This window comes from Odocoileus virginianus, chromosome 18, assembly GCF_023699985.2.
Source record: "Odocoileus virginianus isolate 20LAN1187 ecotype Illinois chromosome 18, Ovbor_1.2, whole genome shotgun sequence".
NCBI lineage: Eukaryota > Metazoa > Chordata > Mammalia > Artiodactyla > Cervidae > Odocoileus > Odocoileus virginianus.
In genome coordinates, this window is record NC_069691.1 from 3,847,111 (window position 1) to 5,000,543 (window position 1,153,433).

A 1,153,433-nucleotide genomic window follows, 5' to 3' on the forward strand; every position below is an offset into this window, starting at 1 on the left:
TCTTTTGGTTGACTTATATTCCACTGTGTGTGTATATATACTATAATTTGTTTATTCATTCATCTGTTGATGAACACTTGGGTTGTTTGCAACTTTTGGCTATTGTGAATAATGCTGCTATGAACTTTGTTGTACAAATATATGTTCAAGTTCCTGCTTTTAATTCTTTTGGATATATACCTAGGAATAAAATTGCTGTGTCATATGGTAGTTCCAACTTTAACTTTTTGTTTTAATATTTATTTTTATTTATTTATTTGCACTGAATCTTAGTTGCAGCATGTGGCATCTAGTTCCCTGACCAGGGATCGAACCCAGACCCCTGCACTGGGAGCATGGAGTCTTAGCCACTGAACCACCAGGGAAGTCCCCACCTTTAACTTTTTAAGAAACCACCAAACTGTTTTCCTCAGTGGCTGCACTATTACATTCCCATCAGTAATGCACAAGGGTTCCAATTTTTCCATATCCTTGTAAACATTTCTTATTTTCTTTGTTTTTCTTTTTTTTCTTTTTTAAGTTTTATTATAGCCATCCTATTTGGTAGAAGTGGTATCTCATTGTGGTTTTAAAATTTTATTTATTTATTTTAAAATTTATTTTACTATTTATTTTTGGCTGTTCAGGCTTTCTCTAGTTGCAGAGAGCAAGGGCTACTCTAACTGCAGTGCACAGGCTTCTCATTGCGGTGACGTCTGTTGTTGCAGCTTGTGGGTCAGTAGTTGCAGGTCCTGAGCTCTAGAGCACAGACTTGATAGTCATGGCACTTGGGCTTAGTTGCAACATGTGGGATATTCCCAGATCAGGTATCAAACCTGTGTCTCCTGCATTGGCAGGGAAATTCTTTACCACTGAGCCACCAGGGAACCCCTATACTATTTTAATTAATGTAGTTTTGTGGTAAGTCTTGAAGTCAGAAAGTGTGAGTCCTCCAACTTTATTCTTCTTTTTCAAGATTGTTTTGGTTATTTGAGGCTCAGATGGTGAAGAATATGCCTGCAATGCAGGAGACCTGGGTTTGATCCCTGGATTGAGAAGATCCCTTGGGAGAAGGGAATGGCTATCCATACCAGTATTCTTGTCTGGAGAATTCCATGAACAGAGGAGCCTGGCAGGCTATAGTCAATAGGAATGCAAAGAGTTGGTCATGACTGAGCAACTAACACCTTTGCTTTTTCACCAGAGAAGCCCTATACTCTTTTAATTGCAATAGTTTTGTGATAAGTTTTGAAATCAAGAAGTGTGAGTCCTCCAACTTCATTCTTCTTTTTCAAGACTGTTTTGGCTATTTGAGACTCTTCAGAAATCCATATGATTTTAAGGATGGTCTTTACATTTCTATGAGAAAGGTAGTTGGAATTTTAATAGAGATTATGCTGAATCTGTAGATCACTTTGGGCAATACTGACATCTTCACAATGTTAAGTCTTCTGATCCATGGACACAGGATTCTGTTTATATAGTTCTTTAAGTTCTTTCAGCCATGTTTTGTAGTTTTCAGCATATACATTATTAACCTCCTTGGTTAGATTTTTTATTTTTTTTAATGTTAAGATTTTATTTACAAAGCTTCTTTGTTGTACAGAAAGTAAAAATGCTGTTACAATCTTGGTGTAACTGGTAGCCACGGACAGTTGACTCACCAATCACAGCTATCCACGTTACAGCAAGTCTTACACAAAAACCTAACAACACTTACAATTTTGTTGGGGTGAAGTCCCCAAGCTTGGTGGTGGATTTCCAAGAAGGACTAAATGGAGGAAGGTGGAATGTCACAGGAACTATTCTTTGGCTCTTTGGGTGGGTGGGTGTCCTGGGGTTTGTATCACAGCTACCTTTTTTTTTTTCTTTTAAAAAACAAAACAAAACAGCTACCAAATCCATGTCAGCAGTCCAACCAATACTGAACAGTTCTTTTTTTTGCAGGTTATTGGGGTCTTATTAATCATCTTCTCCTTCATCATCTGTTTTTCTTTTCCTCTTTTCACCTTTCCCGCTTTCTTCCTCTTCTTCATCTTCATCTTTGTCTTCATCCTCATCATCTTCATCAACTTCTCCATCCTGTCCAAATTCTTCTTCCTCCCCATTGACTTCATCTTCATCCTCCTCCCCTTCTTCATCTTCGTCTTCATCATCAAACTCTTCATCATCAAACTCTTCTTCCTCGCTGTCTTCATCCTCCTCCTTATCCTCATCTTCTCCTTCCTCATCATCCTCGTCTTCATCCACACCATCCACCTCGGCATCTGAATCTGGGGCTTCACGATCCTCTCAGTCATAGCCATCCAGATAGGTCAGCTGGGGCAGGAGCCTGAAGACACTCTCTTGGTAGTCATTGAGGTTAGTGACCTCACAGTTAAACAGGTCCAGGCTCTTGAGACATTCCGACTTTTTGAAAGGTTCCAGGGTGCTGATATCTTTCAGTTTATTTCCACTGAAGTTTAGATGTGTAAGATTTGGAAGTTTTTCTGCTAACATATCCAGACCTCCACAAATTCTATTGTCACTGAGCTCAAGCTTTTTCAATTTAGGTAGTTTGGGAAGATTTGAAACTGAAATCAAGCCTACATTTATTAAACTGAGGAACTCTAAGTTCACAAATTAGCTGTTAAGCCCTCAATTTTCCCATCATTTGATTTGCAATTGTCCAGGACAAGTTCTTGAACAGCTGCCGGGGTACAGTTCCTCAGCTCCAGGTGGATCCTCCTCTTCATGTCCATGTTTCTCTCTCTTCCCCCCTCTTCAAACTTAACTTTCCGCGGTGGGGGCGGAGGGCGGAGAGGCGTCCCAGCCTGCGCAGCGAGAGCCGTCGGAAGGGGTCTGCTGGGTCTGCTCGAGGCAGAGGCCGACGGCGCGGTCCTGGGTGGCGGGCGGCGTGCGGGCAGGCGGGCGGAGCCCCCGGGGCCGAGTTACTCGCGGGAGCGGAGAGAAACCACGGAGGGCAAAAGGGGCTGGAGCGCAGCTCTGCCCTTGGTCAGATTTATTCTTGAGTGTTTGATGCTGTATATGCTATTAAAAATGGAACTGCTTGCTAATTTCCTTTTTGGAAAAAATGTTTATTTGTGGTGTATAGAGAAACACAATTGATTTTTTGTGTTAATCTTGTACCCTACAACTTTGTTGAATTCATTTACTGCTCTACCAGCTTTCTTGTGGATTCTTTGGGATCTTCTATACATAAGATCATGTCATCTGTGAAGGGAAAATAGTTTCACCTTTCCTTTTCAATTTGAATGACTTCTATTTCTTTTTCTTATCAGGGAGTACTTCCAGTATAATGTTGAATGACAGCTGTGAAAGTGAGCATCTTTGTCTTGTTCCTGATCATAAGGGGAATGCTTTCAGTCTTTCACCACCGAGTATGATGCTAGCTGTGGGTTTTAAAATATTATTTTATATTTATTATTTTTGCAGTGCTGTGCAACATGTGGGGTCTTAGTTCCCTGACCAAGGATCAAATTTGCACCCCCTTCATTGGAAATGTGGAGTTCTTACCACTGGACCATCAGGGAAGTCCCTAGCTATGGGTTTTTTAAAACATAAATATTCATTGTCATGTTGAGGAATTTTCCTGCTATTCCTTATTTCTGAGTTTCTGGCATAAAAATTCTTCTGAGATGATCATGTGTTGTTTTTTTTTTCTGTGTGTTTTATCAATATGATGTTTTACATTGATTGATTTTCTTATGTTGACTCTCAGTCTCTGTCTCTGTCTCTCTCTCTCTATATATATATGTGTATATTACATATGTGAGTGTGCTAAGGCACTTCAGTCATGTCTGAGTTTTTGTGACCCCATGGATGGGAGCCTGCCAAGCTCCTCTGGTCATGGGATTCTCTAGGCAAGAACGAGTTGTAGAATAAATGGAGAGTTGCCACGCCCTCCTCTAGGGGATCTTCCTTTGGGCTTCCCAGATTGTCCTAGTGGTAAAGAACCTGCCTGCCAATGTGGGAGACATAAGGGACGTGGGCTCATTCTTTGGGTTGGGAAGATCCCCTAGAAGAAGGCATGGCAACCCACTCCAGTCCTCTTGCCTGGAGAATCCCATGGATGGAGGAGCCTGGTGGGCTCCACTCCATAGGATCACAAAGAGTTGAACATGACTGAAGTGACTTAGCATGCTTGCTATATATATATATACACACACACACACACACACCCTAGAAGACTCCACTAGTATTTGTGGTAGAGCAGATTTGCTAGCAATGGATTTTTGGGTTTTGTTTATCTGGTCTTAATTTTTCTCCCATTTTTTGGGGTATTTTTGGTGATTTGATTACAGAATTTTTCTTTCAGAACTTTGAGTATGTCATCCAATGCCTTCTGGCCTTCATAGCTCTGATGAGAAATCAGCTGTTAATCTTATCCCTTATACATGATGAGTCACTTTTCTCCTGCCTCTTTCAAGATTGTCATATATTCTGACAGTTTAGTGTGTCTAAATGTGGACCTCTTTGTGTTTATCATACCTAGAACTTGTTAAGCTTCTTGGATGTGTAGACGAGTATTTCATTTAACTTAGAAAGTTTGGGCCATTGTTTTTTTGGATGTTTTTTCTCCCCCTTTCTCTCTCTCCCCTCTTTCTGGGACTTCCATTCTTTGTATGTTGTATAGTTGATGTTGCTCCACAGGTCTTCTAGGCTCCGTTGATTTTTCTTCTTTTTCTTTCTGTTCCTCACATTGGATAATCTCAATTGGCTTATCTTCAGAATTGCTGATTTTTCTTTCGCCAATTCAGATCTCCCAGTCTTTGCTTATCCTTTTGGGACTATTTTATTTATTTTTGTTGCATTGGGTCTATGTTGCTGCTTATGGGTTTTCTCTATTTGCAACGAGCTGGGGCTACTCTTCATTGCAGCGCATGGGCTTCTCACTGCAGTGGTGTCTCTTGTTGTGGGGCACAGGCTCTAGGCACATGGGTTTCAGTGATTGCAGCATGCTGGCTCAGAAGTTGTGGCATGAGGGCTCTAGGGTGTGTCGGCTTCAGTAATTGCAGAATGGGGTCTTCAGCAGTTGTGGCACGTGGTCTCAGTAACTGCAGCTCCTGGGCTCTAGAGCACAGGCTCAATAATTGTGGCACACAGGGTTAGTTGCTCTGTGGCATGTGGAATCTTCTTGGTCCACGGATCAAACCCATGTCCCTGGCACTGGCAGACAGGTTCCTATCCACTGTACCACCAGGGAAGTCCCCTTCTGGGACTAGTTTAGAGTCGCCTGCTGATACACAGGACACCCACTCCCAACCACTATGGAACACTGATGACAAACCTAGTCAACTGTGCAGTCTTCAGCAGCTCCCTTACATCCTCAAACTTGGGGGGACCTTTTGCAGCATAAATGGAGCCAGCTTTTCTAGGGTTTCCCCTCTCTGCACAGTGAATCCCTGCAGTTGCTGTCCTGGTTTCTGGTGGTTGCTCCCCCCTGGGGTCCCCTTTTTTATTCAATGAAATTTCTAGTGCCCACTCCTCTATCCCCCTCTAGTTTAAATGCAGGCTAAATATTCCCCACTGGTTCCCCAGTCCTGAACCCTGTTTTATTTCCAGCCCCCTATGTAAGGCCCACCTTCAATCCTTGCTCCCATTCTTACAACCTTCTTCTCTACCCCAGACTAGGGCCTTTGGAGTAATCTTTCTGACCCAGTATAAGACACAGTCTCCCATTCCAACTGAAATAATACCTGCTACAGAAGCAGATTGAAAATTTGTGGGATTTGACTTTTTTCAGTATGGCCTGGGTACCCAGCATTACATTTCAGTTTCCATTTTTCTTAGAAAACTTCCTATAAATATTATTTGGAACTAACTAAAACACCACCTTTGAAAGAGTTCCATGTTTAACACTAGTGGGTCCAGGCCTGCAGGAGCTGAGTCTCTGGCACTGATGTGGCCTCAGGGCAACTAACAGACAAATCTCAGAAGGAATGATCATAGGCTTTCACAGTCCTCAGTGTTTATAGGTCAAAATAGTGATGATCTAAGAATGACCACAAATCCCTCATGTAACTTCCAAGAATGGCAAAGCTCAGGGTGTAGGCAGAGCTGCAAGGCCAGCTTCAGGGCTTTCTCATTTAAATGCCCCTGACCTCAGACAGCCCGGCCTCTAAGGTGTCATAGGCTATCCCCAGAGTACTCAGTGAGGACACGACAGTTTCTGACCTCCCAGATCATCCATGTCCACAGGGAGGTGGGAGAGAGCAGTCTGTCTCAGGAGACCTAGATCCCAATGCTTCAGGCCTCAGGAAAGAGCTAGAATAAGAATTTAGCCCTGGGTGAAGAGAGGGACAACCCTAGGAGACCTGAATAGGAAAGCACTGCATAGGGGATGCAGGATTAAGGATCTCCCTGCCCAGGATGGGATATTAGCAGACATTTTGTAAACAGAAGCCCCTCAGTTTCTGCACTGGAAGGAAGTCTTCACCAAAAGTACCTTGAATAAAAGAATGAACTTTTCTCATAGGTGTTGTCCCAGGACAAAAAGCAAGGGCAGGAAGGTCCCTATTAAAAGCCTACACTTTGTCAGCCTCTGTATGGAGCCCAGGCTCAGGTGAAGACAGAGTTGTCTTCATGGCATTGGGATACTGAAGTTCAGGAGGGCATGGTCATTGTAGGCCTGATCCTTGTTCTCTGGCTAGCATATCTTTTGTGGAGGATAGTCTCTATTTCTTATAATGCAGGATATTTATTCTTTTCAAATCTTTGTTTCTTCTCATAGCTGAGTGATATCTTCTGTCTTTGCTGAATTTTGGGTCCACATTTTGGAAATTCTGGAAATCTGGGCTTAGAGGAAGGAAGGAAGGAGTCAGCTTTACCTTATATTGAGGGCCTACTTGGTCTTCATAGAGGTGAGCAAGGCTCAGGAGGTAGGCTTACAGTGATATCCACCCCCATCACAGCTTCATTGTTCTTGCTCAGATGCCATATTTTTAAAATACTTTATTTTTTTCATAATACTGTCATTACAAAAAAATACAAAAAAACTACTATAAAAACATTCAAGGGCTTGTCAAAGTGAGAAAACCTAAAAACCCCATCCCAGAACCTGGCTGAAGCAGTCTTACCCTAGCTCCTTCACTATTTGACCTTTATACAATTGTGGGAGTGGGGTGGGGTCACACAGGCATCAAAGGGCTAGAAATTCCCCACGCAGCCTCTATGAAGGGTAAGAAATAAGTAGCTTCATATATCACAAAAATGGGATTTGGAAGTTTAGGGGTGGCTAGGCCCTGAGTTCAGAGGTGTGGGGAGACACCTGTGACCCTGAATCTCTTGGTGGGGAATAGCTGCCACCTGACCCCAAAGCCCTTTTGCTTCCTGATGAAGGTTGGAAGACAGACTGTGCCCTCCACCTCTTAGCCTTAATACAGCAGGCCCCCTCCCCTTCCTCTACCTTGCATATTCCTGGGAGCAACAGGGAGGACAGAACTTCCAGCTCTGCAGGGTCTGGGCAGGGTAGCTGTCAAGAAGGCTGCTGAGGGTCCCATTCACTTCCCTGCCCCAAATGAAAAGTGTCTCGTGCTCAATGGCCCGGTTCATGGGTTACGGACCTTCCCTTCTTATCTCAACCCTGGAGAGGCACACACAGCTCTAGGTATGTGTTTTGTGTGCATGAATATGTGTGTGATAACCTTGGACACTGTGGACTTGAGGGTGGGACTGGGGTGGGAAAGCAGTGTCCATTTTATCCTCTTCCTCCCTCAATAGGAGGAAACTGAAGGGAAGGGAAAGGAGAGGTATTAGCAAAGCTGAGAGGGGAAGGAGGACATGCTATTTACAGGCGTGGACAAGGAATCTCTATATCTTCAAGTAGCACTCAGGTCATTCTCCAGCCACTGGAGTGGGAACTGGATTCAAACGTTGTGACATGAAAATTGACCCCTGGCCTGGGCTAGCTCTCCCCACCTCCCTCCCACTCCCCCAGGGCAGCCCAGCTTTGAAAGGGGTCAGGGATAGGAACATTTCCCCTGAAAACCAGTGGCTTTTTTTTTTTTTTTCTTTCTTTTTTTGCACTTTAGAAAATGTTGCCAGTGTCCAGTGGACATCAAGCTGGGTGCACAATGGATGGGGTGAGTGTGGGGGGTATTGCTGTGGTAGACTCTGGGTTGACTAGGGCAGAGCCTAGGAACAAGGTAGGTGTTGCTTAAGGATCTGCCGTGTCTGTGGTGTTAATCTATCTGGGAACCGAACTTTGAACTCGACAATGAGATCTCCCCGCTGGGTGGGCACCTTGGGGAAGGGAAGGCCCTCCCCACGGAGTCTCTTCACGGTGCCTGGCTTGATGACATCATTGCAGGGCAAAGGGATCACTCGGCCATCAATGGTGGGAATGTTCACGGTGCAGCCACACAGCGCCTAGGGAAAATTAGACAGAATGAGGAAAATTTAGGGTAGAGTGATTGGAAGGGAAGAAAAGTAAAAGTGGGGAAGAAAAAAATCTCCATCACTGCCACCCCCTGCCCAGTAAAAGCATGATCTGATCCAGGCCCCACCTCCTTGAGGCTGATCAGGGCACTGTAGAGCACGTTGGTGCCGTCTCGGCGGAAGTGTGCGTGGGGCTTGTCTTTGAGCACAAAGACGATGTCGGCAGGGATGTTGTCCGGTGTGGCATCGCCCTCTTTGGGGAAGGTGATCTTGGTGCCTTCCTTCCAACCACGCTTGATGACAATATGCAGGATCTTGTCCTCGGTGCGCACAGTGCGCCCATCAGGGTTAAGGCGCCGCCTTGTGATCTTCATGCGTTTGGTGGAGCCGTGGTAGATTTCCTCCAGGGACACCCTCAACTCATGCACCACAGGTGGGTCCTGAACCTTGCGCCGAGGGTATAGTGGTTCTGGGGCTCGCCTTGGACCCCTACTCAGCCCATTGAAGCCAAAGCGACCAAAGGCGCCAAAGGGGTCATCATCTTCATCCACATCCATGTCATCTGGGTCAAAGCCACTGAAGGGGCGAGCTGAGCGACTGCTGGCAAAGAAGATATCAAAGGGGTTGGAGCCTCCAAAGAAGGAGGCAAAGGTGGCATGGGGGTCTCCATGGAAGGTGTAGTGAAAGGAGCCGCTGGAGCCACCTGAGGAACCGCCGCCAGTCTTCAGGCCTGGAGGGAGAAGAAGTTAGGGGCAGTGTGGCTGGTCTCCGCCCCACCCCAGTCTCCTCCCTTTGCTCTCTAGCTCCCAGTTCATCAGCCTAGAGAAAGAAGCAACCTTTAACTCCCACAGAGAGGGCTGGCCTAATAGAGTAAGAAAAATCTCTGGCAAGATTAATTTATACTTTTTTATATGCTTAATAATAATAAGGATCTTGAGGATCAAAGAGGCTGAAAAGCTAAGACTAGAAGACTTGTAGGATGCAGCCTCCAGCGCTGTAATCTCTTCCATCTACCTGTGACCCAAAGATGTCTCACTAAGCCTTGAAAGGCTGGCCTGGGGTCATATTACAAGTCATACCTGGCTCCCAGATTTACTTATCTCCAAAGACAGGGCAAGAGGCAGTCACAAAGAATTTGACAATCCAGGGGGCTAGTAAGTGACTTGTCCTAAATAAGGTAGGGGTATCATCAAGGAGGAAGTCCCCTCTCAATCTACTTTAAGCACAGTTTCCTCTTTCTCTGACTCCCATCCAAATGGGAAATCAGGAGGGCCCTCAAAAGTAGGAAAGATCATTAGCCTGGAGAAGACTTACTTCTCTACAAAAAGTTTTAAAATGCTTCGTTCCCACACTCAGGGCTCATAGTGTTGTACAGCTCCAAGGGGCACCATTCAGGGACAAGTGTAGACTGTGCAGCACCCTGGAGTGTACAGCACCCTGGAGTGTACAGCACCGAGCTTTCTCCCCACGCCTATGTCAGAGCAGCCAAAATGCATGCATGAGCTGGAGCATGGCAGTGGGACCCCAGTGACGCTCTCTGGAGGCAGGTTCTATCTCAGGGGCTCAGACTCCTGGAGGCAGTCTTCATGGGGCATGGTCGTGATGGTGATGGGAGTGGTGGGGGCCGGGCATGTGTGGGGAGGAGTGAAGAAGGAGGTTAACACTGAGAAATGATCTAGGGTATACAGATAGACTCGGAGCTGGGGCCCAGGCTAGGAGAAGGGACTCTTCTCTTTGGGGGCCTTTATCTCGATATTTATTGGCTGTGGAAGCCTGAGCCTGAATTAGCCTCTTATTTCCTGGGCCCACAAGAGGAGATTTGGGTTTCATTGAAGAGGCCAAGAGGCAAGCAATTCAGTGACTTGTAACAGCTGCCTCTTCATGCTTCCTAAGACTCAAAGTCTGTTCTTTCCTTGTACTGGGGGTCTGATTGTCAGGTGAACTCAAGAAGCTTGGCAGAGCTCAGTGGGAGAAACTGGTCTGATGATGACAGGAGGGGGCAATTTCTCTGCAAGGATTCCTGCTGTACCACTACTGCCCCCCTTTCAAGCTGGGAACAACTTGTCCCCAGCCAGGGTGCACACAGAGTCTATATTCACAACTGTTCTGGCTGGCTGCCGGGGAGGGGGCAGGGCAGACAGAAATATGATCCACATTTCCAAGGCTGCTTCTCTCTTCCCAGGCCCTGGATGTCTCCTTAAGATTGTTCTGTATCCCCAGGAACTCTCCTGGGGTGTAGATTTGTGTTAGAACCAGTGTCTGGACCTAGGATCCAAGCTTTGCCCTTCACTTAGGTTTGGTTTTGCAGAAAGAAGTCTATTAGCTTCTCTGGTGATTCAATGGTAAAGAATCTGCCTGCAATGCAGGAGTTCAATCCCTGGGTTGGGAAGATGCCCTGGAGAAGGAAATGGCAACCCACTCCAGTATTCTTGCCTGCCAAGTCCAGTGGACAGAGGAGCCTGGCTGGCTATAATCCATGGGGTCACAAAAAACTTGGACACGATTTGGCGACTAAATAACCCAGTCCCTACCTTTTTCCTAATCACGATAAGGCCAAGCAGAGGAATGAATGCAATTCCTAGACAGGTCACATGGTGGCATGGTGTCTGCACTGCTTTCCTCTTCCCCACCACTACCCCTCTCACCTCCCTACCCCAGAGAGAAACATTTCTTAGCTGAAAGAATACTGAGGATTCCAGCAACTGCCTGATGAATCTGGGGATTGGCAAGTCTAATAGGTGAGGAGGGAATAATGGAAGGAACTTTGGCATGGAGAATAAGAAGAGAGGGTTGGGAGGACTAGGGTGTACAGAGGATTGGGTCATGCAACACAAAGCAAGGGCTGGGGAGAGGGAAAGAACATTCTTTTGAGTACCTACTCTGTGTCAGGTACAGTGCATATCATTAGCCCATTTGGAGACTAGAACGGGGAGACTGAGGAGGAGAAAGTGGAAGAAAGGTGGATCCCGCTGGGGAGGAAGGGCAGTTCCTCCCGGAAAGGAGAGTCCTCAGCTGTGACAATGTCTCTTAATATAGCCTGACAGGTGCTTGTGGCTGGCGGGTGGCAGGCGGCCCTGAGGGGCAGGCCCAGAATTAGCAGCTACATCATGCCCGTGGGATGTGCTGGGAGGAGCCGCCCTCTCAGAGGCTTTATTTGGACCTTTCCTGCCACCCTGTGCGTGGCCACCAGCTACCCCAGGGAGGGGGCAAGTTGCCAGCAGCAGTTCCCGTTTCACTTTTGGATCCCAGCCACTTCCTCAGGGAGTCAAAACTCTATCTCTGTTCTGCTGGCCTGAAGTGGGCCGGAATGGGGCAGGGAAGGGGACAACCATCGCTAGCTGAGAGCTCCAGTGGTTAATTTCCCGGCTGCTTAAGGGCCAAACTTTTATGCTGATGATTGTAAATGCTCTGTCCTCAGAGAGCCACACACTCCCTTTCCTAACCTTCCCCATCAGCCAATGAAGCAGCAGGGACTTCAGGCAGGACTAATAAGGCTGGGAGGGAAAGAAGGGCGGGGAAGGGCTCTGGCTCTAGCTTCTCTAAGGCCTGAACTTGAGGAGGGAGAGGGGCAGAGAAAGGCAGGGAGACGGATGGGGAGCTGGGACTGGGGAGTGGGTGGTCTCCTCTTCCCTCTGGATGTTAGTGCTGGGAACACTTGTGCCTCTCACCCTCTTCTCAGTCTCCAGTTCCCTGCTCTGAGAACTAGGTCACCCAGGACCCCCAACAAGGACAGACATCCAGTATCAGCTGGGGCACTGCCCTCTTACCTTCCTCCCCATACTGGTCATACAGGCCCCGTTTCTTAGGGTCACTCAGCACATCATAGGCCTCTGCAATCTCCTTAAACTTCTCCTCAGCATTGGGTTCTTTGTTCTTATCTGGATGGTACTTCAAGGCCATCTTCCGATAGGCTTTCTTGATCTCATCCTCATTGGCTCCAGATGGGATCCCAAGAATCTTGTAGTAATCCTTTCCCATCACAGCCACTGGACCGGCACTGGTCTCCTTGTTTCTGAAAGAAACCAGGGCTGATCCTTGATGCCACTGTTTCCTTCTACCCCGGTCCTATTCCTGATGATCCTGAAGTTCCTAAATGACTCACTGTGTAACTTTCAGCAGGTCATGCCAGTTCTGTGGGCCTCTGTCTCTCCATCAGTAGGATGAAAGGTTTGGACTAGAAGATCTCTTCCAGCTCTGACATTCTAGGATTCTGTGATTCTTTCCTTAGCTCCTGGGTTTTCCCAACAGGAAGCTGGGGGCTGTGGCCCAAGTCTTGGGGCTATTCTAAGGCCTAGGTCCTTGGAACAGACTGAGGACCCCCACGAGCCCAGCTGAGTGAGGCGGTACCATGGACTGACAGATCCACGCGCAGGAGCTGGCCAAGATCAGCGTACGGGGTGAGGTCACCTGAGCATCGTGGTCTCCTACGCCATGCCTCAGGCATGGTGCCCAGGCTAAGGGCAGCTGGGGCAGTGGCCCAGGACTGGGGACGGGCCTGGGTCTTCAGCCAGATGCCTTGGCCAGCCAGGCTGAGTCAGGTGTGGGTGCCTGAATTCCTCTCTGCCATTGGAGACCCCAGGTCTTCCTATGCCCATTCCCCAAACTATGCTAAGCCTCACGTGTGATTCAGATCAGAGGATGACTAACAGCCTTGGAAACTGCTGTTTCTAACTCCCTCATTAGCAGGGGGGTGACACTGCCCTTCTCCTAGTCAGGGCAACAGTTTGCTTTACTCATTTCCCAGTGTCTACACACAAAACAGTTTGAAGACATGTCTGTGCCGCCTAAGCGTCAGTATTAGTGAACAAAAGCATCCTAGGGTAGGGTCTTTTTAACCTCAGTTTTTAGGAGACAGTTAGGCACTAACCAACATTTCCTCAATACCTTTTCTACCAGTTCTTCTCTCTCACCTGCCCCATGGTTTAGGATCTGGCCCAGTGCCAGGTCCACACTCCTTTGATAGTTCCTTGCAGGCTGGGTGCAAGGGCATTTGTTATTTATATGAGGGAGAAACACAGGACTCTAATTCTTTCACTCTAATCTCCCTCTATCAATGTCTCTGTGGTGGATATGAAGGAAGGGCATTTTCCTGTAGCTAGAGCTATTTGGGGGAATGGCCAGAAGCCATTGTCCAACCCAAGACTTGGCCAACCCCTGCCAAAGCCCAGAGTCTTTCTAGCAATGTCCTGGGCTGGCAGCCACAGCTGAGGCCTGCTTTTCTGTCTCTGACTGCTTCAGAGAGGTATACAGAGTTTCCTGTCAGGAGTGAGGGTTATAATGGGTAAGGGGAGGCCTCAAGGCCTCAGGTAGACAAGGACGACAGCCCTAACTCCTGCCCCCACAGGGCCTGTTACAGGTGGCTGGGTTGACTGACTCATGGTTCTGGGAGTCATCTCACTCTGATGAAGAGAAGGCTCCATTAAGGCGGGTACTCCCCCTTCTCCCTACCAGCATGTCATGCCTGGTGGGGGGAGGCTGCAGCTGGGGGAGGCAGAGAAGAAAGAGCATCTGGGGGAGGGCAGCCATTTTCGGAAGCAGCAGTAAAAGCCGTCTGAGAGGGAGCTGGGGGTGGTCTGCCACCATCTCTGCCTCAGCCCACACTTTCTTTCCCCTGAAACTGGGAAGGAGCCCTATCACACCAAGAGGGTGCCCGCAGAGAACTAGAGCAGGTTTGAGGCTGCGGGTGAGTGGACCGGCGTGGCACTGCTCTCACCCCCCCTCGGTGTCCCTGCATTGCCTCTTCATACAGCCAGTTTCCTCCCCGGCAACCACCTGCTTGCTGTTCTAGACCTATAATTCTCTTGCCTCCACAGACGTAGGCAAGCTCTTTCAGGAATTGCCTTTTTTCTTCCCTCCCTCCCCCCCTCCCTTCCATACCCATGAGCCACATGTTGGAATGACAAAGGAACCCCATGGCGTGGCACTGCCTTGGATGGAGAGAATGAGGAGGATGTTACCGTAGAGGCAGGAATGAAAAATGAGAACTAGCAAGGGGGACTGGTCCAGTAAAGGGGAATGGTTGGTACAGAAATGAAGTACTGAGGGAAGGCGATGAAGGATGACAAGTGGAAATGTCTCAGGTGGCAAATGGGTTGCCAATGGGATGTAAAGAGTTGAAATACTAGAGGAGGTATTTGTGGAAGATGGATGCCTGAATGGTTTGGTATAGGAGATGAATGACAAGGGGTGCAGTTCATTCAAATGTAAGGGTGGGACAGAGGGGGATTCTTACATGTAACTGGGGATGAGATGAGATGGAGGAAGCAGATAGGCAATGGAGGGGGGATATGACATGAAGAATTTGACTTGGTATGGGTATGAGTGCCCTTCTCCAGAGGGACTTACCGAAACTTTACAAACCCATTCAGCGTCCACGCTCGAAGTTTTAAGGGCTCCAGCTGAATTTTAAACATCAAGCTGGCTAAGAAGTCTTCTCCCCAGAAGTGTGGGAAGCTCCGGAAAGCTCCTCGGGCCTGTAGTGGGGGTGCTGCTGGGGATGGGCAGGAGAGCACTGTGCGCTTAAACATGCCCAGCCCAGCCCCTCACCTCAGATCGCTCCACCGGAGCCCGCTTGGAAAGCTGAAGCTCTGGAAGCCACCTCCTCAGGGTCTCGGGCACTTGCCCAGCAAGCCTTCTCCGGTGCAGCAGGAGCTGGACCTGATCCCCAGGTGTGGAGAGTGAAGGGGTAGGGTCCAGCGATCACCTGCTCTCAGGTGCAGCGAGGTCTGGCTGATTGGGAATGGCTGTATGGCAGTGTGACAGTAAGGCTGGCAGTGCGAAGAGCGTGTTCTTGTGAGTGGCAGCGTGTGTACCTGTGACAGGTGTGATTGTCTGTGAGGGCCTTAGAGGCAGTGTGTTCTTCTCGTCTCTCCTGGGGAGGAGCAGACCCCGATCCCCAAGAATCTACTCAATGAAGTCACTGACGGGGAGTCTCCTCCCTCGCAGATGGGCGGGGTGGGGCGGGACAGAGCTCGGCTGGGACAAAAGGCGCGGCGAGGAGAGGAGGGGAGGAGAGGGGAGGGGGCTCCGGCGGAGGAGGGTGGTCGGTGATGTCACCGGCGCTGGCTGACTGGGCTGGCTCAGAAACGCCTCCGCAGAACCCAATGCGACCCGGCCCGACCCTCCCCCGGCTCAGAAACTGGCTGCCCCTCTAAGAGGGTCGCGGACATCGAGCACCTTGTAGACTCCGAGTCCCCACACCCCCGCGGCGGAAGAGTCGATGGGCCCTCAGTGTCCCGATCCCCGCTCCCCCCATTAGGACCCCTGGCTTCGCGAAGCCCCCATCCCCACCCCCGGGACCCTCGAGTCCTGGCTCGGCGCCCTCACCGGTGAGGAGCTGCGGGCGCCGCCGCGGTCCGTCAGACAGCCGCTGCCCCCTCCCCCGGCTCTGGCTCCGCCGCCTCCACTAGGGACAGGAGTCGCCCGCCCGCCGGCGGCAGACAGCCGGCCCGGGAACCCGCCCCCACAGCTCCGCCTCCGTACTGCCCATTGCGCCGTCTGCCCGTCACTCAGCTCAGCCTCTGTTGTAATTGGGCAGATTTCAACGAGTGGCTCTGTGGTAGCCGCCCCTGTCACCCGGCCACACGCGCACACATTCCGGGCAGTGATTGGTATGAGTCTGATTGGTGCACTCTGAAATCAATCAACCACACCTCTTCGCTATCTGGTCATGTCATTGGTGAAAGGGACAGAGGGCGGCAACTCTTCGCGCCCTTTGATTTCATTGGTTGGTCTGTGGGGCTTAGACCCGAGTCGGGGGACAACTATTTTAGTCCAATCTCCGGTTTGAGAAGGTGGGACGTACTGGCCGCTGCTCGAATCTCGGGAGAACCTTCTGGAACCCCTGCAACGTCAAAGGCAGCCTTAAAGGAAAACTGCGCCCACCAGTTGGCGGTGACTCTGGGCATTCTTTCTTTTCTTCATTTAGGAGAGTAGGGGAGAGAATAGTGCACCCTGGGAGGTGTAGTCCTTGGACCAGGGTCAAAAGGTCATTTCTTCTTACCTGTCTTCCATTGAACCGTGAACTTACTTAGCCCTGACCTGATTTAGCTTTACCTTACCGTGACCCGGAGTTGACCTGATGTGACTTAACTGAATCTCAAAATAGGCCCCGGTAGATGTGCATAGTACTCTTCTACTCTTCCCTTTGTAACCTGGTAGTTCTCCACAATTTTAGCACCTCCATAATCCCGTTTCTGAGTCCCCTTTTTATCCTCTGTATGTTTCCCTCATTCGCTTTCCCTCATGAGCAGCCTCTTCTCAGCAACCCCCATGATACCCATTAAAGTCCTTTCTATAATCTTTCATCGTACTTCCCCTTTGAGTTCCCATTAAGGTAACACATGTTTTAGACCCGTTTTACTTTCCTCCCTTCTTGACCCCATAGGATCTCCTGTCTTTCATCCATGATCTTTTGCCTTACTCTATTCTTAATCCTTATTCCCACGAGCTCCCCTATCCTAGTCCCCCTTTTAATCCTTCATCTCAGCTCCACATGATCTTTTTTCTTAACACCCTCATAATCTCCCATTTCAGTACCCCCACCCCCATTAATTCTCAGCCCCAGTGTCCCCGATGTTCAGAGCAGGCAGGGCTGCGGAGGCGGTTGCCAGCGGAAGCCGACGCTTGAGCAGACACGGTGCCTGGCGCCCACGTCACTGTCTCCCAGGCCCATCTGTGCTAGAGGGAGCGGGGGTGGAGAGGGGGTAATCCAGGGGTGAAGAGGGGGAAGGAGTTCTTGGGGGCTTTGAGGACAAAGGAAGGACCAGAGCAGAAGCTGTCACCTCTCTTTCCTTGTGGTTTCCCAGAGGCAGAGTATGGACACCCATGAAGTCATGCAAACTAGATGGAGCTTGAAACTGAAGCTTGGAGAGCATCAATATCTAGGACACAGAATAGAACAGGAGGGCAGTCTAGGGGTCCTAGGGTCAGGTCTGCCTATTCTCTACCATCTGGCTTTCTGGTTATCATGATGGGGATTCCAGAAATAAAGGGGTGTGAAGGAAGGAAAGGAAGTGTGGTAAGAGGAGGCAGGGTGAGGGGGGATAAGGAGAGGAGGGAGGGAAGATGCGTGAGGGAGTAGAGTAGAGGCAGGAGAGAGCAGGGGAGGGGGAGGGAGAGGGGAGGGGGAAGGTGGGGAGATGGGTGTGAGGGAGGGGATAGGAGGGAGGGGAGGTGGGTGAGGGAGGGGATAGGAAGGAGGGGAGGTGGGTGAGGGAGGGAAGGGAGGGGAGATGGGTGAGGGAAAGGGGATAGGAGGGAGGGGAGATGGGTGAGGGAGGGAAGGGAGGGGAGATGGGTGAGGGAGGGGATAGGAGGGAGGGGAGGTGGGTGAGGGAAAGGGGATAGGAGGGAGGGGAGGTGGGTGAGGGAGAGGGGATAGGAGGGAGGGGAGATGGGTGAGGGAGGGGATAGGAGGGAGGGGAGGTGGGTGAGGGAAAAGGGATAGGAAGGAGGGGAGGTGGGTGAGGGAGGGGAGGGAGGGAGGGGAGGGAGGGGAAGGAGGGAGGGGAGGTGGGTGAGGGAGGGGAGGGAGGGAGGGGAGGTGGGTGAGGGAGGGAATAGGAGGGAGGGGAGATGGGTGAGGGAAAAGGGATAGGAAGGAGGGGAGGTGGGTGAGGGAGGGGATAGGAGGGAGGGGAGATGGGTGAGGGAGGGAAGGGAGGGGAGATGGGTGAGGGAGGGGATAGGAGGGAGGGGAGGTGGGTGAAGGAGGGAAGGGAGGGGAGATGGGTGAGGGAAAGGGGATAGGAGGGAGGGGAGGTGGGTGAGGGAGGGGATAGGAGGGAGGGGAGGTGGGTGAGGGAAAGGGGATAGGAGGGAGGGGAGGTGGGTGAGGGAGGGGATAGGAGGGAGGGGAGATGGGTGAGGGAGGGGATAGGAAGGAGGGGAGGTGGGTGAGGGAGGGGATAGGAAGGAGGGGAGGTGGGTGAGGGAAAAGGGATAGGAAGGAGGGGAGGTGGGTTAGGGAGGGGAGGGAGGGAGGGGAGGGAGGGGAAGGAGGGAGGGGAGGGGGGTTAGGGAGGGGATAGGAAGGAGGGGAGGTGGGTGAGGGAAAAGGGATAGGAAGGAGGGGAGGTGGGTGAGGGAGGGGAGGGAGGGAGGGGAGGTGGGTGAGGGAGGGGATAGGAGGGAGGGGATAGGAGGGAGGGGAGGTGGGTGAGGGAGGGGATAGGAGGGAGGGGAGGTAGGTGAGGGAGGGGATAGGAAGGAGGGGAGGTGGGTGAGGGAAAAGGGATAGGAAGGAGGGGAGGTGGGTGAGGGAGGGGAGGGAGGGAGGGGAGGTGGGTGAGGGAGGGGATAGGAGGGAGGGGAGGTGGGTGAGGGAGAGGGGATAAGAGGAAGGGGAGATGGGTTGAGTAGCAAAGGGATGGGATAGAGAGATGAGGTGAGAAGGCATGAGAAACGGAGGGGAGGTTGGGTGGTGAGGGAATGAAATAGTGTGACATGGAGGTGGGAAAGGGAGGGTGAGGGGGCTCAGGACTGGTACTGGCTCTTGTATCCAAGGGCTCTCAATCTTCTACCTCCAGATTCCTGGGGGCCTGGACTGTGGGAGGCTCTGATTCTTCCTATTCCAGTTCTGTCTATTTTGCCTCCCCCAGCCTTGCCTGTGCCAACACGGAGGCAGAGTTTAGTCACCGGCCTTTACCTGGTCCCAGCTAATGCTAAAGTGTAGGCTTAGACCGTCAGAGGGGCAGAGCTATGCCTTTAGTTATCGGTGGCACAGATGCTGTTGTTCGCCGAGTTTGCAGTTGCTGTCCTGTGTCCCGTTGTCCTGGGGATCAGGTGTGTGTGGGAGGAACCAGGGGCGCCTCAGGGTGTGGCAGAGGGTGTGAGGAAGCAGGCTCTGAAGGCAGACTGTTGACCTCGTGAGGCTGCTTACCGTACCAGCGCCCAACGTCCTCTTTTGTAAAATGGAGATAGAAGACAGCCGTACCGCATCGGATTGTTGTGAGGGTTAATTAAGGTGACGCATGTAGTGCTGACAGCTCGGCCTGCAGTTAATGGTCAAGAAAGTTAACTTATTCTATATGGTCACAGATATCTGGATATGCGAGTGCATCTATAAACGTTGGAGTCTGGAAATTATTTGTAGTGTTGTGTTTATCATGTGATTTATGAGTGAAAGTGTATCTGTTTAATTATTTTTGTGTGTGCTTGATTCTGTGTTATTTATTGTAGGTATGTGATTTTGTGTTACTGTACATATGTGATTAAGTGTAGGCCTGTGTCTGTCTACATGACAAAAAGTGGATGAAGTAAGGCTTCATGGCTGTTGATACACTGACACTGTCTGCCTTTGTATGCATGCATCTGTGATCTTGTCAGTTCCAAACACCCCCTCTCACCCTCTCTCCCTCTGGAGACGTCACAACCGTAGATGTCCCTCATTTCCTCACCCTGAGGGAACCGGAACCTGGGGCAGGGGCGGGGGTGGGTGCCAGTGAGGAGGTGTTTAGACAGGAGCACATGTTCCCTCCCAGACTGTGTATGGGAGCGGGAGACCTCTCTCACGTATGTCCTGAAGGCTCCAGAGGAAGTGCTCCCCCCAGCCTGTTCTCAGTTCCCTGTCTTGTCACCATGGCAGCAGTTGCCAGGGGCTCCCAGGGTTGCTAAGATCTGGGTGTGGGAGGCTGCCAGCACTGTTGCCAGTAGAAACAGAGAATCCTGGGGGAAAGGAAGACTACCCCCACACTGCCGGCTTTATGCAGTGACAGGACTGTTTCTTGGACCTCTCTGTGTCCCAAAATTGTTCCTATCATTTGTATGTGGCAGTACTAGGGTTGGTGGGGGGCTTCAACAGGAAGCTGGAACTGGAATACTGAAATTCACATTCTGAGGAGAAAAGGGGCTCTTCTAGCCTGGCTATTCCCGTCTTTAAGGTTGGGAGGCTCTTAGAAATTAGTGCCTTCCTTATTCTGTCTACCATCGCTTGTACTTCTCCCCTGGCAATATCTCTTTTTAAGTTCTCCAATGGCTGGTACTTATCTGATGTTTCACCTTGTATAGGAATACCATGTTGACCCCATTATCCACTGACTCCTTCCTGTAGTCAGACTCTTTGCATATCACCTGGATACACACTTCATGCTGACACATTAGCCCAGAATTCAGTCCCACAATGAGCCCCAACTTTGGCCTCAGCCTGAGACACTGATATTGGTCTTAGTCTTGGATTAGGTAGCTCCCCCATCCAGCCTCAGTCTAAGCCTTCTCCTAGATCTTTTCAGATGAGCCCTAATCTTGACACTGATACTTGCACACTGACCGGTCATCTGACTCCCAGGTACTTGTCTAGTGTCTCCCTGCCTCTTCCGAACCTACACTGACTAGTTGTTGTTATCTTTTTTTAGTTGCTAAGTTGTGTCCGGCTCTTTGTGACCCCATGGAGTGTAGCCCGCCGGGCTCTGCTGTCCCTGGGATTCTCCAGCAAGAATACGGGACTGGGTTGCTATTTCCTTCTCAAGGGGATCTTCCCGACCCAGGATTAAACCCATATCTCCTGCTTAGCAGGTGAATTCTTTGACACTGAGCCACCTGGGAAGCCCTGCAATGACTAGTATCATAAAAGTTCAAAGAGTTTTGTTTTTTTTTTTTGCTTTGGGGTGAGAGAACAGTACTGGGAATGACCATCAGAGGGCATGCAACATCAGCTTCTGAAGGCATGCTTTTCAGAGCCCACCTGGAAAGGGGATAATAGGCGAATTATGATGTTGGATCTCTTCTCTCAGGTCAGGGATCAGAGCTGGAGGCACAGCAGTTGGTCTAAGAGGTTGAACTAAAGAAATTAAGGCTTTCGGCTCAGCAGTGCTGATGCTTTGGGTTTGTATGGGTCTGTACAGCATGGATCTCCCTATAGTTCAGCAGGCCTCAGGGCTGGGGTTACAGTAGAAGGTGCCTAACCACTTACTGGCATCGCAGGCCTCAAGAGAACTAGAGACCTGGGAAGGCATTTCACCCTCAACATCATATTTCTGTCATATGCATGTACAGCTTCACTACCTTCCCAGGTATTCAGTTGTCTTTTGGTCCTATTGAGCAGAAATCTGCCCCTCCTCCACCTTTGATCTTAGCTCTGTTCTTGAGGTCACATCAACCTCACTGGTCCCATCTATCAGACATCAGCCATCTGCATCCCTCAAATCTGCTCCTTGATAGGGTGAACACCTCTCAGGCCTTCATGGGTTCCTCCTTTGCCTTGTTCAGTTCCAGCTACTAAGACCATGTTCCCCTGGCTGTGGTTAGCTTTTTCCTGGGGTGCCAGTCAGCATACTAGCCAGCCCACACCCCTCCTCTGACCCTCTCTTTCCATGTAGCCTCAGGTTACATCTTCACCAAGTGAAGACTGCATCCTCTGCTCTCCCTGACCTGCTAAATCACATCCTGCCTGTTTTGTACCTATTATAATTTTAAAGGAATGTTATTGTTTATTTAAAAAAAAAGATACTTGAAAGTAATGAAATAAAAAACCATTTTGGCAATACCTTCCAGTTTTAGGGCAATCCTTGGGCTTGGTATTCTCTGTATTTGATGCTTCCTTAGATGGGACAAGGAGGGACTTAAGTGCTCACTTTAGCAGCACATATGCTAAAATTGGAACGTTACAGAGGTGATTAGCATGGCTTCTGCACAAGGATGACATGCAAATTCATGGAACATTCTATATTTTTTTGTTTTCTATGAGTATTAAAATGTAATAATGTAAAGTAGGTGTGTATATGAATAAATGAGTATATTAAAAAAAAAAAAAAGACGGACTGAAAGTTCCTAACGGGCTTGGCTGTGACTTCAGCACTGTGGACAGAGGCCAATGGAAGTATACCCAGCTATGCGGGGGAGGGGGGTGTGTATTGACTGATACACACACAGACTTCAGGGGCCAGAAATTCTTGCTGCTCACTCAGTGCCTTACAGTGTACCAAGCTCTGTTCAGTTACCAATTTTATCCTGTCTTCACTCAACTATCAGCCTAGGAGGCAGACAAAATGAACTGTTTTCCAGATTTTTACAGATGAGGAAACTGAAGTTTAGAAAGGCCAAACTCTATAAACAACCCTATGAGTGGGGTGGGAGAGAGAACACTAATTACTCCATATTTAGCAAATTTAGTGATCACTGCTCTACTCTGGCTCAAGTGCACTCCTCTTTCTCTCTAGGGAAAGTCAGAGTGGGTGGAAGTTTTTGTGGAACCGAAGCTCCAGCCAACCCTGGGAACAAGTGCCGGTTGGTATGAGGGACAGAGCTGGGAGGGTCCGAAGTTCCAGTCAAGACTGTCTGAATGAGAGTGGGGAAACCTTTCTTGTCATGAGGGCTCATAGAGGTCCAGCTTTCATGCCTTTTTTCTCTGTCCCAATGCTTGGCTTCACTGAGCCTGGAAACGAGAAAGGATGTGTAGGTTGTTATTGTGTCTGAGCCTGATGGACTTCTGTGAGAAGATTCCAGGATGGAGTGGTGTGGGAGTCTGTGAGTGAAGGGGGTGAGTTGTGCAGGTGGTAAGAAATCCTCTGATGTGGGCTACCTGCCTGGCTACCTATGTATGCCTGTTCCCTGGGGATGGAATCAGGAGGTGCTGGACCATACAGCAACTTTCTTTGAGGTGTACTTTGACAGGGAGTACAATAAATTAAGAACATGGGAACTGAAATCAGACTGCCTGACTCCCCTACTTCCTAACTTTGTGACTGTGGAACCTCACTTTCACTTTCTCATGTGTAATACAAATCACATAGTGTTGTTTTGAAGATTAGCTTATGCAAAGCACTTAGAACTGCCCAGTGCATAGGAAGTGCTAAAATGTTAGCATTTATAGTTGATTCTTGAACAATGTGGGAATTAGGGGAGCTGATGCCCCTGCCACAAAAATCCTCTTGTAACTTTATAATTGGGCCTACATATCCCTGGTTCCACATCTGCAGATTCAACTGAGGACTGTGTGGTACTATTGTACCTATTTATTGAAAAAAAATCTGCATATAGTTGGACCATGCAATTTAATGGCCTCTGGTCCCTGGAGGGTTAGCTGTATTTGTGTTTGGGGCTCCTATGGTTTCAGAGTAGAATATCTGCCTCTAATCCAAAGTCTAGAGATGCTTTCACATCTACAGGTACTGACTCTGTTCTTACCAGGCAAAAGGGATGAATTGAAGATTTCATAGTCTTTGAAAGCTTTTCCAGATCTTAGTTTATCCAATCTATCATATCACATTAAAACAATTAGCAAAGATGGTGAGGAAACTCCAGACCAAGGAGAGCCCAGACCAGTAGAAAACAGCCGACTAGTAGTCCCCACTCTGTAGTTCAGCAGAAACTGGGAAGGGAATGTCTAATACTGGCCCGTGGTGTGTGTTTGGGGCAACACACAGCAGGGAGGCTCAGAGGGCTTACCTCTTCCTCAATTTCTTCAAAAACTTTGACTTTTCTCTTCTGTGCCCCCATCTCCTCTGTGTCCATGGTGGAGCCCTTGTCTCCTCCCCACCCGCCCCTGCACCTGGCAACCTAGCTGTGGGCTTCCTGGAGACTACAGCTCCTCGTTTTAGATTCAGGAATTGGCCAATGATAGGAAACCAAACCGAAACTTGGCAGGTGCCCTGAACAACAGAAAACAGAAGCCAAAATAACATCACAATCTTTTTATTATGATTTCCATTGTGCCCAGCTTCTGGGAACATTACCTCCTTCTGGAGTGAAGGCTGAGCCATGCGGAGGAGCATGCAGCTATAATGATGGGAAGACAGGGCTTGGGGATGTTCCCCTCAGCTTACTGTCAAGTTACCTTCCAGAGAACAGCATTGGATCCTCCATTATTACTTGAGTGTTCTCAGAGCCATTCTCACAAGTTTGTGTTCGGCCAGAAGATAAATCAGAGACCATCTCTCACAGGAGGCTATGCTTGATGGCCTTTGTTTCACCATGGATATGGAAAGGCCTTGCTACTTATATCTTGATGTTCTTATTCGTGGTCATCCCAACCCATGCTACACAAACTAGAATGTTACTGGGCTTCCTAGTCACTGGCCTGAGCAGATCTGACATCCTCTCTGATCTTAGTCATTGGGGCATGTGGCCCAGAGGGAAGAAAGTTTTTCCTTAGTGCTAGTGGGGTCTATTGGAGATTCTGTAATGTGTTCATTTTCTTTCCTTTCAAGGTTGCCTAAAGCAGTGGCAGCAAGAAAGCAACAGCAGGGAAAATGCCTAGTCCTACCCCACTCCAGGGTGAACCATCGAGAATAGGCATGACACATTAATACCCCCCACTCAAGGAGGCCTCTGTTGTCTGGGCTGAAAGCTAAGGGCCCTGAGAGAGATTCTGGGCAAGGTGAAACCCGGTGGTGTGGAGACAGCAACTATTTTATTTCACTGTAAACAGAGGGGTAAAAAGGGGTTTGGTTACAGGTGCTGCCAGGATGTCCTAAAATTCTGGCATCAGTAGTGTTTTGCCTTTTAAATGCCAAGTATGTTTCTGTCTTTACTCTGTTGATTTGATGGGACCTGCAGGATCACCAGAGCTGCTACCAGTCCTGCCTTGAGGTTCCTCTTGGCTTTGTGGTATTCATGGCTGGCCTGGGGCCCTGCCACACCACTTCTTTGGAGCTTCTCTCTTGCCTTTAGGCTTCTTGGCACCACTTTTACTGAAGCCATGAGACCTGCAGTGGTTGAGGTTTGAGGCTCAGCAGCCTAGGCACCATCCTGAACCCAGCATCCAGGGAGGTGCTCTCTTCCCAGGTGGTTTGATTCTGTGCTTCCCATATTGTTGATAGGAGTGGGGGACCCCCATATTTGGTCACTCTAACAAGGCCAGGGTGACATCCCATAGGGAGCACCAAGGTCAGAAAGGCCAGTGTTTGGCCTGCAGTCACAGTTACTTAGGCTGGGGACAAAAAGAGGCAATGTGCCTATGGCTTCAGCCATGGCTATCCTCTAAGGAAGAGCTCTTGAAAGGGATCAGTATCTATGAGTGAGGAAACTGCTCCATCCCTGGGATCAAAGGGGCCTGTTGCTCAAAAGCATAGAGCCTCCATCTGCTAGGAAAGGCTGATCTCATGAGAGGAAGCCATGGAACAAATCTGAGGAGGCTATGTGGCCACAGCTATTGCCTCAGCTGCCTCTCAGTCCCAAAGCTCCACTGTATCATCCAGACGTCCCTGCCTTTATACCTGAGCATGGAGAAGAGGACTGTGGGTTAAAAACAGACTGAGGGCAAGTAGTCTTCAGAGGAGCATATGTGTAACCTCAGTCTCCCTTGACTTGGGGGTGGTGGTGCAGTTGGGGGTGACTGGGAAAAGAACTGATCTCTGCAATTTTGGGTAGCTGAGATGGAAACATTTTCTTGTACTCCTATTACAGTCAAACACTAATTTCTGTACTTGGCAGAATTTCAGACAGTCACAATGATGAAAGGGCTTGAAAAGGAAAGGAAATGAGCTTCACTAGGTTTGGGTTTGGGTGGAACTCCAGAAGTCAGTGATGGACAGGGAGGCCTGGTGTGCTGTGGTTCATGGGGTTGCAAAGAGTCAGACATGACTGAGTGACTGAACTGAACTGAACTGAGGTTTATAAAAGTTTGAATGTCTCCATACATCCTGGAGAGAGGCCCTGTAGATTAGGACACTGTAAGGGGAGACCTCAGAAAGGTGGGTTGGGATAGAGCTTCTATAACTCTTAACTGAGGGAGCAATGGAACCTCTCCTCTTCCCTTTGGTAAAGAGTTAGATGCCTATGGAGAAGAGACTGCTTGCTTTTCTGTCCTTTTCTGCTTCCCAGGACTCCTGTGACTTGGCACCCCATCTTTTGATGAGGGCATTGTCTCCTCTGGGCCCTTTGCAGCATGTCCCCACCAAGGAAGCTTGCTGTCCCAAAATAGGGAGGGGTGGTCTCAAATGGGTCAAATCCTACTGTGGAAGAACCCTGGGGCCTGTTTTGCCAGGCCCTGAGATACAGTTGGGCTGCTCTAGTGGCCTCCCGTCTTTATCACTCACCCACAGAAAGCTAGAAGCTGCTGCTCCAGAAAGGTAGGCATCACCTTGGTCTGTGAAGGATCGGGGAACAAGAAGATGGACTTCCAATCCTTGTGACTGATGATGAGGCAGGAGAAAAAAGCTGTTCAGCTCTCAAAGCCTAGAGCTTGCTTTTACTCAAAATGCCTTGTCCTGAGATCAAGCAGCCCAAGGTCATTGACATAAAAGGTGATTTGCTAGGAGAGTAAGCAAGAGCCCTTGTGCTTAATGTGGTTTAATCTTCTCAGTGCAGAACCCCAGGCCAGGCTGCTTCAGATGCAGTCCTTGGGCCCAAGAGTCATGTGCTTTCTCTTTTTTTGGCTGGACTGAATAACGGCCCCTCCTACTGGTTAGTCTTGGGAGTGTGGCTATGGAGTATTAAAGAACTGAGGGTTTTGAAATGTTCGGAGCCATACACATGAACCCAGTTCATCTTCTGTCTGCTTCTTTTCAGTCCTAAATAATCCAACCCCAGAAGCTTCTTACTTGACTTTCAGGTCACGCTGTCTCTACAGGAGGAGAACATACAGTGCTCTTGCCATGCCCCAAGTTACAGCTCCCCCCATCCTCTGAGCAACCCTGAGTTGTTTGTCTTCTGGAATGCGGATGTGTTAGTTTCTTTGTGACTGAGCCCAGCCCCTCTCAAATAACTCCTGGTACCAAGTCAGACCTTGCTAAACCTAAGTCATGAGGTTGGAAACAGAAGCTTGAACTTTAGGGCCTGTGCTTACCCACAGTATATGCTGACTGGAGAACTTGATGAGAATTTAGGAAGAACAGCTGGGGCTGAGAGGCCAGGCTGGTGGCCTTGTGGCAGCATCTTTTTGCCCCCAAAGTCCTCCCTTGCCAGGTCCAGGCCCTAAGCTTGTGGGGAAGAACATGTGGTGAGCAACGGGGAAAAGCAGCAACTCAGGCCATATCTTAGTAACAGGGAGAAGGGAACACCTCCTCCTTCTGTGAGGCTTTGCTGAGACTTTCTCTGTTCAAGACAGCTGAGATGCATATCATCTTCTTAGCTCCAGCCTCTTATCCTCATTGTCATGTGGTTTGAAAGGAGTCCCTGTTTAGGGCTCTGTACGCCATACCATGGCATACTTTTCTATGTCTGCAGTTAAGCTAAAGAATGGAAAAAAATGAGCCTTCTCTCCTCTTTCATTCAGGCCTACCCTCCCTGGAGCTCAGGCTTTGGGTCTCTGTGGTAGCTGACCTGGGTGAAGCACCTAACCCAGAAGGTTGCCAACTGCCATCATACCTGTTCCATTTGGCCCTTGGGCCCTGGGCCATGAGCACCCACCTAAAAAACAGGGGTCAGGATGGCTCACCTTGGGTTTGGACTGGTCTGCTAAATAAAGACTTTTGGACTTAAATGACCTGGATGAGAGGTTCCTAGATTTCTGAGTCCCTGGGAGGGGCTGCCTCCCCCTTTTCTAATTGGCACTCCACAGACTAGCTCCTTCTCTGTCACCAGGAGTTGGGGTTTAAATAAACAATAAATAAATAATAAGTGCAGTGGTGGTCTTCAACAATTTCCCCCACCCCAACACACCTGAGGGACACAGCACACACCTAGTAGAACAGAGGTTCAGCACAGAAGGGGTTTTCAGTGTGGGAAGAGGGCGTCTGGCAGCATCTCTAGCAGAGTATGTGAATCTGATGTGCCCCCTTGTTAAGACTCACTTGGCCAGAGACTGACCTACTGTAAATGAAAACTTGCCAACAGACACCCCCCCCCCCCCCCACCCATCTATACCAGGGGCTTCACAAAAGAACTTTGGTCTTTCTTCAACAAAAAAGAAGTATCAGGTCTCTGACGACATGGACAGCTAGGCGTGTGTGTTTGTGTGTGCATGTGTGTGCACACACATACGTGTGCAGTGGCAGGTCCAGGCTGCAGTGTGAGGGCAGGGGTGGTCCTGGAGCAGATGCTGCCACAGCTCCCAGGGCTTCTCCATGTGGCAGTGCATTTACCACTCTTGTTGTGAGGGGAATGGTGACTTCAGTGCCGCCAAGCTTAGTGATAAACTGAGATGTGGACAATGCTCCATCCCCAGAAGTCTCAGGACCAGAGGTTAGTGGGGAAAGGGAGAAATGAAAGGAGGGAGAGAATGCCACTGTCCCCAAACTGAGCTTTTCTGCTCCATGCTATCCTGGGGGCTTCAGGTGAATGGCCGAACTGTTGGGGCGAGCAGCCAAGATGTAGATGACACTCTCCTGCAGGAAGGTAGGCCAATCCACAAATCTGGAGTGGAAGCAAAGAACAGATTTGTGAGGCTGGTTGCTGAGTCTGGAGGCTCAGAAGACCTGGTCCCAGCAGCATGGCTTGAGCCGGGCAAAAATCAGGGAAGTCCTGGCTTGTGCCTGAAGTGGTGCCGGCAGACTGTGCTTCCAGGCTGATAGCTAGATTTGATCTAGCCCTATGGATCTGGGGTCAAATCTGGTTTCTGGGGTGGGCATTTGTTGTTTTGGGGTGATGGTGGGTAATGCCCAATCTTACTTGTGTGTGTGGGGGTCAGGGTGTAGACAGCCAGGTAAGGAGGTGTCACTCACCTGGACTCAGGCTCTGTGGGCAGTGGGGCCTTGTCCTGACTCTTGGTGCTGCTACTGGCTGGGCTGCTGTCTGCTATGGGACCCACATGGCTGACACTGTTGGGTACAAAGACATGTGGTTAGAAGTGGGACCATGAAAGGTCTGCCCCTCCCATATTCTGGTGAATCCAAAGCTCTGGTGAACCCCTGGATATGCACGTCCAGACTTTTCTGACATGAGTGAGAGAGTTTGGAGTCAAGGCTGATCTATGCCTTGGCCAGTAGGAGTCACTGGCCACTATCTAATTCACAGAAGGATCCTCTCCTGGCTACTGGACGAAAGGGCTGAAGAAACACGGAGGCAGGTACCTTTCATACCAAAGGACAGAGGAGGAGGGTAGGTGAGTGGGGGCAGGGATTGGTAGGGAGTGGACCTGACACTGCAGGAAGGAGCCTCGGTGGGGCGTTTGCAGAACCAAGAGTGTTGGGCACGGTGGCACTCGGCCTCGCTGATAGTGCTCCCGCTGCCCCGGGCCAGGAAGGTGGCTCGGGCTCGCTCCCGCTCCTTGACCGTTAGAAGCCTTAACAGAGAGTTCTGTGAAAGAAGAGAGAAATTAAGACCTTGGAGATGAAAATATTTTGTAAACTGTCAAGCCATAGAGAATCCTACCTCCATTATTATCTCTGCAACCTCCCTTTGAAGCTGCCTGGAGCCTTTCTGGTAGCACCAACATTTGCAGTGAGGTCCAGCGCAAATCAGTCTTCCTTGGGCAGTTTCCCCAGCCCAGGCACTGGATCACCTGTCACTGGCTGGAACCTGAGCCCTTTCCTGGTACTGGTTCCTGCTCAGAGAGTACCCAGTGTTCCCCCAACCTGCCTGGCATGCTTCCCAGGGCTCTGTCACCCAATATCCCACAGACATTCACCCCAGCTGGCCCTTACCTGGGGACGCAACTGCTGTAGAAGCAGGAGGGACTCGTGGGACAAAAAATCAGGCCACTCAACGTGTCCTCGGCGTTCAGGGTCCAGGGCTGCAAACTGGCGGGCTGCCTGCTCCTCTTGCGCCTCACTTAGAGCCCTGTCGCTGCTCCCTCTCTTTGCTGTCTGGTGGCGGTAGCGTAGGAAGTCCTCCAGTGTCAGGGAGCAGTCTGTGGGGAGGCACCACACGCTAGGCATGCCCGCCCTTCTCTCAGCATCTGCAGTACCTCCACTCACCTCGAGTGTGCCCTCCAGAGCCCCCGCACCCACAGCTTTTGTCCAGTCTGTTTCCATAGCCAGGATAACACAGGCTGTGACCAGGGGCAGGCCAACAGCTTGCAAACAGGGTTCCATTTACACCCTTGCCCTCCAAATTCCAGATTACTCCTTTCATGGTTCATCCTAGAAAGTATGAAGGAGAAGCCTTCCTGGCCCTCTCCATTGGCAGTACCACCCAGCCTTACCAGGGATAACTTTACACTGCTGAAAGGTCTCTGTGAGGCTGTACATTTCCTCCTCAGTTAGCAGCAAGTTGAGATTGTCCTGAAAAAGAAGAAGAGCTAAATCAATGGCCATATAGGCCAGAAATAAAGGCCAAGGATCAAGAAGGGTGAAATAGTATTTCAGATGGACGGCAATTATGGGATCATCTGATCCCAGCATCTCATTCACAGTCAAGGAGACTGAGGCTCCAGAAAGAGGAAAGGACTTGCTCAGAGCTGTCCAGCTCTGGCTGGAATCATCCCCAGAATCCCGTTATCCTGGCTCCACCCAAGTCCCTTTTACTAAAGTAGTGGCTTTTGGATTATTCTCTGAGATAGCTTAGGGGCTCCTTGGTGGTGCCTCAGGAAGTTGCTGCAAGTGAAAAGGGGGAAACTGGGTAGAGTTGTGAATCCTCAGCTCCATCTACCAGAGTAGCTCCATCTTTATCTATTTTATGTATCTGGCCTCTGTGTTAGACTGTGTTCAAAGAGTATTTTAGTTTAAAAAGTTTAATTCTAACTCCAGTTTCCATATTTGGTAAAAGTGTTTAATCCTAAAGTTGTATCACTTTCACTCCAGAATGGTTTTGAAAGAGATGCCATCATTAAAAATTTCCTAAAACCAAATGATTTTTTTTTTTAATGGTGCCATGGAAGTTTTAATTCCAAAAGAGCACTGATATGTTATTTTGTTAGCATTAATTTATAGTCTTACAGTCTTTAAACTACCAAAGATTCTTTACAGTAGATCATTTCCTCTCTAAAATACCAGTAAAGAATAGGAGCAGACATTTCATGACTATTTATTTGTGGATTTCATGAAAAACCCAAACCATTCTTTCAATAAATACTTTTTGAGTACCTAGTATATACTTGGCACAATGGTGTATAACATTGTGAGATGTTCAGTACAGCTGGAGTGTAGAGAGTGTGACTGTGTGTGTGTGTGTGTGTGTGTGTGTCTTGGGAGAGAGTAGGGAGGAGTGATAAATGATAAGGGAGGTGAGGTCAGCAGAAGCCTGAATGTGACATGCCCCAAATACCCTTTATTGAGTCCTTCAAACTGGGCCTTTTTTCCTGAGAGCAAAGGGGAGTCACAGAAAGTTTTTAAGTGTAGAGTGCTATGGTCAGTTCTTTGTCTGCTGTGTAGAGAATGGGTTACATGGGCAAAGCCTGGTGGCATGGAGGGCAGTTAGGTGGTTGATGCAATAAAGAAAAGATGAGTGGCTAAACTAAGACCTGAGAATGAAGAGAAGGGGAAAGCTCTGAGAGAGATTGGGAGGTGGAGTTCATAGGACTTGCTGACCCCCTGCATGTGAGGGGTGAGGGAGAGAAATGAGTAGGGGCTGGTAATTAGGGGGTGGTGGTGGTGTTACTATTTACAGAGGCAAGGAATGGAAGGAATAATGGGTGTGGGGAAAAAGATGAATTCATTTTGGGGCATGTTGAATGTGAAGTACTTGTGAGACATTAAGATGGATATAAGTCTAAGAGACAGGAAATTTAGGTCTGGACCCACAGAATCGGGAATTATTAGTATTTAGGTGGTGGAGTAGCCACTGAAGTAGATGAAGATCCAGAGAGAGAGAATATAGTGCGAAAAGAACCCTGAGAGACACCAGCCTTTAGGTCTGGGACAAGAAACGAAGGGCACTTAGGGAGAATGGTCAGAGAAGGAAGTTGGGAAGAGAATCAGTAGAGGGTACTAGAAGCCAAGGAAAGAGAGCTGTACAATGTAGAGGTAATGTTAACAGTGGTTATGCAAGTCAGATGGCATTTTACTGATTTTCTATTTTCTCTGATTTCCACATTTTGTGTAAAGACTCTCACAAAAATATTCATACCCTAAAAAAAGATGGAGCGATAAGAAGTGCTAAATACATCAGAGAGGTCAAGTAAAAGATTCCTGAGAAAAGGTCACTGAACTTGACAGTTAGGTCACTGGTGACCTTAGAAGAGCCAGTTCAGCAGAATGATGGATACACAAGCCAAATTACAGGCGGCTGGGGAATCACAGGAGATACACTGCCAAACAGAGTTGCTGTGAGTGAGCAAGTTCGCATTTGGAGGCGTGGTGACTGGAAGAGACTGCCTGTAGAGGAGGCCCTGCCGTGTCATACTCCAGCTGGGGAGGAGCTATTTACATGTCTGGAAGTAACTGTTCTATACTCCACTTTATGGACAAGCCATGCAGAAGGTATTATTTGTTAGGAAGCAGAACATCTTTACTTTATCCTCGGGGGTAGGAAGAAGAGGGGATCAGCTTATAATCCTTACTCTGAAATCAGTGAGTAATGGAAGATCTGCAGGGCAACAGATCAATAAAGCAAGACTTGAACTCTACTTAGGTTTACTGAGAAACAGACATGAATCTGTCTTTTTATCTTCTCAAAAGTTAGCGGACATTTATGTATAATTTGCAAAGTTCTGAATCAACAGGTCTTTGTCACTTAATTCACAAAATGATTACTTCAGAGATGAAGAAAAAGGCTCCAAAGAGTTATGTAGAAAGCCAAATGGGGATCTCAGGACTAAGAACTTTTCCTGAGATAGAATCTATCTTTACAGGAAGCAAGCCAATTAGGATTTCAGGTTGGTTTTCCAGATGAATACAACGAATGACAACTATCAACTATTAGATTAAGTACTGTTCCAAGCAAGACTTCCCTCATGGCTTGGTCAGTAAAGAATCTGCCTGCAATGCAGGAGACCTGGGGGTTTGATTCCTGGGTCGGGAAGATCTCCTGGAGAAGGAAATGGCAATCTACTCCAGTATGCTTGCCTGGAGAATCTCATGGACAAAGGAGCCTAGCAGGCTACAGTCTATGCATCCAGAAAAGTTGGACACGACTTAGCAACTAAATCACCACTGCTCCAAGCAGAATCAGTTTTGAATAACTGGGTCTCATCCTCATTCTGTCCTCCAGCTCAGTGGCTCTCAACCGGAATGTCATGTTCCCCCAGGACACATTTGGTAATATCTGGAGACATTTTTGGTTGTTGCCACTGCGGGTGGGTGTTACGGGTATCTACTGGGTAGTGGCTAGGGATGCTGCTAAACATCCTACAATGCGCACAGCCCCCACAACAAAGAATTATTGTGCCTCAAGTGTCAACAGTACTGAGCTAGGAAAGCCTGTCCTAGCCCTTGTATGTACTATTGGAACACTCTCCTCCAGGGAAAGTGCCCAGTCCTTAACGGTGCAGGAGCCCAGCGTCCCCGCAGCCAAGGCTCACACAGTAGTGGCAGCTCCAGCCTGTTTCCGTGTGGGCTGTTTCGGTCACCTCCGCGGCACTGTCTCCCTGGATGTAGCCCATGCGGCGTAGGCAGCCATCATGGAAAACCCTGGTGCAGACCCTGCACGGGAAGAGACTCTCGGCCGTCCAGACTTCACAGACATCACACATCTCATCATTAACAACCTGGGGAAAGATGGCAGCAGTGAAGAGCAGCAAGATCCTAGGCCACGAAGCACAGTGCTACCTGAATGGGGCTGAGTGTCCCTGGAGTAGCCTAGAGGAGCAACTCCAACTGAAGCCACTGTTAAGGCAATAGAGCGTTCTCCCTGGAAGGTAAGAACCAGCAGGTTTTTCCAGGTGCTCAGGCCTCTGTGACCATGTTTCTGAGCAGGAATGCTATCAGCATTTTTGGAAAGAATAATCTCTTGTGAAAGACTGTCCCAGGCATTGCAGGACCCTCAGCATCCCTGTGTTTCTTGGCACCAAATACAAGAGCAATTTCTAGTTTTGTGACCCTCTCCCTACCCCACCCAAATTTCCAAATGTCTCCTACAGAAAGCAATATTCTCTCTTAGGTGCGAGGGCTGGCAAAAGACCACCTCCCCCCATGGTATCATTCCTTATCACCTACTTCCTCAAGTTTTATCACTAAGTCTATCCAGGATATATTATTTTTATTCTTGGGGAAGAAATGCAAAGATCACTCTGACTCAGCTCCACATTTCTGGTTTTGAGTCTTACTTTAACCATACCCAGGCCTCCCTGTCCTGCTCCCTGATCCTCAGGTCTAAAACTGGAGGATTCTCCCCTTTGTGGACACTCACAGGCTCTCTGGGCTCCAAGCGGATATCTGGAGGCTTGTCATCATCCAGCTTCCGGGTGGGGCGGATGAAGGCAGGGGGTGTCAGACGACTGGTCCTGTCAAACTCCTCCGGCTCCACTCCGCGCCCATCCCGGAGCCGCTCCCAGGAGGCGCGGCTGACACCGCTCTCTTCTTGGGGCGCCGGGGCACTTGCCTCTGCCGCTTTCTCCTCCTGCACCTCCTGGGCAGAGCCCTCTACCGTGCCACGGCGAGACCCCGGAAGCTCACCTGTGCGTCGGATGGAAGGCCTGTCCCGCAGCCCATCCTTGAAGGCAGACACAGCCAGGCTCACCTTCTGCACCTGTTCCACTGTCTGCCGCTTGGACATCAACACCCCCATGGCTCTGTGGACAGAGAGCAGAGCGGCCCAGCCTCAGCCGATGGCTTGTCGTGTTAGGCCAGTGCGTTTCAACCATCCACCTAAGGGGCCAATGCTATTAAACAGCTTCTCCCTTTTCTGGAACTCAGTAGCATGGTGGGGTGGACAGAGCACTTGTTAAGGAGTCAGAAGACCTTGGTTCTATTTCTGACTGGCCCTGTGACTTTGGTTTTCCTGTTGGTAAAATGAGGGTGATCTACTCAGCACACATCACAGAGATATTATGAGAATTAACACTAGCAAAGGGGCTTGTGTAGACTAGAAAGCACTCCACAAATGTGAGATGGTATCTCTGTCTCCCTTCCTGTCCTGAAGCCAATTAGGTATAGGGGCCCCAGGCCTCTGCTACTTTGAGATAGTTGGAGACCAAAGAACCCAAGTCTGCCAGAGATGATCTAAGGCTGAAAGTAAGACTGCAGCTATACCTTTCAGACTTGGGACTCTTCTGACAAGTGCTATACACAAGAGTCCATATCAAATGCCTACTTTTTGAGTCAGAATACATGAACTCCTATTTTTGGAGGGCTGAATGCCTCATTCAGGAAACTCTCCCACCTCATACATGTGGTCAAGGTCTCAAACACTTCCTTTGCCCTCTCTAATTAGTAGCTATGCCTGCTTATAAGTCTGTCTGTCGATCACAGACAACCTGCCCATTACAAGCTTTACAGTGCTTCTCACACTTGTAAGCCTTCACTAATGTCATGCCCACCTTTTCTGCTTTGATTCTCTGAACTGTTGAACAAAGGTCTATATTCTTTACAGCTTAAAAAGGTACATTATTCTTGCTCTTCCTCTGTAGTACCGGGCATTGGAAAGTGAAGGCACAACATGGCACACAGCAGAGCTGGTCTGCTATTTCCTAGCCTGAAGGGTCTTAGCGGAATTCAGTTGGGGAATGTCTGTTCTAAGTGGAACAGAGAGTCCACTTGCTCTCAATCCATCATAATCAAGGCCTATTGAATAGTAATTTTTTTTTTTTTATGTTTTTTTTTTTTTTTAAATTTTTATTAGTTGGAGGCTAATTACTTTACATCATTACAGTAGTTTTTGTTATACATTGATATGAATTAGCCATGGATTTACATGTATTTGAATAGTAATTTGTGCAAGACACTGACAGCTTATCATTGGAAATAGAAGGTGGGAGAACAGAGTCTTACCACTCACGCTACTTAACACCAGAACTCAAAGAAAAATAAGAGAGTGCTGGAAATGCCTAAAGGAAGGTGAGACCATACAACTGGGAGTCAGAGTGGACCTTGAAAGATGGGTAGGAAGTTATCCTCAGTTTGGGGAAAAAGGTGACAGAGGGAAGGAGGAGAGATTCAGGCTGATTAGAAGGCTACTATAATAATCTAGGCAAGAGGCAGAGAGTTTAAACTAAAATGGTAGCAGCAGGAATGACACTGAGTTGATTTGATACTATGGAAACAGAGAAATTTAGCAATAATTGATAACTTGATTGGATCAAGGGAAAGGGTGAGAGGGCAAGTTATATTTATTTCCCAGCTTTATTGAGATGCTATTGACATATAACGCTGCTTAAGTTTAAACTGTACATGTGTGATGGCTTGATAAACATATTGTGAAGTGTGTACCACAATAAGGTTAGCACATTCTTTATCTCACACAATTACCATTTTGTTGTTCTTATGATGAGAATGTTAAATTCTATACTCAGCATCTTTCAAGTACACAATATAGAACTGTTAACTATGGTCACACACTGTACCTTAGATTCCCAGATCTTTTCATCTTATAAGTGAATGTTGTACCATTTGACCAATATCCCCCCATTTCCCTCACCCCTCAGCCTCTGGAAACCATCATTCTTTTCTCTGTTTCTATGAGTTCATTGTTTTTAAATTCCACACACAAGTGAAGTCATACAGTATTTTATTCAGGATTTTCCCACCTGACTTATTCAGATGGCAGTTTTAAATTTAAGTTTAAAACTAAGAAGAAGGGCAGTGCCATTTATGGAAATTGGGAAATAAGAAAGAGGGATGATGAAGTTGGATTTTATACATGTGGAATTAAAAATATCTCTGGGACATTCAGGTGTTACGCTATCCGCAGTTTAAAACTTCAATGGCCTTCCAAAGCTTTCAGGATAAAGTGCCCTAAATCGGTTTCTTTCTTTTCCAAAATATTTATTTGGCGGCACCAGATCTTAGTTATAGCCCTCAGGATCTTCTATCTTTAGTTGCAGCACATGGGATCTTTAGTTGTGGCATGGGAACTCTTAGTTGCGGCATGTGAGATCTAGTTCCTTGACTGGGGACCGAACTGGAGTCTTAGCCACTGGACCATCACGAAAGACCCCAAAATCAGTTTCTTTACTATGGCCTGTAAGGCCCTTCTTGGTCTGGTTTTCCTTTTTTATTCCGTTCTAACCACACTGGTCTTCTTTTAGTCTTTTTTTGCCATGCTCTCTCCATTTTGGACCTTTGAAGATTCCTTCCTCCTGGCTAGTGCATCTTTATCTATCAGAGCTCAGTTCACCTACTATTTCCTCATGGAAGTCATTGTCGACTCCCCAATCCACACAGAAGTGCTGACAGCACTGTGCTCTTCTGCTTGAGAACACTTATCTTTGTCATTACGTATTCAATAGGATGATTATTTAATCAATGTCAGTTTCCTCTATTAGACTGTTTTTACCCTGTGTAGTATCTACCTCTACTGACTAGCAAATTGTCTGAAAGGGAAAAGGCATTTAATAACATTTCCCAGTTAATTAATTGTGGATGTCTTTTTTTTTTTTTCAGAGATGTCTTAATACACATAAAATCTGATGACAGCAACGTCTTCTTTCTAGAAACAACTATTTTATGTGCCACAATGGTGCAAATTCCTACTCTGCCTAGCTGCTTGCCCTGCTATCACTTGTTATTAAAGGAACACAGCTCATTTTTTAAAACTTATAAGTTTACTTATAAGAAAGGAAATATTCCATTTCCCCTTTTGTAAAATTTGTTTTTAAAATTAAAATATGATTAAAGAATATTTGCTACAGGATAGTAGCAACAGAGATTTATAGAGGCAAGATTTATTGATCAAATTCAGGAAACTGTTTAAGGTGATTAAAAACTCATTTTTTCCCTCAGTTGCAAACAAATATTAGATCACAGAAGAATGGTTAAATTATGGTACAATGGAAGACTGAACAATATGAAAATCACTGAGTCAAAAGTAAATTTATTAATGTGGAAAGATGTTAAAATATATGAACATTAATGAAAAATGCAAGTTACAAAAATGCTCATGTTATCTAATCTTTGTTAAGGAAGGATGCATATGTTTTTCACATTTTTGTTAATCTGATTTTTCTAATTTTCCTACCTTGCACATTAATTATATAATTTAAAAAGTCACAGAGGCAACTTGGTGCCTTGTTTTAGCTCTGAACCTGCTGTGACCTATGACATGTTATTCTACTGCTATGGGCTTCAGCTCTTTATCTGTTAATGTGTATGTTCGGAATATGCAGTCTTAAGCATTTAGAATGCTCATGTTCTTTTCTACATTCTTTTAAAAATCCATGTGAGCTCATGAGCATATGAGGGTACACAGCCTGGGTGGGGCTATGGGTAGAGGAGAGAATGTGTATGTTAGAGCTTTGCTGAGGCTGTGGGCCCAGGGAATTTGTCTTTTTTTTTTTTTTTTTGGCTGTGTAGCATGGCATATGGGATCTTAGTTCCCCAACCAGGGATCGAACCCATGCCCCTTGCATTGGAAGTGAGGAGTCTTAACCACTGGACCAGCAGGGAAGCCCCCAGGGGGTTCCTGAGTGGCTCGGTCTGTCGTCTGAAGACACTGCTCACAGGCCTTATGCACGCTACTGTGCTCTACAGTTAGGTGGAAAAGCAGGTCCCCAACTTACAATGAGAGGAACAGGCAAGGAGAATGCAAAACTAACACCGAGCCCTTCACTCAGAACCTTACTCATCAGCAATTACTATTTCCAAGGCCACAGTGTTTTCCTCAGAAACCTTCCATGGTATGCTTTTTTTCTGACTGTGGCCCACAGTAAGATATATAGTTTATGATGTAACCCTGTACACACAAAGTTATAAACACATGTTCATAGACCTATAACTGAACCCTTAGTTTTGTGAAAAGAATCCTAATTTTACTACATGTCAAGCTCCCAGGTATTTTCTGTCCTCTCTATTCTAGTTCAAAGGGCAATCTTAATAGTGACTCTTTAAAATGATTTGATAATTTCATAATGGGTCTGGACCTGCAATCTGAAAAACAGCCATAGAATAATTATACATTTTTAATTAGAGAACTATGCTTTTGTTTTTTGATTTAAAGATGGTTACCTGGGTTGGGAAGATCCCCTGGAGAAAGGAAAGGCTACCCACCCCAGTATTCTGGCCTGGAGAATCCCATGGACTGTATAGTCCATGGGGTTGCAAAGGGTCTGACATGACTGAGCGGCTTTCACTTTTCACCTCTGAAAGACAAGGACAATACTGTGGGGTATAAGGTGTGCTTTTCCCTTGACTGGAATGATGTAAGAATTGAATTCTCAAGCCTGTCTTAAGAGTCTGTGTGGTTGGAAGGTCTAGAAAATCTGGACGGTACTATCATACTTTAAAAAAAAAAACAACAAAACCTTTAATTTGAAATAATTCTAGATTCATGCATGTGTGCTGTTGTGTCTCTTTGCCATCCCATGGACTGTAGCCTGCCTATAATATATTTATATTTGGAAAACAAATATTAAAAGCCATCACCTTTTGGGGGGGTGGTATGTAACACAGACTACAAAACAGCAGAGCTTGACAGTATTCTCCTGGTTGCTGGGGAGATATAGAAGGTGCTATCTCTCTAAACAGTTGGGGGCAAACCCCTCCCAGAAGTTGTAGTAGAAAATTCAGTAAGCAGTCATAAGACATTAGTGTTTATCAGAAAGAAGGCACAAGTTAAAAAAAAAGGTTGATAAAAACTTATTTGGAGACCTGGAATAGCCATACCAAATTCACTTTTTCAAGAATGATTCATTGGAGGAAAAATCAATGGTGTGCATTGGATTCTTAGTGGCTTTTTTAGATAATAAGAACTCTGAACAAAGTCCAGTCAATTAGGAAGGTTATAGTTGGTAAGTGACCCAACTCATTAATAGTGTATTGGCAAACTAATCATAAGCATATCCCAACACATGTCAGTCCTGCACAACCCTTATTCTCTGTAAGGATGCTAAGAATCACTACTAAGCTACTCAACTGTTAGTGATGTCACTGCAGTGGATTTTTAAGTCTGTCCTTAAAGGAATTTCAATGGAGACTGAAGATCCACCATCAAAACAGACATAAAAATAAAAAAAAAACCTTTCTAGTCCTGACCATAGGATCTTCAAGGACTGCTATTCCTTTGTTTTCTAGGTCACCTTATGCCCACAAGGGCAGAAAATGTAGAGCAGAGGCATTAAAAAGAAGCATCAAAAAATCCAAACAAGAGCCCAAGTCATTTTGCCTTGATATGGCTTTAATTTCGAGAGTCAATTGTGAGGATGCAACAGAATTAGACTTCAAGAGTGAGGCTGAAACCCTTAAAGCTTAATGGAGAAGGACTGAAACTATATACAAGACACCTTGATTAAAAGCAAGTATTCTGAAATATCCATGATGTGCACCTGGGGTGTTTGAGAAATTAACAAAATCAGTCATAATTTCTAGAGAAACAAGTGGCAGTGATTAGTGATGGGTAAAAACAAATGCCTGGTGAGAAAAACCTGGCCTCTTCTGTGCTGGAAGGAGTCCTAGGAAGAAGAGTTAAAAGGAAATCAAGTTACAAAGATGCCATAAATTATATCTAATGATTACTCCTTTTTCTGATTGGTGGAACTGGGGTTTTCTGCCTCTTAACAAGGATGAAGGAGGGATAAAAAGACATTGTCCCAAGAATGATGTGACTGTCAGATGTGCACTTAGAGAAGGCTTGGGAAAAAACCTCATGGGAGCAGGAGCAGGTGGTGGTGAGTAAGAGGGACAAGAAGGTAGAACAGGGCTGTCTGAGTCTATGACCTGGAGAAGACTAAAACAGATGACAACCAGAACCTTTCTTCAGGGAAGAAAAGTCCTTTAGATGCATTTGTCAGGCAGTAATACATACGTGGGCAGCCTTAAATGTGTGCGTGCAAGGCACACCCATTCTCTGCAGAGCACATGCTTACAACACAGTGGGATTATTTATAAGGGCAAAGTGGTGGGAGTAAGAGGAGGAGGGGTTGCTCCATAGCAGGAGCTGGTGGAGAAATAAGAAAAGGGAAGACAGTGAGTGAACCTCTTCCAAAGTTCTCTCTAAAGATTTGTAGCTCTGAGGAGCCTGGGAAGTAGCCCTCTCCATAGGCAGGAGTCTCTTCACTAGGCATGATAAATGTCAAGTACATTTACTTGACTTCATATGGTTCTTGTATGGGAATGGCAGCTATTTGAAAAAGGCTCAAAAGTAACTAAAAGTGATTGTTTGGAGGTTATGAGGACTTCCCTGGGCAGGAACAAGGTAAGTTCCCCTGTAAGTCAGGGGACAAGGGAAAACAACCAGAGTGGCTTTAGCAGATATTAAAAGGAATCCCAGTTTTTCACTGAGATTGAGAGGGAGAAAAATCTAAGTGGTTCTCACTGCCTTCCACAGAGCATGTTAACTAGGCAACAGAAAAAGTTTATTTGAGATCATGGTGTCACTACCCTTTCACATCCTCAATGTTGGCCACAGAGACTCATCAGGCCAAATCTTCAAAGTTCGGTTCTAGAAGCTATATGGTCACCTGCTCATCTCATCACATCTACTCTTCTCTCCCAGAGGGGACCTTGACTGCTGACTCAGGGCTAGCTAGGGTGAGAACAGGTGATCATACAGTAGTTGTGGGTGATTTCTCTGACCACAGGAGAGAGCTACAGAATTTTAGAATTTGGCCAGTTTCCATAACCACAGTAATTTAAAAGAGAGAGAGAGAGAGACTAAGATTACCAAAGTCAACAGTCCCCTGCATTTATGCTATATCCCTGGGCACTGTGACCAGCCCAGAGGATGGCAGTTGCTCTGAGAGCACATTCAGTAAACTTAATAACATATCTCCTCCCTCCTTGGTTTGGGATGGAGAAATTTAGCATGAATAGCATCTGCAAGTAAGGGTGAAAAATTTCAAGGTTGTTGACAATTGGCTCCAGGTAGCATGTGCCTAAAAAGTTGTCTGAGAGCCTCAGGGAAAGCCACATACCTAATACAGAAGGTAACCAGCCATAAGGATATGGCAAACCAGTAGAACCAGGGTCTCCAAAATGCAGAATGCACAGCATAGACTCTTTAAGTTCACCGTGCACATCATCAACCTTGAGACTTTAAACACAAGCAATCAAAGAGTCCCCTTACCCTCTGCAGGTCTTTGAGGAAATTCAAGCATGAAATAGCCTGGATGATCTCCAGTGGCTGGGTGCTGCTTTAGGAATCCAGCACCTCACCACAGTGCTCATGGAGTCTATTTCTAGTCGGCCATTCTGTTGCGGGGCAGTAGCAGTCTACAGACTACTTTTAGTTTTCATGCCTACAGATCCTGAAGGGGTCTAACTGGTATCTCCCTTTTTCCCTTCTCTTCTTCTAAATGTTTATCCAGTGCCGCAGCTGGCTTCTGTCAGCCCAGGAAGATACAGTCACCCAAAACTGCACAGGGCTCTTCTGGGGTTTCCAAGGAGCAGAAGGGCTGAAGACTGAGTAAAAATGTTTTCTAGGCTTCAGCTCAAGAGAGTGAGACATGAGGGAGGTGCTGTTATTTAATATTTTCTGAAAGTCCAAAAGCTTTAATACACATGAGGACAAAATTATGGCAGGCTCTTTAGCCTCTGGGAGCCTGGGATGAGTCTTCATGAAAAACTACAGTGCTGGCTTCCCACAGAAGCAGAGCTACAGTTAGTGAATAGCACACCATCAGTGATTAGCTGGTGTGATTGCATTTAGCAAGCAGAACTTTTCAGCAAGATGGAGACACTCCCTGTTCTCTGCTCTAGAGCCCTGAAGCACAGATTCAGCCCCATTTAAAGCACTCATTACACCTTAATTATCACGACTTACTTATTTGTTGATTCTACATATATTTGCTGAGTGCAGCCTACTATGTGTCAGGAACAAATTAGGCACTTAGTAACTGTTGGTAAAAATGAATAAATGGAACCTTACTCAGCCTGTGAGAAAGCAGTGTGAGTATGCGTGCATGTGGGGGCATAAGTTTAGGATTTAAAAAAAAAAAGTGTTGCTTGAGCTAAATTTTGAAATATGAGTGGGAGTTACCCCAGTGGAAAAGAAAAAAAAACACACAGCATTCCAGGAAGAGATAAAAGCACATGCCAAAAAGACAAATCAAAAAACAAAACAAAACAAAAAAAAGCACACGCCAAGGCATGGAGCTATATGGGGACTCCATCATGGGTTAGATGGTATGAAGCCAGCCAGGTGCTGGAGGGAAATAGGCAAAGAAACCTGCCTTCACATAAGAATTAGCCCAAAGAACTGGTTTGAGGTAGTATGCTGAAACTGTTTGAAGGGAATATGCGTTTGGATTTCAGGGAAACCCAAATCAGAGAATTGGGTTTTCTGAGGCCAGGTAGCAGGACAGCCCTGGTAAGTCCCAGGGTTGACCAGTAAGTACACTGCTTGGCCTTTGGCCCAACAGGAAACTCCTCTTCATGGCCTAAGAGCTGATACACAGTGCCTGTAGTGGATCTTTAGGGCTTTCCCTCTGGGAGGCCTGTAAGTCTGACTAGGAGGCTCAAAAAACAAAACGAAATGAAACAAAACAAAAAAATGGAGAGAAAGCCAGCCAGCTAGCCACCACACTGTTGTTTTAGTAAGAAGACCCCAGTAAGACAAAATATTTCTCAAAACCAAATAGAGATCATGTAAATAACAGGGCTTTATAAGTTATCCAACTCTAAGGTACTGTCATCATTATCATAGAGAAAGCCAAGAGCGTGGCCAGTTCACTCAAAGCATATGGGCAAAAAAATATTCTGGCAGGGCAATGACTCGGGGGCTGAGAATGTGATTGCCAGAGGAGGCACAGAACAGCAGTTGCGTTTCAGTGATGCCTGGGAAAAGACATACTGTATGATGATTCCTGTAGATACTCTGTAAACCTTCAGTGATGCCTGGGAAAAGACATACTGTATGATGATTCCTGTAGATACTCTGTAAAGCTTCAGTGATGCCTGGGAAAAGACATACTGTATGATGATTCCTGTAGATACTCTGTAAAGCTGTACTTCTCTCTCTTTTTCCTTGTAATATTAAATGATTAGAGAAATGCAGACTGATCCTATTTGAACTCCTCAAGGGCTAGAAACTCTCATATTTATCTAGCATAGTGCCTGGCGGTTGGTAGCACTTAGTAAATGTATATGGGTCTCTGAGGGGATTGCTGGAAGAGGAGGAAGAATGAAAGGAGATGTTATAATGGAAAAAATAATCATGTCTCCAGCTGGACACTGATGGTCTTGGTTTCTTGGTCCAAAGCTGGTAAGCATTTCTGTCAGAATGTGGTCATTAAGATTGAGGGGCTGGAGTGGATAATGATATTCCCATTAGAAATGAATAAAGCAATTTGGGAAATGAAGACAGCAGAAACCAAGAGCACTGCTGGAAAAAAGCATGTAGGACTAGAAGATAATAGATTCTGTAGCTAAAAAGAAATATTTGCATAAATATGATCCACTTCAGAACAGGTGTACTGGAAAAAATACAAGGAGTATGAGAAATGGGCTGGGGAAGGTCCTACTATTCATATGTTTGAGAAAAAGGAAGCATTGTCTTGAGATGGCAAATGTAGAGGAAGAAAACCATAGGAATGTGGTCAGAGAAGATGAGGAAGATTAAAGACTGAAAAATCCAGACTCATTTGTGTGCACTTAAGTGAAATTGTGTGAGCCATGTTCTCCCCTTTTATTTCTCTTTAGAGAGCTTTTTTTTTTTTTTTTAAAAAGAAGATTAAGGCCACCTGGTGACATCCTTCATACCCATTGTGGAATGATTTGATTTGCAGACTCACACTGCAATTACAGGAGAGATATTCTTAGAATTTTATAATCTTAATGTTTACCCATTGCTGGACATTAAAGAAGTGATATCAAGCACCTGGAGCCATCTAACAATTTTTCCAGGGTCATGAGTGGGTTTAGGAATAAAACTCCAGTGACAAATCTCTGAATCAGAGCAAAGATCTTATTTGCAGGCTTGTTCTGATTTTCTTTAAAAAAATATATCACTGTTTATTTTGGTGTGTTAAACTGATGAGAGGGGTTTGAACTGAAAGGGGATTATAAACAACTCTTATGGGGAGGTGCTTAACCAATATCAGCCTTTGTCAGTTTACTTCACTGAGCAGTGTATGAGATGCCACACCCAGGTTGTTCTGTTTTCTCACAAGCCTGATCTCTCTTCTCACTATGTAACCCCAGGAGCCCAGGGAACTCTTTTCTATTAAAGGAAAATGTCACTAGGTTTGGCTATGTGGAAGTAGAAAGGAGGGGGGTAGGAAAACTCTTCCAGAATGGCTCTGTGGTGAATTCTATTGCTTAGCGCCCTCACCACTCCATTTTTGGACAAGAAACCAGAGTCTATCCTTGGTCTCAAATTCACACCCTTGGGATTCAGGTGGAATGAAAGCTACCACAGCCCAGGTGGTGAGATGAGGGTGCATCACTATGTCTGGCACAGACCCTTTGCATTCCTCAGATGATGGACTCCCAGTATGCCCTCCTTGGCTTTGCGCCTTTCCTGCCTCTCCCTCATCACACAGAGGCACTGTTGGTCAGGTGTCCTGAGTGGTATCTGTGGACCAATGTCTGCTAGTGCAGGTAGTCAGACGGCCACAAAGACACTGTGGGTCATGCTTCCTAACAGTGATCACTCTCTCTGTCCTCTCCCTCAAGGATTTTGCAAGCTGTGAGGGTAGTCTCAGAATACTCCATCCTCTGAAAGGTTCCACTAGTCCCCCTGAGCAAATCCCATCAAAGACCACACCCAGAGGCTTCTCCCAGACCCAATTAAGTACAGAGCCACCCAGAGGCATCATTACAGTGGGGCTGCCAGTGAAGGAGCCACACCCTGAAATCTGGGGATTCAGTGGAAATCAATTCCTGCAGTAGGCTCATCCCCAATTAAACTGTCTACATCCACTTAATCATCGCAGTTACTGAGTGTGTATACCACTGCAAAGCCCTATGCTTGGTATCTTAATGCAACTTATTAACAAATAAATATTCTTGCTTCTGCATCTCCTTGATACTTTTTCCCAAATAAACTTAGAAAAACAGATTTCAAGATCCCATGCTTTGTGACCTTGGGCAAACTGCTAAACCTCTTTTGAGTCTAAAGTGCCAAATGTTTAAAAGCATTATTTCATAATGCTGTTGTAAGAATTACATGAGATGTTAAACTTCCCTGGTATAGTACTTGGCACATGGGTGCTCAATAATCTTACATATCCTTTTTTTCTTCTGTCAAAGGATCTTCTTTACAGGACCTGGCTGAGTTAGTTGTTCTACCTGATTTTACTGCTTTTTAATCTTGAGGGTCAAGCCCAGGGCCTCAAATCTCCTTTCTCTGCTTCAGAGACATCATTGGTCCTCTCCCCTCTCTTTCATCCTGTGCTCTTATAGAAGTTCTTGCCTCCAACTTGGAGCCAACTGGACTACCACAGAGAACACGAATTCTAATGGGGCGGGGGACGCAGCCCTGCAGGACCCCTGACTCTCGACCGTGAGGGAGGGACACAAGTCAGGGCACTTTGAGCCCTGACGGAGGTCAAGGCCAAAGACCTCTGAGCATATGGGAAGTTGCTCCTGGCCTGGATTCCACGGCAGGATCCTCTCCTCCCAGTCAGAGGCTCCTTCCAGGCAGTTCTAGGGCACTGTCTCAGCTTCTCTTGTATCCTGGGCTCCTCTGTGGGGCCCGTACCAGGTGCGGGCTCCTAAGGCTCCCCTACGCTCCCAAATGGTCTTCCACCGAGACAATACTAGAGACCACCTTTGCCCTCCCGTGGGAACTCGAGCACGGTCTTTCTGGGGATGGTGTCCTCCACATTGGGCCTCCCTATGTAGCAAACCGCAGAGAGCGCCCTGGGAGCCTCCACTCGCGCAGGGGTCTTCCACGGGGGCGGTTCCGCACACCGCCTCCGGGGCTCGCCCAAAGGGTAGAGGCAGGAACACTCGGGGTTCATCCCCTTACACAGGGAGCCCTCGGGGACGGCTCCCACACACCACCTCTGAGTCCGCGGAGGGTTGCTCGCTGCCTGCAGACCCGCCCCTCACGGTGCCTGCCGGGTCCCCGCCGCCCCCGCCCCCGCTTACCGAGACCTTCTGGGTGCGGGACACGGGTCCGGGGCTGGCGGACTCTACACCGCGGGCCCCGCGTCGCCCATGGCCGCTCGGAAGCCGGCGTGCTGGGACCGAGCGCCGGGAGCAGGCGGCGCGGGCGGAGCAGCAGGCTGAGGCGGCGGCGGCGCGCGCGCCCCGAGCACACCCACCCTCCCCTCCTCGCGCGGCTGCGGCGCGTGCGCCCGCGCGAGACGACCTCCGCGGGCTGAGGGGCGCGCGCCCCGCCCCGCCCTCCGGCGCTGAGACGCGCGGCCCTCGCGCCTCAGCCAGCGACCGCGCGCGGGAATGAGGCGCCGAGGGATGGCGGGAGAGCCGCGGCTCCATCTGGGCTCCGCAGCCCGACCCGACGAGCCGTGGGTCCGGGTGCCAGTGGTCGCCCTCCACCAGCGCCGGGCTCTGCGGCGCCCGGACTGCGGCAGCCCGGACGCCCGCGGCAAGGTCAGTGCCCGTCGGAGAAGGCGGCCCGGGAGTGGGCTCCGCGGGGAATGCGGCCGCTCCCAGTCCCGCCCGCGCAGTGGCTAAGCCGAAGCGTCCTGCCGCCCGCACCTGCCTGGGGAGGTGAGGATGACTCAAACAGCGGCCTCACCGGGCTGTCTTTCCTGCCGAGGCCAGCTGCCCATTCAGGTCTCCGAGCCCACGACCCCTGGCATCAGGGCACTCACCTTCGCAGTACCCTACGCAGTACCCCTAGGGTCCAAATGAGCCTTCATAAAGTGCTCGACTGGCCCAACCCTCTGTGAGCTCTTTCCTGAGATTATTGGCCTTTCATCTCCAGCAGCAAAGTAATGTAGTTTAATGTAACCCAGTTTTTGCTGCAGCAACCTCATACCTCAGACTGTTTGAATAGCCAGCTTGTCAGGAGGCCAGCAGTTCTGACATGTACTTCACCAAACACCACGCTCTGAAGAGAGCAAGGCAAAGACCGAGTCATAAAGCCCCCAGCACTAATTGTAAAGAAATAATAGAAAATATGCAAATGAAACACCATAACTTTTTATTTAAATTGTGTTTACATTTTTACCTACGTTCATTTTCTTTTGCATTCACTCCCTACATCTCAAATGCAATTCACATTTTTTGAACATCTAGTGTTTGTTTCGTTCTGTTATGTACTGTAGGAGACCCTCCAAAAAAGAATTCAGTTTGTTCTTAATGTCATGAAACTTACCAATAGGGAATATAAGATAAATATTTAAAGTGGGTAACCAACAAGGACCTACTGTGGAGCACAGGCAACTCTGCTCAATATTATGTAACAACCTAAATAGGAAAAGAACTTGAAAAAGGATACATGTATATATATAAATGGATCAATTCGTAGTACCTGAAACTAACACATCATTGTTAATCAACCACACTCCAGTATAAAATAAAAAGTTAAAAAAAGAAAAAAGTACTAAATATTGCTATGGCTTTGCAGCAAAGTGCCAGATACTATTCTAAACTCTTTAAATATATTAAATCATTAATTTTCACACCATCCTTTTGAGATTCTGTATTGTTTGTTTCTACCTTTTGCTGGTGACGAAAATGAGGCACAAAGATGTTAAACAACTTTCTTAAGGTCCTGTAGCTAATATGTGGTAGAGGAGAGATTGAAATCCAGGTTTTCTGACATCAGACCCCAAATTCCTATTTACCTGTACTGCCACTAAGAAAGAACTGGCTGCTAATCATTAATGTACAGAATTCTAAAATTACTACTTGTTTCTCAAGAGCCACTGTTCTTTTTTTTTTTTTTTTTTGTTTGGTAACCTGAAAGAGAAGAGAGCCTTACATATAGTCTGGGGGTCCCAAACTTTCTTTATAATTACATTGTTATAGTGATTTCATAGATAGGGTTCTCCAAACAGTTTTCAGTAAGTGTTTTATTTCTAGGCAGTTTGACAGGCTTAAATGGAAGATGAGGCTGTAATAGTATCACTATATAAATCTTTGTTGGTTAATTCTTTCCTTTATTTAAGGAAAAAAGTGTCTCTTGCTGAGAACTAGAAGGGTAAGACATAGTTCCTTCTTTCAAGGAGATGTGATCGCAGAGAGCAAACAGATAATTGACAGAGAACCATAATGCAAAGCAAAAAATGAAATGTGCTCAATAGAGGAATGAAATGCAGTGAAATTTCCAAGGATTAGAGGGACAGATTACCTTGTGAATGGAGGTGCTTGGGTTAAGGAAAACACATGAGTATTTCCTTCAGTTGCTTCAGTTCTGTCCGACTCTTTGTGATTTTATGGACTGTAGCCTGCCAGGCTCCTCTGTCCATGGGATTCTCTAGGCAAGAATACTGAAGTGGGTTGCCATTTCCTTCTCCAGGGGATCTTCCCAACCCTGGGATGGAGCCCGCATTTCTTATGTCTCCTGCATTGGCAGGTGGGTTCTTTACCACTAGTGCACCCTGGAAAACTCATAATTTTCATTTAACTTACTGTTGATATTAAAGTATTACAGACAGTATAAAAATTTATAGAATTTCTTTATTTTCAAATGAAAATTACATGTAGCAAGAAAAAAAAAAGGAGAACAATTACATGCAAAGTTCTCATACATTGAAGAGACAAATTTTTGTTATGTTGCAAGAGTTGTTTAGAGAGTGGAGAGTACATTGGTGAGCACAAACATTTTGAAGATGTTTACCTTATCTCCGAAGTGGGGGGCACTGAATAGAATGATGATGCACAAGGTAAGATTTTCCAGGTCAAAGGAATAGAGAAAGGAAAGCAAGGTGGGATTGAACAAGGTAGGTCTAGAGGCAGCCAGGACTCTGAACAGGGTCATAGGTTGCTGTGGAGTAGCCTGTACCACACAGACCTACCTTGCAAGATAGAGATGGTGTTTTAACTTTGTGTGTGTTTATTTGAGATATCCTTTAATTATGGCAAACATATGCCACAAGTATTCTGGGATGATATGTGTTCAAATATTTGATTTCATTATGGCCACAAGTTCTTGTCAATGAGCTTGACAAATACGGTCATCATATTCATGTTATTATCTAGAAAGTAGAGATCATTGTATGCTCAGCAGATATTTAATAAATAAGGAGTTGCAAAAGTCAGAAAGGGGCTATTTGATAAGGGAGGAACTCAAAATAGTCAGATGCTTTAATGTGTTAGGTAATAGGAAACGCCTACAAGTTTTTGAGCAGGAAGTAGCATGTTAAAGACCACACCAAGCATTTAGAGGTATTGTCTTTTAGATAAAGGAATGAGTGAGAGTGCCTATGATCTTTGTCACTAATTTAAATGAAATTTTGAAATATAAACATGAGAATAAGGGTAATTTCTCCTTAGCTGTAGTTAAAAACCTGTTGGAATATTAAAGAGACTGGTTGGGGAGGAGGAAGTGATGAGAATGCCACTGAACAATTTTTGTCCTTTCTATATCCTGTTGGTGACTTCCGGTGGAAGAGGGTTGTTGTTCAGTTGCTAGTAGTGTCTGACTCTTCGCAGCCCACGGATTGCAGCACACCAGGTTTCCTGGTCCTTCACCATCTCCTGGAGCTTGCTCAAACTCATATTATCGACTTGGTGATGCCATCCAACCATCTCATCCTCTGTTGCCCCCTTTTCCTCCTGCCTTCTGTCTCTCTCGGCATCAGGGTCTTTCCCAGTGAGTCGGCTCTTTGCATCAGGGGGCCAAAGTCTTGGAGCTTCAGTTTCAGCATCAGTCCTTCCAGTGAATATTCAAGGTTGATTTCCTTTAGGATTGATTGGTTTGATCTCCTTGCAGTCCAAGGGGACTGCAAGAATCCCCTCCAAGATCTCTTCAAGAATCTCCTCCAACACCACAGTTCAAAAGCATCAGTTCTTCGGCGCTCAGCCTTCTTCATGGTCCAACTCTCACATCCATACATGACCACTGGAAAAACCATAGCCTTGACTAGATGGACCTTTGTTGGCGAAGTAATGTCTCTGCTTTTTGTAATGCTGTCTAGGTTGGTCATAGCTTTTCTTCCAAGGAGCAAGCGTCTTTTAATTCATGGCTGCGGTCACCATCTGCAGTGATTTGTTATTCAACATTAAGTATGTTAATTGTAGTTTTGTGTAGAAGTTCTTTATCATTTTAAGGAAGCCTGTAGGAGCTGAGGATAGCCTCCAGCCAATAGCCAGCAAGAATTCAGGGCCTTCAGCCTTATACCTACAGGAAATAAATTTTGCCAATAGTCTGAGTGAGCTTGGAAGTGTATTCTTTTTTTTTTTTAACTAATTTTTATTGGAATATAGTTGATTTACAATGTCGTGTTAGTTTCTGCTGTACAGTAGAGTGAATCAGTTACAGGTATACATATATCCACTCTTGTTTAGATTCTGCTCCCATATAGGTCACTACAGAGTACTGAATAGAGTTCCCTGTGCTCTAAGGTTGGTTCTTATTAGTTATCTGTTTTATGTATAGTAGTATGTACATACATACGTACTATCAATCCCAATCTCTCATTTTATCCTCCCCTCATTTCCCTCTCGGTAACCATAAGTTTGTTTTCTACATCTGTGACTATATTTCTGTTTTGTAAATTTATGCCATTTTTTCCCCAGATTCTACATATAAGCGATATCATATGATATCTGTCTTTGTCTGACTTAGGAAGTATGCTTTTCCTCAATGGTATTAGTAGTCTATGGTTGTATCAGATTTTTACACACTTAGTGGCTTCAAACAATACAAATTTATTATCTCATAATTCTGAGGATGAATCCAAAATGAATCTTATGGGGCTAAACATCAAGGTCAACAGGGCTATATTCCTTCTGAAGGATATGGGGAAGAATCCTTTCCTTGCCTTTTCCAGCTTCTGGAGGCTGTGTATATCCTTTGGCTTCTGGCTTCTTCCATTGTCTTCAAAACCAGCAATGGATAGACAATTCTTTCTCATACTGCATTATTTTGACTTCTTATTTCATTGTCACAGCTCCTTCACAGGTGACAGGTATGTCACCTGCATGCCTGTTTCTCTTATATAGACCTTTGTGATTACATTGGGTCAACCCAGATAATCCAATATAATCTCCAGTGTAAGACCCTTAATTTAATCACACCTGCAAAGCTGCTTTGCACGTTCAGTTCAGTTTCACTCAGTCATGTCCAACTCTTTGGGACCCTGTGGACTGCAGCACGCCAGGCTTCCCTGTCCATCACCAACTCCTGGAGCTTACTCAAACTCATGTCCATCGAGTCAGTGATGCCATCCAACCATCTCGTCCTCTGTCGTCCCCTTCTCCCACCTTCAATCTTTCCCAGCATCAGGGTCTTTTCCAATGAGTCAGTTCTTCACATCAGGTGGCCAAAGTAGTGGAGTTTCAGCTTCAACATCAGTCCTTCCAATGAACACCCAGGACTGACCTCCTTTAGGATGGACTGGTTGGATCTCCTTGCAGTCCAAGGGATTCTCAAGAGTCTTCTCCAACATCACAGTTCAAAAGCTCTTCAGTGCTCAGCTTTCTTTATAGTCCAGCTCTCACATCCATACATGACTACTGGAAAAACCGTGTGTTTGACTAGATGGACATTTGTTGGCAAAGTGATGTCTCTGCTTTTTAATATGCTGTCTAGGTCGGTCATAGCTTTTCTTCCAAGGAGCAAGTGTCTTTTAATTCATGGCTGCAGTCACCATCTGCAGTGATTTTTGAGCCCAAGAAAATAAAGTCTCTAATTGTTTCCATTACTTGCCATGAAGTGGTAGGACCAGATGCCATGATCTTAGTTTTCTAAATGTTGAGTTTTAAACCAACTTTTTCACTCTTCTCTTTCACTGTCATCAAGGGGCTCTTTAGTTCTTCACTTTCTGCCATAAGGGTGGTGTCACCTGCATATCTGAGGTTATTGATATTTCTCCCAGCAATCTTGATTCCAGCTTTTGCTTCATCCAGCCCAGCATTTCTCATGATGTCCTTTGCATATAAGTTAAATAAGTAAGGTGACAATATACAGCCTTGACGTACTCCATTCCTGATTTGGAACCAGTCTGTTGTTCGATGTCCAGTTCTAACTGTTGCTTCTTGACCTGCGTACAGATTTCTCAGGAGGCAGGTCAGGTGGTCTGGTATTCCCATCTCTTTAAGAATTTTCCATAGCTGTTGTGATCCACACAGTCAAAGGCTTTGGTGATCAATAAAAGAGAAGTGGATGTTTTTCTGGAACTCTCGTGCTTTTTCAGTGATTCAATGAATGTTGGGAATTTGATCTCTGGTTCCTCTGCCTTTTCTAAATCCAATTTGAACATCTGGAAATTCTCGGTTCATGTACTGTTGAAGCCTGGCTTGGAGAATTTTGAGCATTACTTTGCTAGTGTATGAGATGAGCGCAATTATGTGGTAGTTTGAACATTCTTTGGCATTGCCTTTCTTTGGGATTGAAATGAAAGTTGACCTTTTCCAGTCCTGTGGCCACTGCTGAGTTTTCCAAATTTGCTGGCATATTGAGTGAAGCACTTTCACAGCATCATCTTTTAGGATTTGTAATTGCTCAACTGGAATTCCATCACTTCCACTAGCTTTGTTTGTAGTGATGCTTTCTAAGGCCCACTTGACTTTGCAATCCAGGATGTCTGGCTCTAGGTGAGTGTCACACCATCATTGTTATCTGGGTCATGAAGATCTTTTTGTATAGTTCTTGTGTATATTCTTACCGCCTCTTCTTAATATCTTCTGCTTCTGTTAGGGCCATACCGTATCTGTTCTTAACTATGCAGGTCAGGAAGCAACAGTTAGACCTGGACATGGAACAACAGACTGCTTCCAAATAGGAAAAGGAGTTTGTCAAGGCTGTATATTGTCACTGTGCTTATTTAATGTATATGCAGAGTATATCATGAGAAATGCTGGCCTGGAAGAAGCACAAGCTGGAATCAAGATTGCTGGGAGAAATATCAATAACCTCAGATATGCAGGTGACACCACCCTTATGGCAGAAAGTGAAGAAGAACTAAAGAGTCTCCTGATGAAAGTGAAAGAGGAGAGTGAAAAAGTTGGCTTAAAGCTCAACATTTAGAAAACTAAGATCATGGCATCTGGTCCCATCACTTCATGGTAAATAGATGGGGAAACAGTGGAAACAGTGGCTGACTTTATTTTTTTGGGCTCCAAAATCACTGCAGATGGTGATTGCAGCCATGAAATTAAAAGATGCTTGCTCCTTGGAAGGAAAGTTATGACCAACCTAGACAGCATATTCAGAGAAGGAAATGGCACCCCACTCTAGTACTCTTGCCTGGAAAATCCCATGGACGGAGGAGCCTGGTAGGCTGCGGTCCATGGGGTCGCTAAGAGTCAGATACGACTGAGTGACTTCACTTTCACTTTTCACTTTCATGCATTGGAGAAGGAAATGGCAACCCACTCCAGTGTTCTTGCCTGGAGAATCCCAGGGACAGGGGAGCCTGGTGGGCTGCTCTCTATGGGGTCACACAGAGTCAGACACGACTGAAGTGACGTAGCAGCAGCAGCAGCAGACAGCATATTAAAAAGCAGAGACCTTACTTTGTCAACAAAAGTCTGTCTAGTCGAGGCTATGGTTTTTCCAGTAGTCATGTATGGATGTGAGAGTTGGACTGTATAGAAAGCTGAGCATGGAAGAATTGATGCTTTTCAACTGTGGTGTTGGAGAAGACTCTTGAGAGTCCCTTGGACTGCAAGGAGATCCAACCAGTCCATCCTAAAGCAGATCAGTCCTGGATGTTCATTGAAAGGACTGATGTTGAAGCTGAAACTTCAATACTTTGGCCACCTGATGTGAAGAGCTGACTCATTGGAAAAGACCCTGATGCTGGGAGAGATTGAGGGTGGGAGGAGAAGGGGACAACAGAGGATGAGATTGCTGGATAGCATCACTGACTCAATGGACATGAGTTTGGGTAAACTGCGGGAGTTGGTGATGGACAGGGAGGCCTGGCGTGCTGTGGTTCATGGGGTTGCAAAGAGTCAGACACGACTGAGCAACTGAACTGAACTTGCATGAAATGTTCCTTGGTGTCTCTAATATTCTTGAAGAGATCTCTAGTCTTTCCCATTCTGTTGTTTTCCTCTATTTCTTTGCACTGATCACTGAGGGAGGCTTTCTTATGTCTCCTTGCTAGTCTCTGGAACTCTGCATTCAAATGGGTATTTCTTTCCTTTTCTCCTTTGCCTTTAGCTTCTCTTCTTTTCTCAGCTATTTGTAAGGCCTCCTCAGACAACCATTTTACTTTTTTGCATTTCTTTTTCTTGGTCATGGTCTTGATCACTGCCTCCTGTACAATGCCACGAACCTCCATCCATAGCTCTTCAGGGACTCTATCAGATCTTATATCTTGAATCTATTTGTCACTTCCACTGTATAATTGCAAGGGATTTGATTTAGGTCATACCTGAATGGTCTAGTGGTTTTCCCTACTTTCTTCAATTTAAGACTGGATTTGGCAACAAGGAGTTCATGATCTGAGCCACAGTCAGCTCCCAGTCTTGTTTTTTGCTGACTGTGTAGTGCTTCTCCATCTTTGGCTGCAAAGAATGTAATCAGTCTGATTTCAGTATTGACCATATGGTGATGTCCATGTGTAAAATCTTCTCTTATGTTGTTGGAAGAGGGTGTTTGCTATGACCAGTCAGTTCTCTTGGCAACACTCTGTTAGCCTTTGACCTGCTTAGTTGTGTACTCCAAGGCCAAATTTGCCTGTTACTCTAGGTATCTCTTGAGTTCCTACTTTTGCATTCCAGTCCGCTATAATGAAAAGGATATCTTATTTGGGTGTTAGTTTTAGAAGGTCTCATAGGTCTTCAAAGAACCATTCAACTTCAGCTCTTCAGCATTACTGGTCAGGGCAGAGACTTGGATTACTGCAGTATTTAATGGTTTGCCTTGAAAATGACCAGAGATTATTCTGTCGTTTTTGAGATTGCATCCAAGTACTGCATTTCAGACTCTTTTGTTGACTATGATGGCTACCTCATTTCTTCTAAGGGATTCTTGCCCACAGTAGTAGATATAATGGTCATCTGAGTTAAATTTGCCCATTTCAGTCCATTTTAATTCACTGATTCCTGAAATGTCGATGTTCACTCTGGCCATCTCCTGTTTGACCACTTTGAATTTACCTTGACTCATGGATCTAACATTCCAGGTTCCTATGCAATATTGCTCTTTACAGCACTGGACTTTACTTCCATCACCAGTCACATTCACAACTGGGTGGTGTTTTTGCTTTCGCTCCATCTCTTCATTCTTTCTGGAGTTATTTTCCACTGATCTCCAGTAACATATTGGGCACCTACCAACCTGGGCAGTTCATCTTTCAGTGCCCTATCTTTTTGCCTTTTCATACTACTGTTCATCGGGTTCTCAAGGCCAGAATACTGAAGTGGTTTGCCATTCCCTTCTCCAGTGGACCACATTTTGTCAGAACTCTTCACCATGACTTGTCTGTCTTGGGGGGCCCTACATGGCATGGCTCATAGTTTCATTGAGTTAGACAAGGCTGTGGTCCATGTGATCAATTTGATTAGTTTTCTGTGATTGTGGTTTTCATTCTGTTGGGCCTCTGATGAATAAGGATAAGAAGCTTAAGCTTTGCATGTAACATAACATATTTACAGATTCTAGGGATTAGGATCCCGGAATTAGGTTGGCATATTTCAGAGATCATTATTCTGTCTGTTAACCAGTCAAACCTCCATTTGAAAACACAGCCCAACCAACACCTTGTTTGCAGCCTTTTGAGACCCTAAATGTAGCATGTTGCTAAACCATGTGGGAACTCTTAAAAATGTGAGATAATAAATGTGTTGTCTTAAACCACTATGCTTATGGTAATTTATTAAAGAACATAGAAACCTAATACAATGACAGATTGTTCATAATATTTCCTTATCCTTTTTAACATCTGTAGTTCTTGTAGTGCTGTCCCTTATTTTATTCCAGATAATGGGAGTTTGTTTTGTTTTTTTAAATCCCTTTGGTCAGTTTGTCTAGAGATTTGTCAATTTTATTAATCATTTCAAAAAATCAACTTTGTTTTCATTGATTTTCTCTTTTGTTTTTCTATTTGTAATTTTATCAAACTTGGATCTTATTTTTACTATTTTCTTCCTTTTGTTTTCTTTGGATTTGGTTTGTTTTTCTTTTTTTTAGGTTAAGGTGGAGTCTTAAAAGTCTGGTCTGAGATCTTTCTTCTCTCTTCAATATTTTTAACTTGAGATATAAGTCACCTACCATAAAATTCAACCTCTTTATATGATTCAGTGGTTTTCAGTATATTCACAGTGTTGTACAATGCTTACCAATATCTAATTTCAGAACATTCTTTCTTACTAATATAAATCTCCCCAAACTTTAATATGTCATATTTTCATTTTCATTCAATTAAAAAATATTTTGTCATTTCCCTTAAGACTTAGGCTGTGGTACATGGGTTATTTGTAGTATCTTTAGTTTCCAGTTATCTTAGGATTTACCCATGTGTCTTTCTGTCATTGATTTCTATTTTATTTCATTATGGTCCAAGAATATATTCTGTAGGACTTCATAGCTTTTAAATTCATTAACTTTTATTTTATGGCCTAGAAATATGGTCTACCGTGGTGAATCTTTCATGCATACTTTAAAAGAATTTTGTTAGCTGAAATACTCTATGAATGTCAGTTAGGTCAAATTGGTTGACAGTATTGTTCAGGTCTTTTATAGCTCTGTGATTTTCTGTTTGCTTGTTCTATTGATTACTGAGAGAGTAGTGTTTACTTGGCGAATTTGACTTTTAGTAATACTAGTTTTTGCTTTGTGTATTTTGAGTACCTGTTGTTAGGTGCATATACATTTAGCATTGTGATGCTGCCTTTGTGAATTAGCTCTTTTATCATTACAAAATGTAGCTCTTTATTCCTGGTAGTGGTCCTTGTTCTGAAGTTTACTTTATGTGACATTAGTATAGCCACTTTAGTTTTCTTTTTATAGGTAAATTTTTTTTAATTTAAAAATTTTATTTATTTATTTACTTTTGGCTGCTCTGGGTCTTCGTTGCTGTTCATGGGCTTTCTTTAGTTGTGGCAAGTGGGGCTACTCTCTAGTTGCAGTGTGTGGGCTTCTTACTGCAGGGTCTTCTTCTGTGTGTGAAGCACAGGCTCTGGGTTGTATGGACTTAAGTAGCTGTGGAATATGGACCCAGTAGTTGTGGTGCACAGGCTTAGTTGCCCTATGGCATATGGGATCTTGGTTCCTGGATCAGGAATCAAACGAGTGACCCTGTAGAACTTGTGTTCCCTGCATTGGCGCTTAACCACTGGACCACCAGGGAAGTCACTCCTTTGGTTTTGTTTTGATTAGCATTTCCATGGTATTTATATTTTCATCTTTTAACTTTTTATTTATATATATCTTATTATTTAAAGTGGATTTCTTATAGTTAGCATATGTGTGAGCTTAGTTGCTCAGTCTGTGTCCGACTCTTTGTGACCCCATGTACTGCAGATCTGCCAGGTTCCTCTGTCCGTGGGGATTCTCCAGGCAAGAATACTGGAGTGGGTTGCTGTTTCTTTCTCCAAGGGATCTTCCCGACCCAGGGATCGAACCCAGATCTCCCGCATTGCAGGCAGATTCTTTACTGCCTGAGCCACCAGGGAAGTTGGTTATTATTTTTATCCAATCTGACAATGTCTTTTGTTCAGTTGATGTGTTTATACTTATATTGAACATAATTGTTGATATGTGGATTTAGGTCTCTTTCTTTTCATATGTTCCATATTCAGTCATTCTACAGTTGTTCTTAAAATCTTTATTGAGAACTTGCATACCATAGAATTTAGTTAAGTGTACGATTCAATGATTTTGAATTGTAGTTTTGTATAACCACCACCACAGTTCAATTTTAGAATAATTTTACCACCACAGAAAGATCCCTCCTACCAATTTGAAGTTACTACCCCCAGTTCAGTTCAGTTGTTCAGTTGTGTCTGACTCTTTTCAACCCCATGAACCACAGCACGCCAGGCCTCCCTGTCTAATGCCAACTCCCAGAGTTTACCCAAACTCATGTCCATTGAGTTGGTGATGCCATCCAGCCATCTCATCCTCTGTCATCCCCTTCTCCTCCTGCCCTCAATCTTTCACAGCATCAGGGTCTTTTCCAGTGAGTCAGCTCTTCACATCAGGTAGCCAGAGTACTGGAGTTTCAGCTTCAACATCAGTCCCTCCAATGAACACCCAGGACTGACCTCCTTTAGGATGGACTGGTTGGATCTCCTTGCAGTCCAAGGGACTCTCAAGAGTCTTCTCCAACATCACAGTTCAAAAGCATCAATTCTTCGGTGCTCAGATTTCTTTATAGTCCAGCTCTCACATCCATACATGACTACTGGAAAAACCATAGCCTTGACTAGATGGATCTTTGTGGACAAAGTAATGTCTCTGCTTTTTAATGTGCTATCCAGGTTGGTCGTAACTTTCCTTCCAATGGAGTGTCTTTTAATTTCATGACTTCAGTCACTATCTGCAGTGATTTTGGAGCCCCCAAAAATAAAATCAGCCACTGTTTCCCCCTCTATTTGCCATGAAGTGATGGGACCGGATGCCATGATCTTAGTTTTCTGAATGTTGAGCTTTAAGCCAACTTTTCATTCGCCTCTTTCACTTTCATCAGGAGGCTCTTTAGTTCTTCACTTTCTGCCATAAGGGTGGTGTCACCTGCATATCTGAGGTTATTGATATTTCTTCCTACTATCTTGATTCCAGCTTGTGCTTCTTCCAGCCCAGTGTTTCTCATGATGTACTCTGCATATAAGTTAAATAAACAGGGTGACAATATACAGCCTTGGCATACTCCTTTTCCTATTTGGAACCAGTCTGTTGTTCCATATCCAGTTCTAACTGTTGCTTCTTGACCTGCATACAGGTTTCTCAAGAGGCAGGTCAGGTGGTCTGGTATTCCCATCTCTTGAAGAATTTTCCACAGTTTATTGTGATCCACACAGTCAAAGGTTTTGGCATAGTCAATAAAGCAGAAATAGATGTTTTTCTGGAACTCTCTTGCTTTCAATGATCCAGCGGATGTTGGCAATTTGATCTCTGGTTCCTCTGCCTCTTCTGAAACCAGCTTGAACATCTGGAAGTTCACGGTTTACATATTGCTGAAGCCTGGCTTGGAGAAATTTGAGCATTATTTTACTAGTGTGTGAGATGAGTGCAGTTGTGCGGTAGTTTGAGCAATTCTTTGGCATTGCCTTTCTTTGGGATTGCAATGAAAACCGACCTTTTCCAGTCCTGTGGCCACTACTCAGTTTTCCAACTTTGCTGACATATTGAGTGCAGCACTTTCACAGCATCATCTTTCAGGATTTGAAATAGCTCAACTGGAATTCCATCACCTCCACTAGCTTTGTTCATAGTGATGCTTCCTAAAACCTATGACTTCACATTCCAGGATGTCTGGCTCTTGGTGAGTGATCACACCTTCGTGATTATCTGGGTTGTGGAGATCTTTTTTGTATAGTTCTTCTGTGTATTCTTGCCACCTCTTCTTAATATCTTCTGCTTCTGTTAGACCCATACCATTTTTGTTTTTTATTGAGCCTATCTTTGTATGAAATGTTCCCTTGCTATCTCTAACTTTCTTGAAGAGATCTCTAGTCTTTCCCATTCTATTGTTTTCCTCTATTTGTTTGCATTGATCATGGAGGTAGGCTTTCTTATCTCTCCTTGCTGTTCTTTTGAACTCTGCATTCAAATGGGTATATCTTTCCTTTTCTCCTTTGCTTTTAGCTTCTCTTCTTTTCACAGCTATTTGTAAGTCCTCCTCAGACAGCCATTTTTCTTTTTTTTTTTGTTTTCTTTTTCATGGATGGTCTTGATCCCTTCTCCTGTACAATGTCACGAACCTCTGTCCATAGTTCATCAGACACTCTGTCTATCAGATCTAGTCCCTTAAGTCTATTTCTCACTTCCACTGTATAATCATAAGGGATTTGATTTAGGTCATACCTGAATGGTCTAGTGGCTTTCCCTACTTTCTTCAATTTAAGTCTGAATTTGGCAATAAGGAGTTCATGATCTGAGCCACAGTCAGCTCCCAGTCTTGTTTTTGCTGACTGTGTAGAGCTTCTCCATCTTTGGCTGCAAAGAATATAGTCAGTCTGATTTACTACCCCCAGCCAACTACAAATCTGCCTTCTGTCTGTTTACCTTTTCTGAACATTTGATATAATGGCATTGATGTAATGTAATTATATAATATATGATGCTTTATACTTGGCTTTTTAAATTTAGCATGTTTTTGAGGTTCATGCATGTTGTAACATATCACTTCTTTCCTTTTTATTTCCGAGTAATCAATTGCATATACCCTGTTTTTTGTTTAACTATTCAGCAGCAAATGGAAGTTGGTTTATGTCAGGTTTTTAGCTGTTATGAATATAATGCTGTTATGAACATTTACATACAGTCTTTGTATGGACATATATTTTCATTTCGCCTAGATAGATACCTAGGAGTGGAATTACTGGGACATAAGATACATTTATATTTAAGTTTTAAAGAAACTGTAAACTCTTTGCTTGGGTCGCTATACCATTCTCCCCAGCAATGTTTGAGGATTCCAGTTTCTCTGCATATTCTCCAACACTTTTTGTTGTCTTTTTGACTATAGACATTTTAATAGATGGTAAGTGGTGTCTCATTGTGGTTTTAACTTTAATTTTCCCAATTACTAAAGATGTTGAGAATTCTTTCATGTAGTTATTGGCCATATATATACATCTTCTAAAATGTAAAACAAAATCTTTTGCCCATTTTAAAATTGTGTTGTCTTCTAATTGAGTTCTTTATGTATTCTGGATACAAGTCTTTATCAGGCATCTAATTTACTGATATTTTCTGTCAGACTGTGGCTTGTCTCTTCCTTGCTTTATTGCTTAACTTTTATTGTATAACTTTTAAATTTTAATTAAGTCCACCTTAGCAATATTTTCTCTTCTGAATTATATTTTTGGTGTTGTTATGGTATGCTTATGTTTCAGGCACTTTTTACTTGACCCATGGTTATGAATGTTTTCTCCTATAAATTTTATAGCTTTACCTTGTGCATTTAGGTCTGTGGTCCATGTTGAATTTTTGTGTATTATGTGAGGCAAGGATATTAATTCATCTTTTCTAATTTTCCAGCTATCCAATTGTCCCAGCACCATTTGTTGAAAAGACAGTTAATTCTTCATTACATTGCTTTGGTAGCTTTGTCAAAAATAAGTTGGCTATATGTGTAAGGATATATTTCTAGACTCTCAGTTCTGTTTTATTGATCTATGTCACTGTCATGCCAGTATCATGCTATCTCAATTACTGTTGCTTTATGTTAAGTTTTGAAATTAGAAAATGTAAGTTTGTTCTTTTTCAACATGTTTTGTTTATTCTGTCCTTTGAATTTCCATATAAAATTTAGTATCAATTTGTCAGTTTCTGAAACAAGACAGCTTGTATTTTAATAGGAATTGCATTGAATCCGTGTATTTAGAGAGAATTGATATTTAAGTCTTCTAATCTGTGAATATTAAATGTCTCTCCATTTATTTAGATTTTTATCTCAGAGGTATTTTGTAGTTTCCTGTGTATAGCTCTTGTATTTATTTTGTTTAATCCTAAGAATTGTGTTTTTAATTTAATTTTTGGATTACTCATTGCTGGTATTTAAAAACACAATTGATTTTTATATAATCTTGAACCTGGTGACCTTCTGAACTAATTAGTTCTGTGAGTTTGTGTGTGTGTGTGTGTGTGTGTGTTATTCCATGGTTTTCTAACATACAACATCATGTTATTAGGGAATGAAGACAGTTTTACATCTTCCTTCCTGATACAGATGCTTTTTATTTCTTTTTGTTCCTCGTTGCAGTGGCTAGAATCATCAGTGCAATGTTGAACAGAAGTGGTGGGAGCAGACATTGCCTTGCTCTTTATTTAAGAGAAAATTATTCAGTATTTCATAGTCTCCATAAAGATGATGTTATCCATGGGTTTTTCATAGATGCCCTTTATCCTGTATGCTGTATGTGCTCATTCGTGTCTGACTCTTTGCAACCCCGTGGACTGTAAACCCTCCAGGTTCTTCTGTCAGTTCTCTGTCCATGGAGTTTTCCAGCAAGAATACTAGAGTGGTTGCCATTTCCAGACCCAGGGATTGAATCTGTGTCTCTTGTATCTCCTGCATTGGCAGGCAGATTCTTTACCACTTCTCCACTTGGGAAAACTGCCATTTATTGTTGGTGTTTAGTTGTTAAGTAGTGTCCAACTCTTTGTGACCCCATGGGCTGCAGCGTGCCAGGCTTCCCTGTCCCTCACTGTCCCCTGATTTACTCAAACTCATGTCCACTGAGTTGATGATGCTGTCCAACTGTCTCATCCTCTATTGCCTCCTTCTCCTCCTGCCTTCAATCTTTCCCAGCATCAGGATCTTTTTCAGTAAGTCAGATTTTTGCATCAGGTGGCCAAAATATTGGAGCTTCAGCTTCAGCCTCAGTCATTCCAGTGAATCTTCAGGATTGATTTCCTTTAGAATTGACTGGTTTGATCTTGAAGTCCAAGGGACTCTGAAGAGTCTTCTCCAACACCATAATTCGAAAGCATCAATTCTTCAGTGCTCAGCCTTATTTATGGTCCAACTCTCACATCTGTACATGGCTGCTGAAAAAACCATAGCTTTGACTGTATGAACCTTTGTTGGCAAAGTGATGTCTCTGCTTTTTAATACACTGTCTGGGTTTGTCATAGCATTCCTTCCAAGGAGCTGCTGCTGCTAAGTCACGTCAGTCGTGTCCGACTCTGTGCGACCCTGTAGTGGCAGCCCACCGGGCTCCCGTCCTTGGGATTCTCCAGGCAAGAACACTGGAGTGGGTTGCCATTTCCTTCATCAGTGCATGAAAGTGAAAAGTGAAAATGAAGCCACTCAGTCGTGTCCGACTCTTAGCGACCCCATGGACCGCAGCCTACCAGGCTCCTCTGTCCATGGGATTTCCCAAGCAGGAGTACTGGAGTGGGTTGCCATTGCCTTCTCTTCCAAGGAGCAAGCATCTTTTAATTTCATGGCTGGAAATTCTCATTTCTTCCTAGTTTGTTGAAATTGTTTTTCATGAGTTGGGGTTGAAGTTTGTTAAATGTTCTTTCTGTGTCTGTTAAGGAGATCATGTAATTTTTTGTCCTTTATTCAATTAATGATGTCTGTGTGTGTGTATGTGTTAGTCACTCAGTCGTGTCCAACTCTTCAACTCTTTGTGATCCCATGGATGGTAGCCTACCTTTCCATGGAATTTTCCAGGCAAGAACACTGGAGTGGGTAGTTATTCCCTTCTCCAGGGGTTCTTCTAGTCTCAGGGATCAAATCCAGGTCTCCTGCAATCTGCATTGCAGGCAGATTCTTTACCATATGAGCCAGCAAGGAAGCCCCAATGATGGGTATTACATTAATTAACTTTACGTAGTAAATAAATCTTATATTTCTGAGATAAGTCCCACTTGATCATGTTTTTTAATCCTTTTTATATTTTGTAAATTCAGTTGCCTGTTATTTTGTTAAGAATTTTTATATTTATATTCATGAGGAAAGTTGGTTTATGATTTGTTTTTCTTTTGATGTCTTTGTCCAATATTTCTGTCATGGTAATGCTGAGTTAACAGGATGAGTTGGGACGTGATCCCCTATTTCCTGAAGAGTTTGGGAAAGATTGATATTATTTATTCTTTAAATTTTGATAGAATTCACATTTGAAAGTTTATCTCAGCCTTGGCTTTTATTTATTGAGAGATTTTAAATTATTTATTCAATTTCTTTACTTGTTATGGATCTATTTGGAGTTTCCATTTCTTCTTGAGTTATTTTTTACAATATGTTTCTTACTAGGAATTTGTCTGTTTTGTATAAATTGTCCAAGTTATTGTCATAAAGTTGTTTATAACATTCCTTTATAATTCTTTTAATTTCTCAAAGGTTGCTGGTGACGTCTCTTTTATTTCTACTTTAGAAGTTCATTCTTACCTCTTTTTGGTGAGTCTAGTTGACAGTTTGCCAGTTTTGTTCTTTTGATTGTATTGATTTGCTTCATTGTTTTCTATTTTATTGATTTCTATTATGTTCCTCATTTCCTTTCTTGTGCTAGCTTTGGATTCAGTTTGCTCATTGTTTCCTATTTTCTTGAGTTTACAGCTTAGGGTGTTGATTTAGGATCATTCTTTTCCAGTACCAGCACTTGCCTGTGCATTTTCTCTTGCCTTCTCACCTCCAAGGATGGAGCTGTAGTGACTCTTTTTAAAAATTTGTATTTATGTATGTATGTATTTATTTATTTTATTTTTGGCTGCACCGGGTCTGTGTTGCTTTGCATGGGCTTTCTCGAATTGTGATGAGCTGGGGGCAATTCTCAGTTGCAGTGAATGGGCTTCTCATTTTGGCGGCTTCTCTTGTTGTGGAGCATAGGCGCTAGAGCAAGGGATCAGTAGTTGTGGCGCAGGGGTTTAGTTGCTCCAAGGCCCGTGGAATCTTCCTGGACCAGAGATCAAACCCATGTCCCCTTCATTGACAGTAGTATTCTTATCCACTATAGGGAAGTCCTATAGTGACTCTTTTTTTTTTAATAATCAGCATTGAAACCTCCTTCCTATGGTTTAGGAATCACCAGTTTTATGAGTCTTGACCTTTGCCAATAGGGCACCCAATGCTTAGCTGGACATCTGGTATCCAGTACTAGCATCCACTGTCCATTTCCAGCATATAGTATTCAGTACAGCAGCATTGGCAATTTTAGCTGAAGCATCCAGGGTTCAATGACAGCAGCACCAGCCTCTCCATTGGACTGGTTATGGTGTGATTTTGGCTGTGTTTACTCTGTGAAGTATCTTTTTGTTTTCATCTGTTTTTAATGGGTTAATGCTGGAATTTTTTTTTTTTTTAATCTATTTATTTTTGGCTGTGCTGAGTCTTCCTTGCTGCTCAGGCTTTTCTCTAGTTGTGGCGAGCGGGGCTACTTTCCAGTTGCAGTGCACAGGCTTCTTTTGTTACAGAGCACAGACTCTAGGTCTTGCAGGTTTCAGTAGTTGCAGCACATAGGCTTGGTAGTTGTGGATCCTGGCCTCTAGAGCACAGGCTCAGTCGTTGTGGCATATGGGCTTAGTTGCTCCATGGCATGTGGGATCTTCCTGGATCAGGCAGGGAATGAGTGTCTCCTGCGTTTGGCAGGTGGGTTCGTCAACACTAAGTCACCAGGGAAGCCCTCTGTTTTTTTTTTTTTTTTTGTTGTTGTTATTAATGCTTTATTCTGCTAAACACTATTGTTTTTGTTGTTGTTTAGTCACTAAGTCATGTCTGACTCTTTTAGGTACCCCCCTGCCAGGCTCCTCTCTCCATAGGATTTCCCGGCAAGAATACTAGAGTGGGCTGCCATTTCCTTCTCCACCTCTATCTGTTTTTAAATCTAGGATCATCAGTCTTTCCAGAGATTTACTGAACTACACAGTGTTTTCTCAGCAGGCTCCTCTTCTAATTAAATCAGCTGAAGTTGTTTTCTGTTGGTTGATTGTTGGCCTGACTGCTCTATGCATGCTGCCTCATCTTGTCTCACAGTTTGCTGTCTAAAACTTAACCTTCTTTTAAAAGTTAGACCAGATATTATTTCCTTCACATCAGTGAGTACCCTGTGCTTATTCCTATCATCATTTCTGCTATTTTGTAATCTCATTATTTGCTGGATTTCTGCCTCTCTTACTAGACCATGAGTTTCTTAAGGACACGGACCATGTTTTATTCTCAATGTTTGAAATCATTGGGTACTCAAAGGCACAAACATAAATATTTGGTAGATATTTTTTATGCCCTGAAATTCTTTATTTGCCTCAAAACTGAATTATTTGCAGTGTTGGACTCATCAGTTATGCAGATCTGCTAAGGCCATGGAAGCCCACAGAAACCCTTGGTCATTCCTTAGAGCTCAGTTGCTTAGTTTCCAGCAAATGAAATTTAGCTAATTTCTAGGATAAGTGGCTGTTTCTAAGATATTAAAAAGGCAGTTTTCTCTCTTTGAGTATGTCTGAATATTTAGGAAATTAGTTGGTAAGTATGCTTTTTTTTTTCCCCTGCATTTACTTCCAATTTGTGCCAGAAGCATGTAACTTATTAGTGGAACTGGTTTAAAATCCAGTTCAGAGCTGGAGAAAGGAGGGAAAAAAAATAACAATACACATCAGTAAAATCCGGCCATGGAAATACTTTTTTATATGTTCTTTGAGAACTGGTATCATATGTTATTCTTTGTATTCCTCACAAGAGCTTGCACATAATATATATACTAAAATGCATATTTTGAGGGCTTCCCTGGTGGTGCAGTGGTTGAGAACTGCCTGCCCATGCAGGGGACACAGATTCGATCCCTGGTCCGGAAAGTTTCCACGCGCCACGGAGTAACTAAGTCTGTGCCACAAATACTGAGCCAGTGCTGTAGAACCCATGCTCCTCAACAAGCGATGCCACCAGAATGAGAAGCCCCTGCGCCGCACCTGGAGACCAGCCCCTGGGCACCCCAACTGGAGAAAGTCTGCACAGAGCCAGGCAGAGCCAGCACAGCCAGAAATAAGTAAGCGTTAATATATATATATATTTTACTCTGAGTCCCTTATTACTCTAAAGGTTTTTGATTCTCTGATTTGGGGCAGCTCAGGAAATAAATAAATAAATAAATAAACTTCCAGAGGAAGCAGAGAAAATGATTTTTGACCAAGACGCTTGCAGATTTAGGTAGACTTAAAGTCTTATATAAACTGAGTGAGGAAGCCAGAAAGAATTTTTCTAAGTCTGGATTCTGAGTCTGCTCCTTGTACATGTGACAGCCCCTATTGTAAACAGTTTTGAAGTTCTTTGGTGATTGTTGGGAACACTCTTGTACAGGTTCTTAATCTGCTTTAAGAGGTCCTGTGCCTGATGGGAATAGACTGAAAACTAATTGAAGTGTCTGGAAGCCTCTGGAGAGCCAGTGAGTGGTGCTCGGAGATGATTCCTATTTCCCGTAAAGCATGTAAGAATTGGAATGAAGTGTTATAATTAGTGATCCACCAGCTCAAGAGCACGCTCCTGGGCATTGTCATTCCTAAGAGAAGACAGGTAGATAGAGCTCCTAGGCAAGATTCTTGTTCTGTACTGGCCTTCATGAGCAAGCAGTAAACAAAGATAATAGACTTGGGAGAAAGCACTCTCTGAGCTGGCGTGGAGTGTGACTATAGAGTGGAAGGTATAGAAATGAAAGGCCCTGGAAAGGATACAGCAATATTAGATTAGCAATTGTTTTCCCTAAAGATGCCCTCTTACACACAGAACCAAATTGCATAAGCTTCTGGCCTCATAAAATCTTAATCTACCTGTGCATTCAGGTGCATCAATATTTACAGCATGTTGTGCTAATGTATCATTTGTTGTTGTTTTTCAGTTGTTAAGTTGTGTCTGACTCTTTGTGACCCCATGGACTATAGCACCCCAGGCTCCTCTGTCCTCCACCATCTCTCAGCGTTTGCTCAAATTTACATCCATTGAGTTGGTGATGTTATCTCACCATCTTATCTTCTACTGCCCCCTACTCCTGCTGCCTTCAGTCTTGCCCAGCATCAGGATCTTTTGCAATGAGTCAGATCTTCACATCAGATGGCCAAAGTATTGGAGCTTCAGCTTCAGCAACAGTCCTTCCTGAATTAATATTCAGGATTGATTTTCTTTAGTATTGATTGGTTTGATCTCCTTGAAGTCCAAGGGACTGTCAAGAGTCTTCTCCAGCACCATAAGGATATTGATATAGTTCTGTGGAAGCACTAAAGAAAGGCATCTCGCTTAAGGTGGCATTTGAATAGAAAGAGAATTTGTGTACCAGGAGAACAGGGATTTTTGTCTTTTTATCCATCACATAATCTCTACTCCCTGGATCATTGCTTGGCACATATTAAGTGGTCAGTAGACATTTTGTTGAAAGAATAAGAGTGAGTTGGGGTAGACAGTTGGGGATAGTGTGTGCAAGGTGTAGGTGCCTGTTGGGGAGTGGTGAGTGATGTGGCTGGAGAATAGGTAGGCAAGAGCCAAAGCTTGAGGCTTCTGTTACATTGTGCCTAATATTGGGACTGTCCTGCAGGCTATAGTGAACCCACTGAAGACCTTAAGCTTGAAAGTCTTATGATCTAATTTGATTTTAGAAACATCATTCCGGAAGCTGTGTGGAGAATGTAGCAGAGGAGGCTGAAGTTTGAGTTAGGAAACTGCTGCAGTAGCCCAGCCAAGAAATGATTGGAATCTGAGCCAAGACAATGGGATTATAAGTAATTTAAGGGAACATATTCAATATATGATTTAGGAAATAAAATGGCACATGATAAGCACAGTACATATTGAACTGTGAACATTCTTGAACTCTTGGATCCAGCTTAAGATTCAGTGATTCAGATGTTCACTCGTTTGACAAATATATCATGAACACCTACTATGTGCCAGGGATTGTGTTAGACACTGAGGACATATTAAATAACAGTGAGCCGTTTACATACGTTTCCTGCTTAAAGTCTGAAAGACACAGACAGGTAACCTGGCAGTTACAAACCTGTATTAAGTGTTATGAGAGGAAGTTAAGGTATTATAGGAGCACATAGAAGGAATATCTTACACAAACTTGTGGGGTTGGTGAAAGGTTCCTGATAGAATTGATGTCTAAGCTGAAACAAGAAGAATGAGTAGAAGCTAGACAAGTGAAGGAATATGGGTGAGATGGGGGAAGGAGAGGAAAGACTCTGGAATGGCTCTTCAGGCCAGGGTGAGCTGACTGTGGACCATGGAGACACTGACGGGGATAGAGACAGAAGGTGAAGGTCCAGGTTCTACTGAGAAGAGGAGTTCAGTTATACTTTCTTAGGTTTGAGATACTTGTGGGATATCCAGAGAGAGATGAAAGATACATGGGTTGGGAGTTCACAAGAGAGGTAAGGACTGGAGATGTAGATTTGGGAGTCATCGGGGTAGTTGCTGAAGCCATGACTATAGTTGAGACCATCCAGGGAGAGTGAATAGAGAGAACACAGAAGGAGAACAGGGACAAATTAAGAAAAAAGAAGAAAGTCTTAGAAAGAGGCTGAAGGAGTGACTAGACTGAAGAAAGAATTGGCAGAGAATGAAACCAGAAAAAGACAGAGGAAGGCAGGAGAAGAGAGCAAGCTGTGACCAACTCAGGAATTGTTGCTGAGTTCCAGAATGATAATCACTAAAAAGTACTCATTGGATTAGGCAACGTGGGAGTTGCTGGGGTTTTAGCAAGAGTAGTTTCAGTGGAGACATTGGTGGAAGGAACCAGACTGGACTGGTTCTAGGAGGTAATGGGGAATTCTGAGCTGTTTACTGCCAATACCTAGAAGCATGATAAATATCCACGTTAAAGGAAATTGGTGAGCATATCATGCTCAGCCAAGGTTTTCCATATGCCCAGTGAATTCTCATATGGAAAATGTCTCTTGTTGAGACTATAAATGACAATGAACATTTATACTAAGTGTCTTAAAGACAGAAGAAAATGAAGAAACTTTTATTTATCATACTTTACCTATTGAGCACCTTCATTTGTTTTACATAAATTTCCTTTAGATACCTTGGACAAAATGATTGGAAAGGGCAGAGAAAGAGGGACTATCTATTTTCTAGGCTTATGGGTGGGAATTCTGGTGGAAAGCAGGGGATAAATTCTCTAGAAGATAACTACAGACTTTTGTGTTCCTGGCGTCTCTCCGTAAGATTTACCATTTACATCAAAACGGTTTGCATTGCCTGTGTAAAGTCAATATTAGACTTAAGCAGGAGTGGAAGCTCCATATTCTAGTCCTCAGAGGTACTAAATATAGTCATAAATTTTATTATCTGAAAAACAGTCGTATTTATTCATCTTTTTGAGAATTCCAGTGAGTAGAGGGATTATGAATGTTAGTTAAATGATATTTGTGAATTTTAAAGCATTTTAGCTCATGGAGTAGACACACACTGATCACCAGAGAGGTCGTATATTATGTTGGAAAAGAGCATGTCTTCTGGAGTCAGAGAGATCTGTACTTGGATCCCAAACCTGCATTTGGTAGATTATGCCTTTGGGGTGATCTTTTAACATCTCTGAGTCTTAGTCTTCTCACATGTGAAATGATAGTTAAATAAAATAATGCATATAAAGGTCTTGGCATAAAGTATGGACTTAATAAATGTCAGTTATTATATTGCCTAAGATTGTAAAATTGTTTGGTTCTGTAATTCAAATTTCACAAATATTGCTTTGTCCTTTATAAAATGTTATCTTAAACCTATAACCATGTGGTCATAGTAGGGATGGCATATACTTTTATGCACTATATGTGGTTATCTTTAATTTGGAATATAGTCTTTATTTATTTATTTTTTTGCTGCATCACACAGCTTACAGGATCTTAGTTCTGTGATCAGGGATCGAACTTGTGATTCTTGCAATGGAAACAGAATCCTAACCGTTAAACCCCAAGGGAATTCCTTGGAAATAGTCTTTTTTGTTCTGCCATTGACTCATTCCTTTTATTTTAGTATTTTTTTAAAAATACTTTTTTTTTTTTTTGTATTGGGGTTTAGCCAATGAACAGTGTTGTGATAGTTATAGGTGAACAGTGTTGTGATAGTTATAGGTGAACAGTGAAGGGACTTAGCCATACATATACATGTATCCATTCTTCCTCAAACTCCCCTCCTCTCCAGGCTGCCACATAACATTGAACAGAGTTCCATGTGCAATGCAGTAAGTCCTTGTTGGTTATCCACTTCAAATATAGCAGTGTATACATGTCCATCCCAAGCTACCTAACTATCCCTTCCCCTCATCCTTTCCCCCCTCAGACATAAGTTCGTTCTCTAAGTCTGTACTCACTCCTTTAATCTTACTCCCGTTACCTCAAATTTGTCAGATGAATTCTCTCCTCATACACCTGAACTCTCACAAATGACAGGAATCTAATTCTAACAAATTTGAGCAAAGGAAAACAAGGTTTATGTAATTGGGATGTCAGAAGTGGAGCTGAGTATAGGTTTGTAAAAATGTCATCTCTTAGATCTGTTTTTTCTCTCTGTGTGGCCCATTTCACTCCTACTTTCAATCCGACTGTAGCTTGGCTTCCTGAATACAGTAAGAAGATGGTGGGAACTTGGGGAAGGGTTTCAGGATTATGTTTTGGGGATTATGTCATCCCAGTTTAGCACCCTGAGAGGAAAGAAGAAAGAAAACATTTCTTTCCCAGCATCTGTATATAAAATCTAGAGTAAGTTCAGATCAGATCAGTTGCTCAGTTGTGTCCGATTCTTTGCTGACCCTATGGACTGTAGCACACCAGGCTTCCTTGTCCATCACCAACTCCAGAGCTTGCTCAAACTCATGTCCATCAAGTTGGTGTTGGCATTCAGCCAACTCATCCTCTGTTGCTCCCTTCTCCTCCTGCCTTCAATCTTTCCCAGCATCAGGGTCTTTTCTAAAGAAAGAGTCAGTTCTTTGCATTAGGTGGCCAAAGTATTGGAGCTTCAACTTCAGCATCAGTCCTTCCAGTGACTATTCAGGACTGATTTCCTTTAGGATTGACAGGTTTGATATCCTTGCAGTCCAGGGGCTCTCAAGAGTCTTCTTCAACACCACAGTTCAAAAGCACCAATTATTTGGTGCTCAGCTTTCTTTATAGTCCAACTCTCACATCCATACATGACTACTGGGAAAACCATAGCTTTGACTAGATCGACATTTGTCGGCAAAGTAATGTCTCTGCTTTTTAATACGCTGTCTAGGTTGGTTATAGCTTTTCTTCCAAGGAACAAGCGTCTTTTAATTTCATGGCTGCGGTCACCATCTGCAGTGATTTTTGAGCTCAAGAAAATAAAGTCTCTCACTGTTTTCATTGTTTCCCCATCTATTTGCCATGAAGTGATGGGACCAGATGCCATGATCTTAGTTTTTTGAATGTTGAGTTTCAAGCCAGCTTTTTCACTGTCCTCTTTCACCTTCATCAAGAGGCTCTTTAGTTCCTCTTTGCTTTCTGTCAAAAGGGTGGTATCATCTGCATGTCTAAGGTTGTTGATATTTCTCCCAGCAATCTTGATTCCAGCCTGGCATTTTGCATGATGTACTCTATATAAGTTAAATAAGTAAGGTGACAATATACAGCCTTGTCATACTTCTTTCCTGATTTGGAACCAGTTTGTTGTTCCATGTCTGATTCTAACTGTTGCTTCTTGACCTGCATACAGTTTTCTCAGGAGGCAGGTCAGGTGGTCTGGTATTCCCATCTCTTGAAGAATTTTCCTCAGTTTGATCCACATAGTCAAAGGCTTTAGCATAGTCTATGAAGCAGAAGTAGATTTTTTTCTGGAACTCTCTTGCTTTTTCTATGATCCAACGGATGTTGGCAATTTGATCTTTGGTTCCTCTGCCTTTTCTAAATCCAACTTGAACATCTAGAAGTTTTTGGTTCATGTACTGTTGAAGCCTAGTTTGGGGAATTTTGAGCATTACTTTGCTAGTGTGTGAGGTGCGTGCAATTGTGTGGTAGTTTGAGCATTCTTTGGCATTGCCCTTCTTTGGGATTAAATGAAAACAGCTTTTCCAGTCCTGTGGCCCTTGTTGACTTTTCCAAATTTGCTGGCATATTGAGTGCAGGACTTTCACAGCATCATCTTTTAGGATTTGTAATAGGTTAGCTGGAATTCCATCACCTCTACTATCTTTGTTCTTAGTGGGCTTCCTAAGGCCCACTTAACTTGCACTCCAGGATGTCTGGCTCTAGGTGAGTAATCACACCATCGTGGTTATCTGGGTCATTAAGATCTTTTTTGTATAGTTCTTCTGTGTATTCTTGCCACCTCTTCTTACTATCTTCTACTTCTGTTAGGTTCATACTGTTTCCGTCCTTTATTGTGCCCATCTTTGCATGAAATGTTCTCTTGGTATCTCTAATTTTCTTGAAGGGATCTCTGGTCTTTCCCATTCTATTGTTTTCCTCTATCTCTTTGCATTGATCACTTAGGAAGGCTTTCTTATCTCTCCTTGCTATTCTTTGGAACTCAACATTCAGATGGATATATCTTTCATTTTCTCCTTTGCCTTTCACTTCTCTCCGTTTCTCAGCTATTTGTAAGGCCTCCTCAGTCAACCATTTAGTCTTTTTGCATTTCTTCTTCTTTGAGATGGTTTTGATTATCGCCTCCTGTACAATGTTATGGCTGTTATGAACTCTGTCCATAGTTCTTTAGGAACTCTATCTATCAGATCTAATCCCTTGAATCTATTCATTACTTCAATTTTATAAAGTGGAAGTATATTACTATATTAAAGATATAGTAAAGATGGTCAAGTAGAAACCTTTGAAATTGTTGTTTCATCTTCCTTCCTCTCTGAGCCAAGATGGTAAATTAGAAACAAATCACATTCCTGGAGAATGACTGAAGACCACTGCTGTCTTAAGGGGTTTGATTTAGGTCATACCTGAATGCTAGTGGTTTTCCCTACTTTCTTCAGTTTAAGTCTGAATTTTGCAATAAGGAGTTCATGATCTGAGCCGCAGTCAGCTCCCGGTCTTGTTTTTGCTGACTGTATAGAGCCTCTCCATCTTTGGCTACAATGAATATAATCGATCTGATTTTGGTATTGACTGTCTGGTGATTCAATGTGTAGAGTTGTTTCTTGTGTTATTGGAAGAGGGTGTTTGTTATGATCAGTGAGTTCTCTTGGCAAAATTCTGTTAGCCTTTGCCCTGCTTCGGAGTTAACTGATTGAAATGCCTGTGTCATATGTATGTGTACTGTGACAACCACTGTGGCCAGAAGTATAAAAGTCTACAGTTGGCTAGGTCTGGGTCTCATGTCTACCCTATGGCCAGGAAGTAGAATACTATAACTGGCAGTTCCTTGAGAACTCATGGAGTGGAGGAAGGGAAGTTCTCTGAAGAAGGGGGGGAAAGGAATGTCAGGCAGATCAAAAACAAAAACAAATGTCCACTCCACCCTGTCAACTAAACCATCTCTTTCCTTAGGACCCTGGAGCTGTTGATTTCTCTTTGTTTAATTTCCCTCTCATTCATTAGAGCAAATTAATTACTAATTTCTGATGATTTGTCCTTCTAAATATTTCTCATGTTTCTCTTCCTGTCCATTACAAATGCCATCTCCCTAGCTCAGATTTTTGTGACTTCACACCTGCTTGTGTTAATGAATTCCAAATTGACTTCTCTGCCCTCTCTCTGTAAAAAGAGTCCCCCTAATTTTGTAGCTAAATGCAACTTCTTAAACCTCTTAATGAGATAGGCCAAGAACCAGCTACCAATAATAATAATTGTAACAAAAACTAACAAAATGCACGTGTTAAGCATTTGTTATACACTAGATATATTAATAGGCCTTTATATATTTTATTTTGTTCTCAAAATAATCCTATAAGGTGTTGTGGTGGCCATGAGATAGTGCCTCTCATATTTCCTACTGCAGACTTTGATTAACTGGCAGCCCTAGCTGCTGCACTCTGAACCCACCACTGTATTTGCACAAAAGCCACACTTCCCATGGACTGTTCTCAGCCTATGACTGAGCACAGCAGGGCTGCAAAGGCAGACCATTCCTGGGAGATTAGGACTCCTTTGACAGGCTACACTGGCTTGAGGATTTCCCATTGGCCTTGCCAAAATTTTCTTTGAATGGCATCACAGTCTAAGACTCTTCCTGCCTAACTTCCCTTCTTTCCCTCTTTCCTACACAGGGGTCAGACCTGCATCATGTTCTGATAGCTCTCCCATTTTCTCTCTCAGGTGCTCACCCTGCCCCCACCATAAATTTCTTGTATATTTGTTTTCACCTTGATATTTGCTTCTTAGATAATTCAGCCAGTACACATAGTCCAAGAAGACAGGTGGAAAGGTGGGGTTCTGGGCATGGTTCACCCATTTCCCACTGGGCAAAGATTATTCCCTTCTGGGTGGTTTGTGCGGCATAAATAGTCCCTAGCACACAGTGATTTTCCAGTAGCTAAAGAGTTCACTGGAGGTGGCTTGGGAAATCTTCCTTATTGAGGGAATTGACTTTGCTCATGTGATGATCCAACTGCAGAAGTTATGAGGGGGACAATGTATATGAAGACAGTGGAATTGGCTGGCTACTGCTAAACTCAACTGATGCTCACTTGGCAGAGAGACAATGAGAATCAGAAGGCTATTAACAAATAAAGTCTAAGTATGAGAACCCTTATTATTTCAGTGGAAGAGAGGATATAACTGAATAGGAAACAGATAATCTGATTAGGATGGCAGAGCTCCAGAGACATTTAAAAACAGTAAAGGCAGGTCTGTTATGCTAAGTTCAGGGTCCTGGCTGAGAAAACCTGGGACCCTGACTTGTGAGGTAGGGCCTTCTGGATGGATGCTTCCAAGGATATGGCTCTGAAGACCCCTCTCAACCATAAGAATCTGCAGAAGTGAACTGTTCTGTAACAGAGCTAACACTAGCACTTCTGCATTGACAGACATTATAAGTTGTAGAATACCTCCTCCCATAAGGCAGAAAGTACACCCATACGAATCCCCACCTTCTCTCCAGGCTGCCAGGCCAGTAACTTAAGAGTCAAATATCAGCCCAACTTGCTGATAAGGGAGAAAAGATGTCATACACTGGAGGAACTGCAAGAATTAGCTAGCGTGTACTGGCAGAAGCAAGGTGATATACATGGGATTGTATTTTGATGGTGCTTTGTCAGGGGACCTGACAGTTTTGGGATAATAGGATTTAACACCCTGGCAAGAACATTAAGGGCCTGGGGGTAGTTCTTAGAGTCTTTAACAAAGTGATAGAGATGTTGAGTAAAGTAGAAACACTTGAGCTATCTTGGCAGATAGTAGAAGGCTAAGGAAAGTGGCCAAGCAGTAATGGTTGTATTATGTGAGGCCACCAAACATACCCATTGATTATATTCCATGAGAGAGTTCAGGAGACAACCCATTCACGAAGGCCATCAGGAAAGCACCGGTGGGAGTAACACCAGCATCATAGTGGTTGCTCTTCTCTACAGATCAGGGCTAGTTGTAGGAGAGGTGGTCACAGAGCTGAGCTCATAAATACCACGGGGATGAGGAGCTTTAAGGTAATAGTATGTGTGTGCTAGATCGTGTCCAACTCTGTGGCCCTATGGGACTGTAGTTCACCAGGCTCCTCTGACCATGGGATTCTCCAGGCAAGAATACTGGAGTGGGTTGCCATGCCCTTCTCTAGGGGATCTTCCTGACCCAGGGATTGAATCAGCATCTCCTGCATTGGCAGGAAGGTTCTTTACCACTAGTGCCACCTGGGAAGCCTGTTTAAGGTAATAGAAGCCACAATAATTGTAATGACCTTCAAGGTCTAAGGGAACAGCCAAGGGACTGGAGCTGCATGGAGTTGTGGCAGTAGCAGTAGAGCATAGTGTTTCTAGGAGAAAAATAGGTAGCACAGCATGGCAAGTATATCCTATGACGATTCCCTAGTTCTTTTCCCAAAGGCACCCATGGAAGCTTACTTGGGTGATTGTATATTGGGAAGGGGAAAATAATCAAACATTTTTAGACCCACAGTCTGAGTTGACTTTGATACCTGGAAACCCAAAGCATGAGCATAGTTCTAATAATTCAGTTCAGTTCAGTCGCTCAGTCGTGTCCGACTCTTTGTGACCCCATGAACCGCAGCACGCCAGGCCTCCCTGTCCATCACCAACTCCTGGAGTTTACCCAAACCCATGTCCATTGAGTCGGTGATGCCATCCAACCATCTCATTCTCTGTCATCCCCTTCTCCTCCTGCCCTCAGTCTTTCCCAGCATCAGGGTCTTTTCAGATGAGTCAGCTCTTCGCTTCAGGTGGTCAAAGTATTGGAGTTTCAGCTTCAACATCATTCCTTTCAATGAACACCCAGGACCTATCTCCTTTAGGATGGACTCATTGGATCTCCTTGCAGTCTAAGGGACTCTCAAGAGTCTTCTCCAACACCACAGTTCAAAAGCATCAATTCTTCGGTGCACAACTTTCTTTATAGTTCAGCTGTCACATCCATACATGACTACTGGAAAAGCCATAGATTTGACTAGATGGACCTTTGTGGAAAAAGTAATGTCTCTGCTTTTTAATATGATGTCTAGGTTTGTCATAACTTTCCTTCCAAGGAGTAAGCGTCTTTTCATTTCATGGCTGCAATCACCATCTGCAGTGATTTTAGAGCCCCCCCAAAATAAAGTCAGCCACTGTGTCCACTGTTTCCCCATCTATTTGCCATGAAGTGATGGGACCAGATACCATGATCTTAGTTTTCTGAATGTTGAGCTTTAAGCCAACTTTTTCACTCTCCTCTTTCACTTTCATCAAGAGGCTCTTTAGTTGTTCACTTTCTGCCATAAGGGTGGTGTCATCTCCATATCTGAAGTTATTGATATTTCTCCTGGCAATCTTGATTCCAGCTTGTGCTTCTTCCAGCCCAGTGTTTCTCATGATGTACTCTGCATATAAGTTAAATAAGCAGGGTGACAATATACAGCCTTGACGTACTCCTTTTCCTATTTGGAACCAGTCTGTTGTTCCATGTCCAGTTCTAACTGTTGCTTCCTAACCTGCATACAGGTTTCTCAAGAGACAGGTTAGAGTAACCCTCACGTTGGGTTAAAGATACAGTAAAGATGGTCAAGTAGAAACCTTTGAAATTGTTCTTTCACCTTCCTTTCTCTCTGAGCCAAGATAGTAAATTGGAAACAATATCACATCCCTGGAGAATGACTGAAGACCATTTCTGACTTAAACAAGCAGTAGCCTTCATCATAGTTACTGTGCCAGATATGGTCTAATTGCTAGAGCAGATCAATAAGGCTTCAAGTATATGGTATATGGCCACTAATCTGACAAAAACATTCTTTTCACTTAAATCAGAAAAGAAGGGATGGCCAACAATACTCATTTACATTTTGATTTTAGGGCTATGTCAGCTTTCCTGTCCAGTCATAATACAGCGGAGATCTAGAGTGACTGGGCATTCCACAAATCATCACACTAATCCATTTTATTGATGACATACTGGTGTGCTCTAGATGGTGGGAGTAAAACCCTACAGGGATTCAGGAACCTGCCATTTCAGTGATGTTTTTAGAAGTCCAGTGGTCTGGAGTATATTGGGAGAGCTCTCCAAAATATAAAACAAATTGCTGCATCTTGTATCCCCTACCACAAAGATGGAAGCACAGCACCCTCCTTGGGTTTGGGAAGCAATATTTTCTACAGCTAGGTTCATTGTTGTGGCTCACATAGAGTGACAGAAGGGCTGCTAGCTTTGAATGAGACCTAGAAAAGAAAAGTCTCTGCCAATAGGACCTAGAGAATCCTATGTTGTTGGAAGTGTCAGTGGTAGGAAATGATGCGGTTTGGAGCATATGTTAAGTTCCAGTGGGACAATCACACTGTAAGCTCTTGGAATTCTGGCTTCTGTTGCCTCTGAATATCCAACCTGTCAGCAATAGAGACCAATGCTGAGCCCTTGATAGGGCACTTTTCCTTGAGCAGACCAACCACCTACTTGGTGGCAAGTCAGCTGTTTTGGGTCCCTCCCACAATGGTGGGACCATTGGCTCATCCTCAAAGGGATGTATGCCTTTTTTGGGGGCACTACCTGTGGTGCCTCAGTCAGCATCACTATTTAGGGGCTTAGGAAATGCCTGATCTTCAGGCAGGGATTCTCACACAACTTAGCATCCCAGCATGGGAACCTCAGAGTGAAGGATGTGTGGAGTGAGCCCATGAGCATCAGGTCCACTGGTCATATCACATACTGTACCATCCAGGGGCAGCTAGCCTCAGAAAATGTGGAACAGCTTTTTAAAGGCGCAGCTAAAGTGCCAGTGTGGTGGCAACACTTTGAAAGGATGGGGCACCATCCTTCAGCATGTATTATATGTGCAGAGAACATTACGTGTGCTAGGTCCCCAGTGGGAAGAATACATGGGCCTGGGAAGCAAGGGGTGCAAGCAGAAGTAACCCCACTTACCATTGCTCCCAAGGACCCAGAGAGGGATTTTGTACTTCCTGCCTCTGCACCTCTGAGCTTTGTAGAGTTGGAGGTTCTGCTATCTAAAGAAGGTGTAATCTTGCCAGGGGACACAACAGGGATCCTACTGAACTATAAGCACTGGCTACTACCAGCGTATTTTGGCCTTCTGTGTCCAGGGAGCAGCCTGAGAGAAGAGCTACCATATTGGCAGAAGGAATTGACCCTGATCAGCAGGAGATGGTAAGGCAGTTTTTACTCAACGTCACAGGGAGGGAATAAGTGTAGAATTTCTGTGATGCAGTGGGGCATTTCCTTGCCCTTTTGATTGGACACGTGCAGCAGATCTAGTCTGAGAAGGGTGTGGTTACTCACAGCATGATGACCAGACCCTTCAGGAATGAAGGCTCAGGTTGACAAATATGTTACCAATCAGGTTCTTGGCTTCCTTAATCAACAGAAATGGACCACAGGCCAGACACGAAATTTAGACCTTAGGCTTTACTAGGTGCTATGGGGTGAGGGTAGGGGTGTGTCCACAGGTCTGGCCAGGAGTGGCTTAGGTGGTTTGCCCACCCTCTAGGTGATGTTGTGTGTAGGGAGCATGCACAGTACCCTGCTTTTGCTCCTGACCCTCCTCCTTTTACTTCAGGCTCTTCAAAAGTGGCAGCTGGGGTTTTTGGTCTCTTTGTATACTTTGTCCAGAATTTGCCCTAACTGTGGCATGCATGCAGTTATTTTTAGTCGCATACAGTTTCTTTGTATTTTGTTGCTGGAGGAGACATGTGTCCAGTTACAAGCATTGTTGGCACTGCAGCAAAGGGTGCCAGGTCCCAGCCTGTCTCAAGGTCACTCTACCAGGTGAGTCACCCAGACCAGCCAAGGTGACAGATGACAGTGAGGGGAATTTAGAAAGGAGGAGGCAGGGTGTGAGTACCAGTTGCAGGCCTGAGATCAGTGGTGGTGATGAGGACTACAGTCTGTTTCACTCAGTAGGCCCTTCCTCCCATGGAACCGTGGAGGGGCTGCTCCCCAGGCCCTTGTGGAGAAGGAGATGTGCGTGACCACAGGGACGTGTCTCAGAGCTCCTGCTGTGGGCAGCATAGTCCACGTCCTCAGCCGCTCTGTTCTATGACAGCATCACAGCTTGCTCCAAGGCCCCGTTTCCTGTGGGCTGTTTCTAGCCAGTGGCGGTGTGCAGCAGGCCTGTTCCTGTGAGGCAGAGGGCACCTCTGACAGAAGATATTGGCCTGAGAATCCTACATCAGCTTTGCAGAAACTCTCTGAAAGTGTGGCATTCTGAGGCCCCTCCAGTGCTGTCTTCCTTCTTTCCCTCGCGCCTTCTTTTGGGTCAGATGTGTGTCACTATCTGGCACATCTCAGCCTTCTCCAGCTTTCTTCCTCAGGCACTTCCCCCAGTTACTTGCAAGTCTAGTCTGATCTTGGTATCTGCTTCTTGCTTCTGAACTAACACAGGTAGGTAGAAATTTACAGACTTTATAGATGAAGAAACTGTGCTTCAGTGAGGTTGAGTGACTTACTCAAGGTTATACTGTGAATAAGAGCCATAATTTAAATCCAAGATCATCTGGCTTCATAGCCCATGTGCCTGGATTTCATATTTCCTTTTTTCCTGCTTCTGCAGTTTCTGTTGCCTTCATTCTCTCCCAGCCTCCTGGAAAGGCTTTTGAATATTCTAGTCTGTCCCTACCCTGCAAAGGCAGGAGGACTTTTGGGTACACTTGTAGCAGAATGTGAAAGAAAGAACATTGTACGCTTGGGATCAGTTATAGTTCTTGAGGTTAAAGAGCCCCCCTGCGAAGGGGAAACTCAGGGGACAGTGTTGGTGAACTTCCCCTCCTCTCCTGGAGAGTCTTTCTGGAGTGTGAAACTGGAAGTTCAGAGTTTTATTTTATAAGAAAAGCCATATGACTTTAAACTATGATCTTACTAGTACCTGTCCTCCTTTTTACCCAAAATCTATGAATTTTTAAGGTTTCCTCTTCTCTTTTTAAAAACATTAATTAATTTATTTTTGGCTCTGTGGGGCTTTAGTTGCAGCATGCAGGATATTTAGTTGCATAGTGTTAGTTTATAGTTGTTATGTCTGGGCTTAGTTGCCCCAAGGCGTGTGAGATTTTAGTTTTCTGACCAGGGATCTAACCCAGATCTGCTTCCCTGAAAGGGGGATTCTTAACCATTGGACCACCAGGGAAGTCCAGGGTTTCCTCTTCTTAATTAAGTAAGACAGAATTTTTAAGGAATGAAAATCAAGGGTGTGTGGACTTTGTGGTCGGGCACCACCTGTGGAATTCATTCACCCATTCCTGGTCACAGTTTCCCTCACTGCCCTGGCTTCAAGGAGACCATGCTCTTTTACCACGCTGAATCTCACATGCGCCTACAGCTGTATGGAGAATCCCTGTTGAAAGCTGAAGTATCTGAATGAGATGTTAGTAAAGGATAATAAAAGGAAAACCAGCCTAGCGAGTGCCATCTGGCAGTAGCAGGCGATATGGCTTGCAAGTCAGCTTTGTTTTCAGAGTCTGCAGGATGCATTCCATCTATGGACAGGTCACCCGAGACCTTCCTTTCCTGGCCTTTATGGGCCTCCCAAACCGCTGCCTTTTACAGGAGTGAGACCAGATAGCTGTCTGCCCTGGGGCCCACTTTAATTGTTCTGTTTCAGATAAATTGTTCCCTTTCTTTGTCGAGGACCAAGCTCGGGGCTTCCCAGCTGGTGCTAGTGGTAAAAGAACCTGCCTGCCAATGCAGGAGATATAAGAGACGTGGGTTCGATCCCTGGGTCAGGAAGATCCTCTGGAGGAGAGCTTGTCAACTCACTCCAATATTCTTGCCTAGAGAATCCCATGGACAGGAAAGCTGGGCAGGCTACAGTCCATAGGGTTGCAAAGAGTCAAACATGACTGAAGCAACTTAGCACGCATGCACACATGCTCACCCTAGATGTTTAACACAGGGAATCATTTCATCTGACTTCTGAAACTTTGTCTTTTTCCAGTAGGGATGAAGTTTCCACAGCATATCATAGTTCAACCCCTTCTCCTCACCCATCTTCATCTTCATCATCATTTTCATCTCTAATGGATCATTCCCATATTCTCATCTGCACACAAGCATGCTGTGATATATTAATACCATCTTAACAAAAAACAAACCACAGAACAAATGTACTCTGTTCTATGACCACTTTCAGTTTATGACTCTTTTCTCTGTTCTCCTTTCTAGCGTAACTATTATCTGTCTCCATGGCCTCTTTCTCCATGTTTTACTGCACCCACACATCAATTAGACCTTCATCCCTACCATTCCACTGAGAATGCTCTTGTGAAGGTCCTCAGTGGCCTCCAGGTTATGAAATCCAGCATTTAATTCTCAGTCCCCATCTTGTTTATCTACTAGGCAATATTAACATAGTCGATTACTTCCTTGGACCTTCAAATGGATGTTGACTTGACTTTGGAGATACCACACTCCCTTGGTTTTTTGCTTCTATTCATGAAGCTTTCCTTCTCATATTCCTGATCATATTGGAGTGCCCTAGGATTCTGGCCTTAGACCTTTTCTCTACCTATGAAAGTGAAAGTAAAGTCGATCAGTCATGTCTGACTCTTTGCAGCCACATGGACTGTAGTCTGCCAGGCTCCTCTGTCCATGGGATTTTCCAGGCAAGAGTACTGGAGTGGGTTGCTATTCCCTTCTCCAGGGGATCTTCCCGACCCAGGGATCGAACCTGGGTCTTCCTACTTTGCAGGCAGATGCTTTACTATCTGAGCCATCAGGGAAGTCCCTTTTCTCTTCCTATGTTCATACCCTATTAAGGGTTGGCAAACTACTTCTATAAAGGACCAGATAGTAAATATTTTTGGTTTTATGGGCCCTATGATCTCTTGCAACTATTCAAGAAGCCATAGACAGTACAAACAAGAATGTTGAATTGATGATTGTCATGATTGTTATATGTATTCAGTGTATATTATGAGCCTTACATTGCGAAATAAACAATATTTGTCAACCTGGTATTTTAGCATAGTTGTTGTTCAGTCGCTCAGTCATGTCCGACTGTTTACAACCCCGTGGACTGCAGCACACCAGGCTTCCCTGTCCTTCACTGTCTCCCAGAGCTTGCTCACACCCATGTCCATTGAGTTAGTGATACCATTCAACCATCTTGTCCTCTGTCATCCCCTTCTCCTCCTGCTTTTCTGTCTTTCCCAGCATCAAGGTCTTTTCTAATGAGTAGACTCTTCTAATTAGGTGGCCAAAATATTGGAGTTGCAGCTTTAGCATCAGTCCTTCTAATGAATATTCAAGATTGATTTCATTTAGGATTGACTGGTTGGATCTCCTTGTAGTCCAAGGGACTCTCAAGAGTCTTCTCGAACACTACAGCTCAAAAGCATCAATTCTTTGGTGTTCAGCCTTCTTTATGATGCAACTCTCACATCCATACATGACCACTGGAGAAACCATAGTTTTGACTATGTGGACCTTTGTAGGCAAAGTAATGTCTCTGCTTTTTAATATGCTGTCTAGGTTGGTTATAGCTGTTTTTCCAAGGAGGAAGCGTCTTTTAATTCATGGCTGCAATCACCCTCTGCAGTGATTTTAGAGCCCAAATCTGTTAAAGTCTGTTTACTGTTTCCATTGTTTCCCCATCAATTTGCCTTGAAGTAATAGAACCGGATGCCATGATTTTTGTTTTTAGCATAGTTACCTGAGCATTACTGGAGCTTAGATGGAGGGAAAGGTCCCTACCTGTATAGGGGACAGGAGGAGTTATATTTTGAAATGTGTATATTTCTCCAGGATCTTCTGCCCAATTTTGTTTAAAATTCAAGGGTTTTAAAAGACTCTGCTGATAAGGGTCCATCTAGTCAAAGCTGTGGTTTTTCCAGTAGTCATGTATGGTTGTGAGAGTTGGACCATAAAGAAAGCTGAGAGCTGATGAATTGATGCTTTTGAACTGTGGTGTTGGAGAAGACTCTTGAGAGTCCCTTGGACTGCAAGAAGATCAAACCAGTCCATCCTAAAGGAAATCAGTTCTGAACATTCATTGAAAGGACTGATGTTGAAGCTGAAACTCCAATATTTTGGCCGCTTGATGAGAAGAACTGACTCATTTGAAAAGACCCTGATGCTGGGAAAGATTGAAGGCAGGAGGAGAAGGGGATGACAGAGGATGAGATGGTTGGATGACTTTACCAACTCGATGGACATGAGTTTGAGCTCTGGTAGTTGGTGATGGATAGGGAAGCCTGGCGTGCTGCAGTCCATGGGGTTGCAGAGAGTCAGATACGACTGAGCAACTAAACTGAACTGAGAAAGGCTCAAGGCTTAATTTGAACTTGTTCTTCTTATTAATGTCAGCATTCAGTGTTTTCTCATGTGGGAGAAGGACGTCTGTAGGGAATGGAGGTTGGCTTGGGTGTGGCTGGGGGGAGGAATGAGGGACAGCTTCTTATTAGGGTCTGAGAAAAAGGGCGGTTACTTTATTTGTTGAGATGGGGTGATTAAACTCCCAAAGTGAATTTTGAGAGACAGCTGCACACAGAGAAGAGATGATGATTAGAACTAATTACTGTTGTTGTAGATGTTTTGCATTTCTATGGCACTTTGTATTTACAAAGAATTTTGTAATTGCTGATTAACTTTCCCACACCAGAACCTTGTGACAGGGGCAACAGTACCACAGATGTTTGTATTTGTTTTCTGGGAAGAAATTTGAGCTGCTTTGGCCACATACTAGAATTAAGGAGTCACAATCCTTATTGCAGCTCTTTTAACTTCCTGTGTGACTTTGAGAGTGCAAATGTGAACGCTGTTAAAATTATTCTGTAATCTTATTATGAAGAATAACTCATGAAGATTGTGTAGTACTTTGCTAAATTAAAAGAAGATATTATATGTAGGTATATAATAACAACACTAACTTCTCAAAAATAGTTTCCTCCAGGTTTTTAAAAATTAAAGTTAGTAATAGTGTCTATATCACATTTTTACATATCAGGTACTTAGCATAGTGCCTAACATATGTACCTAATAAGTACTTAATAAGTGTTATCCATTATTAATACTGCAGCAAGACCCATGTAACATATGCATTCTTTAAAATTTTTTTTTAATTTATTTTTTAGCTGCCCTGGATCTTTGTTGCCGCATGTGGGCTTTTCTCTAGCTGTAGCTTCTCTAGTTGTGTGTGGGCTTCTCACTGAGGTGGCTTTTTTTGTTGTAGGGCATGGGCTCTAGGGCTCTCAGGCTTAGTAGTTGTGGCTCACAGGCTTAGTTGACCCGAAACATGTGGGATCTTCCTGGACCAGGGACTGAACCCATGTCCCCGGCATTGGCAGGAAGATTCTTAACCACTGGGCCACCTGAGAAGTCCACACATACCTTCTTATTGCTTCCGCTTGATTGCTTTAGTGCTCGTGTCTTTGTATAAAAATGCATGCAGGTGTACATTCACTTATTCAGCAATATTCATTGAGTGACTACTGTTTATCAGACAGTGTTCTTAGAGCTCGGGCTACAGTGGTGAATGAAAAAGGAGTACCTGTTTGCATGAAGCTTATGCTCTGGCAGGAGGGGAAGGACTCACATTATCTAACTTCTTCTAGAAAATGCTCTAGTAGGAGTTAGGCTGACATGGGGAGGACAGAAGCATGATTAGGGTATACTTGGGATATGTGTAGAAAACATTCCTGAATTTTTACATAAAAATAGTATTTTGTTATAGCAATAGGTTAAGTATTTATTTATAAGCTATTCATTTTTATAGAAGTATTTAAATTTCCTGGTGGCTCAGAAAGTAAAGAATCTGTCTGCAATGTGGGAGACCCAGGTTTGAGCCAGGAAGATCCTCTGGAGAAGGAAATGGCAACCAACTCCAGTATTCTTGCCTGGAAAATCCCATGGACAGAGGAGCCTGGTGGGCTACAGTCCATGGGGTCACAGAGAGTCGGTCATGACTGAGTGCCTAAGACACACACACTCATATTTTATTTTAAGACAAATATGCTTATGATTTTATAAAATATTTAAATAAAACATTATTTCATTTATTATAATATAAATGCTAATGCCACCATACTGAAATTTTTAAGGATAGAATAAGTATCCATAATTTCATTACAATATTATTCCTTCTAAATTGCCTGCTTCAACATAGGAAAAGTAGGCTCAGTTTCCGGACATTTGGGCATGGCTTGGCGCTGCAGACACCTCAGAGGGATGACAGTAGTAGGGAAGAATATTACATAATGGCACGTGACTCCCTTAGGGCCTGCTTTGATGGGATGGAGGAAAGGGAGAGAAATATGGGCCACGCTGAAAAAGAACAGGTGAAGGTGAGTAGACTGAGTCAGGATTAAATCCCTGGGACATGACAGGTGCCAGAAGAACCAGAGAGAAGGTTCTGGAGGTAGAGAAGAGCCCCAGGTTCTCACTTGTCTTCTCAACCTCAGGTGATTTCTGGGCAAATGGCTGCCTTGACCCGCACAACATGAAGACTTAACATTTTCCTTTCTGTTAGGGTTTTAGGGCAATGGATTGAAATGCAAGCCAGAGTCCTGCCAAGATAACCCGGAAACAAGTTAATTTTGGGTTCTACAGGCTGTGAGTTTGGCCCCTTGCCCTCTTTTCCAGCTGCCACCAAAGTCGTCTCAGTCTGGGTTCTGCCTGGATACATCTAAATTGGGATGCAGTTTCCCAATTTATTTTTCACTCTTCATACACTGAAATGAGTGTATGAACAATTTATAGATTTTTAAGGTTAGAATTAGAGTTATGAAATTGAAAAATATGTCAAAAAGATCATCTGGCAAGTTTCTCTCCATGTCCCTGACCCTGTCTGAAAAGTTTGTTTCTTCTGCTTAAACTGTCAGTTCTCTGATGGCAAGATTCCATAAACTAAGATCCATAGTCACATAGCTCCTGGAAATCTTCATGAATATGAGGAGTAAATGTCCCCGAACTTGATGGAAATGTTTTGGAGGCTCCTCTGCCTTCTTCTAGGCCCCTTTCTGAGACACTCCCTTGAGTGTCTGGGTGCAGGCTGTGGTGTGAGCACTAGTTGGAAAACCCTTAAGCTTCCGTATTCTGGACCCTAGGCTCACTGGATTCCTGGTACCTCCTTTAACAGTGCAGCCTACATGCTCTGTCATTCTGGCAGAAAATCCTACAAGGGTAAGGAGAAAATTCATTTCAGTAGAAAACTCCCATATAGTGTCTCTGATCTCAGGTTCCTTCAGTTTTACCAAAGGAGAAGTCAGTCAGGTCGTCCTCTGCCGTGAAGAGACCTAGGCAGGAGTCCACGGCAGAACTTCCGTGCACTGAGAAGCCTGTACACATGTATGGCTCATCCCAGGTGCTGAGAATTTAAACTTCAGGCTTGGATGACGCCCCTAGACACATTAGGAAGACGACCAACAGTTTTTCTACTTTACATGGAAATGCTAATTTCATTGCAAAAGAGAAGTACCAAAATAGTATTATGATTTTAACAGTGAACTGTAGGAGTGTGGAATTTGTAATGTTATAGACAAATTAAGCATGAAATGCAAATACCACATCAGAGTGTGCTGGATATCCAGATCTCAGCTGACATTCTCTGAAAGGGTTACAGTGGCTAATTAGTGCATCTGACTACAAGGGCTACTGTGTGAGGCGATTGGAGAAGGTAAAAATAGAGGATATAGAGAGAGGAGGAGGCAGTCTTAGGTTTGTGACGTCTCCTCAGCTCATCTGGGGAAGTGGTTCGTAGATTTGAATATTTACAGGAATGAATATGCTGAAATATATATATATATATATATTTGAGAGTTAATAACGGTTACTTGGGAGGATAATACAGACTGCTGCTTATGATTATGTGACAACTTGAAGACTGTCTTGGCACGTTTGGGCTTCTGTAACAATACCGTAGACTGGGTGGCTTTTAAATAACAAAATTTATTTCTTATGGTCCTAGAGACTGAAGTCCAAGATCAAGGTGCCAGTCAGTAGCTTCAGTGTCCAGTGAGGACCTGCTTCCTGGTTCATAGATGGCCATCTTTTTGTTGTCATCTGAGATGCTGGAAAACAGAGGGGAAGTGAGCTCTATCGTGACCCTTTTAAGGGTATATATAGAGTAATCCCGTTCATGAGGGTTCCACCCTCATGACTTCATCTAATCTAAATTACCTCTCAAAGGCCCCACTTCTGAATACCATCACTTTGAGGTTAGGGTTTCAGTACGTGAATTTGTAGGAGGACATAAACATTTAGTCCATACAAGAACATTTGATAACCTGCAATTCTGATTGCTTCAATCCTCTGTTTGGTGTCCTCAAATGGATTTGTAGCTCAAGTCACTCATTATTTATTGGTTGGCTCATATTTTTTTCATTCTTTCTACAAATATTTATTGAGTAGCTGATCTAATCTTACCTTTGAGCCCTGCCCTTTTGTTTGCAAGGCATCCCAGGTGGCATTAGTGGTAAAGAATCTGCTTGCCAGTACAGGAGACTTAAGAGATGCAGATTCGATCCCTAGGTTGGGAAGTTTCCCTGGAGAAGGAAATGGCCTTTGTTTGAATCTCTGACTTGTTTTGAACAGCATTAGAAAAGTCTTTATACATATATATTTGTTGTTTAGTCACTGAGTTGTATCCTGCTCTTTTGTGATCCCATGGACAGTAGCTGGCCTGGCTCCTCTGTTGATGGGATTTCCCAGGTAAGAACACTGGAGTGGGTTGCCATTTCCTTCTCCAGGGGATCTTCCTGACCCAGGGACTGAACCTGCAGCTCCTACATTGGCAGATGGATTCTTTATCACTGAGCCACCAGGGAAGCCCATACATATAGATGAATGGTTGTAAAATATGACAGTTTATCTTTAGGTACTATCTTGCAGTCTCAGGATTTTCTTCCACCCATGGAATTTTCTGAGCAAGAGTGCAGGAGTGGGTTGCCATTTCCTTCTCCAGGGGGATCTTCCCGACCTGGGGATCAAACCCATGTCTCCTGCGTTGCAGGCAGACACTTTGCCATCTGAGCCACCCGGGAAGCCCAAACAGAGCCATCAGAGGAGACATTTCACAGTGATTTTTGTGAGAGTTCATAGTTTGGTAGCTTCCAGTGTATAAAAAATTTTGTAGAGGGCCCATTAGAGAGTGCATGATATTGTGTATTTATTAAAAAAAAAATAGTTACTGTAAGATGAAAATGACACTTTATCTGTGTAATCTTTCTCCCCAAGCCTTATAATCTCAGTCTAGTTTAAAAAACAATAGACAAATTCCAATAGAGGGGCATCTTACAGTATACCTGACCAGTTGTCCTCAGCCTCAAAAACAAGGGAAGTCCTGTCACAGCTGAGAGGAGCCTCAGCAGACATGCATGACAACTAAATGTACTGTGGTGTCCTGGGTGGGATCCAGAAAAAGAAAAGGAACTTTAGATTAAAAACAATGGAAATCTGAATACAACATGGACTTTAATAGTAATAATGTATTAATATAAGTTTATTAATGATAACAAATGTGCCATACTAATATAATAATAATAATAAAGAAAACTGAGGGGAGAGAGGAAAGGGAAGTAAATGGAAATTTTCAGCACTGTCTCCATTTTTCAATAAATCTAAAGCTTCTAGAAAATAGTATATTAATTAAAAAATAAACTACATTTAAAAAATGAAATTAAAGTCAAACACCTCTGAAATGTTTGGAAGCCCTAAACACTTTAATGAAACCCAGGATTTTGCTGAGCACAGCATGAAAACTCCTGCTCTAATCAATATAAAATGATTCTTAATGTAATTCATTTTCTAGCACAGACAGTTCTTTGTATGGTTGTCTGGGATCATAAAAAGAACTATATAGGCTGAAATTGTGATCTTAAAAATCAATGGGAAAAATTACAGTTGTTTAGTGACTTTAAAATTTTTTTTTGTCAAAACATTAAAAAATCCGTTGTGGTCAGTGGTAATGAATAGGGAAATGAAAAAAGCAGTAAAGCTAATATTTAGTACACTCTAATTAGAAATATTGAGATGTAAAGTTTTGTGGTTTTTTTGTAAAGAAAGCTTACCAAGATACTACTGCTAAGAATTTTCCCTTCTTTTGTCTCTAAATTCTTAACTAATGTCTTAAGGCATACAGAGTGGTCTTTCCTACTTATGAGTTATTTTGGAGGGTGTGTTTTATATCTTTTTCATTAAGTGTTTCAACACTGAAGAGTTATGTAGGTGTGAATACTTCATTGATTTCATTAAATGAAAAATCCCCCATGATTTTTGTTCACTACTATTCAAAAACTTCTGAGTATTAAAATCAAACTACTCACTGATGCTTTCAAGTTTCAAAATTATGGAGTAATTTGTATAAGAAAAAAAAAGTTTCATTTTGCAATATTATAGTCCATATACATGGAAAGTTTGTGTTCTTCTTTGAAACACTATTTTTTTAAGAAGGTTGCATATTGTAGCAGTTGAAATAATGCTCTCACACACCATCTGAATTGTTTTGTTAAGATTCATTAGAACAGTTTCTACCAAAAGAAAAAATATTCATCAAGAATGGTTTGAATAGTGCTTGCCTTCTTATAATGTAACTTAGGGTATGGAGTGAGCACCTTTTCTATGCCTTTCTAAATTCTCATATTCCTTTCTAAGTATAGATCAAGTTCCAACATTTTATCCTTTTTTTTCAATGTTAAAAAATATCTCTGAGGGTTACTTTAATGTGAACTATTTTTCCAGCATCACTTGCTCTGGGACGTGATCATCCTTTCCTCTTTTATGCTTTGCTCATTCCTCTCGCTGCATTTCTAGGGTCTCTCGAATGGTGGCAGTGTCATCCATGGCCAGTTATCTCTCCCATAGCTTTGTTTATGTTTGATTCAGTTTTCATCTTCAGCATTATCACTGTCTGATCCTTTACTGTACCTCAACCTTTGTTGGCTAATTCCTTCTTTTGAGTATCTTCTTTCGTAAAGTGCTACATATCCAGAGATATGGAGACAACAAAGCAATATTCTTTGTTGTCTGTGTGTGAACTGAATAACCCATGTGCTGAGATCAGTCACTGACGTAGTTTGAAAGAAGTGATGCATTTGCCACTCACTATGGTGCTCATCTGTTATTTATGTAGTGATTTGTGGACTAAAAACTTAGAAGTGAGGTTTGTGTTCCATGCAGTTACTCACAGTGAATATACTATGGGTAATTGAAATTTGTGTGCATATTGGTATTATTTAACTAAACTGTGATAACTGAAATTTGTGTATATTGAAATTGTGCCAAGTGAGGACTGTCTCTATAACTGTATGCCTAAAGGATTAGTCCTAATCCTTTTACTGTCTTATAATTTGATTCAGTTTAGTTCAGTCACTCAGTCATGTCTCACTCTTTGTAACCCATGGACTGCAGCACACCAGGCTTCCCTGTCCATCACCAACTCCTGGAGCTTGCTCAAACTCATGTTCATTGAGTTGATAATGCCATCCAAACATCTCATCCTCTGTCGTCCCCTTCTACTCCTGCCTTCAATCTTTCCCAGCATCAGGGTCTTTTCCAGTGAGTCAGTTCTTCACATCAAGTGGCCAAAGTGTTGGAGTTTCAGCTTTAACATCAGTCCTTCCAATGAACACCCAGGACTGATCTCCTTTAGGTTGACTGGTTTGATCTTGCAGTTCAAGGGATTCTCAAGAGTCTTCTCCAACACCACAGTTCAAAAGCATCAATTCTTCAGGGCTCAGCTTTCTTTATGGTCCAACTCTCACATCTATACATAACTACTGTAAAAACTATAGCTTTGACTATATGGACCTTTGTTGGCAAAGTAATGTCTCTGCTTTTTAATATGCTGTCTAGGTTTGTCATAGCTTTTCTTCCAAGGAGCAAGCATCTTTTAATTTCATGGCTGCAATCACCATCTGCAGTGATTTTGGAGCCCCCAAAATAAATTCTGTCACTGTTTCTGTTGTTTCCCCATCTATTTGCCATGAAGTGATGGGACCGGATGCCATGATCTTAGTTTTCTGAATATTGAGTTTTAAGCTAACTTTTTCACTCCTCTTTCACTTTCATCAGGAGGCTCTTTAGTTCTTCTTCACTTTCTGCCATAAGGGTGGTGTCATCTGCATATCTGAGGTTATTGATATTTCTCCCGGTAGTCTTGATTTCAGCTTGTGCTTTATCCAGCCTGGCATTTCGCAGGATGTACTCTGCATAGAAGTTAAATAATAAGCAGGGTGACAATATACAGCCTTGATGTACTTCTTTCCCAATTTGGAAAAATTGTTGTTTCTTGTCTGGTTCTGACTACTGCTTCTTGACCTGCATGCAGATTTCTCAGGAGGCAAGTAAGGTGGTCTGGTATTCCCATCTCTTGAAGAATTTTCCTCAGTTTGTTGTGATCCACGCAGTCAAAGATAATTTGATTAGCTATTATAAAATACTATGACTTACTGAGAAGATACATACTCATTTTAAAGGCAAATTGAAAAATGAGAGGGTTCATTTGGTCTCAATACCTACATTCATTTTTCACACTTAAGAGTTCAGAGCACAGTCCTGTAGGACAGTGAAAGTCATCATCAGACACATTTATTTTAAGAGCTAGCACTCCATGACACTCTGGTGGACAAAGAAGATGAAATGTCAGAAAAAGGAAGCCTTCAGATCATAAGAGTTTAAATTGTGTATGATCTGAGATATCTCCCTGCACCTACCATACCATCCCTGGTTGTCATAGAGGCTGAACCATGTTCAAAAGAGGGGCTTGGGCTAAGTAACCTTTTATAATTTGAGAGAATCCCTATAATCTTAGCTAGGGAAAAACTAGGGGAAAAAAGATCTATTATTTCAGCATGTAGGTGTAGTGTCTTTAGAAAAATTTTTTTCCCAGAAAACTCTATGAGTTCCAAGTTGGTAGATTAAGTGACCATTTCCTTCTCCCTGAAGCAGGAACCCTTAGCTGAGGTTGTCATTGACAAGTTGGACCCACACCCACTCACCCATGTTATAAATGCTTTCATTCATGCACATACAAAATCATACAACTAGCCAAGAAAATCTTATCACAAGGCAAGACATCCCTACCGACTGCAAAACCAAGTCTATCTGTAAATACTCTTTCTTAGAGAATATTTTGGGGTAAGAGGTTTATGTCACCCATGCAGGGAGGTCACCCATAGAGACTTTTTTTCTGGTGCTGTCTTAATTGCAGAATAAACAGTTGTCAAATCTACTAATTGCTGACTTCTTGGAGACAGTGTTCAAAAGCTGTCTCAAATGATGGTGTACTCAAAGTAGAGACTAAAATATTCAGAGAGTGGGTGGTTTGACCAACCTCACAGAAAAGTTTAAATGGTGCCTGAGGACATCAAATATTTAGAATAAGAAAAGCAATAATATACAATTAAGAAGCTAAACTGGAGTTCAGATTTTATTTCAGACTTTGTTGTTTGCTTTATTTGATAAGGGACTTTGCTTTTTTTTAAATAAGAGACTCTAGTTGGTCATTAAGTCACATGCAGGACTCCATTTTCTGGAACCTTAGATAACATTAGGGATAAGATAAATATTAAGAGCTCAGAAAATGATATAGATGAGGAAAGCTAGAGTTCAGTAAATGATTATACTTTCTAAAATGCTTATGGATAAAGCAGAGCAATAGGCTTGCATGACATCATGCTAATAACTGAAAGTGATAGTCCTGGGTGGATCATTTGCCAGTGCTAGGGTTAGGTTCCAAGGGCTGCTAAGATGTGTAACTTATTGAGGCAGCAAGGAACAGGATGATTAGAGAGAATTATAAAGAAAGAAAAACAGAGAGTGAAGCTGAGAAGCTAGAAGCAGTTGAGATACACCTGGTGGCAAGATCAAGGCAGAAAACAAGAGAGAAACAAGAGAAAAAGCAGATACAGGGTTTTGTGTGATTGGAGGATTTCATTCCACTTAAGTAAATGCCTGGGACTGGGAACTGGGCTGTATGGCAAGTTTGTTAAATTTATAAGAAGTCACTAACATGTTTTCCAAAGTGACTGTAGCATTTTGCATTTCCAACAGCAGTGTTTGAGAAAGAGCACTTCTGCATCCTGATTGGCACTTGATAACATCAGTCTTTTGTCGTTTTGGTTTGGTTTTTAGGCATTCTGTTAGGTTTACATTAGTATCTCGTTGTGGTTTTAATTTGCATTTTTCTCATGACTAATAATATTAAACATCTTTTTAGGTGCTGATTTGTCATCTGTGTATCTCTTTGATTAGCTGTCCAAGGTTTCTGTCCGTTACAAAAATTACAGATTATTTCCTGTTCCCCTGTAACCTTGCCAGCATTTTGTGTTGTCAGTGTTCTGGATTTTGGCCATTTTAATTGGTATGTAGTGGTATCTCATTGGTCTAATTTGTATTTCCCTGATGACATATGATGTGGGGCATCTTTTCATATGCTTATTTGCCATCTGTATATCTTCTTTTGCCCATTTTAAAATTGGATTGTCTGTTTTATTACTGTGGAATTTTGAGAGTTCTTCATGTATTTTGGGTAAAGTCCTTTGTCAAATATCTGATTTGCAAATATTTTCTTCCAATTTGTGGCTTGTCTTTTCATTTGCTTAACAATATCTTTAAAAGAGCAGAAGTTTAGAATTTTGATGAAGTACAATTTATCAATGTGTTCTTTTATGAATTTTCCTTGGATAGTATGTTTTAAGACTCTATTCCTCACTCAAAGTCTCTTGTGTTTTCTTCTAAGAGTTTTAGTATTTTGCTTTACCTTTGGGTCTGTGATCAATCTTGAGTTATTTTGAAGTGTGAGGTATAGTCAAGATTCAGTTGGTCTTTACTGGGAGTAAAGTTATCCTGGCACCATTTGTTTAAAAGACTGTCATTTCTCCATTGAGTTGGCTTTTCACTTTGATCAAAAATCATTTGGCTATATATGTTTTGGGTTTATTTCTAGACTCTCTATTTTAGGAATTGATGATTATTTTTTCCTGGAAGGGCCAAATGTTAAACTGTTTAGGCTTTGCGGGTCAAATGGTTTCTGTTGCAGCACTCAGCTCAGTTATGGCAGCATGAAAGCAACTATAGACAATATGTAAACAAATGACTATGACTGTGAACATGACTATATTCCATAAGACGTAATTTACAAAAACAGACAATCAGTCAGATTTGGCCCACAGGCCGAAGTTTGCCAATCCCTGCCCTCTTCTGTTCCGTTGACTTTTGTGTCTCTCTCTTCTCCAGGACCACGCTGTTGATTACTGTAGTAAGTCTTTAAATCACGTAACATGAGTCCTCCCTTTGCTCTTCTTTTCTTTAATTATTTGGGGTATTCTACTTTGCCTTTCCATATGGATCTGTAAGAAATCCTTCTGGGAATATGCACATCAATTTGGGAGAAAATTGAGACATTCACTAAATTAATTTTTCCCATATTTGAACTTAATATGACTCTCTTCTTTATTTGGGTCTTCCCTGATTTCTTTCATCAGCAACTTTTTCCATCAGCATTTTGTAATTTAGAAATACTTGGGGATTTTCCAGAAATCTTTCTAGTCATTAAATAATGACTTGCATTTTAAGGCTTTTATGATCAGACTGTATACTCTGTGTAATTTGTTTTTTAAAAATTATTATTACTTTTTTGCTGTGCTGAATCTTCATTGCTGCGTGGGCTTTTCTTTAGTTGCAGAGAGTGGCGTGGGGGGCACTTTCCAGTTGAGGTGCATGGGCTTCTCACTGCAGTGCCTTCTCCTGTTTCAGAACCTAGGTCTAGGGCGCGCAGGCTGCAGTAGTTGTGGCTCCGCGGCTCTAGAGCACAGACTCGGTAGTTTTGGCGCATGGGCTTAGTTTCCCCACAGCATGTGGGATCCGCTGGAGTTAGTCACTCAGTCACGTCCGACTCTTTGTGACCCCGTGGACTGTAGCCTGCCAGGCTCCTCTGTCCGTGGAATTTTCCAGGCAAGAATACTGGAGTGGGGTGCCATTTCTTTCTCCAGCGGATCTTCCCAACCCAGGGATTGAACCCGGGTCTCCTGCATTGCAGGCAGATTCTTTACTGTCTGAGCCCCCAGGGAAGGCCCCGGGACCCCCTGGACTAGGGGCAAACCCGTGTCTCCTGTGTTGGCAGGCGAATCCTTTACTGCTGGGCCACCAGAGAAGTCCATAACTTCAGTTTTTTAAAAAGTTGCTATTGTTTTTTATGGCCCAGAGTGTGGCCTATCTTGATGAATATTCCATGTGCACTTGAATGTGTATTCTGCTCCACAGAATGGTGTGTATGCTTTATAAATGTCATCTGGTCAAGTTGGATGATAGTATTGTTCAGGTCTTCTCTATCTTTGCTAATTTTCTATCTACCTATTATAGAGAGAGGAGTGTTTAAATGTCCAGGTATGTTTGTGGATTTGTCTGCTTCTTTTCTGTCAGCTTTTGCTTCATATACTCTGGAGCTCTGGGTTCTTAGGAGCATATACATTTTAAATTGTTGTCTTCTTGGGCATTTGCCCCAATCTTCACTATATAATTTTCCTCTTCACTGCTGGTAATTTTCCTTATTCTGAAGTCTGCTTATTCTGACACTGTAAAAGCCAATCCAGTTTTTTTTTTCTGATTAGAGTTTGTACTACCTCTCAAGTAGATTTCTTGAAACTATCATGTTGTATATAGTTTGGGCTTTTAAAAATTAAATGTGAAAATTTCTATGTTTTAATTGGTATGTGTAGACCATTGATAGTTACCATGATAATTAAAATGGTTGGATTTAGTTATGCATTATATCATTTTCCTGTTTTCTCTGTTGTCCCTCTTTTCCTCTTCAGTTTCGTTCAGTTCAGTTGCTCAGTCGTGTCCGACTCTTTGCGACCCCGTGAATCACAGCATGCCAGGCCTCCCTGTCCATCACCAACTCCCAGAGTTTACTCAAACTCATGTCTGTTGAGTCGGTGATGCCATCCAGCAATCTCATCCTCTGTTGTCCCCTTCTCCTCCTGCCTTCAATCCCTCCCAGCATCAGGGTCTTTTCCAATGAGTCAACTCTTCGCATGAGGTGGCCAAAGTACTGGAGTTTCAGCTTCAGCATCAGTCCTTCCAATGAACACCCAAGACTGCTCTCCTTTAGGATGGACTGGTTGGATCTCCTTGCAGTCCAAGGGACTCTCAAGAGTCTTCTCCAACACCCCAGTTCAAAAACATCAATTCTTCAGCGCTCAGCTTTCTTCACAGTCCAACTCTCACATCCATACGTGACCACTGGCAATACCATAGCCTTGACTAGATGAACCTTTGTTGGCAAAGTAATGTCTCTGCTTTTTAATATGCTATCTAGGTTGGTCATAACTTTCCTTCTAAAGAGTAAGTGTCTTAATTTCATGGCTGCAGTCACCATCTTCAGTGATTGGAATTTTTGCATACTAATATTTTTTTTTAACTTATTTGTTGGCTTTTGACCATGTAGCTTTGCATCATTTTTTAGTGGTTGTCCCAGTGATTATAATTTACATACTGAGCTTTTACAGTCTATTTAAATTTAATATTTTATCACTTAAAGTAAAACACAGGAGCCTTACAACCACAAATTTTCCTTTATCATGTCCTTTTATCAGTATCTTATGTATTACATCTATAAATACAGTATTGTAATTGTTACTTTCAACATTCATAGGTGTTTTAAAGTACTTAAGAGTAGAAAAATAGTCTGTTTATCCTGACATTTACCCCTTCTGTTGTTCTTCCTTAGTTTTTTAAGTTCCACATTTCTTTCTGGGATCATGTCTCTTCAGCCAAAAGAGCTTCCTTTAGCATTTCTTTCAGACCTGAAAGAAATACTAAAATTATCTTAGTTTTCTTTCTTATGAGAATGTTTTTAGTTAATCTTCATTTTTTAATACTTTAAAATTAAGATATAGTTGATGTACAATGTAGTAAATTATAAGTGTACAACAGTGATTTATGTTTTAAGTCTCCATTTATAGTTACTGTAGAATATTGGCCATATTCCCTGTGTTATATAATATATTCTGTAGCTTTATTTTGTACGTAATAGTTTACACCTCTTAATCCTCTGTTCCCATATTGCCCCTTCCCTCTTCTCTCTCCTAACTGGCAATCACTTTGTTCTCTATATGTGAGTCTGTTTCCCTTTTGTTTTATTTACTAGTTTGTTTTGTTTTTTTTTAGATCCACACAGTATTTACCTTTCTCTGTCTTATTTCACTTAGCATAAATACCCTCTAAATCCATCTTAAGGTTAGTCAAGTTAGTCATCTTAAAGTTAGTTGTTGCAAATGGCAAAATTTCATTCTCTTTTATGGCTGACTAGTATTCCATTGTATATATATATACCACATCTTCTTTATGCATTCATCTGTCGATGGACATTTAGGTTGCTTCCATATCTTTGCAAATATTGCTGCTATGAACACTAGGGTGCATATTAGTTCATCTTCATTTTTGAAGGACGTTTTAACTGGCTATAGCATTGTGGATTTTTAACACTTTAAAGATGTTATTACACTGTCTTCTGGCCTGTGTGGTTTTTGATGAGAAATTCAGTCATTCGAACTGTAACAGTATTTTTCTTTCATTGTTTTCAAGATTTCTTTATCTTTGGTTTTAAGAAGCTTGATTATGATGTGTCTGGACATTATTTTCTTTTAATTTGTCCTATATGGGGCTCATTGAATGCTTTCAATTTGTAAATTTATGACTTGTTAAATTTGGGTGATTTTCAAGCCATTGTTTCTGAAATTATTATGAAGTCCTTAGAATTATAGAACTCATAAAGATATATTAGCTAAAATTATATTTCCAGATCCTTGAATAACCTTAGAAGCCTAATAATTAAGCAAATGACTAAGTTAATTAATAAACTGTCTTTGGATACCAGAATTATATCTAAGAAACAGATGCAAAAATACTACTCACTAAACATAATTTTGATTTACCCTCATTTCTTGGAATGGCAATATATTAACAAATATGAAAAAATATGCAAATTCACTGGATGATTACTTGCTACTTTAGTTTTCTTAAGATGATATGTAGTAGATGCCCTTGGAAAAGCTAGCTAAATCTTTCTTGCTTCTCTGTCTTCTAGTTTTCTCCCTATGTCTGGAGAAAGGAAAAGTTGGTTACTTTAAGATGATCATTAATATAATTGGTTGACTATTCTAGGCATTTTTTCCCTGTTTCTTCAGTAGCTATAACAGTGCTGTCGACATACACCAAAGCACACAGTTAAAATTTGTTGAATTGACTGTGGCAGTGACAGTGAAGATAAAAACCTAAGATCAAATCTAAAATATCTTTAAATATATCTTTAAAGATATTTTAGGGGTATAACACAAAGTACCCCTTTCCCAAATTAAAAACATTTGTTTTCTGGGGTGTGGGTGAAAGTGAAGTGAAAGTGAAGTCCGCTCAGTCCTATCTGACTCTTTGTGACCCCGTGGACAGTAGCCTACCAGTCTCCTCTGTCCATGAGAATCTACAGGCAAAAATACTGGAGTGGGTTGCCATTTCCTTCTCCAGGGGATCTTCCCGACCCAGGCTGGGTCTCCCTGGGTCTCCTGCATTGCAGGCAGATGCTTTAGCCTGTGAGCCAGGGTATGGTATTACCTTTCTAAGTTAGAGGAGAGGGGGGAAGCTTACAGAAAGACAAAATTCCAATAAAGAATTTGCTAGGACTGGGAGCATAAGGAAAGAGGACACTAAAAGAAAAAAAAAATCCAAAAAAGGGATTAAAATGGATAAAAGGAAGGACAAATGAAAAGACAGTTGAAAAGACACTGAATGTGATGGATAAAAGATAGCATTTTGAGATGCTATCCTGTACCAATAAATGTTTTATTATTAGAAAAAGAACTTCCAAGGATGATGGGACCATCAGTTACCAACCATTTAAAATACTAATGATGGGTAGGATTCACATTTGTGCTTCAGACACAGATTCACCTCAACAGCTTCTCATTCTCTTTCCCCTCTTCCTTCTCCTCCTCACCTCTGCTCCTTCCTTCCCATCCCCTCAGGACTGCATGTGCACACACCCACAAAGATCAGAAAATCTGTAGAGAAATGCACCCACGCAGACATTTATACCTAGAGATACATATGGTCTGATATAGGAGACCCATCTCCACAGTTCATGCACACGTGATGCAGAAAAATACACCCACAAAGAGATATCCACAACCTTAGTTTCCACACAAAGACAACATGAAATCTAAACCTCATTTCATTAAGATCGAATATATACAGAATAAAATGTACCCAGAGTAAAATAAATATTTCAGAAATCCCTCTGCTATTTCCACATACTGTTAACAGAGGTTCCAGCAGTTTTATGCATGCTAGCTCCTGCATGTGGATCACTCTCTCTTTCCAGTTTCACAAATTAAAATCCTCTCTCTGCTTCAAGCAGCAAGTTAAATGCTGTTTTCTACATCATGAAGCTTTCCCAGATCACTTCAGCCAAAAATAATCCCTCTTCTCTTTGAAGGAGACTCATCTAGCAGTTTATCTATATCAGACACATTCTGAGATATTTTGAGTATTTTTGTGTGTGCATGCATGCTCAGTCATGTCCAACTCTTTGCGACCCCATGGACTGGAGCCCACCAGGCTCCTCTGTCCATGGAATTTTCCAGGCAAGAATACTGAAGTGGGTTGCCATTTTCTTCTCTGACTGTTATTTCCTACTTTAAAGTTATCGGGATTCACTTCTGGATAAACTTTTTTGCCCCCACCCAATGCTTTATTCTATAAACAGTCTGCAATAGATACTACTCTGAAACTCCAATGCAAGTCTGGACCCAGACTTGCTCTTAGGTTCTTGTTTTAGGTTCCTTTTATTTATGGTGGCCCTTCTTTTAAAAAATGACCGGACATGTGAGTAGACTTCGCCACCTGATGCGAAGAACTGACTCATTTCCAAACACCTGATGCTGGGAAAGATTGAAGGCAGGCGGAGAAGGGGACGACAGAGGATGAGATGGTTGGATGGCATCACTGACACAAAGGATGGGAGTTTGAGTTAAACTCCAGGAGTTGGTGATGGACAGGGAGGCCTGGTGTGCTGCAGTCACGGGGGAGCAAAGAGTCGGACTGACTGAGCGACTGAACTGACTGAACTGACTCTGTACTAGTGGGAGGAACACAAGAGGAAGGCAGCTTAGGCTGAGAAGCAGTGGTGCTGCTCTCCCCTGTGAGAAGGCTGGGGACTGTGGTCATTGCAGGAACCTGATGTTTACAACAGCCCTCCCTACCTCTGCAGTTGGTCAGCAGGGTGGAGAGAAATGGAAAGGAGGGAGAACTAGGAGCCAAGTGTTCCTCAGCTGTGAAGTAGAAAGACTACATCTTAACAAGGTTCTCTGAGCCAATTGGTCTCTTCTGGAAACCCACTGTATGTAAACTGAATTATCAACTATAATTAAATTGAAAAGAATCTAAGGCATAAGTCATCATGCTAATGTACTAGTTTTCACTGGAAAATATAATCGCAAAGGACCTGGCGTACTCCCACCTGCTGGTCAGGTCATTCTCTTTGTATAGGCTTGTTTACTTTGAAAGTCACATTCTAGTCAGGAGGTACTTGATGAGGCTGTAATCAAACCTGGAGTGTGAATGGGGCACTCAGATGCTAATGTCACTGAGCTGTGACAGCCCGATGCCTGAGGGGCATAACCGATGAGAAGCAGGTATGATCTGGATGACACTGGACACCTTTGGACCCAGACTTGCTCTTAGGTTCTTGTTTTAGGTTCCTTTTATTTATAGTGGCCCTTCTTTTAAAAAATGACTGGACATGTGAGTAGACTGCAGTTTCAAACATCTTGTAATCATATGGTGTTTCTGTATTCTCTCAGTTTGATTGGATTGAAGGTTGCAAGGCTTAGTGGAGTTTAGAAACTAACTATCCATCACTAAGTTGCTATATGACTTCAGACAAACGTTACTTAATCCTGTCCGTTTTGTGTCCCCATGGACTGCAGCACACCAGGCCTTCCTGTCCATCGCCAACTCCTGGAGTTTACTCCAACTCACATCCATTGAGTCGGTGATGCCATCCAGCCATCTCATCCTCTGTCATCCCCTTCTCCTCCTGCCTTCAATCTTTCACAGCACTGGGGACTTCTCAAATGAGTCAGTTTTCCCATCAGGTGGCCAAAGTATTGGAGCTTCAGCTTCAGCATCAGTCCTTCCAATGAATATTCAGGACTGATTTCCTTTAGGATGGACTGGTTGGATCTCCTTGCAGTCTAAGGGACTCTCAAGAGTCTTCTCCAGCACCACAGTTCAAAAGCATCAATTCTTCGGTGCTCAGCTTTCTTTATAGTCCAGTTCTCACATCCATACATGACTACTGGAAAAACCATAGCTTTGATTAGATGGACCTTTGTTGGCAAAGTAGTGTTTCTGCTTTTTATTATGCTATCTAGGTTGGTCATAGCTTTTCTTCCAAGGAGCAAGTGTCTTTTAATTTCATGGCTGCAGTCACCATCTGCAGTAACTTTACTTTACTTATAGGTGATTCAGTTTCCTCATATATAACTTGGAATAGTAATACCTGGGTCTGGGTTGATGATAAGGACTGAATGAGGTGATGTGTAAAGGGCCTGGCACATAGTAATTTTTCTCTGTCAGAATCGATTCTCCTTTCTTCCTTGTGTTCCTGAATTCTTAACTTCTGTTTATAGACCACTGTCTAAGTTAGGTCATGGCCAGAGATGGTCAAACTCACCTATTATAGGAGGAATTTTTAAATAAGAGTTGCTTTAAATTTGATCCAGCAATCCCACTTTTGGTTATATATCTGAAAGAAACAAAATCACTCTCTCAGAGATATCTGAACACCCGTGCCCATTGCAGTATTATTTTTAATAACCAAGACTTGGAACAATCTAAGCATCTGTTGGCAGATGAATGGATATAGAATATGATTCATGGAATATTTTTCAGCCATAAAAAAGAAGGAAACCCTGCCATTTGCAACAATATGGATGGCCCTTAACAGCATTATGCTAAGTGAACTATATCTCAAGACAGAGGATGACAAATACTATATGATCCTACTTATGTGTGGAATCTAAACATAAATGACCGAACTCGTTCAGAGAATAGATTGGTGGTCACGGAGAGGGAGTGGGGGAAATGGATGAAGATGATCAAGGGGTACAGAATTCGTTACAAGATTAATAAGTTCTGGAGTATGTATAGTGATAAGTATAGAATAAGTGATAAGTATAGAATAAGTTCTGATGTATGTATAGTGTGATGACTGTAGTTAACGATATTATGTATTTGAAAGTTGCCAAAAGAGTAGATCTTAAAAGTTCTTATTACGGGAAAAAAATATCTAAGTGAGGTGATGAACGTTAACTAAACTTATTGTAGTAACCATTTCACAATGCCTGCATATAACGAATTATTATATTGTTTACCTCACCTTAAACTAATACAGTGCTATGTGCCAGTTGTATATCAATAAAACTGGGGTTGGAGGAAGAATTCTTGCTCTCTGGAGTCCCGTTGCTCCCAAGTACACACCCAAAGCCCGGTGTTCTGTTGCTTGAGGAATATTTTTGACACTTATTGAATACATAGGTTTCAAGACTCTGCTCATAGAAATTCTGATTCATTAAGTCTGGGGTGAGGCCAGGAAATCTATATTTTGCCAAGCCTCCCAGTATTTGTGATGTAAGGCCAGAATTGGGAGGCAGTGTAACAGATGGCCGTTTAGTTTCTGTCACAGGCTCCTTGGGGCACGTTGGGCAGGCATGTGCTGCCCTCTGGTGCCTCTGTCTGCTTACTACACTTCTGCCCAGCGAAGCGGCTGCTGTGGAGCGCTGCTGGTCTTGCTGATACTTCTCTGAGGCTTCCTGTCTAACTCCCTGTCCAACACTCGGGCAATAAAAATGCTAGTGTCTAAAATGTTGCTTCTGCATGGCAGCAACTGTGCCTCTCTGTCCCCATCATCTGAGACATCTAAAGATGTTCACTAGTGTTTTCTGAGAATGAGCCACAGCAAAGCTCCTTCATAAGGCTTGTGTGGAGGGACAAAATCACACTAGTGTCCTGTGAGGATTTTTCTTTATTGGCCTATGATATGACCCATGTTGCATGTGAATCAGCAATCCCGAACAGTTTCCTGAAGAAATTCTACTGTTATCATTGTGGCACTGTAGCGTTATTATGAGAGCAAGGTCCAGCTTTAGCAAGTTTTCTCGACACAGACTAATCTGAAGCCTTTGCAGATTTTGAAGGACTCTGTGTAGAGTCCACAGAGGCCTTTGATGTACTTCATCTCCCTTGTTTGCCATTCACGGCAGGCCGTGTGACGATCCATGTCCACATCATCAAAAGTGACAGTGTGTTCATTAGGCAAATACGCCCTTGTTTAGGAAGACGCTGGTCCCTCTGTCCCATCCACACAAGCACCCTCCGTCAGTAGATGCCAGATCAGTAGATAAGCCTACACTAAAGGCCTGGGCTGCAGAAAGGTATAAGGTTGTCTCCGGCTCCACCTCCTCAGCGCTGAGACGGAAGAGCAAGGCCTGGGTAAGTTGCAGCAGCGTGGCCTGGCGGGGTGACGGCGGCCGTGGATCACCTCTAAGGGGAATAGTATGCAGGTTGGAGCTGGTACCAAGTTTGCCAAATTTGGTGATTTTGTCTGGGGCAAAGAGGCTACTGGGAGACTGAGCAGTGTTGCAGTAGCTGCTACCGGAAGCAGGAGTGGGTTGGGTAGGAGATGGAGTGTTGTGGACACCTCCTCTTTGTCCCATTGGTAACCCCGGGGTCCTGGGGATGTCTGAAAGTACGACACGTGACACTGGACCATAAGACTGGGGTGGGGGAGGACCCTGAGCACCACACAGTGCCACCCTGGGTCAGGTCAATGGGAGACTTGACGGCGCTTGCAGCGGCAGAGCAGGAAGCAGGAGCTTGGTTGGGGAGGAATAATGACAATTGTAAAAATTCCAGTCACTTTTTAGGTATCTTGACTTGCTGCTAAAAAGCCAATGCAAGCTGCTTTTTAACTAATTATTAATAACCTGTCATTTGGGCTTCCTGGGTGGCTCAGATGGTAAAGAATCCAGCTGCAATGCAGGAGACCTGCATTCGATCCCTGAGGGGAAGATCCCCTGGAGGAGGGAATGGCAGCTGATTCCAGTATTCTTGCCTGGAGAATTCCATGGACAGAGGAGCCTGGCAGGCTACAGTCCATGGGGTCACAAAGAGTCGGACATGACCGAGTGACTAACACATATACACAACCTGTCATTTAGTTCTCTTTAATTGGAAATGTCTTCTCATTCCTGTATTATGGAGTTTACAAGTTTAGGAAAAATGTTGAAATGGCTCAAATTCATTTCATTTTCAGGGTGAGACTCTTCTTAAATTATCTTAAATTTAAGGATCTATTTTGTTTTTATTTTGTTCTGTGAAAAAGGACATTGAAGAAAAATATTCAGTAATCTGTTTCTTTGCCAAATTATATTCAGAACATTCTTCCTTATAGATAGCAAAAAAAAAAAAAAATTCCTCATGCTGATTTTTTTTTTTTTTAGCCCTTTGTTTCTTAAATTGTGGTAAAATATACACAACATGAACTTTACTCTTTTAACCACTTTTAAGTGTGCATCAGTGACATTAGTACATTCACAGTGCTGTGCAGCCATCACCACCATCCATTCTCAGAACCTTTTCATCATCTCATACAGAAATTTCGTACCCATTAAATAACACCTTACACCCTTCTCTCCCAGCTCCTAGTAATGCTGGTTCTTGATTCGACCCTTTTAAAAAAATTTTTGGCTGTGCTGGGTCTTCGTTGCTGCGCACAGTCTTTGTCTAGTTGTGGCGAGCAGGGGCTGCTCTCTGGTTGTGGTGTGCGGGCTTCTCACTGTGCGGGCGTCTCTTGCTGTGGAGCACGGGCTCTAGAGCACTCAGTAATTGCAGCTATTGGGCTCTAGGGCATGGGCTCAGTAGCTGTGGTCCATGGGCTTAGTTGCCCCCTGACATATGGAATCTTCCCGGACCAGGGATTGAACTCACGTCCCTGCGTTGGCAGGCAAATTCTCAACCACTGGACCACCAGGAAAGTCCTGATTCAACTCTTAATAAGGTGGATTTTTGATTGTGAATTAGTTTTGTCTTTGAAACTAGATTTTTAAGTGACTTGAGAGCAGGCAGGTAATATAACTCAAATGTCTTTGCACCTTTGAGACTGGGCAGCTTAGGGATGAACAGATTGTTGGCTTACCACACCGTTCAGTAGTAGATTGAATGCTGGAGGAAGAACCAAATAGCCTCTTCAGAGGTTTTGAGCCTGAGAATTTGGGTGCTATGGGACCATTCTCATGGGGGCAAGAACGTCTTAGGAAATTCAGAAATCCTGGAGTCTTGGAGGCATATCACAATGTTGACAGGGATCATGAAGTTAACATTAATATGCAAATCAGTGGACATGGGGATGGGGGTTACTAAGATTGAACAGAGAAAAGCTTGACCTGCCTGAAGGTGTTCAGATTCAGATTTTCATAAACATTTCAGCCAACCACTTCAGCCATGGTGGATTCGTCCCATGAGCCCAAGTTTGTAGTCCTTAGTCTTGCCAGTAACCCACCTCCATGAGTGGATACTCCACAGGATACCACTGAGATCTGTAAAGGCCATTCTGGAAAACCAAGCTTCAGAAGTGAGCCTCTTTCATGTTCCTCCTTGGAAGGCACTGTTTACAGTTTCTTCTCGTCCGTCAAAAGCTTGATCACATAGACTGGGAGGACTCCTTTAACTCTCAGAAAGTTATTTAAAAGAACAGAAACTATGTCCTTTTCTTGCCACAATAATCACAGTCCTTTTCATGACTGCCCACCTATTGCCTGTGACATCAAACTTCACTGTCTAAGACTTAACAGGATAATGTATACACTGTCCTCTTGTGTGTTTCCTAGTTATCTTCTCAGAACAGTGATATATATAGTTCATGGAGTCTGTCTGACCAATCTCCTGTCTCTCTTTTAGGGCATGCAGTGTACATAAAGACTCAGTTATCTGGGGATAGATGCCAGACTGTTATCTGAGAGCTGAAGGCTGAGCCATCAGGATAGAAAGAATGGAGAGGGCATGAAGGAGTATTTACTTCCTGTGACTTGGCTTCTTTAGGCTCAGGCTCTGCAACCCATGTCATCAACCAGACACGCTCACCTTAACACTGTGTAGCATGAGCTTCTCCTAGACAAATAAAGGTCTGTGATGCCATGCATGACTTAGGAAACAGGCGGGCTTTGTGATGCAGTCTGCTGGCTTGGTTCTATGCTCTGTGAGGCTTGGATGATAGGTCTAGAATTTGGAGGCGTTAGGTTCTAAGACCCATAAAGCCTAGGAAGCCTAGGAAGAGGGATGGCTAGTAAGGTTTAGATGATGTTGAGCCCTACTTTTATTTTGTGGGATGTTGGATATCCCTTTTACACTTATGGCTCCATCATTATTATTGCATTAATTATTTGGCAAGTGAAAAAGAAACACCAAGATTTAAAGTTGCGACCTAACAGGAACTGCTGCCGGGTAGGGAAACACTTTGACCATGACTGAACCAATTACGCCTCAGACAAGGTTTTATCCCTTCACTGTCTCTCATTACCCTTATCCCTGCTTTTTTCTTTTTTAAATGGAGAAAGTTTCCTGACTGGATCCCAGTACACCTTCAGATTTGGGTGATCCTTTCAGCTGGTCGACTTTTAGGGCCTTGGATGGCCAAAGTCCTTTGTCTACTAGACCACCCGTCCTTTATTCCATTTCCCCCTTTCTCTTATCTTATTCTGATTTCCCACAGAACTTGTTCAGGGAAGGGGGGTGGAGGTATGGCATGTGAAGAGCTTTGGAATGAATTAGAAGAAGAGAAAGGAAATGATGGGGTGAAAAAGGTAGAGCAGGGAAAAGGTATAGAATTGTAGCAGAAGAAGTCTGGGAAATATTTGCAGGTTTTGTCTCAGTTTAGACATGAAAAGAAGAGGGTGCCCCAGCTTCACACTCTCTTTTGTCTTTAAGCGTCACCAGAAAGTCAAACAAAGGGCTAAAGAGAAAACACCAAGAGGTAAAGTCCCAGTCTCTGCTCTGACTTCTCTCCCCTGGGGGTGAGACTTCCATGGACCCTGGCTTCAGTGACCCCTGGTGCCAGGCGCGGGGTGCTCTAACCATTGCTCCAGTTGACAGATCCTCCCAGAAGACTCTTTGGGTGGGAAATGAGAACCTGGGAATGTTCCAAAATTCTCCACCTTACCCCTGGGAGTGAAGAGGAAGTAGGGAGACGTCCTCTACTGTGTCGTTTACCACTTTTATGACCCAGTAGAGGTCGTTTCATCTCTCAGTCTTGTTTTCCATAAAATGGGCATCTGATGATGCGGTCTCACTCATAGTGTGGTTGTGAAGATAAACGAGAGTAGGTCTAGGAGAGCACATCATAGCTGGTTAAGCTGTACCCAGATGTGCCCTCAGAGTGCTGACAGGGGAGGGGGCTTGTCTGCAGTCTCCTGTCATTCAGTGCCTTCAACTTGCTGTTGGATGTCCCTGAAACCCCTCCTGTTCTGTGTAACACTGTCTCCTGGTTTCTCAGCTAGGAGACATTCCCGGAAAGAAGCTGACAAGCCGTGGGGGATGCTTTCGATCATGCGAAGGTAATCTCTTGCTCTTTGCAGTCTCCCACCTCCAAAGTGGCCTGTAGTGATTTCTGTGTTTGGCCTGGGGCAGGGGTGGGGAGAAGGGGAATGGCCGAGCGGGAGCCAGACACAGGAGCCTGGAGCCCTGGGTGAGGGTTGTGGGAGGAGAAGGTGGGGTCTGATATCTCAGTGGAGAGGGGTCTTCAGCTGTGCTCTGGGCTAGGCTCACAAAAGTGCTGGAAGTCAGGATTTAACTATGTGGGTTTTCTCCCAGCCCTGAGACAAGTTACCCAGTCAGGAGAATGGATAGTTAAGTGCATAAATGAGTCATCATTTTCATATTCTCTTTACAGCCACACCCTTTCAAGGGCAGACCCCTGGACCCTGCTGACATTACCTCCTCTGGTTCTGTCTTCAGGGAGGCCAGTTCCTGGACAACCCTCAGGCAGGAGCTTGTCATATTATCCCCTTCTTAAGAGCTCTGCAGAATGAGGAATTGGCTCCTGAGAGATGTTGTTTGCACCTCCTAATCCCCAGAATGCAGAGTTCCCACAAGGACTTCCGTGGCCCCAAGTGAGGCTGACTCCAGGTTCTACCTGGTGATGTTGCTGGTGCTGCCCCATCAGTAACCACTGGCTCTCCCACCTGCCTGGTTCCCTTCTCCTAGTTCAGCTTCTCAGCACAAGTCAGCAGAGAGCTCACTCACCTCCCAGTTTCTCAAGGCCCTGTGTTCCCACCAGTTGTCTGAGACCTTGTCCAGTTTAGTTAGCCCTAACCTGCTGAATGTTTCTGCAGAAAAGCAATGGTAATAACAGCCTGGGGTTAGAAAGCAATAGCTCACAGGTCTGTCTCAGTCCACACACTGGCAAAGAGGCAGATGTTGCTGCATCGGTAACAAGCAATTGCCGTGCTTCCCTTCCCAGCCAGGGCTGGCTTCCTCAGGAAGGGAGTGTGCGGCGGCTCCTGTGTGCAGACCCCTGCTGCCAAATCTGCAATTCTGTGGCTCTGGAGATTCAGCAGTTGATATCGGGTGAGACTACTCTGACCACCCCTACTTCATCCAGGCCATCGCAGGGCTCCTCTTGCCTAGAGGTTTTGTCCATGTCCAGTCTCTGTTTTGACCAGAGTCGGGATTCCCTGCCCTTCAAACAGCTTTCACTTCCATCAGCAACCCGCACAGTGTCACAACTAACAACTCAGAAATCCGTAACCCTGTCAGCTGCCAAGTCAGCCACTAAGCCAGCCACCAAGTCTGCCAGCGCAATCAGCATCCGCCAATACTGGGCTGGTCACCAGCAGCTAAGGCAGGAATGTCGAGGGCCAGAGTTGCCCTTGGATGCAGGAGCTCTGTCTTCTTCGAGCCTTGAAGAGCCTAGGATTCCTGTGAACCAGCATGTCAAGAAGAGCAACTCTGAAGGTATTCTGAAGAAACAAGGTCAGTAGCCCTTGAAAATCTGATTCCCTTTCTTTCCCTGAACACCAGGCTCACAAACCTAAAATACCCTATTATCTTGATTCCCTTCGCCTAATGTTCCCGTCTCCCCCAGTTGCTGATATATCTTTAAGTATTTTTATGTAAATGCATGCATTTCTATCTATACCTGAGGGTTCCCAAGATTTTGGAAGATTCCTGTGGCAACTTATGTCATACCGCCCCCAAATTTTCCAATCCTGGGTGGAAACACTACCGTTTCTTTCATCATGAATGCTACCTCTAAGACCTCTGTTGAAAAGATGAGTTTTTATCTCCCCTGACCTGAGGTTCATCAGAACCTGAGGTTCTACCCAAACTTTCTGTTTTTGAAGGATCCACTGTGGACCCTGTGCAAATATCACGGCAAACAAATCCCAAACCCTGTGATCCTGGCTCTACCCTCTTCCACATTTCAGTTTGTAAGTCGTCTCTGTCCACTGCTTGGGGGATGCACTGAGGCCTCAGTGTGCTGGCTGCAGCAGAACACAGCTGTCTTTCCATGGTTCCTCTTTTCTGCACATTGAGTCCCTGGTCTACTCCTAAATGTCTTGCCCCCAAAGGTGATCCCGATCTCTTTTTTTCCCCCAATGATTTATTAATCTCCAGACTGTCTAAAATTTCCTCTACCTCAGTTAGACCCACGTTCTTCCTACTCCCCTGAATTTGGGCTTCTTCATTTTTCTATCAGCGAGCCTCAATCAATACCCCATTTTTGACTCTGGTCAAGTGTGAAGCCTTGCATTGGCACCTCCACTTCAGTGGCAGCTCCAGCTTCCACGGGGTTTGCTAGCTGTTGCCCAGAGATCTCTGTAGATGTAGCAAACCCTGCAGCCTAAGTCCTGAGATGTGTTGAAGCCTGTCTCCTGAGACCCAGGGGCCTACCTGTTTGGAGAAGTCCATTTAAAAATCCTCAGGAGGCAAGGTAGTATTTTTATGGAGCATGCTCCGAGCTGCTGGAGTTCCACCTTTAGAAGTGGTTTATTTGGCAATTTAATTTACCATTGCTGGGGTCTGCCCCAGAAGATCCAGCAGTCCCTCCAGTTGCTACTCTCCCCTGATGACCAGCAGCCTCTGTCCCAGGGCAGCACACTGACCAGTATGAGTGTACCCTAGCCTGCAGACCTGGAGACCTGAGGGGATAGTGACCTCTTCTGATCTGTTGTGGCCAACAGGGCCAGCCCATAGTTGCTTGTCCAGGCCATGGTGATGTTGCAGAGCCATCTTGACTAAAGATGTGAGAAAATCTGCTAGGGGATTGTCCCTACCCACATCTGTTGGAACATCTGCAGCAGTTGGAACTTAAATCACTGGGTCCACAGAATTCCAGGGGCCCTGGAAGCAGCTCAGTTCCCTGCACCCCAGAAAAGAAGCCTCTAGACCCAGAGGCAGTGGTCCGTCCCTGCACGGATCAGGAAGTGATGCCCTGAACGCTGTCAGGCCTGAACCAGCAGCAGTAAGCCTCACCAGAGGCTGTTACCAGTCACCTTGTTGAGATAATTCCCTGCACTCAAAGCTTCAGAGAACCACAGAGAAGGCGTGCGGTCCCAGTCTCTCTCCATCCAGAGAGAGCATTTGCTCTGCCAGGGTTCTAGCAGGGACACTTTTAAGTTGAACCCCCAAGAGCCCCTGACTTCTCAAATGTATCTCCAGGATCTTTCTCAGGTAAAATTGTGGTTTGGCCAGGATGGTTGCCTTGAGTGAGTAGGGACTAGCAAGGTTCTGTCTGGATCTGTAGAGCCACCATCTCCAAACTCTCAGCTTAGAGCTCCCTGTCCGTGCCTTCACCAGCATCTCCCTCATCTTGAGTTCCTAGAGCATCCTCCAAGATTCCGTGGGGCCAAAGGAGTAGATGGGAATGGTCTGTAAGGCTGTTAGAGCAAGGTGAATGATCTCACCCAAACAAGGACTCCTGCGAATGCCGTGTCCGGAGGTGTTCAGGGCTTAAAGGGCCAGACCTTACAGGACCAACTTTGCTGTTCCACAGTCTGCATTTAAAGGACCCACATATTTTTCAGATCCAAAATTTGTAGGGTCAAAATTTACAGGGCCACCCTTTCTAGGCGCAAGAGCTGCACGATCTGTCTTTACATACTTGTGAGTGTGATACTCACAAGAGCCCTATCCTTCCAGAAGCTGTAGAAGCCGACCTGAGAAATAAGCTGAAGCATTTTACAGACTGGATTAACCCTAACACGAAAGATCAAGGGCATAAGGAATGCATCCTCCGCTGTAAGGATGAGAAAGTGGCCAAAACCAAGACAAAAAAGGCTGAGAAGAGTCCACCTCCCACCAAACGCCCCATGAAGGGAGCTAAGTTGGAGAAGGAGGAGGGCTTCTTTGACACGCTCCAGTGCCTGGACAGTGAGTCCCAGCGACAGTCTGTGCAGTCCGTGCAGTCCGGCCAGTCCTGTTTCCTGCCCCTCTCCAGGGGCAGCTCCAGGCGCAGTCCTCTGCTGACTCGTGCCACTCAGCCAGAAAATCCAACCCAAGTCTCCACGTGCACCTCAGCAGAAGGCTCTCGTCTACCCCAGAAGAGTACCCAGTCCAGGAAGAAGGAGCTCAGAGGTTCCCAGACTTCTGCATCCTCCTGAAAATGCTGTCGTCATCATTTCCATTAATATTCTGGTGAGGCAGGACCCTCTCCAAATAAACTCTATACCTTTAAGCAAAGAACCACCTGTTTGTGCCTCCTTGTTTTCAGCGTGGTATGTGATGGAGAGAGTAGAGGCATTAGATTGTACACCCCATATGGTATAGGAGCTTAAACCCATTTCACAGGTAGGTAAGCATTCCACCTGACTCTTTCATCTCCACCTTGGACTGTGGATAGAGGGACCTGAGCACAGAAGGAAGACTCTTATCTAAGGTACGCTGAAGGTAAAGATCATGCTTGACTTCTGTCCTGGCTTCCCTGCTATCTTTGGGCCCCAGAGGAGCAAATTGTGCATGATGATAGTACAAGAAGTGATAGCTAGGAATCCAGTGCATTTTTGGCACAGTTCATCGATAACTACTATATATTCCCACAATCTGGAGGGAAGGCTTTTACAGGAGTGTTGCAGTGCTTCTTCTTTGAGGAGGTGCTTTGTGTTTATCAAAAGCACATAGCTAATATGACAGATGTCAGAAGCAAATTATAGAATCTCCCTTCTCTGTACCTTGTTGTTATTGATTGGATTTTAAGAGGTAACCTGTCTGGGAGCTTGCTATAGCTCTGTTGCCTCTTTGACCCTCATTGCCTTTCAGTTGCATGGAATAAATGCCTCCTAGGATGAAAATAAGTTGATGATAATGTCGCCAAAGAGTCACAATAAAAATGACTTTGAGAATCATCTTGCATTCAACAATTAAAATATTTGAGTACTTACTGCGTGCCAGAAACTATGTCAGACACAGCAGTCACCTAAAACATAGGCCTCGCCTCCATGGAGATCATTGTCTTATGTTGTAGACAGTCTCACATGCCCAAATTGTCTAATCAGAACTGTATATCCTTGGATATCCAGCATTTATTTCAGAAATGAACTGATTCCTCGTACCACCCCTACCACCCAATCAATCACACATACCAGACCTGCTCCCACATCAGCTAATGGCACCTTTCTCTTGCCAGTTCAGGCCAAAATATTGGTGTCATCCTTCACTTTTGCTTCTAAAAAGTCTGCTTCTGGCCTATCAATAAATCCAGTTGTTTCTACCTTCAAAATTCAAAAAGCAATTCCTTCTTGTCTCCTCTGCTGCTCCCAGTACTACACTAGTTTCATAATCGTCTGCTGCTTCCTGAAACCATGCCTCCAACAGTCTGTTCTCCACAGAGTGCACATGGAGGGCCCTGGCTGGAGAAAGAGAGAAATGGAGAGAGGTGTATAATGGTGGGAGCAGATGAGGTCCCCAAAGGAATGAGTGTGCATGAAGGAGAGGTCTAACGACTGGGCTCTGGGATATTCCAGTGTTAGGAAGTTGGGAAGAAAAAGAGAAACAAGTAAGCAGAGGAAACTGAAAAGCAGAAGCCAGGGAGGAAGGAGGAAATCTGGAAGAGTGTGGCATCCTGGCGTATTACAAGGAGAAAGTGATCAACTGCAATAAAAGTTGTGAATTGGCCAAGTAAGATGAGGATGCAGAGTTCCCATTATATTTAGCAACACTAATGGCCTTGAGAAAAACACACTCACCTGTGATGGAGGCGAAGGCATGATTGGAGTGGATTCAAGAGCAAATGAAAGGAGAGTAATTGGTGATAGCAAGTGTAATCAGTTCCTTCAAAGAGGTTTGTTCCACGGAGGTGCAGACAAATGGGGAGAAAGCTGTAGATAAACCCCAGAGAGTGTGTTTGTTTTTTAAAAATGAGAGACATAATATGTTGGATGTTGAGAGAAAGGATGAAATCAGGGAGAGAGAAACTGATGATGCAGGGAGAACTGCTGGGGCTATGTGGTGGTGTAGAAGTGAGGAGATGGCAGCGAATGTCCAAGTCCAGGAGATGAGCTTGGAGAAAACAGACACTTTGCTGGTGGTTAGTAGAGAGAAGGAAGCATGGAGGTGAGACTTTGTGTACTAAGAGAAGAAAGGTTGCTGTCACATGTAATGGAGTTTGGGCAGCGACTCAAAAGGCTAAGTGAGGAGCTGGGAAGATACCATGGCTGGGGGTGGAAGGAGTGGTATGGAGCGCCAAAGCTGAAGGTGGAGTAGAGACAGATTCTGAAGTTACCACGAGGAGTTTCTGTTTCTGTTAGGGCCTAAGGATGCGGTGGTCAACTGAGGGCCAGGTGGGTGTGAAAAGGTGGTTATGGTTGAACATGTTCTTGGAACACGAGCACTAAGAAAAGATCACAGAGAAACTCTAGATGCCCAGAACACGAGGAAAAGGATGGGCCTAGGGACACAGGAAGCGGGAAGGTGTGGCATCCTAGTGTTCAGAGACCAGGGAGTTTTGGGGGCTGGAGGAGAGAAGTAGGAAGCAGAAAGACAGAGGCTGCCCTGAGCGGGTGGGAGGGGACTCTGTTCTGGACACTTCGTTTCTCCCAGAAGGCGGCACCTCTGCATTCCCACCTTCTGCCCTGCCAGAGGGGACAGTAAGGGCAGCAAGGGCTGTGGCCTCCGTCAGCGGTACGGGGCTGGGGGATGCCCTGCCTCACTGATTCCGAAGGAAATCCAGGATGGCTGCCCGTGCGATCAACCAGCAGTGGGGGCGGGAGGCTCCCCCTCTGACAGTACCCAGTACTTGGCACTGTGTGCCCACTGCCAGCTGGATGCAGAAGAGGCAGGATGGGGAGAAGCGTGAATGTGTCCCTCCTCTGAGTGGTGACTCTGTCGAAGGGTAGCAGCCCGGCCCTTGCTGTGGCCCCCAGGGCGAGGAGGCAAAGGCCCAGGCTGGCTGAGCCACATCATCCAGAGTTTTCCTAAAGCATCCCCGAAGGTCATAGGAGGTCTTGTGACAGGCAGATCCACCCTTCCTGGTGGGAGTTGGGCTGAGAGCCACGTAGGAGGATGCCCAGGAGAAGGAATGTGACTCAGAAGGGTCACAGCAGTGATAGGTGGGAAGCTGAGGTTAATGTGCACACATTCTGGCTGAGGTGTGGAGCAGGTCCTTCCCTTGGTGCCCTGCAGGCTTCCAGGTGCCTCGGCAGATTCCTGTTATGGGTATTTCAGACAACTGACCATCGTGACTGAGTGTCTCTTGTACCTGCTCACTTCACCCTAGCAGGAAGCTTATTGCTGAGCTTCAGACTGAATGTTTGAGGCTTCATCTTGTTCTTGCTCAATCCTGTCATGCCAGCCTCTTGTCAGCAGGGGACCAGGACTCCTGGAACAGGAACTGAAACTCCCTGCCCTGCTCAAATTCTCAATCTGTTGGAGAAGCTGACTCAAGGGCTTAGTTATGTCTGTTCATCCATGCAGTTTCTACTCCCTCTACTGTGTGAGTCTTTGAGTAAATATCCCCTGTCCCTAAATTCCTACATCCTCTGAATCATCCTTCCATGGCCTCATCTCTATCCTTGACTAACTTTCCCATCGCCACTGTGTCCAGGCTCAATCCCTGCAAAGATAATTAATAATGTATGGACATGGTAGTGGAAAAAAGCATGTTACAAAAATATCCATGCTATAGTCTCATATAAAAATATGAATAGACTTAAAGAGAAGTTTTAGTTTGCAGAATATTAAGCAGTATGTAGAGAGTACTCATATATTATACCTCCTCATCCTTGGTCACATACACAGTTTCCCCTATTAGTAACATCTTGCATTTAGTGGTGTACATTTGTTAAAATTGATAAGACAATGCTGAAAAATTTTATTATTAACTAACATTCGTACTTTATGTTAGGGTTCATTCTTGTGTTATCCCTGATGTGGGTTTTGACTAATGCATAATGACATATATTCACCATTACAGTATCAGAACTGAGTTTCATTGCCCTAAAAATTCCATTAGTTCCATCTGTTCATCCCTTTCTCCCTTCCCCGAAAACCCTGGCAACCATTGATCTTTTTTTAAAATTAAAAAAAAAAATTATTTGTTTCACTGTGCTGGTTTTTAGTTGCTGCATGCAAGATCTTCATTGCAGCCTGCAGGACCTCTTGTTTAGCTGGCATGCGGGCTCTCTCGTTGTGGCACCCAGGCTCAGCAGCTGTAGCACACAGGCCTCGTTGCCCTGTGGCCTGTGGGATCTTAGGCCCCTGACCAGAGACGGAGCCTGTGTCTCTTGCATTGCAAAGTGAGCTCTCAACCACTGCATTACCAGGGAGGTCCCGTTAAAAATTTTTAAATTTTATATTGGAGTATAGTTGATTAACAATATTATGTTAGTTTCAGGTGTTATTATAGCAAAGTGATTCAGTTATACATGTACATATTCTTTGTCAAATTCTTTTCCCATTTAGATTATTACAGACTGTTGTGCTGAGTTCCCTGTGCTATGCAGTAGGTCCTTGTTGGTAACTTGTTTTAAATATAGCGTGTCAACCCTAACTCCCAATTCATCCCTCGCCTCCTTTCACCCCAGGGACCATGAGTTTGTTCTGTAAGTCTATGAGTGCGTTTCTGTTTTGTGGATAAGCTCATTTGTGTGTGTGTGTATATATATATATATATATATATATATATTTTTATTTTTGATTCTGCGTAGCAGTTCAGTTCAGTCACTCAGTCGTGTCTGACTCTTTGTGACCCCATGAATCACAGCATGCCAGGCCTCCCTGTCCATCACAAACTCCTGGAGTTTACCCAAACTCATGTCCATCGAGTTGGTGATGCCATCAGCCATCTCATCCTCTGTAGTCACCTATTCCTCCTGCCCCTAATCCCTCCCAGCATCAGGGTCTTTTCCAATGAGTCAGCTCTTCACATCAGGTGGCCAAAATATTGGAGTTTCAGCTTCAGCATCAGTCCTTCCAATGAACACCCAGGACTGATCTCCTTGAGGAAGGACTGGTTGGATCTCCTTGCAGTCCAAGGGACTCTCAAGAGTCTTCTCCAACACCACAGTTCAAAAGCATCAATTCTTCGGTGCTCAGCTTTCTTCACAGTCCAGCTCTCACATCCATACATGACCACTGGAAACACCACAGCATTGACTAGACGGACCTTTGTTGGCAAAGTAATGTCTCTGCTTTTTAATATGCTATCTAGGTTGGTCATAACTTTCCTTCCAAGGAGTAAGCGTCTTTTAATATCATTCCTGCAGTCACCATCTGCAGTGATTTTGGAGCCCCCAGAAGTAAAGTCAGCCACTGTTTCCACTGTTTCCCTATCTATTTCCCATGAAGTGATGGAACCGGATGCCATGATCTTAGCTTTCTGAATGTTGAGCTTTAAGCCAACTATTTCACTCTCCTCTTTCACTTTCATCAAGAGGATTTTTAGTTCCTCTTCACTTTCTTCCATAAGGGTGGTGTCCCCTGCATATCTGAGGTTATTGATATTTCTCCCGGCTATCTTGATTCCAGATTGTGCTTCCTCCAGCCCAGCGTTTCTCATGATGTACTCTGCATATAAGTTAAATAAGCACAGTGACAATATACAGCCTTGACATAATCCTTTTCCTATTTGGAAACAGTCTGTTGTTCCATGTCCAGTTCTAACTGTTGCTTCCTGGCCTGCATACAGGTTTCTCAAGAGGTAGGTCAGATGGTCTGGTATTCCCATCTCTTTCAGAATTTTCCACCATTTATTATGATCCACACAGTCATAAGGCTTTGGCATAGTCAATAAAGCAGAAATAGATGTTTTCTGGAACTCTCTTGCTTTTTCAGTGATCCAGCAGATGTTGGCAATTTGGTCTCTGGCTCCTCTGCCTTTTCTAAAACCAGCTTGAACATCCGAAAGTTCACCATTCATGTATTGCTGAAGCCTGGCTTGGAGAATTTTGAGCATTATTTTATTAGTGTGTGAGATGAGTGCAATTGTGCGATAGCTTGAGCATTCTTTGGCATTGCCTTTCTTTGGGATTGGGATGAAAACTGACCTTTTCTAGTCCTGTGGCCACTGCTGAGTTTTCCAAATTTGCTGACATATTGAGTGCAGCACTTTCACAGCATCATCTTTCAGGATTTGAAACAGCTCAATTGGAATTCCATCACCTCCACTAGCTTTGTTCATAGTGATGCTTCCTAAGGCCCACTTGACTTCACACTCTAGGATGTCTGGCTCTAGGTGAGTGATCACACCATCATGATTATCTGGGTTGTGAAGATCTTTTTTGTATAGTTCTTCTGTGTTCTTGCCACCTCTTCTTAATATCATCTGCTTCTGTTAGGTTCCTACCATTTCTGTCCTTTATTGAGCCCATCTTTGCGTGAAATGTTCCCTTTGTATCTCTAATTTTCTTGAAGAGCCCTTTAATCTTCCCATTCTATTGTTTCCGTCTGTTTCTTTGCATTGATTGCTGAGGAAGGCTTTCTTATGTCTCCTTGCTATTCTTTCGAACTCTGCATTCAAATGGGTATATATTTCCTTTTCTCCTTTGCTTTTTGCTTCTCTTCTTTTCACAGCTATTTGTAAGGCCTCCTCAGACAGCCATTTTGCTTTTTTGCATTTCTTTTTCTTGGGCATGGTCTTGATCCCTGTCCCTGTACAATGTCACGAACCTCCATCCATAGTTCATCAGGCACTCTATCAGATCTCGTCCCTTAAATCTATTTCTCATATCCACTGTATAATCGTAAGGGATTTGATTTAGGTCATACCTGAATGGTCTAGTGGTTTTCTCCACTTTCTTCAATTTCAGTCTGAATTTGGCAATAAGGAGTTCATGACCTGAGCCACAGTCAGCTCCTGGTCTTGATTTTGCTGACTGTATAGAACTTCTCCACTTTTGGCTGCAAAAATCAATCTGATTTCAGTGTGGATCATCTAGTGATGTCCTTGTATGTATGTAGCACATCTTTATCCATTCATCTGTCAGTGGATGTATTGGCTATTGTATTGGCTATATTAAACAGCAATGCAGTGAACATCGGGGTGCATGTATTCTTTCAAATTCTGTTTTTCTCTGGATATATGTTCAAGAGTGGGATTGCTAGATCATATGGTAGCTCTAATTTTAGTCTCTTAAGAAACATCAATACTGTTATCCATAGTGGCTATACCAGTTTATATTCCTGCCCACAGTGTAGGAGGGTACCCTTTGCTCCACACCCTCTCCAGCATTTATTGTTTGTAGACTTTTTGATGATGGCCATTCTGACTGGTATGAGGTTTGGAGATTAATTTTGGAGATTTTGGAGATTAATTCCTTGTCAGTTGCATCGTAATACTTTCTCCCATTCTGTGGGTGGTCTTTCATTTGCTTATGGTTTCCTTTGCTATGCAAATACTTTTGAGTTTAAGTTTCATTTGTTAATATTTTTTTGTGTCTGGCTTTTTTGCTGAGCATAGTGCATTCGAAGTTCATCCATGTTGTAGCAAATATTAGAATTCAGTTACTTTTTATGGTTAAATAATGGTCCATTTATGTATATATTGCATTTTGTTTTTCTGTTTATACATTGATGGATGTTTGGGTTGGTTCCACCTTTTTGTTACTGCAAAATTGCTGCGATTGAGTGTCGATGAGCAGGTATCTGTTTGAGCCCCTGTTTTCGATTCCTTTGGGTATATACCTAGGCATGGAATTGCTGGATCGTATAGTAATTCTATGTTTAATTTTCAGAGAAACTACCACCAAATTGTTTTCCACAGAAAATGCACCATTTTGCATTCCCACCAGCAATGTAGAAGGGTTCTGGTTTTTCCACATCCTCACCAACATGTGTTTCCTTTTTTTTTTAAATAATCGTCATTCTCATGGGTTTGGAATGGTATCTCATTGTGACTTTGGTTTGCATTACTCTAATGACTAATGATGTTGAACAGCTTAATATCTATTTGCATATCTTCTTTGGAGAATTGTCTGTTCACGTCTATTGCCCATTTTTGAATTGGGTTTTTTGTTTGTTGTTGGTTAACCACTAGTAATTTTATTGTCTCCATAGTTTTGCCTTTGCCCAAGCATCGTATAGTTGGAATCATATAGAATGTAGCCTTTTCAGATTTGCTTCTTTCACTTAGCAATATATATTTTCTCCATGTCTTAAGTGGCTTGATAGCTCATTTCTTTTTTAATGCTGAGTAATATTCCATTGTATAGATTTACTACAGTTTGATTATTCATTCAGCTATTGGAGGATATATTGGCTGTATATATTTATGTTTTTCATCTTTTCAGTAATGTGTACTTTCTAATTTTCCTACATTACAAATTAATTATATTCGTCATTATATAATTTTTTAAAATCTCAGGGTTGGCAACATGATGGCTTCTTTTAGTTTTACATATAACATTCTGTGACTTAGAAGACATTGCTTTATTGCCTTGGGTTCAGTTTCCATGCCTATAAATGAATATTGGAACAGAGAGTTACCAAGTTCCCTGTCTGTCATAAACATCTAGAATGATCATGCTTATTTTAAAATTCATTTAAAAGTCCATGGACCTGATTGCAGCATACATTCATAGGGCATTTAGCCATGAGGCAGTGGAGGAGTATGGGTGTATGTGTAAATGTTTTATAGACTTCACATAGGAATTTCTTGAAGTGAAAGGCTGGAGCTGTAGTCCACAGACACTGCCCACAGGCTTCACGGACAAAGGCTGTGAAAGCCCCCAGCTTACAGCAAGAGGAACCAGCACTCTACACCCAAGAAAGAGAGTGCAAAACCCAGCCCTTCACTATGGACCTTTCTCATGATCAATTACTATTTCCAAGGCCACCGTGTTTTCCTCAGAAACCTTCCGTGATATGTTTTTCACATTTTTTTGATTGTGACCCACAGTAAGAAATATAGTTTATCATGTGGTCCTCTACACACAGTTATAAACATGTGTTCAGAGATCTATAACTGAAGTCAACTTTTTATGGAGCAATCCTAATTTTACTACATGTGATTTTCCCTGATATTTTCTAACCTCTCTATCCTAGTTCATTAAAACAATCCTGATTGTGACTTTCTAAAATGGATTCCATGACTTCCTAATGGGTCTGGACTTGTAATTTGAAAAACATAGCCTTAGGATCATTATATATTTTTGATTAGTGAACTATACTTTTGTCTTTTGATTTAAACATCAGTTCAGTTCACTTCAGTCGCTCAGTCATGTCTGACTCTTTGCGACCCCATGAATCGCAGCACGCCAGGTCTCCCTGTCCATCATCAACTCCTGGAGTTTACTCAAACTCATGTCCATCAAGTCGGTGATGCCATCTAGCCACCTCATCCTCTGTCGTCCCCTTCTCCTCCTGCCTTCAATCTTTCCCAGCATCAGGGTCTTTTCCAATGAGTCAATTCTTCGCATGAGGTGGCCAAAGTATTGGAATTTCAGCTTCCTCTAAAAGACAAGGGCAACATTGTAGGCTAAGGTATGCTTTCCCTTCGACTGGAGTGATGTGAACACAGAATTCTCAAGCTTGTTTTTAGAGTCTGTGTGGTTGGAAGTTCTAGCAGACCTGTTCTGATACTGATATACCTTTGGCTGAAGAAAACCCTGCTTTGTATAAGAGACTGATCCTCTCACTTGTGGACATATGTAAAAGCATATTTATTGGAGCATTGTTTTTAGTGATTTAAAGGAAGAAACACCCTCGATAGTAATAGGAAGTGTAGAGCAATGATTATTAAATGGTGAACTGGCTAGATCCTAGGCAGGTGGGAAGTGTACGTAAGAAACTTCAGGAATAGAGGGAGAAATGAATGGATTGAAAAAGCATATCCATTATATTATGTGTGTTTATGTTTAGAAAACAAATATTAAAAAGCCATTACCTCCCCATCCCTTTTTGGTAACAGACTACAAAACAGCAAAGGTTTACAGTATCTTCTTGGTTTGAGGGGGATACATAGAAGTTACTAGCTTTCTAAATAGTTTCTGGAAAGCCCCTTCCCAGAATTATAGCAAAAGTTTTAGGAAACAGACAGTAAGATTTTTATGTTAAAAAACTGAGAAACACTGTTCAAAGACCTGGAAAAACATACTTGAAAAAAATTTTAAGAATGATTCCTTAGAAGAAAATCAATAAAATATGCATTTGATTCTTATTGACTTTTTCATATAGCACCGTAAGAATTACTGAACAGCAGCCAGCCAATTAGGAGGGTTATTCTGTAAATGAACTGACTCAGTAATAGTGTATCAGCAAACTAACCACAGGTACTTCCTAATACATTGTAGTCTTGCTGCAACAATTATTCTCTAAGGATAATAAGAATCACTATTTAGCTATACTCAGTTGTTAATCAGTGGCTTTGGAAATCTGTTTTTAGAGGAATTTTGGTGAACTAGAGCCACCATCCACCAATAAAGCAAACTGTCCTCATATGCACACATACACACACAGAGACACAAACACCCCTCAACACTTCCCAGCCCTGATCACAGGCTCTAAGAAACTTTCTGTTCCTTTTACCTGAGATGGCTCCATTTTCTTGGCCAATTTTTTTTCCCTCTAAAGGCAGAAAATGTAAAATAGAACTTTAAAACAAATACATCCAAATCCAAATAATCTCAAGTCATTTAAAATTGATATGGCTTAGACTTTGAGAGTAAATTGTGAGGGAACAACAGGTGACATGGTTGTCTATGTAGAAAATCTAAAGAACTGACAAACTAGAACCAATAAGGGATTATTGCAAGGTTGTAGGATATAAGGTTAATATAAAAAGTTCATTGCTTTCCTGTATACCAGTAATGAACATGTGGAATTTGAGATTAAAAACTCATCCCATTAGCACCTCCAAAAATTACTTAGATATAAATCTAACAGAATACATGTAAGATATATATGAGGAAAATGATAAAAAACTGATGAACAATACCAAAGAAAAGCCAAATATATAGAGACATTCCATATTTAAGGAAAGGAAGACTCAATGTAATCAAGATGTCAGTTCTTGCCAATTGTACTATAGAGTCAGTATAATCCCAATCAAAATCCCAGCAAGTTGTTTTGTGAATATCAACAAACCGATTCTAAAGCTTCAGTGGAGAAACAGAAGACCTAGAATAGTTCAATTTTGAAGAAGAACAAAGCCAGGGAGGCGAAAAGTGGGACAAAAGGTATAACAGGGCCATCTTATCTGGCTGTTATGAGTTAGAGGAAATAAGATGACAACATGAATCTTCCCTTGGTAATGTTTCAGCCAAAAAACTGCCTAGTTGTGTTTGTAAGGTAGTAAAATATACATGGCAACTTGGGTTGTATGGCAGTGTATATTAGAAAAGATGTATGTTCTCTGCAGAGAACTTGCTTATTTATAATGGCAAAGTTTGGGGAATGGGTATTGCTCTGCCACAAGAGAAGGGAAAGAGAATCAGAATGTAGTTTAGGAATACCTCTCTGTAAAGAAAAATTACTAAGAAAGTCTGAGGAGGAGCCTCCTAATCAGCAGCAACCAGATGTTATGTTAAATGCAAATATAAAAGATGAGGCTTTGCTTTCATTTGATTCTTGACATGAGATGACAGCTGTTGGGGAAATGACTCAAAACTAAGTAACCATGATCTCATGAAAATGAGAAGACTTCGTTATGCAAATACAAAGCAAAAGTAAATAGAGTTCTGCCAAGAGAACGCACTGGTCATAGCAGACACCCTCAGCCAACAACACAAGAAGAGATTCTACACATGGACATCACCAGATGGTCAACACCAAAATCAGACTGATTATATTCTTCGCGGCCAAAGATGGAGAAGCTCTGTACTATAGCAAAAACAAGACCGGGAGCTGCCTGTGGCTCAGATCATGAACTCCTTACTGCCAAATTCAGACTGAAATTGAAGAAAGTGGGGAAAACCACTAGACCATTCAGGTATGACCTAAATCAAATCCCTTATGACTATACAGTGGAAGTGAGAAATAGATTTAAGGGACTAGATCTGATAGACAGAGTGCCTGATGAACTATGGATGGAGGTTTGTGCCTTTGTACAGGAGACAGAAATCAAGACCATCCCCCAGAAAAAGGGATGCAAAAAAGCAAAATGGCTGTCTGAGGAGGCCTTACAAATAGCTGTGAAAAGACAGGAAGCTAAAAGCAAAGGAGAAAAGGAAATATATACCCATTTGAATGCAGAGTTCGAAAGAATATCAAGGAAAGATAAGAAAGCCTTCCTCAGCAATCAATGCAAAGAAGTAGAGGAAAACAGTAGAAAGGGAAGACTAGAGGGCTCTTCAAGAAAATTAGAGATGCCAAGGGAACATTTCATGCAAAGATGGGCTCAATAAAGGACAGAAATGGTAGGAACCTAACAGAAGCAGAAGATAGTAAGAAGAGGTGGCAAGAATACACAGAAGAACTATATAAAAAAGATCTTCATGACTCAGATAATCACAATGGTGTGATCACTCACCTAGAGCCAGACATCCTGGAGTGTGAAGTCAAGTGGGCCTTAGGAAGCATTACTATGAACAAAGCTAGTCGAGGTGATGGAATTCCAATTGAGCTGTTTCAAATCCTGAAAGATGATGCTGTGAAAGTGCTGCACTCAATATGCCAGCAAATTTGGAAAACTCAGCAGTGGCCACAGGACTGGAAAACGTCAATTTTCATTCCAATCTCAAAGAAAGGCAATGCCAAAGAATTGCTCAAACTACCACACAATTGCCCTTATCTCACATGCTAATAAAGTAATGCTCAAAATTCTCCAAGCCAGGCTTCAGCAATACATGAACCACGAACTTCCAGATCTTCAAGCTGGTTTTAGAAGAGGCAGAGGAACCAGAGACCAAATTGCCAACATCTGCTGATCATTGAAAAAGCAAGAGAGTTCCAGAAAACATCTATTTCTGCTTTATTGACTATGCCAAAACCTTTGACTGTGTGGATCATAATAAATGGTGGAAAATTCTGAAAGAGATGGGAATACCAGACCATCTGACATGCCTCTTGAGAAACCTGTATGCAGGCCCGGAAGCAACAGTTAGAACTGGACATGGAACAACAGACTGGTTCCAAATCAGAAAAGGAGTACATAAAGGCTGTATATTGTCACCCTGCTTATTTAACTTACATACAGAGTACATCATGAGAAACGCTGGGCTGGAGGAAGCACAAGCTAGAATCAAGATTGCTGGGAGAAATATCAATAACCTCAGATATGCAGATGACACCACCCTTATGGCAGAAAGTGAAGAAGAACTAAGGAGCCTCTTGATGAAAGTGAAAGAGGAGAGTGAAAAAGTTGTCTTAAAGCTCAACATTCAGAAAACTAAGATCATGGCATCTGGTCCCATCACTTCATGGCAAATAGATGGGGAAACAGTGGAAACAGTGGCTGACTTTACTTTTGGGGGCTCCAAAATCACTGCAGGTGGTGATTGCAGGAATGATATTAAAAGACGCTTACTTCTTGGAAGGAAAGTTATGACCAACCTAGATAGCATATTAAAAAGCAGAGACATTACTTTGCCAACAAACGTCCGTCTAGTCAAGGCTATGGTTTTTCCAGTGGTCATGTATGGATGCGAGAATTGGACTATAAAGAAAACTGAGCACTGAAGAATTGATGCTTTTGGACTGTGATGTTGGAGAAGACTGTTGAGAGTCACTTGGACTGCAAGGAGATCCAAGCAGTCCATCCTAAAGGAGATCAATCCTGGGTGTTCATTAAAAAGACTGATGTTGAACCTGAAACTCCAATACTTTGGCCATCTGATGTGAAGAGCTGACTTGTTTGAAAAGACCCTGATGCTGGGAAAGATTGAGGGCAGGAGGAGAAGGTGATAACAGAGGATGAGATGATTGGATGGCATCACCGAGTCAATGGACATGGGTTTGGGTGGACTCTGGCAGTTGGTATGGACAGGGAAGCCTGGCATGCTGCGGTTCATGGGTTCACAAAGAGTCAGACATGACTGAGCGACTGAACTGAACTGAAGCCCTAAGTGATCTGCCTTTTCTCTAGGGACTGACTGTTGCTTTAGGAATCAAGTCCCTCACAGCAGTGCTTTTGGAGCCTCTTCCTAGCCAGAGTCATCTAGCGTTAGCCTTTTAGTTTCCTCTTCTGTAGATACAGTGTCTCTCTGTTCACTCCTGTTTATATAGTACAGTGAACTGGCTTCAGCCAACCCAGGAAAACATGGCCATCCTAAATTAGCTGAATTATTTCCAAGGATTGAAGCTGAGTCTTCCTGGACTCAGCTTAAGAGAATGAGGTACAAGGGAGGTGCTGATGTCGTTTAATACTAACTGAAATTTCCCAAAGCACTAATAAACATGAGGAAAAAATTATGGCATGATGTTTAGCCCCTAGAGGCCTGGAAGGAGTCTTCATGAGAAGCAAGAGTGCTGACTTCCCACAGAAGCAGACCAGCAGTTAAGGGACATCACACCGTCAGTGATCGACTGCTGTGATTGTACGTAGGAAATAGAACTTTTCAGCAAGATGGAGAGACACTCCTTGTTCTCTGATTTGGTCCCCTGAAGCACAGATTCAGCCCTCTTTAATGCACTCTGCACTCCATTTATCTTTATCACCATTCATTAGTTTGCTGGCTCTACAGATATTGTCGAGTCCAGACTAGCATGTGACAGGCACAGATTAGCCTCTCAATAAATGTTGGTTAAATGAGTAAATGGAACCTCACCCAGCCTGTAGAGTGCAGTGTGAATATGTGTATGTAGGGAGCTTTAGTGGAGATTTATTTTTTTATTAATTTTTTTATTGAAGGTTAATTGCTTTACAGAATTTTGTTCTTTTCTGTCAAACCTCAACATGAATCAGCCATTGGTATACATATATATCCCCTGCCTTTTGAACCTCCCTCCCATCTCCCTCCCCATCCCACCCTTCTAGATTGATACAGAGCTCCTGTTTGAGTTTCCTGAGCCATACAGCAAATTCCCGTTGGCTGTCTGTTTTACATACGGTAATGTAAGTTGCCATGTTACTTTTTCCATACATCTCACCCTCTCTTCCCCTCTCCCCATGTCCATAAGCCTATTCTATATGTCTGTTTCTCCATTGCTGTCCTGTAAATTCTTCAGTACCATTTTTCTAGATTCCGTATATATGCGTTAGAATATGATATTTATCTTTCTCTTTCTGACTTACTTCACTCTGTATAATAGGTTCTAGGTTCATCCACCTCATCAGAACTGACTCAAACGCATTCTTTTTTATGGCTGAGTAATATTCCATTGTGTATATGTACCACAACTTCTTTAGATAATTTTTTAAAGGTATTTTTGCATAGGCTAAACCTTAAAAGACAAGAGTTTCTACAATGGATAAAGGAAGAGTTATTCCAGAAGGAGGTTGGAGCACACACAAAAGCAGGCACATAGGTCAACAGGGGCCCTACTGTGGCTCAGAATGAAACCAGACTGGGTGCTGCAGAAATAAGCAAGGAAATCTAGTTTCACATAGAATTATCAGCTCAAAGAATTGACTGAAAATAGTATGCTTACAGTGATTAGAAGGAAATGTCTTTGGATTTCAGGAATTAAAAATAAGTTGACCCAGAGAATTGCATTTTCTGAGGCCAGTATGGTAGGCAGCCTCTGAGATGACTCCCATTGAGCCCTGCCTCCTGATACTCATGGCACTGTATGACCACTGCCTTGCTTTTGATAAACATCATGGCAACATCGAGGGGTATCACCTTCCATGATTCAGTTACTGCTGTGTTGTTAGCCAACTCTCGATTGCCTTCTTGGTGTGTGTATACTTTTATGAAGTAAGCTGCCATGTAGGAGAGGCCCCGCTGGCAAGGCAGTGAAGGTGGCCCGTGACACATAAACAATGAGGAGAAGAAACTCTCATTCCAGAAGAGCCCGAGGAACTGAATTATGCTGCAACCTCTGGATGAACTTGGAAGCAGATCTCCAGTTGAAACTTTGGATGAGACCGCATCCAAATCAAGGTGGGCTGACACCTTGATTTTGGCCATGAGGCAGACGATCCAGGTAAGCTATGTCTGGATTCTTGACCCACAGATACCATGAGACAATAAATATGTGCTATTGTAGCTGGCTAAGTATTGTGGTAAGTTATTATTAAGCAATATTAATAGAGATAGGAATTGGGGAAGCTCTGAAAATTCCAAGGCTCTCAATGTCTTCACTGAAGTTATGATAGTGGCTTTGGGCACAGCATTCCTGTGCTTCACCAGTTTTGTGGTAAAGTGTGTGTTCAAATTCTTTCCTCTTTTTAAAATTGCGCTGTTTGCTTTCTTATTATTGAGTCTTGAGAGTTCTTTATATATTTTGGATATGAATCCTTTCTGAGATGTATGATATGCAAATATTTTCACCCACTATGTGACTTACATTCTTATCTTCTTAACAGTGTCTTTCAGAGGTAAGATATCTTAAACGTTTGATGAAGTATAGCTTACTTGTTTTGCCTTGTATAGATCATACTTCTGGAGTTAAGGCTAAGAAATTTTTGCCTTACTCATATTTATGGATTTTCTATAAATTTTAACATTTAGGCTTTGCATTCAATCCGTGATGGATTTTTAATACTTTTCTTGTATATACTGTGAAGTAGGGATTGAAATTCATTTTCTTGGATATCTGATAACCAGTTATTCCAGCACCATTTGTTGATATACTGAATCTTCTGATCCATGGACAAAGTATTTCTATTTTTTGAGTAATTTAAAAACTTATCTTAGGAGTGTTTTAAAGATGCAGTGTATTATTATTATTCTTACATTTTTGCTAAGTTTATCCCTGTTTCATGTTTTTATATGGTTTTCAATGGTATAGATTTTTTCAAATTTAAATTTCCATTTGTCCATTACCAGTATACCAAAATACACCTGAATCTGTATATATGCTTTATATCTTACAACCTTGCTAAATTCACTTATAGCTCTAATAGCACTTTTTTTTTCAAATTCCACAGGATTTTCTGCATAGACAATCATATGATTTGTGAATAAAGTCAGTTTTCCTTTCCAGTCTGGTTGCCTTTCATTTCTTCCTCTAATGTCATAGCATTTGCTAGGACCTTCAGTACAATGTTTAATAGAAGTTGCAAAAGCAGATATCCTTGAATTGTTACTAATCTTAGAGGAGAGGCATCTAGTCTCTCACCATTAAGTATTACCTTAGCAGTGGGGTTTTAATAGATGTCTTTTATCAGGTGAAGGAATTCCTTTCCTAGTTTGCTGAGATTTAAAAAAATTAGGAATGCATGTTGGATTTTGTCAAATGTTTTTTTCTACACTGTTGAAATGATATTTTTCTTTTTTAGTTTGTTAATGTTGTAAGTTGCATCAATATGATGCTTTTCAAATGTTAAATCAACCTTGTAGTTCTGTGATAACCTCACTTGGTCATTATGTATTATCCTTTTCATAAATTTTTTGTTTCAATTTGCTAAACCTTTTCTTGAAAGTTTTGCATCTATGTGCATGAGTGATACTTAATTGTACTTTTTTTAAAAAAATAATATCTTTTTCTGGTTTTGGCATCAAGGTACTGCTGGCCTTATGGAACAAGTTGGGAAATATTCCCTCCTTTTCAATTTTACAAAAGAGTTTGTAGAGAATTGTTACTGTTTCTTCCTTAAATGTTGGTAGAAATAACCAGTAGAGACACTTGACCCTGGATTTTTCTTTGTGGGAAGGTCTTTGACTAAAAATTCAGTTTCCTTTATAGACACAAGGCTACTGAGGTTGTCTGTTTCTTTTTGTGTGAGCCTTGGTGGTTTGTGTTTTGCAAGGAATTTGTCATTGTCATCTAAGTTGTTGATTTACTGGCATAAAGTTGCTCATCGTAGTCTCTTATTCTTTTATTACCTCTAGAGTTGCTGGTGATGTCATCTGTCTCATTCCCTGTATTGGTAATTTTGATCTTCTCTTTTTCCTGACCACTTCCCTGATAGCTCAATAGGTAAAGAATCCCTGCAATGCAGGAGACCCTGGTTCAATTCCTGGATTGGGAAGATCCTCTGGAGAAGGGATGGGCTACCCACTCCTATATTCTTGGGCTTCCCTCGTGGCTCAGCTGGTAAAGAATCTGCCTGCAATGCAGGAGACCTGGGTTCAATCCCTGGCTTGGGAAGATTCCCTGGAGAAGGGAAAGACTACCCATTCTAGTATTCTTGCCTAGAGAATTCCATGGACTGGTCAAAAAGAGTTGGACACAACTGAGCAACTTTCACTTCACTTTTCCTCATCAGTCTGGGTAGAATTTATCAATTTTATTGATAATCTCAAAGAAACAGCCTTTGAAATTCTCAATTTTCTCTATTGTTTTTCTGTTTTCTATTTTACAGATTTCCCTTCTCATATTTATTATTTCCTTCTTTCTCCTTACTTTGAATTTTATTTGCTTTTTTGTTTCTTAGGATGAAAGCTGAAATTGTTGATTTGAGTGTTTTCTTCTTTTAAATATACCTGATTAGTATTACATATTTCTCTCACCCTGTGTCCCACAAATTTTATTCTAATTTCATTCAGAATATATTTTAAAATTTTGAAATACTTTTAGTTTCCTTTTTTTATTTTTTCCTTTTACTGATTTATTTAAGAGTGTGTTATTTGGCCACCTGATGCGAAGAACTGACTCATTGGAAAAGACCATGATGTTGGGAAAGATTGAAAGCAGGAGGAGAAGGGGACAACAGAGGATGAGATGGTTGGATGGCATCACTGACTCAATAGACATGAGTTTGAGTAAACTTCAGGAGTTGGTGATGGACAGGGAGGCCTGGCGTGCTGCAGTCCATGGGGTTGCAAAGAGTCAGACATGACTGGGCAACTGAAATGAACTGAACTGAACTGATTTGGTTCCAAATATTTGATGATTTCCAGATATATTTCTGTAATTGATTTATAATTTAATTCCATTATGGTCAGAGGACATATTTTGTATAGTTGTGTTAGGGTTTGCTGTTTAACTCTTCAAGTGATGCTATAACACTACATATGTAGTAGGGGACATTAACAGTCATATACTTCAGTTTCTCCACTCTCTGCCTTTATGGTATTGTCATACATTTTGCTTATACATATATTTCAGAACACATAATATGTTGTTGTTATTTCTGTTCAGGCAGTCAATTATGTTTAGAGATATAAAGAATAGGACTGATATGTGTCCACCCATGTTCTTACTATTTATAGTTCATTCCTTTCTGTGATTTTATTTCCAATTGGTATAATTTTCCCTCTGTCTAAATGACTTCCTTTAAAATTCTTTGTGGATTCCTGAGGACAGATTCTTTCAATTTTTGTGTGTCTAAAGTCTTAAAGTTATTAAGAAAATGACTTTATTGAGCTATAATTCATATGCCACATTAATTCACCCGTTCCAAGTTTATAATTAAATGCTTTCTAGTGTATTCAGAGTTGTATAACCATCACCATATCAATTTCAGAATTCTTTTTTACTCCAGTAGGAAACCCTATATCTGCTTTCCCTCACTGCTGCTAGGCTTAGGAAACTAATACACTATTTAGGTATATTTGCCTTTTTGGACATTTTATTGATATATAAATAGAATAATACAATATGGGATATTTTGTGACTGACTTCTTTCACTTAGCATAATGTTTTTGTGGTTTATCCATATTCTAGCATATATCAGTACTTTTTTTAAAATTCCCAAATAATATTCCATTTTATGCATATGACATTTTATTAGTTCGTTCATCAACTGATAAACAGTTTCCAGTTTTACCTATTATGACTTTCAATTCAATGACTAAACTCTTTCACTATCCTACACCTTTATCATATGCTCACTTCTCTTCCTAGCTAGACTGGAGTCCATGGACTAGTACTAAAAATGGCCTTTTTCAGTTCAGTTCAGTTCAGTTGCTCAGTTGTGTCTTATTCTTTGCGACCCCATGGACTGCAATACACCAGGCTTCCCTGTCCATCACCAACTCCCAAAGCTTACTCAAACTCATGTCCATTGGGTTGGTGATGCCATCCAACCACCTCATCCTCTGTTGTCCCCTTCTCCTCCTGCCTTCAATCATTCCCAGCATGAGGGTCTTTTCCAATGAGTCAGTTCTACACATCAGGTGGCCAAAATATTGGAGTTTCAGCTACAGCATCAGTCCTTCCAATGAATATTCAGGACTGATTTCCTCTTGGATGGACTGGTTAGATCTCCTTTCTGTTCAAGGGACTCTCAAGAGTTTTCTCCAACACTCCAGTTCAAAAGCATCAATTCTTTGGTGCTCAGCTTTCTTCATAGTCCAACTCTCATATCCACACATGATTACTGGAAAAACCAAAGCTTTGACTAGATGGACCTTTGTTGGCAAAGTAATATCTCTGCTTTTTAATATGCTGTCTAGGTTGGTCATACCTTTTCTTCCAAGGAGCAAGCATTTTTAAAATTTTTTTAGCTGCAGTCATTATCTGCAGTGATTTTGGAGCCCCAAAAATGAAGTCTCTCACTGTCTCCATTGTTTCCCTATCTACCATATTGCTCCTCTTTTTTGTCCATAATCCTTGCTTAGTGAAACTCACACCTTGGCTAACCTAAATTATCTGTTTAGTTCACACAGCTACTGAACCTTACAGGAGAAATCATTTAACAGTGCTGACTGGATTCATTGCACTTATTAGCTATATTCTCAAATGGTCACTTGTACTAACATTTTTTTCACTCCTAAGCCAGCCATTTCACACCATTTTTTAAAATAGTTGTGCCACCCTCCCCCTTAACACTCAGATGAGGAACAACTACAATTTTGTATAGAAAATAAGTACAGTTGGAAAAGAAATGTTCTCATTTTCCCACTGACTCAATGGTCGTGAGTTTGAGCAAACTCTGGGAGATGGTAAAAGACAGGGAAGCCTGGCGTGCTGCAGTCTATGGGGTCACAAAGAATCGGACACAGCTGAGTGACTAAACAACAACATTTTCTCATAAAATTCTGCCAATATTTCTCCTTCTGTATTCTTTTCTCTGAACTAAACTGCCATTAAGTATTCCTTCCCTCCTTCTATCATTTTCTTCATACCTAGATCACTCTTACCACCACAAAAATATATGCTAGACTACCAAATTTAACATACACACTCTTATATACACACAACCTTGATCTTGTATTGTTTCTGTTTACCAAACAAGTCTTTTGTTCTCCTTCACAGTAAAATTTCTAGAAAGTGTTGTATATTTATACTTATTTGCTCTGTTTTTTCACTTTCCATTGTTTGATGAACCTCCTCTAACCAGGTTTTTTATCCACAGCTCCGTTGAAATGGACCTTTGTCAGCGTCACAATGACTCATATCTCACTAAAGTCAATGGTCATTTTCTATCTTTACTTTAGTAGACCTTCTGTTAGCATTTGACACAGTTGACCATTTCCTTTTTCTTGAAATACTTCTAGAAGAACACCACACTCTTCCTTTTCTTTAAACTCACCATCCATCCTTTCTGATTTCCTTTGCTGTCTCTTCCTCCTCTACCAGACCCTAAGTGTTGAAGTAACCCTAGATTACTTCAACACTTCAATTACTGCCTAATTCTCTTTTCTTCTCTGATTTTATTTTTTGTCTGGCCACGTATCTCAATGAGCTAATGACTCTCATCCTCAGAGGACAAGATGGTTAGATAGCATCACATACTCAGTGGACAAGAATTTAAACAAACTCTGGGGAATAGCGGAGGACAGAGGAGCCTGTTGTGCTGCAGTCCATGGGGTCACAAAGAGTCGGAAATAACTTAGAGACTGAACAGCACCACCAACAAAATGACTCTGAAGTTTAGAGTTCTAGCTGAGCTCTACACCCTGACTTCCAGACCTGTACATCCAATTCTGTACATATTTTTGCTTGAAAATATAATAGGTACCTCAGACATAATATAGTCAAATAAGAAGTATTCATTCCTGAGCTCCAAGAATCCATATTCCATAAGTTTTCACCTTATCATTCACAGTACCATCCATGCAATTCCTTAGGCCAATAATAAACTAAGAATTTTAATTCTTTATTTTACCTTCACACCTAACTTTCAATTTACCAGTAGATGTGTTTCTAAATATGTTCTAAATTGCACAGATTCTTAACAAATCTACTCTTAAAAACCCAGTCTAAGCCCCAACTATGTCTAGTATGGGCTAGATATAGCATCCCAATACTCTTGAGCTAGGCAATGTGATCCTAATGGTAATTTTTTTATTCTTGCTCCCCTAAAGTCTGTCCCCTACAAAGCAAAGTAGTCTTTCTGAAGAGTAAAAACTGACAATATTACTCTTATAATATCCTTTATAGCTAATATTCTCTCATGCATTGCATTTAGTTGTCTTGTCTATTCTTGTTGGGGGGATGCAGACCAGTTATTTTATAGATTACCCATCTATTTGTTCAGTGTTTCCTCATAATTAGATTCAAGTTATGCAATTTTGACAGTTATGCAACCAAAGTGATAGTGTTCTTTTCAGTGCATTGTATCGGAAGCAAATGATTTGATTTGTCCCAATATTAATGATGTTAAATTTAATTAAGATGGTGCCTTAATTTATGGCAAGATACTCTGAGTCTGAAAATATTCTATTCCTCATCAAACTTTCAGTCACTATTTGTAGCAATCATTATAGACTTTCTATCATTATTTCTTCTATATTTATAAGTTGGCATTCTTCTGGAAGGAATAACTTCCCTCTTTTCATATTATTTATATCAGTATGGATTAATTGATTCTTAAAGGAGTACGTCAAGGCTGTATGTTGTCACCCTGCTTATTTAACTTATATGCAGAGTACATCATGAGAAACACTGGGCTGGAAGAAGCACAAGCTAGAATCAAAATTGCCAGGAGAAATATCAATAACCTCAGATATGCAGATGACATCACCCTTATGGCAGAAAGTGAAGAGGAACTAAAAAGACTCTTGATGAAAGTGAAAGAGAAGAGTGAAAAAGTTGGTTTAAAGCTCAACATTCAGAAAACTAAGATCATGGCATCTGGTCCCATCACTTCATAGGAAATAGGTGGGGAAACAGTGAAAGCAGTGTCAGACTTTATTTTTTTTGGCTCCAAAATCACTGCAGATGGTGACTGCAGCCATGAAACTGAAAGATGCTTACTCCTTGGAAGGAAAGTTATGACCAACCTAGATAGCATATTAAAAAGCAGAGACATTACTTTGCCAACAAAGGTCCATCTAGTCAAGGCTATGGTTTTTCCAGTGGTCATGTATGGATGTGAGAGCTGGACTGTGAAGAAAGCTGAGTGCCAAAAAATTGATGCTTTTGAACTGTGGTGTTGGAGAAGACTCTTGAGAGTCACTTGGACTGCAAGGAGATCCAGCCAGTCCATCCTAAAGGAAATCAGTCCTGAATGTTTATTGGAAGGACTGATGCTGAAGCTGAAACTCCAATACTTTGGCCACCTCATGCAAAGAGTTGACTCATTGCAAAAGACCCTGATGCTAGGAGAGATTGGGGGCAGGAGGAGAAGGGGACAACAGAGGATGAGATGGCTTGATGGCATCACTGACTCAGTGGACATGAGTTTGAGTAAACTCCGGGAGTTTGTGATGGACAGAGGGGCCTGGTGTGCTGTGATTCGTGGGGTTGCAAAGAGTCGGACACGACTGAGCGACTGAACTGAACTGAACTGAACCTTATGTTATCCATTATTATCACTATTTTGATGCTCAAATTGTCCTTTACTTGGCCAGAGATAGCTCCTTTAAGTTGTCTCGTGTGTTCTTTTTATATGCCTTCATGAATTTTTGAGGACTTAACATACTTTTTGGCACAAGATGTTTTAGGTTAATCTTATACTTCTTTTGTCTCAGTCTCACATTTAGGGAAATATTGATATTTATTCTGACATAGTTAATTTGCTGGCAGATCTCTTTTCAAGGGTTTTTCTAACCTTTGTTGGGGGTGGGATTAGAGTGACCTTATCAAGGTCTAGAGTGTTTTATCCTATACTGTGAACTTTTTGTAAGGCCTTTTGAGTGTCCTCGATGTTTCAGTAAGTTCCCTCCATTTTGACCCATTGGGTTCCTATATCTAACAGTGCCATGAAACCTCCTGAAATTCCATTCACTTCACAGCTCCAGCAGCTGTCCTAAGGTAGATTTCACAGAGTCTCATCCTGTATATGTACACATTATCATTTTGACCAGAGACTTAATGGACACACTATATATATTTCCACTTGGAAAATCACTTCAGTATTCTTGCTTTGAGAACCCCATGAACAGTATTAAAAACCAAAAAGATATGACACTGAAAAATGAACTCCCTAGGTTGTTAGGTGCCCAATATGCTACTGGAGATCAGTGGAGAAATAACTCTAGAAAGAATGAAGAGACAGAGCCAAAGCAAAAACAACACACAATTGTGGATGTGACTGGTGATGGAAGTCAAGTCTGATGTCGTAAAGAACAATACTACATAGGAACCTGGAATGTTAGGTCCATGGATCAAGGTAAATTTGAAGTGGTCAAACAGGAGATGGCAAGAGTGAACATGGACATTTTAGGAATCAGTGAACTAAAATGGACTAGAATGGGTGAATTTAACTCAGATTAACATTTTATCTATTACTGTGGGCAAGAATCCCTTAGAAGAAATGGAGTAGCCCTCATAGTCAACGAACACCCTCTTCCAGCAACACAAGAGACGACTCTACACATGGACATCACCAGACGGTCAATACTAAAATCAGTTTCATTATATTCTTTGCAGCCAAAGATGTAGAAGCTCTATACAGTCAGCAAAAACAAGACCGGGAGCTGACTGTAGCACAGATCATGAACTCCTTGTTGCAAAATTCAGATTTAAATTGAACAAAGTAGGGGAAACCACTAGACCATTCAGGTATGATCTAAATCAAATTCCTTATGATTATACAGTGGAAGTGACAAGTTAATTCCAGGGATTAGATCTGATAGACAGAGTACCTGATGAACTGTGGATGGAGGTTTGTGACATTGTACAGGAGGCAGCGATCAAGTCCATCCCCAAGAAAAAGAAATGCAAAAAGGCAAAATGGTTGTCTGAGGAGGCCTTACAAATAGCTGAGAAAAGAAGAGAAGCTAAAGGCAAAGAAGAAAGGGAATGAAGAGTTCCAAAGAATAGCAAGGAGAGATAAGAAAGCCTTCCTCAGCAATCAATGCAAAGAAATAGAGGAAAACAATAGAATGGGAAAGACTAGAGATCTCTTCAAGAAAATTAGAGATACCAAAGCAACATTTCATGCAAAGATGGGCACAATAAAGGACAGAAATGGTATAGACTTAATAGAAGCAGAAGATATTAAGAAGAGGTAGTAAGAATACACAGAAGAATTATACAAAAAGATCTTCATGACCTAGATAACCACGATGGTCTGATCACTCACCTAGAGTCAGACATCCTGGAATGTGAAGTCAAGTGGCCCTTAGGAAGCCCAAACTTCAAAAAAACAAACAAAAAACTTCACTACAAACAAAGCTAGTGGAGGTGATGGAATTCCAGTTGAACTGTTTCAAATCCTAAAAGATGATGCTGTGAAAGTGCTGTACTCAATATGCCAGTAAATTCGGAAAACTCAGCAGTGGCCACAGGACTGGAAAAGGTCAGTTTTCATTCCAATCCCAAAGAAAGGCAATGCCAAAGAATGCTCAAACTACCACACAATTGCACTCATCTCACATGCTAAGTAACGCTCAAAATTCTTCAAGCCAGGCTTCAACAGTACATGAAACGAGAACCTCCAGATGTCAAGCCAGATTTAGAAAAGGCAGTGGAAGCAGAGATCAAATTGCCAACATCTGCTGGATCATCAAAAACGCAAGAGAGTTCCAGAAAAACATCTACTTCTGCTTTATTTTGCCAAAGTCTTTGACTGTGTGGATCACAATACACTGTGGAAAATTCGGAAAGAGATGGGACTACCAGACCACCTGACCTGCCTCCTGAAAAAGCTGTATGCAGACCAGGAAGCAACAGTTAGAACTGGACATGGAGCAACAGACTGGTTCCAAATAGGAAAAGGAGTACGTCAAGGCTGTATATTGTCACCCTGCTTATTTAACTTATATGCAGAGTACATCATGCAAAGTGCTGGGCTGGATGAAGCACAAGCTGGAATCAAGTTTGCTGGGAGAAATATCAATAACCTCAGATATGCAGATGACACCACCATTATTGCAGAAAGCAAAGAACTAAAGAACCTCTTGATGAAAGTCAAAGAGGAGAGTGAAAAAGTTGGCTTAAAACTCAGCATTCCTGTGGTACATATACACCATGGAATATTACTCAGCCATTAAAAAGAATTCATTTGAATCAGTGCTAATGAGATGGATGAAACTGGAGCCCATTATACAGAGTGAAGTAAGCCAGAAAGATAAAGAACATTACAGCATACTAACACATATATATGGGATTTAGAAAGATGGTAATGATAACCCTATATGCAAAACAGAAAAAAGAGACACAGATGTACAGAACAGACTTTTGGACTCTGTGGGAGAAGGTGAGGGTGGGATGTTTTGAAAGAACAGCGTGTATATTATCTATAGTGAAACAGATCACCAGCCCACGTTGGATGCATGAGACAAGTGTTTGGGCCTGGTGCACTGGAAAGACCCAGAGGGATTGGGTAGAGAGGGAGGTGGGAGGGGGGATTGGGATGGGGAATACATGTAACTCCATGGCTGATTCATGTCAATGTATGACAAAACCCACTACAATATTGTAAAGTAATTAGCCTCCAACTAATAAAAATAAATGGGAAAAAAAAACTCCCCCCCCCCCAAAAAAAAAACAAAAACAAAAACTCAGCATTCAGAAAATTAAGATAATGGCATCTGGTTCCATTACTTCATGACCATAGATGGGGAAACAATGGAAACAGTGAGAAACTTTATTTTTCTGGGCTCCAAAATCACTGCAGGTGGTGACTGTGGCCATAAAATTAAAAGACTCTTGCTCCTTGGAAGAAAGGCTATGACTAACCTAGATAGCATATTAAATAACAGAGAGATTACTTTGCTGACAAAGGTCCATATAGTCAAAACTATGGTTTTTCCAGTAGTCATGTATGTATATGAGAATTGAACTATAAAGAAAGCTGAGCACTTAAGAATTGATGCTTTTGAACTGTGGTGTTGGAGAAGACTCTTGAGAGTCCCTTGGACTGCAAGGAGATCCAACCAGTCCATCCCAAAGGAAATTAGTCCTGAATGTTTATTGGAAGCACTGATGCTGAAGCTGAAACTCCAATACTTTGGCCACCTGATGCGAAGAACTAACTCACTGGAAAAGACCCTGATGTTGTGAAAGGTTGAAGGCAGGAGGAGAAGGGGATGACAGAGGATGAGATGGTTGGATGGCATCACTGACTCAGTGAGTTTGAGCAAGTTCCAGGAGTTGGTGGTGGACAGGGCTGTGTGATGTGCTGCAATCCATGGGTTGCAGAGTTGGACATGACTGTGGAACTGAACTTAAGTGAACTGATATATATTTCCAATGCTGCTTTTCTGTATAGCTGCAGAATGGCCCAGAAATAGTGATCCATACTTCAGTCTGTGAGTTGAGAGTGTGGACTGGGAGTCAAAGGAAGCCAAAGCAGCTAGAATTCACAGTGCAGATTATCTGAGAAGAGAGGGCTAAGTATAGAGAGACCTCTTGGGATATGAAGAAGCCCCACCTCAAATGTGCAGCTGAGGATTGGTCAGAATATGCATCTGAGAAAAGTACTAGAGGAAGGCTTAAAAAAGACACCTGATGAAATATAAGGGCATAGTACTCAGAGGTCACACACAGAGACAGATGGAGAGCCTATTTCAACAGTTTAAATAGAGAACTTTGTAATAACTAGGGCATTGGGTAGAGTACCAAGAAAGGCCTTACCTCAGTAGTAAGTAAAAATCCTGGACTAAATGTTGATGACTAATGAGGCTTGTGAGGATTACCTGAAAGAATGAAACTGTTTCCAAGTAACTTAACTGAATTTCAAAACAAAGCTCAAGAATATTTGTAGAGAAAAGTGGTGGACTGGGAATCTCTAAGGCCTTGTTCTCCCATGGGAACACCAAGAAACTACCAGAAACTAGTATAAAAGCCTTATAAAAACTATGGAAAATTGTCAAAAGGCTATAACAACCAAGCAAATATTCAGTCAAGAAAAGTCACATTCAAAACAGTAAAATATTTCATGACGTTTGTACTTTCTGCCCCGCTCCCCTTCTCAGTGTAGTGTAGTTTTGGTGTAGAGGAGGTGATAGCCCGATACACAGTTCCCTCCCTTGAAACAAAGGGAGCAGTTGTTCATTCACTAAGTCATGTCTGACTTGAGCTGAGCGGTCCTTATTTGAATGTTCTGACCATCTTAGGGCTGTCTAAGGATTGGGCTCTATATCCCCTAATTCAGATCTTAGACAGAGAGAAATGGTGGATACTGCTCATGAAAGCTATAAGGGGACTACAGACCCCCTGGGTAAGAGATTATGGACAGAGACATAAAGTAGACCATTGAAGGCCCAAAGAAGAAGCTAAAGTGAGATTCTTTGGGAGACTTGAGTCACTCAAAAGTAGCCATAAATAGGTCCAGCCAAGACACCTGTTTAGAAGAGACCTGAGAAGACCTTCAACTTTTCCGTTGAGCTGATTGCTAGGCTAATTAGCTATGCCCAGCTAATTAGAGTACATGCCCAGCTAATTAGAGTACTACCCCAGCATAGAGCCAGTCTGTGATGACTGAGAGAGGTAACTATTTTTACAAATACCCAGCCTTCAACAAAGAAGTCACAAAGGATACCGATAAACAGATCATGGCCTATTTAAAGGAAGAAAATAAACTGTCACAAACTATCCCTGAAGAAGCACAGGCATTAATTAGATTTACTAAATAAAGACATTAAAATAGCTCTCTGAAATATGCTGAAGGAAACTAAATGAAAACACAGGTAAAGAACTAAAGGAAATAAGAAATATAGAAACAAAATGAGGATATCAACAAAGAGAGGTAAAAAGAACCTAGAAATTTTAGAGCTAAAAAATACAGTAAGTGGATGGAAAGATTCCCTAGAGGGATTTAACAGCAGATTTATGCAGGCAGAAGAAAGGAACAGCAGACTTAAAGATAGGAGATTTGAAATTATCAAGTTTAAGGAGCAAAAAAAGAGAATGTTTTCCCTCTAAGATTGGTAACAAGGCAAATATGTCTGCTCTCACCACTTCTTGTCAGCATTATACTGAATGTTCTAGTCAATGCAGTAATGGAGAAATAAAAGGCATTCAGGTTGGAAAAGATGTAGAATTGTCAGATATTATTATCAATTTGGAAAATATTAAAGAATTTACAAAACATAGCTACTACAACTAATAAGTGAATTTAGCAAGATTGCAACATAGAAGATAAATATTCAATTTTTATTTCTATATACAAGCAACAAACATTAGAAATTGAAATAAAAAACAATATCACTTTTAATAACATCATAGATTTGACATAGGGATAAATTCACAAAATATGTACAAGACTTGTACAAAGAAACTATAAAAAATTTCTAGGAGAAAATAAAAATACCCTAAAAAAATGGAGAGATGTACCATATCTGTGAATTGAAAGACAATATTGTTAAGATATCAGTTCACTTGTAGGAATTTTTCTTACATATATACCCATATGTGTATACAAGGATTTATATATATGAGATTTTTATTCAGTGCAGAAGACTGTACATAAGTAAATATCCGTGAATAGAGAACTGAAGGTGAGTTGTGTTATAGTCATATCAAGGAAGACATGACAGCCATTTTAAAAAGTGACATGCACAAGATAAATTTAATTATCAAATTAAATAAGAGAGAAAACTGTCTATACTACTGTTTTTGGAGAAATACATACAAATCCATTTGGTTTGGGCTATATTAGACTAGTTAAGAAAGATACACAGGAATCTGATAGAAATGACTGTCTCAAGGGAAGAAAAATGGGAGATAAGAGGTTGAGAAGAAAACGTATTTTCTACATACCTTATTCTGCCTGTTGAATTTTGTACCATGTATATGTGAAGTGTGAAAGTCGCTCAGTTATGCTGACTCTTTGAGACCCCATGGACTATACAGTCTGTGGAATTCTCCAGGCCAGAATACTGGAGTGGGTAGCCTTTCCCTTCTCCAGGGATCTTCCCAACCCAGGAATCGAACCGAGGTCTCCCACATTGAAGATGGATTCTTTACCAACTGAGCCACAAGGGAAGCCCACCATGTATATGTATGTCTACTTAAAAAAAAAAATGAAACAATTTCAGTGATTGAAATCAGTTAAATGCAGTTAAATCCTTCATTGAGAGGCCCAACTTCTCCAATCTTTATCCCACAAGTCCTCCCCATTCTGCCCATCTATGCCTCTGCTAGAAATGGACCACATTTCTAACTGCCAGATGTGCTAGTGGCCCATTCCTCAGCATTCTGCATTTGTTAGCAAGTTTCTCTCCCACCTAGAATAGACTCCTTTCGCCTGTAGCTGCGCTTTTAGACCTAACTCTAATGTCACTCTATCCAGGAGCCCTCTCTCCCACGCTGATCCTCACTATGCTTTCTCTCCCCTGGAAAGGGTTGTTTGTGACCTGGGCCTCACAAATGAGTACATGATTCCATATGTTTTGGATTGTTGGCTCTTGCTTTGTGTGATGTCTTATGTTGGAAACTAGGATAGCAGAAAGGCAGCATGACTCAAATGTCTTTGTACTCTTAACACTGCCTTGCTTAGGGCTGAGCATAGATTGAGGGCTCACCAGTCTTCAGTTGGGAGAAGGAAATGGCAACCCACTCCAGTGTTCTTGCCTGGAGAATCCCAGGGACAGAGGAGCCTGGTGGGCTGCTGTCCATAGGGTTGCACAGAGTCGGACACGACTGAAGTGACTTAGCATGCATACATGCATTGGAGAAGGAAATGGCAACCCACTCCAGTATTCTTGCCTGGAGAATCCCAGGGACAGAGGAGCCTGGTGGGCTGCTGTCTATAGGGTCGCACAGAGTCGGACACGACTGAAATGATTTAGCAGCAGCAGCAGCAGCAGTCTTCAGTTGGGTGAAAGATTAGATACTGGAGGAAGGACCAAGGAGTATCTTCAGAGATTTTGAGTTCAAGGATTTTTGGCTGTGAGACCACTGTCACCAGGGAAAGATTTTTTCCCTCAAAGAAATTAAAAAATTAGAATTTTAGAGAAATATGACAATATCCACAGAGGTCAGGTAGGTTACATAAATGTGTAAATAAATGGTCAGCATATAGGAGTGATGGGCCCTGGTGATGAATTAGAAAACAACTGGCTTGCTTAAAGTTTTCAAAAATTCTAGTTAAAAAAAAAAACAAAAAACAGAAAAATTCCTTTAGGCAAACAGCAGATATCCAGAGTAGATGAGTAGATCTAACCACAATTAGCAACTACTTTATGACTTTAAGTCAGAAGTGGTCACTGACACTCACAGAGATGCAGGTAGGCATCTCTGTGAGAAGACAGAATTCTGTAACATGGTTAAAATAGCTCTAGAAAACTAACTCTTAAAAGAGATGCCTAAGGAAATCTCGTTAGTGTGTCTCAATGGAAGGCAGTGTTTACAGTCTCTTCTCACTCATCTGCAAGCTTGAGGCCACACAGTGTGGGAGGCATTCCTTTCTGATTCCCACAATGTCGTTTTAAAGATGTTACCACTTTGACCTGTCCCTGCTGCTTCAGCCATGGTCCCTTCAGGCACCTCTGATTTCCCATCACCCACTGCCTGTAACGTCAAAGCTCTCCATTTCCAAGCCATAACCAGACTGGCCATCAGGCTGGCGGAGGGTATGGAGACTGAAGACAGAGTGGGAGCTCAGACACTGCCCGTGCGTGGCACCTTCATTCCTTACAACCAGACCGCCTCATCTGCAGACGGAATTGCCACATGGGCTCTTTGACGCCACACCTACCCTGTGACGCAGAAGGGCTTTGTGATGCAGTCTGGTAGCTTGGTTCCGCCGTCTGTGAGGCGGAGACGGATGTGTAGCCTTGGAAGTCAGTAGGTGCCAGGACTCTGAATGCCTACATTCATAGGGATGATTGGTCTCCTCGTGATTATGAGGTTTAGACCATGCTGAGCCAGACTTTTGTTCTGTGGGATTTGGGGTATCCCTTATATACCTATGGCTCCATCTTCATTATTATTCTAATCATCTGGCAAGTGAAAAAGAGTTACCATGGATTAACGGAACATAAAAGGAGCTGCTGCCGGGTAGGGAAACACCATGACCAGGACTGAACTAATTAAGCCTTAGATAAGATGCTTTTAAGCTCCCAGTATCTCTCCTTTTATCCTTCCTCTCCACCTGTCTACCTCGCCACCCATATTTTTTTTTTTTTTTTTTTTTACCATCCATTAGTTACTCTTACATGGTATTTCTCTTCTCAGTGCCTAGAAATAATTTCTTACCAGACTATCCCTGCAGAGTATTCTAATTGAAAAATCAAGAACATCTCTATCTGGCTTGGGTTGAGACTTAGATGAAATGGATTGTGCCTCACTGGATCTTTGAAGACTTCCCTTTGTGGGAGATTTTTCTGGTTTGTGGTCTGTTAAGGCACTTGTAAATTGAAGTCCTTTTGTTATTAGATCTACACAACTTTATTCTGTTCCACCCTTTCTCTTGTTACATTATAAGCTTGATACAGAACTTCTCTTAGGAAATAAATGGGAGGCATGGAGGATGGAAGAGCCTCAAAATGAATCAGAAATAAGAGAAGGCAAATATTGAGATGAAAAACAATAGGAGTATGGAAAGTTAGAAAAGTAAATAAGATATAGGTAAATTAAAAAGGATTAGGTAATCTATATTAGCTTTGTCTTGGTTTGGACATGAAAAAGAAAATGGTGTCTCAACTTCATACTCCAACTCTTTTGTCTTTTAAGCGTCACCGAAAAGTCAGACAAAGGGCTAGAGATGCAGCATCAAGAGGTAAAGTCCCAGTCTCTGCTCTGACTTCCCTCCCCTGGGGTGAGGCTCCCATGGACCATGTCCCCCAGTGACCCTTAGTACCAGGCACCAGGTGCTCTAACTGCTGAAGGCTCCAGTCCCCAAGTTGACAGATTCTCCCAGAAGACTTTTATGGGGGGTGGGCGAGGGGTCTACAGTCTCCTGTCATTCAAGGCCTTCAACTTGCTGTTGGATGTCCCTGAAACCCCTCCTGTTCTGTGTAACACTGTCTCCTGGTTTCTCAGCTAGGAGACATTCCCGGAAAGAAGCTGACAAGCTGTGGGAGCTGCTCTCAGTCATGAGAAGGTAACCTCTTGCTCTTTGCAGTCTCCCACCTCCAAAGTGGCCTGTAGTGATTTCTGTGTTTGGCCTGGGGCAGGGGTGGGGAGAAGGGGAATGGCCGAGCGGGAGCCAGACACAGGTAGCCAGGAGCCCTGGGTGAGGGTTGCGGGAGGAGAAGGGGTCGGATGTCTCAGTGGAGAGGGGTCTTCAGCTGTGCTCTGGGCTAGGCTCACAAAAGTGCTGGGAGTCAGGATTTAACTATGTGGGTTTTCTCCCAGCCCTGAGACAAGTTACCCAGTCAGGAGAATGGATAGTTAAGTGCATAAATGAGTCATCATTTTCATATTCTCTTTACAGCCACACCCTTTCAAGGGCAGACCCCTGGACCCTGCTGACATTACCTCCTCTGGTTCTGTCTTCAGGGAGGCCAGTTCCTGGACAGCCCTCAGGCAGGAGCTTGTCATATTATCCCCTTCTTAAGAGCTCTGCAGAATGAGGAATTGGCTCCTGAGAGATGTTGTTTGCACCTCCTAATCCCCAGAATGCAGAGTTCCCACAAGGACTTCCGTGGCCCCAAGTGAGGCTGACTCCAGGTTCTACCTGGTGATGTTGTTGGTGCTGCCCCATCAGCTAACCATTGGTTCTCCCACCTGCCTGGTTCTCTTCTCCTAGTTCAGCTTCTCAGCACAAGTCAGCAGAGAGCTCACCCACCTCCCAGTTTCTCAAGGCCCTGTATTTCCATCAGTTGCCTGAGACCTTGCCCAACAAGCTTCAGGCTCTCAGCCCAGCCCACTACAGCTTGCCAAATGGCATTTCCCTAGGAAGAAAAGTAGACACTTAAACACCCAGTGGTTGCAGGCCTCAAGAGTTTATGGGGACGAGGAGGGCAGGTCCAATCTCCAGGCCACACACTGGCCAAGAGTAACAAACAGTAACAAACTGTCCATCAGTAATAAACATTTGCTGTGTTTCCCTTCCCAGCCAGGGCTGGCTACCTCAGGAGGGGAGTGTGCGGCAGATCCTTTGTACAGATCCCTGCTGCCAAACCTGCAACACCATGGCTCTGGAGATTCAGCAGTTGTTGGGTGAGAACACCCTAATCTCCCCCACTTCAGGGGATACCTCTCAGGGCTCCTCTTGCCTAGAGGTTTTGTCCATGTCTAATGTGTCTTTTGAGCAGAGTCTGGAGCATCGTTCCCCACACTCCAAAGACCTTTCACTTCCATCTGCAACCCTCACAGTGTCACAGAAATCCTTAGCCCAGTCAGCGGCCCAGTCACCTGGTGCAGCCGGCATCCATGATTACTGGGCTGAACATCTCAAGCTAAGGCAGGGATTCCAAGTGCTAGAGGTTCCCTCAGGGACTGAGGAGCCTAGAATTTCAGTGAATCTGCAGGAGACGATGCAGAGCAACCTCAGCCTCATCTGTGGGAACCAAGTCCAGCAGCCCTTAAATCCTCAGGTCTCTCTGCTGACCCTGAAACAAGAAATTACTACCCTGACACATCCAGTGGCCTTGCCGATGGTCACTGTCCTCCCTGCCCACCTGCCGTTCCTGAGTCCTGAAGTCCTGAGACTTCTTGAGGTCCATGTGAAGAAATGGATGCATTTCCAGAGGTGGGGGCTCCCCAGGCGTGTAGAAGAGTCCCTGAGGAAGCTGATGCCAAACCCGCCACTATTTTACCAAACTGTATGTAACCAACCAGTTTCTTTCATCCACAATAATATTTCACATTTCTCTGTTGAGAAACTTGGGGCCATTTCATACCAGAACTGGGGCTCAGGTATGGCTGGCCAGCCTACTCAGGCCTTCTGGGTTTCTGAATGGTGCATTACGGATCCAGAACAAAGACACCTCTACCAGCAAATCCCCAACCATAAGGCTTTAGCCTGGCCCTCTTCAGCCCTTAAAGAATTAAGTGGCCTCTATCTAATGTCTGAGCAACAGGCTAGTGACTCAGTGGGCCCCATGCAGCCAAAATACAGCCAGCTATTCTGTGGCCTGCCTTCTCTGCACAGTGAGTCGCTGGTTGACACCTTCTTGGCTTCTCAAGGCCTCTGCAAGGATGAGAGCATGTCCAAGCCCCACTTGAAGGATCCCTTTCTCCTCAAGGAACTCTCCTTCCTCCCTTTGCTGCCTCAAACTCCAACCCAGTCAACTCCACTCTCTTCTCTGTCTTCTCAAAATTGTGTTGCTCCATCTGATCACCAGCAAGCTCACATCAGTGTCCCATTTCTGACTCTGGACGAGTGTGAAGCCCTGGAGTGGCACCTGCTGCAGAGGCAGCTCCAGCTTCAGTGGGACTTGCCAGATGTTTTCCAGAGAGATCAACATGTCCAGAGCCCCGTGCAGTGTCAGCCCGGTGACAAAGCCCAGTCTTCTGAGACTCTGAAAACTTCCTGGCCGGGGCAGCCTGTCCCAGGCCTCACAAGGGAACGACTCTTCCCGCAGCACACCAGGCGGCTGCTGGAATACCACCTCCAGAGACAGCTGATTCACCACCGCTGGGGCCTGCCCCAGAAGATCCAGCAGTCCATCCAGTTGCTCCTGTCCCCCACTAACCAGCAGACGGTGTCCTGGAGCAGCACAGCCCTGGGCGGTGTGAATGGCCCCCAGCCTACATGTCTGGAGGCCACTGGAGCTGATGACCCATTCTCACCTATTGTGGACCCATTGTCTGTCCCCATGCCACACTTGTTTGACCAGGCCAAGGCAATATTGCGGGGCCATATCAACTCCAAATGTGGGCAAATTCACCAGGGCAACATCCCTGCCTGTGTGTATAGTTCTTGGGAGTGCATAATTCCTGGGGTCCTAGAAGTGACTCCCTTCCACTGCATCCTGGAAAGCAAGCCCCTGGAACTCCAGGCAGCAGCTGACCAGGAGCCTCAACAGGAAGTGACACCCGGGATGCCAGTGGCCCTTGATCAGCAGCAGCAGGTCTCACCAAAAGCTGTCTTTGAACATCCTAAGCTGCCCGGAGTCCTGTCAGAGGCAGCCCTTGAGAAACTGGAGACAGCTTTGCGGCACAAGTATCTGGCCTTCCTGTCAGGGCTGCCGGCTCTTTATTGTGTGGCTCTCTCCAGGGCCATGGCCCCAGCAACCACGTCAATCACGTCCCCAGCTGTGATCACAGAGATGGTGCCTGAGCCTGCTGAATTCTCAACAGAACCTCTGACTCAGGTGACCTCACCTGAAGAGCAGGGTCCAAGTCCTGGGCCAGGCCTTCAAGAGGCCAATGAGACTCTTTCAAACACTGCAGAAGAATTCCAGGTTGATGAGCAGGTGGAAGGAGTAATTGAGATGCTGCCTATAGAAAGCCAGACAGAGTCTGAGAGGCCCTCTTTACTCGGGGAACACATCTTGGCCAAAATGAATTTCCATCTGAGAAAGAAGATCCTAGAAGCACAAATTGGAATTCCCATAAAGGCGAGAGAGTCTAGGGAACAAAGTGTAGGAACATCAGAGGATGTATGTACACAGGAGTCTCTTGAGAGTTTAAACAACCAAGGACAACCACTGCTCCAGGAACTCCCCATCCCACCAGATGTGCCATGTGCCCCAGACCCAGAGTGGCTCCACCTCAAAGAACAGCTGGCCACTGAGTTAAAGGCGGTGCACCAGAAACAGAAGCAGCCCAGTTCCAGCATAGTACCCCATAGTTCTGGCCCCTGGGCTTCCAGCGCCTTACTCAGTGGGGACATGACAGAGGCCCAGGTGCTTTGTGTTCAGCTGGAGGCCAGTGTGAACAACCCCAGTCTGGAGGAGCCTTGGAGCCCTGAGCCCCATAGCCCTGACAAGAGCAAGGACTCAGCCCAAGTCCCCACATTGGCAGAAAAGAGAGAGGAGTCAGGCAAACCCAGATTGGCTGGGGACCATGGAGAAGGGGATGCCGGGTTCACACTCTCCTCCACGAGAGAAAAAAGCCACTCTGTTGAAGGCCAGAGGCCAGAAGGGATACTTCTGAACAGGACACCCCGCAGCCCCTGGCAACAGAGACGTCGCTTTCACCTTGATGCTTCCTGTCAACACAGTCCTCGGCATTGCCCTCCGCCTAAACTCCCAGAGCTCCCTCCTGGAGTCCCTGGGGGGAAGGATTCTGAGAAGAAGGACCTGCAGGACAGTCAAGCCAAGCTCAGTGTCACCCTCAAACCAGCAAGGGTTCCTGAGAATGCCCAGCCTGTGGTGCCCCAAGTGTCACGGGGCCAGCCTTTCCTGGGCCAGCTCACAGGGGGTAAACCATTGCAGGGCCGAGCTTTACAAGGTCAGGTCTTCCAGAGGCAGGTGGTGCAAGGTCATCCTCACAAGAGGCCCAGCCTTCCAGAATCTGGCCTGAGAAATAAGATGAAATCTCTTCTGCATTGTATTACACCCAAGGCAAAAGGCAAAGGGCATGAGGCATCTATGTCCTCTACCTCTGAGAAAGTGGCCTGCCCCAGAAGAGAAAATGTGGAAAAAATCTCAGCTCCAGCCAAAAGTCCCAAGGGGCGAACTAAGACAGGGAATTCAAGAGGGGGCCCCAAGGCCCAGTTTCCACCCCCTGAGAAGCAGATGGGCCTAGCTTGCATGGATGTTGCCCACTCCCCAGACAGTAAGCTCCAGCACCACTCCCACCCCCATCAACTGCACTTGGGCTCAGTCCTGGGCGCCCCCCGCCACTGCCCACGGCACTGTCCGCGAGGGGCTTGTGCCACCCCACCAAAGAGCCCACCCTAAGCCTCAGCTCTCGCCTCGGAAGGAAACTCTGGTCTGCGCAGGAAGACCCAACACAGTCAGAAGACTTTGTAGTCTCCCCAGTGTCTGCATCCCTTGAGGAGGAATGCTCCTGTCATTTTTATTAATGTGCAGGTGGGCAGAGTACCGCCCCAATACACTCTGTATATCTCTAAACAGAGAGTTGTGTGTCTGCTGCTTTTCTCCACCCTGGTGTGCTCAGGGAAGGCATAATGGAGGTAAATGTCCTTCCTATCTAGGGAAGAAGCTTTAACCCGCTCTTAAGCTGGGTCAGCATTCCACACTCCCCCGCCCCCCCCCACACCCTCTGGACTGTGGATAAAAGGGACTTGAGCAGAGAAGGAAGGCCCTTGTCTAAGGTACATTGAAGTTAAAGGTCAGACTTAAATTTGATTAATATCATGGTGTCCTTGGGCCCAGAGAAGCAATGTGGATGTGAGGGTAGTATTGTCAAGAACGAGTGGCCAGGAATTTTTTGCCCCAGGCAGAATTCACTGATGACTTCTATATATATGCTCACAATCTGGAGGGGAGATATTTAGGAGAGTGCCAGTGTTCCAATCTTGAGGAGGTGCTTTGTATTATCAATAGCATATAGCTAATATGACAAATACCAAAACCAAATGATAGACTCTCCCCTTCTGCTCCTGTTGATTATGTTAGAGCGTTCTGGAGAGCTCACCTGGAAGGCGGCTGTAGTTCTCTTGTATCCCACCTCCTCTATCAGCTGCATGGAATAAGTGACACGGGGAGTGAAGATCACAGGAGGACATGGAAACTCCCAAGGGTAGGCAGGAGAGAAGCGGGAAGGGAGAGCATGTAGGTGGAGGTCTGAGTACTTGAGATAGAAGCTGACATGGTCCTGAAGAGGGCATAATAAGGGAAAAGACTGGTTTGCTTGAACCAGGAAGCCAACCCAGTGCCCACGTGCTTTTAGGGGATGGGGATGAATAAACTGAGTTTTGGTTGTTCATAGTGTGATGAAGAGCAATGAGTTGAACCTTGTTGTCCAAAGGCAATGCAAATTAAAATTTCTGCACGCTCACCCTCCACCCTACAAAATTGTTGTCCAGTGTTAGGGATTGGTATAACTATAAACCCATGTTTTTGCTCATCTCAAACATGAAGTCAGTGACTGTTTTCTAATCTTGATATATCTCAACTTTGCCCCCTTTTTTCTGTGTTTACTGTCTCTGTTAAATTACTCATTCATTCTTGCCTAAATAATATAATAGTGTCTCATATGCCCAGGGCCTAGGATAGTGGCTGGCATAATACCTTAATGGTACTTGAATACAAAGTCTGGGCTGTGGAGGCAGACAAATCATTACATTAGTATGTTGAGTGCTGTGGAATAGGGAGTCCTGCCATGGGATTACTGGGGTACTCAGCTCAGAAGGACCCAAGAAGGGTCACAATAAAATTGCCTTGATTATGCTGTATACCTTAAACTCACGCAGTGCTGTATGTCAGTTATATCTCAAAAATGGAAGGAAGATAAAATAAGCTTAAAAAATAACTTTGAGAACTATTTTACATTCAATTAAAATGTTTATTTACTATATGCAAATAGCTATAACTAACATGGCAAAGGCATAGAATTTATACAGTGAAACTCGTGATTTCATGGGATAGACAGTCTACACGCCCAGATTGTCTAATTGACACATATACTTGAATGTCCAAGATTCATCTCAAAACTATAGAACGGTAAATTCTTGATTTCCTGTGCCCATCCATTATCTCATTACACATATGAAACATGCTCCAATCACAGTATTCATAACATCAGTTGATGGCAACAGCATCTTTGCAGTTGTTCAGGACAAAAACATTGATGTCTTCCTTGACATTTTCCCCTAACTGTCCATATCCAGTCCACTCTGTTGTCTCTACCTTCTGAGATGAATTCATAACACTACCACTTCTCACTCACTCTGATGCTATGATTACTGCAGTAGTATCATAACTCACCCCAACTTCTGCCTGAGACCATACTTCTAACAGTGTTCTCAACACAGAAGCTGAATACTCCTCAGGAAAGGTCCTGACTATAGATGACTGGATAGAAAGATAGATTAAAGTTAGATGATGATGATGATAAAGAAGAAGATGAAGGAGGAGGGGGAGAGGGAGGAGGGGAGGAGAAAGAAAGGCGTGTAAAACCATGAGGCTGGATAAGATCATCCAGGCAATGATTGTTAATGAAGGAAAGATCTAAGGACCAGGCTCTGGTACAGCCCAATGTTAAGAATTTGGAGGAAAAAGTAGGCACCAATAAGCAGAGACTGAGAAGTAGTCAGTGAGGTGGGAGGGAGATCATGATGCAAGAGAGAAAGGGAGAACTGCAAGAGCGGCAATGTCATGGTGCAGAAGTGTAACATAATAGGAGTAAGTCCCTGGTGGAGGGGTTGGCCTTGGCTAAAAGCACAGATGCTTCACTGGTGCTAAGTAGAGAGAAGGTAGCAGTAGTGAGGAGGGACTCTGTGTCTCATGCAAAGAATTGTCTCTCGATAATTAAGGGAGCAAGGCAATTACCTAAAGGGGTGAATGAGGAACTGGGAAAGATCATGACTGGGGAAGAGGTTGATACCCAGAGCCAAAGCCAGAGATGAAGAGGAAATCTGGAAGTTACCATGGCAGGTTTTTTTGTTGTTGTTAGGGCCTAAGAAATTGGTGAATTCCTGATGAGCAGAAAAAAACAGTTGAAGTTAGTGGTCATGTGATAGCAGGTGTGGCATCCTAATTTTCAGCCAGGGACCAGGGAGTTTTGGGGGCTGGAGGAGAGAAGTAGGAAGCAGAAAAACAGAGGCTGCCCTGAGCGGATGGGAGGGGGCTCTGTTCTGGACACTTCGTTTCTCCCAGAAGGCGGCACCTCTGCATTCCCACCTTCTGCCCCGCCAGAGGGGGGAGTAAGGGCAGCAAGGGCTGTGGCCTCCGTCAGCGGTACGGGGCTGGGGGATGCCCTGCCTCACTGATTCCGAAGGAAATCCAGGATGGCTGCCCATGCCATCAACCAGCAGCGGGGGCGGGAGGCTTCCCCTCTGACAGGACCCAGCACTTGGCACTGTGTGCCCACTGCCAGCTGGATGCAGAAGAGGCAGGATGGGGAGAAGCGTGAATGTGTCCCTCCTCTGAGTGGTGACTCTGTGCCGAAGGGTAGCAGCCCGGCCCTTGCTGTGGCCCCCAGGGCGAGGAGGCAAAGGCCCAGGCTGGCCGAGCCACATTGTCCAGAGTTTTCCTAAAGCATCCCCGAAGGTCATAGGAGGTCTTGTGACAGGCAGATCCGCCCTTCCTGGTGGGAGTTGGGCTGAGAACCATGTAGGAGGATGCCCAGGAGAAGGAATGTGACTCAGAAGGGTCACAGCAGTGACAGGTGGGAAGCTGAGGTTAATGTGCACACATTCTGGCTGAGGTGTGGAGCAGGTCCTTTCCTTGGTCCTCCACAAGCTGCCTGCCCTGGAAAACCATGAATTCACAGTGCTGACCAAGTTTTGCAACAAAGAGCCAGGGGCAGAGAGTTGATCTGAAACAAAGACCTTCAGGATTCTTAAGTCTCAGCAGAGTCAAGAGCTGAGAGAAGTGTCAGAGCCTATGATTCATGTAGGATGTTGCAAGGAGATGAAGCCTTGCTCATCTCATCCTATAACCCTAGCACAGGCCCCACCTTCCAGCTCCCCTCTCAGCTCAAGAGGTAAAATGAGAATGGAAACTCATGGCAGGGTACACCTCAAGTATTCCCTATTCCAGAATTGGTGGTAGATGCTAGGAATATATCGTTTGCTTGGGAAACTTGGAGTTTGCCTCTGCCCTCTGAGATACCATGTTGTCATGGCAAAAGCCTCTGATCTTTTGGAGTCCTTCTCTTGTTCTCTGCAGAGAGCATTTCAGAATTCTGGAGAGAGAATTTAAGGCGTCTGACCTCTCCTGCACTGGAGAAGAATGGCTTCTCCACAAAATCCCTTTTCCCGTTAAACACCAAGTCCTAGCAAATAGGGAGCATGGCCTCTTCATTTTTGTACGTGTATAGATTTTAACACAGCCTCTCATGTTCTTGATTCTCATCAACATTTCTAGTCTTAATTTCTAAGATTAAAATCTGTGAACACAAAAAGAAAACAATTAAAAATAAAATTATCCTTATGATTTTATCTTAAAGTATTTAATTATATAAACTGTTTTATTCATGTAAGTTAGGGTTTACATCCTCACCACTCTGTGGCCTGTTTTTTTTCCTCCTCCATGCAAATCTGGTAAGAAGATGACTGCTTACTGTAACTCAATTACTCACTAGTAAACAGGTTAATGCTTAATTTCTGGGTGCTGTTTCCTTTTGTGTACGAGCTGTCTCGTTTTCCCTGGAGATACTATGTACTTTAACACCTCTGTGTGTTTCTTTAGGCTTTTCCAGACACCCACTGTCCTACTTTAACTTGGAAAAACTTAACCAATCCTTTAAGGCAAGGTGGAAATGTGCCCTTGGCTGACGTCTCCCTCCTCTTCCTCTAGAAGCAGAGTTTTCTACAACCTCTATGTGTTATTCTACTTTCCCTGCCCTGAAATAGGTATGTATGACTGTCAGTGGTGGGATCATGCATCCATAAAAGCACAGTGTCTGGTCCATAATAATCACTTAATATGTGTTAAATTGAGCTAACCTAATGAATTAAACTGGCATAAGGTAAATATGCTGACTAGCTAGATAATAGATGATTCATTATTCAGCCAACCCTTATTTAGGATTCAATAGAATCACAGGTATCTGAAAGATAATCTAGTTCTGGTTCTTATATTTTGTATTTTATGGAGAATTTAATTTGAAGAAAGGCTTCTACAGCATAAAACAGCATGAAAGCCACTGATACTGGACAAACTATTTTCAGATGAGTGAATTGAAGATTTTTTAATATAAAATCTAGGTAATTTGATTTATTTTGAAAAATTTAAAGACCCAGCAATAAGGTTTTGGTTTCTCATTCTTGAAAACTGTTAATCTTCTGGAACCTTCTCCAGTTTACTACAGTCCTCATTACTCCCTAAAGTTTCCCTGATGCAGAAACTATGTATTAAGAGCAGCACTGAACCCCCAAAATAGTGACTCTGGCATTCCATGGAAATACACCTGGCCTTTGTCCTGTATTTGTGTTACTTGCCTGTCACTGAAGACAATTGAACTTGAGTCCTCAGATTTGAAGCAGGTGTGTTTCTAAGAAATATTGTGGAAAAATATTTTTGACAAATTAAATTCCATTCCTATTCAGAGGAATCAACTGTAACTATACACTTAACTCTTTTGTACATCAAATGAGCACACTTGATTATATTTCTATTTCCTTGACAAGAGCTACATCTTAGCCTGGCATATAATTCCAAGAGCTCAATTTGTCCTGTTAAAATTCTGTAAAAATTTCTTTTATTATTATGACATTTACTTTTGCACAGAAGCTCAAGTTCAGTGTAAATGTTCTTCCTTTGCAAGTCATCTTTTTGTTTAGCTTTCTTTTCCTGCATAGATAAGATCATTCTTTTTATATAGCTTTTAATCACAAAAATGAAACTGTTGTCAAGACAAATTAAAAACTGAGCAACATTAAATTAATTTTTGCCAGGGGCTTGGTGAGCTCATTAGAGCTGTAGATTTAGACTTTTTTTTTCACCCTAGGAAGTTTTCCTTTGGGTATATAGTTTTACATTTAAAATTTCATATAAAATTTACACATGCTAAGTGTTAAACTGTTCAATGATTTTTGATTTCAGAACATTTTCATCATCCCCCAAAGTCTCTTTGTCCTTATTTGAAGTTGATCCCTGCTCCCAGCCACACCACTCCTTGCCCACCCCCAACACCCTGCCCCAGCTCTAGCCAAACTTGAGCCAGAAATACACTCGCCCCAGTCAAGACCTCAACCTTGGGCAGTTATTGGCCCTCCTTATTCAGTCATCACTGAGGTCATCGCTTCCCAACAATGCCACTGGACATGGGTGTTGCCATCACTCCACATGGCGTGAACTTCCTTCCACCGTAGCACAACCTGTCCCCTGCCCTGGCAGAACCTTACTGAGCTGGGGAGTGATTGGAGCTCCTTCAGACAAGAATGCTGCAGACTCTCACTGTTCCTACTTAAAGTTCAGCTGTTTTTTTAAGCACAAATATTTCACAGATTATTGTTTGCAGTTGTTTTGAGAAAAATGCTCTGCTGATCTCCTAAGTCAGCCATTAGATAGAAGGCTTACTTTGATTTTTTTTTTTTTCCTCAATGATATCAGTGACCAGCTGGTTGGAACTTTGTAATCAATTGCTGTCTCTATCTTATCATCATCATCTCTGTTTCTTCTGCTCTGCAGTGTGAAGATGGGCTTTAGTTAGCTATTGCAATATTAGGTTTAAGTTTGTATTGTGTCCTTGCTGTCTACCTCTTTACATCAGTCTGGCCTCTCAGTTTATTTTTGTCATTTTTTTTTCTTAATTTTATAAAGTTTCTTTCATGTTTTTCATTTGATTTCATAGTATTCCTAAGAAAAAATGTTCTCTATTTTTGGAGCAAGGTGGTATTCTTTGATTTTCAAATGCTGCGTTTTATATAATTTTCCTAATTTACTCAACTTTGAACAAAGAGGATAGATCTAGTCTGATATTTGCCCTCTCCTACATCTCATACTCTATTTGGATTCTTTCACCATCCACCAATGTACTGTTCCAAGTCTCTTTCAAGAAAGAAGCTAAAAGCCAAGCAGATGCAAGCATCCCAGCACTTAAGTTTTTAATGTCTAGAAGACATTTATCCAGTTCAGCATTACTTTATTGAGTCAGGACTTTGTTCCCATTACCTGGTTTTCTAACTCTGAGCTAGTGTATTTGCTACTGAAAACGTTGAGTCAGCATGGTAACTCTTGCTTTGTTGGAAGTAGCATGGGTAATCCAGTCTTCAGTGTGGATTTCTTTCTCTTTCTGTACCCTGCCCCCAACTCATGCCTTGACACCACAGGGTTTAATACTGATGGGCCAAGTTCAATTACTGAATGTTATAAGACTCCAGAATGAATCTAGGAATGAAGTACCGGAGAATCCTCGGGGAAGAATTCTCTTAGAGAGGAAGATTCCCCTCAGGAACTGGGTCTCTAATATGATGGTTGATGTTTATGGCTGTGTGCTGTCTTTCAGAGACACTTATATGAACTCACTGGCCGTCATTTCTCAGTATGACCCATCTACATAACAGAATTAATTCCTTTCAGTGATTAAAAACATTATTGATATCATTGATTTATATCTTTAGTTTCCTCTGCTATTGTATTTTCCTACCACATCGGTGTTACGTTTGAGGGGGAAGTTAACAACCTGCTACCATATACTGAAAGTATCCAAATGCTGGCTAACTAATAGAACCCTTAAGGGTAAAGAATCTGCTTATGCAGGAGATGAAAGAGACACAGGTTCGATCCCTGGGTTGGGAAGATCCCCTGGAGGAGAGCATGGAGACCCACTCCAGTATTCTTGCTTGGAAAATGCCATGGACAGAGGAGCCTGGCAGGCTATAGTCCATGGGGTTGCAGAGTTGGGCATAACTGAGCATGCATGTCCTAAGCTTTTTAGCTTATATCCCTGAAAAATACATTTTCTGCTAAAGTTTCTATGCACAGAAATATTTGGAGGAGTGTGTACTAGAGCAGCAAACATCGAATTTTAATATACATTGCTTCTAAAAATTTCATGTGCCTATGGATCCCCTGGGGATGCTGTTAAAATGCAGATTCTGCAGTTCTCACAAGATCCCTGGTGATGGGGATACTGATGTTAAGAGCAGTACAGGGCTAGAAGAGTTGGCATGCTTTGTCTGTGATTTGGGGCCCGAATCACTCGTAGTGTGTGGTCTTTTGTTTGCCAACTTGGGCATTTTCATGGTGTCAAACTTAAATAGAGTTAATTTTCAGGATAAGACTGTTTTTATCCCTCTGCCTGCTTTCTAGACCTCTCCTCCAACGTAATTACTTTCTTATTCTAATATTTTCTTTAGAGAATCTTCTTCATGATTGGCAGTTTCAGTTTATAAGTTATGTTGTAGTTCAGGATTACAAGGCATTTAGCTAGAAATGCCCAAAGAGTAAACTTGAGCTCTCATGTAGAAGAAAGGTAATGGTGGTGTTTTCAGTGATAGCACCACCTGAAAATAGCTTGTTGGGGTGGTTTGGTCAGTGGATACAGGCAGGAAAACAACTGTGCCCAGGAAGCTTTAAATGCCTTAAATATTTGGAAAAAGCAAATTAAAGCAAGTAGCATTGACACCAGTTCAGTAGCCTTGGACAATTCATTATAGTTGTTTTTAATAATTTAATTTTCATAAAATAACTAAAATTAAATTTCATTTATGTCTTAAAATATGTCAGCTCAGTTCAATAATGTTCAAGTTTTGTATATTCTCTATCAAAAACTAGTCTGTTAAGTATCTTTCGTCTTACTTTTTAAGAAGCAGTTTGTTGCTGCCTTAGCCTGTAGCCATCTCTCCTTTCCTTCCCACCTTCTTCCCTCCTGGCTTCTTAGTATTTAATGCTCTCCTGTTCAGTCCCGTCATATAAAAAAATCCCTTACAGCAGCTTCAACACTCCCTACTGAATTTCCAGCCTCCTAACTCTTCTGGGTCCCAAACTGTGCCTAATTAAGCTTTTCATGAATTTCCATGTCATTGTGATAAAGCATTGTCCAGTAGACCCTGTCCCTGCGAATCCAGCTTCTGACTTCAGGGAGCAAGTTTTTTAATATTTATTGGTATAGCTCTATTTTTATTACTAGCATGAACTCATCTGTTATTATTTTGCTGTCTCTAGTCTTTCTGAACACTCATAATTGTCCTTTTTTCTGTCTACTAAATTATGTTTCTCTATTATAGGAAATCTCACTTGAAGAGAGACCTAGCAATACATTTATCAAGATTTTTTTAATACAAATATTTCACAGCCCTTATCTACCTACTTCGACTTACTCAGTTTTTATGATTATTATTTTTTATTACATACTAACTTATTTATTTATGTTCTTTTTTTATGTGTACTATCAAGGTTAGTCGATAAAACTGCAATTCCCCAAATAGTATTTACTGCAATAATAATAGGAATGTCAATTAATGCAATAGACTAGAGAGTACCAATATAGACAATTATATGTATATAAAACTCTGTATGTTTAAAGAGGTTCAGGAAGGGTTGTTTAAATAGGGTATTATAGAAACAGGGTAACATTTCAATAGTTTAAGGTGAATCCCTCCTTTATTGTGTTTCAAAGTCAATCCATATGGAGTAAAAATGTAAACATTGAACCAAATTATAATAGAAATTGACAAAGATTAAGTCATTTATGAAATATCTAGAAGGAGGATAACTTATTCCTTTTGGAAGAAATTTAAAAAGTTGTAAATGGATGATTGATAGCTTCAAGAATATATGTATTTGAGATTTCTATACCACTTAAAAAACCCAAAGGGGCTGATATATACAACATTTTTAAAAATTCTCATTTATAAAGAAGACATTCAAACTAGGAAGGATAAATAAAAAAGAGGGTATCAATGCATTTCACTAGACTGTAAGCTCTGAGAGGCCAGGGACATTTCCTGGTACTTCACAGAAAATGCCTGATGGCTCAGCAGGTAAAGAATCCACCTGCAATGCAGGAGACATAGGAGATGTGGGTTTGATCCCTGGGTCAGGAAAATCCCCTAGAGAAGGAAATGCAACCCATTCCAGTATTCTTGCTTGGAGAATCTCATGGACAGGAGCCTGGAGGGTTACAATCCATGGTGTCGCAAAGAGTTGGACATGACTGAGCACATGGCACTCACAGATGATAGGTATGTAATCAGTATTGAGTAAATAAATGATTAGGGGGCCACAAATAAAAAGTAAAATCTTATTACTGCAAGATCTTAAAGTCTTATCACTCTATGGATAAATAAGTGAAATAAATAACTCTGGACAGCTAAAACATGCCAACTAAAATAGTTTAAAAAAGCATACAGTATCAGCAGTGTTATAGTAGAACTGGTACATATTCCTTGTAGTGGCTCTTTAAATTGGTAACCTTTTGGAGGTAACATGTTAATTTGTAATAAGGGCATATCATACCTCATGCATAAATTTATCCTAATGAAGTAGCCAAGGTTGAATATTAATATTTCATATCTACAGATTAAATAGATATAAATAGTGAATATTTCTATATCCTATATGTATTTATATGCTGAAGATACTCAATCTAACTTTGTAATATTTAATATTAGGAGAATGGTTGCTTACATTTTCACTTTGCACAAAGGGTTTGTTATGAAACCATGCAAATATTATTAAACAATGCATATTATTATGTTCTGATTGCAACTGTAAAAATTCTATTAGCACATAAAAGACATATGCATGCATGCATAAACAAAATCAGTTTTATGTAGGTTGTGGACTTGTCTTACTATTATTGTTATGTATATTTTTAATATCAGTTTTAATTAAGAAATATAAGTGGTTTCTCTATATATTATCCATATATTTCCATAAATTTATGCATATTTAATTTATATTCTTATGAGCCTAGTAAAGCTGTTGGATGGCATCACCAACTCGATGGACATGAGTTTGTGTAAGCTCCGGGAGTTGGTGATGGGCACGGAAGCCTGGTGTGCTGCAGTCCATGGGGTTATAAAGAGTCAGACATGACCGAGCAACTGAACTGAGTAAAGCTGTTGGTCTCCTAGGGAGATTGTAGTTGTTTCTTACTGACCGACAGGCTCTCCACTAATATTGATAAATTCACTGTGGTCGTGGTTTAGTCACTAAGTTGTGTCAGACTCTTTTGCGACCCCATGGACTGTAGCCCACCAGGCTCCTCTGTCCATAGGATTTCCTAAGCAAGAATACTGGAGTGGGTTTCCATGCTCTCTCCTCCAGGGGATCTTCCCAACCCAGGGATTGAACCTGCATCTCCTAAGTCTCCTGCATTGCAGGAGGATTCTTTAACCACTGAGCCACCAGGGAAGCCTGATATTCTCATTAATGAATATTTACAAGAGAGCAGGAAGCGTGATGTCAACTGAAGATTGAGGGGAAACTTGGAAGAAAAGTTCTCGAGGCATTGTCTACCTTAACAGACCTATGAAGCACAAAGCATGTCATGTTTTCTGCATGTAGAGAACAAGGCTTAGAGGCATCCCAAGCTGTAGTTGCAGCAAGAACTGATGGGACCATTTTTGAATGGATTGACTGGTAGATACCCACTAGGAGATAATTTGCAGCACTGAAAATATTAACTGTACTTATTTTTATGTCTTGGATTTACATGTGTTAAAGAAATAACTGGTTTATTGAGATATAATTTACAGACCACAGCACCCCTTTGAAGTATATAATGCAGTGGTTTTTAGTATATTTACTGAATTGTACAATCATCACTTCTATTAAATTTTAAGTCTTTTTTATAATTTATTTATTTATTTTTGGCTGTGCTGGGTCTTCGTTGTTGCAGGAGCTTTTCTCTAGTTGCAGAGAGCGTAGGCTGCTCTCTAGCTGTGGCGTGTGGGCTTCTCACTGGGGCGGGTTCTCCTGTTGCCGAGCACGGGCTCTAGGAGTGAGGGCTCAGCCATTGCAGCTCTTGGGCTCAGGCTCAATAGTTGTGGTACACGGGCTTAGTTGCTCCATAACATGCTGGATCCTCCTGGGCCAGGGATCAAACTCATGTCTCCTGCACTGGGAGGCAGATTCTTTACCACTGAGCCAGCAGGGAAGCCCTCTATCGAATTTTCTACCACTGAAGAAACCCTGTACCCATTAGCGGTCACTACCTAATTCTCCTCCCTGCAGTAACCACTAATCTACTTTATCAGTTCAGTTCAGCTCAGTTCAGTCACTCAGTCATGTCCGACTCTTTGCAACCACATGAACCGCAGCATGCCAGGCCTCCCTGTCCATCACCAACTCCCGGAGTCTACCCAAACTCATGTCCATTGAATCGGTGATGACATCCAACCATCTCATCTTCTGTTGTACTTTCTCTATAAATTTCCCTCTTTAGGACATTGCATATAAATAGAATCATATGATTTAAGTGGTCTTTTGTGTCTGGCTTCTTTTTTTTTTGGCCACACCGAGCATCACGTGGGATCTTAGTTTCCCGACCAGGGATGGGAGCATACGCTCCCTGCATTGGAAGCTTTGGAGTCTGAACTACTGGACCACCAGAAAAGTCCCTGTGTTTGTCTTCTTTCAGTTAGCATAATGTTTTTAAGGTTTTAATGTTGTAGCATGGATCAGTGTTTCATTTTTTATGGATTAATAATTCCTTTGTTGGTTGATAATACCACATTTTGTTTATCCATTTGTCAATAGATGGACATTTGGATTGTTCCAACTTTTTGTCTTCTATTGCTATGAGCATTTGCTTATGAGTGTTTGTGTGGACGAGTGTTTGTGTGAGTATATATTTGTTTTCAATCCTCCTGGCTGTATACCTAGGAGTTGATTTTACCCAGAACCATCTTGTCCCTGAAGGCACTATTTGTAAATCATTTGACAAGAATTAAGAGTATATAGTTTATGACATAGATAATAACTTGATTTTTCTCTTCATTTTTATTTAAAGGTAACTGACCAATATAGGGGTAGAACTCCTTGATTTTGCTGAAATTGTGGTTAACAATGTATCAGAGTATGAATTTAAAAGAATAAAATAATGTGGAATAAAAACCATTATGTTGAAGCTGTCATCATCATCATTATTAAACAGTTTAGAATGGCTAAATGTTTCGTAATGAAAATATTTTGTCTTTACATAAATTACAGAGCAGAGAAGTAGAAGTGTTGGATATAATTACATTAGATTTTTCAAAAAATCCCTTTGTAGTGGTAGGCACTCTTTTCCTTGGCCTTGTTCTTTGAGTTTCAGATCAATGAATATAAGCAAATAACAACTCATCTAAGAAATGTGGGAAAACTACAGGAAGGCTTGGTTTTGACTGAAATGCATGAAAAATTAGAGAAAATCATCTCTGAATTGTTTTTATTAGTCAGTGGCTCCTGCAGCCTTGGGGTATACATTTTGGTAGACATGCCAAGTCTCCCATATCTTTGCTGTTAGTATCCTGTTTCAGGGCTGCTTGCAGATACAGGATCACCTGGAAAACTGGTCATACTTTAATGACTATCCACTCTATTGCATTAATTTGTCAATTGCTGTGCAAATATCTTATTTTTCTATATATTTTTATTAAATATTCTAATATGTGAAAGAATTCCTTTCATATATTTAAGTTGTAAACTTTTTATTCTCCATCCTTCCCTGATTGCTTTTCTGGACAATATTTGGAATCATTTTCTCATAAAAAATTCCCTAGAATTTTCTTATCAAATTCTTTGCAGAACTTTAAGTTATTTTGGAACTATTGTCAGCATTTATAAACACTTTGCCGACAAAGGTCCGTATAGTCAAAGCTGTGGTTTTTTTCAGTAGCCATGTATGGATGTGAGAGTCGGACCATTAAGAAGGCTGAGCGCCAAAGAATTGATAGAAAACTCTTGAGAGTCCCTTAGAGAACAAGGAGATCAAAGCCATCCATCCTAAAGGAAATCAGTCCTGAATATTCATTGGAAGGACTGATGCTGAAGCTGAAGCTCCAATACTTTGGCCACCTGATGCGAAGAGCTGACTCACTGAAAAAGACCCTGATGCTGGGAGAGATCGAGGGCAGGAGGAGAAGGGGACGACAGAGGATGAGATGGTTGGATGGCATCACTGACTCAATGGACATGAGTTTGAGCAAACTCTGGGAGAATGTGAAGGACAGGGAAGCTGGTGTGCTGCAGTTCACGGGGTCACAAAGAGTCAGACATGACAGTGACTGAACAACAACAACAACAACAGAATACCTACTTGGCTTTTTACTGGAATTACTTAGATCAATCTGAAGAAAGTTGCCATCTTTCCCGGCTTCCCTGGTGGCTCAGAGGTTAAAGCGTCTGCCTGCAATGAGGGAGAACTGGGTTTGATTCCTGGGTCGGGAAGGTCCCCTGGAGAAGGAAATGACAACCCACTCCAGTATTCTTGCCTGGAGAATCCCATGGGTGGAGGAGCCTGGTGGGCTACAGTCCATGGGGTTGCAAAGAGTCGGACATGACTGAGCGACTTCACTTTCACTTTGCCATCTTTCCAATTCATAAATGAAATATACCTTTCCATTTTAAAATTTTTTCTAATATTTTATTGCTGGTACAAAGAATTAAAGTTAATTTGTATATATAAAAAAGATACTAGGCCACCCACATAGGGCATATTAAGGGAGTGTGATATTAGTTTGCAGTAGGTGTTTGCCATCACCCTCAGCTTGTATGAGAAGTGGAAGTTCAAGAGTTGGGGGAGGGACTATTTTGAAATGAGTCACTGGTATACCCTCATGGGGAAGGGAAGTGTCCTTGACCTCAAGTCAAGAGGAAAGAGTGATGAGAACCACTAGGAGAGTTTTGGCCCATGTCCCCTGTGGTTTAGGAGCCACAGGGCCTCATGTCCTTTTTTTGTTCTTTGAGTCCGTGTGTGTGTGTGTGTGTCTGTGTGTGTGTGTATGTTCTAAGTTGCTTCAGATGTGTCAAACTCTGTGCAACCCTATGGACTGCAACCTGCCAGACCCTCTGTCCAAAGGATTCTCCAGGCAGAATACTGGAGTGTGTTGTCTTCCGGAACCAGGGATCGAACCTGCATCTCTTATGTCTACCTGCATTGGCAGGTGGGTTCTTTACCACTTGTGCCACCTGGGAAGCCCTCTTTGAGTACGTTCTGCCTCTCCTAAATATGGTTGTTCTGATAGTTGTCATGTGTCCATGTTACGATGGCCACCGTGTATAGGCTGAGGTGTGCCAATTGCTCGGAAGCCTTGATAATGCTAACTGCTGCTAAGTCACTTCAGTCGTGTCCGACTCTGCGCGACCCCGTAGACGGCAGCCCACCAGGCTCCACTGTCCCTGGGATTCTCCAGGCAAGAACACTGGAGTGAGTTGCCAACTACTAAAAATGAATACACACATCTACTTCTCTTTAAAAATATAATTGGTGATCAAGAAAATGCTTTTTTGATAAACTTGTAAGAGTTCAGAGTCCACACAAATCTATGGATTCTTAATCAACTTGATACAAGAAGTAGCAAATATGAACAAAATATGTTCCTTTCACTTTGGAAATTGATTCTTTGGAGAGATTTAACCTCTTGATGAACCCATATTATCTTTTTACTGTTAGAAAAAAAAGCATTCAATCTCATTGAAAGGAGAATATATAATACTGCATCTGGGAAGAAAATTAGATGAGTTAGAGCTTTCATGATGGTAGAAATGACAATTTTTGATTAACAAATTGTCAGCACGGGGGCACATTCCTTCAATTTTCAGCAATTTGAAATCCCAGCATTAATCCGCTTTCGCTGAATGCCACCCACTGTTCATACAGCAGTGAGGAAGGCAGTAATGAAAAATCGAAGAACAAGCATTAGATCAGAGATCATGCTGGCTACAGTGTCTTTGTTTTGTGTGAAGACTTTTTTTTATTATTCTGAAATTGGTTAAAACATGCATTGTCCTCCTCAAATGACTTCTGTGAATGCTTCTTTTAGAACAATAAATGGTGCTAATAAGTTGGCCAGCCTCCCACCAACTAGACATTTAATATATGTTGTATGAGCACATGAATAAGAATTCAGAATTACAGAAACATAGGGAGTGTTCCCCCACTCGTGCTTGTCTTTTTCTGGAATTCAAAATAAATCAAACTATCATAGTGCTCCCAGGAAGCTTAAATCTATAAAATAATGACTTTGTTTTTATAAATTGATTCAATTTAATCCATGCTTTTATTTATTTATTTCTTTTATTGCTTATTAGGGTCCTACAATGTGTAAGGCACTGCAGGGACTTAAGTGGATGCACAAAAATGGCCCTGCTATAAAAGAGTTTATAGTACCCATATACGTTCCATTGTTTGGTCCACAGTTTTTTACTTTGTCTATATTCTTTTTTTTTTTTTAAATTTTATTTATTTATTTTTGGCTGTGCTGGGTCTTTATTGCTGCGGGGGCTTTTCCTTTCGTGGCAAGGGGAAGCGTCTCTAAAGCTGTGGTGCCCGGGCTGTAGGGGGTGCAGGCTTCGGAAGTTGCTGCAGGCGGGCGCAGTAGCTGAGGCTCCTGGGCTCTGGAGCACGGGCTCAGCAGCTGTGGCACACAGGCTTGGTTGCTCCAAGGCATGTGGGATCTTCCTGGGTCATGGATCGAACCCGTGTTTCCTGCATTGGCAGCGGATTCTTTTATCTCTGAGCTACCAAGGAATCCCCATATATTCTTCCTCCACATTTTTGATCTACTGAATAAATTTGCCAATATTTAAAAAACTTTTTATTGGAATATGGTTGCCTTACAATGTTGTAATAGTTTCTAGTATACAGCAAAATGAATCCGCTATATGTATACATGTATCCCCTTTTTCTCGGATTTCCTTCCCGAATAGGTCATCACAGCACTGGGTAGAATTCCCTGTGCTATATAGTACGCTCTCATTAGTTATCTGTTTTATGCATAGTATCAGTAGTTTATATATGTCAATCCCAGTTTCCCAATTCATTCTCCATACCCTTCCCCACCTTCTCCCCATCCATACTTTTGTTCTCAACGTCTGCGTGTCTATTTCTGCTTTGTAAATAAGATAGTCTGTAACAATTTTTTCAGATTCCAAATACATAGATTAATATACATTTATTTTTCTCCTTCTTACTTCACTCTATATGACAGTCTCTACAAATGACCCAATTTTGTTCCTTTTTATGGCTGAGTAATAATTCATTGTATATATGTACTACATCTTATTTATCCATTCCTCTGTTAATGGACATTTAGATCATTTCCATGTCCTGGCTATTGTAAACAGTGCTATAGTGAACATTGGCGGGTATGTGTCTTTTTGAATTACAGTTTTCTCTGGGTATATGCCCAGGAGTGGAAACATGCAATGTTATTCACACGTGAATGTGACACTGCTCACTTCTCTGTCTGTAAACTATTGTTTTGTGCTTTTTTTTTCTCAAACAAAGGCTTGGGACTGCTAGTTCCTCACTTCTGATATTTTTGGTCTCCCCTGGCACCAAACTATATATTACATTTTCAGAAAGACTTCTTATGGCTAAGTAGTATATAGACTATCACCTAGAGGGAGAAAAAATTTGATTGACACAGGACTGGATGTTGTGACCTGGGCAACTTGGTTATTGCCTATAACTGTGAGTAGTTCCATGGAGCAAAAAAGAATGTGAAATGGGAGTTCAATCATCTGTGGTTCAAAGAAAAGGCAGCCAATCTGTGGACTGTTCTTAGTAGAGTGGTTTAGTAATGTGTGATGAAAACCTCAAACAGGAAGTCTTAAGTTGGGGTTGATGACTGCTTCAGAGGATCTGTGAATTTCCTGAAATTATGAATAACATTTTATATTTAAGAAGCTGTGTGTTTTCCTGAGTAGATAATCTATAGCTTTCACTGGTTTCTAAGATAGTCATGAATTCCTAAAAAAGTTGTGAACTATTGGCCTACGGCAGGGGTTGGTGAATTTTTTCTGAAAAACACAAGCTAGTAAATATATTAGGCTTTGAATAGCATTCAGCCTCTGTAAACAGATGGGTGTGGCTGTGGCCCAGGGGCCTTACGTTTCCCACTTCTGATTTAGGCTATTATTTGGTAAGATGGAACTTTCAAAATACTGTGCTGAAGTACATTCACATTTTCCCTTTTATATAAATTATATTTACTTTGCTGCACACATGAAACTAACAACATAGCATTGTAAATTAACTACAATTGTTTTAAAAAATCATATTTAACATGTGAATTTTATTTACTTAATTTTGTTTTTTTCTTATTGAAGTATAATTTACATGGACTAAAATGAACCATTCTTAAAAGTACAGCTTAGTGCATTTTTGCATATGTAAATATCCGTGTAGCCACCACCCACATCAAGATATAGAATATTTCCATCCCTTCAGAAATGTCTCTTATATTACTCTTTAGCCATAATCTTCTCCCTCCCCCAGAAATAACCATTCTTCTTTCTTCTATCATCATAACGTAGTTTTACCTTTTCTTTTTTAAAAAATTTTGACTGCGCTGCTTGCAATGTGGGATTATTAATTCCCTGAGGAAGAATCAAATCTGTGCCCCCTACAGTGGATGTGTGGAGTCTTAACCACTAGACACCAGGGAAGTCCCCAGTTTTATCTTTCCTTGAGCTTCATTTACATGAGATTGTAGAGCAATGTGTATTTGTGTATGTGTGTTTGGCTTCTTTTACTCAACCTAATGTTTTGAGGTTCATCTGTGTTTTTGAACACACAAACTTTTCGTTTAGATATCTGGTTAATTTACAATATTGTTATTCCTAAAGACCCTTCTGGCTTAAATAGCAAGATTTTCTTGGTCCTTTTGGTGTTTGTGTCACTGAACTAAGGGCCCACAAGAAGATGCAGGAGAATTCCTATCTCCACCCTCCTACCACTTGGAGTTAAACCACAAAAACAGAAATTGCAATTCAAGAGCTGCTACGAATAACAGATTACATCAACACATTGAAGCATGTGCTCTGAGTATTCTTTGTCATTGGAGAGAGTAAGGGTCTAGACATATTATTAACGAGTGAAGGCTCTTGTTTCTCTTTACCCGCATACTGGTGGTAACTAATTTGGTTTAATACTACCCTTTGTCCATAGAATCCTAAGGAAGTGTCTAATACCCTTTAATCTGGTGCTTCTCAGATTTTAATGTGCATGCCTGGGGGTTTTGTTAAAATGCAGATTATGAGTCAGTTGGTCCTGGTGTAGCCTGAGAATCTGTCCGTCTGGCCAGTTCCTACAGAGCACTGATGCTGCTTGCATGTGAAACAAGCTTCGAGTCGCAGGACTCTCATTTAGTAATCTGTATTGATATGGTTTAGGCCAGAGATGATGGTATCCGAGGACAGTGACAGTACAAATTCAGAAATAAGATACTGGTGAGTTAAAATGGATTAGAAATTCCCGAGAAACTGGAATAGTACATGAAGAACAGAAGATACCAAGGATGATACCTAGGAGTTCTCCTTATGAAATTAGATGATTGATGGTAGCTCTGGATACCTATCCAGATTATTATCCAGTTCTGGATTTCTTCTGCCCCTGAATTTTTTGTAGCCATGGGAACTTAAGAATGTGGGTTCCTGCTGGAGCAACATATATTTTCCACCCTGCCTATGTCTAGACTGTCAAGGTTTTCCTCTGTTAGGTTTACAGTAGATTTTTCTTAAGAAAGGCCTGCACTCTCTGTGTTGTAATAGTTACCTGCTCAGTTCTCATGATTCTACCTAACCACCTCTACTTTTATGCAGTAAATGTTGGCATAACATTTGCTCGTAGATTGTTAACACATTTTAGGGCCTATGATATTCACGTGGACTTAGGTCCATCGCATCTTCCAGTGCTGTTTTGTTAAGCAGGTTATTACTTCATGGCAACTTGACCTTCCTCCAACAGACATTTTTATGAAAACATCTGATTTTGTTGATTTTCATCTCTTGCTTCAGCTTGCCCACCATCTCTCTAGGAACTGTTGTTCATAACAGTTCACGTTCATGCGTGTGTTACTTCTTTGCCGAGCCCCAACTCACACACACGTATTACTTATTTGGGGACTTCATTTAAACAATGATTGCAATGACTCATCCCATATTTTATAACAAGCATAGCCTAAATTAGTAGTAACAGTTTATATAGCACTTTTGCCCATTATAGCCTTCCTACCCTTCTCTATAATTTCAAAGCCCTGTTTTCAGATGTTTCACAAATAACATTTCCAGTACAAAAGTCTTTTTTAGTTTTATATTTTAAAAAATTGTGTGTATTTAAAAAATTTCTTATATGTAAATGATATTTATAGCATATAGACAATTGGAAAGATAATTGGAAAGTATAGAGACTAACTGGAAATCACTCATATAGCTATCAGTTATCTTAAGAAATAAAATATTATCCAATGCGTAAAAATCCTTTCAATACATTACCCTGTTTCTAAAATAGAGACCATAAATGGCCTGACCCTTGTGATAACCATCATCCTGTTTTTATTTATAGTCTTACCACATATGTATGCATCCTAAAAAATTGCTTAATTTTGCCTCTTTAAAAAATCTTTATGACTGGAATCATTCTGTTTACCTTACTTTGTGATTTGCTTCTTTTGTTTAATATTACACTGGTGTTAAGGCATATGGTTATGGTGCATTAATTTAATTCATGTATAGTATCCCATATCATTGATACATCACACTTTTTGTATTTATCAGGTCTATTACTTTTGGACATTGAGACTGTCCAATTTTGGCATATTGTAAATAATGCTTCTATGAGCAGCACTCAGTTCAGTGTTTAGAATGCATAGGACATAGATGGGAAGGGTCAAGTATCCAAAAGTCCCAAGCAGAAGGGATGAGAGTGGAGGAGAGAATGGATGGCCTGAGATGCATTCTTTAGGTATTCCTGGAGAAAATGCAAAGTAGGCTTTCAGTTAATCTCTTTTAAAAGAGGGGGCAATGGGTAATGGATTTGTAAGACTTCTCTTAAAAGATGTTGGTCTGAGCAGCTTCAATTTCTGCAGTCACTTGGCCTTCGGTGGTGTTCTTCTATGCTGCAATGCTGCAGCTGGGGCATTCAGCTTTGTAACCCAAATTCCTGGCTATGATTCGAGTCAGCTTTTGTATCCTACTATCATAGTTGCTTGTCACAATTTGGCTGGCATCTATAGTAATGCAGTCATATACTTTCATAGTGTTAGCAGCTTTTAGAACAATTTTCAAGGTACTTTCACTCAAACACATGATCCCATAGAATACTATGCATTTTACTTTGTCTTCATAAAAACAAAGCTTTTCTTTATGGCTTTTTCACAATTAAGGCTGAGAAAAGAGAATTTTATTTTGGGTTAATAATTTCCATTAGACTAATTGGTTTGTCAAGTAGAAACAAAAAAACTCATTGAAGGGGGTTAATGATTCTTTGCAGTTTGAATGATCTGACACCACCAAGTATATTTGTGTAGATGCATCCTCTCTCTTTTCCTTTAACAGACACTGATTATCAAGTGTTGTATTGTTGAATACAGTGTTTTATTAAAGGGTCTTTTATATTGTTCATCTCCTGAGAGATAATCACAGACTAACTCAATATTTCCTGCAGTCTCTTTAAGAGGCTTTATAAATATGAAAAGAAGATTCTCAGAGAATTGCTTCTTTTTAAATTTCCTCTGTTGATATAGTTACAGAATTATGTTTCATAGTTGTTTGTTTTTAAAAGATTCTTATTTCTTAAAACAAAACAATGAATTTGGGAAAAAGTTTTCTCAAGCAAAAGTTGGTCGCTTTATGGAAACACTTATGTAATTCTAATACCTAGAATGTGCTAGAAAAATTTATTGATACCATTAAGATTGATGTATTTTCCTTTTCCTTTTGTTGGTTAAGTCTTAAAGAAATTTTCACACCAAGATTTATGAGTGCTGTATTTGGAGGATTCTTTCATCTACTTGGCACAGATAGAAATGTCATCTTGACCTTGTTTCTGAAGGATGTTTTAACCTCACTAATTAAGCAACCTCCGTTGCTATTCAGCGAAGCTCTCTTGTGGGTGAAGGGCCTTTGATTAGGGAAATTCCCTAATTGGATAGGACCTTTCATCATGAAACAGTCATAACATGTTGATTATAGTTTTACCATTAGGAATTCCATTGCTCAACACAACTGGATTATAATAAGAATTTGATTAACCTAAGTCAATTTTAGCCTGGAGATATTTGGAACCACTGAAAAAAGATCAAGTAATCTTAGTAATCCAGGAGTCTATAGAAAGAGGATTGGCTTTTGAGTCATGATAGCAAAAATAAATATTGTATAGTAGAGTTTGGATTTGAATAAAATAGCAGTACTGCAATGATTGCTTATGCTTCTTTTCTCTCTCTCTCTCAAATTACATTAAATTTTTTTACTATGAAAATATTCATGAATACACAAAAGAAGAACTGTGTAATGAATTCCCATGTACATCACTCAGCTTCAATAATTACTATTTTTTTCAATCTTCTGTCATCAATCTTCTCCACTATTTTGTTTGTTTTCTGGGATCACTTAAAGAAAATTCTGCATATATTATTTCAGCCATAAACACTTTAGTATTCACTCCTGTCAATCTATTTTTATGCTGTTAAAATAACTACAAATGCTAAAACTTACATAGTGCTTTATAGTTCTAGGCTGCATTCATTAGGTTATCACAAAAATTTGATATATATTATTACCAGTATTGAGCAGATTTTTTTTTTTTTTAAACAGAGGTTTTGAGTGGTTAAATGACATCCTCAGGGGCAGTGGGTTTCAAGCCTGGGTCTCATAAATATTTAAGTCATTTTACACTTTGTAGTAGATGTGACTATACCATGTAAAAAGCTATTCCTTGGGTATTTGACTTCAACTGCTCTGGGCAGAAGCTCCCTTCTTTTGGCCTTGTGGCACATGTGTGGGTGGACCCACTGAGGAGTGTGAGCATAGCCAGAGGAGAGTGGCCTTTGAGGATGTGTATTACACATATCTTTTTATTCAGATATTTTAACATCTGGGGCTTTGCTGACCCTCTCCCCCATCCTCGCGTGTGCACACACACACACACACACCCACCCACCATGTGTTTATCCATTCCTCGGTCGATGGAATTTTAGGTTGCTTCCCTGTCTTGGCTATTGTAAATAGTGCTCTTATGAACATTGGGGTACATGTATCTTTTTGAAGTATAGTTTTCTCCGGGTATATGCCCAAGAGTGGGATTGCAGGGTCACATGGTAGTTCTGATTTTAGTTTTTTAGGGAACCTCCAAACTGTTCTCCACAGTGGCTATGCCAGTTTACATTACTACCAGCAGTACACAGGAGGGTTCCTTTTTCTCCATACCCTTTCCAGCATTCTTTATTTGTAGACCTTTTAATGATGGCCTTGAGGGCATCTCTTTTGATTTTTCTATCTCCTGGAGTTTCTTTTGTTTTGTTTAAAGTCTATCTCACTTCCAGAAAGCTGAGAAATGGTATACCCAGAGCGTCTGTTCCCTGGCCTTACAGCATAGTCTACTGTGATTTTATGAGGTTAATTCCACTTCTTCACATTCTTCATAACACCTAGCACATTTAGTGTACAATTAGGTCATTTAGGGATAAGCTCCAAATTATACTTGGTTGCTTAAAATATCTTTGCCCAAGATTTGTTGTTTAGTTGCTAAGTCATGTCCATCCCTTTGCAGCCCAATGGATTGCAACACATCAGGCTTCCCTGTCCTCTACTCTCTCCCAGAGTTTGCTCACATTCATGTCCAGTGAGTCGGTGATGTTATCTAACCATTTCCCCTCCTGCCCTCCTCTCCTTTTGCCTTCAGTCTTTCCCAGCATCAGGGTCTTTCCCAATGAGTCAGCTCTTCACATCAGGTGGCCAAAGTATTGTAGTTTCAGCTTTAGTATCAGTCCTTCTAATGAATATTCAAGGTTAATTTCCTTTAGGACTTGTTTAATCTCCTTGCAGTCCAAGAGACCTTTAAGAGTCTTCCCCAGCACCACAATTTGAAAGCATCAATTTGTCAGTGCTCAGTCTTTCTTATGGTCCAATTCTCACATCTGTACATGCTTACTGGAAAAATCATAGCTTTGACTATATGGACCTTTGTCAGCAAAGTGATGTCTTTGCTTTTTAATATGCTGCCTAGGTTTGTCATAGCTTGCCAAAGATACCTGAAAAAAAAATTTTTAAGATAAAAGTAATGAAATAAGAAACATAGAGGGGATATTGGTTTGGAATATGTGCAGTGTGAAGGGTCACCACATGCACCTTATTAATCACTATTTGAAGTTTTGCAGCTTCTTTTTAATTATACTTATAATGATTTCATGTCATAAAAGTTGAGATTTTATATTTGTAAATGAGAATAGCTTAGAATAACTGAATATATAGACAATCAATCCCCTTTGATTATTGGTAGTAAACGGACTCCCTAGTCCTAGGTATTTGATCATGAACTATTACTGTTTTCAGTTTGCAGTGAAGTGGGAGGTCATGGTGGTAGCTGTGGTTTACTGGAAGCAGTTTTACTTCCCTGGAAAGTTAAATGATGTTTTTGTACCTGTTTGTTTTTGTTGGTACATGTCTTTAAAAAATTTAAAATAAAAGACTGCTTTGTAGTTAAGTCTTTATTCCCTAGGATCACAAAGTTGAGTATTTCTGGAATAGATGCAATAGTACAATTCCTGTAATTTAATTTAATTGGTATATTTTAAATGTACATGTGTGTGTGTTCTGTTGCTCAGTCGTGTCTGACTCTTTGTGACCCTTTGGATTGTAGCCCACCAGGCTCCTCTGTCCATGGGACTTTTTAGGCAAGAATACTAGGGCGGGTTATCATTTCCTCCTCCAGGGGATATTCCTGACCCTGGGATCGAACCTGCATCTCCTGCATATCCTTCATTGAAAGTGGATATTTTTTAACCTGATGAGGCATCAGGGAAGCCCATTTTAAATGTATAATAACTTAAAATGACTATGGTTAGCTATTTGTAGTGAGATATAGAAAATAATGTCCAAGACAAGTTTTTCCTCAAGATACATATCATCTAATTTGAGAAAAAAATAATATCACGTACACATGAAAGTGAAAGTGTTAGTCCCTCAGTCGTTTCCCACTCTTTGTGACCCCATGGGCTGTAGCCTGCTAGGCTTCCCTAACCGTGGGCTTCTCCAGGCAAGAATACTGAAGTGGGTTGCTGTGCCCTCGTCCAGGGGATCTTCCCAACCCAGGGATCGAACCTACATCTCTCGTCTCCTGCATTGGCAGGCAGGTTCTTCACCACTAGCGCCACCACATGCAGAAATCTAGATGGTATTCTCATCCTTTGAAGGAGAAAGAGATTGCTGGAGCTTTAGGAGTGGGAGTGGCCTTTTGGAAAGGGTTTAATCTCAGATAGTCCTTGAAGGATTGGTAGGATTTAGGTGGGCAGAAAAAAGAAAAGGGAACTCCAGGTGAGAGCAAATTCTTCCGTATTGTGATTTTTAAAAAATTTTATATTTGCCAAAAGCTTCCTTACATGTCAGCTTCTTACTACAATCTGTGAGGTGCCCAGGGCAGGTATTAATATTCACACTTGTTGAATAGGACATTTTAAACCAGAAAATAATGAAAACTTACTAAGTTTGTCAATATAGGATGGGGGTTGGAAAATTGCAGTCAGCTGCCTGTTTTTTTTTAAATGCCTACAACCTGAAAATGATTTTTACAACTTTAATTTGTTGTATTTTAAATGGTTATATGATAACCTGTATATCTTTGATTTTGCCTCTTAGCCTGTGATCAGATACAAAATAAAATACAAATTAAGTCCTGCAATGCCTAAACTGTCAGTATTTGTGATCTTACCTTTAAGAAAAAGTGTGTTGATCACTGATTTAGGATCTTTATGATCAAATGAAATATTTTTAGTTTATTAAAATGAAATTAAGATGTGGCATTATTATAACATACTTCAGTATGGATCATTCTGTAAATATAGTTTTGTATCTGTCTTTTTTCTATCTAAATTTGTACTATGTTCTTCTTATACATTTAAAAAAAATATTGTTTAGATGCTTACTTGTTATTCCATTATAGAAATTTTATATAATTATTTAAATATCACCCTATAGTGAACCTACAGAACACACAGATTGCTTCTAATTTCACTCATGAGAAATAAGGCAGTAAAAAATGTTCTTGCACTCAAATGTTTACATTTTTTATTGTTTAATTGAAATGAAGCCATAGAAATGGAATTACTGGCTCAAAAGTTACAAAATGAACATTTTTAAAGGTTTCAAATAACAATTGCTAAACTGTCCTCAAGAAGACTGTATAATTTATTCTTCTAACAGTGATGTATGGAAATGCCTATTTTGCCACACCATTGGAAACTTCAGTGCTCTGTTAACCATATAGCCAGTGTTATGTAGAGGGTATCTCATTTTGTTTCCTGATGATTACTTATATTTGTTTATTTTTTTGGCTGCACTGGTTCTTCACTGCTTTATGTGGGCTCTCTCCAGTTGTGGCGAGCGGGGGCTGCTCTGTGTTGCGATGCACAGGCTTCTCACTGCAGGGCTTCTTTTGTTGGGGAGCACGTGCTCTTAGGCACGCGGGCTCAGGAGTTGCAGCGTGTGGGCTCTAGGGCTGGCGGGCTCAGTCAGGCTCAGTAGCTGTGGTACTTGGGCTTAGCTGCCCTGTGCATGTGGCATCCTCCTGGGCCTGGGGTTGAGCCTGTGTCTCTGGCATTGCAAGGCAGATTCCCATTCATTGGGTGAACAGGGAAGTCCTTTGATGATTTTTGACATTGATTTTTTAAAATATTCTTAACAGCATTTTGCATTTTTTGGTTTATTATGTGTGTGTGTGTGTGTTTATGTGTGGATTTTTCCCCTCCTTTTACTATTTAAACATACATCTTATTTCATAGATTTGTACATATTCTTTGGAGATATTATAATACTAATGCTTAGTCTTTAAAATATTTTGTACAAATTAATCCAAGTATATAATTTTATGAAGTTTTTCAGTTAATTCTCTTGAGTTTTCTTGATATACTGAGTACATATTATGTAAAAAATATACATGACTTAAAATGATAAGCATACGAAGTTCTTAAACTTGAAAATCTCTGATTAAAGATCACATGTGAGACAATCATTTGCCAATTCTGGAGAGTCACACAGAAAGCTCATCTTGGAACTCATCTGCTCTCAGGTGGCATTTAAGTCATGACCTGTTGATGTTTGAGAAGAAAGTGATTGTACTCAATTTCTTCCTGTGGAACTTTGTATATATGAGATACAAGGTCCAGAAATGGATCTGAATGGAAAAAAGTCAGGTCGTATCGAGTAGACATAAATTCAAGCTACTCAAGTATTTTTCACTCATTTACCGCAGATACACAGTGCGACACTTCCAGATCACTGGGCTCACCGACTTCTGTTAGATTTCCAACATTAGCATGCTTCCCTTCCTGTTTGTTACTTCACAGATGTCCCTCTTTCTAATTATACTTCTGTCTATAATCTCCATCATTTATGTAGTAGTTGGTGGACCGGGTAGACTTATCAGAGTCCTACAAATTTTATATGAGAAAAATCAGTTAATAGGAAGACATAATAAATTTACTTCATAATACCCAACTTTGTTTTGGATGTAGCTCTCCTGGCTCTTCGTTGTGGGGCGTGGACTTCCCTTGTGGGGCTTCTCCTCTTGCAGAGTGCAGGCTCAGTGGAGCACCATGTGGGCTTAGGATGTGGGATCTTAGTTCCCACACCAGGGATCAAACCCATGACCCCTGCATTGGAAGGTGGATTCTTAATCACTGGACCACCAGGAAAGTCCCTAGCCCAATTTTACTTTAGGTCTGGTTTATTACTATGTGTAAGCCCTGTTACAGATAGAAATTCTCTCCCTCTCTCTGCCTTTCTTTGTGTCTTTCATCTGTGAATATTGTGATTATGGTCCCTTTGATCAGCTTGCTATAAATATTTGAATTTCATTTATAAGTGTTACTAAAATAAAGTGAAGAAAAAAGTGAATATAGGGTATGCTGGGGCTAATGATAAGCAACTATTAGATTCCTACTACCGACTTTGTCTATGATACAAAAATAACTCCCATGGGTGATATAGAACTGACAAAAGGGTGATTCTACTAGAACCACAGTTTTCCTAGGTTACTGATGGTGGTGGGTTTCCATGAATGATAGACAGGTCAGATCAATTCCTTAATCAGGAGATCATTTTAGAAGGAGGCTATGTCTCTGATTACACTGATTTGTAATAGAGGCTCCAGAGAGAGAGCTTCATAAGAATAGATTGTTGCCGATAGGAAGAATTTAAGACACTCCCCACCTTGCCCCCCCCCCCCCCCATTCTGGGTTGTTTCCAAAGGCCAAGATCACGTTAAAGTACAGAGGCAAAAATGATCATTGAATTGAGCTTATTCTGCTGCGTTTTCAATTTCTCCCTGACACTGAGGTTCTAGTACTGTTTCCTGGTAACTATGGCAACATCTCCTTTTCCTTGGCTCCCCTGGCACTCCCTTAGAGGATTATCTGCTTCAGTCCTTCTTGATATCTTCCATTTATATTTTACTTCCATGTCTTAAATAAACTATTCAATCAATTCAAATGTGAATTCAAAACCAGTGACATTGCATTGTGTATTGTACCCTAGTCAGTACTTCAGTAGTTTAATAGAGAGATGGTCAAACAGGTAAATATCTGACAGGCATGTAGACACCCTGGTGTGTCATTGTTTTGCTACAATTCTTCTTTTTTCAAATTAATTTATTTTTATTGGAGGATAATTGCTTTACAGAAATTTGTTGTTTTCTGTCAAACCTCAACATGAATCAGCCATAGGTATGCATGTGTCCCCTCCCTTTTGAAACTCCCTCCCCTCTCCCTCCCCACCCCACCCTTCTAGGTTGAGACAGAGACCCTGTTTGAGTTTCCTGAGCCATACAGCAAATTCCCATTGGCTATCTATTTTGCATATGATGATGTATGTTTCTGTGTTACTCTTTCCATACATCTTACCCTCTCCTCCCCTCTCCCCATGTCCATATGTCTGTTTTCTATGTGTGTTTCTCCATTGTTGCCCTGTAAATAAATTCTTCAGTACCATTTTTCTAGATTCCATATATGTGCATTCAGTTCAGTTCAGTCACTCAGTCATGTCCGACTCTTTGTGACCCCATGAACTGCAGCATGCCAGGCCTCCCTGTCCATCACCAACTGCCGGAGTCTACCCAAACCCATGTCCATTGAGTCAGTGATGCCATCCAACCATCTTGTCCTCTGTCATCCCCTTCTCCTCCTGCCTTCAATCTTTTCCAGCATCAGGGTCTTTTCAAATGAGTCAGCTCTTCACATCAGGTGGCCAAAGTATTGGAGTTTCAGCTTCAACATAAGTCCTTCCAATGAACACCCAAGACTGATCTGCTTTAGGATGGACTGGTTGGATCTCCTTGCAGTCTAAGAGACTCTCAAGAGTCTTCTCCAACACCACAGTTCAATGCATTAGAATATGGTATTTATCTTTCTGTTTCTGACGTGCTTCACTCTGTATAATAGGTTCTAGGTTCATCCACCTCATTAGAACTGACTCAAATGTGTCCCTTTTTGTGACTGAGTAATATTCTCCCTAAGATCAGGAACAAGACAAGGGGGTCCACTTTCACCACTGTTATTCAACATAGTTCTGGAAGTTCTAGCTACAGCAATCAGAGAAGAAAATGAAATAAAATGATCAGAAAAGAAGTAAAGCTCTAACTGTTTGCAGATGACATGATACTGTACGTAGAAAACCCTAACGATGATATCAGAAAATTACTAGAGCTAATCAGTGAATTTAGCAAAGTTGCAGGACACAAAATCAATACACAGAAATCAATTGCATTTCTATATACTAACAATGAAAAATCAGAAAGAGAAATTAAGGAAGCAGTCCATTCACCACTGCAACAAAAAGAATTAAATATCTAGGAATAAACTTACCTAAGGAGGCAAAAGAACTGTACACAGAAAATTATAAGACACTAATGAAAGAAATCAAAGATGATATAAACAGATGGAGAGATATTCCGTGTTCCTGGGTAGGAAGAATCAATACTGTGAAAAGGACTATACTACCAAACACAATCTACAGATTCAATGTGATTCCTATCAAATTACCAATGGCATTTTTACAGAACAAGAACAAAAAATTTCACATTTCATATGGAAACACAAAAGACCCTGAATAGCCAAAGCAGTCTTGAGAAAGAAGAATGGAGCTGGAGGAATTAACCTTCCTGACTTCAGATTATACTACAAAGCTATAGTCATGAAGACAGTATGGTACTGACACAAAAGCAGAAATATAGACCAATGGAACAAGATAGAAAGCCCAGAAATAAACCCAAACACCTCTGGGTATGTCATTTTCACAGTATTGACTCTTCCTACAGAGGAACATGGAATATCTCTCCATCTGTTTATGTCATCTTTGATTTCTTTCATTAGTGTCCTATAATTTTCTTAGGGGGAATGCTTTCAGTTTTTCACTATTGAGAATAATGTTTGCTGTAGGCTTATCATATATGGCCTTTAGAATGTTGAAGTAGGTTTTTTCTATGCCCATTTTTTGAAGAGTTTTCACCATAAATGGGTGCTGAATTTTGTCAAAGGCTTTTTCTGCATCTATTGAGATTATCATATGGTTTTTATCTTTCAATATTAATATGGTATATCACATTGATTTATTTGTGTATATTGAAGAATCCTTGCATCCCTGGAATAAACCCAACTTGATCATAGTGTATGAGTTTTTTGATGTGTTGCTGAATTCTGTTTGCTAAAATTTTGTTGAGGATTTTTGCATCTATGTTCATCAGTGATATTGGCCTGTAGTTTTCTTTTTGTGTGTGTTGCCTTTGTCTGGTTTTGGTATCAGGGTGGTGGTGGCCTCGTAGAATGAATTTGGAAGTGTTCCTTTGAAATTTCTGAAAGAGTTTTAGAAGGATAGGCATTAGCTCTTCTCTAAATGTTTGCTAGAATTCTCCTGTGAAGTCATCTGGTCCTGGGCTTTTGTTTTTTTTTTTGGGGGGGGGGGAGATTTTTGAGCACAGCTTCAATTTCAGTGCTTGTAACTGGGTTGTTCCTAATTTCTATTTCTTTCTGGTTCTGTCTTGGAAGATTGAACTTTTTAAACAATCTATCCATTATTTCCAGGTTGTCTATTTTATTGCCATATAGTTGTTCATAATAGTCTCTTATAATCCTTTGTATTTCTGAATTGTCTGTTTTAACCTCTCTTTTTTCATTTCTAATTTTGTTGATTTGATTTTTCTTTTTCTTTCTTGATGAGTTTAGTAACGTTTTGTCAATTATGTCTATCTTCTCAAAGAACCGGCTTTTATTTTTATGAATGTTTACTGTTGTTTCTTTCATTTCTTTTTCATTTATTTCTGCTTGCATCTTTATGATTTTTTTTCCTTCCATTAATTTTGGTTTTTTTTGTTGTTGTTCTTTTTCCAGTTGTTTTAGGTGTAAAGTTAGGTTGTCTTTTCGATGTTTTTCTTATTTCTTGAAGTAGGATTGTATTGCTATAAACTTCCCTCTTAGAACTGCTTTTGCTGCATCCCATAGGTTTTGAGTTGTCATGTTTACATTGTCATTTGTTTCTAGAAATTTTTTGATTTCCCTTCTGATTTCTTCAGTAACCTGTTGGTCATTTAGAAATGGGTTGTTTAGTCTCCATGTGTTTTTGTTTCTTACAGTTTTTTTCTTGTAACTGATATCTAGTCTTATTGCATTGTGGTCAGAGAAGATGCTTGATATGATTTCAGTTTTCTTAAATTTACTGAGGTTTGATTTGTGACCCAAGATGTGGTCTATCCTGGAGAATATTCCATGTGCACCTGAGGTGAAGGTGTATTCTGCATTTGGATGGAATGTCATGTTGATATCAATGAGATCCATCTCATCTAATGAATCATTTAAGACTTGTGTTTCCTTATTAATTTTCTGTCTTGATGATCTGTCCATTGATGTGAGTGGGGTGTTCAAGTCTCCTACTATTATCGTCTTACTGTCAATTTCTCCTTTTATGTCTGTTAGTGTTTTGTTTTATGTATTGAGGTGCTCCTGTGTTGGGTGCATAGTTAGTTAGTTAGTTAGTTAGTTAGTTAGTTAGTTCAGTCACTCAGTCATGTCTGACTCTTTGTGACCCCATGAATCGCAGCACGCCAGGCCTCCCTGTCCATCACAAACTCCTGGAGTCTACTCAAACTCATGCCCATCGAGTCAGTGATGCCATCCAGCCATCTCATCCTCTGTTATCCCCTTCTCCTCCTGCCCCCAATCCCTCCCAGCATCAGGGTCTTTTCCAATGAGTCAACTCTTCGCATAAGGTGGCCAAAGTATTGGAGTTTCAGCTTCAGCATCAGTTTTATGTATTGAGGTGCTCTATGTTGGGTGCATAGATATTTACAATTGTTATGTCTTCCTCTTGGATTGATCCCCTGATAATTATATAGCATCCTTCCTTATCTCTTGGATTCTTCTTTATTTTAAGGTCTATTTTTTCTGATATGAGGATTCCTACTCCAGCTTTCTTTTGCTTTCCATTTGCATGGAATATATTTTTCCGTCCACTCACTTTTGGTCTATATGTGTCTTTAGGTCTGAAGTGGGTTTCTTGTAGATAGCATGTGTATGGGTCTTGCTTTGTATCCATTCAGTCAGTCTGTGTCTTTTGGTTGGAGCAGTTAATCCATTTACATTTAAAGTAATTATTGATATGTATTTTCCTATTGCCATTTTCTTAATTGTTTGGGGTTGATTTTGTAGATCTTTTTTCTTCTATTTTCTTTCTTGACTATATGAGTCCCTGTAACATTTGTTGTAAAGCTGGTTTGGTGGTACTTAATTCTCTTAAGTTTTGCTTGTCTGAAAAACTTTTTATTTCTCCACCAATTTTGAATGAGATCCTTGCCAGGTACAGTAATCTTGGTTGTATATTTTTCCCCTTCAGTACTTTAAATATATCCTGCCATTTCCTTCTGTCCTGCAGAGTTTCTCCTGAAAGATCAGCTATTAAGCGTATGTGGTTTCCCTTGTATATTACTTGTTGCTTCTCCCTTACTGCTTTTAATATTCTTTCTTTGTGTTTCATCTTTGTTAGTTTGATTAGTGTGTGTCTTGGCATGTTTCTCCTTGGATGTATCCTGTATGAGACTCTTGTGCCTCTTGGACTTGACTGACTATTTCCTTTTCCATGTTGAGGAAATTTTCAACTCTAATCTCTTCAAAAATTTCCTCATATCCTTTCTTTTTCTCTTCTTCTTCTGGGACCCCTATAGTTCTAATGTTGGTGCATTTGATATTGTGCCAGTGGTCTCTGAGGCTATCCTCAGTTCTTTTCATTCTTTTTACTTTATTCTGCTCTGCAGAAGTTATTTCCACCATTTTCTCTTCCAACTCACTGATTTGTTCCTCTGTTTCAGATATTCTGCTATTGATTCCTTCTAGAGCATTTTTAATTTCAGTAATTGTGTTGTTTGTCTCTGTATGTTTATTCTTTAATTCTTCTAGGTCCTTGTTAACTGATTCTGGCATTTTCTCCAATTTGGTTTCAAGGTTTTTGATCATCTTTTCTATCATTATTCTTAATTCTTTTTCAGGGACTTTGCCTATTTCCTCTTTATTTCTTTGGGCTTCTGTGTTCTAGTTTGTTCCTTCATTTGTGTAGTATTTCTCTCCCTTTCATTATTTTTTTAAAAAAATGTTATTGTGTTTGAGGTCTCCTTTTCCCAGGCTTCAGGGAAAGGTGACTTCTTTCCTTAAAGAAGGTGGAATTCTTTCTTCCTTTTGGTTTCTGCCCTCCTAAGATTGGTCCAGTGGTTTCTGTGAGCTTCATATAGGGTGAGATTTGGGCTGAGTTTGTTTGTTTTTTCTCTGATGGGCAAGCCCGAGTGAGGTGGTGATCCTGCCTGCTGATGACTGGCTTGTATTTTTGCTTTGTTTCTTGTTTAGATGAGGCTTCCTGCACAGGGTGCTGCTGGCGGTTGGGGGATGCAGGGTCTTGTATTCAGATGGTCTCCTTGTGTGAGTGCTCACTGTCTGATACTCCCCAGGGTTAGTTCTCTGGGGTCAGTGCTGCCACTCCAAAGGCTCAGGGCTTGATCTCTGGTCAGGAACAAAGATTCCACAAGTAGTTTTTTGTGCTATTAAGTGAGATTAAAATAAATTTCCAAAAATGAGAAACCAAAGATGAACCCTAGAGAAATGGCAGTTACAAAATCAGGCAAATAATAATTAAAATAATGGAATATACACATATACATATACACCCGTGAGAAAAGTAAAACAGTCCAACGAAAGTAAAGTACAGTAGATTGACCTGGTGAAAAAGGAAATAAAAAATTATATTTACCAGTTAAGAACAAAACTAACTTAAGCACAAACTAGAAAACCAAACTAAAGCAAGGTGCCCCATGAGGAATAAAGCAATGAAATCAGGACTACAAATATGTTGAGGGGAAAGGAAAGAAAGAAAGAATAATACGTAAAGTTAAATAAAGGTAGATGAAGAAGATTTACATACATTAAAGAATAACTGCAAGGGGGAAAGAACAGTAGGAAAGGCAAACAAAGGAATAAATGTAGAAAAAATATAATAGGTTTAAAAAATTAAAAATTAAAATTAAAAAAAGAGAAAAAAAATGGAAGAAGGAAAAAGGAAAAGAAAAGGAAAACTCCACAGAACTGCAAAAGCACAACATAGAGGCAAAGGTTTATAAAAACAATAAAAAGTGTAACTGAATATACACATATACATTTACACCCATAATCAAAATCAAAACAATCCAGCAAAAATAAAGTACACTAGATTGACTGGCGAACAAAGGAAACCAAAAATTATATCTACCAGAACAAAGCTAATTAAAGCACAAACTGGAAAACAAAACTAAAGCAAGATGCCAACTGGGGAATAAAGCAATGAAAATAAAACTAACAAATATGCTGAGAGGGAAGGAGAGAAAGAATAGATATGTAAAGTTAAATAGAGGTAGATAATGAAGATTTACATACGTTAAAGATTAACTGAAAGGGGAAAAGAACAGTAGGAAAAGCAAACAAAGGAATAAATGTAGAAAAAATAACAATAGGTTTAAAAAAAATTAAATTTAAAAAAAGAGAAAAAAAGAGGAAAACTCCACAGAATTGCAAAAGCCCAATATACAGGCAGAGGTTTATGACAATTAAAAATGTGACTGAGGAAGAAAAACACAAAACTCAAAAGCTTAATTGGATTTCTTAGTGCCAATAAAATTGACAACTACAACTGCTGCTGAGTCGCTTCAGTCGTGTCCGACTCTGTGCGACCCCCGAGACGGCAGCCCACCAGGCTCCCCCATCCCTGGGATTCTCCAGGCAAGAACAGTGGAGTGGGTTGCCATTTCCTTCTCCAATGCATGAAAGTGAAAAGTGAAAGCGAAGTCGCTCAGTCGTGCCCGACTCTCAGCGACCCCATGGACCGCAGCCCACCAGGCGCCTCCGTCCATGGGATTTTCCAGGCAGAGCACTGGAGGACAACTGCAACAGAAGGGGGTAAAAAGGAAAACAAAACAAAATAAAAAAGAATCTACAGAATAAGTCAAAAAATAATAATAAATATTTTTCTTGAGTCACTGCTGTCAGAGTCCTTTTCCTCGCTGGGAGTCACAGTCCTCCTCATCTCCCTAGGATGCCCTCCAACACTGTGCTGGTCTCTGGACCTGCTGTGGGGGCAGCTCAGATTCTAGTCTGGTCCTGCCCCTGTGTGTTCTTGCCTCCAATGTCCACAGCTATCAGAGCTAGTGTGTTTCCTCTTGTGGGAGCTCTCAGTAGCCTTTTGTAGATTCCATAGACACACAGTCTGCTTAGTTGATCGTGTAGATTTAATCTGCAGCGTGTACAGCTGGTAGCAAGGTTTGGGTCTTCTTCCTTAGCCACACTGCCCCTGGGTTTCAGTTGTGGTTTTATTCCCACCTCTACATGTGGGTCGGCCACTGGGGTTTGCTCCGGATGCTGCCCTGGAGGGCTTGGGTTTGCCCCTGTGAGGGCAGGTGTGCAGGTGGTGCAGATGCTTGGGTCACAGGGGTTCTGGCAGCACCAGGTACTCAGGGGAGGTGGTGGCTAGGGCAGCAGGAAATACAGTGCTCTAGAAGGGTATGGCAACCAGTATTGGCCAATACGCTCCAGTATTCTTGCCTGGAGAACCCCCTCTCTTGCAGAGAAGCCTGAAAAGTCACCCAGTCTTTGCGACACAGGGTCGCAAAGAGTCAGACACGACCAAAGTGACCCTGGGTGAATAGACACAAGACTTTTTGCCTGTGGCAGCTCTGTTCCAGTGAGAGTTGAACATGAAGGCGGCGCATCTGCTTGGCTTGTGGGGACCCTGGTGGTGCCAAGTGTGCAGGGACATGGACTGCCTTTGCACAGGAGTTAAGGCCCTATCAGAGTCTTTTTTCCAGTTTCTTGTAGTTGGTGATCAGAAGGCCCCTTTGGCCAGTCTTTCTCTCTCCGTAGTTCAGGCATTTAGAGGGCTCCCTTGCCTGGGGTCCTTCTTTGTTGTTTGGTGCATCAGTCTCTTAAAGGAGCACCCTGGGTGTGGTCCTACTCTCTAGTTCAGTGCATCCGGCGTTTCATGGGCCAGGCTCTCTATTGTTGAGCTCTGGATGCTGGTGTGTGTGGGGAACAAGAAGCTATGGTAATGGCTCCATCCCCTATGCATGACTAAGCAGTATCTCCTTGCTTCCATGGCTGCCTGGCTTTCCTCCACCAGCATTTCCCACCAGGACCTCCTCCCTCACATCCCCTCAATCCCTCTCTCTGCAGTCAACAGCAGCGCTTGCTCTGGGATTGCTCCACAATCCCTAAACTCCAGCTCCCAGCCGCTGTGCCTTCCAGGGGATCTGTGTCCCTGTCTGGAGTATGTGTGGCTGCGGCAAGGACTGTCTGATTCCCATTCCATTTAGGCTGCCACAGATCAGCTGTTTCACTCGCAGCCTTCAATGTGTCTCCTCTGACTCAGACAGTTGCCCCGCTGTGGGGATCGGACCCCTGCTTCCGTTCCCCCACCTGCTGAGGGCAGGTCCAGTCCTACTAACACTCCTGTTTTCCCCTCTAGTTCCTTCATCCTACTGAGTATTGCGTGGTTTTTTATGTTCTTTTCCGCTGGTCAGGTCCTCCTGTCCGCTCTCAGCTGGTGTTGCGTGTGCGCTTCCGTGTCTGAAGTGACGTATTCCTGATGTATCCGTGGAGAGAGATGTTCTCCACGTCCACCTAGTCCTCTGCCATCCTCTTCTCCTACTACAATTCTTTGAACAATGGTATCTCTTGAGGAGAGCCTGGCTAATTTTAGCAGGATTTACTCGATTATGAGAAAAAAAAAGTTCTATTCTCCAAGTTATAATGATGGGAACTTCCGATGGTGGTTGAATGATTTGAGATAAACATGTTAGAGAAATATAAAACCTGTCCTTACATTACATTTCTCACATAAATGAATTTGCTTTCATGAAAATATTAGACACCATTCGTGTGCTCATGAAAACACTCAGTAGAAACCTCATTATTATTAAACACACATGAAAATGAAAGCACTAACAATTATGTTGATTTATCCACTATTACTGATTTACCAAGCATCTTAAAATGAAACTTTGACATCTTTAGATCTTTGGCCCTGTAATTTTTACTTTTTTACTTGATTTTTATGGTCTAGAAATTGTATTAGGTGTGGTCATTGTGTGTGTTTCTGAATGTTCCATTTGTAGCCTCTGTCTGGTTGGAAGGGCAGGACCAGAAGGTGAAGAAGGATGGGGTGGTGGGGTTAGTGGATATGTAGGGGCTTCCCTCATAGCTCAATTGGTGAAGAATCTGCCTGCAATGCAGGAGACCCTGATTCAATTCCCGGGTAGGGAAGATCCCCTGGAGAAGGGATAGGCTACCTACTCCAGTGTTCTTGGGCTTTCTTTGTGGCTCAGCTGGGAAAGAATCCGCCTGCAATGTGGAACACCTGGGTTCGATCCCTGTGTTGGGAAGATCCCCTGGAGAAGGGAAAGGCTACCCACTCTAGTATTCTGGCCTGGAGAATTCCATGGACTGTATAGTGCAGGGGGTTACGAAGAGTTGGACACAACTAAGTGACTTTGACTTTCAGGGGTAAGGTAAATTTGAGGGTTGATTTTTTGTAAACTTCATAAAAAGTACATTTCACAATCTAATCTAATAAACTATTATTAGATAGTCCTCTTTCGTCCTCTTTCTCTTTTCCAAGGTTTGGTCTTTGAATAATTATTGTCATATTAGTTTGGAATGTGTAAAACTCAGTTCCTGCAAGAATGTGGTCACCTTGAATGTGGTTAAAAAACTTTGGAAAAATTGTAGACAGTAAGAGAATGTTGATGTTGTCCACCCGTATCTCTTTCAGCCCTAAATTCCATCATGAAGTGAAGAGGAAGCTTGCTATTAGATATGCATTGATTTGTGCTTCCTTGTAAATCCTTGCCATCATTTCCATTTTATTCAAAGAGTTCTGGCAATCATTAAATATTTCCCAGAAAATAGCTTCTGGTAACTTCATTTAAGTCTAAATCAAGGTAACTTGTAGCAGACTGCTATGGCCTCCCCTCTCTTGGTCCCAGATCCTGTTGGCTTCCTTCCTGGGCTCCTCATGTCATATGCACAGGCCTACAGCTGCTTAGGAGAAACCCAGTGCTGGGATGGGGTTGGTGTCAGTAAATTTTGTCAACAAATAAATGTATGTAGGCCCTGAAAAAAAAAAAAAAGGACAAAAAGGAAAAAGAGAGAGAGAGAAAAAAGACTAAAGGAAGTCTTCATGACATCTCAAATGTACTTAGGAATTCATTAAAAAGTTCAGAAAAAAAAATTTGGAAGACTTTAATGAAATGCCTTTCAGTTGTTTTGGCCTCTGTCCTTAGAACACCATTTACTAGAATTATACAAGCTAAGGAAAGAGAAACATTTAGGAGTTACCAGAGATGAAGTTACCCATTTCAAGAGTCTCTGTATTTCAAAAATTATTTTATTAGGTCTAGTCCATTTTGTGAAATCTGAGTTCTTTGAATGAAATCTAAGGTTTTTATAATAATCTTTCATGAAATGGGGGGATCCATAGAAAAACTGCAGAATACATAGAACAAATATTTGTATATGGGGCCCTGGAACTTTTTAGGTTTCAAAACAAACAAAATTTGAAATAGTTTGAGGAAATTCCTTTTGCCAATTGTAAATATAAAGATTAATAATTAGTTTATTACTGGGAGACATGAATTGGGAGCATAAAAGACATAATGAAATCTACATTGTTTTAAAAAATCATCTTCAAAGGTATTGCATTCTCAACAAATGCATTGGTGGACAAGAATTCTATCTCATTGTATGGTGCAAATGTGACCTGTTACTTTCTTTTTAAAACTAACTTTCATATTATTCTCTCATCTTCTTTAACATTAATGAGTTGCAAATTAGGGAATACATAGAAAAACATTAGAAATCCTGATTCTGTATATCCAGTTACTATATTAGTTTAAAAAAAAATGAGTGTCTTAGTTCAATGCTAAGCTGAGGATCTTGGATTTTGGTGAAAAGAACCTTATTTGAATACCTCAGCCTTTGTATTCTGAATTATGTAATCCTTTCCAAAGGAATAGGGATGATTTTAGAATTTTATAGATTTCTTTCTGACTGATATAGTCTGTCTCATTTTGTACTTCTGGGAATAGGAGCTTTAATCTTTTTTGGTCTAAAAAATGGGATTAATATTTTAACATCTTTTCGCATTATAGAATTGGGAACAACTTTCATGTCACATAGAAATGTACATTTCTCCATTATTTTGGGTGAATATAAATGTATCTCTGATCTAACAATGTACACATTGCATTCTCTAGAGCTAAAAGTCATTTTTGAGGTTTGAAATAAAATATAGGTTTCCCTAGGAAAAAGTTCATTGTGGTCTTAGAACATGATCTGCCTATTGTTAGAATACAAGTTTGGGGAAAAGTTGTGTGTGTCCTGAGCAGTTCTATAATAAATAGGAAATTGCTAACAAGGAAATACTGATATAATTATCATTCCAAATTTACCAATACTAAAATGAACACAGCCACCTAATAGTTGTTTACAATTATTTATAATTTATAAATGCTGCCTGCTTTCAAAAAGGCTTTGAGACATTTTATAGTCACACACACACACACACACACACACATATACAGCTGAACAATTCAAAATTAAACTAAGAATGTTTTTGATCAGAAACCAACTAGAGAAAGAGCAGCAATGGAATTGAGGTCAAACTCTTTTAAGTCCTGCATTTTAGCTCTAAATGTAAATTGAAATCACTGGCAGGGAAACAAGATGGGAAATATTATACCATGAAAACATGGTCCTTTTTGCCTTCTAATAGGAGGCTTGGAAATTCTTCATTAAAGGGAAAATTAATACATTCTAAGCACAATTTATCATTCTTCTGTATTGCTGAGGAACAGAAAAACTTACCAACCGGACAAAATTGCACAAGATTCTGGTTAGTTGGTATTTTCTTATTTTTAAAAATGTTAAGTAAAATATCATTAATAGAATTTCTGCATTCTGCTTTTATCCTACCACCATTCCCTTGTGATGACTTTAATTCTCCTGTAAGTTGTATTATTCTGTTTTTATTGGTGGGTTTGAAGAATTTTTAGAAGCACTGATACTACCTTCAGGGTAGAATGGTTTGAAATTAAGAAAGTTCTTTGCCAATGCATTTCTTCATATATAGCAGTGTTAGCAAACTTTCTCTGTAAAGGGACAGAGAATAAACATTTTAGGCTATGCAGGTCATACGTGTCTGTTGCAGCTACTCAATCGTGTTTCTATAGTGTGAAAGTGAATGGGTGTGACTGTGGTCCAAAAAATCTTTATGGCCAGTGATTCTCTCACACAGCAGGGCCTAATACCCTTTCCTTTGGAACATAACTGGTCTTTAACTTCAGACATTCTCACTATTCCTTCACTTATGTGACAGATTTTTAAAATGTATCTGTTATTCTCAAGTTTGATGGCATCTCTCTCCTTTGAAAAACCTAAAGTATGAGTCAAAGTTACCTTAAAGACTTTTCATGCATTTATCATGCTTGGAATCCAGGTTCAACTGTATCTCTGCCACAAATCTGTGGCCTTGTCTTTCCTTTTTGATATTGAAGATTATCCATTTTTGTGGCTGTACTATCACTTCTGACCTGTGCAAAATAAAAGAAGCTTACAAAAGAGTCATAGTATTTCACACGTCTGCCCTATCTGCTCATGTTTTCAGGAAAATAGAATTTCTAGCAACAAAGATTTTGAAAATATACTTAAATAAGCCTATTTAAAAATTTCCCAATTAAAGTAAGACATAAATTATTTTCAAATTTAGATGGAGATAATCAAGGGGTAATTGTATATGAAATTTTGGCATCTCATACAAGAACAATGCATTTTGCATCCATCTCTGCCCCATCTACCCCTCTAAATAATGATAAAGTAAAAAAGTATGTTTTAAGTATTTATATTTCCTTGTTTTTATCATTTGTTTGTAATTCCTTTAAATTTTTACTTGACATTACTATGGTACATTGCAATCTACTTTTCTTCAGTCACTTATTATGAGAGAAGAGTAAGTTGGATAACTCTGGAAGGAATATTTTCTCTCTTTTAAGTCAGATATTTAATTGTATCTACTCTGGGTTTCTGGGTACTGCAACAATGTCAGATGTGTTGATTTCAGCAGGACCTGTGTCAGGGCATTGCAGTGGCTTCTAGGTAGCCCATGGATTCCATAGGGTCTTTTCACAAATTGCAGACAATGCTACACCCTTAGACTTAAGTCACTGTAGAGTATATCTCATGCCAAGGAGTTAGTTGTGCACTGCTTTGAGCTGTGTCTGGATGCTAAAATAGAAAAGAAATGCCTCTTGTTTCTTTTTTCCTCCTCTCTTTTCTCTAATTCTTCAAAATATAAGAGACAGATAATGTAAACTTGGCCTTCTCCTGAGGATATTGCTGGGAATATTCAAAAGCATTCCTTAGGACCTTGTGAAGTACTTTAAACAGTTAAAAATACAAAAAACAATCCAATAGGATTCCTTTAGGAATCTTTTTTATAAGCTGAAGAATCCTTTCAAAATTCCTCTATTCCTCAATAGAACAGACTAGAAAGTCCAGAAATAAACTGAAACATATACGAGAATTTAGTACATGGTAAAGGTGGTATTTAAATCCGAGGGGAAGAGATTGTTACATAAATGGTGTTGAGATAACTAAGTAGAAATTCAGGACAAAATAAAGCTGAATCTGTCAGCTCACTCCTGACCCAAAATAAATTCCAGATGAATCAGAACTTTAAAATGACAAATAAAACTGTGAAAAAGACTAGAAATAAAAAAGCATTCTGTGGCCTGAGCTGACAGTACATGCTACACAATGTCCTTGTAAGGTCAGAGTGAAATTGTGGAAACTTTGGTAGGAAAAGCAGGATCCAGCTCTTCCCCTGAGGCTGGGAAATGATTTGGTTAGGCAGAAGGGAAAAAAGCTAAAGGATGTTTGATATTCACATTTTGTCACAATGATGAGCTATCAAGTTAGTCATGCAATCAAGTGTGGCATATCTGGAGAACAGTAGGAACCCTGATTGAGACTAAAGGGAGAAATGTTTGTATATATAAGGTGAGATCAGATTGTAGATTTTGGACGTCCGAACAGAGTTTACCTTTCATTCTCTTTTTTATTGGGGCATCTCTAGGGGTTGATGAGCTAGGGTGAAAGTTTTGTCAACCTCAGGATTGACATTTTTGACCAGATAATTTGTTTCATTATGGATGGCTGGGCCTGTGTATCATAGGATGTTTAGCAGCATCCCTGGCCTCTAATGGATGGCTGGGCCTGTGTATCATAGGATGTTTGCAGCATCCCTGGCCTCTAATGGATGGTAGTGGCATCTCCCACTTTTCAAATTGTGACAACTAAAAATTGTTATTGCCAAATGTCTTCTGGGGAACAACATTACCACTGGTTGAGAAACACTAAGCTCCAAAATGATAGAACAATTAGTGTTTAAGAAGGACTGTCCAGTTGTGGTTATATAGAATAAAAAACTGGAGTTTCTTAGGACAGGAGCCTGAGAGAATGTATTCAGAGGCTAGGTATGGTATATTATTGGGCTTCCTAGGTGGTTCAGTGGTAAAGAATCTGCCTGCCAATGCAGGAGATGTGGGTTCAATCCCCAGAAGAAGGAAATGGCAACCCACTCCAGTATTTTTGCCTGGGTAATCCCATGGACAGAGGATCCTGGTGGGCTACAGTCCATGGGGTCACAAAAGAGTCGGACACAACTTAGCGACTAAATAGCAACCATGGTATATTGTTATATGTAAGGGCCTCCAATAAAGTACTTCTCCTTGTGTTCATGACCTGTTTAATCCCCTCCCCCACTGACTTAGGGCTTGGCCATGTGACTTGCTTTGAGCAATGGAATATTAACAAATATTATAGATGCTGAGGCTCGAAAAGCATTTGTGCACTACTACTAAGACTCTTGAAACATTGCCACTATGTGACAAAGCCAGTGTGAGCCTCCTGAAGACACAGGTCCAGCTAACAGCCAGCACCAGCTTCCAAACGTATGAGTGAGGCACTTTAAGACCATGAAGCCACAACAAAGCTACCATGACTACATGATCCCAGGCAAGCCAGCAGAAAAACCACCTGCCTGAGCCCTACCCAAGTTGATGGCAATGAAATCACGTAAATAAAATGGTTGCTGTTTTAAATCACTTTGCTGTGTTGTTATGAAGTGATAGATAACTGTTGTAACACATCTGAAGTAGATTAAAATCAGTGGAAATGAGAAGGTGTGTACATAAGATGTTTGGAATAATCCGTGTTTATTGATGACTCTTCAGTGAAGGGGCTTATTGAAAGGACAAAGAAAGTCAAAAGAATATAAGAATTTAAAACTGAGCATAAAGGTCAGTGTGTGTTAAGGAAGGAAATTGCATGAGCAGTATTCAAGAAAACATTTCTGAAAAAAAAGAAAAAAACACATTTCGGCCTAAACAGTTAAAAATATTAACTCATCTATTTTGAAAAATACAGATACTTATTAATTGTTAACAGAATAATGATAATGTTTCAAAGATTCAGTTTAATAAGTATGTTTGTAAAGCTTTAAAGGCATTACTGAGGTAGCTACTTTTTACTTTATGTCGAAAAATCAATCTTTAGAATAAATAGGAAAGCACATAAACTCAAAATCAATAACAATTTATATTGCACTAATAATAAAATTAATTTCATTTATTAGCTCTCTACTTATACAGAATTATATTCTCTTAGCAATCTAATTGCTAAGACTGGAGCTTCTTAATAGAACACCTCTCATAATTTACCAGTTAAATTTACAGATGGAAAGTATCAGTGGCATTTACAGCTTGACAGATGCTGTGACTGTTGACCTTATTTGTACTGTGCAAGAAGAAACAGTTCTTCAGATGTTTAGTATTTAGCTTTCTGTTTAAGAACACCAACTTGAAGAAATGTGTCAATCAAATCATCTATTTTTATTATATTAAAAGCAAAGTAATAAGCAATAAAGAGAATCCAGAATGAGGATAAATGCAATACAGTAATAAATAAAAGAAATGGAAATAAAAAGTTTAAAAAGTGGAGGGAATTGATGTGAATAAAGTAAAACAGCCCAAATTCATATTCACAAGGTATGAGAATCACCAAAGGAACATTATATAAGCTGTATGACAGAGAGATGGTCTCTTGAAAATAAGACAAAATTTTTTTAAAAAGGATCAGTTCAATTCAGTTCAGTTGCTCAGTCGTGTCCAACTCTTTGTGACCCCATGAACTGCATGCCAGGTCTTCCTGTCCATCACCAACTCCTGGAGTCTACCCAAACTCATGTCCATTGAGTCAATGATGCCATCCAACCATCTCATCCTCTGTCATACCCTTCTCCTCCTGCCCTCAATCTTTCCCAGCATCAGGGTCTTTTCAAATGAGTCAGCTCTTTGCATCAGGTGGCCAAAGTATTGGAGTTTCAGCTTCAGCGTCAGTCCTTCCAATGAACACTCAGGACTGATCTCCTTTAGGATGGACTGGTTGGATTTCCTTGCAGTCCAAGGGACTCTCAAGAGTCTTCTCCAACACCACAGTTCAAAGGTATCAATTCTTCGGCACTCAGCTTTCTTTATAGTCCAACTCTCACATCCATACATGACCACTGGAAAAACCATAGCTTTGACTAGAGAGACCTTTGTTGGCAAAGTAATGTCTCTGCTTTATAATATGCTGTCTAGTTTGGTCATAACTTTCCTTCCAAGGAGTAAGCGTCTTTTAATTTCATGGCTGCAGTCATCATCTGCAATGATTTTGGAGCCCCCCAAAATAAAGTCAGCCACTGTTTCCACTGTTTCCCCATCTATCTGCCATGAAGTGATGGGACCAGATGCCATGATCTTAGTTTTCTGAATGTTAAGCTTTAAGCCAACTTTTTCACTCTCCTCTGTCACTTTTGAAGATCTTGTACCCAATTAGGTAGCCAGTATTAAAGAAACATTAACACTGTTGAAATAAGGGTTTAAGATCAAAAGGTAACATGCATCTGCATGTATAATTCCCGTAAGGTTTATCAAAAGGAAAAACAAAAGCTACCTCGGTCCTTGTTTAAATATTCTCTCTGCCAAGAACCAGGTGGGTCCGACCCCTGGGAAAGCGAGGAGGACGAAGGCGACGAGGATGAGGCAGCGGCTCTGGCTGCCCTTGGGACCTGGCGAGCCCCGGCTGGGCTTGACAGGACTTCCAGGCATGCCTAGGGGGTGAGGCCAAGTTCAGAGTACGAGTTTGGGGAGAAAGTTTTACTTGCTTGTATTTGGGCCCTGAAACGGGCACTTTGTAGTTAGAGTGTAGTTACACAGGGATTGGAGATTCTTCCCCACCTTGCTTTAGGAGACCCGGCTTCTCAGCGACTTGGTTACGTCACCCTCTTCTCCGGGCCTCTAGGCTGCATCTGAGCGTCAGTCCTGTGGCCAGGCTGCTAGCCAGTTTGGCATTCTATAGTAGTTTTTGTATTTGTCGTTTTCCTGCTGCTGTGTAGAAAACAAGACATTATTGTGCATTTTTATTGCTAGACACAGATATTCATGGATACCTATTTTACAAGTTCATTCATTTAATTTTCAGAATTAGATGGGGTCATACACTTTTTAAAATTTCTGATTGATGAAGAATTTTAGACCTAAAAATGTTACGGGACTTGTCCAGTTAATAAAAGAGCATTTGATTCCCAGATGTAAACCAAAAAGCTCTCACTTTGAAGCCAAGAATGAATGATAAAATCGTGAAAAATAGACTCTCTACTCCTATGGCTCCTACAGAAATAACATAACATCAAGTTACTTGGAGGAAAGGTAGTCAGGTTTTATTGAGATTAATTTGTGTCTGACTCTGCCTCGAGTCACGGTAGGTCTTGAGCTATTTTCACTTCTTCCTCAGGAGCTACAAACATGTTAATACTAGAACGTGTTTTTCTGCTGTCTGGATTTCTGTTGATATTTTATGGATCTCTAGCTGCCATTGTTAGGAAGATCTGAAAGGTATGATTTTGGTTGACAGTTCCTGTATTTGAGGCATAAGATTTAGCCAAGAAAATAGCTGCAGAAGGCAACAGGGGCCTGGCTCACCGTTCGCAGCTTAGACCTGAGGGCTGGGGGTCCTGAGTTCCTCCTCTGCCCAGCTTCTCCCTCCAGTTTGGAAGGTTGGAGTATACTGGGCATGCAAGGTGACTCACTGCAGTATAAGATGGCTTGTGTAGAGAATGTGTGTGTGTGTGAGATACCCATCTTTTCCATTATTTACAAATGAGTAAAAATGCAGTGCTTCCACCAGGGAAGTAGAAACATGCAAACTTTGCTATAAGCCATATACTTTGAATCGTCTTTCATCTGTAACTTGGTTTGGGTCCAGCTGGTTGAAATATGTGATGATACTTGGAATAAGGAGAGGGGAGCCCACACCGTATTTTATACACACGCACACTGAACTACTTTTCAGAGCTGTGAAGTCTCAGTAGGAAATATTTGACACAACTTTCAAATGATCAAAATAACCTTGTTAAAGTCATTGTTAAACCAGGACTTAATATCATTGGTGACATTATTATTATCACGATGCTCTTCCAACTCTGCATAAGTTATTAAATTTAATGCCACCAGTGTCATTTGGTAGACTTGTGTCCTAAGCCCTACCACTGTTTTCTGTGAGATTAACAAGTACAATATTTGCCTTACTGTGCTTCTTCAAGCAGAGAGAACTGAACTGAGTGTCTTCATCTGATTATTCACCTGGCGGCCATTAGCTGCTTGGGTAAATTGGGTTGCTTCTATTCCATGTTCTCATACGGTGGTTCACCTTCCCTTCCTCCCGTTCAAATGTGATTAAAAAAAGAAGAAAAGCTTTTGTCATTGACAGTGCTATTGCCATTATTTCAGCCAAATTATTCTTCTCACATTAGAGCGCCTGTTTTGTGCCAGGCACTGTCTTACGCACTGTCCTAGGTCCCTGTGAGACGCAGAGAGAGAGGATGTGTAGTTTTGTTACCAAAAAAGGCGTCTGGCTGTTTGCCATTTAAAAGCCAATAAAGACGCCAGGTTGGTGGAAAGTTTGCTTTATTTCAGATGCTGACAAGGGGTGTGGGGGGCTGTGTATCTGTCCAAAGGCCGAGTCCTGCCCCGCCCCCGCCGCCCCCAGAAGCAGGGGTGAGAGCTTTTATAGACAGAGGGAGGGACACCATGCAAAAACAGTCATCGCTCACAGTTGTCTCCAGACTGATCATCTGTGGTCTGACCAGGGCCGTCTTGGTTGTTTTAGGCAGTTAATCTTCAATACCAGGGGCAATTTCTTTCCATTTCTTTGAGGCCAAATCTCAGAATTGTGGCAGCTTATTTCGCGGCTACAGTCTGGTTATCATGTAGTTAATTTCTTCCACCTGCTGGGGGTTTGGTGTCTACAGGGCAGGTCACAGGATATGGCTCAGAAGATTATCTATGGTCCTTGAGAAGGAACTAAAGGCCCTTGACTTTGCTTAATGAGCACATTATTATTTGGTCTCCTTTGGCTGTTTTAATTTCTGCAAGTTCTCATTTCTCTGATTAAACTTATTCCTTGACTAAAGCTTTTCCAGAGATAAAAGAGGCATTCATGGGAAAGGACCATAGTGGCCTGCTCCATTTTGACCTGTGCTCTCAAGAATTTCGTAGTGTGAGTGAAGCATTTCTCACAAATTTCCTTGAAGAGCTTGTAAATGCGGGACAGTTATTTGCAGGAAGCTCCGTATATTGTGGGCATAGCCTGACCGACAGAGTGCGAACAGGAACTTTCTTTGAAGTCTTCTTGAGTTCTTATCTTAAAAAATCATGTACTGTATTTGTTCATTTTACTCTATACTGGGGCTTGTTTTAACTTAAAATGTTATATTTTCTTCCAAGGGGAAAATTGTCTGTCTGGAAAGGCGTGCCACTTCATCTGGTGGCTCAGTTTCCCACCTGGCATTCCACCTCCCCGCAGGTCACCCTGTCCATGCCTACCCAGGAGGTGTTCATGTACAGTTTGAGGAGAACCTGAGAATGCTTGGTTCCTGTAAAGGCAAAACGTAGTGGTGATTTCCATTTCAAAGATAAATTCAAGCTCTTAGATCAAAATATTAAGCAAATGTGGGTTAAATTCCTCAGTCATCAATAATGGTGATAATTAGAAAATAATATTGCATTGGGAAAGAATAAAAATGGTCTCTGGGATGTTGTTAACAGATTCTTAAGTTCATTTCCTCTTAGAAAATCGAGGGACTCTTTTTCTTAAAGGCCAAGGAGGGTGTGTCTTGAGCAGCCGTGTGATCTGTTGACCTGAGCTGGGCTGGTGTAAATGGTTAAGAGGGTCAGGCTGGGCTGTCACCACTTTTTAGTAAGCTGGAACAAGGTGAACCGACAGGTGAAGCCAGAATGGGCAAGGCAATGTAGTTATGTAAGAGAACTCTGGAAGGAGGATTGCCAAAAAAGTGTATGAAGTGGTTGGAGAATGTCTGGGGAGAAACAGAGAGCAGACCTGTAATAGCCTAGCCTAGCCAATTTCTGGTGCCAGGGCCATTATCTTGGTGAAAGACGAGTTTGTACTTAGTAGGTACTTATTAAATGTACTCAGTATTTGCTGAATGAATCAAATAAACCTGTGTTCTTTGATTCCTTGCTTCATATACTGAGAATGCAGCTCATGCTGACTGCTTTCTCATCATTTCTTTTGTTGGTTCCCTCTGTATACTTTGGGGAAAGGAAATGGCAACCCATTCCAGCATTCTTGCCTGGGAAATCCCATGGTCAGAGGAGCCTGGTGGGCTACAGTCCAGAGGGTTGCAAAGAGTCAGACACAACTGAGCGACTGAGCATGCATCCCTGTACTTCCCAGTCCCTAGTGAGAGCTGGTATGTTCTGAGACTGGAAAGGAGAGAAGGATATGGGGTGTGAATGTGTGCATATGGGTGCATATGTGTGCACTCACACACACACGTGCACACTGAGCATTTGACGGAGGCAGGTGCATGGCAGGAATTCATCTCTCAGAGTCAGAGCCAAAACTTTTCAGGCTTTTCTCATTTCCATTTGTAGTGATAATGTCATTTGTGGACTGATTCACATCAATAAATTAAGTTAGAGCCCCACGTCCTCAGAAGCAGAGTCACAGGGTTCCAGCAGTGTCGGAACCACAGTGCATTTGTGAATGGGCACTGACTTCCCCCCCATAACCAGACCACACTCAGAGTGGGTGCTTCCAGTGTAATAGCAATTAGTGTGATTTGGTGACCTGCCCAACAGGGCTGGGATGGATTTGTCCAGGCACTAAAACTGAACCTGTGTGGTCAGCTGTTTCACATGATTTGTATCCTTTCTGCATGTTCAGTGTTGAAGAGTCTTCTGCTGAATAATTTAGAATCAAGAAATTTAGTTGGGAAGAACCGAAACTACCCATGTGTGACCGGGATATGGGTTGTCAAATGGTTTATTTCAGCCTGACGAATAACTATAAGGATGATGACTAAAATAGAGAGGAAAAGAGCAACAGGTTCCACAGGGCCAGACCCACTTCACTAGGCGATTTTAAAAACACACACAGCTACGAGTGGGCAGAGGCATAGTTTCAGCACTGGTCAGGGCTTCCTTTACATTTCCCTTTCTTGGGTTCTACTTTAGGGCTTTTCCCACTTCGCCTACATGATATGGTGCTTTGCAAGATGGGAAAGGGAGAGAAGAGCGGTGGATGCCAAGAGAAATAAACACAGGGAGAGGATTGGAGACATGGAGTGAGGCCTCAGTTTCCCCTCTCTTCCCACTCAATGAGGTTACGGCCCTGAGGCAGCTTTTGATGTGAGAGTTAAATTGGCTCTTCTTTGGTTGATCTCAGCTCTTGAGTATCTTCCAAATGTGAGCATTTGAGTGCTTTGGAGTGTGTTTATAGTGTTTGAAGATAAATCCATTTCTTTCACTCATATGGCCAGTAGTGTCTGATGCTCATCTAAGGAGATAGAAGATTTGTTCCGGCCTTGAGACATAATGGTGGTTGACCCTCAGTACTGGCAGAAGCTCCGGGGAGTTTTTGGCTGTGTGTGATGCTTTCCTTTGGTACTGGCTTTGGACCCCATCAGTGTTCTAGCCATGACTTTTCCAGTTATTCTCTGCCTTTTATGCATTCAGAACTGGAGATATATAGAGATAGATATATAGATAAATGAATATCTTTATGTATCTTTATCTGTGTATCTCTCTATGTATCTTTATTTTCTAACTGTTGCTGGCATGTTGCTTTTTGTTTTCTCTCTTCATTATATCCTCTATCACAATTACTATATTACCCTACTGCTGAGTGGGAGAAACCTGTCTGTTAAGACAACAGCTCTATCTTGAAACTTTCAAACCTTGCTCCTGGACCCAGCAGGAGTCTGTGTGTGGCTTAGTTTTTATGAGCTCTGCTTGCCGATGGTGACCTTTTCTGGTTCTAATATTTGAGTTACATCTCAAGATAGTAATTTCTTTTTGGCCTCCTGGCCCCAGAAAGGTATTCTGGCTTTCCCAGCCTTGGAGGACTGCCAGTGCTGGCCGTCGGGACAACGGCTGGCTCTGATGCTCAGACCTCACTGATTTTTGCGAGCTTTGCTGTCAGGTTTTGATGAGAGATTGTTTACTCCGCCTTGCAGTGTGGGCAAAAAGAGAAATGCTTAAAATGGGGGTGTCACTGGAAGACTGTGTTCCAAGAACCACAGACTCTTTTCTGACTTGTTTTTTAGCCTGGACTTTTCATTTACTCCTGTATTGAATCACTGTTCAAATTTATAGTCATACTTCTCCTGTCACTTTGAGCATGTAAACATCTTTTCCTGTTTCTCCGTTTCTTCCCAGGTTACATGATCTTATTTCATTTGTAGAATGGAAGTAGCTAAATCAGGCTAATCTGCTTTGAATGGAAGCATGGTGGCTGGCGGTGGAGAGACCTCTTAGATGATAGGAGAGGTTAAGTTGCTGTAGTGACTGAAATGTCTACTTTTTCCTCCTGAGAGAATATATACAATATACTTTCTTGCTTCATGTGTAGCTTGTTAAAGCTTAGGTAGCATCTGACTGTGGTATGTCATTGGAAGGAAGAAATGGGAAGAGATTATTTATCATGGGATTCAGGCTGCTTCCATCTGGCTGTCTTAGTCTAATGCCACATTGTGAAATGGGAAGTAAGCACTGTTTCAACTGAGTGTAAAGTTGTAATGGTGGAGTAACACATATGATTTCTTTGAAATCAGTTCCTCAAAAGGACAGTTTCTTTGTTTTAGCTGGTGAATATTTGGGGTCTTCCAAATTTGTAATTCCTTTTGTCAGAGTAATTACAAAAAGAGAAAAGTGAATTTTGAACCTTAAGACCTTAGTCTATTTCTTAATATAAAGATGTATAGATGCAGTAGCTCAAGCATATTTCTATAATTCTCTCTCTAACTCCCTCAGTATTCATGTGCCTGCCAGTGTCCCAGGCACTAGAATGACGCTGACCTTCCAGAAACTTATTGTCTCACCTTTTTAAATACCTAGGAGTTTCTGACACTTGAAGGACCTAGGATGCTATATAATAAATGGAAAAATACCTCTGGGCACATCCTCAGACTATGTCAGCAATGCTTCTCAAGTCGGGGGTCCTTTGGGTCTTTATTTGTGTGCATGGGAGTCTTAGAAGATTAAATATTTTTGTTTAAATTTTAGGCTATCATTATATGATAAAATAAAATACATTAATCTGAGAACATTTGCAATCATCCGAATGACTCTCACATGAAAGACTCGACTACACCATTTCGAAAGCTGCCTGGTTTTCAGATTGACTGGGTGGCACCTGCGGCACTGCATTCTTTGTCGTGGGCTGATGAGGAAGGCACACCAATGGGCTTAGTGTAAGTTATGTGTCCATGTAAATTGAAAGTGACTGACAACACAGCGGATTGGGTTGTCTGTGTTCCCAATAGAAAAGTGATGGGGGAACGGGCTTCAGTCCTGTAAATGTGGCTCAAAAGCACAGCTCTCAAGCTGCCAGTACTTGCTGACAGTAGCTGTGGGGGTGTAGTTTCAGCAGAGGTGCATCCCTTATCGGATTAAATGAGTGTTGCTAATTATCAAGCCATTGGTTTTGCAAATGTGTGTTGGGCACGTAAATGATTTGGCAATATCAGTATAAGTAGCAGATTCTTTACCAGCTGAGCCACCAGGGAAGCCCTTAACAAAAAAGAACTATTACATATTATATACATATGTAACTCTACAGTCCATGGAATTCTCCAGGCCAGAATACTGGAGTAGGGTAGCCTTTCCCTGCTCCAGGGGATCTTCCCAAATCAGGGATCGAACCCCGGTCTCCTGCATTGCAGGTGGATTCTTTACCAGCTGAGCCACAAGGGAAGCCCATAAGGACCTTACATCTGGTTTATGTTTGTTCATAATTAAGTAGCATGATACAAACAATGTTTATATCATTTCTAGAGTTCTTGGGAAATATTTTCTTTAATAAGGTCTGCATGTTACTCAAGTGTGAAAAATACTGTTCTAAAGGAACGTGAACTCTTCAAGAACTGTAAAAGGTTGAAAACATTATTTTCTCTGTTTTTCTTGCTTATTGATCTTGTCTGTCATATAAACTGAGGGCATGATATTATTAAAGAATATCTTCATCTTAAACTGGTCCCAGTCTTAAGGATCATCTTTGGCTTTTGCCCACAGAAGAAACTCCTCTTGCCTTTTCCCTCTGTCATTCATTTCAATTCCTTCATTTAAAAAACATTTTTTTTTTTTAGTCTACTTGTACCTAGGGCTGCACTAGGAATTGTGTGCTTTAAATCATATCCAGTCAAAAATCAAAGTTTTTTGGTCAGTTACTCTCTTTCTAGAGGTGATGGCACCACTGAGTGTAATGAATGGGAATCACAAGGTAGATAGTCTGGGTTGAGCTCTCACTGGAGGTCAGAAATCAAGCAGACCAACTAAATTCAGGGGGTTTCTTCCTCTCTTCAGTAGGGAGATTATCTTCATTTGTCTTGTGTGGTGGTATTACAGTTTAGCAAGAGAGACTCTAGGCCCTGGTCGGATTATCTCCTGGTCCACCCCCCACCCCATCTTCACCATCTTGTGGGTTGTGTGATGTCATGAAGTGGGGGACTCAAAACCTCTGGGTCATGCGGGATACACTGACTTCTTAGAGTGGAGTTGGGATACAGTACCAGTCTCTGCTTTATTTGCTGGGGGGAGGGACAGAGTCTGCCATTCAGGATGTATGCTCCAGTGTTGCCAGCAATGCCAATTTATGAAGCATGGTGAAACATCCAACTTTTCTGTATCAATTTCCAATTTTGCATATTCTGTGAGGTGGAAAAGATACTGTTTCCAGTTTGAAGTTCCTGTTTCCTACGTGTGAACATGCCCTGGTAAATTCAAGTGTCAGTTGTGAACTTGCTTTGAAGACTTGGTGGTTTGAACTTGCTTTGAAGACCTGTGGTTCAGTGGTGCCCTAACGTAGAACTTTAATCATGTTACTTGTTCCCCTTCCAAGTTTGTGGGATAGTATTTTGACCCAAAGGTAGTCTGTCTTTACTCTCTTTTTCACTCCTGGATATTCTTGTACTTTTTAGACTTACCTTGTTCAGGCTCAACAGATGCTGCTGTATGGTATTTTCTGCCTCTAGATTCTGATGCTCTATTAGGTGTGTTCTTGGGGGAGGAAGGCTGGGCTCTGAAAGCTTTGAGATGACCAGAACACCTTTTACCCCACCGTCTTTCCTTATCTTCATTTAAAGCTAAAAGTACTTATCTGTCTCATTTTTAAACATGTTAAAAAATCAATTGGAATGACATTATTTCTGATTAAAAATAAGGAAATTTAGTGATGAGAGTTATGTTTTCTGGAACCACAGTGGTATTTCCTTTCATTGTTGGGATATTTTGTCCTTCAGGTTAAAAAAAAAACAACTTTCAGGGGATGAAAAGATGCTCAACATCACTAGTCATCAGAGAAGTACAGATCAAAATTGCAGTGAAATATAATCTCATACCTGCTATGATGGCTGTTACCAAAACACAGAAAGTAGTTAAGTGCTAGTGAGAATGTCGAGAAATTGGGACCTTTGTACACTGTTGCTGGTAATGAAAAGTGTGGCCACTATGGAAAACAGTATGGAGATTCCTCAGAAAAATTAGAAATAGAACTACCATATGATTCAGCAGTCCCACTTCTGCATGCATAAAGCTAAAGGATTGAGATCAGCATCTTGAAGAGACATCTGTACCCCCATGGTGTTTGCAGCATTAGTCACAGTAGCCAAGAGGTAGAAACGTTTCAAGTGTTCATTGACAGATGAATGAAGAAAGAAAATGGGATGTACACATACAATGGAATATCACTCAGTATGTGACAGCGTGGGTGCACCGTGAGGACATTATACTAAGCGAAATAAACCAGTCGTAGAAGGACCAATCATGTGTAATTCTACTTATATGAGGTGTCTAAAGTAGCCAGCTCTTAGAAAGTATAATGATGGTTGCCAGAGGCTAGGGGATTGGGAAATGAAGAATTGCTGTTCAGTTGTTTAACATGAAGAAGATCTAGAGGTTTGCCATGTGATACGGTGCAACTGACAATACTGTATACTTGCAAGTTTGTCAAGAAGGTAGGTATCACATTATATGTTTCTGTATACTTGCAAATTTTTTTTTGTATACTTGCAAATTTTTTAAGAAGGTAGGTATCACATTATGTATTTCTTAAACACAAGAAAAGCAAACATTATAGACATATGAAATTTATTTTTTATAGAGATAAGAAATTTGGATAGCCACAAAAGATCTGTGTCTTGTATGTTTTTGGGTCAGTACCAAATACAGGCTCCAGCAAGAGTTGCCCCTTTGTTTTCTTTGGTTTCACTGTGTAGCATATGGGATCTTAGTTCCCTGACCAGGGATTGAACCTGGGCCCCACGAATGGAAAGCACAGTCTTAACTGCTGAACCATCAGAGAAGTCCCAAGGGTTGCCCTTCAAAGGTACTCACACCTGTTTGTTTGTTTTTCTCTGATGAGGGGGTATCCCAGGTGGTGCAGTGGTAAAGAATCTACATACCAAGGCAGGAGATGCAAGAGACACAGGTTTGATCCCTGGGTTGGGGACGTCACCTGGAGAAGGAGATGGCACTTCACTCAGTATTCTTGCCTGGAAAATTTCGTGGGCAGAGGAGCGTGGTGGCCTACAGTCCATGGGGCTGCAAAGAGTTGGACACGACTGAGTGGCTTAGCACATACGTACATATGAGCCATGATACCTGCTTGTGATCATTTACAACTACACAGTTATGGAGCCTACCTAAGTGGCCTTTTTGTCATAATGGTATCTCTGAGCTGGAGTATTATGTCTGGCTAGAAAACAAAAAAAGTGCAAGTGAGTTATTCATTCTGAAACCTGAATGCAGTGGTAGAAGTCTCCCCTGCCAGGAGCTGCCTATAGCTCCTTGGTCCCCAGGTGGAGGGTCAGAGAGGTTGTGGCAACATGGGCTGGCTTGTTGCCAGTCCCTTAGGTGTGGCAGCTATACAGTTCATCCCTTCATGTGACACAGTCACCTCATAATTTTCGTTCCTGTAAAACAGAGTTACAGTCTACTCTGGCTGAGGTATAAGAATTTGTGAGGAGTCAACTGACATTTGCTTAGAAAATCCATGTTTTAAGATGTTCGTAGGTCATGTTTTCAGACAAACATGCCATAAACTAGTGTCAGCATTGTGATGCAAATAGTTTTTCTTTTCCTTTTTGGGATCTGTTGGCATAGCATGTACTTCAGTCTGGCAGATATGGTTAGCTTGGGGATGTTAATGAATGAATTACAGTACATGAATTTCTGCTCTAACATAGCATATGCATTCCAGAAAAACCTAATATTCTGCAAACACACACAGGACATATGGGAAAAAAGTAGGAATGGGGCCAGTCTTTTCATATCTGTATAGCTTTGCAACCAGAATACTCAAAAAATAGTAACCATCCTAATAAGATGTTAGCACAATAAAAAGTCCCATGTTAGATTCTTAATAGAGACGTAAAACAGGCCAGAATACCAGTGGAGAATAAACTGTTGATTTTTTAAAAATTTATTTATTTTTAATGAAAGGATAATTGCTTTACAGAATTTTATTGTTTTTTTGTCAAACCTCAACATGAATCAGCCCTCAGTTCAGTTCAGTTCAGTCGCTCAGTCGTGTCCGACGCTTTGTGACCCCATGAATGGCAGCACGCCAGGCCTCCTTGTCCATCATCACCTCCCAGAGTTTACTCAAATTCATGTCCATTGAGTCAGTGATGCCATCCAGCCATCTCATCCTCTGTCATCCCCTTCTCCTCCTGCCCCCAATCCCTCCCAGCATCAGGGTCTTTTCCAATGAGTCAACTCTTTGCATGAGGTGGTCAAAGTACTGGAGTTTCAGCTTCAACATCAGTCTTTCCAATGAACACCCAGGACTGATCTCCTTTAGGGTGGACTGGTTGGAGCTCCCTGCAGTCCAAGGGTCTCTCAAGAGTCTTCTCCAACACCACAGTTCAAAAGCATCAATTCTTAAGCACTCAGCTTTCTTCACAGTCCAACTCTCACATCCATACACGACCACTGGAAAAACCATAGCTAGGTATACATATAACCCCTCCCTTTTGAAACTCCCTCCCATCTCTCTCTCTATCCCACCCCTCTAGGTTGATACAGAGCCCCTGTTTGAGTTATATATATATATAACTCAAAGATATATATATCTTTCTCTTTCTGACTCACTTCACTGTGTATAATAGGTTCTATGTTCATCCACTTCATTAGAACTGACTCAAATGCATTTCTTTTTATGACTGAGTAATATCCCATTGTGTATATGTACCATAACTTCTTTAACCATTCATCTGTTGATGGACATCTAGGTTGCTTCCATGTTCTAGCTGTTGTAAATAGTGCTTCAATGAACAATGGGATACATGTGTATTTTTCAATTTTGATTTCCCCAGGGTATATGCCTAGGAGTGGGATTGCTGGGTCATATGATGGTTTTGTTCCTAGTTTTTTAAGGAATCTCCATACCATCTTCCATAGTGGCTGTATCCATTTACATTCCCACTGACAGTGCAAGAGTGGTCCCTTTTCTACACACCCTACCAGCATTTATTGTTTGTAGACTTTTTGATGAGGGCCATTCTGACTGGTGTGAGGTGATATCTCATTGTAATTTTTGATTTGCATTTTCTAATGGTGAGTGATGCTGAGCATCTTTTCATGTGTTTGTTAACTATTTGTATGTCTTCTTTGGAGAAAATCTGTTTAGGTCTTTTCTCCACTTTTTGATTGGATTTTTTTTTTCTGGTATTGAGTTGTACAAGCTGCTTGTATATTTTGGAAATTAACCCTTTGTCAGTTGTTTCATTTGCTATTATTTTCTCCCATTCTGAGGGTTTTCATTTCACCTTGCTTATAGTTTCCTTTGCTGTGCAAAAGCTTTTAGGTTTAATCAGGTCCCACTTGTTTACTTTTGTTTTATTTCCATTATTCTAGGAGGTGGGTCATAGAGGATCTTACTTTGATTTATGTCATCGAGTGTTCTGCCTACATTTTCCTCTAACAGTTTTATAGTTTCTGGTCTTACATTTAGGTCTTTAATCCATGTTGGGTTTATCTTTGTGTATGGTGTTAGGAAGTGTTCTAATTTCATTCTTTTACATGTAGCTGTCCAGTTTTCCCAGCATCATTTATTGAAGAGGTTGTCTTTGCCCCATTGTATATTCTTGCCTCCTTTGTCAGAAATAAGGGCCCTGTAGGTTCATGGGTTTATTTCTGGGCTTTCTATCTTGTTCCATTGGTCTATATTTCTGTTTTTGTGTCAATACCATACTGTCTTGATGACTGTAGCTTTGTAGTATAATCTGAAGTCAGGAAGGTTAATTCCTCCAGCTCCATTCTTCTTTCTCAAGACTGCTTAGGCTATTTGGGGTCTTTTGTGTTTCCATATGAAATGTGAAATTTTTTGTTCTTGTTCTGTAAAAATGCCATTGGTAATTTGATAGGGATCACATTGAATCTGTAGATTGTGTTTGGTAGTATAGTCATGTTCACAGTATTGATTCTTCCTACCCAGGAACATGGAATAGCTCATCTGTTTATGTCATCTTTGATTTCTTTCATTAATGTCTTATAATTTTCTGTGTACAGTTCTTTTGCCTCCTTAGGTAAGTTTATTCCTAGACATTTAATTCTTTTTGTTGCAGTGGTGAATGGGATTGCTTCCTTAATTTCTCTTTCTGATTTTTCATTGTTAGTATATAGAAATGCAATTGATTTCTGTGTATTGATTTTGCATCCTGCAACTTTGCCAAATTCACTGATTAGCTCTAGTAATTTTCTGATATCATCTTTAGGGTTTTCTATGTACAGTATCATGTCATCTGCAAACAGTGAGAGTTTTACTTCTTCTTTTCCAATCCTTTTATTTTTCTTTTCTGATTGCTATAGCCAGAACCAGAACTATGTTGAATAAAAGTGGTAAAAGTGGACTCCCTTGTCTTGTTCCTGATCTTAGGGGGAATGCTTTCAGTTTTTCACCATTGAGAATAATGTTTGCTGTAGACTTATCATATATGGCCTTTGTATGTTGAAGTAGGTTTCTTCTATGCCAATTTTTGGAAGAGTTTTAACCATAAATGGGTGCTGAGTTTTGTCAAAGGCTTTTTCTGCATCGATTGAGATTATCATATGGTTTTTATCTTTCAATTTGTTAATATGGTGTATCACATTGATTGATTTGTGTATACTGAAGAATCTTTGCAATCCTGGAATAAATCCAACTTGATCATGGTGTATGAACTTTTTGATGTGTTGCTGAATTCTGTTAGCTAAAATTTTGTTGAGGATTTTTACATCTGTGTTCATCAGTGATATTGACATGTAGTTTTGTTTTTGTGTGTTGCCTTTGTCTGGTTTTGGAACCAGGGTAATGGTGACCTTGTAGAATGAGTTTGGAAGTGTTCCTTCCTCTGCAATTTTTTGAAAGAGTTTTAGAAGGATAGGCATTAGATCTCTAAATGTTTGATAGAGGGCTTCCCTGGTGGCTCAGATGGTAAAGCGTCTGTCTGCAATGCAGGAGACCTGGGTTCAATCCCTGGGTTGGGAAGATCCCCTGGAGCAGGAAATGGCAGCCCACTCCAGTATTCTTGCCTGGAAAATCCCATGGACGGCGGAGCCTGGTAGGCTACCTTCCACAGGGTCGCAAAGAGTCGGGCACGACTGAGCAAGACCTCCAATAAATGATAGAGTTCTTCTGTGAAGCCATCTGGTCCTGGGCTTTTGTTTTTTGGGAGATTTTTGAGCACAGCTTCAATTTCAGTGCTTGTAATTGGGTTGTTCCTAATTTCTGTTTCTTCCTGGTTCAGTCTTGGAAGATTGAACTTTTCTGAGAATCTGTTCATTTCTTCCAGGTTATCTATTTTATTGCCATATAGTTGTTCATAATAGTCTCTTATAATCCTTTGTATTTCTGCATTGTCTGTTTTAACCTCTCCTTTTTCATTTCTAATTTTGTTGATTTGATTCTTCTCTCTTGTTTTCTTGATGAGTTTAGTAAAGTTTTGTCAATTTTGTTTGTCTTCTCAAAGAACCACCCTTTAGTTTTATGAGTGTTTACTATTATTTCTTTCATTTCTTTTTCATTTATTTCTGCTTGGATCTTTATGATTTTTTTTCCTTCCATTAATTTTGGTTTTTTTTGTTGTTCTTTTCCCAGTTGTTTTAGGTGTAAAGTCAGGTTGTCTTTTCAATGTTTTTCTTATTTCTTGAGGTAGGATTGTATTGCTATAAACTTCCCTCTTAGAACTGCTTTTGCTGCATCCCATATGTTTTGAGTTGTCATGTTTACATTGTCATTTGTTTCTAGAAATTTTTTTATTTCCCTTCTGATTTCTTCAGTAACCTGTTGGTTATTTAGAAATGGGTTGTTTAGTCTCCATGTGTTTTTGTTTCTTACAGTTTTTTTCTTGTGACTGATATCTAGTCTTATTGCATTGTGGTCAGAGAAGATGCTTGATATGATTTCAGTTTTCTTAAATTTACTGAGGTTTGATTTGTGACCCAAGATGTGGTCTATCCTGGAGAATATTCCATGTGCACCTGAGAAGGTGTACTCTTCTGCATTTGGATGGAATGTCATGTTGATATCAATGAGATCCATCTCATCTAATGTATCATTTAAGACTTGTGTTTCCTTATTAATTTTCTGTCTTGATGATCTGTCCATTGATGTGAGTGGGGTGTTCAAATCTCCTACCATTATTGTGTTACTGTCAATTTCTCCTTTTATGTCTATTAGTGTTTGTTTGATGTATTGAGGTGCTCCTGTGTTGGGCATAGATATATACAATTGTGTCTTCCTCTTGGATTGATCCCTTGATCATTATGTAGTGTCCTTCCTTATCTCTTGTAATCTTTATTTTAAAGTCTATTTTGTCTGAAATGAGGTTTGCTACTCCAGCTTTTTGTTCCTTCCCATTTGCATGGAATATATTTTTCCATCCTCTCACTTTCAGTCTATATGTGTCTTTAGGTCTGAAGTGGGTTTCTTGTAGACAGCATATATATGGGTCTTGTTTTTGTATCCATTCAGCCAGTCTGTGTCTTTTGGTTGGAGTATTTAATCCATTTACATTTAAAGTAATTATTGATATATATATTTTCCTATTGCCATTTTCTTAATTGTTTGGGGTTGATTTTGTAGATCTTTTTTCTTCTGTTTTATTTCTTGACTATATGAGTCCCTGTAACATTTGTTGTAAAGCTGGTTTGGTGGTACTGAATTCTCTTAAGTTTTGCTTGTTTGAAAAGCTTTTCATTATTCCATCAGTTTTGAATGAGATCCTTGCTGGGTACAGTAATCTTGGTTGTAGATTTTTCCCCTTCAGTACTTTAAATATATCCTGCCATTCCCTTCTGGCCTGCAGAGTTTCTGTGAAAGATCAGCTGTTAAGCGTATATGGTTTCCCTTGTATGTTACTTGTTGCTTCTCCCTTACTGCTTTTAATATTCTTTCGTTGTGTTTAGTCTTTGCTAGTTTGATTAGTGTGTGTCTTGGCATGTTTCTCCTTGGATGTATCTTGTATGGGGCTCTTTGTACATCTTGGACTTGATTGACTATTTCCTTTTCCATTTTGGGGAAATTTTCAACTCTAATCTCTTCAAAAATTTTCTCATATCCTTTCTTTTTTCTTCTTCTTCTGGAACCCCTATAATTCTAATGTTGGTGCATTTGATATTGTGCCAGAGGTTTCTGAGACTGTCCTCAGTTCTTTTCATCCTTCTTACTTTATTCTGCTCTGCAGAAGTTATTTCCACCATTTTATCTTCCAAATCAGTAATTTGTCCTTCTGTTTCAGATATTCTGCTATTGATTCCTTTTAGAGCATTTTTTAATTTCAGTAATTGTGTTGTTTGTCTCTGTATGTTTATTCTTTAATCCTTCTAGGTCTTTGTTAATTGAGTCTTACATTTTCTCCAATTTGTTTTCAAGGTTTTTGATCATCTTTTCTATCATTATTCTTAATTCTTTTTCAGGGACTTTGCCTATTTCCTCTTTATTTATTTGGACTTCTGTGTTTCTAGTTTGTTCCTTCATTTATGTAGTATTTCTCTGCCTTTTCCTTATTTTAAAAAAAAATGTTATTGTGTTTGAGGTCTCCTTTTCCCAGGCTTCAGGGAAAGGTGACTTCTTTCCTTAAAGAAGGTTGAATTCTTTCTTCCTTTTGGTTTTTGCCCTCCTAAGATAGGTCCAGTGGTTTGTGTAAGCTTCATATAGGTTTTTGTTTGTTTGTTTGTTTTTCCCTCTGATGGGCAAGCCTGAATGAGGTGGTAATCCTGTCTGTTGATGATTGGGTTTGTATTTCTGTTTTGTTTGCTGTTTAGATGAGGCGTCCTGCACAGGGTGCTGCTGGTGGTTGGGTGATGCCGGGTCTTTTACTCCAGTGGTTTCTTTTGTGTGAGTTCTCACTATTTGATACTCCCTAGGGTTAGTTCTCTGGTAGTCTAGGATCTTGGAGTCAGTGCTCCTACTCCAAAGGCTTCAGGGCTTGATCTCTGGTCAGGAATGAAGATTCCACAAGTGGTTTGTTATGGCATTAAGTGAGATTAAAACAAATATCCAAAATCAAGATACCAAAGATGAACCCAAGACAAATGGCTATTACAATATCAGACAAATAATTATTAAAATAATGGAATATACACATATACTACACATCCATGAGCAAAGTCAAAATAGTCCAACAAAAATAAAGTACGGCAGATTGACCCAGCAAACAAATGAAATAAAAAATTATATTTACGAGTTAAAAACAAAACTAACTTAAGCACAAACTGGAAAACCAAACTAAAGCAAGGTGCCAAGTGGGGAATAAAGAAATGAAGTAAAAACTAACAAATATGTTGAGAGGAAAGGAAAGAAAGAAAAGAAAGAACAGATATGCAAAGTTAAATAAAGGTAGATGAAAAGATTTATATACATCAAAGATTAACTGCAAGGGAAAAGAACAGTAGGGAAGGCAAACAAAGGAATAAATGTAGAAAAAATATAATAGGTTTAAAAAAATTAAAAGTTAAAATTATAAAAAAGAGAAAAAAAAACAGAATAAGAAAGAAAAAAGGAAAAGAAAAGGAAAATTCCACAGAATTGCAATAGCCCCACTTAGAGACAGAGGTTTAAAAAATCAATAAAATGTGTGACTGAGTATATACATATACATATACTCCAATAATCAAAATCAAAATAGTGCAACAAAAATAAAGTACAGTAGATTGACCTGGCAAGCAAAGGAAACCAAAAATTATATCTACCAGAGCAAAACTAATTAAAGCAGAAACAGGAAAACAACACTAAAGCAAGGCGCCAATTGGGGAATAAAGCAATGAAAATAAAATAACAAATATTTTGAGAGGAAGGAGAGAAAGAAAAGAAAGAATAGATATGCAAAGTTAGGTAGAGGTAGATAAAGAAGATATATATATGTTAAAGATTAATTGCAAGGGGATAAGAACAGTAGAACAACTAAACAAAGGAATAAATGTAGATAAAATAATAATAGGTTAAAAAATTAAAAATTAAAATTAAAAAAAGGGAAAATAAAATAAAAAAGGAAAACTCCACAGAACTGCAAAAGCCCAGCGAAGGGGCAGAGGTTTATAACAATAAAGAAATGTGAGTGCGAAAAAAAAATTTTCAAAAGCTTAATTGGATTTCATAGTGCCTATAAAATGGAGAACGACAACAGAGTGGGGAGAAAAGGGAAAATCCAGAGGAATCTATAGAACGGTCAAAAAATCAGAGTAGTAAATGTTTTTCTTGAGTGACTGCTGTCAGAGTCCTTTTCCTCACTGGGAGTCACAGTCCACCTCATCTCCCTAGGATGCCCTCCAACACTGTGCTGATCTCTGGACCTGCTGTGGGGGCAGCTCAGATTCTAGTCTGGTCCTGCCCCTGTGTGTTCCTGCCTCCAATGTCCACAGCTATCAGAGCTAGTGCATTTCCTCTTGTGGGAGCTCTCAGTGGCCTTTTGTAGATTCCATAGGCACACAGTCTGCCTAGTTGATCGTGTGGATTTAATCTGCAGCTTGTACAGCTGGTGGGAAGGTTTGGGGTCTTCTTCCTTAGACACACTGCCCTGGGTTTCAGTTGTGGTTTTATTCCCACCTCTACATGTGGTTTGTCCGCTGGGGTTTAGCTCCTGAGGCTGCCCTGGAGGACCTGGGTTTGCCCTTGTAAGGGCCAGGTGTGCAGGTGGTGCAGATGCTTGGGTCACAGGGGTTCTGGCAGCACCAGGTACTTGGGGGAGGTGGTGGCTAGGGCAGCAGGATATATAGTGCTCTAGAAGGGTATGGCAACCAGTATTGGCCAACACGCTCCAGTATTCCTGTCTGGAGAGCCCCCCACCCTGACAGAGGAATCTGGCAGGTCACAGTCTACTGGGTTGCAAAGAGTTGGAGATGACCAAAGCAACCTTGCGCACATAGATGCAAGGCCTTTTTGTGGCCTGTGCAGCTCTGCCCCAGTGAGAGTTGAGCGTGAAGGTGGGCATCTGCTTGGCTTGCGGGGACCCTGGCAACGCCAACTGTGCAGGGACACAGACTGCCACTGCAGGAGTTATGGCCCCATCAGAGTCTTTTTTCGATCCTCTAGTAGCTGGCTATCAGAAGGCCTCTTTGGCCAGTCTTTTTCCATAGCTGCTGCCCATTCAGGCATTTAGAGGGCTCCCTTGCCTGGGGTCCTTCTGCTGTTTGGCACGTCAGGTACATAGATGGGGGGCCCTGGGCTGGGGTCCTACTCTGTAGTTCAGTGGTCAGCTGTTTGACGGGCCAGCCTCTCTATTGTTCAGCTGCTGATGCTGGCGTGTGTGGGGAGTGAGAGGCTATGGTGATGGCTGTATCCTCTGTGCATGACTCAGCAGGGTCGCCTTGCTCCCATGGCTGCCTGATCTCCTCCACTGGCATTTCCCACCAGGCTCTCCTCCCTCACATCCCTCAATCTGTCTCTCCGCAGTCAACAGCAGCGTTTGCCCTGGGATTGCTCCACAATCCCTAAACTCCGGCTCCCAGCTTTTGCACCTTCCAGGAGACTAGCGTTCCTGTCCAGCAAATGTATGGCTGCGGCAAGGACTGTGATTCTCATTCCATTTAGGCTGCCACAGATCAGCTGTTTCACTCTCAGCCTTCAATGTTTCTCCTCTGACTCGGAAAATTGCCCCAGTGTGAGGATCAGACCGCTGCTTTAGTTTCCCCCACGCTCCCAGGGCAGGTCCAGTCCTACTGACACTCCTGTTTTTCCCTGCTAGTTCCTTTGTCCTACAGAGTTTTTTGTGGCTCTGTATAGTCTTTTCCGCTGGTCAGGTACTCCTGTCTGCTCTCAGCTGGTTTTCTGCGTGCATTTCTGTATCTGAAGGTGTATTCCGGATGTATCTGTGGAGAGAGACATACTCGTCTACCTACTCCTCCGCCATCTTGTTCGAGCCTCAACTGTTGATGTTTTAAACATTGAAAATATAGGATTTTGTGGGTTCTCTTTTAAAGTGAAGGTAACTTGATGGATGGAGGTATATGGACTGTGACCACTGAGTCATTGGGAAAAGGACAGCATGCACAAAACAAAGCATGTGGACAGTCTGTGCCAGGAGGAAGTGCCCGGGGAGTGGGTGTTGTGCCCAGCACTGTGTGTTCACTTGCAGCTGATTGCATCCAGCTGTAGTAATGGGCTTGCATTGGGTGGCTGTTACTTGGGCCCAGAGCATTGACATGCTGGGAAATGCAACTTCCACTCCTGCATCATTCACCTGTTGACCTAGGGAACAAGCTAATTGATGCTGTAGGAACATGCAGTGCGTCTGAGCAGTCCTCGTCTTCAGGCCAAATTCATGGGAGGCTAAAGCGTGGCACCACGCCAGAAATGAGAGTTAGATTGATTCTGTGTGTACAGATCGGAGGTTTTATGTTGGTCTGAACAGATAATGCATTGCCTCTCTCCTAAAAGATTACAGAGAATAAGCTGTCTTCAGGCTAATAAAACCTGTCCACAAAAGTCTTTATAGCTATTAGACAGGCTGTTACAATCCTAATGAACCCTGGCCAGAATTAAAATGTTACGTTATAGGTGAGCATTTGGGCCCTTAAAATGTGACCTATTCTGTTGAATGATATTTAAAATTAAAATTCTCATTCAGCAGCCAAATAAGAATTCAGTTCTTATTGAATTCAACTTATTCAACTGTAAGTAATAATCTTACTCAACTCTTTTAAGCAGTGCTAACATATATTCACTGTGAAGCTGATACATTTGTTTATGTGATTAACTCCAGTGAAAGTACAATGATATATAACTCATTGTATTAGTTAGGGTTATCCAGAGAAACAACTAACAATATGTGTGTGTGTGTGTGAGTATATAGAGGCAGGGGCTGGATTTATTTTAAGAAATTGATTCACATATTTGTGGAACCTGGAAAGTTTGAAATCTTCAGGTTGGGTCGGCAGACTGGAGACCCAGGGAAGAGTTGATAATAGCAGTTTGAGTCCAAAAGCAGTGGACTGGGAGAATTCCTGTTGTTGTGGGTGGTCAGTCTTCACTTAAAGGTCTTCCACTCATTGGAAGAGGCCTACCCACATATGGAGGATAATCTACTCTACTCAAAATCTATAAATTTCATGTACAACCTATTAGTTTCATGCACCATCCAGACATGTATGACCAAATATTTTAAGCATTGCAGCCTGGCTAAAGTGACACATAAAATTAACCTTGGCAGCTGCTAAAAAAAATGTTTTTCAGATACTCTGTTTTTGAGATTTCCTATATTATAGGAATCAGTTTTGGAGAGATCAGAGAGCATTTTTTAAAAAAATTGCTTCCATCTGATAAAACCTGCACCAGAAAATTTTCAAATATTTATTTGAATCTGGGAAAAATCCCTGTACATATGTTATATTCCCCTGGCACCCCTTCCAAATGCCTAAACACTTTAGAGCCACATACCAAGTTTCTAGGGTGGCTGTAAAGTTATTAATATTTTTCTGTCTGCCAAGAAAAGGCTTGGCCTACCTGTGTTCATGACTTTGAGATGCTGCCCTGGGAAAACAGGGCATACTCATCTTGGGGTCTACCCCTCCATTCTCCCTCTACAACCTCACTTATCACAAAATCCTTAACTTCAAACTGAGGAGAGACATCTTGGATTTAAGAAGGCTCAGCCATCTGGCAAGTCATGCCGGCACTTTTCTTTGCTGCACTTTCCCAGGCAGACTAACTGCTTGCTTGCTCATTTCCTTTCCCTCCTTCCCTCTGCAAATGCTGTGGAAAAGACACTATCTAACAAGTCCAAAGGTGAAGTTTTAATGAGAAATAGTACAAAACTCCCTCCAGAAGGAACTGGTTCTTACTTTACTGTCCCCAACTGCTAGTTTTTGTCCTTGAGTTGGTGGATGCTAACAGGGATGCAGGGGTCAAGAAGCAACAGTTAGAACCAGACATGGAAAAATGTACTGGTTCCAAACTGGGAAAGGAGTATGACAAAGTTGTATATTGTCACCCTGATTATTTAACTTATATGCAGAGTACATCATGTGAAATGCCAGGCTGGATGAAGCACAAGCTGGAATTCAGATTACCGGGAGAAATATTAATAACCTCAGATATGCAGATAACACCACCCTTATGGCAGAAAGCAAAAAGGAACTAAAGAGTCTCTTGATGAAAGTGAAAGAGGAGAGTGAAAAAGCTGGCTTAAAATCAACATTCAGAAAACTAAGATCGTGGCAGCTGGTCCCATTACTTCATGGTGAATAGATGGGGAAACAGTGGAAACAGTGAGAGACTTTATTTTCTTGATCTCCAAAATCACTGCAGATGGTGACTGCAGCCATGAAATTAAAAGACGCTTGCTCCTTGGAAGAAAAGCTATGACCAACCTAGACAGCATATTAAAAAGCAGAGACATTACTTTGCCAACAAAGGTTCTAGTGAAAGCTGTGGTTTTTCCAGCAGTCATGTATGGATGTGAGAGTTGGACTATAAAGAAAGCTGAGTGCTGAAGAATTGATGCTTTTGAACTGTGGTGTTGGAGAAGATTCTTGAGAGTCCCTTGGACAGCAAGGAGATCAAACCAGTCCATCCTAAAGGAAATCAGTCCTGAATATTCATTGGGAGGACTGATGTTAAAGCTGAAGCTCCAATACTTTGGCCACCTGATGTGACTCATTGGAAAAGACCCTGATGCTGGGAGGGGTTGAAAGCAGGAGTAGGGGACGACAGAAGATGAGAGGTTGGGTGGCTGGGTGATGACTTGATTGACTGAGTTTGAGTTGGCTCCAGGAGATGGTTGAAGGACAGGGAAGCCTGGTGTGCTGCAGTCCATGGAGTCGCAAAGAGTTGGACACGACTGAGCGGCTGAATTGAACTGACCGAACAGGGATGCAGTTATAGAGGCATAGGGAAGCCCAGAATGTTGTAACAGATATGAGTCCTTAAACGTCTATACTCAGATTCCTGGGATGGGGCATTCCTCAGGTCCCAGGAGCTTGGCAGACACTGGTTTTAAGTTGCATCTTTTGTCAGTCTCTGCAGACCAGTAGTATTAGCCACCCCTGGGAGCTTTTCTGGGAGAAGGAAATGGCAACCCACTCCAGTGTTCTTGCCTGGAGAATCCCAGGGATGGGGAAGCCCGGTGGACTGCCGTCTGTGGGGTCACACAGAGTCGGATACGACTGAAGTGACTTAGCAGCAGCAGCAGCAGGGAGCTTTTCTAGGCATGCAGGCTTTAGGTCCTGCCACAGACATACTGAAGCATCTTGGGAGATTTGTGTGTTAAACTCCTGAGGAAATGAGAAATGAGGATGTGGTGTGTGACCACACTTGGTTGGGAGTTGCTTTTCAAAAGGTAGAAAAGCCCTAGAAAGAGAATGTGGAACTGAGGTAGGAAAGATAAATCATGTGCTTCAGATTTTGCAGAGGGTTGCCTCTGGTTACTTGAAATCTGAATTGTGAAGTATTCATGATTGGATTTACCATGAAGATAAGAAATTTATATTTCCAAGTATATTGTGTAATATTTTGTGAATGTGTTCTTCAGAGACAAATGCACATAGAGAAAAGGACACAGAGTTGGTGTACAGCTTGCCGAATCTTTCCAGATGGAAAGATTTGCATACTCGTTTTGCATACTCAGCGCCCAGATCAGGAAACAGCATGTTACTAGAAGCCCCCATCTCCCTTCCCATCACTGCAGCCCTTCTCCGTCCCCCCACACAAGCTCTTGCCTGTTCTTTCTCTTAACTACATGGGTTTGGCTTCTAGCAATCAACACTGTTGCTTGTGAGCTTTTGTAGATCTTTCATTTCCATTGCTACAGAGTATTCATTGGGTGAAGATACCACAATTCATTTATCCAGTTTACTGTTCATGGCCATTTGGGTACTTGACACTTTGTGGTTGTGGCATATAGTGCCTGCCATTGGCAGTCCATCATACATCTTTTGGTAAACATATGGAGTCACTCGATGCCTTGCTTTCAATAACTGTTAAAATAACTTCAGCTTTCCTTGCTAACTCAGGGTCACCATTATGAAGCTGAGTTTCGTCCTGGACTGTGGTGTAGTGAGATCCCCAGGATCTGTGGGGATGGTAGCTCAGCATGGCTTTTTGAGTTCTTGTGTGCATTTTCTGTTCTTGCTGTCAGGCTACCGTGTTACAGTTTATGGTGGCCAATCCTCCCTTCTTCCTGGGCACCTGAAAACTCAGAAAGCAAAATGGTCAGATATTCTAGAATTGTATTTTAACCCCACTTTTGAACACAGGTTATTCCTGTGCTAAGGAGGGATGTCTCACAGGCTGCTGTTCATTCTTTCTTGATTTTCAGTCTGCTTTTGGATTCTTCCTGGTACCAGATATGTGAATTTCAGATGACTGGAGTACTGCCATCATTTTGAAATCATTATTATTATTTTTAACCATTTTGTTCCTTTTCCATTTTGATGTGTGTTTTAACTCCTTTCCCTCTTTTGTTCATTTTGAAAGTTTGCCAAAGGAGACACTGTAGTTCTAAATTGCCTTTATAGAAATCATGCCATTTCAAAAGGTCAGCATGGAACATGGACTTATAGTGTCACTAATACATGTGAGAAGTAGCTGTCTGGCCAAGAGTGGGCATAGTACTATGCTGATGTGAAGCCACAAGAGTCTGGCAAGATATGGGTTTGCATCTGTGTCTTGGGCCCTCAGCACAGTGGTTGGTCACTGAAATTATTTTTAATGCTTTTTTTTTTCCCTGAGTTTTGGGAAAGTGCTACAGAAACCATACATGGAGGGAAACAGATACTTCCACTTTGTGGGTTCTCCTTGACCATTCAAGAAGATTACTGTGATAACTTTATTACAACTCCTTCTTCAGCACCACTTGCTTTTAAAGAAAGCACTTGTTTCTGGTTTGATTAGTAGCTTTTAAGCCAGCTGTACTGCCCCAGAAGGATGTTATCCACACAGGTGAGAGAGGGCAACCCATACCTCAGGGACCAGAACTGGAAGCCACGGAAGAATAAAGGATTGGGATGAAAAATGTAAACTGAGACAAATGTAAATACACAGTTGATTGAAATTGCCTTTTCCTTATCTGATGAACCAGTGAGTTAAGTGATGAATAAATTAAGCCTGGCTTTAAAAAAAATAATTTAATTCATCAATAGCTGAGTCTTCATTGCTGTGCAGGCTCTTCTCTAGTTGCGGAGAGTGGGGGCTACTCTTCGTTGCAATGCACAGGCTTCTCATTGTGGTGACTTCTTCCGTTGAGGAGCGCGGGCTCTAGGCTGTGGTGCGTGGGTCCGGTGGTTACGGCTCCCAGGCTTTAGAGCACAAGCTCCATAGTTGCGGTGCGTGGCCTTAGTTGCTCTGCAGTATGTGGGATCTTCCTGGACCAGGGATCAAACCAACGTCTCCTGCATTCGCAGGAGGATTTTTCTTTTTACCACTGAGCCACCTGGGAAGCCCAAGACTGACTTTTCTTTTCTTAGCTTTCCTGAGGTTTGAGGTCAGATTACTTCAGGACATAGTGTTTGCAAATCTGAAGATTGTATGCTCTTTTAGTGAGCTGTAGCTCTGGGAGCTTAAAAGTGGACTAGTTTTCAGGGCAACTGATCCTGGTATAATGTGAAAAAGTCAGGTCTTAATAGGATTTTTGGCTACCTTCTTTTTAAAATAACATTTCAGAAAAATCACCCTTCGGTTCTTCAGAAAATCAAATGAAAAAGTAATTAAACTTTCCTGCAGGTTTCTGGGGAAGCAGTGAAGTGCAAAGTTGATGAGCAGTGAAGTGTAACTCAGGAAACTTGTACCTTGTGGAAAATATTAATACACCCCAGGCATCATTGAATGAGACCAAGTCACTCTCGAAGGGTTTTAACCATTGAAATATCAAAATTGAAGATATCAATAACATTTTGTTTTAAAGGAGAAATGTTTTCAAGAAAATTTGTAAGAAATTTTCTTTTTTTTTAATTTTAGTTTGATATTTTTTTGGTTTCTCTTTGCATTAAACAGAAAGACTGGAAAACCATCTCTGTAGGAGACTTGGCATCAGCCTTAGTTTGACACAATATGTTTCTCACCTACATGGTTTTGAAGAATTTATTTAAATCAAAAAAATCTTTTTTTTCTTTCAGGAAAAATGCAAAGCTGAGGAAGCCCTCAGTGACCTGTATAAAACAGAATTGACAGATCTACAGTGATGATAAAGAAACTAAAAAAGGTAGGTATAGGGCAGCTGGACTCTGAGGATATTTCAGTGTGTGTGAATTATTAGCAACCTAAAACATATGTAATCATATTGAAGCAGTGGATGGATCAGATTTCAGAATCAAATTGGACTCCCTGGCAAGAAAAAAAATTTAAAGGCCTCTAATTTCTTTTTCTGTTTCTAAGGGAAGCCTACCGTTTTAAAAAATTATTTATTTTTAAGTGAAGGATGATTGCTTTATAATATTGTGTTGGTTTCTGTCAAACATCAACATGAATCAGCCATAGGTAAACATATGTCCCCTCCCTCTTGAACTTCCCTCCCACCTCCCACCCCATCCCACCCTTCTAGGTCGTCACAGAGCCCCAGTTTGAGTTCCCCGACTCATAGAGCAAGTTCCCAATGGCTATGTGTTTTATATATGTAAGCAGATATTTCCATGATACTTCCATTTGTCCCAGCCTCTCCTTCTGCACCATACCCACAAGTCTGTTCTCTATGTCTGCATCTCCACTGCTGCCCTGCAAATAGTTTCATCAGTGTCATCTTTCTAGATTTCATGTATATGCGTTAATATACAATATTTGTGTTTTTCACTTTCTGACTTACTTCACTCTGTATAATAGGTTCTAGATTCATCCACCTCATTAGCACTGACTCAAATGCATTCCTTTTTATGGCTGAGTAATAATCCATTATATATATATATACATATATTCACACACACACACACACATACACACATATACGCATATGCCATGGCTTATATATGCATCTGTCGATGGACATCTAGGTTGCTTCCTTGTCCTAGCTATTGTAAATAGTGCTGCAGTGAACACTGGGGTACCAGCCCACCTTTTGCATAGGTGTAATAGATATTTCTGATCCCTTGAACAGTTGTCCATCAGACCTCAGTTTTCTTTTGTTGGTCTTTACCAACCCACTACTCTCAAGCCCTAGGTGTCCAGAGGCCCTGCTCATGACAGCAGGGACACGGTCTTTCCTAGTCATGTAGCCCTACACCCAGCTTACTGCGAGGTACATGTATTCACTGAATATTTATTAAATGAAAAGAATATTTCTTTTCCCTGTGAGAGTTCCAGATCTGGAGGATCCCTGATCAGCAGCAAGTGGGAGAGAACTTGTTGAAGTGAAAGCAGAAGTGTGATTGGTTTTGGCCTTTGCTCTGTTTGGTTTCTGATGAGTAGGTCGGTTTCGCTCTGCTGTGCTGGTAGATGTTTAACAACAGGCTCTGGAGAGAGGGAGAAGGGAAGGAGGAATTTGTAGTGTTTGATAATTTCCGTGGAATGATTACTCCACCATTTCTGATTTCAAGCTACCAAGCTGACATCACTGAATGCAGAGTTGGGGAAGAGATGCTTAAAATAAATAGGCTGTCACTTGCTGGTGCACATTGGCTCTGGCACAGAACTGGGTTCACTTCCTGCATGTGGATTTTCTCTATAACTAATGGAAATATCTCAGCTAAAATGAAAATGGGTGCTTAAAAAAGAATCATCCCTGAAAGTGGCATTGTAAAATTTGGGTACCTCACTTTGCTTTTCCAGTTGTTCATAAGATAATCTTTAGTGCTCTTTCCAGTGCTCATACTGAATGAGTTTTGACAATTAAGTACATTTTGTGGGCTATCGCCATTTAAACCTCTGAAATATTTAAGAATTCTCCCCAGTATCCTCCTTGGAAAATTATCAATGTCAACCTTATATCTGATTTCCAGAGGACATTAGACTATACATACTATGCTTTTATTACAGAATTTGAACCAATTCTTAACCAAGATCATGGCATCTATTCCCATCACTTCATGGGAAATAGATGGGGAAGCAGTAGAAACAGTGTCAGACTTTATTTTGGGGGGCTCCAAAATCACTGCAGATGGTGATTGCAGCAATGAAATTAAAAGACGCTTACTCCTTTGAAGGAAAGTTATGACCAACCCAGATAGCATATTAAAAAGCAGAGACATTACTTTGCCAACAAATGTCCATCTAGTCAAGGCTATGGTTTTTCTAGTGGTCATGTATGGATGTGAGAGTTGGACTGTGAAGAAAGCTGAGGGCCGAAGAATTGATGCTTTTGAACTGTGGTGTTGGAGAAGACTCTTGAGAGTCCCTTGGACTCCAAGGAGATCCAACCAGTCCATCCTGAAGGAGATCAGTCCTGGGTGTTCATTGGAAGGACTGATGCTGAAGCTGAAACTCCAATACTTTGGCCACCTCATGCGAAGAGATGACTCATTGGAAAAGACCCTGACGCTGGGAGGGATTGGGGGCAGGAGGAGAAGGGGACAACAGAGGGTGAGATGGCTGGATGGCATCACCGACTCAATGGACATGAGTTTGGGTAAACTCCGGGAGTTTGTGATGGACAGGGAGGCCTGGCATGCTGCGATTCATGGGGTCGCAAAGAGTCGGACATGACTGAGCGACTGAGCTGAACTGAACTGAGAATCACTGATGCTCCTAGACACTGTTTTTACTTATTTCCACATCATCCCAAATCTTTAGACTAAGAGAATATTTGCAAGAGAACACAATTTCTTGCCTTGATACAGCATATGATGAAGACCATATAGGCACTGAACAGTAAGAGTCAGGGGTGATAAGACCAGAGTCCATATTAAGACTATGCTAATTTTTGCCTGTAACATGTGAGACAGTTGGATTCATCATTCTGTTTGTTAATGTCTCATCTGTAAAAAGGGATTAATAAAAAACTGTCCTATCTTACCACAATTGACATTTTATTGACTGTAGTTAATTATGCTGTTTTTCACAGTTAAAAAAATCAAATTATCAAACTTTTCCTGAGGAAGGTACAAATTTTCCACTTTTATAGCTGAGGACACTGAGTTACAAGTTTAATAACTTGTTCAAAGTCCCTCAGCTAATGAGCAATGGGTTGTCTTTCTCTTTACACAATTAGTGATTTCTTGCTTGTTCCAGACTTCCTGCCTTCCTGGTTGCGAGAGAGTCAGAGATGTTTTATGTGAGAGCCTTTTATTGTCTGTAAAGTGCTATACAGATTCCTGCGTAACTAGGCAAATAGATCTGTTTAGCTCAAGGTGTCTCCTTGAAAGATCGTCTTCCTCAGAGCTCTGTGCATGAAGCTCTTCCTCAGAGCTCTGTGCATGAAGTTGTGACCTTGATTACTAGGTGCATGGGGCATAGATGTTCAAAGAGAAGCCTTAGCTTTCCTTTGGGGAATCATTCAGTTATTTTTTAAAAAAACAGTCAATGTTTTGCTGCTTTTGAAATCAGTCAGTTCAGTTGCTCAGTCATGTCCAACTCTTTGTGACCTCATGGACTGCAGCACGCCAGGCTTCCCTGTCCATCACCGACCCCCAGTGCTTGCTCAAACTCATGTCCATTGAGTCAGTGATGCCATCCAACCATCTCATCCTCTGTTGTCCCCTTCTTCTCCTGCCTTCAATCTTTACCAGCATCCGGGTCTTTTCCAAATGAGTCAGTTCTTCACATCAGGTGGCCAAAGTATTGGAGCTTCAGCTTCAGTCCTTCCAATGAATATTCAGGACTGATTTCCTTTAGGATTGACTGGCTTGATCTCCTTGCAGTTCAAGGGGCTCTCAAGAATCTTCTCCCAATACCACATTTTAAAAGCATCAATTCTTTTGGAATCAGCTCTGGCTTATCTGCTCTTCTATAGAGTAAGAGCAGGTACGGGCTGGAGAGGCAGGGTGCCTTACTGCACAGTTTGAGTCTCTATTTTCGACACTCCTTCTCACTTTCTCGGGTTCTACATGACCATTTGTTCTTCTTTGCCCTACAGCAGAACCTTCCACACACATCTTTTGGGTCTCCTTTTCCCCAACCCTCCTCCCTTTGTTAGCACATTGCCATTCAGTTTCCTTTTTCTAGCAAGGTGTTTAAGTCACTTGACTTAACTGATGGACTCCTCTCCCATTCTTTTAACTTTTATTGGTTTATTTCCTTTGGAATTCATATTAATGACCTCAAAAGGAAAAGAAGACAAATTCATGTGCTCTATCCACCACACTGAACTGGAAGCCTCCAGTGATTTCTTCTTCTTCTTTTTTAAAGAAACAAACGTAAAAGCTTTTGAATAGCAAAGTAAACCACAAGCAAAACAAAAAGATGAGCTACTGAATGAAAGAAAATATTTGGAAATGGTATAACTTATAAGGGGTGGCTCTAGTGGTAAAGAACCTACCTGCCAGTTCAGGAGACATAGGAGATGCGAGTTTAGTCCCTGGGTTGAAAAGATTCCCTGGAGAAGGGCGTGGCAACCAACTCCAGTTTTCTTGCCTGGAGAATCCCATGGACAGAGGAGCCTGGCAGGCTACAGTCCACGGGGTCGCAGAGAGTTAGGCACCACTGGAGTGACTTAGCATGAGTAAGGGGTTGATATTCAATGTATATAAACAGCTCATTTAACTCAACATCAAAAAAAACAAACAACCTGGTAAAAAATGGGTAAAGAACTGAATAGACATTTTTACAAAGAGGAAATGTAGATGGCCACTAGGCACATGAAAAGATACTTAGCATTACTAATCATTAGGGAAATGCAAGTCAAAACCACAATGAGATGTCTCCTCACACCTGTCAGAATGGCTGTCATCAAAAACACCACAAATAACAAGTGTTAGGGTCTAGAGAAAAGGGAATCCTGATATACTGTTGGTGGGAATGTAAATATACATAGAATGGAAAATTACTCAGCCATAAAAAGAATGAAATTTTGCCATTTGCAGTAACATGGATGGACTTGGAGGACATTATGCTAAGTGAAATAAGTCAGACAGAGAAAGACAAATGCTGTATGATATCACTTATAAGTGAAATCCAAAAAATACAACAAACTAGTGGATGTAACAAAAAAGCAGCAGACTCACTGACATAGAGAACAAACTAGTGGCTACTTGTGGGGAGAGGGGAGGGAGGAGGGGCAATATAGGGGCAGGATTAAAAGGTGCAAACTGTGGATATAAAATAAGCTACAAGGATATATTGTACAACATGGAGCACATAGCCAATATTTACAATAACTGTAAATGGAAAGTGAAAGTGAAAGTCACTCCGTCATATCCAACTCTTTGCACTATATAGTCCATGGAATTCTCCAGGCCAGAATACTGGAGTGGGTAGCCTTTCCCTTCTCCAGGGGATCTTCCCAACCCAGGGATTGAACCCAGGTCTCCTGCATTGCAGGCAGATTCTTTACCAGCTGAACCACAGGGGAAGTCCAAGAATACTGGAGTGGGTAGCCTGTTCCTTCTCCAGTGGATCTTCCCGACCCAGGAATTGAACCGGGGTTTCCTGCATTCCAGGCAGATTCTTTACCAACTGAGGTATGAAGGAAGCCACTATAAATGAAGTATAACCTTAAAAAATTGTGAGTCATTATATTATATACCTGTCATTTATATAATATATATCAGCTATACTTCAATAAATTTTTAAACAACTTAAAAGCATCTTGTAAATTTAATTTTATTTCTTTTGTGGACTTACTGGGTTTTAACTTGTATGTTTGTTTTAGTTTTGCGTTTTTTCTAAGAACACTAACAAAAATATAACTTATTTTATGTTTTTGCGTATTTAATTGTAATGAAAGTACTCTTTGGTCAGATAAGAATAGTTTACTTTTAAAAGGGTATTTATATAATTTCAGTTTGAGAAAATCTGATCTATAGCTATATTATTAATTTAGACTCTGTATATTAATAGAGTTGATTTTTCAATTCGGGAATTTTTCTCCTTCATTCCCTATCAAAAATATGAATAGATTAAAAAATAAGATAAAATTCTGACTAATAGTGACATGGAGCTAAATTTGTACTATATTGTAGTAGAATGGCTTCCTTAGGTTTCTTACAGATGGATCTAAAATCAGTTTCAGAAGGAGAGTTTCATAAATGATGAGACTAACAGAAAAAATGTACAGAAACTTACACACACGGAGCTAGCTAGGTAGATTGAGATATGATATGAAATTCCTGTTTCAGGGTGAAGACTTTAAAATTGAGCAGTGTATTTAGAGAGAGTTTGGTGGTTAAATTACCCTTTTAGTTAATTGTAAACATTAGCTAATGGCACCAAAATACTTTTGACTTAGATTTATATGGCTTATATTTAAGATTACCGTCTTTTATTTTTTGGCTTATTTTTACTTTATTATTTTATAAAAAAATTATTTTATATTGGAGTACAGTTGATTGACAATGTTGTGTTAGTTTTAGGTGTACAGCAAAGTGATTCAGTTCTACATGTATGTGTATCTGTTCTTTTTCAAATTCTTTTCCCATTTAGGTTATTACAGAATATTAAGCAGAGTTCTCTGTGCTGCACAGTCGGTCCTTTTTGTATATCTGTTTTAAGTGCAGCAGTATGTACATGTCAATCCAAAACTCCCAGTCTATCTCTCCGCTCCATCCTTACCCCTCCCTGGTAACCATGAATTCATTCCCCAAGTCAATGAGTCTGGAGATAATCGTGTCAAGTGAAGGAAGTCACACAGAGAAAGACAAACATCATTCGATACTGCTTATGTGTGGATTCTAAAAGAAAAGATACCAACGAACTAATTTACCCTCTCTTTCCTGAGAACACCCATGTCTTACTATTATATCTGGAGACCTGTGTACCCTGCCCCTTTCTGATGACGTCATGTATGCCAGGCGATTAGGATGGTGCCCAGCGTATGGTGGGGACTAAATATGTTGTAGGCATTGTTTTTATTTCAATATAAACTTAATTATGGGGAATCAAATAGAAAAGCAAAAGTAAATAAAAAAGGATGCAATTTCTTTGATCCTTTTATTCTCCTGTTTGATGTTAATTTCTCTCTCACTTATAAAATGTTGGGATTTCCCAACTCTAGAAGTTAGGAGTTCAGCCTTTGTGTGAGGCACCTCCTTGTTAAGTCTCTCCCTTGGGAGTCTTCCACACACGTCACCACTCAATGGCAGAAAACTCATCTCAGATGTCAAACCATTCCAGAGCCACATTTCTAATTGCCTGCTAGTCTTACCATGTTGATTAGAGATGTGACTCCCAGAAAAGTTCAGTTGACCCTTATTTTGTCTTGAGAAACCTGAGGCAGTACATTCTTTCTGTGTCAGCTCTTCAGGTATTTGGAGAGAGAAACCATTACAATTTAAACTCAGTGCACTGACCTGAGGGTTTTAAGTGTCATATCATCTGTTGAGTTTCTTATCCAGGTTCTCGGCATCCCTTTTCAGTAGAAATAATATCCAGAAATGGATAGCTGTTCAGAATATGGTCTGATCACATTAAAGTAGAAAGGTTCTTATGTTCTGTGTGCCTTTTTCTTAACACAATTTGAGATTGCATTTATGTCCTGGGCATTTTAATTCTTTTTGTATCAGGAAATAAAGAAGGTAATTAAAAAATAGATTCATTTATTAATTGTTTAATTTAAATGTCTTTATCTTAATTGATTTTTGCATAGAATGAACTGATTTTGCTCTGAGCATTTTATTTCCCCTGATGCTTAATCATGGAATACGTTGTGGCTCTTGGCAAGAATGAGAATGTCAGTCTTCTTGATTCCCTTGCTGTCTGATTTCACTGCTGTGTTCTCTTGAACATTGCCAGCCTTCAGGTACAGCTGTCCTCTCCTTTGTCACCAGGTCATCCTGTCTCCCTGCATGGGTGAGGACTGTGCCTCTCTGGCCCTTTGGGATCCCATGCAGAGGATGAATTGTGACGTTGACACCCTGCCCAAAAACTGCCTTGACAGGGGCCTGTCTACCCTGAGAGACTACAATGAGTAAGACTCAGAGGTGGAGTCCCAGCACCAGAGGGGATTCCAGAGATCACAGGGCTTGCAGGAGAGTTTTGAAGGTGGTTTTCAGACACAGACATAAGCCCTTAAATCACTGCTCACCTGGGTTCCATCTTCAGTAGAAAAACATGTATCATCCTGCTTGACCTTTGTCTGTCATGGGCATTGTTTCAATGGTTATACATATGAAGCACAGGAGAGTGTTTTCTCTACCAAGTTAGGGAAAACTCACAAGTTTCCTTTTGGGGCCATACACAGGTCTTGCTTTTTCTCTTTGCTGCTGCTGCTGCTGCTGCGTCACTTCAGTTGTGTCCGACTCTGTGCGACCCCATAGACAGCAGCCCACCAGACTCCCCCATCCCTGGGATTTTCCAGGCAAGAACACTGGAGTGGGTTGCCATTTCCTTCTCCAATGCATGAAAGTGAAAAGTGAAAGTGAAGTCGCTCAGTCGTGTCTGACTCTTAGCGACCCCATGGACTGCAGCCTACCAGGCTCCTCTGTCCATGGGATTTTCCAGGCAAGAGGACTGGAGTGGGTGCTATTGCCTTCTCCCTTTGTATGATACATGTGTATATATGTAGGGGTGTGTGTGTCCTTGTGTATAGAATAGTCCTCCTCTGTTCTGGCTAAGGCCTAAATTTGGGAAAGGAAGACCGACAAAGAACTTAGATATATATTTACCCAGTGAGATCAACCAAACCAAATTTAGAGCCAGAGATGACAGATTCATTTATGCAGCAGCACTTCCTGAGTCTTCCTGTGAGTCATGTGCTGTTGTAGGACTGTGGGTGCACAATAAACAAAGTTGACTAAATCCTAGTCTGAAAGGAACTTGCATCACAAAGGAGGGAACTGGATGAAAAGCAAATTTAAAAAATTAAGTTTGGGAGAAGTATAGTTTTACACAGGGTGCCTAAGGAAAGACTTTGTGATCAGGTGTCAGTTTTTGTTGGTAACATGATCTTACTGATGCCTAGTTTGCCATTATGGTCAAAACTGTAGCTGCATGTATGTTCCTTCCCTTTCTTCACAATGGGATATATGAGTAATACCTCTTGGAACAAGGAAAAAGTATTGTCCTGACTTGCCAAATTTGCATAACCTGAAAAAGGAGTTGAAAATATGCAAATTATCATTTATTTTTTCTCATCTAAAGAGTTCTTATTTTGATAACCAGAAACGTTAGAACAGATTGGTTACCCTCTTCACCATGGGTATTTTTGTAAATTTGTGGTTCCCTGTTATATCCTTCAAGATACCAAAGTTGAAAGTTCATTTCAATTTAATTCATGAAAAGATACTGGTTCGGTTGCTAGAGAGCATGGCATATATATGTATCATATACATGTACATATATACATAGAATATTCTTGCATATATACATTGATATGTGTACACATAGACATGTTTGTGTGCATGTACACACACAGATACAACCGAGTCCATCTAATTCCATGGACAAATAGAACACGGATTTTCCTTTTATCTGTAGATTAACTCCTTCCCTAAGTCAGCCAGCCTGCAGATGTGTGTCTGTGTGCACCTGTGTGATTTGACATATAGTTTGTGAAGGTCACTCTTCTTGAAAGCCAGGTCCATTCCTCTCTACTTGGCTGAACTTTAACTTGTTGGCCCTTGTCTCATCCAAAGAGAGCTTGAGAGCAAAAACCAATGGAATATTTTTTTAGAAACTGATTTTCAAATGAAAATTCTCATTATAGAGGAAGAGTGAACCATATTGCAATGCTGGGATACCACTGGGCAGGAGAGGCAAGATACTTTGAGTTCTGTTGAGACAGACAAACCATTTAAAAAATGTATGTGGTTGACCATGAGCCTATGGGCACCTTATCTTTGACAAAGGAGGCCAGAATATACAAGGGAGAAAAAACAGTCTCTTCAGTAAGTGGTGCTGGGAAAGCTGGACAGCTGTGTGTAAAAGACTGAAATTAGGATACTTCCCAACACCATACACACAAAAAACTCAAAATGGATTAAAGACCCAATATAAGGCCAGAAACTATAAAACTCTTAGAGGAAAGCACAGGCAGAACACTTTCTGACATGAATTTCAGCAAGATCCTTTTTGACCTACCTCCTAGAATAATGAAAATAAAAATAAAGAAATGGGACCTAATTAAACTTAAAAGCTTTTGCACAGCAAAGGAAACAAAACAAGATAAAAAAGAACTCTCAGAATGGAAGAAAAGAATAGCAAATGAAGCAAATGATAAAGGATTAATCTCCAAAATATATAAGCAGTTCATGCAGCTCAATATCAGAAAAACTAACAACCCAATTAAAAAATGGGCAGAAGACCTAAACAGACAGTTCTTTAGAGAAAAAATACAAATGGCCAATAAACACATGAAAAGATGCTCAACATTGCTCATTATTAGAGAAATGCAAATCAGAATTGTATTGAGGTATCACCTCACCACTGGTCAGAATGGATATCATCAAAAAATCTACTAACAATAAATGCTGGAGTGGATGCTGGAGAGGGTGTGGAAAAAAATGACCTCTTGTACTATTGGTGGGAATAGGTAATTGATGCAGCCATGATGGAGAACAATATGGAAATTCCTTAAAAATGCTAGGAATAAAACCACCATGTGACCCAGCAGTCCCACTACTGGGCATATACCCTGAGAAAACCACAATCCTAAAAGATACAGGTACCCCAATGTTCATTGTAGCACTATTTATAATAGCTAGGACATGGAAGCCATCTAGATGTTCATTAACAGGTGAATGGATAAAGAAATCATGGTACATGTATACACAATGGACTATTACTCAGCCATAGAAAGGAATGAATTGGAGTCAGTGTTAGTGAGGTGGATGAACCTAGTGCCTATTATGCAGAGTAAAATAAGTCAGAGAAAAACAAATATTGTGTATTAACACATATATAATGGGATCTAGAAAATTGGCACTGATGAATCAATTTGCAGGACAGTAATAGAGATGCAGACTTAGAGAGCAGACTTGTGGACACAGTGGGGGAAGGAGAGGGTAGGACAAATCGAGAAAGTAGCATTGAAACATAAACACTACCGTATGTAAAACCGATAGCCAGTGGAAATTTGCTATATGATGCAGGGAGCTTAATGTCATGCTCTGTGACAACCTAGAGGGGTGGGATGGTGGGGTGGGAGGGAGGTTAGAAAGGGAGGGGACACACACACACACACACGCTCTCACACACACACACTTGTGGCTGGTTCATGTTGTTGTATGGCAGAAACCAACAGAACATTGTAAAGCAATTATCCTCCAATTAAAAAGAGATATATGTGGTTGACATGGCCCTGGTGAAGCGCTGCACTGGGTTTAGGGTGAGGAAATGTGGGCGGAGGCATGCCCGTCCTCTGGTGAGGCCCCCCCGCCCATACTCTATGCATGTGCCCTGTGATTTTCCACATGGTTAGTTCTCCCACCCACCAACAATACTCCTTACCCACCACCTCTTAAATAATTTGTGTCTGATGTGCATCTCATCCCATCTTTCTCTGTGTCCCACATATGGGATTTGGTCACTTGTTGCTGAGGCTGAAACTTTTGAAAAAATTGTGCCTTTCAGCCTTGTTCTAGTTATGCTTTGGGGTTTGTAGATATTCTTGGAATTATTTGGTGGAGAGAATGATGGTTCTTCTAAACCAGTAGCCCAGATTCTTATCCTGTTGCCTTTCACCAGGTTACTCTAGGCCTTGGGGATGGCTGTTTCACAGTAATAGGCTGCCATTAGATTCTTCTCAATTAGGGCTTTTTTTAGAAGATGAGAAAAAAGTGAGCATAAAGAGATGAGGAATGAGGCAGCACCAAACTGATTGATTAGAACTGTTACATAATGAGCTTTTCTGTTTTCCAGATTCATAAGTATTGCCAAGTCTTACTTCAGAAGTGCAGATGGTGTTTTGCTGCCGTATGATGTTATGTGTGAGAAAATCTCTCTTAATGTACAAGAATGGGTAGATATGATTGAGGTGAGAAGTCAAAACAGAGAAGCAAAAAAATTACACTGGAGAGTTACAGTCTGTCCTGGAGAAATGCTATTTTTTTCCTTTGTCAAAATGAACTCGATTACAAGCCACTGATCCAGGCTATCAGAAAGAACTGGGTGTGAGAAGTGGGGTTCCCAGTGGCATCCGGCTGTATTGATCTCTGCCTTAGTAGCTGGGCAAGTTCCCACAGAGTCAAGGACACCACTAAAGTGAGATTCTGGAGAAAAAAAAAATAACTTCTGCATTTTCTTATAGATAAAATCAGAATCCCATTGGCAGTGAGCAAAAATTCAGGCAGCCCAAGAAGGAGCAGCAGGTCTCCCAAACAAGGGGGCGGTGGGGCTGAGTGTGGAGTGTGATTGGAGGTATAACAGGGGCTTCCACATGTGCTGGAAGCATAGATGAAACACCACCTGGGTGTGAGCCTGTGCCAGGTCCAGATTCCATAACAGCCATGTTTTCAACCTTATTCTTTCTGGTAGTGATTTGGGTGATTTACACATCCCAAGGTACCACTGAAATACCTTTGGTATTTTAAGCTTATGTGGGTAACTATCTGTGCTTTCTTTTGCTCTAGTAAGATGGTGTCTTTCATCTGAGAGGCTTTCATATCCTTTCTTTCATGGTAAATACTTTCTTAAAGTAGGAAATGATTTTGACCACAGTAGTTAGTGTGCTAGCAACAGTCATTAATCACTATAAAACAACAGTTCAAGCCATGGGTCATCACACTCTCTTGGGAAAAAAACTAAAACCCATGGCTAATACAATTTTTCAAGTAAGTCTATTGTCTGTAATTTTTTTCACACGCATTAAGTGCAGAGGTGGCTGAACGGAGAACTGATTGCTATCTGATCTCTGGTTAGCCTCTAGATTCTTCAGTTGGTCCTGTTTCATACCCTGTGAAACAGTAGAATGAGTATTTTTTTTAACTAAAGAAGTAAGAAATGACTGGTCCAGGGACTTACCTGGCAGTCCAGTGGTTAAGACTCTGTGCTCCCACTGCATGGGGCACTGGTTCAATCACTGGTCAGGGAACTAAGATCCCACATGCTGAGATATGGCCAATGGGAAAAAAAAAAAGGAATTAAAAAAAAAAAGGAAAGCAAAGACTGGTTGAAATTAATGATAAGATTCAGGCAGTAATAATGCATGTTGTTCAACTGAAATATGACTTAAAATGATTGAAATACAATGAAAGTGTGTTGACATTTATATTGCATTTTATTTCACAAAATTTTCCACATGTTGTGTTCATCTCTGTAGCCTGTATGAGAAAGAAAGTAAGAAATACAATGCTATTCTCACTTTTTAGGAGAAACCTGAGGCATAGAAAGTGTATGACACTTGTGTTTGGTTATTAAGAGGTTAGGGGTGGAAGGGGGAATTTGACCTCCTAATTCAATATGGGTTGCTCCTTTGATTAAATGCGAGTATGCAGAAGATTAAGAAAAAAACAAATTTTGCTATCAAGAAAGGATCTTCAAGGTAGTTAGTGTGTAGTTGAGAGGGATCTGCCCGAGGGAACAGAAGACCTTCCCGGGATAGACCAGTGAGTTCAGAGAACCCAGTGAGAATGGATAACACTTGCTCACTCATACCCACAGATATAGAAGCTTTAGAGCAAAACCTTTAATTGTTGAAACTGTTGGATTTGGTCTTTATTTTAAGACTTTAGATTATATTCAAGGAAAGGAGGCACAGAAGACGCGGTCAGCCCCTAGGTTGAAATAGCCCTGAGTGACCAGCTGTCATGGACTGTGCCAGGCACCCCACTGCCATAATTTGCTAAATAAGCATCTACAAGTGATAAGTGACGCTTTTAGTTATTTGTATTACCTTTCATATGGTCTGAAAAGGAAGAAAACTGTATTCAAAATGAATTCTTGAATTTGTTACGGAGAAAAAATTAGATGCCACTTGGCATTTGACTTTCACTAATCACGATGAAACTTTGCCACGGCTTAAATCTTCTGATTTGAGGCAGCTGTACTGGGGTGATTTATATGGTCACTATAAATGGGTAGAAACTCATGGTGAGTTTGCTGGGATAGGCCAGAGGATTGAGAAGCTGTTGAATGTTAGTGGTGAATGGACCCTCTGAATTAATAATTAATACGCTTTGATCGAAAACCACTAAGTTATAAAATCTCACAAAAAAATTAAGGCCATTTACTTACCTGTCATGAATAATTTGTTGTTTGAATATTCATGTGAGATATCTTTCTGACTTTTACACCTTCAAAAATTATTTTGGAATACCTGCTTTGTGCATGTACTGGGCTAGTACTTGTAGTATATCCATTAACAAAGCAAGGAGCCCTACCTTTATGGAGGTCATGCTCCAGTGTGGGAGACATAACACAGGGCAAACATAAGTAAAATAAATAGAATGACAGAAAGCGATAAATGCTATAAAAACAAAAAGAGGGAAAGGTGACAGGCCTCGCAGTGAGGCAGTGGGCTACAGATAGTGTGGTCAGGGGAGCTGCACCAGGAGGTGGTATTTGAGTCAGGACTTGGAGAAGGTGCCAGTGTTTATTTCACCCGCATGCCTGTGGGAAGTCATCCGATGCTCAGACTCTCGGCTCCCGTAAGTGCATGTTGGACTCATGGCTTCCAGGGGATGCCCCCGTGGATCTTGAGTGGTTCCCCGCCAAACGCAACTACTTAAAGCATTAATGGGTAGGGGATCTAGTTTTGGGGAAGGCCATTCATTTCCTTCTTCCCTTTGCTTTTACTTCGCTCTGGTGCCTTCCGTTGGAGGAAAATGGTCTGAAGAGAAAGGAAGTCGAATATAGTTCCACTGCTTCTGAGGCTTGTTTTTTTTTTTTTTTTTCATTTTTCATTTATTTTTATTAGTTGGAGGCTAATTACTTTACATCATTACAGTAGTTTTTGTCATACATTGAAATGAATTAGCCATGGATTTACATGTATTCCCCATCCCAGTCCCCCCTCCCACCTCCCTCTCCACCCAATCCCTCTGGGTCTTCCCAGTGCACCAGGCCCGAGCACTTGTCTCATGCACCCAACCTGGGCTGGTGATCTGTTTCACCCTAGATAATATACATGTTTCAATGCTGTTCTCTTGAAACATCCCACCCTCGCCTTCTCCCAGAGTCCACAAGTCTGTTCTATACATCTGAGTCTCTTTTTCTGTTTTGCATATAGGGTTATCGTTGCCATCTTTCTAAAGTCCATATATATGTGTTAGTATACTGTAATGGTCTTTATCTTTCTGGCTTACTTCGCTCTGTATAATGGGCTCCAGTTTCATCCATCTCATTAGAACTGATTCAAATGAATTCTTTTTAATGGCTGAGTAATATTCCATGGTGTATATGTACCACAGCTTTGAGGCTTGTTTTTTGATGCTGTCTCAGGTGTGGCGCCGGCGTAGATGAGCCCTTGGATGCCTTTCGGCACCACAGAGAGTCATTCCCCACATCTCAGTCAGGGCTGCGGCCTCTCTTGTTCAGGAACCGGAAACCTATTTTTCTAGCCGGATTGTCCTCTGTTCTCACCCCGCCTGCTGAGCGGGGCGTGTGCCGTTACTGACTCCTCAGGTTCACGCGTAGGGAGATGGAGGCCGAAACAGGAAGGCACCTGCCTGATTCCACACAGCCAGTGGGCGGCGGGCTGGTGGCAGGGGCGGGGTCTCCGGCCTAACTCTGCCTCTCTGCGCTGCCGGCTCCTCGGTGCGCGCCAGGGCTGAGGGGCGGAGTGCTGTGCTGATGTGGGAGCGTTATCCTGAGAATCTGTGGCTTTGAGTGATTGCTCATTGACTCCTCACAAGGAGAACGCTGGCCTTTAGGACCTTTGTATTTTGCTTCTGTTATAAACCAGATAACAGCAAGTGTGGAACTTCCAAACTCCACTTTTGCCCCATCATAGCTAAGGGAATTCTTGTGTGTTTTGTATCTGGAATAATGAAGTTGACTCATAATCACCACTGTTCGGAGTGAAAATTGTTCAAAATTATGTGGGTGCCGCAGCCAAATAAAATTTTGTGGTCATGCCTCTTGAGTTTGTATTGTCTGTGCAGTGGCAGGGGTGATAGAGTCAGTTTAGACCTTGGTCCTGGCCTTACAAGGTCTTATTTAACCCCTTACCTGGCAGTGGGAAAAAGTTTGGCTCCTTTTATAGATAGTTTGAGGTTTGAAGATATCGTCTGTAAATCATGTGGCACATAAGGGGCTTTTGGAAATAGTAGCTGTTGTCATCATCATCCTGGTAATTTATTAAACGTTCGACATATGCACAGTTTTTTTCTTCTCTTTGAGGTAAGATGCAGCCCATGAGAGCATTCCTCTGTGTTGGCATGAAACAAGGCTGATCTTCATGATGCTGCTGAAGCAGAGGGATAAAAATGTGTCCCAGGGTACCTTGGAGAAAAACTGGCTGTGATGAGAGAGAGAGAGTGTCCAAACTGGAAGGGGTCTTTCACTGCTGTCTAACTTTGCTGAAGAGGTTGTTTGACAAACCTCCACTCTGTTCGTTGGGTCTTTTGTCCTTATACAGGCAGTATCCCAGTGGCCCCCTTCTGCCCCGTGGAGGTAAGGAATTGCGCTGAGAACTAAATCCCTTGTGGAGATAAAGCTATCACATGATCTTTTCCCCCTGCTGAGTACCAGTGACAAAGAGGAGGCAAAATTATCCCATCTTCCTCGCTCTTGCCGTTTCTGAAATTCTTTTCTTGTCCTGGAATCCAGGTAAAGGAAAAATGATGGGTATCCTATTTGGAAAAGATGGGTTTGGTTCTGGAAGATCTCTGTGCCGGGGGCGGTAGATGGTGCAGTGTATCACCTTGGTGAAGAGGTGAAGAGAGTTGGAAAACTTGTTCTTTTCTCCAGGATTCATACTCAGTTGGAATAGTACATAATTATTTTTGGTTGTGTGTTTGTATTGAAGTTGAATACCATTTCTGTCCCCGTTATTACTGTGGGCAGTGTTTATTCTCTTATTATTATTATGTCACTGTGTCAGAATGCTATGTGGGTCTCTTATGCCTTGTCCTACCTGAACAAGGTCCATATAATCAAAGCTATAAACCATAGCAGTCATGTACAGATGTGAGAGCTGGACCATAAGGAAGACTGAGTGCCAAAGAATTGAGGCTTTCAAATGGTGGTGCTGGAGAAGACTCTTGAGAGTCCCTTGGACTGCAAGGAGATCAAACCAGTCAATCCCAAAGGAAAATCAACCCTGAATACTGGTTGGAAAGACTGATGCTGAAGCTGAAGCTCCAATACTTTGGCCACCTGATGTGAAGAGCCGATTCATTGGAAAGGACCCTGATGCTGGAAAAGATTGAAGGCAGGAGGAGAAGGGGACAACAGAGGATGAGATGGTTGGATGGTATTGCCGACTCAATGGAGATGAGTTTGAGCAAACTCTGGGAGATGGTGAAGGACAGGCAAGCCTGGTGTGCTGCAGTCCATGGGGTCACAAAGAGTTGGACACAACTGAGCAACTGAACAACAACCTGAACAAGGAGCCAGATGGGTCAAATAAGAAGTTCACAATATAGAGTAGTCTGTCCTGATGTGATCACTGATGTCTGTCCTCGCCACCATGAAAAGACTGCTTTGTAGTATATACTCATGAACTTTAAAAGGAAGTTCTGAGTTCACTATTTTAAGTTGGAATTATTCCTTGTTTTAAGTTTTAGAACTGTGAACCTGATATAATAAAAATAAAAAACTAGGCAATGAAATACAGAACAGCTTCATTCAGCTCATATTTGATTGTATCCACCACATGAAAAGCACTTCAGTGTGAGCTGAGCAGAGGGTAAAGAATAAAGCAGACTGTCCTTGCCCTCACATGGTTTGCTGTCATGGGCAGACAGATATTAAACTCATATAATGCACATGTCCCCCTAGAGATCTTGTAATTCCTGGCTACATGCCAGTTTTATTCCCTAACCACAATTTTTCAGATTTGGTTATTTATTATGCATCTCTTGACCTCCACCCTCTTGCATCTTCAAAGGGAGTCTCTATTTTACCCCATAGCATATTGATTATAAAACTTAGCAGCAGCACTACCCATTTCTACTAGAAATACATTCGTTTAGGTTTTATAAGGTTCTCTATGGATTTGGGGGCTCATGGGTAGAGGTTTCACGGTAGTCTCTCCCTGTTACCTGGTTCTTCCCTCTTTCCCTTCCAGAGCACCTACCACATCCTCCCCGTTCTCCCACACCGGACTGTGTAGCCACACCCGGCCCCACAGAACACACAGTTCTCCTTTCCTAGGGAAATGGTCTCCAGCTTATTCAACAAAAACACATATAAATAACTTTGTCAGTTACAGTTGTGCTGGGAAAATACGTAAGTCAAGAGGTTTTATAATAGGAAAACCTACTATCAACTTTTCAGAGCTAGAAAACACTGAACTTCAAGAGAGGATTACCTAAAAACCTAGAAGGTAGGTAAAAGCCTGGTAAATGGGGTTAATGGAGGCAGGGAATAACCTGGATAGTGGGGATAGCAGGTGCAAAGGTCCTGAGGTGCAGGGAATTTGGAGCATTGGGAAGATAGGGGGACAGCCAGGGTAACTTGAGCCTTGTGAGTGAGGGGGAGAGGTGGCAGGTAAAACTGGAAGGTTGGCTGTGGCCACATACAAGTGAGGCCTTATCAGCTGGGTAAGCATTTCGACGGTACTTGAGAGGGATGGGGGAAGCATTAAAGGGTTTGAAGCAGGAGAATAGTATGATGGATGATCATGTGCATAACCCCTAGGGGAGGTTGTAATATGGTGGACCGGACAGCAGCGACATCGGCTGCTGAATCTTGATAGGAAATGATAGGGCTGATAGGGTGAAGGGGGGAGTGTGTTAGCTTCTGGCCAAGAGAAGACATACTTTTGAAGGACATTTAATTCCTGAGTGCTTACCTTAAGCTATCACTTTTCTCTCTCAAATTATTGGTACAGAACACTTGGTAGCCTGGGTGACTTTTGGAAATAAGAAGCTTAAATCATGAAATTTTGTACTGTAGGGTTTTTTTTTTTTTTTTTGGATACAAATAAAAATCTAGTTAGGAGTTGTTCCTGGAATAACTAGGCTCAAACCTTTTTTTTTTTTTAAGTAAAAAATTGAATCCAATTTCTTAACTGTTTGTTTTACCAAACTCAACAGGGGAATATTTTTATTTTCTTTTATTGGTTTTAAAAGCTAACATTCCAGGAAACCTAATCAAAACCTTCATTTAATGGTGTGTGTGCGTGTATGTGTGTGTGTGTGTGTGTGTGTATTTATAGATCTGTGGGGCATTATTTTGTAAAACAGCCGAAAAGATGGTTTGGATATAGTCGAGTTTGGTAAAGTTTTACCTTATATTTGGAAAACTGGATGCAAGATAGAATTTTCACTTAGCTGTTGCATGTGCCAATTTTCTTGACCATAACATGAGTCTGCATCAGAAAACACTTTCTTGTCTTTCAGTAGTAGTTAGAGAAACAATTAAATGCAGTTTTTATAAAAACTGGTAGTGCTGCTTGTTCACTGTGAACTCTGGCAAAATATAATACCTTTGCTGCCAAACAAAGCAGGTGCATCTGAGATAGTGTTGACATTTCTGCAAATGTCATCACAAAGCTAATAGTTGACGTGTATGAATCAATTCCAGGAACTAGATTTTAAACACCAGAGACTATTATGAATACAACTGTCTATTATGACATTTTCCAAGGTAAAGGGGCGAAAAAACTGAATAAAGCAAATTGTATATCATGCCAGTTGGAAGCACTTTGTTTAAATTATTACTCAGGTAATTATTAAGCTAAGGCAATGATGTTAATAATAAATAACATTTTGGGATGTGGATTAGAATGAAAATTGCATCATTGAGGAATCTGGATTTAACTGTACTTTTATCCTTGCAGTGTTCTTAAGAAATAACTGTTTTATGTTAGATTTATTTCTTCTATACAGTTTTCATTCAAAGATGATTCTTTGCTGGTCTAAAAGAATTAAATATAAAAAAAAATGTGCATTAGCAAAATCTAGGCTAATGACCTTTTTTGTTTTTGTTCAGTTGCTAAGTTGTGTCTGACTCTTCGTGACCTCATGCGCCCTGGGACTGCAGTGCCCCAGGCTCCTCTGTCCTTCACCATCTCCCAGAGTTTGCTCAAATTCATGTCCATTGAGTCAGTGGTACTATCTAACCATCTCACCCTCTTCCAGCCCATTCTCCTTTTACCTTCAATCTTTCCCAGCATCAGGGTCTTTTCCAGTGAGTCAGCTCTTCCTATCAGGTGGCCAAAGTATTGGAACTTGAGAATCAGTCCTTGCATCAAATATTCAGGGTTGATTTCCTTTAGGATTGACTGGTTTGAGCTCCTTGCAGCCAGCACTACAATTTGAAAGCGTTGATTCTTTGTCACTCAGCCTTATTTATGGTCCAACTCTCACATCCATACAGAATAATCTTTAGTTGCTGACAAAGCAAAAATGTAACTTTAGACATGTAGTTCTTCTCCTGATTATTTCTGAGATTCTGGTTTCATAACAATCTTAACTTTAGTAGAATAAGGGACTCAGTGCTACCTTGGCCTCAAGCTGGGGTTGCTGAATTGCTGCCCCTACTGAGTAGGAACAGATGCGGCAGGTCAGGCCTTCTGCGTGGCTCTTGGCTTCTGCCCAGCACATTGGAGGAGTGTGGTGTCAGGAGGTTCAAAGTCCAGTCTTAAGTCTGCCCTGAATACCTGTGCAATGTTGACTAAGTCTCTTAGTCTTCTTTAGGTATCTCTAATCTGTACAGTGAGGGAAGGGGCTGAAGGAGGTGGTGCCCAAGGCCTTTTCTAGTTCTGACGGTGTATGCTTCTGTATGTCTAACAGCCTGGATTCCACTGAATAACATAATCACTATTTAACACTGAGTTGTCTTGTGGAATCATGTTGTAGTTAAATGACTCTAGATCGCCATGGTCATACCCAGAGTGCAGGATCTATCCTCTTTATTTATCCTCTTTATATCATACAGACAGGAGAGCTGCAGGCTGTCCATGCCGTTCCCTCACCTGCTCCTGTGGGTGAATTGGGTTAGTTCGGCAGCCACGCTGTTTACAGTGTAGCTTCCTCCCAGGCTTACATTTCTTTACCTAAAACACCTTATGCGGAAGTGTTTTGGTAACATAAGCACTTCCTGTGAACCATTTATCTAGGAGTTTTAAAAATTGTTGTTATGGTATGATGGCCTGATTTGAGGCCTCTAAGTTATGTTAGCAATGTGTTAAATATGAAAATTAAAAATAAATAGTCATGTAAAGACTTTAATTTGCTTTATTATTGTGCCATCAGATTTACTTGAAAAGTACCCAAATCTTAAATGAAAACAGTGCAGTTTCCACAGGTAACTTTACCATTTAAAACTTTTACAGCCTTTAGAACTTTATGTATAATGGAAAACATGTTAAATTTTTGATTTAGATCTCATAAGATACTTCCTACCATGTCATGTCATAAAAAACTTGAACTAAAAGAGTTGAAGATTTGCACTGTCTGAAACAGAATTCATTTTTGAAGGAAAGCCATACATGTTTGCTTAACAACCTGAACACTGCTCTTTCCTGGAAAACCTCTCAATCCCAGGAAAAGTTTCTCCTTGAAGTGCAGTTTCCTGTATGGCTAATAGGACATTCATCCTAACCACTGCAAGTACATTTGCTGTCACTGGAGCCACAAGCTTTCAACATTTTGCAGTAAATTCAAGTTCATCAGGCATTAAATTGATCAATAACCTCAAATTTGAGAAAAAGAAAAAATTCTGGCTGAGGTATCAGTGGAGCTCCGTTATTGACCCCACTGGGTGTAAATCTGTCCATAAGAGCGAGTCTTTTAAAATGCAGTTGTTAAGCATATGGTATTTTTTGGTGAGGTAATTTAATTTTCCCAGCCTTAAACCTGCTTTAGATGTTTAGAATTGTGTCTTACTGATTTCCTTAAAGTGAATGTGCTCGCATTTTTGTTGAATTAAACTGAAAGCTGGGTGAATAACATGGGTTCTTTTCTCTCTTAATGTTTGCATTCAGGTTCAGTAATGTCTACATTATTATGAGTATGTGGCATGAAAGCCCGGTACATCAGGGTATATAAGACAGGCCATGTAATTTAACGTTAGAGAAAAAAGAAACTATATGATGAGGCGGTCATATGACATGTAGCTGATAGAGGCCTAAGGGAGAGATGTGAGTTGTCTTGTGAGGATGCTGTGATTATCATACCCATTGGACATCAGAAAGTGGGAAATTAGACTGCTTAATCAGCTTGCTCAAACTGACACGGCTGTTAGGTTTGTACAAAAGTAACTGTGGTTATGTTTAGACTGTGAATTTTAAATCATTATAACTAGGTTCAAGCACATCTTTATTAATCAAAATAGGAACCATAACAATCAACACATTTTTTGCCAACGAGAAATGTTTAGAAATGTTTTGGAAATATTTACTCCTGTAGTTTGGTGGTGTAGTTTGGTTGTAGTTTCCCAGGTGGTGCAATGATAAAGAATCCACCTGACCAAGAAGGGGCGTAAGAGATGCAGTTTCGATCCCTGGGTGGGGAAGATCCCCTGGAGGAGGCAGTGGCAACCTACTCCAGTATTCCTGCCTGGAAAACCCCATGGACAGAGAAGTCTGGTGGGCTACAGTCCATGGGGTGGCTAAGAAACAGACACAACTGAGTGACTGAACACACATGCATTCCTGTAGTGTAAAAATCCCTGTTTTAGGATTCACTGAACTCTTGGAAGGCATTTTTTGCTTCCTGCGGGTTGTGGAAGTGTTTTTCCTGCAAAAAGTTGTTGAGATGCTTGAAGAAGTGGTGGTTGGTTAGTGAGAGGTCAGGTGAATATGGTGAGTAAGGTAAAACTTTGTAGCCCAATTCGTTCAATTTTTCAAGTGTTGGTTGTGTGACATGCTACTGAACGTTGTCATGGGGAAGTATTGGTCATTCTGTTGACCCATGCTGGGTGCAGGCATTGCAGTTTTCAGTGCATTGCATCAATTTGCTGAGCATATTTCTCAGATGTAGTGGTTTCGCCAGGATTCAGAAAGCTGTTATCGATCAGATAGGCAGCAGAGTACCAAACAGTGACCTTGATCTTTTTTGGGTGCAAATTTGGCTTTGGGAGGTGCTTTGGAGCTTCTTCTTGGTCCAACCACTGAGCTGGTTGTCACCAGTTGTCGTTATAAAATCCACTTTTTGTTGTCTGTCACAATCTGATTGAGAAATGGTTTTGTTGTTGTTGCATAGAATAAGAGAAGATGACACTTCAAAACGATTTTTTTGATTTTTGGTCAGCTCGTGAGGCACCCAATTATCAAGCTTTTTCACCTTGCCAATCTGCTTCAGGTGCCAGACAACTGTAGAATGGTTGACCTTGAGTTCTTGGCAACTTCTTGTGCAGTTGTAAGAGGATCAGCTCAGATGATCTTCTCAATTTGTTGTCAGCTTCCGATGGCCAGCCACTGGGCTCCTCATCTTCAAGGCTCTCTGCTTCTTTGCAAAACTTCTTGAACCACCATTGCACTGTACGTTAGTTAGCAGTTCCTGGAAAATGCATTGTTCATGTTGCGAGTTGTCTCCACTGCTTTATGACACATTTTGAACTCGAATAAGAAAAGCACTCAGATTTGCTTTTTGTCTGACATAATTTCTATAGTCTAAAATAAATATAAGATAAACAGCGAGTAATGTCATTCGTAAAAAACATAAAGTGAGAAATGCACATTAAAATGATGTATAACAGAGCTGCATTTATTTAAGAATGTATTCCAATATCAAAATAGCAAAGTTCAACAATGAAAAACCACAATTACTTTTGCACCAACCTAATGCTAAGTGGCAAAATTAGGACTTTTTGCTACCCTGAACCTCTGGCTTGTCTTTAATGTTGGTAATCTGAAGATTCTGTTCTCTCTTCCTTTTTACTCTCTCTCTCTCTCTGACTGTTTTCTACCCTCATGATTTCTAGAACTTTGTCTAGCTGATGACTTCCAATTTCTATATTTTTCTATATTTTAATCTCCATCTTTAAAAAAAAATTTCCATGATCACATTCCCACCCACCAACAGATGGAAATTCCATAGGCATGACTGCCCCCAACATATCTAAAATCTAATGTGTTAATTTTCTCTAAAATTATTCCTCATTATACATTCCCTTTCTCAGGAACTACCAATATTATCACTAAAAAATAGTCACTCAGAATCAGTCTTGGCTCCTTCCTGGCTTTCTCCATCACCTACCTTTAGTGGGTTCTGGGTCCCTATTGACTTAATTACCTCTCTGTAATCTTTCTTGAATCTGTCCATGTTTTTTCTCTCTCTCTGTTCTTCTTTAGTGCTGAGAATTTCCTACCCCAGTTAGTTCAGGAGGCACCTAAGTTACCCTTATGGCAGAAAGTGCAGAGGAACTAAAGAGCCTCTTGATGAAAGTGAAAGAGGAGAGCGAAAAAGTTGGCTTAAAGCTCAACATTCAGAAAACTAAGATCATGGCATCTGGTCCCATCACTTCATGGCAAATAGATGGGGAAACAGTGGAAAGAGTGGCAGACTTTATTTTTTGGGCTCCAAAATCACTGCAGATGGTGATTGCAGCAATGAAATTAAAAGACGCTTACTCCTTGGAAGGAAAGTTATGACCAACCCAGACAGCATATTAAAAATCAGAGACATTACTTTGCCAACAAAGGTCTGTCTAGTCAAGGCTATGGTTTTTCCAGTGGTCATGTATGGATGAGAGTTGGACTGTGAAGAAAGTTGAGCACCAAAAAATTGATGCTTTTGAACTGTGGTGTTGGAGAAGACTCTTGAGAGTCCCTTGGACAGCAAGGAGATCCAACCAGTCCATCCTAAAGGAGATCAGTCCTGGGTGTTCATTGGAAGGACTGATGTTGAAGCTGAAACTGAAACTCCAATACTTTGGCCACCTCATGCGAAGAGTTGACTCATTGGAAAAGACCCTGGTGCTGGGAGGGATTGGGGGCAGGAGGAGAAGGGGACGACAGAGGATGAGATGGCTGGATGGCATCACTGACTCTATGGACATGAATTTGAGTAAGTTCCAGGAGTTGGTGATGGACATGGAGGCCTGGCATGCTGCGATTCATGGGGTCACAAAGAGTTGGACACAACTGAGCGACTGAACTGAACTGAGCTGAAAGTTTCTGCCTCAGAGTTTCTCCAACATCAGTTCATTCTTAAACCTGTAATCAGGGTAATCTTTATAAGTGAAAATCCAGTTCATACTTTCTTTCTTGCACCCCCACATTGGTGTTCGACCTGCAGCAGAGAGTGCAAGTCCCCTTGCAAGTGGCAAGTATTCCCTCAGAGCTCAGCCTCACCTGCTTTTGTTTGCATCTCTTATCTTGCTTCCCAAATGACTGATAATCTGTAGACACCGCAAACTTTGCTTCCTGTTATGGTCATATTCTTTTATGCCTCTTTGCCTCCTGCATGCTGTTTCCTACACCTAGGATGTCCCTCATTAAATGGAGGTGAATTCCTATCCCATCAAGAGGTTGCTCCACCATCAAAGTCTCCATGAAACTCCATCTCCACAAAGCCTGCCTTCCCCTCACCCCAGCATGGCTGTAGTGCACCCTTTGTGTTCCTGCAAACGCTGTGCTTGTGTGTTAGCAGCTTTCTTTCAGGCACCTGCTAGTGATTTATTTAGAAGACATCTCTCTCTGTCTCTCTCTCAAAGCTCACTGGTTGAGGGTCCCAGAGCTTGGCATAATTTGTTGAATGACCAAATGGTGGCTGTTTTGCATTTGAAAGTTGGGTGAATTTTCTGTTGTCACTGTAACAAATCCCCATTGGCCTAGGGGTTTAAGCAATAAAAATGTGTTATCACACAGTTCTGGAGGTTAAAAGTCTGAACTGAGTCTGGTAGGGTTTATGTGTTGAACTGTGAAGAAGGTTCAACTCCCTTCTTTTCCTGAGTCTTGTTCCCTTATCTGTGAAATAAGTAGACTGATGCTTACCTGTTACCCGTCAGGATTTTGTGGGTGTGCGTTGCGTGTATTAAATAAGGAATATGTGAAAACGTGTAGCATAGTGTTTATGAACTCTAAAGAGCAAGAACTAGTTTTTCCTTTTCCCCCTACTCATAGGGCAGTGGTTTTCAAAGATTAGCATATATCAGCTCCTTCTTGGGCTGTGCTGACCAGTTTAGTAGCCATTGGCTGCCTAAAGTGTGGCTGATCCAAGTTGAGATGTGCTGAATGTATTAAATAAATACTGGCTTTTGAAGATGGTATAAACATTGTAAAATACCTCATTGATATTTTTATTGGTAACATGCTGGAATGATAATATCTTTGTAATACTGAGTTAAAATATATTGATAAAATTAATCTCACCTATTTCTCTTTACATTTTGGATGTGGCTGCTGAAATGTTTTAAATGACATTTGTGGATTACAGTCTGTTCCTCTTGAACAGCGTCACTGTCCTGGGAATCAGCCCCTACTGCTCTGTAACAAACCGCCCAAACTGTAGTTGCCGAGAACACCACTTTTTAGTTTTTCCAAGTATTGGCGTTGACTGGGTCTCCCTGGAGTGTCCACAGTCTCTCCTTCATGTTTGCCGTCAGATGGATGTGCACTTAGACGCGGTCTGCCCGTCTGCCGCCAGGATGCTCCTTCCCCTGCATCTCGGCCCTCGGGATCTCTCTGCTGGCTTCTCTCCAGTGAAGATCCCTGGGCGGCTTTATCACAGCTCAGAGCGGCCAGACCTCTTTCTAAGAAACATTTATTTATTTATTTGGCTACGCCAGGTCTTAGTTGTGGTATGCAGGATCTAGTTCCCTGACCAGGGATCAAACCTAGGCCCCCTGCATTGGGAGCGCAGCGTCTTGGCCACTGGGTCACCAGGAAGGTCTCTAGACTTACGAACGCCTGGCTTGAAAGTGTCAGCACTCCCTGTCCCCGCGTTCCCACTGGTCTGAGCAGTCACCGAGCAGGGAGGTGCCGGCCACGGAGGAGCAGCACAAGCTTTGCCGCTCCATGGGAAGGGCCAGACACTGCAGGGAGCTGGAACTCTTGGGGACGAGCTGTCACATTCTCCTCACCCAGAGACTGCGGTTTTCAGCTTGTTTGAGGGTGTATTTCCCACGCATCCCCAGGGGCAGGAGACTTCTTTTTCTTAAGATTGTGGAGATCTTTGGGCCTCTAGAAGTTAATTCTGCAAGAAAATTTCCCCCTGAATTTTAACCATCTGTTATCTCCATGATCATAAATGGTAATAAAGCAATGACTTTTATCATAAGCATTAGCGGGGAATGGGAGCCATGTTCCAGAGTCCTAAGGAGTGAGCTGTGTGTGGCAGACTATAAATCATGTGAAACCACAAGAGACGGCAGGAGTAGCCTGTGTGTGCTTGTGAGTGTGTACACAGGTATGTATGCATTTGGGGGTGTGTGTGCATGCATGAGTGTGTGGTCTGGTGCTCAGGATGCAGGCACTGGAGCCCACCTGCATGGTTGGAGTCCCAGCCCTGCCAGTTCTCCAGCTTTGTGGTCCAAGGGAAATTTCTTCACTTTTTTTTTCTTTCATTGGCTCACATATAATATGGGTCACAACAAAATCGCATAGTTGTTACAAGGAATAAGTCAGGACCTACAAAGGATTTAGAATGCTGTCTGGGTAGTGCATAGGAAGTGCTCAGCAGTGCTATTTTATTTCTCTGCTTATGGTTCAGTTTTATACATCAGTAATCTCCTTTCTCTCTCTGTCTTTTACTCTCTTCAGGAAAGTAAAAAAAAAAAAAAAAGAGATGAAAATAAGGATGACAATTACCAATCTGAGTGGGACCAGTTCCACAAAGTCAGCCCAGATAGGACCCAGATAAGAATTGTTGCAGTGGTTAAATCCCAAACATCCTTGGCGTGTGAAGCCTTCATTCTCAGAGGACCGAATGTAGGGGCTTGTTTGCTTCCTAAGTAGAGTGGTGTATCCTGTGGACACTGTCGTGTGGAGAGTTACCATGTGTGGGAATCTGAGCAGTGATGGGGTCCCTCCAGAGCCTTGGCTTTTTTTTTTTTGCTGTGTTTCAATCAATGATTTGGGCCCTCTGGTTAATATACCTGTCTTGTCATTACAAAATCTTAGCAGATGACATGTAAATGTTTTTAAAGTGGTTAAAAAAAAAATCACATGCTCAGATCAAAGCTATAGAAGATGGCTGACTTTGTAGATAGCCTATAGCATTTACTTCCAACATTCAGTACTGGAAAACCAGGAAATGGGGGCTACCATCCTAGCTACACTGTTAACTAGTCTTGTGGTCACCAGCCCACATAGATCCGTTTTCCTCATCTGTAAGCAGGCAGCATGGACTTTCAGACCTGGACCCTCTCAGCTCATAGCAGTGGGAAAGAGGGCTTGATGGCCACGGTTAATAAAGACTGTTGTCCTCATGCTTTTCAAATATTGGAGCATTGATTCTTCTCACTTTTTATACAAGAACAGAATTTAATTGAGGGGGAAAATAGTAATGTTTTAAACTCCAGTGGAGACAGAAAAATCTATTTTTTTATGTATAAAGATTGAAAATATTTTTGCAAAAGAAAAATTTATATATAGAAGAGGGTATTTTTAAATCTCAGAATACTTATAAAGTTCATGGTTTGAATTCTGTGTTAAAAGTTCTGATGAGAACATATAAAGCAACACACTACTGAAAACACAATGTGCAGGAAAGTTGCCACATTTCACTTAAAAAAGCACACACCAGCAAGTGACTGCCAGGGGCTGGTGAAGGAGAAACAGAGTGGCTACTAATGGGTATAGTTTCTTTGGGGGATGATGAAAATGTTATGGAATTGTATTGTGGTAATGTTGTGCAACTTTGTGAATATACTAAAGCCCACTAAATTGTATATTTGAAATATTGAATATTATGGTATGTGAATTATATCTCATTAATACCAAAGCCTTTGACTGTGTAGATCACAATAAACTGTGGAAAATTCTGAAAGAGATGGGAATACCAGACCACCTGACCTGCCTCTTGAGAAACCTGTATGCAGGTCAGGAAGTAACAGTTAGAACTGGACATGGAATAACAGACTGGTTTCAAATTGGGAAAGGAGTACGTCAAGGCTGTATATTGTCACCCTGCTTATTTAACTTATGTGCAGAGTACATCATGAGAAACACTGGGCTGGATGAAGCACAAGCTGGAATCAAGATTGCCAGAAGAAATATCAATAACCTCAGATATGCAGATGACACCACCCTTATGGCAGAAAGTGAAGAGGAACTAAAGAGCCTCTTGATGAAAGTGAAAGAGGAGAGTGAAAAGTTGGCTTAAAACTCAACATTCAGAAAACTAAGATCATGGCATCTGGTCCCATTACTTCATGGCAAATAGATGGAGAAACAGTGGAAACAGTGGCAGACTTTATTTTTTGGGGGCTCCAAAATCACTGCAGATGGTGATTGCAGCCATGAAATGAAAAGACGCTTACTCCTTGGAAGGAAAGGTATGACCCAACTAGACAGCATATTAAAAAGCAGAGACATTACTTTGCCAACAAAGGTCCATCTAGTCAAGGCTATGGTTTTTCCAATAGTCATGTATGGATATGAGAGTTGGACTATAAAGAAAGCTGAGTGCTGAAGAATTGATGCTTTTGAACTGTGGCATTGGAGAAGACTCTTGAGAGTCCCTTGGACTGCAAGGAGATCCAACCAGTCCATCCTAAAGGAAATCGGTCCTGAATATTCATTGGAAGGACTGATGTTGAGGCTGAAACTCCAATACTTTGGCCAACTGATGCGAAGAGCTGACTCATTGGAAAAGACCCTGATGCTGGGAAAAATAGAAGGCAGGAGGAGAAGGGGATGACAGAGGATGAGATGGTTGGATAGCGTCACTGACTCAATGGACATGAGTTTGAGTAAACTCTGGGAGTTGGTGATGGACAAGGAGGCCTGGCATGCTCCAGTCCATGGGGTCGCAAAGAGTCGGACATGACTGAGCGACTGAACTGAACTGACTGAAAAAAAATACACTCGTACTTAGAACAGTTTAACATCTTGCCAAGTGAAAGTGTGCATGCCTGAATCTCTCCATGGTTTAGAAGCATCATCTCCATTATAGTGCAAATTTCCTAACTGTCCCTGCATTCACCTTCTTAAATAATGAACAGTGAATAGAATGTTCTGAATCATTTTGGAAAGTCATCTCTTTTGAAAGGGTATTGTGGTTAAGGGACAGGTAGGTCGGAGTCTTTTGTCTGGGGTGACTGATGACTTACTCTTGCACACAGACTGGTGGGTCCTGCTCCCTGGAAGCTATGTTGCCTCCTAGACTTCCCCACCAAAATGTCTTCTGGAGCTGAAGGAGTCAACACCTGACCCCAGGTGGCTCACTGAGGCCTGGTATTCAGGTTTTGGTTTTCAGTGACCTGAACCAATCAAGTTATTCTCAGACAGAGACTTGAATTTACCTTGGTTCATAGGGCCAGGCCAAGTAGCTTGCTGAGAAAAACAGAAAGAATAGTTCTTACTTATTGTACTAAGTAATCTAAGAACATCCCTTTTTGTTGAATTAAAACAGTTCCATGTAACAACAGTGTCAATATTTGTCTTAGAATTTATATATAAGAATGTACCTTTGATATAGAAGTATCATCTTGTTCTTTGCTTCTGGGTTTTACCACCAGCTTACCCAAACTGATTAGATTACAATGGTACCTCTGATAGACAAAGCCATCATCTTTAGCTATTTGAACCTGGATAAATATTTTTGCAACAAAATCCAAATTAGAGACTTAAAGTTCCACTTAGCAATCTTGTTTAAACAAAAGCTCTTTCTGTTGCCTTGCAATGGAAATCAAGATTATTACCAAAATTTGATTTCATGAAGGTATTCACAGGTTTAAATAATATTTTTGGTAAGAACAAAAGTATCTAATGTTTTTAACTTAGACTTAATTCGATACATTTGCATAGTTCTGTGCAAGTAACTCATCTTGGCTCAATTTTTCCTTTGAGAGCTTTTAAAATCACAATTACACTACACTGTTTTATGTATCCTGATACATTGGATAATATTTTAGTTTCATCATGGAAAAGAACATTGAATATGGAGACATTTTTCACTGTTAACTTTTAGCCTCATACATTTTCATAATTTATTTTTTTCCACTTGCTGCTTTATATGACATATGTGACATTTGATTATTTAATACTAAATGTGATTTGCATAAAGCCAAACCGCACAACCCTCTTGCTGAAGATAAAACTGAGGTTAAAGATAAAGATTTATTTTCATATTGGTACAGTGAATGACTTTAGAGTGATGGTTTTTGTGGGCTTTTATTGCATATGTGTGTAAGAAATTTCATATGTATATATTAAGTAGGCCTCTGAGTATTGAATAATTGTTTTATGGTTTTGATTTACATGGTTTACATTTTCATAGTATCAGCTATATTTCGTTTGTACTGTTTATGTCTCTTCAAACCATTAATAATTATCCCATAAAGTATAATTTTTATAGCAATGCAAATGTCCAAGGAACTACAAATGTTTTCTGCATTATAAATTCAGTATAGCATGCTTACTTGGGCCTTCTGGGTGTTCCCTTTCAACATGGCTGCAGGCATCTCTGAAGCAGTTTTAGTTCTAGGATGTGCCTTCAGGAAACCGTGCCTTAAGACACTGTTGTTTTCTGGCCTGGGTGAGAAGAGGATGAACATATGGTCTGCAGTGCTGTGGCATAGCCTTCTCATCTCAGCCAGTTGACCAGCTTGGAGTGTGATGGTTAGGAATAGTGAGGCTGTCGTAGGAAATTTTCAGGATGTGTTCTGGCCATTCTCATGATCTCAGGGGTTAGTTCCTTTCTCTGACCCGCGCCCCCCCCGCCCACCCCACTGCCTACCCCCTGCCCCCCAGATAGCTAACTTTTGTTCATCCTTTTGTTTTCGTATTTTTTTTAATATTTATTTTTTTATTTGGCTGAGCCAGGTTTTAGTTGCAGCCCGTGAGCTCTTAGTTGCAGCATGTGAGATCTAGTTCCCTGACCAGGGACGGAACCTGAGCCCTCTGCATTGGGAGCACAGATTCTTAGCCACTGGAACACTAGGGAAGTCCCCTTTTGCTTTAGCGTAAACATCACTTCCTTCAGGAAGTTTACCCTCTTGACCCCAAACCAGGATGATGCTGCCTGCTATCTTTTGTGTAGCATCCTTTCCAACTGGTTAGCACCCTTACTGTTCTTATATTTGTTCAGCTAGACATATGCCCTGAGCTTTATCCCTGCTTGCTGCTGCTTCCCCTCTGCTTTACACAGACCTTCAGAAATTAACTGTTTAAGGCAGGATTTGCAGAGTTTTTGCAGGCGCACATACACGGAGACATGCATACACAGTGGACAAGGACAGTATAAATAGGAGACAGCATATTTAGTGGCCATGGGTATGAACTCTGCAGCCAGCCTGCCTGGTTTGAACCTGGCCCCATGTACTTACTAGTACGTAACTATGAGCAAGGGGCACAACCTCTGTGTATCCCAGCTTCTTCATTGGTAAAATAGGGGTGATGACAGTAGCTTTCTCATTGAGTTGTTACGAAGACTAAATGAGTTAATGTATGAAAAGGGCTTGGAACAGTACCTGGCACTTTGACCAGTCAATTAAGAAAGAAAAATTTGAAGCACCATTGATTGCATTTGTCTTGTTCAGTACCCTGGGTACTACCATAAGTACATGACAACTCCTGAAATTTACCATGTTACTTGGGGGATGAGGGCATTGTAGAGGATTCATTTTGACATAAGTTCATTAACCTCTCACATATATTCTTGGTGTTTCGATGGACACAAAGTTGGGGTATCATATAGGATAAGATAAGTTCAGTTCAGTCGCTCAGCTGTGTCCGACTCTTTGCGACCCTATGAATCGCAGCACGCCAGGGCTCCCTGTCCATTACCAACTCCCAGAGATTATTCAAACTCATGTCCATCGAGTCAGTGATGCCATCCAGCCATCTCATCCTCTGTAGTCCCCTTCTCCTCCTGCCCCCAGTCCCTCCCAGGGTAGTGTGTAGAGTGGATTAAAAGAGAAGGAAATCACAAAGAAAAATGAGGCCCATGGAGTTAAAATGTAAAGTTGTGGGTGGAGTACTTATAAGTATAGGATTTCCATTAAGGGCTGATTAGATAAAGTAGTTGAAAGGATTAAGAATATAAAGACTTCTGACCAAGATTTTGAATCTAAATGATAGTAAATGTGGTGGTGGTGATTTCTAACTACATGGAAACTAACCTTTATGTTAGTACTAGGATGTAGCCTGTCAACAGGGATCTCCAGTGGATATATCCAAAACACCACAAAATGAGAATACATGCCTAGCAAAGCATATTGTTTTACAAGCCTTAGAGTAAAAATAATATCTCTTCTATCTGGATCTGGATGTTAAGATATATCTTCATAGCTGAAAATGGAAAATAGGTACAAATGCTTCAACTCGAAATTGCAGGGCAAGATAAATTTTCATGTGCAAAATTCTAGGAATAATTACCCATTAAAAAATTTTTTTTTGCATCTGTGTATCAGGTTTATTTGTGAATTTATATTTCTTAAATAATTTCAGAGAGTTGAAATTTAGTTGTAAGACCCTTTAACTTTTGACCTCGCAGGGTGGCAGTGCATAAACCATGTTCCATGGCATTTGAAATATATTTTCGTAGAGTCCCACACTGTTAGGATTTTGGATTTCTAAAAACTTTTCAACCCCAGTTTTCTGGCACATCTTCCCATGGCTGTGAAGCAGGATACAACTCAGGTGCTGGATAAAGATCTCTTCACGGGGAGTCTTATGAGTAGTTCCAGTGTGGCTTTAAGAGTAAAATTAATGTTATTTAATTTCCCACAAATATCATCTCTTCTTGATTGGTTATTCCAGAAATAGGTATTTTGTCTCAGATAAAACCCCAAAACTTTTTAGCATGATCTCTCAGGCCCTTGGTGATCTCCCTCCTAACTGTTCCCTCACTAATTCACTTGTGTTTATTGAGCTTGACCATGTCCTGGATATGATTCTAGACACTGGGGAAGTGGAGTGGGTAAGACAGATTCTCAAGCAGATTACATTCTGGTGGGCATTGACTGAAAACATGTAATTTTTTTTCCCATCTGAGATAGAAATAGGGATTTTTATCCATAGACCCAATGAGTCCATGACCCCAAGTTTTGTAAGAACCCCTACCCTGAGTGAGAAGCTGCAAACATAGTTTATTCAGACGAGAATTCCCATGTAGCAATCCAAACTCCAAACTTGATTTAGAGATGTTAGTCTTTTATAAGCTCTCACTCAGGGCTGCTTCCGCCTGGAATCCTGCTGTGGGAAGGAGGGCTTGGTTCCCCACTCCGTCCTGCACCTCTGACCCACTGCTTACTGCTAATATATACATACCCCTTGAGGCTCCAAGCAAGGGGAGCCTGGTGCTCACACCATATATGCTGCTTTATATGTTAGCAAGCTAAATCTCACAGAAGAAAAAGATGCATGTGGCCAGTAGTTCTTGACCATCAAGTGTGCTGAAGTTTAGGGATAAAATGTGTTGGCCCTTGCAGGAATGTGTTGTAGAGTCTACTCCTGCCTTAAAACTGCAGCTCTGAAACCAACCTGATTTAATCATCCCTCTTATAGCCATGAACATGGCCTGAGGAATGAAGGAAGGTTTAAAGATTGAAGATTACTGGGTTAAGATTCAGAAATATTGAATGTTTTCCGGGGTGAGATGGTATATCATTTTTCTTCTCTCTAAAACTCCACTGAAACTAGAGTCAAATGGATATTTCTTTTAAAGATACAAACTCACAAAGACAGAAGACAATAGCAATAAGGTTATGAAACTGGAGAGCAGATAGAAAGTTTGGAAATGAGCTAACAGCCTAAGAAAACTGAATCTGAAGCCAGTAGTAGGGGAATGCTGAGAACAATCTAGATTTACACTGCAGATTTCCCCCAAAGCTCAGGAGTTTGTGGAAGCAGGGGGTTTAAAAGGGAAGGTGGGCAGGGGGAAGCAGTTTGAGAAGCAGTTCTATTCTTAAATATTATTCTCCCATGTTGTGCCACTACTACTGTGACCAAAGTCTGGAGATGTATTTTCTGGAGTGAAAGGGAGGGATGCTAGATTAGGGTCTATGCTGGGCACTGTTGACTGTGTTGGTACTATTCAAAAAGCAGGAGAGTTAAGTGACACTATCTGAGTGCTCAGTGCTAAAAGCTGATAATGTGCACTTAGCTTTCAGGACACTGACGCCTTTATCTTCCAGAGACTGAAAGACTTCCCTGTAATACTGGTCAGCTAAGAGGAAAGACCCCTTTCTAAGAAATAGGCCCTGTCCTCTTCACCCTACAGTAAAGTTCAAAGTTGGCAAGTTGCTCCCATTACTCGGAGCTTTCAATCAGGATTTTAGCTCCTCTGAACAATTGAGGGGTCACTGGATTTTTATGGAAAGGCTCTAACAAGTAAAATTGAGGGCAAATAAACAGAAAAATATCAACCTGGTTTGGGGGGTGGATAGAGCTTATGCAGAGAAATAAAGCTATCATTAATATATTCAGAGAGAGACAAGACTATTGCAACCATGAAATAAGAACAAGGTACTATGAATGAAGAACATTCATAGAGCAAAAATAAGCTCTTAGAAATATGACAGTAAAAGTTTAAAAAAAGTAAACAATCTACACTAGAGTTTGGAATACAGATTCAAGGAGTCTTCCAGAAAGAAAAGCACAAAGAGAATCCAGGAGAGAAAGGAAGGCCAACATCCAAGAATAGCTGTTCCAGAGGCACCAGCAGAGAAATCAGGATGGTGTAAATACTCAAGACAAACTTCCAGAACCAAAAGACATGTTGCTAGATTGAAACAGCCCATCTAGAAATCAGAAGCAGGAATGAAGATAGAGTACAAGTCTCTTAGGACCCTATGCCTAGGGTCTCTGCAAGTTTCCAGAGAAGAGAGAAAATCAGGGAACAAGAATTAGAATGGCTGTGCATGTTGCAATGGAGAAACCAGAAGTGCAAGACAGTGAAGCAATGCTTTCAGATTTCTGAAAGAAAATAATTTCTAACCTTTAATTCTGTACCTAGCCACTGTCAGTAAAATGTCACTAATGATGACATTTTCAAGACATTCACAATCTCAGAAAACTCTTTCCTACACTATACATGCTCTTAAAAGAAGTTCTTGGAGAACTTGTTCCAACAAAGGAAGAGTAAGTGACACAGAATACAGGAAGTAAGAGATTCAGCACAGGAATATTCCGAGAAAGATACTGGAGGGAGATCCCAGGATGGGAGACTTTGCCAGGTGCAAAAGGATACTGGTCCAGACTGGAGCCATGTGACTTAAGAAAACTGTAATCTAAATACAGCTAACTCTGCTGAATGCTATACATGAAAGTTAAGAGGAAGATGTAGGAGTTCTCATCACAAGAAAAACTTTTTTCTATTTTTTAAAATTTTTTATCTAAATGAAATGATGGATGTTCACTAAATTTGTGACAAGACTTTTATGATGTATGTAAGTCAAGTCATTACGCTGTACACTGCAAGCCTAAACAATGCATGTCAATTATATCTCAGTAATACTGAAGGGGAAGAACCGCCACAAAAGTCCATTTAAAATGAAAAAAGAGAAAGCTGTCATCATCAAGTGCCATTACACCATCTTTTTATCTGAGGACAGAATGTGGGGAGAGCCTGGCCCCGGTTCGATCTCAGCTGTGATCCCCTGTCCTTGCCTCCGCCTGCTGATGGAGTCCTGCTTCCTTCCCTTCATGCCCTGCTGTTTAGATTAGCTGTTCATTCTGCCTCATAGGATTATTCTGTTTCTGCCTCTTGGTGGGAGACTGCGTGGACTATAAAACAAAAGAGAGAAGGAGGGAGGGAGGAAGGGAAGCAAGGAGTGGGAGAGGGAGGGAGAGAGAGAGTGCTGTACACTCTCCCTGCCTGTATTGCCACAGACATTCTGTACCCACTGTCACTAGATCCTCCCAGATTGCGCATCTCTAGTAAGCCTTATTTCCAGGGAGTAGCTCACTGGACTTTCAACTGATGTGTCCAGAAGGAGGGCGGGTGGGAGGAAGGAAGAAAGGGAGGAAATAAAGAAGAAGGGAGGGATGGAAGAGGTGGATTAGTATTACATGGAACACAATTTTCAAATATTCTCTAATTTAGATACTTGAATTTCATTCAAAAGTTTTTGAATCACCTGCCTCTGTTTTTCCTTACTACAGACAAATGGGTCTTCACAATAGAATTTTAAATTTCTTAATTAAATACTGTGCTGTATAATTCAGGTTATCAGACTCTCTGACAGCCATTTGTCACTTTCTATACTACCAGCATCTGAGTACTCTTCCTCTTTAGCTGGAATCCCACACCATGGATGTTAGTGGGAAGCAGGACTCCACAGATCCTAAGAGAAACTTAAAGGAACAAACATTCGTCTCTGCATCTCCTAAAACCCAGGCTTATGTGTACAACCTAGACTTAGCAGCTGTCTCTAAAGGAGTGATACAGACTTAAAGGTAGTTATTAAATCACTCGCCCCACAGTGATGGTAGAGGGGATGCTACAGTGGCCGTGTCTTGGCTGGACCCTGGACCCTCTGGGGCATGGCTGCGGCAGTACTCCCCAGGACTGAGCTCCCCTTGCTCGATATCTGCTTGTAACCTGTCACCTGCACTGGTTCTTAAGCCTTCTCACTTCCCATGAGCTACCCAAGGCCTATGGACAAGATTATTTTCTGCTAATACTCAAAAAGAATGTAAATAGAATTAATCCATTAATCTTTCTAGTTTGTTTACGGGTAACAGCTCTTAACTTTGGTATCAAACCCCCACCCCCAATAATTAGTATGTTATATGTATTTTGTCTTGTTTTTCTTCTTGATCTGACAAATTACCACAAACCCTATGACTGAAAACAGCATAAAGTGATCTTACAGTTTCGGAGGCCACAAGTACAAAGTGGGTCTCATGGACTAAAATCACAATGTCGACAGGATGGAATTTCTTCTGGAGATTGCAGAGAGGATCTGCTCCTCGCTGCTCCCAGCTCCTTAGAGGCTGCCCACGTTCCACGGCTCCTGGCATGACATCACTCCCCCTGCCCTCCAGCAGTGACATCGTTCAACTTCCTTTTCTGCCTTTATATCTCTTTCTGGTTCTGACTTTCCTCCCTTGCTCCTTCTCTTCTGAGGACTCTAGTGATTTTGTTGAGATGACTTGAATAATCCAGAATGCCCTCTGCATCTCAAGGTCATTAGTCACATCCACAAAGATCCTTTTGCCAATAAGGTAACAACATTACAGTTTCTGTGGATTGGTACTTTGGTGGGTTATTAGTTTCACTACTGCCACAACACAATAATTTTGTACCTTTATTTTTTTCTTTGTAAGTTATTAAGTGATTTAAATGTTATAAAGGAAGAATGCATTTATACTCTTCCATAGTTTGCCTTTTCATCTTCTAATTTGGAGAACCTAAATAGAACCAAAAGCACAGAACCAAGTGTTTTGAGATCTACTTTAATACTTGCATGTGAAGTGATTTTTAAAAATTCATAGATGCTTTTTGAAAATAGGAAATGAGCATTTAAACATAAAGTTTATCTAAATGAACACAACCTGACATCAGCTCAGTTCAGTTCAGTCCAGTCGCTTAGTCGTGTCCGACTCTTTGCGACTCCATGAACCGCAGCATGCTAGGCCTCCCTGTCCATCACCAACTCCAGGAGCTTACTCAAACTCATGTCCATGACTCAGTGATGCCATCCAACCATCTCATCCTCTGTTGTCCCCTTCTCCTCCCACCTTCAATCTTTCCCAGCATCAGGGTCTTTTCAAATGAGTCAGCTCTTCACATCAGGTGGCCAAAGTATTGGAGCTTCAGCTTCAACATCAGTCCTTCCAATGAACACACAGGACTGATCTCCTTTAGGATGGACTGGTGATCTCCTTGCAGCCCAAGGAACTCTCAAGAGTCTTCTCCAACACCACAGTTCAAAAGCATCAATTCTTCAGCACTCAGCTTTCTTTATAGTCCAACTCTTACATTCTAAAATGACCACTGGAAAAACGATAGTCTTGACTAGATGGACCTTTGTTGGCAAAGTAATGTCTCTGCTTTTTAATATGCTGTCTAGTTTGGTCATACCTTTCCTTCCAAGGAGTAAGCATCTTTTAATTTCATTGTGGCAATCACCATCTACAGTGATTTTGGAACCCAGAAAGATTAAAGTCAGCCACTGTTTCTCCATCTATTTGCCATGAAGTGGTGGGACCAGATGCCATGATCTTAGTTTTCTGAATGTTGAGCTTTAAGCCAACTTTTTCACTCTCCTCTTTCACTTTCTGACATAGAGTTGGCTAATTAAACACATATATAGCATAGATTAGAGGAAATGCTCTCTGAAAGGCTGGGCAGAAAGAAAACAAAAGTATGCTCCCTATTTCTGAGGAACATATCATTTAGTTGACAAGATCACAGAAGAGGCCATCTCCTCTGCACTGGAGGAAATGGAGCCATGGATAAATTCCAGCTCTGTAGTGACTGAGAGAATGTGTGTTCCCATGGGCTTCTCCACTAGCCACTGGGTTAATGTGTCCTCTGCCTCTTATCATTTTAGAGGCTGTTCAGATGGATATGGTCCTTTGAAGAGTTTATAACTCTGGAGATTGTAGACTTGATGGATTTCAGTGGGAGCACTGGGCAAGTACACAGATGAACAGCTGAAAATACACATCACGGCACGTTCGACTGACCTTGTGCAGATGCGCTATTGTAACGGGAGCTGATACCAGAGGGTAGTGTAGAGCGTCAACCAGACTGTGGCTCACTTAGATCGCGCAAGGTGTGCAGAGGACATGGATTTCTCATTTTAGCCAGAAAAATGAGTACTCCTAAATACTGTGTCCCACAAACTTTCTACAAATCTTCTCATGGTATCCTTTCAAGAACTCCTGTTTTAACAGAAGAGGAAACATGCTTAACCAAGGTGAGTGATTTAGCTCAGTTGACTGAGGGCCTGAAGGTCAGTGATAGGATTTAACCTGGGTCTGAGTCTTCCCACGATAGCACCCTGCCTCAGACAATGTATGTACTAAAGAATACTGGATTTACTGAGTCCAGATGATTTTGGAGAAGAAAATATTTCACTACTTAATTATTATTAAGTGTATATATATATATGTCCTAAAAAATTATAGGAAACATCTTTCTGTTGTTTTGACTCCTTGGAAGGAGGGAAAAGACTGTGATGTGACCCTTGCTCAGATTCACATTCAGAGTCATCTCAATGGCATTTGCCCTGTGGCAGGCCAGTTCCCTTGCTGTTTTTGTTTTAGAACGACTAGTTTCCTTAGGGTTTTTCTCCCTCCCTCTTGAGTATTGGAAGCTCTCAAGTTCATGATTGGAAGAACCAGTTCATGATTTCTCAACTGGATGGTGAGCACAAGAAACACTCACCTGTCCATGGACCTAATCCAGTGAGTGGATACCCAGGATAGAACGAATGCCCTGCTGAGAGGAATTTTAGAGATTAGCTATCCTAAGCACTTTGTATTAATTGGTGAGTAACTGGACAGCTTGTGATGGTCTGGTGTGGTTTCAGAGCCAGACAGGGAGCCCAGGGTTCCCTTCTTCAAGTCAACACAGGTCTTCCTCCTTTGCAGGACTGGGAGCTGAATGTGGGGGCTGGCTTTTCCCTCCTTCCCTCCCTCCCTTCCTTCTATTTCTCTTGAGTGTGGAGGTAAAGGCACAAGACATGTGGGGCTCTGTTTCAGGCCCAGAAGGCAAGAAGGACAACTAGAGGCATATGGCCCTATCGTTAGTGACTCCCCTGTTAAGCACATGTGTGTGTGTGTGTGTGTGTGTGTGTGTGTGTGTGTGTGAAAGTCGCTCAGTCATGTCCAACTCTTTGTAACCCCATGGAGTTCTCCAAGCCAGAATACTGGAGTGGGTAGCCTTTCCCTTCTCAGGGGATCTTCCCAACCCAGGGATTGAACCCAGGTCTCCCGCATTGCGGGCGGATTCTTTATCGCCTGAGCCACCAGGGAAGCCCAGGAATACTGGAGTGGGCAGCCTGTCCCCTCTCCAGGGGATCTTCCTGACCCAGGAATTGAACTGGGGTCTCCTGCATTACAGGCGGATTCTTTACCAACTGAGCTAAAGCCCCTATTAAGCTTAGAAGTAATTTTTTCCCCCTCAAAACAAGACCTTAACCTAAAATACTCAGGGTATTTAATGCAAAGCACTCCCTGTCAGGTAAGTTTTTCTTTTCTTTTTTTTTTAAATAAGCAAGCTAGTAAGAAAAGAAGAAATTAACTCCCAGTCTTAGAGGAAAAGAGCTGTTCATGTGTATCAGTTATATAAGGGACTACAAATCGCATAATGACTCTGCAGGACATAAATTCAGAAAAGCAAGTTAAAATGGCCTTTTTTCCTCCTGATGTGATACTTAGATACATAAGTTATGATACATTCTTATCATGTGTATATTAAGAAAAACTCAGTTTTTTCCTTTCTTCTTTTCCTTCCTCCTTCCTTTTTCTTTCTGCGAAGTATGAACTTGCTCATGTACTTGCATTTTCCATTAAATTATAGTTGTGGGTTGAATTGTATCCCCTCCAGAAGATACGTGGAAATTCTAACTTTTAGTATTGGTGAATGTGACTTGGAAATAAGGTCTCTGCAGATATATTCAAACTAAGATGAGGTCATACCTGACTAGGGTGACTCCTAGTCCCGTGTGACTGGCGTGAGCATCAGAAGAGAAGGCAGACTGGCAGGCAGGGAGGATAGTATGTGACGATGGACTCTGAGATTAGAGCAATGCAGCTGCAACGTCGAGGGACCATAAAGATAGCCAGCAACACTGGAAACTAAGAGGAAGGCATAGACCAGATTTACCCCTAGAGCCTTTATAGAGGGCCTGCACTTGTCAGCCCTTTGATTTTGGACTTCTGACCTCCGAAATTGAGAGAGAATACATATGTGTTGTTTTAAATCACATAGCTTGTGGTCATTTGTTCCAGTTACCCTTGGAAACAAACACAGTCCTCAGACATCTCCAGAATTCCTGCTAGAGCTAGAAGCTTTGAGAAGCATGCATGGTGGGGAAAAGAGGACCAAAGAGGCGCAGAGAACAGTTTTTTGCTTTCAGGCACTCAGAGTCCAGCAGTATTGTTAGGAACCTTAGTGGTTCCCCCATCCCATTCACAGGTTTATCCACTTTGCAGAACAGCAGTTGAGGACAGGTGACATCCATGGTGACATCTCTCTGTTACACTTTCTATGCAGGAAGTGATAGCAGGAAACACTGTAGGGAGAGGAAATGTTAGTAAGTCTTTGGAAGCAGGCCATCGTTGAGATCAGCCTCAACGAAAGCTGAGGCCAGAGTTTTCAACCACTGAAAGAGCAACAGTAGTATTGAGAGTTGTTTGGAGTTGTTTTGAGGTTCTTTGCCAAGATGAAGAAATCGGAGAGTAGAGGGTAAGAAAATTCTGTCTGAAAATACTTCTAGCTGGGATTCAAGGGGGAAACGCGGTGCAGAGGTCACCAGCTCCTGAGGACCCACATGGCTCCAGCGTCACGTCTTCCCAGCTCCTCTTGTACATGGTAAATTCCTGCTGGGTTGGCTTGAGTTAAGTTGTGACCATTTCCCTAGCTCTTGTTTCATATGAAGAGTTGAGCTGGTTATAAGAGAGGAGGGGACCCATAGTGACTCTGGTTTTTGTGCCAGTCATGTTAATGCATGTTCATGAGCCAGGACTTTTGCTTTTCTTTTGCCTATGGGACATGTGAATTTTTACCATGTTATGAGGTACTGCAGACTGAGAACTGGAAGGATTAGAAGATAATGACTCCAAATTTTTGACAAATTCTTTGGGAAACCTGAGGACCTCTCTTGGGTAAGTTATCATTTACCCAAGGTTGCACAGCTTGTGAGTAGCAGATTGACATACCTAGGTTTGTCATGTAGCTTTAAAAAAACCATTTAACCAACTTTTCTCTGATAAATAACAGCGCTGTGGAAGAGCAAGTTTCTGCTTGTGGTGAGGGACAAGTTTGTCTGTATGTAGTAGGTGTTCCATCAAACCCTGCTCCATCAAAATCAGACTCCAAACCCAGATGTCTTGGATACCAGAGTATGGTTTGGAATATTAATTGGTATCACCTCTTTGGAGAATAATTTGGCAATACCTATCAAAATTTAAAATGAATTTTATTTACCTGTTTTCACTTTTACAGATATATTCACATGCACCCAACATGTCCATCACTGCAGCATTATCTGTTATAGCAAAGTTTACAAAGGAGCCAAATAGACATTTTAACAGGATTAATTTTGGTGGGTCTGTGCAGAGGAATATTATTCAATCATCAAGATGAACCAGCTCTCCATATACTTATGGAACCATTTCTAAGATGTACTGGTAAATGGAAAAGAAAGATAAAGAACTGATAAGCGTAATATGATATGATTTGTGATACATAGGATGTAAATACATTTATGCTTATATATGTACAGTCTACCTATGGAAGGACCCAGAAGAAATTCAGGGAGGAAAATTGGGGAACTGGGAGCCAAGGGTGAGAATGAGATTACCATTTAGTATACTCTTTGGAACCTTTTTGGAGATTTGCTTTATGTACATGTATTTCCTATTTAGAAAAAATAAACACAAAGCAAAAAGAAAGGCTGGCCAAACAAAAAAATTCTTGTGGTTTCAGTGCTGGCATTAACAGCGATCCCACTCATTTAGTCTAATGTGCTTGGACCAATCTCCTTTGACTCACTGGCCTCTTGGATCCTCACCTTGGCTCTCTCCTGACTCCAAACACCCACCACCAGCCTCCTTTGTCCTGAAAACCCATTTCAGACAGGCTCCTCTGGCTTCCATCTCTGGTGCTCTCTCTCTGTTGGACATGATGCCACGCATGTTCTCTGGCTCTGCGGGACTCAGCCTTCTGGAGCCAGCTGACTCCTGGCCTGGCCAGCCAGGTCACTAGACAACATGCGTCTCCTGGCCACAGAGCCTGCCTAGGCAGAAGGAAGGAGTGGTCTACGTGGTTGTCCATTGTGCAGATGTATCACTGGTTCTCTCTGTGGTGACATTTTACCTTTGACTGGCCCTGGCCATCTTGGTTTCTTCATTCACTTGTTTCTTCAAAGGTTGATTTGTTGGATCATTTGGTCATTCATTCATTCAATACTTCTGAACCTGAGAACAAACTACAGTTCAGTGGAATTAATATTAGGGATGTGCCCAGGAATTTCATTTCCCTCTACTTTTCCTTTTCCCCAACTGCATGGATAATTTAGGTTTTATCATATTCTGATAGCATAAGACTGAATAATTAAACCAATTGAACATGTTACATTAACAGAGGCAGTTTCTGGGGTTACAATTAAATGACCTTCCTTTCACGCTCACTGGAAAGGATCTATAACAAAGTGTTCAGTTTAATGACATTTGCAGGCGAGTTTTATTTCTCTTGGCTGATTTTTTTTTTTTTTTGAACCAGTAAAAATCCTTATTATTGAGGCTTTTCAGTGGTCCAGTTTTTTCAGAGGGCATCTTAGAGAAAGCAGGGATTGTCTGTAGACCATCGACCACTTTCTATCTTTAGCCTTCAGGGATCTTGGGTGAGGTTAGAAGAGCTTCCAGGAACCCCATCAATATTGAAAAACGCCTCCAGCTTGATTAAGCTTCGGAAATACCTCCATTGATCCTATTCAACTGTTTATTGAACACCTACCTCAGATTGACTTCAGAAAAGTCACCTTCACCCAAGGCCTGGGAGGGGAGGGCACATGTGGACTCTGGGTGGGAAAAGGAAATTCCTCATGGGGTGACTGAAGAATGGGCTGGCTCAGCTCCAACCAGAGAAGGATCCAAGAGGCAAAGCCACTAGGTCCTGAACCCTAGCAGGGTTATGGCCTCTTCTATTAGTGAGGTGGTCTGACCTGAATGGGCAATGAGCAGGAAAGGAAACCTACAGAGAGGCAGTGGGAATGGTCCAGGAAGGCAATGACTTTCATCAAGTCATCAAGAGGCACTGTCTTGAAAAACCCCACAGGAAAAAGCAGTAGTGTCTTGTGTTGTCCTATAGAAAATGTTCTTTAATGAGATAGCCTAATAGCATGGTTTTTAAGAATAGATACTCTGGAGTCAGAATAACTGCCTGGGTTTTAATCTTTATTTCACCTCTCTGGATTTCACTGTCCTCATTTGTAAAATGGAAGGAAATGTGATAGTAACCACCATGCGTGGTGGTTTGAGGACTAAATGAGTAAAGCCCTGCGATAGCACCAGGACCATTGTAAGTACTCAAAAATGTAAACAGTTATTTTAACTGTGCTGTTTTGCCCTTCGCAAAATAGCCCTCTTCCAGTGAGTGGAACTGATAATTTGCCTAATTTTGAATTTTGTACTAGAAGGGTAATAGGTTTTTTGTACTGCAAAATAACTTTTTTCTCCCCTTTTTTGTTTCTTTGCTTTCTTGTCTTTTCAACTTCAAAACCCCAAGTTTGTTGATCACAGAGAAGTGATGCAAACCACAGAGAAGTGATGCAAACGAAGGGAGCCACACAGTCCGTGGTCCTGGGATGTGTACATGTGCTCATTAAATTCAAAGAACAGCCCATCATTCCTGGCTTAAAGTGTCACAGAGAGATTGCAGCTGAAAATCCCCAAGCCCTTGAATGATTCATCTCAGGTTTTTGCCCCTCTTTCATTGCAAGTGCCATTAGTAATGTGGACTAAATCATTAACTCTCCCAAAGCCTGCCCAAATTATCTCTTCCCCGAACTTGTGTGTTTATTGTACTAATCATTTGGAAATAACGTCCTGAAATACAAGTTCTTCAGGTTTATTTAAAACGGCTTGCGTTTGTGTACAAGCTGACATTGCCTAAGGAGAAAGTCAAAGACCTTGTCAACAACACACTTTTGACTTTGCCCTTGAAATAACGACAATTAGGAATGCACCTGTCAAATTCTGTCACTTGAAGAGCTTCAGTAATCAAGACATTATCAGTCTTGTCCTTTTTTCTATCTCCACAATACTCCTTGGCTTCTGATTTGAGCCTGAATAACTTTTGAATAAATTTCAGGTTTGCAATCGAAGTGTAGTTCTGACCAGATAGATCTATTCAGACTTTTGTAACAATCCATTTCCAAATGATTTTTCCATCTATGCAGTTCAAACTGCAAATCAAATCTAAATGTTGTAATATTGAAAACTGTTCTTTCCTAAGAGCTCCTGAGAACCATCGCTTAAAGGCTGTCCCTCTTTAGGACCACCTTGTGCGTGTTCAGTGAAAAATTATTATATATTTTAAGATTGTTTTATTATAATTTTTATTATATTATATATATTTTATTTTATTCTATTATATTCCCGGGGCTCATTTCAGTTCTTTTACCCAACCCTATGCAGGGGGAGAAAGGTCGCAGTTATTTCAACAGCGGCCCCTGCCCTTTGAAGAGCAATGCGTCAGTTCTTCCGCGCTACCTCTAGGTGGCACTGCAGCCCAAGACATCGTTCTCGGGCCTGCCTTCCGCCCCTCCCCCCCTCTTTCTGGGCTGGAAGCACAGGTTGGATTGGCACGCAGGGAAAATAATCATTAAAAATAAATGCAATCAAAAGAAGTAGGTTATTATAGTGGCACATTGGAACTGCTTTAGTTAGAAGTCTGTCAGCCTCCCATCAGAAATGTTGTTTGGGAGGAGTTTGCCACTGGGCTGTGAAAATCTGCTAGAGGTTAAAAGAGACACTTGCTGGGCTTCAGCCTTGTAGCCTATTTAATCCAGAGAAGTTTGACTTTAGATGGTCGGGCGGCTTTGAAGTCGCTTGGAAAGATGTACAGATGGATTTGCTTTGCTTAAGGCGATTCATAACTATTTTGTAACAGTTTTGTAACATGCGCTATGACCCGGTGACGGATGGTGGTTTCACTAGCCACGAGACAGGGTGCATCCTTAGGAGGATTTCAAGATGAAATTCTGAAAAATGCTGTTGTTTGAGCAGGGAAATATGATTATATACATGCCTTTATCAATTCCTACAATAATTTTGTAAGGTAGGTCGTTGAGAAGCTACATTTTACAGCAGTCAAATAACTTCCCCAAATTTCTGAGGTAATAAATGCTGGAGCTGAGATTTGAATCCAGACCTCTTTGATTTCAGAGTTGTACTTCTGAACCATTATGCTATGCTGACTTCTTTCCTGATTTGTGTGTTTTAATAACAGATACATCATTGGAAGCATAATTTTGATTGGCTGAAAAGTTGACAGTACAAAGTAGCGTCAATTTGGAGTAAAGCCTCCCACATATGACAAGAGACCTGGATTCTAATATCCCACTTACTGGATGAATTACTTTGGGCAAGGATCTTCATCTGCTTCATCCCAGGTTCCATATCTGTAAGCTGAGAGTTAAATTTGGATGATTCATTTTCAGCCTTACTGTATATACTGCAGGGCTTGTTAAACTGCAGATTCTGATTCAGCAGGGTCAGGGGGTCTGAGATGCTGCAACTCTAAAAGTTTCCTGGTGATGCTATTGTTGCTGGTCCAGGAAGCACATTTTAAACAGCCAGGAGCTACGTGATGATTGCTAAGGCTTCCTAGTATCTGAGCCTGTGGGTCGTTTGAAACTCTTGATTGAACTGCTTCTTAATTTATATAATTGGCACAAAAATATGAAGCAATTGGTTTAGTTATCTTAATGTCCAGGTACTTGATCATTCACCCCAACATTCATTTTCTCTTCTTCCAGCAGTAAATCTACAGAATCTCTGGAGGTTCACTCCAGTCCTTACCCTGTGCTTCAGGTGCATTTGGAAGGCATCAGTGTTTACGATTTTCTGGCCAGAAAACATTTGGTTCAGGGAATGTCACAAGACAGATCGAAAGCCAGTAAAATACAATCAAATGTACGCCTGAGAATTCAAGGATGAGGCAGAGATATTTTTTTCCTGGGCTTGATCTTGAAGGACTAGTGCTGCCGTGGTCATCTCCCCTGAATACCATGTGCGCACAATAAGTTTACCCACAAAGAGAAAATGGACCTGAAGATAGGTAGGGAGAGAAAGCAAGTCCTGGGACGCCTTTTGAGCTTTACCTGTAAAAGTAACTGGGCAGGTTTACCCATACATGGTTAGATACATTTATTAACATGTGTATGTGTATGTGTGTGTGCCATGTGTAATTACGTTAAAGGCCTAACAACTGTGTAGGTTCAATCTCCTCCCATTGAAGGGCCTTATGCCCTGGGATCTGGGCTTAGCATTGGAGAATGGGCTCAAGGCTGAAGACACCACTAAAAGTCAAGCAGAAAGTACAATAGAGGCATGGATGAAATGAGGGGGTAGAAAATGGGAGAGAGGCCGCAGAACCACTAGACAGTCAGGCTGTATGTAGCCCAGGGGATGAGAATGGGGCCTGCAGAGAGGTGCTGTACTGCTGGCCTCTGGCTGTGTGCCGTCCACGGCGAATCTCTGAACTCTGCAGTAGGTGAGGAGGAAGTCAGGAAGTGTGCTGGGCCAGGAAGATATAGAATGAGGCTAGTCTGCTTACTCAGGCCTTAAAAACAAAGACATATACTATGGATTGAAATTCATTTTGGCTAGGAAACTGCTGCTTGTGGTGCGTGCGTGTGTGTGTGTATGTGTGTGTGAGAGTGTGTGATTATTTATTTTCCGACAGAAGCAGTAACCTCAAATGGTCCCTTGAGACTGGGCAGCTATTATGGATGTCACAGATGAACTCCTTGTAGGATGGCCGACTTCACTTTGACCTGAGGCAAAGCTATTTAAATTTTATTAGGGAAGCAGGCCAACCACCCTATTAGACCTCTGGGTGATTAAAAGAAAATCATCATATAAAACATTCCATTATGTAGGTCTGTTAACTGACCATGGCTTCTTGATGAACTTAAAATATCTGATAGGCAGATAGCATAACAGTAACAATCTGTCTGAATCAGACTAAACACACTCAATTTTATGGAATATCGTGACATCTGTATTTTTCTTATTTATGAGCAACTCTCCTTTTTTCCCCCATCCCCCCAAACATGGTTGCTTCAGCGTATTCCAAGTCCATGTTCCCGTGATTGTTTTTGTCTTGCTTCAGTGATTCGAGAGCATTTATCCATGTAATAGCGTGGTCTTCTGCCCCACTGCTTATACAGCCCTCACGCCTCAGTGAATTTGCTTGATGGGATGCAGACAAAATGCTGCTTAGTATATTTTATGTATCTAAATGAATATTTATAGCAAACAAAGGAGGCAGACATTTTAAAAGAGATATAATCATTTTGAGGCAAATGGCTAATTAGGTTTTATCATATACAATAACTTTACATTCCGGGTACCCCTTATTTGCCTTCCAGGACAGTGTGTTGTGCCATATTTGACTAAACGATGGATGCTGACATGTTGGTTTATGAATAAACCAAAACACAACCTAGAATAAGTTGGTAAGCCTCCGTATTGGTTTAATTATTCTATAATAGCCATTTACATGTATAAAGATACTGTGTGTTTAGGAAGTTGTGATTAGGAAATCATACAAAAAATTTTATTAAAAGGATGCCCATATTATGGTACAGATCCACAGAGGAATCTAATGCAGTTGATAAGAAAGAGAGAGATTTATACTTGCTGACAAGAAAGGATTTCTAAACACAAAGACAATTTTGTAATAAGTCTATTTAATGTAAATCTGTTTTTATTAAAATATTAATAGTAAGACTAATACACATTTGTCTTATAAAACTGTGAAAGAAAAAAAAAAAAAAACTGTGAAAGAAGCTGTAATTAACTTATTTTCACAAGAAAAGTAAGATAATGGGTTACTATCTCTTTCTAAGTTACATTTCCATATTATTTTATTGTGGAATTTTTTAATAATGAGGAAAAAAAGTAAGTGTTTTCTTTGCTTCCCAACTTAGTGTATATAGAAATAATTCTATAAAAAGTGAGCTGGTAAGGTAAAATGAAGCAGTTGCTTTAGCTGTTCATGGAAGAAAAGAGTATGATAGAAATCTTTGAGTGTCTGGCTTGGCGGGGAACTTCGGGACAGTGAATCTGACTCATCATTTTGGTGATGGGGAAGATGAAAGATTAGCAAGAGAGAGTCTCTTCTGAGCTCAGGCAGGCAGGGCGTAATGAGATACTATGGACGTAGGGTCCCAAGATTCCTATTCCCACCCTTGTTGAACCCACTGGGGCTCTCCATTCACCAGGTACACCTGTGCGAATTCACAGATTTTTTTTTTTTTTTTCCATTTTAGGTCTTTGGGGGGAATTAATTTATATATTCATGGTAACTTGAGTCATCTGCTTCCTTATGAAACACACACATGATTCATTGGTAGAAGCACTGAAGCTCCTTTCCCCATGACAGAGGCAGAAATTTGGTGATAGGACAGCTGGAGTGAACTGTCTACCAGTCCACATCTCTGTTGTCTCCAGGAGTTAATATGAGTTTCTCTAGGTGAAAAGTGACCCTGGAAAGCAGCAAGAGCGCTTTCAGGATAATGTGGCTGGGGGAATACTCTGGACGCTGGGTTAGAGTTGGCCTTGTAAAAGCAGTCTTAGGAACTGCTTCCTAGGTTGGGTGTAGGTAGAGAGGTCAGGCTTCAGATCCACAGGCCCAGGTGACCTCTAGAATGTGATGACTTATAATGGAGAGCAGCTGTATTTGCAGTTAGGGGACTCTCTGCCCCCAGCCCAGCAACGCTGTTGTAGAGAGATGAGCTGAGCTTATCGCACCCTTCCACCCACAAAGAATACACTCTTTCTTTGAGACTAAGTCTGCAGAAAAGTGAAAGTGAAGTCGCTCAGTTGTGTCTGATTCTTTGCAACCCCATGGAATGTCTGCAGAAGACTGCATCAATACCAGTGGACTCCAAAGACAGTTCTGCACGGAGGACATGGGATGGATTCTGTCACTCTGGGGGTGAGCAGTAAAGGGGATAGTTTGGTGTGTGCTGAGGGAGGGCTGGTGACATCCCAAGGAAGGCTGAAAGAGGATTCTGCAGGAGAAGCTAGGAAAGAGTTTGGGGAGAGGGGAAAGTCAGACATAAGAAGCACATTCTAGGATTATGTGGAAGTGGGGAATAAGGTCTCCCCTCCAAAGATATTTTGTCAAGGGCTGTTATGGAGAAGGCAGAAAAACGAGCATGAACCCTACTGGCTGGTTCACACTCGAGGTGTGACAGTGGCTTGTTGTAACTAGGAAGATGGTAGAAACTGTGGGACTCTAGAAAGAGAAATTGAGATGGATCGTAAAACTTGTTTGATTTTTCCCTCCTGAAAAATTGATTCTAATACAAGTTTATTAGGAACATTTAGAGTGACTCATTTGCCTCTTGGCCAATTTAACTTATGACTTAATTATTAAAAATATATGATCAAATCATAAATGCAAATAGAGAGGTGGACACAGTTTTCTCTTGGTGAGCATCACTTAGCTTGAATAATATTCTTTGCATAGCATTTTTCTAGAAATCATTTGCGCTACTATGTACATTTTCTGGAGAGCAATAGTTTAGAAATGATCCATTTTACAGATGATAAAATGGAGAACTGGAGGCACTGGGGCATTTCCAAAGCCACAGAGAAAATCAGTAGTAAATCTGGGATAGGACTCAAGACTCCTCAGATTCAGGCTGATAGCATTTTCTGTTGAACTGTACTATCTAAGACTATGTTAGCTAAAATCCTTTCCCTGGCAAATATTTCTCTCCTTCCTCACTCCCTTCACAAACCTGGAAAGGAAATACAGGTCAGCTGAGTGACAGGGTCACCTGGTACTAACATGGAGAGATTGGGTAATTTCTTCTCTCCCATCATTGTCAGTAGGATGTACTTCCTTTCCCTTTCTCATTCACTTCTCCCTGGAGAAGGAAACAGCAACCCACTCCAATATTCTTTGCCTGGGAAATTCTATGAATAGAGGAGCCTGGTGGGCTACAGTCCATGGGGTCGCAAAGAGTCAGCCACGACGGAGCGACTGAGCACTTCCATCTCTTCACTACTTTCCAACCCCACGAGTCAACCTTCTCCATTTTATAAGGCAGTATTGAGTCCAGCTTAATAGTGTATCTTGTAAAAGATCTAGATTTAGATTTATTTTATCCTTCAGAGGAGAAATAATCACAGAAAACAAGAGTATTTCTTTCATCTAGGTCATAGCTGGTCAAATCTAGCCCAAGAAGCACTAGCTGAAATTATTTGTTACATCTTATCTGGGTACTGCAAAAAATATAGACATTGTTTTGAAGCATCATCAAATTAGATCTTTTCTTGATGGAGAGTTGTCATTAATTTATGCAGTTGTCAGGACTGGCAGTCAAGCCGCTTTATGTTTGAGTGTACACTCTGTGGAGTGCATTCACTTTTGGGTGTCACAAGAGTGCAGAATTTAGAAGTAATGTAACAACGGAGATGATTTACCCTTCTATTTATTTCCTGTCTTGTGGGAGAATGTGTTGTTCTAAAAAGGAAGACTGCAGTGCTATCTATTCATTCCGCTTTGATGATAACCTCCCCTTGTACAACATGTCAATTTTGAATGGTACAAATTCCTTTCCCCCATAAACACAGAGAGGGCTGACAAAGCTTTAACTTTACCGAATGTGATGCTATAATTAAGGAAATGTGGACTTTGGAGGTAATCATTAGTTCTTCTGTATGAACATCTAGCCTGGGATTTTGCCGCCTACTATGTTTCCTTGTTAATGACAATGTTGGGAGGCTTCCATGTAATTGAAATTGCCCCCTTTGAAGAACTGATGTGTTAAGTGATCATGTAATCTCATGATGAGCTATCAATGGAGAGATGAAGAGTTTATATACTGGCACAAAGTGGAAATAGTCATACAGTAAATTTCTGTACCACTCTGCAAGTTCATGTGGTAGAATTAAAGTAGTTAGGCATTACCCTTTGCTATATACATTTAAAAAATACTTCTAGATTGTTTTAGATAGATTATAAATGAATTCCAATCATATTCCATGGATTCAGCCACTTGGGGTGAAGGACTCTATAGGTCTTAGGCAGGGGTCGAGGCGTGGAGTGTATTTCTCAGTTATTTCTGTCACAGTGTTGCATTCCAAGCATAATAAGTGTACACACCCAATAACTTCTTTATTCATTCATCCACTGATAGACACTTCAGTTGTTTCCATGTTTTGGCTATTGTTAAATAATGCTGCAATGAATATGGGGGTGCAAATATATTTTTGAGTTAGTGTGTTATTTAGACAAATACCCAGAAGTGGAACTACTAGGTACTATGGTAGTTATATTTTTAGTTTTTTGAGGAACCTCTCAACTGTTTTTCATCGTGACTGCACCAATTTATTTTCCCACCAACAGTCACAAGGGTTCCCTTTCCTCCACATCTTCACCAATATTTGTTATTTCTTGTCTTGTTGATAGTAGCCATTCTAATATGTTTACAGTGATATCTTGTTGTAGTTTTGATTTCCCTGATGATTAATGATGTTGATGTCTTTCTATATTACTGATGCAATCTTCTTACTAGTAATTGATCTGTTTGCATTTTCTATTTAATCATGATTTTGTCTTGGTAGGTTGTATATTTCTGTGAATTTACCCATTTCTTCTAGGTTATTCAGTTTGTTGATGTATAATTTTTCATAGCAGCCTCTTATGATCCTTTGTATTTATGCTGTGTCATTTGTAATATTTCCTTTTTTATTTCTGATATTATTTGAGTCCTCTTTTTCTTGGTTAAGTCTAGCAAAAGACTTGTCGATTTCATTTGTATTTTCAAAGAACCAGCTCTAAGTTTGAACTTCTGTACTGTCATTTTGGTCTCTATTTCTACCGTAACCTTTGCTATTTCCTTCCTTCTACTAACTTTGAGTTTCATTTGTCCTTCTTTTTCTGCTTCCTTGAGGTGTAAAATTTGGTTGTTTATTTGAGACTTGTTTTTTGAAGTAAATATTTATTGCTATGAAATTCCCTCTTAGAACTGCATTTACAACATCCCCCCAATTTTGGTATATTTCCACTTTTGTTTGTCTGAAGGTATTTTCAAATTTTTCTCTTTATTTCTTCTTTGATCCATTGGTTTTTTAGTACTGTGTTGTTTAATCTCCACATATTTTTTTAATTTTCCAGCTTTCTTCATGTAATTAATTTCTAGTTTCATACCATTGTGCTGGAAAAGATACTTGATATGAATTTAACCCTCTTAAATTTATTAAGACTTGTTTTTTGACCCAACATATTACCTATCTTAGAAAATTCTTCATGTGTACTTGAGAAGGATGCGTATTCTGTTGCTTTTGGATGGAATGTTCTGTATGTTAATCTCATTTGATCTAATGTGTCATTTGAGGCTGATGTTTCCTCATTGATTTCCATGTGGATCATCTGTCTATTGATACAAGTGGGATTTTAAAATACACTACCATTATATTGCTGTTTGTTTCTCCCTTTAGATCTGTTAATGCTTGCTTTATATATTTAAGTGCTTCTATGTTGGCTGTATATATATTTACATATGTTACGTCCTTTTGTTGGATTGACCCTTCCATCATTATAAAGTTCCCTCCACTCCTTCTGCAATACGCTTGGCTCTCCTTTGTGGAAACCAGAGAGCTCCCAGGAAAGCAGACCAGATGATACCTCAAGCTAATCTCAAAGAAGCAGAAGTCTGATCAGGGCTTTTCATTGTTCCAGAATCAGTTCTATCCCAGGATACTGAATACCCGCATTCCAGGTGGGGATGACGAGGAAATTGTCAAGAAAGATGGTTCTTGTCAGCTGGCCCTGTCATCGTCACCCCTTATTTGGAGATGCTTATCCTGTTACTCTTTTCCTATTATCTCCATTTCATTAAGATTTTTTTTCCCCCTTGAGATTTTATCTTGTTCTTTCATTTGTTTCTTCATTTTGCTTGACACTCTGTGCTGGCTTCTATACAGTGGATGAGACAACCGCTTCTCCCAGCCTTGAAGGAGTGGCCTCGTGTAGGAGATGAACCTTGTTGTTCAACCCTGCCCTGATGCTTTGCTGCCTCTCAAACCTCTGTGCTTCTCCAAGCAGCCTGTTATGATTTTAGTGACTCTCAGTAATAGAGGATGTGGCAAGACCTGTCAGTGTTTCTAGGGGGAGGATCTCAGCATCTACATTCAGACTGTTTAGAAGCCAGACCCCTCAGGCAGTGGCTTTTTAAAGTATGAAAATATATACATTTATTTTGCGGGATCATAACTGTATACTCTGCTAGCCGGGTGATCTGGCAGTCACAACAATTGGAGCTCCAAACAACTGTGTGAGCTCTCTCGGGGAGACACTGGAGAGTTGGAGCAAGACAGAAGGAGATTGCCAAGATGGCACCCAGAGCCCGCATTGCTTGAGAGTCGCTCCAGAGTCTGCTAGCTGTGCGGGGGACCTCACACCTGCCCCTCGGGCCAGAGCTCCAGGACAAGCCAAGGAACCTCCTTCACAGAGAGACTGGGGCCTGGGGGGTCGGGCGGCGTCAGTCTGCTGTCCACACAGTCCCCAGGCTGGCTACCTTCCAAGAACTGGCTCTTTGATTTGTCACAATCCTGTAGGATCCATGAATGCAAGCACCCCACCCCCTGTCCACCAGAGCCAGGCGATCAAAGGGCATCCCCTGGGCAGCAACTGCGAACCTGGGGCGCTGGATGCAAAAGCCAGGGTTGGGGCCACGTGGAAAGCTCCCCTCCAGGAGAGACCGGCTCCCCAGAGCACAGCGGCAGAAAAGCCTAGAGGCAGTGCCTGTCCTCCAAGGTCCCTGCAAGGGTTACAGTCAGCCCCTGGACGTGTGCTTAATTAGAAGCCTGCCCCTCAGGCCCATCCATGATGATAAGCTAGTAGGCCTTCTTCCCAGGGGACTTCCCTGGTCGCTCAGCTGGTAAAGAATCCACCTGCAATGCAGGAGACTCTGGTTTGATTCCTAGGTTGGGAAAATCCCCTGAAGAAGGGCTAAGTTACCCATTCCAGTCCAGTATTCTTGGGCTTCCTTGGTGGCTCAGATGGTAAAGAATCCACCTGCAATGCGGGAGATCTGGGTTCCATTGTTGGGAAGATCCCCTGGAGGATGGCATGGCAACTCTCTCCAGTATTCTTGCCTGGAGAATCCCTATGGACAGAGGAGCCTGGAGGGCTACGGTCCACGGGGTTGCAAAGAGTCGGACATGACTGAATGACTGAGCACTTCTTCCCAGAGACAGGCTTCTGGGTCTGCTACCTCTTGCTGTGCCCTGAGGAGTGGTAGCTACTTAAGAACTCTTTCTCCTTTGTTTACAGTCTTGTGAGACCTACAGGGGTAAGCCCCACTGGCTGCCAGAGCCTGGCATTACAGATGTGTCCTCTGGCAGCAGCTGCAAAAATTCGGGTATGAGCTCTTTTCTGGGTAATTCTGATTATTACAATTCTACAGGACCAGGAATGCAAGCTCTGTTTGCCTCCAGAGACAGGTAGTCAAGAGGTACCCACTGCCCCTCGTGGCAGTCACAGAGATCTGGGTACCAGACACAGGTGAAAGCTCCCTTCTGGATGATGCTGGTGCTCCGGAGCAAAGGGAAAGTTTGAAAATGGCCCCCTCCCCAGCCTTCCTCGCTGTAGAGTTCCAGCAGGCTCCTAGAGGTGGGTGTTAATTAGATGCCCGCCCCTCAGGACAACACTCTTATCAGCTGGTGAGCCTCCTTCAGTTAATTCAGGGCTTGATTGGCTGCCTCCAAGCTGGGTCCCGGAATGGGTAGAGCTGAGCACGTGGGCCCTTTAAAAGCGTGCTCTCAGGATGCTGTAGTCCTGTGGGTCTCAGGATGGGAGCTCTGTTCGCTTTCAGAGTTAGAGCTTTTTGGGGACCCCTCTCTCAGGTGCAGGTACTGAAAGGTAAGGTGTCCAATGTGGGGCTCAACATTTTTCCTCTTGGGGAGAAATTCTGGGTTTTGAGTTTTCTCCTGGTTGTGGCTCGCTGTGCGGGGAGTGGGGTTTATATCGAGAGTGTATGTCTGTTTCCATGTGGTTTCCTTCTTGTTTGCACTTGGCCTAACTTTAGGTTTTCTTAAGAGAAAAATCTGGCCACATGTGTCTCTAAGCTCAGTGGGCCTATGGGAGGAGGTCAGTTTGGGATCTTCCTGTGTTGCCATCTTGAACAGTAACTTCTGGACGGAATTTTAAACACTCTTCAAATCATGCAACAGCTTGCAGTCTACAGGTTTTTGGAGAAAATCATAGGAAATAAACTTTTTAAGTAGCATCAGTGTGAAAAGAATGATCCTGGAGGCATAAAACATTGTCGAGGTTTTTCTAAGTGCTCCTTGGTACATCGGGGCCTCAGTGATTGAGATTTGAACTCCTGTGATCTATTTAATACTGACAAGGTTATTCTAAGGGCTTTGTGCTCTCAAACATGAGCAGCATTTCATTACCCTAGATTTCTGCAGAACCTCTGAAATGCCAAGAGTTTGCCTGCTGTTTCTAAGTTAGGAGAAATACTGCCTGGTCCAGCAGGTCGGAGGACCTTACCTTTGCATGGGGCCCACCGTGAATGTGAAATGGTAAGTCTTTACAGCCAGAGCATTTGAAATGGCCTTTCAGTTCTTAATTAGTAGATGCTTTCTATACCACTGACTACCTGGGAGTGACTTGAAAGAGAATTTGCCTAGTTTTCAGGGTGGCCTGGGAGAGCCATTATCACTCACAGTGTGTTAGAAATGAAAGATTGAAGAAAAGATGATTAAAGGCAGCCCAGCAGCTGCCTTCACAAATGAACTTCAGGAGAAAAAAGAAGTTTAGTGTAAATGTGGCAAGTCTTCATGCTGGAGCTTGATGAAATTAAAGGCAATGCCAGGTAATATAAACCATTGTTGAATCTTTCTTTTATTAAAACTGGGCTAAAACAAGGAGTAGGACTTTGTCAGGTGCAGTAATTACTTTGGTACTTTACTGATGAAAGCTCTCTTGGGCAAAGCCCTCCTCTCATCTATTTTCCATTTCCTCATAAGTTAGACTTCCAGCTGCTAGAGGAGAATAAATATGAGCTAAGAAGAGGGCAGCTTTGCAGCCTATCTATTTATGAATTGAAATTTTAAGGGTAGTGCTGGTGATGTTTCTCTCATTCTTTCAGTTGCCCTGAATGAGAAAATCTCTAGATTATTTGGTCAGTTATATTCTTGGGAGAACTGAGAAACACACATGTTTAGTGACTATAGAAACAGGAGGAAAAAACTCAGGCATTTGTTATGTGTAACCCAGGTGTTGCAGCTCAGGCGGGAGATGGAAGGAAGATGTGGGGCGTTAGAGGTGGGATTCTGTTGATGGGCGGGGCTGTGTTCCCTCCCTGTTGTTGGACCTGAGACCAAACTATGGTGGAGGTAATGAAGGTAATAGTGACCTCCTGCAAAAGGTCCCATGCACTCACTGCTACACTCGGTGCCCCCGACCCTGCAATAGGCCACCGCCGACCCACACCTCCGCTGGAGACTTCTGGACACTCACAGGCAAGTCTGGGCCAGTCTCTTGTGGGGTCACTACTCCTTTCTCCTGGGTCCTGGTGCACACAAGGTTTTGTTTGTGCCCTCCAAGAGACTGTTTCCCCAGTTCTGTGTAAATTCTGTAATCAAATCCCACCGGCCTCCAAAGTCAAATTCTCTGAGAGTTCTCAGTCCCTTTGCCAGATCCCCAGGTTGGGAAATTTGTTGTGGGTCCTAGAACTTTCTTAACAGTGCAAGAACTTCTTTGGTATAATTGTTCTGCAGTTTGTGGGTCGTCTGCTTGGCGGCTCTGTGGTGGGGTTAATGGTCCAAGAGGGCTTATGCCAAAGGCTGTTTGACTAGGTAGTTGCAAAGGTCCATCTAGTCAAAGCTGTGGTTTTTCCAGTAGTCATAAAGAAGCCTGAGCGCTGAGAAATTGATGCTTTTGAACTGTGGTGTTGGAGAAGACTCTTGAGAGTCCCTTGGACTGCAAGGAGACCCAACCAGTCCATCCTAAAGGAAATCAGTCCTGAGTGTTCATTGGAAGGACTGATATTGAAGGTGAAACTCCAATATTTTGGCCACCTGATGCAGAGAACTGACTCATTTGAAAAGACCCTGATGCTGGGAAAGATTGAAGGTGGGAGGAGAAGGGGACAACAGAGCATGAGATGGTTGGATGGTATCACTGACTCAATGGACATGAGTTTGAGCAAACTCCAGGAGATGGTGAAGGACAGGAAAGCCTGGCATGCTGCAGTCCATGGCATTGCAAAGAGTCAGACACGACTGAGCGACTGAACTGAACTGAATGGTGGGATAAAAGAAACTGGTAAGGAAGAGGTGATGAGTCTGTGAGGTTCTTGCTGATTGTATTGTGGTCTTTGAAACATAAGTATCACCTGGAAGCTTGTTAGAAATGCAGCATCTGAGGCTTTACCCCAGAGATACTGAGTCAGAATCTGTGTTTTAATATCAGCAGCTGATTCATATGAACATTTGGGTTTAAGAAGCTCTAGTCTATGGGCAGTCCTTGAACTGGGTGCTGTCAAAGCCAGGGAGACCTATACAACCCAGGGGATATTAACAGGTTCTAAGAAGGCATTTAAAGAGGGCATGCCAGTGGAAGGAATTACGCATTCAGTGCTGGTGAAGACAGCAACAAATAGCTGGAGCAGTAGACATTCACAGGAAATTTTTATTTTTAAAAATTTTATTGAAGAATAGTTGATAGTGTGTTAACTTTTTCTGTACAGCAAAATGACTCAGTTATACATGTATATACATTCATTAAAAAAAAAATCTTCCATTATTGTTTGTCCCGGGAGGTTGGGTAGAGTTCCCTGTGCTCTAACAATAGGACCTTGTTGTTGATCCATTCTCTAAAAGTTTGCATCTGCTAATTCCAAACTCCCAATCCTTTCCTCCCTCACCCACCTCCTCTCTATGTCTGTCTGTTTCTTTCTCATAGATATGTTCATTTGTGTTGTAGACAGGAAATTTTTATAGTTAAGGCAAGAAAGCTCTCTGTTTTAAGGAACAAAATGGTGTAATAGTCAGAAAGGAGTTAAGGCTCTTTGCAGTATGTTTACTTGTTATGGAAGAAAGGCACTGGGTGACCCAAGCAAGAGCAGCGTGGAAGAGCGTGAGATGTGGAGCTCCCGGAAACAGAAGACTCTCAGCATCAGGTGATGTAACTGGTGAGACACTCGGCGAGATGGGTGTAGTCCAGGATGAAGATCTGCTTCTTATCACTTGTTGCTAATAGCTTATGTAGCGAGGTGGAGTTAACAATAAACCTAGACCATTGTCCTCGATATTAATTCTTAATAATTTACTATACATCCTCATCTGTTCCCACATACACTTAAATTAACTCTCAAACTACATAATTTGTTCATTAATGGGTTTTGCTTCTTTTCAAGCATGGGCTTATTTCCCAGCTTTTATACACTATGTGACTTTGGTTACCTGTATCTTAGCCTCAATTGCCTCAGTTTCTTCAGCTGTAAAATGAGGATAACAGTAATGCTCATCTCATAGGCTTGTTTGAGATTTAAATGAATTAGTACATGTTATTTGCTAAAAAGAGCACCTGACATCAGTTCAGTCACTCAGTCGTGTCTGACTCTTTGCTACCCCATGAATCACAGCACGCCAGGCCTCCCTGTCCATCACCAACTCCCAGAGTTTACTCAAACTCATGCGCATCGAGTTAGTGATGCCATCCAGCCATCTCATCCTCTGTCGTCCCCTTCCCCTCCTGCCCCATAGTTAGAGCTTAATCATTATTTGTAAAGTCTTGAAATAAAAGTATCCATTCAGGTAGTTTAAGCAGAGATAGATAAACCAGGAGGGTTTAACCAGCGTTGGCGATCACTCTGCTAGGACAGATCACATCATCAGATATATTAGGTGCTCTTTTGACCTTAAATATGGGTCTGTCGGTTCTAAGTTGCTTCAGTCACGTCTGAATTTTTGTGACCCCATGGACTGTAGCCCACCAGTCCCCTCTGTCCATGGGATTCTCCAGGCAAGAATACTGGAGTGGTTTACCATTTCCTCCTCCAGAGGATCTTCCCAACCCAGGGATTGAGTCTCTTAACATCTCCTGCATTGGCAGGCAAGTTCTTTACCACATGGGAAGCCCCTAAATAAGGGTAACATAAAAGTTAGATAGGATTTTGAGTAGGCATAACTTAAATGTATTTTTATATACCTGTGAAATGAACTCCCTGGAAATGGAAAATCCAATTACTTATCTTTGCTTCCGGAAATCTCATCCATTTTCTTGGGTCCCTTTTATTCTTGCTCTCTTTGAAGGCCAAGTGCATACTAGTAGTTTTTGGATAGTGATAGTTGAAGTATTGTGGTTGAATTTCACAGTCCTTAAAAATTGAGGAATTGAACTTAATCTGAAGCTGTATCATGCGTCTTGATCTGAAAGACAGGAAAACTAGAATACAATTACGATGAGGTAAAATTGTACAATATTTAGGATCAACTGAATCTCATTAAGAATGAGCCATTTATGCTTAAAACCAGCTTTAATGAAAAAGTTATTCTCAATTACTTTGCAATAGTTTCTCACCTGCATTCTGAAGATCTTCCTCCTCTGTTTCCCCTTTTCCTTTCTTGACGGGCATTTCTGCGAGGAATGTCTATGAACCCCATTTTTGGTAGGCAATAACAGTAATATCCAAAAGCAATGCCTATGAATAGCTCTCCTTGAAGAGGCAGAACAATGTAAAGTAAGTTTAACCTGTGTTCTAGACTCGCTATCTGAAAACTTCCCTTCTGGTCATGGCTCTGCTCTGACGCTGCTGTCCTCTTGCTCCTCCAAGGCTCAGGGTCCCGTCTGTGAAATCTGAACTAAAATATGAACCACGTATTCAACCAACTTAAAATTCTAGGTCTCCGTGATCAGGACCCTATGCAAAAGATTTATGAAAAGCATTTCTAGCCAATTAGTTAAATTTAACCTGGTTTAGGAAAGTTGGGGCTTCCCTGGTCACTCAGATGGTAAAGAATCCCGACCGCAATGTGGGAGACCTGGGTTCGATCCTTGAGTTGGGGAGATCCCCTGGAGGGGGGCATGGCAACCCACTCCAGTATTCTTGCCTGGAGAATCCCATGGACAGAGGAGCCTGGAGGGCTATAGTCCTTGGGGTCTCAAAGAGCTGGACATGACTAAGCACACACAGGAGAGCTGGGGTCAGGAACCAACATGAGATGACCCTGGGGGGAAATGCAAGTCTTTCCCTGAATATAATACTTTCCTTGGCTAAAAGTAATTTCTGAGAATAATTTCTTTTCCTGATTTTCCTTCAGTCCAGGGCCATGTCATTTGGCTTCTTTGTAATAATGAATTTTTATTTTCCAAACTGACTTTCTTGCATCTGTTCTCTCTCTACGGTTGAAGATGCTGTTGACAGTCTATACAAACCAGGAGAAAAGAGGTCTTTGAGATGCTAATGCATTACACTTGGAGTCTTTTGGCCCAGGTGGCTTAGGTTTGGCAGGAAGGATGTGGCAAAGTTGCAGGGAAGTCCTGAGCCAGCAGGGATTACTGTAATTGAATTCCTGGGCAGCCCCTTGCTGCTTTCCGACCCAGGCACACATCTTTGCCTTTTTTTTTTTCTATTTCTTTCTAGCTTCCATAAATAATCTGCAGAGTGTCCACAGTTGGCAAGCATAAAATCAATTGGCCCTTGTATCTTCTCTAATTAATTTCTTATTGTCAAGCACTCACAAGGCCTTGGTAGGGAATAAACTAACTCTTCTACCTGTTTTAACAAAACAAAGAGATTCAGGGTGGAAAAAAAACAGGTAAAATTCTATAGCTGAACTTCCTTTTGTATATCTGTAGAGTGCAGTGTCTTCCAAAATTACAAATTATTAACGTAAACAATAATTTAGTTTAATATTTTTTTTTGAGCTCTACTGCTTTTTTAAAAGCTACATTTTAGTGTTATATGACACAAACTATGGGTATTATAAGTAAATAGAAGATAGTGATGACAAAATAAAAAAATAAAGTACATGAGAATTCCTAAGCCTTTGAAACATGTGTTATGAAGAGCCTAGTGGACATATATGTTAGGTGCTCAAGAAATATTTAATGGATGAAAGGAATTTCCCCAAACAGTTCTTATTTGTGTTTCTACCTACCAACAGTTTAGGAGATATCTGTTTTATACTTATGCCATTCAGTTCTGTTCCACTTTTAAAAAGTTTAAGTAATATAATTCTTACTGCACACCTATCAGAATGGCTAAAATTAAAATATTGAAAGTACCAAATGCTGATGAGAATGCAGAGCAATAGGGACTATAATCCATTGTTGATGAAAACGGGGAATTGTCTAGCAACTCTAGAAAATGGCTTGGTAGCTTTCTATGAAGGATACACACTTATAAGACTCAACAAGTGTACTGCTAGGTGTTTGCCCAAGAGGAATGAAAATTTGTGTTCATACAAAAACTCTACACAAATGTTTATAGTAGCTGTATTCATAATCACCCCAAACTAGAAACAGCCTAAATGTGCTTTAACTGCTGCATTCATGTAATGGAATACTGCTCAGTAATATAAAGGAGCACATTTTTGATGCACATAATTAATTGCACAATTGCAAAGGCACTCTGTAGCATGAAAGAAGCCACCATCAGAAGGCTACATACAGCATGACGTTCTCAAGGAGCCAGAACTATAGTTAACCTGTGAACAACACGGGATTAGGGGTGCCAACCACCCCCTCCTGGTTGAAATCAGAATATAACTGTAGTCAGCCCTTCTCACCCATGGTTTTGCATCTGCAGATTCAACCAAACTTGTGTAGTGCTACAGTATTTACTATTAAAAAAATCATGTATAAGTGGACCACATGTGTAATTTGAACCCGTGCAGTTAAACTGTAACTGCCGTTCAAGGGTCACTGTATAGTAATGGAGAGTAGGTCAGTGGCTGCCAGGGGTTTGAGGCGGGAGAGCAATGGGGGGATTTTGGGTATAATGAAACTGTTCTGTATCCAAACTGTGCTGGCGGTAACACGAGCGCATGCATGTGCTGTAATTCATAAACTGTACCTCAAAAGCCAGTTTTAAAGTGAAAAACACATTCTTATTGAAGACCATTAAATGATAGGGAAACGTGAAAGTAAAATGGGGAGTCTTCACTCCTTACCTCCCTAACTCAATCCAGGGTGCGTATCTTTTTAGAGCTCTCTCTGCAAGTCTGCAGGCTGAGAGCTGCTGGGAAGGACGTTACCTCAGGAGGCACATGACCTTGATTTGTGTCCCAGGCCCTTCATTTACTCAATTGTTGCTTTGTGACCTTGGGCAAATTACTTAACCTCTCTGTTTCTTTTTCCTTATGTACAGAATGGTGCTTGTCACAATCTGGTAGGCATTTGCATGACAAGCACTTAAGCATTTTCCATTTTTACTGTAGGAACATATGACATGCACCCATAGATAGGTTTGTGTTACTTGTACCGTTTTGCTGCCTCTTTTGTTCATGTGACATTACATTATTACCTTTCTGTGTCAGCATATGAAGGTCTTCCCTACTTCTATGAATGCCAAATGCTGCATAGTAGTAGTCTATCATGTGTATGAATTAACATATATTTAATATTGCATATTTATAAATATATTTAATGCATTAATATTAGGTTTAAAATTATATATATTTTTTAAGGGCTTGTGTGGTGGCTCGGACAGTAAAGAATCTGCCTACAATGCGGGGGACCCAGTTAGGATCCCTGAGTTGGGAGGATACCCTGGAGAGGGAAATTATGTTTTCATTGATGAAGGCACCTTTTTTTTTTTTTACTGAGACTGGTTTGTTACTTTTAAAAAATTTTCTCCACCAATCCAATCCCAGTGTGCTTGCAGTCTCCTAGGATTTGTTCACAGTCCATTGCTGGTGCCCTTTCCTCCCTTCTGATTCTTTTATTCCTCTTTCTCCTTTAAAAAATCTTTCCATAAGTTCTGTGGGCTCTTGGGGAGGCATTGGGAGTGACATGTGGTTTCAGTTAACCATCACGAACCAAATGCTCTTCTCCTCCTAACCTCCTTTCTTAAACCAGTCCTGCAAGTCAGGGGAAGTACTGAGGCAGAAGATTCCAATGATTAGGGGGGAACAGTGAACTCAAGCTGGAAAATTTGAGTGTGAATTCTGCTTACCCATCCATTAGCTGACTGAAGGTGGGCATTCACTTTACATCCTCTGGTTCTGAGTTTCTTCAGCTGTGAAATGATAATGGTTAGACTGGATGAACTCTACAATTCTATGTTATGTCCATTTACAAAATGATGACACTGTGGCTCACAGAAATGAAATGATTTGCCAGCGGTCATCCAGGAAGTAAGATGTAGGCTTGAGCCTTGAACATGTGTCTTTGGATTTCAAGTCACGTCAACCTGAGCAGTGCCACTTCAGAAGCTGAGAGTGGCGGGGACACGTCTCTGAGTGCCATTCCTACCGCGTGCGGGTGTGGGCGTGTGTCCACACACAGAAGCTGCCCCAGGAGGTGGCCTTGTGGCGCAGCTTGGGTTGGCCCAGCACCCAGGAGCAAACCCTGTACAGACGGCGGGGCGGCTGCTTGCACAGTGGTCTGGTCTCCTGGTGCCGGACAGCGTGGCCAAGCTCTTTCTGAAGTCGCTCCGACAACACTCCTCTCCTGGCAGCCGTGTACTCTCTCCTCCAGACCTGTGCAAGCAAATGGCTTTGCAGCAGCTTTGCCCAGTCCTGGTGTAAATGAGGCACACGTATCAGGCCTGTGCATTTGTGTATGTTTCCCTTACTTGAATCTTTCCACAAAGTCTTTTCCAGACTTTTCCTCCTTCCCTCCCATGGATTTCCCTTTGGGTTGTCTGAGTAGTTTTTGGTCAGTGTCAAGTTTATTTATTTATTTATTTTTAAAATTCCCAACAAAATCCCACAACTCCTCCGAACACCCAAAGAAGCAAACAGGAAACCAACAAAGACTTGCATCCTACCAATGCATTAAAAGTGCTTCTTCAGCACCATCACATCAACTTCTGATTAGGGGATAGTTTGCTTGTTTCTTACGTGGTTTAAGAATCAAGCATGCATCTATTTCCACATGCCTTGAATTTCTTTTGAATATGAGATTCTGGGATTTTTTTTTTTAACTTAAAAAATTTTTATTTGGCTGCATGGAGTCTTAGTTTCAGCATGTGGGATCTAGTTCCCTGACCAGGGATCAAACCTGGGCTCCTGCATTGGGAGCTCAGAGTCTTAGCCACTGGATCACCAGGGAAGTCCCTGGACTTTTGGAATTATGATTTGTAGCTTCATTCTTTCTGGTCTACTTCCCCATTTTCTGGTTTTGTCACTTTCCTAAGTCTTATACAGTTACACCCTCTGGACGAACTTTTGGTTACTCTAGACCAGCTGTTTTCAACTCTGGCCAGATATTAGAATCACTTGGGGGTTTAATTCATCTTTGTTGGATTCTAGGTGTATATATATTTAAACATACCTCAAGTGACTTGCACATCAAGAGAAGAAATGGATAGCATTTGTAAATGGAATCAACTCATTCCTTTCTCTGTCTAGCTAATCTAGCCTTTTCCTCTTTCAGGAATTCTCAGATTGAAAATAATAGTTTCCACTGCATGGTTGTTGGCTTTCAAGACTTTGATATGACAATGCGTTTACCACTCTGGTATTGTGGTATCCACCCTACAGGCTTATAGACACTCTTAGAAGTCACAAGATGAACACAAGATAGAGCAAAATTTTTTTTGCTTGCTTTTTATTTTCTCTATCACTCTTTCATTTATAGTTTTCAAGAAGTAGATGAATTATATAGGATTTTTAGGCTCTTCAGTAAAATGAGAAGGGGAAAGGGAGCTCTAGTTTGCATAAATTTGTACAGCAAGAAAGTATGCACATTTCAGAATATGTGGTATCAGTATTTGAAATGTTTTTGAGTCTAGTTCTTTTTAAAATACTTCAGGGTATCCTGGCTCTAAAGACTCAAGGTATCTCGCACAGGTTGTGTGTTTAAGCTCACGGGAAGAGAGTGCTAAAGCACACCTCCCATGACCTCCTTCTGTTGGGTATCGAGAAAACTCTTTCCCTTCATCTAAGCACCTGTGTTGAATTTGGTAGCTGTGGTGTTTGGACTGATTCAGCAGTAATTAATCTCCAGGCTAATTAGGAGCTCTGTTGTCATTTTGCTAGATGTAATTAAACTGCATAGCTGGAGAAAGTTGGGGAACTATGGTTTCCAAGAAAACTCTTCCCTGTAACTTGGCAAGGAGCTCAAGAGTGACAACATAATCAGCCAATTAAATATAAGCTGGAAGCCTGATGTCCTTCAGGATGAGTTTACAGGAAGAAGACAAATGTGTGTTCACAAGAGGCGCCTGCTGTTTTACTGCTGCCTTTTTGGAAAGTGCTTGGAGTATTCTAGAGGTTTTCCCTCATTAATCCTTTTTATGGCTTTATTAAACAGGAAGCAGAACAAACATTTTAGTCCCTTTCAAACGGAAGAGATGGTTAATATCATGAAGGTCAACTATTGTTGTCAAAGAGCGTAGTGACCATGGGTTAAAAGAAATTTCAATAATGTATTTCCTTTTAAAATGTGATTATCTACATAGATTCCTATGGCAATTGCCAGATATATAAGATAATACTCACACAAAGATAAGAATTGGTGAATAAATTCTTTAATTGTTTTGGGGGCCAAGGTTCTGTTCCATTTTTTCATCTAGGGTAAGGAGATACCATATGTCAACTGTAACAAAAATAGGTGTTGCTGAATCACACTGGCCTTGGTCTTGCTTAGAAAGGACTATTTTGAAGAGATGAGGAAGAAGGTCCATCTGGTCCATATTTCCATAAAAATCAGCTTTAGTAACCTGTTTGGCAAATAAGCAGTAGGCTTCCAAGGCCCGATGTAGGTAGAAAGACATTGCAATTTTAATAGTTTTTAAAATTTTAAATAGATTTTAATTTTGTAATTTTAAATAGGTTTTAATGCTTTACTTGAGCTCTGAGTGTACACAGAATGCACAGTCAAGGAGAGAGCATTTAAAGCATGGGATAGTTACCATCACTGGTGTTTCCTAAAGCATGTATAGGTGTGTATACTGACCCCACCAAGGATACTCAGGATCCGGGGAGGTACATCTAGTCATATAGATAGTTTTATGTTGTTGGATATTGTTCATAGTTTTGTTTATGGCAAGGGATCCTTATTTAAAATAGCAAAGAATAAATTTCCATTTGAAAATAAATTTCTCAATAAAACTGCAAACCATATAATTGTTAAATAAATAATGATATGGGTGACGTGCAGGTAGAGGCACAATTATGAAAGGTGGCACTTCAATAGCTAAAAGTTGGGAAACAGGGGCTTCTATTTATTTTCCATGGTTGTTGGGGGGTAGAGGTTGACTTCCAAGGGTCAGGGAAAATTTTTCAGGATGTTAGAACTATTCTCTATCTTCGGTGTGGTGGTGGTTGCATGACTATATACATTTGTCAAAACTCATAGAACTGTATGCTAGAAAGGGTGCATTTTACTGACTGTAAATTATACCTCAATAAACCTGACCAAAGAACAAATAAATGTTCTCAGTGTTCCATAAGAAGAATTACCAGTAAAACACGAAATAACAGTCAAACCAAAACGAAAGGCCACAAATACCTGCAAATCACTTCTTGAGGGTGGAGAGAGTCAGGCTCAACTTTCAAATTGATTTACCTTGATAGACAGCCTCTTAATCTATATGTCTGGAGTAGAAATGTCAAGTGAATACTTTTAAACAAACTGTTTTCATTCAATCATTTTGTTTTCATTCATGACTAGATTCATTTCAGCCCTACTGCTCCTCATAGTTTGAAAAACTTACCATGGCAAAGAGTGGTTTCTCTGGTTGAGTATTAGTAAATGCTGTTAATGATTGCCCTGTAGCAGTTTTTCCATATAAAACACGCTCTAGTTTTGGGACAGTTATGGAATTCCTCAGTGTGGAAATGATGAAGAAACTAGGAACATTATAAACCTTTGGAGATAATGTCCTCAGAATTATTTCAGAGTGGCCAACTTTTCTTCCCCCACCTTTTTAAATAGTGTGATGAAGAGCAGAGAGTGCTTGTAGCCCCACTGACCTTGCATGTCTCCCTGTCTCCGTGTTCATCATGCTGCTGCTTCTAAGTTGTCCGACTCCGCGTGACCCCATAGACGGCAGCCCACCAGGTTCCTCTGTCCCTGGGATTCTCCAGGCAAGAGTACCGGAGTGGGTTGCCATTTCCTTCTCCAACGCATGCATGCATGCTAAGTTGCTTCAGTCATGTCCGACTCTGTGCGGCCCCAAGGACAGCAGCCCACCAGGCTCCTCTGAATACAGGATTCTCCAGGCAAGAATACTGGAGCGGGTTGCCATTTCCTTCTTCACCGTGCTCATCATACTGTATGGTAATTTTTGGCTCACCTTGGTGTCTTTAGCCTGTGAGTTCCTTAGAAGCAAGAGACATGTTTCATTCATTTTTGCATCTTATTTTCTAGAACAGTGTTTATAGGAACTAAAAATTGTTTCTAAATGAGTAAGTGAAAACTTATGGCTTTCTAATTATACTAAATGAATCATTTCCATGTAAAAATGGGCTTTTGCAAAGAGCTGGGCAAGTGGCATGAATTATGAGATGCCAGCATGGACACGTGAGGCCATTGTCTATGATACTGTACGTGTAGTTTTTCTTGGAGGCAGGTGGCTGGACATGAAGACCTCTTAAAACATGTTCTAGTTCCTGGTTGGATAAAATAAGAACTGCACAAAGCTTTTAATGCATTAAGTAAGATTTGTTTAAGGTAGTATAACAATGAAAAGTCATTTAAGTCATTGATGCATTTTTAAAGGTTCCTCTACCTTGCAAATACAATGCATTATCAAAGTTATGTGCATTTTTATAGACACTGTTTTTAAAGGACTAATTGATTTTCTTTTGAAGCAATGGTATATTGTTGCCATTTCTGATCATTCCATGATTAGAATAAGAGATATCTTTTCCTTGTGGCTTTTTAGGGAAGTCTTTTAAAGTAATAACATGAAAGTCTGGTAAACGTATAGTCTAGTTTTCATAATTGTATCTATTGTGATTCAAGGACTCATTTAAGATTTCTATTTATTTTTCTTGTTTTGTGGCAATCATAGTTAACCATGTTCACCTTCTGAAACCTATGATACAGTTTTCATATCACGGAAGGCAGCGCTCACCTTAGCAAGCCCTCAGGATTGTTTATTGATTACAGATTCAATTAATTCTCAAATGGTGCAAAACGATCAAGATCGGCTCCTTTTTGTTGATTTATTTCCGAAAGGCCTTGCAGGACACTGCCCACCTCTGTAGCTTCATTTCACAATTTTTCTAGGCTCTGTCTCCTTTCACACATAGTATTTACCCTCATCTCATTTATCCCAGGCTTACTAATCAACACATCAATTAACAAATGTTTGCTGAGTACCTTCTGTGGTGGGCGCGTGGTGTTTGCCTTGCCCAGGAGACATTTACCTTTCTTATGAGAGCTACACTTAGGTTTCTGTCAGGCGAACGTCCCCCTGCAGCTCTCAGTCCAGTGCTTTGGATTTTCCAGGAGCTCCGGCAGGAGGCACACGACTCAGATTGGCCAGTCAGTGTATCCCATCCCTCTGGCCCCAGTAGCTTGTATGGTGATGGACATACAGCATAAAACAGTCTACTCAGAATGAATTCCGTGACTTTTGACTTAAACTATGGGGAAGAGAAGTTTTCTCCTAAGATTACTAACCAGGTGCCGTGTTTCTGGGGATATCTTTAATCCCACTATTAGAGGATCTTTGAAGAATGAAGCCAATATAGAGAAAACCAGAGCCAAGGAGTAGATAAAGAAATTCTTATGTCCTCTTTAAAAAGCCTGATCTACCTGTGTCTGAAGCCGATATCAGGTTACACATGTACTTTAAAGAATATACTGAATTTCTGTCCTTACACTCATGAATGCCAAGATCCTGGAAAATACAAATTTATGGTTTGCAAGGGTTTATAATAAATCAGAAAAAAGAATCATATCAAGTTAGCATTATTCTTCAAAAGTATGCTGTTTTTCTCTCTATCCCTGAAATTATCACTTGATGTCAGGATTGTTTGCATATATCCCTTTCTTCAGTGATAAATCTCTATTGTGCCTCCTTGCTCTTAATATCTAGCACAGTGCTTGCACATGGAAAATTATTCAGTAAGTTTTCACTGAGTTTATCTGAAAAGACAACTAACTAATGGTACTCAGGGATTTGTGGTACACGCCAGATGAGTAGTTTAGACCACGACAACCTATTGTTTTATGTCAAATGGCTTTTTTTTTTTTTTTTGTCTTCTGGGTCAGTTCTTCATTCTAATGGCTAGCATGAGATGATTTGTGTTTTGTTTTGCTTTATTGAGCAAAGCTATGGCTAGATACTAGACAGAGGAAGCTTTGTTGGGATAGAACAGGGGAATTGAGAGACTAAGACTCCAGAGAATTTGTGTTTTACAAGGAATATGCTTCATTGTCAAAATAATATTAAATTATCTTGTTCACTTATCAACTTTACACTGATAAACCATCAAATCTTAATTTTAATGAGGAAAAGAGAAAGGAAGACTCACTCCCAAGAATCAAAAGTATATGCAATAATAATCATATCTTGATCGTAATCATTGTTTTTGACCTTCTGTAGCTCAAATGACTCAACTACTTTAATGTTATTGCATTGTAGAAACATTTTTTCACTAGTAATTAGAACCAAATGTCCTGACAAGGTCTGATTCTTTCTTTATTCCCAGAGCTGTGAATCTTCATTTTTCCTGGACCAAACTAAAGTGAACTTCATTCCTGTCTGATCTTTCCCCATCTTCAAAAGTGGAAGCACTGGAAGCTACTTTGTTCAAGGTAAGTGAACCAGACATCTGCACTGAATATTTGTTTCTATTTTAATTGATACAGACATGGATGGTCTTCTTATGAGAATGCATACAAAACAATGTTCAAAATAAGCATAGATTCATAGCTAAGATTCAGAGAAGGAACTGAAAATACAAGACTGACATTTAAACTTTGTATTTTCATCATGGGTTATGTCATTCTATAGGATGTGAAATAGTGATGGTTAACATTTCATAATTCCTTTCTGTGGTTTTATTAGATAAATAACATTGTAGGTTTTTCATAAGAGAGGGACCCCTGAAATCAGACAGACCTAAGTTTGAATCCCAGCACCACCATTTGCCAGAGTTCTTAATTGTAGACAAGTCACTTACCTTTTTCTGGCCTATTTTCTCATCTGTTCCTCGTGGAGTTGCTAAGTACTTAAGTTGCATAAATATTCTAGTGTGTGTGAGGTCAAAGCACAGTGGTGGTGGTAGTCGTCGCACGTTACCTGGAGTGGTAATTACAATGCAGCCTTTCCTGTGTCCTCCCTAGGAGACTTGGTGTAAGGACATTTTCACCAAGGTCGAATGGGCCTGAGCTGGCTAGGCACCCTCTTTCTTCATATTCCACCTGTGTTCCTTCAGAGAGGCATAGAGGGTCAAACTGGGTGTCCTTCCAGAATGAGGGAAAAACAGCTTTTCAGTTCAGGGCACACCTCTAGGAAACACAAGGATGACAAATAATAGAAAAGAACCAGCCCCAAATGCAGTCAAATTGTGAGCATAAACCTAATGTTGGTTTCCATGTAGCTGAGTTTTTCTGTTAAAGGAATTCTAACAAAACTAGTTTTGATCAAAGTAGTTGACCCAATGTCATACAAGAAATATGGATGTTACTGGAATTGAATAGTTTATTGCTCGAATAATAAAGACCACAAGAGGAAGAATTTGGTTTCTTGTTTAATCCCAGCTCCTAAAGTTGTACCTGGAATTAAGAGGTGCTCATATATAATTATTGAATAAATGAGTGAATGCTGCATAAAAAAAAGAAACAGGTAGATTTGGGCTGCATTGTAAGTGTGGTAAATGTGGCCATATAAAATAAATTAGGCAGAAACAACATGGTTAAGTCAGGAAGCTGAAATTCCTATTCTCTGAAGAGCTCTAAGAGTTGGTTCAACTCCCATTTCTCCAAGATCACACCAGTTTAACTTTTGAAAAGAGGACAGGCCAGATATATTCTGAGGTTGAAAGGTTCTAGAACTCTCCTGGAAAACTCCATATCTGTGTGAAAGAAGGTTCCTCATCTGGGAACTTGGAGAACTTTGCCAGGCAACACAAATATTGATCCTTAGTTAATCTTGCCTTAAGACCATGCCTTAAGGCAATCATGCCTTAAGACAGATTTCCTTGCTCCAGGTCCATTTTGCTTCTGACACTACTTTGTTGCAAGCTACCTGTTACCTTTTGTGCAGTTGATGATGACCCCAGTGATAGTTATTCATAGTTTTCCTTCACAGAGAGCAGGAAACAGTTCCTTTTTTAATATCTGGGCCATATGTAAATAGCTGAATGACATTGTTGCTTTCTGTCTGGAGACAAAGAAGTTTTGCTAAATTGTTCACAGATAATACTGATTTTTTGTATGTCCTAGATCATCTTCAGGATATTATCATGAACTGTGATTCCAGTTTCTTTTAGAAAATAGTATAGTAGGTCAAAGTACTTCTTTCCTTTATGTGAATAATGCTTTATTCATTTAAACTCTTAATGTGAAACAAGAATATTTATTAAAAGATTTCATGGAAATGTTGGGTAAAAAAACAATGCTCATTTTATAATCAGTTAGAAATAAAATGGTACTTATTTTGGGAAAGAATTTTCTTATTACCATGGTGGGCTACTGACAATTTAGGATAAGGTAACTAATGTAATAATTGAATATATTTCTGTTGCAAAAATATTTGAAAATGGACAGGTTTCATGCTAAACGGTCTAATGTATATGAAACCAAAGCACAATTTTTCTTGTTCGGTTCCATACTAGATGTAGTATCAAAAGTAATCCACAGCCTGTAAGTCCGCATCATGGCTAGAATACATCACAGGACAGCATAATTAGAAGACAAATATGAACCAATGAAACCCACAGAGTAGAAAGATACCATTACAGATTTATAGATCATACATCATCAAAAGTACCTTATGATATTGATGAAACCGAAAGACCTGGCTCACTGAAACCAATTTAATTACATTGTATATGTAAATAAAAGACAGTAGGTCTGGTGAAATTAAGTTGACTAACTTAGCAAAAGATTTCGGTGCTCTCTAGTTTGCTTTGAAGGTATAATTTATGAAGATGCTTTAAGGTCATATGTAATACAAATGACAGTTTTTCTAGAGATATATTTGTACTCTGTAGGATTCATGAGTAATAATGCCTGGAGTGCTCCAACAAAGGTAGTTGCATGAATTAATGGAGCTATCTGGGCATCAGTCCAATAAAAATGTTGGCTGAATGCTTCCTTGAGGGGAAAGGATATTGAGAACAGGATAGCTATAAGCAATTGATGCTGGTTAAATAGAACATCTTCCTTTTTCTTTTCTGCTTCCGCTTGCATTTGAACTGTCAGCTGTGTGCCTTTGAGAGAGGAAGAAAAAGGCTTCAAGGGGCAAGTTTACTTTAATGCAAAGAGTCAGTTTTCAAGTAATGTAATCCTTTTTAGGATAGACTGACATTGACTATGATTAGCAAACCCTTGATAATGTGTCTGCATTTAATGCTGATATCTCAGACCTATGCTGTACACTTCCCATAAGATCAAAGTACAATATGTAATTATCAATTTCTAGGCAACTGTATGTTTGAATACCTTTATTTTGTGTTGGGAACAATGGGAATAAATGAAGTCAGTTAACTAGGTCTAATAGGAAGATTTCCTTTCTCTCTTGGCTTGGTCTTCTATGGGGACATAAAGAAAAACTGTGGGCCCGTAAGAACTCCTGTGTTTCACTTGCCAATCATAAATAGAAGGTAACTGGATGTCTTTAAGTGATTGGTAATGGGCATGGAAGAAAAGACTGTGGTATGCAGTAGCTGAGCTGGGTGGAGTGTCACTTGCTTTTCAGAACTGGTCTGGAGGTTTCTTTCCATTTATAGCCATGGAATGGATGGAGACCAAATTCAGCATCAGAATGTTTTAAATCCATCCTTCTTCTGTCCCTTTCTAGCCATGTTACTCAGGGCGGGTGGCCTAACTTCTCTGAGCACCACTTTTTTAATCTATGCAATTGGAAAAATAAAACTCACCTTGATGTCTCACAATCCTTTCCTGAGACTCTGATGAAATAATGTTTGCAGACGTGTTTTGCTGGTTATGGAAAACTATGCCATCGTGAAGTGTGGGTATTATTATCCTCACTAATGGAAAGCTCCCTGAGGGTTTATACCTTTCATAAACCTCTTCCAGCTGCCTACTTTATCTCCCAAACACTCCTCCTCTGGCTCTTCCTTCTTTTTGTTCTAATTACATCCAGGAAGAAGCCTCCATTAGGAATTAATGAGCTTTAGTACCTTCATTTGCCATCTGCTCCCCCGTCCCCTTTTAATGAATGAAGGTGTGTCTCAGCCTCAAGACCTTACATTGACAGTAGCCAGGCAGATGGGAGTGATTCAGATGAGAAAGATTCTTTATTCCATGGTATGAAGGTCACATTTGGATTTGGTGCTGCTTTTGGTAGCCAGATGGCAACTAGAAGGTGAGAAGAGCCTCTGTTTAGAGCCCTGCTATGGGACACACGGGCCCCCCGGCATTCATTTATTCAAGCAGACATTTATTCATTCAATTAACATGTACTGTGTGTCTGTTATGTGCCAGACACTATGCTAGGTGGTGAGGATATAAAGTTGAATAAGACAGACTCTTTTCCTTGAATTACTTACAGCCTACTGGAGGAGATAAATATGTGTACTCAAGTAATTGCAGTGTAATATTTGTGCTTTAATAATATTATAGCACTGAGTCTAGGTTTGAATATGGGGAAAGTTAGAAGAGCTGAGTTACTCTCACCATTTGGGCTTTTCAAAGAAAGGACTGTGCTCTAGTTCCTTTCATGTCTGTTAGCAAAGGGAACTAGTCTGTGGACCAGTAAGTATCTAGTCAATACCTCGAATTCTACAACTTTTAAAAATTACTCCTACCTATGCTGTGTTCAGCCTGGGAATCACCTAGAACAAAACTACAGTATTGGAAATACTTGCACATGTAGAGAATAAAATCTCCCCATCTCTGTTCATCATAACTGTGTGCCATCTATTGTTTAATGAAGAGTGTGGTAATTAGGGTCCTTAAAGAAAACAGATGGTACACAAAACTATTATGAAGGTGTGAGTACAACCGCATACAAGGGATTGTGCAGGAATCTGGGGATAGTGGCAGCTGAGCCAAAGCAAGTTCTATGTCCAGAGGAGAAAAGAGAGGGATCAGTTTCAGGAACCCAGCAGAGAGCGGTCTTGTAGAACTGGCCTTCTTGAGAGGTATGGTAACCTTCAGTGGAAGGTTATAGCCCATGTGGAGGCCGTCTGGTGGGGACAGAGTCAGGGTAACAAATCCTGTGACTTTACCTTCCACCTCGTTCCCATCTGTCTCTCTGAAAGTGAAAGTTGCTCAGTCATGTCCGACTCTTTGTGACCCCAAGGACTAAACAGTCCATTGAATTCTCCAGGCTGGGATACTGGAGTGGGTAGCCTTTGCCTTCTCCAGGGGATCTTTCTAACCTAGGGATTGAACCCAGGTCTTCCGCATTGTGGGCAGATTCTTTAGCAGCTGAGCCACCAGGGAAGCCCTATGTGTCTCTAATGCTCTTCATAGCCCAGACCCAGTCGGAGGGGCTGGGGTCCTGTACGCCTTGGCCCTGCAGGTCACCAGAGAAGGGTGGAGAGGGGGCCTGGAGGGAAACAGACAATAACCACCCAGGAGGGTTTAGGATCCTTCCCTGTAACACAAAGGCATAAGAATGCAGGCTTGCCTACTCCCCAAAGTTATGTTACTTATGTATATATGTATGTGTATATATAGCATAAATTCTATGCACATATATTTTAGTATGCCTATATATACATATCGTATACGCACACATACACGTGTATTTTCTTAAAATCATAGCACACAAGTTCTGTATAGCTTACTTTCTTGAGATGCTTTATCAAATATTCTTTCTTTCCTTTTAGAAAAAGACTTAGTTATGGAAAAGTATTAAAATACATAAATAATAAAGCCCTAGATGCCCATTATTTTGCTTCAGTACTTAACAATTTATGACCAATCTTGTTTCATTCATACTCCTATCGAATCTTCATAATCCTACAATTTTGAATTATATCCTATGTTTGGCTTTTGTTAGGCCAAAGGCATGTTAAAACTGTTTTTTAAAAAAATGAATCCCCTTTCTCAATCATGAATTTAGCATGTGTGTTAAGAGCTGAATCATAGGCAGTAATATGTTTTTTAAAAGGTCAGCCCTCCCCACGAAATCTTAGATTATTTTAAGATAATAATGAAATGGTTGCAAAATACAGTGAAGTATCATGATTTATATAACTATTTTCTGTGTTATAGTTTAAAAATCTTGGCTTGTACCTTTTTTACTTCTCTTTTCATTGTTTGGTAGTTAAATGAAATGGAAGAAAATGTAAGAAAACTTCATTTAGGAATTTAGTCATCCCCACCTCTGTTTGGGAAACCTATCATCAGGTACCATTTACTATGCAGGACGTTGTTCCCCTCTGGTTTGTAATGTGCTATCTTCTGTATATCAAATTTTAGTACATGCATGGGCCTGTGTTGGGCACTTCTTTTTATTCTGTTGGTTTATTATTTCATTAAATCATTGTGCAAGTATCATACTTTATAATATACTATAAATTATCACTGTATCTGACATTTAGAGTCTTCAAAAATGGTCTGCTTTTCTATATAAATAGGTTTAGCTTGTCAAGCTTCATGGGGAAAAAGTCCTGTTGGTGTATGGCAGTTGATTTCTAAAATGATCTGAACTACAAAACTTATTGTTTGAGAACTCCTATATGCAAAACAGAAAAAGAGACTCAGATGTATAGAACAGACTTGTGGACTCTGTGGGAGAAGGCGAGGGTGGGATGGTTCAAGAGAACAGCATCGAAACATGTATATTATCTAGGGTGAAACAGATCGCCAGCCCAGGTTGGATGCATGAGACAAGTGCTCGGGCCTGGTGCCCTGGGCAGACCCAGAGGGATGGGGTGGAGAGGGAGGTGGGAGGGGGGACCGGGATGGGGAACACATGTAAATCCATGGCTAATTCATTTCAATATATGACAGAAACCACTGCAATGTTGTAAATTAGCCTCCAACTAATAAAAATAAATGGAAAAAAAAAAAACAATAAAAAAATTTAAAAAATTTAAAAAAAAAAGACCAGGGTCCCCAGCTTTTTGCTGATTGTTGTTGGAGGTCCCCCAGGTCCTGGAGGTCCTGAAATTCCTCCCCATAGGCTTCTTCAATTGTGGCTGCTTACTGCAGCCAGCCAGAAAGGAGGGTCTCTGGCTTGTGGAAGGCCTGGTTCCTCTTTGCTGAGCTTTCAGTGACCAGGCCCCACAGGATAATCTTCTCTGTTGATATACATTTTTGACTTGAGACCTTCGTAACATCTGCCAAACTCCTTCACCTTCGCCATACTCAATTGTTTAGAAAAAAGTCACAGATTCTGTCTATTCTGAGAGGGAGGTGATGACCATACAGGGGGTCAACACCAGGGGAACAGAGTCTTAGGGCCGCCCTGGAGGTTTTTTGCATAGGGCTAAAGTAAAATGACAGAAAAATGGCCATCTTTGCTCACAGCTTTGGTTCTTTAGAAGCTAAGGGCATTTCTGGGATGAGACCTGCAGAGGCGGAGGTGTTGGGGTGAGGTGGGTCCAGCCCATGTGCCTTGTATTTGTGGGAGGCCACACACTGGCCTCCTGAGCTTTTTCTAGGTGGCTGTGCTGGGGTCTCTGGGAGCTGGCTGTGTGCTGTCTCCCCTTCAGAGGATAGATGTGGGGACGCAAGGACAGAGCTCTGACAGGCAGGCAACAAGATCTCCTTGCAGTCAGAAGCCCAGGAAAGAGTTAAGCCTTGACTTTTGTTCCCGAGCCAGGAGTTTTTGATTAGAGGCTTAATTGCTGTTGGAAGCTTTAAGTGTAGGGCACACGCTTAGTGACCTGAGACATTCAGAGACTGGATTTCGTACCTACTCTTAAGCCTGCTCCCAAGGACAAGAAGAAAAGAAGTTTGGGGGCATGCTGTTGGCACAAACGCTGGGTGAACAATCACCTTCCCGGCTGACCAGCAGTTTCCCAGCGCAGGTGATTCTCTGCGTGGTGTTTGTGCTGTGCATCTGCCTCCACCTTTCTGGCCCCAGCCTGCAAAAAATTTCTGGCACAGCGGGGGATTAGTGCCTAATGGCAAGAGAAAAGGCAATTAGCATTTCCTAACAGCTAACCAAACACAAAAGCTGTCCCCCAGCTTTTCATGGAACACCTCTGACCATCCGTCCCTCCGCAATCGCAAAGTCCTGCACCTTACAATTTGCGCTTAATTATACAGGAAAAGAGAAATCTGTTTCTCCAGGAGAGCCTCTGAGAACCTGTTGGGGAAAGCTTTCAATTTTAATTACAGAAGAAATACTGGCTGAGGCAACGTTGAAAGGGAATTACCTTTCCTTTTCTTCCGATTTTGCAAAACAGCTGGCCAAACAGAAACCCGAGGCTGTTTAGGCAACCAGTGCAGGGTGGCTGCGGGCCGTGCTGGGGTTCATTTTGCAAATCAGCTGGAAAGATTTCTTTGGGGCTTAAGGAAGCTAATTTAAACATTGCCTGTGTACAGAAACTTTAATCCCTCTTAATATGTCAGCTGTGCGTCAGAAAATCAGACCTCCTGTGCCAGCAAGCTCAGGAAGAAAACCAATACCATCTTCATTATTCAAACCATCAGCCCATAGACAAAGGGGAGAAACAAGAAACAAATCATGCCAGTGACACCCAGATCTTTCCTATTTCATTTTGACAGGGTTTGTTTCCATGGGGCCCTGGCTCCCCCCACCCCATCCTGCAGCCATCACTGCCTGTTACTCTTTATGGTAATTGAAGCTGGGCCCCAAAGCCCTCAGAGGCTTGTATTTTCTTCTCACATGACTGACGCTTCAGTGATAAACTTGAACTTAAAGTTACTGAGGCGGAACTGAGGGTTCATTTGATAGCTAGTGGTTTTCAGCAACTCTGAGGGGCTCCGGGACCCAGCGTGAGGTAGATTGTTAATGTCCTGTGAGGGAAAACAATAACACATTTCATTAATGCGTTCATGTGTGAAGCATCCATTAGGGCGCTGGAGGTATTAATGACGTTATGCTTCAAACTGACATGTGGGGCATGACAGGAATTGCAAGGTCGGATGGGAATAGATGACATGATGAGCAAATATTTGAATGGCTTCATTTGCCTGCAGGTCAAACGGTGGATGTGAGGAGTGGAGAGGGTAGGGGCTGGGGAGGAAGCTTTTTGTTTTAACAGAGACCCGTGGCAGCAGAACCAAGAAGAAAACACACACATGTGTGCACAGCGTGTGCCTCCCTCCCAGAGAAAACCAGAGTCTGACTGCAGTTAAAGCATAAAAACAGACTTTACTCAGGAATTATTGCAATCAGGGAAAAGAGACCTCAGTTTAGAGCTGGGCTCAATTCCAAGCACAGCACGGACAAGCGGGGATTTATAGCCGAGGAGCAGGGTGGGGGGTGATGGATGGAAAATTGCTAAGAGGAAACATCAGCAGTGTGGGGGCATTGCGGCTAAATGGACTGGACGGGAAGCTTGCTGAAGGCTGGCCAGGGTGGTCAGGTACCAAGGGTGGTGGACGAGGAATTTGATCAGACACTGAGGGTTGTTAGGTATGGAAGGTGAGTGTTCTTTTTAGATTGGCCTAACAAGATTCTTGCTAAAACTGGGCAGTGTGGGTCCTACCAAGATGGACACTGCAGGTTGAGGCCTGGAGGGCTGAGAGGAGCCTGACAAGGAGAGAGTCTTTTTCTCCCCTGCCTCCCTCCCCTGCCAGACACACACACAGGCGGGAGGGTGGGGAGGGTATGCACAAAAAAACGGGCAGGCTGAGAGCACGGGTCATAGGATGGTTTGATCGCAGGAAGGGGCCAGGCGGACTCTTGGCTGACAGAAAACTTTCCTAAGGCAAAATCTTCCTCCAGAAGACCCCATCATCAGGCCAGGATGGAGATAAAATGGTGTATTCTCTGCCCAACCTGCTAATGAGGGACAGGAATTTGGAAACCCAAGTGCTGCTGACTCCTTCATCAGGTCCTTGAATGATACTGGGGGAAAGAGAAGACTCAGAGTTGAATTTGACCTCTAGGAGCAGGGAGATGGTTGCAAAACTTGTCAACTATGCAGAATGTGACACGTGTTAGAACAGGGGTCAGTGTGAAGTGCCTGGGAAACAGCCCAGAAGTGACTGATGTGTACACCACAAACATCTGAGTTGGTCACAGAGAGCCTGGTTTATGCTGTTGTCCCAGCATGATTCAATTCAGTTCCATCACTCAGTCATGTCCAACTCTTTGTGACCCCATGGACTGCAGCACGCCAGGCTTCCCTGTCCACCACCAACTCCTGGACCTTGCTCAAGCTTATATCCATTGAGTCACTGATGCCATCCAACCATCTCATCCTTTGTCATCCCCTTCTTTCTTCTCCTGCTTTCAATCTTTCCCAACATCAGGGTCTTTTCTAATGAGTCAGTTCTTCACATCCAGTGGCCAAAGTATCAGAACTTCAGCTTCAGCACGGATCTCTTAAAAGTATCCTCATTTGAGGTCAAATAAATCAATGGTGTTAGCAGTCAATAGAGTGGTTACCCTGGCTGTGAGGAGAAGCAGGATGGGATCCCAGGGAGGGGCTTCTGGCCTAATGTTCTGATTTTAATCTGGTTGCAGGTTCCACAAGGGTAGTCACTGTGCACATATGGTTTGTGCCCTTCTCTATATGTGTGTTATGCCTCAGTCAAAAGATTTTTTGTAACTGTCCCAGTTGGGAAATGACCTAACACTCTGCCCATTATTCCCTCAACTTCTACACTCCTCACCCAAAGGAGATCTTTAGCTTAGAAGGAGGAGTGCATGTACATCTTAGCTTGTAGTATTTTAGCTCAGTTCAGCTGACAAAGTAGAGCTGCCTGCTCCTTGATCAAGGTCCCAAAGGCTGAAAAAGTTGCAAAAGGAACCATGCAAGAAAAAAGGGAGGGGCAGACAAGATCCTTGCCAGGATCACTCAGATGCCAGGCCGGGCTCCATGTGCAGAGGTCTATGATTCTGCCCAAGGTACCTTTCTTGTTGCTGTCTCAGTCCCAGAGATGCTAACATTTGGATTTATTTTTTTTAGTTCATGGCAATGTAATTCACGAGTTTCTTACAAAAGCTGAGTTGGGTAGCTACTGTTCCTTTTTTGCTTTAATAATGAGATGTAGAAAAAGTATTGGATTTTCTCCCTGGGTTGCAGCAGTTGAATGTTCACTGGATTCTGAATGGGGAGGGTTTGACGACTGCAGATGGGAGGGGGAAGAGGCCAGCAACACAGATCCCACGGTGACAAGTGTAATTCAACGTGAAGGTCTGAGCACTTGGCAGCTTCTCTGAGGAGGGCGCCCTTTGTTTTCCCTTCTCTGGATTCCAGCGGTCTTTCCCAGCCGGAGAAGACAGTTCCCTCAGTGCAGTTCTAAAGCAGAGCGAGGTCTGCCCTGCAGCTAAATTAGCAAGAGAAGGGACTCCACACGCTGCAGGAATCAAATGCCAGCTGGGCAATCTCAAATGGCAATCCTGTAAAGAGAAGGTTATTGCAGGGGTGGACCTCACTCCTTGCACATTTTTCCCCCCTGAAAATGAATTTTAGATCTGTTTTATGTTATTCATAGTCACCAGATATTAGGTACAATTTGAATGGGACTGGGAGGGATTAAAATGTTAGTAGCAAGATTGAGTACTCCAGGTATTTATCTAGTTAGTTAATATGACATGGGTCCCCAGACTAAACAGAAACACCTATGAAGCTTTAAGACATTTTCTCTCCTCAGTCAGAAGCTGAGAATGATGAATCTTTCCTGGTGGTATTTTAATGTTGCTCTTTATTCATTGCAACCACTGGCCTGAGTTAATGCTGGAAAAGGCAGTTATAATGAATCGGAATAGCAGGAATAAGCCAGAGATGCTGTGAATGGAAACATTCTTTGCCAAACATTTTTGGAAGCGGGACTGCCTAGAAGTTGATTCTGTCCTCACCATCCCCTTCTCTCAGTCCACCGACTCTTGGACTTCAGTTTGGCTCTCCGACACATCCTTGAAAACCCAGCCAAGGTGCTGTCTCCTCCAAGAGTCTGCCTGGACCCCTCCAGAGGAGTCTGGGTGGATCTCTGATGTATTCCCTATGAACCCTGGCTTCCCTCTCACAGAACCTTCCTCATGAATCTGTCTCTTCCACTAGCACAGGGGTATCACTGGATACCCATTGCGGAGCCTGACAAAGGTGTTCAGTTCATAGAAGCATATTTCCTTTCATTAGGTGGTTGTGACAGCCTGAAATGCTTCTGAAATAAGATATTTGGTTATCGTGTTACATGTCTCAGGTAACAAACTCCGTTCAGGTCCTCGTTAAGGACGTGCCAAACTGGTGCAGACAGTCGTCTGTACTCTTAGTCTGAACCATCTGGAATTGCTGGTAATTGACTGCCACTGGCTTAGAAAAACGGCAGTTCCGTGTGGCTCAGTCTATGCCTGTGCTCTCTGCATTAACAGATATCATTCTAATGGGAAAAGATGTGCTTTCCCACCTACACATTTTAGTTGTTTTGCCAAGTGGGTATGAGCATCTGCATGCTTTTCTTTTAAAGGCAGGCTCAGAAGCTGCTGAGCTTTTGCCATCACTAACTGCTGACATATGACCGTCCACCATTGACAGTGATAGCTGATGCTGGCTGGTGTTGGCGCAAGAGAGGTGAATGACGAGGCGAGGGAAGCCTGGATCCCGCCTGGCCTGTGTCACGCTGAGCGCTGCGACCTTTCTGCCTGGGAGATGACTCCTGGCAGATGGCAGTGAGCGAAAGGGCAGCGTTGGCATTAATTAAGTCAAAAAATTAGGTCTGAATAATTTGAGAAGAGAACATTATGTTGGTGGTTAATGGGATTTTGGTTGGTGGGGGAGGGTGCAGAAGATTTTTGCTTTTGCAGAATTTCTGTCATCCCCTGGTTTATACACAGGAAAGAAATTTTCGTGTGTTGGAGAAGAACTTTTTGTTTTGGAGGTGAAAGAGGTTAACGTGCCCTTAAAAGAGGGATAATGAGCACGTACAAGTGCCTTTTGTAATAAAGAGGGTCAGAGGAGTAGAAAGGTGAGCTCAGGAATTAATATTTCCTACACCCTGCTTTTCTGGGTGCAGTGGTCAGATTCTATAATCACTAGCTTGTGAGATGATCTCATCTAAATAAACTGACACTGATCAGAACTGTAGGTAGGAAAGTTGTTTCTATAGCTGTGCTTTCCTCTGGAGGGAAAGCAAAGACCTGGCCCGGGATAGCCGCTTCCTCTCTAGCCGTATGCTAACCAGTGGCACTTCTTCCTGCCAGCCTGAGCACAGACGTGACCTCAGAGTCCTTCTCAACCCGGAGCTCGGGCAGCCTGCATGATGAAACTTGCTGACCATTCCTGCCAACATCCTGCACAGACAAACTCTGAAAAAAAACTGTGGCAAGCTGACAAGCTGGCTGGCTCAAAAAAACGGAATTCAAGTGAATTTCCCATAGCCTTTGTCCTTATTAGTGGGCTCCTTACAAGTCCTACAACACTGACATCTTGTGTGCTCTAGTATTTGCGGTTTGTTTTTATCTACTTTTCATGGAAAGCTGAGAATTCAAGGTAGAAGAGCACTAAAGATATTTTATTTGGAATTTCTTCAAAAAATATTTATAACACTTCAGTGTTTTGAGGATGAGATATCTCTTCATAGTCATTTTTGTTTCAATTCTAAATACTTGCAGGTATGATTTTTTTTCCAAATTGCATTGTCTATTTCCTTATAAGCAAGAAGGATATTGCCTTGATAAATTTTTAAGAATTGGCTATTGATACTGAACATTTAAAATACATTTCTCTGAATTTATATTTGTAATTGCTCTCTGTACTATTTTTTTTTTCTGCTCAGAATAGATCTATGTGGGACTGTTATTTACTTCTCATTTAATTGTTGAATTCTTCCCTTCCAATAATTGGAAATCAATATTCATTACTAATCTAGTAATGAATGGAAACCAATGGAACATTAAATATACTTTATATTGATTCATACTGTAGTGAATCTTCGTCTCTTTTTCTCTTTGGTGCATCATGCACGTGGCCTCAGATATATCCACTGCAAGCAGCCAAGCCCGCTACAGTCTAGTTATTGCCTGTGCCTTGAACTCAGGTGGCCGGCACCAAGTATAAACTACCCGAAATAGAGATGCGGCTGGTTCTTTGGCTCCAAGATCTTTGTTGGCTAAAGTCAAACTATTTTTATGCTCTGTTTACCCATGGTCCAGAAACTCCACAATTGTTAGTGTATGTGTACAGAACTGAATAGATAAGACAGACCCTTTCTTGCTGCTCTTGGTCTTGTCCTTCCAAAATGATCTTTTAGAACTCAACATGTGGCATGCATCTCCTCATTCTATTCTATGAGGTTGACATCTCTCAGACCACACCGCCTATAAAAGGCATCACAGGGGCTTGTGATTTTTGTAGACCCTGAATGTCTGGCTCAAATGTTTTCGCATGTCTGTTCAGGCATGCTTTGTAGTGATTGAGGCAAACATTCGACACACTTAGGGGCTCTGGGGTCTTAGGTTCACAGCAGGCACTTCTATGGAACCACAAGTGCATGCTCATGATTGTGGTTGTGATTCTTTCATAGCAACTCTTTGTCTAAGAAAGATCATGTAATTTAATGTTTCTTTTTGGCCTATTAGAATTTATATTTACCTTTCTAGTATGCTTTAATGTTCAGGCAGCTTGTAACAGAGGGAAGATGTGGTACAAAACTGTAATTGCTGGGATCCTGCTGTTTCCCATCTCACCGGCCTCTAGGTACTTCATTTATTGAGGCTGTGTTTCCAAGTCTTCTTACAAATGGACCTGTTATTGTCCAAAGCTGCACTTCCCAATAGAAACATAATGTGGGCCATACATGTAATTAAAATTTTTCTAGTGGCCATATACAAAAAGTAAAAAGTTACTCTCCAAAGTTATTACAAAATAATGGCCATGATAATGGCTGTATAATATATCCTTGTTGCTTATCTGTTTTATATACATATAATCTCATAATATATAAATGAATCATACTAAATCACTATGCTGCATATCTGAAACTAATATTGCAAATCAACTATATTCAATAAAAAATAAAAATAAATAGCAATAATAACCCCAGAAAGCTTGGAATGATAAAATTTAGACATAATTTAGATTTTAGTCTTTGTGAGGATTCTTCTTAAGAACTGCTGCTGCTGCTAAGTTGCTTCAGTCGTGTCCGACTCTGTGCGACCCCATAGACAGCAGCCCACCAGGCTCCCCCATCCCTGGGATTCTCCAGGCAAGAACACTGGAGTGGGTTGCCATTTCCTTCTCCAGTGCATGAAAGTGAAAAGTGAAAGTAAAGTTGCTCAGTCATGTCCAACTCTTCGCAACCCCATGGATTGCAGCCTACCAGGCTCCTCCGTCCATGGGATTTTCCAGGCAAGAGTACCGGAGTGGGGTGCCATTGCCTTCTCCACTAGGAAGGCTCAATTTTAGTCTTATCTTCATATTTTAATTATTGGTCTATTTAAAAGTTTTTGTATTATATAGCACTTTTTACTTTTTCAAACTATTTCCACATTCTCTCGCTTGCTGCTCTTTGGCAGTCTTGTGAAATTGGTGGGGCAAATGACAACAGTCAATTTACTCTTGAGATGAGGAAACCAAGGCACAGTTAAAAGGTGACTTCACCACTAGTATGACAGTGACAGTGATATTTGTGTGACATCAGAACCTGTGACTTCTTGTTTTTCTGGGTAAAGTTGCTGAAGTCATGGAGCTTCCTAAAGTAGGTGAAAGAGAGGTTGAAAATTTCACTGGTTGATACCCTCTTAAATGAATGAAAGCTGTCATTTATTAATAGGAGTCTGTGGTTCAGTTACCCCCATGAGGCTCACTGGCCCCTCACTGAGCATCAGGCACTCTTCCAAGAACTTTTCATGGCTTATTTAACCCTCGGGACCCACCTTTTAAATAAGGAAACTGAGGCACAATGGTGTTAGGTCATTTGCCCAAAGTCACACAGCCAAGAAGCGGCAGAGCTTGGATCAACCCAGGCTGATCTTGCTGCAGAACGTGTCCACAGCCCTGCGCTGTTCTGCCCCGGTGTCTTGTCTAGGATTGAATTCAAGGTCCCTGGTTTTTCTCTAAAACACAAAGGGCAACTGGTTTTGGAACACAGTGGTTTGAAACACATTACCCAGTAGACGTCTTCTATCTAATTCCTCCCTCCCTCTTAGGACTGTCCACAGTAACAAAATGTTATTCATGTAGATACAGTATAAGGTTAAGGAATTTCCCTTTAATGTTCTTTCCCCCACTCATTTATTGTTTTTAACCTTTTATTTAATCCATATTGAGTAATAGAATCATGGTCCCTGTGAGGATTTTATTTTATTATTTAGACAGGTGAGCAGGGACAAGAGCATTGTTCAGGGCTGTTGGCAGCTTGTGGTCAGGCATTAGTCCTGGGCAGGTACTAGTTTGCAAGTAGAGTGAGGTGTAGGAGCTGAAGTTTGTATTTTTAAAAGAAGATTGTATCTTGGTATTTATTTTCATATTTATCCTTCTAACACTCTCTTTTAATTTCACAAGTTATAATTTCAGAAGTTCTTGCCTTAAGAAGTTTATAGATGATAGAGTATTATAAAGAAAATAAAGTCACCTGTAATTTTAACTTTCAAAGATAACTGCTTAAAATTGTGAGTGTCTCTCCTTCTTTACCAATCCATCTGTTTCCTTCCCTCCTTCCTTCCCATCACCTCTCATGGCATATTATATACTTTTTCACTTACTATTTTATATTTTACTATATGTTGTTGTTCAATTGCTAAGTCATGTCTGACTCTTTGCCACTCCATGGACTTCAGCATGCTAGGCTTCCCTGTCCTTCACTATCTATACATATCTATTTTGTTATATGCATAAGTTATTTTGTGACATCGTTGAGAATTTTCATTAAAGTAATGAGTTTATTGAAGAGTCGGTATTCTGGGTGTACATGTGAATGGTTTTACTTCCCAGACACTGTTTTTAACTTAAACTCTCCTCCTGGGGTGTCAGCTTTTAATGATATCCTGGTCAGATTCTCCAACTTTCCCATTGCTTTCTCTTCCTGTAACAGTCCTATTTTCAGTTCTTTAAGGCTGAATGAATTGTGTTCCTTTCAACACTTGATGTTTCAAAGCTTCGCTTGTTTCATCTCCAGAACAGGATAGCTCTTTGACCCTGGTGCTGGGAGCTGGGGCGGCAATGGGGAGAATGACCGGGCTCTAGTCCTTGTTCCCTGCCCAATCTCAGGCTGTCACCTCAAGTCCTGGGGGCAGGAGCACTGTCCTCAGGGGCCTGTTGAGAAGATGGTCTCCACCACTTTCTGCTTCCATCTGATTTGATGGATATGTCTATTCTGAGTGAGGGGCTCTGGATAGTTTCTTTGGGGTGGTATTTGGCTTCTTTCTGCCCTCCTCCATCCCTGGGAGCCTCCTGAGAGGGACAGCTGTGTACAGTTTCTCCATGGGCCTGATCTCTAAGCCATCCAGGCCTCAGATGCCTTCTCTTAGATAAGCCTCTTTTTTCTCAAGAGCCCAGGCTTTCCCCAAATCTTGATCCCCTTTATGAGGAGTCATGGGAATCGCTGAGGGTGACTTTTGCCTTCTCCAAGGCCACAGAACACTCTTACATGTTGCCCCGCCCTACTGGCTTCCCTAAGAGGTTGCACTTTGGGCTCTTTGAGCCTTACTATCTTGGCTACTCCAGTAGGCACCCCCTCCTTTCGAAGTCTCCCCATCAGACTCAGCACCATTTCCAGTGCCCGCTGTGTCTGGATCTTCAGAGAGCACGTGCTGACCCCTCCCACAGTTCTCCCTGGCTTCAGATGCGGCTGTTGGCGGCTGCATCTCAGCAACCTTCCTGCAGGGAAGCAAGATTCTCAATTCTCCTCCTTCAGGACATCCTGCAACCCTTACAGATTTTCCTTTGGAGCTTCATCTCTTGGCTTTGGGCAGGAAGGAGCATCCCGCAGAAGGGGAGGAGACAGCATCTCAGCATGAACTCAGCACCTCACCCAGAGGCTCAGGATGGTCCCACCATGCCAGCTGTCTTCATAGGGACATTGGGAGGGAAAAGCTGGGAGGAGAAGGGCTGATTCTGCTGCCTCTGTGTAAACCAGATGAGACGACGTCTGGCTCCTGACTTTGTGTAGCTGCTCTGTGGTCCCTTTAGAAAATCAGGGTGCATGGTACCTTGGTTTTCAGCTTTGGGCACAGTCACCAACTCGAGCTCTGGAAATAGAATGAATCTGGCACGTGGGGCATTAGTTTTTATTACTACATATTCACTTATGCATATAGCCTAATTGACTGACTTTGGGCTCTCCAGACCTGAGACAAGAACTTGGGTGTGGCAGTATTCAGAGCTGATCCCAACAACCACAGTTACTAAACGGGGAAAGTGAGGCAGGGAAGGGAGTACCAGGATGAGAGGTTTATCACAGGGTCATCAGCGGGGGCTGGGGGCAGGGCAGTCCTGCTGGAGATCCACAGAGACTGTGGAACGGCCGTGGTCGCTCACCCCCCCCACCCCTGAAGTGACCCTCTGGGTGTGTTGACTCCCTTAGTGTCAGAGAGAGCTGTCTGAGAAAAAAGCAAGAGAGACAGAGGCACCGGAGATGGGAAACTGCTGGGGGCTGGACATTCTGTGTCAACAGCTGGTGAACCTAGTGGGAAGGGCAGGCCTGGGACTTGGAGCAGGACGCTAGGATGGATAATCAGCCACACTAATTAAATGGATGGATAATATTGAACATTTAAGTTTTATTCTTTTAATTTTGCTATGATGAATCAGCTGTAATGAGTAGACCTATTTTTATGTACACCTTTATTTAGAATTCGTTCTGAGATGTTGAATTTCCTTTGTGGAAAGGCATGGCATTTTGAATTTATGTCTTGGGGCAGCTTAGCTTATGGACTCAAGCTTAATGTGAGTAACAGTGAAGTTTTTTGATAAATATTCCTCAGGCAATCCTACTCTCTTAAGTATGGGGGAGATGGCTTCATCTTGCACCCATTTACCTTCTGTCAGAGCAAGTAGTGAAGCTCTGACGAACGCGCCTGCTCGAGTGCAGAGGTTAAAGCTATGTGTGTGGCATGCATTTCTCACCATTGGACTCTCTTTTAGCTCTTATCCAGTCTCCAAACAGAATTGGTAGAAAGTAATGCACATGGGTGACACAGAAGTATAGGAATGAGAGAAATTTAAAGAGGCAGCCCTTAGTAGAAACAGAACAAAAGAAAATCCGTTCAGCAACAATTAATTGAGCACTTATTGTATGTAAGTCTGTAGGCTGTCATAGCTGTTGGGGGAATGCCAAGGCTGGGCAGTGTGATCTTGACACTTGAAGAGCATCACACCTCACTGAGGGAATTTCTGGATTGTTCTGATATAGAAGGCCATCTGAGTCAGAGATCAGTTGACTAGAATGTCTTAAGGCTGCTTTGAAAAATGCGGTGCACAGTTTCTGCAGGTCTCTGGCGGGTTTCTTGTAACAGACTCAGAGGAAGGGAGATCTTTAAAGAGAAAACACCATAGAAATGCTTAGGAAGAGTCCTCAAGAGCCACCGAGCTTATCTTGGCAAGCCTCTTAGAAAGAGGGGGGTTTTTTTTTTGCTGAGTCCCTTAATTGCAGTTCTACTTCATTATGGATATTAATGATCCAGCATTTCTAACTGTTAGGAAATGAACTGAGCTGGAATTATGGTCCATAAGCATGATACATTTTTAAATAGATTCAAATGATAATTAGGATATGCATGCACATTGGGGTCTAAGACGAAAGGCAAGCCTTTCAGTTTTACTGAATTAGCTGAAATTAAACCTGGAGTTTGCCAAGCAGCTTCTCTCATTCACTCTTCTTGGCTGTCGTAGCCTCGCCAGTGACGCTAGGTGTCACTGTGTGAACTTCTACTGAAGGAAAGATAAAATAGAAAAGGAAAAGAGAAAAAGGTGACACTGTTTTACATTCAGCATTCCTCTCCCCATTTATTTCTTCTTAGTGTTGGCTATTTTTAAGACTGTGGAACACATGCATATACACACTTTCAAATGACTAGGTTGTCAACTAAGAATTTTCTCTGACTTTGGGGATTATTGTCTCTTAAGGATAGCTGAAAAGAGCACTGTTTGCACATATGTTCAGGGGCCTCGTAGAAAAAGACATGAGATTTTATTTTTTAAAAGATTAAGCCTTGAATGGCTTGCCTGAGGTTTACTGTTATTTACACAAAATTTTATCTTAAGGGCATTTTCTTCTTTAAAAGGAAAGAAAAAGGATAGGGATGAAAAGCACAGTTAAAGAGCAGAGTAGTAATGATACAATGAATAAAAATATTTTGACTTTGAAATTCCCCAAATGAAAACTCACTTTCAAATATTTCATTTCGTTTCAGCTGCAATTTTATTTCCTTCCAATCTATCCCATGCAAACGTAATTGAAAATTTTGTTGTCCTGTGGCTGTGATCTGATATTTGTAACACATAATGTTGTCTCTTACCCCTGTGTCTGACTTCAAATAGGAGAGATCTTTTAGTCTATCTTTAGTTCTAATCCTATAACTGGAAGCTGTGCTTGGGTCAGTGTAAGGACCAGCACCACACTTGCTTTGTACAAAACCTGTGGACAGTTCAGATGTGCTGCTGCTGAAGAAGAAACACAGACACACTCTCTAGACACACCATAAATCATCACTGTCCTTCAAGACTATATGATTTTTCCTTTGCCTAAAAGCCTGGAGTCTTTCATTCTCTGTTAAGTAACTCAGTAGCATCTTCCCTTAAAAATATATGGCCTATAATCAATTAGGGCCTGGAGAGATTGTTACTTTATATTTTGTGCTGTGCCTGCAGCATTTTGTAGTGCCAATGAATATTTTATAATAATAGCTGCATGCCAGCTATGTAGTATGTGTCATAGATAACCTTTATTTTTCTGGCAAATGGTGGAGCTGCACCTCATTTTTTTGATACCTGTGGCTTGCATGTTCTTCATTTCTGTAAAATTGTGACAGCTGGGAGTCCGCAACCTTTTTCTGAGTCAAATGATGTCCTTTAGACTGAGCAGTACAAGTGTGATGCAAAACTGTAGAGTTAGCAGGCAGGTATTGGAAGCAGAAGTCAAACTTTAACTTAGGAGATACTCCTGGCAGCTTTATGGTTATAATAGTGATAGCTGACACTTAACTACCATTACCTATATACTGTTCTATGGGGCTTCCCTGGTAGCTCAGCTGGTAAAGAACCGTCTGCAATGTAGGAGACCTGCATTCAATCCGTGGGTTGGGAAGATCCCCGGAGGAGGGCATGGGAACTCACTCCAGTATTCTTACCTGAAGAATCCCCATGGACAGAGGAACCTGGAAGGCTACAGTCCATGGGGTCACAAAGAGTTGGATATGACTGAGCGACTAATCCTGTATATTGTTCTATGCATTTTCTATATGTTGTCCCACTAATCCTCACAGTAAACTGGTAGGAATGACTACTATCTCCATTTTGCAATGGTGGCACAGAGAAGTTAGGTTACTTTTCTGTCATGTATCACGTACCTGGTAGGTGGCCAAGCTGGGGATTTAAGTCCAAGCAGTCTGGCTTCAGAGAGGATGCTCATTCAGAAAATCTGGGCTGTAGGATCTGTTTGATGGACCTCTGACCCCAGGGGTATCTTCAGGTGCTTTACTGCTTCTAATACAACCTCTCTGGGCTGCAAGGTCCTGACAGTTGGAAGAGCTGGGATGGCTAGATTACTTCTCAGAACTTCCTCTCTCCAGAATCCTATGATTTTGTAGTCTGTGAGAGGTGTCCAGGGTGTTCAGTGTAATATTCTAGGTGTGGATTGGAATCTGGGTACAGTGGGGCCAGGGAGAGAGTCAAAGATGTCCTCTTGGATGTCTGGAAGTATGGTAATGTCACTGAGGGAAACAGGAAGGTCAGTCTGGTGAGGTCATATTTGCTTTTTATGTAAATTTAGTTTTTGGTGGTGAACAAACACCTCAGTGGGTTCATGAGGCAATAGCAATATGGTTTCAGAACAGGGTTTCTTGAACCCTGGCTTCCAGACCACATGCATCAGAATGACTTGAGTGCATGTAAGATGGAATTTCTGAGTTCCTTTTCAGATCTATTGAGCTAGAAACTCAGATGGGATCCATATGCATATTTTGTCAGCTTTCTAGGAGGTACCTGTGGGTCACCAGATGAGAACGTGAGGGGCAGCAGTTGGTGACATCAATTCAAGAGCCACAAAAGATTAAGAGTTCTGAGAGAGGCAAGAGCGTATGAGAGCAGTGTGAGGCCCAGGCTCATACTCAAAAGGAAGGCCGGTGAGAGGAGAGTGGGGAAATGGAGGAGGGGAGGGTCAGGGCTGGGAGAGGAAGACAGGGACCAGGACTTCCGCTTGACTTAGAGGACATAGAAGGAACTATTTCAGTTGAGGGACGAAGACAAATGGAAGACAATTTAGAGAATTAGGAGTGAGAGGGTGGTGATAAAATGTAGACATGAAAATGAGGATTTAAATAAGAGGGCGGTGTGAAGGGACGTCATCACAAGAGATGGTTTGTCAAGATAAGGAAAACTTGTAGTAGATGCCGTTTTGGGCCACGCAAAGGGGCTGTGGGTACAGGGATCTGTGTCTGTACCCTTCCCATGTTGTCCTTTCATTAGAATTGCTGGGGGGCAGAGATAAGGGAATTATTCTCTTTCATCTTTAGTATTTTGATGCTGGATGTTGGAGACCACCCTCAAGGACTTAAGATACTACCATTCACCTCAGTGGTGTCTGTGTAGGCTAAAAAAGGACTCCCTAAAGGTATTACATTCTAATTTCTGGATCCTGTAAATGTGACCTTACATGACCAAAAAATCAACCAAGCAAAGGAAACCCCACAAAAACAAACAAAAAAAGAAAAGAAAAAAAAAAAGCTTTCTTGGTGACTCAGATGGTAAAGAATCTGTCTGCAATGCAGGAGACCTGGGTTCGATCCCTGGGTCAGAAATATTCTCTGGAGAATGGCATGGGAACCCACTCTAGTATTCTTGCCTGGAGAATCCCACAGACAGAGGAGCCTGGCAGGCTACAATAAATGGGGTTGCAAAGAGTCGGACATGACTGAGTGACTTTCACTTTCTTTCAGATGAAATTCATTAAGTATCTTGAGCTGGGAGAGTATTTTTTATTTTCTAGGTGAGCCCTGCATGCAAATGCACATGTGTTTAAATAGAGAGGCCAAGGGTGATCTAACACACACAGACATGCACACACACGTGCACATGCAGAATAGAGGAGTTTCCAATGTGAGCATGGTGGCAGAATCTGGAGTGATGTGACCCCAGCCAGGGAATACCATTAGTATACAGAATCTGCAAGAGGCAAGAAACACCTTCTTCCTTAAAGTCTCTAGAGGGAGTGTGGCCCCGCTGACACCTTGATTTTAAGTCTGTAAAAGTGACTTAGGACCTTAAGAATTGTGAGAGAATAAACGTATGTTGTTTCAAGCCACCAAGTTTTTGGTAATCTGTTACAGCAGCCCCAGGAAACTAATAGAGTGTCCCAGTTGAGAAAAGATAACATGATGTACAAAGAAAGGATTTTTTTTATGTTCCCCCAGCCCAGCAGCACCTGTATTTCTAGATGGGTTAACAATAACATCCTTGACAAAGGCGCTTTTAAGCGCTCCATCTCTCACTGTCTTCTTGACAGTTTGGAAGGAATTAAAGCACTTCGCTTTCCCCACAGCGACTAATGGGGCTTGCTCTGCTATTTTAGAACAGTGTTTTACTGTACTTTTTTTTTGGCGGGGGGGGGGGGTAAATTGTGGAACTCATTACTGTAATACTTGAACAAATTTAAACACCTAACTCACACTCCTCTTTTATTCCTTTCTCCCGTGTGACTAACTGTAGATACTGCATAATGAAACCAAATAAACTCCATGAAGTGTGTAATACCTACTTAATTCTGTCTCTGTTCTTTAAATTGAGAACTTCCCTTTTCTTTCTGACTAGAGTCCGTCATTTCACACATACAATAATACCCATGTATCTCCTGTTAGTTACCTGAACTCAATAAAGATGGAACTCAAGTCTGGTTAGATTGTCTGGAGACTTAGTGATGAATGGAAACTGTGTTAGTGTAAGGTGGCTCAGCTGGTAAAGAATCTGCTTGCTGATGCAGGTTTGATCCCTGGGTGGAGAATATCTCTGGAGAGCTCACTTCAGTGTTCTTGCCTGGAGAATCCCATGGACAGAGGAGCCTGGCCAGCTACAGTCCATGGGGTCACAGTCAGACATGACTTAGTGACCGAGCACACATTGACATGTTAGTGTAAAGGTATGAAGTAGAACTTAAAATGGTTAAGTGGAGATCTGATTATGGTGATGGGTCTTTACCTTCATGCAGAGTTACTCTGAGGGAAACAAACACATAAGTGATTACAGAGATAAATGTAAACACACACAAATGTACACTGCCAGAAAGTTAAAAAAGACAGGTAACAAATGATATTCGTTTTCTCTTTAAGCTGCCAATAAGCGATGAACTCATTGTCATTGGCAGGTAAACAATTTGGATTGAATGTCAACTGGTTTAAAAATCTCAAGTTTGTGTTTAAAAAGACTGGTGTCTCACTTACCTTGTACCTCTAATATATAATACTACACTAACGCTACTATACTGCAGTATATGAAGTATACTACAATACTTCATATGCAGTATTTTCTCTCTTACATATGAAACTTGAAGGAGAAAAAAAGTGAAAATCAGAATAATATTTAGTTTTTACAAACTAAATATCATACAGATCAAATTACTATTTCTTAGAGATTAACAGTCCTACTTAAAAAATTTTTTAACCAGTCATCTTAACTTTTAAACTTGAGATCTTTTTGAGGTTCTCTTTTTGTCTTAATTCTTTCTTTTATAATTTTATGATGTACCTGGTCCAAGCCAAATTGGACTGAGGTCTTGACCATATTTTAGGCCAGCCTATTCTTACAAGCTTACCCATTTGATTTTAATGGCTGGGAAGGCTGGAATTATGAGTTAAGAAGAAGGAGCTGACTGAGTATTCATGCATTCAGCCCCGAACCCTTTTAAATTTACTCATCACTATTCAGAAAGCATAATTCACGTCTCCATCAAGAAAGCAATTGCTAGGATAAATTTTCCAAAAATGTGGGAAGAGGAAAAAAACCCCTAAAATGAATGTATGTCTGAGAACTCCACATGCTTAAATCACCAAGACTCCATCTTTTTTTTTGATTACCTTGTATCCCTAAAGCCAAAGTAATTCACCAAATAAAAATGGTCTTTCAGCTTTCTCTGTCTGATTCAGACAGCTCTCTTTTTGCATCTCTTAAGTGGTTCCTACAGATTTGCCGCATAAATGTCTAACTTTTCTTCCCCTCTAGCTCCGTTTTGAGTGGAGCTGTGCAGTCTATGGACTACTGTGATTGGACTCATGCAGACTTTGGGTAGCTCTTTGATTGTGATTTCAGGCTCTCAAACTAGGAATGCTCCCTGGCTTGGTTCACCCTTTCTGCATAAACTACACACTTACAATGAAAGGAGAGTATAGACACTGGTGCCCACGCTTCACGTGTGTACTGAAGTTGGAACTAGCAGATCCAGGTGGGCAGCCTGTAATTGTAAGGCGCTGTAAGTGAAAGAAAGACCCTTCCATGAAGAAAAGTATTACAGGAAGGTCTAATCCAGCATATTTTTCTCCCAATGAGAAATGTAGAAATACTGCATGACTGGATTGACTGCCTTAGGTGAAAAAGGTCACCAGGCCCTAACATTGTGGGTCCAGAACATGAAGATCCCTTCCCTTCCCGCTTCTGAGTCTCTTCCAATCCTGAGCTGTTTTGCGTGCTCATTGAGGGATGCCCCCACCTTGTCAAGCCCCCTTTCTTTCCTCCACCCAGACAGCTGCTCTGGCCACTCCTGAAGCAGCCCGAGGGATCATCATCATCATGCAGACAGAAGAAAAGGCCCTCATGAACACTCCAGGCACCTGAGGGTCTTATCGGCAGGAGTTTCTAAGCTCCTGAATACACACAGCATTGTCTGGAAGGAGGGAGAAGGAAGGGGGATGCGTTTCAGGTGGGCTATCCTTATGGGTTCACAGATATTTCCTTTGAGGGATGTTACAGCCAAAAGCCTACAGATCAGGGGCCTCTAAGTACCGGGGCTTGGGGCAGGCCCCCTGAATCGCTGGGTGGCAGTACTGCAAAGATAACTTTTTTTCTGGATTAGAGATGTATTTTCTGCATAATTTGTCACTTCTCTATATCCTTTCTTGTTATTTTCCCTCCTTTCTTTCTTCCTTACTCTTTCTCACTATTCTTCAATGCCCCTTCTTCCTCTTCATTCCGTGATATTTAAGTTTCTTGTTTGAGAATCCTGCAGCTGGGATGAACGCAGAAGGTTTCGCCTGAGCTCTTTCTCACCAACGTGCAACTCTCGAGTTTCACGTTCAGTCAGCCGGCTCAGGTGAACCAGAGAACAGAAGGAAGTCAGCTGGTGTAGTCTGGAGACATTTTTCCAACAAGCCCCATAAGACATTTCTTTTGGTCTTTAGTTTCCAAGTTGGATGAACCTAGATTCTCCCATCTGCCATGTTGCCCTTTGTTATTAATAAACTTCCTTTTGATTGGTTCAGGCTCTGACGGCACAGAGTCTGCTTGACAACATGCAGACGCTGGGCCTGTACATTTTTAGGGGATAGAAGATTTAAGATGTGTGGTAGCAGGAATGTAAAGCCTTTTACTTTATTGCAATAATGAAAGGGAAGCAAAACTTCTGTAGCCTAAAAATAATAAAAGATTTAATTTCTAAATACTCTGAGTATGGTATTAAACCATGAGGTGGCATAAGGCCAGGACATATTGGGATAAGCAGGAAAAAAAAAGCACAGACATTGCATATTTTGGCTTTTTTATGATTAGCTAAGAAATGTATCAGAAAGAAGCATTATAACTTTTGGACGCTGTTTTTCAAACTCTACAGACTTGTGCTAACATAGTAGCCACTACCCAAACATGGCTATTGATTCCTTGAAATATTGCTAGTCTTAACTGGGGTGAACCGTATTAATAAAAATTGTTATTCTCCTTGAACATAAATGAATAGACTATCACTATGTCCCCAGCTCCTGACCTTGACAATGACCTTGGATGCAAGCAGGTAGTGACAAAGGAAGGGTCTGCTGGTTGATTTTTCCAGCTAAAGGTGGTAGCTAGATGTACTGATGCACCGAACCCAGAGATGAGTTGAAATTTTTAATGCTTTACTCATTCCAGCACTTGTGAGATTTTGCATATTTAAGACCAGGGCTGGTGATATGTTTAATAACTATACTCAAGTTCTAGGACAGTCTTGGCTCGCTCTATGGTGTTGGGCAAATCAATAAACGTTTTGGGTTTTATTTCCCCTCTGAGATGTGGGATATGAATTAGATGATTGTTCGAATAGTCTCCAGCTCTGAAATTCCACATGATGAATTTCGTTAGAAGGCTGCATTTCACTCGGCTACAACCTGCCTGAATCTTTCTCATCCATTGTCATGTGAGAAGGCAGAGCCCTAAGAGTGAGTGTTTTGTGTTATGGGAGGGGAAGAGTTTTGGCTCACGGGTTAACTGTGGGGATAATGGAAGGCCAGATCGGGGCATCATACAAATAAAGGGCTTAAAGCTTCAGGATGCTGTGTATCAGCAGACTTCTAAAGAGGAACTCTGCTATCTTCCAATTTATATTTACGAAGTAACTACGTGTGTATGTGGTTTCTCCCCTCTTCTATTATATACTGTGACATTTTTCCTTTGTATGCAGAGGCAGGATAAGACAAATTAGGAATTACCCTTCACTTTGGACAGTGAACTAAACGGATCATGGCAGGAAATGCATGAAAGACATTTAGGGAGAGAAAAATAGAAAAGAGGTTCAAGGGTAAAGTGACAGGTCCTTGAGACTCGCCAAGAAGTGCTGTTCAGTTTCAAAGATGACGGCATTACTGCAAAGGATGCGTACAAGAGTCTTTCGAAAAGGACAATTTCTCTCAAAATGTGTGGAGATAAATTTCTCAATAGCCCTGAATTTTTGGCACCAGGTGGCCTTCTCAGTATTTCAATTTATTTTTATAGACACTTCCTGATGAAGACCTATTTCCTTTTCTTTATTGTTTATAATGGGTTGTTCAAATATCCAAATGCACAGTGACCAGGCATCTGAATCAGCAATACTCTTAATAATTCTTAAACAAAGTCTGCTGATAGGGGACGTAAGCCATTAAAAAAAAGAAAAAAGGCTTCCTTGGTTTGGAGGAGATGGGATGAGGTGGGGAGAGTTGCTTCTATTTGGTGAATTGACAAAGAAAGACCAGTGGTTGGCTGAGCATCTATATAGCTAGGGAGGGAAGAAATAAAACTTTTCAAGACTTTCATTTATCTTGTTTTTCGGTGTTAGAGTTCTTGAAGAGTTCAGGTATAATCACAGCCTTATGTTGCAACAGGAAGCACCATCTGCTGAAGCATTCTGTAAGCAATATAACATCTCTCCAGAGATAGTTTAGCATTCAATTCACAAAGAAGGATGGCAGAGACTTGTAAACAAAAGGAAACAACTGAAGCAGTGAAGAATGGGCTGTGCTCTAAACATTCAATATGTTTCTTTATAGCTGAGAAAACTTGTAATGCTACAAAACCCTGACTGAATTCTCTGATGTATTAATTGTTTTGTTTTGTTTGTGCCTTTTTCTTTTTTTAAACTCCAGGCTTTGAAACTGCCTTTTTGAAACCACCCTGGTTTTTGTTGTGATTTTTGTTTCTTCCAGCATAAGGCTTTTTTTTTCATGGATCAGCTGGGTCATGAGTTACTGATGAAATGAAAAAAAATTTTTGAACATTTTATGAAGGCTGTACTTTGTATATAGCTTTGTGTTTCGGAAAGAAATACTAAGGGCACAGCAAAGACTGGCAACAATCGGGACCATAGTGTGAAATGGGGTCTTAGCAGAAGAACTTTGCAATTTAAAGCTTTGCTATTTTATCATAGGAAAAGCAACAAACAGTCCCCAAATTTCTGTAGATACCAAATTAATTGAAAACACTGCATTGTACCCCAAAGGACAATCCTGTGGAAACTAACTTGCATTGTTAAAAGATCAAATGTCTAAGATGAGTGGCCTCAGTTTTTCTGTATTCCAAATTGTCTCTGATGCAAAGACCCAGGGGTGGGCGGAATTGCTAATACTGTAGAGAGAGAAGACATCAACCTTTTGATTTCATTGGCTGATTCATGTTAATGTTTGGTAGAAACCAATACGGTTCTGTGAAGCAATTACCTTCTATTAAAAATTTTAAAAAATTACAAAAAATTCTATAATCAGAGTCGGAGCTAAAAAAATTGACTGTCAATGAATAAATGGTTTGGAGGTAAGTGTTGATTAATAAAAACCCTTCTCATTCAGCTTCTTTCCTTAGGTACAGAGACTTGGAAGATTTTGATCTTTAGTTGCAAATTTCCCCCAAATATTCAATATCTTATCTTATGGCATAAGTGGCCAAGAAAAATTTATAGTAGCATTGACCATTATTTAAAATCTTCATCTCAGAACCTAGATTGTTAATGTCCTAAATTGGAAAATTATAGGTAGAGAAAAACAACTTAATGTCTCCCCCCTCAAAAGCAAAAGTAAAATTCTCATTGCTGTATCTTTATATAAATTGATATTGAGTGTGTGCATGCACATGCATGCATGCACTACACTTCAATAATTGTTATGTCTATGGTCTTTATTGCCTTGTAGAAATTAAATTGTCATAATTAAAACAAGCTCCGTTACTTTCCACTTCTACTCCTTTGAAAGATGATAGATCACTACCGTTTTGTTTTGGTGGGTCATTAGGTACTACAGATTGTTTTCCCCTAGATCTGTCGGTTTACTGCTTTAAAAAGAATTAATCACCTGTCTCACAGCTTCACCTGTTACTCTCCTGGCCTTCACTTGGGGAGAACTCTTTTTTTTTTAGAATCACAGGATGTCTGGGGAGGACCCCAAATAATACCCCTCTCCTGGTCTGAGTAAAGGAGCTATGCAGTATTGTTTACGGAGTCCTGGGAGGTGTTCTGTTGTCTATTTTAGTTGGTTAGCAGAGCATTTTAAATGGTTCTGTACCCTTCTGACAACCTTGTGAAGTGATTGCTATTGGAGACCAGCTTGGTCTGGTTGAGAAATAAACACTTAGCGACTGTGCTTTGTCCTGCCTTTGTTGCTTGTCTGTCCTCTATAGGTGTGTGAACTTAAAACTCCTGGCCTATATGCAGGCACGCAGTCATTTATTATAGAGCAGAGCAGGATTTAACTGCTCCTTAAAGACATTATGAAATCTCATACACACACACAGACACACATCTAGACATGTATACATTATCCCATGATGTGAGCGTACAGCTTTATTAATGTATAGCATATGTTTCATCACAGTGGTTGCTGATCTTCATTAAAAATCGTGTGATTATAGAAATTAAAAAATCATGTATTTTATATGAAATATTATCATTTGTGTAGCTATGAGAGAATAGGCCCCCAAATAGCATTCATTCATTCAGTATTTTTTGTAGGCTTGTTGAGCATCGATTCTATGTTGGGTATTGAATTCTGGAACTATAATGATACTACATTGATTTCATGTCAATGATCACTTTATAGTTTTTGTTGACAAAGACAATGGGTGATAAAACTGACAGTGGTCGAGGGGTTAGCATTAATCTAGGACATTGTGGGGTGGTTTATATTCCCAGATTCTTTTGTCTAATGTCACTTCCTAGGAGAGAGTCTAAGTTAGTTAGAACTTATGGATGCTTAGCTCAATATGTGTTCCTAAGTCTAGTTGCCTGACTTACTATCTGTGAGTCACTGATCTCTCTGAGTTCTTCTATTTTGGCTTGATATTCCTGGCTTTGAGTTCTGAGTGTCCTGACGATGAGGGTGGGAGAGACCCTTGGTATCTCCTTGTGGAGGAGAGGTGTTTAGTGCCGGTAGCCTGATTCGCAGAAAGACCTCCCTGAATGGTAGTCTGACACTTTTGTGAAAGTTGTTAAACATCCACCTCACCCTAACGTAGTACTGGTGTGGAAGAATAACAGCCTCCCAAAGATATCCAGATCCTAATGCCCCATACCTGTTAATCTGTCAGCCTGTATTTTGCCCTGTCTCTGTGCTTCTCTCATCTTTAATTAAGAAATGAGAATAATGATATATGAAAAGTGAAAGTGAAAGTTGCTCAGTTCACTCGTTCAGTCATGTCTGACTCTTTGCAACCCCATGGACTGTAGCACGACAGGCTTCCCTGTCCATCATCAACTGCTGGGGCTTGCTCAAACTCAGGGCCATTGAGTCGGTGATGCCATCCAACCATCTCATTTTCTGTCGTCCCCTTCTCCTCCTGCCTTCAATCTTTCCTGGCATCAGGGTCTTTTCTAATGAGTCAGTTCTTTGCATCAGGTGGCCAAAGTACTGGAGTTTCAGCTTCAGCATCAGTCCTTCCAATGTATATTCAGGAATGATTTCCTTTAGGATGGACTGGTTGGATCTTCTTGCAGTCCAAGGGACTCTCAAGAGTCTTCTCCAACACCACAGTTCAAAAGCATCAATTTAAACAGAAAGTTGCTCAGTCGTGTCCAACTCTTTGTGACCCCTGGACTATACAGTCCATGGAATTCTTCAGGCCAGAATACTGGAGAGGGTAGCCTTTCCCTTCTTTAGGGGATCTTCCTAACCTAGGGATCAAACCCAGGTCTCCTGTATTGCAGGCAGATTCTTTACCAGTGAAGCCCAATGATACCATAGATAGCTCTGAAAAAAGCTGAGTCAGCAGGGATCACAGACACTCAGATGCATAGCCTTCATGTCCAAGTCTGTCCATCCATTTCTTCTAGACTCCAAAGGTCTGAAAAATACTTTTCTGTTGTGTGAACTTGTGAGACTGGCCTCAAATCCAGGTCTTTTGAGTCTTTGTCCAATATCCTTTCGATTCTATCACAGTTGCTTCTAAGTGGACTGGAGCTACCCCCGAGCAGGAGCCTATGGAGAGAGTGTCTTAAAGGCTGCTCTCCTAAACGAAATGACAACCTGAGGTTTGGGCTTTAACATTCTTCCACACTGGTGCTTCCATTATTAAGGGCAGTTAAGAGTTTTCTGGGTATCTTCTCTATCATTTGAGGTGGTAGGGATACCCAGAGAAGGGGTATCATGCTATGTGTCTCATAGTGAATGACTTCTCACTGCTTATACAGACGCAGAGAAGAATGAGGGCCTTCAAATAAAGTTGCTCTCATAGGCCATTTTCCTTATCCTTCTGTGCATCCCATATTACTCATCCTTTCTGAAATGTAAAGCAAGAGAAGTTCCTGGGCATAATAATGTTGAATTAGTGATTCTACCTAGCAGATTTAGGTAGGCTATGCAGAAATGTCTTCTTGTTTTTTTTGGGTGGGAGGGGAGGAGGGAAAATCATTTATTTATGGGGTAAAGTTGATTTGCAATGTGATAGTTTCAGGTGTATAGCACAGTGATTCATACACACACATATGTCTAACTGGATTGGCCAAAAAGTTCGTTCAGTTAGTGAATACATTGTTCAGTTAAGTTCTTGGTGAAAATGAAAACTGTGTCTTTTATTTTTACTTAAAACCAAATGAACTTTTTAGCCAACCCTATGAATATATATATATATATATTCATGGGCTTCTCTGGTGGCTCAGTGGTAAAGAATCTGCCTGCCAATGCAGGAGATGCAGGTGTGACCCTCAGGTCAGGAAGATCTCCTGGAGAAGGGAATGGCAACCCACTCTAGTATTCTTGCCTAGGAAATTCCATGGAGCCTGGTGGGCTACAGTCCAAGGAGTCACAAAAGAGTCAGATACGACTTAGTGACTAAACAACTATATATACATGTATTCTTTTTCAGATTCTTTTCCCTTATAAGTTATTACAGAATATTACGTACAGTTCATTGCTATACTGTAGGTCCTTGTTAGTCTTGCTGACTTTTTAATGAGGGAATTCCAAAACCCATTGTCATCTTTGAACATTTCTGTGCGTGTCTGAATCCCTGAAAGCATTCATAGGTTTGTTTCCAAGTCCCAGCACCTCCTCTTGCAGTGTTGTTGAATTTGGGAATGTTCAAATGCAAGAAAGGTAAGTGAATTTCTCACAAATGCTAGTTACTGACCCAATTTCCTGTGGCAGAGATCCTGGCCTAGAGTCTAGGTCTTTTGACAGAGTTGTTGGTGGTGAAAGAATTTTCCATGGTGGTTGTTAAAGTCCATGAACAAATTTAGAAGCAACATTAGAATTTGAAACCAACATACCTGGAGAACTATGCATTAAACCACTGATTTAGAAAGAAGGTCTCCAAGTTCTTATTTAGAAATATAGAAATTGTTTACAGAGATCCAGAAAATGTCAAAAATCTTTATTTTTCAAAATCATAAGCAGTTTTTAAATTAAAAAGTACTTGTAAGCCATGTGCCAGGCACTGTAACACCCTATGAAGTGGGGTGTAAAATTATTCCCATTTTACATATGAGGAAATGAAGGCTTAACCAGGTTATGTAACTTTTCTCTGTGGTCATGTGACTTGTAATGGCAGAGACAGGATTTGAACCCAGGCCATATGGCTCCAGGGAGTGGTTATTAAAACAACATTATCTGCCTCATAAAGACATATCAAGATGAAAGCAAAATCAACAGATTTGGCCATTATTAAAGGCTGACTGCTATGGTCATAATGGTGGAAGCATATGAGGGGGAGAGAATTTAAAACACTTTGGAGTATTTATCTAAAGAAAACAAAAATAGTATCTCAAAAAGATATCTGCCTCCCCATGCTCATCACAGCATTATTTATAGTAGAAAAGATATGGAAACAACCTAAGTATCCATTGATAGATGAATGGATAAAGAAATTGTGTGTGTGTGTATGTGTATATTTCAGCCATAAAAAAGAATAAAATCTTGCCACCTGAAACAGCATGGATGAACTTTGAAGGCATTATGTCAAGTGGAATAAATCAGACAGACAAAGACAAATCCTTTATTATCTCACTTATATGTGGAATCTAAAAAAACCAAACCAAGCTTTTGACTACAGAGATTAGTGATTCCCAAAGGCCAGGACAGGGGATAGGGAAATGGGTGAAGGAGATCAAAAGATACAAACTTTCAGTGATAAAATAAGTAAGTATAAATCAATCAACTAGTCCTGGGGATGTAATATACAGCATGCTTTACTATAATTGCTAATACTGTATTACATATTTGAAAGTTATTGGGAGTAGATCTTAAGACTTCTTGTTGCAAGAAAAAAACTTGTTAACTGTATTGTGACAAATGTTAACTAGACTTATTGTGGTGATCATTTTGTAATATATACAAATATGAGTCATTAGGTCATAGATCATAAATCTGAAACTAATACAATGTATGTCAGCTGTATCTCAATGAAAACAGAAACAAAAACAGCAGTTGACTGAACATTTCTGATGAAGAACTACCATTGCATTAACATTCTAGTGCCAGCATACTTGATGAAACTTCCCATAGTATAAGTATCTCCCACAGCTACATTTTTATTGTCCATCATCTCCATCATTTGATGACCTTGAGACTCCTAGTATAGGGTATTGAAGCATAGCATTCTGTGGGCATTCACGATGAATTAGAAGTGGTAGCTAGCTATTCATTGCCCATGTGCATTTGATGGAAAATTTAGCAAAGCTGACAGAGTAACCTGAATAAATCAAACAATAGACAACAGGCTTTATTTATGGGTAGAATAAATAAAATATAATTGGGAGGTCTGATTACTTTCTCTCCTATGTGCTGTAAAAGTCATGAGAGAAATGTCCAAGAAAAACTCGTTAACCCCCAGATTGTTCCGTTTTACCCTTTTACTTATTACTGGGGGAAGAGGAGTTGTTAGGCTGCCTCTGCAGAGGCTGAATAATTGTTGAATGCTAGGAAGCAGTGGCCAGAATAATACCTTCTACTTGCATGCTGCGTGGCAGTTTATAAACCGCTTTCCTACATGGTGTTTCATTTATGCTAGCTACAACCTTGGTTGTAGGAATTATCTTGACCTGACCTATGAGCAGCTCCAGCTCAGTGAGGTTCAGAGAGTTGATGGTCATGTTAGTCATATGCTGTGGCTCTGGGCCCCAAACCTGGGGCCGCTCATAACAAGTCCAAGGCTCTTGGTACAAGGCTGCTACCCTTATTCTTCCCTTTTCATCTCCAGGGAAGAGTGACCCTTGTCCCAATTCTCTGCAGGCAGAGGGAGCCAGTGTGGTGTGCTTTCATCCTCTCTCTGTATCCAAACCGATGTTAAGCACACCATACAATATAGAGTTTAACGATTTGGTGGCCTTAGAGCCCAGTGACTCGCTTTTGGTTTTCTTTTGCAGTAGAAGACGTGTGGCCAGGGTAAAACTCTAGCCCATTCAGGATTGATCATATACTCAGGGCTGACCTAAAATTGTACTGCAAAAGTAGCATGCCATGAATTTTGACATCCATTTACTGTTGTTCTTGTTGAGGGGACTGGTGTGAGTTTCCAGAGTCCATAGGCAAAAATTCTTTGTGGTATTTGAGGCTTGACAGTATCAGTCTTGTTTAATTGCTAGTCACTAATATTCTCACATTGCTACGGTGCCTGCCTACATGAGATGCAGGGGATAAAACGAAGATAAAGACACAGTCCTTTGCTTTTAAATAGCTCATAATCTAAAATGAGAATCTTAACAGTCCTACTCGCATAGAATTAATACGAGAATTATAACCAAAGTGGTTAAACCCTGTCTAAATTTCTTACCATGGTAATTAGGCTTTGCTGGATATTTACCATGTGCCTCTCTAGACCAACTCACTATCCTTTTTTTCCTCCCTGTGCCTTGTCATTGAGACTGGCATTTATTGACTGAAAATGTGGGCTCCCTTGCTTTCCGGCTTCCCTTTGGGAGAGAGAGAGTCATCAAAGTATTTGTTCCTGTGCATTCCTCCTTTCTGGGGTGTATCCCTCTAAGAACACAGTTCTCTCTGGGACACTGAATCCTATAGCTACAGCTATAAATTTTTCTTTAGGTTTCTGAATTCTTCCATCTTCAGTATCCTCCAGGGTGATAAGGACTCCCTGTATTTGGTAGTTATAGACTATTTCACTTTCCCTTGTTACTTTCCCTTAATCCTGCCCACACTTCTGCAAATAGCCCATTATTAACCTTCCCTTGATTATCTCATCTGAATGTGCCATCTGGCTCCCAGAGAACCCTGAGTCATTCAAGGCTTCCTATGATCTGGCTCAGTTCTCAATCCGGCCACATCTGTCAATGCATCTCATTAACAATCTCTACCCTCTCCTCAAAGGACCCCACGATAGCATCGTTTTCTGGGATGGCTTGCTCATCAACAAATGCTACCGTGGTCATGGAGACTCACAATCTTACCCCACAGTCAAAATTAAACCTGCACTCCTCTACTCCTGATACCAAATCAAAGTGCCGCTCATTTCATTCAACCTTCTCTTTATTTGCATGCTTCTCTTTCTTATCAGGCCACTTGCTTCTTGAAGGCACGGCCTCCATCATTCTTACATCTGGAAATACTTAGTGAGCAGTGACTATGTATTCAGTTGAGAAGGAGTGAGCTTCCTTGCAGGATGCATATCTAATCATTTGGCTGTTAATTGCATAATCTGGAGATAATCTAGATTATTTGCTTTCAAGTTTTCTACTTCCCCACTCCTTTGCTATGGAAATTTGAGAAGGAGATTCGAAGTGAATCAGTTGTGTTTATCATAAACAATTTTGATGAAAGCATACATTGAGGAGAAGGCTGAAACTTTTCAAGGTAACCATGTCTTTGGGCTCTGTTTAGAAGATGAAGGGCTCTTTCTTCTATTGACAGTGATTTTCAAGTACTAGCTCTCCTGTGGGAACTCTATAACAGCATTTGCTTTGTGAGGGGGAAATTCAGCTTAGCTTGAATTGGTGCAAGTGAAGAGTCCAAATGGAATTCTTCTCGGCAAGGACTTCCTGTTTCCAGCCACTACCCAGTGTCCAGAGAAGCCCTCCAGTGTAAGAGACGACGGCTGTGGGGTCTACAACAAACGGAAGGGGTCGCTTATCTCTCGGACCAATGCAACTCAGTTCAGTTCGGAATGTTACTTTCCTTTTCATTTCTTTTGGTTGCTTAACAAGCCTGTGCCTCTTGGTAAGATCAGTGCCCTGTTTTGTTCTAAAGTCAGCCCCTTTTTCTCACCAATCTTCAGTAGTTTCTTTCCTTCTAGCTCAATGCTGTGCATGAAGGTTAACATTTAACTGTGTTATTGCCAGTGCAGATTTCCAACATGTGAGTTAGGGAGCAGCTGTTTGCCCCCAGAGCCCCTGGACCTGAAGGCTCTGTCTTTGGCTTTCTTTATTACTGGATCAGCACTGTCACTGATGCAGATCTATTCCCCCACATGAGGAGTGACATTAATTTTATGTTGTTTACGTACTCTTGCCATAAGGTTAAGCAATTCCTACTATTAAGCTTGATGAAATTGCATTACCTTAATGAAATGCACTTTACTGATAAAGAAGAATGTCACTTTCACAAGTGGAAGCACTGTTAGCAAATTTTTACGAGAGAATTCCCAAAATCATATCTTAATTGCTTGGACAGCTGTGTAGTTTACATAACGAGCAAACAATGCCAAGGTTTTTTATTTCCTTTGTCAGCTATACTGGATGTTAGTATGCATGGTGGACCTTTTTTGGGCCTTTTATTACTTGATTGCAAATCATTCTTCATTGTTGCCCAAATTTATGGAAGGACATTGCTCCCTGAGGTGCCATTTCCTTTCAGGTCTGTAACTGAACATGACTGATGGCGCCAGAGTAACAGTTGCTTATTACTGCGTTCACTGAGCTGTGATTGCTCCAATACTTTATGTTGGCAGATGTGTTTCCCTAGGAACAGCATCTCTGAGACAGAGGTCATTGATCAAACCCCCTCTGGCTGTTCCATTATGTGCAAATTATTGCTAAAAGCAGAGAGGCTGCAAGGGAGTTGGTGTGTACTCATTGCAGATATAGCGGAGGGAAGTCCAAAAAAAAAAAAAGCAAGTGTAATGAAGCAGGAAAAAAATTCCACCTAAACTAGAACAATGTTTTTATAATGTGAATTAATGGGAAAAAGGGGGAAATTAAGTGACTTTGAGAGACACACAATGGGAGAAGAGTCAGATTTTATTGTTCTGGGGTAACTCTAGAACTGGGCTTGCTGACAGCATCCTTGGCAGTTGTCCAAGGCTAGAAAGGGGCGTGCGTGTGGGCTATACCCAGAGCACTGTTGTGCTAATAGGGTAAGGATGAAGTAGGTTAAGTGGCCAATACACAGCACTCTCTTAAGTCTATTTCTGGCCAAATGTTTAGGAAATGCTGGAGACATTCAGGGATCATATGCAGAGACCTCCCTTGTCCCCTAGCTTCTCAGGGAAGTGGTGGAAGTGATAATGAATTGACTGACTTTTGGGAAGCACTTAGATCTAGACTGTCCTTTGCTCAGGCTCGAAAGAGTGAAACCTCTTAGTTTTATGCTCAGCTGTAGCCGCGGCTCTTCTCAGCAGATGGGAAGGATAAATGCACCCCTCCCCGCTCCAGGTGGGGATCTGTCTTTGGCTGAATTCGGTGAGACCGTGGGATGGCTCAGGTAGAGCTTGTGGACCGGACACACAGCAACACTCCAGTGGTGCTGGGCCTTCTGGGCCACAGACTGCCGCCCCACTTCTCACACTGACTTGCTTTTTGGTTGGTGTTGGCAAGACTCACCTTTCCAGGACTGCAATTCAGTTCTCTTTGTCTGTAAAATCTTTCCTTATGATGAACTGGATTTTCCCTAGGGCTTAAGACATTCCCTTGACACATATTAGAGGCTTTAGGAACAGTGTGTGCTAATTCATGCAGCCTTTTAGAGTGCTGCTAGGGTCCTCCTAAATATTATATTTACCCCCAAGCTAACTTGATGCCACCTCGCCATAACCCCTGGGAAAAGGTGAAGGTAGGTGTAGAAGCTCCTTTGCTCATAAACACAGTGGGTACCAGTAGGCTAAGTAAGGCTCCTGGTTTCTAGTACTGGAGTGACTGCTGATGTTCTCTATGAGTGGCTGGCAGATCTGACATCCTCAGTGGTAGTTGTAGTCAGAGGGATGAAGGTACATGACTCTCATACATGTATAAAATAAATATATCTCAAAGACATTGTTTAACTCATTAATTAAATGAGGGGAAAAGATGTTACAATAAGTTTAAAGGAGAATCCAATGAACAGATGCGTTTGTGGATTAGGAATGTTGGAAATGAATTTGCAACTTCAAAACTGGTTTGGGTGGACTTTAATTTGCTTGTCTATGGGCAAGAATTCATTGCATTGCTATAAGTTTGTAAGTATTCGGCTTAATCTCTACAGAGTTATGAAAAATGAAGTTTAGACTAAGTCATAGCCATAATAATAAATATCATTTATCTAGTGCTGGTGTTGTGTTAAATAAACTTTTTTAAACTCAATTGTTCTAGCTCTATTTGGGAACAAAGCATGTTGGCTCTTTAAAAAAAAATTTTTAATTTATTTTATTTATTTGGTTGCACCAGGTCTTAGTTGTGGCATGCAGGATCTTTGGTTGTGGCGTGGGGATCTGGTTCCCCAACCAGGGGTCAAACCTGGACCCCCTGCATTGGGAGTGCAGAGTCTTAGCCATTGCGCCACCAAGGAAGTCCTTAGTGTTGGCTCCTTGAGAAATGTGTTTTTTTTGTCATCCTCCTTTATCCAGATCCACCCACAGAATGACAGGAGGTTAAGATAAAAAGTTTACTAGAGTAGGTGGACATTTATGTAGGTAATTTTAAATGATAAAATAAATCTTCTTACAGAGGACATACAAAGTAAGGGGAAAAAGAAATGTTTCAGTTTTAACCCAGGTCAGTATTTTTCTTCAGTTTCCTCAAATGATTAGAGCATGAGGATAAGTAGCATACATGACTGGAAAACAGGCTGGGGCCATATTGTAGAAGTCCTCTAATGCCAGACTGGGGAGTTTGTCATTAACTAGGATGACAATGGGGTGCCATTGACTGTTTTGACTAGGGGAAGTCACATTGTTAAATCTATGCCTTCAAAAGATTAGTTCAACAGAAGTATCTGGGTTGACTCAGAGAAGGAAGAGATGAGAGAGGAGGTGATTTAGCTACTTCAGTAGTTTCAATATATGATACCAAGAGTTTAAAATATAAGGTGAATCATCACAAATGTGACTTCAGATAGAAAGTTTGGAAGATGCTGGCTATTAAACAAAGCCTGGATATGGAAGCAAAAGATGATATATGGCTTGACAACTACTTTGAGGTTTAACTCTGTGTGACATAAAGGATGATAAAGAATACTAACAAAAAATTGAAAATTTGGGGGAAAGTGGTAGATGGGGGAAAGAAGATGCATTCAAATTTGCAACTTCTGACTTTGAGATCTAAATGGAATGTTCAAATGAAGATGTCTGGGAGATGACTGAAAATGTTAGGAGGGAGATATTCCCTGGAAAAAAGGGTATATGTAGAGAAAGCTCCTGGCTAAGGATAGTCATGAAACTGCCTACACCTGGGGAAGCAGGAGGATAAAGCAGAGCTAAAAATGGGGCAGAGATTGATCAGAGAGGTAGGAGGAGGGCCACTTTTAGTAGATACAAGAGAGAAATTTCAGTGAGGCTAGGGTTAGCAGTGTCAAAGATTTTAGAGAAATCTTTCATGTCTTTGACTGAGACGTGGTCTCTGAGAAGGGAAGGCTGGTCCTAAATGGTAAGAGGTGAGTGGGAAGCCAGAAGCGGGAATGGAATTAGGGTACTTGTTCAATAAATGGTGACTGAAAAGATAAGAGACATGAAATGATCATCTCATTCTAGTCACAGCAGAGGGAAGTGTTTCAAGATGTGGGAAAATTTAGCATGATGCTTAACTTAGTTGAAGGAGTTTGGAGAGAGAGAGATTGCAAATGCAAAACAGAGGGAGAAAAATTCTGGAGCAAAGCAGGAAGAGATGAAATCAAGCAAAATAGAGATATATTTTGAGATCAATAATTCATTGATCTATCTTGGTAAGGCTGAAATTGAGGGATCCTGGATGGCGTTGGAGGTGGGAATTTAGATACCATGCTCAAGAAATATGAGAAAGATCCAACAGGGCACAAAAGGACAACTTGTTTCAGGTTGATAAAGTTGTCTTTCTAGAAGTATGTTTCATGGATGCTTGGCAGGGGGTAATGGGGCCATTTTGAGGAAAGCAAAAAGTTGGAGTGTCTTTGAAAGCAAGGTGGTAGAGTATTAGTGATCATGACTGCCATTGGGTCCAGGACAGTTAGAGAATCAATGAGTCCAGAAGAGGGTCCTGGACATCCAAGAGGCATGGCAGAGTTCAAGGATCTAGAGATCATAATGATCATAAAAAACAGTCATTGGAAGTGTGGCATTTAGAGAAAAATGGAAAGAGATGAGTTATGGTCAGAGGAAAGGAATGTCTGTAATTGGAGACCTGGGAGGAGAGCAATGTCTAGGGGTAATGGTGAATGAGATCTGGCCACATGGCAGGTGATTTGTTCATGTGCAGTGGACCCGTGCATGGGGCTGAGAGCAGGGAGGGCATTTGAGGCTTTTGCATCCTCAAATGCAAATCTTGCATCCAAGATCTACCATCGTGTGCAAGGTTAATGGCAAAGGTCTGAGGCTGCTACTTTGACTTGGGTGCTTGGAAAGTTAGAGGATGGCTAATTGGATGGGAGATCCATGAAGGTCAAGAGGTTGTTGTGTGAAGGTACAGGGCTTCCATATGTTGTGTTTAGGAAAAGAATGTGGAGGCTTAGTTGAAGAGAGTTTTGGAGGCCAAGGACAATTTTTTTTTAAAAAGGATCTCCCCAAGATTAAAGAAAAATACAAGTGGACCAATGTAAATTTAAAAAGTTAAAGTACAAATAATGCATTACTATTTTAAAGATGTATTTGCTCTAGAAATATTAAGAACAATAGGTTGGTTTTTTTTTTTTTTAATAGGTTGGTTTTGTAGAGGATGAGTGTGTGTGCATGTGTACACGCCTCTCTGTGTGCACCTGTTAAAGCAAAGATACAGATGCAGAAGGTGGGCAGGTTACAGTGGTAAAGTTCTGTTATGAGACCATGACCAGATATTTTCCCCTCATTTTCTTGCTAGTCTTGGGCCATTTCACTGCTAATCTACACATCCATCAAACAAACAGGAAGGGGAAATGGAGAGTTGGATTACAAATCTGTCAATTTTGTTATTCTTGGCAGTTCAGGTTCAGGTTTTGGTGGGGGCAGAGTTTGAAACAAATGACAAAAATTACATTTCCTGATTGTGGGAACATGGTTATGGATAATGAGTCCACTACTTGAAATGCCATGCAGAGGTCAGATTTATGGTCTCGCTGGGTGTTCTATCAACTTCAAATATATATATTTTTGATGCAATCCAGTCACCAAACTTGCTTTTCCTTAAGATTTTTAGGCTTTTTATGCTACCAGGTGGAAAGCAATAACAAAAACCACAGAGTACCTGGGGAAATACAATAGAGTGGGTATGAATTTCACAGGCCACAGACTCAGATGTGCAAAAACCAGAAATGTAGCTTTCATTTCATACCCACTTTTCACTTAAAGCAGAAAATGTAGTTACCCTGATTCCAGATAAACTCAGCCAACTTTATTTTTCAGGCATTTCAACATAGAGATGGTTAAAAACTAGGGTTCTTACCCTCTTGGTCATTCTCCCCAGTGTAGCAACTAAGCTTCCAAGGGCTTTTGGGCTTCATGGTAGTGGGCAGGGCAACTTGCCCAAGGTTATCCTCTGCACCCGCAAAGATGCATCACATCTTGGTCATTTGCTCATTGTCCTCTGTCTCTGACTGGTATCCTCTGTGATCACTCATCTGCCAAGGACTCTGGCTAACATGTCAGGCCATCTGTTTCCTTTTTGAACCACTCATGAAGGCTGGCTGGTCTACAACCCGTTTCTCAGCCATGTATGAGCCCCCCATGTGGGGTCCTAAAGACTCTCTTGTTCTCTTTTATTTTTTAAAATACAGTGAACAATATAATGTATCAATCTATAAGCAGAGAAAGGGAATTTAGGGGCTTCAATGTCTTTTCCTATATAAGACCAACAATTGAAACATTGTTCTGGTTCTTTATAGTAATGCCTCCTAAGGCTTGGTGTTGGTGATGACCGTATAAGATATGTTGCAAAAATAATCATGTGTTAGAAAGAGAGATGCTTAGTAGTGTTTGCATTAGTTGTACTTCGAGAAATGATGTGACTTTTTTTTTAATATAATGAGTCTTCAAATTAAATAAGGAGTAACCAGTTTCTACCCTTGTGTAAAGAATTCTGTATTTCATACTACACACATCGATCACCTAGTGCAAAATTTAAAAAACAGTTACTTATTTTTTTCTGATGGAAAAAGTAATCAAATTCTTTGCAAAAATGTACATTTAATCTCAACATCCAGAGATGAACATTGGTTTTTGCATACTTATTCTTTCTAGGCATGCAATTATTCAGGCACATATACATATTTTCAAAAAAGCATTACATTTTACAACTATGCTGCAGAATTTGAAAGGTGAAGTTATCTAGTTTTTAGACTGCAATATCCAATGTCACAACACTAACCCATCTGACAAGTCTGAGAATTTGTGAGGTTGGTGGTCTACAGAAAGAGTCTTCCGTGAATTAGTCTGCATGGAGAAAGTCGAAGGGAAATGAGGTCCTGGAGACTTTCTGCCGTTCTGTTCACACTAGCTGGGTTGTCTGAGTCTTGATGGGCTGCCCTCATCTGCCTGCCTGTACCCCTTACGTAGCTTTGACACTGTGCAGCTCTCACACCATGATGGTAGGAGGTTTCCGTCTAAGGCCTGTGAAAGTGAAAGTGAAAGTCGCTCAGTTGTGTCCGACTCTCTGTGACCCCATGGACTGTAGCTCTCCAGGCTCCTCTGTCCATGGGCTTCTCCAGGCAAGAATACTGGAGTGGGTTGCCATTCCCTTCTCCAGGGGAACTTCCCGACCCAGGGATTGAACCCAGGGTCTCCTGCATTGCAGGCAGACGCTTTACCATCTAAGCCACCGGGGAAGCTCCCCTTCAACTCTGCCCTGAGACAGGAGGCACAGGCCCCCTCTGACCTGGTGACCCCCTGAACACATGTAAATTCTTCACTAACTTTAACCCACCAACTTCACTCAGGATCTTGACTTTTAAGGTGGGACAATTTATGCTTTCTCAAGGACTTCAATATGCCCACTTTCTTCCATTCCTCCTCCCCCATTTTATCAATTCCATTTCCTTTTGTCAGAGATCTTACCTTTACGCCATCAAGTCTTCCCAAATCTATTATTAATTCTATGTACTACAGTCATATTAAAATCAAGGCTTTAGGGACTCAGATAATCTTTTCTTATAATGCTTAGTTTCAGCAAACCACATGTCCATTGACTTTCAACGCTTATTTTTTTATTATGAATTTTAAAATCATTTCAGAAACAAAGTGGAATTCTTTGTTATTTAGAGGTTCTTTTGCTAGGAAATTGGGACTTAAAAGGTGAGCCATGGATAGGCAAGAAAAAACTTTCCCTCCCTCTTGGTTATAGGCTCAAAATCTAGATGTGATAGTTATTCCAGTTTTAAGGTAAACTGACTAGGGGGACTGTAAAATTTATCTTTCAAACCAGGCCAACTCTGAGAGTTAAAGAGAAGCTATTATTAATTATGTCAACAAAATATGCATATACCAAGGATTATCCCAAGAAAAATGGGGTGTGAGATTAATCTACCTTTGATCCATGGATGCAGGTTAGTATTTAGTCAGAGATGCAGAGGTCTGCAGCTTCTCAGGTGATGCAATGGGAAAGAATCAGCTTGTCAATGCCATGGCATCATAAGCAAAAGATAACATAATAGATTGAGAAAACTTAATCTCACAAAGTAGATTATCTTTCTGTATGTTCTTTTTTCTTCAGAAACTTTATCGAAGCTGGGTTTAAGAATTTAAGTCTGACATCGGCTTTGGAGGTGTGTGTGTGTGTGTGATATGGCATAGATTTCAACTGTGAATAGTGCCTCCTAGGGCTGGCATGGAGAGGTGACAAAGGAAATTAGCAAGAAGGAGAAAAATATTGAAAGATAAGGGTTGGAAATGATGTTCTTCCTCCATTACCAACCAGAAAGGACTTGGGTTTGATGGGATTAAGGAAGCATGTCTGGACATTTAGTTTCTGAGCAATGATTATTTCTCCCTGCTTCCTTTTGATCTTAGAAAGCAATTGTATGGTGAGATAACTTGAGTCTAGGTGGGGCTGAGAAGGCTAGGATCATTTTATGTTGCTTAAAATTTATATCAAACACAATGTTTGTCTTACTTGGTGTTTTAAAATTAATTTTGCAAATATAAATGCTGGTATATTTCATATATATATATGAATATATATATAAATATAAATATATATATTTCTCAAAAGAAATTTCTTTTGAGAAACCAGGAAACATAGTAACTCTGGGCCAGCAAACCCAAGAAGCAAACATTGGCTGGAGCCATATCTGAGGGCTTCTAAAATGTGGCATTCTCTCTGCAGTTCACCATGGGCCAACTCCTTACTGCTTTATCCAGACCATTTTATTGATTCATGTCAGCTATTGTCTACTGCAGACTTTAAATTTTGTGATTCCTATATTTTATCATGCTATATGTCAGAACTTTCTAAAATAGATAGGAACTAAATATAGCAGATGTATCAGGGCTAATGCGTTTCTAAGAAATTCTAGCTGTCATTATTTAGATCAGGTTATTAAATAACTTTTTTTTAATATTTTGAGATATAAGTAACATATAGTGAAATTCACAGATACTGGTTGCAGTATGCAATGAATTTTGACAAATGTGTATTTCCTGCATTATTGATACAGGATCAATAATGTACCCATAGGTCACAGTCAAAGGCTCTGTTGCCATAGATTAACTTTGCCTATTTTAGGACTTTATATAAATGGATTCATACAGTATGAACTTTTGTGTTCAACTTTTTTCTTTTAGTATAATGCTTTTCGGATTCAAGCATGTTGTCTGAAGAAGCAATTGTTCTTTTACATTGCTGAGTAATTTTCCATTGTATAAATATGTTGTCATTTGCATTTGGGTTGATTTCTACTTTTTAGGTGTTTTGAATGAAGCAGGTGGAATATTTTTGTGAATATATATTTTAATTTCACTAAGGTGAGAGTGAGGTTAATTTCACTAACCTGAGAGTGAAATGTTTCAGTGATAGGGTAAATGAAAGTATAACTTTATCAGAAACTTCTTACACTTCCAGATCAGTTGTACAATTTTACACTCCTGACAGCAGTGGATGAAAATTTCAGTTGTTTCACATCCTTGACAGTAGTTAATATTGGTAGTCTTTTTAATTTTATCTATTCTAGTGGGTATGGTAGGATCATGTTGTTTTAATTTACATTTCCCTGATAACTGACCATTTTCATGTACTTATTTGCTATTCATATATCTTCCTTTGAGGAGTAAGTCTTTTGTCCATTTTTGTTGTATTTAACAACCTTAATTTTTTAATATATTTTACATATAAATTTTATATATAAATACTTTTTATTTATACATATTCTATATAAATCTGTTGCCACATATACTCATATATGTATATTTACATACATATATGTATACACATTGTCTCATAATTATTTTATTTTACATGATTCTATCTTAGACATTGTAAAAGAACCACATGTAGAGGGAATTTGTAAATAATGTCAGTCTTAAAGTACATGAAGCGACAACAACATGGCCACAAATTGTCTAGACTCAAGAAAATAGGCCCAACCACCTTCTGCTCTGATGAACATAGCGCTTGGAAACCATCCCTAGAAAACAAGATGAATCATAGTACAGGCTTATATTTTCTGTGTCTCTGTTTGTATGCATTTTCTTTTTCAGAGAGGAAACTTCTAAGGTTTTGCCACTAAATAAAAGGAACAAGTTCAATTACACAGCTGTGTGATAGTACCTGCTCCTGGGGGCAGGCTGCTCTCCTCTGAGAGCTTTCGATCACCTTCCTGCCACATACAACTACAATTCACCTGAAGTGGTGTCAGCAGGACTCTTCACCCTGTGCCAGATAATAGCTTTTCCTTTTAGTGTTAAAAGATCATATCGTTCTGTGGTTCTTAGGAGGGAGAAGCTGGCCTGAGGAGGCATGCCCCAGGTTCTGCTTTGATGAGTGAGAAAAAAGCATGAACTAGGTTGGTTTGAAGTGATAATTGGAGAGCAGGTCTCAGAGTCTAGTAGCCCATGTCTTTTATGGGAATTCAGATTGCTGCTCAATCCATTATTGTGTCGTGTTCTTGCTCAAAACCTTCAGTGGTTCCGGATGTCCTAGAACATGGAGTCCAAAGTCCTTCAGCATTAAGTACAAGCTGACTTCATTAGCCTCATAAACTACAGTTGCCACCTCTAGACTAAATGCCACAGTCATCAGTGCTGCCTACCAAGTATTTCTGTCTCTCCTGTTTCTGAACACACGGTAGTTAAGTGTGATCGTGTGACTTGCCTTATTGAATAAAGTGTGAGTGGGAGTGGGATCTATCACTTCACCAGGTCCCTTTTCCAACTGTGTGTTAATTGTGGATTCTGATTGTGGCAGTGCAGTGTCGGACATGGTGTTTTCCTGTTCTCCTATGGGAGCATTTAAGTGTGTGTTCACAAAGGTGGTTAGAGAGATCAGGGGTTTGGGGTTAAGTCAGACAGATAACCGAGTAAAGTCTGCACTCCATTACTCCTGTCTCCTGCCTTGTCTCTTTGGTTATAGAATTCCACATCTGTAAAATGGATAATTATATTTAGTTTGCATTTGGGCTGCTATAACAAAAATATCATGGGGCTTCCTAGGTGGCGCTAGTGTAAAGAACTTGCCTGCCAATGCAGGAGACGTAAGATACTTAGGTTCAATCCCTGAGTCAGGAAGATCCCCTGGAGGAGGAAATGGCAACCCATTCCAATATTCTTGCCTGGAGAATCCCGTGGACAGAGGAGCCTAGCGGGCTACAGTCCATTGGGTTGCAAAGAGTTGGACGTGACTGAAGCGACTTAGCATGCACGCAAAAATACCAAATACTGGGTAGTTTGAACAACAAACACTTATCATGGTTCTGGAGACTGGAAAGTTCAAAATCATGGTTCTGGCAGACTTTGTGTCTATTAAGTGGTGGCTTCCTGGTTTATAGACAGCCATCTTCTTTCTGTGTCCTCATGTGGCAGAAAAGAACAAGGGAACTCTCTGAGGTCTCTCTTATAAAGGCATAAAAGCTCTCCATTCAGGAGTTTCTCCACCCTCCTGACCTAATACCATCACACTGGGGGTCAAGCTACCAACATGAGTTTTGAGGGGGGATACATTCAGTTCATACACCTGAAAACACTAGGAACAATGTTGAGGACTGAGACAATTGTTTATGTTACACACCTGCTTTGTCAAGCAAATCAAACAGAGTAAGTTGAGTTTGTAAAATGAAGAGTAGGCGAGGCAAGCTGAGAAAGTTTGTATTTTTATTTTAGGTAGGTTGTTTAGTCATGATAAGAATACTTATCAAGTATACTTTCTTTTTAAAGTTTAAAACCAAACCTATTTTTTGTAAGGAGAATCCAATATAGCATTTTATTTATCAAAAACAAAAGTAAACAATCTAGTTAGTATCTAGGACCTGGGTATTAGTTACTCTGTCCTGTTTAGTTACCAATTTATTGACCACAAATATGATTGTTAGGAAATAAAAGATTAGAAGGCCACAGTAACTAATGCCAAAGTTGTAGATACTTACTAAATTGTCCCCTGGTGACTGGATTTAAACCACCTCCCCAGATCTCTAGGTTACGGTGGAAGAGGCACATTTTGACTTACAGCATTTACAACTGTCTTATCTTCACAGTTTTATTAATAAAGATAATTCTTTTTGCAGATATTAAAAACTTTAGTTTTTTTTTGAAGTGAAACAAACTTGTTCTAGTTTCCTGATGTCAGTAAGCAAAAAAAGATATGAAGAATTACTGTGAATTTTTAAACCTTTGCAATGTAAAATACAATTGTTTATTATCAACATTAATTATCATGCAGCTCAATGACTTGGCTCTCTTTTAGTGGTTTACAGATTTCAGATTGTCAGGGAAATTACATATAATTTGTTTACCAAATTAAATTATTAGACAGCAGCATGGCTTGTGCACTCAAAATTTAACTTGGAAAAGCATTTAATAATTAAAATGCCAAGTGTTGGGAAAAGGGAAAACATCTCCCCACACTTTTAAATTATGTTCATTAGAAAATCCAAATTTAAAATGTTTGAGCCTAGTAAGGATATAATGAAGATATACTGGGACATCTCCCTCCCGGAGGTGTTGTGGCTGAGGACTCTTTCAGAAGTTTGACTCAGTGCAAATCATATATTTTTAACTTAAAATTTTATCTTTATAATATAGAATGCATCCTGAAATCTGATATCATCATATATTTGCCCAAATATTTATAAAAAACTCCTGACCTTTCTTAAAAAGGAGGGTTAATTGTGTTCCTTTCACCCAATTCAGTTGGAGAATTGGAGGCCCACACAGAAAATTGTCTTGCTTTACCTTGGACAGTGGCCAAGGAAATATTAAACACCACATCTTTTATATATGTTCCTGGCCTGTGGCTCTTTCAGCTGTACCAAACCCAGGGGTACCCTAGGCTGACACACTTCTGTAGCGCCAGAGTTACAGAAATGAATAAAGCAAGGTTGTATTCAGGCATCAGTTGAGTAGCTGGTTTACATGATCTACATGGTCTGTCCTAGCTGTAGATTGCACAATTTCTAGTGGAATATTTCTAGGATGAACATTACACAGACAAGGCAATCTCCATCTTTTCCAGGAAACCAAGCAAAATCAATCAACAAAGAGACATAAAAACAAAAACACAAATGCCATTTTCTGAGAAACTGGAAAAGAGAATGTGAAATAATTTGTTAAATGTGCCAAAATAAGTTTAGTTTCACACGAGAGACATTGGGCATGAGCTAGAGAAGGAGGGGAAAGAGATGTTAGAAATGGAGATAGATAGAGATGAGAAAGAGAACACACTCTGGAGAAGCAATTAGGTTCAGAGGAAGGTAAGAGGGTCTGTTACAAACAAAATCCCACAGGCCAGTTGCTTGCAAAAAGCTGCTTTACCTGTGTCCGCTGAAGAGAGCCCTCTGTGATAGGAAAGCCTAGAATGCTTCAGTGGTCCTCCCCGCCTACAGAAATTCCTTGAAAATAGTTGGTCCATGAAAGAGCTTACACAGCATCTATAAAAATATATTACAAAATAGGAGGAATTAGCAGTAAAATTTATTGACAAGCAATATTCACCAAAAGTTGTTTTCATGGGACAGATGAAATTTATGAATACATAATTTCAACATGGACCAAAAACTTTATAGTCTGGTTGCTTCTTTGAAGTAAAACCATGCAAAAAAAAATCAAAGCAAAATCTCAGGGAAGAAATGATGAGGCAATGAGAAGAAATAAAATATGAGCTGGTGGAAATCAGGAAGTAAGAAGAAGAAAGAAAAATTATCATGGAGGAAGACAAAATTGGAGGAAGGCTTGTCTGTCATGCATGGTAGAAAGCATGTACAGTAAAATATACAGAGAACTGAAAAAAATTAAAATAACTGAAATATGAATTAAAGAGTATAAAGGGATTCAAAAGAGGATAGGAAAAGGAGACCCAAAACAGAAGCATTATCATTAAGAAAGAAATGATACAACAACCAAAAAACCCCAAGATATAATTAAACAAGTCTTGCATGAGATTAAGGGAACTTGTACCTATGTATTTTTGTCTGTTTTTTAATCACAAAATAGTCACCATTAACACAATCAGTAGGGTAGATTTTTGATTCTTATATAGTGCAATCAACTAATTTCTCTTCCAAGTTCATATGTTGAAGCCATTAAACCCCAGCATGGCTATATTTGGAGACAAGGCCTTTAGGAGGTTCAGTTCAGTTCAGTCACTCAGTTGTGTCCTACTCTTTGCGATTTCATGGACCACAGCATGCCAGGCCTCCCTGTCCATCACCAACTCCTGGAGTTTACCCAAACTCATGTCCATTGAGTCGGTGATGCCATCCAACCATCTCATCCTCTGTCGTCCCCTTCTCCTCCCGCCCTCAATCTTTCCCAGCATCAGGGTCTTTTCAAAGGAGTCAGCTCTTTGCATCAGGTGGCCAAAGTATTGGAGTTTCAGCTTTAACATCAGTCCCTCCAATGAACACCCAGGACTGATCTCCCTTAGGATGGACTGGTTGTATCTCCTTCCAGTCCAAGGGACTCTCAAGAGTCTTCTCCAACACCACAGTTCAAAAGCATCACTTCTTTGGCCCTCAGCTTTCTTTATAGTCCAACTCTCACATCCATACATGACCACTGGAAAAACCATAGCCTTGACTAGACAGACCTTTGTTGGCAAAGTAATGTCTCTGCTTTTTAATATGATGTCTAGGTTGGTCATAACTTTCCTTCCAAGGAGTAAGTGTCTTTTAATTTCATGGCTGCAGTCACCATCTGCAGTGATTTTCGAGTCCCCCCAAAATAAAATCAGCCACTGTTTCCACTGTTTCCCCATCTATTTGCCATGAAGTGATGGGACCAGATGTCATGATCTTAGTTTTCTGACTGTTGAGCTTTAAGCCAACTTTTTCACTCTCCTCTTTCACTTTTATCAAGAAGCTCTTTTGTTATTCTTCACTTTCTGCCATAGGGGTGGTGTCATCTGTATATCTGACATTATTACTATTTCTCCCAGCAATCTTGATTCCAGCTTGTGCTTCATCCAACCCAGTGTTTCTTATGATTTACTCTGCATATAAGTTAAATAAGCAGGGTGACAATATACCGTCTTGACATACTCCTTTTCTATTTGGAACCAGTCTGTTGTTCCATATCCAGTTCTAACTGTTGCTTCCTGACCTGCATACAGATTTCTCAAGAGGCAGGTCAGGTGGTCTGATATTCCCATCTCTTTCAGAATTTTCCACAGTTTATTGTGATCCACGTAATCAAAGGCTTTGGCATAGTCAATAAAGCAGAAGTAGATATTTTTCTGAAACTCACTTTTTTGATGATCTATCGGATGTTGGCAATTTTATTTCTCATTCCTCTGACTTTTCTAAAACCAGCTTGAACATCTGGAAGTTCACTGTTCATGTATTGCTGAAGCCTGGCTTGGCGAATTTAGGAGGTAATTAAAATTAAATGAGGTCATATGGATGGGGCCCTAAAACAATAAGATGGGTGGCCTTACAAGAAAAGAACGAGGAAAATCTTTCCCTCTTCTACACTCAAAGACAAGGCCCCCAGACAAGCCTCACTAGAAACTGAACTCTGCCAGAATCTTGATCATGAACTTTTCCAAGCTCCAGAACTGTGAGAAAATGAATTTCTGTTGTTTAAGTCACCCAATGTATGGTGTTTTGTTATGACAGTCTGAGTGGAATAGTACACATACCTAACACTTTAAAATTAGAGACTGCATGATTTTTTTCCCCAAACACCCCTGGGATTGGCATAAAAGAATATGGGATTGGCTCCATATTTTTGGCCACAAAGTAATTTCTATGACTTAAAAAAGTAGAAATAGTATGGACACTATGATTAATATATATATAATATTAATATATTAGAGTGGGAAAACAACAAAAAGAGAAGACAGCATTCCTACCTTTAGGGAAAACAGCAACAACAACCCAAAACCTTGAACAACTTTTCAGTTAAGGAGGAAAGTACAAACAAAAAGTTGTGAAGCAGATAAAAGATAATAATTAAAACAACAGCATGGGATACCCCCTTTGTTCATTGTAGCACTATTTACAATAGCTGGAACATGGAAGCAACCTAGATGTCCATCAATAGATGAATGGATAAAGAAGTTGCGGTACATATACACAATCAAATATTATTCAGCCATAGAAAGGAAGGCACTTGAGTCAGTTGATGAGGTCGATGAACCTAGAACCCATTATGCAGAGTGAAGTGAGTCAGAAAGAGAAAGAGAAATATCATATTCTAACACATACATATGGAATCTAAAAGAATGGCAATGAAGAACTTATTTACAGGGCAGCAACGGAGAAACAGACATAGAGAATAGACTTATGAACATGGGGAGAGAGGAGGAGAGGGTGAGATGTATGGAAAGAATAACTTGGAAATTTACATTACCATATGTAAATAGACAGCCAACGGGAAGTCGCTGTCTGGATCAGGAAACTCAAACAGGGGCTCTGTATCAACCTAGAGGGGTGGGATGGGGAGGGAGATGGGAGGGAGGCTCAACAGGGAGGGGATACGTGACAGCAGCATGGCTGATTCATGTTGAGGTTTGACAGAAAACACCAAAATTCTGTAAAGCAATTATCCTTCAATAAAAAAACATTAAAAATAACATGGCATACAGTTAAATTTTTACCAAGGAGTATACTGACTTAAATGTTAATATCAATAAAACTAGTATTAATGAAAATAAAGTATGAAGTGTTTGATTAAAAAAAATCAGAAAAGAAACAGCAAAGTGAACCAAGGGACAGAGGAAAGAAAAAATATTTAAAAATTGAAGATAACAGCAAGATAAAACCCTCGAGAAAATAGACAAAATATATAACAGACAAAATTAAAAGCTGATTTTCTGAAGGAGAAAACAAACAAAAAAAACTGAACCTACTAGTCATGTTTTTCAAAAAATAAAGGGGAGAAAATACAGGCATAAATAACCCAGATCCCAAGGCAATTCAAAGGATCATAGGAAATGAATTTATTTGATTCTAAGAAGACAAATTTTAAAACATAGACAAAATAGATGATTTTCAAGTAGTATAATTTGTTAAAACATACGTAGATGAGACTGTAAAAGGTAAACAAACAGAACTTCATAGGAAAACATAAGGGAACTTGGCAAATGGATCCTTTCCCAATTTACTGAACATGATAGTTTCATAGGTGAAAATCTATCAAGGCCATTAATAAGCAGAGATTCCAACTAAAAAAAAATTGAAAACAAACTAAAAAAACTAAAGAAACTGAAAGTTTGAGGAAAGCTTCTAAATTATATTAATGAAGCAAGCATTGTCAATACCAACATTAGACAAAGAATGTTTAGAAGTGAAAACTAAAGAAGTTATAAATATTGATATAAAATGTTAAATAAAATATTAGCAAATAGAATCTAGCAGCATGCTAAAAAATATATTGAGTCCAAATGGTATATATTCTGAATATGCAAGGATGATTCAACATTAGGAATTCTATGAATCTAGTTTATTGTATAAATATTATAAAAAGAAAATATTAGATCATCAAATCCTTAGGTCTATAAAGTCATTTGACATCAAAAGCTTTCTTATTAAAAGCACTCAATATCATAATAATATCCCAGCCCAAATACAGTATCAGGCTTAAACAGGGACAAAATATCTCTAAGTGAGGAAGAAGACAAAGAATGTCACTACCATTAATTAACGCTGTAATGTACTTTTTCATGCAACAGACAAGAAAAAAAGTAATAAAAAGTGAAAAAAAGAAAAATCTATGACAATATGTTTGTATATCTAGAAAAGGCTAGAGCAAAAAAATTCAGTGAGTGGTTGCTCACATACACTTCTTTATTAAAATGGACCAATAAGGTCCTACTGTATGGCACAGGGAATCTTGCTAAATGTTATGTGTTAACCTGGATGGGAGAGGAGTCTGGGGGAGAACAGATACGTGTATATGTATGGCTGAGTCCCTTTGCTGTCCACCTGTAACTATCACAGCATTGTTAACTGGCTATACTCCAACACAAAATAGAAAGTAAAAAAACGAATATGCACACATAATAGCTTTCATATATACACAGAACATTGTCAGATGCTATTATAGAATAAAACATTACATTTTGTATTTGCAACAAAAAGATTTTCAAACACCTAGTAAGATGTCTACTTTTTGAAAGTAGACATATTGTAGATGTGCTTTTCCCTCTTCCTATCGTTGAGTCTAAGGAAGCACTCTGATTTTACATACAAAACATGAGCAAGCGCTGAAAAGTGGAGTGAAGAGGGTATCTGGCTCAAGATTTCGACCCAGTGAACAGCCTAGTGGTAAGAGCTTTTTCTTTTTTCTTCCAACTTGGAGCTAAGAACCTGGTAACCCCAAGATGTAAGATAAGCCCTACAGAAGCTCACACTCTCCTGTTAAAGGATAAAGAAATGCACAACCAAGCAAGACAGAAAACTTTTAGATAGTAACCTTTCTACTCCAGCCAGTTGTCATAAAGAACTGTCCATTTTCCACCTCTGTAATACCGGCAAAGGCAGAGAGAAGACCCTAGATTTCCAAACTTACCAGGCTGAAATGAACACCTCTCTTGGCTGGGGTGGGGGTGGGCATATGTGTTCAGTTGTTCAGTCAAGATCACATAGGGAGCTGGGACTTCCAGCCCCGCTGGAGTTTATTCTTCCACCTCCCTGCTGGGATGGTATCAGAGGAAGCCTGGAGGAGAGTCAGGACTTTAATATCCATCCAGTGATAGTCTGGGTCAGGTGGGAAGCCTAATCCTAGTTTGCTGAAAATGCATGTTGAATTTTGTCAAATGCTCTTTTTGCACCTGTTGATATGACATGATTTTTCTTCTTTAGCTTGTTGATGTGAGGGATTGCATAAACTGGTTTCTGAATGCTGAACCAACCTTGGCTACTTGGAATAAATTCCACTTAGTTATGGTGTATATATATCTTGTTGGATTCAATTTGTTAATATTTTGTTGAGGATTTTTATGTCTATGCTCAGAGTTATTGATCAGTAGTTTTATTTTATTATAATGTTGTTGTTCAGTTCTCAGTCATGTCTGACTCTTTGCCACCCCATGGACTGCAGCATGCCAGGCTTCCTTGTCTTTCACTATCTGCCAGAGTTTGCTCAAACTCATGTACATTGAGTTGGTGATGCCATCCAACCATCTCATCCTCTGTCACCCTCTTCTCCTCCTGCCTTCAATCTTTCCCAGCACCAGGGTCTTTTCCAATGAGTTGGCTCTTTGCATCAAGTGGCCAAAGTATTGGAGCTTCAGCATCAGTGCTTCCAATGAACATTCAGGACTGATTTCCTTTAGGATTGACTGGTTTGATCTCCCTACTGTCCAAGGGACTCTCAAGAATCTTCTCCAGCACCACATTCTGATTTTGTTATTAGGATAATGCCGGCCTCATAAGACAGTCTCTTCTGCTTGTATTTTCTACAAAAAATGGTAGAGAATTGGTATAATTTTTTCCTTCAGTGTTTGGTAAAATTCACCTGTGAAACCATCAGGATCTGGCACTTTCTGTTTTGAAAAGCAATTAATTATTGATTCAATTTATTTAAGATACAGAGGTATGCCTGTTCAGAAAATGTTTCACCTCATGTGAGTTTTTGTAGATTGTGTCTTTCAAGAAATTGGTCCATTTCAACTAAGAATAACCAAAGCTCAATAAAAGAAAAGCAAGAAGGGAGACCAGAGCTATCACATAAAAAATAGACCATATTTCTCCAGGTGTTAAACATTATGACACTGGAAAATGAATAGGCAGATCAATGCTATGAAATCAAGAAATGGATTCCTTATGTATGATAAAGATTTAATCTCAAATCAATGTGGAAAAGATGGACTATAAAGGAAATAATATTGGGGTAGGTGAATATCCTAGTATATTTCACAATACTTAGCACGAAAATTGGAAAATTGTTAAAGTCAGTCTCAAAAGTGAAACACATAATAATAATAAAAAGAAAACATGGAGAATAGTATTTAGCCTTGGAGTGGAAAAGACCTTTGTAGCTGACACAAAATGAAAAAGCCATCAAATATTTGTAAGCAAATCTAATTTGTACACAGATTAAGATATGATATTTTGCATGGCAAAAATGCTGTAAGTAAAAAATATAAATGACAAACTAAGAATAATATTTGCAAATGACATCACTGATAGGTGGTTAATTTCTCAAATATAGAATTTCTATAAACTCTAAGTAAGAAAAAGAGCGACAAACCAGAACAGGCAAAGGAGGAGAATGGAAGATGACTGATGACTTTCAAATAACTCTTACACATAGGCAGTGATGTGCAATATCATTCATAAAAGGAAAATCAGGAATAAAAAACAGAGATACAATCTTATAATATTGGCAGAAATCTAAAAATTTGATAACACAAGATAATGGTGAGGCAGTGGAGGAAACAGACATTCATGACTGGTGGGAATGCAAATTAGTGCAATTAGAGACTGGGAAGTATATATCAAACTTACAAATGTATTTACCCTGTCACCCAGAAATTCCATGTCTCAGCATGTATACTGTAGATATGCTCAAGTACATTTGAAATGACACATGTACAAGATTATTCGCAACAGAGTTATTTATAATAGCAAAAACACAGAAACATCTTAATGCCATCAGCAAGGAACTGATTAGTCATGCTCTATATCTATAATAGAACATTGTGTTATTGTAACAGTATAAAAAAATCTATCTCTAAAGTAGAGAGGTCACTGGTATACATTATCAGGGGAAAAATTTTGACAAATACGAATATATACACACATATACATATATGCATATATGTATAGAGTAAGCTACTATTTATCTAAAGCACTACAAAAATAAAATATATAGGTGTGTGTGAATATATGTAGCTGTGTAGTATATACAGTTTTTATATACATATTAATTGAAAGATTATCTGGAAATAGGAATATTAAGCATAACACTGGCCAGACAGGGAACTGGGTAAATATGTTATGGGGGATGTAGAGATGTTTTACCAAATGACATTTCGTATTTTTGGCGTTTGAACCAAATGAATATATATGTATCTAAAAATAAATTTTAAAAATCTGCAAAATAGAATTAAACTACAGTGTGAATGTTCAGAGATTCAGTGTACTTGTAGACTGTGGTGGTGGCATTACAGCAGTGTTTCTCGCCTGGTGTTCTGTGGAAATTTACTGCTTTGGGGCTCACTGAGAAATCTGAGCAACGTGGAGCTCTAGAACTCTTTTCACCTTTTTCAACAAAATAACACTGTATGTTTCCCTTTGAAAGAACAGCACCAATGAGTTAAAAGGTATTTGAAAATACTGGACAATATAGAACACATCATAACAGAATTTTATTTGCTGCTTCCGACATAAGTTAGAAAACCTAAATAGAATGGGTGGTTTCCTAGATCAATTGATCTATTGTCGGAAACATAGAAAGTGTTTTTAAATGTCTACCATGAACAAAAGTATCAGAACATGGTGTCTTCTGCATCTCTCAGGGCATTTTCGGCTCAAGTATCAGAAACCCTGACGTAAGCTTAAATGATTTGGATAGTTGTTATTTCATTGAAGAGGGAATACAGAGGATTCACTGACTTCAAGATTGTTTCAGGCAGTGGTTTAATGCTGCCACACTTGGCTTCTGTCTTTCTGTTCTGCTATCCTCATGTTCAGCTACATCCTAAGACAGGTGATCCTCAGATCTCAAGGGAGCTGCCAGCTTGTGGTCAGGATGACATACTTCCCTATCATGTCCAACTGAAGAGAGAGAGGCCTGCTCACCAACTGTGGGGACGTTAGCCCTGTGGTTGCAGTGAAGCAAGTTGCTGGCACACGTTGGGTGTAATAATCCCAGATGGGTTGGTTCTGCATCACAGATTGGACAGCATTTTTTGATTCTTAACCCTGAGTCAGTTTCTCCACTGCTCCACCAAAATATAAAAAAGCTAATGTCTTTTTTTTTTTAAATTACTTTATTTTCTTAGCTGTGCCAGGAATTTAGTTACAGCACTTGAATCTTTGATCTTTGTCGTGGATCTTTAGTGGCAGCATATGAACTCTTACCTGCAGCATGTGGGATCTAGTTCCTGGACCAGGGATGGAACCCAAGCCTCCTGCATTAGGAGCACGGAGTCTTAGCTACTGAATGACCAGGGAGGTGCCTAACACTCTTTATGCTTAAATTAGCCACAGTGGGCACACAAAGATAACATAAGCAAAATTAACAGAGGAATTTTATATGGAAGCAAATTTAAAATGTGTAGCAGAGCTAATATCTATCATGTTTAATGGACTTTTACAAATTGGTAAAAACAAATAAACAAAAGAGACAATGTAATAGAAAAATAGATTAAAAATGAATAAGTAATTTACAGATGAACAAATACAAATTGCCAATAAATATATGAGAATATGCTCACATTGACTAGTAGTGAGTAAAATATAAATGAAAGCAGTTATTAACTTTCCCTTTATACCTATCTGATTGTCAAAAACTAGAATGAGGATAATAATTTTAGGGAGGAAAGGGAAAAGTGTATACTCATAAACTTCTGAAATGTGAATTGCTGTAGAGTTTTTTGGCAAGTAATCTAATAGTATCTCCTGAAATTAAAGCTACAGTCTTATAGCCTAATGGCAGCTAACACAATGCATAACTTCTGCCAATCCATGCAGGCTCCTGGAAAAAGCCAAGCCCTCAGGGTGTAAGTTTTAAGGCAGAGGGGCAGGAAACCCAAGGAACACCAAGATTAAGTGTTGGGGATATGATCCCACCACATGTGGTTTCACATGTGGGTTGAATGGTTGCCATATTGATTCAGTCTGCACAGTTATGAACTCCTCTGCTCTGTGCCTGGTATCCCACTCAGTTTTAGGGCTAGAGTAACAAAGAGAAACTGTCTTCCCTGCCCTGGTCCTGGGGAAGTGAGAATTTGGACAAAGGAATCATTTGGAGCAGGACAGAGCAAGGTCTGCTCTCTGCTCAGCTCCCTGTCCAGGCTCCTCAGTGGGGCTGGGGCAGCTACTTTTCAGCTCCTTTCTCCCTGAAGCATCTCCATTTTATCTGCAGCTCTCTGCATCCCTCGGGTTTATATACTTAGGTCGGAGAACCCCCAGGATCCTGTCCTGCTCCTACTCTGTACACGGCTGCATAGACGCGTCCTGGTTTCTGTGAGGCGGTGCCCAGTCTGACTCCTCTAGAGCACAGCCCAGGTGGGCTTTCCAGTTTTGTTCACACTGGCCTCAGGTGTGTAAATTTAGTAAATCCATTTAAGAGAGATTCCTTTGCGCTGTCTTCTTGTCTGCTTATCATTTTCACCAGCCCATCTTAAACATGCTTTTGAACTCCACCAGAAAAAAAAAACAAAACTAAAAATCAGTTACTTAAAAAATGCTTATTTCCCTGTAGATTCTCATCCTCAGTTACTTCCAATGACAAGGTATCTTTTTTAAAGCATATATTTATCTCTATAGTCAGGCTGTTCATTAAAAAAAAAATCTGTATCTCTGCAGGCATATTGAACAGAGTAGGTGCTGACCTATGGGTTGGTACATTTGAGAAATAGCTTCTTGTTATGTTTATAGTTCCTCTGACAAGTGTCTTTACTCTGAAGGAATTTCAGAGAGGCATAGGGTCAGATCCCCTATTTTCTAGATGCAGATGAAGAAAGGAGGCTAGAAATTCAGCAGCGACTGAGTAAGCTCTGCCAGAGTGACTTTTCCAGATGTCTTCGGGCTTTGCAGTTGGTACTGTCTTTAGGGAACGGCTTGGACTTGATTTAACATTTTCTAAATTGGTTCACCCACCTTTGAGTCTGGAGGATGTATTGCTTCATGCTTCCTCAGATTAATGTACTGCCAGCAGGTCTGACGCTCCCATCTCAGGAAATTCATTAACACGTTGGGAAATCCGGAGACCAGGTGTGGCACCGAAAGGTTAATCTCTCCTACTTCCTCCTTCATAGCAACTTCAGTGTGAATTATACTCAGGTCGTTTCAAGTGAACAAATGAAGGCAATCTACCTTCCCTGTGCTTAAAGTGGGATTCACACGCTGCTGGAATTTTAAAAATAAGTTTTGTTTAGTTAGTTAGCTGTTTTCGGCTGCACAGAGTCTCCGTGGCCGCATGGGCTTTTCTCTAGTTGCGGTGAGCGGGGCTGCTCTCTAGTTGCGGTGCTCAGGCTTCTCTGGCTGTGGAGCGCGGGCTCTGGGCTCTGGTCTTCACAGGTCGTGGCTCCCCGGCTCTAGAGCACAGCCTCCTTCGCTGTGGTGCGCTGGCTTAGGTGCTCTGTGGCATGTGGGATCTTCTCGAACCAGGGATCAGACCCACGTCTGCTGCGTCGGAAGGCAGATTCTTTACCACTGAGTCACCAGGGAAGCCCATGCCCCTGGATTTCAGTTAAGACGCAAAGGCATGTGTGTGTCTCACACATCCCGGGGTTCCTAAATACCCCAAAATGTTTGTATCATGGTTTCCCGAACCACTCGAAGTGTGTACTCTTTTGCTTCAATTCCCGAGTAAAGAGAAATCTGGAAGCATAACTCCAGAGGTAAAGACTTTCCAGGCCATTCCAATCTGCACAGAGAAAATAACCCTGTGAACCTGAGAAGGAGGAATGGGCTTGCCTCGATGTCTCTGTTTGGGATAAATTTATTGCAGCACCCTGATTTTGTCTGGAGTTTCTGGCTGTCCTACTCCTCTTTCCCTTAAGACTGTGACCACTTCCTTCTTGCTTTATTTTAGCACATTTTTCATCTTCAACTGTCTCCTCCTACTCAAGAAATGGTGGTGACTCTCTTGACCATGGGGTTCAATTGTTTCTTGCTTTCCCCATCAAAGTGAACCCTGGTTCAGTACAGCTTGCAGCCCCAGCTAAATTTAGCATTCACAAACACAGATCTACTGCGGAACAAATGGGAATTTATTTTCTCTCCCAGTTATCTGTTTCCTTCCACATCTCTTTCAGGCACCCTCTGCCCATATGTACCCTCCTAGCCTAACCTGATTTCAGAGATTATCAGGTTTACTTTTTGATTTTACTGCTTCCCATTCAAATTTTGCCCATAAAACTATTTTACTATTACAGAATGAAATATTGTTTTCATTACTTTCCTACCCCAAATATGCATAGTAATAACATACTTGTGATGTATAGCAAGTCCTGTATTAAATACATGATAATACATAATAAGAATGTATCATTTTAATGAAATATCTTATTTCCTCTATTGTTACTTACTGTAATTTGGTTTAATTCGGCTCGAGTAACCTTTTTGCCCACATGTAAGTCTTAAAACACGTTCTTATGAACACTGCATATTAAAAAAGAAAGAAAGAAAATAAGCCAGTCAGCATCAACTAAATATCAAGGTGAACATTAGGTCAGGTTCAAGTTTGGAGGAAAAAAGAGAAAAGTACAAAGAAATTTAATGAAAAAATCTAATTGAGGAAATGTGCACAGCATCTTCGGCAAAATGTTTTCAACCAAGACAGAGCATTATCGGTGATCTCTGTCTGCTATTCATATATCCAAATTCTGTTACTGCGGAGATTAGGAGGAATAAAGGAATAGTCAATGACCCAACAAGCAGGGCCCATTATTTTTCAGTGTGAAACTTTGGTCATAGACATAGAAGCATCTGAGAAAAGACAGCTCAGCTCAACTATCTGGATAGAAGAGCTGGTTCCTTTTCTTCTCAGTCTAATCATTAAAGTGAAAAATGCTCCTGTAGCGGAACAATTCCACGGGCCTGGCTTGTTTAACAGATTCTTTGTAAATTATACTAACTCTTGAATACCATCCAGGTTCTTAATGATGATATTTCGAAGGTGACAAGCTTCAGTAGCAGGGAAAAGTTCATTGCAGCCTGGTGGTTGTGATTTCACCCTAATAACATCATTTGTACCTGGGCCTTTTAGCTTTCAGATTCTAGAAACTGGGGCTCTAATTATGTGGCTTGGGGAGACCTGGGGACAAGGCTTTGACAAATGCTGAGGCCTAAGTGCTGGATCTCAAACTTTTGAGTTGCCAGCAACACTTTCTGGCTGGCTTCATATAGCTGCTGAAGATGTCTGTAGTCTAAGCCCAGACAAAATTGCAGATGGAATTAAAGTTACTAATTAGTTGATCTTAAACTAGGGAGATTTCTCCTGGATTATCTGGGTAGGTCCAGTCAGCACCAGTCTCCTTAAAGGCAGAAGAGGAGGTCAGAGTGGTGTGATGTGAGAAGGACTGGACTCATTGCTGCTGACTGTGAAGATGGAATAAGGGGCTATGAGCCAAGGAAAGCAGGTGGCTTCTAGAAGCTGGAAAAAGCAGGAAAGTGAATTCTCCCCTAGCATCTCCAGAAAGAAGCTCAGCCCTTACTGACACCTTGACTTTAGCCAGTGAGGTCTATTTAGGGATTCTAACCAACATAACTGCAAGATAACAAATCTGTGTTGTTTTAGACCAAAAAACACAAAATTACATTAAAAATGCATTTGCTGAACCTCTCCACCAGAGTTTCTGCTCTGGGGATGGATCTGAGAATGTGCATTTCTAACAAGTTTCCAGGTGGAGAGGATACCTCTGCTGGTGTCTGTAGCTACATTTTAAGATTCAAGAAAAAAGAGGCTTCAGCTAGTCAGGATCTCACAGAAGTGAAGGATCTCACAGAGGAGTGGTGACTGCTGGCTAATTAGCTAATTGCCACATCCAAGAAGAGTGAGATTTCAGTGTTATCCTGTCCTAATACTACAGAAATTGTGCACCCTCCTCCTGCTGCGCTTTCTGCTATGTGAGTTTGGATTCATTTCTCTGTCCTATTCTGTGACTTTCTCTTTCTTTTTTTTTTTTTTAAATTATGACTTATAAGCTGTAGAAACTTGAATTTTAAACCTGACATCATGCACCATTAACTAGTTATATAGCCTTTAGCAATTTATTAGAATCCCCTGAACATCAATTTGATTATTGCTGAAATAATAATAATACCTGTTTCTAATGTGATTGGGAAACTGTAACAGTCGTTATGCCCTAAGGCCCTGTAACAGTACCAGGTGCATTGTAGTACACAGTAAATATTTGTCACTCTTGGCTTTTATTGCTTGAGAATATCTTTCTTTCCTCTTTCTCTTAGCATTTTGGCACTTTGCTTCCAGAAGAAGAGGAGCTTCTGCTTCTCCCCCTTTACTCATTTTTTTCTTTCAGGCTCACTGAACTAGGTTTGGTTTTCATGGACTTCAAGACACTTTGTCAGATCTAAGTTAAGCCCCTATCAGAGGCCCTATGAAGTTCAGAAGGGCTGACTCTCTTCTTTGTAACTCGGCTTGAGCTTCCCCAAGATCATCTTATCAGGTTTTGCAGAAATTTACAGTTATTCACTGAAGGTATATAGCAGTTTGTGATGGGAATTATAACACAAAGGGGGTCAAGTTTAAATTTCTTGCTAGATATGATTTACCTAGGAGTCCAAAGGGAGTTGCCTAAGGATTCAAGCCATTTGTTAACCTGCTCCTCCAATCCAAAGATTGTGCCTTTTTTTTTTTTTTTAAGTTCCTTCTCATCTCTTGATAATCCTAACCCACCTGCCTGGGGTCTTCATGCCAAAACCCAAAGAAAATCAAGTACTTGAAAGTATTCCTTACCCCACATTGAAATAACCAAGATTCAGATCTAGGGTGTTTGGTCTGGACTTCAGAGAAAGGATCAATGGTCTCTAAAATCTTTTGCTGTTCACAGAAGAGGGATGGAGTGGAAGTGGGCACCCAGGACTCTGCAGCTTGACTTGTGAGCATATCTGTTTCTTTAAAATTAAAGACATATGTTCACATCTCTCCCAAGAACAAACATTTATTCTCCAGGACAATTCAATCTAACTCATATTGAAAACAGAAAATATATTCATATGGCCTCATAATTCTGAAGCAGGAAAGTTCTACTTCCGTGAAACCAATGGGTTATATAAATGTTCTGAATAGTATATGCTTCTTCCCTGCTTCTGCTAGAGTGCCTTCTGGAATGACTCAGTCCCCATTACTCTTCCTACTTCACATTAAAAATGCCTGTTCTACACAATACTGTAAAGCAATTATCCTTCAATGAAAAAAAAAAAAAAGCCTGTTCTACCAAGGGCTGAATTGAGTTCTTTGAAACTGCTTTTATTCTCATTAGTCTTTATCTGGGAATAGAAAGTCATTATTGCAGTTACAAAAACGTCTTCCTATCCTCTAACGAAGAGGTAAATTTACTGTGTGTACCTCATGATATTTATTCTTTCTACCCTTGCCCTGTGACTGTCTTCATCGTTGTTGTCGGAGTGATTATTTTTTAAATCAAACTTATTGAGCTATAATTTATAAACATATGTTTAAGTGAATAATTTAACAAGTTTTGACAAACATATGCACCCATGTTACCACCACCCCACACATGACATAGATTTCTGTTGTTCCAGAAGGTTTCCTTGCATCCCTTTGCAGTCAGTCACTCCACCTTTCTCTTGGCACCTATCATTGATCTTCTTTGACTAGAAACTGTTTTGCTTGTACTAGGACTTCTTTGATCTTTTCCATTAGTCATATGTTTTACAAAATCACCCATATTATTGCTTAAAGCAGTAATTAAAAAAAAATTGTTGTCTATGACATCACCTTATGATCATCCTATGGTGTTTTTTATCTATTCCCTTCTTGATAGACATTTGAGTTGTTTCCAATTTGGGACTCTTACAAAACTAATACCATTTTTGAACTTTCTTTGGAGGTAGACATATACATTAATTTCTCTTTGGGTAAATACCTAGAAGTGGAACTGCCAAATCATGTGATAAATGTCTATATTTTTTTAAAAATTTATTTATTTTATTTATTTTACTGTACTGGGTCTTAGTCATGGCATGTGGGATCTTTGATCTTCACTGTGGCATGCAGGATCTTTTAGTTGCAGCATGTGAACTCTTTTAGTTGTGGCATATGAGATCTAGTTCCCCGACCAGGGATCAAACTCAGACCCTCTGCACTGGGAATGTGGAGCCTTAGCCTCGGGACTACTGGAGAAGTCCCGATAAATGTACATTTGACTTCCCCAAAACTACCAAACTGTTTTCCAAAATGGTCAAAGTAGTTGTACCATTTTATAATGCCACTAGGGATGTATGAAAATTCAATTTGTTCCACATCTTTGTCAACACTTTGAATTTTCATGCTTTTAATTTGGGTTGCTCTAGAGCTTTCCTGGTAGCTCAGCTGGTAAAGAATCTGCCTGCAATGCAGGAGACCCTGGTTTGATTCCTAGATCAGGAAGATCCCCTGGAGAAGGGATAGACTACTCACTCCAGGATTCTTGGGCTCCCTGGTGGCTCAGATGGTAAAGAATCCACCTGCAATGTGGGACACCAGCAACCCACTCTAGTATTCTTGCCTGGAGAATCCCCATGGATAGAGGAGTCTGGTGGGCTACAGTCCATGGGGGTCACAAAGAGTGGGACATGACTGAGTGACTTAGCACGGCACCTTAGTAGTATCTCACTTTTGATTCTAATGTGGATTACCATGATGACTAATGACTGCATCATTTCATGTGCTTATTATATAGGTTATATCTTCTCTTGTGGAATATGTGTAAAAGTCTCTTGTTCTATTTTATCTGTCCTTTATGCACATATATTTTGTGAATATTTTATTCCAGTAGGACATGGCTTTTTAGTTTCTTAACAATTTCTCTTGAAGATAAGAGGTCTTAAATTTCAATGATAACCAATTTATATATGATTTTCATATATTGATCTTGTATCTTGTGATCTTGTTGAATTCCCTTACTAATTTTAGTACTTTTTTGGGGGTAGATTCCTTGGTATTTTCAACAAGATAAACATCATCTCACAATATAAACAGATTTACTTGTTTTTAATCTTCATGACATTTATTTCTTTTTCTTGTCTTGTTGCACTGGCTGGACCTCCAGTATAATATTAAATAGAAACTGCAAGAGTGGATATTCTTCTTTTTAAAAATTTATTTTTGTTGGCAGATAATTTCTTTTCAATATTGTGTTGGCTTCTGCCATACAACAAAATGAATAAGCCACAAACACAAATAAGTCCCCTCCCTCCTGAACCTCCCCTGACTCCCCACCCCATCCCACTCCTCTAGGTTGTCATAGAGCTCTGGGTTGAGCTTCCTGTGTTGGTACAGCAGCTTTCCACTAGCTATCTATTACACATGGTAATGTATATACATCAATGTTACTTTTTCAATTTGTCCAACCCTCTCCTACCCATACTATATCCAAAGTCTGTTCTCTATGTTTGCATCCCTATTCCTGCCCTGCAAATAGGTTCATCAGTGTCATTTTTCTAGATTCTGTATATATATGTTAATATACAATATTTGTTTTTCTCTTTCTGACTTCACTCTGTATAACAGACTCTAGGTTCATCCACCTCACTAGAACTGACTCAAATGCATTCCTTTCGTGGCTGAGTAATATTCCGTTGTATATATCTACCACAACTTCTTTATCCATTCATCTGCTGATGGACATCTAGGCTGTTCCCATGTCCTAGCTATTGTAAATTGTGCTGTGATGAACGTTGGGCTACATATGTCTTTTTTTAGTTATGGTTTTCTCAGGACATATTTGCCCACTAGTCGGATTGCTGGGTAATGTGGTAGTTTTACTCCTAGATTTTTTAGGGAATTTCCATACTGTTCTCTATAGTGGCTGTACAAATTTACATTCCTTCCAGCAGTGCAAGAGGTTCCCTTTTCTCCACACTGTCTCCACCATTTATTGTTTGTAGATTTTTTGATGATGGCCATTCTGATTGGTGTGAGGTGATAGTAGTTTTGATTTGCATTTCTCTAATGAGCAGCAACATTGAGCATCTTTTTATATGTTTGTTGGCCATTTGTATGTCTTCTTTGGAGAAATGTTTGTTCAGGTCTTCCCTCCACTTTTGGATTGAGTTTTCCATTTTTCTGGTATTGAGCTGGATGAGCTGCTTGTGTATTTTGGAAATTAATCCTTTGTCAGTTGTTTCATTTGCAATAATTTCCCCCCATCCTGAGGGTTGTCTTTTCATCTTGTTTATCATTTCCTTTGCTGTACAAAAGCTTTTAAATTTAATTAGGTCCCACTTTTTTTTTTTTTTAAATTTCAAATTCCATTACTTTAGGAGGTGGGTTAAAGAGGATTTGCTGTGACTTATGTCTAAGAGTGTTTTGCCTATGTTTTCCTCTATGAGTTTTATAGTTTCTGGCCTTACCTTTCAGTCTTTAATCCATTTTGAGTTTATTTTGTGTAAGGTGTTATGAAGTGTTCTAATTTCATTCTTTTCCCAGCACCACTTATTGAAGAGACTGTCTTTTCTCTATTGAATATTCTTGACTCCTTTATCAAAGATAAGGTGCCCATAGGTGCATGGATTTATCTCTGGGATTTCTATCTTGTTCCATTGGTCTATATTTCTGTTTTTGTGCCAGTACATTACTGTCTTGATTAGTCTACCTTTGTAGTATAGTATGAAGTCAATGAGGTTGATTCCTATGTTTTTCTTTCTCACCATTGCTTTGGCTATTCAGGGTCTTTTGTGTTTTCATACAAACTGAAATTTTTTGTTCTAATTCTGTGACAAATAAATTGGTAATCTGATAGGGATTGCATTGAACCTATAGACTGCTTTGGGTAGTATAGTCACTTTCATAATATTGATTCTTTCAATCCAAGAACATGATATATGTCTCCATCTGTTTGTGTCATCTTTGATTGTTTTCATCAGAATCTTAGAGTTTTCTGAGTACAGATCTTTTCCCTCCTTACATAAGTTTATTCCTAGGTGTTTTATTCTTTTTGCAATGGTAAATAGGATTTCCCCCCCTAATTTCTCTTACTGATTTTTCATTGGTAGTGTATAGGAGTGCCATGGATTTCTGCATATTACTTTTATATCCTGCAATTTTACTATACTCATTGGTTAGCTCTAGTAATTTTCTGGTGGCATTTTTAGGGTTTTCTATGTACAGTATCATGTCATCTGCAGATAGTGAGTTTTACTTCTTCTTTTCCAATCTGGTTTCCTTTTATTTCTTTCTCTTCTCTGATTGCTGTGGCTAAGACTTCCAAAACTATATTGAGTAATAGTGGTGAGAGTGGGCACCATTGCCTTGTTCCTGATCTGAGAGGAAGAGTGGATATTCTTGCCTTATTTCTGGTCTTAGTGTTCAGTTTCTGATCTTTAAGTATGGTTAGCTGTAAGTATTTTATGTATACCCTTTATCAAGTTAAGAAAAGTCCCTTCTATTTCTGGTTTTTATTTTAAATAAGTGTTTGAATTTTTCCAGTGCTTTTTCTTAAAGTACTGAGATATTAATTTGACTTTTTCTTTTGTTCTGTTGATGTGATGAACTACACTGAACAGTTTCTAAATGTTTAAATAATCTTGCATTCATGAGATAAACCCTACTTAGTCATGAAGTATTATCTTTGGTACATAGTGCTGATTCTATTTGATATGATTCTTTGAGAATTTTTGCATTTTTGTTCTCAATAGATAATGGTCTGTAATAATGTTTTCTTCTGATATCTTTGTCTGATTTTGTTATTGTTATGCTGCCTTCATAAAATGAATTGAGAAGCATTCCTTTCTTTAGTAAGTGAAAGGTCTTGTATAAAATTGTTACTATTTCCTTATTAAATATATGATAAAATTCACTACTGAAATGATCTAGCTCTGGAGTTTTATTTATTGGAAAAATTTTTCTTTTCCTTTTTAACTGAATATCATTAATAAATATATAAAAAATTGCCATTCTGCTTATTCTTGAGCTAACCTTGGTAACTAATGGTAAATAATACTTTTCAAAGAATATATCCATTTCCTCTAAGTTATCAGGTTTACTGGCAAAAAGTTGTCCATTTTGTTCATTGATTATCCTTTTATATAATGGGGATCTATAGTGATATCTCATCTTTTATTATTGGCACTAAATATTTTTTGTCTTTTCTTGAACAGTACTTATGGGTTTTATTAATTTTCTTAACATTTTCAAAAACTCAAAAATATTATTTTCTCTGTTGTTTGTTTTTTATTTCATTGATTTCTGCTGTTATATTTATTATGATCTTTCTAGTTATTTTGGTTTAATTTGCTTTTATTTTTCTAGTTTTCTAAAGCATAAATGTAAATCATTTATTTTAAACTTTATATTTATAATATAGTCTTTTAAAACTATAAAGAAGCTCTTATACAACATTTTAGCTTTATCCCACAAATTTTGAAGTGTTGTGTTTTTAGTATTATTTTATATATTTACTTTTAAAAAGTATTATTTATTTATTTATTTGGCTGTGCCAGGTCTTAGTAGTGGCATGTGGAATCTTTGTGGCATGCAGGATCTTTTAGCTGTGGCATGGGGTAGTCTTTAGTTGCAGCATGCGAACTCCTAGTTATGACATGTGGGATCTAGTTCCCTGACCAGGAATTGAACCTGGGCCTCTTGCATTGGGAGCATCAAGTCTTAGCCACTGGATCACCAGGGAAGTCCCTGTAATGATTTCCTCCTTGATCCATGGTTTATTTAGGGTTCTGTCACTTAATTTCAAAATGCTTTGAATTTTACTATATACAACTTGTTGATTTTGAATTTAATGTCAATGTGGTCAGAGGGCATACTTTCAAGATTTCCAGGCTTGGGATTTACTAAGACTTGTTTTGTGGGCTAGCATATGGTCTATGTCAGTGACCATTCCATGTGCACTTGAAAATAATTTTATGCTTTGCAGGTGCTGGAGTTGTGTTCTATAAATATCACTTAAATCAAGTTAGCTGATACTGTTGTTTGACCTGTTGACAGCCTTTCTGAGTTTTTATTTATTTTATTAACATCAATTACTAAGACAAGGGTGTTAAATATCTACAAGTATGATTTTGGATATTTTGATTTTTCTCTTTTATTCCATCAATTTTCCCCCCATTGTTTAGAAGCTGATTATTTAGGTGTGTATGCATATTTAGGACTGATATTTCTTACTGATAAATTTCCCTTTTTGTCATTATGACATATTCTCCCTTATCCCTAGTAATATTCTTGAAGTCTACTCTATTCTATATGCACACAAACTTTTTTTTATACTTACTGATTTCATGTTGTATATTTTTCTATCCTCTTACTTTCATTCTCTGTGTCTTTGTATTTAAAAAATATTTTTTGTAGGGTGCATGTCATTTGATCTTGCTTTTTCAGTCTGAAAATTTCTCTACCTCAGTGTGTATAGTGTATTTACATTTAATGTTATTTTTGATATAGATGAGTTTAAGTCTTACTATTTGTTCTCCATTTTTGTTCTTTTGGCCACCCTTTCCTACCAAATTTTGGTTCATAAGGTTTTTTTTTTTTTTTGTATTCCAATTTATAGAATATAAATTTGGGAATGTAATTTTAGAATACAACTTTTTTGGTATTCTAATTTATGTGCTCTATTGGCTTTACAAGTCCTTTACTATCTTCTGGAGTTTGCTCAAACTCACGTGTATTGAGTCAGTGATTACCTCCAACTTTCTCATCCTCTGTCACCCCCTTCTCCTCTTGCTCTCATCTTTCCTAGTATCAGAGTCTTTTCCAGTGAGTTGGCTCTTCACATCAGGTGGCCAAAATATTGTAGCTTTAGCATCAGTTCTTACAACGAATATTGATGACTGGCTTCCTTTAGGATGGACTGATTTGATCTCCTTGCAGTCCAAGGGACTTTCAACAGTCTTCTCCAGCACCGCAGTTTGAAAGCATCAGTTCTTTGGTGCTCAACCTTCTTTATGGCCCAACTCTCCCATCCATTCATGACTAATAGAAAAACCATAGCTTTGACTAGATGAATCTTTGTTGGCAAAGTGATGTCTCTGCTTTTTAATATGCTGTCTAGATTTGTCATAGCTTTTCTTCTAAGGAGCAAGTGTCTTTTAATTTCATGGCTACAGTCACCATCCGTGGTATTTTTGGAGCCCAAGAAAATGAAGTCTGTCACTGTTTCCATTTTTTCCCCATCTATTTGCAATGAAGTATTGGGACCAGATGCAATGATATTAGTTTTTTTAATAATAATGTCATATAACAAACCACCACACTCATTTCAGTGGCAAAAATACCAAACTCTTGTGGTACACATGTCTATTGTCAGATGTGATTGGTTAGGCAATTAGAATAATCTTGGCTGAGTTCATTACCATGTCTAGGTGATCTACTATCAGCTGATTTAGGCCGAATTCATCAAGAAAGGGAGAAGGCAATGGCAACCTACTCCAGTACTCTTGCCTGGGAAAATCCCATGGACAGATCAGTCTGGTGGGCTGCAGTCCATGGGGTCGCTAAGAGTTGGACATGACTGACCAACTTCACTTTCACTTTTCATTCATGCATTGGAGAAGGAAATGGCAACCCACTCCAGTATTCTTGCCTGGAGAATCCCAGGGATGGGGGAGCCTGGTGGGCTGCTGTCTATGGGGTCGCACAGAGTCAGACACGACAGAAGCGACTTAGCAGCAGCAGCATCAAGGAAAACTGAGGCATCTCATCTCTGCCCCACATGTTTCTCACCAGCCAGCCAGCAAACTAGCCTGGATTTGTTCTTGTGGTTTCAGCAGAGACACAGGAGAGCAAACCTCAACTAATAAGCATTTTTCTGGCTGCTGTTTATGTCATATCTGCTAGTACTTCACTGGCCAAAACAAGTCAGGTGACTGAGCCCAATGAAAAGAAATGTGGTAGATTACCCCCCACACGGAGGTAAGGTATTGCAGTTACTTGGCAAAATGTAAGGCTACACAGAGTACAGTCTGCCTCTGTCCACTCCTGTGACCACAAATATTCTCATCAAATGCAAAGTATTCTCATCCTTATCTCAGATAACCAAAAACTTTCCATTCAAGGCATTGGGCTCGAAGTCTAGGGTATAATGATTTTTATAGGGTCCACCTGCGGCTCCTTTTGATTGAAAAATCTCTCAACTATAATAATAAGTTATTTACCACCGCACATCCAACATATAATAATAAGACAGGATAAAAATAACCAAATAAACCCTCACATTTGAAAAGGAGATCATGAGGCACTTTAACAGACACTAGTCCATAGAAAATTTGAAATTCACTGGTCAAATATTGCCAGGTCTTTCTATTCTGGGATGAGAATCATTCATTTATTAGGCTGTGGTTCTGTTTCCTGACATAGGTTCTCAGTCCAGTATTCTCCATTGTTCCTATCTTTGCTTTCTGGGACTTCTTCCTTTTCTGTAACTGTCCTTGGCCATTGTGAAGAGGGCACTAAAGAATATACCCTTTGCAATGTTTTCTTCAACCATCGTCCTGGCTGTGGGAAACTGGTAGTCCAGAGGCCTTTTCTACATTTTAAAAGCCTAAGCCTTTTAGCCTAAGTCACTTTTACCACAAGATTGTAACTCTCTTGCCTAGAGGTATCTCAACCAGTGGATTTTCAACATATTTGCATCTATTTCATTCTATGTGTCAAACCACATCTATAGTTCTTTCTGAGACATACCTCTCAATCTACACTTAGTCTTGTTCTGGATATTTCATGTTGTTTTGAGACCATAAGTGTGAGACTAGAAGCCCTTTTATATGGCTGAAAGGATTTATTAAGCACCACCTTAAACCTTTCAGAGATCTTAAGAACACTTCTTACAGTCACATATAAGACTTAATGAGTAAATTATAACATTTTATTGAACACAAAGTAAAACCTGAATATATGGAGAGATATGCTATATTTAGTGATAAAAATATTAGTAGTTCAGATCAGTTGCTCAGTCATGTCTGACTCTTTGTGACCCCGACCCCATGGTCTTCAGCACATCAGGCCTCCCTGTCCATCACCAACTTCCAGAGTTTACTCAAACTCATGTCCATTGAGTCGGTGATGCCATCCAACTATCTCATCCTCTGTTGTCCCCTTCTCCTCCCACCTTCAATCTTTCCCAGCATCAGGGTCTTTTCCCATGAGTCAGTTCTTTGCATCAGGTGGCCAAAGTATTGGAGTTTCAGCTTCAGCATCAGTCCTTCTAATGAATATTCAGGATTGATTTCCTTTAGGATGGACTGGTTGGATCTCCTTCCAGTCCAAGGGACTCTCAAGAGTCTTCTCCAACACCACAGTTCAAAAGCATCAATTCTTTGGCACTCAGCTTTCTTTATAGTCCCAACTCTCATATCCATACATGACTACTGGAAAAACCATCACTTTGACTAGACCTTTGTTGGCAAAGTAATGTCTCTAATTTTTAATATGCTGTCTAGGTTGGTCATAACTTTTTTCCCCAAGGAGTAAGCGTTTTTAATTTCATGGCTGCAGTCATCATCTGCAGTGATTTTAGTATTTAGTAGATGTCAATTCTACACAAATCATGCTATAAAGTCAGTGAAATTCTAGTCAAAGTTCTCAAATAATTTTTTTGCACTCAAGTTGTGAAAAGAATTTTAAGATTCATGTGAAAGGATAAATGTTTAATAATACATAAGATAATTTGAATAGAAAGAATGACAAAGAGGAACCTGCTGTGTGAAATCTCAAAATATTATTATAAAACTGTAGTGAATTATGTAACATGGTGTTGGTGTAAAGATAAGGAAATAAGAGCAGACTAAATGATCTAAACCCATTTGTTTGTAGATATGAGAAATCATTGTATGTAAGAAATGCAAAGGGTAATTGTGAGTTTAAACGGGTAAAACCTTAGCCATCCTGAATGTTAAGAATGATTTATTTCCCTAAGTATTTTTGCATAACCAGTCTTTATATAATCTCCTTCATATATTCTACGACAATGATGCTTATTGCTGTATTAATTATGGATGGGATTTGATAAATAAGTTGTTGAACTGAATTCAGTACACTTATCAAATGCCTCCATCTTACCATCCTTCCTTTCCCAAACTGTACCTACAGGAGATAAAAAGAGAAAACATAAATGTCACAGTTGTGTGGTCATTTTCTCTGATAAAGCTTTGCAATTGCCAAAGTATTAAAAAATAAACTAATATTTTACTGCCAATAAACTAGTGCAAGTATATTTGCTTATTGTAAATACATTTATATTCATGTACATATACATGTACATAGATAACTATCAAAGTATAAATATCTACATATATTAATAAATGAGAGAAGAGAATCCTGCCACATTTTTTCTAAATATAGATTGTCTCATAAGTTGTGTTGTTCTCTCCAAACAGATTTCCTTATATTACTTGGAAATTAGGAAAATGAATTGTTAAATGTCCATATTCTGAGGAATACTGCCTCCCTTTTTGTGATCATAATATTGTATAAGCAGATCAATAACAATATTTGGTGGTAAACCTGTCAGTCAAGTGAAAAAAGACTGCATTGTAGGAAAGTAAAAAACCAGAAATAACATTATTTCTTAAAGAGTTGAGGCCAAAGAGAAAAACTTTCCAGGTTGGTGGAAATCCTGTTTTGACCACACTGAGTTTTTTGTAATAGTAAAAGTGTAGCTTTATTTCTTTCAGATCAGCAAAACTTGTTAAATCCCTAGGAGTAATCTCAAATTTCATGTGAGAATTGGATGTATTCTAGAGACAATCTTGTCAGGTTAGCTTCATTCAAGATGATCCAGTCCTTTGGACTTGGCTCTTTATGAAAGTATGAAGATGCAAATTACTAAAATATGAATCAGAAAAAGAAATACATGACATTCAAATATTTAAAGGACAAACTTTTATATAAGATATAAATTTGAGTGGTATATATAGCCCTTGTATTTCAATAGTTAATGTGTCCGGGAAACATAGCATTTAAGCTACTCATGGTATAAATATATAGACACTGAATTTTTAATTGATTTATATGTATTTTCCCCTCCATCAAATATGCTGTGGACAAGGTCCATCAAAGTGCAATTTACAAAGAACCAATTATCAAGTGCAATTTGCTAGTTAAACACTAGAGAATTTTATTTTATTAGTGAACCTCCAGATCTAGAGCAATTGTATTAGCTAATGAGTTTTTAAAACCTCATGAGATTCTATGAACTCAGGCAAAAATGGATACTATAATATTCCAGCTAAGAAACTGTTTTTAAGTATTGATGGAGTAAATTTAGAATAAGGAGTGATCAGTTAAATATATTTCTGAACTGCTTTGTGTTAATATCTTTAAGGAAAATAAATATAATTTCTATCTCTGTTCCCACCTATTTTTCAACTTACAGTTCTCTCTCTCCACCCCCTCTGTATCTTTGTACATATGTGCGTGTGCATGCATGCATGCACATACACAAAAAGTCTAATCATCTGAATCTCATTTTTGCTTCAGAGAACTTTCCACTGTCTTTGTCTCAGATATCTGAAGTTAGATAATTAGTCACACCCTGAAGTGTCCATTAAACTGTAGTGGGTTCTTTATAAAAATTATTGCAAAATGTGCTTGATGTGCTTATGATGAGACCTAATAAATTTGATTTTCCTATCTTTAAGCATTACTAAAGTGTTTCTAGTTTCTAGTCACTTGCCCTGGACCCAAATGTATAGAGTTTTGGGAGTGCATTTGGCAAAATTAAATTTGTAATTGGCTGCAGTTCAACTTACTTCATAATTTCTGTGGCACAACAAGCAATTACCTAATAATTTAACAAATCCAAACTCTGAACTCTCTTTTCCTCCATGACTTAGTAAAAATATTGCCTTAACTTCATTCTACAAAAAAGTTCAACAAAGGATCTTTGAGGACCTGTGCTTTTTCTCTAGTTTACAAACTAGGCTGATAACTTGGTGTTTGTCTCTAGAGAATGAAATTCCATGGGATACAAGAATCTACTACTTTGTTTTTCATATCACTCCCCACCCCCACATTTGTCACTAAAATTGATTTTGACCCTATTGAGTCATCAATGAGAAAGAAACTAGGTGGGTTTGTTAAAACAGTGTATATGCTGTAATTTAAAAAAGTAAAGTGTATAAAGTGTTTCAACAAGTTGGGATAGTTCCAGAGCAATCCTTTTAACTGTGCCTTGTGTTATTCAAGACACAACTAAGTACATTTTAGAAATTAGTTGATTTTGATGTGATGGTTGTGCATATTTTCTCTGATTACTCCCATTGCATGCCAAAGTCTCCCATATTTTTACACTGTTTTTGGACATTTTGCACTTGTAATACTGGCATTTTTCATCTTACAGTTATGACTTATTTAAGTAATATTTATATTTGTTAGCATATCTGTTTGTATATTTATGTTGTATGTTTATAATTGCTAGTATTTATTAATCACAGTTAGTAAATGCTTCCAAAATTTGGTGATTAAATTGTTGCCTTGTGGCCATGTGGTAGAGGTCTCTTTAGGAGTGTATTCATTATAGTCTTAACTTTAACAAACTTGTGAACGGAGGTTATCTGCTCCACCTACTTCAACAGAGTTGTTACATTTATTAATGAAATGACCCGTGTGGATAGTGCCATGCAGATAAAGGCAGTGATGTGAAGACAGCGGGTTGAAAAAGGGCATGGAGAGACACGCAGGACTTCAATGCTGCTCCTTTTCACGTGGTCAGCAGTCAGAGAGCTGTCAACCTTTCCTTTGCCACTGTGTCTAATGAGGGATTGGAAAGGGTGGGTTAGACTGGGAGCTAAGTGCTTGCTATTTCCAAGACTGACCCTGTTGACATCTTCTATTGTATCTTTTTCTTAAAAAAATAGTTTTTACTGGAGTATAGTTGATTTACAATGTTGTGTTAGTTTCAGATGTACAGCCAAGTATATCAACTATACATATACATATATCTACTCTTAAAGACTCTGTTTTCATACAGTTATTACAGAGTATGGAGTGGAGTTCCCTATGCTATACAATAGGTTATGATTATGTATTTTACATTTAGGAGTGTGTATATGTCAATCTCAATCTACATACAATAAATGCTGGAGAGGATGTGGAGAAAAGGGAACCCTCCTACACTGTTGTTGGGAATGTAAGTTGGTGCAGTAACTATGGAGAACAGTATGAAGTTTCCTTAAAAAACTAAAAGTAGAGCTACCCTATGATCCAGCAACAATGATAAACCTAGAGATTGTCATACTGAGTGAAGTAAGTCAGAGAAAGACAAATATCATGATATTGCTTATATGTGGGATCTAAAAAATAGTACAAATGAACTTATTCCCATTGCATCTTATTCCATAAAGATTTCCCACCTGATTTCTCATGACAGAGCCTTTGGGTCATGATGTTGCAGGTGAGGTCAGCTCAGGTAGGACGAGGAAGGAGACAAAGTTTGTCTTCTGCCTTCTCTCTTCCATCCTTTGGTGTGTTCCTTTCCAACATTCTGCTTCTTGGGGTCCTAAAAAAGCCTCTCTGAAACATTTCATTGATGACTTCCCCACATGAACAGGACTCCCATACTCCCATACCGTCTTTCCATTCCTTCTCTAACAAAGTTCATCTGCCCTTGACGGCATTCTTCAGGTGGCACAGACAAAGAGTTTTGATCCATATACAACTACTGGATTAAACAAAGTTAAATATGGTTTGCTTTTCTGTCTTAAAGGTCAATTTGGCAAAGCTTTTAATACACTAAAATCACACTGGGAATATCTACAGAGGGTAAAATGTGAAGCTTTTCCTTAACTTATTTGACTGCAGTTCTCTTCTTTTTCTTTCCAGGAGCACTAGTAACCTTTTGCCTAGAACATTCAGATTTAAAATAAAGCCCAAATTCTTATCTGGACCTTCAAACTCTTTCTGACTGGATGTGGGAAACCCTTTCTTTAATTCATGCAAACTGAACTAAATGAGTTCTTCCCTAAATAAGCCTAAACATTTAGACCTTTTGCATTTCCCTTCCATTTTCTCTTGGAAGTGTCCTCCAAGTTCAAGCCTGACCAAACCCCACATATACTCTGGGGACCCTTACGTATGTGATAGCCTCCCTTAGCTTTCCCTAATCCCCCCTGAAGTGAAATGAAAGTCGCTCAGTTATGTCTGACTCTTTGTGACCCCATTGACTATATAGTCCATGGAATTCTCCAGGCCAGGATACTGGAGTGGGTAGCCTTTCCCTTCTCCAGGGGATCTTCCCAATCCATGATCAAACCCAGGTCTCCTGCATTGCAGGTGGATTCTTTATCAGCTGAGCCACCAGGGAAGCCCCCTAATCTCCCTAGCTGGGAGCAATCTCTTCCTTACAGCAAATTATTTTATTTTTTTATGGCAGCAGTCACCTTTTTATGTTTGCACAAACATGTTTATTCAGTTAAGCAGTGCGTGCATGCTAAGTCGCTTCAGTCGTGTCCGACTTTTTGCAACCCCCCATGGACTGTAGCCCACCAGGCTCCCCTGCGCATGGGATTCTCTAGGCAAAAATACTGGAGTGGATTGCCATGCCCTTCTGCAGGGGATCTTCCTGGCCCAGGGATTGAACCTGTGTCTCCTGCAGCTCCTGCATTGCGGGCAGATTCTTTGCTGCTGAGCCCCAGGGCAAGCCCTCAGCTAAGCAGTACATAAACTAATTATGGAAGCAAAACGCCTAGAAAATATAAAGCAAAATTCATCCATAATTCTATCATTAAGAGTAAACACTATTAAAATGTGTTATATCTTTTCTGCTATTTTATGTCCAAACAGATAATTGTTTTGGTTTTTTTAAAAAGATAATGTCATTTACTATATTCTATTTCATGAATAGTTTTTTTCTGATTTAACAATAAAGTGTGAACATTTTCTTATAGGAAAATATTATTCTACAATGTAACTTTAATACTTGCATCCTGTTTTATTTTTACAGCAATAAATGTTAATTATATGATGAGTACTTACTATATGCTAGACTCTGTGGTACATAGTGTACCTAACTTATATAATTTGATTCCCCCAAAATGCTTTTTTATAAAGTGTTATCCCCATTTTACAGACAAGAAAATAGTTGTTAGAGAAGCTAAATGTCTTGCCCAAGCTTGAACTGGTCAAGAGTGAAGCTGTCATTCCAATCCTACTACACGTGACTGCAAAGTCTTGCCCTTGTTGACTCCATTTGTTTTATATGGAAAGTAGCTTAAACAATTTCCTATTCTTGGACATTTAGGTTATCACCACCTTTTCATTGATTTTATTAAAAGGAAAAAACTATGATTAGCATCTTGATAGAAAAATATTTTTGTATATCTATGTTTATTTCATTTGAATAAATTTCTAGCCGTGAAATTGTGCAATTCTGAATATTTCTGGCTTTTGACACCTAATTAAAATTTGCCTTCTAAATATTTTTTTGGCAATCTCTGTAACAGCTAACTTAAGGCCGGGCAAGTAATAGAAGCTGATGTAACACATGAGAATTTGACTTAACTCTGTGGTGCGGATTTCAAGCGGGAGGAAGCTAGAAACAGCACACCCCTGCCCCCACCAGTCTCACAGTTCATTACTTTGTTTATACAAAGAACCTTCTTCCCACATACCTTGTCTCCCTAATCAAGCAGTTTGAAGCTGGAACTCTAGTTCAAGGTAATAGCTTTTAAAAATAAGTAATTAAATTTGAAAAATGATCATGTTTCCTAATAAACAGATCTTGTACTAGCAATGACATTTTTACACAGAATTTTCTTTGAATCCTTCTACTACTAAACATTTTCTATGCACTGTAAGTGGAGACAGGTAGTAATTTTCTTCAAAATTTGTTGTTCAGTCAGTCATGTCTGACTCTTTGTGACCCCATGGACTGCAGCCTGCCAGGCTTCCCTTTCCTTCACCAACTCCCGGAGCCTACTCAAACTCATGTCCATTGAGTTGATGATGCCATCCAACCATTTCATCCTCTGTCGTCCCCTTCTCCTCCTGCCTTCAATCTTTCCCAGCAGCAGGGTCTTTGCTAATGAGTCAGCTCTTTGCATCAGGTGGCCAAAGTACTGGAGCATTAGCTTCAGCTCTGTCCTTCCAATGAATATTCAGGATAGATTTTCTTTAGAATTGACTGGTTGGATCTCCTTGCAGTCCAAGGGACTCTCAAGAGTCTTATCCAACACCAGAGTTCAAAAGCATCAATTCTTCAGTGCTCAGCTGAAGTAATTTCTTCAAAATTACCGTACAGCCTTGGCAGATTACTGAAGTGAAAATTATTAGGATTCAACCAAAGGGATGCTTGAGCTCCGAGGCTTACCTTCTGTTGCATCCCTTTGATTAGAAGCCATTGTAAAAGCTGAGGCAGCCTCTGTCCTGGCACTCTTCAAAGAGCAGTGTCGCAGAAAACAGGGTTGCAAGGAACTGATGAGACTGTGGGCTCACCCTTACTCTTTCCCAGTAATATACAATCTGGGAAATCCTCCTTGAAACTGACAGAAAATCATGTACTCTGTTAATTAAAAATATGTTGAATCAGGATATCTCAAATAACTCATTTTAAGGTTTATTTAATACATCTTTAACAAGAATAACTTACAGATATATTTAAACTTTATCCTGTTTAACAGATGCCATTTAATTTATATTAATTAATAGCATATGAAAAGGGGCACCTTTCTGACAAATTAAGATTTTTGGATTGGGAACCATATCAGCAAGGATGGATCCCAAAGAGTTAGAGACAACTTCATGACTGAGCAACAAAGTCTCAGTGAACACAGTAAAGTTTATTTACTGCTCTGGCTTCATTCAGATTCAGGGCTTCCCAGGTGGTGCTAGTGGTAAAGAACCCGCCAGCCAATGCAGGAGATGCAAGAGATGTGGGTTCATTTCCTGGGTCAGGAAGATCCCCTGGAGAAGGAAATGGCAACCCACTCCAGTATCCTTGCCTGGAGAATCCCATAGTCAGAGGAGCCTGGAGGGCTACAGTCCACGGGATTGCAAAGAGTCAGACACAACTGAGCACGCATGCATGCACAGGCTTCATTGCTGAAATAGGCCAACAGAAGCCTCTGCCTACCCCAAACTTTTGGTATTCATGATTTTTCCAATTTTAGACAGATAATTCACTATGTATTACTCAATACCTCCAAGGAAATCTGGGCAAGCATCTGATTATCACTCATGCTGCTGTTTCTGCCCAGAAAGATAGAGTCACCAAAAAGTAGATGATCTAAAAGGAGGAACAGAGCTTATGGAAGTGAAGTTACAAAAAAAAGTTTAAACTTTGCAGGGGGAACAGGAGTTGTTTCTGGATCTATCTCATTTTTATAAAAAGTGAATTTTGATAAGGAAACAGTCTCCGTAAATGGAGTAAAGTCAAAGTCAAGCTGCTCAGTCGTGTCCGACTCTTTGCGACCCCATGGACCGTAGCCTACCAGGCTCCTCTGTCCATGGGATTTTCCAGGCAAAAGTACTAGAGTGGGTTGCCATTTCCTTCTCCAGGGGATCTTCCCGACCCAGGGATTGAACCTGGGTCTCCCACATTGCAGACAGATGCTTTACCGTCTGAGCCACCAGGGGAGCCCCAAGGCACAAAGAAAATCAGAATGTGTCTAAAGGTGGTGGTGGGCGGTAATTTCCAGCTGCTTACACCAGCTAGAGGCCCTGACTATAGAGCTTAGGGCCTGCAATATATAGTTTTCAGCACCCATTCCCTCAACATTTAAGAAGTGATTTTTTTTTTTTTTTTTTAACAAGAGGACACATTGGTTTCTATAAACCACAGGGTTCAAATGAGAAAATCACTGCACTGATCCAGTGATCCCACAACCCAGGCAATGTTACCACATTTTTTTTTTGTAGAAATGTTTGCTCCTTCTGTCCCCGTGGCCTTTTGGTGGCCCTGTGGGTGGAGAGTGTACTCTCCACTCCTGCCCTGCAGCACCTGCTCACCCAGGAACAACCTGAAATGGAAATGCCTGCCCTGAGCGTTTCTCCAACTCCTGGATGTCAGGGAAGCCCTCATCCTACAAAGGATGAAGAGGATAATTTTGTTACCTATTTCTATTAGCAGCTACCAGGAATATTAGGAGTTTGTGACTGCTTTCTACTAAATGTATTCACAAACAGAGGTCATTCATAAATAAAATGAGAAATATATGCCAAGCAGGGTTAATTGGAAGGACTCTGCAAATGCTGTTTTTTGAAACTGTAGATAAAATCAATATCTCTTTTTCTCACACAGTGAAGATTAGCAGGCAAAAATGGAAATTAAAGGGAAAATACCACACCAGTGTTAGGAAGGTTTTCTTCTATTTTAAAGAATGTTTTGAGATGATCTATAAATCAGATTTATTGATCACAAGACTTTGGGGTCATTTTGGGAAGCAATTAAACATGACCTTCTTGAGAAAAAGGGAAAGAGCTAAATTATTTATTACTGTCATCATTTCTATTATTCAGATTCCAAGGACTTATTGAATGTCAGGTCTATAGTTTATACAGAAATTAAACTTAGTCTTACTGAGTTGAACTTATAAAATTGTCATATATGTTATCAGTGTGTCAAAATCCAAGCTTTATCAAGAATTTAGAAAGACTCTCAAAAATAAAGAATGATATAAGGTGGTAAGGTAAAGATGTTATTGTACACTTTGGTGTGTGTATATATATATTTATTTATTTATTTTAATTGGAAGATAATTACTTTACAACATTGTGATGGTTTTTGCCATGCGTCGACTTGAATCAGCCACGGGTATACATGTGCCCCCATCCTGAACCCCCTCTCCCAACTCCCTCCCCACCCCATCCCTCTGGGTTGTCCCAGAGCGCTGACTTTGGGTGCCCCGCCTCATGCATTGAACTTAAACTGGTCATCTATTTTACATATGGTAATAACACATTTCAGTGCTATTCTCTCAAATCATCCCACCCTCACCTTCTCCCACAGAGTCTGAAACTCTGTTCTTTACATCTGCGTCTCTTTTGCTGCCCTGCATGTGGGATCATTGTTACCATCATTCTAAATTCCATATATATGTGTTAATATACAGTATTTGTGTTTCTCATTCTGACTTACTTCACTCTGTATAATAGGCTCAAGTTCATCCACCTCATTAGAACTGAGTCAGATGCAGTAATTTTTATAGTTGAGTAATATTCCACTGTGTATATGTAGCACAACTTATTTATCCATTCATCTGCTGATGGACGTCTAGGTTGCTTCCATGTCCTGGCTATTGTAAATAATGCTTCCAGGAACACTGGGATACGTGTCTCTTTCAATTCTGGTTTCCATGGGGTGTACACACAGCAATGGGATTTCTGAGTTGTATGGCAGTTCTATTTCCATTTTTTTTAAAAGGAATCTCCACACTGTTCTCCATAGTGGCTATACAAGCTAGCTAGTATATATTTTTATTTGATCAACTAAAGATACTTCACATATAAAATACTACCTATAAGGCAATACACACATCACATGAAATCTATTTAAAGACTCTTCTGAATGTGTTGCTAGATGTTTGTGGTACAGCAAACCCGAAATGAGTGAATTTGGCATGGGGGATGATATATTATATACATAAAAGCATATGAAAATAAAGAACAATTTATTCAGTGCAAGGCACATGGAAATAAAATCTTGGAAGATATAATGATACATTTTGACTCTTACCTTTCTGGTTAAACTTCCATTGAAAGTACAAAGACAGAGGAACAAGTAAGCACCAGGAACTTGAATTATATATATTTTTTAACTAAATGCTTTTTCAAGGGTGATCTTAATGCTTTCAAGTTGTTTCCATTTTCCAAAACAGCTATTTGAGTTTTTAGAAAACTCATTAGCCATTTTCTTGCCTGCCAAGTCCTATTTATTTAGAAATATTAAGTCCAATTTCCCACCAAGTCAATGGAACTTGTTACATAAATTCCAAAATTATCAAGGTTGGTTGGAAACCTAAGCACCCGCATGCTTGAAGTGAGATCTAAATTTGGGGAGAACATTTAATGAAGCAAGGCTGGGTGAATATCTTCAGAGCTGTTTTCATGTTGCAGTTTGAGCTAAAGGAGAGCTGAAAAGCCCTTGAAAACCACTGCTCAGAGCGGGTTCATTGATCGGAAAGATCTTTTTTTGGTCCTTCAGACTTTGGTCAGTCAGTTGAGATCAGGTAAGCAAATATTTTCTGTCACCCTCTGATCTCAAGAACTGCTTGATAAGATAGCACCTGGCCTGACCACTTTAATTCATGCCACTTCTTGTTGGGTCTTGTCTGCAGAGCAGTCTTTTATACGAAGCCTTCTAGGTTGCAATGATCTTATGATGCTCTAGGATAACAGTAGCAACTTACCTTCACTTCAGCTGCATTTGATTGTTGTTCAGCTTACTTGTTTTGTGTGTGAATCTTTGGTGTCAGTGAATCTCCCTTTATCATGTTGTGACCTAGACTTGAAAAAATTATTCTCCATTCTTCCCCTCTGAATTTTGCTCTAGTGAAAGTCGCTAAGTTGTGTCCGACTCTTTGCGACCCCATGGGTGATACAGTTCATGGAATTCTCCAGGCCAGAACACTGGAATGGGTAGCCTCTCCCTTCTTCAGGGGATCTTCCCAACCCAGGGATTGAACTCAGGTCCCCTGCATTGCAGGCAGAGTCTTTACCAGCTGAGCCACAAGGGAAACCCTTTTGCTCTAGAGACAATAGAAATATAACCCTCAACAACCACGTACTTATTTCAGGGACAAAGATAAATAGGAGTTTTATATGAACGAATGGGCTTCCCTTGTAGCTCAATTGGTAAAGAATCCACCTGCAGTGCAGGAGTGCTGGTGGATTAGTCACTAAGTTGTGTCCGACTCTTGCAACCCCATGGACTGTAGCCCTCCAGGCTCCTCTGTCCATGGGATTCTCCAGGCAAGAATACTGGGGTGGATGGCCATTTCCTTCTCCAGGGGATCTTCCTGACCCAGGGATTGAACCCGGGTCTCCTGCACTGCAGGCCAACTCTTTACCGACTGAGATGCAGGAGACCGAGGTTCAATTCCAGGGTCAGGAAGATCCCCTGGAGAAGGAAATGTCAACCCATTCCAGTATTCTTGCCTGGGAAATTCCATGGAATGAGGAGCCCGGTGGGTTTCAGTCCATGGGGTCGCAAGAGTAGGACACAACTGAGCGATTAAGCCACCACCTTATGAACTAATATTAGAAGAGAAAGGCACTGTTCCTCCTGAAAACCTTTCTGTGTATTCAGGAATTGTCTGTTGAGTGCCTGCTGTGACTTGAACCTTGCTCTAGATGTATGGGAGTTTCCTGGGTGGTGCTAGTGGTAAAGAACCTGCCTGCCAGTGCAGGAGATGTGAGAGGCAAGGGTCTGATCCCTGGGTTGGGAAGCTCCCCTGGAGGCAGGATGGCAACCCACTCCAGTATTCTTGCCTGGAGAATCCCATGGGTAGAGGAACCTGGCGGGCTACAGACCATAGGGCCACAAAGAGTCGGACACGACTGAAGTGACTTAGCATGCTAGGTGTACAGAGAGCAGTGAAGAAAATACACAAGGTCCCTGCTCTGAGAGAGTCTGAAGGGGCATCAGGGCATGGGTGCAAAGGATCATCAGAGACAGAAAATAAAGAAGGAAATAAGTACCTCAACAAAATAATTCCCCAGAGTCATAAATGATTGAAAACACTTAAAAATGTAACATGTAGAGGTTTACTTCTGGGTAGGCTATTCTTTTCATTGCACCAACTAGAAAGATGTGGAAAAAATTTTACATCATTTTTTAAAAGACATTGTAGAGTTAATGAAGCATAGAGAGGTATTAGAATTAAACTTCCCTAGGGGGAAGAACCCGTTCTTTTTTTAGTTGAAAGTCACAAAACATAAAATTAAACATTTAAAAATGAAGAGTCTAGTGGCGATTTAGTATGTTTGCAGTGTTGTGCCCCCTCTGCCTACTTCCAACACATTCTCATCGTCCCCAAAGAAAACCCCGTGTCCATCAAGGTGTTGCTCCTCATTCTTCTATTTTCCCCAGCAACTGGAAGCAACCAGTCTGTGTTCTATCACTGTGGATTTACTTCTTTAGGGTATCTCATATAAATGGAATTACACGATATTTGTCTTTTTGCATCCACTGTCTTTTGCTTATTGTAGTAATCCAAGGGTCACTTGCCTGACAGTGTGTACCATTACTTCATACTTTCGCCTGAATAGTATTTTTCCATATATAAGTGTATATAATTTGTTTATCCATTCATTGATTGATGGATATTTTGATTGTTTCCATATTTTGGCTGTTGTGAATGTTGCTGCTATGAACACACATGTACATGTATTTGTTTGAGCACCTATTTTCAATTCCTTTGGCTATATACCTAGAAATGAAAATGGTGGTAATTCTATGTTAATTTTTTGAGTAATCACTAAACTGTTTTCTACAGGGGCTGAACCATTTTACATTCCTATCAGCCATGTCAGAGGGCTGCAGTTTCTCTATTTCCTCATCAGCATTTGTTATATTTTGTATTTTTGATAAGATACACCCTAACAGGTACAGGGCTTCCCTTGTGGCTCAACTGGTAAAGAACCTCCTGCAATTCGGAAGACCTGGGTTCGATCCCTGGGTTGGGAAGATCCCTTGGAGAAAGGAAAGGCTACCCACTCCACTTCATGGCAAATAGATGGATAAACAGTGGAAACAGTGGCTGACTTTATTTTGGGGGTCTCCAAAATCACTGCAGATGGTGACTGCAGCCATGAAATAAAAACATGCTTACTCCTTGGAAGGAAAGTTATGACCAACCTAGACAGCATATTAAAAAGCAGAGACATTTCTTTGCCAACAAAGGTCCGTCTAGTCAAGGCTATGGTTTTTCCAGTAGTCATGTATGGATGTGAGAGTTGGACTATAAAGAAAACTGAGCGCTGAAGAATTGATGCTTTTGAACTGTGGTGTTGGAGGAGACTCTTGAGAGTCCCTTGGACTTCAAGGCGATCCAACCAGTCCATCCTAAAGGAAATAGTCCTTAATGTTCATTGGAGGGACTGATGTTGAAGCTGAAACTCCAATACTTCGGCCTCCTGATGTGAAGAGCTGACTCATTTGGAAAGACCCTGATGCTGGGAAAGATTGAAGGCAGGAGAAGGGGACGACAGAGGATGAGATGGTTGGATGGCATCACCGACTCAATGGACATGAGTTTGAGTAAACTCTGGGAGTTGGTGATGGACAAGGAGGCCTGGCTTGCTGCAGTCCATCGGGTCGCAAAGAGTCAGACACGATTGAGCGATTGAACTGAACTGAACCCACTCCAGTCTTCTTGCCTGGAGAATTCCATGGACTGTATAGTCCATGGGGTCTCAAAGAGTATGATATGAATGAGCAACTTTCACAACAGGTACAGGTGATATCTTCTTGTGGTTTAGATTTACATTTCTCTAATGACTAATGGTGGAGCTTCCCTTGTAGCTCAGTTGGTAAAGAATCTGCCTGCAATGCAGGAGACCTGGGTTCAATTCCTGGGTTAGGAAGAGAAGGAAATGGCAACCCACTCCAGTATTCTTGCCTGGAGAATCCCATGGACAGAGGAGCCTGGCAGGTTACAGTCCATGGGATTGCAAGAGTTGGACACAACTTAGTGACTAAACCACCAATGACTAATGATATTGAGAATCTTTTCATGTGCTTGTTGGCCATTTATGTGTGTATGTGTGTTTGTGTGTGTATTGGAGAAATGTCTATTCAAGTCTTTTGCCATTTTTTAAGTTGGGTTGTTTGAAGAGCTCTTTTTTGATGTGCTGAGATATGCATGCCTAGGGGCATCTGCCAGGTCTGGGGACAGGCTGAGGAGTGAACTTGCCATAGGCGTAGATGTTCTACTGGAAGGAAGAAAAACCAGCAAGTATTTTTATGTGGACTGGCATTACGAACTAGACTCTAAAAAATCCCTAAGTATTTGGCCGATTTTTTCTGTGTAAAATTTGCTTAGTTCTAATGCGTGATGGGGTGTTTGATGCAAGGCCAGCATCCCATGGTCTTCTGGTTTGGTATATAGAACTGCAACTAAGACTGATCTCATGCTCAAGATACTTGAGACCGGAAGTAGAGAGAGTATCTGATGCTTCACTCTGTCCTCACTCAGATCAGCTCCTCACTCCATCTGCCTAACAGAGGAAAAGGTGAACCCTCTCTAGGGGAAAACAACATCGACTTCAGTCTCCGTGATCCATTTTTAAAAAAAAAAAAAATTAATTTATTTGGCTTCACTTGGTCTTCATGGCTGCATGTGACCTCTTAGTTGTGGGCATGTGGGATATAGCTCCCTGACCCAGGGATTGAATCCATGGCATCCTTCCATGATTGCTTTAGTCACAAGTTCTTAGATACAATAAAACAATGACCAGGTGTGAAAAAGGGAGAAAAATAAAACTGATAAAGGAAAAAACAAGCAATGGAAGATGACTGAAATCTTGGAGTTAGCAGTCAAGTATTTTAAATACTTGACTATTTACAATATTTAAAACTATTAAATGTACATTAAAGAAGACAGAGAAAAACATGAACAAAATAGGTGAAAATTTGGAGAATTTTGAAAGAGAATTTAAATCTAAATGAAAAAACTAATTGTATATTAAAAACCGAAAAAGTAATTTGTGAAACTAAGAACTTATTGGATGGGTTTAAGAGTTGATTGGATAGAGCAGAAGATAGGCTTAGCAACTTAAAAAACTAGTCATCAAGAAATATCCAAACTGAACTACATTGAGAAAAAAAAATGGAAAGAGTAGAATATGACACTTATGAAACACTCTATCAGAATAATGAGAAAAATCATATTGTAATATAAACATTTGATAAAACTTAGAGCTAACATGCAGTGGTAAAATATAAGCATGTTCTCATGAGTTTATGAACAAGGCAAGGATATCTACTAATACAATTTCCAATCAGTATTTTACTGGAGATCTTAGCTAGTACAATGAATCAAGAAAAGGAATAAAAAAGTTATGGTATACATATACATAAAATGGAATATTACTCTGCTATAAAAATGAGGAAATCTTGCCATTTGTGAAAACATGGATGGACTTTGAGGGTGTTATGCTAAGTGAAATATATCAGACAGTGAAAAATACTATATGGTCTCACTTATATGTGGGCTCTAAACCAAACACACCAAATGCATAGAAAAAAGACATCAGATTGTGGTTTCTGGGGGGGGGGGTTGGGGTGGAGGGGTGGGGGTGGTGAAGATGTGGAACTGGAAGGAGGTCAAACGTTACTCACTTCTAGTTATAAGATAAACAGTACTAGAGATGTATAAGATGATAACTATAGTTAACAGGACTATATGATATATATGAAAATGTTAGAATAAATCCTGAGTTCTCACATGAAGAAAATTTTTCCTTGTATCTATGTGAGTTAGCGTATGATCGATGCTAACTGAATCTATTCTGGTAATCATTTCAGAATAAATGTTAGTCAAACCACTATATTTCACACCTCAAACTTATAGAGTGATATATGTCAATTATAGCCCAATAAAACTGAAAAAAATTTAAAAAGGAAAGAAAAACTTATAAGCTTAAAAAATAGAATGATCATAATTCACAGATATAATAATGCTTATTGAAGATATAAAATAATGTAAAAATAATTATAATTAAACAAATTTAGCAAGATTACTGAATATACAAATAGACATACAAAATCAGTTGTATATACTTGCAGTGAACAATTAGAAAATAATTTTTTTTAAATGGTATAATTTACAGTAGTGTTAAAACTTCAGCCACCTAGCAATCTAATCTTTACATAAAAAATATAACATATGTCTAAGAAAAAAATTTAACACTCTAAATAAATAGGATGCTGTTTTATGTTCATCGGAAAACTTGTTTTCATTAAACTTTGTTTTAAGATAACTGTTGATTCAACTGCAACAGTATGAAATACTATTCCATGTAACTTTTACCCAGGTTTCCCCAGTGGTAACATCTTGCATGGCTATAGGAAAACATCACAACCAGGAAACTGACATTAATACAACCCACCATCTTATTCAGATTTATCCAGCTTTATGTGCACTCATCTGTGTATATGTGTGTGTTTGTGTTAAGTTCTATGCAGTTTCAACACATGTGAGATTTGCATTATCACACCAGAGTCAAGACACACAACAGTTCCATTCCCACAAGCATTCCTTGTGCTTGTGCTGCCTTTTAATGATGACACCTACCTCCTGCCCCTCCTCCTCTTATCTCTAACTTCTGGGAATTACTAACCTGTTTTCCATCTCTATGATTTTGTCATTTAAGAATGTTCTATCAGTGGAATCATACTGTATGTAACTTTTGGGGTTTGACTTTTTTTTCACTCAGCATACTTTCCTTGACATCCACTCAACTTTGTAATTCAATCGCTCAGTCATATCTGACTCTTTGCAACCCCATGGACTACAGCATGCCAGGCTTCCCTGTCCTTCACCATCTCCGGAGCTTACTCAAACTCAAGTCCTTTGAGGTGGTGATGCTATCCAACCATCTCATCCTCTGTCACCCCCTGCTCCTCCTGCCTTCAATCTTTCCCAGCAGCAGGGTCTTTTCTAACGAGTCAGCTCTTCGCATCAGGAGGCCAAAGTATTGGAGCTTCAGCTTCAGTATTAGTCCTAATGAATATTCAGGATTGATTTCCTTTAGGATTGATTCGTTTGATCTCCTTGCTGTCCAAGGGACTCTCAAGAGTCTTCTCCAGCACCACAGTTCAAAAGCATCAATTCTTTGGCACTCAACCTTCCTTATGGTTCAACTCTCACATCCATACATGACTACCGAAAAAACCATCACTTTGATTAGATGGACCTTTGTTGACAAAGTAATGTCTCTGCTTTGTCATATGCTGTCTAGGTTTGTCATAGCTTTTCTTACAAGGAGCAAGTGTCTTTTAATTTCATGGCTGCAGTCACCATCTGCAGTGATTTTGGAGTCCAAGAAAATAAAGTCTGTCACTGTTTCCATTGTTTCCCCATCTATTTGCCACGAAGTGATGGGACCAGATGCCATGATCTTTGCTTTTTGGAATGTTGAGTTTTAAGCCAGCTTTTTCACTCTCCTCTTTCACTTTAATCAAGAGGCTCTTTAGTTCCTCTTCGCTTTCTGCCATAAGGGTTGTGTCATCTGCATATCTGAGGTTATTGATATTTCTCCCGGCAATCTTAATTCCAGCTTGTGCTTCATCCAGCCTGGCATATTCTCATGATGTACTCTGCATATAAGTTAAACAAGCAGGAGACAATATACAGCCTTGATGTACTCCTTTCCCAATTTGGAACCAGTCTGTTTTTCCATGTCCAGTTCTGACTGTTGCTTCTGACCTGCATACAGGTTTCTTAGGAGGCAGGAAAGATGGTCTGGTATTCCCATCTCTTTAAGAGTTTTCCGGTTTGCTGTGATGCACACAGTCAAACGCTTTAGCATAGTCAATGAAGCAGGTATTTTTCTGGAAAGACTAAACACAAATCAGGCCTCTAAATAATTTAAAATAAATTTTGTTTTTTCATAGTTATCCTCCAATTTTGCTGTCTTAACATCAAAGTCATTGTTTAAAGCGTTAGTCACTCTGTCATTTCTGACTCTTTGTGACCCCATGGACTGTAAGTCACTCTGTCATTTCTGACTCTTTGTGACCCCATGGACTGTAGCCCGGCTCCTCTGGCCATGGAATTCTCCAGGCAAGAATACTGGGAGTGGGTTGCCATTTCCTTCTCCAGGAGTTCTTCCTGATCCAGGGGTTCTTCCTGACCCAGGGGTCAAATCCATGTCTCCTGTGTTTCAGGTGGATTCTTTACAATTTGAGCCACCAGAGAAGCTCATTGTCTGAAATGTGGTATCAAATCATTCTTTGTGAATTTTATTTTGTTAGTCAATTTTGTATTGAAGATTTTTTCTTTTCCATTATGGTTTGTGAAAAGATATTGAATACAGTTCCCTGTGCTATATAATAGGACCTTGTTTAATCATTCTGTATATTTTGCATCTGCTAGTCCCAAACTCCCAATCCAACTGTCCCCCACCCCTGCCCCTTGAAAACCATAAGTCTGTTCTCTATGTCTGTGAGTCTATTTCTGTTTTATAAGTTCGTTTGTGTCACATTTTAGATTCTGCAGTTAAGTGATCTACAGTATTTGTGTATTTGTCTTTCTCTTTCTGACTTACATTCACTTGGTGTGATAATCCTAGGTCCATCTATGTAGTTGCAAATGGAATTATTTCATTCTTTTTTATGGCTAAGTGATGTTCCATTGCACATATGTAATACATCTTCTTTGTCCATTTATCTGTTGATGGACATTTAGGTTGTTTCCATGTCTTGGCTATTGTAAACAGTGCTGCTATAAACATGGGGGAACATGTATCTTTTAGGATCATAGTTTTGTCTGGATATTTGCACAGGAGTGGGATTGCTGAATCATGTAGCATCTCTATTTTTAGTTTTTTGAGGAACCTCCATACTGTTTTCCATAGTGGCTGCACCAACTTACATTCCCACCAACAGTGTAGGAAGGTTCCCTTTGCTCTACATCCTGTCTAGTATTTGTTATTTGTAGACTTTTCAAAGATGGCCATTCTGACCAATATGAGGTAATACCTCATTGTAGTTTTGGATTGCATTTCTCTAATAATATGCAATGTTGAGCATCTTTTCATGTGCCTATTAGCCTTCTGTATGTGTATTAAACTTCTTATATGGGACCAGCCACCTATGATTAGGTTGATGTTGGCACCAATCACCAGCTGTCAATGCTAAGAAGAATCTGGTTTGCCTAGCTAAGTATCCTTGGACTCTCCCACTGCTCAATTGCTGTCCTATCCCACAAAGGCACCTGCTTTATCATAAAGCATGATTCTTTCTGATAGAAGAGAAATGAATTTTCAGTCAAGAACACAAAATCTCCAAAGAAGCTCTCATTCTTCATTTGTGAGAGTGATTACTGGAATGTACTGGGTGCTCATATAAAAAAGTGCTTTGGCTCTTTAAAATCAGTGATAAGCAAATTGGTTATAGCCCATGGCATGTTTCTGCTATGTGATATGGTAGGAAAACCATTGAAATAGAAATTGCCCCAGTAAATAATTCATGATGAGCTTGTCTCTCTATCTCTTATCAGATACTTCTGATCGTGGATGAATTCTGGTTCAGATATAAAATAAATGAGCAGAAGAGGATCGGATAAGATGAAGCTGTTCTGTAAGATTATTTAGAGCTAGGCAAGAGGGAACCTGAGTCACAGAGGCTCAGTTCTGGTCCTTGTCCTGCTGTGACCCTCCTTGTGGGACAAAGAGTCAAAGGAACCAAGGACATATACCCATCAAAGCTCATTCTCCTTCCTGATGAAGCAGGTTTCATATGAGAACTGATTGCTAAATTTTTAGGAATTTGTGGGCCACTTACTACATTTGTAGTTTGCAACTGGCCATGGTGCAACATTTACACTATGGAAAATGACAAATGGTACAATTCCAGGGCTCCCTACTCAAGAACTGGTTGTTAAAACATTTAAAAGCACACCACAAATTATGATGCTAGTCTTAACCTAAATTTAGTTGTTTAGTTTTTAAAGTGAAAGTTTCTCAGTTGTGTCTGACTCTTTGCGGCCCCATGGACTATAGTCCATGGAATTCTCCAGGCCAGAATACTGGAGTGGGTATCCTTTCCCTTCTCCAGGGGATCTTCCCAACCCAGGGATTGAACCCAGGTCTTCGGATCAAAAAGTGGTGTCAATGACAGCAAATTAATGCCTTGTTATTTTAATAATTTACATTTAGATCTTTTCCCATGATACTGATCTAGAATTCAAAATGTAGTAATGTGTCAGTTCATTGAGGCATAAGTATCCATGGGGATACTTCATAAAAAAATGCAAAACTTATTTTGAAATAATTGTCTATTCACAGAAAGTTACAAAAATAGTACAGAGAGTCCCACGTACCCTTTGACTATGTTCTCTTAAATGGTGACATCTTAGTATACATCTTAGCATCACAATATAAAAATGTGGTACATTAATACAATGCTAGTAACTAGATTCCTTTCCCCAATCTGTACACCTACTCATCCCCCTTTGTCTGTCTATGCATGCATGTGTGCGTATGTGTGTCTATATAGTTCTACACTATTTGATCCATGGGTTACTTTAAAAATGCAATCTCTAAACAGCCCCAGGGCAGCAGAGGATTGCTTAATTAGCTGATGCCTTTAGGACCTTCTACTCTGCTGACCCTATAAATTCAAGTTAAAAAAAGAAGCCTATATCTTTGTCTAAATTACCTGGGTTTTCTGGTGAATAGTCCCCAAAGTACCAGGTAACTGTGTCATATGCTAGAGTTTGATTTCTTTAGGGTGACATGAAATATTCTTATGTGGAAGAAACATACTTATTCCTCCTAAAGAAATGTAGGTACCCCTGTAGGTGGTTGAATATGAAAACAAGTCAAACAGTCAATACATGGTATTCACAATTACCCTGAATTATTATTTTTATTATATAAGCACTTAACAGTCTATTACTTTATTTATTAATATGAGGCAAATGTTGAGCAATACATTTGAAAACCTATTCTGTTAATATTTTAAACTAATAATAAAATTATAAGTCAATTTATCACAATCTGAGTCTGATAGAAAAGTTCAACCTTGTTAACAAGTTTCTATCTACGTAATTTAAGGCTTGGACTTCCCTGGTGCCTCAGACGGTAAAGCGTCTGTCTACAATGCGGGAGACCTGAGTTTGATCCCTGGGTTGGGAAGATTCCCTGAGAAGGAAATGGCAACCCACTCTAGCACTCTTACCTAGAAAATCCCATGGACAGAGGAGCCTGGTGCAGGCTACTGTCCATGGGTTCCAAAGAGTCAGATACGACTGGGCGACTTCACTTCACTTTACTATATTACAAAATTATGCTTACTGAGACATAACATTACATGGAATGTGTTATATTTAATCACAAAACATTCTGTTCCCAATTATCTGCTGACACATGGACTACAGCATATCTCGATTCCAGTGTATTTACATGGGCACTTAATCTGCTTTCTCTCTGTCTTTTTTGGACATGAGGATGATGATTACTTGAGGACAGACCAAAGGGAGGACCATGTAAATTAAGCTACCTAGTTTTATATTGACTTCTTCTGACTAGGTGAGGAAGTAGTTAAGCAGTCAGGGGGAGAATGCAGGTTAGTTTTAGGTTAGTGCTTTGGAGTAATCATAACATGTACTCTGTTCTGTCATGGAAGAGGAAGCTTAATGAGCTAGGAAAAACAGTGGGAAATTGTACCAGTTTTACCAATGCTCCTTAATTGGATATTTCCAGTTTATATCCACTATTTAGTTATTGTTGTTCAGTCCTTCACTTGAGTCCAACTCTTTGTGACTCCATGGACTGTAGCATGCCAGGCTTCCCTGTCCTTCACTATCTCCTGGAGCTTGCTCAAACTCATGTCCATTGAGTTGGTGATGCTATCCAACCATCTCATCCACTGTTGCCCTCTTCTCCTCCTGGCTTCAATCTTTCCCAGCATCAGGGTCTTTTCCACTGAGTCGGCTCTTCACATCAGGTGGCCAAAATATTGGAGCTTCAGCATCAGTCCTGCCAATGAATATTCAGGCTTGATTTCCTTTGGAATTAACTGGTTGGATATCCTTGCAATCCAAGGGACTCTCAAGAGTCTTCTCCAGCACCACAGTTCAAAAGCATCAATTCTTCGGCACTCAACCTTCTTTATGGTTCAACTCTCACATCCATACATGACTACTGGAAAAACCATCACTTTGACTAGACGGACCTTTGTTGACAAAGTAATGTCTCTGCTTTGTCATATGCTGTCTAGGTTTGTCATAGCTTTTCTTACAAGGAGCAAAGGTCTTTTAATTTCATGGCTGTAGTCACCATTTGCAGTGATTTTGGAGCCTAAGAAAATAAAGTCTGTCACTGTTTCCATTGTTTCCCCATCTATTTGCCATGATGTGGTGGGACCGGATGCCATGATCTTTGCTTTTTGAAATGTTGAGTTTTAAGCCAGCTTTTCACTCTCCTCTTTCACCTTAATCAAGAGGCTCTTTAGTTCCTCTTCACTTTCTGCCCTAAGGGTAGTGTCATCTGCATATCTGAGGTTATTGATATTTCTCCCTGGAATCTTGATTGCAGCTTGTGCTTCATCCAGCCTGACATATTAACATGATGTATTTTGCATATAGGTTAAATAAGCAGGGTGAAAATATACAGCCTTGACATACTCCTTTCCGAATTTGGAACTAGTCCATAGTTCCATGTCCTGTTCTGACTGTTGCTTCTGACCTGCATACAGGTTTCTCAGGAGGCAGGTAAGGTGGTCTAGTATTCCCATATCAAAAGATTTTCCATTGTTTGTTGTGATCCACAGAGTCAAAGGCTTTAGCCTAGTCAGTGAAGCAGAAATAGATGTTTCGCTGGAATTTCTCTTGCTTTTTCTATAATCCAACAGATGTTGGCAATTTGATCTCTGGTTCCTCTGTTTTTTTTTAAATCCAGCTTGAACATCTGGAAGTTCTTGGTTCACATACTGTTGAAGCCTAGTTTGGAGAATTTTGAGCATTACTTTGATAGCATGTGAAATGAGTGCAATTGTGCAGTAGTTTGAACATTCTTTGGCATTGCCTTTCTTTGGGATTGGAATGAAAACTGACCTTTTTCCAGTCCTGTGGTCACTGCTGAGTTTTCCAAATTTGCTGGCATATTGAGTGCAGCACACTCATAGCATCATCTTTTAGAATTTGAAATAGCTCAACTGGAATTCCATCACCTCCACTAACTTTGTTCATAGTGGTGTTTCCGAAGGCCCACTTGACTTCACACTGCAGAATTTCTGGCTCTAGGTCAGGGATCTGGGTCATTAAGATCTTTTTGGTATAGTTCTTTGTGTATTCTTGCCACCTTGTCATACTATCTTCTGCTTCTGTTAGGTGCATACCATTTCTATCCTTTATTGAGCCCATCTTTGCATGAAATGTTCCCTTATTATCTCTAATTTTGTTGAAGAGATCTCTAGTCTTTTCCATTCTATTGTTTTCCTCTATTTCTTTGCACTGATCACTGAGGAAGGCTTTCTCATCTCTCCTTGCTATTCTTTGGAACTCTGCATTCAGATGGGTATATCTTTTCTTTTCTCCTTTGTCTTTCACTTCTCTTCTTTTCTCAGCTATTTGTAAGACCTCCACAGACAACCATTTTGTCTTTCTTTTTCTTTTTTAGTTATAACATCACACAAAATTGAGTTGTGCCCAAAGCTTACATCCAAATAAAGAGCAAAGAACTCATATATTTCGTATAAATTATTTTGATGATATCCTCTTGTGGGTTATTCATGCCAATACATTCCTCCACTAAGACATAATAACTTTCACTTTGAAATGATAAACTTTCTTTATGTTTAAAGAGTAAATGAAAACATCTACTTATTCATTGATTTTAATCTTGCACTATGCTTAGTCTCTCAGTTGTGACTAACTGTTTGCAACCCCATGGTCTTTACCTGCAAGGCTCCTCTGTCCATGGGATTCTCTAGGCAAGAATACTGGAGTGGATTGTCATTCCCTTCTCCAGGGGATTTTCCCAACCCAGGGATTGAACACAGGTCTCCTACATTATAGGCAGAATCTTTACTGTCTGAACCACCAGGGAAGCCCAATTTATTTTAATTAATTTATTTCTTTTAATTGGAAATAATGTATTTACAATATTATGGGTTTTTTTTCATACATTGACATGAATCACCCATGGGTGCACATGTGTTTCCCCATCCTTGAACTCCTCCACCTCCCTTTCCACCCCATCTATCTGGGTTGTCCCAGAGCACTGGCCTTGAGTACCCTGCTTCATGCTTTGAACTTGCACTAGTCATCTATTTTACCTGTGGTAATATACACGTCTCAATGTTACGCTCTCAAACCATCCCACCCTTGCCTTCTCTCACAGAATCCAAAAGTCTGTTCTTTACATCTGTGTCTCTTTTGCAGCCTTGCATATAGGATCGTACATACGTCTTTCTAAATTCCATATATATATGTGTTAATATACTGTATTGGTGTTTCTCTTTCTGATTCACTTCACTCTGTATAATAGGCTCTAGTTTCCTCCACCTCATTAGAACTGACTCAGTTGCATTCTTTTTTATAGCTGGGCCATATCCCATTGTGTATATATACCACAACTTCCTTATCTATTCATCTGCTGGTGGATGTTGCTTTCATGTCCTAGCTATTGGAAACAGTGCTTCAGTGAACACTGGTGTACATGTGTCTCTTTCACTTATGGTTTTCTTGGTGTGTATGCCCAACAATGGGACTGTTGGGTCATATGGCAGCTCTAGTTCAAGTTTTTTTTAAAGGAATCTCCATACTGTTCTCCATAGTGGCTGTACCAGTTTGCATTCCTACCAGCAGTGTAAGAGGGTTCCCTTTTCCCCACACCCTCTCCAGCATTTATTGTTTGTAGACTTTTTGATGGTACCCATTCTGACTTGGGTGAAATGATACCCCATTGTGGTTTTGATTTGCATTTCTCTAATAATGAGTTATGTTGAGCATCTTTCCATGTGTTTGTTAGCCATCTGGATGTCTTCTTTGAGAAATGTCTGTTCAGATCTTTGGCCCAATTTTTGATTGGGTTGTTTGTTTTTCTAGAATTGAGTTGCATGAGGTGCTTGTATATTTTGGAGATTAATTCTTTGTCAGTTGTTTCATTTGCTATCATTTTCTCCCATTCTGAAGGCTGCCTTTTCACTTTGCTTATAGTTTTCTTCATTGTGCAAAAGCTTTTATTTAATCAGGTCCCTTTTGTTTATTTTTGTTTTTATTTCCATTACTCTGGGAGGTGGGTCATAGAGAGACTTGCTGGGATTTATGTCAGAGAGTGTTCTGCCTCTGTTTTCCTCTAAGAGTTTTATATTTCTGGTCTTATAGTAAATCTTTAATCCATTTTGAGTTTGTTTTTGTGGATGATGTTAGAAAATGTTCTAGTTTCATTCTTTCACATGTGGTTGACCAGTTTTCTCAGCACCACTTGTTAAAGAGATTGTCTTTTCTCCATTATATATTTTTGCCTCCTTTGTCAAAAATAAGATATCCATAGGTGCATGGCTTGACCTCTTGGCTTTCTGTTTTGTCCCACTGATCTACTTCTGTCTTTGTGCCAGTACCATACTGTCTTGATGACTGTAGCTTTGTAGTATAGTCTGAAGTTAGGAAGGTTGATTTCTCCAGTTCCGTTCTTTTTTCTCAAGATTGCTTTGGCTATTCAAGATTTTTTTGTGTTTACATACAAACTATGAAATTATTTGTTCCAGTTCTGTAAAAAAAAAAAAAAATACCATTGGTAGCTTGATAGGAATTGCATTGAATATATAGATTGCTTTGGGGAGTAAACTCATTTCACTATATTGATTCTTCAAATTTGTGAACATGGTATATTTCTCCATCTACATGTGTCATCATTGATTTCTTTCACCAGTGTTTTATAGTTTTCTATACTAGGTCTTTTGTTTCTTTAGGTAAATTTATTCCTAAGTATTTTATTCTTTTCATTGTAATGGTGAATGGGATTGTTCATTAATTTCTCTGTTTTTTCATTGTTAGTGTATAGTAATGCAAGGGATTTCTGTGCATTAATTTTATATCCTGCAAATGTGCTATATTCATTGGTTAGTTTTAGTAATTTTCTGGTGGTATCTTTAGGGTTTCTCTGTGGAGGATAATGTCATCTGCAAACAGTGAGAGTTTTCTTCTTTTCCAATCTGGATTCCTTTTCTTTCTTTTTCTTCTCTGATTGCTGTGGCTAGGACTTCCAAGACTATGATGAATAGTAGAAGTGAGAGTGGGCACCCTTGTCTCATTCCTGATTTTAGAGGAAATGATTTCAATTTTTCACCATTGAGGATAATGTTTTCTGTGGGTTTGTCATATATCACTTTTATTATGTTGAGGTATATTCCTTCTATGCCTGCTTTCTGGATAGTTTTTTTTTTTTATCATAAGTGGGTGTTGAATATTGTCAAAGGCTTTCTCTGCACCTATTGAGATAATCATATGGTTTTTTAAAATTATTTTTTATTGAAGGATAATTGCTTTACAGAATTTTGCTGTTTTCTGTCAAACCTCAACATGAATCAGCCATAGGTATACATATATCCCCTCCCTTTTGAAACTCCCTCCCACCTCCCTCCCCATCCCATCCCTCTAGGTTGATACAGAGCCCCTGTTTGAGTGTGCTGAGACATACAGCAAATTCCTGTTGGCTATCTATTTTACACATGGTGATATGTTTCCATGTTACTCATTCTAGACATCTCACTCTCTCCTCCCCTCTCCTCATGTCCATAAATCTATTCTCTAAGTCTGTTTCTCCATTGTTGCCCTGCAAATAAATTCTTCAGTGCCATTTTTCTAGATTCCATATATTTGTGTTGGATTACAGTACTTGTCTTTCTCTTTCTGACTCACTTCATTCTGTATAATAGGTTCCAAGTTCGTCCACTTCATCAGAACTGACTCAAATGCTTTCCTTTTTATGGCTGAGTAATATTCCATTGTGTATATGTATCACAAATTCTTTATCCATTCCTCTGTCAATGGATGTCTAGGTTGCTTCCATGTTCTAGCTATTGTAAATAGTGCTGCAGTGAACAATGGGATACATATGTCTTTTTCAATTTTGGTTTCCTCACGGTATATGTCTAGGAGTGGGATTGCTGGGTCATATAGTGGTTTTATTCTTAGTTTTTAAAGGAATCTCCATACCATCTTCCATGATGGCTATATCAGTTTACATTCCCACAAACAGTGCAAGAGCATTTCCTTTTCTCCACACCCTTTCCAGCATTTATTGTTTGTAGACTTTTTAATGAGGGACATTCTGACCATTGTGAGGTGATATCTCATTGTAGTTTTGATTTGCATTTCTTTAATGATGAGTGATGCTGAGCATCTTTTCATGTGTTTGTTAGCCATCTGTATGTCTTCTTTGGAGAAATGTCTGTTTAGGTCTTTTCCCCACTTTTTGATTGGGTTGTTTGTTTTTCTGGTATTGAGTTGTATGAGCTGCTTGTATATTTTGGAAATTAATCCTTTGTCAGTTGTTTCATTTGCTATTTTCTCCCATTCTGAGGGTTTTCTTTTCACCTTGCATATAGTTTCCTTTGCTGTGCAAAAGCTTTTAAGTTTAATCAGGTCCCACTTGTTTACTTTTGCTTTTTTTCCTGTTACTTTAGGAGGTGGGTCATAGAGGATCTTGCTTTGATTTATGTCATTGAATGTTCTGCCTATGTTTTCCTCTATGAGTTTTATAGTTTCTGGTTTAACATTTAGGTCTTTAATCCATTTTGAGTTTATCTTTGTGTATGGTGTTAGGAACTGTTCTAATTTCATTTTTTTTTCATGTGGCTGTCCAGTTTTCCCAGCACCATTTGTTGAAGAGGTTGTCTTTGCCCCATTGTATATCCTTGCCTCTTTTGTCAAAAGTAAGATACCATGGGTGCATGGGTCTATTTCTGGGCTTTCTATCTTGTTCCATTGGTCTATGTTTCTGTTTTTGTGTTAGTACCATACTATCTGGATGACTGTAGTTTTGTAGTATAGTCTGAAGTCAGGAAGGTGATTCCTCCAGCTCCATTCTCCTTTCTCAAGACTGCCTTGGCTATTCGAGGTCTTTTGTGTTTCCATATGAATTGTGAAATTTTTTGTTCTGTGAAAAATGCCATTGGTAATATGATAGGGATTGCATTGAATCTGTAGATTGAATTTGGTAGTATAGTCATTTTCACAATATTGATTCTTCCTACCCAGGAACATGGAATATCTCTCCATCTGTTTATGTTATCCTTGATTTCTTTCAATAGTGACTTATAATTTTCTGTGTACAGTTCTTTCATCTCCTTAGGTAAGTTTATTCATAGATATTTAATTATTTTTGTTGCAGTTGTGAGTGGGATTGATTCTAATATCTCTTTCTGACTTTTCATTGTTAGTATATAAAAATGCAAGTGATTTCTGTGTATTGATTTTGTATCTTGCAACTTTGCTAAATTCACTGATTAGCTCTAGTAATTTTCTGATACTATCTTTAGGGTTTTCCATGTACAATATCCTGTCATCTGCAAACAGTGAGAGCTTTACTTCTTCTTTCTGATCTGTATTATTTTTCTTTCTTTTTCTTCTCTGATTGCTGTAGCTAGGACTTCCAGAACAATGTTGAATAATAGTGGTGAAAATGGACACCCTTGTCTTGATCTTAGGGGGAATGCTTTCAGTTTTTTACCATTGAGAATAATGTTTGCTGTAGGCTTATCATATATGGCCTTTAGTATGTTGAGGTAGGTTCCTTCTATGTCCATTTTTTGAAGAGTTTTAATCATAAATATGTGCTGAATTTTGTCAAAGACTTTTACTGCATCTATTGAGACGATCATATGGTTTTTGTCTTTCCATTTGTTAACATGGTGTATCACATTGATTGATTTCCATACACTGAAGAATCCTTGTATCCCTGGAATAAACCTAACTTGATCATGGTGTATGAGCTTTGTGATGTGTTGCTGAATTCTGTTTGCTAAAATTTTGTTGAGGATTTTTGCAAATATGTTCATCAGTGATATTGGCCTGTAGTTTTCTTTTTTTGTGTTCTTTGGTTTTGGTATCAGGGTGATGGTGCCCTCATAGAATGAATTTGAAAGTGTTCCTTCCTCTGAAATTTTTTGAAAGAGTTTTAGGAGGATAGGCATTAGCTCTTCTCTAAATGTTTGATAGAATTCTTCTGTGAAGCCATCTGGTCCTGGGCTTTTGTTTTTTTGGGGAGATTTTTGAGCACAGCTTCAATTTCAGTGCTTGTAATTGGGTTGTTCCTAATTTCTATTTCTTCCTGGTTTAGTCTTGGAAGATTGAACTTTTCTAAGAATCTGTCCACTCTTTCCATGTTATCTATTTTATTGCCATATAGTTGTTCATAATAGTCTCTTATAATCCTTTGTATTTCTGCATTGTCTGTTGTAACCTCTCATTTTTCATTTCTAATTTTATTGATTTGATTCTTCTCTCTTTTTTTCTTGATGAGTCTGGCTAAGGGTTTGTCAATTTTGTTTATCTTCTCAAAGAACCAGCTTTTAGTTTTATGAATGTTTACCATTGTTTCTTTCATTTCTTTTTCATTTATTTCTGGAAATACAACAGAAGAAAAAAGATATACAAAATCAAACCCAAACAATTAGAAAATGGCAATAGGAACCTATATATCAATAATTACTTTAAATGTAAGTGGATTAAATGCTCAAACCAAAAGACTCAGACTGGCTGAGTGGATACAAAAACAAGACCCATATATATGCTGTCTATAAGAAACTCACTTCAGACCTCAAGACATAAAGAGACTGAAAGTGAGAGGATGGAAAAATATATTCCATGCAAATGGGAAGCAAAAGAAAGCTGGAGTAGCAATCCTCATATCAGACAAAATAGACCTTAAAGAAGATTACAAGACATAAGGAAGGGCACTACATAATGATCAAGGGATCAATCCAAGAGGAAGACAAAACAATTATCTATGTACTCAACATAGGACCACCTTAATACATAAGACAAACTCTAAGAGACATAAAAGGAGAAATTGGCAGTAACACAATAATAGTAGGAGACTTTAACACCCCACTCACACCAATGGAGAGATCATCAAAACAGTAAATTAATAAGGAAACACAAGTCTTAAATGACACATTAGATGAGATTATCTCATTGCTATCTTCAGGACATTCCATCCAAATGCAGAAGAATACACCTTTTTTTCAAGTGCACATGGAACATTCTCCAGGATAGACCACATCTTGGGTCACAAAACAAACCTAAGTAAATTTAAAGAAAATTGAAATCATATCAAGCATCTTCTCTGACCACAATGCTATGAGACTAGATATCAATTACAGGGAAAAAAAAACCTGTAAGAAACACAAACACATGGAGATTAAACAGCACGTTTCTAAATAACCAACATGTTACTGAAGAAATCAAAAGGGAAATCAAAAAACTTCTCGAAACAAATGACAATGAGAACATGACAACGCAAAACCTATGGGATGCAGCAAAAGCAGTTCTAAGAGGGAAGTTTATTGCAATACAATCCTACTTCAGGAAACAAGAAAAACATCGAATAGACAACTTAACTTTACACCTAAAGCAACTGGAGAAAGAGGAAGGAAGAAACCCCCAAAATTAGTAGAAGGAAAGAAATCTTATGGTTTTTATCTTCCAATTTGTTAATATGGTGTATCAGGAAGCCCGATTTTAATCTTACATTGTTCAAGTTGGTTAGACATTATTTCATTACTTTAACTGTCCCTAGTGTAGCTTCTAAAGTCCAGTATTTGTGATAATTCATATTATTAATCTGCTTTTCTTTTATTTTTATAACATACAATGAGAAATGTATTTTGTCACACTCCTTGGTGTGCTTCCAAGATTATACAAATGAGTGTCAAATATCTTTTTATGGATATTAAATATACCCTGCTTTTTAATACATTTGTGGCCTCTGATATTAACATTTTAAAAATGTGAAAATTAAGTGAAGTGAAGCATTGGCTCCTCAAGAAGAGTTGTATGTTTACCTTGCTTGTGCCTACACCCCTGATAGCTCATATCTTCTTAAAGTGTAAATTATATTTCACATAAAAAAATTACTACCTAGTATGTAGTGAAAACCAGTCAAAGTACAGTTATAGGAAGCAGTATAGCAATAAATTAAAATGTCAAGCTTTTAAGTTGTTTTGTTAAAAGCCTTAAAATCATCTGTGATTTTTGGAATTGACAATGTCACTTTAGTACTCATTTTTAAAGATCATTTTGAAGCATGAGTTATTTGTCAGGTGTGATTTATTTAAGACAATAAACTTAGATTATTGAGTTGAACAAATAACTGTTTGGATGCCTGCCAAGCATTTAGAGAGAATGACTGAATGTAATGAGACTGGATCACTCAGAGGGATGAATAATCAAAAGCCGTGGGATGAAATTAACATTGTTCAAAAGATACATCTCTTCCTTCTCTCCTTAGTGAATAATGAGCAATGGGGGCGTGAAAAACATCATGGGAAGTACTGTCCTCTCATTCCAAAACAGCAGCAGCAAATATACTATATATTTGCATAATACATTCCTGCTCACATGTCTTATTTTATATCCTATAAGAAATGCTTCAAAGTAGTTATAATTGCAACATTACAGATGAGAAAAAGAAGAATCCAGCAGGCTTGGTGATTTGCCCAGGTTGCACAGACCATGAAGGCCAGGGCTAGAATATGAACCTTGGTGCTGTGTCCAGATTAGCGAAAAGGAAGGAAAAGCAAAGGTGTGGAATCAGCACCTCTAGTTTGATCCTGATTCTGCCACTGACTAGCCTCCTTGCATAAGTACTTAATGTTTCTGACTTCAGTTCCTTCACTTGTAAGTTTTGAATGATAGGATCTACTTTCCTGGACCCCCTGGGACATCACAGGAGATAGAGTTTTAGACTAGTCATTGATTTTGGAAGTTGATTGCCTGTTTTCTGGTCTAACCTCCAATATTTGGTAAGGGTCTGATCCTGGGAACATTCTGTAATCTCTTTGTGTCCTATTTGCATTGTCTGCAAAACAGTACCTCTTTGGTAGGATCGTTGAATGAGTAGAAGAGGTGATGGGTGTGGGGTTGTGACAGTGAGGGCTTGCGCACAGTAAAGCTCTCGTGACTAGTAATGTGATAGTCACTTGGGACCTTGGATACCCATTGCCTCCGCAACTAAATAGTGTGGCTCTAGTTCTTTAATTTCATGGCCCGTGGAAGTCCAAATTCCCATTCTTCCTTGTAAGAGTCGGACTAATCTCTGAAGCTTCTCTTGCTGTCAAGAGCCCTTAGTCATCCTTCTGCTTCTTTTGTATTAGTTGCCACCGTTCTGTGCCATAGAGACCCAGGGCAGCACTCTGCGTTTTCTTTCTTCTGCGTTTCACAAATACCCAATCACACAAATCTTGTTGATGATCTTGGGACTAAGAAAAAGAATCATACAGCATATCACAAAGCGTGTCTCCTGCATCTTCTCCCACTCTCTCCTCCTTGCTCTGCTTTGCGACCCCATGGACTGTAGCCTACCAGGCTTCTTCATCCATGGGATATTCCAGGCAAGGGTACTGGAGTGGGTTGCCATTTCTCTCTCCAGGGGATCTTCCCAACCCAGGGATCGAACCCGGGTCACCTGCATTACAGACAGACGCTTTACCCTCTGAGCCACCAGGGAAGCCCCTCCTTGCTCTAGCCTGCCTAAATTACTCCTCAAACAGCAAATTCTTCTCCCACTTTTATGCAGAACAGTTGTGCTCATCTCAGAGGTATCTTCATTCCTGCTTTCCCAAACCCACCAACTTGTCCATGAAAATGAAGGGCCATCCAGCTTTGTGACTGGCCCTGAAAAGTGAACCAACGGCTAGTTCTCATGACTGGTGTTTGAAAAGACCCACAAAAGCATTTTTTTTCCCTGTGCAAAACCGATAATTTGGATAAATTAAAGATACAATGTCTAATTTTACAGTGGCTAAATGGGGATTGTGAAGGAGTTCACCCAAACACTTGATACAGAAATAAAAGAAATGAGATAGGGAAATAGTGTCATTGTGTCTGTTTCAGGGACAGGCCTGGTGAGGAGCGGTGAAGAGTATTTCACTGGGGATTTGTGGTAGTCTCCGATATGTCCCCCATGTGAGAGGGTGACATGGGAACATAGACAGCCATCCTTCAATTTAAGTTTGTACTAGGCCTGGCAGATTCCTTAGCTGATCCCAAATGTAGGTATACTAGGGCGTTATTTTTGTTGAGTAGTATTCATAACAACATAATAAGGCAAACTCCTTTCTAATTCTTAGGAATTGTTTTTTTGTGCTATGAGTGGATTACAGGAAGAAGGCATGGTTTTTGCTGGAACCAGCCTTTCCTCACTACTAGGACAAGGTGACTTGATAATTAACATTTCCTTTAGATAGACTCCTGGAGATGTTTGGCCAGGAATTTTGTTGTTTTTTCTTTCTAACTGCCTCATTGAGTTTATAAGATAGTAAACTTGAAAACATCACAATTTTGACTGCCACTAAGAAGCCAAAACAGTATTTGTTTGCTGTGTGTGGCACAGGAGAATAGGATTTGAGACAAAATGCCTGATCTACTGGAGATTACAAAATATGTGTTATAGTTTTAAGGCAGCAGATGGGTAATGAGTTTATTGTATTATGGAAACATATTGCATTCTGTAAAAAAAAGATGAATTATTCCAATAATTGGAATATAAAATTCTTTATCATTTGGGATTGATTGTTATGATATATACTTTGGTTTTGAACTAATAAATTATGCAGTTCTGAAACTGTTTAGTTTAATTGCCCACCTTTTAGGAAAACAGTATTGTACAGCATGGGCACTTTTTTTCTCTTAGTACATCTGGGACTAACAGACTCCCATGCTGCAAAAACTGCCCCCACAAGCATTTGTACTTGAGAAGGAAGTTAATTTCTTAGTTTGCCCAAATGACAAATGTGTTTAAGATTGAGATAGAGAATTTAATAAAAACAAACAATGGGGATAATCTGTACAGTGCAGTGTATTTAAAAAATATGCTTCTGGTGTGGTACTTTTTTTGAGAAAAATAATTATTTGTATAATAAGCAACAGCTGCTTAAAAATAAACATGAAATTTTAAAGTTATTAATTGAATTACAATTGTCATCAACATCATATTTTAGAGATTTTATAACACTGAATTAGTGAGATATTACTGATGCCATTATAAATATAATTTTTACTCAAGAGAACACAGGTTGCTTTTTTGTCCCCTTGAGCATAAGAGTCTCCATGAGGAGCTGACTGTCTATATATACACATCTCATCATAGGTAACCAAAGTGACTCTTCTATTCTTCATGAGCTCAGAATTAGCAGAATATCAGTACTTGAGAAAGAACTGCTTCTATACTGTTGTAATAGACTATACTGCTATATTATAAATGCATACTGTGTTAATCATGTTTTGTTTCTGCATTTTGATTCTCAAGTCCTGCTGACCCAGAAGGGACTGTCTCTCAGGGTTAGCTAATTCCTAAGTATTGCAAACAACTCACCTGTGAGTGTGTCTTTCATATGCAAACCACAACACTTCCTTTATTTGGGCTCTCAGACTCTGGGGCCATTGTCCTCCTGCCCCAATCAGATCAGGGCCTGGTACCAGACAACTAAGGACAGCCCCTGTGCCCCAGACCCACTGGAATTACTCAAACTAGCCTATCCTAAGCCTGTGCTCCCTCCCTCAGCCATCCCTTCCTATAGTAACCACAGTAGAGGCTTTTGCTCACAGTTTTCCTTTGCTCCCTCTGCCTCCTGAAAATCCTGGTGATTCTCCATGGGGCCCAGCATGGCATGCTGTGCCTTGTATTACTATTTCTAGAGAGGGATCTGTGAAAATTAAAAAAAATTCTTCCTTCATGAAGTCATTTCCATGTCTGTGTGTATTACCATGCCTGATTAAAGAAATCACAATTACTCTTACAACATATACCTTTTTATAGTTAAAAAATTGCTTTCATATGTATTTGTCTCACTGGTCACAATTGTATGAAATAGATATTCTCATTTGACAGATCAGACAACTGAGGCTCCGTGATGGCGGAGCAACTTTGGACTAAGTTCTACTATAGGCTTGTGGCCTTCTGCTCAGTTGCTCAATCGGGTTCAACTCTTTGTGGCCCCGTGGACTGTAGCCCAACAGGCTCCTCTGTCCATGAGATTTCCCAGGCAAGAAACTGGAGTGGGTTGCCATTTCCTCCTCCAGGGGATCTCCCCAACCCAGGGATTGAACATGCATCTCCTGCATTGGCAGGTGGATTCTTTACCACTCTATGCCATAGGGAAAATATATAGATTTGGGAGGTAGGAAAGACAATAATGCATACCTAAATTTTTATTGATTCCTCTATAAAGTGAGGCCACAGGTATCTACCTTGGAGATGTAACAAAGATGAGAAATTATGCTCTCAGTTTTCTGGTTTCCTTTTAATTCTGCCATTACCACCTTTTTCAAGGTCTCTTCCGTCTTTCTCAGTTTGTCTCCTACCTTTTCAGTTCAGTTCAGTTCAGTCGCTCAGTTGTGTCTGACTCTTTGTGACCCCATTCTCAGCACGCCAGGCCTCCCTGTCCATCACCAAGTCCCGGAGTTTATTCAAACTCATGTCCATCGAGTCGGTGATGCCATCCAGCCATCTCATCCTCTGTCTTCCCCTTCTCCTTCTGCCCCCAACCCCTCCCAGCATCAGGGTCTTTTCCAATGAGTCAACTCTTCGCATGAGGTGGCCAAAATATTGGAGTTTCAGCTTCAGCATCAGTCCTTCCAATGAACACCCAGGACTCCTACCTTTTACCTTCTAACAAATAGCACTTTTATTATATTGGTTTCTTGTTTAAAGGCCTATAGGTTTGAGGTCTCTCTATCTAGGTAAGATGGGTTAGTATTATGTGAAATAACAATCTTTTCAAAGATAAATAGAAAAGCCAAATAAAATGAACAAATCCTGAATTTAAAGCCATCAGTGAGCTTCTGAAGAAGTCAGGCTAAAGAGAATCAGATTCCAGAGAGGGTTTAACTGTGGAGAAGTGAGAAAACAATCTATAACCAGTGTTTCCAGAATTTTCTGGTTTTGGGCATAGGCAGAAGGCTGAGAACTGAAGAACTTGGCCCAGGCAGAGGGCCACTCTGGAAGACAGAGGCATCATACCATTTGGCAGTCTAAAATGACTCAGTTCAGTTCAGTCATTCAGTCGTGTCCAACTCTGTGACACCATGGACTGCAGCACGCCAGGCTTCCCTGTCCATCACCAACTCCCAGAGCTTACTCAATGTCTGTTGAGTCAGTGATGCCATCCAACCATCTCATTCTCTGTCATCCTCTTCTCCTCCCGCCTTCAATCTTTCCCAGCATCAGGGTCTTTTCCAATGAGTCAGTTGGTTGCATCAGGTGGCCAAAGTATTGGAGCTTCAGCTTCAGTATTAGTTCTAATGAATATTCAGGATTGATTTCCTTTAGTATTGACTGGTTTGATCTCCTTGCAGTCCAAGGGACTCTCAAGAGTCTTCTCCAACACCACAGTTCAAAAGCATCAATTCTCTGGTGCCCAGCCTTCTTTATGGTCCAACTCTCACATCCATATGGAAAAACCATAGCTTTGACTAGATGGACCTTTGTCAGCAAAGTAATGCCTCTGCTTTTTTAATATGCTGTCTATATTTATCATAGCTTTTATTCCAAGGAGCAAGCCTCTTTTAATTTCATGGCTTCAGTCACCAGCTGCAGTGATTTTGGAGACCCTCAAAATAAAGTCTCTCACTGTTTCCATTGTTTCGCCATCTATTTGTGATGAAGTGATGGAACTAGATGCTATGATCTTAGTTTTCTGAATGCTGAGTTTTAAGCCAGTTTTTTCACTCTCCTCTTTCACTTGCATCAAGAAGTTCTTTAGTTCTTTTTTGTTTTCTGCCATAAGTGTGGTTTCATTTGCATATCTGAGGTTATTGATATTTCTCCCGGCAGTCTTGATTCCAGCTTGTGCTTTATCCAGTCCAGCAGTTTGCGTGATGTACTCTGCATATAAGTTAAATAAGCAAGTGACAGCAGATTATGTTCTCAGCTGAAAGTCCTAGGGCACTAGACCTTGGGAATAACAGCCACAAATATGTGTATATTGAAAGAAAGAAAGAAAGTCACTCAGTCATCTCCAACTCTTTGCAATCCCATGGACTATCCAATCCATGGAATTCTTCAGGCCAGAATACTGGAGTGGGTAGCCTTTCCCTTCTCCGGGGTATCTTCCCGACCCAGGAATCAAACTGGGGTCTCCTGCATTGCAGGCAGGTTCTTTACCAACTGAGCTATCATACCTAAAGGCAATCCAGCCTTAACTTGGCTCAATCCCTGAATGAATTAAGAGGATTCACTCTCACTCTGTCCAGCAAAGGAAAGATTAACCCTGATAGGAAAATGAAGAATCATCCACAACTTTTAATCAGTTATAAATAATGTCTAGCATTCAGTCAAGCTACTAGGCTTGTCAAGTAATAGGATTATACAACCAAATAACAACAACAATAACAAAAACATAGGCAGTATAATCAGTCTTTATAGGTGAACTAAATATTGGAATTATTACACAATGACTTTAGAATAATTATGATTAATATGTTCCAGAAAATAGAGTAGAATATGAATAATTATGTTGGAGAATTGGAATTTATGCAAAATGATCAGAGGGAAGTCATTAAATTGAAAAATACAATATCCACAATTAAGTGCTTAATAAATAGATTTAACAGCAGGAGGTACAACTAGTGAACTAAAAGATAGCTCAAGACAGAAGATTTAAACTGAAGCATAGAGAAAAAAGAGGGAAAAATAAAACAGATGTCAAATATCTATAATGCAGACTGTAAAGTCTATTATAGATGTAATTAGAGGAGAGAGAGATTTTGGCAGAAACAGAGGTAATGATCAATCATTTTCCAAAAATGACTAATGACTTCAAGTGACATTTTAAAAAGCCTGTAGAAATCAAGCAAGATATATATATATACACACACACATACATACATACACACACACATATGCACACACACATACATACATATATGTATTTAAAACTACATTGCTTTCAATAAGAAGTCATTGATAACTTCCCAACAGAAACAATAGCAGATAGAAGACAATGAAATAATATTAAACTTTTAAAGGTTTGAAAGAAAAAAATTACTGATCTAGAATTCAAAACCTAATAAAATTTTCTTCTAAAATGAAGGAGAAATAAAGATCACATGACCCACAGTAACTACAGAATAGGACTCAGATTCCTCACTCTGACCTAAATAATTTTGAGATATGTGAGGTCTGTGAGAATTCTCAGAACTTTATTTTTCATTGTGGCTAAATCTGTGTCTCAACCTGCCCCAGGATAGACCAGACTTGATCCCATTGCAGATAATCTGCTTCTGATCTTGTCTTGCCTGCAATACCTTTACCTTTACTCCAACTTTGTTTATTTCATATTTGTTGATTTATTCAATAAGGATTTTTAAAAAGCATTTAAATCTATTTGCTTACTTAATCTTCACAGCAGGACTATGAAATGGTCACAGTTATTATTGCCTTTTTACAGATGTGAACACTGAGGCCCCCAGAGAGTTTAAGACCGATTACCCCACAGCTAGTCAAGTGGCAGATTGAGGATTTGAACCCACAACTCCTGCCCTTGATGTGGTTATTCTAGATCACAATAACTGTGTCGGCCTTCTGTCTATACCTCAAGGTCAGGCAGGGACCTTTATTGCAACTTTTAAAGTCCAACTTGTCTTTACCAAAAGTTAGCTCTTTCATTTCAGAGCCTTCCCAGGCCTTTATGAAAGTCCTGCACTATCCAAACCACTCATTTGATTTTGGTACAAATTGCCTTGCTTCACTTGTTATTAGTTTTGTAAGTACTGTATTTTGTCAGATTGAAGATGACAATGATTTCCAGGACACACCATTATTTTGTACATCAGGAGGATAGAAAGAAGGAAATGCTGCCAATTGAACTATGCATACTGCAGTCCCTTAGCAATAATCATAGTAGCCTCCTGTTGTTTTGAAATTTCTCATCTATTTTAAAGGTTTGGCAATCTCCTGCTCTCACTTGCATTGCTTAGTATATAATTGCAGTTATATATACACATAATAAATTGTAACACATCTTCAACTTTTTTGGAGTATCTTTGTTTTTTCAGGTGCCATGACATATCTGATTTTTGCTTTATAATAGAATATGGAATTATAAAAAATATGAAATTCTTCCAAAAACAACTACTTGCTTTATTTTTGTAAAATATATGCCCATTTTCAGTGAATTTTTCTACATACACAGATTTTTCAGTTCAATTCTATGACATGGGGTATTATTTTAAGTTATTCCAAATGTAATTAAAATCACTATATGTGGCACCAACTATGCACATAATTCAGCTGAAGTGATGACTGTAAATAACTTGGACTGAGTCTGGAGCATGTTTGGGCAATGATAACTACAGCCTGAGTTTAGTCAGGTCAGTAGCTAACTGGATGACATATCTCAATTTGAAATGTTAATATAGGGAAAAAGTTAATCTTAGAATCAACAAAATATATTATTGCTTTCTAAAATAGATCCTAAGGTCCCTGAGGGCCTAACGTATTCCTTCTGTGTTGTTTGATATAATGGCATAGTTCCTAACACAATACTAAGCTCATAGAAGACACGAATATAAACAGTATGATGGTGAATAAAACTTAATACAAGTAGGGAACAAAACGTTGAAGTGAAAAGAGGAATAATGCATCATTTTAGCAGCCAATATTTCCCTTTATCAACATTAGCCAAGATTTATTTTTAGGCGTGTCATATGCAGTATTCTTTGCTCTCCTTTGGGGTCTATGAATATTCATGAGGGGTCCATGTGTAGCTAATATACAGTATTCTGGAAGATAGTATGTTCAGTTTATCTGGATGGCCATTAATTCCAGTAGATTTTTGCAAATTATAGTACTGCAACTAATAGTATTTACAATTTTTTCTAGCAAAGATTGGAGAAATATCAAAGAATTTTTTAAAAAGATTTATTTGTTCAGTTTATTTTTGGCTATGGTGGGTCTTCTTGCTGCACGCAGGCTTCCCCTAGTTGTGGTGAGTGGGGGCTACTCTCTGTTGTCATGCATGGGCTTCTCGTGGCGGCTTCTCTCGTCGTGGAGCGCAGGCTCTGGGTGCATGGACTTCAGTAGCTGCAGCACTTGCCGGGGCTCAGTAGCTGCGGCACATAGGCTTAGCTGTTCTGCAGCATGTGGAGTCTTCCCAGACCAGGGACTGAACTGGTGTCCCTTACATTGCAAGGCAGATTCTTAACTACTGGACTACCAAGGAAGCCCTCAAAGAATTCTGATTGTTGTTAAGTCCTCTTTTCATATATTTACAGCTGTTAAAACTTTTTTTATGGTTCAGAAACACCCGTTGCAGTTACTCTGCATGGAATCATATGCCCTGAATAGATAGTATAAAGCATGCTGAAATATTCGTGGTTGATATGAGCAACCTCACTAATTTGGATTGGGTAATTCAGAGACTATATTAATTTGAACATTGTCAAATAGGTTGAAGTGTATCCAACATGTCTCAGGAAATAGGAGAGGGAGAATATTTGGAGACAACCAGAGTGTATTAAACTTCCAGTTAATATCTTATTTAAGAAACAAATGCTTCAAAACATTTGTTCATTACCATAATTTAACATTTATTTTAAATCACTTATCTATTAATCAAAAAACACAAGTGGTCATTAGAAGCATTCCTGAAGGTTCTTGATGTTTTTAACTATTTTGGCTGTGCCATGCAGCACATGGGACCTTAGTTTCCCAACCCAGAGGTATGATACAGTGAGAATCTTTCAGTATTTAGAATCAGAGACGTATCAGTGTCAGCCATGGGACAATGTACTGAACTAGTCCTGGGTTTGGTTCTTCATAATAAAGTAGGATTCAGGAGTTCAACCTCAGACATTTGTGAGACTAAGCTAATTGTGTGAACAAATAAGCTAATTGTGTGAACATTCCTTGGAATATGGTTGGGAAGGAATAAATGTTTATCGAATTAATTTAATGAGTAAATTTTAAATTTCTTATTTTAAAATTTTAACTACATCTTATTTTGAATTAGGATGGTTTTATGTATGTGGGTTATACTAATAATTCTGGTTCAGGCTATCAACCAAATGAAAGATTGGCAAACTTTTTCTGTAAAAGGTCCAGTATTAAATATTTTAGTCTTTGTGTATTACATATGGTCCCTTTCTCATATTCTTTTTTATTTTTACCCATAACTCTTTACAAACATAAAAACCATTCCTAGCTGTTGAACTGTGCAGAAAAGGGCAGGGCCAAATTTGGCCTGTGACTGGAGTTTACTAACTTTTGATCTGAACTTTCTGCGTTTACTCTGTTTTATTATGCACTTTAAATATAAATGACTAATGTGCTTAGACAATTCAGAAAGGTAAAAAATGCAAGCTTAGATTTCTTGGATAAAATTTGTTGATGTTTTGTTCAGTCTTTAAGTCGTGTCCAGCTGTCTATGACCCCATGGACTGGCAGCATGCCAGTCTCCTCTGTCCTTCACTATCTCCCAGAGTTTGCTCAAATTCACATCTATTGAGTTGGTGATGCTATCTAACCACCTCATTTTCTGCCGCACCCTTCTCCTGTTGCCTGCAATCTTTCCCAGCGTCAGGATCTTTTCTAAAGAGTAGGTTCTTTGCATCAGGTGGCCAGAGAATTGGAGCTTCAGCATCAGTCCCTGAAATGAATATTCAGGGTTGATTTCCTTGATTGACTGGTTTGATCTCCTTGCTGTCCAAGGGATTCTCAAGAGTCTTCTCTAGCACCACAATTTGAAGCCATCAGTTCTTTGGCACTCAGCCTTCTTTATGGCCCAACTCACATTCATACTAACTACTGGAAAAACCATAGCTTTGACTATACAGAACTTTGTTGGCAAAGTGATGTCTCTGCTTTTTAATATTTTTTAGTACTCTCAATTAATATATTAGAGAAAGTAAACTTTGCTTCAGGGATATTTCAGTAATTTTCAGAAAAGTACAAAGAGAATAATAGAGACAATTTTTCCTTCTGCCTGTGAAATAAATCAAAGACTTATGAGCTTGTGCACTTCTCAAAAACAAGGAAGTTTGTATTTTGTCTGATTAGAAAATGTGATTTCTTCAAAGGTGCTTCTGTGAGTCTCATAGGTATACACATTGATTAAGATTTCTTATTAACATACAATCATCTCCAAATGTTTCCACTTAATTGCTTTTTATTTCAGTTAAGTACCAATGTTCTTTATTCTCACACGGAGTTTAATTAGCATGGAAGGTCACGGAGAGGTGTTGAGGCACAAACTTGCCCAGAGGAGGTAGTTGATGCCTGGCTGGCTTCTAATTATAGAGCATTCTAGAACTACAGAGGGAGAGGGAACTTAGAGGGGAAAATAGTGAAAAGGGGGCATGAGCTCTCTCTGTCCTCATGGAGAACAGACGATCAACTCCTCGTCTTTTTATAAGGTCACGGGTGCACATCGTTATCAATAGGACACAAAACACGACGTACAGTAGTTTATGGGCTCCCCTGCTGACTCCTACAGTGAGGAATCTGCCTGCAGTGAGAGAAACCTGGATTCAATCCTCGGGCTGGGATGATCCCCTGAAGGAGGGGGAATGGCCACCCACTCCAGTATTCTTGCCTGGAGAATCCCCATGGACAGAGGAGCCTGGTGGCTAGTCTGTGGGTCGCAGAGACTCAGACAGGACTGAGCGACTAAGCAGAGCACACAGCACAGTAGTTTATCAATTATTTAACAACATTCACTGAACACCTTCTGTGTCCAAACGTGGTGGTCAATGCTTGGCGGGGAATATTTATAAAAGTGTTGAGTAAAATGCTGCTGAGAAATATGTAATAATTAAATATCACAATCATATGTGAAAGATGAGAGTATACTATTGCTTATTATTTATTAAAATTATCATTATTAGTACTAATAAAATAATTTTGATTTTACTAAATTGTCACCTAATTATATAAAAATTGGACTATTTGACCAGATTATCCATAGTATTCACCTTAGAGGTATTGTTATGGTGAATTACAGTGTACTCCTGTATAGAGATGGGGTCTGTCTTAAAGCAATTATATCCAATAACAAAGGAGGCAACTAACTATAAATGCCACAAAATTATTTTTAATTTTATTAAGTGATTCTGCATAATTAAATGAGATGTATGTTAATAGCATTAAAATAAAATTCAATGTACAATACTTTATCTATAATTTTATCCTAAGGGATAAATCCAAGTATCCCTATGTTTTGTATTTATGCATTTCATGATAATTCTTCTGTAAACAACTGTGCCTTAGACTAGCATGGGTGATGATAGCACAGAATACTTTTTATGTTCTAGGCATGATTCCAAGAGCATAATAAGCATTATTCCATTTAATGCTATGCCAATTCTAAAAGGAAAGTATGTACTATTGTTGTCCTCATTTTCTAGACAAGGAAACTGAGGCCAAAAAAAGGTAGTTTGCCTGAGTCATATCCTTAGAAATAAGAGAGTTGGAAATTAAATCCTGTATAACTCCAGCTTCTTCTCCTAGTAATTCAGCCTCAGTGTTAGCATAGATACAGAAAGTACGGAGGTTTCCCAACAATAATCACCCCACAACATGAGTGAGTTAATAGCATCGCATGTTCATTATGTTCATTTAATAAGGAGGATTTCTTTGGTGAGGAAAGTTTAGCTGATTTCTCTGGTCATTACCTCTCTGGGCCTTTTCCTAATATATGGAAAGAGGGGATTTGGGTTGGACTCAGTTTCAATATTATCCATTTTTGTTTTTTGGAAGTGTTTTTAGAAGTGTAAAACCATGAATTTCATACAAATCTTAACATGAATACATGCCCAAGAGTTTATCTAACTCATTAAGTAATGAGAAAGCCAGTAATATGTTACAACTACTTCAATGAACTCTAAATACTATACTTTTAAAGCTGAATCAGAATTACAGAAATTAATTTATAAATAGATGCATAACTGATTTTTTTGTGGGGGAGAGTGGACCAATTCTCCCTCCACTGGACAGAATTTCATGTTTGTGAACAAGCATTGCTTTGCTACCAGTTTACCTATTTAACACAGTGATAAAATAACTCAAAGATAACGAAATGCCCAAAGTCTCCACACAATAGATAGTTTAGAGGATGTGTTAGATAATGCCTTGTTGTTCACTGAAAATGCACAAGAATCTTGTGGTCCAATTTAAAGTCTTTCACAATTTTCCCCTGCACCTCAAACCAGGATCTATAGGAAGTCTAATGTGTGAAAACAGTACAGTATGGCCGCTTTAATGGAAGCGGTGGGAGAACAGAAAGTTCCTGTCAATTCGCCTCAATCACCCACCCCAAATCCCCAAAAGTTCTCCTACAACTGCCCTTTAGGCAGCTTCTGGCCCTGTGACGGTTGTACGGTATCTCCTTGCTTCCACAGCAAACAACTTGTAGTTTCCTGAGTCTTCCCTTTGGAGTCAAAAGGCTGTTATCAGAGATGAATGCAATTCATGGTGGTTCATTAGGTCCCCATGAAGCCAGGAGCATCTTTCTGGGTCAGGAACCTAGGATTCCCTCTGATTTTTAAAAACTTTTTTACAGCGTAGTTGACTTACAGTGTTGTGTTAGTGTTAGGTGTACAGCAAAGTGAATCAGTGATACATATATGTATGTCCACTCTTTTAGATCCTTTCCCATTAGGCCACTATATTCAGTAGAGTTCCCTGTGCTATATATAATAGGTCCTCATTAGTTATGTATTATATATATAGTGCTATGTACATGTCAATCCAAATCTCCCTAATTCATCCCTCCACCTCCCTTAACTCCCTGGTAGCCATCAGTTTGTTTTCTAAATCTGTAAATCTATTTCTGTTTTGTTGATAAGTTCATTTGTACTCTTTTCTTTGTTTTTAGGATTCCAATTATAAGTGATATCATATGCCATTTGTCTTTGTGTTTGACTTACTTCACTCAGTATGGCAATCTCCAGGTCCATCCATTTGCTGCAAATGGCATTATTGTGTTCCTTTTCATGACTCAGTAATATTCCATTGTTTATGTGTGCCACATCTTTATCCAGTTCTCTGTTAATGGGCATTTAGGTTGCTTCCATGTCCTGGCTATTTTAAGTAGTGCTGCAGTTGGGGTGCATGTATCTTTTCGAATTATGTTCTTCTCCAGATATATGCCCAGGAGTGGGATTGCTGGATCATACGGTAGCTCTATTTTTAGTTTTTTAAAGAACCTCCATACTGTGCTCCATAATGCCTATACAGTTTACATTCCTACCAACAGTGTAGGAGGCTTCCCTTTTCTCCACACCTTCTGGGATTCCTTCTGATGACTCCTCAGAGAGACTCCTAGGCTTGTAAGATTGAAATATGCAGAAGTTACTATGCCCACTACAAAGTCTTCTCTGAAGGGTGTTTCAGTTAAACCCCAGGATTATTTTTTCAAGATCTTCCTTCCACTCAAGGGACTTTTGACCTTAAGGCATTCATCATATTGAATGATGTGTGGATATTCAATGTTAATACTCATTAACAGAGTTCCAAAGTATGGGCAAAGGAAGGAGCTGGTCTGGCAGAGTTTGTCTAATTACATTGGAAAAATCCATGGTGAGTAATCACTGATTTGTGGGAAACTCTGAGTGCAAGGCCTGGTTTAATGTTGATATAAATTTACATGAGCATATCCTTATTTTCTCTCTGGTCATCATTACTGGGAATATTTTCTACTAAGAGGTGTAGATAAAGGTTATGAAATCAGTTGGTATTTTCTTTTGCCACTTCAGATCTCTATCAATGTTGTTTTAAATATTCTCAGGAAGAAATTTCCCTATTGATTGATTTGGGGGTGTGGTGGGGGTTAAACAATTTATAACCATTTATAACATGGTTATAAACAACTTATAACCATGCCAGATCTCTTTCAAATTTCCTGCAGTTTGCAACTCTCTTCTGATCACCTTTCTTTTTCATCAACGAAACCACCTTTCTTCTTTTACTGATTTTACCTGTTCTATTAAATACTTAAGTTTCATAAAATGTTTATGGAACAAGTAACATAACAATAGTTGACAGCTTTTAAAGAGAAGAAAAATCAACTGTGTCAATTCAATAACGTATCACTTAACTTACTTCTTTATTTTCTTGCTCTTTTATATTCTTTGTCAGTAAGCCCACCTATTTTGAAGATGCAATCATAGTGTAGATGTAACTCTATTGTGATTTTTTTGGTCATAAAATACCACAAATATTTCCCAGGTTGCTCTATAATATTAATAATTATCTTTGTTTTTATTTTTATTTACTTGAATGATTTTTATTAGAGCAGACACACTGTAAATTTGAAAAAAAATCTAGAAAAGTACAAATAGTAAAAATCATCTGAAATTGTACTAGCTAGAGATAATAATTACTACTTTAACAGTTTTTCATTCTCTTTTTACACATACACACATTTGTTTTTACATAGATGGATTCACATATACCTGCAGATAGATACCCAATTTCTTTTTCTCAACAATGTGTCTTTGTTCTTGTTGTTTAGTTGTTCAGTCGTATCTGACTCTTTGGCGACCCCACCGACTGCAGCCCACCAGGCTCCTCCGCCCATGGAATTTTCCAAACAAGGGTACTGGAGTGGGTTGCCACTTCCTCTCCAGGCAATCTTCCCCACCCAGGGATTGAACCTGCGTCTCCTGCACTGGCACACGGATTCTTTACCACTGAGCCACCAGGGCCCATCATCACTTTAGGTGCTGAAAAATACTGCATTGTAGGGTTTACCTCCAACTTTTAACCATCCTTCTCCTGCTGTCCAGATGAAATAGTTCCAGATTTCTGCCAGTCAAAATAAGGTTTTTGCACACTTCTGGGATTACCTCCTTGCCATAAGTTTCAAGTCTTATGATTATTACAACAAATGGAAGTCTCTTTTAAACTCTAAAGCATATTTTAAACACTCTTTTCAAAGTTTTAACATCTTACATTCCTGCACTAATGTGACTGTCTTTTTCACTGCATCCTGCCCTCATCCTGAATTTTAGTGATTTGTTTAATATTTTTGGGGAAGCTGGGAATAGTAGCTCAGCATTTTAAAATTTGCATTTCCATGATTACCTGGGATTTTGAATATCTTTTATATATTTGTTTTCTTTTGTGTATCTATTTTATGACTTGGCTCTTCATATCTTATGTCCAAATTTCTTCAGAAGTTTTTCCTTTATTCTTTTTTTCCTTTTGTTTTATTTTCTTACAAAATATGTAAACTCTCATATATATTAAAGTTTCCTCATTTTTACTCATTATAATTTAACTTTTACATATAAAGCATTATGTGGTTTTTTTTTTGGTTGCTATTTTTGCTAATGTTGTTAAAAATATATATGGATTTATCACTGTTTTTCTTTGCTGTCTTTATCATTTGGGTCATAGGCAGAAAAAAACCTCTTGTTACATTACAAAAATATTATCTCATTTGTTCTTCTAACAACTCTGGTGTTTATTTTTAATATTCAAATTGATAAATCTAGTACTTGTTTTGGTATACAGAAGAATGTGAAAATACAAAAATTTATACCCAAAGGCTAACCATTTTGTCTGTCTCCATAGAACACTGGAAAAATAAAGATGGATGGACAGTCAGGTATTATTTGGACTGAAAAATATAAGTAAACTGTAGAGGATGTCAGATTTGAATAGAATATGTCTGAGGAAACTGGGGACCAACATCATTACTGAGATTGTGGGTATAATTTTACTTGGCAATGGGGGCTCTATTAGTATGTAATATTTATTTTATTATGTATGTGTGCTTATGAGTAAAGGAATAGTTGGAGAGTTTAGATTTAGAAATCATAAAATGTTAATGAGATTAATGAAATAAAGAGCATGTTTTCTATAGGATATAACTATTTCTGCAATGTAGAGAAGTGAGCAACCACAGACAGAAGGATTCAGATTTAAGTGGGTAAAACATAAGTTTATAAGTTTTCTAGAGGATTGTGCTAAGTGAAGCACAAATTCCATCTTCATTCAAAATATATGAACTGTGAGGCCGATAAGAAAGGATTGGCCTTATGGGTAGGACTCTAAGGAATTGGGAATGTTAACAGACAATAAGTTAGTAGAATGCCTCGGGCAATTACAATTAACTAGAAAACAGGGTGGAGATAGACTTCATTGAGGATGGGACTGAGGGATTATAGAATCATAAAGGCACTTTGTATTAGTGGACCCAGCTGCTAGATGGCTCTATCAGGGGCAAGTCTTCTGAGAAAACAGAGAAACTACATCTCAAAGACCAAGACTCTGGCTAGCACTGCAGGGAGACAGGAGTGAACACAGGTAATTAGAAATGAGACCTTCAGTTCACACTAAATTTTCATTTATTCTCACATCCATTCTCGTTCATTGATCTGTCTGCCTATTCCTACACTCTCTCAATTGTTGTAACTTATTATATATTTTAATATCTATAATATCAGAAGTTTGCTCTTTATCTTTCAGAATGTTCCTAAGTGGTTTTTTTTTTTTTACTAATTATTATTATATCTTCACTTTTGAATCAGTTTGCCAAGTTTTCGTCTTTGTTAAAATACCTGTCACTACCACATGCCAGCTAAGTTTTAGTCGTAAGTGGGTAAACTACAGTAGCAAACAACCTCCAAAGCTCAATGGGTTAACGCAACAAGAGTTTATCTCTTTCTTATGTGTATCTACAACATGAGCTGGTGTGTGAGTGAAGCAGGGGATGGCGTTTGCTCCGCAACTTCTCAGGTACTGAGGCTGACAGAAGTGCCAACACTTTACAGGGACACTTCTCAGCTCCTCAGTCACCAGAGTCGGGGGAAAGCAGCTGGAGAATTGTGCACAAGTTAAAAGGGCACGTATTTCCTCCTCTCACAACTCATTGTCTAGAATGGCACTTCCTGCAGAACTTTCTACCATAATGGAAATGGTCTGTCATCTGCACTGTCCAATATAGTATCCAATAACCATTTGTAGCTAATGAAATGTGAGCACTTGACATGTGATTAATATGACTGAGAAATTAGATTTTAAGTTTTGGGAAAATGATTAACTTACTTTTCAGTTAAGCTACATGTGGCTAGTAGCTATGATATGGGAGAGCACAGGTCTAAATTAGTCACCTAGTCCTGTCTAAATGCAGGAGAGTGGGTATCTAAGGTTATAAATGAAATATTCTGTGAGCTCTACTGTCTCTGCCTTCATTCCCCAAACAAACACCACCATACACATATACACACATTCCCTACTGGGAATTTCCTTGCTTGCCACAAAATCATATTTTAATCTTTTCAATATAGAATACTTCTCTTTAAGAACAAGGCAAAACTTTCCATTTCTTCAGACATTCTTTTGTTTCTAAGCCACGTTTCTTTCAATTGTGGGGTGCATTTATTTATTTCATTATTTTTAATATTGCCCTTTATTATGGTTTATCACAGGATATTGAATATACTTTTTGTGCTATACAATAGGACCTTGTTGTTTATCCATTCTACATATACTAGTTTACATCTGCTATCCCCAGACTCCCACGCCATCCCTCCACACCTTCCTTCCCCCTGGTAACCACTAGGCTGTTCTCTCTGTCTGTGAGTATGTTTTGTAGGTAAGTTTGTTTGTGTCATTTTAGATTCCACATATAAAGTAATATTGTATGGCATTTGTCTTTCTCTTTCTGATGTACTTCACTTAGTATGATGATCTCTAAGGGCATACATGTTGCTGCAAATGGCATTATTTTGTTCTTTTTTTATGGCTGAGTGGTACTCCATGGTATATATGCATCACATCTACTTTATCCCATCATCAGTCAATGGATGTTCAGGTTGTTTCCATGTCTTTCTAATACATTTGCTGTTGTTTAGTCACTTTGGACTCTTTGCAACCCCATGGACTGCAGCACGCCAGGCTTCCCTGTCCTTTACCATCTCTGGAGTTTGCTCAAACTCATGTCCATCGAGTCGGTGATGCCATCCAGCCATCTCGTCCTCTGTTGTCCCCTTCTCCTCCCACCTTCAATCTTTTCCAGCATCAGGGTCTTTTCCAGTGAGTCGGCTCTTCGCATTAGGTGGCCAAAGTATTGGAACTTCAGCTTCAGTGTCAGTCCTTCCAATGAACACCCAGGACTGATCTTTAGGATGGACTGGTTAGATCTCCTTGCAGTCCAAGGGACTCTCAAGAGTCTTCTCCAACAGCACAGTTCAAAAGCATCAATTCTTTGGCGCTCAGCTTTCTTTACAGTCCAACTCTCACATCCATACATGACCACTGGAAAAACCATAGCCTTGACTAGACAGACCTTTGTTGGCAAAGTAATGTCTCTGCTTTTTAATATGATGTCTAGGTTGGTCATAACTTCTTCCAAGGAGTAAGTGTCTTTTAATTTAATGGCTGCAGTCACCATCTGCAGTAATTTTGGAGCCCCCCAAAATAAAGTCAGCCATTGCTTCTCCATCTATTTGCCATGAAGAGATGGGACCGGATGCCATGATCTTAATTTTCTGAATGTTGAGCTTTAAGCCAACTTTTTCATACTCCTCTTTCACTTTCATCAAGAAGCTCTTTAATTCTTCTTCACTTTCTGCCATAAGGGTGGTGTTATTCGCATATCTGAGGTTATTGATATTTCTCCTGGCAATCTTAATTCCAACTTGTGTAGCCTCTACTTATCTTAAAATAGTTATGTACATTTAAAAAGTATCAGTTACCTCATCTATAAAATTAGAAGAATAATACTACATATTTACCCAATACCTTTGAGTATCAGTGCTGCTAATGTTATTGTTGGGGCTTCCCTGGTTTCTCCGTGGTAAAGAATCTGTCTGCCAATGCAGGAGATGTGGGTTCGACTCCTGGGTTGGGAAAATCCCCTGGGTAAGGAAATGGCAACCCATTCCAGTATTCTTGCCTGGGAAATCCCATGGACAGATGAGTCTGACGGGCTATAGTCTAAGGGGTCACAGAAGAGTCAGACATGACTTAGCAATTAAACAGCAACAATATTATTGTTATTACTATTACTTCCCTTATTATGACTTATTATTACTATTCCTTTCATGATAATATTATTTTCATTATTATTAGGTAATAAGCAGTTTGTATGAATAATATTACTTAGTTTACACAAGAACCAAATGAGGTAATAAATTTAAATCTGATAAGAATGAGATTAGCACAATGATGGATCCATGTTAAATGCAATCATTTTATCTGTTATTACTGTTGCTACCATCAGTGTCAGCATTATCATTATCATCATTATTATCAATTGTGGTTGCCTTCTCAATATCTCTTTCACCCTACTCCATTAAGAGCAAGCAGGTTAGTTTAGGCTTGCTCCCATCCCCAACTCCAAACATAGATAATTCCACCTCATTGCTATATTGACAGGTTCAGGATAGCCACATTATTCAGTCCAAAGCCAGTTACCACATGGAATTCCCTTACTCATAATGACTAGTTGATAGGTTTATGATCTCAGGCAAGCCAGTTAAAAAGAAGCCCAGGACTTTTGTTTAGTAGTTGGAGGAAAGGTGATTTTTTTCCTATAGGACATAAAAGAAAACAGAAGATCAACAGATAGAATCATGATATAGGTTAACACTGTGCCACAATATTGAACATCATTTTAAACCTGCTTTTACCTCTGGACATTTTGGATACATGAGTCAACAAATTCCTTTTATTGGTTAAAGTTTTCTTTTTATCCTTCACTTCAATTCAGTCACTCAGTCATGTCTGACTCAGTTACCCCATGGACTGCAGCACGCCAGGCCTCCCTGTCCATCACCAACTCCCAGAGTTTACTCAAACTCATGTCCATTGAGTCAGTGATGCCATCCAACCATCTCACCCTCTGTTGTCCCCTTCTCCTCCCGCCTTCAATCCTTCCCAGCATCAGGGTCTCTTCCAATGAGTCAGTTCTTCGCATCAGGTAGCCAAGGTAAGGGAGTTTCAGCTTTAGCATCAGTCCTTCATCCTTCACTTACTATTAAATAAGTTCTGATTGAAATGATTATTCCTCTCATAATTCCAATTGAAGTTATATTTAGTAAATATACCAATTGGATATATTTAGTATATTGGGAAGTTATATATATATATATATGATTCTATAATCTCTTTGTAATTGGACATATCAAATTGTTACTGCTTGCATTACATTTCTGGATGCTTCTTTTGGGGTTTTCTAGGCATATAGTAATGTAATTTGAAAATGATACAACATTTGTGTTCTCTTTTCCAAAATTGGGGCTTGCCAGGTGGCACTAGTGGTAAAGAACCTGCCGGCCAATACAGGAGACATAAGAGACATGAGTTCAATCCCTGGGTTGGGAAGATCCCTTGGAGGAGGGCAGGGCAACCCACTCCAGTGTTCTTGCCTAGAGAATCTCCATGGACAGAGGAGCCTGGCTGGCTATAGTCCATGGGGTCTCACAGAGTCAAACACGACTGAAGCGAATACTTTCTCTTTCTAAACTAATTGCATTGGCTAGCAGTTTCAGAAAAATGTGAAATAATAAATGGTAACAAACATCTTTTGCCTTTTCCTACTTTTCATGGGGTTCTCAAGGCAAGAATGCTGGAATGGTTTGCTACTAGAGTCTGGAGATCTCTTCAAGAAAATTGGAGCTAACAAGGGAACATTTTATGCAAAGATGGGCATAATAAAGGTTAGTTATGACAACGACATAACAGAAGCAGAGGAAATTAAGAGGTGACAAGAATACACAGAACTATATAAACAAGATCTTAATGACCCAGATTACCATGATGGTGTGATCACTTACCTAGCATCACTCACATGATACAGTGTGAAGTCAAGTGGGCCTTAGGAAGCATTGCAAAGCTAGTGGAGGTGATAGAATTCCAGCTGAGCTATTTCAAATCCTGAAAGATAATGCTGTTAAAGTGCTGTACTCAATATGCCAGCAAATTTGGAAAACTCAGCAGTGGCCACAGGACGGAAAAAGGTCAGTTTTCATTCCAATCCTGAAGAAAGGCAATGCCAAAGAATGTTCAAACTACCATGCAGTTGTGATCATTTCACATGCTTAGCAAGGTAATGCTCAAAATCTTTCAAGCTAGGCTTCAACAGTACGTGAACCTAGAACTTCCAGATGTACAAGCTGGATTTAGAAAAGGCAGAGGAACCAGAGATCAAATTGCCAACATCTGTCAGATCATAGCAAAAGCAAGAGAATTCCAGAAAAACTTCTGCTTCATTGACTACACTAAAGTCTTTGAATGTGTGGATCACAACAAACTGGAAAATTCTTCAAGAGATAGGAACACTAGACCACCTTACCTGTCTCCTGTGAAACCTATGTGCAGGCCAAGAAGCAACAGTTAGAACCAGACGTGGAACAAAAGACTGGTTCCAAATTCGGAAAGGAGTATATCAAGGTTGTATATTGTCACCCTGCTTGTTTAACTTATATGCAAAGTATATCATGTGAAATGCTGGGTTGGATGACTCACAAGCTGAAATCAAGACTGCTGGGAGAAATATCATCAACCTCAGATATGCAGATGACACCACTCTAATGGCAGAAAGTGAAGAGGAACTAAAGAGCCTCTTGTTGAATGTAAAAGAGGAGAGTGACAAAGTTGGCTTAAAACTTAACATTCAGAAAACTAAGATCATGGCATCTGGTCCCATCACTTCATGGCAAATAGATGGGGAAATAGTGGAAACAATGACAGATTTTATATTCCTGGGCTACAAAATCACTGTGGATGATGACTGCAGCTGTGAAATTAAAAGATGCTTGCTCCTGGGAAGAAAAGCTATGACAAACCTAGACACAGTATTAAAAGCAGAGACGTTGCTTTGCCAACAAAGGTGCATATAGTCAAAGCTATGTTTTTGAAGTAGTCATGCATGGATGTGAGAGTTAGACTATAAAGAAAGCTGAGCGCTGAAGAATTAATGCTTTCAAACTGTGGTGGTGGAGAAGACTCTTGAGAGTCCCTTGGACAGCAAGGAGATCAAACCAGTCAGTCCCAAAGGAAATCAACCCTGAATATTTATTGAAAAGACTGATGCTGAAGTTCCAATACTCTGGCCACCTAATGTGAAGAGCCAACTCACTGGAAAAGACCCTGATTCTGGGAAAGATTGAGGGCAAGAGGAAAAGAGGGTGACAGAGTGAGATGGTTGGACTCAATGGACAAGAGTTGGAGCCAACTGCGGGGGATGGTGAAGGACTGGGAAGCCTGGTGTGCTGCAGTCCACGGGTTCACAGAGTTGGAGAGGATGTAGTGACTGAACAACAGCAACAAGCAAACAATATTCCTTAATTTTTGCTTTTAATGATTTTTTTGAGGTACATCATCTTAAGTAATCCTGTCTTCCTGTTTTGTTAGAATTTATGATAGCAAGGCCAGCAAAAATAAAATTTTTTCATAGATGACTAATCAGAAAATAATAACAAAGACACATAAAACTTCCTACAGGTAAAAGACAGCAAAATCAGAGGTAAAGAGAACTGAAAAGAGAGGGAGAGACAGAGAAAATAGTTAGTTGCATTACAGAACTTCTTAAAAATGAATTATAAGCAATAAAGGACTGGTAAAAGATAATAGACACATTGAAAATTTGAAGCATTCATTTGAACATTTATCAATTTGAATTGAGCAGTGCTGAACTGGAAATGATTAGGAGCACTCTATTGACAGGAGATCCTGGAAAGACTTTCACAGAGAAAAGGTGGAAGTAAAGCGAAGAAATTATTGATTGGCTATCGCTTATAGCCTGTCTGTGATTAGTGGTCCTTAGGTTTCAGTTTTGTAACCTCACGGCCTTTTCAAGCTCAGACTCTGGCTTGCTTATATAGGCTGCCATGGCATTAAAGCCACCTCTGTCTGATGATCTCCTTGTTTTAAATGAAAATGAATTTAACAGGATCTATATGACCAAAGTGTAAATCTGCCAAGTGGGGACTAAGAGAATCTGAAAGAAAGCAGGGAAGTAGATAAGGAAATGTAAGAAATTTTGGAGGAAATTATAGATGATAACAATGCAGGTATCTCACATATGTCTATTGGTGTGTCTGAGAAAAAAGCAAGAACCAGTTATGAACCAAAAATAATTTCAAAAATATAAGAGAAAAGGTTTTGCTTTATTGATGGAAGACTAACTCTTCAGATGAAAATGATAACAAGATGTAAAAAAATAAGGATAATATAATTATACAAAAAATAAAACACATGGAATGGGATATTAAAGTTTTATTGAAAAGAGAAAATACTTTGTCATTCTGATTGGCTTTGTTCGGCTGTTCTTGAATTGTTTGGCAATTCTGGTAATAATTTGAGCTAAAATGAGGCCCCAAAGCTTTTGAGCTTTTCATTTTGTGCTTGAGCTTTTCAGTCACCTCTGGTATGCAGCTGCAAATTACATTCTTTTCCAGACTCCGCCCTTCAGCTAAAAACTCAATTGTGAGGAATAAAACAGGGCACAGGGTGTCTGCTGTGGGTTTTTTCTCCTCTGTCTCAACTGCCAATTGAGACGGGGCTGGCGGAAACTCCAGGTTGGTTTTTCTCCATCGATTATGCAGCCTCTATGCAGCAATATGTTCTGCCCCCATCCCAACCCTAACTGAATCTCTGCCCTGGGGTTTGAAGGCAAGCAGGTAAATGTGAAACACATAAAGGACTTCCTTCCTCCCTTAGTCTGTGCAGCGCTCCACTGCACTGTGTAACGAAGCGAGAAAGGCCTGTGATGGGGCTGGAGCTCCTTCACCATTTGGTCCAATTTGTGTCGTAATAAGCCAGTATTTTCTAAAGTTGCGCCAGAGGACGGGGTCATTGTGAGTTTCCTTGCTTTTTCTTTCTGTCCCACTCTTACTTGTTGTCCTATAGGGCATGGGTGGAGAAAGAAATGGCAACCCACTCCAGTATTCTTGCCTGGAGAATCCCATGGAAAAGGGAGCCTGGTGGGCTACAGTCCATGGGGTCGCAGAGTCGGACACGACTGAGCGACTAACACACATAGGACACAGGGGAGGATATTTTATAAACATGTATGTGTATTTATAAATGTGTGTGTGTGCACACCCAGTCATGTCTGACTCTTTGCCACCCCATGGACTATAGTCCACTAGGGTTCTCTTTCCATGGAGTTTTCCAGACAAGACTACTGGAGTGGGGTGCCATTTCCTTCTCCAGGGATCTTTCCGACTCAGGGATTGAACCTGCGTCTCTTGCATCTCCTGCATTGGCAGGAGGGTTCTTTACCAGTAATTTGCCTTTTGTCTTACTCCCTAATCCTATTGCAAATTACAGCTTTTAATTGTACCCCTTTGGTCTAGTATCTGTAAGAGTCCTCCGCGTGCTCTTCCCTCTGACATCCCTCTCACTGTGTTTCTGGAGTCCAGTAAGTATGTTGCATGTGGTGAATGGTGAATGCTCTAATGCTTCATGCTCCCATTTGATGTGAAGATGACATGTAACATTTCAAAACATACATGAACAGATCTAGCACAGTGCATCGGTTGGGGGTCTATGGCAGGAAAATAGAGTCTATACCAGGTGGTTTATTAGATGTACTTTAATACAGGGATCTTGTAACAAATGTTTTAGAATTGACAGAGCCAAGAGGAGGGATTAGCAACTTCAGGAATTGCTCTCACTGCTCGGGATGGGAAGACAAAGATGGAGGCAGTGTTGTTATCAGAATCTGGGAGCCAGGAAGAGCTCACCTGTGGAGAGCTGGAAATACTGTGGGCACAGCTCAGAAGAAGTAGGGAGCATGGAGACACAGTCACCTCTGCACACACTGCCCAAAGCAGAGAGAGAGAGAGAGAGAAATACCCTGGCATCTTTTTCTCCTGCCACTGCCTCCCATTGACTGGACCCAGCTGAAAATGTGATTTGAGGTTTCAGCCCCTAGTGTTCAGACCAGAGCAGGGATAGGTGGAGAGTGGATCTGAGGACCAAGGGGCAAATGTGACATGTATAAAGGACTCTGTGCAAACACTGAAAGTTCACCAAAAATTTGAGGAATATTAAAAATGAGAGTTCTGCTTTGATCAAGGGACTTGAGTGCTGTGCCAGGGTGGCTGTTGGGAGACTGAAGATGCTTCTTTCATGATGCAACTCCGCCTTCTCTTTGAAGCTTGAAATCTCTTTCAAAGGAACTGAAGCTTAAGTTCCTCAGATACCAGGCAAAGTATCACATACTTCTGGAGAGAGAACTCCTCCATCTTTTCCATTCTCTCTGTCTTTTATTCCTAGAAAAACTGGTACCTGTTTTTCAGTGAACACTGTTATAGGCTCCAGAGATGAAAACTTGAATTAGGCAAAATCACCGCCCTCAGGTAACACACAGCTGCTGTTGTTCAGTCGTCCAGTTGTGTCTGACTCTTCGCAACCCTATGGACTGCAGCACGCTAGGCCTCCCTGTCCCTCACCGGCTCCCAGAGTTTGCCCAAGTTCACGTCTATTACATCGGTGATGCTGTCCAGTTATCCTCTGTTGCCCTCTTCCCCTTCTGCCTTCAGTCTTAACGCACAGATTAGTAGAACCTAAATATCGATAGTCACACTTTGTATATTTTGAGCTAAAATAGGCTTAAATGAACAATGTGCTGTGAGACCAAAATGGAAGGGATAAAAGTTGAGTCTTAAAGAGCAAACAGGAGTTAATCAGTTAAAGAAGGGAAGAGAGGATAAGAGGACACAGACCTCTGAGGTCATCAGAGAATGGTGAGGACTTCTGGGGGCCTAACACATATAAAGGAGAGGAACAAAATCCAAACCTCACAAATGCTGCCCTGGACCTTCCATGACCTTTTCTACACAGCCACACACACACATATCCTCAAGGGAGGCATCATTTTTCAGTTCCAATCCATTTGCCAAATGAGCCTACACATACCTCAGAATCCTCCTCAACACAGGGACACTGACATCTGGTTCTAATCCACCAGTGCGATGGAATGAACCCCTCTGCTCTCCTTCCAGCAGCCTGTCACTGATGGGGAGCACGACTCACAGGGTGAGGGGAGCAGGTAACTGGTTGAGGGAAGGAAGGGACATTGTGGAGCAGGGAGGGGACACAGGACGGGAACGATGGCGACACTGAGACCTCACGTTCACGGTGGTGACCTCAGAACGACCCCGTGGTCAAACAAAGATGACGTGCTCCTTGCAGTGGCTGCGAGTGATAAACTTCTACTTGGGTGTACGCCCTCTGTGATGACCTTTTCGGCATCCTGTCTGAGTCTATGAAGGCAGGCCTAGGGGAACGTGTCTTCCAGCAAAGATAATACGAATTCTGTTTGGAATTCTGGATCTTTGCATACTGGGGAATATAACTAGGTCAGCATATCTGTAACAAAATAGGGTGGATAAAAAATTCTGGATTTCCTCCTACTCCTCCAACTGCCTCTTCTCTGGCTCCGTTGATGCCCCATTTTTCTTCCAGGCCTCCCTAAATGTGGATATAGGCCAATAAAGCAAATAAAGGTAGAAACTTTGCCTGGTGAAGAGGACAGACTGAATTTTAGGGCAAATTTTTTTAATTCTAAGCAGGTTTTCCCCTGGGATATCAGGGTACAGAAACTGCAGGCTGTGGCATAGCAACAAGTTTGTAAGGCTTTTGTTTTTATGTATAGTCCTTCATCAAGAAGTCAGCATCTTGGCACTGATAATATTAAACAGATATAAGGAATGGAGTACCTCAAGGCATGCATGTAGTACCGTTTATCAAAAGCTGTAATATATTTTTTATATTAAAGGAAAATTAAGCTGAAAAATTCTTGTATCTATTATTACAAGAAAAATGATTTATTGACACCCTGTGCATTTCTCTGCTGATTTCTAGTGGCTTCTAATGCTAAACAAAGATGCCTAAAGAACATTAATGAGAGAATGAAAATTCCAATGTACATTCATAACCATTCCACGAACAAACTGTTTCTTCCGATAGGGTTAGCATGTAGAACTTCCCCAGGTGTCCTAGAGGTTGCAATTTGTGTGAGCTGTTTTTTTCCCACATGAGGGCATCAGTGCTCTAAGCAGCATCAGAATTCCCCTTCTAAGTCTGACTTTAAGGGCTCTATTTTGAGAAAATGAAAACACATTTTGAGCCTTATACATCTTTGACTATATAAAATTAACATTTGGTTTATCTTCCTGGAAAAATCATTCATTTTTTCCTTTGATTGATATAGCAGTGTAATTGTATCTTCTTATGGGGGGAGCAAAGATGCCACACCTGTAACATGGCCACTCCCTGTGGAGCCAGCCCACCAGGGTCAGTTAAGATGCTGTTAGATTAAAAGGGCTTATAGAATTTAGATGAGCAGTAATACTACACAACACGTGTTCATTTGCAGTGAAAATTAATCCACTTAAAAACTCTATGTGTATGTCTGTTCATATTCCACAGATTTATTTTCACAGCCTAGGATATTCTGCCATCACACATTACCCTCAGTTAATTCTAAATTTCACACTTTTAGTTGAGAGTAAATCCAGGTAATAATGTAGATAGATCCCTGGAATATTGCTCTCAGTCTAGTTATTGGCATAACGACTAAGAGTTTGTCAGTGAGAACTTTCAGTGACTTGATTTTTCCTTACCAATTAAGAATAAATTAATCACCTTAGCACTGATATACTCCATAATAAGCCCTGACCTGCTTTTCTAGCCTTATCTCAGCTAACTTCATTCTCAGATGGTGAATGAGTTGTAACAGAACTGATAATTCACACACCACTTTTCAGCATAGGGCAAAGGTATCCTTAACTTTATTGCCTTTTTTCATTCTACCTAAAATATCATCCTTAGCCCCCATAAGAATCTGTAGGACCCTAGCTCCCTTTTGCATTCCACGATGCATCCCAGATCCTCTGATGTTCATCCTGATTTCACCTTATCCATTGCCTGGGGTGATCTCCCTCTAACCGGGGGCAGGTAGTGGCACTTTGTCTTTGATTCGTTGCCACTAATTTGCCCCATTCTATTATTCATGAACGTACCTGATGTCCCCCTAACATCTTTCTGCTGAGGTGATTCTGCATCCACGTTTTTGTTCCTTTAAAGTAGCAGTACTTTGCTTGTCAAGGGACAAGGAGATCCCTTCTGGTGTTTTTGTGAGGTCTTTCTTTTGCCTTTTCTATGAATTTCCCCCCCTGACCTACTCTGTCTAATATATTTGTCATGTGGCTCTAACGTCGGGGGTGCGGTTTAACCAACAGAAATTTATTTTCTCACCACTCTGGAAGCTGAAGTCCAGGATCAAGGTGTCAGCAAGGTCGGTTTCTTCTGAGGACTCTCTCCCTGACTTGTAGACATCCACCTTCTTGCAGTGGTCACGTTTTGGCCTGTGTATGTGCACAAATGTGGCCAAGTTTGTTCCTCTTATACCGACAACCATCAGATTGGACTAACCCCCTCCCCGCCCCCACAGTGACCTAATTTTAACATAATTGCCCTTTCTAAAGACCCTAGTCTCCAGATACAGTCACAGTCTGAGTTACGAGGGGTCAGAGCTTCACTTTTGTAGGTTTTGAGAAGGACGTAACTCAGCTTATAAAACCGTACTTTAAAAATTTTGCTTTACCTCTCATTTCTATTGTTTCCAAAAAGGTTTCTGTACCCTTTAACATCCTATCTGAAAGTCATAACTGGCAGATTTTGCTTGGAGTGAGTGATGTAGACTCAGGCTGCTCAGTTTCTGAGCTCTGTTCCCTCTAACTCCTTCTTTAACGTTTCTATCCTGGGGCTGGAGTGAAGGTGAAGGGGACTCATGAATTTTACTTTAGAGACGAGGAGTGAAGTTCAGGGCAGTTACATAACTAGTCTAATGCCAACAGGAAGCAGAGGAGGAATGTAACAGAATATAATTGCAGGCCCCAGGAAGTGCCCCTCTGGACTTCATTCCTAGGAGAGAATTTTGAACCCATGATTTTCCTCTTATCTTTGCTTTTGTAGGGTTTTCCTTTTTAATCTAGAAATTATGACAATTGATTTTTACCAAATGGTAATAAAAATAGTAAATAAGGGCTTCTGGAGTCACTGAAATCCTTTACTACATACACAGCCTGTAAGTATAATAATGACCTCTCTCTTTCATAACAATGCAGTTGTGATTCAATCAACAAATGATCATTGTGTGCCTACTGGGTACCAGATCTCAAATGTTCTTACCTACAGGACACTTACACCACCAAGTCTACTTTTATGAATTTTAAATTTAACCTTTTACAGAATATTCCTTTCTGGTAAAATATTACTCAGTCCTGGAAGAACAACTCTTTGAAATAGTTACTCTATTGAAAAACAAACAAAAACACACACACACACATCATGCATATCACACATATATGTATATGTACATATATAATATAAACACACAAATCATATACATATGCATGCATATTGTATGTATACCATTAATACTTTTATATGTGTATATACTTATACACACACAAATATATGTGTATGAATTGTGTATGTATATGTATTTGTGTATATATATTATTTTGAAAAAGTAGAGTTGAAAATTTTGAAAAAATAGTTTTAATTTCTTTTTGAAAGTAACAAATATGGATGGTTGAGTCAACCTAATCTACTGCTTCTACCATTTAGGTTCTGAGACTGGTTGTTCTGCTCAGTACTTTATTCTGAACATCTTTTGTGTGGCATCAAAGCCCTCCTTAGTTCTATTCCAGCTTCACATATTTTCTGACTCAATGCGACTTGAGTTTTCGAAGAACTTTTCTTCCCTCCTTTTGAAGCTTTCAAAGATTTTGAAAAAGGCTTTGGTCTATTTTCAGGGATAGTCATGCAGAACGATGAACTGTCTTTGTTTTATGGCTGAACAACTTCCCTTCTTGGAGCACCTCAAGGGGAACGTATTTAACTGATGCCATCATCAACTTGTCTCGTTTCTTTTTATCCTCCTCACTCTTCTGTGAATGTCATGAGTTTTAATATTTCCCAAATATCCTGGTGCTTTTATTTTTCTAAAAATGCTCATAGATTTTTTTAAATGTATATAAGAGTGAGAAACAAGATAAAGCAACCAAACATTATGTGTGTGGTCCTTACTGTATTCTGCTATATTTTTCATTTTCCCAATTGATTTTTTTTAGTTCAGCTAGAATTTAGGTCTGTCAGAAAAGAGTGAGCTTTAAGAATTCCAAGTTCATGGGCAAAGCACTCATCCACAGTAGAAAATAACAAAGATGTATCTATATGATGCCAGAACCCTGGTAGGTGGTGGTGGTTGTGGAGGAAGGATCACTATAGCTGGGCTTAGGTTTATATTGGTAAAAACAAAAAATTGAGCAAACTGTCAATACAACTCATACAAAATTCCTCCCACCTTTTCCTTAATTATCATTCTAACTAGGTCATTATTATGAGTTGTTATTATACTCACCGTATTTTTCATCTTTGCTCTGTCGTTGAGACCTGGCCTTCAAGTTGTATGGTTTTATTCTCTATACTTTGTCTGACCTGTTTGGTCACAATGATTGGTGTCTCCAACATAGTTCACTTTTAAGGGATGTGTCTCATTTCCTCCTCCATCTCATTGCTCACTAGTTTAATAATTTTATTTCTAAATTTCCCACTCTTTTGGTTTCCAAAAGCCATGTTTTCTTTTTTATATTATTTTCTCTATTCATTTATTGGCCATACTGCGTGGCATGTGGGATCTTAGTTTCCCAGCCAGGGTTCGAACCTGTGCCCCTGAAGTGGAAGCCCAGAGTCTCAACACTGGACTGACTAAGAAGTCCTCTGTCTCGTTTTCTCTTGATAAGTTTTTTCCTGTCTCTTTCCTTTCTGAACTTTTGTTTTTCCTTTCATCCCTTCTCTTACTTTCTTCACTTTCTGCCCTTATCTGGTCATGTATACAGGACCAAAGTTCAGAGGTCTCTTGCCTGGATGTAGTGCCCCATTGGAAGAGGAAGGAAAAAAATGGCTATTTCCATAATTTCCAAGATTTACTCTTCAAAAATCTCAAGTACTCAAGAACTTTAAAGATGCATGAGGGTCCTCAAATCAACAAACCAAAGAGAAAAAAGTTTATACCCATGATAGGTTGGGGTTTTTTTGTAGAAAACGCCTTATTCAGTTCTTTCTAGCGACACAAGTGAATTTGTTTCTTTAACTTTGACCAAGAGGGCTCTTTCCAACCCATAAAGTTTAGAAAATATCAGTTTATTTTACCAGAGGCAGTATGATGAACTTAGCACAACTTTTAACCCCATATGATTTGTTGCTGTAAGCGTAAAGGCAGGTCACACAGGACTCCTCTACAGATTATGATTACTGGAAGCCTGGCCATGGCTCAAATAGTGGAGGATGGGCCTTTCATTCTTGTAGCTACAAAAATCTGCCAAGTTCAAAAGAACTTAGAACACATGGAAAGCAAGACTGCTGTATCATGAACCATGCTAATGAGTGTATATCCTGGTTAAGTAGCACTGTTCAGTGAGGAAAAATATGTACTAAGAGTTTATGAAGTGTCTACTATGGCTACTTCCTGTATATACAAGACTGGGGATACATCTGTGCATCAGTTGGGATGAGCTAATTGTTGTTGTTCAGTCATTCAGTTGTGTCTGACTCTCTGCAATCCCATGGACTGCAGCACACCAGGCTTCCCTGTCCTTCCCCATCTCCTGGAGCTTTGCTCAAAGTCATGTCCATTGGGTCCCTAGATAAATCTGAGACTTGGAGTATGAGTCAGTCCAGTGGCAAAGCATAATATAGTTAATCCTTTAATGTTTTAAACACTTAAATTTTAAATTTTTAATTGGAGTTAATTGCTTTACAAGGTTGTGTTGGTTTTTTGCCATACAACCTTAATTAGCCCTAAGTTTATATATCCCCTCCCTCCTGACCGCCCCCACTCCCCATATCCGCCCATCCTCACATCCCCCCATCCTCACACCGCCGCCCCCATCCTCACATCCCGCCCGTCCTCACACCCCGCCCCTCTAGGTTGTCAGAGCGCTGGGCTGAGCTCCCTGTGTTATATAGCAGCTTCCCAGGAGCTGTCGATTTCACACGGTAGTGTGTATACGTCAATGCTACCCTCTCAATTTGTCCCACCCTCTCCTCCTGCCGTGCCCACAAGTCCATTCTCTACATCTGCATCTCTATTTCTGCCCTGCAAATAGGTTCATCAGTACCGTTTTTCTAGATTTCATGTATATGTGTGAATATACAATATCTGTCTTGCTCTTTCTGTCTTATTTTACTCTGTATAACAGGCTCTAGGTTCACCCACCTCAGTTCAAATCACTCAAATTTGTTCCTCTTTGTGGCTGAATAATATTCCACTGTGTATATGGACCACAACTTCTTTATCCATTAATGTTGATGGATATTTAGGTTGTTTCCATGTCCTGGCTATTGTACACAGTGCTGCAATAAACATGGGGGAACATGTATCCTTTTGAATTATGGTTTTCTCAGGGTATATGCCTACTAGTGGGATTGCTGGGTCATATTGTAGTTTTAGTCCTAGTTTTTTAAGGAATCTCCGTACTGTTCTCCATGGTGGCTGTATTAAATACTTTAAAATACAGGAAAAATATTCTCTATTAAAGGCACTAAAATGAAGGTCCAGAGAGCCCATGTAGAATGAGTCAGAAGTAGAATCTAAGTCTGGCTCCCTCCAAAGCCCCTGCTTTTAAAATCCATGAGGTCTGGAGAAGGAGCCTCTCCTGGTAAGCTAGTCAAAGGGAAAGGAATAGCAGTTATGTTGAAAGAAACCAGGTTAAAAATAACTCAAAAGGACATCTGTGATCTCAATCTAGGTTAATTTTCTATTGTACAAATTATAATACACTTTTAAAATACAGATTGCTACATGAGACATTACATCTATCTTCTGGGGGAAAACCCAGTGGTGCTAATTAAATAGTCTATTTCTTTAAAAGCAGTCATTGAGGCTTGTAATGCAGAAAAACAATTCTGGGATTCTACTGTTCATAAACCTAAGTGAATGAATACAACTGTGGTTTATTTATGTAGTGTTGAAACTGTATGCTCCACAGCACTGTACAACAGAAGAGAGAGACTGAATACAAATAAATGAACCTGACCGTGTATTTCCTCAGTTGGCCGTGGGTTACCAGTGTTTAGAAAAGGATGGTGTCACCGAAAAAATTTACACAGGAAGGTTGATTCAAGTCCCCATATGCAGGAGTTTATGAACACAGAAAGCTCCACACATCAGTAAACGTGTTCATCCCCTAAACAGCACTAAAATAATGCTGGCTTGTGCAGGCAGGCCATAAAATCAAGGCAGCATACAATTAAGGGTAAAAGCGCTATATATCCTCCAACACCTAAGAAGGCAGTTGCCCAACAACTTCCCGCGTGAAGCAGGATACAGTGCTCGAAGGAATGCATCACTTGTAGTGGTTGCGGGGGAAAGGAGGAGAAAATAGTTTCTCTCCATTTTAATATTTTGAGAAATGTGTATACATCTTTTGTTTCCTAAGCTTTCTGGAAGTATTAAAAGCAATCTTGTTGCCTTTACTTTGCTACTTACATTTTCTCAGATCAATTTCATCTTTTCACTTCTCTTTTCAAGTCTTCAGAGCCAGCCAGCCCAGAAGTGGGGCATCTGTTCAGTGCTTTGAGGCTTGAACAGGATGCCTGTGTAGCTACTTCAGATATTATAACTGTCAGCCCCAACTGACGACCCCAAATCCCCCTGAGTCGCTGCAGAGGCAACCACCTATTGATTTCCTAATTTTTCATCACCAGAAGGCATGGATTTCCTTTCCCACTAATTATATACTTAATTTGAAATCAGGAAAGGGCAATGGGTAATGCATATTGCGTGTGAGTTAACCTTCTTCAGTTAACCTTCTCGGGTCCCTCTTCATGTTGAATATGAAGAGAGAAAATTAAAGAGTGCAGAGGGAGGCAATTTCTCTCTGAGACCAACCAAGAAAGGCTCTGATGAGCTTCAGGAAGGAGTACAGAGGCCCTTCCTTCCTCTTTTCTGTTTTGGGATTTGACATTGTTGGAAAGTTTATGGTATCAGGACCTTTGCTCTGATCTCTGCCCAAAGTCTCAGAGTGGAAGGGAATTGTTCTCTCATGGAATCATGGAACGGTAGCACTAGGAATAAATGTTACTCTCTGGATTTAGAAATTGATTTCACAGTTGAATACTACGTCTTGAATCAGGGGAACACTTTTGTGATGTGAAAAATATTCTAATTTGAATAGGGTAGAAACAGTATTATTCCTCCTAAAACTTAGTGTGTTATATAATTTCTGGGTAGAAGTTCAGCCACATTAAAATTAGGGAGGAGGCTGTCCCTTGCCTGAACTCACACATTGTCTTTTTGGGTTTTGTGAGTGAGAGAGAATGAGAGGTGTTTTATTCTATTGGGTAATTTGAGCATTTCCTATTTAAAGGGAAAGGAAATGGTGCAGGGGTCATGTTTTCTAAGTTTTGTGGTTTCCAGAACACTGTTTGAATATACTTAGAGATTGTGGTAACAATCGTCTTCATGACCGCCACCTTACCACCTTTTCTTACCATACTTTCAGGCTCATTTTGTACTTGGCACTATTTTTGCACATGCAAAGGTGAAACTAGAGTAAATTTTAAAAACATACTTATGCTCCAAGAGTTAACCATCCCATTTTCCTTTCGATGTGGCTTTTGTGGTTTTGGAAAAGAATCTATTAAAAAGCTTGTCTGACATTTGAGCTTTGAAATCTGAACAAAATTAGAGAGCACTACTCAACTGAACGTCATAAGATCTAAGTCGAAAACTTTCGAGATTTTCCCATTCATGTCTCTCTTACTGCCACTACTTTTTACAGCTATCTAGATTTATTGGCTTACTGCATAACACCTTGTTAAACTGGCCACTTGCCAGGGTTTGGGTCATCTGGGGACATGTTAGCTATTAATTCTCTTCTTTACTGGGATCTGCTATCACTGGTCATAGATGAGATACATAAGAGGTTGACATCAGTGCTGGGTCTGTGTCCAAACGCAATGTTATTCTGCTTCATTACAGAAAATGATTTTTTGTTCTGTAATTTTTCTGTTTCCTGAGGCTATCTTTAAGAAGATTCTATTCAATTCTGATTTGATGGGCATTTAGAAACTGATGTCTTTCAGTGTACTAGTTTTCTATGACTGCTGAAACAAATATCATAAACTTAGTGGTTTAAACAACACTAGATTTATCATTTTCCAGTTCTGGAGGTCAGAAGTCTGGCATCGGTCTCCCTGGGCTAAAAATCAAGGTGTCTGCTAGGCTGCGTTCCTTTCTGTGGGCTCTGAGTAGGCACATGTTCTTGCATTTTCCAGCTTCTAGAAGCTGCCATATTCTTTGACTTGCGGCTCTTTCCTCCATCTTCAAGTCAGCAGTGGCAAGCTGAACCTTTCTCAGGTCATATCACATTACTTTGACCCTTCTTCTGCCACCTGCTGCCACATTTAAGAACCTTGATTTCACTGGGGCCACATAAATAATCCAGGGTTATCTCCTTATTTTAAGATCAGCTTACTGACAACCTTAATTCCATCTGCAACCTCCCATTCCCTTTAAGGTAACGCATTCACTGTTTCCTGTGGTTAGTTGGATATATGGGTAGTTTGGGGGAACATTTTCTTGCTTACCAGAGCAAGTTAGATTTTTTTCAGATAAAAATTATTTCATGAAAACACAGACACTAAAAGGTTAAAAAATGATCAACATACCACTTAATAAATTTTCATAACTTGTTCATAATATATGTTCCTTTGTGACTGACTTCTTTCATTTAGCATAATATTTTAAAAATTCATCCATGTTGTAGCATGTACCAACACATTTTTTTATTGCTGAATAATAGTCCATTGTATGGATACATCACATTTTAAAAATACATTAATTTGTGAATGATTATTTGGATTGTTGCCACATTTTAGATTCTAAGACTAATGCTACTATAAATACTTATGTACAAGTTTTCATACAGACATGTGTTTTCATTTTTCTTGGATACATTCCTAGGCATGTAATTGCTGGATTGATCCCATGATAACTCTATGCTTAAATGTTTGAGTAATAACCGAACTGTTCCTCAAAGCAGGGGTACCATTTTACGTTCCCACTAACAGTGTAAGAGAATTCTGATTTCTCTGCATCCTGTGATTGTCTTTTCAGTGATAGCCATTTTCAGGGGTATAAAATGGTATCTCATTGTGGCATTGACTTGCATTTCCCTAATGGCCAATAACATTGCATCTTTTCATGTGCTTAGGGGTTTTTGTATCTTCCTTAGAAAACTGTTTAGATTCTTGGTCCACTTTTAGGTTCAGTTGTCTTTCTGTCATTGAGTTGTAATACTTTGCTGTGCATTCTAGATATAGATATCTTATCAAGCACATGATTTGCTAAATTTTTCTTTCATTTTGTGGCTCTCTTTTCATTTTCTTAATGATGTCCTTTTAGGCACAAAAGTTTTAAAATTTTGATCAAGTCCAACTTGTCTATTTTTCTTGTGGTGTTTGTGCTTTGGGTATTGTGTCAAAAATACTGCCTAATCCAATATCGTGCCTACTTATGCCTATATTTTAGTCCTTGTTGGTATACTTAATATGAGGTAGGATTCCAATTTTTTTGTTCTGTGTGTGGATATCTAATTGTCTTAGCATCATTTGTTGAAAAAAAATTCCCATTTCACCTATTTTTAATGAACTCATCTACTAAGTACATTTTTAATGGCTTCTTTGACTCAGGGCTTCCCTTCTGGCTCAGATGGTAAAGAATCTGTCTGCAATGTGGGATACCCAGGTTTGATCCCTTGGAGAAGGAAATGACAATCCACTCCAGTAGTCTTGCCTAGAGAATTCCACGGACAGAAGAGCCTGGTGGGCTACAGTCATGGGGTCACAAAGAATCGGACATGACTGAGCGACTACACTTTTCACTTTTTTTTTTTTTTGACTCAGAATTGGTTATATGATTTACTCATTAGTTTCTTTATTCTTATTGCCTTCTGGTATTCTGGTATGTAAATATATCATAACTTATTCATCCAGTCTACCTTTGCTGAGCACTTGGGTAGTGTCTAGTTTGTGGCTATAATGAACAGTGCTGATATGAACATTCTAACACATGTCTTTTGGTGAAAAGACAATCTTAAGGATTCAACTAGAAATTCTGCAAATTAGTTATTAATCTGAAAGAGATGCCTTACGCCATCCAACTGCAGGGCTTTCTTGGGAAGAGTCCAAGTTTGGTATAAAAGAAAGGAATGATAATAAATGTGGTGCTGGAGGCCTGCTTTGTTAGGATGGTTTTTTCCTCCAACAAATACTCCTTGAGTCTCTCTGTATTCAAGGTTTTGTACCGGGCACTGGAAGGAAGCCAGTGTAGGGAACAGACATGTTAAAATGTAAATCAGAAATTACAGGTATTGTATGACTTGCTGAGTTCTCTGATATTCAGTGTACAGCTGGTTTGCAAAGTGTGGTATTCTTGCCCAGAATCCTGGGAGTCAGTGAAAGTTCTCAGAAGTGGTATGTTATTCAAGTTGAGATCCAAATGATGGATAGGTCTCCATATATGGAGGTGCTGATTGGAAGAATAATGCTGTGGTCAGAAAATAATGCCTACTGTCTATACTAGGTAGACACAGTCAACATCAAGGATGAGGTGAGTCCATGGTTTACCTAGAACTGGATTAGGTGAAAGAAGATTAGTATTTTCTTAGTTGGCTGGATTTTTAGCTTTCTCTGTTACTGGTAGGTACAGGGAATCTTAGAAATGCAGAGATTCTTAGCTTCTTTAAAAGCTTATTTTTTTGTTTCCTCAATCTCTATTTACTAAAAGAACAAAGAGAAAGAATGGCAAGAAAGTGAAGAAGTAGAGATAACAAAAAAAAAATGAAAAGGCAGAAAAAAAGACATTAGAAAACTTTGACAATCATACTTCAATAAATTTGGTTTCCTTTGTAGTCACATGTACTTTACTTATGTAACTTAATTTATGAATTTAATAATCTTATTTCTGATAAGGGATCAAAGTCATAAGCAGATTGCTAAAGAGGTCCATAGCACCAAAAGGTTAAAATCCCCTAAATTAGACTATAAGTTAAAAAATTAAATATGCTAATAGAGTCAAATGCATTAGTTTTGTTTAAAGTAAGTTACCCCTGAAAACTGGTTATCGGTATGAGTTGATCTAAGAGAGAAATTCTTCCTTACTGCTCTCTGATGTCAGTAAATTTCTTAAGTGAAAGCACCTGGCCTAGAGGAGCAGCTCAATGAGGGAAGGTATAAAGATTTGGGGTTTACTTCGAGGTAACTGAACCTTCAAACACTTCATTTGCTAGTCTACAATCCTTTGGTAGTAACTTTTTCATGCACTGAAGTTCCTCTGACTCAGTTTTTCTTTTCTTCAAGTAAAACTAAACCCTGAATAGGCAATAGAGGTGATTATGCAACCTTATGAAAAATAATCTATCTTGAATTCTCTGAAAACCATAGCTTCTAATCAGTACAAATCCAGTTTCAGCAAGAAAAGACCTGAAAAAGAGAAAGTAGAATTGGGCAGATACACAGCCTGCTGGTTGTCTTTTTCCAAGAGGATCATCTCCTTTTCCTTTAAGATGTCAAATTGGAGCCTACTATCAGGATTTCCAGGGAGTCTCTGATACAGGAAGTGTGTTTTTGTGTATTACATCAGGAAATCAAATTAGCTTTTTCCTGTTACTTTTAAGCAAAATATACGGATTCTGATTGTTTGAATGTAATTAGATTTCCTTATTTAGCATACACTTTACTGTGAGTTACTGGTTATTGCTGAAAACCGAACAAAACCTTGAGCTCAGATCAGTAGGACTCTGCGAGAGTCGAGCTGCCTCAGTGCTAGATGCTGGAGACCACCTATCAGAGCTTCAGGTCAGTTTGATACTTTGGCCTTAATCAAAGAAATAGCTGTGCTGTTGGCATCCTGGTAAACCTGGTAAATAAGAGTTTAATTATTGAGAGGGTTGTTTTCCTTTGAACTTTTTAGATTTTTGAGAATAATATTGATTTATCCAGACCAGGGATTGGCAAACTACAGCTTATGGGCCAAATCTGGCCTACCACCTGCTTTTTTAGATAAAGTTGTATTGGAATACAGCCCCTCCCATTTGCTTACATAGTGTCTGTGGCAGCTTTTTTGCATTACAATAGCAGAGCTGAATAGATGAGATGAATCATATGGCCCAGAAAGCCTAAAATATTTACTGTCTGTCCTTTAACAGAAAAATACTGACTCCCTTGTCTCGACTACAAAAAGTCTTTTGTATCAGTTTGTTTGTGAGAAAAGAATGTTTAATGACTTAATGAAAATTATTAGTATTGAGTGGTTCCAGTTTCTAACTTACTCAAGAACTCTGAGGCTCTTTGATTCTCCCAGATGCCCCACTGAGTCACAAGAGACAATAAGGTATCCGAGATTATGGGGACAGCTGTGCTAGGCATGCCACTGTCTACAGAGAAGTGTAGATTGACCAAAAATCACAACTAAAAATATGGTACAAGCAGGAACCTGTGAATATCTTGGAAAGGCTAATAATTTGTTTTCTCTTTAATATTCTTTAACTACTTTCTCAGTGTGTATTTAGCAGAGAATTTGGGTGCTATGTGGTAGAAATGAGGAACAGAAGGATACTGTTAAGAATTTTGACAGAGATACTTAAATTTTGTTGAGAATAGGGCTGAATAACTGTTGGTAAAAAACAGTATTTATTGCTTATATTTTTATCTTTGTGCCATTGTACAAATTATATACAAAAACTACCCCTTGGCATTTCTAATGAATAAAATAAAATGTAATATGTAAAGCATATTGAGGAAAATAAATCTTAGCCTTAGTTTTCAGAGTGGGGACTTTTAGAGACAGCCCCAGACTAGGGAAAAAAAAAAAGGATCCTGTAGAAGTCAGAATTGAGGATTTGGGGACCTCAAGGGACCGTTAACGATGAGGTCTGAAGCCAAGTCTGACTGAGAAAGCATATCCAGGTTGGCAGAGAGGACGTGTGAACAATTGTAAAGCTGGGGGGGGTGCTGATTTGGCACAAATGTATTACTGTGATGTGCTATACTGCGTAAGTTGTCTATAGGGATTGGTTTATCTTCTTGGCACACAGATAGACGATACAGGCTTTCATATAGCTCTGCTTTCTGCAGCTTATCCGAGATTTCAATGAGATGTGGTTTCAGAGTAGGGGTTGTTGAGACTTGGCTCAGGAGAATGACTCAGTTGGCTGCCTGAAGACAATATGGGGTATAGGTGTAGTGTTTATTATGCTTAGTTAAAAGTGTATCACTACCTGCTGCACTCATTCAACTGACATATATGTATAAAGTGCCTACTATTGCCAGATCCTGTGTAGGTTCAGAATACAGGCAGAAGCACAGAAATGGAAGGAAAATTCTGCCCCTGTGGCACCAGGAATAGGACAGAAGGCTTACAAGTGTAGACTGTATGATTACAGGATGCTATTTTAGTTGCAGGAGAGCTTTATGTTAACAGTACCTGGAGGAGGGGTATCTAAGGGAGCTTTAGGAGTTTGGTATAGAAGGTGATCATGGGAATCTTTCCAAAGGAACTTTGAAATGAATTTTGAGTGGTCAACAAGAATAAGTCAAGGGGAGTCAGGGAGAGGCAGGCATCCCTACTGTGCAAGCTTTTCAAACACGAAGGGAGTTAATGCCCTAGTGGCAACTCTTAATCAACGGAAGATGGGACTTGATGGATAAATGCTTGTAACTCTTTGTCCTTTGAGTAGAGAATATGGGAGGACTTCAGTAGGCTTCTCAAGAGAGACCAGTGAATTGAGCCTCTTTCCTCATAGCAATAGTGTGATGATGCACCCATATACTGGCTTTTCTCGCTCACCCCTTCTGCTGGCTCACTCCTATGCTCTTCCAAGAACAAACAGCAGTCTGAAGGCGCTGATACCAGACGTAGACTATGTGTTTCCCAAACCACCAGCAGGTCGCTGTGGCTGGAGAGTGGTGGCTGTGGGCGGAACGAAAGGCCAGCTGTGGAAGCAGGCAAGGCCCGACAGAGACGGTCTCAGGTGCCACCCTAAAGGACTGGAGCTCTGTTCTGAAGGCGCTGGGTGGGGGGACCAGAGAATTTTTAGTCCTGGAACAACATGATCACATTCCTATTTGAGCACTTTTGCCCTAATTAAATGCTGTAAATAATATGCCCTGTACAACTGTGTCCACCTGTTGCAAAGTTTGCTAGCAAAAGGCTCCATGGGTCTCAGGGAAACTTTTCCAACACACCTGGATTGTACTTAAAACAGACTCACCATTATGTACACAAAATACATTTGGAAAAAGCAATTTAAGACATTTTAATAATTTTACAACAGTAAAGGAAATATATACTCATAATAGCAAATTTATTATAGCAAATAAAGCAAAGCAATAAAATTAAAATTAGCCATAATCCTATTGCTAGCAGGTGTATTGTTACAATGTTGATACAGTATTAATGTTTTAATATATCTTCCTCATTGTTAATTTATATATGTGTATTTTGTGTTATATACTGTATAGCATATTCAAATTTGTATCTTTTTTCATATAACTTTATGGATGAACACTTCCCAGGGACATTAAATATTTTTGAAGCCATGAATTATGATGAACACATAATAGCCCATTGTATGGATGTGCCATAACTTAATGAATCTCCAATTATTGGACATTCAGTTAATTTCCAATTATATGCTATTATAAATAATGGGATTTTTTCCCACACCTTAAATTTTTGTCTGAATTTATGACTATTTCCTTAAGAAGTGCTTCCTGAAGGAGTAATTGTGAATACTTTCTTGAGAAAGGCATGACACAAACAAATAGACTAATTAGATATAGCTTCAGAATCTAAAAATACAAACTGAAGAATTTTTAGAAAATTCTTAGTATGTATTGTTAATACATATTAATACAAATTAATAGAAAAGTTTATCAATTTATGCTTCCCATAATATTTATTGTATACTTTACCACCCTTCTTTAATACTGTGAATATTAATGTTCTTTAAAAATTTTATTTAAAAACTGAAAATTTCAGTTTAAAACTTACATTGCATTTTAAATTTGTCACTGAGTCTCAGGAAAATAATTTTCACTTTGTCATGGCTTCCCACTAAGATATCTGAATATTGAACATCTAATTAATAATGGTGATTAAATATGCATCATGGTTTAAGAAAAAACTGGAAACTTCATTGGTTCTGGATTGTCCACTCTCCCATTTGTATTTATCAGGGTAACCTAGACACTCCAACCAAACCAAACTGAATAAAAGCTGTAAAATTCAGGCTAGACACAACAAAAGCTGTTTTTCATTCTTGTCCGGGTTCAGTGTGGGCTGGTTCAATGCGGGGGAGGGAATGCTTTGCTCCACATCTTTCGGCAGACACATTATCAGCCTCAGTCCACATCTTTGATCCTTGTCTCTGATTGTCAAGTAGGACAGGTATGAACAGTTCCTGCTGTCAGCATCTCACCTCAGCATGCATCGTGGTTGGCATCCTTGTTCTTTCTCTGGAGAGCTTTGAACTCTCAGGGGTGGTGTTGGAGAAGTGCACTCAATCCTGGTACTTGAGAGCTTAGAACAGCAGTGGGCTTAATATCCCTGAGGGCTGCTCTTGGTCTGTGGAAGGATGAAAGATGCTCCCACCTCCCAACCTTTGGACAGAAAAACCTAGGTGGGATTTGTAGGCCTCTCAGGAGATCTCCTGAACTATGCTCCCTTTCCTTACCCCAGTGACCTGAATACCTCACCCTTTTAATAGCTTCCTTCACCCACTATCTCTGCCTTCTTATCCTGCTTCTGGGATTACTGTCCCAATAAACTGTTGGGTTGGCCACAAAGTTTGTTCAGGTTTTTCTGTACTAAGATGTTATGGAAAAACCCAAATGAACTTTGTGGCCAACCTGATATTTATACCTGAGTATAAATGGTTCAGGGGAGAACCATGCTAAGATATTCAGGGATATACGTTCTCTGCATCTTAAAGCTCTCCTATCCTCTGGGTCTTCCAAAAGAAAGTGCTAGAATGTGGAGGACTGCATTCAAGGGATCCATGGGTTAGACCTGGAAGGGGCAGATATCACTGCTGCCCACATTTTGTTGGCTAGAATTCATTCACGTGGGAGGCTGAGAAATACTGTCTCATTGTCCTCTTGTGAGGAAAAGGAAGTAGCAATCCAGGAATACACAACATTCTGTGCCATGTTACCTTAGTGAAACTCTTACTCTAGCGTCCTAAGAAGAGGAATTGAACTTGTCCCATTGTCAGTGATGTCAGAAGTGTCAGAATTAGCACTGCAGTTTTCTTTTTATTCTAGGAATGTCTTAACTTGCTTCACTTCTTTCCCCAGAAATTATGGCTTCTAGTTTCTTTCAAAGGAGTTTGCGTTTACCAAATGACTTCCCCCTTGTGATTGTAACTTGTATTATTTCCCTTAAGTGTTCACCTAGATACAGAAGTGATGGTCTTGACTGCAATACCCTGGTGCAGGTATAAGTTTATTAGTACCGAGTATAAATTTAGTCAGTTAATATTTTGAGTATCTCTAGGAAACGTTGTGCCTAGTCATTTTGGGACGGATAACAAAATGTATATGGATGGAGCCCTTACATAGTTCAACTTACTAACTGTATGAACATGGACAAATTAACTTCTCAGAGATTCAGTTCATCTTATGTGAAAATGAGGATAGTAACATTTATTTTAATTTTTAGTTGTTCACTGATGCGAAAACATCTAGATATATAGCATGCCCTCAAAAGATGTGGATGTCCCTTCTGGAATGCTCAACATTGTCACTAACTTATACGTGAGAGAGAAAAAAAAATCAAAATTGTTATTTATGAACCAATTCTTCTTTCCAATGAAGTCTTTTTTAATTCCTAATTTTTAAACTGAAGTATACAACGCTGTTAATTACTGCGCACAGCACAGTGACTGAGATGTAAATGTATAAGCTTTCTCTTTAAAGTGTATTATTTCCTTTGTGGTTCATCATAGGATATTGAATATAGTTCTCAGTGCTACAGTAGGGCCTTGTTTATCCACATTATGTAGAAAAGCTGCTTCTGTTACATCTGCTAACCCCAGCCTCATACTCCATGTCCCCCAACTCTCTCCCCCTTGGCAACCACCTCTCTGTTCTCTATGATTCTGTTTCATAGATAGGTTAATTTGTGTCATATTTGTGATTCCATAAATAGATAATACATATGTTATTTGTCATTCTTATATTATTGAATTGGGGACTCAAACTGAGGGAAGAACTAAGTTAATAAAGGGCATTTGAAGAGATGGTAGAGAAAATGGGAGAGGGTAGTCATATACTAGATGATAAAGGGGAGGGAACCCTAGGGAAATTAAGATTTCTAGCAAAATTGTTCTTTTAGGTTATGATCAATCTGATGTGTAATGTTAATTCTCCATTACTATAAAAAAAATCGGTAAAATTAGCATCAGTTTGCCAAAGCTTTTGTAATTGGGTTTGTTTGTTCTGTATTATTATGCATGGCTAAATCTGGCCCCAAAGTGGGCTTGAGTAGTCTAAACAAAGGCTACTCAAATGGGCTGGCACATGTGTGACATCCTCCACTTTTCTGAAGAATTTCCTTCACTTTGAGTTTGGAAAGTCTGTCACATAGGCTTATTGACTGAAATTCAGATGAGAGGTAAAATCCAGAACTTCTCTAGAAATGGGGTATGAAGTGACAGGAGTGAAGGGGATTCATTACTTCTTTCAGCCTCTGAAACTTACAAATCTGTAAGAAGCTTATCAGAAAAGTGAACGTTATTTTCTAGAAGCTGGGATTTGGAGGCAGTCAGAGCTGGATTTGAACCCCAGCTCCAGCACTTATCTGATGGGACATAGGACAAGCTAGGCGACCTCTCTAGCCTTAAATTCTTCATCTATACACTAGGATAGGGATACCTACCTTGCAAGGTTTGCAGTGAGAGTTAAATAAATATACATAGCGCACTCATCATGGATCTTGGCATATAGTAAGTGACAGCTTATTAGTAATAATAAAAGTTAATAAGTATAACACTTTCAGGCCCTATCTTGCTACATTAATATGATGCTGGACAATAGATGAATTCTATCCCTTTTCCTCAAGGGTAACTGTAGGTATCTGTTGGCACCTGTATTCATTCTACCATGCAAATGTATGATAAGGCCACTGCAGATGAATTATTTTTGCATGGAAAACATGGGTATAAACATCAGTCTGAAAAGCATATTCATTAACTATAAAAATGAGAAATCTGATGTATTCAGACCTACCTAAGGTGTGCAGTTGTTGTCATGGTCAAGGGACTAAGAAGATGTAGGAGAAGGCTAGTGTTAAACACACAATGCTTTCATAGGTGGTGGTTTAGTCGCTAAGTTGTGTCTGACTCTTGTGACCCCGTGGACTGTAGCCCACCAGGCTCCTCTGTCCATGGGATTTTCCAGGCAAGAATACTGGAGTGGATTGCCATTTCCTTCTCCAGGGGATCTTCCCAACCCAGGTATTGAACCTGGGTCTGCTGCATTGCAGGTAGATTCTTTACTGACTGAGCTACGAGGGAAGCCCAACAGTAATTCATTATTTGGTCATCACAGCAATATAGTTCAATGGATCACAGTACAGAAAAATGTCAGAGTGTTTTACATAGTGTCAATATGTGCTTGGTAATTATCTTATCATCTACCTTGTGCTTTGTGTTTTCAACATGAATTGTACTCACTTAAAGTGGGCAGGTAACATTTTTCCTCCTGGAGGGCTCTGGAAAATAAATACAGGATGATGCACAAAGTGGGACTGTTTCCTAGCTCCTCAGGTTTCATATTTGAGAGAACTTGGTAAATGAGGGAGAGAAGTGATAATACCTGATGATCTTTGTTCCAACTGGAACCTCTTGTCATCACAATCGCCTTTAGGCGGATTTCTTTGGGCCAATGTTCCATGACTCTTAGTGCTGTACTTTCAAAACAAAGATAGGGGATTGACAGCAATAAAAGTAAAAGTAGGTGGCAGTGAGCATACTCTTTAGATAAAGACTCATATATACATGGAAGCCAACATTTTTCATAGTAATCTTAGATGTATATCACTTGACTTCTACCACACTGTCAGAGTAATAAAGGGCAAGAATTATCATCTCTCTTCTGCAGGTGAAGAAACTACATTGCAGAGAGTTAAGTGACTTGTCTAGGTCAACTGAGCTAGTAAGTATCAGATGCCAGTTTCAAACAAAGGACTCCCAACCTTATGATCAACATCCTTTTGGCTCTATTGTAAAATCCCCATGCTAACAACCTTGGTTTTGTTGAGTGGAAGTTCAGTGCCAACTTGTGGGTCTGCTGGTAGACAAAGCTACAATTATTCCATAGGGCAAATGTGGAAAAAGCACCTCTTCCCGTGAGTGGATTCAGCCCTGCTCTAGCCAAGGGAAGTGGTTTGGCAAGTGGAGCATGAGTTGGATTTCAAACTCCTTTACCCACTCAGCCAGACATGCTCATGAAACCCTAGTGGTGGCCCTGCTGGTGGAGTAGAAGAAGGAAAGCTGTGGTGACTGACCTCCAAATATAGCTGTCAACCCTCCAGTTTCTGTATGCTCATGAAGTACTTTCATCAGGAGTTAGAATTTATTTATTTCTCTTTCCTTTAAATATGCTTGTCTTCTGACCACTTTGACAAACAGAATTCTGTCTGATAGTCTAATATTTCTAAGGCCATGTCTTAAAGTAGTAGTCAGAATCTTCTTCCTTTCCCTTGAGATGATCCTCCTTGGAATCACATTATCATGATGCAATGAAGCTCAGACAGCTACAAGGAGAGGCCTACATGATGGAGAACCATGGCCCCTAGTCATAGCTCCAACTGAGCTCCAGCCAGTGGCCAGTGCCAACTTCCAGCCACATGAGTTAGGCCATTTGGATTTTCCACCATCCTAGTGCTCCATCTGATACAAATAGAATAGATTACCCATGCATTCAAATCCCAGAATAATGAGAGATTATATTATTTAAGATGTTAAGCTTTGGGTTGATTAGTTATATAATGTGCCTGCTAAGTCACTTCAGTAGTGTTTGGCTCTTGGCGACCCTATGGACCATAGCCCACCAGGCTCCTCTGTCCATGGGATTCTCCAGGCAAGAATACTGGAGTGGGTTGCCATGCCCTCCTCCAGGGGATCTTCCCAACCCAGGGATCGAAGTCACATCTCTTATGTCTCCTGCATTGGCAGGTGGGTTCTTTACCACTAGCACCACCTGAGAAACCCAGTTATATAATAGTAGGTAACTATTCCACACATCCTGGAATGTGAAGTCAAGTGGGCCTTAGGAAGTATCACTATGAACAAAGATAGTGGAGGTGATGGAGTTCCAGTTGAGCTATTTCAAATCCCAAACAGATGATGCTGTGAAAGTGCTGCATTCAATATGTCAGCAAATTTGGAAAACTCAGCAGTGGCCACAGGACTGGAAAAGGTCAGTTTTTATTCCAATCCCAAAGAAAGGCAATGCCAAAGAATGCTCAAACTACCGCACAATTGCACTCATCTCACATACTAGAAAAGTAATGTTCAAAATTCTCCAAGCCAGGCTTCAGCAATATGTGAACCATAAACTTCCAGATGTTCAAGATGGTTTTAGAAAAGGCAGAGGAACCAGAGATCAAATTGCCAACATCTGCTGGATCATCAAAAAAGCAAGAGAGTTCCAGAAAACATCTATTTCTGCTTTATTGACTATGCCAAAGCCCTTGACTGTGGGGATCACAATAAGCTGTGGAAAATTCTGAAAGAGACGGGAATACCAGACCACCTGACCTGCCTCTTGAGTAATCTGTATGCAGGTTAGGAAGCAACAGTTAGAACTGGACATGGAACAACAGACTGGTTCCAAATAGGAAAAGGAGTACGTCAAGGCTGTATATTGTCACCCTGCTTATTTAACTTATATGCAGAGTACATCATGAGAAACACTGGGCAGGATGAAGCACAAGCTGGAATCAAGATTGCCAGGAGAAATATCAATAACCTCTGATATGCAAATGACATCACTCTTAAGGCAGAAAGTGAAGAACTAAAGAGCCTCTTGATGAAAGTGAAAGAGGAGAGTGAAAAAGTTGGTTTAAGGCTCAACATTCAGAAAACTAAGATCACAGCATCTGGTCCCATCACTTCATGGCAAATAGATGGGGAAACAGTGGGAACAGTGTCAGACTTTATTTTTGGGGGCTCCAAAATCACTGCAAATGATGATTGTAGCCATGAAATTAAAAGATGCTTACTCCTTGGAAGGAAAGTTATGACCAACCTAGACATTATATTAAAAAGCAGAGACATTACTTTGCCAACAAAGGTCTGTCTAGTCAAGGCTATGGTTTTTCCAGTAGTCATGTACAGATGTGAGAGTTGGACTATAAAGAAAGCTGAGTGTCGAAGAATTGATGCTTTTGAACTGTGGTGTTGGAGAAGACTCTTGAGAGTCTTGGATTGAAGGAGGTTCAACCAGTCCATCCTAAAGGAAATCAGTCCTGGGTGTTCATTGGAAGGACTGATGTTAAAGCTGAAACTCCATTATTTTGGCCACCTGATGCAAAGAGCTAACTCATTTGAAAAGACCCTGATGTTGGGAAAGATTGAAGGCAGGAGGAGAAGGTGACGACAGAGGATGAGATGGCTGGATGGCATCACTGACTCAATGGACATGGTTTGGGTGGACTCCGGGAGTTGGTGATGGACAGGGAGGCATGGCATGCTGTGGTTCATGGGGTCGCAAAGAGTTGGGCACGACTGAGTGACTGAACTGAAAAAAGAATTCACATGTGTCAGTGAGGACTAAGGCATGTGTAACCAGATTTAATAATTTCAGAGCCACTCACTGCCCAGGCTTTCTGAGTTCTTAGAACAGTGTTATACAGTTCTCTATGAGCATGATCCCTGATATAATTTTCCACTTGAAACCACTGACTGAAGTAGAGCAGGAATGGGAAAGGACATGGAATGGGCAACCAAGTCACCATCATTTGCAGAGTCTTGCCATTCATCATCTCCCCCAGGCTTCTGCTTTTTCATCTACATAAGGAGGGGATGGGAGCTATTTCTAGTCTCATAACTGAATCAGGTACAGTAATAAGGTGAAGGCAAGCACAGTGGACTGCATGGTGCCCCTGAAGAAGATACAGCCATGTCCTAATCCTCAGAACTTATAAATGTCACCTTTTTTTGGAAAAAAGCGTCTTTTCAAATTAAGTTAGGATCTTGGGAGGAGGCCATCATCATCATAGATTATATGGTTAGACTCCAGATCCAGTGGAAGGTGTTCTTACAGGAGACAGAAAGGGAGGAGGCAATGTGACCAGGGATGCAGAGATTGGAGTGATGTGGTCACAAGTTAAGAAATACCTGGAGCCACCAGAAGCTAGAAGAGGCAAGGAAAGAATTCTTTCCAAGATACCCTGGAGGGAGCATGACTCTAGATTTTGAACTTTGAGCCTCCAGAACCGTGAGAGAACAAATTTACATTTTTGTAAACTGCTAGGTAATTTGTTACAGCAGCTTCAGGAAATCAATACAGCAAGGAAGTTTATTCCTGGTTAAGATGGAAGTGGCATAAATAAGATCCCTCCGTGCACCCCACCATGATCCAGACAGTATAGGATAGTGAGCTCTGGCCATGGCCACAAATGAAGACTGAGTACCTCAATTCTTCAATCCTACCTGCTGCCAAGCCCTTTGAAGTGTGACACTGCAGCTCTTCCCATGAAGTGGTGGACACAGTTCCCTACCCTTTGATTCTACAGTGACTAATAAAGTGGACAGACATGAGAGTGCAGCAGCCCAAGCCTATGCTTCAACCTCTTGTTTCTATCTTCTCAGAACCCCTATCACTGGTCTGGGAACAAGCATATACTAACTACTGGAGGATTAGAGGCCCTCTGAAGAAGATCCCAGTTGTTCAAGGACTTTCTAGGCCAATTTAGAACCAATGAACACCCAAGTATGTGAAGGAGTCAGCCTACCTATTCGTAGACTCACTAACCCTGCGTTCAGGTGGGGAAAGCCCAGCACACATATAGACCCCGAGTAATAACCAAACATCACAGTTTTGAGGTGGCTTATTTAAACAGCAGGTACTAACTCACGCAGCGTGCAAGATGACTGTTCCTAAATGGTGTTGAGATATACTTTCATTTCCTTGGGATCAAATGAAAGTCTGCCTGGGAAACTCTAGGGTCAGGTATGACTCCCATATCTCCATATTAGAAGGTTTTATATAAACATCTGCAACCTGGATAGAATAAGAAAGCAAGAGAACCTTCCCTGAAGCTGTATTTGCATGACAAGCACATTCTTCTTGCTTTGACATACTCATCTGGGGTGGACATGGTATAGATTTCACAGGGAATTGACACTATGAACTTTGAAAGGTAAGAAATGAGTTAGCCAGAGTAACAAAATGTAGGAGGAATGGAGAAAAGGCATTCCAGGCAGAGGTTTCAGCTTGAGCAAACAGGCTTCTGTTGGTGGTCAGTGTATTTTTAATAAATAAGCAAGTGTCCACATACCTTCAAGTGCTTTATTACCGCCTTTAGAAAACACCCAAGATGCCTCCTGTGCCAGCTGTCAGCCTTCACCTCAATTCCTCTCCCCTTCCTTTAACCTACAAAAACACTGCCTGTTGATGAGTTGTAAGTCATTTTGTAGAGGAAATTGGGTGTGCAAATCCTGTGATTAGACAAACATCCCTCATTAAAAGTTGTAATCCACTGGCCCTCTGTGTTGACACCTTAATTCTGAACTCTTAACAGCCTAAGCACATTCAATGGTCCCGAACAGCCCCACCTTCTTCACTCCTTCCTACACCCCTCCCTTCCTTGCTTGAGTCTCCACCGGAAAATGACAGTCTTCCAGATGGGGTGAAACAGCCTTCTCTTACTTGCAGTGATAATAATGTTTTCTCAGTTTTATTACAGTCTCTTGAGAGTGGGGCTGATTTGCATATTCCCTAACACTTAATTAACGATGTCACCTTCCCAGTGCCTTGAAAACAGTTTGCATTTTTTCTTCTTCCCCGGGCAGACCTCCAACAGTTACCTCCCACATTTTCTGCTGCAGTCCTTTTTATTACCTTAATGACAAATAATTGGACAGATTCTGAGTAATGAGGGTGAGAGGCAAAGGACTGTTGCAAGGGAGACGGCTGCGAGTTACAAGACACTTTTAGTGGTCTCTAAATCAGACAGACAAGTAGAGTAATGATCACCTTGCTGTAATGAGACACAATTAAGAATCACTGCAGCAAATGACAGAGCAGTTCATTGAACAGTAACCTCCTTCTTCACGTTCTCTCTCCCTCTTTTTTTTTCCCCAAAGGAGATCGAAGCTTAATTATAGCATCGCCATTTGCAATGCTATCATTAAGATTGTGTCAGCACTTCCAATATAAATTGCGTATTTTCAAGGGTTTATTACTTAAACATAAAAACCAGCTCCATTTTGAAATTTAGGGTGTCAGATCTTAATCTAAGAGAACCAGAAAATATAGATTCTTAATGTTAGAAAAGGTCTTGTGCCAAGGTGTTTCAGTCATGTCCGACTCTGTGATCCTATGGACCGTAGACTGCCAGGCTCCTCTGTCCGTGGGATTCTCCAGGTAAGCATACTGGAGTGGGTTGCCATGCCCTCTTCCAGGGAATCTTCCCGACCCAGGGATCAAACCCATGTGTTTTTCATCTCCCGCATTTGCAGGTGGGTTCTTTACTACTGGTGCCATATGGTGTCTTATAGGTACTCAATTTATATCTGATCTCTGAATACTAGTATATATTTTTATGAATCAGGGTGTTTTTTTTTGTGTATTTCTAAGAAAAGACCCTTTTGTCCAGTGTCTCTCCAACTTTAGCATGCACAGGCAGGACTTGTTATAGCAGATGGCCTGGCCCCACCCCAAGTTTTTGATTCAGTATGGGGCTGAGTTTACATTTCTAAAAAGTCCCCAGATGCTGCTGTTTCTGCTGGCCCAGGTACCACACTTTGACAACCACTACATTAGTATTTACTATAAATGAGAATCAGAAACAAAACTCCAAACCACAAAACCACATATCTTAAAGGTTAGGGTCATTGATTTGTATTTAAAAGAGCAGATCCAAAGCCACTTAGTAAACAAAGTGTCCCTTACAGAAACTCACCCCATAACCCTCTTCTCTCTAAAAGGCAGTTACTCTTTTCCAGTCAGTTCTTTAAAATAAAAGAGAAATTAAAAACCAAATATATACTTGATAAAGCACTGCAATTTAAAATGAGATGTTCTTTTTTATTTTACTTTGCAAGTCTCTTTTCCAATGAGCTGAGTGCCCTTTGGAACATTTTCTTATTCTCTGTATAAGTTCCCCTTCCCCAGTACTACCTGTCTTTACTTATATGGTATATTTGAAATGACTAACACATTCCCGATTTTATAGATATAGAAATGGTTATAGAACATAAATAATTTGCCCAAGATCATGGAGATTTTCTGGTAATGATAGAGACATCTTTCTGGATGCTCATTTTTCTGATTTATAATCCATATTTTACATATTTATAAGTGGACATATCCTGTACATTATACTTAATTCCAGGTCTTTAGTGATTGGTTCATTGCAATGCCATTTGCTATAGAATAAGACAAGTTAAGGAAACTGGAGAATAATTCATCATTTATATCCCAAATCCTTTTAGAAGAATGTGGCATCATGAATAAACAATAACAAAATCATCCCCATCCTCTTAGAAACCACATTGCAATTAGCCAGGTGCATCATACTACATATTTAATAAATAAGATAAATTTGGGATAGTGGAAAAATTCAGCAGTGATTCTGGGAGCACACTCGTGAGTGAGGGAAAGGAACTCTCCTTCAGCCTAATTCAAGTTAGTGAATTAAAAGATCTGAAAAGTATTGATACAAGAAAGTTTTCTTGATTAATAACATAATGAGATCCAGATGCCTAAAGTTCAACATCTTCAGAGTTCTGTGGTTGTGTCACATGTAGAAACACAGAAGTCCCTGACAATGACCTTACTGATTATACTAGTCGGATAGGCTGAATTATGCTGCAGTAACAAAATCAATAAACAAAACAAACTCAGTGTCGCAGAGTTTCCTGCTGATGCAAAGTCTATTGTGGGTCCAAGTGAACCTCCAGGGCAATGGTCCTCCACTTAGCAACTCATTTTCCAGGTAGCGTGGATCTTTTTGTTCCGCTATCTCAGCTGAGGCCTCCTTAGTCACCTTTGTAGGGGAAGGGAGTGCTGGAGGAATTTGCATTGGCAGCTAAATCCTTAGCCCAATAGTCAGCCATCACTTCTGCCAACAGACTACTGTCTTACAACTAGTCATGTAGCTCTGTCCAGTTCCAAACAGGCAGGGAAAAGTATATCCTCACATGTCCAAGAGAAGAGAGGACTGGATAGATGTAAGGAATAGAAGTCACTACCACAGTGATTCAACATTTCCTTTTTATCAGTGGTCTACACAAAATTGCCTTTATTATGTACCATCCATCTTTGCTTTCTAATTGCATGGTATGGGATTTTTATTTTTGGGATCTGGTTAACTCTCTCTGCTTTGCACTTTTATCGCTGTACTATAAACTAAGACCTTAACCATGTTGAGCATACATGGCTTATGAAGCATTTATATATACACATATATAAAATCTCAGTTAATATAACCATGCAATAATGTGTATAGAAAGGTATCATTGTTATCACTTTCACGAAATAGGTTTGGTGAAGCTTAGAAACTCTGTTTTCCTAGTCATGTGTTAAACATAAGACCAAAATCCAGACCTTCTGATTAAAGCCTTACATTCATTCTGCTCTACCATGCTATTGTCTTTGCTGAAGCTCTTTGTGCTTATCCTCTCAAACAAGTAAGTTAAAATTGTCATACCCTTAAACATGGAAGATTCTGTATCTGGCTTACTGTAGAGTTTCAGACCCAGTTCAGAGTGTGTATGAAGTCTGGGGTAGTTTTGTCATAAGATTCCGGCAGAAACCATTAATTTCCTTAAAAGTCTAAATTGCACTCTGCTCTTATTCCATTTTATTTGATTCTCACATGCGCTTTTAAAATTTCAGATTACTGGCTATTAAATTAATTTTAATAAATATCTGTAATTAGAGAGTCTTGGCTAATGCAGTTCTGATATGTGCTATTTGTACTTCTTTACCAGTAAATTGAGATCTGTCAACTTTTATGGAGTCATTTTATAGTTACTCTTATCCCATAACGTTAATGCTTTTTACAGAAATGAAACTCCTTGGAATTAGGTGCCTGCCTTTTTACCAAAGGAGAAAATGAGGCCCACTAGGAGCCATGCTGCAAATTCTTAGCTGTGGTCCAGTCATTCTTCTCATGGTTCTGATGGTGTACACAGCAACCTTCTGAACTGGTTTTCTTATATCAAAGTGAACTATGAATGCAACTGTGAAGTATGTAAACGTTTGTCCACAAAATCCAGTATATAACAAATGTAGCCTTCTTTCTCCTAAAGTAACTCAGGCTAAACATCTCTTGTAAATCCCTCTTTAATTGCATGGTGGAAACTTCCTGCAGTAAATTCTGTTGGTGTCTTTACCATATGCCCTTGGCATTCACCATTATTGCCAGCAGTGTCTTACTGCTAGCTTCTATAACTCTCAGCTAGAGGGCTCTCTCTAACCCACATAGAGAGCAAAATGAAGCATAGCCCTCAGCCAATTATGAATGGGAATTGGAGAATAAATACTCTAGCTTCCTAGCTCCTTGGGTGGAAAACTCTGAGGTGTATTTCACAATCTCTCCAAAGGTTGCTATTGAGATTGATTCAAAGTTGCCAAGGGCAGTAACTAGTTCATTGATATGTGTGTATTGTTTTCCTTCTCTTTCCTATTTTATTTACCGACTCCTTTATGAAGGCTTTCTGTAATCATCACCCAAATAAGCCTCTTGCTTTCAGACCCTTTACTCAGGCTCTGTTTCAGAGGGACTAGGCTAAGACACTCACCCTCCCAACTTTCCCAGCACCACACCTAAATTCCGTGGGCTCTCAGAACATTGAGACTCAAGCAGAGGGGTGACTATTATGTGATACGGAGTGTTAACTGGCTAGAATACTGAGTCCAGGAAACAAAGGGCAAAGGTAAAGGGGCCTGCTCTTCATTACTCCCAGAGAGTCTATGGGAGAATCTGTGCTTCCCATCCTCACATGTTCATACTGTCAGTCAAATGGCCCCAGTTCCTAGCTGGGGAGATCCTTCTACCAGAGGACACAGTCAGTCTCACTCAATTTGAAGTGAAGGTTGCTGCATGATCACTGAGTTCCCTGAGCGAGTAGACCGGCAGGCACAGAAGGCAGTTATCACACTGGTAGGGGTAATTGTCTCCGATCATTATAAGTGGTAGGAATGCTGCTATATAATGGAGCAGGGAAGAACATGTTTGGTATTAAGGTAATTTGCTTAGGTGTCTCTTGGCAAACTGATGCTCAAGCTGACCTGTAAATGGGCAAGTACAGAAACAGTGGCCTTATAAGTGCCTGAGATCTGGGTCATCCCATCAGGTAAATGACACAGAGAATCAGAAATAAGAGCTAAGAATAAGAGAAGTACAACTGGTGGTGAAGGATGGGGATAGTAATACCAACTATGATCAGGGTCTAACTGCAATGCCGAATACTGTAGTTTCACCTAGAAATTCCCTCTTGTAAATTTCCCTAGGAATTATGACCACAGAATCTGGGAGCAACTGTGCTTGGGTTCTGGACAGGCTGAATGAAATGTGAGAAACAAGAGGATTTGGGCAGTCCAAGGCGTGGATTATGGTAGACATTGTTTTGGTGCCCCACCAGTCTCTCTTAGCAGGCTGCTGTGAATGTTGGCTGTTAGAGCTCACTGATGACCTTCCACACAGTAGAAACTGCTTCTAGCCGATGGGTTCTTAAGTATCAGCCTCCATCCCAAGGAATGGCCATAACCACACAATCCCGTGGTACACTTTTGCTCCACGTGCTTGCTCAGTTCTTGCTCTTCCTTCTATGCTGCTTCACTCCTCCCTTGTAGGATATTTCCTTAAGAGTACTCCCTCAATTTATGCATATTTAAACTTAAATCCTTGTCACAGAGTATGCCTCAAGGGAATGTGACCTAAGACACTTAATTACACAAGGTAGGTTATTTGCATAGATTTACATAATTTTACAATGAAAAAGGCTTTTTTTCATTTTTCTCAAAAGACAGGACAAGTCAAAGTTATGATGTACAAGGGTTTCTTTCATATAATATTTTATTGGCAGTCATACTCAAGGTCATATTTAAAAGGTCTTATGTTCTTGGCTAGCTGTAGCCCTGCTATATAAAACCTTTAGCCAAAATAACTTACCAGAATAATTTCACATTTGAAAGGTGGGTTTGAACCCATCTTGGTTGGAGATAAGATCTGGAAATAGCCAGAGAGAGAAGACAAGATGGCAGAGTAGAAGACTTTGAGCTCACCTCCTCCCATGAGGAGACCTAGGTTTGATCCCTGGGTTGGGAAGAACCCCTGGAGAAGGGAAAGGCTACCCACTTCAGTATTCTGGCCTGGAGAATTCCATGGACTGTATAGTCCATGGGGTTGCAGAGAGTTGGACACGACTGAGTGCCTTTCACTTCACTTCACTTCCTCACATGAATACACCAAAATCACAACTAACTGCTGAACAATTATCAATAGAAAGACTGGAACCTATCAAAAAAGATACCATACATCTGAAGACAAGAAACCACAATGAAATGAGGGGCGCAATTGCGATATAATCATAACCTCTGGGTGGGTGACTGGAAAGGCAATGAAAGCTGCTCAACTTTGTCCAACTCTTCATGACCCCATAGACTGTAGCCTGCCAGGCTCCTGAAGGTAATTATATCACAGAAGTTCTCCCAGAGGTGTGAGAATTCTCAGACCCTGTGTTAGGCTCTCTATCAGGGAGGAGGAGCCCCTAGAGCATTTGGCTTTGACTGCCAGGAGGTCTTGATCACAGAAGTTCCACAGTACTGAGGGAGACAGAGTCCACTCTTGCAGGATGCACATAAGGTCTTGTGTGTACTATGACCCATGGTGAGAGCAATGACTTTGTAGGAGCCTGGGCCACACCTACCTGCTAGTCTTGAGGGGTCTTCTGGGGAGGTGGGAGGTGGCTATGAGTCTTTCTTGGGACACTGGCACCAAGACCTGGCCCCACCAAATAGCCTTTAGGCTCCAGGGCTGGTATGCTAGAGGCCAAACAAACAATAGTACAGTAATAGGTCTCATCTATCAACAGACATGGTGCCTAAAGGCTTCCTGAACCCAGAGCCACTTCTAGATACATCCCTTGACCTGGCCATGCCCACTAGAGGGCCAAGACACAACCCCACCACCAGTGGGCAGGTACCAGCTCCTCACACCAGGAAGCCTACACGAGCCTCTTGACCTACTTCACCCACCCAGGGGGCAGACACCAGAAACATGCGATATAGAGTCCCACAGCCTGTGGAACTGAGTCTGCAAACACAGGTCAGAACCTACCCAGGGGCCAGTTGGTCCCTGGTCATTTGGTCTTAAGAGGGGAGTGTGCTGCCAGGATACATAGGATATCCCCTACAGAGGGCCACTTCTCCAAGGCTGGGATCTGTAACTAATCTTCCATACACATAAAAATAAAATAGAAGTATAACTAAATGAGGAGAAAGAGGAATATATTCCAAATGAAGGAACAAGATCAAACCTCAGAACAGCTGAAGTGATGTGTAGATATGCAATCTACCTGAGAGAGAGTTAAGACTAGTAAAGATGGTCCGAGAACTTGGGAAAAGAATGGGTGCAGAGTGAAAAGTTACAAAAAATTTAGTGTTAGAAAAAATAAAGAACAACCAACCAGGGTTGAAGAAAATAATAACTGAAATGAAAAATGCACTAGAAGGAATGAATAGCAGAATAAAGAGCAGAATAATGGATAAGTGAACTGGAAGAAAGTAAGTGAGCTGCAGGACACAAGTGAGTGGCATCTAAAATGATGAAAAGGAAAAATCTACAATCAAGAATACTCTACCCAGCAAGACTCTTATTCTGATTCAATGGAGAAAGCAAAAGCTTTACAAACAAACAAAATCAAAAAGAATTCAGCACCACTAAATCAGCTTTACAACATATTGTAAAGGTACTTTTTTTGGGTGAAAAAGAAAAGACCACAGCTAGAAACAAGAAAATTATGAAAGAAAAAGCTCACTGGTAACGGTGAACATACAGTAAAGGTAGGAAGTCATCCACATGCAAATATTATATCTAAACCAATAATTGTAACAGGAGGAGAGTACAAATGTGAGGTGTTTGAAATGCATTTGAAATTAAGAGATCAGAGACTTAAATCACATATATATGTATAGACTACTATATCAAAACCTCACGGTAACCACAAACCCAAAATCTATATAGATATACACATAAGTAATAAAAGGGAATCAAAACACAGCACGAAAGAAAGTCATCAGATCATATGAGAACAAAAGAGGAAGGGTAGAAAAATATCTACAAAAACAAATCCAAAACAATGAATAAAATGGCAGTAAGAATATATGTGTACATCATTACTTTAAATGTTGGATTAAATGTTCCAACTGAAAGACATAGGCTACAGAATGGATACAGAAATAAGACCTGTATATATGCTGTCTATAAGAGATTCACTTTGGATCTAGAGATACATATGGACTGAAAGTGAGGGAATGGAAAAAGGTATTTTATGCAAATGAAAACCAAAATAGAGGTGGAGTCGCAAAACTCATATCAGACAAAACAGGCTTTAAAATAGAAACAAAGAAGGGATCTACATAATGATCAAGGGTTCAGTCCAAAAGAATATATGACAGTTGTAAGTATATATGCACCTGACATAAGAGCACCTCAATATATAAGGAAAATGACACTTAAAAAGGAGTAATTGGCAGTAGCACAATAGTAGTGGGAGAACTTAGCACCCCAATTATACCAATGGACAGATCATCCAGACAGAAAAACCAGTAAGAAAACATAGGCCCTGAATGATGCATTATGCCAGATGAACTTAATTGATATTTATGGAGCATTCTATCCGAAAGCAGCAGAGTACACATGCTTATGAAGTGCACATAGACTATTCTCCAGGATTGATCACATGCTGGGCCACAAAGTTAGCCTCTGTAAATTTAAGAAAATTGAAATCATATCAAGCATCTTTTCCAGCCACAATGGTATGAGATTAGAAATCAACTATAAGAAATAAACAGAAAAAAACCACCACCACCACACACACACATAGAGGCCAAACAATACGCTACTGAACAACCAATGGTTCACTGAAGAAATCAGAGAGGAAATTAAAAATACTTAGAGACAAGTGAAAATGAAAGCACAATGATCCAAAACCTATGGGACATGGTAAAAGCAGTTCTAAGAGGGAAGGTTATAACAATACAATCTTACCTCAGGAAACAAGAGAAGTCTCAAACAACTTAACCTCACACCTAAAGCAGCTTCCCTTGTGGAATGGGCTTCCCCTGTGGCTCAGCTGGTAAAGAATCCACCTGCAATATGGGAGACCTAGGTTCAGTCCCTGGGTTGGGAAGGTCCCCTGGAGAAGGGAAGGGCTACTCACTCCAGTATTCTGGCCTGGAGAATTCCATGGACTGTATAGTCCACAGTGTTGCAAAGAGTCGGATACGACTGAGTGGCTTTCACTTTCACAAGATAGATAGACTTTCTCTTATACTTTAAAGTTTCAGTTTTGAAGTGCTGCCCAATCAAAACACTTTTTTTCACTTTTTACCATGAGATTTTGCTTCCTATTTTAAGTGTATTTCCTCTAAGTGACCATCTTTTTTTGGGTATTGATTATCCTCATATACGGAGAACCTCATAACTTCAGGAACAAAACTAGAGCTAAATATTAGCAATTGTAGGAAGATGACCAGGAGACTTTTGAGAATGAAAGGGTATACACTTAATAGTCATATTAGGATGGTAGGTATAACCTATAATTGCTCTGGGCAAACCAAGACACACAGCCATTCTCATTTCAGGGAGTTATATGTATTGAACAGTTTATAGAAGAAACATTTTCTGGTAGCATGAGCAATCTCCTACTGCCTTCCCTGCCATTGGAAATATTTGATCAGACTATCTGTCAGTAATGGCAGTGATGACATCTGAAGACCTCCTTTGTATCTCTAAGAGCATTGCTCTTTGAAACTTACCCGAAACCAGTACAGGATCTTGCTTGGCTGGAGAGAACCTTTTCATCTAAAAAAAGGCATTGCATCTTTGTCTTTTGCCTGCCCTGTGAACTTACCTGACAGATGAGGTCTCTGGTGTTTGATAACCTTGTTGTGAGCTTTTTTCAAGTTTGATTACATTCTTTGCCTGAGTTCCTTTTCTTTCTTTGGCTAAGGCTTGAATTGCCCTAGCTGTCTATCCCATGTATCACCCAGTCCATGGAACTAGATTAACAAAGGTGAGAGTAGAAGGGGGGGGGGGGCGGACTTTATGTTTGAGATTAAAGCTAAAATTTTAAACATCATGTTCTTTATAGACAAGAAGTGGGAGAGTTTACTAATTGGTTAGTGCTTTCAAAATTAGAGGGATGTTTCTTATTCATTATAAAAAGAGAAAAACTAGATGAAAATTCTACCATTGTCTTCAATCTTTGGGATAGATTTATATTTCTTAAAATAAACTTTATAATACATTCTACTAGATTTTGATTCAAAATAACAACCTGAAAACATGAGTATATAATCTGGGACATAATCTTTTAATATCTAGATACCTATAAAATCTGGATGAAGCAAGATTTTTTTCTTGAGCTTTTGGCACTAAGATAGTTGCCCTAACTTCTACCAATCATAATCTCAATTTACATAGAAAAGATCTTATCTGTTGATAAAACAAAACAGAAGACAATAAGGAAAGAGGTAGGAAAAATCGGACAGTTCCAAATATAGAACTTGAAATAATTCTGTGTTTTCATTACCACTTGTCACCCGTCCTTTCCATTTCATTTGCTATAGCTTACACCTCTCAGGATTTTTGCTGCTATCATCTTCCTTCTAATCAGCAAGCAGATCTCCTTATGTGTACTCTAGGGCAAACATCTCTGCTCTGTTTTATGTCTTTGAGTTTTTTAATAGCCTCTGTCCTTGAGGAAGTTTTAAATAATATTTCATGTACTGATGACTTGCTCTCTCAAGTAGACAAGCCCCAACTACTTACATGGAACTTCTTATCAGCTTCCTAATACTGATACTTTCATGAATGGAAAATTAAGAATCATGAGACATTTAAGAACCCCTAAAGCATGGAAGAGGAAAGACAAAAATAAATAAGTAGTTAAAAACAGAAAATTTGCAGGTAATAGAATAGAACTTAAAAAGTATGGTTAAAGACTTTCAGTCTGGAAAATGGTATCGAATCCCTTACCCTGATAGTAACACCAGACAGATATATAAATATTTCTTCTGAACTGAGGTGTAAATATCCTCAACAACTTATAAGCAAGTTGAATCTAACAATATGTAAAAAGAATCATGAACTATGACCAAGTTGGATATATTCCAGGTATGTAAGCCTGGTTCAACATTCAAAAATTAGTCAGTGTATTCTACTGTATCAACAAGCTAAATAAGAAAAAGCATATGACCATCTCAATTAAGGCAGAAAAATATTTGACAAAATTCAAAACACATTGATGATATAAAAATTTCAGCAAGTTAGAAATAAAAGGAAATTACTTCTGCTTTATAAAGAGTGTCTACCAAAAATTCTACCAAAAATTAATATCATGAGAAGAGAGAATGATTGCCCTTTAAGATAAAGAATAAGGCAAGTAGTATTCAACACAGTACTGGAAGTTCTAGCTCTTGAAGCAAGAAAATGAGGTAAAAGGCGTATATGTTGAGAAGGAAGAGATAAAAAATTATCTCTTTTTGCAGATGATATGATACTTTCTGTGTAAAATTTCAAAGAATATATAAGAGAACAGTAAGAAATAATAAGTTCAGCAAGGTCACAGTATATAAGATCAACACATATGAAATCAATCCCATTTCCATATACTGCAGTAAGCCTGTAGAAACCTAAATAAAAAGGACAATACCATTTATAACCACTTCAAAGAAATGACAATATTTAGGTATACACTTAACATGTACAGGCTCTGATGAGGTCTCACCTCACACTGGTCAGAATGCGTGTGTGCGTGTGCGCCTAGTCACTTCAGCCACGTCTGACTCTTTGTGACACTGTGGACTGTAGCCCGCCAGGCTCCTCCTTCCATGGGATCCTCCAGGCAAGAACACTGGAGTGGGTTACCAAGTCCTCTGCCAGGGGACCTTTCCCATCCAGGGATCGAACTGGGGTCTCCTAGGTCTCCTGTATTGGCAAGGGGGTTCTTCACCACTCGCATCACCTGGGAAGCCCCCGGCCAGAATGGCCATCATCAGAAAGTCTACAAACAACAAATGCTGGAGAGGTATGGATGAAAGGAAGCTGTCTTGCACTGTTGGTGGGAATGTAAACTGATACAGCTACTACGGAGAACAGTATGGAGATTCCATGAAAACTAGGAATAGAGCTACCATACGACTCAGCAGTCCCACTGCTGGGCGTATATTCTGAGAAAACCATAATTTAAAGAGACTCAGGTACTGTAATGTTCACTGCAGCACTATTTACAATAGCTAGGACATGGAAGCAACCGAGATGTCCATTACAGATGAATGGACAAAGAAGCTGGGGTCCATATAAACAATGGAGTATTACTCAGCTGTCATAAAAGAACACATTAGAATCAGTCCTAATGAGGTGGACGAACCTGGAGCCTGTTATACAGAGTGAAGTCAGTCAGAAAGAGAAAAATATCATATATTAGTGCATATATATGGAATCTAGAAAGATGGTACTGATGAACCTATTTGCAGGGCAGCAGTGGAGATGCAGACATGGAGGACAGGCTTATGGACACAGTGCAGGAAGGAGACGGTGGGACAGATGGAGAGAGTAGCATGGAAACATAGAGATTACCATATTTAAAACAAAGAGCCAGTGGAGGTTTGCTCTATGACCCAGGTAGCTCAAATCAGGCGCTCTGTGACGACCTAGGCGGGTGGCATGGGGTGGAAAGTGGGAGGGAGGTTCTAGAGGGAGGGGACATATGTATACATGTGGCTGATTCATGCTGATGTGTGGCAGAAACCAATACAATACTATAAAGCAATTATCCTCCATTTAAAAATAAGTAAACTTAAAATTAAACTTAAACCTATATAGGATCTATATGCTAAAAATTAAAAAATGTTGATAAAAGAAATCAAGGAAGACTTAAATAAATGGAGAAACAGGCAGTGTTCATGAATTAGAAGACTCGACATGGTAAAGATGTTAGTTTTCCCCAAACTGACCTGTCAGTTTATTGCTCTTTTTATCAGAATCCCAGCTAGGGTTTCTATATACATGGACAAGCTTGTTCTAAAATTTATATGGAAAGGCACAGGCCCCAGAATAGCTAAAACAACCTTGACAAAGAAGGAAAAAATAGGAGGAGTCACTCTACCACATATTAAGGCCTACTATATAGCTACATAACCAAGGCAGTATGGTATTGACAAACAGATATACACACAGATCAATAGAACAGAAAAGAGCACCCTGAAATAGACCCACACAAATATGCTCAATTGATTTTGGCAAAGAACCAATGCAATTCACAAAGGAAGGAGAGCCTCTTCAGAAAATGATACAGACACAATTGGATATTCATAGACAAGAGATTAAACCTTGAATAAAACATCACATCTTTTACAAAAATCAACTCAAAATGAATCATACACTTAATGTAAAAAAAAAGTATATAAAACTTTTAGAAAATGAAAACATAGGTCACAGTCTTTTTTAAAACTTTTGCATTGCAAAATCCCGTGTAAAGAGGGTGGAAAAGCAAGCTACAGATGAGGGGAAATTTTTGCAAACCACATACCCAGTAAAGAACTAATATCTAGAATATATAAAGAACTCCCACCCCTCCATCAAAGAATCTAATAAGAAAATGGGCAAATGATACATAGAGACACTTCACTGGCAAGAATATACAGATAGTAAATAAGCACATTAAAAGATATTCATCATTAGCCATGAAGGAAATGCAGGTTAAAAGTACCATGAGATATCACTACATACCTAATGGAGTGGTTAAAATAAGAAGATAATAATAACCTAGAATTATGGTGAAGATGTGCAGAAACCAGATCACTTACACATTATTGGTGGTAATGTGCAGTGGCACAAGCTACTTTGCAATAGTGGCCACAGTCACTGTAAAACTAAACCTGCATCTACCATATGACCCAGAAGTTGCACTCCTGGGTATTTATACATGTTCACACAAAAACTACATGAACACTTCATAGAAGTTTTACTCATGATAGCCAAAAACTGGAAATAGCCCAGGTGTCCTTCAGCTGGTAAGTGGTTAAACTGTGTTACATACATACCATAAATAATACTGAAAAATAAAGAACAAAATATCAATACACATAACAACTTGGATGAATTTCTAGGTAATTTATGCTGAATACAAAAAGCAAATCCCCCAAATTGCATAATATATAATTTATATAACATTTTAAAATAACAAAATTATTGAAATAGAGACCAGATTAATGGTTGTCAAGTAGAGACGAAGGGAGCTACGAGGGAGGTGGGAGGTTATAGAAAGGCAACATGAAAAATCCTTGTAGTAATAGAACTACTATCCTTGACTGTGGTAAAGAACACACAAACCTACATAAATAACAGAACTAAATACACAAGCATACACATAAGTGAATTCAAGTGAAACAGGAGAAATCTGAGTAAGATTCATGTATGGTCAATATTCTGATTGTGATATCATACTAAAGTTTTGAAAATTCTGGGTGGGGGCAAAAACTGGGTAAAGGATGTTTAGGATTTCTGTGTATTATATTTTATAACTGCACGTGAATTCCAATTGGGTTTCTTAGGTAAAGAATCTGCCTGTTAATGCAGGAGATGAAAGAGACACGGGTTCAACCCCCAGGTCAGGAAGATCTCCTGAAGTAGGAAATGGCAACCCACTCCAGTATTCTTGCCTGGAAAATTCCATGGACAGAGGAGCCTAGCAGGCTACAGTCCATGGGGTTGCAAAGAGTTAAGACATGACTGAGTGTGCGTGGCGTACACACACACACACAAATCTCAATTGTCTCAATAAACATTTTAATTAAAAAAACTTCTTGAAAAAATATGATTGGGATCTTCAGAGAGTCAAAATGGGATGTCACACATAAAACAAGGACAGGTTGTTAAGAAATGAACATTAAGAGAAGACACAATACTCTTGGAAACTGGAACATGATTGCCATAATAACATGCTTAACATAAAATTTGGAAGATTCCAGAATGCAGAGTAAAAAGAGAAAGAAAAAACACATAGGAATAATGAAAGATATGGAGGATCAGTCCAGGAGTTCAAACCTCTATCTACCAGGATATCCAGAGAGAGAAAAAGCAGAATGAATATAGAGGAAGGTACTAAAGAAATGAGGGGACAGAAAGTCCCAAAGCTATGGAGAATCAGGAATCTTTGCAATAAGAGTCTGGTATCCGTTAAGCAGCATGAATCAAACAAACAAAAAAAAAAACCCCAACCAACATGGAGTCATATTCTGAGCAAAACCAAATCATTCCAAACATGCAAAACTCAGGAAGTTTACTTTGTATTTACCATATCTGAGAAAATTACTTGAGGATATACTCCAGTACCCCAAAGAGAGAATTTATTAAAATCATGAATCCAGTAAAAAGAAATACTAAGACAGTAGCTGAAGTGTTGTCATACAAAGCAGCAAATTCAAATTAGAATGTGGGGTTAGTGGGATTCATGTAAAGTATCTTCAAGAGATAGGGATGTATATCAAGTAAAAGAAAGAGACCCTGCAAAACATTTAGCATATGATGAAGGGATTAATTTCTTTCAACTATAAAAAAAAAAAGGCAATAAGAAATGACAGGAAAAAAGTATAGCTCATGGCCCAAATATAAAACAATCCAATATGTCATGGTTTTAAAGGGAAAGAGACGAGACATTTCACCAGTAACTTTGATAGTATGATTATTATTATTCAAATGATGGAGGGAGGTGTGATGTTAGGAAGTGCAGACAATGAAATTTAACCGCAGCAGGCTTTGATTTCACAAGCAATGTTTATATAGTTACAATCATGCTAGGATATTTAGTGGTTCTAAACTTTTGTAATCAACTTGTAGTCAAACAAGAACTGCAATTAAATGTTTAACATAGATTGGGAGGTGAGAGGGTAGAGTGGGAGGTGGGAATGATATATGCACTAAAAATTTCTTACTTTACAAATCTGAGGATTCGATCTACATTTTCAAAAATGTGTGGAACGATGATAGCCATTTTGGATGGTGATATCTCATAGTTTTGATTTGAATTTCTCTAATAATTAGTGATGTTGAACATCTTTTCATGTGCCTATTGGCCGTCTGTATGTGTTCTTTAGAGAAATACCTACTTCAGTCTTCTGTCCTAATATTTGACTGGGTTGTTTGTTTTGATGCTGTTAAGCGTCATGAGCTGTTTGTAAATTTTGGAGACTAATTCCTTACTGGTTACATCATTTGCAACTATTTTCTCCCAATCTGTGGGGTTGTCTTTTTGTTTTGTTTGTTTCCTTTGCTGTGCAAAAACTTTTGAGTTTAAATAGGTCCCATTTATTTATTTTTGTTTTATTTCCACTATTTGGGAGACAGATTGAAACTGATATTGCTGTGATTTATGTCAGAGAGTATTCTGCCTATGTTTTCCTCTAGGAGTTTTACAGTGTCTGGTCTCACAAAAAAAATCTACAAACAATAAATTCTGGAGATGGTGTGGAGAGATTGGAACCCCCCCACTGTGTTGGTGGGGAATGTAAATTGGTACAGCCACTATGGAGAACAGTATGGTGGTTCCTTAAAAAACTAAAAATAGAGCTACCATAAGACCCTGCAATCCTACTCCTGGGCATATATCCAGAGAAAAATATGATCTGAAAGGATACATACACTCCAGTATTCCTTGCAGCACTGTTTACAATAGCCAAGACATGGAAGCAACCTAAATGTCCAACAGAGGAATGGATAAAGAAGATGTGGTACATATATACAATATAATATTACTCGGCCATTAAAAAGAATGAAATAATGCCATTTGCAGCAACATAGTTGGACCAGAGAGTGTCATACTGCGCGAACTAAGTCAGACAGATAGGGAGAAATATTGTTTGACATCCCTTTTATGCGGAATCTAAAAAGAAATGATACAAATGAACTCACAAAACAAAGAGACTCACAGACTTGGAGAATGAGCTTATGGTTGCCAGGGGGAGGGATGACGGGGAAGGGACCGTTAGGGAGACTGGGATGGACATGGACACACTGCTGTATTTAAAACGGATAACCAACAAGGACCTGTTGTATAACATGGAACTCAGCTCAGTGTCATGTGGCAGCCTGGATGGGGGAGAAGTTTTGAGGAGAATGGATACATGTATAGGTACGGCTGAATCCCTTTGCTGTTCACTTGAAACTGCACAACATTGCTTGGTAACTGGCTGTACACCAAAACAAAATAAAAAGTTTTAAACAAAAGGAAAAAGATAAATGGAATGAAACCAGGGGCTACAAATTTCATTTGCAGTTTCAAAAGTAAGAATTGGCAGCACTAAAAACTGTCATATAACTGTTAGAAATTGAGAGAGCAAAAAGAGGGTATGGAAGATGATATTTAAGAGTATCCTTTTCAATCATATCAGGAAGTTAAACTGATACAAAGTTTGCACATCAAAAATTAACCCTAAAAACAAATTGTTCAGATCCACGTCTAACTGTCGAAAAACCCTAGAAACAGAAATCGGATTGCCCTTGGAGAGTGCAGGGGGAAGTTTTGAGGTGATGAGACTCCTGCTGTATTTTATAAGGCTGTCTCTTCTATTTGATTTTCCACTACATGCATATGTTACATTGATCAAGGGAGATAAAATTACACAAGATCCACTGGCTGTAACCTCATGAGAGGCCCTGACCCAGTACCATTCTGCCAAGAGATGTAAAGCGACACAAAGGGTGCGCACTCAGGAAACATCTGCCACGGTGGTGAAATGATGAGAAAGGAACAATAAAAGCCACAATTGAGAATCACAACCCAAACAACACATGTAGGAACATCTGTGTTAATTCTGACAAATTCTGCTGGTCACACTTTGACCCCATCCATCACTGAAGAACACCTAACTCGATCAGGGGAAAAAACAGCCTTACCTTTGAGAGATTAATTCCACCTTATCAACTTAGGTCCCCACACATATCGACTATATGCTGGAGATTAGACATCGCTGGTGTAATTTCAGGGTGATGGCTTTGAGAATCCCAAAGCAGTCTACATCTATAATGGCTAGTTATTCTATTTATGTACTGTATCAACTCTCATGAGAGACTAGCTTAAATGATTTCTGCTCTGATGCATCTACACGGTGAATTAGATTTCTACATATTCATCTGTTTCCAGTCATCCTTTTAAATACATGCATCTTGTTGCATTAGCAGCTTCTGCCTCTGTCATGATTCCCTCCAGCTCTCACTGCCTGTGAGACGTGGCGGGAGGATGCAGCCCGTCTGGTCCTGGCAGCCTCTCTGAGGGCTGTGCAGGAAGTAGGGGCCTCAGAGCCGACTGCAGGCACCTGGGAGCAGAGTGGGTCTGGGTTCCGGGCCAGCTGGGCTCGGGTTTAAAGCAACCTCCAGAAGCTCAGTAGGTGGAGCTCAGGTGCCGCAGTTCACCCTGACACCCTGCCTCTGGAGGGAGGGACTTGCTGCTTTTAACCACACTGCCACCTCCATTGACCCTTTCCTGGCAGGGAGCTTGTCTCTGAGCTGAAAGGCAGACAGACAGGAATAATTACGAGAAGACAGCAATTCTTGAGAGAACGCGTTTGGTCCGTCCTGTCAGAAGAGGGCTTCCCAGGGGGCTCAGAGGTAAAGAATCCGCTGACTGACACAGGAGATCTTTGTGTCGGGAGGATCCCCTGGAGGAGGGCATGGCGCCCCACTCCAGCGTTCTTACCTGGAGAATCCCATGGACAGAGGAGCCTGGCTGGCTGTAGTCCATAGGGTCACAAAGAGTCGGACATGACTGAAGTGACTTAGCACACACGACACAACTGAAAATGGGTTTCTGACAGCATTTATCATACCTTCCTCTCTCTCAGGAGTAGGAAGTTTATACTGTATTTTTAATTAATCTGTCAAGTTATAGATCTGCAGGCTTTGGTCATTAGAGGAGTGCTTCTTGTTTTAAGGGCCTGAGATCTGGAGTCAAACTGACCAGACTTAACCTCTGGCTCCGCCATTTACGAGGTGTACAGCCTTGTATAGGTGAGTTAACTTCTTTGTTTAATGGGATAATGATGATAACCACTTCCTTAGAGGGCGTTGCAAGTGAGGTACCCTGTGTGGTGGATGCTGGATACTCAGTAATTAATAGGGATTATTATTTTTCCATAAAACTTACACCAGGCACATAAGGTGTGACAAGAATATCTTGAGACTGCAAGTTGCAACTAGGAACTTAGAAGTGGGAGAATGGTGAGAAAAGAACTTCTCATACAAATCCTTGGGGCTTCTTTTCTGGACCTTTCTGTATATGACACTTTCAGTCATCAGCCATCTACATTGCCTCAAGGAGAATTAGAGTGGCAGGAATATAACAAGAAAGCAAAGCAGTTAATGTTCCCTTTTGAGCTTCTAAAAAAAGCCAGCCTCAGAAACCTACTTGGACAGCCAAACTTTTCATTTGCAAGAGCTGATTTTGTGGAGAGAGATTTAAAAAAGGCTCTTAAGAACCTGAGCATAATGCCCAGAAGGAGGCAAGGAAACAAGTTTGTGCTGTAACAACAGATTGCAAGAGAAGACTGGGGGACTCAACAGTGACCTCCCAGCAAGACTGGACAAGACTAGGGTGATCACATAACTTCATGTCCAATTAGGTCACTGCTGAGATGAAAAGGCGCATTATTATTCATTATTCTGGGACCAGATGAGCAAGTCAGGATGTGACCCAGACAGATCAGGGAATGTGGCCCCCCTAGCTGTGGTGCACTGGGCGGAGAAAGGGGAAGAGGAACTGGACGAGGGAGGCAAGTGGCACCTGAGCATCACACGGAGGAAAGCAGGATCAGCAGAAAGAGCCCAACACCGTCTCTTGCCAGTACCACCAGCTGGGACTTGCAGCCCATTCATCAACCTAAGAGTAAACCCCACTTGTCACCTGCCTGATGAGCCACATGGCCCTCTGTGTGGGGGAGGGGAGGTTTCTGCCTGTATCTGCCAGCAGTTTGCCTGTACGCAATCCAGCAGAAGTGATGCCCATGCCTCCCACAGACTTTGCTGAGCCATATTCAAACGTCCTCACATGGATACACTTTTTTCAATAGCTCAGGACAACCAGAAGCCCAGAAGCAGAGAGAGGTAGATCAGGGAGTCCCAGCATCCACAGTTGGGTAGAATTAGACAGTGTTGGAACCCAGCTTCTGTTACAACAGACTCTAGCTGAATTTCTTCAGCAGTGGTGAACAGCATCTGGGCAGATGAGGGAGATGAGAAGATGCCAGCTTGAAGACTGGGAGGACGGAGATCTACTAGCGAAATCTTAATGCCAGTTTTCCCAGCTCAGAAGAGAAATAGATCTGACTTCCCAGAGATGAACATAAAAGTTACATGGTGGTGGTTTTATTCTGGTATCAACATTGCAGGAGTCTTAATTTGATCTAAAGGGTATTTCTTACTAGAATAGCAAGAATATTAATGTTCACAATCACCTACTCTTGTAACTACCAGGAACCTTTTAGAAAACATTTCTTAGGGTGAATTATGTATTTATATGTAAAATACCAGCAAACATCCTTATGGTCATAACTTTTGGGTGTTTCAAACTGGATTATAGTAAGACAATGTATTTTATTCAGCAGATTTGTTTTAATCTAATTATGTAGGTGAATAAAAATTACTGCATGCTGGTGCATCTAATGTAAGTTATCTATTATTCACACCACATTTACTTTTAATATTCATGCAGATTCCCTTTGACATAACCTACTGTGTCACAGTTAATCCAATAAAGATAAAATATAGCTCAGCAAAACACCAGTCGATTCCAGCTTTCTGGTAATTATTAAAGACTATTTCACACTGCTTCCTTCAATCAATGTATTTCCCCTTGGATATGATGGCTCTCCTCTTTGAAGCTTTCAATTCTCCCAGTGGATTCAGAGGAATACTCAGGCCCCTTTTCAGTCTCTGGTCTCAGAGGTAGTTCAAAGAGCACAACAAGGCTTCACAGGTTTATCCTCAAAGGCTGACACTGTCTGTTTGATGTATGGTGACTTAAAAAGTCGTCTCTGGCAAAGCATGTGTTTGCTACCAGTCTATCGAATCAGCCATTTATCAACTTATCTGTATTCACCCAGTGCACCTGCTAACAGCTCAAAGGAGAACACATACTGCCTCTCGCTGGACTGACTATTGATTTGATTCCCTCCTCTAATTTTATATTGTTTTGCGACCCTGTGGATGAAGCAGCTCCTTTACTGGATGAAATCAACATGGAATCTGTGAACTGATGGCCTTTGGTGGTTTTATTCAAGAGCCCTGAGGGCGACAGACTCTTTACAGGTTGAGGACAGCTGGCATGGGGGAGTGGATTTCCTGTCCCAGCATGCCTTGCTTTTCACCATTATCCACATCTCAGGTATTTCACTGTACGGGCCCTCTTAGGAATTTCAGGGAGATCACTATGAAGTCTCAACCTCATCATCAGAAGCTGGACATATCCACTGTCTACCCAGTGCATGCAAATAGAACCCTGGAGTAAAGATAGGGATACACCAAATTCCTCTCAGTTTAACCATCTCACTTTAACCATCTCTATGGTCCAAGGAGAATTTCCTCTATTCTATGAAATCCTAAGCACTCACTTCCAGCTGAGACTTTTCCCCTTCCACTTCTCTGTCATTACCTGTTGTTAAATAAAATGAGACTACCTCACTGCATTATGAAAATTATCACTTATGACTGCCTTCCTCAGTTTAATCTCTGATGTGATCATATAACTTGATTAACATCATAGGTAATGCTTCAACTGCAGAAAACACTATCTTGATGGACTCTTACAGAAAGGGACAGATAAGATCAATATTTTTCTGTGTGATATTATATATTTTAAGTAGAGCAGTTAATATTTTGAGATGGCAATAATTCTGTGATTGAAGATTCAATTGTAATATGAGGTAGTCTCTTTTTAGTATGCCCCATACGTGGTGAAATTCACCAACATTCTATCCATAATACTTTTAAATTCTTGTTTTGTACACACTCTCTGGATGGTCTGATTCAATCATGGCTCCAGTTATCATCTAAATGCAAAACACTCCTCAGTATATATTTCCAGCTTTGACTTCTCTGCCAAGAACCAGCCCCTATTTCCCTCTGAAAAATATTTCCACTTAGGTTGCAGGTAACTTAATCGCAACATGATCAATGTTCAACCCATTATCCTTATCCATAATTTCTCCAGAACTCTTTGTCAGTAGCATTGTAAGGTATTATGTCCCTTATCAATGGAGTCAACACTCCAGATATAATTAGTCTCCAAGTAGCACCCATTAAATCTTTCTCATATCCACCACTTTCTCTATATGACCATTGTCACAGCTTATCTCAGGGCCCTGTCATCTCTAGCTTTGACCACTTCAATAAACTCCAAGTTCATCATCTATCTTTTTTTTAAATTTATTTTTTATTTTTTTAAACTTTTAATTTTGCATTGGGGTATAGGTGATTAACAAATAATGTTGTGATAGTTTCAGGTGAACAGCAAAGGGAATCCTCCATACATATACATGTATCCATTCTCTCCCAATCTCCCCTCCCATCCAGGCTGCCACATAACATTGAGCAGAGTTCCCTGTACTGTACAGTAGGTCCTTGTTGGTTATCCATTTATTTTTTTTTCCATTTATTTTTATTAGTTGGAGGCTAATTACTTTACATCATTACAGTAGTTTTTGTCATACATTGAAATGAATTAGTCATGGATTTACATGTATTCCCCATCCCAGTCCCCCCTCCCACCTCCCTCTCCACTCGATCCCTCTGGGTCTTCCCAGTGCACCAGGCCCGAGCACTTGTCTCAAGCACCCAACCTGGGCTGGTGATCTGTTTCACCCTAGATATTATACATGCTTCAATGCTGTTCTCTTGAAACATCCCACCCTCGCCTTCTCCCAGAGTCCACAAGTCTGTTCTATACATCTGAGTCTCTTTTTCTGTTTTGCATATAGGGTTATCGCTACCATCTTTCTAAAGTCCATATATATGTGTTAGTATACTGTAATGGTCTTTATCTTTCTGGCTTACTTCGCTCTGTATAATGGGCTCCAGTTTCATCCATCTCATTAGAACTGATTCAAATGAATTCTTTTTAATGGCTGAGTAATATTCCATGGTGTATATGTACCACAGCTTCCTCATCCATTCGTCTGCTGATGGGCATCTGGGTTGCTTCCATGTCCTGGCTATTATAAACAGTGCTGTGATGAACATTGGGGTGCACGTGTCTCTTTCAGATCTGGTTTCCTTGGTGTGTATGCCCAGAAGTGGGATTGCTGGGTCATATGGCAGTTCTATTTCCAGCTTTTTAAGGAATCTCCACACTGTTTTCCATAGTGGCTGTACTAATTTGCAATCCCACCAACAGTGTAAGAGGGTTCCCTTGTCTCCACACCCTCTCCAGCATTTATTGCTTGTAGACTTTTGGATAGCAGCCATCCTGACTGGCGTATAATGGTACCTCATTGTGGTTTTGATTTGCATTTCTCTGATAATGAGTGATGTTGAGCATCTTTTCATGTGTTTGTTAGCCATCTGTATGTCTTCCTTGGAGAAATGTCTGTTGAGTTCTTTGGCCCATTTTTTGATTGGGTCATTTATTTTTCTGGAGTTGAGCTGGAGGAGTTGCTTGTATATTTTTGAGATTAATCCTTTGTCTGTTGCTTCGTTTGCTATTATTTTCTCCCAATCTGAGGGCTGTCTTTTCACCTTGCTTATAGTTTCCTTTGTTGTGCAAAAGCTTTTAAGTTTCATTAGGTCCCATTTGTTTATTTTTGCTTTTATTTCTAAAATTCTGGGATGTGGGTCATAGAGGATCCTGCTGTGATTTATGTCAGAGAGTGTTTTGCCTATGTTCTCCTCTAGGAGTTTTATAGTTTCTGGTCTTACATTTAGATCTTTAATCTATTTTGAGTTTATTTTTGTGTATGGTGTTAGAAAGTGTTCTAGTTTCATTCTTTTACAGGTGGTTGACCAGTTTTCCCAGCACCACTTGTTAAAGAGGTTATCTTTTTTCCATTGTATATTCTTGCCTCCTTTGTTGAAGATAAGGTGACCATAGGTTCGTGGATTTATCTCTGGGCTTTCTATTCTGTTCCATTGATCTATATTTCTGTCTTTGTGCCAGTACCATACTGTCTTGATGACTGTGGCTTTGTAGTAGAGTCTGAAGTCAGGCAGATTGATTCCTCCAGTTCCATTCTTCTTTCTCAGGATTCTTTTTTATGATTGATTGTTAGATTCAACCATGAAATTCATCTACTTAACCAAGAAACTTATGGTCTCATCTAACTTTTTTATTAAAAAGCAATAAAAACTAATTGCTTGCTTAAATTGTTTTACTGTCTCCTATTTGCCTTCAGGATAAAGAACAAAACTACCTAGCAACGCACAGCAAACTCACCATAGCCAAATAATTCACACAATGAGACCTGGTTCTTTACAGTAAGCACTGGTAGTTTCAGTGGTTAGAGGCAAATGGAGACCACCCTTACAAACTCCCCACCACGCAGCACATGCCAATCAAAATCAGTGTCAGGTCAAACTCTGTCAGACTCACAATCCTGAAGAACAAAATGCAAAGACTTATACTATCATATCACTTATATTAAATAATAAAGCTATAGTCATCAGTAGTGTAAGGATAGAGTACGAGATCAATGGAATAGGTAGTCCAAATGTAAACTCACATATTCCTGGCCATGGACTGATGACAATCTGATGCTACAGAGCAGTGGAGAAAGGGCAATGTTATCAGTAAGCAGTGCTGGGTCAATCGGAGAGCCACATGGAGGAAAGAATGATTCTTCAGCACTCCCCGATACCCTACCCTACATCAACTGAGGAAGACTGTACATTTAAGTGTGGAACATAAAACAATACAGCTTCTAGAAAAGATACTCCAAGTGTGAGAAGGATTTGATGTTAAGTTGCTGGCTCTGAGATTGAAGGGACCATGTGCAATAACTAAAAGCAACCTCGAAGAGCTAAAGACAACTTCAAGTTGACAGCTAGCAAGGAAACAGGGACCTCCATTCTACAAACACAAGGGGCCATCTTCTATCAACCACTAGGATGAGTAGGAAGCAATTTCTTTCCCAGAGTCTCTGAATATGATCCCAGGTCTGCTGACACTTTGATATCAGCCTCAAAGCACCTGGAAGAAAGGAATGAGTTGAGCCTGCCTGGACTTCCAGTCTCCAGAACTGGGATGAAATAAATGTGTGCTGTCTTAAGCTGCTAAAGTTGTGATAATTTCCTATAGCAGCAATAGAAAACTAATATACTCATGAAGAAGAAAATGAGAAGAGAAATTGTGATAAATCCCTACAATGTACTGCAATAGGGCAGGAGACAGTAAACTATGACTCACAGGTAAAATCTGACCTATGTTTGCTTCTGTAATAAAGTTTAATTGGAACAGAGCCAGGTCTACTTGTCTGTGTATCATGAGGCTGGTTTCACACCATAGCAGTGGAGTTTTACCAGAGCCCATATGGCGGCCAAAGCTGAAAATATTTACTATCTGGCTCTTTGGAGAAAAAGTTTGCTGACTGTAGTGGAGAGGACAGAGAAGCAACTAACTACATAAAATAATATAGATGAATATCATAAAAATAATGATAAAATTAGAAACAAAAGAGGACTCACCGCATGGTTTTATTTCAAGTTTACAGCACACAAAATTAACCTCTGCTTGTAAGAGTCAGACTGGTTGAGAAGGATGAGGGCAAGAGTAGTGATCTAGACATGGGTGTGGGTAGGCATCTAGGATGCTAGTAATATTCTCTTTCTTGGTCAGGATGGTGGTTAAATGGTTTTGTAAAAGATTTATGAAGCATAATCTACTTACCTATTATGCATGCTGTTTACTTCCACAAAAAATGGAAAATAGTATGACTTTATTCAGACATTTAAAAAATATATATACTTATGAGGTCCTTAGTATACCACTGAGATAAAATCCAAATCTTCTATTTAGAATGTCCTCTAGAGTTTGTATGAGGACTTCACTTGTCTCTAACATCTTGCTACTTGGACCAATAGCACTGACATTGCTGGGGAGCTGGTTCAAAAGGCAGAATGTCAGCTCCACTCTAGACCTGCTGAGTCAGAAACTGTCTCTTAGTAAAATCCTAGGTAATTCCTTTCCACTAAAGTTTGAGAGGTACTGCTCCTCTCGATTTGCTATTCATGGCTTTTTCTTTCACAGACTACATATTCCTACATGGACAAAAGTGCAGTTCTTTGCAGCCCTCGTGCCCCAGACTTCTTGCAGGCATCTGGACAGGACTGCTCTGGCAGCAAACTCAACTGCCCATGTTACCTAAGTTCAAGCTCTCTGACCTCTGATACTCAGGCATCAGAAGACACTAGGGCCCACATATCCTTAATTTGCATTTGAATAGGCAAACAGACCCAGATTTATCTTTTTTTATAACAATGAAGGGGATTAACTTGAAAAGTTTCAGTTCAGTTCAGTTGCTCACTTGTGTCTGACTCTTTGCAACCCCATGGACTACAGCACGCCAGGCCTCCCTGTCCATCACCAACTCCCAGAGTTTACTCAAACTCATGTTCATTGAGTCAGTGATGCCATCCAACCATCATATCCTCTGTCATCCACTTTTCCTCCTGCCTTCAGTTTTTCCCAGCATCAGGGACTTTTCAAATGAGTCAGCTCTTCGCATCAGGTGGTCAAAGTATTGGAGTTTCAGCTTCAACATCAGTCCTTCCAATGAACACCCAGGACTGATCTCCTTTAGGATGGACTGGTTGTATCTCCTTCCACTCCAAGGGACTCTCAAGAGTCTTATCCAACACCACAGTTCAAAAGCATCAATTCTTTGATGGTCAGCTTTCTTTAAGTCCAACTCTCACATCCATACATGACCAGCAGAAAAACCATAGCCTTGACTAGACGGACCTTTGTTGGCAAAGTAATATCTCTGCTCTTTACTATGCTGTCTAGGTTGGTAGTAACTTTTCTTCCAAGAAGTAAGCATCTTTTAATTTCATGGCTGCAGTCACCATCTGCAGTGATTTTGGAGCCTCCCAAAATAAAGTCAGTCACTGTTTCCACTGTTTCCCCATCTGTTTGCCATGAAGTGATGGGACCAGATTCCATGATCTTTGTTTTCTGAATGTTGAGCTTTAAGCCAACTTTTCCACTCTCCTCTTTCACTTTCATCAAGAGGCTCTTTAGTTTTTCACTTTATGCCATAAGTGTGGTGTCATCTGCATATCTGAGCTTATTTATATTTCTCCAAGAAATCTTGATTCAGCTTGTGCTTCATCCAGCCCCGTGTTTCTCATGATGTACTCCACATATAAGTTAAATAAGCAGGGTGACAATATACAGCCTTGGTGTACTCCTTTTCCTATTTGGAACCAGTATGTTGTTCCATGTCCAGTTCTCACTGTTGCTTCCTAACCTGCATACAGATTACTCAAGAGGCAGGTCAGGTGGTCTGGTATTCCCATCTCTTTCAGAATTTTCCATGGTTTGTTATGATACACACAGTCAAAGGATTTGGCATAGTCAATAAAGGGGATGTAGATGTTTTTCTGGAACTTTCTTGCTTTTTTGATGATCCAACAGATGTTGGTAATTTGATCTCTGGTTCCTCTGTCTCTTCTAAAACTAGCTTGAACATCTGGAAGTTTATGGTTCACATATTGCTGAAACCTGGGTTGGAGAATTTTGAGCATTAGTCTGCTAGTGTGTGAGATGAGTGCAACTGTGCAGTTGTTTGAGCATTCTTTGGCATTGCCTTTCTGTGGGATTGGAATGAAAACTGACCTTTTCCAGTCCTGTGGTCACTGCTGAATTTTCCAAATTTGCTGGCATATTGAGTACAGCACTTTCACAGCATCATCTTTTAGGATTTGAAATAGCTCAACTGGAATTCCATCACCTCCACTATTTTTGTTCATAGTGATGCTTCCTAAGGCCACTTTACTTCACGTTCCAGGATGTCTGGCTCTAGGTGAGTGATCACACCATCGTGATTATCTGTGTCATGAAGATATTTTTTGTACAGTTCTTCTGTGTATTCTTGCCACGTCTTCTTAATATCTTCTGCTTCTGTTAGGTCCATACCATTTCTGTCCTTTATTGAGCCCATCTTTGCATGAAATGTTCCCTTGGTATCTCTAATTTTCTTGAAGAGATATCTAGTCTTTCCCATTCTATTGTTTTCCTCCATTTCTTTTCACTGATCACTGAGGAAGTCTTTCTTATCTCTCCTTGCTCTTCTACAACTAACTCTACATTCAATTAACTCTACATTCAAATGAGTATATCTGTCCTTCTCTCCTTTGCTTTTCACTTCTCTTCTTTTCACAGTTATTTGCAAGGTCTCCCCAGACAGCCATTTTGCTTTTTTGCATTTCTTTTTCTTGGGGATGGTCTTGATCCCTGCCTTCTGTACAATGTCACAAACCTCCGTCCATAGTTCATCAGGCACTCTGTCTATCAGATCTAGTCCCTTAAATCTATTTCTCACTTCCACTGTATAATCATAAGGGATTTGATTCAGGTCATACCTGAATGGTCTAGTGGTTTCCCCTACTTTCTTCAATTTAAGTCTGAATTTGGGAATAAGGAGTTCATGATCTGAGCCACAGTCAGCTCCCAGTCTTATCTTTGCTGACTGTATAGAGCTTTTCCATCTTTGGCTGCAAAGAATATAATCAATCTGATTTTGGTGTTGGCCATCTGGTGATGTCCATGTGTAGCGTCTTCTCTTGTGTTGTTGGAAGAGGGTGTTTGCTATGACCAATGCGTTCTCTTGGCAAAACTCTGTTAGCTTTTGCCCTGCTTCATTCTGTACTCCAAGGCCAAATTTACCTGTTACTCTAGGTGTTTCTTTACTTCCTACTTTTACATTCCAGTCCCCTATAATGAAAAGGACATCTTTCTTTGGGTGTTAGTTCTAAAAGGTCTTGTACGTCTTCATAGAACCGTTCAACTTCAGCTTCTTCAGTGTTACTTGTCGGGGCATAGACTTGGATTACCGTGATATTGAATGGTTTGTCTTGGAAACAGAGATCATTTTGTCATTTTTGAGATTGCATCCAAGTACTGCATCTCGAACTCTTTTGTTGACTATGATGTCTACTCCATTTCTTCTAAGGGGTTCCTGCCCACAGAAGTAGATATAATAGTCATCTAAGTTAAATTCACGCATTCCAGTCCATTTTAGTTTGATTCAAGCCTCTTTATCTCCTTACAATTCAGACCTTGGGAGGGTGGGGTATATAAACATATCTATGGATTATATTTATAATCTCAAAGTGTCAGTCCTTCATCTGCAGAGAGCCAAATAGAATGAGAGAAGTTATCTCTGGGAAAATAAGATCTTGTTCATGTAGGAAATAAAATATTTTCTTTCCTAGAAAACTGAAAAAAGGTTATATATCATAAAATTAGATGTGGGAAACATAATAATGTAATGTTTCATTACAAGAGAAGAATGCAGAAATGATCCTTGCTGGATAATAGTTCCTATGTAAAATGACAGCTTGAAAGTTAGAAAAGTTGTATTTGAAATCTAGATAATTGTCCTTGGATCTGAGTGATCCTGATATTTCTTTTTGGACAGAGGAGCCTGGTGGGCTACAGTCCATGGGGTTGTAAAGAATTGGACACAACTGAACCATTAATACTTTCACACATTCACACACATAATATGGCTTTAAAATGGCCACAAAGTCATCTGTCATTCCTCCAATTCTAGAATGTCTTGTATTACCAGGAAAATCAGATCACCCAATGGTGCAAAATTTGAGAGTACTGGGGGTGAGGGAAGAGAGACTTTGAAGGAAAGTAACTAACCCTGCTCTACCAAATAATGTAACTACTATGTCATGAAACCGATAACTCTACTGCGGCAGAGGATGAGTAAGCAACCAGATGTGGGGCCTCAGTCTGTGCGCAAGAATGGCCAAAATGAGCAGTTTACTGTTAAATCTTAAAATTTTGTGTTTTGATGTATAAAGCCCTCAACTTTGTAAAACCTTTAGTAAAGCTATTGAATGAAGGAGTGAATGAATGAGGGGTGAAAGAATGAGGGAGTGCAGGTGTGCATATTCTGAAAATCAGCTCAAAGGAACTAACTTCCGTATTAGGACCAAGATAATGAGGAAAACATTTGGGATACTTGGGAGCTAAACTACGCTGAGTCCAGGCATGGAGCTTCTTATACCTGCTGGAGCCTGAGGGACCTAAGACTAAATGGTTCCCAGTGTTTGCTGCAGTTTGATGAGGGATAACAGACTTGCCTTTGGAGTCAGCTGCTGCTTGCTGTTCAGTCCCTAAGTCGTGTGATCCCATGAACTGCAGCCCACAGGCTCCTCTGTCCATGGCATTTTCTAGCCAATTATTAAAATAATTATTTTTAAAGATAAAATGTTTTAATATATTTTATAATTTACATTATGTTGCTTGTTATATGGGCTTCCCTGGTGGTTCAGATGGTAAAGAATCTGCACGCAATGCAGGAGACCTGGTTTTGATCCCTGGGTTGGGAAGATCCTCTGGAGAAGGGAACAGCTGCCCACTCCAGTATTCTTGCCTGGAGAGTTCCATGGACAGAGGAGCATGGCAGGCTATAGTCCATGGGGTCACAAAGAGTCGGAGATGACTGAACAACTGACACTTTCACTTTAATACTTTCACTTTTTTTGCTTGTTATATACTTCAAAATACTCAACACAAACCTAGTATAATATAAATGTATGTGGTTTAATTTACTACCCAAGGGGTAGTTGGTATAAACAGGAATCCACACTTCAGGGGTGGTTATCTAACATTAGATAACAAAGGCCACACTTCAGAGGTAACAATTGAAGGCATGTTTTTTTAACCTCATTGTTTATTGCCACTGGTAGTTTTGTTAACCAGCATAATAAATATTTGAAATAAGTTCTTATTAGAGAAACTGGCAACTTCTAATCAGCATAATGAATATTAGAAATGGGCTCTCATTGGTGAAATGAATAGTATTTAAGATATGTAGACTGGCTAAGAGTCTGAGGAGCACCTGAAAGTTAGGATGTCTTCAATTTTTCTGAGCAGGTTTCATGAACTACTTAGTGTCAGCTTTCTAAAGGGTGTTTGTTTACAAAGTCCTGGGCCACTTTGCTGAAGTACATTTTTAAAATACTTATTTGTGTTTATGGCAGTGTTTTGTCTGAGATTCGGTTTGAGAAAGAGGAGGAACTGTCCTTCTCCTACCTTTAGCATTTTCACAGCTATCATTTTTCAAAAGCAAATAACTAAGAGTTGTACATGATCAGCTTGCTAGAGTCAGTTTTTGAGAATTTGTTAAAACTTTCTTTATATGCATGTTGCATTTGTTTAAGTGTTTTTTTTACCAGTCTGTTATTATCTATGGAGAATAAAGAATGTTCAGACTTGGAGCTGGCGGCCACGAGTGACATCCACTTCTGGCAATTCCCTGGGTGACAATAGCTATCATTTCCCAATTTGGTTTCCTGATGCACTTCTGCCTACTTAGGCCTATCCCATTAGTCTCCATCTGTGGGGATATGAAGATTAACCTTGCTCAGTGTTACAATGGAGATTTGAATTGGAGATCAATTTTCTTTAGGGAAGAAACCATCAATCAATGTCAACCTTTTATTTATTCAACACCCACTGTATGCACAGTATTGTTCTAAGTCCTTGGAGATTTATCAAGATTGCATCTGTATTATAGACCATGATCTCAAGAACTCATGATCTACAGGGGCATGGAAGATAAAAGGGTGCATTTAATTTCATTATCTGAAAGTAATCTTCAGTGACAGCTGTCTATAGATTCACTGCTGAGGGTTCTAATTTGTGATAGATTCATGTCTTTTAATATTCTCTTTTTTTAGTTTAACTCCTCTATTCCTCCATACTTTCTTTTCTCTCTCCATCCACCTCTTCTGTCTTCATTTTCCCCCTTTTCATTCTCCCTTTCACCCCCCTTACTTCTTTCTCTTCTGCACGCTCCTTTCCTTCTTCTCTCTTTTCTTTAACTGAATGGTTTCTTTGGGCATCTCCTCCAAGATAGTAAAGCTTTTAATCTGCTGCTTTTTTTCTCCTATCTTCACATCAGGAGCTTTAAATGGCTTTATTTAAAGACAAGTGTTCTCAGAATAAGCCCATGGGACACTGGGTTAGAGCATTTCTGCTGCAGGCCATCTGACGACAGCTGGCCTTCTGCCTTCACTGAACCTTGGTATATTTCCTAATAGCCCAGATGAACCTGCCCTCTCCTATTCCTTAGAGCTCCTTGCCCTCATTTTGCTACTTGAGGATCTAGGCATGTAGGGCTTTGAATCTTGATCCAGCTACACTCTGCCTCTGGCACTGGGTGAGGTGTCTAAATTTTCTCAACCCCAATTTCTTCACCCACAGAGTAGGAGGCACAATGTTTATAAAGCAATATAGAGATAAGTCTCTCCCACTTTGGTTACTGTCATCACTCTTGCTTTATTTCCCCTCTTAATTCTTGGTTTCTGATCATACTGGATCCTGAACCCTCTACTCCATTGCACTGGGATGGCCTGCCTGTGTCCATTCACCAGGTCTCAGACCCAGATATGTCTCCTAACCACAGCATGCCTGTCTCCATCAGAGTATCAGGTCCTCCCTGACCCCACACAAGCCTGAAGTGATCACCGAGACTCCTGGTTCTTTCCTTAGGCTATGCCTGCATCCTGGGAACCATATATGTCAACAGAGTTCATTTTCTTGGGAAGGTCACTAATTCTCCCTTTATTTTCTTCAATAGTTATACATTTATTTAATTCCCTTCCCAGGATATATTTAAGCTCCAGTTGATACCTATCTACATGAGACGAGTCATCCAAGTGCTTAAGAATTTATGATCTGGGGTTGGAAAGACTGGCTTCAAATCTTAGCTTTGCTATTTAGTAACTGTGTGAACTTTGGAAAGTGTTTTAACAGTTTTAGGCCTTGGTTCCAACCCTACACATTTATCTAAAGACTGCTGTTTCATGTAGGGGTTCTAAAAAGCATGGTCAGGGGCAGCAGAGATATATTTTCAAATCTTGAACCTAATATTTATGGAATGAACAAGTTTTCAGAAAATCTCATTCTGCTTCTGTTTTTAATATATAAAACAGGATAATGGTGCACGGTAAAGCATTGTGTCTGCCGGCCACTGAGTAAGGGGCATTCCTGTTACAGATCGAGGGGAACTGGGGAAAGGAGCACATATCTGTTCAAGATTGTATGGCAGAGGCCAGGCTGAGTGTTCTCAACTTGGTGTTATTTTTTTTAAAAAAGGGAGAAGGATATTCCTGGCCTGATACTACTGTTCCTTGTCACCTGGGGCTCAAAAGAACTAGCAGAATTGCAACTTTTCAATCTCTTTCAAGATGATGCCCATTAGTGTATTGTGAGGAAGGTAAGAACCTTGAGCAACATGCTCAAGGTTCAGTGTCCTGTTACTCCATATTTCCTGTGATGCCAGCGACAGTGTATCGCTCTGAAGAAACTGTGCACTAAAAAATTAAGGACGAGTCTACAGAGCAGGATACACTTTTGGCCAAAAGATTGAAGGAGGCCAAAGGAAAATGCTGGGAGCAGACTGCCAAGAGACAGAGGCTATACCTGTTGAGACCGTCTACCTCTGAATCCAATAAAAACATGATTTTCTATGAGTAACAAATTAATAAGATCAAACATTACAAAAGATTAAATGAGATACAGATCTATGAATATATTTAACTACAAAAAGATTTGAAAATGTTATTTCTGGGTCCTAGAAGGATACCTTCACATAAGGTTCATAGTCATGGTTCAGATGGGTCAAGGAAAGAAAGAAAGAAGGATTCTTTCTTCAGCCTGCTTTCCGTGGTACTTGTGGCTGTCCTGAGTCTCTTTCACTTCCCTCCGTTCTCATGCCTTCTCTCATGTATCACTCCCGGGACCCTCTTCTTTCTTTCTGTTCTGGGCCAGCTGCCCAGCCCAAACCAACAAACAACAGTAATAACAAAATCACTTGTCTCTGAATCTCAATTCTTGCTGCAGAGTACACGCACCAGTCATTTCACTTCCAATGTCTGATGTCTCTTTTCTGAGGGTCTCCTCTGTGAGGGACATACTGTGATGAAGGGTGGGGTTGCAGAGCATGCCTGAAGGCCCACTCATTGCTGCAGCTCATCCAAAAGACAAACTGCTTTCCATGGTAGGGCAGTTGGTTGAATATGATTCTTTTGACCAGATTGCTGTGTTGAGGAAGCCATGTGGGAAGGGAAGAGCTCTGAAAAGACCTCTCCCTGGGTTTCTATTCAGGGTGAGTGCCTAGCCAGTCCCAGGAAAAGGTATTGGATTGGCCAAAAAGTTTGTTACAGTTTTTCTGTAAGATGGTATGGAAAAATGTGAATGAAAATTTTGGCCAACCCAATAACTTAAGTACCACATCACTTTCAGACCTTAAGACAACATCCCTACATGGAAACCTGAAGCATTTGTGACACCAAAGGAAATCCCTTCTGATTTTGAATGCAGAGTGTGAGGAACAGATTCTTATGTGCAAAGCAAAAGTTGTTAATTATGCAACAAAAAGAATAAAATACCTAAGAATAAACCTACCTAAGGAGGTAAAAGAACTGTTCGTGGAAAACTGTAAGACACTGATGAAAGAAACAAAAAACAACACAAACTGATGGGGAGATATACCATGTTTTGGATTGAAAGAATCAATATTGTAAAAATGACTACACTACCCAAAGCAATCTACAGATTCAATGCAATTCCTATCAAATTTCCAATGGCATTTTTCACAGAACTAGAACAAAAAATGTTTACAGTTTGTATGGAAACAGAAAACCCAAATAGCCAAAGCAATCTTGAGAAAGAAAAAATGGAGCTGGAGTAATCAGGCTGACTTCAGACTATACTACAAAGTTATAGTAATCAAGACAGCATGGAACTGACACAAAAACAGAAATACAGATCAATGGAACAGGATAGAAGGCCCAGAGATAAACCCATTCACCTATGGTCACCTAATCTTTGACAAAGGAGGCAAGAATATACAATGGTGAAAGACAGCCTCTTCAATAAGTGGTGCTGGGAAAACTGGATAGTGACATGTAAAAAAAAAAAAGAAAATAGAACACTTCTAAACACTATACACAAAAATAAACTCAAAATGAATTAAAGACATAATGTAAGGCCAAGACACTACAAAACTCTTAGAGGAAAACATAGGCAGAACACTCTTTGACATAAATCCCAGCAAGATCCTCTTTGACCCACTTCCTGGAGTAATGAAAATAAAAACAAAAAACAAATGGGACCCAATTAAAAGCTTTTTTCTCAGCAAAAGATAAATAAATAAGAGGAAAAGACAACCCTCAGAATGGGAGAAAATATTTGCAAATGAAGCAACTGACAAAGCAGTTATCTCCAAAACTCCAACTCATGCAGCTTAATAAAAAAAAGAAAAAAAAAAAAAGAAGAAAAAAAACAATCAAAAAATGGATGGAAGTCCTAAATAGACATTTCTCCAAAGAAGACAGAGGGCCTACAAGCCCATGAAATGATGTTCAACAATACTAATTGTTAGATAAACGCAAAGCAAAACTACAATGAGATATCACCTCACATGGATCAGAATGACCATTATCAAAAAATCTACAAACAATAAATGTTGGAGAGGGTTGTAGAGAAAAGGGAACCCTCTTGCACTGTTGGTAGGAATGTAAGTTGATAGAATCACTGTGGAGAACAGTATGGAGATTCCTTAAAAAACTGAAAATAGAACCACCATATGACCCATCAATCCCACTCCTAGGCATATGCCTTGAGAAAACTATTCAAAATAGATATATTACATAATTAAAAACCACATATTACCCCAATGTTCACTGCAGCACTATTTACAATAGCCAGAACATGGAAGCAACCTGGTATCCATTGACAGATACATGGATAAAGAAGTGTGGTACATGTATACAATGGAATATTACTCAGCCATAAAAAGGAATGAAACTGAGTTATTTGTAGTTATGTGGCTGGGCCTAGAGTCTGTAATACAGAATGAAGAAAGAGAAAAATAAACATATATTAATGCACATATATGGAGTCTAGAAAAATGGTACAGAGGAACCTATTTGCAGAGCAGGAATAGAGACACAGATGTAGATAATGGACATGTGAATACAGTGGGGGAGGGAGTGTGGAACAAACTGGGAGAGTAGGATTGACATATATACACTACTATGTGTAAAGTAGATTGTGGGAAGGTGCTGAATGGCACAGGGAGCTCAGCCCATGCTCTGTGATGACCTAGAGAGGTGGGGTGGAGGCTCAAGTGTGAGGGGATAGATGTATACATACAGCTGATCCACATTGTACAGCAGAAACCAACACAACATTATATTCCAATAAAAAAGAAAGGTAATCTATATCCTATAAACAACTTGAAAAACCCAAATAAGAAATAAAATTGTCCCCAAACTTAAAACACAGACAGAGACAGAGACTATATGAACAGTAGTATTGGGAATGAGCTTGTATTGGGAGTTATGTGCTCTAAATTTAGAACCTCAGAATGTTGTAGCTGGATACTCCAGAGTAGGGGTGGGGAGGAGGTCCAAAATTCATATGCCAGCAGGAGAGGAGCACATTTTCTTAACGAGAGAAATTGCCTGGTGGCGACTGTGGCGTTAGGAAAGTGCTGACATCTAAAGGGGCAGATGCAACTTCACTTCTGGTGATTGTTGCTTTGATGTTCATTGTTGTTATGTTCTCTAATTTGTTAGGAGAATCTGGATCTTAACATAAAATCCTTTTAAATATGTACAGCTAATTAAAAAAACAAACAAGTAGATGCTGTGTTGTAATCGCCAATCTAGTTAATGGACTCCTATTTTTTTTTTCTTTTTTAACTGAGGCTCAGCAATGAGAAGTGACTGCTTTACAAAAAGTTGTCAGAGACAAGTATTCTAGATATGATTATGGCAAGACCCTAGTCTGAAATTCATTTATTAAGACCAATTCTATGGTCACTTGAATGCTAAAAGTACACTGATGGAACCTAGTATAGTAGATCAAAAAATTAATCTAATTCTTCACTCCCCTTTAAATAGAACTGTACACTCATGCCGTTATCATGCCTTTGCAGTAGGTGGAGTACATATGCCCATCCTTGACTCTGAGCTTGACTTCGTGGACTGCTTTGACAAATGGGGTTTGACTCAAGTGGAGCCTTAAAATGTGTTTTCATATGTCTTTCTTCTGTGCTCATACATTTCTTATATTTCTTAGTGTGTCCAAATGTCCCCTTGGATAAGGCCTACTCTAACAGACTCATTTTTAACTTAATTACCTTTGTAAAGGCCCTATCTCTAAATAGTCACATGTTGAGGCACTGGGGGGTGGGGGGTAAAGGCTTCAACATATGAATTCTGGGGGACACAGTTTAACACAGAGGTTACCATTATCTAGAGTGACCTTTTCTTGTTCAAAACCAGATACACTGAGAGTGCTAAAATGTCAAATCACAGCAGGTTCTGGGACAACTGAAGGAAACTAATTACTGGATATATGGCCATGCCATCCTGGTGGTGCTGGTGGCGGTGGGAGGGGAGAGAGTATTAGGCCTTCCTCACTCTGGATCAGGGTCTGCTCCAATAACTCTGACTACTGTTACAAATGCTTGTTTCAGCTCTCAGGTTGAACTAAAAAAGACCTCAGCTTACAAATATGAAAAAAGATTTAATTAACCTCTTTAAACATCCCTCAGAATTGGTCTTGTCTGCTTTCTCACTTCTGCCTGTTGATCCCCTATCACCTGTGTTTAAAAATCTGTGATGCACATACACCTGTTCCTCGTGCAGCCTTTGTTTTGATGCTGCACAAACCCCAAAGTAAAATCAGTAGCCACCATGGAAGATGATGCCCAGTACGGCCCACTTGCTTACACTGTTAGATTTGCAGAAACAACTGGGACTGTTTCTGCCTCTTCTCAACAGCAGTGGTTCTCAACCTGGGCTGCACTTCGGAACCACATGCAAAGCTTTTAAAGCCCTGATGCTGTCAGCACTCCTGACCAATTCAATCAGAAACACACTGGAGGTAAAACCCAGGAGTTAGTAGTTTTTTAAAGCTCTACTGGTTACTCCATCGTGCAGCTGCATTTCAGAATCAGCTCCTTAGATCCTGACTGCTCAAAGTGTGGTCAGTGGATCAAGAGTATTACCATCCCATGAGAGCCTGTTAGAAACGCAGAATCTCAAGCCCCACCCTAGACCTGTGGAATTGGAATCTGCATTTTAACAATTCCTACATCAGTTAGTGTTTGAGGAGCACTGAGCTATATGATCTGTTCTCACCTTTGGCTGCACACACAGTAGTAATGCATGGGAAGCTTTTAAAATGGTGGTGCTCTGGCGGCACAGAAACCTAATTTGGTTACAACCATAGGAGTGAGGACCAGCAATGAGGATTATCTTAGATCTCAGCAGGTGATTCAAATTGAGCTGCTGCTTTAGGCTTTATCTGTTTGAAACAAATGTTCCAAATAAATGCTGAAGCCTTAATGTTGTCTCCCAATGCCACGGTGCCAGCCAGGAGTGATGCTTCATCATAGGAGTTGTAGAAGAACTGCAGTTTGGACATCTCAGGTCCATTGGTGCTGGCTTATTTGTATTAATAGAATCATTATGGCTATTGGGACTTGGAGGGCCTAGAAGTGAATTCAAATAGAGGTCAGAGTGACTGCCCAGATATTTTATCAGGAAAAGTTCTGCCAGACAGAGATCCAGACCTGCTTCTGTCCTGCAGTTTGCCTGGGATGGGCTGGACCCAAGTTAAAATGAGGTTAAAATGAGGTCATTAAGATGGGTCCAAATCTGATATGACCAGTGTCCTTAAAAAAAGGGAAACTTGGGCACAGAGACAGATATGCACAGAGGGAAGACCATGTAAAGAAACACAGGGAGATGGCTAATAAATACAGGAAAAGATGCTCAACATTGTTCATCATTAGAGAAACGCAAATCAAAATAACAGTGAAGTCTCACCTCACACCAATTAGCATTGCCATCATCAAAAAAACTGCAAACAGTAAATGCTGGAGAGGATGTGGAGAAAATGGAACCCTACTGCATTGTTAGTGGGAATGTAAACTGGTACGGTCATTATGGAGAACAGTATGGAGACTCCTTTTAAAATATTTATTTATTTCAATTGGAGGCTAATTAATTCACAATATTGCAGTGGTTTTGCCATACATTGACATGAATCAGCCATGGGTATACATGTGTTCCCCATCCTGAACCTCCCCTCCCAATTCCCTCCCCATCCCATCCCTCTGGGACATCCCAGTGCACCATCCCTGAGCACCCTGTCTCATGCATCAAACCTGGACTGGCGATCTGTTTCACGTATAATATACATGTTTCAATGCTATTCTCTCAAATCATCCCAGGCTCGCCTTCTCTCACAGAGTTCAAAAGACTGCTCTATATATCTATGTCTCCTTTGCTGTCTTGCATATAGGGTTGTCATTACCATCTTTCTAAATTCCATATATATGCATTAGTATACTATATTGGTGTTTTTCTTTCTGGCTTACTTTACTCTGTATAATGGGCTCCAGTTTCATCCACCTAATTAGAACTGATCCAAATGTATTCTTTTTAATGGCTGAGTAATATTCCATTGTGTATATGTACCACAGCTTTCTTATCCATTTGTCTGCTGATGGACACCTAGGCTGCTTCCATGTCCTGGCTATTATAAACAGTGCTGTGATGAACAGTGGGGTACATGTGTCTCTTTCAGTTCTGGTTTCCTCAGTGTGTATGCCCAGAAGTGGGATTGCTGGGTCATATGGCAGTTCTATTTCCAGTTTTTTAAGGAATCTCTACACTGTTCTCCATAGTGGCTGTTCAAGTTTTCATTCCCACCAACAGTGTAAGAGGGTTCCCTTGTCTCCACACCCTCTCCAGCATTTATTGTTTGTAGACTTTTGGAGAGCAGCCATTCTAACTGGCGTGAAATGGTACCTTATTGTGGTTTTGATTTGCATTTCTCTGATAATGAGTGATGTTGAGCATCTTTTCAAGTGTTTGTTAGCCACTTGTATGCCTTCTTTGGAGAAATGTCTGTTTAGTTCTTTGGCCCATTTTTGGATTGGGTCATTTATTTTTCTGGAATTGAGCTGCAGGAGTTGCTTGTACATTTTTGAGATTAATCCTTTGTCTGTTGCTTCGTTTGCTATTATTTTCTCCCAATCTGAAGACTGTCTTTTCACCTTGCATATAGTTTCCTTCATTGTGCAAAAGCTTTTAAGTTTAATTAGGTCCCTTTTGTTTATTTTTGCTTTTATTTCCAATATTCTGGGAGGTGGGTCATAGAGGATCCTGCTGTGATTTATGTCGGGGAGTGTTTTGCCGATGTTCTCCTCTAGTAGGAGTTTTATAGTTTCTGGGCTTACGTTTAGATCTTTAATCTGTTTTGAGTTTATTTCTGTGTATGGTGTTAGAAAGTGTTGTAGTTTCATTCTTTTACAAGTGGTTGACCAATTTTCCCAGCACCACTTGTTAAAGAGATTGTCTTTTCTCCATTGTATATTCTTGCCTCCTTTGTCAAAGATAAGGTGTCCATAGGTTTGTGGATTTATCTCTGGGCTTTCTATTCTGTTCCATTGATCTATATTTCTGTCTTTGTGCCAGTACCATACTGTCTTGATGACTGTGGCTTTGTAGTAGAGTCTGAAGTCAGGAAGGTTGATTCCTCCAGTTCCATTCTTCTTTCTCAAGATTGCTTTGGCTATTTGAGGGTTTTTTGTATTTCCATACAAATTGTGAAGTTATTTGTTCTAGTTCTGTGAAAAATACCATTTGTAGCTTAATAGGGATTGCATTGAATCTATAGATTACTTTGGGTAGTATACACATTTTCACTATATTGATTCTTCCAATCCATGAACATGGTATATTTCTCCATCTATTTGTGTCCTCTTTGATTTCCTTCATCAGTGTTTTATAGTTTTCTACAGATAGGAATATAGATACCTAAAGAAACAAAAGACCTAAGTATTTTATTCTTTTCATTGAAATGGTGAATGGTATTGTTTCCTTAATTTCTCTTTCTGTTTTCTCATTGTTAGTGTATAGGAATGCAAGGGATTTCTGTGTGTTAATTTTATGTCCTGCAACTTTACTATATTCATGGATTAGCTCTAGTAATTTTCTGGTGGAGTCTTCAGGGTTTTCTATGTAGAGGATCATGTCATCTGTAAACAGTGAGAATTTTACTTCTTCTTTTCCAATCTGGATTTCTTTTATTTCTTTTCCTGCTCTGATTGCTGTGGCCAACACTTCCAAAACTATGTTGAATAGTATGGTGAGAGTGGGCACCCTTGTCTTGTTCCTGACTTTAGGGATGCTTTCAATTTTTCACCATTGAGGATAATGTTTGCTGTGGGTTTGTCATATATAGCTTTTATTATGTTGAGGTATGTTCCTTCTATTCCTGCTTTCTGGAGGGTTTTTTTTTTTTTTTAATCACAAATGGATGTTGAATTTTGTCAAAGGCTTTCTCTGCATCTATTGAGATAATCATATGTTTTTTTTTTCCATTTATTTTTATTAGTTGGAGGCTAATTACTTTACATCATTGCAGTGGTTCTTGTCATACATTGAGATGAATTAGCCATGGTAAATCATATGGTTTTTAATCTTTCAATTTGTCAATGTGGTGTATCACATTGATTGATTTGTGGATATGGAAGAGTCCTTGCATCCCTGGGATAAAGCCCACTTGGTCATGGTGTATGATCTTTTTAATATGTTGTTGGATTCTGTTTGCTAGAATTTTGCTCAGGATTTTTGCATCTATGTTCATCAGTGATATTGGCCTCTAGTTTTCTTTTTTTGTGGCATCTTTGTCTTGTTTTGGTATTGGGGTGATGGTGGCCTCATACAATGAGTTTGGAAGTTTACCTTCCTCTAAAATTTTCTGGAAGAGTTTGAGTAGGATAGGTGTTAGCTCTTCTCTAAATTTTTGGTAGAATTCAGCTGTGAAGCCATCTGATCCTGGGTTTTTGTTTGCTGGGAGATTTCTGATTACAGTTTCAATTTCCATGCTTGTGATGGGTCTTTTAAGATTTTCTATTTCTTCCTGGTTCAGTTTTGTAAAGTTGTACTTTTCTAAGAATTTTTCCATTTCTTCCAAGTTGTCCATTTTATTGGCATATAGCTGCTGATGGTTGTCTCTTATGATCCTTTGTATTTCTGTGTTGTCTGTTGTGATCTCTCCATTTTCATTTCTAATTTTGTTGATTTGATTCTTCTCCCTTTGTTTCTTGATGAGTCTGGCTAATGGTTTGTCAACTTTATTTATCTTCTCAAAGAACCAGCTTTGGCTTTGTTGATTTTTGCTATGGTCTCTATTGTTTCTTTTGCATTTATTTCTGCCCTAATTTTTAAGATTTCTTTCCTTCTGCTAACCCTAGGGTTCTTCATTTCTTCCTTTTCTAGTTGCTTTAGGTGTAGAGTTAGGTTATTTATTTGACTTTTTTCTTGTTTCTTGAGGTAAGCCTGTATTGCTATGAACCTTCCCCTTAGCACTGCTTTTACAGTGCCCCATAGATTTGGGGTTGTTGTGTTCTTACTTTCATTCATTTCTATGCATATTTTGTTTTCTTCTGTGATTTGTTGGTTATTCAGCAGCATGTCGTTCAGCCTCCATATTTTGGAATTTTTAAGTTTTTCTCCTGTAATTGACATCTAATCTTACTGCATTGTGGTCAGAAAAGATGCTTGGAATGATTTCAATTTTTTTTGAATTTACCAAGGCTAGATTTATGGCCCAGGATGTGATCTATCCTGGAGAAGTTTCCATGTGCACTTGAGAAAAAGGTGAAATTCATTGTTTTGGGGTGAAATGTCCTGTATATATCAATTAGGTCTAACTGGTTCATTGTATCACTTAAAGTTTGTGTTTCCTTGTTAATTTTCTGTTTAGTTGATCTATCCAAAGGTGTGAGTGGGGTATTAAAGTCTCACACTATTATTATGTTATTGTTAATTTCCCCTTTCATACTTGTTAGCATTTCCCTACATATTGCAGTGCTCCTATGTTGGATGCATATATATTAATAATTGTAATATCTTCTTTTTGGATTGATCCTTTGATCATTATGTAGTGTCCTTCTTTGTCTCTTTTCACAGCCTAATTTTAAAGTCTATTTTATTTGATATGAGTATTGCGACTCCTGCTTTCTTTTGGTCTCTATTCATGTGGAATATCTTTTTCCAGCCCTTCACTTTCAGTCTGTATGTGTTCTTTGTTTTGAGGTGGGTCTCTTATAGACAACATATATAGGGGTCTTTTTTTTTGTATCCATTCAGCCAGTCTTTGTCTTTTGGTTGGGGCATTCATTTACATTTAAGGTGATTATTGATAAGTATGATCCCGTTGCCATTTGCTTTGTTGTTTTGGGTTCGCATTCATAAAGCCTTTCTGTGTTTCCTGTCTAGAGAAGATCCTTTAGCATTTGTTGAAGAGTTGGCTTGGTGGTGCTGAATTCTCTCAGCTTTTTCTTGTCTGTAAAGCTTTTGATTTCTCCTTCATATTTGAATGAGATCCTTGCTGGGTACAGTAATCTGGGTTGTAAATTTTTCTCTTTCATCACTTTAAGTATGTCCTGCCATTCCCTTCTGGCCTGAAGAGTTTATATTGATAGATCAGCTGTTATCCTTATGGGAATCCCTTTGTGTGTTATTTGTTGTTTCTCCCTTGCTGCTTTTAATATTTGTTCTTTGCGTTTGATCTTTGTTAATTTGATTAATATGTGTCTTGGGGTGTTTCGCCTTGGGTTTATCCTGTTTGGGACTCTCTGGGTTTCTTGGACTTGGGTGACTATTTCCTTCCCCATTTTAGGGAAGTTTTCAACTATTATCTCCTCAAGTATTTTCTCATGGTCTTTCTTTTTGTCTTCTTCTTCTGGGACTCCTATGATTCGAATGTTGGGGCATTTAACATTGTCCCAGAGGTCTCTGAGGTTGTCCTCATTTCTTTTAATTCTTTTTTCTTTTTTCCTCTCTGCTTCATTTATTTCTACATTCTATCTTCTACCTCACTTATCCTATCTTCTGCCTCTGTTATTCTACTGTTGGTTCCCTCCAGAGTGTTTTTGATCTCATTTATTGCATTATTCATTATATATTGACTCTTTTTTATTTCTTCTAGGTCCTTGTTAAACATTTCTTGCATCTTCTCAATCCTTGTCTCCAGGCTATTTATCTGTAACTCCATTTTTTTTTTCCTCAAGATTTTGGATCATTTTTATTATCATTATTCTGAATTCTTTTTCAGGTAGACTCCCTATCTCCTCCTCTTTGGTTTGGTTTGGTGGGCATTTATCCTGTTCCTTTACCTGCTGGGTATTTCTCTGCCTTTTCATCTTGTTTATATTGATGTGTTTGGGGTGGCCTTTCCATATTCTGGCAGTTTGTGGTTCCTCTTCATTGTGGAGGTTCCTCACTGTGGGTGGGGTTGGATGGGTGAATTGTCAAGGTTTCCTGGTTAGGGAAGCGTGTGTTGGTGTTTTGGTGGGTGGAGCTGGATTTCTTCTCTCTGGAGTGCAATGAAGTGTTCAGTAGTGAATTTTGAGATGTCTATGGGTTTGGTGTGACTTTGAGCAGCCTGTATATTGAAGCTCAGGGCTATGTTCCTGTGTTGCTGGAGAATTTGTGTGGTATGTCTTGCTCTGGAACTTGTTGGCTCTTGGGTGGTGCTTGGTTTCAGTGTAGGTATGGAGGCTTTTGATGAGCTCTTATCGATTAATGTTCCCTGGAGTCAGGAGTTCTCTGGTGTTCTCAGACTTTGGACTTAAGCCTCCTGCCTCTGGCTTTCAGTCTTATTCTTACAGTAGCCTCAGGACTTCTCCATCTATACAGCGCCGATGATAAAACATCTAGGCTAATGATGAAAAGCTTTTCCAAGTGAGGGACAGCCGGAGAGGTACACAGAGTTACATGGAGAAGAGAAGAGGGAGGAGGGAGATAGAGGTGACCAGGAGGAGAAAAGGGGGAATCAAAAGGAGAGAGACAGATCCAGTAATCAGTTCCCTAAGTGTTCTCCGCAGCCCGGAACACACAGATTCACAGAGTTGGGTAGAGAAGAGAATGGGGAGGGAGGAGATAGAGGCGACCTGGTGGAGAAAAAGGAGAGTCAAAAGGGGGAGATAGCAATCAAGCCAGTAATCACACTCCCAAGTAAAAATGGGTACTGAAGATTGGATTCTTAAAGGTATAAAATTTGACAACAAATACCAAAAAGCAAAGATTAAAAATCTAGAGTAGAGGTTAGACTCTCAAAAATACAATATTAAAAAAACAAAACAAAGTCACAAAAATTATAAAATATATATATGAAGTTTGCTTTAAAAATAGGGTCTTTTTTTTGCAAGGTAATAGTAGGTTATAAAAATGAAAATTAAAGAGTAATAGAGGACTTAAAAATTAAAAAAAATTTAATTTAAAAAATGATAATAGTAAAACTATATCTAGGAATTTCTCTGGAGCTATTGCGGACAGTGTGGGGTCAGTTCAGTTTCAGATAGTTCCTTGATCTGGCTTATGCTTCTCAAGATCTATAGGCCCCTTCCAATATAGTCAGTGCTAACTACAGGGTTTTAATCTGTTGTACCTGTCACTTCCAAAGGTTCCCTCTGTTTATTTTAGCTTCTTCTGTTTGCTGGTCTCTTCAGTGTCTAATTTCTGCCCTGACACAAGGGGGTGAAGGTGGTCATTTATTTAGGCTCACTTGTTCAGTCCTGCAGTGGGGAGGGAGGAACACTGCAAGCAAAGCTCACTGGCGTGTGTGGGGAGTGCTTGCAGTGTCTCAGCCACACTGGGTTTGCCCCTGCTCACAGTGTGTGCTTTCATGCTCTACACTGCTCAGGCTCCAGGTTGCTCTGCTGGGGAACTGTCTGAGGCCGGCCCTGGGTTGCGTGCACTCCCAGGTCTAAGCTGCTCAGATTCAGGTTCTCGGGTGCTCCACAAAGGCCCAGGCTAGGATGGGCCTGCGTTTTGTGCCCTTCCCAGGTCTGAGCAGCTCAGGCGACCAGGTGCTGGGCAATCGCAGTCTCCTCCAGGTGGGGAGGGCATCTTATCGCCTCCCCCGTCCCAGCCGCTCGGTTTTCCGGGTGGCAGCAAGGGCGCTGTCTCAGGTGTGCTGTGTGTGTGTCCTCTGGGGAGCTGATCTCTGGCGGCGACCCTCCCGGTAGATGTGACCCATCCGGAGTCCCAAGAAGTCTTGGTTAGCAACGGAGTCCTGCTTGCCGTTTGGTAGAGGATGCCTCTCTGGGGCTGCGATTGCCCCTTTCCGGCTCTGGCTGCCCCCTGCTGGCCTTTCTCCTGCAGGGGATGGGCCGGACCGCAGCCTGCTAGCTCTCCTCTGGTATTCGCTCAGTCCTTTGTTCTGTGAACGGGCCTGGCAGTGCCTTAGGTTAGGGCTTTTTGCGGGATAGTTCTCTCTTTTTTTTTCCTTCCTCTCTCTGGCTATCCCACAGTTTGGGTTGCTAACTCACGTTAGTTCCCTCAGATTGCCCTCAGGGCATTCGGGCCCCATCCTTACCCTAAGCAGTGCAGCCTGTGCCTGCCTTTCCAGCCCCCGCTTGCTGGTGGTGGCTGCGAGTGCTGGGAGGTGCCGCTAGGCATGTAACCTGGGGGTTTTATTTATTTATTTATTTATTTTTCCTCCTGGTTATGTTGCTCTCTGAGCTTCAAAAACTTCCCACAGACCCTCCGGTGACCGTGTTTCCTGGTGTTTGTAAACTTCTCCTCTTTTAAGACTCCCTTCCTGGGACGGATCTCCGTCCCTGCCTTTTCTGTCTCTCTTTTTATGTTTTATATTTTGCCTTACCTCTTTTCGAAGACAATGGGCTGCCTTTCTGGGTGCCTGATATCCTCTGCCAGCATTCAGAAGTTGTTTTGTAGAATTTTCTCAGCATTCAAATGTTCTTTTGATGAATTTGTGGGGGAGAAAGTGGCTTCCCAGTCCTATTTCTCTGCTATCTTAGGACCGCCTCCTGGATATTGCTTAACAAACTACCATAGACCCGACAATCCCACTTCTGGGCATATACTCCAAGAAAACCACAATTCAAAAAACACATGTGCCCCAGTGTTCATTGAAACACTGTTTACAATAGCTAAGTCATGGAAGCAACCTAGATGTCCACTGACCGATGAATGGATAAAGAAGCTATGATATATATATATATACACACACACAATGAAATGTTCAGTTCAGTCATTCAGTCATGTCCGACTCTTTGTGACTCCATAGGCTGCAGCATGCCAGGCCTCCCTGTCCATCACCAACTCCCGGAGTTTACCCAAAATCATGTCCATTGAGTCGGTGATGCCATCCAACCATCTCATCCTCTGTTGTCCACTTTTCCTCCTGCCTTCAATATTTCCCAACATCAGGGTCTTTTCCAAGGAGTCAGCTCTTCGCATCAGGTGGCCAAAGTATTGGAGTTTCAGCTTCAACATCAGTCCTTCCAATGAACACTCAGGACTGATCTCCTTTAGAATGCAGTGGTTGGATCTCCTTGAGGTCCAAGGGACTCTCAAGAGTCTTCTCCAACACCACAGTTCAAAAGCATCAATTCTTCGGCACTCAGCTTTCTTTATAGTCCAACTCTCACATCCATACATGACTACTGGAAAAATCATATGTTTCACTAGATGGACCTTTGTTGGCAAAGTAATGTCTCTGCTCTTTAATATGCCGTCTAGGTTGGTCATAACATTTCTTACAAGGAGTAAGTGTCATTTAATTTTATGGCTGCAGTCACCATCTGCAGTGATTTTGGAGCCCCCCAAAATAAAGTCAGTTACTGTTTCCACTGTTTCCCCATCTATTTGCCATGAAGTGATGGAACCAGATGCCATGATCTTTGTTCTCTGAATGTTGAGCTTTAAGCCAACTTTTTCACTCTCCTCTCACTTTCATCAAGAGGCTCTTTAGTTCTTCTAATAAGGGTGGTATCATCTGCACATCTGAGGTTATTGATATTTCTCCCAGCAATCTTGATACAACTTGTGCTTCATTCAGCCCAGCATTTCTCATGATGTACTCTGCATATAAGTTAAATAAGCAGGGTGGCAATATACGGCCTTAATGTACTCCTTTTTATTTGGAACCAGTCTGTTGTTCCATGTCCAGTTCTGACTGTTGCTTCCTGACCTGCATACAGATTTCTCAAGAGGCAGGTAAGGTGGTTTGGTATTCCCATCTCTTTCAGATTCTTCCACAGTTTGTTATGATCCACCCAGTCAAAGGCTTAGGCATAGTCAATAAAGCAGAAGTATATGTTTTTCTGGAATTCTCTTGCTTTTTTGATGATCCAACAGATATTGGCAATTTGACCTCTGGTTCCTCTGCCTTTTCTAAAACTAGCTTGAACATCTGGAAGTTCATGGTTCACGTATTGCTGAAGCCTGGCTTGGAGAATTTTGAGCATTATTTTACTAGCGTGTGAGATGAGTGCAATTGTTTGGTAGTTTGAGCATTCTTTGGCATTGCCTTTCTTTGGGATTGGAATGACAACTGACCTTTTCCAGTCCTGTGGCCACTGCTGAGTTTTCCAAATTTGCTGGCATATTGAATGCAGCACTTTCACAGCATCATCTTTTAAGATTTGAAATAGCTCAACTGGAATTCCATCACCTCCACTAGCTTTGTTCATAGTGATGCTTCCTAATGCCCACTTACTTCACATTCCAGGATGTCTGGCTCTAGGTGAGTGATCACACCATTGTGATTATCTGGGTCATGAAGATATTTTTTTGGACAGTTCTTCTGTGTATTCTTGCCACCTCTTCTTAACATCTTCTGTTTCTGTTAGGTCCATACCATTTCTGTCCTTTATTGAGCCCATCTTTGCATGAAATGTTCCCTTGGTATCTCTCATTTTCTTGAAGAGATCTCTAGTCTTTCCCATTCTATTGTTTTCCTTTATTTCTTTGCAATGATCACTGAGGAAGGCTTTCTTTTCTCTCCTTGCTATTCTTTGGAACTAACTGCATTCAGATGGGTATATCTTTCCTTCATTTTTCACTTCTCTTATTTTCACAACTATTTGTAAGGCCTCCCCAGACAGCTATTTTGCTTTTTTGCATTTCTTTTTCTTGGAGATTGTCTTGATCCCTTCTCCTGTACAATGTCATGAACCTCCGTCCATAGGTCATCAGGCACTGTGTCTATCAGATCTAGTCCCTTAAATCTATTTCTCACTTCCAATGGAATATTACTCAGGCATATAAGAGAACACTTTTGAATCAGTTGTATTGAGGTGGATGAACCTAGAGCCTGTTATACAGATTGAAGTAAGTCAGAAAGAGAAAAACAAATATTGTATATCAATACATATATATATATGAAATCTAGAAAAACTATGAGGAACTAATTTACAGAGAAGAATTGGAGATGCAGATGTAGAGAACAGACTTGTGGACACAGCAGGGGAAGGAGAGCCTAGGGCAAATTGAGAGAGTAGCACTGACATATACACACTTTCATGTGTAAAACAGATAACTCTTGGGAAGCTGCTATATAACATAGGGAGCCCAGCCTGGGGCTCTGTGTCAAACTAGATGGGTGGAATGGGGTAGGGTGGTTCATGGGGGGGAGATATATATATGTATATTTATACTTATACATAATTATGACCAATTTGCATTGATGTATGGCAGAGATCACCACATCACGGTAAAGCAATTATCCTTCAAAAAAAAAAAAAAAAAAAACAAGGAGAAAGGTAGCTATGTGACTATAGTGCTCTATCTCTAAAAATCAAGAAACACCAAGGATTGGTGGAAAATAGAAGCTAGAAAACACAAGGGAGGATTCTACCGTAGAACCGTCAGTGAGAGCTTGGTCCTATGGTTGGTTTGACTTCAGATTTCTAGCCTCTGGGACTGTGAAACTATAGATTTCTGTTGTTTTAAGACACTTTGGTTTTGGTATTTTGTTATAGCAGTCATAGGAAAGTAATACAAGTAAGGCTAAAATGAATTAAGATGAAATTCTCCAAAATGAACCTAAAGAAGGAAAAAACTGGATAAGGAAATTATAAAATTGAATAGCTCTTTTGAAAGATTCTTTTTACTGATAAATGTAAGTACACAGATGCTTAAAATAAAAAGCTAATGAGCCTTTGCTTAAAGATGTCATATTTTCCAGCATTCAGTGAATGGAACTTAACATAGGGCCATTTGTGAAAATGTGTTTTCCCTTTTGAAATTATTAAAACATACATTGTTGCTCTTTATGTTAGTTTTATGATGCATAATGGAATTCCAAATTAAATATTGCTTAGATGCTTATGCACTAAGGATTCTTTCGCAAGGGGACATAAGACTGGGTGGAAGAATATCTTTTCATATCAAGGCAGTGAGTCCTTAGTCAATGGTCAAAATGTACTTTACAGTAGGATTTTATTATGATATAAAAATATTTTTATAGGCAAAAGACTACGAATACAGAAAGACCTCTGTGTTCTATGAATCCTAATAGCAAGCACATTTGCCAAGAAGTCAGACACTGCCTTTTAAAGCCTGCTCATATCTTTTGTTTTATTCTTTGCTTCTATGTCAGTATACGTGGCAGTGCTAAATCCAAGGGACCTGGAAACCTTTTCTTATTTCCCCTCCTGATAGCCCCAGATGAAAGTACACATGCTAACTTGGCTGAGCTTTTTCATCAGTTCCTGAAGTTTCTACAAAAGCGTGTTGCTGACCAGGAAACTGGGTCAGGCAACTGTTCTGCAATAAAGATGATCTTTTGAAGTGTCTCAGCAGCCGCCTACCTTGAACAGGAGTCCTGTGGATCATGCTCTTCACAAATTGTGCCTCAGGCTTCAGATATTATTTCTCCTGCTTTAATAACAATGAAAAAAAGCTCTGCCCCTTTCCCCACCCCCACCTTCCTTTGGGCTTTCCGGTTGATGAACCTGTTCATTTAAACAGAGAGTTTTAAAAATTGCTTTAAAAAATACAACCACTTCCTGAAGTATATTTGTAAAAGAAAGCTGTCTCTTGAAACTCTGTGAAGCTATTACATAAGAAATATTACCATGATGCCATAGGACAGCCATCCAGAATTCATAGGACTTGAGCAGAATTTTCTAAGAGGTAGTCTGATTTTGACTTGAACAGGAGTTGATCGTTCAGACTCAGAGGCATTTTCCAGGCCTTGGGATTTCCCATCCACCCCCAGCAGAGGCATTTTCTCCCTTAATTCCTCAGTAAAGAAAGAAATAAGTTGTGGTTTTCTTTTTATGTAATCTGACAATATTAGCACATTCAGAATGAAATACATAAAAGTCATTGGATCAGATACCCTTTAACAGGGACATGAATTATGAATCAATGAGAAGCTGTCACCAGCTATGTTACCTTGATATTAATAGCATGAATAGTCAATGTTGGAAGTATTTGGGGCACATTTGCCATTAAACCCATCTTGTCTTTCAAGAATGAGATAGAGACCAAGAAGGGAGAGAAGGGTGCAGGGTGTGAGAGTGGGATAGAGAGATCGAGGGATAATATTATTTATGAGGATCTTTTAACATCCAAAAGAATTCAAATAACTCACCCGTTAGGAGTCCCAGGCTGATGTAGGTTCACTCAGATCATGCAATCTGAGAAAAGAGATATCACTAAATTAACCTTTACTGTCTACAAGGGGCAGAAGCCTACAGCCGCTGCTGCTTTTCACACAGTCTGAGAGCAAATATGATTTTCACATTTTTAAATAGTTGAAAAAAATCAAATGAAGAATATTACTTTGTGACATGAAAATTTCATAAAACTCAAATTTCAGTGTCCATAAAGAAAGCTATATTTGAACACAGCCATGACCATTCCTTTATGTATTATCTATAGATGCTTTCCTATTGTAATGGCAGAGTTGAGTAATTGTGACAGAGACTATATGGCCTTTAAAGCTTAAAATATTTACTATTTATCCCTTTGCAGAAAAAAGCTCATGAATTCCCTATATATTCAAATATATGCATTTATAGATGTGTATGTGCTATATGCATGCTAAGTCATGTCTGACTCTTTGAGACCCCATGAACTCTAGCCCGCCAGGCTCCTCTGTTCATGGGATTCTCCAGGTAAGAATACTGAGTGGATTGCCATGTCCTCCTCCAGGCGATATTCCCAACCCATGGATCGAACTCATGTCTCCTGCATCTCCTATATCAGGAGGCAGGTTCTTTATCACTAGTGCCACCTGGGAAGCCTAATATATATGTATATATAAATATCTACCTATCTAATCTATATAGCTAGTATTTTTCTTCCATACCTAACCAAATCTTCCCTGTAGCATGTATTTCTTCTAATCAAAGTAATATAAGCTGTGAAGCACAGTAACTATACATCCCTATTATCATACTCCATTTTCATGGTTAAAAACAAAGCTGGTTCAGTGCACAAAGAAATGCTTTATTCTACCGAGTGCACACCTTGATGAAGCTGTGTGGTTGATATTTACTCTGACTGGCAGGGAAGTATATTCACCCAGACACTGGGTCATAAACGTGTCTGATATCCCCACAATAGCAACTTCAAAGGTGATATAAAAATGTTAGTAGTTAATATGCTAATGCCTCAAATGCCCATCTGGGGTGGCAGAATTCATTTCCTATCATCTGTAGTTAAAAAAAGACTTAAATTGAGGCTTTTAACTGGGGATTATTTAAACTGTGTTTTAAATTTTCAAGAAAGAGTTTAAAGATTATTACTTCCAGTGGGAGAATTTTCATCCAAGAATTGAAGGCCCTTTCATTTAATTTTTACAAAATGACTAACAGGAAGCTGGAAGTAGCCAACTCAGCTCATTTTGACAAGTGTGTCTCAGATGGTGTGATATAATAAAGAATATGTCCAGTCTTTGTCCCTGGTTCCTAGCACACAGCTTTAAGCACCTGGAATTTTCCTGGTATGAACATCTATTTTTATTCATTAGAAGCCCCTTTCCACCATACCTGAGTTTACCCTAACAAAGTGACCATGGTGGGCCCCTAGATCATTTTTCCAGCAAGGGGATGACCATGATAGAAATTAGAGAATTGGAACTTATTGTACTGCCCATCCCCACCCTGCCAAACTCCACGGAGAAAAGAGGGACTGAAGACTGAATTCCAACATGTGACCAGAGATTTAATTACTCATATCCACCTAGTGAAACCTCAATAAAAACTCTGAAAAATGAGACTCAGGGAGCTCCCAAACTTATGAACATATCGATCAATGTAGTGGGAAGGTGGCATACCTGTGAGTCCACAGAGATGGAAGCTCTGTACCTCACTGCCCCAGACCTTTTCGCCTCTTCCATTCGACAGTTCTCAAGTTATAACTTTTATAATAAGAAGGTAATTGTATGTGGAGTGCTTTCAGTCAGTTTTGTAAGTCATTCTGGTGAATTATGAAACCTAAGCGGTGTTGTGATAGCCCTCAAATTTGTAGTCAGCTGGGAAGAAATGCAAATAGCCTGGGGACACCAGAGACCTGCGGCTGGCCTCTGAAGTAGCGACAGTCTTACAGGATTGAACATTTAACCTGTGGAGTTTGTGCTAATTCTAGTCAGTTAAGTGTCAGAATGAAATTGAGTTATATCTACTACACTTCAGTAAAAAGAAAATATATTAGAATTGAAAGACATTCAGTTAGTATCACAAAATAGTTGCTAGAATGCATGGTTACTTGGGCTAGGCTCAATGTAATACAAGGTGTTGAGGATGGAAAAATGGGTAAGGCAGTTCTTGATCTCAAAGTGCTTACAACCTGGTTGTGTAACTATTTAATAAGATCAAAATATGATCTTAGCCTGAGAGGGTGAACCTAATTAAGAAAGGAGTGAGAGGAGTGGAACATAAGGAGGATGCAAAAGGCCCTTGTTTTTAGTGTTTACGAGTAAACGCACTGTAAACTATGAAAGCTGGGACTCTTCTCCTGTGTCCATCATGCAGTTCTGTGTGTGTTAATTCTCATTATCTGTTACTGAGTTTGTGTTCTTGGGGTATTGTATGAGAGATTTGTAGTGAGTGGAACTATTTGACTCTGGAGAAAAAGGAGATATTTTTCCCAAAGAAAATGGATGCAGAAGCCTTCACTGGGGTAAGTTATTCACTGGGCTCAGTGAGTGTCTATAAATCATTTGTAAAGAACAGCGTCCTTCCTAATGAGAAATGGAAACTTTGGGGTGGTTTATAACCTTGAGGGAACTGAGAAGCAAGAGGTATGGCCCTGAACTCTAACTCTTGTCTTGAGAAAGGAAACATCATTAAATCATTTTCTAGTGCAGAGTGGGTAGGGCTGGAGCGAGAAGGATGGGGAGCCAGGGAAAAGGAAGATGTTGGCCAGAGGATAAGATGACCATGAAGCTGCAAGAAAAGGGTGCCAAGGGGATGGACCACTATTATTCTAGTTATTTTAAGCAGAAAAGAATTTAATACTAGGACTTGGGTTTTCACAAAACTGTGGTTGGGCTAGAATAGTGGGCTCCAGACTGGGCCTCCCAGTACTGATTTTAAGCATAATTTTGTAGAAGTAATACACCCAAAAAGTAGCTGCTTCTGCAGCATAGATGGAAATTAGAGCAGATACTGAACAAATGAACCAAATGACCATGGTTTCCATGGGATAGTGAAAGGGTATCAGGACATTAGGACTTCTTAATCTTGCCATCAGACACTTGTACTTGAGAAACTTTGTTAATTCTTATGTCCTCCTCAGTTTTGGACAGCTATTGTGAGAGTGTACAGGGAAGGAGATTTCAGTCCATATCTGAGGTAGGGTTTACAAAAGGAAGTAGGATTTTTTTGGAGGCCATGCAATCTGGTTGGTGGCAGCAGAAGCATTCTCACATGGAGTGGGAAAGAGGGTAAAAGAACCGAGGACCAGGTTTATAATGATTTCTTTTTACCTCAGAGCTTGAATCCTTAAATTGTTGTCTTCAGCTTCAGATGAATTTATACTACTTTAATAGGAGTCACTTCCTCATACTTCCATGTATGGATATGCTCAGTGTCACAAGTCAAACTTCCAACAGGTGAATCCTCCTTTGAGCTCTAGACATGCTTAACACAATAATTAAATAATGGGTATATTTAAGCATGAGCACGTTGTTCATTTATCGATCAGTTTCGTGATCTTTAATTTTCACTCTCATCTAACAGACATTTATGAAGCGCCTATTGTGTGCAAAGCTTAAGGAAGAATAAAGACAAAAGATTGGTTTCTGACCTCAAATTGCTCACAGTTTAGTGAGAGAGATGACAATAAATATGCCAAAACACTGGAGTGTTACTAATTGGTAATTATTAGTTAACATTTACGAAGAACTTACAATGATTCAGGTACTGTGCTAAGATTTTTACTTATATTGTTGCATTTAATCTTTACAGTAATCTTTGAGTATGGTACAATTAATATCCATCTTATAGATGGGGAAACTGAGGTACAGGTAGGTCAATAAATACTTTAAGTGGGCTCAGCTATTGAGTAGTTAAAGGATAGTTTAAACCCTGCTGTGTAACTGCAGAATTGACCTCTTGACCACCAGCTGGGCTGCAGTCACTGGCGATAACACTAGCCCCTAATTTTCATTCAGTCTGTGTAAGATGATTTGGAGAGTTGACCCACAATAAGGAGATACAAATTGACATTTCAGGTTGAGTTGAATGGAACTGACCAGCTAAACAACTGAGGGACCATTTTGGGGGCAGAAGGCAGGCCCAAAAAGTGTGAGAGAGTAAGGCTTATTTTAGAATTTGAAAGTAGTTTTACATGATACACAGGGTGGAGCTGTGTATAGGACTGGTGAGTGGGAGGCTCTGTGAGCCTTGGCAAAGAGTTTTTTTTTAACTAAAATCAGAAGACATGGAAAGCTTTTAAGCAAGTGAGAACTAAGATCCTTCAGAAAAGGTTCTCTGGTAATATCTTATATTCAGGGCATGGATCTGGGAGCAAGAACTCCAAAAGTAAAGTAAAATCATTACCTGATATTTCTTGGAAAGGATTTAATATCATATAGATTGAATGTTAACACAAACATCTTGATTTTTAAATCTCATCAAAGAACTCAATCTCCCTTTGATTGTTTTTTTAAAACAATTTATAGGTACTCTTTATTTTTATATTAATTTTTTATTGGAGTATAGTTGATTTATAGTGTTGTGTTGTTGACTGTTTTCTAGGACTAATCTAAAACTATCTAGGGAAAGCTGAGAAGGATAATGTAACAAGCATGCTTTTTCAGTCTCCCATCTCTGTGTGAGTGTGCTCAGTCGTGTCTGGCTCATTGTGACCTGGTGGTTTGTAGCCTGCCAGGCTCCTCTCTCCATGGAATTTTCCAGGCAAGAATACTGGAGTGGGTTGCCATTTCTTACTCCAGGGGCTCTTTCTGACCCAGGGATGGAACCCTGCATCTCCTGCCCTGGCAGACAGATTCTTTACCATTGTGCCTCCTTTGAGTTTCCTCCGACCTCTACCCATACCTTCATGAGATGAGCTGTCTGTTAATTTCTCTCTCATGTGTAGAAACTGATGTGCATTGATGAGATCTGGGATGGGCTACACTCCATGCTTCTCAAAGTCTTCTGTGTCCAAATCTACTAGTGGACTAGGTCCTCCCCTCTGAGATATACAGATTAAGAGCTACCCTCCTCCAGGACATATTGATTCCACATGGCTGCTAAGGCAACTTCAGAAGTTAACAGCCCATTATAGCTCTTTCTGTTCCACTTCTGCAGATGAACCAAGTAAAGCCCAAGACTTGGAATTCAAAAAATGGAGGAGGAGGTTCTATTGAAAAGTGGTACTATGCAGGGATTAAGCATGTCACCTCTGGATTCAGCAGTACATGAATTCAAATATTAGCCTCAGCATGTAGCAGCTATGCTAACGTATAAAATATTTAACCTCCCTTGAAGACTTGATCTTCTTTGGCAGAAACCAACACAATATTGTAAAGCAATTATCCTTCAATTAAAAAAAAAAAGACTTGATTTTCTTTGACCATATAGGGTAAAAATAGCATGTCCTTGACAATAATGTGGGAGGTTATCCAGGTAAATATCATCACAGTCCCTATCACAAAGTATCTACTCAATAAAACAATTGTTTATTATTATTATTGTTGCTGTGGACAAAGAAGGACATGGTACAACTGGCCAAATTTCTCTTCTCTCACATTCTAACCCAGAAGAATTTTAAGCAGATGAGATAATCTCAGGATTCTGGCATTTTCTTCCCTAGAACAAATGTGGATAGTAGTGAAACTACTTTGGGAGATGTTGTTCCAAGCCATTTCTTGACTAGCTTTATCCAGTCCTACTGCTCATTCAAAGAAAAGTGGGATACAAATGATCTATAGATTCAGTGCAATCTCTAGCTAAATTATGATGGCTTTTTTTCACAGAAATAGGAAAAACAATTCTAAAATCTGTATGGAACCACAAAAAAATCCTGACTATCCAAAGCAGTCTTGAAGAAGAGCAAAGCTAGAGACAGCACATATCCTCATTTCAAACTATACTACAAGGCTATAATTATCAAACCTGTATGGTAATAACATAAAAAAGGCATATCAATCAATTAAACAGAATAGAAAATCCAAAAATAAACCCAAGCATAGATGGTCAACTAATTTGTAACAAGAGAGCCAAGAACACACAATAGGGGAAAGGATGATCTCTTCAGTAAATGGTGCTGGTAAAACTGAATATCCACATGCCAAAGAATGAAATTAGACCTCTACATTATACCACACACAAAAATAAACTCAAAATGGATTAAAGACTTAAGTGTAAGACCTGAAACTATAAAATTCCTAAAACAAAACATAGGGACTTTGGTCTTGGCAGTGATTTTTTGGATATGACACCCAAAGCATAGGTGACAAAAGCCAAAATAGACAAGTGGGACTGCATCAAACTAAAAAAGCTTCTGTATAACAAAGGAAACATACAATGAAATGAAAAGGTGACCTATGGAATGGGGGAAAACATTTGCCAAACATATATTCTGTAAGGGGTTAATAGCCAGAATATACAAGGAACTCATATAACTCAATAGCATAAAAACAAAAAAAAAAAAATGGGTAAAGGACATGAATAAACATTCTTCTAAAGAAAACATACAATAGTCAACAGGTAAATGAAAGGTGCTCAATTTCACTAATCAGCAGAGAAATGTAAATCAAAACTACAATGACATATCACCTACTTGTGTTTGTATATCTCTGATCAAAAAGATAAGGGATAAAAAATGCTGGTGAAGATATGGAGAAAAAGGAACTCTTGTACAATATGATGGGAATAGAAACTGGCATAGCCACTAGAAAAACAGTATGGCATTTTCCCAAGATATTAAAAATAGAGCTACCTATTATTTGGCAAAGTACTTCTGGGAATATCTGCAAACAAACAAACAAACAAACAAACACCCCCCCCCCAATCATTATGTCAACTAAAACCAAAAAAAAAAAAGAAGTCTTTTTCATCATAGGGAACTGAAATGCAAAGTGGGAAATCAAAAGATAGCTGGAGTAACAGTCAAGTTTGGCCTTGGTGTACAAAATGAAGTGGTACAAAGGCTAACACTTTTGCCAAGAGAACACACTGGTCATAGCAAACACTCCAACAACACAAGAGATGACTCTACACATGGACATCACCAGATGGTCAATACTGAAATCAGATTGATTATATTCTTTGTAGCTGAAGATGTAGAAGCTTTGTGCAGACAGTAAAAACAAGACTGGGAGCTGACTGTGGCTCAGAGCATGAATTCCTTATGGCAAAATTCAGACTTAAACTGAAGAACATATGGAAAACCACTAGGCCATTCAGGTTTGACTTAAATCAAATCCCTTATGATTATACAGTGGAAATCACAAATAGATTCAAGGGATTAGATCTGATAGAATGCCTGAAGAACTATGGATGGAGGTTCATAACATTGTACAGGAGGTGGTGATCAAAAGCATCCCCAAGAAAAAAAAATGCAAAAAGGCAAAATGGTTGTCTGAGGAGGGCTTACAAACAGCTGAGAAAAGAAGAGAAATGAAAGGCAAAGGAGAAAAGGAAAGTAATACCCATCTGAATGCAAACTTCCAGAGAATAGCAAGCAGAGATAAGAAAGCCTTTTTAAGTGAACAATGCAATAAATAGAGGAAAACAATAGAATGGGAAAGACTAGAGATCTCTTCAAGAAAATTAGAGATACCAAGGGAACATTTCATGCAAAGATGGGCACAATAAAGGACAGAAATGGTATGGACCTAACAGAAGCAGAAGATATTAAGAAGAGGTGGCAAGAATACACAGAACTATACAAAAAAAGATCTTACTCATCTAGATAACCACGATGGTGTGATCACTCACCTAGAGTCAGACATCTTGGAACATGAAGTCAAGTGGGCCTTAGGAAGTATCACTGCAAATAAAGCAAGGGGACGTGATGGAATTTCAGCTGAGCTATTTCAAATCCTAAAAGAATGCTGTTAAAGTGTTGCACTCTATATGCTAGCAAATCTGGAAAATTCAGCAGTGGCCACAGGATTGGAAAAGTCAGTTTTCATTCCAGTCCCAAAGAAGGGCAATGCCAAAGAATATTCAAACTACTGCAGAGTTGCACTCATCTCACACGCTAGCAAGGTGATACTCAAAATTCTCCAAGCTAGACTTCAACAGTATGTGAACTGAGAACTTCCAAACGTTCAAGTTGGATTTAGAAAAGACAAAGGAAGCAGTGATTAAATTGCCAACTTACCTGGATCACAGAAAAAGCAAGAGAATTCCAGAAAAACATCTATTTCTGCTTCATTGACTCCACTAAAGCCTCTGTGTGGATCACAACAAACTGGAAAATTCTGAAAGAGATGGGAATACCAGACCACCTTATATGTCTTCTGTGAAACCTGTATGCAGCAAGGAGCAACAGTTAGAACTGGATATGGAACAATGGTCTGGTTCCAAATTAGAAAGGAGTACATCAAGGCTGTATATTGTCACCCTGCTTATTTAACTTATATGCAGAGTACATCATGTGAAATGCTGGGCTGGATGAAGCCCAAGCTGGAATCAAGATTGCTGGGAGAAATATCAATAACCTCAGATATGGAGATGACACCACCCTTATGGCAGAAAGTGTAGAGGAACTAAAGACCCTCTTGATGAAGGTGAAAGAGGAGAGTTAAAAAGCTGGCTTAAAACTCAACATTCAAAAAACTAAGATCATGGCATCTGGTCCCATCACTTCATGGCAAATAGATGGAAAAACAATGGAAACAGTGAGACTTTATTTTCTTGGGCTCCAAAATCACTGTGGATGGTAACTGCACCGATGATATTAAAAGATGCTCAACTATAAAAAAAGCCTGGAAAAAAAAAAAAAAAAAGCCTGAGTGCCGAAGAATTGATGCTTTTGAACTGTGGTGGTGGAAAAGACTCTTGAGAGTTCCTTGGACAGCAAGAAGGTCAAACCAGTCAATCCTAAAGGAAATCAACTCTAAATATTCATTAGAAGCACTGATGCTGAAGAGCCAATACTTTGGGCACCTGATGTGAAGAGCCGACTCATCGGAAAAGACCCTGATGCCGGGAAAGATGAAGGCAGGAGAAGGGAATGACAGAGGATGAGATGGTTGGATGGCATCACTGACTCAATGGACATGGGTTTGAGCAAAGTCTGGAAGATGATGAACAGGGAAGCCTGGCGTGCTGCAGTCCATGAGGTCGCAAAGAGCTGAACACGACTGAGTAGCTAAACAACAACAACATCATTATCTCAAAGGGGTACCTGCACTTTCATGTTCATTGTAGCAGTATTCACAGTAACAAACGTATAGAAATAACATAAGTTTCAATCAATGGATGAATGGATACAGAAAATGTGATAGATAAGTTATTCAACTTCAAAAAGAAGGAAATGCTGCCATTTGTGACACCATAGATAAATCTGTAGGGCTTAACACTAAGGAAATTAAACCAGACAGATAAAAGCAAATACTGCATTGCTTATATATGGAATCTAAAAAAAAAAGAAAAAAATCAATTCATAGAAACAGACAGTAGAACGGAGGGTGCTAGGGCTGACGAGGTGGAGGAAATGAGGAGAGATTGTTAAAAGGGTATAAACTTTCAGTTATAAGATGAATAAGCTCTAAGGATCTAATATATCACAAGGTGACTCTAGTTGATAAGTCTTACTGCATAACTGAAATTTGCTGAGACAGTAACTCATAACTGCTCTCATCACACCAAATGAAAGGTAAATATGTGAGGGGATGGATGTATTAACTTGATTATAATCATTTCACAATATATATATGTCTATAAAACCATCCCATTGCACACCTTAAATATAGAAATATTTATTTGTCAACGATATGTCAATAAACCCAGAAAAAAAGTAACAGCATTAAAGAAAAATGAATTATTACAATGCTTGCAAAAAAAGACAAAACAACTAGCCAAACAAAAATACAAAGACAAATGGGTTAGTGGGGTCTCAGCACATCCTCTGAAAGGGACTTGCTGGTTGCAGCAGTTCCTCCCATCCCCTGATAGAAGGTGTAGTCTTTACTTAATGTTAAATAATGTCTTCCTTTTCTCTCTACTTTTGCAACCACATCTCACCCCTCAAATCAAAACACAATCAGCTGCCTATTAGTACACTGAAAATGATGCTTCCTTTTTATTGGTTTATTTTCTCCTAAGGTCTCTTTAAAGACTTTGGCACCTCATCAATGAACCATCTGTTTTAACTTGATTAAATCATAGCAGATTGACTATTAAAAGATTAAGCAGTCAAAATTAAATAATATTAGATTTTTAAAATAAATGTCAAATTGCAATGTGCTTATCAGAGTAAATTATTTTTGCTTCTGTTAATACCATACACACTAAGTCAAAAACACTCAATATCCAAACCTAAACTTATTGGGAGCAATTTTTACTTTTCTCAAGATGAGATGGTCATAAATAATATTTCCAGAACTCCCTATCACCACTGTCACAAACACAGATGCTAATATCTGCCTTTTCCTTATCTCCACTATAAGATGGTCAGAAACAAAACTCTGGGAAATCTAAACTCACCCACATAGAACACAAGGAGGAAATGTCAAGACAATAACCAACACATCAATAGGCAGTAAGATAAGGTCAAAAGTAAAAGTAAAACTGAGCGGAGGAAGCCAAGGTAAGAAGAGCCTTTGGCAAACTCATTAAATAATTTCAGTTTGCTTCTTCTTGTTTTCTGTACCCAGTATTTTTCAACAAACATGAAGACCAATGTTAGATATGCTGGGAATTTCTAAGATAAATGTTCACTTCTTCAAAGAGTTTATAAACCATGTTCTGGCTTTGGCACCCTATTAAACTGACCAACCCTCTGCCTCACTTCCTCTAGCCCAAGATGACAACTAGCTAATCCGAAAACATACTAACCTAATATGTGACCTTCCTTTCTCTATTTACAGTGTAAAAGGAACCTGAGTAAATTGTGTTAAAGTCTTAATTCCAAGGAATGCCTCTAAAGGGGTGTCAAGCTTATGGACAGATATTTTTGAGCAAGTACTGACTTCATTGCTTATATGCAGGGCAGATTAAGTTGCCGGGTAGGATGACTGGGACTGGAGAAAGTGGTGAGGTTTAGTTCTTTTTAGTCTGCAAAAGCACAATTTCAGATACTGCACAGATCTACAGATGTTAAGTTCTTCTGGGTATTTTATGACTTCCTGGAAACTCAAATACTGAATTGTGCTAACTTAGAAAGACAGAAGTAACTTTTAAGCAGTAGTGTTGAATCACAAGTCAGAATTAGAATACCAATGGTAAAGATCAGTCAGAAGTTTCTATTTTATGGGAGCTTTATTACTTCAATCAACAATCGTTCTTTTTATTTTCAAGAAACAGAAAGAAGGAAACAGCAATAAGAAGCAATGGAAAGGGAGTGGATTGCAGATTGCAAAGTAGGTAGAAAACACTTGAACATGCAAAACATGAGAGTAGGAAGGGATACATCATAGATTTTGTGATGCTAATCTAGGTCAGGAATTTACAGTATATGATCAGCATGAAATGAAATGCTTTCTCTAAAACCCTGCCTTTTGATAGACTGCATTCTGAGGTCTCTTAAGGGAAGCCATAGACATCTGCATTGTTATCTCCATAGCAACCTGTGTGGGGACTTCAAAACATGTATGTGAGGGAAGTGGGGATAAATCATTTCCTGAAATATTGAAAATAAAAATATAGAAAAGGAAAGATTTAGTAGATGCCCAAGTCTATAAAGAGACTGGTAAGACTGGGATGTCATAGTGAAATTTGGCATGATGTTACCCAGTTTGAGCTTATTTTATCTGAATGGACCTAGGTATTTACATTTTTAAACAAGCTCCCCCAGTGAAATGGGTGCAGACTTTTGGAGACACATTCTCAGAAGCAGATCTAAGATCTGTGATGACTTTCTTTGTGGTCAACACTGCTTGCTGTCACAATACTAAGCAGGGCAGTAGTGCAGAAGTGTTTCTAAGCCTTCCACACTTTTCTCTTTGTCACAAGTAAAGATAGCTCTGCCTTTCCTAAGTACCTGCTCCTAGGTTGAAATTTGAGATAAGTTCCCTGCAGCTTAGAAATTAAGCCAAATTGGAATTTGACAATTACCTAGAATGTGGCTGTAAAAAAATGGATGTGAACATAGATGATGACTTGGGAATAATAAAATTTTTAGAGCTTAATTTAGTCATAGCAAGAAAGACATCAATGCCACTTTTCTTTTTCCATTTATTTATATTAGTTGGAGGCTAATTACTTTACAATATTGTAGTGGTTTTTGCCATACATTGACATGAATCAGCCATGGATTCACATGTATTCCCCATCCCGATCCCACCTCCCTCTCCACCCGATCCCTCTGGGTCTTCCCATTGCATCAGCCCCGAGCACTTGTCTCATGCATCCAACCTGGGCTGGTGATCTGTTTTACTATAGATAATATACATGTTTCGATGCTGTTCTCTCGAAACATCCCACCCTCGCCTTCTCCCACAGAGTCCAAAAGTCTGTTCTGTAGATCTTTGTCTCTTTTTCTGTTTCACATATAGGGTTATCATTACCATCTTTCTAAATTCCATATATATGCATTAGTATACTGTATTGGTCTTTATCTTTCTGGCTTACTTCACTCTGTATAATGGGCTCCAGTTTCATCCACCTCATTAGAACTGCTTCAAATGCATTCTTTTTAATGGCTGAGTAATATTCCATGGGGTATATGTACCACGCTTCCTTATCCATTCGTCTGCTGATGGACGTCTAGGTTGCTTCCATGTCCTGGCTATTATAAACAGTGCTGCGATGAACATTGGGGTGCACGTGTCTCTTTCAGATCTGGTTTCCTCAGTGTGTATGCCCAGAAGTGGGATTGCTGGGTCATATGGCAGTTCTATTTCCAGTTTTTTAAGAAATCTCCACACTGTTCTCCATAACGGCTGTACTAGTTTGCATTCCCACCAACAGTGTAAGAGGGTTCCCTTGTCTCCACACCCTCTCCAGCATTTACTGCTTGTAGACTTTTGGATAGCAGCCATCCTGACTGGCGTGAAATGGTACCTCATTGTGGTTTTGATTTGCATTTCTCTGATAATGAGTGATGTTGAGCATCTTTTCATGTGTTTGTTAGTCATCTGTATGTCTTCTTTGGAGAAATGTCTGTTTAGTTCTTTGGCCCATTTTTTTTTTGGGTCATTTATTTTTCTGGAATTGAGCTGCAGGAGTTGCTTGTATATTTTTGAGATTAATCCTTTGTCTGTTGCTTCGTTTGCTATTATTTTCTCCCAATCTGAGGGCTGTCTTTTCACCTTGCTTATAGTTTCATTCATTGTGCAAAAGCTTTTAAGTTTAATTAGGTCCCATTTGTTTATTTTTGCTTTTATTTCCAATATTCTGGGAGGTGGGTCATAGAGGATCCTGCTGTGATTTATGTGGGAGAGTGTTTTACCTATGTTCTCCTCTAGGAGTTTTATAATTTCTGGTCTTACATTTAGGTCTTTAATCCATTTTGAGTTTATTTTTGTGTATGGTATTAGAAAGTGTTCTAGTTTCATTCCTTTACAAGTGGTTGACCAGTTTTCCCAGCACCACTGTTCAAGAGGTTGTCTTTTTTCCATTGTATATTCTTGCCTCCTTTGTCAAAGATAAGGTGTCCATAGGTTCGTGGATTTATCTCTGGGCTTTCTATTCTGTTCCATTGATCTATATTTCTGTCTTTGTGCCAGTACCATACTGTCTTGATGACTGTGGCTTTGTAGTATAGTCTGAAGTCAGGCAGGTTGATTCTTCCAGTTCCATTCTTCTCTCTCAAGATTACTTTGGCTATTCAAGGTTTTTTGTATTTCCATACAAATTATGAAATTATTTGTTCTAGTTCTGTGAAAAATACCATTGGTAGCTTGATAGGGATTGCATTGAATCTATAGATTGCTTTGGGTAGTATAGTCATTTTGACAATATTGATTCTTCCAATCCATGAACACGGTATATTTCTCCATCTGTTTGTGTCCTCTTTGATTTCTTTCATTAGTATTTTATACATCATGACCAAGTGGGTTTTATCCCAGGAATGCAAGGATTCTTTAATATCCACAAATCAATCAATGTAATACACCACATTAACAAATTGAAAGATAAAAACCATATGATTATCTCAATAGATGCAGAAAAAGCCTTTGACAAAATTCAACATCCATTTATGATTAAAACTCTCCAGAAAGCAGGAATAGAAGGAACATACCTCAACATAATAAAAGCTATATATGACAAACCCACAGCAAGCATTACCCTCAATGGTGAAAAACTGAAAGCATTTCCCCTAAAGTCAGGAACAAGACAAGGGTGCCCACTCTCACCACTACTATTCAACATAGTTTTGGAAGTGTTGGCCACAGCAATCAGAGCAGAAAAAGAAATAAAAGGAATCCAGATAGAAAAAGAAGAAGTGAAACTCTCGCTGTTTGCAGATGAAATGATCCTCTACATAGAAAACCCTAAAGACTCTACCAGAAAATTACTAGAGCTAATCAACAAATATAGTAAAGTTGCAGGATATAAAATTAACACACAGAAATCCCTTGCACTCCTATACACTAACAATGAGAAAACAGAAAGAGAAATTAAGGAAACAATACCATTCACCATTGCAACAAAAAGAATAAAATACTTAGGAGTATAACTACCTAAAGAAACAAAAGACCTATACATAGAAAACTATAAAACACTGATGAATGTCACTTTTCAATTTGACTCCCACTTTTGGTTTAGCTCAAGGTTTCCGTGAGTGCTCACATCTTCTTTCTTACCCATTTTAATGACCTGTATACTTTCAGTTCTGAGACCATAGCTGAATGATTCAACAAAATAAGAAATGAAAGTTCAAGGAAGAACTGAATTTTCCATATAATCCTTTGCATCCTGTAAAGCTATAGACTCTAAATTTGAATCCTTTGCTTTTAAATCTCCTGAATGGAAGATCATAATTTTGGAAGGCTAGAAGCTAGAAGCAAAGATTTTGACAGTTTCATACTATACTTCAGAGTAAGCTGAGTTAAAAAAAAAGTAATTATGTGCAACTCTTAAATTCAGTTTTCTAAGAGCACTCAAAATATTGTTTTATTTCCATGAGATTCCTTTGCCTTGAAGTAAAAAGAATGGTTTAATGAAATTCAGCTATTAATGAAATAATGGAAAGAAAAATTATTAGTAAGGCCCCTGGCCCAGTGCATTTTCAAAGGTGTCAACTAGAAAAGGGGCAAAGGTGATGTTTCTGACAAGGTCATTGGCTTTCAAAGTCCGGGGAACAGACATTGAAGGTCAATAATTTTATCCATGCAGAATAAAAATGAGCAAGGCTGTATTGTACCTTTGAAGTAAATCTTGTGATAGGAGAAACAACAATTAAGCTATTAAAATGGCAAAGACTGAAAAAACATGAAAGTGTAAATAGAGCCTGTTCATTCTGCTTCCTGCTGTTAGAGGTCCTGTATCCATAGTTCTGGAGGGTAATTCAGAGCTGCTAAGATATACTTAAAAATAAACTCCAACCTCTAAACAAATTAGGTGGAGAAGGGTAAAAATTTTCTTGGATTTGTTTCAAATTCTTGACCTTGGAAATCATTGCCTCACATTGGGAATTCCTTTTAAAAACAAAAGTTTAAATAAAACATAAAACAAACAAACAAACAAACAAAAAAAAACCAAATGTTTAGATTTCTTTCTAATATACTGCCTTCTATTACCAGGATCTTAATGTTTTGGGGTCTTCCCATGTTTCTAAAATTTAACTCAAAGTAACACAGATTCCTGAAGACAGAGATGCAAGAGTAGTTTAGGCAATACAGACAGGTGGATGTGGTTTCTCAGGCCAGGCTTCAGTACTCGGTGGGGATTCAAATTCTAGTTAGTTGACAAGCAAAGAGAAGATTCAGAAGCACAAAAAATCATTCTTCAAATGTCTAAAAGTGTCTAACAGGAAATGAGTGTTGGGTTCATTCTAGATGACCTTAATGGGTCATACCAACCCATTAAAGTTATATACAGAGATTTATTTATTTATTTGCCTCAGTTTAAGAGAAAAATTTCCAAAAGTTAGAACATTTTAAAATCAAAGTTTCTTTGGGAGAGAATGTTTAGCCACGCAAGATGACTATTTTAGCAAAAAGTTACGATACATTGGATGAGAAATTGGAAAATGGCCATTTCTGATCTCTTTAACTCTGGGATTATAAGATTACATGATACTATGATCCTAAAAGGCAACAAACGGCATGACCATAGAGACATTTCTTTATACTTATGTATGATTAAAATGTTATTATCTTCTTCTAGGCTTCTGTGGCTTTTACTAGTTTTTAAAAATAAGAACCCTAGTCATTATTTTAACTTTGAACTTAACACTATTCTGTAGTAAACCATTTCATGGATGATCACTGAGACATCCTCAGAAGTTCTATAGCATTGTTATTATTATTATTGGCATTGGGTTGTCATGTAGGATCATTAGACATGCACCTGGAAATGTCATCATGTTGCTGGCCTGGAACACGAATGTATTTATGTGTTCCTATGTGAAAAGTCATATATTAAAAAAAGAAGGTTATTGAGCCCAATATTTGTTCAGGTTTTGCAGGGCCCTGATATTTTATGGTCCTGTGAAAGATGCTGAGGAATGTCTTTCAGCCAGGAGGATGGCTCCAAATAAACCTAATAAACGGAAGTCCAGTATCAAAAAAAAAAAAAAAAAAAAAGAGAGCTGAAGTGCCTATATTTAATAAATAGTAGAAACATTTAATTTAAAAATCTAAAAATAAATACAAACCTGCATTTATAAAAGTCATATATTAGCCTCTTTATCTTCATGATATGTTCTTATAATATTCATTTAATGGGAAAACAGTTATAACTATAGCCAGTTGTGAGCTTGTTTACAAAAATGAGCTTCTTTAGGGAGAGTGAAAATAAATGAAAATTAAATTAGAAATATGACTCACTTCAGTTAAAAATGATAACCTCCTATCTTCAATAGTCAACAGATATTAATACATACTATATATAACATGTTGCAGTACATATCATGAGGATTATAAAGATGTGTATGACATGAATGTGGTATCAAGAACCTTGTAATTTAGTGTAGAAAGTATGAAATTTAGTATCATAAAGCAAAGGATACATAGTGGGAAGTGAGTGACTGATTATTGAGGCTGAGTTACTATAAAATGCATAAGGATTTTTGTCTTTTGTCATCAAATAAATACAAAATATGGTTAAAAGTAATACAGAAAGACTTCTAAACAAAGGAAGTCACTTTGAAATACCCTGAGATCCACTCCCCAGATTCAGCTGCTTTTAATCACTTTTCCTTCTTTTTTTCTCTTGATGTTAAGAGTATCCCCTAAACATATACACACACACTTAGACACACACGATTGATTAACTACAGAGTTTTGTCTATTAAATCTTGCTATATGGATGATGATCTAGCTCACTTACACCACCACAACTCAGCCGTTGGGTAAAGACCACATTCAGACTTTTGATGCTGAAGTGCTTTATATTGAAAAGTGAGTGAGATATTTTATTCATTGATTTCTATCATTCCGTATGTATGGGCTTGTGGTCTAGTTCCCCAAATATCGTTACTGGTAAAGCATTACTTATGAACATGAAGTGTAACCTCTTCATTCTTGCATTTATTTATTAATTCAGTCAATAAATCTTTACTCAGTGCCTACTGTATGCCAGGAACTAGGCTGGGTATCAGGAATAAAGTCCAGAGCAACATTTTCCCTCATGGAGCTTATTTTTATTCTGAGCTGACAGCCTCTTTGCTTTTATCTGTAGTCTAGACACTGAGACAAGTATTGAACAGATAATTATAATTGTGCTGTGTGCTATGAAGAAGTGCAGGGTAATTTGCAAGTGTAATAAAGGGTTACCTCCAAGTTACCCTGAAGGTCAGGAAATTTATAGACGATTAAACTTTTATCACTTTTCCCCAGCATCTTACTGCTTTTGCTGGTTTTAAAGAAATAAGAATTCCAAACTGGTCAACCACTTGTAAAAGAACGAAACTAGAACACTTTCTAACACTATACACAAAAATAAACTCAAAATAGATTAAAGATCTAAATGTAAGACCAGAAATTATAAAACTCCTAGAGGAAAGCATAGGCAAAACACTCTCTGACATAGATCACAGCAGGATCTTCTATAACCCACCTCCCAGAGTAATGGAAATAAAAACAAAAATAAACAAATGGGACCTAATTAAACTTAAAAGCTTTTGCACGATGACTGAAACTATAAGCAAGGTGAAAAGACAGCCTTCAGATTGGGAGAAAATAATAGCAAACGAAGCAACAGACAAAGGATTAATCTCAAAAATATACAAGCAACTCCTGCAGCTCAATTCCAGAAAAATAAATGACCCAATCAGAAAATGGGCCAAAGATCTAAACAGACATTTCTCCAAAGAAGGCATACAGGTGGCTAACAAACACATGAAAAGATGCTCAACATCACTCATTATCAGAAAAATGCAAATCAAAACCACAATGAGGTACCATTACACACCAGTCAGGATGGCTGCTATCCAACAGTCTACAAGCAATAAATGCTGGAGAGGGTGTGGAGACAAGGGAACCCTCTTACACTGTTGGTGGGAATGCAAACTAGTACAGCCACTATGGAGAACAGTGTGGAGATTCCTTAAAAAACTGGAAATAGAACTGCCATATGACCCAGCAATCCCACTGCTGGGCATACACACCGAGGAAACCAGAATTGAAAGAGACACGTGTACCCCAATGTTCATCGCAGCACTGTTTACAATAGCCAGGACATGGAAGCAACCTAGATGTCCATCGGCAGACGAATGGATAAGAAAGTTGTTTTACATATACACAATGGAATATTACTCAGCTATTAAAAAGAATGCATTTGAATCAGTTCTAATGAGGTGGATGAAACTGGAGACTATTATACAGAGTGAAGTAAGTCAGAAAGAAGAACACCAATATAGTATATTAATGCATATATATGAAATTTAGAAGATGGTAATGATGACCGTACATGCAAGACAGCAAGAGACACAGATGTAAAGAACAGACTTTTGGACTCTGTGGGAGAAGGTGAGGGTGGGATGATTTGAGAGAACAGCATTGAAACATGCATATTATCATATGTGAAACAGATCACCAGCGCAGGTTTGATGGATGAGACAGGGTGCTCAGGGCTGGTGCAATGGGATGACCCAGAGGGATAGGATTGGGAGGGAGGTGGGAGGGGGCATCAGGATGAGGAACACATGTATACCCATGGCTGATTCATGTCATTGTATGGTAGAAACCACTACAATATTGTAAAGTAATTAGCATCCAATTAAAATAAATAAATTACTTAAAAAAGAAATAAGAATTCCAATAATTATTTTAATTTTGACTTTATACTATACTATCCCCGGCCTCCATGAGATAAAGGCACTTCATTTGATATGTGAAGGATGAAGAGGAGGTGGATGACAAGTTGTAAAGAGTAGGAAGAGGATTCCAGACAAAAGGAACCATTATGAAGTGAGAATGAACATGGTATGTGGATAAACAGGAAGTGACTTCTCAATTTGATAGAAGTTTAAAATCAGAGATATATTTACTTCATTCCTTAAGTGCTCTTTACAATTCTTTAAATCTTTAATTTCTTTAAAATAGAATTTGCCAGTAAAGAATACGATGATATCCTTCTATTCAGATAGGAAAGGAGGTAATAGATATTAAATGATACTTGTTAGACATCCCTCTCAGATCTTTTAAAACCTGTGAGGTACATGTCCTAGCTCCCCTTTTATAGACAGCCAAACCCTGGCACCCATTTACAAATGGGTTATATTATTGTAGATGAATCCAAATATCTAATGAAAATTATCTAACTCAGAGACTGAAACGAAGCTGCTCTAAGAATGTGTACTGAAGGGGAAACAAGGCCGCGTTCAGAACGCAGCCAGAGATTTTCATGCCCTTCCGCACGTCACATGCAGGATCCAAGGACCAGGAAAGCGCTGAGCGAGCATGAAAAGAACACTTTTAAAGACTCCGTCCCTGCCTCTCCTTCAGCAACCCGCCCCCGCCCCAGCACTGAGGAAGCACAGGTGACAAAGGGGACTTGTGGATTGAGTGTGAGCACCAACACAGCACTTTTAAGTGCTGTTTCCCTCTGTGAGCATCAGTGAACTCAAGAGCTAAGAAAAGTGTGCAACCTGCCACTTGTTCTCTCTCCAAAAACCCTTCACAGTTCCATCTTCTCCCTCCTTCCTTCTGATTTAATATTTACTGTATGATGAGGTAGAAAGAAGAGAAAAAGCTCTTCATGATAAAAAAAAATTTATAATAGTTCTACCTGCCTACTTCCATTTTCTTGGGAGAATTCTGGCATTTGTTATTAGATCAAAGGCCTACATGGAAAAAGTGTTCACTAAAGAACTGAGAGGAATGTAAGAGGTGATGTTTATAGGCAAAATGAGATCATGTGGTTATAAAACCCATGGATGTCATATAAAATATGGGACTTATGGTATATGTTCATAGTTAAAATGTTTAACTCTCCTGTATTGTTTTGCTAAATCCACATGTCAACCTACAATGGTTTAAGCTTGGTCTACAGGTAATCATGGGCTTCCTGGTGGCTCAGATGGTAAAGAATCTGCCTATAATGTGGGAGACCTGGGCTTGATCCTAAGGTTGGGAAGATCCCCTGGAGGAGGGAATGGCTACCCACTTCAGTATTCCTGCCTTGAAAATCTCATGGACAGAGGAGCCTGGCAGGCTACGCACAAGTAAAGTAAATAGAACTTTCAAGTGAAGAATACTATGCCAACCTTCTACTCAGACAGGAAAGGAGATAAACGATATTAAATAATACTTGTCAGACATCCCTCTCAGATCTTTTAAAAACTGTGAGGTACATGTCCTAGCTTCCCTTTTATGGACAGTCAGACCCTGGCACTCACTTACAAATGGGTTTATTTTATTGTAGATGAACCCCAATATCTAATGGGCTACAGTCCATGGGGTTACAAAGAGTCAGACATGACTGAGCAACTAACACTGATAGGTAATCATATTTATTCAAGCAAATTTCTTAAATTTTTATCTAATATTAATGAAACAGAATGAAAGGCAGTTTACTCATAATGTCTGGGAAATGCTTGATCTCCCAGTTAATGATATTTCTAGAGTTCAGTTATTTAGTTCTAAGTCTAAACGAGTGCTGTCTAGTAATATTGGGTTGGCCAAGAAGTTCACTCAAGAAGTTCCATGACATCTTATGAAAAAGCCTAAATGGACTTTTTCATGTTCAAAACCTAAATGAATGACCCAATATAATATATGCCACATATATTTTGAAAAATGTTTGTAGTCACATTAAAAAAGTAATAATAAACAGATAAAAATTAACTTTTAGGATGTGTATTGTTTTATTCCATACAGTTGAGCTGTTATTATTTCAACATGTAATCAGTATGGAAAATTGAGATGCTTTACTTTTTTCATACTAATCTTCAAAACCTAATTTGTATTTTACACTTAAAACACATCTCAAATTGAATGCTAAGTTTTTATTGAAATAGTTGATCTGTAAACTCATAAAATTCAGAGCTGAAAAAGTAGATTCATATATAGAGAGTAGAAACATCAGTGGTTACAAGGGGTTGAAGGGAAGGAAGAGAAAGCACAAAGGAGGTTTAGGGCAGTGAAACTATTCCATATGGTAATATAATGGTGTGTGCCAAGTTGCTTCAGTTGTGTCCAACTTTGTAACCCTATGGACTGCAGCCCGCCAGTCTCTCCTGTCCATGGGATTCTCCAGGCAAGAATATTGGGCTGATTTGCCATGCCCTCCTCCAGAGGATGTTCCCAACCCAGGGATTGAACCTGCGACTCTTACGTCTCCTGCATGGGCAGGTGGGTTTTTTACCACTAGCACCACCTGGGAAGTCCTAATATGATAGAGACATGCCATTATGCATTTGTCAAAACCCACAGAATGTACATCAGCAAGAGTGAACCATAATGTAAGGTAGGAACTTTGAGTGATAATTAGTTGTCAATGTAGGTTCATTTTGAATGGTAACAAATGTCCCACTCTGGTGCCAGATACTGATAGTGGGGGAGGTTGTGTACGTGGAGAGAGAAGATGGGGTCTATGACAACTCTGTACTTTCTGCTCAGTTCTACTGTGACCAACCAAAGCTGCTTTAAAATATAAAGTCTATCAAAAACTATGAACTGACCAGTGAATTTTCTCATCAAACTTTCATTTGTATCTCTTCTGAGAAACTTATGTTTACATAATGCAGTATACAGTTTAGCACTTGTAGAATATCTTGTAATTAAAGAAATTCTTTTCCCTTTTAGTTATGTCAATTACTATGTAATAGAACTTTGTTAAGGGCAGACCCTTGTTTCATATGCTTGTGTTCATATATTGGGCTTATTACACTGAATTTACCTTCCAATCTATTATTAGTAGAATAGAACATATATCTTTAAAACCATCAACACATCAAAGTAATAGACCTCGCAGGCCCCAGTAGCTGAATCTAAGAGAGTAGTGGGGAAAGTTTTTTTTCTTTTTTTATACTTGATTTTGTGATTATAAAGGCATGGACCTTAAAGTGGATCAATAAGAAAATTGACTTTTAAAAGTTTATGGTATTGAGATTCCTAGGTAAAATCCTATTTCTGTAACAATAAAATGGTGTTGCTCCTTCATCTGAGCTCATCATTTCTCAGAGTCTATGGGAAGTGGTAGAAGAAACAGATTTTCCACAGCATTCCTTTAAGAATTAACATTTGTGAATCCTCACAATTTTACTTGGGGAGGTAGGCAGGAAAATGTATATTTAAGCAAAGAAAGTGCTTTCAAAATAAGTGCATTATTATACACCTGCTTCAGGGATTAGCAATACCTGACTACAGACAAATTAGATGTCTGAATCAATAGCATATACAGTGAAGCCAAGTGTTAAGTGAGGGCTACCTTCTGGATCCTTCTGTTTTATTACAGTGATTTCAAATAACATGGTCCATTCTGTTCATTTCAGAGAGCACTGATTGGAAACATGAGACATTGATTTGTGTGCCAAACAGAAGTAAAAGTGAGTAAGACAAGAATCCCTGACTTCAAAGAGCATTGCTTGTCTGAAAGTTGAGTTCTCTAAGGAAGATAGGAAATTGCCAGTATACTTTTACATTAATAGCTTCAAATTATAGGCTCTAGGGGAAACCCTTTTTTCTACCCTTCTTCCCCATAATGAGAAATGGGGATTAAAATGATACCTGATGTTCTAGAATACTGTCTACCATTTCTCAAGTCCTAAAAATTCTGGGCAGAATTGAATTGGAAAACTCCTTTCAGCATCCATTATCTCTTGAGTTTAAATCCAAAATCTTTGCCAGTCCCTTCGAGGGAACTAACTGGAAGATCTCTTATCTATCTCTCCAGCTTCATCTCTCTCTGGGTATTAATACATTTGTCTGCAGCCACACTAGTCTCTTGATCTTCCTCCAACGTACCAAAGGGCTTACGACCTTTGGATTTGTTGTTTCCCTCTGCCTGGAAGTTTTCTTCATGTAACTGACTTCTTCATCAGTCAGTTTTGTTCTGACATGACATTTCTTCAAGGAGCCTTTCTCTGACCGTTTTTTCTAAAATAACCTTCCTCAAACCCTGTTTCTCTCTAACCTTTTAAATTTTCTTTACAGGATATATTTCTTCCTTTTAAACCTTCTCCACAGGATTTATTATTACTTAATTCGCTTCTTGTCCCCTCTACTGGAATCCAAGGTTCATGATGAAAAAGGCTCTGTGTTATCCAGGCCACAAGAAAGTAGTAGTCATCTCATGTAGGGTGCTCAGTAAATGGTTGCTAAATTAACGAATGTTTTGTTCATCCATTTACTTGTTGAGGGGTTCTGGATAAGTCAGTTTACATCTTCTAATCACAGTTTCCTCTTTCATGAGATTTTTACCTAGCATGAGTTTGAGTAAACTCCGGGAGTTGGTGACGGACAGGGAGGCCTGGCGTGCTGCGATTCATGGGGTCGCAAACAGTCGGATACGACTGAGCAACTGAACTGAATAAGATAATGCCTATGAGAAAATAATGAAAGTTGTTGAATATCACACAGATATTAAGTAAGTATTGTTATTTTTCCTTCTGAGGTTAACTGGGCCTCCAAACAGCTATCAAAATTCCTTAGATTCAGAGTAGAAAACACCAGTCTGCTCTGCACAGCAAAAATGAGTCTCTGCACTTCAATCCATCTGCTAGCAAGTGGAGGTATTGTGGGAGGCATGCCATGAGGATTTTGTACCTCTATACAACCACAATGTTGAGTCCTTTAAAGAAAAAACAGACTAGAATGTTGTAAGACTCATCTCCAAGGATGCCATGGTCTTTTGTGATTGTGTCTATTGGGAAGGCAAAATCTCTTATGGCATTCCCATATACCAGTCTCAATTACTTCTTGTCTACAAAAGTATTCTGTATTTAGCCTCTATATTTTTGTCAGCTTCGGCATTATTCAGCTTCTGAAGGGTGCATGTAAGAAAACTGAAAATGAAAGTCAGTCAGCTCCCACTTTCTTAGATAATGACAATAATAATGTGATAAACTGGTATATTCTTCAAGGAAATATGTAGGGAGCTTCATTTTAAGCAACCTACCCTTATTAAATAGGATCTACTTAAAATAATCATATAGCTCAGATGGTCCTGATATAGGCATATTAAGAGTTACATAGAAATACTTCAAAATAAGGGTAGCTGAATTCTGCTTTTGAATCTTGACCATGTTCATATAATACATAGGAAAGAAAATAAGGAGTAAATTATTAGCTGACAGTGCATATTAACTGCAAAGTCACTAAAACCTTTTCATTTACTTAAACTGATGGTATTACAAGCCACGTGCTAATAAACAGAGGAGAAGCAGCTTGCTGTGTACAGTCACTCCTTAGTAAGGTTAACAAACTACATTAACCATTCACTCATCTGTAACTCATAATTAATCACTCCTTGAAAATTACATTGTATAATAAATGAGGACAGACATGATTCATTAAAACTTCTAATTAATTCTATTTAATACTATTTCATAGTTCATTGATAAGTGCTGAGAGAAGATTACACTGTAGGATATTTGATGCATTACTGCTGAAGAAGTAAATAGGGGGAACATTATCTAAAATGAAACATGAATACTTGCAAATGAAAATGTCAGATGTTTATCACCACAGAGCCTAGTTCTGTACTCAAGGGTTTCTTGGCATCACCAGTGGAAAACTCCATTTTCAGAGCTGAATCAATTGGTTGTAAAAGCTTTTTTGAGTTCAACCTCGATACTCAGCATCTCAGACTGGAAAAGAGAGCTGAGACCATTTGTTTTTCTAATAACTGTCCATGTGCCTGTTTGAGGGCTAATGGCAGGACTCTTGTTAAGCAGGTATTTCCAAATTTGGAAAAAGATACATTTATATAAGAAGACAAATGCGTAACAGGCAATTATGGTTTAGGGTCGTTTAACTGCACTGTGTATTTGTGTTTATGCATGTGTTTGTATGTGTTAAGCTAGATATTAATATAGCAAGGATATTAGAGTCAAGAAAATCCCCGTGCATTAACTATAATGTACTATTTTCAGAGACGAGAAGGCTGTAAAGTACACAGTTTACAGCCTAAGCTGAGGAGAAGATAATCACTGCTAATAAGTGAATAATGTACTGGGTTGGCCAAAAGTTCACTTGAGCTTCTCCATAAGATGTTACAGAAAAAACTGAACAAACCTCTTGGCCAACCCAATATATTATAAAATGTGGAATAATGCACTATTAATTTTTCTTTTGCTTTACCAGTTATATAATACACCTTAAAAATGGGTTATAGTGGCTTCATGGTATCAGTAGAGAGAACTCTTAATGACAGACAATATTCACAAAGCAAGGCACCTAGTAAAAGAAGCGGTATCCTGAATTCATAAATAACTTCTACAACTCAATAATAAGAAGACAATCAATTCAATAATTTGAACAGACACATATGAAAGGAGATGTACAAATGGTGAATGAATATATAAAAATATGCTCGATATTATCAATCATTGAGGAAATGATAAAACCATACTATAGCAAAATACACTCATTAAACTTGTTAAAATTTAAAAGACTGGTAAGACCGAGTGCTGGAAAAGATGTGGAGCAGCTGAAATGCTCATATATCACTGACGGAGCGCAAGATGGAAAACCACTTTGGAAAAAACATTGACGGTTTAAAAAAAAACATCTACCATACTATTCATATGTATACTAACTCTATACATACTATACTATATACTATATACATACTAACTATATTATAATAGTATTCATATTCATACTAACCCAGCTATTCTACTCCTAGGTATTTACAGAAGAGTAATACAATTTTTGTTTACTCAAATACTTGTATGTGAGTGTTCAGGGAAGCTTCATTAACAATGGCCCCAAATTATAAACAAACCAAATGCCCAACAATCAAAAGGATAAACTAAATGCAGTATATTCATACAATGGAATACCACTCAACAGGAAAAAAGAAAACTGTCAACATGAATGGAAAAAGTCAGAAACAAAATCCTCAGAGTATATGAAAATCTAGAAAATGTAAATTAATCTAGCATCAGAAATAGTAGACAAAATATTGCCTGGAGCTGTGAGCTAAAGGAAAAGTGAATTATAGATGAGCCTGAGGAATTTGACAGAGGTAAAATAAGTGTTTTGTATCATGATAATGGTGATGGCTCATTGGTGTAACTGTCAAAACTCGTGAAATTTTATTCTTTAAGTGGATACAGTTTATGTGAGTTAATTATTTTTTAAATAAAGTTGAAATTTTAAAATGAGTTATAAATTTGGTTGATACATCTCCCACTCAAAATAACAGGACTTTTTAGTAAAACAATCACTTTGAACCTTCAGCTAAATTCTATCTACATAAGTGGCAGGTAGGATGGAGAAGGATAGTGCTCTAGGAGGAGTAGCCACTTTTAAGCATACATTGCTCATTTCTGGTCCTGAACAGGTGGGCACCAGCATGTTTCATTCTGCAGGAAAGGTGATCTGCAAATTTTCCTCAACGTAAGTGACTTGAAAATGCTGGAGTTAATGTGCCTCCAAATGTTATCCTTTCCTGCATTTAAGAAGGAACTGGTTGAAGGAGTTGCTGCATGTAATCCAAAAATGGCAGCTTAGGTATTAGATCTGTATTTTTTGTGCCTGCTTCTGCCTGTGAAAAGCTGTGTGATTTCAAGCTCTGACATCTTTGGACACATTTCCTCATCAGAAGAGAAAGGGCTGAGCTAATTGTTTTTGGAGGCCCAAGGACTGTGTGGAAGTATGTGAGTGTAAGCTCTCTGGGGACCATGAAAGGGGATGGGAACAAGGGTTTGCAGGGAGACATTCAAGGTGCCAGGGCTCTAATTTCTGCTTTCAAGGTGTCTATTGTTGCAAAGCCTTTGACTGTGCTGATCACAATAAACTGTGGAAAATTCTGAAAGAGATGGGCATACCAGACCACTGGACCTGCCTCTTGAGAAACCTGTATGCAGGTCAGGAAGCAACAGTTAGAACTGGACATGGAGCAACAGACTGGTTCCAAATAGGAAAAGGAGTACATCAAGGCTGTATATTGTTACCCTGCTTATTTAACTTATATGCAGAGTACATCATGAGAAATGCTGGGCTGGATGAAGCACAAGCTAGAATCAAGATTGCCGGGAGAAATATCAATGACTTTAGATATGCAGATGACACCACCCTTGTGGCAGAGAGTGAAGAGGAACTAAAAAGCCTCTCGATGAAAGTGAAAGAGGAAAGTGAAAAAGTTGGTTTAGAGCTCAACATTCAGAAAACTAAGATCATGGCATCCAGTCCCATCACTTCATGGCAAATAGATGGGGAAACAGTAGAAACAGTGGCTGACTTTATTTTTGGGGGCTCCAAAAATCACTGCAGATGGTGATTGCAGCCATGAAATTAAAAGATGCTTACTCCTTGGAAGGAAAGTTATGACCAGCCTAGACAGCATATTAAAGAGCAGAGACATTACTTTGTCAACAAAGGTCCGTCTAGTCAAGGCTATGGTTTTTCCAGTAGTCATGTATGGGTGTGAGAGTTGGACTATAAGGAAAGCTGAATGCAGAAAAATTGATGCTTTTGAACTATGGTGTTAGAGAAGACTCTTGAGAGTCCCTTGGACTGGAAGGAGATCCAACCAGTCCATCCTAAAGGAAATCAATCCTGGGTGTTCATTGGAAGGACTGATGTTGAAGCTGAAACTCCAATATTTTGGCCACCTGATGCGAAGAGGTGACTCACCTGAAAAGACCCTAATGTTGGGAAAGATAGAAGGCAGGAGGAGAAGGGGACGACAGAGGATCAGATGGTTGGATGGCATCACCGACTCAATGGACATGAGTTTAGGTAAATTCCGGGAGTTGGTGATGGGCAGGGAGGCCTGGTGTGCTGCAATTCATGGGGTCGCAAAGAGTCAGACATGACTGAGCGACTGAACTGAACTGACTGTTGCAAAAACATTAAAAAAAAATTAATCACAGCATTTGATTCTCTCTAGCCAATGTTATATACCTCAAAACAGGGGCAAACTCATTAAAATATTTGTTTCATTAATATTTTTTATTGTTGGAATAATACACTGTTTCAATGCATATCGCTTATAATACTACTATCAAATTTGATTAACATTTTCTAGAAGAAAAGCTGACAGCCTCAGAGCTCTTCAGTGGTTTACTCTAAAGAACACTTTAAAGGCAAGATCTTTGCAATTCTCAAAACCGGAATTAGTGCTTTTGAAAGACTAGTATAAACGTGTAGAAAAAAGATGTAAATCTTATATGATGCTAAATTATTAACTTGACCTATGTTTCTCTCCTTATAGAATTGACCTTTTAGTGGTCTGGATTATCCACTCATTTTTAATTAAGTTTCCATATGGCAAATTGAAGCTGACCCTGTTACAATTAGAAAACTACACGGAAGGAAGGAGGCCATAAATATTGTGAGAGAATTTATATTTTGTTCATTATGTACTTAAGACTTATGGAGCCAGTGGGGAAAAAAAAAGGGAAGAAAGAAAATGAAAAAGAAAGAAAGAAATGAAGAGTTGTTACAATACACTGGATAAAACAGCCAATAAGTTAATTGATCATATAATTATATACTCCTCTCATATCAAAGTCTTATTTGTTCCAGTTTCATGGGCAATTGATGTAATTTCCCTGTGTAGGCTGTGAAGATATTTTATTTAGGTGTTTAGTAAGTATTTTAACAAGTTTAAATTGTTATTAAGAGGCAACAAAGTAGGAAAAGAAACATGCCTCAAAGGAGGTCATTTGGCTTTTCTATTGAGTTTTGCAATTTACTAACCTGGGCAAGTCATTTATCCTTCTTGCACCTGAAGTTTTCTTCTCTCTCTAGTGGGAGTGATACATTTCTGGGGAGTCATCAGGATTAAAGGATGCAATATATGTGATAGCCTGTAAAACTAATACATTGACATTAACTTTAGCATCTAACAAAATAATTTGTTGAGATATGTTGAGATAACCCCGGGGATCCAGACAAGATGGTGACATAAGAGGCTCCTGAATTTCCCTCCCCATGGATGGAAATTCAGCCACATGAAGAGAAATCCAGAAATGAGGTGAATGACCCTTAAACATCAAGTGATTGAAAATACATCAAAAAATGTAGTATATGCTATGACACACTCTTATCATAAAACCCACCTCTGGCATAGTGCCATATAATCAGCTGCCTCCCAGCTTCTCCCTGAAGAGTGAAGGATTTGGACCACAGTCTTTTGTGCACCAACTTTTAAGGGTACCACCCAAGGTATAGGCACCTAAATCACACAGCTTTGAAAGTAAATGAGGCTTGCATTTACAAGTCCCTCAGGACTATAGTAAACAAAGAAGTTGTTACAGAGCATATAAGCACTCGCCACAGCTATGGTCCCAGGGTTTAGTGCAGTGATAGCAGGCAAAAACACTTATCTCCCAGCCTTTCCAGGAAAGCATGTGACTGCATACTTCACCAGCTGCTGGGTAAGGATACTGAAGCCCTAACAGATACACACACATGCAATTCTACACAATAGCAGCACAACCCAAATTCTTCTAAGACTACTCATGGAACATCTTACAGGATAGATCATATGTTAAGCCAGAAAACATTTAATAAGAAATCACATCAAGCATCTTTTCTGAATAGAAAACTAGAGATCAATTACAAAGGAAAACTGGAAAATTCACAACATAGCCCTGATCAATTAATGGGTCAAGGAAGAAATCAAAAGAGAAATTATAAAAAAAATTGAGACAAAAATAGATATACAAAATATCAAAACTTACAAGATGCAACAAGAGCAGTACTAAGACGAAATGTTATAGTGATAAACTCCTACATTATGAAAAAAGTTCAGTTCAGTCATGTCCGACTCTTTGCGAACCCATTGACTGCAGCATGCCAGGCCTCCCTGTCCATCACCAACTCCAGGAGCTTAATCAAACTCATGTCCATGAGTCAGTGATGCCATCCAACCATCTCATCCTCTGTTGTCCCCTTCTCCTCCCACCTTCAATTTTTCCCAGCATCAGGGTCTTTTCAAATGAGTCAGTTCTTCACATCAGGTGGCCAAAGTTTTGGAGTTTCAGCTTCAGCATCAGTCCTTCCAATGAATATTCAGGACTGATTTCCTTTAGGATGGACTGGCTGGATCTCCTTGCAGTCCAAGGGACTCTCAAGAGTCTTCTCCAACACCACAGGTCAAAAGCATCAATTCTTTGGCACTCAGCTTTCTTTTTAGTTCAATTCTCACATCCATACATGACTACTGGAAAAAACCCATAGCTTTGACTAGACAGACCTTTGTTGGCAAACTAATGTTTCTGCTCTTTAATATGCTGTCTAAGTTGGTCATAACTTTTCTTCCAAGGAGTAAGCGTCTTTTAATTTCATGGCTGCAGTCACCATCTGCAGTGATTTTGGAGCCCAAAAAGTAAAGTCTGCCACTATTTCCATTGTTTCCCCATCTATTTGCCATGAAGTAATGGAACTAGATGCCATGATCTTAGTTTTCTGAACGTTGAGTTTTAAGCCAACTTTTTCACTCTCCTCTTTCACTTTCATCAAGAGGCTCTTTAGTTCTTCTTCACTTTCTGCCATAAGGGTGGTGTCATCTGCATATCTGAGGATATTGATATGTCTCCCAGCAATATTGATTCTAGCTTGTGCTTCATCCAGCCCAGCATTTCTCATGATGTATGCTGCATATAAGTTAAATAAGCAGGGTAACCGCTTTGAGGTACTGCTTTTCCTATTGGGAACCAGTCTGTTGTTCCATGTCCGTTTCTGTTGCTTTTGACCTGCATACAGATTTCTCAGGAGGCAGCTCAGGTGGCCTGGTATTCCCATCTCTTGAAGAATTTTCCATAGTTTATTTGTGATCCACACAGTCAAAAGCTTTGGTATAGTCAATAAAGTAGAAGTAGATGTTTTTCTGGAATTCTCTTGTTTTTTCGATGATCCAGTGGATGTTGGCAATTTGATCTCTGTTTCCTCTGCCTTTTCTAAATCCAACTTGAACATCTGGAAGTTCATGTACTTTTGAAGCCTGGCTTGGAGAATTTTGAGCATTACTTTACTAGTGTGTGAGATGAGTGCAATTGTGTGGTAGTTTCAGCATTCTTTGGCATTGCCTTTCTTTGGGATTGGAGTGATAACTGACCTTTTCCAGTCCTGTGGCCACTGCTGTTTTCCAAATTTGCTGACATATTGAGTGTAGCACTTTCATAGCATCATCTTTTAGGATTTGAAATAGCTCAACTGGAATTTCATCACCTCCACTAGCTTTGTTCATATTGATGCTTCCTAAGGCCCACTTGACTTTGCATTCCAGGATGTCTGTTTCTAGGTGATTTCAAAGAAAAAACCTAACTTCTCGTCTCAAAGAATTAGAGATTAAAGAACAAACTAAGCCCAAAATTATTGGAAAGAAGTAAATACGATGAAATAAATGAGGAGAGACTAGATAGATGATGGAAAAAGTCAATAGCTGTTTTTTGAAAAGATATATAAAATTGACATTCTTTTAGCTAGACTAAGAAACAAAGACTCAAAAAATTCAGTAATGAAAGAGGAAACATGAAAACTGATACCACAGAAATATTAAGGATCATAAGAAACTACTATTAAAATTATATGCCAACAAAGTAGATAACCTTTAAGATATTGATAAATTCCTAGAAACATACAATCTACAAAGACTAACTCATGAAGAAATAGAAAATCTGAACAAAACAATTACCAGTAAGGAGATTGGAGGTTTTTGATTTCTGATTCAAACAAAGAAAAGTCCAGGGGTTTCACCGGTGAATTCAACTAAACATTTAATTAAGAATTAATACCAGTCTTCTCAAACTCTTCGAAAAAACAGAACAGGAGGGAACACTTCCAAGCTCATTTTACAACGCCAGCATTGCCCTGATGCAAGCCAGACAAGAGACACTAGAAGTAGAGAAGACAATAGGGCAATATTCCTGATGAATTAGATGCAAAAACTCTCAACAAAGTATTAGCAAACCAAATTCAACAATACATTCAAAGGAAAACACAACATGACTAAAGTGAGAATTTATTATGCAACAATGATTTGGTATATGCAAATCAATAAATATGATACACCACATGAACAAAATGAAGACAAAAAAATCATATGATTAGCCAAATAGATGCAGAAAAGCAGGTAACAAAATTCAATATCCATCTATAATACAAAGTCCCAACATACTGTGTATAGGAGAAATGCTGTTGTTTAGTTGCTAAGTCACGTCCAACTCATTTGCAATCCCATGGACTGTTGCCCTCCAGACTCTTCTGTCCATGGGATTTCCTAGGCAAGAATACTGGAGTGGGTTGCCATTTCCTTTTGCAAAGGATCTTCCTGACCCACGGATTAAATCTGTATCTCCTCCTTGGAGGCAGTACTTTATGAACTGAGCCACGATGAAAGCCACAGAAGAAATGCACCTCACTATAACAACGGCCATATGTGACAAGCCCACAACTACAATCATATTCAGTGAAAAGCTGGAAGCTTTTCCTTTATGATCAGAAATAAGATAAGGATAGTCATTCTCATCACTTTTATTCAATAAAATGATGGAAGTCCTAGTCTGAGCAATTAGACAAGAAAAAGAAATAAAAAAAATTTTGAAACAGAAAGGAATAAGCAACATTGTCTCTGCTTGCTGATGATGTTGTATATAGAAAATCTTAAAAACTCCATCAAAATTTGTTGAAATGATAAATGAATTAAAGTATAGCTATGGGATATGAAATTAATATGCAAAAGCCAGTTGCATTTTGATACATTAATGACAAACTATCAGAAAAAGAAATTAAGGAAACAATCCCACTTACAATAGCAGCAAAAATAATAAAATACTTAGAAGTAAATTTAACCAAGGAGGTGAAAGATCTGTACACTGAAAGTATAAAACATTGATAAAAGAAAGAAGACATAAGTAAATGGAATGCTATTTGCATTCATAAATTAGAAAACTAATACTGTTAAAATATCCATACTACCCAAAGAAATCTACAGATTCAATACAATTCCTACCAAAATTCTAATGGAATATTTCATAGGTAGGAAAAATAATCCTAAAATTGGTATAAAATCACACACAAAAAATAGCCCCAGTAGAAAAAAACAATCCTGAGAAAGAACAAAGCTGTAGACATCACAGTTCCTTCCCTCAAATTATATTACAAAGCTATGGTGCACAAAACAGTATGGTGCTGACATAAAACCAGACACAAAGATCAATGAAACAGAATAGAGAGTCCAGAAACAAACCCATGCACATATAGTCATTTAACAAAGACACCAAGAATATACAATGGGGAAAGGATAGTTTCTTCAATAAATGATTCAAGAAAATTGGATATTCATATGTAAAAGAAGGAAACTGCACCCTTATACAATAAACAAAAACCAATTCAAAATAAAGATTTGAACAAGGACCTGAAATTATAAAAGTCCTAGAAAAAAACATGGGGAGTAAGCTACTTGACATTAATCTTGGTAATAATTTATTGGATCTGGCAGCAAAAGCAAAAATATACCAGTGGGACTACATAAAACTAAAGAGCTTCAATACAGAAAAGAAAACCATTAACAAAATGAAAAGGCAATCTACAGAATGAATAAAAATGTTTGCAAACCACATATCTAATATGGGGTTAATATCTAAACTATATAAGGAACTCATATAATCAAGAGCAAGAAAAGCAAATAACCCAATTAAAAAACAGACAAGGACTTGATATTTTTCCAAAGAAGACATAAGAATGGCCAAGCAGAAATGTGGTCAACATCAGTAATCACCAGAGAAATATGATTCAAAACTACAAAAAGATATCACCTTATACTTGTTAGGGTATCTGTTATCAACAATGCAACAGATAATAAATGTTGCAATAATATGAGAAGTAAATTGATACAGCCACTATGGAAAACAGTCAAGGAGTTTATTCCCCATGTTTGGAAAACAGTAGGGAGTTTCCTCAAGAAATTAAAAATAGAATTAAAAATGATCCAGCAATGTCACTTCTGCATCCAAAGGAAACAAATTTATTACCTCAAAGAAATATCTGTATTCCTGTGTTCACTGCATCTTTATTCACACTAACCATATATGGAAACAACCTGTTTGTTAATGGATAAATGAGTAAAGAAACTGTGGTGTGTGTATGTATACAATGGAATTCAGCCTTAAGGAGAGAAAACTTCCCATTAGCTATGACATATATGAAACTTGAGGGCATTATGCTAAATGAATTAAGCCAGAGAGAGAAAGAAAAATACTGCATGGTACCACTTATATGTGAAATCTTAAAAAAAAAGAAATGTTGAACTCAGAAGCAGAGAGTAGAATGGTGGTTTCCATAGGTAGGGGGTGAGGGATATGGGGAGAAGTTGTTAAAAGGATACAGACTTTCTAAGATGAATAAGGTCTGCTTGTCTATAATATGGTGAATATAGTTGATAACACCATATTATATAATTGACATTTGCTAAGAGAATAGAACTTAAGAGTTTTCAACACCGCTAACAACAAAAGGTGAGAACAATAAAAAATGAAGTATTTGAAAAGTATCCCATAAAGACCAAGTGTGGATAGCAGGGTATTACGTAAGGGTGATGCCATGAACACATACCTGGGAAAATGGTATTATCTATTTAATTTTAATCTAGTCACCCTTTCCAGCCCGCAGCAGGATCAGACCAAATCTGTACTACTCTCAATTTTATCTTATCCTTTAGTGCATTTGGGTAACAGCCTCAGAGGAAAAGCTTCCTCCTCTTCCCCATTTATCTCCTTCACCAGCTAGTCACAGAAATGTCATTACCGGTGATTGGTGAAATGCGTTGTACACCACTACAAACATGAATTTGACAGGCAGGTGTCCTGGGGTGACAGAGGTGGGCAAGTGACCAGGCCATGTTGATGATTACCCCATAATCAAAGGCTTCATTGTAATGAAGCCATTGTAATCAGGCACCCTTGCTTTCTCTGTGTAAAATTCATAGATTTATACATTCATAAAAAGTTTAGATTTTGCAATGTCACAACACGAGAATTAGGAGACTGTTATAAGTGTTTTGAAACATAGACAATTTTCTCTTAAATAAAGAAAAAGGAAATTTAAATGTCTATTTCATCAGCTGAATTTTTACAATTAGAATTTTGCAAGTAGCCTGCTAGAAAATTTAGGGGGATTTTTTAACTTCTCTGGGTTAGGTTTCAAGTATTTCCTTGAGCTGAAAATTATAATTATCATTCTTCTTTTCAGCAAATGGTACATAACTAGTTGGGCCACTTACTAATTTATTGCCTTTCAGCTTCAGTTTCAGTCTTTGTTCCCTGCTGGGCGACAACATTCCTCCTTTGCAATGGGCATGATGATAAGCTTTGTCAGTGGAGGGCAGAGGAGAGACAGTGAAGGAGAAAGCGACTCCTCGGTTTCATTGGTTTCTTCTTAGTTTTCCTCTATGGCTTCCAGTGGCATATTTGATGGGGACAGCCAGCATGCCCTACTCAACTGTGTACCTGAGGTGTGCAGGCCCTAGGAGAATTTGAGGCACTAGCCCTGGCCCAGTGATCTCTATGCTGAGACTCTACCAAGGTGGACACTTCGCTCCAGACTTCACGCCACCCAGAGAGCAAGCAGGTTCCTGATGCCTCAGCTTGCTCTGCGGGCTCGCTCCCCATTGTCAGTCAACCTGTACCCTAGAAGGTTGTTTCCCGTGGCTCTTGCAGACAATGTGTACATAGTCTCACACAATCTTGTAGGTAAGGAAGGCCCCAATGCCTTAATTCCATCCTCATAGCCATCTACCAGTCTTGGCCCATCTGTGGCCTGGACAAGTGTTTCCTGCTTGCCCAGTGATGCTGAACCAGCTTTGGCCTATGCATTCCAGTGAAATTCTTCATTATCCATCAGTTGCAACCATTCCTTCACCAACAAGGTCTGAATGCCAGCCTTGGAGAGGAATGGTTGTCTGAGGAGGCCTTACAAACAGCTGAGAAAAGAAGAGAAGTAAAAAGCAAAGGAGAAAAGGAAAGATATACCCATCTGAATGCAGAGCTTCAGAGAATAGCAAGGAGAGATAAGAAAGCCTTCTTAAGTGAACAAGAAATAGAAGAAAACAAAAGAATGGGAACAATAGAATAGAGATCAACAATAGAATAGAGATCTCGTCAAGAAAATTCGAGATACCAAGGGAATAGGTCATGCAAAGATGCATACACTAAAGGACAGAAATGGTATGGATCTAACAGAAGCAGAAGATATTAAGAAGAGGTGGCAAGAATACATAGAAGAACTGTACAAAAAAATCTTAATGACTCGGATAACCACAATGGCATGATCACTCACCTAGAGCCAGACATCCTGGAGTGTGAAGTCAAGTGGGCCTTAGGAAGCATCATTATGAACAAAGCTAGTGGAGGTGATAGAATTCCAGCTGAGCTATTTCAAACCCTAAAAGATGATGCTGTGAAAGTGCTGCACTCAATATGTCAGCAAATTTGGAAAGCTCAGCAGTTGCCAGAGGACTGGGAAAAGTCAGTTGTCATTCCAATCCCAAAGAAGGGCATTGCCAAAGAATGTTCAAATTATTACACAACTGCACTCATTTCACATGGTAGCAAAGTTAGCTCAAAATTCTCCAAGCTAGGCTTCAACAATACATGAACCAAGAAGTTCCAGATGTTCAAGCTGGTTTTAGAAAAGGCAGAGGAACCAGAGATCAAATTGCCAACATCTATCAGTTCATAGAAAAAGCAAGAGAATTCCAGAAAAACATCTACTTTTGCTTAATTGACCACACTAAAGCCTTTTGACTGTGTGGATCACAACAAGCTGGAAAATTCTTCAAGAGATGGGAATACTACACCACCTTACCTGCCTCCTGAGAAATCTGTATACAGGTCAAGAAGCAACAGTTAGAACCAGACATGGAACAATGGACTTGTTCCAAATTGGGAGAGGAGTAAGTCAAGGCTGTATATTTTCACCCTGCTTATTTAACTTATATGCAGCGTACATTATATGAAATGCTGGGCTGGATGAAGCACAAGCTGGAATCAAGATTGCTGGGAGAAATATCAATAACCTCAGATATGCAGATGACACCACCCTTATGGCAGAAAGCTAAGAGAAACTAATGAACTTCTTAATGAAGGTGAAAAAGGAGAGTGTAAAAGCTGACTTAAAACTCAATATTCCCACGATGAAGATCATAGCATCTTGTCCCATCACTTCATGGCAAATGGATGGGGAAACAATGGAAACAGTGACAGATTATTTTCTTGGGCTGCAAAATCACTGCAGATGGTGACTGCAGCCATGAAATTAAAAGACGCTAGACCCTTGGAAGAAAAGTTATGACAAACCCAGACAGCATATTAAAAAACAAAAGACATTACTTTGCCAATGCCCCTGTTACAGGTAACAATTACTTGTATTAAACTTTCCATATTCAAATTACTGTGTGATTTCTGTCCTCTGTTTAGACTTTGAATGATATAGAATTGGTAAGGAGGTGTGGTCCCAGGATACAGACTTACAAAGATTTGATTTGATGTGCTTTGGGGATTAGGGGTGTTTGTGCCCTTTGGCTTAAGTACTGTCCTGAACTCTTTGCCAACAGGAAATAGGATAATAGTAACCCAAGGTATGCAGGGATATTGTAATAAATCAAACTATCAGCAGTGTTAGAGTGTGATGAAGTATGCATTGCAGCAAATGCCTTGAGATCCCAAGGGGTTAGTCCATGTAACAATGACAACTTCAAGAACTCTGGTGTGGGGTGGATATTTTTAAGGGCACTTGAGTACACACAGAAAGATCATAAGAATTTTATGTCCCTTAGCATTCAACTCAAGTCATAGTTTGAGAAACAGAGTTTCTATGATAGCCTTAAATATTCTGTAATTTCTTGTAGTCTCAGAGTTAATATTGCTTAAAATCAAATACAAAATTTAGTTGCACAGATTGTTGAATTACAATAGTTTTATTCAGAATCTTGTAAGGCTTCATAGGTGAAAGATAGAATATAAATTGTAAAATAACGAGACCCTGAATCTTGGAATGAGGCTATATTGTTTGATTCAGAAAAAAGCTGGTACTTTTGACCCCGGGGTTGTCCTGAGCTTCTCTTACCAGTAGGAATAGCTTAATTCCTCAATGTCTGAGGAAACTAGCTTTACTTTGCGTGAGAAGTCTCTACAAATCTCACTGGGGAAATATGTCTTGTTCTCTTCAAGACACACCACAACCACCCACTGTTGCTAACAGGCCCATGTTGTTTTTGTTCAGTCGCTAAGCCATGTCTGACTCTTTTACAACCCCATGAGCTGTAGTCCACCAGACTCCTCTGTCCACAGGATCTCCCAGGCAAGAATACTGGAGTGGGTTGCCATGCCCGCCTGAGGGGATTTTCCCAACCCAGGGATCGAACCTGAGTCTCCTGTATTGGCAGGCAGATTCTTCACCACCAGGGAGACTCACCAGACATATAGCCAGAGTGAAATATCACCGGGCTATAGCGGGCAGGAACTCATTGTGACCCAGGAGGAGACAGTTTACTTATCAAAAATAATTTTAAGACTTTCCTAATATGTATTGGGAAATTAAAATATGCTTGCTCCTTGGAAGGAAAGCTATGACAAACCTAGACAGCATATTAAAAAGCAGAGACCCCATTTTGCCAGCAAAGGTCCATGTAGTTGAAGCTACGGTCTTTCCAGTAGTCATGTACAGATGTGAAAGCTGGACCATAAAGGAGCCTGAGTGCCTAAGAATTAATGCTTTGGAACTGTGGTGCTGGAGAGTTTTGAGAGTCCCATGGACTGCAAGGAGATCAAACGAGTCAATCCCAAACAGAATCAACCCTGAATATTCATTGGAAGGACAGATGCTGAAGCTGAAGCTCCAATACTTTGGCCACCTGATGTAAAGAGCTGTCACCTTGGAAAAGACCCTGATGCTGGGAAAGGTTGAAGGCAAAAGGAGAAGGGGGTGACAGAGGATGAGATGGTTAGATCTTAGATGGTTAGCATCACCGACTCAATGGACATGAGTTTGAGCAAACTCTGGGAGTTAGTGGACAGGGTAGCCTGGCGTGCTGCAGTTCATGGAGTTGAAGAGCCGGACATGGCTTAGTGACTGAACAAAACAACAAATGTGTATCAGCAGAAAGCTGCAGAACACGTGTGGAAATGGAGTCTAAGAGTTTTACACCAAAGATGACATAATATAACCCTAGATTGGGATGAATGTTTTTGGATACAGTATATTTACTAGAGATTTTGTGTTTAATGTATTAGTTCATGCAGCTGTAAGGTAGCTCTAAAAGCTAATTAGTTGATAGGCAAAAAATTGGATTTCATGATAAACCTCTAGTTAAAGAAATTGAGACTCAGAGCTTCCCAGTCATGTTATACATGTTATAGAAGAGAAAATCCAAAGGCTTTGGAGAGAATCCCAACACAGCAGGTTGACTTTGTCATGTGTGATCTGTACCTTACCCCCTCCCAAGTATCAATCCTGAGAAAGCCCAGAAGGCACTTCCTTCACTAACTAAAGCATTTGGGAATGTATTAGTGGAAGGAGCACTGGAAATGTTCCATGTCTACTCTCTTTGGCAACTATGTACACCTGTATAAGTAGGTTCCTGATTTCAATGGGCATAAGGAGGACCCAGAGGAGCAGAGGCCAAAGCAGTTCCTAATCACCAGAGAGAAGGTGGCACATCTACCCTACGGGGCAGCAAAAAATGTCAGTAATCAGAATTTTTTAGCCTGCAGAGATACTTGGCAGAGGATAATTGATAACAATGTTTCTAGAAACAACACTAGATGAGCAGCCTGTTAGAGTATTGTTGGATACATCAAAGAGGAAAATGATTTCTCAATGCCAAAAACCTGATCTGTGGACAGACAAAATAGGCGCGGACTGAGAAGATATTTGTGCTCCACATGAATATCCATTATGGTAGACAGGAATCCAAATAACCAGGTGGATAAAATGATATTCTCAGTAGGCATCAGTCAGCCTTTAGTCAGAGTCATCCAGTGCTTGCTCAGTGGACCAAAGTGGCCAAAGTGACAGGGATGTAAGCTATGCACAGGCCCACAAACAACGGGTTTTCCTTCACCAAGGAAAGTCACCGCATGACATGGCTCGTGCAGTACCGAGTGTCTCATTTACTAAAAGCAGTTCACATCCCACTCAAAAAAGACACAAATGGAGGTCCCATCTAAACCTAGTCCCTCAGCTTAGATGTTAAGTGGAGTCAGTTACAGAAAATGCTTCTCTGTCTGAGGTTGAAGCAGTAGAAATTTTTAAGCTCTCTAAGTGATTCTGCTTGGAAACCAAGGTTGAGAAAAACTATGTCAGTAAACTCCACTATAAGCATATAATCCATTTTATTTTTCCTTCTGGCAAAATAAGACTCTTAACAATTGACAATCTCTAATTATTGTTTCGAAGCAAATTTAAGTCAATTTAGAGCAAGATTTAAATTAATACAGAGATTTAAATACATGTTGATAGATTTTACCACTAATTCTGCCTTATCAATTACTGCTTAACTTTGACTTCCTATTCTTGAGCAAATTTCTACTATTTAGAGTCTGCAGCTTTGGGGCATTCATAAAACCAACCGACTAACCTGAGAACCCCTTATCTGTGTTTGCTTTGTAATAAACAGGTTGAGCAAAGATTTAAAGCCTAGAGTGGGATACAATGCAGCTGCTGGTGTTGTGAATTTTTGATGACTTCCTCAAGCCAGTGCAAGGTGATTAAGCCACAGAGGCTGCCTGCCTGGGTGTGAATCAAAATTCTGGCCCACTTATATAGGATCATCTCATAGCCTTGTGAAGAGAAGGCAACGGCAACCCACTCCAGTATTCTTGCCTGGAGAATCCCAGGGACGGAGGAGCCTGGTGGGCTGCCGTCTATGGGGCTGCATAGAGTCAGACATGACTGATGTGACTTAGCAGCAGCAGCATAGCCTTGTGACCCTACAGAAAACAGATTAACCTCTTAGCCTTTCAATTTCCTTATCAGTGAAATGGGGCGTGCCCTGCAGTGTGAGTCTGGTTCTGTGTGAGGCCCCGTGGACAAGCAGCTGGATGGGGTAAATTTGAGCTGCCTCCCCGGACATCCACAGCCTGACTCACCACCTCCCACCCCTCCTGTGTACTGGCTTCGAGGCCAGGCTCAGCCCATACTCATCAGATTTGCTGGGCCAGCCTCCAGGTCAGCCTTCCTTGGCTTTGTCCAGTCATCTCCGCCATGGAGCAGAGGCCAGGCTGGACCCCTGGCTGAGTGTACAGGGCCTGGCCCTTGCTCGCTGCCCTGGGCCCTCAACTCTGGCCTGTCACCCAGGACCACCACGCGCCGTTCTCAGGACTGCAATCTCTCCACTGGAAACCATTTCCTCTCCAAAACGCCCCCACATCCTTGAGAACCTTACTCCACCTTGAGGACCTTCTAGAACCTCACTCCCTTCTCTGCAGTCTCTAAGTCAGTAGCACAGCCTTGCACACCGGAGTGTCACATGCGCATCCCCAGCATTCCCCATGGGTCTGGGTCTCACTGCATCCCCAGAACCCACCGTCTAGCCCACCGAAGGGACCAAGAGACTGACAATGGATGGGTGGGTTCAGTGTCGCATCTACACCTGCAAATAACAGTAATAATCTGAAAGATTTGGGGGGGGCATAATAAATGGAACATTATAGGTAAAAAAGTTTTTAAAAAAAGCACCTGGTACATATTAAGTGCTCACTGTTATTAGCTCTTTAATTCTTAGAGAATTTCTTTTAAGCACTGGTACACCTTTAAATCACTGCACTTCCCACCCCCTGTTACTCTGTTAGGAGCTGAGTTTTGCACCCTGCTTGTGCCAGCCCTCCAACCACTACTCACACACATAAACACATTAAGGCCAATTCCAACATAGTGAGAATATGCACCTTAAAAACCAAGTTTTATGTTAGCTGTCTCATGGAGGATCAGCTATAGCTTGCGGAGGGAAATCATGAAATGGAGCACAATCTAGAGGGAGGGGCAAGTAAGGGAATATTTGGACAAGGAGAAAACCCAAAAAGGATGCAGAAAGGCTAAACACTTAGTCTGCTTCAACCTGGGTCCAGTCACCTATGGAAGCTTTCCCTTGAAATAGTAAATACAAAAGGAAGAAATATTAACCCAAACTGAATAACCTGTGTCTCATTGATGCTGTAAGCTTTTGGGGAGAAACAAACATTGCAGTCATGGCTAAAGCAAATCTAAGGAAGATACTCCATAGAAAATATGTCTAGTCAGGTCAGAGCATTTTATGCTCCCAACTGGTACTATCCACTAGGACTTTTGAGTGCTGACAGAAATGTCTATAATCTGTGTTGTCCTATATGGTAGCATTAGTCATGCTTTGGTCTTGAGCACTGGAAATACGGCTAACGCAGCTGAGAAAGCAGTTTTAATTGCATTTAATTTCAATTAATTAAAATGCAAATGTGAACAGCTACACATGGATAATGGCTACTGTGTTGTACAGTGCAGTTCTAAACCTTGAAAGAAAACTGAAGGAAAAGGCAAACTCTCTATGAAGCTTTAAAAGCTATGAAAGGACTTTCCTGGTGGTCCAGTGCTTAAGAATCTGCCTGTCAATGCAGGGGACATGGATTCAATCCCTGGTCTGGGAAGACTCCACATGCCATAGGGCAACTAAGTCAGTACATCACGACTACTGAGCCTGAGGAATGCAACTACTGAAGCCCAAACGCCTAGAGCCTGTGCTCCGTAACAAGGAAAGCCACCACGTGCTACAACAAGAGTGTCTCTAATTACTGCAACTAAAGAAAGCCTGAGGGCAACAGTGAAGGCTCAGCACAGCCAAAAACATGTACATAATTAAAAAACTTAAAAAAGGTATGAAATTATTAATAATGTTGTGTTTGCCTCCTTCAAAACGGTTGTTTGAGGAGGCCTTACAAATAACTGAGAAAGGAAGAGAAGAGAAAGACAAAGGAGAAAAGGAAAGATATACCCATTTGAATGCAGAATTCCAAAGAATAGCAAGGAGAGGTAAGAAAGCCTTCCACAGTGATCAGTGCAAAGAAATAAAGGAAAACAATAGAACAGGAAAGACTAGAGATCTCTTCAAGAAAATTAGAGATACCAAGGGAACATTTCATGCAAAGATGGACACAATAAAGGACAGAAATGGTATGGACTTAACAGAAGCAGAAGATAGTAAGAAGAGGTGGCAAGAATACACAGAATTGTACAAAAAAGATCTTCATGACCCAGATAATCATGATGGTGTGATCACTCACCTAGAGTCAGACATCTTGGAATGTGAAGTCAAGTGGGCCTTATTTCATCACTATGAACAAAGCTAGTGGAGGTGATGGCATTCTAGTTGAGCTATTTCAAATCCTAAAAGATGATGCTGTGAAAGTGCTGCACTCAATATCTCAGCAAATTTGGAAAACTCAGCAGTGGCCACAGGACTGGAAAAGGTCAGTTTTCATTCCAGTCCCAAAGAAAGGTAATGCCAAAGAATGTTCAAACTACTGCACAGTTGCACTCATCTCACATGCTAGCAGACTAATGCTCAAAATTCTCCAACCCAGGTTTCAATAGTATGTGAACTGTTAACTTCCCTGATGTTCAAGTTGGATTTAGAAAAGGCAGAGGAACCAGATATCAAATTACCACCATCCACTGGATCATAAAAAAAGCAAGAGAGTTCCAAAAAACCATCTACTTCTTCTTTATTGACTATGCCAAAGCCTTTGACTGTGTGGATCACAACAAACTGGAAAATTCTGAAAGAGATGGGAATACCAGACCACCTGACCTGCCTCCTGAGAAATCTGTATGCAGGTCAGGAAGCAACAGTGAGAACTGGACATGGAACAACAGACTGACTCCAAATAGGAAAAGGAGTAGGTCAAGGCTGTATATTGTCACCCTTCTTATTTAACTTATACACAGAGTACATCACGCGAAATGCTGGGCTGCATGAAATACAAGCTGGAATCAAGATTGCTAGGAGGAATATCAATAACCTCAGATATGCAGATGACACCAGCTTTATGGCAGAAAGTGATGAAGAACTAAAGAGTCTCTTGATGAAAGTGAGAGGAGAGTGAAAAAGCTGGCTTAAAACTCAACATTCAGAAAACTAAGATCATGGCATCTGGTCCCATCAGTTTATGGCAAATAGATGGGGAAACAATGGAAACAGTGACAGACTATTTTTTGGGGCTTGAAAATCACTGCAGATGGTGATTGCAGCCATGAAATTAAAAGACACTTGCTCCTTGGAAGAAAAGCTATGACCAACCCAGTCAGCATATTAAAAAGCAGAGATACACACATGAAAAAATGCTCAACATCACTTACTAGCAAATCACTCACTAGAGAAATGCAAATCAAAACCACAATGAGGTACCATCTCATGCTGGTCAGAATGGCTGCTATCAAAAAGTCTATAAACAATAAATGCTGGAGAATGTGCAGAGAAAAAGGAACACTCTCACACTGTTGGTGGGAATGCAAACTAGTATAGTCCTATGGAGAACAGTGTGAAGATTCCTTAAAAAACCGGGAACAGAACTGCCATACGACCCAGCAATCCCACTGCTGGGCATACACATCGAGGAAACCAGAATTGAAAGAGACATGTGTACCCCAATGTTCATCGCAGCACTGTTTACAATAGCCAGGACACGGAAGCAACCTAGATGTCCATCGGCAGACGAATGGATAAGAAAGTTGTTTTACATATACACAATGGAATATTACTCAGCCATTAAAAATAATGCATTTGAATCAGTTCTAATGAGGTGGATGAAACTGGAGACTATTATACAGAGTGAAGTAAGTCAGAAAGAAGAACACCAATATAGTATATTAATGCATATATATGAAATTTAGAAGATGGTAATGATGACCGTACATGTGAGACAGCAAGAGACACAGATGTAAAGAACAGACTTTTGGACTCTGTGGGAGAAGGTGAGGTTGGGATGATTTGAGAGAATAGCATTGAAACATGTATATTATCATATGTGAAATAGATCGCCAGTCCACGTGTGATGCATGAGGCAGGGCGCTCAGGGCTGGTGCACTCAGATGACCCTGAGCGATGGGATGGGAAAGGAGGTGGGAGAGGGGTTCGGGATGGGGAACACATGTACACCCGTGGCTGATTCATGTGAATGTGTGGCAAAAACCATCACAATGTTGTAAAGTAATTAGCTTCTAATAAAAAAAAAAAAGAGAGAGAGAGACATTAGTTTGCCAACAAAGGTCTGTCTAGTCAAAGCTATAGATTTTCCAGTAGTCATGTATGGATGTGAGAGTTGGACTATAAAGAAAGCTGAGCATCGAAGAATTGATGCTTTTGAACTATGTTGTTGGAGAAGACTCTTGAGAGCCCCTTGGACTTCAAGGAGATCCAACTAGTCCATCCTAAAGGAAATCAGTCCTGAATATTAACTGGAAGGACTGATGCTGAAGTTGAAACTCCAACACTTTGGCCACCTGATGCAAAGAACTGACTCATTTGAAAAGACCCTGGTGCTGGGAAAGATTGAAGGTGGGAGGAGAAGGGGATGACAGAGCATGAGATGGCTGGATGGCATTGTCGACACAATGGACATGAGTTTGAGTAGGCTCCGGGAGTTGGGGATGGACAAGGAGGCCTGGCATGCTGCAGTCCATGGGGTTGCAAAGAGTCAGACACGACCTAGCAACTGAACTGAGCTGAACTGAATTTGCCTCCTTCAAACCCATCCTACCCCCCTGTCATGGCACAGCAGCCAGGGGTTTGGGTAGACTTGTCCTCACTCAAGTAACTTCTGTTCCAAACTGGGACAATTTATACTCAGACCAAACAACACATAGCATCTGATCATGAGGATTGGTTTAGATTGTCCAGTGAGTGCAAAGTTCATTGACTGCAGGAAGCCCCTCTCACAAGCCTCCATTGATACAGGCGACCACCTGGCAGTTGAGGAGGAAACTAGTGTTAAAGTTCAGCTGACAGAGGAAGGAAAAGTGGCAAGAATTACAGAAAGGTGGAGGCATGTCCTGATCACACTTAAAGTTCACCTTCCATGCTTTTTGCATTTTCTCATGGTGTGCTGTTATAAATTTCCTTTTCTAGTGGTTCCAGTGTCACCCCATCCCTCACCTCATACCAATCAACCATGAATGTTGTGAGGATCAAATGAATTTTCCTTTCCTTTTTTCCCCTAACTGTATACATTGTTCAAAACCATGCTCAATTTCAGATTCATATTGGCTCTACAGTTTTCTTGTATAGCCTTGTCCTCCCCTGGAATTTGATTGCTTTTTTCCTTGGGTGATGATACATATACCTTTCTCATCATATCCCCAAATAACCTCATTTCTTATTCATTTTGTATTTTCCTAAAATCTTTTTATTTTTCTTGAAGATATTTTACTTGAATCCTACTGATTTACTAATCTAATGTGATGGTCAACTTGCCAAATACTCATATTATCAAATAGTTGATTTTCAGGGAATTTTTGTTTCCTTGATGAAAGCTTAATATCTGCTCTTTCCCACCCCCCCCCCCACCCATCCTGCCCCTGCTTTCACTCTTATCATTTTATTAAGAAACAAATAAATGGGCTTCCCATTAACCCTGTTTACTGGCTTTTCTATTTGTGTGAACTCATGTCCTGTCCTTGCCCTGGCTATGGCAGAACTGGGATGACAAAGTATTTCAGAGCAAGACAGAAGAAGGCAAGAGCCTCAGTCAACAGAACAGCCCAGGGGATTGCATTTCAAGAACTCATGCAATCAAATAAAGGGTCAGCAATTGGAGCAAAACAAACATTCCAAAGGAGGAAATCCTAACATTTGCAACAACATGAAGAGGTAGGGAAGATATGAGGAGGAGTTCAACAACTCAAAGTATTCTCTTCAAAAAGGGTTCCAGAGAAATAATTTTTTAACATGATGCCTCATGGAAAAGAATGTCTTTTTGCCCTCATTCTCCAAGCCAGGCTTCAACAATACATGAACTGTGAACTTCCAGATGTTCAAGCTGGATTTAGAAAAGGCAGAGGAACCAGAGATCAAATTGTCAACATCCGCTGGATCATGAAAAAAGCAAAGGAATTCCAGAATAACATCTATTTCTGCTTTATTGACTATGCCAAGGCCTTTGACTGTGTGGATCACAATAAACTGTGGAAAATTCTGAAAGAGATGGGAATACCAGACCACCTGACCTGCCTCTTGAGAAACCTGTATGCAGGTCAGGAAGCAACAGTTAGAACTGGGCATGGAACAACAGACTGGCTCCAAATAGGAAAAGGAGTACGTCAAGGCTGTATATTGTCACTGTGCTTATTTAACTTATATGCAGAGTACATCATGAGAAACGCTGGGCTGGAGGAAGCACAAGCTGGAATCAAGATTGCTGGGATAAATATCAATAACCTCAGATATGCAGATGACACCATCCTTATGGCAGAGAGTGAAGAGGAACTAAAGAGCCTCTTGATGAAAGTGAAAGAGGAGGGTGAAAAAGTTGGCTTAAAACTCAACATTCAGATAACAAAGATCATGGCATCTGGTACTATCACTTCATGGCAAATAGATGGAGAAAGAGTGGAAACAGTGGCAGATTTTATTTTTTGGGGCTCGAAAATCACTGCAGATAGTGACTGCAGCCATGAAATTAAAAGATGCTTGCTCCTTGGAAGGAAAGTCATGACCAACCTAGACAGCATATTAAAAAGCAGAGACATTACTTTGCCATCAAAGGGCTGTCTAGTCAAGGCTATGGTTTTTCCAGTAGTCATGTATGGATGTGAGAGTTGGACTATAAAGAAAGCTGAGCACCGAAGAATTGATGCTTTTGAAATATTGTGTTGGAGAAGACTCTTGAGAGTCCCTGGGACTTCAAGGAGATTCAACCAGTCCATCCTAAAGGAAATCAGTTCTGAGTGTTCATTGCAAGGGCTGATGTTGAAGCTGAAATTCCAATACTTTGGCCACCTGATGCAAAGAGCTGACTCACTTGAAGAGTCCCTGATGCTGGGAAAGACTGAAGGTGGGAGGAGAAGGGGATGACAGAGGATGAGATAGTTACATGGCATCGTCGACACGATGGACATGAGTTTAAGTAGCCTCCGGGAGTTGGTAATGGACAGAGAAGCCTGGCATGCTGCAGTCCATGGGGTTGCAAAGAGTCAGACATGACTGAGCAACTGAACTGAGCTGAAGTGATCCATTTAGAAATGGGTGAGATTTAGAATTACAGGTTCTAAATAATTTTACTTTTAAAGTTTGAAGGACAGAATTGCTGTTTTTAGCTTGAATTCATTCTGATGAAAAATCTGATCCAATCTGATTCACATTTTTAGAGGTCCCACATGCCAAGAATTTCTTTATAGTCTTTTGTTGGCAGACATCTTCATGCTGGCTTCTATCACTCTTAGGAGTTACCATTATGGATTTAGAGAAGAGAGAGAAAACAAATGGTTGTGCTCAGCCCACTTGTTGAAAACATAGCTCCTCCTGATTTGCCTTAATTAAGTCAGCTCCTTTGGTTTACATAGTGTATAAGAGTGTATAAATGTCTACATTCAACAATAGATTATGTGACAATGGAGGGAAAATTAGGTCGCTTTGGATCAATCCAGTTGGGTCAATTGTAAATTAGACTGTCTTGAGAGAAAACCTGAAGCAAAAAGGTACTTAAGAAATGAAAGTAGAGTTAACGTTTGTACAAGGAAAGTTACTAAGGAGAAGCTGAACTGAAGCCATGCCAAAGAGTGATTTTGTAGTGTTGCTGTTCTGATCAATATTTATGCCAGGCCCTGGCTAAGTGATAATTGCATCAGTCCATGAGGGAAAGATAAATAGAAATAAGGAAGAAGCGGAGTTTGAATGTAAGTTATTTCGTGTTTCATAAATTGCTTCACCCAGATAATTTGCTTGATCAGAGCTCCCACCAGATTGAATGCAAATGAGTTGCAGCAAAAGTGAACTGGGAAACCAAAGTCCTGAGTTTACAAAAAAGCACCTATTCTGCAATAATTTGTGAACTCTGTCAGTCCAGACCTAGTGTCTCTGCAGTTCAAAAAAAAAATTCCACTTTAAAATAAAAAGAGGGCATGGTATTCCCTGATGTAACATTATATTCTGAGTTCTAGAAACACTTCCCTTCTATTTTCCAGTAAAAGCCCATTTACATTGATTAATTAAGAGAGACGTTTTCTTTTGGCAATGGTAACACCGATTGCCCCCTATTTAGTGCCTTATTAATAAGAAATACTCGGTAGGAGGTACACATTAGCAGAACAACATTTCAGTGCTAGGGCAAGGCTTTTGGCCTCATGCCTCTGAATGGCTGGCCTTCTAAGTTGTAACTGTCTGTGTCCCCTTCTGAGACTCAGGGAGACTCCTGAGATTCTGATGGAGTCAGTAGCAAGGTAAAGACTTTCCTTCATAGTTAAACCATTAAAAAATTAACAAAAGGATCTGAGAAGAAGACACAACGCCAGAAACTGTTGGGAGTGTTGGGTGAAAACGAACCATCAACTAGAAAGCTACGTGGGAAAAAATAAGTGAGAGAGGAAAAATGACACCTAAAAAAAGATTTTTGTAGTCTATGAGAAAAACAACATAACTACCAACTCCCACAGCTTCTGCAGTATAACAGCTATGAGAACCACTGAGAGGCTAGAGAAGATGGTTGAAGTCCCTTCTCAAAGAAATCAAAGAAGTGGCAGTGGCCTTCTCACTAGAGCTGGGCAGGCCAAAAGGAACACAGATACGTGGGTCACAGGATAACTGTACTAGGATCTAGTTGGAAACAGTAATGCATAAAAGGGATACAACAGAAAAAGAGGCTGTTTATGAGCTCAGAGGCCAACAACAGCCTCTTCTCATCCCCTGGTCATCTCCATTGTTACAACAGAAGGAACTCTGTCTTCAAAAGCAGATAATTCGGTAGATTAGAATCATTAATGCCAAGTGCCAGAGTTGAGCTCATAATGGGCTGGTTAGTTTTATTCCTTGTCAAGGACATGGAATTCCTCCTGAATTCTGACTAGATATTCCAAACAAAGGGAAAAAGCTTAAAAATACATGAGGGCCAGACAAACCTCTTTCCATTTTGTCAGCATTTTCACTCCTATATGCAATGAAGTGTTTTATAAACAAAAGTTTCAATGCTAGAATTGATGCTATACACCATCACCTTGAGGAACTAATTAATAGGTTTGCTTTGATCCTCCATATGAAACATAATACATCTAAAGGCACCAGGATGATATTTAGTACTGATGTCATGGGAGGGAAAATTTATCTGATGGGATCATGAATCCTCTGAAACTGTTAGTTTACTTAAATTACTTGTAAAAATAACTGTACAAAAGCGGAATAACTGAAAGAGAATACTAAAGAAACATGAGAGGAGGTTTTCCTTTGAGTACTGCTTCTGTTTTATAATCAACCAAAAGTGCCCATGTTTCCAGATGTTTGTGGGAATTCTGGCAGGACCAAAATATAGCCCACAGATATTCTGCACCCAGTTACCACAGATGGAATTGTGTTGCTAGGGTTAGAAAGTCATAGAAGTGAGAAACCCCTTAAAAATGGTCATCTGAAACTCTACTCTCTAATTCCCATCTAGGTAAGACAGAGCATTCTTACTTGCTTCTATTAGACTCACTCAATTTGGGAAATTAATGGTGGGAACCATCATATGTCACCTGTCTCCCAAACAATAATCCTAGATGTCATTTAGTCAAGGTTGTGGCTTTTTGATTGATATGAAAAGCAATCAAAAGCCCCTAAACGTCTTTGTTTTTCTTCAGGAAACAGTGGTACTCTCTTACTTGGACCATTATGGAATAGAAAGATATAAGACAGGGATGACAATATGTCATTTATTGGATTGCTGTAAGTTTGGGGATAAAATATCTCCAGGTTTGAGATCTTCTTACATTTTTAGATTTAAAGGCAAGTTCTATGCTTCCATCCCTTGTGGTACGTGAAGGGCAAAGCCATCTTTAAGTTCTTGGGAATGCCATGGAGTGCTACTATCCTATGTTAGTTCTGAGTCTTGAGGTTCAGCTTCGGATGAATCCCCCTAATTTTTCATATCTGATAACTGTCCTCTATACTGACTCCATTCTGATGCTGCAGAACTTGAGCCCTTCAGCTCATAGGTTAGGCAGGTGAGGGGGCTTTACATATCTTCATGGCTTGGAGAGTTCTTTGCCTCTGTATGTTCTTTACATTGTCTTCATTCCATTTTTCTGACTCCTGCAAAACAGGATCTTTGGGAAGACACTTTTTCTTAGCTTATTATTCTTCCTTCCATTTGAAAGTAGACCTAACGAACTTTCTTAATGACTCATCGATACCTCTAAGCCAGTTGTATCTTTGCAACTCTGGAAGACAGTTTTGGTCAGTCTTACCAGGTCTTCTCTATTGGTCTTTGAAAGAGGGAAAAAGAGTAGACTTATTCACCCACACTTCCATGATATGGATTAAACCAGCCATCTGAAAAGGCAGAAATGATGAAAGCCCATATGAGATTTAAATAATAGTCTATTGGCCCCATTATACCAATAAGCCCGTTGAAACCTTGACAAAGGTCATCTCCTTTGAGAGGAGTTCAACAAATTGTGTTTATGATGGTTATTTCTCTTTATCACACTTTATAATCACCATTCTGTGGTTGCTACTTAACATTGTTCTTTCTAATGTTTTAAACAAAATCATCTTCTACTATAGAGAACATGCTAGTTTATCACAGATTATGGTTAACAATTGGAAAAGACCTTGATTCTGGGAAAGATTGAGGGCAAGAGGAGAAGGGGGTGACAGAGGATGAGATGGTTGGACGGCATCAATGACTCGATGGACATGAGTTTGAGCTAACTCTGGGAGATAGTGAAGGACAGAGAAGCCTGGTATGCTGCAGTCCACGGAGCTGCAAAGAGTCAAACATGACTTAGCAAATGAATAACAACAATGTTCAACAAAAAATAGATGCTACAACAAAAATAAATCCCTCTGGATTCTAACCCCTACATTTCATAGATCAAGAAACCAAAGACCAAAATACTTCCAACCTACCCAAATACACAAGCAGTTGTAGCAACCTGAATGAGAGACTAGGGCTCTTAGCCTACTCTATTTAGATCTGCCGATCAAAGACTAACACACAGAGGGTATTTTGAACCAAAGACCTATGAGTTCTGTGGTTTCTTTTCCATAAATATGTTTATTATGTGGCAAAGTCTATCCTATTATCCTATCTACCTGCCATTTGAAAATAAATTAGGTTATTAAAATTTGATAAAATCTATAAATTCTCTCATTTTTCCAGGATCATATTGTTTTGCACATAAATTATATAGGAAAACTTTACAATCTGACATCTGTAAAATGCCAGTCAATTTTGTATGTGAGAAGGAAAAATGATGAGGAAAATACTGAAATTAAAAAAAAAATCCAGCATTTATAGAGGACAATGTAGCTTCAGCTCTGTTCAGTTGCTTAGTCATATCTGACTCTTTGCAACCCATGGACCACAGCACGCCAGGCTTCCCTGTTTATCACCAGCTCCTAGAACTTACTCAAACTCACGTCTATTGAGTCAGTGATGCCATCCAACCATCTCATCCTCTGTCATCCCATTCTGCCCCTGCCTTCAGTCTTTCCTAGCATCAGGGTCTTTTCAAATAAGTCAGTTCTTCACATTAGGTGGCCAAAGTATTGGAGTTTCAGCTTCAGCATCAGTCCTGCCAATTAATATTCAGGACTGAGTTCCTTTAGGATGGACTAGTTGGATTCTCCTTGCAGTCCAAGGGACTCTCAAGAGTCTTCTCCAACACCACAGTTCAAAAGTATCAATTCTTTGGTGCTCAACTTTCTTTATAGTCCAACTCTCACATCTATACATGACTACTGGAAAAACCATAGTTTTGACTAGATGGACCTTTGTTGGCAAAGTAATGTCTCTGCTTTTAGTATACTGTCAAGGTTGGTCATAGCTTTTCTTCCAAGGAGAAAGCGTCTTTTAATTTCATGGCTGCAGTCCCCATCTGCAGTGATTCTGAGCCCCCCAAAATAAAGTCTGTCACTGTTTCCATTGTTTCCCAGTCTATTTGCTATGAAGTGATGGGGCTGAATGCCATGATCTTAGTTTTCTGAATGCTGAGTTTTAATTCAGCTTTTTCACTCTCTTCTTTCACTTTCATCAAGAGGCTCTTTAGTTCCTCTTCACTTTCTGCCATAAGGGTGGTGTCATCTGCGTATCTGAGGTTACTGATATTTCACCCAGCAATCTCGATTTCAACTTGTATATCATGAGGCCTGGCATTTCACATGATGTACTCTGCATATAAGTTAAATAAGCAGGGTGACAATATACAGCCTTGACATATTCCTTTCCCAATTTGGAACCAGTCTGTTGTTCCATGTCCAGTTCTAACTATTGCTTCCTGACCTGCATACAGATATCTCAAGAGGCAGCTCAGGTGGTTTGGTATTCCCATCTCTTTCAGAATTTTCCACAGTTTATTGTGATCCACACAGTCAAAGGCTTTGGTGTGTTTAATAAAGCAGAAGTAGATGTTTTTCTGGAATTCTCTTGCTTTTTCGATGATCCAGCAGATGTTGGCAATTAGATCTCTGGTTCCTCTTCCTTTTCTAAAACCAGCTTGAGCATCTGGAAGTTCATGGTTCACATATTGCTGAAGCCTGGGTTGGAGAATTTTGAGCATTACTTTGCTAGTGTGTGAGATGAGTGCAATTGTGTGGTAGTGTGAACATTCTTTGGCATTGCCTTTCTTTGGGACTGGAATGAAAAGTGACCTTTTCCAGTCCTGTGGCCACTGCTGAGTTTTCCAAATTTGCTGGCATATTGAGTGCAGCACTTTCACAGCATCATCTTTTAGGATTTGAAATAGCTCAACTAGAATTCTATCACATCCAGTAGCTTTGTTCGTAGTGATGCTTCCTAAGGCCCACTTGACTTCACATTCCAGGATGTCTGGCTCTAGGTAAGTTATAACCACCATCGTGGTTATCTGTGTTATGAAGATCTTTTTTGTACAGTTCTTCTGTGTATTCTTGCCACCTCTTCTTACTATCTTCTTCTGTTAGGTCCATACCATTTCTGTCCTTTATTGTGCTCATCTTTGCATGAAATATTCCCTTGGTATTTCTAATTTTCTTGAAGAGATCTCTAGTCTTTCCCATTCTATTGTTTCCTCTATTTCTTTGCACTGATTGCTGAGGAAGGCTTTCTTATCTCTCCTTGCTATTCTTTGGAACTCTGCATTCAAATGGGAATATCTTTCCTTTTCTCCTTTGCTTTTGGCTTCTCTTCTTTCCTCAACTATTTGTAAGGCCTCCCCAGGCAGCCATTTTGCCTTTCTTTTCTTGGGGATGGTCTTGATCCCTGCCTCCTGTACAATGTCACAAACCTCCATCCATAGTTCTTCAGGCACTGTGTCTATCAGATCTAGTCCCTTAAATCTATTTCTCACTTCCACTGTATAATGATATGGGATTTGATTTAGGTCATACCTGCATGGTCTAGTGATTTTCTCTACTTTCTTCAATTTAATTCTGAATTTTGCAATAAGGAGTTCATGATATGAGCCACAGTCAGCTCCTGGTCTTTTTTTTGCTGACTGTTAGAGCTTCTCCATCTTTGTCTGCAAAGAATATAATCAATCTGATTTTGGTATTGACCATTGGTGATGTCCATGCGTAGAGTCTTCTCTTGTGTCGTTGGAAGAGGTTGTTTGCTATGACCAGTGCGTTCTCTTGGGAAAACTCTATTAGCCTTTGCCCTGCTTCATTTTGTACTCCAAAGCCAAATTTTCCTGTTACTCCTTGTATCTCTCCACTTCCTACTTTTGCATTCCATTCCTCTATAATGAAAAGGACATCTTTTTCTGGTATTAGTTCTTGAAGGTACTGTAGATCTCATAGAACAGGTCAACTTCAGTTTCTTCAGCAGTACTGGCTGGGGCACAGATTTGCATTACTGTGATATTGAATGGTTTGCTTTGGAAAACAACAGAGATCTTTCTGTTGTTTTTGAGATTGCATCCAAGTACTGCATCAGACTCTTCTGTTGACTATGAGGGCTACTCCTTTCCTTCTGAAGGATTATTGCCCACAGTAGTAGATATAACAGTCATGTGAGTTGAAGTCTGGTGCTGTAAAGAACAATATTGCATAGGAACCTGGAACGTTAGGTGCATGAATCAAGGTGAACTGGGAGTGGTCAAACAGGAGATGGCAAGAGTGAACATTGACATTTTAGGAATCAGTGAACTAAAATGGACTGGAGTGGGTGGATTAACTCAGATGACAATGTAGCTTATGTAAGACAATTTAATACGAGAGCAAGTCATCTGGTTTTTGGCTTCAGTAGGTCACAGACTTTAAGAAAAAGTCTGTCTAAGGTGTAGGTTATAACATCTTCCTTCACTGTAAGCACGCATTCTGGAAAACCTGCCTGGAATTTCTCCATCACGGGAGCGCACATGCGCACTCACAGCCACGTCGCTGGGGCCAGCACGCCTTCTTGTTTCTCCGGCTATTTCCTACCAAATAGGGTTCCCAAGTCCGGTTACCTGGCCACACAGCTCAATGGGTTTATCTTACATTCCTTGACTACTGTAAATAGAGGCTCATGGGATCCAATTATTACTGTTGCTTCCTTTCTGATAGAGTTATTAGACCTGTGAGCTGTGGGCAGCCTCTACAGGATTCTTGGGGGATACTTCAATGTAAAGATTGGAATTCAGCTTCCTATCCAGGGATAAGGTAAAAGGACATCACCAGAAGAGAAAGGCTTGAATTGCCTATTAAAGTGTCAGAATCCCTAGTATCGGTGAAGCAAGATATTACATTCCAGATTTTTACCTTAGACTATCTACTTAAATCAATCATTTTACCTTGCTCATTTACTCGAGGGCTAATCTCTTTTAAAATAGTTTAGATGACTTTTTTTTAAAAAACCTTTGAGACATTCTTTTTCTTATTTTTTATGTATATGAAAAAATGATCACTGAATTGTCACTTATTATTCTATGCATGAAAGAACAATTAAGTGTTTGACCAATCAAAACACATGATATAATCTCTGAATCTCTTTCTGTACCTAACGATGACTTAGAGCTTGCTGATTGGGCATTCTTAAGTTATTAGGCTACACTCGTTCTAAGATTTAGACTTGCATGGATGTGAAGAATTGGCCATACTTAAAATAAACATCACACCAAAGCATGAATTCCACTGTGTGAAGTAGGACCTGAGATACTGATTCATTTTATTGTTTTTACTTAGGTTGTCCTCAATTTAAATTGACTAGCTGGTTATGTGAGCTTTGTGCAGTATCCTGGAACTTGAATTAGCTCTTAGGGGTTGCAAGTGGGAATTTAATGATATCCAGTAAAACAATGACAAAATGGTCCAATCAAGGACTTCTTGAGGCTTTTGCAGATAATTGTAATGCTTTTTCAGTACGAAAGGCCCTGCCAGTTAGCTACCTAATTAAGCAAAATGACTTGTCTGATAAATTCAATCCTCTTAATGACGACCAGATGCCCACCAAAGCCACTTGAGATTTTATGAGTAATGATTATTAAAAACTGTTATTATCTATTTCACACTAGAATTTTCTGTTCCTTCAGAGAACTAGGATTACATTTTAAAATGAAAGGAGCAAATAGAAATATGATTTAAAAAAAAATACAGGTTTGTATGACATAGATCAAAATCCCCAAACCAGAAACCTGGTGAGCACTGTATGGGATGTAGCTGCTTAGACACAACACAAGGTGACATCGCCAACTATTCATATTAAAGTTAGCCTCCATGTAATAAGGTACTATTTCAAAGCATGAGTTGGTATAGCTCCTCTAATAGATTTGTCACTTAATCAGTGCCTTAGTTTCCTAGTGGATACAATGGAGTAATAATTCCTACACTATTTGCGAACATTTTGCAGAAGGGAAAAAACATTTTGAATTCTGCAGCACATTAGGCTTTCATGAAAATAATGCAGAAGTTTAAAGATATTTCTTAATGTGTCATGGGTTCCTGTGCCACTGAATGGATAGTTTTGCAGTATACTTAGCCTGAATGCCCAACCAGAAACCTGGCACAATCTCTTTGCTGAAAAAACTTAAAGAGTGGCATAAACATTCAAGTGAATTGGCCATATACCCTTTATTTTTACCAGGGGTGGGATAAGAGTGGGTGAAGAAAACTATCAACTATTAGTACTATGACATGTCATGACATGAAAAACTCCCTGTTAATATGGCTCACTGTTGCTGGGGACACACTGCCTCTCCTCCCCAGGTGATCATCCTCGTGTTTCAGAGCCAGTTCAGCACAGGCCGTGGTGTGCACATGTCTGTCCTCTCTTTGTCTCTCTCTTTCTGAAATAGAGATGGATGTCTTTATCCCAAGGGGCTATTTTCTTGACTCCCAGAGTATTCTAGTTCCCTAATATGCTCCCATTTGGCCAGAAGGAAAATAGACAAATTGTGTTGGGCTTTCTGCGAAAAGCTGTATTACCCTTGGCCAGACTGGATGAAAGAGGGTTTTCCGTAAAGCATGATTTGTGGAAGGATATAATTGACACTTTGGTGCATCTTTTTTCCCAGCTCTGCATACCCAGCTCCCTTCTTCTCCAATCTTTGCTGCTTGCCACTTTCAGGTATCAGCATTGGAGCCAACCCCCATATGTAGAGAGATCAAAATGTCTGGGAGTTTGTTAACTCCCCTCCCATAGAGCCAGTGACTGTATGGCATGCTGGTGGCACACAGACCCAGCTCCCTTAATTTGAGGCCAAATTGTAATGTATACTCCTGAGCTCCCATGGGATTTCTCCTGAAATCACATCTTTGCTTGGCTTCTTCCCCATCCCTAGTCTGCTTCCTACCATTTCTTGGTTTGGTTTCTCAGGGAGCATTTCCATAAGAAATCACTTGCATGTGAATCCTTGATACAGAGTCTGCTTCTAAGAGGACCTTATCAAAGAGCCCAGGGGAAGGGGAATTAGAGAAGAGGGGATGGGGAGAGGGAATGCCTCCTTTTGGTCATGGTGGGGGAAGGCGATTATCAAAGCTCAGAATTCTTGTTCTTAACAGATAATAATACATGGATATTGCCCTTCAAGGAATTATCTAGATATTTAAGAGCTGGATGCTGCAGATGATAAAATGCAGGGTAGACACACGAAGGGATTGGCTGAAGGACATAAAATTCCATGGCAAAGCTAGTACAAAAGTCTCCTGACTTTTTGACACATGGTTTCCCACCCAGCCTGAAATCATACAGAACAGTTTAAATCTCAACTCAGCTACTTACTAGTTTTGTAACTAGTAGTATGCTTATTAATGTTTAGCAACCAGTTTTTAGGGGAGAGGGTACCCTGGCTTATAGTGTTTGCTAAATTGCATAGTGTAAATACTTTCATGGTGGCCAATTTTAAGCTACCACGTGATGACACTGCATGCAAAGTTGAGGGAGATGCACACAATTAGTTCTCAGAGGCCAGTGTGTGTCAGGTCCAACATATCGCTGCCTCCAGCCTTTTAAAGCCTCTTTTTTCTATGCCCTCTTCTACTACATAGATGTATTTATACCTAGTCAATGTTTTATGAGGATTAATGTTATGACACATAATTGCCTAAAACTAGTTACTATTATCATTAATACCAAGGAAAGCTAAAAGTAAAAATGATATAAAACAGGGTAAACTTACAATTTATCATTGATATTTGTATTTTTTAGGTTTTTTTTAGTCCATTTTCTTTCATTCGTTCCTTTTTAAAATATCCAGGATTATCTCTTAGTTTCACATCTCACTTTTTTTTTTTTTTGGCTGCACTGCCTGTGCATGTGGGATCTTGGTTCCCCAACCAGGGATTGAACCCAGGCCCCTCGCACTGGAAGCAGAGAGCCCTAACCACTGGAGTGTCGGGGAATTCCCTGTTAGATTGTGAAGCACAAATTATAGCCAAGGCTACTTACTGAAATATTTGAGGAAAAAGTTTTGTGGGCGAGGGAGAAAAGCAATATAAATTATGCTGAACAACAACAACTCTGCTTCCCTGGGCAGGGAATACACTTGAACGACTGTGTAGCTCAGATGGTGAAGAACTGCCTGTAATGCAGGAGACCAGTGTTTGATTCCTGGGTCAGGAAGGTCCTCTGGAGAAGGGCACAGCAACCCACTCCAGTATTCTTGCCTGGAGAATCCAGGGACAGAGAAACCTGGCGAGCTACAGTCCATGGGGTCGCAAAGAGTCGGACGGGACTGAGAGGGACCAACACTCAGAAACAACAACGTCTACAATTTTCCATTCAATCAGCTGCGAGACCAGAGTGTGTTACCTGAGTTTCACCCAACTTAAGTCTCCTTGTCTCTGGAATACATAATCTAACAACTGTCAATGTCACTTTGTAGACTGCTCATTAACAGTTTACATTTACGTTTACATAAAGCATAAAACTGGGGAAGGAAATGGCAGCCCACTCCAGTGTTCTTGCCTGGAGAATCCCAGGGACAGAGGAGCCTGGTGGGCTGCCGTCTATGGGGTCGCACAGAGTCGGACACGACTGCAGTGACTTAGCAGCAGCAGCAAAGCGTATAACAGTAGACATGTAACAGTATTCTTGTTTCTGAGATTAACTGCTAGCAAATATCAGGTTGTCACTATTTGTGGGATTTCCATTGGAGCCAAAGCAGTTTGTATTATAGCAACTGGGAATAATTACCTCTAAATATCAAGAAAGATACAGGATTCTTTTTCATCACTGTCATGAGATGCAAATACCAAGAGGCGTCAAACAAATGTAGGGCATGTTGCAAAACTTGTTGTTGTGTTAATAGAAGCTATTATGTGAACATTATATCAGTGATTAGAAAATTGCTAACATTCATAAAGAGTGTGAGAGTTCCCCATAGGGATTTGCTTGTGTTTTGTAAGCATGTTTTGCAGAGAAGCAAGTAAAACACTAGCTCTTTAAAAGTTGGGCACGTCCAATAGGAATCCTATTCATCTTCCCTTCCTCAAGAGCTGGATGAGAGGAACTGTTCACTAGCTCCTCTCACTAAGTGTTACTTCTTTCTTTAGCACTGTGGAATCTGGCTTTACCCACATCCTAGGAACCTTCCTCCACCTTTATTTATTGCACATAAACTTTGATTAAATTGCCTTCAGGGAAGGCAGTAAAAAGAAGGGAGTCTTGCAGAGCTAAGAAGATGATACAAAGAATGTGAGCGAGATGTTGGCCCAGGAAGGAATCTTATTCATCAAAATGTTTTCTGAGAGAATAGAAATGTTCATCCAATTGCCTGAATTGTGTACATTGGCATTTCTTTTTAGGTGCAATATTTGTTTCATGCCCACAATCCTGCCTGCAACTTGTTATCCATGCTTTGGGCATGATTTCAACATGAGTTCAAAGAAGAACATGCAGCCAAGGCAAAAAGAAGACATGAGGGAATGTGACGGTTCAAAGGGAGGGTTTCTATGAGGTAGAATGTAACGTTGGCCTCTTCCTTTGGGGAAGAAAAATCTTACGGAAATTCTACTCAGTAATAGGAATTGGTTAGTAAGGAAAAGTGCCTTTTTTTCTTTAATAAAATTATATATTTTAAGGTGTACAACATGCTATTTTGAAATACAAATATACATAGAGAAATGATTGCTACAGTCAAGTTAATTAACACAGTTACTACTTTGTATGTGTGTGGTAAGAGCACCTGAGATGTAATTTCTTGGCAAATTCCCAGTATTCAATGCAATATTATTAGCAATAGTCATCATGCCATACTCTACATCTCTTGACTTACTCATTCTACATGATTGAAACTTTGTACCATTTTACCAACTTCTCCCCATTTTCCTCAACTCCATAAACCTTGCTATTATACTCTATTTATATTACATTTATATTTATAATATTATACCACTATTATACTCTCTGGTTCTATGAGTTTAGACTCTAAATATAAGAGTGATTATGCAGTCTTTTTCTTTTTGTGTCTGATTTTTTTCACATAAAATGATGTTCTCTAAGTTTAAATATATTGCCACAAATGGCAATATCTCCTTCTTTATTAAGACTAATATGTCATTGTATATTTGTGTTATGTGTTTATGTGTATGCATTTTATCTCAATTTATCTATTCATCCATCAATGGACACACAAACAAAAACCCTATTGGGGGGATGTAAATTGGTAGAGCCATTATGGAAAATCATATGAGATTCCGCAACAAATTAAAAATAAAATCACTATATGATCCAGCCTTCTCATTTCTGGGTATATATCCAAAGTAACTGAAGTAAGAACCTCAAGGAGACAGAAGTGCTACCGTGGTTCATGGCAGCGTTATTCACAACAGCTAAGATATGGCAAAATAGCCTTTTGACTGGTCTCTTCAAAATGCTTTTCAAATGAAAACAGCTATTTTTACCAACTTTTTGTGAGAATTGGAGGGAAGGACTATTACCTGAGAAAAGAAAGAGGAAAAATGAAGGAGGCAGGTGCTGTGCCTCAGTCTGCATTTCCACCCAGCGGATCTACATCCTCACAGTGGGACGCTTGCTGTCAGGCTCCTCAGGCATAGTCGCTAAAACCGAAACCCCAAACCTCTACTTGCTCTCATTTTTACCCTCTTGTTCTCTGCCTGTGGGGGCTGAACCCCTCCTCCTGCTTCCCACAGTGTGAGAGGGTCGTCCCGGCCGCCGCAGGCGTCCTCCAGTGAGCAGAGCAACAGGCCTGGCTCTCTGTCACGCCCCGTCTCCCAGCCTCTCAGAGGCCTGCAGAGAAGCGGCCCAGCTGGCAGGAGCACGGGCTGCTGTCTGCCTCTCAGTGTGTGTCTCCTCACAAACTGGCCAGAGGCTGTCATCTGCGAGGAGATGGAGCAGGGCCAGCAATTTCAGCTTACAGTCGACTCTTCTCTGCCCAGCAAGGTCGAGAAATCAAGAAGCAGTTTTCCCTGAGTAGCTCTCATTTTTGGTAGAGGCACACCCCTTGTGTTTTCAGGTCAGGAAACCCAGAGCTGAGCTCTGCAATCGACTCGACGCACACCCGGAATCGTGTTACCGCCGTGCGCTGAGCATGGAGCACTCATGTGCTGGGTGCTCGGTGTGGGGACACAGCTTATGAAAATCCAGCCCTGGTGCTCAGGCTGCAGCTCACAGACTAGCACGGAAACAAGTCTATGGCTCATAGCTTGGGAGCAGAGTGTATAAAAGGAGCATGGAAGAGCATTTAGAAAAACCTCTGGCCTGCAAGAGGTCGCAGAGCGCGTGTGTCCCATAAGCTGTTCCCTTGGCCGTGTTCCCACGCACCATGACGCTCTCCGTGACGGTCTTCTTTTCTGATCAGCACTTTGTCCTGTTCTTCCCTGTGCTGGCTTCAATCTCAGGCAGGCACCCTCCACAGGAGAGCCCCCTGGACTCCAGGCTGGCAACCTCAGCAGTACAAGAGCCAGTGTTCGCCCAGGTCCCAGCAAAGTCCCAAACTCTGACTAGACCCGGGGGTCACACAGCCATGCCTGGAAAGGACTTGCCCTGAGGCCAGGGCATATACTGATTGGTCGGGTCTGGGTCACTCTTACCTCAGTATAGAGGCTGAGATGTTTCCCTAAAAGGGCTCCTGTTAATAAAATGAGGAATAGATTGCAGGGTGGCAAATATAAAAACTGTACACTGCTTGTACCTAGCTCTGGGCTTGTTTCTCTATGCATTAATTAGGTCAATGCTCTTTAGGACAGTTTCGGCAGAGGAAAAGGCAGGGGCTGGAAAGAGAGGGTAAAGGAGGAAAGAAGGGAATTGTCCTGTTGATAAAGCAGCTAGGAGAGCAGCAACCTTGTAACATTTAAGATGTCTCAGACTTGTTTAAAACTTTCTTATTAACTTGACCCATAAGCCAAGACTCATTTATTTGGAGTACCTAATACATGCTGGGCACAGGTCTAAATGCTGTGGAGGTGGCAAGCTGCATGACCTCATAGAGTTCACATTCTAATGGAAAGATAGATAAAAGATGATAGAGATAGATGTAGAGATAGAGACAGATGATGCTAGATATCGGAGGAGGAAGAGGAAGAGAAAACAAAGTAGAGATACTATTTTTGACTTTTGGGAATTTTTACTTTTAGGAAGAAATTAAATATACCTAGTCAAACAGCTAGATGATAGCCCAACACTATATGAAAGTATATGAAAGTACACTGCGGTTGGGGTTTAGTCACTAAATCGTGTCCAACCCTTTGTGAGCCCACGGACTATAGCCTGCCAGGCTCCCCTGTCCATGGGACTTCTCAGGCAAGAATACTGGAGTGGGTTGCCATTTCCTTCTCCAGGGGCTCTTCCCAACCCAGGGATTGAACCTGGGCCTCCGGCATTGGCAAGCAGGTTCTTTACCACTGAGCGCCTGCGAGGCTCCATGGGAGTACACTAGACATGATATAACTAGAGGCTAGAAATGTTGACCATAGGAGAGAGTGGAAGGATTGAGGTTATCTGAGCAAGGTTTGGTGGTATCATTCTCCACGCTCGCAGTGTTGTTTGGCAAAGCTAAAAATGTCCAAGTATTGTAAGAGGAAGGGAACAAACACTGGTTAGTGTTTCCCAAAGTTTCCTGAAAATAAGACTTACCTCAAGTGTTTTTATAAGACTGTTTTCCTGGCCCCTATCCAAAGCTTCTGATTCATATCTTCCCAGGATAGGCTGGGCAGTCTATATTTTAACCAGTACCCTTGTTGCTTCTTATCATCAGGAAATTGTGGGAACCCTTACCTAGGGGGCTGGCAGGTGCAAAGCGAGGTGGAACCCAGTATGTGAGATGTCCTAAGGCCCTCATTCATTCTGAGCACAACTGCTTTTCATTGACTTCTGGCAAGGACTGCAGAACTACTGCAAAAGACCATCTCTTCTTTGGTTCGCAGAATGTGAGGATGCAAGAGAATAAGAGATGGCTACTGGATTTAATAGAAGGTACAGAGAATACACCCCAAGTGCTAGCAGGTCATGTGAAAGGAGACAGATTTTCTCTGCCAAACAGAGAGGGGGCTGCAAAGACTGCAGACCAGAATATCCTGTGTGTGTGCTTCTAATTCAAGTAAGTCCCTCTGTTTTGCATCTAGCCCACTTCCCAAGTGCTCCCCTAGCATACGCTGCTGCACTAACCACGCCTTGTGGATGCACAGTCATCCCCACAGTGGGAGAGGACAGCTGCTCAACAGTCACTGCACCGTGGGCCTGAAGGTGAAGAACAAGCCCTGGATACAGCTTGGGAGGCCTTAGGTAGACAGCAGGGAAGATTCCTGACAAGACAGAAACCAGAGCGGAAATTCTACTAAGGCTATTACTGTACTCCACATCCATAATCTGTCAGGAAGTGTCTTGGGTGTTTGCAACTATATAAATAGCTAAGACCTTAGGGCTTCCTAACTAAGCTTGTGGGAATTAATAGCGTCACTACTTGCTGCTGCAGGTGGAGTCTTAAAGCCTTTTTTCTGATCTCTAGGTAGTTGATGAGATTCAAGGTGGCCAAGATAACCCTGCTAAAGAAGCCATAACCAACGGGGTGAATATTAGAGTTGTTCACAGAAATATTTCTGGTTCTGACTGGACTCACAGTAGGGCTGCAATTCTCTACTCCCTAAAAGGTGAGTGGGGCCATATGATTTACTATGACCAGTGAAATATACTGTTCTTCTCTAGACAGATGCTTTATAAGCTGGTATATGATTGGCTACTGACTTTTCCCCTCGACCACGGTGAAAGGCATGTGGTGGCCGCTGGCTAATCGTTCAGCCTGATCTGAGAGCCAGGCTGCAGGACAGCTGACCTGTGATGGACCTGCTCCATCCAGCAGGGAGAAACTGCTCTGTGGTTTGCCGCCACTGGGATTTGGGAGTTATTGGTTTCTGTAGCACGGCCTTGTCTACAGTTAACCAGTGCTATGGTCAACTAGTCATTCAAATGTAGCAGTCATATGAGCAGGAATTATCAAGTTGCCTTATCAGACAGATAGGAAGAAATCTGTAACTAACAAATCAATAGGACTGAAAATCCCACAGAATGTCTGACTAAAAGCAAGGCCAACCTTTCTTTACTCTTTGAAAATAAAATGCAGCTTTTCATGAAACAAATAGGCTTCTAATTAGGCTAATGAGATACTTTCATTACTAATAGTTTCTTCAGCGTAATTTTTGGTTCTGCTTGCCAGTTTCTTGAGTTGGTTTACATTATTTTTTGGCCTAGGTTTGGCCTAGGTTATTACACTAGATGCCTAGGTGTCTCCTCTGCCTCTGTGACTTATCTCTTTTTATCCTGTTTCCAGGCTTTTTTATTATTAATCTCAATCTCAAACCTCAGTTTACTTTCCTGCTTGCTCCTTATTGCTCATATGATAAAATACTTGTGATATATAAAAAATGAGATAGATCTTTAAATTTTTCTTATAAATGATCTAGTTTTCTTTAATAGTGAGTAAACACAAAGAAAGCTTGGAAAGAATCTGAATTATCTATTAGCAAAATGTTTATGAATAAAGACCCATAACTTTCTCCTAGGTTCCCAACACTTGTTTCTGAGCCAGATGAACCTTAATTCAGGCCCAGGCTCCAAAGGGTCTCCTGCACTGTGTCCTACCAGGAAATCTGGGACAATTCAGAATTCCAGCAATTTTATTGTCTAATGCATTCTTACAATAAACCACCATACTTGAATCTATAACGTCTCCTCTTATAGTGGAAGGAGCCACACTAACACATTCAGCTTCTCTTATATATTGTTTGCATTACAGAAAGCTGGGGTGTATTTTGAATTAGTAACTAACTGTTCTTGGTATACACAGGGTGCAAACTGATTAATTCAACTCTATTCAACAAATGGATTTTGTATTATGCTGTAGTATATGTATATGTCACCAGGTGATCTGAACTTTTAAAATCCCCTCATCTTATTTGAAACAAAATTTGTTATTTTTTGCTTATCAAGTAATAGATAAAATCTATTTCTTATGAAAATGTTATAGTAGCAGGAGAAAAAGATCAAAACATAAATCATATGTAGTCTCACCACCAAATAAAGATTTTAACATTATTTTAGATTTGGAAAATTTCCTTTTAGGAAATAAGATTTCTGGGATGTCTTCCCCCTCACCTTTCAGACTGTAGACAAGCCGCACATAACAGCCATTCCTGAAAATGACTTGAAAGGCCTCACGTGGATAAAATGCACGGTACACTCACTCATCCCAATCCCCATTTACCAGCCTGGGTTCAGTTAGGGAAGCAAAGCTCTTATGAGTGTTATGGGAATAGAGGATTAATTATGGCAATTAGACCTTATACAAATGTGGCCCCTTGCCCTGCTGGGAAGGTGAAAATCTGGAAGTGAAAGCTGAAGGAGAGAAGAAAGAATTGCTAATACATCCTTGTGATGCCCACTAGAAATCTCCTGAAGTCAGAACCTGAAGAGAAATATGAAAAACCAGCCTGTCCAACCACCAAACTGGAACAATGAAGAGGGAGCTTCAAGAGGTATCCTTGGGGAACTGTCATCTCTATGCAGCTATTGCTTCTGCAGATGTACCGGTGGGCCTCGAGCAGGTGGTGTAGGCTTGACAATAGAAGTTCACAAGGCTGAGTCCACGCGTAACAGCCCTGCTGACGTGGCCACTGTTTCTATTAGCCCAATGAGCAAAGATGGGGGCCTCAGAAAAGAGGCTGACCAACATCCACAGAATAGGTCATCCTGCTCACTGGATCATTGAACTTCTCTGCTTTTTTTCTATTTCATCCTTTTGCATAATTTGTAGAGATCTACTTTCTTTTATTTTTTTTAAACCTTTTATCTTACATTGTAGCATAGCTGATTAACAGCGTTGTGATGGTATCAGATGAACAGCAAACTAAATAGATACATAACAAACTATGTATCTATGTATCTATTCTTTTTCTAAACTTCTCTGTGGTGAGACATAAAGATCTTTTCATATTTTGTCTTTTCTGAGAGACCTATCCACTTATTTCTCCCCAAACCTTCTTCCACTAACACTTAATAGTATTCCTTCAAGTCCATAATCGTCCAACCAAACCATTAGACAATGCCCTTGAATCCACATAGTTTCATACTTTGCTTTCTCTCTTTCTAGGCAAAAAAGAATAACCAGGTATACTGCTCACAAGTTCTGCCTACTTGCAGGATGTCCCCCCACCATGTCCTTCAGGCCACTCAAGTCAGGCTGTGTCACCACCACCTACTTTTAGATGCTGCCAGCAAAATCGTCATAGAGCAAGCATGAAGTTTTTTTGTCCTTGGTCAGCTGGTCATAGGGGTATGCTGAGAGAAAGAAGGGAGTACAACAAAAGTGGGAATCATGAAAATTTGAGCCACATGTTCATGGGGCCTCTCAAATAGAGCATTCCCACTTGATGGTGCAGTGCCTGCCCAAGTTTATGGCTCGGTGAATCAGACACTGTTAATGGATTCCCTGCTCAGAAGCACCTTATGTGGGATGCCATAATGGTAACAAGGTATTCTATAAGTCTACAGTTCATCATCAGACATCCAGTCTCTATTAGGGCCAAGCAGCAGGCCGGCAGCTGTTTCTCAAAGGAACTGTTAACTGTAGAGGATAGTCTAGTTTTGCTCTTAAAAGTCTGCACTGTGGTTCTCTAGAGGGGAGCAAAGGCTCCACACAGGTTCTCCACCAGCCAGTGAAGCTCGCTTTTTTCAAACTACATGAAAGAATTCACCTTTCCAGGTCTCCTCCTTTATGCAATACTGTTCTATGGAACTTTATCACTCTCATTTTGATCCCTACTTCCAATGGGGGCTGTTTCTCCTTCCTGTGCCATCACATAACGAGCAAACCGCCTGGGAGACCTGCGCCTTAGAGTGAAACCGAAAGATCACACTTGTCTAGGAGAGGCATGGAAGGAGGAAACAGGGAAAGAGTTTTTCTTAAACTGAAGTCCTCTAGAAGCCCTAAGGCCTCTGTAAAGATCAGCTTTGACTCCTGTGATCTGGTCCTCTGAAGCAGGAGTTGGGGGCATCATGTCTATAAATTCTTCCCTTAGACTGGCAGGCAAGACTCAAAAGAAAACATGATTCAGAAGCCAAGGTTAGAAGGGGCATCTAAAGATCATCAAACACTCAATAAATTAGAACATTAACCCAGAGAGAAGAAAGCCGTATCTCTCCCAGCTCTGTCATTAGCCAGGTGACAGAGGACTGGTGGATCCGGCTCCTAAGTGAGGAAGGCTGACTTCTCAAACATCCTTCTGGGGGAGACATAGTGACAGTCAGGGGAGGGTGGGCTCAGAGTTCCAGAGTCTGAGCTTTTACCTTCCCATCACCTATCTCAGTAAGGTCCAGCAATAATGTGCAATTTCTTTGCTTCGATTGAAATTTCAACCCCGACTGAACCCAGTCAAAAGGATTGGAGGGACATCTGGGATTACAGGAGGTGGGATAAAGAGTGCTTTCTTGCTAATGAAGTGATTTAATTTACTCTGTCAAAACTCTGGTTTAGATCAGATGTCAACTCTTCTGGGAAGCATCCCTGTGTGCCCCAGGTGGGATGTTTTGTTCCTTTCTGAGACCTCCTGCCACAGTCTGTTGCTTATATTTTTTGCTAAGCCCTTCTTTCAATATGCTTTGGATTGCAGTTAATACCCAGGATGTCAGCATTCTCCTTTCACTAGGCCACTTGCTCTCAACCGGGATGTTAAAACTCAGGATGCAGCAATCAGCAACGAAGTGTGTTATAAATTACAACTAAAGGTAGGTACAATAACAACATATAAATGATTCAAGGTGACACTACGATATGTTTCAAGTCTTTCAGGGCTGCTTCAGTTCACCAGCTCTCAAGTGCAATGTCTTAGGTGTAGGAGACACGGGTAGAGAAAGAACAAATGTACCAGGAATTGTTCAGGAGTCTAAGTTTGCTTTTGAGAGTGTCTTGTACATATTAATGCCATCCACTTAGTAAGCTGAGATAAAAATTGGGAACTGCTGTATTAGAATGAGAGCTCCTTCATAGAAAGTTCCCTGACTCACCAGTGCCTATATTAACCATGCTGCCCAGCATGACAATATGTACTTAATAATAATATGTGAAATAGAGTAAAGAAACTGAAGAAAATTGGAAGTCCAAAGTAAATAAAATATATCAGAGTTAGGTGTGGGAGAGGGGGAAAAAAAGAAAATCCTAATTTCCTGATGGGGTTTGAGTGAGTTATTTATGTGATTTGTATAACAGAGTCACAAGACTTTTTAATAATAAACAATAGACATGCATTTCTTGCATGTCTGGGGTCAGCCGGGGTTTTGGCTAGGTGGCTCTGCTGATCTTGGCTGGGCTTGTTCATGGGTCTGAGGTCAGACGAGCTGGCCGTCAGCTAGTCCGTCTGACCTCACTGAGACAACCAGGGCTAGAGCTGCTCTGTTTCCCTTCTTCCGTCAGGCTAGTGCAGACACGTTTCCATGGTGATAGCAAGGGGCAAGAGAAGTCACGTGGCAACACACAAGGACTTCGGAGGCACAGACTTGAAGTTGGCCTGCTACCACTTCCGCACCATTCCTGGCTAAGAAGGCATGAGACCAGCGCACCACTCAAGAAACAGAGAACGGGACGCTATCTTTTTAATAAGGAACCACAAATTCACGTGAGAAGGCGTGGGTATTGGGACTGTGAAGTGCTGGGGTCATCACTGCATCTGACTACAGAATCTGAGAAGACAACCCACGCAGGAGCACTGCTGCTTAGGATTGAGGACTTTTTTGTTCAGTGAAGTCTCACACTTCCAAAACTCTTCTGTTATTAAATCTGGTGTTGGAAATGTTCCTTAGTTGTTCCAGGATACAAATGCTCTGCACAGATTCTATCCCATAGCAGTAAAAGGCAGCCATTCTTTTACATTAGACTTTATATCTGCAAGGGTTATACTAGCAAACATTGTGATGAGAAGGGGACATGACTCCTGGAACCTGTCCATTTTCCAAGCATGGGTCTCTGTACATGAATACTCCTGCCTCTGACAATGAACCTCAACTAGAGCTCCGTAACCATTTCAGGTTCATTGTTCCTCTTAAGGGCTCCTGGGGGAATCAGAGAAATAAATCAGGACATATAAGTTAGTCCCTCCAGCAGCTCTTAGGTAGCAAATATGTGTAACAGTGGAAATGAGCCTGATTGCTCTCCATTTATTTCTGCAGCTACCAGTTTCCTCTCTTGCTTGCTGTAAAGTTTAAAACAACATCAATTTTTAAGGACTTAAAGTGCTTTTCTATTTAAAATCAAACAAGACAAGCATCATTTTCATTCTGGGACTGTGCTTTGCTTCTTGAAGTGCAGTGAATATATAGACACCCACTGAAAAATAATAATAATAAAATAGCTAAGTGATGGAAATGAGTAATTGCTTGGCAGCGAGTCTGCCGGGAGAGCACTGACACTGCACGGCACATATTTCATGAATAATGAGAGGAGTCTCAGAGCTGTGCAATCACTGCCTATTGGGTCAGAAATTTCACATTAGTGGGTTCATCAGAGCAGATCAGTGTCATAAAGACACTCTTTCCCGAGGTAAACACACCTTTCCTTCACTGAACTGTCATCTCTCGGTTGCACAGTGGATGCAGCTGAGACCTGAGAGGAGGGGCATAAGTGGATTAGGAGTAGTTTATATCCATATCATTCTAAATTCTATCTGCTTATTTGGATAGAAAGGATGTTTTTTAACAGAGATGAGCTAGTAAGTCTGTGGATAACAAAGGGCTTAATAAAGCAGAGAGAGATAGAGTAAACAGTGCACACCTACTTCTATGAAATGTTGCTTAACGGTGATTGAAACTCAGATGATTTTAAAGCTGTGAGAGGGACTTTAGACCTTTTGTTCTAGGACTACCTTGGTGTGGTGGTCACTAAGTGCTTTTCACCAATTGTTCCCATTATTTCTGGTCCATCGTAGGTTTTTACTTCCTGCCTTTTTGCAGCTAGGCGTAGTCATATGACTTGAGTTGATGAGATTGTGCTCAATGAATTGTGAACAGAAGTGATGTGGTCTTTTCTGGATGAAGGTTTAAGGGCCAGTGTACAAGCTGCCGTGTTTCTTCTGCCCATGCACCGGGGCTAGGGTGCAGAGGGGGCTACAGAAGGAGATTGCTACTCAACGAGCTTAGGTCCTGGAGAAAGAACAGCAGAGAGCCCTGCTCCCAGATAACCTCTGATGCGTCTGCAACATGACTGGAAAATAAATGTTGTGAGCCAGAAAGACTGTGGATTTTTGTTACCACAGCACACTTGAGCCTATCCCGACTGATACACTGAGTACTTTCTTCCCTTTTGCTCAAAGTATCCTAGATGTGGCATCATGGTTAAGAACACTATTTTACAGTCAGATACACTTAGATTTGAAAGATAGTTTGAAGTGACTATCAGTCCATGTAAGATAGAAACCAAGGTAGTTTTGTTAGGATTAAATAAGATAATACATTTAAGATCTTAGGTGTAGTACCAACCATCATCAACAAATGCTTGTTAGTTAAGACAAAGGCAGTTGTGCTAAACCAGGAAGCAAACTTTCCCCTTAGAAATAAATGATATTCTTTACCTACAAGTACACACCTTCCAAAATCTACAAAACTCTATGTTTCCTTCTTTCATCCTTACTGGAACCATAGAATATTGGGGTAAAGAGTACCTTAGTTATAATTTCATCCAAACTCTTGAGAAACCAAGTCCAGAGAGGTGAGGGATTTATCCTGAGCCGTATACCTACTTAGTGGAAGAGGCAGAATTAGGACTAGAGCCCCCACATAATTTACCATCCAGATAGGACACTTTTGAAAGTGAAGGGAGAAAATTGTTAGCAACTGTGCCAGAAGAACAGGTGGAAACTTGGACTTTCCCAGGCAAACCAGAACATATGGTCACCCTCGTTAGGATTTACTCTCCCAGACTCTCTGCCTGGTGTCACCTTCCTTCCCAGCAGATGTCTTAATCCTACTGGTGTAAGAAACTCTTCATCATTCTCCATCTAAGGATGTAGGGAAGGAAGGGACAAAAAACAGCTTTCCATTTTGACATTCTCTGTAAATCTTTACTACCCCCCCCACCCCCTGCTTTCTTTAGCTTAGTGTCTTTACTGTCAAGTTTAACTGCTTATAATACTTCAGTAACTGACTTGCTTTAAGTGGTAATGGCTACTGATTACACTAATGGGCCTGCATTTGACAAAAGGTTCCATTGCATGGCAGAGCCCAGAGGTGATTTCCTGGAAAAGCAACAACAGCAACAAATAGATACTTTCAGATAACAAGCAACATAGAGGAGAATATAGCCAAAATGGGGACAAAAATGATCAGTGGAACTTCTCCAGAGATGACATACTTATTCATTTTCAGACACATTTCTAAAGGAGACTGACTCTCCCCCTGTCAGCGTACAGAAGAGGAATTATATTTTTGAAGGTGTTTGAAATTAACCCACGAGAAAAATCAAAGGTCCAGAAAACATATCCTGGTGTTCCCTTCAAGTTCCAACCCAACAGTGAAAATAAGTCTTGTAGAAGAGAAAGGCCATGTGAGTAGTTGAGGTGCTGGGACCCTTCTCCGTTCCTGAGCAAAGGTGCTCCTCCGACCCCCTTGTGTGTGGATAGGCTGGGTACTTCTGGCTAGTCAGTCTGTTGTGTCCCTTTCTAAAATCGGAGCGGCCTGTGCTATGAGGAAGCCTCAGGAGAAAGTGTTGGTAAAGCATGGCCTTTTGGACCGTTCCCTATCAAAACTATGAGCACAAACGCAAATATATTGGATAACAAAGTAAGGATGGCAGAGGAGATGTACCTTGGGCACAAGTCTGCTGTGGCTTGACCACATCCCTGAGGCACCTTCACATCACACTGGCTGTGCTTGCCCTGTGGCTTCCATCTGCTGAATCATGATGCAAGGTTGCATGTGAAGACTTCAGGTGCTGAACTTCCGGCTGCGATGTGCTTTTCCTCATTATTTGGAGTCTGGAGACGTGGTAGTGAGCACCCCCATGAAGCCCCATGGCCTGCTATCTTCCTTCCTCTCCAGTCTTAGGCTTTGCAACCCGGACTCACCACCCTTTAGCCACGTCACCCTCATGCTCCTCACACAGACCAAGCTTGGTCAGACTTCCAGGGCCTTTGTATCCTTCTGTCTGCCTGGGATACTCTTATGGTTGGCTATACTTCACCATTTAAAATTCAGGGACTTCCCTTGACTATGGTATCAATGGCATCAGTGGTAAAGAACTTGCCTGCCAACGCAGGAGACATAAGAGATGCAGGTTCGATCCCTGGACCAGGAAGATCCTCTGGAGGAGGGCAATGGCAACCCACTCCGGTATTCTTGCCTGGAGAAACCCATGGACAGAGGGGCCTGGCAGGCTACATACAGTCCATGGGGCTACAGAGTCGGACAGTACTGAAGCAACTTACCACACAGGCACACGTGGTATCAATGTCAGTTAGAAACATATTTCCAGAGGAGTTTCTGGAATCTAATAGGTCCTCAATAAATATTTCTTGAAAATATGAGTTAATGAATAAATGAATGAATGTATTCCATATTGATTCTGGAATCAAATGACCAAGGAATTTATTCTTTAAGACCATCTGAGACCTGATGGGAGACTTCTTCCTCTCGCATGCTATTTCTAAGGGTTCTATACAAGATGCACTAGAACCAAAGGTATTCAGAATGCTCAAGAAAGAGAATGACCCAGATGGATAGAAATTCAGATGATCCAGACTTTCTATTGTATCCAATTTAGGGTCATCCCTGCTGTGTTTGCATTGTCCTTCCCAGCTCTGCTCACTTCTCTATCTTCTCTAGTCTCATGCTCTGCCTGCTCTCAGCACTAGAATGATCAAACGTGCCCTAATGTTCACTCTACTTCTTGAAACCAAATGTTTTTGAAAATGCACTTTATCTCTAAGCCAATTAACAAAATTCTTTAAAATGATGTTTTATTACAGCTGATTGACTCTCAGAAAGGTCTACACATAGTCATTCTATTTTTATGCCCAGAGGCTTTTCTGTGCTTATCTTTTAGGAACAAGACATCACATTTTCTCCTACCTTATGACTAAAGTCAAAAAGTCCCAGCCCAGTAAAACTCAAATTGGGTTGAATCAGAATGATTAAATAAGTTTTGAATGATGTATTCATTTCAACAAAAGTGTTTTTTAGCTCAATGAGTTCTAAATCAAGTTCAAATTCAGGAGATGTGTGACTGCATTCCAAGGAATGACAATCTTTGTCTCCCATGCCATTATTTATTTGAGAATGGGAAGAGAAAATCACTGATGGAGTTACTCAGTTATCATGCTTCAGGTCATTCACTCCATCTTAGGAAAAGTCTGTGACATCAAGTTGTACAAAGTTTATGGGTAACAGAACCAGAGAGAGTAACTTTGTAAAGGATATGCGATGATTTACAGGAGGACCTAAATTTTCTTGACTCCATTATATTATTCCAGTTCTCCCTCTCTTTATTCTCTCTTTTTCTCTTTCTCTCCCTCACCCCAACTAGTCTAGTCTATAAGGTCCTCGAATGCATAGATAAGCCCTTTATTTTGCCTTGCTTTTAATTCACACATATTGAAAGGAACCATAGATGGATTAAGTGCAGACTATCAGATCAATTAGGTGAATATATTGGATCTCTTCTGTTTGTTCCTACAGATTCAATCTATGCCCCAGGTAGCTGATCTTTACATCAATAGACCTCTTGCCTGGCATTCAGTTGGGGTCAGTAAAAGGGAGTCCCTGGCAGGGATTAGAGGGCAGGAGCATGAAAACACTTGTTCTGTGCTCCCAACATGCCAGGACACCTCGGTTGGCCAGGACCTTCCACAGAAGGCTTTGTCTGGCAGTAAATCTCTTGTCCTAAGCAGCTGGCTTTCTCCTCCTGCCCCTAAAGGTCTAGAGGGTTCCCGGCTGATACTGGTCTGGGGCATGTCACTATCCCTAGGTGGTTTGCTAACCCCTGCCAGCACCTATGGAAATGGCCTCTTTATTTAACTCTCCTTGGATTATTAAATTTGCCTGTACAACTTGTTTCCTGCCATGTCTCTGGTCAAAAAACAGATGGATAGATGAAGGAAGCCAATATATGTCTCCAGTAGAAAGTGGGCATTGGTTAGTACAAGCCTTTGGCCAGGACTTCTCCATGCAGAGTTGTTTCTCCAACCTCACAGTAACTATCTGAATCAGACATTACTGGGTCCATTTTACAGATGGGACCTGTGTCCCAGAGAGGTCATGTAGTATGGTCGGGATTGCACAGCTGGTAGATAGAGATGGTCATGAGGTCCCCCCAAATCCTATCTGACCCCAAAGCTGTTAACAGTGATTGCATGTGGAGAGCAAATAATTCCTCACAGATACAGAGAAAGTAGGAATGAGGGCAAGAGTAAGTCCCCAAGGAATGGGACTTCCCTGGTGGTCCAGTGGCTAAGACTCTGTACTCCCAATGCAGGGGGCCTGGGTTCGATCCCTGGTCAGGGAACTAGATCTCACATGCCACAACTAAAAGTTTGCATGCTGCAACTAAGTTTAAGGATCCTGCATGCTGCAATTAAAAAAGATCCCATGTGCTTCAACTAAGATGGGGGGAGGGGTAGGTAGTCAAATAAATAAATACTTTAGAACTACCTAAGGAATGAGGGCTGTGTGGGAGAGGCTGACCTATGTGTTCTTCTGGAATCCACCAGCAAGGTGAAGAAATGAAGGCCGAGGCCTCTTTCACCAACAACAGTAATGGGTGGATAAGAGCCGGGCCATCCTGGCCACTAAACTTCTCATGACAATCGGGTGTCTTTGCGAAGTTTCCCACTGGCTCTTGGCCTCAACCCTACCAGTCACCTCCTGAGGAGGCAAATCTTCCTCTGCGTTTCCACCCCCCTCTCCTCGATGCCTGCACAATCTGGGACAGAAGTGTAGCGCCTCTGCCTCCATTTAATGCTGGGGATCAGTGTCTCTGCGCCTCCCCCTCCCTGTGAGTACAGAGCTCCGCGCAGCCTGAAATTCCCAGCTCTGATGGAGAGCTCTGAATTATTCATCAACCCAATAATGGCAGGTGATGAGATCTTTTCCCGATATGTCCCTGTCAGTAGGTGTTTATTAATCTGTTTCACCAGCCGCCCTGCTCTGACTGCGGGGCCTGAAGAACCCCACGCGCTGCCTGACACGTATCGGCAGAGACAGCACTTTAAAGACTCCCTTTTGCCTGGGAGGTCATCTGAAGGTTATTAGGAACAAATTATTTCTTCATTTCCGCTGACTGAGTAGATAGCCTTAATGATCTGTCACCTAGCAATAGCCTGCCTGTTCAAACATAAAGAATGGCAGGCTGATGGGCTTATAACTAGAATCAGTTCATTTTAGCTATTCTCTTGTCAAGCATGTTTCCAAGATACATATAGTATTTACATATTCATGAGCCTCAGCCGACACTGATGCCGTGAGGGGGCCTGTCTGATAATGTGATACAAGTTTGTACTGTGTCCTCAGGCACTTAAAGTCTATTAAGTGAATAAAGTCTACCCAGGGCCTCTCTTCTTGGAGGGTTCTCCATTTGAAACACTGGGATGCTATCCCAATTTCAAGCACTCATCTCCCTCTCCTTCTCCCTTTCCCTGCCCCCCAGCATCCATCAGAATCTGCCCTCCCTACCGCTTACTGAGAGGAAGCTCTGCTTTAAAGAAAGGGAACAGGCCACGGGGAGTTTTCCCTCCTCCCAGCAGAGCAAACCCATCCATGAGATCTTTGCTTTCACATTCCTTTAGGCTTTGTGTAGGTAAGTCAAATGACATTGTATAAAGCAAAGTGAAGCGGCAGCGGGCTTTGCAAATTTTGGACTCTGACAGCACTTTCGAGTCTCCTTGGGCTACTTGTAGCTAATTATTATTTCATGCCTTTGACTTCGCTGGCCTATGGTCTTGTCTCTGTCTGTCTAGTTGAGGATGGTGCCGGAGGCATAAATCTTGCTATGCAACTAAATCACCTGGGGAGGACCTGAAATTTGTCATCTGGAGAGAGAGTCTTATTATCCCATCTCCAATCTCCCATTTTCTATGCTACTCAAAACAATCTTCCTATCCCTACTGTTGATTTTTAAAAGAAAAAATGTAAAAGAATATAATTAGTACATATGTTGTTAGTATGTATTAGTATGTGCATTGTTATGCCAGTTTGGACATCTCTCCGCTAAATAAATATTCTATGTATCTATTTATCTTTCATCCATTCACTTGGCAGCCTGTGGCTGTGCTATGAAACTCTAGAAGGCCTAGAATATCTGAGTCCAGTTTGGCTTTGTACCATTTTTCTTAGGGGCCGGGTTCCATCTTCATGAACACTTACATGCCAAAGAAAGTAAATTGCTTTTTAAAGTACTACTGAGTTGTCCTTGAGTATAGGATACCTTAGTTACTTACACAGAATAAGTACAAAAAAAATAATAACATCTCATATAGGAATTGTTGGGGAGATTTCAGAGACTGCTCACTTCCTTTAAGAGTCAGTTTCTCTACATGTGAAATGGGGATAATAACTTGAATCCTTTTTCCTACTTATAAAGTCGTTATGAGGATTAATGAGATAATAAGTTGGTGAACCTATTGGGAATCCCTTGAGGAGTATTAAAATTGACTCAAGGCATAATTGTTTGGCAGATAAATAATTAACCCATTAACCTAACTATGTGCCATTCATTCAGAAATTTTGTCAAGCACTTTGATTTATTTTTCACAGGAGCTTTAGGGCTGTTCCTGTATGGGCATGGACTCCAGGAGGTTGAGGGACCATAAAATCACATGAAAGCCCAAGGTAACCAATGAGGGATTGCTCTAGCAGAAAAGAGTGGGATCCTAGGAACACCTGGGTCTCCCCTTCTGCCGTGACAGAAACTCCAGTTTTAAGAAAGTAAGCTTAAAAAAATCTAGGCCTTCGGAGTCTAATATGGCAACCACTAGCCCCAAGTGGCAATTTACATGTACATTTAATGAAAAGAAAGTAAGATTAAACAAATTTAGTTTCTTAGAGTAGCCACACTTCGAGGGCTTGCTACCTACATGTGGCTAATTGCTACTGCGCTGGACAGAGCAAATATGTAACATTTCCATCATCGCAGAGGGTTCTACTGGACGGCACTAGACTAGGTTACTCTCAAACTCGAGTGTGCATAAGAATGACTCAAGGAGCTTCTTAAAATTTGTATTTCTGAGACTCTCAGAAATCCTGATTCTGTAGGTGTGAGGAGAATCATGGAAATCAGAATATTTACAAAGTTCTCCAAATAATTCTGGTGTTGATGGTTGATGACAAAATCTGGATTTCCCAATGCTATTCAAAGTGTGTTCCATAGACTGGCAGTATTTGCATCACCTGAGAGTTTGTTTAAAAGGCAAATTGAAGAATTGAGTATAGGGCTCAGAGAGAACCACTAATCTAGACAGTAGAACAATGCAACTGTAGCCTGAACATTGCTGAAATTTAAATATAAATATTCACAGTCTACGATGACTACATTGGGATTTACTTATAGTTACATCCTATAGGAGATCAGTCCTGGGTGTTCATTGGAAAGACTGACATTGAAGCTGAAACTCCAATACTTTGGCCACCTGAAGTGAAGAGCTGACTCATTGGGAAAGACCCTGATGCTGGGAAAGATAGAGGGCAGGAGGAGAAGGGGATGACAGAGGATGAGATGGTTGGATGGCATCACTGACTCAATGGACACGGGTTTGCGTGGACTCTGGGAGTTGGTGATGAACAGGGAGGCCTGGCATGCTGTGGTTCATGGGTCGCAAAGAGTCAGACAGGACTGAACAATTGAACTGAACATGGAATCCACTTATATAAAATTCATTCATCCATCCATCCATCCATCCATCCATCCATCCATCCATCCTTCCATCCTTTCACTCATTCACAGCTTTTAGGATATCTATTATGTGGTAGTCACTTATGATGAAAATTGGGAATTTTCAGCAAAGAACAAAATTTTCATAATCTTTCAGGTTAGCTTAATTGTTTCTAACTCAATTTTTATTATTTTCCTTCAATTTTTGGCAGGATGGAGTATAAATTTAAAGCACTTTCTAAACTAGAGGCTGGTTCATTGCACTGAGCAGCCCTCCAATTGTTTGCATAGCACAGATCAACAGGTGGTTTTGTTTAGGTTCACACAGATATTAAAGGTTAAATAATGCTAGAAGTCAATTTTCCAAACCTAGGCCAGTACCAGCAGTGTTTAGGGGCAAAAATGAGTAATGAAATTTTCTAACTAATTCATAGTCAAATGTTCTAGTGCTTACTTTAGTGGCTTTAGTTACTGAATATTTTCAATACCAATTGGTATAAAACAAAGTTTTATCACAGCATTGATAATAACCCTGATATATATGAATTTCACATTCCATTTTTTCCTTAAAATACGTTTTAAATAATTTTGTTTTTAATTTTTTTTATCACGGAAAACTCTAAACACAGAGAAGTAGGAGAAATATTATAATAAACTCCCATGTACCACCCCCTAGATTTAATAATTCTTTCAATTTATGGCTGATCTTTGTACTTCTCTCTACTTACATCCAATTCCCTTCTCCATATTATTTTGAAGAAAATGTCAAGTACCTTTAATCTTTTGATAGTTCCATATATCTCTAAAACATAAAGACTTTAACACATACACACACAACCATAATACCATTATGATCACAGTAAAAAATAAAAATTTGTAATGTTATCAAATATTCAGTTTTCCAATTTCCACATCCTCCAATAATGTATTTTTTTTTCACTTGTTCTGAATTAATATAAAGTCAATATGTTGCTATCAAGTGATATTTCTTAGTCTCTTTCAATAAACTAATAATCTATCTCTTTTTGTTCTCATATTTATTTATCAAATAAATTGGTCTGGATGTCCTATAACTTTTTACATTCTGAGTTCTGCTGACTGCATATTGTTGGTATCATTTAGCATGTTCCTCTATCCTCTATATTTCCTGTAAATAGGTAGTTGGATCTAGAGGCATAATCATATCCAGTTGGGTTTTTTTTTTTTGGCAAGACCACTTCATAGGTGATGTTGAATTATTTCATCAGAAAGTACATGATGTCACTTCATGGTATTAATAGTTATTGACACTTCATGCTGAGATCCATTAATTAATTTGGGTTTTTAAGTTGGTGATACCCTAACTTTATTATTCCTTACTCATGTACTAGCTGGGATGCTTTTATACAGAGAAGTTTTCACTTATCTACTATTTAACCGGTATAACTTCATTTAGGAAGGATAAGAAAAATGCTTCATTTTTCTCTTTTTATCAGTTGGCAAATAATAAGTTGGTTCACTAGCAATTAGTTATTTTCCACTTCCTTCCTTCCCCTCCCTTCCCTCCTTCCTCTCTCTCTCCTTTCTTTCAACTCACTGATTGCAACATTTTTAATACATTTCATTTCATTGCAGTTACTGTCTTTACTGATTTTCAAATTGCCCCATCTTTGCTCAGTAGGAGCTTCCTCAGGTTGGTTCCCACGTCCTTTTGACACAGTGCTCCTTGGGCATTTTGTATATTTCTAGGATTATTTTGTATATTTTCAGGCTTATTTTGTATATTTCCTGCTCTGAACATGGAGTTAGAGGTTTATACACATTTCTCAGATGTGACTTTTTTCTTTCATGAAAAATTTTATTTGGAGTAAAAAATTTCAGGAGGTCCATTGCTAAAGAGTGGCTCAGTATTTATAGGTCTTTCCAGGAAGCAGAACTAGCAAGTATATTACCTAAAGATGAAATATATCTTGAGTTTATGCTAATTTTTTTCCAATTCCAATTCAATACTATCGGGTTTCTGTGTTGCTAGCTTCTTTATTATTACACATATTGTGAATTGTACCAAAATCCCTCCTACTTTCAACTGTTGGTATTAAATTAGCTAGCTTTAACTTCCAGGGGGGTATCTGTGAGTTAGGCTTAAGATCTTGCGTTCTTAAGTCTGTCAGCACCCTAACTTCCTTGGGTTTCCTCCCATATAGGTGCTGATGTTATGCTGATTTTGTAGATGATATGACGCTCCTTTCTCCCTACCTGTTCATATTAGGGGTTCAGGGGGATACTTTATCACCTAGCTTTGTTTTAGTTTCAGTCAGGGTTTTTGCTTGACATCCTAATTCCTGTCTTCAATGAGAACACTGATGAAATTCACAAACTGCACTCTCATCTTCCTCTTTAAGTGTATTTTAAGTTTTATGCTATGCTGTAAAAGATGAATTGTTTTCAAATGTATTTTAATAGAATTCCTGTTTGTAGCTTCAGGTTCCAAAGATTTAAAGGAAAAAGAGAACTAAGTTTCCTCAGGTGATAGTTCAGTTCAATTGCTCAGTTGTGTCCAACTCTGCGACCCCAAGGACTGAAGCACACCAGGCCTCCTTGTCCAACACCAACTCCTGGAGTTTACCCAAACTCATGTCCATTGAGTTGGTGATGCCATCCAGCCATCTCATCCTCTGTTGTCCCCTTCTTCTCCAGCCTTCAATCTTTCTCAGCATCAGGGTCTCTTCAAATGAGTCACTTCTTCATATCAGGTGGCCAAGGTATTGGAGTTTCAGCTTCAACATCAGTCCTTCCAATGAGGGCTGACTTCCTTGAGGATGGACAGCTTTGGATCTCCTTGCAGTCCAAGGGACTCTCAAGAGTCTTCTCCAACACCACAGTTCAAAAGCATCAATTTTTTGGCGTTCAGCTTTCTTTATAGTCCAACTCTCACATCCATACATGACCACTGGAAAAACCATAGCCTTGACTAGACGGACCTTTGTTGACAAATTAATGTCTCTGCTTTTTAATATGCTGTCTAGGTTGGTCATAAGTTTCCTTCCAAGGAGTAAGCATCTTTTAATTTCATGGCTGCAGTCACCATCTGCAGTGATTTTGGAGCCCCCAAAAAATAAAGTCAGCCACTGTTTCCCCATCTATTTCCCATGAAGTGATGGGACCAGATGCCATGATCTTTGTTCTCTGAATGTTGAGCTTTAAGCCAGCTTTTTCACTCTCTTTCACTTTCATTAAGAAGCTCTTTAGTTCTTTGCTTTCTGCCACAAGGGTGGTGTCATCTGCATATATGAGATTTTTTATATTTCTCCCGGCAATCTTGATTCCAGCTTGTGCTTCCTCCAGCCCAGCCTTTCTCATGATGTACTCTGCACATAAGTTAAATAAGCAGGGTGACAATATACAGCCTTGACGTACTCCTTTTCCTATTTGAAATCAGTCTGTTGTTCCATGTCCAGTTCTCACTGTTGCTTCCTGATCTGAATACAGATTTCTCAAGAAGCAGGTCGGGTGGTCTGGTATTCCCATCTCTTTCAGAATTTTCCAATTTGTTGTGATCCACACAGTCAAAGCCTTTGGCATAGTCAACAAAGCAGAAATAGATGTTTTTCTGGAACTCTCTTGCTTTTTCTATGATCCAATGGATGTGGCAGGGATGTTTAATAAATGGGTCACTCTCATCTTTGTGAGTAACTGGAGACTGCATAGAGAAACTCAGCTGAAATGACTATGTTTAACACTGTGTAACAAAAATCCATTTTTATAAAAATTTAGTATTTCAATGAGAAGGAAAATGGAGGGAGATACCACAAAATACTTTTCTTTTCAAAAAAACAATTCTGAATAGTTGAAAGGCAAGATAACAGAAAAAGGATAAAGGAGAACCAACTAATATCTATCTTTGAAAAATAACCAATTTTAGTAAAATATTTTGTGCACATTTCCTCCAAGTATCCATTTGTGAAGACCAGAAATAATTTAAAAGTCCAGGCCTAAAAATAGATAATATTATAGCAAATAATCCAGAGCTTGCTAAAACTAATTTAACCATTAGAGAGGTTTCTAGAGAATACTTTAGTCTCTAGTATTAACTTGGGTATTTTCATCTTTACAACACAAAAACTATAAAATATTTTAGAATAAAATTAGAAACTTGCACTGTTTATTTACCACCTATTATCTTGTGCTTCAATAACTTTTGTATCAATATACATTCACATAGCATAAAATTCACCATTTTAAGTGTATAACTGAGTGTATTCATATCTATATTTACAAGGAGGCAAAGCCATCACAACTATCTCATTTCAGAACATTTTCATTATCCTCCCCCTCAAAAACCCCAGACCTGTTAGTAGTCACTCCCCATTCCTTATCCTCATGCCTTGACAGCTATGAATCTACTTTCAGTCTCTATGGAGTTGCCTATTTGTCTTTTCACACAAACCCCAAATACAGTGCCTAAATATACAAAACTTTTAAATCAAAAATATATTTTCCACCATTGGTATGGAAGTATTTCTTCCCAGGTGAAAAATCTCTACATGCATATCATTCTGTTGTGCAAAGCACAATGCTCCATGTTATATTCTTTTGAATCTTATACGTTTTGAATGGATGCTACTTGATAGCTAATATCTATTATTCTTTTCTTATTCAGCTGCCTCATTTATTGCTTGGATTATAGAGATTTAAGCCCCCTTTCTTCAGCCTGACTGACCAGAAATGTCTTTTTTGCCTGGTCAAGTAAATCAAATGGTCAGGTTAGGGGTATTTCAATGTCCTCATTTCTTAAATACTCACAAAAGCTTTCCTGGAAGCTTTACTATTTCTACTATTCATGTTATTGATTCATATACTCTTCTATAAAAGAATGATTGCATCCCTACTATGTGCTATGCTCTATGTACTATATACTAAGTGCTGGGAAAACAGGAATGCTTCCAAGTCACTAGTTTCCACTTTAGAGTTGTCATAAGGGCAAATAGGTTATTGCCATAGAGTGTGGTAAGAGCAGCAAGAGGAAATAGTCCAAGCGGTTCTGGAAGCACACTTCAGCTTTGGCAGTCTGCAGAAAGCTTCCTTGAGAAATTTTTACCCAAACCAAAGCCCTAAGGATGAGCAGGAGATAAGTGATAGGGAGAAATAAGGATGGGGCCAAAGATAACTCAAAATACTTCCTTGGATTCTAAGTACATTAATTTAATATAGTTAATTTTCACCTATTCTGAGCAAAGTCCTATAGGGTATGGAAAGATAAATGTAGAGTATATGAAAATGTATATGAAGTTAATATTTTTGAACAAATAGATGAATAAATATTTCCCAGCCAATGCCATGAACTTTCTAACAGAAGAAATATAACCTGTTGCACGCTTTATCCTCAGCACTTACAAAAAGACTAACACAGAACAAGAATACAACACTAGTTTGGTACTAATCATAACAATGATCAAAATGGGAACTAGCTCTAGGGAAAAAATGTTTTGTAAAAAAGTAAATATGCTTAGAGAACCAGGAAATTAAAACTGATGCATTGGTCAAGCTGCTGCTGCTAAGTCGCTTCAGTCGTGTCCGACTCTGTGTGACCCCATAGATGGCAGCCCACCAGGCTCCCCCATCCCTGCGATTCCCCAGGCAAGAACACTGGAGTGGGTTGCCATTTCCTTCTCCAATGAATGAAAGTGAAAAGTGAAAGTGAAGTTGCTCAGTCATGTCCGACTCAGCGACCCCATGGACTGCAGCCTACCAGGCTCCTCTGTCCATGGGATTTTCCAGGCAAGAGTACTGGAGTGGGGTGCCATTGCCTTCTCCGATTGCTCAAGCTAACCCCACATAAAACTCTTGAAACAAATTCTGAATTGTCAGGTGCTCAGTTTACTATGTACTTGCTCATATTACAATCAGACATGGGGCAGAAAGATTTCCTTCACATTTTCCCATCTAGCAGAGAATTGAGAATCCAGGCTGCTTCCATTTTTCCAGCTTTACTGAGGTATAGTTGATAAATAAAATTGTAATATATTTAAGGCATATAATGTGATGATTTGATGTACATATACATTATGAAAGGATTCCAATCAGAGCTGATCAACTGACGGATGTTAATCTACATCCATCAGCTCACATATTTGCCAATTTGTGTGTGTGAAAACACTTAAAATCTAATCTCTTAGCAAATTTCAATTATACACAATAGTGTTATCAACTATAGTCACTATGTTATACATTAGATTCCCAGACCTTGTTCTTCTTATAACTGAAACTTTGTATCCTTTTATCAGCCTCTTCTTATCTGCCACACTCTCTAGCTCTTGGCAACAACCCTTCTATTCTGTTTCTATGAGTACAATTCTTTTCAAGATTCTACATCTAAATGATACCATGCAGTATTTAAAGGAATGATTCTCCCTTGCAAATGTGTTTGAGGAGAAATTCTAAGTGGTATGGGTTTACCATATACCGTGTTTGTTACCCTGAATATACTTCTCCAGCAACACAAAAACAGATACGTATAAAATTATTATTTGCAGCATTATTTTATATATGCAAATTAGTGGGAATGTCAAACACCTAACATTAATTGAATTAGCTATGGGTTATACCCCAAACAGAATAATATGCAGCCATAAAAAAGAAAGAAAAAGACCTATCTGAAGGGATATGAATTACTTTCCAAGATATACTGGTAAGCAAAAAGATTAAAGAGCAAAAGATATACATGCTAAGTTTCCTTTTGCGTTAGAAATAAACCAATAAGCATACATCTACTTGTTTTTGAAAAAAGAAACAGACTGGAGCAAAATTATCATTGAAATCTGAACAACCTGGTTTTCCCATCGAGCAGAGAATGGAGACTGTGTAAGCATGCACACACTTACAGGTGGATTTTATTTTCTACGGTAAGTACTTCTGTACTACAAAATTGGTGGTTGGTTCAATCAGTGGTGCAGAGGAACCATGGACAAAGGAACTCTAAGTTATATTCAGATTTTCAACTGTGCAGTAGGTCCATACCTCTAACCCCCAATTCCCATGTTGTTAAATGGTCAAGTGTAATGTGATTGCCAGAAGGAATAGTTGGATTTGGGTGAAAGGGAAATAGGGTGACATTTCCTGGAATATAATTTTAGGTACAGAATTAATGGAATCATGCTAATATTAAAGGGAAAAAAACAAATAACTAAATTAAATGAACAAAGATGAGAGAAAACATAAAATGGAACAGGAATATTAAAAAAAACAAAACCCTAACTGTATTTTCTATGAACAACACACCCACACCAAAGGAGAAAAAAAGCAAGTGATTTTTGAGCACAATATTTTGACTTTAGATTCCCAGCCCCCAAAGAACTGTAAGAATGCAGGTTTATTTTCTTTTTGTAGTGGTATAGGCTAGCAATTCTGAAACTACTTTCTGTGCATTATAGACTTAAGCTCAGTGCTGAGAATAAGATAATTCAGTATGTGTATACTGTTTAATCATTGAAAAGTATGTTAGTTGCTCAGTCGTGACTGACTCTTGAGACCCCATGAACTATAGCCTGCCAAGCTCCTCTGTCCATGGGATTCTCTAGGCAAGAATAGTGGAGTGGGTTGCCATTCCCTTCACCAGGAGATCTTCCCAACCCAGGGATCAAACCCTGGTCTCCTGCATTGCAGGTGGATTCTTTACTGTCTGAGCCACCAGGGGAGCCCCATTATTTTATTCTAATACTGATCACATAATTATTCTGATTCTGTTTACACTTCATTGACAAATCTGAGATGATGAAAACATTTGAGAACACATGGCCAATGTAGTCAGGCTAATAAAATAGCTGCAAAAAATCTGCAATATACAAAACAAGTTTTCACTCTTCCCTTTCTCTCCAGCATTATCACAGCTAAAATCAATTTAAATTTGTGATTTAATCACAGCATATCTATTGGTTGATTACCTTCTAGTATTTTCCTAAATGTCTGTGCTCCTTCATCTGGAGATAGTTTTAAAAGATTTAAAATATGGGAAGAATCCAAAGTATTCTAAAAATACTAATCAAATTCCAATCCCAATAGGACTGCTTTGTCAAAGTTGAAAAACCAGTGCCTAAATTCATGTAGAAGTGTGTAGGCCCAAGAATATCTAAGAACAACAACAACAACAAAAATAGGAGAGAAGTGCTCTATCTGATTTTAAGATTTATAATAAGGCAATAATATTAAGGTAATGTGAAAATGACTCAGTGTTCAAGTGTTGATTTAAATCAACAAGAAAGATACAAGAGCCAAGAAAGACCCATGGATATTTGGAAACCCTTAGGTGATGGAAATGGCATTCCAAATCAAGGAAAAAGAAAATACTGTTCTGTAACTGGTATTAGGACATGTTGCTTACTATATGGAAGAAAAAGAATAGATAGCTATGTCACCTCATAAATGAAAATCAGTTCATGGTATGATAAAAATCTAAATTGGAAAAATAAAATTGTTGGGAATTAAATTTTGGAGAACATCTTCATGACTAAAAGATAGATTAAGAAATAATTTAAGTAACACTTATAAACCATTAACCTTAAAAGTAAAGCTGATAGATATGACTGTGTAAAAATTTTAAACTTCTGTAGGATGAAAAAAAACAGAGTCAAGCCTAAAAGTTTACAGCAAGACATTTGTACTACAGATGATAGGCAAACAGATTAGTATCCAGAAAATCTGGAAAAGGCTTATGAATCAATCAGAAAAGGACAAGTATGAAAAGGCAATTCACAGAGGGAGAAACACATGGAAAATAAACTTGTGAAAGCATACTCAACTTGACTAGAAATCAGGAAACCATAAATTAAAACAGCCATATGATTGTATTTCACACCAGTTAGCTTGGCAAAAATTTTAGGAGCGTTACAGTTTTAAAGGTTAGAGTGGTAATTCTGGACTTCTTATATTCTGATGGAGGGCATGTTGATTAGCACAAACCACTTTGCGGGGCAACCTGGTGCTTTTGAGCAAAACTGAAAATGTGCACAGTGTGGCTCAGTCATTTCTCATCTAGGTAAATCCCCAGAAAGATTCTTCCACCTGTGGACAATGCTATATTCACATAGTTGTTCAGTGCAACAGTAGGATGCTATGTAAATAAAACATGATGCAATCATATGATGTACTGGAATTTAACAGAATGACTGAAAAAATATATAGGGATCAACATCAACAGTACTCAAAAGGATGCACAAAGAAATCTGCAGAAAAATATGACAGCATATATTTTTAAAAAGAAAGCATTATTTACTTTCAAGTATGAATGCACAAAAGTTAAAAAAAAAAACAACTCAGCAGACTAAGCATGAAGAAAGGTAGACATCAAACTTAAAAACTCTGTGGAGAAAGGAAGTTGGATAGGAGTGGGAAGGGGATATCAGTGAATTTCATTTTGCCTATAATAGTTTATTTAAAAATAATTTAAGAAAATAGGATACAATGTCAGTGTATATCAAATTTGGGCTGTGATGATAGGGTAATTTTTACGTTACTTATTTCACTTTTAAGTACCTTAAGATGTCTCTGAAATATTAAAATACACATAAAAGCATGTAAATAAAACTGAAAAAATATGGGATTTGGAAAATATTATTTTTTATTTTAAGATTTATCAATTTGTCCTCATTACAGCATTTCTTCAGAGAAATGTTCCATGGATCAATCCATACCTCATGACATACATTGAGTTTTATAATGAAAGTCTGCAGAATTATGGATAAGCTAGAGGGAGGAAGACAGTCTAAAGCAGTAGGTGGTATTCTGGTCTTGACTACCATACTATGTCACTACAGTTAAATGACACGGGGTTAAGGATCATAAATATCCTGGTCAAAAAACATTTTGCTATGTTTCTTTGAAGTATTTCACATTCTTTTGAAATTTTATTTAAAAACCTGAAATATAAAACACCCATGTTCAAGATTCACTCCTTGCGTTTATTTTCAAAGTACTTTTAACAAGTGTTACTGTTGTTTTGTTCCTTCCATTTCAGACAACTGACTCTTCATCTGACATCAGCCTCAACTTCTTTACATGTACTTTAGCCTTGAAGAATCTTGCCACCCAGTTTGGTAGGTTCTCCGCTCTTTCATTCAAAGGGCATGTCAGTTCTCTTTGAGGAAGCATCTGCTTCTTAGGAAAAAGGTGGTAATTATATTTGACAAGCAGCTCCTTCTGCCCTAACAAATGAGCTCATTAAATGACAGTAACTTTACTAGTATTTAATTAACAATTTAGTAACTTATGTTTGCGTGCTATATCTTCAGTTCATAGAAGGCAAGAATCCTTCTGATTCATTTGCTTCATATAGTGCCTAACAACCTCATCTGCACTGGCGTTCTGATGAATATAGAAGGTACTATGCTTAGAACACCATCCAGGCACATGATCTGTTCCAGGGCCCTGTTGATGATGTTACAAGTCATTGATTAATCTTAGGATAGAGAAGATGTAACGGTGATGGTAGCTTAAGAAATTTTACATAGTAGCTTAAACTTGTTTGTCAATTTAGAAGTTGAAAATAGGATAGTGGTGTTTTGGGGAGATGTGTCTAGGTGGCTGTTGCTCAGTCGCTAAGTCATGTCTAATTCTTTGCGACTCTATGGATTGCAGCGTACCAGGCTTCCATGTCCTTCACTGTCTCCTGGAGTTTGCTCAAATTCATGTCCCCTGAGTTGGTGATGCTGTCTAACCATCTCATCCTCTGCTGCCCTCTTTACCTCCTGCCTTCAATCTTTCCCAGCACCAGGGTATTTTCCAGTGAGTCAGCTCTCATTTAAAAAGACCCTGATGCTTGCTCAAACTCATGTCCATCGAGTTGGTGATGCCATCCAACCATCTCATCTTCTGTCGTCCCCTTCTCCTGCCTTCTATCTTTCCCAGCATCAGGGTCTTTTCTTATGAGCTACCTCTTTACATCAGGTGGCCAAAGTATTGGAGCTTCAGCTTTAGCATCAGTCCTTCCAATGAATGTTCAGGGTTGATTTCTTTTAGGATTGACTGGTTTGATCTACTTTCTGTCCAAGCTACTCTCAAAAATCTTCTCCAGCACCACAATTTGAAAGCACCAGTTCTTCAGTGCTCAGTCTTCTTTATGGTCCAATTCTCATATCTGTACATCACTACTGGAAAAATCATAGCTTTGACTATAAGTTGAACCCATGTCAAATCTTCATCTCAAAGATGAATGGTGAGGTAGTTTATCAAAGAGGTTAATATCATCCTCCCACCCCCTCTAAAACCCATGGCACTTCTGCTATCAGCCTAACTGCACAGAGAGAAGGGCTGGGGAGGGCTACAGTGGGATGCTCGGGAAAATCTTCTTTCCATAAGTCTGATTAAATAATAGGAATGAGAACTAGAGCTGGAAAGGTGCCCAAGAAAACTGCTAGTCTTTGAATGTGTCATAGGATTCAGGCTTTCACCCAGAAAAGGAAGAAGGCACCTTTCTTCATCTTTCTGTCCATCTTTGTTGTTTCAGGGAAATGTCCAGAATTGTGCTTTTAAAAGATGTTTAGTCACCAATTATATCAAACATGATTCAGAGAGGGAAAAGAATTCACCCAGATAGCCCAAACAAAGAGATTTTAATGAGGTTCTAGTTATGGTGGCAAGGGGTGAAGGTGGGATTAAGCGGAAAAGCAAGGAATTAGGCACCCAGAGACAAGCATCACAGGAAGCTGTAACTACTCTTTGAATCCTAAGGGTCAGAGGGAGAAACAGTCAACGACGCCTAGGTCAGGCTGGGAGAGCAGAGGAGGGGCTTCAGGAGGGGACTTTAACTTGCCATTCAGGGAAGAAGCAGGAAAAGATCCCTCTTCCTACAGCTTCCTCATTATTACTTCCTTTTGTTTTATAATCTCAAACTTTCACAGCAAGAGTGCCTGAGAAATGCTCCAGGCAGCCTCCCCAGGACTCAAAGCTGGGCAGAAAACTTTAAAAGAATGGATCTAGAAAGGCAACCAAATCATAATTGGCACAATGGTAATAACAAAGCAGTTCTATATTCTAGTAAAATTTTATATTAAATTCAAATGGCACATTTATTAATGTTAATTTTGTATTCATTTTGTATCTTTTGTATTCATCTTGTGTATATATATTTTGTGTGTGTGTGTTTATCACCTCTAAAGCAAATGTGGGAGATAAATATCACTGAGAAATTGAGTCAGAATTCAAACGCATATCCACCTAACACAAAATCCATGCTGTTTCTATTTCCATAGTGATCACCATGGGAAAAGATAAGAGTCATGTGCTCTCATAGGCAGTATGGAGGAATTCATGAGGAACAAACTCAAGTGCAAAGAAGTGACTTCTCTAGTAAAGTTGGGATTAGATCTCTTGCCTCCTGAACTCCTAATTAAATGTTGTTTGTTTTTCCAAATAAATTTTACAGATATCATTATCTTCTAACACTTTTTTTTTGGTGAATGTTTATACTTGTGAAAATTTATGAGCAGATCAAGTTAGCATATTGAATAACTGCATCTATCCTTCTACCTCACTAAAATCCCAATACTGTACAATAAAACTAAAAAAAAAAAAAAGGTATAAATCCAAAATAATGAAGAAAGGAATGGGAAAAAAATGTCAGACAGGAAATTCCATCAAACTTCCAGAAGATGGAAAAAGGATAGAAATTTCAGCCAATGAAACTAAGTAGAAGCCCCAGAGCCTAAAATATACAGACAAAAGTCTCCAAGAATAAGGCAGCTGACTTCCCCTAGCAGAATATTGATGAAACTCCCAACTGAAATTTGTAAGTACAACAGGGCATGCATGAAAGATGGATCTAAAACCATAGGGAATAATTAATCAGAAGTCTATATAGAACAATAAACCACCCCATATTGAGTTACAGAGGGATGACAGCCAAGCATTTACATTTTAGACCAAATGAGCCTCAGATAGTTTTCATTCCAAATAAGTTGAACAAATTGTCTTAGATGATTTTGAAGCAGCTAGTATGAATAACTGTGCCCCAGAATAAAATCCTTTATTTTCTACCACTTGCAGAGCCCATCTTACCTTACTTATCTTAAAACTAACCCTGGTAGTTATAAAACTTCTCTCAGTAATACAGGACTCTCAGCCAATCTTCCTATTGTCTTATTCTTATGTTTGACTAAATAATCAACTTTAATCAAACATTTGAGAACAGTCTAAAACAGAAAAAATACAGCTCATAAACAAATAGAAAACTGATCCTTGACTTAGGACACAGAAATGAACTTAAACACATGAGCAAGCAAACAGCCAAGAACAACTAAAAATAAATGCCCCTCTTATAACTGTACTCAAGTAATTGAGAAGATATGAACCTCCAAATCAAGGAAATACTATAAAACTGGAACAATTACATAATAAAAGATTTTTAAAACTAAAAATAGGGTTGCTAAAATAAAATAAAATCTCCATTAGAGATGGAGTAAGTAAATTCCCCTAAGATATAGAACAAAAAAAACAATAAAATGTGGGAGAAAGGAAAATATATTTAAGGTCAACCCAGAGATACAACATTTGACTGTAGCTCAGGAATGGAAGACCTGAGTGTAAGCTAAGATACCTGCAATAAAACTTATACCTAGACACATCAATGTGACATTTCAGTACAGGAAAAGAGAGATCATATAAGCTTCCAGAAAAGCAAAAACTGAAGACCTCAAAGAATCAAGAATCAGTGTATAAAAAACTCTCAATGACAAAACTGGAGCAATGCCTTTTAATTTGCAATGGTAAAATTATTTCTACTTATTCAAATCATTAGTTTAGTTTTTTCTTTTTTTGAGATCAGAGTAAAGACAATTTTTAGACATGTAAAAGATACAAATTTGACCCTTTTTTTTTTCAAAGCACATATTCCAATTTTTTAAAAATTTTTTATTTTTTGAAAGTTGTTCAGTCGTGTCCAACTCTTTGCGACCCCAAGGACTATATAGTCCATGCAATTCTCCAGACCAGGACACTGGAGTGGGTAGCATTTCCTTTCCCTTCTCAAGGGGATCTTCCTAACCCAGGGATCAAACTTAGGTCTCCCACACTACAGGCGAATTCTTTACCAGCTGAGGCACAAGGGAAGTCCAAGAATACTGGAGTAGGTAGCCTATCCCTTCTTCAGTGGATATTCCCAACCCAGGAATCGAACCAGGGTCTCCTGCATCAAAGGTGGATTCTTTACCAGCTGAGCTACCAGGGAAGCCCAGGATGCTCCTATGAGGATACTTAAAGATGTGTTCTAGCAAAGAGGTAACCCTAGAAACAGGAAGTTATAGGATCCTAGAAACAGTTATTATATACTAAGACAGCAATAAGGGATTCCCCAATAGGCCTAGGAAGAAATCAATCCAAATTTGAGCAGAGAACAGAGGACTCTTTAAAATGGATCAGTGAAATCCATTTAAAACATGAAAAAGGCAGAGAGCAAAGAAAAAAAGATAATTAGATACTTATAAAGAATAGCACACTGTGCAAAACAGTCATGGTCCAAATTGCAACAAGAAATGAAGACTTCAAGGAAAATAGCTAAGTGGATTCTACCAGTAGAAAAAGCGTGTAAACACTGGAAGGGTAGAGAATATGGTAAATACTGTTTATGTGTCACCTTCATGCAAAGGAGACATCAATAAATGCTGTTAACAATGAATAAAGTCAATTGGAAAAGGCAATTCAAATATAAAGCAAAATGCAGCATGTTTTTGAAGAGTTACTGGCATATAAGAATGGGTAACTTTCTAACATTTACCTTTAAGTAATATAGGGGGCTATGTATTTAAACTGACAAGAAGGCAATATAATCATAGCACAATTTGTGATTCTCCTGTGAATAAGATTACATAGCCATTGTGTTGTAAATATAGAATTTAGGCCACCTATAGGCAAAATATAAGAGACTGTTTCAGAATTATGATTTTTGAACACAGTATTTTTGGCATACAATCAGCAAAAACAAGACCAGGAGCTGACTGTGTCTCAGATCATGAACTCCTTATTGCAAAACTTAGACTTAAATTGAAGAAAGTAGGGAAAACCATTAGACCAAGCAGGTATGACCTAAATCAAATCCCTAATGATTATACAGAGGAAGTGAAAAACAGATTCAAGGGATTAAATCTGATAGACAGAGTGGCTGAAGAACTATGGACAGAGGTTCATGATAATGTACAGGAGGCAGTGATCAAGACCATCCCCAAGAAAAAGAAAGGCAAAAAGGCAAAATGGTTGTCTGAGGAGGCCTTACAAATAGCTGTGAAAAGAAGAGACGCAAAAGGCAAAGGAGAAAAGTAAAGACATACCCATTTGAATGCAGAGTTTCAAAGAATAGCAAGGAGAGATAAGAAAGTGTTTCTCAGTGATCAATGCAAAGAAATAGAGGAAAACAAGAGAATGGGAAAGACTAGAGACCTCTTCAAGAAAATTAGAGAATCCAAGGGAACATTTCATGCAAAGATGGGCACAAAGGACAGAAATGGTATGGACCTAACAGAAGCAGAAGATAGTAAGAAGAGGTGGCAAGAATACACAGAAGAACTATACAAAAAAGATCTTCATAACTCAGATAACCACGATGGCGTGATCACTCACCTAGAGCCAGACATCCTGGAATGGGAAGTCAAGTGGGCCTTGGGAAGCATTGCTATGAACAAAGTTAGTGGAGGTGATGGAATTCCTGTTGAGTTATTTCAAATCCTGAAAGATGATGCTGTGAAAGTGCTGCACTCAATATGCCAGCAAATTTGGAAAACTCAGCAGTGGCCAGTGGGCTGGAAAGTCCAGTTTTCACTCCAATCCCAAAGAAAGTCAATGCCAAAGAATGCTCAAACTACTGCACAATTGCACTCATCTCACACACTAGCAAAGTAATGCTCAAAATTCTCTAAGTCAGGCTTCAACAGTATGTCAACTGTGAAATTCCAGATGTTCAAGCTGGATTTAGAAAAAGCAGAGAAACCAGAGATCAAATTGCCAATATTCGCTGGATCATCAAAAAAGCAGGAGAGTTCCAGAAAAACACCTACTTCTGCTTTATTGACTATGCCAAAACCTTTGACTGTGTGGATCACAACAAACTGTGGAAAACCCTTAAAGATACGGGAATACCAGACCACCTTACCTGTCTCCTGAGAAATCTGTGGGTCAAGGAGCCAACAGTGAGAACTGGAAATGGAACAACAGACTAGTTCCAACTTGGGAAAGAAGTGCGTCATGGCTGTATATTGTCACCCTACTTATTTAACTTATATGCTGAGTACATCATGCAAAATGCCGGGCTGGATGAAGCACAAGCTGAAATCAAGACTGCCCTGAGAAATATCAATAACCTCAGACATGCAGATGACACCACCCTTATGGCAAAAAGTGAAGAAGAATTAAGGAGCCTCTTGATGAAAGTGAAAGAGCAGAGTGAAAAAGTTGGCTTAAAACTCAACATTCAAAAAACTAAGATCATGGCATCTGGTCCCGTCAGTTCAAGGCAAATAGATGGGGAAACAATGAAAACAGTGAGAGACTTTATTTTGGGGGGCTCCGAATGCAGATGGTGCATCTGCAGATGCTGACTGCAGCCACGAAATTAAAAGACACTTGCTCCTTGGAAGAAAACCTATGACAAATCCAGACAGTGTATTAAAAAGCAGAGACATTATCAACAAAGATCCTTCTAGTCAAAGCTATGGTTTTTCCAGTAGTCATGTATGGATGTGAGAGTTGGACTATAAAGGAAGCTGAATGCTGAAGAATTGATGCTTTTGAACTGTGGTGTTGGAGAAGACCCTTAAAGTCCCTTGGACTGAAAGGAGATCTCACCAGTCAATCCTAAAGGAAATCAGTCCTGAATATTCCTTGGAAGGACTGATACTGATGCTGAAACTCTAATACTTTGGCCCCCTGATGCAAAGAACCGACTCTTTGGAAAAGACCCTGATGCTGGGAAAGATTGAAGGCAGGAGGAGAAGGGGATGACAGAGGATGAGATGGCTGGATGATATCACCGACTCGATGGACATGAGTTTAAGTATACTCCGGGAGTTGGTGATGGACAGGGAGGCCTGGCATGCTGTGATTCATGGGGTGCAAAGATTTGGACACAACTGAGCAACTGAACTGAACTGAAGTCTTCTACATTGGACTGTGATGGTGGATACATGACTTTGCCACGGTCCATAGCGCTGTATATTAATTTGTATGGCATAAAAATTAAATGGCATGAAGGTGATGGGAAGAAAGAAGAGAAATAATTTTGAAAAACAGTAAGGTCAGATTTACTAAGCCCGAAGTAAAAAAGAACTGTACACAAAACTATTGTATAGTTTATACATTTTTCCTTATAGAAATAAGATTTAGCAATTCTGAAACTACTGTATCAGTATGCTATATTGAATAAATAAGTAAGTATATGTAGATTATGAGATCCCAGTCACTGTCACTGTCAGAAAAAGAATTTACAGATAAGCAAGCTGGAAATACTAGGACGAAGTCTATATAACAGATTAGAGTTTGAGAAATTGGCATGAACTCATGTTTACAAGTACATGTATGTGTGCACACAGACAGGTAAAAAAATTTAGATATAGGTAAAAATTTAGATACAGGCAAAAATTATATATGTGCATATACATGGATTAATATACACACTTTATTTCCTACCTTGTCCATTGAAATGGACAGACCATGATACTTCATCCACAATGAGTATACCTAGTACCCACCCAGATATTTGTTTCTAAATAGCATTCTTTAATTTTAAAAAAAAGCCAGAGGAACTTGGAGAAATGGCTGATTCTAGGGCTGGAGTAGGAAAAGTGAGTTTGGATCATCTTATAGTTCCAGAAAGTAAAGAAGTACTACAAACAAACAAAAAAGATGGGGCATATCAAAAGGACACAAGTGAACCTGAAAAAGCCGTCAATGGTTAAAGCTGGAACAGTTTAAGTGAGAAAATAAATTATATTATTGGAAAATAATATCAGTGAAAATAATATCCATGAGCCCATACTGATATAAATAATGTTTGAATACACACACACATACATAACTAAATAGAAGAGAAGGGACAAGTTTCCCTTACAAAAGAATTTATAAATGTGGAGATGACAGAAATGGAAAAATCACTGTTAGAATACCACAGTAATAATTACTACACGCAAGAGCCACTGACAAATTCTAAATTAGTGGGAGAATCTTCAAGACAATATTTGTATAGTCTTAAAGTATCCTCCTCCAAAAATTTATTATTTTTTGTGAGGATTTTAGCATATACCCACCACTCGTAGAAACCCATGACAGAAGGAATTGGAGCTTAATTGTTCTTTCTTTGAGTATGGCTGCACTCATGAGTATGACCCACTTCTAATGAATAGCACGTGGAAAGGGTAAAACGATAATTTACAGTGGAGAAATCTTGCTGATCCAAATAATAACACTTGTATGTCTCATCCAGGTTAATGTCACCGGTAATAATGTTGATATCATGTACCCCTGACATAATGAGAAAGGTAGCTCTCTGGTATTCTTCCCCCAAATCAATAACTTGAGTACAATCATGATAAAACATCAGACAAAAACTTGACCACTACTCTTTCAAAGTTTTGAGATTATGAAAGAGAAGGCTTTCAAGGAATGAATACTAAGAAATTCTCATAGATTGGAGGAGAAACAGTAGAAAAGTTGACTAAATACAAATATCGGATATATGATTAGACCATGGAACAGAAAAAGAATACACCAAAGGAATAAAATCTCTCATTTAATCAACAATATTGTATTATTAGACAGCATATTAAACCTAGACAGCATATTAAAAAGCAGAGACATTACTTTACCTATTAAGGTTCGTATGGTAAATACTTTACCTATTAAGGTCAAAGCTATGGTTTTTCTAGTAGTCATGTATGGATGTGAGAGTTGGACCATAAGGAAAGTTGAGTACTGAAGAATTGCTCACAGCTTTTGAACTGTGGTGTTGGATAAGACTTTTGAGAGTCCCTTGGACTGCAGGGAGATCAAACCAGTCAATCCTAAAGGAAGCCAGTCCTGAATATTCATTGGAAGGACTGATGCTGAAGCTAAAGCTCCAATACTCTGGCTACCTGATGCGAAGAACTGACTCACTGGAAAAGACCCTGATGCTGGGAAAGACTGAAGGCGGGAGGAGAAGGGGACGACAGAGGATGAGATGGTTGGATGGCATCACTGACTTGATGGACATGAGCAAGCTTTGAGCAAGCTCCAGGAGTTGGTGAAGGACAGGGAAGCTTGGCATGCTGCAGTCCATGGGGTTGTAAAGAGTTGGACATGACTGAGCGACTGAACTGAACTGAACGGTAGTTTCTTCAGCTTGATAAGTGTCTCATGGTTATATCAAACATTAACACTGGAGTGAACTGGGTGAAGGGAATACAGACTCTGTGCTATCCTTGCAGCACTGCTCTAAATCTAAAATTACCAATGACCACCAAAAAAATCTTAAAATAGACTTGGTTAAAGGAAGTTTTGTTTTGGAAAAGGAATATATTAAGCAGAAATGGGGATCAGAGGCTTTTATTGTCATGGCAATTTCATTTGTAAGATCTGTTTTTGTAACCGTGTGTGTGTGTGTGTACACGTGCACACACTAAGTGTCTTCATTTATGTCCAATTCTTTGCAACCCTATAGACTGCAGTCTGCCAGGCTCCTCTGTCCATGGGATTCTCCTGGCAAGAATACTGGACTGGGTTGCCATTCCCTCCTCCAGGGGATCTACCTGACCCCAGGGATCGAACCTGTGTCTCTTATGTCTCCTGCATTGGCAGGCAGATTCTTTACCACTAGCACCACCTGGGAAGTGGTGCACATTTCAACAAAAATTAAAACCAGTGTTAACCTATATGGGAAAAGAATCTGAAAAAGGATGAATACCCACACACAAACAGATTCAGTTTGCTGTATATCTGAAAGTAACACGGCATTGTAAATCAACTATTTTCCAATAAAAATTAAAACAAAAACAATGGTATTCCATAAAGAGATTCCTTGGTCAACAGATACGAAATATACTTAATACTTTTGGAGAGTCACAACATACCTTTCCATACTAAACAGAGAAACTGTAAATTAACAACAAAAGAAGAGAGACAAACTTTCTGTAAAGCAGCATTCCTTTACCTCATTTGACCGCACAAACAGGCACTAGCCTTACTGGCAAACACCATGAAGTAGAATGCAGTTTGGACAATGCGGCACTCTGAATCCTCGAAGAGTAAAAGACAACAACTGAGACGCTGATGTAAGGCCCTCTAACTGGTACAGATGATCTCCTACCATTCTCTGGAGCCCTTAAATTACTAAACCTGTCACCGTGGTTCCTGTCTATCTCCAAACATCCTGCTATGTGGCACAATTTTGCCTTCTTAGGTCCAGTTAAAGAACCTGCCTGCCAATGCAGGAGACCTAAGAGACTCAGTTTCACTCCCTGGGTCAGGAAGATCTCCTGGAGGAGGGCATGGCAACCAGTATTTTTTGCCTGAAGAATCCCAGGACAGAGGAGCCTGGTGGGCTACAGTCCATGCGTCACAAAGAGTTGGATACAACTGAAGCAACTTAGCACACAGGTCCAGTGTCCTTTTTGCTACTTAATCATTTTTCAGGTCTTTACCAACTTCATTCTGATTCTTGACATATGTAAATGGCCCTTGATGCACAAGCATAATTCTTGTGCTCTTCCCCACAGGAAGAAAGAGAGACAGAGCTCTGGGATCCCTCTGCTGGATGTCACCTCTCCTATGTGGGAGGAAGATCACACTCTGCCTTGAAACCCAGGAATCAAAAAGGTAAGTTTCCGTCCGCTGGGTCCTTCAAAGCCTCCAGTGCTTCAGGGAAATGGGAGGTTCTGTGCCTTACCTGGATTCTGGTCCTAAAGGGATGGTTTCTGGGAGTCAGACAAAATCTATGACTGCAGCTGTTGTAACTTGCATGGTCCTGAATCAAGGCAGGTGGATTATGTATTCTCTTTGTTTTCACTCTGGATTTATGGGAAGGAAGGGTTATTTTTCCCCTTGTCCAAATATCTTAAATCATTCAAAGACAGCATTAGATTTTAAGCAGAAAAATGCAAATGTAACTGGGACACTTACAATGACCTAAATGCATGCTGATTACCTTTTCTGTTATTTTCTGGCCTTAAATAAAGAAAATAAAATAAATGTCAGCAGTAAGAAAAATGAAAGTAGGTCAGACTACAGAACCATTAGATCAAAAGCAGTTAAAGCCAAACACACCTTTCCCAAGTGGGAAGCGAGAAATCAACATGTAAATGAAAAGCATTTGAAGAGTCCTAGCAGTTCCTCTATTAGCCTTGGCAATTAGCAGGAGGATATTAAATTATTCTGGAGACTGCATCTTGTAACTGGAACAAAGTGGAAATGCTGGTAATGTTATTGAAAGAGATGAGTCACTCCAAAACAGAACTTCCACTGGGTGGGACTCACATTCTCTAGAAAATGAGAAGAATGAGCTATGAAGGATATTCCCTGCTGAGACAGATGATGGGGAAGAAAATCCAGTTTTATATTCTCTGTGTATGTGTGACTGTGTGACTGTGTGTGTGTGTGTGTGTGAAGGGCTGCTGATACTTTTCAATCAACTATAATTGAAAGCCCAATACACTATCATGTGATGATCAAATGCCTACAGCAGAACCATGGACTCCCATGGTTGAAGACATATCAATTGTATTCATTCCTATTAATGATTGTTATGCCATGCTATTCCTTGTTGAAATTTTGCTTCTGATGTCCCATTATATAAAATCAAGTTCACATACAGATCCTTGTCCTACAAATTTTAACAGAGTCAATACTGTTTGCACATGCATGAAGAAAAGAGAAGCAGCTAAATAAATAAGGAATATATCTGTTAAAAAAAAAAGCTGCTTAAAAAATGCTTTTAGAACAAGACAAGATTTGTGAAATATCCTCTCAAAGAAGGAAAGGGAGCGGTTCTGAGAATTTAGCTAGGCAATGTGATAGTAAAGAAGGCTTTAAAAACTGATGGAGGATTTTAGAGACCAAATAATCAATGATTTAATTGATTACAGGTATTAACTCTCAAAAATTTAATCCACTCTTGTTTCAATTACAGATAGTCCACATAACATCTGTTCTCTTACATTGTCCAAATTACTATGAATCTACAGAGAGTCTTGAATTTTTACCTAAAATGTCAAAAGTATCACATGACAAAGACCCGAAAGAGTTTCAACTTTACAGAAAGATGTATTTCGAATTCCCTTAGGTCTAATCTGCAGGAGAAATAAAGCCCTATATTTCGTACTAGTTGTAAGCCTTTGGAATGTACCATTTTCCACATCATTCAAGAAAAAAGTAGGAAACGTAACAGGGCCCACCACTTTATATTCAATACATTCTAAGTGTGGGTTGGAAATGCCTTTTATCTTCTTGGACAAATGGAATTTTCAAATAGCAAAAAAAGAAAAACTTACCATTCCCTAGAAATATAACTCATATGATGCGCTCTTAAAAAGGTTATTTGAGTTTGTGACAAACAAATCATTTTATTTTTAAAAGAGCATCATAATGCTCATTTACTCAAATATAAAAGTGGAAGTATATAGCTTCATTTTGATTAGTAATCTTTAGACTCTTTATATTGTATCCTGAATTTACATTTAAAACCTCACCAACAAGCTTACATAGAAAGGGAAAAAACCTAGAACTGCCAACTTTCTCTTCACCTAATGAACAATAGAGAGATGACACAATCTTACTTCAAGACAATATAAAGCTACAATAATCAAGCACCGAAGTGATGCTTTTGAACTGTGGTGTTGGAGAAGACTCTTGAGAGTCCCTTGGACTGCAAGGAGATCCAACCAATCTATCCTAAAGGATATCAGTCCTGAATATTCATTGAAGGACTGATGCTGAAGCTGAAACTCCAATACTTTGGCCACCCCTGATGTGAAGAACTGACTCACTAGAAAAGACCCTGAGGCTGGAAAAGATTGAAGGTGGGAGGAGAAGGGGACGACAGAGGATGAGATGGTTGGATGGCATCACCGACTCAATGGACATGATTTTGGGTAAACTCTGGGAGTTAGTGATGGACAGGAGGTCTGCCGTGCTGCAGTTCATGGGGTTGCATAGGGTCGGACATGACTGAGCGACTGAACTGAACTGAACGAAACTGAATCAAGACAGCGTGGTACTGGCACAAGAATAGACAAATAAATCAATGGAACAGAGTAGAGAGCCTAGAAATAGACTACACAAATACAGTCAACTAATTTCTGACAAATAAGCCAAAGCAATCCAATAAAGAAACAATAAACTTTTTAACAAATGGTGCTGGAACAGCTGGACATCCACAGGCAAAACAAAACAAAACCAAATGAAACAAAACCAAAAAACAAACATAAAAGAACAAATTTTTAAAATGAATTTATTATAGATCTTATATCTTTAAAAATTCTCAAAGTAAATCACAGACCTAAATGGAAAACATGAAACAGTAAAACTTCTAGAAGATTACCTAGGAGAAAATCTAGATGACCTTGGCAATGAGTTGATAGCTATATCACCACCCCCTAAAATCCATCCATCAAATTTAACTTCATTAAAATAAAGTTAAAAACTTCTGCTCTACAAAAGAAATTAAGAAAATGAAAACAAGCTACACTGGAGAAAATATCTGCAAAACAAATCTGATAAAAAAAGACTTGTATTTAAAGTGTACAGTTCAGTTCAGTTGCTCAGTTGTGTCCGACTCTTTGCAACCCCATGAATCGCAGCATGCCAGGCCTCCCTGTCCGTCACTAACTCCTGGAGTTTACTCAAACTCATGCCCATCGAGTTGGTGATGCCATCCAGCCATCTCATCCTCTGTTGTCCCCTTCTCCTCCTGCCCCCAATCCCTTCCAGCATCAGGGTCATTTCCAATGAGTCAACTCTTTGCATGAGGTGGCCAAAGTATTGGAGTTTCAACTTCAGCATCAGTCCTTCCATGAATATTCAGGACAGAGTTTCTTTAGGATTGACTGGTGTGATCTCCTTGCAGTCCATGGGACTCTCAAGAGTCTTCTCCAACACCACAGTTCAAAAGCATCAATTCTTTGGTGCTCAGTTTTCATTATGGTCCAACTCTCTTATCCATACGTGACTACTGAAAAACCATAGCTTTGACTAGATGGACCTTTGTTGGCAAAGTAATGGCATTACTTTTTAATATGCTGTCTAGGTTGATCATAGCTTTTCTTCCAAGGAGCAAGCGTCTTTTAATTTCATGGCTGCAGTCACCATCTGCAGTGATTTTTGGAACCCAGGGAAATAAAGTCACTGTTTCCATTGTTTCCCCATCTATTTGCCATGAAGTGATGGAACTGGATGCCATGACCATGGCTTTCAGTTAATAATGTGTTAATATTTGTTCACCAACTATAACAAGTGTACCATACTAATGAAAGATGCTAATATTAGGAGAAATCGTGGCAGGGGATGGGCAGGCAATGGGGTGGGGGTATATGGGAAGTCTCTGTATTCTCTACTGAATTTTCTCTGTAAACTTAAAGCTACTTTAAAAATAAAGTCTACTGATATAAATAAATAAATAAACAAATGTTTTAAAAAGCACCATTTTTCTGAAGGAGGCATATAGCCTCCTCAGTGAAAGTTAATGACCATCCTCAGCAAGTTAGTTTTTCCCTCTGTTCCCTATGCTTCTCCCACTCCACTTCCACCATCAGCTCACTCTTATTAATTGGTGAGACCCAGTTAAGTGATATCCTGAGTCAGGTTCTAAGACAGGAACCGTATTGAAAATAATCATCCTATGATACTAACATAGTATGTTAGTATCCATAGTTCGCTGGATCATCAAAAAAGCAAGAGAGTTCCAGAAAAAAACATCTATTTCTGCTTTATTGACTATGCCAAGGCCTTTGACTGTGTGGATCACAATAAACTGTGGAAAATTCTGAAAGAGATGGGAATACCAGACCACCTGACCTGCCTCTTGAGAAACCTGTATGCAGGTCAGGAAGCAACAGTTAGAACTGGACATGGAACAACAGACTGGTTCCAAAAGGGAAAAGGAGTACATCAAGGCAGGATATTGTCACCCTGCTTATTTAACTTATATGCAGAGTACATCATGAGAAACGCTGGGCTGGAGGAAGCACAAGCTGGAATCAAGATTGCTGGGATAAATATCAATAACCTCAGATATGCAGATGACACCACCCTTATGGCAGAGAGTGAAGAGGAACTAAAGAACCTCTTGAGGAAAGTGAAAGAGGAGAGTGAAGAAGTTGGCGTAAAGCTCAACATTCGGAAAACTAAGATCATGGCATCTGGTCCCATCACTTCATGGGAAATAGATGGGGAGACAGTGGAAACAGTGTCAGACTTTATTTTTTTGGGCTCAAAAATCATTGCAGATGGTGATTGCAGCCATGAAATTAAAAGATGCTTACTCCTTGGAAGGAAAGTTATGACCAACCTAGATAGCATATTAAAAAGCTGAGACATTACTTTGCCAACAAAAGTTTGTCTGGTCAAGGCTATGGCTCTTCCAGTGGTCATGTATGGATGTGAGAGTTGGACTGTGAAGAAAGCTGAGCACTGAATTGATGCTTTTGAACTGTGGTGTTGGAGAAGACTCTTGAGAGTCCCTTGGACTGCAAGGAGATCCAGCCAGTCGATCCAAAAGGACATCAGTCCTGGGTGTTCATTGGAAGGACTGGTGTTGAAGCTGAAACTCCAATACTTTGGCCACCTCAGGCAAAGAGTTGACTCATTGGAAAAGACCTTGATGCTGGGAGGGATTGGGGGCAGGAGGAGAAGGGGACAACAGAGGATGAGATGGCTGGATGGCATCACCAACTCGATGGACATGAGTTTGAGTAAACTCCGGGAGTTGGTGATGGACAGGGAGGCCTGGTGTGCTGCAGTTCATGGGGTCGCAAAGAGTTGGACACGACTGAGCAACTGAACTGAACTGATGATACTAACAATGCTATGATTATGAATGAAAGGGAAAAAATATTAGTCAAAGAAAATACTCTGTCAACAAGGCCCTGTTTCCAAAATATATGACTAAAAGTTGAGAGGTGGGGTATGTAAGAACACTCTCCAGTCTACTGTGATGTTTTTAACTTGAGAGGACGCCTCTCTGTCCTCTGCTGTATGGTAGGAGGAAAGCTTCCTTCTAGAGCTTCCTCTGCCCTGGTTTTCCAATAAGGCAGAGTCATAGAGTAATTTATCAGTAGCTCTCACCCCTGGCTTTGTAGTGGCCAACATTCTTATATTCTGTTCAGAGTAAAATCAAAACAAAAATACCATATCAAAATGCTTGCCATCTATATCCCGTGATATGAATAAGGAACACCCAGTTGGAAGGTTACAGCAGAAGGTACCACTGACCATTCCATTTAACTTGTTAATTCTTTCCCTGGAAGCGATCTTGTGTGTGCTGTATCCATAAACTGAAAGGATATGTGCTTCTTAACCTCCACAGTTTGGAGAGATTCCCCCCAAGACTGCCCCGTCCCAGTCGTAAGTCAATTCAGTCCTCTCTCATCATCACTTTGCCACGGATAAACCCGGTAGGGCTTAAGCAGTGGAAACTAGAAGTCACACGGTCCAAGTCTTGTGCCACCACTTCAAGGCAAAGATATTGATTTAATTTTATTTCATTCTAACCAGAATTGTCAGCCGAATAAATCGAATACAGTACTCCACAAAACAAAAAATATAACAGTCAAGGCAGTGTATTAACAGACCAGCTTCTGAGTTTGCTTTTATTAATAAATGTTTATAGCCTTTGTGATGGGCATCCTCTGGGATGAGTAGAAAAGGAAATCAGGGCTGCAGATTTTCAAATGACATACTGTTGTAGGTGATGACACATACAAACCCTAACTAATACATATTGGCCTCTAAAGAGCTTGGGTCCTAGCCAACATGTTTAGAACACTCCTATAGAGAATGATTGCTCTTGTATCCTGCCCTTGGACTTGACACCCCACTCAATATTAAAAGAGGCAAAGAGTTTAGGAATTTCCACTTGTGGCTTGCCTATGTTTCTGTCTTGTCAGGAACAAGTAAACTCATTTTGTCCAACTTCTAAGATTGTAGACACACATATGAGACCTTGAGTCAGCATCTTAGGGAAGTAAGCAATTCACAGCAGCTCCAAAATCAATCAGACACAGGAGACAATGGAGACAGTCCTAGTCTTGCTGTCTGATTACCCGTGGAACCTAGAACTCTTGGGATCAATGAATCTAGCCATTGGGGCCACAGAGTATCAGTTTGCATTTATGTTTGAAGTAATGAGTATGTGTGTTTATACTCCACCTCTGTTTTCTTGCTAGGCTAAACTTGTTCCTGTCACTGAAGCTGTTTACTTCACATCTGTTTTCTTCATTAGGGAGCTCACTCAGTTATAACCAGTAAAAGAACTTAGTTTCCCCAGCACATTTTGCAACTCAAATCAGTCCCCAAAGTGTTTCCATAAGCTCCAATTTGGCAAAAATACAAAGCTTGCCTTGCTTCTGGAATTTCAGAATGCTAAAAAAAAAAAAAAAAGGAAACTTCCCCCCAAGCACTGAGCTTAGTTACATTGTTGCCATATCCATCTAAGGACTCAAATGCTCCCCAGTTAGTCTGGCTAGGCTTAATTTGCTGTATTATTTTAAAAGATGTGAGGACAGAAAATATTGTATATGAACTGCTGGTAAAAGAAGACAGGAAAAAAAAAATCATTCTAAAATGTTCATTGCAGTAATGATGCTTTGAAAGCAGTTTTCAGAATGTCAAATTAGCAAGCATCATTTTTATTCCTGCCAGTATGAAACACCAATGATGATGCTTGGCCAAACTTTTCAAGTGCCTCCTAGCAAGCCAAGCAGGAACATAAGTAAGGAAGCCAAACATGGTACAGGCGCCTGGCAAACTTCCTACTTCCAGTGGAAATCAAATTTTTAATCTTCCATTATATCCCTATTAAGTCCTCTAAAAGAACAAAACACGATGTAGTTTCCAAAAAGCAACTTGCCTTTGCCACTGTTTTACACAACATGGGGTTCCCTTAGCCAATGGGAAAGCTGAATTTAGGTGTCATAGTGAATATTTATTTTTCTGAACTTCCTCCTCACAATCAGGAATTTAGAAAAATTGGACTGTCTTCTCCCTACTGCTTTAAATAGTTTTAGTAATTCTAGAGTCCCTTCTTTTTCACTTTATAATTTTTTTTTTACTAAAGACCTCTAGCAAGGGATTTCTTAAATATCAACAGCATTGAGAAAATCTGTTGTGTCTATCTAAGGAGATCATACCCTGGTGGCTCAGATAGTAAAGAATCTGCTTGCAATACAGGAGACCTGGGTTTGATCCCTGGGTCAGGAAGATCCCCTGGAGAAGGGAATGTCAACCCACTCCAGTGTTCTTGCCTGGAGAATTCCATAGCAAGAGGAGCCTGGTGGGCTACAGTCCATAGGGTACCAAAGAGTCGGACATGACCAGGCAACTATTCACTTACTTACTACACTTTGTCTACGAAAAATTAATTCTGATTCTAAATTTGACAGAATCTATTTTTTTCCCCCTAGGTTTGAAAGGCTGCATAAAACTTTTCTTTCTGTCTTTGTTTAACTCTTTAGGAACCATGTAGGCAAATTGAGACCCAGAAAAGTTACAAAATACAATGAGAAAATGGTATCCATAGATATTTCGGGGGGAAAAGATGGAGGGACAAGGAAAGAAAAGAGAAATGCTGCTGGTCCAGTACTCCCAGCCCTGTGCCAGGATTTCTGTCTCAGGCAACAAAGACAATCTGTGAACCTGTGGGCACATATCTAAAGTCGCTTAGACCTACACATTTTCTGATTGTCTCTGTCTGATTAAACAAGCCTCAAAGACATAATGAATAATTTATGATAAATCAATGTCTACATGGAATAAAAGCACATTTTAAAAGGATTGTTTTATGTCTAAATCCAAAGTGAATGCTAAGCTTGTCCCTTTTTTGTGAGCTCTTTCATTACCATTGTTTTGGTTTTATTTTTAATTTAAAAAATAATTAAGAATAAGAAATAATAATATTGAATAGCACTCTTACAGGTGGCAAAGTAAGCTACATACATTATCCCCAGGACCTTCACAACAGAATGGTTAGGTTGGTTATCAGCACTCTAAAGGAGTGAATGGAGACATGTGATGTGATTGCCCTAACCCTCAGGCAGCACTATCACACTTCAGCTCACATATTTTACAATCTAACTCTGGGTCCTTTCAATTATTTAAAGACTCATTTTTAAGAGAGGCTTCCCTGATAGCTCAGTTGGTAAAGAATCTTCCTGCAATGCAGGAGACCCTGGTTCGATCCCTGGGTTGGGAAGATCTCCTGGAGAATGCAAAAGGCTATCCGTTCCTATATTCTAGCCTGGAAAATACCATGGACTGTTATTAGTCCATGGGGTCTCAAAGAGTCAGACACAACTGAGTACCTTTCACTTTTTAAAGAGGAGCTTTTCTCAAGACTTCCCAGGTAGCTCAGATGGTAAAGCGCCTGCCTATAATGCAGGAGACCCGGGTTCGATCCCTGGGTCAGGAAGATCCTCTGGAGAAGGAAATGGCAACCCACTCCAGTACTCTTGCCTGGAAAATCCCATGAAAGGAAGAGCGTGGTAGGCTACAGTGCATGGGGTTGCAAAGAGTCAGACAAGACTGAGCGACTTTACTTTCACTTCACTTTCTCAAGCTGTGGGACAGACCCACTCATATGCTAAGGAAGTTCTACAGTTTTCAGAGGCCAAGATGCAAGTCTCAGAAACCTTCCATTATTCCAACGCTTATTCATTCCTGAGCCACAGTGTTCATGAGTGGGAGACTTCTGGGGCGTGCTGAGACTCTATAGCTCTCAAAACGTCAAACCAGAAAGGATATTCTTTATCTTGCTTGCATTCTCCTGATCTGATATAGCGGAGTCCTCCCCATTATCCCCTTAATTCACTCCCAGATATAAATATCCAGGAAAGAAGCAGGTCCTAACCTAAACATCAAAAGAGCATTATAGAAGTATTTTATTGCCTTCTCTTCCCATATCCCATACCCGTATCTTATCTGAAAGGAAGGGCAGGAAGACATACAGCAGAAAGGCTCGGCTATCTGGAGCCTTCTCTGAGTGTGCTAAAGTATGAGGCTGACAAGGTGAGAACTTCTGAATGTATCTTTCATTTCAGTTTGTCTTGCCTCTCAACTTCAGGCTTCCTTTTGTAGAGTTAAAAACACTACGTGTCCTTCACCTTTTACTTTCGAGATTTTCAAGAGTTTATATAAATATTGAGCAACTGTAGCTCCAACATCTCTTGGACACCTACAAAGAACTTGTGAGACATAACCCAAGGTTAGACCACTTTGAGACAAGTCCCCGTCCCTAACCTATACCATCTCTACTGCTTCCTCTGTATGCTAAAGAAAAGTGATGTGGTCTGACAACCAAGAATATTGTGCAGAACAGATCTAGTCATCTTGAGTAGTTTTGGTCTTATCAGAATTTATCTGGTTGCTATTATTAAGTGGCAATGGTGATAATACCCAACTTATGGGATGTTTTTAAAAGGAAAAGTGACATAATGTAAGAACTAAATACTACATGAACATAGTAAACATTTGAGAAACAGTAGTTATTATAGTTTTGAATATTAAATCCTGAAGGAAGTTGGAGTGATGAAGTGGTGGGAAGCAGGGGCTGTATGAATACTCCCGTTGAGAATTTAGGCTTGGGAAAGTATAAGGCATTTCTTCCTAAGCACACTGGCAGCTACTGAGGACTTGTGATCAAAGGTAACTTAGGATCTTGCTTTTAGGTGTCACTGCTAGTTTCTGACGAGCTACTTGATCTAATACATAGGGACTTAACTCAGTGGCTGCTTCCTGAATCCTTAACAGGTCCTTTGAAGTACAACATTTCAGAGAAATTGAGGATTGTCTGAAGTGCTTGGCAACATGTATTAGCTCTTCAGATGTTTAATGCTTGCATATTTCACATCTTTCAAATAAAGATACCTGGGAGAGTCAATGGAAAAGATTACAGCAATGATGAACCTAAGGAAAGAACTTTGATTCAATCTAAAAATTCAACAACTGCTTTTGAATACTTTCTAAGGCAGAACAGATGATAGAAAAACAGGGAAAATCCTCTCTTCTTGGACTTGAGGAAAGATACATCACAATTAACTATGATACATGTTTTACAGTAGAGGCAGAGACAACTAGAATTTCCTTGGAAGGAAAAGAGATGTTAATTCTGAGGGCAATGTTCAGAAGTAGTAGAATAGGTGGCTTTAGAGCCAAGGTCTTGAAGGCTGGCCAGGATGCTAATAAAGGGAAGAGGGAAAAGAGTACATAAGATAGAAAGAACACAAAGAAAAAAGGTGCACAGAGGGTAACAGAGGAAATGACCAGAGAGAGCTGAAGAATACATAAATTCATGTAACATTTGAGAGGTATGACCAAAGGTGATTCTTCTTAACATTTCCCAATCAGAGGGGGAAGCTACAGGGCTTCTTGATAAAAAGTAGAAATGTGTGCAAGTGGAAACCATCAGTTTCATTCTGCCCTGTAAGGGATGCAAGTAATGATACGCCCACCCAGCTACCGGCTAACTGCTGCAGCTCTGGGAACTTGGTACAGCAGCTGCGGCAACACAGAAAGGAAGCTGTGTAATGGACGGACAGTTTCCCAAAAACCTAGCATCTGCTCCCTTCATTATTTATGCTCTCCTCACCATCACTTGGCAATTCATGGTATTTGGGTGTATATGAAGGGATTTGCTTTGAGTTGCTTCACTGCAAAAAAATTTTAAAGATCTGTAGATTTAAATGCATTTGCTTAGTGATGTGGAAAGTAGGTGTCCGCTCCTTTCCTGAAGGCCATCTTCAAGCTGACTGGAGTCAGAAGTGTCATTTTTGTCATGCTGCTATCATGCCCTCCCTCTAAGAAACTTCGAGAATTTTCCCAATGTTTTGGTTGTTTTGCAGGGACAGTTGATCCATTAAGCACAATAGGCAGATTGCCAAGGGTGCCTGATACATTTAGGGGGTTGCAAAAATATTTTAATTTCTTTTAAAATAAGGAGAAAAAAACTTCTAGAGTCAAAGAAAAAGTTTAATCTTCAAATGATAATTCCAAAAAGTGAGAATTTTAGAGCCCTTGAAAATCTGTTACATTGTTTAAAATAGGAAAAAAGTTGAAATATTTAAAGTTATATTTAATATTTAATTAAGTTAATATTTAATTAATATTTAATATTTAACATTTAATATTATTATGGAAGAAGGGGCTTGTGAAGGTAAGAGGGCTCAGAATCCACTAAAGTAAATGCAGCCCCCTCTGCTTTTTTCACCCCAACAAAAGATTGCTTCTTTCCCCGAAAAAAACTTATCTCACTAAAATATTACAAGGGGAAGTTACAGAACTTAAAATAAATGACTTGAATTTGAATATGCTTTGGCCATTTGGTGGTGCATGTAAGCACTCTTTACCTACCTCCAGATGATGCTTTTTTCTAGAAGAGGTTTAATTTAATCTCTAAATTTAGGTCTACAATACTTTTTGGAGCTAACTTTTTATAAAAACTTAAAGATCAAGATTCCTTTTTCTTTTTGCATGTGAATATTCAACTGTTCTAATACCATTTGTTTAACACTGAATTGCTTTTGCATCTCTGTTGAAAAACAAAGGCCTGTACTCGCATGGGTATATTTTTGAATTCTGTACTCTGTTCCAATGACTTATGGGTTTCTCTTTTGGCTAATATTACAATGATTACTGCAGTTTCTCAGAAATTTGTAAAATAGGATAGTGTGATTCCTCCAACGTTTCTTTTTCAAAATGTTTCGCTACTCTACTTCCTTCGTCTTTGTATATAAATTTAAAAATCAGTTTGTCTATGTCTACCAAGAATTCTGTTGGGATTTTGATGGAAATTATGCTCGTTAACTATAGATCTGCTTAGGTAGAACGGAGATCTTTACCATGTTGAGCTATCCAATCCAAGAACATACCATAACTCCATTTATTTAAGTTATTGGCATTCTTTCATTAGCACCTTATGCTTTTCAGCATATAGAACCTAAACACGTTTTGCTTGTTTTATAACTATGTATTTCACTTTTCAGAGATACTATGAATGTCTGGATTCAGCTTCCAATTGTGCATTGCTAGTACACAGAAATTCTGTGTCTTATTTACTGTATGCCCGATGACCTCTCCACATCTCAGTTTTGGAGAGCTTGTTTTTTTATATGGAAAACAATCATGTTATCTTTGAATAGGGGGGATTTAATTTTTCCCTTCTGATATGTGTACCTTTTATTTATTTTCATTGTCTCATTACAACAGAAAGGCCTTTCAGTGTGATGTTAAAGAGGGGTAGTGAGAGTGAATACCCTTACTTTATTCCTGATCTTGGGAGAAGGCAGCCTCTCACCATTAGGCGTGATCTCGGCTGTAAATTTTTGTAGATGCCTTTTATCAGGGTACAAAAGTTCCTTTCTATTATTCCTAGTTGCTGAGAGCTTTTATACTGAATGAACATTGAATTAGGTCAAATGCTTGTTATGTCTATTAATAAGATCATGTGAATTTTCTCCTTTAGAATGTGATTGTAGTGGATTACCTTAAGTGATTTTTAAATATTGAACCAGTCTTGCATTCCTGGAATAAATCCTACTTTAAAAAATAGATTATCCTCATTTTAACATGTATTCCTGAATTCAATTTAGTAATTTTTTTTGAGGACTTTTGAATCTATGATCATGAGGGACATTGGTCTACATAGTTCTTTTCATGAACAATTTTGTCTGATTTTGGTGTCAAGATAATGCTGGCCTAGGAAAGACTGTTTGCAAGGTGTTTCTGATTCTTCTGTTTTCCAGAAATGATACTGCTTAGAATTTTAAATGTTTAAGTAGGATTCACTAGAGAAATAATCTAGGCTTCTAGATTTCTTTTTGATATATTTTAATTAAAAATTCAGATTCTTTAAGAGTTAAGGACCCTTGTCTACTTCATCCTCAGAGAGATTTACTTGTTTATGGTTTTTGAGGAATTGGTCCATTTCATTTAAGTTGTTGAATTATGTCTGTAGAGTTGTTTGTAGTCCTCAATTATTACCCTTTAAAAGACATCATGATCTATAGAAATATCTTCTGTATCATTTCTGTTACTGGTAATTTGTGCCTTCTTTCTTTTTTCTTTGATTGTGTTGCTAGAAGTTTATCATTGTATTTTTTTTTAAAGACAAGATTGTAGTTTCTTTGATTTTCTCTAATATTTTACTATTGTTTTAAATGTTACTGATTTCTGTTGCTAACTTTATTGTTTCTTTTCTGGTACTTACTTTGGGTTTAATTTGTTTTTATTGTGTCTAGTTTCCTAATGTAGATGTTTAGATTGTTGATTTGAGATTGGGGCTTTTTTGTTATATAAGGAATTAATGGTATTAAAAAAACATCTTCCAAGCACTGATTCAGCTGTATTCTACAAATTTTGATACACTATTTTTTTATTTCTATATAATTAAAAATATTTTTCAGCTTCCCTTGATACTTCTTCTCTGACCCATGGACTATTTAGGAGTATATTGTTTAATCACTAGTTTGAAGACTTAGTTATCTTTGTTATTGATTTCTAGTTTAATTCCATTATGATCAGAAAACATACTCTCTGATGTCAGTTCTTTGAAGTGTATTAGTATAAATGTTTATATAAATATAAATATAAATGTTTGTTTTGTGGCCTACACTACGAAACAAAAAGTCTATGATGGTGAATATTCCATGTGCACTTAAAAAGTATATTCTGCTACTGTTTGGTATAATTTTATATGTCAATTCATAATCAAAATTTCAAATTATAGTATAAATGCCAATTATATCTGGTTGGTTGATAATGCTGTAGTTCTTCAGTTTTTCTTTCCTAGGGATTGACATCACATTCTCTTCTCAGATGTGACTCAAACTTCAGAGCCCCACCTCTTATCTACATGTGCTGTTCTAGCAGATTTCTGCCCTCTGATTCACCAACCCTTTAACCCCTAATTCCCATTTGGTTCTGAGGTTAAATTCATTCTCTGGTTTTCAGATGAGACCATGATACTAAGAAAAAGGATGGAGTTGTACATTTCACCTCTGTCCTGGGACAGCCCTGCCTTGGCCTTGTGATAAACACATATTATCTGTCCTAAAAGGCTGAGCAGTTGCCGTGGTATTACATGACAAGAGGAAGGAAAGAAGAAACAGACAAGGCAGATGTCAGGAGCAGATGAGAGGTCAGGAGGAAGCCATTGATGGGTTTGATACACCTTGTCTTCAGTTTTCTCTCTCCAACCTGGAGGAGAAAAGAATTTAACAGGATCAGAAAGGCATACTGTCAGCCAGTAATCCTGGACATCTCAAAACACTTAAGGGACTCCCCAAAAGTAAGATATAACAGTTTGTTGACAATCTTGTAATATGACTCTCATGATAAATAGTATAAAATTCAGTTATGATTTTGTAAACTGTCATAACTATAATATTTATTTGTATATATTCATTAATAAAAATGCTATTTGGCACTATTTGCTTAGCAAATTCTACAAGCAATAAATGTAATTTCTCTAATTAGGAAATAATTAAAACCACTGAATGGTGTTCAGCTCTGCTGAAGTCAAATGATCCATTAATTAATAATTAATTAATTATAAACTTCATAAGGTATCTTCTGTGTTATGGCTTACAGAAGCTTAGTCAGTCATTAAAAGTTTCAACTGCTTGATTTGATAATTTGGAAAGTGTTAAGGTCATATGAGAATTTTAGCTATATTTACACTTCAAGCCCAAGCCAGGTAGGCTTTCTGGCATAGAGTCTGGTGACTCTTCAGAGAGTTGGCGGAGGAGTGGGTGAATTAAAGAAATGAATGTGGGAAGATTAGAAAAAAAACCTAGCTCTTTAGGTTGACTATGGCAAATCAATCAACAAACCACATTAAAGTGGTCTGAAAAGGTGAGAATTGGACTTCCAGACAGATTTAGGCTGGGATTTCTGAGAGGTTTTTTTTTTCTTCTCGCTTTTAAGCTTTACCATGTATAGAAAGAAGTCTTGGTTACTCTTTATGCTGCTAATAAACTTAGTTGGACAAACACTCATTTGTTTACCCTCTGACAGGCTTCCTTATCTTGTGTCTGGGTTGGAATGTACCAGACTAAGAGCCTGTGGTCTTGCCTCAAGGGGTAGTATGAAGAGGAAGATCAAAGTTGGAAGGGTAAATGAACTGCCTGCAAACCTGGACCAGAGGAGAGACAATCTCTTTTAACAGGTCATTATTTTGAAAAGAATGCAAGGCTGGATGAATTCCAACCTGGAATCAAGATTGCCAGGAGATATATCAGCAACCTCAGATATGCAGATGATACTATTCTAATGGCAGAAAGTGAAGAAGAATCTCTTGATGAGGGTGAAAGAGGAAAGTGAAAAGGCTGGCTTGAAACTCAACATTCAGAAAACTAAGATCATGGCATCCAGTCCCATTGTTCAATGGCAAACAGAAGGGGAAAAAAGTGGAAGCAGTGATAGACTTTAATTTCTTGGGCTCCAAAATCACTGTGGACAGTGACTGCAGCCTTGAAATTAAAGGACACTTGCTCCTTAGAAAGAAAGCTATGACAAACCTAGACAGCATATTAAAAAGCAGAGACATCACTTTGCTGTTAAAGGTCTGTACAGTCAAAGCTATGGCCTTTCCAGTAGTCATGTATGGATGTGAGAGCTGGACCATAAAGGAGGCTGAATGCTGAAGAATTGATGCTTTCAAACTGTGGTGTTGGAGAAGACTCTTGAGAGTCCACTGGACTGGAAGGAGATCAAACCAGTCAATCCGAAAGGAAATCAGTCCTGACTATTCATTGGGAGGACTGATGCTGAAGCTCCAATATTTTGGCCACTTGATGTGAAGAGCCAACTCACTGGAAAAGACCCTGATGCTGGGAAAGATTAAAGGGAAAGGAGAAGAGGGTGGCAGAGCATGAGATGGTTAAATAGCATCACCGACTGAATGGACATGAATTTGAGTAAACCCTGGGAGATAGTGAAGGACAGAGGAACCTGGTGTGCTAGAGTCCATGGAGTTGCAGAGTCAGATGTGACTCAGCCACTGAAGAATAAGAATTTTGAAAAGAAGTAGCTGTTGTACTTGATAGTATTTTCTTAACAGAGAAACTGAGGTTGGTGAGTACACAGACAAGATTATAAAGGTGCAGTTTTGTGCAAATGTGAAGTCAGGCAGAAGACACCTCTGGATTTTCAAGGTGCTGAAATGAAGATCACTTCTTAAAAGTCAATCATTTTAGGGTTGTACAACATCTCTATTGAATTATGATTAAACACACAATAAAAGGTACAATTTGATAAGTTTGGACATGTTTATACCCGCAAAACTATCAGCACAATCAAAACCAGAACACAGCCATCACTCACAAAAGTTTCCTCACGACCCTTTGTAACCTCTACCCTTTCTCATTCCTTCTTGTCCAACCTTATCCCCCAATTCCCAAGCAGCCACTGGTCTGCTTTCTTCTACTATAGATTTGTTTGCCTCTTCTAGATTTAATACAGTGCAATCTTTGTCCCAAATGGTAAGGGAAGCTCATTCTACCTATTAAAGACTTTGCACTCATTTTTCGCTCAGTTTCACTTTCCTCCAGGCCTCCATTTAGCTTTTGTGTCTGGGGACAGACAGTGTCTGGAATCTACCCCCACTATTCATGATCTTTTGTTCTCTCCGGTTGCTGGTGTGACACCTGGTAGCAATCCTAGCTTAGCTGCCTTAGCCTTTGTGCCACTCCAGGTAGAGCTGTGGGTTCCCACATGCTATTTCTTAAAGATGCAACCTGGGCAAGCAGCCTACACAAAAGCTGAGCCAGTGGACTCACTTCAAAGTGAGTCCTTTCTCCTCCCAGAGGATTAAACTGCCCCTTTGACTGTCACTGGTTTCCATCCTTTTTGTTTCTGCAACAGTGCCCCCTTCCATGAAGAGGTCTCACTCATCACTTCTCCATAAGGCACCCGGCATGGAGCCCTCCTTTCAGCCTTTCAGTTTTCCTTCTTCAAAGACTGATTTCTCCTCTTCTCAAATATAATATTGTCGCCTATCCTATGTATAATACACACACACACACACACACACACACACGCAACCATCATCCTTCCTTGGAGCTAAGTCTCATGTTTCACTTTAAAGTTCTCACTCCAGGAGTATGTTTACGCTGGGTCACATTTGTATCAAGATGGACAGATGTCTAAGCTCTGGAACAGCGATGCTGATCTCTTCAGGCTCTCCTTTGCTCTTTCTCCTCTTCCCAACTCCTGCACCTACCATGACCTTCTTCTCTTCTTCTCCTGGTCTAGTAAGTAATATTTTATTGCCATAAGCCCATTAATGACGGTCATGGGTATTCAGTATTTCTAAAGCTTTCCATCATATATCACTTTGCAGTCCTCATTTTCATAATTCCCAAAAATCGGGTCAGTGAATTTCCCATGCTATCATATAACACACAAAAGGGACTGTGGCTCAATCTAGGGTCGCTCAAAGGGTCAGGTGCATCGATGAGATGTGAAATTTTGACAGCCTGCTCCTTGTTTACCGGAGGCTGACTGAATACAGTGCAGAGACTGTCTTCCTCGCTTCATCAGGCTATTTGTAGTCACTCAACAAGCTGGTATCTCTGTAACAGCAGCAGCAGCACACAGGAATACAGCTCGAAGATAATTACACACAAATGGAAACCTGAAGAATGTGTGGGGAAAGTAATAAGACTTCATCACTAGGAGCCTATTTCCTCGGACTCCTCTGAGAAAAGGGTTAATGTGAAAACCTTGCCAGTCAAGGACAACTTAGGATGGCAGGCAGAGAAATAAATACCCACTCACAGTCTCTCATTGCCCAAGTGAGCGCTGCTTTATCAAAAGCTGGATGTGTGGTTCATGTTTCATTACCTGGGTCAGGAAGAGTATAAATTTGGAGGCCATATATTACAATTTTCCCCTGTCTTGAACTGTTAACAGCCTACCTCTGGCTTGGGTTGCAGCCTTGAAAATCTATGAGCTCTTTTCTACTTCGTTGGAGCATCAGAAATGTGCTGGCCCAAGAGCTGGAGCAAATGCAATTATGGAAATAGCCATGCTTTGTTATATCATCCTACAGAGACTCTCCTGAGTTTATACTGGAGGAGGAATTTTGCATACCCTGCCCGACTCACCATAACTTAATCTGTGTTCTGAGACTCTTCCTTATAGTTGATGAATTGCCCTATAATTGAAATCGCTTTGGGTTTTCTCTTTGTTCACTTTAAATTATGTAATTCAGGCGTTTAAAAATTTGCTGACAGATTCACCATTAAACAAAATGGCCCACTCTTTAAAGCTAAGGCTGCGGTGTAGGATCAGGGATTCTAGAGTATTTGAATGTTTAGGATGTCAGCCAATTTGAGAAGTAACCATTTTTAAGACTTATTAATGCTTTCATCCTAATATTGTACCTTCTATCTTTCCCCCAAAGCTATCTGTTACGGGCTTAATTGAGTCTCCCCAAAATTCCTATGTTGAAGCCCTCACCCTAAGTACCTGAGAATGGGATTGTGTTTAGAGACAGAGCCTTTGGAAAGGTGATTAAATGAAAATGAGGCTATTATGGTGAACCCTAATCAAATCTGACTGTTATGGTGTACCCCAATCAAATCTGACTGTTATGGTGAACCCTAATCAAATCTGACTTGTGACTTTGTAAGAGGAGGATATTTGGACACACATAAAGACACCAGGGATGTGCAGAAAAAAGAATATGTGAGGACACGGAGAAAAGGCAACCATCTATAAGCAAAGAACAGAGGCCTCAGAAGAAACCAAACTTGCCAACCCTTGATCTTGGACTTAAAGCCTCTAGAATGAAAAGAAAACAGCTTTTATTATTTAGCCTTCTCAGTCTGTGTATTTTGTTATGGCAGCCTTAGCAAGCTAACATACTATCCAAAGACCAAGATCTGATGAAAACTTAATTAAATTAAAAACCTGAAGTTACATTAAGGGAATGGTTTGCTCATCTAGAAATGGTTTAAATGGACTTTCTCAATAGAGCAGTGGTTATTCTTGGCAGACTGTTACTGCTATATGCTTTTTGTTCATTTATTTAGCAAACTTTAATTCAGAGTTTGAGTCTTGCACGGTGCTGGGCACCAACAGTAAAGCAAGGATACAATAAAATATATGACACATTTAAGTGACTATAATATAAGCAAACATAACATACTCTGAGCACAGTACAAAACAAATGAAGCAGGAGTTCAGAGTAGTGAGAAAGAACTTCTAGCAGGGTCAACCTGGGATGTGATATTTGTAATAGCAGAAGTAAAGCTGGAAAGGAAGAAAGATAATAGGCACAAGTAGATCAAATAGCAAGGAGAGTATTTTCATTGAAAGGCAAGATTCACAAAGCATTGGTTACCAAACATAATATTGGAAGCATGGTTCACTGGGATTCTAGATTTAGATGGGTAAGTCAACCTACACAATCACACCCAAACACTTAGCAAGTTGGGAGCCAATAAAAGTTATAACCATGAAAAACAGTAAGGCAGCTAAAAGCCCTACCTTCAGAGTAGACTAACCTGACTCTGTTTTCAGTCCTACCTTGACCTAGCTTTATGGCCAGTTAGTGGTTAGTTACTTAATGTATTTAGGTCTCAATTTCTTCTTCTATAAAAAGTGCAGATAACAACACTCTCCTACCTCATAGAGTAATCTATATCTCTATCTATCTATCTAAACTTCTAGTTGGTGCCTGGTCCAAAGTAAGCACTCAGTAAATTTAACTTTCATGATGATGAGAAGGAGGATTTAAAATTTCCTTTCAGAAAAACTAATTTTGAAGAGACAATATTAAGGAGTACAAGGGCTTTTTTATTTAGTAAAATCTCTAAATCATTCTAGATAGGGTTTTTTTTTTCCTTTTAATTATTACTTTTCTTAAGATTAAATATTTTTCCTTTGAAAATAATTAAAAAGAAGAGATATGAAATTTAATGATTTGGTTCACTAAACAGACTAGAAATGTGCAAAAATGAAAAAGTATTTATACACTGCTAAGTACTCAAATAAAAACAATTTTTTTTTTTTTTTGTCAGGAAATCAGTTTGGGTATGATCTCATCAAACAAAGGAAATATTTGAAATGTAGACAATCGAAAACATATTTTTAAAATTTTGTTTTGTTTTAATTTTGAATGTTCATTTTCTTGGATGCAGAGCCAGGGTACTGAATGAGAAGAATCTGGAATGGGCAGAAGGTGGATGAATCTTTCTGTAATCTCATAAAAGCCATTGTACTCAGATTCAAACAAAAGTCCAGGCTGGGTTCATGTCACCCTTCAAAAGAACAGAAGACCATTTCCTGAGCTTGGCTCTATTACTCTTTTTCTTGGCCTCTACAATTGGCAGATGCTGGTGATGAGGCCATGAATTTCCCTCAACACAAGTCTAACGGCAAGTGGAATCTGAAAGGCCCTGTGCCTAAGCTTTCAGCACTTTCTCTCCCAGGAGAAATTCTGGAGTAAGCACATCCTCTCACGACTGAAGCTGTTATTTATTAAAGCTCAGATAAACTGATGGGTTCAGCAGCCGTGGACCAGAGTTGAGCTCTGCCACAGGATGCTGAAGACCTTGTCAGATGTGTGCAGCCAGCAGCCAGCTGTAAGGCAACCCCTGACCTGAGAGCTCCACCAGGGTAATCAGCGTTGCAAATGAGTCAAACTCACTGTGGCATATGCTGCAATCTAAAATAGCCCCCTCAGTCACCACCCTGTGCCTGGATGAGCTTGACTGCTGTTAGTGAGTGCTAAATGCAATCTCAAAGGGTTAACAAAGCAATCATAAAGAGTCTAGCAACTTCTCTCCCATCCCCCACTTCCCCACCCTAGATGACTTCCCAAACCCATTTAAAATAGAGATGGATGCCAGTGAGTCTTCTATACCACAGCCTGATCTTGGGCTGCATAAGATTACTTTTCAACAATATAAGATGCATAAGTGCCTTTTCATCGTATGAAGAAAGCATGCCCACTGGCAAATGAATCATATTATAAAAATTGATTGTATCCCAAAAGGGAAAAAATGTTATTGAAGATCCAATGGCCTGGGATGATACACCATTGATCATTGTAAGAAATACTTCCAGAAACTGTTTTTAATCTTTCGGCCAGAGCATTAGCAATTATTCTTTAGCCCATGGTGAGTAATGACTTGAGTTTCCCAGCTTCTCAATCGATAAAACATTTACCCTACCGCTACAAATGTGCTCTTCGCTTAGACAAGCAGAATTTTTCTTCCAATTACTCTTTTTTTAGTGTGACCTCATAAAATATTTTAAAACATATTTCAAGGCTGTTTTTTTTTAAAGGAGAGGAACAATGCTCTTCCACGTGCTTATATTTTCCCCTTTCTTTTGAGAAATAAGTCATGATGATTTCATAGTTATTTGAATAGTTAGAACTGCTTTTTTTTTTTAATCATCTTGTGCAAACTTAAGACATGATTTGAGTCCAGCCAACTGCTATATTTTGGGGTTAGCCAATAATAAAACAAGCCCCTTCCCATTTTGCCTGAACAAAGATTGGAATCCCTTTGAAAATAACAACAAAATAACCCCCAAGGAGGGTGAGCAACTCCTCCACTTTCTCTGCATGGTTCATAAAACTATAGCACTGGCTAATGGAGAGCAGCCATAAAACACACTGTTATCAGGCTAACAAATAGCTGTGCAGAAAATTAGAGATAAAGACAAACATCCAGAAATGCCCTCTGATGACGGAAAAGTTAACGTTCCAGCAAGTTCTCTCTTCCAGAGAATTCATGCTGTATTTCCATTTGAAATTACAACCTCAACTCAAGCAAAAGTGCCCACTACTATTTCTTATCACAGTTGCTTTCTGTCTAGAATAAAGTCTACTTGAGCATATTTATTAAAAATGTTCTCACACAAAGGAATTAGAAACTTCTGAGAGAAGGTTGATTTGTGCCGGGTTTTTGTGTGAAGGTTTGGTTTGTAATCACAGGCACTTTTGTCAGGTTTGGAAAATCCCATTTGGCATCAATAAGGTGCTTTTTTTTTTTTTTTTCTATTTATAACTAAGGGTGGGTTTAAGAATGTGTGCCTGAACTGAGTGGCCAAGGAATAGAAGTGTGAGTTTCCATCTGCTGTCGCAGGTTTAGGATGCTCTTGGTAAGTGGGTGAGAATTCAGAGCCTCATTAGCTTAAGGAGCCCAGTTTTAGAAGACTCAGGTGCTTTTACCTTTAAAGTGGAAAGGAATTTCTGGGATATATGCCTTAATCTGTGGAATGTGAGGCAGGAGAAGAAACTGCAGACTTTTAAGCTGGGGGCAATTCCTCTCATCAGGTTTTGATCAGAATGAAGAAGTTCTATTTTATAAATCAGGCACAACTGGCTGGAGTTAACGGTTATAAACATATGCATTATCTACATATGTCATCCACATCAGTTGTGTGGTAAAATGATCACATCAAGCTAATGATGATGACTCTTAGGATAAAGAGTCAGGAATAATTGTACTTGAAAAACTGCCCAGTGTAAATATATATTTCTTAGGTTTCCTAACATGTATTTGACCCAATCAGGTGCCCCTGGGCTTGGTTATTTTATGGTAACTCTTCTTGCTTTATTTTTCCACTCATTCATTTATTCAGCAAACGCCAGTACCTTCAAAATGCTAAGTGTTTGACCCCACCCCTGACTCCTTTGAACTCAGACTCTACTAGGAAAGAGAGCATGGCAAGCACATGTATGCCATAACACGGTAGTCAACTGACACAAGGACAGACAGAACAAAAAAATGCTGTCAGGACGACCTCATGGTGAATATGGTATCTAAACTTGATCTTGAAAGCAAATAGGATTTTATTCAATGCATGGATATGCAATCAAAGGCTGAGGGGAAATAAGTACAAAAGCATACTTTTCTTGGGAGATTAAAGAACTGCCTCTAATTAGTCCACTGTCATCTTGCAGGATGCCGAGAGCTGCATCTATTGCTAGGTCTCTAGGGATGTCATTGGTCTGAGCCTCATATTCACAAAAATATCAAATTTTGACTTTTGACTTAATTAGCAAATAATGCTAGATTTAGCAATAGAATTAAACTATTTTTTATAAACTTGATAGATTTTTTTTTTCCTTATTGTACTTGGAGCCACAGAGATGGAAGAGACCTTGTGCCTTCTTTCACTCATGTTTTCAGGAGATATCCTTCCAAACTACATGGTTTTATCTTTCCTCTATCCACCCAATAGCCCCTTGACTCACCCAGTGGTATTTTTTCCCTCTTCATTGTACCTAAAGAAATTGTGAAAGAAAAGGCCAGGGCAAGAAATAGTGCACTGACAGCTAATGAGGAGGATTTTTTAAAAAAAAAATTTGAAAAGTGCTTCTCAGTTCTAACCCTTTGTCACAAAGGACAGTGGTGAAGATCAAATGGGGTGGTGCCCTTGAAGCATTCTGTACTCCATAAAGCATCACACAGACATAAGGGATTATCGCATATTGTCATAAATATTTTGAAGAAAATGAATGCCCAGGTTGGCAATGTTCTTCCCCCCAAGGCTTGCTTGCTATTGTAGAGACATAATCTTCACTCATTACACTAAGTCAGCACCCTGCGCTGGGACTTTTCTTGCATCCTCTAGGAATGCCATATTTTAAAACTACCATTATACCATGTCATACAGCTGCAGACCCCTGGCTGCTTCCCTTTCTCTACCTGGAAGGTTAATCAAACGTAAGCATTTCCTCATTGTGTAGCAGGTGTCCTGGGGGCACACAATTTGGGATTAGTGACTGACCCTGCTGTTCATTCTGACAGCACACACTCCAGACTGCACTCTCCTTTTAATGAGCAGAGCCGGTGGGAGAAAAGGCAAGAGTCATTAACTAAAAGTTAGCTGAGGATTGAAACACAGCAGCCTCTGCTTCTAAGAACCTCTCCCGAAAAGAAACCTTTTGTCCCCCAGCAACCACATAACAGCATCTTTAAGGATTTCATGATAATTTGTCTTGACCTTTAGCAAAATGCAATCTTATACAATAGTTGGTCACTTATTTTCTTGGTCGCTTACCTGTTATTATATTTCTGGCATTGTTGAAGAGAATGAACTTAGGAGAGTGAGAACAGCTTAGGCAATAAGCTTTTTTATGGAGTACCATGACATACACAGAATGTAAAGGATGAAGCGTAACAGCCTAGCAGGCAGCTGTCAGTGATTCATATCTGAAACCTTCCTCACTGGGCTTCAGATGCAACTGAGAAGTATCCCAGTGAGAGTTCCCGTCACTTCCCTTTATTCCATTCCTGGCTTTCTTCCCCAGTGCCACAAGTCAGCACTTCCCCTCCTTCTTGAAGTCTTGGGTTCTGGATTGCTTAATCTTACTGTGTCAAGGTTGAGTGACTAGAGTTTATTTTTAAGTTTCACTCCATAGCTATTAAGGTATTACTTTTCTACTTTATTTTGTTTGCAAGTTGATTTTAATTCATCAGTGATTAATTTTATCAAAAGACATTAATGTGGGCATATTATTTTATGAACAGTGAAAGCTAACGAAAATAATCACAAAGATTTAATTTAATCATGGACAACAGCGAGAGAGACACATTCTCATCTCAGGGGCAGGTGGCTGGGGTATGAGGGGTAAGGCTGCCAAGTAAGCCTGTGTAATTTGTGGACTGACCTACTTCAGGGCATCCTTTGCAGCTGGGCAGTGAACTGTCTGCAGAGATATACAAGGTGTCCTTGGGTAGTGAGTCTACATCCTTGTTTGGTGGTAAAAGAAGCACATAAAAATAAACCCTTGGACTACCTTCTCTATCATCTTTCAGTCATATGGCCTGTCTAACATCTTTTCATCATATGTAAAGACTACTATGATCTATGATAACATTACGGCAGTAAGATGATTGGAAAATTGTCACTTTGAAGAATGTGTTTTAAGGTAGTACAGTTGGCAGAATCTCCAAAGATGCTTACACCTTAAAACTCGGAACCTCTGAGTATGTTATTTCACATGGGAAATGTGACTAAGTTAAGACTTCTAGATGGGAGGATTTGGCTGGATTATCTAGATCTTGGTGGGCCTAATTTAATTACATTCATCCTTAAAAGCAGAGAATTTCCCCCAGCTGTGATCAGAGATAGGTGATGACAGAGACAAGACAGAGAGACACCAATATTGCCGACTTTGGAGATGGCGGAAAGGGCCTTGAGCCAAAGGATGCAGGCAGCCTCCAGGAATTTGAAACGGTAAGGAAAGAGATTCTCCCCTAGAACCTCCAGAAGGAGTGCAGCCCTGCTAATGTCCCTTGTCAGACTTCCAACCACAGAACGGTAAGACAATTAATACGTGTTGTTTTAAGCCACTGGTTTTGTGGCCACTTGTAACAGCAGCAATAGGGAGCTGATGCAAATAGCCATTCCTCCCTCTTATTCTGCCCTCTATTCCCTCCACATGCTTCTGTCAATGATTAACTTCATTTACATGTCTGAAACAAGAGAGAGAATGGTTTAGAGAGGGTCAGGAAACTCTAGGGGCCAGAGAGGAAATTCTGCCATGTAGTTGGAAAGCAGCCCTAGATATTACATGAATAAATGCGTGTAGTTGTATTCTAACAACACTTGATTACAAACACAGGAGGTTCACCAAGAGGCAGTAAATAGTTGGCCAATCCTTGGTTTAGAGGCGTGCAAATCAAAAGGTGGTCCTCAGGCCTTCAGCATCCCCTGGGAGCTTGCCAGAAATTGACAATTTCAGGCCCTGCTCTAGGCCTCCTGAATCAGAATATGCATTTTAACCAGATCTACACATGCTGTATACACACATTCAAGCTTAAGCATTGCTTTAGAAGTTCTAGTGTTCTAGGGATGATGCAAGATTATCAGACCCAATATTATGATTAACATCCTGTTCACAGCTGCAGAGCAAGAAAGGCAGATGAAAGACTTAAAAAAAAAATAGTCTGGGCGTTAATTATGCATCTACTATGTGCGGGGGCTTTCAGATGTCATTCTGTTTAATCTTCATAGAAACTCTTCATGTCATTTTTCCTAATTGTTACAGAAGAGAAAACTGAAGCTTTCCCAGGGTCTCTGATGAGTGTAAGCAGAGACTCAATACTCAGTGGCTTGGACTCTAAAACTCAATTTTTTTCTACCACACCATACTGAAGTGCCTGTTTTCCAGACCTGGTTAATATAACCGGTAACAAAAGTAATTTTTGGATTTAAAAGTTCCCTGAGATCCACCCAAAAATTACATCACTGGAACTTTAGATGAGTATAGTGTGCTTCATCCTTTATTTTTATAAAAAATTTTCAAGATAATATATTTTTTCTCAGTCCTCATCATGAACTGAGAGACTCCGGGGTGACATTCTGTTGGAGAGACTTGACCACTTAATTAGCATCGGCAAAGCAGAGACTCTTGTGGCCTATGCTTTTGAGGTTAACTATAATAGTTGTTATTTTTGATTTATAAAACATCCCCGTAGTTGAACTTCTGGGCACAGTTACCAAATGGATATGCAGTTAATTAATTCTCAGCCACTTCGGTCTCAGCTCTGCACCTCTCCAGCCAGCCTCTTCACACCCATCAAAGGATTGCCTGATGAAGCAGATGGCCTGAGGCTCTGAAGGACAACTTTGGGGAAAAAGAGTAGGAAGGGGGAGATTTCTAAACTACGCACTTCCTAATGAAATGCTAGAAACAGTATGATCTTTAGATATAAATTCCATAAAGGCAGGCACTTCTGGTCCTTCAAAGCTGCAGGGACAATAAGCAAAAGATGATAGCAAGTGTGCCTAGGACATAGAAACTAAGTTAGACTCAAGCAGGAAAAGGGAAACCACATCTGAGTTTTATGAGGACTATAAAGACTGGATTCTCACATAAAATGAAGGGCTTTTGCAGCTTTCACTGCCCTGGAGGACTCTTTCCTTTCTGGCTGATGCTGCAAGTTGGAAAATCCTAAGTGGCCTGCAGTGCACTTTCCACTTCTAGCAAAAGGGATTCTCTTATAACAGCAAATTAAAGAATCACTCTTGTCTCAGGGTGCAGGCCTCTGCCTACTCACGGTCATTAATGTCCCCCATGGTCACCTAATTCTTCAGTAACTGGAGGACTTTCAGAATTGGACCACCTCAAGCTCCTCGCTCTGGCCTTTCTCTTTTCTAGATTCGGGGGCACCTCCCACTTTGCCAAAGCAAACTGGATTTTCTTTATTCAGCAGATTGCTACTTTTTGATAAAGAGCAAGCTCACTGAGGACCAGGACTTTGGAATGCTAATTCTGGTCTCTAGATGGCAGTCTAGACCTGCTAAATTTGACTACTCCCCAATCCTGGAGGAATTGCTGAAGCCACAGTTAAAAATAGAAGCTGACCACAGAAAATCTATGGAGATGGCATAATAAGACTCAGATGTTAATTTTTGGTTGATGGCAAATAAATGGTTGGGTTTGAGTACCAGGTTGAAAAAAAGTGTGTCTACAAACATGCTAAAAATGCTGTTTGGCAGTCCTGTTTTGACTGCAAATTTCAAAAGTGATAAATATGGGCAGTTCTACGATGCAATGAGTGGCTTAAATACAGAGAAATGTCTGAAATAGTGTCCTACCCCAGAAAGTCAAGAAGTTGGCCATCACCAAATTAATTAGATCTCTTTGCACACTGCCTATTTATATAGATATCCTTTAATCAATAAAATCTGAAATAGCTAGTTTGATCAAGAACATTCTCAATTTCTTGAAAAAATTTAGCAAGAAGGGATGGCTGTTGGTAATAGTCATGAATAAAACTTTTTATTGATTTCAAATAGTTACTGACCTTGTGTAGATGAAACTGAGTTCAGTGTTGAGTTCAACCTGGGGTTGGCCGAGCATTTGGATCTGGAAGAGGCCTTAGGGGTCATTTATATCAAACCTTCTTATTCTACAGACAACACAACCAAGACTTAGATACCATCCAAGGTACAAAGACATGGGGTTGAACTGGTTTCCATGTGACTCCAGGTGGAGATTTGGTTTTATGTGCTCAGTTTATTTCCAGTCCTATGTAAATATTATATGTCAAAATAGCTCTCTATTGAGTGCAAATTGTAATAGGGTATCCAAACACTATTTTCATTTATTCATTTAAAATATTCTTTTAAAATTTTAAAGATACAGGTGTAAGTACTCTATGTTTGCAAGAGGTCTGATACAAGCTGTGTGGTGCAATTCTTTAGAAAAGGCAGTAGAACATGAAGACTGGAAAGCATTGGATAATTTTACTGTGGGATGCAGGACCAGCTCTCCTTGTCTCAGTATTGTCGCTTGTGAAATAGTAGTAATAAGGTCATTACTGCCTACTTTATAAGATTGTTGTAAGGATCAAATAATATGTGAGGGGAGTAAATACATTTTGTAGAGAACCATACAAAGAGTACAAATATTGACATCCAAAATAAGGTTTTTTAACCACAAAATAAAACAGGGTAAAAATCATATAGAGTTTTTTTTCTTTATAAAACTTGGTTAAGTGAAAGAAACCAGACACCAAAGGTCACATATTGTATTATTCCAATTACATGAAATATCCAGAATAGATAGATGTGCAGAGACAGAAAACAGATTGGTGGTCGCCAGGGCCTGGGAGAAGAGGAAGATGGGGAATGACTGCTGAATGGGTATGGACTTTCTCTTTGGGGTGATAAAAATGTTTGGGAGCTACATAAAAATGTTGGTTATTGAACATTGTGAATGTACTAAATGTCCTTGAGTTGTTCACTATAATATAATTTTATTTATGAGAATTAAAAGAAAAGACTTGGTGTGTGGAATGGTTTAGGGGTTGGCAGAGGGATTGTGTCAGGAGTGTTTGTCCAGACAAGTTAGTAAATGAAATCTCAGACTAACAGGCTCCTTTAAAAAAGCATGTTTGTAATGTTTACTTTCAGTTGCTGTTACTGTTTGACTATCTCCATGAAATTCTGTCCACGGTCCACCATGTTATTGAGTAGTTTCCAATGACAACATGTCCCGTGAACTCCACAGATGTTTAGACAAATGCCCTTTGGCCTCTGGAGTCCTCTGATCCTACTATGCAGTTGCTATGAGGGCTACAGAAGACAAGAGATTTGGGGAGGAAAGGATGGTTTCATTAGTTCTCTTTGACCCACTCTTGACAATTCACTGCTGCTAGAAATTACTGTTTTGCTTGAAATGGTTCCAGGTGCTGACTTTTTACCCCCATAGTTAGCAAATCTTGACTTCTGTGTGTTTAACTTTCCTCAGTGGACCTCTACCCTGAGCTTCAAAGAGAACTGCTATTTCATGGTATCAATTTTCTCACTGTAGGACATTGCTTTCTGATCTTTGCAAGGGCCCTGATTCTATTCCAAACACATGGGGTATTTTCAAAGGCTGTCAATTAATATCAAGAGGATTTTTTGCCTTCATTTACACTACAAATATTAAGAAATGATTAGTCAAGTTATCAACATGTTTCTATGTCCTGCATGATGGAGTATTACATACATGATTTGTGGCCCAAAATTTCAAGGAATGACTTATCTAATAATTTTGTGAATCATTTGTTATTCTGGGGGAGGGGGAAGATAAATAAAAACAAAAAACAAAAGCTTATATTATATATAGAATCAGATAATCTGAACACTGAAATAGACTTTTCTATATATTTGTCCAACTAATAACATGGCATTTGAAATATAACTCACCAAGTTCCCACCAGATTGCTGTTTGCCTTAAGTTTGATAGGAAGTATTAGAACATCAGAAAATTCTTCCCTAAATTGAGTCAAATTTTATCACCTTGCAACTTCTATTACTACCCTTGGGTGTATCACTTGGAAACATTACATTTGTGCTTAGTCGCTCAGTGGTGTCAGACTCTTTGTGAACCCATGGACAGTAATAGCCTGCCAGGCTCCTTTGCCATGGGATTTCCTAGCTAAGAATACTGGGGTGGGTTGCCATTTCTTTCTTTAGGGGCTCTTCTTCTATAGACTTATGTTTACTCATGTCTCTATAAGAATTTGGTACCCAGAACCAAGTACAATATCTCAGCTATTTAAAGTTTACACAGGAGAGACTGTAATAATGAACAACTTCTAAACAATAGGCATGTATGAATGAACCAAGTGAATATTCATATTTATATGATTGTGTCTCAATCTTCATGTTGGTTATTCAGGGGGTTTAATTATAGAATACAACTGGCAAGGTTGAAGTTTAAGAGTTTAGAGATGTTTTAATAACAATCTACAACTGGAAAGAATATCAGGACAGTGGACAAAAGGATTTATATTAACTGTATCCATGCACTGAACCAGCCAATGTGGTTGGTATTTTGCACATTTTTGTTTAAGATTTACTTGTCCCTCACACTTGAGCTTAATCCTCTGTGAAGGCTTTTCCGATTCCTCCTTCCTGTGTTTCTTAATATCTCTATAGACCTCTTCCGGGGAACTGATCACTTCATGTATAATCCATGTTTACCTGCCCACTTTCTCCACCTGACTGCAGGCTCCTCTGCAACAGCTGGGGTCTAACTTGACTTTCATATGTGTTGCGTGAATTAATGAATGTTAGTCTTTCATTAGTACATCCCAAGTGACTATAAATTAAGAGGATGGATCACATTATCAAATGGAATTCCCTCAGCAAAGCCTTAGAGGATCACAAATTTAAAATTTGTGGTTTCACTCACATATTGATTTAATGCTCTCATTAAAATCATGAAACATTTTATTTGATAATCTAATTTATCCAAAATGATTTTAACTTCTCTTTTAAAAAGCTAATGATTGTTTATGTCTTCATTTAGTTAAATTGTTATGTCTTTATTTAGTTCATAATTTGGCTCCACATCTATATTGTATATTTTTTCTCTCTTTGTGCAAGCACTTAATGATAGTAAAGAAAAAAAGTTTATAAAGTTCAGTCACTTTCACACAAGTTAGAATGGGCATTATCAAGAAACTACAAACAATAAATACTGCAGATGGCATGGAAAAAAGGAAACCTTCCCACACTAGTGGTGGTAGTTAAAATTGGTACAGTTACTATGGAGAACGGCATGGAGGTCCCTCAAAAGACTGAAAATAGAATTACCATATGACCCAACAATCCCACTCCTGGGCATGAACCCAGAGAAAACCATAATTCAAAAAGATACATGCATCCCAATGTTCATTACAGCACTATTTACAATAGCCAGGACATGGAAGCAACTTAAATGTCTGTCAACAGAGGAATGGATAAAGATATATGTGGTGATATATACAATGGAATATATGCAATGGAATATTACTCAGTTTTAAAAAGGAATGAAAGTGCCATTTGCAGAGATGTGGATGAACCTGGAGGCTGTCATACAGAGTGAAGTAACTCAGAAAGAGAAAAACAAGTATCACAGATTAACACTTACATGTGGAATCTAGAAAAAATGGTACAAACTTATTTGCAAAGCAGAAATAATGACAGATAGATGGCAGGAGGAGAAGGGGATGGCAGAGGATGAGATGGTTGGGTGGCATCACCGACTCAATGGACATGAGTTTGGGTAAACTCCGGGAGTTGGTGATGGACAGGGAGGCAAGGCATGCTGTGGTCCATGGGGTCGCAAACAGTCGGACACGACTGAACAATTGAACAGGATTGAACTGAGAGAACATTTATGGATACAAAGAAGGAAAGGGACAGTGGGACGCTTTGGGATATTGGGATTGACATATATACACTACTGATACTATGAATAAAATAGATAACTAATGAGGACAGACTGTATAGCACAGGAAACCCTACTCAGAGCTCTGTGGTGTCGAAAATGGCAAGGAAATATAAACATGAGGGGAGATATATATATATATACACACACACACACAACATTGTAAAGTAACTATACTCCAATAAAAATTAATGAAAAAAAGTTTAGCCATTTTGGCATAGAATGTTTTACACAGAAAAGAACAACTGTATGTATATATTCAAATCAGCACATTCCATTTTGTAAAATGATTGACTGCCATTAGTATCTATCATTATAGTATTTATTGATGGAAAATAGCTAATCGGTTGAAATCACAGGTCTTGAAAAATATGCAAACAAACCTAAATACATGTGTTCTGTTAGGTGAAAATCTTCCTATCCTATTAAGAGTGCTGTTTCTTCAGTTTTGTGAGAAGCTGACTTTCCCGTTTGGGAAACACATACTTTCCATTTAAAGTCGTCCCCCAATTGTGTACAGATCTTTATAGTAAAAACTGGGTATCTGCTAATCATACAATTGCCTCCACATGGATGAAAATATCTGACAGGAGGTGGAGTTTAGGGAAGTAACTTCTAGAAAATAATTCCTGATTTTCCTAAGATAGACTTATTGAGTAAAGTTGGAGATCAGTGGCTTAAGGGTACCAAGACTAGACCAGATGAAGCCTCCTTGCCTCTAGAAGCATGTCCCGTTTTGATGTCTGTTCAAGTTGGGTCTATCACATGATTTTCCACATGGGCACTGATATACCAGGCACCAGTTGCCCTCTACCTCATGGAATATGTCTGTAGCCATTGTGTGTATCCTCTGAAAATTCTCTCTCACAGAGAAAAGATTCTTAGGTAATGTTATTTGGAAAAATTTCATAAAGTTTTTTGAGTCAAGGTTTTCACCATATCACTAATCTATTTATATTTTATAATCTATTCACCTCCAAAACCTACTTTAGACCTCTCATGCCTGCAAAAATCTTATTACATACGTAAAAAAGTAAAAATTCTGTCAACTAAAAATGCCCTTAATTCAGTTTTCTTTGTATCTTACTCTGCAGGCAGAACTGTAAAATATATATTTAAATCCTTAGAAAAAATTAGGATTTTCCAGTGTGGGGGACATCATTGCTTACTGTGATGTCCAGCCATTGGAAATTTCAGATCAACCTGGTTCAGATAAAGTTCAAACTTAAAAAATAAATAAAAATCAACCCAACATCTGCTGTTTTTCATCCTTTTCTTCTCCCATTCTTCTTTTGTTTCATCATCTTTCATAGCCTAACCATGGTTTAAAAAATAAAGAGTTGCAGTCCTGATCTTATCTATTGAAGAAATAACCACTGATCTTGAAATAGTAGTGAATTTCTGGAGGCTGTGTCCTCCTCTGTTGAGGCGACCTCTTGGCTTCTGAAAAAAGTCAAGGGTAGGTAGGTATAGTTTGATCTGTTGTGACCTGGTGGGGACACTGACCTTTAAATCAAATGGAAATGCTGACTACTTAAGCAAAATCATAGACAAATACAGTCTCCTCACATTGGTCCAAAAGCAACTACGTTTCTATCACTGCTTCATCTTGAACTAGACTCATAGGCTGTAACAGGCCTGTGCAACTGCTTAGCAGCAACAGAAAACAAACAGAAGTGCTGTCATCTCTTCCAGTTTCAAGTAGATAAAGACAGCTAATCCAGTAATGGCAAGCTCTTAAGTCCTTTCTTGTGGGGAGAAATCCTGGAGGATCTCTTTCTCCAGGAGCAGCTGGGATGATTTAAAGTAGGAACACCACCCCACCCCCACCCATTCACCCATGTCCATTTATTTTGGACATACTACAGTAAATCCTCCCGGAGACACGAGCTGCTCATGTTTCATGGTGGAGCAAATACAGCTTCCGTTTGTTTGGTGATATTCCTCCTGACCTCTGACCCCTGGATTTGCACTGCTCTTTGCAAGAAAGGGGCTCTGTGGGGTGACTTGCTTGTGTTTACCAGCATGTGGCCACGCTTGTTGCTGACCAGAAACTCACTCTGTTTGGACAGTAGGGCTTCTGCTGAGTAAACCTGACCACAGGCAGTGGTGCGTGCAGCTACGAAGCTCCAGGACCTGGGAAGGGGCAACTGAGGCGGCCTCCTGCGTGGGCGAGCCTTCTGGGACAGTCCTGGGAAACTGCAGTTATTTACACAGCTTCCCAGGCTTGTTGCAGGAATGCCTGGAACATCAGGAAGAATGTCTTTATCTGTAGTATGTTAAATTATAAAGTAAGAAGTGGTGATGGCAGCTAAGTCTGTTCTCTCCTGGTCTCCACTCCAGAGCAACTGCTTACCCTCCTGAGTGTGTGAGGTTAAGATTCACAGTCCTCTGTGCTTCCATGGTGGCTGCTGTGGCCTTAACTTCTGGGAGACTCAGGCGAGTCACTTGTCTTTCATCTGCCTACAAATCAAGGCCATCTGCTGGGTGCTAGGGGTGTGCCTAATGTCTAATGCATAGCAGCTCCCGTTAGCAACTTTCAACCCTCTGGGTTTGAATCACCTCAAGTTCAAACCTCATTGCAAAAATAAGAAACCGAAGGAAACAACAGTGACCGTGGATAATAGTTGTTATTCTATGAATAGGCTGTCTTATATGTATGGCTTGCGGTATGGAGAGAAAGTGAAATGATAACACTAAATAAAACAGCAGGGTAGAGGGAAAATTTGAAGAAGCTATTGTTTTGCAATGAATTTTAAAACCAGGAAATTGCTAATTAAATACTGAATAGAATTGAATTCCATTCTCCCAGGCTGGAGTGTAAAAGTACCAGGTTTGAAAAGCACATGGAGCTCCACCTTTAAGTTTCATATTCTGTCCAAGTAAGCCCTCATTATGTGAATGGTATGTTAATAACGTACCCACACATCAGGTATAGAAAGCTAAGATACAGAAGGAAAATAAGCGTGAAGTAAGCCACCTTGATATGATGGTACGTTAATACCATACCCTCAAATCAGGTACAGCAAGCTAAGAGTGACAGAAAAATAGCCTGAATTAAGCCACATCAATATGGAGACCCTTTCATTGCTATCTCTGTATTTATGTATTATATATCTAAAAACGCACTGGGAAATACCATACATTTTTCATAATGCTTCAGAGATTGCTACAGCCAAAGCTCCACCTGAAGCTAAATAAGCAAACATTCTAATTTCCTATTTTTTTCAGCTCAAATACAGTAGTTATTTCAGAGGCCACTGAGGAGGAGGCAGGTATATTTGCGTTATGCCTGTGGATCTGTTGCCAAGCACACCATCTTGCTGTTGACACAAGAGCCAGCTTTGCCTGGCATCAGAGACATCAAAGCCCCCTCATGGAAAGGCACCCCCAAATCTGGAAGAGGCATTTTAGAATTTCCAACCTTTTCATTATGGCATTAAGGTGCATTAATTGCTTCATAGTCATGTGGATGCAGGGTTATATTCATTGACTTAAGTTGACAACTTCCTTTCTGCTAAAGCTAGTTAGGAAAAAGCACTTCAAATGTGTTTCTAATGATCTCATAAACACTGTTTCTTCTGATTGCTAAGTAGCTTCCTTTCCTTTCTTCTCTTTTTAATTCTCAGTTTCCAGTTCCTCTTCATTATGGCTCTGAACAGCTGAACTTAGGCTCTGAAGTGCTATTTTCCCAGTCTTCTCAGGAACATGATGACTTTATCAGAGATTATGGATGGAAGGCTCAATTGTCACTGAGCTAGATGGAGCCAGAAATGACTTGGATTTCAAGTAGAACTGAAGAATTTCTTTTGGAACCAATGGCAGGAAACTTTCTTAATAAACATGTAGATAGTGCTACATCTCAAATTTTCTTGAAAACTTCAAGTTTTTTATTTAACAAATATCTATTGTAAACCAGGAAGAGATTGAGAAGCTTTACCTGCATTAAGAAATGCATGTATATGATAGCCAATAAATTTGTTATTTTAAATCCTGTAATGCTGAATGTAATTGACATCGATAATCTGATCAATTGGGCAGAAAGCTGCTGTTAAAGACTCTTATAAAGATGTGGGGTTGGCATATCATTTGATTGAAATAGCAGATGAGTTTGTGCCCACTGCAGTATCTAAACTATCATCAAATGTTAAGAGAAATAAAGGCCATGAACAACCCAGTACTGCACACCCCTTACAATTCTTCTCTCCAAATCAATTCAGGCAGAGAAGATGCCCTCGATTAGATGTCTGTTCACCAAACTAACTTAGCAGGACAGTAAGAGTTGAAAAGCATGGCCACTTGAAGACCTTATTTTTTATTCTTTTTTGCAAACATAACTAAAAATGCAATTAATGTAAAAAGGATGGCATCCATTTTATTAAACATTTTTTATTATTTTATTTCCCATGTATCTGTGTAAGAGGTTATTTTTCTAAAAATACACATCTCATGCCAACTTTCCATGATATTTACACAGAATCTACAGAGGATTAAATGTTTTCCAAAAACTAAGCATTTCCTGTTGAAGTTTTAGACAATCTTTTCAAACAGCTGTGGACAGACAACTTAGCTACTACTATCATGAATGACCTCCAGTATTTGGAACCCAAAGAGCAAACAAATGTTTACTTCACCAAGAAACAGTCCTGGACAGAACATGAACTTTGCCATATTTTACCTTCTCATAACAATTTACTGGAAATTAGTTTGGTAGTCACCCAAACACTAGCTGTTCTAGAGAATATAAGTGTATTTGTAATCCAACCAGCACCTCCCAGGACTTAAAACACACACACACACACACACACACACACAGACACACAGACACACACAGCACAATTGGGTGCAAATAAAACAGGACAGAGATAAGTTTAAATTTAAAATTATATACTTCATTTTTCCCCCTGAATGTTTGTTTTACCTTTCAGGTCACTGGTTTCCATAAATTCCCTGTGTCTTAGCAGTATAGAAGATATTTTTAAACATAGCTCTTATGCTAGAGTGTACATTAAATATTTGTTCAGCTGATTAAAACAGTTCTACATTTATTTAATGTTTGAACAGTAAACAGTTTATTGAAAACTGAAATGTCTTTTTATACATACACGTATGCTCACACGGACACACCTCTCAGAAGAGGGGCTTCTGTTACGAGGTTTCTCAACTTCTACTACTGAGTATAAACAGCCCCGGGGTAAATCTCATTTCCAGACGTAGTTATCATCCAAGGATGGATGGGGCTCTGGCAGGGGCTGGCCCAGGTCGAGGGTGGGTGGGAGCGGCAGTAACATGGCAGCAAGTGACTTAAAACCAGAAGAAGAGTTTCATGATGACAGAAACATTTATCTCAGGTGGGGGGTGGGAGGAATTACACGATCTCAGATATTAAAGATAGTTCAGACACACCTCGTTATAGCCTTCTCTGCCCTTTACCCTGACTTGTTAAAACAGAGGATATTTGGACCTCAGATAAACTGGGAAAGGTTGAGATTACTTTAAAGGATGACAAACAAATGGAAGATAAAACTTGTAGGTATGTCTTTGCTTTGTCATCCATGGAGTCTGAATGAACCAGAAAGGAAAGAGTCACACTGTTTATGTTAGCTTCTGCAATCACCCCTCACAAAGAGATTGTATATATTACCCTATTACTTCTCACCATATCTCTGGTTAGGAAGGTATGTGTATACACTTGGCACATGATGTTATCAGGTATGGTGGATGTAGTATACTGGTTAAATAAGAAGTCGAGGTGTTTTAACTGTATAGAAGCTGTCAACTTTGAGGATTAGAAGGCAATTTTTTTTTTTTTGAAGGCAGTGTTTTAAAATGACTTAATAGTGGGGCTTCCCTGGTAGCTCAGTGGTAACGAATGTGCCTGCCGATGCAGGAGACGTGGGTTTGATCCCAGATCTGGGAAGATCCCAAGTTCAGCAAAGCACCTAGGCCCCCGCACCACAGCTGCTGAGCCTGCACCCTAGGGCTTGGCAGCCGCCACTGCGGAAGCCCGCACGCCCGAGCCTGCGCTCCGCAACAAGAGAAACCACAGCGACGAGCAGCCTAGAGAGGAGCCCCTGCTTGCCCCAACTAGGGGAAAGCCTGCACGGCACTGAAGACCCAGCATAGCCGAAAGTAAGTAAATAAAATTATAAAATTACTTACAGTAATCAGCTACATTGAGCATAATGTAATCTTCTCTGGTAACTCATTGAGTATTTTACATTAGGTAACACTTAAGGATTGTGCATTCTGAATATTATTGTAACATCAGTTTGTAAATTTACAATTAGATGACTCTCCTGTTTCAAATAGACAAACAAGTACCGGGACAATCAATGATTTATTATGTGATAGGACATTAAAAAAAAACTGTAATTGAGCTAGAAGTCCATTAATGGAGAAATTGTTAATGTATGAGGCAAAAAAGTAGAATATTATGTGGTACTTAAAAGGAATGAGGTGAATCAATGTGTATTGACATAAAGGCATATATAAGACATTTTTAACTTTAAAAAGCAAGTTGTAAAAGACCCTGTCTAGTAAGTGCCACTTTTGCTAAAAACAAATCACACATCCATAGGCTTACATGCTCAGAGAGGCAGGGGAATTTCTGGAAGATAAACAAGAAACTGTTGACAATGGTTACATATAAAGAGTGAATATGTCACAGAATGGACTTTAACTTTTTGCTTTATGCTATCTGAGCTCTTGGGACTTGTAATTTACAACTCAAAAAAATTATAAAAATATGAAGTTAAATTTATATTTTTATAAATAAAAAAACTATTTCAAAAAGAATGTTAATCAATAAGAATTTACTTCACATACTGAACTAAGCACTTCTCTTTAAAAACAAGTTAACTTTCAAGAAGGCCAATTGCGCATGAGGACAAAGTGACATTATGCAGATGACCAATGTGTACATACAGGTTGTCAAGGCAGGCAGCCCATGGAATGCTAAATATAGATTTAGTAAGTGCCAAAAGTGGCACTTACCAGACATGGTCTTTTACAGCTTCTTTGGAGTTCTCTTAAAATTTTTATACAAAAATGTTTACAATTTGGCTTCCTTCTTTTCACTGTAAAGGAATATAAGTAACTTTTTATCCAGCAGCCTTAACTCAGAGGCAGTAATAACCTGAACACTTTAATTTTTCCAACCACTACTTAACCATGTCCTAAGGAAATGCCCCTGAACATGCCTTAACAACATTTAGAGAATACTGGTATCTTTCCAGGCCCTTTCATCTAAGTCCAGCTTACAATTCTTTTCTTACACTTCATCTTATCTGCTCCCCTCAAACTTAGAGCTATCTCTAGCACTAAATGTACCCTAATTTGAGCTCAAACCTGTAATTCCCTTATCAAAGCCAGATTCCTATAATAAAGAAGTCTTGGAGGAACACTAGAATAATTGCTTCTTGACTTCAGCATCCATAGCTACGGTCCTGTCCCTGTGGGCTGCTGGTTCTGGCTAACACTGCCCGGTTATGGAAGGCCTCAGTGGGTAGTCACCCAAACGCATAGGGTGCATGGGTAAGTTTTAGCCGGGCCCTTTGGGGCTCCTTCTGCAGCTCCCTGCTGGAGCAGGGGCTCCAGCTCCACCTCCATCTCCATGTCTTCCTCTGCTTCCCACCCGCCAGCACGCTCCTCTTACTGATGGTACACCCTACAGCTGCTTGCTTCTGGAGTTCCATTGCTTGGTCACCACACTTTTTGCCTAGCATCAAGGCCCTGGTGCAGCTAGCCTTCTCGGCATCCACTAAACCAGAGGAAACCCAGGCCTCCCTCCAAATCCCAATAGTGGGAAGTCAGGCTGCTCCTTTAGTATCTTTCCTCTTCAATCTGTAGCCCTTCAATTCAGGTTTCTCTAGTTCACAGACACAAAGGGCAGCAAGTTCAGTACCCGAGTCATGTCTGAGAGGAGATGGATATGTCTGGTCCCATGTTTGCAAGTATCCCGTATCTGTTTCAAGTTCTTCTCTTGGAGGGCTCCCCACACTTGGCTTTAAGGAAGTACAAAAAGCAAACTCCTTAACACAAAAACACTGTATGGCGACAAGGCTATTGCCACCACTCAGAGCCTCGGTACTTTCCCCAGCCCCCTGCTCCAGCCTGCTGCTTATATTGTCTGTAGGAAAACAGAGCTGAAATGAAAGATGGGATGTGGCACCCAGCAGTTTTAAGCGGACTCTTAGTAAGCCCTAGTAGTAGGGGTCCCCAGTTGTTGGTGGCTCTTTTTAAATTTGGGGGCTCTTAGTTCTCTTATTCGACTTCAGCTTTGGACTCCAGACATTCATGGGGGTAATTGAAAAGTACCATTCGACATGCTTTTGCAGTCACTGATAACAAGACACTTCAGGATCAAGACAGTAGTCAAGATTTAAACGTCCAAACGTACCGCTGCCTCCTTGTGAGAGCAAGAGCCATGGCTTTTGGTGAACTGCACTGTTCACATCCATGAAAATGCACAAACGGAAAGCCCAGAGACAGAGGACTGCTACAGCTCCTAATTCAGTGGGGGACTATTGCTCCACTAGTTTCTGTGCATGTGGTGTGGACTGCAGACAAGTGGGAGGGATAAAGTGAAGGCGTTTTGTCCTTGGGGAGTTTGATATAAAGTCACTCTTTCTCCATATCGTGGGCTGTTCTACAAAGTAAAGCAACAAATGCTGAGGGAAGGTAACGTCCAGGGGCAATCTGAATCCATGAATGTGGATGAGTGGGACTTAAACAGAGGAAGTGAGTGTGGCTGGTGTTTGAAAAGACTTCTGCAGATAAATGCTGGAGAGGGTGTGGAGAAAAGGGAACCCTCTTACACTGTTGGTGGGAATGCAAATTAGTACAGTCACTATGGAAAACAGTGTGGAGATTCCTTAAAAAGCTGGAAATAGAACTGCCATATGACCCAGCAATACCACTTCTAGGCATACACACTGAGGAAACCAGATCCGAAAGAGACACGTGCACCCCAATGTTCATCGCAGCACTGTTTATAATAGCCAGGACATGGAAGCAACCTAGATGCCCATCAGCAGACGAATGGATGAGGAAGCTGTGGTACATATACACAATGGAATATTACTCAGCCATTAAAAAGAATTCATTTGAATCAGTTCTAATGAGATGGGTGAAACTGGAGCCCATTATACAGAGCGAAGTAAGCCAGAAAGATAAAGACCATTACAGTATACTAACACATATATATGGAATTTAGAAAGATGGTAACGATAACCCTATATGCAAAAAAAGAAAAAGAGACTCAGATGTATAGAACAGACTTGTGGACTCTGTGGGAGAAGGCGAGGGTGGGATGTTTCAAGAGAACAGCATCGAAACATGTATATCTAGGGTGAAACAGATCACCAGCCCAGGTTGGATGCATGAGACAAGTGCTCGGGCCTGGTGCACTGGGAAGACCCAGAGGGATGGGGTGGAGAGGGAGGTGGGAGGGGGGACCGGGATGGGGAATACATGTAAATCCATGGCTAATTCATTTCAATGTATGACAAAAACCACTGCAATGTTGTAAAGTAATTAGCCTCCAACTAATAAAAATAAATGGAAAAAAACAAAAAAACAAAACAAAAAAAAAAAAGAAAAGACTTCTGCAGAAAGACATTAGACAGGTAGTTTCAAATGTGTTTGGGAGAAGCTAACCTTCACAGGGGTGACTCAAGTATCACCGAAAAAAGGCAAGGAGGGCAAAGGAAGCCTGGGGAGGCAGGGACAAGAGGACCCCTCCAAAGAGCTTGGCTTCCCCCAGCTTAACATTATTAATTTCTATCTGCAATTCCATATTCTGAAAGGATTTGTAGGTTTAATAATGTGAAAATGACTGGGTTATGAAATAGATAGGTACTAGATGCATGGCAAAGGGCATATGGACAATGGATTAACTGGACGTCGAGTAGGACTACCATGTTTGAGAATAATGAGGTGATGGGAAGAATTGGTACAGTGGGGAGGGAGATGGGCAGGTTGGGGAGAAAACCGAGAAAAAGTTGAATGAATGGCTTGAAGAGTATTGATTTGAAAGCTTATGTCATTGAAAGATTATGAACAAAAGATAGGGAAAGTAATGTTTAAGGAAGATTATTCTAGCTGTGCATCTGAATGTCTGTGCCTGTGGACAAGCATGCATGTCCAGGAAGTAACTCAGTCTATAACCTTTCCCAGTAAAGCAGATGTTGATGGTAAAAATCAAGGAATGGAACTAGTAGTTCTAACTTCTACTCTGTTCACCTTTCTCTTTAGTAGAGCTCTCACCGAGGAACTGCAGTCGTGTTCTCAAGTAATGTCCTTTGGAACAGGACCCCCACCTATCAGGACTCCTTAGCCATGTCTGGGACAAGGGCTCATTCCCTCTTGTGGAGCAGCACTGTTCTTTCCTCTACCCCATCCCACAGACAGAGGGATACCTTGTAAAAACAGGAAGTCTTTTCAGGCTATAACCAAAATAAGCTGCTTAAAGTAATCTCAGTGCTGCCAAATGTTCAGCAAAGCCTTGACAGTGTTTAGGAGAAACCTCGCTGAATCCCTGAAGTAATGAGTTGAAAACCACAGGATGCTGTGAGCTTCCCCACGGGGAGCCTTCTGACACTTTTTAGCAGATGGCAGTGTATACACTTCTTTTATGTACAATACTTCTCTAAATTAAAGATGATTTTTCAAAAACAATTCTCTTAGAGAGAGAGAGTGGAGAAAAAACCCTCACACATACTCAGCTGTAGACAGCCTCATTTTTACATAAGCCGTGAAGAAGTGAAAAGTCATGGTACTGTGGTATGTTTCTCACAAATCCTCTGGATGTTAAATGCTGAAAAAAATTAAGTTTTCACATTCCATTGGGTGAGAATTCTCTGAGGCCTGGAGATCTAGAAAAGGAGCACTTTAAAATTATCTTATACATAAACTATGAAATGACCATCACTTGATTTGATCTGTAAACAAAATAGCTCAAAAGATAATGTTGTTAAAGTGCTACACTCAATATACCAGCAAATTTGGAAAACTCAGCAGTGGCCACAGGACTGGAAAAGGTCAGTTTTCATTCCAGTCTCAAATAAAGTCAATGCTAAAGAATGCTGAAACTCCACACAATTGCTTTCATTTCACATGCTTGAAAGGTAATGATCAAAATCCTTCAAGCTAGGCTTCAGGAGTACACAAACTGAGAACTTCCAGGTGAACGAGCTGGATTTAGAAAAGGCAGAGGAACCAGAGATCAAATTGCCAACATCCATTGGACAAAAGAAAAAGCAACAGAATTCCAGAAAAACACCTACTTCTGCTTCATTGACTATGCTAAAGCCTTTGTGTGGATCACAACAAACTGGAAAATTCTTCAAGAGATGGAAATACCAGACCACCTTACCTGCCTCCTGAGAAACGTGCATGCAGGTCAAGAAGCAACAGTTAGAATTGGACCTGGAACAATGGACTGGTTCAAAATTGGGAAAGGTGTACATCAAAATGGTATACCGTCACCCTGCTTATTTAATTTATATGCAGATTACATCATGCCAAATTCCAGGCTGGATGACTCACAAGCTGGAATCAAGATTGCTGGGAGAAATATCAACAACCTCAGATATGTAGATGATGTCATGCTAATGGCAGAAAGCCAAGAGGAACTAAAGAGCCTCTTGATGAGGGTGAAAGAAGAGAGTGAAAAAGCTGGCTTAACACTCCACATTCAAAAAATGAATTATCATAGCATCTAGTCCCATCACTTCATGGCAAATAGACGAGGAAAAATGAAAACAGTGACAGATTTTATTTTCTTGAGCTCCAAAATCACTTTGGAGAGTTGACTGTAGCCATGAAATTAAAAGATGCTTGCTCCTTGGAAGAAAAGCTATGACAAACCTAGACAGCATATTAAAAAGCAGAGACATCATCTTTGCTGACAAAGGTCCCTATGGTCAAAGCTATGTTTTTTCCACTAGTTATGTATGGATGTAAGAGTTGGACCATAAAGAAGGCTGAGCACTGAAGAATTGATATTTTCAAATTGTGGGGCTGCTGAAGACTCTTGAGAGTCCCTTGGACAGCAAGGAGATCAAACCAGTCAATCCTAAAGAAAATCAACCCTGAATATTCACTGAAAGGACTGATGCTGAAGCTCCAATACTTTTTAGCCACCTGATGCAAAGAGCTGACTCATTAGAAAAGACCCTGATGTTGGAAAAGATTGAGGGCAGGAAGAGAAGGAGGTGACAGAAGGTGAGATGGCATCACAGACTCAACGGACATAAGTTTGAGCAAACTCCAGGAGATAGTGAAGGACAGAGAAGCCTGGTGTGCTGCAGTTAATGGGGCTGCATAGAGTTGGACATGACTTAGCAACTGTAAAACAATGTACTCACTATTTTTATCATATTACATGTACTTTTTGCCCATGCTCTGAATTTGAAATAATGAGAATATTTTGCTTAGGAATTTAGCTTTAGCAATTAGGGCAAAGGCTCAAAATAGAGCCTAATGTGTGGAGACCCTAGGGATGACTAACAAATTCTTATAAAGTTTAATTCTGTCAACAACTAGAAGCTACACACAAAATGTTGACATTTTTCAAACTGTTGTTTCACTGATTCAACCAGATTGACTGGCTGTTTGGTTTTTACAGATTCAGGACCGTCTTTATTACTGAGATTCTATCTTGCTTTTATTTTTGTTTTGTGAGAGCTCATAGATCAATAAACAAATACCTGTCATAGTTTTCTGGTAGGTGGTTAGTCCTATCATTTAACCACTGTGTGGTTCTTTGGTCTCTCACTGGCATTTTGAAGCATGATGTCTACTTCCTATCTGCCTCACCAGGGTAATAGGAGGAGATTATGACTTTCAAGAGCCAAACATAATTTTTAACTCAAAATCTCTACCATTCATTTATTTAACAAAGGTAAGTTGTAGATTCTCTGGGAAATAAAAAGGTACAAAAGATTTGATTCCTAGTAGAGGTGAACTAAGAGTCTAGAGGTGGGACTTAGGTGAAAACAGCTACATATAGAAATTGAGAAGAAAGTGGTAGGTTCTTTGATGTAATAACAACAGTCAGCATTTATTGCATATTCTCTATAGGCCAGATGTCTGGTTAATGCTTTATATGTATTATCTCATTTAATTATGTCAACAACAACAACATGAAATTGATACTATTTTCTTTATTTTATAGAGGAGGAAACCAAGGTTTAGAGAGATTAAGGACTCCCCAGGTATCACAAACTATAAGAGTCAGAGGTAGAACTAGGACTTAAGTCCAGATCTTTATGTCTTAAAAGCCTCTCTTCATAAGCACCAGGAGCTTTCCTGGTGACACAGTGGTAAATAATCCACCTGCAATGCAGGAGATGTGGGTTTGATCCCTGAGTTGGGAAGATTCCCTGGAGAAGGAAATGGCAACCCACTCCAGGATTCTTTCCTGGGAAATCCCATGGACAGAGGAGCCTGGCAGGCTATGGTCCATAGGGTCACAAGAGTTGGATACCACTTAGCAACCAAACCACCACCATCACTTCATAATCACATATGTTATTGTTTTCCAGTGTCTATTTATAGGTATAGATGCTATGAATATTCAGTGGAGTCAGCCAATACTTCAGACTTGAGAGGATGTAAGATTAAGAAGTGGCATTTGGTTTGGGTTCTGCAAGATCGAATCAAGGAGAGAAGAAGAGAAATCAAGAAAGAAGAAAGAGTGGGAGGCAAAGACATAGGCCTGAGAAATTTAGGTCCTGCTTGGGAAATGTGAAGAAAGGTATCTCTGAAGGAATGTACCCCTTATCTTCTAATTGATCTGATTGTAGCATCCTGAACTGTTAGGCAATAATCCATCCTCCAAAACCTCTCAGTTGCTTAGTCATACTTGTAGCCATGTTTGCGTGTGTGTGTGTATGTACACTCTTTAGATGGTTAACACATTTGCCTGGGGAAGAACTGAAGTAGAAAGGGTTTGCTTTTGCTGGTATGTGATTAAGAATATTCCACCATCAATGCATATGCAACATCACTATACTTTGCCAGAGAGTGAACTCAAGCCCAATGAAGAAAGAAGCAAAAATTCAAAAAACAAAGTTCAAACATTGGCTTCCCTTTGGTTTCATCTACATATCAAATGTATGTTTTATGTTGGTCTGCTGTGGCATAGTATCTTGTACATTACTGTGACATTACCTTGTTCTCTTTGGCATAACCTGTCATTAGAATTAGGGGATGTTATTTCATACCTGACTGTGAATGTAAGAATACTATTTTCAAATGTATAAGTGGCTAAGGGAATGGGCAGTTGATATCCTTTCTACCCAATACATCTTCAAAATACAGAGTAAACTTGCCTTGAAAAAAAAAAATCCAGTTAGACTTTAAAGAAAAATTTACTGGTTATAGTTTATCACTTCTGACCCTCTGTTTTTTTTCTCTGCTTCACATACCTTTTCTCCAATTGCCATGTAGGCCAGAATCCGAGATGATATGATTTCATTTCCCAGAAAGGTAAGGTAATCTCAAATTTTGAGATTTAAATAGGCCCAAATAATATATTTTTTTTCTACCCTGGAAATATTCCAAAGCATAGATAGACTCTTGCAAGGATTTTAAATGTATTTAGAATATTAAAAAAAAGAACAAAAGACAGGCAATTGGGCTTCCTTGGCCTAGTTTTAGAAGCTTCCTTGGTGGTTCAGATGGGAAAGAATCTTCCTGCAATGCAGGAGACCCATGTTCGATCCCTGGGTCAGAAAGATCCCCTGGAGAGGGGAATGGCTACCCACTCCAGTATTCTTGCCTGAGGGAATCTCATGGAGAGAGGAGCCTAGTGGGCTACAGTCCATGGGTTTGCTAAGAGCTGGACATGACTCAGCAACTAACCCTTTCATTTTCAGCCTAGTTTTACTCTGACTACCTCTATTCAGCCAGCATCTCTGAGAAATCGTGACTGTGGGTGCTTTCTCCCAGAGTCAGAGAGACTCCACAAACATGGCTACACTCTGCTTTTCATTTCTGGTACATGTAAACCTGGGATCATTTTGTACCTGAGACTGGCACATTATACCATTTGTTTAATTTAACCTCATAGAGGAAAAGGCATTTCTTTCTATGTAAAAAAAAAAAAAAAAAAAGGCAGCAGCAAATAGATATTAATTTAGAGCAAAGTGCATGGGTAGGACCTTCCACTGTCCACATGTGCAAGGTGAAGCTACTGTGAATGCTTGAAAGGTCTCTCAACTGAAGGTGAAGCTAAAGCAGTACTGGATATCTGGGGTCCAAAAGATGTAACATGCCCTGTGCTGGAACCCTGGAGAAATGGGAATTGCAAGGTTATTCTGAGAGTCAAGGTTATCGAAAGGAAAAGCAATTGGTTGGGTAGATTCATAAGTGATCTCTTTCTGGTAAATCCTAAATAGAAGAATTTTCAATGTTTTGGGGCATGTTCAGAGAGAAATCAATGGGAGCCAAGAACATCATGTAGTGCTACAGAATGGTACAGGAAACATGGAGAAGGCCTTGTTCCCATCCAGGACAACTTGATCCTTGGCGTTACATGAAGACAGCCTCTGTATAACATAGGTTAATTGGTTTTCTCATTCCTCCTAGAGCAATTTCAACACAGAGGATGAACAATAGGAATGGAAGATGACTTTTATGTGAGGTTTTTGTGTGGGGGTGAATGGCCTGATGGCTGAATTAGGGGCAATTAACAGAAGAGAGGAGTCTGAATGTGTCCTACTGCATGTGGTAAGATGTTCAAAAATATGTAGTTGACTGAGAAGGAATAGGTACTATCTTCAAAATACCCACTAAAAGGCAAATTCTGCAAGAACTGAGCTGGGGTAAGAAGCTGGATCCAAGCTTCAGGAGCCTTATGATGAGGGAAACCTACCCTCTCAGTCTTTTGTTTGAGGGGAAGTTGTTTTGTGGGAACTGAGGAAGACTTGAATTCTAAGGCCACATCTGGGAGATTTCTGGCTGAAGTTGTTTTGCAGAAAAAGAGGATAGGAACAGCTAGTCCATATATTCAAAAATGGGTAGATACGGGGATATGACCCCTATCAGCACAGAGGAGTCTCCCAGGCCTACTATGGCATGAAAGGTGAAGAAACAGGAAGAGAGGATTCACATTGTCTTGTAACTTCTGGAAATTTGAACAAAGATAACAGGTTCTTTTTTTTTTCAGATTTTCCCTCTCCTAGACTTAATTCTGAATTTAGAAGATTTTAATCTTTTCACTACACATGTTATGCAATTTAAGGGCTTGTGGCTGATCATTTATTCAGCCCCATTACTCCATCAGAAACAGTTGAGTTTCCCACAGAAGTACAGAATGCTTCATACATTATAAGTTTCATTTGCTCATTTGGGTCTCACAGATGGAAACTTGTAAAAAATTCTCTTTCTCTTTTTAGTAATTAAATCTCATTCAGTGACTGATTATCTGGGAACAAAATCTTCACAGTCATATATGAGATACAAGAGCCTTTGCTAACGTACAAAAGAGCAATGAAAATGGGGAAGAAGATACGGAGATGTTAAAATAAACATCCACAAAGTTTCCATCTAAAATTAAAGCTAGCCCATAACTGGAAGTGAGCAAAAAGTCAACTGTTTTGGAAAATACCTGGTCCCTGTGCCTCAAACGGCTTGATTTTTAATGTGCACAAAAGGAAAACTCTAAGACTGGAGCGATTTCAGTAAAGTTTGAGAGGCCTATGAGACTTCCAGAGTTCCCTACGTAGTTTGAATCTCAGAAAATAGGCACTTATAATGAAAACAAGCATAGACTCTTAACTATAACACTGCTAGCAGGCATTGCTATTATAGCTAGACAATTTAGTGATAATGGGTGAGTAGGAAGAAAATTAAGTAGTTTTCTGAGATACAAAAAAATCCTAAGCCAGAACATATTTGGTCTCATGTTCTACTTCAAATGCAAAGTCAGTTCATTAGTGTAATTTAACCTTTTCATAAGCCTCTCAGAGATAAATTCCATTCATACATTGGAAATGCCAGTTGTTAAGAATATTCTGTGAATGTGAGAGCACTGAAAAAGGTGGGTTGGACTATGATCCCTCCTGCCTCCTCTATCGCAGCAAAGATGAGTGAATGGCAGGTTTTTACCTTTCCTGAGTAGATATCCTCATTCCACTCCATTCAGCCTGAGCCTTAGGGCAAGCCAGGGTTTTTGGCCATTTACTACAATAATAGCAAGACAATTTAGCAGTAATGGATAAGTAGGGAGCAAATTAAGCCATTTGCTGAGATACAGAAATGAAGCCAGAAAATATTTGGCCTCATGTTAGGCTTCAAATTCATTGTCAATTCATTAGTGTAATTTAGTCCCTGCATAAGCCTTTGAGTGATAAATTCTACTAATACATTTGAAATGCCAGCTGTAAGAATAACTCATTGAGTGTTGAGTAAAATTAGAAGATGGGCAAGAATAAATCCTTCATTTTCATCTCATATGGGAAGATTTATGAAGGCCTCTGAGAAGATGCATCTGTCTGCTAGTTGTAAATTGAGAGTATTAAGGGAAAACATTGGAATATTTTGGTTACATTAGTGAGAGGAATGTATTAACTCAAATGCTTTTGAGATCTTTCCCTTTGGGGCCAAAGATTACTCTTGATGAAGAACATGTGAACTTTTAGAATTCATCTCCTGCTTGGGAACAAAGGCCATAGCACAAACAATGTTAAATGGTTGGTGTTTTGGGGAGTGGTTTCTAAGAAACACAATTATGTGTGGGATGTTGGTGGCTTTTTTTTTCATATGGATATGGTTTTCTCTATGCTTGTGAATTTTCTCTTTCAAGTCCACAGAGGCTGCAAATCAGAGGACTTGGAAAATGGCTGGGGAATGTAACTAACCAATATTTTACTTTCTTAGCCAAAACAAACAAAAAAAATCAGTCCATTTCACTAGTGAGTTTCTCTTGCTGGTGTTTTAAAATTGGATACTTTCATGATAAAATAAATCATTCATTCAAAGAATAAAAAGGAAAAGGAAGCAAATTTCTTAAAGAACTATACATGCAAGATGCTTTATCTAAATTAACTCAGTTTCTCTCCAACAAATTTATGAAGTGTGTTATATTCTGAACTTAGAGAAGAAACCACAATTTCAAAGGAATAAAGTAACCTTCTCAAGGACAACAGCTAATCAGTAGGAAAACTGGGATGGAAACCAGGTATATCTCAGTCCTTGGAGTCAGACTCAAGCACAGGTCTGTTGGCAGGGGTGAGTCTGGGATATGCAAAACTGACTTATGATAACAGGCTTCTGCAGCCCGCTGTGTCTGGAGTGATCAGCCCTACTATAGTCATTTGGACCTTTACTCCTTGTCACGACGCTCGTTTTGGCCACAGCTATGTTCTTAACTCTTTCTGCTCTGAATTGTCATTTCTGGCTAGAGATCCTGGGACTAGCTGCTGTCTATCCTCAACTGCGCTTTAGTTTGCAGGAAAGATGCAAATATGCTACCCAGTCTAGCCCTTAGACTGCTAGGAGACCATGCTTTAGAAGACACTATTCTGGCCCTCCTCTAATCTTGCTCCTGCCCACTGGGGTTTCCAGATTAAACCAATAAAATATAAACTTTAAAAAATATTTATATTTTAACAGTTAAGTTCTAATTTCAGAAAAACAACAAAATTTTTTTTTAGTCTAAGTATATTCAATATAGTATTGGGACATGTGAAAAGCAAAAGTGTTAGTCACTCAGTCACGTCCGACTATTTGCAACCCCATGGATTGTAGCCTGCCAGGCTCCTCTGTCCATGGAATTCTCCAGGCAAGAATGCTGGACAGGGTAGCCATTCCCTTCTCCAGGGAATCTTCCTGACCTAAGGATCGAACTTGGGTCTCCTGCACTGCAGTGGATTCTTTACCATCTAAGCCACCAGGGAGCATATTTATTATAATAAAATATTATTTACCTAAAATTCAAATTTAATTTGGTGTCCTACCTTTTCTGGTAACCCTGCTCCCCACAAGCCAGAAGTGTGGGGCTGTATAATAAAGAATTAATCTTACCCAAGGAAATTTTTAGCCTTCAGCCTCATATCCTGGGAGTTAATCTCGAGGAAGTGTGTCATTGTTTATCTGGGGCCCCTGGGCCATACTAGACGATCTAACAATGTGACTTATGATGAGGGATTTGGGTCACATGGTATCTTCTCTACCTCCAAAGGAGATGGAGACCACAGGTATCAGCTCAGCCTCTGCAGGAACTTGAGACTAACCTCAGGCATATGGAAAGTCAATCATAAACATGACTGAGCCCCAATGAAAACTATGGACATCAAGGCTTGGAGGAGCGTCCCTGGTTGGCAATACTCTGCATATGGTCACACCCGGGTATTGAGTAGAGTTAATGCTGCCTATGACTTCCCTGGAAAGGGTAACTGGAAGTTTTGCATTTGGAATCTTGCTGGACCTTTTCCTGTGTGTTTCTTTCCTTGGCAAGTTTTAATATGAACCCTTCAAATATAATAAACCATAACCATTAGTATAGTAGCTTCAGTGAGTTCTGTGAGTTCTAGTGAATGATCAAAACTGCAGGTGGTCTTGGGAGCCAATGAACTTGCAGCTGGTTGTCAGAAGGCAAGGCAATCTTCTGGGTTGTGCTGCCTCTAAATTCTCCAGGTCAAGGGGATATGCCCACCTAGCCCCTCTTCTAGAATCTAGAACCTAAAAAAATGCTTCAACTACCAAGAGTCTGAAATTCCCTGCCCAAAGAGCCATAACCATGCTTCCAGAGCCTGTGTGAACCTCTTCTCCAGACCTGCTCAAGGGTGGGTCATGCCACTGATGTAGGACACTGAGGCTAGAGGGGGATGAATGGTGACCACTAGGGTCAAATGGATAGAGTTTATACATGTTGGCTTGTGGGTCCAAACATGTATGTGAAGGTTTTTTATTTATATGACCAAGCTGGAGTGAGAAAAGATGGGCGGGGGAGGACCACAGGGGTTTCCATTTCTACTTTTGTCATAGTAAGTGCTAGGGCCTGAGGTTAAGTCTCATCCTTCCCTGCCTCGTCCTGTTGTGCAATGCATCCCCACTTTCAGTTTCTCTTCTGTTTGAAATGACAATAGCTAGAGACTTCCCCACAGTATATGGTTCAATCAGGGTGATATGCTCTTCTTGAGCAAAGAACAATCTCAGCATCATCTGTAGTCCCTAACTTGGGAATGTCAAACTAAGTTATGTGGAATGTCCTGAATTCTAAAAAGTCATCCATTGTAAAATCCACCCCTGAATTAACAGCACCTTTTTTGCAGTGGGGAAGAAATATCCTACCAAAATTAATATATTTACAAACTACAGGATCCATTTTTTTTCAGAAATCTTAAAATATGAAAAACATTTAAAGTTGAGGAAATATGGCATATATAATACTATCATGACTTTATGTTACTTGAGAGTTTAAAAAGCATTTATACACCTTTTATCTCCATTTCATCCTCATGACGACTTGCAGTGGCAGCCAGAGCACCATGACAAGCCCATTTCCTCTCAACCCACCGGCAGCAGGAATTCCCCTCTTCTTTCTCTCCCCTTTGCCCCAATTACTAAGAAACTGAAAGTGAAAGTCACTCAGTCGTGTCTGACTCTTTGTAACTCCGTAGACTGTAGCCTGCCAGGCTCCTCTGTCCATGGACTTCTGCAGGCCATAATACTGGAATGGGTAGCTGTTCCCCTCTTCAAGGGAATTTTCCCACCCAGGGAACGAACCCAGGTCTCACACCTTGCAGGAGGACTCTTTGCCTTCTGAGCCACCAGGGAAGCCCAAGAATACTGGAGTGGGTAGCCTATCCCTTCTCCAGAGGATCTTCCTGACCCAGGAATTGAAAGCGTCTCCTGCCTTACAGGCATATTCTTTACTAGCTGAGCTACCAGGGGAGCCCCCAGTTATTAAGACCCGTCCGTAAGCTGAGAAACTGACTACCGACATAGTCTGGACCTGTACTTCTCCCATTTTTGTGTCTGTTTTAGGAAGGGATAGAGGCCTTTGTGGATTACTGTGTGAATGGGATGGGACTGGGTCTGGGCCGGGGCAAAGGAAGAAAGAATTAGCAGTTTCTATACACAAACATGGCTTCCCTGATAGCTCAGTTGGTAAAGAATCCTCCTGCAATGCAGGAGACCCAAGTTCAACTCCTGGGTCAGGAAGATCCACTGGAGAAGGGATAGGCTTCAGTATATACCCACTCCAGTATTCTTGTGTTTCCCTTGTGGCTCAGCTGTGTAAAGAATTCGCCTGCAATGCAGGAGACCTGGGTTTGATCCTTGGGTTGGGAAATTCCCCTGGAGAAGGGAAAGGCTACCCACTTCAGTATTCTGGAGTGGGTATCTCTGGCTTGGAGAATTCCATGTGCTGAATAGTCAATGGGGTTGCAAAGAGTCAGACACAACTGAGCGACTTTCACTTCACTTCACTTCACTTCACTTCATACACGCACATAGGGACAGAACTGTGCTGCTATTCATTCTTTTAGATGACTTCCTGGTGAAGAGAAAGAGACTTGAAAGGGAGAGTGAAAAGTCCCTGCCCTGTCTGCAGGTAAAAGGATTGGCTTTGGATGTGGGTGAATGGGTATCATGGAATTTTGGACAAACAACTTTACCTTCTGAGCCTGAGTTTTACCATATGCGGAATGGAACAAGGATTCTTACATCATGGGGTGGCAGAACTATTAAGTGATACAATATGTGAAAAAGGCTTTGCCCAATACATGGCACGTGGGTTTGTTAGTTTTTCCTATTATCTTAAATTTGAACCTAGTATAGAGTCTTGGCATAGTAGATGCTCATTTAGACAATGGCAGCTCTAATGATGATTATTGCCAACTCTTGCTCAGAGGTAGCTCGAAGGCAGAGTCCTTCTCAGTGTCACTCAGAGGACAGAGAAGATTCAAAGAGGAATGAGTCAGAGGCAATGTACTTTAACAGAGCATTTTAACATAAATGAATCAGGGTTCTTTCTAGGGAAAAGACAAAAAGCTGTGAGTCTCTCTGGTTGTGCCTAGCACGGGTAGAGGTCCAATCTAGAGAATGTACAAGGACTGGCTCCACATATAGACTCGTGATTTTAAAAGATGACTTTTTGAGACGGCTGTTTCTCCCTGCTCTCCATCTCCCCTCTTCTGCTTTCCCTTGTGGCAAAGACAGAGCTCTTAGAGAAGGGCTGTGTCATCTTTAGAGAACTGAGGAGGCAGAGAAGCAGTCTCTGCCTATGGCCTGAGAGGGGAGGTTATGATTTGAAATCATGAATAGTGGGGGCAAAAGAGAGGCTGGTAGGAAAACTCCCTGGAAGCAAATAGAGGGAAAGAGTAACCCGGAAACTACTCTTTGTCTGAGAGAGTCTCATGATATGTACTTGGGCTGCAGGCTCCCAAGATTCTTGGTTGCAAGTTCCATTAAACAGAGAAGAATCAGGGCAAAGGGGAGGATGGGATGATTAGGGGGAGTTTGGAGTGTTCTGCTGCCATCATCACCCCTCTTGCTTTGGGAAGAGAAATGAAACAAAATCCTAAATAGAATCTGGGAGCTATTTCCCCCAAATCACCAGTGATAAGCCACACTGATTGGATTCTATACATTTTCCATGAGGGAACCCTGGGAATTCAACTACTCTTTGTAACACTGTTTCTGAGGGGAAAATGTTTGACTCCCTCATTTGCTCATTTCTCCACTGATCAAGAAATGACCTATAGGAATGCAAACCCTACTCAGAAAGGTGATGGTTAATGCTGTCCACCTGAGTAGAGAAAGGTGACTGGTGTCTGCTGTTTTGCTTCAGGCAAAAAACGAACTGAGTCCTTGAAACCAGATCAAAGAAGGCTCCCTGTGAAAGCCGCACAGAGCAGGCAGTTGACCCTGGAACACGTGGTGTCCCTGGGAACACTCCTGCTTTCAGTTGGACAGACCTTGGGCCACATCTGCTCCATCTCCCCCATTCATTCTGAAAACCCCCTTCTTCCCTGTATCCAGAGAAACGGTGGGAATATCCATCCCCTGTTTCTAGGGAAAGCCCTACCTCTTCTACAAAGCCATATGGATTCAAATTCTGCAGCAAATTTTGGAGCCCACACTATAAAGTCTATTTTATTTTATTCTTCTATTAAATTTATACTGCTTCATGTAGTTGAATATTATTTTTCAAATTATATTGTCAAGTTTTTTTAAGGGCAAGGACTGATTCCATTTATTCCTCACCTAACACTTTACAATTCTGAAAATCAAGAATGTTTTTGAAGATGTCTGGTTACTCACATATTTCCAGACAACAATGACTGCCACCTGCCTATTCTTGAACCACAATCAGCGCCATCATCATTGAACACATCCCAATTGTCCACCACTTGTATCACTACTGACGCTAGAAATTCTGTACAGTAGCTCAGTTCACTAAGTGTTTTTGCATTCAATATTTTATATTTAGGTTCACAACCACCCCGTAGGTTAGACATTTTTAATCCCATTTTACAGGTGATAGAATGGAATATAAAAAGGGGCAAGTGACTGTCCTAAGAGAGAACTACAAGTCAAAATCTCCTTAGTGCTCTATGAATACCCATCTCTATATATTTGTGAGCATGAAATGATGAGACTGTTTTGAAATTAATGCTTAAAAGTGTTGTTCTGAATATGTAATAAACCTCCCCAAATTTCAGTGGCATAAAACACTGCCAATTGTATCAGGCAGGGATCTGGACAGGGTCCAGGGGGCCTATCCTGTCTCTGTGCTGTGATGCCTGGGCTTCATGTGGGTCTATCACATGTTTGAGGCAATAAGTCTTGGGTATTGGTCATTTTCCATATGATATCTCTTGGAACGTCTAAGATAGCTTTTTCATTAGCATGTGACTGGGGTCCAGGTGACAATGGTTAGAATAGCTGGGAATGGTCTTTCTCCATCACTCTTTCCCTATGTAGTCTTTCCATCAGCCATATTGAGTTTTTTGAGAGCATGGAGATCTTAGAATAGTCAAATTTCTTACATGATGGCTGGCTTTCCTTGAAGCAGGACTTTCCTTGAAGCTTTCCTTGAAGCAAGATTTTCCTTGAAGTCCAAGCCAATGAAATGGAGCTGCATGATTACTTATGACATAGATTCACAAGTTATACAGAGTCACTTCTATCACATTCTCTTGCTTATACATGGTCCCTCCTTTATATTATGATATTTCTCTATACTTGTCATATAAACATGTGACACTATATTCTAATCACTTGCTCCTTAATACATCCAATGCCTAGTACTGTTCTTGACATCTAGCAGCTGCTCAATGTTAAGTCACTTCAGTCATGTCTGACTCTTTGCAATCCAATGGAATTAGCCTGCCACACTCCTCTGTCCAAGGAATTCTCCAGGAAAGAATGGTAGACCGGGTTGCCATGCCCACCTCCAAGGGGATCTTCCCAACTGAGGGATTGAACTCATGTCTCTTGGGTTTCCTGCATTGGCAGGTGGGTTCTTTACCACTAACGCCCCAAAATATTTGCTACAACAAACAGAAGGTCACTATTTTTACTAGAATTACAATCAATGCCTCAAAACTTACTTATAAGCAGACTGCTCTAGATACCACAGTACACTTTAAAATGTCAGATATAAACTTCCAAGAAAAGAAACTCAAATTGTTCTTTTTAATGTTTGTATGTTGCTTTTTATAATTTAATATAAAATACTTCACTTAAAAAAAAATCTAGCCACCTGTAAACTATTGCTGCCTTTCTACATTATTCAGTGTGGGGGTAGACAACCAACCCAAAGGAATGAATTGTGGGAGGCATGGTTCCTTAAGAGACATTCATGGAAATTAGCTAACACACTTATTTTAATTAACTTTTTTAAAAATCACAAATCATATGCGAAGGCAGTCCATGTGTCTTTGCTCAAAATGTTCCTGGAAAAGAATAAAGAATGTCAAAAGACAGACCTCGGGGGTGACCGAGTCAGAAAGTCTGTAATTTATACCTGCAATTGTTCGTTTTCATTGCTAGGCAGTAGGCTTGAATCAATAAGGCAAATGTGACTTTAATTGGTTCTGAAGATCACAGAAATTGCAGAATATTTTCCATTCTCATTTGTCTTTAAGATCTTGTCTTTTTTTATTTGCTCTTGTGACTTCTTTGAACCACTGGTTGTGTTTGAGTACCTTTTTATTTTCCACATATTTGTAGACTTTTCAGCTTTGCTTCTGCTATTGATTTCTCATTTTATTCCATTGTGACTGGAAGATTCTTTGTATGTTTTCAATCTTTTAAAATTTGCTAAGACTTGTTTTGTGGTCTAACACATGGTTTGTCTTGGAAAATGTTTATGTGCACATGAGAAGAATGTGTATTCTGCTGTTGCAAGATTCTGTATATATTTTTAGGACTAATTGGTTTATCATGTTGTTCAATTCCTCTATTTCCTTATTGTCTTCTATCTAGTTATTTCTTCCATTCTTAAATGTGGGGTATTTAAATTTCTATTATTGTAAAATTGTCTATTTTCTGTCAGTGTTTCCTTCACATATTTTTGGGCTCTGTTGTTTGTATATATGCTTATAACTATTACATGTTCTTGATGAATTGACCTCTTTATCAATATATAATGTCTTTTGTCTTTTACAACAGTTTTTAACTTAAAATCTATTTTGTCTCATTTTCGTTTAGCCACTGTGTTCTTCTTGTTAATACATGCAGGGAATATCTTTTTTCCATTCTTTCACTTTTAAACTATTTGTATCTTTAGACATAAACAAGTCTCTTTCAGACAGCATATAGCTGGATTATGTTTTTTGTCCATTCTGTCAATCTTTGCCTTTTCATTGAAGAGTTTAATCCACATACATTTAATTATTGATAGGGAAGGATTTATCATTGTCATTTTATTATTTGTTTTTGGTATGTCTTATAGTTTTTGTCCCCCTCATTCCATTACTGCCTTCCTTTGTATTTAGTTGATATTTTGTAGTGATATGTTTTGATTTCTTTCTCATCTCCACTTGTGCATATTATATAGGTATTTGAATTGTAGTTATCATGGAGCTTACATATACAATCTTAAGTTGTAACACTATAATTCAAACTAAAACAAGCTTAAATTCAATTGTGTAGAAAATTTTACTTTATATACAGTTCCATCTCCCTTGCCCTTTAGGTTACTGATATCACAAATTACATCTTTATACATTCTTTGCTCAATAACATAGATTTATAAATTTTTGCATTTGCTTTTGAGTACTATAGAAAATAAAAAGTGGAGTTACAATCCAAAATTACAATAATATCTTTATTTTTGCCCTTGTATTTATCTTTTGGCTGGATGGCATCACCGACTCAATGGGCATGAGTTTGAGTAAACTCTGGGAGTTGGTGATGGACGGGGAGGCCTGGGGTGCTGCAATTCATGGAGTCACAAAGAGTTGGACACGACTGAGTGACTGAACTGATCTATCTTTACTGGAGATCTTTATCTTTGATTTCAAGGTACCATCTATCATCCTTTCATTTGCCAAAAAGCATTTCTTATAAGGCAGGTCTAATGGTAATGAACTGTCTCAGCTTTTGTCTACCTGGAGAGGTCTTAATTTCTCACTCACTTTGAAGGATAATTTTGCTAGATATGAAATTCTTGGTTTGCAGGTTTGTTTTTTTTTCCCCTTTCAGCATTGTAAATATGTCATTCTATTGCCTTCTGGATTTAAAGGTTTCTGATTAGACGTCAGTTGATAATCTTACTGAGGATCACTTTTGTGAAGAGTTGATTCTCACTTGCTGCTTTGGGGATTCTTTTTTGGCCTTTTAGTCTTGACAGGTTAACTATAATTCTTTCAGAGTGTGTCTCTGAGTTTATCACTCTTGGGGTTTGTAGAGCTTCTTGGATTTGTAGATTCATGTCTATCATCCAACTTGGTAAGTTTTGTCCATTATTTCTTCAAATATTCTTTCTGTTCTGTTCTCTCTTTTCCTTCTGGGACTTACACAATATGTATGTTGGCTCATTTGATGCTGCCCTACAAGTCCTTTGGGCACTGTTCACCTTTCTTTATTCTTTTTCTTTTTGTTCCTCAGATTGAATAATTTCCATTTTCCTGTCTTCAGATAGCCGATTATTTCTACTTCCTATTCAAATCTGCCATTGAACTCCTCTAGTGAATTTTTTATTTCATGTATCATACTCAGTAGTGCCAGAATTTCTATTTGCTTCCTTTTAATAATTTTTATCTTTGTTTATATTTTTATTTTGTTCATACATTGTTTTCCTGCTATCATCTAGTTTTTTGTTCCTGTTTTTCTTTAGCTTTTTGTGCATATTTAAGACACATTTTAAAGTCTTGGTTTAGTGAGTCTGATTTCTGGGTTTTCTTGGGAACAGATTCTGTCAATTTATTTTGATCTTTGAATGCTCTATATACTTTTGTTTCTTTGTATGCCTTGTGATGTGTGTGTGTGCATGTGTGCGTGTGTTAGAAGTTAGGCATCTGACTATTATAATATGGGAAGCTCTGGAAATCAGGTTCTTCCACTTCACTAGGTTTTTTGTTGTTTGTTTTTAATTGTTGAATACTACAGGGGCCCATTTGTTGGAGACTTCTCCAAGCTACTTTATTATAATCAAAGACTGTTCCTTGTCATGTGTGATCACTTAAGTCTCTATGTTCAGAAAATGTTTTAAAAAAGATTTCCTTAAATGCCAGGAACTGTCCAGTCTTTGCAGATTGAGTCTGCTCTATGACAATCCTTCAAAACTTAGCTAGGTTTGTTCTAAATGTAGGTATAATCCTGAGGTGAAAGCTTAAGGTCTTCTCAGGTATTTTTTGAACATGCACCTTGCCTGGGCATGTGCACAGACTTCTAAATTCCCCTATACACAGGGCTGCTTTTGAAAGTTTTAATTCCCTGAAATTAAATTAATTTAATTTAAATTAATTAAATTCCCTGAAATTCCCCAGCTTATCCTCCAGGCATTAAAGAGTCTATTGTACATCTGCACACGCAATCTCATGCCTCAGGCATCTATGTGGTTATAATCACTCTGTACCTTTACTGAATAGTGCTTACCACTTTTCCTGCCTAAGTTCCAGGGTGGGCAAAAGAGAAATAAACACCTTATGTCAGTCCTTTGGATATCTGTCAAACTAAGTTAGAACAGACATATACAAATGATTTACAAATAAATTCTGCTCTCCTTCCTCTGGTTTGAGGTAAGGAACTGGGAATCAGGATTCTTCTGCTTGAAGACCAAAACCACTGCCATGAAAGGGAAAAAGGGAAAAATGGCTTTGCCAGGGCAAGAATGAATAAAAATGCTGCAAAATTTTCCTACCCTATGCAAGATGACTTAAAATATATATATATATATATATATATATATATATATATATATATGGCATTGGCTTGGTAACTGTAAACCTTTGTTTTTCAGAGCTTAGACATCCTGTGAAAAATTTGTAACTCTATTTTAAGAAGTCACGTTTGGAGCTGATCTCCTTAGGCCATTGCATCTAGACCAGGTGAATTCTTATTTCCAAAGGTACATTTCAAATTTATAGACTTTAAAAATTCGCTCAAGATGGCTTCCAAAATTTTAAGAAAAATTAATATGTTGGAATGGCAGTTCCTTGTTTGGATTTACTAAAACTTTTTATTTTAAAGCAAACAAGCAGTATACTGTAGCTGTCTGGCATTACAATTCTTATCACCATTGTTGGTACTCAAATTAACACTAAATATCAATACTTCATAATTATAGCCCCTTAACCCACTCAGTAAACCTGGAATCTGCCTTTAAACATACCACCGGCTTTTTAAATTGGTAAATATTGGACCTTCTCTCTTATTATTTTTCCACTCTCTTTTTTACTCTCTAAATAAATAAAGATGACTTTATTCTATTCTTACTGAGCTCTGTCTGGATGGAGCCAGATTCTTCTTAACCTTTCTAAATGAGTTACAAAGTCAAATGTTTTCATAATTCCCTCTCCTTGAAAATGTATTTCTAAGACCTTTAGCAAAATTTTATACATGCAGACTTTTAAAGGGGGAAAAAAACTGGGAAATTTGATCAAGAAATTTTCCTTCACTTCGCATTTAATAAAGTATCTTCCTTTCAAGTCGTTGTTCAAAGACAAAAAGAAATGATAAGAAGAGTCATGGGTCCTGGAAGAATCCCCTTTATCTTCTTAGGAAACCAAATTTCATTGAAGAAAAGAAGGCAAAGATCTAAAGCTATCTATGTTCACAGGGGCACCCAACCAGGCCAGGTGAGACAAAAAGCAGAGTGAGGGATATATTTCTAAAGATTCTCCATGAGGTCAAAGAAGAATACAAAGCTTTTGGCTTAAAGAATATTGTCTATTTTTGCAAAAGTGCAGGATTATGTGGAGACTGATTAAAATACAGAATTCTTCCTATTTTCAACAATGAAGCAAAGGCTGGTTCTTGGGAAAGCACAGGAAGAAAAATGCATAGTTACCCTAAATTTATCTCCCCTCACCAGGGCCCCCAGGGTGCTGGCTAATAAATGGTTTCTCACTTGCATACCAGCTGCATTTGCTCAAGGCTCTTCCAAAGAGTTCACCGACCTCACATTAGTCAGCAGCTTTCTACAAGAAAAATCTTCACTTTGACTCACTAGAGGATTAGTCAGCCTTATAAAATACACCAAATTCCCGTTTCTCAGTAGGACATTTAATTAACCTCCATTGATTCACCAAGCAAAGCAGTCAATGAAAAATTTTTGGCTTTTCATTGTGGCCCTGGGATATCTGCCTACTTTTTGGTAATTTGAAAATTTTTATCCCAGTTTCATTCTAAATTTTCAAAGTAGAGATAATATAGAAATAATTTCTTCCAGTAACCCAACAGCACTATTTATGTTGTGTAAATTGAACTACCTAATGAAGTGACAGGGGAGAAGTTAGAAGGGTGTCTTTGTGAAACAGTGTGTACACAGATTGTGTGTGCACAATTACTTGGGACTGTTTCAGAGAGGCTGCCTGGGAAGCCTGCCTGAAACCTGAGGTTAAAGCACCTCTCAGCATGCTCCCTAAAGTGTGGCTATTCTTACAGGAAGGCTCTATCTGAAAATGGTTCATATTATGGACTTGACTCCAAAGCAAAAGGAAAGAAATATTGTGCATGGGGGAATGCTGATTTGAAACATCATTTTACCTGACCTCTGGGCAATTACGTAGACTAATATCTCTGTTCTATTGTTTAGGGAAAAAAGATACACCTCTAAAGTCTTTAGTAACAATACACAAGATTTAAGCACCTAGCTGAACTCTGAAATAGTCTTTTCTCTCCCTAACCCTCTAATATGTTTTGTTTTCAAATTCATATACAGTAGAAATTTATCAACTACCCCTCTATGCTAGGAGATTTTCTAAATTTTCTCACTTATTATTTGGAATTACTCTGTGAAGTAGGCATTAGGAGCTCTTTTATAACACCTAATGTCACATAGTAGGTTCTCAAAAAATACTTGAATGAAGAAAAGCTCAATAGATAAATGAGTATACAAATGGCTCAGATAGTGTTAAGTGATTTGATCATAATCACAGAAATAATAAGCTAACAAGCTGGTATTTGAGTTGAAAAAATGGGGACTGGGCTAATTGAAGACTTTGTCTAAGCGGTTTGCCCATTAAAATATTTCAGTTATTTAGGGTATATCAGTGACTTTCAAATGTTATAAATAAATGGGACTAATGTCTTCTCACAGATTGTATTTATTGGTGAAATAAAATCTTCAGAAGGATTTCTGCCTTACTTCCCCAATTCATTGGCAAATGAGTACAACAAAGTCATATACCCATTTCTTGGAAGCTTATGAGTATTCCCACTCCTTATCCTGTTCAACATTGTGATAAGCAGCTTACTTGTAAGATGTACCCCCAAGGCAAGTGCAGCAAATATTCTTACAGCAGGATAACTAATCTCTAGTTGAATTAAGGAACAGAATACTCTCTTAAGTGGGGAACACAAGATTACAGAAGACCATGAACTTGTTCTCAAGGAGTGAAGCTACTTGTCTGCAGCTCGTGTTCATTCATGAGAGGGCAAATGTCTGTACAGACCTTCAGGCTGACCTCGTCTGACCATTCAAGTGTTGCGAATACAGAACCCGGTTGTTTCCATAACAGTTGCCTTGCATTCCCCAGTATACCTTTCTTCCAGGAACTGCTGAAATTTTTGACCTGAAGCTATTCTCAGATATGGTCACCCCTGGAAAAACGCCCGAACACGGATGCTGGACTTCCAAGTGAGAGCCTCCAGGGGGTGCTCTTTACTCTGACACTACTGCTGGAAAGAGAGCATCCCTTACTGTAGCTCTGTTCACAATCATCTACTTTGTTATCCCGGCATCACACTATAGGTGTGACCCAGAAGTAGCAGGAACTACCAGAATCTTCAAACTCCTCTTCCTCACTTGACATACATCTCTGGAAAACTGGTCCTGCCAGTGAAACCCTGAGGGCAAACCACCTCCTTCTTACTTTTCTCCATTCAAGATATGAGGCAACTGATTTGGATTCCCTAAGTGAGGAACATAGACTTCAAAGTGAGACCCAGTTCGGAGTTACATGTTGTCTTTTTCTCTCAACTCTAATTCTCTAACCTCTAAGCAGTGGAAAGGAGAATGTGCCAGAACTTCACAATGAAACCCATGGTGCATTAAACATAAATGCATTCCAACAACTTGTGCCCCTCTTTGAATCAAGGTTGCCAGGAGAAATATCAATAACCTCAGATATGCAGATGACACCACCCTTATGGCAGAAAGCAAAGAAGAACTAAAGAGCCTCTTGATGAAAGTGAAAGAGGAGAGTGAAAAAGTTGACTTAAAACTCAACATTCAGAAAACTAAGATCATGGCCTCTGGTCCCATAATTTCATGGCAAATAGATAAGGAGACAGTGGAAACAGTGACAGACTACTTTCTTGGGCTCCAAAATCACTGCAGATGGTGACTGCAGCCATGAAATTAAAAGACGCTTGCTCCTTGGAAGAAAAGCTATAACTAACCTAGACAGCACATTAAAAAGCATAGACATTTCTTTGTTGACAAAGGTCTGTCTAGTCAAAGCTATGGTTTTTCCAGTAGTCATATATGGATGTGAGAGTTGGACTATAAAGAAAGCTGAGCACCAAAGAATTGATACTTTTGAACTGTGGTGTTGGAGAAGACTCTTGAGAGTCCCTTGGACTGCAAGGAGACACAACCAGTCCATCCTAAAGGAAATCAGTCTTGAATATTCATTGGAAGGACTGATGCTAAAGCTGAAACTCCAATACTTTGGCCACTTGATGTGACGATCTGACTCATTTGAAAAGACCCTGATGCTGGGAAAGATTGAAGGTGGGAGGAGAAGGGGATGACAGAGGATGGGATGGTTTGATGGCATCACTGACTCAATGGACATGAATTTGAGTAAATTCTGAGAGTTGGTGATGCACAGGGAGGGCTGACATGTTGCAATCCATGGGGTTGCAAAGAGTTGGACATGACTGATCGAGTGAACTGAACTGAACCTGGCCAGGCAATGAGTAGTAGCAGGGCCTGGGACACTGTGCTAAAGAAAACCTTCACAGTCCCTACCCTCAAGAGACTTATAGCCTGTAAGTATGCTTAATAAAAGTCAAGAAAATTCAAGTGCACTGGGTATTGCCAAAGAAGAGAGTCATGGTGTTAGGAATATAACCACATCCTAGTCCATTAAGATCTTTAACTCTCTGAGAGTCAGGATTTGTTTCCTAAAACTTCCTCAAACCTTTACTTCTTCTCTCAGGTACTTACAGAAGATATGCAAATGACTTCAGGATACAAAGTGGTGCTTTTAAATCTCAGATGGTAGGCATGATCCACCATAATCTTTGGCTATCCTAGAATTGGATTGGGATGCTGAACTTTCTGAAACTAGTACATGAAACTTATATTTGTGAATGAAAACATAAATAAAGCAAAACACAGAGTGACTAGACAGTACCAAATAGACAATATTTGACACTTTTATAGATTAATGATAGAAGAATAAGAATGTGAAGCCACAAATGTAAGACTAGCTTTTTTTTTGCTTTATTATCTATTAGTCTCTGATATTATTTTATAAAACTGAGACCTGGCATACAAACTACACAATATCTGTTTAACCAAAATGTCAGTTTCTCTTTGTCTTGCCCTCCAAAGTGCATGGTTATAAAACACCTGGAGAAAAATAGAAAGAATTGGGGCTTTGGAGTTGGGCAAATTCTAGCTTCATCACTTAGTATTCTTGTGTATCTGTATATCTGTGAGCCTTTGCGCTAAGGGTCTAAAGCAAACTATTAGCAGCCTACACTACACTAGCAGCCTACACTACACTAGCAGCCTACACTACACTAGCAGCCTTCTAGTCACGTATCCTCCGTTACAAGATCACCATAGAATGTGTTCCTGCGAGTCAACATTTCCTGATAAGGCTACTTTTCATTTTCTCACATAAAAAAACATATTTGAAGATTTCTGTGCATGTGAGAGTATCTACCAAGCTTTCCATCTTCTTGAGTTAGAACAGGAAGCATAACTCAGTGGAGGGTGCTATTGCCAGCCCACTCATGAATTATCCAATTTTTTATGTAGATAAATGCCATGATAGATCAGTTATTAAATATAAAATATACTGTGGAATATAAATCTTTGTTTCCTATTGCTCACACCTGGGCTGAACTGTTCATGAGATAGGTTCAGAAAATTAAAGGTTAGGAAAAGGTCAGTGTAGAATGCTAGTACAGAGCATTATAAACGCGTGGTCTGTGAGCTTGAGAGTGCTGAAGAAAGCAGAGGAGGCAGTGTGTGAAGATTATCTTCCTTGAAATGGATACCATCAGGAAGGCCAGAGATGCCTGGAAGTCTGAGAAAAGCTGAACTTTCCAGAGGCATTTTTTTTTTTTTTCAGCCTAAGGAAGTCCACATTCTGTTAATGGCTGCAAAGGTCATGGTGGTAATCTTTCAAAAGTGATTTTTAGAACCTGTGTTTATACTAATCCAGACTCTTTCTATTCTAAGTAATATAAACCAAACTAAAATAGGCTCAAAAAAAAGAGGGCAGGGAATAATTTATTGGTTCAGGTAATTGCAAAGTTCAAGACTGGATTTGGATGTCCAAACAATGACATCAGACATCTTTCTTTCTCCGTCTTTTGTCTCTGCTTTTTCCAATGAGAGGACCAATGAGGGACCAAAGATGGCTAGTAACAATTCTACGATTAGTTTCTTCCAACTTAGAAATAGCAGCAATGAGTTTCTTCCTCTTGACATCTTTGGAGGTTATTCAAATGACCTATGCTCACACCTCCACTAATGTCTTTGATCAGGTCCAGGTCTAGTTTCCATTCTAAACTAAGCAGGCCCAATACTGTTAACTGAAGCATTACATGAGCTGAATGGAAGTAATGGCTGAAGGAAGAGACAGATTCTCTTAATCTGTGTGCTGAGCAGACAAGAATAAAACGCGTCCACTTCAGACATGTGATTGCTTTTAGCCATGTAGACAAAGGGTGCCAAATTAGAAGAACTGAATTTCTCCACGACATGTGTTACTCTTCAACTTGAGAAGCTAGATAGGGTTTTAAAGGTATCATTCTTTCCCTTCTTCCCTCCTGTGTCACCAGCTTGCTTTCATTCATTTGTATTTGTTCTGGACGTTATTAGAATAATGCTTGATACTTTAATCAGAGACGGCAAATGGCCTGATAGTATGAAAGGACAGCAGAAGACAAACTAGATCTTTTCTAATTGCAGTCAAACTACTGTCTGAAAGAGGGCAAGACACTTGACTGACTTCTGTACGTCTTGTTTAATATTCTATAAAATGAGGGGAGAGTAGTCTAGCCAGTGCCAGCCAACAGAACGTTCGGCAATGATGTAAGGGTTCTATATTTGTATTGTCCAACAGAGTAGCCACTTAACCATATGTGGCTGATGACTAACTAGTGTGACTGAGAAACTTACTTTAATTTTTAGTTTTAACTTGATTTAAATCATTCTTTTACTTTCATTCTGGATGATCGTTTTTTTCAGCTTTATTGAGATATAATGGACACAGTACTGTATAAGTTTAGGCATACAGCATAATGATTTGCCTTACCTATGTCATGAAAGAAGTTTAGTGAAGATCCATCATCTCACATAGAAATGAAATTTTAAAAATGGAAAAAAAAATTTCTTTCTTGTGATGAGAACTCTCAGGATTTACTTTCTTAAAAAGTTTCATTAAAAAAGTTTCATATATGTGTATCACAACTGTGTTAACTATATTTATCATGTTTTACATTACATCATTAGTATTTATTTATCTTATACCTGGAAGTTATTATCTTCTGACTATCTTCAATAAGTTTACCCTCTCCTAACCCCCTGCCTCTAGAAACTACAAATCTGGTCTATGAGTTTTTCTGTTTGTTTTTGAAATATAATTGATCTACGACATTTGTTAGTTCCTTGTATACAGAACAGTGATTCAATGTTTCTATACATTTCAAAACAATCACCATAGTAAGACTAGTTACCATCTGTCACTATACAAAGATATTATGTAATTATTGACTATACATTCATACCCATGACATATTTATTTTGTAACAGGAAGTTTAGACCTCTTTGTCTGCCTCACCTACTTCTCTCCCTCCCTTGTCCTCTGGCGACCACCTATTTGTTCTCTGTATCTATGAATCTATTTCTGTTTAGCTGTGTTTGTTTACTTGTTTTTCAGATTCCACATATAGGTGATCATGTAGTATTTTTATTTTTCTGATTTATTTCACTTAGCATAATACATTTTAGGTCCATCCATGTTGTCACCAACGGCAAGATTTTATTTTTTATGGCTGAGTAGTATTCACACATATGTATATATGTATAATATATATACCACATCTTTACCCACTCATCTATTGATGGGCACTTCCATATCTTGGCTATTGTAAACAATGCTGCAATGAACATAGGGGTGCATATATCTTTTCAAATAAGCATTTTCATTTTCTTTGTATAAATGCCCAGGAGTAGAATTGCTGGATTAAATGGTAGTTCTATTTTTGATTTCTTGAGGAATATCAATACAGTTTTCCTTGGTGGCCACATTAAATTACATTCCCACCAACAGTGCACAAGAGTTCCCTTTTCTCCAAATCCTCACCAACAATTTTTATTTCTTGTCTTTTTGATAATAGCCATTCTGACAGGTATAAGTGATATCTCATTATGGTTTTGATTTGCATTTCCCTGATGGTTAGTGATGGTGAACATCTTTTCATGTGCCTATTGGCCATCTATATGTCTTCTTTGGAAACATGTCTATTCAGGTCCTCTCCTATTTTTATTCACTTTTAAAAATGTTGATCTGTATGAATTATTTGTGTATTTTGGATGTTAACCTCTATTAGATGTATCTTTTGCAATATCCTCTCCTATGCAGTGGGTAGCCTTTTCATTTTGAAATTGTTTCCTTCACTGTGCAAAAACTTTTTAGTTTGATGAAGACCCACTTGTTTATTTTTGCTTTTGTTTCTCTTGCTTGAGGAGACATACTCCCCCCAAATTGCAGACTGATGTCAAAAAGCCCACTGCCCATGTTTTCATCTAGAATTTTCATGATTTCAGGTTGTACATTTCAGTCCTTAATTTTGAGTTTACCTTTGTATATGGCATGAGAAAGTAGTCTGATTTGGTTCTTTTACCTACAGCTGTCCACTATCTCAACACAATTTACTGCAGAGGCTGTCTCTTCCCCATCGTATGTTTTAGACCTCCTCTCTCATGGATTGACAGTGAAGGTCACTCAGCTGTGTCTGACTCATTGTGACCCCATGGACTGTAGCCCACCAGGCTCCTCTGTCCATGGAATTCTCCAGGAAAGTATACTGGACTGGGTAGCCATTCCCTTCTCCAGGGGATCTTCCTGATCTAGGGATCAAACCTGGGTCTCCTGAACTGCAGGTAGACTCCTTACCATCTGAGCCAGCAGGGAAGCCCTTTGTCATAGGTTAATTGGTCATACAGAATGGCTTCATTTTGGGGCTTGGTAATCTGTTCCATTGATCTGGTTCATTGCTTCTGTTTTTGAGCCAATACCATACTGTTTTGATTACTGTAACTTTATAGTATAGTTTGAAATCAGGGCACTTGGTATCTCCAGTTTTGTTCTTCTTTCCCAGCTAGCTACTTGGCCTGTGGTATTCCAGGACTGGTGCCAACTGGCTGTTGGGCAGGGCTAGATCCCTGTGTGAATAAGTTAGAAGAAAGATTCCAGAATGGCTCTTGTTAGCACCAGTGTCCTTGGAGTAGGATGAGCTCCCCAAAATGGCTGCTTTCAGTATTTATGTCCCCAGAATGAGTCCCAGTTGCCTCTCCGAGAGGCTGTCCAAAATCATCAAGTGGGTATGACCCAAGTTCCTTTCAAGTTACTACTTCTGCCCTATATCTCTGAGTATGTGAAATTTTGTGTGTGCCCTTTAAGAGTGGAGTGTTTATGCTGGTCAGAATGACTGCTATCAAAAAGTCTATAAACAATAAATGCTGGAGAGGGTATGGAGAAAAGGGAACCCTCTTACACTGTTGGTGGGAATGTAAACTAGTACAGCCACTATGGGGAACAGTTGGGGGATTCCTTAAAAATCTGAAAACAGAACTGCCATAAGACCCAGCAATCCCACTCCTGGGCATACACATCGAGGAAACCAGAATTGAAAGAGACATGTGTACCCAAATGTTCATCACAGCACTGTTTACAACAGCTAGGACATGGAAGCAATCCAGATGTCCATTGGCCGATGAATGGATAAGAAAGTTGTGGTACATATACATAATGGAATATTACTCTGTTATTAAAAAGAATGCATTTGAATCAGTTCTAATGAGGTGGATGAAACTGGAGCCTATCATACAGAGTGAAGTAAGTCAGAAGAAAAACACCAACACATATATATGGAATTTAGGAAGATGATAATGATGACCCTATACTGTGAGACAGCAAAAGAGACACAGATGTAAAGAACATTCTTTTGGACTCTGTGGGAGAAGGTGAGGGTGGGATGATTTGAGAGAATAGCACTGAAACACGTGTATTACCAAATGTGAAACAGATCACCAGTCCATGTTCAATGCATAACATGGGGCACTCAAAGCTGGTGCACTGGGATGACACTGAGGGATGGGATGGGGAGGGAGGTGGGAGGGGGGCTCAGGATGGGGGACACATGTACACCTGTGGCTGATTCATGTCAATGTATCACAAAAACCACCACAATATTGTAATTAGCCTCCAATTAAAATAAATAATTAAGAAAAAAAAAAAGAGTGGAGTGTCTAATTTCCACAGTTCTCTACCTCTCCCCAAAGTAAGTCCCACTGGCCTTCAAACCCAGACGTTCTGGGAGCTCATCTTTCTGGTGCAGCTGAGAAGCCCAGTGTGGGGCTCTGACCCCTCGCTTCCTGGGGAGAACCTCAGCAACTGTAATTATCCTCCTTTGCGGGTCACCTACCTAGGGGTGTGGGTCTTGATGGCAGTGCTTTCGTGGCCTTCCTACCCATCTTGCTGTGCTTCCTTCCTTATATCTTAGTTGTAGAAGATCTTTTCTGCTAGTCTTTATGGTTGCTCTATAAATAGTTTCAATTTTGGTATGCCCGTGGGAGGAGGAGTTGAGGTCAGGGCCTTCCTACCCTACTGTCTTGGCCAGTCTCTCTCAAATTATTTTACATTTAATGTAAATTGACAAATGTGGCTAGTGGTTACTGTATTGGCCTGAAGAGGAAACAATCCCTACAGTTCCAGACAACTCCCAAATTCCAGGGCTTTAGAACTAGCCTACATGTGAAAATTAACTCGGTTTCTCTGCATCAAAGTTCTTTTAAGCGTCAAAATCCATTTTGTGTTCTCAAACACTGCAGTTTCCCATTCAGCTTTCTGATTCTGCTAAAAGATGAGTAAAGACGCATGTAAACAGAAAAGTTCCCAGGAGAATGAACATCATCTCAACAGGGCTCTTGTCAGCTGAGCATTCCAGCAGACTCCCAGAATACATTACCCTTGTGAACTATTCTGCAGTCAAAGGCACATTGAAGTATTTCTGGGAGACTGAAGCCTTCCTCCCAGGCTTTCAAATAACGGAGGCTGTTGTTTTAGGTTCATGAAACAAACAGGCCTGCAGTGGGACTGTACCTGTACCATTTAGAATTTAGAAATTTAGAAGAGATTTAGAAATTACTGTTTAGCTGAACCAACAAAGATAGCCCAGCCATGTATGGCAAGATCCCCAAAGCCAGAGAAGTTTAAAGGGAGTCATGGAAATTATTACATTGCCAAGGACTGACTCCGTGTAGGTTAGCACTTTGTCTAGTTCACCAGCTGGGAAGCATCATTTTGGATTGGTCAGAGCTCCTTTCTGGAGGGTTGTGCTTTCTTCAACATTATCATCCTTAGAGCTGATGGCTGTGAGGTGTGAGAGAGACAGAAGATTTAAGGACTGACTCTAGGATTACCACAGAAGCATTGTCTTACTGCCCCATCTTTGTACATCATTAAGGGAAGGAATGGTGATTTGCTGGGATAAGGTACACAGATATGTGAAGCTTTTAACACCTATTCTAGGACAGAGAAGCCTGGCAGGCTATAGACCACGGGGCCACAAAGAGTCAGACATGACTAAGCCGCTGAGAACATATACTGACAAAAAAGAAGCAGCCGTCAATTCAACGTTTCTGTTCCATCAAACAGCACAGTTTAGTGAGTCAAAAAGACTTTGGTAGGAAGAAGGCTGTCAATCTCTTACATCCTCCTTGGGACATTTAACCATGCTGGGTCTCAATTTCTTCATCTTATAGGATAGTTGAAAGAATTAAATGAGGTAAGCGAAGCACCAAACATGGGATGTGGTATCCAGCGAGCATTCAGTTCAGCCATACCTACAAAACCTGATTTCCATTATTGGATCTCACAAATTAAACAACCTATAAAACCAGGGCAACGAGCTCATTCTCTTTTATATTGGTATCAGTTTATGTTCATAAAAGGCTTAATTTTGCTCTTCTCTCTCTGGCTCTCTGGAGACTAGAAGGGTGAGGGAGGTGGGAGTGAGGAAGTGGTACCTACTGGGACAAAAAACAATTCTTAAATGAAACTGTGTGTTCTTTCCCTTCATGTTGGTGCAGCTGCAGCATGGAAGCTCACATCAGAGTCTATCATAAAGCGGCTTTATTAAAAATAATAATAATAAAAAAGGGATCCAGGTTAATTCCAGCTATTGACCCTGTGGGCAGCACTTATATGGGCAAAAGGTGATGCCTTCCAATGTGGTTATTGATTTCCATGTATAAATCCCTCCTCACAGAATCCTCTCCTCATAGCAGCCAGTGTAAAGTAATCATTCTCTTTATGATCACTCCCTGAAGCCAGACCCCAAGTCACTTATAAGAGAAAGGAAAAACGCCAGGAAGGAGAGCCCTACAGCAGGAAGGCATATGAAGCATCTCCTTTTATGAGCAGTGCCCTGGGAGAGCTCCAAACCCCAAAGCTAATTGTCCTGAAGACAGGTGAGAAAGTGAAAACACAGTGGCAGCCAGAACTTTCTGCAAAATCCATCGACAGCATAGTATAGGGAATGAATTGTGCAGTAACTGAAAGGAGTCTGGAATATAATCAATCTTCTCTCTCTTATACTTAGCCCATTTTGCTCCATTTTTATCCCCACCCAACTCTGCCCCACACCTCAACGTGCCTCATGTTCCTATGTATGGACACCCCAGCTCTTAAGTTCCAGTTTATTCCAATACACTTCACCTCCCGTTCTCGCTCTCTTCAGGGCCACCCTTGATGTTGGGGATATGCACTGGATTCCAACAGTAGGATGCACACTTGTAGGACACTCAGGCCCTGGAGGTAGCTTATGGTGTAGGTCTGGGGACCTCTGAGTCCTGCACACCCAGAGCATGGTCTACAACCGTGCTGTGGAACACAACCGCAACTAGCTGCATGTGGCTACCGAGCCCTTGAAATGCAACTGGTCCAAATTGAGATGTGCTGGGAGTGAAAATTACATCCTGGAACTTGAAAGTAAAAGTGAAGTCGCTCAGTCGTGTCTGACTCTTTGCGATCCCATGGTCTGTAGCCTATCAGGCTCCTCTGTCCATGGGATTTTCCAGGCAAGAGTGCTGGAGTGGATTGCCATTTTCCTTCTCCAGGGGATCCTCCTGACCCAGGGATCGAACCAGGGTCTCCCGCACTGTAGGCAGATGCTTTACCATCTGAGCCACCAGGGAAGCCCTTGGAACTTGAAGACTTGGTATAAAAAAATGAATGTGAAGTATCTCATTAGTATTTTTATATGATTATAGTTTGAAATAATATCATTTTGGATATATTATTAAACAATTTAATCTGTTTTTTTTTTTCAACACGCCTACTGGAAAATATCAAATTACATATGTGGTTAGTGTTACATTTCTATTGGAAGGAGCTGGTCTAGACCAGTGGTTCTCAAAGTGTGGCCCCAGAACCAGCAGCCTCAGTATCCTCTGGGAACTTATTAGAAACACAGTCTCAGGTCCCATCCCATACACACTGAGTCAGTCAGTGTCTGGACTGGCTATGAGTGCCCTCTGGGCGACTGTGATGAGAACTACATACCTATGGATATAAGAGAGAGCAGCCGAGAGGTGCGAGTTTTCCCTGGCCTCTATACTGGGCCTCATGCCACTAGGACTGTATCCTTGCCTGAGGATGCAGAGAACTGCAGAAAAGGAGCCAGAAAAAGATTTTCCGAAGCCTTGAAGCCCCAGCCTGAGCTCCACCCCAAGAGCGGAACTGGTTCTGCCCACAGCCCTTTCTCCAGTTCCTGCCTGGGATGTTTGCAAGGAGAGGTGTTTATTCAAAAGGGTTCAGTCATCTCACTAAATAAAATCACTCACTTAGGCTGGCAAATATTGACTTAAGCTGTTACGCTTTTATGTATTGCAGCAACTCCCACTGTTCGAGGGCTCAGCAAGCAAACAAGAACAGGTCCAGGAAGTTATGGTGGTGTTTGGGGCCCCTGTTTGATTTTGTGTAGCTGATGCGTGTTGCCCATTGTGTGCGGCTGGTTACTAATGACCTTGATATGGAGCACTCTCCAGCTGATAAGGCCAAAGACTTTAATAGAATACAAATGCATTTTATATTTCCACTTGAAGAGTTTATTTTAATTGTGTTTTTGAAATATACTGTACCCTAAAGGCCTCTCTCTCCTCAGCAATGTACATCCTCAAAATAAAACCTTGCAAAGAATGGAATGCATAATGGGGTGACATGTAATGGGCAGTTTTGAATTCAGTTTGAAGGGGGCTGCTGTTATCCATTCTGCATAAATTTAAGGAGGTCTCCAGAGCTGGGAGGGAGGAAGAAGTGGTGGGTTGCCTCATGAAGGGCTGTAAGGAGCCATGCACTCATCATCCATGGTTTTAAAGAATTGGAAAGCGTCAGAAATTCCTTGTAGATTTCTGTGTTTTCTTTAATTAGCCTCTTGGTGCAATACTAATGAACAGGAAATTTCCTTTTATTCCTGATTCTGGCTAGAGTGCTGGGGGCAGCACTCAGAGAACGAGGTGAAAGCTTCAGCTCTCACGCACAGGGTTAGGGAATGGATAGAAGAGGCACGGGGGACTGGTCTGGCCGCAGCCTGGGAATTCGAAAAAGAGCAGAGAGTACAGCTGGGCAAAGCAGGACATCTCAAAGTCACCCCTCCTCCTCTTCTTTTCTAAACCCACGCCCCTGTTTGCTCCTTCACATAATTTTCTCTCCTTTCACTTCTCTCTCTTCATTCTTGCTTATCTTTTTTTCTTCCTCCTTTCTCCCTCTTCCTTCATCTCTCTTCTTCCCCTTCTGGAATAATGAGGAGACAGAGAGTCCCTTAAAAGAAAAATGGATGGCTGAGTAATATTCCATGGTGTATATGTACCACAGCTTCCTTATCCATTCGTCTGCTGATGGGCATCTAGGTTGCTTCCATGTCCTGGCTATTATAAACAGTGCTGCGATGAACATTGGGGTGCACGTGTCTCTTTCAGATCTGGTTTCCTCGGTGTGTATGCCCAGAAGTGGGATTGCTGGGTCATATGGCAGTTCTATTTCCAGTTTTTTAAGAAATCTCCACATTCTTCTCCATAGCGGCTGTACTAGTTTGCATTCTCACCAACAGTATAAGAGGGTTCCCTTTTTCTCCACACCCTTTCCAGCATTTATTGCTTGTAGACTTTTTGGATAGCAGCTATCCTGATGGGTGTGTAGTGGTACCTCATTGTGGTTTTAATTTGCATTTCTCTGATAATGAGTGATGTTGAGCAGATTCATGTCAATGTATGAGAAAAACCACTACAATACTGTAAAGTAATTAGCCTCCAACTAATAAAAATAAATGGAAAAAAAAAGAAAAATGGAGGAAATTAGCCACTAAGTATATCAGGTCCAAGTGTCTACTGTCCTCAGGCACATATACCTACAAACACACCCTTATATATCCTAGATGAGCATGTAATAGGGAAGAACAAGTGTACCTTCACACTGGATCTTTTTCTTTTACTTTAACCTTTGCATTCTATTGCTTTTGCTACAAGTTGTTGCCTATAGCCTGAAATATGCAGGATAACCCATTCTCAAGCCTCTGACCTCTAAAACAGAACAATTTTCCATTCATATAGAGATTAAATGTTGCAGAACAGAGACTAATATTTGTCTTGTTGGAGGTTTACAGGAACATCATGACCTGTCCTTGGACCAGTGCAAGAGCAAAGGATTCTGACACCAAGGTCTGCAATGATCAACCATATTCCTTCCCCTTTTAGTATAAAAGAAGCCTGAATTCTAACTTGGGTAAGAAGGTTTGACACTAGTCTACCATCTTTTCCATCAGCTGGCATTCCTAATAGCCACAGTTTATTGCCCCAACAATTCGCCTCTTAATTTACTGACCTGTGGTCAGCAAGAAGTACAAGCTTGGGCTTGGTAACAAGTATATACACATACACACACACATGAAATATATTAACAAAATTTTCTAGCTGTTAGCACACAGCAAAATATAAAAGGATGCTTTTGCCAAAGTGACACTAACTTTGAAAACAAGATTTTGATGCTTTGGAGCCTCCTGTTTAAAGTGACCCTGTGGGGCTGGCTAAATTAGGTAATGCAATTGAGCACTGCCTTAGTCTGCTTAGCCTGCCATTATAAAATACCATAGACTGGGTGACTTAAGTAGCAGAATTTTATTAATGTTCTGCAGTCTGGAAAGTCCAAGAGCAAGCTGCTGTCTGATTAGGTTCCTGATGACAGCTCTCTACCTGACTTGCAGATGGCTGACTTCTCCCTATGCCCTCACATGGTCTTTCTTCAGCTTGGTTTCTTGCTTGTGGAGAAAGAAATTGATCTCCTTCTCTTCTTGTAAGGCCATTACTCCCATCAGGAGGGCTCTACCCCTCATGACCTAATCTAACCCTAATTACCTCCCAAAGATTCCATCTCCACATACCATCAAATGAGGCTAAGGGCTTCAATATATGAACTTTCTGGGGGACACAAACTTTCTGTACATAATAGGCACTGAATAAACACTCAATAAATATTAGTATTATTTGTGGCCTCTTGAATAAAGTCATAAATTTAAGGCATTCTGTGATTGGAAGATTCATTTTACTTTCTTCTATCATTTAAACACAAGCAATGTGATCAAATAAAATTATAATTAATTTTGGTATTAATTTTCATAGATTATGCTTTTAAGTATCAATGCATAAAATTTACACAGAATTTAACCCTTGATAAGTTAATATTGAGAGCTCTTAGGAGACATTTCTTTCTCTTTCTCTGTTTTTCTTTTTTGAATTTTCAAATAAAATCCAGTGAAAAAGTAGTTTAGTTCACTAACCAGTTCAGCCACTGCCAAGGGGTGACCTATAATTTCATTCCTGAGAGCATATTCTAGCACCAAAGACCCGGAGAGAAACCCTGCTTCAAGCCACTGTCCCACTGATTCATCCCTGACTTTAAACATCAGTCCATGTTTTCTCAGTGTATGGTTTTGGAGGGCCCTGGGGGATCAGGGCCTAAATATATTAAACTCTCAGATGGTGAGCTGATAATTCTGGCTTCATTCAAGTCCCGTCTGCAGTGGAACCACACTTTTTTCAGTGGAGCCGAGCTTTGGACAATTCTTTAGTCCTAGATGCCTCTTAGGTTAAATAGATTTTGGTGTAGAAATTCCTCCTTAAAACTGTGATAGTCAAATATAAGGCATAATTTTTGGTAGAACTGACTCAGTACTTAATATATGCCATGAAGTATATTCATACGATGTTTCACTGGGGAAAGTGGGATTCTGAAGCTTGTTAAAACAAATTCTCAGGCTCCAACCTGAGTTATGGAGTTAGGAAATCTCAGGATGGGAGGTCTATAAATCTGTGAGCTAACATCTGAAAAACATGGTTCTGGTTCTGGATATAAAAATTAATATTTTATTGTTATTACTGTCTTTTATTTTTCTTTCTAGAATTATTTTTTTCCAAAATGGAAGGGACAGTGTTTCATATGATTACAAATCATGTATATTCATTGTAAAAATGTGATAAAATTTTATTACATTAAAAATCACCAGCAATACCATGATTCAAAGATGACCACTGAGAAGTGCTGTCACTTTTACCCACTGCCTATTACAGTGAACAAAGTTTGTTCTGTGAGCAAAGTTATTTTTGTAGAATCATAGAATATTAATGTCATGAGGGAACCTGGAGCTCATGTGGGCTCTATTCCTTCATTTATATCAAGAAAAACTGAGTAATTAGTCTATGGCTAATTGTCACCTTGCTTATTTAACTTATATGCAGAGTACATTATGCGAAACGCTGGGCTGGATGAAGAACAAGCTGGAATCAAGATTGCTGGGAAAAATATCAATAACCTCAGATATGCAGATGACACCACCCTTATGGCAGAAAGCAAAGAGGAACTGAAGAGCCCCTTGATGAAAGTGAAAGAGGAGAGTGAAAAAGTTGGCTTAAAGCTCAACATTCAGAAAACTAAGATCATGGCATCCGGTCCCATCACTTCATGGCAAATAGATGCGGAAACAATGGAAACAGTGACAGACTTTACTTTCTTGGGCTCCAAAATCACTGCAGATGGTGACTGCAGCCATGAAATTAAAAGATGCTTGCTCCTTGGAAAAAAAGCTATGACCAACCTAGATAGCATATTAAAAAGCAGAGACATTACTTTGCCAACAAAGGTCCATTTAGTCAAAGTTATGGTATTTCCAGTAGTCATGTATGGATGTGAGAGTTGGACTATAAAAAAAGCTGAGTGCTGAAGAATTGATGCTTTTGAACTGTGATGTTGGAGAAGACTCTTGGAGAGTCCCTTGGACTGCAAGGAGATCAACCCAGTCCATCCTAAAGGAAATCAGTCCTGAATATTCATTGGAAGGACTGATGCTGAAGCTGAAATTCCAATACTCTGGCCACCTGATGCAAAGAGCTGACTCATTTGAAAAGATGCTGATGCTGGGAAAGATTGAAGGCAGGAGGAGAAGGGGATGACAGAGGATGAGATGGTTGGATAGCATCACTGACTCAACGGACATGAGTTTGAGCAAGCACTAGGAGTTGGTGAAGGACACGAAAGACTGGTTTGCTGAAGCCCATGGGGTCGCAAAGAGTTGGACATGACTGAGTGACTGCACTGTGACTACGGCACCAGTCCAGCCAGTGTCTGGCGTAAATGAACCGAATAGTTGTCTCCACCAGGTGTGAATAAGGCATTAGATTATCTACCTAATGGACTGACACTGCAGGGCAGGGTCTTGCATAATTTCAAATCTGAAAGATGCCTAAATAATGTGTGTACCTAATAGGCCCAATGGCTTGCTCTTGAGGAAAAAAACAGTCAGGTAAAGAGATACTATGAGATCCATTAATATTATTTCTCCATCTTTGGTGAAGTAAGCTACCCAACAGCCACCACTCATTAGTCAGTTACCACAGTGTAACATACATTAATACAAAGGCAACTTATTCATTAATCCATTCATTGCTTTAATATTCTTTGATCATCTAATTTGAGCCAGGCACTATTGGTCTAGCACCAGTGACTTGGTAAGAAGCAAAATGTACACATTCTTTTAAATAAACTTATCCCTTTCTGAAACATAATCATATCTCAAAGTGTCCTATCTGAGACTGGGTTTGTGAGGCTGGGGATATGACATGTCTTCTCCTTCAGTTTTAACTGCATACATGGCGTATCATCAAATGAACTTAATGAGAGTTCCACCTCTGGAGTTGCTCAATATTTGGAGATTACCTTTAATAAAATATTTTGTTATCACTGTCCGAATAACTAATGACTTTTCAAATGGGAAACACATGTAAATACAGGAACACAAAATCAGTGTAATTCTTTGTTGGAGAAAAAAAAAATAAGGCATGTATCAGTGTATAAAGAAAACTAGAAAAAAGAACTAGAAAACTTCTGTTAAATGCCAATTTTAATTTATGATTGGTGAGCTTTAGCTTACCAGTTATTTTGTCATCATATGCATCATTCCATTTGCTCTTAAGAATGTCACTGTACCACATGTAGCAGCTGATGCATACCCATGTCATTTGTATGTTGGCTAACGAATGCAAAGTTAGCTGGTGTGTAAATGCTTGGTAAACCAAGAGCATTCAAGAAATGTAAGATATTAATATGAAGATCAATACATGTGTATTCTAGTAAAATATTTTGTGTTTCTCATAGCAATAGCATCTAATGTCAGGAAGTGATTTTTAGGGGTGTAATCAGCTTTCAGGAAATGAAAAGCTTAGAAAAACTTCAAGAATCAGGGACTTTTCAGTTTTTCAGGCTCTGTGCTCTCTTTTGATTGATGAATAAATTAGTGGCTCAGAGAGGTTATATGTCTTACACAACGATTGGAAACTGAACTCCAGTAATGCTCTTTCTACCAAGTACATCTTGCCTAGAGAGCCTCAGAAAGCACAACCCTATCTCTCTATTCAGTACCAAAATTTTCTTACATTCTGTCTTATCTTTAGCATGAGCATCCAACTGTTAGATGGTGGTGGTAGTCATAATGTTGACAAGAATGTCAGGATGCTCATGAAAAACAACATTCTCCCCCTATACTTGGTTATGTCCAGTTAAATTGCGACATGAGAACAGAGTAGAAATTGAGGGTGGAGTATAGGATGGGGAATATAAGGGAATGTGGGTGTGGGAAAGCCAATGGCAAATGAGAAAATTTCTAGAAAGGGTGGCTAGAGAAAGGCCTTTAATAGAAATTGTTGCTCATCTTATCTTGAAAAAAATTAATGTCTAATATTTGAACGAAAACCATCTCTTGCCTTGTCCTCCTTACAGTAGGGCCCAAGTTTATGATCCAGCATTTTATCTCACTTCATATTGTATTGCTAGGACATATGGACATAATGCTCCACCAGGAAAGGTCTAGACAGCTATTTTTGTTCTTTCCCTCCCCTGCTTTTCAATTGTGCAGGCCTTGAGTGTGAAAGAGAGAGTTAAGATTTTCAAACAATAGTCCAAATACATGTTTTTTACATTCTGGAAAGAGAAAAGCAGGTCTCAAGGGCTCAGTAAACTGACTCTAAGTTGGCCTGGAAGAGCCACAATACTTTTCATTCTCTGGACTCCTTGTGGTCCCCACAGAATTATTCCACTGGCCTTGAAAACCAGCTCTGTGACATTCTGGGGACTTTTATCTGTTATGGTAAATTACTGTATCCAACGCAAATCTCCTCTAGGGCTCACAGAGATCTCAGCGAGCAAGGAATATGGAACCGTTCAAATCAGGAATAGTTGGGGACTTTGAAGATAAGGTAAACTGTGTTTTCTTGTTGACAAAATAATATGAAGCTTTTGTTGTGTGTTTCCATAAAAGAGTTCCCAGGCATAAATCAATATGGCAGCACCAACTCTGTGAGAATAAGAAACGGTAAGTATAGTTTTCAGCACCCCGTAACCACTTATTACATTTATTTCCCAGTTTTCTTTGTTATTCCTTTCCTGTTCAAATCTGAGCCAGCACATTTTTGGCTCCCAGCTGAAGCAGGAGGCACCGCCAATCAGCAGGAAATATAATACAGACAAGACTCATATAAACTCTTTTGAACTGGCAAAATAGCTGGATGGGAAATGGATGTTAAATTGTTTACATTTGGCACAAGAAGAAAACGTTCCATTTTTAAATTCAAAGCTTCTGCACCTTTGTAAATGAAAACAAATCACATGGGTCATGTACTGTTCCACTCTGTAAAAGCCATCAGGAGACTGATAAAAGCTTTCGTAAATCACTAACTTTATCTGGGACTTGCTCAAAAGAGCCATTCCCCTTATTAAAATGATGTGGCCCTTGCCTGGTCTTTGGAAAAACTGTGCAACAAGAGCTTCCCAGGATACTTTGAGAAGAGCTCTACCAACCGTGGCAAGTGCTTACACAGGGGTCCAGGAAGCTCTGGTGGAGATGCCTATGAATTCTTATTTTTCAACTTAAGTCTTTGCAAAACTCTAATCAGGTGAGACAGCATAAATGATATAAAAGTGTGGTCTGAAGACATTAGCACCAAGAAAAAGCTTTCATCTTGGAAAACACTGGTATGCTTAGCTATGCTCAAGAGATAAAGAAAAAGCAATTTTAAAAAATGGACTGCTGAATTCCATGAAATAACCAAAGAGCTTCTCCCACAGAATGATAAATTCCCACTTTGTCTAAATTTTTGCATGTTTTGTTCATTTGATCTTATATCATCTAAGCGTAGCCTGGACACTAAATGATGTAAAAAAGTACTCGGAATGTGTTTAGCAGCTAAGTGAAATTAATTACAAAGCTGAACTGGAGACCGCTGACTGGGCAGTGAGCCCTCCATCATGGGTAATACAAAGCCTGGGATGCCCTGTCGCTGTGGCCCACATGCAATCAGTTTGTTACTGTGCCATGGTCAAATACAGGATCAAACACGTGGGCCAAGGAGAGAGGACAGCAGGACTATGGTTCTTCAGACTGACCTCATGAACTACACGGTACTGGCCTGAATTACAAGCTGATACAGAAACCACCTGGACCTTATTATCAGAACAACGCTGACTCCAGGAAGAGGCAGCTGGGGAAGCTCAGGGAAACTCTGTGTCCTTTTGGAACCTGCGAGCTCTTCCCAGCAGGGTTTCTGCCATTCACCCATTCCATGGGAAAAATCCTAAACTAAAACCAGGAATGAGTGATGAAAGCAAATGAAGATAGCTATCTTCACCCACCCTGATCTCTCATTTGTATTCACACAATTTAATAATCTGTGGATCAGGAGCTTATTTACCTTCTAACTCTGGTGTGGGTCCAGTTGCCTGAAATTTTGAAATGCTGAAGACTGGACATGCATGGGAGAGAGATATAAGCACCCCATATAAAGTGCTTTTCTTGGAGCCATCTGCCGGCCATGCTGGATATGAGTACTCATTTTCCGACGATGACTCACTGGCAAGATTATACCCAGTTCCCCAGTCTCCACTTGGCCTTGTAATTATTCTGGGAAGAAGGTTGGGGACCAGACACTTGTCTCTCCCTGCCACCTTTTGAGCTTTTTCTAGTCAGCTCCCCACAGATTTCACACAAGTGCTGCACATGGAGCAAAGTCAAGGAAGCAGGACATGGATGACTCTCTCTGGCCTTCTAAGTGATCCTGAAAGGACACTCTGCAGTCAATGGGCAGAGGGATCTCTCAGAAGAGAGAGCAACAAGAAAACACTTGGAATTTTAACTAAATTACTAACAAACAACCTCAGTTTGAAAGTCCATTAATGATAATACACCTGGGATTCCCCACGTTGATGTTCAGTTCAGTCACTCAGTCATGTCCGACTCTTCGCGACCCCATGAACCGCAGCACACCAAGCCTCCCTGTCCATCACCCAACTGCTGGAGCTCACCCAAACCCATGACCACTGAGTCAGTGATGCCATCCAACCACCTCATCTTCTGTCATCCCCATGTCCTCCTGCCCTCAATCTTTCCCAGCATCAGGGTCTTTTCAAATGAGTCAGCTCTTCGCATCAGGTGGCCAAAGTATTGGAGTTTCAGCTTCAACATCAGTCCTTCCAATGAAGGAACCATCCATGTTGATGTAATCCAGTCCAATTTATTGCTAGGACATGGTGGGGCCACCACTTAGCTAGGAACAAGAGTACCAGAGATGCAGAGTCTTCCCTTTTCCTATTCAGTGCTATTATTTTACCGAAACAGAAGCTGGTCTCCAGTGATAGACATTTAGGACATTTGGTGATAGAATGAATACAGCATCATCACAGGATTGCTGTACTAATGATACTTGGCATTGAGTTTAATAAAGGTGACCGGATAACAGGTGCTTTTCTGATGAGGTGATGGCTTCTACAAATCAGGCTAAATGCTGAGGCTGGTTTTTAGCCCTTTCCTGATAACTTAAGCTTATAGCTGGCATCAGAGCAATAGCCCTTTATAATTGCAATCTGATTCGAATGTTACAATAGGATGTTGCTTCTGAAGTTTGTTCTTTCTTCAAAATTTATCCCTCTAGGATAGTTGTTGACTATCTTTGTTTGGGCTCTATCAGAAGCATGCCCTGAGGCAAGGATATGAATACAAGTAGATTAGTTGCAAAGCAATCCCAGATAGGGTTTTCAGATTTAGCAAATAAAAATGCAGGGGCCCAGCTATATTTGAATATCAAATAAACACCAAAAATTTTAGTATAAGTTATATCCCATGCAATATTTGGGACATACTTAACAGTAAAAAAAAAAAGAGAGAGAGAGACTGTTTATATGGAATTAAAATGTAGTTAGGAATCCTGCATTTTATCCAGCAACCTCAATGCCAGGAAGCTAAGAGAGTAGGCACATGGGACAGGAATGAGGAGACCAATGAAGGGTGCACGAATGATTAGGCGTGAACAACAATAGCTCAGTCCCTCTGGGGACGTGCATAAACTGTGTAGAATATACATAGCTTAGAGGGGTCTATCTGGGGACAAAGCAACTGGGGGTATGTATCCATCATCTCCTTTCATCATTTTAAAGATTGATTCTGGGGACGTAAGTCCCCCAACTCAAGCTGTTTGCCCTGGGTAAGGTGGCAGGGGAAGTACCCTCCTGGAGCCATAGAACACCTTTGGCAGAGAGTTGTAGGTACTTTCAGGAGGCAGCCACTGGCAAATACTAGAACATGAAGGACCAAGGGATATGTGTAAAACCCTGATAGTGTCTTGGAGACGGGACAAGTTATGGCACCTTGTGGTGTCTAAACCCTCAACTTATCAAACTTCTTCCCAGAAGCTCTCTCCTGAAGACAGTGAGTCACTGATACCTTCTTTAGCAGAAGCTAATCATCTTCCCAGCTTGGGGCCAGGAGGTGGGGTTGATGTTTCACCCAGATTCCCATGCTATAATTCCCACAGTATCGTTTTAAAACACTGTTTCTGTGAGACGCCTACTACTTCGGTGTCAGTCCATTAGTGAGTCTAACTCATGGCTCATGGTGTCCCATCACGCCTCACATCCTAACATCCCCCATGCGGCTCCACACCTGTGAGGATATCTCCCTGGAAACCTGGGGTCCTTTTCCAGAGATCTTTACCTCTATTTTAGCCATCTGTTCCCTTAAACACACACTGCACTGTCATCTTCTATAACTGCTCCCCTAACAAATGTTAATTCACATGCTGCCTCTACCAATTCTTATCCTTCACCCTCTTAATAAGTCACTCTTAGATTTGTTCTTTGACCCTGCTGAGACTCATAATACCCTGAACTCCTCTACCAGCCTTGCCCAGACTTGACTGCTTTTCCTATTCAGGTGAGATTGCATGGTTTATATCTCCAAGCTCACTCTTCAACACTGGTGATTTTAACACTTACCCTTCAGTCATCCATTTCTTTTGTATCTACAGCTGGGCAGTGAAGTCCTGCCAGTCAATATCACAGAACTATGGGAAATAATGCCTCTAAAAGATCATAGTCTTAACTAGACGTTCAATGATCCTGGCAACCTTATTATACTTTCCTAATGCAGTCTTTCTCTCTAGCTTTTTCTAGCAACATTTCAAACTTCCTTTACTTTCCTCAAACCATGTATTTCCCTCACATAACCTTCCCTGCCTGTATCTCCCCACCTGATGTTTTTTCTTCGCTCTTAGGATGTGATTGTAGCCCTGTCTCCTGCTTCACAAAGAAACCAGAAACCACTGGTTGAGAATTCTCACAGATCCTTACCACTGAAATCACAAATTTTCCACACATCTTTTTCTTCTTTTCTTTTGATACACTAAGAAACGGGTCATGTATCTAGAGCCTCTTGTTTGATCAGTCTCTCCCCACTGCCCCTTCCAGCTGCTTTGGTCATTTCCTCTAGGAAGCCTTGTCTATTCTCTGTGCCCACCCTTTTTCAGTATGGATGAGATGACCCACCCATGTCCTCCGTGGCAACCTGGACTAACTTCTCACTTGCCCTGTGGACTGTAACATGGTAGCCACACACCGGTCCCTAGCCATGACCTCTAGGAACAAAGGGGATAACAGACTGAATTCAAAGTTGTAAGCTCAGTAAGTATTCAAAAACTACTTGCTGAATAAGTGAATTTAAAAACAAATTGACTTTATATCAGTTTCCTGTGCTTCTTAGAGTTTTTCTTTTTCAAGCATTAGTTATCAATAAGACTTGCTGAATTTATAGTGATCATGGATACCACAGTTACGCATTTTTAAGTGACCTTGAAAAAAATGCTTAAATCAATCAGTTTAGTAAATAAAATGACAAATTAATAGAAACTGAGGCTGCTTATTTCATGAATTTGAAAGGTTAATTCAAGCAGAATGAAGAGCTCCTACAGCCCCAGGTCTGTGTCAGACCTTAGGAGAGAGGGATTACATATTTCAGCAATGGAGAGATTAAGAAATTCTCAAAGAATAAAAAATGCAACTACTGATATAAGCATCAATATCATATAACTCCTTTCTCATTGGATAGTTCCTAATAGTCTTATAAAAAGTGGGGGTTGCTATTAAGTTATGGACATGTTATTCCTTAGTGCACACATATTTCAAAATGTAAAATTAGTTTATTGATCATAAACTTTATTCTGTGTAAAAGACGTCACTAAATAATCACAATACAGCTAAAATTTCTACCTTTAAATTTCAGCAGAAGAATGTGAGTTCTTCTGCCTCACTGAGAATATAAGATTTTAGTCCTGAGGCATCATAGGAATCAGCATATTTTGGCAATTGTTTCCTCTCACAGAAAAAATTTATTCACAATTTCTCTGAGAAATTTCCATTCTAAATCATTAGTTCAAGCCCAGTCCAGAGGTTCATTTTGTTGTGTACTCTATGATTTCATTAGGAGTTATAAAACTCAAGAGTTGATAACAGTAATATTTTGAGATAGCCCAAATCATATTATGTTGTCCCAAATTGCAAAGACCAAAACCACTGGATAGAATAAAACATTTTAACACTTAAGACCAGATATAGACCCAAAATACATTTAATTACCTAAAAGATGATTTTGGTATTTGCCTCAGTGAATCTTCCATATGGTCAAAATTTTATGTCTTTATTTTTTCTGCCACTCCACAGCACTGCCATTATCAAAATCTCTCACTAATTAAAGCTCATGGTGGGGAGATGTATAGAATTACAGAGAGAAAAATAATTTCAAAGTATTTGATAAAAATTACTCAAACACAATATTATTCTCACTCACTTATTCATGGGACTATATATTCTTCACTTGTAACTCCTTTATCTCACCTTCTATATCTTCCATCTTAAATACACTCCTGTCTAGTTTGGAGTGGAATAAATAGGAATAAGCTCAGTGGCAAGACAATACATGGAGTATTAATACATGGAGTATTAATCTTTCCTACCAATTAACCTGGGTTATGTTGGGGAAAACAGCTCAAGTTACGAGGGGATTGCAGCATGGGTTATAAATAGCTGATCACAATTCTTGGTTTCCTTTAATATTCCCATATAACTGCTCTTCAAATACTGTGAAGTTTAAAATTTGCCAAAATATACTTATAATAGATACTTTAAAAAGAGGTCCAATACAGGTAAAAAAAAAAAGGCAAAAAATCATTTTATCTAATGCTTTCTATAAGGAATTCAGCACTGAATTTAGCTCTGAACTAGAAACTAGTGCAAGAAGGAAAACTAATGTGTCATGTAATTTCTCACTATTTGAATTTAAATTTAAAAGATGTTTAGAAAGAATGTGTGCATGGCAGTAAATTCTGAAAGAAACATGTCAGGGATCATGAATTGTTATAGAAGAGACATAAACAACACAGTAGAAAATGTGTTCTCAAAACAATGGAGCATCATAATAATCTTCCAATTGGTTATCAGAACTCCCCTCTCCCATATTTTGAAGATTTTTTAAAAAAATGGAACCATGTGTGTAGAAGCAGAAGGAAAAGGTGAATATAGACTTTATAACTAATCCACCTCTGCTGGACACTTCTGTTTGCTGCATGGTGGTTCAAAGGAATACAGACACAGTTCTTAATGAAAGTATTGGGGGTACTATTTATCACTTCAACACACTGCTTTAGTCCATAAAGTTCCTAGAGACAGAGCTATCTTTATGAGCCATCACACAGTTTTAGTAGGACATTTGAGGTTGGACCAAGTCCATGTTTGGCTGCTTATATTAAATTGTCATTCTAAAATTGGATGCATTTCAACAGAGCTGGCATGGAATACACTCATCCTTGCTATCACCAAGCCAATGAACCCAGACCTGTCTCTGCACTTATGGTGTCATACCTACCCCATCATTCACCCATGGTTAATGGCATTAAAGCTGCCTCAGTGAAAAAATGAGTACCTGAACACTTTGGCCACTGTATTTCAAAATGAGACATTTTATGAATCAGTACATATAAATAAGGAAGAATCTTAATTAAAAAGCGATTTTCCCCACAGAATACTTTGCTAGGTCTGAGCTTATTTTTTTTTTCTATTTTTATTTTTTTAATTATTTTTTTTCCATTTATTTTTATTAGTTGGAGGCTAATTACTTTACATCATTACAGTAGTTTTTGTCATACATTGAAATGAATTAGCCATGGATGAGCTTATTTTTTATTTTCATTTTAGCTCTGTAGCTTAGGCTGCAATAGGGGTAAAGTTTTAGAATGCCATGTGAGGGGTCAGGATAAAGATGCTATGACAACAATCAGAAAATATCTGAAACTTCAAGAGAGAATCTTTCAACTATAGATCCCCTAATTTTTCAAAGGCTGACCTCAGCCAGTCCTAACCCAAGTGACTGACAGAGCTATAAGCCCTGCTTTACTCAGCATTTGCCCAGTGCCTGCTACCTCTTTGCAGCAGGTTTCTTTTTAAATGGATGCCACATCTACAGATATATGTGTAATTCACAAGCTCCCCTAGCTGTCCATCTAATTAGACCAAGTCCAATTCAGTTCAGTCACTCAATCATGTCCAAATCTTTGCAACACCATGGACTGCAGCATGCCAGGCTTCCCTGTCTATTGCAACTCCTGGAGCCTACAAAACTCATGTCCATCATATCGGTGATGCCATTAAGCCATCTCATCCTCCGTTGTCCCCTTCTTCCTTCCTTCAATCTTTCCCAGCATCAGGGTCTTTTCCAATGAGTTGGTTCTTCGTATCAAGTGACCAAAGTATTGGTGTTTTCAGTTTCAGCATCAGTCCTTCCAATGAATATTCAGGACTAATTTCCTTTAGGATGGACTGGTTGGATCTCCTTGCAGTCCAAGGGACTCTCCAAGAGTCTTCCAACATCACAGTTCAAAAGCATCAATTCTTCGGTGCTCAGCTTTCTTTATCGTCCAACTCTCACATCCAAACATGACTACTGGAAAAACCATAGCTTTGACTAGACCTTTGCTGGCAAAGTAATGTCTCTGCTTTTTAATATACTGTTTAGGTTGGTCATAGCTTTTCTTCCAAGGAGCAAGTGTCTTTTAATTTCATAGCTGCCGTCACATCTGTAGTGATTTTGGAGCTCCCCAAAATAAAGACTGTCACTGTTTCCATTGTTTCTCCGTCTATTTGCCATGAAGTGATGGGACCAGATGCCATGATCTTAGTTTTCTGAATGTTGAACTTTAAACCAACTTTTTCACTCTCTTCTTTCACTTTGATCAAGAGGCTCTTCAGTTCCTCTTTGTTTTCTGTCATAAGGGTGGTTGTCATCTGCATATCTGAGGTAATTGATATTTCTTCTGGTAATCTTAATTCCAGCATGTGCTTCGTGCTTTATCCAGTCCAGTATTACACATGATGTACTCTGCATATTAGTTAAAAAAGCAGGGTGATAATAGACAGCCTTGATGTACTCTTTTCCCAATCTGGAAGAAGTTTCTTGTTCCATGTCCAGTTCTAACTGTTGCTTCTTGTCCTGCATACAGATTTGTCAGGAGGCAGGTCAGATGGTCTGGTGTTCTCAACACTTAAAAGAATTTTCCACAGTTTGTTGTGATCCACACAGTCAAAGTCTTTGGCATAGTCAATGAAGCAAAAGTAGATGTGTTTTTTGGAACTCTTGCTTTTTTGATGATCTAGTGGATGTTGGCAATTTGATCTCTGGTTCCTCTGCTTTTTATAAATCCAGCTTGAACATCCGGAAGTTCACGGTTCACACACTGTTGAAGCCTAGCTTGGAGAATTTTGAGCATTACTTTGCTAGTGTGTAAGATAAGTGCAATTGTGTGGTAGTCTGAACATTCTTTGGCATTGCCTTTCTTTGGGATTGCAATGAAAAGTGACCTTTTCCAGTCCGTGGCCACTGCTGAGTTTTCCAGAATTGCTGGCACATTGAATGCAGCACTTTCACAGCATCATCGTTTAGGATTTGAAATAACTCAACTGGAATTCCATCACCTCCACTAGCTTTGTTCATAGTGATGCTTCCTATGATCCACTTGAATTTACATTCCAGGATGTCTGGTTCTAGTCCAGTGATCACATCATCGTGATCATCTGAGTCATGAAGACCTTTTTAGTATAGTTCTTCTGTGCATTTCTTGCCACCTCTTCTTAATATCTTCTGCTTCTGTTAGGTCCATACCATTTCTGTCCTTTATTGTGCCTATCTTTGCATGAAATGTTCCCTTGGATTCTCTAATTTTCTTGAAGTGATCTCTAGTCATTCCCATTCTACTGTTTTCCTCTTTTCTTGCATTGATCACTGAGGAAAGCTTTCTTATCTCTCCTTGCTATTGTTTGGAACTCTGTATTCAAATGGGTATGCCATTCCTTTTCTCCTTGCCTTAAGCTTCTCTTCTTTTCTGAGCTATCTGTAAGGCCTCCTCAGACAGCCATTTTGCCTTTTTGCATTTCTTTTACTTGTGGATGGTCTTGATCACTGCCTCCAGTACAATGTCACGAACCTCCGTCCATAGTTCTTCAGGCACTCTATCAGATCTAATTCCTTGAATCTATTTGTCATTTCCACTGTATAGTCATAAGGGATTTGATTTAGGTCATACCTGAATGGTCTAGTGGTTTTCCCTACTTTTCTTCAATTTAAGTCTGTATTTGACAATAAGGAGTTCATGATCTGAGCCACAGTCAGCTCCCAGTCTTGTTTTTGCTGACTGTATAGAGCTTCTCCATCTTTGGCCAAATGTTTGACCAAACATGGTCCACTGGAGAAGGGAATGGCAAACCACTTCAATATTCTTGCCTTGAGAACCCCATGAACAGTATGAAAAGACAAAAAGGTATGACACTGAAAGATGAACTCCCCAGGTCAATAGGTGTCCAAAATGCTACTGGAGATCAGTGGAGAAATAACTTCAGAAAGAATAAAGAGACAGAGCCAAAGCAAAAACAATACCCAGTTGTGGATGTGACTGGTGATGGAAGCAAGGTCTGATGCTGTAAAGAGCAATACTGCATAGGAACCTAGGATGTTAGGTCCATGAATCAAGGCAAAGTGGAAGTGGTCACGCAGCAGATGGCAAGAATGAACATTGACATTTTAGGAATCAGTGAACTAAGATGGACTGGAATGTGTGAATTTAACTCAGATGACCATTATACCTACTACTGTGGGCAAGAATACCTTAGAAGAAATGGAGAAGGCTTCATAGTCAACAAAGAGTCCAAAATGCAGTACTTGGATGCAATCTCAAAAACGACAGAACGATCTCTGTTCATTTCTAAGGCAAACCATTCAGTATCACAGTAATCCAAGTCTATGCCCTAGTCACTAATGCCCTAATACCAAAGAAGCTGAAGTTGAATGGTTCTATAAAGACCTACAAGACCTTCTAGAACTCACACCCAAAAAAGATGTCCTTTTCATCATAGCGGACTGGAATGCAAAAGTAGGAAGTCAAGAGATACCTGGAGTAACAGGTAAGTTTGGCCTTGGAGTACAGAATGAAGCAGGCCAAAGGCTAACAGAGTTTTGCCAAGAGAACACACTGGTCATAGCAAACACTCTGCTCTAGCAACACACGAGATGGTTCTACACACGGACATCACTAGATGGTCAATACCAAAATCAGATTGATTATAGTCTTTGCAGCTGAAGATGGAGAAGCTCTGTACAGTCAGCAAAAACAAGACCAGGAGTTGACTGTGGCTCAGATCATGAATTCCTTATTGCAAAATTCAGATTAAATTGAAGATAAGTAGGTAAAACCACTAGACTATTCAGGTATGTCCTATACCAAATCACTTACAATTATACCGTGGAAGTGACAAATAGATTCAAGGGATTAGATCTAATAGACAGAGTGTCTGAAGAAGTATGAATGGAGGTTTGTAACACTGTACAGAAGGTGGAGATTAAAACCATACCCAAGAAAAGGAAATGCAAAATGGTTGTCTGAGGAGGCCTTACAAACAGCTCAGAAGAGAAGAGAAGCAAAAGGCAAAGGAGAAAAGGAAAGATACCCATTTGAATGCAGAGTTTCAAAGAATAGCAAGGAGAGATAAGAAAGCTTTCCTCAGTGATCAATGCAAAGAAATAGAGGAAAACAAAAGAGTGGGAATGACTAGAGATCACTTCAAGAAAATTAGAGACACCAAGGGAACATTTCATGCAAAGATGGGCACAATAAAGGACAGAAATGGTATGGACCTAACAGAAGCAGAAAGTATTAAGAGGAGGTGGCAAGAATACACGGAAGAACTGTACAAAAATGATCTTAAGGACCCAGTAACCACAGTGCTGTGATCACTCACTTAGAGCCAGACATCTTGGAGTACAAAGTCAAGTGGGCCTAGGGAAGTGTCAGTACAAACAAAGCTAGTGGAGGTGATGGAATTCCAGTTGAGTTATTTCAAATCCTAAACAAGATGCTGTGAAAGTGCTGCCCTCAAAATGCCAGCAAATCTGGAAAACTGAGCAGAGGCCACAGAACTGGGAAAGGTCAGATTTCATTAAAATCCCAAAGAAGGGCAATGCCAAAGAATGTTCAAATTATCGCACAATTGAACCCATTTCACATGCTAGCAAAGAAATGCTCAAAATTCTCCAAGCTAGGCTTCAACAGTATGTGAACTGAGAACTCCCAGATATTCAAGCTGGATTTAGATAAGGCAGAAGAATGAGAGATCAAATTGCCAACATCCATTGGTTCATAGAAAAAGCAAGAGAATTCAAAAAAAATATCACCTTCTGCTTTATTTACTATGCTAAAGCCTTTGACTTCATGGATCACAACAAACTGTGGAAAATTCTTAAAGAAATGAGAATACCAGACCACCTTACCTGTCTCCTGACAAATCTGTATGCAGGTCAAGAAGCAACACTTACAACTGGACATGGAACAATGGAGTGGTTCCAAATTGGGAAAGGAGTACATCAAGGCTGTATACTTCACCCTGCTTACTTAACTTATATGCAGAGCACATCATGTGAAATGCCAGGTTGTATGAAGCACAAGCTGGAATTAAGATTGCTCTGAGAAATATCATAACCTCTGATATGCAGATGACACCACCCTTATGGCAGAAAGTGAAGAAGAACTAAAGAGCATTTTGATAAAGGTGAAAGAGGAGAGTGAAAAAGTTGGCTCAAAACTCAACATTCAAAAAATGAAGATAATGCATCTGGTCCCATCACTTCATGGCTAATAGATGGGGAAACAATGGAAACAGTGACAGACTTTGTTTCTGGGGCTCCAAAATCACTGCAGATGGTGACTGCAGCCATGAAATTTAAAGACGCTTGCTCCTTGGAAGAAAAGCTATGACCAACCTAGACAGCATATTAAAAAACAGAGACATTACTTTGCCAGCGAAGGTCCATCTAGTCAAAGCTATGGTTTTTCCAGTAGTTATGTTTGGATGTGAGTTGGACTATAAAGAAAGCTGAGCACCGAAGAATTGATGCTTTTGAACTGTGGTGCTGGAGAAGACTCTTTAGAATTCTTTGGACTGCAAGGAGATCCAACCAGTCAATCCTAAAGGAAATCAGTCCTGAATATTCATTGGAAGGACTGATGCTGAGGCTGAAGTTCCAATACTTTGGCCACCTGATGCGAAGAGCCAACTCATTAGAAAAACCCTGATGCTGGGAAAGATTGAAGGCAAGAGGAGAAGGGGACAAGAGAGGACAAGATGGTTGGGTGGCATAACCAACTCTATGGACATGAGTTTGAGCAAGGTCTGGGAGATAGTGAATGACAGGGAAGCCTGATTTGCTGCAGTCTATGTGGTTGCAAAGGGTTGGACCTGACAGCATGACTGAACAACAATAACAGAAGAATCAGTTAAGTACATTTAGCCTCAATGAGAACTTGATGTTCTGCTTCTCGACACAGTCCCTGTCTCCATACCAATAAAAATAAAAACAGCACTAACTAGCTAATATACGTACGCCTATGTTTGTATACATACACACACACACACACATACACACACAGCAAAGAATCTTACAGTGTTCTTTTTTTTTTCTGATTATTACTTCAATATAATTTAATTTCCACTTGTTTCTACTCTTTCTTGTCCTTTCTTAGTGCTCGTTCAGATTTGCAGATGCCCTAATACATCCCTTTGTTTGCCTTGTTGGACCCCGGTTAGCAGTATCAGTAGTTTCTTAATGCTGCACATTCACACAACCTATGATCTTTTGTCTAAATCCTCACCTTCGCTCTTTACCAGATTCTATGTGTTTGTTGCTGCCCAGGCTGTGGGTCTGGATTATGATCTCAGAGTTTATTCCATATTTCCTGCATTTGATGATTGGTCCTGGCAGGCTATGGCTTTCCCTTTAGTGTCTGAGCCCTCCTGACCCCTCGCAGTCTGCTAACTCCATGGCTTTGCTCAGACCTGAAGGGCCCAAATTCACCTGAGTTCTAAACTGTGCCTGTGGACCCTAACTCATCCCTGACTGTATACCCTGGGGCCTCTCCAGAGCTCTCTGGCCCTAGACTACACCTTTTCCTCTCAGTGTCTCCTTGACTTCTTGCTTTCAATTCTGGTTCCTACCTCTGACAATTGCCACCATCTCTCTCTCTTTACACCCTTGCTTAAAACCTTGGAGTCATATTTGATATTGTTCCTCCATTGTCCAGAATCACTTGCACAATGCTTTTTGTTTCTCATATTATAATTAGAAATCTTTGTTCCGATCTGGTGCTCTTGTTATAATTATTATTGGCCTGGTCCAGGCCTGTGTCAGTCCCTACAATTTTTCATGTATCTGGAACACAATTAACAGATTAATTTTTTTGAAAACACCACTTAAATTATGAAAACCCACATTCCTGTTTGTTGACACAATGAATTCCAAACTTCAAACATAGCATTTTATAAATAAGCCCAAACCTACCTTTTGAACCAACATTTACCTGTACTATTTATTTTATTCAACTGGTCAGCATACCATCCCCCAAATTCACCTCATGCATCTGTATCACTCAACTAGCTCATACTGTTCTTTATTCCTAAAATACCACCAGCAGCAATGTTTTGAGTGAGCCAGATAACCCAGTAAGAGCTCCAGAGTACTCACAGTAAGATGAAGTTATAAGAAAAGATGATCTCTAAAACCCTTCTCTTCTTAGAACTCCAAGATTTAGAGACAGCATTTTCTCTCCATCCATATCCTTCAAGCCTTTCAACATTGCAATATGGCCAGTTGTGGTCTTCTTGCAACCCACAGTGAGCACCTTTTCCTCTAATTTGCCCCTTCTCCCACTACTCATTCAGCCCATGAACAACTATAATCTTACATGACTGTTTAACTTGTCATACATGCCTTTTCTCTCTAATCGTTGAATTGTGAAATCCAGGTATCCCATAATCACCTGGGAGTAGTGAGTGTCCAATCATTATCTATTGATGGAGTCTGAGTGAATCAAATCATTAGTGAAAGTTGCTGGAAAAATAAATTGGAAACATAGGTATCACAAGGGGCCTCGTTAAATGTACTCTCACTGGTCTAATTGCATTTAATTAAGTCCCTTGGGGAATAATTGCCCCTTAGGCCATGTCATCCAAGGTCAATGTGACTCATTTTAATCAGAACATCTCCTCAGGGTGATGGAGCAATTACATAGCATTTGGAGTTGCATCCATGATTTGTTTGTGGCACCATTTTAATTTTGTGTCTGAGACATCGAATTATAAAGTAAAGCAAGAGGACTTTTAAATCAGGCCAAAGAACAGCCATTAAGCCCTGGTGACAGTCATCCCAGATTTGCTCACAGCTTCTGTCCCTTTGCTGTGGGCTTTCTTCTCACAGGCCCTGGATTCATTTCAGACTACATGACTCTGGGCAAACTAGATGTGAGAGGTAACTGAAAGTTAAAGTGATGTAGTATTTTTCATAAGTATGATTTTCCTATTTCATCTAGAAATGTAAGTAAAATAAATTATTGTATGCTAGCTTTGAGTTACCAACTGCCATTAGCCTCTGGACATGTTAACCAAGAAGCTAATAAATATAACAGATTAATAGTTAAGTTCTACTTTTTGGATACATTTTTAACATCATTATAATTATGGTCTATGTCTTGAGTTCACAAGCATTTCCCTTTTGATCTCAAGTATATGAACTGTATAGTAAAAGAAAATGGCCAGAGGTACTGTGGAACAATGCCTGACTTGTCCATTTTATATTTCAAGCTTTGGGGAAATGTTTAGACTGATTTAAAGGTTTTGCACAGCTATGTATTATTTACTCACAAAATCCTGTGATGTAGAGGCGAACTTTGTTGTCATTGTCTAGCTATCGTAAAGAGGTACTAGGCCAAAATATAAAATTCTGAACAATATTGGAATCCAGGGATACCACTTGTTTTTATTTGGAGTAGATGTGGGACTGTGTTCTCTTGGCAGAACTCTATTAGCCTTTGCCCTGCTTCATTCTCTACTCCAAGGCCAAATTTGCCTGTTACTCTAGGTGTTTCTTGACTTCCTACTTTTCCATTCTAGTCCTCTATAATGAAAAGGACATCTTTCCTGGGTGTTAGTTCTAGAAGGTCTTGTAGGTCTTTATAGAACTGTTCAGCTTCTTCAGCATTACTGGTTGGGGCACAGACTTGGATTACTGTGATACTGAATGGTTTGCCTTGGAAACGAACAGAGATCATTCTGTTGTTTTTGAGATTGTATCCAAGTACTGCATCTCGGACTCTTTTGTTGACTGTGATGGCTACTACATTTCTTCTAAGGGATTCTTGCCCACCGTAGTAGATATAATGGTCATCTGAGTTAAATTCACGCATTCCAGTCCATCTTAGTTCACTGATTCCTAAAATGTCAATGTTCACTCTTGCCATCTCCTGTTTGACCACTTCCAATTTGCTTTGATTCATGGACCTAACATTCCAGGTTCCTATGCAATATTGCTCTGTACAGCATCAGACCTTGCTTCTATCACCAGTCCCATCCACAGCTGGATGTTGTTTTGGCTTTGCCTCCATCCCTTCATTCTTTCTGGAGTTATTTCTCTACTGATCTCCAGTAGCATATTGGGTACCTACTGACCTGGGGAGTTCAGCTTTCAGTGTCCTATCTTTTTGCCTTTTTATACTGTTCATGGGTTCTCAAGGCAAGAATACTTAAGTGGTTTGCCATTCCCTTCTCCAGTGGACCACATTCTGTCAGAGAATGCACTGGTCATAGCAAACACCCTCTTCCAAAAACACAAGAGAAGGTTTTACACATGGACATCACCAGATGGTCAACACTGAAATCAGATTGATTATATTCTTTGCAGCCAAAGATGGAGAAGCTGTATACAGTCAGCAAAAACAAGACCGGGAGCTGACTGTGGCTCAGACCATGAACTCCTTATGCCAAATTCAGACTTAAACTGAAGAAAGTAGGGAAAACCACTAGACCATTTAGGTATGACCTAAATCAAATCCTATACAGTGGAAGTGAGAAGAGTATTGGCGGCCAATACTTTGGCCACCTAATTCATGGGGTTGCAAAGAGTCGGACACGACGGAGAGACTGAAGTGAACTGAGATGTGGGAGAGGGTATTGGGATGGTAATACACAGTTTGGGAAAGATGTATGGTATAGGGAAGGGGAAAAGCCATGGGACCCAGGTCAGCTTCAGGGGCTTGATCTCAACTGTGTCCCTACTGTGGTATGTATGCAATCTTGAGCTCTTCATTTGATGTCTCTGTATCTTAATTTCTTCAACTGTAAAATGGGATAAACACTATTCTACTCACTTTTATTGAGCTCTTAAAATGATTATTTGAGATAATTTTTAGAAGAGAAAAAGTTAAATTGCTGTACATATTTAACCTATTATATTATTTTTCCTAGGTGCATTGAGAACTATCCTTTGAATCACTTGGAAATCACTCATCTCTACCTCATTTTCATCCACTCAGGCTCAAAATCTAGTCATTTGGCATATAAAACTAGTAATAAATAATAGCTAAAAGAGCAGTGTGGAGTCACCAGATGGAGATTCCATGTTTTTTATTATCATATACATATTAAGTTTCTAACATATTCTAGACAGTTATAAGAGAGATACGGTACATGGAACTTGTTTGCTTTTATCAAGGACTATGTCAAAATATAAAAGGCCTTCTCATCTAGCTTCCTTAATAGTGCCCTCAAACTGTTTTTAGAATGGGAAGAATTTAATTTCTTCTTGAGAGTTACATTCTGTGTGCCATCACTCTCCCTGAGATGCCTCAACAATATAAAGGGGAAATGAAAACAGATAACAAAGTGAAGAATGAAGAATATGCATCAGAGGGTTCCACCTTGGAATAAAATATGAAAAGTATGAAGGGACAGCAAAGTGAAGGCCAGAGGTAACTTTAAGGGTTTGAATCAACATATAGATGGTGTTACATAATAGCTATTGATTTCAAGTAATAATGCTATGGTTAATTCTGGTAGTTTCGTGAAAAGAGTGCTGAGGAAACACAATTAAAAACTTTGGCTCTGTAGAGGATCTTGGGCAAGTCAGATGGGTGGGATGGAGACAATCAAGTATCTTTGGTGTAAACAGTGGGAATCTGCATTAGATGACTTTGTCAGAGCCTTTTTTTGGATTTGTAACTCTATGAATTGTGAGATGTATCATGCAGTAAATTAAGTAATGCTATATGCCTGGAATAAAGCCAGTCACTGCTTACCATTCCTTCTTTCTTCCTGAGTTGCCCTGACCAACACTTCACTTGATGTATGCTATATATGCCCTTCAAAGTCATCTACCCAAAACTTCACATGTGAAAACTTCTCTATCACTTATTAGATACTTAGCATATGACACATTATAATTTGTATATTTTCAAAAATTTTCCATGTTCCCCAAGATTTATGGTACTTAACATAGGTGTTTGCATATAGAAGGCACTTATGGACAATGATTATCTTATGATAAAGTTTTCAATTCCCATATAAGATGTATTTATCATTAATTTAAAGAGGCAGGCCCTGTGTGTTGGAAGGATGAAAACCAAGGATTATGGGAAAAGAACGATACTTGTCAATAGATACACATAGTTTGCAACCCAGCTTCCCCAATGTACAGTGTTACTTGATCTCTCAGAGGCTTTCCTCCTCTTGTCAAATAAAACACCTTCTAATACCCAAAAATCCTCTCCAAGGAAGGGAAAAATTGCCATGGAAAGTAGGAATGGGGGTGTCAGAGGTGACCATGTATTCAATATATCAGCTTAGCAGTCTTCAAAAACTACTGGGTTCTGAGCATCCTTGAGTTGATACATTGCATGCAATTTGACTGTAAGCAGAAAGAATTACTAAAGATTTTTAAATCAAACTTGGAGCCCATAAGACGATTCAGGATTCCCCAAAACCCACCTCTACCATTCCCACATGAGAATCTGGCACTCCCCTCCTTCTCGGTGCCAGCTGCTCCTCTGCCCAGGCCTAGATCTCCAGAGCAGAACTTACTGGTCCCCTGGTTGCATGGGACCTGAAACTTAGGATGTTTTAGAAGCCCTATAGAAGGAAAAGAATTTAAAAAGTATGTATCTAATATAATTAGATATGAAAGTAACCTTTTTAGAATAAGGAAATAAACCAGAATTAAAAATTTTAAAGCTGAAAATGCCACCCACATCACAAAATCAAGAAATATATGCTTTTAAATGAAATGGGTGACACTCTCCTATAATACATATTTCTCCCCTACATTTTTGGCTGCATATGCTTTTATTAGGAATTAATATGACAATGGGCTTCTCTGATAGCTCAGTTGGTAAAGAATCCACCTGCAATGCAGGAATCGAGACCTCGGTTCGATTCCTGGGTTGGGAAGATCCCCAGGAAAAGGGACAGGCAACCCACTCCAGTATTCTGGCCTGGAGAATTCCATGGACTGTATGGTCCATGGGGTCGCAAAGAGTAGGACACGTCTGAGTGACTTTCACTTTCACTTTCATATGACAATGATTTTATAATATTGTTTAATAAAAAAGAATTTAAAGGTATTTGAGTTTCTATTAGCATAATTAATCAAATGTTTTTATTATTGGTAGTTTAAAAAGATTCATTCATATTCACAATTTGTTACTGACAATTCCATGTAAAATTTCAGAATTGTCAATTTGGGAAAATATCAACCAAATGTATTTTATATATAAACAGAAAGACTTCAGGGCATTTAAAGTTTTCTTGTGTAGTAACTATTCTTAGATATTCATTACACTAACACCAGTTAGTAAGAGCTTGTCACCAATATCTTCATAGTCAGTTTAGTTCAGCTGCTAAGCCATGTACGACTCTTTGTAACCCCATGGACTGCAGCATGCCAGGCTTCCCTGTCCATTACCAACTACCAGAGCTTACCCAAACCCATGTCCATTGAATCAGTGATGCCATCCAACCATCTCATCCTCTGTCGTCCCCTTCTCCTCCCGCCTTCAGTCTTTCCCAGCATCAGCATCTTTTCAAATGAGTCAGCTCTTTGCATCAGTATTAGATAGGCCAAAGTATTAGAGCTTCAGCTTCAGCATCAGTCCTTCCAATGAATATTCAGGACTGATTTCCTTTAGGGTTGACTGGGTTGATCTCCTTGCAGTCCAAGGGACCCTCAACAGTCTTCTCCAACACCACAGTTCAAAAGCATCAATTCTTCGGCATTCTGCTTTCTTTATAGTCCAACTCTCACATTCATACATGACTACTGGAAAAACCATAGTTTTGACTAGATGGACCTTTGTCAGCAAAGTAATGTCTCTACTTTTTAATATGCTATCTATGTTGGGGTCATAGCTTTTCTTCCAAGGAGCAAGCATCTTTTCATTTCATGGCTGCAGTCACCATCTGGAGTGATTTTGGAGCCCAAGAAAATAAAGTCTGTCACTGTTTCCATTGTTTCCCCATCTATTAGCCATGAAGTGATGGGACTGGATGCATTATCTTCATTTTTTGAATGCTGAGTTTTGGCCAACTTTTTCAATATCTTCTTTTACCTTCATCAAAAAGCTCTTTAGTTCTTCTTTACTTTCTGCCATAAGGGTGGTGTCATCTGCATATCTGAGGTTATTGATATTTCTCCCGGATATCTTGATTCCAGCTTGTGCTTCATCCAGCCCAGCATTTCACATGAGGTACTCTGCATAGAAGTTAAATAAGCAGGGTGACAATATACAGCCTTGACATACTCCTTTCCCAATTTGGAACGAGTCTGTTGTTCCATGTCCAGTTGTAAGTATTGCTTCTTGACCTGCATACAGATTTCTCAGGAGGCAAGTAAAGTGGTTTGGTTTTCCCATCTCTTTAAGAATTAGCCACAGTTTGTTATGGCATATTATTAGTTTTACACTGCCTTTATTACTGTTACTGTGTGTGTGCATGCATTTCATGTCAATTGAATGAGTATGAAGGATTGTAAAGATGGTCACAATTTTTTCCCTTTCACTCATCCATAATTTTTGGTATCATCCCCCTACAACAATGCTAGACTTAGCCATGTGACTTAGTTTAATAGACATTACTAAACATGATACATGTTGGCTCTTAAAAAGCACCTGAATTTGGGGCTTGTCTCTGCTTGCAACTACTATCCTGAGAATAATCTCTGATTTATCTGCTAAGTAATGAGAGGCTGTGGCCCAGTTATCCCAGAGGACTGTCAGCCAACTGCCAAAACTTTAATGGAGAATATACCAGATCACCAAGCTTCAGGTGACATAGCAGCTAACTGCAGATATATGAGAGATGAGCCAAGAGCAGCAGCAGAACTGCCCACCTAAGCAGAACCCAAATCAGCAGCTAAGTGAATGAATGAATTGCGTTATCCACACAGTTGTGTCCGACTCTTTGTGAGTCCATGGACTTTAGCCCTCCAGGCTCCTCTGTTCATGGAATTCTCCAGGCAAGAATACTTGAGTGGGTTGCCATTCCCTTCTGTAGGGGATCTTCCTGACCCAGGGATTGAACTCAGGTCTCCCATGTTGCAGGCAGATTCTTTACTGTCTGAGCCACTAGAGAAGCACCACAATAAACTGCTGTTTCAAGCCAAAGGTTAGCAGATTTCTTCCATGAAGGATCAGACAGTAAATATTTTAGGCTTTGGAGGCCACTTATGGTCTCTGTTAAATTTCCTCATTTTTTCCTACATCTCTTTAAAGATGTAAAACCATTGGCCATATTTGCTAGCCATTGAGTTTACAGGAAGGAAGTTTGTTACAAAGCAAAAAGTAATTCAAACAACAAGAAATGTAGTGTTTTCCCAAATGCATTCATATGGATTCACAGCAATCCCAGGGTCAGATATTTCTTTGATTCAAAATTTATCTCTCTAATTTAACAAACTCCTGCTTCTGGTATGGTATGAAATTTTTTGTCAAATTCTCTTAAGAATAATCTCTATTGATTATTATAGCTCATTTTTGTCTTGTCCATTTCACATTCCTCTAATTTTGTATTAATATTCTTTTAACCCCATTAGAAATAAAAATAAAGGAAAACACACATACATATATGTATGCCAAATCAGAAGTCTGTAATTACTCATCTGTTTCACTTACATTCTCTAAAACATCTTTCCAACTAGCAGTTAAAGGGTTGTCTTTGAATGTGACCAACTTTTTGAATAAATTTGCAGTTTGCTAATGTTTGTATTCTTTCTCCAGTTCCTGGAAAATATAACTTAGAGTTCTTTTTAAAAAAGTCACTATTTAGTCATGTTTTAAGTCTGAATGCCTTAACACATCTGTTGACTAGAGAAATGTTCCGCAGACTAGCTCCTTGCTGCAGGCAGAAACCTTGTTTCTCCTCTACTAGGCATGCCAGGCATGGTAAAACGTAATAAACGTGCTTCTGGCCTGTGCCTTCAAATGCCATGACAAGTGGCTAGACATAGTGGGTAGCAGACTAGTTTCAGAAACTGTTTCTAAGCTTGGATAGTACCATTTAACCACACAGGAAGTTCACATTGTCTCACATAAATATATCCAACTAAACCCCATAGATGTCTCTCATATTTAACTTTCATTTAGCCAGAATTCACACATGCTAATGGCTGCTCCACAACCACCCAACAAAGGGGAAATAAGGGAGGGAAAATCAGAGTGGGAAGAGACAGTAGTCTTAACTAACTACAGTTACAATATCTTCCCTCACAAACTTCTAAAAACATATGAGAATGTGAACATATTGCTAGGAACCTTTCCCTCATGCAAGTGAGGGAACTTGAAAGTTTAGTGTCATCACGTTCCTTATAAATCTACCTCTGTAACTTTCATATCATTTAAATCACATTAGGAAGCAAGCATGGACACAAATGGGTATGAGACATTTATTGCCCAATTCCATTAAGACAAATATTTTTATCTGTAAAAATTGCATTCTTAACTCTGAGTTCTCAAGCAGTGAAAGTGTTTTTAGCATGAGTAAGGTGACTATATGTTCACCGCAGTCTCCACGTCAAACATTTTCAAGTATAGCTAAATATTTCCATGTGATGTGATTTTTTTCCACCTTCAGTGAAATACAAAGCACATTTTTTAACTTTAAAGCATCCGCTTTTAATACCTGCCTTCTCTAACATATCTTTGGAGTCTCATTCATCAACTCTGTCTATATGGTATCTTTTTATAACAGTCACAGTTGTCATAAAGAGTTACATCTTTGTAAAATTATTCCCACAAGTTAATTGCTATTACTTACTAAACCTCTGTATTGGTCAACAATGTAAAAATGCTTCCCCTTGGCTAGGTTAATTTAAAATAGTGTTGTGGTTTGGGAAAAAAAAAAGTTTCCATGAGATTTTCCTTATCTCTATTTCCCATCTGGCTTGCTGTTATAAACATTTAATCCAGTGTTTGCTGCCAATGTTTCCCAGAAAGCCTTGTAATTGCTTGGAATTTGTATGAACAGTTCCAGTCTGGTGCACAATTAGGGATGCACTATAAAATTTTCATTGCTCGATTTAGTTGAAATTATAAGATGGAAAGGGAACAATAACACCCATGGTTGTATACTATAAAAATGACTACTAGAATTTGCAAGTAATAATCCCAATAGACCAAAATCTCAATCTCAGTAGACCCAAAGAAATCTCAATCTAAGCAAAGACCTAGAATATTTAATGAGAAACTTTTATGTGAAAAACAGGACTTGAGCTTCAAAAATTCACAGAATTCAAGAGGAAAAGAGGGAAGTGGGATTCACTGCCCTGTGCTTTCTCAAGTATAAAAGCTTTGGTACAAGTACTCATTGACTCCATATCTAAGGAAACAGAGAGGTAGATAAATAGTGACAAATGGCAGTTGGTATCAATGTCCTGCCAAGATGTGGCAGATTAATCCAATTGGCATTCTTCATTTCTGAAATAAGCTAATTGTGCAAAACCTTTTTAAGGCCTTCTTGTCATGCTGTGGACTATAATTTCCACTACTTCTACAATTCTAGAGGTTCAAACATTGCACTACCATTGGCCATGCCATTAGAGTACATCCATTAAGTTAAGTGAATGGTAGCTGGTCTGTGCCAGTTAGTATCTGTGAGTGTCTGTATGTGCCAACATCTAATTGAAAAGTACACGGTCCCTCGCTTGCACTTCAAATGTTTCAGCTCTGTGGGCATATAAAATTAAAAGAATAACACTGCTGGGTTCTTGGCCTAAAAATGCATTTGAGTGGAAAAGCCAGGTGAAATGTAGATAATCCAAATGGTGGTAAATTGGGATTTCTGAAACCTTCTCGCTATGAAAGCCTTGCTGTGAGAGGACCAAACTACAGAGGGAGAAAATGCATTAGCTGTTGAGACTACTGGGGTAAAAAACAACAGCAGTGACAATAAACAATGCTGCAGCAACTCAGTATTAGATCCAGAAATGTGAAGTGTGATCTATCATTCCAGTGAACTATCAGTCCACCTACCTATCAATCTATCAGTCTGTCAATCATCTACCTATGTCTTTACCTACCTACCTACTACTTAATATATTGGAGATATATATGAGGAAACATTCAGTGGCTCTACCAGCCCACCTACAGGTGAGTGGATGCAGGGGAGACAGACTGGCCTTTCTAGGAAATATAAAGTTCCAGCATGAGACGACTGAATTTGTGATGGAATCTGAAGGAACAGAGGAGTCACATTTTGACTCACGAAGTCATTCACACCCCCAATTTCCAAAACCTCAAGGATTGAGAAGACAGAAAATGTTTCTTGAGCTCTGCGAAGTTTAAATGCTACTATTTAAATGTTTGCACACTTCTGACCCATAAATTATGATTCTATTGCCACATTTTTTATGGATATTTGTGCACTTCCCAGGCCTACTCCTTGTACTCACGTACATTAATGTGGATAGTTTTTTACCCTCTTACTTTTGGAGTCCAAATTTCACATTCTAAGAAAATTCTATTCTGATTTTAGGGATTATGGCCTGAATGACATGGTTTTCTCTTAGTGAATTTAAGTGATAAAGAAAGGCACATAGTAAGCAGATTCCTGCAGTTCTGATGCTGGTTGACTTTAAGCAATTGATAGGCAATGATATGCATTCTTGTGGGCTTCAGAGTCTTCATCAGAAAAATGAGACTAATTGTTCTAGCCAACCACGCAGATTATCTGACAGTGCAGTTAGATAATGATTTTTCTTTATAGTACTTTTCTCTCTGCAGATTGTGTGAGGGAGTACCTATACAACAACTTGCATCTTTTTGTTTGTTTTAAATTTAACCTCATGCTTTGATGTTAGACAATTGTGTCAGCAATGTATAGTTGTTAGGCCACAAGTCTCTTAGACTCCTCATGGGTAAAATAATAATAATAATTACAATGAAGCAATGTTAGAACAATTAAATAAGATTTCATATGTGTGTATATGCATGTATGCATATGTATATATTTTACATACGGACTTTACGCACATATATGTATATACTTTTATGTGTGCTATGCTTAGCTGGCTTAAAACTCAACATTCAAAAAATGAAGATCATGGCATCTAGTGCCATCACTTTATGGCAAATAGATGGGGAAACAATGGTAACAGTGACAGACTTTATTTTCTTGGGCTACAAAATCACTGCAGATGGTGACTGAAGCCATGAAATTATAAGAGGCTTGTCCCTTGGAAGAAAAGCTATGACCAACCTAGACAGCATATTAAAAAGCAGAGACGTTACTTTGCCAACAAAGGTCCATACAGTCAAAGCTACGGTTCTTCCAGTAGTGATGTAGAGATGTGAGAGCTGGACCATAAAGAAAGCCGAGCACTGAAGAACTGCTGCTCTTGAGCTGTGGTGTTGGAGAAGTCCCTTGGACTGCAAGGAGATCAAATCCTAAAGGAAATCAACCCTGAATGTTCATTGCAAAGACTGACGCTGACGTTGAAACTCCAATACTTTGGCCACCTGATGCAAAGAGCCAACTCATTAGAAAAGACCCTGATGCTGGGAAAGATTGAAGAAAGGAGGAGAAGGGGATGAGAGAGGATGGGATAGTTGGATGGCATCACTAACTCGATGGACATGAGTCTGAGCAATCTCTGGTAGATGGTGAAGGACATGGAAGCATGGTATGCTGCACTCCATGGGGTCTCAAAGAATTGGAAATGACTGAGTTGCTTATAAAAGCTCAGTCATGTCTGACTCTTTGTGACCTTTTGGACAGTAGCCCACCAGACTATTCTGTCCACAGGATTTCCCGGGCAAGAATACTGGAGTGGGTTGCCATTTCCTCCCTCAGGAAAGTCTAATATATGTGTCCAGGAAGTCTAATAAACTTTTATATACATGTATGTATGTATGTTTTATATATATATAAATATGTATATATATTTATTTATATACATATACATATATATGTTTTATAAATATATAAATATATATACTATATATATATAGTATAATTAGGTAGTGTGTTGCTTAGTAAATAGTAACAGTAATTTTATTTTCTTATTATATGCATAACATTGTAAACATTCAAGGTAGCGGCATCTTCAAAGAGAAAACACATTCTTGAGTGGTTCAGGAAATACAATATTTCTCATTTTTGGAAAGAAGTTTATAATTTGCCATATATTACTCAGAAAACTATAAAGACAATCTGGCTAACATAAAAAGTATAAAATCTTGGAAAAGAGTCTCGCCTACTTTGCAAATTACTGGATTAGAATTGGGTGCATAATTTCTAATCTTCTTTTCAGCCTTGAAAACAGACTTGAAAAGCCTTAAGCTTGTTATAGGTAAGAGCCTCACTCAAGGGAGTAAATGCATAAAACCAACTTTCCTTTTCATTTCCTCCCCTTCTTGTGAGTTCTGCCAGTTAGTAAGAAAGTTAAAGTATAAGAAACCACAAAAAATGCCTCAAACCCCTTTATATGAAACTGTAGAGATTTCCATGGAGATGAAGATAACCATAGAATGAGGACAACATTTTGAAATCTCTCAAGCCAAAACTTGTCCACAGAAAGGACTGATTGTGAAGGTATTCTAAATGTTCCTTCTCAAGTTTCCTCTTTGAAGGAAAAGAAACTGTATCTAGGCCGTGGTTTCTGAAAGCCCAAGAGTTTTCTTGAATTGCAATAAACTTCTTCAAGAAGCATTTCTGAACTGAGTGTTTTTCAAGGTGGTGTGTATGGCTTTAAAGATGAGGTGTATCCAATGTTAGCTAAATCTGTCATTAATTCTGCCTCTTTGAAAACGTAGGAGAAAGGTCTAAAGTATCAGCATAGTATCTGTCCCCTACAGAAAGGACCCTGCCTGTACAATTGCCCCATAGAAGCTTCCTATTTGCACTTGTGAATTTGCTGCCCTGGGGAATAATGTAGAGAAATCACTGAAAGGATTCCATAGTGACACTGCTGAGGTATCCTGGGAACTATTGCTGGGTCCCCTACAGTCTGCACTTGATCTCTATTGCCAATTTCTGACCTTCAGCAGTCCACTTAACCTTCCTGTAATTCAGCTTTCTCAAGTATAGAACAGGCCTCATAATATTTGTAACTTAATTCCCCAAACAGAATGCTGTAGAGATGAATGAAGCAGCGTTTCCAAGATACTTAGAGGTCTCGGGTTAAAGTGTGCTGAAATGGAACACAAGTGGAGTACAAAGTTTTGAGTCCTGATCGCCTTGCACACAGCTGTACACGGGTACTAGTCTTGTGATTTGTACTCACTGAACATCAACCTACTCCCGTTCCTAAAGATGGCTCAGGGTGGAAAATCAGTTTGAATACACAGGGTCACTGCAACTCACTATTTCAGTCTGCGCTCTTCATTCACCGCCTAAGTTGTGTTCAATGGTTCAGACTACTACCACCCCTGCACACTTCTGCCATATTGTCACTAGCTTTTAAAATTCCAGGCGTGCTTTCCTTTTCGTTCTTTACTTTTGGCACCATTTCATTATATACAATGGATCCATGATATTTAAAAAAATAAAGTGCTGTTAAGTACATGCACCTTTAATGTAAACTCAAAAGCATGAATGAGGGAAATCAATGGGATTAAAAAGTATTTAAGGTCAATATTATTTAACCCACATTAAATTAGTTTGATCCTTAGAAGAAATGTTGATGGCAATCACTAGATCAAGTTAGGAAGTTATTTTAATGCTAGTGTATATTTATAGGCTTTTGGGATAAAAGTATATTCACTGGCTTCCTGTTTTAGTAACATACTAAGACAGTTCTATGTGAAATCTCCTCTTTAATCAAAAATAATCACAATGCCTCTTTCTTTAGTACACACCTTTGTCTCTCTCTTGCCTGCTAATGCCTCACCACAGATATGCCAATAGAAATAGTTATTAGGCAGAGACAGGATACTGAAATTGAACACAGGTTATTGAAATTGAACACACAGAGGTACATGTCAAGATGCAGATGCCAAGAAGTATCATTGTCGGTAGGGCCTCCCTTACTGGCCTTCTAACTGTTCTTAAAATTCCCAGATTATTCATTCCCTTACATAAGAAACAGAAGATTGTCAAGATGCAGATATTTATAAATGTGTCAATACTAATATTTCAGAGTTTAATAGAATGAGAAATTATATAGGTCAGTTTTGATAGAGGGGAGCAGGAGAGGTGCTTCTGTATTGGGAAAATGTGTCTAAAATAGGAATGTCAGAGGGTGCGTGTATAGGTGAAGAGAGATTCTGGGAAATTAACAACAAGACAGCACTGGGTGTAACACAGAAATAATAATGGAAATCCAAACACAGATTGAAGAATTCCATTACCATGGTGACAAGGCTCACTATCATATCACATGTGCAGGTTAAGGGAGTATATATATTTTATGTGCTAAAGAGCTGACTCAAAAGGGTCGTAATTAGCTTCATGCAAATATCTGGAAGGATCCTTTGGATGGGAGATTAATATTGTTCCATAAAGTTACAGGAAGCAAAAGTAGGACTGATAGTTGAGCTCTCTTTAGAGATCAATTTCTTTTCACAACACAATTTTAAAACGGCTGCCTACCTCAGAAGAGAAGGGAAATTCCTATCATTGGAATGTTTAGCTTGAGACTGGGTGCTAACTGATATGAATACCATAGAGAAAATTATTGCACTATAGATGTTGAGTTGGACAAAAAAATATGGCCAGTTTTTCATACCGTATAATTCTCTGTCTTTACCAACTTTCTGATGGCTAACAGCCTGTGTTTACTTACACTGGAAGGTGAATGGGAAAAAGCATTTATTCAGTTCAGTTCAGTTCATTCACTCAGTCGTGTCCAACTCTTTGCAACCCCATGGACTGCAGCACTCCAGGCCTCCCTGTCCATCACCAACTCCTGGAGTTTACTCAAACTCATGTACATTGAGTCAGTGATACCATCCAACCATCTCATCCTCTGTCATCCCCTTCTCCTCCTGCTCTCAATCTTTCCCAGCATCAGGGATTTTCAAATGAGTCAGCTCTTTGCATGAGGTGGTCAAAGTATTGGAGTTTCAGCTTCAGCATCAGTCCTTCCAGTGAACACCCAGGACTGATCTCCTTTAGGATGGACTGGTTGGATCTCCTTGCAGTCCAAGGGACCCTCAAGAGTCTTCTCCAACATCACAGTTCAAAAGCATCAATTTTTCGGTGCTCAGCTTTCTTCACAGTCCAACTCTCACATCCATACATTACCACTGGAAAAACCATAGCCTTGACAAGACAGACTTTTGTCAACAAAGTAATGTCTCTGCTTTTTAATATGCTGCCTAGGTTGGTCATAACTTTTCTTCCAAGGAGTAAACATCTTTTAATTTCATGGCTGAAATCACCATCTGCAGTGATTTTGGAGCCCCAAAAAATAAAGTCTGCCACTGTTTCCACTGTTTCCCCATCTAATTGCCATAAAGTGATGGGGCCGGATGCCATGATCTTAGCTTTCTGAATGTTGAGCTTTAAACCAACTTTTTCACTCTCCTCTTTCACTTTCATCAAGAGGCTCTTTAGTTCTTCAGTTTCTGCCATAAGGGTGGTGTCATTTGCATATATGAGGTTATTGATATTTCTCCCAGAAATCTTGATTTCAGCTTGTGCATAATCCAGCCCAGGATTTCTCATGATGTACTCTGCATCTAAGTTAAATAAGCAGGGTGACAATATACAGCCTTGATGTACTCCTTTTCCTATTTGGAACCAGTCTGTTGTTCTATAACTGTGGCTTCCTGACCTGCATACAGATTTCTCAAGATAGCATTTATTGTTCACCTATTAAGAGTTGTATATTCTGTGTGCAACCTCATTTAGATATCTCAGCTCTTTGATGCACTTATCTTTATCTATCAGATGAAGAAACAGCCTTGGAGATACTAAATTAACTGACTAGGCCATAAACTTTGCTAGTAGATGTTAGATCAAGGATTTGAAACTAAGATTTTCTGGGCTCAGAATCCATGATCCTTTCTTTAAGCCATCCCCCCAATCAGAGAAACTGAACTCTACCCTAGGCTTATGATGCACTGACTCATCAGATGTCTATACTTTCCAGGCACCATCTGTGCAAAGCAACCCTCAATGGGAGGAGTCTATGTGAGGAAGATACTGAGCATAGGTCACAGGTCTTTAGGAAGTTCTTTGCCGCTGTAGCCTGGAACTCTTCAGTTACTGAATCACCATATTGAGTGTTTTTTTCCGGCTACTGCATCAAAAAGAAGGGCAAACCAACATTTTTAAACCTGGTTCAACATTTTTCAATAGGTGCTGATTCAAGGAAGCAAAGTGTAAGAAATATCTTGAAACCCACCAGGATGGAGAAGAGAGGATAAGGGCCTCACAAGATATGAATATTTCCTCACTGGTGACAACCCTACTGCTATTAAAAATGGGCACATTAGTTCCTAAGACATTTATTGTCATCTCTAGGAAAATTAGAATAATAAAAACATTAAGGTGACCACAAATATGAATGTCATCACACAGTTTTGTGCAATGTACAATCTGCAACATAAAATGATGAGGACAGAAAGTCCTCATCTGGTCCTCATCTGGGATAGTCATGTTTGAAATAAGCTTCACAAGCAATATCTTTATCACTGTTTATCAGTAATAACTCATTACAGCAGATATTAGGGATTTCAAGAAATGAATAATAAAAAACATATGCTAATTAAGAAAGGATTCATTCAATTATTCACTAACACAGCAAATATTTATCAGGTATCTATAATGAGTCAAACTTTATTCTGAAAGCTAGTTAAATAACAGTGAATAACACACACAAAATTCTACCTCCTAACAGAGCATACACAGAAAGGAATAGCAATAAAATTTCAATAAGTATATAATTTGAGATAGCAACAAGTCCTAAAGAAAAAAAAAATCAAGGACAAGGCATACTAAAGTATTGGGTGATATGTAATTTGAGAACAATTCTAGGAGTTCATGTAGGATCGTAAATAGTTTGTGCTGGCATTAGTCAGAGTGAAAGTTCTCATAATACACAGGCATCAAGAAGAGAATACAGAGAAGCACTGCATTAGTACTATAGCATTAGTACTATAGCACTGCATTAGTAGTATAAGCACTGCATTAGTACTATAGCACTGCATTAGTACTATAAGCACTGCATTAGTACTATAGCACTCTAGTACTAATCTAAAGGTTGCTCTGTCCCACACTAACAATGTTCAAAACAAAGACTTTAAAGGATCCAACAAATCTCAAATATCATAGTTTACTGAATATTCTAAGCCCACTATTGGAGAATCACAGCTTAGGAAAAAAAAATGATTATTCAAAATATTACTGCTCATTGAAAATGCACCTGGTTACCCAAGAGCTCTTATGGAGATATACAAGATTACTGTTGTTTTTATGTTCTAACACACCACCCATTCTGCAACTCATGGACCAAGGACTAATTTCAATGCTCAAGTCATATTATTGAAGAAATACATTTCATGTGACTATAGTTGCCATAGATAATGATTTCTCTGATGGATCTGGGCAAAGTCAATTGAAAGCCCTCTGGAAAAGACAAACCATTCTAGATGCCTTTAAGAACATTTGTAAAAGAGGAAATATCTTTTATATTTTTTTATGTAAAAAAGAAAAGAGGTCCAAATATCAACACTAACAGGAACTGGGGAGCAGTTGAGTCCATTGCTCATGGATGTTTGAGGGTTCCAAGACTTCAGCTGAGGAAGTGGTGCAGCAGATGTGGAGGAAATAGAAAAAGAACTAGAATTAGAAGTGAAGTCTGATGGTATGACTGAATTGCTTCAATCTCATAATAAAATTTTAACTGATGAGGAGTTGCTTCTTAAGGATGAGCAAAGAAAGTAGTTTCTTGAGATGAAATCTACTCCTGGTGAAGATGCTGTGAGGAGTGTTGAAATGACAACAAACGATTTAGAATATTACATAAACTTACTTCATAAAGCAGTGTCAAGGTTTGCGAGGGTTGACTCCAATTCTGAAAGAAGTTCTACCATGGGTAAAATGCTATCAAAAAGCACTGCATGCTACAGAGAAATTCTTCATGAAAGGAAGAGTCAATGTTGTGGCAAACTCCACTGTTATCTTAAGAAATTGCCACAGTCACCCCACTCAGCAATCACCACCCTGATCAATGAGCAGCCATTGACATCAAGGCAAGACCCTCCACTGGCACAAAGATTCCAACTTGCTGAAGCTCAAATGATGGGCTAGCATTTTTCAGCGATAAAGTATTTTTTAAATTGAGGTATGTACATTTTTTAGATGATGCTAGCATACTTGGAGAAGGCAATGGCACCCCACTCCAGTACTCTTGCCTGGAAAATCCCATGGATGGAGAAGCCTGGTAGGCTGCAGTTCATGGGTTTGCTAAGAGTCGGACACAACTGAGAGACTTCACATTCACTTTTCACTTTCATGCATTGGAGAAGGAAATGGAAACCCACTCCAGTGTTCTTGCCTGGAGAATCCCAGGGATGGGGAAGCCTGGTGGGCTGACATCTATGGGGTCACAGAGAGTCGGACACGACTGAAGCGACTTAGCAGCGGCAGCAGCAGCATACTTAATATACTATATAATGACTCTAATATGTACTGAGAAGCCAAAAAAAATTGTATGACTCACTTTATGGTGCTATTTACTTTATTGTGGTGGCTTGGAACCAAAAGCACAATATCTCAAAGGTATTCCAAAGTTTTTATATGGAATATCTTCCACTTACTAGTATTCATGTGTCTTTGTTTTTTACTAAGATGCCAATATCTGGTGTTCGAGAAGAAGTAGAAATAGATCCTGAAGGAGGGAATGACAGGCCTTAATAGAAAGCAGTAGGCTACTACTGTGGGCCCAGACAATTCAGGGGTATTGGGGTTTCAAAGTTTTCTAGCACACTGACCCAGATGTCCCATATGAAGCCTTAGGATCCCCCTTCTTCACCAGGGTCCTGATTTTGTACAGAAATCTTGCTGAGCTTGGGAATTCAATCATCCCTAGAGCACTGTATGCTATCCTTATAATTAAATACTGGGTCAATCCTCACTTTTTCTACTCCCCAGCTTCAGCAGAGTCTTTTTAAATGCTACCATGTAAGTGCTTTAACTTTTCACATTTTACTTCGAATTGAGGATTTAAATGAGATGTCTCAATAAAAACATCTTTGTCTTTTATTGTCCTTCTCAGCTACTTAATTGTTGCACTCAGCAACAGCCTTCCAATTTCACTGACCTTTTAGTAACCAGTTCCTCTGAACCTCTCAAAGGCCTGAGGATATCCTCTGAGCCCACCGAGGCATTTCCTTACACCCATATCCCATCTCAATTCACACTAGTAAAAGCTTTAGTATTTGTACTACTATAGCACGCCAGCACTCCTAGGGCTCTATCGATGACTAGTGATGGGTTCTCACTGCCAGTCAACCAGTAAGTGATCCAGCTCCCAAGTCCCATTTTAGAATCCACCTCCTTAGACAAATCTTCACACCACTTCTCTTAGTTCAGTTCCCCTGGAAAAACAAACTCTCAGAGATGGAGATTTGCATGCAGGAAAAGCATGCTCTCAGGAACAACGTCTTTGAGGAAATAAAGATATGGCTGAAGGAGATGCTGAACTGTACACAGCACAACAGTAACTTCCGATAACGCCAAGGGGCACTCTGAAGCTGGGACGACCCTTCACAGACCTCCCAAATGGGAGAAGGCAGACAGGCTTCGGTACCGACACAGGGACCAGTCATTCAGTATATCATTCAATACGGGCTGTTCCGCTGTGAGTTGCTAGCAGGCAGCCTGAACTGGTGAAATGAGTGCTTCAGTTTTGAAGGACGGATCTGGGCAGGCCACTATAGCACTCCCTCACTCACCGCCCCCTAACCCCGCCCCGCTCCGCCTTGCATGACATCCAAACTCCCTGAAATGCCCCAGGCACAGAACCATAAGTGTAAGACCTTAATTCAGAAGAAAATCAAGAAACCAATGCCAAATTTAAAATCATCATATTGATGAAAGTCAGTATATGAAGCCTCTGATCAGGGAGGTAAGACTTAAATTGTCAACTGAAATGAAATTAAAACAAAATCAAAGTCAGAAGTTCAGATAAACAGAGGTGGCTCTTGATTCACAAACTGGCATTACTCTGAAATGAATGCTGTTTCTTTTCTCCAGCCACCTGTTTGAGCCTCCACTCCCTGAAATAATCTAAGTTTCCTCTGGATGTCCCATGATGCTGTGAAAAATGGGACCATACTAACATGATAAATCCTGTTTTATAGCTTTCACCCTGCCTGCTTTTCATTTTGTTTTTTGTCCAACCCCCTGAAATTGTACTATAGTTATTTCTGGAAGATTCCAGAAGTGTCTTATAAACAAACCTAGTTCATGTTCTCGCTTCATTTGCTACTGCTTCCTAGTGTGGTCTATGGCTAAGCTGAACCAATACTTATAAAAACCCATTAGGTATCTTGTCACTGCTTCTGAGGCCCATTATTGTGTAACTCCTGCCGTTCCACTGCCCCTGTAGGGGTATCAACAATGCATGAATCAGAGACAGCAATCCAGCCTGTGGAGGTCTTCAGGCTTCCAAATACGTGCCCTGTGAAAGTAGGAACAAGCTATATTTCCCCACTCCTTATCCCTCCCTCAAAATGATCAGAATGAAGTAGAATCCTTTTGCATCCATGAATCTCAGAGCACAGTATTTAGTCTTTTCTTTCTTCCCACTATCACATATGACCAACTAAGATCATTCACAGAGATTTAGAAAGGAATAAACTCTAAGACCAATCCAGTGTCTCTTCTCATCCTTTCTCTACCTCTTTGTGGTAGGCAAAATAATGACCCTCCAAAACGTCTATACTGTAACCTTGGAACCTGTGAATATGTTATTATCTCATGGCATGGAGAAATTAAGGTTGTAGATGGAATTAAGGTTGCTAACTAACTGACCTTATAATAGGGAGATTATCCATGGTTATCTGGATGGGCTATTACACACGGAAGGAGGAGGCAGAAGAGTTAGAATCAGATAAGAAGATGTGAAGTTGAAAGCAGAACTTGAGAGTAATACAATTGCTGACTTCGGAAGAGTTCTCTGAGCCAACAAATATTGGCAGCCTCTAGAATCTGGAAAAGACAAGAAAATGGATTATCTCCTAGAGGCTCCACAAGTAACGCCGTCCAGCCAACACCTTGATTTTAGCCCATTTTAAAGTTCTGACCTCCAGAACTATAAGACAATAGATTTTTTGTTGTTTTAAGCCACTACATTTGTGGTAATTTGTTATAGAAACAATAGTAAGCTAGTAAACTAATAGTAAACTCTGATTCCAGTTTTTTCCTACTCCTATCAACATCCTCAGGCAAGCTGACTCATGCAAATGAACCTGGTGGTCCTATCCCCACCAGCCTGCCTGTGTTCAGACATGTTAGGATCCTGGTCACCCCTAAGGGAAAAACTTCCCATCTTGTTAATCCAACAACTCTATAACCATCCACTGAGGGGATGGAGGGGGAGCCTGGAAATTCACTTGTCAAAATACTCCAGGTACAATTCTGAAACTGATGTGAAACAAACCTTTTGAGGTTCCTTAGTTCATTGAGACTGCTAAGAAAAATACCATAAACTGGGTGGCTTAGAAAAAACATACAATTATTTCTCACAGTTCTGGAGGCTAGAAGTCTAACAGAGTGCCAGAGCGATCTGGTTCTGGCAAAAGCTCCGTTCTGGGTTACAGAATGCCAATTTCTTGCTATGTCCTGACCTGGCAGGCAGAAGGGGCAAGATCTCTTTTCTAAGGACAGAAATCCCATCATCAGGTATCTACCTTCACAATCTTCACACGGGTTTTAGGATTTCAACATATGAATTTCGAGGGGACACAGACATTCAGAATGTAACAGGAGGTAAAGTTTGGGGACTTGGAGAAACTGTATAATTGTGTGGTTTTTGTCGTGTAGTAGTAAGGAGCCCTTGAAAAACTAAAAGAAGTCCAGTAAAATGCACATATGAGCAGAAATCCATTTAAGAACTATTTTATCTCATGAATTTTTGAACTTTTTTTTTTGTATTAATTTGATCAAGACCAGGTACATTATCCTAAACCAAATATTGTAGTTGGCTTGATAAACTACTGGGTAAAGTCATACTTCCAAAATCATAACTTGGTATCAAGAGGCTATGGTGATGCCTGATGATTAGATACAAAATGATTAAGAGATAGAAACTACCATTTTGAACAATATAACCGGAAAATAAATTATCGTTTTTTAAAAAACAGGTATACAGGGCCTCAAATAGAAAACAATACATTTGAAAATCAGTCCTTATATTTTCAGAATCTTTTCATTAGTAAATCGTTTGAGATATTCATCTGAACCCACAAAATTGTTTACAGGTAGAAAAAAATAAATAAAATCAGGAAAAAAATCAAGAAAATATTTTGAATTAAAAAATTTGCCCCTTTGTTTCACCAAATATTGGTTGATTAAATTTGCTTTGTCTTTATAAGACTACTCTATGTGCAGTTCTTGCTAAATAAATCAATGTAAATATTTTCTTAGGATCTAAGTTTGTAAACAGCACAGATTTCAGTATAGTTTTGTGTTTGTTCCACATCAGATTTTCTAAACTTCAGCTTCATAATTTTTCTCATGTTGGTACACTACTATACATACTATCATTAATATTTTATTTAAGGAAACTAATTTTACTTAAATTCATATTGAAAGAAAACTATGTATCACTATCAGAAATTTTAAAAACCTCATTATTTACTGTAAATAGTAAGTAACTACACTTAAAATTGTAAGAAAAATAAACCAATCATATTTTTTGCTTGCTGGAGTTCTGAGCTTGAAGACTGGTCTCTTTTTGTTAAAACAGGTACTTAACAGGTGTCATAAAATTACTAAAGAACATACAACCTCAAACTAAAACTGTTTTCCCCAGAAGCTAATCAGAAGGATTGAAAGAAAGTTAAAAAGGAAATCATGTTACTTCTGTGTGATTCAATATATTTTATCATTTCTGGGTGCCTCAACTAATTGACCTCAGTAATATCAGTGTTTGGAAATGCCATTTGAGATCATTTAGTCTTGCTTTCTGAATTCATTTCTGCCTTGATTGTCTATTAATGCTACTACACTGCCTCGACTTTAACTCTACCTTTATCAAGCACCTACCCGGTACTGTTCTGCAAGGTTCATATCTATGTTTAATTTTTAGTTCTATGTGTATCATCTACCACAGGGCAACCCGAATCTAGTTCTTCTTCTGACAAAACCCCTAGAATAAATTTAAACCATGGCAACCAGCCTTTTGTTCATGAGCAGTAACTATGTTCTATCTTGGCACCTGACCACACTGTTTTCTCCGATCCTGGCTTGCCTGTACAGCCTCAGTATTGTCACTCAGGCTTTAATAGCCTAGGATTCACTTGGAAAAACTCGTCTACTCCAGTTCCTCGCTACTCCAAGTGTGGCCCAGCGGCTTGCGAGAAATTGCAAATGCTCAGTTCCCACCTCAGTCTTGCTGAATCAGAATCTGCATTTTCACAAGATGCTCAGGTGAATCTTATGCGTGCTGATGTTTAAGCACTAGTATTCTTCCCCATCACAATCCCTCTGTTCATCCTGGTTTTTCAACTACCCTCCTCTTGTGACCCTTCCTTATCCCTGTACTTCTTTACCTCTCATCTTGACCTGGAAGCACATTAGAATGACCTGGGGAGTTTTATTTGTTTTTTATTTGTGATGTCTAGTTCCCACCCTTAGAGATTTTTTGTTTTTTAATTGGGAGTACTGACTGAGATCAGTTTTAACTGCCTTGGGTGATTCTAATATAAATGAGACTAGTACTGAAAACCAGTGAAACACTTTAAAGAATTGATTGGTATGGACTCCTGGCTTTTGGTCTCTGGCTCCATAAGACCATTCTACTGGTAATTTATATGCTCCCTGCTAAAACATGTTAGGCCCAAGGAGCCTCACTTGTCCTATATCAAGGGAAAGTAGCTGATCAGTTTTCCTCTCTAAACAATCCATGGGAAGAAACCCACATGACTAGTGTTGCATCAGCAGCAATATGATGCTTTTTCTTTACCACTGTCAAAGACAGCTATATCTATCATTATAAGCATATAAGTTTTTTAGTGTTAACAGATATAAAATTTGTTTAGAACTTCTAGCCCGTTTCCCTTTTTAAAATAATTTTAGACACATAAATGATGTAACTTTCATAAAAACTCTAACTCTACCCACAAGGAGAGGATTTTGTCATTATGGAATTTTAGACATAACCATAATGTATTCAAAAACACTGAGTGAAAAAGCCTGTTTGGGAACAAATAAGACAATTCATTTTAGAAGAATTTGCCTCATGTAAACCTCATGTCAGTAAGTTACCAGTATCCCACGTATGTATTTTGTCTCCCCACATAAGCCTAGATGTCTATGCTCTCAGATGACCTTGGTCTTCAACAGAAATCTTTGCAAACATGTGCCTCAGTGGACAGTTGGCTCACTACCAAATGTCATCCTTCCTGCCCCTCTTCTCAAACCCCTGGAGTCTGCTACTCATGCCTCCAGCAAAAGCCCAACATTTAGTTGTGTAGACCTTTGACCTTGTGGTTTTCATCAGTTCCTGCCTAGTCCTTCTTCTGGATTCCTGATCCTTTGTTCCACAGATTTCCTGCCTGGGCCTATAATAATAATAATGACTGCAACTTGCTAGATATTGCTAAGAAAACACCAAACATCCAAATATCAAGCCATATTCTCTTCAAGATAATATAATTCTGGGCTTCCCTGGTGGTTCAGTGGTAAAGAATCCACCTGCCAACCCAGGAGACATGGGTTTGATCCCTGGTCTGGGACGATCCCACATGCCACAAAGCAACTACTGAGGCCCCACTCTAGAGCCCGTGAATCACAACTACTGAAGCAGGTGTGCCTAGAACCTGTGCTCCACAATGAGAAAAGCCACCACAGTGAGAATCTCACACACCACAATGAAGACTACGCCCAGCTTGCGGCAACTAGAGTAACGCTCACATGCAACAACGAAGGCCCAGTGCGGCCAGAAATAAATAAAGCTAAATAAATAAATCTTCAAAAAGATAACTTAATCCTGATTTTATAGACGAGTAACCTGAGGCATAGAGAAATTTATACAACTTGCAGTATAAGTCACTATTTGCCAGGTTACGCTGTCATTGACAAACTACGCCCAAATTTTAGTGGCTAAAGCACAGACTCATGACGTCAGTTGTATGTCTTTAGGGCCTTGGCTCTCCCCATGAGTCTTTATTCTGGGATGCCAGCTGAGGGAGCTGACCCCAATTGTAACATGCCCTTCTTAAGGCAGAGGGAAAGCAACAGTGAAAAAAATCATGCAATGGATCTTGACATGATTTTTCCTTACTTCTGCTCCTATTTTATTGTCCAAGCAAGTCACACAGCCAACCCTGATATCAGTGGGTATAGGGGGATTCCTCCAACAGAGAGAACCCTGAAGGAAGGATGCTGTAGAGAGAGACAGCTAGTATTTAAAGAAAATATAACCACGGTTTCCAAAGTTTCACAGGCAGAAAGAGGCAAAGCTGGCATTTGGATCCTGCTGTTTGACTCTGTTTGAATCATGCAATGGTACTTCCATTTTCCTTTTTCCTTTGCTGATTTCAAGTATTTAACCTCTACCTTGTCTGGCTCCACAGTTGTGGTCTGTTCCTTCCTGATTTAGCTGTTATCACCAGATATAATATCTGGTCTCAGTGAATTATATCCCTGATAAATAGGTCTTCAACTTAGCTGAACTGCAGGTCCCTGCCCTCTAATTGGCTTGGTTCCCTAGTTGCCCAAGTTCAGGATAAGTTTTAGTCTATTTCTCCAGTTTTTTACTCCACAGATTAAATAAAGGCACTCCTGTCCTCAATATGGTGGATACAGACAGCTTCCTTACTGCTGTAAGGAAATTCACAGGGAACAAATTTTAGCAACTTGGCCTTAAAATCTGAAGAATTATATTTAAACTTGGACAAGAAACTTTTTAGGATGATTTCCTGTCAAGAAACAAATCATCTTTTTATGGTGGTTAAACAAGCTCCATGGGAAGCCTTGTTTATTGCTGGTCTTGGGACAGTGAGATTCTGTCAACACACTTGGATCATCATAGGGTGGGTTAGCTCCTCCAAAACCTACCCACTCATGTCATCTTTCACCACTCACGAAGAGAAGCCAGAGATTTCAAGCTTCCTTTCTCTTTGGTCAATGTGAGATAGCAGCAGAATCTGACGTGCTTTACTTCAAAACAGAAAATAAATTTTGTTGTTATGAGATCCAGTTTCAGTCATGTATCACACATCATTTAATTAATCATAAATGAGGGTAGAGTTTCTCTTTTGTGGGTACTAATTTGGGTCCACTTTTTATATCTGCATTTGAGAAAGTCACCTTCTAACTAAAAAACTGAGTTCATTTTTAAAAGAATGCTACTGGAAAAGCAAATAAATAGTAAGCTACAACTGTCTCTGGTGTCATCTCTTTGCAGAGTTTGACCTCCCTGTATTACCTTTTAAGGAATGATGTTTACTGTCTCCAGTTACATATCCAACTACCCCCAAGGGGTTATATCTATAGTTAGAAATGTACTAACCTTATGTCCATTGGCGATGATGAAGATAAGACAGTATTATGTACATAAAAGCATAATTTATAAAGTTTCAAACTCCAAACAAAGCTTCTTTCCAGAAGAGCAGATATTTCCATACTCCCCTGCCTCTCAATAATCTCTCGTTTACATATTAAGATTGACTATTTCAGAAACTATTGATCTCAGTATTTTTTTAACTTGATGGTTGGCATGTATGAAATCATAGTCAGGCACAGAAAACACTATTTAATGACTTTCATGGTGGCTCAGTTGGTAAAGAATCTACTTGTAATGCAGGAGATATGGGTTCAATTGCTGGGTTGGGAAGATCACCTGTAGAAGGGAATGGCTACCCACTCCAGTATTCTTGCTTGGGCAATCCCATGGGCAGAGAAGTCTGGTGGGCTATAGTCCATGGGGTTGCAAAGAGTCAGACATGACTTAGTGACTAAACCATAACCACCACCACCATTAATGTCTTTCAATATTTTTCAGCCTCTTGACTTAAAATGATATATCAGAGGCCACAAAGCTATAATAATAATTTTCTTTAAATGCTTGAGGCATAGTTAGATGTTCTCTATATGTGTCTACTATTAATTTTCATTATGTATTTTTGTATAAATAAAATAGAGGAAATGAAAATTAGTGATATGTTTATGATCAAAGAATGATTCTCTTTCTTCAACTTCCTCCAAATTTAAGAATGTAGCCAACACTTAACAAAGCAGCAGTGCCCATTTAGACTTAGCTTTGCTCTTCCTGTAGTTTTAAAATTTTCTGTTCAAGTAGCCATCACTGTAGTAATTCTGACTAAATGATTACCCATAGGCCTGCTCTTGAATGAAATGACAAATGTTCTATAGAAAAATTCAAGTAGACACTGTAAGCTTGGAAAATTTCTAGGGTATGAGTATGCTCCAAATGGCATTATGTATTATTAATAGCAATGATCTATGACTCAATCATAATAATCTATTTCCTACAGAGAAGAGAAACTAGCCTCATTTACTAAAAATCACAGGAAAAAAAGTAAAAAAATTCTTTTTGGTGTAAGGAAAGAATTTGGTAAACTTCAAAACTTTCTTAAGTACTTGTGGAAAGCATGGCATGTATGTAGTTATGTGAGTGCATGTTAAGTCACTTCAGTCATGTCTGACTCTGTGACCCCATGGACTGTAGCCCACCAGGCTCCTCTGTCCGTGGGATTCTCCAGGCAAGAATACTGCAGTGGGTTGCCATGCCCTCCTCCAAGAGATCTTCCCGACCCAGGGATCAAATTTGAGTCTCCCTTGGCTCCTGCATTGGCAGGTGGGTTCTTTACCACTAGCATCATCTGGGAAGCCCCATGTATGTAGCTGAGCTATGTATAAACTAATATGGTAAACCAGCCAGAAGAGAATACCTTGGAAGAAGATTAGAAGGCCAGAGAATTTTGTCTTCTTCCTTTTCAGTATCTACCACTTATCTTCTTCCATGAAGAGAAAATGATTTAGATATTCAGATAAGGAAAACTTCACAAATCTTTGTTTTTATTTCTATGAGCTAATTGATGAAACGATTGCATTTCTAAAGAGTAATACTCTGTGATCTGACTATATTATCTTCATTTCAGTTTTTTAACTTTGTAAGACAAGACACCACCAGGGAAACTCTAAATTTTCAAAGCATGAAGAAGTTATGTGTTTCCTGAAATATTTAAAACTTTAAATAAAATTTAACTTCTGTAATTTGTATGTTTTTAAAGGCATACTCCATATTTTGCTTGGGAAACAATAGAATTATTCAAATATCTAAGTACTAGATAGTTTTTACAGATATCAGACCTTAGCAAATCCTAAAATGATACTGATTATAGCCTAAGAGTTCAAAGGAATACAGTGAAGGGACATTAATTTAGGTCACTGATAAAGAAACAAATCATTTACTTTTGAAATTTGGGGGATTTTACAAATACAAAGATAAAATACATGGGTTGTTACTTTATGTATCATCGAATAAATATTTACTTTGGGTTAAATGCAAAATATTTTCTTTAAAACATAAATCACACTGGAAATTTTTTACATTGATATTCTAACTGAAAACTAATTAAACAAACAAATCCAACAGGTTTTAGGAAAAGAAGCACTTGGCAACTAGTTTTTTATTCTGGCTTTGCCATTCACTAGCTTGTTGACTTCAGGGAACTTAGTTATATATAAATACATACACGCACACACACACACACACACACACACACACAAACTTCTGTTTTCTTTCCATCAAAAATGGAAGAAGGAGCCTTAATTTGTTTTTTGTTACTCTAAGCCTTCTGTGGCTCAGTGCTAAAGAATCTACCTGCTGATACAGGAGATGCAGGTGTAATCCCTGGGTCAGGAAGATCCCCTGAAGTAGGAAATGGAAATCCACTCTAGTATTCTTGCCTGGGAAATCCCATGGACAGAGAAACCTGTGGGGGCTGCAGTCCATGGGGTCCCAAAAGACAGGCTTAGTGACTAAACAATAATAACAAGGCCCTCTGTAGGAATACAGCATAGTTGAGGGTTGAACAGAGGTCTAAAATTTCCATGAAAATAGAAAGCATTAAATTGGTTAATGAAGAATGAATGGAAGATTTTAAATAAACTGTCCCTTAATGGCAGAAAGGAAGCCAAGGTCAACAGTGTACAAGATAAGGATAGCATTAGCAAGGGGCTGGCCAAGACTGAAAGAGAAGAAATTTTCTCACCAATAATTCTTAAAGCAGTATCAGCAGGACTCTTTGTAGCTAATAGCCTTTCTTCCTACAATTGGTAATGACAGTGTCTCTTGAGAATGGACAGTCTGAATGGTTGTGGCATCCAGCACAGGACAATGAAGGATAGATTGACATAACTTGGTTACTTCATATAGACTTAACACTTGGAGTTTAGAAAGCATGTCTCCTAGATTGGACTACTGTTTCTGCCCAATAACCCTATTCAATTTGCATTTAAATTCCAATTCCATCCCTCTTGGTTAGTTGACTTTGGACTGTTCATTCTTTTAACAAATATGTGTAGAATCTGCTATGCTAAGCACTAAGAATACAGGAAACAGCCAATAGGGTAAACAATAATTTCAGATTGTAAAAAGTGCTCAGAAGAAAATAAAATAGGGTAACAAAATGGAAAGTAATGGGGCTGGGGCTAAATGGGACAGGGTTTTAGGAAAAACTATTCTGAGGAATTGACACCTGAATGAAAAGGAGGAGTCAGACACAAAACGAACTGTTGGAAGAGTGCTCCTGGAAGAAAAAAGCACATACAAAGGCCCTGTGGTGGAATAAGAAGCAATTTTCAAGTGTGGCAAACTGTGACTGATTTGACATTATTGGTATAGCAGTATGTGGAGGAAGAACGAGGAGCTGAGGCTGGAGAAAAGGGAGTCAGGGGGGTAATAATGACCAATAGCAATGATAATATGATTGAAAACATCAACTAATTTTGTAAGTTGAAAGTGAGTAGAATATCTGGAGTGCCAGGAACAGTGGGGCAATAATGACATTAAAGAAATAGCAATACATGGCACTTAAACATACTGCTTGACTTACGTTGTCTCGTATGAGCCTGATTATATTCTTTGCAGCCAAAGATGGAGAAGCTCTATACAGTCAGCAAAAACAACTCCAGGAGCTGACTGTGGCTCAGATCATGAACTCCTTATTGCAAATTTCAGACTTAAACTGAAGAAAGAAGGGAAAACCACTAGACCATTCAGGTAAGACCTAAGTCAAATTCCTTACGATTATACAGTGGAAAACACAAACAGATTCAGTGGATTAGATCTGATAGAATGCCTGAAGAATATGGACAGAGGTTCATGACATTTTACAGGAGGAAGAGATCAAAATCATCCCTAAGAAAAGAAATGCAAAAAGGGTATGGCTGTCTGAGGAGGCCTTAAAAACAGCTGAGAAAAGGAGAGAAGCGAAAGGCAAAGGAGAAAAGGAAAGATATACCCATCTGAAAGCAGAGTTACAGAGAATAGCAAAGAGAGATAAGAATGCCTTCCTAAGTGATAAATGCAAAGAAACAGAGAAAAACAATAGAGTGAGAATGACTAGATATCTCTTCAAGAAAATTAGAGATACCAAGGGAACATTTCATGCAAAGATGGGCACAATAAAGGACAAAAATGGTATGGGCCTAACAGAAGCAGAAGATATTAAGAAGAGGTGGCAAGAATACACAAAAGAACTATACAAAAACGATCTTAATGACACAGATAACCACTATGGTGTGATCACTCACCTAGAGCCAGACATCTTGCAGTGTGAAGTCAACTGGGCCTTAGGAAGCATCCCTACAAACAAATCTAGTGGAAGTGATGGAATTCCAGCTAAGCTATTTCAAATAATAAAAGATGATTCTGTGAAAGAACTGCACTCAATATACAAGCATATTTGGAAAACTCAGCAGTGGCCACAGGACTGGAAAAGATCAGTTTCTATTCCAATCCCAAAGAAAGGCAATGCCAAAGAATGTTCGAACTACTGCACAATTGCACTCATCTTACAGGCTAGCAAAGTAATGCTCCAATTTCTCCAAGCTAGGCTTCAACAGTATGTGAACTGAGAAGTTCCAGATATTTAAGCCAGATTTAGTAAAGGCAGAGGAACCAGAGATCAAAGTGCCAACATCATTTGGATCACAGATAAAACAAGAGAATTCAAGGAAAACATCTACTTCTGCTTTATTGACTATGCTAAAGCCTTTAACTGTGTGGATCACAACAAACAATGGAAAATTCTTAAAGAAATGGGAATACCAGACGATCTTACCTGCCTCCTGAGAAATCTGTATGCAGGTCAAGAAGCAACAGTTAGAACCAGACATGGAACAATAAACTGGTTCCTAATTGGGAAAGGAGTACGTCAAGGCTGTATATTGTCATCCTGCTTATTTAACTTATATGCAGAGTACATCATGAGAAACGCTGGGCTGGAAGAAGCACAAGCTGGAATCAAGATTGCCAGGAGAAATAGCAATAACCTCAGATATGCAGATGACACCACCCTTGCGGCAGAAAGTGAAACTAATGAGCCTCTAAATGAAGGTGAAAAAGGAGAGTGAAAAAGCTGACTTAAAACTCAATATTTCAAAAATGAAGATCATGGCATCTGGTCCCATCACTTCATGGCAAATAGATGGGGAAACAGTGGAAACAGTGGCAGACTTTATTTTCTTGGGCTCCAAAATCACTGCAGATGGTGACTGCAGGCATGAAATTAAAAGATGCTAGATCCTTGGAAGAAAAGTTATGACAAACCTAGACAGCATATTAAAAAGCAGAGACATTACTTTGCCAACAAAGGTTTGTCTAGTCAAAGCTATGGTTTTTCCAATAGTCATGTATGGACATGAGAATTGTACCATAAAGAAAGCTGAGTGCTGAAGAATTGATGCTTTTGAACTGTGGTGTTGTAGAAGACTCTTGAGAGTCTCTTGGACAACAAGGAGATCAAAGCAGTCAATTCTAAAGGAAATCAGTCCTGAATACTCATTGGAAGGACTGATGCAAAAGTTTAAGCTCCAATACTTTGGCCACCTGATGTGAAGAACTGACTCATTATAAAAGACCCTGACTCTGGGAAAGTTTGAAGGCAGGAAGAGAAGGGGATGACAGAGAACGAGATGGTTGGATGGCAACACTGACTCAATGGACATGAGGCTGAGCAAGGTCGGAGCTGCGATGGACAGAGAAGCCCGGCATGCTGCAGTGCATGAGGTTGCAGAGTCGGACATGACAGAGCGACTGAACTGACAATAGCACCTCCATGTGTACTCAGAGCATCGAATACACATATGTGAAGACTGAAGCTCAGCTGCTAAGTGCGTTGCCTTGGTCACCTGGATGGCAAATAAAAGAAAAAGAAATTAGACTGCTTCCTTCCATTCAAGCCATCTATACATTACATGTATATGTGGCATGTGTGACAGTGAAGATTACTGTGAAAGAACTAAAGGCAGAGCACTAAACTGAAGCAGAAGAGTTGGATGATAAGGACACTGAGAGCATAAACAAAGATTTAGAGAGAAGCTGAAGTAGTGAAATTAACATCTATCTGGATAATACCCAAATAGAGGTTTAGTCACTCAGTCACGTCTGACTCTTCGCAACTCTATGTACTGTAGCATGCCAGGCTTTCTGGTCCTTCACCATCTCCCAGAGCTTGCTCAGGCTCATGTCCATCGAGTTGGTAATGCCATCCAACCATCTCATCCTCTGTCATCTCCTGCTGCCTTCTATCTTTCCCAGCATCAGGGTCTTTTCTTAAGAGTCACCTCTTCACATCAGGTGGCCAAAGTATTGGAACTTCAGCTTCAACATCAGTCCTTTCAATGAATATACAGGGTTGATTTTCTTGGATTGACTGGTTTGATCTCCTTGAGTCCAAAGGACTCTCAAGAGTCTTCTTCAACACCACACTTCGAAAGCATCAATTCTTTGGCATTCAGGCTTCTTTATGGTCCAACTCTCACATCCATATATGAGTGCTGGAAAAACCATAGCTCTTACTATACAGGCCTTTGTTGCCAAATAATGTCTCTCAAAATACAGGTTAACATTAGGGAATTGGGAAGAAAATGACATAGTGTCTGGAGGACAGCAGGACCCAAAGACTTTGGGAAGGAAGGAAAAAAGGATGGGAAAGAAACAAGAGAAAATAGGATGAAGTAAAGGGAGGAGAGAAAAAAAGTGAAAGGCAGAAGGAAAGATAAGCTGGCAACAGGCTGTGGGGGAAACTGTGGCTAGAGCATGCAAATGACTACGCCAGAGAAAATGTAATCATGAATGAAAAAACAGGGATTTAAAACTCCAGATGGATATGCACAAAGGGTTGGTAGTTCAAGGGTTATAACATTAGGTCTACATGGTTTGGAGCTGGAGAAGATTGTGGGGAATTTTCCTCTCTTCACTGTTTCAATATCTGTGTGCTTTCTCCACATGATCACATTTTCTGAACCTCAAATAAAGACACATAACCTGGCAAAGGAATTTTCTGCTGCTTTCAAGTAGGAAAGATCGTCTGTAAATGTAGCTTGTTGGCATTTTTAGGATTTTTCCATGATATATAATTGCAGTAAGTGAATATGTGAAATTGGAATATCTCGGAAATTCCACAATACGTAATAATAACAATTAATCCTTTTTGAGTGCCAAGCATTGTTCTTAGGGCTTAAGTCATTTAATCCTCTCAACAGCCCTATGAAGTAGGTTCTTTTATTATCTCCAGTTCACAGATAAGGAATTTGTAGCATGGAGGGTTTGAGTCACTTCTCAAGGTCACACAAACAGTGAATGAATGGCACAGCTAGCTCTGAGTTTTTTTCCTCCCCACAACTACACAAAATTCCCAAAGGGCTTGATTACATTTCTTTTCTTTCTCTTTGAAGGTTATGTTATCTCAAAGAGTTTTGGAACAGAAATGTTATGTGATTTAGAGATTCTGTTGATGTACATCAACAAGTTTAATTCACCATTTGAAATATTTGCATATAGGTAATATTATGAATCATTGGATGATTTAGGCAAAGAGCTTTGAGATCTTCATAGGAAGTTGATACTAATTGTTCTCTCTCACTCTTTCAAAATGAAAAATACCTTGCCAAACAAAGGTGAAAAGTACCAAGCCAAACACTGAAGTAGGTAGTATTTCTCTCTATGTTGCTTTATGAAATATTGGCAGTCAGACATATTTCTCAACCTTAGAAGACATAAATCTTTCAGAGGGAAACCAAATTTCGTTGGTTTGGCTGCCAAACTATGACTTCAGCCTTGAATCTCATCTCAGAAAACTGTGAACACCCTTTTCCTCCCCTGTGTTTAATTTCAAGCATATTTTCCTTTCCTGAAGACCATCTTTCTTCCTTTTGGGTGACTGTCTCTCACCCCTATCTTATCCTGGCTGCCAGCCAGTGTGTGCTGACCTGCCGAGAGACAGGCTGCCCAGGCCGATGTCAAGCCCTTTGCATTCTCACCTCACACTCACTCCACTCTCCTTTCTTCCCTCTGCTTTCATCTTTTTCTTTTTACTAACAGTTTTTGGCTTTTAATTCACATTCCATTGTGGGCTGACTTCGCTCTGGAGGTCTCTTCCATGAACCTGCCGCTGTATCCCTTATCACAATGACCCGAGGCTTGTACTTTCTGTCTATGATGCGGTTGGATTCAGAGGTTTCATTTTAAAATGATCTTAGCTCCCTTTTCTAGTAACTAAAGACTAATTGAATAGGTTAACCCATGAACAATTAAGTCTATATCTACATAAATATGAAAATATATGCTTTAAGTTAGAAGGAATTAATGAGCCTGGGAATGGGGAGGCAATGGTGTTAACCCTCCAGAAATTCAGGTCAGCATGTAACCTTACCAGTCTTCACAAAAAGGACACAACGGAGTATAGAGGAATGAACACTGGATTAGCAGACATAGAGTAAATCAGGTTAATAGTCCAAGTTCTGACATATAGATAAACCAGCTGTGTGACACTGGAAAGAAAATCACGCTGTCATTCACTCCGAGTAGCACTTTTTTCATCCTTAAAGCACTGGACTAAGTAGATTTTAAACCTGGATAAACCTTGGAATTACTTGGAGAATTTTGCAGTGTCAAAAGAAAGCAGATTGGTTTAAGGCTTCAACACTAATATACTTAATTAGAACCCTGAGGAGCCGAGCCCTGGAGTCTGAATATGTGAATTGCTTTGATTCATTAAAGTCTTATATCCAAGTCCCATATCTTTCAGCAGAGCCACATAGCTGGGTCCAGCTTAGATCTGTTGATCCCCAGTCTGTCTGCAGAAGAAATAAATGAGTCTGATTTCAAGCCACTGAGTTTTGGAATGGTTTGCTACACTGCAATAACTGACTGATTTAGTTCATCACTCAAGATTTCTTGCCTTCTCCTAGTCAATGGGTGATATGTAGTCCAATCTGGACCAATCAGATCTCTTCTCCCCAGTCACAAACCACTGGTTAAGAGATGGAACTGCTTCAGCCTCAGAAATCAGCGACTCCTAAATATTCTTCATTAGTTGCTGATACATAGACTGTTTGAGCTTTCCTGGTACCTGTCCTTGTCTTGCTCATTCACCAAACTTTGCTCAGGCTTTGCTGGTTCTTCACATCCTTCTAACGGTGTTTCTTATTATCACTTCTTCTAGTGGGCGTTTCTTACTGTCACTTATGTTTATATCCTAATTAGTTCTTTTTAATTTAGTTTAGGGTCTTTTCTATTGCTTGCAACCATAAAATCTTGATGTTACTGAGTAACTCTAAGAATGAATGAAAGGGCACACAAAGAAACTGGCCTCACTCACAGTGAGATGGAGTGAGGGGCTGTTGGCAAGGTTTTCCTAGACCCTTTCTCACATTAAACCTGCAGTTGTCATGAAAAGGGAGAGATTCTATGAACTTGATATTCTTGTAAATTAGTATCAATAAACAGATCTACTGAGGTTAAAGATATTTTGAATTGTTTATATACAACCTCAGAAAACAAATAATTTAGTAAGCTACTTAGAAGTCTGTGTGAGTGCTCCGTTGCTCAGCTATGTCCAACTCTTTGTGACCCCATGGACTGCAGCCTGCCAGGCTCCTCTGTCCATGCGATTTTCCAGGCAATAACACTGGACTGGGTTGCCATTTCCTCAGGCATTATTTAAAAAAATAAGTGATTCTCTTACAATAACTCCACAGCTAGAAGTGGACAGGACATATCCTATCCTGAAGTCCTATTGGTTGCCTGAGATTAAAATCTTAAATGTTGCTTGAAATCATGCTCTATATTTGCTAATATGAGAAAAACAAGTCTTCCTTCAAGTTATATTTTCTCCTTTTTGCAGTAGCCTCATATGAAAGAAATAACATAGACCCCTTATAGGGCTGAGGGTGATCTGAATCTTCTAAAACATTTAAATTTTACTTAAGAATTGACCAACGATTGAGCACTCCTACTTTAGATATTTCTATGTGTCATAATGAATATTATGTAACTTTTTAGAAAGTCAAAACTGTGCCATTAAAATTGTGCAGCAATGTAGGTTCTGACAGATATCAAGCACAAATTTCAACAAAACTATGAATCTTTGTTTCCATGAATCTTGAAAAAAAAAAAGATTACCCAATATCTTTGAAATGGATATACAACAGAAAATAAATCCATGACAATCAGAAGGTGACTCAAAGGAAACAAGCTTCCAGAATGGGAAAAAATAAAAGCAGCTGCCAGACCCTATGGCACTCCCATGAACTGCTGAATAGCTGCTACCACCTCCAGTGATGATGTTTTGCCAAACCAAAGACTAAGGTATTCCTCAGATGATATGCTAGATTCCTCATCGAGGCATCTCTGTATATCTAATACATTCCAACACTAAGGAAAATTAGTTCCTCTCCAAGTACACAGAGTTGGTGAAAAGGGGGGCATTTTTAGGGCATGTGTCTCCTGGCAGAGCTCTAGGCAGAGGTAGTATCCCTGAACATTCTTTCCCTTCCAGAAGACTATGGGATTGTGTTGACAGCTTATCTTCATAACACAAGGATAGTGTCCAAGAAATACAAAAACAGCACATTAAGAAACCATCACTTCAACGAGAAAGCGGAAAATGTAACAGAATGGAGAAAGTTTGTTTAGAATCCTAAAGTTTGCTGTAACTACAAAGAACATATAAAAATATCTTAAATTACATTTTCAAGCAATCACTAGGGCAGTTCTTTCCACTATTTATTTCTGGAGCAGTTGTTAATTTCTGATCCAGCAGGGATCACCAGGCTTCCACAATTTGCATCAGAACTCTTTGATGAATATTTTTATTACCTTATGAAGCTTGCTATTAAGAGATAACATCTATTTCACTTACAAGTGAGTGTGGAGAATAGATGGATCCTACAGTAAACCTATAACCATGGCAATTCAAGCCACCTCATAGAACCAATCTTTATTAAAATGATAATTTATTGTGAGCCAAGTACTGTGCTAGACAATAGAGAACCATCAATGAATAACAGAGGATCCCTGCCTCAGGGATCGCACATCCTAGAGAGGAGGAATTCCAGAGTTTAAACTTAATAGATTGTTTTCAATTCTGTAATACAGAGATAGAGGACTCTAGCCTGATATAATACCCAACTGCTTTCTTAGAAGCATGATACAAAAGGTTGTGCACGTAGTCTCAAGACTCACAATGACTTGGACTTGCATCAATGTTCTGCCACCGACAAACTGGGTGACTTTTTAAGTTATGTAGTTTCCATGAACTTCAATTTTAGTAGCTCTTATATGGGGACAAAATCATAGCTACCTCACGGGTTTTTATGAAAATTGAGTTCATACATGTAAGAAACTTAGTACAGAGTATGCCATAGACAGCCCTGAATAAATATCAGCTTAAATTATTACTATATTCCAGGCACTCATTGTTCCAATATGAATAATTTACTGTCACTGCTATTGTGTGCACAGTCACTTCAGTTGTGTCCATTAAGGATCATGAAACGCAGGGTGAAAGACATCCCCCTCTATAGGCAGCATCACTCACAGACTCCACTGTTCTCTCCTTTAGACCTACTTCGAGTGTTCCTCCTTTGCCATACCATTACCTTGGATTATGCTGGAGGGTCTTATTGTTATTTTTTAGGAACCTCATGAAAAAACTTAAAGACATATAATTGTAATGTCCCTATAATCAGATGGGATGAGACAGAAGAGGGATAAAATAGTAAGAATTCTTGAACTTTCTCTTCTGTTTAAAGGATTAATTTATTTGTTGGCCTGTTTACTTTAATAGTGTTACAGTATACATAAGATCTACAAATCATATGTGCATAGTTCAATAAAACTTATTTATGTACACACTTGTTAACCATCACCCAGATCAAATTTTCCATGTTCAGAAACCTTTCTCATATGCTCTCCCAGTCATGATTATTTTATCAAATATAACCACTATGTTTGACTTCTGTAACCATATATTAGCTTTGCACATTTTCAATTTTATGTAAATAGACTCACACAATATGTACTCTTTGTCTCTGCTCTCTGATTCAACATTATATTTGTGATACTCATTCATGTTGTATGTAGCGGTAGTTTGCTGTTTTTCATGGCTGCCAGTATTCGGCTGTACAAATACAGCAAAATTTATTCATTTTATTGTTACTGAGCATTAGATTGTTTTTCATTTTTTACTATGCTGGATAATAGTGCTATGAACATTCTTATTCATTTGCTGCATTATGTGTATGCTTTTCCATTGATCCCTAAAAATAGAATTGTTGTGTCATATGATGTGTTGTTCTGCCAAACAGACTTCCAAAGTGATTTTAGAAGTTTATACTTTCATTAGCAGTGAATGAGATTTCCTGTTGCTCTATATATTTGTCTACACTTGATTTTATCTAATTTTCCCCCCAAATTTTGGCCATTTTTTCTAAATTTTCCAAATTTTAGCCACTTCCAAATTTTACCTACTAGAGGGTGGGCAGTGATATCTCATTGTATGTTGCTTTATCCTGATAACTAACACATGCTGATCATGCTTCCATATATTTATTACTTATCTGTGAAATGTCAGTTCAAGTCTTTTTTTTCAATTATGTTTTCTGTTTTTTCCTTGTTAGCCTGTAAAATTTCATCTATTATTGTGAATATAATTCTGTTCTGTGACTTGTATGTTCACTTTCTTAGTGATCTGTTCTTACATTTAATGAAGAATTTATTTATCATGCCTATTATGCTTAGTGCTTCTGTGTCCTTTAAAAATTGTTTCATACATCCCAAGATCTCTTATATTATGTTCTGAATCTATTATTTTATGTTTCACATGTATATCTTTAATCCACCAGAAAATGATTTTATGTATAGTGTGAAGTATGAAGCACAGGTTCTTTTTAAAAATCTCTATGGATATTCAATTGATCCAACATTATTTACTGGAAAGAGCATTCTTTCCTCATTGCACTGCAATGATGAATTTGGTGACTTTAAACATAGGTTCTTTCTCTGGTTTCTCGGCTATGTTCTATTTGTTTGTCTAGTCCCACAGCAATACCACTCTATTTTAGTTACTTTATAATAAGGCTTGAGTTTGGGAATGTAAGCACTCTTACTTTGCCAAAATTGTTCAAAAATCAGTATATCAGTTTCCACCATGTTCTCCAGTGGGATTGTTTGTACATTAATTATAATTTATTAGGTCTACAGAGCTACTGTTCTTCAATTTTGAATCTCTCCGTCCATGAACACAACATAGCTTCCATTTGTTTAGGTTTTAATTTCTCACAGCAATGTTTTCTAGGGTTTGTATTTTTAGGTTTTCTAGGGTTTATATTTTTATTTCTAGGGTTTTTCCTTTATTTTAAAAATAAAGTATATTTAAAATATTCATATTTTTTTTCCTAAACAATTTTTGTTTTGCTGTTAGAGTAAATGATATCATTTAAATATTTCATTTAAAAATTCTTTTTTGTTGTTAGTATAGTTTATTTTTATATAATAATATTCTTGAATAAACAGGCCTTTCTGTAATTTTGAATAATTCTAGCCTTTTAAAATTCCTGATCTGTTTAAGATCACCAGCCCAGGTTGGATGCATGAGACAAGTGCTCAGGGCTGGTGCACTGGGAAGACCCAGAGGGATGGGATGGAGAGGGAGGTGGGAGGGGGGATAGGGATGGGGAACACATGTAAATCCATGGCTGATTCATGTCAATGTATGGCAAAAACCACTACAATATTGTAAAGTAATTAGCCTCCAACTAATAAAAATAAATGAAAAAAAATAAATAAAATTTCTGACCTGTTTAAAAAGTTTCCCTCCCATTCTGTCTCACTTTTCTTTACAGACATAAGTTCAGTCTTCTCATTGTGTCCCATATATCTCTTATGGTATTCAAGGCATCTTTTCGTCTCTCTCTGCATTTGCTTCAGTCTAGATATTTTCTACTAACCCATCTTCTACTTCATTAATTCTTTTTATATTTTTCTAATCTGTTGTTAAATGTATTAATTATAAACATTTATATTTCATTATTTTTATAATCTCATAATTTACTGTGAAATTATCTACCATCCTGGATCACTTTTGGATGTTTCTATTTTCTCTTGTTTTTTCTTTTCATTTGGTTACGTTTCTTGGCATGTCTGGTATTTTTTGAATGAATGCTAAATGATCTGTATGAATTCTTTAGTATTCCTGGGTGATATAATCTCTTCCAGAGAGGGTTTGAGTTTCATTTCTCAGGTGCAAAGAATATAGGTATATTGCCTTGATTCAGTAAAACTAGTCTATTTCTGGTTTGCTATTATTCCTAAGGGAGTAGGCTTTCAGAGTTCTTTCACTAAAATCCTAGGCTGTTTATTAGGGCTCCTCCTCTTTAGAAACTACTGAAGCTGTGATAATCTCTGATTAGCTTAATAGCTACCTTATACTTACTTTCTCAGGATCTTGCTCTGTTCAAGCACAAGTTAGTGGTCACAAAATGTCTTGAGTGGAAAATGCCTACAAAATGTAGGTCTTTCCTTTCTATGATTCTCTCCTCTCTGGATCTTAGCTTTTATGTCTTGGCTATTTTGGTTGGAGTCCTGTGCTTCAAAAATATTTTCAATTGTTTTTATTGCTTTATTGTATCCAAGTTTCAAAGTTCTTATATAACAATTATTCTGATACCAGCTGTTCCATCATATTTGGCAGCAGAATGCTATTTAACATATTTTTTCAAATTATCTCATTTAGACAAAACAATATGAGGAACTCAGGGCAGCTAGTGAGCTCTATTTTCTAGGTGAAGAAATGGAAATTAAGCAGTATTAACAATTCTCCCAGATTGTTAGTATGATGCAGTGAAAGTCAGTCCTAGAATCTTTTTATTACCTCTTAATCACTGGCACTTTATAATATACTAGTGTTTATCAAACTTGAGTCATTGATAGACCACTTAATCATGTTTTGGAGCAATTGTAATCATGGATTTTTCTGAAAAATCAACTTAATTGTTTAATATAAAGCAAGATATAAAATATAATTATCCTTAATAAATGTTTTTTTATCAAATATTGGGATGGTTTTGCTTGGCATCCTCCACAAAGATAAAAATTATTATTTCAAACCAGAAGTTTTCATTTTTTAGTATTTATATTAACTATGGTAAAATATCTTTTTGCAATATTATACATTATTGAGAAAGGTAGCATTTGTTTGGAGACTGTTAGATAATTTGAGATATTTCCATTGTACACTGAACAAAGAATTATATAGAATTATAGAACTCTATATAATTATAGAATTGTAATTCTATAATTAATAAAACAATATTCAGTTCTCTTTCACCAATGAGGTCAGTGAGCAGAACATAAACAAAAACTAGAGGCTTCTAAGTTTCAAATCGGAAGATAAGCAAATGGATTACTACTGCTATCCCTCAGTTACATCAACATCTAGAAAGTATTTCTTTATATTGTTATTCAAATGTAAGTTTCAAATGAGGTCAGTTAATAATTTATTTATCTAACAAATGAAGCAAAATATCAAGTATTGACAAAAAATCAAAATAGAAGACATTGTCTTTGTAACATAAATCAATTTTGTGATAAATATTAGTGTGTCATAATTAACATTAAAGGTGATGACCTTTCAACTTTGAAATAATATTTTCAAGCTATTAGAAAAGATTTTTACTGGTATTATCAATTGTATAAAGACATTTAAATTTTATTTAGTATTTCGAGTATTTATCTCAACAATTTCCACTTGAAATGCAAATTAAAACCACAGTAAAGTCCTTCTACACGACTATGAGCTTGGGCAAATTTAGAAGTCTGACAATATCAAGTGTTGGTGAAGATAGGGAGCAAGAACTTTCACACGGAGCTGACATGAGTGAAAACTGGTTCAAGTACTTAAAGTATTGTCCTTACCCAAACATCCATACTGAAAAAACAGTATCTTTATGACCAAACAATACCAAACATTACATTCTTGGGTATATATCTAAAGAAATACATTCACATGTGTGTCAGGAAACAAAATAAAGTTCATAGCATCAGTTTTTGCAATAGCTGAAAACAACTCTAACATCCATCATGAAGTAAGAATATTAGGATGGATAAATAAATTCTGGTGGTTAATAAAATGTATTGATAATTTTGTACCACAATTAAAGTTTTACATAGTTCTAGTTTAATTGTGGAATGTTGTACCACAATCAAATTAAAGCTATGTACAATAAACTGCATCTTACAGGCAAACTGAATTTTTTTAAAATAATGCATTTATATAAAATTTAAAACCAGTCCATATTAGCCATTTTACTTAGGGCTACATAAAAGAACAATAAAAGTCAAGGAATATCAAGGAAAGAGCTATCATACATATCAAGATAATTTTTTTAATCTAAATGGCATAAAGAAACTATGATAGAGAAGAGAAACCCAGAGGCAAGGAGGTGCTTCTTCAATGTCTCCAAGATTCTAAGTTTTTACTTAGATGATGGTTAAAAGGATGTTCACTTTCTAATGATTTATTGTATTTATGTTCCATATACCTTTCTCTATGTGTGTTATCTTTCATCATTCTAAAAGTTATGAAAATTGCCTCTTGGAAATCAGCATACATACGTCAGTGTGGAAAAGCAGAATCTCATTTCCCAGACTAAACCAAAAAGGCATATACCACCATCTGATTATACCCACAAATTTCTGTATTTCCTTCAACACAGAACCAACCTGAACCAACCAATACTCTTTTTCCAATGTACATCATGCTTCAGAAAAATAGCAATGCTAGATGAATCATTTCTTCTAACATGGACTTGAATGACTAACAGAACAAAAAGGCATGCTGGCTCAGAGGGCAGCACAGAGGGAGCTTAATTTCAAGGTCACAACTGAGTAATGGTGGGAAACATGAAAAATATGATATTAAAATTTAAAAATAATGTGCTCAAGTGAACTACTAACAAACAAGAACAAACAAAAAAACCCAAAACAACAAACCAATCATCAAACATTTCTCCTCTATGTACATGTCTCACATTAGCCAAGACCTGATTCACATTTTACATACTAACGGTTTTGTCAACTGAAAAGCAAAATATGTCCTAGATCATGAACCGTACATGCCATTAATGTTCCATCATATACAACTGTCATATCATAGGAAGTTTTAACCATTTTCATTTATTATGCTTTCTCTTTGAACTCATTATTTGTAATTAATTTTTAACTAGTTTTACCAGCTGTCTTGAAAAATTATGGCTTGCATCTATACTTGCTTTTGCTATAAAGAATGTAACTTCTGAATTATGCCACTTTAGTTTTGATATTCCCATTTTCTTTAGCAACAAAATCCAACAATTTAAAACTGGAAATATTTCTATAGGAAAAAACATCATTTTTAAAACCAGAGAGGTACATAGTACTTATATGCAAAGATTTGATGGCTTCATGCCACTATTTAACCAAGTCTTATAAAAAGCAATTTACAACACGGTTAAATGACTGCAAGTCTCCTTAAATAAAACTTTCCATCATTTATCCTTTTTCCACTTTAAAAAAAAATTATTTTTTATTGAAGGATAATTGCTTTACAGAATTTTGCTGTTTCTTGTCAAACCTCAACATGAATCAGCCATAGGTATACATGTGTCCCCTCCCTTTTGAACCTCCCTCCCATCTCCCTCCCCACCCCACCCCTCTATGTTGATACAGGGGTTGATATGTTGATATGTCTGAGTTTCCTGAACCATACAGCAAATTCCCGTTGGCTGTCTACTTTACATATGGTAATGTAAGTTTCCATGTTATTCTTTCCATACATCTCACCCTCTCCTCTCCTCTCCCCATGTCCATATGTCTATTCTCTATGTCTGTTTCTCCACTGATGCCCTGGAAATAAATTCTTCGGTACCATTTTTCTAGATTCTGTATACAAGCATTAGAATATGATATTTATCTTTCTCTTTCTGACTTACTTCACTCTGTATAATAGGTTCTAGGTTCACCCACCTCATGAGGACTGACTCAAACACATTCCTTGCTATGGCTGAGTAATATTCCATTGAGTATATATACCACAACTTTTTTATCCATTCATCTGCCGATGGACATCTAGGTTGCTTCCATGTTCTAGCTATTGTAAATAGTGCTGCAATGAACAATAGCTACTTCTAGCTGCTTTTCCCTGGTCTCAGCACATACGTAATTACATTCTATATTTTCTCTGGAACCTGGTCACTAAAAATGAGTATGGCAGTGCTGTACTTCTGTCTCTACTTTCATAACTATCTTTTTGTGTGATTGCTTCTTTAATAAAATTAGAAATTTAATAATAAACCCCAATAGTAACAATTTTTAAAAAGGCAAATGGAACAAATGTCAACAGTAGCATGCTAATAATGTGAAATAAATTAACCTAAAGGCATTTCATCCAATGAACTGATAGGAAGCTAAGACTTAATCACCGGAGTCCTTGCAATGAATGGGCTACCTTTAGATTGCTAATGACCATGAATAATAAAGTAGACCTCAGGAAGAATTCTATTCAATCTTATATTTTAAATTTGTTAAGTATTTATGAACAAACTTTTTAAAAATTTCTTTTTCCTCTTAAATCTCTAAACAATTTGCTGAAAAACCACCAGAGGACACAAATGATTTATGGATTACACTTTGAGAAATGCTGCTTCATATCATGTTATGATCTTTAAAACCATGAAAACCCAAACCCAAACTTTCACAACCAAAACAGCCAATTTCAGGACCCAGGACCCATGAAATTGGGTCCTGAAATTCGGTTCAAAGTGCTTTATTTCTTAGCTTGTTCTATGACAAAATGTTTTTTTAAAAATGTATTGTGGCTCTATCTGCCCCAAATAATGATGAAGATTATGGATAGCATTTTCTAAGACTGAAATTTAGATCTCAAAGATCCATCTTACTTTCTGCTACAGTCAGTCGTCAGCTTACAGTCACCGTATGTACTAATAACACTGTCAAACAAAGGAAGTTAACGATGGGAACAGTGTCCCTAAAAAATCCTTTCTCAGCAATGCAGAACTTTAGGCAGAGAATCATATGTGAAAAGTCAGAACACTTACCTGAAGAACAAAGCTTCAACCTGGGCAGGCCTGCCTCTGACTTGGGATCCAGACATCAAATCTTATTTCCCCCAAGCTGTTGAATTTTTTTCAATTTTATCACAATGCCTGAAAAGAACAAATTAAATATTTCATATTAATTTTCATACTTTCTAAAAATACAAATAGCTCAAGATGACTAAAAGGTTATTCATACCTTAGCACAATTTATTTTACATACTGAAGTATAACTGATTTGCAGTATTAGTTTCAGGTATACATCATAGTGATTCAGGACTTTTACAGATTATACTCCATTGAAAGTTACTATAAGAAAATGGCTATAAATCCCTGTGCCACACAATACATCCTTGTTGCTTACCTATTTCACACACGGTATTTTGTACCTGTTAGTCCCTTGCTTCTCTCGGGCCCCTCCCACCTCCCCTCTCCCCATTTGCAAGCACTAGTTTATATCGGTGAGTCTGTTTCTATTTCACCTGGGGTCAGGCCAGCATGTGCACACTCCTCACAAGCAAAGTCCAGGTTTCCCCCTCGCCCACCCATTAGGGCCGGGAGGTCCCCAAGCAGCCAAGGGGGCTTGGGCTTGTCTGCCCCACACAGGACCCCAGGGCTGGGGCGTCCAGTCTGTGGTTCTCACAGCGCACACCCCAAGGCGTGTCTGCACGCCTTTGCATTCCCTTTTCCTGAGTTAACTCCCAAGGACACAGGTCCTCTATCTGATTGCTTTTTTTCTCTTTCTACCCAATCACGCATATATCTGTATTACAGTCTTGGTTGTACCAGAGTCCTTCGGCTCGTTTCCAGTTAGTTTTCAGTGAGAATTTTTCCACATGTAGATGTATTTTTGATTCATGGAGGGAGATGAGATCTACATCCTCTTTCTCTGCCATCTTCATTCTCTCCTCCCTAGCACAAATTATTCTGATCACTAGGCATTCCTCCTGATGATACCAAGATGCCTGGATGAAGGTGAGTGAAGGCCTGTACATAACTGGCGCCACATGAGACAAGAAGAAAGGAGGGCTTCACAATCTCAAAAAGTCTAGGGAAACATGAAATAAGTAGGACCTGAGAGACTACTGTGAGAAAGCAGGAGGAAAACTACACATGAGTGCCCAGAACAGAGTGCCAAGTCAACTTCTGACTCTTAAAATGCTGCTCAGGATAATCCTACCAGAAATTCAGGAAGAAACTTTTTTTTTTTCCTTCTTATTCCTTTACTCTTTGGCCTTATGCCTCCAGACTCCTATATAAATGGACATAGTTCATATTTTGAAACTGTGTAAATAACTTTCTAGGCCAGAGATTGAGCTGCCCCTGCCCAGAGTGCCACATCAGCAAACCAGAATTTAAGTAACTTTCACGTCCTTGTAAATCCTCCTCTTGGACCATAAATGTAGTATATCCAGTCAGCCAAATTCCAAGCCAACTCTGGACCTTCTCACCCCAAACAAGGCTGACTATGTGGCTTCTGCCAATCAGATATTTTCTGTTTGTCTCTGCTTGTTCCTTACTCTTATCCTACAAAAGTTTTTTGCCTTGTACCTTTTGTCTTTTGCAGTTCTGAGAAAGAAGACTATCTACTTCATGAAGTGTTAAAGCTCATCTATATCACCTCAATGGTCTTCTTTAATTATTTTTTCATAAGAAAAAGACCTTTTATCCTAATACAATACTTTAAGTATATTACAAGTTTTGTTATGGGTTAAAAAGTCTTTGTAAGAACCTTTCTCCCACTTACAACATCTCTTCTACAAGAAAGCACGAACTGAATTTCAAACAACTGAATTATAAATGCACATTTGAAACACAATCCACTTTTAAATAAAATATTCTCTATTTGCCAAAATGAATAGCCTCTCATTCCTGCCCTCACTTCCCTGAGAACATCCTGATGATACATGGAAATAGGATAATCACACATTGTTATGGGTGGGGGTCATATAACAAAAAAGGATTGCCAGAGGAATGGAACTGTTTATTTTTTTAATTGGAAAACCCAAGTGACTTCATTCCCTAAGGATCTTTTAGGGAATTATGAACAGATTTTGAAACCATATCCCAGCTGAGGTGAAAAAAAAAAAAAACAAAACCCAACAGTGGAATGAATGAAGATATAGTTTCGAGATTTCACAAGAAACAATAGACTCAAATCAGTCAGTGAGAATTCTCACTGCAAGGAGAATAGCTCATTTAAGGAAAATGGAATGAACCATCCTGGGAGGAGTTGCTTGCTCATCTTTAGCTCACGGAAGTTCTTGGCACTATGCTTTCTCCATGGTTTCAGCCACAACTTCAATGTCTAACTGTGTAAAGGTATCACCACGTTGGGTATCTCTGCTCATCCAGTGGTATAGTACAGAAATAAAAGAAGCTAGCACATGGTTTCAGAGTTGTGGTTGAGCCCTGTCATAGCGACGAAAGTACATTTTGTGTCTGATTTATTATTTCCTGAAAGGTGTAATGCGGAATTCACCTTCCCTGCAACCCTTTTTGCTAGATGGAGGCAAAGGACAAAAAAAAAAAAAAAAAAAAAAAAAGAGGATAAAGATAAATTTATAAATTTTTCAGTTTTTTGGAAAAATGTATGTTTTGTCTAGCCTTGATTATTTATTTGGAATTCTATAGTTCACTTTAAAGCCTTATGTACAAGGGTACATAAATACACAGGTTGGTAAAACTGACCTCTCAATTTAGTGCCCCAAATTCCTACTGAATGTACTTTGTTCTCCAAGGCAGTTGGATGTGTTAGGAATGAACATGGTTGCCAACAACTTGAACAATAACCTGGCATAACATCATGTATCTGCTAGATTAGCTGGGATCCAAGTGACAAAGGAAACTAGGCTGAAGTATGAGGCTTGCTATACAAAAATAAATTCTGCCAAAGGAAAACAAAAGGGAAACATTAAGACTTTCAGAACAGCCAGTTTTTCTATGGGGACAGGGTAAAAATCTCAACTTATTAGTCAAAAGATATTTTTCTCCTGACAGGAAGGAAATGGTCTGCTGTCCTGTTGGGTGAGGTGTACAATGAGCCTACGCTTTTTCACTAATGGAAAAAGCATTTGATCTCTTTGTCATGAATTACTCCCGAACCTCAATCAAGTTAGGAAACCGCAAATGAGAGGAATTAACTTACAAGTGAGAGGTTCACCCCTTTATATAAAGGAATGATCTCTTATACTGAGGTCTCAATTTGGAACACTTATTCAAACAGAAAGAAAGGCCCACCCTGTGGGTACTATTTTGTTTGACTGATTTAAACGCAGTCATAGGAGTATAATGTCATAACTTTCCCTCTAGACAAACAGGTTCTTTATGCCACTGTTTCAGTTGAGAGGGCCAAATAATACCTTTTTTATTGCAGTATTTTTAGACATTGGATACATCTGGAAAAATATTCAAGCAGATAATTAGATTGCATTAGCAATGTGTCTGTTGTGGTTTCCCTGATCCCAGAGAAGGCAGCCCTTTATGAAGCGCTTGGCCACAGTCTCCACAAAATCTACTGTGTAAATTGGCCCACACTAAAGCATGTGGAAAACATTTTTTGGCTGAAACTCGAAACCATTCATGTGGCTTTGAGACTGGGAAGCTCAGGCTGCCAACATCAATAGAACTTTGTACTACAAACCCAAATGGTCATTTAGACATGTGTACTTTTATGCTCACAAATGCACTGAGGTCAAATATTTTTTAATCTTGGGAATTTTTCCTCTTTATACAGCCTCATATTTCATGCAGGAAATGAGACTGAGTACAACAAACACAAATCATTGAGACTGACAGAGCATATTGGGTTCAAAACCCAGGCCTTGACTCTAATTGCTCTCCAAAGGCCGCTGGCTCAAGGTAACTGTTGATTTAGTTCAGCTGTTTTCAATCAGCACTGTTCGGTCTCGCAAAGACAAACTGGTGAGGCCGCAGCTACATTTGTACCCGGGATCCCGTGGGTATAAGTATAACACAGTTAGCATTTTAAAAGATTGCATTTGTCTGTACGCTGCAGGCAGTAATTACAAGCAGGCAAATCTTTTGTGAAAGATGGTGTGACCTTCCTTATGGTGAAAGAGTGATGATGGCTTCTAGTGGAGGAAAAATAATGTTTCCATTCAGAGTTCAGAGAGGAGGCCCGCCTTTTTTCAAATTGTTGCCAAACCTGACAGCCAGTTTGTTGTTCTGTTGTAGTGAATATTAAAATAATTTATTGCTTGAGGGGGCCAATTTCTTGGTATTACTTAACTGTTGAAGGATTTTCAAAAGCATCGAATCTGGACTCACAGCATGGTTGCTAAACTGCATGGGAATGTTCTTCATTGGGTGTCTTTAGTTCATCTATCCTTAATTTTCCTATGCAGCCTACAAGTAGTAGTAAAAAGCTGAAAGATATGAACATGTATTCTTCTACTTGGAACAGTGTTCCCAATCTGTCATCGACTTTGAAGTTGCAGAGTGGACTTTAAAATGAATATATTGAACGATCCAGCTATGGAATTGAGTTTGAATATGGGAACCAAGTGCAAATGTCTGGGCTAGACTAAAAGGCTAAGATTATGGATAGGCTGTATTGCTAACAGTGTCCAGAGAACTTCCATATGTAGTGAATAGCTTCCGAAGGACCAACAGACTGCTGGGAGCCCAAGGAATTTTTATTATTTCTATAAGTTTCTTGCTACAAATTCATACTTAAATTCTTTTTGTGTGTGTATATACACATGTGTATGTGCACACACATGCGCGCATGTGCACACACACACACACACAGCTTTTCCAGCACCTGACAGAGTGGTAGGTACACAGAAGATGCTAAATATATATTCCGTGAGTGACTGACACTGATGGAACAGATGCAATTCATGTGTATATTTAAAATATGGATGCCTTGCTTTGGGAAGACTAAGCATACACTTTTATTTTGTAAGTCATAAATTGCCCAGGGGGTCTTAACTTTTGAAAAAGAAGTAATATTGTCAATTATATCTCTATTACATTATTTTAATTTTTAAAAATTTTAAAATAAAACAAAAAGATGAGCAAGAACAAAATTTTAGAAATTGTTCAATTAAATATAGGCTCATCAAGTCAGTAAAATAAATTTAAGTAAAAATTCAATTTACAGTAAATTTTTCAGTGCTATTTTTGACAAGGGATACATGTGTATACATAGGAGTATATGTGTTAATGCCTGTGATAAGGTATGCATGTACTTATCTAGGGAGATTATAATATTCATTACCTTTTTTGGAGTTCAAAGGATTCCTCCAAGTGCTTATGTGTATGTAGATATGTATATACATCCATATACATGGAGACACACATATATGTGTATGTATATATGATGATGTGGATAATTTTCAACAATTCATCTGGACTTTCTATTACCAGTACTCTTTCATGGCAATTAAATTGTTCAGAATTCTGTTACTAAGTGTGACAATACACCTTGTATTTAAGCTTTGTCTTCATGCAAGCAAGAAAATTTTAAGAACTTATGTTTAACTCTTTTAACCATAAGGGTAATAAATTTCAGTTTAAACTATTTTTTCCAAAAATATTTACTGTAATTTCCTAACATGTATATCCCAGCAACACTATTGCACATTGAAAAAAAAAAATGGCACATTGAAATATATTTATATCTTCTGTAGGTAAGAAATAATAATAACCCTTCATGTATGAAGGCTTGAACAACCTCTGTATTAGGTTCCAAAATAAAGCAGCTGAAAAATCACATAAGTAACATGGCTCTAAAGGAGTGGTTACTAGGTAAATTGCAGAAACTATCATCATTTTCTCTAATGCATCAAAAATGTCTGAAGGTGATTGTAGAACTCTCACCTACACTGCTTTTAGGAGCAGCAATTATAGAAACCACAGCTAAGAACAGTCTTTCCAGTATGGAATCATGGGCTCCTGTCTCAGGAGAAAAAATAGGATGGAAGCTTTGTACCTTCTCAATATTGAATTAATACTCAGCCAGGTATGGGTTCAAATTTCGGTGTGAGTCATTTACTTCTTTGAGGATCATTATGAATATTAAATATTGGGTTAGCCAGTTTTCCTGTAAGATGCTATGGGAAAATTCAAATGAACTTTTTGGCCAACCCATCAAATTCTTCAAACTAGGCTTCAGTAGTACATGAACCGAGAACTTTCAGATGTACCAGCTGGGTTTAGAAAAGGTAGAGGAACCAGGGATCAAATTGCCCACATTTGCTGGATCATAGAGAAAGCAAGGGAATTCCAGAAGAATATCTACTTCAGTTTCATTGACAATGCTAAAGCTTTTGACTATGGATCACAACAAACTGGAAAATTTTAACAGATGGGAATATTAGACCACCTGACCTGTCCCTGAGAAGCCTGTATGTAGGTCAAGAAGAAACAGTCAGAACCAGACATGGAACAACAGACTGATTCAAAATTAGGAAAGGAGTACAACAACGCTGTATATTGTCACCCTGCATATTTAACTTATACGCGGAGTACTTCATGCAAAAGGCCAAGTTGGAAGAATCACAAGTTGGATTCAAGGTTGCTGGGAGAAATATCAACAACCTCAGATATGCAGATGATATGACAATAATTGCAGAAAGCAAAGAGGAACAAAAGAGCCTCTTGATGAAGGTGAAAGAGGAGAGTGAAAAAACTGGCTTAAAACTCAACATTCAGAAAACTAAGATCATGGCATCCAGTCTCATCACTTCATGGCAAACAGAAGGGGGTAAAGTGGAAACAGTGACATATTTTATTTTCCTGGGCTCCAAAATCACTGTGGACAGTGACTGCAGCCATGGAATTAAGAGATGCTTGCTCCTTGGAATGAAAGCTACAACAAACCTAGACAGCATATTAAAAAGCAGAGATACCACTTTGCTGACAAAGGTCTGTATAGTCAAATCTATGGTTTTTCCAGTAATCATGTATGGATGTGAGAGTTGGACTGTAACGAAAGCTGAGTGCTGCAGAATTGATGATTTGAATTGTGGTGCTGGAGAAGACTCTTGAGAGTCCCTGCAAGGAGATCAGACCAGTCAGTCCTAAAGGAAATCAACCCTGAATATTCACTGGAAGGACTGGTGCTGAAGCTCCAATGCTCTTGTCATCTGATGCCAAAAGTGACTCATTAGGACAGATCCTGAAGTTGGGAAAGATTGAAGGCAAAAGGAGAAGAGAGTGGCAGAGGATGAGATGGTTAGATAGAATCACTGACTCAATGGACATGAGTTTGAGCAAACTCTGGGAGATAGGGAAGGACAGGGAAGCCTGGCATGAAGTTGCAAAGAGTTGAACATGATGGTGATTAAACAACAACAATAAAAAAATATGTAAATGTTTTGTAACATGGACAGCACTTTATATACCACACATCTGCATTCCTATACACTAGCAATGAAAAATCAGAAAGAGAAGTTAAGGAAACAATCGTATTCACCACTGCAACAAAAAGAATAAAATACCTAGGAATAAACCATCCAAAGAGACAAAAGATCTGTATGCAGAAAACTATAAGACACTGCTGAAAGAAATCAAAGATGACACAAACACATTGAGAGATATATACCATATTCTTGGATTGGAAGAATCAATATTGTGAAAATGACTATACTACCCAAAGCAATCTACAGATTCAATGCAATGCCTATCAAACTACCAATGATATTTTTCATAGAACTAGAATTTAAAAAATTCACAATTTGTATGGAAACACAAAAGACCCCAAATAATCACTGCAATCTTAAGAAAAAGAGAGCTGGAGGAATCAACCTAGCTGACTTCAGACTATACTACAAAGCTATAGTCATCAAGACAGTATGGTACTGGCACAAAAACAGAAATGTAGACCAATGGAACAAGACAGAAAGCCCAAAAATAAACTCATGCACCTACAGGCACCTTATCTTTGAAAAAGGAGGCAAGAGTTTGGAATGGAGAAAACATAGCCTCCTCAATAAGTGGTGCTGGAAAAATTGTACAGTCATATGCAAAAGAATGAAACTAGAACATTTCTAACACCACCCCCCCCACACACACACAAAACAACTCAAAATGGATTAAAGACATAAATATAAGGCTAGAAACTATAAAGCGGAAGAAAATATAGGCAGTACACTCTTTGACGTATATAACAGCCAGATCCTCTTTGGCCCACGTCCTAGAGAATTGGAGGAAATAAAAACAAAAATAAACAAATGGGACCTAATTAAACTTAAAAGCTTTTGCACAGCAAAGTGAAAGTGAAATTTGCTCAGTCATGTCCGACTCTTTGCGACCCCAAAGCCTATACAGTCCATGGAATTCTCCAGGCCAGAATACTGGAGTGGGTAGCCTTTCCCTTCTCCAGGGGATCTTCCCAACTCAGGGATCAAACCCAGATCTCCCGCATTGCGGGCAGATTCTTTACCAGCTGAGCCACAAGGGAAGCCCAAGAATACTGGAGTGGGTAGCCTATCCCTTCTCCAGCTGATCTTCCCAACCCAGGAATCGAACCAGGGTTTCCTGCATTGCACGTGAATTCTTTACCAACTGAACTATGAGGGAAAAGAAAACCAAAAATAAGATTAAAAGACAACTCTCAGAATGGGACAAAATAATTTCAAATTAAGCAACTGACAAAGGATTAACTTCCAGAATATATAAATAGCCTACACAGCTAAATATCAGGGAAACAAACAGCCCAATCAAAGAGTGGGCAGAAGACCTAAACAGACATTTATCCAAAGAAAAGGTACAGATGGCCAATAAACATTGAAAAGATGATAACATCACTCATTATTAGAGAAATGCAAATAAAAACTACAATGAGGTTATCACCTCACATCAATCAGAATGGGCATCATCAAAAAATCCACAAACAATAAATGCTGGAGAGGATGTGGAGAAAAAGAAATCCTCCTACACTGTTGGTGGGAATGTAAACTTATATGGCCATTATGGAAAACAGTATGGAGATTTAAAAAAAAAAACTAGGACTAAATCTATGACCCAGAACAATGGCAGAAAACGAAGAGGAACTGAAAAGCATCTTGATGAAGGTGAAAGAAGGAGAGTGAAAAAGCTGGCTTAAAACTCAATATTCAGAAAACCAAATCATGGCATCTGGTCCCATCATTTCATGGCAAATAGATGGGGAAACAGTGACAGAATTTATTTTCTTGGGCTCCAAAATCACTGCAGATGGTGACTGCAGCCATGAAATTAAAATATGCTTACTCCTTGGATGAAAAGCTATGACCAACCTAGACAGTATATTAAAAACCAGAGATGTCACCTTGCCAACAAAGTCTGTACAGTCAAAGCTATGGTTTTTCCAGTAGTCATGTACAGATGTGAGAGTTGGACCATAAAGAAGGCTGAATGCTAGAGAATTGATGCTTTTGAACTGTGGTGTTAGAGAAGACTCTCAAGAGTCCCTTGAACTGCAAGGAGGTCAAACCAGTCAATTAAAGGAAATCAACTCTGAATATTCATTGGAAGAATTGATGCTGAAGTTGAAGCTCCAATACTTTGGTCACCTGATGCAAAGAGCTAACTCATTGGAAAAGACCCTGAAGCTGTAAAAGATTGATGGCAGGAAGAGAAAAGGTGGCAACAGAAGATGAGATGGTTGGATGGTATCATAAACTCAATGGACATGAGTCTGAGTAAACTCTGGGAGATAGTGAAAGACAAGGAAGCCTGGCATGCTGCAGTCCATGTGGTAGCAAAGAGCTGGACAGAACTTATCAACTGAATAACATCAAATGAAACAGCAACCCCACTACTGGGCATATACCCTGAGAAAATCATAATCAAAAAGACACATGTATCCTCATGTTCATGGCAGCACTATTTCCAATAGCCAGGACATGGAAGCAACCTAGATATCCATCAACAGATGAATGGATAAAGAAGATGTGGTGCATATATACAACAGAATATTACTCAGCCATAAAAAGAACAACTTTTGAGTCAGTTCTAGGTAGGTGGATGAATCTAGAGCCTGTTATACAGAGTGAAATAAGTCAGAAAAACAAATACAGTATATTAACAACTATGTAAGAAATCTAGAAAAATAGTATTGGGATGAACCTATTTTCAGGGAAGGAATGGAGACACAGATGTAGAGAATGCCTTTTGGACACGGTGAGGAAGGAAGAGAGTAGGATAAATGGAGAGAGTAGCATATATATCTACACATCTATCTATTGATATATATGTAAGTAGCATCTATATATCTACACACACACACACACACACATAGTGCATAGAATTGTAAGATGGGAGTTGGTGAAAAGTCTCTGTGTAGCACAGGGAGCCCAGTCTGATGCTCTCTGATGACTAGGAGGGATGGGATGGAAGAGGAAAGGGAGGACAGGGAGGGAGGGGATGTATATACGATTATGGCTGATTTACACTGATATGTGACAAACCAACAAAACATCAGAAAAAATTTTTTTTTAATTTAAAATTTTAAAAATACACCACGTCTCATATTTTATGAAACTCATTTTTCTCACTTTGATATTTCTTAAAGAAGGGGGTATCTTACAATTGACACACTTTAAATTTTTCTTTCCTATCCCTAAAAAGTGATGACATTGCTGATATGTCCCAAAATTGTGGAATTACACTGTACTAGTTCCATCCATCCTTCACCTCCCTTCCCTACCACCTTCATGCCTTCATCTTTGGTTCTTAATGGACAGCATAGCATAATGGTCAGGATCTCAGGCTTTAGAATAAGTGATCTCTGTTTGATGCCCAGCACAACCACTTACTAGCTGTTGATCTTGGGCAATTTAACCTTTTAAAGCTACAGGTTCCTTATTGATGAAAAGAGAGTTGTGATGTGAAACTCAAAATGTTATCCTAAGAATTTGAAGTATCAGCACTATATGTGGCACATAAAAAGCATGTTATACAGGTTTGTTAGCAGTTTTTAATCACCAGGCCTGGCTTGTAAGGACAACAGATGACAATGTTTGGCAGGGTATTTAGAATACTTGCTTGGTTCCTGGATCATTTCATAAGGATATTTGCCAGTCAGAGTACAGACTCCACTGATCTGGCTGTAACTGAGTTATACTTCCATTTATACTCCAATTTATAATTACTCAGAGCCCCCACCTGCACACTCCCCACCAGTTCTTTTGGAGAGTTACCACTGCTGCTTCACTGATGTTCAGAATCTGGGCCCTCATTTCCCTTGGCTTATGTCCTCTCTTTCTGCTCTCACTTTCCCCTTATGATAGAGTAACTCTTCTGCTGGGCATGGACATCCTATAAGAACATCTCTTCTTGCTACCACCATTCAATCTTTAGAGGGGAGATTGCACACCTCTATTTGATGCCACTGCTCTATACATTAAGCAAGGTTTTTCTTTAATTCTCCACAGTACCTTTAAAACCAGACAGTAAGACTTTATTTAAATGATATAAGTAAACAGCAAGAATGATGAAAAGAAAATATTCTGGTTCATCAAAAAAGTCACTTCCTTTCTACCCTAGTGTAGATCTGTTCCCATTTACCATCCAGTACAGATCAGTTCACCCATTTCAAAGGAATATTTTGAGTATTTAGGCTTTGGAGTCTAAGACCATCCATGGCAGAGTCCAGAGAATGGAGGAGTATCTTTCTTTCTCAAGATTATGATTTATTCCAAGCCATGTTTCTGGCCCAATAATGATTTAGTCCCAGTTTACTGACAGTTGGAATACCATTTCCATAATATAAAACTCTATGTGTGTCAATTCATGGGTGGTTGCTTTATAGACTGAGCAAGACATTTACAGAGACCAATGTATTCAATACCAATATGTTCTGGATTATTTGACCTCAAACATCAGAAGAGCAACCTAAATTCTGGCTGTAAAGAGTCAAGATCTTTAAACAGTTTGCCCTTGTTCAGTTCAGTTCAGTTGCTCAGTTGTGTCCAACTCTTTGTGACCCCATGGACTGCAGCACGCCAGGCCTCCCTGTCCATCACCAACTCCTGGAGTTTACTCTAACTCATGTCCATTGAGTCAGTGATGTCATCCAACCATCTCATCCTCTATCATCCCCTTCTCCTAACACCTTCAATCTTTTCCAGCATCAGAAGTCTTTTCAAATGAGTCAGCTATTTGCATCAGGTGGCCAAAGTATTGGAGTTTCAGCTTCAACATCAGTCCTTTCAATGAATAATCAGGACTTATTTCCTTGAGGATGGACTGGTGAGATCTCCTTGCAGTCCAAGGGACTCTCAAGAGTCTACTCCAACACCATAGTTCAAAAGCATCAATTCTTTGGCACTCAGCTTTCTTTATAGTCCAACTCTCACACCCATACATGACCACTGGAAAAACCATAGCCTTCACTAGATGGAACTTTGTTGGCAAAGTAATGTCTCTGCTTTTTAATATGCTGTCTAGGTTGGTCACAACCTTTCTTCCAAGGAGCAAGCATCTTTTAATTTCATGGCTGCAGTCACCATCTGCAGTAATTTTGGAGCCCAGAAAAACAAAGTCTGCCACTGTTTCCATTGTTTCTCCATCTATTTGCCATTGAGTGATGGGATTGGATGCCATGATCTTTGTTTTCTGAATGTTGAGCTTTAAGCCAACTTGTTCACTCTCCTCTTTCACTTTCATCAAGAGGCTCATTAGTTCTTCTTCACTTTCTGCCATAACGGTGGTGTCATCTGCATATCTGAGATTATTGACTTTTCTCCCAGCAATCTTGATTCCAGCTTGTGCTTCATCCAGCCCAGCATTTCTCATGATGTACTCTGCATATAAGTTAAACAAGCAGGGTGACAATATCCTGCCTTGATGTACTCCTTTTCCTATTTGGAATCAGTCTGTTGTTCCATGTCCAGTTCTAAATGTTGCTTCCTGATCTTCATACAGATTTCTCAAGTGGCAGCTCAGGTTGTCTGGTATTCCTCTCTCCTTCTGAATTTTCGACAGTTTATTGTGATCCACACAGTCAAAGGCTTTGGCATAGTCAATAAAGCAGTAGTAGGTGTTTTTCTGGAACTCTCTTGCACTTTCAACGATGCAGCAGATGTTGGCAATTTGATCTCTGGTTCCTCTACTTTATCTAAGTCCAGCTTGAACATCTAGAAGTTCACAGTTCACGTATTGCTGAAGCCTGGCTTGGAGAATTTTGAGCATTACTTTACTAGTGTGTGAGATGAGTACAACTGTGTGGTAGTTTGTGCATTCTTTGGCATTGCCTTTCTTTGGGATTGGAATGAAAACTGACCATTTCCAGTCCTGTGGCCACGGATGAATTTTTCAAATTTGCTGACACATTGAGTGCAGCACTTTCACAGTATTACTTTTAGGATTTGAAATAGCTCAACTGGAATTTCATCACCTCCACTAGCTTTGTTCGTAGTGATGCTTCCTAATGCTCACTGACTTCACATTCCAGGATGTCTGGCTCTAGGTGAGTGATCATACCATTGTGATTATCTGGGTCATGAAGATCTTTTTTGTACAGTTCTTCTGTGTATTCATATATATTCTGTGTATTCTTGCAACCTCTTCTTAATATTTTCTTCTTCTGTTAGGTCTATACCATTTCTGTCCTTTATTGAGCCCATCTTTGCATGAAATGTTCCCTTGGTATCTCTGATTTTCTTGAAGAGATATCTAGTCTTTCCCATTCTGTTGTTTTCCTCTATTTCTTTGCACCGATTGCTGAGGAAGGCTTTCTTTATCTCTCCTTGCTATTCTTTCGAGCTCTGCATTCAAATGGTTATATCTTTCTTTTCTCCTTTGCTTTTTGCTTCTCTTCTTTTCACAGCTATTTGTAAGGCCTCCTCAGACAGCCATTTTGCTTTTTTCGCATTTCTTTTTCTTGGGGATGCTCTTGATTCCTGCCTCTTGTACAATGTCACGAACCTCCGTCCATGGTTCATCAGGCACTCTAACAGATCTAGTCCCTTAAATCTATTTGTAACTTCCACTGTATAATCATAACGGCTTTAATTTAGGTCAAAGCTGAATGGTCTAGTGGTTTTCCCTACTTTCTTCAATTTAAGTCTGAATTTGGCAATAAGGAGTTCATGATTTGAGCCACAGTCAGCTCCCAGTCTTCTTTTGGCTGACTGTATAGTTTCTTCATCTTTATCTGCAAAGAATATAATCAATCTGATTTCAGTATTGACCATCTGGTGATGTCCATATGCAGCATCTTCTTTTGTGTTGTTGGAAGAGCGTGTTTGCTATGACCAGTGCGTTCTCTTGGCAAAACTCTATTAGCCTTAGCCCTGCTTCATTCCGTACTCCAAGGCCAAATTTGCCTGTTACTCCAGGTGTTTCTTGACTTCCTACTTTTCCTTTGCAGTCTCCTATAATGAGTAGGACATCTTTTTTGGGTGTTAATTCTAGAAGGTCATGTTGGTCTCCATAGAACCATTCAACCTCAGCTTCTTCAGCATTACTGGTCAGGGCATAGACTTGAATTACTCTGATACCGAATGGCTTGCCTTGGAAAGGAACAGAAATCATTCTGTCATTTTTCAGATTGCACCCAAGTACTGCATTTCAGACTCTTTTGTTGACTGTAATGGCTAATCCATTTCTTCTAAGGGATTCTTGCCCACAGTATTAGACATAATGGTCATCTGAGTTAAATTCACCCATTCCAGTCCATTTTAATTCACTGATTCCTAGAATGTCGACGTTCACTCTTGCCATCTCCTGTTTGACCACCTCCAATTTGCCTTGATTCATGGACCTAACATTCCAGGTTCCTATGCAATATTGCTCTTTACAGCATTGACCTCGCTTCCATCACCAGTCCCATCCACAACTGGGTATTGTTTTGGCTTTGGGTCCATCCCTTCCTTCTTTCTGGAGTTATTTCTCCACTGATCTCCAGGAGCTTACTGGGGACCTACCAACCTGGGGAATTCATCTTTCAGTGTCCTATCTTTTTGCCTTTTCATACTGTTCATGGGGTTCTCAAGGCAAGAATACTTAAGTGGTTTGCCATTCCCTTCTCCAGTGGACCACATTCTGTTGGACCTCTCCACCATGACTCATTGGTCTTGGGTGGCCCTACACGGCATGGCCCATAGTTTTATTGAGTTAGACAAGGCTGTGGTCCATGTGATTAGATTTGTTTGTTTTCTGTGACTGTGGTTTTCATTCTGTCTGCCCTCTGATGGTGAAGGATAAGAGGCTTTGGAAGCTTCTTGGTGGGATACACTTACTGAGGGGGAAACTGGGTCTTGCTCTGATTGGCAGGGCCATGCTCAGTAAATCCTTAATCTCATTTTCTGTTGATGGATGGAGCTGTGTTCCCTCCCTGCTATTTACCTGAGGCCAAACTATGGTGGAGGTAATGAAAATAATGGTGACCTCCATCAAAAGATCCCAGGCATGTACTGCCTCAGTCAGTGCCCCCGACTCCGCAGTAGGCCACCACTGACCCACACCTCTGCTGGAGACTCCTGGTCACCCACAGGCAAGTCCAGGGCAGTCTCCTGTGAGGTCACTGCTCCTTTCTCCTGGGTCCTGGTGCACAAGGGTCTGTTGTGCCCTCCGAGAGTCTATTTCCCAGTCCTGTGTAAGTTCTGGCAACCATATGGTGGGGTTAATGGTGACTTCCTCCAAGAGGGCTTATGCCATACCCAGGTCTGCTGCACCCAGAGCCTCTGTCCCTGCAGCAGTCCACTGCCGACTGGTACCTCCACAGGAGACACTCAGACACAGTTCTGTCTCCGTCTCTGTGGGGTCCCTGGGTCCTGCTGCACACAAGAGTGGGAGTGGCGAGCGGTGGCCACGCGGTGCTGGAGCGGCGAGAGGCCGAGAGGAGATAGCCCACGCCCAATGTCAGGAGTGGTGGCGGTGAGGAGATACCCCACATCCAAGGTCAGGAGTAGCGGCTGCACTTCGCTGGACCAGCCGTGTGGAGATACCCCACATCCAAAGTCAGAGAAACCCCAGTAAGATGGTAGGCACTGGAGCGGCTGTGAGAAGATACCCCACATCCAAGGGCCAAGGAGAAGCCCCAGCAAGATGGTAGGAGGGGCGAATTCGCGTTTAGAATCAAACCCCATTCCCATCAGAGACGCTCAGAGGACTCAAACGAACCTTGTGCCCTTCAAGCAGGACATAAAAATCATAATAGCAGCATCTTCTTCCCATGCTTATCAGTGTCATCTGTATTATCTAGTCAACAAAGAACAAAACCAGCTCCCCCCAAACTGGCACTATAAGTTTATTACAGCCAAGAGATAGTTCTGACAATAGCCACTCTTTATCACGTCTCTTCCCCTCCCTTTCCCTCCCACATCACACATCCTGCCTAAAAATAGCAAGGTTATTTCATAGTCTTGACTCTAATTCAGCCACACCCAGCAATTTGCATTTTTGCAAACACCTCATATATCCCCTTAGGAATGTATCTGCCTTAGCTTGTGCTTCTTTTGGAAACATGGCTCTACTGTGATGGAACTTCTCATGCTAGGATTTGAGGAATGGGTCATTTTCACAATCTATGTAGATCCACAAAAACACCTTGGGGTTGTTGATAGTCTATGAAACTACCAACAATTACTTTGCTTTTCTTCTCCTCTCTCCTTCTCTCCATTCCTGAACCTCCCTCCCTTCCTTATTATTTTGCTCCCTCAAGCCTTTTGCCCTCTTCATTTATACTGTCTTAAGCATGAGGAACTATTATCAATATTCTTCCTCCTCATATATCTATATGTGTGTGTGTGTGCGCTAAGTAAATGTTTTTCTTGGTAATGGATACACTACCTTCTCCATTTTCATGGTTGATGCTTGCAATTTATTAAAAACATGTTTTCTCCATAACTAAACATCATGACACTGAGATAGAGACATGGAACCTGAAGATCTGAATTTTAGGAAGACTTGGATAAGAACAGGGGGAGTTTTCTGAGTCACTTAAACTTTGCCTTAATTTCCTCCATAAAATGGGTGGAATATTCTTTGTCGTGCAAATATTCTCTGGCTGATATCTGAAGTTCTGTTATCCACAGAATGAAAACCTGCTCTTCCATCAAGTTTCTAACACTTGCTTCTCCCTATGAAGCTTACTCCTGAAATTCATGAAATGAAAGGTGGGGTTCTGGAAAGCAAGTGGGCTGCCCAAGTTAAGAGGAAATGTCAGGTGAGCCTTGCTTCCTCATGTAGAGGAGAGCCAGCATAGCAGAGGTCAGTCAGCTCAGGGACTCTGCAACCTGCAGTTCCAAAGGTCGACAGATTGTTATGTAATCACTACAGGGTAATTGGAGAAGTATTAAAGATATTTTGCCTTGTTAATTTTAGGAAAGCCAACTGATATTTGTGTTGCTAGCAGGCTACCTGCAGGAAACATGGGAAAGTCAGAAATATTGGAATGGTCTCTTACTCTGTTTCTTGAACTCCTCGAACTTATCTTTCCTTTCCCATTCTCCACTGAAAGAAGTGGTTCTGAATGCCAAAAAACCCAACCACCATTCTCCAGAAATTCTGATTTGATTTGTCTGGGGTGCATCCCTAGCATTGTTTTTTTAAAGTTCCCACATGATTCTAATTTCTGTTGTAATTGAGAATCACTGCTCTAAAGCCTCCTCACTTTCCAAATGTTACCCTGATGCAGTCCTATGTGGGTTGTGACCTTCATTTCTGTAGGGACTGGAACACAGGAAACCTGATGCATTTGCAAAAGGAAAGAATGAATGAGGAAACAAAGGAGAAGAGGAATACACAGTAGAAACACGAGGGGGTGAAGTTGTGATAAATGACAATCTGTCTCTTGCAAACCCTAGATCTCCTTCTACCTCTAAATCTTTTCTATGACAGAGCACTCAGTGTTATCTTGCCACTACTTTAAAAAATACTGTTTTTATCCTGGCATTCCTATCTAAATAGGCCAATGTAGTTTTTTAGACAGTGCCATTGGGAACAATATTTTTCTTCTTTTGAAAGACTAAAGCGGGAAAGACAATGACCAAATGAGACCATGAAAGGCTGCACCACTGGGTGGCTTTCTGATTATCCCAGGACCTCACATAGCCATGCCCTAACTACAATGTGAAGCCGTGTTCTTTGAAAAGACACATTTGATTATGTCAGAAAGGACAGCTCAGCAGTAGAATCAGTGGTGCGCCTCCCCAAATTGTACATTTTAAATTGATAACCCTCCTCTGAGCATACTTTCTATTATGTCAAAAGGACCCAGAGTAAAGACTTATTCATTTATGACAAGTGATTGGCTAGATATGCTCTCATTAAACTGGATTGTATTTTGTACATGTGGGAAGGGCAGGTTTAAGTGGTAAAAGGTGTTTTTTTTTATCATGAAAGAACATATTTTAGTAGACCAGAGTTGCTGGTAACTATGAAAATTTGATTCCAGAAGGGTTTCATTCAGGAGAAAAATCATCTTGAAGATGAAGGAAATATTGAACATTCATGACAAGCAGCTTTCTCTGTCTCCTAGTGTGCGTGACGGGGACAGGATCAGAGTGTACTGTGATTGTACTGCATTTGAGCAAGGACCCTGAACTGTCTGCACCAGGACACTGAAGGTGTCTATTAGCTCAGGTTGGCCTAGTGAGGGTGGAGGGCAGTGCAAAAAGTTGGCTAAGAGTACAGAGACTGGGGTCAAACATTTCTGTGTTAGGATCCCTTTTACCTTTCATTAGATGAGCCTCTACTAAAAGAGAGGAAGGGGGAGAGAGAGAGAGTAGGTAGGTGGGGCTGGGGCTGGAGGGGGAGAGAGGTTAAGAAAGAGAAGGAGACAGAAAGAGAGAGACCCTGAGCTGAGCTGAGCCAAGAAGGGCTTCCTCCTTGATGGTAGGAGGCCTAACATTTCCAGAAAGAAATGCTCTCCATACCAGAGGAAAACACCTGTGTTTATTATTAAATTTCTGGTCATTACTGAGAACTGTGTGGAAAGTAAGCTATAGTTCATAAGAACTATACATGAACATATAGTTCATAAGATGCTATTTATCTGGTAATCATAGTATATATTTTACTAAGAAAAACACTCAGCAAACTATATATAGCAAAGGCAGATGCTACCCAGAGAAGCAAGTTTCTGTAAATTATCTGTGTAAGAATCATGTAACAGCACAGTCACAAGAATATTGCTTCATAAAAGCAGAGCTCCTGAAGGCTGTAAGTGGATAAATTTCATCTTTGTTTATAAAATATCCTCGCCTTCAACTTGTGTGGGACACTGTCAAGAATCCTGGATTAGAAAGACACAAGTTCTAATCCCAAATCTTCCCTGGTCAGAGCTGACGTTGAAAAAGTTCCTTAATATTTATGTTCTTCAACATGGGGTTCTGTTTCAGGAAATGGCCAGAGAGCTGAGTTAGACAGTTTTAAAGGTACCTCTTAAACCCCAAGAGTTCTTCCTGATTTTTCAAAGAATTTTTCACTCCCTGAAATCTTATAAGAATATTTTGGTTTTCAAAGCTAATATCACAATTACAAGAATTTGCAAGGGTCACAGATGAACAATTACATTAACAGAATGGCAGGTGATTGTTAACCTTGTCTAGACTTAATTATGAAGTTACTAAGAGTTCATAATTGTTGAAGAATTTGTGAAGCTGACAATCCTAAGTTTAAGCTTTGTACATGATTGCATAACAGATGGCAAATTAAGGTTATACCATAATCAAAAACCATTCACCTTTGAAGGAACTAATATAGTAGAGAATTACTGCCAACATAACCCTTCTTTAGGGTTTTCCCACCAACTATTTCTGGTTAACATCTTTAAAATGACTATACATTTAAATACAAAGATGTCATCTTCTATTAAATATTCAACTGCCATTTACCACTAATCAAATATTCATGTCCAAATAATCTTTATTAAGTACCAATGAGTGTGGTGTGGCATATGAGACATATTACATAGAGTAAAAAAAAGAAAAAGAAAAACCCAGAAAAAAAAAAAACAAAACCTGGTATGAACATAGATGCTCATATAGATAGATAGATGGGTAAGCATAAAATTCTTCAAAGAGAAATGTGGCAGCACTAGGCAGGAACTCAAGATAATAAATGAGTAAAAAGTACAGTACAAATGTTTAACAACTTCCTACTTGTAAAGCTTTCTTACATGACACATACACATTTTTAGGTTGTATATATGGCACATTTTACCACTTCTCCTAGGACATTCTCTCTGTTATGAATTTTTAGCAGTTGCTTTTCACTAAAGACCTTGAGAGAGTTTTACTGCCTCTTAATTATATATAAGCTTTGGTGCTCAGATTTTTATGGTGTTGGATGTGTTAGTAACTCTTTGGGAATAATGGTCATTATAAGCCCTCATTGAAAAAGAACTACTGACTGATTTTTGTCTTCTGCCTGTTTCATCATTAACTCCTTTAATTAATGTAGTTATCACATTCATGCATTTATGTTTTCATGCATTCATTCACTCATTAATTCTTACATTTATTCAACAAATAATTCCTGTTCTAATCCCCAAAACTACACCTTAGAAAACACTTGCTCTCTGCCTTGTGGAAGCTCAGTCTTGGTGGGAGGAAAATGTACTTTTGAAGAGAAAATAGTGTAGAATTATGCCCTAATGGTGGTATGGGCAGAGTGCTGTTAGATTCAAGAAGAAAGGCTACCTAAATGTCACCAACAGCCTCACCATAATTAGCCAACAAAATATACCCCCTCCATAGAAAGTTCAAAATAGAATTCACTAAGTGGAATAAAACCCAGAAGAGGTCTTAAGTTCATTTGTTCCCAAATTGCAGCCGTATCACCTCAACTTTCCCTCAGCTAATAATAGGAACCTTCTCAGTCCAATATAAGGTTGACAATATGCAACATGTTCAAGGGGCACCAGAATTGGCTACTGTCGGAATCATCTGGTGAGGAGTGGGGGACTTGCCAAAAATACAAATCTATATACTTCCTTCAAATTGCCAGTTACTATTGGATAATAGAGAAAGCAAGGGAATTCCAGAAAATCACCTACTTCTGTTTCATTGACTATCCTAAAGCCTTTGTGTGGATCACAACAAACTGTGGAAAATTCTTAAAGATATGGGAATACCTGAGAAACCTGTATGCAGGTCAACAAATAACAGTTAGTGTGGGACATGGAACAACAGACTGGTTCCAGATTGGGAAAGGAGTACGGCAAAGCTGTATATTGTCACCCTGCTTAATTAACTTTTATGCAGAGTACATCATGCGAAATGCTGGGCTGGGTGAAGCACAAGCTGGAATCAAGATTGCCAGGAGAAATATCAATAACCTCAGATATGCAGATGACACCACCCTTATGGCAGAAAGTGAAGAGGAACTAGAGAGCCTCTTGATGAAGGTGAAAAAGGAGAGTGAAAAAGTTGGTTTAAAACTCAACATTCAAAAAAAGAAGATCATGGCATCTAGTCCCATCACTTCATGGCAAATAGATGGGGAAACAATGGAAACAGTGACAGACTTTGTTTTCTTGGGCTCCAAAATCACTGCAGATGGTGACTGCAGCCATGAAATTAAAAGAGACTTGCTCCTTGGAAGAAAAGTTATGACAAACCTAGACAGCACATTAAAAAGCAGAGATATTACTTTGCCAACAAAGGTCCATTAGTTGAAGCCATGCTTTTTCCAGAAGTCATGTATGGATGTGAGAATTGAATCATAAAGAAGGCTGAGTGCCAAAGAATTAATGTTTTCGAACTGTGGTGTTGGAGAAGACTCTTGAGAGTCCCTTGGACTTCAAGGAGATCAAAACAGTCAATCTTAAAGGAAATCAACCCTGAATATTTATCAAAGGACTGATAAAGCTGAAGGTCCAATACTTTGGCCACCTGATATGAAGAGCTGACACTGGAAAAGACCGTGATACTGGAAAAGATTGAAGGCAGGAGGAGAATGGGATAACAGAGGATGAGATGGTTGGATGGCATCATTGACTCGATGGACACGAATTTGAGCAATTTCCTGGAGATGGTGAAGGACAGGGAAACCTGGCATGCTGCAGTCCATGGAGTTGCAAAGAGTTGGACATGACTGAGTGACTGGACAAAAATATATTTCCTTCTGGATATTCTGATTTAGTAAGTCTGAGATAAAGCTTAGGAATCCACATTTCTAACGTGGGTCTCAGGTAATTCCAATTATTAGCCAGATTTGGAGAAACAGCCTTAAATAAAAAACCAGAATTTCTAACTACATACATGTTTATGTGTGTCCTAGTGGTAAAGAACCCACCTGCCAATGCAGGAGACATAAGAGATGTGGGTTTGACCGCTGGATCAGGAAGATTCCCTGGAGGAGGGCATGGCAACCCACTCCAGCATTATTGCCTGGAGAATCTCATGGACAGAGAATCCTGGAGGACTATAGTTCATAGGGTTGCAAAGAGTTGGCCACGACTGAAGTGACTTAGCACACATGTACACATGTTACATAAACCACAAAAAAAGTGAGGCAGCAGAATCCCAGCTTTAATATAGTGCTTTTTATAAAGCTTCAGTTTAACCTTTGAACATTATGGGTAAAAGACGACATTTCATTTTGTAATACTCATTTTTTTTTTCCTATCAAAGTATGTCCTCTCTCCTAACTTAGGCTTCCTATATAAAATGATTCCACTGTGAGTTTTTAAACTATTTTACATGGCTAATTAAATGTTAAATGAAATAACTTATTTGAGGAAGACACTAATGCTTACCAAGATAAATGTCATTGGTCACAATGTACTTGCAGATGTCCTGATGTCTTTCACCTCTCAGCTTCTGGCCTAATGTGCCAACTCTCCATGAGCTCCATTATTACATGGGCTTTAGTGGGAAGGCCTCACCTTATACCCAGTCCCGTGAACTGGGCTTTCCTGCCCTAGCTTGGTTAGACAGATGCTAGTACAATGGTGCTCTAATGTAATAAAACTAAAGCACTTTTTAGGGTCTCTTCAACTTTGGGGTCGCATGGAGTCAGACATGACTGAAGTGACTTAGCAGCAGCAGCAACTTTGTGAACTCACTTAAGTAGCAACATGAACAAAGGCCTGTTGACCTACAGAGTAAACCTACAGTGAGAACTGGGAGCCAGTCTTCTGTGTCTCACTGTCTTTCAGGGGCCGTTCTACCATAGAGGAGACTTGGCATGAGTTCCTTCATCTTCCTTTTGGTTGCAAAACATCACCTTTCCTCTGATCCTCAACCAACAAATGCCCCAGGAAGATTCCACAGTATATCATCACTTTCAGTTATGGAATAGCAATGAGGATTCTGACTCCATTTTTTTGATGTTTTATGCTGACACATTTTAAGCTTACCTTCACTCTTTGCTCTGTGTCCCACATCAGGGTAAGCTGATTAGAAAATTTTGGGTGCTTCCTCCTTTGATACAGGGGAGGGAGATTCAAATCACACAAGCCCCTAACTGCACATATGTGGGTGAACTCTCATCCAACCTCATTCCTTAACCACAATAAAAATCTAGGCCAGTCTCCTTTACTAGCTCTCACAAGAAATCTTGAATCTATTTGTGGGACATTTCCTGTTTTATCCAGACCTCAATTTTGTAAATATCAATAATAAACTTTTTTATATATTCTTGCTGCATGTTAGTGTTTGGTATAATCAATCAAAATCTTCAAAATCACAACTAAACTTTGGGTGTGTGGGGTGGGGTGGGGAGGGTCCATCTGCCTCTGCAGGTAACCGTAACAAGGCTTTTGCTTAGTCCAGCTTAAAACTTCAATACCATACCTGATGTAAAATGTTCCTTTCCTCATTGCCAGTGAGGCTTTAGCTTTAGAACAGTAAAGTGTGTGTGTGTGTGTGTGTGTGTGTGTGTGTGTATGCAAATGCATGACACATGCGTGCTTTTTTGCTCCTTTTCTCACCCTCATCTTAGAGTTAGGATTGACTGGGAAACAGGTTTTGTTTGGGGTCATTTGTTCGGCTCCCTTTACAAAGCCCAACTTCATTTATATCAGTTGCCAAGAAAAGGAATAAGAGAGCAAAAAACAAGGGCCAGTGAATTGGGCATGTGATTTCAGTTCTTTCCTGCTATTTGCCCGTGCTTGTCTGGCTAACAATGCCTGCCTGGCCTCCATGCCATCCATGTGGTATATGTGCAAATGCTGTTTCTCATGAGGACTTCTAGGAAGTCCTCCCATTTCATGATTCCATTTTCACTACCCATAGCTCCTACCCCCAACAGTAATGAATAGAATTCTCGTTTCTGGGGTCAACTGACAAGGTAAGCATTCCTCCTGGGATGGTTACAGGAATATGATCCAGGCTGAGCTACTTACTGAAATGCCACAGGAAATATGTATCTTTGCCATGCCAATGACAGGAGTACAGACCACTCTACTATTCAGCCAGCTGGTAGTTATTACTATGGCAGATGCACACGAAGCCTACCAAATATTCCATGTGCTTTCCCGTAGTTCTCAGTCCCTTCTGCACTTGAGAGTGCACCATGTGACTAGATTTGACTAATAATCTGAGTGGAAATTCAATGTGCACTATCTGGTTAGAGGCAATTAGGAGAAAAATGTAAGTTCTCCATACTTTCTTCTCTTTCACCGGCCACCCAGAAAGCTATGTATGGAGATGGCAGAATCATAACACGGCTCAACCTGGAGCTTGAAAAATCATGCGGAATAGAATCCCTCATCAATCATGTTAAGACTCAGAGTGTGAAGAAGAAATAAATATTTGTAATTTAAGCCACTGAAACATGGGGATAAATTTGTCACTACAGTGAAACCTACCTTCCAATCCATCTTGCAATCTAACTAGGCAAATGTTCAAGTATAATTATTTTACATACTGATATTTATGATCTGAGTTTATATAAATATTATATTTAATTATATGTCATGTATATATGATAGAAATATTCCATCAGTTCAGTTCAGTCACTCAGTCAGGTTTGACTCTTTGCAACCCCATGGACTAGCAGCATGCCAGACTTCCCTGTCTATCACCAACTCCTGGAGCATGGTAAGACTCATGTCCATCCAGTCAGTGATGCCATCCAACCATCTCACCCTCTGTCATCTCCTTCTCCTCCTGCCTTCAATCTTACCCAGCATCAGGGTCTTTTTTAACGAATCAGTCCTTTGCATCAGGTGGCCAAAGTATTATATGTTACTATTTTATTTTATATATGTTATATAAATAATGTTTTATAAAATATATCCCATTTTACAAAACATATTAATAAAATGCACTAATATAATACAATTGGTATTAGTAAAACAAATAATGAAACAAAATAAGCACGACTTGAAGCCATAAGGAGTCTGATCATTTAGAAAATAAGTAGTAATGAGTACATGGTTATCATACTCATTGCAGAACAGACATTATAGCATACACAGAAAAGTGATTCACTCTATGATGAATAAAAAAGGATACACAAGGCAATTTGTAAAACTTGGGAAAGAGACAGACATCTAGATAATGAAGAATGTAACACATCACATCCACTGCATCTCTCTGAAAGAAACAGTCCAAAGTATGAAAGTCTCAGGAAGCTGCCAAACTTTCACAAAGCTGGTGTAATTTACTATGTAGAAGAGGCTGTCCTTCTCATCATGTTAGAACAGGGCCCAGAGTTTGTGTGAAACTCAGTATCCTTGGTCAGTAGATCGGAAGTAGCAAGAGAACAAGACCATGCCCTGGTGAAGTGGCCCCTCAACACCTAGGAAGGAGAGTTTGTTGTCAGCTCACAAGCCACCTGAATGGCAGCAAGGGCACAGTGCTACTTTAATACAGCAAATTATGTTTGTAATGAGGAGCGTTCATTCTGCAGAATGTTGGAATGATATTGAATACTGTGTGATCATGAAGGCACCAAATCATTTCATTAAAATGTACATGATAATAGTCGCTCCAAAAAAGACCAGTGCAGAAAGAGACATATCAACCTTTCACTTTTGACCTCACAGCTGACTTCACTCTCCCGAGTGTGGGGCATACAGCCATGTTTCTCAAGAACTGGAAGGTAAGGAACATCACCCCTTTCGATCCTTGCCTCATTCTCTTATTAAACTCTGCAGTAGTGAATAATGATTTACTGGTAACACTCTTGGAATAGCACTCATTTCAATATGGTTTATTTGGCAAAGTTGTCTTCAAGAACTGTGAAGGGTCTGAAAGTTGGTCTATTTTCAAGGTAATAAGTTGTAGGGAAAGAGCAAATTAGCCACGGTGGTGTGGGCAGGCTCCCTCACCCCACAGCCTCTCGCTCTTGCCCCACATTTTGTCAATGATGTTTATGTAACAGCTGAGATCACTTACGGCGCTGTGCACATGTGTCAGGAGGTACTTGCTTGCTCATGAGCCACTTTGTGCTGTATGCCTGTAAAAACTTCACCACAAAGGCCCTGGCTGCTGCTGCACTGGGGCTGGATTGGAGTGACATCATGGTTATGTTATATGAGGTTATATAATGGCTATGTTACGGTTATGTTGTGGCTGCTGCTACAGCCGCTGTGTTAGCCAGGAGAGAGGGTGGATTAGGCTGTCATGCGTACAGTTCCTACAGCTCCTCAAGTCTCCTTCTTAGCTCACACCTTGCCTACCCTGGGTTCAGTGAACAGTGAAGACAGTGTGAACAGTGAGACAATTAGCATCACAAGCTGGATCAGTGAGACACAAGTTATCCTGCCAAGTTTCATGGATGATGGTAGAAGACACAAGGCTTCCGAGTCATAGATAAAGGACAGTTTATAACTCACAGCAATAGTAGGAGCTAGAGTATTTTTTTATAGATCATTTTTACAGCAGTTCCATAAACTCAATTCCATGAGGCAATCTGAAAAATGCCAGAAGACACCTGCACACACAAAGGGTTGCATTACAAGAAGGAAACCCTGGGCTTAGGGAACTCGAATCATTTAATAACCATCACTAGCATGCCTTCCTTTTACTCCAGAGGAAGACATCATCTTTATTATCATGGACAGGAAGCATGCCTGTCCTTCGCTCCCAAGGGAGGCATGATCCTATCTACCAAGGTTCTTCTGCATAAAAATATCATTGAAGAGACATCCTGAAACAAATGGCAGGAAGCACTTCCTTCATAAGAGGTGCAGAAACACAAGAGACTCATGCAGAGTTGTCTCTCAAACATTGTTTGGAAAAATATAATATCTGAAAAGTTTTTGGAAGCAAAAGATATTTATTACAGAAGGAACGTGGGCTGCACTTCAGATAGAATCCCAGGCCATGATCAGACCAAATGATGATGTTTCAGGCTTTGCAAATGCTGGCTGACCACAGTGATTCTGGTCACTAAATACTCTGGACAAAAATTAAGAAACAATCAGTGACCTCATCTACTACCTAGCTACATGCACATAAACAACAGAATGTAAAGTTTCTGAGAACTATGTCTGCCTCTTTACTGCTAGTTCCTGAAACAGCATGTAGGAGGAATTCAATAAATATTTACTGATGATGAATGTATCAGGGTGACCTCATTCCTTTTCAAGGATATTGACAATAACAAACATTTTCTGATTAAATCATGGCAGCAGTGTATCAGATAAAGCCACAAATGGCATAAAAGTAATGTATTTTTACCAATACATAGTTTTTCAGAGTTTAAAAAGACTGATTTCTTTGAATACATATAATTTTCCTTTAGAATGTATGTATTTTAATTCAAATATTAAAAGCTTTCTGTATATTTGATGTGCTTCTGAAAAGATGGAATTAAGACAGTGGAAAGGAGTGAAAGAGGAAGAAGATGAACAAAACTGTACCCACAGTACTATCTGTGTGAGATTAAGGAAGGAAACCACTGAGGCTACAGACAAATAGAGAAGTTTCAAGTATATACAACTCCTGTCTGAAGACAATGATAAGAACAAGGATCAAGTAGAGAAGAGACAGTGCCCTAAACTACCTTGAGCAGATCCATCAGTCCTGCAGAGCTCAGTCACCACTTAGAATAGTCAGACTACGTGTAGAAGAGCAGCAGTACTTAAGGCTCTGAGTAGGTTTACAGGAAAGGGAGGAAAAACCCAATTCACTTTTACAGAGAATTTATTCTCTTATTCTTTCACCCCAGATAATTCCCTTATAGCTAGTTATGACATCTCAACTTACTGCCAAAGTTAGTAAATACCTACTCCAGATTTACTGTTTGTGATTTATACAATTTCCCAAGAGACAAGCTTCAGGAATCTCATGTAACAGTATGCCAACAAAATGGAAATCATGGAATAGAAAAGAATATTTAAAATCAGTAATGAGATTTATTCTTACTGTGTTGTTTGCTTTGCATTAATGAACAGTGTAAATAGAATAAGTAGTTTACTACACACCATAGTTTTGGATTGTCATGTTTTCACTTTCATTTGCCTCTAGATATTTTTTTATTTCCTCTTTGACTTCTTCAGTGATCCCTTGGTTGTTAAGTAGCATATTGTTTAGCTTCCACATAACTGTGTTTTTTTGCACTTTTTTTCCTTGTAGTTGATTTCTAACCTCATAGTGTTGTAGTTGGAAAACATGCTTGATATGATTTAAATTTTCTTCAATTTACTGAGTCTTGCTTTGTGGCCCAGCATGTGATCAATCCTGGAGCGTATTTCATGTATTCTTGAAAAGAATGTATATTTTGCTGCTTTTAGATGGAATACTTTATAAATATTAATTGCATCTGGTCTAATGTGTCATTTAAGGCCTGTGTTTCCTTACAGATTTTTCTGATTTTCTGGATGATCATACATTGTAAGTGATGTGTTAAAGTCTACCACTATCACTGTGTTAATTTCTCCTTTTACATCTGTCAATATTTCCCATAAAAACTGAAGTGCTCCTATGTTGGGTGCACATATATTCATACTTATCTTATTCTTGGATTGATCCCTTGACTATTATGTAGTGTCCTTCTTTGTCTCTTACAGCAGTCTTTATTTTAAAGTCTATTCTGTCTGATATAAGTATTGCAAGTTCTGTTTTCTTTTGATTTCCCTTTCCATGGAATATCTTTTTACATTCCCTCACTTTTGGTCTACTTGTGTCCCTAGATCCAAAACCTATGGGATGCAGCAAAAAGCAGTTCTAAGAGACAAGTTTATAGAAATACATGCTAACTAAAAGAAACAAGAAAAACATCAAATAACCTAACCTTACATCTAAAGCAACTAGAGAAAGAAGAACAAACAAAACCCAAAGTTAGTACAAGAAAAGAAACCATAAAGATCAAAGCAGAAATAAATGAAATAAAGATGAAGAAAACAATAGAAAAGATCAGTGAAACTAAAAGCTGCTTCTTTGAGAAGATAAATAAAATTGATAAACCCTTAGCCAAATTCTTCAAGAAAAAAGGGAGAGGGCTCAAAAAAATAAAATTAGAAGTGAAAAAGGAGAAGTCACAAATGACACCACACTAATACAAAGAATCATAAGATACTACTATAACAACTATACATCAACAAAATGGAAAACCTAGAAAAAACTGAGAAATTCTGAGAAAGGTACATTCTCCCAAGACTGAACCAGGAAGAAATAGGAAATATGGACAGACCAATTTAAAGTACTGTAATTTAATCTGTGACTGAAAAACTCCCAGCAAGGGCTTCCCTGGTGGTCCAGTGGCTGAGAATCTGCCTGCCAATGCAGGGGACACAGTTGGATCCCTGGTCCAGGAGGATTCCACATGCTGAGGGCGGTTAAGCTTGTGTGCCACAACTACTGAGCCCATGCTCCAGAGCTGCGACTACGGAAGCCCGAGCGCCCTACAGCCCATGCTCCCCGAGAGAGGCAGCGCAACGAGAAACCCACGCACTGCAAGGAAGAGTGGACCCTGCTCACTGCAAGTAGAGAAAGCCTGAACATGGCAACAAAGACCCAGCCCAGGCAAAATAACAACAACAACAACAACAACAATAACAATAATATTTAATAAATACATCTTTAAAAAAAAGATTTAAAAAATCATTTAAAAAGATCTTGCAAAAAAAGACCTTCTAAGCAAATGAAAGTCCAGGACCAAAAGTCCAGGCTTCACAGGTGAATTCTACCAAACATTTAGAGAAGAGTTAATGCCAAGCCTTTTGAAATTATTTCCTAAAATCACAGAGGAAGAAACACTTCTGAAATCATTCTATGAGGCCTTTATCAACTTAGTACCACAAAAAAAGATAACCACACACACAAAAACAAAATTACAGGCCAATATCACTGATGAAAAATACACACAAAAATCCTCAACAAAATACTAGCAAATTGAATTCCCAACAATACACTAAAGGGTCATACACCAAGATCAAGTGGGAGTTATCCATCCCAGGGATGCAAAGTGGGAGTTATCCTAGAAATGAACATTATCAAACTAAAGAATAAAAACCAAATGATCATCTCAATAGATGCAGAAAAAGCTTTTGACAAAAATCAACATCCATTAATGATAGAGATTCTCTAGAAAGTAGGAATAGAGGGAACTTACCTTAACACAATAAAGGCCAAGTATTAGACAGAACACTCTCTGACATAAACCACAGCAAGATCCTCTTTGACTCACCTCCCAGAGTAATGGAAATAAAAACAAAAATAAACAAATGGGACCTTATTAAATGTATAAGCTTTTGCACAACGAATAAAACTATAAGCAAGGTGAGAAGGGAGCCTTCAGAATGGGAGAAAATAATAGCAGACAAATAATTGACAAAGATTTAATCTCCAAAATATACAAGCAGCTCATGCAGCTCAATACTAGTAAAATAAATGACCCAATCAAAAAATAGGCCAAAGAACTAAACAGACATTCTCCAAAAAAGACATACAGATGGCTAACAAACACATAAGATTCTCAACATCACTCATCATCAGAGAAATGCAAATCAAGACCACAATGAGGTACCATCTCATGCCGGATAGAATGGCTGCCATCAAAAATTCTACAAACAATAAGTGCTAGAGAGGGTGTGGAGAAAAGGGAACCCTCTTACACTTGTTGGTGGGAATCCAAACTAGTACAGCCACTATGGAGAAGAGTGTGGAGATTCCTTAAAAAACTGGAAATAGAACTGCCAATATGACCCAGCAATCCCACTGCTGGGTACATACACCAAGGAAACCAGAACTGAAAGAGACACATGTACCCCAGTGTTCACTGTACCACTGTTTACAATAGCTAGGATATGGAAGCAACCTAGATGTTTATCGGCAGATGAATGAATAAGGAAGTTATGGTACATATACACAATGGAATATTACTCAAAAAAAAAAAGTTGGCTTAAAGCTCAACATTCAGAAAACTAAGATCATGGCATCTGGTCCCATCACTTCATGGGAAATAGATGGGGAGACAGTGGAAACAGTGTCAGACTTTATTTTTGCGGGCTCCAAAATCACTGCAGATGGTGCCTGCAGCCGTGAAATTAAAAGACGCTTACTCCTTGGAAGGAAAGTTATGACCAACCTAGATAGCATATTAAAAAGCAGAGACGTTACTTTGCCAACAAAGGTCCATCTGGCCAAGGCTATGGTTTTTCCAGTGGTCATGTATGGATGTGAGAGTTAGACTGTGAGGAAAGCTCAGCACCGAAAAATTGATGCTTCTGAACTATGGTGTTGGAGAAGAGTCTTGTGAGTCCCTTGGACTGCAAGGAGATCCAACCGGTTCATCCTCAAGGAGATCAGTCCTGGGTGTTCATTGGAAGGACTGAGGCTGAAGCTGAAACTCCAATACTTTGGCCACCCTCATGCAAAGAGTTGACTCATTGGAAAAGACCCTGATGCTGGGAGGGATTGGGGGCAGGAGGAGAAGGGGACGACAGAAGATGAGATGGCTGGATGACATCACCGACTCGATGGGCATGAGTTTGAGTGATGGACAGGGAGGCCTGGCATGCTGCGATTCATGGGGTCGCAAAGAGTCAGACACGGCTGAGCGACTGAACTGAACTGAAAAAAAAGAACATGTTTGAGTCACTTCTAATGAGGTGGATGAAACTTGAGCCTATTATACAGAGTGAAGTAAGTCAGAAAGAAAAACACCAATACTGTATATTAATGTATATATTAGGGAATTTGAGAAGGTAATGGCACCCCACTTCAGTACTCTTGCCTGGAAAATCCCATGGACAGAGGAGCCTGGTGGGCTGTAGTCCATGAGTCGCTGGGAGTTGGACACGACTGAGTGACTTCACTTTCACTTTTCACTTTCATGCATTGGAGGAGGAAATGGCAACCCACTCCAGTGTTCTTGCCTGGAGAGTCCCAGGGATGGGGGAGCCTGGTGGGCTGCCGTCTATGGGGTCGCACAGAGTCGGACACGACTGAAGCGACTTAGCAGCGGCAGCAGCAGTAGGGAATTTAGAAAGATGGTAATGATGATCCTATATGCAAGACAACAAAAGAGACACAGATCTAAAGAACAGACTTTTGGACTGTGTGGGAGAAGGTGAGGGTAGGATGATTTGAGAGGATAGCATTGAAACATGTATATTACCATAAGCTAAATAGATGACCAGCAGAAGTTTGATGCGTGAAGCAGGACACTCAAAGCTGGTGCTCTGGGACAACTCAGAGGGATGGGGTGGGAGGTTCAGAATTGGGGGACACATGTACACCTATGGCTGATTCATGTCAATGTATGGCAAAAACCACCACAGTCCTGTAAAGTAATTAGCCTCCAATTAAAATAAATTAATTTTAAAAACAGTATGACAAATCACAGCTAACATATTACTCAATGGTTAAAAGCTTAAGCATTTCCTCTAAGATTAGGAACAAGACAAGGATGTCTACTCTTGTCAGTTTTATTCAACATAGTTTTAGAAGTCTACGGCAATCAGATAAGAAAAGGAAATAAAAGGAAAAGAAAAGAAGTAAATCCAATCCAAAGAAAAGAAGTAAAACTCATTGTTTGCAGATGACATGATACTATACATGTCTCTGCTGCTAAGTCGTTTCAGTCGTGTCTGACCCATAGACAGCAGCCCACCAGGCTCACCCGTCCCTGGGATTCTCCAGGTGAGAACACTGGAGTGGGTTGCCATTTCCTTCTCCATACATGTCTCTAGAAATTCCTAAAGATGCTACCAGAAAACTACTAGAGCTCATCAATGAATTGAGTAAAGTAGCAAGATATAAAATTGATACAGAGAAATCTGTTGCATTACTATACACTAACAATGAAAAATCAGAAAGAGAAATTAAGGAAACAATCCCATATGATTATATCAAAAAGAATAAAATACCTAGGAGTAAACCTATCTAAGGAGGCAAAAGACCTATACTCTGAAACCTATAAGACACTGATGAAAGAAACTGAAGATAACACAGATAAAAAGATACACTATGTTTTTAGATTAAAAGAATCTATATTGTTAAAATGACTATACTACCCAAAGATATCTACAAATTTAATGCAACCCCTAATACATTATCAATGGCATTTTTTTTCACAGAACTAGAGCAAAAATACTTCTGATTTAAATGGAAATATGAAAGATCCTGAATAGCCACATAATCCTGAGAAAGAAAAACAGAACTGGAGTAATCAGAATCTCTGATTTCAGACAATACAACAAAGCTACAGTTATTAAAACAGTATGGTACTCACACAAAAATAGACATACAGATTAGTGGAATAGGATAGAAAGCCCAGAAATAAACCCATGCACCTATGGTCAATTGATCTACAACAAAGGAAGCAAGAATACATGATGGAGAAAAGACAGTCTCTTCAATAAGTGGTGCTGGGAAAACTGGGTAGCTACCTGTAAAGAATGAAATTAGAACATTCTCTAACAGCATATACTGCTATATACAAAATATAAAACTCAAAATTGATTAAAGATTTAAATGTAAGACCAGATACCAGAGGAAGACCAGTTTCCTAGAGGGAAACACAGGCAGAAGACTCTGACATAAATTGTAGCAATATTTTTTGATCTGTCTGCTAGAGTAATGGAAATAAAAACAAACAAACAACTAAATAGGACCTAAATTTAAAAGTTTTTACACAGTAAAAGAAACCATAAACAAAATAAAAAGACAATGTACCAAATGGGAGAAGATACTGGCAAATGATGAGACCAACAATCTCCAAAATATACAAACACACAAGCAGCTTATATAACTCAGTATCAAAAGCCCATTCAAAAAAAATGGGCAGAAGACCTAAATAGACATTTCTCCAAAGACATACAGATCACAAACAGACACATGGAAAAATGCTCAACATCACTAGTTACTAGAGAAAAGGAAATCAAAACTACAATGAGGTATATAAAAATAACCTCACTCCAGTCAGAATGGTTATCTACAAAAAAGTCTACAAACAATTAAATGCTGGAGAGGGTATGGAGAAAAGGAAACTCTACTACACTGTTAGTAGGGATGTAAATTGGTCCAACCGCTATGGAGAACAGTACAAAGGTTCCTTAAAAAATTAAAAATAGATTTACCATATGATCCTGCAATCCCACTCCTGGGTATACATCTGGAGAAAACTGTAATTCAAAAGGATACATGTGCCTCAATGTTCACTACAGTACTGTTTAATACAACAGCTAAGACATGGATGCAACCTAAACGTCCATCAACAGATGAATGGATAAGGAATATGTGGTATATAAAATATAGATGCATACACTATGTAATATAACTCAATCACATAAAAGAATGAAGTAATGCCATTTGCACCATCATGGATGGGCCTAGAGATTATCATACAAAAAGAAGTAAGCCAGACAGAGAAAGACAAATGTCATATGCTATTACTTACATGTGGAATCTGAAAAAAAGAACATACTAATGGACTTATTATTTTCAAAACAGAAATAGACCCACAGGTACAGAAACAAACATGGTTACTGAAGGGGAAAGTGGGGGAGGGATAAATTAGGAGGACAGACTTAACATATACACACTATACATACATATTATTATATATATAATAGATAACCAACAAGGACCTACTGAATAGTACAGGGAATTATACTCAATATCTTGTAATAACCTATAAGGGGAAAGAATCTGAAAAAGAAAATATATGGAGACTTCTCTGGTGTTCCAGTGGTTAAGAACCCACCTTGCAATGTAGGGCACATGGTAAAATCCCTGCTTGGGGAACTAAGGTCCCATAGGCCTCAGAGCAACTAAGCCTGCACACCACAACTACTGAGTTGGTGAACCAAAATGAAAGATCCCACATGACACAAGCTGCGTGCCACAGCTAATACAGCCAAATAAATAAATATTTTTTAAAAATTCAACAAGCTTTACATTAAGAAGAGATATATATATATATATATATATATATATATATATATATGGTTTCCCAGGTGGCACTAATGGAGAAGAATCTACCTCCAAATGCAGGAGACATAAGAGATGTGGGTTCGATCCCTCAGTTGAGCAGATCCCCTGAGTAGGGCATTACAACCTACTTCAGTATTGCTGCCTGGAGAATCCCATGGACAGAGGAGTCTGGCAAATTACAGTCCATAGGGTTGCAAAGAGTTGGACACAACTGAAGCGACTTAGCACACACACACATATATTTATAATACATGTACACATATATGAATATGTAACTGAAATATGGTGCGGTATACCTGAGGCTAACACAGTACTGTAAATCAACTATACTTCAATTAAAACATTTTTAAAAGACAAATTATTTACTATTTGTCTTCTGTAACTGTAAGCATCAAATGCTGCTACATTTAGGCAGAGTCCAATTTCAAGTTCTGAAATCTATGTTCATGATCATGAATAGTAGTTGAGACTTATCCTCTAAAATAAGAAGTTACAGTTCTCTAATATCTTATAAAATTGAGAAGAATTTTACTTCTAATGGTTTATCCTACACCATACATATTCTTTGGTTGTAAGAATATTCAATATCTGATCATTTTGTGTGCATTTCTTGTGGAACATAGATAAATACAGTAATGAACACACATGCTGCATATACATAGGTATATAACTGGTAAATTATATACATAATACTCAGTTAAAGTAAATTCCCATGGTAACTTTGGCGCTCCAGCCACCAATAAGTGAGGTCTTACTTTCCTCCCCTTGAATTTGACCCAGCTGTGACTGCACTGACCAACAGAAAACACACAGTGACCCTATTCCAATTCTGGTTTGATCACTGAGATCCCTGAGCTGCCACAGAAGAGACCACTTTAGGCCACACCAGCCACCAACTGAGTATTTCCTAGAAGCCAAATCAATGCCACACAGAGCAGAAGAATTGCCTAGGTGAGCCCTGTTCAAATTTCTAATATACACAATCAGAACATATAATAAGATGGTTATTGTTTTAAACCACTAAGTTTGGGGGTAGTTTGTTTTTGGAATAAAATCACAAAATAATAATATATTCATATTTTACACATACATTGATAACTAAATACATAAATACACATGCACACAATGATGTATGCCTAATTTTTTTCCTGAGAAGATTAATAAGGAGCTATTACAGCAGCTTCTTTATGGGATAGACACTTAAAGGAAAGCACTTCCTCTTCATGATACAGCTATCTTTACCCTGAATTTTTAAACTTTGCTTTTTAAAATTGCTGTTTTTCTTTTTTCATTAGGAAAAAGGTGATGGTGACATAAAAGACCTTCCTTATGTTTTTTCTAAATTTAAAAGAACTAATAAATAAATTAGCTTGTGGCACTGAAAGAAAAAAAGAATATAGACTTTCTAACCATATTTTCTTAGTGTAATCTCATTTCTTTACTTTGTACTTTGTACAATGATTTCTACCTCTCTAATCCCATCCACCTAATTTTAGGCATACTAGCAATGTTCTAGTCTGTTTCTAATTCTCCTTTTCCTATGTTCCATTTTCTCCACTGTATTTTGAAATCATCACCCTTCACTTCTTGGTTCTCAGTCACAATACTATGTTCTTAGAGTCAAATCAAATCCACTTCAAATAAAATATCAAATCTACCAACAAAGACCCTTTTCTCTCTTCGCAAGAAAGGAAAAATTGAATGAAGACGTGCTCTCTTTGTCATGGGCATTGTTACTGATGATATCAAGTTGATATATTCAGATACTGCTGCACACAGTTATAAAACCTTTTTTGATTCCTGTTCAAATTAACCAAAGAAGTGAAAGTCGCTCAGTCGTGTCCAACTCTTTGTGACCCCATGGACTGTATAGTCCATTTATAGATTATTACAGGCTAGAATACTGGAGTGGGTAGACTTTTCCCTCTCCAGGGGATCTTCCCAACCCGGGAATCGAACCCAGGTCTCCTGCATTGCAGGCAGATTCTTTACTAGCTGAGCCACAAGGGAAAGCCAATCAAAGAAGTTCAGTTCAATCTCTCAGTCATGTCCGATTCTTTGTGATCCCATGGACTGCAGCATGCCAGGCTTCCCTGTCCATCACCAACTCCCAGAGCTTGCTCAAACTCATGTCCATCGAGTCAGTAATGCCACCCAACCATCTCATCCTCCGTCATCCCCTTCTCCTCCTGCCTTTAATCTTTCCCAGTATCAAGGTCTTTTCCAATGAGTTAATTTTTTGCATTGGGAGGCCAAAATATTGGAGTTTCAGCTTCAGCCTCAGTCCTTCCAATGAACACTCAGGACTGATCTCCTTTAGGATGGACTGGTTAAAGGAGATCGCAAATGGCCTACCTGAATTAGAATGCATCTGCCATTTTTCAAACACATTCTATTTTATTGGAAGTCAAAAGGGAATTACATTTGAAGAAGACTCTAAGTCTGTAATAGGCAGGCATATTATAGTTTGTTTTCCTAGAATGAAACATCAAAAGAAATTATCTCTGGAAATACATACGTCTGTCACAGGTTAGGTTCCGTGGAAACAGACAAAGAAATGGAGTACAGCATGCCAAATGTTTATCAGGTTTGATCAGGAATCCATGCTTGTGGACTGGAAGAGGAGAAAGCAGGACTGAGCAGAGAGAGAAGTCAAACTGATACAGGCCCACAAAACCGTGTCCAGCCACATGGGAAGTTCTGGAGGGCATATCCATAAATGTGTCCCATGCTGTGCTGTGTTTAGTGACCCAGCTGTGTCCAAGTCTTTGTGAACACATGGACTGTAGCTCGCCAGGCTCCTCTGTTCATGAGAATCCTCATGAACAGGCAAGAAGATTGGAGTGGGTTGCCATGCCCTCCTCCAGAGGATCTTTCCAACCCAGGGATCAAATCCAGGTCTCCTTCATTGCAGGCAGATTCTTTACCCTCTGAGGCACCAGGGAAGCCCCTGGTATCCTACAGTGGACAGGAAAAGTGTCCTACATGGCCTAAATGGCTGAGCTTACTATCCTTGTCGCAACAAGGAGTCATATTTGGGTCATTCTGGAAAAGATTTACTGTTGGGTGACGCAGCTTTCTTCATCTGGGGCAATCAGGACTGGGAGCTCGTTGATGACTACGGACAGCACTCCCAGAAGCTGGCCTACAAGTCATTTCTTACTGCGAATCTGATCAAAAGCTTCTCCATGCCCGCCACTATGCAAAACCGTACAACACTTCTGCCACAGAATCACAAGTACTCTCAGGAGTTACTGACTTAGGAAATAAAGCCAGATTTTGAGACAGAGATTCCCATTTTTTCTCTAATCCTCTAATGGCCCACACAGGCAAAATTACTGTCACAAGTAGGATAGAGATAAGAAGGTAAATTAGAATGACAGGCATTTGTATAACAGAGTACCATCTTTAGAGTGTTATTCACATACACCAGCCCTTTGACTTTAATGACAAATTTAATTTCTTTCTATAATCCATTTTCAGAAATGATAAACCTAAGGTTCAAAGAGCAAATGATTTGCTCAGTTTTATCACAGATAATTAGAGGCACAGCTATGATCTTCTGACTTGAAGTCCCATCATCACAGAGGCAATGTATCACGGCAGAAAACCATATGATTTAGACTCAGACAACTCTGGTTACATTCCAGCATTTCCATTTATCAGCTGTGTAAGCTCGAGCAACTTTGCCTAAACTCCATAAGGCTCAATTCTCCACATGTAAAATAATAATACCAGCACCAACACACTTTCTACAGTCATTTGATGTGTTCATTCACACCAAGTGTCAGCACATGGCATATAATAGGTATTTAATCAACTAAAGTTCTTTATTACACTTGAAGTCTCGTTTCACTTGTGTTTGAGCACAAATAAACCAATATTACCACCAGAAATGGTCCACTCTCAAAGGAATAAACACAAGCCATCTAGTGATGGGTGGCAAACAAATTGAGTATTAGTTTTAAATACAATAAATCACAAGGCTTACTTAGAGTCTATGTGATGCAATGATACCATTAATTTTTAAATGTCCCTGATTTAGAGGAGTTGTGACAAATAAATTTTTTGGTCATATATATATCTGCTTACAGAGTTTGGTTGTTCGGCTTTAACAGTAAACCCAAGCTACTCAAATGGCACTAGAGGTAGAGAATCAGTCTGCCAGTGCAGGAGATATAAGATATTTAGGTTCAATCCCTGGGTTGGGAAGATCCCCTAGAGAGGGAAATGGCAATCCCCTCCAGTATTCTTGCCTGGGAAATCCCATGGACAGAGGAGCCTGGCAGGCTACAGGCCACAGGGTTTCAGAGAGTCAGACATGACTGAGTATGTGCATAAACAGAAAAAACCCAAAATCCATTAAGGAATAACATTGAATCTTGTTATACCAACAATAATCTCATTGGAGAGTGGTCACTAAATTGCAGAGCAATTTAGTCCTGAATAGGACTTTTGCCCTATCAAAGTGCATACAATACATTAGGGAAGATATAGAGTCCATAGAAATGGAGTCAAACTCTAGATTTAACAAATGTGGGAATTCTAGAGTAAGCTTGTGTTAAAAAAAAATCATACAGTCTTGTACAACTTACATGTTTCTCAGCCTCAGTGTCCTTTTAGAAGTAAATATTTTAGGATGGATGAGAATTTATATTATCAAATCCAGACCCAAAATTCCAAGAGTGTATAAATTCACTGCAAAAAATAATGTGCTTACAGTGCTCTTAGGTGAGTGGAACAAGAAAGGAATTATACAGGATAACCGCTGACTACTGGAACCCAGGAAGGCATGGGCTCTTCTGAAACAACCCCTTCCACACAAAGCCTCCAATGTTCATAATGATTTTTGGCACAGCCACTGAATGGTTGTATCTGAACCCAACCTTGAACTGACCCCAAAAGTACCTTCCATCAAACTTGGTCAATATTTGAACCAAGAAAACGGAACCAGGAAGATCTGCTCTGGAAAAGATCAAGCTATAGTCAGTCCTAACTACCAAGTTATGAGAAATTCCAGGAAAAGTCATGTTAAATGGACACCAAGGAAATTCATTCAGTGAAACTCAAATGGCAGGAAACTGTATGGAAGTTCGTATGACAACTAAAAAGAAAAGTGAGAGAGAATAAGAGAAAGAGATTGAAATATAATAAAGAAGCTTATAGATAAAAAGTATCTGACACAATCAATCAATTGCAATTGGAAACACTCTTGATTATTTGAGCAAATAAAATTTAAAAAATAACACGAGAAAAGCATGGAAATTTGAATAATGAATATTTAGTGATATTTAAAATTTATTGATGATTTCTAAGTTGGTATAATGCTTTTTGGTTATATTTTGAAAAAGAATTCTTATATTTAGATATAGATGCTGAAATATTTGTTGATTAAATGATATGGTATCAGAGATTTACTTCAAAATAATCAGGGGTATGGAAGAATGGGTAAAAGTAAATTTGGAGGCAGAACAGATTTGGACTTACTGGATTATTACTCGTGATACCATACTTTCTGCTATTGTGTTTGAAACTTTCCATCATAAAAGTTAAAAAACACACACACACACACACATACAAAGATTGAGGTCAAGGGGAGAGATAAAAATCCTATCAATAGGACAACTGAAGCATGCATCTAGAATTCTCTTTCCTTGGAAATCTCTTGCTGACACTATGAGCTAAATATGGATACTGTCTACTGGCCACAAAGTTTCCATGAAATGGAACAGAGATTATTTTAGAACTTTCTATGGAAAACACCCAGAGTGTTACTGGAAACCCACAGCATCAAAGCAAAAATTTTACATAAGTCCAGTAAAACTTTCTGGAAAAAACTTTTCTGCCCTATCAAAATTTTGTCAAGAAACCTGTGTTAATTTTCCTTTCACTGTGTTGGTCCTGGGTCTTTGTGTTAGAAACTTTCCAAACACAAAATTCTAAATCATTTGTAATGTCTTTATCTACGAACAGAAATTTTTATATAGGTTAAAAACTGGGTGAGCTTTATTTTCACAAAGGCATTTGTTCTGATGAAGCAAGTCTATTTCAGAGATGAAGCGAGTCACTGTCTCTGAAGAGACAGAGAGCAGGCAAAGGGGGAAATTGTAGCCAAATTAAGCTCTGTTTTAAAATTCATGTCTATCTTTATACAAAGTCCTCACATTATCCCACTGATGGCAGCAATCAAAAACAGAAAATGGTAACGCACAATTCTGACATATATGTGTGCACCACAGACACACATACACACACACACAGATATGCACAATGCAAGAGTGATAGCTGATGGACAGTGATGGTTCTTTCCAGTCCCAATTATGATTGATAGCATTCCATTACCTTTATGCTTATTTTAAAATTCCCTTGACACAGATTGATTAAAGGCACAGCCCTCTATGAACCTATGAAAAATTTATGGATTTTGAAAGAGCTTTAACATGTACCATTTGAGCACAAATCATTTCCTGGCTGTCACTGTTTTTCCCACAATCTTTCTTATGTTGGTAATATATGTTTAATAATCAAAAACTGATGCTAGGGATTAAAGCATCAAGATGTTACAGAATAACGCAACAACAAAAAAAGAAATTAGATTTGTATGATTTTAACTATTCTTTAATCTGCTTCTGGGCAACAAAAGTGATTTGTGTCAGCCGTTATTGCATTAAACTTTAATTTTCTTCCACCGGCGCAGGATTATATAAAGGAGTATTGGATTGCACTCAGCATGGATTAGCCGAGCACTGTCTCTGCTGCCAAGGAGCAAATGGATTTCCTTCTTTCTTTGATTTATATTTTTATTGCTGTTTCCCCCCACCTTCTAATTCCCATTACCCTTCTGTTTGCCAGAACTGAGATACCCTGTAGGAGCAGCAGAAAGGCAGGCAGAATTATTGGCTTATTGCATATATTTATGTTCCAAGACTTCTCAGTCATCTATGTCAGAGGAATAAAGTAGCCTCCAGCCATGGAGAGTGCATGCCAGTTTTGAACTATAAAATTAAAACTTTTTTAAGGTGACTTTTTACCTTTTTACAGTTGTCAGTGACCTGCATGGAACCTAGAAGGGATGCAAGGGACATGGCTCTAAGACTACAGTGGACCAACTGGTTACTTCAGGCCGAAATAAGGCAACCCAAGCTGTCCAAAAGGGTTTCCCGGGTGGCTCAGTGGTTAAGAATCAGCCTACCAATGCAGGAGCTGCAGGTTCAATGCCTGGATCGGGAAGATTTGCTGGAGAAGGAAATGGCAAACCCTCCAGTATTCTTGCCTGAAAAATCCCATGAACAGAGAAGCCTGGCAGGCTATAGTCCATGGGGTCACAAACTGTCGCACACACTGGGCAACAGCATACATACACACAAGCATTCTGACAGCGGCAAGGAAGTAAGAACAACAGCGCCTTGGGTTTGGTCTGCATAAATTTCTGGATTTCTGAAGAAGAATATAAACTTAACCAATTTCAATGCTGGTTTTGGTTTTCACAGACTTCTTGAGAATAATAAATTCCTGAGTCTCAGAAGGGTGGCTATTAGGGGGCATCTCCATAGCAGATGCCACTGAACAATACTGCTTCAGAAGGAACCAGGCTTCTAAACTGGGGTTTGACTCTTCTGATCATGAGCATCCACTATACTGGGGACTTGAATTTATTCTCCAAAGGCACACACAAGGGGGTGGCCCAAGAAAAAGAAGTATGTATGAGATTAAGAGAACCATTTCAAAAAACAAAAATTAAGAAAATCATTGCCAAGCCACTCAAATAAAAAACTGAGACCTTATTAATGGAACAAAGAAGTATCCATAGAATTTGAAAATTAAAAAGCATTGTTCATGAATTCAACATTAAGCATCTCTTGGATACACAATCCATTCAAAATCTGGAAAACAAAAGAATAGATGTGAACCATATTCGTTTAGACTATTTAGTTTATCTATTCATGCTGGTAAAGAATCCACCTACAACGCAGGAGACCCCAGTTCGATTCCTGGGTCAGGAATTTCCCCTGGAGAAGAGATAGGCTACCCACTCCAGTCTTCTTGGGCTCCCCTGGTGGCTCAGATGGTAAATAATGCTCCTGCAATGCGGGAGACCTGGGTTTGATCCCTGGGTTGGGAAGAGGAGGGCATGGCAACCCACTCCGTTATTCTTGCCTGGAGAATCCCCATGGACAGAGGAGGCTGGCAGGCTACAGTCCATGGGGTCACAAAGAGTCAGACATGACAGTGACTAAGCACAGCACTGGAGTCCCCAAAATCCTACTGCAGGCAGTAAATGCATCTTGATTAGGCCCGAGAAGTACGTTCCTAAACTACTGTTCCCCATGGTTCTTTGATCCACCCTCTGTGATACTTTCTCTTTCACCTTTGGTTACATCTGAAAAGACCATCAGAGGACAGGTCCTTTTAAGAACCTGAACAGTGCTCCTGCCTATATAAAGTTGGAATCCCAATGTTCTTTTCATTGCTCATTCTTAAAACAAGGCTGATGTACTTTTGTAAATACAGCTTTCTGAAACTCACCCCTCTCCTTTTATAAAAAGTCTTTGAGTTTGATCAGTCAGTCTCATATGCCTAATGTCACATTCATAATTCTTTTGGGGGCATGTTTCTCTCTCTATAGACTTAAGTGCAAGTCCTTTTACTGTATATTCCTTCAGTGGGGTTGATTATATTCTTAATCTCCTTTATAGGAGTATTTTGTCCAGTTTTAATGATCTACTGAGCCCTATCTTAAGTTGTTCAGTGTTCTTAACCAAACGTGCCACAGTCATATTCATATTTTGTCATTTTTGTGAAGCTGTCTTTAAAATCAAACCCTCAATTTGGTTTTTGCCATGAGGCCATGTCGTAGAAGGCATTTTAAACTCAAAATATCACTTAATTTTATCTTCAACTGGTGGAGATTTGAGTTTCATTTTTCAACCTTGAAAATTCTAGATTTTCTGAGTATTCTATATTACCTTTTAAATATTCTTTTCCTGAGTTCCTCTGTTTGTTGCTTCCCTGGTGGCCCAGACAGTGAAGAATCTGCCTGAAATGCAGGAGATCCAGGTTTGGTCTCTGGGTTGAGAAGATCCCCTGGAAAAGAGAATGGCTACCCTCTCCAATATTCTTTCCTGCAGAATTCCATGGACAGAGGAGCCTGGTGGGGTTCATGGGGTCACAAAGAGTCAGACACGACTGAGTGACTAACACTCACTGGTTTTTCAAGCATCTTATCAAATGTGAACTAATATCAATCAGCTCATCCTATTGACAACCTGCCTCAAAATTTCCATGCCCAATGTCACAAGTTCATTAGGAGACAGATTTACCAGATGTCCCCCCGCCCCCCCCAGAAAATATGGGTTGCTATTTTTAGGCTCCTTACAACAGTTTCTCATTCCAAAGACAAAGCCACAAATTTAGGTTGCTCTTACAACTCCCATCATATTCTTACTACCAATTTTTGCACATGTGCTGAGTCCTTTCAGTCGGACATGACTCCTTGCTACATGATGGCCTGTAGCCTGTCAGGCCCCTCTGTCCATGGGATTCTTCAGGCAAGAATATTGGAGTGGGTTCCCATTTTCTCCTCCAGGGGATCTTTCCAACCCAGGGATTGAACCCACGTCTCTTACGTCTCCTGCATTGGTAGGTAGGTTCTTTCTCACTAGCACCCCCTGGAAAGCCGAATGTATTGCTTTAATAATGTTCCTTAACCAACATTCTTAAAACTTAGTGGTATGTGATAATAAGCATTTGTTTCTGGCTGAATAATATGAAACTAAGGGTTTGTTATTTTATATATATATATAAAAATATATATATACTTAGTTGCATGGTAAATATAGCATGTAGTTGCATGGTTAATGACTTGTTTATTTTAGAATGTTTTTTTAAAAATCCTAAAAACCAAAAAGAAAAAAAAAGACATTTGATGTAATCTAGCAAGTTCACTCCTATATATTTACCCAAGAGAACTGAAAAAGAAAGTTTAGTCACAAATATTTGTAAATGAATATCCATATCAGGCATATTCATTAGAGTCTCAAGCTGTAAACAACCCAAATGTCCATCAATTTGTGAATGTATAAACTAACATGTATATCCATACAATGGAAAATTATCCAGCAATAAAAAGTGACAACAGGGATGTATCTCAAAAAAACTGTGCTCTGTGAAAGAAGTCAGATTTAAAAGACTACATGTGGCATAATTTTTGTTCACATAAAATTCCAAAAAAGGCAAAACTATAATGACAGAAAGCACTTCATTGGTTGACAGAGGCTAAAATAATGGGAAGGCACTAATTGAAAAGGGGAATAAAAGAATTTTTCTTGGGATAATAGAAGTTTCTTATTTTGACTTTAGAGGTGGTTACGTGGCTGCACATTTGTCAAAATTCCTTGAAATTGAAATATTTAAATTAATAAGTCTTATTATATGCAAAGTATATCTCAATAAAGTTGATTTTTAAAAGAAGGAAAAAAGCCATTGTTAGATTTTGTTTTTTTTTAAAAAATAATGCCCAATTCATCTTTTTTAGATAGAAAATAGTAACATGCTTCTAATGATGACTATAGATACTTCCTAGAACTAAAGGAAATCTTTTACCCTCTTTATCCAGGTGCTAAAGGAGAATATTAAGACAAATATGCCTTCTGTGCCAATGGAAGATTGAACCAAACAATATATTCAACCATATGTTCTCATCTCAGCCTGACCATCTGCTGGCTGTGCACTTAAATATATCATCTAGTTTACTGATTCCCACTTGAAGAAAACCTATGAGGAAAAAAAAATGTCCAATAAAATAGTAAGCTAGCTAACAGCTATGTTGAAGAAACCTAAGTATGTGTTGTTTTCTAAGAATAAACTATGCACCCTAGGGTAAATAAATTTATTCAAGATAGCAAGGAGGCTTGGAGTTTTGAGGGAAAAAAATGTTTTTATATCTGTAGAAAAAAAAAAAAACAGAATAGGAACTGTGTCTCAATCTTGACATAATACAATCACAAGGGTGAATCTGTTCTTTTGCTTTCTCTAGATTGTCCTTAAAAATAAATTAGATACAAATTAGACCTGTAGCTGTCTTTCCATTGCTACTTTGAAGTCTATATTTCCGTCCTGAGAATTTTTCTTGTTGAGGTAAGCAGTCCATGTGTATGAGTTTCTAACAATTGTGTCAAATTCTATTCCTACACTTCCTTGGAGTGGCCCATCATTTTTCCTGAGCATTTGGAGAATAATCTTGATTCTTATATTCTTACTTCTCCACAGGTAGAATAGTTTAAAAACAAACATACTCATAGGTTGTTTGCCAAACTACTAAAGGTATATTAACTCCTATTGTTAAAACCCTAAAGTTCATATCTTCAAGAGTGGTTTAGTTCTTAACTAAAACTGTATCTATAGACATGCACAACAATCCACTCTCCATTCATTCCAAACATATGATCACCAGGATGAAGTTTCTGATGTTTGCAAAGGAAAGTGCAGGTCAGCTTTTTGAGAGATCTTCCTAATCTAACCTCTCCCGTATTTCAAGTCCTTAGTTCCTCAGACTCCCTTCTTTCCCCTGCCATTGGTGAACGGTGCGCTTCAGCCATCATCCTTTTCCCAGTCTAGCACTTCGTACATTGTGGCCACTGTCAGAAAAGCAGCCTGGCAAAGACTGAATCAGAAAGGATGGACCCTGCTGTTTCCCTCGCATCAGACAGAGAATCCCCTGGGGTGACTTAAGACAGTGTTCACCTGTCATTTCTCACTCATCTGCAGAATCCACTTGGGGCACTTTTCATAGTCAGGTAGTCACATGTCTTTCCTTGTGCCTTTTATTTATGAAAAAAGGAACACCCACAGAAGGCCAAACCAGCACTCTTCTCAAAGGAAAATTCAGTGAGGTACAGATAGCAAACGAATAATCTGTTTGCACTGTGCAGCTTTCAAGCAGGCTTAAAACAAAGCATTTTATAAGGCCAAGCTGGAATTACAGCATAACAGACTCAAAATCCCTTTTTAGGCCCAGTGGTGAAAATGGCTGCATGTTGAGCTAACTCAGGGCACCTGAGCCAGGAAGACAGCATTTTCAGCACCTCCTTCCACATCCTGATTATCTGTTAGGTGCTTTGGCTTATTGTCATCCAGGGAACCTCAGATCTGAGATTGCTTGCTAGGCACAAGATTCGAGGAGGGTATATCTTAGTCTAAGGGTGAAGATTTAAGCTGTATTCTAGAAGTGCACTCAAATCTGCCTAGTGCAACTAAACATAATTCTTAAAGCTTATGATTGCTGAACTTCCTAAGTGCTCACTCTAGCCCTCAGAGTTCCTTCCAGATGAGATAAGTGCATTCTGCATATAAATTTCATGATTAGAGATAGGCATTTAATGGAACAATTCAGTAGATGTATGATGCATAAAAACATTGGAAGAAAAGGGATTACCTTCTGATAACCTGAGATTGTTGAAAGGTTGCCAATCTTTTAGCAGGGAAAAGGTTGATAAGAGAATATTTGCAAAATGCCAAGAGAATCAGACCTATCAGAATGCCTAACTGGAACAAGCATTCTCTGTCTGGCTCCAAAGCTTCCCTCCCGGGCAAGGCCCACTCAACAGAGGCCACCTAATTCGCTGTCCTGCTTTCTGGAGCTCTCTCATTCCACCTACTCTGCATGCCACTGCACAATAAACCTTTACATGCTTTTCATTAAAATACTCTCACACTTAACTCTTGTCAGATACATAGGTTACAAGTATTTCTCCCCTTCCATAGGTTACTTTTTCATTTTATTAACTGTTTCTTTGCTGGGCAGAAGCTTTTTAGTTTGATACGTCCCACTTATTTATTTTTGCTTTTATTATATGTGTTTTTGGTGCAATATTAAAAAAAAAAATAGTTGCCAAGACCAATCAACATCAAGAATCTTCCCCCCATTTTCTTCTAGGAGTTTTAACAGTTTCAAGTTTCACATTTAAGTTGTAATCCATTTCAAGTTATTTCTGGTGGTATAAGACAGGAGTCGACTTTCATTCTTCTGCATATGGATCTCCAGTTTTTCCAAAATCATTTATTAAACAGACTATCCTTTCCCACTGTGTTCTTGAAATTCTTGCCAAAGATGATGGTTTAGACTTCTCACTTACACCCCTCACATTATCCAGCATAAGGTTTCTGTGTAACTAAAAGAAGCAAGCATGGGACGTATAAATGCGCCCGTGTGCTTGGTCGCTCAGTCATGTCTGACTCTGTGATCCCAAGGACTGTAGCCCACCAGGCTCCTCTGTCCATGGGGACTCTCCAGGCAAGAATACTGGAGTGGGTTACCATGCCCTCCTCCAGGGGATCTTTCCAACCAGGGATCGGACCAAGTCTTCCACATTGCCAGCCGATTCTTTACCATCTGAGCCACCAGGGGAGCCTGGAATGTACAAACAGTAGAGGCCTAAAATAGGCAGCCCCAGGATGAAGTCTTTAGTCTCAATCTTAGACAGCACTGGAAATAATCTATATTGAAAGAGAATACATGATAGGCTTAAGAGGGAGGAGATACACGAATACTTATGGCTGATTCATGCCACTGTATTGTGGAAACCAACACAGCATTGTAAATTAATTATGCTCCAATTAAAAACAAGAAATATATTTTAAAAAGAGAATACAGCCAAAAAGGAAATGAGTCATCTTCTAAGAAACATTCATTCATTCAATCATTGACCAAAGACTTAATGAGCATGTGTAATGAGGTAGATAACCCATTACCAGAAGAAAATAGATAACAGACTCATTCCAAAAGCAGTAACAGTTCCTGGCATTTGAAGGTACATAAACTACTTTTCCTTTGCCCTTTCAATTTTACATGGATTCTCAGTTAGGAACAGAACTTGTGATTGCATCAGAAATACATTTGCAAGGCTTGGTGTCAATGAGGCAGAAAGCTCTTTGCTCCAAGCCATTACTGACAGGAGGAGTAGGTATCTTCCTAATTTTGCCAATGGCCCTATCCAACCTTGTCCAGAGTGTGACACAGAAGCAGGTAAAATGGTTAAAGGCAGAGTGATGGAAAACTAGAACAGCTTTAGAGGTGGATTCAGACGAAGCCAGGGTGAGCACAGGGACCAGAGATTCTCTCATTACCCTGGCGTCAGAGCTTCTCCCGCTCCTAAACAGGGAGAACACTTGGCTAACACAAACCGCAGCTTGTATAATCTGAGACTTAAGGCAAATGATTTATGTCTATGTTTCTCATCAGTAAAGAGTGCTTGTTAGACAGTTTCATACTGTGGGTTTCATTCTCCAAGTGGCCTTTTGCTGCTCTCCTAAATTTTCAAATTAAAAATCACATATATTGTTAAGGTCGTATACTTGCCTTGGGTGGACACTGCTGTTTTGGCAACCACCCTGAATGCTACAAGGTAAAAAGGACTTAAAAATTTAGGACATTTGCTTTAATCTACTATATAAGAATCATTCATTCTCACACACTATGAATACCCAATAAACAACTGATTGACTAGAATGCCAGGCCTGTTGCTTGACTGAATCAACAGTTATTGAGCTGGAATTTCCCATTATATATCCCAGGTAAACAAAGCTTCAGGTAGGACTCCAAAACTCCTTCCACACTGGAGCAGGGAAAAGGCTTGCAGCTAAGTCTCCAGCAAGCTTAATATTTTCTGCTATTTACCCTGGAGTTCAGTCAAACCCATCCACTGTCCCTGTGCAAGAAGCATTACGATCACCAACGTGATTAATATGCTCCTTCTGCTGTGGCAAGAGCTGCCGAAAGCCAGCTTTCAATGAGCTCTGTAAATGTCTTTTTTATGCCCTCCATTGAGTATACACCTACAGAGTTTAAGTAAACAAAGGTATTTGAGAGTGTGGATTATATTGGCAAATACATTCCTCCTACTTTTTATCTAGTCTTCCCTATGATAAGGCAAAAGTGCTTTCCCGCCTGACTGTTTATCACGTCTCTGAGTTCATAATGCCATTACATGAGCAGTTATTAGGTGACACATTTCACTTTAGCACCTGAAAAATGATGGCTAATCATGCAGAGAACTTAATTTCGCTAAATTTGCAAAAGAATTTGCAAGAGAATTTTGCTTAAAAAAAAAAAAAAAAAAACCCACATGTGAAAAGCCAGGTAATGTTCTGAACTTTTAAAAGTCTTTCGGGCACTCCAATATAGATTTGTGTTTTACCTAGTAAGTTCATAGCATTAGATCGACTGCATGTGGGGTTTAGAAAAAAAATTCCAATTTCACTTATTTGTTATTTTTTTCTGCATATTGATTTATTGCTTAAACAGTTTTAAGAGAAATATCAAACTAAGAGTGGCATCATATTACAGTAAAAGAAACTACTGAGTCAAATCTTTTTCTTAGAAGCTCCTCCTCACACACTGAGTGTATATACATATAAATCTGTATGTGCATATATATGTATATGTATATACATAAATGTAGGTTTATACACACACACACACAAATGTACATTTCCAAATGTACATTCTTCACACAGAAAGATTCACAGTTCTTTATGTCTGATTTCCTGTCTACCACGGTCACTGTACAAAATGAACCTGGCAGATGATGGTGACTAATTTTCACCTGTGATGAGTCTAATGTATTTATGCTTTAATGTAGCCATTTTAATTTTTTGAAACCAAATAAACTAAAATGAATGGTCCTGCTCTCTGATCATATTGGCTGCATAAACCAAAAATATAGAAAGATATACAGAAGAAAATACAAATGTAATAGTCTCAAAATATAAAAATTGACAAGTTACTTAGATAATTGCTTAATATATTCAAAGTGTGAAAATTGTTTTTGTTTTGTTTGTTTACAGAGTACTGAAGCATATGTTTTTCCATGACAAAAAAAATAAAATGAATTAATTCCTAGCCACCAAGTCCCTGTCCCATTTTAGTAGATCCTCCTGCAAAATGGCCCCTTGGTGATGCTGATGGAAATATTGAGAGATACGAGATTAAAATTTTACCATATGTTAGAACATGTGTACAGGGGAGCTCGCCTTGGATTGAACACTGTCAACAAGGGGATTCTTCAGCTTAACTGTGTCATTTCAAATGTACCTTAAACCCTCAGCAATGCGTTCTGTTCTTTGTTTTCTTTTTATGAGAGGGACCCTTCAAATATAAATGTTTGCTAAAACAAACTGCATACCAAGATTCAAATAATTCATCATTATTGAGGTTCTGTGTATTTTAATGACTGTCTAATGCAAATTGCCATACTTTTAATTTGATTTTTATTTTGAACAGTGTGATTTACATACTCAGAAATACTACAAAAACAGGTGTCTGCTGACCTACCTGCTCTCAGCCCAGATTCCTAAATTTTCTAAATGTACATTTTCCACATTTTCTCCTAAAATTTACCTCCATATTTCTCTGGAGGTAAATAATGTTCTCACTTCGCTATTTATTTATTTTTCTATTTTAGAGACTATCTTTCAGTTTCCTCTGAGGGATATAAGGATTTCAGCTTCTTTCCATATCTACCCCAAGATACAACTATACACAATTTTATTATAAATATGTCACAATTTTAAACAAATAGCCATAGTACCTTTGTGGTTCAGCTTGTTATTTTTTCTACTGCTAATAATTGTCCTCCTTTTTCTTCTTGGTTTTCCAAATATTGATCATTAACACAATCCAAATGTTGATCATTGAGTGTAACAGTTTTCCAACAATCTAATCAGGAACAGGAACTCGTTTTCTGCGAAGGGCCACAGAGTAAGCAGTTTATGCTTCGTGGGCCATAGGGTCTCTGTTGCAATTTCTCAACCCTAACTCTGCAGCAACGTAAATGAATGGGCATGGGGCTAGCTCAATAAAACTTTATTTACAAAAACAAGCAGGGAGCCAGACTTGGCCTCAGCCATAGTTTGATAACCCTTGGTCTTACATCAGGTGGTCAGTTCCCTTTGTTTTCTTAAAGATCTTACTCCTAGACATTTTAATATTCTTGCTTTACTCCGGACATGCTTCTTTCTATATCTGCTGCACAGTCATCATCCTCACATTCCCCTGCACTTCTCTCCTAGGCTGAATTCTTTCCTTCCTGAATCCCATGTCTTCCTTGCTTTATACCATCTTTTCAACAGTTTGCCTAGAAAAAGTGCACTGACCGTAAATTTTTTGATATCACATAGGTTCTTCAAATGACTTTATTCTATCCACATCTTTCACATTTTAACTGTGTATAGAATTCTAGATTAGAAATAATTTTCTCCTCAGAATTTTGAACTGTCTCTTCATTTCCTTTGAGCTCCTAATTATCACTGAGAAATATGACTATTTCGATTCCTAGTCTTTCCCATGTGACTTGTGCTATTCTTCCTGATGGCTTTTCAAATTTTTTATTCAGTGCCAGAAATTCTGTGAATTCTATGATGTTGCTGTTTTTATTTTCACCAATATTTTAGAGACAATATTTTAATGAGTCTTTTCAATATAGAAATGCACACTTACCATTTGTGGGGAATTTTTGAATAGTTTTTTGGATAGTTTTGGATAGAACCAAAATGCTCAGAAGTGGGAAAGGTTTCCCTTCTGAAATTTCTGCCAGTCAAGAACTTCATAATTCATCTTATCTTTTCACTCCCCCTTTCCCACTTCTGAGCATTCTGGTTCTGTTTTTGAGGATAATTTTTCAACTTTATTTTTCTAACAAGTATGAAAGTTACAACAGACATGATCTACTCATTCTTACTCCTGATTCTTATGTTTTCTAAATGTATATCTCCAGCATTTTTGCCTAAAATGTCCCTCCATAATTGAATGGACGTATTGATGAAAATATACAAAAAAAAATCACAATTAGAGGATGTGATTAAATTAGGTTCTTTGATGGCAAAGGATCTGGAAACTTACAGAACAAGTCTATACAAAGCAGGCATACAGTATAGGTCTGGACACAGGTTATACTTTCTGGATCCTTCTGCCCAGGTCCTCTCTACAGGGAAGCACAGCCTTGGATGACACCTATTTCACCAACAAAAATTCAAACAAAAAGCATCCCTGATGTTATAGAATATATATATATATACATACATACATATATATATATAAGAAATTTTTCTTAATTAAAATTTCTTTCCTCTGAGTTTATTTGTTTTATACATCTGTTTTAGCGTTGCTTTCATTTTAGATGCTTTCCTTAAATGTTTGTGGCTCCTTAGTTGTTGTTCATATGTATGAATGAATCAGCACTAAAAAGCTGATTGGAATAAGACAGACAGTAGTTTGATAAGATTTATAGAATTCACTTCCCAGCTGTGTAAGCTTAGAGTAAAATGTAAACTTTGGTGAGCTATATTTTTCTCACCTATAAACCGGGGACCCTGAGTCTCTCCTGCATGGCAGTTTTAAATACCTGATAAGATCATGTAAGCCAAAGATCTATCAAAAGACAGGCCCTTGAAATTTGTAATGGGCCCTTAAAATTGGCAATTGCTTTTCCTGTTATTAGCATAAGGAAGGAAAGTTATATCATTTATTATCAGTATAATGCACCCAAAGGATACTAGGCTTGAGACTAAAATAAACAATTTTATTATTTCATTCATTTGTTCATTAAAAATATTTATTAAATACTATCCCTGCCTCTTACTATTTGAGTGTGCTTAGGCAATTTCTAACATTCCTCAGCTTTAGTTTAGTCATCTATGAAATCAAGATAGTAATATCTACATAGTAACATGGTTTTGAAATGGAATGAAAACTTGCAGCAAATTATCAGCAGTGACAATATTATCATGCTAAATGACTAGCTTAAGAAATGAATCACTAGGGGGTCACTTAACATGAGTTTTTTACAACTTGGTTTTCCTGAAGTATGAAGTAGAATAACATTAACATAGCCATACACACACTTTTCTCTATGCTTGTATTGAAGACAAAATATGCCATCTAGTCAATCTATTTGCCTAATGTTATGTTGCTACTAAAACTAGGGCTCTGTGGACCCTTCAAATTTACATCTTCAATGATTTTAGGATATTTAAAATGATCAATCCTTGGGCTATATCAGCCAAGGTAAGAAGCTGTAGGAAAAGTATTTGCAAAAGCAGTATGTCAGGAGAAAGAATCTCAGCAGCCTGACTTTGCTTCTGAAAGCTAGCTTATTAGCAAGGGTATTTCCCACTTTCAGCTTTTTCCCCATGATGTGATTTACCATCAAAAAAACTGACTCTGGAGGTCTCTGACCTATTTTAAAGCTGTCTTATCTCAGGAGGCATTTCTTTACTGACTCTAAGAATAAAGCTGAGAGATAGGCGGTGAAGTTCTGCCATATGGTGCAACATATGTACAGTCAATATACATGCCTTGAATTGGTAGCAACATAAAGACACACTTTATATACAGTATATCATCACACATAAAGCTTTCAAAAAAAGTCCAGAATATGTGTGTGCATGCATATAACTATAGGAATACATATGCATAAATGTGCATACATATGCATATTTAGATTGTCAACTATGTGAGTATGTAGCTGAGAACTGTTTTCATGGGGGGCTTAAAATATTGGGAGATGCCTGCCTTGACAACTCTACAAGCCTAATTTTGAATTAATTAATTTGTTAAAAAATTGATTGACTATATATTATGTGTCACATTGTGCACAGTATTGAATGCATCATTGGCTTTGCAAAGAAATGATGTTTTGTAACAAAGAGAATGTGTCACCTTCTGTAGAAGATTTTTAGGAAGAAATGGCTGAACAATATTTCCCAAATTCTCAGTAAGAGTCTTCTTTGGCAAACGTTAGTTCCATGGTTAAGGATTGTTTATGAGGGGAAAAAAAAGTATCTGTTTGTTTATACATTTTTCTGTAACTGTGAAAAAGATGAGAAAACTACTAATTTAGTCATGACTTCAAGTCATACCTTTCCAAGAAGTCTCTGTGCTCAATTAAACATTAAAGAATTATAGGCTTTCCCTGCTTTCCAAAAGTAGAGCATTCCTATGAATCCTTTCATAAGCTGAAATGGTGTAAAGCAAAGAATCAATTACCTTAGGATCCATTCTGCTAACAGATGCATAAAGTAAACCGAGATAAAGCACAGATGCTCACACAGTTCAAAGCTGAGGTGGCTTAAGGCTGAGATGCTAAGTGTAGTTCACAGAAAGAAGCTTTGGGTGTGTACTGCCTCTATAACGACTACCTGCAAAACAATGCCTGAATGCTATTTTCACGTTTTCCCTTTTTTCATAAAGTGAAAATTCCCTTTGGATAGCTTTTGGATAGCAAAAATGGGTACTAACATAGGTCTTTGGTAAAAGCCAAGTGGCATAAGGCTTCCCAGGTGGCACTCATGGAAAAGAACATGCCTGCCAATGCAGGAGATGTAAGAGAGATGGGTTCAATCCCTGGGTCGGGAAGACCCGCTGGAGAAGGGCATGGCAACCCACTCCAGTATTCTTGCCTGGAGAATCCCATGGACAGAGGAGCCTGGAGACTATAGTCCTTTGGGTTGTAAAGAGTCAGACATGACTGAAATAACTTAGCATGCACACAAGTGGCATAAAGTGAAGTTTCAGAAAGCAGTGGGTACCTGTAAACAGTTACACACACATATATCACAATAACTACTAAGAGATGATGAAAATGAAGAGAGAACATTGTTCTTAGAAAACTGAAAGGATCTGTGGAGTGTCCTCAACACCTTGAGAAGAACCTGGTCTGTCTTCAAGAGAGTAAGAACTTGTACACAACCACTTAGGTATCTGTCTTCCTCTTACCTACTCTTTCCATCTACCAAGCACTTCTTGTGAGCACTGATGCTCTATCTCACCTATTTCTTTCCTTCTGGCTATTTTCTTCTTTGATAAATCCCCTGTTTTAATATACTAAACATCCATTTTTGTGTGAAAGTGAAAGTGTTAGTTGCTCAGTTGTGTCCAACTCTTTGCAAACCCATGGACAGTAGTCCAACATGGACACTCCTCTATCCATGGAATTCTCCATGAAAGAATACTGGAGTGGTTTGCCATTCCCTTCTCCAGGGGATCTTCACAAGCCAGGTATCAAACCACGGTCCCCTGCATTCTTTACCAACTGAGCCACTAGGGAAGCCCCCTTAAAATATTAATATAAAGACACTCTACAATACAACCAACATGCATAAAATCTTGGCAAATGGTGACAGAAGAATTTACCATCAATATGATGGAACAAATTCAGATTTTGAAAAGAAAAAAAAAAGGCCATTGAATCCAAACACTCTTAGAAGTCTGAATATTATCATAATCATTATATCTGCTGAAAACACCTCCACTATTCACAGGTCACTATGATGGCGCACCTATAAAACCCTCACACGTATATTCTAGAAGTTTCCATTCATGAAATCTATTCTTCCTCTCAAACATATTGTGAAAAAGGCATAAATAAAAGACATGACACCATAAAACTCCTAGAGGAGAGCAAAATATTCTCTGACATAAATTGTACCAATATTTTCTTAGGTCATTGTCCCAAGGAAATAGTAATAAGAACAAAAGTAGACAAATGGGACCTAATCAAACTTACAAGCCTTGGACAGCAAACGAAAGCTGGAAAAAAAAAAGAAAAGAAAAGAAAAGGCAACCTACAGAATGGGAGAAAATATTTGCAAATGATGTGACAGACAAGAGTTTAATCTCTAAAATATACAAATAGCTCATACAATTCAACTATAACAATATCAAAGCCCAATTGAAAAATAGGCAGAAGACATTTAGAGACATTGTTCCAAATAAATCATACAGATGGCCAGTAGGTACATGGACTATAGTCTGTCAGTCTCCTCTGTCCATGGGATTGTCCAGATAAGAATACTGGAGTGGGTTGCATTTTTTCCTCTAGAGGATCTTCACAACCCAGGGAATGAACCTATATCTCCTGTGTGTCCTGCATTGCAGTGGGATTTTTTTACCCACTGTGCCACCTGGGAAATCCTAATTATCAGAGAAATGCAAATCAAAACTACCATGAGGTACCACCTCACACCATTCAGAATGGTCATCATTAAAAAGTCTATAAATAACAAATGCTGAAGAGGTTGTTGAGAAAAGGGAACCCTCCTACACTGTTTGAGGGAATGTAAGTTGGTGCAACCACTATGGAAAACAGTATGGAGGTACATCGGAAAACTAAACATAGGACTACCACATGATCCAGCAATCCCACTCTTGGGGATACAGCCAGACACACGATAATTCAAACACACACACGCACCACTACAGTCACAGCAGCACTATTCACAATAGCCAGGACATCGACAGGTGAGTGGATGAAGAAGAGATGTTGTACATACATGTGATGGAATACTATTCAGCCATAAAAAATGAAACAATGCTATTTGCAGCAGCATGGATACAACTAGAGATTATCATACTAAGTGAAGTAAATCAGAAAGAGAAAGACAAATACCATATGATATCACTTATATGTGGAATCTAAAATATGGCACAAATGAATCTATCTACAAAACAGAAACAGCCTCACAGAGAACAGACTTGTAGTCGTCAAGGGAAAGGGGGGAATGAACTGGGAGTCTGGGGTTAGTGGACACAAACTATTACATTTAGAATGGATAAACAACAGGGTCATATTATATAGTGTAGAGAATTATATCCAATCTCTTGAAATTAGAATAAAAAATAAAGAAAAACAATATACAAAAGAAAGTGTATATGTGTATAACTGAGCCACTGTTGTACAGCAGAAATAAGCACAACATTGTAAATCAATTACATGTCAATAAAAAATAAAAAAGACAGTGAGAGCACATTTCTCTTGAAAAATAATAGTCAATTAGCAAGACAAAAATACGTATTTCAAACAGCAGGTGATTTTAACATAGCAATATGTTTTAATATACCAAAATTTTTACATCAAAGAAAAACTTTCAAGTGTATTATATTTTAAAAGAGTAAAGTCAAGTCCAATTGCTTTTCTTTTTTTTTGGTTTTTTTTTTTCCATTTATTTTTATTACTTGGAGGCTAATTATTTTGCAACATTGCAGTGGTTTTTGTCATACATTGAAATGAATTAGCCATGGATTTACATGTATTCCCCATCCCAGTCCCCCCTCCCACCTCCCTCTCCACCTGATCCCTCTGGGTCTTCCCAGTGCACCAGGCTCGAGCACTTGTCTCATGTACCCAACCTGGGCTGGTGATCTGTTTCACCCTAGATAATATACATGTTTTGATGCTGTTCTCTTGAAACATCCCACCCTCGCCTTCTCCCACAGAGTCCACAAGTCTGTTGTATACATCTGAGTCTCTTTTTCTGTTTTGCATATAGGGTTATCGTTACCATCTTTCTAAATTCCATATATATGTGTTAGTATACTGTATTGGTCTTTATCTTTCTGGCTTACTTCGCTCTGTATAATGGGCTCCAGTTTCATCCATCTCATTAGAACTGATTCAAATGAATTCTTTTTAATGGCTGAGTAATATTCCATGGTGTATATGTACCACAGCTTCCTCATCCATTCGTCTGCTGATGGGCATCTAGGTTGCTTCCATGTCCTGGCTATTATAAACAGTGCTGCGATGAACATTGGGGTGCACATGTCTCTTTCAGATCTGGTTTCCTTGGTGTGTATGCCCAGAAGTGGGACTGCTGGGTCATATGGCAGTTCTATTTCCAGCTTTTTAAGAAATCTCCACACTGTTCTCCATAGCGGCTGTACTAATTTGCATTCCCACCAACAGTGTAAGAGGGTTCCCTTTTCTCCACACCCTCTCCAGCATTTATTGCTTTTCGACTTTTGGATAGCAGCCATCCTGACTGGTGGGTAATGGTACCTCATTGTGGTTTTGATTTGCATTTCTCTGATGAGTGATGTTGAGCATCTTTTCATGTGTTTTTTTGCCATCCGTATGTCTTCCTTGGAGAAATGTCTGTTGAGTTCTTTGGCCCATTTTTTGATTGGGTCATTTATTTTTCTGGAGTTGAGCTGGAGGAGTTGCTTGTATATTTTTGAGATTAATCCTTTGTCTGTTGCTTCGTTTGCTATTATTTTCTCCCAATCTGAGGGCTGTCTGTTCACCTTGCTTATAGTTTCCTTTGTTGTGCAAAAGCTTTTACGTTTCATTAGGTCCCATTTGTTTATTTTTGCTTTTGTTTCTAAAATTCTGGGATGTGGGTCATAGAGGATCCTGCTGTGATTTATGTCAGAGAGTGTTTTGCCTATGTTCTCCTCTAGGAGTTTTATAGTTTCTGGTCTTACATTTAGATCTTTAATCCATTTTGAGTTTATTTTTGTGTATGGTGTTAGAAAGTGTTCTAGTTTCATTCTTTTACAGGTGGTTGACCAGTTTTCCCAGCACCACTTGTTAAAGAGGTTGTCTTTTTTCCATTGTATATCCTTGCCTCCTTTGTCGAAGATAAGGTGACCATAGGTTCATGGATTTATCTCTGGGCTTTCTATTCTGTTCCATTGATCTATATTTCTGTCTTTGTGCCAGTACCATACTGTCTTGATGACTGTGGCTTTGTAGTAAAGTCTGAAGTCAGGCAGGTTGATTCCTCCAGTTCCATTCTTCTTTCTCAAGGTTACTTTGGCTATTCGAGGTTTTTTGTATTTCCATACAAATTGTGAATTATTTGTTCTAGTTCTGTGAAAAATACCGTTGGTAGTTTGATAGGGATTGCATTGAATCTATAGATTGCTTTGGGTAGTGTAGCCATTTTGACAATATTGATTCTTCCAATCCATGAACACGGTATATTTCTCCATCTGTTTGTGTCCTCTTTGATTTCTTTCATCAGTGTTTTATAGTTTTCTATGTATAGGTCTTTTGTTTCTTTACGTAGATATACTCCTAAGTATTTTATTCTTTTTGTTGCAATGGTGAATGGTATTGTTTCCTTAATTTCTCTTTCTGTTTTCTCATTGTTAGTGTATAGGAATGCAAGAGATTTCTGTGTGTTAATTTTATATCCTGCAACTTGACTGTATTCATTGATTAGCTCTAGTAATTTTCTGGTAGAGTCTTTAGGGTTTTCTATGTAGAGGATCATGTCATCTGCAAACAGAGAGAGTTTCACTTCTTCTTTTCCTATCTGGATTCCTTTTACTTCTTTTTCTGCCCTGATTGCTGTGGCCAACACTTCCAAAACTATGTTGAATAGTAGTGGTGAGAGTGGGCACCCTTGTCTTGTTCCTGATTTCAGGGGAAATGCTTTCAATTTTTCACCATTGAGGGTGGTGCTTGCTGTGGGTTTGTCATATATAGCTTTTATTATGTTGAGGTATGTTCCTTCTATTCCTGCTTTCTGGAGAGTTTTAATCATAAATGGATGTTGAATTTTGTCAAAGGCTTTTTCTGCATCTATTGAGATAATCATATGGTTTTTATCTTTCAATTTGTTAATGTGGTGTATTACATTGATTGATTTGCAGATATTAAAGAATCCTTGCATTCCTGGGATAAAGCCCACTTGGTCATGGTGTATGATTTTTTTAATATGTTGTTGGATTCTGTTTGCTAGAATTTTGTTAAGGATTTTTGCATCTATGTTCATCAGTGATATTGGCTTGTAGTTCTCTTTTTTTGTGGCATCTTTGTCTGGTCCAATTACTTTTCATATGATTTTAAGTGCTGTCTTTGCTTCTCATTGACCACCACGAAATATTTATGATTAAATTGTTATACCTTGTTATTCACAGTGAGTGCTGTTTCTGTCACTGTGTTTGTTTAGAGCAAGTACTTAATACCCACGGATTTAATCAGTCTTCTTTCATCATTAGGCCATGCAAGTGTAATTTCAAGTCTCTCCAAAAGCACCAGTTAGATTTGTCATTGCCAAGAATTACACCAGAATCCACAGACAAACCACTAAGACCACTTCCATGTTGTTGTTATAGTCCAAGAACATGGTAGAATTTTCACATAAGACAAGCGATCTGCCAAAATGCTTTCCAAATCACTGAATGCAACAGTTTTGACTTTTTTGGGAACTGGTGTCAGTGAAAGGCAGGTATGTGGTTAAGATTTCTGTCAAACAGCATTTAACATCTCTCCAGGCTGGACAACAATGTTTAATAACAGCGGCAGTATCAAAATTATAGCTCCAAATATGGAGCAAAACTATATGCTTGACTTGTGCTCTACGGACATGATTTAATTTTTAGTGTGACCTGACACTAATGAGAAATTATTATTATTACGCTAATTAGTAAATGAAAAAGTTGGGATTTGAAACAAGATTTACATCATTTGAATTCTATGTCGTTAGCCAAAAAGATATATTGCTTTTTTCCAGTTCTTCTCACTGACTCTTTCATTTCTCCTTCATTCTCCAACAAAAATCAGTTCCAAGTCTTGGATTCTCTTTTTATTCTTTCCTTTTTCCTCACTACATGCAATTTGTTGCCTTTTTTTTTTTTTCTCTGACTCTACCTTTAAATATTTGGTATAGCTACCTCTGTTTTTGTATTTTATGGCCACCACCCTGTTGAGATCCTCTTTCTTTTCAATAGGGTCTTAACTCTCATTTCCACTTCCAGCAGTGAACTCCCCCATCACCCCATCTCAGTGTTCTTCAACCTCAGCACCTCTGACACATGGGGCCATGCAATTCTTTGTTATAGGAAGCATTGTAGAACTTTTTGCAACATCCTGGACTTTACCCACTAGATTCTACTCCCTCTTTCCACCCAACTGTAACAATCAAAAGTATCTCCATTATCAGTATCAGTTCAGTCGCTCAGTCGTGTCCAACTCTTTGCGACCCCATGAACCACAGCACACTAGGCCTCCCTGTCCATCACCAACTCCAGGAGTTTACCCAAACTCATGTCTATTGAGTCAGTGATGCCATCCAATCATTTCATCCTCTGTCGTCCCCTTCTCCTCCTGTCCCAATCTTTCCCAGCATAAGGGTTTTTCAAATGAATCAGCTCTTCGCATGAGGTGGCCAAAGTACTGGAGTTTCAGCTTCAGCATCAGTCCTTCCAATGAATACCCAGGACTTATCTCCTTTAGGATGGACTGGCTAGATCTCCTTGCAGTCCAAGGGACTCTCAAGAGTCTTCTCCAACACCACAGTTCAAAAGCATCAATTCTTTGGTGCTCAGCTTTCTTTATGGTCCAACTCTCACATCCATACATGACTCCTGGAAAAACCATAGCCTTGACTAGATGGATGACAAAGTAATATCTCTGCTTTTTAATATGCTGTCTAGGTTGGTCATAACTTTGCTTCCAAGGAGTAAGCATCTTTTAATTTCATGGCTGCAGGCACCATCTGCAGTGATTTTGGAGTCCAGAAAAATAAAGTCAGCCACTATTTCCCCATCTATTTCCCATAAAGTGATGGGACTGGAAGCCATGATCTTAGTTTTCTGAATGTTGAGCTTTAAACCAATTTTTCATTCTCCTCTTTCACTTTCATCAAGAGGCTCTTTGGTTCTTCTTTGCTTTCTGCCATAAGGGTGGTGTCATCTGCATATCTGAGGTTATTGATATTTCTCCTGGCAATCTTGATTCCAGCTTGTGCTTCTTCCAGCCCAGCATTTCTCATGATGTACTCTGCATGTAAGTTAAACAAGCAGGGTGACAATACAGATGTCCCTGGGGGATAATCTCCCCTCCAGGTAAGACCCGCATATCCATCCTAGCACCACTAACAGTTAAGCGCTCAGGCTTTGACAGTGCTCCTCTCTGGCTCAGCATATTTCATTTGGTACAAATGTTCCAAATTTATCTTTCTTCTTTCATTTCCTCTGGGAGCATCCCTTGGTCCAGCAAATTATCCCAATCATTGTTACTTAAACATAGCCTGTAGTTTTGCCCTTGTCTACCCTGTTTCTTTCACCTTAATACATACTCTTTTCAGTTTCTCCTCCTAAAATTCCACCCAATCTCCAAAGTCTATCTCAAAAGCTGCCATCCCGAGAGACTTCTGTGATACTCTCAGCCAGAAATGATGGCTCCCTTTTCTATGTTGCTTCCATCAGGCGTTCATCTCTTAGGACACTAAACTGATAGCAACACTCTGAATTGCAGCTACCTGTACCCTCTTCTTCCCTACCATACTGTTAGCACCTCAGGAATGGCAGTCATGCCTCAGTTATAGATACAACCCTAAGCATGACTGATCTCTATTAAGAGTATGATAAATATTTTTGAATGAAATGTTATTTAAAAAAGAAATCTTAATGCCTACAGTGAGAAAGAAAATGAAACTGTTAGTCACTTAATCATGCCCAACTCTTTGCGACCCCACGGACTATAGCCCACCAGGATACTCAGCCTCTGGAATTCTCCAGGCAGGAATACTGGAGTGAAGCATAGATTCAATGTCAGGAAACTTCCTTTAGTCTTGTCCACACAGCAGAGGGAAATGCAGTACTGAGCTGCCAGTGCACTGTCCAGACGCAAGAGCTTCTAGATTCCAAGAAAACTGGGGTATATGCCCCCAGATTTGCTAGTAGGATCATAACTGCTTCTGTCTCTTACACAGCTTGGTGATGTGTGAGAGACCAGAACAGTTACTATGTCAGTGCTGAAGGGGACAAAGTGGCTGAGTCATGCGAGGGGTGCTAGCAGGACCGGTGGCAGGAAGCAAGTGGCAGTCTTGAGCAAGGGAGCTCTAGTCTAGAAAGCAGCCTATCATGCAAGGAGGTGAGATGTGGCCTGTGTCTGTGGAGGCTGATTGCTGGCCAAGACAGTCTTTTGGTTCAGAGTATGTTTCCCAAAGCCAAAGGTGTGGCCTAATGGAAATTTCTCTGGTTTGACATAAATCCAAATTGTTAAAAATCTCATAAAAATCCACACCCCAAAATGATGGAACACATAATCAATCATTCCTGACATCTTCCAGGCCTGTGGTATAAACACTGTGATTGGGGAGAGGGACAGAAGAACTTTGGAAACATCTTTAAGATCATTATAGACATTTGGGCAGGGACTGCTTTAAGGGCTGTTATATTTATAGCCGGTACACAAGGTACATGCTACCATCAGATGCGGCTTATGCTGTAGAATAGCACGGAACTGACAACTGGTAAACATGTGAAGCCAGTGCCCTTTCAGAGTTTAAATAGAAAAGTGACATTTCACAATGTGTCACACAAGTCCACCAGATTGGCTGTAAACCAACCCAAAACATATTTAGTACTTCACTCCAGAAGATCTTCATGAGCAGTAATATACATTTACTGTACTTCCCATCTAATCTCTACCCCAAATACGATTGTTGGTACAACATGCCCTGCCCCAGCCCTACTGGGAACTGCAGGCTTTTGTGGCTCCAGCCTTCTCTTGGGACTGCATATTTGCAGCTGTCCTGATGAGACTTCACAGGAACCACAGGTTTCAGTTCTTATACAACTGAAAACTGCCTTACTGGTGGCAAGGTTGGATGGGGGGGTGGGGGGCAGGGTGGCAGCAGATCAAATTCAGGATTCTTGCATTTTAAACCATATTTTGAATGAATGTTACACATATCACTAATTGCAGAACAGAATATTGTTTCTCTGAGCCAAGCTTCCAACAAGAGACTGTTGCTTATCTTCATTCTTGTCATACACTTCTCCTCCCTCCACCCCCCTTCTTTTCCGCCCCCATGTTCATTTGTGATTGTTGAATTTCCTTTGAAGCACATTTCCTTATTCACAATGTATGTTACTAGAGCTCTTTTATTTGGGATTTTTCACACATCCTTCACATCTTCTTTGCAGCTCCAGTCAATAAGCGCTAAGACCTAAATGCGCCTTTGCACTTCATGGCTATTCCCTTATCACATGCATTTTCTGTTGCCTCAAGGAAGACCTGTACAATTTTTGTTATTGAAATCTGAATTTTTTCCCTCCCAAGCAGATGGAGGATGTGTAAATGTGTCTAAAGACTTAGAATAGCATTAAATCTGGTTTTTTTTTTCCTTCCTACGAAGCCCTGGGAGTCGGACTATTTCTGACCCATTAAAACCAAGAGGGGAGAAAAGCAGCAATAATTCCACAATCCAGAGAAAATTGCAAGAGTTTGTTACCAAGCCTCCCTTGACACAAAGACTTTAGTTTGGATAAGGGAATCAGTCTCCCCATCTTTGGCAACACAGTGTGATTCCCAAGTCATTCATGGATGGAATTACATGGATGGGCTTCTATTATCCATTCTATTATACAATGGGCCTCCCAAGCGGCTCAGTGGTAAAGAACCTGCCTGCCAATGCAGGAGACACAGGATTCGTGGGTTTGAATCCTGGGTGAGGAAGGTCCCTTGGAGGAGGAAATGGCAACCTTCTCCAGTATTTTTGCCTGGAGAATTCCACTGACAGGGGAGACTGGTAGGCTATAGTCGATGCGGTTGCAGAGTCAGACATGACTGAGTGAGTGCACACGCACATTATACAATATATTGACTAAAAGACGTAAAGCTTTTATTGCTTTTTGTCAGGGCCTCTTGTCAGGAGAGGAGAAGGCAACGGCACCCCACTCCAGTACTCTTGCCTGGAAAATCCCATGTACAGAGGAGCCTGGTGGGCTGCAGTCCATGAGGTCACTAAGAGTCGGGCACGACTAAGCGACTTCACTTTCACTTTTCCCTTTCACGCATTGGAGAAGGGAACGGCAACCCACTCCAGTGTTCTTGCCTGGAGAATCCCAGGGATGGGGGAGCCTGGTGGGCTTCCGTCTATGGGGTCGCACAGAGGCGGACGCAACTGAAGTGACTTAGCAGCAGCAGCTTGCCAGGAGGTGTGTGGGAAATACGTTATACAGACAGTCCCAATTTACCTACCTGCTATACTCATAATCTCCTTCATAAATTGATTTGGTGGATATTAGATACATTTCCCAGAAAAATAAGACCATCTTGGGTGGGTTAGGTTGCCCGGATAGATCACTAAGGACAAATTAACCCTTAGTAGGATACTCCTCCAGTATTATCTCATATTTTTATGTATTTATTTACTTCCACCAAGCCACTCTTTGTTCACATGACACACAAACACATACACAGACAATTCAAACACATCTCTTGCTATTTTATATTTCGAAGGCTTCAAGTCACCTATTCTCATTGATACAAACATCCCTCCCTTCTCCATTCATCTGACTGTAATAGATCACCTCTGATTGAGCTTTTTCTGACTCCTCCCAGGACACCCATCCACCAGTGGAGTTAGGTATGCTCTCTAGGTGCCCATCGTAATCCAAGTGTATGTGGTGCCATATTGTAAATGCTTACAATATTGGACTAAAATACTATTCTCTGCCTTTATTTTATTAGACTTAAATTCCTTGAGGACTTGGTCAACACTGTGCCCAAGAAGTACTAGTTGCTCAATACATTTTCATAAATAGCAACTTAATTAGCAGTCACACAACAATTTCTGTCTCCGGGAGTCCCCACCCAGCACACTATCTCCCTCTCTTCCTGCACCACGCCAACTGTGATGCTCTCTTAGATCTTCACATTCATTTCTAGAAGAGTCTGAGTCATTATCAGCAAAGAAGTCTTTGTGTGTCTACCTAATTTGGGGAAATCCAGTGTCATATGTGATGGAGGCAGTGGATTATACACGTGAAATCTAGAGGCAGCAGAAGTATGTGTTCCAGGAGAAAAAGTGGGGATCTGAGATATCTTAAAGTGGACAGAGGGGTCTCTACAGAGGCTACTCAGGGAACAGCTGGCGTCACATACATGCTGGCTCCTACAGGTAAGTCAGATCCTACAGTCGCATTGCTCTACATGGAATGGCAAGAAGTTCTTAGGCTCTGCTGTAACTCAGGAAGATTTACTGACATTTATTTACCCACTCAATGAGTTTCTAATCCAACAGATAAAATAAAGATTCTCCCTGTACCTTATACTGCATGGAGTTTTCTCTTATCACAACGATCTCCTCTTCCTCAGGTATTCACAGCTCTTAGAGGTCAATGTTTCCTCCAGGTTCCCATCTTACTTTCGCGGCCACTCCCTGAGAGCATTTAACTGCTACTCCCTTATAGCTCTGAAAGCAAGCCTGCAGTCACAGAATCTCAACATTGGACAGAATCTTTAAGTCCATCAAGTTCATCTCTCTTTTTATACACCTAAGGAAACCAACATCCAAGAAAGTTAACATAACACGTCTTGCTCAACTGTTCACAATTAGAAGGAGAGCAGGGACGAGGAATCTACATAATCTAATCTCAAGATTACTCTTCTTGCTGGTACATTAATAAATTCTGTCTTGAAGCATCTGTCTACAATGTGGGAGACCTGGGTTCAATCCCTGGATCAGGAAGATCTCCTGGAGAAGGAAATGGCAATCCATTCCAGTATTCTTGCTTGGAAAATTCCATGGATGGAGGAGCCTGGTAGGCTACAGTCCAAAGAGTCACAAAGAGTCGGACACAGCTGAGCGATTTTACTATAAATTTCGTCTTGTCATATTTATGTTGATACATACTTTATCTTCTCTTTGAAAATCTGATACTTGTCTGATTTATTTTTATATGAGTTTGAATCCAGATGGGAAAGAGACAGAACATTAAAACTGAGCAACTTATATTGAACTTCAGGGACTATCTGCAAAACTGTGGTGGGGTTTATGTTTTCCTTGACCAATAGAAGAGAGTGCAGTACTCTAGGACGAGCAGCTACAAGGAACCATTACTTCCCTGGGCGTGAAGGGCAGGGCACCAAGCATTTACTAGACCCTGAAGAGAGTGGATCTGTGAGCAAAGCAGCCCCTCTAGGACAATTCAGTAAGAAGGGAGTCAGGAGAATAACTACTATAACTTCATTCTTTGCCTACCCTCGATCTCATGCCAGTATCTCTCACTGGCCAAACCTAATGAGAAGCGGGAAGGCAAGGGGTCCTCTATGGATGCAAGCTGTGCGTGTCCACCACCCTGAGCTGAGAGCATGTGGATAAGAGTGAATAGCAAATCTGAAGAAAAATGGGAGACACCAAAAGAAATGCTGAGTACCCTGCCTTGTACAGAGTAGAGGCTCAGGAATTGTTTTCAATGTTTTTGATGACAAAAACATTCGTATCTTTATATTTCCAGTGTGAAATCTTGATTTTCTAACTCAATTATAAAAGTATTGAGGGTTTCATCACATTGTATAAAGCAATGCTGTACCCACAGTCAGCATTCAATAAGTGTTTGATAAAAGCAAGATTAAGTAGCCCACATAAACAAAAAGTAGAATCATTTTTCCTGGACAATAATAAGGCAGCCTCTTTACAAATACGTATGAAAGCCAGGCTCAGTTAGTGGAACAGATTCAACATTTCCATACACTGCCAAAGATGACACTCTCCTGTTACTTAAAAGCCTTCATGAACTCTCTGCAAGTCATTTCCATGGTTTGCAGGTTCTCTTCATCTGCATTAGAGGTTTGAGGAACAGAGGGGACTATATGTTCTTTACAACATTTATTGTCTGATTAGACTGAGGTCCTTTTAAATCTCAATACTGTTTACTGTATGATTAGTTCCACTGTTCTTTAATTCCACTAGACATTAAATACTACTAGGATATATAATGTGACTATCACACATATACGCTCTCAGCTTATTATACGGGGAACAGATTCTTTAGAAACCTAATGTCTATAGCAAGAACATACTGAAAAACCTAAGAAAATCTAAGTGTTAAGTAAATATTAGTTTTCTCTGAAAGAATAAATATTGATAGAGGATTCAGAGCCTCCTTGAACATAAGTTTATGCTTTAAAGAGTTTTATTGTTTATTCTTATAAAATTTTATCCTCTAATTCCACTCCTCCTCTCATTAAGCATACTGCCAAGAGCTGGTCACTGTGAAAAATGACCAAGGCAGCTCATGGTCATAAAGCTTTCCAGCAGCTTAAGAAGACCAGAGGAGTCAAGCTCAAGGTTGGTTCATGGCTCAGCTGTGGGATAGTTCTTGTGGAATGCAAAGGCCCCTTTTGAATTCATGGTATCTTTTCTTATTAGCAAACTAGTAAAGAAGAGAGAAAATTTTAGAGGATGAATGTATACCTATAGTCCTCCTTAGTGATTATTAGAGGCAAAAGTGAGGGGCTTTGCATGCCCATATCACTAGAAGAAGACTTCCCTAGAGCCATCATACTAATGTGGGAGGCTTTCTAAGGCCTTCTCTCCTGATCCCTTGTTCTGCAAAAAATATATGACTCTCACTGAAGCCAGTGGAATTTGTCCATGTCTCTCCAAGGACAGAATGTAACTTCTATGTACTAAGAGTCATGAAAACCATAAAAGAATTAGCTTTGTCTTTATATGCTTATTCCTACATCCATGACCCTACCTTTCTCTTTTTCTTGTGGACACCTCCTCTCAGGAAGGCTAACCTGAAACAAGACAGAAATGAATGAATAAGATATTTTATGTGTTCCTGCCTAGGACAGGGAAAAAAAAAACTAACTTACACACTAGAGAAATAGGATGCTACTTAGTAGGAGGAAAGGCTTCTGAGATGAAGCAGGTGGACTCAGCTTTATATCTTTTGTTCATTGCCTGGTGTTTGGTTATTTCTTTCAGGACTTTTCAGCGAAACCATCATAGGTATTTTAAACAGTAGTAAGTTTAATACAGGGAATTAGAAGCTTATCCAACCATTGGGACGGCTGGTAAGCTAAGTTCAGGCAGGTCTCTGCTGGCTTGAAGAGTCTAGAAGTACCAGAAATTCAGGGAAGCTGCTACCAAAAATCTCAACTGTTTGTGATACAAAAATGGATAATGCTCAAGAGAACCCTGGTGAAATCCAGTTTCCTCTTCCATCTATTAGTGCCTGTGGACTTTCTGCCACAGAAAATAATGCTTTCTCCTTCTCCCCTCCTGCCTTCCAAATCTCACAGAAATGCATCTCAGTGGGAAAATCCAAATAGAATAAAGAGAATAGGTTTGTTACTGACAGATAAGAAGCAATACTGACTGGGTAAAAAGGACTCAAAAAATACTCACTAAATAAATGGGTGAATGAAGAGATGGTAGGATGACGAGATGGATGGATGGATGGATGAGTGGATCGATATTTTTCAGGGACTGATACAGTGGAGTTCAGTGTCAGGTAAAGATTAGACTAGAAGATTGGTAAGGCCCTTTGAGACTCCTAGGTCTGTGGTCTCATGCTTGAATTGACTGCATCTCCCAGGCCAGAGCTCTCTTTTTCTTTCCTCGGGGACTTGAGCAAAGCTCAACTTTAGGTATTTTCTAATCTGTGATGATAAGTTTTACAGATATATTATGGATCATCTTCCAGAATCTACGAACCTTGTCATGAAGGTTATTGCCTCATTCTACCTGCTAGTAAAGAATGTTCATGTAATAAAGCAGGACACATGTGTGTGTGTACATGTTCTCTCTCTCTCATACACACACTCAATTCTCCATTTATACCTTGTTTAGAGATTAGTCCTACTTTAGAAAGTTTAATAAGAAATGGTCATCTCATATAGATGTAATTTTACCTTTGTTAGATGTAATTATCCACTATTGTTAATAAACCTCTATGGATAAATTATATTGGAAAAGATCAGGATTTCAGCTGCTAGAGACCTGGGTCTAAATACCAATTATGAAAGTGATTTCCTGAATGACAAAATGTAAGTATTTCACCCCTTAAAGCCTCAGTTTCTTAACTTGGAAATTAATCTTGAAGTATATAATCTCTGATGCTATTTAAAATTCAAGAGTCTTGGTTTTATAATTTAATTGTTGCCTGTATAAAAAAAAAATGTGACTATTAGTCATTGGCAACATTGCAACCTTGCTTGGATGATGCTTGCATGACCTCCTAATTCTTTTCTGACCACTCATTCTATCATGTCAGGATTTTGTAGTTTGTTGGATTATAACCTAAGGTAGCTAAAGCTTCCTTCAGCAATTTTCTTGGCCTTTAAAGATTTCTTGAAAGAAAAATGTGTTGTTTAATACTAAAGAGACCTTATTGAAAGATCACAATTTTTTAGCTTCACCCCTTCTCTTATCACTGGACTTGGGATGACATCAAGTATTATTAGAATGGTATGAATATGACGTTTGGACAGAGATCAACAGTATATGAATACTGCTTTGGCTCAGGATTTCTCCTGTCAACAGGTTCCCTAAGGGAAAAATATGTACAAAAGAACTAGGGCACAAAGAAGCTAAATCAAAGTAATGATTCATAATTTGGCAGACTTTGACTCCAGTGAGTTGGATCATGTGGAAAGCTCCTTTTACTTCAGTTAAACAGGCCGAACAACCTTGAAGCAAAGCAATTCTGGAGAACTGCTACACCTATTCTACCCTCAATGCATTAACTCTAGTGCTAGACCTTACCACTATGTTAAAAGGCCAAGCCAAAATTTACCTGCCAGAGCCTGAGAAGCTAGAGCTAGAGGGAGAAAAGAAGAGAGTCTGTACCTAATGCCGGATGCCAAGCTGACCTAGAAAGTGAACAGGGCAGTAGTCCTAGTGCTGGGAGCCAGGTAGGAGGACATGGAAGGAAAGAAAAAGATGGCCAAGACTGCTCCCCACCCTACCACTGGCTTCTGAAAAGGAAAGGAGAAACACTCTGCCTGTATGCAATGAACTGTTACTCACTTTCAGTTCCAACCTTAGAATATTGCAGCCTAAGCCTAATACTGGCTACGTATTTTTCAGGGCCCAGTGCAAAATGAAAATGTAGGGCCCCAGCCACAGGTGGGAAAGTCAACATCTCCTTTTCACAAGGGTGTTCCTCCCACTCATGGCAGACAGGCAACTCCCAAGGGCTTGCAGTCTCCACACAGGACCCAGTGGGTACCTGAAGTCCTGGGTGAAGGGTAGCAGGGTGTGGGGAGGCTGGGCACAGCCTGGTGAGTCAGAGGGTAGAAAGCAGACAACCCATGCCAGGGAGGCAGGAGGCAGCTTGAGGGGGGCTGGTATGAGCCAAGCACATTCTGAGCACAGACTCCATTGTCTCACCAGACTTCGCTTATACAACATAAATTCAAAGATTAAGTTGTTAAGAATTCAAAGACAGCAATGGCAGATCATTAAACTCTAAGTGTGGGGCTCCTGTGAGCAAAGGTCCCATGTGACTAGGCTGACTGCTTGCCTGGGAAGATGATCTTGCCACAGCCCAAGCTTTCCCATCCAGGTTAATGCTCTTACCCTCCCAAAGAGCTACAAAGTATCTGGCAGGGGAGGGACACATGGATGGTCATGGGCCGCAAATGAGATGGGCATCCAAGGTCCAAATAGGAAAATTCCACCAACTTGTCATTCTCATCTACTTTTCCGTGTATGGTTTTGGGCAACTAATGACTTCCTGCAAAGCCTTGGTTGATTCTTATTGGCAAGTGTCATCTACCCGGGAGAGTTTCTGAAGTGCAGCAAAAGGACTGTGGGCTTGGGAGCCATGGAGACCTGGATTCAAATTTGACCCTGGTTCAACTGGGTACAAACTATTTGACTTGTTTGAGCCTCAGCCTCCTCAAATGTCAAATGATCTAGATCGCCTATGGAGTGTATTTAATAAAGTGTCTGACAGAGTACAGTAGTATGGTGTCTGCCTGGGGAAGCAACCTCCATCAGCAGGGGTTTTGCATAAAGACTTTCAGCATCATGTCCTGTAGCTGATGTCTCCAGTCAAGAGCCTATACCCATCTAAAAATGACTTTCCAGGCCTTTTAGCAGCTGCATCATCGGCCATATTTAGCCATGTGGCTTTCTTCTTGTCTGTGGCTTCTGGAGTGCCCTGGTACCTCCTGCTTCCCTGGAGAGCTCTAGGCAGATGGAAAAGTCAAGGTTCTTTTCGTTATCAGCCCTCTGGTTCTTGCTGAGCCCTGCGAGAGCAGTGACAAGGTGGCATCAGCCGTCGGGGAACTGGTGAGAGGGCCCCAGAGTAGCATTCAGAGAGAAGGAAAAGTCTGTCCCATGATGGGGCCACACATCTCCTTAGTCTCATGGGATTAAGTTTGGGGCAGGATCTGCATCTCCTGAGTCTCACAGCTGAGGTGAATTTCCAGTCTCCATTAGGCCTTTCTTCCAGAGGATGGATGCCAATTGTGCTCTTCTGACAGTATCTGAACTTTGTACTTTAGGCAACTGGGGATTTGGCAGAAGTCCCAAATCACTCTGCCCAAAGCTCCAAAGGACTCAGGAACACCTATGCAAATAGGACTCTGAGAAGAGTCTCTGTTATCCTGTTTTTTTCTGAGATAGATTTGCTGTTTTAATAGTGCCTCTGAGCTATAGTCTTGTGTGCTATATTCCTATATATATATATAAACTTTCTATGTTTATCTCATCTTTACAGTCAGATTTCAAACCTGAGGGGGACTGCTCTGGTAGTCAGCCTTCAGTGGGTGCCATGCTTTGTAAGAGCTCAGTGAATGCTCGCTGATCTAGTTTATACAGGTCAACCCTGTAAAGTGCTTCTGATTTAAGTGACAGGCTTACTTCACAGTAACACACACACAAACACACTCTTTGTGTTTAAATGAGGGTCTACCACTATGGATTTGCCACTGGGCATCTGGGCCTCTGCCTTTTACACCAGAGCATATCCAGCTTCAATGTGCGCAGGAACCAACTGAAGATCCTATTACAATGCAGATTCTGACCCAGTCATTCTAGGGTGGAGCTTGAGATTCTGCTTTTATAAACAAGCTCTCTGGTGCTGCCTGCGCTGTTCTGAGGACTGCAATTAGAACAGACGTGAACAATGGAGAGGCCTTGCTTCTACCTCTTCGGCTCCCATTGTGCTTGCTGAGTTGCAGGGTCCTTTAGATGAAGTTTCTGGTCCCTTTCTCTCCTCACTTCTTAATTCAAGCTCTGTTTTCTTTGGCTCTCCAGACCTTACTTTGGAACTGGAAACTCAGGGCCAAAAGTTGACATTTTCACGACAGTCCCATTGGAGCTCCATCAGAGTTCACAGCAAGGTTAAATTTGCTCTGGCTGGGCTGCTGACAATCACTTTGGGGTGCCCAAACTCCCAGACTTAAAGATGGAAATATAATATCTCCCCGAGGAAGCGTTTTTATTGAGTTCATGAATAAGAGAGCACGCCTTTTGTTGCATCTAATTTCAGCTTTACTCCCTCCATGTGGCATGCCTGCAAGGCAGCGGTGCTCATGGCCGGTGACGTCGGAAATGAGGCAGGATTTAGAAAAAACGTGGAACTTATGTAAAAGTTGAAAGCTATTTAAAGCAGCATAAATGGCTACACAGAGCCCGTGCTTCTTTTGATATTATTTAGGATTTCAAAATCATGAGATTATTTGTCCGGGAAAGAAACATAGTCTAAAGCCTCTCCCTCTCTCTTTTCTCTTTCTCACCACCACTAAAAAGTACATACTTACCAAAGATAGTTGGCACAGAAAGATCAGGAGGATGGACATCTGCTTGGTTTTAAAATTTTATTGCAAATAAACAACATAGATAGAAGGCAGTTGTTGTTACCTAATAAGGCAATAGAACTGAAGATATTTTCTTAGGACTGTTTAAATAATTAGAATGGCCATCATCAAAAAAGTCCGCAAACAATAAATGCCGGAGAGGGTGTGGAGAAAAGGGAACCCTCTTACACTGTTTGTGGGAATGCAAACTGGTACTAACATTATGGAGAATGGTGTGCAAATTCCTTAAAAAACTGGGAACAGAACTGCCATGTGCTGTGCTGTGTCTAAGTTGGCCAGTTGTGTCTGACTCTTTGTGACCCCATGGCCTGTAGCCTGCCAGTCTCCTCTGTCCATGGGGATTCTCCAGACAGGTATATTGGAGTTGGTTGCCATGTCCTCCTCCAGGGAATCTTTCCAACCCAGGGATCAAATCCAGGTCTCTGACATTGCAGGTGGATTCTTTACCATCTGAGCCTCCAGGAAAGTCCAAGAATACTGAAATGGGTAGCGTACCCCTTTCTCCAGGGGATTTTCCTGACCCAGGAATCAAACCAGGGTCTCCTGCATTGCAGGCAGATTCTTTACCAGCTGAGCTACTAGGGAAGTCCTTAGAACTGCCATAAAACCCAGCAATTTCATTGCTAGGCTTATACTCCAAGGAAACCAGAATTTAAAGACACATGTACCCCAATGTTCATTGCAGCACTATTTACAAGAGCATGGAAACAACCTAATGACCATCAGCAGATAGATGAATGGATAAGGAATTGTGGTACATATGTATACATATACACAATGGAATATTACTCAACTATAAGAAGGAACACATTTGAGTCAGTTCTAATGAGCTGGATGAACCTAGAGCCTATTATACAGGGTGAAGTAAGTCAGAAAGAGAAACACAAATACTGTATAATAATGCATATATATGAAATTTAGAAAGATGGTACCAATGATCTTACATGTGGGGCAACAAAGGAGACACAGATGTCAACAACAGACTTCTGGATTCAGTGGGAGAAGGTGAGGGTGGGATGATTTGAGAGAATAGCACTGAAACATCTACATTACTATTTGTAAAACAGATGACCAGTACAAGTTCGATGAATGAAGCAGGGTACCCAAAGTTGGTGCTCTGGGACAACTCAGAGGGATAGGGTGCGGAGGGGGTTCCGGATGGCGGGGGAAACATGTATACCTGTGGCTAATTCATGCTGATATATGGCAAAACCACTGCATTACTGTAATGTAATTACACTCCAATCAAAATAAATTAACTAATTGAAAAAATAAAAAACCAAACAGATATATATGAATAAAAAAAAGCCTGGCATATTATTCTTTTAGTTGCTGGAGAAAATTTTCTCCCCTATCAGGATTAACAATTATTGGTACTGAATGTTTCACAGAGTCTGGAGATTTGGGGTTTCCTAGGTGGAGCAGGGGTAGAGGAAATTTTACCTCCAAGGAGCCCCAGAAAAGAAAGTGCACCTTTTCAAAAAGGACAGCTGAAGTAGTTTGTAAAGATGTCATGATTCAATACTAAATTAAAAATAGTCATTCTGAATGTTCTATGCATATACACTTAGATATAAGAAATGTTAGTGCTTTACTATTCCACCATTTAACTCACGGATTTTAATCCTAATCCATAGCAGAACCAAATTTGAGTAAGTAGGATACAGCAAAGAGATAAAGGAAAGTTAGATTTATTCACTAATATTTAAAAATATAACTTCCTGTCACACATAGGATGTGATGTCTGATTCTTATATTCCCAAACACTTAAGATTATGTGCCTTCTCTCTTTTTAGCTCATTTACCAGCTGAATTTCACCAACATAACCACAGGAGAGAGTTTCCATTTCTGTGTGGAATAAATCTTTAAAAAATAAATAAAGGGAGGACATACATTTTCACAGGACCACAATAGGTACTTGGGGGTTCATACATCTTGCCTATTCAGACCCTCAGTTTGAGTGGTAGCCTTTTTTTCACAATAATTTCGAATCAATGCACACTTTACAAGAACAGGAAAAAAAATTATGTTGACTGGACAACCACAGAAAGAATTTTATGGTGTTTTTGCTACCTGTGAGTAAATAAATATATATGCTTTTGGCATTCCTGGATATCTAATCTGCTAAGTGAGCCAAAACAACTATTTGTCCTGCTTTTTTTGTTGTTCAAATAAATTCTAGAAATGTATCACAGCACTCAAGGGTGAGTGCTTCAGTGGTTTAAGTTGCAGGAAATATTACTGCGCAGCAAAAAGTATGGTAAATGAGATGTCAGGAGACAGGGTTCCTCTCCTGATCTACCACTTACAAGTGGTGTGGCCCTAGGTAAGTCACCTTGCTTTTTTTCAACTGTCAGTCTTCGTACCCACATTGGCCCCCCACAATGATGCCTCTGAACACTATGCACAGTACATATACCATCTTAAAAAGCATAGAAGGGGAGCAGAAATCTGAAAGACTAAATTTACCCCAAAGATACTGAAGAAAACAAAACATACAATTTCAACCAGAATAGAACTGGAAACACATTAACTGTCAAGCTAAAATCCTCCAGCACTGCTGCTACCAGGGGAGGGGGACGTTTGTGAGGAAGAAACAATCAATTATAGAAAATAAAGAAGCCAAATGTTCTCTATACATCTGAATCACCTTTATTACACTTACAAACCTGCTATATCTCCTGCCACGTCTCAAAGGTACCTAAAATTCAACACGCCTAAAACAGAAGTCATGGCAATTTCCCATCCACAAACTTAGACCTCTTTATTTTCTATACCAGTGGCACTATCATCCACCCAAATCTAAAATCCAAAACACATGAGTCACTTTGCCTTTTACATTAAACCCATTCCCTAATAACACTGAGTTTATTTACAAAACATTTTGAATTTTTCCATTTTCTCTCTCTCTAGTACCACTCCTTATCTTCTCTTTTTCCCTGGACTTTGTCTCTCTTTTCCATTCTCTGGCCAGAGACCACACTGAAAATGCAATCAGGTTACCAACTACCCCCACAAAGATAGGTAGGGTTAGTCGCTAAGTCGTGTCCAACTCTTGCAACCCCATGGACTGTAGCCACCAGGTTCCTCTGTCCATGGGACTTCCCAGGCAAAAATACTTGAGTGGGTTGCCATATCCTTCTCCAGAGGAGCTTCATGATCTGGGGACTGAACTCAGGTCTCCTGCATTGCAGGTAGATTCTTTACCAAATGAGCAACCAGGGAAGCCTTTCCATTTGTATAAGGGGGCAGTGGTAAACAATCTGCCTGCCATGCAGGAGATGCAGGTTCGATCCCTGGGTTGGGAAGATTGCCTGGAATAAAAAATGGCAATCCACCTGGTATTCCTTCTTGGAAAAATACATGGATAGAGTCTGGCGGGCTACAGTCCATGAAGTCATAAAGAGCTAGACATAACTGAGTGACTGAACATACACACTTGTATTAGAATAAAGTGTAAGTCAGATATGAGGTTTAGCAAGCCTCTCCTGGTCTGTCTCCCGGCTCTTTTTCCGCCACCACCTGTGTTCTCTGTGTAATCACACTTCCTCCACTCTCCCCTCTCGGGCCTGTTTCCTCACACTAAATTTTGTGCCCCACTGTGGAATTTCTTCCCATTATTACCCTTTTCCCCTGGTTAATTTTTATCCTTCCTAGAGATTCCAGCCTCCTCAAAGATACCTCTAGATCCCCAGGCCAAGTCAGATGACTGGCTATATGCACTCATTCTGTGAATATGGTGAAACTTCTTTACAAGAACAAGAGCTTCTTCCAGTTCTTGTTTTAATGTGTAATCATACCTCCCCCACTCACATGATTGGTGGGGCCAGGTCTGACTTTGTATCCCAGATTCAGCACTGGCATTCAATAAATAGAAAATTAATGAACAGAACTATTCTCTTTCTAGGGGATGGACTTTTCATGAGGTTGTCTCTTCAATCTTTATGGTGAAAAATTGCTTTTGGAAAATCCTAGCTAGATTTTTCTCCCTCTTCAGTTTATTGGTTAAGGTAAATAGGGACCACAGCAGGAAAAGGAAAAATAATAAATAGACTACTCTATTTCCATAAATTCTAGAAGATAACTTTAAAAAATCTGTCTTTTCCTCTGTTAATAACTAGATGATAAAAGATACAAAATTGAAAGGAATTCATGTCTGTCTACAAAATTGTCAAGTAGGCTGATTGAGGCTGAAATTACTGCACAAGAGTTTCAGATCTAACTCCCCCACAGTGAGGGAACTGTTCCCTCCTCCTCGCAACTTTATTTTAATTGCTTCCCTCTAAAGTTGCAGTAATTTTTTCTTGTATTACCCAGCTCTTGTACTAAATGCTGAAATGAGTGTAATACTTATTTTAGATTTGGTGAGTAATGTTCAGGCAATTATTTCCAGTTCTAAATACTAAGTTTTAGGTTGGCACAGGAGAATTGCATGGTTGGGTAATTCCAGTATAACCAATAATGAGAACTTACGTTCTGTTTTGACCAGAAGCTGATTTATATTTGTATAAATGAGTTACATCCACAACTTTTTTTTAAGTTGGTATAGTCTCACAGGCATATAATGACTGGAGGCTTGAGTTCTGGACTCATCCACAAAGGGCCTAATTTCAAGTGATGGAAAGCAATAACAGCATTATTCCAAGCACACACACACCTCATTTACTTTATTTCTATTTGAAAATATGTTCCATGCTTCAGCAGTGGGTACCAAGATGGGGAGAGTCTTGTACTTCTAATTGAGGTTAGCTGTTCCTGCCACAGAGATGACAGCAGATAAGGAAGAAAACTATTCCTGGCCTTAGTATTTGCAACTCTCCACTTCCAATGAACCGCCTCCACTACAGAGTATATTCTCCAGGTGCTCTGGATTAAAACCATATAGAAAGAAACAGAGACCAAAGTCCCATGCCAAACTTGCCCCAAGGTTCCTGATTGAATGCTTATGTGTAGAAATGTGTGTGCCCTGAATTCAGAGACAGGGAAGCCCATGTACAAACCAACAGAATTCTCTCAAAAGGTCAGAATTAATTTTCTTAAAGCTAATTTCATAACTTCCAGCGCCATATGATGTGGGATATCCAGGGAACACCAGTGGTAACAGTTGTAATGGCCATTGACATTCATTCCTTCTAAAAGAGCTCAGTTTTTTGGATAGTAGAAATATCAAAGTATCTTGCCAAACCCCCAAAAGTTTTGTAATTATGACTAAATTTAAGTCAGCTTGCTTAACAAAGTCATGGATGAAAGATAACACACAAAGACTGAGAATCACTTACTTAGACTGCTTCATAGAAAGAAGACTTCAAAGTTATGCTAATTAGAGGTATTAGAACTTCAAGATAAAAGCCTTCTAATGAGCTCATTTTATAGACATAGAGCACACCAATGTTGAATGAGTCCACATTCAGTCTGCATACTTGGGGCTTCATACACTTGTCTCTACATCAAGCGCCTACTCTACACCTCTTTTATACTAACAAACTTGTCTTGACTACCAATCAAAGCTACTTTACCATAAAAAAGTGAAAAATGAAACAGGAAAGAGCTGAAGAAGAGCTCACCAAATGGTGGCAGGCAGTAGGAAAAGTGTCTCTCTCTAACCCACAACCAAGAAATACTGGATGACAGCTAGAAAGCAAGCAAGAACTAGAGAAATGTGAGGCTAGACTGACATTGTTAAAGAAAACCTGTTTCCAGATGGTATCAAGAGAATTTTAAATATCATAAGGGGGAAAAAAAAAAACCCTGCTCTCCAATATGCATCTCAGACCACATGTTTAATTGGATGAAAATAGAAACGTGTGTCCTTTTTGAACAGTGATTCTGTTAAGCTTGGTCTAGGTCTACGGCACAGAATTGGGTGCTGGGAGAATCCAGAGACCTTAGAGTGGAATCTGGACAAGAGGTAATTCCTCTGGAATGTGGTTATATGATTATTCTGGATTTAATTATCAACTCTTAACTTCTTTGAGGAATTCTGACACTATAAATTTCTAAGGGTGAAAAAAAATAGCCCTGTTGAAAAGGTAGCATATGGGGAAAGAATTTTATTATACTTTCTTCAAATATGAAAGTGCTTCTTCAGCTGCAACATTCTGGACTCTTGAAATTTTAGTTGATTCTTATAATGTCATGAAAAAGGAAATAGCAACAGATTGAAGCAAGACATGTTTTAGTCTTATTTGAGGACTTAAAGATCAAGGTATTCAAAAAAGAAGTTTGGACCAATTCCAAAAATGCAAGAGATTGGGAAACAACGAAGAAAATGATTTTTAAGTGTGTTTAGGATCTATATGTCTACATACATGCTCTTATCTATATTTTTTGCTTTTCGACTGGGAGTTTATGTAGTCTAAGATGGTTCTGATCATTGCTCTGAGGTTATAAAGACAGTTTTAACTGTCTCACTCTGGGGAAGAACTGGCATGGATAGGGAGGAATAGAGACAGGAGCACAATAGGAAGTGTAAGTAAAGTGTATGGGAAGAGTAACAATAGTTCATAATCTGCTTTGAGTTCAATCTACATATCAATTTAAAGCTCACCTCAAAGATAAAAGATTTGCTAAAGACACTGATAACTTCTGGTGAATGGTGTCGGATTTGTGATCTCCAAAGAAGAAGATTTAGCTTCGGGACCAGGGACCAGGCCTTGATCACTCAAGAGCTTTTATACAGCAGAGTTTTACTGAACAGAAAAAGGGACAGAGAAAGCCTCTGACAGAGACAGCAGAAGAGGGATGGAGAGTGCCCCCCATGCATAGTCCTAGCAAAGGAATTATATATGTTTTAATTGGTTATTACAATAAATCAAAATAATGTCACAAGGTTGTAAAAATCTTACTAGACCCACTCCCATAATATACATTTTAAGATAACAGGATTAGTCAGAAGGTTTTCAGGAAGGAGAAACATGTCCTCAAGCAGGGTACACTATTCTTATATAATCCTTACTAAGGAATGTAGAGAAGAAGTCTGTCCTTTCCTCCTCCTTGAGAATTGGCAATGGCACCCCACTCCAGTACTCTTGCCTGGCGAATCCCATGGACAGAGAAGCCTGGTAGGCTGCAGTCCGTGGGGTCGCTAGGAGTCGGACACGACTAAGTGACTTCACTTTTACTTTTCACTTTCACTTTTACTCTTCACTTTCATGCACTGGAGAAGGAAATGGCAACCCGCTCCAGTGTTCTTGCCTGGAGGATCCCAGGGATGGGGGGCGGGCCTGGTGGGTTGCCATCTTTGGGGTCGCAGAGAGTCGGACACGACTGAAGCAACTTAGCAGCAGCAGCAGCATCTCCTCCTTGAGAGCCCCAGACCCCTTTCTCATCCTGGGGACTCCAGACTTCTTATCAACCTGCCTAGGAATTGACTCTCTCAACACAAAACCTTTCACTGAAAGAAAAATGCACATGAGATTCATTTCTTATTTATAGTCTCCCACCTTTAAGTCTGGATATAGAGTAAAACATTTTGGGAAAATTATGCAATCATTTAATCTCTCACATGATCTGCTTTCAAGGAAGTTGAATTCTGGTATGCAAAAAGCCAAGAAAGAGACAAAATTCCATACAGTATATGATGATGGTGATGATAAGATTAAAATTGTGTACAAGATCCCTTGAAGTGTAGGAAGGTGATCCTCTACAATACCTGGGAAAAGCAGGGAAAAGGTCACAAAGCAGAGGTCATTTGAGTTGTATTAAAAAAAAAGGGGGGGGGTAGATATTTTCCAGTCAACCAAGGTGAAGAGAGACAACCAAGGAGAAACAGACAATTTCTTATAAAGGTACAACTTTCCAAGACTGAACCAGGAAGAAGTATTATATTATATAAGAATATATTAACAATTATATAAGAATATATAACCAATCACAAGTACTAAAATTAAAACTGTGATTTAAAACCTTCCAACAAACAAAAGTTAAGGACTAGAAGGCTTCAAGGGTAAATTCTATAAAACATTTAGAGAATAGTTAACACCTATCTTTCTCAAACTATTCCAAAAAATTGCAGAGGAAGGAACACTTCCAAGCTCATTCTATGAGGCTGCCATCACCCAGATACCAAAACCAGACAAAGATATCAGAAAAAAAAAAAAAAAAAAACTACAAGTCAATATCACTGATTCACAGACACACAGAAATCCTCAAACAAAATACTAGCAAACTGAATCCAGCAATATATTAAAAGGATCATAAACCATGGTCAAGTGGGATTTATCCCTAGGATGTAAGGATTCTTCAATATACATAAGTCAATGGTACACCACATTAACAAACTGAAGAATAAAAATGGTATCATTATCTCAATACATGCAGAAAAGCTCTGGACAAAATTAAATATCCATTTATGATTAAAAAAAAAAACTCTCCAAAAGGGGGCATAGAAGGAACCTAACTCAACATAATAGAAACCATTTTTTAATGATATATCACAACAAACATTATTCTCAAGGGTGAAAAGCTAAAAGCATTTTCTCTAAGGTTAGGGATAGGACAACGATGTCTACTTTTGCCACTATTATTCAACATAGTTTTGGAAGCCATTCTAACCATGGCAATCATTGATTAAAAAGATATGAAAGGAATCCAAATTGGAAAAGAAGAACTAAAATTGTCAGTCTGTAGTTAACATGATATTATATATAGAAAATCCTAAAGATGTTACCAGAAAACTACTAGAGTTTATCAATGAATCTGGTAAAGTTACAGGACATAAAATTTGTACACAAAAATCTCTCGCATTCCTATACACTAATAATGAAAGATCAGAACGAGAAATTAAGAAAACAATCCCATTTACAATCACATCAAAAAGAATAAAATACCTAGGAATAAGTCTACCTAAGGAGACAAAAGATCTGTACTAAGAAAACTATAAGACATTGATGAGAGAAATCAACGATGACACCAACAGATGGAGAGACATCCATGTTCTTGTACTGGAAGAATCAACATTATCAAGATGACTATACTACCCAAAGCAATCTAAAGATTCAATACAATCCCTATAAAATTACCAATGGCATTTTTCATGGAATTAGAACAAAAAATTGTACAATTTGTATGAAAACACAAAAGATTCTAAATAGCAAAAGCAATCTTGAAAAAGAAAAATAAAACTGGAAGAATCAGGCTCCCTGACCTCAGATTATACACAAAGCTACCATATTCAAAACAGTATGGTACTGGCACAGAAACAAAATATAAGTTAATGAAACAGAATAGAAAGTCCAGAGATAAACTTATGTATCTATAGTCAACTAATCTATGACAAAAGATGCAAGAACTTAAAATAAAGAAAAGACAGTCTCTCTTCAATAAGTGATGCTGGTAAAACAGGACAGCTACAGGTAAACAATGAAATTATATCACTCCCTAACACCATACACAAACAAACTCAAAGTGGATTAAATAACTAAGTATAAGGCTGGATTACAGAACACAAGTAAACACAGTAAACACAGTCTGACATAAATCACAGCAACATCTATCTCCTAGAGTAAAGGAAACAAAAATAAACAAATCTGATGTAATTAAATTGAATAGCTTTTGAACAGCAAAGGATCCCATAAAACAATGAAAATGTAACCCACAGAATGGGATAGAATATTTGCAAACAATGCAACCAACAAGGGTTAATCTCCAAAATATACAGCTTATATACCTCTATGTCAAAAAAACAAATAACCCAATCAAAAAAATGGGCAGATCTAAATAGATATTTCTCCAAAGAAAATATACAGATGACCAAAAGGCATACAAAAAAGATGCTTAACAGCACTAACTATTCAGTTCAGTTCAGTTCAGTCACTCAGTCGTGTCCGACTCTTTGCGACCCCATGAATCACAACACGTCAGGCCTCCCTGTCCATCACCAACTCCTGGAGTCTACTCAGACTCATGCCCATTGAGTCGGTGATGCCATCCAGCCGTCTCATCCTCTGTTGTCCCCTTCTCCTCTTGCCCCCAATCCCTCCCAGCATCAGGGTCTTTTCCAATGAGTCAACTCTTCTCATCAGGTGGCCAAAGTATTGGAGTTTCAGCTTCAGCATCAGTCCTTCCAATGAACACCCAGGACTGATCTCCTTTAGGATGGACTGGCTGGATCTCCTTGCAGTCCAAGGGACTCTCAAGAGTCTTCTCCAACACCACAGTTCAAAAGCATCAATTCTTTGGCACTCAGCTTTCTTCACAGTCCAACTCTCACATCCATACATGACCACTGGAAAAACCATAGCCTTGACTAGACGGACCTTGTTGGCAAAGTAATTTCTCTGCTTTTTAATATGCTGTCTAGGTTGGTCATAACTTTCCTTCCAAGGAGTAAGCATCTTTTAATTTCATGGCTGCATTCACCATCTTCAGTGATTTTGGAGCCCCCCAAAATAAAGTCTGACACTGTTTCCACTGTTTCCCCATCTATTTCCCATGAAGTGATGGGACCAGATGCCATGATCTTAGTTTTCTGAATGTTCAGCTCTAAGCCAACTTTTTCACTCTCCTCCTTCACTTTCATCAAGAGGCTTTTTAGTTCCTCTTCACTCTCTGCCATAAGGGTGGTATCATCTGCATATCTGAGGGTATTGATATTTCTCCCGGCAATCTTGATTCCAGCTGTGTGTCTTCTAGCCCAGCGTTTCTCATGATGTACTCTGCATGTAAGTTAAATAAGCAGGGTGACAATATATAGCCTTGATGTACTCCTCTTCCTATTTGGAACCAGTCTGTTGTTCCATGTCCAATTCTAACTGTTGCTTCCTGACCTGCATATAGGTTTCTCAAGAGGCAGGTCAGGTGGTCTGGTATTCCCATCTCTTTCAGAATTCTCCACAGTTTATTGTGATCCACACAGTCAAAGGCTTTGGCATAGTCAATAAAGCAGAAACAGATGTTTTTCTGGAACTCTCTTGCTTTTTTGCTGATCCAGCGGATGTTGGTAATTTGATCTCTGGTTCCTCTGCCTTTTCTAAAACCAGCTTGAACATCTGGAAGTTCACGGTTCACGTATTGCTGAAGCCTGGCTTGGAGAATTTTGAGCATTACTTGACTGTTAGATAAATATAAATCAAAACTACAATGAGGTTATCACTATACACCAGTCAGAATAGCCATTATAAAAAGTCTACAAACAATAAATGCTGGAAAGGGTGTGGAGAAAAGGGACCCCACTGACGCTGGGAATGTGAATTGGTACAAACATTATGGAGAACAGTATGAAAGTTCCTTAAGCAAACTAAAAATGGAGCTACCATATGATCCAGCAATCCCACCCCTGGGCATACACCTGGAGAAGACCATAATTTGAAAAGATACACAACCCAATGTTCACTGCAGCACTATACACAATAGCCAAGACATGAAAACAACCTAAATGTCCACCAGCAGAGGAATGGATAAATAAGATGTGGCATATGTACAGAACGGAACATTACTCATGTGTAACAAAGAATGAAATTAATGCCATTTGCAGCAACATGCACGGACCTAGATTGTCACATACAGAGGGAAGACAGAGAAGGACAAATATCTTGTGATACTGCTTATGGGTGAAATCCAAAAAAAAAAAAGAAGAAAAAAGATACAAATGTATTTATTAATACAAGACAAAAACACTTATAGATGTAGAAAACAATCTTACAGTTACAAGATTCTGTACTTTCTGTACAGCAGAAAATAACACAACATTGTAAATCAACTTTCCTCCAAGAAAAATTTTGTAAAAATAATGAGGGAAGGAATTCACTATAATAGTTGTCAAAAACAACTCAGCTTCGTAAAAATCATCTTACTGGCAAGTCCCTAGAATCTGCTGTTATTGCATGAAGTTTGCATAATAGGACAAGAATGAGGAGGTGAAATTCAGACTGTTAGCTATTCTTAAATGATATTTTCAGGTCAGTAAGATTCCCAGGCCCAAGAATAGTATTCATGAAACTGTTAAGGTGTACCACATCACTGTCCTGTGGTTCTCAGCCTTAAGTTATGTCATGAGGCTATAACTGCCCTGCTCATGACTTCTAAGAGTGGGAAGCAAAGTGATTTGAGGATTACAAAAGAAAGCCACTCTACTCTGAGAGGAGGAAATCAAGTGTGACAGGTAGATATAAGTATTCTTAGAAACAGGCTCACATGATTTGTGTAGAAGTTATGAAGAGCTGTTAGTGAAGTCTAGTGTTTTTCAATCTCTCTGGATGAAGTGTAAAAACTTCCTCACCTCTAGGATGAGTGGAAGTCTTCCTCCATTACATCTGAGTTAATCTGGGAACTGTGCATCTTCTTCCAGAGAGATATAACACTGCCTTTGTCTTTACACTTTTAATGGTTCTTGAGCTTTGGAGTTGGGTCCAAAAGTGGCAAAGTGAAAAAAAACCATCAGTCTAGGGATCAAAAAACCAATTTCAGATCTAGTTATGCTACCTACAAGTGGTCTTGTGGGGCCACTGGATCACAACTGAATCTCAGAATTCTGATTTTTAAATTGGGACATTACTCACTGCTCCTGTTATATTGCTTCTGCTAAATGATGCTGTGCAAATCTAAAATCAATGCACATGCACCAAGCTAATATTTTAATAGAGCTATATAAATGTAAGCATCAGTACTAGTGATGGCCAAAGAGAGGCTGTTAAGACAATATCTCTTTAGGACAGGAAATGATGTTGTTGATATTAATGATCTCTGAGGGCCTTAGTAATGGTACAAATGATGAGAAATTGGAAGGTTTGAATTTTCCTCTTAAAAACTGAAATGTTGGCAGGACAGAGTTGTCAGGTTTTCCAACTTCATGAACCTGAAACTTTGATTTGGTAATAAAAGCTAATTTTATAGATTGGTCTTGGATTTTAATGATTTACAAAAGAAATGTTCTAAAGATACTGTAGCTGAGAAGCTCATGTCTAAATTCTTTCAGCAGACTAATCCCCCTTTTTCTGGGGATTAGTATCTGGTTGGCCTAGGCAACAGCAGTCATAACTATTCCCTCATATTTACAGCCAGACAACAGAATGGGTGAAAAAGTCAGTGTATACTTGTCAGAAAGAGAAACCACACAAATTGAGACTCATTAAATTTACCAGATACAAATCAGAACATGTTGTCTCCTTACCAACATAAGCTCCCTCCTCTTACTTTTCTTTTAGGTACATAAACTTAACTATGCCAAAGCCTTTGACTGTGTGGATCACAATAAACTGTGGAAAATTCTGAAAGAGATGGGAATACCAGACCACCTGACCTGCCTCTTGAGAAACCTATATGCAGGTCAGGAAGCAACAGTTAGAACTGGACATGGAACAACAGACTGGTTCCAAATAGGAAGAGGAGTACATCAAGGCTATATATTGTCACCCTGCTTATTTAACTTACATGCAGAGTACATCATGAGAAACGCTGGGCTAGAAGACACACAGCTGGAATCAAGATTGCCGGGAGAAATATCAATACCCTCAGATATGCAGATGATACCACCCTTATGGCAGAGAGTGAAGAGGAACTAAAAAGCCTCTTGATGAAAGTGAAGGAGGAGAGTGAAAAAGTTGGCTTAAAGCTGAACATTCAGAAAACTAAGATCATGGCATCTGGTCCCATCACTTCATGGGAAATAGATGGGGAAACAGTGGAAACAGTGTCAGACTTTATTTTGGGGGGCTCCAAAATCACTGAAGATGGTGAATGCAGCCATGAAATTAAAAGATGCTTACTCCTTGGAAGGAAAGTTATGACCAACCTAGACAGCATATTAAAAAGCAGAGAAATTACTTTGCCAACAAGGTCCGTCTAGTCAAGGCTATGGTTTTTCCAGTGGTCATGTATGGATGTGAGAGTTGGACTGTGAAGAAAGCTGAGTGCCAAAGAATTGATGCTTTTGAACTGTGGTGTTGGAGAAGACTCTTGAGAGTCCCTTGGACTGCAAGGAGATCCAGCCAGTCCATCCTAAAGGAGATCAGTCCTGGGTGTTCATTGGAAGGACTGATGCTGAAGCTGAAACTCCAATACTTTGGCCACCTGATGAGAAGAGTTGATTCATTGGAAAAGACCCTGATGCTGGGAGGGATTGGGGGCAAGAGGAGAAGGGGACAACAGAGGATGAGACGGCTGGATGGCATCATCGACTCGATGGACATGAGTTTGAGTAAACCCTGGGAGTTGGTGATGGACAGGGAGGCCTGGCGTGTTGTGATTCATGGGGTCGCAAAGAGTCGGACACGACTGAGCGACTGAACTAAACTGACATAAACTTGACTATTTCTGAACTTTTCATCTCTTTCCTGGCTCTTGCATCAGAAGACTTGTCAAGACCTAGATATTTTTGCTACAGATCGTTTTTGCATTCTTCTCCAAAAGGGGAAAGGGACCCAAAGGACTCACACTATCTGTGGTGATCCAGACTTGAGCTCAGACGCAGATAGCATCTATAAGCCTAGCTTCTTTTGGAGTGTGATGAGTTCAATAGACTAATGAACTAACTTGGAGACTACTCCCAAATTCTTGTTTCCATTGTGAGCCCTTTCTGGTCATTCTGGCCATCACTGCCCAGCAAAGACTTTTTCAGTACCCTCCCTCCTCTTCAATCTCACACAAACATACTCTTCTGTTTGTGTCACACTCTAGTTGACTCTTGTTTTAAAGAGCTTAGACTTTCTGTCAACAGATAAATCCTTTCATTCTTGCCAATTGAGTTTCCCTCAGGAGCTGTAGCATGTCTGACTAAGGAATTGCTTTTGTCCATAATTTCAGCTATTCATTCTTGCTCAAGGGTCTGAGTGAAAGTCAGCTGGATATTCTCCACTATCACTTTATACTCCTTGATCTGGCTCTAGTTTCCTCTCCTCCTCTTCTTTTCCTTCCCCAGGTCCACCACCAAATACTATGCCTGATTTTCTCTACATAAGAATTTAAGGTGGGGCAAGGGAGCTAATATTACAAATGACCCAACAATGTAACTCTTCTAAGTGTTTTTCCAGCATTTAAAAGACATGTGGTAACCAAGTGCAAAAATGACTAAAACCAAATATAAATTTCTGGATTCAAATGCTATCTCTGTAATCAGTGTAACTTGGTCCTTCTTCAAGTTCTTTCTGTCCTGGGGAATTACTTGGGAAGTTCAATATCTTCCCTTGGGCATTTGTTCACATTGCTCCTTTGGACACTGTTAGCAGGGCATTTATGCTTCCAGGCCCTGCCCTGTGGCCACCTTAGCCTAAGTACCAGTGTTATATCCACTGTGTGCCTGGGGCACTTCCTCTCAAGTCTTCCTTCCCTGTTCCTGCTGCAGCACTAAAATCCCACATGCTGGAGGCCATTTTCCAAAGAAAGGCTTGGAGACAAAGTCTTGCTGCAATCAAAGCCAAGCTGTTGGCTTGGGCCACAATACAAAAACTGGTTCTCCTGCTCTCACTATAATATTCACACCTATCATTCTCATCTCATAGTGTTATTGTAAGAATTTAATGAGATAATAAGCCTTAACATGGGGTGTGGCCCTTGGCAATGTCTTAATAAGTAATATGAATCATTGACATGGTCACCAAGGGAGATAGAAGACAGCAGTGTTTATGAGCACAGACTCTGGAATCAGACACCCCAGGCTAGAATCTTGTCTCTGCATCTTATTAGTTCTGTGACCAGGGATAAATTATTGGTAGAAGGCTCAGCTACTGTTCTCCCTAAGGACGCAAGCACGTATTCTCCTCTGAATCAGATTTTCTCCATTCCACATTGTTTCATTCTCTCCCCTAACCCTGTTCACCGGACAGGGAAATGGCAAACCACTCCAGGATCCTTGCCTGGAGAATCCCTTGGACAGAGGTGCCTGGTGGACTGTAGTTTATGGGATCACAGGGAGTCGGGCAAAACTGAGTGATTAACACACTCCTCTTCACTATTACCACCACCACCTCCACCACTAGAGAATAATTCACGAGCCTTATGTCCCATATGTTTCCACTCCTAAGACGTACAGCACCCAAGGAGTAGAGCAGATATTCTCTCCCCACGTCTGGAACCACCCAAATATCAAACAGAGATCATTTCTTGGGCACGGAATTGGGAACTGTAACATAGATTTAACAGAGCATTTCTTTCTCCAGTAGGGCTCCCAATGCTCAAAAATGAGGGACTCTTTCATTCCATACATAAGTAGTTTCTGTTTTATCCTAGCCAGGTGACTGAAGCTTCATCCATCACCCACCCATCAATTCATCCATTTCTTTTCTACATAAAGACACAGGAAGATAAGGAATGTGGCTCAAACTCCTAATAAGTACACTGATGTTAACCTTAGTATATTTCCTATTTTTAACAGATAGTGCAGTAATTAAAAAAAAAAAAATTCTTTGGCAGGTCACTAAAATCTACAGTGGCCATAGTGCCCCAAGAATGGATTCTAATTGCATTGCTAGTCTTCCTTTCACATAGTTCCTGTTTGAAGCTTTAGTTTTGCAAAGACTGAGCTTCTTTAACATGTAGTGTAGATTAAAAGCAAGAAAATTTCATCAACAGAGCATTAAACTTAAATATCTAAATGCTAAAGGGCTAGAAATTCAACCTAATTAAAATGGTTGAATGCAGAGTCACAATTAAACAGTGAGAGAATTATGGAAAAGTAAATATTTACACACACATTGTACACTTATTAGGGTTTACAAAGAAACGCTTCTCATCTGCACAGCTTTCCTTTGTAATGATATTGTTATGAGGCAATAAATGTGGTTATAGTTAATAACAGATGTTAAATGGCATAATTCACCCAGAAACTTCACTAATTACTGCAGAAGCGCAAGACAAATGCACAGCATCATATGCAAGGTCTTCTTATCTGTTAGTTTATAAAGTGAAAGAAAAGGTTACTTTCAGAAACAAACATACTTAGAGTAAAGCCTTAGATATTTAAATGAAAATTTTAAACACTTTAAATTACAACGAGCTTCCGTTTTTAGAGAGTTCACGCTTCATTCAGAGAAAACAAATTGGCCTAAATGAGTTTGAGATAACTTGGCCACTCTAGTGGTAATTATTTTCTAAATTAGTTCAGTGAGAAAGCTCTATATTTTAAGCATATTTTAAACATTACATGCTGTCTTTAGGATGATGGTTATACCATCAAATATTTCATATTCCTTTAGTCTAATCCTTCTCTCCTTACAAGGGTATTGGGACAAGTAAGGAGGAGGCAGAGCATAATGTCACCTAAAGCAACTTTCTTTTACAAAGATTATGTAGAGAAGAGGTGGGAAATACAAATGCTTAAAATAACTTTTCATAAAATAATTGGGTAGACTGAATAGAAAAATTAAAACCAAGAGGTATCTTTTGTTTTCCTGGATAATCAGTGACATACCTTACCCTCTTAACATAGTTGGCTGTCTTTCTACCCTGTAATGTTCAGTTGTTTTCTCCACTTCCATGTTGTTTCCTTAAAATTGAAGTATAGTTGATTTATAATATCACATTAGTTTCAAGTGTATAATACAGTAATTCAGTATTTTTACAGATTCAGTTCAGTTCAGTTGCTCAGTCATGTCTGACTCCCTGTGGTCCCATGGACTGTAGCACACCAGGCTTCCCTGTCCATCACCAACTCCTGGAGCTTACTCAAACTCATGTCGATCATGCTGATGATGCCAGCTAACCATCTCATCCTCTGTTGATCCCTTCTCTTCCCACCTTCAATCTTTCCCAGCATCAGGGTCTTTTCAAAAGAGTCAGTTCTTTGCATCAGGTGGCCAGAATATTGGAGTTTCAGCTTCAACATCAATCCTTCCAATGAATATTCAGGACTGATTTCCTTTAGGGTTCACTGGTTGGATCTCCTTGCAGTCCAAGGGACTCTCAAGGGTCTTCTCCAACACCACAGCTCAAAAGCATCAATTCTTTGGTGCTCAGCTTTCTTTATAGTCCAACTCTCACATCCATACATGACTACTGGAAAAACCATAGCTTTGACTAGACGGACCTTTGTTGGCAAAGTAATGCCTCTGCTTTTTAATATGCTGTCTAGGTTGGCCATAGCTTTTCTTCCAAGTAAGCATCTTTTAATTTCATGCCTGCAGTCACCATTTGCAGTGATTTTGGAGCCCAAGAATTACACCCGATTAAAAAATAATGACTATAATTTCCTTTTTTAAGGGATTAAGAGACACTTCCACACTGTCGTAATGTGTGTGTTAGTCACTAAGTCATTTACAACTCTTTGTGACCCATGAACTGTAGATCGCCAGGCTCCTCTGTCCATGGGATTCTCCAGGCCAGAATACTGGAGTGAGTTGCCATTCCCTACTCCAGGGGATCTTCCCAACCCAAAGATCGAACCCAGGTCTCCCACACTGCAGGCAGATTCTTTACCACCTGAGCTACCTGGAAAGCCCCTGTCTGAATGATGGTGCCCTTTGAAATGTTTGCAGTTGATCTGCACTATATTTTACAAAGCATCACTTCTTGGATTTCATTTCTATTGGTCTTCAAAACCAAAGGGCTTGCTTTCCATCTTGAGTAAAATAAAATCAGATTGCTTAAGTTAAAACAGTAAACTTTTCCAAAGTTTTCAGTTTGTATAAATACAGAACATTCAATGACAGAACAAGTGTGAAGGGGAGAATGTTGTTTGGGACAGAAACAAAGAGAGAGATAAACCATGCCTTTAGTTTTCCATGGGATAGAAACAATTATACCAAACCTCAATTTCATCATAATGTTAAATTGTCCCTTTTTTATTGTGGAAAGCCTGGTGGCCAAATGATTCTTTTAATGCCATTGAGTAGGATCACCTTGAGTCTCTCTCTTTCTTGGTTCTCTTAAGAATAACTTCCCCTGATAAAATAAAAGCTTGACAATGAAAATCAGTGTGTATCCATCACTATAATGGTTTGAGTCAAGGGAGAATTTCTTTCCTTCCATATTATCTTTTGGAACAATTTGGGAAGAAATATGCTTAGGAAAGAGGCAAAAAGGGTTTATTTTAGAGATAGAGAGAATGCACTAGACCAACGCTTCTCAAACTTCCAAGTACACATACATAACCTGGGGATCTTTTTATAGGACAGATTCTGACTCAAGAGGTCTGCAGTGGGCCTGCCATCCTGCACATCTAACAAGCTCTCAGGTGATATCAACGCCGCTGCCTGCAGACTACACTGTGAGCAGGGAAGGCCCACAGGACCTCTGGCAGTCTCATCTAAATCTGGTACCTTACACCATCCTGCTCGAATCATCAGTTGCAGAGTTCTGCAAAAAGGAAGCAAAGTAAAAGTTCATATTGAGTCTTAAATTAGAAAGCTGGAAGGGTATTTAAGGGGAACCCTGATTTATTTCCCATCATGTGGTGTTCTATAGTATCACACAGAAACCATTCCAGATGGTTGGAAAAGAATGTGTTTGTAATAAACTCCTTTGAAGACAGCCTGCAACATTGCCTGGTAAGTTAATTTTGTTTTTAATAACCTCTATCATATTTAGCAAATACTCCCTTTGCTATATCACCAGTTAATTATTTCTGTCCAGACTTCATTAAGGCAGAAAATTTCTCTAAATGATACCCTTCCATAAACTCAAAAACTGTTCACTAATATATAATCTCATAGTTTCCTTTCTTTACACTAAGCTATCTCACATGGTTTAGACTTTTCTCAATGGGACATTTTCCAACCCTTTAATCATTTGGGTAATCTTATCCAAATGATGTCATCTCCCCCACCACCCCACCAGAGAGTAATTTATTCTATCCTCAGTTCAAAAACATCCATCCTCTCCTTTGTTTTCATTCTTTCAGTCCATAATGGCTCACATCTTTTCAAGAATTTCTATATCATCTTTATGGATCATTGCTTCCTTAAGATCTTTTGGTGAGTAACTGTCAAAATTTCAGTGTTGTTAATTTATTCTTTTGCAAAGTAAGAGACAACAATTAGGAGACAAAATTATCATCATGTTGCACCTCTGATGTTCTGTACTTGGTTGTTCATCTCTGAAATAATCTAATTGCTTTCTAAGTAGTTCATAAATTATCCACATACAAGGCACATGAACTACACTAAATTATTGGGCCTTCTAAAAAAAAACAATGATATTCTATATTTACCTTTGTTGAAATATAATATACAATATACTGCACATTTATAAATATACAACTTGATTTTTTTTTCTACCATCTGAACTATTTATAAACATATGTTTCAGTAGTGTTACGTATATTCATATTGTTGTAAATGTCTTTAACCTTTTAATACTTACAAAACCTAGCACTGAGTGAGTATTCAACAAATACAATGCAGATCAACATGTTCAGTTCAGTTGCTCAGTCACGTCTGACTCTTTGCGACCCCATGGACTGCAGCACGCCAGGCTTCTCTGTCCATCACCAACTCCCGAACCTTACTCAAACTTATGTCCATTCAGTTGGTGATGCTATCCAACCATCTCATCCTCTGTCGTCCCCTTCTCCTCCTGCCTTCAATTCTTCCCAGCATCAGGGACTTCTCCAGTGAGTAAGTTCTTCCCATCAGGTGGCCAAAGAATTGGAGTTTCAGCTTCAGCATCAGTTCATCCAATGAATATTCAGGATTGATTGCCTTTAGGATGGACCGGTTGGACTCTCCTTGCAGTCCAAGAGACTCTCAAGAGTCTTCTCCAACACCACAGTTCAAAAGCATCAATTCATTGGCGCTCAACTTTCTTCATAGTCCAAAATCACATTCATACATGACTACTGGAAAAACTATAGCTTTGACTAGATGGACCTTTGTTGGCAAAGTAATGTTTCTACTTTTTAGTATGTTGTCTAGGTTGGTCATAACTTTTCTTCCAAGGAGCAAGTGTCTTTTAATTTCATGGCTGCAGGCACCATCTGCAGTGATTTTGGAGCCCCCCAAAATAAAGTCTGTCACTGTTTCAATTGTTTTCCCATCTATTTGCCATGAAATGATGGGACCAGAGGCCATGATCTTAGTTTTCTGAATGTTGAGTTTTAAGTCAGCTTTTTCACTCTCCTCTTTCACTTTCATCAAGAGGCTCTCTAGTTCTTCACTTTCTGCCATAAGGGTGGTGTCATATGCATATCTGAGGTTACTGATATTCTTCCCGGCAATCTTGATTCCACCTTGTGCTCCATCCAGCCCAGCATTTCTCATGATATACTCTGCATATAAGTTAAATAAGCAGGGTGACAATATACAGCCTTGACATACTCCTTTCCTGTTTTGGAACCAGTGTGTTGTTCCACGTTCAGTTCTAAATGTTGCTTCTTGACCTTCATACAGATTTCTCAGGAGTCAGGTCGGGTGGTCTGGTATTCCCAACTATTTAAGAATTTTCCATAATTTGTGGTGATCCATACAGACAAAGGCTTTGGCATAGTCAATAAAGCGGAAGTCGATGTTATTCTGGAACTCTCTTACTTTTTCGATGATCCAATGGATGTTGGCAATTTGACCTCTGGTTCCTCTGCCTTTTCTACATCCAGGTTGAACATCTGGAAGTTCATGGTTCATGTACTGTTGAAGCCTGGCTTGGAGAATTTTGAGCATTACTTTGCTAGCGTGTGAGATGAGTGCAATTGTGCAATTTATCAACATGGTTAGATACAAATGCCTGTTTCTCCTCTTACTACCTCTGTGACTTAAAGCAAGTTAACATCTTGGAACCAAAGTTTTTTCTTTTTAAAACACAGATAATACCTAACTTAAAGCTATTCATACGGATTAAATTAGATAACACTTATAATGTGCGTGGCACACAGAGGACATTCAATAAACAATTACTTTACTCATCTCTAAGTAACAAAACATCAGTTAGACAATCACTAGTACTTAGGATAGCATTTTTCACATTGCAAGCACTCAATAAGTGTGTTGGATGAATGAATCAAAATACAGGAGTAATCAAGTTGAGTGTCTGGACAAAGAAAAATCATTGAATTTGGTTTTTATTATATTGATATAACTTTATTATAATGATAAACTCCCATTAATTCCTCAGATTTAGCTTTTAAAAATTTCATTTCCAGGATTGAACACTATAACAAAAAGGAGATAACCAAAGTTAAATGAGAGTAGTGTCTATCGAAGTCATGAGAATCATACTGCTATAAAAGGTCATATTAGAAGGGCTTTTGTTTTATAGAGAAAAGATAATGCAAATGAATCATATTGTATAGTTGTCCCTCAAACAATGTGAAGGTTAGTGGTGCCATCCCTCTGCACAGTCAAAAATCCACCTATACCAAGTATAGTAGTTGGCCCTCTATTTACACAGTTCCTCCACATCCCAGGTTCTGCATGTAAGGATTAAGCCAATCTGGAATCATATAGTATGGTAGTATTTATTGCAATTTTTGCAATAATAAAATTTGCAATTTTTTGTTTATTGCAATTTTTGTTTAAGGGTCAACTGTATTACATAAGAATTATATTAATTTGGTGGAAACCTCTATGTAGATAGTCAACACTGTGATCATTTACCTAAAGAGACTGTGTTCAAGATAATACTGTTATGGTTAACTGACACTTAAGTGTCACGACTCCAGAAAAATGTGGTAATGAGCAAGCTTGACTTATCAGTGCCCATAAAGATGTCTATCTATGAAGGAAGACTATATCTTGGCATGACTACTGATTAGTGGGATAAATTAGATGTGTTAGGCTATATAATGGAGAAGGCAATGGCACCCTACTCCAGTACTCTTGCCTGGAAAATCCCATGGATGGAGGAGCCTGGTGGGCTGCAGTCCATGGGGTCACTAAGAGTCGGACACGACTGAGCGACTTCACTTTCACGCATTGGAGAAGGAAATGGCAACCCACTCCAGTGTTCTTGCCTGGAGAATCCCACAGATGGGGTCGCACAGAGTCGGACATGACTGAAGTGACTTAGCAGTAGCAGGCTATATAAAGGTTTAATTTCTCATCTAAAGAATGAAAATCAAAATTTGTGTGTGTATATAAAGAAAAACACAGTCCACAGAATGGGAGAAAACATTCACAAAAAAAGCAACCAACAAGGGATTAACCTCCAAATATATAATGAGCTCATGCAGCTCAAGGTAAAAAAAAAAAAAGTAGACCTAGACATTATCATACTAAGCTACATAGATAGACCTAGGTATTATTATACTAAGTAAGTCAAACAGAGAAAGATAAATGTCACATGATATCACTTATATGTGGAAACTAATTTTAAAAATGATACAAATGAACATATTTATAAAACAGAAACAGATTTACAGATATTGAAAAATTTGTGATTTCCAAAGGGGAAACATGGGGGGAGGGATAAATCAGGAGCTTGAAACGAACATACAAATACTACTATATATAAGAAAGATAACTAATAAGGATGTCCTGTATAGCACAAGGAACTCTACTCAGTATTCTGTGATAACCCAGATGAGAGACTAATCTGAAAAAGGAATATACGTATATATATAACTGAATCACTTTGCTGTACACTTGAAACTAAAACATGAATTATACATCAATAAAGTTTTTAAACAAAAACTTGCATATATATTTTATTAAAGCCTTATCACAATGCCTGATAAATTTTAGTTGTTTTTCATAGACACTCACTGTTTATACAATATATATGTGGCCTCCTTTGTAAAGAAGAAATCAGAATTCTTGAACTTGCACTTACAAGGCTTGATACATACAATTGTATCTAAAATGTGAATAAATGGGATTTGCATTTGTGGCTTCCTACTGAGGGATGATTTGTGGCATTTATTTTCATACAATAATGCTATTATTTCTAGGTTTTAATAAATTTTAGATAGTAAAGGAGCGATAATTTTATTAACCAGGTAACATTAGTATGGGTGAAAAATATATTATTAAAACTACAGAAACTTAAAATTTAAGGCAAATTATGGTATATTTTAAAGCAAATTTGGAGTAGTTTTGTTATGAATTTGTCATTAGCAGAATTATTGGTAAGGTCTTTTAATTAATATTTTTAAGTTATACATACACTTGGTGCATATCAAGTTGCATATTAGTTGCTAGGGAAAGCAGTAAGTCTTCTAGCCAACCCCTCTCCTGAAACACCCACTCTCCAGAAACACTTTAAATCTTTCAGCTTATTCTTTCGACAGTTATCTTCATATTTTTGAATAATTAATAGATCATACAACACCAGTTTTTTCTATCTTTTGGCTTGAGTTACTGACCATACTTTTGAGGCAACTTTATTTCTTTCCATATCCTTGACACATGAGTACACTTCCTCAGCCATCTTCATCCCAATAAAGTCATAACATGGCTATATCAATACCCAGTGCTTACATTACTATGACTATGCAATTCCTATGCACAGTTGAGCCACGTACTCTAACACTTATATTTTCACATCTAATTTTGTTGTTATTTGCTTATGTTTCCTGAAGATAGTAATGATTTTTTTCATTCTCTTAGGTTTCTAAACACTTACTACTAATACATTCAAATTCTCCTCTGGTTGAAAAAAAATCTCATATGTTCAAATTTGTTATATATTAGGTCAATGTCATCTATAATACTTGAATAAACCTCTTAAACAGCCTCTGATCAGCTCTAGTTTGCACTAATTTCTCTCTTTATTTTAATTGGAGGATAATTATTTTACAATATTGTGATGGTTTTTGCCATGCATCAATATGAATTTTCCATAGGTATACATATGTTCCCTCTAGCCTGAACCCCATCTCACCTCTCTCACCAACTTATCCCTCTAGGTTATCACAGAGGACTGGCTTTGAGTCTCCTGCATCATACATCAAACTTGCACTGGTTATCTATTTTACATATGGTAATATATATGTTTCAATGCTATTCTCTCAAATCATCCTACCATCTCCTTCTCCCACTGAGTCCAGAAGTCTTTCTTTACATCTCTATCTCCTTTGCTGCCCTGCATGTAGGATCATCGGTACCATCTTTCTAGATTTCATATATATGCATTAATATATGTAGTTTGTCTTTCTCTCTCTGACTTACTGCAATCTGTACAATACACTCTAGGTTCATACACCCCTGACACAAAGAGCTGACTAATTGGAAAAGACCCTCATGCTGGGAAAGACTGAAGGCAGGAGGAGGAGGAGACGACAGAGGATGAGAAACGCCAGGCTGGATGAAGCACAAGGTAGAATCAAGATTGCTGGGAGAAATATCAATAACCTCAAATATGCAGATGACCCCACCCTTATGGCAGAAAGCAAAGAAGAACTAGAGACCCTCTTGATGAAAGTGAAAGAGGAGAGTGAAAAAGTTGTCTTAAAGCTCAACATTCAGAAAACTATGATCATGCCACCTGGTCCCATCACTTCATGGCAAATAGACGGGGAAACAGTGGAAACAGTGACAGACTTTATTTTGGGGGGCTCCAAAATCACTGCAGATGGTGACTGCAGCCATGAAATTAAAAGACGCTTACTCCTTGAAAGGAAAGTTATGACCAACCTAGACAGCATATTAAAAAGCAGAGTCATTACTTTGCCAACAAAAGTCTGTCTAGTCAAAGCTATGGTTTTTCCAGTGGTCGTGTATGGATGTAAGAGTTGGATATAAAGAAAGCTGAGCACCGAGAAATTGATGCTTTTGAACTGTGGTGTTGCAGAAGACCCTTGAGAGTCCCTTCGACTGTGAGGGTATCCAACCAGTCAATTCTAAAGGAAATCAGTGCTGGGTGTTCATTGGAAGGACTAATGCTGAAGCTGAAACTCCAATACTTTGGCCACCTGATACGAAGAACTGACTCATTTGAAAAGGCCCTAATGCTGGGAAAGATTGAAAACAGGAGGAGAAGGGGTCAACAGAAGATGAGATGGTTGGATGTCATCACCAACTCAATGGACATGAGTTTGAGTAAACTCAGGGAGCTGGTGATGGACGGGGTGGCCTGGCGTGCTGTGGTCCATGGGGTCACAAAGAGTCAGATACAACTGAGCGACTGAACTGAACTGAACTGCTCTAAGAAGCTGATTGGAAGTTCTATTTTAATGAGAAAAGCCTCCTACATTGTGGACTTCAGTGTAGAGTTGGTATAGTTAAGTCAATTCATTGGATAAATTCCAAAGTCACTACATTTGGCTAGTATGAAACATTACCCCCAACTGTGTCTGGCGTGTCCCAGTGCAGAGTCTTCCTGTTTTACTTCTCCAGAGAATAAGCCTCTAGTCCGTTGATCCCATATGGGAAGAGAATCATGAGGCTTAGTTATCTTCAACATTTTTTCAACTAATTTTTTTTTAAGCTCCACCTTCACTTTCCAAATCCAGAGTTATTTGGCATCACAAATTCCTTAGAATACTAGAGATTTTTTTTGGTTTAAATCAAATATTTTCCCTTTCTCTGTTGACAGTTTAGGATTTCATTTTCTCAGATCTGCTACATTATACCACTTACCTATTTGGAATTTTACCTTTAAACATTTGTTGTTACTGTCTCTTTTCTTTTTGCTTCATACTTGTGAGTATATGTATCTTTACTGCTAATTTAGTAGAAAGTTAGGAATGAGTGAAAGTAAATGCATGTGTTCCCTTCTCCACTTTTAATCAGAAGTCTCTATAACTAGTTCATAGCTGTGTGTTGAAATTTTTTTTTTAAACCTCCCCTATTAAAGTTCTACAGTCAAGAAGGATCTATCTCTTGTCATTGTGGTTGTTTGTTTTTCTTAGAGTTTAATAAAACACCTCCTGGTGGTGTTCTTCCATGTGGGAAAAAAATCTACAATGATGGTTGCCATAGTGTACAATAATTTCTTCATATTTCCCAAGCTTATTTAATTACCTCTCAATAAATGGTTAACAAATATCTTTTGAGATTCTGATCTTAAACCTGGACTTACTATTATAAAGTCAATCACAGAAACTCAACTGACCTTTCCCAGGCACAGTGATAAGACTTAGTTCATTTTAACTACCAAGAACTGCCCTGATAATACAGTATCCTTTTTAAATTTTTTTAAAGAGAGAATCATCAATATTATAACCATGAGCCTGATCCTTCTTTAAGAAGAAACATACTTGGACAAATGTTCTACTTTCCCTATTTGGTCTTTGAATGACTTCCCTGGGTTCCTCCATTTCTGAAGGGGGAATGTGAGATCTTATTTTCTCTGGAAGGTCATTACTTATGACTTTCCAGTGGCATTAAGTCCTTTTACAATTTGCTGAAGGGTTCACAGGTAAATGTAAATCAAAGGAAAACCTAGATTGACTTTCTGTTGGATTGCAATCAATGAAGAAATGAAGCCAGGTGATTTTCAAGTTCATGCTACAGGTTTCTTTAGTTTTATTTAGTACTGCTTGTTTTCCTCTCAATCCATATTCATCTTAGCTATCTTGTTTACCAACATCTCAAGTGTGGTTTCTCATATCCGTCAAAATTTACAGTAAATTAGAAAGGTAATGTTTCCAAGAAGATTTTAAATTACTGGTAGTAAAATAACGACCACAACCCAGATTGGACCCTCTGGAGAAGGCTGAGGTTTGCTTTTCCTGAAATGGTCAATTTTAGATTGCGATCAAGGCAGCTTCCTGAGTAATGAGTGAGTTAAGAAGAAAGTTTAACAAGCCCATATGTTTCAAGTTCTGTTAATTTGATCCTTCTCATAAAGATACATCATGTTTTCTGCAAAGTTTTTTTAATGCTTTTTCCCTAAGCACCATAAAATGCAAAACAACACAAAACATTTTAGTGGTTGTTTTGTTGCCATTATTTACAAACAAACATTTGTTAAATAAACCTGATATCTTTTGAAGACAACTTGAGAAAATGTTTTACATGATAATTTCAGAGGTTTAATTAACTTAGTCTTACAGATATAAAGGCCTCTCCCAAATCCTCTCCACTTTTTAAATACTAAACTATTCCATTTTCAATATAGAACCAAAGCATATAACACACTTGTCTTTAGTTAAAAAGGCAGCAAGCTTTAAGTGGATGTCAATTATTTGTTAATTTGTAGTGAGGCCGACAGAAGACAAAAAGCAAGTTTGGGGTTTAAGGTCCGTAGTCCAAATCTGCCAGTTTCCCAGGTGAGTGCTCTATTTGAATTAAAATATTACTTTTTCCAGCTCAAGTCAATAGAGACTCCTTTTGCCATAGTTCTATACAGTATATAAAGAATAAACCTCAAAGCAATTCAGTGGACACATATTTGGTGGTTAAAGCACTCTATCTTGCAAGGCGCATTTAAAAAAAAAAAATCCTCAGTACATTCTGCCATAGCTCCTTCCCAACTGAATATAATAAGACCACAACAAGGAGAACAGAAAATAGTTACAGGTGAAACTCTAAAGCCTTGCCTGTTAGATCAGCATGGACTCACTGAAATAATCTGACTCCATGATTTGTGAAATTGAACTGACTCCTCAATAAACTACAAGGCTAAGTAGCAAATTAATATAAAATGCTTCTTGAAATGTAGTTGTACTCAACCTCACCCAATTTTGAAGTTAAATCAATAAAAGAAGAAACTAATTGTTAGTACTCTTTATAATAAAAAACTTACAGAGTTTTAAATTTTAAAATGGGGAAAAAAATACACATCTTAAATTTTACCATACCCCTTTCCCATAAATACAATTATCATTATAAAAATTTTTATGTATAAAATTATACTTGATTATTTTCTAAACATTTGATGTAAATTTTGCCTCACAGAAAATTCACAATATTGATTAAAATCTCCTGTACTCATTCTAAAAGAAGAATAAATTCTAGACATAAACTATGGGTAGAATTTTAGTTTAATTAGATGCAAATATCCAGCTTTGTTCTCTAAATCCTAGTAGTATTTCCAGCTTTGGATTTACACAATTATTACATTTTCAAATCAAAATGCAAACCTAGGCTTGCTTTAACATTGAAATGGCATAAAAAGGCTTGGCTGAGTAGACACAAAGGTTTACTCTAAATATTTTCAGGACACCAGCTTTCTCACACATGTTCACTGCGAAAAAGGCAGGGATAAGACACTGAAAGGGCAGCCTGTAGACAGAGTTCCCAGTACTTCCGAGCAACAGCAGAGGAAAAAGGAAAAGAGTCCAAACAGGAAGCTGCTCTCAGCCTCTTATGGAGTCTGCCTCTAGAAAAGCATCTGGATAAAATCTATTTTTTTCTTCTCCTGTCAGTAGATATAATCAGTTGAGAACAGCAGCCGAAGAAAAACTCACTCAGAGCCTTTTTAAACCCACGAGAATGAGAAATACCCATGCACAAACTCTGCCCTCAAACCCTCCAGCAATGCTTTATGAGACCAGTGATGTACAGCATTAACCTTCAAGGAACTCCAGGCAGAGCATGTAAGACTGTTGAAAAGGTCAGACCTTCACACCATAATTACTACCAAAAATTCATAATATACTTTCAGTGTTAAAATTTTCCAATTATTCACACAGAAAAACATCTAACAGTGTTCAAGAGGAAAATGACTTTAAGTAAAAACGTAATTCTTTTCAATTAAGTTTTTAGTTAATTGGGCAATGCTAGTTGTGCCTGTTAGCAAATTAACAGGATATACTCATTGCATTATTTTTCTGCCATGAATTCTAAGTACAATGATGGAAGAGTAGTTTTATTCCATCTGAGTATTATAAAAGACTTTACATTTCTTTAGGGCCTTAAAACAGAAATCTAAGACAAACGTTTAGAAACACATCTGGATATTCTATCCAAAAACACGTTCATTCCACAATTTTTGGAGCCATGTGTCTTGAAATGGTTTTAATGAACTTGTCCTATTCTCATTTAGAAGACCTCTCATTTTAGAAGATTCTCTGATACCAGTTTAAATTTTCTCCCTCTTGGTCCAATACTCTCAGTAAACTAGATGCACTTATATAGAGTGTTGTAAAACTGTGCCCAGGTTTTCATATTAAACTGCATTTTCCACACGCCCAGGTCACAAGCAGTGGGGATGCAATTTATATCATCAATACCAAAAGAATGGCAGGAAGTAAACCTGTTTGGATCCTTGTGGACCAGGGTATATTTTAAAACATGAGAAGCTTAGACCAGGATTACATAGTTACTATGAACTGTGAGGCAATTCAGGCATTTTCAGTGGTGGGAAGGGCAAGAAAAGCCTGGGGGTAACATGCATTTCTACTGCAATTTAAAGAACACTTAGACTTGACCAAAATGTGAAGCCTGCTGTTTCCTTCTCTATGTATACAGTATTTGCCTTCCAAGAAATTATAATCTAGTAGATAAGGTAGATAGCCATTATGCTCTATTCATGCAAGACAAAACAAAAACTACCATCATACATTTATATCAGAAAGTACTAGGGGAACCTGGGGGGCACATATAGAAAACTTCCATTTAAGGCACTGAGACAGGCCTCCTAGAAGCAGTGAAATTTTGGCTGAACAAGATTTTGAAAGGTGAAAGGAATTAATAAGCTAAAACCCTGCAATTCAATATAAAAGCCACGCTTGCCCACAGGAGAGTTCCTCTGTTGTGGTATTCAAATTCCCTCACTATGGTCACCAACTCGACCAGATTCATGATACTGCCACTGCTGTCGTTCTGAAAAACATTACCATTCTTATCTACAAAGGTAAGAAAGTAGAATTACAGTACTTGCTATTTATAAAATATAGGAGCAATTCTTATCAGATTGGAGCTACAAGAAGAAAAATTTAATATTTGTAATGTTTATATAGAGATTTATCTCTGAGACGCTCCTCTCATATACATTATTTCCTGGTATAATCTAATATTTGCTAGGAATCTTCCTCATGTTCAATACTTTTTAGAGCTGTAATAAATAATCCAATTCAATTTTAAAAATAATATTGTTTTCCTCCAAATTCTAATAATCCTGTGATACAATCTGTCCTCAGTTGTGGTTACATGCAGTAATTTCCCTTCCTTTTCAATTTCTTTGTAAAGTTCTGTTCTTTGTCCCATTAATTTTTTATATGTGGTCTTTGGGTTCAAAGAGGTCACAAAAGCTTGGTTGGGTTCTTTAAAATTCATAGTTTCATGAAGTCTTTTCAATTTATTTAATGTTCAAGATATTACTCTCCTGAAATATTACATGAAACAACTAATGGACATCATTGCTGACTGGGTCAGATTTTTCATTTGTACATTTAAACTCAAGTGTAATAAATCTTCTGTGAATTCATTTTACTTTCCCTGGTGCTATAAGAGTGGGTATGGGGGAGGCAATGATGCTTATATATATTAAAAACTATCTGCAACAGCAAACCTCTTTTCTGAAGTAAGTTTCCTCTCTTAGCAGTTGGATCCTTATTTTGAGATAAATATTTAATTGCCATGAGCATTTGCACTTTAGAGGAAGATTTTAGCTGTGACTGTATTTGGATTTTATTTTTTTTTTTTTCCCATTTATTTTTATTAGTTGGAGGCTAATTACTTTACAGCATTGCAGTGGTTTTTGTCATACATTGAATTAGCCATGGATTTACATGTATTCCCCATCCCGGTCCCCCCTCCCACCTCCCTCTCCACCCCATCCCTCTGGGTCCTCCCAGTGCACCAGGCCTGAGCACTTGTCTCATGCATCCAACCTGGGCTGGTGATCTGTTTCACCCTAGATTGTATTTGGATTTTAATGTGAGCTGTATATTTTTTGTTAATGAATGCACAAGTATGCTGTTCCTCAACTTCCCCTTCCGAGGAGTACTCTAGTTACCTTAAAGGAAGTTGACACTCTGATACTTCATGTTTGGTCTTAAGGGTTGGGTATTGGCCAGACCAACCTTCAACCATGGCCTCTTTTTTCTAACAATGAAAGGCACGAAATGAACACATAACCTAAACATGAACAATAAAACTAAGATGCAGAACTCTTGAGTGTGTGATGCAAAGACACAAGGAGGGCAGGCAGGCAAACTGCTGCCACAGCAGTGGGCTGACGACAGTGGTGACAATGGCATTAGTGAGAACAGCGGTTCTAAGGGCCACATCTTACCAGATGCACCTGTGGTGAGACCTCAGTTGTGGCTCTGGTTGGGTAGCCATCCTTGTTTCCTGTATATTTTTACATTTTGGTTCTCTGATTTTTTTTCCCCACTGATTCTATGGAGTCCTAAGTTATTATCTATACTCCCTTTTTAATTCTGATATTTTACTTAAGACAGCCAAATACAGTTCAAGTGGCTTGTAAATAAGAATCCAGATGGAGGAAGGTAGTATCATCATGAATCAAATTCACAAAAAAGAGGAATGATATCCTTTGTTGAGAGATTAGGAGGATTAAAAATCACCCCTGTTAGAAGCATAATATAAAGCAAAACCAACTTTAAATGATTTGATGTAAAATAAAAAGATCCATGAAGTGACTATAGAATACACAATAGTTTTGTATCTGTGTGATTTTCCTTGTATTTATAATTATGTTGTTGTAAGGAAAAGAAATTCTTGTTTTTAGGATACATATACACAATCAAGCACTTATGAGTAAAAGGGCATCATATCTATAACTTATTTTTTAAAATTAGAAAAAATATAGAAAGATAGATAAGAAGATAGATATAAAGCAACTGCAGCAAAATGCTAACATTCAAGATTTGGAATAATGAGTATTGGTATCTGAGATTTCTTTGTGGTGTTTTTATTACAACTCTTCTATACATTTTATATATATTATCAAAATAAAACAAGTTGAAGACCCTTAAGATTGTGGTGTTTTACAGGTTCATCTAATCTACCCTCCCATTCTTTTACAATGTTGAGGAAATATCCCTGAGGAATTAAACAAATTGCTAAAGGTCACGTTGCTTGAGAGTGGTAAATAAAGGTTTCTCCAAGGATGTGAAAATAAAACAGAGACAGTACAGGATCTCATTGATATTCTAACTGAGGAGATCAAAGAGGGGTCCAGTACCTTTCAAAACTGAAGGATAAGAAAAGCTGGGTTGAGAGAAGATAAATTTTGAAGAGACAGTGTCTTATATGCCACTATAATGAAAACATTAATGACAGACTGGTAATAAGGGTCATAATACTCTGACATCGTATATCTCAGAAATAGGCTTCAGGTTCCAAAAATACAAATCTGCCTCTTGGCTCTTTGAATATTACCTCTTATCCAACTGTCTATTCTGTTATTCTGGAACTCCACTTACACATTCACTAGGATTTCATATATAACCCTTCATGTCCTTTAACCTCTCTTTCATATTTTCATTTCCTTGTCTTTATGAGCTCTGGCATATGTTTCTCCAGATCAAGCTCTCAATTCACAGTTTTCCCCTTACCTGTGTCTATCCTGTTCTATAATCTTCAGATTCTATAAAAGTTCTATTTTTTTTTTTTTTCATTTTCCTGGTCATCCTCATAGTCACGTTACTTGCTCATTTTTATTCTATTTTTATTTATTTAAATATCTCATGCATAGTTATATTTCATTCTGTATCTGATCATTTCAATATTTGACATTCTTAGGGGTCTATATTCAACATGATTCTGCTGACTTACCCATAAGTGGCTTTCATCCTGTGTGTTTCACAATCCACCTGCAATGCAGGATATCAGGGTTTGACCCCTGGGTTGGGAAGATCTCCTGGAGAAGGGAATGGCAACCTGCTAGTCTTCTTGCCTGGAGAATCCCATGGGCAGAGGAGCCTGGCAGGCTACAGTCCATGGGGTTGCAAAGAGTTGGACATCAACAGTTTTTTTTTTTTTTTTTTTTTTTTTGGTTGATCTTAGAACATGAGATTTCTGAGGACTTAGTTTCAAGATGTTTTCTTCCAAAAAGCATACTTTTTGCTTTTTCTCCCTCCAAGATCCAAGAGTACTATCAATCAGATTTCTTTAGCACCACCTAAGGGTTTGAATTTAATGTCGGTCTAGGAGATCAGCATTTGTGTTAACCTATGCTCCCTACTGGGATTCCCTGGTGGCTCAGGCGGTAAAGCCTCTACCTGCAATGCGGGAGACCTGGGTTTGTTCCCTGGGCCGGAAAGATCCCCGGGAGAAGGAAACGGCAACCCACTCCAGTACTCTTGCCTAGAAAATTCCATGGATGGAGGAACCTGATGGGCTACAGTTCATGGGGTTGCAAAGAGTCAGACACGACTGGGCAACTTCACTCATGCTCCTTATTGCTTCCCTGGTAGCTCAGACAGTAAAGAATCTGCCTGCAATGCAGGAGACCCAGGTTCACTCCCTGGGTGGGGAAGATTCCCTGTAGAAGGAAATCCCAACCCGCTCCAGTATGCATGCCTGGAGTGTTCCATGGACAGAAGAGCCTGGCAGGCTACAGTCCATGGGGTCACAAGGAGTTGGACACGATCGAGCTACCTTCAGCTCATTGCTTTCCCTTTGTTTGTAAATATGTTTTGAGAGTTATTAGCCTTTGGACGTTTTGTTCAGTTCCTGCAAGCCTAAAATACATTATGGCATCTGTTTCAATCCAGGACCTGACTGTATTACAATAGAACCTGATTGTATTCTATATAATAGAAGGAGCCTTCAGATTATGTACCACCAGGCATTCTGAGGGAGCCTTCCAGAAGAAGGCTTTTTACATTATCCTTTAATGTAAAGGGGCTTCCCTGGTGACTCAGAGGGTAAAGCATCTGCCTGCAATGCAGGAGATCTGGGTTCGATCCCTAGGTCAGGAAGATCCCCTGGAGAAGGAAATGGCAGCCCACTCCAGTGCTCTTGCCTGGAAAATCCCACGGACAGAGAAGCCTGGTAGACTACAGTCCATGGGATCCCAAAGAGTTGGACACGACTGAGTAGCTTCACTTCACTTTAATGTAAAGGACAGAGGGGACAGTATATTTCTTATTATCTGGAAGCTATTTCTTAATAAGTTATATAAGTATATAATCACAGGCTGATGCAATTAAAAAGGAACTTAGAAGTAATTTTCCAATCCCCCTCATGCTTTAGTCTCTTATATTGATATAACCTGTTAACCACAAATTTATCAAAGTGTCACTAACATGAACTATCATTACCAAAAAATGTTCATTGTACAACAAAAATAAAGGACTAAATATTTACTGCTAAACCTTAAAAAATATCTTGAAAGCTTAGTAATTTGTATACTTTGCTTAGAAAACAATTTCACATAAGCATTATTCATCTCCATGTCATTTGGCTAGAATTAGCTCTTCCTTTAATGGATTTATATAGACTTAAAAATTAACTGTGAGCCAGGAACTCTCCAGCATACATTCTTAAAAAGTTATTATGCTTGTAACAGAAATGAAATACATCTTTTATAAATTAAAAAAAAATGCATCTTTTAAGTGAATCTAACCTGAGGGGGGGAAAAAAAGAGAAAATATAAAAGTTACAACTACTTTAAATGTATAATCAATGGTTTCTACTTACTTAGAAGGTATACTCTTTGGAATAAAACACATGTAAGAAGCAACATCCATAAATAATTTTTACTGTTACATCATTAAGGCATATTAACCAATTAGCACAGCATTTTATTGGATAAATTTTGGTGTCTGTATATATGCATACTTTTGCATTTACCACACATCAAACTCAAAGACAGTCCTTCATGTTTCATAAAAATATTATGAACGAACAGATCATAAGGGACACTCTTTTGCTTTGCTTAAAAGGTTCTGCAGCAACCCTAACTTTATTAGAAGTCACTCTGCATCAAAACCTTCTTGAAGGCAGTCTGAGAATCAAGCGCTAAAAAAAAAAATTAAAATAAATGTATTTTAACTGAAATATGAGAATGCCACTGTCTTTTTAAATATCTTGTTGGCACTTCAAGAATGGAAGAGTTTTGGACATGGAAGTTAGCTATTAAGAGAAAAGTTAGCTATTAAGGGAAAACCTTTTAACCAATATGACTCTGGATATCAGGTACCACAGGAAAGGCTTGGCCACAAAAGAAAATTACACCATTAAGACTTCCTTGCTCAATGTGCCAATTCATTTAAGGTCTGTTCTAAATTATAATAGGTGTTTTCTTGGAACCTGAGCTAAATCTCTATGGAAATAACTCTGAAAAATAGGTAGACCTAGGGAACAGTCAATAGAAAAAACTAATTTTGAAAAGATTATTTTTAATGGCAGTATTCAATTCTAACATGGGAAGGCAATGGCACCCCTCTCCAGTACTCTTGCCTGGAAAATTCCATGGACGGAGGAGCCTGGTAGGCTACAATCCATGGGGTCGTGAAGAGTCGTACACGACTGAGCGACTTCACTTTCACTTTCACACATTGGAGAAGGAAATGGCAACCCACTCCACTGCTCTTGCCTTGAGAATCCCAGGGATGGGGGAGCCTGGTGGGCTGCCGTCTATGGGGTCGCACAGGGTCAGACACGACTGAAGTAACTTAGTAGCAGCAGCAGCATGCTCAATTCCGTGAGGAGTATATCTTTGCATATATGTTCTGGAAAACAACTGTGTTATATGTTCTGAAAGCATTGAAACTACACATGTCCTTTGGATCAAAGAACTTACTTCCAGAACAATATTGTTTCTATGCAGTAAGATTAATTATGCTTTTAATTTTTAATTTACCACTGTATATTTTTCCAATTTTTCTATGATTACCACAAATTATATTTTAATAAATTTTATATCTGTCCTTGAGCAGACATATTATGTACAGAGCACCCATATCAACCTGACCATTTGCCTTCAATACATTTATAAGCTATCATAGATGACTTCCAAAACAGTATCATTAATGTTACTGGTAAACTTGCTATTCTTAGCATTAGCACTATAGGGTAGAAACAGCATGAGCATGACACCATGAGACTGGGTTGACTAACTTCTGATGTGCCTCCTAATTTTAAAATTCTTTTCTTTATAAATATGTCTCTGTAACTTATAAAGAAACTGCTATGTGGATAGATAAGCCTGCTGTTCAGTTCAGTTGTTCAGTTGTGTCCAACTCTTTCTGATCCCACGGACTGCAGCACGCCAGGCTTCCCTGTCAATAGAATTTCCGGAGCTTACTCAAACTCATGTCCATCAAGTCGGTGATGCCATCCAACCATCTCATCCTCTGTGGTCCACTTTTCCTCCTGCCTTCAATCTTTCCCAGCATCAGGGACTTCTCTAATAAGACAGTTCTTCACATCAGGTGGCCAAAGCATTGGAGTTTCAGCTTCAACATCAGTCCTTCCAATGAATATTCAGGACTGATCTCCTTTAGGATGGACTGGTTGGATCTCCTTGCTGTCCAAGGGACTCTCAAGAGTCTTCTCCAAAACCACAGCTCAAAAGCATCAATTCTTCAGTGCTCAGCCTTCTTTATAATCCAACTCTCACATCCATACATGACAACTGGAAAAACCACAGCTTTGACTAGACAGACCTTTGTTGGCAAAGTAACGTCTCTGCTTTTTAATGTGGAGTCTAGGTTGGTCTAGGTTTTCTTCCAAGGAGCAAGTATGTTTTAATTTCATGGCTGCAGTCACCATCTGCAGTGATTTTGGAGCCCAAGAAAGTAAAGTCTGTCATTGTTTCCATTGTTTACCCTTCTATTTCCCATGAAGTGATGGAACCAGATACCATGATATTAGTTTTCTGAATGTTGAGTTTTAAGCCAACATTTTCACTCTCCTCTTGAAAGGACCTACTCCACGTTCAAGGTCAGGAGGGGCAGTTGTGAGGAGATACCCCTCATCCAAGGTAAGGAGCAGCGGCTGTGCTTTGCTGGAGCAGTCGTGAAGAGATACCCCACAAGGTAAGCGAAACCCAAGTAAGAGGGTAGGTGTTGTGAGAGGGCAGACACTGAAACCATAATCACAGAAAACTAGCCAATCTAATCACACTGACCACAGCCTTGTCTAACTCAATGAAACTAAGCCATGCCGTGTGGGGCCACCCAAGACGGACGGGTCATGGTGGAGAGGTCCAGCAGAATGTGGTCCACTGGAGAAGGGAATGGCAAACCACTTCAGTATTCTTGCCTTGAGAATCCCAAGAACAGTATGAAAAGGCAAAAAGATAGGATACTGAAAGAGGAACTCCCCAGGTCGGTAGGTGCCCATATGCTACTGGAGATCAGTGGAGAAATAACTCCAGAAAGAAGGAAGGGATGGAGCCAAAGCAAAAACAGTACACAGTTGTGGATGTACTGGTGATAGAAGTGAGGTCCGATGCTGTAAAGAGCAATATTGCATAGGAACCTGGAATGTTAGGTCCCTGAATCAAGGCAAATTGGAAGTGGTCAAACAGGAGACGGCAAGAGTGAATGTCGACATTCTAGGAATCAGCGAACTAAAATGGACTGGAAGGGGTGAATTTAACTATGACCATTATATCTACTACTGTGGGCAGGAATCCCTTAGAAGAAATGGAGTAGCCATCATGGACAACGAAAGAGTCTGAAATGCAGTACTTGCGTGCAATCTCAAAAATGACAGAATGATCTCTGTTTCCAAGGCAAACCATTCAATATCACGGTAATCCAAGCCTATGCCCCAACTAGTAATGCTGAAGAAGCTGAAGTTGAATGGTTCTATGAAGATCTACAAGACCTTTTAGAACACACACCCAAAAAAGATGTCCTTTTCATTACAGGTGACTGGAATGAAAAAGTAGGAAGTCAAGAAACAGGCAAATTTGGCCTTGGAGTACAGAATGAAGCAGGGCAAAGGCTAATAGAGTTTTGCCAAGAGAACGCACTGGTCATAGCAAACACTCTCTTCCAACAACACAATGCATTGTGTGCATTATGGGTTCTGTGTGAGTTTTATTTGTATTTTGTGTATGTGCTATAGTGTGTATGTTGTGGTCTGTTCGTGTGCCTGTGTGTGTACTAGGGGAGCTGGGTCAAATAGTTACTGCAAATAGAAAAGAAGATGTTGACACTCTAGCTACATATCAAACACTTAGGTTGCACGTACATCCATCGAGACTGCAAACAGCATTAATAATGAGACTGAGCATGAAGGATGATATTTTAAACGCATTGTGCATCTGTGTGATGTGTGGGAGTGCATACATGTGTGCACTCACACATATAAAATGCTAGGAGCCTGGAAGCACAGGGTGGGCCATTTTATAAGGATCATTAATCTCATGGGTTCCTTTGGGCTCCCTTTCCATGGGGCTGGTTTTCTGAGCTGGCTATAATTGTGGGAGGTGTGCATTCCTGCCAACACATTAATAATCTCTGATCTCTGCTCTAGTTCTTGTAGATAAGGGGATCAAGAGTAATCAATTTTCTCCAATATTTTCTCCATATTGTGATAATAACTTACCATTGAATGATAAAATGATAGCTTTAAAATAATTTCATGATCATTAATGTATTTTTCCCTATAATCTTGGAAGAAAAGGTATTCTTCCCAAAAAACTTGAAAGAAAAACTGTGAATTTTATCCAAAAAGAAAACTGAGGCTCAAATTAAGAAGTGTGCCTTAACACCTCTAAGTGGTAAAACTGAGATTAAAAACCACCTTTTATGATTTGCTAAGTGCTATAAATACCATAAGAAACAACCATGTAATCCTGGACACATTTTCATTAACATTTTAAAACATGTGACAATAAAATATTTTCTTTGAGTAACCCTAGAAAGATTTCAATCACTTTGTGCATTAATGCTTCCTTCTCTGACAAATGTAAGACCTGGTAGGAAAACATACTGAACAAAATGCTATGTGCACAATGATCTCATCTTGATTCAAACCCTTATAATTAGGGTTTTGACCACAATATACACACTCCATGATTTGGTTTCCTTGCTTTTTCCTTGCTGCAACGTTCCCAAAACTGCCAGTAATATCTTTCAAAAACACAAATAAGATTATCCTTCTTCTAAGTTAAAACACTTTCATCTCCCCACTGCCCTAGCAAGAAACCAAGTGTCCTTCAGTTTGGTCACTCACTCGTGTCCAACTCTTTGCAACCCCATGGATTGCAGCATGCCAGGCCTCCCTGTCCATCACCAACTGCCAGAGCTTACTCAAACTCATGTCTATCGAGTTGCTGATGCCATCCAACCATCTCATCCTCTGTTTCCCTTAGCAGGCATGTTTTAAGGAGCCTACCTATCACCAATATTGCTACTCTCATTTTTCCTATATGCCACCTCTTAAACTGCTGGCAACCCACTCCAGTACTCTTGTCTAGAAAACCCCATGGACAGAGGAGCCTGGTGTCCATGGGGTCACAAAGAGTCGGACAGGACTGAGCGACTTCACTTCACATACTGCACCTCAGCCATACTAAATCATTATTTAGCATTCAAACTCACCAAACTCTTTTAGGATTCTGTAATGTGTATACAATTTCCTCTTTCCAAACACCAATTCCTTTTTTTGTGTGTGTACCTGAAAAACTTTTCACTATGCTCCTAAATTAAGGATGTTCTCTGTCTTGCTTTCTCTTCCTCCCTGTCTGCCTCTGTATTTGTCATGTTGCCCAGCGCACTATACTTGTTCACTACACGGATCAGCACACTCTCACCGGTCTAAAAGTCCTTTGAGGGCAGGAACCAAGTCAAATACAGGAGATGCAGGAGACATGAATTTGAAATCTGCATCTGGAAGATACCCTGGAGGAGGAAATGGCAGCCCACTGCAGTATTCTTGCCTGGAGTGTCCCATGGACAGAGAAGCCTGGCGGGCTACAGTCCATGGAGTTGCAAAGAGTCAGATACAACTGAACATGCATGCATGCCTAGCACAGGGCGTGGCATATAGTAAGTGATTAATGAATAACTGACCAATGTTGTTGATTTTTAGGGGTTGGCAAAATATGACCCAGAAACCACTACCTGTTCTCAAAAATAACGTTTTATTGGAACACAGTCCTGCCCATTCATTTATGTAATATCTACCACTGCTTTTGTGCTACACTGACAAAACTCAGTAGCAGAAACAGAGATGGTATGGCTTTCAAAGTCAAAAATATTTACCATCTGACCCTATACAGGAAAACTTTGCTACCCATGGCTTAGATAATCTTGAAGGACATTAGGGCTCAGGGGTAAAGAATCCACCTGCCAATGCAGGAGATGCGGGTTTGATCCCTCGGTTGGAAAGATCCCCTGGAAAAGGAAATGGCAACCTACTCCAGTATTCCTGCCAGGAAAACCCCATGGACAGAGGAGTCTGGGAGACTCCAGTCCATGGAGTCACGAGAGTTGGACATAACCTAGCAACTAAACAACAAAAGACATTAGGGTATTGCCTTGATTATGTAGCTTTTAACATTATGGGTTTAAAATCACATAAAAAACAAGAAACATATTTAGAACTTACTGTATTTTACTCACTAAAGTATCAGAAATTTTACATTAATGGTGTTTAATTTTTTTGCTGCTGTTTAAATCTGTGGCATCTTAACCATGTGTAGTTCCAACAGCAAAGAAGTAAACTGCCAGATAAACTTACATACATGTTTAAAAATGAAAGCCACAGAAGATATTCTTTACTCAGAAATATTTAAGGGATAATGGATATTTGAGTTTTCAAGACATATATATAGGTATCTTTGAAAGCCTTTAAACCCTACTAAAGAATGAATTTAATTATTAATATAGAAACAAAATTTTGTTTCTGCAAAATGATAATTTCATAATGTTCTCTTCTTTTATAGTAAGAGAAGTATTTCATACTTTGATATATTTCTAATTCCTTTGAATCACAATCTTGATTTTATCATCAAGTAAATGTATGTATCCCCCAATCGCTCAATCATAGCTTTACTCAGAAAATGTAGACAGACCTCATTAGCCTTCATGGGGCTTAATTATGTTGAATGAAGGATATGGCAACCCACTTCAGTATTCTTGCCTGGAAAATCCCATGGACAGAGAAGCCTGGTAGGCTACAGTCCATGGGGTCACAAAGAGCTGGACATGACTGAGTGACTTCACATCACTGTATTAAGCATATCTTTATATTATAGCCAGAAATAGAAGGGAAGGTTCTGGAAGGATAAAGACGTTAAGTCCATTATATCCCTTGGTTGTGTAATAATATACCTTTTACCATTGTATTAAAACCTGTCAATGTTTCTGAAATTCATAACCCTCCCCTCTTATGTCATTTAGCACAAACATGCTGAATGATATTTATGGAATTAAAGTGAATTTAACATAAATTATCTTTGAGAATTTTTTACAGGTCTTCACATCCCTTAAGCTAATTGAAGGTATGCTAGGGCATCATAAAACCAGGGCTACAAGTCATTTCAGAATTCATCGTATAACATATGGCACTCACTCTAATGGTCACTAATTTAAATATATTTTTGAATAAAGAACATATTCTCTGTCATTAAGTCTATATATGTTCTTTACTGACACTTCATCTATTATGTTGAAAGCATAATTATGACAACAATTAAAATTATGAATAAAACTGTAACAACCCAAAGAGGTAACAAAATTCAAACCCAAAAGAATTTCAAGGTATAACTTTCATAGTGCTAACAATCACCGTATTACATATACCATCAAAACACAGGTAAACATAAATGATAAGTGAGATAAGCAGTATGTATGTGTGCCACACAACATACTCATAGTATACAGATAAGAATACTTGAGAGTAATCATCACTTATTCTGAAATATCTTCTGTTTTCCCATTATAATGAAGTATTTATATTTAACAACAAACACCAGAGAGAAAAGATTTTTCATTGCTATATCTTAAAACACAGGCTCACTAAAAGGTTATATTAAGGAAAACTTCAATATGAAGCCTTTCAATAGTTTGGTTTGTTTACAAGGGAAATGTCAATATTTGTTGTAAGAGGATTTCTTTGATAAGGACATCCCCCAGATTAATATTTTAGTCATGCTTTTCAGGTCAAAATACTATGATGATAGTATTGATAATAGATATTATATAAGTAACAAGCAGAAAATACATCTATTTAAATTTCAAAAATGATATTATTACTCATTTTTAATTTATTAATTTATGAGAGAGGTGTGTTAAATAAAGTCTTACCCTTTAACTGTGGTTTTTGTTTCTTTTTGGTTAGTTCTTGATGTATTTTGATACCATTGATATAAATTAAAGATTCTAGCTTCCTGGTATATTATTTTTTATCAACATTAAATGTCTCTCATCTGTAATAATGCTTCTTATACTTCTTATCCAACAGGAGTCCAATCCTTATTGGATTCTCATATAGTTACACTTCATTTCCCTTTGGTTACTGTTTAAATGGTATATATCTTTCCATTCTTTTACTTTCTACCATACAGTGTCATTATATTTATGCAATGGCTCTATAAACAATATTGTTTTAGCTCAGTTGAAAAATATTTCTAGTACATTTAACATAAATACAAATAAATTTGGGTTAATATCTACCATCTTATTGTTTTCTACTTGTTCCATGCAATTTTGTATTTTTTTTATATTCTCTCCTAGCTTCTCTTTTCTGGATTAATCCATATTTTAAATTCTCTTTTCCTCATCTACTAATTATCTAAATAATAATGAAATATTTGACTATTATTTTCATGGTTGCCTTATAAATTAGGACACAGACCTTTCATTTATGTTAGTCTAACATGAAGAGCATATTAAAAAGCAGGGACATTACTTTGCCAACAAAGGTCCGTCTAGGCAACACTACGGTTTTTCCAGTGGTCATGTATGGATGTGAGAGTTGGACTGTGAAGAAAGCTGAATGCTGAAGAATGGATGCTTTTGAACTGTGGTGTTGGAGAAGACTCTTGAGAGTCCCTTGGACTGCAAGGAGATCCAACCAGTCCATCCTAAAGGAGATTGGTCCTGGGTGTTCACTGGAAGGACTGATGCTGAAGCTGAAACTCCAATACTTTGGCCACCTCATGCGAAGAGTTGACTCACTGGAAAAGACCCTGATGGGGGAGGGATTGGGGGCAGGAGGAGAAGGGGACGGCAGGGGATGAGATGGCTGGATGGCATCACCAACTCGATGGGCATGAGTTTGAGTAGACTCCAGGAGTTGGTGATGGACAGGGAGACCTGGCATGCTGCGATTCATGGTCGCAAGGAGCCGGACACGACTGAGTGACTGAACTGAACATGAATTATTAATTTTACCAGTTCCCAGGCAATATTATGATCATTTCAACTCCAACTGCCTCCTTATCCCTTTCTTTAACGTTGCTATGTATCTTAATTCTGCAATAGCTTTCCTGGTGGTTCAGCTGGTAAAGAATCTGCCTGCGATATGGGAGACCTGGGTTCAACCCCTGGGTTGGGAAGATTCCCTGGAGAAAGGAATGGTTATACGGGCCTGTATACTGTACACTGGCCTGGAGAATTCCATGGACTGCATAGTCCATGGAGTTGCAAACAGTTGGACAAGACTGAGCGACTCACTTCACTTTAGATATACAAATGACATTAGTCTTATTCTGTTAAGATGACATAAATACACTTGCTTACATATTTTCACTTACTCCTACTCTTCATTCCTGTCTATAATTCATTTTCAACTTCAAATTTTCTATTTGAAGACCTTTCTTTGTATTTCAATAAATGCAGATCTGATGGAAATTAGATCTTTCAATTTTGTGTGTCTGTAAATGTCTATCATTTTTGTGGATATTTTCAATGAGTATAAAGTTCTAAGTTGACAGAATATTTTTTCCCTTGCCTGTTAAAGATCAGTCAGTTCAGTTCCATCACTCAGTTGTGTCCTACTCTTTGTGACTCCATGAACTGCAGCACTCCAGGCCACCCTGTCCATCACCAACTTCCAGAGCTTTCTCAAACTCATGTCCATTGAGTTGGTGATGCCATCCAACCATCTCATCCTCTGCTGTCCCCTTCTCCTCCCACCTTCAATCTTTCCCAGCATCAGGGTCTTTTCCCTTGAGCCAGTTCTTCGCTTCAGGTGGCCAAAGTATTGGAGTTTCAGCTTCAGCATCAATCCTTCTAATGAATATTCAGGACTGATTTCCTTTAGGATGGACTGGTTGGATCCCCTTGCTATCCAAGGGACTCTCAAGAGTCTTCTCCAACACCACAGTTCAAAAGCATCAATTCTTAGGCACTCAGCTTTCTGTATAGTCTAATTCTCACATCCATACATGACTACTGGAAAAACCATAGCTTTGACTAGATGGACCTTTGTTGGCAAAGTAATGTCTCTGTTTTTTAATATGCTGTTAAAGATAGCCATCACATTATTTTTCAGCTTCCATTTTTTTCTATTGAAAAGTCAGCCAACAGTTTTACTGTTGCTTCTTTGAAGGTAATGTGCCCCTTTCCCCTCTGGTTACCATTGATATCTTCTCTTTGCCTTTGGCCTTCAACAAGTTTAGTAAGATGTGGTAGGTATAATTAAATTATTTGTATTTATTTTGGTTTGAATTTGTAGTATTTCTTAAATCTATGGCTTGGAGGTCTTTCATCTGTTTTGGAAAATTCTCAATTTATTCCTCTTATACATTGTTGTTGTTGTTCAGTTGCTAAGTCATGTCTGATTCTTTGCAGTCCCATGAACTGCAGCATGCAAGGCTTCCCTGTCCTTCACTATCTCCCAAAGCTTGCTCAAACTCCTGCCCACTGAGTTGGTGAAGCAATTCAATCATCTCATCCTCTGTCACCCCCTTCTTCTCCTGCCCTCAATCTTTCCCAGCATCAGGGTCTTTTCTAACGAGTTGGCTCTTTGCATATATATCCTATATCTTGCTTCTGCCTATTTTCCTCCTCTTCCTCTTCTGGGATTCCAATTTTATCTATATTAGACAATTATATAATATCTCATATATCTTGTTAATTTTTCTGTAGTTTTCATTACTTTTCTCTCCATACTTCAACCTGGGTAGTTTCTAATGACCTATTCTAACTAATGCTTTCTTTTTCTAATTCTTCCAATCTGCTGTTAAAGTCATTATTTGGTTCTTAAATTTTATTACTGCATTTTTCAGTTCTATATTTTTCACTTGGCTTTTGAGTTCCATTTCTTGGGTGCATTTTCCATTTGTCATTTATTTTTTCCAGCATTTTAATACATTATTTAAACATGTGTGTTTGATAACACTGATAAATGGCTCATTTGCCTTTTCCCCTGATTACCTTTTTGGTATAGCTGGTAATTTTATTGAATGCTAAACATTTTGTATTAATTGTAGAGGTTCTAGATGATTTTATATTACTCCAGAGAATTTTTACTCTATTCTCTGGATAATTACCTTAATCTAGTCAGAAGTCCAGGCTTGGTTGCAGTTTTTATAAACTTTGGTCTACATCTGGTTCATACTCATTCTTAGGATATAGTTCTCTAGGGGCCCAAATGTGGCTGATGGAGACTGAAATTAAATTTTTATTTCCTCGGGCCCATGAAACTGCTCAATATTCCACTCTGGTTTTCGGTAGTTTTGTACTTAGGTTCTTAAACTCTTTTGCTACGTTATTTAAGGGTTCAGAATCATTAAGTAATTCACACTTCTTTATGCCATGCGTATCACCAAGATTTCATTTCCTCAGTTGTAGATGATGTTGGCAGTGTCAGCATCCCTCTATGATCATAATTCCTACTATGCATACCTTCCTCCCCAATTCTGGAAACAGCATTCCTTTCATTTGCCCATTTACAGTTGGAAGCAGTAAAGGCTTTCCACTGTTGCCAGTCTCAGCATGCTTCACCCTCTGTTCTTGGTCACCTTAAATCAGGCCCACACCCCTTAAATACTGTATTCATAAAAATACCTTTAGCTAAATTCATGGAGAATGTTATCCTTTCTCTTCCAGTTTTTGACTGGTACAATATATAACTTACCAAAAGGTAAGAACTGTTGCTCTGAAGTATTAGTTTAAAAAAAAAATCAGTAATCTTATATAAAATTTGTGCTTTAACTGGATGCTCTAAGATATATTGAAGATTTGTTATCGAGAAATCTGATTCTTAGAATTTACCAGTAAAAGGGCTGCCTATATGAAATGAATAAAAGAGAAATTTTATTCAAATTATTCTTTGCTTGAGCTAATCCATGAAGTTTAAGCATTGGCTTGAATAAGATATCTAATTCCTTTCTGCTTCATCTTCTTTTCATAAATATATGAAACTGTTTAGAGAGCCCTTTCACCAGCATCCTCCTTGACCATTAGACATTTACATATCATAAAGAGAATGAACAACGCAATGAATATTTTCAAAGGCAATGTCTGCATCCCTCAAAAAAAGTTATTCAAAATGTGTTGCATAAATGTTATATTCCAGTCTCCCCAGATAGAAATCTTGGTGTCAATCAAAAATTCCTGCAATTTATTACCTACTGATGAAGTTACTTCCCCATTTGAAAACTTTTATACTACCCTTGAGAGAAATTTCAGTGTTCTCTCTATCACACCAGATTGCTTTTTAAATTAAGACATATGCCATACTTTATAAGAACTTGCAATCTAGGACTAGACAATGACGACTAATAAAATCAGAATATGATTAAGATTTAAATTATTAGGTATAAACTTAAGTTTCCAGCAGCCAAGGAAAGCGTCCAGGGAAGGTCAACTGAGTATGACATGGGATTTGAATACTCACAAACGTGAGAGTAATTTCTACCTTCTTGGGAAACAGCATGAATACATATCTTGACCAAAGCCACTTAGATATTTCAGTGGCAAAGTGGAGTTTAAAAAGAACTAATAATCATATATCTAGCCATTCAACAAGTCCTTTGAACTGTACTTCCTCTCATTTGATCTAATACTTCATAGTACCTTTTTGCTAGAGAAATGGACTCTTACACATAGACTGTCTCAGGTGAGTTCTTTGCTATCAAATCTTTGGAAGGGGAGTGAGCATAAAAGCGTTCCTAGGATTGCAGTGTGAAGTTCTTAAGCTCCATTGTTTTTGAGTCCTACTCTTCTTATACAAGTCTGTCTTTATTTCATCAAAGAGAGTTATTTGTGGAAAGGAAGAGAAAGTGTGATGAAAAGAGAGAAATGAATTTCACAGGGTCCAAATTATCCATTTAGGCTTCAAGGTAAAAGCAGGAGGACTCTAAAAAGCAAGAGGATTCTTTCCTGGTACCAAAAATAGAGAAACTTTGTGAGAAGTCAAGTCCTCCAGGGTTCAGAGGCTTCAAAGCAGGACCAGCAACCTCCATTTGCCACCTTTAAGGCGTTACAGAAAGTGCAGAGAACTGTTTAATTCTAGACGTAGGACCTCAGACAACCTCAGATACATAGCTGACACCACCCTTATGGCAGAAAGTGAAGAGGAACTAAAGAGCCTCTTGACAAAAGTGAAAGAGGAGAGTAAAAAGGCTGGCTGAAAACTCAACATTCAAAAAATGAAGATCATGCCATCCAGTCCCATCACTCAATAGCAAATAGATGGAAAAACAATGGAAACAGTGACAGACTTTATTTTCTTAGGCTCCAAAATCACTGTAGATGTTGACTGTAGCCATGAAGTTAAAAGATGCTTGCTCCTTGGAAGAAAAGTTATGACCAACCTAGACAGAGACACTACTTTGCCAACAAAGGTCCATCTAGTCAAAGCTATGGTTTTTCCAGTAGTCCTGTAAGGATGTGAGAGTTGGACTATAAAGAAAGCTGAGTGCTGGAGCACTGATGCTTTTGAACTGTGGTGTTGGAGAAGACTCTTGAGAGTCCCTTGGACAGCAAGGAGGTCCAACCAGTCCATCCTAAAGGAGATCAGTCCTGAATATTTATTGGAAGGACTGATGCTGAAGCTTCAATACTCTGACCACCTGATGCAAAGAACGGACTCATTGGAAAAGACCCTGATGTTGGGAAAGACTGAAGGCAGGAGGAGAAGGGGATGACAGAGGATGAGATGGTTGGATGGCATCACTGACTCGATGAACATGAGTTTAGGTAAACGCCAGCAGCTGGGGAAGGACAGGGAAGCCTGGCGTGCTGCAGTCCATGGGGTTGCAAAGAGTCAGACACGAATGAGCAACTGAACTGAACTGATAGGACCTGACGGTCTTCCCTTGTGGCTCAGCTGATACAGAATCTGCCTGCAATGTGGGAGACCTGGGTTCAATCCCTGGGTTAGGAAGATTCCCTGGAGAAGGGAAAGGCAACCCACTCCAGTATTCTGGCCTGGAGAATTCCATGGACTATGTAGTCCATGGGGTCACAAAGAGTCAGACACGACTGAGTGACTTTCACTTTCACTTTCTATAGGACCTGAACATCAGAGGGCCCAGAAATAACCTGAGCATGGTGGCAGGAAGAGCCTCTTGAGGAGAGGTGGATCCCTGACTATGAAAAATTGTTATCTTGGTACTAGAGCCAATCAGAACAAACTAAAAAGGAAGCCACAAGTCCCATGTCTTTCCTTCTTTCCAAAGGAAAAACTTAGGATGAGGTGGAGACAGGTGCTGGGGGCAGTGTGTGTGTGTGTGTGTGTGTGTGTGTGTGTGTGTGTGGAATTACTCCAAACCATACAATTTAATCATATTAGCTAACATTAATTACTCTTCTGTGAAATTTAGATCCCTGGCCTCATTTAATTTTTAAAACCATGCCCTCACATGTAGTAGGTACTATTTTAATTACAGAGGGGCAGAAGAGTGGTTCAAATGGCAACTCTACCACTTTGGGCTATATAACCATAGTAAGTTATTTAGCCAATCTATGCTTAATTTTTTTCTTTAAAATGGAGATAATAATATCAGCAATACTAACAACAACGATAAAAAATCATATCAGCAAGTCACTTAACACAGTAATTCTACCCAGTAGAGATGTAGTTCTAATTGTGTGTTAGACACTCGCTCTTTTAACCATCTGCCATTTCTATTAATCCTTTTCCCATGGAGATGGATTCAGTGAGGAGAAGAAGGTTTCTCTTCAATACTCCCAACAAAGGGTAAAGGGAGAAATAGAAAAAGCCTTTCCTGCACCATGCCCAATGCTCTGTGGGAACTATCAAGGTCTAGAAACCACTCAGAAAAGTGTTTTATGTTGATTTGGTAATAGGTAAAGTTATGGTAATAATGACACCACATCATTGTCTTAAATGGGAGGTAGACATAGAATTTGGAAGCAGGGAATTAAACAAGGCAGCTCTGTTGTGGGCTCATGAATTCCCATTTACAGCTGTGCCCTCAGGCACCCACTTGACCCTTTGGCATTCCTTGGAGGACATGGAAATGTCAGCCAGCAGCCTCAGGTCATTATTCCTGACACAGATTTCATTCCATTTCCAATAATCTTAGAGAAGTTTCCAGCTTTCCCCCACATGCATCACATGTCCATCAGCACCACAACATGCATCTGAGTATAAGCCATAGCAAAGAGATGGCAAACAGGTCATATTTAAATTTTTCTTTCCATATTGACAAATGACATGGGACTCCTATGGGTGTACATTTGACACCCTCATGAATACAAAATGAATTTATTATGATTAGTGCTTTCACCTAGAATATGACATTAATTCACAATGATTGATGGGCTACTTAAAATAACGTAGTAACCTTTTCCTAAGGTGGCTAGGTGACCCCACATCCACTTCATTAGTAATATTCCCTGAACTGTATTTATGTAAATGGAAAAAAAAAAATCCCTAAGGCTACTTTATCCTTTACAGTCAAGCACAACTCTCAATGTAACTACATCTTATGGAAACCAAAATACACTTTTATTTCATTCCAGAGTATTTGACAATGTTTCATTTCCACTCTTGGAAAATAAGTGCACTTGCAACTGAACAAAATGCTCCGGATTATCATTAAAAATACGTAATGATTAAATTTAGATCATACTAAGAACAGCAATTTATACCACTTGTTCTGTCAAAAACTATTGCTTAGTTCTGTCTTGGATAAATCAATGGTGAGTCTTACTCAAAAAATTAGACTGATGTTTTCATTCATGCATGTGTTATATATTTAAGAAAAAATAAAACCTCAGGTCATTTAATCTAGATTCTTAATCATTTCTTTGAACTAAAATATATGATTAAAAGGAATCCCTGCCCCCTGTGCTCATGCTGTTGACTGGTATTTAGAAACTGAATAGCTAAGGGTTTGAGTTTAAATGTTTTTTAAAAAATACACACAGAATATTAACTGGGAAGCTACGTAAGACTGGGTTCTCATTCCTTTTCTAGTGTTTTTGTTTTTTTTCCAATGTGGTACTTCTCACTGCCTAGTCATTCACCTACTTAGGATGTTACAAACATTTATCCCACTTTCCAGTATGATTTTGATCTAATGAACAAAGTGAAGTTTACATGAAGGAAAATAAACAAGCCACGACACACTGGAGCAAGAACATATAATGCACAAGACATCGACAAGGACAAAGAACTGCCTTTCTGGACTGTATTCTGCCCAAAAACAGATTTCTATCACAAACAATACAAACACCCTCCACATACAACTTATGATGAGAATTGAGGTTTGCTAACTCAGCTACAATCCATGGGGTCACAAAGAGCCGGACACGACCAAGTGACTAACACACACACACACACATAGTTGTATGAGAAGGAAACAGCAACCCACTCCACTACTCTTGCCTGGAGAATCCCATGGACGGAGGAGGCTGGCAGGCTACCATCCATGCGGTCGCAAAGAGTCAGACATGACTGAGCGACTAACACACACCCACCCCTCAGCTGGAGGGGTGGACCTACGGAAGTTAATGAAAACAAACTATGCCAGTTAGCACACCCAACTTGGGGGAAAACACATCGCTCTTTAGTGAAGTTGCATGGATTAGGAGTTGAAAAATTAGCTACTCCATCCGCACTCTACCTTTGAATGGTGTGACGCTGAAAAGTCATTTAAAGTAGTTGTGCCTCAGTTTCTTTTCATCTGTATTTGTAATATTATCTGTTTCATTCCTCAGAGTTATGTTGAGGAACCAATAAGATACTGCATATGGAAATATTTTTTAAAATGCAAAGTATAAAACAAAATCAAACATTATAAAATGCTATTTAACCTCTTGTTAGAGTATAACATAGGAATCTAACATACATACCAGAAGCAACAGGGATTGCAACAAGTATTTGCAACCATCCAAAAACATACTGAGAGCTTTCTATAGGTATTGAAAGAGATACAAATAGAAATTGGCCATGACTAGAAGAACAGTGTTTGGAGAAGGCAATGGCACCCCACTCCAGTACTCTTGCCTGGAAAATTCCATGGACGGAGGAGCCTGGTAGGCTGCAGTCCATGGGGTCGCTAAGAGTCAGACATGACTGAACGACTTCACTTTCATGCATTGGAGAAGGAAATGGCAGCCCACTCCAGTGTTCTTGCCTGGAGAATCCCAGGGACACAGGAGCCTGGTGGGCTGCCGTCTATGGGGTTGCACAGAGTTGGACACGACTGAAGTGACTTAGCAGCAGCAGAACAGTGAAGACATAAATAACTGTAATGTATATAAGATCAGTAGCGGTAAGTAGCTGTGATGAGTAAAATACAGATAATTGCCTGAAAAAAGTGAAAGTCGCTCAGCTGTGTCAGACTCTTTGCAACTCCATGGACTATATAGTTCACGGAATTCTCCAGGCCATAAAACTGTAGTGGGTAGACTATCCCTTCTCCAGCACATCTTTCTGACCCAGGAATCGAACCGGGGTCTCCTGCATTGCAGGAGGATTCTTTACCAACTGAGCTATCAGGGAAGCACAGATAGTTGCCTATAACAGCTCAAAGAAGAATCAGAAAGCCTTTTGGAAGACACTTTACTAACGCTAGGCCTTAAAGAATGATGGAATTTAGACGTGAAGAGATGGGGAGGCAAGTCTTCTAAGCAGAGAAACAGTATGAGATGGCGGGAACCAAAACTGTGATTCCTCTAACATAGGGAAACTGCAATGGGGTCTATTAAGCTCTTGTTCAGAATGAGTGAGGGAAATGTTGGGGAAATATTCCCTGGTAATGTTTATTGTGTGGACCACAACAAACTGGAAAATTCTTAAAGAAATGGAAATATCAGACCACCTGACCTGCCTCCTGAGAAATCTGTACGCAGGTCAAGAAGCAAATGTTAGAACTGGACATGGAACAGACTGGTTCCAAATCAGGAAAGGAGTACATCAAGGCTGTATATTGTCACCCTGTTTATTTAACTTATATGAAGAGTATATCATGAGAAATCCTGGACTAGATGAAGCACAGGCTGGAATCAAGACTGCCAGGAGAAATATCAATAACTTCAGATATGCAGATGACACCACACTTACAGCAGAAAGCAAAGAAGAACTAAAGAGCCTCTTGATGAAAGTGAAGGAGGAGAGTGAAAAAGTTGGCTTAAAGCTCAGCATTCAGAAAACTAAGATCATGGCATCTGGTCCAATCACTTCATGGCAAATAGATGAGGAAACAATGGAAACAGTGACAGACTTTATTTTTGGGGGTTCCAAAATCACTGCAGATGGTGATTGCAGCTATGAAATTAAAAGACACTTGCTCCTTGGAAGGAAAGTTATGACCAACCTAAACAGCATATTAAAAAGCAGAGACATTACTTTGCTAACAAAGGTCCATCTAGTCAAAGCTATGATTCTTCCAGTAGTCATGTATGGATGTGAGAGTTGGACTTTAAAGAAAGCTGAGCACCGAAGAATTGATGCTTTTGAACTGTGGTGTTGGAGAAGACTCCTGAGAATCCCTTGGACAGCAAGGAAATCCAACCAGTCCATCTTCTGAATATTCACTGGAAGGACTGATATTGAAGCTGAAACTCCAATGCTTTGGCGACCTGATATGAGGAAGTGACTCATTTGAAAAGATTCTGATGCTGGGAAAGATCGAAGGTGGGAGGAGACGGGGATGACAGAGGGTGAGATGGTTGGATGGCATCACTGACTCAATGGACATGAGTTTGAGTAAGCTCTGGGAGTTGATGATGGACAGGGAAGCCTGGCGTACCGCAGTCCATGGGGTTGCAAAGAGTTGGACACGACTGAGTAACTGAACTGAACTGAACTATTTATTTAATGTATGCTATAAGCCAGGGTTTCCCTGGTAGCTCAGACGGTAAAGAATCCATCTGCAATGCGGGAGACTGGACTCAATCCCTGGGTTGGGAAGATCCCCTGGAGAAGGGAATGGCTACCCACTCTAGTATTCTTGCCTGGAGAATTCCATGGAGAGAGGAACCTGGCTGGCTACAGTCTATGGGGTTGCAAAGAATCTGTCAGGACTGATCAACTTTCACAGGGCTATAAGCCAATCACTGTTTAACATGCTAGGGAAAGAGCACTTACGAAAACAGACCAAATCACTACCCTGGGGCAGGAGTGCTGGGGGGACATGTGGGCTGACATTCTAGGGGGTATAAATTTATGCCACAAAATGTCTCTAGCTCATAATCGATTTCCAAACAGCCTTCTCCGTGACTTCTCCTCCTAGACTAGCCAAAGTAAGTACACATATAGGTATACAGATTCACTTAAACTCTAAAATTTGGAGTGTCACCACTAATGTTGTCCAAGATGCAAAATTCTGATTTTGAGAAAACAAGGTGTTTCTGAAAATTTGGTGGGGGGGGGGGGGGAATAAAGAAATGGGTTCAAAAAGGGGTGAAGAGACGGAATTTTCCCAGTGGTTTTCAACACTCTATGCATATCAGAATCATCTGGGGAGCTTTAAAAAATAATATCCCATGTCTGGGCTCTGACTCCCGAACAATTAAATCAGACTCTCTGGAGGTTGGATCCAGACATCATTATTTATTTTTAAAGTTCTTCAGGTAATTCAAATATGCAGGCAGATGAGAAACTATTGAAGTAATCAATACTCTGAAGAATGGTCTCACCTTTTTTTTTTTTTGGCTTTAGTAAGTGGATAGGTAACTTGCATAACCTAAATCTTCTATTATAATTCAGTCAGCAAAGTCACAGAATTTGGCAAGGGAAAAGTTATCAGCTATTAGAACAGTTGAGAGAAAGCCTGACAAAGTAAAAAAGACAGTCATAGGGAGAATTATTTGGAGGAGACACTGAAGTTAAGTGGGGAGAAGTTGAGGTGCAAATATGATTTCCCAGATTTGAGTCTTGGCTTCACAGCTGACTTTGTGATTTTCTCATCTATTTGAACTTTTATTTTCCATGTATAAAACTGAGCATTATAACAAAATCCTTCCTTTTGTCTTTCAGGGCTCTGTTGAAAGTCTAGGTAGAAAGCATTAGTGAAAGTGTATTGTAAGCTAAAAGATCCTAACAGAGATTTGAGGGATTACATTCTGACTGAAGCAACATCAGCAAAAATATTAGTCCTGTGAACAATGTCTTTACTATGCATTTAGACACCATATATAAAACCAATCCTATTAGATGTATACTTAGGAATTAAAGTCATTTTCTTTCTATGCAAGACACTCATGCTATATGTTTTACTAGTCAAGATTCCTCTACAAAAGTCCCACTGAAAATCCTTACTAATGATGGAAGGAAACAAAAACTAAAAATCAGCTGTTAATAATCCTGATCAGATTATGCTAACGTAGCTTGAAACCAAATAAGGTGGATGAGGAAAGGAAACATCAGGACAAAAGAAAGCCTTAACAATCCATGAAGAAAGTACTAAATCTCACTGACAGAAGATAAACTTCTTGGGCACCAAGGCAATGAAAATGGTGTTGATCTATGTGTCCACAGATGTGGCTCCAGGGTGTAATCTGTCCAGCTGCTCAATATCAGGACAGCCACATGGGCACCACCTCAGGGAAGATAAATAGGAAACCTCTTAGTCAGTGAGATAAACACAATTGCTCCTGCTAGTTCTTACACGGAAAGCCTGCTGATTGTCACTGCTGGACAGAGGAAGTGCTATTGAAATATTCTGAGACATAGAGAGTAAAAGATCCAAAGGGTGATGGGGTGCAGAGAGACAAAGTTTTGTTTGTATCAATTCACTCAAGTTGGATAACGCCATCCCAATGAATTTCATTGTGGAGCAAGTTTACATGGCAAAGGACAATTGGGAATGTTTCATCATATGATATGTAAAACAGGTATGTGTAATATAGGTAACTTACCCTTCAAGGTCAGGGAAGATCAGAGATATGAAAGTTTGAGAGAGAAGAAAATGGGTTGCTGGTATCTCAGCTATTGGATCAATATCCCACTCCATTCAAACCAATGGAAATCAATCCAACCTTTCTATAAAAGGTCAGTTCTTATACTAGCAGGCAGAAGGGAGGAAGGAAATCAAGCCATCTTAAGAAGAGTATGTGGAAGAAAATTTATTTTAAAAATAAACACTGACGTTCTTAGAGCTTTCAGTCAAGCAATATGCTAAACTCAAGAAACAGCCTGAACATTTTCAAGCAAACCCATGCCTCTGTTTTAATTATCAAAGCCAAGGTGTTGTCATTTATTATGTGTATGTTTAATCAGCAATTACAACATGCAGGCACAATCCTAGGTTCCATAAGGAAGAAAAAGGAGAATCAAGTACAGAATCAACCTTCAAAGAGTTTACAGTGTACTGAGATAATTCCACATAAAAAGCAGCAATGTACATGGTTCACATCGTAAAGAAACTGCCTGCAATGCAGGAGACCCAGTTTCAATCCCTAGTTGGAAAGACCTCCTGGAGAAGAGAATGGCCACCCCCTCCAGTATTCTTGTTTGGAGATCCATGGACAGAGGAGCTATAGTCCATGGGTTCACAAAGAGTTGGACATGACTGAAGCAATTAAAACTTTCACTTTCACACTAGTAAATACATGCCATAAAATAAAAACGACCATGTACAGGGAAGAGAGGGAGATTCCATCTTAAAAGTTTGATCAAGGCGGCTAAAACTGCTCTTACTTTCTTTTATGATGACGTAAAATTGATTCTTTCTCATTAAAATCCCCTTGAATATCTAGTGGAATAAATAAACCTTAGATTCATTCTCAAGAAACCTGTTTCTGCCGCTAGATTCAAGAGGAGCCCAAGAAAGATTTAGAGACTAAAGATCTAGAATGGTGTCCAGCCTCTGAGAGCAGTTCCAGATCATTTTTGACCTTTTTCTGTACTTGAGGGATTGATTACCAAGTGTCCACACATGGGCTACCCATCTTAACCAGTACCTAGACATGAAATGCAAAAATTGGTGTGTGTAGATGCTTTTGTGTTTTTTATAGCTTTCCTCAAACTATTTCAAACCAGGGGCTACTACAAGGCATTCTTCAGATCTGGAATACAGAATCAGATCAGCTCCATAGAGAAGGGGAGCCAAGTGGGCTTCCCATGGGGAGCCAGAGTTCCTCTCAAAGATAAAATACTTTCCTCGCCTCAGTATTGAGAAGATATCCTTGGTCAGGGTTGTGCTTTCCCATTTTCTCTTAAAAAAATTTTGCTGAAACAATAATACCATTCTCAGGTTATACAATATGTACATATTGAAAAGGTAACATTGTCCTCAGATCACATGACATTCAAATATACCACTGGTTCTATATCAAAATGGTGGAAGCTACTGAATTTGAGAACATAATCCTAGTTGTTATCAAACAATGCTGGCAACCATTTACCAGTGGACTTTCTAGTTCTATAAAGTAGGTGTTGATGGTACCCAAAGCAGGCATCAATAATCTTCACTGAAACAGAATGAATGGTGAGGAAGGAAACTAAAAACTTTGTTTGATATAATTGCAGTTCAATGTGCTTTATTGGCGTGACTTGCATAAGACTTAAGAAACCAGTCAATTTCAGTGAACAAACCACAAAATACCTAAAACCAGCTATTTATATTGTGTGTAGTTAATCATTACTTGCCTGAATTTTTCATGTTCTAACAAGCTGTTTTGGCATTTTGTAGACGCAGTCTGAATAATTCCATCTATATTCCATCAATCTTAAATTAACATGACAAGTATTTGTGTTTAGTAACATTTTCTAAAGTTGATAACTTTGTAAACAATTAGATGGTTCACTCCAGTTTCCTAAAATACAGACATTTTCCAAGTAGATTGTTCTGAGAACAACAGTTCCCTCATTTCCAAAGGGCATTACAGAGACCACAGAACTAAACTGGCCACCTTCTTTTAATTTCCAGGACTCACTTTTCAATATATCACTTAAGTGAAATATAAATGTATTTTAAATGGTTTACCTCCTTTTAGGTGCCTATCAAGAGAAATGGAAATGTCTGTTCTACAGTTATCAAAAATTTCCTATATTTTTATTTAATTAAAAAGAGAGAGAGAAAATTGAATCATGTCACAGGCAGGTGGAAGGACACCGCAGGCAGGACTGTGTTTTCCAGTGGCATCCCAGAAGATAATGAGTCCGTGTCTATGGAAATTGATTCATTAATATTTCATCGAGGCAGCTTCAGAGCAATTCAAGAACTAGCTACCAGGAATTCAATCAGTGAATTCAATGAATTGTTGAGCTTAAAATATCAGGGGGTGGGGGTGGGGGCAAAAATATACATATATTTGGCATGTGTGCATATTTATACATACTGATGTGACACATATATGCACATGAATACAGCCATACATATTAAAACACAGCACATGCGAGACACTATCATTTCTAGGCTTAAAATCAGTCTCCTCTGCCTTTATTCTTTACTTAAGAAGAATTTCCAAATAAAACAAAAATTATTCAATTTTAATATCATTCTCCTGACTTAGTACCTGATTGGAAAGCAAGTTAAAAACTGTTAGCTGCGACTTGTTCACTGGTAATCACATTTATCAATAAAGCCCCTTCAATCAATTGACAGCCCATCAAGATGGCTCCCAAGGACCCACGCTGCAGCTCAAAAAAACGGTGATCAAATATTTCAGGAGAAAGGACTGCTGGTTTGGGCCAGAGCAGCCAGTTTACCACATTGAGAAGGGCCAGTTAGGGAAATAAGATTCAAATTATCATGTCGGCTAAGTAATTGGTCTTTGGGTGTCCCTAAACACCAACCTACAAATAATTTTATTTTCATTTTGGATCAATGTCTTCTAGCCCTTGTCTAACTAACCTGTATTGATGTCTTTTTAATTAAACCATGCGTGATATGCTCGCTCGGCATTGGGGCATACTGAGTGTGCATGCTAGGAATTCCAGATAAGGTAATTATGCTATTTGTCACTGTCATGATTAATGTGTGACAGCTGCTATGACAGCTGTGCCACTGTTTTGTCACAATCCTCTGTTCATCCATAACAGAATTAGCTGTCGCACTCAGAGGTACACACTTGCTGCTCTTTCTTTCTGAAGTCAACAATGAGAAAATCGAGAGGGAATATTACATGAAGTCCATGACAAACAAGAAAAACGACATCTTTATTTTTTTTCTTTAAATGATGATATAACCTGCCTGCACTGAAAATGCAGATAGCTCACCTCTAGCAAACAAGCTGTCACAAGGAGCCAATCCACCACTAATCTAGCTAACAAGGTCTCAGTATGTGAGGGGTTTGCTTCATAATTTGAATCTGCCTTGTCAGGCAAGCCTTTTAGATGTTACCCAAATTAGCATTGGCTGGAACTGTTACTGCCTGTCAAGGTGGAAAACTGTAGATGCAGAGTTATAATAGGAAGTGGGAGACTGAATCACCCTTCCCTTTGGGCGTCAGTCAAGTGGAGCAAAATAGGTGCTCTGCCTCCATCTCCCTCAAGACAGTCGTCCCTCCTTCCCCACAAAGCCCTGCCCCTAAACTGGGAAAGATGCTTTCAGGAGCTGCCTCCAAATAGAGACGTAAATTGTCGGGTGAAGGCAGTTATTAATGTTAACCAATACTGTTTCTTACAGAGCCCTAAGACTGGACTATAAAACCACGGAAGACACTGATGTGAAGAGACAGATGGCTACAGTAATAGCGTCATTATTCTATAGCTTTGGGTGAAGTGGATACTGCATATGTTCCATAAATTTAAAAGAAAAAAGCCCACGAAGATGTCTATTCATAACAAAAAAGAAACATTGTGACATTGGAGACCCTGAGTGCAAAAGAAAGAAAATATGGCATGTTGCATATGTATCACTAATTGAACATGGTATTTTCTCTCAAAAATTAAAGGGAGAATGGCTGCGGCTATTACTGCTTTGCAACAAATGATTAGTTCAATTTACTGACAATATATTTAAATTTGCCAATAACTTAACCAGCAAATATAATATGCACTTTTAACAACAGTACTGTTTAAATCAGGCCCATCTGCATTGTCTCTCTTAGGCCTCTTCTCCAAAAACAGCCCTGGAACAGAACACTGAATTATTTCAAACAATTAGAATGATTACAAAGGAAATGTTACCACCTGCTGCTGACTCTTGGCAGTCATCAGTCAATGAAGGATTTAGAATATTTATCAACGACATAAATTCCTTTTGATTTGCCCCTGATTTTTTCATATGGGAAAAGTAAATTCTTTGAAATTCAAACAAAAGATGGTAGGGATTTCAGGAGTAAAAGTCACTTCAGTACGTCAATCCCAGGAAGACCTCGGTGTTCAAGGATTAATAAAGAATTGACTTCTCAGGACTTCCCTGGTGGTCCAGTGGCTAAGACTCCATGCTCCCAATGCAGGGGGCCCAGGTTCAATCCCTGGTCAGGGAGCTAGGTCTCAGACACTATAATTAAGAGTTCACATGCTGCAACTAAGGGTTCTCATGGTGCAACTAAAGATCACACCTGTGGCAACTAAAAAAGATACTGCCTGCTGCAGCTGAGGATCTCAGGTGCTACAACAAAGACACGCCACAGCCAAATTAGAAAATAACAAGAAGAGTTGACTTCTCTACAGATATTTGAGGGTTCCTCCTCTTTGGTTGCAAACAAGCTGGAGACAAGACTACAGATTAAGAGGATCTTGAGTTCACCCCCTCTCATGAGCACACCAAAATCACAACTAACTGTTAAACAACCACTAATTTAAAAAAGACTGGAATCCATTAAAAAAAGATATTCTACATCTAATGAAATAAGAAGAAACCATGAGAATGCAGGAGGTCATGATATAGCCAAATCTTACCATATCATCCAGAAGGGAAATCCACAAACTGGGAAACAATTATATTGCAGAAATTCGCTCACAGCAGCGAGAGCTCTCAGCCCAGTGCAGGCCCCCCAGCCTAGGGGTCTGGCATCAGGAGCAGCCGCGAGAGCACTGAGCTGTGAAGGTCAGTAGGGCTTGAGTGCAGGAGCTCCATGGGACTGGGGGATACAGACTCTACCCTCGGGGGGTTCACACAAGGACCCCTGTGCACTGGGTCCCAGGAAAACAGCCATGACTCCACAGGAGGCTGGGGCAGACCTACCTGTCGTGGAAGGTCTTCTAGAGAGGCAGGGAGACAACTGTAGCTCTCTCTGGAGTCATGAGAGCTGACGGCAGACACAGCAGGGGCCTATGTGAACTCTGGCTGGCGTCAGAGGCAGATATTTGGGGCCCCTGATACGGAGACCTCGCTCCACTCAACAGCCTGTAAGCTTTAGTGGTGGGACGCCTTAGGCCAAACAACAAACGAGTCTGGGAACACAGCCCGACCATCAGCAGACAGGCCGCCGAAAAAGACTTTCTAAGTCCACAGTCATCTCTAGACACGCCCCTTGACTCAGTCCTGCCCACCGGAGGGCCAAGATCCGGCTCCATCTACCAATGGGCAGGCATCAGCACCTCCCACTAGGAAGACTACACAAACCTCTAGGCCAGCCTCATCCACCAGGAGGCAGGCATTAGAAGGAAGGAAACTACCATCCTGCAGAGCGCGGAACTGACCTGGGTCAGAACCTACCCTGGGACCAGCGAGCCGGCTCCTGGTCCTTGGGTGACGAGAGGGGAGTATACTGCTGGGACACATAGGACATCCCCTACACAGGGTCCCATAAATAAGTGACTACATAAAGAACTCAGGAAAAGAACGGACGCACAGAGGGAGAAGTTACGAGAAGTTTTTATCAAACAGAAAAATGCTAAAAAATCTGGCGGCATGCTTAAATAGATTTCAAATCAGGAACGTTAGGCTTTATTCAACTGCACTGATTGTTTTCTCTGTGGCAGGTGTGTGAGCCCTTGATGATTCTTTTCATTTTCACTTTCTACCTCAAAGGAGACAAGAACATTGGTTGCCTTACATTATTATTACCAAGCACATAGCACTTAGCTACTCAGTCACAGAGGTTTTTGGATGAAGGAAGTGATAGCCCCTTCCATTTGATAAATGCTCATGCATGAATGTTCATGTATTTACAGACAGTATCTTGGTTAACTCCGTTTCCACTTATCCTGAGAACTCCCTGTTGAAAACTACCCATCTTCAAGATCCACCTCTAATGCTCTCTCATGAAGCATTTGCTGAAATTCTGTCCCCATGTCTTCTTGCCCTTCCTTTTCTCGGGACTCCCACAGCACTTACTGCTTGTTTGCTTGCTTTAGTCACTGACTGTATTTGACTGTGAAAGTCGCTCTGTCACAGCCGACTCTTTGTGACCACATGGACTATACAGTCCATGGGATTCTCCAGGCCAGAATACCAGAGTGGGTAGCCGTTCCCTTCTCCAGGGGATCTTCCCAACCCAGGGATCGAACCCAGGTCTCCCTCACTGCAGGCGGATTCTTTACCAGCTGAGCCACAGGGATTGGGAGATGATTATATTTGTGTGCATTTCTTACCTGTGGGCTCCAAAGAGAGCAGGGAAAGATTCACTTTTTCTGAATCTTTTAATTCCTCACAGAATCTAGGATACTATCTTACACAGAGTAGGCCCTTTGGTTCATGTTTATGAAGTAAATCACAATTGCATAATTGAATGCTGAAGAGTGTTTGTGTATTGTAGTACCTGTATCAACTGATAGTAAAGAATTTAGGAGCTATTTAATGTGAGTAACTTTGTATAATTGAAAATGAAATATTTAAACAGACAAATACTCCCAAGTGATACCAATCAGATCACCTTTAACGTCAACCGATATACCCAGGAGGGATACCAAATTAATGGGACACCTGGAATAACTGTCATGAAAGGCCCCTAATTTAAAAAGGTGTTCCAACTATAGAGATAACTTATTCTTTTCTAAAGCCAGGGAAATCTAGAAAACACCTCTCTATATAGCTGAAAAGGCACCCATATAATTCCTAGGTAACAACACACAGGGCGCAGTTTTTGTGGGAGTTCTGTGGGAGTCAGCTTTTGCAGAAGGCAGTTACACTGCAAGATAATTGCCCGTGCAGTGTTCCACAGGTCTGTGAAATTAACAACTAATCACAGAAGTAGCTAGAACAACAGAAACAGTGTAGATGGACTGTATGGAGCAATGACAAGCTGAAACTTTAGAACTCTGCAATTAGAAGGTAAACTCTAGCACCAGGAACCTAAAACACCAGGATTAAATGGGGGTGGAGGGGGGGTGGGGGGTGGAGGGAGGTGTAGGAAGATCTAAAGATGATGTGTAATTAGTAGCAGGTAGCAAGAAGAGGGGGATTCCTTAGCGGCTCAGACTGTCAAGAATTTTCCTACAAGACAGGAGCTTGCCATGTGTCCTAAGTTGCTTCAGTCCCGTCCAATTTTTTGTGACCCTACGGACTGTAGCCTGCCAGGCTCTTCTACTGATGGGATTCTCCAGGCAAGAATACTGGAGTGGGTTGCCGAGCCCTACTCCAGGGGATCTTCCTGACCCAGGGATAGAACCTGCATCTTTTTTGTTTAATCTGCATTGGTAGGTGGGTTCTTTACCACTAGTGCCACCTGGGAAGCCCACAGTACTGCTCTGTAACATACCTGGTCACACGATGGTGTGATCACTCATCTAGAGCCAGACATCCTGGAATGTGAAGTCAAGTTGGCCTCACTACGAAGAAAGCAGGTGGAGGTGATGGAATTCCACCTGAGCTATTTCAAATCCTAAAAGATACTGCTGTGAAAGTGCTGCACTCGATATGCCAGCACATTTGGAAAACTCAGCAGTGGCCACAGGAATAGAAAAGGTCAGTTTTCATTCCAATCCCAAAGAAAGGCAATGCCAAAGAATGTTCAAACTACCACAGAGCTGCACTCATCTTACATGCTAGTAAAGTAATGCTCAAAATTCTCCAAGTGAGGCTTCAACAGTACATGAACCAAGAACTTCCAGATGTTCAAGCTGGATTTAGAAAAGGCAGAGGAACCAGAGATCAAATTGCCAACATCCGCTGGATCATCGAAAAAGCAAGAGTTCCAGAGAAACATCTACGTCTGCTTTATTGACTATGCCAAAGCCTTTGACTGTGTTGATCACAACAAACTGTGGAAAATTCTTAAAGAGTTGGGAATACCAGACCACCTGTCCTGCCTCCTGAGAAATCTGTATGCAGGTCAAGAAGCAAATGTTAGAACTGGACATGAAACAACAGACTGGTTCCAAATCAGGAAAGGAGTATGTCAAGGCTGTATATTATCACCCTGCTTATTTAACTTATATGCAGAGTACATCATGTGAAATGCTGGGCTGGATGAAGCAAAGCTGGAATCAAGATTTCTGGGAGAACTATCAATAACCTCAGATATGCATATGATACCACACTTATGGCAGAAAGCAAAGAAGAACTAAAGAGCCTCTTGATGAAAGTGAAAGAGGAGAGTGAAAAAGTTGGCTTAAAACTCAACATTCAGAAAACTAAGGTCATGGCATCTGGTCCCATCACTTCATGGCAAGTAGATGGGGAAACAATGGAAACAGTGACAAACTTTATTTTTTTGGGTTCCAAAATCACTGCAGATGGTGACTGCAGCCATGAAATTAAAAGACACCTGCTCCTTGGAAGAAATGCTATGACCAACCTAGACAGCATATTAAAAAGCAGAGTCATTACTTTGCCAACAAAGGTCTGTCTAGTCAAGGCTATGGTTTTTCCAGGAGTCATGTATGGATGTGAGAGTTGGACTATAAAGAAAGCTGAGCACTGAAGAGTTGATGCTTTTGAACTATGGTGTTGGAGAAAACTCTTGAGAGTCCCTTCGACAGCAAAGAGATCCAACCAGTCCATCCTAAAGGCAATCATTCCTGAATATTCATTAGAAGGACTGATGTTGAAGCTGAAACTCCAATATTTTGGCCACCTGATGCTGGGAAAGATTGAAAGTGGGAGGAATAGGGGATGACAAAGTATGAGATGGTTGGATGGCATCACTGACTCAATGGACATCAGTTTGAGTAAGCTCCAGGAGTTGGTGATGGACATGGAGGCCTGGCGTGCTGCAGTCCATGGGATCACAAAGAGTTGGACATGACTGAGGGACTGGACTGAAATGAACTGAACATCCCTGGAGAAGGAAATGACAACCCACTCCAGTATTCTTCCCTGGAGAAGTCCGTGGAGAGGGGAGCCTGGCCAGCTATATAGTCTATGGTGTTGCAAAGAGTCAGATAGGACTGAGCCACTTACACTTTCACCATTCATGAAGAGGACCCAATTTAAATCTGTCAGCCATTAGGCAGAATTCTTTCTGGTTAGGGAGAACCAATAAGTACCAGAACCCAATGAACTTAACCTTTAATTTTGTTCATTTTAGTTAACTTGTTAGTATCCTAAACATTTTATCTCATTGTGAGGGCTGGATTTTCTTCCTGAAAGTCACTCTTTTAGTACATATCATGCTAACCTTTTGTAACACTTCCAGTAAAGCCTGTAGACTTTTGTTTCCACTTGATATTGAGAGGGTTCCACTCTTACCCTCAGAGCAATAATACCTTGGGTCCACCACCTAGTCCAGTGATTCTCAGACTTTCCTGCACACTAGAATAATCTAGGGAACTTAAAAAAAATACTTATCTTTAGATTCCCACCTGCAGATATTCTGATTTGATTGGTCAGTAATCCAGATTGGACACTGCTTTTTCTAGAAGCTCTGTCTTTTTCTTTCTACACTCAGTCGTGTCCGACTCTTTGCAGCCCCATGGACTGTAGCCTACCAGGCTCCTCTGTCCATGGGATTTTCCAGACAATAGTACTGGAGTGGATTGCCATTTCCTTCTCCAGGCCATCTTCCCAACCCTCTGTAGGGAATTCTAATTTATAGCCAGTGTTGGAAACTATTCCTAAAGCTGAATGCCTTTTTACCATTCATGTGCATACAAACCATTAGAAAATTTTGTTGAAATGCAGATATTGATTCAGTGAAGCTGGAGGGTGGAGTCTGACATTTCCAATAAGCTTCTTTGTAATGCTGATACTCCTGATCTACAGAAAACAATTGGATAGCATTTATCTGGATGATTCTCACTCCCACAAGTAAATGTTTATTTTGTTGCCCACATCTGGGATTTATGGCAACAATTAAATGTAAAAATTTATGTTTATGGTCATAGTCAGACATTCTTTCAAATTATACCCCACCTAAATCTGACTGCCCATAGTTATGGGCACAATTAAAGTAATAAGGAAAGGAAATTGGGGAGAGGATGCCTTAAAAATAAAGATTTGTAGATATGGACTTATACTCATGTTCCCTTCATCAGAAGTGGTTTGCTTTCTTAATGAGTTGGTTTGTTGTTTTTTTTTTAGTTCAGTTAGGAACACAGATTCTGTCCCCACACATATGCAGGACACTAATAACACACATTATTTGATTTGATTGCAAGCATGTTAATGTTTTCAGTATTATGTGACACTTCTATTGTATTATAGAACAGAAAATTAACCTGATGATGTATTGGTATAGATTTTTGGGACAATCCCATCAATTCCCAATCTTGATTTAAGATATTCTTCCTTTGATTACTAGATTTCTCTGAAATATTTGCAGTCTATCTGTCTTAAATGTAAAGACAGATAAATGCAAGTAAACTTTCAAAAAATGCCCATTGATAATTAAGAGAATTTCAGAGATATGATTTTAATGGACATAAATTTAGTAAATTTCTTTTTTGCATAAGGAGAATGAGGAAGCACACGGGGAAATATGCTCATCTGGTCACCATTTCACAAGAGAATGAAAAGAACTGTCTTTCATATTTCACACCACTCCTATACTAGCATTACCCCTTACTCTAGGCACCCATGGGCCAAATCTGGGTTCAGTGCCTGCTTTTGTACAGTCCACAAGGTAAGATTGGCTTTTGTTTTTTTAAGTGGTGGGGGAAAAAAAAAATAATGTTTAATGATGTGAGAGTCATATGAAATTCAAATGTAAGTGTCCATAAATAAAGTTTTCCTGGGACACAGATGTGCTCATTTGCTTGTGTGCTAAGGCTGTTTTGCGGTACAACAGCGGAGTTGAAAGTTTGAGACAGACACCACGTTGCCACCAAGTCTAAAATGTATCTTTCTCTGGCTCTTTATGGAGAAAGCTTGTTGACTCCTGCTATAGAGATACTCATTTTTATTCATTCTTCCTTGAAACTGAAGATGTGCTTTGTTTCGCAGACTATATTGGGTTTTCAAATGTTGCTGCTTTATCCTTTGAGCCCAGGCAAGTGTGTGTGTGTGTGTGTGTGTGTGTGTGTGTGTGTGTGTGTGTGTGTGAAAGTAAACAAACATATACACACTCATTCATTTTATTCTACCTCCTCACTTCTGCTTTGACAATCAGGAAGTCTGAGCAGCATCCACTTCAGAATCAACTCTCTTTGCTTTCCATGGACACAAAAAATGGAGTTCTTTAAAAAGGGAACCAAAGCTTAAAAGTAAAAGCAATCACCTTTTCCTATTTCATGCTGCCTGTTCTGGCCCGGCTCCTAGAAGCTGGGGTCTCGAACATATGCTACAACTTTTCTCCTAGGCTTCTGTGTGGAGAGCATTCCAAAAGGGAACAGACCTTTCTCTTGTTCCAATTTTCTGTCAAAAAGTCTTGTGGCCAGGAAATAGAAATGTTAAAATCTCTGAGCACGTATTAGAGAGAACTGGGATAACCAGCTAAGCCCACAGAAAGGATTTTCTTGGTTGTTTTTGTTTTTTAAATTTAAACAAAAAGCAGTCAGATTATTAGCCTTGATAAAGAAGAATTTCTATTTTTCTTTCCTCTAGGAAATGGCAGTATAAAAAGAATACCCTCTGGACATGCGTGAAAGGAAAGGGGAGAGGAAAAGGAGGAATAAATACCTCAAGCTTTCATGTTACTTTTAAGAGTTTGTAGATGGAGCTATACAAATAACATATGTTAAAGGCGCTGGGTTTCAGAAGGGACATTCATTCTTTTGCAAAGATATTCTGGAACTATGACTAAATGATTTAGGAGAGAAAGACATAAAGATGCCAAGCTTCTGGCACCTTCAATAGCGGCATGGAGAGGCTGTGGTAGAAGGAAAGTGAAAACCCAAAGTCTAATCCTCAGTTACAAGTTATATTGCAGTGGACAAGGCCCCTAATCATTCTGAGTCTCAGTTCCCGATATATTAGGATTATAGTGCTTCACCAACTTGCCTCCAGAGGCTGTGCTGAGACTTAGTATATGTTAATTGCATTTTGTTGATTGTAGAGTTTTAATCCCTTTTAAGAGACTGTTTTATCACCACTTGTGTCCTGAACTTGATCTCATTGCCCAGTTTCCTTTCAGTGCTCACAAAAACAGAACTTTTAAATTCACTCTCTATTTTGTAGCAGAAATTTTATTTCCTCATGTCTACAAAAAATATAAATAAATAAAAAAGACTCAGAGTCACGATTCTTCTTGGCACTTCTTTCAAGATAATGTACCTGGGGGGGGTCCTGACTGGCCCTATTTCTCCATAGGCCACCATGTTCCCAGAACACAACAGAAACTATATTCTGGAAACAAAACAAAACAAACCCCACTCTGTAGTTCCCCAAATTCTCCAGTTTAAAAGTGGGGCTTAGAGTCTCATTTTGCCACAGTTCTCAAATGAATGGAAATTGGAGGGCAATCAAGTAAAAGTAATATTGTTGTTTAGTCGCTAAATCGTGTCCAACTCTTTGCAACCCCACGTACACTCAGAAATACAGGCCTAAAGTCATCTCCTATGTACTGTAGGTATCATTTATGGCCATGAACTATCATTTATTTTCTCTGAAATCAGTGGTGCTTTCTTTCTTTTCTGTTGTTGCTGCTGTTGCTTACATCCAGGTGCAGAAGATCACAGAACTGCTATCAGGAAAAATAATATGTAACATGATATGAAAAGGAACCACAAGGATCCACTTGTAATATAATATTATGCTTTTTATGTAGGTAAATACAGAAATAATTACCAATTTTTCAAATAAGAAAATGGACTTCCTGAGGTTAAACAGCACTTCCAAAATTATGGCAACTTTGTACAAATCTGGTCCTTTGATTCTGGAATGCTTACATAGTCTTGTAATCTGTTCCCTCAGCACTTAGTAGAAATATTCATTCATTCAAATACTCACAAAATATGTACCAAACACTTACTATGTGTTGGGCCCTGCTTGTTTCTCGGGACTTACTGGGGAGAGTCATGGCCTCTTACGTCTAGTGGATGTGGACCTTCCACCCTACACACAATACTACCCCTGACCCTCCTTTGGATCAAAGGTGTCCTGGAAAAGACAGAACTTAAGCCCAGACCACACTCTGCTCTCTGAGGCCCCTCTCCTGTCATGCCCCACCCTTGGCAAAGATTCCTACTGCCCCTTGAATACAAGAAGACAAGGAGGCTAAATTCATCATGTTGCAAAAAATAATGTTTGTGTTCTAAATAACTTATTTTATACTGTAACTGTATATTTTTCAACACCTGGAAAATGTATTCCTACTACCGTTATACTAATAAGGCTACAATAATACTAGATTCTGTCAGAAATGTCTCACACAAAAGATGTTCATGTTCAATAATACAGAAAAGATAAAATAAGATATGGCCTGTTCTCTCACCATACCCCTAGGCAGGCATTAAAATCCATGATAACCTGAAAAATGTTTAAATAATAGTAACTTGCTTCACCAGCCTGGACATATAAACACAGCCACATCCTTTTTATTATTCTAATTAATCACTTACAAACCCACATGCCTATATTGGCAGGCAGCTTTTTACCCCAAGTCACCTGCCATCACAATTATTCAGCCAGGGTATTCCCACCACCCTTCTCAATGAGAGGGAACACCACGAATGGAAAAACACTGTCAGCGCTGTCACAAGGGGCCCCTGAAACTGAATAAGATTCCCACAGCAACAGGTCACCTAGGGCCACACCACTGTTGCCAAGTCCTGACCCTCGTAGCGGGCTGGCAAGGCTTAAGGACAAATGAAGGCTCAGCACAAGACCCGCCAAGGCCAGACCTATCTTCAAACCTTGCTGAAGCCCAAACTTACTTTCTCTTGTCATGTTTTCCCAGCTGTCACTCCTGTGGTTCTTTCCTGTCACGGGGCCTCGGCCGAGGACACCGTGGTTCCCTCCAAATTTGTCTAATGTCAAATTTACAGAGAAGGGGGTAGAGTCTTAGTCTCTTCACTCTTACAGGGCTTAATTTTTTAAATTGTTTTTTAAATAAGTAGTTTACTTAAGGATCAATTCTTTCTGAACTAGCTAATATAATAAGCAATAGAATGTTCCTTATTTTTATGGCTATGTATGTCTTTTTCATTAGTTTTTTAGTCACAGGGAAAAACTATACAGTTTGAATTTGACTGTGGCTGAGTAGTTTGGTAAACTCATACTTGGCATAAGCATTAGTCAAACAGCACATGAATTGTTTGCATAATGGAAACATAAATATTCTTGACATTATTAATCAAAATGTCTCATGCAGCTTGCAACCTAGAGTCCAAGTTCTGGGGGACACAGCTCAAAAATCTATTACCCTGCTTGCTACAAGACACACAAACTATGGCTAGATCATCAGGCAGCTTCTGAAATAGAAGGAATATAAGGCTGTTGAAAAGTTGAAATTAAAATGTTAACCAAAACTGAGTAACAGAAGGTAGGTCATAACAATATGGTCACAATATTTCTCTTTTTATTATAAATGAATATATTTTTACTTCTCAGAATTTCACGGGACAAATCTGCATCAAGTAGTGAAAATTCTAAGAACAACAACAACAAACCTACTGAGAAGAGTGCTAGTGATACAATAAATGCAGGCTCTGCAGAAGCCCTTTATGTACATTATCTTATTTATTACAACATTGGATATATATTAGTATCACATGATAAAACTGATATTTTTAAAAAATATTCACCTAGTTGGTCAACAGTAACTTGGGTCCTCTGCCTCTAATTTCAGAACTTTTTCCTACTTAAGAAAGAAATCTTAATATACAAAACACAGAGCATAAAAACTTACATGCCCATTAGAAATTCTAAATAAAATATGCTATCTCAATGAAATTCTTAATAGCAATGCCCTCAGTCTAATAGCCATTAATAATACTTTTAAAAAGTCATGAAACTTGTCTTGATTTAGGTTCCCCCAGAAGCAGACCCTGAGAAAAGGATTCAAATGCAAGTAGTTTATTTAGGAGGTGATCCCAGGAAACAATAGCAGGGAAATAGAGTAGTGAGGCAAAAAAGGGAGGAAGGGAAGGAAAAGATGGGAAGAGAGAGTGAAACGTAAAGAGAAGAAAGTCAGTAAAGTATGTGTTATCGAATCAGTTACCACCGTGGGCAACTACAGCTTCATCTCCCTGTGGACCTTGAGAAAACAGTATAGAACACACTCTAGAATGATCTCAACTGAAGGACAAGAAGCCAAGTGCTTATCCACCAACATCCTTTCTGCCATTGGCTTGGGATTCCTTCCAGAAGCATTATGTGTACAGATAAAACTTTGTCTTCTTGTAAGCCAACCTGTGACAGGAAAAAAGACCTCTGGCTGGTGCTTGCCATAACAGTCTTCAAAACACAGAGTGAATGTCAGAAGATTCTGGAAGATATGGCCAGAACATTGAAATCTTGTGCTACATCATCTAGTTTAGGCAACTTTATCTGGGTGAACACGTATATAGCATTCATATAGAAGCATTTTGCATACCGGTCTACGACTTGGGTTTCTCATTTTTCAGATGATAAAGCTTAGGCACAACGAGGTTAAATGACCCATCTATATATATATATCACCTCCACTATGGCCAAGGCTGGTCAGCCAACATGAAGAACAGTGAGGGGTTTTGGGAGAGCTTGTCCTGAGGGCTCGGAGATAAGGTATGATGCCTCCGTCCTCATTAACTCTCACTGACTCCAAAGAAAGTAGCCTCTGATGCCTGTTGCCTTTGTTACTAAAGGTCGGCCAAGATACACAGACAGAATCAGAAAAGGAAGACCAGCAGGAGAGTCATTTCCCTATCTGCCTCCCACTTGGTGTCCACACATAAACCTCTAGATTTTCTTCCAAAAATTCTTATTCAGAATCCAGATAGTCCAGCAGTCATTTCGAGACACCACAATTTTCACTAACAGTTTCGATCCTATGAGCCTCTAAGCCTGCATCTCCATGATGCTATCGTAGCTAGAGATGGAATGAGCTTGACGAGGAACTGAGAGCAAAGAGGCAGTTGAGCTCGATTTCAACTGAGTGTGTAACTGTCAAAAGCACAGTGTTAGACAGACGGTAACGTAGCTACTTAGAGAGGTTCTTTCAGTCTTTCAGGCCACTGAAGCATTAAAACCTCTGTAAACATCTACCAGACAATGTTGTAAATTCTTGTGAAACTCTACTTTTAGCATAATTTTAAGAAAACCACTTATTCTAGGTAACCTAATTCAAACAATAGTAAGGCATACCAGGCTTCTATAAGGCTATGAGCCTGAGTACCTGTCCGAGTTTGGTAAACAAAATTTGAAATTGGATTTAATAGGTTTAGACACTAAGCGCTCCCTGCCAATTCTTTCCAATTAAACAGAAAATAGAAACAGATGAGGAATCAATCAAAATAAAATGAAACACCTTTGATCACTTTGGGCCCATTTGAGAAAGGGGCCATTGTTGTCTTATCTTATGGCATTATCAAATTCTTCCTGAGACAAACTAGAAAAGCAGAATGGGCTCATATTTCTTTAGCAGAATAGCAGGGAAGAGGGGTCTTAATTACATTTAATTCTTCCCCATTTCAAGAACATTATGGGCATGATTGTGTTCCCACCTCTTTTAAGCAGTAACATAAGTATGTGTGTGTGCTAAGTTGCTTCAGTTGTATCCAACTTTTTGTGACTCTATGGACTGTAGCCCACCAGGCTCCTCTGTCCATGAGATTTTCCAGGCAAGAACACTGGAGGGGGCTGCCATGGCCTCCTCCACGAGATCTTCCCAACCCAGGGATCGAACTCACATCCCTTATGTACTAGCACCACCAGGGAAGCCCTCATGTAAGTATACACACACCAAAAAAAAAAAAAACCTGGAAGATACATCAGATGTTTTCTTTCCAGTACACTGCATTTTTGAATTCATAAATCTCTTTCTATTGTAAATTTCTTAGAAATCTTGGAAACTGCTTTCACAATTCCCATGTGGGTGGGTAGAGAATCAACATAATGCCAAGAATAAAGCCTCCATGCATTTCTTCTTCATTATTTTTAGGTTACTAGGGCAATATGTCTTCCCATGCTTAGCACAGGGAAAGCTTTCCATGCATACATGTTAGGCATAGTAGAATACAGCAGAAAAGTATAGAACTCTTGGTATTTCAATTTCAATTGAACTGCTACAATTTTCCAGCCATTGTGACTTAACATCTCTGATAATAATACCTACCTCAAAAAGTTACAGTGAGGATTCAATGGCATGCTATAGTTGGCTCCTACAGCTTGTGAGAAACAAATGTGTGCATCTTTTTAAAATTTGGAATGCAGTGGCTTCATGTTGGTAGCCTGAAATCAGCCAATCCGGTGAGAATACTGGTCATAAAACTAAAAATGAGGGCTTCCAAACCCCTAGAGATCTGGTTTACTAGCTCATTACTGAAAATTATGTAACATGCAAACTGTTTAACAGAGTATCCAAAGGCTTTCCTCTTTCCTTTCCTGTCCTGAAGTTTGCAAAGATGGCTTTACTTCTATATCAAGAATATTCTAGTAACAATCTCTCTTTATAATCAGTCATTTGTTAAGGATTTGCCTTTGCTGGTGTTTCTGACAACATATGAAGCTATTTATTAGGATGACCTTGATTAGAATTTAAATAACAAGTGAATCTCTGCTCTAATATTTTGATCTCTGATACACTGCTTAAGCAAAGGTAATACATGCTGCATTTGAGTTTTTAATTGTCTAGGTTCTACTGAGTCGCTGGCACTTTCTGTTTAGCCTCAAGTGGCATCTCCCCCGGCAAAGTATTCCTTTTAATCAAGGGACTCACTCAAGAAATCACAGCACCCTGCTGCAGCAGTTAGGAATGTATTCCCAATAGAAATATAATAAGGTACTAAAATTATGTGATAGTGAGATTCAACATATCACATCAGATAAAAATGAAATCTGTGATATAGAAAGTTACCATAGATTCAGTGAAGAGGACCAACTTCTATCCCAGAAGGTACTATAATTGGAAGGCTGACTTTCTAATAATGTGCAGCGGTGTGGTAGGAATAGTGGGTATAGAGATATCAGAAGTTCTCTTTCTCCTGGTGACTAAGATGAGAGTGCTTCATGAAACCCTATAGGATATCTGTCTTCCTCTGGACTCATAAGATCATAAATGGTGTAGAATTCTACTCTGTAAAAAATATTGGAAATATTCTTATGATTGATTACCCTTATCATCTTTCTGGAGATGCTACCAGAAAGATAAAATTTTTATATATAGTCTCTCATTCAACACAACAACATAATAAGCTAGGTTATATCACACAGATACAACCTTATGTTACCAAACAGATGAAATTCCATCTCACAGATACTTTGGAGTCATTCTTTAAAAAAAAAAAAATTATTTATTTATTTTGGCTGTAGTGGGTCCTAGTTATAGCTCGCAGGACCTTAGTTGAAGCATGCGAACTTCTTAGCTACAGCATGTGGGATCTAGCTCCCTAATCCCGGGCTCCCTGCATTGGGAGCCCAGAGTCCTACCTACTGGACCACCAGGGAAGTCCCTGGAGTAATTCTGGTAATCAGTAATATAGCACCCTATGTAAAGAAGAATGACATATTTGTCAAAAGACTGTGCCTCATGTCTTAATTCTGCCATTTGCATGGGATCGTGGGCAATTCCATGATTTCTGTAAAAATCAATCTTTTCCTCTTTATTGAAGCATCCATATAGGATCAATATGTGGGCCAAATACTGAAAATATGTCCTATATCTAAAACACTGTACTAAGTGTAAAAGCCTATTACTGCTTGAACATTCTTGGTCACGTACTATCAAAAATAAGAGTTTCTGATACAGAATATCTAATTTGGCATTAATAATAAGCCAAACCACATATCTCAGAAATCATTTTGTATTATTAAGCCATGGAGCAAAGAAGAAGGTGACATTCCTAGCAACTAAGAGCTAGGCCCACTGGATTTTATTACAAGTTTCAATATATACTAGTTATGTGACCTTAGGCAATTTATTTACCTCTCTCAAACCCTAGTTTCCTCTTCTTTCAAATGAGAGTAATGATTTGTTGTTGTTTAGTCACTAAGTTGTGTCTGACTCTTTTGCGACTCCATGGACTGTAGCCTGTCAGGCTCCTCTGTCAGGCACGGGATATCCCAGGCAAGAATACTGGAGTGGGTTGCCATTTCCTTCTTTCCAACCCAGGGATCGAACTTGTGTCTCTTGCACTGGCAGGCAGGTTCTTTACCACTGAGCCACCTGGGAAGGATTATGATATAACCTGACTTACTATGTTGTTGTGTTAAATGAGAGAATATATATAAAACTGATTAGAACCAGAGCTAGTTCTCAATAAATGTTATAACGTTTTTATTGTTTCTGCTGCTATTATGATTTGTACTTTGAATTTATCTAGGCAGAAATGGCAACCCACTCCAGTATTCTTGCTTGGAGAATCCCATAGACAGAGGAGCCTGACAGGCTACAGTCCACGGGATCGCAAGAGTTGGACACAACTTAGTGACTAAACCACCAAACCAGGCAGAAAAATATTTCTAATACTGATGATAAGAATCCTTAGAGTAAGCTAAAAGAATCTGACAAGGAGCCACTGATTCTTAAACTTCAGAATTTAAATTAATGGTGCATGGCAGTAGCTAGCTTTAGCCCATAAAGTAGAGCAAACCAGTCTCATTTTTCTCTAGGCTCTTTCTCTTAAACTTTCTTCCATTTAAATGATGAGAAATGCCAGTGGGAACTCAGATATACTCCTGTCTGAGTTCTTCTCCTGGAAGAGAAGAGGCCCTAAGAGGTGAGATTCTTTACTTCCTTGGGACTTAGTCTCATGGACTTTAAAATAGACACTTGGAAAGATGCTCTCCAACATCCAAGGGTAAGGATGGAGATAGTTTCACTGACCATAGCCACAAAGCATAAAAAGGGGGAAAGCAATTTTTAAGTCCCAAGCAAAGATACACCAGGGAAAAAAGGGACAGTTCACAATATTAAGTCCAGGAAGAAAGAAAGACAAAGACTAGAAACAGAGTAGAAACCAAAGGTACAGTAAGCTTGTATGCCACTGTGGAAAGGCAGGATAGAAGAAGTTTAGGAAATAAAACCTGAAGCCATAAAAACAAGGTAGTTTTTAAGGATAACTATGCCTCTTGGTGAGGAAACAGAAATGATTCACTATCTTGTTTTGAGTATGGGGATAAGAAGCAATCAGAAAATTTCAAGCTTAATACTTCTTTTTCTTCTACCAAGGGAAAAAAACAGGTTCTTAGGAAAATATGGTTTGCATGTAGGACCAATCTCAGAAAGTTCTAGTATTTTATTAATTGGGAACCCAAGCCTTTCTGTGTCCAAGATAGTTCCAGGTTAAACTACTTTAAAGGTATATAAGTCAAACTGGACTCTAGAATAGCAATTAGAATTGATCACAGAGTAGAAAAGTGGTTATTAGGGGATGACGCAGGAGTGGGGGAAAGTGAGAGAGGTTGGTAAAAGGGTACAAACTTTCAGCTACAAGATGAGTAAGGTCTGAGGATCTAATGTAAAATATGGTGACTACAACTGGTAACACCAGAGCTGAAATTTGCTACAACATTAAAACTTAAATGTTTTCACCAAAAATACATACATACATACACACACACACACACACACACACACACACACACATGTTGGAGATAACAGACATTCTAATTAACTAGATAGGAGGAAAATCTTTTCACAATGCATACATATTATCAAATAGCAAAAAAGTGACCACAACTCTCAATATGTGAAAAAAATCCCATAGTGTAAAACCATCAGTGTGCTTTAGTACAACGCCAAACAAACTAGAAGGGCTTGCTACTGGGCTTTTTTTAATCTTTTAAAAAAGCTCAAAACTGTGAACAAAACAAAATCTCAACCTACTTTCAAATATCAATCTTGATTCTTCCTTAAGAATCAAAATTCTAAAAAAAACAAAAATATTATCAGAATAAGAATCAGCAAGTATTTCCAATGCATAGGGCAAGAAGAAAACATTTGCCATGTGTCTGAAATAAACTTGGCTCATTCATTGTTAAAGCACAGTGCTCATTAATGAAATGTGTCAAGAGCAAGCTGCATTTGGAAGAGGGCATTCTGTGACTGGAGGCTAAAATTTGTGTTACAATCATTTTTCTCTTGCAATTTTCCAAGATTTCCAGGATTTACTCAGGCTCTCCATAATACGATTATAGCTTTCTTGGGGGTATTTCAATGTTTTCATTCATGATCTTTCATGAAATGAGGCATGCCTTAAGAAGCAGAGACTGTAAACATTATTAACAATTACATACCCTTTTAAAAGGGGCTTCTCTGGTAGCTCAGTGGGAAAGAATCTACCTACCAACACAGGAGACTCAGGAGACCACAGGAGACACTGGTTTGATCCCTGAGTTGGGAAGAGCCCTAGGAGAAGGAAATGGCAATGGATTTCAGTATTTTTGCCTGGGAAATCCCAGGGACAGAGAAGTCTGGTGGGCTACAGGCCATGGGGTCCACACAATCTGGCGACTGAACAACAATAACCTTTTTAAAAAAACATAAGTATATGTCTTATTCTTATTTTTTTAAGATTTTTTTTTGATGTGAACCATTTTTAAAGTTTTTATTGAATGTGTTAAAATATTGCTTCTGTTTTATGTTCAGGTTTTTTTGGCCATGAAGCATGTGGGATTTTAGCTCTCTAAACAGGGATAGAACCTACACCCCCTGCATTGGAAAGCCAAGTCTTAATCACTGGACTGTCAGGGGAGTCTCTATACTTTATTCTTATTTAAACAAAACTCAATCCATGTTTTGGTAAAACAGCAATTATTTTGCCAATTACAACTACTTGGTATGTTAAAAAATAATGAAGTTTGCTCTATGGATTCCTTTTTATTATCATGCTGCTGAATTCTAGTTAAGAGGAGAAAAGGCAACCTAGAAAATAGAATATTTGAGCTATGAAAGGAATATAACTCATATTTCCATATTTCTATTTCATGAAACTAAGCCTAAGAGATTTGATGCTTTTGAACTGTGGTATTGGAGAAGACTCTTGAGAGTCCCTTGAACTGCAAGGAGATCCAACCAGTCCATCCTAAAGGAGATCAGTCCTGGGTGTTCATTGGAAGGACTGATTTTGAAGCTGAAACTCCAATACTTTGGCCACCTGATGCAAAGAGCTGACTTATTTGAAAAGACCCTGATGCTGGGAAAGATTGAAGGCAGGAGGAGAAGGGGATGACAGAGGATGAGACGGTTGGATGGTGTCACCCACTCAATGGACATGAGTTTGAGTAAACTCCTGGAGTTGGTGATGGACAGGGAGGCCAGGCGTGCTGCAGTCCATGGGGTCTCAAAAATTCAGACACGACTGAGCAACTGAACTTAACTGAAGCCTAAGAGAAGTAAAGTGACTTACCCAAGGCCTCAGAACTATGAAAAAGAGGAGAAATGAGCAAAGTAGGAGCAGCTCATAGTTAAATGATAGCCACTCTCACACACTGACATAATGACTAATTTTGTGAAAGCTTACTATGGCCATGTTATGTTTTCTAGTCATAAAGCAATTAAATTAGAAATTAATCGCAGAAAGTAGAAAATCACCAAATGTTTGGAACTTATGTAATATGCTAATAAATAGACTATATGTTAAAGAAACCAATTGAAAAGAAAATACTTTGAACTAAATGCAAATTTATAAAAATGTATATGAAAGCCCTTAGAATGCAGTGAAAGTCTGTGTTTGGAGAAAAAGCTAAAAACCCATTACCTAAATTACCTCCCTAAAAAGCAATCAAAAGAACAGTAAGTTAAATACTTCCCAAAAGCAAAAGAAAGACAATAATAAGAATAAATGAATGATGAAGAAAATAAAAACACAATAGAAAAGATCAGGAAATCAAAAGTTTGATTCTTTGAAAGGAATTATGAAGTTTATAAACATCAAGAGTGAAGATAAGAAAGAAAAAGGTAGAAAAGAACCAATAATAAAAGAGAAACATGGGGCAGCACTACAGTCCCTACAGAATCAAAAAAGAAATAATAAGAAGAGGATTCTATGAAAAACTTTATGCTAATAAATTTGAATATTTAGATGAAATCAATAAATTCATACAAAATACAGCTCTTATAACTGACAAAAAGAAAATATGAAAATTTCATATTTATGAAAGAATTGAATCTGTAACAAAAAATTCTTCTTAATGCTTATAAGTAAATAACACCTATTTTATACAAATTCTTTAAGAGATTAGAAAGAGGAAAAACTTGCCAGTCCAGGATAAAGTTGATTATCAAAATCTGATAAGAAAAAGCAAGATTATAAAATTGCTATCCAATCTCTGGAGTATTGATACTAAATCCTGATCAAAATATTAGCAAATTAAGTCCAATTATACAAAGATGGATAATATAGTACAATGAATTCAAGGTTGTTTAGCATATATAAAAAAAAAGATCAATTTTTAAAAAAATTTCTTCTAAATACCATGAACAGGCACTTTATAAATAATGGTAACAAATAAACATAAAAGGTCTTGACATAATTAGTTATCAGAGGTATGTAAATTAAAACCACAGTGAGCTATCACAACATTCCTAGGGAGGAAAGACTAAAGGGACTGATTTAATATGAAAAGCTCCTGAGGACATGGAGCAACTAGAACTCTTACACTGCTGGTAGGAACATAAATTGTTACAAAAACTTTAGACAATTTTTCAGCTGTATCTACCAAAGTAAAACAAACATATGCTTTCATGATCCAACAATTCTACTTCTGGGTATATATACAAAGAAATTCATATATATGTTCACCAAAAAGATATATAACAATATTCACAGCAGCGTTAGTTATAGTAGTCCCAAACTGGAAACAATCCAAATATGCATTTAGCAGTAGGATAAGGAAATTGTAGTATTTCACACAAAGGACTATAATTACTCAGTATATTGTTGAATATTGCAAACATTATGTGGAACAAAGAAAGCCAGACACAGAAGAAAACATACTGAATGATGCAATCTATATAAAATTAAAAAACTGATAAAAGTCACGGAATTTAGAAGAGTGGACACTTTTGATTAGATGAAGGGAATAAAAGAGAAGGTTTCCCAGGTGTTGTAATGTTTTATAATGTGATCTAGGCAGTAGTTACACAAATGTGTTCACTTTGTCAGAATTCATCAGGCTACATATTTAAAATTTTTGTGCTTTTCTGTATGTACATTATACCTCACTTTTTAAAAACTTGTAAAAGGAGGGAAGAGAATAACAAAATTTAGAGACTAAAAACACAGTTGGCTGAGTGATATAGTCTCTGGACAGCGGGAATCAAGGTATACTTTACTAAAAATGGAAATAATACTTACTCTACTGCGCTTCCTCCACACAGTTTCCAAGTGTTGGCTGCTGGATATTTGCCCTCCAGGCAGGGGATTTCACAAGTCTCTTCCGGAGAAACTATTTAGCCAATGAGAAAAGACAAAAAGATACTGAAATCAGGAGTTCTCCCGTATCAACTGAGCCAAATCAACCCACAATGATAATACTGTCAATTTATCCAACTCACATGCTTAGAGCTTCCAATAAGTTTTATTTCCCTACTCCTAAACTTGAACAGACATCAAGGACTATTGAAAATTCTAAGAAAATAAACAGAAAAAAAGCAATGTGGAGGACACAGAAATTATGCAAAAAGAAGTCTCAAAAGTTATCTTTAATCAGTTCATTTCAGTTGCTCAGTCATGTCTGACTCTTTGCGACCCCATGAACCGCAGCAGGCCAGGCCTCCCTGTCCATCACCAACACCCAGAGTCCACCCAAACCCATGTCCATTGAGTCGGTGATGCCATCCAACCGCCTCATCCTCTGTCGTCCCCTTCTCCTCCTGCCCTCAATCTTTCCCAGCATCAGGGTCTTTATCCTCAGAGCAATCAGAGAGGATGATGCAACCTTGAAACAAGAGCAGGGGATCCAATCCAATACAGATCAGTGGCAAAGAGAATCCCTGAGATGGTGGCAAATGGGAATCTGAAATAACAGCTGTGCTCCACGTATGGCGGGCAACCTATGCAGACTAGAGCAGGTCAGAACGTTCTAAGAGAGATCCCTGCAGAAGATGAAACTGTTGGGATAGCAGATGTGAATGAAAGTGTGGAGAGGCAATTTAGGCAATTAACAAAGTTCAGAATTGGCCTCTTTTAAATATACAGGAAAATAAGCAAACAAAAACCAGGAAGTATTATATCCAGTAGGAAAAAAAAATACAGGTTGCATAGGTAAGAAAAATGATCACTGTTTACTATACAGTTCAGGTCCAAATTACATAATAAATAATAATGTAAATACTAGCTTTACCAACCTAAACTATAATTTTTTGATGTTGGCACCACTGATATAATAAGTATTAAAGGATAGAGGGGCAGGGGGGAAACCAAATTCTTACCTTCCCTACTAGGATATCAACAAATAATGCCTAAAATATAAATAACTAAAGAATAAAGTATAAGAGAGGAAGTGATTATCTCTAGGTAGGGGGAAAAGGAGACCAGAGAATGTTGGTGACCTTAACATAGCTGGTAGGAGTAACTGACCTTTTGAACTAAGTATATGTATATTTGATAAAAATGAAAGCTGTCTTTAAATAAAGAATGAGTAGGAGTTATGTGAAATGTTAAGGCAGGAGGGTATTACCAATAGAGGGCTGTCATAGGGGCAAAGTCTGTGAGGTAGACAGCCTTAGCATAGTACAGAGGTTGGCTTCAAGTAGAAAAGAAAAGTGAAGTCACGCAGTCATATCCAACTCTTTGCGACCCCATGGACTATCCCAGGCTCCTCCATCCATGGGATTCTTCAGGCAAGAATACTGGAGTGGGTTGCCATTTCCTTCTTGAGGGGATCTTCCCGACCCAGGGACCGAACTGAGGTCTCCCGCCTTGCAGGCATACATTTTACCCTCTGAACCACCAGGGAAGTCCCCTGGCTTCAAGTAGAAGCATGTTGCTAAAATAGCAAGACTGACTTAATGGGAGGTTTCTAGATGTCTAGATGTCTTCTTCTATGTGACTTCCAACAGGGAGATGTTGAAGTGTGAAGTACAAAGGGTACTGACTATCTGGGACACTAACAGGCATGGTGCTTCCCTAGCACAGCTTGCCCCACACTGGACTATTCGACCTGCTAAGGCACCTCCAGTGTTTTGAATGAAGCCAAAGTGTTACAAAACTTATTGGAAGAATTACAGAGAATCTGGAAGAATCGTGTTCAGAGAAAGCACTTCCAGAACTAAGCAAGCCAGAGTGAGCCCCCAATTAGACGAATATGTGTATGTGGCAATACTGTTCTTGCAAAGGCCTGGCCAGCAGCCAGCACACTCTGCATCCTGAGGTTGGTGGAGATGCGTGAGAAGAAAAAGGAGCTCCTCCAGAGCCTGGGAACTCTTGTGCTTTTGCTCGTCACTTGGAAGTAGGCTTCCCAGGGCCCCAAAGGGACTGAAATAAGACAAAAGCTGCTGAAGTTAAGATAAAACAGAAGAGGCATTTGTTCTTTTCTTCTGGGTATTAAATAATCCATATTGTGAAAGGGAAAAAAAAATCAGTCATTAAAGTAAAAGGAAAAAATCTGGCTTTTAAAGGGGAAAATTGCAAACAAGTAATCAAAAATTAAAGGAGAAAAATTAAATAGTAAGCATGAGAAAAAGCAGAACATTACAACCAAGAAATTTTTTAAATGTTTTGTAAGCAGTGTGTGTATTTAAGAGGACAACATCAAGGAAAAATTGTGTGCACTTATAATAATAACAGGGGGAATTAGAGACAATGAAAAAGGAAATAATGGAGACACTAAACAATTACTTGCAGCTGTCTTTACAAATAGAAAAGACTATAGATTTCTTCCATTTGGGGATCAGATTTCTTCAACTGAAAGCATGAGCATTCGGAAGTGGGTAGATAATAGTGGTACCGCTGATAGAGTATCTTTCATCTGATAAATCCACACAAGAAGCATCAGAGGGAAATAGGAAAGAGAGAGCCAAGGTTTTTAAGAGATTCATTTTTGAATTTATGTTATTTTCATTAAAAGCAAGGGGCTAAGATAGTGAATATAGTACCTGCATGGAAATTATCCTCCACTTTGAGAAAGGCAACATCCAAGCAGGCAATTTAATTTTGGTGAAAGAAGAACATTTAAGAAAGATGTAATCAGAAAGGAAATAACATATGTACTGTGCCTTTGTGGTATATAAAATGAACTATTAGATTAGAATCTACTCCCAAGTTTCTTTCCGAAATAGTAAAAACACTGAAACTAAGCAAAGATAAAAAGGTTACTCCTGGCCTTACCCCATAGTTCTGAAGCTTCAGTTTGACTTATCTAAAATTACTTATTTAATATTCTCTAAAGGATCATTTTACATACAGTTGAATGTTGGAAGTAAAATTAAGCCATTTGGGAAAGCTTTGTTGAAGGTTTAACATGCTATTCCAGGTCTCACTATCAACTTCAATCTCTAAATTTCTTATAACAACAGCAATAAAAAGTGTAAGTCAAATAAGTCTCCAGCCTGGCTTTTATCAATGAAGATACATGAAGAGAGCACTCGTCTCTTTGGGGGTTTGTTTCAAGTCCTAACATGGATTGTTTAGTTTGTTTTAATCAGATTTCACTTTTTTTTTTTTTTTTTTTTTAACCTTTTTCTATCATCAGTAAATGGGGGTAAGACTGATTCATCACTCAGAAATTTTATGGGGACAGAGGTACAAATTACATTGACTTTGCTATTTCCAGCTTGTGAATTTGTATTACTTTTAATTTTTACTTTAAGTTTTAGAATTACAGCAAATTGACAAACTACCCCATTAACAACTAAGACTTGAAATGTATGGAAATAACCAGTTTTACTATTTTTTCCTTTTAATTTCAAGTGTTAAAGTACTTATATCAATAAAACCTACCCTCTCTTTCCTCTCTCTCACTAATACATACACACATATACATACACATAAGCACACAATTTCCCAGTTTAATAACTAAGCCTAAATATTTCAACAGGAAATTGTTAGGCTTAACGTTTTAATCTTATGTTAAATAAAAAGTATAGCCTATTCTATTAAAATGCTTATTCCATTCCTGGAAAACCCAATCTAGGAAAATGATAAGAATTGTTATGAACAGGAGTATACAAACTGAGTAGAGAATTCAGATATAGAACCAAATACATATAGGAAATTAATTTAATGTGGCATTTTTCATCAATGGAGAAAAGCAGATTACTTATAAATGAGGTTAAAACAACTAGAATGCTGTTTGGAAAAATAAAAGTTGGATCCCTCTTTTATTCTTTATATCAAAATAATTTTTAGCTATGCTGAAGATTTAAATGTGAAAAAATGAATTCTTAAACATTATCAGCAAAATTAAAAATAAAATTATTATGATGTTAGAAGAGAAGGTCTTCTTCACAGAAAGACCTAAACTAAAGACACATAAAAGAAAAATGAAAACAAATTTAGTAGTATAAACATTCTAAATTTCTATGTGACAAAACCAGAAGATAACAGCAAAATAAGGAACATTTTACAATACATATGCTACAAAAATATTTTCTCCAACTTACACAATGTTACCTATAAAGATAATTTTCTTAATTTACAAAGAGCTTATAAGAATCAATAACTTTTTTAAGGAGGAGCTCAATGGAAAAATGAGCAAAGGAGGAGTACCGGGGGGAGAAGACAAGCGCAGATGAACAATGATCATACAAGACGACCTTAACCCTCAGACCCTCCTAAACCCTGGCAACCAGTGATCTTTTCATTGTCCCTTTTCCAGAGCATCATATAGGTGGAATTATACAGCATTTTACTTCTTTCACTTCATCATATATATTGAAGATTCTTCCAGGTTTTTTCACAGCTTGACAGTTCTTTTTAGTGCTGAATAGTATTGTATTGGAGAAGGCAATGGCGCCCCACTCCAGTACTCTTGCCTGGAAAATCCCATGGACGGAGGAACCTGGTGGGCTGCAGTCCATGGGGTCGCCAAGAATCGGACACGACTAACCGACTTCGCTTTCACTTTTCACTTTCATGCATTGGAGAAGGAAATGGCAACCCACTCCAGTATTCTTGCCTGGAGAATCCCAGGGATGGGGGAGCCTGGTGGGCTGCCGTCTATGGGGTCACACAGAGTTGGGCAGGACTGAAGCAACTCAGCAGCAGCAGCATTGTATCACTTGGATGGACCACAATTTATTTATCCATTTACCTACTGATGGAGATCTTGGCTGCTTCCAAGTGACAATTATGAATAAAGCTAACAATTGACAATTATGAATAAAACTGCTGTAAATCTCTGTGTGCAGGTTTTTGTGTGGACATAAGTCTTCAACCCATCTGGGTAGAAACTAAGGAATGTGAGGGAAGCCTGGCATTCTGTAGACAACGGGGTTGCAATGAGTTGTATATGACTTAGTGACTGAACAACAACAAAAATAGTAACAGTATGTCCAGTTTGGGGGCTTCCCTGGTGGCTCAGTGGTAAAGAATCCACCTGCAATGCCGGAGACTTGAGTTCAATCCCTGGGTCAGGAAGATTTGCTGGAGGAGGGTGTGGCAACCACTCCAGTATTCTTGCCTGGAGACTCCCATGGACAGAGGAGCCTGGCAGGCAACAGTCCATCGAGTCACAAAGAGTTGAGCATGACTGAAGCGACTTAGCATGAACACACATGCACATGTTCAGTTTTGTCCAAAAACACCAAACTATCTTTCAAAGTGAGTGCACTATTTTGCATTTCCACCAGCAATGAATGAGAGTTCCTGTTGCTGCAAATTTTGTCAAGATTTAATATTATCAGTATTCTGGATTTTTGTCATTCTAATTGGTAAATAGTGAAATTTTTACTTTTTATATCCTATTATCACCCTGCTTATTCAATTTATATGCAGAGTACATCATGAGAAATGCCAGGCTGGATGAATCACAAGCTATTGTCAGGAGAAATATCTACACCTCAGATATGCAGATGATACCATTCTAACGGCGGAAAGTGAAGAGCTAAAAATCCTCTTGATGAGGGTAAAAGAGAAGAGTGAAAAAGCTGGCTTAAAACTCAACATTCAAAAAACAAAGATCATGCCATCTGGTCCCATAACCTTATGGCAAATAGAGGGGGAAAAAGTGGAAACAGTGACAGATTTTCTTTTCCTGGGCTCCAAAATCACTGGGGACAGTGACTGTAGCCATGAAATTAAAAGACGCTTGCTCTTTGGAAGGAAAGCTGTGACAAATCTAGACAGTGTATTAAAAAGCAGAAACATCACTTTGCTAACAAAGGTCCATATAGTCAAAGCTATAGTTTTTTCAGTAATCACGTATGGATGTGAGAGTTGGATCATTAAAAGGATGCGCACCGAAGTTTTGATGCTTTCAAATTGTGAAGCTTTAGACTCTTGAAAGTCCCTTGGACTGCAAGGAGATCAAACCAGTCAATCCTAAAGGAGAGCAACCCTGAATATTCATTGGAAGGACTGATGCTAAAGCTGAAGCTCCAATACTTTGATCACCTGATGGGAAGAGCCAGCCGACTCATTGGAAAAGACTCTGATTCTGGGAAATGTTGAAGACAAAAGGCGAAGGGGGAGGTAGAGAATGACATGGTTAGATAACATCACAGACTCAATGGATGTGAATTTGAGCAAACTCTGGGAGATAATGAAGGACAGGGAAGCCTGGCAAGCTTCAGTCCACGGGGTTGCAAAGAGTTGGAAATGACTTAGCAACTGAACAACGAAATTATTCAAATCTCACTTAATGGAAATTTTTTGAATGCTAACAAGTATTATTTGGAATGGAATGATAAGCTACTTTTATGTTTGAAAGCATAAGCAGGTTTAAGTCGATCATTCCATCTTGAAACTTTGGAGAAAGAGGTGGAGAGAGTTAGAAAAAGCTCTCCCTCTCAGATCTTACAAAACCACTGGGACTACTCTATGATAAGCAGAACAGAGAAGGAAATTAACATTTCTGGACACTCACTATTTCCTGCACAATACTTTTCCTACTGGTGTTATATTGGGTTGGCCAAAATGGTCATTCAGGTTTTTCCGTAAGATATTATGGAAAAACTCAAACAAACTTTTTGGCCAACCCAATAGAACCACAGTTAAATGAATTTAGGAAATCAGATTCATTATGACTACTAGTACATTACAAACTCTGACAAGTCCTACAGTATAGACAACCTTTAATTTTGCTTGACACTGTTTCCCACAATTATTCGATAATAGAGTACTTTTTTATTCATAACTTCTTTTAACATTAGGCAGAACACATGGGGAAATATGGATCTATCTCCTTTTACATACATTATCTCATTTGATCATAATAACAAATATGGGGAAACTATTCTCTTCATTTTAAAAATTAGAAAATTGAGATTTCGTATATTTAGGTAACCTTGACCAAGACCATTCTACCCCTATGTGGATTCTTACCTGGTCTTCCCAATTAAAGAGTTCTGACCAGCTATTGCAGAGACCTGTGTAAATCCACTCAGCTTGGGAATTACTCCATACTAGATTCCCTTAATTCACTGTAATATTTTTTTAGAATAAGGATATTCTATATGTATAGAATGACACTAGGGCAAGAACTCAAGATCTAAGACTCCTTAAAGCCTGCAAAATATAAGATGATTGTAGGCTCAGCTGTAACAAGATGCAATATTGTGATTCTCTCTGGTTCAAATTACCCACCTGGCAAATAATCTGGATTTTTCTGACCTTGATAAACTTTTGAGTATTTGGTCATACTAAGAAATTTAAATGAGCCATGTAATTCAGGTAGACCCTGAATCATTATAATATGCAATCCCAACTCCCATGTGCTCTTAGGCCCAGGCAAGAGGTATTTGATACCTTTGCAGCAGAACACAAAGCAAAAATGGGGGCTGAGAGGAAACAAAATCTTACCATTAACCTGAATGTCCCTGTATTTTGTGGGTTTTGGTTAGACAAAGCTCCAATTATTTTTTCTGCATTAATTTCTTTTCCAGTAAAGTGCTTAAAGAATATACTTCCAGTTAAAGCTTTTACAGTGGACCACTGCTCAAGCCATTTTCAACTTTATTGAAGAAAGCATCTGAAAATATACTATGGGTAGAAATTCAGATACGGCTCTTGGGAAAAAGCATGATGACTTAATAGGTCTCCCTACCAACCCACCTAACTTCTGTGATTGAATTAATACAGAGGATAATGGGGGAGGAGAGATAGAAATGTGAGTTGCGACCACAATTTGAGCTGTGTACAGTTACGTCATGGCATCAGTTTTTGCACTCAGGCTGGTAAATGACTACACCCCGAGATATGTGAGCCCTTTCTGATGAGATATAAATCAATCCAAACAGTCATCCAATTCTCCCTTGCAATAAATTTAAACCATATCTTTCCCATCCTTTAGCCTTTGGTTCTCATTTCATTTCTAACTCACTGTGGTCTCAGCTCAATTTTTAAGGGATTTAATCCAACTGCCTGGCTCAGAAACATGAAAAAAATTTAAATAAGCCCAAACTATGAAATCCTAAGATCTAGTTGAGTGGGGTTTGCCACAGAATAAGGGAGTGCATATCTCACCCAACTGGATCACATAAGAAGTTTAGAGAATATATTTATCAGTTAGCTATGAGAGCATACCAAAACCTCCCTATATTTAATAGCTTAAAACGTTATGTATTCTTGCTGCTTACAAGAATCTGGGAGTGCTAACCTTTCGGCCTTCTTCTCAGGGTGGTTCTGCTTATCTTAGCTAGGAACAGTCATCCATCTGTGGACAGCTATGTGATAGATAGGCACTCTGCTGATCTTGGTTGAGCTCCCTCCCATGTATAGGGGTTGGCTGGCTATTAGCCAGTATAAAATGGTCTCAGCAGGAATATCTTATCTTTGCTGCATGTGGCCTCTTATTCTCCTGCAAGCCAGTGCAGGCAGAGGCAAGGTTCAAAAGAAAACAGAAGCAAATGGGTCTCTTGAAATCCAGGCTTAGAACTGGCACACCACACTTTAATCCTAATTTTACTGCCAAAGAAAGTCATAAAGACAACCCAGATTCGACAATTGAATAAGACAAACTTCAGAGTGTTGATACAGAGAGGGGTGAAAACTGCGGCTGACTTTGCAATGAATTTATAAGAGTATTTTATATCTTTCCTTTTCCAACTGCCCACTGAGGCATTCTGGGCACACAGAGGCATCCCAGTGTTGGGGCAAGGGCGAAGTGCCACTGTGACTGTGCTCACCATCAGTAGAGTTCAAGACTCCTCTTCCAATTATGTAAGCCACATGAAGTCAGGTAGTATTTCTGTCTCTATCTTTGTCTCTCCGTCCCTTCTTTTTCCTTCTCTCTCCTCCTCACCCTACTGTATTTCTATATTTCCAGCACCTTAAATAAAGGCTGGCTCAGATGCTCAATAAAAATTTGTGAATGAGTAAATGAATGAGGGAAAGGAAGCATTATGGAAAAAGTCTCCATTAACAGTCAGATGGAGAAAGTGAACCAAGTTCAACAAGAGGTTGAGGAAAGGAGTAATAAAGTGATGCAAAGCAGGTAAGAGAAATCTATCTTAGAAAAGAAATTGAGAACTGAAGCAAAGTGACAGTGGTAATGGTGTTTTGAGGTTCCTGCTGTCGCTGGCTTAGCCATGCTGGGAATACTTAAACAGACCATAGCTCAGTAGACAGGAAGGAATGAATCTGCTGCACAGGTCAAGCAGAGCAAGAAAAACAGGAGATTACGCAGCTCACTGTCCTGGAAAGCGGTTGATTCCAGGTGACTGAGGATGAAGGGAGAGGGTGACCCTCACTGGGGTGGATGTGGGGGTCGGTTTTACTGGCTAGCCTGGGAGGTCTAGAAAGACCCCAATGACGTGGAGATCTGTCAGTAAATGTCAGGATCCCTGCCACCAGGTAGGGTTTAAGGGACAGACTTGAGACAAACAACTGCAGCCCACTGGGAAAAGAAAGAAAACTTGAAATGACAAGAGAGAAGCCCTGGGGCTCTGAACCCGACAGGAAGAGAAGCCAAGCCGATAGCATCCACCAAGGGAAGTCAAGGAGAAACGAATGGTTAGCGCATCAGGGATTCCCCGGCTCCTCAAGGCCACGCACATATTTGACTCCCTTGTCCTTTAGCAAGCAGAGAAGTGTTTTATCCCGTCAGTAAAATCTGCATTGCTGGGATGACAGGACTCACTTTCTGCAGGGTGCATAACAACTTTCCGACATGTTGTCAGAATGTGTCAGGTCGAGTTACTGTGATTCTATTTCATGAGGACGTGACACATGGCGCCATTGCTGGCAATTCAGACGTTTCCTGTCAATGCCTGCCACTCAGGAATGGATGTGTAATCAAACCCAAGTCACAACGAGGCTTTCTGCTTGAGAGCCACTTCCAAGTTTTACTTTTAATACCTGAGGTTTTGTGTTACTGATATTAAATAAAAACTCTTTGCAATGAATTTTAAATGAGATAAAAGCTCTCACTAGAGATTTGTTAAAAGCAGATGAACAGCTGTTCTCTTTTCCCCCCTTTTTAGTAGAAGGGCTTTAAATTATATATTAACCAAAAAGGTAAACAGAATAAAATGGGCAATTAAATATTAATGGAAGATGTAGTGGAATTGTCCTGTGCTGCACTTAAAACAGCCTGAATGATTGAGCTGTGAATTGCTCTCCCCGAGGTATTGAAATATTCATCAGTGCTATTTAATAAATGTTCATATTCGTAGGCACTCATGTTTACACTACAGTTCTTGCAAGAGAGTGCTTACTAAAGAAAACATGCTAATGGAAGGTGAACTTTCCTGTATAGTGAGTCACCTTAAATTATACAGAGTGCCGCTGAGGAGACAGGGAAATCTCTCCTCTGACAAATGAGAAGTCTGCAAAAGAGAGGCGTCTTTTGTTAAGAGAATGGCTGGGGATGGCATAGAGGCAACGTGGCACCAAGACTATTTTGAGGTTTTTAAAAATTTATCTGGTTTGCATTTTAAAAATGTTTAACCTTTCTTGCCTGAAGCAGAGCTTCATTCCTATGCTATTACTGTAAACTGCCTACCTTATGGGAAGGGTTGCAAGAGACAGCAAAAAGAGACTGTAGTGGAAAACCTGTAAAAACCAAGGTAAAAACATTTCAGGTGACAGCAGAGACAGACACAAAGACACACACAGCATTTACAGGTCGAGGCAGACACTGCCTCTTACCGCTTCCTCTCCATGACATTTATTTAGTCTTTCTTTCCCAGGAACTGCAGATACTGTATCACCTCAAGTGGGGAGTTTGATTGTTCTCATAAGTTAAACAGAATCAAGGCCAATCAATATCATGGAATTGGCGGATCTCTAGGGAGGTTATTAAGGTTTCCTAGGGCAGTGGAGGAACGGGGCTGTAGCTATGGCTGCTGGATTTCTGATGAGTGGGATGCCTAAAAGGAACACGCCCAACCAACTTAGATACCTGTTTACTGGAAAACACATTGTCACCCAAATTCAGCAGCATCATGCACTGATGCTCTAGTTCCCAGAGCAATAAAAACAACCATACGGAGTACCATAGGCTGATTTCAGTAGTTCACTTCCCTGTGATAGTTTTATACTTTCATACTCGTGTCTTGGTTTCATAATAGGTAGAATACACCTCTCACCCCTTGCCTGGAGCCTTGGCCATATGACTTGCATTGGCTAATGGGTTGGACATGGCATCAGAAAAAAAGCTCAGAATGTTCATTTACAATGGGCTTGTTCTCTTCTGCCTTGGCCTTTTGGCATGAGAAGAAAATGCCTCCAGTTAGTCCAAGGAGCATGAGGGACACTGTGGCACCAAGCCCAGCTGTATTTATCTAGATCAGGTGAACTTCAACTGATCTACAGATTCATGAGCAAGATGCTCACTGAGTTTGGAGTTTGTTATACAGCAGTCCTATGGCATTGTCAAGGTCAGAGAGAATCATTCCAAGACATCTGCGATCTATTAACGGTTGTCCATTAGTTATAAATGTTTCAGGATGACCCTCGAAAATCTGTCCCCTAATTATCCTTCCATCTATCACTCTAGTCATTTCCCGTCATCTGTCCTAGATTATGGCATTCTCAGACCATTTTCATTTTACTTCCTTGGCTTACTTTAATGTAGCTCCTTTGGCCTAACATTCTCTTCTTTCTGATTCATTGTCTTGTATCCTCCAGGTTTCAATGTAAACACAGGTCACCTTTCCCTCTGGTATACAATAGACTTTAAAGGAACATTTATCCCACTCTATTATAAACATATATTGTCCAATGCATGTCCTTCATTATACTATATAATGAAGTCTATAGTATATAGACTTCTTTACAAGTAGGAACAAAAGGGCTAGTACACAGAAGGTATTCAATGAGTGACTAAACTTAGATACTACAGCCAAACAACACATCTTTTTTTTCCCCAAACAATACATCTTAAACTAATTATTTCTGAATAGTAGATGATTCCTATTTATATGAATTAGAGAAAATACTGTCACTACCAGGAGGAAACACAAGTTATATATATAATAGTAATGGATTAGTGATAAAAAATACTAAGTTATATCTAACCATTTGTTTCTTTAGCAGTTTCCTTGAAAATCCTTCTTAAGTACATTTTTTAAGACTAGAATTTGATTTTGATATAAAAGTAAAATTAAATTTAAAGTGTGGATTACTTATGTTGAGAAACTTCTAAGAATTCTAGCTTTCCAATTGTGAGACTATTATTGTTCAACAGATACCAAATATACTCCAGTTATCAAGGAAGAATATCATGAGTGTAACCCTATAAAGTAACAGTACACATCACCATCATATATAAGAATTTAACCTCTGACCTTGACCTAATGCATACAAAACCACCAATCAACACAGAAGAATAATTCTTCCAATCAACATTTATTTGCTGATTTCCTTCCAATATGTTTGTAGAACACTTGGATACTGTATAAGGACTATTCTCAATGTTCCATAGATAAAACAAGTTGAGTTTGATAACTAATTGAACATCAGCTAAAGTTCTAATAGGAAGTGAGGGAAAACTCTCATTTTACTGGACATCTTATAGTCATTTTACTGGTTAAACACCAAAGGCAACATGATTACACTCCACAAACCGACACATTAAACTTTAAAAGAAGCTATCAGAGTCCATCTGAGCTCTTGTTGAAACAAAGCGGAAGGATAGGCAAAGGACAAGAGAAAGCATAAGAAGGAGGAGACGAGGCTACGATGCCGTCAGCCTCTTCCTCCACAGCTTGACTGACTCTCCAGCATGCACCACTTGTGTCTGAAAATTCATCCAGCATTTGAAACAGCTGGTCTTTCTTCCATTTATCTCACCCTAAGCCTTTGGACCGACCCAGAGATCTAAAAAAAAAAAGAGCATGCTTCTAACAAAGTAGGTTCTACCAAGTCTAACCTTACAGAGAAGAGAAATTTATACTCTGGTTCAAAAGAAGAGGGTGACCTTGTTAGTACAAGGACCGTAATAAGAATACGTTGAGCAAAAGTATCTGTGTGAGTGCGGTAAAGCATCCAGGAGGAAATGAGCTGTTTCAAACCATGGAACTAATGTGAATCATTGCTAATAGCTGCTTATTTATCACCAGCATAAAAAGATGATTTGGCTAATCTAATGAAGTAATTCCAGCTTTTAACTGAATGCTAGTTATTAACTGAATGTTACTGGAAAAAAAAAAAAAAGCAGGGAGGGAAACTACAAGAAGGCATGAGCGTAACCACCTTCCTGAGCCTATTATTTTGTTGATGCTGTTGGATAATTGCATAATATTTGGGGATATATTCCAATTGCATAAATTTGGGGATATCAAACTATTTAAGAATATTTCTAAAGAGAGATAATCTCTATTCAGCACTTTTATGAGAACAATGTAAAATGCGTTGGGCTGAAGGAGGGGAGTGTGTGTATGTGTGCAGTGTGTGTTTCCCTTTGGGTTTTTCTTTCTTTCTCATTGCAAGTGAGAAAATATCTCCAACAGTAAAGTACAGACAGAAGATTCAGCCAAACTCGATATTTAATCGTGGCTAATATCGGGTTAACCAAAAAATTTGTTCGGGTTTTTCATAATAGCCTATGGAAAAACCCGAACGAATTTTTTGGCCAACCCGATCCTTTCTGCAGTATGACCTTAAACTCATTGTTTAATTTTCTAAGCCTTAATTTCTACCTTCTCCAATGGGATAGTAATGTCTAGTTTTAAACTAAACTGTTGTGGTGAGGAGGACTGTTGGTTTTCTGAAGTATAAACAGCAAATTGCTTTAAGCTTTTCTTCAATATATTCCTCCACGTCATCTATGTGGAACCAAACTTTCCTTCTGGGCAGCAACCCCCTTAACATAAATTGTGGCAGATTTCCCAATTTTCCAGTGAATTTTGGTTATCAGAAAAAATCTTATTTCTTATTTCAGTATTGAAAGACAGTTCTGTTCAGGGTTTAATTTCAACCCCAAATCTGATTCAAAGTTCTCTCTGCCTCCGGGGCAGGAAAGACGTGACTCTAGGAGTTGAGCTGAGGCACAGTCAGCTCTTTGTCTGCCCCACCCACCCTCCCAACCTCCTGTACTTTCCCCCTTCGCTTGATCTCTCACGAACTAGACAAGGATGAGAGAAAGAAGGAAAACAATTTTTTTTTTCTGGGCTAGACAGGATTATATACCTTTCCTTCGCTACAATGACTATTGATAAGGTTAATGTACTCTTTGGGATGGAAAGAGTGCAGCAGGCCCCACTGATGGTAGGGCCTTCCATTCCATACTTCCTCCCATACTTCCATACTTCCACACATCCTTCCCTTCCATACCACCTCTCCCAGGGAGGCATCCCACTCTGCCTCCACATGCTGTGACAAGATTGTGGCATCCACAATCCCATTTACCCTCGTTGACCAACTCTCAGCCTGAATTCCCAAGATTTAGGTAACCAATGTTTAGTGAGTCCCTACTATGTGCTAGCCCTCTTTTAGGTCCTGGGGACACAGGAAAAAAATCTGTGGAGTGCAGAAGGCGGGCTGTAATTTTAAATGCTATGGTAGGCCTCACTGAAACGGTAATGTTTCAACAAAGAGTTGAAGAAGGTGAGGGAGTGAATTGTTTGGATACCTGGGGGAAATTGTTTCTAAGTATCAGGAAAAGTCAATGAAAAGGTTTTGAGGTAGAAAGATATACTTTGAGAACCAAAGAACAGCAAGGAGACCAGTGTCAGCCATGACGCAAAGCCCTCCAATTTACTAAGGGTTGGAATCTGGCCATGCAAGTAAGCAAAACTGTGTGCACACTTACATACACACATGCACACACATCTGAGGGTAGAGAAGGTGAGTCCAAGGGATCAGCACTCTTGATTTTTACTTAGTTACATGTGAGCCCATAATTCACATAATTTAAATAGGGACAATATTAGAGTAGTTAAAATTGTTGGTCCTGGAGTCAGACTATCTGAATGCAAATCCTGATTCTATTTATTATTTTTGCAACCTTATGAAAATAACATAGCCTCACTCTACCTCAGTTTCTTTTTCTGTAAAACGAGGATGAAAATAGAATGCGAGCATTGCTGTACAATAATGGAATTAAAGCCTGAAAGCACATAAACAATTTCTGTCCAAGGTGATTTTAATGGGCAGTAAGGTTAAGAATTACTAACTATATCTATGTTTGACTGGCTTACTGATAAGGTTTCAAAAAATGTTGCCTCCTCATAAAGGCTTTCTGTGATAGTCCTTAGGAATGTTCAGAAACATTCCAGTACTCCTTCTTCTAGGCCATGGTGTGACTGGAATCCTTGACTTCCTTTCAGGTCAAATATGGCCATGTGCCTTGCCAGTGAAATTTGAGAAGTGGCACGTAGAGCTTTTATACACAAGTGACATCTGTCAATTCTAGCAGAGGCACCATATCTCTTCTCTCCTGCAGTGGTGATCATAGAAAAGAAATACATAAATAAATATTTCTATGGAACCTTTGACATGCTGTGTTTCTAGACTATGATGGCCAGAGGACAACCTTCCTGCCACCTGACTATCTGTACTGAACATGCAATTGGAGAAAGAATAAGCCTTTGCAGTCTTAAGCCACCAAGGTCTGGAGATTGCAGCATAATTTAGATTATTTTGACTGATATACTTTGATTTATTATATTATATAAAGTAGTTTCCTTATCCTCCAATCACTTTCCAGCACATCTTCAGATGTAATTTTCATTACAGTACTATAATGTCCTTTGAAATAATCTCATTCACAGAATGTCTGAGAGACATTTTCTGTTATATTCTCAGCAAAATAATGAGATAAAAAATGTGTCCAGAATTTAATAACTATTTGTTGAATTACTAAACTTCACAAAATATAAATCTTTTTATTTAGAGCTTAAAATACATGAGCCTTATGCTACATTCTATATTATATGGCATACTTCTAGGATATTTATATCAAAAATTTTTAATGTATGATTTCCATGTAATTTAAGTTAAACTTCTAGGATATACATACAACATTGTCACTTCACAGAGAGTTTATTTCATGAATAAAAACAGTCAAAATGGAAAGGAAATGGCCTATATACATCAATTAAAGGACAGAGATTGTCAAAGCAGATTAAAAAAACATGATCCAATTTATGTTGTCCACAAGAAATCAATTGTAAATATAAAGATGGTACAAATTAAACGTAAATGGGTGGAATGCAGAATGGATGAACAATTAGATCCTACTGTATAATACAGGGAACAATATTGAATATCCTTTAGTAAACCATAGTGGAAAAGAATATAAAAACATGTGTGTGTGTGTATATATATACATATATACACATATGTAAAAAACAGTGTTGAGTCTTCTGATCTATACACATAGTATATTTCTACGTAAGACTACTTTGATTTCTCTCAGTAATGTCTTATACTTTCAGTATATGTCTTGAATAGATTTATCAGAAAGAATCTAATATTTAATATTTTCTGATGCTATGACAAGTGACTTTTTTACATTTCAATTTCTACTGTCTTTGCTTTGTTGTTGTTGTTCAGTTGCTAAGTTCAGCCCAACTCTTCGTGACCCCATAGACTGCAGAACATCAGGCTTCTCTGTCCTTCACTATCTTCCAGAATTTGCTCAAACTTGTATTCATTGAGTCAGTGATGCTATCTAACCATCTCATCCTCTGCAGTTCTCTCCTCCTTTGCCTTCAATCTTTTCAGGCATCAGGGTCTTTATCAATGAGTCGGCTCTTCGCATCAGGTGGCCAAAGCATTGCAGCTTCAGTTTCAGCATCAGTCTTTCCAATAAATATTCAGGTTTGATTTCATTTAGGATTGACAGGTTTGATCTCCTTACAGTCCAAGGGACTCTCAAGAGTCTTCTCCAGCACCACGATTCTAAAGTTCAAACCTTCAGTGCTCAGCCTTCTTTACGGTCCAAATTTCACATCTATACATGACTACTGGGAAAACTACAGCTTGGACTATATGGACCGATGTCAGCAAAGTGATGTCTTTGCTTTTAAATATGCTGTCTAGCTTTGTCATAGCTTTCCATCCAAAGAGCAAGGATCTTTTAATTTCATGGCTGCAGTCACCATCCCCAGTGATTTTGGAGCCCAAGAAAAGAAAATCTGTCACTGTTTTCACTTTTTCTGCTTCTATTTGCCATGAGGTGATAGGACCAGATACCATGATCTTAGTTTTTTGAATGTTGAGTTTCAAACCAGCTTTTTCAGTCTCCTTTTTCACCCTCATCAAGAGGCTCTTTATAAAGTTCCTCTTCACTTTCTGCCATTAGAATGGTGTTGTCTTCGTATCTGACGTTGTTGATATTTCTCTTGGCAATCTTGATTCCAGCTTGTGATTCATTCAACTCAGCATTTAGCACGATGTACTCTGCATATAGGCTAAATAAACAGGGTGACAATATCTAGCTTTGTCATACTCTTTTCCCAATTTTGGACCAGTCAGTTGTTGCATGGAAGGTTCTTACTTTTTCTTCTTGACCTGCATATAGGTTTCTCAGGAGACAGGTAAGGTGGTCTGGTTTTCCCATCACTTTAAGAATTTTCTAGTTTGTTGTGATCCACACAAAGGCTTTAGGGTAGCCAATGAAACAGAGGTAGATGTTTTTCTGGAACTCTCTTGCTTTCTCTATGATCCAATGTATGTTGGCAGTGTGATCTCTGGTTCCTCTGCCTTTTCTAAATCCAGCTTGTACATCTGGAAGCTCTTGATTCATGTACTGCTGACGCCCAGCTTGAAGGATTTTGAGTATAAACTCACTAGCATGTGAAATGAGCACAGTTGTATGGTAATTTAACATCTTTTGGCATTGCCTTTCTTTGGGATTGGAAGAAAAACTGACCTTTTCCAGTTCTGTGGTCAATGCTGAACTTTCCAAATTTGCTGGCATACTGAGTGCAGTACTTTTTAATAGCATCATCATAGGATTTGAAACAGCTCAACTGGAATTTCATCACCTCCATGAGCTTTGTGTGTAGTAATGCTTCCTAAGGCCCACCTGACTTCACACTCCAGGATGTCTGGCTTTAGGTGGGTGACCATACCATTGTGGTTATCCAGGCCATTAAGACCTTTTTTTTGTACAATTCTTCTGTGTATTCTTGCCACCTCTTCTTAATCTCTGTTCCTTCTGTTATGTCCTTACTGTTTCTGTCCTTTATCCTGCCCATCCTTTCATGAATCTTGCTTTCATATCTCCAATTTTCTTGAAGAGATCTCTAGTGTTTCCCATTCTTTGGTTTTCCTCTACTTCTTTGCATTGTTCATTTAAGAAATCCTTATTTCTCCTTGCGATTCTTGGAATGCTGCATTCATTTGGGTATATCTTTCCTTTTCTCCCTTGCTTTTCACTTCTCTTCTTTCCTCACCTTTTTGTAAAGTCTCCTCAAACAACCACTTTGCCTTCTTACATTTCTTTTTCTTTGGGATAGTTTTAGTCACTGCCTCTTGTACAATGTTAAGAAACTCCATCCACAATTCTTCAGGCACTCTACCATAGCTAATCCCTTGAAGCACCTCCACTGTATAATCATAAGGGATTTGATTTAGGTCATACCTGAATGGTCTGATGGTTTTCCATAGTTTTTTCAATTTATGTCTGAATTTTTCACTAAGGAGCTTATGATTTGAGCCACAGTCAGCTCCAGGACTTGTTTTTGCTGACTGTATTGAGTTTCTCCATTTTTGGCTGCAAAGAATATAATCAATCTGATTTCGGTATTGACCATCTGGTGATGTCCAGGTGTAGAGTCATTCCTTGTGTTATTGGAAAAGGGCATTTGCTATGAACATTGTGTTTTCTTGGCAAAACTCTGTGTTAGCCTTTGCCCTGCTTCATTTTGTACTCCAAGGACAAATTTGCCCATTACTCCAGGTATGTCTTAACTTCAAATTAAGAAGCTTGTATCCCAATCCCCTATGATGAAAAGGACATAATTCTTTGGTGTTAATCCTAGAAGGTCTTCATAGAACCGTTCAACTTCAGCTTCTTTGGCATCGGTGGTTGGGTCATAGACTTGGATTACTGTGATGTTGAATGGTTTGTCTTGAAAATGAACTGAGATCATTCTATCATTTTTGAGTTTACAACCAAGTACTACCATTTCAGATTCTTTTGTTGACTATGAAGGCTATTCCATTTCTTCTAAGGGATTCTTGACCACAGCAATAGATATAATGGTCATCTGAATTAAATTTGCCCATTCCTATCCATTTTAGTTCACTGATTCCTAAAATGTCAATGTTCACTCTTTCTATCTCCTGCATGACCATGTCTAATATACCTTGACTTATGGGCCTAACATTCCAGATTCCTATGCAATATTGTTCTTACAGCACTGGACTTTACTTTCACCACCAGACACATCCACAACTCAGGGTCTTTTCTGCTTTAGCCCAGTGGCTTGATTCTTTCTGTACCTGTTAGTAATTGCCCTCCACTCCTCCCCACTAGCATATTGGACACCTTCTGACCTGAGGGGCTCATCTTCCAGTGTCGTATCTTTTTGTCTTTTCTTACTGTTGCCTTTGCTACTACATAGAAAGTCAGTTAATTTCTGTATGTTGATATTGAATGCTTCATCCTTGCTGGACTTACTTATTATTAGTTCTAGTGATGTTCTTGAGGATCATTGGATTTTCTACATAAAAAATCACATCTTCTTAAAATAAACACAGTTTTAATGTTTCATTGAAAGCTGGTGAAACAAGTTTCCTTTTCCTGCCTTACTATATTGGCTGGAACCTCAAGTACAATGTTGGACAAAAGATGAAGAAACCAAAAAAAGGTAAATTATGGAGGAAAATATAACATGGTAATACCTATCAAAACAGGAAGGAGAAGCTAAACTAATTTCAAGTAGAGAACATTTCAAAGCAAGAAAAATTATCAGGTATTAATATAAAGAAGGGCACTGCATAATAATATGAGGTCAATTCTCCAAGAAGATATAATAATCCTAACATGTTGCATCTTACAAAAAAAAAAAAAATCAAACTATATGAGACAGAAATTGAGAGAACTACATGGAGAAAGAGATGAATCCACTATCACAGCTGAAGACTTAACACTCCACTCAAAGCACTGGACAGATCAACCAGAGAGAAATCAGCAAGGACACAGCTAAACTCAACAACACCATCAATCTACTGGATTAGCTAATATTTAGAAGACTACTCCATTCAACATGAGCTTAATTCACATTTTTCTCAAACTGACATGGAACTTTCACCAAAACAGGCCATAATCTGGGCCATGAAAGTGAAAGTTGCTCAGTCATGTCTGACTCTTTGTGACCCCATGGACTATATAGTCCATGAAATTCTCCAGGCTAGAATACTGGAGTGGGTAGCCTTTCCCTTCTCCAGGGAGTCTTCCCAACCCAGGGATTGAACCCAGGTCTGCCACATTGCAGGTGGATTAGTCACCAGCTGAGCCACCAGGAAAACCGAAGAATACTAGAGTGGGTAGTCTATCCCTTCTCCAACTGATCTTCCCGACCCAGGAATTGAACCGGGTCTCCTGCATTGCAGGTGGATTCATTACCAACTGAGCTATCAGGGAAGCCCAATCTGGGCCATAAAGCATAACAAATTTAAAAGAATAGAAATAATACAATGTCTGCTCACAGACCACAGTAAAATTAAACTGGAAATGAATAACAGAAACTGGAAAACTGGACAACCCTCTCAAATGGAAATTAAACATCACACTTCCAAATAATACAAACAACCCACTCAAAAAATGAGAAGAAGATCTGAATAGACATTTCTCTAAAGAGGACATACAGGCAGTAAAAAAGCACATGAAATGATATTAAAAATAACTAGTTATTAGAGAAATGCAAATCAAAGCTACAACAAGATACCACCTCACATCAGTCAGAACGGTTATCATCAAAAAATCCACAAACAACAAATGCTGGAGAGGGTGTGGAGAGAAGAGAACCCTCCTTCACTGTTGGTAAGAATGTGAATTGGCACACCCAACATGGGGAAGAGTATGGAGGTTCCTAAAAAACTGAAAATAAAGCTACCATTTGCTGTTGTTGTTCAGTCACTCAGTCCTGCCCGATACATTGCAACCCCATGGATGCAGCATGCCAGGCTTTCCTGTCCTTCATCATCTCCTGGAGCTTGCTCAAATTCATGTCCATTGAGTAAGTGATACCATCCAACAATCTTGTCCTCTCTCGTCCCCTTCTCCTCCTGCCTTCAATCTTTCACAGCATCAGGATCTTTTCTAATGAGTTGGCTCTTCACATCAGGTGGTCAAAGTATTGTAACTTCAGCTTCAGTATCAGTCCTTCTAATGAATATTCATGGATGATTTCCTTTAGGATTGAATGGCTTGATTTCTTTGCTGTTCAAGGGACTCTCAAGAGTCTTCTCCAACACCACAGTTCAAAAGCATCAATTCTTCAATGCTCGGCCTTCTTTATAGTTCAACTCCCACATCCATACATGACTAATGGAAAAACCATAGCTTTGACTAGATGGACATTCGTCAGCAAAGTAATGTCTCTGCTTTTTAATATACTGTCTAGGTTGGTTATAGCTTTTCTTCCTAGGAGCAAGCATCTTTTAATTTCATGGCTGCAGTCACCATCTGCAGAGATTTTGGAGCCCAAGGAAATGAAGTCTGTCACTGTTTTCATTGTTACCCCATCTATTTACCATGAAGTGATGGAACCAGATGCCATGATCTTAGTTTGCAGGGTCATATGAGCTACCGTATGACCCTGTGATTGCACTCCTGGGCATATGGCCCCAAAAGATACATGCACCCCAATGTTCATTGCAGTACTGTTTACAATAGCTAAGACATGGAAACAACCTAAATGTCTATTGAAAGAGGAATGGATAAAGAAGATTTGGTGCATATATACAATGGAACATTACTTAGTTATTGAAAAGAATGAAATAAGGCCATTGCAGCAACATGGATGGACCTAAAACATGTCGTACTTAGTGAATTAAGTAAGACAGAGAAGGAGAACCATCATATGACATCCCTTATATCTAGAATCCAAAAAGAAATGATACAGTGAACTTACTGACAAAACAGATAGAGACTCACAGACTTAGAAAATGAATTCATGGTTGCCAGGGGTAAGGGATAGTTAAGAACTTTGGGAAGGTCATGTACACACTGCTATATTTAAAATGGATCACAAAAAAAACCTATTGTATAGCACTTGAAATTCTGCTCAATGTTGTATGCCAGCCTGAATGGGAGGGGGGTTTGGGGAAGAATAGATATATGTATATGTATGGCTGAGTCCCTTTGCTGTTAACCTAAAACTGTCACAACACTGTTTTTTTTTTCCCCCATTTATTTTTATCAGTTGGAGGCTAATTACTTTAGAATATTGTAGTGGTTTTTGTCATACATTGACATGAATGAACCATGGATTTACATGTATTCCCCATCCTGATGTTAATTGGTTATATTCCAATACAAAATCTTTTTGGTGTTAAAAAAGATAAATAAATAAAAGAAATATCAAGAGAAGTTCTAAAGTATTTTGAATTAAGTGAAAATTAAAACACAACTTATCAAAATATGTGGAGTGCAGCAAAAGAAGTGTTTAGAGGGAAATTTATATAAGTGAATGCATGTGTTAGAAAAGAAGAAAGAACTAAATTCAATTTCCAGGCTTCCATCACAGGAAACTAGAAAAAGAAGAGCAAATTAAAACCAAAGGAACTTGCAAAAAAGAAATAAGAATTAGAGCAGAAATCAATGAAATTGAAAAATAGGAAATCAAAAGAGAAACTCAAGGAAACCAAAAGCTGCTTTTTTGAAAAGATCAATGAACTTGATAAGCCTCTAGACAAGCTAACTAAAGAAAAAAAGAAAGAAGACACGAATTACTAATTATCAGAAATGAGACCACCATAAATCTCATGAAAATAAAAAGGACTATAAAGGAATACTATGAACAACTCTATGCCCACAAAATTGATAACTTAGATGGACCAATTCCTAGAAAGACACAATCTGCCAAAACTCACACAAGGAGAAACAGATGATCTGAATAGGCCTATTCACATTAGCAAAACTGAATCAACAATTAATACCCTTCCAAATAGAGTGCACCTAACCTAGATGGGTTCACTAGGGAATTCTTCCAAACATTTAAGGGAGAATTATATCAATTCTCCACAATCTCTTCTGAAAATAGAAGCAAAGGGCATATCTCCTACTTCATTCTATAGCCAGCTTTACACCAATACCAAAACCAGATAAAGACATGAAAAGAAAAGAAAACTACAGACCAATATTTCTCATGAACATAGATGCAAAAATTCTCGGCAACATATTAAAAATAAAATACAGAAAATGTAAAAAGAATTAATACACCACAACCAAGAGGGATTTATCTCAGATATACAAAGCTGGTTCAATATTTAAAAATCAATTACTATAAGGAAATATTCTAATTTCATTGTTTTCTGTGTAGTTGTTCAGTTTTCCCAGCACAATTTGTTGAATAGACTGTCATTTCTCCATTGCATATTCTTTCCTCTTTTGTCATAGGTTAACTGACCATTGGTGTGTGGCTTTATTTCTGGGTACTCTATTCTGTTCCACTAATCTATGTGTCTGTTATTGTGCCAGTACCAAGCTGTTTTGATTCCTGTAGCTTTGCAGTATGGTCTAAAGACTGGGAGCATGATACTTCCAACTTTGTTCTTTTCTCTAAAGATTTATTGGCAAATAGGGGTATTCTGTGGTTCCATATGAATTTTAGGATTACTTATTCTAGTTCTGTGAAAAACATCATGTGCTTTATGATAGGAATTGCATTAAATCTATAGATTTCTTTGAGTACTATGGCCATTTCAACAATGTTCATTCTGCCAATTCAAGAGCACAGTATATCCTTCCATTTCTTTGTATTATCTTCAATGTCCTTCCTTAGTGTTTTATAGCTTTCAGAGTATATGTCTTTCACCTGCTTAGATAAGTTTATTGCTAGCTATTTAATTCTTTTTGATGCAATTTTAAATGTAACTATGTTTTTCAACTTTCCCTTTCTGAGAGTTAATTATAAACATATACAAAAGAAATAGATTTCTGTACATTAATCTTGTATCCTGAAACTTTTCTGAATTAGTCCTAATAGTTCTTGGCTGAATACTGTGGGCTTTCTATATGAAATATATATATACCATGTCATATGCAAATACTGACAATTTTACTTATTCCCTTCCAATATAGATGCCATGTATTTCTTTTCATTGTCTGATTGATGTGGTTGGGACTTCCAATACTACGTTAAATAGAAGAGTGAGTGTCCTTTTCTTGGTCCTGAGTTTAAAGAAAAAACTTTCAGCATTTCACCACTGAGTATGATGTTAGCTATTTGTTTGTGGTAAACGTATAAATGGCTTTTATTATGTTGAGATATATTCCCTCTATACTACTCTGATAAGAGTTTTTATCATCAATGGATGTTGAATTTTGTCAAGTGTTTTTCATATCTACTTTATTTTTCCTATCACATTGATTGATTTGTGAATGTTGACCTATTCTTACATTACTTGAATAAATCCCACTTAATCATTCTGTATGATCCTTTCTATATAATGTTGTATTTGGCTTGCTAATATTTTGTGGAGAATTTTGGCATCTATATTCATCAAAGATATTGTCCTGTAATTTACTTTTCTGTAGTTTTTTTGGTTTTGGCATCAGGGTAATGGTGGTCTCACAGAATGAATTTGGCAGTGTACTGTCCTCGTCAACCTTTTGCAACATTTTGAAAAAGATAGGCATTAGTCCTTTTTTCTATGTTTGGTAGACTTGCCCTGTAAAACCATCCAGTCCTGGACTTTGTTTGCTGGAAGTGTTTTTGATTACAAACTTAATTTTACTACTAGTTATCAGTCCTGTTGAAACTGTCTGTTTCTTTTTGATTCTGTCTTAGGAGGTTGTATGTTTCTAGAATTTTTCCATTTACTCTAGATTGTCCAATTTGTTGACATAAAACTGTTACATTTTTGTTCTTATTTAACTGGTGAGGACATTTCCTCATATCATATAACAAAAAATAAATTCAAAAAGTATTAAAGGCCTAAATGTAAGACCTAAAACCATAAAATTCCTAGAAGATAACACAGAAAGACATTCTTGACATAAATTCTTTGGATCTGTCTCCTGAGGCACAAGAAATAAAAGCAAAATGAACAAGTTTAAATGTAAAAGCTTTTAAACGCAGAGAACATCATTGACAAAATGAAAAGCCTACAGGATGGGAAATAAGACTTACACTCATATGACTGACAAGAAGTTAATATGCAAAATACACAAACAACTAATAAAACAATATAAAAAACCCAAAACTCAATTAAAAATATGCGGAAGACCTGAACAGACATTTTTCTAGACATACAATAACTAACAAGCACATGAAAAGATGCTCAACAATGCTAATTACCAGAGAAATGCAAATCAAAGCAACAAAAAGATATTACATCATACCTGTCAGAATGACTTTCATTAAAAAGACTACAAATGACTAACATCAGGATGTGAAGAAAGGGAGCACCTGTACACTGTTGGTGGGAATGTAACTTGGTGCAGCAACTATGGAAAACAGTACTGAGGTTCCTCAAAAAGCTAAAAACAGAGCTACCATATGATACAGCAATTCCATCCTGAGGTATAGATTTGAAAAACATGCAAATATCAATCCAAAAAGACACAGGTACTCCAATGTTCACTATAGCAATGGTTCAGTTCAGTTCAGTTCAGTTGCTCAGTCGTGTCTGACTCTTTGTGACCCCAAGAACTGGAGAATGCCAGTCCTCCCTGTCCATCACCAACTCCTGGAGTTCACCCAAACCCATGTCCATCAAGACGGTGATGCCATCCAACCATCTCATCCTCTGTCATCCCCTTCTCCACCTGCCCTCAATCTTTCCTAGCATGAGGGTCTCTTCAAATGAGTCAGCTCTTCACATCAGGTGGCCAAAGTATTGGAGTTTCAGCTTCAACATCAGTCCTTCCAATGAACACCCAGGACTGATCACCTTTAGGATGGGCTGGTTGGATCTCTTTGCAGTCCAAGGGACTCTCAAGAGCCTTCTTCAACACTAAGGTTCAAAAGCATCAATTCTTTGGTGCTCAGCTTTCTTTATAGTCCAACTCTCACATCCATACATGACTACTGGAAAAACCACAGCCTTGACTAGACAGACCTTTGTTGGCAAAGTAATGTCTCTGCTTTTTAATATGCTGTCTAGATTGGTCATACCTTTCCTTCCAAGGAGTAAGTGTCTTTTAATTTCATGGCTACAATCACCATCTGAGTGATTTTGGAGCCCAAATAAATAAAGTCAGCCTTTATTGCCCCATCTATCTGCCATGAAGTGATGGGACTGGATGCCATGATCTTTGTTTTCTGAATGTTGAGCTTTAAGCCAACTTTTTCACTCTCCTCTTTCAGTTTCATCAAGAGGCTCTTTAGTTCTTCTTCACTTTCTGCCCTAAGGGTGGTGTCATCTGCATATCTGAGGTTCTTGATATTTCTCCCAGCAATCTTGATTTCAGCTTGTATTTCCTTCAGCCCAGCATTTCTCATGATGTACTCTGCATATAAGCTAAATAAGCAGGGTGACAATATACAGCCTTGACGTACTCTTTTTCCTATTTGGAACCAGTCTGTTGGTCCATGTCCAGTTCTAACTGTTGTTTCCTGACCTGCGTACAGGTTTCTCAAGAGTCAGGTCAGGTGGTCTGGTATTCCCATTTCTTTCAGAATATTCCACAGTTTATTGTAATGCACATAGTCAAAGGCTTTGGCATAGTCAATAAAGCAGAAATAGATGTTTTTCTGGAACTCTCTTGCTATTTCGATGATCCAGTGAATGTTGGCAATTTGATCTCTGGTTTCTCTGCCTTTTCTAAAATTAGCTTGAACATCTGGAAGTTCACAGTTCACATATTGCTGAAGCCTGGCTTAGAGAATTTTAAGCATTACTTTATTAGAGTGTGAGATGACTGCAACTGTGCAGTAGTTTGAGCATTCTTTGGGATTGTCTTTCTTAGGGACTGGAATGAAAACAGACCTTTTCCAGTCCTGTGGCCACTGCTGAGTTTTCCATATTTGCTGGCATACTGAGTGCAGCACTTTCACAGCATCATCTTTCAGGATTTGAAATAGCTCAACTGGAATTCCATCACCTCCACTAGCTTTGTTCATAGTGATGCTCCTAAAGCCCACTTGACTTCAGATTCCAGGATGTCTGGCTCTAGGTGAGTGATCACACCACCGTGATTATCTGGGTCATGATGATCTTTTTTGTACAGTTTTTCTCTGTATTCTTGCCACCTCTTCTTAATATCTTCTGCTTCTGTTAGGTCCATACCATTTCTGTCCTTTATTGAGCCCATCTTTGCATGAAATGTTCCCTTGGTATCTCTAGTTTTCTTGAAGAGGTCTCTAGTCTTTCCCATTCTATTGTTTTCCTCTATTTCTTAGCCAAAACATGAAGCACCAAGTGCCCACCAACAGACAAATGGATAAAGAAGACATAATATAACATATACCATGACATTCTATTCATCAATAAACAAGAATGAAATCCCATCATTTGCAGCAGTATGGACTGACCTAGAGAATATTATGCTTAGTGAAACTTAAGTCAGACAGAGAAAGACAAATACTGCATGATATCAGTTACATATGAAATCTAAAAAATAATACTAATTAATGTATTTGCAAAACAGAAATAGACTCACAGACATAAAAAACAAATTTGTGGTTACCAAAAGGAAGGGGGGGCAAGTGAGGAGCATGGGATTAAGAGATTTAAATAATATATATAAAATAGATAACTAAAAATCATGTATTGCATGGCATAGGGAGTTACAGGCAATATCTTATAATACTTTTTAGTAGAGTATAACGTATAATAGGTTCCAAATAGGAAAAGGAGTATGTCAAGGCTGTATATTGTCACCCTGCTTATTCAACTTATATGAAGAGTACATCATGAGAAACGCTGGGCTGGAGGAAGCACTAGCTAGTATCAAGATTGCTGGGAGAAATATAAATAACCTCAGATACACAGATGCACCACCCTTATGGCAGAAAGTGAAGAAGAACTAAAGAACCTTTTGATAAAAGTGAAAGAGGAGAGTGGAAAAGTTGGCTTAAAGCTCAACATTCAGAAAACTAAGATCATGACATCTGGCCCCATCACTTCATGGCAAATACAGGGAAACAGTGGAAACAGTGGCAGACTTTATTTTTGGGGGTTCCAAAATCACTGCTGATGGTGACTGTAGCCATGAAATTAAAAGATCCTTACTCCTTGGGAGGAAAGTTATGACCAACCTAGATAGTACATTAAAAAGCAGAGACATTACTTTGCCAACAAAGGTCCAACTAGTCAAGGCTATAGTTTTTCCAGTAGTCATGTATGGATGTGAGAGTTGGACTATAAAGAAAGCTGAGTGCTGAAGAATTGATGCTTTTGAACTGTGGTGTTGGAGAAGACTCTTGAGAGTCCCTTGGACTGCAAGGAGATCCAACCAGTCCATCCTAAAGGAGATCAGTCCTGGGTGTTTATTGGAAGGACTGATGTTGAAGCTGAAACTCCAATACTTTGGCCACCTGATGCGAAGAGCTGACTCATTGGAAAAGACCCTGATGCTGGGAAAGATTGAAGGCGGGAGGAGAAGGGGATGACAGAGGATGAGATGGTTGGATGGCATCACCGACTGAATGGACATGAGTTTTGGTAAACTCTGGGAACTGGTGATGGACAGGGAGGCCTGGTGTGCTGCAGTCCACAGGATCGCAAAGAATCGGACACAACTGAGCGACTGAACTGAACTGAATGTACAAAAATGCCTCCCAGGTGGCTCAGTGGTAAAGAATCCACCTGCCAATGCAGGAGACATAAGTTTGATCCCTGGTCCAGGAAGATCCCACATTCCACAGAGCAACTCAGCCTGTGCATCACAGCTATTGAGCCTGTGCTCTAGAGTCTGGGACCCACACCTACCGAGCCCAAGCACTACAACTACTGAGACTCACAAGCTGTAGCACCTATGCTCTGCAACATGTCAAGTCACCGCAATGAGAAGCCTGCACACCACAACTAGAGTAGCCCCAGCTTGCCACAACTAGACAAAAAGCCCATGCAGCAATGTACACCCAGGTTAGACAAAAATGGCTATACAAATAAATAAATAAAATTATAAAAGAAATCAAGTAATGTAATCCTTCACATCAACAGACTAAAAATATTAAATCATGTGGTCATATCAATAGATGCAGAAAAAGCCTTTGACATAAACCATACCCATTTAGATTAAAAAAGAAAAAAAAAACCTCTAAGTAAACTAGGAATAGAGGGAAACTTCTTCAACTGGATAAAGACTATCTGCAAAAAACCCTATAGCTAACATCATATATAATGGTGAGGAACTCTCTTAAGGACTTTCACTAAGATCAGGTGCAAGACAAGGATGTCCCCCTCACCTTTCCTTTTCAACATTGTATTGAAAGTGCTTACTAATGCAATAAGGCAATAAAAGGAATAAAAGTTATACAGATTGGGATGAAAGGTATAAAACTGTCATTGTTAGCAGATCACATATTTTTCTATGTAGAAAAGTCAGAATAATCAACAATATAACTCCAGGAACTGATAAGCAATTACAGCAAGATTGCAGGATATAAGATTAATACACAAAAGTAAACTGCTTTCTTATACACCGACAATGAACAAGTGTAATGTTACATTAAAACACAGTACCATTTATGCTGGCAATCAAAAAATAGAGAAGTATTTAGATATAACAAAGTATGTACAAGATCTGTATGTGGAAAACTACAAAATTCTGACGAACGAAATCAAAGAAGAGGTAGGTTAATGGATATATATCCCAAGCTCATAGATAGGAAAGCTCAATACTGGCAAGATCTTAGTTCTTCTTATCTTGGTATATAGATTCAATGCAATCCCAATAAAAATCTCAACAAGTTATTTTATGATGTCTATAAACCAGTTCTAAAGTCTACATGCAGAGGCAGAATACAGAATTTTGTTGTTGGTGTTGTTGTTTAGTGGCTAGGTCATGTCTGACTCTCTGTGACTCCACGGACTGTAGCCCACCAAATTCTTGGGTCCATGGGATTTCCCAGGCAAAAATAGTGGAGTGGGTTGCCATTTTCCTCTCCAGGGGATCTTCCCAACCCAGGGATCAAACCCATGTCTCCTGCACTGGCAGGCAGATTCTTTACCTCTGAGTCACCAGGGAAGCCCAGATATCAGAATAGCCAAGACAATATTAATTGAAAAGATAAAAATTGAAGGACTGATATTACCCAACTTCAAGATTTACTATAAAGCTACAGTAATCAAGATAGTGTGGTAATGGAGAAAGAATAGACAAGTAGATCAATCAATGAAAGAGAATAGACAGCCTAGAAATAGACCTCTTTTTAAACTTATCTTTGAAAAAAGGAGCAAAAGTAATACAATGGAACAAAAACAGTCTTTGAACAAATGGTGTTAGAACAACTGGCAATTCATACCCAAAATTTTATCTAGACACAGACATTACACCCTTCATAAAAATTAACTCAATATTGATCATAGACCTAAATGTAAAATGTAAAACTATGAAACTCCTAGAAGATGACATGGAGAAAACCCAAATGACATTGAGTATGGTGAGACCTTTTTAGATATAGCACCAAAGCCGAAACTTAATCCATAAGAGAAATAATTGATCATGCGGACTTTACAAAAATGTAAAGCTTTTGCTCTGTGAAAGAGCAGAAGAGAGAAGGAGAACCAAGAGGATGAAAAGACAAGCCACAGATTAGGAAGAAGCATTTTCAAAAGACCCACCTGATAAATACACAAAATATACAAATATACGAAGAACTCTTAAAATTCAACAATAAAAAAACAAAGAACCTGATCTTAAAATGGGCCAGAGACTTTGGCAGACACTTCATCAACATGATATACAGATTACAAATAAGCATATGAAATGATGCACCACATTTTATGTCATCAGGAAAGTGCAACACAATGAAATACCATGACATAGTTATTAGAATACACAAGATCCAGAACACTAAAAACACCAAATGCTGGCAAAGATGTGGGGTAAGAAAAACTCTCACTTGTTGCTAGTGGGAATGCAAAATGGCGCAGACTCTTTGGAAAACAGTTTGACAATTTCTTACCAAACTAAACATTCTCTCATGGAACAGTCTAGCTAATCATGCTCCTTGGCATTTATTCAAAGGAGCTGAAAACTTATGTCTGTACAAAAACCTGCATATGGATGTTTATAGAAGCTTTATTCACAAATGAAAACACTTGGAAGCAACCAAGAAATCCTTTGTGTTACGTTAGTTGCTCATTCATGTCCAATTTTGCAACCCCATGGACCACAGACCACCAGGCTCTTCTGTCCATAGAATTCTCCAGACAAGAATACTGGAATGGGTTGCCATTTCCTTTTCCAAGGGATCCTTCCAACCCAGGGATTGAACCCAGGTCTCCTGCATTGCAGGCAGATTCTTTACTGTCTGAGTTACCAGGAGAGTTCTGCAAGAAGTCCCTTAGTAGGTGAATAAATAAATAAGCTGGTACATGGAGACCATGGGATATTATTCAGTATTAAAAAGAAGTGAGCTATCAAGCCATGAAAAAAGTTTCCATGAAGGAAACTTAAATGAAAGAAGCCGATCTGAAAATATTACATACTTTATTATTGCAAATATACAATATTCTAGAAGAGCTATGGAGACAATAGAAATATCAGTGGTAGCCAAGCATGTGGCAACAGAGATGAACAGGCAGAGCACTGATAATTTTTAAGGCAGTGAAAATATTCCATATATTACAAGTATATACAGATGTATTTATTTATACACACACATATATATTGTATATTGTGTATATGGACAAATATATATATTTGTCCAAACCCATAGGATGCATAATTCCAAGAGTGAACCTTAAGGTAAACTATGGATATTGGGTGATTATGATGTTTCAATGTAGGTTCCTCCTTGGTAAAAAAAAATGCCTTTCCAGTGTGTGATGTTGATAATGGAGGGTTATATATATGAAAGGGTAGGAGACACATGAGAAACCTTTGTACCTCTCTTTCAGTTTTGTCATAAACCCAAAACTACTCTTTGAAAATCTATAATAAAGCAAAAAGCTTGAATGGATTAATGTATAGGTTCATAATAAATAAAGCAGACATCTGTGATAGTAATAATTTTTCTATCATTCACAACTTAGCAAAATAAATTATTAGGTTTTAAGGATGATAATTGTTCACATTCTAATATTACATGCAAACTTCAAAGCAATTGAGAAATAGGGAATCAAACTGATAGAAATTAAGGCACCTCTGTGATTTGGACATGTGACCAATCTCTGGCCTCCTAGTATCTTCCCCTCGTTCTCACCTCTATCCCAAAGTCTGGACTTTCAGAGAGCCATTTAAAGAAAAGCAAAGGTCTACAGAGACAACCCTCTTAATCACAACTGTAGTCTTACACACACTGAGCCCTTAGAGCAGAGACAGAGACAGGTGTGGACTCTGATCTATTTACTGGGTGCTTAAACATGGAAATATGAGCAAGCTCAGAGCTCAGACTCCTGAAGCCAAACAGCTCTAAGTGAGAGAAGCAAGCACATCTCCAGATATCACTCTCAGGGAAGCCACGCCTTCTATCTCCGATAAGAAATGAGCATGAATATATGGAAACAGAGGGCAGAAGAGTTTCTTCCATTCTCATTCCTTCTGGACAGGGCAAATTTCTTTCCTCTGTGGAAATGTTAAGAGTATGGAAAATGAGGAAAGGAAGAGATAAATGCACCTCAATCTACAGGCAAAGCAAATCTTAAAGGCCAATATTTTTTTCTTTCTGAATGACAAAGTCAAATTGACTGCTTTCTTTTAATAGCAGTGGAGCAGTGCTGGCTCACATCCCAAATATCCTTTCATATAAAGATACCTAGTGAATGGCAACATTGCTCTGTTTCCTTCCTCTTTTCATAGCAATAATTATAGTTAATTTTGGACATTCAACCAATAGCTTATAATTATGATTAGAAGGACTTAGCAATGAAATCACTTACTTTAACAATAGTATTTTCACTGTGAAGTCCACCCCCCAAATTAAAATCCTTTAAAAATATAAATTAAAATACTGGCTAAAATAAATCTGTAATGAAAGTTTATAATGTTCTCTTACACCTTCCCTGGATCCCTCTGTATAAATGTAAAAGTTTATCAATGCTAATTTAGGCACTGAATAAGCTATTTCTCATTGCTGATTCAAAATGAGAATTTAGCTCTATAGATCCCAAACTGCTTACACTACACAGAAGGCATCCTTAACGCTGACTTTTGGGACCTGTATCTGATACACTGAAGAGAAAACTAAGCTATTTGTAACACAAAAAATGATAGTTTAACATCAGAGGCATCCTCCTGACAAGAGCACTAATCATTCTTACACGAAAGCAATATGAAAGACCTTGAGTAAGTATTGGCCTAAAAGCTTAACAGTGAACTCCTGACCTTTCTTAAGTTGGGACACACAGAATTTAACAGCTCTGAGTGATGCTAGAGATTATCTAGTGGCAATTCTCAACCTGGTGGGGACAGGGAGCACTCTTATTAAGAATCACTGAATGGAATGAGAAATGGTACTAAATGGAGCATGTTATAAACATGAATGGCATCATCAAAGAAGATAAGGGGAAAAATCCAAACCCCCATTTTTCAGGTTAGAAAAACAGGGCACAGAGAAGCTGCTACTTCAGGTTACATGGCAAGCTAGGTAAAGACAGAACTAGCCCAATTCTCCAGCAATTTAGGCCAATGATCTTTCCTCAGAATAATTTACATTAAATGCAAAGCCTCTTATTACTTCATGTTTTGGTAATATCTCTGCTCAAACTTAGTATCTTTGTTCAAACTATTAAAGGTATGCAATTTTTACATGATACTAAGAATGGATTTTGATTTAAGAATTATTCTACAGCCTTTTATAATGCCCAGAGATAGTCTTGGACTTGATGAGATAAAGTTCCTCCTAATTTGTGCCCATTCTAATGTGATGGTAATACCTAATTGTGTCTATCACTCCTGGTTAATTTCTGTGGCACTTGTAGCTTCTTGCCCTTTAGAAACAGAATTTTAATTTTATATGGATTCCCCATCAGTGCATTTCCCATGAGAGGAAGACACTAGATTAAATAACAAAGTTAAGGTTCACAGCAAGACCCCTGTCAAGAAGAAACTAGTCAGCCAGTCTGTAGAAAAATCTGATATTTTAGCTTCTTTAAATTTTTCTTTTTACTTTCATCAACATATCAAATTTGTTTATGAAAAAGTCACCCAAGAAAACATCAAAATTTTTGCATTTGAAGTAGAAGGATAGAGTTTGTAATTTGTTATTAAAAATAAAGATTATAGTTCAGTTCAGTTCAGTCGCTCAGTCGTGTCCGACTCTGCGACCCCATGAATCGCAGCACGCCAGGCCTCCCTGTCCATCACCAACTCCTGGAGTTTACTCAAACTCATGTCCATCGAGTCAGTGATGCCATCCAGCCATCTCATCCTCTGTCGTCCCTTTCTCCTCCTGCCCCCAATCCCTCCCAGCATCAGGGTCTTTTCCAATGAGTCAACCCTTTGCATGAGGTGGCCAAAGTATTGGAGTTTCAGTTTCAGCATCAGTGCTTCAAATGAACACCCAGGACTGATCTCCTTTAGGATGGACTGGTTGGATCTCCTTGTTACTTCTAGTCAAATCAAGAAAACATATCAGGCCCAGTTTAGCTGAAAATTGCAGTTATATTTTGAAACAGAAGTTTGCTGTTTGTATAAATGACAAGTAAGTTAAAAATGAGATGTCAAAAAGTCTTTCTTTCCTCCTTTCATAGATGAAGGAAACACTCTATTGTTCTAAGCCTTCTTTCCCCACTCTTTCTAAAATCAATAATTGAGGCTTCTGCTTCAAGATGGTGGATGAGAAGAATGTGTGCTCATCTCCTCCTGTTGAGAGCACCAAAATTGCAACTAGCTGTTGAACAACCACTGACGGAAGGACTCTGGAACCCACTGAGAAAGGATACCCACTATCCAAAGACAAAGAAGTAGCCACAGCAAGATGGTAGGAGGGGCACAGTGAAGATCAAATCAAATACCATACCAGCTGGATGGGTGACCCACAGACTGGAGAGCAATAATACCAAAGAACTTCTCACACTGTTGTGAATGTCCTGAACCCCACATCAAGGTTCCTAGCTTGGGGATTGGATAAAGGGACTGGGAATCCCCAGGGAATCTGGCCTTGAGGGCCAGCGGGATTTGACTGTAGGCCATCCAGAGGACTGAAGGAAACAGAGACTGCAGTCTTGGAGAGTACAAACAAAATTTTGTGTGCACCAAGACCCAGAGGAGAGGAGCAGAGACCTTACAGGAGACCGAACCAAAACTACCTGCTACTGTTGGAGGTCCTCCTGTGGACGCATGGGTTGACAGGAACTCACCGCAGGGACAAGAGCATTGGAAGGTCCCTCTAGGCATAAACTCTCTTGTAGTTTGCCATTAACCTTACCATAGACCCCAGGACTGGGTCACTTCATGCCAAACAACTACCAGGAAGGGAGTGCAACCCCACCCATCAGTAGATAGTTGGATTAAAGCTTTACTGAGCAAGGCCCTGCCCACCAGAGCAAGACCCAGTTTTTCCCATGGCCAATCCCTCCCATCAAGAAGCTTATACAAGTCTCTTAGCCTCATCCATCAGAGGGTAGACCGAAGAAGCACAGTCTCATGGTAGCTAAAACAAAAACCACGTTACAGAGTAATCGTGATGAAAAAGCAGAAAGCTAATTCCCAGATGAAGGGACAGGATAACACCCCAGAAAAACAACTAAATGAAGTGGAGATAGGCAACCTCCCAGAAAAATAATTCAGAATAATGATAGTGAAGATGATCCAGGATCTCGGGAAAAGAATGGAGGCAAAGATTGAGAAGATGCAAGAAATGTTTACCAAAGAACCAGAAGAACTAAAGAACAAAGAGAGATGAATAATACAGTAGAAGGAATCAAAAGCAAAATAACTGAGGCAGAAGAAGGGATAAATGATCTGGAGGACAAAATCGTGGAAATCACTGCCACAGAACAGAATATAGAAAAAAGAATGAAAAGAAATGAAGACAGCCAAAGAGACCTCTGGGACAACATTAAATACACCAACATTCACATTTTAGTGAAAATATTTGAGAATATATTTGAAAAGATAACATGGGAAAGGAAATAGTCAACCCAGTCCAGGAAGCACAGAGAGCCCCAGGAAGGAAAAACGCAAGGAAGAACGCACTGAGACAATGACAATAAAACTGACAAAATTTAAAGACAGAGATAAAATGTTAAAAGCAACTAGGGGAAGCGACAAATAACATAAAAGGACTTCCCACCAGCTGTCAGTTGATTTCTCAATAGAAACTCTACAAACCAGAAGGGAATGGCAAGATATATTTAGAGTAATGAAAGAGAAGAACCTACAACCAAGAATACTCTACCCAGCAAGACTCTCCTTCAGATTTGATGGCGAAACCAAAAACTTTCCAAACAAAAGTTAAAAGAATTCAGCACCACCAAACTAGCTTCACAACAAATGCTGAAGGAACTCCTCTAGGCAGGAAACACAAGAGAAGGAAAAGACCTACGGAAAATAAACTCAAAACAATTAAAAAACAGTAATAGGATCATACATATCAATAATTACCTTAAATGTAAGTAGATTAAATGAACCAACCAAAAGACACAGACTGGCTGGCTGGGTGAAAACACGTGCTTGTATGCACTTCCACTTACCACATCACTTCGCTTGATCCCCCAAATTGTATGTAATTATTTTATATTGTTAAGTTAATCATGTTCCCATTATGGCTTGCAACTGTAATTATCTATTATTTTTTGTATAGCTATTGATTGTGAAAACTGATAAACATCTTTTACTATTGTGATTATGTAGCTACTGCTGCTGCTAAGTTGCTTCAGTCATGTCTGACTCTGTGCGACCCATAGTACTCATTTAATATCATTGTATCATGATCGGCCAACAGAAAAATAATAGAACTCTATATCACCAAAACTAGGATCTAATAGAAAAATCTGTAATCACTTTTTAATATCCAGATTCATATCATTACCTTGAAATTTTTTAAAAAATACAAATGCTCAGGTATTGCTTTTTTCCCCCCAGAGCTCCAGATGTTTCTGATAAGTAGTCGTGTTTAAAAACAACTGGACTGTATGATGCCCATTTACCTTAATCCAGTTTGTTTCACTTTTTCTATTTCATATTCAGTGCTCCCATTTCATTTAGTTTATGTTCTCCAATTTCTCTGTATCTTGCTTTTTTTAAAATATTCTTTTCAAGCCTTTATCAAGTGTAGTAGAAAAACTTTTGTATACATATATATGCATATAAATATGTACAATAGATATATATATTTTAGAAAACATGAATTTTTGCCTAACTAAAAAAAAAATGACATTTTGATTCTACTTGTTTGACTATGAAAAGAATGATAGATATCTAATTAAAAATAGATATGCAACAAGCAATATTGTAATCTAATTTACTATATAGTATAGGGGACCATTGTCAATATCTTATAATAACTCATGATGGAAAATAATGTCAAAAATTATATATATGTATTTGTATAACTGAATCACCTTGTTGTGCATCTGAAACACTGTAAGTCAATTATTCTTCAATAAAATATATATATTAAAAATCAATAATTGACTAAGAGATCCAAGTTTAACTTTAATATAGTAAGGAGTTTTCTTGAAATATAATGAATTTCTCACTGTACACAAGTTTCCTTTTCTGTGTCTTTTTTCTTTACTTTTTTGCAGCTTAAAGAATGGTACTGAAAAATAGGTATGATTTAACTACTGAAATAAACACATCACTCCACGATTCTTAGCACCAAACTAGTATTACAGTTATTGGTAAACATGCTCTTATTTTTTGTATAGCACTTAATCACTTACGAAATGCTTCCATATATATAGTGAAAGTGAAAGTCGCTCAGTTGCGTCCAACTTTTTGAGACCACATGGACTAGTCCATGGAACTCTCCAGGCCAGAATACTGGAGTGGGTAGCCTATCCCTTCTCCAGCAGATCTTCCCAACCCAGGAATAGAATCGGGGTCTCCTGCATTTCGGGCAGATTCTTTATCTGAGCTATTAGGGAAGCCCTTACCATATATATTAATCTATGCAATACCTTCAATAGCATCCATGTATAGGAACAATGAGTACTTTATAGAGCAAAACAAGACTTTGGGAAGATTCTCTGACTTGGAGACTTCCTCAGCAGTCCAATGGCTAACACTCCGGCTTTCAATGCAAGGGCTGCAGGTTCTATCCCTGGTTGGGGAATTAAGATCCCATATGCTGCAGGATGTGACCAAAAATTAAAATAAAAGTAAATAAAACTTGAAAAAATCCTTTAAAAAAAACAAAAGCAGGTTCTCTGAATTGAGCAGAATCTAAAAGTAGTAAGTGGTAATTCCTCACTTTCAATTCTTAAACATCAGGTTTTATGTACAACTTCCCAAAATGACCTTAGAATGTTAACATTTCTGCTAAATAAACCTCAGGCAAGACAAAACGAGAAGTTTTTCAAAGATTATGAAGTGCCCTTTAGATTTCTCTTTTGTGACCTATTCTCAGCAAACAAAATCTGGCCATAAAAGAATATTAGAAGCAATTGGTCACTCTGGGAACTCTCATTAAGATTAATCATTTAGGAGCTCTTACTTGGACGAATGAAAGAAACAGTCATACTTAAAACTTCACAATAGTCTCTTTTGTTATAATTAAGCTCAGATAGTGAAGCTTCAGAGTTATCACATAAACCTTAAGGCAGCTAACTTTAATCAACCCAGAATAAAATGTCAGGAGATGTTTATACAAAAAAAGTTTATACTGAAGAGTTAAAGCTGATAACTTCCACACTTGGAAAAGAAGATAGTATCAATTAATATCACAGTTAAAACTACATAAACACACACACACATGAAATCTCATTCAAATTGCCAGGAAAATGGCCATTAGTTTTTATAATTCACTCCAAAATATTTTTAAGACAAAACTAACTTAACATAAACTGAGACTTGAGTATGCATTTGTAATTCACTTCACCATATGATAAAGAAGACTTGATACAATAGGCCCCAACTTGGAGCCTGGAAGTTCAACCCAGGAATATGTATCTGTTTCATAAACAGTTGTTTTAAAGAATATAATATACAGATCACTTAGTAAAGTGCCTGAATCTTAGCAATAACTATCTCAACAACCATTACTAATTTACTAAAATGTATAATTTTTTAATGTAACACAAGGCCTCACTCAGTAAATTCTTGATCTTTAACTTCAGTTTTTACTCAACAGAAATACATAAAATTATAAACCAGAGTTTCTTTGAGTTCATTAGAATTGCCAAAAATAATATGGCTTTTGTGCATTTTGGGACCACTATACAGTAAAAGATAACAATATTCTGAAAAATAAGGCTATTTCTTGAAATAGAACTACTCATGAGGCTGCACTGAAACCCCACATTAATTTCTATTGTACTTTTTGGAAATCATGATAAAAACAGTTCTGATACACTGCTAATGCAGAGACCAATAGAGCTAGATAGGGACATGTTTTCAACCAAAGCTATTCTGAATATTGTTAGAAAATATAGACATTTGGCTAGATCATTCTGGTTACAATGAGTCAAATTTTAACTTTCTCTAGGGCTTAGGAATATAAAACTAAAGAAACCCACAATTGCGTAGCTATTTTTTTCCTAAATAATAGCATACATTTTAATTTGTATTTTACATGTATATAATTAGTGTCAAAACACTATTAAACTTTATTGACCAGAAAATTAAAACAATTTTCCCTTAAATGTATATTTTGTAATTACCAACATATTAACTGTTCCAGAACTAATCAGTGATCATTAAAATGTTCTTACTTCCAAATAGAGAGGAAAAATTAGAGAACTTATTAAACTAGTTAGTAAATAAATATTTTTAAAAACAATCTGGAGGATAAAAATATCAGAGTATTCTAAACCTATGCTCAGTCTACTACACAGATGGTACACTAGCAAGAATTTTAAGAAGTAACCGGGTTTTTGGATGGCAAATCTAGGGCCACTGCTGTTAGTTTCTGCCAACATCACAGAGCTAGTGGGTACTCATGAGATTTAGAAATTTTGTATATTTTAAACATAAGACAAATGCTTCTCTATTTCCAGAGCTGTCTTAGCAAGAGGCGTGCATGCTAAGTCACTTCAGTTGTGTCCAACTCTATGCGACCTCTGGACTGTAGCCTGTCACGCTCCTCTGCCCATAGGATTCTCCAGGCAAGAATACTGGAGTGGGTTGCCATGCCCTTCTCCAGGGGATCTTCCCAGCTCAGAGGTCAAAATTGCGTCTCTTACATCCCCTTCATCGGCAGGTGGGTTCTTTACCACTAGCACCACTTGGAATAGCAAGAGGATCTATCTTCAAATTATTCAACTTGTCTTAATTGTGGATTTATTGTGGGGATTGTTAATTTACAGTGGTTCAGTTTAACAACCAACATTTTAAAGAGAAATCCTTATTTTTTTTTCCCATTTATTTTTATTAGTTGGAGGCTAATTACTTTACATCATTACAGTAGTTTTGGTCATACATTGAAATGAATTAGCCATGGATTTACATGTATTCCCCATCCCGGTCCCCCCCCCACCTCCCTCTCCACTCGATCCCTCTGGGTCTTCCCAGTGCACCAGGCCCGAGCACTTGTCTCATGCACCCAACCTGGGCTGGTGATCTGTTTCACCCTAGATAATATACATGTTTCAATGCTGTTCTCTTGAAACAACCCACCCTTGCCTTCTCCCAGAGTCCACAAGTCTGTTCTATACATCTGAGTCTCTTTTTCTGTTTTGCATATAGGGTTATCGTTACCATCTTTCTAAAGTCCATATATATGTGTTAGTATACTGTAATGGTCTTTATCTTTCTGGCTTACTTCGCTCTGTATAATGGGCTCCAGTTTCATCCATCTCATTAGAACTGATTCAAATGAATTCTTTTTAATGGCTGAGTCATATTCCATGGTGTATATGTACCACAGCTTCCTCATCCATTCGTCTGCTGATGGGCATCTGGGTTGCTTCCATGTCCTGGCTATTATAAACAGTGCTGCGATGAACATTGGGGTGCACGTGTCTCTTTCAGATCTGGTTTCCTCGGTGTGTATGCCCAGAAGTGGGATTGCTGGGTCATATGGCAGTTCCATTTCCAGCTTTTTAAGAAATCTCCACACTGTTTTCCATAGTGGCTGTACTAATTTGCATTCCCACCAACAGTGTAAGAGGGTTCCGTTTTCTCCACACCCTCTCCAGCATTTATTGCTTGTAGACTTTTGGATAGCAGCCATCCTGACTGGCGTGTAATGGTACCTCATTGTGGTTTTGATTTGCATTTCTCTGATAATGAGTGATGTTGAGCATCTTTTCATGTGTTTGTTAGCCATCTGTATGTCTTCTTTGGAGAAATGTCTGTTGAGTTCTTTGGCCCATTTTTTGATTGGGTCATTTATTTTTCTGGAGTTGAGCTGGAGGTGTTGCTTGTATATTTTTGAGATTAATCCTTTTTCTGTTGCTTCGTTTGCTATTATTTTCTCCCAATCTGAGGGCTGTCTTTTCACCTTGCTTATAGTTTCCTTTGTTGTGCAAAAGCTTTTAAGTTTCATTAGGTCCCATTTGTTTATTTTTGCTTTTATTTCTAAAATTCTGGGATGTGGGTCATAGAGGATCCTGCTGTGATTTATGTCGGAGAGTGTTTTGCCTATGTTCTCCTCTAGGAGTTTTATAGTGAGAAATCCTTATTTTAAACATTCAAATATTGCTGTTGCTGTTTTACAAGCCATGGTATGTTTTATGTGATTATCTCTTTATATTTGTGTGATTTATATAAGAATTCTTAAAATCATAGATCTAGAAAGCTGCATAATTCATAATATTTATATTTATAACAACTTATGAAAGTGCAACATATGTCAGTCACTGCTTCAGCCTACAGAACCTCATTCAATCCCCATAATGACCCTGACAGAGGAGCATATTTTACAGAAACAGAATCACAGAAAGATTAGCTTACATGATCTGACCAGTGTGATAGCTACTGGAAGAGCAGATGATGTGTGTGTCTATAACCTTGAAGTTACCCTTTCACATTCATTAAAAAAAAATGGTCTCATAAAGGTTTCCATTTTGAAACATGGTAGACTAAGCCCTCTATTTTAAAAATAACAAAAATGCTGGAAAAAATATAGAAAGAAAAAAGGGAGGAATAAAAGACATATTCAATTACTGGGTTAGCAAGAAAGTTTAGGAAACTTCAAAGGTCAATAATGAAGTAAAATCAGAATTTGAAAGACAGGAAATCAAAGCAGTTTTCACACTGAAGACAAGTATTCAATGCTGGGTACACTGAGTTTCTGTTTTGATAAATATGTAAGCAGAGTGCTGGGAACAAGAGACAAAACTGCAGGATGAGTTCAAGATGGGAGTTCTAGTAAGATATAGCTACACAGAGGGAGTTTTCCCAGAGGGCTAGACCATTGTATAGCAGTAGACCAAAATAAATAAGGTCCTTAGAAAAAGACAAGAAAGATTTCCATTCTCAGCCTTGACTGTGGGTGAAATCAGTTTCCTTTGTGAATTCTTAATCATGAGCCAGTCATACCTCCAGGATAATACCCAAAACCTTAAACCAAGATTTATGTTAAATTTGTCCTGGATTACTGGTAGCCCTGGGCCTTTGGCAGAAGCAAATCTTCTAGATGAACGTACCTTTAAGAATACCTCACAGGGGTAATTTAGATAGAGTTCCACTTAACAGTAACACAAATTCAAAAACCTCAAAACTCACAAGAAAAGGAGGTACAAAAAAGAGAGCCAATATGCACGAGACTCCAAAAATGGGAAAATATCAGGCTTTTCATATAAAAATAAGTATGTTCAATATTTAAATGAGTAAGAGAAATATTACTCAGCCATAAAAAAGAGTGAAATATGCCATTTGCAGCAACATGTATGAACCTAGAGATTATCACACTAAGAGAAGTCAGAGAAAGACAAATATTATATAGTATTACTTATATGTGGAATCTAGAAAAAGAGTATAAATGAACTTATTTACAAAATGGAAACAGACTCACAGACATAGAAAACATACTTATGGTTGACAAAGGGGAACTGGGAGAGGAATAAATTGTGAGTATGGGATTAACAAATGCACACTACCATATATAAAATAGATAAACAACAAGGATTTACTATATAGTCCAGGAAACTATATTAAATACCTTGCAATAAACTATAATGGAAAAGAATTTTTAAAAGAATATAAATATTTGCATATATACATATATGCAAATCACCTTGCTGTATACCTCAAAGTAATGCAATATTGCAAATCAACTATACTTCAATTTTAAAAAATAATAAAGAATAAGAGAAATGAATGATATATAACTAAAGAAAAAAGTCTATAAAATAACTAAGTTAACTTGCTAGAGAAAGAGGGAGCTTGTAGAAACACTACTGAAAAAGAAAAAGATGGTTAAGGGACTGGCTGTCCTCAGATATTAAAAACTATATTAAAACTATAAAACCTAAATATTTGTAATTAGTGCAAAATTAATCAAATATACCAGTGGAAAAGAACAGATATCCCATGAAAAGAACTAGTTTTGTAAACAATTTGGGTAAAGGAGGAACTCCTCAATAAATGCAGCTGAAACAGCTGGCTATCTATGGAAGAAAATCTTATTTAAACCCTGTCTTAAATAAAAAATAAAACAATTTCAAATATAAACAACCTTAAATATAAAATAAACCAACCTAGACAGCATACTAAAAAGCAGAGACATTACTTGACCAACAAAAGTCCATCTCGTCAAGGCTATGATTTTTCCAGTAGTCATGTATGGAGGTTAGAATTGGACTATAAAGAAAGCTGAGCGCCAAAGAATTAATGCTTTTGAACTGTGGTGTTGGGAAGACTCTTGAGAGTCCCTTGGACTGCAAGGAGATCCAACCAGTCCATCCTAAAGGAGATCAGTCCTGGGTGTTCATTGGAAGGACTAATGCTGAAGCTGAAACTCCAATACTTTAGCCACCTCATGCGAAGAGCTGACTCATTTGAAAAGACCCTGATACTGGGAAAGCTTGAAGGTGGGAGAAGAAGGGGATGACAGAGGATAAGATGGTTGGATGGCATCACTGACTCAATGGACATGAGTTTGGATAAACTCCGGGAGTTAGTGATGGCCCATGGGGTTGCGGAGAGTTGGACATGACTGAGTGACTGAACTGAACTGAAGAAAGCAAAAGAAGAAATGAAGCAAATGAAGAAGAGGAAGAGGAGGAAGGAAGGAAGGGAGACAAGGAAAGAAAGGAAAGGAGGGAGGGAGAGAGGGACAGTTGAAAAGAGGAAAAAACAAAGGACTAAGTTCTGGGAACAGGAGACAAAGCCAAGGACCAGCTCAACGGTCCTAGGGGAGTTCTAATAAGACAGCTTTGCATAAAGCAGGTATCTCAGGGGCTATATCCACAGGAGTCAGTTTTTTCACTATCAGTTTGGCCAATCAGCAGTAGCAGCAGCTATATCGTTTTTGGTTAAGGAGAATTTATGCTACTAATCCATGAATAACCTCCATCCCTGATACCATGTTTTCTCTTTAAGTGAGCTTGTTGTGCAAGGATGAGGTGGCCAAGGAGAGAGGGTGGTGAGTATACTCAGGATGTGTGATTTTATTCACCTACTGCTGAGACTCTCCTCTTTAGGAGTGGTTCCATGGTGTGATACGCTTTACTCTCATGCCCATGATTTACCTTGTTCCTAGTTATTTCCATTAACAGGAGCTAGTTCCATTTTGCAGTTTTTCCACACAACTATCATCAGCTTTATCACACCTCTTCTGACTTAGCACATCAGCTGAGCTCTCCCCTCACAGGTCTAAATCCCAGCTGCAGTGTCTTTCCATTGAGCTGTTACGCTGTTGAGCTGGTGTAACCAGCCATGCAAGGCCCCTCTTCCAGGTCTGAGTCCCCTGTTCAAGCCTCCAGATTATAATAGTCCCAATATTTTCCCTTTTAATATCAACCCTACAAGTGATAAATGCTTCCTGTAATTGCTACTTTTGTGACACTTCAGGTTCCTTTTGCTTTTTCAGTTCACTTATAGTAGGTTAACAATTCTTTATACGAATATATCTTTTAAGTAATTGGTATGGTTTCTGTTCCTTAAATAGACTCTGACAGATACAGTGATCAAAGCCCCTTATGATAGAAATCAGGCGTTAACAAGCCCTAAGGATAGTGTCAGTGTACTGCTGTCCTTACTATGTGAATATGTGAAGTTGTACTTACATGCTGCTTACATTAATGTAGAAGAAAGCATCCTCCAAATCAATAATCACATACTAAATAAGAGAGGCAGTGCATGGTCTGCAGATCAGGCTTCAGCATGACACATACCACATTCAGTCTAGCAGCTTCAATTAGAGCTACCACCTGGTTCGGTTTACGGGAGTCCATTATCTACTGTCATGATCCATCTGCTTCTCGTAGCGTTCAGGTAAGGGAATGAAACAAGAGGCACCTCTGCTATAGCCTCAAAATCTTCGGTAACGTTACTAATCTCTGTGATTCATTCCAAGAACAGCATTCCTTCTGATTTATCATCATGGCTGTTTTCAAGTATTGGGACAGGTGTTGGGACAATTTTAAGGACTTCCGCAATGCTTTCTAGAGTAAGTCAGGATGCTAGTGTAAGGGTTCTGTCAGTTTCTGAGTATAGCATATCTACTTCAATTATATTTTCCTGGACTAGAGAAATAATTACAGAATGGATGCTCAAACACACTGGATCTAGAAAATTGAATTTATTATTGGGCTTCCATAGTCTTCACCCTAATCAGACTATGACAACATTTCAGGTGTCCTGGTATGAATGTCCATACAGACTTCATATTTAACAGTCCTTTAAAAGTCTGGTATCCTCTTTCCTTAGAGAAAAGAAGATGCTGTTAAAAAGTGCTGTAGAGAGGGATTACTCTTTGAAAAATAATCAAGAGACGTATTTTTGCACACGTATTTTTGGCATTATTGCAGAGTCCTTTTAAAGTAAACACATTTTCCCCTTCAGCCAATGGGCTATGAGTCAGTAAATTAATATATATCTGGAAACAGGCTGAAAACCACCATTTTCATTGCAGTGTTAGGTGTCAGCCTTGTGCTCAACACTTTCAGGATTATTATTACTATTGTATTTAAAAAGCAAGCAGTATTTTAGTCACTGTCTGTATGTCCCACTGCAAGGACACCACCATGATCTATTATTCGTTACCATAGATTCCTGTGGGCAAAGGCGCCTGTGGCTGTCACTCTGCCCTTGCTGTCCATTCCAGTAAATACACATACTCTGCATCTGACAGTTAAGGGGTTGCACCTGGACTCTCCGGTTTTAGAATTTTATAATCCTCAGAGATATTGGGGAGCCCAGGCCTATGGCAGCGACTCTAACACACACACCTAGCCTTCACAGTCATTACTAGACCTCTCAAAGATTCTGGTACCGTCCATCCCAGTATATTCTTTATTGCCTAAACAAGATAGTGTCCCTTGCTTAATCCCCAGGGTACATAGTCATGTGAATGTGATGGAGTCTCAGATATTACCTAGTAATACAGAGGTACATTCTCAATTCTTTTAAGTTTTCTGATTTCTTCCTTCACACCATGCCAAGAAGTTCTGGCATATCAGCCCTGTTTAATAGCTCTCATTGTTGCTTACCAGATCCCAGAAACCATGTCTACAAATTATCACCATCAGACCAAGTATCCTTGCCAGAACATCAAATTCCGAGTCAAAGGTGAATTTCTCCATAACAATGAATTTTCCCCATCCAGCTTTACATTTTCACTCTCACCTCCACGAGTTTAACATCCAGATAGACACAACTTTTCTTTTTTCTAGAAAATACTGCTGGTTTGCTCAGTTGTAAAGGATTTCTGCCATATGAAACCACTGTACCAAAAGCAATGCATTCAGGGGAGAATGGCCTAGGAATTTGTTCACCATTTCCTATCTCTCACTGGTTAAAGTTTATGGCATTTAAATTTACTGCCTCTCATTCTTAGATTGTGCTATTTTCTCCTCTAAGGAGCCACTGGAATGATAAGCCAGAGTTTCAGTGTGGATCCAGTGAGCCCATGGGATCCACTCCTCTATTCCTTACCCCTACTCCCTCCTACTAAATATTAATATCAGCTATAGAATAACTTTGGTTAGCTGACTAAAAGGGGGCAGTAGTGAGGGATAGTGATGAAAACAAACATCATTTTGCTGGATAAATGCTTTATGTAGAAACACTGTAGTCTCCAAGTATTTCCTGGAGACCATTCTCCTTTAGAGGAGAGAATGAGGCCATTCTCCTCTAGAAAGAGAAAAGAGGCTGCTTCTTATGGCCAGTGATTCAGAGGCATGAAAGGATTAAAATTTCTTAGTCTTACCCACTTACACTGCTAGTCTCAATGGCCTACTCTTTCATTATCAGAGCCCTGACTTTGACATAGACATGGGGCAGATCTTTACTTTGCTTCTTCTGCAGTTGTCTGTCACATTTATAATTAGATGCTAAGCCTGGTTTTCATTTTATTTTGTTTCTTTTTAAACTAGTCTTCTTTAGAATTGCTATGGAAGTCCTCTGGCATTCTCAGTATACCTTATATAAATAATTATGACCCAAATATACCACTGCCCTTTAGCATGGCCCCGCAAGACCATCAAAAACAGCCACCCCATACCACAAATCTTACATTATTTTCTGCCTTCCCAGTCAAGCACAGTAGTTGTATCATTTCCAATGACTTGCCTTTCTACCTCATCTTAATTTACCACTATGGAAACTTTTGCAGTTGTGAGGCCATGCGTGCCAGAGATGATCACAACTCCCCACACCAGCAGCAATCTGGCCCCTGTTGCCCTCTGTTAGGCAGGTAATCCATGCTGAGGGTCTGCCTTCTAGGACCTCTCTACAGGGTTCTAAGGGAATCTTCAGAACTGAGTTTCCTAGAAAATAGAATCTAAGATGTAATTTACCAGTTCAACCTTTCACTGAGATTAGGGATTATAATCCCAGGGAAGCAAGAACAAGGGGAAGTGGAATGAACACTGAATGAGGAAGAACATTATGAAGTGGTACATTATGCAGCTGGCCACAGCCTTATAAAAAATGTAACTGATTTGCTTAATCATGTAGGATGTCAGCTACATGGAACCACTAAATCTCTAAGTAGCCCATAGGGTGGGGACGAGCCAGCAATCTATCTGCCAACTCCTCATTTCTTCTCTAACACCCTCTCATTACTACTCTAAGCAGCTACTAGGGAGGAAAGCCAGAGCTTCAGTGGGTCCAGTTGGGATGAACTTCTGAACTGGGGCTCCGGACATGGAAGATAGAATCTTTGCCACAGTCTGGTCCTCACTCTGTCCAGGAATCAGGGCAATGGTTTGAGTGCTAGAAGGCAATGGGGGTGAGCAGATCTGGGAGGCAGCTAAACTGGCTAGTACAGTATTAAGGTTATGTCTTATCTCATATAAAATTATGTCCAAAAGTAGCTCAGGTTCTAGGACTGTTTAACTTAGCGTGTCAATATATTCATCAGGATCCCAGACAGATTGCATCTCTCCACTCTGCCTATATGTTCTTCTATCCACTCAAGCTTAGTTCTCCACACGGTGACGAGGTGGCTGCCATCCAGCTAACAGAAAAATGCCTCCTTGCCTGCATCAAGCGATAGAGAGAAAAACCCTTCCCTACTCTTCAAATGTTGGGAGATAAGAAAAAGATATCTTCCATTAATTGAGAAGTACCTGTAGAACAGTATAATTCAGAAGAATTCTATACATAAAAATTTGTAACAGTTGGTTAGACTAATTTCATAAAGCTAAGTAATACTACTATATTTTTTAACCCCGCACTAGGGAGTCATAAGAAACAAGTGTATTGTGCAGAAAAACAGAATTCACAGCTTTTTGACCTTGTCATTCTCCAATAAAGCTGGCAAATCTATGTGCTTCTAGGCCTCTCAAAGTTCAACGTCACAATCTATTTCATGCATCCCACTCACACTCTAAAATAATTCACTGACTTCCTTCCCACAGAAATAACTAGAAACTTTGTTTGGAAATTCTAAATATCCAGTGTCTTAAAAAGAAAACCAACAAAAATTAGATATGAAAAATATGTTTAACATTAACTTTTATATTTAGGAAAATAAGTTTTAACTCTCTAATTTGAAGTAAACTCAAGAGAAGAAATAAGAGTATTTTTCAAGTAACACTGATAATGTGGAATTAAATTCTCAAGATCTCTGAGTATAACCCTAAACTGTCAACCAATCAGCTTCCTGAGCTTTGACAGATGACTTCACCATTCCAAGTATGTTTTTTTGATCTATTAAATGGCTAACCTAGATGATCAGGAAAAATTCAGTTCTAACAAAACAAAAATGTTGCATAACTAAAAATGTTAGATATCAAGTTGCTTATTGGCATCTGAAATCTGGAAATCTCAAAGCTCAGCCCTGTTTAGATACTACACTGGATTCTTCAAGAGTCAACACTGATGTCAAGAAAGAAAAAGTAAATCTGACATTCAAAAATAAGATCTTTGGTTGTATTTTATCTTTGTATGTATTGAGAGTAAGGGGTGAAATTAACTGAAATTTCAAACTTTGCCTCCAAGAGAGATGAAAGATATTTTACTGGTAAAAATAAATTCCAAATGCTTAAAGCCTACTTTATGCACTAATAAAAAATCAAATGAAAAAAAAAGTAATTTAATTAAATTATGTGTGCCTTTTCCTATGCCGATGGAGCTTAACTAAGCAAACAGAAGCAGTGAAGTAAATCAATGTTGGTTTATTAAAGATCAGAATTCAATATCTCAATGGTTGAGGGGCTTATGCACCAAGAAGGCTCACCGTTTGGCTTTCTTTTGCTAAGAAAGTAAACATGCAGTACCAAGGAGGAACTTGTTCAGAGAATGACACAGCTGCACTTCTCAAGGTGGGACTTATCTTGTAGCTCTCAGAAGATATTATGTAAATGGAATATATATTTTATCCTACCATTTCACGTTTCAACTTTCCTTCAAGATATTTATTTTAATATTCTTAAAAATTATTATTCCTTGGATATTTTTATTTGTTACCAGTGAAAACACTTCCATTTCCCAATTAAGAGGTGCAAGCTGAAATACCTTCACCTGTTCTCATATGTCTCCCCAAATATTTGGGGAAGAAATCAGAGGTTAATTTCTCTTTGGGTCCCTCTTACAATGTAGTCATAAACAGTAGCAAATCTGTAACATCACATTAATCTCCATGGTAACAGGCTTATGTCAGAGGATTATGACTTCACGAGAGAATCCAACAGAGGTAGGAGTGGATTGCAAGGAAGAAAGCTCATTTTCAAACTCATATAATCTATAGTAATTGTACTGGGAATACAAGCAAAGCCTAGCAAAGCAAATTGCTTTTCAAAGAAATATTTTGTTTTTTCAGATTTGTTCCACAATGAAAAATCTTTCTCTAGATTGCATGGAGTGTATGACATAAGGCAATTTTAATACACAGCCAATGTAAGACAAGCAATCTGGGATATGGAGATCTGAACTGGGACTGACAGCATTAAGAAAAACCATGCATCCAAGAAAGCACCATGCATGGCTGAATAAAACAAAACACAGAATTGCTACTGATGTGTTTACTATCCAAGTACATAATATTTATAAAAGAATCAAACTCTTCATCTTTCCTTTCCTAGTTTACTTTTTCTCAAACACAATCTATAAAATTATTTTTCCCTGTTTAGCGTCTCTTCCATTTTGCTATACTCTTATGCCTAAATACCATCCCTGGGGATTATTCACATGCAAATTACTAAAAGATTTCTCCAACTGGTATTTTTTTCCTGTAATCTCCATTCCTTTATAAAAGAAAAAGCCTGCTCACAAAAAGCCTGGGGCTTTTACAGAACTCTATAACTAAGCAATAGAGTTAAGGTTTTTCCTGAGATTAAAAAATAATTAATAAGCCACAACTCCAAACTATGCCAATGGATCACACATTGTTTTTTGTTATTGTTGTATTATGTTGTGCTTTGTATCATTTTGTTTGGTTTCCTTTTCCGTAAAGTGGGAAAGTTTTAGGAAAACAACATGAAAAATAAACAAATGGACTAAACTATCCATAAAAGGTACTCAGAGAAAGGAAGGGTTAAAATAACAATTTAACCAGGCTAAAGATTGCAAACTCTCCCAAGTCTTGTAATATTTACACTGACATAAGGCCTGAATGAAGTGTTCTGAAATACAGCCCGTTGTCAAGACTTTGTTATGGGCCAGTATTTTCACGGACCCTTTTTGTATAGTACTTCTGTGTATTCTTGCCATCTCTTCTTAATCTTCTCTGCTTCCATTAGGTCCTTGCCAGTTCTGTCCTTTATTGTACCCATCTTCACATGAAACATTCCTTTGTAATCTCCAGTTTTCTTGACAAGATCTCTGGTCTTTCCCACTCTAATGTTTTCCTCAGTTTCTTTGCACTGTTCACTTAGGAAGGCTTTCTTATCTCTCCTTGCTGCTTGGAACCCTGCATTCAGTTGACGGAATCTTTCCCTTTCTCCTTTACCTTCTGCTTCTCTTTTTTTTCTCAGCTATTTGTAAGGCCTCCTCTGACAATCACTTTGCCGTTTTGCATTTCTTTTCTGGGGGGGTAGTTTTGGTCACCGCCTCCTGTACAATGTCATGAACTTCCGTCCATCGTTCTTTAGGCACTCTGTCTGCCACAGCTAATCCCTTGAGTGTACTTGTCACCTCAACTGTATAATCATAAGGGATTTGATTTAGGTCTTACTGGAATGTCCTAGTGGCTTTCCCTGCATTTTCAATTGAAGCCTGAAATTTGCAATAAGGAGCTCATGATTTGAGCCACAGTCAGCTCCAGGTCTTGTTTTTGCTGAATATATATAGATTCTCCATCCTCAGCTGCAAAGAATATAATCAATCTGATTTCAGTATTGACCATCTAGTGATGTCCTTGTGTAGAATTACCCTTCTGTTGTTAGAGGGTGTTTGCTATGATCAGTGCATTCTCTCGACAAAACTCTGTTAGCCTTTGCCCTGCTTCCTTTTGTACTCCAAGACCAAACTTGCCTGTTATTACAGGTATCTCTTGTTTCCGGCTTCTGCATTCCAATCCCCTGTGATGAAAAGGACATCATTTTTTAATGTTAGTTCTAGAAGGTCTTAGAGGTCTTCACAACTTGAGCTTCTCTGGCATTAGTGGTTGCGGGATAGACTTGGATTACTTTCATGCTGAATGGCTTCCCTTGGAAAGGAACTGAGATCATTCTGTTGTTACTGACGTTGCACCCAAGCACTGCATTTTGGACTCTTTTATTGATTATGAGCGCTACTCCATTTCTTCTAAGGGATTCTTGCCCACAGTAGTAATAATTCAATGATCAACTGAATTAAATTCACCCATTCTTGTTCATTTGGTTTACTGATTGCTAAGATGTTGATATTCACCCTTGCCATCTCCTGTTTTCCAGGTCCAATTTACCTTGATTCATGGACCTAATACTCCAGGTTCCTATGCAATATTGTTCTTTACAGCCTCAGAATTTACTTTCACCACAAGACACATCCACAACTGAGCATTGTTTCCACTTTGGCCCAGCCTCTTCATTCTTTCTGGAGGTATTTTCTCCACTCTCCCCAGTGGTGTATTGGATACCTACCAACCTGGGGGCTCATCTTCCAGTGTCATACCTTTTTGCCTTTTCATACTGTTTACGGGGTTCTCTAGGCAAGAAACTGGAATAGTTTGCCATTCCCTTTTCCGGTGGGCCACGTTTTGTCAGTTCTCTCCACCGTGTCTTGTCTGTCTTGGGTGGCCCTGCACCTGCATGGCTCATAGTTTCATTGAGTTACATAAGGCTCAATGATCATTTTAGTTAGCTTTCTAAGACTGTGGTTTTTTTCATACTGGCTTCCATGCCATTGTGGTTCTTTCTTCTTCTGTATGCCCTCTGATGCATGAGGATAAGAGGCTTGTGCAAGTTTCCTAATGGGAGGGACTGGCTGTGGTGAAAACTGGGTCTTGCTTTGGTTGGCAGGACATGATGGTGTGGTTATTCACCTAGAGCCAGACATCCTGGAATATGAAGTCAAGTGAGCCATAAGAAGCATTACTATGAACAAAGCCAGTGGAGGTGATGGAATTCCAGATGAGTTATTTCAAATCCTAAAAGGTGATTATGTGAAAGTGATGCACTCAATATGTCAACAAATTTGGAAAATTTAGCAGTAGTCCCAGGACTGTAAAAGGTCAGTTTTCATTCCAAGCCCAAAGAAATGCAATGCCAAAGAATGTTCAAACTGCCATACAATTGTGTTCACTTCACATGCTAGCAAGATAATATTCAAAACTCTTCAAGCTAGGCTTCAATAGTATGTGGACTGAGAACATTCAGACGTACTGGCTTTAGAAAGGTTTAGAGTTTAGAAAAGGCAGAGGAACCAGAGATCAAATTGCCAACATCCACTGGACCATAGAAAAAGCAAGGGAATTCCAAAAGAAATCTACTTCTTCCTCACTGACTACAATAAAGCCTTTAGCTGTGTGGACCACAACACACTGTGAAAAATTCTCAAAGAGATGGGCATACCAGACCACCGTACCTGTCTCCTGAGAAACCTGTATGCAGATCAAGAAGCAAGAGTTAGAATCGGACATGGAACAACAGACTAATTCAGAATAGGGAAAGGAGTACATCAAGGCTGTATATCGTCACTCTCCTTATTTAACTTATATGCAGAGTACATTATGTGAAATGCCGGGCTGGATGACTCACAAGCTGGAATCAAGATTTCCGGGAGAAATATCAACAACCTCAGATATGCAGATGATACCACTCTAATGGCAGAAAATGAAGAGGAACCAAAGAGCCTCTTGATAAGGGTGAAAGAGGAGAGTGAAAAAGCTGGCTTAAAACTTAACATTCAGAAAACTAAGGACATGGCATCTGGTCCCATCACTTCATGGTAAATAGATTGGGAAAAAGTGGAAACAGTGACATATTTTATTTCCGTGGTCTGTAAAATCACTGGGGATGGTGACTGCAGCCATGAAATTAAAAGACACTTGCTCCCTGGAAGAAAAACTATGGCAAACCTAGACAGTATATTAAAAAGCAGAGCCATCACTTTGCTGACAAAGGTCCAAGCTACATATAATAGCTAAACTGACAACAGCAAAAAATTTTCATGTACTGTTCTACTAATCTCCCATCTGCCTGTGCTGAAGGCCAGAGATGACGTATAACTTACAATTAAGCATAACTCAGTGTAAAAACTACTTGTGAGCTGTCAAGAAGCAGGCATCATTACCCACAGCCAGTTCAATTATATATAGCTATTTAAGTATAGTCCAAGCTATGGTTTTTCCAGCAGTCATGTATGGATGTGAGAGCTGAATCATAAAGAAAGCTGAGCACTGAAGATTGGCTGCTTTTAAATTGTGGTGCTAAAGAAGACTCTTGAGAATCCCTTGGGCAACAAGGAGATCAAACCAGTCAATACTAAAGGAAATGAGCCCTGAATATTCATTGGAAGGACTGATGCTGAAGCTGAAGCTCCAATATTTTGGCGACCTGATGTGAAAACTTGACTCAATGGAAAAGATCCTGATGCTTGTAAAGACTGAGGGCAGGAAGAGAAGGGGTGAGATGGGTGAGACGAGGGTGAGATGGTTGGATGGCATCACCGACTCAATAGACATGAATTTGAGCAAGCTCCAGGAGATGGTGAAGAACAAGGAAGTCTGGTTTGTTGCAGTCCATGGCATTACAGAGTTACACACGACTTAGCGACTGAACAACAACCAATTTTCATGGACTGTCCCACCAAACTCCCATCTGCCTGTGCTGAAGGCCACAGATGACATATAACTTATGATTAAGGATAATTCAGTGTGAAAACTACTGGTGAGATGTCAAGAAGCTGACCTCATTACCCACAACTGGTTCAATTAAATATTTGAGGCAAGAAAATGATCTGACCAAATCCTCAGAAAATATTATAGTAGGGTGAGCCTTTAACATGTTTGATGTCAAACAGAATACCAGGTTCCTGAAGCTCTTATAATTAGATGGACATTGACTACTAATGCCAGAGTGTATAATGTATTTTCTCTCCAACATCTAGTTGATATTACACTTTCAAAAAAGATGTATGCCACTGAATCTTTCCTGTTCCTCCTTCTCACCTGTCTGCAAGATGCACCCAAGTGGACAAATACGGAGTTGATTTGATTCATTTGGTGACAATTTCATGACATTCTTTTGAGGCAAGATCAAAGTTGGCATAGGATTTTTGTGGCATTTTAATAAACATCGGAACAAGTGAGTCTACAATTCTTTCCAAACTCTCCTTAGGCAACCTCTGAAAAGTTTCTTTTTAAAATAAATGTTCTTGCCTCTCCCATTAGCTACTAAGGGCTAGTTATAGGCAAAGGCTAAAAATATTAAGCTCTGATGGTCTAGCTCCTTTCAACTCACCTACACTGACTTTGCCCATACTTACCAATGTGGATAAGAATTGCTTAGAGAAAAAATTCTAATTTGAGACTCAGAATAGAAATATATTTAGAAATAAATAGAAACTTTGCTTCATGCATAGTTTCAAGGAACTTGAGTAATATAAGTCAATATATGCTGTTGCTGTTTAGTCGCTAAGTCTCTCTCTCCATGGGATTTCCCAGGCAAGAATACTGGAGTGGGTTGCCATTTCCTTCTCCAGGGGATCTTTCCAACCCAGGGATCAAACGTGTATCTCTTGTTTGGCAGGTAGATTCTTTACCACTGAGCCACCTGGGAAGCCCAAGTAAATATATAAACCATAATAAAGTCAGTCCCCTTTAGTCAACATTTTGCCTGATAAATTCCACTTACTTAGACACTAATAATAGACATAATCATAATAAAAACATTAATTATAAAAACTATTTTTTGAGTTCATCTATCATGACCAGTTTCTTTTTAACATATTATTTTATGTAATCCTCACCTTAAAGAGTTGGCATTATGAGTTCTATTTCATAGATGAAGAAATTCATGCTCAATAGAGTAATAGTATCCTCAAGTTCACAGAATTAACAAGTAATAGAAAAGGGATATTTTTTACTTTTCAACGACATCTGCTTATAGAATTTTTGCAACATGGTACAAACTAGAAGACAACTAAACCTGAAAAAGACAGCAATTCTGTGAGATGATCTCTCAAAAGATTTGAAACCCTGAGGCTGAAATATATATAGATATATACATATGTACATATGACATATCACACAATATGTTATATGTGAGTTTGTATGTATATGTAATATATAATAATACACACAAACACATACATAGAACATGGTATAAATATATATATATATGCCTCAGAGTTTCATATTGTTATATATCTAGATAGCAATAGATAGATACACAGATATATAGATCAGCCAATAAATACTTTTGACCTTAAAAGGAAAGAGGTATGACTGCCCTTTCCCAATCCCATCTTCCCTGTTGCTTCTGGGCCCATTCTGTGGCTTCTTTTCTTATTCCTTTCTGCCCTTATTGTTGCTTAGTTGCTGAGAGAAGAAAGGTGAACAGAAGGGCAGGACTTAAGAGTCTACTGCTCTTCAAACTCTCACAATGAAAATCCTTGGCGAACCCTTGAAATATTTAGATACTTCAATGCCTCTTTTAAAAAAAAATCAACATTTCAAATTTGACAGCAGCTTTGAGGTCAATGAAATGACTATAAATGCTTCTACTTAATAGAGCAAAAATTTATTTATTTAAAAAATGATCAAACCTCATTTGATAGCTTTTGAAACTATTTTAATCATTCAAATAATGTCTCCAAATGAATTTAAATTTAAAATTGTGACTTAAATGTTAACATTTTTGTCATAGCAAACATTAATTTGAGCTAAGCCAAATTTATGACATAGTATGTTTATGTGCTATGTGTACACTCTATGGTTCATAAAGATTCCTTGCATAATCAATGCATAAGGTATATTTATATTTATTCTATGGGACTTGCAACATTTTACCATTTGAAATTACTACTTAGATTTATAACAAGAGTATCTTCATTTATAACACTGTGCTGATAACACTTTTGGTAATTAAATGCGGTGACCCTGCTCAAGAATATAATCCCAGTTACTGTGCTACTCTATGCTTACTAGCTAGCTTATTGGTAATAAAGAATAATTTTAAGACAAAGTGTTAGTTGATACATTTTTTCAGAATTTTTCCTGTTCAAATACCAGAAATGCCCTGGGTTGCAAAAAGCAATAACTTTAAATGAGGGTTAAACAAATCAGTTAAGATGAAGCCTGTATCTGCTTTGCTCATGAACAAAGCCTTTATTGTTAATAACAAAGTAAAACTGAAGTTGGTAGAGGGTCTGGGGCCAGTAGGAAGTAGGAGAAATGAATACTAATCTATTGGGAAAGCTCCAGCAAACGCTGGCCTCTCAGGAGCACTCTCAGTTTTCAGGCTGTTAGTGGGGTTTTTTTGTTTTGTTTTGTTTTGTTTTTCTTTTCATTGGTATCATATTGGCTCTCAGGACAGGGAAAATACTGGAATCAAAAAGAGCTGCTTTTTCCAAGATGTATGAAGGAGGGTAGGCAAATAAAGACTATGGAAGATCTGTTTTAAGGATCCTTTTCCATCTGGCTTTGTCCATCTGGATATGCTCCTCAACACAGCACCAGCATCTCTCTTGCCATCTGCAGTGTCATCAGAACAACATAATGATGATACCATTAATGCTCTGTACAAGACACTGTTCTGATAAATAAATATATTTTCCCTCTTAATCTCCACAAAAACCTTATGATTGGGTATGAATATCTTCATTGTACGGATGACAAAACAGAAGTTGAGAGGCAATAATTAGCTTGCAAAGGTCCTGGCAGGCTGGTTGTTCATTACACTATCCTGCTTCCACAGCATCCCCCAACCCTTGCATCTTATAAGTTTCTTTTGCACGTTCACTATAATCCACTGTTGACAAGGAAATGCTGAAGCCCATGGAGGCTAGTTTTACAAAGCACGAGAACAACATACAAGACTACTTGAAATGGTTAAATCATCATTTAAAAGCTAATAACATTTGTGCAAAGGCGGGGGGTGGGGGGGGCGGGTGGGGGTGGAGGCTTCTAGGTAAAATCAAGCCAGGAAGTTTGACTATTTCTAAATGAATCCTAGGAGGTAGTTAAAATCTCTTTATCACTTTATGTTAGAAGGAGTGAGAGCAAAACAGAGAGAGAGAGAGGAGACATGCATACAGGGTACCGAGGAATCTTCACATATTTTAAGTCTGTATGTTAATGGGAAACCTCTGTTCTCAGCTTTGCCCAAGTCAATGTAGTAATTCAATGGAACAAGGATAGCAGAGATCATAGGTACAATGACCAAAAAAACTGTAAGCATACTGAAGTTTCAACAGTATAATTTATTATTTCAAATTGTTGTATATTCATACAAATAAACATGATACACCCATGACCAGTAATAGTATTAGAGATAAGTTCTGACATGGGCAAAAGCTAAGAAAAAGAAAACAAGCTACAAAATAGTATGATTCCAATTTTTAATCCATATACAAAAACATGCACATACAGAGAAAGAGAAGCACCTACACCAATGTGTTAAAAGGGCCTTTTCTGGGGCAGGAGAATGGATTTTTTTTGTTTGATTATCTGACTTTTCCTCATTTTCTAGTGTTTCAACAATGAATATTTATTTTTTTAAGTTATTAAATAAAATATTCACCTAAAGACATTAGATTATAATGTTTCAGTGATTAATATCTAAACTTGAATAATGACAAATAGATTCAGATGTGGACCAATATAGGGCATGAAGAAAAAATAACACATAAAATAAGAAAAGGATAAAGAAAGAAGGCAAAGATATAAAGAGAGCAAAGACAGAGATACTTCTCTTAACATGATCTAGCTTAGTATTTCACTAATTCCCTTACAGGTAGGAATAAATTAAATATCCAAACCAATCTGTATATCATTTGTAGCTTCTTACCTGTATATATCTGCTGAAATCAAGTATTTCATGATATAATTCACTTCTGTGTGTTCACTATATTCCCAAGTTACCATGTCTATTGTCACTGTAATGTTCCAAGTAAAAGAGCCCTTTTGGTATTGTTAACTTGATCAGATGACACAAGATAATTACCATCAAGAGTCTAGCATATCAAGTGGGCACACCTGGTAGGGAACAGCCCTAATGAAAGGACTGCACCTGAATAGTAAATTAAACTACACCTTACACAGTTATATGCAAATAGCTGAGACTTGAACAAACCACTATTATTTATTTCTTAGCATGTGACAGGGATTGTGTTAGGTGCTAGTAAAAGTACTGCAAGAGTTCAAGAGGCCAGTTAAAGGACTTTTAAACAGATACACACAAAATACTCCCTAACATTGTGGGGTTTTTGCTGTTTGTAATGTATGTGATGACACATTAAGCTTGACCTCTGCCCTGGATTATAGTAACCTTGTAAAAGCATTTGTAATATTTAATTTCAACTTTTCAGTCTCTCCTCAGTTCCCAATAACAAAATGTTATCCAAGGATGCGACAGCTTCAGGTAGTGTCAGTCTTTACCTGCTGCCTAAAGTTCAATCAATACCTGAAGTTCAATCAACACCATTCCTCTCCATTTGCTGACAACTGGAGGAGAAACTGCTTCACAGACTCAGGCTGAGACATAAAGAAATGGCCAAGGACCATTTTGAGCAGTGACCTTTAGGTTCTGCAGATATAAAACTAAAACAAAAGTGGCTAGAGTTAGCTAGGTCAGGGACTATAGACCTCCCTGACCCCTCTCCCGCAGAGCAACCACTTCTGATTTCTGTTTGGAGGCACATATATTTATGCTATTGCTTTTTTCCACTTAAGCTCAGGAAGCAACTTACTTCTTTAAGTTCTACATATCATTTTGTCTCTATAGTAGTATCCCGGCATTGCTTTAGCAGCATCAGACTCCTTGACCTAAATTACTGTAATCTCTTAATGACTATTCATTCTTAATGACTATTTCTGTCCCAGTTGGAAACCAATGAGTTTATATGGTCATAATGAGAAAAATATCTAATATTGATTTCACCAAAATTTGTGACAAAAAGGATAGGAGGAAGAGAAGAATCTGTGTTGGAAGCAAAGGGGTTTAAAAGTTAAATATTCATCTTTCATAACAGAAACACAATCTATAATTTCTAAAACTGAAGAATCAAGAACCACAAGTATAATGGTGTTATTTAAAAATATGGTGGCAAATACTAGGAGGCACAACAAAAAGAATGCAAAGTCCCTTGGAAGCAGGACCTAAGGCAGAGAAGAAATGATCATGGGAAGTGTCCGATACTTTTCACTGTAAGTCTTAGAATATTATTCATTTTACAAACACACCACATACATGACATGCTTTGATTAAAATAGAAATTTAATTTTAAAAATTATTAACTCATTCATGTATTCAAAGGCCATACAGTCACAGTTACTTTTACCTTTTCATACTGCCCATGGGGTTCTGCAAGGAGATCAAATCAGTCAATACTAAAGGAAATCAACCTTGAATATTCATTGGTAAGACTGATGCTGAAACCAAAGCTCCAATACTTTGGCCACTTGATGCAAAAAGCCTACTCATTGGAAAAGAACCTGATGCTGGGAAATACTGAAGGCAAAAGGAGAAGGGGGCAGCAGAGGATGAGATAGTTAGCATCACCAACTCAATAGACATGAATTTGAGCAACTCCGGGAGATATGGAGGACAGAGGAGCCTGGAGTGCTGCAGTCAGTGGGGTCGCAAAGAGTCAGACAGAACTTGGTGACTGAACAACAAGTAACTTTTACCTTCATAAAACATTCTTATCAAATAAAAGCTTACTATAGATCAAGTTATCTGGTTTCATCTTGTGCTAAAACTAGTTCTAACAGTATGAAATCTTGAAACTGTCATGCATACTCTAATATTATCCTTGGTCAACCACATCTTTGATGCCAGCTGCACACCCAATCAAACATCTAAAGTTACCAAATGACTCCAGAGTTGGTGCCCTGGTTACAAAACACTAGCCAGCTGCAGGAAACATGGAAGGGAAAAAGTTATGCCTTGGCTACTGAGTATAATCCATGCTCAGTGTTAATGATACTATGTGAGTCCATAAATTATAATGGCTAACGCTAGAACATTAACACCACCCAAAAACACACTCGTAAGCAAGCCAGCATGGCAAAATGAGGTCATGGAGAAGCTTAAAGCTATTTTAGGATATATCGTGAACACCAGTATAACTCCTCTGACACCACCTGCTCTCATTTGGAGGACTATATTTTTAAGTCCCCCAACAGCAACTGGGCTCCAACCCAGTGCTGACTCTACAGTCCAGTTCAGGATAAATGCTGTCCTGTTGTTAGGTGTTGACCTTTAAATGAGACATTTAAATCCCCCTGCCAACATTCCCCACCTTCTGCTTAATTGGCACAGTATAAAAGATATGGCTGAGAGAGTATTCAACAGTGGTCATAGCTGCTTCCATATTATCATAGTAATAGAAGCATGTGATTTATTCCTTTGAAAAAAGAGTTGGACAATATAATCCAACATAATAAATCATTCTTGCTGTGAGGATCATGGTGGCATCAGGAAAGCAACCTGCACTCACATTAGGAATTTACTTATTCTTTTCAAAGAACTATTCTGGCCCCACAATGAAGTCAAGACTACTTAACTTACGTTAGTGTCTGGGACGAATACCTGACTTCATATATGATTTTTGTTAGTAAACTCCAAAAAGGAATTATGTCCAAATTTCTTTCAAAACCATAATTCCCAAGTGTTAAAAGGTTGGTAAAACTTGGTTTTCAAAGCCATCAGAGTAACCCTTAATAATTAACTTGAAAGTCACTTTAAATAATTTGCAATTCAAAATATAAATTACTGATATTACCCTTTGGAGTGGAGAGGAATTGGCTGTCAAAAGTCAAAAATTAAAGGCTTTTAATACAATGATTTCCAATCATTTCCTTCTTGGTATATTTCATGAATGCTCCTAGACTGTAGAAAAACGAATATGTGTTGGTTTGCAGAGTTTTAAAGTACGTATAATATGTTTATCCTGGGCTCAAACAAAACTTCTGACTTCTCAATCTGTTTTCTCCCAATCCTAATACATTTTCCCTATCCCCCTTAGTTCACAGTAAATGTTGAGGACAAGAAGTTTTGTATACAAAGAACAGATATATTAATTAATATTAATCTAAAGTCATCCTTACTACTGATGACATGAACAGTTTCTATCATTATTGAGAAATAACAGTTCTTTAAATTAAACCAATATTAATTGCACACTTTCATTTTTCAGGCAATATGATAAGCAACAGACATAACTGGATATGGTCCCTAACCCAAGAACTTTTCACTTTCTACCTTCATTGTTCTTCCTTGTTTCTAAAAATATTATTTAGAGAAACACAAACTCAGTAATACACTCAAAATGTAATCACATATCCTAGTTTGCTTTTTGCAGCCCTGGACAGGTTGGCTGGTGAATGATGGTGATCAATGCACAACAAAAATGAAATTTGCAGGTTAGACCTAGATATCCACCAACAGATGAATGGATAAAGAAGCTATAGCAGATATATACAATGGAATATTATTCAGACATAAAAAAGAGCACATGTGAGTCAGTCCTAATGAGGATGAACCTAGAGCCTATTATATAGGGTGAAGTAAGTCAGATAAACAAATACTGTATACTAACGCACATATATGGAATCTAGAAAGATTATACTGATGAACCAATCTGCAGAGCAGCAATGGGGACACAGATATGGATATGGCTGGTGGCGGGGAGGAAGGAGAGGGTGGAATGTATGGAGACAGTACCACGGAAACATGCATTACCATACGTAAAATAGATAGCCAGTGGGAATTTCCTGTAGGACTCAGGGAACTCAAGCCAGGGTTAAGTAACAACTTAGAGGGGTGGGATGGGGAAGAAGGTGGGAAGGATGTTCAAGTGGAGGAGACAGAGGTAAATCTATGGCTGGGAGTAACATTGTAGCTGCCGCCGGCCGATGGGGGGTGCCGGGGAGGGGACGCCGCACCCTCTTTCTTCCACACGGACCCCCCGAGCAGAACCCCAGAGGGAAGAGGCGCCCGAGGACCCGCCCCGGCCCTGTCCACGTTCCTCCCCAGGGAGCTGGACTCTATGGGGCGGGACCCTGGGGGAGACTGAGCAGAACCTAGAACCAGCGCTGAACCTCTGAACCCCGAGCCAGGGGCGCCCCGGGAGCACCTAGCTCGTGGGCGCTCCGCCCGCCCGCCCGCCGAGCAACCATGAGCGAGACGGTTGTGTGCACCAGCCGGGCCACGGTGATGCTCTACGATGACAGCAGCAAGCGCTGGCTGCCCGCCGGCATGGGCCTGCAGGCCTTCAGCCGCGTCCAGATCTATCACAACCCCACCGCCAACTCCTTCCGGGTGGTCGGCCGCAAGATGCTGCTGGACCAGCAGGTGGTCATCAACTGTGCCATCGTCCGGGGTGTCAAGTATAACCAGGCCACCCCCAACTTCCACCAGTGGCGCGACACCCGGCAGGTCTGGGGCCTCAACTTTGGCAGCAAGGAGGATGCCACGCAGTTTGCCAACGGCATGGCCAGTGCCCTAGAGGCCTTGGAAGGAGGTGGGCCCCCGCCCCCACCACCACCTACAGCGCCTCCCACCTGGTCTGCCCAGAACGGCCCCTCCCCAGAGGAGATGGAGCAGCAGAAAAGGCAGCAGCAGTCAGAGCTCATGGAGCGTGAGCGCAGAGCCTCCAACGCAGGAGGCCCGCCTGCTCCCCCAGCTGGGGGACCACCACCACCCCTGGGACCTCCCCCTCCTCCGGGTCCACCTCCACCCCCTGGGCTCTCCTCCTCAGGGGTCTCGGCCGCCCCACAGGGAGCAGGGGGAGGCCCACCCCAGCACCCCCTCTCCCCACAGCACAAGGGCCCAGTGGTGGAGGGACTAGGGCCCCCAGCCTGGCCTCAGCCATTGCCGGCGCCAAACTCAGGAAAGTTAGCAAGCAGGAGGAGGCTTCAGCGGGGCCCGTGGCCCCCAAAGCTGAGAGCAGTCGAAGCACAGGCGGGGGCCTCATGGAAGAGATGAACGCCATGCTGGCCCGGAGAAGGAAAGCCACGCAAGTTGGGAGAAACCCGCCAAGGATGAATCTGCCAATCAGGAGGAGTCAGACGCCAGAATCCCAGCCCACAGTGAATCTGTGCGGAGACCCTGGGAGAAGAACAGCACAACCTTGTCAAGGATGAAGTCGTCTTCTTCAGCGACCACTTCGAGGCCCACCCCGCTACGCCTAGCTCCAGTGACGAGTCAGACCTGGAGAGAGTGAAACAGGAGCTTCTGGAAGAGGTGAGGAAGGAATTGCAGAAAGTGAAAGAGGAAATAATTGAAGCCTTTGTCCAGGAGCTGAGGAAGCGGGGTGCCCCCTGACCACAGGGCCCCAGAATATCCAGTTTCTCCTTTCTGCACACCCCCTCCGCCTGTCACTCTGCTTTCCCTGACTCGACTTGACTTGGAATTGGCTGAAGACTACACAGGAATGCATCTTCCCCACTCCCTGTGTCACTTGGAAAATTCCAAGGCCAGCACCACGCCCACACCCATTTTGGCTGCTGATTGGATGGGAAAGCCCCCGCCCTTTGTTCCCTTTGGTCCTTCCCCTCTGCCATCCCCTTGGGGCTGGTTCCTCTGCTGGGGATGTACCAAGTAACCCCACAGTAAGGGGGAGGGAAGGAGGGAATTTCACATTCCCTTGTAGATTCACTTTAACGCTTAATGCCTTTGAAGTTTTGTTTTTTAAGGAAAAAAAATATATATATATATATATATATATATAGGTTTGTGGGGGGGAGGAAATTTTTTTTTTCTCTTTGGTTTTGATAAAATGGGGTGTGGGAGTTTTTAAATGCTGTGCCCCTGGCTTGTCCCATTTAGGACAGCTGTGTATTGTCCCACCAGGCTGGGGGTGCCTCCCCCTACCCCAGGGACCTCCCTCCCTTCCCTCTGGCTCCTTCCCCTTTTCTATGAGGAATTAAGATGCTGTAACTTTTTGGAACCTCAGTTTTTTGTTTTTTTATTTGGGTAGGTTTTGGGGTCCAGGCCATTTTTACCCCCTGGGGAGAAACAAGATAAGGGGGAAAGGAATAGGAGAGGAAACTTCTCCTCTTACCTTCACCTTTAGCTTCTTGGAAATGGGCCCCTGTGGAATAAATCTGCCAGTTTTTATAAAAAACAAAAATAAATAAATAAAATAAACCTATGGCTGATTCATGTTGATGTTTGGTAGAAACCAACACAATACTGTAAAGCAATTATCCTTCAATTAAAAATAAATAAATTTTAAAAATGAAATTAGTAGGTTAGGCTGAGGTTATAGTCACGTATCTGGAAGGCTAGGGAACGCTTAACTTATTTTTCATTATTCATAATACAGGACAAAAGTGAGAGCCAAACATAATAAGACATCCAAAATATGAGGTAGAACCATTTAAACATCAAAGGAATATTGATTAAATAATTTAAACATATAATGTCTCAAGAAATGTATATAAACCACAGAAGTTATACTGACAAACACCACTTTTGAAATGAATCCCTGGTATAAAATTCACTAGGTCAGCTAGTGAATCTATCCTTGAACACTGCCAGTGAGAAAGAATTTCCTTCAGGTATTATCCATTCCTCTTATTGATGCCATTTAGAGACACGTTTTTAAAGACACCCCTCTCCACCACCACCCGAACCACTGCAATCAAAACAATCCCCTCCTCCACATGCGCCAATATTACTGAATTTTGAGTCCACATGTACTTAGAACTCTCTTCCAAGAATACTCAAGTCTACCTTTGTTATTCATAAAGCCTAGAACATATAAATGGACCCAAAACTACAGATGTATCTGTACAAAGAGGTAGATTAGGACCATCACATCCTTTAGTTGAGATAGTATAAGAGATGTGCATGCTTAGTCACTTCAGTTGTGTCCAACTCTGGGTCGGGAGGATCCCCTGGAGAAGGAAATGGCAACCTACTCCAGTATTCTTGCCTGAAGAATCCCATCAACAGAGGAGCCTGGTGGTCTACAGTCCATGGGGTCACAAAGAGTTGGACACAATTGAGCAACTAACACTTTCTTCCACTCATAGTAAGAGGGCATATACCCTATCCTAGGTACTTTTCTACATACTGGGGGTATCAAATTATTTTTTAAAAAGGCCTTCTAGTATGGGTGAAAGGAACACTAAAAAAATCTATACTCCTTACCAAACATCAAGATATTATAGATGGAGGGGCCTGGTGGAGCTTCCCCGAGGCTGGGGGGCATAGTGCAAGTACATTGCCAGAGATGGCAGAACAATTACTACTTGCAGAATGGCGAGTCAAAAACACCAATAGTCAAACACCAACAGGGCTTGGAGACAAAATGATGGAGTAGCACATGAGTTCATCTATTCTTATGGAAGCACTAAAATCACAGCTAATTGGTAAACAATCATTGACAAAAAATGGTGGAACTTTCAAAGACAAAGAAGAAGTCACAATGAGATGGTAGGAGCAGTACGATCATGATAAAAATCAAATCCCATACACACTGGGTAGGCTACCCACAAACAGGAAAATAATTGTACCACAGAAATTCTCCCACAGGAGTGACAGTTCTGAGCCCCACATCAGCCTCCCCAGCCTGAGTGGGTCTGGCAATAGGAGGAAGAGCCGCTAGAGAATCTAATTTTGAAGGCCAGTGGAGTTTCACTGCAGAAATTCCACAGAACCGAGGGAAACATAAAATCCACTTTTGGAAGGTACACACAGGGTCTCTTGCATACCAGGGCCAAGAGAAAAAAGAGGTAATCTCATAAAAGACTGGACTAGACTTACCGGCTAGTATTGAAGGGTCTCCTGCAGGAGTTGGGGGAGTGGCTATATACAAGGGGGAAGGCAGTGGCTTGTATATATATATGTACAAGAGTCATATATATCCTGTCTACAAGAAACCCACTTCAGATCTAGGGACACAAACAGAATGAAAGTGAGAGGATGGAAAAAAGTATTCCGTGAAGATGGAAAGCAAAGGAAAGTTGGAGGAGCAATAATTATATCAGACAAAATGACTTTAAAATAAAGACTGTTACAGGAGACAAAGAAGGACACTAATTAACGATCAAGGGTCAATTCAAGAAAAAGATATAACAATTGTAAATATATATGAACCCAACATAGGAACATCAAAATATAAGGTAAATACTAATCACCATAAAAGGAGAAATGGACAGTAACACAAAAATAGTTGGGGACTTTAACACCCCACTTTCATCAATGGAAAAATGATTTATACAGTAAGGTAGGGAAAAATATTTGCATACCAATAATCACAAGGGATTAGTATTCAGAAGTAACTGATTATACCCCCATGAACTAATATGCAAAAGATAAAAATGCTTGAAAAATGGACAAAGTACTTAAATAGTCAAATCACAGAAAAGGAAACCTAAATGGCTAATAAACATCCAAAAAACACCTCAACCTCTATTAAAAAGATAAAGGGATATTATGCAATTGCCAGTGCATAACTATCAGAATGGCAGAAAACAGAAGATGGCTACTGAGAACACAGCACAAGGATAACATTTATACACTGCTGGTGGGAGTGTACATCTGTATTACTCTAAAGAGCATTCCGATAATTTCCAGAGAGTTGAGTGTCCATACTTTCATGACCTAGTGATTTCAAGTCTAAGTCTATGTAGCCTTAGGAACTTTTACATATACGCATATGAAATTAAATCCATCTAAGTTCATATCAGGATTGTTAGCAAGACAAAACTTTGAAAACGACTTGCACTTATCATATACCTCCTGGCTATTATTATGAGTCTCTCCTTGGATTACATGACATGGTTACACAGTTCTAACTTACTCCTTTGTAATCTGTGGTTTCCCTAGTGGCTCAGCTGCTAAAGAACCCATGTGTAATGTGGAGACCCAGGTTCAATCCCTCGATCAGGAAGATCCTGGAGAAGGAAATGGCAACCCACTCCAGTATTCTTGCCTGGAGAATTCCATGGACAGAGGAGGCTGGTGGGCTATAGTCCATGGGGGTTGCATAGAGTCAGCCACAACTGAGTGCCTAACACACACACACACACACACACACTTTGGAATTAAGAGTGACCATGTGACTTTCTATGGCAATAAAATCTGAACAGAAGGAATTTGGGTCAAGTCAGTTTTAAGAGACTGCATGATTCACCTCAGTGATTTTCCTCACCATAGTAACAGGACACTGCACATGGTGGAGGTCCTGTCAGGCTAGGCTCCACCCCAGCTGGGCAGTACAGGACGTGTAGTATAGGCAAAATTCAAGTAAATAAAAAGTAAATGTTTTCTCTAAGGCCACTGTGATGTGGATGTAGCCTACATCCTGATGAATACACAATTTAAAAGTTCATCAGTAAGTGAACTGATCACTAAGGTGTGGTATAGTCATACAATGGAACACTTTATAGCAGTGAATATGAATGAACCAGAGGAAAGAATGAACCACACAAAGGTAACGTTAGAAAAAAGAAAGCTGTAGAAGAATACATGTACTATGAAACAACACTACTTGCTCAGTTTTGTCCCACTCTTTGCGACCCCAAGGACTGTAGCCCACCAGGCTTCTCTGCCCATGGACTTTCCAGGCAAGAATGCTGGAGTTTGTTGCCATTTCCTCCTCCAGGGGATCTTCCTGGCCCAGGAATTGAACCTGAGTCTCCTGCATTGGCAGGTGGATTCTTCACCACTGAGCCACCTGCGAAGCTCAGGAAATAATATTAGTAATAATCTATTTCTTCAGGTGGGTGATAAACATACTTGAGTAGGTTACTAATCTTTCTGTTAATATCATACTTTTTATGAAATATAAAGGTTTTTACTTAAGTAACAGAATTATATATTCTAAAAGCAAGCTGAGACTTTTTGTTAAGAATTTAGCTAGTCTTAAAAACTACAGATTTCCCTTTAGTCCTCTAATTATAGCACTGAATGACAACTTTGAAAACCAGAGTAAAAGATCCACGACAAAGGTGTTGGTTGTTCACTCTCTATCCACTATCAGTCTTACATCTTACATCTTACCGGGGGAAAAAATCCTTGGAGAAACACATGCTAAGCTATTTACTTAGGGATATTTGTGGAGAGTAGTTGGCTGACAGGGCAAGAGAATTCAGTGAAAGGAAGTTGCTGCTTAATTTGGAGAAAAGTGTTCACATTGCAAAATTATTTCAGCTTCCTGCAACTCATGAAAACAAAATGTTATCAATAACTCATGTCTCTCATTTTGTATCCTCTTCACAATTAGGACATTTTGACGTAGTGCTACTGGTCACACACTTGTATCACTTTCTAAAGTACAGAAAACAACTAATAAGCTTTGCTAAGATCTATGATATATATGGAAAAATAACAGTATAGGTCACTAAAGAAAAGGGCAACCGACAATGTCAAAGCTGCTTACTGATAACTCCTTTTTTCTAATTGTTTTAATAACACAGGAGTAGGACAAATCTTTTTTCATATGTGTGTGTAGGCCAAGTTGCTTCAGTCGTGTCTGACTCTTTGTGACCCTATGGACTGCAACTTGTCAGGTTCCTCTGTTCATGGGATTGCCATGCCCTCCTCCAGAGGATCTTCCTAACCCAGGGACTGAACTGCATCTCTTGCAGCTCCTGCATTGCACATGAATTCTTTACCACTGAGCCACTAGGGAAGTTCAAATCCTTTTTAGTCACTTAAAAAAAAAAAAAAAAGCAACAATCCCCCTAGAAAAATATTATGTAGAGAACTGAGAATGCTATTAGATAAGACTTGAAATTTAATAAGTACTTTGAAATTCATTTTTTTTGAACCAAGAAAAATATAATTTCACCCCTCCCTATTTAAAAAGCCTGAATTTTAGTCTCAGTTTTATTAATATATAAAGAAAGATGGCAATAACTAATAATACCAGGATCAGTTGCAGATCCAGGAATAAGAACAACTCTTGCTACTCTGAGAACAGTCCGCAGATCAGCAGCATAGGCATCTCCTGGGAACTTCCTGGAAATGCAGCATCTCATGCCTCATCCGGGAAAAGAATCTGTATTTCATTGGTTGGCCAAAAACTTCCTTCGGTTTTAAAGTAAAAACTGAAGGAACTTTGTTTTCATTTCACCAAGAACTTTACTGAACAACATATTCAATAACATAGTCTTATTCCACTACCTCCTGCCATTTTCCAGGCAACTTTATAATTCCCTCTTCCCAAAACTTATTATCTTTTTGAGCAGATGCCTTTTACAGGTATCTTTTACAATCTTCCAGGGAATTGAAATTTCTTCCATTAAGAGAATTTTGTAAAGACTGAAATAAATGGAAAATCCAAAAGTGTAATGTCTGGTGAATACAGCAGATGAATCAGAACCTCCCAGCCAAGCTGTAACACTTTTTGCCTGGTCATCAAAGAAGCAAGGGGTCTTGCATTATCCTGATGGAAGAGTATGCATTTTCTGTTGACTAATCCCAGATGCTTTTCGTTGAGTGTTGCTTTCAGTTGGTCTAACTGGGAGCAGAACTTATTGGAATTAATCACTTGGTTTTCCGGAAGGGGCTCATAATACAGGACACCCTTCTAATCCTACCATATACACAACATCACCTTCTTGGATGAAGACTGGCCTTTGGTGTGGTTGGGGGTGGTTCATCTCGCTTGCCCCACAATCTCTTCTGTTTCATATTATTGTACACTATTCATTTTTCATCACCCATCATAATTTGTTTTAAAAATGGAATGTTTTGCTTATGCTTAAGTAGAGAATAGCATCTGAAAATACAGTCAAGAAGGTTTTTTTTTTTTTTTTTTTTTTCATTTATGTTAAGTAGTTAACATAACCAAGCTGGTGCAGATGATTTCTAATGTTTGATTTGCATGTTTTGAGTATGTCAGCTATCTCCCATGCAGTATAACGTTGACTGTTCTCAATGTCTTGATGTGATTGCTATCATCTTCAACTTGTCTGAGTATGGAGCATCATCCAGCAAAAAATCTCCAATACGAAACTTCACAAACCACTTTTAACACATTTGATCAGTCACAGCACCTTCTCCATATTCGAGACAAATCTTTCTCAGATGTGTTTTTACTTTCCTTAAAATAATAAGCGTAATATACCAAAATGTTGCCTTTTTCCTTCTATCTTCAATATTAAAATGCCTACACAAAAATTCACCAATTTTGATAAGCTATTTTTAATGCATGCTGATGTGATAGCTTTCACAATACAATCTAACAAAGCTGTTTTGAATGAAGTTAAAGATAACAAAGCACCACAACAGCCATCTTATATAAAAACCAAATGAATCTCTTGGCCAACCAAGTAATAACATCCCCCAGGTGAGCATGTGCTCACTAAAGTCTGAGAAACTTGGTCTAGGTGATTGATGTTTACATCATTATGCTTGACTTTTCACATATTGTCTTTAATGTAAAGTATGTCTCAAACCTGTATACTCATGATATTTAAGAGTAGGCACAATAGAGATATGTCTTTAACATTATTAAAGATGAAACTTTGTCAATTCAAGTATTATTTTTCATGAAATGGGGTTTCTTTTAACAAATTATCAATATGCCTCCATCTGCAATAATCATTAAAGAATACCCCCTAAGAAAAAGCTAAAATGAATCTTTATATTTCTTCCAAAGCTGAGTTCCTTTGGCTACATTTTCCTTCTTTATGCCTTATTCTATTGAAAAAGGTAATTCACACCAGAGAGGCCTGGTATGCTGAACTGAGCATTTTAAGATATACTATTTTGTCAAATTTTCTATGGATATAATACAGTTCAGTTCAGTTGCTCAGTCATGTCCGACTGTTTGTGACCGCATGGACTGCAGCATGCCATGCTTCCCTGTCCATCACCAATTCTCAAGCCTACTGAAACTCATGTCCATTGAGTCAGTGATGCCATCCAACCATCTCATCCTCTGTCATCCCCTTCTCCTCCTGCCTTCAATCTTTCCCAGCATCAGGGCATTTTCCAATAAGTTAGTTCTTGGCATCAGGTGGCCAAAGTATTGGAGTTTCAGCATCAGTCCTTCCAATGAATATTCAGGATTGATTTCCTTTAGGATGGACTCGTTTGATAGCCTTACTGTCCAAGGGACTCTCAAGAGACTTCACCAACACCAGTTTAAAAGCATCAATTTTTCGGTGCTCAGCTTTCTTTATAGTCCAAATCTCACATCCATACATGCCTATTGGAAAACCACAGCTTTGACTAGATGGACATTTGTTGGCAAAGTAATGTTTCTGCTTTTCAATATGCTGTCTAGGTTGGTCATAACTTTTCTTCCAAGGAGCAAGCGTCTTTTAATTTCATGGCTGCAGGCACCATCCGCAGTGATTTTGGAGCCCAAAAAAATAAAGTCTGTCACTGTTTCCATTGTTTCCCCACCTATTTGCCATGAAATGATGGGACCAGGTGCCATGATCTCAGTTTTCTGAATGTTGACTATTAAGCCAACTTTTTCACTCTCCTCTTTCACTTTAATCAAGAGGCTCTTTCAGTTCAGTTCAGTTCAGTTGCTCAGTCGTGTCTGACTCTTTGTGACCCCATGAACAGCAGCATGCCAGGCCTCCCTGTCCATAACCAACTTCCGGAGTCCACCCAAACTCATGTCCATTCAGTCAGTGGTGCCATCCAACCATGTATCCTCTCTTGTCCCCTTCTCCTACTGCCCTCAAACTTTCCCAGCATCAGGGTCTTTTCAAATGAGTCAGCTCTTCGCATCAGGTGGCCAAAGTATTGGAGTTTCAGCTTCAGCATCAGTCCCTCCAATGAACACCCAGGACTGATCTCCTTTAAGATGGACTGGTTGGATCTCCTTGCAGTCCAAGGGACTCTCAAGAGTCTTCTCCAACACCACAGTTCAAAAGCATCAATTCTTCGGCACTCAACTTTCTTTATAGTCCAACTCTCACATCCATACATGACCACTGGAAAAACCATAGCCTTGACTAGATGGATTTTTGCTGACAAAGTAATGTCTCTGCTTTTTAATATGCTGTCTAGGTTGGTCATAACTTTCCTTCCAAGGAGTAAGCATCTTTTAATTTCATGGCAACAATCACCATCTGCAGTGATTTTGGAACCCAGAAAAATAAAGTCAGCCACTGTTTCCACTGTTTCCCCAGCTATGTGCCATGAAGTGATGGGACCGGATGCCATGATCTCAGTGTTATGAATGTTGAGTTTTAAATCAACTTCTTCACTCTCCTCTTTCACTTTCATCAAGAGGCTCTTTAGTTCTTCTTCACTTTCTGCCATGAGGGTGGTGTCATCTGCATATCTGAGGTTACTGATATTTCTCCCGGCAACCTTGATTCCAGCTTGTGCTTCATCAGCTCAGCATTTCTCATGATGTACTCTAGCATATAAGTTAAATAAGCAGATGACAATATATAGCCTTGACATACTCCTTTTCCTATTTGGAACCAGTCTGTTGGTCCATGTCCAATTATAACTGTTGCTTCCTGACCTGCATACAGGTTTTTCAAGAGGCAGCTCAGGTGGTCTGGTATTCCCATCTCTTTCAGAATTTTCCATAGTTTATTGTGATGCACACAGTCAAAGGCTTTGGCATAGTCAATAAAGCAGAAATAGATGTTTTTCTGGAACTCTCGTGCTTTTCGATGACCCAGCGGATGTTAGCAATTTGATCTCTGGTTCCTCTGCCTTTTGTAAATCCAGCTTGAACATCTGGAAGTTCACAGTTCACGTATTGCTGAAGCCTGGCTTGGAGAATTTTAAGCATCACTTTACTAGCATGTGAGATGAGTGCAGGCTCTTTAGTTCTTCTTCAATTTCTGCCATTAAGTGTGCTGTCATCTTTGTATCTGAGCTTGTTGATATTTCTCCCAGCAATATTGCTTTCAGCTTGTGCTTCATCAAGTCCGGCATTTCGCATGATGTACTCTTAATTAAGCAGGGTAACAACATATAGCCTTGACATACTCCTTTCCCGATTTGGAACCGGTCTGTTGTTCCAAGTCCAGTTCTAACTGTTGCTTCTTGACCTGCACACAGATTTCTCGGGAAGCTTGTCAGGTGGGATGGTATTCACACCTCTTTAAGAATTTTCCACAGTTTGTTGCTATTCACACAGTCAAAGGCTTTGGCGTAGTCAATACAGCAGAGGTAGATGTTTTTCTAGTGTCCTTTTGCTTTTTCAATGATGCAGCGAACGTTAGCAATTTGATCTCTGGTTCCTCTGTATTTTCTAAATAATACTTTCAGTTAATAGTCTAAAATGAGTATTTCTCATGTAATTAAAATATTTTCCTAGCATGATTTTTTAAAATATATAATGTTTTAAAGAGTCGGACACGACTGAGCAACTGAAATGAACTGAACTGAACTGAATGTTTTACTGAAGTATAGTTGATTAACAATATTATATTAGTTTCAGGTATCAAAGATATACCGTATCAATTCAGTTCAGTTCAATCTCTCAGTAGTGTCCAACTCTTAGTCACTCCATGGACTGCAGCACAACAGGCTTCTCTGTCCATCACCAACACCCAGAGCTTGCTCAAACTCATGTCCATTGAGTCAATGATGCCATCCAACCATCTCATCCTCTGTTATCCACTTCTGAACAATGAGTCAGTTTTTGCATTAGGTGGCCAAAGTATTGGAGTTTCAGTTCAGCATCAGTCCTTCCAATGAATATTCAGGACTGATTTCCTTTAGGAAATTTCCTTTAGGGTTGACTGATTGGATCTCCTTGCAGTCCAAGGGACTCTCAAGAGACTTCTCCAACACCACAGTTCAAATATCAATTCTTAGTACTGCCATATGACCCAGCAATCTCACTGCTGGGCACACACACCGAGGAAACCAGAATTGAAGGAGACATGTGTACCCCAATGTTCATTGTAACACTGTTTATAATAGCCAGGACATGGAAGCAACCTAGATGTCCATTAGCAGATGAATGGATAAGAAAGCTGTGGTACATATATACAATGGAATATTACTCAGCCATTAAAAAGAATGCATTTGAATCAGTTCTAATGAGGTGGATGAAACTGGAGCCTATTATACAGAGTGAAGTAAGCCAGAAAGAAAAACACCAATATAGTATACTAATGCATATATATGGAATTTAGAAAGATGGTAACAATAACCCTAGATGCGAGATAGCAAAAGAGACACAGATGTATAGAATAGTCCTTTGGACTGTAGGAGAGGGCAAGGGTGGGATGATTTGGGAGAATGGCATTGAAACATGTATACTATCATATGTGAAACAAATTGCCAGTCCAGATTCAAATCATGAGACAGAGTGCTCGGGGCTGGTGTACTGGGATGACCCAGAGGGATGGGATGGGGAGGAAGGTGGGAGGGGGGTTCAGGATGGGGAACACACACATGTACACCTGTGGTGGATTCATGTCAATGTATGGCAAAACCACTAAAATATTGTAAAGTAATTAGCCTCCAATTAAAATAAATAAATTTAGATTAAAAAAAAGCACATCAATTCTTCAGCACTCTCTCACTGTTTCCATTGTTTCCCATCTATTTGCCATGAAGTGATAATGGAAACAGTCATAGCTTTTATTTTCTTGGGCTCCAAAATCACTGCAGACAGTGACTGCAGCCATGAAATTAAAAAACACTTGGTCCTTGGAAGAAAAGCTATGACAAACCTAGACGGTGTATCAAAAAGTAGAGATATTACTTTACCATCAAAAGTTCATCAGGTCAAAGCTATGGTCTTTCCAGTAGTCATGTATAGATGTGAGAGTTGGATGGTAAAGAAAGCTGAGCACTGAATAATTGATGCTTTTGAACTGTGGTGTTGGAGAAGACTCTTGAGAGTCCCTTGGACTGCAAGGAGATCAAACCAGTCCATCCTAAAGGAAATCAACCCTGAATATTCATTGGAAGGATTGATGCTGAAGCTGAAGCTGATACTTTGGCCACCTGATAAGAAGAACTGATTCACTGGAAAAGACCCTGATGCTGGGAAAGATTGAAGGCAGGAGGAGAAGGGGATGACAGAGGATGAGATGGTTGGATGGCATCATCAACTCGATGGACATGAGTTTGAGCAAGCTCCGGGAGTTGGCGATGGACAGGGAAGCATGGCATGCTTCAGTCCATGGGGTTGCAAAGAGTTGGACATGACTCAGTGACTGAACTGAACAGATGGGACTGGATCTTAGTTTTCTGAATGTTGAGTTTTAAGCCAGTTTTTTGACTCTCCTCTTTCACCTTCATCAACATGCCTCTTAGTTCCTCTTCACTTTCTGTCATAAGGGTGGTATCATCTGCATATCTGAGGTTATTGATATTTCTCCCAGCAATCTCGATTTCAGCTTATGCTTCATCCACCCTGGCATTTCACATGATGTACTCCGCATATAAGTTAAATAATCAGGATGACAATATACACCCTTGACATACTCCTTCCCCAAATTGGAACTAGTCCATTGTTCCATGTCTGGTTTTAACTGCTGCTTCTTGACCTCCATACAGATTTCTCAGGAGACAGGTAAGGTGGTCTGGTATTCCCTTCTCTTTAAGAATTCTCCAGTTTGCTGCGATCCACACAGTCAATGGCACTGGCTTAGTCAATAAAGCAGATGTAGATGTTTTTCTGGAACTCTTGGTTTTTCGATGGCCCAACAAATGTTGGCAATTTGATCTCTGGTTCCTCTGCCTTTTCTAAATCCAGCTTGAACATCTGGAATTTCTCAGTTCACACACTTTTGAAGCCTAGCTTGGAGGATTTTGAGCATTACTTTGCTAGCATGTGAGATGAGTGAAATTGTGCAGTAGATTGAACATTCTTGGGCATTGCCTTTCTTTGGGATTGGAATGAAATCTGACCTTTTCCAGTCCTGTGATCACTGCTGAGTTTTCCAAATGTGCTGGCATATTGAGTGCAGCACTTTCACAGCATCATCTTTTAGGATTTGAAATAGCTCAGGTGGAATTCCATCACCTCCATTAGGTTTGTTCCTAAGGCTCACTTGACTTCACATTCCTGGATGTCTGGCTCTAGGTTAGTGATCATACCTTCATGGTTATCTGGGTGATGAAGATCTTTTTGTGTAGTTCTTCTGTGTATTCTTGCTACCTTATCTTTTTATCTTCTGCTTCTGTTAGGTCCATACCATTTCTGTTAGGTCCTTTTTTGTACCCATCTTTGAATGAAATGTTCCCTTAGTATCTCTTCATTGTCCTGAAGAGATCTCTAGTCTTGCCCATTCTATTGTTTTCCTTTATTTCTTTGCATTGATCACTGATGAAGGCTTTCTTACCTCTCCTTGCTATTCTTTGCAACTCTGCATTTAGATGGGTATATATTTCCTTTTTTCCTTTGCCTTTTGCTTCTCTTCTTTTTCTATTTGTAAGGCCTCCTCAAACAACCATTTTGCCGTTTGCATTTCTTTTTTGTGGGGATAGTCTTGATCACCACCTCCTGTACAATATCACGAACCTCTGCTCATTATTCTTCAGGCATTCTATCAGATCTAATACCTTGAATTTATCTGTGACTTTCACTGTATAATTGTATAATTATATATACTGTATAACTTAGGTCATACCTGAATGGTCTAATAGTTTTCCCTACTTTATTCAATTTAAGCCTGAATTTTTCAATAAGGGAGCTTCCTTGATGTCTCGGTCAGTAAAGAAACTGCCTGCAATGCAGGAGACCCAGGTTTGATCCCTGAGTGGGGAAGATCCCCTGGAGAAGGAAATGGCAACCCACTCAATAAGGAGCTCATGATCTGAGCCACAGTCAGCTCCAGGTCTTGTTTTTGCTGACTGTATAGAGCTTCTCCATTTTCACCTGCAAAGAAAATAATCAATCTGATTCTGGTATTGACCATCTGGTGACGTCCACATGTAAAGTTGTCTCTTGTGTCGTTGGCAGAGGGTGTTAGCTATGGCCAGTGTGTTCTTTTGGCAAAAACTCTGTTAGCCTTTGTCCTGCTTCATTTTGTATTTCAAGGCCAAACTTGTCCGTTACTCCAGGTATTTCTTGACTTCCTAATTTTGCATTCCAATTCCCTTCAAAGAGAGGGACATTTTTTGTTGTTGTTAGTTCTAGAAGGTCTTGTAAGTCTGCACAGAACTGTTCAACTTTCAGCTAATTTAGCATTAGTGGTTGGGGCATAGACTTGGATTACTGTGATGTTGAATGGTTTGCCTTTAAATGAAACAAGATCATTCTGTCATTTTTGAGACTGCACCCAAGTACTGCATTTCAGGCTCTATTGTTGAGTATGAGGGCTATCCATTTCTTCTAAGTGATTCTTGCCCAGAGTAGTAGATATAATGGTCATTTGAATTAAATTTGCCCATTCTCATTAGTTTAGTTCACTGATTCCTAAATGTCGATGTTCACTCCTGCCATCTCCTGCTTAACAACATCCAATTTACCTTGATTTATGGACCTAACACTCCATTCCATTCATGGACCCCGATTACAGTGAGTTTTTGTAAAGAAAACTCCAAATAGTTTCAGAATCCAAATCATCAATCTTTTTATATCAAGACTTTTTAAAAGACTTGCTTTAAGTTTAGAAAACATTTCTACATCCTTGATTCAGATAATATTAATTTATATCCTCATTTTATGTTAAATATATAACCATGTAACATCTAAATCTATTTAATTCTATAATACATATAAGATACAGTTTGTTTTTTGCTTTCCTTACTAATCAAACAAAATTTCCAGCACCACTTTTCATGTAAATTCCCCTTAAGTGTTATTCGCTCAGTCATGTCCAACTCTTTGTGAACCCATGAACTGCAGCCTTCCAGGCTCCTTTGTCATGGGATTCTCCAGGCAAGAATACTGGAGTGGGTTGCCATTGCCTTCTCAAGGGTATCTTTCCAATCCAGGGATTGAACCCAGGTCTTCATTGCAGGCAGGATCTTTACTGTCTGAGCTACAGGGAAGCCCAAATTCTGCTTACTGTGCTGTTTTTAACACATGCTTAAGTCTATTTCTAGATTTTTACTTTATTTCATTGTTCTCTTTTCAACACACTACTGTAACTGTTGTAACTATTTCAACAATTTTAATATTCAATAGTGCAGATATCAAATATATTATTGTTTCTAGGTTAATGTTTCTTGCTTGGTTATTACAGTGGGACATAGTTCATAATTTCAAAATCATTTCATCAGATATAACCAAAAATTCACTGCACTCTTTGTGTTATATAATTTATGATACATTTGGGGAACTCTGACATCTTTCAAGCCTTGATTATCTGAGAAAGGGTAGGTCTTTCCAATTCTTTAATTCTTTTAAGTCTCTCAGTAAATGTTTTATAGAATTTTTTTATGTAGATATTCCAGATTTTAAGTTTAAATTGCTATTTGGAACAGCATATTTCCTTTATATTTTATGAAGGGTTATTACTCATTTATAAGATCTATGTGAAGTTATATATAGCTATTTTGTGAGAAGTACTCTTATTGAACTCTGTTCATATTGTTAAACTTCAGAGCTTTACAGTCAAATCTTTTAGATTTTTCCAGGTAACTAATACTCCTATTTAAAAATAATAAGATCTCCAAGTATAATTTTAAATAATAATATAAAATAAAATCCAAAAGAAACTGCTACAGTTTCTTTTTATTTTATTTCACTGGATAGAAATTCCAAGGCAAAACAAAACATTAGTAATGATAATGGTAGAGTCTATTGATATTATAAATAGGTATATAGTATTTATCACAGAGCTGTCAATACTCCATCACTCGCAGTTCAACATGCCCTAGGCTAGCCTCAAATTGAGACATCTTAAAACGGAACCGACTGTATTTTCTATCTTGATATGGTATCCACTGGTCCTCTTAGGGTTTACCAGCATCCTGGGATGTATCACAGAAGCATCTTCCCTAGAAATCTGACTCAACTGGAGTATGATCTTAAAGCATCAAAATGATATAAAATTACCTCAAACCATAAGTGAATAACTATCAGGAAAGATCTCAAGGCACAGGCAAATGACTTTCATTCTCAGAAAATCTAGCAAGATAAGGGCTCATGACATATGCCAGGTATAATTGAGCCAGGCAAAGCAAAGAGATGCAGTTCTCTGGACTCTCATGGCCGCTTTATCTTCTAGTCCACTGGTATCTAGTTTTCCAAGGCTATGGATTTACTGAGGCCGTTCAGTGTTGAGGCTTGGGAATTTGAAACCCTAGATCCAAGGCCTATCTTCCTTAGCTTGCCCTCTGAGCTCTCATAACACAAAATCATAAACATCACACTTTTTTTCTGTCCTGTCTTGCTGCAGTCCTTTCCTTGTAAGTTGCTTAGACTTCTATGCATTCACCATTCAAAATGAAACTAAGCCTAATGTTTATGGAATGAAGAGGGGAAATACACACAAAATTAATTTCTATTACTCTTCAATAGGTATTGGGTAAATCTATTTATAAATAACATATAAAAACAATAAAAACCCCATAAAAGAAGTTATATTATTTACCTCCATTTTACAGATATGGAAATTAAGACTTACAGGGATAAAATGCACTGTCAATTATCACTCTACAGTTTCTTAATTTTTGACATCTAATGCAAATATTTGCACCAGATTTTAGAACAGGTCTTATCACACTGACTATATATCTTATTTTGCAAAACCTTTCTTCATCCACTGAAGCTGAATTTCTTAAATGTCCTTTTAGCATCAATTGAGATGATCACATAATTTTTTCACTTTCTTTGATCTCTTGGTACAATAAATTGTTTTAATAAATTTTCTACTTTAAAAATATTTTGCACATCTGTGACAAAGTCAACACATACATGTTTTAATAAAATAGTGTATTTGAGTTGCTATTATTTATTTAGGGTTTTTTGAATTTCTATTCTTAAGTGAGCTAGCTATTTTTGTAATTCATAAAATGAACTGGGGATCAATCCATCTTTTTCTAGACTTAATAAAATGTTCATAGCATATTATTTTAATACAGTCTGTATATGAGCTGTCATTAATTTTATTTAGGATTTTTAAATCTTTACTCTTATGTGAACTGGCTATATTTTGTGATTCAAAAAGTTAATAAGGGATAAATTAATCTTTCTCTAAGTTCAATAGCATTTTAAATAACATAGGAATTCCTTTTTTCTTAAAGGTTTAGGGAAACTCACCCTTAAAATATTCTTAGCTTTGTATCCTCCACAGAGTTAGTGCTTTAATAATCGTCTCAGTTTATTCCATAAATATTCAGATCTTCTATTCCCACTTGAATTATTTTTAGAAATTCACTTTTTTCTAGTAAACTGTTAATTTTATTAACTTTGTCATATTAATTAGAATAAAAATGTGTTTATGACATTCTCTCTATATCTGGAATCTTAGAACCATTGTCTCTACCAATTGCCCCATTACTGACCATCGGCTTTGTGTCTGACCCTGCTCAGAGCACTGAGTAGTTACTAATAAACAAACCATAAATGGTTTCAGGCCCTTCAGGATTACATAGCCAAGTGGACAAGAACAATGGTAAACAAGTCAGCAAACAAGTAATTTCAAATTGTTAGGCTTCCCTTGTAGCTCCGTCGGTAAAGAATCTACCTGCAATGCAGGAGACCTGGGTTCAATTCCAGGGTTGAGAAGATCCGCTGAAGAAGGAAAAGCCAACCCATTACAGTATTCTTGCCTGGAGAATCCCGTGGACTGTAGCCTGGGGTTGCAAGAGTCATACATGACTTAGCAACTAGACCACCATAAATGCTATGAAGGTAGCAAAAACTGGGAGCAGAGCTACAGCGTTGAGAGAGTTGTATGGGAACACCTCACTATGAGGTGACATTTATCCAGACCTGGAAGATTAGGAAGAACCAGCTCTGAAGGAAGGGAAGAAAGAAATACAAGGTGGCTGAAACAGGAGAGGTCCCTGAGAAGCTTTTGGAAAACCAAGCAGGTAATGTAGGTTGTTCAGTGGCTTTGGGGCAATTTCTGTTTAGGTTTCTATTTAGGTTTCTGTTTAATTTCTGATTAGGTGCTGGCAATCCAATCAAAAGGGGAAGTTATAACCAATTTTGCAAAGTTCTTTATGTAAAATAGAGAACAAATCAATAACCCATATCCAAGAATGTGGTACTCTGTAACAAGCATTTTGTGGATCATATTGTTGTTGTTTAGCCTTTAAGTCGTGTCTGGCTCTTTGCAACCCCATGAACTGCAGCACACCAGGCTTCCCTGTCCTTCACTATCTCCCAGAGTTTGCTCAAATTCATGTCCATTGAGTCAGTGATTCTATCTAACCATCTATTCCTCTGTGGCCCCCTTCTCCTTTTGCCTTCAATCTTTCCCAGCATCAGGGTCTTTTCCAATGAGTCAGCTCTTTGCAATAGGTGGCCAAAATATTGGAGCTTCAGCATCAGTCCTTTCAATGAATATTCAGGGTTGATTTGTTTTAGAATTGACTGGTTTGATCTCCTTGCTGTCCAAGGGATTCTGAAGAGTCTTCTCCAGCACCACAATTCAAAAGCATCAATTCTGTGGCATTCAGTCTTCCTTATGGTTCAACTCTCACATCACTATAGATCTGTACATCATTACTGGGAAAACCATAGCTCTGACTATTTGGATCTTTATGGATCACTGTAACCAGTTTAAATAATTTGTTTCAATTTCTAGATTTGACTATTAGCAGTGTTTAGTTTATGTAAGAATTGAGCAGAAAGTACAGAAAGCTCCTATATAGCACCTTTCCTCCCACACTCATTCACTCCCCCACTTTATCACCTCACACCACACCCCAATCAGTTTCTCCTATCATTAACATCTTAAATTAATACAGTAAATTTCCAAAACTGATAAAAGTTTTGGCAATTAAGAATAAATTATGATATATTGTTATTAACATCCATACTTCACATCAGGGTGTCAGTGATACAGTGGTGACCACAGCTGCCTTCCACAGTTTACATTAGGGGTCAGTCTGTACTTTACATTCTGCAGCTTTTAAAACATGTATAATGTCATGACTCTACCATTACAGTATCATATAGGATAATTTCGCCACTCTAAAAATCTCCTGTTCTCCATCTATCTATTCCTCCCTTCCTCCCTCCCTATGAGGCCCTGGCAACCCCTGATCTTTTTACTGCCTCCACAGTTTTCCTTTTCCAGAATATCATTCAATATGTAGCCTTTTCAAACTGGATTCTTTAACTTAGCAATATGCATTGAAGGTTCTTCCATGTCTTTCCATGGTTTGATAGTTTATTCTTTTTATCACTTCCGTTATCTGAATATACCACAACTTCTTTATCCATTCACCTCTTGAAGGACATCTTAGTTGCTCCCAAGTTTTGGCAATTATTAATAAAGCTAGTATAAATGTTATTGCACAGATTTTTGTGCAGACTAGGTATTATTTTATTTGTACTGTCATTTATCAAAGAATTTTGAATATGTATTTATTTTGGCCTTCCCTGGTGTTCCAGTGGTTAAAAATCTGCCTTCCAGTGCAGGGGATGTGGGTTTGATCCCTGGTAGGGGAACTAAGATCCCATATGCTGGGGAGCAACTAAGTCTTCCCACCACAACCACTGAATCATTGTGCCACAACTAGAGAGTCCATGCACCACAATGGAAGATTTGCCTGAAAAAATGAAGATCTTGTATGCTGAACTAAGATCAATGCAGCTAAATAAACAATTAAAAAAAAACCAGAATATGTCTATATTAAAAAGATGACTCTCTGTCACTGCTGTGTAGAAAATAGTGTAGAGAAGCACATGTGGAATTGAAGCTAGTAAAGAGGCTGCTAGAAGAATCAGGTGAGAAAGATTTACAGCTTGGACCAGAGTGGGCTGAGGAGTGAAGAGAATGCATTGGGTTATATCATATGGAAGGGGAATAAATAGGACTCTCTTAAATGACCTGGATAACCATGATGGTGTGGTCACTCACCTAGAGCCAGACATCCCGGAGTGTGAAGCTAAGTGGGCCTTAGAAAGTATTACTACAAGCAAAGCTAGTGGAGGTGATGGAATTTCACCTGAGCTGTATCAAATACTAAAAGATGATGCTATGAAAGTGCTGCACTCAATATGTCAACAAATTTATAAAACTCAGCAGTGGCCACAGGACTGGAAAAGGTCAGTTTTCATTCCAATCCCAAAGAATATTCAAACTATGGTACAATTACACTCATTTCACATGCTAGCAAGGAAATGCTCAAAATCCTTTAAGCCAGGCATCAGTAGTACATGAACCAAGAACTTCCAGATGTATAAACTGGATTTAGAAAAGGCAGAGGAGCCAGAGATCAAATTACCAACATCAAATGGATCATAGAAAAAGCAAAGGAATTCCAAAAATAAGTCTACATCTGCTTCATTGACTACAATAAAGCCTTTGATCACAACAAACTCTTCAAGAGATATCTTTCCTGATGGCTCAGGTGGTAAAGAATCAGCCTATAATGCAGGAGTGCATGCATGCAAGAGACTCAGGTTTAATCCCTGGGCCAGGAAGATCCCTTGGAGAAGGGAATGGCAACCCACTCCAGTATTCTTGGGGAAATTCCATGGACAAGGAGACTGGCGGGCTACAGTCATAGGGTTGCAAAGAATCAGACATGATTGAGCAACTAACATTTACCTCCCTCCTAAGAAACCTGTACGCAGGACAAGAAGCAACAGTTAGAAATGGACATGGAACAATGGACTGGTTCACAGTAGGGAAAGGAATATGTCAAGGCTGTACATTGCCACCCTGCTTATTTAACTTTTATACAGAGCACATCATGTGAAATGCTGGGCAGGAGGACTCACAAACTGGAGTCAAGATTGCTGGGAGAAATATCAACAAACTCAGATATTCAGATGATACCACTCTAATGGCAGAAATCAAAGAAGAACTAAAGAGCCTTCTGATGAGGGTGAAAGAGGAGAGTGAAAAATATGTCTTAAAACTCAACATTCAAAAAACTAAAGTCATGGCAGATGGTTCCATCAGTTCATGACAAATAGATGAGGAAAAAGTGGAAACAGTGACAGATTTTATTTTCCTGGGCTCCAAAATCCCTTCAGACAGTGACCTATAGCCATGAAATTAAAATATGCTTGCTCTTTGGGAGAAAAGCTATGACAAACCGAGACACTATTAAATATCAGAGACGTTACTTTGCCGAAAAAGGTCCATAGAGTCAAAGCTATGGTTTTTCCAGCTGTCATGTTCAGATGTGAGAGTTGGACCACAAAGAAGGGTGAGTGCCAAAGAACTAATGCTTTTGAATTGTGGTGTTGGAGAAGATCCTTGAGAGTCCCTTGGATTTCAAGGAGATCAAACAGTCAATTCTAAAGGAAATCCATCTGGAATATTCATTGGAAGGACTGACGCTGAAGCTGAAGCTTCAATACTTCGGCCACCTGAAGTGAAGAACTGACTCACTGGAAAAGACCTTGATCCTGGGAAAGACTGAAGGCAGGAGGAGAAGGGGATGGCAGAGGATGAGACGGTTGGATGGCATCACCAACTCAATGGACATGATTTTGAGCCAACTCTATTAGTGAAGGACAGGGAAGCCTAATGTGCTGCATTTCATGTGGTGGCAAAGAGTCAGACAGGATATAGCGACTGAGAAACAACAATTCAAAGCCTCAGAAGAGGGCTAAGAATCCACCTTGGACAGCTCCAATATTTGGAATTCACAAAGGAAAAGCAAATTTCAAAAGAAACAAAGGGATGACTAGAGAACTAAAAGGGAATTTAGCGTAGTGGAGCATTATAAAATCCAAATTAAAACTGGTCTGAGGAAGTTATCAATTGCAAGCTGTGTGTATTGGGTTTTTCCCCTCATTTATATTCATCCTGTTTGATAGTTAGGGACCATCAATAATTTTTCTTAAAAGAATCACTTCTTGATTTCTTTTTTTTCTTTTACAGATGTTAATTCTTAAATTTATTCTTAGTAATTGTTTCTGCTACAGTTTTGTTTCCCTTTACTTCATGCATTAAATTTTAAAATTTATGATTATTATTTGTTTAATAATGCAGTAATTTAGAAAAATAATTTACTTCCGGATTACAATTTTCCACTTATCAGGAACATTATATAAACTATTCATTATTATTATTTTCTAAAGAGTATATAATTTCATGTTATTCTTGACCATAACATATTTAAGAAAGTCTCTTAACTTTTTGTTTGTTTGCATTCTTTACTATTAATGTTATTACTTCTTATATTGCACTTTGGCCAGGTAATTCAGTCTTGTAAAGCTTATAATTTGAGAATTTCTTGAGACCATGTTGTAGAACACATGATCAACTTTGTAGAAATGTTTAGGTCAATGCAGAAGAAAATATATTTTATTTGTCTAAGTTGTTGAGTTAGATATGTTTTATTAAATCAATATTATTGTTTTATTATTCATCTTGTATTTTCTTAGTTGGATTTTTCCTACATCATCTATCAAGAACTAAAGGCAATATGGTAATATTTATGGTACCATCATAATTATGTCAGCATCTATTTGTATTTCTAATACTTTTTATTCACATTTTAAGGTATATATTAGTCATCAAATAAAGTTCATTGACATCCATACTTCACTGCAGATTATAACAGTTTTTCAATGTAAAGTAAATAAGATTTAATGGTTATCTGCCTTGCATTTATACTCATTTAATGAAATAATACCTTGAAATACACACTAATATTAATTTAATGCCAACTACTTTATTCCTTTGCATTTGCCTATTAACTCTACACAGCCATTAGTGTTAATTATTCCCTATAATTTTATTCTAGGTAAAGTTTTTGTACAAAGTATAGAACTGATTTTCAATTCCAGTTACTTCTTATTAGTGATATTTTACCTCATTTCATCTATTTTCTCAAATAATCAATGACTTTTGTCTTGTTTTACTCTTTCTGTTCTTTTTTTGACATTTAAAAATCTTTTCTCTTTAACTTAAAAGTTATCTATCTTTTAACAAGCTAAAGTTTTTTCTAAGCATAGTTGAACATTATCATTTTCTAATTATCAGTACCCATTGAATTCCTTATGTGAAAAAAAATAAGAAAATAATTTTTAACTTCTTTCCAACAATTTTGTTTTAATTTTTATAACTGATCCTCTAGACTATTTTTTCCACACTTTATATCTTCTCTTTAAGTAAATCATATTACCATTTGTTATTCTATTTATGGCAAATTATTTTTTTAATGGTAAATTTATTTTATTTAATGGCAAATTTGGTTTTAAATTTACTTCTGACCTTCCTCAAAGTGTGATCTCCCTATATTTAAGTTCTTTGTTTTCTATTCATCTCTTATCTCAGCTTACTGCTGTGTTTGGTTAACTTTCCCCCCAGGAAACATACATGTCTGAACTACTCTCAGTAATTTTATGTTTCCTCCATGAATAACAGTTTGACTGGTGTGAAATTATTGGATTAGAACCCTTTTCCCAAGAAACTTTAATTCCATGGTCTCCTGCCACTAATCCTGTTGTAGAGGAAAAGTCTGAAACACATCTGATAGTTCTTTTTATTATTATTTCTAGTTAGATGCTTCCAGGAGGTATTTATACTTAAATTTAACCATTTCTTCAGACTATACCTAGAGGCTCCTCTTATTGAATATATTTTTCTGATTTATAATGAGTCCCTTTGTTTCAGAACAAGCTTTTATTGGTCAGAATCATCTTTCTCTTTTATAGGCATTATGTTTTTCGCTATACCCATTCTGATCTCCATAAGTATAACCACCTCCATAGATACTTTGCCTTTTGAACCAGTTCTTCTGTATTCTAATTGAGTTTTTCAAATTTGTTCTCCAAACTGCTCAATTTATTTTCTGATAATATTAATTCTAGTCTTACACTTTATTTTCTTACCTTTTAGTAAGAAAGGTACTTAGATCCCTATCCTATATAATTCTCCCTACCTCTTCTTCCCAATTCTTCATGCCAATATATCATTCTCTCTCATCTTTAACATTTAATATTATGGGTGTTTAAATTTTATTGCAAATATAAAACACATGTTAGCTTCTATAGACAATATTTCAAAATTGTGTTCTTTTCCTTTGCATTGGGATGTTATGTTTTACTCCTTCCAGGCCGAAAAATCTTTCTGTAAATACTTATTCCTAGTTTTCAGATGCAGCTTATTTTTCTCTGATCAATCTATTGGATGTTTGGGTGATGAGAGGAAGAGATAAGAGCAATACTTCACTGAAATTTTTAGAATTAGAATAAAAGATAAAAACTGAAATAACTGCATCTACAAAGGGTATACAAATTTATGCTAATGTGAGTGAAAAAGGTACACAGTTGATATTCAATGAGAAACTTAGAATATATTATGTAAAATGGATAAAAATTTGTTAAATTTAATAGCCTTTGCGTTTCTAAGATTTGAGGATCCTGACACTGTCTCATATATCAAACAGCCTGTTAAATTCACAGCATCATTAGGACACTGAGAGACAGCTTTGTTAAAACTCTTTTACAGGTGGATAAAGGGAGGCTCAGCTCTGACCAGTTGCTTAAGATAACATAAGTCAATAGAGAAGCTGGGTTTGGAATCACAAAGCCTATCTAATTCATGCAGTTAAAAACAAAAATCAATGAAGGAGTTTAGTGATTCGAAAATTAAAACACCATGGCGCTATCTTTAAAAGCTGGAAGCAAAATATTGATTCATAAATCTTCTCCTTTTTACGTACTCCTATTAAATAATGAGATTGTTATTTTTCTTAGCAACAACATGTTCAGAAATGGGAAATGCTGAGCTGCATTAGTCAAAAAAATCCAACTGAAAATCACATATTAATTTTGTGAATTTGTTCAAAATAATAATGATTTTGAGCATCACACAACATGGAAAATATAACTGTCTCTAAAGTGTGACATGTACAAGGAATTCCGCTTAGAGTTCACTAGGGAACAAAGCAGTATGTAGTAATAGCAATTCTGGCAATAAGTGGAGTAATTAGAATGTGCTTGGTAATAGCTGACACATAATTACGGCAATAGCATCAAAACTGAATGAAAATACAGGAAAGAGAATAGAGATCTGATCTTCATATTAAGAAGAAATAAAATAACAAGTTAAATCTCATGCGAGAGGAAACTCCTTATTCCAAATGCACACGAGCACGCAGACCAGCCCGTTCCCAGATGTCTGCGGCTGGTTAACCACTCGATTGTCCTGGGTGTGAAACCTTTTGCTCCCTGGCTCTGCAGAGACACAAGTTTTGGGGGAGAGGCTTGGCTGGTTGGCTTCCTGTTTATTAACAGAATTTTCTAGCTCTGAGGCACATGGTTTGCCCATGCCAATTTAATATAAATTACTTCCACAGGTGATCAGCTGTTCCTCATCTTCTTTGAAATCAGAGAAAGAAAAAAGAACTTAAATGTGAACATGTGGGATCTAAAGGGATTACGAATCACTCTGACAGGGAGCTGTCTGATCACAGGAATGTGTTACTAATTAGACTGTGACACTGGAGAAATATTAACTGAATTGGATTGAACTCCATGAGGGTAGATGTATATTCAGAAATGTACTTGGTTTAACACCGCTGGTCAAAAAAAAGCGGTTCTAACAATATTTTGCCCCAAAAAAGGTAGGTGTTCTACCTAAAGGTGCTACACAAATAATAAGTAATTATACTGGGAAAGAGAGAGGGGAAAAAACACCCAGAGCTTTAAAGCCTGCAATGATGAGAAGTGATCCTTGTTGTATTTTAACATCTTGCTACTCAAAGTGTGATCTGTAGACCAGTAGGATCAGCATTCACTAGAAGTTCATCAGAAATACAGAATTACAGGCCCTACATCTGTTGAGTCATAATCTTCATTTTAACAAGATCCAGAGATTTGTATGACACCTGAGTTTGAGATGCACTGACTTAACTGATTCATAAACCAGCAGAGGGGAAGAAATCTTGGTTAAGGTCTTATCTAATCTCATTTTTCAAATGTGAACACTCACCAAAGTTGCATGGCTAAAAAGCAATTAAATGTCGGATAACTAATTAATGTCAGAGTTAAATCTGAATCCTAGATAGTGCCCTGTCCATGACCCACATTACTACCCTCCAAATTTCCAAATAGCCAACAAGATGAAAAAACTCTGCTCAATTAGCCTGTATCCTAACTCCTCCCCATTCGATGCTATACTAGTATTATAGTCCTGAATTTGGTATTAAAAAAAAAAATTCTCATAAACACATCTGTCAAAGAATAAACCTGTTAACAGGGCAGACTTATGGAATGCCAAGGTTATATATTTAAAAGATCTTCTCTCTTCCAGTCATTACTGATGCAATCAAATGTACAGTAAGAGATTGCTGGAAATGATTAAATGTGTTTTATTTTAGATTGACAGCTCCAGTGGAGAGGTTGAGAGAAAGGCAGGAAAACCAGGGCAGGTGGGAGGGAAGAGCAGGAGTCGCGTGGAGGCACTGCGGTGGCAAGCCTGTCTGACATCACTGGCTTAACATTTGTATTTCAGTCCATCGCCTGACTAATAACACTATGTAGTGAAATAAAGCACCCATTCTGGAGGTAATTGTTATGTGGTGGAATATAAACAAGCCCCATTCTGCAGTATATTTACCACAGTGCATATTTACGAGTTGGGTTTAATTAAAAGTCGGGAACACTAGAGCTATTTTTTAACTAGATGCCTATTATCTAGTGTCAAATGCTTGGTTTTAATCACGCATTTTATATCATCGTGACCTAGATCACTGCCTGTGACATATGAGATAGTGTGTTGTCTTTCCTGAGAAGATGTAGCAAGGCTTGATGGATGTTTTCTCATTCCTAACCTCATTACTAGCAGCTTCCCATCCATCTAATAAAATGCTATGATAGAGAGTGGGAAGGTGCTATAAATCATAATATTCCAGCCGCTTCCAGCAGATTCATTAGAAATGCTGACTATATATCTCACAAACAGAAAGTCAACACACAAAGTAGGTTGCTGCTTCTCCCCAGGATCAAGACATCCTGTTCCTTACCTCTCCCTCTCCCAGTGGAAAAAGGGTTCCTTTTAAATGCTCCCCAATCAAAAAAAAAAAAAAAAAGCATTTAATGAACGACTGCATAGCTTTCTGTTCTCACATGATTTATCTAATACAGATTTGATAAATACTAGTTTTAGTCTTGTTAGGCACAGTTTGGTCATTATCCTGGTTGGAAGAGCTGTTGACTTCTAAGCATTAAGAAAACTAAATCAGTTAAGATAGATTGGATCTCAGAGCTTGGGGCATTATTGTTTTTATCCTGAGAAAGAAAAGGGCCCTGTGTCTCCTTAAGGTTGAGGTGGAATTATTGAAGAGGTAAATGAGCACTCTGACATTACCACTCCTTCAAGGTAGTCAGGCATGATACCTTGGTAACGTCCTCAGCTCTTCCCTCTTTTTCAATCATTCATATGTTCATTTATTCAGCCAACAGGTCATGAGGACCTACCATAGACTAAGCCCTGTGTTAGATACTAGTTTACAATCATGAATCAGACATGGCCTTCCCTCAAGAAGCTTGCACATTAAATGAAAAAATAAAGGGTAATGGCAACACATTAGAGGAAGTCCTGATCCAGCCTGAGCAGGGTGCTGGTAGTGAAGGAAGGCTTCCAAGAGGATAAGAAACCTAAGGTCAGGAGAGGAGAGGACAGGGAAACTTCTGGGAAAACGGAGCAGAGCACTGCAGAGATTGAGAGCTGGCAAAAGGGTAGGATGCAAGTTCAGCGCAGCTGAGACCAAGAGGTGTAGGGAGCAAGGGGGAGGAAGACGTTTAGATGCAGTAAGAGGCCAGACGGTGAAAAGCCTGGTGTGCTTTATAAAGAAATGTGAGGGATTCTGAGAGCAACGGGAAACTATTAAGTACTCTTAAGCAGGACACTGACATGGTGGGTTCTCCATTTTAGAAGGATCACTCTCACAATAGTGGGGGGGAAACGGTAGGAGAGATGGGATGATGATTAAGTCAGGAAGACTACCAGAGGACAAGGGCAATAACAGCATGAGCTGTGAGACTGGAGAAACCTGGAAGTCGTTGAGAACTATTTATGAGTAGAGAGAACAGGACTAATGATTGATTTGATCACCCTAACCTAGCTGGTCACCAAGCCTATTTGTTCGTTTTTCGAACTAAGCATTATACAGCTACTCCCATTTTTTCCCACAGATACTGAAGACTCTTTCCACAATGATAAGCCCTGTGCTATATCGCGACTGACTTCTATATCTGGGCTAGTCTCTCTGGTCGCCAACCCATGTTCTACAACCTAATAAATCCTCAGAGGCCTCTTCTCTATTCTGCAATCTCCAGTGCCTGTCATGCACTTGATCACCACTATCTACAGCACTAGTCCTCAAACTTAAGTGAAAATCTCAAATCACTGAGATGCTGGGGTGTGGAGCCTGTGGCAAATGAAGAAGCCCAGCCCCTATCAGGATAAAATTTCTGATTTAGACATGGTATGGTATCCATAAATAAGTCTTATAAACAAGCATCCAAGATAAAGTTCAGAGCTATAACCTGGAATTCATGGATCTCGGTAACTTCTCCACTATATACTGATACTGTGGATATCAGTAAATTGTCCTGATAATCCAGTCTGGGTGGTGTGATGGTGGTTAAGGAAGGCTTTCAAGAGGAAGTATGCTGCCCTGACACCCACTATAACTTACTTCTCATCCCATATCACTTTTCTATTGTCCTATGACTTGGTTTCTTAATGTAAAAATGACTAATATAATCATTCCCACAGCTTATACCTTCAGACATATTGTTCTGTCTTTACCTTCTGCTTATCTATATCCTATCAATATACACAAGCTCAGTTTCCACATCTGTAAAGGAGGGTATGGAACAGATTAAATGACATCTAAGTTACATTTTAACCTCACTATTCTAAGACTCATTTTAAATTCGATCTTTCCTTGAAGCCATCCCTGATCACTTCAGCCTTCCCTGAATCTTCTTTTTGAACTTGGTCAGTCTCTTTTTTTTAACCCCCAGGCTTAATCAAATAAACTATTTTATAAATAGACTCATATCGGGTCCTGGCTTGATTCTTTATTACCAGTATGATATAGGGTAAGTTGTTTCATAAACTTCAGCTTCCTTATCTGTAAAATAAATTTTTTGTCTTGTAGAATTGTTGCAAAGATTTAAAAAGACAATCTACTTAAGGCAACTAGTAGAGTGTTTGGAATTTACTAAAGGCATTTTATAAAACTTAATAAAAACCAGGGTGACAGCTTACAGTTCAGGTTGAAGCAACTTGAAGTCAGAGATGGAAACTTCCTTTATATCACTGACCACTTCCCTCACTCCTAAAGATGACACAGGATAGCATCACATAGGAGATATTTGTGACTGATATTTATGGTACTCTAAAAGAAAAATAAGTAGGCATAGCAGAAATGAACCCTAGTACACAAACTCAGGTATTCCAGAATTATCATGTACTCACATTTTCTTTAAATCATTTTAAATGATCCATCCTCCTTTATTGAAGGAAATTCAGTGTCAGTCATGATTATCTATTCCAGGAGGAAAAATCCTAGGGTCTTTTTAAACACAAGAACTTCAGGGAATTTTCACACTGTTCCATACTGGTCACTACTGACACGCCCAGTGACCCAGCTTGTATGGTTCCTGTGGGTCACCAGCAGCTGAGTTTCTTCTCCGCCTTGCACTGAATAGTAGGCAACTGGACTAGCTACAATTCATGCCTGAACTCAGAGTACAGTTCCCAGTGTTTCACTTGGCCATCACTTCTGGGATTCTTTCATCCTCCCAGGACTTTGCCAGGAGTGAGATACGAGCCCCGCTCCAGAAGGATCAGATCATTCTCTTTTCCCGTGTCAGTCAAAGGGATTACCTCCCTGTACTCTCTGCTATGAAAGACAACTCCCCCTCTTACTTTCCTGGCTACCTAATAATGACTTTAATAGGGAGCCTACATAATGACTTTAATAAATTTAGGATTTGCTTTCAGTCCTACTAAAAAAAAATTCTCTGAGGCAGGGAATTATAAAGGAACTGACAGCCCGTGTGAAATGAGAAAAGGAAAATAAATGAAAAAATAATGAGCACAAATTAATATTTTAATAAACTATCATTCCCAACAAGAGTAATCAATTTGCCTGAACATGGAAGGATCAAAGCACAAAATAAAGGGATGCTGGAATGATGACAGCATATTCCTTTCATGAGTCAGACAAGACCTTTCTCTCTATAGTTTTGGCATTGGGTAAAAGAATGGGGCTTTGGTCAAGATTAGGATTCACTCTACCACCTTTCCAAATTTTAGGAAACTTTTTGATTGTTACAATGAAAGCGTTATCCATGCTGGCAAAGCACATCTTGCTTCTTGAAAGAACAAAGGCTCAGAGAGGCCATAAAAATTGCTCATAAGTCTTTGTAGACATCAAAGGACTCTTTCCAACAATACGCAGATGACTTAGTGAAAGTAAATCAGGAACATATGGATTAAGATTTTCTTGAAATACACATGGATTTAGAAACAAGGTGAGGAGGGAAGTGCTTAAGGCCAAATGCATTTTGGATTTTCTAAACATATGTGTGTGGCTATTACCAGTAACATTCCCACCCAACCCCAACCCCAACACACACATACAAACATTCACTCACTGCATAACCTAGAAACCCAGAAATGGTAAGACCACACACTATGGGAGATTTGTAGCTTTTTACCCAAGGTTAGATTAATTCAACGATGATTTTTCTAATGTTTTCAGAAAAGAGGAAAAGAGAAGGAAGGTAGATTGACTGGTGATTCAAAATAAATAACAGACTTTTGATTCTGATTTCTGATTTCAAGAATAACTACATATCTACTTAGTTGGCCTTGGTCTTCTCGTCTATAAAATTTAGGAAGTGGATTGATTGATTTTGCTAATGTTCAAAAATGTCTTTACTCTCTGACCATTTTGTTCATCTACTCCTCCTCCTTACCCTTCCTTTTCTAATTTGGGCATGTGCACATTTTTACAGCAATAATAGCAAGATCTAAACGTTAAGCATTAAAATATCCTATTATCCAAGCCTGGCCTGAGGAAAAATTCAGAGCAAGTGAGAAAGGGTCTTAAGTATCTACCATTCACACTTTCTATCCCTCTTCTCCCCATGGAACACCAACACAAAGCACCTCTGCCTCACTCACCCCCAAAGCATAAAGTAGCCCAATAGGGAACTCACACTAAGGGCTGACCTACATAGCAGGTGATGACTTCTTTCATAAATAGGAAGTCATGTGGACTTTAAGAAACACTGGTTTATAACAATCAGGAAGCATCAAGAATTAAGTTTAAAATTACAAGACTAGAAACTGGAAGGAGTAAGGGAAGGCATTTTATTACATATTTAAATCCTGATTATTAAAGTGAGGAGAGGTTACTACCAGTACCATCAGCATCAGACTGAATATCCACTGAAGAATTCTTTATAAATAAAATTTTCTCATTCATAACACACTATATACCCTGAATCTGAAACAACTCTTTCTGGGAAGGCCTACTGTCTTCTGATAGAAAATATTTAAGTATTAAATAGTTCTGATAGAAGATATTTAGGTACTAAAACTATTATTCAGCAACTCTCTCTCTCTAGTGTAACTGTTGCAGTATGGTTATAGTTATTTCACAATTGCTCATTTTCCAAGTGTATGCAAAGTAGATAGCGACTGGCATCTGCATTTGAAACAGAGATCTAAGTTCTCAAACTTGGTTTTGAGTTAATAACATAAGTGAACCCAGACACAGTGCTGACATCAAAACTCTTCACTCTGTCAAGACGTACAATGTATAGACATTCTTTCCTGAGAAAACTGCTTGTAACATATGAATCCCAATTACTGTATGATAAAATTTCATGATACAGTAAGTCATCTACATATAAAACTTCAAGTTGTGAACTTTCAAAGATGCAAATGAATTGCATCCAGCAAGGAACCAGAACCTGTGTCATTAACGTCAGGCGTGAGTGAAACTGCAGTTTGCCCTCCACCTCCCGTTGCTGAGGATCCTCAGCTCCACCATCTCCCACCTACGCTCCTTCTTTCAGTCAGCAACTCCTCTCGCCTGCTCACTTGATGCCAGCCCCTGCAGGCTGGCTGTTGTCCTGTACCACTGTCCTTTTCAAGGCACTGAACTATAAGATGAAAAATGTTTTATCTCTTGTGTTTGTTTGTTTTTATGTATTATTTATGTGAAAAGTATAAACCTATTATAGCATAGTACTACCTAGACAACTGCATTAGTTGGATATCTAGGCTAACTTTATTGGACTTATGAATGTGATCATGGAATGGAACTCTTTTGTATGTAGGGGACCTACTGTGTAAATATTCTGATCTTGAAATAATCTTTCCTATCACCTTGTCCAGCTGGACCATGTTAATTTCTCCTCCTATGTGCTCCCACAGTACTTTTTTATTTTCTGATCATAACACTGAAGATTGTTAAGATCTGAGAGGGGAAGAATGGTGACTACCCTGTTCTCAATTGTATTTTCAGAGCCTAGACAGTGCATGGAATACATAATAAATATTTCCTCAATACACACATAAATAAGTTAACTTTATTTCACGACTCTGTTACCAAAATTAGTACTGGATAACTCCTGCTGGCTCTCCAAACAATCTAGCCATCTCTGGCCCCTAGTTTACAAACATTATAGTTGGACCCTCTGTGGCTTCAAAGGGCATTTTATAAGGCTTTTATTTGCTGCTATCCATATTTTAATTTGAGCACTGCATTAATTCCATTTCACAGATGACAAGCCTATGGCAAAACCTTCTATATCTAGCCTCCCAAAATGAAAGTAGTTCATGAACAAGGGCGAAAGGGATCACCCCGAAAATCCTGACTTTCAGTTCCATTTGTACTTCCTCATAAGAAGGAAATCTCAAGCTGTTTTTGTGGAACTCAAGGACTTTGTGAATTGTTCTGCAGATATGTAGACACATATGTAAAACACACAAGTAAAAGTAAAACCTGACAATGAAAATCCACGTGACAATGAAAATCACAGCACTGAGGTGACACAAGTTGAATGTGTTCAAGCCTGCTGTGTTGGCATTCCCAGGCGTGCTATGCTGGGGACACAGAGCTAAATAATAAAATTAATACCCTTTTATGAAAAATGCAATCTAGTCAAAATTTTAAAATGTACATGAAGAATTAAAGTCCCCATTAATGCATTTCTTTACAAATCATTGACCAAGGAGAAAGATACTGCAGAACTCTTTTTGCTCATTTTTGAGAAGGTTCATGGAGGAAAATACAAGATAGATTTGTAGCTTTGTGCGAATACTACATAAACACAACAGGAGAAGAAAATTTAAGCATTTATGTCCGTTTTGCCATAGCATCCATCGGAAAATGATGTGACATCTGTAATGACAGTCAAAAAGAATGCCCAAAATAGAACAAACAAACAACAACAACAAAAAACAGGAGCTAAAGTCCCTATTAGAGAGGCTGCTAAAATAATCAGCATGTTCAAATATGCATTGTATAGGTGAGCCCTATGCTGAAACAATGCTGGGGAGCTTCAACACAGAGTTGGGCAACCACACAAATTAACATGTCTCTTTATATTTCCTAGTTTAGGAATTATTTATAATTACAGTAGCAGAGAGTAGTTTGCCTTTTATACTAAACTTTATTGGCTATTCTGAACCAAAACAAGAATATTTATTGTACAAATATTTCAAATGAGAATACATTTGTTTGCTTATAAAATAAACCTCATTAACTAAATATATTTTTAACATGTTATGATTCTACTACCTGATAGTTTTAATATGTGAAACAAGTTCAGTTTGGCTTGTTGGGGTTATAGTATCACAGTACTACAGATATACTTTGAGCAATGTAATAAAATAAATCTTTGAACTTGATATGCTAAGCAAAATAAACAGATAAATTTTACTGGTTGAAAAGTTGTGAATTTCTGACAAAGGCAGGCACTGAAGTATCTAAAATGAAGTAAATTAGAATTTTAAACATCTTTAATGACATAAAGAATATTGGAAAACTATTTTCCCCATAGAAGAGTGGACATTTAGGTGCATGAGTATGAATTTTCTCTTAATTGAACACTTACCAATGATAGTGTGTAAGTAGTTTTTATACACTGGCATTAACTCAACTTTGGTGCTAATTGCTTCTACCACATCCTTTTTAAGGTTCTGGTTCAGTTCAGTTGAAAACAGTCTTGAAATTGCAAAGCAAACCATTTACTACTACCGTTACTACTTGTAAGTACTGAATTTTATGACTGCAATATTGTGGAGCCAAACAAAGTACAGAAATAAATTGGGTGATGATGTTGATAAAAAACTATGATTGTCATCCAAACCCCCAATTTTAAAGTTTAAGTGTTAATCCAAATAGCCAGGTTATTCTCACTGATTTATTTATAGCAAGTCAGTGTTATAAACTGTAAGCATAAAGTAATGTTATACATATAAGAAAGGACTTTAATTTTTGTTTGCAACTCCACATAAGGTTTCAGTCCTTAAAGAGTTAATACTGCTAAAAATGACACTGACCTGACTCAAACTCCTCCCTAACAAAAGGTTTAGGGTGAAACAGATCACCAGCCCAGACTGGATGCATGAGACAAGTGCTTGGGCCTGGTGCACTGGGAAGACCCAGAGGAATCAGGTAGAGAGGGAGGTGGGAGGGGGGATCGGGATGGGGAATACATGTAACTCCATGGCTGATTCATGTCAATGTATGACAAAAACCACTACAATATTGTAAAGTAATTAGCCTCCAACTAATAAAAATAAAGGAAAATAAAAAAAGTATGGAAAGAACTAAGATACTATAAAAGATCACTCAGTCTTTCTGAGCTTCTTTCTGAGCTTCAACAAGCAAAAGCAATTACAAATTTCCACAAGAGAAGCTATTCTATCATCACGGTTTGTCTCAGAAGCAGATCCCAAGAAGAGGATTTGAATACTAGTGACATTGAGGGAGATGCAGAAATGATATGTAGGGAATAGAAAAGTGAGAAAGGAAGAGAAGGCAACCAATTAAGAGTGTATTATTAGGACAGTTTCATTGAGCACAACCAAAGCGTAATTCCATGTGGAACCTCTGGGAATCAAGGTAGAAACCATGCTGTAGACCTATTACATCTGGAGGGCAGGAAAACTCTATATCGCAACTGCTATCAGTCACTGGAAGAAGTCTGCTCCGATAGGTGTGAATTCTGGGTACTTCCAACACAAGGAGTGGGAAGTCAAGCCCAGTACAGAGGGAGGAAGGCCTGTGAATACGTGAAGAGCTCTGAGAGCAGCTGCTACAGGTACTAGTGTTTCCCAAACTAATTGATGACCTAATTCTTTACTGTGGTCACCTGATGCGAAGAACTGACATCTGAAAAGACCCTGATGCTGGGAAAGATGGAAGGCGGGAGGAGAATGGGACGACAGAGGATGAGATGGTTGGATGGCATCAGCAACTCAATGGACATGAGTTTCCTGGCGTGCTGCCGTCAATGGGGTCGCAAAGAGTTGGACACAACTGAGCGACTGAACTGAACTGAATTATTTTTTTATGGAGCACTAAATAATTTACATTAGAACTTTATTGTTTTGGAAATAGTAAAATCATACAGTGCCCTAATGAACATTATAATATAAAGAGTACTTCCATATACCTTATCTATTTTGAGTCTTAAAAACCAGGTATTATTATCTCCATTGTAAAGCTAAGAAAAACTGAGGTCTAGATAGGTTTATGGATACTGGTAGACCGAAAAAGCAAACTCAAGCTTCTGATCTTAAGATCCTAAATATATCAAGCCACTTCTTGCAGGAAATACATTTTCAACTAATAACATATGAGTTTATTAAAGTAACCCACCACCACATCATATATACAGTTCTATGAAACCCAGTAGATGAAAAATTTTTAGACAACTTTGAATTCCATGGCTACTATAGATATAGTGAAACTTGCTGTCACTTTAATGTACTGTGCTGTCTATAGTATTACTGATAGGTACCTGAGATAGCCCTATAAATTTTAAGCTTTTATGTGCCTTCTATATTTCACAGTATGGGATCACAATTTATAATGATATGATATATTGTCATAGAAATTGTCAGCTAGCAAAGTCCAAATATATTTTAAAGATTTGCAGTTACTAACTATACTGAAGGAAAAACAAAGTCTTCAAAAGCATATAGATCTATGATTTGGGAATTTTTAAGCTAATATTTATTGAGTGTTTACTAAGTTTCCCACACCACTCTAATTTATAGATATTAATGCATGAGTTCTCGGAACAGCTCTCTGGGGTATGTCATCCTCTACACTATTTGACAAGTGAAAAATCTGAGGCACAAAGAAGTTAAGTAACTTACCCAACTTATACAGTTTATAAGGGGTAATGCTAAGATTTGATCCATGTAATCTGGCTTCACGGGCTACATTCATAGACCTTATGCCATACTGGACTTAACCACAGAGTTGTTCCATGTATTGGCCCATTAAGAATTATCAAGTTTTTAATTCTTATTTAATCAGTGTAAAGAAAAAGTACTTCCTAAACAATCATTGTCAGATAAAAGATCATTTAAACTTGTGCCTGTATTATGAATAATTACTTCCAATAGACTTGACCCAAACTATCTTAGGCAGAACTTTAATTTGCTAAGATCTCCCTGACATTTTATTCTCAAGGGCTTTTAAAATTTTATTTACTGAAATAAAATCTTCACATGCATAATTAGAGGCTGCATATTGGAAATGAAGGAGAGGGAGGAAGAGTGAATGAGAGAGAGAGAGAGAGACAAGGAGAGAAAGAAAATATAGATTTATACATTCTCAGCCTGAAAAAGAAAATGTTATTAAGTTAGAAAGTCATTTTCTTGCTAAACTAAAGCAGTGCACATTATTCTGATTTATTTAACAGATGTTCTCTTGAAAGAGTTATATGTTGATTTTGACATATTTGTAAAACTACATATTAACTGACAACACTTTTGTTTTTTGTTTGTCTGTTTTCTTATTGATGAAACCTTCAAATGTGCTTTATCTCCTTTCTAGGTGTTTGATCAAGTAGCCAATAAACCAAAAACCTGGATGTGCAGTAGTAAACCTTTGTAAATCAAGCATCCCGTAAGAACAATACTAACATTTTTAGCTGGGCAGAAGCAGGGAATAACCAGACATTTCTTTTCTTGATGGGAATCCTACAGCTTTATGTGAAATGAAAATATCTTCTGCCGTATTAATAAACAAGAAATGTCACAGCCATCAGTGATTTCTGGCCTTCAAATGTGAAAGAGGGCTCCCAAAATTGCAATCCAGTGGATGCTGCCATCCCCCAGGGTGATTGCTGAGGAGCTGGGGGAATGCAAGAAGCAAGGTGAACAAGGAAACAGGATTGGCCCCAGATAGCTGAGGTGCATATGAAAGGAATGAATTCAGTGAGCCCAGAGGCTTGCATCTTCCCACACACAGAATGCTAAATTCCTTAACTTGATACCTGATCTTTGATGTTCAGACTGCCTGCTCCCTTTGTTGCAAACTCCTCCATAGCCTGATTGATTACCCCTCCTGCCTTCTTGGAGCAGTTTTCTCAGAGCTACTGAGGTGCTGTTTCCTGTGATCTGAGTCCAAAACATTCCCACCAAATAAAAGAACTCTCTACTTTCAGGTTGTGACTATATTTTTCAGTCAACACTTAAAACACTGCATGTAGGGAGAGGAGGCTGGTAATGGAGATGTTTTGGGGGAAAATGTTTGGGGAGGGGAATGTTTGGGGGGGGAGATGTTTGGGGGGACGTCTTTCAAGAATATGGAAGTGAAGTTGCTCAGTCGTGTCCGACTCTTTGCAACCCCATGGACAGTAGCCTACCAGGCTTCTCCGTCCATGGGATTTTCCAGGCAAGAGTACTGGAGTGGACTGCCACATTTCCAAGAATATGGAAGGAAATCCTAAATGAAAGATTTCAGACACCAATGCACAAATGGTCTATGACTCTAAGACCTCTCAATTAAAACTATTCACATCTAGGCAAAGAAGCACAACAGCAGTAGAAAAATCAATAAAGACAAACAAAGTGGATGCCAGGGTGGTGAGGTCAGCACCTGTAGAGTGGCATCACAGCAATAAATAACTTCAACATTAGAAACAGTAATCACACCGGTATCCTACCAAACCACTACCTCCCGTCTTACAATTGCCTATGGGTAAAAGGAATTACTCACCATACTCATGAAAAGCCAAAGAGAGACAGTTCGGGCTATTATCCACTTCTCAGAAGTGAGAATAAAAGAGATAGTTCAATGTTCACTAATGTGGTTGATTTTCACTCTGAATCTCTTAATGAAAAAAAAAAAGACATTCAAGCTGTCAAACAGTCACCTAAATATGTACATAATACAAAGTGATTACAAATATAAACAAGTTTTTAATTGTGTGTGTGTGGCTTAACATGAGATTTCAAACTTAAAAATACTCTGTATATGTGCACTTGAATATCTGTTTTCTTACCATGTGGTCACAGGTATGTAATCTTTTAGTTTTGAGAACAATTCAAACCTTCAACTGACATAAAGAAAAATCGAGTCATTCTGTGTAAGAAATTTTTAATCCCTTGCCAACTGTCCATTCAAAGGAAAGCAACTCATACTCACAAATATTAATGCAAAGGCTTGTAGCCACAAGGATGTGTTTGAAAAGCTATACATTAGCTGACACTATATCTCTAAAATCACTTTAGGGGCTTCCTTGGTAGCTCATCTGGTAAAGAATCCACCTGCAAAGCAGGAGACCCTGGTTCGATTCCTGGATCGGGAAGATCCCTTGGAGAAGGGAGAGGCTACCCACTCCAGTATTCTTGAGCTTCCCTGGTGGCTTAGATGGTAAAGAATTCACCTGCAATGTGGGAGACCTGGGTTTGAACCCTGGGTTGGGAAGATCCCCCCACTCCAGTATTCTGGCCTGGAGAATTCCATGGACAGAGGCCCCTGGCAGGCTACAGCCCATGGCATCACAAAGAGTTGGACACAGCTGAGCGACTTTCACTTCACTTGACTTCATAGTGCTTTAAATTTCAGTTAACCTGCAGGAGGAGAAGGGGACGACAGAAGATGAGATGGCTGGATGGCATCACTGACCTGATGGACATGAGTTTGAGTAAACTCTGGGAGTTGGTGATGGACAAGGGAGGCCTGGCGTGTTGCAATTCATGGGGTCGCAAAGAGTCAGACACAACTGAGCGACTGAACTGAACTGAACTGAAAGTCAAATTGACCAAATGTTGAGGCTGGCAAGTATCTGACTCATTTGGTTGAGGTCTCTATGTCTAAGTTTAGTCGTGGAAGGAAAATTAGACAACTACTCCCATTTTATGATATTGGTAGACAGGTCTTATATATAAGTAAATAAAACATGCCTGGTGAACTCAAGAAGCTTCCACTCCACTTGTGGGATGAAGACAATATATGATGAATCATCTTGGAAATGATTCCGCATCAAATAGAGGGGGGCAGAACTTGATCTGGACCTTGAAGTATAAGTACAGTTAAGAAATTCAGGGGAAAATAAGTTATCCAAAGTCAGGGCACAGAATGAGCTGGTGAGAATGGGCACAGTAGTTGGAGATAAAGAGAGGATGGGGAGGAGTTCTGTGTAATGAGAAAGGACAGTTTATATTGAAGAATCATGGGGATACATTTGAATAAATAGAACAGGACCAAACCAAAAGCTTCTGCTATTAATAGAAATAGATGTAATTAATAATGATAATTACTAATAATTTCTCTTATTAAAAAGTTTCTATTCCCCCAACAATTAGAAAAATCTGCTGTATTTTAAATCACCAGTGACCAGAATGAGCCTAAAGGTTTATTTTTATTGTTTTTCATATTCTATTCCTTCCTTCTTATTAAAATATACTCTTTAGCTCTTTCATTAAGGATCTGTGAATAAACAGCTTTAACACACTTTTGGGGGTTTTTAATCTTATGGTTTTTTTATCGTGTTTTTGGTGTTAGCATTTTTGTGTTTTTTTCTAGACAGCCATATAAAATTTCTTTATATTCTCTTATTTTTGAGTGGTACTTTATTAACCATAGTCAAAACTGTGGAAATTTCTAGTTTCCAGTCTTTCCAGCAAGTAAGAAGTTGGAACTTGTCACTCCCAACCACATAACAAGGAAAAAGCTGCAAAAACTAAAAGTCAACAACTCCACTTAGATTCACAAAAGAACTGAGGCCCCAGGGCAAGCCACTGCCCCCCAAAATGAAGAGACACACAGGCTGATAGAGAGAATCATAATTTACCAAATCAGAAATCTTTGTGGGAACTAGCACCAAAGTAGAAAAACCTAAACAGGGACTAATGAATTGCGAGAGGATCAAGGTAGAGATGTTCGAGAGGTTAAAACTCATGGAGGTCCAGTCTTGGAGTGGGGGATCCACACTTGCATGTGTGAATCTCCACAAGCCCTACCAGGTTCCTCTGACAGCAAAGACTGGTGAAAAATATCTCACTTCTAGTAGGAGGAGGATGAAAACACTCATTTTGAAAAGTGCCCAGAGCAGTCTCTTTGTAACAAGTCTTGCCCTCATGAGAAACTATTTTACCAGAGCCTAACTGACTGGGAATTTATTCAAAGACTAACCAACCTGAGGGAACAGAGATATCCACCCTGATTGCCTTAACCTTCCTGTCCCACCTAAGGAGGAAAAAATAAAACAAAACTTCAGAAGCATCTGTGAAGATCACAGCCCAGGGGCACAGGCTCACCACAACGCTGAAAACTACTCAAGTGTTAAGTTAGTCACTCAGTCATGTAGCCTGTCTATGGAAATTTCCAGCAAGAACACTGGAGTGGATAGCCATTCCCTTCTCCAGGGGATCTTCCTGACCTAGGAATCAACCTTGGTCTCCTGCATTGCCGGTGGATTCTTTACCGTCTCTGAGCCACCAGGGAAACCTACCAGGACTATAGAATTCTGTTTCCCCATCCTCTTTACCTTACCCATATCTGTGTAGGCTCCTGTGAATCAGTGAAAAGAACTATGTGCTCAAGTGAAAAAACCATGCATCCCAGAAAATTTTTAAGAAGTCTCTAGATAAATCCAAAGACAACAGGTGAGACAAAAACAAGGACACCAGAGGAAATTTTAGCCTCTGAAACCTACAGCTAGAGTAAACAGTAAACAAAGTCTAACCCCTAGTCAGATAAATATATAACCTCAATAAAGGGTTATTTACCTCAGTGCTTTTATCCACTGTAACATGTTCTGTTTTGAACAACAACAACAACAAAAAACCTGCAAAGTATGCTAAAAGATAAAAAATACAATTTAATGAAGTGTCAGAACTGGACTCAGAAATGTTAGAATTATCAGAAAAGTAATTTAAAATAGCTATCCTAAACCAGCATTTGAATATATCATTCCATTGTTTTCCGCCCTTTATTGTAGTTTTTATATATATTTTCACACTAATTATTGTTTCTTCTGTAAGTAATCTGCTTTTTTATTCTGTAGTAGCTAATAAGATTCTTTCTTTGTTTCTGGATATTTTTCTATGATCTTTCCAGGTATGGATTTATTTTCATTGCTAGAACTTGTGTTTTTTTTAAATAATGTTGATATCTTTCCTCAGTTCTAGAAAATTATAACCAAGTGAATATTTCTCCCCTTTGGAAACTCCTTTTAGACAAATGTTAGAACTTTCTATTCCATTCTTCTCTACATATTTGTAAAGCTCTTTCATCTTTTCCATATCATCATCTGAAGCGCAAGCTACTTATTTGCTTACTTTTGGCTGGGCTGCCTTTACTGCCGCATGGGCTTTTCTCTAGTTACAACAAGTCGGGGCACGTCCTTGTTGCCGTGGGCAGGCCTCCCATTGCGATGACTTCTCTTGCTGTGTGGCGTGGGCTTTAGGGCTCCTGGGCTCAGAAGTTGTGGGTCCTTGGCTCTAGAGCATAGGCTCAATAGTTGTGGCAAGAGGGATTAGTTGCTCTGCGACATGCGAGATCTTCCCAGAGCAGGGATCAAACTCTTGTTTCCTGCATTGGCAGGCAGGTTCTTTACCACTGAGCTACCAGGGAAGCACCCTCTTAATTTCTTTAAATTGTTTTTCCAACCCATTTCTTTTTTCAGTTATGTCCAATCCACTGTTTTATATAATCCATCCAGTTTAATTTTAATTTCCATGACTACATATCATGTTCTTGAAAGTTATACTTTTATCTTTTGCAAAATTACTTTTATATACTTTTGCAAACATACCCCTGTTCTTTTCTTATAGTTGAGTTACCAATAATTTACAATACTTTATAGTATCTAGTTAAGAGTGTTCATCCCAAATATTCTGAGGGACAAAGCTTGATACATCTTGTATTTGCTGATTCTCAATCACAGTTATAATCTATGTGTCTCCTAATTTTTCTGAGTCCATCTTTAGCTTGAGCTTTTCTGTGTGAATTCTGCATTAATGATTTGTAAAATGTCTCTCCAAGGTGACTTTGTTTGCCTATGCCAGGTGCTCTACACCTAATAGCCTGGGACCAATCTTTATGTTCATTTTTTTAGTGGGGGTTTTCTTACCACACTGATAGCATTAAATCAGACTCCAAGTGAAACTTTTTAAAAACAGAGATTCTAAACAAAGGCAAGTTTCTTTGTTGTTTCTATGTGTTGTTGAGTAGAATCCTAAAACCTCAGTAGTTACCTATTGGTGGTGGGGGTTTAGTTGCTAAGTTATGTCCGACTCTTGTGATCCCATGGACTGTAGCCCACCAGACTCCTTTGTCCATGGGATTCTCCAGGCAAGAAGACTGGAGTGGGTTGGCATTTCCTTCTCCAGGGGATCTTCCCAACCTGTTACCAAGTACAATATTATCTTTCTCCCATCTTCCTCCCATCTTCCTCCAGTCTAGGACTGTTGTGGCATTGGTTCATATACCTAATGCTTTTTTTTTTTTTTTCTGGTACTTGCTGATTTTCCTGTCTTGCTTACTAGTTCCACCATGGATTTTTATAGAAATTCCTCTATTCTTCTTAGTGTTTAAGAGTTTGCAGTGACAGTATTGTTACATTGGCTTAGACCATATCTTTCTAAAACTAAAGGGCCAAAGTATTTTTTAATTCATATCTCAGAATGAACTTAAATGAACTTTAATTCTTTACCGTAAGCAAAAGAAAATAAACTTTGGAAAATATAGAGAAGACAAATGTATGCCTATGTTTTTCTATTTATACATACACATACAGACGCGGGAAGCATACACACTCCCCACTTTCTGTCCCTGATAGGTTATATCTGTATTGAGGATGGCAGTGGGGATCAAGCAGGATGAGTCAGAAATGTCAGGTTAAAAGGGGAAGTGTTTTACTCTATTCTAAGAATCTAAAACCCAGGAACTGAGACCAAACTCACTCAGTCACTAATCCACATACAAGCAAGTGGGTCCAGACAAAATGCCAAAAGTGAAAATGGGCTCCTTGGGCCAGAGGTTAGAATAAGGGAATGGGGCTGGCATGGATAGGCAGTTGCTAAAAAACTAAAAATAGCCACTAGTGGTGAAAGGAGTGAAATAAGCCAGAATTCATTAGGGAAAAAAAAGCCCTAAACATTAATCCCAAATATTAATGTGTTTCCTTAACTTTAAAATAGAAATAACAGTCAAACCTATCTTCCTAAGTTGTAATGAGGGGTGACGAAAAATAATAGTAATCGGCACCAGCCAAGAACATAGGCACCAGTCAATCAGTTATTGTTCAGTCACCCAGTTGCGTCCAGCTCTTTGTGATCCCATGGACTGCAGTACACCAGGTCTCCCTGTCCCTCACTATCTCCCAAAGTTTGCCCAAGTTCATGTCCATTGCATTGGTGATGCCATCCAGCCATCTCATCCTCTGATGCCCTCTTCCCTTTCTGTCCTCAATCTTTCCCAGAAGTAGGGACTTTTCCAATGAGTAAGCTGTTCACATCAGATGACCAAAATACTGGAGCTTTAGCTTTAGTATCAGTCCTTCCAACAAGTATTCAGGATTGATTTCCCTTAAGATTGACTGGTTTGATCTCCTTTTTGTCCAAGTGATTTTTAGGAATTTTCTCCAGCACCACAGTTCAAAGGCATCAATTCTTTGGCACTCTGCCTTCTTTATGGTCCAGCTCTCACAATCATACGGGACCACTGGGAAGACCATAGCCTTGACTACACAGACCTTGGTTGGCAAAGAAATGTCTCTGCTCTTCAACACACAGTCTAGGTTTGCCATAGCTTTCCTGCCGAGAAGCAAACTTCTGATTTCATGGCTGCAGTCACACTCCGCAGTGAGTTTAGAGCCCAAGAAGAGGAAATCTGTCACTACTTCCACCTTTCCCCCTTCTATTTGCAATGAAGTAATGGGGCCAGATGCCATGGTCTTAAATTTTTTAATATTTAGTTTTAAGCTGGCTCTTCGAGTCTCCCCCTTCACCCTCATCAAAAGGCTGTTTAGTTCCTTTTTGCTTTCTGCCATTGGAGTGGTATCATCCACATACCTGAGGATGTTGATATGTCTCTGTCTATCTTGATTCCAGCTTGTAACCCATCCAGCCTGGCATTTCTCAAGATTTGCTCAGCGTATAGGTTAAACAAACAGGGTGACAGCAGACAGCCCTGTCATACTCCTTTCTCAATCTTGATCCAATCAGTTGTCCCATACAGGGTTCTATTGCTTCTTGACCTGCACACAGGTTTCTCAGAAGACAGGTGTTTCCATCTCTTTAAGAGCTTTCCACAGTTTGTTATGATCCACACAATCAAGGCTTTAGTGTAGTTGATGAAAAAGAGACAGATGTTTTTCTGGAATTCCCTTATTTTCTCTATGATCCAGTGAATGTTGACAGTTTAATCTCTGGTTCCTCTGCCTTTTCTAAACCCAGCTTGGAACCAGTGGTAAAAAGAATCAATCTAGTCATGCTATTGCGTATAGGTAAATGTCCTAGTTGTGGTATATGTTTAATGGGGTTATACAAGCAAAGGATTGCCCATTGTGTCTGACACAGACCAAGCACTCAATAAATATGAACTATTACCACTGAAAGTGAGGGAAAGTGAAAGTCGCTCAGTTGTGTCCTACTCTTTGCGACCCATGGAATTCTCCAGGCCAGAATACTGGAGTGGGTAGCCTTTCCCTTCTCCAGTGGATCTTCCCAACCCAGGGACCACACCCAGGTCCCCTGCATTGCAGGCGGATTCCTTACCAGCTGAGCCACCAGGGAAGCCCAATTGCCATTCAGTTCAGTTCAGTCCAGTCGCTCAGTCGTGTCCATCTCTTTGTGACCTCGTGAATCACAGCACGCCAGGCCTCCTTGTCCATCACCAACTCCCGGAGTTTACTCAAACTCACGTCCATCGAGTCGGTGATGCCATCCAGCCATCTCATCCTCTATCATCTCCTTCTCCTCCTGCCCCCAATCCCGCCCAGCATCAGGGTCTTTTCAAATGAGTCAACTCTTCGCATGAGATGGCCAAAGTATTGGAGTTTCAGCTTCAGCATCAGTCCATCCAATGAACTTTAGGATGGACTGGCTGGATCTCCTTGCAGTCCAAGGGACTCTCAAGAGTCTTCTCCAACACCACAGTTCAAAAGCATCAATTCTTCGGCGCTTGGCTTTCTTCACAGTCCAATTACCATTAGATGAGATCAAATAAAAGCAAGATGTAAATAAATACAGAAGGATGAGGTCGATATGAGAGCCTCCAAACATATGATTAATGTTCTTATCTTGCTTTTATTAACTGGTAGATACATGGAAAAATGGAGTTATATTGGCCCAGAGAACAAAAGTCAGGTCAACAATGCCCAGAAATGATAAGTGAGCTCTTCCCATTTCACACAGAAATTAAGACACATGGCCAGAAGAATTCAGGTTTCCTAATTCTCACTGTACTACATCAAAATACCTCTATAATTTCTATAATTTCCAAAATATTTTGACATGCATTATCATTTTCAATGATAATGAATAAACAAAAGGATGCTTTAGCTTCCAGCGGGGGCGGGGGGGGGGGGTGGTGGGACATAACAGCAATATAGCTGGATTTCAAATCCACTTTAGGGTAACCAAAATTTAAAGAATATTGTTTTAAATGCCACATCTCAAAAACTGGGCAAGTTCAATACATATCAATGCAAACATGTTAGATGCAATGTGGATCGTTTCCATGGTAATTTCCATATGATGGATGGATGGATAGATTAAATTTTTGTTTTGAGCTTCTGAAAACAAAAATACTACATAAAGCAAAAACTGTTTGAAATTATATCTCACAAAAGAATCTTTTCCTGGTAATACTGAAGACACAACAAAAGTATATCTCAAAAAAGAGCTTTCTATAACTGTGGATTCATCAGTTAAAACTTTTGACTTAGGGGAAGGAACAAGATGGTGGGGGAGTAGGTGGACATGGAGTACATCTCTCTCCACGGATACATCCAGAATATACCTTCAGACACAGAAGTGCTTGCGGAACACCAGCTGAGAGCGGACAGGAGTACCCGACCAGCAGAAAAGAAAATATAAAACCACGCAAAACTCAGTAGGACAACAGAACTAGGGGGGAAACAGGAGTGTTAGTAGGACTGGACCTGCCCTCAGCAGGTGGGGGAACTGAAGCAGGGGTCCGATCCCCACAGCGGGGCAACTGTCTGAGTCAGAGGAGAAACATTTAAGGCTGAGAGTGAAACAGCTGATCTGTGGCAGCCTAAATGGAATGGGAATCAGACAGTCCTTGCTGCAACCATACATACCCCACACAGGGACACAGACCCCCTGGAAGGCACAGCGGCTGGGAGCTGGAGTTTGGGGATTGTGGAGCAGTCCCCAGGCAAGGGCTCCTGTTGACTGCAGAGAGACAGATCAGGGGGGTGTGAGGGAGGAGGCTGTGATGGGAAGATACCTGTGGAGGAAAGCTGGGCAGCCACAGAAGAGGGGCAATGCTGCTGAGTCACATGCAAGGGGTGGAGACATCATCATAGCCTCTCTCCCCCCACACACGCCAGCATTTGCAGCTGAACAATAGAGAGGCTGGCCCATCAAACGCCTGATGCTCTGAACTACAGACTAGGACCCCGCCCAGCATGCTCCTTTAAGTGACTGATGTGTCAAATTACAAGTAGGACCCCAGCCCTGGGGGCCCCTCTATGTGCCTGATGCACCCAACAACAGAGAAGGACCCCAGCCCCAGGGGCCCCTCTATGTGCCTGATGCACCCAACAATAGAGAAGGACCCCAGGCAGGGGTCCTCTATGTACCTGAACCACCCAACAACAGAGAAGGACCACAGGCAAGGGAGCCCTCTAAGTGCCTGAAAGGGCAGAGCTACAGAGAAATACTGACCAAAGAGGCCTTCTGATTGCCAGCTAGAAAAGCTCAAAAACAGACTCTCATAGGGCCATAACTCCTGTGGTGGAGGCAGTCCGTGTCCCTGCACAATTGGCGCCGCCAGGGTCCCCGCAAGCCAAGCAGCTGCGCCACCTTCACACTCAACTCTCACTGGGGCAGAGCTGCACAGGCAAAAAAAGTCTTGTATCTATGCACACAGGGTCGCTTCAGTTGTGTCCGAATCTTTGCGACCTTGTAGACTGCGGCCTGTCAGGCTTCTCTGTCAGGGAGGGGCGGTTCTCCAGGCAAGAATACGGGAGCATATGGGCCAATACTGGTTGCCATACCCTCCTAGAGCACTATATGTCCTGCTGCCCTAGCCACCACCTCCCCTGAGTACCTGGTGCTGCCAGAACCCCTGCGACCCAAGCATCTGCACCACCTGCACACCTGCCCTCACAGGGGCAAACCCAGGTCCTCCAGGGGAGCATCCGGAGCAAACCCCAGTGGCCGACCCACATGTAGAGGTGGGAATAAAACCACAACTGAAACCCAGGGGCAGTGTGGCTAAGGGAGAAGACCCCAAGCCTTCCCACCAGCTGTACAAGCTGCAGATTAAATCCACACGATCAACTAAGCAGACTGTGTGTCTATGGAATCTACAAAAGGCCACTGAGAGCTCCCACAAGAGGAAACACACTAGCTCTGATAGCTGTGGACATTGGAGGCAAGAACACACAGGGGCAGGACCAGACTAGAATCTGAGCTGCCCCCACAGCAGGTCCAGAGATCAGCACAGTGTTGGAGGGCATCCTAGGGAGATGAGGTGGACTGTGACTCCCAGCGAGGGAAAGGACTCTGACAGCAGTGACTCAAGAAAAACATTTATTATCCTTATGTTTTGACTTGTTCTGTAGATTCCTTTGGATTTTTTTTCATTTTCTCCCCCCTCTGTTGTAGCTGTCGATTTTACTGGCACAATGAAATCTAATTAAGCTTTTGAACTTTTTTTTCCTTTTTCTCCTCAGTCACATTATTTATTATTGTTATAAACCTCTGCCTCTATGTTGGGCTTTTGCAGTTCTGTGGAGTTTTTTTTTTTTTCTTTTCATTTTTAAACCTATTATTATTTTTTCTACATTTATTCCTTTGTTTGCTTTTCCTACTGTTCTTCTCCCCTTGCAGTTAATCTTTAATGTACATAAATATTTATCTACCGCTACTTAACTTTGCATATCTACTCTTTCTTTTATTTCTTTCCTTTCCTCTCAACATATTTTTAGATTTATTTTCATTGCTTTATTCCCCAATTGGAACCTTGCTTTAGTTTTGTTTTCCAGTTTGTGCTTTAGCTAGTTTTGTTCTTAACTGGTAAATATAATTTTTGATTTTCTTTGTTCAACAGGCCAATCTATTGTACTTTATTTTTGCTGGACTGTTTTCACTTTGCTCATGGGTGTATATGTATATGTGTTTATTCCATAATTTTAATTATTATTTGCCTGATTTTGTAACCACCATTTGTGTGGGGTTCCTCTTTGGTTTTTCATTTTTGGATATTTGTTTTAATTTCACTTAATGCCATAACAAACCACTTGTGGGATCTTTGTTCCTGACCAGAGATCAAGCCCTGAGCCTTTGGAGTAGGAGCACTGACCCCAATCCCCTAGACTACCAGAGAACTAACCCTAGGGAGTATCAAATAGTGAGAACTCACACAAAGGAAACCACTGGAGTATAAGACCCTGCATCACCCAACCACCAGCAGCACCCTGTGCAGGACGCCTCATCTAAACAACAAGCAAAACAAAAATACAAACCCAGTCATCCGCAGACAGGATTTCGACCTCATTCAGCCTTGCCCATCACAGGAAAAACAAACAAGCAAAGAAACAAAAACTCAGCACAAATCTCACCCTACACAAAGCTTACACAAACCACTGGACCAACCTTATGAGGGCAGAAACCAAAAGAAAGAAAGAATTCAGCCTTGAAGACTGGGAAAAGGAGACCTCAAACACAATAAATTTAAAAAAAAAAAAAAAAAAACAGGGAAAATGCAGAGAAATACTGCACAAATGAAGGAACAATCTAGAAACACAGAAGTCCAAATAAATGAAGAGGAAAGAGGCAAATTACCTGAAAAAGAATTCAGAATAATGATAGTCAAGATGACCAAAAACCTTGAAAACAAAATGGAGAAAACCCAAGAATCAGTTAACAAAGGCCTAGAAGAATTAAAGCATAAACATACAGAGACAAACAACACAATTATTGAAATTAAAAATACTCTAGAAGGTATCAATAGCAGTATATCTGTGGTACTGACACAAAAAGAGAAATATAGACCAATGGAACAAGATAGAAAGCCCAGAAATAAACCCATGAACCTATGGGTACCTTATTTTTGACAAAGGAGGCAAGAATACGCAATGCAGTAAAACAGCCTCTTCAATAAATGGTGCTGGGAAAACTAGACAATTACATGTAAAAGAATGAAATTAGAACACTTACTAACACCATACACAAAAATAACCTCAAAATGGATTAAAGGCCTAAATGTAAGACCAAAAACTATAAAACTCAGAGGAAAGCATAGGCAGAAAACACTGGATGACATAAACCAAAGTAAGATCCTCTATGACCCACCTCCTAGAGTAACGGAAATAAAAACAAAAGTAAAGAAGTGGGACCTGATTAAACTTAAAAACTTTTGCACAGCAAAGAAACTATAAGCCAGATGAAAAGACAACCCTCAGAATGGGAGAAAATGATAGCAAATGAAACAACTGACAAGGATTAATATCCAAAATATACAATCAGCTCATACAACTCAATGCCAGAAAAACAAACAACCCAATCAAAAAGTGGGAAAAAACCCTAAACAGACCTTTCTCCAAAGAAGAATGGCTCCATACAGATGGCTAACAAACACATGAAAAGATGCTCAGTATCTCTCATTATTAGAGAAATGCAAATCAAAACTACAATGAGATATCACCTCACACTGGTCAGAATGGCCATCATCAAAAAGTACAAACAATAAATGCTGGAGAGGGTGTGGAGAAAAGGGAACACTCTTGCACTGTTGGTGGGAATGTAAATTGATACAGTCCCTATGGAAGACGATATGAAGATTCTTTAAAAAACTAGGAATAAAACCACTATATGACCCAGCAACCCCACTCCTAGGCATATACCCTGAGGAAACCAAAATTGAAAAAGACACATGTATCCCATTGTTCACTGCAGCACTATTTACAATAGCTAGAACATGGAAGCAACCCAGATGTCCATCGACAGATGAATGGATAAAGAAGTTGTGGTATATATACACGATGGAATATTACTCATCCATAAAAAGGAACACATTTGAGTTCTGATGAGTCGGATGAACCTAGAATCTATAATACAGAGTGAAGTGAGTCAGAAAGAGAAAGATATATATCTTATTCTAACACACGTATATAGAATCTAAAAAAAAAATACGGTACTGAGGAATTTATTTGCAGGACAGAATGGAGAAACAGACATAGAGAATAGACTTGTGGACACGGGGAGAGGGGAGGAGAGGGTGAGACGGATGGAAGGAGTAACACGGAAACTTACGTTGCCATGTGTGAGGTCGACAGCCGACGGGAATGTGCTGTGAGCCTCGGGGGGCTTAGGCTGGGGCTCTGTGTCAAATTGGAGGGGTGGGATGGGGAGGGAGATGGGGGGAGGTTCAAAAGGGAGGGGATATATGTATACCTATGGTTGATTCAAGTGGAGGTTTGACAGAAATACAATTCTTTAAAGCAATTATCCTCCAATAAAAAAATTTTAAAAAAACTTCCACTTAGTTTTCCCCTTTTATGACATGGAAAATGTAAACCAGAAAATATAATAGTTAAAAGCCTAGACTCTGGAATCTGGAATCTTGGCTCCATCCTCTCTTAGATGTAGGCCCACGGGCAAGTTGCTTAACCTTGATATGCCTCTCTTCCATTTATTAAATGGGTTTATAACAGAACCTACTTCATAACATTGCTATAAAGATTGAATGAACTGGTGCATATAAAGGTCCTACAAAAGTGCTTAGCACAGCATATATCCTCAATAGATGTTAGTTTATTACCGTATTCTTTCCTGTCTCTTTTCACTTTTCCATGTGACTTTCAAAATAATTTTAAAATTTTTGATTTGTCTTAATATTGGGGATGTAGCAAGGGATTTTTAGATTGGGTCCTATACTTAGGAATGTGCTCATCAGCAAGTAACAATACAAAATATCATCTGTGGGACAACAATAACAACAACAAAAAAATAGAGGATTCTTTCCCTCAAATAAGAAACCCAGAATTAAGGGACCACTGGCATATATTCATGGCTAGCTGAGGTCAGAGTCCGAATCTGTGTATCTCTTGATTTGTCCTCAGAGCTGCTTTAGCTTCAGAATTTCAAGGTAGAGGGTGGAAAAGAGAAGGGTGGCTCCAGTAACATCTGCTCTTTTTATTAGGAAAACAAAAATCCCGGAAATCTCCAACAGTCCTCCACTTGTGTCTCATTGGCCAGAACTCTGCCACTTCCGCTCATAGCTGCAAGGAAGGCTGAGGAAGTTTTTCTTTAGCTGGGCATTCTGCCATTCTGTTCAAAATTGGAATCCTGTTGGCAATGAAGAGAGGAATGGATAATGTTTGCCACAGGTGCATGGGGGATCTTGCAGCATCTGATAAAAAGAATTCATTAGGTAATGTTCCCTTGAACACTTGAGACTAAAATGAGCTGTGTAATGTCTAGATAGTTTCAGCTTCCAGTCAAAGCACATATTTTGCCTTCTCTTTCTTTCTGAATTTATTCCCTCTGTACTTAGCACTCTCATTCTGCCTATAATCAAAATTTAGGAAATGCCATATATGTGGGTTAGTGCAGCCACATCGCCATGGAAGGCAATCACTGCTAGGTTGCCGTGGTACCTCTGCAGGTGTATGTAAAGGTCTCAGGAACAAAAATCTAAAATACTCACTCGCAGTCCCCCGCTGCTTTGCTCCAGAATCCAACCTACTCTGTCTCTGCAACGTATATAATCAAAAGAGTGCAGGTGCTCAGCCTGATTGAATTGAGCCTGCTTCCCTCCAGTCTACAGCAATTTTCATGCAGGAGACTAGTACAGTGGATGTGATGGAAGAGACCGCTCCCTAATTATGGAAATTTGTCGGTGGTGGTGGAGGCTATTTTTTGTATTATTTACACTATTCTGTCTGGCGGTATTATTTCTGTCTACTGGTGACAATTACATTGCTCTTGACTGGCGCAGATCAGCAGTTTGTGATAGCTCTGAAAAGCCCGGTGTGCAGCGCATGTCACTGGCAGACATATTAATGTTAGCGACAAGGAGTGCATGTGATGTAACACGATTAGATGGCGCTAAGATAAAGGACCATCTTGAAGCCCATGAATAACTAAGAAGCAGCAAGGTGACAACTATCAATTATTTATTGTCCTTGTCCAGTATATTATTAACAGCTCCAGGAAAGCACACAGTCTTTCTTTCCTGCTTTCTCTCTCTCATGTTAATACTTGGCTCCTCAGCTTATGGGAGGTTATATCTTAAGGGAGACATTTTGCTCTCACCTATCATTAGAAAATCCAGAGGAAAAAGGGGAATGACCTCAAGACAGACTACATTCAGCTTTTCTGGCTATCAGAAAAGATGCCTCACTCTCTGCTCTCCACTGGTGATTCCTCTTAACACCTTCACGTGCAAAGCCTCCTCTTTACACTTCTTCCCTCAGGTCCAGTGGACTGCTGATTAAATCTCATGTATCTACCTGTAAGTTAGGCCATCGTTTCATAGGGAATTGGTTATACGCTTTTATACTCATTTCACTGCTGAGTCAGAAAGAGACTACTTCAAGAGGGAGGGGACATATGTATACCTCTGGTTGATTCACGTTGATGTCTGGCAGAAACCAACACAATTCTGTAAAGCAATTATCCTTCAATTAAAAATTAAAATTAAAAAAAGGAAAAGACTATATCTTAGTCTATATGAAGTATAGAAAAACTATGAAAAGGAACTAGTTAGGATTCTTTTAGTGACAAGTAATAGGGCAGTCTGTCTCAAAATTATTTTAAACAAAAAACACAATTATCTCACCTATGCAGACACTCACTTATATAAAATATGCAGAATCTGCTCACCTCTCTGTTCTGCAATTCATGGTGTTGGTTCCCCTCGAGGTTCTGAGATCAAATGAGACTCTGTTCTTTCTCATTTCTGTTCAGCAAGCAAGAGAGAGAAAGCCCCCCACCCCCCCAAATCAGGGAGAAAAGGGAGCTGCCTCCAGTCTGACTTAGCTCACTGGGGTCATGTGCACAACACCAACAGTCCCCAAGGGAATATCATATGCTCATTGGCTTAAGCTTGATCTCTAGGACCAATCATGGCAAAAGGTGTTAAGAATGTATTGAATGATTTATCCAAACCCACCCCTGGAGCTGGAGATAACTTGATGACCCTTGAATGACATGCACTATTAGGGAGTGGATAGTTTACCACATTTTGAGTTATATGTAAGAGGAAGGGACTTAATCAACTAAGAGCACACAGCAGGTGAGACAAATGTTTATGAAACACTTTAGAGTTCTTCCCATTGAGTAGACATATAAAAAGATAATTTTATTTACATAAAACATGTCTGATTCTAAGAAGTTATTCATTCTAGTGATTTTGTTGAAGATAGAGTCATGGTCCCAAATTTCTATAGCCACATAATTCCTGCATATCTTTTTTATGTTTTACATTTAATGTTAAAGCCTCTACCACACTGGTATTATGTGGATCTTTTATATAAAAACAAAGCTAAGAAAATCTTGAGAGGTTATCTGAATCCTGTCCTCAGGTAAAACGTCATCTTCATTCTTATACTTGCCAGTTTGTTCATTCACCAAATCTATAAGATGACAAGAGTACACAAGACACTGTATTAGGACCCATTTTAAAGAGTTCAATAAAGAATTAATTCTTCTATTTATTCTTCACTAATAAGCACCTACTATTTACTGTACACTGAGGGAATCATCATGGCCTTTGAAGAGATTACAGTCCTGGGAAGAAGATCTATGAGTAAGACTGATGCCACGGAAAAACACAGAAGATTTACATCATCCTGGCTACAGAAAGGTGTGTGCCCAGGATCTTCCTGAATGAGATAACTAAACTGAGTCTCAAAGAACTGCTGCTGCTGCTAAGTCGCTTCAGTCGTGTCTGACTCTGTGCGACCCCACAGACGGCAGCCCACCAGGCTCCCCCGTCCCTGGGATTCTCCAGGCAAGAACACTGGAGTGGGGTGCCATTTCAAAGAACTAGCCATGTATAAAAGCAGGAAGAACGGAATATAGAAAGAAGAAATTACTGGAGCTTCATATTATTAAAGTGAGATAGAAAAGCAGACATTGAGACCATGTGGGAAGACAGGAGCTGAAGTCTCCAGTTGAATGTTATTGTGGTGTAGCCAGTGGCAAGAAGCCACTGAAATAGAAGCTGCTTGGTCTGTCTGGCACTTCAGGTAACCCATTATGACAACTGTGTATAAGAATGTAAGGGAGAAGTTTATGAAGATTTTTTAAAGGGTGCCCACTCTGAGGAAATCAAAATGTAATATTTACTGAACAGCCACAAAATGTGAGACTGTGCTACTTTCACATAATAATCTTTTTAACCCTTATAACAATTTTGAGAGGTAGTTTTTGATAGGTTTTTAAAAGGAGGAAACAGCTCTAGTGAAGGGAATGGAAGGAGGAACACAACTTTCCGAGGATTACAGAGCTAGTAAATGTGATCACTAAGTTGTATACTCTATAGCAGTCAAGAAAGCTGAATCCAATTTGGAAGAATAAAGGTAAAATTAAGATATAAAATGGGTTTTCCAAGATTCTTAGTTCAATTTAATATCTTTCTATATAACATGTGCCTTTAAGCATAATATTGATAGTATGAAAAATGAAAATCAGACATAGAAGTCACAAAGTATTTTCATATTTGTATCCTCATTATAAGTAACCTAGTCCATTCATATTCTAGTTATTCATACTCATATTTTACTATATTTATTAAGTACTAATATAATAATAACAAGGACAATATAAAGCACATGGGATGTGTCCTGATGCCTGCTAAGATCATTTTTGCATTTTACTCCTGTTGATATCAACTATGTTAGATAGGTATTATCTTAATCCTCTATTTACAGATAAACATATTCAAGGCAGAAAGGTCCAGTAACTTGTTTGCCAAATATTGTACTGGCATCAGTCTCACAGGTGAAATAAAACCTTATTAAAGTGATTTCAAAACTCATAATGATTTCACCTTACAACTTCCTGATTCCAAGCATTTTTTTTAAGACTCTGCACTGGATCCAAACTATACTAAGTTTTCTGGTAGTTATAAACGATGCATAATTCCCAACTTCTCTTGCCTGAAATATATGATTATCACAGGGCAATAATTTCCTAAATAGAACTAAACAGAGTATAATGCAGTACTAAACAATATATGTAGATCCCCACCGCTTTAGGAGTTCAAAGAAGAACAAAATCAAAGTGGAGTGATATGGCCAGGACAAGTTTTGAAGGATGTGAGCCTTGAACTGATTCTTTGAAGAATGGTTAAGACTTCTCTAGATAAGTACACAGAAGGGGGGAAAAGGCATTATGTGATGAGAGGAAAACATTAAGGAAGACAAAGGTTTTGCTATGCGAGGATAATTCCCTGAAAAAAAAAAAGTAGGAAGCGTTCAGCAGACAATGAAGAAGTAAATATAGGTGACTAGTTTGGTGATGATCTTTTTGATAAAACATCTAAAGCATGATTCATAAGAGAAAAATTGAGAAACTGGATTTCTAAAAGTTAAAAACTTCTGTTCTGTGTAAAACATTGCTAACAGAATAAAAAGACAAGCCACCGATTGGAAAATATTTGCAAACCACATATCTGATGAGGGACTGTGTTCAAAACATACCAAGAACTCTTAAAACTCAACAGTAAGAAAACAAGGAATTATTCTCCAAAATTTATAAACAGCTTATGCAGCTCAATATCAAAAAAGCAAACAATCCAATCAAAAAATAAGCAGAAGACCCAGGTTATTATTATTATTTTTTTAGTCTGTATTACTTGCTCTTTGTTTTTTATGTATCTATTACAGACTTTGGGTTTATGGTTACTATAACGTTCGTGTGTGTGTGAGAGTACATGTATGCGCTTGGGCTTCCCTGCTGGCTCAGATGGTAAAGAATCCACCTGCAGTGCAGGAGATGTGGGTTCACTCCCTGGGATGGGAAGATCCCCTGAAGGAGGAAGTGGAAACCCAATCCAGTATACTTGCCTGGAGAATTCCATGGGCAGAGAAGCCTGATAGGCTACAGTCCATAGGTTCACAAAGAGTCAGACACTACTGAGTGCACACACACACACACACACACACACACACACATACATACACACAAATATACATACACACACATATAGCTATTTGATTTAAGCTGACGGTCACTTAAGTTTGAACACATTCTAAAAGTTCTACATTTTTTACTCCCTGCTTCATGCTTCTGATTTCATATTTTACATCTTTTTTCTGTGTGCATGCCTTAACTTTTCATTGTAGCTATAGTTGATTTTATGTCTTTTATCCTCTAACCTTCCTAGGAGCTTTGTAAGTGATTGAGTCTGCCTTTACCAAGGGTCTATGATATCTTTTTCTTTCATATTTTTTTTCCTTTCTAGTTATGGCCCTTTTTAAAATTTAAAGAACATCCTTTAACACTTCTTATAAGGCTGATTTAGTGGTAATAAGCTTTTAGTTTTTGCTTATCTAAGAAACTCTTCCTCTCTCCTCTAATTCTGAATGACAGTCCTGATAGGCAGAGTACCTTTGTTTGTAGGTCTTTTTCTTTCAGCACTTTAAATTCATTAAGGTACTCTTTTCTTGCCTAGAAAATTTCTCCTGAAAAATCAGCTGATAACCTTATTGGAGTTCCCCTGTATGTGACTCAGTGTTTTTTCTCCTTGCTGCCTTTACATTTTTCCTTTTTAACTTTTTAATTGGGATATGACTTGCTATGGAACGCTTTAGATTCATCTTGTTTCAAACTCTGTACTTTCTGGATCAGAATATCTGTTTTCTTCTCTAGGATAAGGAAGTTTTCAGCTATTATTTCATTAAAGAAGTTTTTTGCCACTCTTTTCTCCTTCTGGGACCCCTATAAAATGACTCTATTAAAAGTATGCTTGATGTTGTTCCAGAGGTCCCTAAACTATCCTCATTTAAAAAAAAAAATTATTTTTCCTTTTTGCTTTTCTGATTAGGTGTTTTCCACTATTCTATCTTCCAGGTCACATATGCTTTCTTCTGTATCATCTAATAAGCTTTTGATTCCTTGCAGTGCATTTTCCTTTCAGATATTATATCCTTCATCTATGATTAGTTCTCCTTTACAATTTCTAAGTCTTTGTCAAAATTCTCACTGTATTTCTCTGTTTCTCTGACAAATTTGGTGAGAATCTTTATAATATTAACTCTTTATCAGATAAATCAGTTATCTCCATTTCTTCAGGGTTTTTTCTGGGGGTTTATCTTTTCTTTAACTTGAAACAAATTCCTCTGTCTTTTCATTTTGTTTGACTTTCTCTAATTGTTTCTATGAATTACTTGAAATAGTTCCCTACCCAGGTTTTGAAGATGTGGCCTTGTGTAGGAGCATCCCTAAGAGAGTTGCACGTTTCCAGTGTCTTCGGCAGGAGACTTGGAGCTGAAGAGATATAGGCCAGGGCATTTTCTGGGCTGCATCAGGGGCTACATCTTGGCAAGAGGACTGGAACCAGGGCTGGACATTGACCAGGGCTATTCTTGGGCTTTTCTTAGGGTACACCGGAGGCTGCTGCTTTGGCAGGAGGCTGGAGTTCGAACTGAGCATGGACCGTGACTTACACCAGAGAACAGCAGAGCCAGCGTGGCTGCTGGGGCGATCTTGGCAGGCCAGGTAGATCACCAGATGCTTTTCAATTCGCTGTTTCTGCACTGGGACTCAGGGTGAATGAGTTTGTGTGCAACTCCATTAAGAACTGATTCTCAGTTAACTACTGTCCTCAGGTTGTCCTGGAAGTAAGTTTCACCAGTTTTCAAAGCTAGCTACGGGTGCTCATCTTTCTGGTTCCAGATCCCGGGGTTAAGATTCTCCATCTGGATCTTGAACCCAATGGATATTAACAAATATGAAGCAAGCAAAAGCTAGAAAAAGGCTTGAACATGGGGGTTTATGTTCTTTGCTTGCTTTTCTATTACTATATGGAAAAGCATGGGATAGCCTTCTGGAGGATGAGAGAAGAAGCAGAGAGTAACCTAAGCTTCCCCAAACATATGACTGGGGAACATCATGAGCCCAAACATAAGATTGAGCTTAGCCAAACATACGGCAGAGCCAAATATATGGTGGTACAGAGCCAAGCCCTCTCAACTGAACCCAGCCTTGATTGCCAACCAACAGATTCATGAACAAAGAAATGGTTGTTATTTAAAACCATTATATTTGGGGCTGAACTTGTCAACCGACATAGGTAAAAGATATAGTAATATAGGAATGCCAAAACCCCAAATACTCACTCTCAAACATATTTCTTCTGTGAGTATACCAAAGCAAGAAATGAATGCGCTATGTATTTAACTTGTGAATTTGTGACTTTCTTAATAGTGACTTTAGAAGATTCTAAATTTCTGGGCTGTCCTAACAACCAATTGGACCATTTTGGTATTTTTCTGAATATTAAGAATTGCTATGAGAAATTGGCTGTATAGCTCGGGAAACTCAAACAGGGGCTCTGTATCAACCTAAAGCAAGCGTATGGGGAGGGAGGTTCAGAAGGGAGGGGATATGTGTATACCGACGGCTGATTCATGTTGAGGTTTGACAGAAAACAATAAAATGCTGTAAAGCAATTATCCTTAAAAAAAAAGAAATGTTATGAGAAACAGATCAGATCACTGAATAATTCCCAACAAAACTCCACTTTCTCTAATTAAAAAAGCGCCTTGATGATGATTTATAGGAAAACTAATAGAAATAGTGAGTTTGTAAAGAGACTGTTTTGACTGAGGTCCCTACAAATTATTTTCTCTTGGTTTACAAACACCAAATACAAGTGGAGCTTTATTAAACAAGCTAATCATCAAGCTAAGTAGTTAATACATGAATTACAAGATTAATAGGTATATCATGTTCCAAGTTTATGAAAATCTTGATTCTAGCTTTTCTATGTCATTCTCAAGACTGTATTATACTCTAATAAGGTCTATATTGCCAATATGTCTTTCTTAAGAGAAAACAAAAAATCCAAGTTCATGACTATTGATCACATTATTTTAGAAACTTTTAATAATAATTCTTAGAATATACACAGCCATGAAAACCATGAAGCACATGTGCTTTGTGTAAGAAGTTTCATAAAAAGAGATTCAGAGGGCAAATTAAATTTTTCTCAGCTTGTAAACACAAGTAAAGGCTCTTACATGGAAAGTTGATTTTCCACAATTGACTGACAGGGTCTATAACACTACTAAAATGCTACCAGTTAGAATCAGTGAAATACACCCACTAGTGGACTATAGGTTTTGAAGCAGTGAAGTCTCTGCATTTGGGTTTCTAATGTTTTCGTAAGTATGCTGGTAAGCTGAACATGGGCTTCCCTGGTGACTCAGAGGGTAAAGAATCCATGTGCAGTGTGGGAGACTGGGGTTCAATCCCTGGGTTGGGAAGATCCCCTGGAGGAGGGCATGGCAACCCACTCTAGTATTCTTGCCTGGAGAATCCCCATGAACGGAAGAGCCTGGTGGGCTACAGTCCGTGGGGTCACAAAGCGTTGGACATGACTGAAGGACTAAGCACAACAGCCAAAGGTGTAAATTATCCTGCAGTATGGTTTGCGCAAACCAGAGAATGTCAGCATAGCTCCTGTGTTCTCTATGTAGAATATTTGGCTCATGCATAATCCTACAAATGTGATGGTTAATGCTGTTGTTGTTTAGTTGCTAAGTCATGTTCAACTCTTTGTGCCCCCATGAACTGTAGCCTGCCAGACTCCTCTGTCCATTTGATTTCCCAAGCAAGAATACTGGAATGTGTTGCCATTTCCTTCTCCAGTGGATCTTACTGATCTAGAGATTGAACCTGGATCTCCTGCATTGGCAGGTGGATTCTTTAACACTGAGCTACCAGGGAAGCCAAAATATGATGGTCGCTATTTATTAATTAAAAAATATTGAATAAACTCTTGTCGAGTTTATTTATAAAGAGGAGGAGGATCTCTAAAACCTGGTGAAAGAAACAGAGAAGTTCAAAGATACACTTTGGGAAGTGTGAGAAGTTGATAGATGAAGGGCAAAAATATTAAGGAATTATAGGTGGTAATGGGAACATGGGGAGGTGGCATAACTGCACCTGGAGACCAGAACTACTGTCATTTCTGGAATGGAGAGCATAAGACCTGTTATGGGAATAGGGACTCTCCATTCAACATCCCAGAGCATGTCTGAGAGGACTACGTCCAGATTTCCTGGGCTTCTTGTCCCTAAAACCTAGACTTTTTAACCATTGATAATTCTGTTTTACAGAGATAGCTAGGTGTAAAATAAAGAAGCAAAGAAATAAAGAAGCAAAACATGATCTTTCAACCAGTAGGACTCCAGCTCTTACATTGCTAATTGTGATGTTTCGGACAAAATAAAACCTATATGGATAATACCCTAAACATTTACTGTGAGCATTAAATTAAATAACTTATGTGAAGAATACCAGCAGGATTCTAGTATTTAGGAGACCCTCAACAAATGCACATTTTTCTTTTTTTGTTTTTCTTGTCCTGCCTCTGGCATAAAGCAGTCATAGTCTATGACTCCAAGTTAATTAATCTTGTTCTTCACCTTCCTTTTCTCTAAAATGGATGGAATCATTTAGTCAACTTTTAAGATTGGTTCCATGTGTAAGTATATGAGTTATGAAAGGATATCACAAGTGTTCATAACAACCCTCTGGTTTACATAAATATGTGTCCAAAGTATAAACATACTCATGATTGTAATTCTAATATAATGTGTTAACTGGTGTTTAAACTTTAGCAATCATTCATTGGACAGGAACTTGCAAACCACTTTTGGAGCTGACAAGATCCAATGAACACATTCTTGCAGAACTTACACATAGCATTTTGAGTATTTAATAGGCCTTTCTCCCCACCTCTACCCAAAGTGCCCTGCCAGTTAGTTAATTCTCTATGGGAAAGGTAGATTAAGTCTTATTAGCCTCCTGACCATTTCAGCTGGGAGCAACTGAGCTGAGCATTTGCCCCAGTTCCTGAAGAAGGTAATATCAGAGCCAGGTTTAGCACACAGGGGTTCCCCAGTCCCTAAGCCTTGATCATTCCACACCTCTCTACCAAAGCCTAAGGTTGTTCTGGTGCCAAATTACTCACAGCATTGCTTTAATTTTTATTATTTAAAGATCTCAGGCATGTGAGGAATGACTAAACATGAGTTCTAAGAGATACAGAAATATGGAAAAGACTCAGGACTTCAGTGAAAAATAAATGTTGCCATTATTCAAGTTTCTATTCTAGATAAAAATACATAGCTAAAATTGAGAGTAATAATGCAGTAGAACTGAAATACTACTATTGAATAATGAAAGAACTGTATAAATTGGGGAGCAGTGCCACAGGAAGACACACATTTCTCACTATTTGTGAATATCCATGCCTTCATTATGGACAAATTCTCTTACCAGGTATTGAGCTTATGGTTTAATTTTTATCTGTTCTTCTGATACTTCATAGACTCCAGACTGTATTTTTTAAAAGCTAGTTAGCATCTGTTTGTAGAGGACTGACTCTGGCCAATCTCACATTCATTTGCAGTCACAAGTATAAACTAGAGCCCTCCCCTAGGTCTATGCTCATACAGAAGCAGAGAAAGCCTGAGGTAGTGGAGAGTTGGCAAATATGTGCATGCTCAGCCACTTCAGTCACTTCTGACTCTGCATCCAGGCTACTCTGACCATGCGATTCTGCAGGCAAGAATGCTGGAGTGGGTTGCCACGCCATCCTCCGGGGGTCTTCCCGACCCAGGGGTTGAACTGCACATCTCCTGGGTCTCCCGCACTGCAGGTGGATTCTTCACTGCCGGGTCACTGGGGAAGCCCCTAGAAAGTGTACAGCCCTCCCCGAAAGTCTCTTTTCTTCCCCCACTGTTCGCTTTTTCACTCTGGTCAATGTAAATTATTCATCCTGGACGCATTAGCCTACCTACATAAAGGCCTAAGCTATGAAGGACTTGACTCAGTCTTGAAGCTTATGAAAGCAGCTCCCTGTAGTCAAGCTTGAAAGTGAAAGTCACTTAGTCCTGTCCGACTCTTTGCGACCCCATGGACTACACAGTCCATGGAATTCTCCAGGCCAGAATACTGGAGTGGGTAGCCTTTCCCTTCACCAGGGATCTTCCCAATGCAGGAACTGAACCCAGGTCTCCAGCATCGTAGGACTCTACCTGGCTGAATCACCAGGAAGCTCCAAAGAGGCTTTAGGAGACAGTAATGGTTTTTCTCTTCCAATTACTCCCTTCCCTTAAAAACTTCTTTGGATCACAGAATTCCTCTTTTCTTTCACTCATTTTCATGTGGCAGAAGAGTTGACCCCACCATATGAAAAATGGAGATAATTGTGACAGCATTATATTAGCTTATGAATACAACCATGTTTAAAGACTGCTTTCTGTTTTACGGTTGTGTATGAGGCTTGATCTCTCTTTTCTCTTGAGCTAGTTTAAACTGAGTTTCTGTCAATCACAACTGAAAAACTTCTGACAAATATAGTTGCCCATAAACTTTATTTTTCTGATGCCTCTGTTCACTGACACATTTCACCAGGCACCTGAGAAAAAGCTCCAATATGAAGGAAACATTTAAAAAATTTTAAATAAAAAACAAGAGTGATAAAAGGAAATCTTCAGAGTATATTTAGTAAATATTCAGAGTAATAAAAGGAAATACTATGTCTATAGAACAATAACCACATTGTATGTAAAATAGGGAAGCAGAAATGCTAGGAGAACAAGAAGGCGTTCTCATAGATTAAAAATATGCTAAGCAAAACAAATATGTTAATATTATAAGAGTTGGAAAGCAAACTTGAGAAGTCTCTCGGATAGTAGAGCTGGGAATAGAGCTGGGAAAAGTGAGAAACATAACAAATTGGAGAATTAATTCGGGAGTTTTACATTCTCATTAAGAGTAGTTACAGAAAGAGACAAAAGGAAAGCTGAAAACTGCCAAATAATATAAGAAAATTTCCCAGAACTGAAAGACATGCATTTCAAATCATATAGTCCCACTAAAAGCCCAGAACAATGAAAGGGAAAAGTACCAAAGTATATCATCATGAAATTGCACAACATCATGGGTAAAGAGAAAATCATTAAAATTTTCATATAGGAAAAGGAATTGACTCTCATTATACTTAGCAACAATAGAATCTAGAATGTGATAAAGCTATGTCTTTAAAATTCTAAGGAAAAATTATTTTCAAACTAGAACTCTCTATTAAGCCCTATTGCCAGTCAACATTTTTAGACATGCAAGGAATAATAATAATAATTTCAGTGCATCTTTTACTAGAAATCTCCTGAAGAATATGCTACAAAATATGAAAAAGTTATCTAGATGAAACCCAGGAAACAAGGATTACAACACAGGAGGGTATTAATAATAAAAGGACAGCCCAGAATGAAAGCTGCATTTCTGACTGAAGGAGAAAATGAAAGATTATATTAGAGTAAATTAGAAGGATGTCAAAGGAGGATTCCTGGGAAAAATAGCCAATATATCAATTAATGTTTTGGCACACAGAAATATTTTAGCACTACAACAGAACTATTGGATTATTTGGAAAACTAACAAATTCATAGAAAACTAAAATGAGTATTTTAGGAAGTTTTTAACTACAAAATACGTACCCTGAAATAAGTCACAGTATATTCCTTGGCTCTGTAATGTAGAATTTTAACAAGGCAATAGTACTATGAACACTAGAACTGATTTAAACAAAGCTGTGGTAGACGACAATAATAGGATAATGGAAACAGAGAAATTAAAAGAATAATAAAAAGAGATAAACTATTATATCAAAAAGTTAGCACCTGATACCCAAATACTTTTAATTCCAAAAACAGCAGTACATATCTTTAGTTATTAATATCTAGGTGAATAAGAGAAGAAATGGTTATTGAGAAGAATAAAGAGGGATGGAAATAAGAACTTCTTGTTTCTCTTCATACTTTTAAAAAAATACGTGTTTATTATTTCAGGGAAAATTTAAAATTTTCAATACATTTTGAAAGTTAGACATCCTGGAGAGAGTAAAATAAAAGCTCCTTTTTAAAGCTGCTTTAAAAAGCAGGAAGGCACAGTGAAATGCTATTTGAGATTAGGAATGGAGAGAGACCTGTCGTAAGCAATGTGATCCCGGCACAGCTCCATGGCAGAATCCTGAAAGTGGCATCCTTTTCGGACAGAAAGCCACCTAGATGCTGCACAGGGCTGGAAGCTACTACTCCCATGGTACAAAAGCAAAAAGCCACTGGATTTTTGAAGAACTTTATTAGACTTGAGTCAAGAGGATTTTAGAAAGGATGAAAACAAAAAGCAGTCAATTTGACCAAATTTAAACCCTGAGGTTTGCTCTCTTAACACTCTGTACAGAAATTATGGAAGCCAAATTGCCTGGGTGGAGTAACGCATGCAACAGTAGAAACAGTTTGTTTAATTAGAGAAGAAGAAGAAGCAATAAATAGAAACACGAGTCTTTTGAACATGGGTGAAAGCTGAGAATTCAAAGAAAGTGGACAAGGAAGAAGGAAGGGCTGACAGGAACCAAGAAATTATATTGCTGCTTGAAAATTGTGAAGATCTACACTACAGGCAACATTCCAGGTAAGTTAGTATCAGGTCTGAAGAATTACATTGCAAGGCTGTCCATTACTATGTGATCCTGAGCAATTCAATTAACCTTTTAGGTTTCAGTTTCCAAGGTGAAAGATGAGGATAGTATCAACTTCATAGTGTTGAAGAATGCAACACTGAAATGACTTTAATAGATGACAGCACTTAAGAAATTGTAAATTTCCAAGGCAAAAGTTCCAGTGTAAAAAGGATATCTCCCCAAGAGAATACTAAAAAGTGGGGACTAGGGGAGTTTAGTGAGGTAAGAACAGAGAGGAAATGATGGTTTTTCTATCAGTCTTTTCTGAAAAGAATATGCCAAGACCATCATCTGTTGAACATCTCAAGTCTGATCTACTCCTATTTGATTTTGGTATTTGAGACTGACAAAAATATTACCCTTTTACTATAATCTAGAACATTAAGAAAATTTATCCTCAAGATTAAAAATATTTCCAATGGCACAACAATTTAAGTAAAGGTGAAGGTTTACATAATGGGAAATCTAGAAACAAAATAGTAGGAAATGACTTTGGAGGAATAGCAAATGCATTTCAGAAAAGGTCTTTAAATGACTGGGGCAAAAGCCTCTTTTTCCCATTATGAATTTGATGTTGTTTTGCAGCAACTTGGTTTTCCTCACTCTGACTTTCATTGCATTGGCTACATATTTGAAACTTCTGATTTTATGCTTTATTGGATCCTTGCCACTTATACTAAAGTGGTTCAATATGTGAGAAAAATAAGAAAGAAACATTTAACATGATAATGCAATTAACTGCTGATATCTAATCTCCCATAGTTTTGGGAACAGTGAACCCAACCCTTTGCATTTTGATAGGTATTTCCACCTAGTTTGAATGATAATGGTTATCAAAAATTGTTTAAAACTTTCGGGGAGTTAACAGAAAGAAAAAAATTGAAAAGGCTCATAAACTGAACTTGTTTACAGTGATTTTTTGAAGAAAAAACCAAAATTTTGGGGATTTTCTTGGTCAACCCTTAAGGCATTATTAGAATGTACCCTTCTCTCAAATCCTGAGACTCAGATTCATTTTGTGATTCCACAGCGTCACAGGGCACTGGTAAAAGCAGGTGAGTTGACTCTAAGTTATTACCTAAACTGTCAGTTGGTGAAAAAAAAATAAGGCAAAATGATAAGCTGAAAGGCACTATATGCAACAGTTTGAAAGGATATTTCAATTTCATTTACGGTCACATTTTTTTTCTTTCCTTTGGGGACATTTTTTTTATTTCACAGAAGAGGAAAAGCTTGACATCATTTCAGGGGCTTTGTAGGTTGCAATGAATGTGCTGCATTTAGGGAAACTAGCCTTGCTGTCTTGAATTTCTCATGAAAGGACAGTTTCTAGACTAGAAGTCACCCATTAATACTATTCCGATTTGTTTGTTCAGCATAGGGTTTCAAGTTCGTTTTCAGTCTGAAATCCCAAACTAATGCTTTTCTTAGTTTTACATTTACAAATGAAATTCAACTAACATTAGTTTTTTAAAGCAATTGAAAATAACAACTGAATCTTATACTACGTCTCAAATTGCTTAAAATCACGAATTTAGAAATGTCTAATAAGTGCAATGGGCTTCCCTTGTAGCTCAGTCAGTAAAGAATCTGCCTGCAGTGCAGGAGACCTGGGTTCAATCCCTGGGTTGGGAAGATCCCCTGGAGAAGGAAATGGCAACCCACTCCAGTATCCTTGCCTGGAAAATCCCATGGACAGAGGAGCCTGGTGGGCTACAGTCCATGGGGTTGCAAAGAGTCAGGCACGACTGAGCGACTAATACTTACTTACTTATACTAATAAGTGCAATAAAGACAAACATCTAAGGTCATCCTATACATCCGACTTACCATTACGACCATCTATCCTTTGACTGCTGAGCAGTCAAGATTGAATCTGAGTGATGTTCATAACATTGAATCTGAGTGATAACTTCTAATGGATTTTCTAAGTGGCCTCTGCCATGCATAAAAAATTCCAAGTTCCCACTATAAATATAATAATTTCTTTTTTGTAGAGGGCTTAACAGATATTCTTTTCAAGTAGGCACTTGAGTTGGCAGAACAGGACTCAGTTCCATTTTTGTTGCTACATGTATTCTCCCAAAACCAAGATTGTTTATTGGGAACCTGGTGGTTATGTTGATTGGTTATTGATAAAAACTCGTAATTCTCTAAATTAATTCCAGAAATAATGCTAAAAACATATATGCTTCATGTGACAAACTTTAATCAATAAAATTAAGAACAATATTTAAGCACTTCAAAATAGGCTTTGCTGTGTTTTCAATAGAAAGTTCTTTAAAAATAGAAAATTCTAACACTGTAAGGGATAGTAATTACTGGTAAAAACATTTACTGGGCAAACTTTCAATCATTCTCTATGCCATACACTTTGAACAAGGAGATACCAGAAATATAATGACTGTCATTAAGTAGTTTAAACCAAAAAATAAAAACAAACGAACAAGCAAAAAACCTGAACCATGACATGCAGCGCCTTCATACTCCTTTCTGACAACTCACTGGCAGAACGTTCCTGGACGGTGCTGGGCACTTTAGGCGCTCTGCCACCCCAAAGAACATTATCAGTGTACTATTTTACTGCAGTCGGTTATACGGAGAACAACTTTTTACATACAGAATGGAATTCCACTTTTGATCCAGATAGATATAGGCTGGTGGCTTCAAGTTATGCCAGTGGCAAGTTGTATCTTTAAATTGGTTTTGTTTTGGTGGTTCTTTTGGAAATATAACTCACATATCATAAAATTCTACAATTAATGTCTACAATTTAGTCGATTCTAGCATATTTGTGAAGTTGCACAATCATTACCAATATATAATTCCAGAATATTTCATGACTGCAAAAAGAAACCTCCATAAGCATTAGTAGCTTTACTCATTCCCCCTGCACCCAGATCCTAGAAACCAGCTTATCTACTTTCTCTCTCTATGAATCTATTTATCTTGGACATTTCATGTAAAAGGAATCATATACTATGTAACTTTTTGTATCTGACATCTTTCACTTAACATAAGATTTTCAAGATTCATCCATAATCCACATTTTATTTATCCACTCTTCAGTTAATGGAACACTGAGGGTCCTTTGCACTTTTAACAAACTGAAGAATAAAAGCCATATGATCATCTGAATAGATGCAAAAGAAATCTTTTGATAAACTTCAACATCCATTTATGATTTAAAAACTCCCCCAAAACATGGGTATAGAGGGAAAACACTTCAACATAATAAAGGCCAGGTGTGGAAAGTCCACAGCTAAAATCATGCTCAAGGTGAAAAGCTGAAAGCACTTTCTCTAAGGTCAAGAATCAGACAAGGATTCACACTCTCACTAATTTTATTCAACACAGTGTTGGAAGTCCTAGCCACAGTAATCAGAGAAGTAAAAGAAATAAAAGCAGTCCAAATTTGAAATGAAAAAGTTAAACTGCTACTGCTTGCAGAATATACGATACTACATACACAGAAAGTCCTAATGACACCACCAGAAAATTACCAGATATCATCAATGAATTGGTAAAGTTGCAGGATACAAAATTAATACACAGCAATCTGTTGCATTTCTATGCACTAAGAATGAACTCTCAGAAAGAAAAATTAAGGAAACAATTCTACTTATGATCACATCAAAAAGATGAAATGTCTGGGACTAAACTTACTCAAAGAAGTAAAGACCTATAGTTGGAAAACTGTAAGAAGCTGATGAAAGAAACTGAAGCTAACACAAATACATGGAAAGATATACCATGTTCAAAAACCAGAAGAATTGATACTGTTAAAATGACCATAGTATCCAAAGCAATCTAAAGACTCAATGCATATCTTTATAAAAAATATATCAATGGAATTTTTTACAGAACTAGATCAAATTATTTTAAAATCTTTATAGAAATACAAAAGACCCTGAAGAGCCAAAACAATCTTGGGAAAAAAGAAAAATGCTTGAGGTATCATGTTACCTGACTTCAAACTGTACTGCAAAGCTACAGTAATCAAAACAAGATAATATTGGCATAAAAACAGATACATAGATCAATGGAACAGACTGGTGATCCCAGAGATAAACCCACGCACTCATGGTCACTTCATCTAAGACAAAAGAGGCAAGAGTATACAATGGAGAAAAAAAGTCTCTTCAATAACTGGTGCTGTGAAACTAGACAGGTACATGTAATAAAACACTTCTAACACAATATACAGAAATAAACTCAAAATGGATTAAATGCTTATATGTAAGATCAAAAATCATAAAACTCCTACAAGAAAATATAAGCAGAACACTTTTTGACATATATTAGAAATATTTTTTGGATCTGTCTCCTAAGGCAAAGGACATAAAAAGTTTGGCCAAAAAGTTTCACTCAGGTAATATAGTATGGAAAAACCCAAATGAATTTTTGGCCAGCCCAATAAAAACAAATTGGGTCAAATTAAACTTAAAAGCTCTCACACAGCAAAGGAAATAATCAACAAAAATAAAAGACAACTGGAATGGGATAAATATTTGCAAATAAGATGGTCCATAGGGGATTAATATTCAAACTATATAAACATCACATACAACTCAACATGAAACAAACAATCTGATTAAGAAATAGCCAGAAAACCTAAACAGACATTTTTCCAAAGATGAGATACAATGGCTAACAAGCACATGAAAGATGCTCAACATCACTAATTGTCAGAGAAATGCAAATAAAAACCACAATGAGATATCCCCTTCAACTTGTGGAAATGATTATCATTAAAAATGCCACAAATAGAAGCTGTGGTACATATACACCATGGAATATTACTCAGCCATTAAAAAGAATTCATTTGAATCAGTTCTAATGAGATGGATGAAACTGGAGCCCATTATACAGAGCGAAGTAAGTCAGAAAGATAAAGACCATTACAGTATACTAACACATATATATGGACTTTAGAAAGATGGTAACGATAACCCTATATGCAAAACAGAAAAAGAGACTCAGATGTATGGAACAGACTTGTGGACTCTGGGAGAAGGCGAGGGTGGGATATTTCAGGAGAACAGCATTGAAACATGTATATTATCTAGGGTGAAACAGATCACCAGCCTTGGTTGGGTGCATGAGACAAGTGCTCGGGCCTGGTGCACTGGGAAGACCCAGAGGGATCGGGTGGAGAGGGAGGTGGGAGGGGGGACTGGGATGGGGAGTACATGTAAATCCATGGCTAATTCATATCAATGTATAACCAAAACTACTGTAATGATGTAAAGTAATTAGCCTCCAACTAATAAAAATTAAAAAAAAAAAAAAAAAGAAAAAAAAAAATGCCACAAATAACAAATGTGGCTGAGGATGTAGAGCAAAGGGAACACTTGTACACTGTTAATGGGAATGTGAATTGGTGCATCCATTATGGAAAACAGTATGGAGATTCCTCAAAAAACTAAAAATAGAACTATGATATGCTTCAGCAATTCCATTCATTGGTATATACCAAAGAAAACAAAAACACTAATTTGGAAAAAAAAAAACCAACCAAATGTTCACAGCAGCATTGTTTAGAATATATAAGATATGGAAACAACCAAAGTGTCCATCACAAATAAAGAAGATATGGTATGCTGTGTTCAGTCATTCATTCATGTCTGACTCTTTGTGATCCCATGGACTGCAGCGCCCCAGGCTCCCTGTCCATCACCAACCCTCGGAGCTTGCTCAGACTCATGTCCGTTGAGTCGGTGATGCCATCCAACCATCTCATCCTCTGTTGTCCCCTTCTCCTCCCATCTTCAATCTTTCCCAGCATCAGGGTCTTTTCCAATGAGTCAGCTCTTCCCATGGTATATGGCATACAATGGAATGTATGTCAAAGAACTTTGAACTCTGTCTAGTACTTCCAATAGCTGGACTCTCTCAGAAATTTTTATTTGACTATTTTTTCCTGTGTACGGGTCATACTTTTTTCTTTCTTTGCATCTATCTCTTTTTTAAACTATACATTCTAAATAATGTATACATTCTAAATAATGTGGCAATTACAGAATCAGATTTCTCTCTCTCTAGCATTTGCTGTGGCCATTTCTTTTTGCTGTTTTTTGTTTAGTTTCTTTGTGAAACTAATTCTGTAAACTCAATATTCTTTGACATAGGTGGCCACTGAAGTGTCTGTTCAGTTGACTCGTCATTGTTGTTTAGTCACTAAGTCACGTCCAGCTCTTTTGTGACCCCATGAACTGTAGCCGGCCAGGCTCCTCTGTCCGTGGGATTTCCCAGGCAAGAATACCGGAGTGGGCTGTCATTTCCTTCTCCAAGGGATTGTCCCAATCCCTTGGTTAAACCACCGATCCTGGATCCTGCGTTAGCAGGCGGATTCTTTACCACTGAGCCCCCTGGAAAGCCCTTCAGTTGGCTTAGTGGCTAATTAACGACTGGAAGAGATTTCCTTAAATTCCCTAAAGCCCACAGCCCTTGCTGAGGCGCTCTATGTGCATGCTGGGGCATGCCTCTACTGCTCAGGCAGGCACTATACATACTAGTTTGTCTTGGCCTTCATTCCCTGTTTTCATGGACCCTCAAAGTCAGCTAGAAGTGAGAGCCTTCTTTGGGTATTCTCTGGTCTTTCTGGGCATGTGCAACAACCCTTATACACGTGCATAGTTTTCTAGATCCTCAGGAATATGTCAGAGCTTTTAAAGCTCCCTGTGACATCTCCATTCCCTTGGGTTTGTTTTAAATGTTTTCATCAGCTTGTGATTTGCCCCAACTGTGGTCCTCACCTTAGGCAGGTGGGATATTATATTATTGAGACTGACTGTTTCTGATAAATGCTACTGTAGGAAAGACTTTCTATGAGCTGATGTCTGAGCTAGGTCAAATAAAGCCAAGTGGGATTTTTTTAGAGAATTTCCAGACAGATCAAATAATGGCAGCTTTATGGGAACTGGACTCTGGAAGAACTCTAATCCCTTCTCCAGAGTTCTTCCTCGTTCTCTAGAGGCACCAACGCTGATGGCTTCCCCCATGATTTCAAGGGTACTGATTTTGGAGGATACCACATTGCTGGAGAGAAGGGGATGGACCTAAGACAAAATAAAATGCCACAAAGCTCACTGTTCTTACTGAGATTTAGCCAGTTATCTTATATAAATATACCTCATATTGCATGTCTTTGGTTAATTTTGTGTTCTGAATATGCTGATTGTGACAATTTTTTGTTACATAGTGTTCTCATAGCTTTTATTGAGCAGGAGATTTTCGAAGGTCCTTATTTTGCCATTTTTGCTGATGATAATTCTAAAGTATGTTTACTACATGTTGGTTTACCACATCTAACCACCTTGGGGTGAAATGTATTTTTAGCAGGGTTGCTGAAATATATATAACTGAATAAATGAACAAGAGCTGCAAAAGAACAAGGAGAAAAGCTTAAGTTTGTTTATTAGGGATTTAAGGTTCTAAAAGTTCTTTTAGTGTTTTCTTCAAGATATAATTTATATACAATAATGTGTAGAAAGCTTAGTGTATAGCTTGACAAACTCTGCCTATGTGTACTGGAGTGGATTGCCATTCCCTTCTCCAGGGTATATTCCCAACCCAGGGATTGAATCCGGGCCTCCTGCATTGCAGGCAGATTCTTCACCAACTGAGTCTGTGAGAGACGCCCACTGCTATGTAACCGCTACTTAAATCAAGAGGTATAAATATCTCCAGCACCCCAAAGGATGCTCCTGAAATCTCATTCCCTGTCTACACTCTTCCTGTAAAGGTTAATTGTGATTTTACCTTTAAGATGGGCAGAGAGAACCTGTGTTTACAAGTAATGTGGGTGTGCTCGGTTGTGCCCGACTCTTCTGCAATCCCATGAACTGACTGTGGCCCACTAAGCTCCTCTGTCATAGGGTTTTCCAGGCAAGAATACTGGAGTGGGTTGCATTTCCTTCTCTAGGACATCTTCCCGACCCAGGGATCAAACCCGGGTCTCCTGCATTGCAGGCACATTCTGCATTGCAGGCTGTGTATATAAGGAGTTGTTGTTGTTGTTGTTGTTATTTTCCTTCTATTGTTGTTAGAATATACCATTGTCTGTTTATCTGTCCTACTACTGATGAACATCTTTGGTGCTTCCATTTGGGAACTATTATGAATAAAGATATGATGAACATTTTTATACTGTCTTTTTATTCATTCCTCTTGGGTATATACCTACAAGTAGAATCACTGGATCATTAGGTAGACAGATGTTTAGCTTTAATAGGCTTTACCAAATGGTTTTTCCAAGTGGTCAAAGCAATTTACTCTCCCACCAGCAGTATATAAAAGCTTCAGTTGCTCTTCAAACTATCTAAAACTTGGTATGATCAATTTTTTTGAATTCAACTATCCTGGTAGGTATGCACAGGTATTTCACTGGGCTTAAATTTGCATGTTCCTGATAAGAAATTATGTTAAGCACCTTTTCATATGTCTATCAGCTATTTTAGTTTCTACTTTGATCTCTATTTTCATTCTAAATTCTTTAATTCTACAAATATTTATTAAGAATCTGCTGTCTACATGAGGTACAGGTATTAAATACTCTGCCCTCAAAGAACTCACGGACTAAAGAGCGTGCATTAGTGTGTGTGCTCAGTCTTGTCTGATGCTTTCAACCTCATGGACTGTAGCTGCCAAGCTCCACCGAGCATGGAATTTTCCAGGCAAGAATAGTAGAGTGGTTGCCATTTCCTACTCCAGGGGATCTTCCCAATCCAAGGATAGAACCCATGTTTTTTGCATCTCCTGCACTGGCAGGCTGATTCTTTACCTCTGCACCGCCTGGGAAGCCTTTAAATTAAAGACAGAAGTATACAAATAAACAAATGGTTAGGATCTAGGGTATAAAGGTGACGACAGGCAATCAGAGAAGAGGCATGAAATCCAACTGTGCAGATTGAAAAAGGTTTCCTAAAGGCAGTGACTCTAGCACTATGATTTTAAAGACAAAGAGGAGTTAGTCAGATGGACAAGTTATGGTAGAACAGTAGGAAGGGACATTTCAGCACAAGGGAACAAGAAACAGGAAGGGAAGTCTTTCCGCCTTTGGGTCTTTTTGGTTCCTTGATTTAAAAAGAAAAGAAAAAACACTTTAAACATTTTTTTTTTTTAATGAGAGCATTAAATCTGAATCTGGCAGAATATACATTCAATGCCATAAATTTTATTAAAGGGCACCAATTTAGGAACTGATGATGGTGGAAGGCAATTCCAAGGGCAAACCCATTCTCCTCTATCTTGGCTAATTATGGTAGAAATATCCTAGCTCTACAAAGGATTCCAGTTGGCAAAGTTCTGCAGAGTCAGAAAATAGAAAAAGCAACTTGATACACTTAAAAAAAAAACCCAAAAGAACAATCCTCTCACCTTAGGATTTTAATAATGATATATATTAACATTATAATAATTGCTATGGCTATTAATAATGTTACCATTACAGCAGTTACCATTACGGAGTGTTTGTCACGTGCCCAGCACTATCTGAAGTGCTCTACATAAAAGCCATATGAAATGGGTACTATTTGAATCCCCATTTCACAGATTATGAAACTGAAGTCAGAAGGTTACACACTTAGAAAAGACAGATGGGATCTGAATACAGGTCTGATTTCAGAGTTTCTATTTTAATATTAAAGTCTTCTAAATTACAACTAATGCTCTTTAGTAAAAGAGCATTGTTCTTCTCATTCAAATTCTCTGGCCCCTCGAACAAGAAAGTTTTTTATATGTTTGTGGCAGGAACTGCATAATTCTAGCCAGATTGTTTATTGCACGTATTTCACATTACCTTTTTTATCCTATGATAAAACATCACCTTACAAATGCCATAAAAATGATGTCTCTACATAGTCTAATCCAAATTTCTTTTTCCATCTCCTACTGATTTTAGTTGATGTGATTTTTACATTCAAATGCTGCAGTCCATGGGGTCACAAAGAGTCGGACAGGACTGAGTGACTGAACTGAACTGACTGATGATCTTAGCTCCAGTGCCATATGAATAAGGATATTAACTGTTTGGCAGTTTGCATTTTTTCTGACATTTTAATAGTCTAGACAAATAGAAAAGTAATTATCTGGCAAAAGTAAATATACAACACTTTCAGAATTTTTTTTTTAAAAAGCCTGTAGATTAGTAGTTAGGATATTAAGTTTATGGTTCTCAGCTCCATGGCCTCCCCCAGCTAAAAGGAAGAGAAGAGAAAGGAAACTAGTTTCCCAGTGGTATCTAGGTTAATAAGAAGATTTTTATATCAGAATGTCTACCTGAAGAATTAGCCAAATTTCCCAACTGGGCTACTATTTAAATATATAGTAGGAAGAAGAAAAGGGGGAGAAATGTTAGGTATAGTTGAGATTAACTCCTATTAGATAAAAACAAAAAATTATCAGGAATTTGGGAAAAATTCATCTTAAACTGAAATCTTAAAACAAGAATGTTCCATGAACATGTGAGGCCTTTAAATGAATTTTAATTTAATCTCTTTAGATGTTAATGGATTTTGTGGGCAATACTGTTTTCTAAATGTCAGAGAATATGGGTTTCTGTAAGCACTAGTACTAGGGAAAAAACATTATTAAATTTGGCTCTTAAGGTGAGCTTGGATCAGAACAAATGGGAAGTTTAAGGTCACAAATCATGTTTAGATAAACAACACAGCACAGTGACTAATCTGCCTTAATATGTCTTAGAAGGCAATGTCACCAGTACACATACTCAGTAAGTGTATCAGAAGGCAATGTCACCAGTACACATACTCAGTAAATGTATCAGAAGGCAATGTCACCAGTACACATACTCAGTAAGTGTATCAGAAGGCAATGTCACCAGTACACATACTCAGTAAGTGTATCAGAAGGCAATGTCACCAGTACACATACTCAGTAAGTGTATCAGAAGGCAATGTCACCAGCACACATACTCAGTAAGTGTAAACTGTGCATGCTTAGCACCTCAATTCTCTTGTATTTATTCATTTTAAAAGGCAATTGTGAATATTCAGCTTACTTATGTCATTTTTCTTCATTAGGTCACATTATTATTATACATTATGTTGTTAATACAATATTGCACTTAAAATTTGCACTTAAAATTTTGCACTTAAAATTTTTCTTTAGAAATAACTTGCAAAGGTTGATGCAACCAAAGTGTGTGATGTACAAAAGATAGTGGTGGCAGAAGGGAGAGATGGATAATGGTATTTTATGGGTTTCAGAATTGAGAGAATTGCATACATGGACTGGATGAATAATTTTCCCTAAATCATAGCAATCAAGTTTTCTAGCAAAGACATGGAAACTAATATGACTTTAATTACATGGATATATTTTTACCTTTTTATATATATGGAAAGAAAAAAACACCTTCTATACTCTGAAAAAAATAACACCATATGTTCATTTAAATTCTACCTAGTTTGAGGGTTTAAAGTATTAAGAAAAAGTGTGTTTTGGATATACTGGAAATTAGCTTCATTAAACAACAGCAAAAAAGGAAAACCCAGTAAAAGAAACATCTGGGTCATGGCAATGTCAGAAATGAAAGACAGTCAGAGGGCAGACCAAGGGAAGGGATTATCTGAAAGTTAAGTGGTCAGAGCAAAAGGGCCCAGACTGGACAACATGGCCAGTAGTTTTCTTTAGTAAGGAAGATACTCAGCACAATTAGTCTTCAAGAAAATTAGGGAAATGCTATGCAGGTAATCAGTAATTTTGTTTTTTAAATGATATACCTAACTTTGCACTGGGTCTTCATCGCTGCACGGGGCTTTCTCTAGTTGTGGCAAGTGGGGGCTGCTCTCCAGTCATGGCGGCTTTTCTTGCCGCAGAGCATGGGCTCTAAGGCATGCAGGCTTCAGCGGCTGCAGCTCCTGGGTTCCGGAGTGTAGGCTCAGTAGTCATGGGACACAGGCTTAGCTGCCCCGCACCATGTGGAACCTTCCCAGAGCAGGGATCAAGCCCAAGTCCCCTGCATTGGCAGGTGGATTAACCACTGGACCACCAGAGAAGTCCCAGTTAGTAACCTTAGATAACTAACATCTAGGTTAAATGCTTGGCCGCTAGACCATACCAGGCCAATCTTGATTCAGATCCCTAAGCTTTATCATATTAGCATTGCAAACTGTAACTTCTCCATGCCTCAATTTCCCTAATCCAGAAAAAAGAATGATATTAGTATCTCTTTCATAGAACTGTGCTGAGGAGTAAATGGGTACATGCCTAGCATGTGTTGAGTGTGCACACGTGTGCTATCATCATTATTATTTTGCCCAAAAGATGTGGAGGATTTTGGGGGGAAATCTAAAGCAGATGGGGAAATAATGAGAAAGAAAACTAAATACAAGCAAGTTTTTAGATTAGTTGAGCTTATTAACAAGTAGTGATAAAAGTATTCAATAGAAATTCCAAGTTTAGTATTGCATTCCAAATTTCAGAGGCAAAACTAAAAGTATATGTACCACAAGAACCCTTAACAAAATCTTAGTCAAGAAAGCTTGAGTGAATAGACTTTGTGTCACATTTTAGATGATGATGTTGTTGTCACTGAGTCACTTAGTCATGTCCAACTCTTTGCAACCCCATGCCAGGCTTTCCTGTCCTTCACCGTCTCCCAGAGTTTGGTCAAACTCATGTCCACTGAGTTGGTGATACCATCCAACCATATCATCCTCTGTCACCCTCTTCTCCTCCTTCCCTCAATCTTTCCCAGCATCAGGGTCTTTTCCAGCGAGTCTGCTCTTTGCATTAGTGGCCCAAAGTATGGGAGCTTCAACTTCAACATCAGTCCCTCCAATGAATATTCACGGTTGATTTTCTTTGTGGTTGACTGCTTTTAGATGTTCTCTAATGATAAGATTAGTCTTGGTATTTGAGTAGGGTTAAGGAGAAGGCTTTCCAGGCTCTGTGTCTGGGTCCACTGATTTGCAAGGGAGCTAAGGAGGCTGCTGGGAAAACTACCTGACTTCAGAGCACTGTTGCAATGCAGCCCAACACAGGCGTGCATATCCATGTGTCTGACTGACTGCAGGAGACCTAAAGAAAGCCAAGCTTCAGTCAACCATGACAGAGCCTCTCAAGGAGAATTCACGGCGAGGGCAGAAAAATCACAGTGTACCAAAGTGGCCTAAAGTTATAAGCAGCTTAGTAGATTCAAGAGCAGTGTTTCAGCTTTCCTGGAAATTCATTCTGTTATGCCCATATCCTGGTGGCATAAGGGTGGCCAAACAGAAAGACTTATGTTCAATGCACAAATAAATCATTTCATTCAATTCTGTAACACTTTCTTTTCCTAAGCATACCCCAGAGGAAGAGGAAGTGCGTTTTCCCCTCTTGTTTCAAGAGACAAAACATGTTGTTGAGAGGAACTAAAGAAGAACTATTCGACAGAACTTTCTACAGTGATGAAAATGTTCTTATCTGTGCTGTCCAAGATGGTTGCCACTAAAACATGTGGCTAACTTGAAGTATGGCTGCTAGGGTGACTAAGGAAATAAATGTTTGATTTTGTTTCATTTTATTTAACTTCAAATAGTCATATGTGGTTAGTGGCTACTGTTATTAGACAGCACAGATTAAAGCATCATAGTCAACAGTAAGATGCCTGTGAAGCGTCACTGTTACCAAGGGAAGGCAACTCAGTTGCTTGGCAGTTACAAATATGGAGCCTAGAGTCAGATGCATGATTTGTATTCTGGTTCTACCTCCTACCAACGAGGTAAAAAGTTACCCTGGGAGGTGCTGGGACTTCTAATTCCTGCCTGGGATTTAGAAAGTTGGAAAGAACATGTTCCTACCATCACACACACACAAAAAAATAAATACAAAAAGTAATGAACAATTTGGAAAGATTCATAACTCCTCTTGAACTCATCAGAGAACTGAAACTTCAGGGCACCCAACTCATTGGAAATTTAAGGAAAGATAGGTACTTTGAGGAGAGTCAGGACACCAACACTTGTTTATCCAAGGAAAATGCAGTCAGATACTGGGCAGAATTCAAACAAAAATGTTTAGGAAATTGATACAGGCCAAACATGGGCTCATGGGAGAATGCAGATCCCTGAGAGGCTACAGATACGCGGGTACTTTACACCTCTTAACAGGCTCTTTGCCACTTGCTGCTGTTCAGTGGCTGAGATCAAACCAGTCAGTCCCAAAGGAAATCAATCCTGAATATTCATTAGAAGGACTGATGCTGAAGCTCCAATACTTTAGCCACCTGATGCGAAGAGACAACTCATTGGAAAAGACCCTGATGCTAGGAAAGATTGACGGCAGGAGGAGAAGGGGACAACAGAGGATGAGATGGTTGAACAGAATCACTGACTCCATGGACGTGAATTCGATCAAGCTCTGGGAGACAGTGAAGGACAGGGAAGCCTTGCATGCTTCAATCCACAGGGTCACAAAGAGTTGGACACAACTGAAGGAATGAACAACAAAAATAAGAGGCAATCATAAATTCATTCTCTAAGTCTGTGAGTCTCTTTCTGCTCTGTAAGTTCGTTTGTATCATTTCCTTTTAGAGTCCACATATAAGGTATGCCATGCAATCTTTCTCCTTATGAGCAGCAAAGTTTAATCCTGGTAGTTTTACAACCAATAGCAGATTTTTACTGATAACTCAAGGTCATTGTCTGGGAGTCCTTGTATACTGTACCATAAAAGCAATAAGACTACTACTGCACACATGTAAGTTACAATTCTGGGGATTCTCAGAAATACTTTGACAACAGAACTCAGCAAGTGGCTGAATTTTCATGTGATAGAGAGCTTAGACTTAGCAAGAATGTGCTATTAATGTGAATTAAATTCTGAGCACAGGATGAGAATCCATGGGACACTAAATATTTATAATATACCAGGTATTATGCTATAGATTCTTTACAGATTTTACTTCATATCTTTCCAACAGCAGTTCTCTAGGGTAGCTATTAGTATTAGTCCCACTTTACTTACAAATGAGGCTCAGAAACATTAAGATATTTCCTCAAAGCCAAACTGCTAATAACCAGTGGTGCCAGGTTTTGGACCCAGACCTGACTATACCTAAAGCCAAAATCCTGTTCCAACTGTAACTCTTTATCCCTGCTATTTGCTGTTTTTAAGTACTCAAATTCACTTAATTCTTGCACTTACCTTAAACTATCTAGAATCAGTACTTAGAGATATACCTCAAAGATATTGTAGATTTAGTTCCAGACCACTGCAGCAAAGCAAATATGGCAGTAAAGTAAGTCACACAAATATTTGGTTTCCCAGTGCATGTAAAAGTTATGTTTACACTCTAGGATATAGTATATACAGTTTAAGTGTGTAATAGCATTATATCTAAAAAATGTATATAATCTTAAAATGCTTTATTGCTAAAAAATGCTAAGCAACATGGGAGCCTTCAGTGAGTCATAGATATTTTGCTAGTTATTGCCTTGACATTGATGGCTGCTGACTGATCAGGGTGAAAAAAGTGGAAGTGAAGTCGCTCAGTCGTGTCCGACTCTTTGTGACCCCGTGGACTATAGCCTGCTAGGCTCCTCCATCCATGGGATTCTCCAAGCAAGAATCCTGGAGTAAGTTGACATTTCCTTCTCCAGGGGATCTTCCTGACACAGGGATCGAACCTGGGTCTCCCACACTGCAGGCAAACTCTTTACAGTCTGGGCCACCAGGGCCTTCTGAACTGATCAGGGTAGAAGTTGCTAATGGTTTGAGTAGCTGTAGAAATTTCTTTTTTTTTTCTTAATTTTTAAAAAATTTTATTACTATACGGAAGGATAGTTGATTAACAATGTTGTTAGTTTCACATGTATGGTAAAGTGATTCAGTTTTCATATATATATATATATATATATATATGTATATATTCTTCTTTAAATATTTTCCTATTTAGATTATTACACAGTATTGAGAAGAGTTTCCTGTGCTATACAGTAGATCCTTGTTGGTTTTCTGTTTTAAACATAGCAGTGTGTACATGTCAATCCCAAGCTCTCAAGCTATCCTTTCCCTCAACTTAAAATAAGACCATAGTGAAGTTTGTCACATCACTGACTTTTCCTTCATGAACAACTTCTCTGTAGTATGCAACCCAGTTTGATAACATTTTTACTCCTGGTAGAATTTCTTTCAAAACTGGAGTCAATTGGCTCTTCCTGCCCACTGGCTCATTCCTATGGACCAGGCAGAAGTTTTCTAGAAAAAAACTGCCCAGTGTGCCTCAGGGCCCTGGAACTAACCAGCGCCACTGTATATAATTACTAGAAGCAACAAACCAAAGTTCCACCAAGCCACTGTAAATTTTACACTCTTGACAACCCTTCAGCCAGTGGAACAGAAAGTGCGATCACAGTAATTTGGACAAAATGAGACAAAAGAGAAATATGTTCCAGATGAAAGAACAAGATAAAGTCCTAGGAGAACAACTAAGTGAAGTGGAGATAGGCAATCTAGCTGAAAAAGAATTCAGAGTAGAAAGATGGTTCAAAATCTCAGAAAAATAATGGAGACACAGACCAAGAAGATACAAGAAATCTTTAACAAAAAGCTAGAAGATATAAAGAACAAACAGAGATGAACAATACAATAACTGAAATGAAAAATACACTAGAAGGAATCAATAGCAGAATAAATGAGGCAGAAGAACACCAGTGTAAATGGAAAACAGAATGGTGGAAATCACTATTACAGAATAGAAAAAAGAAAAGAATGGAGAGAAATGAGGATAGTCTAAGATACCTCTGGGACAACATTAAATACACAATATTCACATTATACAGGCCCCAGAAGGAGAAGAGAGAGAGAAAGGGCCTGAGAAACATTTGAAGAGATAATAGCTAAAAAGCCCCCTAACGTGGGAAAAAGATAGTCACTCAAGTTCAAGAAGCACAGAGTCTCATACAGGATAAACCCAAGGAAGAATATGCCAAGATACACACTAACTGAATTAACAAAAGTTAAAGACAAGAGAAAATATTAAAAAGCAACAGATAACATATAAAGAAATCCCTATAAGGTTATTAGCTGATTTTCCAACAAAAACTCTAGAGGGCAGAAGGGAGTGGCATAAATATATTTAAAGTGATGAAAAGGAAAACCCTACAACCAATAATGCTCTTCCTGGCAAGGTTTTCATTCAGATTCAATGGAGAAATCAAAACATTCATAGATAAATAAAAGCTCAGAGAATTCAGCATCACCAAATCAGCGTTACAACAAAAGCTAAAGGAACTTCTCTAGGTAGAAAAGAAAAGGACACAACTAGAAACAAAAAAGTTAAGAATGGAAATGCTCACTGGTTACATAAACCTATGGTGAATTTAGGAAATCATCCACACACAAATATGATATCAAAATCAGGAGTCACGCAAACAGTAGAGTACAGATGTAGAATATTGGAAATACATTTGAAATTAAGAGAGACCAGCAACTTTAAATAATCTCATTTATTTAAAGAATGCTACATAAAAACCCCATGGTAACTGCAGACGGAACTTTTACAATAGATACATACACAAAAAAGAAAAAGAAACCCGAACACAACACTAAAAGTAGTCATCAAATCACAAGAGAACAAAAGAGGAAGGAAAGAGAAAACACCTACAAGAACAAATCCAAGACAATTAACAAAACAGCAATAAGCACATACATATCGAAAATTACCTTAAATGTAAACAGATTAAACACTTCAACCAAAAAGCAAACACTGGCTGAATGGATACCAAAACAAAACCCATACATATATATGCTGTCTACATGAGACCCACTTCAAATCTAGGGACAAACAGACTGAAAGTGAGGGGATGGAAAAAGGTATTCCACACAAATAAAAACCAAAAGAAAGCTGGAATAGCAATACTTATATTAAACAAAATAGACATTAAAATAAAGGTTGTTACAAGAGACAAAGAAAGACACTACATCATGATCATGGGATCATCCAAGAACAAGATATAACAATTGTAATACATACATAAAACCAAAATAGAAGCTGGAGGAAGCACAAGATGGAATCAAGATAGCCAGGAGAAATATCAATAACCTCAGATATGCAGATGACATCACCCTTATGGCAGAAAGTGAAGAAAAACTAAAGAGCCTCTTGATGAAAGTGAAAGTGGAGAGTGAAAAAGTTGGCTTAAAGCTCAACATTCAGGAAACTAAGATCATGGCATCCGGTCCCATCACTTCATGGCAAATAGATGGGGAAACAGTGGCTGATTTTATTTTTCTGGGCTCCAAAATCACTGCAGATGGTGACTGCAGCCATGAAATTAAAAGACACTTACTTCTTGGAAGAAAAGTTATGACCAACCTAGATAGCATATTAAAAAGCAGAGACATTACTTTGTCAACAAAGGTCTATCTAGTCAAGGCTATGGTTTTTCCAGTAGTCATGTATGGATGTGAGAGTTGGACTATAAAGATGGCTGAGCACTGAAGAATTGATGCTTTTGAACTGTGGTGTTGTAGAAGACTCTTCAGTGTCCCTTGGACTGCAAGGAGATCCAACCAGTCCATCCTAAAGGAGATCAGTCCTGGGTGTTCATTGGAAGGACTGATGTTGAAGCTGACACTCCAATACTTTGGCCACCTGATGCAAAGAGCTGACTTATTGGAAAAGACCCTGATGCTGGGAAAGATTGAGGGCAGGAGGAGAAGGGGATGACAGAGGATGAGATGGTTGGATGGCATTACCGACTGAATAGACATGAGTTTGGGTGGACTCCGGCAGTTGGTGATGGACAGGGAGGCCTGGCATGCTGCGGTTCATGGGGTCGCAAAGAGTTGGACACGACTGAGTGACTGAACTGAACTGAAAATAGGAGTACCTCAATATATAATGCAAATACTAACAGCCGTAAAAGGAGAAATCAACAGTAACACAATAATAGTGGGGTCTTTAACACACACTTTCATCAAAAGACAGATCATCCAGAGAGAAAACCAGTAAGGAAACACAGGCTGGATACTGTAAAACTTTTGGAGGAAAACATAGGCAGAACACTTTCTGATATAAATTATAGCAATATCTTTTGGCTCTACCTTCTAGATAATGAAAGTAAAAAGAGAATTAAGTAAATGGGGCCTTATTAAACTTATAAGCTTTTGCATAGCCAAAAAAAAAACACAAATAAATAAATATAAAATAAACAAAATGAAAAGACAACCCATAGAATGGGAGAAAATATTTGCAAATGATATGACTGACCTCACAAGAGATTAATCTCCAAAAACATAGAAATAGTTCCTGTAGCTCAGTATCAAAAAACAAACAACCGAAAGTTTTTTTTAAATGGGCAAAAGATCTAAATAGACATTTCTCTAAAGAAGACATACATATGGCCAAAAAGCACATGAAAATATTCTCAACACTGCTAATTATTAGAGAAGTGCAACTCAAAAATACAATGAGGATTAAAAATAAAATATTTTAAAAATACAATGAGGTTGTTGATGTTTGGCAGAAACCAATACAATACTGTAAAGCAATTATCCTTCAGTTAAAAATAAATAAATTTAAAAAAATACAATGAGTATTTAAAAAAATATTTCCCAGGTGGCTCTAGTGGTAAATAAATAGTGTCTCCAGCCAGTGCAGGAGACTTGAGACATGGGCTCAATCCCAGAGTTGGGAAGATCCCCTGGAGGGAGGGCATGGCAACTGATTCCAGTATCCTTACCTGGAGAATCCCATAGACAAGAGGAGCCTGGTAGGCTACAGTCCATTGGGTAGCAAAGAGTTGGACACGAGCGAAGCAACTTAGTTTGCACACATGCATCACTTTGTACCTGTCAGAACGGCCACCATCAAAAAGTCTCCAAACAATTAATGTTGGGGAGGGTGTGGAGGAAAGGGAACCCTCCTATTTTGTTGGTGGGAATGTAAATTAGCACAGCCACTATGGAGAGCAGTATAGAAGTTCCCTAAGAAGCTAAAAACGGACTAATAATGGATCCAGCAAGTCCACTCCTGGGCATATATCTGGAGAAAACCATAATTCAAAAAGATATATGCACCCCAACGGTCACTGCAGCATGGTTTACATTAGCCAAGACATGGAGACAACCTAAATGATGCATGCAGGGAATACAATGGTGAGAAAAGACTCTATGTCCTAATGGCACAATGATTTCAAACATCTAAATACATGGCTACATTTTAAATCTCCTTAGATATGTGATGTACTATAAACATACTCTGAACTGAAAAGTAAACACTGCTTAAATGGTCTACATTACTTTTCCTGAAATGCTCATTTGCATTCATTTGGAAGTGATAGGTAGAGGAGGATATTGTTGTTTACACATTCAACTCTTTTGATTCTATGTCATGTGACCAATATATGTTATTAATCTAATTTTACCAATTAAAGATGTATAGAAGTTAACTCCCAGGTGTGTGCTAGAAAGAACTCTTTAAGTGTAATTTGTTTGTTTTGAGGGAATGGATTTCTCAAGAGCATGCCACAGTGCATTAAATTTTAATAATGTAGTAAATAACTTGTTCAGAGAACAACAGTGTTGTCAGTGACAGTTTTCAACTAAAATAGTTAAGTAAAAATCACAGGTGTTTTCAAAGTATTATACTCTGTAATTTTATAATCACAAATCTGTATCACCACCACAACTATCAACCCATTGGCTTTTTAAACTGTTTTCTTGATATCCCAGTGTGTACAATTTCTACTTTTAGTTAGAATCAATATCACAAATTTCCTCAGAGATAACAGACATTTGTTATGTTGCCAATTTGAGTCCTCAATTCCCTAATTTCATTCAAAAGTGCAATATTGTTTAATCTGCAATTATGGAAGGACTCTGCATCCACTGCAGACCTATTTAGCGACAATTAGGGGAAGAAATTATTATTTCTAAGTACCTTTGTAAACAAATCACAGAATACAGATGAATTTGCTGGGTCCTTTTATTTGTGCTAACAGAAAAATTGCTTCAGTGTTACTTAGACTGCTTTTCAGAATTTGAAAAAATCAGAGAAATAAACAACTGAGTCAACAGTAGCAGAAAATAATCACAAATATCTACATAAGAAGACCTAACAGAGATTTTTAAAAATGTAGTCCTCCTGTTCCTCCTGTTTCTGTATGCTATTTCTAAATCTCATTTTGTCTCTCAGAATAATTAAGGAGACAAAGTTTGGTAAAAAACAATGTCCCCCCAAAGAACTGGCAGTGCTCCAGTGGAATATACATCCTGCTAAAATCTTAGTAAAGCTTTCCCCACATAACATTTATCAAACATAAGCAAAAGTAAAGCTGTCAATCAGCCAGTTTCCTGATTACTAACCTAAGACCCTTCAAGAAGCAAACCAGTGCCTCTACATCCCATCTATTTGCTCACTTGCAGAGACACAGAATTCTATAGTCCACTGCTGCCCACAGTCTAATGGGAATCAGCCCTGTGTAGAACTCCAATGAAATTAATATGAATATCCTTGATCAATCAGTAAACAATTCTAAGATACTACCCAGGAAATTGTATAATATCCCCAAATGTATCCCAGGGGTTATCAATTTCAAGGACTCTAATAGGTATTATACGGGGAGCGGCGGAAGATCCTTCAAAGGTATATACTTCGCAGTCTCCTAATCCTTTTAAAGCTCAGGGCCTTTTTACTCACAGAGCATTTGAAGTGATCAATAATGTTTGGAAACACTCATCTCTGCTCCTCATCCACTCCCCGAGAAAATCTGAATTTTAAACAAAGGATCCAAACCTAAACCAAAGGAATGAAATGCTGAAGCCTGAATTTCACTAGGTAGGCAAAAAATAGTTGGGGGAGATTTTGATGAGTTATTTCAGCTTCACAGGGCTCCTGATGAGACACCTGCCACCGAGAATCAGCAACAGCTCCGCTGGCGCATACAGAGAAAAACTGTACTTCTTAGACTGAACTTTTGGAAGTAAAAAGTGCATTTCAGAGTTTGCTCTTATCTTCAAATTATATTTTTTTCAAGTTGTAAGGAACCACTTTTATTTTCTCACCTCCTCACACTGAGACTTAATCTTCTAGGAACAAAAGGGGAAAGCTGTTAAACTATCATATGCAAATATACTCTTTAGAAAGAGACTAGCTATTCTGTGACAACAGCCACATGGTAAAATTCAAAATTTGCAAAGTGCTCACTGCATTGAAGCATATGCAAATAAATATTTCCATGAGGTCTAGCCAATCCATTTCCTTCTCCCAAAAGTGTCCTATGGAATAGGTCACTTCATTTGTTAAAGCTCAGTATAACATCTTGTTACTCACACACTACAGGAAACAAATTTGCTACATGAAATATTCATTTCTAAGAAGTAGGTTGTTTCTTATGCAGTCAACAAAATAGCAGCATTTGTAAACTCTGTTTAGTAAAAAAAAATTAATCAGTTACATTCACCAATTACTGCTTTAGGTGGAAGGGGAGAATATCCTTTCAATGAATGTGTTCTGTTTTCTCCTCCCTTTTTGTAAAGTTTATTATTTATCTGCCAGGTTTCTGTGATTCTTTTCTTATTGAAGAGGAGAGGAAAGAGTGCTGTCAATTTCAAAACAGTCTGCTCCTGACACATTAGAAGGGGATTTAATTATTCTGGCATGAAAAAGCTAGGGAAAGCAAAATAAATACATTGAATTCAGGCAGACTCTCAGCTACTCTAATTGCTTATGTGCTATAAGGACTTTCAAACAATAAGTCCTTAAATAATAAATTGATATGGGAAAGAATAATGATACCCAGGTGTGAAACCTTAATCTGAAGGCTGGGCCACATACTCAATGGCATAATTGCCTCTATTACCACATTCTGGCCTAACATAATAGTTTGAGTCATGGAAACCCAGTAGGAATGAAAGACAAACTATGTGCAAATCAAAAAACCATACAATAGAGACCAGGTATCTAAATAGCTACTTGAAATGTAAAAGGAAGCTTCAGTTTTACATGAGACATTTCATTTAAACATATGACACACGGTCTCAGTTACAAAAGCAGAGTTAAGAAAATTTTCCATTGAAAACTTCACTGTTCTCAGCCAAAACTCCTCACAGAAGGAACTTCTTTAATTTCCAAATAAATACTTCAAGCTACCCCATCACAAGTATCTTCCATTGTTTAAAAAAGATCCTGTTCTGTGAAACTCTTAAATTCCCTGCCAGGTATGTTACTCACTACAGGCTTCTGAATTCACCCATTCTCTGTTTATCTTTTATTTTCTATATTCATACAGAATTTACTTGAATGACTAACATATGACCTATTCTAGATAATGATATTCTGAAGTTCCCACTTCCTAACTCCAAAAGAGCACACTATTTGAAAAACAAATTCAGTCTAGTGCCAACATCTTTTGGATATGCTATCTTAATTTTTCTTTGCATTATCAGGATTAAAGAATAGGATATCTTACCAGTCCATGATTCTGAAATAGAAAATGTTCTGAAACTTGAAAATTTCTTCATGATATATTTGGCAGCAAAACCCAACCATTCCTACATTTCACTGAAGAAATATTAAGGTATTTGATATATGACTTTGGTCCAGCTCCTCCATGAATGTTACAAAATACACGATGTGTATACTACACTGCCTTTCCAAAATCCGGAAAATTGTTAAGCATGCTGTGCGTGTGTGCATGCTAAGCTGCTTCAGTCACATGAACTCTGCGCAACCCCATGGACTGCAGCTCGCCAGGCTCCACTGTCCATGGGATTCTCCAGGCCAGGATGCTGGAGTGGGTTGTCATGCCTTCCTTCGGGGCATCTTCCTGAGCCATGTACCAAACTGCGTCTCTTATGTCTCCTGCCTTAGCAGGCGGGTTCTTTACCACCAGCACCACCTGGGAAGACCCAACTATGGTGTAAACCTGACCTAAGAATATCAGAAGAGAGGCTGCAATCCTGCTCACATATAATTGACCGAATTCCACTATGACTTACCTACTAACACACATAATGATTGAAAACTGTGACAACTTACGCATTATAATCAAGGTTGCTGCAGTTGCTGTCACCATCTTTCCTGTGATGTGTAACACAAGATATACACCTTATAGCTTGGTGTCTTTGTTATCACTGATAAATCAATTCACTCCATTACAAGGTAACCCATGTCTCCCGCATTGCAGGCAGATTCTTTACCAGCTGAGCCAGAAGGGAAGCCCAATACTACCAAACCTAAGTCTAATATTCTTCCATCATTCAACTGCAGGTTTGTTTGTTTGTTTGTTTGTTTAATGTAAGGCATTAATCAATTTCATTGTTGAGTATTTCTTTTTAAAATAATTAATTTTAATTGGAGGATAATTACAGTATTGGGAAGGTTTTGAATATTTCTGATAGACTCTACGATGAAGACTCCTTTACTGTGTTTATAGGTATATTAGACTGTCACCAACGGTATGGATATGGAGTCAAAATTTTTTATTTTTACCTTAAATCATCTAATAGTTGAATTCTTTATCTTGAACATGTATAACTTTAATAATTAAAAATAACTACTATTTTAAATTAAAAAAATAATGCTACTGTATTATTTTACCTTCTTGTACTATCTAGATATAGATAACATGCTCAGTCTGAAGAGGAAAACAAAAGAGAAACTAAAATAGTTGCTTAAGTTTACTGCTGTGCTCACTGCTCACCGCTTCTGCTTCTATAAACTGGCCTGCTTACTGAGGCAGCCAGACTGCTTAGGTGGGAAAGTCAGTAGGACCTGGAAGCCCATGCCATATAAAAGATACCCAGACCAAAGCCCAGGCGCTCAGCCTCTGGAGGCGACTCTGCTGAGCCCACACTGGTGCTGAATAAACCCTGCTGTTTTGCATCTCCAAGTGTTGCTTGTCCCATTCCGTCGCCATGGTTTCTATAAGATTTCCTGGTACATTGGCCGGGAAATGACAACTGAGTTGCTCCCTTGTGCCACCGTTGTCAGGGAACCGAGGGAAGCCACAGCTGCCAGCCTGGTGATGCCAACCAGCTGTTTGCTGGAGACCGACCCTCACAAGGGCTGCATCAGCTGTGGCTCACGCCGTTTGCTGAATGGACTCAGAAGGAGAGCAGAAGCGGGTTCCAGGACCAGACGCCAGACAGTGCCCTGGGGACGTCTGCCCGAGTCAGGACTGGCCATACTACAGAAGCAGAAGCCAGTGACCCGAGGGTCACTCAGAATAGGGTGTGTTCCCTTGGGTGCTCTATGAATCCTGGGTGCTGTGGATGTGTGCTTGTGGTGAATGAGAGACCGCTCTCCACCATCTTTGACTACGGAGCCTGAGTCCCAGCCTGTGGTTCCGTAATGACCTCATATGACTTAGGACAGCACCAGTCTCCAGGAGGATCTAATTCCTCCCTGTGAGGCTGGTCGAGTCAGGGGCTCATGCTGACCTGCCAATGCTAAGAGGCACCTAAATCTCCATGAGGGGAGCGGCCAGACAGATGAAAGTGAGTGTTTCCCTTTCTTCATTGTGTGGCACCACCACAAGTTAGGAACTCTCTCGTAATGGGCAGTTCAACCTCAAAACCTATTGTTTTAGAAAGCATGATTAAGATTTTAAGAAAGGATTCTCTGGAGAGTACGGTGTGAAACTAACCCCTGGAAAGCTGCGCAATTTTGTACCCTAGAATGGCCCTCCTTTAGGGTTGGATGGCTCCCAGAGGGGACTTTAGATGTGCCCACTGTCCAAGCAGTATATAGAGTTATGACTGGAGACTCCGGCCACCCAGACCAATTTCCATATATTGACCAATGGTTAAAAATTGCCCAGCGAAGGCCTCCCTGGGTTTGGTTCTGCATGACAGGTCAGGGGCAAGGTAAGGTTCTATGGCTCAATCGAATAAAAGGCTTCATGTCAGAAAAAGGAACCGCCTATCCTCCAGGGTGAGGCTAAAGACATGCCTCCAATGCCCCCACCTTACATCCCCACAGCTCCCCAGCCGGGAGCAGCAAATCTGCATTTACCAGGCAGTCTACCAGCTTCTGTTACACCTCTTCCTCCTGATGCTCCTGAAGCTATTGTGCCCCCATGATCAGAGAGCCCAGAGCCAATGGGCAGGGTCTCCAGTTGGCTCAAGGGGCAGCTGCCCTATCACTTCAAATGCCTCTAAGAGAGACACAGGGACTGCAGCGTATTGTCCCCAGTGGGACTCTACAAGAGGGGGGAGCTGTCTTCTACTACCAACCATTCTCCACGACTGATCTTCTCACCTGGAAGCATCATACCCCTTCATACTCTGAAAAACCTCAGGCACCAGTTGATCTCCTAGAGTCCATTTTCCAGACTAACTGCCCCCACCCGGGTGGACTGTCAGCAGCTTCTCCTCACCCTGTTCAATGCTGAGGAGCACCGATGAGTTGTGACAGAGGCTTGAAAATGGCTCCAGGCCAATGCCCCAAGGGGTCAATTAGATGTGGATAACTGGGCATGGAAGGCCCTCTTAGAAGAAGAGCCCCATTGGGACCCCAACACCAAGGGAAAGAAAAACTGGCTGGAGAGGTATCGACAGGCCCTCCTACATGGAGTAAAAGCTGGGGCTAATAAGCCTACGAACATGGCCAGGACCACTGAGGTATCGCAAAAAACCAGATTGAAAGCCTGGCCGACTTCTATGAGAGGCTATATGAGGCCTTCTGGGCTTCACCCCTTTTGATCCTGAAGCCCCTGAGAACCAAGGGCTGATAAATGTGGCCTTTGTGGGACAGGCCCAATTGGACATCCAGAAGAAATTACAAGTTAGAAGGGTTTGCAGGAAAAAAACGCCACAGAACTACTAGCAATAGCTAACAAAGTCTGTGTCAATTGTGACCAAACAGCACATCGAGAAGCAGAAAAGAGGATGAAGCAAAAAGCCGCACTCCTGCTGGCTGCCCTGTGAAAGCCTGCACCCCTAGCGGGGCCACCTCAAAGTCAAGGGGCCCAGACCCAAGAAAGAGGAACTCCCTCAGCTGAATCAGTGTGCCTATTGCAAGGAGCAGGATCACTGGAAGAATGAGTCCCCAGCCGCCCTGAGAAGAGAACCAAAGCAGCAGGCCCACTGAGCAGACATCAACCTAAGCCACCCCGCGCTAATCTGACTGGCCTAACTGGAGCAGAACACGACTAGAGGGGACCAGGCTCTCTCCAATTGCGCCCCCAGAGCCTACGGTCAGAATTCAAGTAGGGGGCCATCCAGTGGACTTTATGGTGGATACAGGTGTCGAGCATTTGGTGGTCACTCAACAAGTATCCCCCCATCTCAGGAAAGGAGACCACTGTCATCGTGGCCACAGGTGCTCAGACCTGCAGGCCCTTCTGCGGTCCTTGACAATGCCGATTACGGGGTCATGAGGTACTACATGAATTCCTCTACCTACCTGACTGCCCTGTCCCCGTGAGGGGAAGAGAACTGCTGCCAAGATGGGGGTCCAAATTTCCTTCTCTGTCGATGGGTCAGCCCTGCTAAAATTAAAGGACAGCCCACCTCTTTGATTATGACTCTCACTTTAAGGAGAGAAGAAGAATGGAGTCTGTATTCCTCCCTTCCAGAAGAGAGGACCATTCCTCCTGAATTCGAGACTGAATACCCACTAGTTTCAGCCTAGGAAAACCCCCCGGGCCTAGCAAAATTCAGATTGATCTGAAACCAGGAGCTCAGCCTATAAAACTATGACAGTACTCGATTAGAAGCCCGACTGAGAATCCAGGCTCATTAAACAGACTAATCCAACACAGACTCCTGATAAAATTCTAGTCACCATGGAACATCCCATTGCTGCCCATAAGAAAGCTGGGAACACACGACTATTGTCTGACTCAGGACCTAAGGGCTGTAAACAGGCAACAATTACTCTGTACCCGGCAGTGCCTAATCCATCCTACAAAAACTGATCCCCTTCACAGCCGAATGGTTTACTTGCTTGGACTTAAAAGATGCCTTCTTCTGCCTCTGAGTAGCACCTGTCAGCCAACCACTGTTTGCCTTTAAATGGGAAAATCTATACACAGGAAGCAAGAAACAGCTTACTTGGACGAGGCTTCCTCGGGGGTTCAAGAACTCCCCTACTCCCTTCAGCAGAGCTTGGCCACCAACTTGGCTAAATTTCCTGGACAAGAGTTAAACTGTGTCCTGCTGCAATACATCAATGACCTTCTGCTGGCCAGCATGACACAGGCTCAATGCCTAGAAGGAACAAAGGCCCTCCTCTCCCTGTTAATGGAAGCTGGGTATCGGGTATCAAAGAAAAAAGACAAGTCAAATATCTAGGTTTTAGCATCATGCTGGGCCAGTGGATGCTGGGAATGGAAAGGAAACAAGCAGTTTGCACCATCCCTACCCCTACCACTCGCGGGAAGGTCCACAAGTTCCTGGGAGCAGCAGGGTTCTGCAGGGATATGGATCCCTGGATTTTCAGACTTGGCCAGACCCTTATATGAGGCTCTAAAAGGAGAAGAAAAGGTCCCCCTTGAGTGGGGACCAACCCAGGAGGCAGCGTTTCAAACAATTAAGGCCAAATTCTCCAAGGCCCCAGCCCTAGGACTTCCCAGGGTAACCAGAGTGGTCAACCTCTTTGTTCATGAAAAGAACGGAATGACGTTGGGAGTCCTAATCCAAGAATTCAGACCCTGGCAGAGGCCAGTGGCCAGCCTGTCTAAACAAATTGACTCAGCCGTGGCTGCCGGGCCACCCTGCCTCTGAGCACTAGCGGCCACTATCTTACTGGTGAGGGAAGTTGACACGCTAACGCTGGGGCAAAACCTCAATGCTAAAGTCCCACACTCAGGTGTAACCTGATGGATAACAGAGGCCACCACTGGCTCACGCATGCATGGATGACTCAGTATCAAGGGTTACTATGTGAGAATCCACAAGTAAAACTGGAAGTTGTATGGACTCTAAACCCAGCTACTTTCCTACCAGACCAAGCAAGGCCCCTGGACCATGACTGCTTAGAAATACTAGATGAAGTATTTTCTAGAAGACCAGACTTGACTGATAAACTTGACTTGACTGATAAACTCCAAAACCCAGACCTGGTCCTATATACTAATGGTAGAAGCTTCACGGAGAATGGGGAAAGGATGGCCAGGTATGCCATGGTGCCTGACTCTGAAGTGGTGGAGGCAGAGGCACTTCCTTAAGGATGGTCAGCACAGAGAGTGGAGTTGTGGGCATTAATCAGAGCACTGGAACTCAGCCACGACTGGGAAGTCAACATCTATACAGACACATGGTATGCTTTCGCTACTCTACAAGTTCATGGAGGCTTATACAAGGAAAGAAGACTCCTTACTACAGAAGGAAATGGGATCAGGAACCAAGCTGAAAGCTTGAAGGTAGTATGGGGACCTCCTGGAGGTAGTATGGTGACCGAAGGAAGTGGCAGTCATCCACTGCAAAGGCCACCAGAAGTGGGGAGACCCAGTGGCCAAAGGAAACCTACTCACCAATGCAGTCACCAAGCAGGCTGTCTGAGGGCAGCCGCCAGACCAACCAAAAGTCCTGCTAGCTCTGAAAATATCAGTTGCCCCCAGGTACTCTCCTGAAGAGGAGGAATGTATAAAAAAGGAAGGGGGAACCGAGGTGAAGACAGGACGGTGGATCATGGAACACCACTGAGTCAATGTTCTGGAGCAGCTAACCCACAAGCTGGTCCACCAGCAACACAGACTGACTCATATGGGTCTCGAAGACCGCCTTGCAGACCTTGCCAGTCTGGTACTATCTCATTGCTCAGCTCCCCGCACTCTGCTCTTCTGTCTCCCAGCAATGTGCAACCTGTTAACAAAACAATGCTTGTCAGGGGGCCTAGTAGGCCGGTAGGGACACAGTGTTGCAGACTATCCCCATTTGAATGTCGACATTTTAGGAATCAGTGAACTAAAATGGACTGGAATGGGTGCATTTAACTCAGATGACCATTTTATCTACTCCTGTGGGCAAGAATCCCTTAGAAGAAATGGAGTAGCCATCATAGTCAACAAAAGAGTCCAAAATGCAGATCTTGGATGCAATCTCAAAACCAACAGAATGATCTCTGTTCGTTTCCAAGGCAAACCATTCAATATCACGGTAATCCAAGTCTATGCCTTGACCAGTAATGCTGAAGAAGCTGAAGTTGAACGGCTCTATGAAGACCTATAAGACATTTTAGAACTAACACCCAAAAAAATGTATTTCTCATTATAGGAGACTGGAAATGAAAAGTAGGAAGTCAAGAAACACCTGGAGTAACAGGCAAATTTGGCCTTGGAGTACAAAACGAAGCACAGTAAAGGCTAATAGAGTTTTGCCAAGAGAATGCACTGGTCATAGGAAACACCCACTTCCGACAACACAAGAGAAGACTCTACATGTGGGCGTCACCAGATGGCCAACACCAGAATTAGACTATTATTTGCAGCCAAAGATGGGGAAGCTCTATACAGTCAGCAAAAACAAGACCAGGAGCTGACTGTGGCTCAGATCATGAACTCCTTGTTGTCAAATTCAGACTTAAATTGAAGAAAGTTGGGAAAACCACTAGACCATTCAGGTATGACCTAAATCAAACCACTTACGATTATATAGTGGAAGTGAGAAATAGATTTAAGGGACTAGATCTGATGGACAGAGTGCCTAATGAAATATGGACAGAGGTTCATGACATTGTACAGGAGACAGGGATTAAGACCATCCCTAAGAAAAAGAAATGCAAAAAAGCAAAATGACTGTCTGAGGAGGCCTTACAAATAGCTGTGAAAAGAAGGGAAGCGAAAAGCAAAGGAGAAAAGGTAAGATATACCCATGTGACTGTAGAGTTCCAAAGAATAGCAAGGAGAGATTAGAAAGCCTTCCTCAGTGTTCAATGCAAAGAAATAGAGGACAACAATAGAATGGAAAAGACTAGAGATCTCTTCAAGAAAATTAGATATACCTAAGGAACATTTCATACAAAGATGGGCTCAATAAAGGACAGAAATGTTATGGACCTAACAGAAGCAGAAGATATTAAGAAGATGGGGAAAGAATACACAGAAGAACTGTACAAAAGAGATCTTCACAACCCAGATAATTACGATGATGTGATCACTAACCTAGAGCCAGACATCCTGGAATGGGAAGTCAGAGCCAGACATCCTGGAATGGGAAGTCAAGTGAGTCTTAGAAAGCATTGCTACAAACAAAGCTAGTGGAGGTGATGAAATTCCAGTTGAGCTATTTCAAATCCTAAAAGATGATGGTACGAAAGTGCTGCACTCAGTATGCCAGCAAATTTGGAAAACTTAGCAGTGGCCACAGGACTGGAAAAGGTCAGTTTTCATTCCAATCCTTAAGAAAGGCAATGCCAAAGCTCAAACTACCGCACAATTGCACTCATCTCACATGCTAGTAAAGTATTAATCAAAATTCTCCAAGCCAGGGTTCAACAGTATGTGAACCATGAACTTCCAGATATTTAAGCTAGTTTTAGAAAAGGCAGAGGAACTAGAGATCAAACTGCCAACATCTGCTGGATCATCGAAAAAGCAAGACAGTTCCATAAAAACATCTATTTCTGTGTTATTGACTATGCCAAAGCCTTTGACTGTGTGGATCACAAAAAAATTGTGGAAAATTCTTAAAGAGATGGGAATATCAGACCACCTGACCTGCCTCTTGAGAAATCTGTATCCAGGTCAGGAAGAAACAGTTAGACCTGGACATGGACCAACAGACTGGTTCCAAATAGAAACAGGAGTACATCAACGCTGTATATTGTCACCCTGCTTATTTAACTTATATGCAGAGTACGTCATGAGAAATGCTGGGCTGGATGAAGCACAAGCTGCAATCAAGATTCCCGGGAGAAATATCAATAACCTCAGATATGCAGATGACACTACCCTTATGGCAGAAAGGGAAGAAGAACTAAAAAGCCTCTTGATGAAAGTGAAAGAGGAGAGTGAAAAAGTTGGCTTAAAGCTCAACATCCAAAAAACCAAGATCATGGCATCTGGTCCCATCACTTCATGGCAAATAGATGGGGAGACAGTGGAAACAGTGGCTGACTTTATTTTTGGGGGCTCAAAAATCACTGCAGATGGTGACTGCAGCCATGAAATTATTATTATTATTATTTTTTAACAAGGGACACATACAGACTGAAAGTGAAGGGCTGGAAAAAAATATTTCATGCAAACAGAGACCAAAAGAAAGCAGGAGTCACAATACTCAGATAAAATAGACTTTAAAATAAAGGCTGTGAAAAGAGACAAAGAAGGGCACTACATAATGATCAAAGGATCAATCCAAGAAGAAGATATAACAATTATAAATATATATGCACCCAACATAGGAGCATTGCAATATGTAAGAAAATTGCAGCCATGAAATTAAAAGACGGTTACTCCTTTGAAGGAAAGTTATGACCAACCTAGACAGCATATTAAAAAGCAGAGACATTATTTTACCAACAAAAGTCCATCTTGTCAAGGATATGGTTTTTCCAGTAGTCACGTATAGATGTGAAAGTTGGACAATAAAGAAAGCTGAGTGCCAAAGAATTGATGCTTTTGAAATGTGGTGTTGGAGAAGACTCTTAAGAGTCTCTTGGACTGCAAGAAGATCCAACCAGTCCAACCTAAAGGAGATCAGTCCTGAGTGTTCATTGGAGGGACTGATGTTGAAGCTGAAACCCCAATACTTTGGCTACCTGATAGGAAGAGCTGACTCAGTGGAAAAGACCCTGATGCTGCAAAAGATTGAAGGCAGGAGGAGAAGGGGACAACAGAGGATGAAATGGTTGGATGACATCACTGACTCAATGGAGATGAGTTTGAGTAGACTCCAGGAGCTGGTGATGGACAGGGAGGCCTGGTGTTCTGTGGTCTATGGGATTGCAAAGAGTTGGACACGACTAAGTGACTGAATTGAACTGAACTGATCCCAATTTGAGGATATGAAGTGGACTTCACTGAAATCACTCTGAGTTGAGGATTCAGATACCTTTTCGCTTTTATCTGCACCTTTTCGGGATGGGTGGAGGCCTTTCGTACCCAAACTGAAAAGGCAAGATAAGTAACCAAGGCACTCCTGAGAGACACTGTCCCCAGATATGGAATGCCTCTGACCATAGGGTCAGACAATGACCGGCATTTGTAGCTGAGACAGTACAACCGGTGGCAAGGGCTTTGAAGATCTGTTGAAAACTGCATATTGCTTACCGTCCCCAGAGCTCAGGGAAAGTAGAATGCATGAACTGAACCCTCAAACATGGCCTAACTATGTCAGGAGACTAGCTTACCTTGGGTAGATGTGTTACCTGTGGCCCTCTTGAAGGTGCTCACCCCAGGCAGGGCGAGGATTCTCACCATTTGAAATCCTCTATGGATAACTGCCCCTGCCAGTCAACTTAAGGGGAGACACCAGAGAAATGGGGGACTTGGACTTACATAAGCAGCTGGAAGGGTGAGGACACACCATCTCTCTAATACATAAGTAGGTAATTGATAGGATACCCATATCCTTAGTCAAAACAGTACATCCCCACCAACCAGGGGACCGAGTGTTGGTAAAGGATGGAGAATAGAGCTTTAAAGCCCGCATGGACAGGGCCCCATTCTGTAATCCTAACTACTCCCCCTGCCCTCAAAGTGGCAGGAATAGATGCTCGGATCCATAACTCCACAGTCAAACCCTCGAGTCCAACCGATGGCCAAAGGAAGTAGGAAGCTGCCCTCAATCTGGAGGAACCCCTGCACCCGACCTTGCAAAGAAGGAAACAATGATCCCTCTGTGGCCATGTGGGAAGCTGGTCAGTCAAGGCACGGCTAAAGCTTGAGGCACCAGCGGGACTGGCGAACAACACATGTATTGGTTACTAATTGGACCAGGATTCCTTCTACTTATCTTATTTGAAATAGGACACTACCGTGTGTCTCCCCTTGAGTGGACTATCATTCAAAAACTTTCCCTTTGCTTTGCCTACCTCTTCATAGTTCTTATTTTTGGAGTCTCCTCCTACAATGATCAGCTTAAGTATGAAATCAGTGTATTTTTGCCTTATAGTTCTGTTAATTTGTAAAATCGCCTCCTCATCTAAGAGTCAGGATGATTGTTTTGACTGTATGAAATCTTTCTACCACAAGGGGAAATCGGTCTGAGGATTTGCTTACTATACATACCAACTGGCCGCATTTTATAGTTGGGCCTCTTCATGCACTAGAGAAGGAAAACATTACTGGAAGGAAAAAATTAAAACCTGCAGGGTGAAAGACCTAACGTGCTATAGCACCCCAAGACAGGTGGCCTGCTGGACTCGACAGACCCCTTTAGGGATGTCAGATGGAGGGGGTGGGGGTGGCGGGAAACAGGACCAGGCTAGGAAGGAAGCAGTTAAAGAGGTGGTTAAATGGAAAGGCCATAACAGACATAGCTAAAAATATCAGAAAGATTGCTCATGTCCTGGTTCAGGCCTGGAAGGGATGGGACATAAATGGTCTCTTCAGAGGATGGTTCTCTTGGCTAGGAGGAATTAAGACAATAATCAGGGTAGTCATGGCCATGCTCGCCAGATGCCTGCTTATTCCTTGCCTCATGCCCCTCCTAGTCAGCACTGTAAGAAGTTTCATAGAGACAGTGTGGAAAGAAAGATGGCCACTCAATTGCTACTTATAAGATGATACCAGCAGCTGGCAGATGATGACGTTCTCTGACAGTTTCAGATACACCCTGAGCATCAAAATGGGGGAATGAATGGGAAAAAAAAAAGAAACTAAAATAGTTTCTTAAGTTACTGCTATGCTCACTGCTCACCACTTCTGCTTCCGTGAACTGACCTGCTTATTGCTGCTTACCTCTGCTTCTGTGAACTGATCTGCTTATTGAGTCAGCCAAACTGCCTAGGTGGGAAAATCACTAGGATTCGGAAGCCTGCGCCATATGAAAAATTCCCAGACTAAAGCCTGGGGGCTCAGCCTCTGGCGGCAACTCCACTGAGCCCGCACCAGTGCTGAATAAACCCTGCTGTTCTGCATTTCCGAGCGTCGCTTGTCTCTTTCCATTGCCACAGTTTCTATAACAAGTCAACCTGTGGGGGACCTTTTCAGACATGTCTGATTAACACTGACTCTTACCCATTTCTCTTATCCTCACTACACATGAAGTTCCTTTTGTCTGAAACCTATGTGATTTCCTTCCTGCAAAATGTGCAACAGATACCTTTAGAACCACAAATAGAAGAAAAGCATCCTTCCTCAAATCACTTAAATTCTGTTTTAATATAAACAACATCTGAATGAAGTGAATAAATGCTCGAATAGACTGAGAGATGTCTGTTATTGATTGCAAGACAAAGTCATAGCACCTTCTTAGAGTCATTTTAAAATAGCTTGAGATAAAATCTAACTGCTACAAGTATCGCACTCTACCCCTCTTCAGCACTCTAGAGTGCAACTTTGAGAATTATCTACAGGAGGAATGTCAGTGTTAAACAAAATAATACATAAGCAAACAAGAAGGACTTCCCTTCTTGGCCTCAGTTCCAAAAGTAAAACCACACAGATTCTCTACATGCATTTATATCAGTCTAGATTGCAGAATATGGGCTAATATTCTGTAGAACCTGAAAATCTATCTGTATTTTTCACAGAAATGTATAGCAAACATAAAAATTTTGTTACATGTCTCGATCTCTTTGTGCATTATAATGTAGCAATAAAGGTTGCAGGTGATGAACCCAGATTCTTTAAGCTAATTCCATATATATTATAGGCACTTCCTAACTTAATAGATATTGAAATTGAGGTCCTTTTTTTGACCATGTACTATATACATGAAAAAGAAACAATAACAGAGGAAAAAACAGACTCTTAGAGAATATTATTATGAGAAATACAGTACACTAAAATAAATAATTCAGAATGTAGATCCAAAGGACTGAAAACATTAGAGAAATTCCAAACAAATTAAAGTTTATAACTTAAAGTGGAAAATTTATAGTCCACGAATTTAAATTTCAAATGGTAGGAGTCACAGAATGACAGTATAGAGAAAATGAAAGCGAGAACTCAATCAGGCTGTTTTTCCAGAACTTAAGGACTCAAGTCCTCAAAATGAAAGGGCACAACAGTAGCCAGCACAACAAACAATATCTACTTGGGCACATCACGGTGACAGCTCCAAACAGTAAGAATAAGGAGGTCTCCTGTGGTGGTCCAGGGCTTAAGACTCAGCCATGCGGTGCAGGCGACACCACTTAGATCCCTGGCCCGGAAAGATTCCCACATGCTGCGAGGCAGTGGCACCCACGTGCCACAACCAATGAGCCTAGCCTCTGGAGCCTGGGAGCCGCAACTAGTCAGCCTATGCGCCACAACTGGTCAGCCCATGCGCCACAACTGCTGAAACCCTCCTGCCCTACAGCTGGGCTCGGTAACAAGGGAAACCCTCACACCACAGCCACAGAGTAGCCCCTGCTTACTGTAGCTAGAGAAAGCCCACACGCAGCAACAAAGACCCAGCACAGCCAAAAATAAAATAAATAAATAAACACATAAAAAAAAGCATAAGGAGAAGAACCTTAAGGTTTGCAGAGAGAAAATGCAACCTACAAAGGAATGATAATCAAATATGCATCAGACTTTTCACCAAAAACAACATCTGGTGCAGTAACTTTATACTTCTGAGGAAAAATATTTTCAAATGAAAATCTACCACCAGTCAACTCATCACGCAATGATATAGCATAAAAGCAGTCATCTCACATTGAGAAATTTATCTTTTGTACAAGGTATTGCAAGGTATTTTCCTGGAAATTCCAGACCCTTTATCTACTCTCAGCTTCCAAACTACAGGGTCTTCAGAATTCTTAATTTCTTTTGATTTAGAGGATGTTCTTTTTGTTACTCTAATATTTTTCCCTTCACGTCTTATATTCTAGTCCCTAAACTTATTTTATACTCATTCTTCCATGTGCCCATAGTTCTATTTATTTATTAATAAAGACGCATTGACTATCTTCCATATGTTAGGTATTGCAGTAGTTAGGAAGTACAGATGAGTAAAGCATGATGCCTACCCTCTGAGAACTTTCTATAATGAAAGTGACAGACAAACAAATAATTAAGTGACAAACAAACAAATTAATCATCTCCTTGAGATAGTGCCACGGGAAATCAGATAAGGTGACGCACAGTACATTCAAGTATTACCACTTCCATTAGGTAAAAACCTTCTAATATCTTTCTTAATTTCCTTATTTCATTTACTCATTTTAAACTATTACACCTAATTTCTTAAAGCACTCTCTCTTATTTCTATGATGAAGTCTAAAACAATGCTGCCCCCAAATGATATTTGGGGCACATGAGCACACTACCAGTGTCTTACTGCATAAAAGATTACATTCATGAATTAAAAAGAGATTTAACACCTTTTAAAATCAAGAACCCATTGGTATTATAATAAAATTGCTTCTAGGGGACCATGAGAAATGTAGGTTTTAGGTTTTTGAACTTATGCTACCCATCAACTAATCAAAATAATTTGTTTAAAACATAGTTTTTAAAATTAATTTAATTGGAGGTTAATTACTTTATAATATTGTGAGTGTTTTTTTGCCATACATCAAAATGAATTGTCCATAGGTATACATGTGACCCCTCCAATCCTGAAACCCCTTTCCACCTCTCTCCCCATCCTATCCCTGTTGGTTGTCCCAGAGCACCAGCTTTGGAATTATAATTTTAAAAGACAACTGCAGATGATAGTTTCAAAGTTGGCAAGTACTGTTGATAATTTATATTCTTGTCAAACTAATTATAGTTATTTTTACTGCTGTCATTATAACTATCAAACATCTTTCTATTAAGTATCAAATTCCTAAAGAGCCATATCTCTATCCAGAAATGTTCTTTGCTCTGTTTGTGAACCAGAGAAAACAGAAATCAGTAAACTCTTTTCAGGGAATTAATTAGAATGACAAGGATAAAGCTAAGAATTTGTCCACTGGATTATTCCCTGACTAATGACCTTTTTTTTTCACTTTCCTTATCTGCCAGGCTGAGGTAATGCAGCACTGGGGAACTTATCTCAGATACTCTCTACAACGAAGCCAACAGCTCCTGCCACAACCACGCCACTGCCTTGCTGTCTTTTAGCTTTGCATTAGGCACGTTCCATCTTTGGGACTTTCATAAGGGTAACAAACATTTTGGGAGGGCAAGGATGGCTACTTTTGGAAATACATTCTCTTTTTTCCTCATTACTAGTGAATACTAATGGACTGATTCAAGGGATGTTGGCAATTCAGTCTCTTGCTCCTGTGCCTTCTCTACATCTAGCTTGTACATCTGCAAGTTCTCAGTTCATGTACTGTTGAAGCCTCACTTGAAGGATTTTGAGCATTACCTTGCTAGCATGTGAAATGAGCACAACTGTACAACAGTTTGGACATTCTTTGGCATTGCCTTTCTTTGGGATTAGAATGAAAACGACCTTTTGGAGTCTTGTGGCCACTGCTGAGTTTTCCAAATTTGCCGGCATACTGAGTGCAACTCTTTAACAGCATCATCTTTTAGGATTTGAAATAACTCAGCTGCAATTCCATCACCTCCATTAGCTTTGTTCATAGTAATTCCCCCTAAGGCCCATGTGACTTTACATTACAGGATGTCTGGCTCTAGGCGAGTGAGCACACCATCATGGTTATCTAGATCATTCAGATTTTTTTTTTGTTCAGTTCTTCTGTGTATTCTTGTCACCTCCTTTTAGTATCTTCTGTTTCTGTTAGGTGCTTGTCATGTCTGTCCTTTTTCGTGTCTATCTTTGCATGAAATGTTCCCCTGGTATCTTGACTTTTCTTGAAGAGATCTCTAGTCTTTCCCATTCTATTGTTCTCCTTTATTTCTTTGCATTGTTCATTTAAGAAGGCTTTCTTATCTCTTCTTACTATTCTCTGGAACTCTGCATTCCGTTGGGTATATCTTTCCCTTTCTCTTTTGCCTTTCATTTCTCTTCTTTTCTCAGCTATTTGGAAGACCTCCTCAGACAACCATTTTGCCTTCTTGCATTTCTTTTTCTTTGGAATGCTTTTGGTCACTGCCTCCTGTACAAAGTTATGAACCTCCATCCATAGTTCTTCAGGCACTCTATCTACCAGATCTAACCCCTTGAATCTATTTGTCACTTCCACTGTGTAATCATAAGGGACTTAATTTAGGTCATACCTGAATGGCTTAGTGGTTTTCCCTACTTTCAATTTAAGTCTGAATTTTGCAATTTAAGTCTGAATTTTGCTGCCACAGTCAAATCCAGGACTTGTTTTTGCTGACTGTATAGAGCTTCTCCATATTTGGCTGCAAAGAATATAATCAATTTGATTTCTGTATTGACCATCTGGTGATGTCCATGTGTGGAGTCATCTCTTGTGTTGTTGGAAGAGGGTGTTTGCTATGACCAGTGTGTTCACTTGGCAAAACTCTGTTAGTCTTTGCCCTGCTTCATTTTGTACTGCAAGGCCAAACTTGCCTGTTACTACTGGTATGTCTTGATTTCCCACTTTTGCATACCAATCCCCTATGATGAAAAGGACATTTTTTTTTTTGGTGTTAGTTCTAGAAGGTCTTGTAGGTCTTCATAGAATCATTCAACTTCAGCTTCTTTGGCATCAGTGGTTGGGCATAGACTTGGATTATCGTGAGGTTGAATGGTTTGCCTTGTAAACAAACCAAGATCATTCTGTTGTTTTTGACAGTGCACCCAAGTACTGCATTTCAGACTCTTCTGTTGACTCTGGGGGCTATTCTATTTCTTCTGGAGGATTCTTGCCCACAGTTGTAGATAATAGTGGTCATCTGAATTAAATTCCCCTACTTCTGTCCATTTTAGTTCACTGATTCCTAAAATGTTGCTGTTAACTTTTTCAATTTCCTGCTTGACCACATCCAATTTACTTTGATTCACGAACTTAACATTCCAGGTTCTTATGCAATATTGCTCTTTACAGCATTGGACTTTAGTTTCACCACCAGACACATCCACAACTGGGCATCATTTCCACTTTGGCCAAGCCCTTCATTCTTCGTTGAGCTGTTTCTCCACTCTTCCCCAGTAGCATATTGGACACCGACCAACCTAGGGGGCTCATCTTCTGGTGTCATGTCTTTTTGCCTTTTTATACTGTTTATGTGGTTCTCAAGGCAAGCATGCTGAAGTGGTTAGCCCTTCCCTTCTCCAGTGGACCATGTTCATTCAGAACTCTCCACTATCACCTGTCTGACTTAGGTGGCCCTGCAAGGCATGGCTCACAGCTTCATTGAATTACACAGGGCTGTGATTCATGTGATCATTTTGGCTTTCTGTGATTGTGATTTTCATTCTGGAGGCCATGGGATTGTAGTCCTTGCTTCTTCTGTTTGCCTTCTGATGGATGGGGATAAGGTGCTTGTGAAAGCATCCTGATGTGAGGGACTGGCTGTGGGGAATACTGGGTCTTGCTCTGGTGGGCAGGGCCATGCTCAGTAAAGCTTTAATCCAATTCTCTGCTTAAAGGTGTTGCTTTGCTCCCTCCTTGCTAGTTATTTGGCCTGAGATGGCCCAGTCCTGGAGTCTGCAGGCTCTGTGGCAGGGCTGACGGTGACCTCCTCCAAGAGGACTTAGCCCGGAAGAGGACTTACGCCGCACCTCGCACAGCTGCTAATACCAGTGCCCCCGTGCCCGTGGCAGGCCATTGTCAACACACACCTCCTCAGGAGACCCTCAGACACCCACAGGCAGGTCTGGCTCAGTCTCTTCTGGGGTCACTGCTCCTTTTCCCTGGGTCCTGCTGTGCACAAGGTTTTGTTTGCACCCTCCAAGAGTCTCTGTTTCCCCTAGGCCTATGGAAGTTCTGTAATCAACTCCTAATGATCTTCAAAGCCAGATTTCCTGGGGATACTCAGTCCCTTTGCTGGATCCCCAGGTTGGGAAGTCTGATGTGGGGCCTAGAACCTTTGCAACAGTTCAGAAACTCCTCTGGTATAATTATACTCCAAGTCGTGGGTCATCAACCCAATGGCCCTATGGTAGGACGACAGGCTCCACTGCATGGCTAATGGCAACCGCCTCCATGAGGACTTATGCCGACACACCATGCCTCCCAGGACTGCAGCCTCCAGTCCCCACAGCCAGCCACTGCTGACCCACGTCTCTGCAGGAGACTGGCATGTTACTCAGCCATAAAAAGGAATGAAACTGGGTCATTTGTAGTGATGTGGATGGACCAGAGTCTGTCACACAGAGTAAAGTAAATCAGAAAGAGAAGAACAAATATCATATATGAATGAATATATATGAAGTCTATTAAAATGGTACAGGTGAACCTATTTGCAGGGCAGGAATGAAGTCACAGATACAGAGAACGGACATGCGAGCACAGTGAAGGAAGGGGAGGGTGGAAGGACTGGCAGAGTAGCGCTGACATATATACACTACCATGTATAACACAGACAGCCAGCAGGAAGCTGCTCTACACCACCGGGAACTCAGCCGGGTGCTCTGTGACGACCTAGATGGGTAAGACTATGGGTGTGGTGGGGTGGAAGGGAGGCTTTAGAGGGAGGGGATATACGTACACTTATAGCTGATTCACTTTGTTGTATAGCAGAAACTAACACAACAGTGTAAAGCAATAGTACTCCAAAAAAAAAAATTTCTAATCAGTTAAGATTTCTTAAAACAGATTTTTCACATAAGATTTCCTAAAACAGACTTTTCACCCGGGCTGGTTTACTGGAATGTACCAAGCTTTTCTTCAATAATAAAATGCAATGCTCTTAGGGACTTTCAATAACCTCCATCCTAGGCTCATGGCAGGCATTACTAACTGATCATTAACTTCTTCACATTGAGCCAAACAGAGCCTCCCAAATCCACTGAAATCTCCCAAACCTTCTCACTACAAATCTTTCAGCAGCCCCACTCGAAATAAGACCCATGAAATAATGCCCTTTGCAAGTGGGCTAGAATGTTGCTGCTCATCCAGCTTTTCTTTCTAGGAAGTCCATATTTCTATAAAAATTGGGCAAAGTTTTGAAATTTGAGCGCTGGTCCCATGAATTAAAGACTCTGGCTTCCCCTTTGCCTCCTATCAGGATGCTCCCTTATTGCTGCTATACATATGACCCTGATGCTACTCTTGAGCATCTACAGAGAAACCAACTCCTTCCCTCCCTTTCCACAGTGACACCTGCTCCTCTGGCCCTTTCCTGCAAAGAGCACTCACTTCCCTCAAGTTTAGCAAATAGGTCTGGAAGATTTCCTGAAGAAGGAAATGGCAACCACTCCAGTATTCCTGCCTGGAAAATCCCATGGACAGAGGAACCTCTCAGGCCATAGTCCACGGGGTCACAAACAGTCAGATACAACTGAGCAACTGAGCACATACTCACACAATACATATTTAATTTGGGCAACCTCTAATATTTTCCTTTGGGTCTGAGGTTAATATAACCCAATCCTTGTGTTTCTTTAGCTGAGATCACATTATTTTGTTTCAGAGCATGGAAAGACACTTCTCTTTGAAAGTGCCTAAATAAGGTTTCTTTGTAATTCTGTATGTTTCATTTGGGTGCCTAGAAACCATTATATCATGTGGGCATGTGTGCTCCAACAGTCTGTTTATCCCAAAGGCTTGAGGCAGTGAAGAAATTCCATGGCAGTTTCTGTACCACTGGAGGAAGGCTCTTCACAATTGTAAGGAATTCAGCTTCAGCTGGGTTCCAAACTAAGTGAGGATCTAACTCCAGGAGGAGCCTTCCTACATCAACCAAAAAACACAGGTATAAATCTTAGAGCTGAAAATACTTAATATGCTAACCAGTGAGCCATAAGGTAGGAACCCCCAGTGCAGGAGAGCCCAGGAATCTGGCAGAGCTCCTGGATCCATAATGAATTGTAGACAACAACCTAAAATGGGTATCCATGCGTGTTTTGGAAAGATATCGGATATCAGGAAGCACAACATATACTCCAGCAATCATTAATGTAAGGGGAATGTTAAAGACCTTTTCATCCAATCCACCCCACCTCTTATTTGACATTTGGGATAACAGAGATTTAGACATATTAATTAACTTGCTTAAAGTTACACAGAGAAGCAAACTAAAGTTTCCTGGTTCTTGGGTCAATCCTTTCTCCACTAGCCACCAGTCCATCAGTTCTCAGTTAAGAATGGTTCGTATTTGCTCAGCATTTGAGAAGTATTCTTTTTGTTGAAAAAGATAGACATAGTTCTGAATACATCTTCTATGCCCCTTCCTATTGCCCCCATATCTTGGGCTCTCTCTTCATTCATACTATTTTTAATTATGGTAATATTTTGTTAGAAGGTCCATATTTGATTTTGAAAGACAAATGCATTACTTAATAATAATAAATAGCATTTATTATTTAGAGTTTGAGGATAATTTAGAGGTCAGAAAATAAAGTAGAAAAATACTGAATCATAAATTATGTAAACTGGGAAGCTAGTGATAAAGTCCTACCTCCTTTCTGACATCTGTCAATGTGGTTAGAAAACACTAATTTCTAACAAGTTTTATAAACAGACCTCAAAGGAAAACAGCGTTATTTATATTTTTACTTTGGTATTTCAGAATAAACTGTCCAACTTCTGTAAACCTATGTGAACATGACTGTACTCACTATCTGCTTTCTTCTTTCTCTACTTCAGCTCCTACTGACAGTGGAAAGATTGCCTGTGGAATATGCGCAGTTTGTCCTATGTGTTTCTTTTTGAAAATATATAATTATTATGATTTTAAAAACAATAGTATATAGCCAATCTCTACTTGAGTACTGCACCCAACATTTTTGTGAAAAAAAACAAAAAAACAAAAACTGGAGTAAAAAACAAATTCATGACTGTTCTTAAACTTGGCAGTGTGCCAATGCTATGGGGCAACCAACTGGCCCAGCATCTATGGAGATAGAAGCACTTACAGGGAGAAACAACATAGGAACAGTAACTCACCCAGGTCAAATCCAGGAAGGAGTTAATCTAATTTGATTAGATTAAAGTGGAAGCCAAACACCAGTAAGAAGAATTCAGCTAAGGAAGCAGACAAATTTCTGGAGGCCAACAATACACTGGAGAGAGGGTAAACTCTTAAGTGCAGCAAACGTAAAACCTTCCCCCCACACCCCCTCATCCTCCCCCCACACAGACCTCACTGGACACTCACAGAAATAACTGGGAGAATAATGAAAAAGTCTCCCTTCTGGTGTAGAACTAAAAAAGGAGAACAGCAGTCACTCCAGGAGGGGAAGCAATTTGTCCAAACCCTTCTCTCTTTTCTCACCTATAAAAGCAAAGGAAAGAAGAGAAGAGGGGAGGGAAGGAGGGAGGAAAACTGAAAGAAGGAAAGAAGGGAAGAACAGAGGAAAAGCTTTAATCTGAAGGGAAAGGAGGAAAAACACCAACATACTTTGCACATTAGTGAAATCCCACTGAAGCTGGGGGAACAGACCAGGAAACAAACCTGGATTCCTGAGGGAGGAAAAACATATGTGCAAACTTCAGAACATCACGGGGTGATGGGCAGGATCAATGTTAAGACCACATCCCCAAGATACCTGTACATGGGACTGCCTCAAACAGAGGCTTAAATAAAACAATGGAGAATACCATCCCGAATAGAATGGGAAAGTCTAGAGATCTCTACAAGAAAATTAGGGATACCAAGGGAACATCTTATGCAAAGATGGGCATAATAACAGACAGAAATGGTATGGATTTAACAGAAACAGAAGATATTAAGAAGAGGCAGCAAGAATACACATAAGAACTATACAAAAAAGATCTTCATGACCCAGATAATCATGATGGTGTGATCACTCACCTAGAGCCAGACATCCTGGAATGGGAAGTCAAGTGGGCCTTAGGAAACATCACTATGAACAAAGCTAGTGGAGGTGATGGAATTCCAGTTGAGCTATTTCAAATCCTAAAAGATGATGCTGTGAAAGTGCTACAGTCAATATGCCAGCAAATTTGGAAAACTCAGCAGTGGCCACAGGACTGGAAAAGGTCAGTTTTCATTCCAATCCCTAAAAAGGCAATGCCAAAGAATGCTCAAACTACTGCACAATTGCGCTCATCTCACACACTAGTAAAGTAATGCTCAAAATTCTCCAAGCCAGGGTTCAACAGTATGTGAACCGTGAACTTCCAGACATTCAAGCTGGATTTAGAAAAGGCAGAGGAACTAGAGATCAAATTGCCAACATCCATTGGATCATCGAAAAATCAAGAGAGTTCCAGAAAAACATTGACCTCTGCTTTATGGACTATGCCAAAGCCTTTGACTGTGTGGACCACAAAAAACTGTGGAAAATTCTTAAAGAGATGGGAATACCAGACCACCTGAGCTGCCTCTTGAGAAACCTGTATGCAGGTCAGGAAGCAACAGTTAGAACTGGGCATGGAACAACAGACTGGTTTCAAATAGGAAGAGAAGTACGTCAAGTCTGTATATTGTCACCCTGTTTATTTAACTTATATGCAGAGTACATCATGAGAAATGCTGGGCTGGAAGAAGCACAAGCTGGAATCAAGATTGTGGGAGAAATATCAATAACCTCAGATATGCAGATGACACCACCCTTACGGCAGAAAGCAAAGAAGAACTAAAGAGCCTCTTGATGAAAGTGAAAGAGGAGAGTGAAAAAGTTGGCTTAAAACTCAACATTCAGAAAACTAAGATCATGGCATCTGGTCCCATAACTTCATGGCAAATAGATGGGGAAATAGTGGAAACAGTAACAGACTTTATTTTGGGGAGCTCCAAAATCACTGCAGATGGTGGTTGCAGCCATGAAATTAAAAGACGTTTACTCCTTGGAAGAAAAGTTATGACCAACCTAGACAGCATATTAAAAAGCAGAGACATTACTTTGCCAACAAAGATCCATCTAGTCAAAGCTATGGTTTTTCCAGTATTCATGTATGGATGTGAGAGTTGGACTTAAAGAAAGCTGACCATCAAAAAATTGATGCTTTTGAACTGTGGTGTTGGAGAAGACTCTTGAGAGTCCCTTGGACTGCAAGGAGATCCAACCAGTCCATCTTAAAGGAAATGAGTCCTGAATATTCATTAAAAGGACTGATTCTGAAGTTGAAACTCCAGTACTTTGACCACCTGATGCGAAGAATTGACTTATTGGAAAAGACCCTGATGCTGGGAAAGATTTAAGGCAGGAGGAGAAGGGGACAACACAGGATGAAATGGTTGGATGGCATTACCAACTCAATGGACATGAGTAAACTCCGGGAGTTGGTGATTGACAGTGTGCTGCAGTCCATGGGATCGCAAAGAGTCAGACATGACTGAGCGACTGAACTGAACTGAACTGAACCGAACCGTAGTTCCCACTGCCAGACTAAGAAGAACCAAGTCACAAGCAACACGCAAGAGCCAGATCTCTCTGAGGAATGGCACAAATGAAAGACTGAAGGCTGAGGATAAACACTGAAAAAAATTACGTTTTCAAACTAACTACTATCTTACACAGAAAATAACCCTGGTAGAATGTAAAATCCACGGTGTAATAGGGCTATCATAGCAACAATAAACCTCAAACCTAGCCCAGCTCTTAATTAGATTAACACAAATCCTGGTACTAAAGACTTGGTTAAAGGAAATGCATGCCCACTTCCAAAGATAAAAATTATTTACATCAATCTCTAATGTCCTACACAAAATGCTCAGCTTTCTATATTTAAAACAGATAACCAACAGAGATCTACTGTATAGCACAGGGAAGCTTGCTCAATATTCTATAATAACCTAAATGGGAAAAGCATCTGAAAAGGAATATATACAGGCATTTGTATAACTGAGTCACCTTTCTATACACCTGAGACTAACACAAAATTGTTAATCAACTATACACCAATATAAAATAAAAAAATTTTTAAGATGTTTGGCTTTCAACAAAAAGGACAGGCATAGAAAGCATGAAAAAAAAAAAAAAAAGCTCCCAAAAGACAAAGTGATCATCATAGCCAAAGTCAGATATGACAGAGATGTTAAATGTCAGACATAAAATTTTAAATAAGTAGGAATTAATATGTTAAAGGATCTAATGGAATAGTTGGACAATACCTAACATCACAGGGATAATTTTAGCACATAGATAGAAACTGCAAAAAAGAATCAAATGGAAATGTGAAATCAAAAGCATAGTATCAGAGAACAAGAATACTTTCAATGGGCTCATAAGTAGACTAAAGAATCAGTGAACTAGAAAACTAGGTCAAAAGAGTTATCCAAACTGAAATATAAAGAGATAAAAAGAGAATAAAAAAGGATGGAACATTCAAGAGCTGTGGGACAATATATCAAACAGTATAGTGTACACATAATTATAATCCCAGAAAGGAAAAGAGAGAGAGACTAGGACAGGGTGAAATATTTGAAAAATAATGACCAAGAATTTTTTAGGATTAATTATAAATGCCAAACCACAGATCCAAGTAACACAGTGAAAAAAAATTTTTAATTGCTAAAATCAAAACACAAGAGATAACTAGGTAGCCAGAGGAAAAAAGAGATATTACATGTAAAAGAAAAAAAAAATTTAAAACATGAATTTCTCTTCAGAAGCTATGCAAGCTAGAAAATAATTATATAATGTCTTTAAAATACTGAAAGATGAAGGTGTCAACCCAAAAGTCAACCTCAGCAAAAGTAACTTTCAAAAATGAAGGAAAAATAAAACTTCTCACAGACACGTACAAACTGTAGGAATTTATTGCCAGTCATCCTACTTTACAAGAAATAATGTAAGTAATTATCAGCAAGATGGTCAAATAAGACGTCCTTCAATTGTATCCCTCTGAAAAACAATTTGGCATCCATTCACTCACAAAAGTGCCTTTCTGGGAGTGCCAGAATCCAGGTTGGAGACTGTAAAGCCTCGGTTAATTCTAACACTGATGACAGCCACATTGAAAAGGCAAGATGTCACCCAAGCAGCTGAATCACTGACCATGGTCCCAGCTACAGACCCAGACAAATCTCCATCCTCTGAGGACTTGGCAGCAGCCCCATTTGACTCGGTCCTATCACAAGCATCGTATATCAAAGTGTTAGTTGCTCAGTCGTGCCCGATTCTTTGTGACCCCACCAGGCTCCTCTGTTCATGGAATTCTCCAGGCAAGAATACTGGAGTGGGTAGCCATTCCCTCCTCCAGGAGATTTTTCCAACCCAGGGATCGAACCTGGGTCTCCCACACTGCAGGCAGATTCTTTACCCTCTGAGTCACGAAGGCTGACATCACATACCAAAGGAACCACTAGAAGTCACACCCACGTGAGCACTGGGTAATAGGCATACAGAACTTGGTCTCAACTGTGGACCCTGAATTAGACTGTACACCAGCTCCAGCTCTTCTCAGCCACAGTCTGAGAGCCCCTGAAAGTAAGACCATAGATTCTGAAAGAGCCCTATAACTGGGCTCCAGTTCATCCCTGTCGTATTCTGTGAACAGTCCTGCTGGCATAGGGACCTGGAAGGTAACTCTCCCATCTGTGCCCCAGAGACCCTGAAAGGACACGATACTTGGCTCCAGCTTCCTCATAACCACAGTTTGCCTCAATCTTGTAGGTCAAGGGACCCATGGGAAACAATCCCATCTGCAGCCTTGAACATTCATAATGGGCCCTATACTAGGGCTCCAGGCCCTTCACAGCTACAGGCTGCCTACAGGCCTGAGTGTCCAGGGGCCCAGTGGAAGACATGACTGCCTGTGCTTCCAGAGATCCTAAAGGGGCCAACGCCCAGTTCTAGTCCCTCTCAGCTGCTGCTGCTAAGTCGCTTCAGTCGTGTCCGATTCTGTGTAACCCCATAGACGGCAGCCCACCAGGCTCCTCTACCCCTGGGATTCTCCAGGCAAGAATACTGGAGTGGGTTGCCATTTCCTTCTCCCCCTTCTCAGCTACACTTCTCAAACAATTCTGTGAGCGTAAGAACCCAGCAGGAGAAACTCCTATCTGTGCTGCCAAAAACCATGAAAGGACCCTATACTCAGTTCCAGATCCTTTCAGTCACAGTTCACAAGCGGCACTGCTGGCCCAGGGATCCAGTGGGGAATTCAGAACTGCACCTCAGGAGATCCAGAAAAGGGCCCTATTATTGGTTCCAGTCCCTCTTAGGCATGGTCGGGAAGTAGTTGAACCCACGCAGGAGCCTGTTAGGAAGATATGCTCATCCATGGCTTCAGACCAAGTCTAGAGACCTCGATCTTGACTATGGAACCTGGAAGAGCCCTGGGGCTTGGCCCCAGTCCCTTTTTGCGATTGTCCAAGACCAGACCAGTCTATCTAGAGATCAATCCAGTACCCAAGGCAGGAGGTTTTCCAGGAAGCTGGCAGAACCCACACCTGTCCATGCACCTGGTAATAGGACAACTAACAAGTAAGCCAACTGTGGATCCTGAAGCAAATCCTTGTCCAAGAACCACCCTACTAAACATGGTACTGAAAGTAATCCAATGCACCAAAGGACCAAACAAAATCCACACCCATCAGAAACTCTTGTAACAAGGCCACCAACCAGAAACCCCACCACAAACTTGTGACAGCCTCATAAACCAGCTCCAAGGCAGTACAACTTAAGATTCTGGAGGTAATCCTAACAGCCCAGGGGACAAATAAGAAATCTTTACTCGCTAAAACCAGGCTGTAAAAACTGGAAGAGGTGTTTTTTACCTTAAAATGCACAAATACCAATGCAAGCCTACATGGATCGTAAGTTCAGTTCAGTTGCTCAGTCGTGTCTGACTCTTTGCAACCCCATGGACTGCAGCATGCCAGGTCTCCCTGTCCATCACCAACACAAGAAGTTTCCTCAAACTCATGTCCATCGAGTCGGTGATGCCATCCAACAGTCTATCCTCTGCCGTCCCCTTCTCATCCTGCTTTCAATCATTCCCAGCATCAGGATCTTTTCCAATGAGTCAGTTGGCCAAAATATTTGTATCAGGTGGCCAAAATATTGGAGCTTCAGTTTCAGCATCAGTCTTTCCAATAAATGTTCAGGACTGATTTCCTTTGGGATTGACTTGTTTGATCTCCTTGAAGTCCAAGGAACTCTCGAGTCTTTTCTCTAACACCACAGTTCAAATTCTTCAGCGCTCAGCTTTCTTTACTGTCCAACTCTCACATCCATACATGACTACTGGAAAAAAAATATCATTGATTATTTGGACCTTTGTCGGAAAAGTAATGTCTCTGCTTTTTCATATGCTGTCTAGGTTTGTGACAGCTTTTCTTCCAAGGAGCATCTTTTAATTTCATGGCTGCAGTCACTATCTGCAGTGATTTTGGAGCCCAAGAAAATAGTCTCACACTGTTTCCACTGTTTCCCATCTATTTGCCATGAAGTGATGAGACTGGTAGCCATAATCTTTGTTTTATGAATGTTGAGTTTTAAGCCGGTTTTTTCACTCTTCTCTTTCATTTTCATCAAGACGCTCTTTAGTTTCTCTTTGCTTTCTGCCATAAGGGTGGTGGCATCTGCACATCTGAGGTTATTGATATTTCTTGCTGCAACCGTGATTCCAGCTTGTGCTTCATCTAGAATGGCATTTCACATGATGTACTCTGCACAGAAGTTAAATAAGCAGGGTGACAATATATAGCCTTGACATACACCTTTCCCAATTTGGAACACCTTTCCCATTTCATATGATGTACTCTGCACAGAAGTTAAATAAGCAGGGTGACAACATACAGCCTTGACGTACACGTTTCCCAATGTCTCGTTCTAACTGTTGCTTCTTGACCTGCATACAGATTTCTTAAGAGGCAGGTAAGATGGTTTGGTATTCCCATCTCTTTCAGAATTTTCCACAGTGTTGTGATCCACACAGTCAAAGGCTTTGGCATAGTCAATAAAGCAGAAGTAGATATTTTTCTGCTTCTTTTTTCTATGATCCAATGGATATTGGCAGTATGATCTCTGGTTCCTCTGCCTTTTCTAAATCTAGCTTGAACATCTGGAAGTTCTTGGTTCATGTACTGTTGAAGCCTCACTTGGAGAATTTTGAGCATTACTTTGCTAGTGTGTGAGAAGAGTGCAATTGTGTGGTAGTTTGAACATTCTTTGGCGTTGCCTTTCTTTGGAATTGGAATGAAAACTGACCTTTTCCAGTCCTGTGGCCACTGCTGAATTTTCCAAATTGGCTGGCATATTGAGTGCAGCACTTTCACAGAATCATTTTTTAGGATCTGAAATAGCTCAGCTGGAATTCCATCACCTCCACTAGCTTTGTTCGTAGTGATGCTTCCTAAGGCCCACTTGACTTCACATTCCAGGATGGCTGTCTCTAAGTGGGCTATCACATCATCGTGGTTATCTGGGTCATTAAGGTCATTTTTGTATAGTTCTATGTATTCTTGCCACCTCTTCTTAATATTTCTGCTTCTGTTAAATCCATACCATTTCTGTCCTTTATTGTGCCCATCTTTTCATGAAAACTTCCTTTGGTATCTCTAAGGAGCAAGCAAATATGACACCAAAGGAAACTAATAAAACTCCAAAGAAATGAAGATTTATGATTTTCCTGACAAAGAATTCAAAATAATAATCTTAAAGAAACTCACTGAAATGCAAAAGAATATAGACAAACACAAAAATAAAATTAGGAAAACAATATTTGAACAAAATATTAATGAAGTTTAATAAAAAAGAGAATGATAAGAAAGAAACAAACCAAAATCTTAGAGCTGAGCTAAATAATGACAGAATTGAACAGTTCAATAATGAGTTTCAACAACATACTTGATCTTGCAGGAGAATCACTGAACTCTCACAGATCATTTGAAATTAACCAAATAGAGAAACAGAAAGAAAACAGTAAAGAAACATGAATTATGAGACACACTCAAATGAACAAATATTCCCAGCATGGGAGTCCCAGGAGGAGAGGAAGATGTAAAAAGTCTACTTAAGAAAATAATATTTGAAAACATCCCAAATCTTGGGAAAAAAGATATGCCATCAAGCACAGGAAGTTCAAAGAGCCCCAAGTAAGATCAACCAAAGAATATTATGCTAAGACACATTATGGTCAAAATGTTAAAAGTAAAAAATACATAGATAATTTTAAAATCAACAAGAGAAAAACATCCCATTATGAGGTTATCAGCAGATTTCTCTGCAGGTCAGAAGACAGTGAATATATTCAAAGTACTCAAAAGAAAAAAAATGCCTACAAAGAATAATATATGTGGAAAAATCATTCTTCAGAAATAAATGAGAGCTAAAGATATCCCCAGATAAACTAAAGCTAAGGGAGTTCATCAAAAATACATATGTTTTACAAGAAATGCTCAAGGGAGTTTTAAAAGAAATAAAAGGACACAAAGTAACAACGTGAAAATGTATAAAAGTATAAAACTCATTGGTAAAGGTAAATATATAGTAAAATTCAGAATACCTAATACTGTAGTGATGGTATGCAGAGTACTTTTATTTCTAGTAGAAAAGATTTTTAATACTATTAAAATAATCATAGCTGCAATAATTTACTAAAGGATGCACAATATTGAAAATACATAAAGTGTGATATAATAGCACAAAATATGGGGGAGAAGTGAAAGGGTAGAGGTTTTGTATGAGTTTGAAGGTAAGTTGTTATTAGCTTATAGTTATAAAATGTTTTATGTAAGTCTCATGGCTACCACAAAAGGAAAAAATCACCTACTACAGACACATAGAAGATCAAAGGAAAGGAACAAAAGCATACCACTCCAAAAAAATGGAAAAACACACAGAGATAGCAAGAATGAAAGACATCAACAAAAGGATTTTTTAAAAAATAGTCAGAAAACAACTACAAAATGACACTAGTAAGTCCTTATCTATCAATAATTACTTCAAACATAACTGGCTCAAATTCTGCAATAAAAAGACCAAATGCCTGGGTGGGTGAAAAAAAAACACTAAAGTCAACAATATGCTGCTTACAAGAGAAGTCATTTTAGCTTTGTAGGACATACACAGTTAAAAGTGAAGAGACAGAAAAAGATATTTCATGCAAATGGTAAACAAAAGAGAACAGAATTATCTAGGCATATCAGGTAAAATAGATTTTCAGTCAAAACTGGTTAAAAGAGAGAAAGAAGGTCACATAAAATAAGTGATATAGGAGTCAATTCATCAAGTAGATACAGCAACTGCAAATATATATGCAGCCAACATTGGAGTACCTAAATATTTAAAGCAAATATTAACAGAACTTAAGGGAACAATAAAATAATAGAAGGGGACTTCAACACCAATTTAAACATTAGGTGAATCATCCAGACAGAAAATCAGTAAGTAAACAGAAGACCTAAGTAACACTATAGACTGAAGTGATCTAACAGACACTTACAGAATATTCCATCCAACAGCACCAGAATACAAATCTTCTCAAGTATATATGGAACATTTTCAAGGACAAAGTATGTATTGGGCCACAAAGCCACACTTAACATACTTGACAAGACTGAAAATATATCAAGCATCTTTTCTGACAACAATGGTATGAAACTTGAAATCAATAACAATAAAAAAATGGAAAAAATAATCACAAATGCTTTTATATTAAACAACACACTCCTGAACAACCAATGAGTTAAAGAAGACATCAAATGGGGAATTAAAAAGTATCCTGAAGCAAATGAAACAAAACCACAGCTCACCTAATAGTATGGTATGCAGCAAAAGCAGGTCTAAGTCAGGTATTTATTAATATAGTAATAAATAACTTCATTAATATTAAGAGCCAAGACCCCCCCAAAATATTGAAAATAATAAAAAATTACATCTTAAAGAGGTAGAAAAAGAAGAAAAATCTAAGCCCAAAGTTGGTAGAGGAACTAAAATAATCAAATAGAAACAAATAATATAAGAGACTATAAAGACAACAGAAAAATTTAATAAAACAAACAGTTGTTATTTGAAAAGATAAAACTAATAAACATTAGCTGGACCAAGAATAGAAGGAAGAGCTAAATAAAGGAAATTAAAAATGAAAAGACATTACAACTGCTCACTACAAAAATATAAAGTGTCATAAGAGGCTTTAATTATAAACAGTTATGTGCCAACAAATTGGATAAACCAGAGGATATAAGTAAATTCCTAGAAACATATAACCTATCAAGAATGAATCATGAAGAAATAGAAAATTCAAATAGACCAATAACAACTGAGGAGACTGAATCAGTAACTAAAAACCTCCCAACAAACAAAATTCCAGGACCAGATGGTTTCACTGGTGAATTTGTCCAAACGTTTAAACTATTAATGCCAATACTTCTCAAACTCTTCTAAAAAAATCAAACACAAAGGCATACTCCCAAATTTATTCTTCGAGGTCAGCATTACCTTGATAGCAAAGCGAATAAAGACACTACAAGAAAGGAAAATTACAGACTAACAACCCTGCTGAATACAGATGCAAACATTCTCAAGAAAAAACTGGCAAGCCAAATTCAGCAACACATTCAAAGGACCATATATCATGATCAAATAGGATATATCCCTGGATGCAAAGATGGTATAATATATGCAAATCAATAACTGTGATAAAGTACATTAATAAAAAGAGGGATAAAAATCATATAGTCATCTCAATAGATTCAGAAAACATATATTATTTGGATTTTTAAAAGAAGTAAATCCTTCCAGTTGCAATGGATGAAACTTGAGTGTCTTATGCTAATAAAATAAGTCAGAGAAATACAGATACTGTATAATCTCACATACATGTATATAAAAAGCCAAACTCATATAAAAAAACCAAAGTATAGTATAGTATAGTATAATGGTTGCTATCAGGGTTAGGGGAGGTGAGTAGAAAGGATTGGGGTAGGGATAGGGAAATGGAGAAATTTTGATCAAAGGACACAGACTTCTAGTTAAAAGATTAGTAAGTTTGAGGGATCTAATATACAGCATGGTGACAATAGTTAACAGTACTGTATTATATAATTGGAAGTTGCTAAGAGTAAATTTTAAATGTCCTCACTACAAAAAAAAAGATAGCATTTATATGAGGTGATGCATGTGTTAACTAACATTACTGTGGTTATCAGTTTACAATAATACATGCATCAAGTGATTGTGCTATACATTTTGAATTTATATAGCTACAGGTCAAATTCTTTAAAATGCTGGGGGAAAATATTAAAGAAGAAGGAATGATGCAAGACAAATTTGTATATACATAAAGAAATAAAATGTACTTGAAACAGAGCAAACTGAACAAAATTCACTTTTTTTTCTATTTTAATTTGTCTAAAATATACCTGTGAAAAGCAAAAAGTAGAAAAATATGTAACAATCAGTTGTTTATAGCACATAAAAAAATAAAATGTGGCATAATAATACTACAGAGGATGGGATGGAGAATTCAATATGTCATATTGTAAGGTCCTTACACTACTAATGAAACTGTATTAAAATATGTAAAGGTAGATTCTGATGTATATTGTAAACTCTAGGGTAATAGCTAAAAACTTTTATAAAGAGATAAATATTAATAATTATTCATTATAGGAGATAAAATAGGATAAAAATGCTTGATTCATCTAAGAGAAGGAAGAAAAAGAGAAAAGAGAGATAAATGACAAATGGAACAAATTGTAAATAGCTTTCAAGTGAGGAGATTTTAGTCCACTCACATCAATAATCACATATGTGTGAATGGTCTAAACAAATAAAATAAGAGATTATCACACTGGATAAAATAGCAATACCCATTAAATGCTATCTATAAGAAATCCACTTTACACATAAAGATATAGATAAAGTAAAGTTTAAAAGATAGAAAGAAATATATGATATTAATGTAAACACTAGCCAAAAGAAAGTTGGAATAGCTATAATAATATCTGGCAAAAGAGACCTCAGAACAAGGTATATAATCAAAGTTATATGAAGAGAGACATCATGGAATAATAAAAGGATCAATTCTAAAGAAAACATAACAATCCTAAATTGTGTATAGAGTTTCAAAATATATAAAGCAAAAGACAATAGAACAGATAAGCTCACAATTGTAACTGGAGATATCATTATTCTTCTCAGTAACCGATAGAATAAGAAGGCAGGCCATCAGTGAGGATCTAGATAAAATGAACAATGTTATCACCGGCTTTATCTAAGTAATATTTAGGGAACATGACATCAAACAACAGCTCAATACACATTTTTCTCAAATACACTTGGAATGTTGATGAAGAAATCATATTCAGGGTGATAGAATAAATTTTACCAAATTGAAAACAATATTAACTAACCAAAAATAATCTGACCATAATAAAATTAAACTAGAAATCAATAACAGAAAAATACATGGAAAAATCCTGATTATTTGGAAATTAAACAGCACAATTATAAACAACACTTCAATCAAAACAGATCAAAGAAAATGTTTGAAGTGAAAAGAAATGAAAATTCAATATGTCAAAATTGGTGGAATGTAGCTTAAAAAAGAGGAAATTTTATAGCACTAAGTTTTTATGTTAAAAAGGAAAAACATTTTCAAATCAGTAACCTAAAACTCCATGTTGAGAACCAGAGAAAGGAGAGGAAAGGAAATGAAATCATGCAGAATAGAGAAAATTATACAGATAAGAGCAGAAATCAAGGGAGTAAGACCAAAAAAAAAAAAAAAGAGAGAGAGAGAGAGAGAGCATTAATCAGACACACAAAAAAATTCACTCAAGATTATATAGATAACTGAGTAGTCCTATATCTAGAATGACTAAATGAATTTTATTTATAGTAAAAAAAAAACCCTTCAATAAAGAAAACTCCAGGCCCAACTGGTTTCAGTTGTGAATTCTAGCAAACATTCATGAAGGAAACAATACTAGTTCTACAAAATCTCTTCTCCAAAAACTAGAAAAAGAAGAAACACTTCCCAACTCATTTATGAGATAAGCATTTGTTACACTAATAACAAACACATCAAAAGAAAATAAAACTGCATACCAGCATCCTTTGTGAATATAGATGCAAACCTTTGAAAAAAGTTAGCAAATCAAACTCAGCAATATATGTTGTTGTTAGTCACAAGGTCATGATCAACTCTTTTGCAACCCCGTGGACTGCAGCCTGCCAGGCTACTCTGCCCGTGGGACTTCTCGGGCAAGAATACTGCACGGGGTTGCCACGCCCTCCAGGGGCTCTTCCCAGCCCAGAGATGAACACTGGCAGGTGGGTTCCTTACCAATAGCGCCACCTGGGAAGTAAGCAATATATACCCAGGGTAATATCAAAGGCTCAGAAGACAAGCTACAGACTGGGAGAAAATATTTGTAAAATACATATCTGATAAAGAACTGTTATCCAAAATATACAAATAACCGTTAAAACTCAAAATAAAAAGCAAACCACTCAACTTATGAATAGGAAAATAAAAACCCTGTTGAATAGACACCTCACCAAAGAAGATATACAGATGGCAAATAAGCATGTAAACACATGCTCAACTTCATATGTTACTAGGAAATTGCAAATTAAAACACAAACTAGTTATTACCAAACATCTATTTGTTGTTGTTCAGTTGATCAGTCGTGTCCGACTTTTTGCAACCCCATGAACTGCAGCACTCCAGGCTTCCCTGTCCATTACCAACTCCTGGAGCTTACTCAAACTCATGTCCATCAAGTCAGTGATGCCATCCAACCATCTCATCCTCTGTCGTCCCCTTCTCCTCCCGCCTTCAATCTTTCCCAGCATCAGGGTCTTTTCCAATAAGTCAGTTCTTTGCATCAGATGGCCAAAGTACTGGAGTTTCAGTTCCAGCATCAGTCCTTCCAAAGAATATTCAGGACTGATTTCCATCAGGATGGACTGACTGGATCTCCTTGCAGTCCAAGGGACTCTCAAGAGTCTTCTTCTTCTCCAACACCACAGTTCAAAAGCATCAATTCTTTGGTCCTCGACTTTCTTTATAGTCCAACTCTCACACTCATATGACTACTGTTGTTCAGTCACTAAGTTATGTCCAACTTTTTGCAAGCTCATAGACTATAGCACGCCAGGCTCCTCTGTCCTCCACTATCTCCCAGAGGTTCCTTAAATTCATGTCCACTGAGTCAGAGATGCTATCTAAACATTTCATCCTCTGCCACCCTCTTCTCTTTTTCCCTTCAGTCTTTCCCTACATCAGAATCTTTTTCAATGAGTCAACTCTTCACATCAGGTGGCCAAAGTATTGGAGCTTCAGCTTCAGCATCAGTCCTTTCAATGAAAATTCAGGTTCAATTTCCTTTTGGATTGACTGGTTTGATCTTCTGGGTGTCCAAGACACTCTCAAGAGTCTTCTCAAGCATCACAATTCAAAAGCAGCAATTCTTTCACACTCAGCCTTCTTTATGGTCTCTTACATACATACATGAGTACCAGAAAAATCATAGATTTGATTATATGGACCTTTGTCAGCAAAATGATATTTCTGCTTTTTAATATTCTGTCTAAGTTTGTCATCGCTTTTCTTCCAAGGAGCAAGCATCTTTTAATTTCATGGCTACAGTCACGGCCTGCAGTGATTTTAGAGCCCAAGAAAACAAAATGTCACTGCTTCCTTTTTTTCCTCTTCTATTTGCCATGAAGTGATGGGACCCGATGCCATGATCTTAGTTTGTTGAATGATGAGTTTCAAGTCAGCTTTCTTACGCTCCTCTTTCACTTTCATCAAGAGGCTCTTTAGTTGCTCTTTAGTTTCTGCCATTAGAGTGATATCATCTGCATATCTGAAATTGTTGACATTTCTCCTGGAAATCTTGATTTTAGCCTGTGATTCATCCAGCCCAGCATTTCACATGATACTCTGCACAGAAGTTTAATAAAGAGGGTGACAATATATAACTTGGCTTACTCCTTTCCCAATTTTGAACCAGTCCATTGTTCCATGTTCTAAGTGTTTCTTCTTGACCTGCACACAGTTTCTCAGGAGGCAGGTGAAGTGGTCTGGTACTCCCATTTCTTTAAGAATTTTCCACAGTTTTTTGTGAGCCACACAGTCAAAGGCTTTAGCATAGTCACTGAAACAGAAGTAGATGTTTTTCTCAAACTCCCTTGCTCTCTCCATGATCCAGTGAATATTGGCAACTTGATCTCTGGTTCATCTGCTTCTTCAAAACTCACCTTGTTCATCTGAAAGCTCTCGGTTCACATACTGCTGAAGCCTAGCTTGAAGGATTTTGAGCATAACTTTGCTAGCATGTGAAATGAGTACAATTGTACAGTAGTTTGAACATTCTATGGCATTGCCCTTCTTTGGAACTGGAATGAAAACTCATTTTTCAGTCCTGGGGCCATTGCTGAGTTTTCTCCAAATTTACTGGCGTATTGAGTGCAACACTTTAACAAAATCATCTCTTAGGATTTGAAATAGCTCAGCTGGAATTCCATCACCCCCACTAACTTTGTTCATAGTAATGCTTCCTAAGGACCATTTGACTTCACACTCCAGGATGTCTGGCTCTAGGTGAGTGACCATACCATTTTGGTTATCCAGGTCATTAAGACCTTTTTGAATAATTCTTCTGTGTATTCTTGCTACTTCTTCTTAATTTCTTCTGCTTCTGTTAGGTCCTTATCATTTCTGTCCTTTATCTTGCCCACCTTTCATTAAATGGTCCCATGGTGTCTCTAATTTTCTTGAAGAGATCTCCAGTCTTTTCTATTCTATTGTTTTCCTCTATTTCTTTGCATTGTTCACTTAAGAAGGCCTTCTTATCTATCCGTGCTAGTCTCTGGAAATCTGCATTCCATTGGGTATATCCTTCCCTTTCTCCCTTGCCTTTTGCTTCTCTTCTTTCCTCAGCTATTTGTAAAGCTTCCTCATAAAACCACTTTGCCTCTCTCATTTTTCTTTAGGATGGTTTTGGTCACTGACTCTTGAACAGTATCAAAATCTCCATTCATAGTTCTTCAGGTACTCTGCCACATCTAATCCCTTGAATCTACTTGTCACCTCTACTTTATAACCATAGGGGATTTGATTTAGGTCATAACTAAATGGCCTAGTGGTTTTCTCTACTTTCTTCAAATTAAGCCTGAATTGTGCAATAAGGAGCTCATGATCTGAGCCATAGTCGGCTCCAGGCCTTTTTTTTTTTTTTTTTGCTGACTGTATATAGAGCTTCTCCATCTTTGGCTGCAAAGAATGTAATCAGTCTGATTTTAGTATTGACCATCTGGTAACGTCCATGTGTAGAGCTGTCTCTTGTATTGTTGGAAAAGGGTGTTTGCTTGTTCTCTTGACAAAACTCTGTTAGCATTTGCCCTCCTTCATTTTGTACTCCAAAGCCAAACTTGCCTGTTATTCCTGGGTATCTCTCATCAGTGGTTGAGGCATCAGTTCAGTTCAGTTCAGTCACTCAGCCATGTCCGACTCTCTGCGACCCCATGAATCACAGCACGCCAGGCCTCTCTGTCCATCACAAACTCCCGGAGTTTACTGAAACTCATGCCCATCGTGTCAGTGATGCCATCCAGATATCTCACCCTCTGTCATCCCCTTCTCCTCCTGCCCCCAATCCCTCCCAGCATCAGGGTCTTTTCCAATGAGTCAACTCTTTGCATGAGGTGGCCAAAGTACTGGAGTTTCAGCTTCAGCATCAGTGCTTTCAATGAACATCCAGGACTGATCTCCTTCAGGATGGACTGGTTGGATCTCTTTGCAGTCCAAGGGACTCTCAAGAGTCTTCTCCAACACCACAGTTCAAAAGCATCAATTTTTCGGTGCTCAGCTTTCTTCACAGTTCAACTCTCACATCCATACATGACCACTGGAAAAACCACTGCCTCGACCAGACGGACCTTTGTTGGCAAAGTAATGTCTCTGCTTTTTAATATGCTATCTAGGTTGGTCATAACTTTCCTTCCAAGGAGTAAGCATCTTTTAATTTCATGGCTGCAGTCATCATCTGCAGTGATTTTGGAGCCCCCCCAAAAAATAAAGTCTGACACTGTTTCCACTGTCTCCCCATCTATTTCCCATGAGGTGATGGGACCAGATGCCATGACCTTAGTTTTCTGAATGTTAAGCTTTAAGCCAACTTTTTCACTCTCCTCTTTCACTTTCATCAAGAGGCTTTTTAGTTCCTCTTCACTCTCTGCCATAAGGGTGGTGTCATCTGCATATCTGAGGTTATTGATATTTCTTCCGGCAATCTTGATTCCAGCTTGTGCGTCTTCTAGCCCAGCATTTATCATGATGTACTCTGCATATAAGTTAAATAAGCAGGGTGACAATATACAGCCTTGACGTACTCCTTGTCCTATTTGGAACCAGTCTGTTGTTCCATGCCCTTACTGTGATGTTGAATGGTTTGCCTTGGAAACAAACCGAGGTCATTCTGTTGTTTTTGAGGTTGCACCCAAGCACTGCCTTTCAGACTCTTTTGTATCCTGCAAGGGCTACTCTATTTCTTCTAAGGGATTCTTGCCCACAGAAATTGATACAATGGTTATTTAAATTAAATTTGCCCTTCTCGACCATTTTAGTTCACTAATTTCCAAGCTGTCAATCTTAAATCTTGCCATCTCCTGCTTGACAATACCCAATTTATCTTGTTTCATGGACCTAACATTCCAGGTTTCTATGCAACATTGTTCTTCACAGCATTAGACTTTACTTTCATCACCAGACACATCCCCAATTGAGCATCTTTTCCACTTTGGCCCAGCCTCTTCATTCTTTCTGGAGCTATTAGTCATTGCTCTCCACTCCTCCCCAGTAGGATATTGCACATATTCCAACTTGGGGAGCTGCTCTTCCAGTGTCATATCTTTTTACGTTTTCATACTGTCCATGGGCTTCTCTAGGCAAGCTGAAGTGGGTTGCCATTTCCTCCTCCAGTGGACATGTTTTCTCAAAACTCTTCACTATGACCCATCCATCTTGGGTGGCCCTGCATGGCAAGACTCCTAGCTTCATTGAGTTTCCCAAGCTCCTTTGCCATTACTAGGCTGTGATCCATGAAGGGTAAATACATACATATACAGAGATACTAAGTCATAGAAAATGATAGAGGAAAGAGAACTCAAATTGTAAGTCAAATGAGGTAGAATGTTAACTAATAAGTGAATCTGGGTAAAGGGTACAATGTACTACATTTATTAGCCTTCCTATTAGCAGGCTTCACATTTTCAGATTCAACTAACCAATCCCAGTTGGCTAATACCAGAGATGTGAAACACATGGATATGTAGGGCCAACTATATTCATTATATTATATAATATAATATATATATTTTATATATATATTTTATATAAGGAACTTGAGCAAACATGAATTTTGGTACCCAAGAGGAGCTCCTGGAACCTACCTGTCCCCGGTGAATACCCATGGACAACTGTATTCTTTCAACTTCTCTGTTAAAATTTCCAAATAAATAAAAATGAGGTATAGCTGAAAGTGATGACATGGAAAATTATGCAAAACAAATTATGTGAATAAAGCAAAGCACTATAATATCAGTAAGAAGCAACACTATTGTAGAAATTTAAGGCATTACAATCAAAGAGAGAGAAGAGGGGAGAAGTGGGCAGGAGAGAAATAGGAAAGTAAACAAATGAAGAATAAAATAATTTTTCTGGAAAGATACTAAAAATAAACTGTTAACCATTATTAATTTTTTTGGTATTGGAAGAGGATCCTGAAGAGTTAGGGAGAAAAGTTTTGGTTTTGTTTTCACTTCGTATGTTTATAGTTGGAATTTTTGAACTTGTAAATTTATGTTTATTTTTAATAAATTAAAAATAGGCAAGTATCTGATAAGAATACATTTCCTTTTATTATATAAGGCAAATGTCAAAGTTAGTATACATAATAATATTTTACAATTTGGATTGAATATCCAGTTTCATCAGTAAGTAGAACATGTGTTTTTTAACATAGTACAAACCAAAGTATTTTTAAGGTGTTAAAGGCCCGGCCCTGTGAAAACGGTCCTCTCCTATCTAATTACTTTCAGAGGGAAAACCAGAAATTATGAAGATACTTCTGGTCTAGAATATTTGATTGTTCAGATTGAAAGTTAAAGAGCAGAGTTCAACTTTATGGTTGTTATAAAACAGGAAAGAATACCCACAGTCTACTTTCTTACTATACTCAGCCTCAGGCTTTTACAGAGGGATGATACATGTCTATTCTTATTCTCATTTTGTACTGAACACCATCCTTCAGTACTCAGAGATATGATTTTATATATTCACATAAACCTCATCCTAGCTCATTGGTTCTGATATGTCAAAATGATTCTGATGTCAGAATCCAGCAAAAGGAAATTTCCCTTTTATGGGGTACTTTTTTAAGAGATCAGCTTGGCTAGGAGTTTTTAAGAGATTAGCTCAGTTGTTCTATAATCACATCACCAAACACGCTAAAGCAGTGCTTCTCAAATATTAATGTGCCAGGGTTCTTGGTAAAATGCATTCTGATTTGGTAGGTCTGGGGAGAAGCCTTTGAGTCGGTCTACATTTCTAACAAATCTTCAGGTGATGTTAATGCTATGGTCTGCAAACCATCCCATTGAGCAGGGAAGCCATAAATAATTGAGAACAGGTAGGGAAGGAACCTGGAGAAGGGAATGGGTACCCACTCCGTATTTGCCTGGAGAATTCCATGGACAGAGGAGCCTGGTGGGCTACAGTCCATGGGGTTGCATAGAGTCAGATACAACTGAGCAACTAATACTTTGACTTTTAGGGAAGGGACACAGGCCTAAATTCTGTCTAGCTTATTTCTTTTTTAATAGTCTAGTTATGTTATCCCTGCTTTTATCAAGCTCGCAATCCTCAAAATTACTTGAGGGCAGACACTGTATCACTTTCAACTACTCCAGTGTGGACTAAGGCTATTATCTCAGAAATTTTAGTCACACTGAGCGTTTCAAAAGACACACTTGTGAAATAATCCCATCTGGTATTTTCAGTTAATGGTCACAGTATTTTTTCAAAAGTGAAGGGTTAACTTGTTGTCCATCTGGTAGGAAAAAAAAAACACAATTTATAATCATGTCAAAATGATCTCATTCTGGTGACAAAATATATTGTGGACTTAATCTATGGCAAGGCTCCAGCCTCCAAGTTTTGTCTCAAACTGGTTTAAGAAGAGTTGCTTAGGAAGGGTTTTTCTATAATATGTACACGTCTGTAACGTTAAGTCCACAAGTAGTCTCTCTATGAAGCCAAGTATCACATATATGACTTATACCAGAAACTACTGTCTTCATTCTGTCTCTCATAAGCCTCTCAGGATAAGAAAAGTGCTGTCGGCCTCAGGATCTACTTCCACACCTCTTACACCTGTGGGAGACTAATGTTTCAACACTTACAGGTAGCTATCTTTTACAAAAAGGCTATGCACAAAAGGTAGAAGAAGACCCATGGAATCCATGGAATATCAATCATAAAGTAAAATAATTAATCTCTCTAGATAAGTGACTTGGCAGGAAACAGCCCAGATTTTATTAAAGACTAAAGACCCTGTTGCATTCCCCAAACAGCTTAAAAAGAAAAGTCTGTTGACATCAAACATGTAGCCCACATGGATTAAATTAGGTCACTCTTCGTGTTACAGTTTAAGATTTCATAAAGTACAGCTTGTGGTTAAATCATGTGTTTCAGTTCTGAAGGGCTGGTTGATGACTTCCCAATCTTTTCAATATTGTACCACTAGTGATATTTACCCAAGCACCACCACAGCACTCTTAAATCTGGTCTTAATAAGCCAGCCCCCAGTTTTGTAGCCCACTCCACATTTTGATTCCCAGTAAACAAATATTTGTGGTGTGTTCGTGGGCTGTTTAACTGCTAGCATATTTGGTTCAGGACCACATTCCATGAAGAAAGGGGACACATTTGTGGCCCCTGAGTTAAATGTTGTGGAGAATGGGGTTTCACTTTGACAGCACTATGTCGTTTTTGCTTTTTCACAAGGGTCAGTGACAGCTGGTGGAGACTAAACTGGGACAGCTGTTCAAGGGGGACAATTCTTCAAAACCATCTAATGAGAAACGTTTCTTGTCCATCCCCACTGCTCCTACTTTATTTGAGGGCCCCAAATGCTAAAGCATTAATGGGTTTTCAGATAAGCAGGAAACAAAGAAGACAATGGGCGAGAGATATTTCCTTTATACATATGCAAGGCCCCCAGATGCTTCAGTTTCTGAACTTCTTAGCACGAATCTGGGCAGAGACTTAACCACTTGGGAGCTCACATAGGCAAGGAATGTTTATTCATCTCGGTATCTTCCTGTTTCCAGGATTAGAGGCTGTCAAAAACAAAGACATCAGCAAGTCCATGCTGTCTGTCTTGTTTCACTTAATTCATTTGTTTGCAGTCATAACAAGCATGTTATTTATTTAGTTGTAAGTACATACCAAAGTAAGGATGCATTCACTTTAATCCTTTAATTTAACAAGATCACATACTTTAGGAAGCCAAAGGATTTACAGCAAGATTAGAATAAAGAGTTCTGTTTCCTCTTAGATTAAAAAAGATATCCTGAATATTTGATTTGTGGTATATCATTATGTTTGATATTTAGGTGCTCTCTTGCTGAGGTCTAAATTAGTATGTTTATTAAATTCCCTCTAAGTGGCATTTTACCCACTGTGTTTACATTTAGAATCATCTTTCATGATAAAGTCTGTCAAGAAATGGGAAAACTGATTTACTGCCTACATTTTTTCCAAGTTTGGTAGCTAAGACCCATCTGTCAACAGAAATAAAGAACGCACGCGCGGTGCGCGCGCACATACACACACACACACACACACACACACACACACACAAGCTTTGTTTCTTTAAAAGATCTGTGGTTCTTTAGCCCATTCCCCTTCTTAGTTCAGTTTTTAGCAGCAGGGGATGGTGCTAGTCAGTTTGTTTCTTTTCTGATTCCTGCCAAAATTTTTCTTTCCAGTGCACCTCTTGCACCATCATTGAAAGTCAGGTTGGGCTTGCATTTAAAACCTTCTTTAGGTTGTTAAAATTTAGGCAGAAAAAAATCTCTCGAACAAGGAATTGTTTACTTGGAAAACTAAACTTCCGGTATCTAGTATTGATATAAATTTTAAAATAAATGATCATTTTGGCTTGAGAAAATCACCCAAAAAATACATTAATCCAAGAATAGAAACCTTGAATGGTCCAAAAAAAAAAAAAAAGACTATGGAAATAGTAAATCAGTTTCTACTAAGATTCTGAAGTGACTAGCTTTTATTTTAAATGACTTGCTCCTCTCTGCTCCCCACCAGGTCCGTCTAACCTGTGCGCAAGTGAAAAAGGTCTCTAACAAATGGCAAGATTTGAGAAGCAACGCAAAGGCCTATGGCCCAAAGGTCTAGTTTCCGGAATCTGCAGTAATAATGGCTGCACTTCTGGCATTGGCTGGTCTTCCCTTAGCATAGAAAGTAGAGTCACCCTCTCCCAGATCCTGTATCCCCTAACCAGTCCTCCTAACAGTGACTTTCCAATCTTTACTTTATATGACAGCTCATTCCAAGTCTGCACAACTCAAACTGACACCATACTAAAAAGAATATCATCAAGCCAGGAGCGCTCATTAACAACTTAGCCTTCAGAGATTTATCCAATTAATTGATACATATACCTGGTAGTTTATGAGGAATTGGAGATCAGAGGAGGTAAGTTTGGTGGGAGGAAAAGGAAAGAAAGATCTGAAGAATGGACAAGGGTCATGAGGGCAGCTGGGTGCTGAGAGAAGTAGCTTGTGCATCATGAAAAGAGCACTGGTCTCGAAGTCAAAAAGGCCTGGATTCATGCTCCTCCTACAACATCCTCGTATGTTGGGCAGTGTTTCAAATACTATACATAGTGATCCATTTAATCCGCTCAACAACGTCAGGAAATAAGAACTATCAACATTATTACCTTTACTCTACAGATGGGAAAACAGAGGTACAGAAAAGTTTAAATAATTGCCCAAGGTCCCACAGTTTTTAAGGGGTGAAGCTGGAATCTGAGCATAGGTAGCCTGTCTGGGAGAAGCCAATCCTCAACAAATTAAGTCAACTTTAAAATGTTCCATAATGTGAGTGACTTAACCTTTAGCCCCAAGTGTCTGTTTAGGAAATTAGAAATAAAAATTCTTATATCAAGTTGTGTTGTGAGAATTTAATGTGAATATGTACAGCAATCATTAAAAGCTAATTTCCTCATTGAAAGAATGAGGTCTTAATATCGGCAGAAAAGGGAGAAAAGAGGGCATGAAAAGGGAACTTCACCTGCCTCACATTTTGGTTAGCATGTTTCTGGGTTTCCCACCAATGCCCCATGTGTCCCCATCCTGCTAGGCTATGCTCCACATCAATCACTCCTCCAGCCCTGTCTGCAGATTAAAGAATAGCTGCTTGAATAGGACCACAGAGCACTTTCATCTCTAGCACAACAGAAAGAAGCAATCAAGTGGAGAATATTAATAACAAGCCAAATCCTCATCTTCTGGAACTGCAATGGAAAACTTGGGTTATTTGTTTCAATATGTTTTCATTCTCACGACTTGAGCAAAATTCCTTAGCATTCACTGGGTAAGAATTCAGCCTGCTAAGAATTACTTCCATTTACCAGAAACTGCCTTTTTCTCTTCACTTTACATTTCCCAAAGCAAGACAATGTTTTGATGTTGTCACATCAACAAATATGTATTCACTACCCACAAAGGCTCTGGAGGAAGCTGCAGCGGGACCAGCAGAAGCTACAAGCAATGAGAATCAGAAGTGAGTTCTACTTTTGGTTCTCCCTCTCTTCTGAGTAAGCCTTCACTTAACCCTTCCGTGTTTCTTGACCTTCCTTTGTAAACTGTGATCATCTCTTGTGTTCCCCTCTTAACTGTAACTCACTGAGGTCCTACTCACATGGCACGCTAGGGTTGTCGTAACAAACTATCACAAACTGGGTGGCTTAACCAACAGAAATTTACTGGCTCATAGTTTTAGAGGCTAGAAGTCCAAGATCAAGATGTCAGCAAGGTTCGTTCCTTTTGAGGGTTGTAAGAAAAAAAATCTGTTCTTTGTCTCTTTCCCAGCTTCTGGCAACATATTGCAATCTCTGGCATTCCTTGGCTTGTAGAAACATTTCCCTGGTTGGAACCTTCATCTCCACATGATGTGTTCCCTGTGTGTGTGTCTGTGTCCAAATATTCCTCTTTTTATAAGAACACTGGTCATAATGGGTTAGGAGCCCATTCTGCTGCTGCTGCTAAGTCGCTTCAGTCGTGTCCGACTCTGTGCGACCCCATAGACGGGAGCCCACCAGGCTCCCCCGTCCCTGGGATTCTCCAGGCAAGAACACTGGAGTGGGGTGCCATTGCCTTCTCTACTCCAATGCAAATTCATCTTTATCTAATTAATGACTCTATTTCCAAACAAGGTCCCATTTTGAGGTAGTAGGTATAAAGACTTAAAGATATGAATATGAGGAGAACACAATTCAACTCATAGCAATTACCCTTATATATTTTCTTCATGTAAGTTATTCCAATCTGATTAAAAAAAATTTTTTTTTTGCCTTTTGTCTATGTAAAATGATAGTAAATTTTAAGTCTCCTTTGAGGTACCAAGATATGATAGATATTAGATATCAACAGGAAGTATGAGGAAGATTATCAAAAGAAACTTTAAAATAAGAGACTAAAAATAGATTAGATCAGTACTTCCCAAACTTGAATATGCACATAAATCACCTAGAGATCTTGTTAAAATGTGATTCAGCAGGTCTGGAGAGAGCACAAGATTCTGCATTTCTAATAAGCTCCCAGTAATACCGATATTGCTGGTCCAAAAACCACATTTTTAGTAGCAAGGGATAAGATGGTAGATTTATAAAAATGAAATTAAAAAGATGAAAGAATGGAGATACGAGGTTTGTGAGGAGGATTATTTTACTGAGAGCTGAACCATGTTTATTCCTTCTCATTGACTCTCATAAGGAAGAGATATATATGTGAGGAAACGCTGCTTCCCAAACCCAAGTCTAATACAAGAGATTTCAACTGAAGCTCTTGGAGTCTGCTACGTGACCCTTAGATTCTGAATGGCAAATGAGCTGAGTCTGAGTCTGACTGTCATCTGAGAAACCTAACAGGTTAAAGACTGACTGCTAGCTGCTCTGATAGCAGCAGTAACTGTGTTATGATCAGTCCAAACTCCCAGAGTTTGTCAGAAAAAAATTGTATGAGAAATGGGCCTCAGACAGAAAAGAGGCTGTTTTACAACAGCATCAGTCAAGTAAGGGATTTCCTGATATCCTTTCGTCTCCTCTACCTCCATGCCCCAACATTGGAGAAATAAGAACAGCAATTAACTTATGGGTAGGAGAGAAGGTCAACAAAAAAAGAGAGGAACCCAAGAATACTCTTTCTCAGTAGGTAGGTTTTCATCAGGGCTTCCCTGATAGCTCAGTTGGTAAAGAATCTGCCTGCAATGCAGGAGACCCCAGTTCGATTCTTGGGTCAGAAATATCCGCTGGAGAAAGGGACAGGCTACCCACTCCAGTATTCTTGGGCTTCCCTTGTGGCTCAGCTGGTAAAGAATCCACCTGTAATGAGGGACACCTGGGTTCTATCCCTGGGTTGGGAAGATCACCTGGAGAAGAGAAAGACTACCCACTCCAGTATTCTGGCCTGGAGAGCCGGACATGACTGAGCGACTTTCACTTTCAGATTTTCATCTAGGGAACATAGAGAAGATGTAAGTTGGGATTGTGGTCTCAGCAATGAATAAAATATTTTATAACCTAAGAGTGACAAGAAAGGTCATAGGATTACCAAGGTGTTCATGAAGAAGTCAGGAAAAGGATGACTTCCTCTAAGTAGGTTTAAAAAGCAGCAGACAAAATAAAGATGATTTTAGGAATACACTCCATGACACCTACAAGTTCATTTCGCTGGCAAAAACTGTATCTCCTTGGCAAAAAGTAAGCCCTGTAAGAGCAGAATTCTTAGACTATCTGATTCATATTGCTGTTTCCTTGGATGCTGTATTTGCATGTGCAGGCTATCACTGCACAATGGCATGACATCCAAGAATTTGTGATTCAATTCATAGACATAGATTTGCAGGTTTACTTTTGCTGCTCCAATACTTTGGCCACTTGATGCAGAGTCAACTCATTAGAAAAGACTCTGATGCTGGGAAAGATTGAAGAAAAAAGGAGAAGAGAGCAGCAGAGGATGAGATGGTTAGATAGCAACCCTTGACTCAATGGACATGAATTTGAGCAAACTCTGGGACATAGTGAAGAACAGAGAAGCCTGGCAAGCTGCAGTCCATGGAATCACAAAGAGTTGGACATAACCACAACTTAGAGACTGAACACACTAAATTTATCCTGAAAAAGCAATATGTTTCAATAAAATCAGGATATCATGACAACTTTCCATAAGAAAAATCTCTTGAGGAAGCTAATTCTCACACACACACAAAAAAAAACCTTCCAGAATAACAGCCCTGATATCTAGGGCCTTGAAGATTACCTGACATAGAGCAGGTATTCATTGAATATTTCCTAGTGAATGAATCAGAATTTCCTATTAACCCTATGAATCTATATTGAAGTAATGACTAATATTTTAAAGGAAAGTCCCAGAATTATTATCTATGATTAGAAAATTTGTAAAATGGCTAGTTACAGAATTAACCTACAATTGTCTCTTGGCATCCATGGGGGATTGGTTCTAGACACCTTGCAGACACCAAAAGCTGCAGATGCTCAAATTCCTTATATAAAATGGTGTAGTATTGTCATATAATCTACACACATCCTTCTGTATACTTTAAATCATCTCTAGATTACTTATAATACTTCATACAATGTAAATGCTATGTAAATACTTGCTGGTGTGTGGCAAATTCAAGTTTTGCTTTCTGGAATTTTCTGGATTTTTTAATACTTTTGATCTGCAATTGGTTGAATCTGCAGATGTAGAACCTACAGATAAGAAGGGCCAAATGTACAGAAATCAATAGTCTGCATTTACACAACCAGATAGAATATATGAAAGAGCCTATTTATAATTATAACCAAAAATTAAATCACTAAGGATCAGTCAGTTCAGTTCAGTTGCTCAGTCATGTCTGACTCTCTGCCACCCCATGAATCGCAGCACGCCAGGCCTCCCTGTCCATCACTCCCGGAGACTACTCAAACTCCTCTGCATCGAGTCGGTAACGCCATCCAGCCATCTCATCCTCTGTCATCTCCTTCTCCTCCTGCCCCCAATCCCCCCTTCAGCATCAGGGTCTTTTCTAATGAGTCAACTCTTTGCATGAGGTGGCCAAAGTATTGATAAACAACAAAATATGAACAATCTATGTAAAGAAAACTTCACAATACCACTAAAAAGACTTGAACAAATGGAGAAAAGATGATATAGAAAACAATAGGTCTTATTCTTGAGCACATCTGAGACCCTGGAAACCCTATAATTGGGAGAAGATAAGAGATGGTTAATAAAAGAACAAATGAAGTGTTTTATTTCTATCAGTGTATCCCTATTTTAAATGTGTGCTGGTCTGATCTGGGGGATTATCAGTACTATTAACCTTTTCTTGTTTTGCAGATGAGCATTTGTCTAGAAGCACTCAAGAGTTACATGCATATGGCTCCTTGACAAAGTCTTCAGCATCCCAAAGACAACAGTCAAAGAGAACTCATAAATCTAAAAAGGCACAGCCAGTACTCCCCAGGAGTCCCCACTTACCCTGTCTTTCCTCCCTAGCACACTCATGTATATCATACTCATGTACATAGCAAGAAAAGACTGCCCTGGGACAGCACCCAAGCGAACTCTAGAACCTTTGCTTGTTCTTCCCAGTACAAAGAATTCTTGTCCCCTAAACAGTTACTTGGCTGGTACTTTATCATTCAGGTCCCAGCTCAACTATAATTTCCCCAGAGCATATATCCTTAACGACCTCATCTAATGCCCTACACTCCATTCCCATCACTTTCTATTGCTCTGCTTTCTATTTCTATTTTCTTAAAAAAAACCTTTTTAAGACTACCTTCATAAGTCTTATTCCTCTAAAATCATCATATTTGTTTACTTACTATCTGTCTTCCCAGGAGAATGAGAGCAGGATATTATATTCCCACAATCTAGAATTTGAACCTTCTAATCCCCTTAAACCTTCTAATCCCCTTATTTTGGGGGGCTCCAAAATCACTGCAGATGGTGACTACAGCCATGAAATTAAAAGTTGCTTGCTCCTTGGAAGAAAAGTCATGACCAAATTAGACAGCATATTAAAAAGCAGAGACAATACTTTGCCAACAAAGGTCCATCTAGTCAAAGCTATGGTTTTTCCACTAGTCATGTATGGATGTGAGAGTTGAACTATAAAGAAAGCTGAGTGCTGAAGAATTGATGCTTTTGAATTGTGGTGTTGGAGAAGACTCTTGAGAGTCCCTTGGACAGCAAGGAGATCCAATCAGTCAATCCTAACGGAAATCAGTCCTGACTATTCATTGGAAGGACTGATGCTGAATCTGAAACTCCAATACTTTGGCCAACTGATGCAAAGATCTGATTCACTTGAAAAGACCCTGATGCTGGGAAAGATTTAAGGCAGGAGGAGAAGGGGATGACAGAGGATGAGATGGTTGGATGGCATCACTGACTCAATGGACGAGTCTGAGTAAGCTTCAGGAGTTGGTGATGGACAGGGAAGCCTGGCATTCTGCAATCCATGGGGTCGCAAAGAGTCAGACATGACTGAGTGACTGAACTGAACTGAACTGAATCATCTTAAGGGTTATAATGGCTGTTACTTCTTCTGGTACCTCTGTTTCATTGGGATAACCCTCAGCTTACTTAATATTTTTTGAACACCTAATATATATTTTGCACCATTCCTGGTGCTTGGGATACAGCAAAGAAAAAGGAATCTCTGCCCACATGGAGTTATATTTTGGTGGAAAGAGGTGATGATAAGTAAATATATATATACTATGTCAGGTATATAAAGGGCTTCCCTGGTGGCTCAGCTGGTAACAAATCCACCTGCAATGCAAGGGACCTGGGATTGAACCCTGGGTTGGGAAGATCCCCTGGAGAAGAGAAAGGCTACCTACTCCAGTATTCTGGCCTGGAGAATTCCACAGACTGTATTGTCCATGGGGTCACAAAGAGTCAGACACGACTGATGACTTTTACTTCACTTTACTTTGGCTATATAAGTGCTATGGGAAAAATATAAAGAAAAATAAATGATTAGAAAGTGATAGGGTGGTGAGCATGAATATTTAATGGGGAATCAGGGAATATCTTTCTGAGGAGGTGACCTGAAGTATTATGGAAGCGAACCAGACAGCTAACTGGAGAAGAGTGTCCCAAACAAAGAGAATATCACATCCAAAGCTTTGAGGAGGAACAAGTTTGGTGTGTTCAAGAACAAGAAAGTGAGCGTGGCAGGCAAACGGTGAATGAGGCAGGGACACTGAGAAGAAATCAGTTAAGAAGGTAGCTGGCAACCAGATCATATGGGACTCTGTATACCATGAAAGGACTTGGGCTTCCATTCTTAGTGGGATGATGAACCATTTGAAAGGTTCTGATTTTGTGAAAGTAAGCCAAGGCTTTGCTGTTGTTGTTGTTGTTTACTTGCTAAGTCATGTCTACTGTGTACTAAAAGACTATGGTTTGATGGGAGTGAGGACTGGAGGGAGAATGAAAAGAAGGAGGCCAGATGGTATCTATTGCCACAGCCCCCAACTTAAAAAATGGTGTTGGTTTGGAGCAGATGGCAGGAGGAAAAGTACTGGGGGACATATTTTTGAACAAAGAGTGGAAGGGGTTTGCTGAAGAATTTAATGTGCAATATGAAGGCAAATGTCAAGGTCCTAATTTCAGTTTTATCCACTAACCTGTCTACTTGAAGTTTCCTCAGTGAATTCCTAATCACATCTCTCTAGAAAATTACTAATCTGATCCTCCTTCACAAGGCAGGTCTGAGTTCTCACCAGATAATCCCTCCATGACCATGTCAGGTCAGTTCAGTCACTCAGTTGTTTCCGACTCTTTGGGACCCCAAGGACTGCAGCACGCCAGGCTTCCCTGTCCATCACCAACTCCCAGAGCCTGCTCAAACTCATGTCCAATTAGTCAGTGATGCCATCCAACCATCTCATCCCCTTCTCCTCCTGCCTTCAATCTTTCCCAGCATCAGGGTCTTTTCCAATAAGTCAGTTCTTCGCATCAGGTGGCCAAAGTATTGGAGTTTCACATAAAGCATCAGCCCTTCCAATGAATATTTAGGACTGATTTCCTTTAGGATGGACTGGTTGGATCTCCTTGCAGTCCAAGGCCTCTCAAGAATCTTATCTAACACCACAATTCAAAAGCATCACTTCTTCAGCACTCAGCCTTTTTTATAGTCCAACTCTCACATCCATACATGAATACTGGAAAAACCATAGCTTTGACTAGATGGACCTTTGTTGGCCAAGTAATGTCTCTACTTTTTATTTTGCTGTCTAGGTTGGTCATAACTTTTCTTCCAAGGAGCGGGTGTCCTTTAATTTCATGGCTTCAGTCACCATCTGCAGTGATTTTGGAGCTCCCCAAAATAAAGTCTGTTACTGTTTCCACTGTTTCCCCATCTATTTGCCATGAAGTGATGGGATCAGTTGCCATGATCTTAGTGTTTTGAATGTTGAGTTTTAAGCCAGCTTTTCACTCTCTTCTTTCACATTCATCAAGAGGCTCTTCAGTTCTTCTTCACTTTCTGCAACAAGGGTGGTGTCATCTGCATATCTGAAGTTATTGATATTTCTCCCTGAAATCTTGATTCCAGCTTGTGTTTCATCCAGGCTGGCATTTCACATGATGTACTCTGCATAGAGGTTAAATAAGCAGGGTGACAATATACAGCCTTGACGTACTCCTTTTGCTATTTGGAACCAGTCTGTTGTTTCATGTCCGGTTCTAACTGTTGCTTCTTGACCTTCATACATATTTCTCAGGAGGCAGGGAAGGTGGTCTTATATTCCCATCTCTTAAAGAATTTTCCACAGTTTATTGCGATCCACACAGTCAAAGGCTTTTGCGTAATGAAGTAGAAGTCGATGTTTTCTGGAACTCTCTTGCTTTTTTGATGATCCAATAGGTGTTGGCAATTTGATTTCTGGTTCCTCACGCCTCTGCCATGACCATGTAACTAGCTGAAAATCCATTCCTCTATACAGTTATTCTGAGAGTCCCTAGCTGTCTCTTCTGCTTTATTTTACCAGTCCTTATTCTTACTCGTCACTCAAATCAAAATATGCTGCCTCTGAAACATTCAAGTCCTATCTATTCTATAAAATTTCACTCATTCTAAACTGATGTCTACGGTCTTTAAAATTTATATGAATTGTAAAATTCACCAAGCAAGTCATTGTTTTATATTGTGACATCTCTTGATCTTCACAACCCAGATGATCATGATGGTGTGATCACTCACCTAGAGCCAGACATCCTGGAGTGTGCAGTCAAGTGGGCCTTATGAAGCATCACTATGAACAAAGCTAGTGGAGGTGATGGAATTCCAGCTGAGCTATTTTAAATCATTAAAAATGATGCTATGAAAGTGCTGCACTCCATATGCCAGCAAATTTGGAAAACTCAGCAGTGACCATAGGACTGGAAAAGGTCAGATTTCCTTCCAATCCCAAAGAAAGGCAATTCTAAAGAATGTTCAATCTATTGAACAATTGCAAGTCATCTCACATGCTAACAAAATAATGCTCAAAATCCTTCAAGCTAGGTTTCAACAGTACGTGAACTGAGAACTTGCAGATGTACAAGCTGGATTTAGAAAAGGCAGAGGAAGCAGAGATCAAATTGCCAACATCCACTGGATAATAGAAAAAGCAAGGGAATTCAAAATAAAATAAAATCAAATCTACTTCTGCTTCATTGACTACTCTAGAACCTTTGTGTAGATCATAAAACACTATGGAAAATTCTTAAAGAGATGGGAATATCAAACCATCTCACCTGTCTCCTGAGAAACCTGTATGTAGGGCAAGAAGCACCAGCTAGAACCATACCTGGAATAATGAACTGGTTCAAAATTGGGAGAGGAGTATGACAAGGCTATATATTGTCACCCTGCTTATTTAACTAATGTGCCGAGTGCATCATGGAAAATGCCAAGATGGATAAATCACAAGCTGGAATCAAGATTGCCAGGAGAAATATCAACAACCTCAGATATGCAGATGATACCACTCTAATGGCAGAAAGTGAAGAGGAACTAAAAGGTGACAAGGGTGAAAGAGGAGAGTGAAAAAGCTGGCTTAAAACTCAACATTCAGAAAACGAAGATCATGGCATCCAGTCCCATCACTTCATGGCAAATAGATGGGGAAAAAATTGAAACAGTGACAGACTTCACTTTCTTGGGCTCCAAAATCACTGCAGACAGTGACCACAGCCACAAAATTAAGACTTGTTCCTTGGAAGAAAAGCTAAGACAAAGCTAAACAGCATATTAAAAAGCAGAAACATCACTTTGCTGACAAAGGTCTACCTAGTCAAAGCTATGGGTTTTTCAGTAGTCATGTATGGATATGAGAGTTGGACCGTAAAGAAGGCTGAGCACCAAAAAATTGATGCTTTTACACTGTGGTGCTGGAGAAAACTCTTGAGAGTCCTTCGGACAGCAACGAGATCAAACCAGTCAATCCTAAAGGAAATCAATCCTGATATTCATTGGAAGGACTGATGTTGAAGGTGAAGCTCCAATACTTGGGCCACCTGATGCGAAGAGCTCACTCACTGGAAAAGACCCTGATGCTGGGAAAGACTGAAGGCAGGAGAAGGGGGTGACAGAGGATGAGATGATTGGAGGGCATCACCAACTCAATGAACACGAGTTTGAGCAAAGTCCAGAAGACAGTGAAGGGCAGGAAAGCCTAGCATGCTGCAGTTAATGGGGTTGCAAAGAGCTGGACCTGACTTTAGTGACCGAACACTTTGAGAGGCCAGACACTGGCTTCCAGGCCATGCTCATGCACCCTTAGACCCCTAACCTCAGAAGGCATTAAGATGAAATATAACACTTTCTGAAGTAAAGTCAGCCTTAGTGGCGCAGTGCTGAAGAACACACCTGCAAATGCAGGAGCCTTGAGTATGATCCCTGTGTCAAGAAGATCCCCTGGAAAAGGAAATGGCAACCCGCTACCGCATTTTTGCTTGGGAAATACCATAGACAGAGGAGCCTGGTGAGTTACAGTCCATGGGGTTGCAAAAGAGTCTTAGTAACTAGGCAACAACAGCGACAAAGTAATTTCAGGAGTACTTCCTTCTTGAAAAATAGATTTAATTGACACAGTCTCCCTTAAGCTAACAGGAAAAAACAAGAAAATAAGACCTACCAATTGTTAAAAGTTGGGTCTGAATAACTATAGTATTTAAAATTCTTTATCCAGTAAGAGTGAATAATGATTCTTTTTAATTCAATGTTTATCAAATTTACAGTTGTGACTGTTAACCCTGAAAAAAGTACTTTTTAATACTTGCAGGAAGAATATTTTACTAAAAGCATGTAGGAGTTAGAAAAAATATTTTGAGGCTATCCACTCATTTTAAGCACCAATCAGTAGCTCTCAGATGGTATCAACACTGGTCATAATAAACTTGATGTCAGCTTGAACTTGTGACCTGAATCTCAAAACTTATTTTCCAACTAACTGTCAGAGTTATACCCCTATGTAACCCTCTTACTGGTGCCAAATATCACCATGATTTTGAAGTATTAAAAATCTTCCACAAAATTTCATTTATTCAAATGCACTCAAATTTAGGATAGCTATAAAAAGCATTGATAAATTCAAAGCAAATATACTGTTTTCAACATTTAATGCAGGCTATGATTTCTGGAATCATATGCCATTCTTAAAGCAACCAAAATATGTTTGAGATAATTAGCATTTAATAAATAAAACTTGTCTTATTCCATTTAAATCTTAGATAAAACCTATTTAAAGCACTTTAATAATTTACTCTTTAAATTACTGAGTCAAAATTTACAGAAATAATATTTTATTTATTTATTTTTTTTTTCGATGTTATCCCAGTGAGCTTTAATACATGTTATCATCTTGCCGTTTACACTTCATTTTTTTTTCCATTTATTTTTATTAGTTGGAGGCTAATTACTTTACAACATTGCTCCTGTGCTATTAAATCTACCAAGGGAGTAATGAATGTTAGATTATTTAAAATAATGACACCACCTTTCTTCTCCCAGAATATGGAGCAAGGGTAAATGCTTAATTAAGAAAATTCAAGAAAGTCTCAGGGAAAATCCACTTTAGAACTGTCTCCATAATCCAAAATTTTTAGCACAAATTTAACACTGATACCAATCACATCAAACAGAAATCACTTATTCCATAAATCATAGAATCTAATCTATGAAACAGAAACAGGGGATGAGGAAGGGATGGAGTGAGAGTTTGGAATTAACAGATGCAAACTATTATATATAAAATGGATAAACAAGGTCCTACTGTATAGCACAGGGAAATACATTCAACATCCTATAATAACTGTAATGGAAAAGAATGTATACATATAACTGAATCACTTTTCTGTAAAGCAGAAATTAACATAACATTGTAAATCAACTATACTTCAATAAAATAAATTTTATAAACAGATATCAAATCAATAATGTGGAGGGAAATCTTATTGCAGAGAACCAAAGAGCACCATATTCATTCTGCCTTTCAAAGAACTATCACTTTAATTACTGTAAATATAGTCTGGTTTTGTGGTAGCACTTATACCATAATTTGATTCTACAGAAAATACTAAGTGTACCCAGAATTTCCACATACTCTCCCCTACTTTTTGTAATTAGGAAATCTAAGCATTTTCCTAACTATAATGAGGCAAAGACTGAAGCTGAGTGAAGCAGAATCAGAGCTGTTACATGCCCCAGTAAGTTAAGATTCCTGACCACAGGAGGCATTCAATTCTATATTCCTGAGTCTTACCCCCATATGACTTGTTTTCATCTCTAACAGTGACTGCAAAATCAAGGGTTGAAATGTTCCATTTTAACTTTCAGAATGATGCCTCTGCAATATCCAAATCTCCAGGAAAAGGGCCTATAAAGGTAACAACACTGTCCATATTTCTCCTTTTTCTGAACTTGGCATAAAGTCTCAACAAATATATGCTGACTGGTTGGTTACTAAAATCACCTACAGTTCATCCTTGAGTTCAATCTCCAGCATTGCTACAGAAGAGAACCAGTTTCAGGATTTGGCAAAACATCCACAAAGTCATTTTTAAATGAATAAACATTTTCAGAGGAAAATTCGGAGAAAGAACAATATTGCATTGAAACCTGGAATGTTAGGTCCATGAATCAAGGTAAATTGGATGTGGTCTAGTAATCAGTGAACTAAAATGGACGGGAATGGGTGAATTTAATTCAGATGACCATTAGATCTACTACTGTTGGCAAGAATCCATTATAGAAGAAATGAAGTAGCCCTCATAGTCAACAAAAGAGTCTGAAATGCAGTACTTGGGTGCAATCTCAAAAGCAACAAAATGATCTCAATTCATTTCCAAGGCAAATCATTCAACATCACAGTAATCCAAGTCTATGCCCCAATCACTAATGCCAAAGAAGCTGAAAAGTCAAACCGTTCTATGAAGACCTCCAAGATCTTCTAGAACTAACACCAAAAAAGATATCCTTTTCATCATAGCGGACTGGAATGTAAAAGTGAGCAGTCAAGACATACATGGAGTAACAGGCAAGTTTGGCCTTGGAGTACAAAATGAAGCAGGGCAAAGGCTAACAGAGTTTTGCCAAGAGAATGCACTGATCATAGCAAAGACTCTCTTCCAACAGCACAAGAGATGATTCCACACATGGACATCACTAGATGGTCAATACCAAAATCAGATTGATTATATTCTATGCAGCTGAAGATGGAGAAGCTCTATACAGTCTAAAGCAAGCACTCTACACAGCAAACCCAAGAGCAGGAGCTGACTATGGCTCAGGTCATGAGCTCCTTATTTCAAAATTCAGGCTAAAATTGAAAAGTGTAGGGAAAACCAATAAGCCATTCAGGTATGATAAATCAAATCCCTTATGATTATACACTCAAAGTGACAAATAGATTCAAGGGATTAGATCTGAACAACAGTGGATGGAGGTTCGTAACATTGTACAGGAGGTGGTGACCAAAAGAGAAAGGAAAAGAGAAATGCAAGAGGACAAACTGGTTGTCCTTGTAAGGAGGCCTTACAAATAGCTGAGAAAAGAAGAGAGGCAAAAGGCAAAGGAGAAAAGGAAAGACACCCAACTGAACGCTGAGCTCCAGAGAATAGCAAGGAGAGAGCAGAAAGCTTCTTAAATGAACAATGGAAAGGAATATAGGAAAACAAAAGAATGGGAAAGACCGATGATCTCTTCAAGAAAATTACAGATAACAAGAGAACACTTCATGCAAAGATGGGCACAATAAAGGACAGAAACGGTAAAAACCTAACAGAAGCAGAAGAGATTAAGAAGAGGTGGCAGGAATACACAGAACTGTACAAAAAATGGTCTTAATAACCTGTTTAATGCAGCTGTGCTGCACTCGATATGCCAGTAAATTAGGAAAACTAAGCCATGGCCACAGGACTGCAAAAGGTCAGTTTTCACTCCAGTCACAAGAAGGCAATGCCAAAGAATGTTCAAACTACCATACAACTGCACTCATTTCATATCTCTGTGTATGGTGATTGCAGCGATGAAATTAGAAGACATTTGCTTCTTGGAAGGAAGGCTATGACAAACCTTGACAGTGTATTAAAAAGCAAAGATATCAATTTGCCAACAAAAGTCCATATAGTCAAAGTTTTTGTCTTTCCAGTGGTCATGTATAGATGTCAGAGTAGGGCCACAAAGAAGGCAGACCACCATAGAATTGATGCTTTTGAATTGTGGTGCTGCAGCAGACTTTTGAGAATCCCTTGGACAGCAAGGAGATCAAACCAGTAAATCCTAAGGGAAATCAACCCTGAATACTCACTGGAAGGATTGATGCTGAAGCTGAAGCTCCAATACTTTGGCCACTTGATGTGAAGAACTGACTCACTGGAAAAGACTCTGATGTTTGGAAAAACAGAAGGGAAAAGGAGAAGAGGGCAGAAGAGGATGAGGTGCTGGATCGTATCACCAATTCAATGAACATGAACTTGGATGAACTCTGGGAGATGGTGAGGAACAAGAAGGCCTGGCTTGCTGCAGTCCCTGGAGTCGAGAAGAGTTAGACATGACTTAGTGACTGAACAACAGTTTTTAAAGGCTAAACTTATATTAACTGCATCTACTTTTCTATATCTTTTAAATTATCCACTTTCTAAATGTTTTCAAAATTATTTCTAAATTATGGATAAGTGTTCCATAAGGAGAATTTCAAGTTAACATGAGTTACTTTTATAGCCCCTTCCGAAGTAAAATTGTGTATGTATTGTACATGTTTGTGTATATGTATTTTAAATTTAAGCATCCATGATATGCAAAATGCTTGTAAAGTTTTATTTTGATATTATTGACATATACCACATGTATTTAAATTGGACAGTTTGGTAAGGTTTGAAATAAATATATACATATAAATGAAACCATCACCATAACCAGGATAATGAACATATCATATCCATTACCTTCAAAGTTTCCTTATATTCTTTTGTATTTCTCCCTTCCTGATGTTCAGTGTCTTAAAAACCATTGTTTCACACATTTGGACTGAGCGGGGCTTTTACCTTGGTTATTTCAGGTGACAGCGTAAATCTGGTCTCTGTTTCTCTACATTTTTGCAGAAGCAGAAGTTGATTTTTCACTATATATATTTTTTAGTTCTTTTCATAGTGATTGATCTAAGGATTATAATACATACTTTATCACAGCATACTTCAAACTAATAGAAACTTAATTCTGGTAAAAGGCAGAACCTTTACTGTACTCTCCATTTGTGCTATTATTATATCTACATATGTTATAAACCCAACACAATAGTTTTAATTAATGCTTCATATAGCCTAATGCAAAGAATTTAAGAAACGTAAAAAATAGTTGTGCAATCTTATATTTACCCACATATTTTAAACACGAGTGATGCTCTTTATTAAATCTTATGGATTTGAATTACCATCTAATGTAATTCCTTTCAGTCTAAAGGACTTTCTTTAGTATTTCTTAAGACAAATCTGCAAGTAAAAAATTCTCTCACCCTTTAGCTATGTGAGAATATCTTTTTTTCTTGTTCATTTCTGAAGGCTAATTTTCCTAGACATAGAATTCTTCCTTGACAGGTTTGTTTTTTCTTTCAGTATTTTGAGTGTATCATTTTACTGTCTCATGTCCTTCATTATTTCTTATAAGAAGTGATTCGTTAATCTTATCAAGGTTTCCTTATATTCAGTGTCTTTTTTTGTTCTTGCTGCTTTTAAGATTTCATCTTTCAGTTTGTCTAAGACACGACTAGGTATATGTCTCTTTCATTCTACTTGGTATTTGCTGAGCTTGTATCTCTAGAGTCATTTTTTATTTCAAATTTTTGAAAATTTCTGTTGTTACTTCTAAAAATATTCCTCCTACTCCTTCCTCTCTCTCTTCTTCCTCTGGAAGTTCCAATATATTTACACTGATAAACTTGCTTTTGACTCATATTCTCTGGCACATTGTTCATTTTCTTAAATCTTCGCTCTCTCTAGTCTTCAGATTGAAATAATTCTACTAACTTACTTGAAATTTGCTGACTCTTCTTAAATCTTCTGCTGAGCCCTTCTCATGAACTTTTCCTCAGTTATCATACTTCTCAACTCTCAAACTAACATGTAGTTCTTTTTTACATTTTGTATCTCTTTATCGATATCTTCTAATTACTAACTGATTGGCATCATACTTTTCTTTAATTTTTAAGCATGGTTTCCTGTAATTCTTTTAACATATTTATACAAGCTGCTTTGAAACCTTTCTTGGAAAAATCTAACATCTGTACCTATTTAGTTTCTGTTGACTGCTTTTTTCCCCCTGAGTATGGGTTACCCTTTCTTGTTTCTCTGAATGTTTCACTTTTGAAAATTGGACATTTTAGATAATGTCTTACAGTAATTCTGGATTCTAATATTTTCCCTTGCTGTTGGTAGTAGGTTTTCTGCATTTACTTGTTTTAGATATTTAATCTGTGGAATTGGTTTCCCCTGCCATGTGTAGCTTCTGGTTTCTCTTCTCAGTAATTCTTAAAATTCTTGTTTTAGTCTTAACTTCGACTTCCTTGAAGTCATCTCTATGTTTGCAAAGCTTAAAGTCAATGATTCATCAGAGTTATACTCAATCTCTCTGAACCTATAAGCCTTCTATCTTTTATTATTGGTTCTGTATGTGGGTTCATTCAAAGTTCAAAGGCTTTCTGTCCTACCCCAGTGTTTATTTTTTGCTGGGTTCTCTTGGATATACTCTGCACAAGTGTGTTCACCACGGTTATTTGCATATGGTGGATCAGACGGTAAAGAAGCTGCCTGTGACACAGGAGGTACAGGTTTGACCCGTGGGTCAGGCAGATCCCCTGGAGAAGGGAATGGCTACCCACTCCAGTGTTCTTGCTTAGAGAATTCCATGGACAGAGGAGTCTAGCGGGCTACAGTCCATGGGATTGCAAAGAGTCAGACATGAGTGCATAACTAACACTTTCACTTCATTTTCACATTTGGATATATTTGACTGTCTTTCATCTCACATGTACATGCACGATGAAGGCAGCCAGGGACGTGTAGAGTTATTACCGACCACCTCTGTGGCTATCTCATATCTAGGATCTCTCTGTTTAATGTCTGGTTGGTTCACCAACCTATTGCTTTTCTCAAATGGGACTATACCTCAAATGAACATTTGCTGGCCTTTCTCATTTGCATGCTTCCAGGATCATTACTTTTGCTGAGAATGATGTTGAGAGTGGGTTTTTCACCTTTCACCCAAAATCAAGTGAGTCCCTTCTGGCAGCAAAGCTACTGCCTTCAGAGCCTGCCCCACATAGGAAAGATGGAAAAAGCTCCAGGCAAGAATGTGATTGATTCCCAACGTTTTCATCTGAAGTTCAGCAGTTTCTCATGAATAAGTTCTTCTCAATTTGTCTTTTTTTCCCCCTTTGGTTGATTTCAAGAGCCACAAGATGTTTGTTTTTGACAAATTATCTGGTTTTACTTTTTTTTTTTTTTAGGGAGAGAACCTGCCTCTCCCCTCACTTTGGAATAAAGTTAGGCTTCACAAAAGACAGTCTTTTCTGTTTATCATGAGTCATATTTTACTGATTCTTTGCATGCTTAGCAAGTTTTAACTGGATGCCAAACATTGTGAATTTTACCTTGTTGGGTGCTAGATAACTTTGTGTCTCTATACATAGTCTTGAGCTTTGTTCTTGGACACAAGTTTATTGGAAACAATCTGATGTGTTATGGACTGAATACTTAGGTCCTTAAAATTCATACATTGAAATTCAACCCCTTAAAGTGATGGAATTAGGAGACAGCCTTTAGGAGGTGCTCAGGTCATGAGAACAGAGCTCCACAAATGAGATTAGTGTCAATGGAATTATAAGAGACCCCAGAGACTTCTCTCACTCTGCCATATGAGGAGACAATGAGAAGACAGCCATCAGTGAATCAGAAGATAGTGTTCACCAGGCACCAAATTTGATCACACCTTGATCTTGAACTTCCCAGCCTCCAGAACTCTGGTAAATAATGTTTATTGTTTAAGCCACCCAGTCCATGGTATTTTGTTATAGCATTCTAAACTAAGACATGATCTTCTTGGGTCTTCCTTTAAAACTTTGTTATGTGGTAACAGAGCAGACTTTAGTCTACAGCTAACTTTGTTACATTCAGTTCAGTTCAGTTCAGTCACTCAGTTGTGTCCGACTCTTTGCGGCCCCATGGACTGCAGCATACCAGGCTTCCCTGTCCATCACCAGCTCCCAGAGCCTGCTCAAACTCATGTCCATTGAGTCAGTGATGCCTTCCAATCATCTCATCCTCCATTGTCCCCTTCTCCTCCTGCCTTCAATCTTTCCCAGCATCAGGGTCTTTTCCAATAAGTCAGTTCTTGACATCAGATGACCAAAGTACTGGAATTTCAGTTTCAGCATCAGTCGTTACAATGAATATTTAGGACTGATTTCCTTTAGGATGGATTGGTTGGATCTCCTTGCAGTCCAAGCGACTCTCAAGAGTCTTCTCAATACCACAGTTCAAAAGCATCAATTCTTCAGTGCTCAGCTTTCTTTACAGTCCAACTCTCACATCCATACATGACTACTGTAAAAACCATAGCCTTAACTAGATGGACCTTTGTTGGCAAAGTAATGTTTCTGCTTTTTAATATGCTGTCTAGGTTGGCCATAGCTTTTCTTCCAAGGAGCAAGCGTCTTTTAATTTCATGGCTGCAATCACCATCTGCAGTGATTTGGAAGCCACCCCCCCCCAAAAAAAAAAAATAAAATCTGTCACTGTTTCCATTGTTTCCCCATCTATTTGCTATGAAGTGATGGGATCAGTTGCCATGATCTTAGTTTTTTTAATGTTGAGTTTTAAGCCAAATTTTTCACACTCCTCTTTCACTTTCATCAAGAGGCTCTTCAGTTCTTTACTTTCTGCAATAAGGCTGGTGTCATCTGCATATCTGAGGTTATTGATATTTCTCCCAACAGTCTTGATTCCAGCTTGTGCTTCATCCAGCCTGGCATTTTGCATGATGTACTCTGCATAGAAGTTAAATAAGCAGGGTGATAATATACAGCCTTGACGTACCCCTTTCCCTATTTGTAACAAGTCTGTTGTTTCCTGTCTGATTCTAACTGTTGCTTCTTCACCCGCACACAGATTTCTCAGGAGGGAGGTCAGGTGGTCTGGTACTCCCATCTCCTTAAGAATTCTCCATAGTTTGTTGTGGTCCACACAGTCAAAGGCTTTGACATATTCAATGAAGCAGAAGTAGATGTTTTTCTGGAACTCTCTTGCTTTTTCAATGATCCAACAGATGTTGGCAATTTGATCTATGGTTCCTCTCCTTTTTCTAAACCCAGCTTGAACATCTGGAAGTTCATAGCTCACGTACTGTTGAAGTACTATTTGCTACATTACTGAGTTAAAATCCTCTGAATACTCCATCTACCTTTTCTAGAGTGAGTAATAATAGGAACTATTTTATCTGATAAAGTCAGGAACTATTCCAAGCCCTATGTGTGTCCTTGTGAATATTCCTTCTCCTTCTTTCAGATGGTGCTTTCCATGGCTTCAGAAGTTTCCTCAATAGCACGTGCTGATAATTATTCAGCTGAAGCCTCAAAGGAGAGTTGCAGACATCTGAAGTTCTTTCTCTATACAGATCTCTCCTCTTGTTCCCTGCACTGCAAACTCTGGCCACTTTGATCTCCCCAGATTCCCAGCTCTGTCTCATTAATTAAGGGAGACTGCTGCTGTCTATGGGGCCGCACAGAGTCGGACACAGAGTCAGCAGCAACCCAGTTTTACCTGAGTTCTTCCTCTCTGCTAAAACCTAAAAACTCTCTCTAGGAAGCAAGCTGGGATAATCAGATGGTCTTCCTCATCTGCTTCTCATTTCTCAGGAAGTTGTCATTTATTGCTTGATGTTCAGTGTCTTGAAACCATTGTTGCTTATTATTTGTCTGCTACTTTTTCAAGTTGATTCAGGTAGGAAAGTAAACCCAATACCTGTTACCCAGAAGCAAAAGTTAGGAACATTTACTTTGATCATAGGAACACATTGAGTTGAGTCTGTTGATCTTTTTTTCCCTTCATTTGCTGTTCCATCACCCTTCTGTAAACCAGGTATGGTCACTGTCACTCAAGACAGACTTGACCTAGTCACAGTCAGGCAGCACTGTGTTCCTTAAGTACCAATCTTCCTCAACATATGCAGTCCATCGGGCTGCAGTTGGACACGACTGAGCAACTGAACTGAATTGATGTGGAATTAAGTCCTAATAAACCCATCTTAAGTTGAAAATATTAAGCCAAGATGCATTTAATATACCTAGTTTACTAAACATCACAGCTTAGCCTAGTCTACTTTTAACATGCTTAGAACTCTTACATTATCCTATAGTTGGGCAAGAGCAGCTAACACAAAGCCTATTTTATAATAATATCTCACGTAATTTACTGAATACTGAAACTGAAAAATAGAATGGATGTACTGATACAGAATGGGTTGTAACTGTATCGGTTGTTTACCCTCATGATCGCATGGCTGACTGGGAGCTGTGGCTCACTGACATCATGAGAAAGTATGGAACTGCCTGTGGCTAGATTAGGAAAAGATCAATATTCAAAATCTGAAGTATAGTTTCCACTGAAATGTGTATCACTTTCACACTATTGTGAAGCTGAAAAATTGTAAGTTGAATCATCATAAGTCAGAGACTATCTATACTCACTAGAGCCAGCACTATCCTAAGTGCTGAGAATATAGAGACAAATTAAAACAGCAACCACATGATGAGGAGTCTATGGGCAATCTACTTTTTCACCGTCGAGTCTTTTCAGATCAGCAACATCTCTCTTCTTCCTTCATCTAGGTCCATATACTTTTACCCCACCTACTAACTCTATTGTAGGCATACCTCATTTTGTGTGTCCTTCACTTTATCATGCCTTGCGGATAATACATCACTTACAAATCAAAAGTTTGTCACAACCTTTCATTGAACAATTCTACTGGTGCCATTTTTCCAACAGCATTTGCTAACTTTGTGTTTCTATGTCACATTTTGGTAATTCTTGCAATATTTCAAACATTTTTTATTATCATTGTATTTGTTGTGGTGATCTGTGAGAAGTGGTATTTGATATTACTATTGTAATTTTGGAATTTTTTTAAACAACGTATTTTTAAATTTAGCTATGTACATTGTTCTTTTAGATATAACTCTTCGTTCTACTCACTAAAGGATGGCATAAAGATAATTTTTATATGCACTGGGAAACCAAAAAGTTCATGCAATTCAATTTATTGTGATATTTGCTTCATTGCAGTGGTCTAAAACCAAACCCACAGTATCTCCAAGTTATTTCTGCCCTTTTCAGTGTGCATTGAATGTGTCTAATTCATTTAGGTGAAAAGGATATAGTTAAAGCCTCATATACCTTTTCCTGATGAAAGGAAAATTTTCTCTTCATGCCATTCTTTTCTAATAAAGGGAAAATATTTTTATCTCGGTGTTATCCAGGCCTATATTTATTCTATTTTTCTCTCATTACATTAATTTTATTTGGGCAAAAGAACAACAATCATGTTCAAGCTCAGGAGGGAAAACAACACAGCAGGGTTCCACAAACTGAGTTTAATTGCAGTAATTACTTACGTTAATTATATATCGACTGATTATTTTTAAGACGTATTTATTGAGCACCATCAGCTTTCAGAGGTACCCATCATTCTCCTACTATCTTTTTCAGAATCTATATCCAGGCTAAGAATAATCAACTTCATTTGACACATGCTATAATAAGTGCTTAATGAAATCCCAATTAAAATTGTATTTGAGATGCTTCAATTTAGAGATAAATTAGAAATAATTACATGATTCAAGAATCCACATCAAACAGAAGAAACACAACTATATCTTGACTAACTGGAAAGGACAAGTACAGATAAAGCCTTTTAATGTGCTTTCCAAAACCCGTTACAAAACATTATTGTACCTCAGCAGATGGTACAAATAGATGTCTCTTAATTTTTATTTTTTTTAAATAGACAGTTCCCTTTCATACACTGACTTGAGTGATTTTAGTTCTCATTATTTCTGTCATCTGTTAGAGACAGAAAAAAAGGGGGGTGGGGAAGAAGCATGTTATTTTCCATAAGGCAGGAACATCAGTACAGAAGCAACCTTTGAGCATGCTAAGTCTAATTTACAGAGTCGCAGTAAGGAGGAGAATGCACCGATTGGCTCTTAGCTGTTAATTTCAAACAACTTATCTTCATTTGGAGCTGAAACACTGGTGCTTGCTGGATACAGGGCTTCCTCTCTCTCTCTTCCCTCTACCCCACCTCCATACAATTTTCCCCTTAAGGTTTAGTGAATTCTGAAACCAGTCAAATTCAGGTTGTTAGGAGACACTATCCAGGTAAAAGCTTTAATATCATCCCCTCCAGAGTTCAAAAGGTCATTTCCCTACTAGGATCACTTCCCTAGGATCATTTCCTTACTAGGATTTTATATATATTCCCTTCTGAGAGAACTATCTAGCCTTTGAGGGGGAGCAGAAAACTGCATTAAGTCCACCAAGACTTTGCTCAGAGCTTCCTCTCCTTCCTGCACTACCTTTGTACAGAGGGCAACAGGCTCATTTACAACCTCACTTGGGGAAACTGTTAACTGTACATTTCTGATCTATGTAATTTGCTGCTAAAGAACACAATAGCATCTAATAGAAAACAGCTGTTTCAAAATTCACTGTTTCTGGCAGGAGCAGTTCCTAATGTAGGATTTTAATTTTTTTTTTTATCTCTTGATTGATAACACCTCATTAGCCATATCCAGATTCCTAACTGCAAAATGACGCATGGACGCTATTTTAAGCTCCCTCCCAGATGGATATCATTATGCTTGCTTGTCCCTCTGAGCAGAAAGTCCACAGTTTGGGTGGGGGAGTATGACACAGGCACTTATTACTGCCCTGACACAGAAAACGGGAAATACTGGTCACAGCTGATGCAGAGTGTTCAAAATGCATAGACAAGGCAAGAAAGAGATTTGAGCAGAAGAGAAAAGATAATGGGTGTTCAGTATTACAAAACTCCGGGGATTTAAAACCAAAAGTAGTTTGCATTTCATAAAAACAGTAAATATTTTTCTTTGATACTTTGGACTTTTGAGTTTTGTAGGAGAGACATGGGAAGTGCTCTTTTACTAGTCCCATAGGATTTTATACAATAGATTTGTAGGCACAGTGGCAACTTGGGAGACCAGAATTAATAATTTCTGAATCTTCTCTCCTCATGCTTGTGACAGAAACTAAACAATAATTAATCTTAAGGGAAGGACAGCTATTTTCCCATGACAACCTTGCTATAATAGTACCTCAAATGGACAAACTACAGAATCTTCGAGCTTCATCAGCAAAATATTCAAGAAAAAAAATTTCACTGAAGTGGCAGCAGGAACAAGGCAAAGGAAGGTCTATGCCCAAATTCTTGAAATTCTAATAAAATCGGTGACTGATACATCATGCTTTTTGGAATAACTTCAATCGTACATCTAAAACCATCCTTCACTAACTCAGGCAGGACAGAAAGGCACAGAGCTATATGCTAACCTTAATGAGATCTACTTAAAGCATCTCAACAATTATTTTGTGATGGTTTCAAGTTCAAAAGTAAGGTATATTTCTATATGGAGGTCTAAGAGCACCTCAGGGCTGAAGTCCTCTGCTCATAATCTGGGACTGTGGTTCATTAAAGGAGACAGGAGCTGGAAAAATTACCAAGTGGCAAGAAAAATTAAGTCCTTGCACAGTTTGTGCAGCATTCCTATATCAGCAACACACCTTTCCAAAACAACCTTGATTCCTTGCAGTTATAAACTAGGACATTTATAGAGAAATATCCATGCTCCACATCTGCTGATCTTTATCATGCCCCACAACTGAATTATTTCTAAACATTACTGGAAATGCCCCACTTTTGTTTTCCCCTTTTATTTAAGTACCACATCCTCCAGGAGATCTTCCCAGACCCCTGGAACAGGTTAGGTCTTGCACAGTGTATTTACATAGCACTCTATACTTCCCCATGGCATTTCTCATCACATTCTGTCTACAGGAATTAACCTTTTTAGCTAACCTATGAATCAATATTGTAGATAGTGAACCGACTTCTGTCCCACCCCCAGCTCTTACTGAGGATATCTTGGAATTTGGAGATTCTGTGTTAAGACTCACTCATCTGATCTAAATCCCCTAGTTTATGAATTAAGAAACAAGCCCTATCTATGGTAACATACAACAATAGTAGCACATACAATCTGAGGCAGGCTTAGACTAGAATTTAGATTTCAGAATTCAATACAAGGGACTTCTAAGTGTTGAGATAATTTTTAACCCATCACAAGAATCTGACCTATGTTTCCTCCATTTTTTTTTTTAAGCACCAGCCAATCCTCTCACCTTGCTCTCAGCCTGGCTCAGACAGGCATTTATCAAACTGAAGGAGAGATATACGCTGATTCTATGCTACATCTCTTAAAATCTACATCATCCTGTAAATACACTGCCAATACGCACCCCTCAGAACACTCCTTGCCTCTGCTTCTCCAACACAGCCAGCGTTCCCTCCTCCCCTACTCTATCACACTTCTCACCACTGCTGCCCTTGCAAAGACTCTTCTCCCCCTGCACAGACATTCTGACTTAGATTATCCCAAGACAGTAGCCCCTGGGCTCAGCTAATAATCTTTTGGCCAGCAAATTCCCTAGATACTAAGTTTAAAATCTAAAGCCCCTACTTCATCCATACCTATCAATGTCCTTTTTTACAACTTTCAATAAAGTATTAGATGAAAGTGAATGATAAGCATTTGTTCCCTTTTCTACTCAGGAAGCATCCACTATTATGTGAGCCTTATGGAAAGCAGAACCATGCCTCCTACCCCTGGAGAGAGAGAAAGGCAGATATTCTCTTTCTTGTAGCGATTTAGACATTTGCTCATGATGTGAGGCTCCACCAATCTTGCCTTGTACTTTGAGTCTCCAGGGAGGGAGGTGAATGTGAAAGGACAGTGAAAGAGTATTCCTAACTCAGGACTGAAAGTCCAGGGTAAGATGCCAGATGCAGATATAAGGAGTGTATCCTCTAATGTATGTTCTTCCCTCTTTGTTGTGTTATATGCATGCTTACATATTTTAACTCATTTTCTCTCACTTTTCCCTAACTATTGTATATGGACTGTGTTAGAAATAGTTAACTTTATAGTTTATCCCTTAGATCACAGAAAATGGAAAGAGGATCATGACAGAACATGGTCAAACTGTGGAGATTCTAAGTTTTTAACAGGATGAAGTAACTGACAAGACTTAGAACCCTATATGTGAAGATGGACTATACGGCCAGTTCTACAAAGAAGACTTAGGTTCACTGTAACTGGAGACATTTATCTTTTTAAAGTACATAAAGAATGGGTTTCCCTGGTGGCTCAGTCAGTAAAGAACCTGGTATTCTTGCCTGGAGAATTCCATGGACTAGAGGAGCCTGGAAGGCTACAGGGGTCACATAGGGTCACAAAGAGTCAGACATGACTGAGCAACTAATACACACACATGAAGAAGAGTGTGGATGAAGTACATGAAGAAGTATGTGGATGCTGGACAGCCAACGAAATGACTGGAAGGAGGAGGCATTTTTTTATTTTTTTGGTTATCTGCGATCTGAATCCTGTCTTAATTTTAGAGGATTCTCCATTGTGCAGGTCAGCCACAGGATGAACAGACGATTCATTATCCCACATGGAAAAGCTACTAAGAGTTAAATGGGCACTGTTAATAATTATGCTGCAATAATCAAAATCAACGAGGACTGCTCCAAGCAAGCCAGGGCATTTGGCTGCTCACACCCAGGAAAAGGCAGTCTCTGCCTTCTACAATAGGAACCATCAAGAGACACAATCCCTCTCCCTGCTGCCTGACAGTTAGGACACCTTTACTGGTTCACTCAGACACTCCTCGAAGAAATGAGGTAAAAATGCAGTGGCTATTAAAGAATATCACTAGCCCTTGTCACTACTAGACATGTGAGTACCCAGGGGCCACAGGGCCAGCAAAAACACACCACGAGCCACATTGTCCTTTGTATGTGGCTACACCTGGGGGTGGTACCTAGTCTCCCAGATGGCTCTCAATAAACCTCACCTACAGCTGTTTCACCCCTCATAATAGTCCCCAATTAAACAATGAATGTAGGGCTTCCCAGGTGGAGCTAGTGGTAAAGAACCCGCCTGCCAATGCAGGGGACATAAGAGATGCAGGTTCGATCCCTGGGTTGGGAAGATCCCCTGGAGGAGGGCAGGGCAACCCATTCCAGTATTCTTGCCTGGAGAATCCCATGGACAGAGGAGCCTGGCGGGCTACAGTCCACGGGGTCACAAAGAGTCGGATACCACTGAAACGAGTTAGCACAGTGAATGTGGTTGACCTGTGACTTGCTTCAACCAACAGAATGTAGAGAAAGTGATGCTATGCCTGTTCGAGACGTGCACCTTGAAAAGACCCGGGATAGTCTACGTTTGATCTTTGGAGAGCCCTGGCTCATCATTTAACAGTCTGGCCACTCTACTGGAGAGACCACAGGTAGAGGGAGGAGCTCTAAGATGACAGAGAATAAGAAAGGCCTGGCAGTTCAGCTGTCCCTGTCAAAGTGTCCAGCTTGTAAAGTCTTAGACATCCAGCCAGTTCAGAGCTCAAACGCGTGTAGCCATGCTCTGCCCACCTAACGCATAGAATCCAAAGAGATGGTGTTTCTTAAAGCCACTGTCTTAGTGTTGTTACACAGTAGTAAATAACTACAACTCTAAGTAATCAGTTCGCCAGCCTATTTTAGCTATTCCCATTTCATGATTTCATGAGACTAGTTCTCTAGTTTTCCCATTTCAGTTTATTACTCTTTATACAAACCTCTTTTCTATCTCCTGATTTACTGATTAGTTTTCTAATTTTCCTGCTTCAGTTCATTAGTTTTTATGCAAACCTATTTTCTCTCTCCTGATTCATTGATTGCTTTCTAAATATAATTATCTCCACTTTTTCTCACTGTAGGTAGGGGCTCCCCAAAATTTCAAACATGAGTGCTTCATTTTTACTTAATAAATTGCATGTAGCAGGTGTACTTTAACCATTGACTGAAAAAACATAAAATGGCAAAAAGCAATTAAGAACCCAGAAACAGCTTTAAGATGTGTCTATCCTTCAGAATAACCACAGACATACATTCAAAAACAAAAAACAAAACATCCATGTAGAAGCATGTTACTTACTTAGTCCTTAGGAAGTTTACAAATGTCTGGACTCTTTCCATAGCTCCTCACCCTCAAAGTCCACATCCCAGAGGATGGGAGCCACTTAGTTGGCACACGTTTCTCTTTTACATTCCCTTGAGATGAAGTGGTTCCCAAAATACACTATTTCTTGAGAAAGAAAAACAATCTGGAAGACACTGTAGCTCTGGACAGATAATATCACTGAGAACAGAATAAACACTTAATTTTTAAAAAAAAAATTCCAAGATACCATCTTCAAAGAATGGGGTAATGGGGGAAATCAACATTTTGGAGATGAATTGGTATCAAAGTTTTGATAACAAGGCACCTGAATCATAAAAGCAAAGATATTTATGAATGCTATTAATGGTTAACCATGGATAGTCCCTCAATCCGGCCACTTCCCTTCCCACATCCTTCCTATAAATAAGAAGGCATCTACAGACAGACCATTTCCTATTTAGCCAACTGGCCCACCACCAAAGGAAAAAAAAAAATGACTTCTTTAGGGTTTGAGAGGATGCCAGAATTTAAAAGGTGGACTTCTGCAGGGGCGGGGGGAGAGGGGCACACAGGAGTTGTTTTGTATCTCATGAACATTTCTGATAGTGAGAAAAAGTAATTAAAAGAAAGGAATAGCTTCCTTCTTGAGAACATGTCTAATTCACTATTACTTATTAAAATAAAAAAAAAATGTTACCCATATAAACTTAGAAATAATTTCTCCTCACTGTATGCTTAATGTGGATCCAGTAGTTACTTCAAATAGGGTCATTTTTCAGTTATACAGGCGTCTCTCTGGTGATAACCCAAAGAATATCTTAACACGTATCTGTATTTAAAAGCAGGCACATAACACTTTAGAGGAATCTGAGGAGCACCTCTTGGTGACTGATAGTTCAGAGCTTAGCACAGAGATGAAAGCTTATAACAGAAATATCCTAAATGGACACGACATCTACACAGATGGCATTTTTTTAAACTTAATAGTAATATAAAGTAATGGCATTACTGAAAGGTTAGACAAGTGGGAAAGGTTCAGACTGTGCTATCTGGCTTAAAATGACCAACATAACTTTCCCCCTATAAACCGTAATACTCTGGTATTGTACTTCTACTAGTTTTGTGATCATCAGCTGTTGGAATCCCTGTGCAAATAAATCAATATACCAACTTTCTCCCACACCGTCTGCCTAAATTCACTGTTACTATCAAATTATCCAATTTCAATAAATCCCAAACTAATCATTGCAGGTATTCATCAGAATGTTATAACTATTTTCTTAAATTAAAAAAATTCACTTCAGAAGAGAGCTGTTTTTCTCTCTCAGCTGAAGCCCTAGGCCTGGCTAGGAATCATTAGCCACTGAATGGATATAAGAAATTCAAACAGATTATGAAAATCTTTGAATAATTCAGTTACCAGGTCAGTCAGCCATTAGAGGCAAATGCCCAAGAAATCAGGCTTCATTAGCTAGCTGCCAGCTTCACACAGAGCTGCCCTAAGGATTCTGAGTACTAAAAAATATCCCATACTCCCTGTCTTCCCTGTCATAGCATATTATAAACTTCTTTAAAGTTAGAACATGATGAGGAAGGGAGGGACAAGAGGGGGCTTGAATATTTATCAAGTGCCTATTCTGTTCCAGACCCTATGCCAGATACACAAGTATTATTTAATTTAATCCTTATAACAAGCCATGTTAACTATTATCTTCCCATTCAACATTTTACAAATGAGATTCGTGAAACTCAAAGCCATCCAAGGTCACGCAGCTAATGAATGGTGAATCGTAAATTTGAACACAGGTCTGGCTAACGCTATACCCCACCTATCAGCTATGTGTGGGCACAGACTCACAGGCCTCTTTTCCCAGCCCATGCCACTTTACGGTCAGCAAATAGAAAGTTGAGAGACAAAGAGGAGAGTGTGCAAAAAGAAGCAGTATAAAGTGCAGTTAACAAATTGGTAGCAAGAAAAAAATATATATAAAGTTCAATCAGACAGCACAAGACTTCTATATTTTGCAGGAATGTGCTCCAAACTCAGTCTGTGGGCCATTCTTTCTTTCTTATCCTACCCATGATTAGTATTTAGCAAACCTCCATCAGCCAAATGCCCAAGTAACTTTCACACTCACCTTTGGAGCACTGTTACTGTTTTATTAAAACTTTTCTACTTCCAGTATTTGCACTTTCAACTAATGGAAGAAGGATGCCTTCTATCTAAATAGAGACTCATAGGGACTTCCCTGATCCTCCAGCAGTTAAGACTCTGTGCACCCACTTTAGCAGGGTGCAAGTTCAACCCCTGATCTGGGAATTAAGATCCCATATGCCATGCAGCATGGCTAAAAATAATAGTAACAATAATGAATAGAGACTTACCATAGATTTCTAATTGCTAATTATGTACTATCGGTTATTAAAGATAATGTTTATTTTTGTCCAGTCTGGAGTTTTCTCCTGACTCAGATAATATACACAACAATGAATCCAGTACACTTAATCAGACATCCTCAATTTACATTTTCATCAAAGCTGATCATTCTAATAGAGCTTATTCTCTGTTATCATCTTTAATGTCCCATACAAAGGTCCATTACTTCACCTATTAATTGGTAAATGTAAACTGTATGGGAACAGATTTAGGAACAGATTGTGAGGAATATAATAAAATCATTAAAAACCTCTGTACTCAGAATTGAATTTTTTTGGTGTATAATCCCGTGCTTCGGGACCTTTGAATCAGGCTGAGTGGAGACAATCTGTCCTCATTCTGAAGAGATAGGGTGCATCTTAACAGTAATTGGGGGTTGTTGATGAGGCCTTTCAAGATGCATTGTCAAGTGGAAGGCTGCTTCTTATAGGGATTTCTTCTTTACTGGTGTATGTCGGGAAACTCTCCTGCCTTTAACACATTTTTAGATGGGGGAAGGGAAGACCTTATTCATGAGATCATCTAAGACTCAGAGAGCTGCTGCTTTCCTCAGCCAACTCTCAAATGGGAAATAATGAAAACAGAATTTGGGGGTCTGGGAGACAGACTGTGAGAAGCAGAGCTTTCACCAGGTGTTTCTGAACGCAATTCTCTCTTTATGAAATAGTAGAAATATAATTGGCAGCACAACATATGACTAGACTCTGTAAAACAACAGTATAAGGGATTAAACACAAAAGTTTTGATTCTACCACAGGAGGCTGATAACTTCAAAGAAATCGCTTTGCAGCTTTTTCATAAACCTAAAACTATTCTAAAATAAAAGGTTTATTTAAATAAAAAAAAAAAAGAAGTGAGTAAGAATACTTCCCACTCATTTCCAATGTTAAAAAAAGTTTACAGAGAGGTGTATAAGTTATCTGTTATCACAATAATGCTGTGTTCCAAATGCCACCAATGCTACTTGTCTTAAAAAAATATTCCCTTACTATTTGTCCTGAGTCTATGGATTGACTGGGTGATTCTGCTGATCTGGGTCAGGTTTTGGTGGTCTCTGCCAGGCTCAGTCATGTGAGTATAGTCAGCCAGTGTGTGGGCTGGGAGCTGGTCTGTCTAGGTGGCCTTAGCTGGGATGTCTGGCTCTCTCTTATAGATCCAGAAGACTAGCCTAGGCATGTTCTCAAGAGAACAGGTGGACCTCTCAAGTGTTTTTCAAGCATCCGTTTGAGTCACAATTGCTAAAGCAAATCACTGACCAAGGAAAATCACACGACCAAGCCCACCATCAGAGAAGGGGCTACAAAGTCACAGAAAAAAGGAGAAAGGACACACAGGGACCTTAGTGCACTCAACGGACAAGGGGTCTTTTAAGAACTAATTCTAAACAGAATCATTGACAGTGGTTGAGTCATGGCTTCCTGTGACTAAAATAAGTGAAATACACTTTCATTAGACCACATATAAGTTAAACAAAGGGGAATAGCACAACTGGAGTTAGTTATTCTTATCTTTATAGATGTGTCCTCATTAAATTTTACCAAGTTTATTGTGTATCAGGAAGAGTACAGAGGTGAGAAGATTGTGAGTAATAAGCAATTTAATCTGCCAGTGATATGGACTGCTAAATGCTAAAAATATGCATTTCTAAAGGTTACAACATTCAGAATCACCAACAAGTCAGGAAAATTGAAGCTAGAAGCTGAAAGTGAAAGCCGCTCAGTTGTGTCTGACTCTTTGTGACCCCATAGCCTATACAGTCCATGGAATTCTCCAGGCCAGAATACTGGAGTGGGTAGACTTTTCCTTCTCCAGGGGATCTTCCCAACCCAGGGATCGAACCCAGGTCTCCCACATTCCTGGCAGATTCTTTACCAGCTAAGCCACAAGGGAAGCCAGAGGTTGGCATAGCAAAACTTCCTACGGTTTATGTGATTACAAATTAACTATTAAATGAAGAGCTTTACTATATGATATAAAAGTGGAAAAGTTAATGTCCCCCTAAAAGCTTTCAGTTCTACACTTACTGACTCTTGAGGGTTTACATTTTTGACCTGTCACTGCATTCAAGAAGTTTTTTCATTTAATTATTTTGGCAGGAAAGAAAGAAGGAGGAACAGAAGGAGGAAGAGAAAAAGGGAGGAGGAAGCAAAGGAGAAAGGGAGGATGCCAAAGGGAGAAAAATTAAGCATATCACTCCTCAAAGCTCACTTTCTGATAGTTAATGTTGCCTGTTTCACCCTGACTCACAGCTCCCTACAGGGAGCCCAGTGAAGGAGTCCTTTCTGCTTCTCCAGCTTTCCAACTGAAAGGACAGGTAGAGAATGTTATCAGGCTCTGGGTTGAAATATCAAGAGGACTATTCATCCCCCCAAAAAACAGTTGGCCATATATTGCTGTCAATCATAAATCCAGCTTCAAACTATTCTACATCATGTGTCTGGGTTCACTTGGCATTTTACACAACAATTCTAAAATATGATACATTCTTGAATAGTGGTTTCACAATTTTCCCTCTCCTGTCCTCCCTGGCCAAAGGATCAAGGCCAAAACCTGGAAAACACCTATCTGAAACATTCTCCTACTCCCAGATTTGTTCACTGCCCTGTAGAGCAGTAGTGGAATCCCACAGTGGAAAATGTGAATGACATTGCTTCCTGAAAGAAGATTTCTTTCTGGGATCACAACTTCCCTCAACCTCTTGCAATGTCAAGAACTGGTGAGATGTGGAGTAATTTTTTAGAACATAGGAAAAACATACTTGGAAACTGACTTGAACTTAAGTTTCTTCTCATTCAAAACAGTATGAACTGGACAGTTTTCTAGATCATGAGGTTAGAGATATGACTAAACACAGACCCTGCCTTGAACATATCTGTCAAATGACTATTTTGAGATTTTAAAAGTGAACTGAAACATCACTATAGGTGATTAGCAGTGGCTCAGGTGGAAAGAGCAACTACCCCTAAGGAAGATAAAAGATCAAGGAGAGTCCACCAGGCCTGTTGAACCCTGGTTGGAGACACAGGGGTGGAAAAAGCACCTTCCCCACATCTGACGGCCAGCACAGGGTGTAATCCCAGTGAACCAAAGTGTGCAACCTGGGACAAGTTACTTCACCACTCTGATCTTACTTTACTAGAAGGTTAAATGGGATTAATGGGAAACCCAACCTCACAGGGCTTTTGTAGGTGTTGATCTATATAAAGTGTCTGGGTCAGTAACTGTAACATCAGTTCAGTTCAGTTGCTCAGTCGTGTCCAGTTCTTTGTGACCCCATGAACAGTAGCACACCAGGCCTCCCTGTCCGTCACCAACTCCCGGAGTCCACCCAAAGCCATGTCCATTGAGTCAGTGATGCCATCCAACCATCTCATCCTCTGTCGTCCCCTTCTCCTCCTGCCCTCAATCTTTCCCAGCATCAGGGTCTCTTCCAATGAGTCAGTTCTTTGCATCAGATGGCCAAAGTAATGGAGTTTCAGCTTCAGCATCAGTCCTTCCAATGAACACACAGGACTGATCTCCTTTAGGATGAACTGGATGGATCTCCTTGCTGTCCTAGGGACTCTCAAGAGTCTTCTCAACACCACAGTTCAAAAGCATCAATTCTTCGGTGCTCAGCTTTCTTTATAGTCCAACTCTCACATCCATACATGACCACTGGAAAAACCATAGCCTTGACTAGACTTTGTTGACAAAGTTATGTCTCTGCTTTTTAGTATGCTATCTAGGTTGGTCATTACTTTCCTTCCAAGGAGTAAGCATCTTTTAATTTCATGGCTGCAATCACCATCTGCCACAGTGATCATTTAATAAACATTAGGTATCATTACTAATTGTTGTGCTAAAATGTATTTAGTACTGCAGGGTATTACCCTAGCATGTTGCAAGCCATATCTTAAAACCCTTGATCTGAATATCATCATTATTATCTCCATTTGGCAGATGAGGATACCAAAGCACACACGAGTTAATACAATTTGAACTTCAGTCTTGCTTCAACTCCCTTACTCTTCATAGTGATTAAATGGTTCTGTTACTGGTCTTACTTTAACCATACGTCTCTCTTCTGAGCCTGCGATACCTTACAGTCAGCAAATTGAAACTGTGAGACTGGAAGTGGAGGCCATGTACAATGAAGAAATACGAAGTACCAGTGAGCAACTTGGTGGTGAGAAAAAAACAAAGTCACATGTGAGTGAAATTACAGCAGTCTGGAACCATTTAATATAGGGGCAAATAAACTGCATAATTCAATGGCACTTGAAGCTAATACTACATAAGAAAACAGTACAATATGGAATTGTATATTAATGATGCTAAAACATCAAAAGAAAGTCAAATTACGTTCAGAGTTCTGTTTACAAAGTGAGGGAAGTATGAAATATTTTAGATAAAATTTCCTTTCAAAAATAAAGTTCTAAAATTTATGGTAATTAAAAAAATAAATTCCACTTATATATTTAAAAATCTAATTTTTAGATTATGATAACACAGAGAAACAATCAAATTATAGGTTTGTAATGTCTTTAAAAATTCCTCTGGCCCCACTCCTATATTTTGAAGGTAAGGGAAAAAAAGACTCAGAAAGGTTAATTTATCCAGAGTCATATAGTTAATTAGTACCAGAGCTGGGACATGAGCCTTGAATAGTTACTGAAAATGCTTATAGTTTTATCAGTTGGTTGAGACCAGTTTGGATCTCAACTTTAAAATCATAGGGCGCTTTCAAAAATCATAATGCTTAAGCCACACCAGACTTTAATATTTTTAAAGCTCCTCAAGTGATTCTGATGTGTTAAGAACTGCTGATCAATAATAATTTATGGCACATCTACTAAGAGCCATGTAATGTCTTAAGCATTGGGGATGTAGGAAAGAATAACACAACTCTTACCCTCTGAATGCTTACATCTAGCAGATAAGCATATGAACTGATCACCATAAATCAATATGATCGATGCTAGGATCAAATTTGCACATTTGGAATTACAAGAGGACCTTTTGAAATAACCAGAATCTCTAGGGGTGTGGCCTGAGCAGTGGGTATACTTTAAAGCTCCCCAGGCCAAGTTTTGAAAAGTACTACAATAGACAAAAATGTCCTACCAAAATAGCCCTCTGGTCTGTGGAAGTTAAGAGACACAACATATTTGGACAGGAGATGAATGAGAAAAGTGTTATTCGTGCAAAAAGCTCAGACTTGAAGACATGAGCCATCATCAAATGTCTAGGAAACTACAGGTTATTTGGGACATCTGGGAAGTCCAGTGAGATGAAGGAGTGGACAGAAGATAAATTAGATTGGACTGAAACTAGAGGCTAGAGTGTGATAGTTTAGCATTCTACATTGAGGAGCTTGAAATTTACATTTAAGTTGGCTTTAAAAATTACATAAATAAGCATAATTTGTACTTACTACATACACCTATCACTCTCATAGCTAATATCTCAAAGCATGATTACACTGTGGGAGAGGTTCTTTGTTAACGCAAATAGTCTTCTTGATAATTTCTGTTTCTTTTTGGCTATTTGTCAGATCTAATTAGATTCTGATTGCATTTGCCCATAATATAGCTGATAAAGAGTATGTACTAAGAAAAAGCAAACTTCAAGTTCCACTATTGTCTTATTATTTTTCTTTGCAAGTCACTTGCCCATTTTGTGGGGAGTTCATTTGGTTAAAATTGGAAGGTATAACCTATAAATACAGTTAAGCAGATTCACAAAGGCACTGCTTTCTACCACTCTGTTGTAGAATCCCCTCTTTCCTTTGGTTACCTCAATCCAAACATGACACAGAGACAGAATATGAGTGACAGTGTCACTCTATATTAAATGATAATATATCTCTATTTCTTAATTATTTTCAACTATGTATGTTTGTATGTGCTAGCATCTCTTCCTTCACCCAAGCCAGTCACCTTGAACATTCTCTTTGAAAAACACTGCCACAGTGATAGATGGTCCACCATGGAAGAGTTCATGACTCAAAGAGTGAAAAGATCACTGACGGCAACTACAAAGAAGGACATCCAATACTGAAGGTGGGAAACCAATTAGAAAGCTCTGGCAAAGGATAAAGTGAACAAGAATTAGACTAAGGATGAGCAAGTCAGTGACAGCAAGAATAAAGAGAAAAGGGAATATTCTAGAAATATTGAGAATAAAAGATGACAATTCCCATGAATTTGAGTGTAAGAGAAAAGTGATGTATCAACTACAGCTCCATGTTTTCTTCCATATGTTTACGGAAGAAAGCAAATTATCAAATAAACAATGACAACAACACTGGCAAAGGTACCAGTAACTGGCTTTGTGTTAACACAGCAATTTCCAAGGCTTTCAAGGCTTTTATATTTCCTCTTAATTTTTTAGAATCTATTCGTTGATTATCTCTGATAATAAAGTCAATACAAACTCAGAGAAGCTTATTTCTTACGAATATATGAGAAGCAGATGAAACCTCCCTCTTTGCACCATCAGAGCAAACTAGCTCTTTTCAGCACCCTCCACTCTTTAGAGAGATTTAAACAATGAGTCACAATCAAATGTACAGATGAGCCTCCCAATCGGTACCAGTATTTTAACCACTACAGACACGACCGGTCATGGTAATGCATTACATATTTTTCATGTTGTGTGTATATGCCTAGTTTGTTAGAACTCAGATTTCTTTTTCACTTAAACTGGTGTCATCCCAATAATGTCATTCACTGTCAGCAATGACTCCCAGTGCTATATCACAAACACAGGATATGATGCATATGGTTCCAGGAAGGAATTGGCAGGATAATATTTTCCTCTATCATGTGAGCAATTCCCTACTTTTCCTTTATTTCCTTTCGTCTTTTTCCCTGTGACATACAATGTGCATAGTTAACATACAGCTGTGCTGAGTTATGACACTAGATATTTTCATCTTAGGAATGTTAAATGCTGATACTAAACTTTGCAAACTCAGCTCTGCTATCTCAAAGTGAAATGAGAATGAGAAAGTAGTATATTTTTTAGGTATTACATTATATTATATGATCACAAATACCATTTTATGTTACATTTTCAATAAACAATATATACTAGTTGCTAAATGGAAACAAGATGTAAACTTTTCATCTCAAAAGAGTCATAAAACTGTTAAGAAGACTGAAAGAAAAGTGAAAGTGTTAGTTGCTCAGTCATGTCCAACTCTTTGTGATCCCATGGACTGTAGTTCACCAGGCAACTCAGTTCACGGAATTCTCCAAGCAAGAATACTGGAGTGGGTTGTCATTTCCTTCTCCAGCAGATCTTCCTGACACAGGGATTGAACCCAGGTCTCCCACATTGTGGGCATATTCTTTACTGTCTGATCCAATAGGGAAGCTTCTCTGACAAAAGGGAACATCACTATTCTACCCCTCCAGTAATTCTGCAACCACGGAGAATATAACTTTCACTCTTTTAGAAGTATTAAGAAGGAGTCTTTAATCCTCTTCATCTCTAGCTATAAAGTTGAATGATTCATGTAATTAATGAGATAGCACTGATGTGATGTCTATTGGTACATATGGATCAGTTGGACTCAAAGTTAAGATTTGCACATGCCTATGACCACCTTACTCCTTGGAAGGAATGTTATGACCAACCTAGACAGCATATTAAAAAGCAGAGACATTATTTGCCAACAACGGTCCATCTAGTCAAGGCTATGGTTTTTCCAGTGGTCATGTATGGATGTGAGAGTTGGACTGTGAAGAAAGCTGAGCGCCGAAAAATTGATGCTTTTGAACTGTGGTGTTGGAGAAGACTCTTGAGAGTCCCTTGGACTGCAAGGAGATCCAACCAGTCCATCCTAAAGGAGATCAGTCCTGTGTGTTCACTGGAAGGACTGATGCTGAAGCTGAAACTCCAGTACTTTGGCCACCTCATGCGAAGAGTTGACTCATTGGAAAAGACCCTGATGCTGGGAGGGATTGGGGGCAGGAGGAGAAGAGGACGACAGAGGATGAGATGGCTGCATGGCATCACCGACTCGATGGACATGAGTTTGAGTGGACTCCGGGAGTTGGTGATGGACAGGGAGGCCTGGCATGCTGTGATTCATGGGGTCACAAAGAGTCAGACACGACCAAGTGACTGAACTGAACTGATGACTACCTGAATGATCTAGTGGTTTTCCCCACTTTCTTCAATTTAAGTCTGAATTTGGCAATAAGAAATTCATGATCTGAGCCACAGTCAGCTCCCGGTTTTGTTTTTGCTAACTCTATAGAGCTTCTCCAACTTTGGCTGCAAAGAATATAATCAATCTGATTTCAGTGTTGACCATCTTGTGATGTCCATGTGTAGAGTCTTCTCATGTGTTGTTGGAAGAGGGTGTTTGCTATGACCAGTGCGTTCTCTTGGCAAAACGCTATTAGCCTTTGCCCTGCTTCATTCCATATTCCAAGGCCAAATCTGCCTGTTACTCCAGCTGTTTCTTGACTTCCTACTTTTGCATTCCAGTCCCCTATAATGAAAGGACATCTTTTTTGGGTGTGAGTTCTAAAAGGTCTTGTAGGTCTTCATAGAACAGTTCAACTTCACCTTCTTCAGTGTTACTGGTCGGGGCATAGACTTGGGTTATTCTGATATTGAATGGTTTGCCTTGGAAACGAACAGAGATCATTCTGTTGTTTTTGAGATAGACTCTTTTCTTGACTATGATGGTTACTCAATTTCTTCTAAGGGATTCTTGCACACAGGAGTAGACATAAAGGTCATCTAAGTTAAATTCACCATTCCAGTCCATTTTAGTTTGCTGATTCCTACAATGTCGACGTTCGCTCTTGCCATCTCCTGTTTGACCATTTCCAATTTGCCTTGATTCATGGACCTAACATTCCAGGTTCCTATGTAATATTGCTCTTTACATCATTGGACCTTGCTTCCATCAACAGTCACATCCACAACTGGGTGTTGTTTTTGCTTTGGCTCGGTCAGAGTGTCTGATGAACTATGGACAGAGGTTTGTGACATTGTACAAGAGACAGGGATCAAGACAATCCCAAAGAAAAAGAAATGGAATAAAAACAAAGTGGCTGTCTGAGGAGGCCCTACAAATAGCTGTGAAAAGAAGAGACAGGAAAAGAAAAGACGTGAAAAGAAAAGGAGAAAAGGAAAGATAAACCCATTTGAATGCAGAGTTCCAAAGAATAGCAATGAGAGATAAGAAAGTCTTCCTTAGAGATCAGTGCAAAGAAACAGAGGAAAATAATATGATAGGAAAGACTACAGATTTCTTTAAGAAAATTAGAGATACCAAGGGAACATTTCTTGCAAAGATGCACTCAATAAAGGACAGAAATGGTATGGACCTAACAAAAGCAGAAGATATTAAGAAGAGGGGGCAAGAATACACAGAAGAACTATACAAAAAAGATCTTCATGACCCAGATAATCATGGTGGTATGATCACTCACTTAGAGCCAGACATCCTGGAATGTGAAGTTAAGGGGGCCTTAGGAAGCATCACTACAAACAAGCTAGTGGAGGTGATGGAATTTCAGTTGAGCTATTTCAAATCCTAAAAGACAATGCTGTGAAAGTGCTGCACTCAATATGCCAGCAAATTTGGAAAACTCAGCAGTGGCCACAGGACTGGAAAAGGTCAGTTTTCATTCTAATCCAAAAGAAAGGAAATGCCAAAGAATGCTCGAACTACCATACAATTGCACTCATCTCATATGCTAGTAGAGTAATGCTCAATATTCTCCAAGCCAGGCTTCAGCAATACATAAACTGTGAACTTCCAGATGTTCAAACTGGTTTAGAAAAGGCAGAGGAACCAGAGATAGAATTGTCAACATACGCTGGATCATCGAAAAAGCAGAAGGATTCCAGAAGAACATCTATTTCTGTTTTATTGACTATGCCAAAGCCTTTGACTGTGTGGATCATAACAAACTGTGGAAAATTCTGAAAGAGATGGGAATAACAGACCACCTGAGATGCCTCTTGAGAAATCTGTATGCAGGTCAGGAAGCAACAGTTACAAATGGACATTGAACAACAGACTGGTTTAAAATCTGGAAAGGAGTATGTTAAGCCTGTATAGTCACCCAGCTTATTTAACTTATATGCAGAGTACATCATGAGAAACGCTGGGCTGGAGGAAGCACAAGCAGGAATCAAGATTTCTGGGAGAAATATCAATAACCTCAGATATGCAGGTGACACCATTTTTATGGCAGAAAGTGAAGAGGAACTAAAGAGCCTCTTGATGAAACTGAAAGAGGAGAGTGAAAAAGTTGGCTTAAAGCTTAACATTCAGAAAAGTAGGATCACGGCATACTGTCCTATCACTTCATGGCAAATAGATGGGGAAACAGTGGAAACAGTGGCAGACTTTATTTTGGGGGGCTCGAAAATCACTCCAGATGGTGACTGCAGCCATGAAATTAAAAGACACTTATTCCTTGGAAGGAAAGTTATGACCAATCTAGACAGCATATTAAAAAGCAGAGACATTACCTTATCAACAAAAGCCCGTCTAGTCAAGGCTATGGTTTTTCCAGTAGTCATGTATGGATGTGAGAGTTGGACTATAAAGAAACCTGAGAGCCGAAGAACTGATACTTTCCAACTGTGGTGTTGGGGAAGAATCTTGAGAATCCCCTGGACTGCATGGAGATCTAACCAGTCCATTGTAAAGATCAGTCCTAAGTGTTCATTGTAAGGACTGATGTTGAAGCTGAAACTCCAATACTTTGGCCACCTGATGGGAAGAGCTGACTCATCTGAAAAGATCCTGACCCTGGGAAAGATTGAGGGCAGGAGGAGAAGGGGATGAAAGTGAGGCTTCCTGTCAGGCATAAAAAACACAGGGATAGGCGGTCATCAGTTCAGTTCAGTTTAGTCGCTCCGTCATGTCTGACTCTTTGCGACCCCATGGACCACAACACACCAGGCCTCCCTGTCCATCACCCACTCCCGGAGTTTACCCAGACTCATGTCCATTGAGTCGGTGATGCCATCCAACCATCTCATACTCTGTCATTTGCGGTCTTCTCTGTATTAATCCACACATACTGGTGCAGAAGTTGAGACTCAAAGTGGGACAGAAGTATCAGAAAGACCACTTTGGCCTCAGGCCAAGTAAAGAAGGCTGCTACCAATTTGGGATATTAATTGTTACCCTGCAATCGCCAATAGCAGGGTCAGGCAGTGAATGATGGCAGTTTAGTTAAGCAAGAGAAGGCAAGGTTACAAGGGATGAAGCTGCCAGGAACACCACAGCAAAAATTTGATTTGATCTTTTCTAGTGGTTCTCCTTGGAAGGAAAGTTATGACCAACCTAGACAGCATATTAAAAAGCAGAGACATTACTTTGCCAACAAAGGTCCATCTAGTCAAGGCTATGGTTTTTCCAATAGTCATGTAAGGATGTGAGAGTTAGACTATAAAGAAAGCTGAGTGCCGAAGAATTGATGCTTTTGAACTGTGGTGTTGGAGAAGACTCTTTAGAGTCCCTTGGACTGCAAGGAGATCCAACCAGTCCATCCTAAAGGAGGTCAGTCCTGGGTGTTCATTGGAAGGACTGATGTTGAAGCTGAAATTCCAATACTTTGGCCACCTGATGCGAAGAACTGACTTATTTGAAAAGACCCTGATGCTGGGAAAGATTGGCAGGAGGAGAAGGGGACAACAGAGAATGAGATGGTTGGATGGCATCACTGACTCAATGGACATGAGTTTGGGTGGACTCCGGGAGTTGGTGATGGACAGGGAGGCCTGGTGTGTTGCAGTCCATGGGGTCACAAAGAGTCGGATATGACTGAATGACTGAACTGACTGAACTGAGTGGTTCTCAAACTTCAGTAAACATAAAACTTCCTTGGGGAGCATGTCACAAGACAGATTCCTGGGCCCCACCAAAGAGTTTCTGAATCAATAGTTCTCAGATGGGATGCAGAATTTGCTCCAACAAAACCCTAAGTGTTGCTGATACTGCCAGCCCTCAAACCACACTTTGAGTAGCATTGACTATGCAATCCTAGATACCTAATTAGAAGGAAAAATGAGTCTCAGGAAAGACAGACCCAGATATTGCCATCTCCTAAAAGATAGGTATCACATACAGAAAATCTCTTCCTTGAGATCAATCAGTACAAATGTGTCTGGGAGGCAATAGTGCAACTTCATGTTTCCAAAAAAAATGATATCTAGTAGATTGATGATAAAGGTCTGTATAGTCAAAACTATGGTTTTTCCACTAGTCATATATGGATGTGAGAGTTGGACCATAAAGAAGGATGAGTGCCAAAGAATTGATGTTTTCAAATTGTGGTACTGGAGAAGACTCTTGAGAGTCCCTTGGACAGTAAGGAGATCAAATAGTCAATCTTAAAGGAATTAAACTCTGAATATTTATTAAAATGACTATTGGCTAAAGCTAAAGCTCCAATACTTTAGCCACCTAATGTGAGGAGCTGTCTCATTGGAAAAGACCCTGATGCGGGGAAAAGACTGAGGGCAGGAGGAGAAGAGGGCAACAGAGGATGAGATGGTTGGATAAGCATCACCGACTCAATGGACATAAATTTGAGCAAACTCCAGGAGATAGTGAAGGACAGGGAAGCCTGGTATGCTGCAGTCCATGGGAATGCAAAGAGTTGGACACAACTTAGCAACTGAACACACACACACAGTAGATTGCATCAGTGGCCTGATTCTTCAGCCCTCCTTGTATGTATCTCTTTTATACCATATGGTTTTTCCATTCATCCTGCTAGATAAGCAAAGTATATTTCCCTATCCTTTGGCCTTGGGTTTGACCACATGACTTTCTTTGGCCAATGAGATGTCATCAGGTGTGTTGTGACCCAAGGCTTGAAAAGTCCTTGCCTTGCTGGCCTTCTCTCTTGTGGCTCTTATTACAAGACCCTGCTAGCTTACTGGTTTCAGCAAAAGGAGGGTGAGAGACTCGGGAAGCAAGGTCTATCTGCCAGACTGAGCCCAGCTTACATCAGCCAACTGACCCCCAAACATCTGAGTGAGTTCAGCCAAGAGCAACAGAGCCAGCCTGCCAGGATCAGCTTCTTTCAGTCAACCCTCAGTCGACTGACAACAGATCTACAAGAATAAATACTTGTAGATTAGCCACTGAGTCTGACATGGTTCTCATGCAGCATGTTTTGTGACAATAGCAAAATGATGTAGCATCCATAAGGTTATCTTTGGTAGCCAGGACTTGGCAAATAGCAGGAGGCATCCACAGCCATACAGAATTGAAATCTGAACAGACCTGTGAGGTTGATAAGGACTACTTTCTAGAGTCATACCTCAGGAGACTTTAGGAATTAAGAATAAATCTTCAGGAAGTCCTACAACCAATTCTGTGATTTCTTTGATTGAAAACTGAGGCTCTAATTCCAGTTTTTTAAGAATTCTCCACACTGTTCTCCATAGTGGCTGTACTAGTTTGCATTCCCACCAACAGTGTAAGAGGGTTCCCTTTCCTCCACACCCTCTCCAGCATTTATTGCTTGTAGACTTTTGGATAGCAGCCATCCTGACTGGCATGTAATGGCATGAGACAAGTGCTTGGGCCTGGTGCACTGGGAAGACCCAGAGGAATCGGGTGGAGAGGGAGGTGGGAGGGGGGAATCGGGATGGGGAATACATGTAAATCCATGGCTGATTCATGTCAATGTATGACAAAAAACACTACAATATAAAAAAAATTTAAAAAAAGAAAACTGAGGCTCAAAGAAAATATGGTAACATAGTATCAATAACAGGTTAGAACCAGGTTTCTAAAACCTGAGCTTTGTTTTCAGACTTTACAGTTTTTCCTTTTGAAAGGAAGTTAAACCTTTTTTAAAAACTGACAAGACAGTCATCCAGTACTGTGTTTCCCACTTCCCTTCATTCTCTCAAGCCTATGAAAATGTCACAAATAATTAGGATTAGAAGGAATTAAAGTTCATATTTTTAGGATACGTATTATACCAGAGCTGATAGTAACTGTGGCCAGTAAGAATGATAATAACAATAATGCCCTGCGAAGAAAACAATTATACCATCAGGTGAGAAGCATTTGTTCCTAAGAGACAGAACCATAAGCAGTATGTTTTCATTTCTTCCTTATTCACACCGCTGTCCCAAGAAAATTTAAAATAAGCTATATTATTTTTATAAGGATACCTTAAAAAAAAAAAACTGGGCACTGGTATTTCTTGCTTTTGTTTTCCTTGGAAAGTGTGGAAAAGATGACCCCAGTTCTTTCAAGGTTGACCTATGGCCCATTTTCACTCCATTAAGTAGCAAGAAAATGAAGCCTTCCCAGCAGGTAGTGATTCATATAGGATCTTTTTGGCCATAAATTGACATTTTTAGAGAAACTGATCTCCAAACATTAAAGTGATCAAGATCATAAAAATGTCTATGCTTCCAACTGATGCTGGGTATAGTAGGAAGATCATGAATCAGAAGGCCTGGAGCCTTCATAATAACATTACTTAGTAATAAAATAATAATCAGAGCTATCATTTTTAAATAGTTACTCCATGGATGGTATTGTCAATTCATTTTTCATACATTATATAAAAACATTCTTTTGCCACCACACACACATTATATAAAAACATTGAGTATTAAGATTGTCTTTATATAAGTGCAGAAACTGAGATAAAGTAATCTGCCCAAGATTACAGATAGAAAAAACGGCAGAGTCAGGATTCAAAACCAGTCTTTTCTATTCCTAAGGCTACACTTTACTACCAGTTCATGACAGCCTGGGATGATTTTATACGGTTTGGGGATTCTCTGCCTCTGAGATAGTTTCCTCACTTTTAAGCTCTGGACAATGGCAGTACACATCTTAGAGAATTTTGAGAGGATAATACATGCAGAAGATCTCTTTCATCTACAAAATACCAAGGGCTGGAGAGTCAGAATTCTAGTGTGGTCTGTTTGTTCTGTGGTAGAAGGCAGAGAGAGGAAGGTCAATCTCTCTTGTAGATTCCCTCCATGAAGTGGACAGAAGATTGTAGGGGAAATTGTTCAAAGAACGTCCAAAGCCGACCCCTCATGTCCCAGCTCATATTCACAGAACTATAAAAAGTTAGAATCAAGAGGAACTTTGGTAGCCATATGCTAACACTACTCAACCTTCCTCTCTTCATAGATTTCACACAAGAGGCATCAGAGACTGTGAAATTCAAGTGTCCCACTCATGGAGAACACCAATTAGCAGCAGAACCAGAGGCAGCACCTTTAGGCACTATCACACTTTTCACGATACAAGATTCTCTCTCAAGTCACTTCCACACCATTCTTGTTCACCGACCAATTAACACTCACTCATAAAATTGCATGTCCTGCTCTAATTCCATGGAAAAACCAATCACATAAAAAGGAGTAGCACATCCAATGTCATATTTAATCTTCAAAAGCCTCTTGGCATTTCCAAACAGAATAAAATTGGAAAAGTAAACTTTAATGAAAAATAAATTTTGCTTTCTCTGTACCTGTCCCTGCAGAGAAAACAAGTCACCTGCTTATGCAGTATTTGAATATGTGAATTTATTTTTAGAGATCTGTTTATGTGTTACTTTTGGCTGTGCTGGGTCTTTGTTGTTGCACACGGTGTTTCTCAAGTTGCAGCGCGTGGGGCCACCCTCCAGTCGGCAGTGCACTGGCTTGTCTGCAATGGCTTTTTGGTGCAGGGCATGGGCTCCAGGGCAGCAGGTGTGGCACATGGACTCAGCTGCTCCATGTACGTGGAATCTTCACAGAGCGGGGACTGAACTCATGTCCCCTGCATTGGCAGATGGATTCTTAACCACTGGACCACCAGGGAAGTCCCTGAATATGTCAGTTTCTAAGGATTTTTTTTTTCCTTCAACCAGTATCACTCCTAGCTAATCCAAATCAACCTTAATGGTTATACTAGGGAACTGGGAAGAGAGAAATATTTCAGGAAAAAGCATGAAAAGTCTTAGGCAACTGCCATTTTCTAATGCTCTAAGGCATTCACAGCCAAGTATCCAGCCCAATTGCCCCAAGAGGGCTATGAACAACCTTAACATCCAGTTCAATTTATACTTTGCCAAACATTTAGCTTTGGCACATCTGTGTTAAGAACGAGATCCAAGAGTTTCAGAATATGCTTTCTCAAGCTCCATCATCTCCCACACTTTATTTTATTTATAAATGGACAAACAATTTATGGTTGCAGTGTTAAATTCAAAGAAGGGGCTGTGAACTTGGCATTTACATCAGGTCAGGCAGCGGCACACCACGACAAACAATAATGCAAACAAGAAACAAAGGGTCAGGGTTGTGTAGAGGATTTTGTTTTGTTTCCTATTATATATAGGGATTAATAATAAACTCAGTGGGGCCTTCCCATAATGTATGCCCCATTCAAAGTCAGTATGACCTAGTAATCATCTGCCCACCCTCAACTGTGGGAAGGAAAAGGTCATTAACAATACACTTCAAATGAGGAAATGGAATACAGAGACAGTTAATGAAGTAAAAAAATGTGTATGGTACATAAGCGTTTTCTTCTTGGTTGAAGGCTTTTTCCTTAGTTTCTTCTGATAAGAAGGTTCAAGGTTACCTAGAGCTCTACTGCATAAAACATTACCCACCAATATGGATCAAAAGAAAGTAATAAATCAGGGGCCAATCATTTGCTAAGCCAACCTTCTCAATTAATCCTGCATTTGGGCGAAGGAGCCTAACAGTATTTTTTAATAGACTATTTTTTCAGGGAAGTTTTAGGTTCACAGCAAAACTGAGTGAAATGTACTGAGAGTTCCCGTACATGCCCTGCCCACACACATGCACAGCCTCTCCACTTCCAACATCTCTCACGAAAGCGATATGTCTGCTGCAGTCTGAACTTACACCGGGACATCATTATCACCCACAGTCCATAGTTTATATTAGGGTTCACTCTTGTTCTTGTACATTCTACGCACCGCTGCATGCTTTGTTGCACAGCCACGTCCAACTCAGCAAACCCCATGGATTTTGGCAAATCGACAGTGGCAAGCATCCACCATTTTAGTATATAGAATAGTTTCTTTCATGTCTTTTCAGGGAAGCTTGGGGTTTTTTAGTACTGAATCATGTTCCATTGTCTGGCTGTACCATACTTTAAGGACACCTTGGTTGTTTTCAAGTTTACCAAAATACGAGTAAAGCTGCTTCACACCTCCATAAGCAGGTTTTTCCATGCACACACATTTTCAACATCTTTGAGTAAATATCCAAGAAGTGTTATTGCTGAATCATAAGAAACTGCCACACTGACTTTCGCAGTGACGGTACCATTTTGTATTCCCAGTAGCAATGAGCAAGAATTTTTGTTGGTCTACAAGCTTCCCAGCACTTAGTGTTGTTAATGCTTTTGTATTGGGGCCATTCTAATAGCTGGGTGGTGGTATGTCACTGCTTTCACTTATAATTCTCTAAGGACATATGATATTGAGCATGTCTTCACATGCTCATCTGTCGTTTACTTTAGTGAGGTATCTTCTGTCTATTTTTTTTAATTGAGTTGTTCATTTTCTTATTGCTGAGTTTGAAGAGTTCTTTGTATATTTAGACAAGAGTCCATTGTCATATGTGTGTTTTGCAAATATTTTCTCCAAGTCGGTGACTTGTCTTCTCATTCTCTTTGAAGTTTTTTGGTTTGCGGGATTTTGTTTTGATTTTTGTTTTGAATTTGAATCTGTCACATGCTTTTATTTCAGGATATTGTAAAACAAAACTGTTGCAGACAAACAGCTTATTTTCCTTAGCCTTAGTTTACTCATCCATAAAATGGAGCAAATAATAGTATCCACCTTAATGGGTTTTCTGAGTAATAAAATAATCATACATATAAATGTTGGCTGGTAATTATAGATGGAGAACCAGTTACAAAGCAGATCCTTAGGAAATTAAACAAAGTGAGAAAATTACTTTAGGTAAATCTATTTTATCCTTATATAAGTGCACTGTACTAAAATTTCTCCTCAAGTGCCTGCTCCCACAGTATATAAGAAGCATCTTGAGATTATGGACCATATCTACTTTGCAGAGTCAAGGATAATGTCTGCCTGAATTGTAAGTATACAAGTGAAAGTTGAGCTGGCACTCACTTGGCCTTTAGCCTTAGAGAATCCATTGTAACTCCCCATGCCTCATTCTCCCCATCAATCCATGAAGGTGGTAAACTACAGTTCCTCCAAGATCCCTGCCTTCCTTCATTCAATGAATGAAACTAATCTATATCTCATATTTTACATGGGAGACATCGTTAAGGGATATTAACTCCCTTCTACCTCAATAACTTACTCTCCCCATATTTTGGAAAAGAATTTCATAATCTTGACCAATACTTGGACTGTTTCTACATTTAGAAGAGCAAGTCTTCTCACACACACACACACACAAAAGTTAAGGTGTGTGATTCACCTTGTGTATCCTTCAATTTTTATTGTCTGTGCATATCTGATCCCTGTTCTCTGTGATTGATTGCATAGACCTGTCTTACTTTTGTAAGAGATAAGAATTAGCCAAAGACTAGAACTCAGATGAGGAACCTCAGAAGCATGGAATTTCAACTAAAGAAAAAAAATCAGAGGAGAGTAATATCCACTTCTGAAATTTCTTTCCAGAGTTGCCAAAAGGTGATTCATGATAGTAAAAAAGAAAAATCAGGCACACTTCCCAGCAAGAGCTGACCAGCTGACCAAGAGCCGACCGACTCTAGAGCCGACCAGGATCTCTACACAAGATTTTTGTTAAGATGCAATATAATCGGCCTAGACCATTTTTTGGGCCACTAGCTCTAGTAAATTATCCCAGTTTTTTGTAACACACCCAAACCCCTCTTGCTTCAAGGTCTACAAGATCTACACCAGGAAGAGCGATCCTTTTTCACTCTTTGCCAATTCAGAGCAAGCAGGTCCAAGTGGACTACCATTTTTACCTTGGCCACAAAAGAAATAATATGAATAGTGAGTTTAGGAAGTAAAATAATGAAAGCCTGTGGCAATGTTTTGGATAGATGCTATCCAGACATAACTATTTGCAACTATAAAGTTTATAAGACTTGATAGTGAGGCTATGAAACTATGTCAACTGTATACAATAGTGTTCTATGGGTTATTTTGTTCAAATAGATTTTCAATCACATCCAAATAATTTAAACTGCATTTAGAAAAATAAGATACAGAACTTAATATGTAATCATTAAACTATATGACACAGAAGATCACAAAAATTTAACTCATGCTGCCGGATTAATCTATTTTTTATTTTTTACATATATCAGAAGGGAGCCTCCCTGACTACCTTTATGCACTTCTGTGAACTTATAAATGTACCATTAGTCAGAAAAGTTAGAGGTCAATTATCATCTTTTTAAAAAATTTACTCATGTAATAGCACCTACATGAATATTCACTACACCACGGAATGTTTGCTCAGTCATGTACCAAGAAAGATTCACACATGTCTATTTGACTCAAGCCCTTGGCATATCTCAGTAGTCACTTGCTCAATTATAATTAAACCAGTGACATGTAGCATTCTACAGATAGCTTTGATGTTTGCTGTAAGTTTGAGGTTGACCTTTTTATTAAAGTTTAGAAAGGCAAGCACTTATTAGATGTGGTTATGACTCAATTTTAAAGCCAGAGACTTTTTCTACTGCTTCTCTTTTAAGTTTCTGGATCAGTTTAATTGAAGAATGTCCTCAGCTAAATGCATGCCACTAAAAACAGTGACCATTACAACCATGTATCTGCATGAGTCATGATTCCATGACGTGGTAAACTAAACTAGACAGAAATAAGTTGGATGCTGAGTAATGTAAAGCTACAAATGTTAGTTATAGGCTCAGATTTCAAGTTTTGATGTTGATTAATATAGCTTCATTATTCTCATGTATTGGCTTTTTAATACTTAATGTTTCAAAGTTGGGATTTAAAATATTATAGAATTATAAGAAATTTTAAATAACTGTATGTTAGAATTCTACACAAAATTTCATTTTTAGGAAAGAATTTTTGCTGCTGAAAAAATTAAATCATTAGAGTGGTGGAAAAAACAGTAACAAACTTGGATTCATATCCTATTTTGCCATCTACTATCAATGTAACATTAGAAAAATTATTTAATGTCTCTAAATTTCTCTTTTGTGAAACTGGGATAATAACCAGTAACTTGTAATAGAATAACTTTCCTATGTTGACATATCCATGAGGACATGCAACCACTGGTTGGTAAATATGAACAACAGTTCAAAATATCATGGATCCTGCCCACTATAAGAGGCTGCTCTTGGCAGCCTCCTCCATTTGACCCTGGGATCTCTCAAAATGTTAAATACTATCAAACAAGGAAGAAAAACTCATAATAGCCTTAGAATTTTTTCATAGTAATCCTTGATGCATACAAGTTTCTAAGGAGAACTTGTATTTCAAGATTTTACACATTTGATATAGAGATATAAAAGATATGAAAATACTGCTAAAACATTAAAGATAAGAGTTTTTTATCCAATATAGCAGCCATTAGCCACACAAAGCTATTTAAATTAACTTAATTAAGATTAAACAAAATGTAAAATTCAGTTTTTCAGTCACACTAGCCTCTTTTCAAGTAGCCACATATAGCCAGATAGTTACTATATAGGACAGTATGAAAGAGCTCAAGTATATAAAACACAAGAGCCGTTTATCCAATTAACAAAAAGGAGAATCAAAATAAATCACTAGGGACTATAAAAGTTATGGTTATGGAAAAGAATGCAAATATAACTTGAAGATATTACAATGACAATGCAATAATACAAAGAAATGGGAGGGGAAATGGAAAGTCTAATTTTCTCATCTTTAAAGGCAAAGGCAAAGTTGAAACACGGAGCTAAAAAACAAAATCAAGTCTTTTTTACTCTATCAATATTGTTTTGATGAAAAATTTTAAAGGGACACTTTAGGAAGCCCCATATTTGCATTAAAAGGAGGTTTGTCTAAATATCAGCAATTACCTCAGTTTTAGCCTTTCTTGCTGAAACATAATGCTAATATGTCTAGAATGATGTATAACAACTGTTAATGATAGTTATTTTGGGATGTGGAATTTTTAGAAATTTTTTTTAACTTTCTTTTTGCAGTTTTGAGTTTTGATTGACACTTTTATAATGAGCACTTTAAAAGTTTTTGCAAACACAATCAAATTATTCTTTAAAAATATATGCTTTGACTAAAGTTAAAAAGAATATGGAGAAAAAAAATGAGGCACTTTAATAAATAAGAATGTAAAACTGGAAACACTTTATGGTAATAAGAAAAATATGCACACATCTGGATAAGAATTAGAAGGCAACATTGTAAAAATGAAAAGTAGTCTTATTGAAGCTTTTCCTTGAAACTTCTGGTATATTTTTAACAACATAATTATATAATTTTGAATTGTTTTACCAGGAGCAGAGAGCTTCACTGTTATCAGTCTGGTTTACATGGCAACTGAACTAATCACCTTCGCCTTCCATTACAAGCAGTCACCTAGGCACTTGAAAGAATTTAAGTTAAAGGGATAGAAGAAACAGTTTGAAGTTTCAGGGTTAAATGGACAGATTATGGAATGCAGTACCTGCTAGAATTGGCAGATTTTTGGGGAGGGAAGCCCTCTGACGGGTTGAGACAGCAGCTGTAACAGATTCATATGTAATAAAAATCATAAGAGATCCCACAGGAGATGCCTAAAGAATACCAGGCAGTTTCACAACATTTTGAACTACTTCCTAGATTCAGCAACCAAGAGCATAAGGTTGCATGTCAACATGGAAAGGCTTTTCTGAAGCTTAGTAACTGCTGTCTATATACAGTATATGCACACACACATAGTTTATTGTTCATGCCTTCTAGTCTAATTTTTGTAGACTAGAGCATCTGTAAAAGAAGGACATTTTCAATACTATTCTTCAATAATTCCACCTTCCATGCCTTCTGCTGATACTGCTTCCTTAGCCTAGAATAACTTGCTACTATTCTCTCTTTTAAAATGTCAAAAGCACCTTAAATTCAAGGTTCGGGTCAATGCTGCTTCATTCAGGAAGGCTCCTTATGTCCTAGCTAGGAAAAAAAAAAAATCCTTCTTTCCTTTAATCTGTGATATCCTATTCATCCCTTATTAATTTACATTAGGATAATGATGACAATTTTAAGAAAATTAGAGATACCAAGGGAACATTTCATGCAAAGCTAGGCACAATAAAGGACACAAGTAGCATGGACCCAACAGAAGCAGAATACACAGAATAACAATACAAAAAAGATCTTAACGACCCAGATAACCACGATGATGTGATGACTCACCTAGAGCCAGACATCTTGGAGTGTGAAGACAAGTGGGCCTTAGGAAGCATCACTACAAACAAAGCCAGTGGAGGTGATAGAATTCCAGCTGAGCTATTTCAAATCCTAAAACATGATGCTATGAAAGTACTGCACTCAGTATGCCAGCAAATTTGGAAAACTCAGCAGTGGCCACAGGACTGGAAAAGGTCAGTTTTCATTCCTATCCCAAAGAAGGGCAATGCCAAAGAATGTTCAAAGTACTGCACAATTGCACTCATCTCACACACTAGCAGAGTAATGTTCAAAATTCTCCAAGTGAGGCTTCAACAGTATGTGAACCGAGTACTCCCAGATGTTCAAGCTGGATTTAGAAAATGCAGAGGAACCAGAGATCAAACTGCCAACATCCATTGGATCACACAAAAAGTGAGGGTATTCCAGAAAACATCTACTTCTGCTTCATTGACTATGTCTGACTATGTGCATCAGATCAAACTGTGGAAAGTTCTTAAAGAGATGAGAATACCAAACCACTTTACCTGCCTCTTGAGAAACCTGTATGCACATCAAGAAGCAACACTTAGAACTGGAGATGAAACAATGGACTGGTTCAAGATTGGGAAAGGAGTACATCAAGGCTGTATATTGTCACATGCTTATTTAACTTATATGCAGAATACACCATGTGAAATGCCAGGTTAGATGAAGCACAAGCTGGAATCATGATGGATGGGAGAAATATCAGTAACCTCAGATATGCTGATGACATCACCCTTATGGCAGAAAGTGAAGAGGAAATAAAGAGCCTTTTGATGAAAGTGAAAGAGGAGAGTGAAAAAGCTGGTTTAAAACTCAACATTTAAAAAATGAAGATCATGGCATCTGGTCCCATCACTTCATGGCAAATAGATGGGGAAACAATGGAAACAGTGACAGACTTTATTTTGGGGGGCTCCAAAATCTCTGCAGATGGTGACTGCAGCCATGAAATTAAAAGATGCTTGCTCTTTGGAAGAAAAGCTATGACAAACCTAGACAGCATACTAAAAGGCAGAGACATTACTTTGTCGACAAAAGTCAGCTAGTCAAAGCTATGTTTTTCCAGCCGTCATGTATGGATGTGAGAGTTGGACCATAAAGAAGGCTGAACACCAAAGAACTGATGCTTCTGAGTTGTGGTGTTGGAGAAGACTCTTGAGAGTCCCTTGGACTGCAAGGAGATCAAACTAGTCAATCCTAAAGGAAATCAGTCCTGAATATTCACTGGAGGGACTGATGCTGAGGCTGAAGTTCTAATACTTTGGCCACCCGATATGAAGAGCTGACTCATTAGAAAAGACCCTGATGATGGGAAAAATTGAAGGTAGGAGGAGAAGGGGATGACAGAGGATGAAATGGTTGGATGGCCTCACTGATTCAATGGACTTGAGTTTGAGCAAGCTTGGGGAGATGGTGAAGGACAGGGAAGTCTGGCGTGCTTCAGTCCATGGGGTTACAAAGAGTCGGACATGACTGAAGGACAGAACAACAACAATGACGATGATAACTGTCATACATATCTTATCTTCTCTAATGGATCACAAGCAACTGAAAGCCAAGACTTAAGTCAGATTTACTTCTACATCTCCCTTTTCTCATCTAGGGCCTTGGAAGGTAACCTGAATATAGAGATATTATATAAATGTAGGAATAAGATACTTACAAAGTATTTATCAATACAAATATTTACAAAATATCTTTCATGCAATAGCCTTGTAAGTTCCTTCTCAAAAAAATGTGTTCTCTGTTCAAGTAAACTTGATAAAACTGACATAATACCTTTTAGAATATTCATAACGAATATTAAAATTACTGAGAAGTCTAATGGTAAAGAAACTAACTGTACTCCTCAGCTTCTTATTTACCACAGAGTCCTGCTCTTTGTTTCTTTTCTTTTTCAAGGATTACACTGTAACAGACACCATTCTTTCCTCTCCTATGTATCCTGGAGCCCTCCTAGAGATCACCTGGGGAAACTTTCCTTAAAAGCCACTTCCTACATCTCTCTGTCTGAAGGTGTGCTCTGGCCATTGGAGCATGTTCAGCATGTCCATCAGTTCAGGAAGCCCCAGGAGGTTACTTTCTGGAGTAACTGATAAGAGGATACGACATGACGTAAAAGTCGCTCAGTTGTGTCCGGCTCTTTGCGACCCCATGGACTGGAAGAGGAGGAGCTGGTAAATAGCTACTCCAACCCCTTTAACTCTCAGTAGGATAATTCTGAGTTATGTTACACAGAGTATCTCAAAGATACAGAATTGAGCAAAACAAAATAAGGCAAAAGGGACGAAAGACAGCTTGTGTGCTGTCTGTTCAGAATGATGTTGCTCAAGAAGTTTAGGTGGCTTAGATTCAGCATGAAAGTGACTGGAAAAGATACAACTATATTTTCCTGAGAGGACATGAACAATTCAAGTTGCTTCACAAAATATCTGTTATGCAATATTATCCTTACTCCTTGTCACTACAAATATCTTATTTTTTTTACATCTTTCTCTCCAAAAGGTAACAAAAATAGCTAGCATAAAACATGAACAAATTAAATGGAATTCTAATCAAACTTAATTTTAAGATATTAGGGGGAAAAAAGATATTAGGAAAATTTTCAATCTGTCTAAATCCTTAAAACTCTCAGGACTTTTAGGGCCCTGGGATTCAGTTCTAGTCCGAGTGGCTACTGGTATCATTCTCTGAGGCCCATCTAATATACCACCTTCACCAGAAAAACTTTCTTGATCTTAATCCTAACCATGCATGAGCTCTGCCTTCGTTAAATCCTCAGAACTTTTTATGCTGATATTAATGCATTTGGTTTATATTATGTCTCTTACTTAAATGTCAACAGCTAGATCAGGAACTATGACATGTACCATTGCATGTTCCCTCACTTCTCTCTGGTAAGAGGTGCCCACTAAGTATTTGTTGAAATGCTGAATCTTGGGAAGACCAATTAGTCTTTGTAGAAAATGGATAAAAATAGAAATTATTTTAAAGTATTTCTTCAAGCCTTTTCCTACTAATTTGGATGCAGAACTAGTTGAATATTTCAAGTAACTACTTGTTTCTTCAATTAGGATACCCTTATGAAAAATTCTGAAATATGCCAAGCTTTTATTCCTTCTTTCTGTACCTTTTCAACCCAGGTCCTCAATGCTCTCAAACTGTTTCTTTGCTGCCAAACCTACCATATTATGCTTCTTCCTAAACCAAATAGCTCCTTAAGCTTCTAATACTTTCCTATTTCATCATTAATACTGACCTTTCCTATATTCCTTTCTTATAGCATTCTGAATCCTAATAGAGACAGTAACAATGCCTCTTTTACCAAAAATTTGTGGGGACGTTAATATATGTTAGCTTACTAAAGTATGATTCTTCATTGCTACTATCCTTGATATAAATTATTTAAACATTATCCCTTATCAAGTTACTTATACAAGAAAATCAGGTACTGTGATTATCCATAACAGAAAATTTAGGCCAGGGATCCTGAAACCCTGAACCACGAACCGGTCGCAGTCTGTGGCACGTTAGGAACGGGACCACACAGCAGGAGGTGAGCAGCTGGCTAGCAAGCAAAGCCTCCCCTGTATTTACAGCCACTCCCCATCTCTCCTATTACCACCAGAGCTCTGCCTCCTGTACGGTTAGTGGGAGCATTAGATTGTCATAGGAACACGAACCCTACTGGGAACTACTATGTGAAAGGGATCAAATAGCGCACTCATTACAAGGGTGCTCGGGGCTGCTGCACTGGGATGACCCAGAGGGATGGGATGGGGAGGGAGGTGGGAGGGAGGTTCTGGATGGGGAACACATGTACACCCGTGGTGGATTCATGTCAATGTATGGCAAAACCAATACAATAGTGTAAAGAAAATAAATAAATAAATAAACTGGAAAAAAAAAAAAGATTTGAAATAGCTCAACTAGAAAAAAAAATCTGTAATACACACATTGATTTTGGAAACAAACCTAAAGTGCAATATATATACAAGCACCTATAGATGCAAAGTTAGTACCCTGAATTCATGCTGAATTCACATTTCAGCATGTTAGCTTTAAATAATTGAGAAAGCCTACCCTAAAAAATCCCCTCATGGATTTTCTTTTCTCTGTGTCTTCTTGGTTGCTAAGGCCTTTCTTTCTCTAGCTTTCTGAAAACCACAAATAAACTTATAAAATTAAAAAAAAAATCACCCCAAAATAATCTCCCACCCCTGAGTCCTTGGAAAAACTGTCTTCCACAAAACTGGTCCCTGACACCGAAAAGGTCGGGGACTACCAATTTAGATAGATGAGTTTGTCCAGGTACCTTAAAATCACACCAATTCAGGTATGACCATAGGTAGCCATATGTTACATAACTCTTTTGCT

The 1,153,433-nt window shown here is 39.6% G+C and overlaps 4 protein-coding genes, 3 long non-coding RNA genes, 4 other non-coding genes and 2 pseudogenes across 21 annotated transcripts; 10 read left to right on the forward strand and 3 right to left on the reverse strand.

Moving 5' to 3' along the window:
• Positions 1–1,530: 1,530 nt before the first annotated feature.
• LOC110129192 (acidic leucine-rich nuclear phosphoprotein 32 family member B pseudogene) lies at positions 1,531–3,002 on the reverse strand (annotated as a pseudogene).
• A 3,913-nt stretch (positions 3,003–6,915) lies between these two features.
• Positions 6,916–15,572, reverse strand: DNAJB5 (DnaJ heat shock protein family (Hsp40) member B5). Its single transcript, XM_020880393.2, has 4 exons — positions 14,704–15,572; positions 12,126–12,370; positions 8,487–9,088; positions 6,916–8,349 (listed from the first exon to the last, which is right to left on the reverse strand). The coding sequence occupies exons 1-4, from the start codon at positions 14,883–14,885 to the stop codon at positions 8,116–8,118; spliced, it is 1,263 nt and encodes a 420-aa protein (XP_020736052.1). The 5' UTR covers positions 14,886–15,572; the 3' UTR covers positions 6,916–8,115.
• A 3,269-nt stretch (positions 15,573–18,841) lies between these two features.
• LOC139039483 (uncharacterized) lies at positions 18,842–29,401 on the forward strand. The gene is made up of 2 exons (XR_011492753.1): positions 18,842–22,581; positions 29,191–29,401. It is a non-coding gene; the product is annotated as an uncharacterized lncRNA (long non-coding RNA).
• On the forward strand, positions 21,922–22,028 carry LOC139039561 (U6 spliceosomal RNA). The gene has a single exon (XR_011492902.1). It is a non-coding gene; the product is annotated as a U6 spliceosomal RNA (small nuclear RNA).
• PHF24 (PHD finger protein 24) lies at positions 23,973–47,972 on the reverse strand. 3 transcript variants are annotated; one of them, XM_020880397.2, is made up of 8 exons: positions 47,864–47,972; positions 34,402–34,783; positions 33,575–33,760; positions 30,320–30,398; positions 29,820–30,025; positions 29,312–29,472; positions 28,899–28,994; positions 23,973–28,590 (listed from the first exon to the last, which is right to left on the reverse strand). In XM_020880397.2, exons 2-8 carry the CDS (start codon positions 34,777–34,779, stop codon positions 28,494–28,496), a joined length of 1,203 nt encoding a protein of 400 aa, XP_020736056.2. In that variant the 5' UTR covers positions 34,780–34,783; positions 47,864–47,972; the 3' UTR covers positions 23,973–28,493. The 3 variants fall into 3 exon arrangements, with proteins under 3 accessions (XP_020736056.2, XP_020736055.2, XP_070336408.1); XM_020880396.2 differs by lacking the exon at positions 47,864–47,972 and adding an exon at positions 47,175–47,264; XM_070480307.1 differs by lacking the exon at positions 47,864–47,972 and having other exon boundaries at positions 34,668–34,780.
• On the forward strand, positions 47,387–114,487 carry SPATA31F3 (SPATA31 subfamily F member 3). Of its 6 annotated transcripts, none has more exons than XM_020880463.2 (5): positions 108,546–108,810; positions 109,294–109,339; positions 109,859–109,919; positions 110,825–111,336; positions 113,509–114,487. In XM_020880463.2, exons 1-5 carry the CDS (start codon positions 108,664–108,666, stop codon positions 113,964–113,966), a joined length of 1,224 nt encoding a protein of 407 aa, XP_020736122.2. In that variant the 5' UTR covers positions 108,546–108,663; the 3' UTR covers positions 113,967–114,487. The 6 variants fall into 6 exon arrangements, with proteins under 6 accessions (XP_070336407.1, XP_070336406.1, XP_020736122.2 ...); XM_020880464.2 differs by having other exon boundaries at positions 108,547–108,810; positions 109,303–109,339; positions 113,506–114,487; XM_020880462.2 differs by having other exon boundaries at positions 108,549–108,810; positions 113,506–114,487.
• Positions 114,488–143,822: 29,335 nt separating this feature from the next.
• LOC110136899 (protein SPATA31F1-like) lies at positions 143,823–151,974 on the forward strand. Its single transcript, XM_020892912.2, has 4 exons — positions 143,823–146,058; positions 146,734–146,779; positions 147,043–147,103; positions 148,061–151,974. The coding sequence occupies exons 1-4, from the start codon at positions 145,918–145,920 to the stop codon at positions 151,794–151,796; spliced, it is 3,984 nt and encodes a 1,327-aa protein (XP_020748571.2). The 5' UTR covers positions 143,823–145,917; the 3' UTR covers positions 151,797–151,974.
• A 3,979-nt stretch (positions 151,975–155,953) lies between these two features.
• On the forward strand, positions 155,954–683,810 carry LOC110143777 (uncharacterized). 4 transcript variants are annotated; one of them, XR_011492754.1, is made up of 6 exons: positions 155,954–156,379; positions 223,375–223,460; positions 295,158–295,263; positions 603,985–604,084; positions 679,920–680,038; positions 682,048–683,810. It is a non-coding gene; the product is annotated as an uncharacterized lncRNA (long non-coding RNA). The 4 variants fall into 4 exon arrangements; XR_011492757.1 differs by lacking the exons at positions 603,985–604,084; positions 679,920–680,038; positions 682,048–683,810 and adding exons at positions 568,892–569,033; positions 573,048–573,162; positions 573,848–580,474; XR_011492756.1 differs by lacking the exons at positions 679,920–680,038; positions 682,048–683,810 and adding an exon at positions 642,043–642,275.
• On the forward strand, positions 579,850–579,922 carry TRNAG-CCC (transfer RNA glycine (anticodon CCC)). Its single transcript has one exon. It is a non-coding gene; the product is annotated as a tRNA-Gly (tRNA).
• On the forward strand, positions 589,620–595,773 carry LOC110143776 (uncharacterized). The gene is made up of 3 exons (XR_002315684.2): positions 589,620–589,949; positions 590,049–590,163; positions 595,504–595,773. It is a non-coding gene; the product is annotated as an uncharacterized lncRNA (long non-coding RNA).
• On the forward strand, positions 612,813–612,884 carry TRNAY-AUA (transfer RNA tyrosine (anticodon AUA)). The gene has a single exon. It is a non-coding gene; the product is annotated as a tRNA-Tyr (tRNA).
• Positions 683,811–879,723: 195,913 nt separating the features above from the next.
• TRNAW-CCA (transfer RNA tryptophan (anticodon CCA)) lies at positions 879,724–879,796 on the forward strand. The gene has a single exon. It is a non-coding gene; the product is annotated as a tRNA-Trp (tRNA).
• An 84,106-nt stretch (positions 879,797–963,902) lies between these two features.
• LOC110122592 (vasodilator-stimulated phosphoprotein pseudogene) lies at positions 963,903–965,082 on the forward strand (annotated as a pseudogene).
• The last annotated feature ends 188,351 nt before the right edge of the window (positions 965,083–1,153,433 follow it).

Bases quoted from the DNA above. Each gene is read 5' to 3' on its own strand.
- DNAJB5 (XM_020880393.2), bottom strand. From the start codon at position 14,885: ATGTTTAAGCGCACAGTGCTCTCCTGCCCATCCCCAGCAGCACCCCCA. The intron at 12,371-14,703 runs GTAAGTCCCTCT...GGTTTCTTTCAG, and splicing joins AATGGGTTTGTAAAGTTTCG to AAACAAGGAGACCAGTGCCG. The intron at 9,089-12,125 runs GTAAGAGGGCAG...TTCTCCCTCCAG, and splicing joins TGACCAGTATGGGGAGGAAG to GCCTGAAGACTGGCGGCGGT.
- PHF24 (XM_020880397.2), bottom strand. From the start codon at position 34,779: ATGGGGGTGTTGATGTCCAAGCGGCAGACAGTGGAACAGGTGCAGAAG. The intron at 33,761-34,401 runs GTGAGTGTCCAC...ATCTTTCCCCAG, and splicing joins GCTTGGAGCCCAGAGAGCCT to GTTGTTAATGATGAGATGTG. The intron at 29,473-29,819 runs GTAAGGGCCAGC...CTTCTTTCACAG, and splicing joins TACAGCAGTTGCGTCCCCAG to AACTCTCTGTTAAGGCTTCT.
- LOC110136899 (XM_020892912.2), top strand. From the start codon at position 145,918: ATGCTGAGCCAGACTTTTGTTCTGTGGGATTTGGGGTATCCCTTATAT. The intron at 146,059-146,733 runs GTAGGGAAACAC...TTGTCTTTTAAG, and splicing joins ATAAAAGGAGCTGCTGCCGG to CGTCACCGAAAAGTCAGACA. The intron at 146,780-147,042 runs GTAAAGTCCCAG...CTGGTTTCTCAG, and splicing joins TAGAGATGCAGCATCAAGAG to CTAGGAGACATTCCCGGAAA.
- SPATA31F3 (XM_020880462.2), top strand. From the start codon at position 108,664: ATGATGTTGAGCCCTACTTTTATTTTGTGGGATGTTGGATATCCCTTT. The intron at 108,811-109,293 runs GTAGGGAAACAC...TTTGTCTTTAAG, and splicing joins CTAACAGGAACTGCTGCCGG to CGTCACCAGAAAGTCAAACA. The intron at 109,920-110,824 runs GTAATCTCTTGC...TTCCCTTCCCAG, and splicing joins ATGCTTTCGATCATGCGAAG to CCAGGGCTGGCTTCCTCAGG.